At 46.2% G+C, this 1,041,506-nt stretch overlaps 5 protein-coding genes and 1 long non-coding RNA gene across 10 annotated transcripts; 5 read left to right on the top strand and 1 right to left on the bottom strand.

Moving 5' to 3' along the window:
• The first annotated feature begins 80,610 nt into the window (after positions 1–80,610).
• LOC144772329 (uncharacterized) lies at positions 80,611–136,465 on the top strand. Its single transcript, XM_078656570.1, has 9 exons — positions 80,611–80,785; positions 96,937–97,063; positions 98,641–98,751; positions 119,248–119,322; positions 120,732–120,803; positions 121,000–121,089; positions 121,349–121,426; positions 123,427–123,537; positions 134,673–136,465. Exons 1-9 carry the CDS (start codon positions 80,720–80,722, stop codon positions 135,443–135,445), a joined length of 1,503 nt encoding a protein of 500 aa, XP_078512696.1. The 5' UTR covers positions 80,611–80,719; the 3' UTR covers positions 135,446–136,465.
• Positions 136,466–172,045: 35,580 nt separating this feature from the next.
• On the top strand, positions 172,046–250,558 carry LOC144772327 (uncharacterized). The gene is made up of 8 exons (XM_078656569.1): positions 172,046–172,226; positions 184,471–184,597; positions 185,959–186,069; positions 196,369–196,479; positions 202,124–202,213; positions 202,525–202,635; positions 211,873–211,965; positions 244,877–250,558. Exons 1-8 carry the CDS (start codon positions 172,203–172,205, stop codon positions 245,896–245,898), a joined length of 1,689 nt encoding a protein of 562 aa, XP_078512695.1. The 5' UTR covers positions 172,046–172,202; the 3' UTR covers positions 245,899–250,558.
• Positions 250,559–309,079: 58,521 nt separating this feature from the next.
• LOC144772324 (uncharacterized) lies at positions 309,080–826,624 on the bottom strand. 4 transcript variants are annotated; one of them, XM_078656565.1, is made up of 13 exons: positions 826,101–826,624; positions 815,983–816,109; positions 808,734–808,841; positions 793,215–793,457; positions 774,396–774,491; positions 774,204–774,314; positions 773,420–773,512; positions 773,216–773,326; positions 748,160–748,255; positions 747,968–748,078; positions 736,265–736,357; positions 644,451–645,018; positions 309,080–312,515 (listed from the first exon to the last, which is right to left on the bottom strand). In XM_078656565.1, exons 1-13 carry the CDS (start codon positions 826,113–826,115, stop codon positions 311,663–311,665), a joined length of 2,625 nt encoding a protein of 874 aa, XP_078512691.1. In that variant the 5' UTR covers positions 826,116–826,624; the 3' UTR covers positions 309,080–311,662. The 4 variants fall into 4 exon arrangements, 2 of the variants coding, with proteins under 2 accessions (XP_078512691.1, XP_078512690.1); XR_013599716.1 differs by lacking the exon at positions 309,080–312,515 and adding an exon at positions 474,041–474,399 and having other exon boundaries at positions 644,014–645,018; XR_013599715.1 differs by lacking the exon at positions 309,080–312,515 and adding an exon at positions 571,200–571,800 and having other exon boundaries at positions 644,014–645,018.
• LOC144772326 (uncharacterized) lies at positions 346,979–471,555 on the top strand. 2 transcript variants are annotated; one of them, XM_078656567.1, is made up of 9 exons: positions 346,979–347,158; positions 358,381–358,686; positions 391,826–391,936; positions 402,646–402,756; positions 421,141–421,233; positions 451,900–452,061; positions 463,819–464,106; positions 464,415–464,474; positions 470,241–471,555. In XM_078656567.1, exons 2-9 carry the CDS (start codon positions 358,419–358,421, stop codon positions 470,915–470,917), a joined length of 1,770 nt encoding a protein of 589 aa, XP_078512693.1. In that variant the 5' UTR covers positions 346,979–347,158; positions 358,381–358,418; the 3' UTR covers positions 470,918–471,555. The 2 variants fall into 2 exon arrangements, with proteins under 2 accessions (XP_078512693.1, XP_078512694.1); XM_078656568.1 differs by lacking the exon at positions 451,900–452,061.
• LOC144772330 (uncharacterized) lies at positions 472,706–476,650 on the top strand. The gene is made up of 2 exons (XR_013599717.1): positions 472,706–473,762; positions 474,241–476,650. It is a non-coding gene; the product is annotated as an uncharacterized LOC144772330 (long non-coding RNA).
• A 54,286-nt stretch (positions 826,625–880,910) lies between the features above and the next one.
• LOC144772325 (uncharacterized) lies at positions 880,911–981,909 on the top strand. Its single transcript, XM_078656566.1, is given in 10 exon segments — positions 880,911–881,138; positions 885,498–885,624; positions 893,480–893,587; positions 901,322–901,564; positions 905,978–906,220; positions 945,275–945,370; positions 958,129–958,221; positions 958,316–958,423; positions 980,626–981,442; positions 981,444–981,909. Coding segments are annotated over 10 exon segments (1,962 nt in total). The 5' UTR covers positions 880,911–881,114; the 3' UTR covers positions 981,547–981,909.
• Positions 981,910–1,041,506: the final 59,597 nt, after the last annotated feature.

Genomic DNA, 1,041,506 nt, shown 5'->3' on the forward strand with positions numbered 1-1,041,506 from the left:
CACACGCATCCTGTGGGACTCCTGGGTCCTAACCTTCAGTTACTCAGTGTAGCCCCAACAATTTCTAAGGCCCTAGGCCTACTCACCTTTCGTGAAGTGGTTCTTATACCTCTTACTTAACATATGGTTCGTGAGGCCGACATCAGTTCATATAAACAATACTTGTACATATTTGTCTGGTATGATTGAATCAATATTGCCCAATTGGGCTGAAAATCCTCTTTGAACTCTCAAATTGATTGCCCGACAGTGTGCAACAATAGCCATATCAAATCAAATAAGATTTTATTAGTTCAGCTTTACAAAAAAGCCATACAATAAAAACATACAATATAAGTACAATTTAAAAAAACCAAATGTGTTTAGTCACACTGGTTCATTCCCCAGAAACACTCCCAAAAAGCAAAAATTCAGATCTCACACAAAGATGGAATAATTTGGCAAGGGCTTATGAAACCTTGTAACATACAAGATAAAAGTGCTGCATGCAGTGCATAAATAGCTTACTGATAAATACTTCATTAATAAATATATGTAGGATTTCGTTTTGATAGCATTTCTTATCTGTGACAGGCCTGTGAAACGCTTCGATTCACAGCACACTGCTGATGCCCTTAAGAGTGCGCGTTCAGTAGTGTGTGAACTCGAGTTTCCCTACTTTATTTTTCCTTCCAATATTATATAGCGCAAACTCGACAACATGGCATGAGCACAATTTACATTACAGAAGAACACATTCATTTGTGGTAGGCACGGGGAGACATAGCGATTTGCCTGGAATCACAGGATGTTGAGCTGATGCCGAGATTCGAACGTAGATCCCCAGCTCTAAAGTTCGCAATTCTAGAACTTGTGGCGGGAGGTGTGTCTAAAAGTGTATGTCGGTGCTGGCCATCAATGAGAGATACCTGTGCATTTTTCAAATCGGTGGTGAAAAAATATGACTTTGTTGCTGGAGATGTGGGCCGCCGTGCCACCAATGTACTTACCGGGGAGGGTAAATACCCATTATTCTGCAACTTTCTTTCCGCATACCATCCCTCCGCATACTTTCATTACGAAAGTACCATGACTCCGCAATGCCATTATAAAGAATGGCATTACATTTTATATGCGTTGTAAATGCATGGTAAAAGCATGTTTTTTTTAATGTTTGGATAAGGTAAGTATGGGTATAGGGGTATCTGTTTTGGGGTACTGGGGTATATGTTTTGGGGTGTTTGGGTATTTAAAGGGTTCAGATATAGTTTTGGGTTATGGGGTACAGGGGTAGTTTTAGGGTTTAGGGATAGGTATGGGTTTTGGGGAGCAGGGGTATTTTTAGGGTTCAGGGCTAGGTTTGGGTTTTGGCGTATAGGGGTATTTTTAGGGTTCAGGGGTAGGTTTGGGGTTTGTGGTACAGGGGTATTTTAAGAGTTCAGGGGTACAGGGGTATTTTAGGGTTCAGGGTTAGGTTTGGGTTTTGGGGTACAGGGTTATTATTATGGTTCAGGGCTAGGTTTGGGTTTTGGGGTACAGGGGTATTTTTAGGGTTCAGGGGTAGGTTTGGGTTTTGGGGTACAGGGGTATTTTAAGGGTTCAGGGCTAGGTTTGGGTTTTGGGGGACAGGGGTATTTTAGGGTTCAGGGGTAGGTTTGGGTTTTGGGGTACAGGGGTATTTTTAGGGTTCAGGGCAAGGTTTGGGTTTTTGGGTACAGGGGTATTTTTAGAGTTCAGGGGTAGGTTTGGGTTTTGAGGTACAGGGGTATTTATAGGGTTCAGGGCTAGGTTTGGGTTTTGGGGTACAGGGGTATTTTTAGGGTTTAGGGATAGGATGGGGTTTTGGGGTACAAGGTATATTTATAGGGTTAAAATGGGTTAGTGTTTAAGGGTATTGGAGTATTTAAGGAGTAAGGGTGGGTTATGATTATGGGGTGCAGGGGTATTTAAAGGGAGCAAGGTGGACACCCGGAGCTGGAATGTACAGAACCTGGGAAAAAAAACAATGAAATATTGGGCACAACGCTCGTTTTTTTTTCCGTAATCCCGCGCCCCGCACACCCCCACGCCCCCAGCACATGCCCACAGCACACGATATGAGACATGGTATGAAGGGCGGAATGTACCACACGCCCCCAGAGTTTGTCACGCCCCCAGCACACGCCCACAGCACAACGTAGACACACCCACAAGGGACTACTTTGCTGGCATGGTTCTTTTACCTTTTAAATGTATACGGGGGGCGTCTGCATAGCCTATGTCCTTCTGCTGCAACTGCCCTTTCCAATGCTGTATTGGGTGTTGTGATTGGTGCTGTGGTTTCTGAGATTACCCGCCTCAAAGGTTTGGGCTCTTTCTTTATTATATTAGTACAGATATAGATAGCATGCTAAAAAGAACATTACCATGAATTGTAAAAAAATAAAAATGAAACCATGCGGAATACAGATAATTGATGAAACGTATGTATCTGTAAAATGAATAAAGTAGTACATGCGATTACCAAGAAACATTTCCATCCAACAATGTGCAAAAACAATTTGAAACAATAGCAGCAATTTATAGAGTTTTAAAAACATTATAAGCAATCCAGTGTCCAAATCATACCCCAATCAGAAACAACATAGGGCCATAAAAGAAAAAATATATCAGTACTCTTTGTTCCAAGTTTTAAGAAGTAACTCTCTCTTTTGCCTGTGTTATGGACAGTCGTCTTCTTTTCCAATCGATGTATATAAATGAAGCTACGACCTGGTAGATCTCCGGGTGTTCTGTTCTGTAACACAGTAAGAGAGCATACTTGGAGTTCATCATACTATATTTTAAAAACAAGGAGCGAGATATGTTCTGCGAAGAGACAAGGGGGCATATTATCAAGCACAACGTTCACAATATCGCCGCATTAGCGGCAGAAAACAGCTGCTAAAGTGGTGATAATGGGCTTGATAATACGCCGTAGAGAATTCCCATAGAAGCCCATGTTCACACCAGAACATGGGCTTCTATGGGAACTCACAAGGGCGTATTATCAAGCCTATTATCTCCGCTTTAGCAGCAGTTTCTGCCGCTAAAGCGGCGATAATGTTAACCCCCTTTCTTGATAATATACCCCCAGGTGTTACTACAGAGTAACAAAAAGTGTGTCTTGGTTTCTTGGTCACCTGAGGAGCAGTTGCACATTCCATCTCTCCTCCTATAGCCCTTGGACCAAGATTATCAGCCTGATTCATCAAAGATCCGTTTTGCGAGTCTTTAATAGCGATTCATAAGGAATCGCTATTAAGGACTTGCAAAACGGGATTCATGTAGGAATTGCTAAAAATATTGCGATTCCTACATGTTCCTTATTTGCGATTAGCAAATTGCTATTCGCAAATAAGGAATAACTCCCCATGCATTCCTGTTAGGATTTGGGGTTAGTCCTATCTCAGTGACCATGGATCGTCATCACATGACTTGGGCCAAATGAATAAAAGTTGGTCCTACCTCTGTTTCATTGCTTGATATTGCCATTGTATGGACTCCGGTATCCTGCTCTCTTGGCTGCTGTTGCTGAAGATTCCTGTTGTCCTGGGTTTTGTCCATCCCTCCTTGTTTTTCTCTCACGGGCTCGTGTGAGATTTTGGTACCCCTGTGGTGTCCGTTTCCCTCCCCCTGTAGCTAGACAGCTCCTTGTCCCGGGGTTTTTTCTGTTCTTTCCCTCCCTGGTCATTTTTGTATTCCTCAGCGTTTGTTCGTTTTTTGTAACATGTGAGCGGGGGCTCCCGTTCACTGTTTTTTGCCTATTTCTTTGTGCCCCTTCTTATTTTGCAGTGTGCCGAGTAAACGCGAAAGGTCATCTTAGCGTTTCTATCTCGGCTGCGGGCGTCTTTGTTGGGTGCCTTCTACATCGTTGTATGCGGAAGTGACGTTTTGGGTCACTCCGCTAAGGCCCGTGTTTACAAACGCTGAGTAGTCTCAGTGATCCCGAGTGCCCCCTTCACTCCCTTTTTGTTTGCCCTTTTCTTTATTGCTACGAAGGGTTTTTTTTTGGGCGCTGCTTATCTGTTGCTTCAGACCTTTTTTTCCCTTCGTTTGTATCTTGACAAGATTAATTGAAAACGAAGGACATTGCAAATAAGTGCCCCTGACTGGCCATCCAATTTCTTAGTGTATTTTTCATATTGGATTGCCCAGTGCCTCCACGAAGCTGAGCCTGCGCTTACCACTGGTAAGAAGGGGGTGCATGTTGGGGTGGGACATGGTCACTGAGATAGAGGTATAGTATTGTTGAGCCTGTACAAATGGAGGATATGTTTTTTCCTTGTTGTCTATAGGTGCAGAAGCGTGAAGGAGGGAGCCGTGTCCTATCGTTCTACAGGGTGGGAGACTTGGTGTCTCATCAATATACCACCCTCTTTTCGGGTTCGCTGGAACACTCATAGTGTTATCATCCTGTGGGTGTCTAGTGGACAAGGGAAGGGGACTGGTACATGCTACGTTCCTGCAGTGCTCGGGCTGGGCGGAGTCCAACAGAATATCAAGCCCACGTATTTAGCACTGCCTGAGCGAGCATGGATGAGGAAGGGAATACGTTAGGTGGGGGTACAGGAGGTGCCTCAATGCAAGACATTATGGGGGCAGTGCATATGTTACAGGCACAGGTTCAGGAGTTACAACAAGAGAACGCAGGGTTAACACAGGAATTGGTGGCTGTCAGGGCCCGAGAGCAGTTGCAACACAGAGGAACCACTCCCGTTATACAGCCTGCAACCTTTCAGTATAGCGGAGGGGTGGGACAGGGTGCGGTTGGTGGCAGCAACCCCGTTAATGTGACTGTGTCTTCTCCGATTGCGGTCCCTTTAGCCCCCCCTGAGAGATTCACTGGAGACAGTGAGAAGTTTGGGATGTTCATGACCCAGTGTCAGCTACATTTTATGTGTAGACCGAGTGCCTTTCCTGATGACTCTGCTAAAGTTGCCTTTACGATATCTTATTTGGCTGGTAACGCTGCCCAGTGGGCTATTCCTTTGGTGGATAGTGACGATCGTGTGCTGTATAATTATACCGCGTTTAAGGAATTGATGCGGGGATTGTTTGCCAAGCATGCGTTCATGCAGGCAAGTGATGCAGAACTCATGAAGCTCCGGCAGGGCAGACAGGATTTGTTGTCATACATTGCCTCCTTTAATAGGTTGATATCCGAGACTCATTGGCCCACTGTAAAGAGGACATCAATATTTTATCAGGGTCTTTGTGAAGAACTGAAGGATATAGTATCACAGGTGGTGGATCCACCAGAAGACTGTGCGGCGTTCATAGACCTTGTAGTTAAATTGAATCATAGAGTGTCAGAACGGCGTGGAGAACGTAGTCGGTTCCAGGCATCCAGGAGTAGTTATGTGAAAGCCGAGATAAAGGCGGTGGGGGAGAGTAGGAAGTCGCCAGAACCTATGGAACTAGGAGGGGTGAGGGGACCTTTGACCCCGGAAGAGAAAAAGAGAAGAAGAGAGAACAATCTGTGTTTGTACTGTGGCCAGGGAGGGCACTTCGCTCGGGAATGTCCTGTGAAGCCATCCGGTACGGGGTTCGGCAAAAAGGTAGTCTGTATTCAGGTGGACCGTGGGATAGATGAAGAACAAAGCAAACAGTACGAGGTTGTTTGAACTGTAGACCAAGCCCCAAGACATTTTGTTATTAATGCTCGGTTATTGCTTTCAGTACAGAATCATGTACCTGTTTCGGTGTTGCTAGATTCAGGTGCTACCGGAAACTTTATGGATATCACTATGGCAGAGAAGTTGGGGGTTTCTTGTCAGCTTAAAGAACGACCTGAGCCAGTGAGGGCTATTGATGGGACTGAGTTGACGTCGGGTGTATTACTCGTCAGACTACACCTTTGTGTCTCTTATGTGAGAATGGGCATTCTGAAATGGTGGTATTCGATCTGATTGATGCCCCTTCCTTTGGTTTGGTGTTGTGGGTTCCATGGCTGCAGAAGCATAACCCCAGGATTGATTGGGTGCAGAGACTGGTGACGCTAGATTCAGCGCATTGTTTGAGGAACTGTTACACCGTGGCAAGTGCGCAGGTCAATCCTTTGGTCTGTGCCGTGGCACACGTGGGATCTATCCCACCATAGTATATGGCCTTTCAGGATGTGTTCGATAAGAGATACGCTCAGGAACTACCACCTAATAGAGCTTACGATTGTAAGATTGACTTGGTACCTGGGGTTTCACTGCCTTGCAGCCGGGTGTATGCATTGTCGGAACCCGAAGAGGTACATTTGAAAGGTTACATCGATGAGATGTTACAGTTGGGGTTCATTCGTCCCTCTTCCTCTCCTGTGTCATCGGCTATATTTTTTATTCCCAAGAAGGAAGGAACGTTGAGGGCTTGTGTGGATTACAGGATTTTGAATGCGGCCACGGTAAAGAACAGGTTCCCTCTTCCACTCATCTCCGTGTTGTTGGACCAGCTCCGCAAAGCCACAGTATTTACTAAATTAGATTTGCGGGGAGCTTACCATCTCATACGGGTTAGACCCGGAGATGAGTGGAAGACGGCCTTCAAAACCAAGTACGGTCTGTTCGAATATACCGTTATGCCGTTTGGCTTGTGTAATGCGCCAGCGGCGTTTCAGTTTTTTATTAATGAGGTCCTCAGCAAATATCTGGATCGCAAGGTTATCGTCTATTTAGACGATATCCTTGTTTTTTCCGAAGTTAGGGCCGAACATACAGACCATGTAATCCAAGTGTTACAGACATTACAGGAACATCGATTATATGCTAAGTTGGAGAAGTGCCAGTTTGATACCCAAGAGGTAGAGTTCCTAGGATTCATCATTTCGGCGGAAGGGATCCGGATGGACCCAAAGAAAATACAGGCCATTGTGATCTGGCCTGTGCCGACATCAGTGAAACAGATCCAGGTGCTCCTAGGTTTCGCCAACTTCTATCGGCGATTTATCTCACATTTCTCAGACGTAGTGGCGCCGATGACTCGCCTATTGAGGAAGGGTGTCCCCTTTGAGTGGACCGATGAGACTCAGGAGGCTTTTCGATCTTTGTTGGAGCGGTTCACCACGGCACCTGTATTGGTGCATCCTGATCCTGCCCTGCCGTTCTTTGTAGAAACTGACGCGTCAATGTGTGCTGTGGGTGGGGTGTTGTCCCAACGTGACGAGGCTACTGGTCACATGCATCCCATCGCCTTTTTCTCAAAGACGTTGTTGCCTGCCGAACGGAACTATACAGTGGCTGAACGGGAATTACTGGCGGTAAAACTGGCGTTTGAGGAGTGGCGACACTATTTAAGGGGCGCTAGGCATGTTATTACCATCTACACTGACCACAAAAACCTAGAGTTTTTTCGTTCGGCTAGGGCGTTAACACCTCGACAGATGCGGTGGGTGTTATTCTTTAATGAGTATGATTTTGTCATCACCTACAGGCCTGCGGCTCAGCAGATCAAATCGGATGCTCTTTCTCGGATCCATGGCGATCCCAAGGACGAAGGCCCTTTGAGGGAAGATAGGGCTATGATTGAGAGAGAAAGGATTGTAGGTGCCACGGTTATGGATGACTTTCCCACATTGGTAAAAGAACGACTGAAGCAGTTGAATTTGGCTCCTTGGTTATCGTTGCCCCAGGTTTCAGTGAAAGAGGGGTTGTTATATCATGAGGATAAAATGTTTATACCCCCTGGGTTGAGGAATGAGGTTTTGGAGTGGTGTCATTCATCAGCCTTGGTGGCACATCCGGGGATAAGGAAAACGAGGGAAATGTGTATGAGGTGGTTTTGGTGGGACTCCATGACTAGCGACATTCAGGGATATGTGAGTGCCTGCCCTATATGTGCCATCAGTAAGCCTTCGCACTGTAAGCCCTCGGGGCTCCTGCACCCCTTGGAGGTACCTCCTTCTCCATGGCACACCATAAGCATGGATTTTGTGACCGATTTGCCTTCTGCTTCTGGTTATACTGCCATAATGGTGGTGGTGGATTTATTCACCAAAATGGCGCACTTCATTCCGCTCTTTAAGATACCTACGGCAAAAGAGATGGCTGTGGTATTCATGTCCTCAGTGGTACGTTTACATGGGTTGCCGGCGGTAATTATATCTGATCGGGGAGCGCAGTTCGTGTCTCATTTCTGGACTGAACTTTGTTTGGTACTGAAGACGGAGATACGTTTGTCCTCGGCATACCATCCTCAGTCTGATGGTCAGACTGAGCGAACCAATCAGACGATGGAGCAATATTTGAGAAGTCTGGTTTCGTCATTGTCATGTGATTGGGTGTCGGCTCTGCCCATAGCGGAGTTTGCCTATAATAACAGTCTACACTCCGCTTTGGGCATGACCCCATTCTATTGTTTGCTTGGATATCATCCTAGAGCTGTGGCTATTCAGCCCACGGGACGTGTGCCAGCCATTGATGATGTGTGCGGGCGACTAAGAGACATTTGGGGTTTGGCCAGGGAGAGTTTAGTCGTGGCCAAGGCTGCTATGAAGACACAGGCAGATAAACATCGGCCCCCGGCTCCCCCATATAAGGTGGGCGATCTAGTGTGGTTGGCATCTCGTAATCTGAGGTTACAGGGCTCACGTAAACTGCAGCCTCGGTACGTGGGTCCTTTTCCAGTAACTCAGGTTGTTAATCCAGTAGCGATAAAGCTTAAGTTACCACAGGACTATGGGGTGCATCCAGTGTTCCATACGTCATTACTGAAACCCTATGTACCCTCAGTTCAGGTGCTGCCCCCTCCTCCACCCTTGATGATTGATGGACAGGAGGAATTCGAGGTGCATGCTATCCTAGATTCCAAACGGGGCAGGGGTTGTCTTTTCTATCTGGTGGACTGGAAAGGTTACAAACAGGAGGATAGGACTTGGGAGCCAGCTGGAGGGGTACATGCCCCGCGATTGGTTCGAATGTTTCACAGGCAACACCCCTTGAAACCCCGCCCTGTGGGGAGGATCATAGGGGGGGGTACTGTTAGGATTTGGGGTTAGTCCTATCTCAGTGACCATGGATCGTTATCACATGACTTGGGCCAAATGAATAAAAGTTGGTCCTACCTCTGTTTCATTGCTTGATATTGCCATTGTATGGACTCTGGTATCCTGCTCTCTTGGCTGCTGTTGCTGAAGATTCCTGTTGTCCTGGGTTTTGTCCATCCCTCCTTGTTTTTCTCTCACGGGCTCGTGTGAGATTTTGGTACCCCTGTGGTGTCTGTTTCTCTCCCCCCTGTAGCTAGACAGCTCCTTGTCCCAGGGTTTTTTCTGTTCTTTCCCTCCCTGGTCATTTTTGTATTCCTCAGCGTTTGTTCATTTTTTGTAACATGTGAGCGGGGGCTCCCGTTCACTGTTTTTTGCCTATTTCATTGTGCCCCTTCTTATTTTGCAGTGTGCCGAGTAAACGCGAAAGGTCATCTTAGCGTTTCTATCTCGGCTCCGGGCGTCTTTGTTGGGTGCCTTCTACATCGTTGTATGCGGAAGTGACGTTTTGGGTCACTCCGCTAAGGTCCGTGTTTACAAACGCTGAGTAGTCTCAGTGATCCCGAGTGCCCCCTTCACTCCCTTTTTGTTTGCCCTTTTCATTATTGCTACGAAGGGTTGTTTTTTTGGCGCTGCTTATCTGTTGCTTCAGACCGTTTTTTCCCTTCGTTTGTATCTTGACAAGATTAATTGAAAACGAAGGACATTGCAAATAAGTGCCCCTGACTGGCCATCCAATTTCTTAGTGTATTTTTCATATTGGATTGCCCAGTGCCTCCACGAAGCTGAGCCTGCGCTTACCACTGGTAAGAAGGGGGTGCATGTTGGGGTGGGACATGGTCACTGAGATAGAGGTATAGTATTGTGGAGCCTGTACAAATGGAGGATATGTTTTTTCCTTGTTGTCTATAGGTGCAGAAGCGTGAAGGAGGGAGCCGTGTCCTATCGTTCTACAGGGTGGGAGACTTGGTGTCTCATCAATATACCACCCTCTTTTCGGGTTCGCTGGAACACTCATAGTGTTATCATCCTGTGGGTGTCTAGTGGACAAGGGAAGGGGACTGGTACATGCTACGTTCCTGCAGTGCTCGGGCTGGGCGGAGTCCAACAATTCCTATGGGCCTAAAGGCCCATAGGAATGAATGGGGAGTTATTCCTTATTTGCGATTAGCAATTTGCTACTCGCAAATAAGGGATGCCATTTCAAGGGTGCCAGGGGTGTCCAAAGGACACCCTGTAGCACCCCTGAAATGTAATCTACATTGGTGTTGCGCACACACATGTCCAAAGGACATGTGTGTGTGTAACATGCAACTTAGAAAAATGCATTTAAATGCATTTGTTTTTGCTATTTACCACGAGGTCCGACCTCGCGGTAAATAGCGGCCCAAAATTGCGATTTCGCAATTTTAAAATGATTCATGAATTGCATTTAAGGAATCTCAAATAGAGATTCCTTAAATGCAATTCTTCGCAAATGTGCGAATTCTTTAATAGCGAATTTTGCATTTGGGATGATGAATCCCAAATGCAAAAATTGCACTCGCAAAAGACAAGATTCTGAGAATCTTGCCCTTTGCGAGTGCAATTTAGCTTGATTAATAAGGCTGTTAGTGTATGAGCCTAAAACTTATAAAAAGAGACCTTTTTTAGAAGCAAAAAAACAAATCAATGTAAGCTTCCCATTTTGGGCAGACTTTAATACAAATATTCAGTTAACAAGGTAATATTTGTGTCTGTAGATTTTTGCTGCATACAATCCCTGTATTTTCTTTTCACCAATGGCAGTACAGATTTAGTTAAGTTATCGTGGTGAACCCACAAGTCTGAGCAGTCAATTTCTTTTAATATATGTTCTATATATCTAAGCCATGGCAGTTTGTTACAATTCATTAGACTTCGAATATCCTGTAGGCTCTTTTGGTACTCCAAAAGATCTGGAGGGATATGTACAATGAAGTGGCGGAGCGTATCGTTAGCCTCCTTGGATTAACAACACGCACCGCCACTTCGGAAATGCAAGGCTGCACCATATTTACAAGAATGTGGTGCAGACTTGCGTTTCCCCCTGCGATGGCACTAAGGTTAATTACATAGCGCCAACGCAGGAACCCTTGCACCAGAGTGCAAGGGTGTCTGCGTGCAGGGAAGGATTGTTTATGTGTAGAAAGGTGTCCCTTCCTGCACTTAAACAATCCTAAAATTGCAATTCTGTCACTTTCAGGTGTGCTGCGTAAAGCAGTACACATGAAAGTGACAGAATTGCAATTTTGTCTAAGAACCATTACTCAGCAAGGAAAAGACCCTCCGTCCCGTGGTTTTCTGAGAGACTACGTATGTTGAGACAGGAATGTAGGAGGCTTGAAAGATCTTGGTGCACTAAGTATACAGTGTCAGGCAGAAACCTGCATAAACATTGTCTAAAGGCATATAAGGCGGCCATTTTGGAAGTGAAGGGAAGGTTCATTGTCAAGGTCTCTGAGTCTATTAAATCTTCTAAAGAGCTCTTTAATATGGTAAACTTTTTGATCACTCCTACAATCATCGACCCTGGGGAGGTGTCACCGGAGCTCTGTGACAGTCTCTCAGCTTTCTTTGGTTCAAAGATCCAACAGATATACGCTCAGTTGGAAGCCCAAAACCTTAATTTGGATCCAGACACTCAGTATGAAAGTGGCATGGGGGAAAGCTTTAGTAACAATAAGCCCCCCAGCCTACTGGCCTTCCCGAGTCTGTCTCTGGAGAACACAGATCTTTTGTTAGAGGGAACTAAGTCTGGCTCGCCAATGGACTTCTGTCCCCTGAAAGTTTTAAAGAGTGCAAAAGAGGCTATTGTACCGCATCTCACCAATGTCCTTAATTTGGCTATTTCGGAGGGGCAATACCCTCTGCCCTGGAAGGCGGCAGTAGTTAGGCCTCTCTTAAAAAAGCCATCGCTGGATTCACTAGAATTGAAGAATTATCGACCCATCTCTCTCTTGCCAGCCCCAGCTAAAATCCTGGAATCACACCTTAATCATCATTTGAGTGCCTATTTGAGAGACCACCACATTCTGGATGGGTCTCAACATGGCTTTAGAAGTGGTCATAGCACCGAAACTGCGCTCACAACGGTGCTTGACAATATTCGTACTCAGGTGGATGCAGGCCATACTACTCTGCTGATTTTATTGGACCTTACAGCAGCTTTTGATACACTTTCCCCACTGAGGCTTGTGGATTGCCTCAGGGAGATAGGGGTTGGAGGCCCGGCTTTAAGTCTTCTCGCCTCCTTTCTGAGTGATCGGACCCAAACAGTGAAACTGGGCAATTTCTACTCTGAGCCTACCCCCTTGCTGTGCGGGGTGCCTCAGGGCTCTTCGTTGAGCCTTACATTGTTTAATATCTACGTTGCCCCGCTAGCAAGGGTGATAAAATCTTTTGGTCTGGAAGTGTTATCATATGCAGATGACACGCAGATCATGGTGTCCATCACTCATAACATCAGTGACGCTGCCTGCAATTTTAAAAGCTGTATGCAGGCAGTATCATCATGGATGGTCAAAAACTATCTTAAATGGAATGGCAAGAAGACAGAGGTTCTTATTTTGGGGGACAAAGTAAACATCTGGTCCGGGGAGTGGTGGCAAGAATCTTTGGGTACTTGCCCCAACCCTGTTTCCCACGGTAGGAACCTGGCAGTTTTGTTGGACAAGTCATTGACCCTCAATCTACAGATCGGTAGGACGGTGGCTACTTGTTTCGGGCTTATAAGGATCATAAAGAAGGTTGCACAGTGTCTTTCTCTTGCTGCGCGCAAACAAGTTGTTGTTGCTTTAATACTCTCCAGACTAGATTATTGCAACGCCCTTTATTTGGGTATTAATAAGGGACAGCTGCAGCGTTTACAGTTGGTGCAAAACGCTGACGTTAGGCTGGTGATTGATGTGCCTAAACATCTTCCAGTCTCATCCTCCCTTCGGGCTCTGCATTGGCTCCCAATTGACTGTAGGGTTATGTTTAAAGCTCTCTACCTCACTCATAATGCCTTCTATGGTCGGGCCCGGACGGTGTCAAAGTATTATTTCATCATTACGACCCTCCCAGGAACCTCAGGTCGGCCAGTAAACATCTTCTTACGGTGCCTAGATTTAGGCGGCTGAGATGGGGTGGAAGATCCTTCTCAGCGACTGCTGCTAAGCTGTGGAATTCTCTTCCTGACGAAATTGCTGGACAATGTTCACACATTGTGTTTCGTAAAATGCTAAAAACTTGGCTGTTTCCCCTGCTGCTGGTTTAGAGGTGTCTTGGCTATCTACATTTATCGTCCGTTGTTAGCGCCTTGACGCCCTTGGGCAAAGTTTAGCACTTTACAAGTTTTATATTCATTCATTCATTCATTCATGTACAGAAAGGGACACCTGTACATAAACAAACCATGGCATTTTGATTTGTCCATGTGTGCTGCATAAGGCACTGTGCTAAAATAATCGGTGTGTGCTAAAATAATCGGTCATCCGCAAACATAAGGATCAGTATTTGATCATTCCCTAATTTAGGTACATCCTTTGCAAGAACAAAAGTGATTTCTGTGAGAAGTAGGCCTGGTATATGCTGTCCACTAATTAAAGTGGCACCTTACACCAGTCCAAACGACCCTTATTGATGAATAGGTTAAAGAAAACCTTTATTGAAAACTATCCTAGTGGTAGCTACGGAGAGCAGCCTTCAGGCTAAGTCTTGAAGGAATGTAAAGCAGCTTGTTTTACCAGATTGTTACCTCCTGAATGACCAAATGAAAGGAGAACCACACAAGTGTTATTATAAAAATATGTATTTATTACTAAATACTCTCTACTAAACCCTTTATGAGATTAGAGCACAAGATACACAATATTAAATCACTAGAACAACAGTAAATAGCACAATGCACAGTGGGCTGCAGGGGGAGCCCAAACCATATACTAAGAAAGTGGTATAACAACTACGACTTGACTAGACACAGTGCCTAGAGCACCTGGAATCGCTGGTACCCCAAGGAACCACCCACGGTAGTGACACAGGGGACCCACAGAGGACGGTGCAGTGTGAGAACACAGCTGCGAGCTCCGTACAACTCTATGGGAAAGTCGCGGTTGGAACATTTAAAGTTTAAAGACACTTAGGAGATTACTTTGAGAAAACCCTTTAGAACTTAAAAGATTCTAAGTCAATCAATCAATCAATCAAGGCATTTATATAGCGCGCTACTCACCCAGATGGTCTCAAGGCGCTTGGGGGGGGGGGGGTCCACTACTGCTCGAACAGCCAGGTCTTGAGCTGCTTCCTGAAGGAGAGGTGGTCCTGGGTGAGGCGAAGGTGGGTGGGGAGGGAGTTCCATGTCTTGGCGGCCAGTTAGGAGAAGGACCTTCCTCCTGTGGTGGCTCTTCTGATGCGGGGGACGGCGGCGAGGGCGTGGTTGGTCGATCGAAGCTGGCGGGTCGGAGTGTAGAAGTTGAGTCGGTTGTTGAGGTATTCTGGGCCTTGGTTGTGCAGGGCTTTGTGTGCGTGGGTGAGGAGTCGGAACGTGATTCTCTTGTTGATCGGGAGCCAGTGCAGGTCTCTCAGGTGTCTGGAGATGTGGCTGTGTCGGGGGATGTCCAGGATGAGTCTTGCTGAGGCGTTCTGGATCCGCTGGAGTCTCTTCTGGAGTTTGGCGGTGGTTCCGGCGTAGAGGGAGTTGCCGTAGTCCAGTCGGCTGGTGACGAGGGCCTGGGTGACCGTTCTCCTAGCATGCGCAGGGTGTTAAAGCATGACGAGGAGATGGCGTTGACTTGTCTGGTCATGGAGAGGGAGGAGTCCAGGATGAAGCCCAGGTTTCGTGCGTGGTCTGTTGGTTTGGGTGCGCTGCCCAGGGCAGGGGGCCACCAGGAGTCGTCCCAGGCGGAGGGCGAAGATCCCAGGATGAGGACTTCCATCTTATCTGAGTTCAGTTTCAGGCGGCTGTTCATCATCCACTTGGCTACGTCTTTCATCCCTTCGTGTAGGTTGGCTCTGGCGGTGTCGGGGTCGTTGGTGAGGGAGAGGATCAGCTGGGTGTCGTCGGCGTAAGAGATGATGTTGAGGTTGTGCTGGCGTGCGATGGCTGCAAGAGGTCTCATGTAGACATTGAAGAGGGTGGGGCTGAGCGATGAGCCTTGGGGGACTCCGCAGATGACTTCGGTGGCCTCTGATTTGAACGGGGGGAGGCGGACTCTCTGTGTCCTTCCGGAGAGGAAGGAGGTGATCCATTCTAGTGCCTTCTCTTGGATTCCGACATTGCTGAGGCGCTGTACTAGGGTGCGGTGGCAGACAGTGTCGAATGCTGCGGAGAGGTCCAGGAGGATGAGGGCCTCTGTTTCCCCGTTGTCGAGCAGGGCTCGGATGTCGTCAGTGGCGGCAATGAGGGCGGTCTCGGTGCTGTGGTTGGCCCGGAAGCCAGACTGCGAGGGGTCGAGGGATCCATTTGTCTCGAGGAAGGCGGCCAGCTGCTTGTTGACGGTCTTCTCGATGACTTTGGCCGGAAACGGGAGGAGCGAGATGGGGCGGTAATTTTTGAGTTCGGTGGGGTCCGCTGATGGTTTCTTCAGTAGGGCGCTGAGTTCGGCGTGCTTCCAGCTCTCCGGGAGGGTTGCGGTGGCGAAGGAGGCGCTGATGACGTCCGGTAGGTGAGGTGCGATGATGGAGTGGGCCTTGTTGAAGACGTGGTGAGGGCAGGGGTCGGTTGGAGATCCGGAGTGGATGGAGTTCATCGTGTGTTGGGTTTCTTCGGTGTTGATCGGGGTCCAGGCGCGGAGGGTGGTGGTGGGGGGCGCCGGTGCGGTCGTGGGGAGCGTTGACTGTGTGCTGAAGCTGTTGTGTATGTCTGCAATCTTGTTGTGGAAGTAGGAGGCGAGGGAGTTGCAGAGGTCTTGCGATGGGGTGATGTCGTTGTTTCCGGTGCTGGGGTTGGAGAGCTCTTTGGCGATTTTGAAGAGTTCTTTGCTGTTGTGTGTGTTGATGTCTAGTCGTTCCTTGAATGCGGTTTTCTTGGTGGTGTGGATCAGTTGGTGGTGTTTTCGGGTGGCGAGCTTGAGGGTGGTCATGTTGTCTGGTGTTGGGTCTCTGCGCCAGGCTCTCTCGAGGGTTCTGCAGTTCTTCTTGGAGCTCTTGAGTTCGTCGGTGAACCATGGTGCTTTCTTACTGCTGGGTCTGCTGGGCGGGGCCCTCAGTGGGGCGAGGTCATCTGCGCAGTTGCTGATCCACCTCGTGAGGTTGTTGGCGGCCTGGCTGGGGTTCGCTGAGCTGGCGGGGGGGTCCTGGCTCAGGGATGCGACGAGCTGGTCGGCTGTGATCTTGTTCCAGTTCTGCGTGCCACCTGTTGCTAGTGGTGGTGGATCGTGTTCTTTTTGAAGCTGAAGTGGACGCAGCTGTGGTCCGTCCAGTGGAGTCCGGTGGCGTGGCTGAAGGTGATGTCCTTGCTGGAGGAGAAGACGGGGTCGAGCGTGTGTCCGGCATAGTGGGTGGGGGTGGTCACCAGCTGCTTGAGACCGAGGTTGGCGAGGTTGTCCAGTAGGGTTGTGGTGTTGCGGTTGTTGTTGTTCTCCAGGTGGAAGTTGAGGTCCCCGAGGAGGATGTAGTCAACGGAGGGGAGGGCGTGCGGGCTGATGAAGTTGGCGATGTCTTCGCTAAATTGTGTGCGTGGTCCCGGGGGTCTGTAGATGAGGGTGCCTCTGAGGGTGGTCTTGGGGTCTGTGTGGATCTGGAAGTGCAGGTGTTCGGCGGCTCTGAAGGCGTCGTCGATGATGGTCGTGACACGGATGGTGTTCATGTGGAGGATGGCGATGCCTCCTCCGGTCTGATTGACGCGGTCCCTCCGGGTGATCTTGTATCCGTCTGGGACGGCGATGCCGGGTGCTGAGGAGGCGTTCATCCATGTTTCCATGAGGAAGGCGACGTCTGGTGATGTTGTATCGAGCACGGTCCAGAGTTCTACGGCGTGTCTGTGGACGGAGTGGGTGTTGAGGAGGATGCACTTGAGGTGGTTGCTGCTGGTTTTCGGGTTGGCGGGTGCGGGTGCCGTGCAGGTTCGGATGCAGGAGAACTTGCAGGAGTGGCAGCTGAAGGGTCCGTGTGTGCGTCTCGGGGTGGCTCGGTAGCATCCAGGGATCCGGCCGGTGTTGAGTGCGTTGAGGGCGGCGACGTCGTAGGTCTGTCGGGGTGTCTTGCATCGGCGGGGGCCAGGGGTCCTGGCACTGGGCGCGGTCCAGGCGCGGACGGGCGCAGACGGGCTTACCTCTGGTGCGCCTTTGGCGCACAATCGGCGCGCCCGCTGCGCGTCAATGCTGCGCGTGCGCGCGGTCGCCATTTATGGCAAAGTGGGAGGGAGGGAGGATCAGCTGGGAGGCGGGTGCGGGGAGGGTACAGAAGAAAAAGGGGGCGTGGCTGTAAGCACGGCGGCGGGAAGTGGGGAGCGGGGCGGGAGGTCACAGGGACAGAGGGTGACGGCACAGGGGAAGACAGCGAGGAGAAAATACAATTATACTACAATACAATACAATGGCACAAGGGAGACAAAAGGGAGACAAACACAGATTAAGCGTCAGAGGGGGAAAAAAACAGTGAATTAGCGCAACAGCGCCCGCTAGTGCAGCGGGGGCGGGGACGACGAGGCAGGCTCAGCGAGGCTGAGTGCAGCAGTGGGGCGGGGTGGCACACGCTACAGCTGGTGGCCGTGCTGCGCGGGGGTGTCCTGAGAACAGGTCACACTCACCTGCGCCGCGCGGTCGCCATTTATGGACAAGTGGGAGGGAGGGAGGATCAGCTGGGAGGCGGGTGCGGGGAGGGTACAGAAGAAAAAGGGGGCGTGGCTGTAAGCACGGCGGCGGGAAGCGGGGAGCGGGGAGCGGGGCGGGAGGTCACAGGGGCAGAGGGTGACGGCACAGGGGAATACAGCGAGGAAAAAATACAATTATACTACAATACAATACAATGGCACAAGGGAGACAAAAGGGAGGCAAAAACAGATTAAGCGTCAGAGGGGGAAAAAACTGTGAATTAGCGCAACAGCGCCCGCTAGTGCAGCGGGGGCGGGGACGACGAGGCAGGCTCAGCGAGGCTGAGTGCAGCAGCAGGGCGGGGTGGCACACGCTACAGCTGGTGGCCGTGCGGCGCGGGGGTGTCCTGAGAACAAGTCCAGTACCCATGTGGGCACCGGAGTACTCGTGTTACCTAACCCAGGGAAGCCAGGTGCATAGGTGTCAAATGGTGTCAGGAATCTTCGTCGTTTTCAAAGGCGTGATGCTGAAAAGTGCTGCTGCCGTAAAGAGGAAAAGTGTCCGGGGTGATCCAAGTCTGGATCGGAGCTGAGAAGAACCTGAAAGCAGAGGGGACAGAGTCTGGGTCACTTGCCAGTGACCAGGGGCATGATAGACGAATGCCCACCGATGTCAGGTGTGTCAGGTGAGAAGAGGTGAAGCTTGACTCTGCAGCCACAAGGTCCAGGAGATGTCAAGGATGACCAAGGTCTGCAGGCGATCTGTCCCACAAAGGATGTCCAGTGCTGGGGGGTCAGTGTCCGGATTGAACACCAACAAGCCTTGGCAACTGCAACCCACGCGGTCAGAGTAAAGATGCTTTGGTGAGGACCAGCAAGGTCCTGGGGACTCTCCAAGCACTGGAGAGTTACGGCACGTCCAGAGCAACCAGGAAAGCCCACTGAAAGTTAAAGTTGCCTTCACAGGGAACCACAGGCCAACGGACCAGAGATTGCGAAGGGAGTGTAGGCCGGTAATCTTCGGTGGAATCACTTCTCGGGGTCTGGACTACAAGTAGCCTAAAGCACAGTTTCAGGGGTCGCCGGAAAGGTGATGCTTCTGCAAATGGACACGGTGCCCAGGGGTTTGGGTTACATGGTCTCCACGAGGAATACGGTTCTCAGGTTTGCTGAGCACACTATTCGACATCGGGGACACTTGGAAACCCACCTCCTGTGTTGCAACAGTCTTCGGAGTCCTCAGGAGCTTCGGAGATGCAAACCGGTCAGATGCCTCTTTGGTGCCTGCTTAGCACTGTCCATAAATCACTGCTAGGGATAGGGCCACCGATAAATTCAGCCATGATCCGCCCCTACAGGGCTAACAGGAAACTGCGCTTAGATGAGCGTCATTTAGTAAGGGTCCCTAGGATCAAGAAAGCCAGAAGGGGAGATCAGCTTTTTTCGTATCATGCCGCCAAGCTCTGGAACACTCTTCCAATGTACCTTGGTAGGGAATCTAACAGCTAAAGACCTTGCTCTTCCCTTAAGGATCTGTTCCTTTAGTACTGCTCAGCGCTGGGATGCTCCCGGGTAGCCATGCGCTATATAAATGTAATTTTCATTTCATTTCATTTCAAGAGGAAAGGCCAGGAAGTGAAAACTTCTATGACATGGACTCTGATGCTGACCAGGATGATCAGAATGATTCCATCCTGGAAAATCCAATTCTTCCTGTAGATGAAGGAGAGGACCCCAGTGGTCCTCTCTCACTCCACCAGGAAGAGTTCACAGTTTACCAAGAAGATCCAGATCTCCTTCTCAGGAATCTGATCATTCTGGTGCATCTGTAGGGACCTCTGTCTCTCATAGGACCTGAGCTTCCCACAGAAAAGAATCCTCAGATGATAGGAAGTGCAAACTGCTTGAGTTTGAAAAGGCTAAGCTTAGAATCAACAGAGAGCAGTTGACCTTAGATAGGGAATCCCTAGAGCGCCTGAGAGCTTCTAAAAAGTTGGGGCTAGAGCACCATGGTGGCAGCAACAGTGACTCTAAATTTAGAGAACATACTTAGGACCATAGGAACCTGAACAAGATTGTCTCTCCCTACCAGAGTGGGGATTACATCCACAAATGGATCACTGCACTAGAGAGGGCCTGTAAAGTACAGAGGGTCCCTCAGGAGCAATGGACAGCAATCTTGTGGCTCTATTTTGCAGACAAAGGTAGAGACAAAGCTCCTCACTGTTAGGGAAGAGGATGCTGATAATTACAAAGTCTTGAAGAGTGCCCTGTTTGATGGGTTTGGCTTAACCACTGATAACCACAGGCTTAAGTTCAGAGATACCCAAAAGGCACAGATTCGGGGCGTGGCCAAGATGGCGACCTAGGAGGACGCTGGTCACGGAGGCTCCCCGTACCGAATCCTCCTTACCGGCCAAATCCTGCATAAAAACCCCCACCAGAGCCCCAATGGTGGCAGGGGGTTGAGCTGTGTCAAGGAGCCTCAATCGGCGTGTGATCCCAGGGCTCGATAGCCGCATAGAGAGACCGCTCTGATCTGCCGCTGGCTGCCGCGAAATGGCGCCCTGACGGAGGGAGCGCTGCAGTGGACGAGACCGGGGTCAACGAGGGAGGACCCGAGCTTCAGCAGCCCAGCGGACCCACAGGCGGCACATCATCTGCAAATGTGTGCTGTCTGAGGACGAAGGCAACGACTTACAGGAGCAGCGGGAGCCCAGCTGCGGCCCCCGCAGACAGTGAGTGGCAGAGGGGCGGAGGCGCGTGCAGAGGTGCGAAAATTGAGGCCAGGGCTGAGGGGCCTTGTCCAGCGCGGGCGGAGGCCGCTCCCTTTGCCAGAGAGACGGGGATCCTGGTGCCGATTCCAGGAGGATAATGGCCAACATCCATAGGTGAAGGTGCGTGGGGGAAGGCAGCGCACGCTATCCACAGAGGTGGTGAGAAGGCGAGGGGCGGCCGGGCTTGGGCGCTCGGGCTTCTGCGTGGCCCCCAGCGCCGACAAGTGTGCCTAGCGCCACTCAGAGACAGCAGCACCTTGAGTGGAGTGGAAAACTGTGGCCTGCTATTGCGTGGGTGATGACACCGAGGGCACACTTACCGCATTGAGAGAGGGACTCTGCTGGCGGCGGGGGTGGCGGCCAGAACCGCATGCTGGACAGTTCACTATCCTCAAAAGACACGCTGGCATTATTAGCTAGCCCCTCGACGACATTCACGTGCAGCCTGGAAATTAGTTGGGCCTGTGATTCTCTCCCACACAAAGGGCCTGCATTATAAGCACTGGGACCTCCAGGGCCACAACATGATGAACGGGGGTAAAAACCAGAGGGAGGCAAAGAGCCCTAGAGAGCAGGCGGCCAGCACTTGGGAACCGGCAGAAGAGTGTGCCTTTCAGACAGGGGCCCATGTGGGTGACAGCGCAACAGCACCACGAAGGACCTACAGGGGGGCCAGGGATCTAACGGGGGCCGCTTCCTCTCCCCCCCACACCGCCACACAGACCCCCGACAGGGAGAAGAACCACCTCCCAACTCATACGTAGCACTTCCCGCTCTGCGCACTGATCGCTCACGGGCCAGGCACGGAGGACAGACCCTAAACACCCAAATAAACAGGCGGGGGAAAGAACCGGCGAACGGCGACGGAGCATGGCCAGCACGAGGAAGAAGGGTGAGCACACACTCACCGATATGCTCCTCAAGGGACTTCCCAAGGGAGATAGGGGACCCCCCTCTCCGGCAGCGTTGAAGCAACACACAGAACCGGGAGACGGTGAGGTGCCCATCACCAAGTCATTCCTCGAAACCTTGTTCAACTCCCTGCGGGACGATTTCCATACGTTGAAGCAGGAAGTGGCTGGGGAGTTCCTAGAGATACGTCGCGAGGTGGACGGTTTGGGTGAGCAGGTAGCGGCTGTCTAAGATTTGGAACAGACCAGGAGTGAGGAAATTGAACAACTCCAGCAAGACATTTCCAACTCCAAGACCAAAAAGTCGATTTATAAGCGCACGCAGAGGATCTTGAAAACAGGTCTCGGTGCAACAACTTTTGGGTTCGAGGCTTCCCATCTAAAGCAGAAGGAGCGAACATCATCAGATACCTGCAGGGCATGTTTCGAGAGATCTTGGGGGAGCCTGCAGACTTTGACATTCGTAAAGACAGGGCACACAGAGTAGGATTGGCGCAGCGCGCACCTGCCCCCCCTCCTGACATCCTGGCCTTCCTACCAGACTTTCCACTAAAAGTGAGAATCCTTCGTGAAGCACGCCAGAAACAACCTCTCAAATACCAAGGTCACCCAGTGGCATTATTTCAAGACCTATCAGCCATCACACATCAAAAAAGGAAAGCATTCAAAGTTGCCACGACGTTCCTGCGGGATAAAGGGGTCCCTTACTCCTGGGGGTCACCCCTTCCGACTGATTTTCAAATGGAACAGAACCTTGCAACAACTGAGATCCCTCCAGGACACCTGCGCCCTACTGGGTGTTGAGCACGATGAGGGGTCTGCCTCATCAGAACCATCCCAGCACCCATCACAGGGAGGGTGGCAAAGAGTCAGCCGTAGACGTTCGCCCGAAGCGGAACTGAAACCAGACCCAGCCACTATAGCACAGGAGTAGGCCTTGGCCATTCAAGAGGTGTCCAGAGACGCATCGTCGACAGACTGACTTATTTGAGTGATGGGACTCTTTGGCAATACGACATTGCTGGTCCGGGGGGGGCGGACGGGGTACCGAAGAGGTAGCCTCGTCTACACGCTCATTCAAGTAACTTCACTACAGGCCTGCGTTACCTGTTTCCAGGCTTGGGACTATGATAAAAACCCTTGGTTTAAAGGTTCCCTCAGCGAAGAAAGACGATCACTCAGACTCATAGAGCAGAAATGGCGACAACACCCTTCTTCACGGAGGAGGAGCTACGCTAGCAACCAAGATGGCCGCGTAAGCTCCCGGCTCTGCCGACCTCCGCCAGCAGCTCGTATATCCTGATATGGATCCTGAATTCGCACCGGACCCCCGTGTTCATGAGGTGTTGTTGAATCTAAAGGTGCAATCCCGAGATTTCCACCTTCTCGAATTATGAAGATACGCCGTGTTTTCATTCTCGGCCTAACCCAGCATGGAAGCCGGGGCCTCGATTTCTGACCCATCGGCCGCGGGACTTGGGCTTCGTCCGGTCTCCCGAAGTGCTGCATATCCTGATCGTTTTGGATGGCGACACTGTGATCGGTTGATTCCGAGGATACAGTAGCGTGACGCACCGGTTGCTGTGGTCGGGGGTCCGTCGCCCGGAGACTCCGCTAGCCGTCCGGGGTCGACGGGCTTGGGCCCTCGCTTGCGGCGAAGGTGTCGATATTGAGAGACTGAGAGCGCCCATCGTTGTCATTGGTGTTACGTGTGCCTGTTACCCCGGAGTAGTCGACCTCCGGGGTTCGAGTCCTGCTCTATCGCTTCACGAGAGGGGATGGAGCGGACGGACGGTACGCCATCACTTCAGGTTGTTATGGCCGCCATTGGGGCGCTCCACTCGCAGTTCACCGCCGCCATCCAGAGGATGATTGTAACAGTGGACGATATCTGCCTGAGACCGGACTACGACCCTTCGGTATGTTTTCAGCAAGGCGTGGTGCTTGCGGTGCAGGGTGCGCTAGAGACTGAGGACCCCGTTCGGAAACCAGATTTGATGTGTTTTGTCAGTTCCCAGATAACAGCCTGCGAGCCTCGGATTATCGTCAGCTCATCCGGCTCAATCCCGATGCCGCCTACTATAGACATGGACAGTTTTATATGCCGTAATCAGTTTCTCAGTGACTATTGGAGTGTTTTATTATCCTTTTCCTCCTTCTTGGTTCAACCATGTTCTTTGGACTCATTTTCGGTGGACAGCTTTCCTCGTTTGATTTGTGGACATCGAGAACTATTATCCTGGTTTCAATCCTACTGCATTGACTTGGACTTTTCTGAGCGCTCTGGTTCTTCCATTGAGATGGCGGTACGGGTGGGAGGGGCTCGCACGAAAACCCGTAGTGGCCAGGGTTGAATTTGACTGACCGGGTTTGATAAAATACCTTGATTCGATAAGGGAATTGTACCTCTAATGATGTGGGAGTCGGGTGGTCTTTGTTAACTCCCCCGGTTGGTTTATAACTATAGCCCATACTGTCTTGATTTTGTTTCGGGGTGGTTGCTTCTGGCGGGGGGTAAGGGAGACCGGGGGCATGTTTGATTTCTCCTCCTCCGCTCTTTTCCTTCTTGTAGGGTTAGTTCTTGGGCGACAGGCACGCTGCTAGTGGGGTTAGGCCGTAGCCATTGCAGGGGTGCAGGGTGGGGGGTTTGGGGGGGTTTGTTATTTTATCTTATTTTGTTCTATGGCCTTTTTCTTTCCTTCTTTCCTTTTACAAGAGGTGGGTTGTTTATTCTAAACTGATTTTCTCATTCATGTGGGTGTCTACTCCGGCCTTAATTATTCTGTATTTTGGGTGGACGGGTCTTACAGATGGAAGTCAAACTGGGTTGTTTAGCACATTGTCTATCCTTCTTTATATGCTTACATACGTTTACGTCATAGATTCATGTGTATTTGTTTATCCGCATTGCCGTATTCGCCCATCGCCTACTGTACTATATCTTAAAGTATGACACCCTATTTCTGTAATGCCTCCTCTTGTTTTCTTCAATAAAAAGACTTAATTTTTTTTTTTTTTTTAAACACCCTTCTTCACCACACTTAATCCAACTAAGACAGGCCAGAAAGATTTACAATAAAAGCATCCTAAATTTAAAAAAAGACTTCCTTAGAAAAAACTGGATAATGCATAAAACAGATGAGGAAACTCTTCGAAATACTAAAAGATCAATCCAATAAAATGGCCAAATCTGCACCAATAACTTCAAACTCAAACATAAGCAGCAAAGAATTCTCCTCTTTACAGCCAAAGCCATATCGATGGAGGTGGAGCTCAAAAAGGCAGCGGATTGCCTTTCAATCAGTAAGAACACCCTAGCCGAGCCTCAATCTCAACCAGTGCTGAAAAGGCCTTCAAACAATGCTCTATGATCAGAATCTAAGCCTGTCTCTGGCACATATATCACAAAAATTATCTCGACCATAAAACCAAACAATCACTTCTACAATGTTGGGCTTTTCCTGTTGGGTTTAGGGTGGGGGCGGAGGGGTGGGGTTCAGTAATTCAGAACGCGGGGGATTTGGGGGAAGGGTTCGGGTGGGTTGGGGGGTTGTGGCTGGAGGGAGGGAGCCAGTGTGCCGACAGGGTCCGGGGCTCTTGGGAGACACTCAGCAGGGGTGCCCCCCTTTAGAATCGGATGTTACTACACCCCACCGGCGAGATGACGGGGGCTACGCTACACGTTATCACCCTGAATGTGAAAGGGCTCAATAACCCCATTAAAAGGAGGGTGGTCTTATCATATCTAGAAAATTCGGGTGCTGCTATATGTTTACTTCAGGAAACTCACCTCCTCACCAAAGACTGGCACAGGATGAGGTCCCACGCAATCCCTCAGCAATTCTTCTCCTTCACTACTGACAAAAAAGTGGGAATGGCAATCTTGTTTGCCAAACACTTTCACGGTCACATAGGGGACAAGGTAGGAGAGATCAAAGGCAGGCTCCTCCCCTACAACATCAAGGTGGGCGGCATGTCCATGACAGTGGGATCCCTGTACACCCCTTATGCAGATCAGGAGCCCTTTCTTAAAAACGCCCTGTCAGAGCCCTTACGTTCCTCAGCACACTTCCTACTCATAGGAGGGGACCTCAATCTGGTCATGGACAGGGTGGGAAATAGGTCTGGCCACAGCTTCGGCACCACAGGCGCGCTTTCACAAGATGGGAGGGACTGTTTGACACAGAGGGGGTTGGTGGACCTATGGCGGGATAAGCACCCCGGGACATCACAATACACATTCTACTCCCACATGCGCCACACATATGCCAGATTGGGCCACTTCATGGGTTCCTCAGAATTGGTGGCTAAGGTGGAGGAAGTGGACATTATTCCAGCCGCCATTTCAGATCATGACGCAGTGGAAATGGGTCACACGTACTAAAGCACCACACGGTCGTTGGAGGTTGTGGAAAGCCCTCCTGCAACGCAAGGAGATAGTCCAGCAACTACACGAAAGTATCACTGACTACCTTAAGTTCAATGATCAGCCAGACACGCCTGTGACAGCCATCTGGGAGCCTCTGAAAGCGGCAGTGAGAGGAGAACTAATAGCCATTTCAGCGGCAGAAATCAAAGAACGCAAAGACAAATGAGAATCATTAACGGCCAAAGTGACCGAACTAGAGAGGGTACACAGTCGCACAGGGGCCCCTAGAAGTTGGAAACAGCTGAAAACCGCTAGAGCTCAGCTGGCAGGTCTAGATATGGATAGGGCTGAATACGCAGTAATTAGGCTTCGTCACATGTACTATGTGGGTGGGAACAAAATGGGACGACTCCTCGCAAGTGCGCTCCGAGCCAAAGTCCAACGATCTAAAATCATGACCCTACATGACATGCACGGGGAGAAGTTACATGAGGAGGCACAGATTGCTGAAGCTTTTAGAGAATACTATGCATCCCTCTACAGCACGGATCCCTTACTTGACAATAATGCAGAGGCTTACTTGAGAGTTGCAGCCACCAAAGCTCTCAACACGGAGGGCACAACCTCGCTGGATGAACCTATCAGAATTGAAGAGGTGATTAGCGCAATATCCCGCCTCAAGCCCCTGAAATCACCCGGCCCGGACGGCTTCTCCTCGGGTTTTTACAAAGTTTTTTGCCCCTTAGTCGCGCCGATACTGACCAAACTTTTTAATTCACTCCAAGGTCCTGGCTCCATCCCTCCTGATATGCTGGAGGCTGACATTATTTTGCTGCCTAAACCAGGCAAAGATACCACCCATTGCGCTGCCTATAGACCGATTTACCTACTTAACCTCGACCTCAAACTCTTCACGGGGGTGCTCGCCTCCAGGCTTGGACCACGCCTACTGGGTATTATAGAACCAGACCAATCAGGTTTCATCCCGGTAGACAATGCAGCGATAATACTAAGCGTATTATCCACTTAATAGATAAATCCCACTACGTACAGTCAGACTCCGTGCTCCTGTCCATAGACGCTGAGAAAGCGTTTGACAGAGTGGACTGGGGCTTTCTCGAGAAGATCCTGGTGCCCTTTGGCATTGGGGAACCCCTTCAGAATCGGATGTTACTACACCCCACCGGCGAGATGACGGGGGCTACACTACACGTTATAACCCTGAATGTGAAAGGGCTCAATAACCCCATTAAAAGGAGGGTGGTCTTATCATATCTAGAAGATTTGGGTGCTGCTGTATGTTTACTTCAGGAAACTCACCTCCTCACCAAAGACTGGCACAGGATGAGGTCCCGCGCATTCCCTCACCAATTCTTCTCCTTCACTACTGACAAAAAAGTGGGAGTGGCAATCTTGTTTGCCAAACACTTTCACGTCACATAGGGGACAAGGTAGGAGAGATCAAAGGCAGGCTCCTCGCCTACAACATCAAGGTGGGCGGCATGCCCATGACAGTATGGTCCCTGTACACCCCTTACGCAGGTCAGGAGCCCTTTCTTAAAAACACCCTGTCAGAGACCTTACGTTCCTCAGCACACTTCCTACTCATAGGAGGGGACCTCAATCTGGTCATGGACAGGGAGGGAGATAGGTCTGGCCACAGCTTCGGCACCACAGGCGCGCTTTCACCACATGGGAGGGACTGGTTGGCACAGAGGGGGTTGGTGGATCTATTTTTTTTTTATTTTTTTTTAAAAAGACCTTTATTGTCCAACATACAGTGTACACAGCATCATAGCTTACAACCCAGCCGGGCCAGCTGCAGATAACGAACTTTGTGGTACATAAGGTAAATGAACACAGCTTCAAGTCCGGCAACCCTGGGGTCCGGCAGCGTATATCAGTACTTCACATTACACCATAGCATGTATACATTTAGTGTCTAGTAAGTGTGTGGTCTATGGGTTTTTCTGTATGGAGTCAGTGGATCAAAGTGGCTGTGCCGAATCTACCCTCATCAGTGGCTGCGGTGACAGCCGCGCCCGTCACGTCCAATAAGCGTCATTGGAGAGTGCTTCTGTGTGGGTCAACATTCAGACGGGCTTGGCGTCATGCGAGGGAGCGTTGAGGGTGTTCAGCGACTAAGTGCATTTGGGGCGTGTAACCTCCTTGTGTATCCATTTCGGCGGAAAGAGTTGTTCTGCACCTCAGTGCCCAGGCGGGGTGTCCAAGCTTCGGCTGTCACACCCGAGGGTGTCCTGTGGCGCAAAATGGTGTAAAGCATGAAGTTGTATGTGTACGGACATGGTCTAAGGGAAGATGAAACCAAATCAACAACTAACTACAAAACAGGGACATGGGTTTCACAGGAGGTAGGTAGGGACAGGTATATGTAGAGTTCGCCATAGTGTCGAAAGGGTGGAAGTCTGAATCAGCGTGTCAGTCGTGTCTCGTGGGGTAGGCAGGCGGGGGGGCCGGGGCTCGGAATGTGAAGGTCGTCTGTGCAGCGGAGCCATTAGGGGGGGGGGGGCCCCACGAGTAGTTGGTGGGTGTGGTATTCCGTTGTGGAGCTCGGGCTCCCGTCGCCGTGTCACATGTGACGGTGCGTTTCCGGGATTGGGGCAAGTGATCGTCAGTGTGAGACATGAGAGTACTAGCCAGACAGTGTGCTGAGTCTGACGGCGGTGGGAAGTCGTGTGGTGCATCATGCGTGTTCATTACGGTGTCGTATCAGGGGGTGGGGGTGGCAGTACATGTTCCTTCACGTGATTCCCTGTTCCGTACATTTCTGCAGGTAGGAGTGCAGTATGTCCTCCCATTGTTGTGCAATGGGGAACTTTCTGAGCCTTGCCGTCTCTTCCCGCTGCAGGACAGAGCTTTCAGCCCGTGCCCAGTTTGTCAGCGACAGACACCAGTGTCGGAGGTGGGGGGGTGTGGCTGCCTTCCATCTCTTGGTGAGTAGTCTTTTGGCTGTGATAAGTCCGAGATCCCAGTATCTAGTCTGGACTCTATTTAGGTGCGTGCGCTTATACAAACCCAATATACAGGCTTCCCACGTGCTCGGTACTTGTTCCCCAGTGCAATGTCGGAGTATCATGGTCACTCCGTCCCAGTACTGCTGGAGGGCGGGACAGAGCCAGAGCATGTGAAGGAGATCTGCGCCTATGAGAGAGCAGCGGCCGCAGGCAGTGTCTGTTACTGAAAAGTATTTATTTATCTTGTCAGGGGTGAGGTATGCGCGGTGTAGTATATAAAATTGTATAATTTTAAAGCGAGGGCTGCGGGGGATGTTCACTGGGCCAGCCAGGATCATAGCCCACTCTTTGTCCGTCCAGTCCCGCCCTCTGTCTGTCGCCCATTTTTCCCTTAGGTGTACAGTTGCCGGGTGTGTATGTAGGAGGAGTGCTTTTGTCAACCAATGTATAATGTGAGTGCCGTTGCTCATGACATGCAAGTACTGTATGAAGTGGTGTGTCGGTGGCTCACTAGACATGTCCCCCCAAGTGGTGGTCAACGTGTGAACGAGAGACGCGTGTGTTAGGAACTGACCAGCTGGGAGGGATGCATCCTCTACAAGGGTTACAAAGGGCAGGAGGGTGCCGTCGGAGTAAAGGTCGCCCATCGTTTCCACCTCTGCGTTGATCCAGCTATCTAACCGTACAGCAGTCAGAGTCCCTGCCGTCGTCGGGGTGCCTAACAGCGGCAATATCGGCGCATATGGTGTTGTTGCTCGTGTTAGACGCAAGCAGCGGAGGAAGCATCTGCGTGCCACTGCGAGCAGTAGTTGCGGTGGTCGGGGAGTCCGAGTCAGCGGATGGAACAGTACTTGAATCTGGAACAGGGACCAAATGGTGGTATCTGTAGCCGTGTCGCTCAGGTTCTTACCACCCAACCAGCATGACACCCACTGCATTTGTGCTGCTAGATAATATAACTCCATGTTTGGAACTGCTAGCCCGCCCTCTGCAGTGGGCATGTAGAGTTTCGTCAATGCGACCCGAGGCCGGCCTTTGTTCCAAATCAGGTTTCGTAGCAGGACCTCGAGGTCTCAGAACACCCGGGTAGGTACATATGTTGGTATGTTCGCAAAATAGTATAACAGCCGTGGTAGTACTATCATTTTAGCTAAGGCTATGCGACTAGGGACATTGAGGGCAGTGTGTTCCAGAACCCCACCTGTGCTCTGGTAGAGGCGATCGCCCTCATCAGATTGCCTTCCAAGATGTCCATTGGGTCCCGGTAGATGTGTATCCCAAGGTATCTGAACGTGCTGGGGTACCACTGCAACCTTCCACCCCCGATGTGTATGTCACATTCGGGAACGTTCGGGCCGAAGGAGTAGGCCCCCGATTTGGCCCAGTTTACTTGCAAGCCCGACATTTCCTCAAAGGTGCCGAAAACGGTAGTGAGGGAGTCTGGGACGTTGTTGAGGTCCCTAACGTATAAGAGCAGGTCGTCGGCATATAAGAATACTACATGTAGTCCGTCCGCCAACGGTATTCCCCAGTCAGCTCCCTGCGACCGGAGCAGCGTGGCTAGGGGTTCCACAGCTAGGGAGAACAGCAGGGGTGACAGTGGACAACCCTGTCTGGTGCCTCTCCGCACGCGAATAGGGTCAGAGAGTAATGCTCCAGTGCGGACCCGGACCGTGGGTTTGCGGTATAAGAGGCCGACCATCGTCAGATAGTCATCCCCCAGCTCAAACTTCTCCAACACCGCTCGCAGGTAGGGCCACTCCACCGAGTCAAAAGCCTTCTCCAGGTCGAGCACAAGGCACCCCGCTCGTGGCCATTGTCTCGTGGCGTATTCCTGCAAGCGAAATAGCCGTCGGATATTGTGGGATGTGTGTCTCGTCGGTACAAACCCGTTTTGGTCTTGATGTACCAACGTAGGAACGATAGGGGCCAGCCTGCGGGCAAGCGCGGAGGCAAGTATTTTGTAGTCTGTGTTCAAAAGTGCGAGAGGGCGGTAAGAGCCCATCTGCGTACCATCTCTGCCAGGTTTGAGTAAGGAGACAAGCGTCGCTTCATTAAGAGTCGGGGGCAGGGTGAAGTCGTCGACAGCCGCGGAGTACATCTTCACCAGGTGTGGGATCAGGATGTCTGAGGCGGCCTTATAGAACTCGGCCGGTAAGCCGTCCGGCCCCGGAGTCTTACCGTTCCAGAGGTTAAAGATGGTGTAGCGGAGTTCCTCGGGATCCAGTGATGCTCCGAGGTCCTCCTGTTGTGCCGCCGTCAGGGTAGGTAATCGTATGGCAGAGAGATAGTCCATAATGGTAGGCAGTGGGACATGGAGTCGGGAGTGGTATAGGCTTGTGTAATGATCTGTGAACGCCTCGTGTATTTGGCGCTGCGAGTATAGTGACCTGCCATCTCCGGCTTGTATGGTCGATATTGGAGCCGATCGGTCTTCCCGTGCGATCAGCCAGGTCAGCAGTCTGCCCGGTCTGTCACCTTGTCTGTGGATCCGAGCAGAGTGTGCCGCAAAGTTGACACATTTCAGACGGTCTAGTAGGCGGTCATGTTCCGCCTTAGCTGCAGTCAGTCGGGTGTTCGCAACCCCCCCCCCCCGCAGGGCATTCGAGGTCTAGCAGTTCCGATTCCAGTCGTGTCAGGTCTCCTTCAATTTGGCATCTCATGTGTCCCTGTGTTCCCAGGCAGAGCCCCCGTGTCACCACTTTGAAAGCATCCCACTCGGTTTGGGGAGAGGACGCCGTGCCAGTATTTAGTTCAAAGTATTGGGCTGATTGCGTAAGCAAGGATTCTCGGAACGTCGCGTTGAGTAAGAGGTCTGGTTGGAGGCGCCAGGTGGGAATGGGAGGATGCGGGATGTCCCATGCAATGGTCAGTGTGTGAGGGTTATGATCTGAGTGGGTGTGGCCCATGTATTGAGAATCTAGGACCAGCGGAAGGAGGTCAGGGGAAACCATGTATCTGTCCAGGCGGACATGTAGTGCATGTGCGCCTGACCAATAGGAATATGTGCGTGTCCTCCATGCGTCTTGTAGGCGCCATTGTTGGGCCCAGTTGAGGAGAGCCTTCGTCGTGACGTGCGCCTGAGCGTTAGGTGGGGGAGCAGTGGACCTGTCTAAGTGTATGTCTAGAACACAATTGTAGTCACCTCCAAGGATCCATGGAAGCCCATGCCAGGGCGCCAGCGCTGTGGAGAGGCAGTCGAGGAAGCCACCCTGCTCAGTGTTAGGGGAGTATATGGAGGCAAGTACTACCGGGTGTCCATCAAGTCTGCCCCTCGCTATCACGTACCGGCCTCCCTCGTCTATCTGTGTATCCATGTCTGCACACGGAGTACCCGGCCTTATCCATATGAGCGCCCCACGGGCATAGGAGGAGTACTCAGTGGCATAGATTTGTCTGCGCCATCTCCTGCGCAGCGCGTGGACCTCAGCCTTATTTAGATGTGTTTCCTGTAATAAAACTACATGGAATTTGTGGCGACGTAAATATGAGTATATTTGGTAACGTCTCGATGGTGTGTGCATTCCTCTCACATTCCATGTGCAGATCTTAATCTCAGCCATATCCGCTATCTCGGTATGAGGCATCCGCCTCTCCTGTCACCCATCCCCCAGGCGACCGCTCCCACAAGGTTCCCTGTCTCCCCCCTTCACCCCCCGCAGACACAGACTTCGACATTTCCATCAAGGGCATAGGCAGTTCTCTGATGTGGGGAAGGAGGAATGTAACTGGGTTCACTAACAGTTCTAAACAGTAGTAAATACCAAAAGGTCGGCAACGAAACATGTCGCCGTCCAAACACGCCAATAGGGCGAAAGATTAACGTTCAAGTCTAGGGGGCAGCTTGAGCTAGGTATCAATAAGGCAGTTCTTCAATGTCCAATCAAGTGAGATCGATCTGTTGCCCTTCCCCGGACTACAAACGATTCCCACCATGCAGTCAAATGCGGCATCCAAATAGGCCATATCTTCACCAGTGGTTCAGCCCCCGGATGTCTATGCATATATTAGTGAGAGAAGCAAACTGTACTCCCCAATTGTGTGGGGTAGGAGTACGTCCTCGTGATATGGACGGATGACTTAACAATCCCACCCCCTCATCGCCTTTTCAGCGTCCATACCTCTGGGTGAGTACTCACTGCGCTAGGGCTCCACCGTCTGCTTCCAGGGCGGCGAGGGGCTTCTCCAGCTGCAGCCGTGTACGCAGCATCCCAGCGATTGTTCGTCCATGAGTCCCACCTCTGCCGCCCCGGTGCCAGCCGTTGGTTGCATGTGTCGTGGTTCAATGGGGCATGTCAGCCGTTTGTGGCGTGACCTCCGGGAGTTCCACCGAAAGTTGAGAGTCTGGAATCCCGTAGATAGCTTCATCATCGCTTTGAGCCATCTGCGGGCTTGTGGCTTGAGCATTGTCTGAGGTCGGCGAAGCACTTAGCTGGGAGACCCTCCTGAGGGCGTCTCGTTGTTCCTGGAGCATTTGGTCCAGCGGTGGGGAGTGGTGAGTCGCGTCGTCTGGGCGGTCATTTGCGTGGCCTCTGTTCCTACGTCTGTGTCGCGGTCCGCGGCCTCGGGGTCGCGTCTCAGGATGTTGCACATTTCTCTGCGTCGTGTCCGTTCCGCTGTCGAGCCAGTCGCTCACCTCCACAGGGTTGTTAAAGAAGTAGGTTTTGTCTCGTGCCACTACTCTCAGTTTTGCGGGGAAGAGTAGGGAGTACTTGAGGCCTGCCTCCCGTAGGCGACGCTTCACTTCCAGGAAATCATGGCGTTGGCGTTGTACTTGTATGGTGTAATCTGGGAAGAACATCACCGTGGTGTTGTCGATCCGTACCTCCCCGAGTCGCCTGGTTTCCCTTAAAATAGTGTCTCTGTCACGGTAGTTCAGGACCCTGAAGAGCAGCGGCCTCGGGTTGGAACCGGTGGTGTGAGATCTCGTGGGCACACGATGCGCTCGCTCTACCACAAACTGCGGCGAGAGTGTGTCCTCAGGTAACAGCTCACGTATCCAGTCTTCCACACGTTGAGTCGGTCTGGCGCCTTCCCATTTTTCCGGGACCCCAACGAGTCTGATGTTGTTGCGTCTCGCCCTCCCTTCCGCATCCTCAGCACGGTCTTCTAGGAATTCTACCCTCGTCAGGAGATCTTGTACTTGCTTGTCAGTTTGTGAGACTGCGGGGCCAAGGTTGTTTACCGTTCCCTCCAGCATCTTAGTGCAATCGGCCAATTTCTTGTGGTCGTCTCGCAGGTAGGTAAGGTCTATGGCGACACTGTCTATCTTAGATTCCAGGGACGTCCTGGTCTGTTGGAGGCACTGTTCCAAGCGTTCCATGGCAGCGAGCATGTTATCCAACCGTGATGTGACTTGGTCAGCCGCCATCTTGCGTGATGACTTGTCAGATTTTCCCTTCGGCGGGGCTCCTCCGGTACCAGTGCGGGTTCTCACCCCTCCGGACATGTGCGAGGTGGCTCCACCGGTAGTAAAGCCAGGGGACGGGATGACCGTCATCCCCAGGTCCAGCTGCGTCGTCAGGGTACAGGGGGGGTGCACCCGGTGTCTGTTTCCGCAGGGCAGCGCAACCTGTCCTCTGTGTGCTTCCAACGTAAGGGGCGGCAGGCTGCCAATGTCAATACCAGGTATCGTGTGATTCCCGTTGGTAGTCGAGCCCCCAGGTGAGCCCGATCCCGCAGGTGCAGGGGCCTCAGGTTCTCTCTAGGCCAGTGGGAGGGGTCAGCCTGTGGGCCCTGGTTGCCGGGGAGTCCAGGGACATCAAACACGGTTATTGTGTACTGTCAATTGACCGCGTAGTGTAGTGTTGCTGTGACCCAGTGGCCCCCAGAGAACATTCAGTGTTGCAAGTGTTCCGGGCCCTCAGTGTCCACCTCATGCAGTCCCCCGCTTCCCGAAAGGCGGGCCGCGCCCCGAAGTCCCGCAACCAGCCGGCACTGTGCCTCACAGGTTTGCCTGTTGCACTAGGATGTAGAGGGGAAAGCGGGGGGTTCCAATCCAATAGAGGTCCCCTCCCCCACTCAGGTCGTCCAGCGAGGAGGTGCAGGGTCCGGTGGGGTATAAGCACTGTCACCACGTGTGTACAGCCGGCGTGAGCTGGTCGCCGTGGGTATCAGCCCCTCTGTGTGGCCCCGGGTTTGCCCGTGGAGGGAGTGTCATTGGGTGGGGGGTCGCCGTGCTGTCTCTCTTTCAGGCAGGCGGGGCCCTCTTACCTTCATCTCTGGTCCGCTCTCTGAGCGCCGGTCTCGCCTCCGCGGACTCTAGGGCTGCCAGCCCGCCCACCGCTCCACAAGTCCGAGCGTCGTCCGCCTTGCTGTAGCGCTCCGCCGGGTACCAACTGGCCAGGTCTCCCGTGTCCGCTCCGTCGTGAGGGAAGAGAGGCAGCCGCTAGCGAGTCCAGGCAATCTTCGGACCCAGGGCCTGGAGCGCGGCCGCCACCTCAGGTCGCGTCGTAGGTCCCAGTCAGTGGGCCTCCGCCTCGGGCTCTCGCTGTCGCCTCTGCTGATCAAGCAGCGTCAGGAGCTCCCCGGCCTGTCCGCTGCGTAGCGCCCGGGCAGACAGCCCAGCACCCACAGCCCTGGCCCGGGCTGCCGCCAGTGCAGGACCCCCGGCTCACCTTCGATGTCGCCACGTTTCGCCAGGTAACTGCGCTCGGCTCCGCTCCAGCGGGGGGGAGGGGGGTACAAGGAGCAAGCCGTCTGGGGGGCCCCCAGGGTCCGTTTCCCGATGAGAGTGGATGCGGGCAAGTCGGATCTCGGGTCGCGTGGTGGGGCCCAGACTCACGGCCCAGACTCCGGCCTCTCGTAGTTGTCTTCGCCGGTCGCGCGGCAGCGAGTCCCGCCTGGGAGCCTCAGGAAAGTCCGGTGCTTCGGTGGTGGTCCGCAAAATCGAAAGTCAGCCAGAACGCCGAGAATGGCTAGCCGGTGGTCCGCCTGCAGTTTCAGGCAGTTTCGGCGGTAAATGACGGATAATTAGCCCGGGGAAGGGGAAGCTCAGATCGGAGCTCTACCCGGGTGCTGCTGTCCTCATTGCGCGCCTAGCCACGCCCCCCTGGTGGACCTATGGCGGGCTAAGCACCCCGGGCCTTCACAATACACATTCTACTCCCACATGCACCACACATATGCCAGATTGGACCACTCCATGGGTTCCTCAGAAATGGTGGCTAAGGTGGAGGAAGTGGACATTATTCCAACCGCCATTTCAGATCATGACGCGGTGGAAATGGGTCACACGCACTAAAGCACCACAGGGTCGTTGGAGGTTGTGGGAAGCCCTCCTGCAACGCAAGCATCACTGACTACCTTAAGTTCAATGATCAGCCAGACATACCCATGACAGCCATCTGGGAGCCTCTGAAAGCGGTAGTGAGAGGAGAATTAATAGCCATTTCAGCGGCAGAAATCAAAGAACGCAAAGACAAACGAGAATCATTAACGGCCAAAGTGACCGAACTAGAGAGGGTACACAGTCGCACAGGGGCCCCTAGAATTTTTAAACAACTGAAAACCGCTAGAGCTCAGCTGGCAGGTCTAGATATGGATAGGGCTGAATACGCAGTAATTAGGCTTCGTCACATGTACTATGTGGGTGGGAACAAAATGGGACGACTCCTCGCAAGTGCGCTCCGAGCCAAAGTCCAACGATCTAAAATCATGAACCTACATGACATGCACGGGGAGAAGTTACACGAGGAGGCACAGATTGCTGAGGCTTTTAGAGAATACTATGCATCCCTCTACAGCGCGGATCCCTTACTTGACAATAATGCAGAGGCTTACTTGAGAGTTGCAGCCACCACAGTTCTCAACACGGAGGGCACAACCTCGCTGGATGAACCTATCAGAATTGAAGAGGTGATTAGCGCAATATCCCGCCTCAAGCCCCTGAAATCACCCGGCCCGGACGGCTTCTCCTCGGCTTTTTACAAAGTTTTTTGCCCCTTAGTCACGCCGATACTTACCAAACTTTTTAATTCATTCCAAGGTCCTGGCTCCATCCCTCCTGATATGCTGGAGGCTGACATTATTTTGCTGCCTAAACCAGGCAAAGATACCACCCATTGTGCTGCCTATAGACCGATTTACCGACTTAACCTCGACCTCAAACTCTTCACGGGGGTGCTCGCCTCCAGGCTTGGACCACGTCTACGGGTATTATAGAACCAGACCAATTAGGTTTCATCCCCGGTAGACAATGCAGCGATAATACTAAACGTATTCTCCACTTAATAGATAAATCCCACTACGTACAGTCAGACTCCATGCTCCTGTCCATAGACGCTGAGAAAGCGTTTGAAAGAGTGGACTGGGGCTTTCTCGAGAAGATCCTGGTGCACTTTGGCATTGGGGTACCCTTCAGAGCGTGGGTTGCAAGCTGCTACCATCGACAGCAGGCAAGGATCCGCATGAACGGGTTGGGCTCAAAACCATTCGAAACCCAACGCGGCACTAGACAAGGGTGTCCGCTCTCGCCCTTCCTCTTCGCTCTCTATGTAGAACCGTTAGCGCAGAGGGTGCGGGACAACCCGATCATTTGTGGCACCACTTTGGAGGGGAACCGCACCCAATTAGCCTCTACGCCGATGACATCTTGGCAGCGCTCGACAACCCTGCACTGTCACTGCCAGCCTTCTTAGATGAAGACTATGGAACTCCCTTCCCCTCTCCCTCCGCTCAGAGCTCAATCTTCTCCCCTTCCGGAAAAAATTGAAAACTCTTCTGTTCAGCAGATAAACACAGTCTCCTTCTTCATACACACCTGTTAATAATCAGCGCTAGGACGCCTGCGGGTAGCTATCGCACTTTATAAAAACCCAATCCAATCCAATCCAATCCAAGTGGAGACTTTCGGACAGGTGTCGAGCCTTAAGATGAACAAAGGTAAGTTGATGATACTCCCACTCTGCAGTAATTCCCACACCACACACGAGTCGTCCTTGTATAACGGGGGACTACTGGTCCAAACGCAGCTCCCATACTTGGGCATCGTCCTTACCCCATCCACTGAGCAAACGGTCACCCTGAATTACTCTAATGTCACCTCACAGCTCCAAGGAGACCTCAGTAGATGGCAGAAACCACCATTATCCTTACTGGGGCATATTGCTGTGGTAAAAATGTCCGCACTCCCCAAACTAATATATATCTTTCAAACTATCCCGGTGACTCCCCCTGCGGGAACCATCAAGACCCTGCAGGAGGCAATACAACACTTTGTCTGGGCAGGGAAGAGACCGCGAATGCATAGAAGCTTGTCCTTTCGAGGGCCAGACGAGGGTGGCCTAGGGATCCCTATCCTGCAGCAATATTTCCAGGTGGCACAACTGAGGTATCTAATGGAATGGTACAGGCCTGAGTCAGAGAAGAGATGCTCTTCCAAGATAGGGCAATGGCTCAGACTTCGCTCTGAAAAATACCCTTCCTCCATCGAGCGCACAGATCTAGATATCTTCAGAAATCACCCATAACCTGCATGGTGTTAAGCGTATGAGACTCGGTGGCAACTAAAAGATAGCTCAGACGTTCCAGTCGCCGCTCACACCTTTGCTTGACAATCCTGACTTCACCCCAGGGATGGATACCCACATGTTCCCAAAATTGCGTGGGTCAAGTTGAAGAGCAGCGGGCCATCTCTTTGACCTAGAGGGATTCATACCGTTCACAGCACTACCACAGCTTTATGACATTTCCGCTCCGCAACGCTTCCACTACTTTCAATTCCGACACTGGTTAACGCACTCTGATATTAGTCCCTTGGTTGGTAGGAAAATGACAGCATTTGAAAAATGGCTAGTTACCAAAGAATCAGATCGCAAATTAATTACAGATCTCTATAAGATGATCGCACCACCTCCTGAGATACACCGATCTGCCAGCCAGCGGCGCTGGGAGGAGGAGCTGGGACGAACACTCACAAACCGGGACAGCAATCTATATATTACAGGGCCCACCACACAGCTAGGAACACAGCAGGTAGAGAGACGGCAGTGAAACTCGCGACTTACTGGTACCTGACCCCAGTCAGACTGCTTAGAGGCAGTCCGTCCCGTAGCTCTACTTGTTGGAGAGGGTGCGGCAAGGAAGGTACCTTGACACATCTTCTCTGGGACTGCAGGGAGGTCACAGCCTATTGGACATCAGTCCTCAACGACATAGACACTCACTTTGATACCGAAATTCCACGATTACCCGCATACACTATACTAGGACTCTCGCACACGCTCACATTCCCGCTGAAATCCCCCAGAGGACGACAGATAGGTCTGGCAATGCAGGCAGCCTCCCAGCACATCCTATCTCTTTGGGGTACAAACACACGGCCCACACACACACAGGTTGGCTACATAAACTCAGGTACACGCTGGGTATGGAGCGTATCCAAGCCACGCTCACGCAATCCACGGCTTCTTTCCATACAGTCTGGTAGCCGATGTTATCGCTCTTATCAATGGAATTCAACGAAATAACATGCCCCAAATATCTTCGCCTACTACGCCTTACTGAAGCGCAACACGCTGACGCCGAGTCCAGACCACAGGCACCATGAGACTCTCATACGTAATGCCATATTTAGATACACGATCCGACACACTGGTTGGGGTGGGGTGAGATTTTCGGCAGGGGGGGTTTGTTTCAACTGTTTATTCTCAAGAGAGCCATAAGTCCAGAGACGCAGGACAAAACCAAGATGGTATTCAAGGACATTTGCCGCACCAGTGGGCTCCCGTGTACAATGTTCGGATAAATGTAATGCGAATATTACAGTCTGCCTTTAACGTACCCTTGTGGACTTACATAAGAAATGCAATGTACTTGTCTTTTTCTAAAATCAATAAAACAAATTTGAACAAAAAAGGCACAGACTCAAGACTGGGTTGACTTTGTAGATTGTGCTACTAAGGCTCTGGAAGGCTGGTTAATTGGCAGTAAAGTGTGTGATTTTAAAGGTCAGTACATTTTAGTTATGAGGGAGCAGATCCTTAATAATTGTCAAAATCAGTTGTTGTATCAGTACCTGGTGGATTCTGATCTGACCTCTCCCCAAGAATTGGGTCTGAAGGCAGACAAATGAGTCAGAACCAGGGGGGTGACACCAAGAGGCAAGATTATAAAAACTCTGATAAGGATGGGGAGAAGGGTAAAGACCAGAAGTCTTCGTAAGGGCCCCAAAAATCTACATCTGGTGGGGAGTCACAATCCAACAAGGGAAAGGCAAGAAGAAACCATGGTGTCAAATCAGTAAACAGAAGAACCGTTGGACGCGTGATTGTACCAAGTCCAAGGACTCAAAGCCAACCACCACTGCCCTTAAGGTAATTGTTCCCCCTAGTTCAGCTCCAAGTGGTGGTACTCAGAATAAGGGTGTAGTGCGGTTAACCCTGGGATCTGAGGTGGACTCTGGCCTAGTCAGAGTTCCTACTCAGGCTGTACTGCTCTGTGATGGAGGCATGGATAGTGGTTCCTTATTTACCAGCCCCAGTAATCTGGGCAAGTACAGAAAGCAGCCTTTAATAAATGGCAAAGATGCCTTGGCATTCAGGGACACAGGAGCAAGTGTCACAATGGTTTAAAAGATCTTGTGGCTCCTCAGCAAATAATACTTGGGGAGATGTACCAAGTGGCCAATGCTAGCCATGTCAGGACAGACCATTCCTTGACAGTTAATTTTCACCTGGGGAGGGGAAACTGGCCCTGAGAAGGTTGTGGTAAGTGCAGACCTCCCTGTTGAATGCTTGTTGGGCAATGATTTAGAAACTTCAGCTTGGGCTGAAGTGGATCTCAAGATCTCAAGACTCATGCAGAAATGTTGGGCATCCCTGCAGATGTATTTGCAATGACTAGGTCACAGGCAAAAATGTCTTTCACAGAACAGGCCCTGGATCCTGGAAAAATGGACCAGGCGCCTTCCAAGAAAAGGAGCAGTGGGGGTAAGGCAGTGTCTTCCCCCTGACTCAAGAGTACAGATCAGTCTCTTGAGGGAGATGATCTTATTCCTGAAGAAGGAACTGTCCCAGAGGAGCTTGAACCTGATCAGGTTGAGTTCTTAGGGACAGGAGGCCCTTTCACAGCAGATCTGAGCCAGGAGCAGCTGAGCTGCCCCTCTCTTGATCCTCTCAGACAGCAAGCTGCTGCTGAGGCTGCTGGGTGTGCCAGTGGGTCCCATAGGATCTACTGGGATGATGGACTCCTTTACTCAGAGTGTAGAGACCCCACACCTAGCGCAACCAGGAGGTTGGTTATACCTCTGAAGTTTAGGGGATTCCTATTGACACTGGCACATGACATCCCATTAGCAGGTCACCTAGGCCAAAACAAGACTTGGGACAGAATTGTCCCTCACTTTCATTGGCCTCACATGTCTGAAGAGACAAAGGAGTTTGTCACTCCTGTATCACCTGTCAAGCCAGTGGTAAGGCAGGTAGTACCACAAAGGCCCACCCTGATACCACTACCTGTGGTGGGGGTTCCCTTTGAGAGGGTTGGGATTGACATTGTTGGTCCCATGGCTCCTTAAACTGCATCTGGGCACAGATTCATACTGGTGGTGGTGGACCATGCCACTAGGTATCCAGAGGCAATCCCACTTAGGACCACCACAGCTCCAGTGATGGCAAGGGCCCTCCTGGGAATCTTTTCCGGAGGGGGGGGGTTCCTAAGGAGGTAGTATCAGACAGAGATGCCAACTTCATGTTTAGTTACTTGACAGCTATGTGGAAGAAGTGTGGAAGAAATTACAAATTTACCACCCCTTATCACCCACAATGCAATGGGTTAGTTGAAAGGTTCAACAAAACCCTCAAGGGCATGATTACAGGTCTCCCAGAAAAGCTTAGGCGCAGATGGGACATACTTTTGCCCTGCCTTCTCTTTGCCTATGGAGAGGTTCCTCAGAAGGGAGTTGGTTACAGTCCCTTTGAACTTCTGTTTGGATATCCAGTTAGGGGTCCATTGTGTCTAGTGAAGGAGGGATAGGAGTTACCTCTCAAACCATCTAAACAGGATATTGTGGACTATGTACTTGGTCTCCGCTCCAGTATGCCTGAGTACATGAAGAAGGCAACTAAACACCTTGAGGCTAGCCAGGAATTGCATAAGGCCTGGCATGACCAAAAGGCTGTGCTGACTGTTTACCAGCCAGGGCAGAAAGTATGGGTGTTGGAGCCTGTGGCCCCAGCAGCCCTCCAAGACAAGTGGAGTGGCCCTCATACAATAATTGAGAGGTTACCTATCTGGTGGACATTGGAAATCCTAAGAGCCCCCACAGGGTGCTCCGTGTCAATAGGCTCAAACCATATGTTGACAGGGCAGACATGGGCTTGCTCATGGCTACTGATGAGGGACAGGAGGAAGAGAGTGAGCCACTCCCTGACCTGCTCTCACAGAACCCTGATGATGGTTCAGTTGATGGTGTAGCCTTGGCAAGCAGCCTCACTGTCCAGCAGCAAACTGATTGCAGAAAAGTTTTCAATAAGTTTAGACATATGTTTTCACTGACTCCAAGTCAGACGACCTGGTGCACTCATGAAGTGGACACTGGGGACAGTCTGCCTGTTAAAAATAAGATTTACAGGCAATCTGACCATGTCAGGGACTGTATCAGGACCGAAGTCCAGAAGATATTGGATTTGGGAGTGATTGAACCCTCTGATAGCCCTTGGGCTAGTCCAGTAGTCTTAGTGCCTAAACCTAACACCCAAAATGGTAAGAGCGAGATAAGGTGGTGTGTTGACTACAGGGGTCTCAATGTAGTTACTAGGACTGATGCCCATCCAACCCCTAGGGCAGATGAGCTTATAGATACTTTGGCCTCAGCCAAGTTTCTGAGCACATTTGACCTAACGGCTGGCTACTGGCAAATCAGACTAGCTGAGGATACAAAGCCAAAAACTGCATTTTCTACCCCTTGTGGGCACTACCAATTTGTGGTAATGCCCTTTGGTTTGAAGAATGCACCTGACACTTTCAAAGGTTGGTGAACAAAGTCCTTACATGCCTGTAAGCCTATAGTGCAGCATATCTAGATGGTATTGCTGTCTTTAGCTCCACCTGGGAGGATCACCTGATCCACCTGAGAAATGCTTTGAAGGCCCTGCAGAAAGCAGGCCTCACTATCCAAGCCACCAAGTGCCAGATCAGAGCACAGCTGGAAAAAGATCTTTCTGCATTAGAGATGCAACTGGCTGATCAAGATAAAGAGGCGTTCGATAGGTCCCGGAGGCAACTAGATCATTGTAAAGAAAACCATGCACAATTGCTTAAAAGGCTGCGATGCCTCAACTATGCTGCGCACTCTGCGCGGATGCACCACTTGGGAGATAAAGCTGGAAAGCTGTTAACGTGGCCCATCCGTCAAGAAAAGTAATTGTCCCCCATCTGTGCAAACAGCATTAGAAAACACAGCATACACACAGCGCGACATTCACGCCGCGTTCGTGGCCCATTATCTGGGCCTCTACAAATCTCTGACACGAGCCACGCCCTTCGACAGATAGGGCTACTACATCCCACACCTACACAGAAAGAAGATCTGAATGCTTCTCTCACGGGGCTGAAATACGAGATGGCATATTCTCATTACACCAGTCCAAACGACCCTTATTGATGAATAGGTTAAAGACAACCTTTATTGAAAGCTATCCTAGTGGTAGCTATGGAGAGCAGCCTTCAGGCTAAGTCTTGAAGGAATGTAAAGCAGCTTGTTTTACCAAATTGTAACCCCCTGAATGACCAAATGAAAGGAAAACCACACAAGTGTTATTATACAAATATGTATTTATTACTAAATACTCTCTACTAAACCCTTTAGGAGATTAGAGCACAAGATACACAATATTAAATCACTAGAACAACAGTAAATAGCACAATGGACAGTGGGCTGCAGGGGGAGCCCAAACCATATACTAAGAAGGTGGTATAACAACTGCGACTTGACTAGACACAGTGCCTAAAGCACGTGCAATCGCTGGGACCCCAAGATAGTGACACAGGGGACCCACGGAGGACGGTGCAGTGTGAGAACACAGCCGCGAGCTCTGTACAACTCTATGGGAAAGTCGCAGTTGGAATATTTAAAGTTTAAAGACACTTAGGAGATGACTTTGAGCAAACCCTTTCAAACTTAGAAGATTCTAAGGCCAGCACCCATGTGAGCACCGGGGTACTTGTGTTACCTAAGCCAGGGAAGCCGGGTGCATAGGTGTCAATTGGTGTTGGAAATCTTTGTTGTTTTCAATGGTGTGATGCTGAAAAGTGCTGCTGGCGTGAAGACGAAAAGTGTCCGATGTGATCATGCCTTTTTGGAGCTGAGAAGAACCTGAAAGCAGAGGGGACAGAGTCTGGGTCACTTGCCAGTGACCAGAGGCACGATAGACGAATGCCCACCGATGTCAGGTGTTTCAGGTGAGAGGCGAAGCTTGACTCTGCAGCCACGGAGTCCAGGAGATGTCGAGGATGACTAAAGTCCGCAGGCAATCTGTCCCATGAAGGATGTCCAGTGCTGGGGGGTCAGTGTCCGGATTGAACACCAACCAGCCTTGGCAACTGCAACCCACGCGGTCAGAGGAAAGATGCTTCGGTGAGGACTAGCAAGGTCCTGGGGACTTTTCAAGCACTGGAGACCCAGGGCACGTCTGGAGCAACCAGGAAAGCCCACTGAAAGTTAAAGTTGCCTTCAAAGGGACCCACAGGCCATCGGACCAGGGATCGCGAAGGGACCTCGCGAGGAATCACAAAATAATAGCCCACAGAACACTCGTGGATTGTAGGCCAGTAATCTTCGGTGGAATCACTGCTCGGTGTCTGGACTACAAGTAGCCCAAAGCACAGCTTCAGGGGTCACCGGAAAGCTGGTGCTTCTGCAAATGGACACGGTGCCCAGGGGTTCAGGTTACATGGTCCCCACGAGGGATACGGGTCTCAGGTTTGCTGAGCACACTAGTCGACATGAGGACACTTGGAAACCCACCTCCTGTGTTGCGACAGTCTTCGGAGTCTTCAGGAGCTTCGGAGATGCAAACCGTTCAGATGCGTCTTTGGTGCCTGCTTAGCAGGGGAGTAACTCCTTTACTCCAAGGGATATTCCTCAGTCATCTAGCACAGTGTAGATCATCAAAGTACTTGGTTTCTGTAGCAGAGTTTCGTCCAGGTAAATCTAAAGTACTGTAGCCAGTGGTTCCTTCTTTATACCCAAGGAAGGGGTGGGACAAACTCTAGGGATCCACCTATGGGAGGGTCAGAACAGAGGGGTGGTTACACCCATGTTCTTTGTCTAGTTTTGCGCCAAAGCAGGAGAAAATGGCTCCTGTAACCGGTTTGACCTGGACTATGCACAGGGACCCCCACCCAACCCCAATACACTAAAGCCTGTCTGGGAGGTGGTTACACCTCCCTGTGACAGGAAACCTATTGTCCAGCCTCCCCTGCCGGAGTTTCATCAAGCAGCAGGAGGGTAGACTTGAGTCTGTGGCTGGCAGCATCCATCTTGTGATGCCAGGGTTGAGGAAAGCTGGTACCGGGTAGACCGGTGCCCCACATTAGTGGTTCTACCATGGAGGAATCATACCTCCCACACCAGTTACTGGTGTGGAGGAATGATTCCAAGGTGTTTCTCTGTGCAGCCTTTTTAAAGTTAGCATTTACAGTGAGATTATAATGCACTTAAGAGTATATGGGTAGGCTGCATCACTAACAACCCCGGAGGATAGACTATCAAGGCTGCAGAGGGGTTCTGCTCATGCAGGGCACCCTCTCACACAAACCCCGGCACCCTGCCTTCAGGATTGATAAGGCCTGCCATAGGGGTGAATGATAGGTTTGTATGTGTAGTGATATAAGGGAGATATAGTGAACCTATATCTCAGTAAGGGGTGCATGCACCACCTTACACATGTTGCAGTAGCAGACCTGTGGTGTAAGTTTGAGTGGTCTCTCAGGGGTAGCACAATACATGTGGCAGCCCCTGGGAGACCTCTGGGGTACCTATGCTCTAGGTACATAGTATACCATATATTAGGTACTTATAAGGGTACCCCAGAATCCAATCTGGAGTGTACCTAAAGTACATGCAATCAATTTAGAGGAGAAAGCAGCTAGGCTGGGGTCCTGGATAGAAGGATCCCAGACAGTTTAAGTGGAAAACAGTGAAACATCAGCAAAAAGTGGGGGTAACTATAAGAAGCCGATTCTACTCGCCAACAATTTCCCTGTGTCATTGATTTAAATGTTAAAAAAGGCTGGGGCCAGCACACACCCCTGCCTAACCCCCGAGTGTTTTCCAAAAGCATTTGTGCTCGCGCCTTTAGGGCCATATTTTACACCCGCTCTGTTTCCAGTATGAAGACTTATTAACAGATTCAATAGGTACTTGGGAGACATCGTGCTCTTCCAACATCCCCCAGAGTATAATCTAGTCCACTCTGCCAAAAGCAGTCTTTACATCAATAAAAACCAGAAAGAGTGGTATTCTCATTAAACTATCCTACTTCAAACAAATCAAATGCAAGCGCAAAACTTGGTCAATCATGCTCCGGTCCCCTTTGAAAGCCAACTTGCCGATATGATATTATACCCTTAGTCTCCATCCATGTATCCAGGCGAGTCACAGCAGCTTACCAAAAATGTTGTCTGCACTGTCCAATAATGAAATTGGGCGCTAATTTGAGGGGTTATCCCTGGGCCCTTTTTTAGGTCTCGCCTATGCAGCGTGCATGTGCTGCATAGGAGGGGACCGCTTGGAATCTATCAGCTTTTTTGCCCAAAAACTTGCATGCTTTGCATTGCTTTCAATTGTAACGCGTGCACGTTTTGGGGACATCTGTTTGTAATTATCTTGCAAACAGATGGTGCCCCTGCTCGATCCCGCAAGGGAAACGCTGTGCGTGTCTAGTTTTTTTTGTGCTTTTCGCTCGTGCCTTCACTGAATCGCAGCTGCTGAGTGCGTGCCGTGAGGCAGTCCTGCTGACTTCGTTAATTGCTTCTCGGCCGCGCTCGCTTGTTTTCTCATGTTAATGTTGTTGAACTGTGGTGATAAACGGGAATCTGACCTTCCACTGTTGTAATAAATCTGTGAATGTGAGTTGATTTGTCCAATTGCTCTCAATAGCATGATTTATTGGGTGACGTTTATTTCCACGGCCGCGGTGCACGTAGGGGTGAAATGCGTGACGCTGGTGGTTTTGAAGTATATTGTCGCTCTTCACAGACACCCTTGTCCGTAATTACTGTTTTGCGTATGTCTTCCCTTGTAGAAACACATTGGCTAGGAATGCATTCTCTGCAGCTAATGTATGCTAACAGCCGCAGCAGATGCAGAGGTGAGATGTTTAGATTGTTTTTCAGGTGGAGGCAGGGCCAGGCAAACCCCGAGGGCAGTGGTAATTGCTTTATGGGGTGTCTCTTTTGCTTTCAGTTGCAATTTAAGTTTTTATTTTGCATGTAACAGCGTCCAAGTGCCTGCCCACAGTCTGCATATGAAAGGAGGACATTTGGAAAAGAGTCCCAGCCAGGCACCCTCCCCTGGGCCCACCAGCCACAGGGCAAACGGGGTCGGAATGTAGCTCCAGCAATGACCCCCTGCTTCTCACAAGCCACTATCGTGTAGGGAGGCCTCCAGGATCAAAGCAGCAAGACCATGGTAACATAAGCATTTGCAATGCAAAAGGGCTCGCATTTACGCAAGTTTGAGCTATTGACATTGCAAATAATAATGCCTTTTATTTTTGTTTTAAAAACATAAATAAAAGGCATTGTTATTTACAATGCCAATAGCTGAAACTCTTGTAACAGCTAGACCTATTGCAGTGCAAAGACAGACAGCGAAAGGGAGAGACTGAGAACAAACACAGGCACAGTACTAGTATCATCAGTGCACGCTTTCACCAGGCACACACACCATTAGCCGTCAGTGCACGCTTCCACCAGGCACCCACACCAGCAGCAGTCAGTGCAGCAGGCAGGCTCTACTCAGAGTTTCTCTGCAAATATGTGTTTGATGCCTGGGGGGAGTAGGTCCAGTTTCCTTAAAACATGCAGAGTATGTAGGTGCAGTGCGTGAACTCCTGTGTGAGGGAGTCAAGCTGCCGGGGCTCACTCACTCCACACTTGCAAATTGTGCCTGTACCAGGCATTTTCTAATGTGCAAAGTTCTGCGCATGCGCACAGCTAGGCCTTCCCCACCCCCCGGGAATGACTACTTCCTACAACCAGAATGGAAATAACATTCAGAGCTATTAAAACAAGTTCATTTGATGCAAAGAACGGTTAACAAAAACAATGTCCAGCTATTGTAGATCTGACAACTTAAACAAAAAAGCAACAAAAACAAACAAGCATTGGCATAGCCAATAGGTCTCGCCTTTGGGACCTTATAAGTGTTTAGCCATGCAACACTTGATGTTGTTGCACCAAGGATATTATGTTGCATAACTAAATACTTATAAGGTCCCAAAAGCGAGACCTATTGGCTATGCCAATGCTTATTATGAATAGGGACTATTATGGATGTTTTCCATGAGACAGGAACCACACCTTCCACTAAAATATCAATAAAAGCAGCTGTCATGGGGCCCAACCACGCATCCTGGTTCCTTTTGAACACATCTGTGGGAACCTGATCAGGGCATGTGGCTTTCCCCAGTTTTTGATGTTGAATAGCCAGAGCTATTTCTGATATGGTGAATACAGCATCGTTAAAGAAATTATTACACCGTGGAACTACACTTCCGGTTTGTATTATGTGCAAGGACCTGTATATTCTCTTTCGTTTTGCCAGATCATCCTCCTTAGGCATATAATGAGGAGAAATTCTCCACCCATTGTGAAGGACATATGTTGGGTTCCAAGTTCTTGCGGGGGCCTGAACAGTCCCATCTAACATTTTCCCAGTACTTTTTGACATATTTTGTTTAAATTGCATGCTGCAGGGCTTTCCAAGCTTCAATGCACTGGGTCTTCTTTTTATATCAGATGAAACGTTTGTAAAATCTTCAAGCTTCTATTAATGTTGCCTTGCACCCTGGGGTCTTCCTTCTCTTTCTTAAAGCAGAAGTGAGCGCTTCCTTTTTTTGGCACTTTCCTTGTCGTACCAATGGTAATAACCATCTTGCAATGCCCTAACCCTACTACTTTGATGTTCAAATATAACATGCTTGGTGACTATGAAAAGTGATTTAAAGGATAGGCAGACAACATTGCTTCCCATCGTCACAAGAAACCTTAAAACATGGCTCTTCGACGGACCCCCTCCTTGATGGTCTGGAACCTGCACCCCACCCCTAGTGCCTTGAGACCCTTACGGGTGCGTAGTCGCTCTTAACAAATGCCTGATTGATTGATTTAACCACAAGTACGCCTAAATAAAGTGTGCTCTCCCCTCACAGGGGTAAGTTTTTTATACTATCAAAACAACATCACTGCTGCTCCTAGCACCAGAATGTACCTCACGTGTTTTTCTTTATTTTTCCTTCCCTAACCAGCGCCTGGCTGGGCCCGTGTGAGTACCTCTTCTTTATTTACACGTCCCTGTGGTGCACACCTCACACCTTTACAGTGGATTCTTTTACCCAGGTACCACTACCAGCCCATACAGCCACGTTGTTGTGCTCCCTCCCTTGGCCTTATACTTATCTATTGATTATCATCTTTCAGGTGTCCCTTTATGTTAGGTCCTGAAGAGACCCCCTATTTATGAAGGGATTGAAACGCCGTTGCCAAAATTCAAAAGCGAACCACTTCTCAGTCCCTACCATTGTACTAGAAGGCTATTATTAATCATTGAATATCCCTGTTCCTGGTCATTTTTTGTAAATATTTTAAACCTATTTGTATGTCACAATTGTCACTAATGTTTTTGTACTTTCTATGTTCACTTGGGACACAATGCATTTGCGGTAATCAATTTAAAAAGCACATTTATATAAATGACTTACATTCAGCAGTGTCTTGTATATGGTTGTTGTGTCCCTCTCTGACATCTCTTTACCCATGTGTATTGCCATTGTGCTATAGATTACTATGTATTATATACACTGTCCACAGGAATCACTGTTGATGTGGTATGAGGCATGCTCTGAATAAGCCCTTAGGTCCATGAACCTGCCAATCGTTTGTCCCACAGATAGATTTTGTTTCTATAGTGTATTTCCAGAAGTCAAAACCCTGCACAGACAGATGTAAAATAAAGGAAGCAGAGTATATCGGCTTGGTGTTTTTTAGCATATTTTTCTTTGCAGGTGTAGGTGCAAGCCTACAATAATAGCCTGGGGGCATATTCACAATGAAGTGACTGAGCGCTGCGTTAGCCTTGTTGGATTAACGCAGCGCTCCGCCACTTCAGAAACGTAGGCCTGCACCATATTTACAAGAATACAATGCGTCTCACCCTGCGCTGGAACTAATTGCAGCTGCCTAGCGCCAATGCAGGTACTCTTGCACTATTGTGCAAGGGTGCCTGCGTTGCAGGGAAAGATTGTTATTGTGCAGGAAAGGACACCTTCATGCACATAAACAATCAATGGTGATTTGCTGTTTCTATGTGTGCTACACAATGCAGCACATATTGAGTGTAATTGTAAACAGCATGTGGGGTACTAGCTTTGTATAAAATATGGTGATCATAATGTTGATAGCAGAACATGTCGCCAAAATTAGATGTGCCAAAATACAATTCATCATTAGAAAATGCAGCTGATTGCTCTAGATCTGCTAGCACACTGTACACAGTTCCAATGTCCTAATCATCAGAGAAAGTCCTGTCATGTTTGTTAGGTTAGTCCTGTCATATATGTCCCTTTTTACATACATTGTCCTATTCACACGACAATATTGGTTCTGAGGGGTGACCTTTTACATAGTAATTAGTCCTTTCTCTTCGTAAACAGGCTCTTTGTATATTATCATAACAATGCTGTACGTGACTACATAAACATGTCCCCAGGCACGGCATACTTATTTTGTGTCAGAGTAACCTCTTTTTTCATCCCTGGCCATCAGCCCACTGTGCATGATCGCATTTGTTTGGAAAAACATTTATGATTTTTTTCAAAACATTTATGATTGTTTTATAAACATATCAATTCTAGCAGAAACCCTGGAGTGTCCACTCTAGTATATAAGACCCTAATTCCCTCTACAAATCAGAGGACAATTCCTCCAAGTTGACACAGGGTCCTGCATGTCGAATCTTTGACACACAGCTGTCTGACATCCCTTACAGGGTGTAATCCACGGAGCACAGATGGGGCCTTAGTTCTCTACCATCATGTGAGGGGGTTGGAGCTTCCCTAGGGGATTCTTGGCAACATCCACATATACCTGCTACTCCTACATATCTAGGCTAGGTATATTTAGGCAAATTACGTAAGGCGCATTATTGGAATAAGCAAATAATACTGGTTTATCTGAACTGTATATGTTCATCTTTTTAGAACTATGGTAAAAACTATGGTAAAAATGTATCTACTGTTTACCTTATTAGCACATGCGATTTCTTTCATATGTTTCTGTCTCCTGATTGTTGCAGCAAATATCTTTTACACCAGACTGTCACTGGACGAAAAAAACTTATTGAAACAGTCCTAATTGCCGTTTTGTATATTTCCTGAGAATAAGCAAGCACAAGTGACTGAGCAAAAAATACTGTACTGTTTTCCACGATCCCTTGAGGAATCAGGGATGTCATGTCATGTTCAGTGGTTGCCAGCAACTACCGACACCACTGTACGCGCCAGGATACTCTTGTCCACAGTTTTTTCCCTGACCAAGATCCTAATCTTTGGGATCAAGCTGGTTCTTGCCGGTGCAACCTTCACTTCTCCAGTGGTGGTGCGTTTTACCTTGGACGTTGCTTTGAGCGCCCCAAAATTTATTGAGATTCTGTAAAACAGCCAAACTTTCATTGATGTCAAATGGTGTTTCCGGCGCCACTTTGCTGACATTATCGGGGTCTGGTACTCACATTCCCAAATCAAACAGGATTTCGTATCCAGTGTGAGATGGTGATTCATGAAATCAGAAAGCCTTGGTTGCCTCTCCCGAGAAAACCTGCCTAGCCTATTTTCCCGCTATCTTTCTATCAATGTTTTGGCTGCGTCTTGATTGATACAGTGATTTCCTGATCAGCCCCTTTTTGGTTTGTGGATCCTGAGGGATGACTCTTTTGCCCGACCCAGAGACTTCTGAGTATGGGCCTCTAGTGCATTTTAATTTATTTTTTTGCAAATTTATATAGCACGAACTTGACCCGAAGGTATTGGAGCACTTTAAATGAGCACCAGTTACGTTACATAAGGACACATTCATTTTCTTTTTGGTAGGCATGGGGAGATTAAGTGATTTGCCCTGAATCACAGGATGTGGAGTCAACCCCGAGGCTCGATCTTTGGTTTCCCAGCTCCAAAGTCGGCAGTTTAGCCCTAAGACCACATCCTCTCCCCAATGCCTTCAGTAGCACACCTCGCTCCTTCTTTGCGAACTGGGACTGACAATCCTCAATAATTGATGTTAATATTAGTGGGACCTCACATAACTTATCCAAGATGGATGAGCAGATACATGCAAGTTTGATGGGCTGCACGAGATTGTTCTTCACCGCTTTCTCCTTAAATCAATCCTTTCCATTGCCTTCACTGTACTCAGGGTCTCCCTAAGCATGTGCATTTGCTCATGCATTTTTAGTGCCTCAGCAGACAGTGCAGAAGCAATGAAATCCAATGTCTTACAGATGGCTTTCATGAGGTCTAATATAGGTTGGACAGGAGGTGTTTCGTATTTCATCGCATATCCTTTGTAATCCCCTGTAGAACTGTTTGCCAGTTGACCCCCTGTTGTTTGAGAGTCTGCACCATTGGCCATTCCTATATTAATCAGAACATCATCATCTAAGGGGAAAGAGTCCAGAGATGACGATTCTCTACATAATGGAGAATTTAACAAGGCATTTGACAGAGAATCTGACGTATGCCCTGGCCCAAACATTGAACTACAGGATGCCTCATCTACGTTGATTGATCTTTGATTGACTAATCCTTTGGGCAAATTGATACATAAATAAAATCCTTTGAGGGTGAGATGAGGGGCCCAGGAATCTGATGCACATCTGCTCGCACTGTACTGTCACTTGTAGATTAGGAGACAATTTATGCATAACCCCTCATCTCGATGGGCATACATCTCGCTATTTCTGCTGCTCCCCTTGCTGGGTCAGCTACCTGTGTCATTGGTATTGGGGCCTTATCAACTGTGAGGCTTTCAGCTAAATTGTCAAAAATCTGGGATTGGTTTAAACCATTTGGGCCCGATTTACAGAACTAACTTAAGACAAAATCCTAAACTTACTACCATTTTGGTATTCACTGAAGGCACTTACTCATTTGGTATTCACAGAAGGCACTTACTCAATTCTGTATTCACAGAAGTTAGGAGTCCTAAATTTAGGACTCCTAAATGCCTTCTGTGAATAACGAAAGTCTTTAAGTTAGGATTTTTCTCAGTTTAGGAGTCCTAAAGTTAGGAGTCCTAACTTTACTACTCCTAAACTAAGAAAAATCCTGGGGCATATTAACAAGCAGGGCGTTAAAATTATCGCTGTTTTAGCGGCAGAAAACTATGGGCGTGATAATATGCCCTGGAGAATTCCAATAGAAGCCCATGTTCACACCAGAACATGGGTTTCTATTGGAATTCACAAGGCCATATTATCAAGCCCATTATTGCCGCTTTAGCTGCAGTTTTCTACCGCTAAAACTGCAATAATTTTTAACGCCCTGCTTGATAATATGCCCCCCTAACTTTAAGACTTTTGTATTCACAGAAGGTATGTAGGTGTCCTAAAGTTAGGAGTCCTAACTTTACAACTCCTAAACTGAGAAAAATCCTAACTTTAAGACTTTTGGTATTCACAGAAGGCATTTAGGACTCCTAAAGTTAGGACTCATACTTTCTGTGAATACCGAAATGAGTAAGCGCCTTCTGTGAATACCAAAATGGTAGTATGTTTAGGATTTTGTCTTAAGTTAGTTCTGTGATCCCATATGGGGGCAGGAACACTTGTTTAATGCGAATGCGAATGGCATCAGATGGCAACTGGATTGGTCCGGTTGGCTCACATTGCACCAACAGCGGCAAGGCAGCTGCAGAGGAAACATCCACCAACCGTTTCTCTATATTATCCCGAAAATAGTTTGTAATAGTATTGGTGTTGGTTGTGGAATACTTATGTCTAATTGTTTGGTTGAGGATGGTGCTGCTGTTCCCTGGGCAGTCAATTTCTTGTCTTCGCTGGTACTGAAGGCCCTATCTTTAAGGGTAGTGCTACACTGTTCAGCAAGTGTAACACCACCCACAATCGTGGGAGCTGGAATTGTGTTAGAATTTAGGCAAAAGTTAGTGACTATCTCAGTCCCCCCCTCACTCCTGGTTTGTCCTCTACCGTAGTTTCAGCTATGAATCCTGTGTTGTGTTCCTCTTCTGCATACAACCTTGAATTGGCTACGGCCCCTACTTTGAATCTTGTTTCACACATGTTGATAATGATAATATATCTCCCGGAATCTGTGACTGCGCTCAGCCACACAATGATGCAGGGCGTCTCCTCATCTAGTCAGGGCATCAGCGGTTTGCTGACGCTACCACGCAAATAGAGAAGGGGCATGAGCATACACAGGATGCCAAAATCATAAATAAAATATAAGAAAAATGTACGCAAATAAATAGCACATACGGGCCCTACTCTCTCCCTTATAGTCTGCCACACTTTTAGCTCTCAGTGTAGAACCTGTGAAAACTAAAAATACCAAAATGAAATCATATCAATTCAAAAACATAGTCATGAACGTATTTGAGAGAAGAAAAACAACTGGATGAAAACATGCAATTCAGCATCCACATTTAAACCTTATGGATCTACTGTGTCTAGGCTAAAAATATACCAAGCTTCTGATCCGTGAAGAGTTTGCTCCCTGTTGCCTCCCTAAGGTTTTGTGGAACGGAATCAATTACTGAATATTTCAAAGCATCCTCAATGCTGTGGTTTGACTGATAGAAATGTTTAGCTATGTGGTAGCTGTTGTCTCTATGTTTGATAGCCCTTATCGTGCTGCCAATGTATATTTTTCTGCAATCACACTGTAAGATATTTCATCAATCTCAGCTCTTGCCCAAATGGTGTGTGATGTGATATTATCGCTGTGTTTGAGGGCTTTTCATTTATTTAATTTCTGAAAGCCTGCCCTAGGTTTTAGCCAAGATGTTTTCCCACTCCTAATGTAATTTGTAACCAGCCTGTCTCGAAATGACCTAGATTTTCTGGAAGTGACAAGAGGTTTGGGGGAGATGTTGTTAGCTATCACCGAGTCACTTTTCAACAAATGCCAATGTCTGGACAAAATCTTTCTTCTTGAATAATGCTCAGTTTAGTAAGAAGTGACGATTCTCAGTGTCTGTTTGTTCTCTGTATGTGGTTTTACAAAATGTTTGTTGAAGAGTACCCCAACCTTTGTTTTTCTCCATTCTTTGAAGAGCTGTTTTGTGAACACCTTTGCTATATCCCCTTTGTCTAAATCGTTCACTCTTGTTTATACTGATGGTTTTGAAACCAGTGTTTGTGTTACAAATGTATCTTGCTCTCAAGTATTCCCTATATGGAATGCTTTTTTCCAAACTCTCTGAATGGCAGCTGGAAGCGTGTAAAGCACTCTTCCCCGCTGTGGGTTTCCTGTGCACATTGGTCATAATCTCCCCATTTTCGAATCATAGTTCTACATCCAGAACACACTGTAGCAGTCAAGATGGTCAATGGAGCAGGAGAAATCCGCTGAGCTCCCTGAGGGCAGAGAAAATGTCATATATGCCCTAGCCATCCATCCATCCATCCACCATCCAGGCAGATTTGATTACAGTAAAAAGAGACTCTTTAAACGGGGGGAGTCTTGCCAAGCAGAGACCGCAGGCAACCCTCATGGACCACCACCCAGGACGGGAGAGCCCATGGCGCAGAGCCAGATCCCATGTTTGTGTTCTCTCTGGGTGCCCGTGCTACGGTTATCCCCCCAACCCCCTCGGATCCTGATCTGAGCGTTGGACATGCTAGCGGGACAGGAGTGGTGAAGAGATCATCTGGCAGATGTGAATGGAGTCGCACCAATGTCCCTGTACTAATCTTTCCAAAATCAGAGCTGCACTCCTGGGTGGGAACCAGCTCCATTCCTCAGCTTCAATAGGAGATATCTTCCATGGCTCATAACTATGCATGGTTGCAGGGCCCCCCACTTCCCTGGACAGACAGGGGGGAAGTGGCGCAGGGATCTGCTGGCGACCTCGGTTGGAATCGCACCACGGTCCCTGCATAGCAAACTGAAGGGAAAAAAGGAATCAAGAGAAGTAAATGGATATACTGGTGTTAGCAGAGAGCATCGGTACAAGGCTGAAGCTGCATACTTTCCCTGCGGCCCTCACCAGTGGTGGGTGTGTGCCTTGGGCGAGTTTGTGGGGAAATATACAATTAGACTAGATAGAGGATTGGTAAATAAATAAAAAGATTTTTGGTCTCCAAGTGAAAATTGGCTAAAATCTGATAGCCCGGTCATTATGCCTTCATACTGTGTTACTTCACTGCTCTGGCAATTTCTGCAGGCGGCCTTCGGTTAGAGTGAACCACGAAGGGAGAGGTTCTTTGTAAAGTGTCCTATCCTTGGCTCTAAACAAAGAACTCTGGTAGGTGCTAATCGAGGGGGGGGGGGCCACAGTCTTTCTTCTTTGTTTTTTGAAGGCAAATGAGGACAAAAATTTTTTTTAAAAGAGACAACGAGGTGAGTTGTGGCAGAGAGGATGGGCAAATAGCTGCCATGAAGGGGAGGGGGTCATTGAGGGGCAGTCCTCACAAAATGGAGGTGCAGGCTGAACAAAGAACTTGAGTACACGGAAACTTAACATCCAAGAGGGAGGGGTGGGGAGCCTCTCCTTGGGCTAGGGAGTTCCAGTAAGGCCTTCACGCTCCCTCTCTGCTGTTCTCTCTGTCGTCAAGCTTGTAACTCCCAAGGCAGCTCCGCAGCCAGAGGTGGCCGCCCACAGTCCGATCAGCCGAAGAGCTGCTAGACTACACCCAAACTTTATTTCTCCTTGTGTTTTCCTCTTTCAACTCGTGCTAAGGAGGAAATTGACTCTATTGATGTTTTTTTGCAGGAAGGTGTGCCTTCCTGCACAAAAACAGTCATTCCTATAAAGCGGACATCTTTTCACCATGTTGAAAGGGTTTCTGCATTAGCATAAGGCAGCCAATTTGGCACCAGCGCAGTGGAAGAGGACCGCATTCCTGCCCTTTTCTTTTGACGCAGAGCAGTGCAGCAAAGTCACTTGCTGCGCTGCCCTGCGCCAAATTCTAGTAAATGAGGCCCACAGTGTGTTGAATTGGCTCGTGTTATTTTACAATTTGGCTACCTATTGCTCCTTCAAGAATGTATGGATATTCATACAGAAGCTACAAAACCTATTATGCAAGCATGTTATGCAGCAGAGGAAACCTTTTGTAAATTACTTCATAACTCATAATGTAGATTCTTCAGCACTAATACTCCAAAACAGTGGGGGCGTGGCCTGCAGGGGCAGCATGGCGGACACGTCTTGATTTCGCTCCGCCACATATCCCCTTAATCCGTGACATTTCTCCAACTAAGCGTCGCATCCACCGGGAAAAGCTGTGGCAGATCGCTCGGCAAACCCTCCAGGAGTCCAGCGGAACATGAAAATGCCTGAATCCAATCAGTTGGGGTGCCGGAGTCAGGCCTGGCCATGACGTGCGAGACTTTGAGGTAGTCTACTGCGTACACAGTGACAACTGCAGCTGCTGTAGTGAGGGTGGACGGTATATGCCGAGCAGTCTTTGATCCACACAACGCAGGGATGTCACAGGCAGTGCTGCCAGAGCTGAAAGGAGACTGGAGGCACTGGTAATTATAGAACCGGGCGTGGCCACAGGGGCGGCACAGGCCTGGGCCTACCAGTAAGTACAGCGGACCGTAACGGCTGCAGTGGCGTGTGTTGGATTGGAATGCGGGACCTAGCATGAAGTGGCTGGTAGACCGATTGGTCACCATTGTGCTGTAACGGCCCACGGCTGCAAGGGAATCCTTTTCGTGATAAATGCGCAGAAACGAGAGGCGCTACCCAGGGTGGAAGGACAACCCATCGCAGCGAGAGATGAGAGAGACTCTGCGAACCGCTAACACCCCCGAAATAGAGGAACCCTGAGGTGAGGCGCAGCCTCGTGCCAGGGGGAGCAGCAAGTGCTTGAAACTCAGCGAGAGGCAGGCACCGGGAGGCAAAGAGGTATGCTGAGATAGCTGGGGACACAGGTTAAGAAGATCCAGCTGACAACGCAGAGGCCCTGTCACAGCGACAGTATCTTGGACGAAGGCCTCGGTCGCGTGGATGCAGCCATTGCGGTCCCCTGGGTGGAACACGCCCAAGGCGTGTGCAGGGCTTTGTGGCGCATGAACAAACCAACAGCTCACTACGGGACAGTAAGGAAACATATCTGTGCCACTGGCTCTCCTTGCTCTGTGAGTTTCTGAGCCCAGAAACCCAGGGAGGGAGTTGTTAGTGTGGGCTTTAGTGTGCTGAACAGTGATGCACCTGGAGGAATAGTGGCACTGAGGAGCTTATGGCATCTGACATTGGCTCGCTGAAGGGGTACGATTGACCAGGCATGCGTTGGTTGGGTGTCGCATGGGGGACTGCACTGAGACTGCCTCACTGGTGGTGGAAGATTGCGTTGCCCACTCTACCGGCATTGCCTTCTTGTAGAGCCAAGGTAGAGGAATTAGACAAGAAGTTCCATTGGGGTCACCTAGTACCTTGTGGCGGAGATAGGCCTCTACAACGAGCCGAACCAGGGTGATAAATAACGAAGCGATTCAAAAAGGGGGGTGGTGATGGACAGAGTATCTGAGTTAATCAGAACACTCCTACCCAGTCAACAGATCAGGGCTTGATCCATCACCGTTTTTTAGCTCACTGCACCATCCCAGTTCAGAACCTGGCTATATTCAAATTAGTCTGTCCCTGGCCCAGTGCATCATGGGAACAGGGCAGACCAAACTACCAAGCCAATTCTTTACTGGAAAGGAAACAAGCTTCCGGGGACCGGTTTCTGGCAATACAGCCGTCTTCGGCCCGGCTTGCTTGAATCCTGATGGTGCAGTGAGCAAGGGACTCACATCTGAGCATACCCTTCCACGCTTATGGTGGCCAAAACGATTCAAAAAGGGGGGTGGTGATGGACAGAGTATCTGGGTTAATCAGAACACTCCTACCCAGTCAACAGATCAGGGCTTGATCCATCACCGTTTTTTAGCTCACTCCATGATGCACTGGGCAAGAGACAGACTAATTTGCATATAGCCAGGTTCTGAGCTGGGATGCGGCAGTGAGCTAAATAACGGTGATGGATCAAGCCCTGATCTTTGGACTGGGTAAGAGTGGTCTGCTTAATTCAGACACTCTGTTCATCACCACCCCCTTTTCTGAATCGTTTTTGGCCACTATAGGTGTGGCAGGGTATACTCAGACATGAGTCCCTTGCTCACTGCTCCATCAGGATTCAAGCAAGCCGGGCCGACGACGGCTGAAATGCCAGAAACCGGTCCCCGGAAGCTTGGCTCCTTTCTGGTGAAGAATTGGCTTGGTAGTTTGGTCTGCCCTGTTCCCATGATGCACTGGGCCAGGGACAGACTAATTTGCATATAGCCAGGTTCTGAGCTGGGATGGGGCAGTGAGCTAAATAACGGTGATGGATCAAGCCCCGATCTTTGGACTGGGTAAGAGTGGTCTGCTTAATTCAGACACTCTGTTCATCACCACCCCCTTTTCTGAATCGTTTTTGGCCACTATAGGTGTGGCAGGGTATACTCAGACATGAGTCCCTTGCTCACTGCTCCATCAGGATTCAAGCAAGCCAGCCGACGACGGCTGAAATGCCAGAAACCGGTCCCCGGAAGCTTGTCTCCTTTCTGGTGAAGAATTGGCTTGGTAGTTTGGTCTGCCCTGCTCCCATGATGCACTGGGCCAGGGACAGACTAATTTGCATATAGCCAGGTTCTGAGCAGGGATGGGGCAATGAGCTAAATAACGGTGATGGATCAAGCCCTGATCTTTGGACTGGGTAAGAGTGGTCTGCTTAATTCAGACACTCTGTTCATCACCACCCCCTTTTCTGAATCGTTTTTGGCCACTATAGGTGTGGCAGGGTATACTCAGACATGAGTCCCTTGCTCACTGCTCCATCAGGATTCAAGCAAGCCGGGCCGACGATGGCTGAAATGCCAGAAACCGGTCCCCGGAAGCTTGTCTCCTTTCTGGTGAAGAATTGGCTTGGTAGTTTGGTCTGCCCTGTTCCCATGATGCACTGGGCCAGGGACAGACTAATTTGCATATAGCCAGGTTCTGAGCTGGGATGGGGCAGTGAGCTAAATAACGGTGATGGATCAAGCCCTGATCTTTGGACTGGGTAAGAGTGGTCTGCTTAATTCAGACACTCTGTTCATCACCACCCCCTTTTCTGAATCGTTTTTGGCCACTATAGGTGTGGCAGGGTATACTCAGACATGAGTCCCGTGCTCGCTGCTCCATCAGGATTCAAGCAAGCCGGGCCGACGACGGCAGAAATGCCAGAAACCGGTCCCCGGAAGCTTATCTCCTTTCTGGTGAAGAATTGGCTTGGTAGTTTGGTCTGCCCTGTTCCCATGATGCACTGGGCCAGGGACAGACTAATTTGCATATAGCCAGGTTTTGAGCTGGGATGGGGCAGTGAGCTAAATAACGGTGATGGATCAAGCCCTGATCTTTGGACTGGGTAAGAGTGGTCTGCTTAATTCAGACACTCTGTTCATCACCACCCCCTTTTCTGAATCGTTTTTGGCCACTATAGGTGTGGCAGGGTATACTCAGACATGAGTCCCTTGCTCACTGCTCCATCAGGATTCAAGCAAGCCGGGCCGACGACGGCTGAAATGCCAGAAACCGGTCCCCGGAAGCTTGTCTCCTTTCTGGTGAAGAATTGGCTTGGTAGTTTGGTCTGCCCTGTTCCCATGATGCACTGGGCAAGGGACAGACTAATTTGCATATAGCCAGGTTCTGAGCTGGGATGGGGCAGTGAGCTAAATAACGGTTATGGATCAAGCCCTGATCTTTGGACTGGGTAAGAGTGGTCTGCTTAATTCAGACACTCTGTTCATCACCACCCCCTTTTCTGAATCGTTTTTGGCCACTATAGGTGTGGCAGGGTATACTCAGACATGAGTCCCTTGCTCACTGCTCCATCAGGATTCAAGCAAGCCGGGCCGACGACGGCTGAAATGCCAGAAACCGGTCCCCGGAAGCTTGTCTCCTTTCTGGTGAAGAATTGGCTTGGTAGTTTGGTCTGCCCTGTTCCCATGATGCACTGGGCCAGGGACAGACTAATTTGCATATAGCCAGGTTCTGAGATGGGATGGGGCAGTGAGCTAAATAACGGTGATGGATCAAGCCCTGATCTTTGGACTGGGTAAGAGTGGTCTGCTTAATTCAGACACTCTGTTCATCAGCACCCCCTTTTCTGAATCGTTTTTGGCCACTATAGGTGTGGCAGGGTATACTCAGACATGAGTCCCTTGCTCACTGCTCCATCAGGATTCAAGCAAGCCGGGCCGACGATGGCTGAAATGCCAGAAACCGGTCCCCAGAAGCTTGTCTCCTTTCTGGTGAAGAATTGGCTTGGTAGTTTGGTCTGCCCTGTTCCCATGATGCACTGGGCCAGGGACAGACTAATTTGCATATAGCCAGGTTCTGAGCTGGGATGGGGCAGTGAGCTAAATAACGGTGATGGATCAAGCCCTGATCTTTGGACTGGGTAAGAGTGGTCTGCTTAATTCAGACACTCTGTTCATCACCACCCCCTTTTCTGAATCGTTTTTGGCCACTATAGGTGTGGCAGGGTATACTCAGACATGAGTCCCTTGCTCACTGCTCCATCAGGATTCAAGCAAGCCGGGCCGACGACGGCTGAAATGCCAGAAACCGGTCCCCGGAAGCTTGTCTCCTTTCTGGTGAAGAATTGGCTTGGTAGTTTGGTCTGCCCTGTTCCCATGATGCACTGGGCAAGGGACAGACTAATTTGCATATAGCCAGGTTCTGAGCTGGGATGGGGCAGTGAGCTAAATAACGGTGATGGATCAAGCCCTGATCTTTGGACTGGGTAAGAGTGGTCTGCTTAATTCAGACACTCTGTTCATCACCACCCCCTTTTCTGAATCGTTTTTGGCCACTATAGGTGTGGCAGGGTATACTCAGACATGAGTCCCTTGCTCACTGCTCCATCAGGATTCAAGCAAGCCGGGCCGACGACGGCTGAAATGCCAGAAACCGGTCCCCGGAAGCTTGTCTCCTTTCTGGTGAAGAATTGGCTTGGTAGTTTGGTCTGCCCTGTTCCCATGATGCACTGGGCCAGGGACAGACTAATTTGCATATAGCCAGGTTCTGAGATGGGATGGGGCAGTGAGCTAAATAACGGTGATGGATCAAGCCCTGATCTTTGGACTGGGTAAGAGTGGTCTGCTTAATTCAGACACTCTGTTCATCAGCACCCCCTTTTCTGAATCGTTTTTGGCCACTATAGGTGTGGCAGGGTATACTCAGACATGAGTCCCTTGCTCACTGCTCCATCAGGATTCAAGCAAGCCGGGCCGACGATGGCTGAAATGCCAGAAACCGGTCCCCAGAAGCTTGTCTCCTTTCTGGTGAAGAATTGGCTTGGTAGTTTGGTCTGCCCTGTTCCCATGATGCACTGGGCCAGGGACAGACTAATTTGCATATAGCCAGGTTCTGAGCTGGGATGGGGCAGTGAGCTAAATAACGGTGATGGATCAAGCCCTGATCTTTGGACTGGGTAAGAGTGGTCTGCTTAATTCAGACACTCTGTTCATCACCACCCCCTTTTCTGAATCGTTTTTGGCCACTATAGGTGTGGCAGGGTATACTCAGACATGAGTCCCTTGCTCACTGCTCCATCAGGATTCAAGCAAGCCGGGCCGACGACGGCTGAAATGCCAGAAACCGGTCCCCGGAAGCTTGTCTCCTTTCTGGTGAAGAATTTGACTTGGTAGTTTGGTCTGCCCTGTTCCCATGATGCACTGGGCCAGGGACAGACTAATTTGCATATAGCCAGGTTCTGAGCTGGGATGGGGCAGTGAGTTAAAGAACGGTGATGGATCAAGCCCTGATCTTTGGACTGGGTAAGAGTGGTCTGCTTAATTCAGACACTCTGTTCATCCCCACCCCCTTTTCTGAATCGTTTTTGGCCACTATAGGTGTGGCAGGGTATACTCAGACATGAGTCCCTTGCTCACTGCTCCATCAGGACTCAAGCAAGCCGGGCCGACGACGGCTGAAATGCCAGAAACCGGTCCCCAGAAGCTTGTCTCCTTTCTGGTGAAGAATTGGCTTGGTAGTTTGGTCTGCCCTGTTCCCATGATGCACTGGGCCAGGGACAGACTAATTTGCATATAGCCAGGTTCTGAGCTGGGATGGGGCAGTGAGCTAAATAACGGTGATGGATCAAGCCCTGATCTTTGGACTGGGTAAGAGTGGTCTGCTTAATTCAGACACTCTGTTCATCACCACCCCCTTTTCTGAATCGTTTTTGGCCACTATAGGTGTGGCAGGGTATACTCAGACATGAGTCCCTTGCTCACTGCTCCATCAGGATTCAAGCAAGCCGGGCCGACGACGGCTGAAATGCCAGAAACCGGTCCCCAGAAGCTTGTCTCCTTTCTGGTGAAGAATTGGCTTGGTAGTTTGGTCTGCCCTGTTCCCATGATGCACTGGGCCAGGGACAGACTAATTTGCATATAGCCAGGTTCTGAGCTGGGATGGGGCAGTGAGCTAAATAACGGTGATGGATCAAGCCCTGATCTTTGGACTGGGTAAGAGTGGTCTGCTTAATTCAGACACTCTGTTCATCACCACCCCCTTTTCTGAATCGTTTTTGGCCACTATAGGTGTGGCAGGGTATACTCAGACATGAGTCCCTTGCTCACTGCTCCATCAGGATTCAAGCAAGCCGGGCCGACGACGGCTGAAATGCCAGAAACCGGTCCCCGGAAGCTTGTCTCCTTTCTGGTGAAGAATTGGCTTGGTAGTTTGGTCTGCCCTGTTCCCATGATGCACTGGGCCAGGGACAGACTAATTTGCATATAGCCAGGTTCTGAGCTGGGATGGGGCAGTGAGCTAAATAACGGTGATGGATCAAGCCCTGATCTTTGGACTGGGTAAGAGTGGTCTGCTTAATTCAGACACTCTGTTCATCACCACCCCCTTTTCTGAATCGTTTTTGGCCACTATAGGTGTGGCAGGGTATACTCAGACATGAGTCCCTTGCTCACTGCTCCATCAGGATTCAAGCAAGCCGGGCAGACGACGGCTGAAATGCCAGAAACCGGTCCCCGGAAGCTTGTCTCCTTTCTGGTGAAGAATTGACTTGGTAGTTTGGTCTGCCCTGTTCCCATGATGCACTGGGCCAGGGACAGACTAATTTGCATATAGCCAGGTTCTGAGCTGGGATGGGGCAGTGAGCTAAATAACGGTGATGGATCAAGCCCTGATCTTTGGACTGGGTAAGAGTGGTCTGCTTAATTCAGACACTCTGTTCATCACCACCCCCTTTTCTGAATCGTTTTTGGCCACTATAGGTGTGGCAGGGTATACTCAGACATGAGTCCCTTGCTCACTGCTCCATCAGGATTCAAGCAAGCCGGGCCGACGACGGCTGAAATGCCAGAAACCGGTCCCCGGAAGCTTGTCTCCTTTCTGGTGAAGAATTGGCTTGGTAGTTTGGTCTGCCCTGTTCCCATGATGCACTGGGCCAGGGACAGACTAATTTCCATATAGCCAGGTTCTGAGCTGGGATGGGGCAGTGAGCTAAAGAACGGTGATGGATTAAGCCCTGATCTTTGGACTGGGTAAGAGTGGTCTGCTTAATTCAGACACTCTGTTCATCACCACCCCCTTTTCTGAATCGTTTTTGGCCACTATAGGTGTGGCAGGGTATACTCAGACATGAGTCCCTTGCTCACTGCTCCATCAGGATTCAAGCAAGCCGGGCCGACGATGGCTGAAATGCCAGAAACCGGTCCCCGGAAGCTTGTCTCCTTTCTGGTGAAGAATTGGCTTGGTAGTTTGGTCTGCCCTGTTCCCATGATGCACTGGGCCAGGGACAGACTAATTTGCATATAGCCAGGTTCTGAGCTGGGATGGGGCAGTGAGCTAAATAACGGTGATGGATCAAGCCCTGATCTTTGGACTGGGTAAGAGTGGTCTGCTTAATTCAGACACTCTGTTCATCACCACCCCCTTTTCTGAATCGTTTTTGGCCACTATAGGTGTGGCAGGGTATACTCAGACATGAGTCCCTTGCTCACTGCTCCATCAGGATTCAAGCAAGCCGGGCCGACGACGGCTGAAATGCCAGAAACCGGTCTCCGGAAGCTTATCTCCTTTCTGGTGAAGAATTGGCTTGGTAGTTTGGTCTGCCCTGTTCCCATGATGCACTGGGCCAGGGACAGACTAATTTGCATATAGCCAGGTTCTGAGCTGCGATGGGGCAGTGAGCTAAATAACGGTGATGGATCAAGCCCTGATCTTTGGACTGGGTAAGAGTGGTCTGCTTAATTCAGACACTCTGTTCATCACCACCCCCTTTTTTGATAAATAACGAAGAGCAGCACTGGCATATAGCACTGTCTGAGATTGTGCACCTACTTGAGGGCATAATACAAGGCACTGTGTGGTTTATCTTAACCCACATTCAGATAATAGAGACCTGGCGTATTTGATAGCACAGATGGAACGCACTAGGGGCACTGGGTCGAGGACCTCCTCGCAGACTACGGCCCAATGGACATGGATCAAACACAGTCATCACTGCAACAGGAATCTCCATATGACCACTTTGACACAATCCTGAGTGCTATAGAACGATCCAAAGAATCAGTGGAATCTAAAATGTATAACGTTGCGCTGGATCTCACTCTGTTACATGCGGATCACCCAAAACTCAGTGAGTGAGTTGTCACGGGTGAACATGATATTACGGAACTAAAACCAGTGACTGACTTTCTAGAACAGGAGCAAAATGCACATGAAGCCCGCTTACGATATTTAGACGAACAAGTGGGAGATGGGAAAGGCTGATCCAGGAGGAACATTGTACGCCTGATTGGATTCCCAGAAGGGGCGGAGGGCCAGGATGCAGTTGGCTTTTTTGGAACAAAGGATTAAAAATATTCTACCTTCCTCCCTATTCTCCACGTTTTTTACCATAGAACGAGCGCATCTTGTCCCAGGCAGGAGACCGGCACCAGGCGCAGGGGCAAGCCCACTTATTTTTAAGATATTACTCTACAGAGACAGGGATACGATCTTAAGAGAAACCAGGAAATTGTCTGAAGTTAAATTTGAAAACACAAAAATTCTGTTCTTTCTGGAGTACACAATGAAGGTCCTGTGCCAACGAGGATCCTTCTTGCAAGTTAAACAGAAGCTTAGACAACTAGACATTTCCTTTTTTTTTTTTATATTTTTTATTTGCCTCAAATGAACTCAAAGAAAAAAAGTCATGATAGACAAAATCAATCTACACAGATTTCAGTAGAGTCAAAGGAAAAACATTAAGCATTTCATAAGTCATGAGCAGTAAAGAGATCATACAGAAAAAAAAGAAACAATAGAGAAAACGGTAAGTAAAGTATACTATTTTTAAGACATAAATAATCCCCAGATTCTGTCAGTTTTTCATTTAGCCCGAAGGCCCTTTGAGATAGCAAGGGTAATCTCCATAGTATATGTTTCCTTAACTAGACACCACCATTCAGTTGGTGGATTTTTCTGAATCCAAGCTCTAGCAATAATAAGTCTTGCACAAGTAACTAATATATTCAACAAATCACTAAATGTACTAAAACCCCCACATATACCAATCAACACATCAGTTGGTGAAAAAGAAATAGGTTCAGTAAGTCTATCAGAAACCACCTTGAGTATTCCATCCCAATATTCACTAAGATGAGGGCAAGATAAAAACATGTGAACAATATCAGCACCACTTAGATCACATTTAGGGCATTTCGTACGTTCACTATAGTTATTTCTACTTGCCCATTTAAGAATTCTCTCAGGGGTATGATATAATTGACATATAGTTTTAAACATTTGCAGTTTAAGGCTAGAAGAATGAACTGATGTATTTAAACTCTTAAGAGATAAAGTAATTAGATCAGGTGGTACATTTAAAGCTAATATTCTATTCCATTTCTCAGTTAATTTTATGATGTCGGTAGTGTTAGAGTCAGAAAATATCTTATATCCTATGCTAATCATGGCTTTGTCTGATTCTCTATAGATACAGTCCCAAAAATCAGAGTCTATTACCATAGTGAGTTCTAATTTCTTCACTAAATAATCTTTAATCTGATAGTATTTAAACCTAGCCAGTTCTGATAAATTATAACATTGCTTTATTTTTTCAAACGCCATAAATCCTTGATGATCATACAAATCTCCCAGGAGGTCAATACCAGATTCTAAGTATATTCGGCATGTTGAATCCTGAAAAATTAAAGGAAAGCCTGGATTACCCCACAAAGGTGTTTTATAATGTAAGTAAGAAACGTTACATTTATCCATGATGGAACGCCAGATATTAACGGTATCTCGTACCGTCTTAAATTTAACCCTTTTGAAATAGTTAGGGTCATTAAATCTGTAAAGAAACATATTAGCATCTTGTCCAAGTAAGAATTTATGAAAATACAAACACTTATCAAAAACTGTTAAGCTATGAAAACGAAGCAAAAAAGCCGACCAATAATATAGCTTGAAATCCAGGAGAGCCAGACCTCCTTGACTAAAATGAAGTTTAAGTGAGGAGATGGCTCGTCGGGCTTTTTTATACCCCCATATAAAACTACTAATAATTCCTTCTAATCTAAGAAAATAGGAATTGTTTACGCGTAGAGGAATTGCACGAAATAAATATAGGTATTTAGGCAAGATTTTCATTTTAATTAAATTTATTCGGCCAATGATACTAAGTGGTAATTTATGCCATTTCTTAAATTGCATTGCAGTCTCTTTTAATAATATTTCATAATTTAGTGCTACAATTGAGTCAATATCCGAAGAGATTTTGACACCAAGATACGTTGCGACCCCGCAAATTCCTGGAGTGGGAAAGGACAGATGGTAATTCGTAACAATTTGAGTTTTAGTGGTGTTAAGTCTATAGCCAGAGACTGAGCCATATATACCTGCTTCAATTATAATACCTTTCAAGGCTTGAGGCACATCCGAGGAGAACACTGCTACGTCATCCGCATATACAGTAATATCAAGCTTATTTAAGCCATTGAAGAAAGGGTTGATTAGGGCATGGCGTTGAAGTGCAATAAAAAAGGTTCCATACCTAACGCAAAAAGCAGGGGTGATAAAGGACACCCCTGTCTTCTCCCCCTCTTAATTGGGAACATAGGAGAGCATTTTCCCATATAAAATACTTTGCCCGCAGGATTATCATAAAGTGATTGAATCCACCTCAAAAATTGGCTGTTAATGCCAAATGCTTGTAAAGCTACTCATAAAAAGCCCCACCCCACTCGGTCAAATACTTTTTCTGCATCTAGTAGAATCATACCGAGTGGGGCGGACTGAGTCCGTGCAGCATCAAAAGCGGAAATGGCCATATTAATATGCGCTGTAGTATCGTGTTTTGGAATAAATCCATATTGCTGAGAAGATACAAGCTGAGACATAACTGGCGCGAGCCTAGTAGCCAATATTTTGGCGAAGATTTTAGCATCGCTGTTGATAAGCGAGATTGGTCTGTATGATCCTCTCTCTTGAGGTACTTTACCCTTTTTTAAAAAGAAGATAATTTGAGTTATATTCCAAGATCTAGGTGCTTGCTGCCCATTACCTATAGCACGGATCACATCTGTTAATAAAGGTGTCAGGTCCTCTGCACAGCATTTATATAATTCCAAAGGAATAGAATCCTCCCCTACTGCTTTCCCTGTTGCTAGGGAGTTAATAGCGTCCCTAATTTCTATTGCTGTAATGTCTTCCCCTAGTTGTGCTGATTGTTCCGGCTCTAAGACTTTAACCATATTAAGCTCTATATAATTTTTAATGCTATCCTCCGAGGTTGTAGTTTCTGGTGTATATAGAGCTTGATAAAAGGAAGCAAATTGTAGTAATACTGATTTAGAGTCGCAAAATAATTGATTATTATCTCCTTTAATTTCTTTAACTATGTTCTGTGATCGATCTTCAGCAACTTTATAGGCCAAAAGTTTACCAATTTTATCACCGTTTTCATATTGATCAAGTTGGTATTTTTTTAATTTGTTAATACTCTTGGCCCTGAGAAAATCCTTTAATACAACTTTAAGTTCAATTAGTTTAAAGTTGAGTATATCTAAGTTCGATGCCCCATCAGACAGAGCTTCTGAAAGCTGAAGCTCAATGTCACGAATTTCTCCAAGCCTTTTCTCATTTAGATTTCGATGTTCTTTATTTTGTCGCCAGATATATTGTTGTGTGAATCCGCGTATGCTAGCTTTACAAGCATCCCAAACTATCAAGGGTTGACTAGATTGTATATTTATATCAATGAATTCTTTTATATGTTCTTTAAGCTGATTCACAAACCCATAATCAGTGAGCAGATATCTTGGAAATGAGAAAAGACGAGGAGAAAACTCTTCAGCTGTGACCTCGAAAGTCAAAGAAATTGGATTGTGATCTGACGTTACCCATGGATATATAGCCATTGAGCAGTTACTGAGGATAAAGTCTGAAACCCAGATCATATCTACACTTGAGCATAGCTTATGAGCTGCAGAATAATATGTATAACCAGCTAGTTTGTGATGTAAGCATCTCCAAGCATCTTTCAGGAAATGAGTAGTCGCTAGATCCAGAATTGCAGCTCTAGTTTTCCTCATTCTCTGGAAGGAATTTTTCCTAGTTGTGTCTAAGTTGTAATTCATAATACAATAAAAATCGCCCAATACAATGTATTCCCCTTCCCATCCAAGCAATTCTATATTAATCTGATCAAAAATAGTTGGTTCATCTTGATTTGACGCATAAACCCCGCATATTGTATATTTTCGACCTTCCACCATTATCTGAGCTATAGCCCATCTACCAGCTTTGTCAGTTAGTGTCTTGAGTGTCTCACCCTTCAAACCTTTATGCTTTAAAATCGCCACCCCCCGAATTGAAGCATTAAATTTAGTACAGACTATAATATCATATCCTAGTTGTTTAAACAAATGTTTATCTTTGTAAGCTATATGGGTTTCAGTAATTACCACGATTTGAGGATTGTACATCTTCAACTCCTCATACACAAGACTCCTCTTTATTCTATTATTTAAGCCCGAAACGTTCCAAGCTAAGCATTTTATTCGATGCATTTCGAATAGTATATATCCCAATCTATATGACCTCTATAACACATTAAATCAACTTTATAATTCTTCTTATTTTGATATATTTTGTGTCTTTTGATGCATTTTTTACCCCCAAACATATCTTCCTCTTCCCCACCCCACACTCTACCCCGACCACCCCCCACCCAATAGTTACCTACAGGTCCCCCCCTTAGACCGGCTGCCGCTATACTGGCAGCCATGGAGCGGATTTAGCCGCTTATAGGGCCCAGGCGTTCAGAGATAGTCGAAAGAGCCATACTTAATAGTGATCACTATCTTACAATAACCCATTACCAACCAGTCAGAAAAAGCAAATCAGTCTGGCAATAAACTGGAATGAATAACAATAGAGCAAGACATCACAGTATCAAAAAGAAAAAAAAAAGAAAAAAAGGAAAAAAGTATGTGAGCATAACATTTGTCAATATCCTGGTCATTTTCCCAGTCTCCAAGTGGCAATAGCAGCTTCAACCTCATTCACTTCCAAGAAAAAAATAGGACCGGCCATTTTTGATTACTTTCAGTTTTGCTGGTTCCTGTAAAAAAGCTTGACATCCCAGCTCCTTAATCGGATCAATAAATTGTTTCAGTTTCCAGCGTCGTTCAAGGGAAAGTTTGCTTAAATCAGATCGAACAAAGAAAATAACTGAGTCGATAGTCACTGGAGTATTTGGCCGTGCTTTTATTGATATGGCTTGTCGAAGCAAATAGTTGCCTATATATATCAAAATTGGTAGTGGAAATTTACCACTCTTATCCCTTTGAACTAGGGGTAGTCTATGAGCACGTTGGATCTGGGAGTCCCAATCCCAATCTACTAAATCAGGAAAAGCTTTGTGAAACAGTTGGACAATAAATGCTCTAGGATCAGCTCCCTCGGCTCCCTCCGCAATACCAAAGACACGTAAGTTCTGCCTCCGTTGTCGGTTTTCTAAATCTTCAAGTTTAGCTTGCATCTGAAGAAGTTGAGAGGCGTGTTTATTCACAGCAATTTCAGAGCGTTGCGACTTTTCCTCCGTTAGAACCACTCTTTGTTGTAGTTCCTCCATATCTTGGGAGACAGCCCCCAATTTACATGACATCTCTTGCAGTGAGCTTGAGTCTTATTACTGTCTTCCCTCATCTGCTGGTAATGAGTCTTTGCTTCCTGTTTCTGTTCATTTAGAAGCTGTAATATCATCTGAAAAGATGCAGATACCTCTCCTTGAAGGGTCCAATCTGCTGATATGGTAGAAGAGTGAGCTGGCTCCTCCGGAATTGTTTCTTTTGTTAACTCTGCTGTGGAAGCTGATTCAGTGCCACCCATTGTTACTCTAGCAATGCTAGCTGTATCTTGCATTGAGTTATTGCTATTAGATGAGAGTATAGGGGTTTTGCCCATGGAAGTTATTGGTATTATTGGTAATGAAGGGGACATTTGCAAAGTTGATAATGAAGAAGGAGAGTTTTCTTAAACGATTTTATAGATTCTTTACCAGAGCCAGATAGATCATGTCCTTCCATTAAAGCCCTCGCATTTGCAGTGTTCTGGGCCGCAGTGGGTGCTTCATTAGACTGTTGGTTAGACTCCGTTGGTCCAAGTACATCCACCATAGAGTTAGAGGTATTTACATCTTCGGTTACAACACCCAGGTCATTAGGACTATTACCAGAAAGTCTCATAGCCATTGATTTAACCCCGCCCTTAGCTTGCACCCATTGTCTGATTGGGCTATTTTCTGCTATTGCTTTCATAGTACTTGGCTTAGGTTTACTTATAGTCTTTTTGACTTTATTCTTAGTTTTGCTTCTAAGCTTTTTAATATTGATAGCTTTGTCTTTATCTTTAACTGATCCTGATGGTGCGTTATTCCCATGATCATTAAAGTCAACATACTCCTCATCTGTCTCAATTCCATCACTGTTGTCGAAATTTTCACACCCCTCAGCCCCTACCACTCCCTTATCGGCTGAAGTTGCAGCTGATATAGTGGATGACCTTTGATTTAATGAGATATTTGCCATTAAATAAGTTGCAGACTGGTTGAGATTCATGCTAGTATTAGTTAACGAGTTTATAGCCTGAAGGTTTGTGGTTTCAGTAGTCGGTGCAAGAGAGTCAGCAACTAAGCCAGTATTGGTTCCAAGTTCAATTTCAGTATTTTTTATCAAAGGTGGGTTATTTAAGATAACATCGCTCTGGCCCACTACATTGAAACTGTTACACACTGCCTCAGGCAGTATTAATTGTACTCCTACATTTGGTAACATATTATCTTCAGCATTGAATTTAGTTTTAGATCCACCCACATTTACTGCCAGTTTCTCTTGCCTACCAGAGTTCTGTTTATCCACATTCAGAACAGGAACCGGCACATTGTTGGCAGGCTTTCCATCGGAGACTGGGTCATTGGAAGTCATGATCGTTAACAGCACTGGCACCGGCGCTGGCGTTAGCATTGTTTTCCCGGTTGCTGTCGTGGTCCGGGTATTCCGTGCGGGAGGTTTCGGCGCCATTCCAAGGTGATTTGGTTTCGCTGTCGGCGTTACCGGCAAGGAAGAAAATCGCCGAAAGAGCTGCAGTCCAAACCAGTTGACCGCCGACCAGCCCCTCGTGGATTCAGGGGTTAGACGCGGTAATCGAGCGGAGCGAAGCAAGCTCTGCACTCGACTCTCGATCAGCCGAAGTTGCAGCATACAGTGACCAGGTAAGCACTAGTCCAGCACTCCGCGGCTCCACGGCACCTACGCCCGATCTGTTGCAAGGAGTTGACAAATTCGTTCTAGCGCCGTAGATATTAACAATCACTGCCAGCACCAGCCAGCGTTTGAAAGCCTTAGGGTAAAGAGCCAGTAGTCCCGGATTATTCACTACAGACTCAGTATAGCAATCACGCGAGCCCGGGCCCGTTCAGCGCGCCTCCGCTCTAGCGGTGTCAATCCGCCATCTTGGACCTAAAGAACTTTGTTCTGAGGAAAATGAAGGCAGACAACTAGACATTTCCTATTCACTTTTATACCCAGCAAAACTATGTGTGGTCTCTGATGGGTAAATAAGGTTTTTCGTCACGCCGCAAGATGTCTGGAACTGGCTAGAAACCAAGGCCAATTCTCAGTACCGCACCCAACGGTCATACCAAACACCAGGAATGGAGAAGTCAGACGAACCAATAACCGTTGTCGGCGTCTCAGGTAGCAAAACCTTGACCTCTTCACGGCATCAAGACCGGATCAAATCAGACAAGAGAGGCAGGAGGCGGTCCGAGTAGCAGAGCGATTAGCCGAAGCCGTGGAAGTGATTACCAAAGAAGGCACCCCACTCCACTCTTCAGAAGATGAGGACTCATCAGCAGCTCGTCTATCGGATGCTATGTCAATGCGAATGCCTGATGTTACGCCACAGACTGCAGATGGTATTGTATGACACTTGGGGTATAATGTTTGCACCATGGACACCTTGGCAGGACTAGACATTTGGTATGGTGACCTTTGCATTGTTTAATATGCTGTGAGAGATGAACGATAGATTCCGCGCCAGGCTCACAAGTGGACCTAGAGGGTTAATACACCATTACACGCACAGATATGATTAACCTGGGGATTTCACAGTGGCTTGCTCATTGAGGATCTGCCTCCCTCACGTTCGCCCTTATATAGGGAACCAGTTGGTATTCAACCAGTTTTTCCTTGTCAGGGTTTTGGGAGCACCCTACAGTTTTGGGGGCAACTTTCATAATGTGTCTGTTTTGCCATGTTGGCCCACCCAAATTCCCATTAGTTGCAGGAGCCCATTTGGGGGGACTGGGCGGTGACTCAGCACACCGCCGCCTCCTACACCCGCCTGCGGGCATGGCCCAGGCTGCACTATATTCGTGTATAACGTAAAGACATGATAGAACATACAATACTTACCTGGAACGTGCGGGATCTCTGCACACAATCCCGCAGGTCTATTCTTATCTTAAACAATATAATGTGCGTATAGCCCTCCTACAGGAGACGCACTTAAATAAGATTGAAACCTGTCCAACTACAAAGAAAGTGGAGGGGAAAGGTATACGCCACTGATAATTTTCTGTTTGCACTGGGAGCCCTAATCTGGATCTGACCAGGTACACCCTTTGTAATCGAGGAGTCCTGGTTGACCGAGACGGTAGATATGTGTTACTCAAAGGAAGGTTATTAGGCACTATATACGCCCCTAATACAGATCTAGGACAGTTCCTTTGTACATTGTAAAACAAAGTGGTGTGACATATTGTGGCCGATAGAGGGGATTTTAACAGTATCGTATACACTCTATTGTACAGATCCCTTCCCCCTCTTACAGGTACAACTGCTGTCTAGCTCCAAAGTGTTGAGAGTGGTCGCATGGGTGGGATGTGACTGACTGACATTTGGAGGCATCGTAATCCAGGAGAGAGGGTATATTCCTTTTACTCTGTATCGCATGACGTGCATGTTTGACTGGATAGGTTCTTAGGCTCCCCTCCCTTGCTCCCCTCTATAACTAGCTCAGATTACCAAGGCCGTACACACTCTGATCACAATCCACACTATGTTACGGTGGCATGGGAGACTGGGACCCTTGGTGTTCCTATGTGGCGACTGCAGACGGCAATGTTGGAGGACCAGGTCTTCCGAGAATCAATAGAGGAAGCAATCAGTGAATATTTCATACATAATACTGGGACTGCCTCGTCCCTCATGGTGGAGTGGGCTGCCATGAAAGTCACACTGCGGGGGAGGTGCCTGGGACTGGGCTGTGGCCTGAAGAAACAGATAGAAGCCAAACTGACTACTGTGGAAAAACCTCTATTAAGACTAGAAACATAAGCAATAGTGGGATTACTAGACTCCACTACACTATTAAAGGCACGAAGGAAACACATAGACATGCTAGACTGTCAACATTGTTTAAACTACGAAATGCATTCAGCCAGAGAGAGGAAGGAGCGAAGTGTACCTTCCGCATAGAGGTCTCCTAATGTTTGTATGTACGGGGCATGCCAATAACGTTGATGACCCCCCTGACACCAATTAGACTTTACTTATATATGAGTGTTGGTATGACACATCAGTGCTGAGAGCAGCACCCACTGCCGTAACGGAACTGGACCGCCTGTCCCCACCTTGGTCTATCCTGCTATTTATTTATTTTTTTTGCTTATTTGTATAGCGCGAACTCGACCCGAAGGTATTGGAACGCTTTACATGAGCACTGTATTTACATTACACATTCAGGCACAGGGAGTTTAAGTCATTTGCCCAGAATCACAGGATGTGGACGCGACCCCGAGGATCGAACCCTGGTTTCCAGCACCAAAGTCAGCGGTTTAGCCGACAGACCACATCCTCTTCCTCTCTCACCCTCCCAAAAGTGCAATGCATACTAGTTGATAGTTGACTGTATTGTTATGCAAGAAATGTAATAAAAAGATCACACACAAAAATAGTCCAAAACAGTGTCTGCTACCTGCTGCATTCTCAAAACAGCAAGCTTAGCTTGCACTTCTGTACATGCACATCTTGTGGCAAGTATTGCTGTATTTCTCCATAATAGACCATTTCAGTCTGTTTTTTAAGATCCTGTTTTAAAGGATTTTAGTGAAGAGCTGTAAATGACAGTTCCTGCCAGAATATCCACAGCGTTTTACTTGCCCATAATATAGGGCCATTTGTATCAATATTGGAAATAGCAATTACCTAATTCTGATTCTTAGAGAATCGCAATTAGGTAATCGCTATTCCTAATGGGTCACAAATCGACCTACCTCATGAATATTAATGAGGGAGGCTGCAATTTACGATCCATTGGGAATCGCTAAAATCACGGGGATTGTGGACTGCTGGGGTCTGCAGACCACCATGTTTGTGATTGCTTTTAAATAAGCAATGTTTTTTTTTTAAATGCAGCCTATTTTCCACAAAGGAAAACAGGTTGCATTTAAAAAAGAAAAATGAAAAGTTTTCTTTTAATTTTTTAAGAGCAGGCAGTGGATCGTGGGACCACTGCCTCCTCTGAATAAACATTTTCACTACCATTCTCAAAGGGGAAAGGATACTTGAAGTAAAACTGCAAATGTTTATTCTTCTATACCGCTGCAATTTGGTATTAGGAAGGGATGCCCTAAACATGCCCCTTCCTAATACTGAATTGGTATGTATTCACAATTCCAACTTATGGTAACATGTTACTTAATCACAAATTGGAATTCCTACATACCAAAATGCATTTTACAGGTTGCAAATGGCCCGATTCTGCAAACTGGGCCGTTTGCGACAGGTAAAGTGCATGATACATATGGCCCATAGTACTTACTTAGTTAACAGGGGTGCGTCTCGAGCTACTCCATTTATACTCTCTACAGTTATTATATTGAAAGTAGTCTTCCTTGTAGCTATCACTTCCCTCTGCAGGGTCAGTGACCTCCAGGCTCTGTCAGCAGATGACCCTTTCAAGCAAGCGCATAAATACAGAGTGATGTTAAGTACATACCCTCGCTTAATTTCTAGAGTGGTCTCATCTTTCTGTACCTTTCTACTAATTTGCCATTCTTTTCCTCAAAGCCCCAGTCTCCCGCAGAAATGGCTTTACACACTTTAGATGTCAGCAGAACCACCATGATCTATGTAGATAACACTCATTCCATTAGAAACACCAGGCAACTATTTCTAGCATTTGCTGTGCTGCATTTTAGCAACCCTATTTGATGCTCGCTAGACAGGTGTATTCATCTGTGTTAGGTCAAAGACAAATGCACATTGAATACCACTCCCACAGCACATGACACATGAAGAAAGGAGCCATGACTAATCTCCTTAGCAGATACATGTAAAGCTGGGTAGTCAGACAAAATATCGAAATTAAAATATCGATATACAATAATATCGATGTTTTAATATCGATGGTATAGTATATCGATGTGCCATAATATCGACAGACAGAATATCGAGATTAAGGTATGTATGTTAGTAATATCGAAATTTTGTTGTTTAGTGTTATGTATTTTATTTTGTTGTTTATAGGTTTGCTAAATATGTTTAGAAATGTATGTTTGAAAATTAGTAATTTTGTTAACATTTTGCGTTTTAGTATTAGAGCGGGTTGTGGGTTTATAGGGGAATAGGGTGGGAAGTAATTTAATAATAATTAATTAATTAATATATGTTTGTAAATATTTTTAATTAATAATTAATTGGTAATTAATTAATATTAATTAGTTAATTAATTAATATATGTTTGTACATATTTTTTATTAATAATTAATTGGTAATTAATTAATATTAATTAGTTAATTAATTAATATATTTTTGTACATGTTTTAATTAATAATTAATTGGTAATTAATTAATATTAATTAGTTAATTACATTAATTAGAGTAATTTGTTAATATATTTTTTTTTATTAATTAATTATTTGGGAAAAATTAATATTAATTAGTACATTAAATTAATTATAGCTAATGTGCTAATATATTTACTTTATTGTTATTGTTAATTAATAATTAATTGGTAATTAAATAATGTTAATTAATTGTGGGTAAAGGAGTATTTTTAGGGTTCAGGGTCAGTTTTCAGTTCTTGGGTAAAGGGGTATTTTTGGGGTTCAGGGTCATTTTTCAGTTTTTGGGTAAAGGGGTATTTTTAGGGTTCAGGGTCAGTTTTCAGTTTTTGGGTAAAGGGGTATTTTTAGGGTTCAGGGTCAGTTTTCAGTTTTTGGGTAAAGGGGTATTTTTAGGGTTCAGGGTCAGTTTTCAGTTTTTGGGTAAAGGGGTATTTTTAGGGTTCAGGGTCAGTTTTCAGTTTTTGGGTAAAGGGGTATTTTTAGGGTTCAGGGTCAGTTTTCAGTTCTTGGGTAAAGGGGTATTTTTAGGGTTCAGGGTCAGTTTTCAGTTTTTGGGTAAAGGGGTATTTTTAGGGTTCAGGGTCAGTTTTGGGTTTTTGGGGTACAGGGGTATTTTTTAGGGTTCAGGGTCAGTTTTGGGTTTTTGGGGTACAGGCGTACAGGGTAAAAATGAAATAAATTTAAATTTAATTTAAATCAATTAAATGAAATAAAAAAAATTTACATTAAATTATTACGTTTTTAATTTATTTTAAATGTATATGTATTACTTTTAATTTTTTTATTATGTTTTAATGTTTTTATTTAATATTTGTTAAATTATATGTATTTTAACATTATTTTTACATTATTATTAATACATTTAAAAAAACGATATTTTTAATTTCGATATTTTTGTACTACGATATTAATTTTTCGATATTTTTGTACTTACCTTTATGAAGATATGACTCCGATATTTTTGATTTCGATATTTTTGTGTCGATATTTTTGTATGTAGATATTCTGTCTGTCGATATTATGTCATACATTCGTAAAGCTGCTACGTGGCCTTCAAATCATATGTTTTCCAAAAACATTGCTATTCAGTCCATCAAACAGCTCAGGTGGGATTCATTCTGCTCACTAGCCACTGCTCTGTGGGTTTTGGTTCGTACTGTGTAGTTTATGCACAGCATGTAAACTACAGCATAATAAACACTCACCCTAATTGGAAAAAACACAATCTGGGATAGATAGGGCCTACCGTTATTCAGGTGAGGGGTGTGCTCAGTCACTGCTCTCAGATATTCAGCCAGCATGTGATCTGTGAGCACAAACGGGCCCCCCACTAGGATTACTAGGAGGATCTAAAGGGGTGCCACATTCAGCTTTTGCCTACATTGACCTTCTGCTTTTGCACACCAGGATGATAGTTTTCTGCTTTCATAATGAGCACAGGTAGCCCCCTTGAGGGCCAGAGTCCACTGGTGCAATGTGTCGGGTCGCTCGCTGCACAAAATACATTCACAAATAAAACGAGCACTGGTAAATCCAAAAATTCAGCAGTCTCGTCGAGAACTGTTTGCTTTGCCAATGCTTGTTTCCAAATGTCGCCCCCGTGGGGAGGAAGTGTTCACTAATACAGAAAGTTGAAAATACATTTTTAAAATTTCTTTTAGCAGTTCCAAAAAGTACGACCACCTTTGGCAGTCATTTAGAACTCGGAGTGGATCACATTTCAGATATCATTAAGATCCAACCCATAATGCTGTGGCGCAGAATATGGGCCACGGACGAATGCCAACTTACAAGAGAAATTATAAAGGACTGTGTGAAACTAGAGTGTATGAAGAAGATAAAATGGTTATGCTATGTAAAATCTTTTTTCACAGACATAGGTCTTTTGAGGTTTTTTGAGGAACCACAATCAGTAACAGACATATCAAAAAAGGATTTAAAAAAGCTTTGTCTGTCTCATCTAACCCAATTACGAATAATGGCTGAAATAAGAAAACCATCAGTCTAACATTGTCTAATGATACAACTGGCTCCATCAATCCAACCGTATCTGCAGCATGACCTGACGCAATTTGAAAAACTTCTTCTCACCCGGTTTAGGTTTAACCTTTTTCATATTATGGTTTTATTCCCCTCCCAGAATGTTTGGACACGCAACACGACACCATGCCCCTGTGACCTTACTTCCCCTCAGTCCACAATTCACGTAGTTCTTTTTTGTAAATTCTATACGCCACTTCGTAAAAGGTGGATTTTACCGATTTTAAAAGTAATGAAGATCCGAAGGTGTCGCCCTGCATACTTGGCGCTGCAATTTTTGGAAAACAGCTTAGTGTCTAAACCTGTGGCACATTACTTAAAATTGTGCCTGAGATATCGTATGAACTTATGAAAATTATAGAGTTGCCATAAAACTAGTTCTTAGAAAATGTTCTGTTTTATTTTTTAAAGAATGAACAATCTTAAACACATTACGTACTTAATGTTTCATAAACTGTTTCTTTTATTTTTATGTGTTAATATCTGTACTTTTATGGCTTTCAAAATGAAATCCGAATAAAGTTCATTTGATTTGATTTGAAGTGTTCACTAGATCTCGTTATCCGTGCGCTCTGTGACAGTAAACTTGGCGTGCACGGTTCCTCGACCGCATGCAGCACTGGAGCACCGCAGGCAGTAGCTGCAGTTATTCATGGAGTTCACTCAGAGTACTCCTCTCTCTTTGGAGGTGGTGGCAGGATGGAGGCCGTGGCCCTGGTCTGAGCATGCGCGTACGCGGCGTACGTGAAGCGTATTCTCTCCGTGTACTCGGTTATAAGGGTCACTTTTATGCGCATGCGTCCTTGATTCGTCTTGTCCGTGTGCTGCAGGAGTGTAATCGAGACGGTGGCTCTGCTCTGAGCTTGCGCACAAGCAAAGAGTTTTGAGCATGCGCACACGCAGAGTTTTCTCTGCGCTTGTTCCTTTACAGTGTCACTTCTGCGCGTTGGCCCTTCCCTCTGCTGTGTGCGGAAGGAGTAGTATAGTTGTAGTGTCACTCTTCGGTATTGGGGTATTTATAGAGAAGGGGGGACGCTGTGTTGTTCTTCCCCTTCTCCTCTGTCTAGAGGTAGCTGACACTCTATGGTTTCTCTTGAGAAGCTACAGGGAAGACAAGAAAACGAAATGTACCACCAGGACACAGCAAACGTGAGTAATATTTTGTACAGAATAGTGTTATATCTTGATAATCTTTGGTTGTTACTTTAAATATTCTATGTTTCAGTGCATGCTCACTGGATTCCAGAAAGTGGAATCCAGATAGGCAAGGGAAAATAGGATATAAAATGTGTGATAAGTCCGCACACGGTACTACGATACAGAAAACGTGATTATCGTACACCAAAATTAACCCGCTATTATTTGCTAGCTGTGTCGTTAACGAGGCAGCCCAGTACACGAAGGGTAGGTTGCATTTTGTTTTAGGTCGCAGCCCGCGCTGTCTGGTTTGCTAACAACATCTTGGGGACATTCTGAAAGCTGGCCTATGAATGCATTCTGCCCCTCGCCTACCATTTACTCTGTGGTTTGTAGCCTCTACTTGCTTGCTTTTTGTTTGCTGGCTTCATTTGTTTTAGGCTGTCCAGCTTGAGTTCATCCCTCGTGTGGAGCACTGCTTATAACATATCCTTCAGTGTGCTCTCTTTCGGTAAGCAGGCCTTAAAAATATGTTCTTATCTTGTCACACTTTCTGTGCATTCGAAGACAGAGGTCAAATGTCTCACGCTGTCTTCCGAGGGAGCTTGGTGTTTACTTTTCTTTTTCTAACTTTAAAGTGAGAGGATTTAGGTGACAGTTTTGCTGTGAAATGAAAGGCTTTTTAATCTATTACTCAACAAAGTTTAAATGTCTGTAAATGATCTGTGCAGATACTTTCAGAATATAGTAGAATTAGGAAAGCACAAATAAAGCATATTTTTTGTAAGTCTGAAGTGTGGAGGACACAAATAATTTGATGCAATCAAAACAAATGAATACACTGAGTGATGATATTGCCACACATTATTGTTTGCGCGCTGTATATTTTATCAGTAAAACCGTATTTCTGTGCACATGTAATGGTCATTTCAATTGAAAATGTGCTGTCTGTAATAGTGGTGCGCTACCACACCATACCATAGTGCAGTGTAAGCCACTCCACTCTGCACCACTGCCATCCTCGCCACTTTATTTTACACCTCTTCACTGTACACTTCTCTACTCTGCACCACTCTGCTGTATGCCAATGCACTCTACGCCACCCTGCACCACTTCACTCTTTGCCACAGCGCTCTTCACCTCTCCAGTCTAGGCCACTCCACTCTGCACTACTCCATTCTACATCACTCTACTTTACACCACTGTACTCTGCAACATTGCAATCTATGCCAATACACTCCACACCAATGTACTCTACTCTGTACCACTTCATTCTATGCCACTGCACTCTTCGCCAGTCCTCTCTGATCCATTCTAAACTGCTCTGCACCACTGCACTCTGCGTCACTTTACTTTATTCTACGCCACTCTACGCCACTGCACTCTTCCCTGCACCAGTCTACTCTCTGCTACTACACTCCACTCTGAAACAGTCCACTGTACGCCACTGCCCACTACGACACTCCATTCCACTCTGCGCCACTCCACTCTACAACGCGCCCGTCTGCGCTATGCCACTTCACTTTGTGCCACTCTACTCTGCATCACTCTACTCTATGCCACTGCACTCTAATCTAAACCACTGCACGCTACCCCAGTGCACTCTACACCAATCTACTCTACACTCTACGCCACTATACTCTACTATGCAACACTCTACTCCACTACCCTTTATGCCACTATACTCTACACCATAGCACTCTACATCACTGCACACCATGGTGCTCTATTCTACTTTGCACCACTGTACTGTACAGCATTCTACTCAGCGCCACTCTATCGTACCCCACTGCCCTCTCCTCTATGCCACAAACCTTTAGCCATGCTGAACAGCAGCCACACGGGTGTGCAACATGGCTAAAACACATTGACGAAGCCAATAGCTCTTGCATAGATGAGATCTATTGGCTTTGCAGTGCTTGTTTAAATATAGCGCAAACTCGACCTGGAGGTATTGGAGCACATTACATAAGAATCAGTTACATTACACAAGGACACATATCTAGCTTACTAGAGGGAGGTAGCTTTGCCTGAAACTTCATGTCCTTCTAGAGATGTTGCAGGTCTGTCTCAGACTTGGGAGGCTCCTGTTGAGAGAGAGGAACGTGCCTTGTCCTGCAATAGCTCTTTGCCTCAGGCAAAGGAGCCACGAGGGCAAGATCAGGAGAAGAACAGCCCAGAAGAACCCATTTTGCAAACGAGTGTTCCATAGCCAATTGGAATGAATTTGAGGGGTCTTGACCTCCCTAATTAACCAAGGACCATATTTGTAAGCATCCACTTCTGCGACCGCCACAGAGGACACTGAATAGCCTGTACTGATTCTGCCTTTGATGAACCTGAGAACTGCATCTCAGTTTCTTGATCAAAGGGAACGGAATCCCCACCTCAAGTACTGGAGATTGCAGAATTTCTGCACCCACCTGAGATTGATGTTGAGAGAAGAAGAGTGGGGCTGCCAAGACTAATCCTAGTGCCTGAGAGTATGACTGTTCACTTCGTGCACAGAACTGCACATCCGCACTTGGATGATCCGAGTGGCCAGCAGTGATCAGGAAACACAAACATCTGGAAAAACATTGAATTTGAACAGGCTAAATAGAACTGGTTGGTGGGACTTAGTAATACCTAAACCTGCATACCAGAATTGCCTGCTCATGTGTATGGACAGGGTTATAGATCACAGACGATAGCATCACTCTAGCCATTGTGAGCCTACAGCTGCCGGTAAATTGGTAACTTTCTGTTTTAGTGCGTAATGAACACTGTAGTGTTCATCCTAGTGGTGCTACTTCTTCTTTATATACAGTGTTATGTTCTGGTGTGAGTACAATACTCTTCTGAAAGAAAAGCACTGGGCTGGACACTTACTTATCGTGCTTATTGTGTAATTGTTGTGCCCTGAGTCTCTACCCTCATCCTCCATTCTATCTCCTTGTGATGCCTAGGACTGCTCGCCCTCCCTACCCTGTAAGTCAGGTGTAGCGGGGTGTACTTAGCCCTTTTTTCAGTGTCATAGTACAGCAGGCTCCAGGACATCTATGGTAACAGACCAATTACCAAAATATTTTATTATGATTTAGAATTCCGCAGAATTCCACGTAAAATACATTTTAAAAACACAATTGATTCCACTCAAAATTTCCAATATAATTACAAGTTATCGTTTTCATTTAAAAACACAAATGAACATAGCAGTAGCAGTCGATCTTAGAATTTGCAAAGTCAAAAAGGCGTGAACTTTAAATAATAGAATTGTCATACATGAATTCTTACCAATTTATGCGAGTTTCTTATCTTGATTCTATCCTAAAAACATTCAATAATAAAACTTATTATAAAATATCAAAATATAAAATGTACTATACAATACCCACGGTTTGGGACCTATAACCCCTGCGTGTCCAGTTTCCCCCTGGAATAAGTTGCCACATTCTGTTAATTAGCAACGTCATCTGCTTCATGAGAGCATCAACTGAATTGAGTTATTGTTAATAGGTTCAGTCTGTAACTTCCTTAAATACTGTAAGATGACTCAAAGAAATCTATACTTTGCAGTTTTGTCAAAATAGCAGATACCGATCTCTTACAAAATTTTGATTTGACAGAATAGGATACAAAAACCGTTGAGTTTTATTGGTTGTTCATCCTTTCTCATATTTATCATCAAGTTGCATAATGTTGCGACTTGTTAAAGTGCTACAAGCAAACACGTTAAAAGAATAGTAACTCTTATAAACTTTTGCCTATATACAGTAAGGTGTTTTTGAGCTGTATTGGTTGATTATGTAAAGATATGTGAAAAGTAAATAAAGAGCTACTTGGCAATGATATGTTTGGCAGATAAAGAAGTCTGCACTCAGTTTGCTGTATGCTCCAGAGCACCAGTTAAGTAAAATATACATTCAAGTGGTGTTTCGACCATATCAGCAAAGCACAAGCCAAAGCCAAAAAAGGCTACTCGTTGAGAGCCCAACATTTGCACTCAGAAGACTAATCGTTCTTTTGCTCACCATGCCACCCCAGTTTAGACCCAGCCATATGCAAATCAGTCGTGACCGAACTGCCAAAGAATGATGGATTTAACCCAGGTCTATTAACTGGGGGCGAACGTTTGATTTGCTCTTCATTCTGTCCATCAACTGTGTGTCTTTTTCTTTCTTGCACTAAGTGCGCCGGGTGTGCCCAGACGTGGGTCCCGGGCTCACTGTGCCACTGGATTCAAGCTAGCCTGGCTGATGAGGGGTGATGCCCCAAAACCGGTCCCAGGATGCTTGTTTCTGGTCCTTGGAAGACCTGGCTTGGCACTTCGGTGTGGATTGTGTAGAAAAGTCAGCCCATAACGCCCCTGATGCCCAGGCTGCTGGCGCAGGGCGACTCTTCGTTTCCATCTTGAATAATTACCAAATAAAGAGACGGGCACTGGAAGTAGGAAAACAAGAACAGAGTTTATTACTCATGAGGAGAGCCTGTCATTTGGGACACTCGCATAGTGTCTTCGGGAGGTGCTCTAACAAGTTTCTCTGAGGCTTTGTCTTTTATACACAGGTTGGTGGCACACAGGCATCCTTTATTACAATCAACACATTGTATAGTATGGAGGTATTCCAACACGTGGCTACAGTAGGGCCCTTATCCTCCATGCAATAGGAGGGGGCTGTCATGCGGCTGAGTGTTCTGCTGATTCTATTGGAATGCGTGTGTGCCTGATCGAATCTCAAGGGGTGGGGCGGTCATGATCAATAGTGGCTTCTTTCAAGGGAGACGAGTGCATACAGTGGTGGGCAATAAACTGTATCCTCGGGCTAAGGGATGACCAGTGGTCCGTGCCGACATTCGGGCTCAGAGGAAGAGGTCATCAAAGGAGGGGTATTCATGGAGGGACAGGAGGTGTTGGTCAGGCGCGGGGTGCGATTCTTTAGGGACAGAGTCATGCGGGAGGGGAGGGCTCATGACTCGCGCATGTGGGAGAGGGGCAGTCAGGGTGCATGGGGGAAGCTTGCAGGGTCAGGGAAGGGGCGCTGGCGATCGACCGCAAACTGAGAGACCATGGTGCCCAAAGTGGCTGTCGTGTACGTGTGTGCATGGGTCTATGCTAATGGGACAACACAGTCAGAGTTTTAGCGATATCCATTCTGTTTACACCAAGGGGTACTGTGAACATAAATGAACGCCGCTTATGTACATACACATTGCTATTTTTAACAGTCGCCGCTTTTTACATAAGCACGTTCAATTTCTACAAAGTCGATGTGATAGGCAGAATACAATACATGTTAATTTATATCTGTTGGGCTATTTATACAAGCCTAGAAATCGGCATAATATTTAGTCGGTGTAGAATCAAGAAAAATGTTCCGACACATAAAAATCAGCTTCACATTTTCTCTCTAGTGACATCAACATACAGGAAGAACGCTCTGATACCTTCCGGCTTGTCAGTACTATAGGGGATTGGGAAAAACTAACCACATGAGTGACCGATGAAACATTTCTTAAAAAGGCAATACAAGATGGTTGAGGGAGGTATTCAATTTGATACAAGAAATTTAGTTAAGGGGCGAATAGAAAGTTCTGGAAAGGGGGAGGGTCTTTGTCGCAATGTCTTTTAACAGAGTCCGTCTTCTTTTGTTGGCGCTGTTGAGCACCGGCGGTGGAGCTATAGGTCCAGCTCGGATTCATCCTTACACGTTGCAGGGTGCGATCAGTCCTCTGCTGTTAGATCACAGTCCTGTTTCCTAACTTATCTTCTTAGGGGTGCCTCATGCTGGGCACCTGCGTGTCTTTCTTTTTCCGTGGCAAAATCTAGTCTATAGTCAAAAACTTATGTAGAAAAGGGTGAGTTCGTTGAATAATCGAGGGAAGAGAGGGCGGAGTGGGGCCAGATCTTTGAACACACCAAGGGACCAAGGGAGCAAAGGACAACGAGCAGACAAGCCCAACAATCGGACTAAAAAGGGGACGGGGGACTTCAGGCACAAGAGGGTCAGCGAGTCGAGGGCTTCAAGGCAGCCCTTCATTCCTCCATCTGCTGAGTTTGAAAGTTATGCCTCGTCCCACGTCACGTTGCTCTGCGGCTCCACCTTTGGTCGTCACACGTGCTCCATGATCTGTGACCAGGCTGTGCGTCACGTCCAGCTCCTCTCCTCCGGTGATTGTATCTTTGAATGGGTAGAAAACAAGTTTTAGAAAAACTGGCAGGAGAAGACATTTATACATCTCAATTCCGTCCTCAATCCTATGTAGGTGGGGGGATAGGTTCATCGGTCACAGTCAGAGGTCGTCACTTATGGAGTCTGGAGAAGGGCATTTGCATATTGAATTCATATACTTGTTTGGCGTTCATTCGCGACATATGATAAGGAATATTGAACTTTTGTACATAATGTATTACATCACATTCAAAATCGAGTCCTTATGTAGAGACTCGTTCTTCCCTTTAACCCAAGTATCGACAATCTTACATCTCCCTTCGGGGTCGGCTGATGCTTGTAAGCAGGGGCGTTCTCGTCATGAAGAAGGGGGAAGGGGCGGATATAAAATATGGCTCTGATGTGGGATGACCGTTAATCAAGGTCATCAATTATGTTTCGTGGGTAGATGACATGAAGCTGGGGTTAATCGGGGGAATGGGGACGTTTGGACAGGGAGCTGGGGTCGATCGGGAGAAGTGGGGTATTCTGGACGTCCGCACTTAGGTGCAAGGGGGTGGGACAATCGGGGCATTGGGGATCGTATTTCTAACGAGCTGAGAAACAGAAGGCCATTGACGTTATAGTCCCCTTTATAAAGGCCAGATTAGGGGACATCCGTCGTCTTACCTGTCCTTTCCTTCATTACCAACTCGGGTTCTATCGTTTTGCAGAAAAGGAGAGGCAGTAATATGGCAAGTCACAATCGTTTAGGTTTTGGTCAATTTTGTTGAACACCTTTGCGTTCGAGGAAAATCCAATAATGTTTTGTGCCCGAGGGGCACAACGTTATTATACACAAAAGAGGAAACGGGGCTTTTGGAAAGAGAGGGAGAGGGAGAGAGAGAGAGAGAGAGAGAGCGAGAGAGCGAGAGAGAGACCGCACCCTAAATGGTCCACTCGGTACACGTATGAAGAGAGAGAGAGACGTGTATAATAATGGGCCATTCAGTGCGCGCACAACATAGAACACCAGGGGTTAAGTAACACGGAAACACAGGCAGAGGGATGACGTATATTCATGCATCACATACACACAAACTCAGACGGGGAAGACAGTACATGTATTATACACAAAAATCCAGGACAAAACATAGAACAGTTATTGGCCAAATTTATCCTTTTCTGTATGCTGTGCATCCCTTTCGTCCTAAACTCTTTTGTTTACCCTTTTCTTCTCTCTTATTTGTCGGCTGCCCTTACTGGCGGCTTTCATTATACACATTTGCGCCGTTGGCAATAGGCCATGAACTGACCTGGTCGGCTAATGCTCACGGTGGTATTTTCGAGTCACTTCAGCAAATACGTTTTCAGGCTGGGACAACGGTTGGTGTCAGCTGGAGAACAATGGGGCAGCTCGGAGTTACATGTCTACGAGGGTGCGAAGAAGGATGCAGTAGATTTTAAATGTACCTCACCTCAAAATATTCCTTAAACTTTCCCTATTTAATTAATCGTAGGATGCTTATTCATTAGCGCACGTCATGTAAGCTGTACTATTCGGGGTGCCAAGCGAAATTATATTTTGTGGTTTCCCTTTCAGGCTGCCCTCTCAGGTGCTAAGTTCAGAGTGAGAAAATAGTCATGGTTTGCTTGTTGCGGTCAGGTACCATAATCAAACCCTTTTTCCCGTCTCTTCATCCGCTAGATCACCGTTTTCCTTTTCGTATCTTTAATCGATGTTCCAAGGTGACCTGCAGAAAGAGGGAAAAAGAGGGGGGCAGGGGCTACATTGATAGACACATTAGCGTGCATAAACCCAGAAAGGCTTTTACTTACTGCATACTCGGCCTATCTCCACGGGATGCAGTCACTGCCAACTGGGGCGTTTAAGCCCAGGTGGACCGTTAGTGTGATTTTTCTTATACAGGTAGCATATAAAGTATGGGCTAAATACCTGGATCTTCAGCGGTTGCTTTTGGCTGTATAAAAAGGAAAAATACACAACTAAAATTCGACCCTTCATATTTGCAATATTTCTACGTGCTATACCTTTTCAACCCTTTATCTAATCGAGCTTAGTCATTCCACCTACATTTCAGTTATATCGAAAAATAGTGATCATTTATTCAAGACTTATCAATTTTACGCGGACAACTATATTTGCTTTCTCAAAAATCTTTAATAAGAATGTCGGTGCATAAATACGGCCTACAACCCCGTGGACCGGCCACGGAGCAGGCTGGAACTGTAAATGCGGGGATATTTTATTAGTAAAAACGTTAGTGGAGTCAGTGGTCGTTCATTTCATAACAACGCAATAAAATTATGTCGAGACTTCAGTGTGAGCGAGTGTCATAAGTGTTGGGCTTCCAACTTTCAATAATCATGATGTGCAAAACTCAAACAACAATTCCTTGTCCGAATGTTCAATTAATACCCATCTGATGTAAATTTACCGTCTGAACACATAATCAGTACCCATCCAATATCAATTCATTGTCCGAACCTATAACCAGTACCCATCCCATATCAATTCATTTCCTGAACTGACAGTACACATCCTGAATCCATCCATTGTTCGAACTCACAATCAGTACACATCCTATATCAATTCATGCGGTTAGAAAAACCTTCATACATAACTCATGACACCAGGGCTGAACAATCGGGGTATAACAAGGAGTTGAAAGTTTCATTTGCATCGGCGCCATTTTGAGTGCAGTCAGGCAGAACCAGGCATGGTCTAAATGTCTATTAACTCGTGGTTGGCCCAGAGCTTCCTTTGGCAGTCCAAAGTTCCGTTAAAGGGTAAAAGAAGGGATCGGTGGTCCGAACCATCAATCAAAAAGGGGAGGGGGTGCAACAATGTTCCTACCGGGTCATACTGTGCTTTCACCGGAACTGATCCGAACTGTGGTCTATAGGACTCTAGTCATTCAAACTGAGGCTGGCGCCAGCATGGGAGCGCCGATGTCCTGCGGCTACATTTCCATCGTTCCGAGGGCAATCATGGCAGTCATTCCCCATCGGGGGTATTTGCGGGAGTCGGGGACTCCCGCGGCTCCTCTAGAATCTTCAAGGTTGCGGAGAACTATGACGGTGGAGTCAACAACAGACCGGGCCATTCCTTCATGCTGGGCCCGCTCTTGCCAGGTCGATCGCCATTTTGAAGTTCGGCAGCTATCGGCGATCGCTGGGTCAAATGAGCGGACGGGCTCCCACCTGCCGGGCGAGGCGTTGCAGCATCGCCACAGTGGAAGAACCCTTTTCCGGGCGCCTGGAGCGCTGAGGGTGCAGTTGGGAAGCCTCCACCTGGGGAGGCGGGAGAGGCCTGTTCGCACCGTCTCTCCCTCCCAGTGCACCCCACGGCGTCTCGCTTGACATTTGTTATGGCCGGACCAGGCGATGAGGACGGGGGGGGGGGGTCGGAGGCATGTGCAAGACATACCCCCCCCAGGGTTGTCACAGCCATTATAAAAGAAAGAAGAAATGTCTGGCGTGTTGTCGCTGCCATTACGAAGGAGAAAAGAAAGAGTGTCTCGTCCGTCTCTGGGCCGGGCTTCCGGTGGATGTCGGCCGGACGCCCCTTGCTCTGGCCCCATGAACGGGTTCCTTGGCTTATCGGCTGCAGCCGGATCCCGTCGGCCCCAGCCCCCGGCCGTCGGTGGCCGGACCGGGAGAGTGTGGCGGGACTACCTGCAACTCTCAAGTGCCACCGCGGCCGGACTGGGAGAGAGAGGGGAGGGTCGAGGACATAGACATTCCCCCCCCTGCAACTCTCCAGCGTTGTCAAGGCAATCCCCTGGCCGGGTCCCGCTGGCCTCGGCTCTCCTCCGGCTACACCCTACGTTACGATCTCCTGGCCGACTGTTGGCAGCAGGACCCGCCTTATATGGGTTGCTTCCGGCTGGGCGTGGCCGCAACCCTGCTCCACTTTGGAAGTTTCCAGAGTGGGGGCGGATGTTCTGCTGACTTGCATTTTCCCCAGTTTATCGTTCTTATTATTTTCAGGTTTCTTATTACGGGTTACTAAATAGGTTTTATCATTAAGTATTGTTATCGTTTTCCTTGTTCGTTAGTTAATAAAAAGTTCATGTCCATCAGTGGCCTACTGATTTCGTTTTCCTATTCCTTTCTTTCCAGGTTGTTTCATGCTAAAGTTTTCTGTTAACAGGTTACAGTGATCGCTTCGTTATTAGTGTATGTGTCCTTTTCACTAGGGGTGTTCTCTGGTCGGGCCAGATGATCTTCCTCTAGTAAATGGTCCGGGTGAAACTGGCGTATCAACCAGTGGGGAGTAGATAGGCATGGCAGATTACAACGGGGGACAAAAGGTCCGCATTACCTACCCTTCACTACTTGCAAAGTTTTTCCTACGTTTCTTTGCAAACAGGGAATACCTCCAAAAAGAACCAATTCCCAAACAGTCAATGTTCGGGCAAACAATCAATCAATGAGGAACGAAATAGGTACGACGTGTTAAAGGTTTGCGTTACCTACCCTTCACTATCGGCAAAGGGAGAGAGAATGTTGCTATTCTTCCCCTTTTGCAGGCAGAGAAGATCCTTAAGAGAACCAACTTCGAACAATTCAATGCTCGATTCAATCAATCAATCAATGGGGAGAAAAAAAGAATAGGCACGACATGTTAAAGTTTTGCGTTGCCTACCCTTCACTATCTGAAAAGACTAAACAGAGTATGGCGACTCTGTGTTTGTTTGCAAATAGAGAATTTCTCAGAAACAGTCAATAAGTAATACTAGTATTTTCAAACAATCAATCAATCAATCAATTTCGCAATTTGTCGTGTGTCACGACCTTACCCGGACCGGACCATATGGACAGTTCTTCGCCTTCCTTTTTCCAGCGCCCAATCGGTCTCTTTTCTCCATGTTTTTACCGCAGCATTCCTGTGGGATTCCAGTCAGGACAACAGGTCACTTGAGAGAGGTCCGTTCGGAATCGGTGAAGTTCATTCAATCGGCAGCTGGACGAGGGCCCTCTCAAGGCAGGTATACTCCAATCATTTAGATGTTCACCCCATTGTCTGGACCTCTCTTACCAGACCTTATGTCGCTGATGGACCCCGCGTTGGGACGCCAATTGTAGAAAAGTCAGCCCATAACGCCCCTGATGCCCAGGCTGCTGGCGCAGGGCGACTCTTCGTTTCCATCTTGAATAATTACCAAATAAAGAGACGGGCACTGGAAGTAGGAAAACAAGAACAGAGTTTATTACTCATGAGGAGAGCCTGTCATTTGGGACACTCGCATAGTGTCTTCGGGAGGTGCTCTAACAAGTTTCTCTGAGGCTTCGTCTTTTATACACAGGTTGGTGGCACACAGGCATCCTTTATTACAATCAACACATTGTATAGTATGGAGGTATTCCAACACGTGGCTACAGTAGGGCCCTTATCCTCCATGCAATAGGAGGGGGCTGTCATGCGGCTGAGTGTTCTGCTGATTCTATTGGAATGCGTGTGTGCCTGATCGAATCTCAGGGGGTGGGGCGGTCATGATCAATAGTGGCTTCTTTCAAGGGAGACGAGTGCATACAGTGGTGGGCAATAAACTGTATCCTCGGGCTAAGGGATGACCAGTGGTCCGTGCCGACATTCGGGCTCAGAGGAAGAGGTCATCAAAGGAGGGGTATTCATGGAGGGACAGGAGGTGTTGGTCAGGCGCGGGGTGCGATTCTTTAGGGACAGAGTCATGCGGGAGGGGAGGGCTCATGACTCGCGCATGTGGGAGAGGGGCAGTCAGGGTGCATGGGGGAAGCTTGCAGGGTCAGGGAAGGGGCGCTGGCGATCGACCGCAAACTGAGAGACCATGGTGCCCAAAGTGGCTGTCGTGTACGTGTGTGCATGGGTCTATGCTAATGGGACAACACAGTCAGAGTTTTAGCGATATCCATTCTGTTTACACCAAGGGGTACTGTGAACATAAATGAACGCCGCTTATGTACATACACATTGCTATTTTTAACAACTGTTCCCATGAGGCACAGGGTCAAGACTGATTTGCATATGGCTGGGTCTAAACTGGGGTGACATGGTGAGCAAAAGAACAATGGATTTAACCCAGATCTATTGACTGGGGGAGAATGTTTGATTTGCTCTGCATTCCACCCATCATCTGTGTGTCTTTTGCTTTCTCGCCCTAAGTACGCCGGGTATGCCCAGACGTGGGTCCCAGACTCACTGTGCCACTGGATTCAATCTAGCCTGGCTGATGAGGGGTGATGCTCCGAAACCGGTCCCATGTTGCTTGTTTCCGATCAAGGGAGGACCTGTCTTGGCAGTTCGGTCTGGACTGTTCCCAAGAGGCACAGGGTGAAGACTCATTTGCATATGGTTTGGTCTAAACTGTAGTGGCATGGTGAGCAAAACAATGATGGATTTAACCCAGATCTATTGACTGGGGAGAATTTGGATTTGCTCTGTATTCCAGCCATAATCTGTGTGTCTTTTGCTTTCTCACCCTAAGTGCGCCGGGTGTGCCCAGATGTGGTTCCCGGGCTCACTGTGCCACTGGATTCAAGCTAGCCTAGCTGATGAGGGATGATGCCCCAAAACCGGTCCCAGGATGCTTGTTTCCGGTCCAGGGAGAACCTAGCTTGGCAGTTCAGTCTGGATTGTCCCATGAGGCACAGGGTCAAGACTGATTTGCATATGGCTGGTTCTAAACTGGGTTGGCATGGCGAGCAAAAGAACAATGGATTTAACCCAGATCTATTTAACTGGGGGAGAGTGTTTGATTTGCTCTTCTTTCCGTCCATCATCTGTCTGTCTTTTGCTAAGAGTTTGAGTGGCCTACAGGGGTATGAAATTCCTATAGCCAGACTCCGAGAACATATTGGGGTCAATGACACAAGTTTTCATGTTTATTTTGTCCTTGGAACAAGTAGGCCCACACGCCTGCAGCACAAACCCTTTGGCTGCCAGTTTACAGTACCACATTATGGACCAGGGAAGAGCATTTACTACAGTTAAGGTAATATTTGTGTCCATATGTTAATTCTGTGTGAATTTGTATTTATGGTTCATTAATACAAAGCCTTTCTTATCAGGGTGAGTGTTCTAAGGAAATGTAAGCTTGGACTGCACTACCGACAGTAGTTCCAGTGTAAAAATGTGTACACGTGTTTGCAAAATGTAACAATATGAGGGTACATACAATGCTCCCAGAATGCTCTCTAATTGGATGCAAATATCTGCAGAAACTTGAAAACAAGAGTAATGATCCTTTGCTTTGAAAAAAGATATTCATAAAAAATGCAACTAGGAAGAAAAAAAGCGATGACATTGTAGGTTACATTTCTTTGCACCATTGTTTAGTAAAATGTGTTGATGCATGCTAGTATTTCCCCAAAAATCTTCATATTGGAAAATCAGTGCCCACAGTTTCAACAAGAGAATGGGAAACATGAAAATAAACAAGCATTGTTAAAACCAACAGGTCTGATGTTGGTGGTCAGCCTTTTGATTTTGCCAATACGTGTCTTGTTTGGATATGGTTTTTGTAAAACGTTTTGGGAGTGGACAGGCCTTCACCATTATAACAAATGTTAGCAAAAAAGCAATAATATTGTATGGTCTCCAAAAGCACACATTGTCACAGTAGTCCCTGGCACTGAGCAAAACTACTTTGTATGCCGATATGCTCCCATGTGAAACAGCTAAAGCGAGTCGATGGATGAATGGAAAATTTTAATAAAAACTGAAGTTATTGGTTAACTCCAGGCCTAATTGGAGGCTCAATTCTTATAGAAAGTCACAAAAGTGCACCCATGGTAAAAGTCCTTGTATTAGTGCAAATTTACAGCTTTCATGAATTCACAAGAATTTACAGAAATAGGCCAAGAAATCCTACTCCTAGAAAAAATTGTGACCTGCTTTTTCGCACAAGCAAAGATGCAGGTGTAGATTGCTCCGGCCAAAATCTGTTGAACGTTTACAAGTTCACTTTCCCTCCAGCCACTTCGTCCCCAACCCTGGAAGAAGTTTTACTTCTGCCATTGCCAGAACTACATTTCCATCCTTTCTCAGTATGAGAGAAGATAAGAGAAGAGATGGGGAAAACATATAAAACATGCAATTTAGTAGGTTTGCACAGAATTAAGAGGGCATTCCATCCCTGGAACTATTGCTTAACGCTACCACCAGCCCCAGTATGTAGATCTGTGGAACGGGGGCAAAGTAAGGTAAGATAAGATAATATTTATTGTTTTTGATTAATTAAAACCATTACAATATATACACTGATAGTCATATATATTAAAACATGTGAAAATATGTTGTGGCAAACTAAGGAAATTGCTGGAATTCAAACTTAACTATAAAAGAGCCCAAGCATAATCAGAAAGGCTAATATCAGACATTTTATATAATGATATTGCTGCCATAATTTGTCGCTGCACTACGTGACACCAAAGGGACCAGCAGTTTTATTTGATAGGACAAGCAGATTTATGAAGCAAGTAGATATTTTGTTATATTACACACCCCTGCCTCAAATCGCATTGGAATCCTGAAAGCCCCATCGAGGGAAGCATTCCAATCAGTACATTTGACTTGTTTGACCCAGCATGTGAGCAACATAATAGCAGCATACTGAAGCAACACATGGAAGCACATCAGTCTCTGAAACATTTTTTGGTAATTGACCCCTTCTATCTCCTGCCGCTCTCATTCATACTGATGCAGTCATTTCAATCATGGATGTTGGGGCTCCTCCCCTTGCTTTATTTTTCTTTTTTCTGAGAATCCCAATCAGCCGAAAGAAATTCGAAAGCAATTTACTCCTTTTGTTTGTGTTCTACTTTTCTTTGGCTGGTTGGGATTTTCTTACCTTCCTAGAGGCGCAACACTTGCAGCCATATCTGCAACCGCGGTTCTAGAGTTTGAGCTTGAAGCAACGCTGCAGAACAAAGCTGTTTTATCACTCCATCTTTCAGATTAGTTGCCTCTCCAGCTTCCACAGTGGTCCCTGTTTTCCCCGCCGTCTGCCTTTGAGCTAGAGAGAGGTAGCAGTGCATTGTACACCAGACGACAAGGGGCTGGCAACACAGAATGCCATTTGTGGTCTTATAAAGGTAGATAGAGCTCCCAAAGGTAGCATTTTGATTGGCCGGCCAGCTCCCAACGTTCTATCCAGGGAGCTAATTTCTTTTTCAGTTTATTTCGGTGACCACTAATTACACACATCACAATGTTGGAGAAAAAGCCCTGAACACAATGAAAGTGTCCATTTTCCTATTTGTTTTTGCTTAACACTTGGACCTTTCATTGCTCATTGTTTTAGCAGATAAGGAAACTGAAGCGAAGACAAGTAAAGTAATTTGCCCCGGATCACACCATGCAGTTAAGTACAGGAACCATGATTAGCAACCAAATCACAACACAGTCACCAGCCTATCTCCCTAACCAAGCTTTTTGGCCTGTCTAAAACACAGAATATTTAGGGAACGTCTAGTGAGAGTGAAAATGAGCCACCCACATATACTTGCCTAACTCGTGACTAAATGTATATTCCGCCTTTAGCAGCATTTTCTTACAGGTCAATAATTTTCTGTCTAAAATGTGTGTCAGTGAATTAGTTAGCATGTTACCTGGGCCTTTAAATATGTTACTTAGACCTTCCATTTCTCTAGACTTTAACACTCTATGATTTAATATGATAACACTGTGAGGAGCATGTTATTTATTCACACCCCCAATATAAATGTAACTAGATAGGCAGATGTGAGGTGTGCGTTCAGGTTATCACTAATAGAGTTCAGTCCTGGCTTATGCCATGGAGACCTTAATAGTGTGGAGAAAGACTGCACTGTTATCTAATTTTGATGGATAAAAAACTTTGCTCATCTGATACCATCACTGTAATATATATGTTGGATGTGTGTAACCTAACCCAAGAGCTGGAATAAAGTAAACCCTGTGTTACATAAGCACATTTTGTTCTACGTCATGCCAGACTCTTCAGTTTCTGAATATGAGATAAATGTTTATTTACAATCCTCCTTTAGGTGCTGCTCACGTTCCAGCATGTCGTTGCCTGTTTCTCACAAGAGGAACAGAAGCTTTTATACGAGTGGCAGGAGGGTCTTTATGCAAATCTGATGAAGGAAATTCACCAAGTCCTGATGTCACTGGGTAAAATTACACTGAATGTACTGTCTAAAGTTTGCAAGTCTATAAATTACTAGAAAACGTGCAGCACTCTTAAAGGGTACTTAAATAGTTTTTTTTTAACTTTACTTCAGTGTATGGTAATTGTATTTGCAGTTTTCTATATTGTATTTAATGTGGAAGCATAAATAAGAAGTGAACTGAACTTCCTTTTGATTGTTGTCATTTGACCTGAAAGCAAATTACAAAATGGCAGCACAGCCATAGGTGAGAAGTAGACATGATATTTGCAGGATAAGAAATATAGGTGATGTGTTTGAGGGGTTAGTAACATTGGGATATGCTTTCAAGGTATTGTCTTATAGGGGACAGGCAATAAACTTCACTTGGTACAGTAAAAGAAACTGCCTTAGGGAATGATTAACGGTCTGGTTCCTGCATTGTATATCTAGAAAAATACAGGAAGAGCTTTTTTGAAAGTTTTGAAGTGTTGTGTAAGCATATGATACAGGGCATTGCGACAATTCCAATAGTGCATGCTGTGTAACTGTTTTCAATCACTCAAGTGATGGTCCAGACTCATGTAGAGTTAACTGAAAACTGTTAAGAATGTGTTTGTTTTCTTTTGAAGATGAATGTTGAATGTGCAGGAATTTGACCACTGCCTGGATGAGTTGTTGAGGAGTTAATTGTGTACATATGTATTTAAATAGTTTTTCTTTTGTTAGTACTAGTGCAGGATTAAAGCGGCTGATAGCACACGTTCACCACTCTTTTAGCTATGAGGGAGGGCGTACGCTGTATTTCAAGCTCTCACCTACATGAAGATAAAGGTCAGAGCTCCTTTTTGGAGGGTGTGCTATTGGCAGTATTACTCTGTTTAGTGTCTGTAGGGGCATAGGAACTGGAGTGTATGTATTGGTAATTCCAGTAAACCTCAAGACAACAGCATATCCTTGTGGCATCATTTGGTGTTCATCTTAAGCCACTCTGAGCACTTTTCAGTAACTCACTATCTCCAGAGTACAGCCGTCTCAGATTTATGTCACTGTCATCACAAAATAAGAGCCGCTATACACACTGTACTTCATAACTCAAAGAAACAGCTACTCAACACTCTCTTTTTCCTTTCTTCCCTCACCCTACTCACTACTCTGATTCTAGTCACGTCACCATCATTACAGTAACACAAGTATACTCTTCCCTCTAAAATCCTCACATAATCAACAAAATGGCCATCACCACCAGAACCAGAACTTCTGTCTTCACGCAGAATAGATAGACCACCATCACGGGGTCCCTCCACAATTGCTTACATAATCAGGTGATGATCATAAGCAGTTTTATAATTGTTGACATGGTTTAATGTGTGTTCTGTTCATTATTTATTAATGATGATATGGGTTTACAAACACCTAATCCTACACTTCTGTCCTGCATTATATACTTGTGCCTGTGGTTACCATTGCATGTGAAGGCTGCGTGCTCTTCATTTCTTTAACCACGCTCTTTAGAAACCCCACAGTTACACATTCTCTCTACTAGCTCATAACTCAAGAAGCTGTTAATCATTTTGAAAATGTCCATCTTTTTCTACCCAGGTCCTGTGATTGCAAACTCTATCTTTTCATTAAGAACAAAAGAAAAGGATGGTGCCTGTCATGCAGGAGACGAGGACACTGACAAAAGACACAGAAATGAGCAACCCCCAAGTGAGTAAGAAGAGCAGAAGGGTTTAATCAATAAGCCAGCAGGGATCTTTATGCAGCTATCACACGTGCATTGATGCTTACTTACTCGTGGACTCAAGCATACACTAGTACAGATCCTCTCGGGAACATACCCACACACATCAAGGCTGGGATTTGCTCCATTCTCCTCCCTTCGTGATCTAGTGGTTTTTAGAAGTTTTCTTTCCCTATATAGGACTGGATTACAAGTCTAGGGTTAAATTATGACTATTGAGCAAACAGGAATTTGCACAGCTATCAAAATTACTAGTTGTGTGATAATGTTCACAGTTTTTAGGTCGAGCCTGAGTCGGCGCGCATGCGCTGCTCTGGTAATCTGCTGTAGTAGATTATGAGAGAGGAGCCCCGCCCACTCTCCACCCATATTTGTCATTGGCTTCTGTCTTTGTCCTTCGTAATTGCAGGCTTATGATTCAGTAATCGGCCTTTGTCCCTCCTTAGTACCGCCTTTTCCTTATTTATAACCTCCCATGGCAACTGGCCCCTTTACTTCTGTTGTTACACGGTACGTGTTCATTAGTCTGTAAGCACTTTTTTTTTTTCCTACTGGTCTGTCGCCACAAGACGAAATACAAGCGGTTCCCCCCATGCGCATGCATGCCAGCCATGCTGACCCAGCCCCTCCTCCGACACCCAGAGGAATATAGGGCTGACCTCCATGCCGCCGCCACAAACAGAAAACCAAGCAGACTTCCCCATGCATGCACACGCAGGCAACCTAGGAAGGAGCCGTCAAGGAGGTGAGCCCTTCTGCTTAGGTAGTACTGGGGCAGCAAGGCTGAGGAGGGGGCAAGGGAAGGAGAGCGAGGAAGAGGCAGGGAGACCAGTTTCGACCCCATGTGCTATGAAAAGAAGAGAGATTGTTGGCTCCAGGCGCTCAAAGGAACATCAGCTCACGGTGAAGGGCTCAAAAGCAGCACCCGGTCTGTGCGGACACACAGAAGTAACTTGTAGGGCAGGAAATGAAACAGCAGTCCTATCAGATACAAAGGGACAGAGCAAAATAAACTTCCTATGCTACAGCGTCTCCGTTGTTGAAAGGAGGGAGATTTTAGGATCTATGGGCCACATTACGAAAGCTTCATTGGCGACCTTGGATCAGCGGCAACTTGAGGAGGAATGCATCTGGGAAGGGAGAAGCTGGATTCTGGGGAAGGTTGGCATGCCGGTATCCTGCTGGTCATGGTTAGTCCGTGGACTGGACATCACGGAGCTGAAGGTAAGTGCTCAGAGGTGTGGCTTTTTACCTCAACTGTGTGCTTGAGTTGTGCTGCCTCGGGTACTTGGCTACCAGATGAATTAGTAGCAGGTGTGCCTACAGCATGGCGATGGAGACAGACGGCGGGTGACCACTCGTGAGGATTTATGTGTAGGTGTTTGTGTTTACATGGGAGGAAGGGCCGAAGTTGTTTTTGTTTCGTTCCATGTGGCTCTCAGTGTATGTTTGTATATACAGGTATTTGCGGTTGCAGCTGCAGAATTGTCTGAGTTTATGTATATTGTGTTGATGTGTGAAGTGTTGTCGCATGTTGCTGTGTGAGTTTGGGTGTTACGAATTTTTTTACAAGGATTTTCATTTTCCTGGAAGTATGGTGGTGTCCATGTTTCTCTTGGTGTGTGTGTTGGTGTAGTTGGTTGTGGCAATATCTGAATTTGTCAACATTTATTTGCAGCCTCTAGCGTTGGGGCTTGTGTTCTACTGTCTATTTGTTGGTTTTTGTCGGTGTGCGAATTGCATGTTTGATGTGTTAGTGTGTTTGAGTTAGTGTATGCGCGTATCCTTATTTGTTGCTACTCATCTACATGTGGCAGTGTTTGAATCCTTTTGTGTGTTGTTATGTACTTTTGTAACTGTTTGTATTTCTTCCTGTTTGTGCCCATCTGTCCATGTGTGTGTGTAGGAAACACGAAGTTGCCGTGGGTTTACTTATGTGCGCTAGCCTGTATATCTGGGTGTGCTTGAGTGAGAGAGAGAGTGAGGAACTGTTGTGTGTATGTGTTCCTCCGTTTGTTGCTGTTTCTACATTTGTTATTTGCGTTTCACTGGTTTTCTGATCGTGTTTGTTTTCCTCCCTATTTTTTGCTGTGTGTCTATTTGTCTGCCTGTGTGTGTCTGCTTTGCTGAAAGTGTTTGCATGTATGTGTGTGTAGAGCTGCATGTTTTGCTGAGAGTTTGTATATTTTAGTTGGTTTGTTTGTTCACCCTGCTTTAAGAATGTGTTTTTGTGAGGGGTGTGCATGGCCTCTCCTTATATGCGTTGTCATCTGCAGACCAAAAATTGGACGCTTCAGGCCCTGACACTTAAGATTCTGGCATGCTGCTGGAATCCCATCATACTTGGCCAGATAACCTGAATGTTAGTTGTTTGCTTCGTCAATAGCAATACTTTTTACAAAGGGTACAAAGAGTAATGAGAACCCGGACACGTGGTGTCTTCTCAACCATGCAGCAAAAATATTTATTGCGAAAGTCAAAACAACCATTAGGGTGAAAATGCAATTTCTATCACAATGGCCGTCCTTCTAATGGTTTGTTGCTTGAATACGCATAGTTGCAACATTTGTGCCCCAAAAGAGGTTTGTTTATGCAGGCTAGCAAATTAATTATGACATCCCTGAGATTGATATCACATGGACAGACCTGACTTTATAGATTACTAATATGTCACCACCAGGCTAACACATAGCATTGTCACAGCTGGTGATGCCGTCATTTATAGTCCTTATTAGCAGTTGGCAAGCACGAAAAAAAACTGCCTCATTGCAGTAATGTGCAATAATGTGCTGCATCGATAAGTATTATAAGGTCCCAAAGGCGAGACCGATTGCATTGCAAATGCTTGTGCCCTGATTGAATTTGCCAGGTCAAACCTGCTGAAAAGTATCCAGGGAAAAAACAGGAAAAGGGTAAAATGTATAATTTGGTGTCTTAATCACCAATTCTTTGACAGAGTAGCAGGTATTTTTGTATGTTTACCTTGGTTTCTCTGGGTAGTGCTGTCTCTTGCAGCTTTCATTTACATTTTTTCTTACGTTTAGGGCTTAATACTGGATGTGGGAAGTGTGCGACTGCAGCACCATTTTATTTTAGTACCTAATATTTGAAGAGTGTATTTGGTGTTTTGAAGCTAGCTCTTTTTAGGTTGAATGTGGACAGCGCATGCGCTGCTCTGCGATGCATGTTGTATTCACTCTGTGGGCTTCTGAACCCGCACAGCGCTTCTGGTTGTTTGATTTTCACAATTCCTTTACTCTGGTTGGTCAATAGTATCCATCTTTCCAGGCCTTTGGGGGCTGGTTCTTTCCCAGCAGACATCACCGATTGTTTCTTTCACTTGGCCATCTGTTGCCTCCTTGTTCACACGCCCGAAACCCGGTCATTGCTGCCATCCTTCCTGGTCGCCCATCGGAACATAGCATGCAACACGATAACTGCAATCACCAGTCAACAATTTTATATTTCAATTTGCAATTACCACCATTTAAAACCACTTTTGCATACTTCTTTTGTTGTGAGTTATTGAAACGCAAGGCTGTACGGAAACTAGTGTATTCGAGGACATCCAAGATGGCCCAAAACGATTAACACTTGCGCTTTAAAAACCTGTTGAAATGTCTTTAATTTTAATTGAAAGTGACATATTTAGGTCCTGGCGATAGTGGGCAGACTTAGTTTAATTTATTTGTGAGCTATGTTTGAGTTGGAATCATTTTATGCTTTTTAGAGTATTTGGAATTGTACGTTTCACATATCGATCTCTTCACATTGTCTCTAACGTTGGTACTACAACGAACAAAGAAAACCATGGACTGGTTCCAGTATTCACTTGAGATGGAACAGTTTGAGCCAATCATAGGTGCTTTTCTTTTCCCAGTGATAATTCCTCATTCTAAGTCCTTTAGACAGTGCTGTTAGCTGCTACTCTAGTCCCATCAGTAATTCATAATTCTAAGTCTTCCAAACTGCGCTGCTAACTGCTGCTCTGGTCCCGGTGGTAATTCCACATTCTAAGGCCTCTAGACAGTGCTGCTAGCTGCTTCTCAGATCTCATCTGTAATTCCTCATTCTGAGTTCTAGACAGTGCTGCAGCTGCTTCTCTGGTCTCGTTGGCAATTCCCACATTTTAATTCCTCTAGACAGTGCAGCAGTTGAATCTTTGGACATGTCAGTAATTCCTCATTCTTAGTCCTCTAGGCACTGCTGCAGCTGTATCCATGTTCCCAGTGGTAATTCCTAATTTTTAGTCCTCTAGACCATGCCGCAGCTGCTTATCTGGTCCCAGTGGGAATTCCCCTTTCTTAGTTTTTTGGGCCGTGCTGCAGCTGCTTCTCTGTTCCCAAGGGTAATTCCTCATTCTAAGTCTTCCAGACAGTGATGCTAGCTGCTACTCTGGTCCCGTTGGTAATTCCACATTCTAAATCCTCTAGACAGTGCTACTAGCTGCTTCTCTGATCTCATCGGTAATTCCTCATTCTAAGTTCTACACAGTGCTACAGCTGCTTATCTCGTCCCGTCAGCAATTCCCACATTTTAATTCCTCTAGGCAGTGCTGCAGCTGTGTCTCTGGTCACGGTGGTAATGCCTCATTCTTAGTCCTCTAGGCAGTGCTGCAGCTGCTTCTCTGGTCCCAGTGGTAATTCCCCATTCTTATTCCCCTAGGCAGTGCGGCAGCTACCTCTCTGTTATCAGTTGTAATTCCTTATTCATAGTCCTCTAGACAGTGCTGCTAGCTGTTTTTCTGGTCCCAGTGGTAATTCCTCATTCTTAGTCCTTTAGACAGCGCTGCAGCTGCTTCTCTGGCCCCAGTGGTAATTCATTATTCTAAATCCTCTAGACAGTGATGATAGCTGCTACTCTGGTCCGAAAGGTAATTCCTCATTCTACGTCGTCTAGACCGTGCTGCAGCTGTGTCTCTGGCCCCTTTGGTAATTCCTCATTCTTAGTCCTCTACACAGTGTTTTTTACTGCTACTCTGGTCCCAATTGTAATTCCTCATTCTAAATAGTCTAGGTGAGCTGTTTATTGAGGGATTGAGATTCAGGGCTCCGGGGTCTCTTGTACAAATGTATCTGAAAGAAACAGGTTAGTATTAGATTCCTTACCTTAGAATATTCCCAGGTGTCAGACTGGATCCGGTAAATTTGGACAAGCATTACCCCTGCGCGTCGGGAGGTGTCGTCTGTGGCTCCGCGTCCGACGTCAACTTCGTTGGCGCCGGGATGACGTCGTCGGAGTACTTAGACGCCGCCCTCGCTCGCTGACGTCGGTTCTTCTTTTTTCCGCGCCAGAAGCGCAGGTCCGGAGAAAGTGGTACCCTTTAGTAATTTTTCACTAAGCTTTTTCGATCCTTTTAGGATCCGTTTCGAGTCTACGGTGCCGGTAGGGATGCCCGGGTTCAGGCCCTGTGCCGACTGCAACCGACTGATGTCGGTTACCGACCCTCATCGCCGGTGCCTACATTGCCTGGGGCACGACCACGATGACAAGTCGTGCCCCGACTGCCGGGCCTTGGCGTCGAAGGCTAGGCGGGAGCGGTCCCACAAGCGCCTTGATCTCCGGCAGTCGGCCCCGCGCCGCTCGAGGTCCCGGTTGAGGGACCGGTCGCGGAGACGGAGTCATCACAGCTCGGCGAGTCGACACCACTCGTCGGTCTCCAAGTTCTCAGGTAAGAGGCACAAGAAGTCGAAGAGACGACATCACTCTTCTCACTCCCCCCGACGCGCAGGTGACACCGCCCACGCGGCTCCCCTGGAGCCGCAGGCGTCGCGGCCTGCTTTATACCCGCTGGTCCCTGGACAGAACGCGACGCCGGAGGAGATCGAGGCCTTCCTCATGGCCATGAGGTCGCTCACTCCTCAGTCGGGTTCCGCAGCGCCTTCGGGCCCAGCGGCCCCTGACTGGGAGCCCAAGCGGGCCGGGTGCTCTGGCCCCGGCGCCGTCGGGTGCTTCGGCCCCGGCGCCGTCGGCGACTTCGGTCCCGACGCCGCAAGCCCCCACTGGATCCTGTTCCGGATCCGGGTCGCCGCTGGTCGACCTTACGACCCCGCCGGCGTCGACCCCTAGGGTGTCACCCCGGGTGCCGTACCCGCACGACACCGTCCCTAGTCCAACCCTCGGTCCGGATCCGGCGCCGGAGCGGCGTCGCTCGACACTGGCCGAAGAGGAATTCTTCGAGGATCTGGGTCCATCCTTTATGCCTGAATTTCAGGACATGGACGATGAGGGTGACTGGGGGGTCTGAGGACCCTCTGGCACGTGAGTGCCAGTCATTTCAGGACTAGACACAGGAACTAGGGGAATACAGTGGCCTGGATACCTCCCCAGACACTGGTTTTGTCTCCCCTCCTACCGTGGCTACGGAGGAGGGGGCTGCTTATAGTGTGGTGCTGATGAGGGCAGCCAAGGCCTTGGCTCTTGAGCTCCCCGTCGCAACGGTGAGGTCTAACATCCTCACGGAGGTCCTTAAACCGCAGGTAAGTACCCCAGAGCCTCTACTGCCGTTTAATGAGGCTCTCACGGACGTCCTGTTGGGCACCTGGTCCAGGCCCACTACAGGTCCCCCTGTAGATAGGAACATCGCTAGGCGCCACCGCCCTGCCCCGGGTGACCCTAGTATCTTGTCCACCCACCCCACTCCCGAGAGCCTGGTTATCCAGGCCTTTACTTCCCAATCTGCATTCCCAACGGCGCCACCAGATCTGGAATCCAAGAGGTATGAACAATTCGGCAAGAGGATGGTCTCCTACCTTAGTTTGGGATTGCGGTCGGTTAACACCTCGTTCCTCTTGGGCCGTTACACCCACTCTCTGTGGGATACGGTCGCGGAAGTGCTGCCTGAGTGCCCGGAGGGGGCCCGGGTGAAACTCGCTCAAGCCCTCGCGGAGGGAAGAGATGCAGCGAGGTATTAAATACGATGTGGGTTGGATACCACGGACTCGCTAGGAAGAGCGATTTCCACATCTGTGGCTGTTCGCCGCCACGCCTGGCTGAGGTCCGCCAACTTTTCGGCCGATGTCCAGAACACCCTTATGGACATGCCGTTCGATGGCAGCCACCTCTTCGGTGGCTGCCATCGAAGAGGTTACTTACCTCACGGCGGTAACAGGCAACAACGGAGTGGCCAGTCAACATCCACCTCCGCAGCATCCGCCTCAAAGCCTTCCTAGTCCGAGCTTTCAGGCCCATTTGATGCCAGTGGGGGGGGAAGGGTTCACCGTCACCTCCTGTACTGGCGCTCCATCACGTCGGACAGGTGGGTGCTGCAAATACCCCCTCCCCTTCGGAGCAACCCCTCCAGCCATGCCACCGCAGAACCACCGCGTGTCGGGGGATCACTTGAAACTTCTGCAAGAGGAAGTTGCGGCCCTCTTGGCCAAGGGGGCCATCAAGCGTGTTCCCGGGCCAGAAGTAGGGTGTGGTTGTTACTCCCACTACTTTCTGGTTCCTAAGAAGGGCAAGGGGGCCCACTCCCTATCTTGGTCCTGCGGAACATCAACGGCTTTCTCCGGAAGGAGAAGCTCAAGATGCTGACTGTCGCTCAGGTCTTAGCTGCCCTGGACCCTGGAGACTGGATGGTAGTGTTGGACTTGCAGGATGCTTATTTTTACATCCCCGTCCTGCCGGCCCACTGGCGTTACCTGCGGTTCACGGTAGGCCACGAGCACTTTCAGTTTACCGTGCTCCCCTTCGGCCTTACCAGCGCCCCACGGGTGTTCACGAAAGTGATGGCGGTGGTCGCAGCTCATCTGCGCAGGTTAGGGGTTTCAGTCTTCCCCTACCTCGACGACTGTTTGTTGAAGGCGGGCTCGCCCCAGACTGTCATCAGCCACCTCCAGACTACGGCCGACCTCCTGCACATGCTGGGGTTCTACATCAATGTGCCGAAGTCGCACCTGTGTCCCTCCCAGAAGCTCCTCTTCATCAGAGCGGTTCTAGACACGGCGCAGTTTCGGGTTTATCCTCCCGAACAGCGGGTTCGGGATATTCAGGCTCTGATTCCGATCTTTCAGCTGTTATCCCGAGTCTCGGTCAGGTTGACGCTGCGGCTCCTGGGGCTGATGGCCTCCTGCATCCTTCTGGTGTATCACGCCTGGTGGCGGATGCGGGCTCTGCAGTGGGACCTGAAGTTTCAGTGGGCCCAGCATCAGGGCAACTTGTCCGACCACGTCTTGATCTCGGAGGGCACTGCAAGACAGTTGCAGTGGTGGCTCATAGACCGTGATTGGGTCAGCGGCAGATCCCTCTCCCTACCCCAACCAGAGCACGTAGTTGTTACGGACGCGTCCCTCCAGGGCAAAGTTTGGTCTGTTTCTGGCCGTTTCCTCAGATCACCAACAGCAACAGCAGAGTAAGCACTCTCTCCCAACACGAGCAAAAGTTTCCGGATGCAGTCTGACGCCTGGGGATATTCTAAGGTAAGGAATCTAATACTAACTACTGTTTCTTACAGATATATTGTTACCGAAGGTAAGTAACTTGTGCGACAGGACATCTGCAGGAATGTTGATTGCCTGTATTACTCTTATTTGCAGCTGTTCTGCGATGCCCAAGGTTTACTCCCTACTGTCTCTTTGATGGCCTTTGGTTTCTATTGCTTGAGGCAGGTCAGTTGATTGTAAGTGACTGGTTGTGTGAACTTGAAACCACCATATGTTTGTGGCAGACATTAAGGTAAGACATTGCTTCATCAAACGTCTGGGGAATGTAAGATAGTTGCTCTCTCCTCAAACTCTATTGGGTCCTCACGGACCTGGATGCCATGGAACCACCTTGTAAGACATGGTCCGGTTTGGTTCCAGGATACAGCGCTGGGGATTATCAGGCAAATATCTGTGAATTTGTTATTTTCGAGGGTACAGCCTATTTATTTACAGAGGGGCTACTTTCAAACTTAAAACCGGGTATATTGGTCCGTGGCGAACAGAACAAAGCTGAATCTGGCCGAAACTGGCTGCTGCCTAGCTACGTTACCAGATGCATGTTTTGTTCTGTAGCTGACCTGCCATGATCTTGTGTTGGTGTCCAGTATCAAGGTAATCAGTGATGTCACTGAGCAGGTAGTAGATGTGCCTAACCTGATGGTCATGTTTGTGATTGTTAATGACTTGAAAAGTGGGCTGCATCTTCACAAAGGTTGGTATATTTCCTGGTGCACGAGACTAGGATGCAAACCTGCATTGATTGGATTGAGCCAACACCACCTAGACTTGATAACTGAACTGACTGCGCCCTGTCCATCGATGCATGTTGAAGAATACGGTAAGAGGGGAGATGACTGGAGTGAAGATGTGGTCTCCTCCTATGATTTTTCCTTTTTTTAACTCCACTTTATTATTTTAGAATGTGAATATACATTTAAAAACACAAAGCAAAACAGTGCTGATGTACGAGTCCCGCACTGTAAATGATCCCCACCGACTGTCCAGCTTCAAGCTCAATCGAGAAATATTTTGTCAAAAATCCTCAGCCACGCTGCACATTAACCCCTTGGCCGCGGCGGTAATTCCGCCGCAGCGCTAGGGGGGGGCCGCGAGGCGCCGCCATGCTCGTGACGGAACCACTCCGTCACGAGCCTCGGTGGCGCTGTGCTTGTGACGGAATGGTTCCGTCATGGCCCCACCCGCCTAATAGAACCCTCAGCACAGGCGCGAAATCAGCGCCGTGCCTGCGCAGCAACACCGCGGCTCGTGACGGAATGGTTCCGTCACGAGCATGCAATGGGTTAACAGACTCCTGCATCCATATGTGAGCGGACTGGGTGCCATGCTGGAGCTTTAGTTAAGTTTGTGAATTTAGGATGATTTGAGGATTCTTGTTGGCACACAGCGCTGAGCCTTGTGGTACTCTTTTTCTTAAAAGAGGGCGGTACCAGGTGTGTAATGAAGGATGCCATCCCAGGGCTATTTTCATAGCTTTGCAACAGTTGATTACAGTGAGATTTATGGATCTCTTTACCAAATGTTATAAGGACATGAGCCAGTCATTTTACCTTGCACCACAGGCAGACTAGGCTGATTATTTTTTTTTTTTTAAGACCTTTATTACTTAAAGTGCATGGTACACAGCTTTCAGCTTACAACCCTTCAGGGCCAGCCGCGTAAGTCAATAACTATATAAACATTATCAGATGAACACAGCCTTAAGGCCGACAGCCCTGAGGTTTGGCGGCGTAAGTTGTTCCATTGCAGCACTTCTCATTCAGCAAAACATTTAGTGATATAGATGTATAGGTCTGCAGGTTTTTCTTTTTTTTTTTTTTTGTAAATCCTTAGTTACAGAGCTATGGTGGTACTCATCAATGTCGCCAGATGGATAGTGGCCTGTGCCCACTAATGAGTGCCATGGGGAAATGTGTCAGCGAGGTCCGCCTTCTAAGTGGGCACAGGGCAGTGGTGTCAGAAGATAAGGCTGTGCGACATCGTAAGTGTGTCGATGAGCGAGTGTCTATGTAGCGTATTTTCCCTAGTAGGAGAAGCCGATGTTGACAGTGGTGTTCAGTCGGGATCACCTCGGCCATGGCTGTTACTCTCAAAAGCCCCATGGTGCAATGTGTTCAGGAACTAACTTCAAAGAGCCTGGTCAAAAGGGAAGTGGGACCAGCGCATCAATAAAACATCAGAACGATAACATGGGGAGTATGTGCTAAAGGGAGGGGGAGCGTGGGTAGATATATCCATGTGTTTAAGGAAAGAAGTGCAGTGTCATTGTGTCAGCAGTGGTCTAATGGGAGGGTAGGAGATTGCATTTTGCGGTTCGTGTGTATACCAAGAAGATAGGGGGGGTTACCACCATGAGGGAGTGCGGCATTAGAGCATGGTTCGTGAGGTAGCCCTCAGTCAGGGCGCATAATAAGAGTTGGATGTGTGGGGGTGTGGGCGGGGGAGGGGCGATGAAACAGGCAGACTAGGCTGATAGATGAATAAGAAGTTTCACAGAGCTTTTCGTAGTAAGTGTACTCCGAAATGGATACTCTCTGCAGAGGAGGGAAGGACACTATAATATCTGATTTATCTGTAGATCCAACCTTCACCAGATGATGTTTTTTGCCTGAGCTTTCACTTTTGTGGCAGGTTATACATTACCTTGATTTGAGTCAGTGCCATAATCACCCACAATCCCTGCATACCACAGATCTCTACAGAGGAGAGGATTTGATGACATGTTCACAGAGGACACATTTCTCCCGCATGTCTGCTAACTTTAAACCCTTCTACTTTGAGTCTTTCTTCCATAGTGATATCAGAGGACCTTCTCTCTGACCTGACTGTAACCTACCCCAACACCTTCTTGTAATCTGTTGCTTCACCACCCTTTCTACCCATCAGTTTTGGAAATAGCTTAATACCCTGTGAGCAGCCCTACATTAATATGATGGTCATTGCTTAGTCACTGATACTCTGATCATATCACCCTGGGTGATCCTCCGTCCTCCACGTCAGTCAAAAGGAGCACTTGACAAGAAGGTTGGTTCTGTCCAGCAGACCGTGAGCCCTAGGGTGGGAGCAACTCTGTTTTTTTTGGATCTTATGGCAAAAAAACACCTATTTCATGTCTAAGGAATTCAACTACATTATTTGTTACTAAAGTGTTATTAAATCCATAGTGCTAACATTCTCACATAATCCTTTATCCAGAAAGTGAATCACTCTTTGTCATTACCTGCTTCGTGCATCTGCTTCTACCCATTTATAGTAAAGTCCCTCTTAGGATGACACTTAACTGGCTCATGATCTCCAATGCTGCTCTCCCCCATGGCCATGAAGGATCCTCCACACATTCTCAGGTTGACACACCCACTTCAGCACCTGCTGTACAGACCACACATGTCTACTTTATTTACCTTCTATTGGCAACGCCATTAACCATTCTGTTTTCATGGATGTTCTGGTTGTTTAGCCTACTGTTTGTGCCAGCAACAGTTCTGTTGTATTTAGCATGCATTTAAAGTAGAGTATATTTGTGTTAGTAGCACATCTACCTTAATACATTGGAATCAAGAGGAACTTTGTCCGTGTAATAGCTCAAGTTTGTGCATTCAGCTGGAACAAACTCCTGTAGAGGTTTTTGCATATAGTTATTCAATTCAGTGAATTCCTTTACATTCAGTGTTCACATTTTTACCATTAAGGTGATTTATTGCATTTTCATTGCATTTGTAGGCTCTCTGTGAAGGGTGCTGAACATAGAGTGTTTTAATCCTCATTATTTGTAGTGATTGTGAACAATATTTGTAGCAGTGGTGTGTTCAAATAACACATGTTAAATTGGTGGCTGTCTCTTGCTGAGAGTCCTGAGAAAGATCCCAGTTAGCCCATAATAACCCTGTTATTTGGACAGTCTTGCTGGCTCTCAGGACTTATGGTGGAGGCTGTGTTCAGCTCTTAAAGCCCTCTGTTCTGTGAGCGGTCCCCGGTGAAATAAGGTGACTAGGAGTTCTCTCTTGCGGCCAGCTGGAGGAGAGCATTTCTGGCTACAGCACAACAAGCTAGAAGTAGTGTGGGGCAGAGAAGTTGCCTTGGAAACTTGGGACAGGACTGGTGTAGGAAGACTGCAGACAGCACTGCGGCCCGGTTTCTCTGTGCCTGGTAGAAATTACACCCTAGGTGGTGACAGTGCATTAGGAGGCTTATGTCCCAGACGTGAAGCACTGCGGCCAGGACTATTCTAGTGGTAAAAGCACAAATATTAAAGAGACTATTGGAGAAGAGAGAAAATGTATGCCTCTTGCTGAGGAGATGGATGGCACTGGAACCTGTGTTGACAGGGCTGTGTAGGACCAGTAGGAAGGAGGGGGAACAGTTTGTGAAATTGCCCTGTCTGCGGGGCAGTGGTGAGGGACCTTACTTTTACCATGTTCTATTTTTTCTATCAATGTACACCACACCTGCAGGGAGACATACTTGACCAAATAGGAGACCCTGGCCTCAACTCAAATCCTCCCGGCTGTTGAATTCAAGGTTGTAACCAACACAAAGTAGATAAGGTGATGCAGGGGTGGGAAATTCATATCGCCCGACGCCCAGGACATATTGTTTGCTGACAGGGACAACAAGTAATTATGTTTTTATTGTCCGTCGGACAAGTAGGCTCCACTTCCTGCAGCAGAAACCTTTCCCAGAAAAGAACTTGCAAAATGATTCTAACCTGCTTCCAAATGCGTGCTGCGTTTATTGGCATAACTTTCTACGATTTAATAATCCTTTGATTCACTGACAATACCCAGAAGTGCTTCCCTCCTTTCTGCGCACAGCGCAAGGCACGCACTGACATCTCTTTGAACGTTGCGGGGCAGGCCTGCCTTACGCTTTTGGAAAAGGAAAAAAAAACCTCTCTGCTTACATGGTTTCATTCAGAGTGCAGGCTGTAACTCACAACTGCACGCTGAAAGCATTTAGGCCAGTCACCGTTGCTTGTAAGCAGAATGCACAAGTACCTCATTTCACAATAATCCTGTGTTTCCAAGTCTCTGCACTCCCCAAAACCTGCCTCGTGGCCCCATCATTCAGAGGTCATTGCCCTTGTGCCTTTGGTGTAAAGCACACGGCCTATCACCACCAGCTGCCGAGATCACGGCTGCTCCCCAACACTGTGGCTATTACTGTGATCGGAGCTATTATCAGATCATTCTCAGCCCACAAGGTAAGAGGCCGCAAAAGCGTAGTAACATAAATGATAAAGTTGCATTTGTAAAGTTGAATTTTCTGTAAACTATGACGGGCAACAAAATATTGTGCCCAGCCCCACATCAAAAAAGTGTTGTCAAAATCCACTTTTTGATGTAGGGCCTTGCACAAAATTCTAACGTTAGGTTTATGGAAAATTCATCTTTACAAATGCAACTTAAGCATTTATATTTATATTTTTAACACGCTGTTGCTACCTCTCTTACCTAGTGGACTGAACTCTGATAAAATACCACTCTAAACCTATTTGTGCGGGTGTTTGTGACCATGGGTGCATTATTTTATAGGATTTTGACAACACTTTTTAATGTTTTAGTGAATTGAATGCTTGTGCGGTTCTAAAGCTAAATCTACTGATTAAGGGCCCCCCACCAATAAAACCTGGGGCATTGTGAACCCCTCCCTATCGCAGCTACAGCAGAGGTGAGTTTTTTATGGGCCTCTCATCTACAACTTGGCAGATAAGAGATGATTAACTAAAAGAAAATAGAAGATGGGTTGCTAGAAAAGGGAGAGAAGGATGGAAGAGGGGCAAAGGATAGATGAGTGGGTGAATGTATGGGTGGATGAAAGGATGGATTGACGAGTGGATAAAAGGATGAATGGATGGTTGGGTGAAAGGATGGATAGGTGTGTGAAACGATGGATGGATGGATGGATGGATCGATGGATGGATAGATCAGTGGATAAAATGATGGCAGAGTAAATAAAAGTCGGAATGGATAAAAGGATTTCTAGTAAAATAAAATCTGAAAGGATGGGTGTATAGTAAAGTAAATGAAAATTTGAGAGGATGGATGTATGGCAAAGTAAATTAAAATCTGAGAGGATGGATGAATAAATGAATGGCAAAAGGAACAATTGATGGTTGAAAGGCGTTATTGTTTGAAGGGTAAGTCAAATGAGGGATGCATGGGTGGATGGATGCGTGCATAGATAGTGGATGGGTGCGTGCATAGATAGTGGATGGGTGAACAGATGGGTAGATGTATGGAATGGCCGATGGATGGAATGGGAAGAAAGAATGAATGACTGAATGTAAAGGTGAAATGGTGGACATGAGCAGACAGATGTAGCATTAAAGAATAATGGACAGATGCTTGGATTGAAGTGACAAAGGAGTTTTAGGGAGGTATGAGCTCACTTACATCACTTACTTGGTGCTGTCAGAGCATTGGTCAAAGTGGGGGGTATTTTAACTTTCTGGCTACTCCCTTGAATAAAACCATCAAAGGGCTGTTCCTTTTACTTAGTAGCAGAGTATGACTGTAAATCACACACCATAATCTCCTTTTTTTTATAAGAACCCCATCTTCGCATCCCTCAGCACGTAGAGGATACTACCTGTCAAAATGGAATAAGCTGTGCAAGCGTGGGCTGTGCATACCTTGATTTGTGCACTATATTGAAGATGCTAGGAACAATGGTAATGCAAGGCTCAACTATGTCTTACATGTGATCCACATGGTACCTGAGCTACACTGCATATGATATTTACAGTGACCTGTGCAGGACATGAGCTGTAAAATAGGTATGAACAGTGCTGTGCATCATTCATGTAAGGGTAAGGGATAGTGCATGAGGGAATTGTTAAATAGAAGGTGTAAAGTGTATGAGCTGCACTACAGAGGATACAAGTTGTTCTAGAGATGAGGTGTGTCATGCCCGTGGGTTGTGCAGGAGCTATGCAGAACACTAGCTGTGTGGAGTTTGAGCTTTACTTTGCATGAAGTCTGCATGGTATGACTTGGAGAGGCAACTAAGTAAATTGCTGTGGAAGGCATGACCTTTCTTCTTAACATCTTCAATGACAAGTCAGTGCCTGCTGTAACCATAGTACCTTAATATTTTTTCAATGGCCAGTCTTCGGGGTTTTCTAACGGATGCATTTTTCTTGCTGGCTTCGTCAAATCCCCCCATCGCCTCTGAAACAAATTGGTAGTTTCTCAGGGAAATAATATAGTGACAAATTTGCATTTGCTTGCTAGATGTATGGTCGCCCACAGTTTATTCGGCTTGTCGGGATGCTAATGTTTAAAACAAAGTTGTGTAACATGTTCATGGGTCAATTGCATTAAAGTTAGGTCGAGCAGAGAATTCAAGTCAGATATATTCAAACACAGTCAGCAGGAATCTCAGCTTGCATTACTGACAGGGGATCCAATAAAAGCAAGTGTGCATTGTCTGCAACATTTACAAGTTGTGGCTATGTGTATAGCTTCCAGAAGCCTCCTTTATAATGTGCAAGTGTATAAAGAAGAATATAAGCAATATTTGAGATTTTATTTTGAAAACGGACAATGTACCCCAAACAATGTGCTCCTTGAAAAAGGGATTAAGAGAGCAAAATATTTGCAACTTAAAAATGGTTGTAGTGTGCAGAAAGCTACAATGTAGAGTTTGAAAACATTAACTACCATTGCACTAAGGAATCATTTAATACATCAGCTTTGGTGCATGTCAATATTTTAAAAACAAAATAAAGGCAAATCAACGTAAAACTACTTTAAAAAAAATGAGAGATGAGGCTACTTCCAAGGGACTACTTTGTCAAACAACGTACTTTGCCCTTCTAAAGTATATGTTTTGCTGGTATATACCCTATGTCCATCTGCCTACCCTGACATTTCCAATGCTGTATTGGGTGTTTTGATTGGCACTGTGGTTCCCGAGATTACCCGCCTCAAAGGTTTGGGTTCTCTCTCTCTCTTGATTGCAGTTTTGTGGATATGTTCTTATATTTCCCATGTTAGGGACCGTTGTCTCTAATAATATAGTAAAATGAGCCCTGGCATAATCAGAAAGGCTGCTATCCAAGCTCTTACATGAGAATGCGGTCATACATTGAAACCTCATTGTTTGGTACCAAATGGGACAAGTTGATTTTTTTACAGGACAAGAAGATTTCTTAAACATTTTGTCCTTTGGACAAGAAGATATTTTATAAAATTCCACACCCCTGTGATGGTAACATACTGACCGAACTGATGAGGTTCCCTAGGTTGATTCATATCTGGACCATAAAACATGAGAGGGAAAAGTAATATCCCTGCGTTTCGTGAGTGATTTACTCCTGCTCTAGAATTGACTATATTTTATGTGAGAGCTGAAGTCCCACATTTTGATTTGGTGGAGCGTTTGTCTAGGGCTATCTCGGACCACGTCCCCTTGCTTCACACAACTGGAGGTCAATACAAGCGATGTGAAAGTCATGGAGACACTTTACATATGGTAGCTCCAGGGCAGAAGACAATCAACCGACTGAGGGAATCCACTGTCCTCTACTTCCAGTTTTATGCGAAATCTTAGGTTGGCAGGCCCAAGAGAGGATATGCTACAAAAGGAAGGTTGTGATTCTGAATAATGAAAGGTAATCTTCTGAGGCACAAACAGGATTAAGGTGATCTGCTGCAGCCACTAGAGGTCTGACAGCTGAACCACATTCATGCAAGTAAATTAATAAAGTCAATTGGGTTGCTATGGCACACTACCTAAGCACTTGGAGGAAGTTATACAAGATGAAAAGCTATGCGGGACAGGTGCTGCAGTGGATGAGTAGGAGAGGGGAGTGGAACAGGTAGGTACAGCGAATGACTGCCTCCGGAGATGTCGTCTTTATTGACATGGATATTGCATTGGCCTTCACTAAGTGTTAGTAGAGCTTGCACTGTACAGAGCCCATACAGAAGTTAATACAGTGATAGGGTATCCCCAAGGCATGGAAATTCTGTGACTTCTGGAGGAAACTAGAGCTAAATTAGATGAAGCTATTACAGAGATATGAGATTACCCAGCCGTATAGCAGGAAGATACTCGGACCCAATGGAATCCCAGCTGAACTGTTCAAGCATTCATCATTCCTGGTGGGAAGTCATATATTGAAAATGTTTATAGGGGCAAGAAAAATGGGGGTAATTATATTTGGCATGCCACTATAACGTTTATGTATGAAGTCTTCCCACCTAAAGTCTAAGTATTGATTCCTATTATTGACACCTTAGTTCTTCAACCTGATCACTCTGGCGTCATGCCTCAAACCTCTGCTAACTTTAACTCCAGTGTACCCCAAAATTGGCCGAATACGACAGAGAATTTGGAAGTGCCCTTGGTTAGCCTGTCTGTTAACACTAAAAAGATGTTTGACTCCATTGAGGACTTACTGGTACTGGTGCTTGAATGCTTGGGACTTGGATCTGAGTTCAGGGCATGGGTTAGATGAGGCTCCTTCATGCAGATCTCGTTGAAACTGTGTCACCTGCGTGCTATCACTGAATATTAAAGAGGGCAGGAGCGCTAGACCTGGATGCCCCCTTTTCTTCCTGCTCTTCACAGTGTCCATTGAGTCCCTACGGTGCTGTGTCAGGGTTACTATGTAGGCGAAAGGTTTCAAATAGGGACCTGAGGTTGAGGGTATTACATTTATGTATGCAACCTATGTCCTTAACTATGCAGCTGCCTCCTACTGGCTAGACCCAGAGTACTGCATGTTTTTTCATCTGATTGGGGATTTTTCTGGATTTAAGAACAGGTGAAAGGTTTCAAGAGGGGACCTGAGGCTGAGAATAGAACATTGCAGGATGCAGCCCATGTCCTTCTCTATGCGATCCATTTCCTTCTGCTGGCTAAACCCAGACTGCTACATGTTTTTCAGCCGTTTTGAATATTCTGTACATAAGACTAATTGGAGCAAGTGCACTGTTCCTCAGATCTACTTAAGGGATAGAGCATCTCTGTACTCCCTCTCCCTGTGGGTGACTGTCCATTTAACAAAGCAATTTAGAATGTATGCTGTTACAACGCATACATTTACAATGCATGCCTTTACAACACATTTTTTACATTTTACATTTTTTACATCGCAACATCCTTTACAACGCATTCCTTTACATTGCATGCCATTACATCGCATTTTCAGAAACTACCTTTATAACGCATTCCATTATATCGCATTATACCTTTACAACGCATACCATTACAATGCATACCATTACATCGCATTTAAGGTAAGTGTTGAATAGTATAGCGGTAATAATTACTATTCTACCTCCACTGAGTGTAACAGTAGTGTAATGGTACTATGCTTTGTAATGCCTGCGTTGTAGTGACATGCGTTGTAGTGACATGCGTTATAGTGACATGCGTTGTAATGACATGCGTTGTAGTGACATGCAATGTAATGGCTGCGTTGTAATGACATGCTATGTAAAGGATGTTGCGATGTAATGACTGCTATGTAAAGGTAGTGCGATATAATGACCGCATTGTAAAGGTTGTTTCCCAAGCATTTTGTATTAGGTATGTCTGTATTTACATCAGAAGTATGGTGCCGGCTCTGTAGCTGCTGTTAGAAAGATCTTTCTTGCTAAAGTACATCCAGTTGAGATATCTGGCACGTGGCTTGGGTTGAGGATGGTAAACGAGGTTAGAATCCCTCGAGAAGGAACTGTGAAGAAATATTTTAGAGCTTGAAAAGTTGTCCCTGTAGATGTAATTAAGTCAGGCAAAGTTGAAGTTCAGCAGAATTTAAAAGGTGCAGATAGAAATCATTGTTGACTTGTGCCTGGAATATTGGTTAGGGGGATCTGACTGATAGGTGTAAAGTTTTCCCTGACAGAGCCAGAGAAGGCTCTGTTGTCGGAAACCAGACGGCCCGTTTCAAGATAGAGCAGTGAAATAAGAGTTTAGCCGATAGGGTCCTCCGCCATGTTTGTGTTGGAAGACCATGTCCGTCAAACTCTGTGTAAGGCCCTTGGTTGGTGTTCATCACGGTATTAGTGGCAATGGTCACTTAATATCTTTAAAGTGATTGTTATTTTATAACAGACCAAAGAATTATTAGAAGTGAATAGAATGTTAGTCACCTGACTGAAGCGGGTGGGGACACATGACACATGATGGGTTCATTTAGATCTCTGTATCCGAAAGGCCAAGACAATAGAACAGTTGCCTAGGCGGATAATTCATTTTCTTGGGTGCAATATGAATTAGGTGGTGGTTTGATTTTAATTCTCATTAAGTCTCATATTAAGAAAGTATCTTATGTGTTTATGATTTATATCAAATATGTTATACAGAATGATGTTGCCTTGGGACTGATGACAGCGATCAAGGACATAGCACAGGAGTTGGGGGGAACTCATCCCACCAGAGAAAGATTGTTCGGGGGAAGGAACCAAACCTGAAAGCTAACGGAGCCATTTATGAGAGAAGGATATGGTTGTGTAAATTTATGAAAGTATGGACTGAGTCAGGTGGGGTGGGTGTGCTCAGTGGGTAAGACTGTTCATTGGATTTCCAGAGGATTAACACTCTGGGAATCCCAGACCTTCAAGTTACCCATTTGTCTGTCTCGAATGACTTGGGACCATGGACTATTTGTAGGCCTTTGTATTCACTTAGCAGTCAATAATAATGCAGTATAGGGGTGATGCTGCTGGTCCAAGTCCTAAATATAAATTAATGTTTTTAAGAAATCCATTGGGAATATGTACTCTATAACATTTTAGAATGTTGTTGTACTTTAATTATCTCTATTTTTAAACAGGACAGACAAACCCTATTTGCAACATCCTAGTTACAGTTAAACCACCTTCAGAAAGCTAACCCTAATTTACAAAAGTCAATGTTCCTGTCCTTATAGAAGACCTATTTTATAGACATTTTTATATGATAAAACCATTAGCTATTACATTGCTGATTTCTACAACATCATTATGATTCAGAAGTCTTTTGTTGTCCAGCCTAGTTATGCTTAATTGTCATCTTCTCCTATAGGACAAGAGTCCGATCCTTGCTTGATGGAGGATTATATCTTTCAAGGAACAGAAAGCTCCACCAGTCCCAGCTCTGGTAAAGCGTGCATGCTCCAAGTTTCTTACCTTGCTGTGGTAGGACAGTCTTTCTTTTCTCAAAGCTAAGCAGCATTCCCTAATCATCTGTCTTTCTCAGCCCAGTCCTTAGTGAATGCGAAACTATTTTCAACTCATAGGCAAAGTTTACCTGTCCTAGAAGATTACAAAAAACTACAAATACGCCTCCTTCCCACTCCCTGCTTTAGGGGAGGAGCCATAAGTTACACTTGCTGTTTTTGTGTTTTTGCTGTGTTATTTACTGTCTGGTGGCACAGGTAAAGTGGCGATATTTAAAATGTCTCTCTAATGCTTACGGTTATGTTATCACCAACCATTTCTGGTCTCGCCTGACCCAGCGCATGCGCTGGTCTGGCGAGACTTTTAGTAAGGGCTTCAAAAAATGCTACCACGGCCGGCCTACAGCTTGTGTGCATGTGCACGAGCGCGCGCTTACGAGCAGAGGCGCCATATGGCTTTCCTCGTCATGCTCATTAAGCGCATCGCTCACCACGCTTTGATCACGATCACTTTCACTTTCGCTGCCGATTTGATGTTACGGCCGTGCGGCCAGTGCTTGTTTTTAATGCACTTCGGGTGGTTTTTTCGGCCACTGGGTACTCCCATATTTAGTTTCTCCTTCCCCTAAACAAATTTAATCATGTAATGATCATGTACTTTTTGGTATCATTCATAACTGAATCTGAATCTGTTCCATCCATCCGTGTCCTTGTTACATTCACTTTTGTGGTTTGTTCTCCAACATCTTAGAAATTTTTACTAAATACTTATAAGGTATCAAAAGCGAGACCTATTGGCTATGCCAATGCTTGTTAAGAAATATAATTAGCCCAAGCCTTATTATAAACCCTGCAAACTAGGTTTGATCAGGACATTGCACGACCCACAGGGCCTACTCTAGCGTTCAAGGTCTTGGTGAAGAGCTTTGCCATCTTTCTTTTCTTCATTCTTTCCTATCTGGGTGTTTTTAACTCTTTCTTTTGCTCTCGAGAAATATCTGATGAGAAAAAATAAGTGCTGGTCCCCAAAAATGAGCACTGGTGGTGCATACTGGCTCCAATTAAAACACTGGGAGATAGCACCATGGTACTCTGTTGAGCTGGGAGTTAATGCATATGTTTTCAAAACATTTATTTTAGAACTAATTAATCTCATGTTTTATATCTCTGGTTAAGATGTTGTTAGAATTATATGAGTTCACTATAAAGAAATTAAAGCGCAATTTATGCATGGAAGTGATATTTCATTCCACGGTCAGGAATAAAACTGTGTTAACACTCACTAAAAAGCAGTAATGAGTCAAACCCAATTTAGAATACAGTGTATTCAAAGATACAGTGTGTACACCGTCTGAAATGTAACAGTTTTACCTCTTTCCTTCTCTCACAGCCATGCTTGAAGTGAAGCTTTTCCATCCTGTTTATGGAGAAGGAATAGAAGCCGGCGACAGTGACAGCCCAGGTAAATGACCGGTGTACCCACATGTTACGTGGCTGTGGCTGGTCATTGATTGTCCACATTCCTGGTATGCCACCAGTGGGATATTATGCCCATGGACCACAGTGAAATTATTTAACAAACTTACTCAGTAAATGAGTCAAACCTAATTTGTAATACATATTGTTACTGTCTGATTAATCATTTTGACCTGTTCCAGGATTTCTTCCTCTCGCTGAGCCAGAGGTGAAATTGTTGAGTACTTTTGATGGAGACGGAAGAGGAGAGCGATGTACTGGTATCAGTGCAGGTAAATTGCAGAGCTCACATTTTTCCACATTTGTGGCTGAGCAGTTGGTGTCCTCTTCCATTACTAATGCTTCAGAGTGCTTGCATTGGGCAGAGACTTACCCTTTTCTAGTTATCTCTGCACACCTCTGGAACGATGCTGTGCTCACAGGTCACAGTGAGAGTCTTTGGCAAACCTATGCAAGTTGTTCATGTCTTCCTTCTATTACTGTTATTCAGCCTCTGTTTTACTTTAACTAATATTTGTCACATTTTTGCAGGATTCGAAAAGGAACTGGGAGATTGTTCCATGGATCAACAGGGTTCTGAGATGAAAGGAAGTGCCAGCAACTTTAAAGGTGAGGAAGTAGCTTTTACCAGAAAAAGAGATGTTAGTGACCTCCTCTAACGCAGTATTAGAATAATAATTCTTATATTTATATTAGTTATGACAGAATGCTCTTTATTTTACATAGCAGCCCGTCCCGACGTTGTCCGGGTACGAAAAAGAATGTCTTAAATGGTTAGAATAGGCAAGGCAAAGTTTTTTTTAAAGTTCATGACATAGTACATTTATTGTTTCATGCGACTTGCCTTTGCGGCTGCTCATAACCCCTCTTTCTGTTGCGTGGAAGGTGAGCGTGTGCTCTGCGGTTTGTTGTCCTTACCGCAGAATGCGAACGTGCGTGTCCGCTCCTGCCGACGCCCCTGATCAGTCCTGGCATGCACACTGAGGGCGTGTGCCTTAGTAGGTTCACGCACTCCCCAAAGACTTGCGTGGTGCATTTAGAGGCCCCACATAGCGTCACTGCCAAACACCACAACTCCAAGGATGCTATTCCCCCTCTCCGCAATGCTTCCAGCGTCTTTGTGAAAGCCGCGCCCCTTTCTTCATGCCTGCCCCTTGTGACAACGCCGAGGCTCAGAAATGAGTGAAGCTTTGTTTTTGTTCCCGCCGCAAATACTGTGAGTGTTATCATTAATGGAGCGTGTATGGGCTTGCACAGTGAAATCAGTGGCCATTTATTTATTGTTTCTAGTTTTGGGCCAGGCCCCTCTGACAACGTTGACGCCCACAAAGGCGTGAATGTGGCACCGAGTGAATTTTGTGCTTGTGAAAGCCACACCCCTTTCTTGGTCATAAGAATATAGGTCATACAATTATTTTGGAGCTTTGGTGTTCACTGCCATCCAGCCAAGGCTCGAGACATTCTGCTGGTTTTGTTCTAGCATCTGCCGTCTTACTACAGTACCATTAGTGGGCACATGATTGTTCTTCTTCAAGTCATCAGTAGTTTGCACAGTTGTGTTTTGCACTTCTGGTTTTCCTCCTTTGTGAGACCTGTTCATGTTGCCAGACATTGGTATAATCTGGATAACACCACTGCTTAGACCAAGAGTTCACAGTAGCAGTTGTCAGCCCTGAGCATCAAGAGGTAAGTCTTCAGATTTAACATCTGCCTATATTTGAGGGAGATTGCGGGCTGGGAATAAAAAAAAAGACTGTGGATTGCGAGCTGCCATGAAAAGGGCAGGTTAAGAGAACCAGGTCAGGTGTTCAGTTCAACAAAGGAGAGGTGGTCAGTTCTCTGTTCATCCGCTGACCCTTAATTTTTCCACTGTTCAAAAATAGCCAACTTAGTTTCATCCATCTTTTAGTAGTCGTAAGGAAAATCCGATAACCTGGAGTTATTGTTGGCATTAATGCTGAGCTCTGGCAGACGTGGGGAATCGCCAATGTATGTTTCATTGCATGGGTCCCTATCTGTAATCAGATGCGATACACTACAAACCAGAGACTTCAGTCTGACAAATGTATCTGCATGCTTTGTACATGCCCGGATTCCACTCTTTCATGTTCCAGTACCGGCTGCTATATTTAACTAAGTACACATTCCATTTTATGACCAGTGTTACAGCGCTGCTTTAAAAGCAATGCTATGTTTCTTTTTTTTGTGTCTAACTTTGTTTGTAACATAGTTTATAAAATGTCATTTGGCCTTTCCAGGGTGTATGTTAGATGGTTATGGGGTAGAGACTTCATGTAGGGATTACTCTTGTAGTGCTTGGATTGCTTTTGTGCCTCCTCCCGCTCCCTGTGACTATGAAATCAATGGATTTAATGAGGCAAATGGGGAAGTGACAGAGGTGCAGGGTGCTAACCCAGTGACTGGCTGTGAAATCAGTGTCTGTAATGAAGCGAGCGGGCAGGTGACGGTGGTTGAGGGTGAGAGGTTCAGCTTCAATTATTGTAAAAATGAGTGGATGTAATTTGTGAGGTGGTGAGGTGACGGAGGTCCAGGGCTTCAGGTGCAGTGACTGGTGGTGAAATTAATTGTTGATGTTTCCTTTATTACAGAAAAAGACTTCACAATAGAGATTATATCAGATGTCATTAAAGTTGAGGAAGAGCCCTATCCTGTGGCTGATCAGGACTCTGGAGAAGATAAAAACACTCACAGCCCTGCAGGCATGTCATCTTTTTCTACCTGAAATTTTAAAAACATTGAATCGATCAAAGGGATCAATCATATTGGACCTTTAGCTGCGTGTTGGAATAAGCAAACCCACGGTTTCAGGAGAAAAGTAATGGTAGTTTCTCAGCACCTCCTTATCTGTACTGTACATTCAAGTTTCTACCTAGTGTACAATTCTTCTCTGCCCACATGCATGTATTTTCTGTGGCAGAGGAGCCATCCTCTTAGTAGCAGACCTCCAAGCAGTGGGTTATCTTTCAGAGCTGGCTCTAAAGCCTGCAGTGCCCTATTTTCCCCACCATGATTAATGAGCCATGGTGCATGAAAATGAATATATATTGAACATATATGGCATTAATTCACTGAATATGTGAGCAGCTCTGTGCCTGGACAAGTAGCAAATAAATATATGCCAGATGTGGTCAACAGACACGATGTCCTTGACTTAGCTTTGTGGGACCATTTATGGGGAAGAGTAAAGTGTGGGGTTGACCTCTGGCGATAACTGTGCTATCCTATTTCATCTTCTCTTTGTGTAACTCTGATCACTAGTAGGCAAGTTGGATGGCAGATATACTATGTAATATATCCTACCCATAAAAAGGTCTATAACATGTTGTGTACAAAATTTGTTAATAAAGTAATTCGAAAAATATTTAGTGGCACTGAACTGTCCCCACAAAATATATATGTTTCAGCCTTCGCACCCTTGTTGACACTTATTACCACCTGTTTCAAGGGGCATAGTTTACTTTGTTTTGCAAGCTATTGATGTTTGTCTGGTAAGAATGTTTAAAAGGGCAGTTAATGAGGCAAAGACCATCTTTCTGATGGGTAGTCTATTTCTCTCTCCTGGGATCTCCACTGATAATCACACACACTGAATAGTATATAGATTGGCTGGCGGATTTGGTGGCAGGATTACCGCTGGATTTACTAGTTGTGGAGGAGGAGGAGAATTAGGTGAAGAATCCATTGGAAGTTATGGAAGTGTATAAGGCACAGGAGACAGTAAATCTGGTATGATGACAGGGAAATTTTGTCTGGCTGGAGAGTAGGCACTGGAGTTATCTGACTCTGATTCAGATGGTATTATATGAGATTTCATGCGCGAAAGCTATTCTGCTGTCTTTTTTCTGTGAAGAAACATGGGGCCAGATGTACGACCCTATTTTGCATGCGCAAAAGGGTTTGTGACCCATTTCTGCATGCAAAATACAAAAGGACCATGTACTAACTCTATTTAGCGACTCACACTTTATTTGCGACTCGCTAAATAGGATTAGCGACTCGCTATTAGGAAGGGGTGTTCCAAGGGCGTCCCTTCCTAATAGTGAGTCTGAGACCCATGTATGACTGTTTTGCGACCGCAATTGTGGTTGCACAACAGTCACAGTTTACCACTCTTCTCAGAAGGGTGGTAAAGGACTCGCAAAAGGGAAGCGTTCCCCAGGGGACCCCTTTCCCTTTGTGATTTGAGGGGCAAATATTTTTCAGGGGCAGCCAATTGTCCCAAGGACCACTACCTGCCCTTAAAAAACTGAAACGAAAATGTTTCATTTTTCTTTTTTTAAATGCCTCCCGTTTTCTTTTAAGGAAATCAGGCTCCATTAAAAAAAACTGTTTTATTTAAAAGCAGTCCCAGACATGGAGGTCTGCTGAGCCCAGCAGGCTACCATACCTGGGAGGGCCAGCCATTCCCAATGGGGTCACAAATTGCGAGTGCCTTATTAATATTCATGAGGCATGCAATTTGCGGCCCCATTGGAATAGCAAACAGTTTCTCAGACACTGTTGTACATAGCATTTTGCGTAATTGTGCGCAATTTGCGAGTCGCAAAATGCTATGGTCGTACATCTGGCCCCTGATGTCTTAATGTCGAACCATGTGTCAACGTTTTTGATGCTGACCTATGTCTCAATGCCGATGTGCCTCTCGATGGTGTGTATTGTCGTCGTTGATCCATGTCTCGATGGACAAGTACCTCTTCTCGATGTCTAAGTCCACGACTTTGAACAGGGACGTTGTCTCACTTGATTTTCTCCCATTGGATCTCCCTTTGCTAGAGTCAACATAGGGTGAGATATGTGGACAGTCTCTCCTTTACCCTTGGATGTCTGTCCAGCCAGGGAATCTGGCCTTGTACGGTGTTTCCCTTGACCATACAGGTGAATCTTCTCTCTCTCTCTCAAAGTACATCATGAGAGTTTCTGCAAACAGAGTCTACAGATCCTGTGAGAGTCTGTTTTGCCATTTCTTTGCCACATTCTGAAAATTCGGAAATTCAACAAAATATGGCATTTTTCGAAAAAAGAGAATATATCCTGTCAGGAAAATATCAGAAAATACTCTTCTCCGTAAAGGAATTTGAGTGAATCTATTGATGAGATTTCTAAAGAAAAAATTAAGTGAAAAAGCTTTAAAATGGCAGAGCTCTGCTTCAGGAACCTGTCAACAGAATCTGGAAAAAGAGCTGGCTAGCCTGCCACCTGTAGGGCATGATGGGACACTGCAAGTCAGAGAGTCCATAAAAGCGCAGTATTCTATTCTCATTGTTTTCAGTCCTGCAGCCCATACAGTTACTTTGCCGTATCCTTCCCTTTCATTCACTTTAAAAGAAAGTAAAAAGAGTTACTGATTTCTAAAGACTGAATGGTTTTTCCATCTATCTTTTAAAGTAAGTTAATGGAATTGGAAATAAATCCTGTCTTGAGGCTGCAAATGTTACTTTTTTGTCACATGTACCTTCTGGCTTTTCTGAATTAAGGTGAAAATGTCACTTTGAAAGAAGTGCTTCGGTGCTCCAGCACGTGGGAAGGACTATTTATTGCTTATGTTTTTAATGGTTAATAACCCCAGAGAGAACTGAGATTACAGGTAAGATTTGTTCCTGCCATTGAATATCCCCAGGTGCCAGACTCAATCCCGGAAACTCACAATAGATCTCCTGCGCCAGTAGGTGGCATCGGCTCCCTCTCATCCTTGGTTTTTACATGGATGTGACCTTGTTGGACTCATATAGTGTGACCTTGGTGCTCTGATGTTCATATCTTGCCCATTATCTCTAAGTCCTTATAGGCAGAGACAAGACCAGTGCATTAACAACTGTGAAAATGCAATGTAACATTTAAACAGGAAACTTATTTTTCACATTTTTATCACCAACGTTGAAGTGGGCAGATATGCACGTAGATAAAGTATGCCAGAAGGATTGTTACCAGATGTACGCAACTATTTCTTCTGATGAATACTTCTACCTGTAGATTTTTCAAATTTCCCAGAAATAGCCTCTCCCATGCGGTGGGTCTAAAGGAATGGCCAGATCAGAAAATACTGGAGCACAAAATGGCCATCCCTTCTCAATTCGGAATCCAAGCAATAATTCCTTGCTCATGTGTTAATGGAAGTCCAGGTCGGCACGTAACATATATCCATTAAAGGGTCTTACCTAGCCAGCGATGACGAAGATGCCTTCACTCTGGCGTAACGAACCCGGATTCCTTCTGGTGGTTCCTTTATTGTAAAGGCATAATATATTTTAATGCAGAAGACAATCCATCAGGACAGTGTTCACTTCTGGACCGCCTCGCCTTTCTTGGTGCTCACATACCCAACAAAGAGCTACTTCTCTATAAAAAAATTGAGCATTCTGCTAATTCTCCTAAATACATCTTCTGGATCTGGAATGATATCACAGAGTGTAAGACTGTAGATTCAGCCCTAGAAGCTTCACCTAAGCACAGCAATAATTTGCAGTTATTTTTCCAGAGAAAGATCTTAGACATCTACTCTTCTTTCCCTGCAGATCCCATCACTGAGCAGGCGTCAGGTAGGATGCCTCCCTCTGCTCAGTTGAAAGGGGTGCTTACCGCTTTTCCTGGTCTTATGGTAGGCTGGCTCTCTAATCTATGAGCAATGGTCAAATATGGCTCCCCCTGGATCCTGTGCCCCCCATTCACATCTTACTCCAGGGGTTGTATAGCATTGCCCCATCTTGGTTGACATGTTGAACCTCTCCCTCCTCAGTGGGAAAGTCCCCTCGCAATGGAAACATGCGGTTAAACCGCTTGTAAAACAAACCCAGGACTTGACCCTCTCTGCCTCAGTAATTACAAGCTGATCTATCTTCTACCTGGCCTGGCAAAGCTCTTGGAAAAGAATGTCGATAAACATCTTTCCACCTTCCTTGAGTCCAATGAAATCCCCCATCCCATTCAAATGGGGTTTAGAGCACAGCACTGAAACAGCTTTGCGGCCTGTGGTCGAGAGACTCAAATCACTCTTGGACCAAGGAGGCTCGCAGGCCATTATTCTTCTGAACTTGAGTGTAGCCTTCGACACTGTAGATCCAGGGCTTAATTTGTGCTGGTGCTTAGTACCGGCACTTAATTATCAGGGCCAGGTCTACAGTACATGCATTGCTGCACGTAATTGACTTTCTTTTACCTCACTACTGGTACTGTAACTGGACTTGGCAGTGTCACAGGGTTACTGGTATTTTAGGGAACTCGTTCACATTATCTGCTTCTGAGCTTGTCCATCTGTCTCACTCCAGTCTCATTAATCCACAGTCCCAGTCAGAGTCAGTGCAATCTATGTTCCGCGAACCGCGGCTGCGCTGCCCTTAGTTCAGTGTTCCCGGCCAGTGGGCGGGGGGACACTGTTTGATTTGGGCTGGATAGGATTTTAGTTCTTCAATCTGCGGGGTTGGGCGGCAGCAGGCAGCGTGAGCGTGCGCAGATTTCAGATTGCACATTGCCACGCCCCAGCACACCCGCGCATGGGCCGGTCGCACCCCACCACCGAGTCATCGTGACTGGTTCACAATTCAACGGATATTCAACTGAACTCCCCAGCCAGCGCAACGATGACGTTAGTGGAGGATCGCAGGCTTGCAGCAGTAGTAGTATAGCCAGCCACTAGCCACCACTAGTACAGTAACAGCCCAACAGCTGCAGCACCAGGTGAGACAAGCACTGCAGGCTATCAGGCCCGCCTGGCCGAGTGTGCCCGTATTTATCAGTTAATAACGCACGCACTGCAGTGCACTGTCTGCAGCACTCTGCAGTCATTGTGTGTCCGCGTTCTGGCTTTGTTGTGGTTTGGTTTCGAACACCGACTGATGATGACCCCCCGCCCGTCACCGCCCTCCCCACGTTCCCTCGACCCTACACCCCCCACTCGTTGATAAAGTAAGTTGCTAGACTTGCTAAACTAAGTCTACTGCAGAAAGAGCACGGAGATTGTCTGCATGCGTCTATGGCCGGTAGTAGTTCACCTCTGGCCTTTAAATGTTAGGTAAGCGCATTAATATAAAAAAACAAATAAACAATGTATTTCATTTCTAATGCAAACACTTACATATTTTAAGTAATCCGAACCAGCCGCCCGGCCCACCACGTCAACGAACACACCGCCAAGTTTAAGTTGTAGTAGAAGTAAGCAGTAAGTTAGTTAACTTAACAAGTAGACAGTGTAGTAGCGAGTGCGACGTAGCGTAGCTGCCATTTGCCCGCCGGCGCCTCCCATGCCATGATGATTGATGATCATCATAAATGATGGCAGGCAACTTAAAGGAGAATGGAGATTCATGATGATGTGATGAATCTCTTAGTTCTTCTTAATCTGTTCTCAATCTTATATAATATGTTGATGGCGAGGTGGTGGCCCTTTGTTAGTTCAGTGTTCCCGGCAGGCCCGCAGTAGGCCGGTCGGACTCGGGACACTGATTTGGGCTGGGTTTTGGATCGAGATTTGGTGCAGAGTGGCAGCAGGCAGCGTGCGCACTTAATTTTTCCAGATTGCGCATTGCTGCAGTGCCACGCCCCAGCATACCAGCCGCACCACGGCCAGTGCGGCCATACCCCACCACCGACCGAGTCATCTCAGTCCGAGTGCCACTGCCAGCCCAGCACGACCCGATGACGTTGGCGCTGAGGACTCAGGAATGGCAGCACGCAGCAGTACTTACTACTTTGTAGTAGCCACTACACTAGCCACCTCACCACTACTACTACCAGTATGGTACCGTAGGTGCAGCGGCAACAGCCAGGTGAGGCAGGAAGGCTGGCAGGCCTAGTGCCCAAATCCGTTAATAAAGCAGATCTGCCTAACGCACCGCAGGGCAGGGGCAGTGCACTGTCTGCAATCAGTGTGTGTCTCGGCCGGGTCGGCCGCCCATCATGTTCTTTTGACATCAAAATAATATTTTTCTCAAAATATTCAGACTCAGTGGTCAGATACCAGCCACCAGGCCATGTATTCTCACATAACCACTACCAAATCAGCCAACAAAACTGCAACTATTCCAAAATGAGCATTTTTTTTTTACCTAGTTAAGTTGGCCAAAGTATCCAACTTTGGCAATTTAGGAAGTTTCTAAACACTTCAGACCATTCCGATTTCTGGAGCATTTTTTTCCTGGAGCATTCGTAAGTGAAAACTTTATTTTGCAAGACATTGTTTTCACAAAAATTGGTTTTGCTGAATTTTCCTCCCCATGTGCAGGTACTTATATAGTTGATTTTTAACTCATTTTTAAATTAATTGTTTAGTTAGTGACAATCAAAAATCTCACTCAGTAAATGTGGGCATAGTACTCTAAGCTAAGGCATTAGTGTGTTAGGATGCATCCGTTGTAGTCACTGAGGAACCGAGAGGCCCGGGAGGGGATTCCTCGTGGTCCCAAAATACGATCCACTCTGGTGGCCAGGATTAAAAACATAGGTTTTCTACTTCATCGCCACCAAGGGCATGTGTAGGACCCTAGTCCGTGGTCACTGGCTGCTCCCGTGACGTGTCTCCTCCCATCTTTAAGAGTACCGAGAGACACATCATCGCATACACACCCAAGGTGAATCAATATGTGCCCATTCCTAAAACTTTCCAGTGGCCATGGATTCTTTGCCAGGCATCCTCTATAACAGTAATGGGCACAGTCCTCAATGTATGCATGTTATCATTCTGCCCACAGGTCATACACTGTTCCACATCCCCTATTATTAGTTTATGTGTAATTGGCCATCAATAAACTTCCCTCACACTCGCTTTAGTGTTAATAAGCCCAAGGTGACCTTCAAGGGCCAGAGCAATGAAGTCCTTCTCAGAGCACTTGAAAGAAGACACAGCTCAACTCTCATTACACACAACCCTGGCGATGAGGGATGATGATGGACCACATGTCATTCACCTCTGCATCCCACCTTTGTTTGCCTTAACCTGAAACAAAGCAGGACCACTCTCCTTTGCCTTTATCCACTATTTGCATGTTAAATATATATCCATCACCAGGACAACTGCTCTCTCATGCTGGTCGTTGGCATTCACCACTTCTTTCTTCAGCAGACAGCTCAGTGATCCATCACAACATTTTTCATATCTTTGTCGCCACTGTTGTAATCTGAAGATTGGACTGTAGAAAGTAGTTTGTTGCTAAAACAACACAGAATAGGGTAATGTGTGTTAGCAAAAGATCAGCGTGTTCCCACAGTTGGACAGAGAGAGGCAGACACATGGGCGGTACTGCACATGGGTACCTCATGTCAGAAGAGACAAGAGTGCAGTGTTCTAGTAGCATTAAGCTAGGGAGATAAGGTATATGGTATTACATCTGACGGTTAGCAGTTCCAGTTGAAGATGTGGGTGGAGTGAATAAAGTGGGTGGAGGAAGTGGGTGGAGCCAGAGAAAAGTAGGTGTGGCCTCCAACAAACATTTGAGCACCTGCACTTCATATTTTACAAATTAAGCACTGAGTAGATCACCGTACACTTATCCATAGGATTTCCACAGTGGGCATCAAAGGCCCAGCCTTCAATTTGCTTGAATTGGCTCTCCTCCTTCCTGAAGAGCAGAACTTTCCAAGTGCTTGATCATTCCTGGTACTCTTGAGAGCCTCTCATTGCACTGTTAGGTGCCTCAGGGCTCTTCTTTGAGCCCAACTCTTTTACATCTTTATGTGCTCCCCTTGGCTGAAATTGTCCTGTCTTTTGGGTTCTCTCTGGTTTCCAGTGCAAATGACACCCAGCTGGTGATTTCCATCTCCCCAGATTCAAGCTCTAACCACCGTAGTCTGTCCCCCCGTCTTCAGGAAGTTGGCAGATTGATGGCCAATTGCAAACTGAAGCTCAATGAGGATAAGACTGAGATTATGGTACTGGACAATAATTTCAGCAAAAATGTCCCAACTCCCTTGCCGGATTGCCTTTATGGTCTTTCCAGTCCTAAAGAGGAATAAAGAGTCTAGGTGTGTGGCTGGTCTCCAGTCTTACTTACTATGGAGAACCAAATGTAAATGTACAGGAATTTATATAGCGCAAATCACCAAGCGGTTTCTAAGCGCTTGCTTAGGGAACCCGTCCTGGTATTCCCCTGTGAGATAACCCCGGCAGGGTATCCGCAAGGTGAAAGCCAGGCATCCCGCCGCGAGGGGCCGTTGTGGAGATTAAGCAAGCTATTGCCCAGAGTCGCAGAGTGTGAACCCGTGAATCGAGTAGGCACCGGAGCGAGAATTGTCGAGCCCATGGACATTTTAGGACTCAAGACCCCGCCGAGCCGGGAATTGAACCCTGGTCCCAGGCTGACCTCTGCTTCCAGGTCTGCCTCCTCTAACCAGTGAGCCACACTTCTCCAAACAGTGAGCAAACAAATTAGCTGAACGCTGCTTTGGTGTTCTTGGACTTTTAAGCAAGGTCCTTAATCTGCTACCTTTCGTAGCCAGAAGACTCATTGTCCAAGCCCTTGTCATCTCTCGCCTGGCTTATGGTAATGCCCTCTATCTTGGCTCTGTTTGTTACGTGATGAAAAGGCTTCAGATTATTCAGAATACTGCCGTTGGGCTCCTTGTGAATTTTCCCAGGCACCAATCTGTTAAGAAGGCCTTGAACAATCTCCATTGGCTCTCAGTGGAGCAACGTGTTCAATTTAAGGCCCTCTGCATTTTGCATAGGGCTTTTCATTAGAGAGCTCCTACTCTCTTAAGATGGCTAGCTAGCCCATACTTTCCTGAAGATCATTAAGATCTTCCTCACCCATTTGATGTAGGTCCCCAGAGTCAGAAGATCTAGCTGGGGAGGCTGGTTTTTCTCTTGTCAGTCCTTGAAGACCTGGAATTCTCTCCCTCTGGAACTGCGCCAGCTGTCCAATGAGATGTCCTTTTGTAAGGCCGTGAAAACTTTGCTTTACACTTCTTAACCTTGTTGGCCAGCGGGCAGTATGAGGAGCTGTTCTAGGTTTCCGGGTAGCTATGAGATTTTTAAGGACGCCAGAATTTAATAGAATGATCCCATCTGAATTCCTTCATTCTATGGCTGTATTAACGACTGCCTTTTGTGGCTCCAGCCTGTGTAGCCTCTCTTCCTTTTTGTTGCAGTTGGGGTAAAATGTGGGAAGTGTAATGGGATGCCTTTTATGGAACGGCAGAAAAGGTGCTTTTGTCCTGAGAACCAATTTGGCTGGGCATAAACAGATAAACGGTGGTCAGGCACACAATGTTTGCAATGCACTTGCATGCGGAGCCAAAGTTGTGGTCCAAAATTAATATGGGTCCTCGTAGCTCACAGCATCACTGTTGGCATTTCCTCAAAGTCAGTGTCCTAGGATTCCCAGTGCCTTGGTGAGTTTGGGAGTGGCACACAATATGAAAGAGGTGAAGGCCTGCTCCATTCACAGTCCAGCATGTGTCCCGTGCTGCAAGCAGTCAAGATCTGCAGCTGAATCATTGCTTACTCCAGTATTTATTGCCATTGTGGTTATTAGCAATTTATTGTGGACCATTTACTGGTCGTCCTAACTGAACAGGACAAACTTATTTTGAAAGCAATTTTCTCTTTCTCAGCATAACCTTGGTTTTGTAAACTGTCATAATTCGTTAGGTTCTCTAAGATACTGGGCTTCCCCATTGATATTAATGGTATTCTGGTAAGCATGCACAGCTGGCTGCAGATCTTATCACATTAATTATGGCTCACAAACCAAACATCCAACAACTTCAGGGTCATCTATGCATACATAGTTGTTGCTGCACCCCCCTGAGAGTCAGTCCAAGATACACTATGCTACCTTTTTCTGACAGCAAGCAGCCGTGAATACTCATCTCAACAGAATCTGCTTAGCTGCTCTTTCTGACAACTTATCTATTAGAGGAAGTGGGAAACTTCTGGACAAACTTGCCTTTGAAAGGCCAGATGTGTTGGGTATGAGTGAGTCACATGTCAAACTGCATCTGAATGAAGAATTCATGCTGCTCCCACTGTACTATCTTTTCAAGGGGTACGATATTGGAAGCCAATGATAATAAATATCTCAGTCATCTTTAGATCAGATTGTTTGAGAGCTGCAGTGTGCCCGGCAGTTTCAGGCAGAGCTCATTGAGGCAGATATATTTTCTGGGGATCCAGCTCCTCTAGTGGAGCTTAACTGTGAGTGACTGAACAATACAAAGGTTATTAGTGGAATAGTCTGTACTGTTTTTTCTATGCTCAAGAAAGCAATCTCTGGCATATTTTTAGGGCACCAAAATGTAAACCTACTTATAACTACTGTTTTTCAGAATTTAAGAAAACATTAAATAAACACTGAAATACACAAATCAAACGCTAAAAACCAAAACCTAATTGTGTCTAAGCATTATCTGAGTTTTAGGACGTTGTAGGTATAGTTGACTGTCACAAGCGATCCTTTGCTTGGTTTTTACAGAAAAAAATCTATATATTCTTTAACAAGACGGGGGAAGAACCTTATGAGAAAGGGCCTTTCCTGTTCACAACCATGTAGGGATGTCATGAAAATATCTGGACTACTTCTTTTGGAGAGTTGGGTGCATTGCAGATACTGCTAGTTTTATTCCATTTACCATTGGTGTCTTTCCCTACACTTGTATATCTCGGGTCTCTAAGATCCTTATCGCTGCATTGAATGATTCATATCTAAGGCTGGATTTCTTGGTGTGCAGTTGTAGAAGTGAGTGGTGGTACTTCGTATTGGATGACTGCTCAGCATTTGTTTAAAGGACATTCTCTTTTTATTCAAATGATGTACTGTAATAATACTATGTACTTTTTGCATGTCTTTGTTTTTCTTTATATATTAATTTCCTAACTACAATTTTAACTGTTATTTTCATTCTGCAGCCAAACAAGCGGAGGCGAGAAGCATGCCTGAGGAAGAGTTCGACCCTTGCTTTCAAAAAAGTTACCAACAAGTCTACAAAAGTGAGAGATGCTTTGCCTGTACGGAGTGTGAGAAGAGATTTAACCAAAAGGAGCTTCTTGTGGAGCATCAACAAATCCATGCTGGGCTGAGACCTTACCTGTGCACCAAGTGTGATAAGAGCTTCACTGGAATGACAAGTCTTCTACGGCATGAAAGTTTGCATAGATCATTGAGGCACTATCACTGCAGCATGTGTGAGAAAAGCTTCCCTCGAATGCCAGATCTTCAAAACCACCTAAGAACACACACAGGAGAGAGACCCTATTGTTGTACAGTGTGTGGAAAGAGTTTTGCTCAAAAGAGTAATCTTCAAACTCACCTAAGAATCCATACAGGGGAGAGGCGCTTTCGCTGCACTGTGTGCGAGAAGAGCTTTGTTCTTAAGTCGGATCTTCAGCGGCACCTACGAATACACACGGGAGAGAGGCCGTATCACTGTACAGAGTGTGAGAAGACTTTTACTCAAAAGCAAAATCTTGTAACACACCAAAGAACACATTCAGGATCAAACCCCTTTCACTGCAGTGTTTGTGAAAAGAGGTTTGCCCATAAGTCAGACCTTCTAAAGCACCTAAGATCACACAGGGGAGAGAGGCCTTTTTTCTGTACTGTGTGTGAGAAGACCTTTACTCAGAAGCAAAATCTTCTAGCACACCAAAGAACACATACAGGAGAGAGGCTTTTTCAATGAGCGGCACATGAAAAGAGCGTTCGTATAAACTCTGCACTTCGAAAGTACCTAATAACACCCGTGGGAAAAGTCGCTGTTGCTTTTGCTGCTCGGAAGGTGAGGAGAGATTCTAGCAAAAATAGCAAAGACAGAACAGCTAGACACACAGAGTGATTGCACCTGAATGGTGACATTTCACTGGCTGAATATGAGAAGAGATTCATAAGCAAGTTGCACCTTCTTTGGCACCTGAAGACCCAGAAAGGATGGTACTTTTATTCCCTGTACTATGCATAAAATATTTATTCAGAAGATGCATTTTGTACCACAACTGCGAATTCACAAAGAAAAAAGGTGAACTGGAGAAAGCACATAAAAACTCAGTTACTACCTGCATATCAATTACCATTAGTAAATTTTAACTCTGCAATAACTGGATGTAATTTTTTCCCTTGAAATCTACAAACATGTTAAATCTAGTAGTTATCCAGAATAATAATGTAAATAATAACTGCAGACCACTTGTGCAGATGTGTAAGCTGTTACATCATAACAATGGAACAACGTGTTTTCAATACAGTCATTGTAGACTAGTGCAGAAAAGAAAACAAAGTATAGTGTTGATAGATGATGAAAATGTATTTGATGGTATTCCACATTCTTAAATCTAACATCGAAAATCGACAAGATTCAGCAAAAATCGGATTTATGACCATCAAAATAAACCAATTTAAAAGTAACCACCACTTTTCTACTATCAGATTGTAATCTTAGATGTAAAGAACCATCAAGGAACATTCTGAGAAAAAGTCATGTTTTGGCCCTTGATCTTGTCAGTCCTGTCCCCACTGTAGAGACTCACAAATTACATCGGATCTTTATTTGATTAACAGACTTTGATTTCATTTCACAATCACTTGGGCACCTTCCATGGAAACATCAAGAAGGGTCCTGTGTATTCTTGTAAATTTGTAAAGTATGTTTTGCCGGAGGCATGTTTTTTATTTTATTTTTTATAAAAGTATTTTGCTTTTTATGTCATTAATTTGTTTATTTAAATGCACTTAAGATACTCCTGTTTTGTTGTATCAGTAAAGCTATGAGATATAAAACAATTATGAGCAATGAAAATTTAAATAAAAATGGAAGTCTAGATAACTATGTATTAAAAACATGAAAGTTCAGAGAAAGACAAAGCAGAATGAATAGGATGATTTTCTTCATGGTGGACATCATGCATCAGTCCTAAAAACACTTACAAAGGCTCAATAAGATACAACAAATGTGCTGAGGATAAGACATGCTATGGACAAAATCAAGCTTCCTTGTCCCTCATAGCATATGGGGATCTTTATGTATGTGGTATTTACGTAATACTACCCTAGCCAGAACAGACAGTGGAGCGCTGTACAGGGTCACAGGCAACAAATGAAAGGAGGACATCTGAGCAATATTACTTTCTTCTAACTAAAGGACAAATGCTGCAACTACAGTTTGAGAAAATTTAGGATTACTACTTGGAAACAGCAAGGTAATGCGAGGGTTTTGTAAATTATACGCACATGTAGATGATATGTAGACATTTAGAAAGATTGAATACTTAAGTATACACTTACTAAATTGTAGAATCTCCTTAGTACCCTGGGAAAGTGTCCTCTCCCACATCCTATTAGTACTTTTTGGGGATTTATCTCTTAATGTTGACCCATTATAGTGTTTGAAAACCACATGAGTGGAATAGCCCAGACAGTATTTTCTTCTGAGCCATAAGTTTATATTCTTTATCACCTCCAGTGCACTGTGTCCTTTGATTTTTGGGTTTGCATATCAGGCTTGATTACATTTATAGAGTGGGAGATGGTAGGCAAGGGTTACAATGTCAAGGATTTGAAGGGAGTGCTTTGGAAAAGTATAACTGGGGTATGTAATGTCATCTTAGCACCCATGCATCCATTTATCCAGCCACTGACTCGTTTGTTCATTCACCCTTAAAGCACACACAAAGTCAACAACCTATGCAAGATAAATTAAAACAAAACAAGCACAAAAAAGAAAACATGCTGCCGTCTAACCCCAACGTGAATATGTTTGCAATAACAAAACCTGACATCGCAAGAGTTATACGTCTTGCGGTGGTATTCTACATAATGTGTGGTCACCTAGTGTAGAGGAAGTGACCAGACGGGATACTGACATTGAAGCACACTCATTTTCATGTGATCAGGGAGTGCCGCCATTCACAGGGCAAGAGAGCTAATGGATGATATGACCTGAACCACTACCCTGCGCTGCCAAGGATGGAAGCAGAGTGTAAACGACACTCAGACCATTGGCAGACGAAGACTGACCCAAAAGCCCTGTATGGATCTATATCAGCAGCAAATCTCAGCGAGAAGCAGTATGCCACTGCCTCAACGACAGCATTTAGGGAATTCCTATCACCCAATGCATTAGATCCGACAACTTGTGAACATTGATCTGGAGAATCGGGGATCACAATACAAGGTTTGTTTTGTATGTGGCTCCTCGAAAACTGCAATGATAGTGGTATCTGAATCCTTATCACATAGAAGTGTCAGGATATGTTGTTAAAGGAATGTAGGGTCCACAGTCCCTGCTTTCTGCATCTTTTTCAGATCTTGAGGTTCTGGTGCACCCTCAGGAATGATTGGATTGCACTGGTGAAGTCAGTAGAATTTTTTTTTTTTGGGTTTAAGTTAAAATGCCCTCACCATTCCCAGGCTGCCCTGCCTCTGTGCTATTTGTTCTAAAGAAATGTGCAAAGGTTTTAAGGTTTGATGTTGATTCTTCAGTAGCATTGTAGCACCACCATGAAACGCCACTACAGCTACAGATTTTAAACAACAAAAAGTATGAAAGTATCTGTACATCTTTGCTGGTTTCTTCCTACAGTGTGCCTCCATCTTTCCTGGGTGTAGTACAGGTGTACCACCTGTAGCAGCCAGTAAAATTGGAGGAGCTCATACTTGTCAACCTCTTGACTCAGAAACCCGGGTGAAGTCAGACTTTTAAGAGGGTGATCCCATTGAGGTGAATGGAGAATGAACACTTTTTTGGAGTGTGATACAGGTTTGAAAAAAGGATGAACCCCCATTAAAGTCTATGAAAGCATTGTGTTTGTCAGTAAGTGAATAGAAGTAAAAAGAGGGTGACATCCACCACACTTGGGTGAGCTGGCAGGTCTGGGAGCTCTCTCTTTCTCAGCCCTCACTACCGTTCACAGCAGGTAACACTACAGCCAGTATTTTTGAGGGTTCTTCTCCAGTAGTGGGCAGATCATTGACGGAAAGCAAGGATGGTGACCAGAGACATTGATCACAATTTGAACCTGTGGTTCAATGGTCAGCCGACTTTACAAAGGTAAGCCCAGATTCCCGACCCAAGGACAGGCATAGTTGTCAAAGTGAGCAGCAACTGGAAAGGGAACGTGCAAGGGTCAGCCCACAACGCCTGATCTCTCTTTTACGAATATCCAGGCAAGGCAAGGTGTATCTCCGTCTGTAATTGCTCCACCAGCCGTGACACTCATCCACACGCACAGTCACCTGAGCCTCTGTGTGGAGATGTATAACTGGGCGGTTGCTGGTGGCGTACAGCGGGCTCTTGCGACCATGGCAGAGCGGGGGCAAATTTGTACATGTTATTAGTGTTGTGTCTACTCCCGGTGCTCCTGCTGATCGGAAGGCCCTCGGTGCGGATAGTGCTACAGCCTACGGGGGGGCCTATGCCGGAAGCTCGTCTCCACAGTTCTTGGTAGTTCATTTTGTCAGTTGAGCCCTGGCCGGAAGCAGTGGTCAAAGAGAACCCAACTGGAGACACCCACACAAAGGAAACAAGGATGCACTCTGAGCTGCCCCTGCAGAAGGTAGCCAAGAGATACACTTCCAAATGAGAGGAGAAGATGCGCGTAATGATATTAGCAGAACAATGAGGGATGCCAAAGTATATTGGGTCCTGTGTTCAAGGAAACTGATGACAGTAACAATGCGCATTATATAGGTTGATGCCTAAAATACACAACTAATAACTGCTAGTACAGCACATCATTCATTGTGTTTTGACACTTTGTAGTGGTGTTTGTTATCCTACAAGAACAAAATATTCAGATACAACGTGCTAGGATTCAAACATATCACATGCAGGTTACAGGTTTCCAGCAGGTGCAAAACCCACTGCCCAAAAGCAACACAATAATGCAGCAAAACACAACAGATCAACATAACACACTAACAGAAGAATACCACAAGAAAACCAACAAAACACAATAATAAAGCGCGATTATACAGTACTACCCACAACGCAGCCATACCTATAATACCACAACCCTACAATGCAAAACAGCTATTGCACAATACCAAGCCCCAACCCACTCACAGAAATCCAAGAAACCAACACAACATAGTACAATAAAATGCATGAAGAAAATAAAGCACACCAACACAACTAAAATACAATATAACAACATAGCAAAACCAAAACAGAACACAAATTGTTTCTTAAAAAATATTAACAACTGACACCTAAAACACTTCAGCACATAAGCATAACACGTCATAGCAACATATCAACCCAGTACAATTGTGTAGTATTGGTGTGTTTTGTGGTGCAGTCATGTTCTGTTATGCTGGACTTTAAATGAGAACTACCATGGTGCCATGGTGTGGTCCAAACTGAAGTAAAGGAAGCGGGGTAAGTTTCCTTTTACTGCCTTGTCTCTTTTTTTACCCTGAAATGTTAGCACTACTAATAATGAAAGTGTAAGTTGTTATGGGTGGCAATTCTAGAAGGTCAGGAGGATGCTCATTATGTGTACTACAAAGAACAAGGGAATCTGGGATCCATGAAAAGTATTGGCCGCGCATGGAGGTGGGAGGACAACGGGGTAAGACAAGGTGAGCTGATTTGCTCTTGTGCTGTCAGGGCAGCAACCTACCAGCACTTCGTCTCTCACCCGTGCTGTGCAGGGTACCTCTCTAGCTGGGATCTGACCTGTGGTCCAACAAGGGTTTGCAAGATATTACCCCCCGAGCATTCAAACAACGTTCACAAACAGGAAAAAGCATCGCGAAAGGGTGAAACAAGCAATTCTGCGTGTTCGTGGAGATTTTTTACCATTTCGCAGAGCTTTGCGTAGTGCGACTAAGCAAATTCCACCCACCCCTAGCTTGCATGCCTTTCGATAGCCTGAAAGGGTCTTGGGCCCTGCTCAAACTTTAACTTTCTTCAGCCTAACAGGAGTAGGCACAATCAAGGCCTAGGAATGCATTTTTATTTATTTATTTTATTTAGAAGTTTTCTATAGCGCTGACAAGACCCGAAGGAAGCAGAGCGCTTTACAGTAAAAGGAATGAAAAGGTGAACAACAAGACACGTAGCAAGTAAAGGCGATCAACGAAAGACAATTTGGGAGGAGGAAAAGTTCATACAGTAGGACTTCTTGGTAATAGGATACAGAGATACCACATAGTTCTGGGGATGCTTGCTGATCCTAGTTACCCACAACCTAGGGAACGGATAAGGAACAAGGATTTGAGTTGGCTCTTGAATTCCGCATAGGACGGTATGGTTCTGATGTGCGGGGGGATAGAGTTCCATATTTTGGGGGCATTTCCTGTGAAGGAGCAGCCCGCGGTTCTCTACTTTCTGGTTTTTGGTAGGATGAGCAGCAGGGAGTTAGAGCTTCTCAAATTTCTAGCTTGGCCTGCTTTTTTGAGCTTGTTTGCCAAGTATTCTGGTTTTCCGGTATGGAGGGCTGTGAGAAGTTGGCCTGATGTGCAGTGTTCACTATTCTAGTGATCACTATATATCAGTCCAAACAACCCTTATTGATGATTGGTTGTAAGTCAACCTTATAGACCAGCTATCCTAGTAGCATGGATACGAGCAGTCTAAGGCTAAGACTCTAGAGGGCGTGTTAAGCCAGCTGTTTTACCATCACATTACCCCTTGAACACCCAGTGAAAGGACACCACACAAGTTGTTATGAAAATAAACAGTGTATTTATTTATAACAAGACTACCCTGGCTCTTTATGAGACAGGGAGCTAAGCACACAACAAAACTCTTATAAAAATACTTTAAGTCGCACAATTTACACAAATGCCCGAGGGGCACGAAAAACCATATACTCTAAAAGTGGAATGCGAATTACTAGCAGGTAAGTAACGATTCTCAGAGGCTTTAGAAACGCTAGGCCTACAATACTGAACACTCAGGTTAGGAGCAGGAGGCCTAGGGACACCACGTGCAGAGTGGGAACTCTCACGCGTAAGGCGGGAAAAAGCCTATGGAAGCTAGAATTCACAAAGTTACTGTTCTCGGGCGAACCCGACTAGGTAGGTCGAAAACGAAAGTAGATCTGGACCCTTGGATAGTGAGGCTATGCTGGGGCACCGAAATGCCGAAGTTACCTAGCCCAGGGGCTGCGGCTGCATAGGTCTGAAAAGACGTCGGGATTCCTCGTTGACGAACCAGGAGCCTGAAGAAGAAGTTGCTGGCAGGCGGCCAGTGAAGAAAAGTTCGAAGAGATCCAAGCCTGGATCAGGGAAGGAGAAAACCTGAAAGCAGAGGGGACCAAGTTCTTGAATCACTAGCCAGTGATTAAGTGGGCACCAGGATGGCACCGGGCGAAGTCACCGCAGTCAGGTGAGTGGGCGCTGCTGGGCTCTGCAGTCTCTCGGACCAGGAGGCGTTGTCGGCGACCAGGATGGAGGTGCGAGCTGTCCCACGAAGGTTCTTGCTGTCGACGTCGCTGGACCCAGGATTGGGGCAACAAGTCTTGGCAAATGCAAGGCCCACGCGGTGGACCTAAAATGGCGTCTTGAGTGGACCAGGAGGGTCCGGGGATATAGGTATACTATATCTAAAGCAAAGGGTGAGTACACCACCTTGCCCCAGCTGTCATGCAGCCAGTTGTGTCAGTTTAGTTAGTCAGTCCAGGGGTGGCACAATACATGCTTCAGCCCCTGGGAGACTTCTGGGTGCACCTCAGCCCTGGGTACAGGGACTTGGAGAGGGCTCAGTGCCAATTCAGTACCTGAGTACAATTTGGAAAGAGAGAACAGCTAGGCTGTGGGTCTGATTAGCAGGCCCACAGCCAGGGAAAGTCGTAAACCAGTGCAGCAAAAAGCAAAAATCTGGGTGATCATAGGATTGCAGACCCTACTCTCCTACAAGGGCCTTGTGGGTTAGGCAGGCCGTTCTGAAGGTACTACGCATTTCCACCGGGAGCCATTCGAGTTCTTTGAGTGCTGGGGAGATGTGGTCAGATTTTTTGCATCCTGTGATCATTCTCGCTGCCGCATGCAGTGTTGTTTTTAGTGGGGCCAGGTGCGATTTGGGGATGCCTGTTAGGATTGAGTTCCCATAGTCCAGTCTAGATAGGACTAGAGATTGTGTGGCTAGTTTAAGGTCCTTGTTGGGAATGAAAGGTTTGATTTTGTTCAGAAGTCTGAGGTTAAAGAATGCACTTTTTGCCGAGTTCTTAATGTGGTTGTATGTGTAGTTCCTGCTCAGGTTACCCGCCTTGTTTGTCCTTCCACATCCTTCCTCTTTCTTGGGGTGTGTTTTTTCTTCATCAGTAGACAGTAATAACTAAATTAAATAAAATGGTGCTTGGCTACTGCTATTGTCACAAATTCCAATTTTTGCCCTTTTTGTTTCCTTTTAGTCATTCAATAGCATCTCAGCCTGGCACATGCTGCTGTATGAATTATTGAGCCTTCTCCGATTACCCCCCTTTCAGGTGCATGGACACACAGCATACCACTGCCCTGTGGTATATCCCACACACCCTCACCCATCAGACTGCCAGGTTCTGCGTCCAATTACAACCACATATCAGTGGTTATCACAGACGACATGACATCACTTCTCAATAGGCTCAAAATAAAAACAGCCCCCTGCCAACCACACACTCTACATGGGTAAGCACTTCAGCGCCCCACATTGGGGTAGTGAGCTTTATACAAATGCTAAAATGCAATACTGTTTCATTCTGCATGTGAAGTAAAAACAGGTCAGCGTTACTAGGACCTGTGCGAAACAGGCACTGGCAAAGCAAACAGACCTTGCTTTTGTGACCTATCGGCTTGCTCACTACATTTTGATGATGCTGTTAAGCGTCGGCAGCAAAATAAAAAAATAAAAAGTTGTCTTGCAAAAACAAAACATATAGGTATATGTTGAAACTGATGATCCCAAAAGTGAAGTGAAGCCCAACTCCCTGACTTGAAGGGGCTCTTTACTGAACAGCAGAAGAGCAGCTGACAGTGGGAGAGATGCAGACGCCTTGGAACGGGGAATCTTTTGGAATACTAGTGAGAAGCTCTTCTTGTAAATATGACTTACAACTAGTATTTACAAATGGTTTGGTTTAAGCACAGTCTGTGGGCTGTCCTTTGTTTCTGTGTTGATCTGTGGGTTAAATGTGTGTTTAAATGTCTGTGGTTCGTGGTTTTCCTATTAGTGATACTTCTGTGAGTAAATAGTGATTGCGCTCTTTGTGAAAGAATGGCTAGCCTTAAGCGTGCTGTATTGTGTGTTCTGAGTGTTTTACACCCTTCTGTATATGTCTGGAATGAGCTCAATGTGTTTGTTTGTATTTTTTGCTGTCATCAGTCTGTTATGCAAGATGTCATTTAATTAATATTAAATAAAAATAATATAAATGCAGAAATGAACCAGATGATATGCTAAATAACTACATGTTACTATTAAATTGATAAGAGTAAGCAACTATGCACATGTACAAACTGCTAATGCTTAAAAGATAAAATTAGAATTCACATTCAATAGGAATCTTTGAGGACATTTCATTGAGGACATCTGTCTTGTTGCTCAACGACGACTGCATTTCATTTACAAGTGGTTTTTGAGAAAAAATAGAATATTATTGAAACATGATATCACGGAGCCATCCACTGGTTCGAAGCAAGGATGTCCCCCATAGTGGCAATGCCGAAGAAGGATTTTGGAAGTGCTGTTCGCATCTGCGTTGATATGTGCCAAGCGATCGAGGCGAATAAAAGAGAACAACATCCTGGTCTGCACATAGTTGACATGATTACACAGCTGAATAGAGCCAAAGTCTTTTACTGCTTTGATTTGAACAAAGAGTATCATCAACTCGAACTAGAAGAAAATTGCAGATATGTTACTACCTTTTTCGACTCATGTTGGATTGTTGAGAATAAAAAAGACTACGTTTCAGAATGTCCTCAGCTGCAGAACTCTTTCAGGATGTCATTTGTCGCATAATACATCTCGTCACAGATGCTTCCAATTACTGTGATGATATACTCATTTTTGGGTCACACAGAAAGAACATGATGAAACTCTTACACGTGTCTTGCGTACTTGCTGAAGCAAGTCTCCCGTTAAATGCAAAAAAGAGTGAGATTCGTAAAACAATCTCAGGTTTTTCAGTCATATGTTTTCTGATGGGGGAATGACTTCAGATCCAAGTAAAGTACAAGCCTTGTCATCCACTTCTCCCCCAAAAGCTGTAATTATGCTTTGATCCTTCTTTGGTATGGCCAGTTACTGTTAAAGTTGTATACGTGACTTTGCCACCATGAGTGCCCCATTGAGAGGCTTACAAAACTAAATCTTCCACTTCGATGGTCACATGATAGTCAATAAAGCTTCAAGAAAATCAAACATGGAGTTGGGAACGCCACTGACATGGCATACTTTCATCCAAAATTGCAAACAAAGGTTGTTGTTGATGCAAGCCCTGTGGGTTTGGGTGCCATCCTTGCCCAGCACACTAATGCACCAAGATGGATCGTGGCTTATGCTAGCAGGAGTTTGTCAGCAGCACAACTTGCCTATTCACAACCAGAACAAGCATTTACAATGCAATGGTCTCGGCATTATTAAAGGTAGAGCTATTGGCATTGCTCATGACATTTATTATTTTTTTTAAATCTTAAATAAATGGCATTGTCATTTACATTGCCAATAGCTTAATCGTTAAATAAATGGCATTGTCATTTACAATGCCAATAGGTTAATCGCTCGCAAATGCATGACCTATTGCATTTACACCCACACAGAGCCACACACACAAAGCCACCCACACACACACAGAGCCACCTACACAGAGCCCCCCACACACACAGAGTCCCCCCCACACACACAGAGCCCCACACAGCAACACACAGAGCCCCCCCACACACACACACACACAGCCCCCCCCCCACACACACACAGAGCGGGATACTTTGTGCATTAAAAAGATTTCCCTTTCGGGAATAAAACACAGGGACGATGGTCTACTGTTCCTTGTAGACCATATTCCTTTGTGCGTCATCAAATACAGGGAGTCACAAATAGCAACCTGCCTAGTTAATTTTCTTTAAGCTAGTCGTTCTGATGCCCCTTGTGGATAGCGATTTTGCGACGTAATTATTAGCATGTAGGTCACATCACAAAATTGTAAAAGGTTGGTGCTAAATTTGTGACCACTTTTGATGATCTGTCTATTCGTACATCTGACCCTTGGCTCTACATGTAATGATTATTATAAGAGTAGCCCCTCTGGGCTACTGGGGTTCCTTTTTTGACAGTTTTTTAAAAGAACAGAAAAAAGAAAGAATGAAAGAAATAGGGAAGAGGGGGAAGAAAGACAGAAACAGAGTGAATGAAGGAAGGGAGAAATGGAAATAAAAGAAGTCAGCGAGAATATAATAAAGAAAGAACGTCAGAAGAAAGAAATGATGGACCAAATGGCTGAAGGATACAACAATGAAGAAGTGAAGAAAAATAAATGTGATAAAACAGGGAATTACTGCTACTAAATGGGGAATTGTGTAAGTGAACTTTCATATGCCTCCCTCTCTCTTCTGTTTTCTCTCTTTCTATTCTCAAGAAGTAAAGAACACACCGAGGATCACTAAAATATTTATTTAACATAGCAGTAACCCTAAGGTGGTATATCACATGAATAGGTCAGAGGAGACACAGGGCCACCTCCTGCACCCAAGAGCAGAGAAGACACAGGGCCACCCCCTGCACCCAACAGCAGAGAAGACACAGGGAAACCCCTGCACCCAAGAGCAGAGAAGACACAGGGCCACCCCTGCACCCCAGAGCAGAGAAGACACAAGGCCACCCATGCACCCAAAAGCAGAGGAGACACAGGGCCACCCCTGCACCCAAGAGCGGAAGAGACACAGGGACACCACTGCACCCAAGAGCAGAGAAGACACAGGGACACCACTGCACCCAAGAGCAGAGAAGACACAGGGACACCACTGCACCCAAGAGCAGAGAAGACACAGGGACACCACTGCACCCAAGAGCAGAGGAGACACAGGGACACCCCTGCACCCAAGAGCAGAGAAGATACAGGGACACCACTGCACCCAAGAGCAGAGAAGACACAGGGACACCACTGCACCCAAGAGCAGAGAAGACACAGGGACACCACTGCACCCAAGAGCAGAGAAGACACAGGGACACCCCTGCACCCAAGAGCAGAGAAGATACAGGGACACAACTGCACCCAAGAGCAGAGAAGGCACAGGGACACCCCTGCACCCAAGAGCAGAGGAGACACAGGGACACCCCTGCGCCCAAGAGCGGAAGAGACACAGGGACACCCCTGAACCCAAGAGCAGAAGAGACACAGGGACACCCCTGCACCCAAGAGCAGAGGAGACACAGGGACACCCCTGCACCCAAGAGCACCACCTATGATCCAGGGATGGCGGGTGCGCCTACGGGCACAGAAACACCCCCGGTGTTGAAGCAAAGAATGAATATTTCCGGGAAGGGTGGGGGGTCTCCTAGTGTCATGGCGTGAGTTGGGGAGGTCACAGCCTCAGCTCAGCGCGCCAGATCCTATAAAAGTAAGCCTGGCAAAGAATGCCCTGTCACATTTGAATAAAGTAAACACCCAGCCCGCATTGCACAATACTACCCCCCCCCCACCCTGCATTACACAGTACTACCCCCCTCTCCCCCCTGAGCCTGCATTCAAGAATACAAGTGACCTCTACCCCCAACGGAAGTCACCATGGGAACAGAGACCCCAAACAGGACCTTTACAGTTTCTTGAATCCAACCGGTTCTTCCCCATTCCAGACCCGGCAGAGACACCCCCCGCCGGCATTTAACCCCCCCCACCCCATTACCCCTTCACGTCACTTCAACCGTGCCTGAAGCAAGAGGGTAAAATGCAAAACCAGAACCGAAACCAAGCAAGAGACAGGGCCGGGCAGAGGAGGGGGGGGGGGGCTGAGCCAGGTAGAAAGGGGGAGTGGGGGGGCCAATCGAGCCAGGCAGGAGGGGAAACGAGCCAGGCAGAATGTGGAGCCGAGCCAGGTAGAAACGGGGGGGGGCGAGTCCGATGGAGTCCTCCAAGTATTGTGCTGAGAGAAAGCCGGAGTGCACGGCTCAGTGCCAGGCAATGCAATCTGGGGTCTCGGGCAGCTGCTGTCCGCACATGGGTCCCTCATCGTTGCTCCAGCCCGCCCATTACTTGGGCTCAACTAAAGGGGTTACCAAGTTCCATGATGCTGGTCAGCACAGGCCGAGCGGCCACTCCATGCTCCCCTTTCACTGCCTGCAGCCCACGCACAGATCCCGGCAGGGAAGCCGCACGCTTGGGCTGGGACAGAGGCGAGGGGCGTGCGGGAAGCTTCAGCCGGGACAGGGCTGGCAAAGAGGAGGCGGCGCGAGCGGACCACAGGTTTCAGACTGGAGTCCACCGGAGTGAGAAGAGCGCTCTCCGAGGCGGCCTCAAGTCCTCGTTACTTTCACAGACTCCCCGTTCTCCTCAGTGAACTCCTCCCGCGCGCCGCAGCCCTCAGGGCCAGGAGCACTGTCAATGGGCAAGAGGGAGCCCTCGTGGCGGCGGTGCTATGGCGTCTCCGGGCTCGCCTGCTGCTCCCGGATCCTTCTCTCACCCTCAGCCCTTCATGCGGCGGCGGTGCCTCGAGACACCTGCAAGGAGAAGGAAAAACACACACACGCTGTTACTGCGGGGCTCTGCCTACGACCCGGGAAGGGGACCCCGCCGGCGCACCTCGTGGTTTACAGCAAACATTTTTGGGTGGATTTGACAGTATTTACAAGCTGTTCCTCACAACAACAAAAAAACGAATGTTCCTCACAACAACCCCAAAAAAAATGGGATTCGGGGGCGTGTTTTGGCGTTCAGAGTGACAGGTGATGTCACAGGGCGAAAGAACGCCCAAAACACGCCCCTGAATCCGAAAAAGACGGGGCTTGTTTGGAGTGATGCCTCTCTCCTCCAATGGCTGGCCTCCGTTTTGGAAGCCAGCCAATGAAAAAGAGGTGGAGGAGAGAGGCGTGTTCCAAGCCCCGTCTAAAAATCATTAAATTTCCGACCAAAGACTGCGCAAGCAAAGCCTTTAGGTCACAGACCTAAAAAGAAAACCCGCTGTGGTATGGGCTTGTGAACATTTTCATGTTTTTCTGTATGGGAAGCAATTCATGGTTGTTACCATTTACCAAGCATTGCTTTTCATTTATGGCAATCCTAAAACCATGATGCCCCCCTCTCATTCAGAGGTGGAGGTTGCAACTGCAGGAATATGATTATACAATTGTGCATCGTTCCAGAAAAGACCAAAATCCCACAGACTTCTCACGTGTAGCAATACTGTGTCATGGCACTACTTCTGATGCAACTGATGCTTATGTTAACTTCATATTAACATATTAATCACAACACCCTCCTTAACATTCTTCAACAGAGAATGGGCGTGGAAGGCACAGTACTCAAATGGTTTGCCTCTTTCCTCTCGGACAGATCCCAAATGATCAAGATTGCAAACAGTCTCTCGTCTCCACTGGTGGTTGGTCAAGGCGTCCCTCAAGGTTCTATCCTTGCTCCCACTCTGTTCAATCTCTATCTGGAACCATTAGGGAACCTTCTAAGCAAATCTGGAATCCTCTACCATCTCTATGCGGATGACACCCAAATCTACCTCAAGGTGTCTTCCCCTCATGATCTCTCACTTCTCAGCTCTACTCTCAATACTATTCACAACTGGATGTTAGTTCACCAACTCATTCTCAATCCGTCCAAAACGGAATTCCTCCTCTTATCTAGCTCTCTCTCTCTCTGCCTCCTGTTCAATCCTGGATAGATCAATCGAATCTACTCAACAGTAAACCCATCATTGTGGACTGCGCTAAATCCTTAGGTGTCATACTTGACAAAAGACTCAACCTAATTTCACATATCAACTCCATGGCCAAGAGCGCACGTTATCAACTGCGCCTTTTATGGGGGATTCGTCGGTTCTTCCCGGAGAATTACCTAAAAACCTTGGCCCAATCGCTAGTTCTCTCTAGACTGGATTATTGTAATTCTCTTCTGACTGGCCTTCCCAAATCTCACCTCTTCCCCCTCAAATCCGTTCTCCATTCAGCAGCTCGCTTCATTACAGGGTCCAAACGTAGTGACCACATCACTCCTATCCTGTCTTCTCTCCGATGGCTTCCCATCGAAGCTATTGCTATCTACAAAACAGCATGCATCACCCACAAAGCTTTGCACTCTTCCTCCCCGCGCTATCTGGTGAATAAACTTAAACTGTCTGGAGGCTCAAGACCTTCTCGGAATGCGGGAAAGTTCCTTCTTGAACCCCCCCTCCTTCAAAAGGGAAAAATTGTTGGCACAATCGTTCTCAGGTAATGTGGTGAGAATCTGGACCTCGCTTCCTCCTTCACTCCGTGCCATCACCTCCATCCAGATCTTCAAAGCGGACCTCAAATCTCTTTTATTCCAAAAACACTTTCAGAACTAATTCCCTCCTTCTCAGACCCCACCAGGAAGTTCTTTAGTCATTGTAAATTTGTCACAAATATTTTTATTTTTGTTTGTACATCCTGTGCTTGCTGCGTTTGATATTGTGTTCCTTTTGCCTGTGTTGTTTTGATTCCATGGCCTGCTATTGTTCGCCAGGAAGTTCTTTAGTCATTGTATAATTTGTCATATTTATTCTTATTTTTGCTTGTACAGTCTGTTCATGCTGTGCTTGAGATTGTGTGCCTTTTGCCTGCGTCGCTCCGATTCTATGGCATGCTATTTTTGTTTGTTCTATTCCTGCAACAGTTCTCTCATGTAACGTAACTGGTTCTATTGTACAGTGCTCTGACACCTTCGGGTAAAGTCCGCGCTTTATAAAAATGCATTAAATAAATAAATAAAACAGAAGCCCTATATGCCCAGGCACGCTTTGAGATATGCCGACCGTGGGCTCCTCTGTGTCCCTCGAGTTTGGAGAGAGAGGGCTCGGGCCGTTTGTTTCGCCTCTTGGAGGCTAAACTCTGGAACTCTCTCCCAGCACACATTCGAGGTATCCCCAATCTCTTGATGTTTCGCAAGACCATAAAAACCTGTCTGTTTCCATTATCTGATGTTTAGGCGCCTGCGGGTCTCTCTGTTTTCTCTTTGGTTTCTGGTTGCGCTAGGACGCTTCGTCGCTGAGGCAGCCATGCGCATTACAAATCCCAAATAAATAAATAAATAAAATTGTGAAATCCAGTACACCTCCTGCCATATCAATAGAACAAATCAGTGCTGCCACGGGGCACTGACTGCGATTTGCTTATACTCACAGATACTATTAACATCAATTTTTGTGAAAACATACTCCACCTTTTCATGATGACCTAGAATACCAGAAATTCAAAAATGTGCATGAAGATATTTCAGTCTTTTCAGAATTTACCATCTTATGAAGAGCTAGAATTGTCCTTTCTGAGAGTTTCAGACAAGTCATTGAACTAGCACATGAGGGACATTGTGGAATTGTTCCTACTAAAGGAGCTCTGCAGGCCAGAGTGTGGTTCCCTCGTCTTGATGAAAGAGTTAAAGATGAATTAAGGAACTGTCATTTGTGCAACTGCTTGTCATCCAAAACGACCCCTATCCATTAAGCATGTCTGATCTCCCAGGGCATGTGTGGGAAAAGATTGTCATTGATTTCTTTGGACCGCTTGATAATGGACATTATCTACTAGTCATTTTTGATTAATACTCCTGTTTTTCTCTTGTAGAGGATCTGTCATATGTCATCATGACAGAGTCATTGAAAGATTAGAAAGTGTTTTTGAACATGGGGTGTTCCTTCGATTTTTAAATCTGACAATGGCCCTCCTTTCAATAGTCGAGTATATAAAGATTTCCTCACTCATCTGAATGTCAAGCATCAGAAAAGCACACCTCTCTGGCCACACGTGAATGGTGTTGTCGAGAGGTTCACGTTGCACCCTCAAGAAGACTGTTAAGCACACGGCGCTAGAAAAGCTTGACCTCAAATCAGTTCTTCAGTCTACGCTTTGTGCATACAGGTGCTCCAGCATTTTCTGGGCCCGCACTTTACTCACTCCTACTCTCAGTGTCTTGTCTCATTGAATCTATTACTTACTCTTGGTCCTACAATGGACCTTTTATTGATCGCACAGAGAGGCGAAGGAAGTTAGGGTACTCACACTTCATTCAAATAATCAACAGTACACCACTTGGCTACACAATGAGGACCAGGAATCGGTAGCCAAGTTCAAGGGTGTTTATTACAAATTAGAAATCAAATTTAAATGGATTCCTCTTAATACCATACAATAAAGATACAGTATTGCAACAGGGAGACCAAGTCTCTTAACGAAATGTAAGTAGACCATAACTTAACAGACCAGTAACTCTACAGCAGCAATGCAAAACAGCAGCACCATTACTTGATTCTCAGAAAACAATTTAAGGGTCTCTCATCTATACATCAGTAATCTAAGTATACCAACTCAGTCCACAAAGGAAGAATGGTTCAGTTAAGTAAAAAAGTTCAGAGTTCAAAGGATTCCATGTAGGTAGCATAGGCAGGTTAAAGTTATGAAGGTAGGATAAGGGTTAGTTTGGCAAGCTCAGACAGAGTCCTTAGGGGGCAGGAATAAGTATCAGCCTAAGACACACTTATACAGATTCGAGGGATATAGAGTCTAACGTTCTCTGAGTCCATTTACAGGGGAGGGGAGAATCATGGAAGGCATCTGTGAGGGATTCAGAGAGAAATTCTGCTGGGCTCATTACGATGGCGGAACGATCTCCACCGCCAGGCCAGCAGTGGCGATTGTTCCACCATCACATTGAGATTTACCCTCCGCCATATTAGGATGGCGGTTGGTATCGCCGCGGATGCGAAGTCCGTCCGCTGCTTTTCCGCCGGTGTTAATTGCGCCAATTGCCTGGTGGGCGGAGCAGAGCCGCTAATATGGTGGCGGTGCCTAGCAGGCACTGTCTGCCATATTAAGATGTGTGTGGCCAGGCGCCTTTCGATGGCGGGGATGCCGCAATGGGAAGGCTAGCGGGGATTGGGTTTGCGGGCCCCCCTGATGGGGGGGCCGGGTCGCTGCACTCGGGGGTAGCCATGGTACTACCCTACATTTCCATGCACAAGGTGGCAGGCACCAAGTGTTGTCTGCCATGTTGTGCATGGAAATGCACAACATGCGTCTTTCAACACTGCGGCGGTGCTACAGCCAGCAGCACCGCCCGCAATGTTAAAATGCTGATGCGCCCTCCACCTTGGCAGTCGCATTCTGATTTGGAGTGCGGGACCGCCGCCTTACAGGCTGGCGGTCCCGTTACCGCTTGGATGGCGGGTGGACTCAAGTCCGCCCGCCATCCTAATGTTCGCCTTGGTTCGCAAAGAGGTCCTCAAAGAGTTTAGAAGGTTCTGCGCGGTTCCAAGAGGGAGTTCTCGAGTCAGCAAGGAAAAAAGGAATTCCTCAGCAAGGGGAAACGGTCTGAGAGTTCATCTGTAACCCACCAGTGAAAACAATAGGTTATAGTCTACAAGTCCATAAGTCACATCACCATCATCTGAGATCCATGAATCGATTCCATTCCCAAGTTACAATCTGCAACATTGGCGTGTTATCCCAGACTAGAGATGGGATCAACAACTTTTCACAAGCACACACTGGTCGTCAATAGTCCATTCATTAAGGCTCTGGATTCTCATGTGCACCCTTCAATGTCTGAGTCTCAGACGATGTATCTGTTTGTAAAACATAATTGTATCTATTCTAAACCAGCGTTCCATGAAAATACCTGCAAGAATACTGAGTTAGCAAAGACTGAAATTAAATTATTTATGAATGCAGCAAAGTGAAATACTGGCCTAGAGAGTGATGCGAAATTAACATTTTAATTCAATGGTGCACATTTAATATGCATTTTCACATTGAAACGCAAATGTATACAGATTCTTTTAGTACATTTTAGTTTATATAATAAATAACATTAAACTAACCATTAAAACAACCAATGAGAAGTATGGTTGAGAATTACATTTGGAAGTGCACACGTGTAACATTTATGCATACATTGCATTATTTCAATTCTTCCACTTACACTACGACTCTCTATATAAGGGTTGAGATAGCCTAGTTTCAATTCCGTAAGTCCTACTCTGACAACATATCACGTGTTTAGGAATTTTGGGTTCACGGGATCAACAGTAAAGTACAATAACATGGAAGAGGATGATTGAAGTGTACAGTTATAACATTCACATAAGTTTAATGATTCACTGTCAAAACTTTTTTATTAATCATCAAATGAGGAATTCAAAATCATTTATATAGGATACATGTCTACTTAAGAAAATGTTTAACACATTAGAACTATATGGACTTCATTTATTAGCCTGGTTAAACACATGTAGAATGCATTTTCCCTAACTCTACCGTAAAGGCGCTCTTCAATAGTGTTGTGAGACATAGGGCCTGATTTGGATGTCGGTCGGAGACAACTCCGACCAACATCACCGCAGATGTGGAACCGATTGACCTCAAGTCTGCATTTCCGACACCGCAATTTGGATGCGACCGCACATGGTGTGGTCACAAACTTCCATTTCTCCTTGGGACCTTGTGCGGCGGGCCAAAACTGCCCGCAGCCCAAGCTCCCACTGAAAAATTGACGTCTTTGCACATCTCTGTACCGTGTGGCAGGCACCTCACTGTGCCTGCCACACGGTGTAGGGATGTGAAGGGGGTCACCACAGGTGCCCCCCAGGGCCACAACTGGAGGGCCAGAGGGTAAGGGGACCCTGCTAGGGGCCCCCAGAGACACTTTCCAACAGCAGTTCCATGTCGGAAAGGCCCACATGGAACTGCTGTCAGAAAGTGCCATCATAATCCTGACCACGGAAACGCCGTCCGTTAGGGATTGTGATGTCCTTCGACTGGCCGACAGAGAGTCGGATTAACTGGTTGGTTTAAATTCCGACCGCCGTCTTTGTAACACGGCGATTGGAGTTTAAACATTAGAGAGCCTCCGACCAGCGGTTGGAGGTTTTCCGACCAACATCCAAATCAGGCCCTAAATGTTTCCCTCAATCATTGTGTCACATAAAAATCATGTGCAAAGTGCACGTTCATTTTGTATGTCTGTGAACACTTTATTAGACTTCTGTGATGTGTAAAGAGTGGGCAGTTTTGCGCTGCACCACAGGTCAAATCCCCATTCTACCACGGGTGAAAGCCCTGCCACCTTAATGTTTGGGAGAGCCATGAGAACCAAGTTGCAACAATGGACCGTTGAAAGATCTAATAACATTGATAAACTTTGTACTAATGATTAATCCCACAAACAAAGAATGAAAACATACACGGACAGGCGCTGTTGTGCTCGGAGCACTGTGTTCTAAAGAGGAGACCCTGTTGTTGTCAGGCAGAAATGGAAACGCAAGTCTGATGCTCCTTTTGATGTTGACCCATTGAAGGTCGTAACTAGTAAAGGACACATGGTGACTGCTCACCGTCCTGAAAAGTTCATTATGCAAGATTCTTTGCATTTAAAGCACAGCCTCGACATTCGCTGACTCAAGATGTCAGAAGTGAGACTTATACATCTGAGAATCCAGAGAGCCCAGCGACTGTATCACTGTCTCTGTCACCAGTGCCAGTTGTGGACACTTCTATATCTCCTCAGCCTCACAGGACAAGATCTGGGGGAGTGATTTGAGCACCAACAAATGTATTGATGTGTTGTGATGTATATATGTATTATTTGTACTTTTTATTTATCAAAGGGGAAGATGTGGTACCTTGTGAGTTACTGATGATGGCACGCTTTTGGTTCCTGATTGACTCCGTAGAACAGTGATGTAAGTGTTCAAGTGTGGGGATAGAATTCATGCTGTAGAATGTTCAGATTCAACAGTTACACACTGAGGAATAAAGACGTGTGATACCAAGCTCCGTGTGTGGTGTGATCATTTACTAGTACCTGTGCTGAGGATGATGCTACAGAGGGGTGGCAGGCAGAAGACACTTTCAGGCTCGGCTGGGGAGGACGCTACAGAAGGGTGGCAGGCAGAAGACACTTTCAGGCTCAGCTGGGAGGACGCTACAGAAGGGTGGCGGGCAGAAGCCACTCGCATGCTTGGCTCCCTTTAGGAGTCCTGAGGCGGAAGCCGGGACCCAGTCTATCTAAGTTGTAATTTACTGACCTTTGGTTTTAAAAATTGTTTTTCCTCCGCAATTTGTTTTATGTGTATTTTAACTGCTGCCTGCACTGCTAGAAACCCTCCTGCGCTCGCCTCCATTCCCGACCCTCCCGATCCTCCATACAGCCGAATTGGGCTGCTGCAACAAGGGAAAGGACCGGGCACTTTTGGAGCCGCCATCTTGGGTGGGTGCAGGGTCGGCGGGCTAGTTGTGGGGACATCACCTGAGGCGGAGGGGCATAAATTGAGACCCACCGCACTCGCCAGCACCTTTAGGAGTCCTGAGGCGGAAGCCGGGACCCAGTCTATCTAAATTGTAATTTACTGACCTTTGGTTTTAAAAATCGTTTTTCCTCCGCAATTTGTTTTATGTGTATTTTAACTGCTGCTTGCACCGCTAGAAACCCTCCTGCACTCGCCTCCATTCCCGACCCTCCTGATCCTCCATACAGCCGAATTGGGCTGCTGGAACACGGGGAAGGACCGGGCACTTTTGGAGCCGCCATCTTGGGTGGGTGCAGGGTCGGCGGGCTAGTTGTGGGGACATCACCTGAGGCGGAGGGGCATAAATTGAGAGCCACCGCACTCGCCAGCACCTTTAGGAGTCCTGAGGCAGAAGCCGTGACCCAGTCTATCTAAATTGTAATTTACTGACCGTTGGTTTTAAAAATCGTTTTTCCTCCGCAATTTGTTTTATGTGTATTTTACTGCTGCCTGCACCGCTAGAAACCCTCCTGCGCTCGCCTCCATTCCCGACCCTCCCGATCCTCCATACAGCCGAATTGGGCTGCTGGAACACGGGGAAGTACCGGGCACTTTTGGAGCCGCCATCTTGGGTGGGTGCAGGGTCGTCGGGCTAGTTGTGGGGACATCACCTGAGGCGGAGGGGCATAAATTGAGAGCCACCGCACTCGCCAGCACCTTTAGGAGTCCTGAGGCGGAAGCCGGGACCCAGTCTATCTAAATTGTAATTTACTGTCCTTTGGTTTTAAAAACGTTTTTCCTCCGCAATTTGTTTTATGTGTATTTTAACTGCTGCCTGCACCGCTAGAAACCCTCCTGCGCTCGCCTCCATTCCCGACCTTCCCGATCCTTCATACAGCCGAATTGGGCTGCTGTAACACGGGGAAGTACCGGGCACTTTTGGAGCCGCCATCTTGGGTGGGTGCAGGGTCGGCGGGCTAGTTGTGGGGACATCACCTGGCCTCTGAGTTCCCTATATGATGAGCATCCCCACGCATCCGTGCAGCGGGCGCGCCAGCGGCGTGCCAAAGGCGAGCCCGTCTGCGCCCTTCCGCGCCAGATCGCGACAGGAGACAGGAAATGCTGCTCAAACCACTACCAGTGTCCCAGCTTCTAAGCCTTACACTTACTCCGGGGCGGAACTGCGGGAAATAGAACTTACTACACCTAGCAGATCCAATATAGGAGGTCAGTGTAAACACTCTTTTCCGGCCAATTTGGAGGGTCCGATATCATGTATTACGTGTGAATTCCAAAGCCTTCAGGAGGAGCTCGACACAAGTAATACTTCTATCAAGCCGATCCTAAATCATTTGACACTTAAACTCATCTTATGTAATGTACGCTCTTTGGTGAAGCATTCCATTGAAATCTGGGATATGATTTCAACTCTCTACCCAGACATATGCTTTTTAACAGAGACTTGGCATAATACCACTAATATTCCAGCCATCAACCTTGCTATACCCTCAGAGTATAAATGTATACAACTTGATAGGAAGGGAAAGGTGGGAGGAGGCATTGGAATTGCCTTTAAAGCCCATCTTAATGTAGTATGGACCTCCTCTATCAGCAATGACGTACTGGAGCTAGGTATCTTTAAAGCATCTGTGCCCCCTACAACTTCCTGGGATGAGGCTCTGCTTTACAGACCACCCGGTCCTAAATCTAAACTTAATTTTGCTACCGCCCTCACGGAGTTTATTGCCATGCAGGCAGTAGCTTCCAACAACTTTACTCTCCAAGGGGATTTTAATTTCCACGGAGAGGAAGTGGAAAATTCTTATGTAATGAGGCTTTTCTCTAACTTGAGTGACATCGGGCTCAAACAGTGGGTGTCTGAACCGACGCATAGGGCTGGCCACACTCTGGATCTTATTTTTACCAGTGCAGAACAGCTGGAAATATATCAGCCGCTCCCTCTTGTCTGGTCGGATCATTATATGATCCAATTTTCCATCCTAGTGCAAGTAGAACCGGAGTATAGACCCAATTTTACATCCAAAACTGGCAAAAACAAACGGCCATGGCATAATCTCACCTTGGACAGCTTCGAGGAAACCTTCCCATCTAATATCAAGCTGAATGACCAAGATCCTATAGCCATGCTATCCAGTTTCAACGCAGCATTAACAAAAACGTTTGACAGAGTGATTTAATTAAAAAGTGGGCATCTTTCGCATAGACGATTCTCAGCACCTTGGTATTCAGGTGAATTAAAAACCCTGAAATCCAAATGTAAAGTACATGAGAGATGTTGGAGGAAGGACAAGCTACCTGAAGAAAGAGAAACCTACAAGGCTACTTTAGCCCATTATCATAAAGCAATAAAAACATCCCGTTGTTCATATCTTCACTTACAAATTGAGCAATCCAGGAACTCCACCAAGGCTTTGTTCGATATTGTTAAGGATTTCTCCTCCCCTTTAGGATGCAAACAAGCGCCACTGGAATCCCAATCATTATGTGATTCCATAGCATCTTTCTTCCATGATAAAATAGCCAAAATATATGATAATTTCCCTACGAGTCACTCCAACATCTCCTGTCTAAACCTGAACTTGGTAAATCTCCCCATCTCTACCAAGGGTACTTTAAACCAGTTCAAGCCCATTTCCGTTGCAGAAATAGACAACCTACTGCTAACTGCAAAATCTGGCTCACCAAGGGATATCTGTCCTCCGAGGGTAATGGCCCTCCTATCCCCAATTTGCGCCCCCATCATCCAAAAGATTTTTAATTCTTCCATCGCTACAGGTCTTATTCCAACTGCCTGGAAGGAGGCCACTGTCCGCCCCATACTGAAAAAACCATCAGCAGACCCCAACGAGATGAATAACTACAGACCTATATCTCTGCTACCTCTATTAGGAAAACTATTGGAATCCTCAATCAACACCCAGCTTAGTCAATATCTGGAGGCCAATAACATACTGGATCCCTCCCAATCAGGATTTCGTACTGGTTTCAGTACAGAAACAGCAATCCTGGCTGTTACTGACACACTGAGGTGCACCCTCGATGCTGGGGGTTCCGCGGTCCTGATTCTTTTAGATCTCTCCGCTGCGTTTGATACGATATCTCATCAACGCTTAGCGGAGAGACTGACTGAGTGTGGTATCGGGGGTAAAGCTTTTCAGTGGCTGACTAATTTCCTAGTAGACAGATGGCAGACTACCTCACTTGGAGCATTTGTTTCTAAAAACAAATTCTTATTGGACAAGGGGGTACCACAGGGCTCCTGCCTGAGCCCTACTCTTTTTAACATGTATGTAGCCCCCTTGGCAAAAATTGTCCAATCCTTCGGCTTCGAGATAGTCTTGTATGCCGATGACACGCAGCTACTATTTCCCATAGGGAAAAACATTATGGACGAGAAACTTCGTTTCTCGGCTGGTATGCTAGCGGTTGCTAATTGGATGAAAGAACGGTGTCTTCAATTGAATCCTGGGAAGATAGAGCTCATGCTCTTAGGGAAGGATGCCCAATTCTGGACGTCGGAATGGTGGCCTCCCGAGTTGGGAGAAGCACCTACACTCTCCACCTCAGTAAAAAGTTTGGGAATCCATCTGGATGCCTCTCTAAACATGAAAAATAATGTTAAACACATAGCAGGGACGTGCTACCATAACCTGCCTATCTTCCTCTAGAACATCGCCGTACTGTGGTACAGGCCATGGTAGTGAGCAGGTTAGACTACGGCAATGCCTTGCTGGCAGAAATAGGCACCACCACTCTAGCTAAACTGCAAGTCATACAGAATACCGCGGCCAGAATGGTTTTTAATGCGCCGTCTGGATCCCCCTCCCTCCCCCTGCTCATGCAGTTACACTGGCTTCCTGTCAAAAAGACATCTGTTTTTACGGTATGCTGCCTTGCCTTTAAAGCATTCAGAGGTGGGGGACCTGCATACCTCCATAACAAACTTTTTAAACAAGTACATGAACGAAACCTAAGATCTAATGACCTAGCCCGCCTGAAGACTCCACGGATTAGGCTAACCCGTACTGGCGGTAGAGCCTTTTCCTACATTGCCCCCAAATATTGGAATTCTTTACCGATTGCTTTATGGCAGGGGTACTCTTAGTACGGCCCACGGCCCGTCAAACCTTCCGTGGCGGCCCGTGGACCTTGCAGATATTGTACCAGTTTAAAAGAAAAAAATTCAAAAGTGTCAGCAAACACCGTCAGACTCAGAGAGGCTCTGCTCTATGGGGGCCGGGAGATTCCAGCCATAGAGTGAAACAGAACAAAGCCTCATTAACAAGGTAATGGTCTTTTAAAGACCTGTGAAGCGCTCCGGTGCGGCTGTGTGCGCGCCAGGCAAACAAATTAATGAAATCAAAAACGAAGAATAAGGAAAGCCCTTGTCAATGACTGTTTGACTAACTCCCTCTTGACTTCACGAACTCACTCTTGCCTTTGCTAACTCTCTCTTCCCTTCACTCATATTCTTTTTTATTGGCTTTCCCGTTCAAGTAAATGTGCGGTTTCCTTTTCAGTTTACGGAAATATGCGGTCTTCTGATTTCTGAGAGTACTCGGTGTATTTTCTTCCCACATATTCTTTGTAATCTTGCTTTGAAGCTTGGCCTTTTTCATCAATAGGCGCCTCAGCTTTGCAATTTCGTTCCACCCTTTTTTGCAATTGTAAAGCTTAGCTTCCTTAAATTTCCTAGCACAATTAAAAACAAGTGTGAAGCTGTGTGTGATTTAAACCGGCATGTATGTTATATTCTTCATTTTTATATAGAGACTGCAAGTCCCAATCTGTGGCCTATTTGTTTGACAACGTTAGAGAAGAACGACTGGAATTAATTGTTCAGTTCTCAAAAACAAACATAATTTATTGTAGTGATTAATTTCTAAAAATGGCTTTATATTGTTTCCAGAACATAAGGGCTCAATCTTTGAGCAGTGCTTTGTTCTTATTTATGCTTGCACTGTTTAAATCATTTACCATTATACTTCTACCCGCGTTTCTGGTTTGTCATGTTTTAAATTTTTGCATAGGCGAATGTGTTCTTGAGCTTGGGGAGGGCGAGGGAGGGAGAGAGAGGGAGAGCCAGGGCAGGGCGAGGGAGGGAGAGAGTCGGGGGAGGGAGAGGGAGGGAGAGAGAGGGAGGGAGAGAGTCAAGGGAGGGAGTCAGGGGAGGGCGAGGGAGGGAGAGAGTCGGGGGAGGGAGAGAGTCAGGGGAGGGAGAGAGTCAGGGGAGGGCGAGAGTCAGGGGAGGGCGAGGGAGGGAGAGAGTCAGGGGAGGGAGAGAGCCAGGGGAGGGAGAGAGTCAGGGGAGGGCGAGAGTCAGGGGAGGGCGAGGGAGGGAGAGAGTCGGGGGAGGGAGAGGGAGGGAGAGAGAGGGAGGGAGAGAGTCAAGGGAGGGAGTCAGGGGAGGGCGAGGGAGGGAGAGAGTCAGGGGAGGGAGAGAGTCAGGGGAGGGCGAGAGTCAGGGGAGGGCGAGGGAGGGAGAGAGTCGGGGGAGGGAGAGGGAGGGAGAGAGAGGGAGGGAGAGAGTCAAGGGAGGGAGTCAGGGGAGGGCGAGGGAGGGCGAGAGTCAGGGGAGGGAGAGAGTCAGGGGAGGGAGAGAGTCAGGGGAGGGAGAGAGTCAGGGGAGGGCGAGGGAGGGAGAGAGAGGGAGAGTCAGGGTAGGGCGAGAGAGGGAGAGCCAGGGCAGGGCGAGGGAGGGAGAGTCAAGGGAGGGAGAGAGTCAGGGGAGGGCGAGGGAGGGAGAGAGAGGGAGAGTCGAGGAGGGCGAGAGAGGGAGAGCCAGGGCAGGGCGAGGGAGGGAGAGAGTCGGGGGAGGGAGAGGGAGGGAGAGAGTCAAGGGAGGGAGAGAGTCAGGGGAGGGCGAGAGAGGGAGAGTCAGGGGGGGCGAGAGAGGGAGAGCCAGGGCAGGGCGAGGGATGGGTAGAGTCGGGGGAGGGAGAGAGTCAAGGGAGAGAGTCAGGGGAGGAAAAATTTCCAACAAACGAGCCAAAATCTGACACGAGAGGGGAGAACGTGACAACTGAACACATCCACGCTCCCTGGCCCAACCTGCAAGCATTCTCTTTTCGACCTCGCCAGCTGAAGGAGAATAGCCCCAAAAGAATTTCCCCAGAAAAGATATACCCACTAGCTTCCCCGAAATGGTCACCCGAGACAGGCCTCTCTCTATAAGATCCAAAATGAACTGTACTACATCTTCAGAAAGACGCCAGGCTTCATCTCGCCTACATGCCCCAGTCGCTAAAAATACATTCCATGCCAGGGAAAGTGCAGCTCACGTAGACGTAGCCAAAGAACCTACCACCAGTTGTAGTACCCTACGTTGCCTACATACCAGAGGTGTTCCGGCATTAGGGTCGCTGTCCTGTACGACTCCTTGGCCAGCCCACGGAATCTCCCCACTCTTCTGCACACCACCTGCCTCGCCAATAAAGGCCAAATTCATCACTGCCCGCTGCATCCGAAAAAATGTGCACAACCCACTGCAAATCGTCCTCCCTGACCAAGGGCACACCATTACTGAAATAAGAAAAAAGGACCACAGACACCAATCATCTTAAACTCCTGCTGACAAGCAGACACGGTGGTGAGGCAAATGCTGACCAGCCAAAGCTCTGCCTAATCTCCTACAAAAAGATCTCCCTGCTCTGACCACCCTGCAAGCGAAGATAAGATGTCCCCACAACACCTGAATCTCCTTCACCTTCACCTTCTGTTTTGACAGCAGACTGCCCAGCAATTGTAGCATTTTCAACTTTTTTGTCATCCAGCAAGCGAACCTGCATTGCTACTCCAATCACTTTCAGTACCCAAAAAGGATAAAAACTGTAACAGGTCCCATTGTTGTTTCAGGAGCCACGGGCACACCCATATCCTCCATGAGCTCATGAAAAGTGTCCAGAGCTGTCTGGCACTCCGCGGAGCCCGGGGAACCAACAAAGAAAACGTTATCCAAATAGTGTGTTACCAAGGTATGACCTGTTTGGTGCGTGAAATACCACTGCAAAAAGGTGCTGAAACTTTCCAATAGAGCACATGACATGGAGCAACCCATCTGTAATGCTTCGTCCACGTACCATTTACCCTCGAAATGGATACACAGAAGATCCCAATCATCTGGATGGACTGGAAGCAACCAAAACGCAGACTTAATATCACATTTTGCCATCTCTGCAGTTGCGCCCGTGGTCACCCCCAGTGACATGGCCACGTCAACTGAGAAATTTTAAACCGAGGCAACCTCCTCATCAATGAAATCATTCGCCGAAGACCCCTCAGGCCACGACAAGTGCTGAATTAGCCTGTATTGCCCTATGCTCTTTTGGGCACCACTCCAATAGGTGATATTATCAAGTTCTGGATCGGCCAGTCATCAAAAGGGCCTGCCATCCTTCCTTCATGCACTTCCTTGCTCAGTTTTTCTCGCACCACCCCGCTATGTTCAGATGCTGACTTCAAGTTATCAGCCCCCTTCTCTGCCTTGGTCCCAGATAACTTAAAAGAAAACCATATTGAAAACCTTCCAAAAGCTTCTGTTTCACTCCTACATCCTCATACCCCCGAAGTGCCTGTTCTAGCTTTGACAGCCTAACTGGCGTCAGAGCCCTTTGGACCAGAGCCTTGCGCCCCTGTACCTCCCCGACCCCCTTGAAACTGCTGTGGGGTGCCATATGTACCTGCCCCTGATTGATTCCCTCGCTGACTACCTTGCGGTTTTGGCCCCCCAACATTTAATGAAGGGATGGTGCCTACCACAGCTGGAGCATTTTGTGTCTGTACTTACAATACTCCCTAGGGCATAATCCTTTATTGAAATCCCAGCACGCTCCAATTCCAGATTATGTAGTTGCTCCGCTTCCCACCCCACCCCGGGTGGGCTCCCCCTGAAAGGGCCAGTAAATTATCGGCAAACCGATAGCTGTAAAAATGGTCTTGCCGCTTGCAGCCGCTCCCATAGTATGCTGCCAAAAATCTGTATCTAACTCCCCCCACTTTGCTTCTGGGTCCCATGCCATCCGAGCCCTAAACTCCTCATCGTATTAAGCCCATGCATAACCTCCTCCAGTAATCTGCGCTTTCCGAATCACATCCATGTATTTAAAGATAGACACGCTCCGCTTCGGGAATTTCCTCCAATAAACGCTTGCGTATATTAAGAACACTGCTGTCCAATTTTCAATAGTCAACGGCACCTTAGGGCGTTTAGCCAATTCATACTCCTCTTCTGTAGAACCTTTTTAAGACCTGACCTCTCTGTGCAGGATTTTCAATATCTAAATATACTCACCCTTCTATATAGGCTCCTTGGTTGCCAACATTAAATGAGCACCCAACGGCTTAGTTACCTCAATGTAAGGCAGCTTTTTAATTTCCATTCTTTACTATCAAGTGGCTCTTTAACCCCCTTTGCTTTATCCATATTAGTCTGGCTCTCCACCTTATTGTCCAAGGCCACATTTCCATCCTCTGTGCCCACTCCTGTGCCCTTGACATATTTACCTTTAAGCAATCTACCCTCCAACTCCCCCCGACCCCCTCCTCCCCAGTCCCCACAGACACCATTTTTGGTTTGGCCTGTGTATGAGCTTTCTCACCTGGCTCCAAATAGGCTGGTCTAGCCGACTCCGACCGCCGTGCGGATAATTCCACTCTTTCCCGTATCCGAGGAGCCCTCACCAAGGGGCCGCTCTCTCGTCTGATCCTTGGCTGCTGTACCATTCCTGAAACCTGTAAAACACTATGAGATATATGAGAGGGCCCTCCCCCCTCCATATCCTGCAATTCCCCTTCCTCTGGGCTGTCTTCATCATAATCAAGCAAAATCGGCTCCACCACCTGAAGCCCATCATTATCCAATTCAACCTCACGGGTCCTACCAGACCCCCTATTACCAGCACTGGCCCTCATGGCCCCTGAGCGTCCTCCTGGCAGGGGAGCCGACTGTACCCGCCGGTACTCCCCCATGCGCTGACTCTGTAGCTCCATAGCCGTCGGTAAGGTAGACCACCTAGTCCTGCTAGTCGTTGGGGCCAGCGAGGTCGCGCCTGACCTTCGTGTGCTGACCGCGACGGCTCCCTCGGTGGTACGGAAAGTGCCGCGCTAGGCTCTAACCTCACTTTACCTCGGCGAGAATGGGCCGTACAACGCCCTACCAAGTCCGGGCCGTCGCGCCACCTGAAAAGAAAACGTTTGGACTGGTGTACTGGGATCCCTAAAAGCCAAATCTTCGCCAGACATCTGCCATCTGGGCATCACAGAACATGCCGACCGCCTCCTTACCCGACCAGACTGCAAGAAACCCTGCCTGAACCTACTACCATTGAATGACCAACTACCTCCTCATCCTCACTCCCATCTAACATAGCCGCCACCATCGCCGAAGCTGGGACCCGACTCTGTCTTTTTCGCAACTCCCTTCTCTACTTGATGCCTCCCTAATACACCAGATATCCTTCAAACTCCCTGTGCCCATAAGACGAGAAGACCGTACAACTGACCCACGGCCCCGCAATCCTTCTGACCAAGAGGCAAAGGTATCCAAACCTTCCCATGCCTGAACACTAACTGCCGACTCCAAATCCTTCTGAACCAGTGAAAATGAACTGGGAACAAAACCACCATCACTCACCCTTGGTGACACGGCCCACGCCCCAGAAGGTGTGGTTCTAAATGATGCCAACCTCTCCACCGCCCCACACCAAAAACGTGAAAATCGCTCCTGCCCACACTCCCATCTCTCACTTGTGCCCATTCGCCCTCGCCTTTGGAGCTCTCAGCAACTGACCATGCATCCCCTTTTACAAATGCTGGAGGATTAAACAATAAGGGGGCTGCCCAAGTACCCCTCATCATCCAGGTCAATGCCAACTGCCACAGTAACAAAAGGTACACATTCCCCTATAAGCAACGTGTGGGCAGAAACATCCCTAACAACACTGCCCGGTCTAGTATCATGACCATCTATATTGCCCTCTATAGAAACAGCCTCGGTGTCCTCACGTGCAATGGCAGGCGAGGAAAGCTTTGTTTCCCTCCTGCCTCCCCCTCACTCCACCCCCTCACCCCCTTCACTTCGCCCCCCCCAGTCAACTGAAATACTCCGCGCGCTCCCTCGCGCATACACCGCTACCTGGGAAGACACACGTGGGGCGGCCGAGAGCGTAGCAGAACGCTTCCTGCTCCCCCACCGACCTCCGCGCCTGTTAATACTCAATGAAAAGGCGCCCGCCCCTTCTTCCTGCTCACGGCGACGGGCTGCCTCACCAACTCCCGGGCCAGACAACTGGCACGCCGACGAAACCTCAGCCTCACCTCACGCGAGCCTGCGCGACGCACCAGCATCGACCCCGCCTCCTCTACGCCCCGTAAATGACAGGGCCGGTTTCCTGGTATGGGACCGGCCCTTCTCACTTACCGGTGACGCCCGACGCCGTTTTGGTGTGGTAAACGCTGCCACCGCAGCAGCGACGCCCGCCGAGGCCTGGCGCGTAGGGCGCGCCGGCCCCCCGCCAGTCACGAGATCCATCCTGCCGGCCTCAGACAACAGCCGCATCGCTTCCAGCACTCTAACTTCTTCCATGTTAAAGGCAAGTCAAAATTCTCGTAACACTCTAAATCGCTAATTCAGCTAAAGAACAATTACCAAAATACAATCAATTGAAAAAATTCCTGCCTAAGCTCCCAGCCACCAGGTCACCAAACCTAAAATGGTGGCTGGGAGCAGGAGCCCACAGCATTTATGCTTGGGCTTTTTTTGGGCTACCAACTAGAACAAGCCCAAACGCTGAACTGGCCGATGCTCCTGCCTCTAACCCCCCCCCCACAGCCCCTCCCAAATCGCCCGGGGGGGGGGGGACCTCCCTGCGGTCGGCTTCCTCCCCTCCCCCCCAAGCTCCCCTTGTCTTTATATATTTTTCAGCACCTTGTGGACCTTACTAGATGTCGGTACCACGAGAATGCCCCATATCAGTGAAAGTATGGTTTTCACTTTTCTATTTTGATATGAAACAGAGTGACTTATAATGCTGGTCCTAAGGAATGCCATAAACTTGTTGGGCTATGTAGGCAGAAACATGTCGACCAAATTATAGAATGGGGTAAAATTTATATCCCTATCTCAGAGTTTGTTTTCAATCCAATCCATTGGGGGTACCAGAATAAAGATTGTCCTCACCCACCAAGAGAAAATTTTAACTCACGCACTAATTTTGTGTTTACACTCTGCCCCTCCCTACCCTACACAACAGAGAAAACTTGTAGTGCGGGTGACAAAAAAAAACCCGGTCCTCTCCAACGGGAAAGTTGTAGCCACACTAGGTACCTTGCGTTCCCAGTGTGAAGAGGGGACCCTATGATGAAGCATGTCACCCTAGGGTGAGTGAGGGTTCTCGTCTTAACACAGCTGTGCTCCCAGTCCAATTTTCTTGTGTTCTTTCTTTTCTTTGTCTCCATCCCTGTACTTACGTGAGGTAGATTGTGTGGAGTACAATAGGTGGTGTTTAAATACTTCAATAAAACCCCTTACTGTGAGATACTGCACAGGTTATTTCTTAAAATAACAGCCTTAAAAAATTACTTCTGGCAACCCTATTGTGGTAAAGGGTGTTGCATGTGGAAAGTCACACAGAACTGGTATGAATGGGATCCATTCTTATTAAGAATTCCAGGGAACATACAAACATAAATTGCCCACTTGATACTGTAGTACTTACCGTCCTGCATATCCCCACCAAACCTCTTAACGAGGCCTCACTCTGGACGTGCATCTGGACGTGCATCTGCCAGGAAGATGCTCAAGCGCTAGAAATTAGACTGTAAATAGCAGAGCTCTGCTGACATATCTGCAAGGATTCCATAACAATGGTTGTTGTGGCTTGCTCATTTTTAGGTCTCGTGACCTATCAATGCGCATGCGCATTGAGAGAAGCGAGACTATAGGGCTTTAAATAAAGTTTACCTAACTGTGGTGCTGTGCCCGTGCGCTTTTAGGTCAATGCGCAAGCGCATTGACCTAAAATGCGCGTGCACAGCATCAAATCGCCAGCCATCTGTTGCCCAGCTTGGTGCCGCTCCACCCCCTGCCGGATCAAAGGCTTTCACGGCCGGCCGGCCGTGCTTTCAGTTTCACAGCCGCTTGGCCGGCCGTGTCTCCTTATTTGACTTGTTTTGCTTGTTTACCTACGTCTCTCTCATTGTTTCTATCACTTCGCAACTGTCTTCCCTGCCCAGTGCCTCTTACTTTGTCTTTTAACAGACTGTCTTTCACCTGCCTCCCCACACTTTCTCCGCTGCCTCTGTATTACTTGTTTTAATGTGTTTTTGAACGGAACACTAGTGTTTGTGTTTAAAACGCCCTCTGGCAGAACTCGGAACTTTGGACAATAAAGCACAGCTCCTCGGCAGGTCTGGCCTTCCGAAACATCCATGCCCCCCCTCTCAATTTGGTAACAGTTCTCCTACACCACACTGTCACCGCTGGGCAGTGCAGAACAGAAAGGCCTGACAGCCGATGGGGCAAATCCACTCCGCATCACACTCACTGTAGTCATCCCGGCAGTAAAATACAATGCATTTTGTACTTTTTATAAACACTTCAAACAACCCACCATGGTAAAGCTCAGGCTCCCCCCGCATGGCCACTCTCCCTGTTCTCCCCCAGCCTCCAACCCCCCCTCCCCCCTCCCCCTGTGTGCTGCATGACCACTTTGCGGTAGGGTTACCAGATTGGGCTACATCTCGCACAGTTCAGCGATATTTTGTCCAACTGTGCGAGGGGATAATCAAGTAGTATGGGCAACCAGAATTTGGGCTAGAATCCACGCAGTGTGCAGCAGATTCACAGACTGTGTCGCAGCCATGTTCCAGCCCGGAGCTGCTTAGCCACGCCCTTCTTGCCCCGCTCTGAGATCCTGCAGAGTTCATTCGGTTTAGTGACCGTACATGAATACAACAAAACGTGGCAAAAAAAGCACGTTCTTTCTTGTTGGAAAACTGAGATTGTGTCAAGTAATTATGGGTAAAGAGAAACACTTTCTTCTTTCTGCCACTTTGTGCTGGATTTGTTTGTGTACGGCCTACCTTCACCCAATTCCGTTAACAAAGCGCTGGCTTTGTCTAGAATAATGCAGTGATTTTATTTACTTTGCCAGCCATATTTTGTTGGATCTTCCCTGCTGGGATTAATACGTCTGATTTCTGAGTACAGCTTTGATTTCTTTTTAAACGTATTTCATGCTTCGAGAGGATGAATGGAGTGAGCACTTTGGCTTTTTACACCGGGCCGCTGTTGCCAACAGTATCTGTCTTTTTGTTGGGGGTGGAGGGGTGTAGCTGGTGTATTAAACAACCAAGCATGCTTCCGTCCCAACCTCGTGCCATGATCACAAAAGGTGTTGTGTAAAAAAACGTGTTTTTTCATTTTGCGCTACTTTGTTCAGCAGCTCTGTTAAGGCTTCACACATACGAGGTGCCTATAGCATTTGCGGAAAAATTAGTGTGCTACTTTTCCTGTTGAACTGTATTTTCTCATCACCTTCACTCACCCTCACCCTCACTCACCCTCACCCTCACCCTCACTCACCCTCAACCCCTCACCCTCACTCACCCTCACTCACCCTCACCCTCACTCACCCTTACCCTCACTCACCCTCAACCCCTCACCCTCACTCACCCTCATTCACCCTCACCCTCACTCACCCTCACTCACCCTCACTCACCCTCAACCCCTCACCTTCACTCACCCTCAACCCCTCACCCTCACTCACCCTCACCCTCACTCACCCTCACCCTCACCCTCACTCACCCTCACTCACCCTCACCCTCACTCACCCTCACCCTCACCCTCACTCACCCTCACCCTCACTCACCCTCACTCACCCTCACCCTCACTCACCCTCAACCCCTCACCCTCACTCACCCTCACTCACCCTCACCCTCACTCACCCTCAACCCCTCACCCTCACCCTCACTCACCCTCAACCCCTCACCCTCAACCCCTCACTCACCCTCAACCCCTCACCCTCACCCTCACTCACCCTTACCCTCACTCACCCTCACTCACCCTCAACCCCTCACCCTCACTCACCCTCACCCTCACTCACCCTCAACCCCTCACCCTCACTCACCCTCACTCACCCTCAACCCCTCACCCTCACTCACCCTCAACCCCTCACCCTCACTCACCCTCACCCTCACTCACCCTCAACCCCTCACCCTCAACCCCTCACCTTCACCCTCACTCACCCTCACCCTCACTCACCCTCAACCCCTCACTCACCCTCACCCTCACTCACCCTCACCCTCACTCACCCTCAACCCCTCACCCTCACTCACCCTCACTCACCCTCACCCTCACTCACCCTCACCCTCACTCACCCTAACCCTCACTCACCCTCACCCTCACCCTCACTCACCCTCACTCACCCTCACCCTCACTCACCCTCAACCCCTCACCCTCACTCACCCTCAACCCCTCACCCTCACTCACCCTCAACCCCTCACCCTCACTCACCCTCAACCCCTCACCCTCAAACCCTCACTCACCCTCAACCCCTCAACCTCACCCTCACCCTCACTCTCACTCACCCTCAACCCCTCACCCTCACCCTCACTCACCCTCAACCCCTCACCCTCAACCCCTCACCCTCACCCTCACTCACCCTCAACCCCTCACCCTCACTCACCCTCACCCTCACTCACCCTCAACCCCTCACCCTCACTCACCCTCACCCCCTCACCCTCACTCACCCTCAACCCCTCACCCTCACTCACCCTCAACCCCTCACCCTCAACCCCTCACTCACCCTCACTCTCACTCACCCTCACCCTCATTCACCCTCACCCTCACTCACCCTCAACCCCTCACCCTCACTCACCCTCACTCACCCTCAACCCCTCACCCTCACTCACCCTCAACCCCTCACCCTCACTCACCCTCAACCCCTCACCCTCACTCACCCTCAACCCCTCACCCTCAACCCCTCACCCTCAACCCCTCACCCTCACTCACCCTCAACCCCTCACCCTCACTCACCCTCAACCCCTCACCCTCACTCACCCTCACAACACATATTGTGTTACAATAGGTGTCACATTTGCGAAAGATAAAACTATTGGCATTGTAAATAACAAAGCTATTAATTTCGCTATTTTCAAAACAAGCACATAAATAAAAAATGTGTCCTTTACAATACCAATAGCTCAAACTTTCCTAATGCGAGACCTATTGCATTGCTGTGCTTCTCTCCCCTGCTGCACTCTCCTGCTCTCTAGAGATGTGGCCTAACGACCAGAGCTGCCATCTAAGTCACGTAAATACAAAACATGTTGCATTCCAAATGCTATAGGTGTCACATTCGCGAAAGTTATAACTATTGGCATTGTAAATGACAAAGCCATCAATTTAGCAATTTTAAAAACCAACAAATAAATAAAATATGTCATTTACAAGACCAATAACTCCAACTTTTCTAATGCGAGACCTATTGCATTTCCAATGCTTGTTTTAGAGGTAATTCTCAACGTTGACCCAACTGTAATGTAATACGAGAAAAACCTGTCATCCTACTTTAATGGGGGTTTTCGTTTCTGTATTGCAGTCTCTGTTTTGTTACCTTCCAAAGAAATGGGTTCTATCTGTCTTCAGAAATGTGCTATAAATATTGCTTCAAGAGGTAACATTTGAAGCCTAGGCCACTCTACTCTGGTTTTATTCACCTATTACTGTAACACGTGAGTAAAGGTTTCTTCTGTGTAATAGAACACGCAGGCAGCTCGGGTAGTGCGGCTGTCACGTGGCTGTCCCGCCTGTCTTCTCTGCGCATGCGCTGTAGTTGAGACACTATTCCGCGCATGCGCAGCACCTCCGAATCTGCAGCAGGAGGAGCTGAAGTCTGAGTCATGCTTGCAGGCTGCAGTACTTGAGCGTTTCCAAAGAAGGTCGACGGGTTCTTCGTTTTCCCTCTTTACTCTCTGTCCAATTGCAGCTCAGACTCCTCGTACTCACCGGTGAATTTGCAATTATAAGCAGGAAAGGAATGTCCCGCCAGGAACCCGCCACTGTAAGTAATACTTTGCATAGAAAAAGGTATGAAGACACCATATGTTATTCTGAAGCCACGCAGAATAATGTGTACATGCGAGTGGTTGGCCTTTAACCACGAAAATAGTCACAATGTCATTTGCTGCCTGTCATATGCAGAGCTCTCAAGTGCCCATTTTGTTCATGCGTGACATTCGGGGTCCTTCATAGCAGTGTTATGCGTGACATTGCCTTGAAGGCGTGACATTGTAAGTTACGCTTAGAGGTTAAATTCAGACCTTGGTTTAAGGAGTCTCATCATGCTATTGCTACAGGCTTCCCATCTATGCAAAGGTTGTACTGTAAAAGCCACCATGTTGTAAGGCCTGCCCAGTCTGAAGTTTTCAACCGACGAATCTGAAATGGAGGTCAGAACTGAAGCAGATTCCTCCAATGCCTGTTTCTGATGGAATGATGCCATAACATATGGGCATTAGAAATGTATGCTTAAAGTGGGGCCTCGTTCTTACCCACATAGCTGCCAAGTTTTCAGTTTGCCTATGTGTGGCCTTTCCAGTTATTAGGTGTGCATATATGTGACATATTAAGGCCATATGAGTGACACTTTATCGTGAATGGAATAAAACTAGTTATAACCATAAAATAATTTTCCCGTACTGATTCTCGTGACGATCAGACGTGAGGAGCCCGAAAACTGACTGATTCTGGCCGGTCGTGGTGATTGTGCCAACCGATGTGTTGCCCCCTTACTCACTTTGTATATAGAAACAAAATGGTCCCTGACACAATTCAAAATCACATTTAATGAGAATCTCGTTATTTCAAGTCAATAGATTATAAATCTAAACAAGGGGGGGAGATATATTATTTGCAAACCACAATGCTAAGGCAGCAAACCCAACACATATAATACAAAAAGTCACTTAATACTCAGTCTCTTCTTAGTACAAATGCAAATTTATTTACATATTGATAAAATTAGAAAAAAAGAGGATTGCAAACTGCAGTAAGAAAGGGGGTGCACAAGTGAATTGAAAGGAAAAATAGATTGAAAGACACAGTTAAGATATTTATGTACAACTAAAAATTCAATCTTTCAGTTGGACAACCAAAAAACAACGGGCCTACCCATACATTAATATCTGTATAGTTTGAATAAACAGGGCGGGAACAGGGACAGTGACAATTAGATGGTATAGGCCTCAAGATGAAGGGGGCGTTGTAGTCGACGTTTCGACCCTGGCGCAAAAGGGAAATTCACGACCTCTGCTGCGGGTCTTCTTCAGGACTGGGTACAAGAGGGGGGGTTTGGGGGGGACGGGGGGGAGGGAGAACCAAAGGTAACGTGTAGGGCTCACGTCAATACATCTGGACGGGTCACCTACTGAAGACTTGTAGGTGCAATTCAAGTTTGATTAGATGGTGGGGAGCACGGTAAATTAAAGAATCCCAAAATATTTTTTCAAAAGTATCATTCCTCGTATATTCAAGGTGGTCTAGTAGCTCGCTCACCCATACAAACGTAATGGAACTTAATTCCAAACAAAAGAAGTCCAGTTGGAAGGGGTCCTGGAAATTTTACTTCAGCCCAGAGAAAAAGGGGGGGGAGGGGGGATTCCGGGGACGACGGGCTCAGGCGGCCTTTTAGTCGATATGTCCAAGGCTTGTAGGTGTGTCCATATATATAAACTGTTACCCAGGTCCCTTGACCGATTGGGTTTACCCCATTGGTTTAATGGTCCCTTACTCACTTTGGACCATTTCACCATGGAATGGCCTTATTAATTATTAGATAAGGTGTTCACTGAACGTTAGGCGAAACAAATCAAAGCCTTCGATCAATTTGGTGTTACTAGGGGCTCCAATCTCTTGGATTACTCGAACTGTTCATTTCGCTCAATAAATGTGACGAGCTAATATGCCTATCATATAAAATAAAAAACTTCCAAAAGCATACCGTTTCTTCAGCTAACTTCACTTCTTGAATTACTATTCGCCCTAAAAAGTGTAAAGATTTATCTCACCCTGAAGAAATCCTTTGTAAGGACGAAACCCATTGGCTGTTTTTGATCGCCTTGACTGTGTTTTAAACCTGTATTACAATAATAAAGGAAGAACTTGGAAGAATATATTTGTGGACATGGATTTAAAGATTCCTTTTCCTTGTCTTGGTTAATTAAATGGTGCACCCTGACTTAAGGTTTCAGTTACCCAAGGCACAGGATGGCTTGCCAGCTCTGTCATGGCTTGCCACTTTTCCACTATACCACTATGCAAGAAAACATACATGCACATACAAATACACACAAAAGTTCAAATATTGCTCACTGTTCTGTTTAGTTTACTTTTGCAAAATTCAGGTCATGTAAACATCATTTATTAGCATAACCACTATAATCTGGTACATTAATAGTACAATAGAAGCAAACCAAGCTAAGATTCCCCGAGTTAATTCTGTTGTCAAATTACTTCTCTGGATTGGGCCAAACATTTCACAATAACAGGATAAGGTTTCTCATTATTAGTAGTACTTATTTTCTTTAGCTTAGAAAGTTGAAATCAGTAAGAAACCTGTGATGTTCTAATTATGAACAGCTTTTAAATTACCAACCCACCTTACCATTAACATATATGAAGTCATTAAAAATCAAACAGCATACAATCGCCCAATATATCACTCAGATGAAGGGGATCAAAGACCATCTCTCTGAAGCACAGGGGTATTGAGATGAAGTTATGCAGATTCACAGGGATGACCACTTTGCTTTCTGAGAAACAATATATACACTGCAACCTTAAATTTTAGCATTGTCATGCCCAAAAGCAAACATTTAATGCATTTAGATTGTTTTTGGCATTGTGCCACACTCCAGTTACAAAACACCACTTGAATGCGACAAATAATGAGCAAGTCTTTTTCAAACTGAATAAATGATAGTGTAATTTAATTATGTTTTACTTGTTTATGAAAAACCCTGGTTTTTTATTTCTCCAGAATCTCTACATTATTTAACTTATCTCCTTCTGGCCGATTGCTTTGGAGTCTTACAGAAGAAGGTTGTTGTATTACCGCACTGCTGCTAAAAGCACGGGACGAAGTTTGAAACCAGCAGTTGCTTGGAAGGCAGTTCCATTAGCAGAATAATGGCGTCAGAATCTTTTTTCCGCTCAGCAAATCAGCTTTGCTCACCTTGTGACTTTCACTCAGTGTGAACTTGAGCTTCAGCCTCAGGCACAGAGCTGACAGGACTCTGGGTAGTAAGTTTTTCATAATACTCCTTGTATGATGGATAGCTCCTTTTAAGTGCTACACCACAAGCAACTGGGCTGGAACAAGTCTGACAAAGACGCTGGATCCGATTGAGACACACCAAACACTGGTCATGACGGCACTTGTTATGTCTAGACTAGATTACAGCAGTGGTCTATTTCTCCAGATACTAAAAACACTGCTGTTCGTATGCTCTTGGGCATCCCTAAATTCCAATCCGCGAAACTCAACTCCGTAGTTTGCACTTGCTCCCGGTTGGCCAGTGTAGGATCCTGGCTTAGTATATGGTGCACTCTTATTTAAGTGAAGCACTTTGCCCTAATCCAGACAACCCTTATGGTGATTTTAGTGGTCTTAGACAACCTTAGAATGCTCTCTAAGGGGTAACTGTGGAGAGCAGCCTACAGTCTTGGTCCAGAAGGAGTGTTAAGCAGCTTGTTTTACCAGACCTAATCATGTAGTGTAGGTTAAATGAAAAAGAACCACACAGTGCAGTTATACACATAAGTCGATTCAATTGCAAGAGGTAAGTAAGCACCATACACAGTGGCCTCCTGGGGGAGACCAATCCATACACTTAGAAAGTGGAATGTGAACTGCGACCGAAGTCGGGACTTGGACTAGGAGACTTAGAAGAGCTGGGGACACAAGGAACCAGCCAAAGTAAGTACCCAGGAACCCCACGGAGGCTGTGTGTAGAGTGGAAACACAGCCATGTACACAATACGAGTCAACGGGAAAGTTGTTGCAGTTTTGAAGAAGGGCCCTTCCCAGTGGACCCTGAAGAAACCCAGTGAAAGACAGAAAGTTGCAGAGTCACCCCACCCTTAGATACCCCGGGATACCTACACCAGGGAAGCTAGGTGCATAGATGCGGAGTGACGCCAGAAACCACAGGAGACCGCAATGGAGAACTACAGTAAAGATGCAGCTGGTGAAAACTGTGCAAGAGTCCGATGGAATCCAAAGGTGGATTCTTGAAGAAAAGAACCTGCAAGCAGAGGGGATAGAGTCTATGCCACTGAGAGGTGACCAAGAGGCACGGAAGAGCAATGCCGACGCGATGACTGAAGATGCAGGAGTGATGGCGATGACCTTGTCACTGCAGCTGTGAGGACTAGGTGACACTGAGGAAGAACAGGAGCAGTTCACAAGCTGTCACATGTCGGAAGTCGAGAACCAGGGGTCCGGTGTCTGGCGGGAGCACCAGCAAGCCTTGGCAGCAGCAACAGACGTGGTTACCGATGAAGGAGCAACGTTGGGACCAGCAAGGGCCAAGGGACGCCCTAAGTGCATGAGAGTCAGAGCAGGCCCGAGCAAGCAGGTGAGCCCACTGAAGCAAGAGAAAACCCTCGAGAGGACCCACAGGCCAAATGCACAGGAGTCACAAGAGGACCTCGAGCAGCTCACCAAAGATGAAGGCCCATGGTGCAGAGGATGCTGTGAGGACGATGATCTTGGCAGGAAAAGATACTGGAGGCTGGAGCTTCTTGTAGCCCAAAGATCTCTGGAGTGCAGAGCCAACGGCAAGTCAACTTGGTACACAGGGTTTTGGTCCCAGCGGTTCCGACAAGGGATACTGGCCTCAAAATTGCAGAGAGGACAGGTGTTAGACCTGGTATCATTGGCGTCAGTCTCCCTTACATTTTTTCTGATCTGTTTTGCTGGTTAGATGCTTTGGCACTGTGCCACTGATATTCAGTGCCACAGTGCAAGTGCTCCCTATGTTAAATTGTCATACTAATTAGTGACTTCATGATTGGGTTATTTGATTTACTTGTCAGACCCTAGTACAGTGCACCATGTGTGCCCAGGGCTGGTAATCAAATGCTGCTGCTGGACTTGCAGCACTGGTTGTGCCACCCACAAAAGCAGCATGTAAAGTGTGTCTCAGGCCTGCCATTGCAGAGCCTGTGTGCAGTCTGTGACTGCCATGTCGACTTGGTAACTGCACCTAATTGCCAGTCCCTAAACCTTCCCTTTTCTTCATATCAGACACCCCTAAGATAGGCCCAGAGGCAGGGTGCATTGTAAGTATAAGGTAGGAAATGCCCTAGTGTGTGTGGCATGTCCTAATAGTGAATTACAGCCATTTTTGTTTTTGACTATTGCATGGCTACCTGTTTCCCATAGGCCAGAATGTGCAGTTTGATTATTACATCTTATAAACTTAACTGACTCAGGGAACATGGTAGAAATTCGAGTTTAGTATGCCTGAACTCTGAATCAAATACATTTTTAGTGAAGTTGGTTTTAACATTCTGTGTTTGAAAATACCACTTTTAAAGAGTAAGCATTTTCTTGCCTAACTATCCAAGCCTGCCTCTGCTAGGTTGTGTATTCCTTGTCTGGAGTTTGAGTGACAGGGGGTGGGGGATTCCAGGAGACAGAGTGAGTCAGCAGAGTGCTGAATAGAGAGATCCACATCTAGATGGATGGGAGGAGTTGCACCTGGGACCTGAATAAATAGGGCTGTGCCTTCCCTCCACAATGCTGGCTCTACCTCCTGTCGTGTGCCTGATGTCCCTGGCCTTCACTGTGAAAGGAAAGAAGGAGGCTTGTCAACAAAGTGCTCAGGACTGACCAGAACTGGTTTGGACTAGGCAGGGGCCTCTCTGCCTTCAGAGTACAAAGAGAATTTGAGTATAAATATGGGGACCCAAACCCCAAGAATTTAGGTCACTTCTGGGAACAAGACAAACCTTTTGCCAAGGAGAACCAAGGAAGCTGCAGGAGTTTGGACTGCCCCTCTGCCAGTATGCTGTTTGCTGGGTTGTCGACCCCCTCGACCCCCTCTTCACTACAGGAAACTCCATCACCTTCAGCCACACCACCGAACTCCCATGGACCGACCATCGTTGCGTCCACTTCACCTTCAGAACACCCACCATCCACAGACACCAGCACCTGCTTCCACAAAGAAACTGGACCAAAATCACCGATGACCAGCTCACCTCCTCACTCAACAACTCCACCCCAACCATCGCGGAAAACGACGACCCCAACACCGGAGCCCGAACCCTGCATAGATGGATCTCGGACAGCACCAACACCATAGCCCCCCTCAAGAAAAACAACAATACCCATGCCAAGAAAGCCAGATGGTTTACCACCGAACTTCGAGAGTCCAGGCGCACATGCCGCCGCCTCGAAAAGGCCTGGAGAAACACCAAATCCACAGAAGCCCACAACAACTTCAGAGCCGCCACCAACGCCCACCATCAACTCATCAGAGAAACGAGGAAAAAAGCGATTGAAGACAGAATCTCCACCCACGCACACAACAGCAAGGAACTCTTCAGCATCATCAAGGAGTTCGCCCAACCCACCAGCGAGTCTACCGACATCCCTCCCTCACAAGACCTCTGCGACAAACTCAGCATCTTTTTCCACCACAAAATCAAGAGCATCTACGACAACTTCGACGAAGACAACCAACACACTGAACCCTCACCAACCACCCCCGACACCCGGAAACCAGTGATTGATGACTGGACAGCCCTCACCACCGAAGACACACTGAAGACAATGAAGTCAATCCACTCAGGGGCCCCCACGGACCCCTGCCCCCACCACATCTTCAACAGAGCCGCCAACACCATCGCACCCATGCTCCGCCAAACCATCAACTGCTCCCTGGCGACCGCCTCATTCCCCGACGACTGGAAACACGCCGAGGTCAACCCCCTCCTAAAGAAACCCTCAGCGGACCCCACCGACCTCAAAAACTACAGACCCATCTCCCTGCTCCCGTTCCCAGCGAAAGTCATCGAGAAAGCCATCAACAGCCAACTCGCCACATTCATTGAAGAACACAACATCCTCGACTCCTCCCAATCCGGCTTCAGAAAAAACCACAGTACGGAAACCGCCCTCCTCGCCGCAACAGACGACATCCGCACCTTACTGGACAAAGGAGAAACAGTAGCCCTCATCCTCCTCGACCTATCAGCGGCGTTCGACACAGTCTCCCACCGCACCCTAATACGCAGACTCTACGATGCAGGAATCCAGGACAAGGCCCTCGACTGGATCTGCTCCTTCCTCTCCAGCAGGACGCAGCGTGTCAGACTCCCCCCTTTCCTCTCAGACCCCACACCTATCACCTGCGGAGTCCCCCAGGGCTCCTCCCTCAGCCCGACGCTCTTCAACGTCTACATGGCTCCACTTGCCCCCATCGTCAGAACCTACGGACTCAACATCGTGTCATATGCAGACGACACCCAGCTCATCCTCTCCCTATCCAACGAGCCCAACACCGCCAGACGCAACTTTCGAGAAGGCATGGAAGCCGTCGCCAAATGGATGAAAAACAGCTGCCTACAACTAAACACCAACAAAACAGAAGTACTCATCATGGGCCCAAACCCCGACGCCTGGAGTGACACCTGGTGGCCCACCGCCCTCGGAAACCCGCCAACCCCCACAGACCACGCACGCAACCTGGGAATCATCCTGGACTCCGAGCTCAAAATGGACCGCCAGATCAACTCTGTCTCATCTTCCTGCTTCCACACCCTCCGCCTCCTTCGTAAGACCTTCAAATGGATCCCCCTCGAACACCGAAAGACAGTCACTCACGCCCTGGTCACCAGCAGACTCGACTACGGCAACGCACTCTACGCCGGAATAAACAAAAACCTCATCCGCAAGCTACAGAACATCCAGAACGCCGCCGCAAGACTGGTCCTCAACCTGCCAAAACACTGCCACATCTCCCAGCACCTGCGCACACTCCACTGGCTCCCCGTCGAGGCGAGAATCACCTTTAAGATGCTCACCCACGCACACAAGGCCCTCCACGGCACCGGACCAGCATACCTGAACAGTCGACTCAAATTCCACGCACCCCAAAGGACCCTACGATCAGCCCAGCTTTCCTACGCTGTGGTCCCCCGCACCAGAAAGACCAGATCGGGAGGCCGCTCCTTCTCCTTCCTCGCGGCCAAAGCATGGAACGCCCTTCCGCTCCACCTCAGACAGACAACATCGCTCCCCATCTTCGCAAGAAACCTCAAAACCTGGCTCTTCGACAGACCCCCTCCTTGATGGAATGGAACCTGCACCCCCCCCCCCCCAAACCCCCCCCCCACCCCTAGCGCCTTGAGACCCTTACGGGTGAGTAGTCACGCTTTAACAAACTCCTGATTGATTGATTGATCTGCAGTGGTCTCTTCATTGCCAAGGAAAGGAGAAGGAACTTTTTAAGAACTTTCATCATCTTGCAGAATATTACTCAGAGGGCTTGATTTGAGCTTGCCTCCTGACCGAAGTCTCAGGGATACCAGACTTCCCCCCCTTCTGTTTGCCTGCACCTGGAACTTGCTGTTCTAGTGCTACAGATGGAATCTGCAATACCGACGCCGGCGAGTGATGCCGGAATCTGCACCGAAGTCGTGAGCGCTGCTCCAACTTGCAACGTGGACCCAACGACGGCCGCCGTGCCACATTGACGCCAGCGAACAACATCGTAAGCTTGCCATAGCCGTGAGCGCTGCTCCAACTTGTGACGTCGGACCGACGCCTGCTGCTCTGCCGCATCGACTCCGAAGCCGACATCATCATTGAGCCGATCAAGAATCCATCGCCATTGTGACATCGTACGGAACCGTGGTTTCGGCGCCACGTGATGTCACCTCCTCTCCGGTCAGGAACCAACGCCTCCCCTGCCTGCGCAAGGATCCAGGTCCCGACGCATCATCTCCCCGAAGCAAGGAACTGACGCCGCAACGCGCCAACGACGCCGCAGCTCCCCGACGCCGTGATCGGTCTTTGTTTTCGCTTTTCCAAGGTACTGTCTATGTCGGTCTGTTTTTACTCCGGGCCCGATGGAGTGCACCTCGCGGTCGGCGCCGTACTTTGGGATTTCTTTGATCTTGACGTCATGATACCTCACGTTGGGGTTATTTTTTGATAAAGACTATTTTTAAGTGAATAACCTATTTTCGAACAATTCCTACCATCTTGAAGAATTCTTATTGATTACCTTATTGTAGATTTTTTGTCATTTATGGTCTTTTGATAAGTCTATATAAGGAATACTTATTTTTATAAAACCTGTATGTTGTCCATCTGTAGTGTTTTCACTGTATTACTGTGTATATTCACAAATGTGTACCTCCGACTGGCCTCTCCAAAACTCAAGGGAGCCACATTTGGGATCTGAGTTCCCCCCACACCCACTTTTGGTTGGGATTTAGGGGTCCCCACTCTGTTGGGATCTGTCACTTCCTCCAGCTAAATGTGGCACACAACAGATGCAGAAGGAACCCCTGCTGGGCTCTCAGACATTGCCAGCAGTGTCTCATACCGGCCCGTCATGGGTAGAGCTCCAGTTAGGATGGAAGGACAACAGTGCATAACCTTTGGCGTTCTTCGTTTTCAAACTTGTCAACAATGATTTGCGGTATCTGTGTATGGTCCACAGGTTTTCTTTCCTACTTGATTCTGGCATTCATTTTCTACCAATGCGCATTATGGATCCTGGCCTTCGTTAGCCATCCGGCTCATGATGCTCGAGAGGACGCATGTTCATGGGTTCTAGCTGCAGCCATCTATCTTAAAGCTAAGAAAGAATAATCATACATTTCCTTTCTTTCAAACAAAAATGGATCTGGTCCAACAAAATAGTTCCATTTTATTCATACTTTGAAAATATTAAATAGATTTATGCTTTTCAGAAAGTAATAAAGACTATTGCTCTCAACCTTCTAAGTGTATTGGAAATTGATGGTTGTCAATGACAGCTCTGATTAAAGAAATTGAATTCTTGAAGCTTTACAAGGGAATGCATGGGGGGAGCCCGCGGAGCCTGACCGTGTTTTGAACTTGTTCTATGAAATTTACCATGGCCCTTATTGTTAATCTTGAAGCACTGCTTAAAGAATCAGTATCAATATTAGACTGAAGCATTAATAGTGCTGATTCTAAAAGAGGGCGATGAGCTCTAGGAACCTTTAATGGGTGTCCGTATTCAATTCAGATTTTGTATAAACATATTTACCAAAACCTGCTCTATCCCTACTAATCAATAATTTTTCTTCAAGAGTAGATTGTTAAATTACAACACCAGACTGTTTTGTTATGCCTGACGTGCCACTAAATTATTTTCAATCCTTTTTTTGGCTGGGACAAAGTACGGTGGTCTTTCCTCATTGAAGATAAAATTATATCAAGGTCATAATTTAAAGAACATTTCATCATGACATAGTTAACCGTTCCTCTTCCTTGAACCGTCCCTTAACCCCCTTACCCCCACGTATAAATATCTTTCTTTTTGGAACCATATGCCTTACCTTAAGCTTATTTTTTGGTAATCATCATTCAAGTAAAACATGTGTTTTCTAGCTCTTTCGAGCATTTTCACCCTCATAAAACAGATGAGTTTGGCTAACTGGTCTTCTCGGTTTTGTTGAAGGCAGTGGACAACTTAAAACATATGTTGTACGATTATGAAAATATATACCACTGCTTGCCACACGTTCAAATAGTAACTAAATGCAGTTTTAATATAAAAATATCTGCAGTGCCTCTTTAGTCTTGCTTAGATATTTTTTGCTGAAAAATTAAAGTTCATGTTAATAATATGTAGTTTATAGAGCGCACGGCTACCCCCAACGGGGGTGTCCCGGCGCTGAATGGAGATAGATGGAGAAGGAAGTCAGTACCATGGAGCCCTCTGAAATCTATCATTGACTGAAGAGCCTTGTCTTTAATAACTTGCGGAAACTGGGTTCCGAGGGGGCCTTTCTGATTTGCAGGGGAAGGGCATTCCAGAGAACCGATGACGTTACTGCGAATGAGCGTCCGCCCATTCTGGCTTTGGCAAAACGTGGAGTGACAAGAAGTTCAAGGTGGTTGGACCTTAAGTTTCTAGTATGGTGTGATTTGTAAATTCTTTTTTGTAGGTAGTGGGGGCCTTTACCATTTATTGTTCTAAACGCCAGGGTTATCGAGAGATGTCTTACTTTTGTTAGATTTGCTGTTAAAACTGCTGTCCAAATCAGTCCTCTGCAATTCTAAAAATGTAGACATTGACAAGTTATCGGTTCAAGCCTGGTGGGTATTAGTGTGTATGTGTAAAAGTGACGGCATGATGTTGGGCAATCCTTGTCTGAGAAATATTAAGGGGAGTGAGCTCTGAAAGATTCAAAATTGGAAACCACCTAAGCAAGGAATCCACCTAGGTTAGCCAGAGAATAGGAGTTGAAATGAGCATGAAAATGTCTGCTATACGCAGTTTCACCCTTCAGTTACATCTGATTTTGAGGCCATTAGTGAAAAACAGGCTGGTTTGGTTGTCTCATTATCTTTCTCTTTCTATCTTTTTCTTTCCATTTTACTCTACCTGATATCAAACAGCATCTAGTTTGATAGCAACATACTTCAGTACTTTGACAATAAATACAAAAATACCTAAAACATTTTTGGATAAAAGACCTACTTTTCTTAGCCTTCTGACTCTAGGAACTAAGATTACAAATCGTGTCACAACACAGTCACCAATATGCCTTTCTTGCCCGGATGCTTGGACTATTGGGTACACTAACTGAGCCCCCCATCAAGCCTTTTTCATAGTTCAGTCAGTGTCTGAGCTTTATAGACTTTAGATTCTGCCACCTTTAATACTAGATGATTTAACACGATTCAGCCATGAAGTATACGGTATATGTTCCCACAAAGTAACAAACTCTTCAGTGGAGTGCACAAACCAGTTGGGCCGAGTGATGTATTTCTTTGTTTGCTAATTTGTGCCATCAATAGGAGATCGATCTTGATGGTGTGAAGAAAGAATGTGCATTTTGGCTACGAATGGGAACAAATCATGGTTCATATCTGACACCATTGGTATACTCCCATCGCATAGGACTTGTCACCCAAGAGCAGGAGGAAATAATACTGTTGTTACATGAATACATTTGTTCTGTATCATGCTTAATTGTTCAGTTTCTGCGAATGACACAAGTGTTCATAATATTATTCCTTTTTTCAGGTGCCGCTTACGTTCCAGGATGTTGTTGCCTGTTTCTCACACGAGGAGTGGGAACTTTTACACAAATGGCAAACGGATCTTTATGCAAATCTCATGAAAGAAATTCACCAAGTATTGATGATACTGGGTAAAGTTCTACTGAATGGTTTATGAAAAGTTTGCAAAACCTTTAAAGTATTGGACACCTTGTCATTTATTTGGCTCTCATGGTAGTTTGTGTGTAGCTTTTTGACTAATGAGGGTAATTCCTTTATTGACCGATCCAAGATGTGAAGCAAATTACTTTATGATCGTCCATGTAAGCCATGAATCAGAATGTCTCTTGTTGAATCACTATGGCTTCAGACTTCAGTTTGTGCAGTAAATTCCTATTTCCTTTAATGATCCATGCATCAATGGCAGAATATCTGGATGTGAAGTATGTGGGTGCTTTATGTGCGAACAGTGGTTCTGCCTCAGGATATGATTAAATGCTTAGTTGTTGCATTGGTTATCTACAGAATGTCTAGAAGGGCTTTAGTAGGATCCTAAAAAGAAGTTTATGAGACCAGATTCCCATTTCAGTCAATGCATAGACTATGTCCAGAGGAGCGACTGTATAGTTACAGGTGCTAATCTCTGCAGTTCTTGGGTTACTTCTTTTGCTGGATTAGAGAGGTCTGGCAGGTGCATTGGTACACAGTTGGCAAGAGACAGCAAGGCCGCTTATTGTCTCACCTGCTTTGAAAAAAGGTAGACTAAAGGTCTCATCTGAAAGAGTTGTGTCAGGGGAGGCCATCTCCTCTTCCTATGATGTAGACTTTGCAGGCATGGTTAGCACTACAAGTTAGACTTTGTTAGATTAGATCTTTTGTCTGCTGCTGGTCTTCAAGTGGTAAGTAGAAAGTCTGTCACTTTTGTGTTGGGTTTGTGGGGAGGAAATGTGTTGCATCCGCTTCTGAAGCTATCCCATTCAATCCATCGGATGGCCTTCTCAGATAAATTAGCCCATCATCAGTATATTTTAGCCTCCATCGATCTCTTATCCTTCAGGACACCTCTAAATAGCCATATTTTCTCTCATGACATCTCCTTTCTTGCTCCTCTCTCGCTTTACCCACTCCTCCCAATCCAATCCCCCCACTACAATGTCCTCCCCAATGCCCACCCACACCGTGAAAATGGTTGCAGACTCCACTGAAACTCTGACCTTGACCCTACCATGACCACCAAGTCCTGGCTGATTGTTTTGAATTATTTTGTGTTTATTGTTAATTTGGATTAATATTTGCCCCTGCATATCTAATTTGCAATAATAAAATGTGCATATAAATTCCTCCTGTTATAGTTCGATCCCAAAGGAATCTGCTTGTTGCGATGTCTGTCACCGCACGAGAAGTTGGGCACTCTTCATTTCTTTAATCCCACTTGTTAGAAATGTTTTTAATTCTGACCTTACTCAGGGAGCTATTGATCGCTTACGTATTTCCTTATATTTTTTTTAACCAGGTCCTGTGATCGCAACCTCTGTCTTTTCATTAGGCGTGAAGGAAAAGCAAGGCCTGTGCTCCTCAAATGATGAGAACTCTGACGGAGGACACAGTGAAGACCATTCCCCAAGTGAGTAAGAATAGTACAGGTGTTTTATCAGTAATCTGGCAGGGCATTCCAAAGTCATAAACGTTTGCATTGATTCTCGCTCAGAGAAGCAAGCAAAAACATAGATAGATGTGCACTAGAACAGAACCCTATACGTTCTGTACGAGAGACGGTTGGGATGATCTTCTCTCTCTTGATCCTGATTATCTGATATTTTCTAAATGTTCTAATCTATATTAATATAATCTCACAATAGGGGTTCTAGAGGGAGGAATTATTACCATCCACGGTACCACACTACAGGATCTGAACTCACAAAAAAGTAACCAGATAGTGGACCCAAGCTACTCACCAATGAATGAAAGTGAGGGGGGAAGGGACAGACGCACACATTTGTTAAGACGAGAACCCTCACTCACCCTAAGGTGACATGCTTCATCAATGGGCTCCCTCTTGCACACTGGGACTGCAAGGTACCCAGTGTGGGCTACAACTCCCCCGCATGAGAGGAGCATGAGGTGTTTTATGTCATCCAATGTAGGGCAGAGTGAGGGGCAGAATGCAAAAAATGTTTTACATGTGAATTAAAACTGTCTCCTGGTTGACAGGGTCATTCCTTTATTGATGTCCCCAGTGGATAGATTAAAATAAGCTCAGTGAGAATAGGGATATAGATGTTCCCTATTAGGATAAGGTCAACATGTTTCTGCCTCTATATACTGAAAAGGTTCTTAGCATTCTTCAGGACTGTTCACTATGTCACTCCACTTGATTTGTGTGAAAAATGTATAAGAAAGTTATCATACTTTTACTGCTATGGATATTGTCAGTGGTACCAGCCAGTAGTCAGGTCCACATTCAATTGGAGACTACCAGTCAACATCCACCTTCATAAGTCCTTTAGTAGTAGGTGTCAGGGCTCAGGGAAAGTGTGCAATGGAGGTGATGCTACAAGGGAATGGAGAGATGCGCAGGAATCAGAGATGACTGGGGAAAACACCAGCGTACAGGTGCAGGGTCATATCACCCCGCTGCATGCCTGGTCCTGGAAAAAGGTTTTGATACCCTATCCTGGCCATATCTCTTTGCTGAGCTCCGATATATGAAAGCGGATCCAACATTGCAGGCACACACACGACTAATATATACATACCCTACATCCAGAGTCCGAATTGGACGTCACATCTCCCTCCCTTTCATATATACAGGAAAACCCGACAGGGCTGCCCTCTCTCGCCTCTCCTCTTTGCCCTAGCTATGGAACCATTAGCGATCCGCCTGTTGAGGGAGGGCAGAGACTGTAGTATTCCATTATCGGGCAACACCCTCAGCGTATCCCTTTACGCCGACGACCAATTACTGTACGCACGGGACATTACAATAAACCTCACGCCCATCCTCACTACCCTAACAGATTTTGCCGCAGTTTAGGCCTTAATGTTAACTGGGCAAAATTCTCTATCGACTTAGTGCCGACCTCCCCCCACAAACGTTACCAATGGGAAATGCCAACCTTACCTGGTAATTGCATTCCCCGATACTTAGACGTCCGAATATACCACACCCCCCAGGGTGGGCAATCACGTAAAGCATTGGCAGGCATCCGAACATCCATTGGGTTCTGGCGTACTCTCCCATTATCCTCCTTGGGGGAAGATTACACTGACCAAAATTATCATAGACCGTGTCTCTTATTCTATTTTGCGAACCTCCCAATCATCCCCCCCTTCTCGTTCTTTCAGGAAATGAATACTCAACTATGCACACTCATATGGGGGAGCGAGTGCCAACAGGTCTCTCTGGCCAAAATGCAGCTACTGATAGAAACTGGCGGATTAGGAGCCCCCTCATTTGAAGCTTATTTCCTGGCAGCTCAGCTCCAGTGGCATCCACGCTGGACAGTGAGGCGCACATTGGAGGAAACCGCCGTGGGCGCAGGACCAATGCCCATGGCGGTATTTCAATTCATGCTCTTGCCAGGCTACCACCCCACAGCGATCCACTCCCTACAAGTGCAAATAGCACAGTCCTGTATATCCCGCATTCATCAACTATCCAAAGAAACCCCATCATATACCCCTTTGCTACCCCTTGTGGGCCTACCTAAAGGTCAAGAACACCACACCTCACGCACTCTCAAACTCTGGACTGACCATTCAGTTATAGAAGAAGGATACCTCTTTGCAGATGGCCAGCTAATCTCCTTCGACGATCTAGCAGAGGAGTATTAACTTCCCCTGGGGTAATTCATCTTGCATAGGCAAGTGCTCTTCGACTGTCCCCACACCTGGCAAGTAGTTGAAAACGTACCATCGACACACCGAGTCATTTATACCATTTTACAAATGGGACCCGGGCGTCATATAATTACATGGATATATAAATCCATATGCGAGCTGACAGCTACCCACCTACGCCACCAGTGGGAAGAAGAGTTCCGAAGGCCATTACATAACAGAATGGGAAGAAGCGATGGAGTTCCCGAAAAAGGTCTCCTGCAACACCCATTTTAAAAATATACCAATTCTACGTACTGCATTGTGCCTACGTAATACCTCACCGCCTCCAATGCTACTATCCGAAAACACAATTTGCATGTCCCAGATGTTATACCCCTAATGCGACATTCCATCACATGTTCTGGAGTTGTCCAACGCTACAATCATATTGGGGCACAATCCATAACACGATACGCGAAACAACAGCACTCAAAAATATAAACACATGGGACGCCTGCGCTCTAGGTATAACCCGGTGTCGTTAACACCACAAAGTACAGATGAGATTTGCATCTCTAACTCTTCTCTTGGTGAAAAGCGTGATCGCTATGCATTGGTGTGCACCAGCAGGCCCCCCGCTGACACCCTCTGATATGAAGAGGCCAGGGGAATACCCAAATAACCCATCTCCATGCAGTGGGTGATACTCCTCCACGACTTCAAACAAATTACCACTAGTACTACATCGCTGCACATATCTCAAGAACCAACAGACACCCTGTCCACAACCACCCGCCATACCGTCTCCTACCAGATCCAGGAGCAATACTCGACCAGAGAATGACCATATTCAACCCCCACTAGTACACAAACACCAAATGCTTAGATAGTACCCAACCCCGACATCTCCCAATACTCCAATGCTGCATACCCACACCCAGCTCCATCTCTGCTATTCACATGTGTACTCTGCACAACGTACCCCCAGTTCATACCCGACCACCCATGTTTGATGAAAGTTAATCCCCCCATACAGTTTGCACTAATAGTGCGCCACCATACATCAGCTCATTAGAATGAAGCAGTCAAGGGTTCACAACAAGAGCATGATAGACCTAACACAATACACCCAGAGCCACGGCACTTATTGGTAGCACAACACTCTCTAACACTGGGAACACTAGCATTGTGAAACCCATTGTATGTATCAGTATATGAAATTGCTCCACATAAAAATATTGTATCATTCATTTGTCCTAACTGCAAACTATATGTGTGTGATGAAAATCAAATAAAAAGTTTTAAAAAAATGAGATACTCTACATGCAGATCAGAGAAACACTGGGCCAATCGAAAAAAAAAGGAGGGATTGTCATGGCAAAAGAGGAGGGAAAAGACGGGACCCTGTGGCTGACTGGTACAATCAGGAATATAGGAAGGACACGGTTAAGCTCCTACAGGCAGTGAAATCTAAGATCCACCCAGATGTGGTGGCATGTAGAACCAGATACAGACAGGCATTAGATTATGCCAAGAAACAATGGGAATGTTCACGGTGGTCCTTTCTTCATGGTGCCGTGGCAGCTAAGGACAATAAGTCCTTTTGGAAGAAAGCAACCCTTTGTTTGAATGGACCAAAGTCTGCTCTAGAGTTTACATTACAACCGGAAGAGTAGGCGTCCCACTATAGGGGTCTGTATACTCTTGGAAACAAGGAGAACGAGGAGAATGTAGGCATGAGGGAGATTGTTCCTTCCGGCATTGTAGAAGCTCTAGAAATATCTCCTGAAGAAACCCATGCAGCTATTAGCTCCTGCATCTCAGCCAGAGCTCCTGCCCTGATCGAATTCCTAACGATTTATACAGAGAAGACTTTAAAGTTTGAGTCCCCTACATTAATATGCTAATCAATGCTATACTCTCGGGCATGGGAATTCCTCCCTCCTGGAATTCAGCCGAGATCATACCAATTCATAAGAAAGGAGATAGGACAAATCCGGGTAGTTATAGACCCATTCGTTTAATTGACTCTGTGCAGAGGATTTTCTGCAAGCAGTTATTGGCTCGTATCCAGGATTGGATCTTAGAAAAAAATATCCTGTCTGACTACCAGGCAGGTTTTCGTGCCAATATCAGTACCTTGGACCAGGTCTTCCGCTTCCTTTGTATTTATTGGAAATAAGTCTTTAGTAAAGGGGGAAGCTGTACTTACCCTTCATGGATCTGCTTATGGCTTTTAACTTGGTCCCTCGATGAAAACTTTGGAAGATGTTGCCACAGTTGAGAATTCCTCTAAATGTATTGGATATTCTTATTCGGCTACATTTAGCACATAAAGAAATAGTTAGATAGGGGGAGGAGGGACCATTAACCGCGCTCTTAATGATAAACCAAGGAGTCAGAAAGGGTGCATGTTAGCACCTATCCTTTTCTCGCGATTTATTAATGGGGTAGTAGGTTTTTGTGATAGGGATGGGTGTGACGCCCCAAAGGTCGGAAAGAGAAGAGCGCACGCTCTACTGTTTGTCGATGACACATTATTAATATCAAAGTCTCCCCAAGGGCTCCAACAGCTATTAAATGATTTTAACCTTTTCTGTGACGAGCGTGGTTTGGAGCTCAATGATGCAAAAACAAAGTATATGATATTTTCCAAGGGTACTTCGAAGCGACGTATGTATGTAGAGGACCATACTATTGAATTAGTTTCTGTTTTTAATTTTTGGGGAATTTGCTTAACACCAAATTTATGTTGGGCCCCTCATGTAGAGAAAGTACACTTGTCCCTAATCCAGCAGACTGCCCACGTAAATAAGATCCATAGAAGTACGGTGTCTAGGAAATTGTTCCATTAAGCAAATGGGGTATGACCCAGAAAGAGTCAAAGGACCTGGGTATCGTATAGTATAGAGAACAAAGTGGTCCTAGGCACAATTATCTAGTACATTTCAATGCAATATTCATTTTTTCATATAAGTAATCTTTAAAGGATTCAATCCTAAAATGGAAAAAGCAAAACAACAAAAAGCCAAATGTGTATGCAGTCCCAGCACAAAATGATATATATATACCCAAAAGCAATTATTACCACACTGAGTTTTGTATGACAAAATAAATTCACATTTTATTTCATATTAATATATACATGTTTATAAAAAACAAGAATAGGGAAGTTCTGCCAGTGCAGTAGAAAGTGCATAAAGGTGTGCTCAAGTGAGACAAGAAAAATAAGGAAAAGAAAATTCGAACAGTTTAAAAGAAAAGCTAAGGTTCTATTCTCAGTGTTGAGCCTGCCCCTCGTATATTGTTCATATCATTCCGTTATAATATTTCACATGGCGGGGGAAAGGGTGCAGGCGTCAGAAAGGGTGGGGATTGTCGATTTTTCAACCCTAGCGCTGTTGAGGGAGGATCAACGCCTCACCTACGGGTCTTCCTCAGGACGGACAGAGGAAAGGGGTGGGGGGAACCTAGACTGCAGAGACAGCGTCCCAAAAAAGAATGGGGGTAGCTACCAATTAATGGTGTGCTCAAATATTCCAAAAGTTAAACATCTGATGTAAAAACTCAGCCTTGCATGGAGAGGTTACTAGGGAATGTATCCAAAAGGAATGTATCCAATTCACCAAAGGTGATGTTCGAAATGTGGCAACCCAATAGGGAGCAAAATGTACTATTGTTTTATGCGAGCGTAGTCAAAACGCCAATCCTTTGATTCCAAAGTGTGGTCCTGTAGTAAATACACGCGACCTCCTAACCGGGTGCCATCACATCATGTAGGTTCCCCCACCCCTTCCCTCTGTCCGTCCTGAGGAAGACCCGTAGCTGAGGGGTTGATCCTCCCTCAACAGCGCTATGGTCGAAACGTCGCCGATCCCCACCCTTTCTGACACCTGCACCCTTTCCCCCGCCATGTGACCTATTATAACGGAATCATATGAACAATATACGAGGGGCAGGCTCAACACTAAGAGAATAGAACCTTAGCTTTAGTTTTAAACCGTTCGAATTTTCTTTTCCTTATTTTTCTTGTCTCACTTGAGCACACCACTTTGCACTTTCTACTGCACTGGCAGAACTTCCCTATTCTTGTTTTTTATAAACATGTATATATTAATATGAAATAAAATGTGAATTTATTTTGTCATACAAAGCTCAGTGTGGTAATAATTGCTTTTGGGTATATATATATAATTTTGTGCTTTTTCCATTTTAGGATTGAATCCTCTAAAGATTACGTACATGCAAAAATGAATATTGCATTGAAATGTACTAGATAAATTGTGTCTAGGACCACTTTGTTCTCAGTACTATAGGAAATTGTTCCAGCACCAGAAATATATAATACTAAAGCCACAGGAGCTGTTATGTATGGAGCAGAATTGTGGGGTAGCTGGAACAATGAATGTCTCTCCGCCACAGAACATCGTTTTATAAGATCACTTCTCAACTTACCAGCAGTACTCTCCTGACTCCTATTTTTCTCCATTTGGCTCAAAGAAAATTTGTTCACATGTTGGACTATAAGTACTTATTGTTTTGGTCTCGCCTATGAACGATTGAGGAGCTCGCTCCCGACCGAGTGGCTATTAGGGATCTTATGACACAGCCTAAGATAAGTACAATCCCCTGGTTTTGCACCTTGAGGGAATTATTGAGAAATTGGGGTTGGAGAAATATTGGTCAAGACTGGAGAAGCTGTGTTCGTTTAGGAAGAGTAGGGTAAAAGCTATTTATTGGGAGTTTATCCTGGTGAAGGGTGTGCCAAATCTTATGGGCTCACTTACTCTAGAGCTCATGGATTTCAAACCCCTCCCGCTCTTTGAGGAAACTATCAATGAAATTGTTCCACCTCTTGCATGGAAACTGTTCCTCCAATTCAGATACGAGACCCTCCCAACCAAATTGTTTTATAGCAAGTGGCAAAGTAATGTATCCTCTGGTGGGAAATGTCAGGCCTGCAAAAGAAGTTCCGAATCCTTAGTCCATTTTTATTTTTGTGCCCGTTGCCCGTATTACAAGAATTTAAGGGATACGTGGATTATTCCCTTGTGTAGGCTCATTGGACCTGGTCACTATCTAGAGGTGCCTAGAATCCTTAGTACAGAAACCCATAGAGTAGAGGTCTTTGGCCTAGCAAAATTCCTGTTAGCTATATGGATCAGACGTTGAAAGTGTATTGTATAATAATTTTTATATTGCAGATTTTTTAATAATATATATTTTATATAGATGATCTGTACTTTGATTTGGGTTTTATTCTCACATGGCATTTTAAGTGTTTTATAGAATTCTTGATTATTATTTTATCTTTTCATAATCATCTTGGCATCTGTAACTATGGATGTATGTATTTGGCTGTGATGTACTTTTGAAGATCTTTGTGATCAAAATAAAGTTATAATGATAATGTATAATCTGTTTCCCAACAGAAATTAAAATTGCAGATTATATCCTGACAACATTTGCAAGGCATTTAAGATTGCTGTTAATTTCAGAGCTTGATCTGAATCTTGGAGAATCTATAGTCCAGATGTAAAAGAATTTGATTTTTCTCATCCCTTTCATGAGTTTTTAATCTATAATTGATTAAAATTGTTACCTGTAAATGGCTTACGGCAAACAAAATTAGAACTTAGATCCATTTTTATTTCTGATAATACTCTTGTGATAACAGCTGCAGATTTCAATATGTATGGGAACCCCAGTGGGAGACAGATTTAATAACTATATTTTTTCAGATATCTTTACAAAAGAAGTGATTGATTTTACAAATGATTTTGTTTTATTAAGTAACACTGTTGACACTTCTGTATCAGATAACTAGGATTTGCATAAGACTGCAATAAGAGTATTTATTACAACCTGAGTTGCTAGCAAAAGGGAGGGTTTTCATGCTTCTTGTACTGCTCTATTAAATCAGATTAATTGTTTAGATTACTTATATTACACATTCCCTGCATCTAGTATGTTACTTGATTTAATTGATGCAAGGATTGAACTAAATAAAATAACTACACAGAATGCAAATTATATTCTTCCTAATGTCCACTTTAAATATTATGGCAACCTTAATAAAGTTGGTAGATTGGTGGTAAATAAATTGAAAAATAAAAAAAAATAGTGGCTTAGTTTAAGATAATCAAACACAAGGAGATGATGGACGGAGTGCTGACAATGTTCAAACACTCACCCCCAGTCACAGATCTGGGTTGAATCTGTTATCATTCTTTAGCTCACTTTGCCACCCAAGTCCAGACTCAGCTATATGCTGTGTAGATTGCAGTTGAATAATTTGAAAAATAAAAATGAACAGTGGCTTAGTTTAAGATAAGGGCATATCAAAGACATTTGAGCAATATTAAATGTCCATGTATGCAGAATAAACTAATATCTCTTATAATGACCTTAATCGTTATTTTGATAATATTCCCCATCAACTAGGCATTGACCTAAAGTTAAAGTAATTGGAACGAAAGATTACTCGCATATAAATTAAAGATGCTTGTCTCCTCTCGTTAAAGCCTAAAGCCTCTGGTGCAGTTGAAATTTCTATTTACTTTTTGTCTCTTTTATAAATCTGTTATCTCCTGAGTTACTGCAACTTTTTAATAATTGAAATTGGATTGAAATGCTAACAGTTCTTTTTTAGCATTTATTACACTTATTCCTAAACAGGTCAACAATAACAATTTCTGTAAACATTATTGCTCTATACGCACAGCCAGATATCACTGCCTGAGTTCCTTTCAGTATATACCTGTTCGCAAAGCTCGAGATTGCAAGGCCTAATCCTATTTCTGAATTTTATTTGTATTGACAAACAGTCTTTTGCTAACATCTCCTGAAGGATTATGGCAAACCGCCTCTCAGAGGGATTACGGTGCTGTACCGCCACGCAGTGTCATAGATTTCCTTTACAGTAGCTCCTTTCTTGGTCCCCTAAGATCAGTCAGCCATGCTACAAAGTACCAATGCAGTGGCAGCTTCTCTCCTTCCTTTGAGATTTGTTACTTCCCTACATATGCTGCCTCTCCATCCTAGACCTCCTTCCATTGTTGATTAGGTTCAGTTAGGCTTTGCTTATTTTAGGCTGTGTATATTTTATTATTAAAATGTTATAAGTTCTGCAGTATATAGTCCTTCTTTGAGTAACCTATCGCCTATTGAACTGTGTTCTCAATGGAACCCTTACTCGTACAGAACACTCACGTGTTTTCTTATTCTGTACAGAAGCTTCTATATTCACAGCACAGCCGAATTCCACATGAAGACATACTTTGTCAGTGCTGGCAGCATAATTCATGTTATAAAATGAATATCTCTCACTTTTTCATCTGTCGCAGTAATAAGTGCTGCATCTAATTTCACGCTCCTTGCACCTCAGTGGTCATCACATACATGGAAACAGTTCCCACCTTGGTCCAAATAAAACCAACGCTCTGCTAGCCACACACCCAGAAAGTGTTGCGTGATATCCTCATGGACAAACACTTCAGTTCCCCACATAGGGAAGTAATTGTTATAAAGATAATATAGTACAATACAATACGGCAGAGGGCAGGTAGGGGCCGCAAACACCACTGAAGCAATTCTTATTTCATCATGTGCTAATTGAGCACCCAATGGGGTGGCTCTGAGACCAATAACGTGAAGCTCAATTTTCATGAAGAGTCAAATGAGAGGTATTCTATGTACATAACTAAGTATGAGAGTAAAGTTTGAGAGAACAACACTGTGGTTAGAATACAAGATGGAGGAGATTATTTTATACTTTATATCACATTGTTACATGAAATGCTTGTGCTTGAGAATGCCTCAATTAGCTGCACATCCTATGCAATCGGGCAAGCTGGATGTAATATAGTCAATGGAGAGGGGATATAGGAAACCAGGACACATCTCTAAAGCATATGACTTACCAGTGGATGTAATGAGGTAAGCAGAGGAGTAACAAAGGGGTGAGGGCCCCCTATCCTCCGACTGATGGTAAAAAGCATTGAATTTGATGAGGCAATTGGTGACAAGAGGGATTCAGGGCTCCTTCTCCAGGTCCTGCAACTAACTGTGAAATCACACTTTGATGTTTCCTTTAACACAGAGCAAGAGTTTACTATAGAGAGGACCTCTGGCAACGTCAAAGAAGAGACTGAAGCTAATCCCATGACTTACCAACACCAAGAGGGAACTCAAAACATTTACATCACTGCAGGTAAATCATCATTTTCTACCTAAAATCTCAGAAATTAATAGGATCGATGACATTCAGACTCAGTTTGCTCCTGCTGTGGTGGGATTAAGTATCCCTGCTGTGCTGGCATACAGTTTACAGAGGTAGCTTCAGGGTGCTCGTGCCTTATCGGTAAATAAAATATTGACATAGCATCATGTTAGAAATGTGGGTTTCTAGTTGTCAGTGTATGCACCCTGTCCAAGCAGGAACCACAATCCTAGTCGGTGTAAGTCAGAAACACACTAAAAGGTCATCTGTGCTCACCCTATTGTAGCTTGGCACATAGCAGTCAGGCTTATCTAAAGAGGCAATGTGTAAAGTATTTTTGCAGCACACATACGCACACAGAATAACACAATGAAAACCTCACAAAAGGCTCAAATGGCAGGTTAAAACACATAGACAATAATTTTATGAATAATTCAAGACCAAAACAACAAAAATCTAATAAGTGGAAGTTGAGATATGAATTTCTAAAGAATAAAAGGATTTCTAGTGCTTGGAAGCAATGAGCAGCAGTAGAGGTTATCTGGTAAAGCTGGACCAGGGCAAAGTCAACAGTTCAAGCAGCCCAAAATGGATCGCAGTCCGGGGACAGGAGCCACGCAGTCCTGGTCTCAACAGTGAGATGTGGGGTGCAGACGAGCTATGGGTCGATTTTCTCCATGCAGTGGTGGCGATGCGTTGGTTCTGTCGCATAAGCACCAAGCTGAGATGTGTTGATTCCAAAGTGCGATACGCCACGTTTCTCCACACAGTCCAGGAAATGCGTCAATCTCCACACGACTGTGGCGGCAATGCGGCAATGCGCGGTTACGATGCGCCGGGCTCTAGAGGCGATTCATAGGTTCGGGGAGTGATGCGCCAATTGTACTCCCGCAACAGGGCCGATGCGTCGGTTCTGCTACATGCAGAATGGAGATGCGTCGATTTCTCTGTTGCAAGTATCTGAGCAACAGGTGGCAATCCAACAAGCCCTTGGAGATCACTTCATTTGCAAGGCAGAGTCCCTCAGTGGAGTCAGAGAGCAGCAGGCTGCAGGAAAACACAACGGAATAGCAGGTCTTCCATATCAGCAGTTCAGCAGAGCATTAGTCTTCGATGCAGCACAGCAGTTCTTTTGATACAGTTAAGTTACAGGACCAGAAGTGTTTGATTTGGTGGGGTCACAGACCCAGTACTTATACCAAATTGGGTTTTTGAAGTGGGGGTGACTTTAAAGAAGGGTCTTTGAAGTGCACAGGAGCCCTTTCTTCCCCGCCCTGGCTCCAGACTAGCTGAAGGGGATAATCAGCACTTTGTGTGGGGTCAGGAAACTGTCTTTTCAGGTTTAAGTGTCAGCTCCTCCCTCCCTTGTTACCTAGGCACAGCCATCAGAATGCAGATGAGTACTCAGAAACACCTAACTTTCCTGTATTTCTGGCTGTCTAGTGGGAATGGACAAAGTGTAGCTGTCACTTATCTCAGATGTGTATTGGAGATAGGCTGCAGGAACACACAGCTGTAACAGCAGAGGAACATCTACTTTCTAAAAGTCATTTCTAAAATAGAATTGTCAAATCCTACTTTACTAGTAAAGAGGATTTGTCATTACCTTTCTAAAGATATAAAACATGACTCAGTTACTCCTTTCTAATCTGGAATTACCAATTAAAAGTGTATTGAGGAGTTCCCAGTGTTAACCTATGATAGGAGTAGATCTCACACTAGTGAAAAATGTATGTCGTTTTTTTTCACTAACTGGACATGCAAAACTTTAAAGTACACGTCCTACTTTTTACTTACACAGCACCATACCCTATGGGCTACCTAGGGCCTACCTTTGTGGTGACGTATGTGTAATAAAATGGGATTTAAAGGCCTGGCAAATGGTTTTAAATGCCAGGTTGAAGTGGAAGTAAAACTATACACACAGGCCCTGCAGTTGCAGGCCTGAGACATGTTTAAGAGGCTACTTGTGTGGGTGGCACAATCAGTACTGCAGGCCCACTAGTAGCATTTAATTTACTGACCCTGGGTATGTTGTGTACCACTTAACAAGGGACTTACAAGTAAAGTAAATATGCCAATTGCCTATACACTAATGTTACCATGTTTAGGGGAGAAGCACATGCACTTAGTACTGGTCAGCCGTGGTAAAGTGCTCTGAGCCTTAAGGTCAACCAAAGAATCTGCAAAAAGATGAGGTAAGCAGGAAAAGAGTCTGAGGGAAGGCAACCCTAAAGATGACAGGTCTAACACATCTCGTAATTGCTACTGGCTTCGAATATTGTTTCCCAAGATATTGCACTATTGCTGTGCTGGGATTGTGGATGTGTATGGCACTCTACTGTTACAATAGATGTTACATCACTAGTTATGGTGCTCCTGTTGTGCTGGCTACACCCTCTAGCTGAGGAGTGCAAGCAGTACACTACCTCTGTTTGGGGTGGGTGCACCTCAACCTCCATCTTTTACTATGTTTTTACCAGTGGCACAAAATTAACCCCACTGTTCTCAGCAGCCACATGCTCACAAACAATATGGAGTCCTGCTACCAGTCACCAGTCATACAACACGCACATGACATTGCACATAGGGGTGGCAATGCAGGGTCTGGGCAATACATTCTAGAGGGGCATTAAGGTGTGAAGTCATCAGACACCATACTTATCCCTGAACAGAAAAAAGTCTGTCCAGTTCTGTCAGTTGCTGTCACAGCTGTTTAATGTATGTAACCCTGGTGTGTCACCCAGAGAGCATGCTTAGTGCATCCTTCCAGACCACAGAGCGAGCTCTGGGTCTCAGGACCATGATGAAAAGCATAGACTTTAGCATGTACATTATTGTCATGTGTGCTTGATCAGTGAAATACCAGGACACCAGATAACCTATAAGTAGGATAGCCGAGGGCAGAGGTGCAAGCCTGTAATACCAGTCAGTCAAAATACACTTTATTCGATTTTTGTTAAAATCATAAAAGGACAAGATACAATACAATACAAATTTTTAAAACAGCAAAGGATTTGATTGCTAATTTATGACATGAATTATTAATTTCATTTGTCCTCATACTTACAATGGTTAAAATTACAAATAAAACCAGATTTAAAATTAGATTAAAATAAAGCTTTCCCAGATATTCTTTTCTTCCTTGATCTGAAGGCAGCTGTTAAGTAACATGCAACGCTAAAGATGGTTTGAGTGTCTGCCAGCAATTGAAGAAAAATTAAAGCTGGCCTTACTTGGATGAATCCAGCAGCCTTTAACACAGGAAGTAAATATTTTGCCCTCTCAGTAGTATACAAACCACAAAAAAAATATAAAATGGAGGGTATCCTGGATTGAAAACTGATCACAATCACAGGGTGGTCCATCTTCAGGTTTTGACCACACAGGGAAGTTGCCAAGTATGTATTGAATTAAATTCAACCTAAATTTTGTTAGCAGGAGTCTGTGGAGTGGGTTAGTGACAATTTTTAAATATGGTTCCAGAGAGGGAGTGGTGGTTAAAACTATGTGAGCCCGTACCGAGGGTTTCCTCAGTTCCAACTCCTCTCTCGCAAAACGAGCCCTCTCCAGAAACTCTTGCTTAATCCATCTAATGTCTTCCCTCCTGATGTTAGTTGGGTCATTAAAGAGCTCCGGTCTCCCAAGCGTGGCAAAAGCTGATCTAATGTATTTCAGCCAGGGTATTCTTATGGCATTATCCCTTGAAATGACATCCTTAAGGATTGCATGATTGAGTGTTAGCTCGGAGTTCAACCATGTTGTGGTCCAGAAAAGAAGTGGGGCTAATTTTAGTTTGTCAATAATATAAGGCAAACCCATTTCCTCATGGATCGTAAAGGTAGGCGTGGATTTGGGAACGGATAAAATTTTTCTGATGAGCCCATTTTCCACCCTCTGGATTTTATCCAGGTTTGCATAGCCCCACATAGCAGACCCATACATGGCAATGGGGATACACTTGCTGTTATATACCTTTATCACTGCCTCCATTGGTTTAGCCCCTAATCTTTTTGTGAACGCTAACAGGGCTGATGAACTTCGTGCTAAACTTATACTCTTTGCCTTAATCTGGGGGGCCCAGGAGCCTCTCTGGTCAAAAAGGACCCCCAGATAAGGAAAAACAGGAACCCTTGAAAGAACCTCACCCTTGCAGGTAAAAGTTTTGGCATGCAGCTTATTTCCTTTACGGCCTATGATCATAGTATGTGACTTTGTTACATTAATTTTTAAGTCAAGGTTCTCCATAAAGGAGCCAAAACGATCTAAAAGGGCCTGTAAACCAATGCCAGTACGGGCGATTAACACGGCATCATCTGCGTATAGGAGAGCTGGCACCTGTTCTCCTCCTATACGCGGCACATCAGCCATTCCTGCTTCTAAGTATTTCCCCAGCCCATTTATATAAATGGTGAAGAGAAGGGGGGCCAGGATACAACCCTGGCGCACCCCTTTCTCAGACCTAAAACTCTCCGTGCACCTTCCGTCCCTAGTGACCCTTATTTTAGCAGAGAGGTCCTGATGCAAACTAGCAATAAGAGCTAATACCAAGCATTCCTGCCCCAACAGGCCCATTCAAAATGCAATTAAGTTTTGACATTCCATTGTTTACTATTAACTTTGGAGTAAAGAATCTGAATGTTCTATTACGTTTCAAACAGTCTCTCTTCTGTTATCCCTTTCTTTCTGCACTGGCATGGCATCACATCACAGATGCTTTGTAGTAACATTGCTGTAACAAAGGGGTTCTGCAGGTGTAGTTTACCAGGATTGTTTGCTTTTGACTACCCAGAGTTTGGACTTTTACTGCGAATCAGTCCCTGATTCTCACTCATGGTAAATTAACAGTAATAAGACTGAACGTGCTGACCACCAGTGTCTGCCTTTTAAGATGAGGCCGCTGCTGCACAGCTTGGGTAAGAGGCACTGGGCCTGTGTGCGGGCCGCATGTGTGAGACAACTGATGTGCACAGCCCGGTATCTGCGCGCTGGCAGCCTGTCGCGGAAGGGACTCTGCAAAGATTGTTACGGACCTGGGCTAGGCATTATAGTATCAGTACGCATTCATAGTGTAGGCATATGGTGTTTTCACTGTGATATACATTAGAGTCAGCCTTAAGGGACAGTTTTGCTCCACTTCGTCTTACAAGTGTATAACACCTTATATTTAGACTTCCATAAAAAGTTACTCTGTGCATTGACAGTAGCAATGCTGGGGGGCAGCATCTCAGAAAATTCGTCTATGGGGAATGCTATGTTAAAGAAGATCAGCTGAAAAATCGAAGGGTTTGACAAAAAACCTGCCTAGTTTAAAAAGAATGATCTTAGTGTTTCTGTCTTCTTCACAAAGAAGCCAGAAAAAAGTAGTGTCCTGGCACTCCTGCCATGCTGGCATAGTGTTCACAGAAGTATCGTCATTGAACTCTTGCAGTGACAATTCTATAGTCGAAGTTCAGGTTTTGTTAGATTACATCCTTTTATATAAAAATCAAAGCATAATCTCCACAAAGAAGTGTTATTTCCACCTATGTCCATGAATGAAGCCATCAAACACTTGTCATCTTCGTTTTCGTTTAGTAATGAGTCAAGCTTAATTTGGAATACAACCTGAAATGTCACAGTTTTCCTATTGCAGGATTTCCTCCTCTCACGTCTGAGCCTGAGAAGACATTAGAAGCAGTTGATGGAGATAGAACAGGCAGCCGAAGCGCCAGCGTCAGTGCAGGTAAAGGACAGTTTTCTTGATGGAATGGGCTGTGAGTGTCCACATTTGAGGCCGGTGCATTAACGAAGCATCAGGGTAGTTTCATCACTCTGTTGGACAGAGACTTAACCCTTGTCCAGTATTCTGAATACAATGCAGGAGTAATACTTTACTCACAAATCATTGAGATTGTTTGATAAACGTATTTGAGGAGATCATGTCTCTTCTCTGTCCCTTTTTATTTCATACGAGTTCCTTAAATATTCTAGGATGTTCAGATTTCTTCCCAGTCTTCCTTTTATTTTCAAAGTATATTTAACCTGTTTTTACAGGTTTGGGTGGTATTGCGTCTCTAATTTCATCAGACCTCAAAGAAGAGGCCGAGACTTGTTCTGTGGACCACTGGGACTCTGAGATGAAAGGAGGCATCGCGAATCTTACAAGTAAGTTAATGTCACCCGCCTGAATACTTTTTTTTGTGCTGATTTAACATTTTACAAAAATACATAATCCTGTGTCAGTGTCCAGTTAGGTAAATAATAGGTCACCATGCTTCCTTGCTTGACTGGGATGTGAGTGTCCATGTTCTACGCCTAGTGCGGGTTATACACCAGAATTAATACATCACTGTCGGAGGGATGGGCGGAAATGGAAACTAGGAGGCCGGATTGAGGGTTGAATTGTGAATTTATTTAGAGTACAGCACAGAGAATAGGATGAATATGATGTCAGGAGTTAATAATTTGGTCCAGTGGTTGTGAGGATGTTCTATTCGCCTTGTCCCGATGTTCCTTCTTCCTTCCTGGTCCTGGTAGCAAAACCGCCGTCCCGGAAGACTCAGGCTCAAAGAGAAAGGAAAGAGCGGTCAGTGGATGCAGGTCTAATGGGTTTTCACCGTCACCACACCCGAAGTGAATGCAAATAGATTTAGAACGTGAGGGACTATGGAGAGATAGTATATAGGCTTTTCTTAATGTTGAAATAAGTCGGGGCTTTTGGGGAAAGTGATGGTTACAGGATTCCTCTCCTATAGCGCCGTTTAAACAAAAAAAACAGTAGTAACATTGAGGACTGTGTTCCTGAGGGCAAGGGATTCAGGGAGCGTTGCTCAGAGATCCGAATGTGCAGGGTACAACACAACACTGTGCCCGTATACCAGACTCACCCACTGTTCCCTCCCTCCCCTCCCTTCCTCTCGCGGACACTCACCGCGTCTGCCGTAACTCTCCTGAGTTACGGCGGCCTTTCAGCAACCTCCGGGGGCGTCCACCAGTCCTCGGACCAACACTCCGCGTCCTCCCCGTCGTTGTCTTCTTCCTTCGTCGTCCTTTGGAGCTTCTTCTCGTCCCGTGAATCCCACTCCGCGGCGTCTTCCGGGTTCGCGCTCCCCGTCTTCCTCGATGTCCACTCCCATAAAGGAGTTAGTCCCGCATCTTCCGACGACAGGTCGCTCTCCGACTGGATCCTGCTGCCTTCCGTCACCTCAGCTTCCTGTAGGGAGGAGGGAGGGCTTGTGGTTAACTCTGTGAGTCCCGTATTTTCATGCAGGAGAATCATGTTCGTCCGTGGTGGGTTCTCGACCTCCGTTGGCTCCGGTTCACAATCACTAATGTTGGACAGGGGGCAATCCCTTTCTGGTGGTCTCATGCCTCACAAATAATATTTTGCTCACAGTAAGTTTATTTGAGAAACCTGCTCATGAGATTATCTCTATTTCTCCTTTCTCTGCAGTTTACCCATGAGGCCCTTAAATAAACTATACTGATCATATTTCTTACCATCCTCCATGTGTTTTTGTCACAGGAACAGAATATATATTGCATCCCTTAGTTCATCAATCAGCCCATAGGAGTCTCAGATGAAAGTGATTTGGGCCACAATATTTTGGCCATGCCCAATAGATTTCTCATTCCCTGTGAAGGGAGCGTTAGAAGTGAGAATCCTTTTTTGGTAAGTTGATGAAGAGAGCCATAGGTAGGGTCATGTGGGTTGGGAAGAGGTGATGGTAAATGTGCAGATAACACTGCCTCTGTGGTGGATGGTGTGAAGGTTTATTCTAGTCTCCAGAGGGTAGGATTAAAAATCCATGGGGGTTAATTTTACCTAGATGAATGAATGAAAGAATGAATATTGGATTGGTAGAGCGCAAACTTAGCCCAAGGGCGTCAAGGCGCTGTAAGCGGAGCATAAGGGTGCTGACAGAAAAACATGCTTATACCGAGGACTGTGAAAAAAGCCAGGTCTTTAAGGCTTTACGGAAAAGAGAAAGAGACGCCTGGCTCGAGAGTTCTTCCGGGAGGGAGTTTCACAGCTTAGAAGCAACAGTCTAAAAAGCTCCACCTCCCCATTTGACCGTATTAAATCTCGGGACGGTTAGCAGATTCTTATCTGCAGACCGGAGCCGCCTGCTGGGAACGTAGCAATGGGCAATAGCCTTAATCGCCTCAGGGCCTGAGCCGTAGTAGGCATCGTGAGTCATGAGATAGAGATGGGAACATGTTTCTGTCCCACAGTCACCACCTTACAGAAACATTTCTTCTCACCTCTCGAGCTCCCATCTTCGAGGTTGTAGCTAGCACATTGTGGCAGGAGGGTCCGGATGAAGAATCTAGATAGATACAGGCTTTCCAGCCTGTTGACAACAAGTCCCAAGACACTGTACGCGACTTGTAGTCATTGAGGCTCTAGGTCAGGGATATCTTTTGTGTTTCTGATTATTTATGAAACATCTCCTGATACCTTTTCTTACCGCTGTTTTTACCCTTTTTTGTCGGTAGACATACATTGATGTAGCCACCTATTAAGGAAATATACAGTTGACACCAGATGTATTGACTATTCTGAGATCAGGTTGTTAAATCCTTAGATTGAAATTGGAATTAGCACACAAAACAAACGTATATAAATAATACTTGTAGATGGGTAACGTGTGGGATCCCCGCTCATGTCCCAAGTGTAGTATCCTCAAACTGTATATCTACCGACACTTGGCTCACTGCCCATTGGATGACACGAGGCTGCAGGTTTCAAGATTTAAGAATGGTTAGATTAGGAGCTTCGTCTCGTGATGGTTTTGGTCAAATCACCATAATCTCCTTCCCGTGAGCAATAGGTCTCTCCTTAATAATGGCAGTCTGAAAAGCTGTGAGAATTTTCTCAATGGGAATGAATAGCTCTATCGTTGCTGGGCGTATATATGATGTGTACGCTATGCGAGTAGTCTTTGTACAATGTATAAGTGTAGTCTAAAGTGCTGGAACAATTCCAGTGACCATATAAATATTGTTATGTCTGCAGGAATTTATTTTCTAAAATAATGGTTTGGACACCGTGTAAAATGGTGGTGTTGGTGTTCGTCCAATCCTTCTCTGAACATGTGAGCTTAACTAGGTCATAGCACAGTTTGCAGAAATCACAAGCCATCACTGGATTTGTCAAAATATTAAGGTGTTGGAAGGTGGCACCTTTCTCTGGAAATGCAGGCGCCAACCCCTACCCTCTGCTCTATACCTCATATTCTAGACAAATCACAGTTAGAAGTTTATTTTGTAACTGTGCTGTGGCAGAAATTATTCTAACAGCTCTATTTAGTTGCTCTTCTGAATTGTCATCTATAAAAATAAAATAAATGTAATTTATACCCTCTTCAGTGATTGTCATTGATCCATCTGTAAGCAGCAGCCCCGGTACATTCTTACTTCCCTGAGGCAGGCGAGAGTTGGAACATAGAATGCCACCAAAGTTAAAAATGGTAGATACTGCGACTCAGCCACTACTTTCAAGCTAAAGAAAGCAATCCTATCGAGTTGTTTTGGATTTCTTCTATTCCTGGTTTGTCATGAGCTCAAAAATAGTGGTGTTCTGCAAGGGATAGTAGTTTGTTTACAATTTGAGGATTATATAATCTACAATTCCGATAATTTGATAGGCTTCTGTATGGCCCATTGTGCTTAACCACAGAGAAAACAAACATTGGCATAGCCAGTTGTTCTCTAGTGTGGCTGCTGTTCATATGGTTAAAAACTATTGGCGTAAAGGGGCGTCGAGTGAAGTGTTCTAAAGTGTGGCACCTGAAATGTGGGGAATCCTATTAAATACAAGTGCATCTTCCTTCATTCACTGTTCAGTCCCACTGTAACTAACATCATGAAGTGTCTCCTGCTCCAAAGTGAGGATATGCATCCAATAATACCAGCAGGGAATCTGCATCTGTCTCAGGCAGTCCAAGGTACTTTAGGGTCTAATGCTTGGCTCAAGCTCTGACTGCAGGACTGACCTGACGAGAGAGGAGGATGTGCAGGCAGCAAATCCTTTTCAAGTTGAGATTGATAGACATGCCTCTGTCTACAGTATGTAAGGTGTTTGCTTCTTGTAAGACTCCGGCTGACACATCCAAAGTAGCATTTAAGAGTGTCAAGGAACACAGTTACCTAAAGGTCTATACTGTCTAACACCGCACCACACCTTCAAGAGAAACAGATCTAAACAGTGGCAAGAAGTGAGAGATAACATAAACCCTCAGTGTGCTAGCAGATGCCATGCAGCTCTCCTTTCCTCCAAGATATAAGGTCTCCCAGTAAGAATACAAGAATTTTCCAGAAAGGTCCAGTAAGCATCCTTTTCAACCTAAAGTGCAAGGCAAACATCTACCCCATGACTATCAAACCAAGTTGCCACTAATGATAAAAGAGAATTCACTTTTTGATGAATCCATTCATACCAGAGTCCAATACTCCATCGAGAGAGCAACTTGTACCAGAAATCGTATAGAGCACATATGCATCCAGCGACTCAAAATCTATCCAGTTTGCTGGACATGTTGAAATAAAGAGCAGGAAGCCGCAAAGTGATTGGCCCTCAAACATTTGCCCTTACACATGGCCCATAAAAACACTTGTTTTGCATACATAAATGTGTAACGCCAACTGTTAAAGGTCATTCCCCTTGCCAAAGGTTACAGAACTCCAAAAGGAGCAGACACACAGATCCAAAAACATCCCCAAGTTGGTGAGACAAATGTGCATTTGCAGTGGAAATTTCTACCACTGGTGAATTTTGTGCGAAAACGGTCAACAAACAGAAGTGTAAACGTATTCTATTGGCCAAGCTGGGGAAATTACCCCCAACAGAGATGTACAAACCTATCAGCAGTGCCTGCAAAGAAGTGCAGTTTTCTGCACGCTAATCACTTACTTGCTTATTGTGCTGAGCAGGACATTCTGAATTATGCACCAGGGAGGAATCCACTGGTTGCTGGCCAAATCCATGGAGCTCCAACATAACTTTTGGGGTGCTTTCAGGATTGATATAGTGGTGTGGGATCATAAATGAGTGGTAACCACCTGACCATGTTAGTCCTGCGATTGCCACCTAAACTGTGCTATGTTACATGTCAGACGTGCATACTGTGATCCTGTCGGGCATGTCTGTTACGACTGTTTAATAATGATTAGTAACTTTCTAACTATGCCCAGGCTTACCACCTACTGGATGGAGCCTGCACGGTTTCAATTCTTCAATGTTGCTTTTGAATATAAAATACCACATTCCTGCTGCCAACCATCAAAATCTTCGCAGTTCAATAGGCAGCTTGTCAGACCAGCATCTTACGACAAGGACACTTCCTCCCTGCAGGTTTGGCAGGATAAAAGCTTACAAAATCAGGACATGTTATAAGACTCTACTATTATATTCCACCTGACCAGCAGTACTCACACAGACCTGCCAACTTAAAAACAGAGGTCAGTCCCCAAAGTCCCACTGTATGAGTTTGCATGTAAGCCAGACCTAAAAATGGGAAAATATGCTTTGGCCAACAGAATACAAATAACACACATCTGCAATTGAGTAGAACCCAAATTTTGAACAACTCAACTCTTCACATCAAAAAGACTTTTGTGTGTGCCGCACCTCTCTACTGGCCAACCCGTCTCAATTATATGGTGGATAAGGAGCTGTTAGCTCTTATGGTGTGCACTACCACTGCCCCTGTTGTTCCCAATAGGCAATTGTTTGAAAAAACAACAAAAATTCCACCCACTGTGGGTTGCACCACCAAATGTCTTTAACACAAATATAAATGGAATCAATAAGAAGTGTCCATCAATAGTTGTTTTGCTTTATTAACTCTTCTTTATTCAATTTTCATCGGGCAGCCAACGCGTTTCGTTCAAAAGAACTTCGTCAGGGCGTGCTGGCTGTGTCCAATATGCACAGACATCACCTCTTGTTCTTCTACGTTCTGTGACGAATTATATGTAAACGGCTACTGTGCCAGGAAAAGTAGCGTGCTGCTTCGAAAAAAGGTATCCCTTTGAAGATTCACCTACGACAAGGACACTTCCTCCCTGCAGGTTTGGCAGGATAAAAGCTTACAAAATCAGGACATGTTTTAAGACTCTACTACTATATTCCACCTGACCAGCAGTACTCACACAGACCTGCCAACTTAAAAACAGAGGTCAGTCCCCAAAGTCCCACTGTATGAGTTTGCATGTCAGCCAGACCTAAAAATGGGAAAATATGCTTTGGCCAACAGAATACAAATAACACACATCTGCAATTGAGCAATTAATTAAAAAAAAACACAATAACTCAGTTCAAATAAATCAGGTTTTGTAATTTCCTGTCTTAGAAAGCATACTGTTCATAACCAAAAAGAAATTACGCACATTCTGCAGTTCTACATGAATGCTAACCATGTGCGTTCATAAGAATTGAGTTAAAACAGGCGTACATATTTGTTTTGTAAAAAAACATAGCTTTATACACGTCATACAAAAAAGCACACAACCTTATATCTTAGATTTATTTATCCAAATTGACCTGCAATCAAATAGTGTGACTTTTTTGTTCCTGTGCTGTTTGTAAAATTGCTGATAAAATAGCTGCGGCAGCCCCATAAGTTTTTTCACCATCACATGCCTAACCTTCAGATGAAGTGACCTGTTGTAAACAACGCGTGTTAATTTGCGGTTAATGTCATCGGCTTCAGCAATTATGTAGATAATGTTTGTGATGGAAAGTGTTCCAGGGCCTGTGTATTTCCTCTTCTAATGCAAACCTCCCATCAAACAAATAGAAAGTTGTATTAAACTGGACTGCTGTTATGTATTTTGAAAACCTTTACATTGTGATTTTACAGGGCAGGCCATTAAATCACTTTACCCTAAGAAGATACAAATAGGATTGTGAGTATGCAATGGTGCCTTTGCTCCATGCACTAGTTATGACGCACCGCCTTATTTACAAAGAATTCCACCATTGAAAACTGCCTGAGGCATGTTTTACCACTTACTAGAGTTGACTCTACAAGGGATCTTTAAAATAGTATAATATTTGAAAAATGTAATTAGATCCTGAGATGCAGCACATATTTTCAGTAAAAAGCAATTTTTACACGGATGCAGTGGCTTATGTTGAATAGGAAATTGGTTGTTATGTGTTTGTCACTTACAGTATCAATTAACAATGGTGCACAGCTCCAGCTGCCCAGGCCTATTTGAAAGTTTATATTATTCAACACTAACCACTCCTTTTCATTTAAATGCCGTTATTGTGCAAATCTAAAAGAAGACATAGACATTAAAGATGGCCTGCCAACCCCTGCAAAATAATACAATATTTTCATGTAATATCAATTCTCTATTCAAAACCCTTTTTTAAAAACAAGTATCAGTTCTCTGAACACTGAAGACGTAAACAGTCTGTTTTGTGAGAGTGCATCGAGGGCCTGGGCTGAGCATGGAGATTCATGAGAAACAAAGGACGCGCAAGAAAAATAGCACCAGGGGTCGGTTGATCAAAACGCAATGAATAATGGAAGAGTTTAGAAATTAGACTGATGAGCAGGTTGCCTGTCTTTTCCAGATCTCTGACTGCTTTTGAACTTATTTGTAAAGTGGACAGTTATTTCTGTGCTGCCCTAGTGAATGCTGAAGAGTTAGATAGCAGCCGGAAACTAAAGACAAGCCAATAATGGCTGAGAAGCCGAAAGCAGGTGTTTTTTTTTGTTGCATAGCACAAACTTGGCCGTAGGGCATTAAAGTGCTATAAATGAACACTTAATTACCCTATACAAGGTAATATTTTATTTTTGGCACAGGAGATTAAGTGATTTTGCTTACATTCATTGATAACTGATCCCCTCAAAAAGAATCACTTGGAAAGTGCACTTTGGGCCACTAATGTTGCGATCCACGGCAGGATCTGTTTTGTGACTTCAAATAGTCTGTCATTAGACATTTCAAAAACCTATTCATGTTCAATAGATTAGTCATGGACTTCTTATTAAGAGCTAAGTTTATGTAACTCCTTGGAGGAATAGAGCTCTGTTTTCCTACCAGAGGGAAGGACTTTTGCAAGATGACTGTGTATTTTTACAGTGTGTGGCTTTCTTGGGGTTTTGGCCAATTTTGGCCCTTACTAGGCCTTGAAGTCCCATGCTGGATGCTACTGGTGTATATTAGTGTGTTTTTTGGTTACACCAGGAGCAATTCACTTGGCCCCCACTTAAAAGATATCTGTCACAGGAAGCGGGTAAAATAGGCAGATGTCTCATGAACCTTTCACTTGCATTGTACTAAATTGGGGGCCCATTAGAGCCTACTAGCCTAATGAATTTGTTGTATAAACCTTAAATTGATAAAGGTAAGTAAGTTATATATCACTAATAACTCCATACATATTTGGCGTACACGACGTACAGGAAGGGTGCAAAGGGTGGAAACGTGAAAACAAATAATTGAGGATTTATATGTTCTTCAGATAGGAAGTGTTTGAGCTTGGATATATCAGATGATGGCTGGTGTCATTACAATTACATGAAAGTAAATGTACAGTAAATGTACAGACAAGGAAGTGAATACATCATGGACTTCTAGGGGGCTTCTTTGCTACAGTGAGGGCAAATGTACACTCCATGTATATCAAGGTTCAGTAGAGGGTCCAAGAAGAGTAGAACATGATTGATTGATTGAGTATAATATACATATCAAGGAAGTGAAGACCAATATCACATTTGATTTGTGAACTTTGTAACATGAGACAAAGGGTTGTGCCTCTGCTTAGAAAGAAAGAGTGATCTTGAGATGTTTTGACTCTAGTTTCAGTGATTGGTTTGATGAGACCCGAAGAGTGGACCAAATGTAACAAGTTTGTTATGAGTAGGGGCTTGAGAAGGAGTTGACTCTTTGACATGCACTAGTTGTAATTCTGTTGTTAATGTGTTCCAGACTTTGGGGGCTTTTCCTAAGAAAGCATGGTGTGAATGTTTCCTGAAATGTGGAACCTTGGATCCAAGGTTTTCTGCACTTAAGAGTGTTTTGGAACCAGCTGAGATAGTCAGTACTGGAGGAGGTTTATAGCTGTGTATGCCGGGCCGGCTGCTATAAAGCAGTGTTTTCCCATAGTAGTTATTTTAATGAGATGTGTTAATTAGACATGTGTTGGTTTTATTGTCTCATACACACAATTCTGTACGGAAATTTGTAATGAATCTCGGGACAAATAATCACATGAATCTTACTGAAGCAGTTCTAGATCATGATTATGCTACTTGTGCCAAATTCTCACACAGGCAGCATTCTAGAGCAATCATTACTGAAAGTTTCTTCCACCTCTTGGGCGGGGCACTGCTGAGATTTCAGGAGAATTTTTGAATATCTGTTCGTTTTTTTCAGGTGCCCCGGTTGCTTCTATCATTTCACAGAACTCTGCGGATGACAACACTGCACATTTCCAGCAGACGACAGATGACGAAGAAAGAAATACAGGTAAGTAGAGTTTATTATATGAGGTGCAATTGCCGGAAAGAGCATGAAGAAGAAAGCACAGGTGAGTGGTGTCTACATATAGTTCGTTGACTGACGAGCAAAGGAAGAGGGAGAGATGGATAAATGAGGGGATCCTGGTGAGTTGTGTCTATGGGCTGTGGCTATGGAGTCGAGTGCAGAAGAGGAAGACGAAGGAGAGAAACACATGTGCGTCTTGTGAATGGGTTGTCTGTAGGGTGCAGTGGACGTTTCTTTAGGAATTTGTGCATCAGATAAAGTTTATTGGCTGTTATGTAAGACATGTTTGAAAACCAGCAACAAATGTGATAAGCTTAAATTGTTTATGAATAAATAAAAACATATGGGAAAATATGAGTTAATCTTTTGAAATGCTACCCAAATATCTATGGATGGATGTAGTAGAACAAGAATCTCTAAAATTGTTAGGGTCTTCACATTTTAGAAATGTGCACATAATATAAACAAGCATGTCCATGCTGTAAAGTATACAGGTTGGTGTGTGGCCTGTCATTTTGTATTATTTCACATTCTAAAGAATCTACTGATATAGCGCTCAAACACGGTGTATGCCTCAGAAACAGAGAATGAACAGGGATGGATAGACACAAAGTCCAAGCTACTGTTTGAGAATAATATTATGTACCTCACTCTTCCACCATTTCGTTAGTGTCTGTGAATAAAATTCTCAATCAGCATGCTCCTCTGTTTCCAAAATATCTTCCAAGTTCCATATGCGGAGTAGTGCTTTAGATTCAGTACTACAACTCTGCTGCACTGCAACTACTGCACAGCTACAGCACTAGATGTACAGCATGGAAAATACACCATATTACATGTACACTTATTGTTCTTGCCCTGATTACAGTACTATAACTACACAAATTCCATATGACATCACTGGTAGGACACATATTTAAGGGCCCAATTAGGATGGCGGGTGAACTTGCATCGGCCCGTCGCTCTATCAGAAACAGAACCGACCGACTAGCCGTCGGCAGCCCCGTCATAGGGATTACGATACGAATGCCTGCAAGGCGGTCGCACCGTGTATTCTTTGCATGGTGGCTGCAGAACCCGCCGCAATGCAAAAAATGCACCCATGCAGTGCCTGCCACATGCTGCAGGAATATGTAGGTGCCCCCCAGTGCCCACAGCTTAGGGCAGGGTGGAAGGTGGGCCCACTACGGGCCCTTTAAGTCCCTTTCCGCCTGCCTGTTCCTGGCATATCCTGTACAAGCAAAATGAGGACCGAAAAAGCTGTAGAAGGAAGGTATTGTAAGAATGGTAAAATGTCAATAATGGGGGAGAAGCTAGAATGTATCTATTGTCAGCCAACCTGTGGCATGCTTACGGCAGGAAGAGATGCCTCAAGGTGAGAGAGGAATTGATTCACACCTGAAGCTGTTCCCTGCAAATGCTCTGCACCTCTGAACTGGAATCAGAAAATGCCCCTCTTGTGTTCTTCCGGACTGGGAGAGGATATATGCCATCCATGACTTCTGTATCTTAAGAGCAGTTTTATCTCTTGATTCAATGTGTCATAGAATTGATGATATACACCTCTTCAAATCAACCTTATCTGGTGCCGGAAAAAAATTGTTTTAGTTTAGTCACTAACACGTTTGCAAAAAGCTTGGGCTCAACATTAGGAAACAAAATAGACTTTAATATAAGCAAAGTCATTCCTTCCTGCCCACTACAAGGGCTGACCTCACCAAGTATAGCAAAAAACAAGCCTCATGCTCGTCCGAGCGCTGTACAACACGTATGAAATTACAGGAATTTACATATTTATGGTGATGAGAGGGAAAAAACATTTACATGACATGAAATGTGGCTAGGAAAACTACAATGTAGATTACAACATAAAGAAGAAGGGAAAGGGATTACAAAATATGCTTATCAAGCAGGATTGGATTCAGTATAAATATTTACCCCTGCCGCATTTCGGGCCATTGTAAGAATCGAAGGAAAAGTAAAAGGTACTAGATAAGATGGTCATTTTAACAATAAATTAACAAAAGTAGGAAGCAGATAAAGAGCAAATAATAAAAACAGATTAATCAGTGAATTTCAAGTAAACTGTAAAGTGTGCTTGGCTCTATCAGTCATTTCAATGATATTCTGTAATATGATACGTGGCCTTTTTTTCCTTGTTTCCTAGTTGGTTTCATAGTTCCTTTTTAAGTATATTTTCAGAATAGATTTCTTGATAGATAGCGATAGGGCACAGACTGAGGTCTGTTTTACAGAAGATTTGTTTGAGGGTCTGTGGTGACATGTATTACATCACTTGGAAAGCGGTGAGAAACAACACGCTTATGCCCTTAGCGCGGTAAATTATACTGTCAGGAAAGCACTTACTACAGACAACTGGTGATGACTGCAAGACTCGACATCACTTTCCTCGTAGTGGCAGCTTGAAATGGCTGCTTCAGGGAAGTTAAAGCGGCAGCTTCGGTTGATGTCGGTTGCTATGGAGACATCAACAAAGCAAGAAGATTAGAAAATGGCTTCCCAGAACAAACGAGACACGTCAATGCGCCACGACGTGAAGAAAAACTGTGATAGGTTGACGATGCGTAGCTGATGGTTACGTCACTTAGCTGAGGTTCGTCCACGTCATCATATGCAGGGACGCAGCACCAGCGGAGGATCTCTCCAATAACGAACGTTAAGGTGAGAGACAGATCGTAACCAGCAGATAGAACTTGAAAAGTATTTTTATGTGTGTTAGTAAACACCAAGGAATTCTTTGAAGAAAAATAGCGGATTTCTTCGGATTATTCCTTTTTTCTTCTTTAATGTATAAGAAGTGATGACAGGCAGAAATAAATTACGTAAAAAACTGCTGCTGAATGGGCACGGCTCTCCGATTGTGAATACTTTTAAAAATAGTAAAGAATAAAAACGTACTCACAGTTGTGCGCAGTAAAAAAAAAAACAAAAAAACGGCTGAGTAATTGTAGAAAGGCGAAAATCGGCACGTAGGCACAGGTAAAGCAGAGCAGGATGAAGGAGCATTATTTCAGGGTCCTTTCTGAGTTTTAGGGGTCACCAGACATATTGATTATTAGCTTCTAGAGTTTCTTTTGGCTGCCAGAGATCGTGAGCTCCCATGCTAAGTACGAAGGCATGTTTAAGTGGACTGTTTTATAGGTCATTGTGAAAAGGGACAATGTGGTGCCTATGACCAGTCTGGGTCCTCCTACCAGCCTTGCGGATGCATGAGGTCTATGATTGACTCCCACACTGGATTTAGGGAGAGCAATTAGAAAGTCATGCTCATTGTCGATCTTGTAGAACCAGGGCCTGAACCGGTAGCTCAACAGCACTCTTGGAGATGAAGACTTCAGTGCTCCTGTCATTTTCAAATTGCATTGTGCACCTCTTACAGTGCTTTCTATGTGCCTTTCTAGATTTAGTCACTGTTGAGAAGGCAACTCAGCAATTTAGCTTTTCTTGGCAACATCAGGAGAGATTCCTAGTAGTGAGAGGACCGTTTTGAGTTATCGAGTGATTCTTGGAGGGCAGCACTAATATTATTGGTTTACTCTTAAACCAAGCAATAATTTAATTAGAAATCTTTTTTTTTTTTTAAGAACTCTTTTTATTGAAAGATCACAATATAGCCGCAGTACTCCGAGCCCCGGAGGCACTGCAATCATGTCATACCATCATCAATCACGATCTGCAAAGCATATTGTTATACCCCAATCCCCCAACAACTCTCCACCCTACGATCCCCCCTCTCCCTTAGCACCCTCCCCCACTCCAAGTCCCTCCCCCCGCACAGTGTTGCCATGTACTCTTACAATGCTGAAACGGAAAACACATACGATAAACTCCGTGTACTATATCGCCCCTTGGCACCATCACACCGGACCCTCATTGTCTCTCGTTATTGGCGGCGGCTCCAGCCATATCCCCCGGTATTCTGCCCATGGTTTCCATATTTTGTAATGTTTCTTAGGGCATCCTCTGGCTTCATACACAGGTCGTTCCAATCCCATACAAAAGTCAAGTCCCTGTTTCCATACTGTCACTTTAGGGGCTCGGGGGTCTTTCCAGGCTTTAGCTATATCCTTCTTCGCAATCGTAAGGCCCAACAATAACAGATGCCTCTTATACATATTGCCCCCCACCCCCTCAAGGACATGTAGAAGCCCCAATTTGGGGGTGCGTGGGAGTTCCCCACTCAGCACCTCTGACAGGCAGTCCCATATTCCTGTCCACCATCGCGTCAACCTGTCACAGCTCCACACCGTGTGCAGGAACGTGCCAACTGCCTGACCACATCTCAGGCATTCGGGGGGGGCGCAATCAAACCAGCCTTCCACAGTCTCTCCCTGGTGTAATATGCCCTATGTAAATATTTAAATTGGATAAATCGCAAGCGCACAGCGATAGCCGCCCCCCGTGGGGCCTCAAGAGCTTCCCGCCAATCTTCTTTCTCCAGGTCCCCCACATCCCCTGCCCAGACTTCCCGCAGATGTTGTAGGGACGACGAACAGTGAACAACTAGGGTCTGATAGATAAGGGAAATCTTCCTGTCCTCCAGTTCTCCCATGAAGACCTTAGCTTCTAGTGGGCTGAATTCAGGCAGAGAGTCTAGACCCTCCAACGCCGGCGTGATAGCATGGCGAAACTGCAGGTACCGAAAAAACTGCGTCCGAGGCATGTTTTATTCTTGGCTAAGCTCCTGAAACGATTTAAGGGATGTGCCCCGCATAACGTGTCCCAAGTTCGAGATTCCAATAGAATCCCGCCCCCGGAAGCCCTGCAAGGACGCCAGCATCGGAAGTTGGCCATTGCGCCAGAGCGGGGTTTCTTCAGTAAGTCTGCCGCACCATCCCATTATGCGCAGTGCCTGACGCCAAATTTGAAAGACCACCCGTGTGGCATCAGGCAGTCCTTTCTTCATTTGCGCCGAGTACAGAATAGTATGAAGCGAGTACGGCTCCATCAAATAGCGCTCAAGGGCATATGCCGGGTCACCTCTGTCCCCGTACCACCACTCATTTAGGACAAGAAGGTGGGACGCCTTGCTAATATGATAGGATACCCGACGTGGCCAATCCTCCGCAGTATGTAGACAAAAAGAAGGTACGAAGTGCCACGCGCTCGGCACCCCCCGCCCACAAAAACCGGCCCAGAGCAGAGTTCACTTGTTGGAACCAATGCGGCGAAACTGAAAATGGGTGATTTTGCAACTGGTATAAAAGCCTTGGGAGGGCAACCATTTTAAAGATCGCCGACCTACCATAAATATTAAGAGGCATTCGGGCCCAGGACTTCATTTTGGACTGAACTCGGTCCCACACTGGCACCACGTTGCGTTCCCAGGAGATGTCAGGCGAAGCCGTCAGAAACACCCCTAGGTACTTCAGGCCTCCAACTGCTATTTGCAAGGGCGATGCCCACTGACCAAATTCTATTCGATCTCCCAAAGTCCATATAGTAGATTTCCGCGGGTTTAGATACAGCCCCGATACTTCCCCGAAGATTTTCATAATCTCTAAGACTCTAGGCCCGACCTATTCACATCCGTGAGGAAGAACAGGACATCGTCTGCATAAAGGGCAATCCTATCCGAGGGCCCAGCTTCCCACTCAATTCCACGCATTTGAGCGTCTATCCTGACCCATGCTGCCAGCCGTTCCATGTCCAGCGCAAATAGGTAAGGTGAGAGGCGGCACCCCTACCTAGTGCCCCTCCCGATGGGGAAGGTCACTGACGTGGCACCAGCCACCCTCACCGAAGCCGTCAGACTTGTATATAGGAGCTTCACATACGACAGGAAGTGCGGCCCCAAGTTTAGCCGTGGAAGCAGAGCAAAGAGGTAGGACCAGCTAAGGGAGTCGAATGCTCTATCATTATCCGCCAAGAGCAGTGCCGCTGGGGTTCTAATGCCTCTAATCGCCGCCACCCCCATATGGGCGCGTCTGATGTTATGTCTTGTAGCCCTATGGGGCATAAACCCCGCCTGATCTGGGTGTACTAACTCGGTTATGTAAGGGAGAAGCCGGTTCGCTAGCGCCTTGGCCAATATCTTAGCCTCGATATTCAGCAGTGAGATCGGGCGGTACGACTCATGTTTGTCTGGCGGCCGGCACGGTTTACAGAACACCACAATCTCTGCATGTCTCCAGTCCGCGGGCAGGAGCCCATGCTCTCTCGCTGCCTCGAGGGCTCTCTTGTAGTGCGGTCCCAATTGAAGAGGATATTTCTTAAAGAACTCGCTCGGGAACCCATTGGGTCCCGGGGCCTTACCCGTGTTAAGTTCCCCCAGAGCTGTACCAAGTTCTTCAGCCGACAGTGGTACTTCAAGGCTGTCTTTCGCGGCCTCCGACAGTGCACGCAGTGGGAGGTCTGCAAGGAATTTGTATATATCTAGTGGGGAAAGACATTCTCGCGGGGCATATTGGATCGCATAGTATTTGGCAAAACTGTCAGCTAGAGACTTGGGGGCCGAAAGCGGCTCCCCAGCGTCATCTTTGAGGCCCGGCAGCACCTGCGGGTGATATGCATTTTGACAAAGTCTGTGCAGAATCGTACTCAATTTGTCTCCCCACTGATAGATCCTGCTCCTAGTCGCCAGCCAAACCTGGCGCGCCTCATCCCGTAATATAGATGCATAGGATTGCTATGCTAGGAGTTGCTGTTGCACTCCTCTATCGTCACTTGCTGCGCCACAGCGTGACTCCAGGTCTTTTACTTTCGCTGCAGCCTGTTCCAACCCTTCCCTACGTTTCTTACGGGCCGCCGAGCACCAGGCGATGTCCACCCCACGCATTGTGGGCTTGAGGGCCTCCCAGGCTGTCCATGCATCAGTCACCGAGTCCAGGTTCTCCTCCCAGTAGTGGGCTATGGCCGTCCCCATGTGCTCCTGGTAGTCCTCCTGCTGTAGGTGCTAAGCTGAAAGACGCCATCTAAACGGCTGTCTCTGTTTCCCCAACATTAAGGTGGATTGGAAGCCGAGCCCACCCTCCCTACCACAGCCGCCGGAACAAACATATAATCCAGCCTGCAGAAGGATGTATGCACTGCTGAGACGTAGGTGTATTCCCGACCATGTGTGTGTAAAATAGCGCCATGTGTCCACCCAACCCATTCCTCGAACCACATCACTTAATTTGGTGGGTGCGTCGACCAACTGACCCCGCCAGGCTTACATCTGTCCATTCGGCACTGCATGACGTCGTTCCAATCACCTCCTATCTCCGCCAGGCTCTCCGGAATTTCAGACCACACCATATAAAGCTTCTCGATCAATGCCCATTGTAGCGGAGGGGGAGCATATACGCTTCCAATCACCCATGATTCAGCCCCAATCATACCCTTAATAAATATGTACCTACCCTGCGGATCAACCCACTGTGATTCATGGACATAGGACAACCTTCCATGCACTAGGATGGCCACTCCCTGGGAGCCTCGCGCAAACCCAGCGCGGTAGACCTGGTCATACCCATACCTTCTCAAGCTAAGCACCTTGGTACCCAACAAGTGTGTCTTCTGCAGCAAAAAATATCCGCACCCTCCCTTTTCCCAAAGCGCAACACAGCTCCTCTCTTAATTTTATCCAACATGCCACGCACATTCCAGCTCACTACACACATGTTGGCCATAGACCCCCTAGATTCCCCACCCTCAACCGCCATATAGCCGCAAACATACATTTTGACCAAGTGACGTGCCCAGCTGGCAAGTACACGCTTGAGTAGACAATATCACCAACACTGTGCATGGCAACTGGCCGCCCCCCCCTAACCCCAGGATGTCGTGTCCCATCCCCATCAAGCCCTCCCCCCAAACTCCCAACCTCCAACTCCCCCGTCCACCCCCCACCCCGTACCTCCCAAACATGGAAGCACCTGTCGCGGTCGGAACTCGGCTAGGTCTCCAACGGAAGAACCCGAGCCACGTCCTCCAATGAACCCCTTCATGACAACCCATAGGAAACTAGGCCGTCACTCCCTCCCACCCATTCTGTCTGGGGCAAGGTCCCCGCCCCTCATAACAGAGCACCTGAGCATCCATACATGGCAGCTGCGTAAAATTGTAACCCATGTCCCACAGCAATCAGGGGGCATCAGTCTGCTATTCCTGTGCGGAGCCCTCTTGCCGGGCAGCCGATCCCTCCTGCGAGCCCCTGTTCGAGCGCGATCCTCTGCGGCGCCGGCTCTGACTCCGGAGGCCTACCCGGGCCAAGCTGCTGGCGGAGGAGTCCGATTCCCCATCTCTTGCTACGTTGACCCGAACCTTCACCGTTTCATCTGTCCACCGGAACACCTCCTCGGTGGTGTCGAAGAACATGGTACGGGACTGAAAGATAACCCGCAACCGCGCCGGGTAGAGCAGAGCAAATTGGAGTTTGAGGCCCCGGAGTCTGGCCTTGGTCGCCTGAAACGACTGGCGCTGTTGCTGCACCATCTTCGTGTAGTCCGGGAAGATGAGGATATTGGAATTGTCATACGTGAGTGTGCCTTTGAGTCGTGCCTGCTTCAAGATAGTGTCCCTATCAGAATAATTCAAGAATTTGGCTATGATCGGCCTCGGGCGTGCTCCCACCGGAGGTTTCTGCACCAGCGCCCTGTGGGCCTTTTCCACCACAAAGCAGCGAGATAGTGTGTCTGTCGGGATTCAGTCTTCCAGCCACCGGGTTAGGAAGGTTTCCATCCTGTCCCCCTCGCACCCCTCCAAAATCCAACAAAGTGAAGGTTATTCCTTCGAGCTCGCCCTTCTGCGTCTTCCACCCTCAGAGCCAGGCCCTTGTGAATCTTTTCCATGGCCACGACTTTCTTTTTCAAGACCGCGACATCCTCCTCTACCTCAGAAGTGCGGGCCTCCACTCCCGCGATGCGTTCAACGGCGTTCCGCAGGTCTTGTCTGAGAAGGGTAACATTGGCCCCAACGGCGCCTATTTTGGCGTCCAACATGTCCCTCGACTGCGTGATTGCAGCCAGCAGCGTAGCGTTGTCGGGCGCCGATGATTGGGAGCCGCCAGCGCCCGCCGAGCCCGTATATTTGTCCATTGGCCCCTGTTTGCCCTGGCTCCCCCTCTCGTCATGGCCCACTGAGGTGCTTCAAGACTCAAGGTCCCCGTGTGCAGATATGCGGCCCACTTCTAGACTAAAGGTGGAGGATCAGGATATAGTAGTCCAGAAAGCACGGCGGCCCATCAGCAGCAGGGGCCACACACCATGTCGCCGGCGCCCTCACTCCCTACTGCACAAGGCGACGGGATGTCGGGTTATAACACACACTGCGGGGCACAGCAACCGATGTCACCTCAAGGGCCCCCTCTGCCTGTATTTGCGAGCTGTTGTGGGCACCACCTGCCCTCCCCACCGGGGCCCGATCTAGCCCCCGAGCACACCCGATTGCCACCACGCTCTGTGGAGCTCACCTCACGCTTCGCTGGGGGCCCCGTCTCATCAGCCGGTACCCCCTCGGAGGCCCCCCGGTCTTGCGGCCAAGAACTGATCTGGGCACCACTAGACCTCCCCACCGGGGCCCGATCCAGCCCCCGAGTACTCACCACCACCACTCGGATCTGCACCGCTCACGTCGTGCACCACGGGGGACCCTGCAGCTCCACAATAGGGATCGCCTACACACGACACAGGTCGGGCCACCAACTCCCGGCAACCAAGATGGGCCTGCCGCTCTCTCCGCTTCGAACAATGCCTCCTGCAGCCCGCAGCCGTCGCCCGGCCAAGCGCCACGCCCGCAGGCTCAGGAGGACGCAAGATGTCAGCCGTCCTTCACAGCGGCCGCCTCCGGTATTCGCCCAAGGGTCTCCCAGCAGGGCGCCGGGTCCACACCCAAGGACAGGGGTGCAATGAGGTGCGGGGGGTCACCAACCACTCAGGTCCCCCCAAGAGGTATGAGTTCCGAGTTTCCGTCCCCGCCGACCCCTGCAGGTTCGCCCGGTCAGGGCCGCACCAAAATCGAGGTCCCGGCGTCATTGGCCCCGCCGGTCCCGCAGGATCAATCGCGTTGCCCAGCCGGACCACCACCACTGGAACTGCCGCCCGGCCTGCACCGCCGTATAATTACAGCCCAACCAGAAATGTGGGCGCCGCACTCCGCTCCCCGCTGACCCTGACATGCAGATCCGGTCTGGGCTGCCTCAGAACTCGAGGTCCCGGCTGACTAGGCCCCGCCGGACCCTCTCGGCCGTGTATCGTCTTCGGGTCACAGCACCGTCTCAGGAGCTGCCACCGGGATGTAACTTGCACCAATCATTGCCTAGTGTTTCGGCTGCCAAATCCACCGGCAGGGAGCCCCCTCGGATGCCCAGGGCCAGGATAATCGAACAGGATGATTTCAGGCTGGCCGGAGCTCACGCTCTAAACGACCGCCATGATTGCCGGCTAAGCCACGCCCCCAAACAATACTTTAGACCAGATACTTTGTTATGTTTTTAGTTCTCCATTTGCCAGTGCCACTTTGTGATGTATGATAGGCCCTCCAATTGTTGAATACACTGTAGGCATCAAATTAGTTTCTTTAAAATGTTGAAGAAAGTCTATCAGCTAGATTCATCAAGCTTAATTGCGCTCGCAAAGGGCCAGATTCTGAGAATCTGGCCCTTTGCGAGTGCAATTTTTGCATTTGGGATTCATCATCCCAAATGCAAAATTCGCTAATAAAGAATTCGCACATTTGCGAGGAATTGCATTTAAGGAATCTCTATTTGAGATTCCTTAAATGCAATTCATGAACCATTTTAAAATTGCGAAATCGCAATTTAGGACCGCTATTTACCACGAAGTCAAACCTCGTGGTAAATAGCTAAAACTTAGAAAAATGCATTTAAATGCATTTTTCTAAGTTGCATGTTACACACACACATGTCCTTTGGACATGTGTGTGCACAACATCAGTGTAAATTCACATTTCAGGGGTGCTACAGGGTGTCCTTTGGACACCCCTGCACCCTTGAAATCGCATCCTTATTTGCGATTAGCAAATTGCTAATCGCAAATAAGGAATAACTCCCCATTCATTCCTATGGGCCTTTAGGCCCATAGGAATGAATGGGGAGTTATTCCTTATTTGCGATTAGCAATTTGCTAATCGCAAATAAGGAATGTGTAGGAATCGCAATTTATTTAGCAATTCCTACATGAATCCCGTTTTGCAAGTCCTTAATAGCGATTCCTTATGAATCGCTATTAAAGACTCGCAAAACGGCCCTTTCATGAATCTAGCTCCATTACCATTGCTACTTTTTTTTCAGTCAAGAATGTCACACTTTCTTCACCCTCAAGTCTTTTTTGGGACCTTTCCTCCTGAATAGAAGGTATCTTGAATATATGCCTTTCCATCTTTGGGGATGAGGAATTGGTAGTATTGCTTTCTTTTTCAGAGAAAGAAGTTGCCTTCTTGCGAAGGTCAACCAAATGGTATTTTACTGCAGACGCTGTTAAAATAGAATAGAAGACACATGTGCTTGCAAAGAAAAAGATTATCAATCTCAATAGTGAGCACCCACAGGTTGTACTGATGTTTTACCACTCTTAGATGGTTAGAGATACAGCCCACACCAAAGAAAGTGGTGCTGAAAGGGGGGGCTTTAAGGGTTGGAGGTGAGGGGGAAGATGCCATTGTCTGCACCTGAATGGTGAACGTCCATAAGACTTGTTATGGTTGGTTGGAGGATTTTGATCTACAACCACAGCTCTGGTAATAGATGTGCCTTTTATGTTTTTGATATTGCTGCTTGGGCTGGTATAACCATCAAAGGGAGGGGCGGAGTCCTCTGACTTTTGTTGCATCTGCAGTCTTTGAAACAGTACTATAATTTGAAATTATGTTTTGTGTTCTTCTAGCCTATTCACTTTCAGGGTCTCTGCTTCATTTTTCATTTGTACCATCTTTTCTGCCATATGTTGTCCAAACAAAAAAGATTCTGAGAATGATATGTTTAAGATTTTTAGCTGGACATCCAGTTTTAGAGATCTAAGAAGCAGCTACATTGAACATCTCAAATATGCTGTGGCACTAAAAAGTTACTGCCAGATCTTCATAATCAATGGATACACTTATCACCTGATTTGATATCAGGAAACCATATTGCTGACATCTTGTCTTCACTCCCTGGGAAGCTACTGTGAATTATTGCATTGTCTCTAAAAGGGACCATTCGTAACTACCTCAGAGGGTCATAGTGCTGGGAGTGGTAGAGATAGTGGCAGCTATTCCACACATGGTGTTTCCTTCTACATCCATCCTTTTGCTCTCCCTGCTTGGGGAGAGCAGATGCTTTTTGGAGAGCTGACACTATCACTAATTCAGATTGCGTATCTAAACAAAGGGCCTTGCTCTGGGGGCCTGTACTTCTTTAGAAGGCGAGGTGAGTTTTTTTTCATCACAGTAGTGAGAAAGTTCTCTACTAATTCTAATGAATCTAGAACTAGCTACATCAGGGGTTTAGGTACAGATATTGGTTCTTTTGTCCAATATTACAGAGTTTACTGTAATTACGGAGACTGTAGTATGGTTGGGTTCCTGCTGAATATTAACTTTAATCGTACCTCTCGCAAGGAAATTCTGAAAGATGGAGATGACATCTAAAAATGACGTGCTTGATGGTGAACCGCTGATGGATGTAGGGGTATCTCATGAAGAAGTGTCCAAATCACAGCCAGAGGATCTAGCTGGGGATCTTGAATGTGACCTCTTACATTTGTGCTTTCTCATAGGAAGATTGAAAGGTGAAGGTGGTAACTGTGTCTCCAATGCAACATGCTGTTCAAGGAATGTCTAGAGAGAAGGTGGTCTCTTATCAATGGATGACCTAAAAGTCCGCTTAGAAATCGAAAGCTTTAGTGAGCCTTTTTGTGGGTGTAGCAACCTCTCCAACTGAAAAGTATGTTACTGTTAATCGTCTTGACGCTGATCTGTGCAGCATTGAATCCTTCAATGTTTAACCGTATGACGTAGAGCGGGTTACAGACATTGGGAGACAAAAGTGTCTTGGCACAGTGCTTGCTTACTATATGAGGATGGGGCGCGTTGTGTCTGTGTGTTCTAGGATGTCAGCGTTGTAATTGGGGAAGCCGCCCAGCGTGCATGCGTGTGACCCCTGAACTCGTGACTAGTCGCCAAGGTTGGCTCACAAGGAAGGGCCTCCCCTGAGTAGTGTACACACGAGCTGGGTTCTCGCTTTGTCAATAAAAATACTTTCTCAAACTGCAAGCAAAGGTGGTCCGTTGTCCTGCTGCCAAGCAGTCCGTCTTGAGATTAAGTTGCCCTTGGAGCCGTGAGATCGAAAATGTAGTACATTTTTGTGTTTCTTTTTTGTTGACCAACGTATGTTTAACATGAAGTTTTTTGCTAGGTACAATGACGTCACCCGTTTGCCCCTGTCGACTGGTCAGCCAGATTTCAGCCGCTCTGGAAGCTTTTGTTCGGGGAGGAGAAGCGGTGTGGGCACTGCTTGAACATTGGAGAGAGGTGCCACTGGAAGTGGGTGGGGCCTTATCCCCTCGTGAACATGTCCTCGTGGGTGGCTTAAAAGCACGGAGGCGGGGCTTGGGCCACCCGGTACTGGTTGGGGCAGGGACCACAAGGAGCGGAGGTCAAAGGGGTTGACGGCGGGATGGGTAAAATGAGCTGCAAGTCTGAAACTGCATCTTTCGGTACCATAATTAGTAAACTAAAGCGAAAAAGGGAAATAATACATATTACAATTCCGGAGTTATTTAAAAAAAAAAATCATAGCTGGCCACACCTTCCCCCCAGCTGCTCCGTCCTAAACCCCCACCCATGGTTAGCATCCCCGCGGCCCCGTGCAGGTGTGAACCGGGGTCACGGAGGCCCGGCTGTCAGTACCTTTCACAGCGCTCTATTTTTATGTCCCGCGCCAGGCACTTTGCTGCCGCTCCCATCAGATTAAATTCATTGTGCGGCGCTGACCTCCCGCCGCCGCAGGGTTTTTACTTAGGCCAGCCTGTCCATCAGTTTGTAAATGCTGTGTGCACGAACTTTCTGTTCTAGGGGAAATGCATATTTGTTTCTTCTCCACACAGGCCTTATCAGCAAATGAATGCTGTGTGCAAGCCCTCCTCCGCCGAGGATTTATCAGGCGACACCGGGCTTGGGTCATCAGCGCTCGCTCAGCTTTGAGAACCCGCAGTGAAGTGTCGTCTTCAGAGGACGAGCGGCTGGGAAAAGTCGGGCACATGCAGTGGTCGAAGTGGGGAAAAAAAAGTAGTGGAACTGTGTGCGGAGAATCAGAGGGCGGGAAATGGAATAACCCGTGGATTGGGTCAGTGGGCAGAGTCAGAGGTGTGGCAGAAAGAGCAAAATATCACAATTTTTTGTATTTGTTTCCCATTTCACTAACCGGATACAGCTTATTACGTTATTTAATGTAACCAATAGATGCATTTGTTTATTTAAGGTTTAATATGAGTTATTGACATTAAAATACATTCACATAGTGAGATGCGTTTTCAATCACAGAATGACCCAAATATCCTTAACAGTGGAATCGCAAGCCATTTGTCTCCCAGCCATGGAGTTTCTGTCATCAGCACTTCTCCTTTTTTCCACAAGAGCAGTTCAAACATGAATGGCAAAGTATCTTAGTTTGCAAATGTTTTCCCCATAACTATGGCTTTTGCCATATTTGCCACATAATACATCATCAGCTGCATAATCTGACAATTTTAACAAATAGGTTATTGAACAAACAAATCAACAGTTACTAAAAAAAATAGATTTGTGCTGCTGTGAAGTGGAGGGCCCTTTGCAAAGGTTGACTGGCTACCTTTCTCACTGCTGCAGTTGTATGTTCCACTGGTACTAATAAGGAAAAATCTTTGCAGAGACTGTTAGCATGTGTAAACATTTTAAAATAATAAAGTATCAGAACATTTACAGCATCACTAATACCAGTGTGGGGTGTCAGAGCACTTAGCATCACACATATTACACGGAGACAATCATTCATACGTGTGTAAATCACTGTATTGGAAATGTTACATAAGACAAAGGACTACAAGGTGTAGGAGCCACACGACAACCATACTAGTAGGCAGCATACTTTAATAGTGATTGGTCTGGAGAAACACAAACTCAGAATTTAAAACGTAATACCATGGTTGGGGGTTCTCTTTAATATTCAGAATTGATTTCTACCCAAATGAGCCCTTTTTTTGTGCAAAATTAGGATAATCTAAGACTGGGGAAAAACCATAACACTCTAATTTATACCTTGGAGTTTGCACGCAGCTCTTACATGACAGTTAATAGCTCACTGTTCTATGTTAGGATTTAAACTTATTAACTACAAGTTACAATAGGGTCTCTCTGACCAAATCAGAGCCCCACTGACCTATTCACATTTTGTGCACTTTGTGATCTGCATGGCACATGTTCTTAGCAGCATGCACATTGAACCTCTGCCATTCCTTTTCATGAGTCAAACCTTTCACTAGACAAAACACCATCTCTCTCTACTAAGAAGATTAGTCACTGGAGTTATCATGACATTTGTATTGTTGCTGAAAATTGTTAGTGGCCAGGCAGGAGGCAGCAAGTGCTTTTAAAACCATATTATACTTATAAACACGATGCCCCCACCCGAAGTTAGCGCCCGGTGCGGTTGCACTGCCCTAGAGCCACTCTGCTCAAGGGGCCTGTGACCTCAGTGACAGATTCACTGTCACTCTACGGTGTACTGTTTTATAGGTCTGTCCCCAAGACTGGAGGTGAACTTCATGGTTTGTGGTGGACAGGCCTTTAAGATTAATCCACACTTGCCACTGCTAGGGTCCACCTGCTGATGTAAGACACCAGGGCTTTTAAGATCTTGCGGCGCCTTCTAAGGTCTAGCACAGGAATGTGCTCCCTCAGGAGAGTGGTCTGGGAGCCTGGTAATTGAGGCAAAACCTGGTTCCCCAGTTCCAAATTCAGTAGCTCAAACCATAGCGCCACATCCTCTCCCCCACTGAATACCATACTTCTCCATTAAGAGAAACTTGCACTGCACTGACTAGCTATAAACACCTGAATGTGATTCAATTCAAATTACGCACTAGACACGAGCAACATGCTGCCTAAAAAAAATTAACAACATCCTAGAAAAAGCAAACACTCATATGGAATGCAAGATCAAGTAAAGTATGTGAAATGTAAGCAGGAACAACATGGTTACCTTTTTCCTTTTGCACTCATTACTCTGAAATTAGTGAGTGCTTTTGCATGAAAAGGTAAGGACATGACTACAGGGCCCCGAAGGGACCCGTTTCAGTGCCCATTGCTTATATCCTTGCAAAACATAGGCAGTATGGTTAAAAAAGACCACATTCGTGAACACACACCCGCTGTACACATTTTGTTTTCCAATCCACCCATCAACCACGTTTTGCAATACCTCCAGGAAAGGTGCACTTTCCCACCCAGGGAAAATAATGTTGTTCAAAGAGTGAGGAGAAAACAAAAGCAGCGCTTCACTGGCAAACACTGTAAAGTGGCGCTAATGTGTTTAGGTGTGAATAAATCAGTCTGGCCACCTTGCAACCACTCTGTCTTGCTTTAATTAGTTAATTATTTAATTTTCATATTTTGAATGTTTTATTTCTCTCCACCCTGAGGCTGCACTTAGAATTTGAAAAATGTCAGAAAAAGACAACATTTCCAGCGCAAATGTTTTTCTTTTTTGGATCCATTTCACAGGGGAGCAAATAAACAAAAGGAGGAAAGAAAGGCTAATACCTGTTTCTTGAAGTCTTGGTTTCACTAAATGAGGTGTAGCGAGACAGAAAGAGAGGGAAGAGGGGAAACAAAGGGGGGGGGCAGCTGCCAGCAGCAGGGGAACTGGACACTGTCCTTGTCTTCTGTGGACAAAAAGGAAAAGACAGAGTTTTTTCCCTTCTCTGCCCGCTCACAAAAGTCAAGGCTTAAGTATCGGCCTGGTGATTTCTGCCATCCGGGAGGCATGTTTAAAATTAGAAAGTAGGAGAACGGAATCTGTGAAATTAGAGAAGATGGGGCACGCCGTGCCCTACCGATCCCGCCCACTTCGACCACTGGGCACATGTCAGATTTTATTGTAGTCAACATTGCCAGCTTTTAGTATGTTTTAAGAGCTAACGATTTTTTAAATAGAATTAAGTAAGGCACACACACTGCCATTTGCCTACGATCACACCGCTCATTTATCAACATGTGGGTAGCTGTGGTTAGAACTCTGGTCTTCAACTACGTTGCGAGGCATCACAGTCGGTTAACCACCTGCTGCTGAGATCAATATGTGACCTCGACTGGAAGAGATGCGGTTTAGTGCCTAAATTGCTGAAGCCACTAAACTTGGGTTTTAATGATGGCCTTGCGCCTGACAAAGTTTGTTATTTTTTCGCACATCATCCTGTCTTTTACTATAATCTGTATCATGTTTGGCAAAACTGAGAAAGCAAACCAACAGGCTGGACTAAGCACCGAGGAAAAAAACATTGGGCCTCGCTGTTGAGCCAGGAAGCGCCTCATAACGATTGTTTAGAACTTTGCATTAAAATAATTTATTCTGTCAGTCAATCCAATGCGACACCTGAGGGGCTAACTCTGCCTTTTATCCCCCAAGCTAGACAATATGAGTACATCAATTTAAGAGTCTGCGACTTCTCTGCTTCAGTGGAGGTTGTAAGCGCAGCTATGAAAGCCGGGCAGTGCCCCCAGGGCTCTGAGGGTCCCTTCAGGGGCGGCCTTAGGCATGCGCAAGCTGTGCACCTGCACAGGGCCACCAAACCCCAGGGGCCACCAAACCCCAGGGGCCGCCATGCCAATATATATCCGTAATATAATAATCCTCTGAGGATGGATACATATTAGCGTGGCGGCCCCTGGCAGGGATTTGGTGGCCTCCGGCTCTGTTCCACTTCCAAACATCCGGACCCCCTCTTCGGGAGCCCCCTACCTACGCTCCCTGCCTAGGGCCGCCATGAGCCTAGAGCCGTCCCTGGTCCCTTAGACAGAGCACCCGTTGCAAGAGAAAAAGTTAGGGGCATGCTGTGCCATAGAATGGATTAATCTATTTTTTTTTCGTTCCGTGGAGTGAAGAGTGTTGTAATAGTAGATTTAATGAGTTCTTACATTTTCTTGCTAACTATGGGTCCTATGTTTTAGGTGGGAAAATCAGATTGGCAGAATACCTAAAGGATTAATAAACAAGTATGCGACACAGACACCCTCTCACCCTCACACACCCTCTCACCCTCACACCTTCACACCCCCTCACCCTCACACACCCTCACACCCTCACACACCCTCACACCCCCTCACCCTCACACCCCTCACCCTCACACCCTCATACCCCCTCACCCTCACACCCTCACACCCCCTCACCCTCACACCCCCTCATCCTCACACACACCCTCACACACCCTCACCAGCATAGCATAACAAAACATAGCATAGCATAACAAAACACAGCATAGCATAACAAAAAAGCATAGGATAGCAAAACATAGCAAAGCATAACAAAACAAAGCATAGGATAGCAAAACAAAACATTGCGTAACAAAACAAAGCATACATCAAAACACAACAAAGCATAGCATAACAAAACAGCACAGCATAACAAAACATAGCAAAACATAGCAGAACAAAACATAGCATAAGATAACAAAACATAGCATAACAAAACAAAGCATAGCATAACATAACAAAGCATAGCAAAACAAAACATAGCATAGCATAACAAAACATAGCATAGCATAACAAAACACAACAAAACATAGCAGAACAAAACATAGCATAAGATAGCAAAACATAGCATAACATTACAAAACAAAGCATAGCATAACTAAACATAGCAAAACACAATAAAACGTAGCATAGCATAACACAACACAACACAACATAGCCTAGCAAAACATAGCATAACAAAACACAACAAAACATAGCATAGCATAACACAACATAGCATAGCATAACAAAACATAGCATAGCATAACAAAACATAGCATAGCATAACAACCTAGCATAGCAAAACAAAGCATAGCATAATAAAACACTACAAAACATAGCATAACAAAACATAGCATCGCATAACAAATCAAACCATAGGATAGCAAAACTAAACATAGCATAGCATAACAAAACAAAGCATAGGATAGCAAAACATAGCATAACAAAACATAGCAAAACACAAACAAAGCATAGCATTGCCTAACAAAACACAACAATGCATAGCATAGCATAACAAAACACAACAAAACATAGCATAGTATAACAAAACAAAGCATAGGATAGTAAAACTAAACATAGCATAGCATAACATAACAAAACAAGCATAGGATAGCAAAACAAAACATAGCATAACAAAACAGCATAACAAAACACAACGACACATAGCATAACAAAACATAGCAAAACACAACATAGCATAGCTTAACATAATAGCAGAACAAAACATAGCATAGCAAAACAAAACATATAATAGCATAACAAAACATAGCATAGCAAAACAAAGCATAGCATAATAAAACACAAGACATAGCATATCATAACATACATAGCATAGCATAACATACATAGCATAGCATAGCAAAGCATAGACATAGCATAGCATAACAAAATATAACATAGCATAACAAAACGCAACATAGCATAGCATAACAAATCAAAACCTAGGATAGCAAAACAAAACATATCATAGCATACAGCATCACTCAGCACCACCATAGCATCACTCCCGGGCACCACAACATCACTATGTGCTACCACAGCATCACTGAACGCCACAGCATCACTCGTCGCCACCACAACATCACTCAGCGCCACCACAGCATCAATCTGTGCAACCATTCAACAACAACTGGTTCAAATATGTTCTCTCAGTGTTTCAAGCTTTATTACAAATGTAACAAAAAGATGTTAATATTTCACTTCTGTTCTTGGATTTTCATCACAATAAAATACACTGAACATAATCTTCACAAAAGTTATTTACAAAAGTTTAAGCTATTGCCATTATAAATTACAATAACTTTTATTTAAGTATTAATTATTTTAAAAAATTAAAAGCCATTGTTATTTGTAATATCAATATATGTAAGTCACGTAAATACAACACATATTTCATTACAAATGCTATAGGTGTCACATTTGCGAAAGTTATAACTAATGGCATTGTAAATGACAAAGCTATTAATTTCACTATTTTTTCTAAAACAAAACATAAATAAAAAATGTGTCATTTACAATACCAATAGCTCAAACTTTCCTAATGCGAGACCTATTGCATTGCAAATGCTTGTTCTTCCTATCTTCAACCCTGTGGTGTTCCAGTTTTATTCTATCTTTATGGACATTTATACGCATTTTGGAACAAATATCCAACTCCTTTGTGAATATCAACTGCAACCTTCATCCTTCCACAAGAATGATGCGTGACATATTTTTAAGCCATTATGACAAGGTAATTTGGACTTTAAAATTCAAAGGATGCTTAAAAACATTTTCTAGTGCTGAAAGATTTCTGACAGAAACACTGAAGATAAGAATGGGTGACAGACACTGTTGCAGGGGCCCACTGTCAGAAGCTGGGAAAAAACAGTCTAGAGGAGGCAGCTGTCAGTTCAAGTACTCACAGTATTAGAAGCCTCTTAATTCTTACAGACGTTGAGTGCCTTTTTAATTTGCCTAATAATAAGCCAATCGGTTTTCTTTTCCCCTCATTTGTAGGCAGGCTTAGGCAGCAGTCTAGAGGTAAAAGGTGATGCAATTTAGTTTTGAGAAAATGGTTTTATTTTGGATCAGTGTAAATTCTAAAAATAGTAGGCCTTTGATAGACTATGGAGAGTGTTTAGCAGCGTTGTCTAAAATATATTTGCTCGTAACAGGTGTTGCTATAGATGTAGATGCTCATAATACTCCTGCCAGTTACTGTTAGGCCTGGATGTCTGCAACATGTATTTCTTAATAGACGTTTTGAGTCAAAAGACTTGCTGTGATTCCTCCTTTGGATCACAAAGAAGTTTCGAGTCACAAGACTTGCTATGATTCCTCCCTTTGATCACAAAGCACCAGGACAATGGCTTCCCTTCCAATTCTTATTATTCTTTTTATTTATTCAGATGTTGCCTTTCAAATCATAAAAAACTACCGCAGATTGAGGGTCTATGGGGGAAATTATTTAAGACCACTGAATGTGCGTTCCCCAATTAACATAACACACAAAATGCACAACTGTGGTCAAGGTCATGTGTATATGGTAAATGAGTAAGTTATATGTATATGGTAAATGAGTAAGTTATCCTCTCTAACACCCCTGTGATGTCATGCACCTAGCTTGGGGAGACATCCCTTAAGGATAAGAACCCTCACTCACCCAAAGGTGACATGCTTCATCATATGGGTCCCCCTTACCAGTGTAGAAAACCTAGTCCACACTGGGAGCTACTACTCCGGGATCTTAAAGGAGGAGCTCAGAGATGTTTTATGGGCAAAGGGATGATAATCCCATATGTGAGCAAGATAGGTGTAGTGAGAATAGCAGCGCTGTGTACAACATTAACAAGTGAGTTTAAAACTATCTAAGGGAATACACTAACTATTTTATTGATGTGCTCCGCTTGACAGGGTTAAAAAAGGAACAGCACAGTGGTATAGAGGTAGAACCACTGTCACTAAATGGTCGACATGTTTCAGCCTCTTGATCACAAGGTATCATCGGCTTTCTTCAGGACCAGTTGGAAAAAATGTGATATTGCTGCTGCCAATATGTGACAAAAACAGAATTAAATTGAAATAATACTCCACCGGTATTCCTGTCTTATATTCTGGTGATCAGGTCATACCCAGGTATCTGCAGGGTGAAATAGCAAAACGAAAAGAGAGAAACATATACACATTTGGTCAAAATCACACATGTACCTTAGATATGTATCATCTGTTTTAATGGTGTAATATATTTAGGATTGTTACACTCATAAGGACTTACCCTCAATAAGTAGGAAATCCTGCCTCACCTCTACCTGGCAGGCTGCTCTGGGAGGAGGCCCCGCACTAAGGGGAAAATGTAATACATATTCATGTATCTATACTTTTTAACTGCAAAAGGCAGACTGTCCAACAGGTACATAATACAAATTCCAAATTTAAGGCTCAACTAAAAAGGAGCTTGAAGGCACTCAAAGGGTATTACAAAGCACTGACCCATACAAACACATGAAGGAGCATAGAGGGAGGAAATTCTTATAACTAGGTCTCTTCCCTCAGTCTCGCCTCCCAAATCAGAGTTTAAGTCATAGTCCTAACCCCTCAGTCTTACCTGTCCGTCGGTACCTCGTGGCTCGGATAGAGCTAGCCCCGGGAGGTACCGAACGGCAGGAAGGCTCGCTGTTTATGTAGGGTGCCGGATTGTTTGATTGCCCGCAGCTGCTGCAGCAGGGCCCTTTTTGTTACCATCAAATCGCTGCTGCAAATCCAGGACTGGAATAGCATCACACCGATTAATTTTGTGATGTTCTGTGCGAGGAAGGTGCTGAAAGAAAATGTCTTTAAGTTTGAGGAACAGCTGTATTTACAAGTTTCGGGGACATGTATGGGGAGTGTTTGTGCCCCCAGCTTGGCTAATCTATATGTCGATAAGGTTGAGCAAGAGACCATCCTCGCTCCATCGAACCCTTTTCTGCATCATCTATGTACCTGGAAAAGGTACATAGATGACATTTTTGTCATCTGGCGAGGCAATGAAGACACGCTCAAACTATTCCATGAATGGCTGAATCAGCAGGACGACTTTCTAAGATTCACATTGGAATGTTCTAAAACCAGTCTTCCATTCCTAGATCTGCTGATCAAACCCAGCAACGGTGGATTAATAACTGAGTTATATAAAAAACCCACCTCTTGTAACTCTTTATTACCATTTTACAGCTACCACCCCAGAGCCCTTCGCGAAAATCTACCATTCGGGCAATTTTTACGCATTAGACGTAATTGTACAGGAATGACAGAATATGAAAAGCACGCAAGGGCTTTGTCACTTGATCTTCAAGTGAAAAACTATCCCAAACGTCTCATTATGACCGCTAAGAAAAGGGCTGGAAATAACAACAGAGATGCTCTTTTGGAGAAAAGCATTCCTAAGGAACCCAACAAGCGTATCACGTTTGTCAACACTTTCTCCAGCTTCTCCAACTCGGTGAAGAAGAGTATCAATAAACACTGGAATATTTTGAACTTGACACATAATACTCTTCCTCGCCCCTTGTTCGCTTACAAACGCAGTTCTAACCTGCGTGATAAGCTGGTTCATACCCGTCCTCAAAAAATGAAGAGTGATCACCAACAAAGTACCCTCTGGAATCTGCCTCCGGTAGTGGGCCATTTCCCATGTGGCTCATGCTCTGTATGCCCACAGACCGAAAAAACCCTAGAGATCGATATAGGCACTTCTAGACCATGGTTGATACAAAAACACACCAACTGCAACAGTGATCACTTAGTCTACTTAATCTGGTGTCCATGCCAACTCAAGTATGTTGGCATGACCACCAGAAAAGTTAAAACACGTAACCAAGAACATATGAGCACCATTAGATGTGGGAAGCGCTCAACCAAACTAACTAACCATTTCTTGGACAAAGGACATCGTGACACTGATTTGCATTGGGTGGTCTTGGATAAACCTTTTATACCTCCCCATCTGACAGACTCTACTAATTATTTACTACGTAGAGAACAAAAATGGGTTTACACACTTAAAACTGATACTGGAGGGCTGAATGATGATATTCCATGGGTGGCTTTATGAATTTGTGCATATATCTAAATGTGAACTTCAATCATTATTCATGTATAACACTTACGCTTCTTACATAGAATACAGTTCTTAGAGGAGCTATTGTTATATTTGTGCACATGACATAAAGAGCTGAGTCTATCACAAATGGACAGCGGTTCACACTGAGTATATGTCTTGAACATAGGCTTACAGTATATACTTGACACAAGATACAGTTTTCCCCGTGGTTGTTTCCTCTTGGGACATTTCCTGTTCTCTCTGCCGCCCTTTTTTTGCACCCCACTGGTGTAAAGGGGCTGATTTCCTTTAATTACTATACGTGGGCTAACTGGAGCATAATCTTTCTATGCTCCTAATCGCTTAAACGGGGTATGTATTGTAGTTCTGCATGATAGACGCAAGCGTCGTCTAGGATATCCCGGCTTCAGGGCAGGTATGGTCATTGCGCGCATGCGCGGGACCAAGATACTGCTTTCGAAGCTCAATCGCGCTACACACAGTGAAGTCATTTCGCGCATGCGCAGGACCAGGATACTGCTTTGGAAGCTCGATCGCGCTACACACAGTGAAGTGTGCACAATGCGCATGCGTGGTTTTGTGACAGCGATCTTTACCGCATGCGCGTTTTGAAAAACAGGCGATTAGATCAGACGCCCTCGTAACATTAGGCCCCCGCTGCAGCAGCTGCGGGCAATCAAACAATCCGGCACCCTACATAAACAGCGAGCCTTCCTGCCGTTCGGTACCTCCCGGGGCTAGCTCTATCCGAGCCACGAGGTACCGACGGACAGGTAAGACTGAGGGGTTAGGACTATGACTTAAACTCTGATTTGGGAGGCGAGACTGAGGGAAGAGACCTAGTTATAAGAATTTCCTCCCTCTATGCTCCTTCATGTGTTTGTATGGATCAGTGCTTTGTAATACCCTTTGAGTGCCTTCAAGCTCCTTTTTAGTTGAGCCTTAAATTTGGAATTTGTATTATGTACCTGTTGGACAGTCTGCCTTTTGCAGTTATAAAGTATAGATACATGAATATGTATTACATTTTCCCCTTAGTGCGGGGCCTCCTCCCAGAGCAGCCTGCCAGGTAGAGGTGAGGCAGGATTTCCTACTTATTGAGGGTAAGTCCTTATGAGTGTAACAATCCTAAATATATTACACCATTAAAACAGATGATACATATCTAAGGTACATGTGTGATTTTGACCAAATGTGTATATGTTTCTCTCTTTTCGTTTTGCTATTTCACCCTGCAGATACCTGGGTATGACCTGATCACCAGAATATAAGACAGGAATACCGGTGGAGTATTATTTCAATTTAATTCTGTTTTTGTCACATATTGGCAGCAGCAATATCACATTTTTTCCAACTGGTCCTGAAGAAAGCTGATGATACCTTGTGATCAAGAGGCTGAAACATGTCGACCATTTAGTGACAGTGGTTCTACCTCTATACCACTGTGCTGTTCCTTTTTTAACCCTGTCAAGCGGAGCACATCAATAAAATAGTTAGTGTATCCCCTTAGATAGTTTTAAACTCACTTGTTAATGTTGTACACAGCGCTGCTATTCTCACTACACCTATCTTGCTCACATATGGGATTATCATCCCTTTGCCCATAAAACATCTCTGAGCTCCTCCTTTAAGATCCCGGAGTAGTAGCTCCCAGTGTGGACTAGGTTTTCTACACTGGTAAGGGGGACCCATATGATGAAGCATGTCACCTTCGGGTGAGTGAGGGTTCTTATCCTTAAGGGATGTCTCCCCAAGCTAGGTGCATGACATCACAGGGGTGTTAGAGAGGATAACTTACTCATTTACCATATACACATAACTTACTCATTTACCATATACACATGACCTTGACCACAGTTGTGCATTTTGTGTGTTATGTTGCCTTTCAAATGCCAGCTCCAGGAAGGATAAATTCTTGGACGGTTTCTTCTGGACCAGCCTTCAACTTCTGAACGTTTTGGCATCAAAATCAATTGCTGCTTATCCTTCGCACGATCAGAGGATTTTCACCAGTGCACAAGCATCTTGGATGGAATCCTTGCATCGACCACTCTTCGATGTACTGCAATTGACACCCCCACCTACTGGAATCAACAGGACTTCAATACTTTCAAGTCGTATTCCAGAGAATGACTATATGGGGTGTTATGGAATGGACATCTTTCCAGTTTTGCTCTGGATGCATTGACGAGTACACCTGTTCCGAACATCACAGCGCATGCAACCTCTGTTGCTTGAGCACGACAAGGAGGTCTGCCGAGCCTTTTGCTTTTTTGGGTATGACTGCCAGAAGACACCATTCGACCCTGAGAGCCTCCCTTGATTCCAAGCAAGCCTCCACCAAGTGGTGTTTAACCACTCCACCTCTTAACGGAACTGAGGCGCCAAACATCAAGATTTGGAGCCAAATTCAATGGCAAAAAACCCATTCAGTCTGGCCTTGAGGGAGACCGAATCCTCAACGCCAAGATCCGACAACATAGAAGGCTCTATCCAGCTGCTGCTGCTAGAGGTCCCTGAAAAGGCGGCAAAATAAAATTTTCAAACACCCGTACATGGGTAATAATCTTGTGTAGCCGTCTGCTTCCGAACTCGCACTCCCTTCCACATCCTCAAAAAGCAGAAGCTGACCTTTGAGGAAGAAGATTCACACTTTCAGCCTTGTACGCTTCCAAGGCCCAAAAGGGTTGGGGACAAGCCTGCCATCTCTTACCTTTCTCATAGGCGTGCCCCTTCACCACTGCCACTTCAATGCCCCCACACAACACTTTCCACAGTCCCTCCCTCCTCTCTCTACTATGATTCACACCCTGGTTGTCCTTATCACCATAACGACCGGTACTTGGAGCCTTTAGTGCCCAGAGAAGGGAATGACCCATCGGAGGACCACAATGAGGATCTCACAGATGAACCTGATCTCGACAGATACTCTACCAAACATCCCTACTGCATGACATCTCTACTTATCTGCAAATGTAATTCAGAGGACAGCCCACAATTACAAGCTGAAGATGCATTCCTAGTGGAGATCCTTTCAAAGACATTGGCATTACCCCTTTGCTCAAGGGCATGTTTTAGTCTGCAAAGAATTTCTGAGAGCCAGCTAAAACCAGGGTCTAACCCCAAAAGGTTGAAAACCAGCTCAAACCGGGTTCAGGTGATCTGGTGTATCCGTCAAGTATATGGTCAAGTCCCACAGACTCAATGGTTGTACATACAACACACAAACGTGCTTCAGCACAGGCAACAGATGATGTCCCTCTATCTGACAAAGAGAGCAGGTGGATAGATGCTGCTGACAAGTTGACGTACACAAAACACAAAAATGGTGGCTGGAATGCTTGAATTAAACTCAGCAACTGGTAAGTACTCGGGCCGCATCCCAGTCCATCGTTAATTTGCACTTTATGCTACATCAGTTTGGACCCAGCCATAAACAAATCAGTCTTAATCCTGCTTCAGTAAGAGCAGTCCAGACAGTGTTGGGTTGGTTGTGTTGCAGTTCAGGAAGGATCTGGCCTGGCAGTTTGGGCTGGACTGTTCCTATTAGAATAGGCTCAAGACTGATTTTCATATGACTGGGTCCAAACAGAGGTGGCATGGTGTGCAAAATAGCAATAAACTGAGATGCTGCTTTGAGATGAACTGAGATGCTGCTTTGAGTAATTACCAGTGTCTGAGATTAATTCAAGTATTCCACCCATCACTGTTTTTATACTCAATGTGATGCCCTATGTGTGTCGGGTATGCCCGGACATGGATCCCGTGCTCACTGCGCCACTGGAACAAAGCTGCACCCGACGGATGAGCCCAATCATGGCAATACTGGTCTTATGTTGCTTGTGCTCTGATTCAGGGACAACCTTGCCTGAAGTTTGAGCTGGACTGTTCCGATTGGAGCACGGTCGGGACTGATTTGCCTATGGCTGGGTCCAAACTGAGATGGCATTATGTACAAAATAACATTGGACGGGACGCAGCCTCCAGTAATTCCCAGAGGCTGACATTTATTCAAGCATTCTATCCATATCATTTTTTGTATACTTCTCCGACACGTGAGCGATAGTGAGGGCTGACACATACTAGCTTATCACAATTTCAGTAGACCTACTCTCTCACTGTGATGGGCATAAATGGGAGGAAATGCAAGATATCATCACGCACCTCCCTAAGGCACAGAGGAAGAGGGGAGAAATGCGGGTTGCAAAGTGCAAAATAATTTCTACTGAGAACATCAGATGGGCCTTGGATGATGTAGACAGCGCTTCTAGACTCATTTAACCAGAATCTTACTCGCCACCATCCCTGGATCCAGATCGCTGGTTTCCTGCCTACGGTGAAACAGCACCTTCCCAACATCTCGTTCAATGGTGAGCATGTCTTCAGCCTTCAGGTTGACGTGATGCAAAAAAAAAAAACCAATCAAAAACACAGACATTGCCAAACCCTGGGATGCCCTTCAGTCCTCCACACAAAGGTCAACATTTCAGAAATACCATGTGTTGAATCCAAGGTGCCTGCATTCACCCAAAGGCAGGACTACGAGGAGCTTTTGGATGTCTGACTTGTCTGAAAGTAGCCCACTGTGCATATCCGTCTTAATGCATGCAAACTGGCTGGTTGACTTTTTACGTGTAAATTGATATCTTATTATTCCTAGATCAGCCCAACTCCTACTGACTCCTCCAACTGTCTCCTGATGAGTATTCAAATCATAAATAGTTTTGCCCAGTGTAGCAGCTTCTACATTCAAGTACCACAAAAAGGCTTGCTGTAACTCAGGACTATCAGACGGTGTAGAACACCCTGCAGCTGTTTGTGCCTTCCTGCTCCTTTCACACCTCTTCTTATTCAGTGATTTACTTCAGGTAGGCAGAAGGCTCGCACATTTGCGCACACCGCTGAAGTAATTACTACTTCCTCATGCACTTATGTAGAAGCTAGTGGGAGGGTACCGACTATGATAACATTATCTCCTTAAAGCATCAGGTTAGGATAGGATAGGATAGGATAGGAGTTTATAAAGCGCTCGATTGCCGTGGCGTCTTGGCGCTGATGTGTGTAAGCAAAGCTGAAACTACAACTTCAACAGTTTAATTGACAAAAAGAAACGTCTTAAGATTCTTCCTAAACAACTTCCTATCAGCTTGGAATCTCATGGCCAGAGGTAGTCTATTCCAGAGATGCGCTTCCCCGTTGGAAAGTGTCCTACCTCCCCATCTGGCCCGCTTAACCCTAGTCGTTTTAAGTAGACCTAGGTTAGTAGATCTTAGAAGGCGTGTGGGGGTATAGGACGTGAAATATTTGGAGATTGCGTCGGCGCCACCTCCATAGAGCACCTTATGAACCAGACACAAGGCCTTGAATCAACACATTGCTGCACTGGAAGCCAATGCAGTGATTTGATGCCCGCTGAGGTTGAACAGCCCCTGGGAATGTTCAGAAGCAGCCTTGCTGCTGCATTCTGAAGGGACTGGAGCTTTCCCATCTGCGTTTTGTCTATACCCAAAAAAAGGGCATTACAGTAATCTAATTTGGATAGAAAAAGACTCACCATTACTGTCTTCTAAAGCTCATGCAAAATAAATGGGAAAATCTTTCTCAGAGTTTTTAGTAGAAAAAAACAGGAGGATGTCAAGCTATTGACCTGGGCGGAAAAATTTAACTTGTCATCAAAGATGACCCCCAGGTTCCTAACCTTAGAGACGGGAAACGGGCACTTCCTAGCCTCTACTGGCCACCATGAGTCATTCCATACGGGGGATCCCCCTCCAATTCTATCACTTCTGTTTTGTCTGTGTTGATCTTCAAAAAATTGTGGTTGAGGTTAGAGGAATTCCCATCACAAAGTGTGAAAACAAAGTGACAGCATTGGATCAATGCTGCCATCAGGATGGAAGTTGAAAGAAGTTCCTGTTTTACATCTCCATTCAGATTGGTGTCTGGAACGCTTGGGTCTCTGAATGCCTGAATTAGCTGTATACTGTATGAAATCAATGCAGAGATGAATGTAATTAGTGGAATGGGAGCAGCAGAAAAGGGAGAGGTGTATCCTGTGGTTGAAAAGAATCTGACGCAAATTAGAAGTCCAGCCTTGTAGGCAATTTTTTGTTGTTGTTAAGAATCCTAATACTGTGCACTCAGTCACAGGAATCAACAGCATGGAGCTTCCATTTGTGTGTTGCAATAAGACATCACACCTATTACTTGAATAGCAGTCGAATTATGTCTGCTATTTAGGATATTTTATATGATCCCACAACCAAACTCCCACTAACGCAAAGATCATTAACATCTTTGAGTAGGGTCTTTTCTCAAATCCAAAGTAAGCCTGGTCTTAGTTTTTCATCCCTGCATACTGCCTCCCACAGCTCAAAGATCTTTATTAATATTTTGGATGTTGTGGATATTATTTAATAGTGTTGTTATCTCACAGCTATTTTTCACAGTTGGTAAGGAACCAGAAGGTTGAAGTTAATGTTAGCATATTTTGATTTATTGTGTTACTCGTTTTGTCTAATGATAATACCCTAAGCTTTTAAGAGTCTGACCGCATTTGCCGTGTGGAGTTCCTCAAGGCTCATCCCTAAGTCCGACACTATTTAATATCTATGTGTCGGACCTTGCTAGTGTCATCAAAAGCCATGGGATGAGCCTAACTTCATATGCAGATGACACGCAACTGGTATTAGTCATTAAAGGCGATGGTCTGGAGGTGGCCCAACGATTTCAAGATGGAATGCTGGCCATAGAAGAGTGGATGGCGATAAACAGCCTAAAACTCAACTCGGTAAAAACCGAGGTGGTCATTTTCGGACCACTCCAACCACCTTGGTCCTCAGTCTGGTGGCCATCTACTCTCGGAGCATCCCCGACACGAGTGGCTAAGGTCAGAAATTTAGGAGTCACTTTTGACGATGGTCTAATTTTTATGGACCATGCGAATAAAGTGGCATCAACAGCCCACTATAAGCTACGCATGATCAGGAAAATAAGTCAGTTTCTACCAGCAGCTGCCACTAAAACTCTGGTTAGCTCCCTGGTCCTTTCGGCACTTGATTACTGCAATGGTTTATTTTTAAACACTCAGGTCAGGGTTCTAAAAAAGCTGCAGTCGATACAAAATGCTGCAGCACGTCTACTTTCGGGACTTCCAAAATTTACGGCCATATCAGGAACAATAAAAGAACTACATTGGTTGACAATCCAGAATAGGATTAAATTCAAATCCTTATGTTTAGTCTACAAGTCCTTAAACAATAAAGGTCCCCAATTTTTAAAGGACCAGTTGGTTCGATATCTCCCCCCTAGACAGCTCCGGTCCTCTAATCTCAACCAACTAACGATCCCTCGGTCCAAAACAGTATCTTGGGGCGACCGTCGTTTTTTGACAGCTGCACCTAAACTATGGAACACCTTGCCGCAAGATATTAGACTAAGCCCGTCCCTCCTGCAGTTTCGCAAAGACCTGGTTGTTTAACCAATAGTTGTTTCTCTAAATTACTTTGGACACCGCAAGCCGTACTGAACAACAATCATGCAAATATTCCAGCGCCAAGACGCCCGCGGGTATAAGATGCGCTTTATAAATGCCAAACATAAACATAAACATAAACATTTGGGTTTTGGCTTGCATGCTTTTAAGAACTGACACCTCCATTGGCCTCTGTCCTTTCCCATCCTCCTCCTTAAGTAATGTCTCAGATCATCTTGGATATCCTTATCATCAGTAACAATCTCTCTAATGCCAGTAAATCTTTTTTTCTCCCCCAGTCAGAGGGCCCTCCTTAGGGATTTCCTGTGGGAGCAGCCTTTCTCCCTTGCAGGAGTTCTTTTCACATTTCCCTTACAGTACTTTTTAGCTATTAGCCTAACATCTGTATTTAGTCTGTGTTGAAGGTGGCCAAGCACGGGAGGCTTCTCTCTGAAACAACCCAACTCTGAGAAGACTGAATCCTGAGGGAGCGCTATCGGCCTGAGACTGTCCACAAGGCTGCTGATGGGATCCCACCTCAGCCAGCACATGACAAACTGACATTAATTATGCTACATGGCTTCGGTCAGCCATATGAATCGCAAGGTAATGAAATCCTTGGCCCATATTTGAAGACAGGTTGGGTGTAAAACTGTCATCGCTGCAGATCCCTGTTACCCAGGGTAGGCTTCCCTGCTCAATGGGCCAATACATTTGGAGTGCACTGTCCAAATGGGACCCCATGCCCTGATGCCACAGTTTTGGCTTCAGAGATGTGCCCGGTATTTGCCAGAGGAGGGTGAAAAGAACTTAAATATCATTTTGATCACTAAAAAGAACCGGTATTGTCATTGACATTGATAATTTGTAATCTCAAGTGTATATACAAAACGGAATACGATCAATTAAGATAAAAAGTGAGCAGAAAATTCTTTAACACGCAATTCTGGCTTTTGAAGCATACTTTATTTTCGTGATACCCATATGTTTTGACCTCCCAGCAACATTTGGAAGTCATCACCAAGGAAATTGTTAAGTTAAAGACCTAACACAGGGCCTGAAAAATTCAAATTCAAAATAACATCAAAAATGTTTAAATATTCAAGTAAAATGTGCCTGTTGTATAGGTGGTAAAGATCCTGGTTTTATTAATTCATGTGTTTTAAGATGATATCAATATCGTGTTTGATTAATTCATGGTTTTGAGATTATACAGAATTTGTATCATAAACTTCAATGTCATTCCCGCTAATACTTCTATTAGCCACTCTTATACATACAGGGGAGAATTTTACAGTGGCCTAGTTTTAGTAATGATGCAGCTGGGGAACAATTTTTAAAAGATACAGAGTAGTTGATTTGGAAAGTTGGGTGCATTGCAGACACTGCTTGATTGCTTTCCACTTACTGTTGATGATCCAACTCTTGCATACTGTATGTTTCTATGATATTGTCTATCTCTAGATTCCTGTTATTTTCCTGCGATGACACATCATTTTCGGCAACTGCCCATCATTTGTTTATCAAGGCAGAGCTTGACATGTTCCCTTCTGTTACAGTAATGCATTTCTTCCTTTAACAATCATTTGCCGAATTAAAATGTTCTTGTTCTCTTCATTCTGCAGCCAACCAATCAGAAAATAGAAGCTTGAATGAAAACGAGTCCGTCATTTGCTTACATGGAAAACATCAAAGAATCCACAAGAGTGAGAAGCGCTTCATGAGCAGTGAGTGTGAGAAGATACTAAACCAGAAGGTGCTTCTTGTAGATCATCAAAGAATCGACGCAGTACAGAAACGTTTTCCCTGCACAGAGTGTGAGAAGAGCTTTACCAAAATATCAAGCCTTCTTGAGCATCAAAGGTTGCATACTGGAGAGAGGCCCTTTCACTGCACAGTGTGCGAAAAGAGCTTTACTCGAAAGCAACATCTTCTAAACCACCAAATGTTACATACGGGAACGAGACCCTTTCATTGCACCATGTGCGAGAAGACATTTAATCGAAAAGAACATCTTCTGGTGCATCAAAGAACACACATGGGAGAGAGGCCGTATCACTGCACTGTATGTGATAAAAGCTTTGCTGTGAAGCAAAATCTTTTAACTCACCAAAATATCCATACAGGTGTCAGGCCATATCAATGCACTGAATGTGAGAAGAGTTTTACTCAAAAGCAACATCTTTTAATTCACTATAGAGTCCATTCTGGGGTCAAACCCTACCACTGTACCATGTGTGAGAAACGCTTTAATCACAAGTCAAATCTTCAAAAGCACCTAAACACTCATACTGGCAAAAGGCCCTATAAGTGCAGTGAGTGTGACAAAAGCTTTACTCAAACATCAACTCTCCTGTACCATCAAAGAACACACACAGGAGAGAGGCCGTTTCACTGCACACAGTGTGACAAAAGATTTACTAGCAAGTCAAGTCTTCTGATGCATGAAAGAATCCACACCGGCGAGAAGCCCTTTCATTGCACTGTGTGTATGAAGAGCTTTACTCAAAAGATAAACCTTCTAAATCACCAAAAAATCCACACAGGGAAAAGACCCTTTCACTGCACTGAATGTGAGAAGAGTTTCTGTCAAAAGTCAACTCTTCGAAAGCACCAATTGATACATAACAGAGCTGTACTGACGTGAGTGGGACCATGTTGCTGCACTGATTGTGAGGAAGGATTCAGTCACTTGTCACACTTTCTCCAGCAGCTTTGTAGCTACATGCTACATGCTGTGAGGCTTTTTCCAGGCATTAAGCAAGAAATTAAATGTATCCACAAGATCCATTTCCTTACACCAGCTAGTCTACAAAGGAAAGAAAGGCAAAATGCACAAATACATATGTGCTCAGTCGAAACCAACATGGCCGTAAATAGTAAGAGTTCCGTGCTAAAACAGAGCCTGCCACTTTCCCTTAATATATAGAAACTGGTTATTTTCAAACCTATGTCTACTAGTTGTGCACAAGGATGGAGGAAGGCCAGATGCACAGGTGTATATTCTGTGACAACACCAGTGCCACAAAAGACTGTACACAAAATAAAGGGTTCCTTAAGCCATAATCAATAAAGCCATTGTAGACCACTCCATAAAAGGTCAAAACATAAATGGATTGATTGTGAAAACAACTTCATTGGTATTGTTCATTCAGGAATTTCTAAAAACTACAATTGACATTAACCTGATTCATTATGCCCAGAATAAGCCAACTAAAAATAACATATATGGGCACCACAAAACAGACCCTATTAGAATTTTAGTTATGAAGACCTTCAAGGAATATTTTGGAGAAATATCAATGTTTCTGAGTGTGTCATCATTATCTGCCTAACATTGAATATTTAGTCAAAGATCTCTTTCATTGTAAGCTTTCAAGGTGACATAAGGTTCTTGAAGACTAATAATGAAATTACTTGCTCAAAGTTGCAAGTTATGTCTGTCTTGAATTTCCAAACTCTGTCTCAAATTATTGCTACCAGTGGTACAATGTGGCCTGGGTGGTGTTGAAACTGTTATAAAGGGTCAAACTTGGCTTCTAACATGGGGGTGGGGCCGTCGTGGAGCTGCCTCGAAAAAGTTAAGGCTCTAATAAATAACTAACAATAAGTGCTGCTCATTCAATAAGAAATAGGGCAAAAGGGATTTTCTTCAAAGATCTATTTTTCACATTTGAAAAGTAGAGGAAGGTGTATTTTTGCATTTCCTATTATGAAAACTCATTGTTTTAAAATTGCTGTGTTCCTTGTTGTCTAACAGTTTTATTTGCTTCATATCCCATTGCTCAGGTAACAGGAATGCTGCAAAGTGAACCTGTTCTATTTTGTCAAGTATGAAAAGCTATATGTTGTCTGTTCCCCACCCAGGACACTGTTTTTAATTTGCCCCTTGTTTTTGCCTCCGAAGACACAGTTTTGAAACCTTGTTGTTTTTTGTTCTTTTTACTGTACGCTCAAGGTAGGATCCAGTTATCCTGGTCCAAAAATAGATACCATTGTGATTGCTTTTACAAGGTGTCCTGTTAAACTAGGCTATACCAATATTGGCAAGTTTTTTCCTGAGTGTTTTTAATGTTTTGATTTGTATGTTTGATGGGCCCTGCCTAAATAAACTTGGCTTACTAACTTACTAAATAGTTATAAACAATTTAAAAAGTGTATAGTGAGCTGAAGACACCGTTCAAAACTATGAAAGGCCCTTCAGTGATAATAAAATAAAACATATGTCAGGAGGAAGAATGGAACATGAAATAAGCCTGCAGAGGGATATGCAAACACATTGCAGTAGATTGTGTTAAATAATGCAAGAATGGGAAAAATAAAAGCTACAGAAATAAAAATAATAAGAATAAATTAATATATACCTCTGATGGGCTGCCTATTGATTTGATTAAGTATAAACCTGAGTTCTGGATGCCCCTTTTATAAAATATTTGTATTAACCTAATTAATGTCTCACTCCCAAGCACTTGGTCTACAAGCATTATTGTACCAGTTTTTAAAAAGGGCGATCAATCCCAACCTAACTGTTATAGGCCAATCTCCCTAATAGACAACACAATGAAAATTTTAGGGAGGATTTTGTATAACAGAGTAAGGACATGGGCCGAGGATGACTGTATTTTACAACCGTGCCAATTGGGATTTCGAAGTAAAGTGGGCACTATTGAACAATGTTTGAACCTTAATTTAATCATTGGGAAATATACCGTAGCCCAGCAAACCCATGTATATTTGGCTTTTATGGGTCTTACTTCGGCTTTTGATTTTGTTCATAGGTCCCGGTTATGGTCAATCCTTTTAGAATACAGCTTAGATGATGTTTTAGTCCATTTTTTAGCATACTTGCACAGGTACCTGCGAGCTCGTGCAAGAATGGGGAAGTTTCAGGGCACATCAGAATCGACAGAGGTGTAAGGCAGGGGTGTATTTTGCCCCCCCTGCTCTTTATTTTATATAATAATAATTTGCATAAATCTCTGATCGCACTTACTAATGATGTCCCCCCAATTCTTTTTTTTTTTTTAAACTTTTTATTTGCAGAGTAACAGTAACAAATTTAGGCCAGTACATTTTGTGTAGTCGGGTCAATCACAGCATCAGTACAAAACATTGACAGTGTTTATGTGGAACGTGTATCGATTCAGCTTTGATGAGCAACATGTCACACCATATCTGCCACCCCAGATCGGCGGGCCTGTGGAGGCTCACAGATGCCACCTCTGTATTCGTTCCAGCATGACCACACCTCCCCCCACTTTCGGGGGCATCCCCGCACAATATATACAGTTTTCTCCTGCAGCATGCACCAATCCATGTCTTTTTGCCATTCAGCTTGTTTCGGCGGTGCTGGTGCACCCCAGAGGCGGGCGATGTTCCTCTTTGCCACCATCTGCCCCAGAGTTTCCCTTTCGCGGGCAAGTCTGTGGGCTCCCAAATGTTCAAGAGGCATCTCTTCGCCTCCAGGCGTATGTCCACCTCCCACACGATGTCCCCAAAATTAACGGCAAATTAGTCCCCACCTTATTGTATGCTGATGACTCTGATGAACACCGAATGCTCTACGAATTTTTGTACGGGGTTTTGTGGATTTTATGGGTAGTCTAGATCCCTGTATCATTTTCAAAAAATCATTTAGTATGTCCTGTGGGCCAAAATAGTATCTTAGAAACTCTATTATCGTAGATGATCAAAAACTTTATTGCACAAGCACTTTTCCCTACCTTGGGCTTGTTTTCTCCACCAATGTTTCTTGGGTAGACCATGTGACATACAGCAGGGACAAGTTTCCCAAAGTTATTAATTCAATCATTAGTTTACCGCAGCCTAAAAAGATAAGGATAATACTAGCACTCTTGAAAATCTACAAAACACAGTGCATTCCAACAGAGACATATGGCGCAGAAATATGGGGACCCACAAAGTGCAATAGTATTCAACTTGAAGAAAACAGATTTTGTCGGAAAGTACTGGGAGCCCAGATTTTCCATCTCACAGTATATTTGCCATGCTGAACTAAAATGACAGATTACATAAAGGCACAACCCTTTTTTGACTTGCGATCTGGAAGAATCCTGCAGCGTCACTGATCTGAGAGATTATTGGAGACTACCTTAAGTGTGCTTACTGGACTTTGGACGTTTCTTTGACTCGTCTTCCGGTTTGTGTCCCCGTCGCCCTTCCCCTCCTCCTTCCATGTCCTTCACCCTCCTTATCTCTTTCCTGCCTTCATTACCTGTCTACTTCCCCAGCGCCCACCCCCCTCCCCTGAATCTTTCCTCTTGCCTGCTTTTCCCCTTACGTATTTGTGCTTATTGTTTATCTCGACCTTACAAGTAACTATGTTGCAATGCTCTAATAACTGTGTAACCTTTGTAACGATGTAACCTGTAACTTTGATCTGATGTTCATGTAAAGCGCTCTGATACCTCCCCGTCTAGCCAGTGCTATATAAAACCTTTAAAATAAATAAATAAATAAGGGACAAGAAATACCATGGCTTGCTGCAGTAAGGGATCGTTTGTGTAGTATCAACCATGCATTGATTTTTACAAATCCGGATGAATCTGTTGATACGAATAAAAAAGTGATTCGGGGGGCTTTATATGATCACTACAGGGAGGTCCAGAAAAAGTATGTAGAATGTTATTTGCCCATTGCGGAGGAATTAAATACCCCATCTAGTTACCTCTTAAAGCCAATTGGACGTTGGAAGAGAGGATTATTGTTTTATTTAAGGGCTGGCACAGTTACATTTTTACTGTGTTTTCCTTTAGGGTACATTGTTAATTTGGATCAATTAACTTGCCCATGTGACGATAGGAGTGGGCAGACAACACTCCACTTTTAATTTTTTTGTACATTTTATAGCCTATACACTAACCAGTTTTTGATTCCATTTTTTAAGCGTACTCGACCTATACACCTAGAGGAAGCTTACTTAACAATCCGTAAGTTAGAAGATGATGAACTAAATGCTCGTGTAGGCACCTTTCTAAAATTGACGGTGTGCACTAGAAATTCAATGTGCACCTTATGATATTCTGTTTTTATTGATTTACTAGTAGATGTTGTGGTTAGGCTCAATCTGAATTTAATGGAATCTGTTTTTATATAGTTAATTGACTTATAATATTTAATTGGCTTATGGGGTCTTCTGCAAATATTTGTTTTTATGCTAAATGTATTGTCATATATGATTTTGTTTTATTGTTTCTATGTTAATGGACTGTTATATTCCCCTGTTATTATGATATGATCTGTGCTTTTATGGATATTTTATATCCGAATAAAGATTTTTGATTTGATTTGATTTGAATAAAATATATAAAGCAGGAGAAAAATGCAACATTAAAAGAACTAAACGAGGGATGTACAAATACATTGCAGGAGATTGTGTTAAATCCTGACAAGAATAGAAAAACAATAACTACAAAATTAAAAAGAACGTCAGTGGTCATAAGGATGAATAATGACCTCCATTATTGAATGCTACAGTTGTCAGTGTTAGTATCACTAACTAAATGTGCCAGGTTTTCCCCATTCTGAGTGTTTCGTTCCCTACCTGCACTGAGGTTCAAGTATTCACCTGAATCGCTGGCCATAGATTTCTGAAACAGATAAAGACCCAGCTTCTGTATCTGGGCCCTAACCTATGGTGTACTCAAGAAACTTCTAATGGACCTGGTCATACTCCTTTTAGGCGTCTATTACCGCCAACAGTTTGACCTTCTGCAACCTGGGAATGTTGTCTGTAAGATATAGCAAGTTCTTTATATTGTCACTGCTGTGCCTGTTAGGGACAATGCCTGATTGGTCTTATTCTACTAAGTTGTACAGTGTCTTCCACAGTCTACCTGCCAAAATGATTGTGAAGAGCTTAAAATATAGATTCCATAGTGAATTTGGCCTGTATGATGAGCATGTAATGTTTTACCTTTGCCCACATGTAGGACATAGTGATTGTACTACTATGGTCGAGTATAGTGACAGTGGGAAATCTATTTTCAAAGCCTCACGTCATTCTTATTTTGTTTGTGGTCAGACCGCATATGTTCGTCTGCCCCTCGATTGGGATGGAACATGTTATATTGCTTTCCTACTGCCACCAGTTTTTCTAGCCCCATCTGATTATCACAGAAACACACATCTAGTACACGTTAGACATAAAAGGGAGACCGAGTCCCCAATTGTCGATCAAACTGAAACTGCTCTAGAACAATATCAAGACTTCAATAAAGGTTTCTTTTTCTTTTTAGGTCCTGTCCAGAATAGTAAGTTAATACGTAGGCTAACCAGAACCCTTGAAGCAGTAGTGAATGAGACTACTTCCGCTCTAGGTAACTTAACTGAAGAACAATCTGCTATGCGTTTTGTCGTGCTCCAAAATCGTCTCGTTCTTGACGTCATACTGGCCGATAGAGGAGGAGCTTGTAGAGTCATCGGATCTAGTTGCTGCATTTTCATTCCTAATAACGCGCCGTCTGTTTATTCAGCTATAACCAGACTTCATAAAATTGCCCATCAGTTACACCAGAATCCAGGCACCTGGACATGGTCCGGTTGGCTCTGGAGTATAATATCTGCCTGGGGATGGAAAGTATTGTCATTCCTAGGTATAGCAGTAATGATCATATTCAGTTGCTGCCTCTGTTTACAATGTGGCCCTGCGATTTGCGGCATGTGTGCTACCTCTTGTATTCCTAGTCCTAAATCCCGTTCCAAGACAATTCGAGACGAGCAAATGATGCTATATGAACAGATAGATGGTATCATGAATATTGATGTTTCCTGATGGAAACGTAGGGCACAAGGAGGGAATGTGGAAAAGTGAATTTTGCCTTGCCATATGTGCCTACGTGTTCCCCATCCTATGTTATATGTGCATGATCGATATGCATATATCCCCTTATGATCGATTAAAGACACAATTGTGGTTGTGTCCAGCTCTAGTATGCCAGTTTCCAGTTCTCGTGAAAGCAACGAGTATTAGGCCTGTGTTGCCACGTTTCACAGTGTGCACGTTAATTCATTGAATTGTCCCCGTTTCTAGGCCTCAAAAGGGCCCGGACACCAGATTCAAGCTCCAGTCTCCTGAACCCTCTCAGAGGAGCGATACAGCCCCCACCTGCATCCCTGACCCTTCACTTACTTCCTGCCTCGCAGCGCGGTGCCCGGCCTGGCTCTGCCTGCCTGTCTGCCAAGAATATGTTATGTTTCTAGTTATCAGTTCAGCTTTCCTTCTCCGCATTCCTAAGCTACTGAACCGTATCAACAGTTTCAGCTATAGTCTAGTCTTTCTGTCTCCATGTAAGAGAAATACTGTATTAATATTCATAGAATATTCATAGCACACGCAATACATGTAGAATAAATGCATGCACCAGCCTTAGTGTCAAGTAGCCTTTGCCCTGATAACTTTTAGATTCTATCCACATGTACTCCAAACACCAGATACCAGATATGATATAGGTACATGTCGTCCTGACACCGCAGACTTTAGTCTCCTCTTCTAGTGCAGAAGTCATAGCCCCAGTTCTCCCTGGTAACACGTCATTGCCCGTTTGCGCGCACCACTAGGTTAAAGGTCCCAGCTGCTCTCAGGTAGCCCCCTCCATGTTTCCGCCCATTCATGACACTTCTATGACGTTTCTCATCACATGTCCACGTGCACGCCTTGTGCACGCCTTCTCCTTCCACCCATGTGTTCTTATCTTACGTTTGTCACAAGTTACGCCTACTGTATGTAATGTAATGTAATGTTTTACTATATATATGCTGCACTGTCGATGAAATGGTGCAGCTGCCTTCCTTCCTTCCTATTTTATTTCAGGCTGTCCCGTTCCAGTCCCTTCCCTTTTGCCTGAATAAAACCTGTTCAACTCGGACACATCGGATCCTGCCTCTTATTTATTGAGCTATCTGTTATTGTTAATATAGTCAAAAATAGTCCGTGTATTATTTATTTATATACCACAACCTTTTTGGATGACCAAGATTATTGCCTGCATTATTGAAGTTGTAACACCTGATTATGCAGCGAAGATGTAGAAAGGTTTTAGGAAGAGTGTGATGAAATCATCTGGCTTCAGTGCACTCAGGAATTTCAGTTTTTCTATATTGTTTTGGTCTAATTGAGACAACCTCTTGTAATGTGCTTATCAAGTTCTTGTTTCTGATCTTCCAGGAGAGCGTGCACTGAAACACCCACTGGATCTTGCGTCTGTGATCAAGATACACTCCGTGTCCGGGATAAAAGGCTTCATATTAGGTACATTTCCCAAACTCTTTGACTGCTGATGTAAAATGCCCAAGGCAAGACTCCTTGAGCAGGCTGAGACTCCATTTTCTCTTATTTTTGCCTAATCATCATGTCTGCCTTTGACGTAGATGCAGTCTGTCCTTATCTTTCCAAGTACCTGTCAAAGTGTCAAGTCCTTCAGACAATGACATTCATAAGACACCTGATGCGACATCAGTCTGGGACAAGTGCCTTGTTCTCTCTAACTCAAGGTCAGGCCAAAATAATAACAAAAACTGTGTAGTCTGATTGATGCATTCTTGTTTATAAGAATGCATCTAAGACTAGCATATTGATGCACACAGGTTAAGTCAGACATTCCTAAGGTTGTCAGACATTCCCCATATCAGATAAGTCACAGTAGAGAAAGGCCCGTGACATTTCCACTTTAGAGAGGGGAGGTCCTTCGCGCCAGATTATTTTGCAAGATAATGCCAGAAGATCTTGGCAGAGACTGCCAGACTGCTGTAGCATCCAGTTCCGTGCTGAAGGCTGAGTCCGAGCCAAGCCTGAGAGAGAGAAGAGGAGCAGATGCAGGTTTTCCTTTTGAGGGAAAACTCTCTTCCATCTGCTGCTAATTACAGCCTCTTGTAAACAGGTATGAAGTGTGTTAATTCTCTATAACTAACTCTAAATGCAAGCTACACTATTCCATGCTCTGCATATGTGAGGATAGGCCGTTAGTCATGCAGCCTGCCCAAGTAAAGGGTCCACATTCACCCTCCGCCAGGAACCAAACACTTCATTGTAGCTCTGGACTCTGACAGGGAAGGGAAGCAGAGCAGTCCAAGACCTACTCGAGGGAGGTGGTGTGGGCTAGTAATCACCATTCACTGGCATGCAATAGTAACACTCAATAAATTATTGTAAAGTCTGAGCTTTTACTTTAGAAAATTAAAAGTACATTTATTACACACACACTACTCAATACTGCGCATTAATTTACAAATATACATAAGGCGGGTAGAAATACCTTTGGCAACATTACATTTGACCCCCTAAAGGGTCATGACCCCAAAATTTACAGAACATTTGTTTCATTTATAATACTGCACTTAACCTATATCAGGGAGTTGGTTTGCATTAGGTAAATTTAGTCCCCTTTCAAGTTTGGATCACATGTTTTAGTAATACTTTATTCCATCACTGACCTCAATAACCATAATCCTTATGCATTTATTAAGAATAGTCAAACATTGCAATCATGTTTACACGTTATCGATAACAAGGCAAGACATCCCTGCATTATCAATAATAAAGCATGAGATCCCTTTCTACACTTATGAGTAATTAGGCATTGCAATAAGGTACTCACATCATCATTAATAAAACATTGCAGCCCGTGGGAATATGAATTGCAACCAGCACTGACAACTCTTAAAATAATGCATTGTAAAAAGATGGCCGGATTACCTGGGGTTGTGGCTGGAGCCGCCAACTGCAATGGAGGCTCACCCATTTGGATAAGTCCTGATGTACGCTGGGATGTGGGGGCGCAGGGGGGGATGGGGGGAGGTGTGATTTATTTACTTATTTATAACAACATTTGTAAAGCGCGAACGACGGCCCTAGGGCATCTCGGCGCTAAATAACTGCAGTGTTTAACCCACAAAGGTGCTGAAGTACAGAGATTAAAAGGGATCAAAGGTTAAAAAGCCAGGTTTTAAGTTTTTTTCGGAAAGACCAGAGGGAGGTGCTGGTCTTAATTGAGTGAGGGAGTGTGTTCCACAGTTTCGGTGCGGCTACCAGAAATCTTCTGTCACCCCAGTTGACAGTTTTGGTTCGGGGGACCACCAGATCAGAGGAATTGGAGGAATGCAGTGTTCTGGAAGGGCAGTAGGGGGTTAGATTCTGAGTGAAGAACACTGGTCCGGCATTATGTAAGGCCTTGTATATCAAACACAATGACTTGAACTTAATCCTCTTCTTCACCGGGAGCCAGTGAAGTTGTCTTATGGTGGGTGAGACCGGTTGGTATTTAGGGATTCGCCCTAGAAGCCTGGCGGCCACATTCTGGATAGCCTGCATTTTCGATAGCACTCTCTCCTGGGCACCTAGAAAGAAGGCGTTGCAGTAATCTAGGGTAGAGAGAACCAGGGCGCTCACCAAAGTTTTGGCGGCATTTTCAGGTAGAAAGGGCAGAATTTTCTTAATAAGCCGTAGTTTGTAAAAGGCTGAGGAGGAGATCTGGTTGGCATGTGGTAAAAAGTTCAGACGATTGTCGAACAGGACACCCAGGTTCCTAACCTTGTCGACCGGGTCTGGAGGCTGGCCCATAGATGAAGGCCACCATAGGGAGGACCAGTCCGGGGAAAGATTGCCAAAAATTACAACTTCTGATTTATCAGAGTTTAATTTCAGGCAATTGTGGGCCATCCAGCTCCCAATTGCCTGCATGCCCTGATTGAGCATGTTGGCTTTTTGTGGCCCATCGTTCTTGACAGCCAGGACCAATTGGGTGTCATCTGCGTAGGACGTTAGGCTCATCCCGTGTGCTCTGATGACTTTGGCAAGGTCCGACACATAAATGTTAAAGAGTGTCGGACTAAGGGATGAGCCTTGGGGAACTCCGCATGGCAGTGACAGGGGGGAGGATTCGAAAGGTCCCACAGTAACAACCTGGGTCCTGTTAGCCAGGAAGGAGGCAAGAAGATTTTTAGCGTTGCCTCGGATGCCTATACTCTCGACACGGTCGACCAAGGTGGTATGGTCGACCGTGTCGAAGGCCGCCGATAGATCCAGTAGGATCAGGATAGCTGAGCCTCCCGCATCCCGGATGGATCTAATGTCATCCGCCGCTTTGACCAGGTCTCAGTTCCATGATATCGACGGAAGCCAAACTGCGATTCGTCCAAACATTTGTTCTCCTCAATAAAGAGAGACAGTTGGGTGTTTGATTGTGCTGAGACTGTTGCTATGTATCGAGGCTGTGACATGGACTATGCAGACATTGTGCGACTTCGGGGGGGGGTGAGGGAGGGGGAGTTGGGGGGGTTTGGTTATATTGTGTTTTGCATTTTTATCATTTTCTTGGAGGATTTATTTATAACAAGAACACCTACGTAAGTCACTTGCTCCCGTTACAATGTGCAGTATGATTCGGCAGATACCTCTGGTGTGCAGAGCTCTGTGATATGTATGCAATTGACAAATAAATGCATTGTACATTGCATCTTGGTATGAAACATTGCTTGAGACCACAGTAAAGAACACCTACCAATAAAGCCTGGTGAAACCATCGGGAACAATTATTTTAAATAAAGCATTTTCAAAATGTGTCTGTGTATTTTTGAATTATGATTAGGACACAACTTGTAGCCGTAAACGTAGCCCATAGAGGACTTACCACTCCCAGCTGTAGGAGACATGCTCCAGCCTGGGGAGTGCTTGATGTTTGAGGAAATCCAAGCTTGGTCCTTCTTTCGGAGACCGTGCAAATTTAGGGTCAAGTACTTTGAAGACCCCACCCTCCCCCCTCCACAAATTCCTTCATCCGTTGGTGGAGACCCTGCCACCCTGGGGCCACCACATTTGCCAAAACGTAGGGTTTAGAACGAGCTCCACATGGCATTATAGCGCACTCCTTCCCTGGAGATTGTGCATTTTAATTAGCTGCTTGTTTTTGATGCACCACATATCCTCTTTTCTTTCTAGGGGGTACCTGGTCCCCCCGGGGCACCCCGCATGCCTCCAGCCATTGGGGAAGACAATGGAGCCCACCCCTGACTGCCCTTCTGGCTCTTCACACCGCCAGCAGCAGTCCCATGTGCGGTCGCAGGAGCTGGCAATTTTGATTTCTTTGTTAGTGGTGATCGCCCACTCCCCCCATACACGGGGAGTGGGGCAGGGTCACCCCCTCCTCTAAGGAGTCTGGGGATCCGGCGTTGGGATCCCAAGACCCTCCCTTTACTTCAAGCACAATGGCTCTTCCGCCTTCCTCTTGGTGGTGGGGGCCTGGTTTTGAGGGTACTAGGGCCCCCAATGATTAAATCTTGCAAGGAGGTTGGGATCCCGTGTCCTTCTTAGCTCTGGGGAGGGGGCCCCACGCACACCCCTTCCTAGGAAAACAATTACAATGCACTCCTTGCGGTGACCACCGGGCCCTGGCCCACCCCAGAGAGTTTTAGTAGTCTGGCAGCAGACCTCCATGCACTTCATGATCATGCTGGGGGTTCAGAGGTCAAATCCTTCTGTTGATATCACAGGCATGCTTTTGGGCTCATGTTGCTCCTGGCAGCAAGCCCCAGCCACCTGGAGTACTTTCCTCTGGCCTCTCAGGTGGCGATCTTTACAGGGAGCTGGTTGCACTGGCTCCCTGCTCCAGGCTGCTATTACCCCTCTGGTGCGTCTCTCCTCCTTGAATCAGAATTCCAGCACATCACCCAAATAGGTAAGGGGACCAGCCTCCCTGGTCCTGGGGACATCCCCACGGCACCTGGTGGTAACTGTAGTCAGAGTCCAGATGGATATCAGTGGGTTCCTCATTCCAGTTGTCCACGGCTGACACCTCCTGTCCCAGTCTACAGAGAAAGCACAACCAAGAGAGCTGTCCCCTCTCATGCAAGACCTTTTAAGGGGTACAAAAAGGGGGTGGTGATGGACGGAGCATCTGAACCAATCAAACACTCACACCCAGTCAACAGATCTGGGTTTAATCCATCACCGTTCTTTAGCCCACTCTGCCACCCCAGTTCAGACATGGCCATATGCAAATCAGCCTTGACCCTGTGTCTCATGGGAACAGTCCAGCCCGAACTGCCAAGCCATGCCATGCCTTCCCTGGACCGGAAACAAGCTTCCTAGGACCGGTTTCTGGCATTTCAGCCGTCTTCAGCCAGGCTTGCTTGAATCCAGTGGCAAAGCGAGCAAGGGACTCACGTCTGAGCATACCCTGCCAACTTATGGCAAACAAAGCGGTACAAAAAGGGGGTTTCCGGTCCAGGGAAGGCATGGCTTGGCAGTTCGGCAATTCCTCCCCATTCATTTCTATGAGCCTCTTGGCCCATAGGAATCAATGAGATGTCATTCCTTATTTGTGAATCGCACTCTGCGAGTCGCAGATAAGGAATATTTAGGAATTGCTAATATTTTAGCAAATCCTACATGCATCTGATTTTGCGAGTCCCTAAATGCGAATTCTTAAACTTTGCAATTAAGGACTCGCAAAATCGAACGTTGATGCATCTGGCAGTTTGACTCTAATAAAGTGTTAGGACTTTCTGAGAATCATGCCAATATAGCAACGGATACCCTCTGCAAAACAAAACCTGGACGAGAGTGCTTCTAGACAGCACAGCAGAAGTCACGAAAGTGCATCATACTCTCCACGGGTTTCTAGTGGCAAGTCCATCTGAAGAGTTCATATGGGTTGAGACTCCAAATAAACATTTAAATGCTCCTGGTAGGGTTTATGATCAAGGGATATAGATTGACAGGAATATACCGCGCATCATTGGAGCAGTTTTCTGGCCGCATTTATCTGAAGAGAATAACATCATACTAGCTGAAGATGACTATCCTCCAGTCTTTTTCAGTGTAGCACCCGGAGGAGAGGCGGTAATAAGACTAGCCTTGTCTCCCATGGTACCTGAAATATCTAGGAAATTTACACCAGTGTGTGTGCTGTTAAACAGGCTACAGCCTTCTAAAGAAACCAAGCGAGGGACTTTCTTCCACGTGTTCCACTATACGTAGTGAAACTCTTCAGGCTCAATACCCTTAAAAGCCAGAAGCAAAGCACTATATAAAGTAAATATTAGATCGACTGCAATACTAAGGCATAATAGAGCCTTGTCTTTTAAAAATGAACCCGACCCTTTTTCCCATCTCTAAACTAGACAGATTCTCTAGGATAGTTTCTGACTATAAGTTAAACACACACACAGGTTTAATGACAAACCTGGTATGGAAAAAATACAAAACAACCCTGGGCATCTCAAATTGCTATGTTAGTTAAAACAAAGTGCCTTAAAGCGACTATCTAACTGCCTTTGGTTTCGACAGGGTGCAGTTTTCTTTTTAACAACTTTCTATGGGGTATAAGAACAGCCATGACTTATTTTCAACATACATTGATGATATCTATCTCACTGATGATGATCTAGATGTACACCTAACTAGAGTGGACAGGATTGTGCCAATATTGACATCACATGGTTACAAGAGTAACTTTAAAAACTCTAAAATCACCTACTTTTAGGTGACCCTACTTGGATACGAGTTATCCAGTGAGGGCAAGAGTTTGGCTTCTGATTTCCTTCAGAGGCTTGCTACCTTGCAGCCTGCTGACACACTGAAGAAGTTACAATCCTTGTTGGGATTCCTTAACTTTGGATGAACTTACTTGCCATACTATGCTAAGCAAGTGAAGGCCTTGTATGACTTGATTTCTCCCAAATTTGTAGCAAAATTGTGGATGAACAAACACACATATCTTGCATTCGCTGCAAGCAGACATGTTAGAGACAAAATATTTATAAACTTGGGATAGTAAAAGCAACCTAGTATTTTGTGTCAAACCAGGCATGTCTGGTTATATACTGTGATATACGAGGGACAGTCAGTTCACATAGCATACACGTCACTTGTATTCTCCAGCCGAAGCACTTTTTGCTTCCACTGAGAATCTTTCTGCAGCTGTGCACAGCTATTCTGAAAGTGCACCTGTTAGTGCAGAGAGAACCGATAATTGTGGTTTCTTCCATGCCAGCACTAGAGGCAGCCACTTAGGCAAGCATTGCTAATGCTAGAGCTCCACACCCGAAATGGGTGCAGTGGGCCTCTTCCTAAAGTCCAGTGGATGTGACGTTTCAATATGATCCTACTCTTGGTACACAAACTTTCCTCCTATGCTAACAGAATGTCACTCCAACTCCAAAGCCTTACCCATTGAGTCATATCAGAGTGTGGTCATTACAAAGGCTTTGCTCAACCACCGGTAGGAACAAAAAATAAGTACTCCGCAGCCTGTGCAGCAGTGCAAGGAGTAGTGAAAGATGGTGATTTCCATCCGTAGTGTACCCACACAAACATTGTTGGTGATAGCTCTGCTCAACTGGCAGAAATTCATGCCTTGGTACTTACATTACAGAAGGCTGACCAGTCAGCTGCCACACTAATAGTGTTCAAGTTATTATTCTGTGTGCCAGGGTACAATGTTGATTTGAAACTTGGCACCTGAATGGATTAAAGGATTCAAAGCTGAAACCTTTTAAGAATGAGCCACTTTTACAATATAAGTTTCTTTTGGTCCCTGAGACACACACACTAAGTCATTAGAGTGATAAGTTTCATGTCAGAGGGAACTGTGCGGCTGAGTTAGCTGCATAAGCTGCAGTACAGACTGAAGATTGACACAGATATATTAGTAGCAATACAAGCAACCACGAAAAGTAGAACCCCTCAAGCAAACTTTCCTCCTGAGTACTCTTAGTCCTGTAATTCAGAAAACACTCCTGGGGTATCAGAATCAGAAGTGAGAGACAGGATAATGCCTAATAAACTATCCTGATTACTTTTAATCATTGAAGCACGTAAGGGATTGGGATCTACCCATGCTAGGAATAATGCAACCGTATAAATTCGACAGCAAAGCTACTGGTGGCCCTTTTTAAATAGACAGATTAGAGATTATATTAGAGGATGCGAAAATGTCAACAAATCAAAGCTTCTATTATTAGAAGACTCCCCTCACCGTCTCCAATATACCATTCAGGGTTATATATTTGGACCATATTGGCCCAATAAACAGTATATTGATAGCAATTGATTCATGTTCTCAATTCGTATGGGTGGGGCCACAGAGAAATTCAAGTGCTCCAGCAGTCGTAGAGGATTTGCAGTGTCCATGGGAGCAGGTCATTCATTTCATTCAGACAATGGTCATGTGTTCACCTCCAAGACTTCCAGGGATGTCATGTCTGCTCTGGGAGTTTGCCTGCAATTGAGCAATCTGTGGCAAGCAGAGTCCAACGGATTAGTTGAGTGTGCTAACGACATGATTAAACAAACCTCGACTTCTAGGGTACTAAATTCAGGTCTTTGTGCCATAATCTGTATGGAGTCCAGAGAGCATTAATTAACTTCTTATGAGTTGCTCTTTGATGTGCCCATGTGCGTACCTGGCCTAGATAATCCTGGGAAGGTGGGGGACGAGAAACTTTCTGACCTAGAACAACGTTTGAATGTCTTACATAGTGTCCAAGAGATAAGAGACAAGCTGTCTAATGTGAAGCATTTTGAAGCTGCCACCAGCGAAGAGAAGGTTTTAACAGCTGCAGAATGGTTGGTTCTTAAACTAGGGGATCTAATTGGAGAAAATATCTGCAACAAGCAAGACTTTTTTTATAACCAACTTTATTGACATTTTGAAACAAGACATAGCATCACACTGTGAAAAACATGGTAGATATACATATATGGCATAGCAGCATGCATAAACACCAATAATGTATAACTTTGCGTCATCAGATAGTCGGACCATAATAGCCACACCATTTCCCTCATATACGTTCATGCTTCTTAGGACAGCCACGAGCCTCAAAGATTGACCTATCCTGGTGAGCGCACCAGTCCATCCCTGCACACCAGCTCCTAACAGTCAGCGGCTTCTGTTGTTTCCATGCACAGGCCACATCCCGTTTGGCAACCAAGCAAGCCATCCCCACAAAAACATATTCAACTCTAGGGCCCACTACCTCCTCCATCAAGTAACGCAGTACAAGGCATTGACTCCAGGGAGCAGCTTAAGACAGCGGAAAGTATCTGACCCTCTTCCCACATTAGGTCCTCAGCACTGGACATTCCCAGGCCACATGGTAGAAATCCACCGCGGGAAGCAACTCACCACTTGCACATCAGGGAGCAATTATAAGCACCTCAGAGTGAGGGATGTTGCATGCAAGTAGTTGAAGTGTATAATTTGCGGATGCGTTGAAATCGCCTGCTCTCTAGGCACCATGCAAGCCTCCCTACAATTATCCCTGTCCAAGTCCCCCACCCAGGACGCCCATGTCAGCCAGACCTTTTGAAGGCCGTCCGGGGTGTGGATCACTAATGATCGATAAATCGATGAGGTTGCCCTTTTACCTAGCTTCCCATGGAAAATATTCACCGCCAATGGTCTGTGTTCAGGCAGAGCATCCATCTGGAAGTCGTGGGCTCATAAGGTGTGGCGCAATTGGAGGTACCGAAAGAACTGCAAGTTAGACAGTGAGTACTTGTCTTTTAACTCCTGAGATGACATAATGCCTTATAAACATCTCCCAGGTACGAGATCCCAAGGTGAACCCAAGGCATGACACCTTCCAGGGCCGAGAGCTGACCAAGTCATGTTTCCCGGCATAGAGAGGTCATCTCGGTTAGGCAGCAGTTCCAACCAGTGAGATAAAGGGTCGCCCTCCAGCTGGACTGTTCCCATGAGGCACAGGGTCAGACTGATTTGCATATAGCCATGTCTGAAATGGGGTGGCTGAGTGGGCTAAAGAATGGTAATGGATTAAACCCAGATCAGTTGACTGGGGGTGAGTGTTTGATTTGCTCAAACGCTCCGTCAATCATCCCCTTTTGTATCGCTTTGTTCGCCCTAAGTGTGGCAGGGTATGCTCAGACGTGTGAGTCCCTTGCTCACTTGCCCACTGGATTCAAGATAGCCTGGCTGATGAGGATTATGAATCCGAAACCGGTCCCAGGATGCTTGTTTCCGGTCCATGGAAGACATGGCTTGGCAGTTCGGGCTGGACTGTTCCCATGAGGCACAGGGTCAGACTGATTTGCATATAGCCATGTCTGAAATGGGGTGGCTGAGTGGGCTAAAGAATGGTGATGGATTAAACCCAGATCAGTTGACTGGGGGTGAGTGTTTGATTTGCTCAAACGCTCCGTCCATCATCCCCTTTTGTATCGCTTTGTTCGCCCTAAGTGTGGCAGGGTATGCTCAGACGTGAGTCCCTTGCTCACTTGGCCACTGGATTCAAGATAGCCTGGCTGATGAGGATTATGAATCCAAAACCGGTCCCGGGATGCTTGTTTCCGGTCCATGGAAGACATGGCTTGGCAGTTCGGGCTGGACTGTTCCCATGAGGCACAGGGCCAGACTGATTTGCATATAGCCATGTCTGAACTGGGGTGGCAGAGTGGGCTAAAGAACGGTGATGGATTAAACCCAGATCTTTTGACTGGGTGTGAGTGTTTGATTGGTTCAGATGCTCCGTCCATCACCACCCCCTTTTGTACCGCTTTTGGCCGCCATAAGTGTGGCAGGGTATGCTCAGACGTGAGTCCCTTGCTCACTTTGCCACTGGATTCAAGCAAGCCGGGCTGAAGACGGCTGTAATGCCAGAAACCGGTCCTCGGAAGCTTGTTTCCGGTCCAGGGAAGGCATGGCTTGGCAGTTCGGGCTGGACTGTTCCAATGAGGCACAGGGTCAGACTGATTTGCATATAGCCATGTCTGAACTGGGGTGGCAGAGTGGGCTAAAGAACGGTGATGGATTAAACCCAGATCTTTTGACTGGGTGTGAGTGTTTGATTGGTTCAGATGCTCCGTCCATCACCACCCCCTTTTGTACCGCTTTTGGCCGCCATAAGTGTGGCAGGGTATGCTCAGACGTGAGTCCCTTGCTCACTTTGCCACTGGATTCAAGCAAGCCGGGCTGAAGACGGCTGTAATGCCAGAAACCGGTCCTCGGAAGCTTGTTTCCGGTCCAGGGAAGGCATGGCTTGGCAGTTCGGGCTGGACTGTTCCAATGAGGCACAGGGTCAGACTGATTTGCATATAGCCATGTCTGAACTGGGGTGGCAGAGTGGGCTAAAGAACGGTGATGGATTAAACCCAGATCTTTTGACTGGGTGTGAGTGTTTGATTGGTTCAGATGCTCCGTCCATCACCACCCCCTTTTGTACCGCAAGATAGTATAAGTAGATTTCCAATAAACCCAGGCCTCCATCAAAAGGAGACTTGCGCAGTGACTGAAACGCCATTCTGTGCCAGCTTCCAGCTCACACAAAGTTGGTAATCTTCGAGGTCAAGGAGTGGAACCACTTGCGGGGGATGGGATAGGGATAGTTACTCAGCACTTACAAATAGGGCGGCAGGAACACAATTTTAAAAAGGGCTGTACGCTCCCTAGGATTCTGTGGACCAACGACGGAGGTCACGATCAAGCTGCAGGTCCAGATCCCAAATATTAAGTGCCCAGGCCAAATCCGGGAGGGGGGACACATGTACCTCTAGATAGTTAAAAGAGTTATGCTGAGTAGGAATGTTAGGCACCAAACCCGCCCTAGAACGTCTCTCTGTACCTTCGACTAAGCAGGACTTACCTTCACTAACCTGAAGCCCAGACGTCTCATCGTACAGTCAACAAGCAAGACTTTGAATAAACCTGCAGACCACCTGTTCCAGTTCTTGGGGCAAAAGTCAAGCAAACTGCTATCCTGCCTCCTTTGTTTCAAGGAGAAACAGACAGTTGTCTATTAATGATATGAAGAAGTACTATGTGGCCAATTCTGTACAGCAGACCATGCTGGACACCAAGGAGGATTCAGAGTAGAACCTCTCAGCCTCTCCCTACCCTGAATGCAGTATCCTTAGAAGGGAGCAGTAACTACAGTAGCTTGAGTACCCAGACAGAAATATGTGAGCATACTGCGTCTCGATCTTCGTACAGAAGCAACGGATTCCATTGATGAATCTGATGTTGCCACCATTACAGTTTCATAGGTTCAATGCAACACCATAGCTTATTATGAACCAGCACATTGGTCAACATCAATTGCAATGATGCGTATTGAAAAACAATCGATAAAAACAAATCTGAATTCAACACAGGGGACTTTTAATCACGTTCCACAGTCACTTTACACTATTGATTTCTTGTTGCTCATCATTGGTTTCATGACAGGTACTTGATACCACCTTGGCCCCATGTTTGGATCACAGTAAGGGCGTTTCTTTTTATCATGTGGCGGACAACGATGATCGTCTTTCTACTGCTATTGAATGGACATTATCTTCCTAAAAGGACAGTTCCACAACATATGGTACACAAACTTCAACCCTATTTCTCATCCCACAGAGCTCCAAGAGGTCTTTACCCTGCAAACATCACAGCTTATCTTCTGCCTGGGGGCATAGCTTGGGAAAAGGCCCCTTGTCAAATTATGGGACCGACTGAGAGATTGCAGTTACCATATGTGTTAAATGTTTCAATGAATGATTTGATTATTATTTTTGTATTTCAGATGCGTGGGTTACAGGGGCTGTAAAACGTGTTATGTCTGATTTACCGGCATATACCACTTTGAACAATGAAGATCCTTATTTGAATGCAATGAATTATAAAGAAATGTATTGTTTCATTATGCACACTAATACATAGAACTAGTTATCCTAGGGGAGCACACAGTTACAAATACTGGGATCAATGTGAACCTCTACCTCTTGATAATCATCCAAATATGTTGGATAAATGTCCCTTTTAAGACTGCGGACGGGTCACATCCCTCAGCTTGTTATTTTTCAGAACAACTCCAGAACAATTTAATCACCACCAGCAAACTGATTTATTCAGATTAATTTAATTAGAATTTAGAAATACAATGACATGAGTATTAGAAAATGCAGATGAGAAGCGTAGTTGGGGAACAAAAGCTTGTCTTAGATTTTCTTGAATAACCCCATCCAGCAGACTACCAGTCTGGGATTTGGAACCATGAAAGCCCTTAAGAAACACTCTACACCAAAAGTTAATTAACCTTGTTCATGAATGGCAATCACAGATGAACATTTCAGATTCTGAAATAAATTATATGACTCAGAATAGAACTTATAATTCCTCTCAGTTCCCTCCTGAAGGTTTCGCGTTATGGCCCTGTGATCCTAATACCTGCAAGCGTTGTTTTCCTTCCAACACCCCTGGCCCTAAACCTAATTGCCCATATCCGATATATACGACCCACAAACCTATAGTTGTTACCACGTATAGTGTGGGCAAGCTATGTTGTCGTTGGTTAGGACAGTCCAGTCTTTCGACTTTGATTGTCCTTGACTAAAGAAACATTGATTTTTCAGATTTTTTCTTAGGACCACACCCCACTAGTAATTAGTGATTTTATAGCGACAGGAATGTATGCCATTTATAATTAGTGGAATAAATACTCAGAAAAAGAAGCTGCAGAAAGAATTCAACAGATGGATAAAGAAAGCCAGCAAACAGTTTTTAAAGTAATCGATAATGGTATGCACACACTTTCTAAAAGAGTGTATACATTTAACAATATCCTATCTTCAGACTTCGATATTAAAGAAGACTTAGGTCTGATACAACATGGTCATGCTCAGTTAAGCGCTATAATCACCGCAACTGGAATTATGCGGCAGGAGAGGACCAAATTATGCGGCAAGAAAAGGCAAATTATGCAACGTAAAGCGGCACATTTTGTAAGGTGTTACTTCATTATTTAGTCATTTTTAAACTTAGTAACACTGGGCATTGGTTGCACCTCATAGGTACCAGTTGAACACCCAATATAGCAATATGCTACAGAAAGGTGACCAGTCCAGTTTGGAAAGGGCCTTTAAGCCTGTGGCAACACTTGTAACTACATTTTTAGCAACTGTGAAGTAGAAACAAATTTTAGGTCTTACTGAGCCAGCGCATGCGCTGCTCTGCGAGACATTTAGTAAGAGCGGCTTTTGAAAGTGCCACCACAGGGTTTTGGTGGCCTCAAGCTTGCTTGCACGCGCGCAGCTGCCATCTGCTTCTTGCGGCCACTCGCTCGCCACAGAATATACAGGGTACTCAAACCTGGCTACTGACTTTGACTAAATCCAACCTTGACAGTCTACCCCTTGACTACACCTCTACCCCTCTTCTACCCTTCTACCCCATTACCCCTCTTCTATCCCTCTTCTACCCCTATACTACCCCTCTACCTCTCTTCTACCCTCTACCCCTCTACCTCTCTTCTACCACTCTACCGCTCTTCTACCACTCTACCGCTCTTCTACCCCTCTACCCTTCTTCTACCCCTCTACCCCTCTACCTCTCTATTACAGCTCTACTACCTCTACCCCTCTACTACCCCTGTAACTCTCTTCTACCCCTACCTCTACTCTACCTCTTCTACCCCTCTACCCATTTTCTACCCCTCATACCCCTCTACCTCTCTTCTACCCCTCCTCTACCCCTCTAACGCTCTACTACCCCTCTTCCCCTCTTCTACCCCACTACTACTCTACACCCCTTCTACCACTCTACCCCTCTACACAGCTACCCCATTTCTACCCCTCTACTACCTCTCTACCCCTCTACTACCCCTCTACATCCCTTCTACATCTCTACATCCCCTCTACCCCTCTACTGTGCTTCTACCCCTCTTCTATCCCCCTTCTACCCCTCTTATACTCCTCTATCCCTCTTCTACCCCTCTATCCCTCTTCTACCCCTCTACCCCTCTTTCCCTCTTCTACCCCCTTCTACCCCTCTTCTACCCCTTTTCTACCTCTCATCTACCCCCTTCTACCCCTCTACTACCCACTGTAACTAGCAAAGACACTGTGTCACAGCAGCATCACTCAGCACCACCACAGCATCACTCTGCACCACAACAGCGTCACTCTGCACCACCTCAGCGTCACTCTGCACCACCTCAGCGTCACTCTGCACCACCTCAGTATCACTCAGCGCCACCCCGGCATCACTCAGCGCCACCCCGGCATCACTCAGCGCCACCCCGGCATCACTCAGCGCCACCCCGGCATCACTCAGCGTCACCAAAGCATCACTCAGGTCCAACACAGCATCACTCAACACCACCACAGCATCACTCAGGCCCCACCACAGCCTCACTCAGCACCACCACAGCATCACTCAGCGCCACCACAGCATCACTCAGCCCCACCACAGCCTCACTCAGCGTCACCAAAGCATCACTCAGCGCCACCACAGCATCACTCAGCGCCACCACAGCATCACTCAGCGCCACCACAGCATCACTCAGCCCCACCACAGCCTCACTCAGCATCACCACAGCATCACTCAGCCCCACCACAGCCTCACTCAGCGTCACCAAAGCATCACTCAGGTCCAACACAGCATCACTCAACACCACCACAGCATCACTCAGGCCCCACCACAGCATCACTCAGCGTCACCAAAGCATCACTCAGGTCCAACACAGCATCACTCAACACCACCATAGCATCACTCAGGCCCCACCACAGCATCACTCAGCACCACCACAGCATCACTCTGCGCCAGCACAGCATCACTCAGGGCCAGCACATCATCACTCAGGGCCAGCACATCATCACTCAGGGCCAGCACAGCATCACTCTGGGCCAGCACAGCAACACTCAGGGCCACCACAGCAACACTCAGCACCACCACAGCATCACTCAGTACCACCACAGCATCACTCAGCAACACCACAGCATCACTCACGGCCAACACAATATCACTCACGGCCAACACAGCATCACTCAACACCAACACAGCATCACTCAGCACTACCACAGCATCACTCAGCACCACCACAGCATCATTCAGGACCACAACAATATCATTCAATGCCACCACAGCATCGCTCAGCATCACCACAACATCACTCAGGGCCACAACAATATCACTCAGCGCCACCACAGCATCACTCAGCACCACAACAATATCATTCAGCGCCACCACAGCATCACTCAGCACCACCACAACATCACTAACACCACATCAGTATCACTCATCATCGCCTTTGCAACAGTACACCTCCACATCATCATCACTCAGCAAGACCTAAGTATTATTCAGCATCGTCTGAGCATCGTCTCAGCACCACCTCAGCACCGTCTCAGCACCAGTCACCACCACCACCTCTGCCACCTCAACCTCACTCAACACCACCTCAGCCTGCTGTCGGAATCTGCCATCTGTTGTTTCTCCCCTAGCGTCTGGCCGCTGCCAGTGTTATAATACAAGTACTAGTTCACAACCTTCAACCTCCAATTGTTTATGCCCCCTCAAAAATAACTTTAACAAACAACCATTGAAATAGGCAAAAAGAAGTTGCCAGCATTGCAAGAACAAAAGAAAAATTATGATTTTTTTTATTGTACATACATTTTTTAATATGGTCGTTGTGTTGGACATAATGCCTTCTTGGTCATTTATAAGGTAAAAAAATGCTTCTGGCACTTTTTTATTAAAACTTTTCAGCATGCTGCACAGCAGCCACACTTCTCATCAGCACAGCTTAAACACATTGGCAAAGTCAATAGCTCTGGCTAAACACTTATAAAGCCCTAAAGGAGAGACCTATTGGCTATGCCAATGTTTGTTTTTTTAATATTCAGATTATGCAGAAGATGATGGATTATGTGGCAAATTAGGCAAATCTATAATTATGCGAAAATATCCGCACAATCGCAAAATTCCAGTGACCCCTGCTACAATACAATTAAACTGGGCCTTACAAGCTCATAGATCAAGTTACGTGCCTTGGCAAATTCTGAACAAAACAGCTATTTTTGATTCTAACAATATATAACATTGAAAAAAACAGAATGGCTGAAAAAGAATGAACATACTCTTTTTGAGTATCAAACAAATGGAAGAAACACCATTTTCAATTAGTGAAAATTCACTTGTTACGTGTCTAACGTAAGGCATTATTTCCCTGCTGTAAGGACATGCCTTTTTTTTGTGGTCACCCCCAGAATTTTGGACTGCTGGTCCTGAATTTTGTCTCTGAGAGTGTAAAAAGAGCAGCTAACCAAATCTCAGTTCCAGTGCTCTGACCTTAAAATACATATGTTTGATTTGGTTATACCCAATTGGAATAAACTAACTTACTTGTAAGTCCCTAAGGCCTCATTTATGAGGTTTTGGCGCAGGGCAGTGCCGCAAGGAATCTTGTGGCGCTTCACTGCGTCAAAAGAAGAGGACAGGAATGTGCTCTATTTATGAGATAAGGCGCATTCCTGTCAATTTCCCCTGTGCTGGCACACAATGGGCTGCCATGGGCCAGTGCTGGCACCCTTGCGCCATCGTGCAAGGGTGTCTGCGTTGTAGGGGTGATTAGTTTTGTGCAGGAAGGGACACCTTCCTGTACAAAAATAATCATGAGAGATGTTTTACTCTTTCTGTGTATGCTACAAAATGCAGCAGACATAGAAAGAGGAAAAAACAAAGAGAAATAAGGATATTTATCTCCGTTGCGCCTCCCTAACGCCACCCCTGGGGTGGCGTTAGAATCTGACACATTTCTAGGTTTACGATTCCTTGTAAATCTGGGAATGCTACAGATTCCATGGGTGTTGCGTGGGAACACCCACAGCAACATCCATGGGACGCCTTTCAGGCAGTGTTCTGTGTAAAAGGGGGCCATATTTACAAGGCCATGAAGAGCCATGCAAAGTCGCTTTGCGTAGCCTTGAAAATATACTGCAGCAAATTGCGCCACAGGAGCATCAAAAAAGTGGCGCTCTGGCGGCGCTAAAGTGCCGATAGGGGCCTTGCAAATGAGGCCCTTAGTATATAGTACCCAGGGCTTGTAAGTTAGAGGGTCACCTTAGGTACTACAGCCCTGGTTGTAACTCCCTGGTTGTGATAATCTGCAGGGTTGTGATATATGTTAACACCCAGATAAGTCAAGCATCTGTTTTCCCACAGCACGCCTTCTGTTTCTAGCGGACCAACCCTCTCTGCGAAAGCAGGGGAAACGCGCGTCTTGGCCCAGTTTACCCTAAGTCCTACAACTCTTTCCAGTATATCCAACAAATCCCTGGCTCCTTGTAAAGCATCCCCAGAGTTAGCTAAAAACATCAAGAGATCGTCCGCATATAAGGCTATAAATGGAGCTGTCCCATCACTTCTAAACCCTGATAGTGATGTCCTGATCTAGCATACATGGCCAAAGGTTCCACTGCCAGCGCTAACAAAAGGGGAGACAACGGGCAACCTTGTCTCGTTCCCCTGCCCACCGAGCAGGGCTCCGAAATCAGCCCTCCTGTTCTAACTCTGGCAGTGGAATTCTTGTATAGGATTTCCGTCCAGGCTAGGAAACCTTCTCCCAACTCAAACGCTCTCAGGACTTTAAAAAGATACTGCCACTCGAGGCTATCAAAAGCCTTCTCAATATCGATTCATAGAATGCATGCCTCCTCTTTATTGTGTATGCTCGCGTCCACTATTCCTAGTCTACATATATTCATTGCTGTATTCCTGGATGGGATAAATCCCGCTTGGTCCTCATTTACGAGCGTCGACATGTAGACCAGCAGTCGGCTTGCTAATATGCGACTTAAGATCTTATAGTCCAGGTTGAGCATAGCAAGGGACCGATACGCAGTACAGTCCCAAGCCGGTTTGCCAGGCCTTAAAGCGGAATTATCACGGTTTCACTTGTTGAAGCGGAAAGATGGCCGTCATGTTTCGCTCTATTATACACGGCCATCAATTGGGGAGCCAATATGTCTACATATGTGGAAAAAATCTCAATTAGGAGCCCATCATTTCCCGGTGTCTTCTTCCTGGCCATGTGCTTTATGGCGCCCCGCACCTCCCCAATTTCGACGTCTCTACCTAGGGCCTCTGCAGTTTCAGCATCAATCTGAGGAAGTTCTATATCCTCTAGAGATCCCACCACCTCTGTACTACTGGGTCGAGCCTACTCTGGCACAGGGCAGTATAATATTCCAAAAACTGGAGATTAATTTCCTCCTAGGTATTATAGACCTCGTCGTCTCGCCCCCACAGCTCCAGGATCGTTGTCCCTCTGCGTGCATGCCATGTACTTATGAATCTTTATATTTAGTACTTTAATCCTAATTCCGCATCTCCAATGCACAACCTTATATCTCACCCCATACCTCTCTAAATATATCCTTTATCTCTACTCTCTGACTACTACGATCTCCAAAATAACCCTTTCTAGACTCTTCCCTCCTCTACCCCTCCCGTGCATTATCTCAAACCTCTTTTACTATTCATATCTCCCAAATAAGCCTTTTTAAACCCTTCAATCTGACTCTTTCCCCTTACTCATCCCAAACTTCCTGCTGCTGCTGGGGTCTCCAAATAAACATTTTCTAGACCCCTCCCTCCTCTATGCCTCCACTATCCTTTTCAAGCTGACTAACAGGCTCACAGGTTCACCGCTCAAATTAATTTCATATTTCCATATACTAATCCATCACTAATCCTGTTTGAGTTCCGGAGTCCTGTGCTACTCGTCGATAAGTGCTTTGATGCCTCGTAAGGGGTACCAAGCGCTATATAAATGCAAACCACTCCCTCTTCTTTCCCTCCACTATCCTTTTCAACACAAATAACTGACTCACATGTCTACAGCTCAAATGTATTTAATATTTCCCTATACTAATTTACTACTAATCCTTTTTGTGTTCTGGAGTAGCCTGCTACTTGCCGAAAAACTTTTAGACACCTCATCAGGGGTAGTAAGCGCTAGATAAATGCAATTTTCTATTTTTTTCAACATATGTGTAAAGGTTTCTATGCGATAGAAGACACATGCAGCACGAGCAGTGTCGGAAGCTGTCAGGTGATTGTGCAACCTGTCTTCTCTGAGCATGCCCAGTCACTGAGTCAATATTTGTACATGCGTAACATGTCCGAATCGATTTTTGTAGCATAAGAGGCCTGTATTTGCATCTTGTTTCTGGTCTTCATTACTTGAAGCGTTTCTAAAGAAGATAGCGGGGTTCTGCGTTGTGCCTCTTCATTCCTTCTCCAATTGCAGCTCAGACTCCTTGTTTTCATCGGGGAAGAACAAGTTACCCACCTTCGGTACCACATTATCTGGTAGAGACTCTGTCTAACTGTAGAATCCTTACCTTTGAATTTCCCAGGCATCAGGCTGGATCTGGAAACGTTTGCTGGGCAATACCCCCTACTCGCGCGGCGTTAGGTGGCTTTATTCGGTTCCACGTGGCATCGTCGGCATAGATAATGACGTTGTGGTACCTATATAGGCACCACGTAGGTATGTGGACGTCTGTACTTTTCGTTTTTTCCACACCGGAAGCGCAGAGCCACGAAGTAACTGACACAGATTTTTGCAAAACTAGATCCCTGAAAGGGGGAGTAACCCTAGCCCTACAATATAGTCTGCAAAGCTGGGAGGCAAGGGTGGGCTGTAAGGAATCTGCAGCTAGACAGTCTCAACCAGATGATGTGTTATTGAAGGTAAAGTAACTTGTTTATCTAATAGAGACATCTAGCTGCAGATTCCTTACCTTTGAATTAGATACCCAAGCCGTACCATCCTGGCGGTGGGCTGCAGATCAATACCTTAAACTAGAAAGTACAACAGGACCGAGCGGGAAAAGTGCCTGTCTCTGCGGACCTGACCATCCAGGCAGTAGTGTTTTGCAAACGTGTGCAATGATGCCCACATTGCTGCCTGACAGATGTCTTGGACTGAGACACCCCACGCCAAAGCTGTGGTTGCTGCCTTTCCCCTGGTGGAATGGGCCCTTAATCCCACAGGGGGCTGCTTCTTTGCCAGGACATAACAGACCTTATTGCATAGAACGACCCAGCGAAAAATGGTTCTTTTCTGCACCGCCCTCCCCTTCTTTGCTCCCAAGTACCCCACAACGAGTTGGTCGCCCACCTGGAACTCTATTGTGCGGTGAAGGTAGAACGACATAGCTCTTTTTGCGTCCAGTCGGTGGAGAGGCTCCTCTTTCTTAGAGGGATGCAGGGGAGCAAAGAAGGTGGCAATGCGATGGATTGGCCCAGATGGAATGGGGTCCAGACTTTTGGCAAAAAAGAAGCCTGGGTACAAAGAACCACTTTGATTAATTTGATAACCACATTAGATAGGGAGGCGAGCAAGATAACGCCTACAACTCACTCACCCTCCAGGTCGATGTAATGGCCACTAAGAAGGCGGTTTTGATGGGCAACAGCCGGAGGGGACAATTGTGTAGAGGCTAAAATGGAGCACACATCAGGTAGGTGAGGACCAAATTAAGGTCCCACAGTGGCATAACGAAGGGCATGAGTGGAAACAAGGGAGCCAGCCCTTTTAGAAATCTATGCACAATAGGAGACTTGAAGAAAGAGTGATGGTCTGGCAGCCACAAAAAAGCAGACAGAGCAGAATAGTAACCCTTGAGGGTTCCCAAAGCAGAGCCCTGTTAGGCAAGGGCTAGAATGAATAGAAGGACTGTAGAAAGAGGGTAAATAGACCTTTCTGTACAGTATCATACACATTTCTGCCAACAACAGGTGTATACCGTCTTAGTGGAGGTCAGTCTGACCGCCAGAATAACATTACAAACCCCGGGAGGAAGGTCAAAAGCCATGAACTGCTGCAGCCCAATCGCCACTCATGGAGGCCGGAAACAACCATTACAACGCAGTCCTTACAATGTTTTATTTATTTATTTTATGCACTACCTTTCAACGCAGCTGTTACAACGCAACTGCCTTTACATTGCATGTCATTACAATGCAGTCACTACAACGCATGTCACTACAACGCATACCATTACAATGCATTCAATTACAACACATTATAAGGCAAGTAATGGGGATTTTTTTGTTTTAGGGTGGGTATGGGTTTTGGGGTACGTGGGAATAGTAATTTTCACCCCTACACTATGAAACACTTCCCCTACTGTTGCACTCACTGGAGTAGGAATAGTAATTTTTACCCCTACACTATCCAACACTTACCCTACTGTTGTACTCACTGGAGTGGGAATAGTAATTTATACCCCTACACTATCCAATACTTACCCCACTGTTATCCTAAAAGTATTATGCGCTGTAATGGTATGCTTTGTAATGGTATGCGTTGTAATAGTAGTTTCTAAAAATGTGTTGTAATGGCATGCGTTGTAAAATCATGCGATATAATGGTAGTTGCGGTGTAAAAACCCTGTTGTAAAGGCATGCGATGTAATTGTTTGTATCATATATTCATGGAGGCGCAGAGTTGGCAGGTTCAGGTGGAGGACCCTCCCCTGTTGCTGCAACAGAAGATCCTCCTAAAAGGGCAAGCCTGACCGCAGGATCGATGCTCATCTTCAGAAGCTCTGGATACCAGACTCTCCTCGCCCAATCCTGAGCCACAAAAATGACTTGGGCCCGGTCGCTCCTGATCTTCCTCAGAACCCTCGGCAGGAGTGGTATGGGTGGAAAGGGGTACAGCAGGCCTGAGCACCACTCGCAACTCCAGCCCACAGTATTGCTGACACTACACGTTCTCTTTGGAGGCGAACAAATCTAACCAAGGTTCTCCCCACTGTTGAAAGAGAACTTGCGCCACATCCGACTGGAGATGTCATTCGTGATCCGCTAGGCATCAATGGCTGAGTGTGCCCGCCCTGGTGTTCAAAGAACCTGCCAGGTGTTGAACCATTAGGATCATACCCTGCTGTTCCAGCCAAGTCCAGAGACGTAGGGCCTCCTGACAAACGGTCAACGACCCCACCCCGCCCTGCTTGTTGCAGTACCACATGGCGGTGGTGCTGTCCATAAACACCTGCACTAGCTTCCCGTAGACAGAGGGTAGAAATGCTTTGAATGCCAATCGAATCGCTCGGAGCTCCAACAAATTTATGTGGAGCCCTGACTCTGCCAGATACCAGTGTCCCCTGATCTCCACCTCTCCCAGATAGCCACCCCTTCCCAGAAATGAAGCATCTGTCACCGCTGTGAATTCTGGTTGGGGAAAGGAGAGGGGTCTGCTGTTAACCCAATCGCGGTTCATCAACCACCACTGCAGATCTCTTGCAGTTCCTTCTGAGATCTGGACCACGTCGGTGAGATTTCCTCAATGCTGTGCCCACTGGAACTTCAGGTCCCAAAGCAGAGCCTGCATATGCCACCTAGCATGCTTTACCAACAGAATGCAAGAGGCCATGAGGCCCAACAGCCTCAGTCAATCTCATCGAAATCCAGGATAGAGGCCGAAACCTCAGAATCATAGCCTGAATATCCTAGACTCGCTGCTCAGGAGGATAGGCCCGAAACTGCACTGTGTCCATAACTGCTCCGATGAAAGGGAGCGTCTGAGAAGAAGTCAGGTGTGACTTCGGCACATTTATAGAGAACCCCAGGGAATGCAGGAGGTCCGCTGTAGTCGAAAGGTGGGAGATGACTGCCTGGGGTGAGGACGCCTTCAACAGCCGTCGAGGTACCCCTTACTTGCGCAGATGAGCCGCGACCACTGCCATCACCTTAGTGAACACCTGATGGGCACTGGTAAGGCCGAAGGGGAGCACGATAAACTGAAAGTGCTCGCAGCCTACATTGAACCGCAAGTAACACCTGTGGCACGGCAGGATATGGATTTGAAAATTCGCATCCTGCAGGTCTAATGCTTCCATCCAGTCTAATTGGTATAGACCAGACAAGACATGAGCTACAGTGAGCATCTTGAACTTCTCCTTCTCGAGGAAGAGATTGACGGTCCGAAGATCTAAAATGGGCCACAACTCTTTGTTCTACTTCAGAATGGGAAAGTAGCAGGAATAACAACCACTGTCTACTTCTGAAACCGGGACCCTTTCTATAGAGCTGTAACTTCCTCCTGGAGCAATTTGAGATGATTCTCCGACAGCCGTTCCTGATTTGGCAGAATAGGAGGAAGAAAATAAAGGAAATGCAGAGAATAGCCCTCCTGAATGATCTTCAACACCCACTTGTCCGTTGTTATGGATCTCCAGTGGGGAAGATGGTGACAAATTCTCCTGCCAACTGGAGTGGCCTGGTCTTGCAGACTCAGACTAGGAGTGCTTGGAGGCTGCGGCTGCTGGGGACAGGGTGGCCGATGACTTCTGCCCTCCATTCCTGGATTGGAATGCACCACATCCATGTCCGCGCACTGATGGGCAGTCTGAGCAGAACAGTGGCTGGAATAGGGCTGACGTGGCTGGAAACCCCTTCCGTTGCCGCGAAAGGAAGACTGGCCACGAGGAGTAAAGGAGAGGGCCAAGGATCTGGTAGTAGCTTGAGTGTCCTTGAACCTAACCAGTGCCGAATCTCCCTTTCCCCCAAAAAGACGGGTTCCATCAAAGGGCTTGTCCATCAGATTGGCCTGGACATTGCCAGAGAAGTCAGTTGTCCTAAGCGAGGAGTGGCGCCTGAAGGCTACTGTCGTTGAAATCGATCTGCCCAGCGAATCCGTCCTATCTAGGCCACACCGAATGGTGAATTTTGTTGCATCTCTCCCATCCTTGACTGATTGGGAGAGAACAGCCAGGGCCTCCTCTGGGACTTGTGGCAGCACTTGCGCAACCATCTCCCAAAGGGAGTGGGAGTAATGGCCCAATAAGCATGCACTATTCACCAACCGCAATGCCAGGCTGGAGAAAGAAAACAACTTATTCCCAAATGCATCTAACCTGTTGGATTCCCTGTCCGAAGGGGCGGACTGGAACGTGCCCTGGGAAGTGGAGGTGTGCACCACCAAATTCTCTGGTGTGGGATGTTTGCCGAGGAACTTCGCATCACCCGGGGCTGGGCGATGGTGACGTGCAACCGTCCTATTCACAGGGGCCCGTGTGCCAGCCTTGGACCACATGCCTAAAAGGACATCTGTAAGTGCCTCATTAAAGGGCAAAAGGGGTTCGGAAGTGGTAGCCCCAGGTTAAAGTACTTCGGCCAGGAGATTAGCCCTGACCTGCACTAAGGTTAGTTCTAGTCCAAGGAACTTACTATGGGAGACATGAAGACAACGACATCGAAAAAGGAAAGGGCAAAGGGCCATAGAAACAAAAAAAGGGAAGCAGAAAACAAACCCATCCCCCAACCCCCCACCCTGCACCCCTGCAAAAGGCTACGGCCTACCCCCCCAGCAGCGTGCCTGTCGCCCTAAATAAGAGACCCGAAATACAGAAAAGAAAAGAGAAAAGGAAGAAAAAAATATATGAGGAGAAGGGCCGGCGATTCGGTCACCCAGTCCCTCCCACCCCCGCATACTAAAATCGTATGAACAGAAGCAGTAGAAAAATACAAATACCAGCAAGCACATAAAACACAATCAATTACAGCCCCACTAAACGTGCCCTTGAATCACATTAACCAGCAAGAAGTCCCTCCAAGTCCCAAGCGAGGTCACCCCTGGCCACTTCTGTCAATAGTAGCAATGTTAAACAGCCTTGCAGTCGGGAGACAATTCGATACAAAAGGTTCAATCGTTCCAGGCAGACCAGGTAGCGCCGCCGCCCAACATGGTCCTATCCACAGAGAAACAACTGACGAGGCATGGCGGAGGCCTGAATGCAACAATACCCAGACCACCAACAGTTCCAAGTCCAAAAACAGGTCCGCCAAGCACGGAAAGGAAAGCACAGGATGTGGGAAGCACCGCAGCACAGTCTGGGCCTCATGTACCATGGAGCGATGTAGTTTCTCCACTTGCTGGTCAGAAAAAGGCCCCGATGAGACAACCACTTGCGGAACAGGTGTGACGACAATAAGCTCAGGAACCAAATCTATTCGCGCCTCCAAGATTATAGACTCATCCGGGGAACATGACACTGCGGCAGAAGGAGACGCATCGGCACCGACTCGGGGGCAAACCACTACGCTACAAAATGGCGGGTCAGCAATGGCGGCGATCCTTCCATCCAAGTCCCGGGAACTCCGAAGCAGATCAGTCTGCAGGGTTATCAGTGCAGCCAGTACGTGGCGATGCGTAAGCGCTTCCCCATGTAGCCGAACTCCGGGGGTCTCAAGTTCAGCGGTCTCTCTGTCTCTGGGAGGGGTGCACTCCGAGGCGCCGTCCGCCATTTCAGCCATCTCGTTCTCCTTCACTTCCCCTCCACCATCGAGCCTCGTCCGAACACCAGAGTCCGCAGGTCCCACGGCTGGATCTCGACAGTCGGCGCTTGGTGCAGAAAGGAGAGTCAACAAAAGTCCGGTTGTGCTCCCCGCAGCTCGCCGGGAGCCAACCGCTGGTTCCCGGACGGGACTATTAACATGGCCGGGCGTCACACCCGAGGGAAACCGGGCGACACGGGCTCTCTCCGGCTCGGCGATATCTCGGATTCACGGGGCAACCCACTATTGGGGGTGGGTTGGCACCAACTCTCCCGGCTCGCGGCTCTCAGGCTCCCACTGACCGGCTTCTCATCCCGACCAGGGCCGCCAACACTATGAACACTGCCGGGCAACCTCTGCACTCGAGGCCCCGGCTTCAGCGCCGTGAAGGCCGGCAAGCAGACGGGGGACAGCCGGAGGGGACAATTGTGTAGAGGCTAAAATGGAGCACACATCAGGTACCAAGCGCTATATAAATGCAAACCACTCCCTCTTCTTTCCCTCCACTATCCTTTTCAACACAAATAACAGACTCACATGTCTACAGCTCAAATGTATTTAATATTTCCCTATACTAATTTACTACTAAACAGTTCTTCGGATCTACTGCACGGCGGAGCCCCAGAAACAGATGGTACGTGATTGCTTTCGTTCAACAACTTAGATCCGCAAGCCACGCTTAGGATTCTCTTCAGGATAGACGTGCGGGGAGAAAGGGTCCTCGGAGCTAAGCGTTTATGCGACTGTTCCGATCGCCATCTTGGCTCCTCCCCGGCAGACATTTCTAAAGCATTGCTAGGAACCATGCTTTTCACAGTTTTGGGGTCTATCAAAATGACGGGCCCTATATCAAACTGTTTTCTTTTCAAATAAAAAAGATAATGGCCCCCTCGCCATGGGAGGGAGGTATAGTTTGTTTTTTACTGTCCCTTACTGTCAGGGTGTGCCTGGCGCAGACGGACAGTAAAAAATAGTGATATCCAAATTTGCCGAACACACATAATGCTATTTCTCTGACGGCCCTTACTTCGTTGGGCCATCGGAAAAGTTTGAGTACGGTGGCGAAGGAGTACTCACTGCCGAAGCCAAAAGTATGGCCCCCCCCCGCATTTAAATGCCAGTGCTGCAGAGTTCCTTCTCCACCAACATATAAAGCGGCCCTTAATTCTTCGGGCCTGGTTGCTAGCCTTTTCTAGGAGGATTTAACTTGTGGGTCACTCCGCAGTACATGCATTATAGGCCCACAAGAATCTAGATGTGCTGGCCCTCATGAGCTAATTAGTGGGCTGTCAATCCTGTAGTTCTCATGATAATTATCACGTGTCAGGATATGGAAATAGTAGCAGCTCAAGTAAAAGGTCACAGATAAAAAGTCACAGACTAAAATCAAGAATTCAATAATAAATATTCAATAATAACTCAGGCTATGCCTAGTATCAGTAGCAGACAAGGGGAGGGAGAGAGTGTAAAGAATAGAACAAAAAGCAGAGTTTAGAGCAAAGGAAGGTATATCTTCCGTGCTCAGTTAGCTCAATCTATGCACCCTGCCACACTATCTATTTTCCACTTAAGGTGGTTTAAAGCCCTATTAGTACGGGTATTAAAATAATGACAATGTTGTTATTATTAATATTATACCACCACAGCTTGGCCGCTACTGCCTCAGCCATACGCCTTAAATCTTTGTCACCACTGTCTCGTTTCTGCCTCAAACCTCCTCACAATTCCACCAAACCATTGGTGTGCGAAGATATGTAGAAGATGGCATCTTGAGATGAAGGAACTTTGGCAACTTGAGGGTATCTTTAGCTCATCTCTGGCTCTGAAGTAAATTGCCCCAACCTTCCAACACAGCCGCTGTCGGGCATTGTGAGCATCACTCAGCTACTGAACCTCATTCGACGGTTCACAGTCAGGAGCAGGAGGGCTGGCACGAAGGCTCAGTAGCTTCAAATAAGGAAGAAAACAGGCCACCACATGACATGTTTGGGACTTGGAGCCCCAAGGAGGCATGAGTACACCCAGCGCCACAGCGGTCCACATGGTGCCAACGCTAGGAATAGTCAATTGATGTATAGTACAGAGTAGTGTGTGTTTGCAATAATGTACATTTCATTTTCTAAGTCAAAGTACAGGCAGAAAACTGAGTGGTGTACGTTACATTCCTAAGGGGTGTGATACTAGGCTATGGGGCGTTGTAGGCCAGAGGAAATAAATATGATCCAATAACAGGTTATTTAGAGCAACTATTAGATGCACAGACACATTTAATAAAAACAATGCAAAGATCAAATACCAAATTATTACCACATACTGCATAACTAACATAAGAAAAAAACTGTTTAAGGCCTCACAAATTGCATATTACAGTGACTTTACGCATGGAAACAATTCTGCTAATTGTCATTAGGCCACATACATTTATTTCTACCAGTATTTATTTGTATTCAGTTTAGGTTGAAGTTATTCTTTTAAAAAAGAAATATATTTTTTTTAAATGCACTATGATTCATCTATATACTCAACAAAGATAAATCAGCAAAGAAAGTGAAGTGATGTCCATGCCCAATTCTTGGTGTGCACAACGGAGGTATGGATACATATATATATATATATATATATATATATATATATATATATATGAAAGCTCCTCGTGCCCCTCAGCAACAAGAACGCACTCCGCACCAGCTGACAGCCAGGTCTTTAATGGGTAAGGGCGAGAACAGGCAAAGCAATGTTCTTTGCAGTTTTCAGCAAGTCGATATAGCCTGACGCGTTTCAGCGCTAGATGCGCTTCCTCAGAGGCTCGACAAAGTTGAATATCCATATTGCCACGCACTTAAATTCCACTCGAAGGCCCGCCCTGTATAGGGCCGCATTGATTCTTGGGTTATGTAGTGCGTAGGCTGCTGCAAAGTTTAAAGATTTACAAACCCTGGATGGGCCTCGCAGAGTCTGTCCGCCCATGATCCCGCAAGCTGGTGTCCCATAATCACGGCTCTATGAATATCCAGTCGCATGGCCCCCAGTGATCGAGGGATGGTGCGCTCTTCACGGCAGGGACCGCCGTGTATAAATGAAAGCTCCTCGTGCCCCTCAGCAACAAGAACGCACTCCGCACCAGCTGACAGCCAGGTCTTTAATGGGTAAGGGCGAGAACAGGCAAAGCAATGTTCTTTGCAGTTTTCAGCAAGTCGATATAGCCTGACGCGTTTCAGCGCTAGATGCGCTTCCTCAGAGGCTCGACAAAGTTGAATATCCATATTGCCACGCACTTAAATTCCACTCGAAGGCCCGCCCTGTATAGGGCCGCATTGATTCTTGGGTTATGTAGTGCGTAGGCTGCTGCAAAGTTTAAAGATTTACAAACCCTGGATGGGCCTCGCAGAGTCTGTCCGCCCATGATCCCGCAAGCTGGTGTCCCATAATCACGGCTCTATGAATATCCAGTCGCATGGCCCCCAGTGATCGAGGGATGGTGCGCTCTTCACGGCAGGGACCGCCGTGTATAAATGAAAGCTCCTCGTGCCCCTCAGCAACAAGAACGCACTCCGCACCAGCTGACAGCCAGGTCTTTAATGGGTAAGGGCGAGAACAGGCAAAGCAATGTTCTTTGCAGTTTTCAGCAAGTCGATATAGCCTGACGCGTTTCAGCGCTAGATGCGCTTCCTCGGAGGCTCGACAAAGTTGAATATCCATATTGCCACGCACTTAAATTCCACTCGAAGGCCCGCCCTGTATAGGGCTGCATTGATTCTTGGGTTATGTAGTGCGTAGGCTGCTGCAAAGTTTAAAGATTTACAAACCCTGGATGGGCCTCGCAGAGTCTGTCCGCCCATGATCCCGCAAGCTGGTGTCCCATAATCACGGCTCTATGAATATCCAGTCGCATGGCCCCCAGTGATCGAGGGATGGTGCGCTCTTCACGGCAGGGACCGCCGTGTATAAATGAAAGCTCCTCGTGCCCCTCAGCAACAAGAACGCACTCCGCACCAGCTGACAGCCAGGTCTTTAATGGGTAAGGGCGAGAACAGGCAAAGCAATGTTCTTTGCAGTTTTCAGCAAGTCGATATAGCCTGACGCGTTTCAGCGCTAGATGCGCTTCCTCAGAGGCTCGACAAAGTTGAATATCCATATTGCCACGCACTTAAATTCCACTCGAAGGCCCGCCCTGTATAGGGCCGCATTGATTCTTGGGTTATGTAGTGCGTAGGCTGCTGCAAAGTTTAAAGATTTACAAACCCTGGATGGGCCTCGCAGAGTCTGTCCGCCCATGATCCCGCAAGCTGGTGTCCCATAATCACGGCTCTATGAATATCCAGTCGCATGGCCCCCAGTGATCGAGGGATGGTGCGCTCTTCACGGCAGGGACCGCCGTGTATAAATGAAAGCTCCTCGTGCCCCTCAGCAACAAGAACGCACTCCGCACCAGCTGACAGCCAGGTCTTTAATGGGTAAGGGCGAGAACAGGCAAAGCAATGTTCTTTGCAGTTTTCAGCAAGTCGATATAGCCTGACGCGTTTCAGCGCTAGATGCGCTTCCTCAGAGGCTCGACAAAGTTGAATATCCATATTGCCACGCACTTAAATTCCACTCGAAGGCCCGCCCTGTATAGGGCCGCATTGATTCTTGGGTTATGTAGTGCGTAGGCTGCTGCAAAGTTTAAAGATTTACAAACCCTGGATGGGCCTCGCAGAGTCTGTCCGCCCATGATCCCGCAAGCTGGTGTCCCATAATCACGGCTCTATGAATATCCAGTCGCATGGCCCCCAGTGATCGAGGGATGGTGCGCTCTTCACGGCAGGGACCGCCGTGTATAAATGAAAGCTCCTCGTGCCCCTCAGCAACAAGAACGCACTCCGCACCAGCTGACAGCCAGGTCTTTAATGGGTAAGGGCGAGAACAGGCGAGAACAGGCAAAGCAATGTTCTTTGCAGTTTTCAGCAAGTCGATATAGCCTGACGCGTTTCAGCGCTAGATGCGCTTCCTCAGAGGCTCGACAAAGTTGAATATCCATATTGCCACGCACTTAAATTCCACTCGAAGGCCCGCCCTGTATAGGGCCGCATTGATTCTTGGGTTATGTAGTGCGTAGGCTGCTGCAAAGTTTAAAGATTTACAAACCCTGGATGGGCCTCGCAGAGTCTGTCCGCACATTGCTTTGCCTGTTCTCGCCCTCTCCCACGAGGAGCTTTCATTTATACACGGCGGTCCCTGCCGTGAAGAGCGCACCATCCCTCGATCACTGGGGGCCATGCGACTGGATATTCATAGAGCCGTGATTATGGGACACCAGCTTGCGGGATCATGGGCGGACAGACTCTGCGAGGCCCATCCAGGGTTTGTAAATCTTTAAACTTTGCAGCAGCCTACGCACTACATAACCCAAGAATCAATGCGGCCCTATACAGGGCGGGCCTTCGAGTGGAATTTAAGTGCGTGGCAATATGGATATTCAACTTTGTCGAGCCTCTGAGGAAGCGCATCTAGCGCTGAAACGCGTCAGGCTATATCGACTTGCTGAAAACTGCAAAGAACATTGCTTTGCCTGTTCTCGCCCTTACCCATTAAAGACCTGGCTGTCAGCTGGTGCGGAGTGCGTTCTTGTTGCTGAGGGGCACGAGGAGCTTTCATTTATACACGGCGGTCCCTGCCGTGAAGAGCGCACCATCCCTCGATCACTGGGGGCCATGCGACTGGATATTCATAGAGCCGTGATTATGGGACACCAGCTTGCGGGATCATGGGCGGACAGACTCTGCGAGGCCCATCCAGGGTTTGTAAATCTTTAAACTTTGCAGCAGCCTACGCACTACATAACCCAAGAATCAATGCGGCCCTATACAGGGCGGGCCTTCGAGTGGAATTTAAGTGCGTGGCAATATGGATATTCAACTTTGTCGAGCCTCTGAGGAAGCGCATCTAGCGCTGAAACGCGTCAGGCTATATCGACTTGCTGAAAACTGCAAAGAACATTGCTTTGCCTGTTCTCGCCTGTTCTCGCCCTTACCCATTAAAGACCTGGCTGTCAGCTGGTGCGGAGTGCGTTCTTGTTGCTGAGGGGCACGAGGAGCTTTCATTTATACACGGCGGTCCCTGCCGTGAAGAGCGCACCATCCCTCGATCACTGGGGGCCATGCGACTGGATATTCATAGAGCCGTGATTATGGGACACCAGCTTGCGGGATCATGGGCGGACAGACTCTGCGAGGCCCATCCAGGGTTTGTAAATCTTTAAACTTTGCAGCAGCCTACGCACTACATAACCCAAGAATCAATGCGGCCCTATACAGGGCGGGCCTTCGAGTGGAATTTAAGTGCGTGGCAATATGGATATTCAACTTTGTCGAGCCTCTGAGGAAGCGCATCTAGCGCTGAAACGCGTCAGGCTATATCGACTTGCTGAAAACTGCAAAGAACATTGCTTTGCCTGTTCTCGCCCTTACCCATTAAAGACCTGGCTGTCAGCTGGTGCGGAGTGCGTTCTTGTTGCTGAGGGGCACGAGGAGCTTTCATTTATACACGGCGGTCCCTGCCGTGAAGAGCGCACCATCCCTCGATCACTGGGGGCCATGCGACTGGATATTCATAGAGCCGTGATTATGGGACACCAGCTTGCGGGATCATGGGCGGACAGACTCTGCGAGGCCCATCCAGGGTTTGTAAATCTTTAAACTTTGCAGCAGCCTACGCACTACATAACCCAAGAATCAATGCGGCCCTATACAGGGCGGGCCTTCGAGTGGAATTTAAGTGCGTGGCAATATGGATATTCAACTTTGTCGAGCCTCTGAGGAAGCGCATCTAGCGCTGAAACGCGTCAGGCTATATCGACTTGCTGAAAACTGCAAAGAACATTGCTTTGCCTGTTCTCGCCCTTACCCATTAAAGACCTGGCTGTCAGCTGGTGCGGAGTGCGTTCTTGTTGCTGAGGGGCACGAGGAGCTTTCATTTATACACGGCGGTCCCTGCCGTGAAGAGCGCACCATCCCTCGATCACTGGGGGCCATGCGACTGGATATTCATAGAGCCGTGATTATGGGACACCAGCTTGCGGGATCATGGGCGGACAGACTCTGCGAGGCCCATCCAGGGTTTGTAAATCTTTAAACTTTGCAGCAGCCTACGCACTACATAACCCAAGAATCAATGCGGCCCTATACAGGGCGGGCCTTCGAGTGGAATTTAAGTGCGTGGCAATATGGATATTCAACTTTGTCGAGCCTCTGAGGAAGCGCATCTAGCGCTGAAACGCGTCAGGCTATATCGACTTGCTGAAAACTGCAAAGAACATTGCTTTGCCTGTTCTCGCCCTTACCCATTAAAGACCTGGCTGTCAGCTGGTGCGGAGTGCGTTCTTGTTGCTGAGGGGCACGAGGAGCTTTCATTTATACACGGCGGTCCCTGCCGTGAAGAGCGCACCATCCCTCGATCACTGGGGGCCATGCGACTGGATATTCATAGAGCCGTGATTATGGGACACCAGCTTGCGGGATCATGGGCGGACAGACTCTGCGAGGCCCATCCAGGGTTTGTAAATCTTTAAACTTTGCAGCAGCCTACGCACTACATAACCCAAGAATCAATGCGGCCCTATACAGGGCGGGCCTTCGAGTGGAATTTAAGTGCGTGGCAATATGGATATTCAACTTTGTCGAGCCTCTGAGGAAGCGCATCTAGCGCTGAAACGCGTCAGGCTATATCGACTTGCTGAAAACTGCAAAGAACATTGCTTTGCCTGTTCTCGCCCTTACCCATTAAAGACCTGGCTGTCAGCTGGTGCGGAGTGCGTTCTTGTTGCTGAGGGGCACGAGGAGCTTTCATTTATACACGGCGGTCCCTGCCGTGAAGAGCGTACCATCCCTCGATCACTGGGGGCCATGCGACTGGATATTCATAGAGCCGTGATTATGGGACACCAGCTTGCGGGATCATGGGCGGACAGACTCTGCGAGGCCCATCCAGGGTTTGTAAATCTTTAAACTTTGCAGCAGCCTACGCACTACATAACCCAAGAATCAATGCGGCCCTATACAGGGCGGGCCTTCGAGTGGAATTTAAGTGCGTGGCAATATGGATATTCAACTTTGTCGAGCCTCTGAGGAAGCGCATCTAGCGCTGAAACGCGTCAGGCTATATCGACTTGCTGAAAACTGCAAAGAACATTGCTTTGCCTGTTCTCGCCCTTACCCATTAAAGACCTGGCTGTCAGCTGGTGCGGAGTGCGTTCTTGTTGCTGAGGGGCACGAGGAGCTTTCATTTATACACGGCGGTCCCTGCCGTGAAGAGCGCACCATCCCTCGATCACTGGGGGCCATGCGACTGGATATTCATAGAGCCGTGATTATGGGACACCAGCTTGCGGGATCATGGGCGGACAGACTCTGCGAGGCCCATCCAGGGTTTGTAAATCTTTAAACTTTGCAGCAGCCTACGCACTACATAACCCAAGAATCAATGCGGCCCTATACAGGGCGGGCCTTCGAGTGGAATTTAAGTGCGTGGCAATATGGATATTCAACTTTGTCGAGCCTCTGAGGAAGCGCATCTAGCGCTGAAACGCGTCAGGCTATATCGACTTGCTGAAAACTGCTAAGAACATTGCTTTGCCTGTTCTCGCCCTTACCCATTAAAGACCTGGCTGTCAGCTGGTGCGGAGTGCGTTCTTGTTGCTGAGGGGCACGAGGAGCTTTCATTTATACACGGCGGTCCCTGCCGTGAAGAGCGCACCATCCCTCGATCACTGGGGGCCATGCGACTGGATATTCATAGAGCCGTGATTATGGGACACCAGCTTGCGGGATCATGGGCGGACAGACTCTGCGAGGCCCATCCAGGGTTTGTAAATCTTTAAACTTTGCAGCAGCCTACGCGCTACATAACCCAAGAATCAATGCGGCCCTATACAGGGCGGGCCTTCGAGTGGAATTTAAGTGCGTGGCAATATGGATATTCAACTTTGTCGAGCCTCTGAGGAAGCGCATCTAGCGCTGAAACGCGTCAGGCTATATCGACTTGCTGAAAACTGCAAAGAACATTGCTTTGCCTGTTCTCGCCCTTACCCATTAAAGACCTGGCTGTCAGCTGGTGCGGAGTGCGTTCTTGTTGCTGAGGGGCACGAGGAGCTTTCATTTATACACGGCGGTCCCTGCCGTGAAGAGCGCACCATCCCTCGATCACTGGGGGCCATGCGACTGGATATTCATAGAGCCGTGATTATGGGACACCAGCTTGCGGGATCATGGGCGGACAGACTCTGCGAGGCCCATCCAGGGTTTGTAAATCTTTAAACTTTGCAGCAGCCTACGCACTACATAACCCAAGAATCAATGCGGCCCTATACAGGGCGGGCCTTCGAGTGGAATTTAAGTGCGTGGCAATATGGATATTCAACTTTGTCGAGCCTCTGAGGAAGCGCATCTAGCGCTGAAACGCGTCAGGCTATATCGACTTGCTGAAAACTGCTAAGAACATTGCTTTGCCTGTTCTCGCCCTTACCCATTAAAGACCTGGCTGTCAGCTGGTGCGGAGTGCGTTCTTGTTGCTGAGGGGCACGAGGAGCTTTCATTTATACACGGCGGTCCCTGCCGTGAAGAGCGCACCATCCCTCGATCACTGGGGGCCATGCGACTGGATATTCATAGAGCCGTGATTATGGGACACCAGCTTGCGGGATCATGGGCGGACAGACTCTGCGAGGCCCATCCAGGGTTTGTAAATCTTTAAACTTTGCAGCAGCCTACGCACTACATAACCCAAGAATCAATGCGGCCCTATACAGGGCGGGCCTTCGAGTGGAATTTAAGTGCGTGGCAATATGGATATTCAACTTTGTCGAGCCTCTGAGGAAGCGCATCTAGCGCTGAAACGCGTCAGGCTATATCGACTTGCTGAAAACTGCAAAGAACATTGCTTTGCCTGTTCTCGCCCTTACCCATTAAAGACCTGGCTGTCAGCTGGTGCGGAGTGCGTTCTTGTTGCTGAGGGGCACGAGGAGCTTTCATTTATACACGGCGGTCCCTGCCGTGAAGAGCGCACCATCCCTCGATCACTGGGGGCCATGCGACTGGATATTCATAGAGCCGTGATTATGGGACACCAGCTTGCGGGATCATGGGCGGACAGACTCTGCGAGGCCCATCCAGGGTTTGTAAATCTTTAAACTTTGCAGCAGCCTACGCACTACATAACCCAAGAATCAATGCGGCCCTATACAGGGCGGGCCTTCGAGTGGAATTTAAGTGCGTGGCAATATGGATATTCAACTTTGTCGAGCCTCTGAGGAAGCGCATCTAGCGCTGAAACGCGTCAGGCTATATCGACTTGCTGAAAACTGCTAAGAACATTGCTTTGCCTGTTCTCGCCCTTACCCATTAAAGACCTGGCTGTCAGCTGGTGCGGAGTGCGTTCTTGTTGCTGAGGGGCACGAGGAGCTTTCATATATATATATATATATATATCAAAACAAAACCCTTTCAGGCAAAAGATTTTGTCCTTTTCTATCTCGGCGTGGATGCCACTGTGCTAATCCTATGCTTAAAAACTTTGATAGAAAAACAGACATTTGAGGTGAGCAGATCTAGAGTGTCGCTGGTGTTGAGAGTGCTCTAACAGGAGCTGCTTTCCACCTAAACTTGAGAACTACCCAGAGTTCTCTCCTTCTTTTTTGCATATATATATATATATATATATATATATATATATATATATATATATATAAGTGCATTTCAGCTCTACATCTGCTCATTTGAAAATTAGTAACACATGATAGTGCTTCACATGCTGCAGAGTATTAGTAAATCACAATACTTTGTTTTGAACACAGCAGTCATAATAATCGTTCATATAATTTCAAAGTGCAAAGTTAATTTCCAGCTTCAAAGGAAGCGAGCATACCAACTCCTCTCCGTCTCACATTGCGTTTAGATCTTATTAAAATCCTTGGGACTTTGGAGTCGACTTGCTTCCTTTATAAGGAGTGAATGTTTGTACATATTGCGGGATCTTCCTTACCTTCAAAGCCGTCCTGCAGGGGTCTGGGCTCCCTGAACGAAGGATGTGGCTGTTTGATGGTATTCAATGGGAGCCTAACTCACTTGCTTTGACTGGAAAAGACAGGATGCTTCCCAAAGGAATCGCAATTGGAAGCAAGTAAGGGAGCGAGGGGAATATGTACATTTCCTACTTGCGGACTGATTGGATAAAAACGCAATGTGAGACGTTGAGCTGATGGTATGCTCACTTCCTTTGAGGCTGGAAATCTATAATCTATCTCAAAAGCTAGGTGCTGAGCCACTATTGAATACTTTAAACAATACTTCTTCAGAAGTCATTGGCTGGGTTACCTAAGCTGTAGTAAAACTCAAAGGATGCAATCACAGATGAAACTAGAAGAAAGGGATGGTTTACAGATGAGCTTTGCTGACTCAAGGATAAGTTAAGAGTGATCACAGCCAAGTGGCAAATGTCAAATGCTCAATGTGATACAGTAAACCATGTCATTATGCTCGACTGTGGGGCAGTGCATGTATATTTGTCATTACCTTGAGTTACTTCAGGTTCTTACTAGCCAAGAGTATATCCTGGCAGCACCGTTACGATCTCATAGCTGTGCTTGTTCTCAACTTGTACGTGAAACTACTGCATGATTTATTGCAAGAGAAAGTGGTAGGACTGATTTTCACATATATGCCAATCATACCCAGCTACCACTCCCCTCAGTGGTAACATCAAAAAGGACATGGATGCCCTTATACAAACCTGAACATGATGTAACTGCCTGGCTTGAAATGCTGGAAAATCAGTGTTTATGTAGATCAATTCTATTACAGGACTGGAGGCTTCGGATTATGCTTTCTCTTTCTTTACTGAAAATTACAGCAGCCAATAAAAAGCATTTAACATACACAATAAACTACATCTCCCACAATGCCATGGTGCAACACCAATAACCATAACCATAGAGACTATCCCCATATAAATGAAGGCCCAAACATGAGCACTTCCTCTTTCTTTGCTGTTCAGAGCCGAGTTAAGTGCTCCTTGGTTTTTCCTCATTACCTTATACTTAATTGCATTATTGTAATACTTGGTATAATAATTATGCTGTTCGTTGATTTTAGGAGATTCGTATAGTGTTTACGTTGCTTGATCGTGCAGATGAGATCCGCGGATGCCCCCACGTACAAGCAGGCTATTATTCTTCCGTTGCTATCACCCAGTGTCGGCTTGTGGCGTGAGCGGTTACTGCGTTTTTTGCTCTCCGGCTCGCACGACTGATATTTTCCTACATTTCTGCCTGTACACTTGAGCGCCTCTGGCGCAATATAGTGGTGCCCCGCGCACACAAGAGAGCCAGACGTGTGGGCTGTTTTTGGCCGACACAACGTCCAAAAAGTGAAGAACATTCGCTTTATTCCACCGCGGACCGGTCCAGGCAGTGTTCTTTGTCTGGATTCTTACGCCATTCCTTGGCTGCAACAATTGGAGAACCCAGGCTGGGTGCAGGCCAATTTATCCATTTCTTTCTATCTTTGGTTCTCGTTTTACTGGGCTGCAATAACTTAGAGTATAGCTGGGCAGACGAGCTTGATTAATCTGTGCACTGTGGGTGTATCTCCCCTTATGAATTCCTCTGGAATTGGTGACTTGACAATTTTTTTACGAGTAATTTAGCTGCAAAACTTTTTTTTACAAAAACTCCATTATGGAAGACTCGGGCACATTTGAAGGAGATGAGTACAATTATTATGAGGAGCAGCAGGGGGCCCTCCTGGAGGACAAATTGGTAGATGCACTGTATGCATCAGTGCAACAATCGGTGAACCGAGTAACTGAAACCGCCTATCACTGCCCAACTTGAAAATTTTGGAAGCAACATGGGTTGCAAGCCTTTGATAATGCAGGTTCTGCGCCTAACTCATCAGAAGGGAAAGGCAAGAGCAAAGCCAAGTCCTCCTCATGGAAGCATGCGCAGGCCTTAACTAATCTACCCCAGGCCTCCATTGAGGATCACCAGTATTCGGTCCCGGCTATGGGGCTGCCTGCGCCTAGTAACCCCCAAGATACTGACACCGGTACGGACACGGATTACACTTCTCACAACTCCCCACCTAGGAAGAAGAAGGCCAGGAAGGCGCATATAAATCCTCCCACTCCCACCAATTTCCAAATTGCAAATCCTTTCGACAATAATCCCCAGGACATTCTCCACCTGAGGTCTTCTGACTGGGCTCCAGCTCCTGAAGTTTATTTATTTATTTGTAAAGCACCAGAATCGACCCCCGAAGGGGTATCTCTGTGCTTGGATGGGCAAGGTGTGGAGAACTGTCTACTGAGAATCAGAAACAAAAGAGAGAGGTTTTGAGCCGTTTCCTAAAATGGAAATAATCTGTACACTGTCTTAGTTGCAAAGGAAGCTTATTCCAGTAGCGGGAGCCCAGGTAGGATAGGGACTTCACGCCCTGTCTGGCCCTTTTAATTCCAGGTTCCTCGAGTAAGGATTTAGATCCTGAGCGGAGAGACCTCCGAGGTGTATAGGGGTGAATTTATCAGCAAGGTAAGTGGGGCCAGATTTAAACAAGGCCTTATATATAGTACAACAGACCTTGAACTGCACTCGTCCCCGTATAGGGAGCCAGTGGAGCTGGTAAAACAAAGGTCGGGAGGCAGTCCTGGGGGGCATTAAGGATCAGGCGTGCCATCGTGTTCTGGACAACCTGTAGTCTGTCGAGGGCCATTACAATAATCCAGGCGACTTAAGATAAGTGCCTGGGTCAATGTCTTCTGGGTCAAATCAGGGACAAAGGGAGGATGCGGCGCAGCAGACCCAGCACATGGAAACAGGAGCCGGCCGTCTGAGCGGCATGCTCCTTCATAGTAAGAGCCTGTTCAAGGCGAACACCTAGATTTTTGACACAGGTTTTCGGAACGGGAGGAGTACCCAAATCAATTGGCCACCAGTTAGGGGTCCATAATAATTGGGCCTCACCGAAAAGCATGATCTCCTTCTTTCCCACGTTGCACTGAAGAAAATTACTCCTCATCCATTGTGAGATGCTTCTCATTCCTGAGGAGAAGGTAGCCTGCACTGATGGAGTAAACTTTGCAAATGGAAAGAGCAACTGGGTATTGTCAGCGTAGGAGATGGGGGTAAACCCACAACTCTTTAACAGATTGGCCAAGGGAACCACATAGATATTAAACAAAGTAGGGCTCAAACAGGAGCCTTGTGGTACTCCCTTGGTCAATTCTGTTGGGGCAGAACGATATGGACCGAGGTTGACCGCCTGCGAATGAGAAGATAGAAAAATCGCCAGCCACTGAAGAGCCAGATCTCTAAATCCAATCTCCTCCAATCTCCTGAGCAGTATCTGATGGGAAACTGTGTCGAACATGGCGGATAAGTCCAACGGCACCAGAATCGTGGAGTGGCCTCTGTCTAGGGTCATCCTCATGTTATCGGTGACCGCTAGTAGGGCTGATTCTGTGCTGTATTTAGGCCCAAAGCCTGATTGAGAAGGGTCAAGACTACCCATCCGTTCGACATGATTGGAGAGGTATGTGTTTATGTGCTTCTCCAATAACTTGCTCAGGAAAGGAAGGAGAGAGATAGGACGGAAATTAGAAAGCTCAGTCAGCGGGGCCTTGGTGTTCTTACGGATAGGCATAACCTGAGCTGTTTTCCATTCCAAAGGGACAAGGCCCTCTTTCAGGGAGAGATTAAGAAGATGAACAATGGAGGGGGACAGATGACAAGCAAGGGAAGTAGTGATCTTAGCCGGGATGCTGTCCAGAGGTGACCATGATTTTACAGTAGGAATCAGTGACTCTACCTCTAAATGTGTGACCGGGGGGAAACTTCCCAATAGTTGGGTGGCTGTCTGTGCAAGCACATTGGGAGGCATGATGGTTGTCAAAAGCCTCTCTGACAAAACTATTTTGTCATAAATGAGCTCTATTTTTGTGTAAAGAAAGTTCCGATGTCATCACACAATTTTTATATAGGAGCCACTGGGTTCTCACAGGCATTTAGGTTGTAAAGGACTATAGAACATGGTATAGCACTTTAGGGTCTTTTTGAGCCTGATCTAATTGTAGTGCTATATGGGCTTTACGTGCTGCCCTAATTTTCCCATGGCAGTCGGCCAGAGATGCATAAAACCTATCTCTGTCTTCCTCATCAAGGGTGAGACGCCACCGTTTTTCATGCTTCCTGCAAATTTGTTTCTGGGCATGAAGTAGGGGGGAATACCAGGCATTCTGGGGGCGCTTGGGAGTGATAGGGAAATATTTCAGTGGTGCTAACTGATCAGTAGCACTAGAAACTGCCAGATTGTACTCGACGAGCGCCCCCTTTATATTGTCTGATTCAGAAATCCGTGGTTCTACAAAAGAGGCTTGAAAGCCCTCCGAGGTAACTCTCTTCCATTGTCTACAAAGATGGTGGGTGACTTGGTTAAGGTTGATTATCTTCCTAGGGGCCAGGATAGAGAATTCAATTGATGCATGGTCAGGCCATGGCAATGGCTGTGGGGATTTACAAGAGACATTGGGAGAATTTGAGAAAATAATATCCAATGTGTGACCGGCTATGTTTGTGGAGCCCTCGTTGAGTTTAGTTAACCCCAATGTGGCTAAATCCGTCAAGAGTGTCCCTCCATCCACATTGGAAGCACACTCACTGTGTATAGTAAAATCGCCCAGCAGCAAAAAGTTGCTGCTCGCGATCACATAAGGACCGATTAATTTAGTGAGTTGAAGAGAGAATTCAGTTAAAGGGCCAGGGGGTCGGTAGACAAGAGCCCCTTTCCAGCTCATTTGGGACGAGAAGTCTATGCAGAAAATCATAACTTCCATGATCGAGTCACTACGTTGTTCTAATGTGGTGATCTTGATGCTGTCTCTATGTACTATGGCAATTCCACCCCCTATTTTTTGGTCTGTCCATTCGAGCAAGCCTATATCCCTCAGGCAATGCGAGGGCTATGGAGAGGACAGAATGGGGCTACAGCCAAGTTTCGGTCAGGAACCTAAGATCAGGCTGCGCCGAGGAAAGGAGATCTCAAACCTCGGCAGAGTGCGTGGGAAGAGATCTTACATTGCATAATAGACCTCCACCCCGCTGGAAATTAGTGGGAGGTTTGCCTGTATTGGTTAGGGGGAATCCTGTGTCAGATCATTCAGAAATAGCAGGTTGAGGGGCATAGGGTTGAGTGTTAGCAGAGGCATAATTAGTTGGTGCCTTCTCGCCAAGAGTGCCATGAAAAAGGAAAGTCAGGAATCAAACCGGCCCGCGAGGCAGGTATTAGACCTCATCTTTAGCATCTCTGTCAGAGGGGACACAGAGGGGACTCTGTGATGACGGACCCCTTACCTGTACACACGGAGGGAGTCACATGGGCCAGGGATCCACCAGGCAACAACCCGGGTAACTCTTGGTCCGGGTCCTCTCTGTTACAGGAAGTAGAAGGCGGGACCTACAGGAAGAACCAATCACGTCCTGCGTGGCGAGGAGAAAAGGAGGATCCAGACGTAGAGCGCGGTGACGTAATCGAGTCTGGCATGTTACATCGACCTGAAATCTGCTTTCGATAGGGTGCCACGCGACTGCCTGTGGAAGAAACTGAAAGCTTGGGGACTCCCACAACCACTGATTGATGCAATAACATCATTATACAGAAAAACATGGGCTACGATAAAGTTAGGAGACGGAAGAAGAGTATCGTCAAAAATAAATATTACAAACGGATTAAAGCAAGGCTGCGTACTCTCACCATGTCTATTTAACCTATACTTGGCAGATCTATATAAGTACCTGCAACAAGTAAACGGACACCCGCCAAAATTGGCAAATGAGCCAATCGAATTTCTGCAAATGCAGATGATATCGTGGTGGTGAGCCAAACCCCGATAGGGCTGCAAAGGACCATAAATAAACTAACAGACTACCTGGATGCACAAGGCCTGGAACTAAATAAATCAAAAACAAAGGTGGTAAGACTGGCGGGCCCGAGGTCAAGAAAAAACAAATAGTACGCAAATACCTCACAAATAGAGGAAATAAGCGCTTATAAATACTTGGGCATCAAACTGGCAAGAAATCTGTCCCGGGTGGAACAGAAAATGGAGATCACAGCAAAAGCTCAGTGATTAACCTTTGCCTATAAACAACTGTACAAGAAATTGGAATGCCCTTCTTATGGACACCTCCTAAAAATAATGGCAGCACAATTGCTCCCAAGCTTATCGTATGGATTGGAAACATGGCATGGCCAAGAAACCGAGATTTTAAACAAACTACAAATCAAGGTTTATAAATCAGTATTCAATCTTTTTAAGGGTTCCTCGCCTGCACAAATACGCTTGGAATTTGGGCTCCAGAACCAAGTATTCCAAAGGAAAGCAATCTTGGTAAAATTATGCTGGAAACTCAGAGCGATACAGAAAAGGGGGTGGTGATGAACAGAGTGTCTGAATTAAGCAGACCACTCTTACCCAGTACAAAGATCAGGGCTTGATCCATCACCGTTATTTATCTCACTGCCCCATCCCAGCTCAGAACCTGGCTATATGCAAATTAGTCTGTCCCTGGCCCAGTGCATCATGGGAACAGGGCAGACCAAACTACCGAGCCAATTCTTCACCAGAAAGGAGACAAGCTACCGGGGACCGGTTTCTGGCATGTAAGCCTCTTCGGCCCGGCTTGCTTGAATCCTGATGGAGCAGTGAGAAAGGGACTAATGTCTGAGTATACCCTGCCACACCTATAGTGGCCAAAAACGATACAGAAAAGGGGGTGGTGATGAACAGAGTGTCTGAATTAAGCAGACCACTCTTACCCAGGCCAAAGATCAGGGCTTGATCCATCACCGTTATTTATCTCACTGCCCCATCCCAGCTCAGAACCTGGCTATATGCAAATTAGTCTGTCCCTGGCCCAGTGCATCATGGGAACAGGGCAGACCAAACTACCAAGCCAATTCTTCACCAGAAAGGAGACAAGCTACCGGGGACCGGTTTCTGGCATTTCAGCCTCTTCGGCCCGGCTTGCTTGAATCCTGATGGAGCAGTGAGAAAGGGACTCATGTCTGAGTATACCCTGCTCAGAGCAGCAGAAATTGGAACTTTGAATAATCTATGCTGGACTGAAATAAAATTACAATATGAGCAAAGAAACCCAAACACCTGGGGTGATCACTTGCGAATCGCCCTGGAGGAACTAGAGTTGGAAGAAGCATGGAACAGCAAGCTGGAAAGATCTTCATTCAACAAAGTCTGTAACAACAGGGCAAAGGTATTATCATTTGTGGAAGACAAAAGGAGATTAGCGAAACGTCGCCATGCATGGGTCGTAATAAAGTCATATCTAAGTTTAAAACCACAACCCTACCTAGTAGCACACTTCCGTCTGTCATTAAAAAGGAGATTTATGGCATTTAGATTTGGTGATCACAACTCAAAGGATTTGGTCCCCTCCTGGAAAAACAAACTGCACTCAAAGGCATGTCGTTTATGTGGGTATCACACAGAGTCGTTAAGTCACCTACTGTGCGTTTGTACATCAGTAAAAGTAGAAAGAAGGACCTTGTTGAAATCTTTCTTTACTGACTTAAACATTCGCACATGTAGACATGCTGTAACAAATTGGATGGGCGCCTCATCAAATATTTTAACATGTCGGGGGTAAAATTCATGTTAATAGTAAAAAATGTACTCACCAAAGCCGGGAAAAACTAAAGGCATAGGGAAAGAAAATACCCCCTTTTTTATAGAAAGTTGTAAATATTGTAAACTGACTTGAAATACGCTTCGCTTTTAATCGTTTCATGTAATAAATTGTGATTTATATGCTTTATGGTTATGACAAACCAAATTAAGTAAATTTTTGACTGACTGACTGAGTTCGGAAGAAGACGCCGAGAGGAGCAGCACGGACCTGAGGAGACCGAGCCAGAGGAGACGCAAGACGCCGCAATGGAGGAGCCCACTGAAGAGGTCGGAGACGCCGAGGAGTGGTCCGAAGACTGGTGGATCCTGTCTCCCCCCCCAGGAGGGCGCAACCGCCGCCGTATCTCAGGAGAGTTACGGCTTGGACGGTGAGTGACTCTGCACACGGGGCACAGCTGGAGAGCACAGGGAAGCAGGAGGGACATCGTGGGAGGAGGGAGGAAGGGTAAACAGGGGCACTGTACATAGAGTTCCTCCAGCCATTCCCGTTTAGCTCCGTCTGCACAATTCCCCTGATCACTCCTTCCCAAGACCCTTACTTGTCTTCATACGACTTAGTAAACCGAGGCCACAAGAACCTGACATAAATATCTACTGTTGTTTCCATTAAAAAGGGAGTTCAGATATTCAGTGAGCCTTCCTTACCTTTTGAGACCCCACGTTATTGTACCGGGTGTGGTGAAGGGCTGCCAGCTTAATCCACATAGCCTGAAAATAGAGTACTTACCGTCCTCTTTATCTCCGTCTTCGAGCATCCTGGGGGTCGGAAGACCCTGGACAAACCAAGCTACCTGAAGAAGGAAGAAGGCTCTGCGTGCACCATCCCAAGAACCCTAAAAACCCATCAGAAGAAACATCCCAACCATCCTGCTTTTCTTTAATAAATCTCACAATTGACAAACTATTAAAGCCTCCTAGCTTCTATTTCCACCCATTCCTCCCACAGGTTGTGTCAGAAGTGGGATCGGGGGAAATGGAGGCCGTTATGAAGATAATGGCGGACAATCAGGAACAGTTAGGAAAAATCATGGAAAAGTTCCTAGCTGTAGCAGAAGAGGACCGCGAAAAATTACACCGAACCCTCACGGAACAAAGCACAGCACAGGAAACAGTAATAGGCAACCTAGCACAGACGCTAGGGCAATCAAGACCACATACCAGCCTTCCCTCAGTGGTAATGCAAAGGTATGTTGCCGGGGAGGACCCAGACTTCTACTTCGCAAATTTTGAGCAAATGGCCAGAGCGGCAGCATGGCCCCAGGACAAGTGGGGACAGTACCTAGATTCATTGCTTTCAGGAGACCTACAGTCAGCCTACCAAGCAGCCAATCCCTTAGGTCTCACTCCTTATGAGAACGTAAAGCGGAGCATTTTAGAACGCATGGGAATCGACACTGAAACATACAGGATCAGGTTCCGACAGATCAGAGAAGGGCCCCAAGAAACTCCAAGGGCTTTATACTATAGAGTAAGAGATTTGGCAGATCGATGGCTACAGCCAGTAACTGCTACCAAAGAGGAAATCATGCCAAAAGTATATCTAGAACAATACCTGACTTCCCTACACCCTCCCATACAGAAATGGGTCCGCCAACACACCCACCTCACCTTGGAAAATGCTGTAGAGCTAGCCAGCGCTTTTAGCCGTACTCAAGAGTGCCAGAGAGGAAGGGAAGACCTTCCATAGAAAACAGCCCGAGCGGGGCAACGCCACTCGGACAGCCAGACCCCCACCCACCAAGAAGCCAGAACCCATAACCCTCTTACCTGGTTCCTTACCCGTTGTACCCAGACCACCAATTCCACAAGGACCCCAGTGTTTCCACTGTGGAGGATATGGGCATTTAGCTAGGCAATGCCCCCAGAAGGAAGAGCCAATGGAGATTGGACAAACCCGGTCCTATCTCTGCACAAAAGATGGAAAAACTCTTCCCTACCATCAACAGGTATCTGTTAACGGAGAACCCAGAGATGCCCTAAAAGATACTGGTTGTCTACACACTATTATGCAACCCCAGAACCTTCCTGGAGGTATACCTGATGCCCAAGGGACTGTAAACATTATAAGTGTACACAGAGATCAAAAACAGTACCCTACCACAAAAGTCACAGTACAGCATGATCCAGAGATTGAACCCGTGAAACTTGATGTGGGACTTATCCCTAAATTACCCGAACATTTTATCCTTGGGAGAGATTATCCTTATCTGGAGGACATCCTGAAAGAAACCCAGACAACTGAAGATGAATGGAGAAAAACAGCTCCATTTGCATTCCTCACAGATCAAGAGTGGCCACCTTCCTAACAAAAGAAAAGTAAAAACCAGACAAGGAAGGATAAACTAGACTGGGCTCATGTAGCTTTAACCCAGACTACTGATAGCTGTCTCTGGGAACATGATCAGCAGTTCCATACGGCTCAAAGAGAGGATCCACACTAAGAGAAGCCTGGAACAAGGCGGTGGAAAACGAAGATCCCCAAAATGTAGGTCCCCAGTTTTTAAAGGTAAAAGGTTTGTTGTACCGGAAGGGGGAAAGAGATCAGAAACTGCAGCTGTTAGTTCCACAAGCATTCAGGGAAAAAGTTTTGTTTCTAGCCCACTTTTAGGGGGCCACTTTGAAGGGGATAAAACAGAGAGTATTATACTTGCCCAGTTTTATTGGCCAGGGATATACCATCAAGTTAGAAAATACTGTCAGGAGTGTCCCATATGCCAGAAAAACAGCAGGTATAAACCCTGCCCCATTCCCCCCCAGCTGTCAAGGATCCCCCTCGAGAGAGGAGGTAGTTCGTCCACAGGAGCAAAGATGAATGTCCCACACACTTCCCAACAACAACTACCAAAGCGAGAAGGTATAACTTCGCTAACAGGCAGCTGCTACCAAAAAGTGTGGGGGGAATTTCCCAGGGAGTATACCACTCTCCCCCAGCAAGGTGACGTAGCTGCAGTCTTTATGGCAGGAGACTGGAAAATAAATAGACAACAATACTAACCTCACCAGTACTTTACAGGGCTGATACACAAGTGTTCAACATAACAGTCCACTTACCACACAGGTGAGAATCAGGGCTTTAAGCTAGAAGTCCAGACAAGAACCAGGAGATACAGCAGAGAACCTGGGGGACGACTAGCAAGGATATCTCCAAGGTAGAATGCACCAATTCCAGTTCTACTCATAAACTGAAGACAGAGCAGGACTGTGCGCCACAGGTGCAGTTGATGACCCTAGTATCACTTATGAAGCTAAAGACAAAGTGATACAGAAATTCCCACTCCAGCGCATAAACTTAAGACAGCGTGGAGCGAGTAACAAACATATAACACAGACAATCCCTTCTTCCGACTCATAAGCTTAAGACAAAGTGGAGAAAGGGAACACGCAACATGAAACGCGGACAATAGACACACCCCGTCTGAATAGTGACTGAAAAGCAGAACGGAGTGGGCGTACCTACAACAAGACGCGATAGACAAGACACGCTTCACTCGTAACCTAAAGACGGAGTGGAGCGCAAACAATAAACATACATGAAACCCCTACGATCACAAGAATGACCGCGGAGTCTAAACTGAGAAGGATTGTCAGCTAGGAATTGACACCACAGAGGAGAGAAGGGCAGGCGGGGAATCCAGGCGGAAGGGGACACTAGGCACCGGGGAAGGGCGTGTCGAGACGAGGAAGGGTAATGGAACAGGGCGGGAGAAAACACAAACAGGCAGGACACAGATCAGATACAGAAAATACCGTAACCCAAAGGCGGAAATCTCAGGAGCTGGAAAAGAGCACAAACGGGATCAATAGAATTCAGCAGGAGCTCAGAACACTACGGGAACCTCACGGAGCAGAACGCTGAGTAGAGGGGGCGTGGTCACTAACCAAACAGTAAGCCAAGCAATGATTCGCGGGTGAGTTCCTCCTTTCAACTGCTTAGGGAGCGTCTCAAAACACCATGATGTATTCAGTAAGAGGTTTTAGGGAAAGGTACAAAAGTCTCGCAGGGACACAAGAGGGTTTAAAGAACTGAGCATTCTACGCCCTGTGGAATCTATATTGAACACTTATGATTGGGGTCTAATTCGACCACCCCTAACACCAGCTCCCTTACGGCCTCTCCCCGTGATCGAAGAACCTTTTTCCCGAGTTGGGATGGACCTAATAGGTCCCCTTGTTGCCCTCTCGCACTGGGTTTCGCTATGTATTGGTCATTGTTGACTATGCTACACGTTTCCCAGAAGCCATCGCCTTGCGCCAACCCAACACGACACAAATAGCCAAAGCTATGATCTCTTTTTTCTTGAGAGTCAGGTTTTCCAAAGAAATAATTACAGACCAGGGAACACCCTTCGTCTCTAGAGTAATGAAACAGGTATGCCAACAGCTCAAGATAAAACAAATACGTACAGCAGCCTACCATCCGCAAACAGATGGCCTTGTTGAGAGGTATAATGCCACCCTTAAAATCACCCTGAAAAAGCTCCTAGAGTTGGAATCCCTCAAATGGGAGGATATGTTGCCTCTAGCACTTTTCGCCATAAGGTGTTAACAGCAGAAGAGTACGGGGTATTCACCTTTTGAACTACTCTACGGAAGGCAAACCCGTACTCTCCTGGATATGGCCAGAGAGGAATGGGAAGAAGTGAGTAGTGGGGCCAAACCTCTTCCTGAATATGTATGGAGCCTATAAACACATTTAGCCCAAATCAGAAGCATAGTGAAAACCCATTTGGAAAAAGCCCAAGAAAATCAGAAAAAAGAGTATGACAAAAAGGCTGCTGAAAGGGTCTTCAACGTAGATGACATGGTCTTGCTAATGATGCCAAGTTCAGACCACAAACGAATATTTAGCCGAAACCGCCACTCCCCTGTTCCAACAGAGTATAGATAGCCTACCTAATGTACCTCAGACAAGACCTCTATACTAGATTATCTCCCCTACAAGACGTATTCTCTACGAATCCTGGGAGAACCACCCTGGTACAACATGAGATACATACCATTCCCGAGAAAAAGGTACGAATACGCCCATACCGTCTACCTGAATCCCGAAGAGAGGCCAAAGAGAAGGAAGTACAACAAATGCTCCATATGGGGATCATAGAACCCTCGCATAGCGAATGGAACTCCCCAATAGTCATTGTGACTAAGCCTGACGGATCGATTCGCTTTTGCATCGAATTCTGCGAAGTTAATAAAATATCATGGTTTGATGCGTACCCTATACCTATGAAATGGTGGAGAAATTGGGCAGAGCACAGTATATCAGTACCTTAGACTTATGCAAAGGCTATTGGCAGGTCCCCCTCTGAGAACAAGATAGAGAGAAGACTGCATTTTCCACTCCTGGAGGCCTGTACCACTTTTTAGTGTTGCCCTTTGGTTTACATGGGGTTCTGGCCACTTTTCAGCGGTTAATGAATCACGTATTTAGACCATGTAGTGACTTCGCAGCCGCGTACCTTGATGATATCATCATCTACAGTAACTCATGGGAGGAACACATGGTACAACTCAACCAAGTTGTACAGGCCCTAAAATCTGGTGGGTTAACCATAAATCCTGCTAAAAGCCATCTAGCCGGAAGATCAGTTAAATACCTCAGGTATTTATTAGGAGAAGGTTACATTAGACCCCAAGACGAAAGGGTAGCTGCCATAGCCAAATTAGAGTTTCCCCTTTCAAAGAAAAATCTAAGAGCCTTTCTCGGGATTCCTGGGTACTAACGAAGGTTTATTCCCTCCTTTTCACAAATAGCAGCGCCCCTCACTTATCTCCTTAGGAAAGAGAGGAAAACCGAGGCAGAGCTCCACAATCCTTCAACTTCTATGCTACAAACCTTTCATAGTTTAAAACAGGCCTTGATAACCAAACTGGTATTACTCAGCCCACATTAGACCAAGCCCTTCATCTTACAAACGGATGCTTCAGAGGACGGATTGCGAGCTGTGTTATCCCAACAGGACACACAGGGACAAGAGAGACCGGTCATGAATATCAGCCGAAAGTTGTATCCCCGAGAAAGGAACTATGCAGTGATTGAAAAAGAAGCATTGGCTATATTGTTGATACCCTTGCATGTATTAAAGATACTGTTAACATTCTCTTTCAAATGTTGCATATGAAATTGCTGGTGCACAAATGGTACATGAAGCACATATATTATGCACAGATTCAGCAACCCTGGCCAGCTTATAGAAGAAAAGTAGACAACCAACCAATACTAGTTGACAGATTATTGAATAGGTAGTCATCAGGTTTTCCTTTTTATCAGAGGAATTGGTCTAATGAAAGTACAGTCTGGAATTCAGTCCACCAAGATCAATTGCAAAAAAAAAGTTTATTAATCTAACAGGACACAGTTTAGTTAAAGCCTGACATATTCAGCAAATACGAGCTAAAGTACTGGATAAATACAAAAAAACTAAAATGTTGTGATAATGCATTTGGAAGCTTGGAAATTGCAATTAAATTTTATAAAAAGATCAGCAGTGTTTCTTGTCATTCATCAAAAAAGCGTCCACATAGCTTCAAAAGGGGACTTTTCTACCCCCTGGTTGCGTGAACGACAAGCTGTCTCGTCAGCTGATCTCCTTCCTAGTTGCAACCATGTTTTAACATATGGTAGTGGTTCAAACTTTTGAATAGGTGGGCCTACACATTTCAAGAACAGAAGGGACGGCAGACGATTTGTGGAAAGACAATTTCTTTTTGGTGTAAGCAGATCATTCATAGAGCAAAAGCTTCTTTCACATGCACTTGTGGATGCAGCAATAGTTTCAACAGCTTTCATCAATGGCATACATTCTAGAGGCATGTAGACAGCTTTTACTTCCTTGTACTCTCTAAATCCCCTGATACTATCAACCACATTTACTCTCAAAAATTGACAGAGCTGCCTCACATCCTTGTCACCATATTGTATATCCATGCTGTCTTCTGGCCAGTTTTCAGGATAAAGCAGTTTTATGTGCTACGTAAACAATTTCAAGGTGTCTGCTTTGGGAGTGTCTGTCATTTTAGTGCTGACATGGGACGATTTTGTAGTGGAAAATCTTGTTTTTAGGTTTTCAGCTAAGCTCCTGTAGAATTGGCCTGCATTTATCATTGGAAATGTACTCTTTCATGAAGTTCTACACCCCTGAATTTGAGGCTGATGCAGGATTCCAGGGCTTCCTCAGTGTATGGACCAGAAGTGTTAACCATTGATTCAAAGACCATGACTGCCCTGGTCAGCAATTTGTCAGCATCAAGAAGAGTTGTATCATTGCGCTGAAGCTGGCGTGAAAAGTCACTCAATTCTGCTAGAGCGTCTAACATGACACCAACATTCTTTACAAATGAGCAAGGGGTCAGAATGTTGTTAAGACCAGCATATTTTGCTCTATCTCTGGCATCACGTTTTTGGTCAGCAGCAGCTTATGTGAAATGCTGGTGTAGTAATGGAAAGCTCTGCCAAACAGCCTTTACGCTCCTTTCAATGGAAGCAACCCAGTGAATGGAAAGAATCCGTCCAATTACAAGAAAACGCTGCTCAATTTCCTTTGCACACTGCCTCAGTTCCCTTTGATTTTTAGGTGAAGCATGGTACAAAGAATACAGTTTGTCAAAGAAAATCTGACAGTGATTTATGCCTGAAATTTCTTTCATAACATCTCCCACAGCTAGCTCCAACCGATGATTGCTACAGTGCCACACAAATAATCCTGGATAGCGAATCTGAAGCTGTGTTGCAACTCCGGCCTGCTTCCCAAGCATAAATGATGCACCATCACAGGCAAAGGCGATCAAACATTCTCGAAGAAAGTCCTCATGAAAGCCATGCTTGTGTAGACACTCAGTCACAGCAGTGTTAATATCATTAACTGTGGTGTCATCAAGTTCAAGTAAAAAAAAAAGAAGTACACACATCAGAATCATTTGCGACCGCAGCACGCAAGTAAAGGACAAGCACAGATTTTCCACTAAATGTGGTGGATTCGTCAATTAACAAGCATATTTTACATTTGTTTTCCAATATGTCCTGTACAAGTTTTTTCCTCATGCCTGAAGCTATATGGTCTAAAATGTCAGCACATGAATTGTTACTGTGTAGAACACGGCCCATATTTAATCCATTCAGCTGTTGCACATCAACATCAAGTGACATATCTAGAAATGGCCGCCCATGTTTCCCTATTTTATATGCTGTACGAAACATGCGGCATGTTGTTTCCTGTTCTGCAATGTACATTAAATGTGCATGAGTTTCCATGCTCTGTCTCAGGGACTCCTGTGCAATTTTTTTTGCAGTGACATGAGCTGTTGAAAATGTATGATCTCTGATTTTTTTTACGTAGGGACATCTGCTGCTTACATTTCTCTTTTCCATAATGATTTACTTTGCTATCGGACCATTCGTGTGCAAATCTTAAGCCTTGGGTTTTATTTGCACCCAGTGTTGTTAGCGATCTACATGTTGAGCAGCCTAATTTTTTACTTTCAACAATTAGCAAGCTATATTCTTTACAGAAATATTGCATTTGCTCAATATTCCAGCAGTCCCGTATGTCCCCCTCTTTGAGCTCCTTCATAGTGGATGTGGTAAAAAGCTAAGTTTTGTCAGGCAAACAGGACAAATTCTCACTGGATTGAGGCACAGCAGTGTCCACAGTAATATAATCATCTGCATTATGATTAGTATTACCACCATAAGATACAACACATTCAATATCGTCAGCATACTCCGGCTCCATTTGCTTCCTTTTAGTGCCTTGAGGGGCATTATCCTTTTGCAACCACTTCAGCAAACTCATTTTCACCACGTCGATTGAACTTGGATATGCATCAACCTAACGTCTGACACCGACAACCTCTCCCTGTTCGCAATGTCTCACGAAGCCTGACGCAGTTAAACTGAAAGAAAAAAAGAATTGCTTTGATCTGCAATGACAATACACAAATGTGGCACGGATGATGTAAACTGACTTGTCAGGATAAAATCTTGCATGAATTGATATTGATTTGATAAACTGCGTACAAGGTGAATTCTGAAATTCCAGCAAGCAGTCCCATCCATAAGTCAAGTGAGTTAAAGAGATGAGGAAACTTGCTCAGGATCACACAATTGAGTCCTAGCAGAAGCCTCACTTTGAAGGAAGATGTAGGTTCCCATAACCAAGTCTTGATTTGCATTGTGTAGAGAGATCTATTTCACTTACAATGAGCATGCTGTTGTAACTTGCATAGCACCAGCACATTAAAAGCTGCATAGATTGGTTTTACTGAAAGATGAATGATCCTGTTCCTACATTATGGCACTGCATTAGCAAGAATGTTCAAGGTTGCTTACAGGTGTGAGGGTCTTTATGAGAACCAGTAGAGTTCTGAGGCATGGGAGGACAAAATTACACGCCAGTTTTTGCATCAAGAAAAGACAATAATGCATCAAAAAGACAATTATGCATCAAGAAAGGATAATTGCAGTGTAATGCAGCGCACAGTCTGTGGCAGTATCACTTCACTATTGTGCGCTTTTCATACTGCAACTCTGGGTAGCATGATCACACTACTGTTGCACATCAACTAGTAAAGTACATTGGGTCTGTGTGGCACACGGTAAGTATATTTCATTAATCCTCTTTGTAAATATAAAGGTGAACTCAATTTGGGTGCTGGCGGGTTACCCCCTCTGACCACTGGGAGCTGAGCATAAATGATAATGTGAGTTACATTGGCAAAGACTGACAACGCAGCCCGTCGCACTCCTTCGTGGAACTGATGGTTTCCAATATAGTAATCCTGGGTATTCCCAATAAATCAATGTAGTCAATAGTACTCTCAAGTAGTTATTTAATTTTTATTCATTAAGCTTTAGTTTTTTCGACTGGAGTGCGACGGGCTGCGTTGTCAGTTTTTGCCAATGTAACTCACATTAGCACATCAACTAGTGCAATTATGCGGGGTCACTGTGCCCTATTCATTCATTCCAGTTCGCTGTTCATGTACCTAGTTTATCATGCCACCTCCGCATGATATTAGCTAGAGTGGCCATAATTAATATTCATATCATGGGCTAGTGTTTAAGCACTATGGCAATATGTTTATGAAAACTGCTCCGATTTTGCTAATAGGATGATAATCTTGCTCACATCATGATAACCCTGCACTTTCTATTCTGTTTTAGGATAAGATTTTGCAGTGCAATAGGTCTCACAGTGACATTATTTTGAGCTATTGACATTGTAAATGGATATGCCTTTGAAAAAATTAAAAGGCATTGTTATTTACAACACCAAAAGCAACACCTTTTGCATTGCATAACGCAGTGTCAGTGAAGACGGCGCTGCGCTTACTAAAGTTTAAAAAAAAAGTGTGTTGGGGCAGAGAACATTGGCATAGCCATTGGGTCTCGCTTTTGGGAACGTATACGTTTTTACTTATGCAGCACAATATCCTTGGTGTAACAACATCAACTGTTGCATGGCTAAACACTTATAAGGACCCAAAGGCGAGACCTATTGGCTATGCCAATGCTTGTTTTACTTTCTTTTCACACCCACACAGGAGCTCTTCTGCGGTCCTCCCCACACATCCTTCTTTGCACTACGCTGTGCACTCCAGTACTCACCCCTGCCTCCCAGTCCATCCTGTCTTCCTGTGTATTCACTGTGACCACTGTCAAGCTCCCTAACCCACCTCTGGCTATATCCGTGGACACGGTTGTCTACTTCACCGGGAAATTGGCAGCGGATTCATCCCTTCACTGCTATCCTTCCATCATCACCTGTTTATACTTCACTGAGCTGGAAAAGTATTTAGGGAAACCACAGGGAAGAGCCGACTCGACTTAAGGACCAGTTGTTGCTTTCATAGGTGTATGGTTTGATAGGAAAATAAGCGGTTTCTGCTGAAAGAAAGCAATGCCACTGTATACGTAATGCTGGAATATCCCATAAGCTGCTCTTCCAAGCTGCATGTTTGTACAACATATGGCTCAACGAGTAGCCAACATATTTATTTAAATAGTTGTGCATTAAATGCATTGTTTAACTTTATTTAAAAAGAGTGAACCACGTATGTGGGTTTACAGAGAAATTACATTCATTAGTACAGTTGACAAGTGAGCCACTTTACAAACTGAGGCGAGAAAGGTGTTTGCACTAAACAGGCTGTGTGTGCAGGACACAGACATCATAAGGATCTTTTGGAGGCTGAGAGAACCTCCAAGGATTTAAAGCTGAGGTCAAACGCACATTTTTTTAAGTGGATGCATGAGGCCACTGAGTAACCACAACACTAACCCCCACCCTACTCCTTGAACAGCTAGCAAGTACCAGCTAAACCTGGGGCAGGCCTGCTTTCATTGCTCTGCCTTGCTTCTAACAGTGCTGCTCTAATAGCCACAGTTGCCCATTCCGGTGGTAGGAGCGGGTAGAGGAGAATCAGTGTAGCTACAAAGCACATCTAACCTAACTGGTTTGACACCGACTATCTCTGCCTGCATCAGTGTCTTTCCTGAGCCCCGACACGGGAACCACCACTGTGAAAAGAGTCTGCTGCCTGCACAGCTCTCACAGTGTGAGAGAGAGGCATGGGCCTACGGCACATGACTGACCCACAAAAGAGCTTGCCATAGGCTAAACATTCCATGTTTCGGGCCACCAGTGTCAAATTCTTTAGTATGCTTTATCTTTCTGGTTATGGACTGCTATACAGCACTGACCTGGACGTGCGGCCCCTGATCAACAGCAGCACTAGGCTGCAGCCTACTCAACTAAGAACTGACATCAAAAAGATTTTAAATAAACATGCAAGCATGTATTTAAAGGTTAAGTGACGATATTTCTTCTGTTGTGTTGGAAAAACATTAAACCAGCATAATCCGAAGCCTCAGGTCCAGTAATAGAATAAAAAAAGTTTCTAGCATTCGCGCATAGAATTTTCAATTCTAGTAAGGCCACAGAGGCGAGGATTATCCCACCCACTGTACATGACTGTTATTTTACCCACCCTGATACAATTAGTTATCACGATTCTTACGATTTGATAGCTCTGCTTCAGGAGCTGAGCAAAAAGGTGAATAAGTGGTCGCTTATTTGGATGTCTCGGAAGGCGTGCAATACATCCTTCATCGATATGGACTTCTGTTGAGTCTGTCATGTTAAAATGGTTTGCGTTTTTTTTCTACAAAGTTTCTGCCATCATTGGACAAGCTGCGAATTTACATGGACAATGCTTGTTCGAAGCAAAGAAAGAGGAAGTGCTCGTGTTTGGGACTTGATTTATAGATGGTTAATCTCTATGGTTATTGGAGTTGGACCATGCATTGTGGAAAATGTAGTTTATTGTGTGTGTTAAACGATTGTCGTTGGCTGCTGTGATTTTCAGTAAAGAAAGATAAAGCATAATCCGCGCCTCCATGTCCTCAATAGAATTGAAAATTCTTGGCAGGAATGCTAACAATTTTTTTATTCTGCACACACTGTCAACAAGAGGAGAGCAGCTGTAAAAGAATATGGGTATCAGTTTAGTAGCGAACAAACTATTTCCAAAAGTGAAGAACTTTAGGTTTTTGTTTGACTCTTGAGTTACCATGGAAACTTAATTAAAAATGAAGGGTTCTGTTCACACCCCTTTGCCACAATGTGCTCCTTCTGGGATAGCAGAAGAGGGTCACCTAAACTAAAATCATTGTCAAGCTAGGAAGGTGACACCACAAGGAAAGAACTTCCGCTTTCTATGTGGCGGGGCAACACTCGGTATCAATTTTGGCCAGAAATAAGCTGTATAAATTCTGAGAAATTGCTAATTTGTAATACCATAATCCACAATATATCAGGAGTGAACAGCACACTGGAGAACAAGATTCATACGGTATTCCTCAAAGAGAACTTTGAGATCTATGTAAATGGGACTACTAATAATCTTAAAGTAGAAAATTGGTTCAGGGCGCAGGGGCACAGTATGCAATAAACTTACCAATGGCAATAATATGTCTAAAGTGATGAGGTGTTTTAAGAAAAGGCAAAAAACCTCTCATTGTAAACGTTTTGGTTGTTGCATGCACCTTGAAAGTAAATGTTTTGGATGAAAAGTGAAGGTGTTGTATTTGGGTATATTTTTTGGCCACGGGTCAGATGTATCTTTTGAGTATTTCTGTTCTTGTTCTCTGTCCAGTGCACGAGCGTCACTCTAGTCAAGATTTTTGGATCCTTTAAAAGACTTTTGTGTTGATCAAAACTCAACCTGCGTGCTGCAGTGTGATGGAGTAGTGTTAACAGTTGCCCATATTGGCAATCAAAATGTCACTCTGCACAATAGCATCAGTGGTGAATGCATCAATGAGTGCTAAGCAGTACACATCGTGATAACATCCTAGTGACTCTGTACTCACATGAAGCACCCATTGATAATGAGACGAGACATTACCCATTCCCCTTCCGCTTCTTTTGTCATTGTTTTCTGTTCCTGTCTTTAAACTGCCAATACAGATATTTCTTTTAAAACCTACTTGTTGCAGTTAATGTCCTCCTTTTCTGCATCTAATCTTTTGGCACTTTTAAGTCATTTACCAAAATGTCTCCTTCATTTGGTGCAGTCAACAAGCCTCGGCTATGTGTGGATTCTCTGGTGCTTCACAAGACTTTTCTTTTGAGTAAATCTTTTGTCGCACTCAGAACAGTGAAAAGGCTTCAACCCTGTGTGGGTTCTTTGATGACTCAGAAGATCACGTTTTTGAATAAAGCTCTTCTTACAATTGGTGCAGTGGAAGGGCCGCTCTCCTGTGTGTATTCGTATGTGAGCTAGAAGGTTTTGCTTAAAATTAAAGCTCTTCTCACACTTTGTGCAGTGAAAGGGCCTCAACCCTGTGTGGATTCTCTGATGACTGAGAAGATCACGCTTTTGAAAAAAGCGCTTCTCACAGACTGTGCAGTGGAAGGGTCTCTCTCCTGTGTGTATTTGTAAGTGAGTTAGAAGGTTTTGCTTCCAATTAAAGCTCTTTTCACACTTAGTACACTGATATGGCCGCACCCCTGTATGTGTTTTTTGGTGATCTAAAAGATGACGCTTTTGATTAAAGCTCTTCTCACACTCGGTGCACTGGAAAGGCCTCACCCCTGTGTGGACCTTTTGGTGTGATTGAAGATTTCCCTTTTGAGTGAAGCTCTTCTCACACTCTGTGCAGTGAAAAGGCTTCTCCCCGGTGTGGATTCGTAGATGAGTAAGAAGATTTTGTTTGTTCTTAAAGCTCTTCTGACACTCGGTGCAAGGAAAAGGATTCACCCCTGTGTGGATTCGTAGATGAGTTAGAAGATTTTGCTTCCGGTTAAAGCTCTTCTTACACTCTGTGCAGTGAAAAGGCTTCACCCCGGTGTGAATTCTTGAATGAGTTAGAAGATTTTGCTTCCGAGTAAAGCTCTTTCCACAATCAATGCAGTCAAAAGGCTTCTCCCCGGTGTGGATTCTTAGATGAACTAGAAGATTGTGCTTCAGATTAAAGGTCCTATCACAGTCAGTACAATGGAAGGGCCTCGCCTGTTTGGGGCTTATTTGGTGCCTTAGAAGATTGTTCTTTTGAGTAAAGGTATTCTCACCCTCAGTACGTTGGAAGGGTCGAGCCTGTGTGTGGAGTCTCTGGTGCCTCAGACGATTAGACTTGTTAGTAAAGCTCTTTTCACACTCTGTGCAGCAAAATGGCCCCGCCCTTGTGACTGTGCTCTGATGCTGCAGAAGAAGCATCTTTCCACAGACACTGCAGTAAAAGGGTCTCCCAAATGTATGTGATCCTGGATGATCTAGAATGCATGACATCTTAGTGAATATATTCTCACACTCCTTGCAGGTGAGGCTTCTCTTACTCTTAGATGTTCCTTGCTGTCTCTTCAGTGGGCATATACAGGACGGATTCTCATTCACACTTCTGGTCTTGGATCGATGCACTGCAGAACAAAATTTAAAGTCAAAAATCTTATAAGGAGAATGATTTATAAAAGGAAGTGGGGGTAATGTTGTTCATTAAAGGATCACAGACCTTTTACAGTATGTCATTTAGGAGGAATATTGTAAGCTGTCCCTGACTAGACAAATGTTAGGCACTTCAATAATATTAAGTGCCATCACTACAAGAGAATGTCACGAAATCCAACGACAGGCAAGAGTTATTCAGTATAGAACCTACTATCAAAGCCCTAGCAATATAAGAGTTAAGAATAACATTGCCATATCATGCATGAATTTGTCAAAAAGAAGAACTCTACTTCATCTAGGCAATACTCTGCCCAACTGGCGTAGCGCACAATCCCATCACTTCCAACCCCCCTGTGATCAATTAGTTACAAATCTCCTCATAATAAGCAAACTCAGGTTTGATCTTTTGTCAGCAGTAATGTTAATATTACACATTGTACCCATATGATGCTTCTCTGGATTCTGCTCTCTGGGGTCTCGTAGTTGTTAACTGACACTTTTCTGATGTATTAAATCAATGTACTTTCTGGGGGAGAGGATTAATACCTGTACGTACTCTAACATACCTTAAAAAAGTGGGGTAGTTTATGAACTTTCCTTTACAATTGTTTAAAAACAGTGTGAAAATTTAAGAGCCATTGTCCATCTAGACAGAATCTAGGACACTTGACATTCAAGATGTGCAACACTGGCTCTAAAAAAAGGATCTATTTTATGTTGCACTATTTTGGTCAGTATAGAGCACTTCGCAAGTAATGGAGTTACTACACAGATTAGGAATAACTGCTGAGAGAACAATGGAGGCAGCAAAAATCTGCGGCCAGAAAAGTCAACTGCCTCATAGGTGAAAAACCTGCCCGAATAGGTGCATCTTTAGGGAGTTCGGAATTGTTAGAAAACTGTATTTAGAAGGAAGAGGAAGCAAGTTCCATAGGGAAGAACCCTGTGCATGAAATTCACTACCCCCAAACATTAGAACATTCATCGGGTGAGATAAGGTTTTGAGTGGCTAATTTTAGGCATGTGGTCTGCCAACATGGTACCAATACTTCTGTACGACCACAGGATACTTATCCGAGAGAAGCCTTGTGCACAAGACAAAAGATCTTGAATTCTGCCCATTATCTAGCTGAGAGACTGTGCAGAGACCTACGAGTGGGGAAATCTAGACAGTCAAATACTAATCAAGGATGAGAAGTGTTGGATAATTTCAAACTTTGGAGATTGTGCATAGTTTTCCCAGTATGGGTGATCCTTTGAGGCAGAAGCAATAAAGACAGAACACCCTGATGTGCTGATGGAAAAATGCATTTTGTTAGGCTGTTCACATGTGGAATCACCAAAAAACAGGTGCGACGTCCAGTTTGCAGATATTTTCACAGGGCCATTGTTTGGTTGCAGGCCACATTTTTCAACTGCAGCAAGTCAATATTTGCGATAGAAGTATGAGACATACATGTAAGTTTTTGTTTTGGCTAGACAAAAGGTATGAAAAGTGAGGGAGTACTGGGAGGGAATAAAATGTGTGAATGAATCTGTTCTTTGTACTTTAAATATTTTCAGTATACTTGGCAAGCGTTTTGATGCCAGATGATGCTATATTTATAATTAGAGTTCTCCTCATTTATTGAGGCTAAAATGAAGTAATAATGTACTTGAAGAAGCAGCAATGAAAGTACTCATTACCTTGACAATGAGATTTATAACTCAATTATCTGCAGGGGTTTGGAATTTAAAAAACTATCTACTTGTCCATAGGGCAGGCTGCTTCATAACTCTACTTGCCCTGTAACAAAATCCACTTGTCTCTTTAGTGTAGTGACAAACTAAGGCAGCAATTCAATTATATAGGAGCTCTGATATAGTCTCGCTGATTATGCCAGGGCTAATACCATAGTAGGGTTTGAATGCTAGCAATTCTCTTCATTTGCCACCTTTCCTCGGGTCTACACAATAGGGTTGAAGGTAGTGGTAAGCAATAGTTCCAGGATTGCAATGCCCTTTTGATTCTGTGCAAACCTACTAACTTGCATGTTTTAAGGGTTTCCACCAGCTCTTCTCTAGTCTTTTCCCATACTAGGAAAGGTTAGAAATTTACTGCTGACAATGTTAGACGTAAAACTTCTTCGAGTGTGGGAAAAAAGTGGTTGGAGGTAATGTGAACTTGCAAACGCCCAACAGATTTTCGCATGAGCAAATCTACACATACATGTTTGATCGTGCTAAAATTGAGTTCAGAAATATTTTCTAGGGCTACGATTTCTTGACCAACTTCTGTAAATTCTTGTGAATTCATGAAAGCCGTAAATCTGCACTAACGCAAGGACATATACCATGGGTGCACATTTGGGATTTCTTTAAAAATGGGGCCCCTAATTAGGTCTGCCGTTAACCAAGACCATGTGTGTTTGTTAAAATTCTATCTCTCGCTCTCTATCAGCTGGCTTCACTATGAGCGACAGCATTCTGCTCTTTCACAAAGAGCATACTGGCACACAAAGTAGTTTTGTTCAGTGCCAGGAATGAATGTGGCAATGTGTGCTTTTTAAGGCCAATTTTTGGGGGAATTTTTGCCAATGCTTGCTATAATGGTGAGGGCCTGGCTCCTCCCAGGCCAGTAAGGTTTTATAAAAACCATGCGAAAACAAGCCACACATTGACAAAACCAAAAGGCTGACCACCAATTTCAGACTTACTGACTTTACGAATACTTGTTCATTTTCATGTTTCCCATAATCTTGTTGAAACGGATTCCACCAATTTTCCATTAGGAATATTTTTGGGAACTACTAGTATGCATCAACACATTTTATAAACAATGCTACAAAGACATGGTACCTAAAATGTTACAGTAGTTTAGCAAAATGTTTTTTCCCCTTTATTTCCTTTTTGTTTGTGAACATTTTATTTTGAAAGCAAAGAATCATCCATATTGCTTTCATCTGATCGGAGAGCGTTCTGGGAGCATTCTACATAGCCTCATATTGCTAAACTTTGAAAACCTGTGTACACATGTTTATGCTGGAACCGCTGTCAGTAGTGCAGTGCAAGAGTACAAAATGTCCTTAGAAGGCTTTGCAGTAATGAACCCCGAACAGCATTAATATAGGATCACAAAAATTGCCTTGACTGCAGACAATGCCCTTTCCTGATCCATAATGTGGTACTGTAAACTGGCAGCCAAAGTATTTGCACTGCAGGGGGTTTGGACAAAATACTCATGAATACTTGTAGCCCTTGACCCCAAACAATATGTCCTGGGTGTCGGGCTATAGGAATTCCACACCCCTGATTTGTTTACTGTGTCTGGAACATACATGACATGGATGTATATGATGGGTTTTGTATCATGGGTGTTTCACAGCCTGACAGCACAGCTCACAATATGTGTTGATGTGTTTAACATGTTAACAACATATTTTACAAAAAAAGGGGTCTTTGCTCTAGACCAGGTGAATTTCTGCCACACTGCAAAACTAGAGTTCAGCTGCTCCTCTAGTAAGCTCGCAAAGGCATGCTTTCTTTCCTTCCAAAGGCCACAACTTCAGTGAGCAGCAAAAGAAGATGACATGGAACAGCGATTAAAATTTTGTTTTTCCAACTATCACTTGAATGGAAGAGGGAAAAACAATGGCCTCCGCTCGCTCAGTCATGTGATCTTTTCTTGCTCTTAGAAGTCCAGCAGTGGGGGGAGGAGGAGCATATATCCTTGTAGTCTGATGTCCCATTCATGTTGGGTGGAACGTCCAGCTGCAGGGATTAAATAGAGGACGTTAACTATGCTATCCTTGGCTACAGTCAAGAAATTTCATATTTATTTGGGTACAAAATTCTCCTGACTATGCGGTGTAATTAAAAATGTGCTCACTGTTAATTTTATATGTAGCGCTATTTAAATGTTTTCATGGTTTTAGTGAAACCACAAACTATAGACTTTAACTATTAAAAACATGCTGTAGTGTTGCACATGAAATGAGAGCTGTAGTATTTGTGTTATCGTAATATGGTGAGGATGTAGGGTAGTACTAACTTTATAGTGATGTACACAGACTATTGATTTTAAAGATGTGCTTACGCCTGTGCTTGCTACAGATAAAGGATAAAGAGGGGTTAGCATGGTCAGGAGTTCAGCAAGTATCACCAACGAATGACAGATCCTTCCCTTCCCACCACAATCCTTAACACTACAGCAGGTGTACACCAAGGTACACAGAGGGAACTTACAACTCGTACATACACCAATATAATAATTTTAGCTGAATCCTAAATAGGCCTTTGTGTTCATCTGTCTACTGCTCACCCTCACATTTTGTGGCCTTGAGTCAACATATGATGACATAACATGACCGGTAACAAACAAGACTATATTTCAAATTATGTATTCCACCTGCAGTCACATTACACTTTATGTGGAATACTGAATGGAGGGTCACTCTATAAAATGTATGTTTCTCATTAAGGGTATGCTTATCTTCTTTAGCTGTTGGATTCTAAAATGTGAAAACTTTATTCGTGATGATGTTATGGATTCTGCGTTCCTCCACAAATCCATATAGCACTTCTGGTTGTTTCGCTCAAATGCACAGCTAATGATTCACTAAACATTTGCGGTTGCATTTAGAAGTGATGCGCAAACAAATGATGGATGGAATGCTGAATAAATCACACATTCATCCCCAGTCAAAAGATCTTGGTTAAATCCATCGTTCTTCTGCTCACTACGCCACCCCAGTTTAGACCCAGCTATATGCAAATCAGTCTTGATCCTGTGCCTCATGGGAACAGTCCAGCCCGAACTGCCAAGCCAGGTCCTCCCTGGACTGGAAACAAGCATCCTGGGACTGGTTTCTGGGTATTACCCTTCATCAGCCAGACTAGCTTGAATGTAGCGGCAAAATGAGCAAGGGACCCACGTCTGGGCATACCCATCCCACTTAGGGTGAGAAGTGATACGCAAACAAATGATGGACGGATTGATGAATAAATCATACATTCACCCCCAGTCAAAAGATCTGAGTTAAATCCATAGTTCTTCTGCTCACTAAGCCACCCCAGTTTGGACTCAGATATATGTAAATCAGTCTTGACCCTGTGCCTCATGGGAACAGTCCAGCCCGAACTGCCAAGCCAGGTCCTCCCTGAACTGGAAACAAGCATCCTAGGACCGGTTTCTGGGTACTACTCTTCATCAGCCAGGCTAGCTTGAATCTAGCGGCAAAGTGAGCAAGGGACCCACGTCTGGGCATAACCATCCCACTTAGGGCGAAAAGTGATATACAAACAAATGATGGATGGAATGCTGAATGATTCAGTTCAGGCTAGACTGTTCCCATGAGGCAAAGGGTCAAGACTGATTTGCATATGGCTGGGTTAAAACTGGAATGACATGGCGAGCAAAAAAACGATGGATTTAGGCCCAGATCTCTCTACTGGGGTGAATGTATGACATTGTTCTGCATTCTGTCCATCAACAGTTCTTTTTGCATATGCATTTAGAAATGATCAGAGTTTAAAGTTTGTTTGCATAGGTTTTTCAGTGCTGGGCTATTTCCTGGCTAGGATTGTCCTTTTACATCTTGAACAAATTATGAGTTGATCACCCCAGCTGCCCACCTCCACTCAGCCTACGACTAACAAAAGCAACTCACCTGGGTTTCCTCCTTCATCCTCCACCTCCTGCTGGAAAGGTGTTCTGTTGTCTGTAGTGTTTTGTTTCATCCCAGAAACAGCAACTGGATCCCCTGTACGATAGACAGAATAATATGAACAATCTTATGGAGATATGGCAGCAGAAAATCTTCCTGAAATGGAAAAGATATTGAATTTAGACTGTTGGGCATGTTTTTCTGCTAGATAAAAATAGAAACTAACTTGTATAAAATTGCTTTATTCATATCCCACATGCCTCAGACCAAAGTGTAAAATTACTTGACAATAGTGTCTCATTTCAGAAGATAAATGTGTCCAAGATACTAAAACCACAATCTCCAATTGACAGGAATTATCAAGCTTCCCACCACTATTAGAAAAAAGACCAATGACTGAAAAAACATAAACACTGTAGCAGACTTAGACACCTTCAGTTTGTCCAGTCCAGCAGGAATGAGACCTACATCTGAAGATTGTAAGAAGGACTAGATTGTGAGAGCCCGTGCAGTACATAAGGTATCACAAAGGGCCCAATTTAATTGTTGGCAGTCGGGCCGTCCTCCGCCAAGGCGACAAAGTATTTTACTCCGTTGCCCTGGCGGTGGTCAGGACATGCCAAATTTAAAAATGTCTGTCGGGCCAGCGGACATTTAATGCACCAACAGGAACCGCTGACAAGGCAGTTCCTATCATGCATTGTAACTGACTTACGGTTAGGTCAAACATTAAGGACATGTACAACAAAGTTAAAAAACTTTTTTTTCAATTTTCAAAAACGAACTCCAAAGGGAGATTTTGTTTTTGAAAATGAGAACAACAATGCCCCCCTCTCTACTGGAGTAGTCTCCTATGGAGAGGGGAATTTACAGTTTTTACTCCCCCTTACTGTAAGGGTTTTCCTGGTGGTGACTGGCAGTGAAAACTGACCTGACTTTCCACCCATCTAAAATAGATGGACGGACACACGTCAACCTCTGACAGCCCTTACACAGTCAGGCCGTTGGAGGGGTCTAATAGTCGTTAGAGACGGACCATTATGTTGACGGGACGTGTACTCCGTCATCATTGTAGCAGAGTACCCATACCACCGGCAAATAAATCAGGCCCTAAGTCTGGAGTTTCCAGGTCTGAAAATCTAGCACCTTTGTAATACAGGCCCCAGTTCACAAATGTGAGCAATAGAAATGTGTGTGTTTACACAGAACCTTTAAGTTATGGAGCAATCTACCTTTGTCATGAACCTAGCCACTGTTAACCCCTTCGCTGCTGCCGTCGGCCGTCGCGCGAGCTACCCCCCCTGGTGCTGCGCACGTCCAACGGCCGACGCGCCCCCGCCCACCCTTTAGAACACCCGCACCGCGGTTAAGGCGTTAAGTGAGAGAGGATTGGGCCAGGTCACCACCGCTAAAAACATGTTAGGAAATAGAGATAACTGATGCAGAAAAAAGATCATACTTTTGGAAATATTTTTGGTACAAAACAGAAGGTTTTAAAGGCAATTGTAAAAGGACGTTGACAATCACAAAATAACAATAGTTTGAGGTCTACCACAGTACCTACAACATTACTTCTCTGCAGCAGGTAATGAGTTCTGTGGCCATTACAAAATTGCATGCCCTGTATAAACTTGGCGTAATAAGGTCTTCTACTGTGCAAGGTCAGCGGTCTAGTGCTGCCCTTATGCCGACCCATCGCAATTCTGAGATGCATTTCAGGAAACATGGAATGCACTGTGGAGGTTCTGGGGAGTCGGAGGCCGATGAAGATGTTGAACCCTTCTATACTCAAGTTTGCTGTTAATAAATGAGAGTGCTTTGCACTCTTGACACAGGCTCAAGGTTTTGCAGTAGAGCAGATACCTTAATTGTAGAAACACCAATCACAGACACTTGGTAATGCCAAACCTCAGGTAAGGATGGTGTAACCTGTGGTTCTCAAAATCTGGACCCCGTTGTTTTCCCGATATCGAGGTCCAATACCCGTGTCACAAAATCTCCACGTACCAAGACGATTTTGGTGTCTATGAACCGATAATGATTAGGACATCAGTCCTATGTATTTGCGTTACAATCGAGGGTTGCCAACACCCCTAAATCACGGTTTCCGTCCCATCCCTTAAACTCCATTTTGTGAACGGCATCCATCTTGCATCTTGCCCTCATGATAAGTCAATTAAAGGTCGAGCTTGATCCAAATAGACACGTCCACCTTTCGTGACTTTCCCCTGACCTGTCCCAACTGACCCCACTGTCTTCGGCCAAACCTGTTTAGGCAGCTCCTCGCCCAGTGGCCGAATACGATAGCATCTACGCATAACATTCCACGAACCATTCACTACATACAGACCATGCTTTCTGCAAACATGCACCTGTCCACGTTCCTTGTTTATGGCCAGTTTTATGACTGGGTTGTACCTTTCTTTATTGAGGTTTCATCGATATCTGATGGGAGTTCCAGGCCTAACTGGGTAATCTATCAACGAACTGGACATCTAAAATATGGGCTTGCTTACATGACTTCGCTCTTTGTATTATTGTAGAAATATGTATATTGCCATACCATAAACTCAAGAATTCTTGCTTGAAGCCATGTATCGTGTATATAAGGAGAAGGCTGGTTCTGTAAAAACGAACAGTCTCCCTAGAACCTACTCTCCGTGTGGTGTACTTCTGGGACACATGTTACTTGGTAGCTACCAATAAAACTTGATCTTTGACTGCGACTAGAAGACTCCGTGTTTCTGTGGTCCGGAACAAGGGAGAACTCAGAGGTCTTCGGGTGTTATCCCCAGACACCAGCGGGTTCCTAAAAACCCGTTACCTCAGTTGGCGCCCAACCGGGGCGATATCAAGCGGTGACGGTCCAAGCCAGATGTTCGTGAGGAGCTTCGTGTGAAAATTCCGGAGGACGGCCAGCCACTTCAGCGACCCCTGTATGTCGATGTGGTTCCGAAGGTCTCTGCTGCGAGGTTCCCCGCGTCCCGACGGCTACGAAGGACTGCTGCCCTGACTATCGCCTTGTTTTGGACCCAGTGATCCTTGGTAGAGCGAAACGATAGACGAGTCTTCTAGCGACGTCACAGATCTTCAAATACTTCAGTTAAGTATAAGTGGAGCGTCTCCTAGTCCTTAGTTTGTCCTTAGTTTTTGGTATCCTTGAGATGCGACTTGATTTGGTACTTGCAAGCCCCAAAGCCGAAGGACTCGTGTATTCACGAGAAATATCGTAATAGATAATCCTTTGAAGTTTGAAGCTAGACTAGTGAGCGAAGATGCCTGGTTTTAGCAAACTTGGAAACTTGTTTTGTCTTGGTTGTAGTAAGGACTGCCGATTAGAGGATTCCTGTCCGGTTCCTCCAATTGGAACTCCAACGTATGAGCTCTATGTAAGGCACGGCGTAGGTCCTATAACGTATAACCAAGTATGGATAAAATACACCCGCAAGGATGGTGTTTTAAAATGGCCCCAATATGGTAGTTTCGACTCAGAAGTTTTAGATAACCTAGAGGTCAAACTGTTCAAGAAGAAAGCCCGGCCGGCGATGTTTGACTCTTTCCGCCTATGGCGCAAAGAAGCCAAACAGAAAGAAATAAAATTAGCAAAAAGAAATAAAAGAAGTATGTCGATGGTACAAGCTGCCGTTGCATACAGAGATAACGAGGAAGAGCAGGAAAGCGAACAGATGCTTAGGAGCAAGAAATTAGCGATAGATAAATGTTACCCGATGCTGCCAAATAAGGGACAAGGTCAAAAGGAAGGATCCGAGAAAGATCCATTAATGTCCCACTTATTAAATTCTCCACCACCCTATGCACAAAATGCCACAGCACCTCCGCAACCTTTAGTTGCACCTCTGGTAGCTGTTATACAGGCTCCTTTACAGCACTCACCAGCTGTTCTTCAGCTGGCTCCTGTTTCTCTGGTACAGCCTCCTCAAGGCTCACCGATCACATCTATTTCTCCTACTGTTCCTTCTAAAATTTCGCCTAGCGCACCTTCTAGTCTCTCTGATACTCGTTCTACGAACATTTCTGTTTCTGCTTTGCGCGACTCTGTTCTACCACCAGTTATTCCCCCACTTTCACCTTCCGTCTGGCATAAAATGGCCAGCATTGTTACTAACTTTCCTTCACCACTTTTTTGGTCGCCTAAAACGACCCCTAACACGGAACGAAGGCAATTACGAAGCCAAATGCCCGATTATCAGGAAAGAGAATCTTTGAATAAGTTAGCCCGAAATTGGGCTATTGACACAGCAAGATATGATGTAGAGTCTGTCATGAACGTTTTCTGTCAATGGGATGAACCAACACAGAGATACGTCTTTGAGCAGATGTGCGTTTTTCTGTGTGAGGATTTGGAAGATAATGGTCAGAAGAGCAACCAGCAAGAGTTGTGTAGTATACGATTTAAATTTGGGGAGGGTATGATAGTTGGTCCCGACGTTGAAAAAGCAGTTGAGATATTATTATCACATCGAAGTACGGGTGGTAATTCTGGGTCATCCTCTGACAGTGGTACATCTAGTAGGAAAAGAGCGAGACAGTACCCCATGAGAGAGGTTCCTCCGGTTTGGAGGGAAGGCGATGCAAACGCAGTTCCACCGGTTCTGCCTCATTTCCAGCGTATATGGGTACATGTCCCCTGGAAAAGATCCGAAGTTTTAGCACTCAAACAGACACTACCCGATCCCCGTAAAAACCCGACTGGGTATTATAAGGAGTTGTCCCAAACTGCAAGCTCATGTATAAGGAATTTAGCGGATATAGACATGTTGTTTGGGAACGTTGTTCCACATCCTTTATGGAGTAAGATACGTCATACAGATCATGACCAAGAATTAGGTGACTCGTGGGCGAACATTGCGACTACAGATGCTAGACAAGTCGGTGGTTTCAAGCCTGAGCCGTTAATAGCTGAACTTCCTGGTAGAATTATTGCGTACATGAAGACCATTATGCCTGAAGTACGCGTGAACTGGGACAAGCTATCCGCGTGCAAGCAGAAGAAAGACGAGAATGTGTCTGACTTCTTCACGAGATTTGAGGAAACTTTCACTGACCATAGTGGTCAGGATATGGCTACCGAGGGTGGCCAAAGATTGTTTGTAGACAAGTTTGTACACAATTTGCTTCCTGAATTGTGTGCTAAACTAAAAGACTCAGAAAGTGCTTGGGCTGTCTCTACGTCAGCGCAGATTTTAGCAACAGCCCAGTATTATGAAAATAGGCGTAAAGACGAGCTAGACAAAGCAGACAAAAAGACGAAAGATTTAAAAACTAAAGTTCTTCTCCAACAGGCCTATCCGCCCCGTATGGCTAACCAGCCCAATTATCAACAGAATAAGCAGTATTCTAGAGACGCGCAAGGAAACGAGCTTTCCCATCAGCGTCCTACATATGGCCCGAATCAATGTGCGTATTGCAAAGAAGAAGGTCATTTTAAAAGTAATTGTCCGGCTCTTGCGCGACGTTTAAACGGTGCTCAAGGTGTAAGGGGAAGAGGTGTTCAACATGCCCCCAGAGGTAGGGGACGTGGAAATTTCTCCCAGAACATAGTATCTGTTCCGCCTCAGAATTCCATGAATAGCTTTGACCAACAGAATAACGCATCGTCTAGGTCAGCTCAGTACTATGCTGACGACTACTACACCGAACACGACAATGAGGGTAATGATTGCTAGGACAGCCATGGACAAAGAGAGGGAGTTGTTTCAGTTCCAGTAGATCAGGATGGACCTTATGTCGAGGTAATTACCTCAGGAGTGTCAGAGCCATTTCTGCTGGATACTAGTGCTACAAAAAGTTCTATTATGCACTCAAACCTTCCTGGCGCACCTTTGTCTGGTGAAATAAATGTCTCAGTAGGCTTCTCTGGCGCCCCTGTTAGAAACCCGATCTATAGTCCTGTTTCCCTTTCTGTTGGCCCCTGTGAATTAGAAGCACCCCTCATTCTTACAACAGGTTGCGGTGAAAATTTGTTAGGATTGGATTTGCTAAAGAGGTTGTATGCGACTTTGTACTGTTCTCCCTCGGGAGTACAACTTACTTTAGGAAAAAAAGTCATTTCTCCAATGTACTTGTCAAAAGAAGGTATTCCAACTGAATTGTCATCACTTCCCGATATACTGTGGGCTAATGGTTCCAACGACGTAGGTCGTTTGGAGATAGCACCGTATGTCATAACTTTGAAAGCCAACGTCGGATTGCCACGTATTCCCCAATACAAAATATCTAACGAATGCGAGAAGGCATTATTAACGATCATTTATGATTTGATCGATAAAGATGTTATCGAAGAAACAACAGGAAACGTTTGTAACAGTCCAGTTTTACCGGTCTTAAAACGTACTGATCCTTCACAGCCCCCTGTGTATAGGTTTGTTATTGACCTCCGAGAAGTAAATAAGGTAGTTATCCCGCAGTTTCCAGTGGTCCCCGACATTACCGCTTTATTGACAATGGTTCCAGCTTCAGCAGACTGGTTCTCGGTGATTGACCTGAAGAACGCTTTCTTCAGCATCCCGATCGCCGAAGAGAGTAGAGACCTTTTCGGCTTCAATTTAAGAGGACGAAGCTTCCGCTTCAAATGCGCTCCTCAAGGCTACTGCGAAAGCCCATCGATATTCAGTCAGGCTCTGAAAACACAACTAGACACAATTGTACTGCCAGATGGGTCAACCTTAATCCAGTACGTAGACGATCTACTGATCACTGCAGACACTAAAGAGATTTGCAAGGAAGCTACGTTGTCGCTATTGCGTCACTTATGTGACATGAAGCACAAAGTCTCCCTTTCAAAACTGCAATTTTGTCGACAAGAAGTAACCTACCTCGGTCACATCTTATCGAAGGAGGGAAGGAGACTAACACCAGAAAGAATACAGGCAATTACAGAACTAAGTGCCCCAAGGACACAGAGAGAGATTCGAGCCTTCTTGGGCATTACATCGTACTGTAGACAATGGATACCGAATTTCTCACTACTAGCCAAGCCCTTGCTAGCACTACTCCGCAAAGACACGCCTAATCCTATGCCTTGATCTGAAGATTGTCAGACGAGTTTCCACGAGTTGCGTGATGCATTGTGTTCGGCTCCTGTGTTGGGAAACCCCAACTACGGTAAGCCTTTTACATTGTATGTCCACGAAAAAGAAGGTTGTGCATTATCAGTCTTAACGCAACTCTTTGGGGACAAACAGTGCCCATGCGCGTATTTTTCGGCAACTCTGGATCCTGTGGCTAAGGCACTGCCAAGTTGTCTGAGAGCAACTTCCGCAGCAGCTGTCTGCATTCGACAGTCTGCTGGATTAGTCATGAATAACACTTTGATCGTTATGGTTCCGCATGCAGTAGACATTTTGCTAAATAGGACAAAGACACAACACCTTACTAGCGCTCGACTATCCAGTTACGAACTTACCCTGCTAGCAAGTCACATCCATATAAAGAGGTGTGATACACTCAACCCTGCTACGTTATTACCCATCCCGACAGAGACAGACAAGATTGACAAACATGACTGCTGTTTCAGGACAGAGGAAGAGACAAAAGGGAGAGTAGACTTACAGGACACTCCCCTTCCCGAATGCAATGATACTCTATGGGTTGATGGTTCATGTTTCAAGTTGCCGAATGTTGATACGACTACAGCATATGCCGTAACGACATTACACACCATTGTAGAGACTGCACGCGTTTCCCACAATTCTGCGCAAGCTGCAGAGTTGATTGCGCTTACTAGAGCATGTGTGTTGGCGAAAGGAAAGCGAGTGAATGTGTACACTGACAGCCAATATGCCTTTGGTGTGGCTCACAGTTTTGGGAGATTGTGGCGTGAACGTGGGTTCCTTACGTCCCATGGTGCAAAGATACAACATGGCCAGTTAGTTAATGAGCTCCTTGAGTCACTTACCTTACCCCTACAAGTCGCCATTATAAAATGCAGTGCACACAAAAAGATTCAGGATGATGTTGGCCGTGGGAATGCCTTTGCAGATGAGGTTGCGAAAGAAACTGCAAGGAACACAATGAGTCGGATGTATGTTATGGGTCCCGCCAGATGGATTGCTGATGTGGGAATGTGTGAGGACACCATTGAAAGCGTAAAATCGATACAAGCCGAGGCCACTGAGAACGAGATGAATGAATGGAGAGAAAGCACAGGTAGATTGGATGCGAATGGTTGTTGGGTCGAACTATCGGAACACCAGCGATGGCTATTACCTAATGCATACGTACTTGCAGTAGTAACAATGGCTCACGGAATGGCACACATCAGTTCGAGAGGAATATGTAAACTATTGGCCCCAGTATGGCAGAATAGCAACATCCCAAAATGTGCAAAGAATGTGGTCGAAAAGTGTATGGTGTGTTTGAAGTACAATCCCGGGAGGGGAACCCCAACTCCAGCTGGTCATTTTGCGCCTCCAACGTATCCGTTCGAGGTTTTGCAGCTCGACTTCATCCACATGGAGAGGTGCAACAATCTAAAGTACGTGCTCGTTGTTGTTTGCGCCTTTTCAAGGTGGGTGGAAGCGTACCCCCTTAAGGACAATACCGCTTTATCAACTGCCAAAGCACTTGTCAAAGAGTTCTTCCCTAGGTTTGGTATGCCTAGAATCGTCTGGAGTGATAACGGAAGTGAATTTGTAGGATGCGTGATGAAGAGAGTGTGTGAGTGTTTAGGCATCCACCAGAAATTCCACGCTGCAAACCACCCCCAATCAGCTGGATTAGTAGAGTGCTACAATGGCACTCTAAAACTCAAACTAGCCAAGATCCAAGCCAGTACAGGTCTTAAATGGCATGACGCTTTGCCTCTAGCACTTTTGTCAACCAGGACGACTGTCCACTCCAGGTTAGGACTTAGCCCCCATGAGATCGTGTTTGGCCGCCCAACCAACGTCTGGGGCGTGCCAAGACCCAAGAAACTAAGCGAGATAGAACACCCCGTACTGCTTGACTATTTGTGCGAATTGACAACTAAATTACGTGTTTTACACCAACAGGTTCACAGTTCCTCTCCACCAGCCTCTGACGATCCAGGTCACCTCATCGAACCCGGCTCGTGGGTTTTGGTGCGGAATTTCCAGCGCACCAACAACGGACAGCCGAGGTGGACCGGACCGCACCTAGTGTTGCTTTCAACGAGATCTGCTGTTCGAGTGGAAGGCAAGAAGAACTGGGTACATGGGACCCACTGCAAACGGGTCCCTCTACCCCTTCCATACGACCGGTGGGTCAACAAAGGACTTGCCGACTCTGAGACAGAATCCGTACCTCGCTTCATCCCTTTCAGCGATGCCCGTTTGAAAGAAACTAGTACCGAAAAGGAGAGTGATCATATTTTGCAAGGACTTGTGTCACCGTCTATGCAATTGGACATTCCTGAACCTGAGACGTTGTTTGAAGATCACACCGCACCTGGGAAACGACGATACAACCTACGGTCTAAAGAAATAAAAAGAGGACTAATAAAAACTTGATCTAATGTAATTTCCCTTTTCCCCCTAAGAACTATTTTTTGGATTTTCAGCTCTCTCGTCCCAAGGGAACTAGCTCATTTTTGATTTTTCGAACCGCCATCCGGTTCTGCTGCTAGGGTCGCGGTTGAAGTCTGGGGAGTGCAACTGGGAAGTTCTAGGTCCACGGTTCTGATTGGTCCACGGGAGTTACCCCGGACTGAGCAGAGCGCGCTCCCTGGGAGAATCAATCAACCACCGCGGGCAGCAACTAGAGGATGGAGTTTCCAAGGGTAGAGAGACCTATCAGACTTACGAACTTCAGAAAACAGTTATGCACGATACTGTCCAGAAGAAGATTCCTGATACTATGTGTTTTGATGTTATGTAGCATACTTGTGTTTTTTACTGGTTATATTCTATTCGTATTTAAAGTTACCTTTTCGAATGACACCCAGCCACCACCTCCTCCCACTATTTCTCCACACTACTTTCACCCTCTACCTGAACACGAGTCTGCCTGAAGACTCGAATTTGCAAACAACTCTTTCATTCAGCTTCTACACCAACACCAGTCCATAATGAACACGTCAAACTGTTGGATATGCGGACTTATGCCACACACAACCGATAAGGGGATCCTATACTTCATTTTGCCATTCAGCTACTATGGTTCTCTGTGGGCTTTCCAGACCATGTTCTTATTCGCCCTAGAACCATACCCGACCAGTTCCGCTGCGAGCGATTCCAGTAACAAGGCACTGATTGCAGGGATAAGAAATATGAGTAGGGATATCGACACATATCTGACAATCCCCAAAGATGAACTGAGTCCCTACACCCGTCGGAACGTGACTAAACATGGGGTTTACCTGATCAAGAGCCAGGCAGCAAGGAAATCCCGCCCAGTTTGGATAGTGCCCCACCGAGGTCACTTATGCTTACAGGGTATTGGTAGGAACCCCACAGCACAGTTAGGAAAGAGCATTTGCACGGAAACATATGCATTTGCTTCCCGAACTTCCCCTATACTCTTGGCAGCCAAAGGCACGTATTTCGTTTGCCACGACCAAGCCTACACGTGGTTGCCCCCTGATTTCTCAGGTACATGTTTTATTTCATTTCTGCTGCCTCCCACCTATACGGCCCAAGCAGATTACCATCGGACAAGGACAGCTAGAGGTGTCGTGAGTAAAGACGACACCGCGGGTCAGGAATTCGCTGACTTCGCAAAGGGTTTTCTGCCATTTTGGGGGCCTATGGTGAACAGCAGGAATATTTGCCAGTTAGCAAGGATAGTTGAATCCGCCGTGACTACGACGGCCGGAGCCCTTGGCAATTTGACAACAGAGCTTCAGTCGGATCGACTTATGACCCTTCAGAACCGAATTGCCTTAGACATCATACTCGCCGATCGTGGTGGTGTGTGTAGAGTCATCCAATCCAGTTGTTGCATTTTCATCCCTGATAACGCACCGACAGTATACCAGGCCATCTCCAAACTACACGAAATATCTGGTTCCCTTCACGTTGAGAAAGGGGATTGGTCCCTGCTGGGGTGGTTCTGGGAGCTGATCACTGCCTGGGGATGGAAAACATTGATCTTCATTGGGATGATCTTGGCACTTCTGTTCATGTTTTGCTTGTGTATACAGTGTGCTCCTACACTATGTGGCCTCTGTGCTACTTCGTGTGTACGGAAGCCTGTGTCGCAGGACGAGCTGAGTAACAGAATGATGCTACAGCAACATCTCCACGAATTTCTTCATACCGATTTGGACTCAGATTAGCATGAGTTATTGCCTTATATGAGGGCAAAAGGAGGGTCTGTGGTTCTCAAAATCCGGACCCCGTTGTTTTCCCGATATCGAGGTCCAATACCCGTGTCACAAAATCTCCACGTACCAAGACGATTTTGGTGTCTATGAACCGATAATGATTAGGACATCAGTCCTATGTATTTGCGTTACAATCGAGGGTTGCCAACACCCCTAAATTACGGTTTCCGTCCCATCCCTTAAACTCCATTTTGTGAACGGCATCCATCTTGCATCTTGCCCTCATGATAAGTCAATTAAAGGTCGAGCTTGATCCAAATAGACACGTCCACCTTTCGTGACTTTCCCCTGACCTGTCCCAACTGACTCCACTGTCTTCGGCCAAACCTGTTTAGGCAGCTCCTCGCCCAGTGGCCGAATACGATAGCATCTACGCATAACATTCCACGAACCATTCACTACATACAGACCATGCTTTCTGCAAACATGCACCTGTCCACGTTCCTTGTTTATGGCCAGTTTTATGACTGGGTTGTACCTTTCTTTATTGAGGTTTCATCGATATCTGATGGGAGTTCCAGGCCTAACTGGGTAATCTATCAACGAACTGGACATCTAAAATATGGGCTTGCTTACATGACTTCGCTCTTTGTATTATTGTAGAAATATGTATATTGCCATACCATAAACTCAAGAATTCTTGCTTGAAGCCATGTATCGTGTATATAAGGAGAAGGCTGGTTCTGTAAAAATGAACAGTCTCCCTAGAATCTACTCTCCGTGTGGTGTACTTCTGGGACACGTGTTACTTGGTAGCTACCAATAAAACTTGATCTTTGACTGTGACTAGAAGACTCCGTGTTTCTGTGGTCCGGAACAAGGGAGAACTCAGAGGTCTTCGGGTGTTATCCCCTGACACCAGCGGGTTCCTAAAAACCCGTTACCTCAAACCTGACATATATATGCAGTAAGTCCCAGCATGAGCAGCGCAGGAGCAGTGTAAGCACCTAGGAGCGCCTGCGAAAGACTGTGTGAGCTGCATCTGTGCAAGAGGGGTGTAGACATCATGAAGTACATGGAGGAGGCAGCACGTGAAGATGTGCTTGCGAAGCATACACAGCCACCTTGCCTGCCAGTGTGTCACAGAACCAGTGCATGTGGCAGAGTAGAGCGAGAGAACTCAGAGTCCTGCTGCACTTGGAGCAGGAGCGAGTAGCCACTCATGTCCCAGGTAACAGTTACAGTCAGCTAGATGCAAACACTGGAGCAGTGTACAAGAAATGCAATGACATCATGCTAGGGGAAAGGCCATTAGCAAAGGCCGAAGTAGAGTCATGCAAAGACTGAGCACAGTGATCTGGAAAATGAAGGAGATTGTCAAAGCTTCAGGCTGCAGAGTATCTAATTATAAGCACTGTTGGTCTGTGGTGAAGTACACATGGTCACACACATCTGAACAGTGTGTCATAATCAGCAACAACAAAAGACTAAGTAATAGAATGTAGAAGGGGGGAGGCCACAGGGCAGACAGGGGTTACTGGGCTCCAACTGTGGTGGTTCAGGTCATTTGCTTTCGGTGTCCTGATTCTAGAAAGGGTAACCCAATCAACCCTTGTAGGCTTGGGCAATGTTCAATACAAGGTAAAGGAATTATTGTTCTTTACCTGACGGGAGCTTCTTCTGCTGCTCCCATTGTTGGAAAGTGCCCCTTTTTACATGGTTACCCCCATGGTTTTGCCAGATATCAGATGCCAACTTTACTGTGTGCCCTGGGTCCCTGCCAATTAGGATCCCAGGACCTGTGTTCTTTCCCAAAACTGTACTTTTGTCTCCACAATTGCCCCACCTCTGGGTCACATGTAAGTCCCTTGTAAAAGGTACCCCTGCACCAAGGGCCTTGTGACAAGAGAGGGCCTCGGAGGGCTGCAGCATGTATTATGCCACCCTCTGGGACCCCTCACCCGAACACCCAGACACTGCCACTGCAGGCTGTGTGTTTTGGTGCAGACCAAACTGAAGAGTCGATATGGCACCCATCCCTGGGTGCCATGCCCACCATCACTGCCTGTGGCATGGGTAAGTCACCCCTCTAGCAGGCCTTACAACCCTAAAGGAAGGGTGCACCATACAACCGTTGAGGGCATAGCTGCATGAGTACTTATAGGCACCTTAAAGATGCCCCTGAAAAACGACCAGCCCTGGTGTGGTTCCTGACTGGCTACCAGCCATCTGCCACCACCAGAGAGATTTCTGGACCCCTGGGTAGAGAGCCTCCGTTCTCTGGGTCCTGAAACAAGGTCCATCCTGGTCAGAGGGTGTAATGCCTCCTCTCCCAGGATGGGCAGGGTCCTCGAAGGGGAAGCTTCAATGGCCTGCCGCCTTTGTTAGCTACACCCAGCCTTTTGCTGCTATCAGCAACTTGTCCCCACCGTTTATGCTCCCCACTTTGGGCAGGAGAATCAGTGGCACAACCTAGCCAGGAAGGGAGGTATGCCTACCTTTGCCAACCCCACCCCTCAGGTGGGGGAAGCAAGTGAAGCACACATCTCAGTCCTCTCCATATTGAAGATGAGGATACTCACCCAATCAGGAAAAGGCCTATGCCCCCCTCCCACTGGAGGGTGGCATAATAGGTGGTGTAGACATCCCAGGGAAGGGACCCATTCGTCCTGATCTGTTCACCCCTGTATCACCCCTAAATCTAGTATGTAGGGGCACTCCTGAACCTTGCCTCATCAGATTCGATGACCTAAGAAGAAGAAAGACCTAAGGGCTGTGCAGCAGTGGAGAAGACGACGACATCTGACTTGGCCCCAGTCTTACCGGCCTGTCTCCTCCTCCAGCGACCCTGCTTCCAGAAATCAGCGAAGCCTGCAGCCAGCAACCTCAAGAACCACAGAGGACCTGTGCTGTCTTTGACGAAGACTTCAGTTTCCTGTGTACACCGGATTTGTCCAGCAAAGAAACCAACACCAGTCTCCGGATCCAGGCAGATACGCGACACTGCACCACTCTGCACAACTCTGTACCCGACGCCCACGGCCCGAGTGAACCATCTACCCTGAGACGTCCCTGGTGATCCTGACCTCATTTGCACTGGTGGCTGACCTCTCCAAGACTCCTCCTTGATGCCTGCAGACTCTGTTTGAAGGGTCCCCCCGACTGCGACTGGGCCCAGCTAAGGAAACCCGACACCAATAGGCACCCCTGCATTATCCACCCTGACTTTGGAGAGCCCGGCTGATGGTGCCCTGGTGTCCCCCAGCTATCCAACTTACCTGTCCAAACGTTGGTCGCCCTCGTCCAGCCTCCTGGTCCAAGCCTGCAGGATTTCTTCCCGACCAACATCCTCCATTTGTTTGCATTGGGAGCCTGATGCCAAACTTGCACCGTGCACGCTGCCACCTGAGTGCCGCTGGAGGTGCACTTTTGGGTCGTACTTGTGGCCCCCTTTGTTCCTACCTTTGATCCCTGAGCCCTGACCCAGAAACCAGAGGTACCTACCTGTGACCGGTGCTCTTCCAAGTACAGCCTGTCTCCATAGCGTTACATTGGGCCCAACCATCCTTTGACCTCTGCAACCCCCAGCCCCTGTGCCGCAGAGGGTGCACTCTCTTTACCAACCTGATACCTGCCCTGTGTAAGTGCTACCAGCCTGAGACTGAACTGCAAAATAGGTATTTACCTGTAAGTCACTAACCTAGTTTTCCTCCATAGAAATACATTTAACTGAAATATTACATTGCATTGCCTACCTTTAACATTGCAACCTCTAAAAACTGTAACTGTTTGACATTTACAGAACGCTTTCTTAAAACTGTAAAGTATTTACTGCCTTTACAAAACCATATATCGTATTTGAAAAGTATTGCCAGACTTTCAAACTGTATGACTTACCTGCACTAAGTGATTCTTGGTTCTAGTAATAAAAATAACAAAGTAACAACTTTTTATGCAAACAATTGGTCTGGATTCAGTCTTTGAGCGTGTGACATAATTTCTTGCCTGAGTGTGCACAACAAATGCATTCACACAACCCTTTGATAAGCCTGACTGCTCAACCCAGCTACCACTAACTTGAGTGTAAAGTAATGTCTACTTTATCCTCCGCTATACCTCTGAGGATCCACTGGACTTTGTGCACATTATACCTCACTTTTGTATAGTATATACAGAGCCAGCTTCCTACACCCATTCTTACATTTGCGAGCAGGTAGGGATCGTGCACAGCAGCTCTGCTGATTTTTACGGGGCTGCGGTCTCCCGGCCTGTAATGATTGGGTTCTGGGTTTGGATACCCAATAATTCTGGGCCCAGAGATACCGCAAAACTTGTAGTTATCCAGCAGTATACCCAGTGGAATACCGCTCTGAGCAACTCATGATAGGTCCCTTAGAGTTGTTAGGGACAAGGAGGCAGAAGAGGATCGGGGGTGGCTCCTCTCAGTGCTGAGAGTCAAGGGGCTATACATGTAAGAAGAAGTAATGAAACCAGAGGGGGGAAAGCGGGTGGTGTTGCGGTTGTGATCCCTGAAAAAATACCCCTGAGTTTTATCAGCATGACAAACAGGTTATACTTTGTAACACTGTCTCCCAATACAGGGGCAGAATGCTTTACAAAACCTCAAATTATAAATGTAAATAATTAGTATGTGATGCATATTATGGTTTTGCATTTGTTATTGCAAATACTATTAATGCACAGGACTTGCACATTTTTAAATAAAAGAACATGGTCAGGAATTAGTGCTGTGGGACAAAGGTGAGGGGAATTAGGGTAATTGACAACACAGGTTATTGCCTTGAATAATCCCATACAAACAGAGCTATAAGGAGATAAAGAACATCAGAGGTAGTTTATCAACAACAAACTCTTGACTATTTAGAAAGAAGACCCAATGAGTACCTGATTGCAATAGAAATATCATTGGGAAATACTATCAAGCGTCATTTACTTGCCTATGAGATTATCAGTGCTTTGCTGTGTCTGAGGGTCTTGATGATTGGTCAAACACTCTTCGGCCTCTTCTTTGAAATCTGATATAATAAAAGATCTGATATCTGCCATTCCTGCAAAAAACACAAATAATTATTAAACACAAAAATAGAGAATGGGGAAAAGGTGTTTTTCAATAAAGTCATAAAAGCACAGAGTTATGATAAAATACAGTTCAATTCATAACATTTACAACATTATACATACTCATAGATACTAGGACCGTCACTGACAAGTGTGATATTACACAAGCTGACGAATCTTCCCGAATTTGGGAGGTCAACAAGATACTTGAATTTGTTTGGTTTATGGACATTTACTTAGTCCAGGATCTATACAGATCTTTTTTTGAGCGCCCGGCATTCAACCTTGGCCTTCGAAATAAGTGGGAGTGGCAATCGAGAATTCTCACCCAGGCTTTACTTGAAGTCGTGACTGATCCAGACATCCTTGCCGGGAAATATTTGGGCAGAGCTCAGGACATCATATAGATACAAGGACCCTTTACTCATTCAAGTTTCCCACTGATCAGTGTGAAAACTCATAGGAACCCTGATGAAGTTCTCCCATGGAGAACGAAACGCGTTGGCTGGAATCTAAAGCTTTGATACTGATTGAACAATAAAGGAATTTTTGTAAATCTTCCTTTTGCTATCTGGACTTTATCATTCCGCGCATACCCATCAAATTGTAATCTTGGACAATCAGGACTAACTGCACAAACATACAGATGATATAAGTGGGTCCATCAAAACAAGGAATTCTAGGCAGCAATAGGGAGGTAACAGAACTCTAGGACTTCTAGGGGCAACACCAAACAGTCAGGAAGTGTAGTGGCAACTGCTTCTGAACGTCATTCATAGAAAATGGCCATGGACTGGTGTATGCTGGCGGAGAAACAGATATATGTAGGATGAGGCAGCCCAAAAAAGAGGGACAAGATAAGGACACCATGGAAAACCTAAGAGGGCCTGGATTGACCGTTTGGAGAACAAAAGTGGTAGGGCCGATAATCATGAGCAGTAACATTGGTGCTATCGGGGAATGTGCTGATGAATCCATTTCACTGATGATATCCCCTCTATTATCAATCAAGTGTTCTGCTGAATTGATGTGTCTACAGTTGATGCTTCTGTATTTTTCAATAAAACATGGTTTAAAAAAAAGAAAAGAAATTGAGAAGATGGTTAATTTCTGATCGTAGGGACCTATTACTAGTTCCCCTTACCTCCACAAAGAGATACTGGGCCAGGGTGTACGATACGGGATGATATCTCCCCATAAGAAAATTTTATTTATTTATTTATTTATTGCATTTGTAGCGAGCAGCAGCTACCCACAAAGGGTTTCCCGGCGCGAAAAGTGGAGCAAATGTAAGTAAGGTTAAGCGGACAATGCTACTACAAATTAAATATTATGGTTTTTAGGATTTTACGAAAACTCATGTAGTTCGTTTCATTGCGTGCTGCTGATGGGAGAGCATTCCATAGCGATGGCCCAAGATAGGAAAAGGACCGGCCGCCCATACGTGTGAGCTTGATTTTTGGAATTACAAACTTTTTAGATGAGGAGGAACGGAGGGTGGTGCCGTGCCTGTGTGGATTTTGTGCAGAAAGCAAAGTGTCTTAAATTTGATTCGACAGTCGACTCTCAGCCAATGAAGGTCTCGAAGATATCGGGTAGTTGGGATAGATCTGGGGATTTTGCATATTAGCCTGGCAGCTGAATTTTGAATGACCTGTAATTTACGAATCGATGCTTTATTTGCCCCCAAATAAAGCACATTTCCATAGTCAAGCCTGGAAGTAATTAAGGCATTGACTACTGTTTTCTTGGTAGAGTCAGGCAGCATCCAGCAGATTTTCTTTAGCCATCTAAGGATTGCAGAACACGTGGCTGCGGTTTTTACCACCTGCTGGTGCATGTTGAGTGAGTCGTCGATAATGATACCGAGGTTACGTTCTTGTGTGACTGGAACGGGAAGTGCACCCATTTCTTGAGGCCAATGGTTGGGGCCCCACAAGAGCTTGTTTTTTCCGAAAATGATAACCTCGGTTTTTTCCCCATTTAATTTGAGAAAGTTATCTTGCATCCATCCAGATATTTTAACAAGACCTTCCTTAAGTGTGGAGGGGGTGGCAGTGTTCTCAGAGGACAGTGAAAAAAATCAGCTGCGAATCATCTGCGTATGAATACATCAACAATCCGGCGTCCTCAACTACTTTAGCCAAAGGGCTCATATAAAGATTAAAAAGAAGAGGGCTGAGTATCGATCCCTGTGGGACTCCATGTTTGAAGACATGGGTGTCAGAGCAAGCCGAGCGGGAGAAAACTTGAAAGGTGCGATCTGTTAAAAAGGAAATAAGCCATCTAAGTGCCGAATCACAAATGCCTAAAGAGCCAAGTGTTTTTATTAATACGGTATGTGACACCGAATCAAAGGCGGCACTTAGGTCTAATAGTATAAGGGCCACAGTCCCGCCCTTGTCCAATTGGCCGCGGATGTTCTCTTTAACCCCAAGCAGAGTGGTTTCAGTCGAGAAGCCAGCTCTGAATCCAGATTGGCCAGGAGGCAACAGATCTTGTGAAGCAACAAATTCAGTAAGAGTTTGATGTACATGTTTTTCCAAAATCTTGGAAAACGTAGGAAGCAAAGAAATGGGCCGAAAGTTCGAAGGTTGATCAGGATCAGATCCAGCTTTCTTTAGCAAGGGGTGGATCATTGCGTGCTTCCAAGTGACAGGGACAATATCCTCACGAAGGGAGGTATTAAGAAGGTCCATGACAATGCTCAAAGACAGGGGGTCAAGTTTTTTCAATATTGCACAAGGAAGGGGATCCAGAGGAGATCCTGATTTTATAGTGTTAAGAAGTTTGATTAGAGTCTCGATAGTAATCATGGGCCAACTAACCAGAGTACTACTTAAATGTGGAACGGTAGGCCCATCCAAGTGATTGGTGTCATTGCTCAGGCTAGGGCAGGGCAAAGTTTCTACCTTTGACGAGCTATTGTTTTGGGCAGTAGTAATACATTGATGGATTTTGTCTACTTTGTGCATGAAAAAGGTAGCCAAGGTGTCACATTGGTGTTTATTTAACTCAGGTGGCATGGCTGATGTTTTTGACCCTGCCAGCTCTTTTACCATTTTAAATAATTACAATTTTTTCCCCTTGAATGGGAAATAACGTGCAATTCGGAATGACAGGTCCAATTCTGCATGGTTTTCTCTTTCCGGGGAAAACTAAGAGCCCAAATATGTGGAACATTTTGCCCTTAGCAGGTGGAAGTGGGCCTCAGGCCAGCAGGAAGGAAGGTATTCTTTTTCTTCACCTGGGGGAGCTTCTACTGCTCCCCTATACTTACATATGTAGGGGGGCAGGAAACATGCATGGCATCTGCTTGCAGCCCCACAACCTGCCGATTTTCCAGGGATGGTGTTTCCAGGACAGTAAAGATCAGGTCCGGAGTTTGAGGACCAGATAATTTCGGGCCCAGAGACACACCAAAACTTAAAGTTACTGTTGAGGCTGGCTTACTATTTGGTGCACACTTAAAGGGGTGATGCACCTTGCACTAATCTAGGCAACCCTTATGGTGATTTTAGTGGTCTTTGTTAACCTTAGGCTCTCAAAGTGGTAGCTCTGGAGGGCAGCCTTCAGGCTTATCTTGAAGGAGTCTAAAGCAGCTTGTTTCACCACTTTAAATCAATAGTGTAGATTAGATGAGAAAGAACCACACAGTGCTTATGAAAAATAAGTCTATTTATTACACAATCACTATCACATTGGTATATCTCTTAGCCGGAGATATTAACCATACACATGAAAATACTTCAAAGGAATCAGGTAAGTAGCACAAATATACACTGGTCTCCAGCGGGAGACCTAACCATATACTGAAGTGGAATGTGAACAGAAAGGAGGAATGGGACTTGGACCAAAGAACTCAGATGGTCGGTGAGAACCAGGAACCACCCAAGGTAAGTACTCAGGAACCCCACGGAGGCTGTGTGCAGAGAGGAAACACATCTGAGTGCCCAATCGAAGTCAACGGAGGAGTCGCTGTTCGCAGAGGACTCAGAAGAAACCCTTTGGAAGATGGAAGGTTAGAAGCCACCCCACCCGTGGATGTTCCAGGAACCAAGTTACTTGCATCGGGGAAGCGGGGTGCACAGGGGAGAAGTGACATTGGAATCTCCTGTAAACGACAATGGAAGAAAGGCCTCTGGCGAAGTCTCTAAAGATGTCAGGTGGAATCCAAGGGAGGATTCTAAGAGAAGAACCTGCAAGCAGAGGGGACAGAGTCAATGCCACTCAGAGGTGACCAGGAGGCACGGAGATACAATGCCCACCCTTGTCGGGAAGTTCCGGAGTGTTGACGAGGACCTTGTCACTGCAGCTACGGGGGCCAGGCGACACTGGAAGACCAGGAGCCGTGCACGAGCTGCCCCATATCGGATGTCGATGTAAAGGTGGTCAGTGTCCAGCAGGAGCACCAACAAACCTTGGTAGCTGCAACAGGCGTGCAAGACGACAAGATGAAATTGTTGGAACCAGCAAGGTCCAAGGGACTCACCAAGTGCAGGACAGTCAGAGCAGGCATTGAGTAAGCAGTGGACCCACCAAAGCATGAGAAGACCCTCGAAAGGACCCCAGGCCAAAGACACAGGAGTTGTAAGAGGATCTCAGGCAGCTCACCAAAGATGGAGGCCCACGGTGAAAGGGATGCAGTGAGGACGCTGATCTTTGTGGAATGAGATGCTGGAGGCTGGAGCTTCTTGTAGCCCCAAGATCTCTGGAGTGCCGAGCCAACAAGCCTTGGCAACAGGGTTTGGTCACAGCGGCTTCGACGAGGGATACTGTCCTCCAAATTACAGGGAAGGCAGGTCAGGAGTCTGGAGACCCTCAGGAAGTCTGTAGGACGACAGGGGCAGCAGACCAGTGCCTGCAGATGCAGGGGAGTGACTCCTTCACTCCGAGGGAGATTTCGTTGGATGTCCTTGATGCCCACAGGTCTTTTGGAGAACCTGAGCAAAGCACGTACACAGGTGAGGCAGAAGACTTGAAGAACAGTGATTCCAGGAGCAGCAAGAGTCTTCCTTGATGCAGTCTCGGTTCCAGACAAAGAGTCCAAACGACTCATAAATGTACATTATATATATGTGATGCATATTATCATTTTGCATTTGCTTTTGCAACTGCCGTTAATGCACAGGACTTGCATCTTTTAAAATATAAGAACATGATCAGAAATTGGTGCTGTGGTATAAAGGTGAGGGGGATTGGAGTCATGGACAGCACTGGTGATTGCCAAGAATAATCCAATACAAAGAGAGCAAAAAGGAGCTATCAAAGAACTTCAGAGAAAGTTTATCCCCCACAAACTCTTGACCAAACAAAAAAAAGCCCCAATAAGCACCCGATTGCAATAGAAATATCATTGCAAATACTATCAGGCGGCATTTACTTGCCTATAAGATTATCGATGCTTTGCTGTGCCCGAGGGTCTTGATGATTGATCAAACACTCTTCTGCCTCTTCTTTGACATCTGATATAATAAAAGATATGATATCTGCCATTCCTGCAAAAAACACAATAATTATTTTAAAAAAATTAAAAAAAGAGAATAGGAAAAAGTGAAACATGAGTGTATGAAAGAGCCTCAAATAAAATAGAAAACACAGAGGGGAGGCAGGAACTCCTTGTAGAAGACTGACAAGTGACTCTCACTCAGGATCACTTGACGTGAACACTGTTGATGGAGCGAGTTTCAGAAATATATTTTGTTTCGACTCGCAAAGTTAAACTTCCATAATAAAATAATCATATTAATTAGCATGAAGTGAAATATACTAATCAACCTAGATTAAAATGCATACACAACACAAGGGACTAACATATGTCCTCTATGTTGCAACTGCAAGTTTGTAAAAATAATGAATTAACTTTGTCTATTGTCTTTGTCAGTATTAAATGCGGCTGTTTAAATAATGGCATGTGCTTATTTTGTGTGCTTATGTTAAGTCTTTTTGTCTTATATGTGGCATGAGTTTGTAAACTCTACGTGCTTCAGCTTTTGCTAGGTAACTTTGATTAATGGGTTAATGATTAGGTTAAGGGGGTGGGTAACAGAAGGGTTATCAATTCTCTAATTAATTGATGTCTTGTGTTTCTTTGAATACTAGTTTTCCATGAGAGAGGCCTGAGGCCTAGTGTTTTGAAAATGGGTGTTTGGAATCCTGTCGTGAAGAGCTGAGCACAGTGAAACAAATAAATAAATTGGTTGTGCAAGATGAGCTCTGCAAGTGACAAAATCAAGGACACACAGGATGTGGCAGACCTGCCAAGCCAAGGAAGCAACGGACTGTTTCAAATATTGTTGCATTTCCGAGGAAGCTAATGTCTCGTGAGAAAGTGGACAATGGTGTCTTAGAAAAGTTTAACTTTGGATTGAAAAGGAGGTGACCTCATATGGACTGACATTTGTCAGCCAATCCGAACTCTGGATGGTTGAGAAAGAAATACTTTTCGGTGAGATTAGCTAGTTAGAAAGGTATAAAAACTTAGCCCCAAAACGGGAAGGGGCTGCTTGTTTCCCGAATCTTGAAGGGCGAGACGTGCTGACGGACATTTGGCGCACGTAAGGATAATAGGCCTTAATGACTTTAACTTTTAGATGAAGTGAGTTTTAGACAGGGAAATAGAACTTAGGTTTTGGGAAAACTGATTATTTGCTTATATACATGCTAATTGATGATTCTTTGAAATGTCAGTCTAATATGCCTTTCCTCAATAAAATGTTGCTAATTTGCTAATAAAATAAAGATTCATATTTTAAGATGCTCTTTCTTTGAATAATAAAGCTAATAAATTAGATTTTGAAATTACAAGCTGGTCTTGTTTATTCATGGTCTAGTTGCCATCAGTTGATCCATTTACCTTAGTGACTTAATTAAAATGTATTATGCTAGAAATCCATGGTAAAATTGATAAACTGCAGTTGTATATAAATGTGTAAATAGTTTTAAAATAGTTCTGATTAATTAGGTCACATGATTTAGCTGCCCAAAATTTGTCTCAGTAGTTTATGGGCCTTGTGAGAGATTTATGATTAATGGTGAGTATCATGGTGTTGGGTAGCGTTGTTGAGACAGATTTTCTATAGGGGCGCGGCATCACTCTCAATGCCAGGATACTGGCGAACCGCTGTGCTGGAGCCTTTTTTTAAGGCAACAGGTTGTTCAAGAACACATCCCTCTTTGGGCCCCCAAACAAACTAAATGTTTTTGGCATATTCCAGGCTTTGTATTGGAGCAAAAGCTGCATCAATATCTCAGTGCAACAGGAAGACATATGACAAATGTGGAGCTATTTTCGATGTATAAAAATACGCTTCATATTTTATTTATTCTTTTTCCCACATGGAAAAGCATAAATCCTTGCACATTAACTATGCAAATGTAGCCCTAAATGTCTGGAGTCCAGCAGTGCCAGATATGCGTGGGTTTTGTTAGGGAGCATAGTCTGCACAGCAATCAATTGTGAAACATTAGCACAGATAATGAAATTGCACCATGGTGCGCGGCTCACTTGATGACAGATACCGAAAGCAGGTCTATATGGAAGGTATAAAACCTCTATCTTTTGCAATTCTGAATGACCTGGTGCAAGCCACAACTCTCTTGCCATGAACGGATACCAGCATAAAATTTTTAATATGATACTTGACTGATTTTTAGAAATTTGTTTTTACAAACCACATCAATTCTGTCCAGTATCCCTTGCACAGAACATATCCCTGCCAAGACTTGACCCCCCGCTTTGTTTCTCTGCGCGATATAGGAATGTTGCAACTAGGGACGATAAGCAGTGTGAGCAGCCAAGCTGTTTGCCTGGCTTTATGTCGGAATTTGTAACCAGCAATTATGAATAGAACAATCTTGATTTCATTTGGATCAGTGATATGCGCTTTATTTACTCTTACTAGTAAAACTTGTGGTTTGGTTTTGTGTGCTTATATGGCCTCTGGCCGAATAAAGTTTATCTTGACTTGACATCTCCACTGTTTCTGCTCTCCTCACATGCCCCTACTTGGAAAGGCCCTGCTGGCGTCTTTAAGTTGTCCCTCTTATGAGGTTGTCTCATAACTGGGTAATGGAAAGAGGGTGACGGTAGCAGCATTTGATTAAAAGCATTAAAGATGTGCAGGCTACTGTAGAATCGGGCCTAATAGGTTAAGGTTGTGGGTGTGTTGTGTGACGTCACACTACCCAAACTAATATGGACATTAAACTAACTTCTTGTAAGCAGGCCTTTTTCAGTCTTGCCAACACTCAGCATGCAAGTGCTTCACAACTTCAGACCTGCTTGTCACCAAACTACATGATTTCCTCATGCCTGTGGTATCCTGTATTATATTCTATCCGGTTGTGGAATGTTGAGTCTTGTGGAATGTGTGATGCCATAAGCATAAGGGATCCTGTCAGCTAGAATTTCTGTTTGTAGCTGAGGGGGACGGGAGTGTTAAGTTTGTTATATCCGAGCTCCTGGTGTGGTCAACTTACCTATAACTTGTTCCTTAATTAAGTGCCTGTTCCGATCTGCCTCCTGGGTTTTCCTACTAGCATGCAGCTTTGAAATGCAACATTGCAATTCCTATAAATATTGCACAAGTTCAAAATTGCTGCACAAAAAACACAATGTAATTTAAAAACAGTATTGGGGCAATGGCCTAGCTGTTCGAGAAAATGACCACTCTGGCACCGCTGGTCTGATGATAACTCAACACTGTATTTGAGTCGCTTGCAGATATTTTGTTGGTTTTTCCCGACGGCCTCCACACTAAGAGTCTGAGTTGTAATTTCCGTAACTGTTAATTGCAAGGCCTTACCCACATTGGTCTTGCAATCTGATTTTAGGACAACGAGTACGACCACAATTCAAGTGGATATAAATGATCAACGTTCATGAGCCTTTTTACCGCTGACAGGCTCGAAATTACACTGCTAAATTAAGGGATGGCGTCCATAGGTCCGAAATAACAATGATAACTGATGTCTTGTTCCCCTTCTAAGCAGTGCTTGAAGTAGAAATATAGAAGTGCATGTATTCACTATTTAGAGCAGAGTTTTTCAATCACCCCTTCAAATGGGAACTTGTTTGTTGGCGAGCTCCGGTAACTGAGGGCTGGAGGGGGAGGGAGGGGAAATAGATAAGGCACTGACTTGTACTTTTGTGATGTAGAGAGCTAACAGTTAACCTTCCCAGGAGGGGGTGAATTGGTAGAGCTGGGATGCTTCAGCTGCAGTGAGAGGCAGGGTCTCCTCTGCTAAAAACGAAAGCAAACTAACAGACAGTCCTGTTCCTTTGTGTTCGATTTCATCGCAGAGGAGTCTTCTTGCATCCCACTGCAGCTGAAATGTCGGTCTGTTCCATGCTTTCAGTTTTAGCAAAGGATATATCCTACCTCCCAAAGCAGCTGAAGCATTTCAGCTCTACCAGTTTAACCCCGTCCTGTGAGGAAGCTCTTTGCAGAACGGAGACAAAGTGTATTTTAAATGTACACAGGAATGCGCCACAACACCCACAGGGCTTCAAGTTACCAAAAGAAAAATGCAAGCCAGCCATGTGTTTTTTAAACAGTCTGCAAATTGCTTGTCTTGACACCAAATATGCTTATAAATAAATAGGTGTGTATACATTTGTAATATGACTTTTCTGTCTTTGTTCCATTTTATATTTTATTATCAGTCATGGACCATTCAGGCAGTCCTAAAACACAATTAAAAATGCTACTATTTATATTTGCTGTTCAAAGTATGCACAGACAATTGCTGACAATACAGCTTTAGGTGACTGTTTATTTATGTACCAACTGGGACATCAAAATAATGCGCTGGCAACCCTAACCAAATTCATATGGTCACCTCACACACCCTGCAGTCACTCCTCTTACCGTACTCCCACACTGTTGCATCGCTCAACGTGCACTCACATGGGTAATCCTGACAACCGCACAGCGCAGAGGTTTAATGTGCCTGCTACAAAGAATGTGTACCATGCAGATCAAAGAGTGTGGGTACACTATGATTAGCGCTATAAAAAAATTAAATGTTTGCCAGAAAGGTGCTATAGAGAGATGGGGTGCAATGTTGGTGAGTGGTAGTGAGGAAATTCATGGAGAAGGAGGATATGGGGAGGGGCACCAAAACAGACCGTTGCACTATGTGCGACCAGTGCTACGGCCAGCTCTGGATGGGAGTGTTAGCCCCCCCGAAGTTCGGGTGTAGTTGCGCCCCTGTACACAAGTATGGGCATGTCGTGCCCCATCAAGGTTTTCGTCCTAAATTACAAAAGGACATATTTAAATGTCCTGCAATCCAGCCTTTCAGGTGTTCCCTTGATAGAGGCAGCTCTGTTTTTGCCCTGATGGCCTGGAATAATTCCTAAACAGATTCTTGTAAATACTGTTTTGTTTAATTTCTTTTTTATGTGATTGATGTGTGAGAGTCTATTACTATTTGCACAGAAATGTTTTTGTTTCATGCAATTTTAGATCAAAACGGGTCCACAATTTTATTGTTGGTGGTGTTATTATTAATCTAGGTCATGTGTAAAACAAAGCATCCTAGTAAAAAGAATTTGCGCATATTTTCTCTTGGAAAATTGTGTTTTGAGCAGTGTAATAAGCCTTTGTCATTTCACCACACCCATTCACAAACCTGCAGTTTACTAAACACTCTTATTGTGTTAAACATTATTTGCCGAATATGGCCCGTGATATGCATGTGGCAGTCGATTATGTAGTGTACCAGATTCCAGAAATTTCTGTCAGGTGGCCCAACATCTAAAGAAATTCAGCTGGGGGGTCTCAACCTACAAAAGTTTGAAGACCTCTGATTTAGAGGTTGGCTCCTAACTCTGGTCTCAGAAACGTCCTCAAGCAACAGCTGCCAGAATCATTATTTCGAGTTTGAAAAAAAGTCGAAAATAGTGTTACACAAAGCACCAAAGCGGTTAAACGCCTCCACCAATTGCTGTTATTTTTAGCCCACGAGTTTTTATCCTGGTAAACTCAAATCTGCCCTTGATCTTCCCAGAGTGGTGCACCGAGTACTGATACATTTTATAACAACCCCCTCTGCTGGTTACAGCGCTTAGAAACGGGAAAAATAGTGATATGGAGCAAGACAAAAATATCACAATTAAATAATCCTATCATAAAATTATATATTTTTAGGAGACTGTATTTGACGTCGTGACTGTCAGGTGAAAAATTCACCGCGTCTTCACATAACATTACTCACTTCTCCTGTTTACACAGCTGTCACTGCTCTTCTTTAGAGTCACGGGTGGAAGTGAAGAATAGGAGCTCTACTTGGGGCGGGGCCCTTAAAAGGAAAGACGGCCGCGTCGCCCCCGCCCGCCCGTCCTGTAAACACCGAAAACACTTTGCATCCAGCTCCTACTTCGGCAACAAGGGAAAGGAGCCGCCGGAAGTCAGGCAGGACAGGCAGAATAATGTGCTGTTAGTACGCATGCGTAGAAGTGTGTATACAGCAGACGGCTGTGCATGCTCAGGGAAAAGAAAGGCTCTTCCGCGCATGCGCAAACCAGCGTACTAACGCCCCGAGCATTCTTAAAGCCCATGCGTACACCAATGGTACTGCTTAAGCTGCGAAACAAAGATTTTTAGCGTGTTTTAAAACCACGCCCCTAATTACATTGGCCACGCCTTTTTGAAAGACCCCTTCCCCCCAGTTTTTTCAGCCCACTTACAGCCCTGGTAGTATCGGTTGTGTGCACGTGTGGGGAAGAGGCACATAGCTCTTATGGCACTCATGGAGTAATATCCGTGGAGTGCGCGCGCGCTGAGGGGCGTGCAGCACGTGGCGAACAGTATCATCAAGGTACGCATGCGCGAAGAAAGGTCTTTGGTTTGCACATGCGCTATTGAAGCGTAGCCTTAGCGTGATCAAGAAGAAACACTTTGCTATGAGCATGCGCACCTTGAATGTTGTTCTGCGCAAGCGCAGTAACCGCTCCGCGGTTCTACTTCCCCGGCGTGACTTCCGCCTGTCCCTTCCCCTCATTATTCGAGGCGGAGCCGGTCTGATGCCTCAGACTGCGGCACTGCAGGGAGGGCGAGGCGGCGTCTCTCACCTCCACGGGCCGCGCCCTGCTGCAGCCCCGAGGCTTCGACTCCACCCGTGACTCCGGGCAGCAGAGCTGCAAAAACTGTGGAAACAGGAGAAGTGAGTGATGTTCTGTGAAGACTGTGAATTTTCATATTAAGAGAGTCATTTCATAGGAGCAATATTTTTGTCTTGCTCCATATCACAGCTTTTCCCCGTTTCTAGGCGCTGTAACCAGCAGCGGGGGTTGTTGTCAAAGTTACCGGTGCACCACTCTGGGAAGAGCAAGGGCTGATTTTACTTTCCCAGAATTAAAACTCGTGGGCTGAAAATTACAGCAATTGGTGGAGGCGATTAACCCCTTTGGTGCTTTGTGTAGAACGTTTTGACTTTCCTTCCAGCTCTAAATAATGTTTAATAATGGCAGACCATAGTTACGTTACTTGTATTTTTATAGCGCTGACAGTGCTTGATCCCCCCCCCCCCCCCAAAAAAAAATAAAGTGCCAGGGCCCTCGTCAGAAAAAACAGAAAGCTTATGTAGTACAAATGCAAAAAACACTAAGCACTGACAAGCTCATGACTTTGTTTCAGGATTTGGGACATTTTGTTCAAAGAAGACTCCAGCCAAAGTATATTAAGTTGTGAAGAAAACATATTTTTTTGAAAGGAGCAAAGGACTTAAGATAGGTCTAAAAAACGATATAGACTTGTTATACACCTTGTTTATATGTCTGGTTGATCTTACTTGAGAAGGAATGCTGAGTCTTTACATGTAGCAAGCATCCTTTAGAAAGAAATTGGGCTACAACATTTGAAAAAGAAATGCCAATGGATCAATGTATGTATATTTGTTTGTATATGCCTCAAAAACTGAGATTTTAATCTGGAATGATGACCACTGTGAAATTGGCATCCAGCCAGGGTCTTCTTTGCGCTATCTTGACTTAACTATCACAAAGGATATAAATCAACTAGTAGCCTCTAACTTCTCTGCAGTTGCAAAGCACTGTCGGCAGTTAATGTGATCTTGGGCTCATCTACCGTTATCCCTTTTGGGGAGAGTAAATTTGATAAAAATGACCATTTTGCCCAAAGTCTCCTTTTTATTTAACACGATTCCTCTTTATTTTGATCCTTCCGTGATAGCAAAGCTGCAGGCGGATATCTCTTCCTTTATTTGGAACAGGCACCTTCTGAGAATTGCCTGGAAGAAACTTTAGATGCGTAGAGAGAAGGGAGGGCTGGCTGCTCCAGACCTACAGATGTACGCCTGGGCGTTTCAACTATCTCATGCCCGAATGCTTTTAAAGATGCCTGTTGACTCTGGAGTGGGTTCTCTGCTTTCGGCTTTGCTAGATGGGGAAGGTCTTAGCCAGTCAGGTTTTTTGTTTAAATTTGGTAGCCAAAAGTTAAAAAAAAAATTTAAATTCTGCAGAGCTTTATAAAAACTTGGGCAAAACTAATGGTTAACTTAAAAATTAGCTACTATGGCAGTAGGACACCTCTTTGGGGTCTTCCAGAGAGTAACGTGTGGTTGTGTGATAGTCTGGTGGCCCTGCTTAAAGAAGCGGGGTTGGTGGTTTGGGGGGACCTATTCTCGGAGGGTAGTCTACCCCAGAGGGAGTGCCTGAGAAGTAGAATTGGTCCTAACCTTTCAAGGTTTAAATACATGCAAATGGCTTGTTGGACTCATTCCTTCCTTGCTCGACCATCTCGGGCAAATAGGTTCCCTATTGGAGGCTATAGTCACCTAGTATCCCAGATGGTAGATAATCCACCGGCCAAAAAAGAAGTCTCCCTTTGGTATAATTTGATCCTGGAGGAACTTGATGGAGACTTCTTACTTCCAGACCAGCTTTGGGGACCTATCATGTTAGGACGCAACATAGAAGAACTGTGGAGCACCTCATGTAAAGTTTTGTGGGATCTTGTTAAGCTGGCATGGTTGCGCAGGAATTACCTGTTTACGCTCCACAGGGCATACTATTCTCCTCTCAGACTCTCAAAATTTTCACAAGGGAACCCTGTGGCTTGTCCTAAATGTGGACTGCCTGCGGCTTCGGATGCCCATATGTTCTTCGAAAGCCCCCGTCTAGCTCTCTTTTGGGATACTATGTGCCACACTCTTTCAGAATCACTAGGAAAGCAATTAAACCTGGATCTTTCTACTGTCATTTTTGGGATCTCGGCAGATGTTCAAGGGCAAGCAAAAAGTCTCTTGTTTTATTCTATCCTCCTTGCCCGCAGAGAGATTTGCAGAAAGTGGAAAGATCCTATACCTCCTTCATTCATTGACTGGCAGATATCAGTTCTGCAAGTCTCCAGAGTAGATCTAGCAAGATCTGGTAACCCAGTTAAGAAAGCATTTTGGCACCAACTGGTATGGAATCGTTGAGTTGACGGGGGTTTTTCCCCGGTCCGATGATTATACACCTGTGGTGCTATCAAACCTGCAGAGCCTGGATTCATCATCTGGGATACATTGGTTATACTTGCACCTTTAGCTGGCCAAGCTTGTGTTTTTTGCACTTCTCTGGTTTCTTACTTGTTTGCCCCTAAGAGTACAACACCTCTGAGGGTATTTGGTTCCTTGATAGTCTAGTGCAACCATGCCCTGCCAGGTTCTTAACCTGTGACAGATTGTTGTATTCCAGACGGTGGCTTCATTCGAAACCAAGGTGGTAAATGAGGACAAAAAAAAAAGTATATGTGTTTGTATATATGTATGTAAAAAGTGATGTGTACATATATATGTGTTTGTTTGTTTACACGTACGAAATGGGCTTAAAAATAAGATTAGCCTAAATCTAATTCTTTTTCAATGAAATTGAAAAGCAAATAAGAAAAAAAGAGTATATTGTGTGCTCTTTGTGGAGGTGGGAAGCCTTACAAAAAGAAATACAAGAAGTCATTCTGTATAAGATAATATATTTGTCATAGGATGGGACAATTTAGCTATCTCACCTAATACTAAAAGTGTGCTATTGGTGTCCTAGGCATCATTTGTTTTTTTATATATAACTTTATTTACCCAGATGCCAAAGGTTTACCGGGTTCTCCCCTATTTTTGAAGAAGTCAGTTGTTCAGGTAGGCAGGTTCTGTGTTGTGAAGTTCTTTTTTTCGTGTAGGAGATGAGTTTGATGTGTGCAAGATTGTATCTGGAGCCAGTGAAGTTCCCTACTTCAAGATGTGATGTTGTCCAGCGTGGAAGATTGAGGACCAGCCTGGCTGTTGCGTTCTGGATGGTCTGAAGTCTTTTTGTGAGTTGGTTACTCCTGCTGGTGATTAGAGGCTAGGTTACTGTTTCCCTGATGTTGTTCAGTAGCCACTTAAATCTTAGAATGTTACAAGACCACAGGTGCCATTGTTATTGAGGACCATCGGGTCCAACACATCATTTAGCAGTGCAATTCCGAACCAGTCACAGGTAAAAATGTTAATGAAAGTAGCTCTTAAATATCCACTTGAATTGTGGTCAGCAAAGGTTGTCCAAAAAGCAAAACCAACGTAGATAGGTCATGGGAATTACAGTGTAGGAAACCTTCAACTCCCTGTGTGAGTCTGATGGAATAAAAACAACAAATTATCTGCAAATGACCACAGCATGGTGTTCAGGTTATCATCAGACCAGTGGTGCCAGATTGGTCATTTTCTTGGACAGCTGGGCTATTGCTCTAATAGTGATCTTTGTTGTAAATTATATTATATTCAGGGCTCACAAAATCATAAAAATGTTACTAAACCTGTAGGTCTTGTAACATTCATAATCTACTCAGCCTAACTGTAATGTACTTAACCTATGAGCTGGTCTTAAATTGTGTGATCCTAGGAAAATATTTTGTCTTATGAAGCCGATTTTTCTTTATTATCACATAAGAGAGCACCTTCAAATATTCAAGTTGACTATTTCTGCTGTACAAAAAACACTTTTTATTTACTAGATTAAATGTTTGCTCCATGTATAGCAAGAATCAAGCCCATATATAGGGTACAAATGATTTCTGGCTTGCCTCTTAGCTCTCCAATAGCATTGTCATCTGGGCAGGAGCAGTAGTAATTCCCAGTTCATGGTTAAGAACTAATTTTTCTTAAATATATTACCAAAGCATGATGTGGTAGTGCACTCTCATTTACAGATAACATATTTTCCATTGCAATATCCACAGAACTTTCCCACTGACATGTCGTTTTACTGATAATAGCACATAAACAATGTGTGGAAATTGGCTTTCAGCAAAAAAAGATTACATTTGCACATCACCAAGTAAAGTGTTCTAATTTGTTTTGATCTTATAAACATATTTTTTTTTCACCACAGAATTACAAAAATGGGTCTTCGTAACTAGTGAAATATATTTGAAATGTTCACTTAGCTATTTCAGTGTTGTTAGAAGAATGCCTGACATCTTTAGCCTTTCATTTCACGTGCTTTACACAGTTCAATTGTCCCAGTTCTCTTGACAAAATTCTCTAACTTCAGTCACAGAAAGAAAATTGAATGTAGGAATAGAAACTGACTTTTGACCTCTGTCTCTGAAAGCCAGCAAATGTCATAACATAACAAGATTTAAATGCCTTTTGATTGCTCTTTCACTTTGTGAGCAATACAGATGACTTTAATTCTTGTTATCACAGTTCCTCCACTTTCATAGACGGAGGTCAAAAGCCAGTTTGTCCTCCTACATTTACTTTTTGTTCTGTAACTGAAGCTAGTATATTTTCAGCTCGCCAGAAAGGGTTAGTAGTCCCTAAAATAGCTTGTCCTGAATAAATCTTGCTAGACAATTCGAGTGGATTTTTCGAGCCCTGATATATATATGTTTAATGCTTCAGTTTTGCACTTGTGCGATACTTATGGGAATGGGCTGTATTGCATTTTGAAAGCGTATGCTGGTAGCAAGAATAAGGAACAAGATATAAGTAATGAGACCCCGCCAGGAGCTGGGATGTAACCAGCTCAGCTCCTTGATCGAAATAGAAGCTCCAACTGACAGGGATCACTTATACTAATGAGATCACACATTCCACAAGAATCAAAATTCCACACGAGGCTAGAATAGAACACACACCAGGCTAGAACAGAAGACAGGATATCACCGGTGATCTCTTGAGTCACGTAGGTTGTTAGCAGGCTTGTCAGGAGTTGTGAAAGCAGCTAGTAGGCTGAGTGTTGATAAGACAAAAAAATGCCTGTCAAAAAGAATGTATGATGTCCATGTTGTTTTAGGTTGAGCGACATATCATACCCAGAACGTTTACCTATTAGACACATTCCTACTGTAGCCTGCACCTCTTTACTGTTTGTCATCAAATGCTGCTGTCACCCCTTTCCGTTGCCCAGTTGAACCCCAATATTAGAAGAGGCACAATTTAAAGAAGCCAGCAAGGTCCCGTGACTTTACAAGGTTTAGGAATGTGAGGATAGCCAGAACAGTGGAACTTTAAGCTAGGGTCAAGTTGCAGTCTTTAGTGTGAAGAGGCCCACGTTTGAATTCTGACTTTGCCACTTAATCAAACTGTGTGCTACTCAACAGTCTGCCATGTCTCCTGCTTCAGTTTCCTCATCTTATGTAAAGTGCCTGGGGTCATTCAGACGGAAACATACCACATAACCCTTCTTAAGAATGCTACACTTAGCACATTAGTTTAGAAAGTTTCAGTTTTCAGGAGAGTAGGAATCGCATATATGTCATGTTTCATAACCATCGTTTTTCCTTGTCACATGCCAATATAGAGTTCATAGAGCATCCTATTTGAGTATGGATTTTTACATTTCGCATTGGAGTTGCAATGAAATTAGGGAGATGGTTGTACTATTTAATTTTTCTTTGCAACTCACACAAAACTGACTAACCGCTATCTATCCACCAATAAGAAGTCTAGAAAACAAAAATTGAATCTGGAAAAGCAAGCAAAGTAACAAAATAACAAGACATTTAATGCTTTGTGGAAACAGAGCAGTGATCTGTCCCTGTAAATGTAGAATGGAAGTCCATTTCATATTGTAGGCCCCGTTACTGTAAACCTGCTCTCTCCCATGGTTTACATTATGTTTGGAAGTAATAAAAGAAGCAAATGATCTGCATAATGTAGGTGCTTCTCAGGCACATATTTTCTGACTTTACAACTCAAATACCTAGGTACCTGTCCATGAAGAAATGTATTCCTTATAGGTTATTGCAGGTGTGTTTTTCACAAACAATGGTTCATGTTTTTTGAGTTTTGCAAAGAAGCACTTTTTAGTTGATGCTGTTGGTGTTGCTGCATATAATGACTTGGGTATTACTTACCAGTATTTACACCCACTCCCGTACACACTCGCACTCCTGATTGGTATTTATCAATCCACACTCTCACATACCCTCCCCTTAAAAGCTTCACTCGCACACTCATTTACTTCAGGAATATGCTATGTTTTCCCCCATGATTGTTAAATGCTGCTACTTGATCCTGTATTATAGTTGGAGATAGTTCTGACGCTTTAGCTAATATGATATTTTCACTATAGGGTCAGACTTTTCTTTTTTCCAAAGATAATTATCTGACAAAATTGCCCACCATGCAAAGTGCTGTTGTAGGTAAAGCCAGGACTAGTTGAAAGTACTTGGAACAGCATGTTTAAAAACACCGGTATTGCTAAAGCTTGCTTGGGTGTACGTTGTTTCTTTCGCATTTGTAGCAGAAAACATTTATGCTTTAAGGAAAGGTACTCATTCTCACTGTAAACTTATGGCCCTCAAAAGATGTCAACATCTTCTTAACATCTACAACACCACTCTGAAGACTCGCGTGGAATGGTATGCTTCTCTTAAATCTCATACCTCCAAGCCTAAACCATCAGCACCCTGGTTCTCAAGAATGCACCAAAAACCAAGCATGCCATACAAAGGCAGGAGAAGAAAAGGAGAAGATCAAAATGCCAGGAAGACCTTATCCATCTGAAGTCCCTCCATCCAAGCCCTCATTCCATCATCACCACAGCTACCACGTACTCCAAGAGCACCATTAGTGGAGCAATCACCGGAAACAAAGTTCTTAACCAATCTCATAACCCACTATCTGCTGTATAATGCATTTCTATCAACCTCTTTCTATGACCATCAATAATATGTGATCAAATATTACTCATGGTAACCATCATCTACCCATCACCTATAGCCAGACGCTACACCACTAACTGGCCATCCTTCAACATTATCTCCAATACATACTTTTCCAACATTCCAAACTCACTCAGAGTTCTCTCTTAATGAGATGACCTGCTTCTGCCCTCCATTATCAATTCTTTGCAAGGAGAAGCTCTCACACCCCTCCCCACTTTTTCAATGCTTTGCCAACTCAGTGCACTTTTCCAGATAGCCTCAATATCGGACAAATACTCACTCAGCTAAAAAAGCTCACACTAGATCCAACAGACCTTGCCACCTCCTGTTTGCTGGACAAATAATTGAGAATGCGGTCCCCATCCAGTTGTGGAAGCATATCAGAGGAATAACCTACTTTAAGACTATGAGTCGAGATTCAGGCCATGCTGCAGTATTTAACAGCTACACACCAAGTACTTGCCACCCTCTCCCTCGGAAGTAAAACATCCTTTGCCTCCTGATCCTGCTTGACCTTTCTACAGCTCTCAACGCTGTGAACATCCAGCATTAATTGCTATGCTACAATCTGGAATGGCCTTCACTGGCATAGCCCTACAATGGTTCACATCCTACCTCACTAACCAACAGCAAGTTGTTCAGATAAGAGCTACTAGCTTCTGGTCTCCCACCTTCCCCAAGTGCTCAAGTGCTCCATCAGTATGTTGACAACACCAACGTCTATCTCAAATTCTGCTCAACCAATGACATACTGAGACTCAAAGTCTGCCTCAAACACATACAAATCTGGAGGTCAACAAACTAGCTGATGTAAACAGCTTGGTTCTAATTTATCTTCAGAAATGTTTTTCTTTTTTTCCTCAGGAGACTTCTTAAGAGTGACAGTTCAAGCCTTGGTCTTATCTCACCTAGATGGAGGCTTGCCCTGTCGGCACTATCCAAGAGTCCACCCTCATTCACCTGAAATGCATACTGCAGCAAGGTATACTGAAGCACGGCTCTTCACGGAGTTGACGAAATTAGACCACATTACCCTATGTTAAAGTATCAACATTGTCGCCCTTGTAAGCCTGAACTATCTTCAAGCTCATCTGAATCTCTTACAAGGTTCTCTTCACCAATACCTCTACCTAATTGGCTAAAAAACTAACTAACAATATCTGGAGTTCTGCAGTAAGGAGAAAACCAGCCTTCTCAACATGTGCTTCAGTATCTGGAATCACATCCCTTCCAGCATAACAATCGCACCAACCCTCCCACATTCCAGGAAGAAGCTGGAAACCCATTTCTTTAAAGAACACTACCTGACATAGGCTGACATCCTACCCTTTCCTTTAGCTCTTCTCCCTCCCTCTGCCCAATCCCCCACTAACCACTGCTACTGCGCTTATCCCTTGTAAGGCTCTCTGTTCCCTAGATAGGTTCACACTGTAGAAATCCAAAAACATACATGCTTACGTACAGACTTCTCTGTATTTGGGTTCTATTTACTTTTTTAGCATTTTATGGTCAATACAATCTTGATAGAAGAATATGAAGGTATTTTAATATTCTTCAGATGAATATTTAATTCCATGAATTTGGTTGGTATTTTGTGCATTCCTTCTAAGTAAAACTTAAAAGCTTATGAAATCTTGAACTGCTTCAACCTGGAGTTAAGATCATGAAGTAATAACTTGACATGTTTAAAGCATTCCTCTATCACCAAGACTTGGATTTATTCCGTCTCACACAGTGTTAGCAGAACCTGTTTGAGCGCCACTCAGTTCTGGCCTTTTACTGCTGATGTTCTGGGGTCTAATTTATTATGCCTCTACGAACTTGGGGCAGAGTACAACTTTTCACAATTGACTCTCGGGGTATGGAGTTTAAGCAGTTAAAGGCTTCCAAGGGAAGTGGGTGGGCTAGTGATTCTGCACTCAATCACATGGTATAATAAGTACAGTCCAGCCCAGAGTCTTTTCTTTGTCAATAGAGAAATACTTTAAACTAATACCACAACATAATGCTACACATAAGTAATGCTAATCAGCTATATTGGTACTATATTGGTATACTGGTACTATAGGGGTCTAAGCACACAGGAATATTGATACGTAACTCTTACACAGGTGCAAGCTCATCATAATATGGTTCAATCAGCTTTCCTGTTTTTGTCACGCAAAGGCGGGCTGTATATGTCGCACTACTAAAGGTTCTTTTTGGTGTTTCAGCCCCACCTGGTTATATAACCTGCTGGAGTTAATCAGAAGGAGACAGTCAGTGAGGGTTCAAGTGGCTCAATTTACTTTGTGGATTGGGCACGTGCTACGCACAAGTCCTTAGCATGTCAGGGTCGTCCTGTTCACTGCTCCCAATAGTGCAGGTTGTTGGGTGTCCCTTTGTTGACTCTTACCTCTGGTGCTTGTGTGCAGTGGCTCTGAGCAGGGAAAGCACAGGTCTGAAAGCCCCTCCAAGTTCCTCCTCAACAGGAGTTCTCCCACTGGGGCAGAAAGTTTCAATGTCTTAGCAGAGTCAGCCCAGTTCTCTAGCCTGGAGCAGAAGAGAGGCACATTGTGGCCATACTTGTTGACCCCTAACTGAGTTCCGTTCACTTGCCTTATTCTGGAAGCTCATTGGGAAGTCTGGAGATCCTCTTCAGACTTGGGTTGTCAACAGTTGCACTTCCAGTACTGTCTACTTCTGGGCTGCTCCAAACTCCAGATACTACAGCTGGTCTTCTCATAATTGGACAGTATCTTCTTTCATGGTCAGGTATTTCTTCCCCTCATTGGCAGGTCAGGCTACAGGCAGACCCACAACTCTCCAGCAAGATGCATAGATTTCAGGTGAAGTCTCTTTAACTCTGAAGATGCCAGTCCTTTGTATCAATGGCAGTGCCTTTGAAAGAGGCAGTCCTCAAACTCTTACCAACTGATCACAATTGATTGATTAACGCAGCACTGCCTCAGCCCCCGCTATTTCATTGTCTAAGGTTCTAGTCTACAGCGCAGGGTGGCAAGCAATACATTTTGACTGTCTGGTTACCTAAATTATTTTACCATGTTTTTTATGGGGTATCCCACATGGATCCCACTGGTCTCTGCAGCCACCCACTCACAAACAGTATGCTAGCTGGTGCAGGTATACAGAAAGCACAGGGAGATGTCATTGAAGGGTCTGAGCACTAAGTTCAAATAGAACATGTGTGAAGTATGTAGGCACACCACAAACCTCTCAATATAAAATCGGTTTTGTCAGTACTCTCAGTCACAAAACTGGTATGCTGCCACCGCCTCGTCCTATATTTAACACAGAACATGAACATTGACTAGACCGCACAGGAGCTCTCCCCTATAGAACTTACACATTCAAATTTCCTATGCCCCACACCCCACTCAAGGCAGTGGGGCAACAATACCACTCAACGTATGATTAGCCCTGATGAAGTCTGCTGCTACTGAATCAGCCAAGGACATAACACGTGTTGGCGTCGGCAAGGAAAACATGTTAAGACCAGGACCTCAGCTGTTGATTTCCTGAGTGCTCGGAGAATCCTTTCTTACATTTGGACTCTTTCCAGCTGAGGAAGATTGGGTGGCCCTTCTTCCTCTTAGCAGCACTGGACACTCTTGAAACATTGATATGTATATAATTATCTGACTCTGATTGTTTGTAAATAGTGTGCTGTGTCCAACGACATCGCCCAGCCACCACACATTTTCCTATGATTGTTTTGTTATATGCTTAAGACTTCTGCAGCAGTTCTAGATAGCATTTGTACTGTGTTTAATGCCTGGCAGTATGCACACCTTCAGACAGGTGAGAGACCACCTCATTGAGACTGTGCAGGCTCTGAAGTAGCACCCACTTGTTTCTTGTCATCAAAGGAGTCTTGTGGCATCTCCTGTACTTCTAGTGTACAGTTATTGAATTCAAAGTGCAAAGAGTGTTGTAGGAGCTATAATGACTTGGAGCCATTGTCCAGGCAGGAAGTTAGATTTTATGCTAAAGATTAAAGTCTAAACTCTTCCCTTTAGTTACACTTAAAACCTGTCAGGAATACGAACCAGGAGAGGTATTACATCAATACCTTGTTTAAAGAATAGTTATATATATGTTCTTTTCAATTGCATGAAGGTTTTTTCCCTAAAACTCTTGGCCTTTTTTGTCTGTAAAATATAAGCTTTCCATACCAACTATTTACTATTCATATGGGGTGATATTGTGTTCTAATGATATTTTCTTTTCGTACAGGTGCATGAATTTCTAAATTGGGTGTGTTCACAAAAATCATGGTGGATACCCAGTGTCCGAAGTATCCTGTAAACCCAGGTCAAAGGGAGAACTGCAATACACTCAGCACAGGCAGAAAAGACTTCCTTGAGCCCTGCAGCGCAGACCGAAGTCAGCACCCTGTTGCACTCATCACAGATGGAAGAGAGCGCCCTGACCACCCGAGTGCAGATGGAAGTGTGTGCCCTCTTACGCTCCGCCCAGACAGACGAGATTCCACTGATATGTTCAGCACAGACATGGAGAGCCATCATATGGCCGGCAGTGGTCAGTTTTTCAATCTGCTATTTTCACTGTAACAAATCACCCTCAAGCCTGTATCGGTAAACATGATGTGTATTTGTTTTTGAATTAACTAAATGCTGCATGAGCAATGTGCCATCCTGCTCTTCATGTCATCATTCTGTCTTGCTCTATCTATGTCCTTGAAAAGGTGAATCCTGTCACGAGTGCCCCTGCAGGTGCTCTACATGATTTCCCTGCAGTGGGAGAGGTGTACATGAGCGGTGCTTGGATACACGATGGTCGTGATACTTCAATAAGGGGTACCCGTTGTGCATATGTATTCGAAGCTCTGTATCATGCTCACCAGGGTTGATGTTACAAAGTATGCTGTCTCTCCTTTCCTTTATGCCTCTTTGCAGTTCTCTGTTCCCCCCTCCCCCCTCAGTGCAACCGACATTGAAGCTAGGTTTTTGTGTTCGGTTCAGAATTCACATTAATGGCATCGGAATATTTGTGTGAGCAATATGGTGCCATTGGCCAAGATGCCACTCTTTTAAGGAGGCTGCGTGGCTCAGCCAGGTAACTGTATATTAATCCTGCATAATTATACTTTTAAATTAAAAGTACAATGCTGTACTAACATCCTGTAGGCTTCATTTCAAATTGCTCTCACTGAGGATCACTATCTGGACTGCTGGTAATCCGTGGACTGTCTTTTGCGTTTATTCTTTGTGTGTTTGCATATCAGGTGTAGGAAGTCTGCTGGACTTTCCTGACACTTAGTACTGTTGGATGTGCACCATGGATAGATCTTACGTAGCTTAAGTGACATTAAGTATGTCATATGAAGATAATTGTACTGTACCACGGGCAGTACTAGGTAATTCTCTAACCTATTGGCATGCTTTAATTCCACTCCCATTCAGTAAGTGGGTCTTTTATTCATATCGCCCATCTTTTGTGTGCTGCTGAGGTGTTTCCACCTTTGTCCTCTCTTAAGGCTCCTTATATGTTGGCCACCAATCTCATACACCTGTCCATTAAAAGTTATTTTATCATGGTTTGTGTGTTTACTACCGCTTCTGAAAAGGGCTGTCGGAGCTTTTGGTGTTCCGCAGGGAAGCGAACACTACGATTAATGAATTATTCCTTCTTTGTATCGCAGCACACTTGTTCTTAAAGTAGCCTCTGGAGTCAATTATCACCCCCTAGTATCAATACTCTTGTACTGACTCTAATCCTATCCCTTCTATGCACAAGTTTGGACAAGATACTATTCCTCGTGAGACTAACATGGTGTTGGTTTTATTTAAGTTGACTTTTAACCAGTGGTCCACAGCGTACTGTACAGTTTTATTAATGTCCTGCTGAAGCCCTACCATTAAAGCTGGCCACAGTCTGGGAATGCCAATTAATCCTATTCAAAGTGGGGGAAATGACAGCAAGGTACAAATTGAACAAGAGAGGGGCCAGGACACAACCTTTTTTTAGGCCATTCATTGTTGGTATTTTTAAAGATTGTTGTCCCTTGGCCCGATCTAACTCTCGTCAGTGTATCTGTGTACAATAATTGGATTGCTCTGAGCAGAATAGGAGAAATACCCCAGTTGGTTAATTTTACCCATAGAACATTTTTCTGCACAGCGTTGAATGCTGAACAAAAGTCAATGTAACCGAGGGAAAGGTTGATTGAGCGATGTCTTGCTTGTTCTATTGTGAGGGCCAGCATCTTAATATTAGAGAATGTACCAATGCCTTTTATAAACCTAGTCTGGTTTCTTGGCAGCAACGTTTTGGATTCCACCCAGGCTGTTAAATCAGTCTGAAGGAATTTAGCAAAAAAACCTGGCCTCACAGTCCAAAAGAGCTATCAACCGATAATTGGAGAGGTCGGAGGTTTGTTTGACCAGCTTTGTGTATCAGGGATTTCTTGACTGAGAAGAATGTGATTAAATAAAGTGACCAACTTCTCCACCCAGAATTGCGGGTTCTGTTTGTAAAACACTTGGGGATGCCGTTCGGTCCAGGGCCCCATCTCGTCTTCTGTTACTGATGATTATTTTCACCATGCCAGGGGGGAACCCCGTAGGCGGGACTTCCCAGTGATTTGTTTTGATGGCAACTTTTGAGAATGCGGTTGTGGTGGCTGTGCCCCATACATTTCTTCCAGGTGGTTTCTCCATGCTACTTCTGAGATATTTGATGTGGGACAGTGGAATTTCCAGCTAATTGGTTGATTGACTAATTTCCAGAGTTCTCTTGTGTCTTTGTGCTTGGATCATGAAGGATTTTGCACCAATACTGGTCACTTTCTGATTTTGTTTTGATCCATACCACTTTTTTATATAGCCTTCTTAGTTTTGGTAAGACCTCACTCATACAATAGAATTAGGGTTGCTTTTTAGTACCCTCAGAGCACGACTCCTTTTTTTCCTATTATAAGTTGGGCTGATGTTTTCCTTGGGAAGGTTGTTGCCATTGTTGTTCTGGCTATTTGACGGCCGGCATTCTTCTCAATTAAGAGCTATGAGAATTGTGCCCAGTGATCCAACGGGTTTGGATATGATTCATATAATTTTTCCCATAAGACTCTAGCTTGTTGTTCTACTTTGTTGCTACCAACCACTGTAGTTATTTGTAATTGGATGTTATAGCATGGCCGATTTCCTGTGTGGTATGTTCGTGGGATGGGATTTTTTAAGTTGAAACTGACCATTTGAGGTTGATGATCAGTTTCCAACCTTTTGCTCAGGCCGTAGCGTGTGACCATATGAAATAAGGGCAGAGATACTGAGGTTGTCTAGGACTGCATAGGAGTTTGCAGAGTGGTGTGTTGCCTGTGCCAGAATGTCTGGGGCCTCCCGGCCGTTCAGTACCCTTAGGCCCAAATGCTCCAAATTGCTCACCATTTGCTTCCCATGTGCATCTGATCACTGTTTAAAAGTGTACCTAGGTGGAATATGTCAAGTCTAATCAGTTATTTACGTTATTTCATCCCTGGGCATGACCTAAAATAAGTTCATGTTAAAATCGCCTGTCTTGAAAATTACAGGCACAGGGTTAGAAGAACATTGGGTAGTTATGAAGCCCAGTTAGGTTTTGATCATATCTTCTTTTCTGATTGGGTGTGGGTTAATATAAACATTTATGATCAGCAAGAGGAGCACATTTAGTGAGTAATTGGCCCAAACATTTACCGCTTGTAAATTAGGATGGTCCATGATCACTTCTTCTATTCTGATGTTGAGGTGTACTGATGCGTGCAGAGCCAAACCTCCTACAGCGCTTCCAGTTATATTTGTTTTAGTTGCTGGTTTACTGAAACATAAGTAAGCTCGAAGGTCTATCGCTTCTTGGGCCCAGGTCTCTTGTAAAAGCACAATGTGAAATGTTCCAATAAAGTTTAAAAAAAAGTAACTGTCATCCTTTTTACCAGAGAGGCCCTCTATGTTCCTGACAAAAACCAATAAGAGGTCCTGTGTATGGCACATGGGCGAGCAATTTTTCTGTCATTTGTGTATTTTTCTATTTGACCATAAAAACAGAGCATCCGGAAGCCAAGAACACTCCGAATTTTGATTAGAGACTTGATTTACTATTCGTTCATCAGTGCTTTTTTCTGTCGAGGTAACCTCAGCGCAACTAGTTGATGTATTCGATTGGCTTCTGGCACCCTTTAAAATTGAGGTTGCGGCTGTTTGAAGATAATTTGTAGATTTTGTGAACTTTGTTTCTCACCTGTAAGCCCCAGCCCCTCTTCACCATCTACCGGGCCGCCGACCCATAGACCTTTCGGTTGAAGAAACTAAGGATAAGCTTCATCCTTTTCACGTGTCATTTCTATTCCCCAGTTTAAAGATATCTCATTTTCTGCCCACACTTGTTCTGCTAGCGAAGCCATTACCCAGGTGATCGTAGTTGGTTCTTCCTCTCCTGAAATTGGTGCGTTTAAAAAGGTGACTGTATGGATGTCAGATGACTCAAAATGGCATAGAGACTGTATTTCTGTGGCCGTACGTAGCATTGACCCTCTGTTAATTTTACAGAAATGTCCCCTTGACTTGTATTTTGGTAAACAAAAAGTCACAATGGGGAGGTTATCAGGTGGACAATTAGAGAATGGGGTTGCTTTCGGACTTGGCTGGGCTTTAAAATGTTCGACTGCCTGTTGAGCCATGAGCCCCTGTAGGAATGGCTGTAAGACTTTTTTGGGAATACAATTTCTGGCTGGAGAATCCGTACTTTGATTTCTTTCCACTGAGAGAAATAGTCCTTTCGAAGGTAAAGGGGTATGTTCCGCTTTTACGGGGGTAGACACATTAATTACTTTAACTATGTGCCAAGCTGACTACTGTAGTAGCCTGTTTCTTTAGGAAGATGAATTACCCACTTCTGTTCCTTTTTAGTCCGGTTTTTTGGTGTTGATCTTACCAGCCCTGGTGCGTCAGGAGCCTTCTTCCCTTGTGGGGATAGGGTTTGCAACAGCAGGTATTCAACCAATTGTTGTGGAAGATTATTTACATTCCTTATTGTGTCCGCTTTTACTTGAGTGGTGACCAAGTTAACTGTCTTATCAATGATTGCCTCCTCTGCAAGACCCCTATTTCTCCCAGTGTTACAACTGTCTCTGTTGTGTTTACTGATGTTTAAAAAATAGAGAAAACATTGTCTGATTGTCTGGAGTATAATTCACTTGGACACAGGTTAGATCTTTTTTTTATTGAGGGTTTTCCTAGGCCTCTTACGCTGTCTTTTAGATGACTTGGTTGGTTTCACTAGTGGAGCACACCTTGACGCTTTGTATGATGCTCGTTCTCCCCTTCCTAGGATGACCAATTCCGATGGGTGAAGTGAAAGACTAGCGCTGCTGCCTGGGTTAATGATTTGATTGCTTGTTGGGAACCTCTCTACTCCTATTCTCTACTGTTGCGGCTTTAAATGATGTAACTCCTCTGTGGACTTTCCAACTAAAGATGTCTTTCTGAAGAGAACTTTATTGATGGAGTTCCCGTTATCAGAGTTAGATAGCATTGGAGAAACCATTCTGTTTTTAGCTACCACTTGATTTCTGCAAGAACGGATTCTAAAACTCCTGGGAGGGATGCCAATTTGTCTAGAATTGGGCTGCATGCACAAAAAGAATCACTTTGAATGTCGGATTGTGCCCTCTGGACAAGCAAGTATAATGTGCTGTTTTTTTTGTTAATTGCAGTTATATAAAGTATTGACTGTATTGTGAGCCTGCTTGTAGTGAGATGTGTGGGGTCACGGATAGGGTGGAGCCGGCCATGGATAGTCCTTGATCCACTGTGGCCTCTTCCACCACCTGAGGTGGTAAGAAGACCTTATCTGACTGGGCCTCTTTCACCAAGGTTGTAATACTGGCCTGTGAAGATGGTGCCCATAGCTATTTGCGGGTCAGTTCCCTTGGTTGAGTCGCTTCCGGCAGAGCCAGTTATTTGAGTCTTGGGGCTATTAATGATGGTGTACTGAAGTCCTAATTTCCTGGTCTTCCCGACTGTTAGTTCTCCCCCGTGGCTCCTCGCTGCTCAGGGACCACGTTTGACGTCACTCGTCCAGCTCGCATTCAGACTTGATCAATCAGCTAGTGCTGTTTATCGATTAGTGGAGAAGTTGGCGTAAATGGTTTTGCAAGTGCAGGTTTCTCCATCATACGTGTGGAATAATCTGCACTTGTAAAATCACACTGAAGGGGTGGATTATGGATGTTCCAAGGACTGGTTTTTCTTGGAAGTTTGGGAACTGGCACTTGCAATGCCATTTGTTGGCATTCCATAACTCCGATCTTTCCCTTTGCCACTATGGAAATGGTTGGAGTTTTTATTCAGTCAAGAGCTGGAGTAACTCTTTTAGCAGGATGGGAAGGGAAACTGATCGCCTACACATTTTGAAGGAATGTAGACGAAGGAGATTCTGCATGGGGTGTAAATGTTTTCTCCTGGAACCCGCGTTACATTCGTACCATGGGAAAAATTGGTGATTAGCAAAAGTAATAAATTTCCCAATTCTAGCCTATGAGCGGGGTTTGCCTTACAGCAGTACAAAACTAATCTAGCTGTGTGTACCAGGACATGTAAAACATAGAAGAACATGTCCTGCCTGTCACTTACATAGTGTCCCGCCCTTCACTTACATAGCGTCAGGGATAAATTTGGGGAAAGACCATCACAGCATTAGGGTGGTCTTTCCCCAAATATATCCCTGTCCCCCTCCCTTTTTCTGGCTTTAGGACTCTGCACACTTTACCACTGCTAATCCGTGCTACAGTGCTTGTGCTCTCAGCACTGACTGACACCCATATGCTGCTGGGTCTAATGTCCCCCCCCCCGTTCCCCCAGCTGAGAGTGGGGAGAACTACCACACTCCTTGGGAGCTCTCTTCACTAAGGCGGGAGACTCTGGGGAGACATCGGCATTGGCGTGGTCATTCCCCAGGGGATGCTTCACCGTAAAGTTCTTTCCCTGTAGGGAGATGGACCACCTCAAGAGTTTAGAATTTTCACCGCCTGATCTGCATGAGCCATCTGAAGGGCCTATCTGAACCCGAAAGTGAGTCCCAAACAGATATGGTCTCAGCTTCTTCAGTGCCCAGACCACAGCAAAAACTTCTCTTTCAATGACACTCCACCTCTGTTCCTCCTACTAAGGAAGGCTACTGCTCAGTCGAAGCCCTCCCCATTCAGCTGTGCTAAGACGGGCATGCTCTGAAGCGTATGTCTGCACAATGCATTATTTGGAGAAATCAGGGGCCCTGAACATAGGTGCTGTGTACATCGTTTTCTTACTTGAGAGAATCAGAGGCTTTCTGGCAACTCTCTGTCCAGGTCACCAATCCAAGCTGCTTTTTAGTAGTCAGCTCAGTTAGAGAGGCAGTAATGGTACTGTACCCCTTAATAAATCGTCAGTAAAAGCCAGTGAGGCCTAGGAAGGCTCTCACTTCTGTTTGGGTCTTAAGTGGTTTCCAGACCATGATGGTTTCAACTTTGGCCTGGAGGGGCTGCACCTTGCCCCTCCTACTAGGTGTCCCAAATACACCACGGAACTCTGCCTAACCTGGCACTTACTAGCCTTGATGGTCGGGTCTACCTGTTTCAGGGCCTGAAGCACCTCCTGAAGGTGATGCAGGTGGCCTCCCAACTAGAACTGTAGACAGCGGTGTCGTCCAAGTAGGTGGGGTCACAACACCTCCTTGCCAGCCAGGACCCTGTTGACCAACTGTTGGAAGGCCGCAGGGGCATTCTTCAATCCAAAGGGCATCACCCGGAATTGGTAGTGTCCCTCAGGGGTTGAGAAATGCTTAACTCTCTTTTGCCCCCTTAGTCAAGGTGTTCTGCCAGTACCCAGAGGTCTGATCAAGAGTACTGAGTAATTTAGCAGCACCCAGCCTGTCTGTGAGCTTGTCAGCTCTGGGGATGGGGTGGGCCTTGCTGACTAAGTTGAGTCCTTGGTAGTCCACGCAGAACCAGAGTTCTGATTGGGAGCCCGGTGGGGCAGCCTTTGGTACCAACGCCACAGGGCTGAGCCAGAGACTGCTAGAGGGCTCAATCATCCCTGAGGATTACATCTTGAAGACTTACTCCTTGAGGCTGTCTCTCACCCAATTGGACTCTCCTCTTCCACTCCCGCATCTATCACCAGGAGTATGCTCATTTCGGATCGCTCGAAGTAAGGCTTCAGCTTGTACCCATGGAGTACGCTTAGAGGGATCCTAGGGGGACCGGAGGTCGACCAGGTAGCTGTCCGTCCGCTTTTACTCCTCAATATTTGGGCTAGTTCATCGGTCCTGGGGAACCCCTGGCTCCATGACCCATACCTTTTGACCAGGTTTAGCCTCTACCGGTGTGGCATTCTGTTCAAACCAGAGTTTCATCACCTCTTGGCTTGCCTCAAGGTTACTTTTCGCCTGCTTCCAGAAGCGGTTCATCTGGTTCTGGAGGGCCAGCATGTAGCTGACCACCTCAGGGATGGGGGTGGAGGGGGGTCCTGGAAGCTTGCTCCCGCCCCTCCTTGACAAGGCTTAGTGGTCCCCAACAGGGTGTCCATAGAGGAGTTCAATGGGGCTAAACCCTACTCCTTTCTGCAGCACCTCCCTGTAGGCAAAGAGAAGGCATGGCAAGACGATGTGCCACCTATGTCTCATGGGCTCTGGTAAAGCCATAATTTTGCCTTTCAAGGTCTTGTTGAATCTCTCAGCCAAACCATTGTTTTGGATGGTGAACTTGTATGTCACGCCTCATGCCTCCCACAGATACTTCATGTGCGTGGACATGCCATCCGTACCTCTGTTAGACATGACCTCCTTTGGGAACCCCACTCAGGTAAAGCTGTATCAGAGCTCTGGCCACAGTGGGTGCAGTCACCGTCCTCAAAGGCATGCTCTATGGGTAGCGGGTGGCATGGTCCACCTAGACCAGGATAAACCTGTTGCCCATGGCTGTCTTGGGGTCCAGAGGTCCAATAACGTCTATGCCCACCCGCTCTATGCCAATAATAGAAAGTGGAATCAAGGAGCCTTGCGCCTCCGCCCTGATTTCCCGCAAGCCTGGAAGGTGGAACAGGACCTGCAGAATGTATCCAAGGCTTTCTTCATCCGGGGCCAATAAAAGTGGGAGACAAACCTGGCAAATGTCTTGTATTGCCACAAATGTTTTGCCTAGGGGATATCTTGATCCAGTCCCAAAAGGAAGGCCCGGTAACACTGGGGGGGACCACCAGCACATGGAATCTTAGGCTCATTGTAAAGGAGATTGTTCTACCAGTAGATAAGGTGGTCCGCAGAGGCTTAATATGCTGCATGGGTTGAGGCCTTCCCGCTCAAGCCCTCAAAAATGGGGCACTATCTCTATCCTTGGCAGAATTCTTCCCTGGTGGACCCACCCTCAACTTGCCAGCCAGCAAGCTTGGTCAGGTAGCCCAGGGCAGCAATAGTCTACTCGGTTGGCTCACGCTTCCTGGCAGACTGGGCCAATACTTAAGCAGCATGGGCTCAGTGCTCCTTTTACACTGCTGTGAAACAGACGCGTGTTCATTAAAGAGAGTTAAGGAGCATCAGATTTTTCAAGCCACCTGAATATTGACAAATAAGAAATCACCCTGACACAGGATATCTTTGCATTAACCTGTTACCACGATTACGTCCCTTTCTGACTTTGGAGCCTGAGGGCCTTTTATATTCATCTTCTCACCGCCAGCAAAAGTGACCCAAGGACGCCCCCCACTTGGTCCTGATGAAGACCCTACAGTAAGGACCCTATTTGCCTACATACAATCCCTGGGTCAAAGCGTCGACTGATTTATTGTGTGTTTACCTTCGTGGACAATAGTGATAGATTCACTGTGTCCCCTCCTTATTATAGTTTTGTAAATAGGTTAGCCTTGGATAAGGCTGGACTGGTTACTGACGATTTGGATGTGTATATTGTTCACTGCCCTCCCTTTCTCACTTACCTTCACACTTGCACATGGCAGCACTTTCCCTCCCCTCTGGGGCACCGCTTCATGATTGTATCTAACAATTGGGATGTTTTTGAACATGAGAATCCAATGTTCAAATATGAATACATAAGTTTAAAATAACATTATCGTTTATAATTGATTTAACAGGTGTTTGTGTTTATGTAATTTCCAAGTTTGTGTCCACTGGGGCCATTTTTTTCTTGTACCAACACTTGACAGTAGTCATGATGGCTCCTTTGTCACGCAGAACCTCCACCCTGTGCCCATTAGTGGTGACCAACTGCCTATACTTGGAAATATTAGAAGGCACATGGCCCCTGGGGAAACTAGTGTCATCTTAGTCTGTTCCTCAAAACTGACTAGGTCCTTCTCCTCTCCAACCGCTACTCTAGCCAACCCGGGTGTCTGCGCCCCAGTGGGGGGCTGTGCCATCTTAAGACATTTGGAGTCGCTCTTTAGGTGCCCATATTTGTAGCACTCAGTGCATTGGGGTACACACCTCCCTGTCTTCTGGTCCAATAAACCATTCTTTTTCTTTTTGGGATCAGACTGGGACTGATTAGCACTACCCTCTTGGTAATTATTGTGGAGCCTTTCGCGAACTCCCTTTTGTTAGGCCTTTCTCCCCCTCTTTCATCTGTTGGGAACCCTGACCACCTTTGTGAGTATCCACTTTCCACCTTGGCTAGTTCAAACTCCCTGGCTCCACTTGCGGAATTTGCCAAAGACATGATGAAGAGGACGGATCAAAAATGCAAAGCAGGGAGGCGTGGCCAAGCGGTCCAACATGGCGGACGCGCTTTAGACGAGCTCCGGAGGCCCGCTCTAAATCCTTCTATTATCCTGTGCCATCAGCCCATATTTTCCCCCCAGTTTCTCATGCACCATGCCTCTAAGTGCCAGCCATATCGTGGAGGTAATTAACGGCCGAATCAAAGCCGGAACGACCGGCTGGTGACACCCCTTGCCAGCCCGGTGCTTGAAGTTCGGGCCCTTATTACGCAGTATCCCGGCTCCTCTGACGCACTGCCGCCAGATTGCACCTGGGAGCCGCTGAAGTGCGTGCGGAGAATTCTTGAAGACGACATGACTGGGGATTGTGCTGCATCCGTTCCGAGGATCACGGGGTGAGTGCACCGGAGCTGCAGCACTATACCGCCTGCCCCGGGTGGCGAGAGGATCAGTGCCAGGGGCCTGTGCTCGGATGTTCCCCACCGCTGGCCCTGCACGTTGCCTGCCTGTCTGGTGGATCCGGTACGGCGGCGGCCACTGCCTACTTCTCCTTTAGCTGTGAGCTGACCCCTGGGTTGGAAGCAAAGTTATTGCCCTGGGCTGTGGCCGCGCGACCGAGCCGAGCTCTGCCAGGGAGGTTATGGCCGGCGGGCTTAGTGACCGGTGGAACTGGGCCCAGCTGCCTAGATGCGAGGTGGCTTTCACTGTGCTGCGCAGCTTCTCGTGGAGGAACTCTACTGAGGTCAGTGTGTGGCCCCCTTGACACGGCTACGCCCCGGAGGTCCCTGATGCTTCCCCGGCATGCCGCACTCCCACCTGGGCCTCCTGACTACACCCGCTGGGGTTCTTTTGGAGAGCCTTCCTTTGCGCCCCTTGATGCTGGTGGGCGGTGGTGTTGCAACGGTAATCACGCTGGGTCCGCACGGGGCTGCTCATACAGGCCTCCCAACCCCCCCTCGCCCCTAAGTGCTACTACCACCACGACCGCCGACTTGGGTGAGATCGCCCTGCTTATTGGCTTTTACAGAACTGTGCTGGCGCTGTGAGGGCCTACCTGCTGTCACAAAGCATGACTAATTGGAGAGCACCAAACAAAGCATGCTAGACAGCTATGCCGGCCCTGGGGAGCAAACAGAGGATCCGGCGAGACAGGGCTCTACTGGTCCAGACAACGCTGCATTGATAGCGGCAATAATACAGTCACGAGATGCGCTGGAGGCCAAGATCAGGGCAGTGGGGTTGGATGTGATGCTGATCCGCTAGGACCTCCGCAAGGCGGTTGACAGGATAACAGAAGCCAAAACCCGGATATCAACCATGGAAGACACAGTTGCATCCCTCCACAAGAAGGTGAACTCTCTGGAATCAATCACCAAAGGTCTCACGATCAGGGCGGAGGACGCCGAAGGCAGGGCCCGGAGGAACAATCTTCGCTTTGTGGGCTTTCCAGAGGGCTGCGAAGATAACAATGTGGAACAATTCCTCACTGCGTGGATAGTGGAATGGATCCCTCAGACTTCTCTGTCTAAGTGTTTCATCATTACAGCTAGGTTCTTAAATTTTCATGACCGTGATGCTATCTTCACACAGGCCACATTGGCGGGCAAACTTCAGTATGACTCCCATCACATTCTAATCTTTCCAGACTACATGAGACTGGTGCAGCAACGTCGGCAGTTGTTCACGGCTGTTAAAGCCCGACTGCGAGATTTCAAACTCCAATATGCACCGATCTTTCCGGCCCGGCTGGGAGTCCTCTACAAATCACGTATGCTTTTCTTTGATACTCCCAAGGAGGTGTTCGCCTGGACGGACGAAAGGCAGAAGCTCAAGCCGCACACCCCGCCGCGCTTTGACTCTGAGTTGCCCTCTGGGGAGGCCACGCGGTGGCCTACCAAACCTAAAGGGAAAATAATTCTCAGATCATGTTCGAGGCGCCTCTCAAATTCTCAAGGGGCTTTCAGCTCCCGGGTGGATAGAGGTCCACAAGACTCGCCGCTGTCGCATTATGACGATTGAGGGTCACTGTGCGGACCAGACTGGCTGGTGAACCCCAACTCACTGTCCTCATTTTATATACCTTTCCGGATTGTACGGAACTGGTATTGGGGCCTAAGAACTGGGACTTGAATGCTCATTATGTTGATGTCACTATGCATGGGCCTAGGTGAGGATTCCCCCCACTCCCCTCCTCCCCCCTTCACCCTTTTCTCAGTATCTGAGAACATAGTATTTGTTTGGGGACAGTTCTATGGGGAACCTTTGGTGTTGGGCTGTGCTTCTAATGTTTAGAGGTATTTGGTGGGGTGGGTGGGGAGGGGTTGGGTGTAATGAAATCTTTGATGTTATCTATTACTGCCACTAGGTCTTCTGTCGTGTGCTGCTGGGATTGCCACTATCACTCACTTTGCTACTTTCCTATATCCATACCACAACCGTCTATGCCGCAGGATTTAGCGGGGGCCGAGAGTAAAGAGCTCCGAGTCCTTAGTTGGAATGTAAACGTCCTACTTGACAAGATCAAACGGGGAACTGTGCTGCACCAAGTTAAGCAACACAGGGCGGGCATCCTCCTTCTGCAAGAGACCCAGTTAGCGGGCACCAAGACACCTTGTTTGGGCAGGTTTGGCTTTGCACATGGCTGAAATTCTTCCCAGGGGTTTATCTGACCTTCACCGGGGTGTATTCTCCTGTCTCTGGATCCCAGGCGCTCCCAATTTTGGTGGCGTTTGTCGCCGTGGCTGCTGCTGGATGATAACTATAGGACACATATTCATAAATCTTTAGCAGACTATCTATTACTCAACACAGGCACGGTGGAGTCTCCAAAGAAAAACCAAAGTTGGTGATAGACGGAGCGTTGACAATACAAACACTCACCCCCAGTCAACTGATCTGGGTTTAATCCATTACCGTTCTTTAGCTCTCTCCGCCACCCCAGTTCAGACATGGCCATATGCAAATCAGTCTGACCCTGTGCCTCATGGGAAAGTCCAGCCCGAACTGCCAAGCCATGTCTTCCCTGGACCAGAATCAAGCTTCCCAGGACCGGTTTCTGGCATTACAGCCGTCTTGAGCCGGGCTTGCTTGACTCCAGTGGCAAAGTGAGCAAGGGACTCACGTCTGAGCATACCCTGCCAACTTAGGGCGAACCAAGAAAAACCAAAGGTGGTGATGGACGGAGCTTTGACAATACAAACACTCACCCCCAGTCAACTGATCTGGGTTTAATCCATCACCGTTCTTTAGCTCACTTGCCACCCCAGTTCAGACATGGCCAAATGCAAATCAGTCTGACCCTGTACCTCATGGGAACAGTCCAGCCCGAACTGCCAATCCATGTTATCCCTGGACCTGAATCAAGCTTCCCAGGACCGGTTTCTGGCATTACAGCTGTCTTCAGCCGGGCTTGCTTGACTCCAGTGGCAAAGTGAGCAAGAGACTCACGTCGAGCATACCCTGCCAACTTAGGACGAACAAAGAAAAACCAAAGGTGGTGATGGACGGAGCGTTGACAATACAAACACTCACCCCCAGTCAACTGATCGGTGGAGTCTCCAGTCATCCTGTGGTAAGCAATGAAGCCCACTCTCGGGGGAGCTCGGATATTGCCTTCTGTACCGCGCAATGCAGACAGCGACGCAATTAGCTATTAAAAATTGAGGCCCAGTTACTTGATCTGGAGCGTGCGTGTAGGGACACAGTGGGACTTCACCAGAACGTACAACAGAAGTACGCCAGAAAACTCCTGTATGAAGCTCACACCCATAGCCAGATATACCAATCTAGTTCCCTGTTGCATCGCCTGTGTCAGCAGACACTGCGCCCCCAGACCCTCCAGAGTATGCGCGGCCCTGATGGGACTGCTCCTACTGACCCGTCCGTCATTGCTGATGGCTTTGCCTACAATTTTGAAGATCTGTATGTCCCCCATGAAGTACTGCCTGCTGCCCTAGTACAAAAATGTATCGATGACTTTCCTCCGGACTTTATCAGATACAACACAGGATACGCTGGACGCTCTCCTGTCGGTGGACAAACTGCTGACCACGCTGCTTGGTATGTGGGCAGGAAAGGCACCAGGCCCGAATGGCTACCCTAGTGAGTTTTTCCAGAAATATCACCTGCATCTATTAAAACCCTACCTAGCAGCGCTGGAGACTTCTTTGGAGAGTGGTGATCTCCCGCCAGATTGGCGGCATGCTGAGATTGTTGTGTTCTTGAAACGGGGTCGTCCGCCGTAACTATACTCGTCATATCGCCCGATTTCTCTACTCAATGTGGAAGCTAAGCTCTGGCTAAGGTGATTGCAAACCGCCTAGTCCCGTATATTATGTAGCTGGTTCACCCAGATCAGGCAGGTTTTATGCTGAACCGTGTACAATATCAGACGTGCTCATAATGCTATTGCCACGGTCGGTGAGCTTGATACCCCTGCCGCGCTCCTTTTGGCGGACATGAACAAGGCTTTTGATTCCCTATCTCTTTGCCTTGCTCGATCCCCTCAATATCGGCCCCCGGTTACTAAGTCTTATTCGCCTGCTGTACATAGACATAACCGCCTCAGTCCAGGTGGCCGACTCGGTTTCCAGAAGCTTCCCTATCAAGCGGGGGACACGCCAGGGCTGGCCACACTCCCCTTATCTTTTCGCTCTTGCTATGGAGCCGCTCCCGGCACTTCTGACAGCATAGCGCTGTATGCTGATGTTTTGTTTTTCTTCCCAGCCCTTGACCGGACTGGTGCGCGCCTTCTTCGTATTATGCAGATCTTTGGCAAAACCACTGGCCTTTAAATGAATCAGGGGTGGGGGAGAATCCTTGTTGTGGCCGCTGCGGGCGGAGATCGGCTGGGCGACTGGTCGCGTGAGGTAGTAGTGGTCTCGGACGGCTTCAAGTATCTGAGAGTATATCTCTCAATGTCTCAGGCACTGGCGTGGAACAAGAACCTCGCCCCCCCAACCTCCCCCCCCCCCCCGTATGGACACAGGTGAGCGACCAGACGCGAGTGTGGTCCCACCTGCCTCTATCTCTCTTTGGTAGGGCCGCTATTTTTTCTCTACCTGGTCTCCTTTATCAATTGCAGAATCATCCCTATCCGATAAAACGGACACAGTATCGCCAATTGAATGCTATTTTAGCACGCTTCCTCTTGGGGGCCGGTGGATCGTGAGTGGCCTGAGGACCTGCTTCCAGTCTACCTTCTCTGGTGGAGAGGCCACCCCGGCCGTTCAGGCGTATTACATGGCCTAACAACAAAAGAACCGGGGGTCTATAACGGAGCTTCAAGTACTCCGAGCTGCTGCAAAACTCCTACATAAGTGAGTTAGGCGCTAATAGAGCTACATAAGCCATGGGATCTTGTCCCTACCGGCTGAAACATGTTGGCCTTGTAAATGCAGTTATATGTTTAGACTGCTTCCTCTGCATTGTTCTTGTTTGTTTGAGGGAAAGGACAAATTACATTAGAGTTTTTCGCCTATTGATCCTTTTGCCCCTTGTTTTTAACTCACACATCTTTTGATTTTTGCACTGCACTCGATCCCATCTTTATCATTTGTTCATGGGTACCTTAGCGATTGATGGTGCGACCCAATTGAGTAAGGGCGATGGATGGGTCTCATTGATCAAGAGACATACCACCCCATTTTTAGATGACCAAATGAGAACACTTGATCTACATACCTATTTGATGGGAATCCAACACATCTCTGTACGGGTCTTACCAACAATCTCAGTAGGTCCTTCGACAGGTTTGTCCTGGCACACATTCTGATATAGAGACTTATGTAGCTCTATTAGCGCCTAACTCACTTATGTAGGAGTTTTGCAGCAGCTCGGAGTACTTGAAGCTCTGTTATAGACCCCCGGTTCTTTTGTTGTTAGGATTGCAGTTAGGGGGATACGAACCAGGCAGGTCTTTAAATTTCCCTCAGACCCTTCTTCAATTGTTTGTGTTTTACTGTTTAGAGCAGCTGCCAGCTACGGGTCTTTCTCTTAGACTACACTTTATGGAGGTAGTTCTTTCGCTAGGGACACTGTGTGCTCTAGCCTGCACCACTGAATCTTCTGGGGAGGTATTAGGTTCAGTTTCCTTTGAGTCTAGGGTCACCCACCTTCACTTTGGTCCTTTAGGGCTCTCTACAGATGTACCCTTGGCACACTGTTTGCCTATATGTGAGTTTGAACTAACAAGCAACATCATTATTCTGATATGGCAGGCACAGCACGATATTGTACTGTTTTGACAGCCCTCTACCACTTCAGTTTTTGAAGTGAGGGGCGGATGATTCAGCCCCCCTCTTCCTCCTCCCCCCTTCCCACCATTGGCTACCTTTCTTTGGGTACATTTGGGGATCATTATCAGAGACCACTTTGATGGATCTTTATAAATAGACATCAGCTCGGTCGACTATTTCGCGCTTGCAAACACTTGCGCTATGGTTAAATAAAGCACGTTTATTTTTGAACTAGTTCAAACTACAAAGATGGCCGTAATGATGTCATCTTGTAGTTCTTGGGTGAACTACAACACAGTGAATTGTGACATCACTCTGTAGTTCAATCGAATCCCGCGAGAGTACGTGATACTCCGCCCCTATCTCCTTTATAAGCTTCCTGTGGGCATTTATTTTTTGCCTTCCACCAAGCTCGGGTCCTGCGATGAGACGACGCCGGACAGGTTAGTGGCTCATTAGGATTTATTCTTGGCCTTTTTTCTTTTGGGGTGGCATAGACTGGTTCACCTATGTTTCTGGGATATGAGACCAGGCTTGGTCTGTCAAACTTTTGCTAGCCTAGATCTAAACCTGCCACAGTTTAGCTCCATCCTATTTAGGACACTCATATTTAGAGGAAAGCTTTTTACATTAAGTGATGGATCTTGGGAACCTGGGACTTTTATGGGCTCTGTGACTTATTCCACCCTTAGGATTTTTTGTGGCTCTGTGAAGCTTGACTATTATAGGGGCTATATTATGTATTGGAGGGAGAGATAGAGTAGTACTGTCCACCCTTCCGTTCATTACCCCTTCCTTGCCTTCACAGAGCGGGGCCTCCTTCTTCCTGAGCTGGGTTCCAGGAGAGGTGAGGTACACTCCCTGTACTATTCAGGTGAGTAACATTAGTAAAATAAATTGGCTTAATTTTTTGAAGCCAGTGCCAGGTCTTTCCTGTTTTGATAGGACTTACTACAATTTATTTTTTGTTTCTTGTTAACAGATGTAAGAGACACCGTTTGGTACAGAGGAACACGATTTTGGACTATTTATGTATATCCTTTACAGATTGTCGTTACGTTCACTTTATGTATGCAGTAGCTAATGCTTAGAACTCTGGCCCTGAAGAAAGCCATGGGATCTTGTCCCTACCGTCTGAAACATGTTGGCCTTGTAAATGCAGTTATATGTTTAGACTGCTTCCTCTGCATTGTTCTTGTTTGTTTGAGGGAAAGGACAAATTACATTAGAGTTTTTCGCCTATTGATCCTTTTACCCCTTGTTTTTAACTCACACATCTTTTGATTTTTGCACTGCACTCGATCCCATCTTTATCATTTGTTCATGGGTACCTTAGCGATTGATGGTGCGACCCAATTGAGTAAGGGCGATGGATGGGTCTCATTGATCAAGAGACATACCACCCCATTTTTGGATGACCAAATGAGAACACTTGATCTACATACCTATTTGATGGGAATCCAACACATCTCTGTACGGGTCTTACCAACAATCTCAGTAGGTCCTTCGACAGGTTTGTCCTGGCACACATTCTGATATAGAGACTTATGTAGCTCTATTAGCGCCTAACTCACTTATGTAGGAGTTTTGCAGCAGCTCGGAGTACTTGAAGCTCCGTTATAGGCCCCCGGTTCTTTTGTTGTTAGGATTACAGTTAGGGGGATACGAACCGGGCAGGTCTTTAAATTTCCCTCAGACCCTTCTTCAATTGTTTGTGTTTTATAGTATTACATGGCCTCACACCTGCTCGTCCTCAGTGATTGGTGGTATGGCGACCGTGGACTGTGGGGACCCGGCATATGCTGTGGAACGCTGGCTGCTGGGAGACCATGCCCTCCACATTATTCTCTATTCAGTGGCACTGCTTCAAGAGCTACCACCTGCTACAGCCACAATTTTCAAGATTTGGAAGTCGGCGCTCCATCTGATGGGTTGGTGGAGGGAGACGCACTAGGGAAACTCCATTGTGGAACAACAGACCATTACCACAGCTGGCTCCTCTGTCCGGCTTTTGGAGCTAGGGGGCCATTGGTATAGACCCGGTGGGGGCAGTTGTACGCGGATGCACTCTCAAGTCCTTTCTTGATATACAAAACGGAATATGATATGCCCCACACGCAATTCTACAGCTATCTCCGGTTCCGACAAGCCTTTACCCCATATTATCTCACCTAACAGAGATTCCTGAATTTAACCCCATCAAGGCTAAGGTTTTTATGGGTGACTTGGGGGACCATAAGATAACTAAAATATACTGCACACTTCTCAACAATACCCCTACCACATTACACAAAACTAGAGAGGCATGGCAGCAGAACTTAGGTCCCTTAGAGGAAGATGACTGGGTAGAGGCTTTGGAATCACTGCGCAGTGCAGCAATCGTGGCCTGTCTGTGTCTAATCCAGTTTAAGTACCTACACAAAGCCTATTATAGACAGGCACAGGCTGTGGCGAGCTGGGCTCATTGTGTCCCCTCCTTGCTTACGCTGTAGATCTATGGAGGGTACCTTCCTGCACACTGTGTGGTCCTGCTCAACACGGTCAAGGTTCTGGAATGGGGTGTTTGCATGGCTGTCTGAGGTTTTGGGGTGGGACATTGCATCCTCACGAGGCTGGCCATGCTGCATGTTACGGAAGACATAGGTGGAAATGGGTATAAGCGCCACTTCCTATTTCTGGGTCTCACGCTGGCAAAAAGAGATATTACCCGGGTCTGGAAAGATGAATCCCCACCGTCGCTTGTGGTATGGAAGAGGGGTCTAGACTTTTGTATGGGCCTGGAACTCCTGGTCTTCAGAGCGAGGGGATGCCCTCATAAACACTACAACATTTGGAAAAGATGGGCTTATTACAGGGGACTATATCTAGAGCATCCATCCATCCCCATATGCCCCCGTCTGTCATTGAAGAACTGTTTCTATGACACTAGTAGACTGGCATTTGTGTAGTGATTTTATTCGATATGACTATGGGTGGCAAAAACGTTCCCTATATTCAGGACGGTTTTACTTGTTAAACTGAGGCAATGTGGCACAGTTGTTTCTTCTTTTTGGTTCTTTTCTTTCTTTGCAATGTATTATATGTATAATCAATCCTCTAATATTGTTGAAAATGTTGACTTAGGTATTGGTCATCCTGTTTACGTACCTTGGGTGCCCTGCAAGGCCCTCGTATTGTATTAGCAGTCAACAATAAAATTATGTTGTGGAAAACAAAAATGCGAAGCAGGAAAAAATAAAGAAAAATCAAAATGTTCTTCGATGTGGGAGGGTAGTGTACACGTAGCTATTGTATGGCACTACACAAACACAAATCCTATCCTCACCACTGCTTACCAACGTTAGAAATCTGGTCTGTAGTTGGCAGAGGTATGCACCTGGTTCTAGTAGGGACCTCCATCCTAGTCAGGGTAAGTATCAACACAATCCCAAATTATCCTGTGCTCACACCCTGGTAGCTTGGCACAGAGCAAGAAGGCTTAACTTAGAATACATTGTGTTAAGTATTTGTGCAATAGCTCATACCACAACACTGTAAACACACCACTAAAAGACTCCACACCAGTTTGGAATATTAGAGAATATTTATCAGAGCAAAACTAGACCAAAACGATCAAAATCCATCAAGTAGAAGTCGAGATATTGAATTGTGAAGAAATAATGCAATAAAGCGCATAGGATGCAGGTATCTCTTACAAAATGACTTCAGGTCTCTGGGGGCAGGTGCAAATCCAAAGTTCAAGCCGACTGTGATGGGGTGCGGGCCGGCTACAGGAACCCACTTGGGCCCGCCGAACACAGGGGCGCAGTCTGCAAGGCTTTGTTTTGTCGATCTTGAGAGACTGCGGCGGGGCTTTCCGGGGCTTTGTGCTGAGTCGAATCGGATTTGGCAGAAACACAGCTACAGAACCCACTTCTGAGGTCTAGAACTTGAAGGGGTTACCTCGGGCAAAGGTAGAACTCACACAAGGCAGGGACCCAATACTTACACCCAAATGTAGCTTTGATGTATTGGGAAACTTCAAAAGAGTGGTTTTGAAGTGCACCAGTATCCCTTTTAATCCCAGCCATCACTCCAGACGACCAGGGGTAGGGGGTTATCAGTCCTTTGTATGGGGCCAGGCCACTACCCTTTGAAGGGTACAGGAGACCCCCTTCCTACGAAATGCTCAGGAAGACCCATTGGAATGCCGATGGGTGCTAAATCATACCCAGCCCTTTCCTGTGTCTGTGGCTGTCTAGAAGGAATGCACAAAGGGGTCTTTCGCCTAGCCCAGACATATATTCGAGACAGGCTTTAAGGCACATATAGCAGTACGAGCAGAGAAATGTCCATTTTCTAAAAGGGGCGTTTCTAAAATAGTAATGTTAAATCTGACTTTACCAGTAAAGAAGATTTATCATTACCATTCTAAAGATCTGAAATATGAAAAAGCTAGTCATTTCTGACCAGGAATTACGGCTTAAAGTTATTTTAAGGAATTCCTAATCATAGCATATGAGAGGAGTTGGCTTTACAGCAGTGAAATATGGATCCGTTTGTCACTACCAGGACATGTAAAACATAGAAGTGCATGGCCTGCCTTTTACGTACATAGTGCCCTGCCCTTGGACTTACCAAGGGCCTAACTTAGGCGTGACCTATATGTAGTAAAGTGGGAGTTTAAGGCTTGGCAAGTAGTTTTAAATGCCAAATCGAAGTGGAAGTAAACTGCACACATGCATGCACTGCAGTGGCAGGCCTGAGACATGGTTAAGGGGCAACATGTGTGGGAGGCACAATCAGTGCTGCAGGCCAACTAGTAGCATTTAATTTACACACCCTGGGCACATGTAGTGCACTTTCCTACGGACTTATAAGCAAATTAAATATACCAGTTGGTTATGATCCAATGTTACCATGTTTTGGGGAGAGAGCACAGACCCACTATTACCGATTAGCAGTGGTAAACTGCACAGAGTCCGAAAGCCAGAAAAAACGAGTACAGATAAATGTAGGAAGTCAGGCAAAAAGTTGACGGAAGACCACAGTAATTTTGTCAGGTCTAACACTAAGCTTATGCTCCCGGCCCCCCAATGGCAGGCCCACAATGGCCTTGTTACGGTGATTGGTAAAGGCTAGAGGTTCTGCTGCAAAGGTGAACAGGGGTGACAGTGGGCACCCCTGTCATGTGCCCATAAGGAGAGCGATGGGTTCAGTAGGTCATCCATTGATTCTATTGGTAGCTGTTGGAGCAGCATTCGAGGCCATAATCTTAGCTATCATACCTGGTCCCAAGCCCCACCTTAACCAACACTGCGCTGCGAAAGGGACAATTTACTCTATCAAAGGCCTTCTCCACATCAAGCGAGAGAAGGCACACAGGGATATTGTAGCGATGAGACATTTCAACCAGGTGGGCTATCCGGTGTACATTTTCTGCCCCCTGACAATTATGAATAACCCCACCTGATCAGGATCAGGATCAGTGAGTCCTGGGAGCTATTGTTCCAGCCTGGTAGCAAATATTTTCATGAAGAGTTTTGATTCAGTATTGAGGAGGGCTATTGGGCGATAAGCGGAGCAGAGAGTGGGGTCTTTCCCTGTCTTGGGTTTAAGGGATATCTCTCCAGCGGCCATAGTGGGTGTGCGGCCTGTAATCTGTGTGAAGGAGGTAAACAGCTTAAGAAAATTATCCTGCAGATTAGATATAAATAATTGATAGAAGATGACAGGGAGCCCACTTGGGCATGGTGCCTTACCAATTGGAAGAGTTCAGACGGCCGGTGATAGGGTCTTCAAGGAGCATGAAGGGGCTCCCATTCAGAGGCATTCAGATATTTCTCTATCAACGGAGAGAGCACATCCTCACAAGCATAGTTCTGGTAATACTCATAAAATGCCAGCTGCTTGTCCCGTTCAGAGACCGGCAACCTCCCACCCACCTCCTGCACTTGAAATCTGGAAATGTATGCGCTGACCTGCGTTTGTCTGAGTCTCAGCACTAACATCCTGCCCACCTTGTTTCCTTCATCATAATATTTCTGCTTTAAAGCTAATAGGGAACGTTCTGCTCTGTTGGTTCTTTTAGCGGAGCATGGCTAGTTGTGGCTTGTTACGCCGATTGGGATCGATCTGATCCTGCCTTTCCAGGGCTTTTATCTCCGCTGTCAGGTTCTCTTCTACCAAATGTGCTCCCTCTTGAGATGGCTATCGTGAAGATCGTCCCCCGATGGTAGCCTTAAAGCCATCCTAAAGTGTGTGCAGTGGGGTTTGATGCAGGACGTTCAGTTCAAAATATTCATTAATGCCTCTACAGATGTCATCCACATCTACTGGATCCCAGAGGAGCCTCTGGGGTAATCGCCAAAGCAGCAGACTCCTGCGGGATAAGGGGGAAGCAGACTAGGGCAATTCTACATGTGCATGATCAGAGAGGGAGATAGCAGAGATAGACGCTGCTTCAACATCGTAAAGGAGGGAGGAAGGGAGAAAGTGTGAAAGACCTGATCAATGCGCGAGTAGAATGCTTGGACATAAGAGTAGACTGAGTAGTCCTGAGTATCAGGGTGTTTGTAATGCCAAGCATCAGACCCAGTTCCCTGATATCTCTCTTCAGTTGAGCAGACATATCACCCTCATATGTGACTGTGCTACGGTCCAAATCAGGATCGCATACCAAATTGAAGTAGCCCCCTATGATAATATCTCCCTCCACTCCCACGTCGCATGATTGGGGGCATAGATGTTGAAGAGTGTAAGGGGCACCTTATTGTGGTGTTCTGAACCTTCATGCCAACCTTCATGTCATCCACAAGCTCCATGGTCTGGAATGTGGGAAGGTTGCTAGGCAGTGGGATTGGAACCAGGAGTTTTGTCAGTAAGCCTCGGCCTGTTACTGGATGGGGTGTCTGTATTTCTGTGTCTCAAATAAATCCCTGCCCCTCGTAAATCACGAAAGAATTCTGGGGCACTTGTAGGAGGAGGGCTGCAAAAAAAGTACAATAATCTTGGCAATAATAGTATTTTAGAGATGGCAATACAACTTATGGGTGAGAGCAGTAGCTCTGTCCAAAACGATATGGAGAATCAATAACCGGTCAGTGTTGTTCCTAGATTCCCGTCTAATAAGTCTGTGGACGAGTGGTAAATTTGGAATCTCAAATATTTAAAAGAATTACAAGACCAGGGGAGCGGTGTAATGAGATGTACCCTCCTCTGTTCGGGAATTGGTTGCGTCATTGGGAATAAAAGGGACTTGTCCCAATTAACCTTCAGACATGATACATTCTCAAATTGTTCCAGTAACCTCATCAGGTCAAGCAAGTCTGTTGTATTTCCGACAAAGTATATCAACGCGTCATCGGCATAGTGAAACTACATGCCATCGATCATACGCCCTTATTCCACAATCCAGGGCTCGCGGGCGGAATGCACATGCTAGCTGTTCCATTGTCAGTGCAAATATGATCTGTGACATGGGGCATCCTTGACGGGTGCCCCGTTCAATTTTAAACAGATCAGATGTAACGTAACCAGGCCTTACTCTTGCAGTTGGGGAATTGTACAGCAAGGATACCCACTTCAAAAAGTGAGGTCCTAGTCCACAGAGTAAGAGCCCTTCTTGCAAGTGGCCCCAGCCCAGGGTGTCAAAAGCCTTCTCTATGTCTAGAAGACACCCCGCCATGTTCCTCACTTGTCTTTGACCAGCCCATCAACATAAACAGCCTACGCAAGTTTAAGAAAGTGCTCCTATTTGGTATGAAGCCATTCTAATCTTGATGCACTAATAATTAAGACATCTCAGTCACTTTGTTTGCTAAGATTCTACCTTGGATCTTATAGTTGGCATTTTGCCCAGTTTAGGAAGCACTACCAACACCTCCACCCAAAGTGAAGCGGGCAACATGCCTCTGTCATACGCTCCGTGTACACTCTGTGTAGATGGGGAGAAAATTAGGGCCGAAGGTTGCGTAAAACTACAGGGAACCATCCATCTGCTCCTGGCGTTTTCTCTCTCGCCTTCTGTTGGATGGCATCCTCTATTTCAGCTACAGTGATGGGGGATTCTACCTCCGCAAGCAACGCTGGTGGAACCAGAGGGAGTGTGATGTCCTCCAAGAAGGACTGAAACTCAGAGGCATCATGGGCCTGCGGAGCACTGTACAAAGTGGCATAGCACGAGAAAAAGGCATTATGTCGTGCTGTGTATTGACTACACGTCTCATTTTTTTGTTGTTGTAAATTCTGTTTTTATTGCAGATTCATAAAATATACAGTTGTGTGGTCCGACTTTCCCACCTCCTACAGACATCTTACACTAGTCGTAGCTTAAGCATCACACAGCCATTTAGCCCACATCCCTGAGGCTGGGCGGCGATAGCAGGAAGCACCAAAAAAAAAGGAATCAAAGGAAACAATGACATCCGCTCGGCAAGACGATCTAGGATCTGCATTTCTATATCTACCCAATCCCTAGCCCCAACATATAACCTGTCCCACAACGCAAATGGTAATAGCGGATAAACATTGTCAGTGTATTTCAGTGGCCCTCCCCAACCAACCAACATCCTCGTGTAGGTGTCTCCAAGAGGGTCAAACTCAGCGTGCCGATGCCTGAATAGGGAAACACCTCGAGCAGATATACAACTCAAATGACCTCACATTAGGCACTTATTAATCTGTCATCCCTTGTACCATCAGCAGGACCCCTAGCTACCCCTCTCTCACCCTCCCCCCCCCCCCCAACTACTGCTGGCGTGGGCCTGGTTCCTACTTATTCCTAATCGGACGAGACCTGAAGGAGCAACACTCATCCATCAATGTATCACACGGAGTTCTAGGCAAAGTTCTCACTCCCTAGTCCCTTTCGCTAGCCTGGCAGTTACACAGCGTGCGCACTAGTCCCTCCCATGCCCTCGCCATTTCCAAACTCTTCTCATTAGCTGTGCGGGAAGCCTGCCTAAGTACCTTCACTATGGGCCCATTTAAGAAGTTCGGCAGCCCACCGCCTGCTAGATGGACCCTCTGCCAATTTCCAATGCCAGGTGTTCTCCCTCTGGGCTAAGATAAGACCTAGATCTATGAATCTACTAGTGATTTTCGTTTTCTTCGTGTGAGGGCACCAGAGTAACAGACAGGTCGCTATGTCATATTTCACCTGCCTATCAGTAACTTCGGTGAGAAGCGCCCCCACCTTGGACCAATATGGCCCCAATTTCGGACAGTCCCACAACATATGATCTAGTTCCACCTCAGGCATCGAGCACCTAGGACATGCTGCGTCCGCCACCTGGAAGTATCTCTGAATCCTCCCTGGGGTAAGGTAAGCTCTATGTACTACAAAATAGTGCACTTGCTGAAATCTAGCATTCCTACATCCCTTCCACGTCCGTCTCAGGATATGCCCCCAAGTCGTATCCGGTATGGGCTTCCCCACACTCTCCTCCCACTGTTGTTTGAGGGCTGTGAGGGGTTCTAGTCCCTCGTGTAACATTCGAGAATGCAGGCAAGTGACCGCCTTAAACGTCCCTGCTGCCATCACCACATATTGACAGGCCATCGTGGTTTGTGGTTCCGACTGCCCAGTCTTCCAGTGTTTCTTTATCGCCGACGTTACAGCCATGTGCAAGAGGAAACTTCCATCAGGAAGACCGAATTGATCCTGCACTGCTCGAAATGGCAACAACTTGCCATCAGCATATAGGTCATCTATCATGTGGAGCCCCATATCTTCCCATTCCATGAGGGGGGACCAATCTCGCCCGTGCGGCAATGCAGTCAGCATGCCCAAAGGTATTTCGGGTGCATAGGGGTGCGCTATTCCTGCCCTCCTTTGACTTTTATTCCAGCATAGCCTCAGGGTCTTTTCCTCCATGGTTAAATCTCTCAGAACGCCATGCAGCTCCTCAGAGCTCGTATGCAACGTCCTATGTTCCCTTCTAACATGTCATCAGCATCATGATAGATGCTTACTCCCAGATAGGTGAAGCACGATCGCTCCCACATCATATCCGCGGCTAGATGCGGCTGGGGCATATCCGCGCGCAGCGGGAAAAAGCACGTTTTATTCCAGTCAACTCTAAGGCCCGACAGCGTCCCAAACTCTGTCATCAGGTCTACTGCTCCTCGTAGCGCTACTGTCGCGTCCTCTAAGAACAGCAACAGATCGTCCGCATATAATGAGATATACTGCTGAGTACCGCCGCACAGGGCGCCTCCGTACGCTACTCCCGACCTAGCCAGAATCGCCAGAGGCTCAATCGCCAACGCGAATAATAGGGGTGAGAGTGAGCACCCCTGTCTCGTTCCCCTCTTCACCGGGTATTCGGTAGATATTACTGAACGCAACCGCACCCTGGCAGTAGCTGAGGAATACAGGACTTTCGTCCAGCGTCGTAATTGAACCCCGAGGCCGAATTTCTCCAGCACCCTATCTAGGTACTCCCATTCCAGACTGTCAAATGCCTTTTCCATGTCTACGGACAACACAACTGGCATCATATCCACACTCAAGTCGCCCCCCAGCACTCGTATGAGGCGGCGGATATTAGTCGAGGTATTCCTAGTGGGAATAAACCCTGCCTGATCTTCATGGACTAGTGCCGTCATGTGCGGCAGCAGTCTTGTGGCTAGTATGCGGCTCAGGATTTTGTAATCCACTGTCAGCATGGACAGCGGTCTATAGGAGGTCACATCACTTGCCTCTCTCCCAGGTTTCAACAGGGGGACGACCAGCGCCTCCCTCATGGATCCGGGTAGTTGGCCCCGCTCCATCGCTTCATTATAAACCTCCAGCAATTGGGGCGCCAATATGTCAATATATTGGACATAAAATTCTACCGGGAGTCCGTCCACACCCGGTGTCTTATTCCTCGCCATCTGCTTTATCGCTCCCCTAATCTCGGCCAAGGTGATCGCTTGACCTAGATTGTCAGCATCTTCCTCCTCTAGCTGTGGGAACTGAATCCCCACCAGGTAGTCCTCTATGTCCTGGGCGTCCGCTATCAAGTGACTTTGATAAAGGGTCGTGTAGTAGCTCAAGAAGCGCGATATGATCGCGGTTTGGGAATAGACCATCCCTCCCGCCTCCGTCGTATACTCAAAACCAGGCATCCACTTTGCTCCGGATTCGCCAGCCTTGCTAGTAGCGTGCCTACCTTGTCCCCCTCAGCATGAACCTTCGCTGTGTACTGCTTATAATCATAGCACCTCAATCTCTCTGTCTCCGCCGCCACTAGTTCCTTAGCCTCTGAGAGCTGCTCCTGCAGTGCCCTCTGTTCTGGTCTCTGCCTCTCCATGTCCCTCCGTGCCTCCTCTGCCTTCTTGACATCTGCCAGAACCACTGTCCTTTCTCCTGAGTGTTTACTAATGCACAACCCTCTCACCACCACCTTGAAAGCGTCCCATTCTATAGCCCTAGTAGACGCCATCACTCTATTTATAATAAAATAGCGTTCGATACCCTCCCGAATTTCGGAGTCAAAAACCTGATCCTCTAGAGTTTACGGGTTCGACCTCCAAGTGGGGATCGCTGACCTCACCCGCTGCCACTGAAGGGATATCAACTGGGGATTATGATCAGAAATGGTCCTAGCTAGGTACTCAGAATGTGTAGCCAGGGGAGCGATCGTGCTGCCGCATAGGATCGTATCAATTCTAACGTGCAGTTCATGGAGTGCAGAAAAGAAAGAATAGTTCCTATCCTCAGGATGGTGCCCGTGCCATATGTCAAGCAGCCCCCATCTGTCCTGCCAATCCGCCCTCTGCCTTGCTATCCTGCGCACCTGGGACTCAACCAATGGCGGGTGTGATATATCCAAAGTGTTGTCAGTGATCGAATTGAAATCTCCTCCCAGTATAACCGGGCCCGCTAGATAATGTGCTAATGTGCCTGAGATTTTGTCAAAAAACCTGGGCTGATCCGTGTTCGGGGCATACAGACTGCATAGCACCACATCGCGGCCATATAGTCTCCCCTCAACCGCCACATACCTGCCCTCTGGGTCAATAGTATGACTCGTGACCTGGAAGGGAATCCCCGCTCTCACCCATATCAGGACCCCCCTGGCAAATGCGGAGTAGGTTGTACCAAACACCTGGCCCCTCCATCGCTTCTGCAGTGCAGTACATTCCCGTTTGGTAAGATGGGCCTCCTGGAGCAACGCTATCTGAATCCCACGAAGCACCAAATATGCATGCACCCTATGACGCCTGGACATGGTATGCAGCCCACGAACGTTCCGTGATATATTTCAATTCAGGTAATGTCCCCATTGTCGATGTCCCGTATTAGCTCCCCTATCAAACCCCGCCAGCCCACACCAGAACCAATGAGCCCCACCCTCTGAACACCCCGTAACACACCCACGAACCTCCCCCCCAGAACAGGACCCAATAATAAATTATCAGTCCCCATCCAAACTACCACAACAATGCACACTGTACTATCCTGTAGTAACCACTACAGGTTGCCTTAAGGGCAATGGGAGCGTGGTTCGGCCCCGACAGGTGGCAGCTTTCGCCCCCCCTCCGGCCCCATAATCCCGCTCAGTAGCATGATATAGTCATAATGTTCATACAGATTATCAGGTACTCCAGCCCCTCCATTTAAGCGGGGGTCCGCACAGAAGGTTATACAGGCTACAGATCGTCCGCCGACCTAGGTGTCACTTCCGGCCCCTGAATGCTGTCTACATCCGATAATTCAGTGCCCGAGTGTCTTTTACCTTCATCTGACTCCGAACCCCCGACCGAGTCCTCCTTCTGTGATCCCGTTATCGCCGCCAAAGCGCCTTGCTTGTCAGCTGCCAGTTGTGAGAGCTGTAGGGCCTGTTGGATTCTGTTTTTCTTGCGGATCCGTTGCGATTTGCGCGTCCTTGGCGGTTTGGGCTGTCCTCTGTTTCCCTTGCCTCTACGATCCGTTCCCGCCCTGTAGGATTCGAGCCAGGACCAAGCTTCCTCGGGTGTCTGGAAGAACTGTGTTGAACCGTCCATGATAATTCTGAGCTTGGCCGGGAATAACAGCGAATATTGGATCCCCTCATCTCTGAGCTCTTTTTTGACAGACAAGTACGAAGCCCTGCGCCTTTGTATCTCCTGTGCATAGTCCGGGAAGATCGCGACCGTTCCGTTTTCTACTTTAAAAGGCCCTGTCGCACGTGCATTCTGTATCAATAGATCCCTATCTTTGTAGTGAAGCACTCTAGCCACTACAGGCCGGGGCGGATGGCCCTGCAAGGGCGGTCTGGCTGGGACCCTGTGCGCCCTTTCGAGCGTGAAGAAGGAGGAGAGACTCTCCTCTGGGGCAACCTGCGTCTTGAACCAGTTCTCCAGGTAAGCTACCATGTCCGTTCCCTCTATTTTTTCCGGCAGGCCATCCACCCTTACATTGTTGCGCCGATTTCGACTTTTGGCATCCTCGGCCTTTTTCTCTAGAGTCGCCAGCCGTTGTAACGCATCCTCCAGCTTACGCTCCACTGTCACCACCGCTGGTTTCAGGTCTTGAACAACCAGCTCAGTTTCCTTTACCCTGTCCACCAGTTTCGAGTGGTCTGCCTTCAGGAGTCCCAGCCCCGTCGCAACCTGCGTGATGTCTTGGTGCAAGGATTCCTTTGTTGCTGTGATGGCCTCCAGGATTTGATCCAGGCGTTTGTTCAACCTCCTTTCCGACGCCATGCTCTCATTATCATCTCCGTCATTTTGGGTGTCGTCCTGGTCCGCCGCATCCTCCTTCTTATTTTTGGGCTTCATTTGGAATGTTGGGGTGGACAGTGTTCCACAGGGTAATACCAGCTCGCTGAGAGTCACCGCTCTCAGTGCGTCACAGGCTGTCACGTGTGCAATATGCCACCTATTGAAGTCCGCACCCTCTTAGTCGTGCACTCCAGAAGCCCTCCGTCCCATATGGGCCGCCCCCACAGCAAGCCGCTCTGTTTACGTCTCCCCCACAGTCCACCTCCAGGTGCAAGGGATCTCCTAGTGCACGTGTGCACCCCCGCTCGTTGCGCTATGCTCGCGGGCCACCAAAAAACGTCTCTTAGACTGGTTTCTGTACAGTCGACACTCCGCACTCACTGCTCCCTTATTAGTGCCCCAATTTCACAGTGCCAAAGTGCTCGCATTCTTCATAGGCTCAGGGCGCGAGCAGATCGACAGAGAGAGGCACCTCCAGTTAATATCAAACTGCGGTGTCTTATCGGTCCCCGCAATGGCCAAGTTCAAGACGGCCTATCGGGTCAACATTCACCTCAATTCCGGGCATGTCTGTCCCCATGCCGGCAGCTGCATCCCCGCATTCCCCGCTCGTGCAGCACCGCAGGCCTGCCCCGCCCCCACCTCCGCAGCGCCAGGCGCAGGCCCGAAACCAGGCACTTACCAGGGCTTTAGAAGCTACACGCCCACCAGCCGTCCGTCGTCCTCGGCGCTCCCCTCTCGCACTCCGTATGCCTTCAGCGTCCGGGAGACGCCGGGGTCCTCCAAGCGTCCCACCAACGGCGGTCTCCTGCCTCTGCTCCGACGACCGTGTCGGCAACCCACGGGTTCTAGGCTCCGCAGCACAGCCGTTGGCCAGGCGCACCACCCTGCTGCCCAGCTTCTACGGGCGCCGTGAGCCAGCCGATAATACTCTGGCTGCAGTCTCGGGAACGCAGATCTCTTCAGGGAATGCTCCCAGCGGCCGCCATATTAGTTCAGTCTCCGTCCGGCCAGTCCGAGTCCGCTTCCACCCGCTTGCCACTCCAGTTCCGTCGATCCCAAGAGCACAGCCGCCAGCCGTTGTCCGCTCCGCGCTCTCGTCACTTGCCAGCTCCGGCCCCCTAATGACTCGGCAGCAGGCTTACCTTACCTGCGTTGGTCAGACCCGGCAGACGATATCCATTTTGCTGGTCCCACCTCCGCTCCACCGGTACTTCAAGCGGCTCCTACGGCACAGCGGAGCCCCCGACAGCCGCGACTCTGGGCTCGGAATATGCCCCTGGCATTCTGATATAAGCTCCGTTAACTTGAGATACAAACAGGATGCCTCCAGAGGATAAATATCGGGATCGGGCACGGAGCTATCGGCTCACGCCGCCGTCTCCATCGGCGCCCAAGCCACACCCCCGCCCGACTACACGTCTCATGCTATCCTTTATGGCCATGATTGGGCTCCTTGGTGCATCTGAGCATAGCAGTCATGCCAACACCCTGCCAGCCTTATCGCCCTCCACATCCCATCTGGCCATATGTTCCCTATTGACATTGGCTCCCAGGCTGTCTAGTTTCTCCCTATAGTTTAATCTGGCCTCTGCCACTGACCGATTCTAGTCGCGCTATTTCATTGTGCCGGATTGTGTGGTACCATAGATTGCCTTGATCATAAGTCCCCTTAAAACAAACTAAATGCATCCCAATCGATCCCTGGTCCTGATGCAGAACCATTGTTGTTTTGGAAATAAGAAACAATATTTTAGGTGATAGAGGTACATAGTGGTGTATCTCTGGGCGCCTCTACAGGTAACCGCCACGTCTGGATTTTGTGTCTGCTCCTACCCAGTACCAACCACAACTGCAGTGGATCGTGGTCCAACAGCGTGCACCTGAAATACTTTGCCTGGAACACCTTGGCAAGGGCATCTTGGGAACCCTCTATCCTGCCAGGATTCAATTTCCCAGCTGGAAGTCAGACCAGGCCCACGTGCTCCACATCTAACGCCTTCCCATCACCTTTGCCACCACTCCGGCGTGCTCCAGCTGCGTTTCAGCTGCCATACTGGTACAGAGCAGCCAAGTGAGGTGGGCAGTTCTACCCACCCCGCATTGCCGGTATTTCACAGGGTCGTCCACTCTGGTGGCTGTGTGTCACATTAGCGCTGTCGGTTGCGAGGTTCTGCAGTCACATGCCGCACCGAAGGGCCGGTGCAACCGCCTGCGGAAACCCAGGAGTCGGAGGGCAGCAGATTCCAATGGGCTCCTGAAGCAGCCAATCACAGGATCACCAGGTGAGCTGAAAGGGAGCCCTGTCCTCTCAGCCACACCTCCCGCTCCGCGGGCCACAAAGTGCATGTTCATGCAGTAGGTCTTGCTACAGAGAAATGGTGGCTCCATGGCAGAGCACAAAAGTGGGTAGTGACGATCGCGGGAGCCCCATTGCCAACGTGAGGCAAGGCGCTCCGGGCTCCCACCTCAACACCTCGCAGCTTTCCCGGGGCTATACCAGAAGGCTCCTACAAGGTGGTCTCAAAGCTTTGACTCCTGCTCTGCCGCACCTGCGGTCCAGCTCCTCGAAATAGGGGCTCCGGGCTGGTGTGGCCTCGCTTCTAAAGCTGCAGTGCTGGTGCCGGGGTGCCAATTGTTTACCTGGACAGTGCCCCACAATGCAGGAGGAGTTCACCAGTGCCCCTCCAACCCCGCAGTAGGGCTGAAAGACCGCCACCCTAGTCCCGAATAAGCTGCAGGAAGGTTGACGAGGACTTAGAGAGCAGACAGAGCACATCTCACTCCATTCCCAGCTAGGCCATGTCCCAGAGGGATGTATTCATGAACACCTTGTTTCCTGTTAAATTATTATTATTTTTTTAAAAGCACAGCGGTTTGCAGGTATCCTGGCAGTGAGAGTGTTAAAGTCAACTGATCCTGATGGTAAGGCACTTCTCAGTCTTCTTCAAGGAGTTCCAGTTTACCCTCTGTGTTTTTATTTGAGGCTCTTCATTAACTCGTGTTTCATTTTCCCCCATTCTCCTTTTTATTTTTAAATACTTTTTTTTGTGTTTTCTACAGGAATGGCAGCTATCAAATCACATATGTTGTCAAATGTCAAAGAAGAGGCAGAAGACTATATGATCTATCAGCAAGACTCACTGACACAGCAAAGCATCGATAATCTTATAGGCAAGTAAATGACACCTGATAGTATTTCCCAATTGTATTTCTGTTGCAATCGGGCTCTTATTAGGACTTCTTTTGCATGGCCAAGAGTGTGAGGTAGATAAACTATCTCTGAAGTTCTTGTATCCGATTTGCTTTGTTTGTATTTGATTAGTCATGCCAACCTCCTGTGCTGTCTATGTTCCCAATTACACTCGCCTTTATACCATAGTACCTATTGCTGATCATGTTGTTATATTTAAAAATATGCAAGTCCTGTGCATTAACAGCAATTGCAAAAAATAAATGCAAAGCCATAATATGTATTACATATTCATAATTTACGTTTATAATTCCAGGTTTTGTAAAGCACTCTCCCTCTGGAGTGGGAGACTGTTTAACAAAGTATAACCTGCGTGTCATGTTTGGGGTTTCATGGTTCTGATAAAATTCCAAAGCATTTTTAGGGGTCATGACTGCAACACCACCCACTCAACAGCCTTCGGGTTCTCTCACTTCGTCCTACATGTGTGGCCCCTTTTCTCAGCACTGACAGGAACCACCCCCTGATCCTCTTCTGCCTCTTTGTCCCTAAGAATTCTAATGGACCTATTACAAGTTGCCAAGAGCGGTATCTCGTTAGGGATACCAATCTAGTTAAGAACAAGTTTTGCTGTGAAGCGGCCTGTAACTATCTGGTCCTCAAACTCCAGGCCTGGAGAGAATGGATTCGGAACTGCGTCAATGTGGTGCTGCAAGCTGTCTCTGTGCATGGCCCCTGCCCGCCCACATATGTAATCACAGAGGGAGCAGAAACAGCTCCCATCCGATGAAGAAAAAGAATGTCTTCCCTTTGATTTGCTTTTGACCCCTTCCAACCGCCCATGGGCAAAAAAAAGATGAAAAATAAAAAAAGCATTTACCACCTGCTCCAAGCAGGCTCTAAATGTTGACCGATTTGAACATGTTTTCTCCAGAAGACCATACATAATTGGACCTGATATTCCAAATTGCACATCTTATTCCCCGTGTAAGGGAAAACGTGTAATCCCCATTATCTCATGGGGTGATACCAACTGATAAGTAAATTCTGGGCCGGTCTCTCTGTGTAGATATGGGGAGTTCCAAATAGGTCCCTAAGAGCAGACATGAGCCATCTCCCCAATATCTTTTCTTTTTTTAGCCTCTTTTTATTGAAAAGTACAGAAGCATCAGCAGCAGACAAATCAATACTGCAGCACACTACAGCAACCTACACTTTGAGCGTAACCCACATATACGCACCACCGGCACCTAGAGCCACCTTCGGCAACAACATAGCTGACTTCATCTTCACCAGCGACTTCAGCAATTGCATCTCACTTAAAGACTTCAACTTCAAACTTGAAGACTAAAGTGATACCAACACTACCGGACTCCTCAAGAGCCTACAAAACCTGGAACTTACACAATATGTCACTAGACCCCCATATTCCACCAGTCACTCCAGCGACCCTTTCTTCACATTTTCAAAAACATTGAAATCACCTCAACCACGTCACTCACCTGGACCGACCCCACCAACTTCAGCATCCCCGACCTAGTGAGACCCCCCCAACCACAAACTTGGGCAAGCAAAGTAGGAGCAGCATCCAGGAGTCCATCTGGGTGGACATCCTGCACCTGAATCAATCAACCCCTACCAATAACTTACACTAAAACATCAACAGTCGGACGAGTGGATCTCAAAAAGGGACAACTCCCTGGCACTCCTCAAACACAATACACAGAGAAGAATAGAAGAAACATAACAGCTGGTATACTACAAAGTCAGGATCTCCAGTAGACAGATGCCCACCATCTATCGTCCAGCTTGTTCCAGATATCATTGCAGAACATCTAACAACAATCTTAAGAATATGTTTTTAACATGTGTATTGCCAATGCTTTGAAAAAAGGCCTCAGTCTTACCACTCATAAAAAAAGTCCAACCTTGATCCTCCAGATGTTACCAATTATCGCCCTACATCAAGACTTCCCTTTCTGCTCAAATTGGCCAAAAAAGGTATGAATAAACAGCTGACAGCATTTATTAAGTCAAATAATCTTTTAGTAAAGACCCAGTTTGGGTTCCGAAGTGGTCACAGTCCAGAAACAGTTCTTATTGTGGCCACTTAGGAAATCAGATCCATACTCGATGGGGACGGTAGAGCGGCCCTTATCCTGTTGTACCTATCCACGGCCTTCAACACTGTCTATCATACTTGTTTGATTGACTGGTTGAGGAAGATGGGGATTAAGGACACAGCCTTGACCTTGTTTTGTTCTTTTCTGGCTAACAGGACACAGTCTGTTAATCTTGGCGATTTTCACATCTGAACCATATACACTGCCCTGTAGTGTAACACAGGGCTCATCGCTAAGTCCTACACTTTTCAATGTATACCTTACTCCTCTGGCTGCTCTAATTAAATCATTTGGGTTTTAGTTGGTGTCCCACGCTGACTATACCCAAACAGTGGTATCATTTTCTAAATCATACCATAACACAGATGAGACTTTTTCGAGACTGCATGTCTGCAGTTAGTGATTGGCTGGGCAGTCACTGCCTTACATTAAGCTCCTTCAGGACAGAGGTAATGTTGTTCGGGCATGACACTTACTTTTGGTCCTCATCTTGGTGGCCACAAGAGTTAGTGCCAAGACACCTCCAGGCATATGATCGCTTTACAAAATTTCAAATCATTCACTCTGGGGCTCCTTCAGCCCACCTGCCCCCATCCCATCTACAGCATTGGAGTTACCCCTGTCAGAGAAGGTCTCACCTACATCATGACACCTCCATCACTTCTGAGATGTTCCCGGATGTCTGGAAACATGCTAAAGAGACCCTCGGTAGGCCCAGCACAACATACAAATTGTCGCTTCATCTTTCATTATCTCAACACACACCAGCTTCTGGACACCATGCAGTCAGGTTCTGGCTAAACTACAGCACAGAGACTGCCCTCGTCACAGCAACGGATGATATCAGGCTGATCCTCGAAAGTGGAGACATAGTAACCCCGCAGCTTTTGATGCGGTCTCCCACTCCACTCTGATCAAAAGACTACACAAAACAGGCCGACAAGGACCCGCCGTCAACTGGATTGTTGACCTGGTGGCCAACTAACCTCAGACCCTCACCCATCCGCACCACCCACGCAAGAAATCTTTGAATCATCCTGGACTAGAAGTTCGACATGACAGTCCAAGTTAACGTAGTGACCTCCACCTGATTCCACATCCTTCGGATGCAATAAAAGATCTATAAATGGCTCCTATGCAGCAACAACAACAAAAAGGTTGATCACCAGCAGACTCTATTACGGCAACACACTCTATGCAGGAATAATAAAAAACCTCATGAACAGGTTCCAGACCATTAAAAACACAGTAGCAAGACTCATCCTCAACCTCCGTCGCCGCACCCACATCACCCCACACTTATAGAACTGCACTGGCTCCCATTCCACAGAAACAAGACCGTCCGGGCTTGGGGCCAGGAACCCTGAATGCATATATGTATGTATTTTGCACTTATAAAGCGCATTGTAACCCTACGGGCATCCTGGCGCTGAGACACAGTAAAAAAGTTAAAAACGCAGCTGGTTATACTCTGGGGAAAAAGCCAAGTCTTGACTTTCTTTCGGAACAGCAGCAGATCCTGTTTTTGCCTCAATTCCGGGGGGAGGCTATTCCATAAGCGTGCTGCTGCTACGCCGAATGCAAAAAACAACAAGTGATGGACTGAATGTGGATCAATGTCACACACTCCCCCAGTCAAAAGATCTGGGCCCAAATCCATCGTTTTTTTGCACTCCACACCACCCTGGGTCAGATAATGGCTTTATGCAAATCAGCTCTGACCCTGTTGCCCCATGGGAACAGTCCAGTCCGAACTACAACAGCCATACCTTTCCCAGACCGGAATCAAGCATCCGAGGACCGGACCGGTTTCGAGGTAACACCGAAAGCTCGTCCTCCCATTGTAGATCTCATACTCCTCGGAATGATTGCCAGATTAGCTGCTGAAGAGCGCAACCTACGTGCAGGTACATATCATCCAAACCTAGCCTGAAGCGGTTTGGGTCCAAGTCCGTGAAGCGCTCTAAAGGCAATGCACAAGGACTTGAACAATATCCTTTGTCTCACCGGGAGCCAATGCAGCTTAGCCAAGGCCTGAGATGTGGAAGACCCGCGCGTTCTCATAAGAACAAGTTTTGCTGCTGCCGCCTGGATACTCTGGAGCCGTGAGGTCAATTAACTCGGGGACTCCAGTAGCAAAGCATTACAATAATCCAGGCGGCTAAGAACAACACTCCTAACCACTAAGCCTCTGACCTGGGGCGGCAATAGTGGTAATACCTTACGGAGTCCTCTGAGCATGTAACCGTGTCTAACTACTTTATTTACATGCGATTCCAGGTTAAGCTTCTCATTGAAGCTAACCCCCAGATTGCGTACCATGCTCACAGGAACCGGAGGTGTGTCTGTAGGAATGGGCCAGAAGTCAGATGGCAAGACTGTTGGCACTCTGCCCACACTATTGAACTGCAAAGCGTTCTTTCTCAACCAAGACGCCATTTCACGCATGCACCTATGGAATGTTCCTTGGCAGTCTACATGGTCACCAGCCAAGGACACAATCAATTGAGTGTTGTCAGCGTAATTAAACACACTTATATTATTGGCTTTAATAACATCCAGCAATGGCCGCATATAAACATTGAATAAAATGGGACCGAATGAGGACCCCTGAGGGACCCCATGCTTATTGGCAAAAAAATCTTATCGAAAATGGGGCAAAGCGACGGCCTGCCGTCTACCTGCCAGATAAGACTGAAACCATCGCAGATCCACGTTTGTCACCCCCACTTCTTCCAGTCTTGCCAGTAAGACAGCATGGTTCACTGTGTCGAATGCGGCGGACCGGTCCAACAAGATCAATGTCGCAGATTGCCCCCTGTCCGCACGCATTCGAAGATTGTCCAGCAGAGTAACCAACGCTGTCTGTCCCATGACCTGGCCGGAAGCCAAATTGATCTTCCCCCAGCTTATTATTACCTTCCAAAAAGCCAGAGAGAGCTCGGCTGACCATGCGCTCCACTATCTTTACAGGAAACGGTAAGAGTGAAATGTGTCTATAATTCCCGAGGCAGCCGGGGTCCAATCAGGGTTTCTTAAGCAGGGGGTTACTATTGCCTCCTTCCAACACGATGGAACCACCCCACTGCTGAGTGATTGATTACACAGCTGGTGAAGCAATGGAAAGATCTCAGAGCCCAGCTCTTTCCAATTTTTGGGGGGGATGGGAACCAGTGGAGAGCCAGACAAGACCCCCATTGCCACCCTGACAAACTCATCCTCCGTAGGCAGATCCCAGCAGTCAAGGGTAATCCCTTGCCTCCCTGGCTCCAGCCCAACATTCGCAACACCCACTAAGTTAGCTAGTCCTGTTTCCCCCCTTTCCCAGGTGCCTAGTGGTGTGTCTGGTTTCAGACCCTCAATGATCCTGTTGGTTTTATCCTGAAAAAAAGCTGCCAGGCCATTACAAAGCTCTTGTGACGGAGTAATCTTATTACTCGTACAATCAGGATTGGCCATATCTCTCAGTATATTAAAAACACATTTGGCACTGTTTGGAGATTTTAGAATAAGATCTGCAAAGTATGCTGCCTTGGTGTTTACTATCTCTTTTTAATATATTGCTAAGCATTCCTTCCAAATGGCTTTGTCATCATTAGCATAATGCAATCTCCACTGTCTTTCAGCCCGTTTGCAGTGTAACTTATAGGATCTCAATTCCTACAGTACCACGAGGCAGAGGGTTTCCCCCGTTTCCTGATCTTCTTCAGGGGAGTGAGCTGATTGATTATGCTGGTTAGTCGCCCACAGAGAGCTATATAATTCTCACCCACCACCTTCCCCGGGTCGAAAAGAGACTCTATGTGGAATAGCAGGGCCAATTTAGCTTTCCTCACTAGGGCCTTCCAGTCCCTACCCAGAACACCCCTTTTCTCTATAGGGGTGGACCTGGTCCTTCTACCATGATTCACTCGAAATTGAACCCGGTGATCGGACCATCCAACTGGTAAAATATTACCCATTATGACCAAGTTATCCTCCGAGAATACCAGATCCAAAACACGTCCTGCTATGTAGGTTGCTTCTTGGACCCGTTGTACCAAATTCAAGTTGGCAGAGGACTGAATAAAATTATTAGATAGTATCCATCTTCCCATTAGGCCAAAGATTAAAATCTCCTAATAGCAGCAGTCTACGATGGGTAAGAGTCAGATTACTTATCACGTCCACTAGCTGCTGCTGGTGTTGAGCATTCACCGCCCCCGGGGGTCTATAACAAACCATGCCCGTCAGGATACACCCAGTCCTGTCAACAAAAAAACAATAATTTCCACATGTGCAACCTCATCCATGTCCAGAGGAGCGAAATCCCAGGAGTCTTTAAATATGATCCCGGTACCACCCCCTCTGCCACTGGGTGTCGGTTTATGGAATGCTTTATACCCTGCAGGGCATGCTAACCCCAGCTCGAGATCCAGCCCTGCATCAGTCCATGTCTCAGTCATAAACAGGACGTCCAACTTATGCATTTCGATCAGGAGTTGGATTTCTGTGGAGTGTTTAGGGAGTGACCTCACATTAAGAAGGCCACAAATCAATTTACCCATTTGTGACAAATCAAGATCACTCCCCTCTAAGTGGTCCAAAGCAAATGCTCTGCATTTGCTGCTAGACCGCCGGATCTATTCCAGTGACACCTTGAGGAAATTGGGCCAACTAGGGGGCACAGCATGCTGTCCCAGATTTCTGCCTTATGTTAAACCTGCGGCCATAGCGAAATACTGTATTGACTGCCACTGTTCACTCCCCCACATCCTGGCGCTTCCCTGTAAATGTCCCTTTAGTGTCAAAATGGGATCAGGGAAGCCGATGGTTGAGCCGGAGTTCAAATGTCTTCTTTTAAATGCCAGATCATTGGTTAAACTCAGCTTGGAATGCTGCCTGCTCATCGAGGAACACAACATCAAGATGGCTTTCATTATGGAGGCCTGGACGGATAGTGCCACTGGGCCTGATATTGTTAAAGCCTCTCCCCCAGACTTCCTTTGTCACACGCTGGACAGACCTTTAAGGAAAGGAGGGGGCCTGGCTGTTATCTATCAAAAGAGCCTAGTGCCCTCATTCGAGGCTGCCTCCAAAACAGCCTGTGAGGCATTGTCAGTCAGCGTGCGGTATGCGCCGCAAGATATGTTTAAATTTATGCTCATTTACCGACCCCCAGGCCCTAGAGGTGGTTTCCTGGAATCCTTCGGCTCACTGCTGGAGGAGGGGCTTTGTGCCAAAGCTCTTACTATTCTTGGGGATTTTAACTTCCACCTTGAGGACTCCACCGACCCAGATACCTCAAGACTGATGCAAATTATGGTGGGAGTGGACCTCATGCAGCGGGTAGAAGGCCTGACTCATGACACTGGTCATACCCTAGACGGAATCTTTACAAATTCCTCCAGCCGTTCCGTTTTGGATATACTGCCACTTCCCTGGACAGATCACGCTGCCATCATTTTCGCTCACGCTCTGTCACTCATCAAAGTATCCAACTCTAAGCCCAGGAAAAAGATAGCTACACGGGCCTGGAAGAATATTAACAGTGCCAATTTTGATAAAGCCCTGATAGACTCGGTACCAAATCTTCCCGCTAACCTAGAGGAAGCCACAGCGGCCTATGAGGATTGGATCAATGCCGCTTGTCACAGACTGGCCCCTGTCAAACGGTGTTCCCCCAGACATGGCCTTCCCTCCGACCCCTGGTTTACTCAGCACCTACAGGAGCATAAATCAGATTGTAAGAGGCTGGAGCGGCTCGGGAGAAAGGGGTACAGTTTGACCAACAAGGAAGTTTATAAAGCTAGTCTTAAAACTTATAAAAAATCACTTTAGGAAGCAAAAAAGGCCGATTTCTCCGAACAGATCACCGGAGCTAAATCCTCTGCGAAGGAACACTGTAGAACAGTGACCAACCTGATGAACCCCCCAAACCTATTACTCATAGCAGTCCAGAATTCTGTGATACCCTAGGCTCTTTTTTTCTGAACAAAGTTGAGGTCATTTTCTCCTCCATCAACAATCGACAGGGTGAGGCCAGTGATCTGGCAACCGGGTCAATGGTAACCACCAGCTCTCCCACGTTTAATAATTTCACCCCATTGGTGAAGGAGGAGGTTACCAATCTGCTTATGGGGTGCAGAACTGTTTCCTCTAAGGAGCCTTGTCCGGCTGCGGTAATTAAAATCTCCTTGAATGTCATTTCTAACACCCTAACTCCTTACTTAACCTCATAATGGGGCAGGTCACTACCCTATAGCTTGGAAAACTACCTCAATTCTGCCACTTAGTAAACAACCTAATCTAGATCCCAGTGATCCTGACGGCTATAGACCCAGCTCCCGTCTCCCCTTATCTGCTAAAATTATGGAGAAGGCCATGAACATACAATTAAGTTTGTTCTTGGAGAAAAAGAACACGTTGGACCCTTCTCAGTATGGCTTCCTCGCGGGACATAGTACGGAGTCAGCGTTGATCAAAGCCACAGGGGAGGTTTGTGAGGTGGTGGACCAGGGAGGCTCAGCCATTTTGATCATGCTGGATCTGTGGGCAGCCTTCGATACGGTCCATCACGATGTAATGATGGGTCGTTTATCGAAGGCTGGGTCCAGGTTGTGGCCTGGAATCTACTGAAATCTTTCCTGGCCGACAGAGTACAAACAGTAGATCTAGGAAGGGACAGATCTAAACCGTTCTCCCTCCCCTGTGGAGTCCCACAGGGGTCCTCCCTTAGCCCAACGCTTTTCAATATATATGTGTAACCACTGGCTGACCTCGTAAGATCTTTTGGGCTATTTTTAACCTCCTACGCAGACGATACTCAAATCGTGCTATCCCTGCTGAGAGGCAAAGAAGCGGAAAAGACCCCCAGCTTCCATGACTGCATGGTAGCAATAACTGGCTGGATGTCTGCCAACTGCCTGAAGTTGAACGAAGGCAAAACAGAGTTGATTTTTTGGGGAATAATCCCAACCTCTGGTCTCCAGCTTGGTGGCCTAGTGAGAGGGCCCTGTGCGTAAAGTTAATTTGGGGATGATCGTGGATAACACCCTCATCAGCGGAGTGGTGTCAACAAGTTTTTTTATCCTGAGAACTCAGCGGAAAATAAAACCCTTCCTCACGGAAGAAAGTGTCAGAACAGTTGTCTCATTCCTCATTCTGTCCCGTCTGGATTACTGTAACAGCCTGTATCTGCCCATTAATAATAAACATCTTAACAGGCACTGGGGGTAATGTGAGTCTCGGTCGGCAGGTGATGGCAGTCTAAAAGCCACGTTTTGAGCTGCTTCCTGAAGTCCTTCAAGTCTATGGTGGTATGCAGGTGGAGGTCGGTTGTTCCAGGACTTGGCGGTGAGGTAGGAAAAAGAGCGGGCTCCCCAGCGGCTACGACGAGTGTGGGGATGTGGGCCAGGGCCAGGCTGGAGGATCAGAGCTCTCTGGTCAGTTGGTGGAATGTCAGCCGGGTGTTGATGTAGGCGCGTCCTACATCTTATATAGTTAGCAAAACAAATTGATCAGTAGCTTTCCCCATAGCACCGATGTTGCATATCATGATGATTGGTTCTACAACAACTTTTGTTCTCCAAGCGGCCAGCCCAGTCCCAATTTGTCATTAGTTCTTCAGGAAAGCTTTCTTGTATAGCCAAGGATGTTATTCCTGTTAGTCAATATGTGTAATGGGCTATGACAAAAGTATCCATGATACAAAGATCTATAAGAAAGAATGTTCATTCCAGTTACTTTTGTCTTATTGTGAATTGTAGTTTGTACCCTTTTATATAACAGACATTTTTATATATTTTGACTCTTTGAAGTATACACTGTGTAGTATTGTTTTCCTTACTGAGTGTATCTCAATTTTGGGTGTGATCGTCGTTTAAGCAAATAATTTATTTTTGACATTTGTTTGTACTAAGCCACCAATTCGGGGCTTAAAGATAATTCATTTTGTATATTTGCACTATTACCTAATCGTTTAGATTAACCAAGCCTCCAAGGGTCTATTGGGTTGCCCATTTTTGTTCTGCATTAACAGCAATGGCGCAATTACATTATCCGTGCTAATACTTCACAATTGATTGTTCTCTAGACTACGCTCCCCGCAAAACCCACGCACATCTGGAATCGCTGGACTCCATACATTCAGGGCCTCATTTACTTGGATAGCTTGCCAGGATTTATGCTTTTCCATTGAGAAAAACAATAAAATGTTATGCATATTTTTTTTACTGAAAATAGCTCCACATTTATCATACGTCTTCCTGATGCACTGATATTGTTTTTCTCCAATACATAGCCTGAAATGTGCCCATATAGTTTGTATGGGGCCCAAAGAGAGATGTGTTGAACAACCTGTTGCCTATTTTATTAAAAAAAAGCTCCAGCAAAGAGGTTCGCATGCATCCTGGCAGTGAGAGGGTTAACGTTTACTGACCCTGACGGTGAGTTACTTGTCAGTCTTCTACAAGGAGTGTCTGCCTCCCCTCTTTGTCTTCTATTTTATTTGACTCTCTTTCAAACACTGCAGTTTCATTTTTCCCCATTCTCTATTAAAAAAATATATATATTTGTGTTTTCTGCAGGAATGACAGATATCAGATCTTTTATTTTATCAGATGTCAAAGACGAGGCAGAAGAGTGTTTGATCAATCATCATGACTCTCAGGCACCGCTGAGCATCGATCATCTTTTAGGCAAGTAAATGGCGCCCTATAGTATTTCCCAATGGTATTTCAATTGCAATCGGACACTTATTGGGGCTTATTTTTGCGTGGTGTAGAGTTTGTGGTTGATAAACTATCTCTGAAGTTCTTTGCCCTCTTATTGCAATGGTTGTATTGGATTAGTCTTGACCCCCCCCGGTAATGTCCATGTCCCCAATCTCCCCTCACCTTTGTGCCACTGCACCTATTTCTGCCCATGTTCTTTTATTTGAAAATATGTAAGTCCTGTACATTAAAAAGAAATGCAACACCATCATAAGCATTATGCATTTAATATTTACATTTCTAATTACAGATTTTGTGAAGCATTTTGCCCCTGTGTTGGGAGACTGTTACACAAAGTATTACCTCTGTGTCATAATTGAGTTTTCACAGATCTGATAAAATTTATAATATCTGATAACATTTAGGGATCACGACTACAACACCACCCTCTCGCCCCCCTCTGGTCTCCATCACTTCTTCCTGCATGTGCCCCCCTTTGACTCTCAGCACTGAAAGGAGCACCTCTGATCCTCGTCTGCCTTCTTGTTCCTAACACCACTTAGAGACCTTTTGCTAGTTGCTCGGAGCAGTATCCCGATGGGGATACTGCTCTGGGTAACTACAAGTTTTGGTGTTTCTCCAAGACCTTAATTACCATTGGACCTGATCATTACAGGCCCAGAGACACTGAACCAAGAACAATCACTGGAGATACGCTGCTGTAGGCAGCTGCTGTGCACTGCCCCTCCTAGCCCTCCTATGTAAGCATGGGGGTAGCAGAAGAAGCTCTCCCCAGGTGAAGAAAAAGAATGCCTTACCCCTCCACCCGTCCACTGGAAAGTGAAATAGGCCTCGGAGCATCTACATCTGCTCCAAGTAGGCTGTTAATGTTCAGATTTGAGACTGTTATCTTCAGAAGGGGGATACTATGCAGAATTTGGCCCAGTTTCCAAGTTGCACATGTTTCCTTTTCCAAGGAAAACAACTTGTAATCCATGTTATCTCATAGGGAGAAACTGTCTAGTATCGTAATTTCCATCCCAATGTCTCCCCGTGGAGATAAGGGAAACTCTTAAAAGGCCCTTAAGAGCAGAAAAGAGCCATCATTATGTCTCTCTTTCGCTAGACCTGTCAAAACAGCAGCACACTTGCCTGGTAGTATTAAGTTATCATCAGCGAAACCGATTCATCCACACATTTTCCCCAAAGCAACGCATGGTTATCGGCCCTACAATAACTTTTGATCTCCATGAGGTCAATCCAGGACCCTGTAGGTCTTCCATGGTGTCTATATCTTATCCCACTTTTTTTGGGCAGCCTCGTCTTGATATATCTGTTTACTCCAGTATTGGAACTTTCATAGATTCACATGCTTGAATCATTCCCCGTCATCGAGATGGGAGCCCCCAATATATAAAAAAGCAATGCTTAGATAAATACAAAACAGAAAGAAGGCCTAGGCCCATTTCCATTTTGTAGCCCTTAACAGTCATTATGTAAAAGAGGCTAAACTTTTCCCTGAACCAATCTGGACCTCTCACCCTCTCGAACACTCCTGAGAGAACCTTAGCCCCTCAGATTTTCTACCGCACGTTGTGCTAGAGAGTCTCTTTTGCGCTCTGCTCAAACTTTCTCTTGCTACTTCAGATTTGGAGATTTTTCCTGTGAATTTCATCTGCTGATCTCATCTTCATTGCTGACTAATAATTAATTCTACCTGAGAATGTCTGGAAAAGAGGAAAAGGGTTTGTTTAGAGCCTGTGTCACTTGTTCCAAGAAGAGGATCTACACCGATGACCCTCATTCCGACTTCATTTATTGTCTTTACCCGGACCATCAAGCTGAAGACAGTAAGGTATGTTGTACCTGTTCGAGTAAAACCCTAAGGTATGGCTTCAAAAGCTTAAGGCCAGAAAGGAGGTTATCTCCAGTGATAGCGATGAGGCATCCTCTTCTTCATAGAGGAAGAAATCATCTCATACTCATTCCTCAGAGGAGCGTCCTGAGAAGGCCCTCAACAAAGGTCACTCATAGGTCTTCTGGGCGCAGTCCCTCAAAATCTCCTCAAGATAGAGAAAAGGAGAGTAAGGGACATGCTTCGGGGGATAAGGCTGCAAATAAGACTGGTTCTAAGCCGTCTAAATCACCCGCTCAGGTCAAAAAATCCTTCAAGAAGCCTTCCTCAATGCCTCCTGAGGTAAAATCAACAAAATCTGTTTCGTCGACGGGATCATCGACGAAGAAAACTTCACGATCTGTGACTGATGACTCTCCGTTGACGATGTCAGTATCAATGCCGGTTTTCGACGCTGGTATCGCCGATGATGACGACTGCTCCGTTGACTGGATCGTCGACGAAAACAACGATGTCGGTGACTACGTCGTCGACGTTGGATAAGGCACTACTGTTGGTGTCGATGACGACGGTGACGTCAGCGATCTCGTTGACTGGCTCGTCGTCGAGGGGAAAAACACAGGAGAAGTTGGAAGTGGCCAGGAATAGGAGAATTACACCAGAATTCACCTCCCCGAGCAAGACTACACCTCTTGTATCATCATACCTGCTGGAGGAGCAGGATTCAGAGGAGGAGGATCAAGGCCCTTTAGGCTATGCGAGTAGCCATTCACAATTACATGTAAAATGTCAGGGCGATGGCTTTGAGGAGGAATACGGGGAGTATCAATACCCTCCCCAACAACAATACCGTCGGGGTTACCAGGAAGAGATGGTTGGCATGCCGTCTTTTTTTTTTTTTTTTTTTTTTTTAACTTTATTGAGAGATCATACCAGTAAATTACAAATTCATAAATACATACATAGATACATACATAGATACATAGAAATATACCATCAATAAAAAGAATAATAGACAAGTTAAATAACTACAATACCAATGAGTCATTGATTTTACACTCTAGCTGTCCTCCAGGCAGCTACTGGGGCCCAAAGTCGCATACCCATTTCCCTTGTCTTGGCTCCCTTTAATTCATATAGTGCTTCCTCGATGTTATGGATACCCAACATTCTACACATCCACATTTGAAACGTAGGTGCTTCTATATCCTTCCAAGCTGCACTAATTAAGATCCTAAGGATTGCTACAGAGATGAAAACTAAAGCTTCGGCCTCAATGCGCATATTTAGTTTCACATCACATCCAATTATTATCAGGGTTGGGGATAGATTAATTTTGACATCTAGCAGCCCCTCTAGAAACCGCTCTATTTCAGTTTTAATGCTTTTTAGTTTTTCGCAGCCATAGAACATATGTATGATGTCAGCTGGACCATTTCCACATCTGGGACAATTGCTATCTGCCGCTTTCCCCCAAGAGAATAATTTTTCCGGCGTATAGTATAGATTGAATAAAGTTTTATAGTGTTGGGCCCTAAGATTCGAGGAGCGCAGAAACCTTTTATCCATAGCTAGAGCCTTATCAAGATCAACTTCTGGATCCCCCAATTTTTTGGACCAGGCAGCTTCCATTTTACCCATATCGTCCATTGATGCTTCAATAAATATTTTATATATCTCCCTAATTCTATGACCCCCCGACTTCAGATACTCGAATAATTCATATCTCCTTGACAAAGTGATACGTGGCCTAATTGATTTAATTCTGTTGACAATCTGCAAGTATTTAAACTCTTGATAACCTTGTAATGAATAGTGTTGCCTAAGTTCTTCAAGTGTTCTACATTGATCTCTAATCATTATTTGCCCCAGCTCCACAATACCCTGACTCTCCCAGTGTCGCCACGCTCCATCCCTGCTAAGGTTTGGAACAAGTGTTGAGTTCCAGGATGGTGTACTATGATGAAAAGTGGGTATATCTAGGATTTGTTTAACAGTTTTCCACATATACCATACATCTTCAAGCGTCTTATACCCAAATTTCTTGTAATAACTCCTCTGGGTTCTCCTTAATAAGAGCCCTACTGCTTCACTTCCCACCAGTAGCTGAAAAATTGATGCCGTCTTCTTTATTGATGGACCTGCAGTTTATATTGGCGGACTACAGAAAGAGGTTCCCACCAACTCCAGAATCTCAAGAGGTACCGTTAGCTGCTCCGCACCCATGCCCCATTCCGAGTACTCCAGTTAGAAATAGGGAGTTACTGCCAGAGCCCTTGCCAAGATCACCTCAACCAATGCCTCAACAGGATCCAGTCACCATTGATGATGACCAAGAGGAGGGAGAGATAACGGACCCCAACAAGGAACGGGAATACTACCTTATTCCTTCGTCTTCTTCACTCCCTCCAGTGCGATTGATACACCTCCGGAGGACATCGACGGATTCCATAATTTGATGGAAAGAGCAGCAAAAAGATTTGAACTTCCAATGTCAACTACCCAAACTGAGTTTCTTATATGATTTCAAGGAGCCACACCGGAAATCAGTTAGAGCTATCCCGATCATTAGCCATGTTTGGGAGGAAGGCCTTAAGGTCATGAGGACACCAGCGACGATCACAGCGGTACTCGCCAGACTGGAGAAGAAGTATAAAGCTCCAGGGGACGATCCAACTTGTTTAGTGGGCCATCCCAAACCGGACTCTCTCATTTCCCAGGCTGCTCATCAGAAATCCAAAAATCCATCAGCTCCTATTACAATGCCTCCTGACAGAGAGGGTAGATGCTTGGATAATGCAGGAAAAAGGTTTTCTTCCTGGTCAGCTCTTCTGGTCAAAACTGCGAATGCCCTTGCCATTCTGGGCAGATATGATAGGCAGATGTGGTGTGACCTGACGCCTTACATAGACCTGATTCCAGAGGATAGTAGGCAGGAGATCAGAAAGATCCTTCATGAGGGAGAAAGGGCTTCGGCTGAAGTCATTGATTGTGCGATGGACATCACGACCACGGCGTTCAGATCGCTTGGAGGGGCGTCAGTGTTGCGCCATCAAGGATGGCTGAGAGCAACAGCTTTTAGACCGCAGGTCCAGAATAAGATCTTGGATCTTCCCTTCGATGGGGAAGCCTTATTTGGGAACCATGTTGACGATGTTGTGCTACAGAGTATCAAAAAAGATACAGATACCGCGAAGGCCCTGGGGACACTGCACTACCAGAAGGTGCCCTTTCGAGGAGCTGGAGGAAGAGGCCAAACTTCATATAGAGGGGATACCAACAGAAAAGATACCCCTCCTACTCTACATCTTCCCAGCCATACTGACAACAGTATGTCAATGACAGGCAGGGGGCTTTTCAAAATCCGCCCCTAGAGGAAGAGGAGGTCTTCAAGGAAAGGACAAATCGCGAAGACAATGACAACCTTCATGCTCCGCCTACATTTATCCCTCCCCCTCCAGAAGTTCCACTGGGTGGAAGAATTTCCTATCATCTTCATCATTGGCAAAATATAACTACGGACTGATGGTTCCTCAATCTAATACAATTTGGACATACTTTAGAGTTCCTTCAAATTCCCCTTTGTACTCCTCCAACATGTCAAGAGGTCCAACATCTGCATCCCATGCACTTGGAGATTCCGGCAATGCTCTGAAAGGGAGCAATAGAACCAGCGGCAATCTCCCAGAGAGGAAGGGGATTTTATTCCTGTTTTTTCATAGTCAGAATTTTTTTTCATCAATGGCCTCCTATTCTGGATCTGAGAACTCTAAATACTTATCTCAAAAAGCAGTCCTTCCGGATGGTTTCCCTCCAAGACATTCTGCTGCTCTTAAACCCAGGGGATCATATGACCACCTTAGACTTGCAGGATGTGCATTTCCACATCCCAATTCATCCTTCCCACAGGCACTATCTGGTTTGCTGTAGCCTAAGACCATTACCAGTTCAAGGTACAGCCATTCGGCCTCAAATCGCCCCCAAGAATTTTCACAAAATGTCTGGCTCCAGAGGCGGCTGGTCTAAGGAAACAAAGACACCAGGTGTTCCCGTACCTGGACGACTGGTAAATCAAAGCGCCTTCACGAGCATCGGCTCAGTTGTCAACAGTGGCATGTGTAGAATTGTTTGCCGAGCTGGGCCTGACTCTGAACACGGAAAAGCCATCCCTCCATCCTGCGATGAACTTCACGTTCTTGGGAGCGATTCTGGACACCACAGTAAACAAGGCATTTCCTTCCATGGATAGACAACAAAGACTAATCTCTCTATCCAAGACATTTGCAAAAAGAGAGTGTCTTTCAGTACGCCGTTACAAGTCGCTACTAGGAACAATGTCCTGTTGCATCCCTCTCGTTCCTTTCTGTCGATTGAGAATGCGTCTGTTGCAGGAACAACTGGATCGACACTGGGGTCATGCAGTGGGATCCTTCGACATTGTAAAAATCACACCGGCAATGGTTCAAGCAGTAGAGTGGTGGACCCAACAACGAAATATCTCAGTCAGCCTTTCTTTCCTTACCGAACCAGCTATGCTGGTTATTACCACTGATGCATCCCTAGAAGGTTGGGGGGCTTTACTTCAGGGCCTCCAGGTCAGTGGTCGTTGGAAGCTACAGGAACAGCAACTTTACATCAATCTACTAGAACTCATGGCAGTGGGATTAGCATTGCTGGCTTTCCTGCAGAGACTAGGATCGGCTGTACCAATCAGGACAGACAACACAACAGCAATGCACTATCTCAACAAATAGGGCGGTACAAGATTGCTCTCCCTGTCTCAGGAAGCCCAGAATATATGGGAATGGGCAGTTCGAAATGGAATATCTCTCAAAGCGGAACATTTTCTGGGAGATCAGAATGTCAAGGCGGACACTCTGAGCAGGCTCAAATCAACCTACCACGAGTGGGAGATCAATCAGGAAATACTATAAGACGTCTTCAGAAGGTGGGGAAAACCAACAGTGGATCTCTTCGCGACAGCCTGCAACAAAAAATGCTGGTTCATCGCAAGCTGGCTTCACCAACGGGGGTCTTGGGGGAATGCGTTTTTGATGGCATGGTCGGGCGTCTTTGCCTACGCCTTTGCTCCGATTCCCCTCCTGCCACGCATTCTGACGAAGATCTAGAGAGAACCGTGCAGAATGATCCTGATAGCCCCAATGGTGGCCCAGACAACACTGGTTCACAGAGCTTCTTCTGCTGTCGGAGGCTCATCAATTCACCTTCAGCCAATACCTACACTTATGACGATGTCACAGGGACAAGTACTTCATCCAGATCCGAAATCACTATGTCTAGCACTCTGAATTTCGACATTTTAAATATTTCATCTGAATGCAAAGATATCTTGTCAAATGCTAGGGCTGAAATTACAAACAAAACATACAGGATGAAATGTAGAAGGTTCTGTATATGGTGCCAGGAGTTTAATATTCATCCTTCGGCAGCTCATGAGATCATCCCATATATTCTGCTCTTAGCAAAATCTGGTTTAGTGCATGCATCGATAAGAGTGCATCTGGTCTCTATATCGCGTTACAGAAGAACTTCATCGTTGTGGTCTGAGAGACTCATCAAACAATTCATGAAGGGATTATTTCATACTTTTCCTCCTCCACCACCTCTCTGGCAGCTAAATACTGTATTATCTCAACTAATGAAGCTGCCCTTCGAACCCATTTACAGAGCGGATCTCAATTTCTTATCGTGGAAAGTAGCTCTACTACTAGCACTCATTTCGGCCAGAAGAGTTGGGGAGATACAAGCTCTCACCATACAGGAACCTTTCTTGCAGTTTAAAGATGACCGGATAGTCCTCAGAACTAATCCGAAAATTATACCCAAGGTGCCATCAGACTTTCATTTGAATGAGCCTCTAATTCTTAAGTTTTTTTCCTGAACCAACTACTGCGGCGGAAAGAGCTCTGCACTTGCTGGATGTCCAGCGCTGTCTCAAATTCTATTTGCAAAGAACGAAACCTTTCCACAAGTCATCGCAACTCTTTATGTCTTTTAGTGCACCCAGGAAGGGTTGTCTTCTATCCATAAGGGGACTTGCCTGTTGGATTTCCAGTGCAATTCAATATTGTCATCAGGCGTCTGGGAAGCCATTGAATGCACAAGTTTGTGCTCATTCTACGAGAGCAGTGTCTACTTCCACTGCTTTGTTTGCTGGGGTACCTGTCTAGGATATCTGCAGGGCAGCCACCTGGAAGAGTACCCGCACCTTCACCAGACATTACTGCCTGGATGCAGCCGCGGATAAGGATGTGGCAGTGGGACAAGCGGTGCTGAGAAACCTTTTCCCGTGACGGTTAGCCCTCTTTACCATCCCTCCTTCCTTTATTCATTGCATGTTCACATTTTAATGTAACTGTCTGTTTCTTGTCATATTTTAAAATTAATAGATGTTGTTGTTACCAAAGAATATGTCTAGGCTATGCAATACCTGCGAGTTTTAAGACAAAACATATACGTGGTGCAGTTTAAAGTCGCATTCTGGCTTATGTCCGTTTCAGGCACAATAAAATGTGCTACTTACTGCTAGCTACTCTGATTCAAGCATGTGAATCTATCAAAGTTCCAATACTGGAGTAAGAAAACAAGTTACTTACCTAGAGTGAAATGGATTAAATCAAGTGGTGAATGAAAATAAAAAATAACTATCTTCACTCAAATCAACCTGTATCGCTGTGTGAAAATAAGGAATCGCCCAACTGACCATAACGGGTCTTTTGGAAGGGAGGAACATATGCTCACACCCCCACTTTTACCTGTTAATATGAGGCTGGAAAGGTCCAGAGCCTTGAGCCAAGTTCCTCCAACATCCTAAGGGAATAATATCCTGAAGGAATATCTCTGGACCATTTGCTTTTTCCTTTAATTGCAAGGTACTTACCTGTAACTGTTGTTCTCCAGTATTGGTAACTTTCATAGATTCACAAGAATCTTTTAGTACGATTGTAATTTTCATCTAGTATGACCAATTTAGTGGAGGGCAGCCCCTAAAAGGAGGTAAGGTCAGCAAGGAGAATTTCCATACCTCTCCAAAACTCCCTCTGCCCAGGGCATTCCCATAGTTTAGGAAGGAAGTTTTCTCTCTTTATAGATCCTGCCCTACTTGTCTTAAGTAAGAGAGCTCTGGCGAGGCATGCTCTATGTTGAACCAATTGAAAGCCAGAGCGTACAGCTACCTTTCGTGGGGATATTAGTGTCTTCTCTCATTCCCCCTCCAAATCTTCCTCCCTCTTTTCTTTCAAGGACTCTAAAGGGTCTAGTGGATTGTTGATTATCTTTTTACATATTAGGGATAGTGCACTGTGTGTAAGGGGTTCTATTAGCACCATTTCCTCTATTAGATTAGCATCTTCATCTATCCATCCCGTGGATTTGTGCTGCCAGGTCATGTGTTAATTGTAGATATTTATAGATTTCAGGTTTTGATAAATCATAGTCTTTCTGAAAGACCTTCCATGGTATAAGCCCATCACTTCTTACTAATTCCTATTGTTTCCTATCCTATCTTCCCGACTTCTTGACTGATTAGAAGAAAAGTCATGACATTTCTGTTCACTTTCCTTGTCCTGTCAAACCCAGTAAAGAACTGTTTGCAATTTAGAGACCGATTTCTCATTCATGGAAAATGGTACTCACACTCTCCATACATGGTGAATCTTGCCAATGAGTACAGGAGGGCCAGTCATGCAATATGACATCTCCACCCGCCTCTTTCCCCAGGTTCCCTATTATGCATTCCATGGAATGCATCTCGCAATGTGATGGTCCTACTGATGGACAGCTTTACGGCTGACCTTGCAGTCAGACAAGAACATTGCAATTTCTCCTTCCTCAAGGTAACTAAAAATACAACAATTATTTTTTAAACTATAAATAAGCAGCATCTCTCCCTATTGACTACATGTACACAATGTATTGCTTGTATACAAAACACCCATTACCTTTAAATGACTATGATAATTAACAGCTATAACCAGTAACATCAGAAGGTAATGTATAGACAGGGCATGTGTTGATGGTGACCTTCATTCAATTTCACATCTTCCTGATTGTTTTCTCAAAACCACAGCCACTATTCCTAACCTTCCCTTCTTCCAATGACTTCTTGTCTGCACAATCTCCACCAGGAACTTGCACCACCTTCTCCTCATTCCAGACAGAGCACTCCACTACACATTTCCCACTAAATACCCGCATAGGCTTAACGAGCATTGGCATAGCCAATAGGTCTTGCCTTTTAGACCGTATAAGTATTTTGCCATGCAGCACACGTATATAATTAATATATTGTAATTGTATTGTAATTGCATTTATATAGCTCTTACTACCCCTGATGAGGCGTCGAAGCGCTTTTTCGGCGAGCAGCACACTATTCCGGGACCCAGAGAGGACTAGTGTTGAATTAGTATAGTGAAAGATGCAAGTACATTTTAAGTGGTGTATAGGTTAGTCAGTTATTTGGATTTGGAATGATAGCAGAAGGATAGAGGAGGAAAAAAGGTTTGTATTTATATAGCGCTTGTTACCCCTGATGGGGTGTTGAAGCACGCTACTCCGGAAGCCCATAAAGGATTAGTGGTGAATTAGTATGGTGAAATATGAAAGTAATTTCAGTGGTGGATATTAGTCAGTTATTTGGAGTGAGAAGGATAGCGGAGGAATAAAAGGGGAAGAAAGGTTTGTATTCATATAGCACTAGTTACCCCTGATGGATGTTGAAGCGCTTTTCTGGCGAGTAGCACGCCACTCCGGAACCCATAAAGGATTTGTGTTGAAAATTAGTATAGTAAAATATGAAGTAATTTGAGTAGTGGATATGTTATTCAGTTATTTGGGTAGAGAAGGGTAGGTGGCAGGATAGGGAAAGGAAAGAGGTTTGTGTTTATATAGCGCTTGCTACCCCTGATGGGGTTTTGAAGCGCAAGTAGCACGCTACTCTGGAACCCATCAGGATTAGTGTTGAATTAGTATGATGAAACATGAAAGTAATTTTAGTGGTGGATATGTTAGTCAGTTATTTGGATTGAGAAGGGTTGGGGAGGGGTAGAAAAGAGGGAAGCGGTTAGAAAAGTTTGTTTTTGGGGATCGGTATAGTAAAAGAGGGGTCAGATGATGCAAGGAGGGTTAGTGTAGGAGAGAGTCTAGAATGGGTTATTTTGGGGATCATAGTAGTGGTATGGGGTTTGGGATAAATGAGTGCATGCAGAGGATATATTGATAGATGTATAGGCTAGAAGATATATTGAGCGAAGTATAGGCTGAGAAATAGGGAAGTGCATTGGAAATGCTAAATTAGAAGAAAGTGATAAATATATTGATCCATGAGTACATTGAAAGTATATAGATACTCGAACAGGCTGGCACATTAATCTGTGCATAGTGTTGTGCGTGGTGTACATTTGGTGTGAGTGTGTTGCTCTGTTTGTGGATGTGAATGGTGTGGGCTGGGTATTGCTAAATGAGAAAAAGGGCAGCATTTCTGGCTCTAGTCCCGGCCAGTCTCGGACAGGCTCAAACAGGAAACTGACCTTGTCCTCTCTGCATTTAACCTCGACGCCCGGGCTGAGACGCCCTCAGCCTTGCCTTTTTTATAGCCCTAGTAATCAAGTGACCCCTTCAGCCAATGGGAACCCTAGCCCTAACACTATCTAATCACAACACTAGCCCTAAAATCTAGAACCAATAGGAGACCAGGACCTTACAGCCAAAATTAGCCCTAGTCCAAGCACCCAATCAGTTCAAAAACCCTGTTCTCTACGTCCAATAAAGGCCCTAGCCCTACCAGTAGTCCCAAAACAAGTCCATGCAACCAATGGCACAGGTAGCCCTAGTCCCTACTTCCAATAGAAAGCCTAACCCTACTCTAAGCCCACACCTAGTCCAGCAACCAATCCCACCAGAAGCCCTAATCGCTACTTCCAATTAAAGGTCTAACCCTAGCCCTAGTCCCACCCTACTCCCAACAACCAATAACATAGGAAGCCCTAGTCCTTACTTCCATAGAAATCCTAACAACAGCCCTAGTCCCAACCCTACAATGATTTAGTCACAGACCCAGAAACCAATCAGAACCCTCAAATACCCAATCAATGAGGACATTAACCCTAATCCATCAGAAACACCAGATACAACCACCAATAAGTGTAGACATGTACCAACCACTAGCAGACCATATACGGTCCCAGCGACCTCAGACAAGGTTTGCTGGCCAGGGAGTTGGAAGCTGCTTCTCCTGTTCGGAATTTCCTAGGAGACAAGCAGGCTCAATCCACACTTTGGACTTCAGCAGGTAAGGACCTCACTAACTTGAAATCTAACAATACTGTTTGAAAAAAGCTTTTCTCCCCCTGATGGCCAAAAAAACGAAGTGAACAGGCCCTAGTAAAACACAGTTTAAACAGCTCACAGAAGCACCCTCTGATGTAGAAAAATCCCTGTTGCTGGGGGGGGGAGAGGCAGGGGGGCTGGTTTCACTGGCTTGTGAACACAAAATGGTGGCTGGGAGTGCACTGTTTTAACATACAGGTCTTAGCACAGAGCAAATGAAAAATTGGAGGGAAAACAGATTTGTCACCAAGGAATGAGAGGGACAAACTACAGAGGTTGAACTGCAAATCCCACAATTCAACACACTAAATGGAGGCAATCATGGGCAGGGAAAACCATAAATTTAGAACACAACACAGGTGATAAAATATGCAATTACAGGCAGGCTAAAACTACAAGTTTTAACTGTATCAACCACAGGCATAGACAGTAAACACAGAAAGTTAAAATCGTTTTTTAAACAACTTTTGGAGGGTGGGACTCCTAACATGAAGTGGAAGGGGGAACGCCAAACATAAAAAGAAGCAGCGACGGAATGGAAACGCTGCATTTTTACTCTTAGCTTGCAACAATATTAAAATTATTTACATACCCTCAATGCTCATGAAGCAGAAGATTAGAGCCCGCACCCGCCAGTAAACTACCTAGCTAGCTGCTGAGGGTGCCTGGGGCTTGTGCTGCCTCACTTGATGCACATGGAATGGTTGGGGAGAGAGAAACACTGTGGGTGTGCTTAGAGGTTGGGGGGGGAGTGCTCCTAATGCAAAGCGGGAAATTAAGAAGGAGGCACTGCAGCTGCCACCCTGCGCGCCACTGCTTGCTCCCGCAGCAAAATACCGCAGGAGTGAACTTTTCAGAAGAGGTGGGAAATGCACCCACTTTTAGCCATCTGCAGGCTTTGATTCGAAAAATACACACGCAAAAGCCAAACCACTGCGTGGGAGGAGTCAGACCCACACAGAGTAGATACAAGTAGCCTCGCAGAACCGCGCATGCTATCGCCAATAACTGATTTCTTAGGAAAAGTGGTCCTTGGTGAAAAACTAATATAAATAAGCAATCAATATAGACTAGAATCAGTGCTATATTAGTACTGTCCAGCTGGACAGTGAAATTTAATGAATAACAAGGTTAAAGATTGACAAGAACAAAATAAAGTGGGACACAATCCTGCATCCTACACATTACAAAGCACATGCAGTAAACAAAACATTGAGGCAGGACAAGAAAGGCTTGTTTGCAATGTGAACAATTAAACAAGCAAAATTAAAATGACAACCGTTACACTAGAATATCAATTAAGATTGTGTTCATGGTGTTGAAGCAAGTGGCAAGTCCCGACTATTGACACCGGAAACATTTATTCTCCACCTCGGGATCCATCTTTTGGAGTGCTTTGGGAATGTAGTAAGCCATCCAGTGAGATAAAAGCGCCATTCTTTTAAAGTTTGCCGCTCTCAATGCCTTACTACCAAATTGCGAAATCCCATCTGAAAAATTACATTGTGTTTCCTGTTTTATCTTTTCAAGAAAATTGGTAACCAAAAGGGGCTCCCCTTGATTTAGAAGGAATCCATACCAATTTCCTATACCACTTAATTTAGTTCTAAAAAAAAGCGGCTAAAACCAGAGCGGTACCTGTATTGCCTGGAAGTGTATATTTATTTAATAGTTGTCTAACCTGAAGATAGCTAAAACAGAGAAGCTTGTTCCGATTTCCACATCTAGCTTGAATCTCCTGCCAATTAATACATCTACCTCCAATTAAAAAAGGGGCCCAGTTCTTTAAATCCCTATGTTTCCCAGAAACATTAAATGGCTATTCTGGATTCGAAGACCCAAACTTCTGCAGTCTATAAGCTGCAGATCTTCATACCCTGCAGAATGAGCCTTTAAAGAATACAATGTCTGAAGTCTACTACTAACACCAGGAGCATCTTATATCTCGTTTTTTTTTAAGTTTTGCTGTTTTTGCTGAAAACCGAAAGCTGTGACCTGGCTTCCTGTAACCATCATATCCTAAGGATCCCTTCCTGTCTGTTAAGAAAACAATTGTATCCAAGAATGCTGCTTCATACCAAGTACGAATATGAGGAAGTGCAAGCCCACCCCAACTAGTATCAAGTTGAAGTATTGACAATTTTAGCCTTGGTGCTTTTTTATTCCAAATAAACTAATGCCATTTTTTTTCAACTCTTTTAAATATATTGTGTTGATTTTAATCGGAATATTAGAAAAAAGAAAAATTAGCAATCGTAAAATCGGCATCTTAATAAGTGCGATGCGACCAATCTATGTGAGGGGAAGGAGTATCCATTTATCCAATAGATTAATTTTTCTCAACATGGCTTCAAAATTTAATCTGTAGATATCCGCATATTGATTTGACATGTATATCCCCAGATAGTGTATCTGTTCAGGAGAAAGCGCTTGTTGTTTTACATTATCTGGAAGAAAATTGCTACCAGCATTTAGGACCAGGACTTCAGTTTTTTGTGATTGATTTTGTATCCACTGATTGCCTCGAACTTTGCTAATTCTTTTAAGATCGTTCTGATTGTGAGAAGTTGGCCTGGTATATGCTGTCCACTAATTAAAGTGGGCACCTTGCACCAGTCCAAACAACCCTTATTGATGATTAGGTTAAAGACAACCTTTATTGAAAGCTATCCTAGTGGTAGCTATGGAGAGCAGCCTTCAGGCTAAGTTTCGAAGGAATGTAAAGCAGCTTGTTTTACCAGATCATAACCTCCTGAATCACCAAATGAAAGGAGAACCACAGAAGTGTTATTATAAAAATATGTATTTATTACTAAACACTCTCTATTAACCTCTTTATGAGATTAGAGAACAAAGCACACCATATTAAATCACTAGAACAACAGTAAATAGCACAATACACAGCCGGCTCCAGTGGGAGACTGAACCATATACTAAGGGTGGTATAACAACCATGACTTGACTAAACACAGTGCCTAGAGCACGTAGAATCGCTGGGACCCCAAGAAACCACCCAAGGTAGTGACACAGGGGACCCACGGGGGAACGATGCAGTGTGAGAACACAGATGCGAGCTCCGTACAACTCTATGGGAAAGTCGTGGTTGGAAATGTAAAGATTAAGGACACTTAGTAGAGGAATTCAAGCAAACCCTTTGGAATATAGAAGGTTTTAAGGCCAGCACCCTTGAGAGTACCGAGGTACCCGTATTACCTATCCCAGAGTAGCCGGGTGCATAGGGGTCAAGTGGTGTTGGAAACGCTTGTTAATTTCAATGGCGTGATTCGAAGAAGTGCTGTTGCCGGGAAGATGAAAAGTGTCCGGTGTGATCCAAGCCTGGATCGTAGCTGAGAAGAGCCTGAAAGCAGAGGGAACAGAGTCTGGGTCACTTCACAATGACCAGGGAGGTGCACGATAGATGAATGCCCACTGATGTCTGGTGGTTCAGGTGAGAAGAGGTGAAACTTGACTATGCAGCCACGGGGACCAGGGGACGTCGACGATGACCAAAGTCCGGAGCTGTCTCGCGAAGGATGTCGCGTGGGGGGGGGGGGGGAGGGGGGGGGTTTGGGGGCAGAGGGGGGGGGGGGGCAGTGTCCGGATTGAACGCCAACAAGCCTTGGCAACTGCAACCCATGCGATCAGAGGAAAGATGCTTCTGTGAGGACCAGCAAGGTCCTGGGGACTCCAAGCAATGCAGAGTCTGGGCACATCTGAAGCAACCAGGAAAGCCCACTGAAAGTTAAAAGTTGCCTTCTCAGGGACCCACAGGCCAACGAACCAGGGATTGCGAAGGGACCTCGAGCTGAATCACAAAATACCAGCCCAAGCAACACTCGTGGAGTGTAGGCCCAGAAATCTTCGGTGGAATTACTGCTCGGGGTCAACCCAAAACACAGCCTCAGGGATAGCCGAAAAGCATCTGCTGCTGCAAATGGACACGGTGCACAAGGGTATGGGTTGCACGGTCCCCACAAGGGTTGCGGGTCTCAGGATTGCTGAGAGCACTAGTCGACCTCAGGGACACTTGGGAACCCACCTCCTGTGTTGCAGAAATCTTAGGAGTCCTCCGGAGCTCGAGAGATGCAAATCGGTCAGATGCGTTTAAGGTGCCTGCCTTGCAAGGGAGTAACTCCTTTACTCCAAGGGAGATTCTTCAGTCATCCAGCGTAGTGCAGATAGTCGAAGTACTTGGTTTCTATAACAGAGTTTTGCCCAGGTAAATCCAAAGTCCTGTAGTCAGAGGTTCCTATTTTATGCCCAAGGAAGGGGTGGGACAAACTCCGGGGACCCACCTATGGGAAGGTCCGGACAGAGGGGTGGCTACACCCATGTCCTTTGTCCAGTTTGCGCCTGAGCAGGAGCAAATGTGCCCCCAGTGCAGACTTTCTGGCACTCTCAGAGTGCACCCATCCAACCCCAGTACACTAAAGCCTGTCTGGGAGGTGGTCACACCTCCCTGTGACCAGAAACCTATTGTCCAGCCTTCCCCTGCCAGAGTTTCGTCCAACAGCAGGTGGGCATACTAGTGTCTGTGTTTAGCTGCATCCATTTTGTGATGCCAGGGTCTGTAAAGCTGGTACCGGGTGTACCGGTGTTGTCATATTTCTCCCTCTAGTAGGGTGGAATCATGCCTGCCACACCAGTGTTACTGGTGTGGAGGTATGATTCCAAGGTGTTTGACACCAAACACGACATGTTTCCATGCAGACGTTTTAAAGTTAGCATTTACAGCGAGGTTATAGTGCACTTAAGTATATATGGTTCGTTGCATCACAAACAACCCCGGAATATGGGTTTCGAAGGCTGCAGAGGGGTTCTGCTCATGCAGGAGCACCCTCTCACATAAAACCCAGCACCCTGCCTTCAGGATTGATAAGGCCTCCTATTGGGGTGACTGATGGGTTTATATGTGCGGTGTTCTAGGATAGATATCGTGAACCTATGTCTAAGTAAGGTGTGCATGCACCACCTTACATAGGCTGGAATTCGGCCCTTTTGCGACTGCAAAATTGGCCAGCCCCATGTACAAACCATATTTTGCAACTCGCTAACCTATTAGCGACTCGCAAAATATGGTTTGCGACTCGCTATTAGGAAGGGGCGTGCCAAGGGCATCCCTTCCTAATAGAGAGTTTGACTGCAATGTATGTTTATTATGTGACCGCATTTGCGGTCGCAAAACACTTGCCGTTAACCACAGATTTCAAAAGTGTGGTACGCCACTCGCAAATGGGACCCCTTCCCCTTTGTGAATGGTTGTGAAAATATTTTTTTTAACCTGGGACCACTGCCTGCCCTTAAAAAATTAAACTGAAAAGTTTATTTTTTCCTTTTTTTAAATGCATCCCGTTTTTCTTTAAGGGAAAACGCGCTGCATTAAAAAAAAAAATTAAAACTGCTTCATTGAAAAAGCAGTTACAGACATGGCGGTCTGCTCACCCCAGCAGGCCACCATCCCTGTGAGTGCTAGCCATTCCTAATGGGGTCACAAATTGCGCCCGCCTCATGAATACTAATGAGGCAGGCAATTTGTGACCCCATTGGGAATCTCAAACAGTGTTGTACTTCAGAGCCTTCTTTTAGCCTTCATATCTAGGTCTCATTCCTGCTGGACTGGACAAACTGAAGATGTCCAAGTCTGCTACAGTGTTTGTGTCTGTTCACTCGTTGGTCTCTTTTCTAACAGTGGAGAGAAGCTTGATCATTCCTGTCCATTGGAGGTTGTGGTTTTAGTATCTTGAATACATGATCTTTTGAAATGAGACAATGAAGAGGAAGAGGATTCTTTTTAAGACCCTACTGCCAGTAAATAGGGCTCTCCATCATTCTGGTGCTGCTTGTCTTCGGGCAAAGATAGGGTTTCATGTTCCCTCCAGACGCCTGCACTCAAACAATCTCTTTTTGGCCAAAGATCCAGCGGTCCAGGATGGGAGGTAGGTCATTTTCAATTTTAGGACCTTCATTCTGAAACGAACTCCCTTACGCCACATCCCAGTCACATAAGAAATTGAAAACTTGGCTGTTTAATCAAAACTAAGAGTGAGGTCCCTCCGTTAACTTCACACCTCGGATGCATAGCGCCAGGACACTCACCGGAGTAACAGAGTGCTATATGAGTGGCGTTTAAATACATTACATTACATATTATTCAATCTGTCTTACAGGTGATCCAGTTTCTGTTTCTGGGATGAGACAAAATAATATAGACAACAGAACACCTTTCCAGCAGGAGACTGGGGATGAAGGAACCAGTCTGGGTGAGTTGTCTTTGTTAATTGTTGGTTGAGGGAGGAGAGAGCAGTAGATTTCTTGTAATTTGTTTGTGTTTAAAAGGGAGAATCCTAGCTAGGAAACAACCCAGCACTGAAAAACCTGTGCAAACAAACATTTCACTTCTAACTGCAACTACAAAACTAATGTGAACTGTGCACTTGAGCTAAAACACTAGAAGTGATTTATGGATTCTTGGAGGGACACATCATCCTCAACATATAAAGTTTTCACATTTTATAATAACAAAACCCAAAGAAGATAAATATATCCCTAATGAGAAATATGCATTTTGATAGTGTGAGGGTTCCTTCTATATTTCACATGAAGTGTAATGTGACTGTAGGGCACCATCTCTAGTATCCATATTTTAAATGTACACTTGTGTGTGACGTGTCATGCTATGTCATTTCTTCTTTTTAACATGAATCCTACGTTGACTCAAGGCCACAGAATGTGAGGCTGTGCAGTAGACAGATGAACACAAAGGCCAGTTTAGGGCTGAGGGCTCAAACTGTTGTAATGGTGCATGTGTTCAAGCTGAACCACCTGCTGTGCTTGGCTGTTGCTGAGCGTACAAATTGGAAATTTCCTTCTGTTTACCTTGACGTGCATCTCCTGTAGCGTTAAGGATTGTGGTGGGAGTATCAGTCATTCGTTGGTGATACTTGCTGAACTCCTGACAATGCTAACCACTCTTTATCCTTTATCTTTATTCTTTATCTGTAGCAAGTACAGTCAAAACCACAGCTTTAAAATCAATTCTCTGTGTAGCACTGTAAAGTTAGTACTGCCCTACATTTCCAAAGCCCCACCAAATAACAATAACACAAATACTACAGCTCTTATTTCATGTGCTACACCACAAAATATATTATTAATAGTTAAAATCTATTTCATTCAAAGTATGTAAACGTTATGTTCGAGGCATGTGAGCTGCAGATCACATGTTTTGCATACTCCTGCCATCTAGTGTTTGGGTCTGGATGGTGGCAAGTTTTTTTTCTTCGAAGAAGTCTTTCCAGTCACGGGGTAGGTGACTCCTCCTTTCGGTGATAGTGCACATTCCGCGATTGTGTTCGGACCTGAATTGCGGCGCTCCAGGCCGACACCGTTTCCCTGGTTCCCCAAAGTGCGCAATCCACTACACTCTTCGGTATTGTTATTCGATCGCGTTTCCCATTCTCCGCGTATAGTTTCAGAAATCTTCAATCCGGATCTTCGTGGAAGGCCAATGGGCCTAACCGAGTCGGTTCAGCTTGCAGTCGATGGAACGGACTCAATTTAAATTCTGTCCCAGGTGCCGCGTCAAATATCTATGCACCGACTTGCAGGAAGTGTGCAACTTGCGTCTGTCCCCGGAACAGGACTGCAACGTGTGCCGATCTTTTCTATCCAAGAAGACGCTCCGTGACCCTGGGCTCGACGTCACGAAACGCACCAACAACATAGTGGCTCAGCCCTGGATCTTTTCTGCGAAGATTCCGACCTCCAGGTCTCCGACGCACAAGGAGCTGAGGACGAAGAGGAACACATTTCAGAGTCCGAAGCCGATTCCGGCATGGTAGAATAAGTTTCGCACGATGAGGGTATTGTTAGTACTGATACTCGCCTGCACCAAACTTTGCCCCAGAAAAAGACTCCGGTCCCTCTGCCTTCTGGCCAAGGTCGGCACCGAGAACTGGTTTTGGGCCCTGCACCGAAACATATACCAAATCCTTCTGGCTCTGGATCGAGTCGTCCCCATTCGGGTACCGAACCGAAACCTTTGGCACCGAAATCCAAGCTTGTCATCGTGACTATCCCTTCGGCGCCGAAACCCAGATCTTCGAATCCGACCGAACCAATCGGCACCAAAAATTCTGGCACTGAGAGACAAAACAGCTCCTCCTCCATCCAAGGTCCCTTATTTCGACGTCCCGCCTTCCAACCTGGACCCGAAACAAAAGGAACTAGCTATGAATCCAAAAACTGGGCATATTCATGTAAAACTGCCAGTTAAACACAAGTCAGAAACGGAGGACACTTGCCACATTCCCCTTAAAGAAAAATGTTGGTACTAATCCTTCTCCTCCTCCTTTTTCACCTACTTGACCCACATTTGCTTATTACACCTACAAATTCACCACACCCACAATCACCTGACCACCAGGATGATGATGTGGATGCACCAGATGACATTAGTCCTGATCAATGGACCGATTACAATACGTGTCCTAACAATGATAATGACCCAGATTTATACCCTTCAAAACCCTCTCTGCCGAATGATAATTTAAGGTACATAGAATTGATAAATAGGGCTGCTCACTATCATTTTTTTTTTTTGAATGTTTATTGCATTTTGTCATTATACAACAGTACACATAGGCAGCGATAGCAAATAAAAGGCGCTGTTACTTGAGGTATGGAGTCCCAGGCTATGTGGACCATCTCACCCTCGTGGAGGTATGGCAGGAGAGAGCAAGCTAAACAAGTGCACAGTTAAACAGCATTACAAATTTGTATAGCACCAGCTGTTGTGTGATACATTCATGTTCAGTAGTGGTAGTGCCCAATGTTGGTGCAAATAACTTCTATATTGCGACTGCATATCCTAGAATCATTCCCTATAGCGCTCCAAGTATACCATGACCGGAGAAACAGATCAGTTGTTCACATGGGCAATATAGTACACATTCAATTTACATTGTTAAACCAAAAAAACTACTACTACTAACTATAAAGAACAATTCCCGATATATGGAAAACCATAAACCAGGTGGCGTCTAATCGTGTTCATGTGTGTATGTGTGGAGCCGGTGGTGCGGTGGGGAGCATGATCCGAATGTGACATGTCGTCGGCAATGCAGTGATCGTAGGAGCCTTCACGTGTGCAGTAGGGTGTAGGGGAAGCGCCGCTGAGGGGGGAGGGGGAGGGGGGGTTAATGGAAGGAGGAGAGAAGGGGGGGAGAGAGGGGGGAGGAAGGGGGGGGAGGTTGGGAGCGAGAAGAATGCTAGGGGTGTCGTTAGAGAGTATGGAGTAAACGCTCACGTAATTAGGGCTGCTCACTATCATGGAGTTCAGCTTCACAAAGAGGCTCTTGAAGTGGATTTTTTGTTTGAGACATTAAGCTCTTCACAAAGGTCAACGCGTACACTGCCCATGCTTAAGGGTATGCTTAAACACGCAGACCACGTCATTAAAGACCCGGTGCATGCAAGAATTCTCACACCATATATAAAAATATAAACCTGCACCTACAGAGCCACTTTACATCAAGGGTCAGGTACCATTAGATTCACTAGTGGTTTCTAAGGCTCGGAAGCGGGCAGACTCAGACAACAGGAGATGCCCGTCCTCCTGAAAATCTAAACTGATAGCAATCACTGGTGTATTGCCAACACCCAGGCTCTTTTAGCAAGAATTTGCAGAGCACTATGATGAATTGGAACAATTGCTCCAATTCTTACCAGATGAACACAAGGCTAAGGCTTATGACTTAATTCAGGAAGGTAAACTCCTTTCCAATACTTCCATTAAGTGTGCTTTAGAGGCAGCTGACACTGCCACTCGCACTGTTAACAACCGTGTTCTACTAAGGAGGCACACCGGGCTCAGAATTTCAGGGTTTGAACCCGAAGTCCAGGCCTCTATTTTAAACCTACCATTTGACAAGGAACACCTATTTGGACCTATGTTAGACGCTTCTTTAGAGAAGATGAAAAAAGACACAGACATTGCTAAATCCATGGGAGCTTTGTAATCCCCTTCCATAGGAGTACCCTTCGCCGCTCCTTTTACAGGGGGCCTCCAAGAGCATATCAACAGACAACACCTCGACTTCGTATAGAGACAACAATCAATCGCCCTCTTCAAGAGGTTACTTTCGAGTAGGATTTCGAGCCAATAATGGCAAGGGTAACACACCCCATACTTCCCCCGCAACAAACAAACCGTGACTTGCCTCCTCTCCCCCACCCTATCCACCCCCCCACCCCACCCCACCCCACCCCGATCATTCCACACCTGTCGGGGGACGTCTCTCACAATTTCTTCCCGACTGGAATACAATAACTTCAGACAGAAGGGTCCTAGAAATTATCCAATTTTGTTATTGCCTGGAGCTTACCGACAAACCCCCAAACATTCCTCTGCGTTCACACAAATTGTCACCCGAACATCTACACCTCCTCAAACAAGAGGTTCAATCCCTTCTGCAAAAGTGAACTATAGAGCCTCAGAGTTTAACCTATATGTTCACTCCGATCTCTTTTACATGGTTACACTTCAACAAGTGCTCCTACTCCTACAGCAAAGTGACTTCATGTCTACTCTAGACTTGAAGGAAGCATACTTTCATATTTCAAGACATCCCGCGCATTGAAAATATCTCGCACATATTCATGTCTTCCCACACTTGGACGACTGGCTCATCAAGGCCGGTTCTCACACAGTGTCTTCAGCACACTCAGATAAGACTTCAGTTACTGCACGATCTGGGGTTCACAATAAAACTGTTGGAGTCCCATCTCCAACCCTCCAACACGCAAACGTACTTAGGAGCCACTCTCGATGAAAGCTCTAGCCTGTCCCAATGCAGCCAGGATCTGGAATATTCAGGCTCTAATTTCACACTTTCAACCCAACCAGTCATTACGAGCTCGGGTATTTATGCAGCTACTGGGAATCATGGCGTCCTGCATTATCATAGTTCCCTTTGTGAGACTTCAAATACTTCAGGAATGCTTAGCACGTCAGTGGGATCAGTCTCCGGGTCAATTGTCAGATCTAGTGTTGGTGGATGGGCGCACCCATCGACTCTGCAGTGGTGGAATCCAGAAAAAACCTATCCAGAGGGCAGCCCTTCATCGACCCAGTTCCACAGACAGTGTAACAGCAGACGCATCGTTCACTGAATGGGGAGCTCATCTCCAAACTCGCACAATTCAAGGCCTGTGGAGTCAAACGCAAAAGTGACTTCACATAAATCATCTAGAGCTGCTAGCAGTATTTCTAGGGCTGAAAGCCCTCCAGGTTCACCTTGTAGGCAAAGCTGTCCTCATACGCACCGACAACATGACAGCCATGTTTTACATACAGAAACAGGGGGGGACACACTCCAACTGTCAAGCCTTGCACATACCATTTGGAGGTGGGCCATCTATCACAAGATTGATCTCCTAGCGGAACACCTCCCAGGAGGAAACAATCTGATCGCAGATCTGCTCAGCAGGCAATAACAACAGATTTACGAGTGGGAACTTCATCCTCAAGTTCTCCTCCTGTTCTTTCAAATGTGGGGCATCCCAGAGATGGATTTGTTCGCCACACATCAAAACGCAAAATACCCAAACTTCGCTTTCAGTTTTCCACACCCACTATCCAAAGGCAGTGCACTATCGATGAACTGGTCGGGGATATTTGCCTATGCTGAGGACAGTGGGTGAGCTACAGGCACTAACCATTGAAGAACCATCCTTCCAAGTACATCCCAACAAGTGGTTCTTCTCACTAACCCCAAATTCCTACCTAAAGTGGTATCTGCCTTAGATGTTAAACGAGCATTGCTCTATTACATAGGAAGGACAAAATCATTTAGTAAAACTAAACAACTCTTTGTGGCTTGCTCCACCACACAAAGGCAATCCCATTTCTAAATCGGGTATTCTCTGTGGATAGTTAAATGTATTCAAACATGCTCTGCAAAAGCAAAGATGACTTTACCAGTTCCCCCTAGAGCGCATTCTACCTGCAAACTAAGGGATTCTATGGCTTTGTTAGGAAACATTCCCATAGCTGATATCTGTAAGGTTGCAACTTGGTCTACACAACACAAATTTACAAAACACTATTGTGTAGATGTGTTAGCCGGAACACAAGCGAATGTAGGCCAGGCAGTTCTTCAAGCACTTTTTCAAACAACTGCAACAAATACAGGTTAGCCACCGCTTTGGGAGAATACTGCTGTGTAGTCTATGCAAAGCATTTTACACCTCACATGCCTCAAACGGAAAATGCTACTTACCCAGTAAGCATCTGTTCTTGGTATGTAGAGCTGTAGATTCACATGCACCCACCTGCCTCCCCCAGACACCTGTACCTGTTGCAGTAATATCTTACTTAGATACATACGCATGGACATCTCTATTCTACTCTTACTAACTCTATTCTCGCCCTCTGCGGGAAAAGAATCTAACCATGGAGTCGATGCCCATGTGCACTATCAGCGAAAGGAGGAGTCACCTACCTCATGACTGGAAAGACTTCTTTGAAGAAAAACAACTTGCAAATATCGGAACCCAACACTAAATGACAGGAGTATGCAAAAGATGTGAATCGAACGCTCCACATGCAAAGAACAGATGCTTACTGGGTAAGTAGCATTTTCCTTTCATTTCATAAAACTAGCAGTGAGCAGATTTTTAAAGTCCCCATCTTAGTCAGGAGAATATTGTACCAAAAGAAATATAAAGTTTCTGCACTTTGGCCAAGACTGACTTATTAATGTCATCAATTTAATCCCTGCGGTTGGACGTAAAAACTCAACCTGAATGGGACATCAGGCTGCAATGATTTATGCTCCTTCTCCCACTGAAAACAAGAAAAGATCTTTTGGCTGAGCAAAGACCATTGTTTTCCCCTCTTTCATTCAAGTGATAGCTAGAAGACTCAATTTTTGTTATTGTGACATGTCTTCTTTTCCTGTTCACTGATGTTGTGGCCTTTTGAAGGAAAAAAGCCTAGCTTTGTGAGCTTACAACGGATGCAGCTGCACTCTAGTCTTGCAGTAAGGCAGGAATATTTCTGGTGTGCAGAGCAACAACCCCTTTTTGTTGGCTAGTTAATTGAATCCACATGTATTGTGAGCTGTACAGTCAGGTTTTGCTACACCTAAAATAAAAATTCTTCATATACTTCCATGTCATGTTCATCCAAAACACGATAAACTGAAAAATAAGTTACACATATCATTAGACCAAGCTACTTTCTTTGCTGCTTCTCCTTATAATACATTATTACTTAATTTTAGCCTCGTTAAATGAGAGAACTCTAATTCTAGATACAGCATCAGCCGGCATCAAAACAATGAAAATATGTGAAGCAGAAACAACATATTAATTCACAGCTTTTTATTCCTATTAAGACTCCCTCACATTTCCTACTTTTGTCTAACCAAAACTTAAATTTAGGCCTTTAGCTCATTTCACAAACATTTAATTGCTGCAGTTGAAAAATCTACTTTCAGATATTTCCTATTTAGTTCCTTAGTTAGCCAACATATAGTTAAGACCTTAATTGAAAGTTTGGATTTAGATTGATTTATGTCGATTACATTCCACATTCATAAATCCCCCTTTGCTTAGTAATTTTACGTAGCTATCCTTGCAGTCCTCTGTTGCATAATTCTTACAACCAACCCTGGTCTCTTTCACCAGATACAACAGAGACCCTTTTAGAAAAAGTGTTTCATAGTACAACACTTGTAGACCTTGAACCATGTGTAAACGAAAGGCCTACCCACTAAAAAATAGTATCAAAGGCTTTCTAGTGTGATAGCCTTATATTCCTAGCTGGGACCTCTAAATAAGAGTTTATTTTATGTCACAATTTATTTTTGCATTCCGAAGCCACTGAACACATATGTAAGTAAGACTGGATGTTATCTTGCCATTAGGTACTGTAATGGGGGGGTTACAGAACTGTCCCCATATATTCTGTTAAAGGAGTATAAATCTTTCTATATGCATAGTAGACTTTAAAAAGTCAAACCTAGCAATAGTGTAACTGAGTGCTCTACCATGGTGGGAGCAATACAAACTAGGAGGAAGGAGATTTAGAGTGGAGAGTAGTTTTTTAATTTAGCTATAATGATTTCCCATCAAGTTCCGTAACCCCCTGGCACATACAACTCCCTGCTCTCGCTCCAGGTCAATGCAGGTTTTTTAAATAAGGATCTTATTTAGAATTTGCCAGATGGGGTACTCCATCAAATGTGGCGGATCTTTCCTCCATAGGCTATACGACATGTGCAATACAGCGAACAAGAAATCTGTCACATTTGTGCCAGAATACCCCAACGTCTAATCTCCATATACGATCCTATGTCTTGAGAGAGAGGACATTACCCACTAATCTTCACCTGTAAGTCTCATTGAATATTGTTGATTTATTGAGACAGGTGCTATCAATTTTATTTTTGCGTTCTTACAAAGCGCGTTTTATTTAATAGTATCTGATGCTCTTTACATCCATTTTGGTGAAGTTCAGTAACGTAAACAATACATAGAATAAGAGAAAGTCGTTCAAATATTTGATGAAAGAAGATAAAGACAAGTACAAGCTCTGTACCAAGAAGCGTCATTAGAAACAAATCATGGATGTTGGTGGGTTTAACGATAGAGGGCAGGTGTTGTTTTAGGTGCCTGAAATGGAAGCCATGCTCTAAGTGTGCAAGGGGGCCAAGAGGAGTACTTCACCAGGGCCACAGCATGTCTGATAAGAGGTCTACATGATAGAGAGATAATAGATGGTTACTATTAACTGAAACCTAATTGGGTGAGAATACAGCACCTGAATTAAAGTACTACCTGCGGAAAGCTATAGGATTCTAAACCAAAACCTCCAAAATCAAAGAGTTGGGAAAGAGTAGAAGTTATACTTAAAAAAATAGTTAACGGTGACATGTTCAATAAAGTCTTCTTATAAAATCAGTTGACAATCTACTATTTTATGTAGTCACGCGTAATTGTATTATTTAATTTTATTTATTTATCACCCTCCTGTTCAAGAGGGCATATTTATTAAAGTGCTTTTTGAGGTGGTAAGTGTGAACCCCCCCTCCTTATGCCTACTTTCTAGGATTAGGTGATATTAACTTGTGGATAGCTTGCCTAAATGAGGACCATGGGGTGGCGCAATATCATGGGCGTTTAAACGCTCTTAATTTACAACAACATATTACATCGCCCACTCATAGAGAAGGCCAAGCTATATATCACCCCTGTTTCTTAGAGGTCCTTATACAAAACCATAAGGTCATTGTCAATGGACAGAGTATCTTTTTTATTAATTGATTGGTTCCAGTTTAGCAAGATGGGGATTTCCCCCATGCCCTCAAGAACTTATAAAAGATGGCTGGTCTAAGCTAAATTCTCTAGATATTACAGACTCTCTTCCTGAAACTACATTTACACCTCCTGACTCGATGGACAATTCACCACCACTTTTAATGCTTAAGTTCAGTGCATCATTATACATTTCTGTCCACAGCATTCTTCCCGCCAATTGATACTGGAGGATCTAATTCATGCTAGACGATGGTGGAGATTCTTTTGATCTAGTTAAGATAAGGATACTTATATATTGAACTGCTTACATATAAACAACTGATTTTCAAATGCAAAAAACATTTTTTCTTGGATATGATTCATTCAACAACTAACACTCAAAGCAATTTTCCAGACAATTAGTCTGCTTTAATGCTTCCAATTTATCTGCAAATAGGATATTCTCACAACAGACTTTACGATCAATTCATTTTGCATTATTGAGATAAAATCAGGTGTTTGATGGAGGATAATACGTTTTGCATTTCCCATCATCTTGTCCCATAACACTGATCCACAGCTAAAGGAATTTCATGTCTGCCTTAGAAACGTCTAATCCAGGCATTCTTATTGCTATGTGCCTGTAACAACTTTTAAAACAATTACAAGATGCAGTAGGATTCCCAGTGGCTTCATGTATAGATTAAACAGCCCCAGAGCTAGGATCGAGCCTTGAGGGCACCACACATCACCAACGTAGTTTTATATGTATGGTTCCTAGTCCTAGTCAATTGCTTTTGAATAGTTAAAAATTAAACACACCACTTCAGTACGACCCATTCAATGAACATGTGTGGCCCACTCTCTAGTGATCAGTCATGTCCTATTCAGCCGATAGATCCAAAAGGATGAACTGATGGGCTGCGCCTTCATCAGGCATGCAGTTGACGTCATTGAGTATTTTAAGAGCAGATCCATGCGGTTACTTGAGTGACAAACTGCTCCATGTGAATTACCCGAGTTGGGGAAGAATCTCTTAACCAGAGTGCCTTCTTCTACTTGAGACTTTCAGCTAGTCTCAGACAAATTGCCCACATGTTCCACTCAACTTGTGGTCCGTAGCATAACAGTGGCCAAATGTATGCACGAAAGGCTGTTATTGTAAGTGCCAACATAGACCACCATATATAGTATTAAAGCTGAAGATTCCTTTCTTCATGCTCATGATTTTGTTTCCTGTAGAATTGTAATGAGTTTTCTAACTCAAACTATACGAAAAACTAACTTCATTTCTAAAATATCAACCATTCATGTTACTCTCACCTCCTCTAACTCGCCATCGGATTCTCTGATATTGCTTTGTTCCAATCAGGTAATCTTCTCTTCTTTCTCACCTCTTACCATCAACATTGCTAAATCCACTATGCTATCAATAAAAACGGGTTCTCTTCTTTGCCAGCATTTTGGATGCTGTAGATAGGATTGCTCCAACCTTGAGCAACGTTATGATCCTCTCTTGTCAGCAAGATTGCACTTCTCACATCTTGGAACTATCATTAGTTAGCCCACTGCCAAAGAAACTAGATGATCCACCTAGACCTATTAACTACCATCTCAGTTCACTGCTTCTATTTGTGGCTGAACTACCTGAAAGGATAGTCCAGTGCAAGATCACTGAATTCATCCAGATTGACCCAGGACGATGTAGTTAGCACCAATGATCCAGGTTGATAATATTCAAAGTGGCCTACTTTTGCTTGATCTGTTTCGCCCCTTTTGATATTGTCTCATGCGACTCCAGCTGTCAGATTGCATAAAGCCATTGTTAGGCATAAAGCCTTCAAACAGCCTACTTCATGTTTAGCAAAAGGAACAAATGATGGCAGGAATGTTGAACAATGCAAACATTCTCCCTCAGTCACAAAGATCTGGGTATAACCCATTGTTCTTTTGCTCACCACGCCACCCCAGTTTGGACCCAGCCAAATGAAACCCTTAAACCGGTCCTAGGAAGCTTGGTTCAAGTCCGAGGAGGACCGGCCCTCGCAGTTCGGGCTGGACTGGTCCAATTGGGCACAGGGTCAAGAATGATTTGCATATGGCTGGGTTCAAACTGGAATGGCATGGGTAGCAAAAATCAATGGATTTTGACCCAGACCTCTGTACTGGGGTGAATGTATGACCTTGTTCTGCATTATGTTCATTAATTATTGTTTTTAGTTCATGTTTAGACAACTGCTGTCAAACACTCTCTGCCACATGTTCTGTCCTCATTTTAGTTTATGCCATGTGGAGTCCTCCAGCCATGTTTAATTTTTAATTTCACCGCTTGTCAATCTTATTAGATGATTCGGCTTAAGAATTCATGACTTGCAATGACGAGACACAGACTATTCTTCCTACAACCCTAGAGCCTGCTCACATGTAATCCAACTTCTGTGCTTGCGGATTAAAACCGGTAAATGGATTAACTCAATCTGGCTAAAGCTTAAATTGGGTAGAACAGAAATTTTGATCATTGAATGCAATTCAACAATAGTCCGAAATTGTCAAGAAACTCTTCATAAGGTACCATTCTACACTGACTCCTTGCCCATTTTCCGTTCTTTTTCTAAAAGTGTGCTTTATTCAGAGGCTCCGCCAAGGCGGCAGATATTATTCATATGTTACTGCTATACTCTGGCATTCACTCACTTGATACTCAGAGCTACAGCCAATCACGTGTCCTTTAGGGAACTAATCAAAGCCTAGCTTTTTAGGCACTAGCTGGTTTATTCTGTTTTCCCCTATCCCATAGCACCAGCATACAGTAACTGGAAATTTCACACTCTACAAGTCCTAAAAAACATTTTAAATAATAAGTGTTTGTCAATAAAGAAACTGAGTAGTGATATCTTTTCACAATTCAAGTAACCCAACTACTTCACCATAGATCATGTTTTTTTTTATTTGTTTCTGTTTCTTTTTAGGCATTCTTGTTTAACATACAGACCGTGTGCCATAATGTGGGCCTTACACTGTATTCCATATGGCACATGAAGCAGCTCCATTGTCTGGTAAACTACCATAAAAATAATATATAATCAATACTTAAATCCATACTAATATTATAAAGAGAGAGCCCAAACCTTTGAGGCGGGTAATCTCAGTAACCACAGCACAGTTTTATATAGCGCGAACTTGACCCGAACTGAATCAGGTATCAGAGCGCTTTACATAGCACCAGTTACGTTACATGAGGACACACATTCATTTTTGTTAGGCACGGGGAGATTAAGTGATTTGCCCAGAATCACAGGATGTTTGGCGTCGTTACCAAGACTCGAACCCAGATCCCTAGGTCCGAGGTCGAGCGCCTTAGCCGTTAGGCCAATTCCTCTATACATTTAAATGGTAAAAGAACCGTGCCAGCAAAGTAGGCCCTTGTGGGCGTGTCTGCGTTGTGCTGTGGGCGTGGGCTAGGGGCGTGACAAATGCTGGGGGCGTGACAAACGCTGGGGGCCTGTGTCCGGCCTTCATGCCATGTGAACGCAATTGCGCCGCATCAAGGGGCACGCTGGGGCATGAGAAACGCTGGGGGCGTGTGCTACGTTCCGCCCTTCATGCCATGTGGGTCGTACATTAATCAGAAGATCGTCTGCTGTGGCCGTGTGCTGGGTGCGTGACAAACGCGTTCACCTGGAGGCCTCGTAAGTAACGTTACTGCAGCCTCTCCTACGCGCTGTTACTGAACTCTCTCATTCAACGAAATTACACGCGCCTGCTACCATCAACCAGGGCTCTAGCCGGGCTCAGGCGGCGAATCAGTACACTAATTACACGCGCCTGATAACATCAACCAGGGCTGCAGCTGGGCCTCAAGCGGGGGAACACGCGCCTGCTATCATCAAACAGGCCTGCATCTGGGCCTCAAGCGGGGGAACACGCAAATGAGCGTGTCTGCGGGGACAATTACTGCAGCCTCTCCTACTCGCTGTCACTCAACTCTCACATTAAACGGATTTACCCACGGCTGATAACTCTCTCATTCAATGACATTACACGTGCCTGCTAACATCAACCAGGGCTGTAGCCGGGCTCAGGCGGCGGATCACTACACCAATTACACGCGCCTGCTAACATCAACCAGGGCTGCAGCTGGGCCTTCTCCATCCATATTCTAATGAAATAAAAAATGTTGTCTACCGCGAGATTTTAAAATAAATTGCCCTTGCCAAATTCACACATTACACACATTCTATTTCATACCCGGACAACGTCGGGACGGGCTGCTAGTTGTAGATAAAACCACTATACTATAAAGATTCATATTTAATACAAAATGTAAGTGTTTCAGCCCAATTAACAGGATTTTAATCTATGCCTGTTTGCATGCAGTTGTTTGCAGCAGGCACATTACCCACTGACCTAGCTCTGGGTAGCAGGTTGGGGAACGTCTTAGCCACAGATTGCTCAAGAATGCCCAAAAATTGCTGCATTCACTGCATTTATATCAGGACATAAGTGGCTTGTAGGATACATGCAGAGCTGCCCCACAGGCATAAGCCCTCCAAAAGGTTTCGTCTGAAGCTTCTTATTCTCAAATCATGTCTCCAGTTAAAATGCATTCACATGTTTTAGTATTGGTATTTATTGCTCAGCACCATGCACTGATATGCCGTTCCTGAGACACTGATAGGACTCTCACAGTATTTACACACCAAGGAGCCCGACAAATGTAAAATCTTCACTAGACATGTACTGATAACCCACGATTGAAACATTTGTAGACCTTTTAATAAAACACACATCTTTGTTTGCAATGCACACAGCAACCTAGCTATCAGAAACTGGATTTCTGAACATATGTAGCTCTAAATACTGTACTTCTGCCATTTCTAAGCACTGTAAATAGCAGATATTTCTGTTACCCATTTTATGTTACCCCGTTTACCATCTTGGAAGGATGATAGGAAGAGTCTTCCTTGCTGGGATTCTAATTTACAAACTACTGCTTTTTGTCTTCTGTGATTGTGAAGCTCCCTGAGCTATCCTTTCCTGGCAACAGAAACTAAGAGATGCAGAGTTCTAACAACTAACAATTCACTTACAGTCGGCGTTTAATATTGCTATCTCTGTCACTTGCAGTGTGTCCGTTCAGCAATGTTACTAGTAGAATCTTTTTAGGAGTCTTGGGGCAGACCGGGGACACTGGGGTCAGGTTTTGACACTTTGAGCCTTTCATCACTGGTGTTCTGCGCCGTCATCTTAGTACTGAGCACAAACCTGAGCACCAAGCCCATCCCTGTAGCACTTGATGCTACAGGTGGTGAAGTCGAGCAGTCCAAGGATTACCCAGGGAATTGGCACTGGGTTAGAGACCCAGAACTCAATAAGACGACAAACCCATGCCAATACATCAATTTCCTACAAAAGCTTATTCTTGAGAAAGGAACCTCTACTCAATTCATGCACAATGTTATACAGTACAAACTATCATATATCAACAATTGTTTACAGGTTCTTGTATGGCTCTACAATGACTCTAGTAGAATAGGTCTTGTTGGTACTCTGTCGCAACTAATAGGGTCTTTTGAGGGATTTTCCCTGCAGTTTTTTTTATTCAATTTTATCCATGGGGCAACCCAACCGTAATTGTTTGCTGGTTCGCATAGCCTCCCCAGTTCCTCTTCTTTGACTCACCCCGCCCTCCTTGACCTCTAGTTATCCGGTCCCAACCCCCTCAGTTTTTTCAGTGGAAGGCAGCACCTGTCATTGTAACTGGTCAGTGGTGGCAGCACTGCCCTCGTGCTGTGTGTCCTGAGCAGACTACCAAGGAACGATGTTTACAGTCTCACCTTGGCCTAGCTGATGTGGTCGGACTTCCTGACCAGGGCACTAACGCTCACTGACTCCGGTAAGCAGCAGCATCACTTGAGCGAATTTTGCATCTGGGTCACTGTGTGCATGGTCTTTCTGGATATTGCTGCTTCGTTTCCTCCGTGGCCTTAGTCACAAAAACCCACCATCTAAAAGTCACCGGCTCGGTTAAGCAGCTGCATTAGTTGAGCGAATGTTGCACCAGGGTCACCGTGCTATAAAGTCTTTCTGAATGTTGCTGCTTCTTTTCTGCTTCCTGCTCAGACATAAAACCCCACTAGTTGGAAGAAAAACTAGGTGCTTACCTAGGGTCACAGCAGTAAATGCCTTTTGCTGGTGGAGTGTCCTCTATTGATTTTGATCTCCTCTCAGCATACTTGTCGCTTTCTTTACAGTATTAACCTAGTCTGCGGTTGGAATTTTAGAACTGGGCTTCTGAGCACTAGGTGGTTGCACCACATCACAACCTGTTGAGTTTCACAACACCTTCAATCTTAGTTGTTGCTGCGGCCACCTCCTCTGCTTAGACTTGTTAGGGCCCTTGCACCTCTCCCTTGACACAGTTATCAAGGGAGCTCCTCCCTGTCCTGTAGTGGTTGACTCATCTTGTCTCCTTTTACCGCTATTCTCCTTTAGGGCTTGCTTCAGCCTGAAGCAGTAAGTCAGCGCTCTCCCTTATTGCACGGTACAGATAGATGTTGCTGGCAGATTGGTTGAATTTGCCCAGGTTATTGTTCCCAAAACTAGTAAGGGGGGTTGTGATAGTCTCCTGTTACTGACAGTTCAAAGAGGTTCTAAGTCAATACTTGTGTGAAAACTACAGTCAGGACAAGAAATTCTAGCACACTGTCTAGAAGTTTCTGCCCCATCTTTATACTAATGTTTAAGACAATAGTTCTGTATTTTAGCAATCCTTTCGGAGCAGCTCTGCCCGTTGCTTACTACACTCAGACTGATTCAGAGTATTACTTTCTCAGGGAATCTGAGCAGAACAGTGGAGTGGAGCTGAGAGTCTCCATGCAGGAGAAACCCAAAACAAGGTTACGAAGGCAAGGGAAGCTGCCCCACTTAGCTACTTGTTACTCTGTGGGGAGGAGCAGAGGTGAGCTGTCAGAGAACAGTGGCCTGGGAAAAGGCAGTGTGGAACTCCCTTGCTTAAAGGGGACCCTCAGTCTGTTTTCATCAACACTCCCCCGTCTGACCCACTTGAAGGTATCCCTGGAATGTTTTGTGAAATCCCTGTACATCTGTCTGCGGTCTCCTGCCAACCCTCCATCTTGGGTACGACTACCATGTGGGAGATACTAAGAGGATCCCGGTGTGGGTAATTAGACGCAACATTCATGTCCTACATTGATGGGCGAAGGGCCACTTTTCAGGCAGCTACTAGATCAACTAAAAAACTCAGTAATTACCATTAGGTCAGTCTCCCTGTAGGTAAAAAGTAAAAAGGCATGTGGGCTGCTGAATTCATATCTGTGCATAGATCGCCGCCTAGTGTTGGGTCCGGATGATTGCACATTTTTGTTCTCGAAGAGTCTTCGAAGTATCACGAGATAGGTGGCTCCTCCCTTGGACTACAGTGCGCATGGGCATCCTCTCCATCCCCACATTGTTCTTTTCCGCCATTGGGTTCGGATGTACCTTCCAGCACTCCAAGTTCGGAATCAAAGAAAACTTTTCTAAAAGACCAAAAGGCCTTCGCTTTCGTCGGTATTGTTTGCGATCGGTACCGAAAGACTTTCTTCAACTTTTGTTGCACTTCGGTCGTCGAATCGGGCCGTTAGGCCTTCTCGACGCCACGTGGACCGACGGTCGATGGAACGAAGTCCATTCAAATACTGCCCGCAGTGCAACTCCAAGTTCCCGCACACAGATAAGCATCCAGTGTGCAACAAATGTTTATCTCCAGACCATAACGAAGATAACTGTATAGCCTGTGCCCAGTTCCGATCCAAAAAGACAATACGGAATCGGCGGGCGGCGAGGCAAGAAATGCAGAGGTCGGCACCGGAGCCCGAGGATATCTTCGACGATGAGGATGAACTAGGCTTCGCCGAAGACTCGGATCAAGACAAACAATACTCCGACAACGACTCTGAATACTATATCGACGATATGGAAGGCTATGAACAAGACATCGTAGCTGTCGAAGACGACTCCGATGACAACAAGGGGCGAACCGTGAGTACACCGCCCCATATAGATACTACACCTATATCAGAGGCTCAGGTCGAGGCATCGCCATTAGGCCTCAGCCAAGATCAAAAAACTGGTTCTATAGCCCCGCCATACCGCCCGGCTAAGAACATACCAAAAGAGCCTTCTGAGACACGTACTCCAAGGCCGGCTCCATCAAAACCAAAAGTCATCGACACGACCGTCTTCGGACCGAACGTCGTCGAACCGAAGGTCACAAAACCAAAGGGCGCCGAGCCGAAGGCCACCATTCCTGACAAAACTTCGAGGCCCAAAACCGTTGAATCGACAAAATCGACTTCGATCGGCAAAAAAGGGAAAAGCCTGGCACCGAAGACAAAAGGGCTACGCCCAAGGCGGTCGTCGAACCGAAAGCTAAGGTTCCCCAGACCAAACCCGTCAAGCCGAAGCCCATCGATCCAAAAAAGGGCATCGAGCCGAAGCCGCAGGCTCTGAAGACACCTATAAAGCCTAAAGATGTTAACGAACCGACAAAACCCATCAGTCCGAAACAAGTGGCTAAACCCGCAAAGGAGATCGGACCGACAAAACCTGTCAGAAAACCTCAAAAACCGATACAGGCACCAAAACCGGTCCAAACAGCCAAAGGCATCGAACCGAAAAAGGTCAAGCCAAATACATCGCCACCAAAACACAACTCTGTGGAAGAGGAGCTCATCCATCCAGATCCCTCCACAGAGGATCAGTCAAAACTTCATATTGACCCAAACACTGGAAAAGTGACTGTTTATACCAAGAAGAAAAGGCCAGCTCCTGCTGAAGACTTTTCTACAATACCTCTGAAAAAGAAAAGGGACTGTGCTACCTCTCCTACTCTTTTCCAGCCTATCTCTCCAGCTATGCCTACTACTCCATATGCCCCACAATCACCTGCACGCTCTGACCATAACCCAGAAGAGGATCAGGATGCAGATGTGGGTTTCGGATATCCACAAGACCCACATATAGACCCCAATTCACAACCATGGGGTGGGGGGGGGGGGTGGAGTGAGCCAGACAATGAGGGGACTCTACCCATTACAGACCCTACGGTATACTCAGTTAAACCATCACCCACAGAAGACACAGTGGCATTTAACTCTCTAATAGATAGAGCAGCAAGCTACCATAACGTAGAAATGCACTCAGATGCTATAGAAGAGGATTTTCTATTCGATACACTAGCTACATCGGAAAAAAGTGTCAAAACACTCCCAATGTTAAAGGGCGTCTTAAAGCACGCACCCGACATCTTCAAGGACACTGCTAGGGCATGTGTCATCAATCCGAGGATAGAAAAAAAGTATAGGGCAGCACCAGTGGACCCTACTTACATCAAAGGGCAATTACCTCTAGATTCTTTAGTGGTATCCAACGCACGAAAGCGTGCAAACTCACAAACTACTGGAGAGGCTGCTCCTCCTGACAAGGAGTCCAAGATCTTAGAAGCATCAGGCAAGAGAGTAGCAGCTCAAGCAGCAAACTCATGGAGAATAGCCAATACAAAGACCAGGCAGATGAACTCATACAGGAGGGAAAGCTCATCACCAACGCCTCCATTAAATGTGCTCTAGATGCGGCAGATACAGCTGCCAGATCTATTAACACAAGCGTACTACTTAGGAGGCACGCATGGCTGCGAATATCTGGATTTAAAAATGAGGTACAGGCTACAATTCTTAACCAGCCTAAAAATCCAGATTTTCTGTTTGGTCCAGCAGTTGATTCAATTCTGGACAAAATGAAAAAGGACACAGAGACTGCAAAGTCCATGGGAGCTCTTCAATCCCAACAACACAGAGGCTCCTTTCGTCGCTCCAACTATAGAGGAGGAGTGCGAGGTAACACATCGCAGCAATCCTCCACATACAAGACTAATACACAATCCACATACAATAAAAACACTAATCGTGGTGAATACCGAGGAAATAATAAGGGCAGAGGTCGTGGAGGCAATGTCAATAGATCCTCCACTAACACCAAACAGTGACTTTTTGGCACTACCCCCAGACCATATAACACCGGTCGGGGGAAGACTACAACAGTTCCTGCCAGTCTGGTTAAACATCACTACAGACAAATGGGTTCGGCAAATTATCCAACATGGCTATTGCCTAGCACTCACATCAACACCACCCAACATTCCGCCCATACACCGGCCAATGTCACAGGAACATATAACATTACTGCAGCAAGAGATCATCAGTATGCTGCAAAAGGGGGCCATAGAACCAGTAAATGTAAATGTAAATGTACAGTCCCACTTCAACATCAAGGGACAGGAGTATACTCTCTATACTTCCTCATTCCCAAAAAGGACGGTTCGCTCAGACCAATATTGGACCTCAGGCCCCTCAACCTGTACATTCTATCAGAGCATTTCCACAAGCTCACTCTGCAACAAGTCTTGCCATTACTGCGTCAGGGAGACTTCCTAGCAACTCTAGACCTCAAAGACGCATACTTTCATATACCAATACACCCTGCTCACAGAAAGTATCTGAGGTTTACTATTCAAGGACAACACTACCAGTTCAAAGTCCTACCATTCGGTGTCACAACAGCTCCACGGGTGTTCACCAAATGCCTAGCAACAGTAGCGGCACATCTCAGGAGACAACACATTCATGTGTACCCATATCTGGACGATTGGCTAATACACGCGCCATCGGCCCAGCAATGTGCCAGCCACATGTCAAAAACCATTCATCTCCTGCACAGTCTATGATTCTCACTGAACTACCCAAAGTCACACCTGCAACCCTCCCACATACAACAGTACCTGGGAGCAACAATAGACACACTAGCAGAAAAGGCATACCCAAACGCAGCACGGATCAACAGTATGCAAATGTTAATCCAAAAGTTCACACCATAACACTCATTGCCAGCTCGGGTGTTTATGCAACTAATCGGCATGATGGCCTCGTGCATATTCATAGTCCCTCATGCCAGACTACACATGCGTCCGCTACAGGAGTGCCTAGCAAGGCAGTGGAACCAGGCTCAGGGACAATTAAAAGACCTAGTGTTGGTGACCAGTCGTGCATACAACTCTCTGCATTGGTGGAATCCACAAAACCTTTGCAACTGGCAACTGTTCCAAGAGCCTGTCCCACAAATAGTGATAACGGCGGACGCCTCCCTGCTAGGCTGGGGAGCCCATGTTCTGCATTACACAGTACAGGGCTTATGGACCATACAACAGAAAAAGATGCACATCAATCTTCTAGAGCTGATGTCAATCTTCCTAGCCCTAAAAGCGTTCAAGAAACAGTTGTGCAACAGAACCGTGTTGATCCGGACGGACAACATGACGGCCATGTATTACATTCAAAAACAGGGAGGGACACACTCCCCTCAGCTGTCGCACCTAGCTCAAAGAATATGGAAATGGGCCATTCAAAGGAACATGTTTCTCATGGCAGAACACCTCCCAGGCAAGGACAATCAAATAGCCGACCTGCTCAGCAGACACAGTCAACAAATGCACGAGTGGGAGATTCACCCCAATGTGCTCCAACCATTCTTCCGGAGGTGAGGACAACCGGAGATAGATCTGCTTGCCACAAGCGAAAACGCAAAATGCCAGTACTTTGCCGCCAGGTTCCCACATCCGCAGTCGCAGGGAAATGCGATATGGATGAACTGGTCCGGGAAATTTGCGTACGCTTTTTCCCCCAGCACCGCTAATACCGCTGGTGGCACGCAAACTGCACCAACATTCCCTAACGCTAATCCTAGTTGCCCCCACGTGGGCAAGGCAACCATGGTACACAACGTTCCTAGAACTATCAGTGGTGCCTCATCAGAGACTGCGACTCACACCCAGTCTTCTAACTCAGAACCGTGGAGAAATCCAACACCCAGATCCGCAACAGCTGAACCTGGCGATCTGGCTCCTGAGATCCTAGAATTTGGATACTTCAACTTGCCTCCAGACTCCAGACTGCATGAATATTATCAAAGAGGCAAGAAGACCCACTACCAGGGCATGTTATGCAGCAAAGTGGAAACGTTTCGTCATTTACTGCAGAAACAACGACATAAACCCATTAGATGCTTCTACACAAAACATCATTTGCTATCTTCTGCACCTACAACGTTGCAATTTAGCCTACTCATCCATCAGGATACATTTAGCTGCGATGGCAGCATACCTCCAAAACAGACAACACCTTTCACTGTTTACAGTGCCAGCTATAAAAGCATTCATGGAAGGACTCAAACGAGTAATTCCACCAAAACATCCACCTTCACCTGTCTGGAATCTGAACGTCGTTTTAACCAGACTTATGGGACCACCTTTTGAACCACTACACTCATGCGAACTACAATTTCTTACTTGGAAGGTGGCTTTCCTAGTTGCCATTACTTCACTTCGAAGAGTTAGCGAGCTACAAGCCCTAACTATTCAAGAGCCATTCATTCAAGTACATGCAAATAGAGTAGTTCTCAGAACAAACCCTAAATTCATGCCAAAGGTGATATCCTATTTTCATATAAATCAAACAATAGAACTGCCAGTGTTCTTTCAGAACCCACAGACAGTAGCTTGAAGGGCCTTGCATACTCTAGATGTTAAAAGAGCTCTGCTATACTATATAGATAGAACAAAGGCTTTTCGTAAGACAAAACAGCTGTTTGTTGCTTTCTCACCGCAACACAAAGGCAACCCTATCTCAAAATCAGGGATAGCTAGATGGATCTTTAAGTGCATTCAGATATGTTACTTAAAAGCAAAACGCACCTTAACAGTTCCCCCTAGGGCGCATTCTACACGCAAACTAGGGGCATCCATGGCTTTCCTAGGAAATATCCCTTTACACAAAATTTGTAAAGCAGCCACATGGTCAACCATACATACATTTACCAAACACTATTGCGTAGATGTAACTCCAAACATCAAGCTGCTGTAGGACAAACTGTTCTCAAAACTCTTTTTCAGACTGCTGCAGCTGGCACAGGCGGCCACCTCTAGGGGAGATACTGCTATACATTCTATGCACAGATATGAATTCAGCAGCCCACATGCCTCGAACGGAATATGCTACTTACCAGTATGCATCTGTTCTTGGCATGTAGGGCTGCTGATATTCATATCGCACACCCACCTCCCCGGTACCTGTCGCAGCTGCAGCACTCGCTCTTTGCATGGACATCTCTTACTGTACTATACTCCATCTCTGCCACAATGGCGAAAAACAATCTGGGGATGGAGAGGATGCCCATGCGCACTGTAGTTCAAGGGGGGAGCCACCTATCTCGTGATACTTCGAAGACTCTTCCAGGACAACAATGTGCAATCATCCGGACCCAACACTAGGCGGCGATCTATGCACAGATATGAATATCAGCAGCCCTACATGCCAAGAACAGATGCATACTGGTAAGTAGCATATTCCTTCCTGCTGCTACAATCACAGTGCTGCTACAATGTCAGTCCTGTACAGCCCACTAGTTGCATTAGATGACAAAGGTGCATATGGTTTGTCCCTGTAGACCTCGGTGCCATGCTTTGAGTCTAAGTCAAAACAGTGATTCTAGTGCATATATAAATGGTTGCCACAGTGATTTAGAAGCATGGATTTGTGCCCTTCTGAGCCATGCAGCAGACCGTTTTCTTTTCCAACACTACTAAAGCACGTATTCTTTCTCAACAGTACCAGAGGGAATTTTTTATGTTTTGCTCAATTTCTGACTAACAGGGCTGCCTAAAATGCCATTTGGCTGCACTTCCCAGGAAGATCGACTTCTCTCGCTACGTTTGAGTGTCCCACTGACTAACAAAAGCATTGTATTTCTGACTCTCCATTGAAAAAGTTTGACATCTCTGTTTTAAGGCAATCCCCACAGCAGTGACATTCCAGTCTTAGTAAGTAATCCATACAATCCCTTATCAGCATTGCTCTGTAGCCCTATATTTAGTAGAATAAAGCTGTCCTGTGTATCTTACTAACCTTCGAGGGAAAGATATTGATTAAAAGTCTTCACATAAATCACCCTAATCGATTTGAGAGTAATAGTGCCCAAAACAGTCCTGATTTATCCTATTGTGGCAGTTTTTTTTAAAGCCCTCCAGTATTGGATATTTCATAGATTCACATTCATGAATCATCCCCATGTGGGAGTCCACACTGTATCATTATATAAGCAGTAAATACTATAATCATAGGCTACAATGCAATGCACAGTCAGTACAATAACCTATCTATATTCTTTTGTAAAAAAAATAAAATAATAAAAGAACCAAACTTAAGCAATAACCAATCACGCGACAGCATCCCGTTGAACCCTCCCACGAGAGGCTGAGTTCCTCAGATTTTCTACCGCAGGTCGTGTGACAGGGTGTCTCCCTGAACCTACGCTCAGTTTTTTTCCTTCATTCTTCTGATATATATTCTCCAGTTTCCAGCAAACCATGTCAGATTCTTCTAAGAAGGGACTCTACAGATCATGTGGGTCTTGCGGTAAGAAGAGACTTAATGCTGAAGATCCCCATAAAGACTGTATATACTGTTTGTATCCTCAGCATCAAGGTATTGAATGCAAAATTTATAGAACCTTTTTAACCGAAACCCTAAAAGACAGAGGGGGTAGGTACATTTCACTCCTCTCTGTAAAAACATAAAATGAGAGAGAGAGGTCATAGGAATCTCCCGAAGGCCATAGAAATGCTTCCAAAAAGTCTTGTCATGACTCTGCTAGCTTCTCACAAAAAGGAATGCGTTTATTTCCTACTGAGAAAAAATTCCATCCTTCAACTCCATTGGCCTCAAAACATGCAAACCCTCTTCAGAACACTCTATAGTGAAGATTCAGATCACTAACAAACCCTCATTGCTGACGACACCGTCTTCAAGATCACCATTGATGCAAAAATCACCATCTGGGCATATTTTCCCTTCATAATGGTAAACGCTCTCTTTGTCGAAAAACCACCATCGGCTTTGGTTACTGATTCTGTACCGTCGACGGCTGTTCCACCGGCGATGCTTTTACGTCAACGAAGGTACCATCACCGCCAACCAGCTCCGTTGACTGTCCCTGAACCATCGACGACCACATCCTCGTCAACGACCACAACAGCTACGACAGTCAGTGCATTGACGGAAACAACCACATCGTCAGTTCCTATCATGAAATTTTCAACATCACCGCCACCGTCCGTGCAATTTACTCCCCTTTATCCATTGTCGATGTGCTTGTCGTCGACTAGGCGTTTTCTTCAGAACTCTTCAATGGTTTCACCTTTGCCTCCTGCTTCTTTCTTAGAAGAGTCAGATTATGAAGATGATGGTCTGTTTGGCCCCGCACAAAGTCCTTCACAACTTCTCGTAAAGTATCAAGAAGATAATGATAAATATGAGTACTATTATCCATAGCAGTTTTTGCATCAGCATTGTTCTGCCAAAACCTCACAGTATTTTGAACCTGCTAATGAGCCCATGCTTGACCTTCCTGTAGCATTAGTTCATGATTTACAAGCCATGTTGCAGGATTATCTCACTCGTTTTCCTTCACCTGAGGGTAGACCACCACCTCCACCGGCATCTCTGCCGCTCATGCCTCCTCCCATACCTAGAATGACACCGAGAACTGAGATATTGTTGTGCCTCCACAACCGGATGTATCCTCATGATGATGTGGAGGAAGGAGAAATTCAGAGCACTTGACCAGCTGGCAGTGAGTGGGAAGAACATATTTCCATACCTGCTTCTCCAACTCCTCAATCAGCAGACTCTCCGCCAGAAGACAGGCTGTTTCCATGCTTTAATGAAAGAACTGCGCCTCGGTTTCAACTGCCAATGACAATCAAGCAGTCTGGCTGCTTTCTTTATGATTTTAAAGATCAATCCCGAAAGACTGTAATGGCAATCCCTATAATTGGTCCTATTTGGGAGGAAGGAGTAAAAGTAATGAACGTTAGCGACTTATTGCAGTCCTACCTAGGATAGACAAAAAACACAATGCCCCTGATGACGCACTGGCTTATCTGGTAGGACATTGAAGCCAGATTATTGTGCGTGCAGTAAATGCTCTAGTGATACTGGGACGATATGACCGCCAGATGTGGTTCGATATCGCACCATATTTGAACCTTCTTCCAGAAGATAAAAATCTAGAGGCAAGGAGGATATTAGAGGGAGAAAGATCTACTTCCAAGATCTTCGATGCATCAATGAATGTAGCTTACCTTGCTTTTTAGGGCTCGGCTATAACGCGCTGAAAACGCGTTCTCGCCAGAGAACTATTGTCGGCGTCTCAGCAGTCTGAGACGCCGAAGGGAGACAAGACCTGGCCGCGCGCAGCGTTTTTCCATAGGATAACGTTGTGCGCGCGGCCAGGTCTTGTCTCCACGGCAGGCCGGATCGCGTCGCGCGCCTCTGTGGAATGCAGGGGGAGTCTGCAGAGAGGCGCGCGGCGCTGATAACACGCTCCATGTGTTAGTTATTACAGCCCGCCCACTCACAGCGCTGATGCTTTGCACTGAAGCCAGTCAATATCTGTGTACATGCCTGTCACGAAACATATTCTGTACTTAAAAGTGCAGTTCAGATTTCGAGATCTTCATCAATCACTTCCCATTCTACCTCTAATAAGGTAGCCTAGATTCCATGGAGAGTTTCCGGATTGCTCCTGCCTAACATCTGAAACAGGTCTGACAGACCTATATGTGAACAAAAAAACATTTATTGTGCTTGTAAACTAGCCAACACAGGTGAGAACCCTGCTTCTCTGAGATAGGCTCTGGTTTCTTTCTCCTGATCCCTGGCTGTGTTAGGACATTGTATTTCCTCCTGCGTCACACATCCGTCCATGCACCAGGAACTAAAGCCGTCATGAGGTGTGGTCATCAACGTGATGCTTGCATGTGCGGGAACAGAAGATCCCCACCGCCTCTTGCAGCTTCAAAAACAAAAAGACCATGATTTTTTTTTTTAAACGAAAAACAAACAATTGTTTATTTTTTTTTTTTAAATCATACACAAACTTCTCGTCAAAAAAAGCTAAGCATTGGAGTTACATGACACTGCAATGAAAAATTAACATATAAGCAGGACCCTAGCTGCGTGTTGGTGTTTACCCCCCAAAACGACGTGCAGCAGACTCGCAGTACACAAACAGAGCAGGCTGCATGCACAGACACGGACACCACCCGTGCTTAATTTGTAAAAAAAAGTGCCAGGGCTTTCATTTGTAAAAAATTAAGTGAAAGGGCACTCGTCAGGAGGCTTACTGTAGTTAGCCATACACATTACGCGACTTTGAGCTATTTGCATTGTAAATGACAATGACTTTTATTTATATTTTTGTTTTTAAAACATAAATAAAAGACCTTGTCATTTACAATGTGAAGACCTTAAACTCGCGTTCATTTACAATGCTAATAGCTCTAACTTTTGCAATGCCGAGACCGTTGCATTGTAAATGCTTGTTGTTATCTTGCTGGTGTGGCCATCCTCAGACAGGATGGGCCGTAGGCGACTATATCCACCCTGAAGTACAAAACAAAATTCTGGACATGCCTTTAGATGGCAATGCTTTTGTCAGGAAGCACATAGATTACATCTTACAGGCCATTAAGATGAACACCAACACCGCTAGATCCGTGGGACCGCTCCAGTATAGAAAGATTCCCTTTCATGGAGCTCATGGACAGGAAGAATATTACTTTCATGGAGGCCTTCCAAAGACACCAGCCTCGGTCTTACCAGTCATTTTGGCCCTCCTACCAACAGCACCAGGTTTATCGTGCACCACCACAAGCTGCATACTCCAGTGAACCTAGGCCTAAGCATCCCATACAATCTAGAGATGCTGTTAAAAAACAGTGACAGTCCGTATCGCCTGTTACTGTTCCCTCTACCCTACCTTCCAAAGAAGCACACATCTCTCGCTATTATGATCAATGGCAAAGAATTACCAGAGACAAATGAGTCCTGGATATAATAAGGTATGGCCATACCCTGGAGTTTGTTACAGTTCCACCTCCTCATCCACAACAAAAATCTCTTCCATCACATCTTCAGTTGCTCAGGAAGGAGACATTCATCATGCTGCAGAAAGGTGCCATAGAGGGAGTTTGACACTCTCAAAGGGGAATGGGTTTCTACACCTGCTTTTTTCTTGTGAGGAAAAAGTGGGGAGAACGGCGTCCCATTCTGGACCTCAGTAAGGTCAACAAATACCCAAGTCCTTCCTCATGGTCTCCAGAAGATATTGCAAATGCTCAACCATTCAGGGGCATATTTACAAGCCCCTTGCACCACCGGTGCTTCACTTTTTGTGACGCATCAGTGTTTTTTTTTATTTACACCATATTTATAAAGTGACTCATCTATGGAGATGCATCACGGAAGACAGCACTGTGTCGGAATGGAACTGCACGAGAACCTGCTGTACCACGTAAGTATTAAAATATGTAAGGTTATCTTAATAAATGTGTTAAGCGCGCGAATACCCAAGGGTGTCTTGGCGCTGGCGATCCAATGTAAAATGTCCCGCATTACATACACAAGGATATTTACAAACATTCCCCGCGACAACCCATGTCTTGGCGGCATCACGCATCTTGAAAACTGTTAGAATCCCTGCGCCTCACAAACCTACGCATAGGTACTGACGCATGTGCCATAGAAATTAAAGCAAAGCCTAGTAGAGCAATCTTGCTGCAGATTAGACCGCATGGACCTCCTAATCTTGCAGCTGGGAGTTCGTCTGGGAAGACGACAACCACCAGCAGACCAAATTCCACATCGGCACCCACCTCCACCACCACAAAGGCAGTACAGGAGAAGGAAGCGCATCTATCATCTCCGGACCACTCTCATTGGCCTCAGGGATGAAGAAGGCATCAAAATGTATCGCCTCAAGAGGGCATCCATGGTGACCTTGGTGACCCTGCTGCATCCGATCTCTCCACGGCTACAGCACCAACTGACAGGGTCTGCAACATTGCACCGCAGAGAAAGCTCCTGGCGTTCTTACACATGTTGGCCTCAGGGCCATTCCAAACCACAGCAGCACCAGTTGCAGCTATCTCCAAGGACTCTTTTCAGCCTTCCTTCCATCTGTCCTAGATGCCATCATTCAGCTCATACAACACTACCTCCATTTCCCCAACACACATCAGCAGATGGAAATTCAACAAGGCTTCTATGGCATAGCAGGCTTTCCACATGTTCTTGGGGCAATGTACTGCACGCATGTACAGCTGGTCCCTCCTGAAGCAAATGTCCATCTGTACCGTAACAGGACACACACACAATATCAATGTCCAGGCCATTGTGGACCATCGGGGAATCTTCACCAATGTAGTGACCAAATATCCTGGGAGTTGCATGATGCATATATATATTCTGAAACCACATCATCGACGAACGTTTCCAAAATGGACACTATGGAATGGGCTACTTGTAGGTAAGCAACAATTAAATAATTCCTATCCCAATAATCCGCACCAATAGCTGGGCTTCTAGCACTTCTCAGTGCCTCATTTAATACGGACGCAAAAGTTAATGTGCAAAGGATAATCCACATCAGCACTATACACACATAACATACAGTCAAAATGGCAGCCTAACAGTGTCCTCTGGGTGTCACGGTCCTATGTGCCCCCTAAGCTTGCCCCCAAGGCACTTTGTAATTAAATAGGTGGCCAGAGATGCATGTAACGCACCTCATGAAAGCTGAATACACATGTGTCCATAAGGCAAAGGTGCGGCCTGAAGGCGACGTATCCACTATTGCATCGTGTTGTGAACACATGCAAATGAAGAAATACCCTTGGCTATATGCCTGCACTGTACCACAGGCCCAAGAGCAGGCGTACCAGAAGCTCTCATCATGTGCACAAACACTGTCGTTGTGCCCACTAAGATCAGCCATACTGTGGCTTGAGAGGGTGTCCCATAGCTAACACAGGCATCACATTGCATGCGTCTGCACACAGTGACTGCACCCGCCTTCAAGGAAACATTAAACACCTGTTAAAATTGCATTTTAATTACTGAATGCCCAGTGAAACAGGAAGCAATTCATTGAAAGCTGATGTGCAGATCTATTGAATGTGCTGCTTTCAAGGCAGCATGAGTAAGTGTCTGCCATGGGTGCAGCACAATCTACGTAATTGGTCACACCTTCAATGCTTGTGTCCAGTGCACAGAAGACAAGTAGGATTTTGTACAAGCCCCTAGCGCCGCTGGTACCCCACATCGTGGGACGCCCAGGAGTCTCCACCAGCTGCCCTACATGTACAAGTGCAAAAACAACAGTTGATGGACAGAATGCAGAACAATGTGATACATTCACCCCAGTACAGCGATCAGGGCATAAATCCATCGTTTTTTTGCTCGCCATGCCATTCCAGTTTGAACCCAGCCATAGGCAAATCAGTCTTGACCCTGTGCCTCATGGGAACAGTCCAGCCCGAACTGCCAAGCCAGGTCCTCCCTGGACTGGAAACAAGCATCCTAGGACCTGTTTCAGGCTTTCAGCCCATATCAGCCAGGATAGCTTGATTCCAGTGGCATGGAGAGCACGGGACTCACGTCTGAGCATACCCGTCCCACTCAGGGTGACAAATGCAAAAACAACAGTTGATGGACAGAATGCAGAACAAGCTCATACATTCTCCCCAGTACAGAGATCTGGGCCTAAATCCATCGTTTTTTTGCTCACCAGACCATTCCAGTTTGAACCCAGGACACAGAAAGCCACCCTGCATGGCTTTATGTGTGCTTGTAAATATCACCCCTTCTCACACAACACTTTGCATGTAAGGGGTGTGACATGAGTGTGGCTGTGGGTGTTTCCATGCAACAACCACGTACTCTGATGTTTTTCCTGATGTACAAAAAATGGTAAACCTGGAAATGCATCAGAATGCTCTACCCCCACCAGGAGTTGTGTAGCGAGGCACAATGACGATATATGGTAACATCTCTCCTCCTTAAATTTCCCTCTTTCAATGTGCACTGCATTCTACAGCATGCATAGAAGGAGGAAATCACTTCAAATTATTGTTTTTGTGCAGGAAGGTATCCCTTCCTGCACAAAACCAATCTTAAGACGACACAGGCATCTGAGAACCATTGTACAGGGTTAGAAGCGCTGGACCATGGCAGCCGATTTTTTGCAGAGCAGGGAAAAGCACAGGGAAAAACAATGAATGTAAATATGTTGCATCTCTGTGCTTTCAAAGTGATTTAGTGCAGTCACTTTCATAGTAAATATTTGCCAAGGTGTGCCATGTGCATATAGGGAAAGTGTGTACCATACAAAATCTGTACCAAGGTATCACTTACACAGTCGAAGACATTACACATTTCAGTAAAAAAATCATGCTCTGCAATACACCTCCCCTATCATGCCTATCACATGATACACAGTAAGTTAAGTGAAACATTACAAACAATGTGCAACTCTATCTTAAACACTCCATCTAATCTTTTCAGTCAGTAATATTACTTAAAATGTTGGCATACATGACATACACCACATGTCCTGCATAATCACATATGAACAACAGTTAATACAGTACTCTTACTTTCCACTTACAGCTGATCAAGGATATGGCCTACAGACGTGGCTGATGACACCATTTGAACATCCCCAGACTAACCCGCAAAAGGGCTACAACCATGCACATTTCCGAACCAGAAATAACAGAGAGAGAAGCTTTGGCCTGCTGAAGACCAGGTTTCGTTGTCTGGATTTAACAGGTGGCTTGCTTCTGTATTCACCAGAACTGCTTTGAAAGATGATCATGGATTTTGCAGTACTAAACAATATATGTGTTAAAACTAATGTGCCCTGGGATGAAGAACAGCCCCTTGAGCCAATGGATGATGATGATGCTGAAGCAGAACGAAGCGACATCCTCAACACTGCTGTAGGGATAAGACACCACACACACATTGTCAACCAATTTCTTCCAGATTTGGAGATTTTACATTTGTACAAATTAGCTCTAAAGTTCACAGGAAATTCACAAATACACATAAATGACTTGCCTGTGTGTTCCTTTTGTACACCGGCCATTAGAGACCAACATCATCAAATGTGCAATGCTTGTGTGTCTGTTAAAATATAATCTTCTACATCATCCAGCTGCCCTGTGTCAGGAACATGTGTCTACAAACGCCTTTGCTTCACCCTTCAAGTTCAAGTTTGGGCATTTATATAGCGCACTACTCACCCAGAGGGTCTCAAGGCGCTAGAGGGAGGGGTTCACTGTTTGTCGAATAGCCAGGTTTTCAGTTCTTTTCTGAAGGAGAAGTGGTTCTGAGTAAGGCGGAGGTGGGTGGGGAGTGAATTCCAGGTCTTGGCAGCCAGGAAGGAGAAGGATCTGCCACCCATGGTGGTTTTTCGGATCCGCGGGACTGCGGCGAGGGCTTGATTGGATGATCTTAGTTGGCGGGTGGGATTGTAGAAGGACAGTCGGGTGTTGAGGCATTCGGGTCCTAGATTATAGAGGGCCTTGTGTGCGTGGGTAAGGAGGCGGAAAGTAATTCTTTTGTTGACGGGAAGCCAGTGGAGGTTTTTTAGGTGTCCGGTGATGTGCTCTTGGCGCGGGATGTCCAATATGAGTCTCGCTGACGCGTTTTGGATGCGCTGGAGCTTTTTCAGCAATTTTGTTGTAATTCCGGCGTAAAGTGTGTTGCCATAGTCCAGTCGACTCGTGACCAGTGCATGGGTGACAGTCTTTCTTGTGTCGAGGGGGATCCAGCGGAAGATCTTTTTGAGAATGCGAAGGACGTTGAAGCAGGAGGACGATACAGCGTTGACTTGTCTGGACATTGAGAGAGAGGAGTCTAGAATGAAGCCAAGGTTACGTGCATGGTCTGTGGGTGTGGGTGCTGATCCCAGAGCGGAAGGCCACCAAGAGTCGTCCCAGGCAGAGGGGGAGGATCCTAGGATGAGCACCTCCGTTTTGTCTGAGTTGAGTTTTAGGCGGCTCTGTTGCATCCATTCGGCTACCTCTTTCATACCTTCGTGAAGATTGGTTTTGGCGGTGTTGGGGTCTTTGGTGAGGGAAAGGATTAGCTGGGTGTCATCGGCGTAGGATATGATGTTGAGGTTGTGTTGACGTGCGATGGAGGCGAGAGGACTCATGTAGACGTTGAAGAGGGTGGGACTGAGTGAGGAACCTTGAGGTACGCCGCAGATGACTTCGGTGGGCTCTGAGTAGAATGGGGGGAGTCGGACTCTCTGGGTTCTCCCAGCTAGGAACGAGATGATCCAGTCCAAGGCTTTTCCTTGTATGCCGATGTTGTTGAGGCGTTGTATGAGGGTGCTGTGACAGACAGTGTCGAAGGCGGCGGAGAGGTCGAGTAGAATGAGGGCCACTGTTTCTCCGTTGTCCAGGAGTGCTCGGATGTCGTCGGTCGCCGCAATGAGGGCGGTTTCGGTGCTGTGTTTGGCTCGAAAGCCGTTCTGTGAGGGATCCAGGGAGTTGTTGGATTCAAGGAAGGCTGCGAGTTGGCTGTTGACGGCTTTCTCGATGACTTTGGCCGGGAAAGGTAGGAGGGATATGGGTCGGTAGTTTTTCAGTTCTGAGGGGTCTGCTGTGGGTTTTTTCAGAAGGGCGCTGAGTTCGGCGTGTTTCCAGATTTCTGGAAAGGTGGCAGAGTTGAAAGAGCAGTTGATGACATCGCGGAGTTGGGGAGCGATGATGGAGTCAGCTTTGTTGAAGATGTAGTGGGGACAGGGGTCAGAAGGCGAGCCAGAGTGGATTGAATTCATGAGGCGAATGGTGTCTTCAGTGGTGATTGGGTTCCAGGAGCAGAGGTAGTTAGTTGGAGGGGTGGGATCTGAAGGGGGTGGGGCGGGTTGGTCACTAGGAGTATTCTTGAAGCTATTGTGGATGTCGGCAATTTTGTTGTAGAAGAAGGAGGATAGCGCATCGCAGAGGTCTTGGGAGTTAGTGATGTCGTTGGATGCTGCGGAAGGGTTGGTGAATTCTTTGACGATATTGAAGAGTTCCTTGCTGTTATGAGAATTGTTGTCGAGACGGTCCTTGAATGCTGATTTCTTGGCGGATCGAATCAGTTGGTGGTGTTTGCGGGTGGCGGTCTTGAGGGAGGCCATGTTGTCTGAGGTTTGTTCTTTTCTCCAATTCTTCTCCAGGGTGCGGCAAGTCTTCTTGGATTTTTTAAGGTCATCATTGAACCAGGGAGCCTTTTTGCTGGATGATTTCAACTGGTGTTTTTTCAGGGGTGCTAGTTCGTCCGCACTGTGGGTAATCCATTGCCTGAGGTTGGTGGCCGCTTGGTCTGGGTCCATTGCTAGGGTGGGAGGGTTTTGGTTGAGTGATGTGAGGAGTTGGTCGGTGGTGATTTTGTTCCATTTTCTCCGGGGAATGGGTTGTGGACAGTTGTGGGTCAGTGTGGTTTTGTAGCTGAAGTGAACACAGCTGTGGTCCGTCCAGTGGAGAGCTGTAGTGTGATCGAAGGAGATGTGCTTGCTGGAGGTGAAGATCGGGTCGAACGTGTGTCCGGCTGTGTGAGTGGGGGTGTCAACAAGTTGTTTGAGTCCGAGATTGGACATGTTGTCCAGCAGGGTGGTGGAGTTGTTGTCGAGTATGTTTTCAAGGTGGTAGTTGAGGTCTCCTAGAAGAATGTAGTTCTCGGAGGTGAGGGCGTGCTGGCTGACGAAGTCTGTGATGTCGTCGCTGAATTGAGATCGGGTGCCTGGGGGCCTGTAAATGAGGGTGCCTCTAAGGGTTGTCCTGGGGTCGGTGTGGATCTGAAAGTGGAGATGTTCGGCGGTTGCAAGATTGTCGTCAGAGCTGGTTGTGATTTTGATGGTGCTTCTATGGACGATGGCGATGCCTCCTCCAGTTTGATTGGTGCGGTCTTTTCGAATGATCTTGTAAGTACCCTTAAAATATCATGAGACAGAAGGTGCTGCAGCCACGTGTTTGCACCCCATTGATCCCGATAGGCCATGTGCAGTCATAACGCTATCGACATGTGCCGTTGTGGCACACAGATTGGCATCTGTGCATGGCCCCATGAAAATGGGTATTTACCGTGGACTTTTCAAGCATGTGCACCTGCCTCAAGCAGTGACGGGCAAAATTTCATGAGAGGCATTTACATAACAATTATACATGTAGTGAAACCGTACGCCAATAGGCACTGTCTTGGCATAAGCAACAGTGCATAGTACGCATAGTATGGGATAGTCAGATCAGTACTATACACATCTCCCATGCAAAGTGTCAGTACTGAGCACAACAGGCCCTGTGGACAAGAAACTAACAGTGTGTTGCCGAAAGTTATTTTGGAATGCCGAGCTGCATTAGTTTTGAAGCACAGGCATGCAACATATTTGCAAAAATATGTTGCATTTCTGTGCTTTCCCCTGCGCTGTCGCACAAACTGCTGCCATGCGTCGGCGCAGGCACTCTTGCACTATGGTGCAAGGATGTGTGCGTTGTGAGGAGATTGTTTTTGTGCCGGAAGGCGCCCCTTTCTGCACAAAATCACAATCAATTAGTATCATTTCCTCTTCCAATGTGTGCTGTAGAATGCAGCATGCATTGAAAGAGGAAAAATGGTTGAGAAATGAAAACATTTCACCTCGTTGTGTCTCACTACGCCAACTCTGGGGTGGTAGTTGGTCTGACGCATTTCCCTTTGTATGAGTGCGCGTAAATCTGGAAATGCAACAGTGGACATGGGTGTTGCATGGAAACCCCCGCATCCACACCGATGTCACCTCCCTAACCTGCATAGTGTTGCATAAGGAGTAGCAATATTCACAAGCAGACGTAAAGCCATGCAGGGTGGCTTTCTGTATCATTGTAAAAATTGGGCAGCAGGGTGGGCAGCTAGTGTATCGCGCAGCGTGACACAACTGTGGTGCATGGTGCCTGTAAATGAGCCCCAACAATTGCACAATATTGATAAAAAATAAATGTTCGAGGCATGTGAGCTGTAGATCACATGCTTTGCAGAAGTCTGCCATCTAGTGTTGGGTCCAGGCGTTTACACTTTGTTTTTCTTCAAAAAGTATTTTCCAGTCACAAGGTAGGTGACTCCTCCTTTCGGTGATATTGCGCATGGGCATCAACTCCATTTTGAGATTGTTTTTTTCCGCTATCGGGTTCAAACGTGAATTGCTGCGCTCCTGTTCGACACCGTTTCTCAGGTTCCCCTTGGTGCGCAATCCACTACCCTTGACGGTATTGTTCCTTGATCATGTTTCCCATTCTCCGCCTATCGTATCGTTCAAGAAATCTTCGATTGCCGGGTCAGCTCGCAGTCGATGGAACGGACTCCATTTAAATTCTGTCCAGAGTGTTACGCAAAGTATCCACGCTCCGACTTTCACGAAGTGTGCAACTTGTGTCTGTCCCCTGAACACAACAAACAAGACTGCGACACGTGTCGATCAACGAATGTTCCAACAAGGCAGCTCCACTCCCAATCTCTTTGGAGAAGATTCCAAACACGAAATCTTTGACGCACAAGGACCTGAAGAAGAGGAGGAACACACTTCATTGTCCGAAGCTGACTCCAATATGGAAGAAGACGTTCCGCAGGGTCAGCGAATTGTGAGTACTGATACTCCCCTGCCCCAACTCATGCCCAAGAAAGTCTCTGGTCCCTCCTCTGCCTTCAAGCCAAGGTTGGCACAGAGATCATGTTTCCAATGCCCCGCCTCGGCACCGAAACACCAACCAACCGGGACCGAGTCTGCCTCATTCGGGCACCAAACCAAAACCTTCAGCACCGAAATCCAAACATGTCATCGTTAACAACACTCCGATACCGAAACCTAAATCTTCGGACCCGAAAACCTCTGCGCCAAAGCCTTCCGCACCGAAAGACAAAACCGCTCCTCCCCCATTGAAGAAGCCTAGTTTCGACGTCCTGCCTTCCAACACGGACCGAAACAGAAAGAACTGGTCATTAACCCTAAAACTGGTTATATTCATGTAAAATTGCCAGTTGAGCGGAAACCAGAGATGGGGGAAGCTTACCACATTCCCCTTAAAAAGAAATATTTTGGTACTAATCCTTCTCCTCCCCCCCCTTTCCCCACTTGATCCTAATTTAATCATTACTCCTTCAAATTCACCGCAACCACAGTCACCTGACCACCAGGATGATGGGAATGGGGATGAAGATGCACCGGAAGACAATGATCCTGATGCATGAGATGATTACAATAGAGATCCTAACATTGACTGACCCAGATCTATACCCTACAAAACCCTATCCACCAGACGGCAATGTAGGATACATAGAATTAATTGACAGGGCTGCTCAATATCACGGGGTTCAGCTTCACAAGGAGCCTCTTGAAGAGAATTTTCTTTTTGAGACATTAAGTTCTTCTCAAAGAGCAACTCATACTCTACCCATGCTTAAGGGCATGCTTAAGCACGCAGATGATATTTTTAAGGACTCGGTGCATGCAAGATTACGAACACCACAGGTAGATAAAAAATACAAACCTGCACCTACAGACCCGGTCTACATTAAAGGACAAGTTCCCTTAGACTCCCTAGTAGTTCCAAATCTTGCAAAAGAGCAAATTCTTAAACAGGAGATTCCCCTCCCCCTGACAAGGAGTCCAAGTTTATTGATGCCTCTGGCAAAAGAGTTGCAGCGCAGGCAGCCAATCCCTGGCGTATTGCCAACACCCAGGCTCTCTTAGCAAGATATGACAGGGCTCACTATGACAAATTGGAACAATTGCTCCAATTCTTCCCAGTCTAACATAAATCAAAGGCACATGATTTAATTCAGGAAGGGAAACTAATTTCCAACACTTCCATTAGGTGTGCTTTAAACGCAGCTGACATGGCAGCTCGCGCTGTCAATACTAGTGTTCTTCTAAGAATACACGCCTGGCTAAGGATTTCAGGGTTTAAACCCTGAAATCTATTTTAAATCTACCCTTTGATAAAGAACACCTCTTTGGTCCTGTGGTGGATACCTCTTCAGAAAAAATGACAAAGGACACGGGAGTCGCAAAATCCATGGGAGCTTTGGCATCCCCATCTAGTAGGGGTTCCTTTTGCCGCTACTTTAAAGGGGGGGGGGCTAAAAAATGTATCCACAGATCCCTCATCTTCCTATAAAAGCAACAATCGGTTATTCTCTTCCAGAGGTTACTTTAGAGGAGGTTTTCGAGGCAATAATGGCAAGTGTAGGGGCAAAGGTAACACATCCCGTACTTCCCTTGCAGCAAACAGTGACTTGCCTCCTCTTCCCCGGATCATTCCACACCTGTCTGGGTACGTCTCTCTCAATTTCTTCCTGTCTGGAAAACAATAACTTCAGACAGATAGGTCCTAGATAATATCCAATATGGTTATTGCCTGGAGCTTACCGACAATCCCCCAAACATTCCTCTGCGAACACACAACATGTCACTAGAACATCTGAAACATCTTCTCAAACAAGAAGTACACTCTCTATTGAATAAAGGAGCTATAGAGCAGACCCATTACAATATCAAGGACTCGGGGCATGCTCCCTATACTTTATCATGCCCAAAAAGGACAGAATGCCTGGCAGTAGTCGCCGCACGTATGCGAAGACAACATATTCACGTCTTTCTATATTTTGACGACTAGCTCATCAGGGCCACTACTCTCACAAAGTGCCTACAGCACACTCACAGAACAGTACACTTACTACACAACCTGGGATTCACAGTAAATCTGTTGAAGTCCCATCTCCAACCCCCCAATACGCAAACTTACTTAGGAGGCACTCTAGATAAACAAAAAGCTCTAGCCTGTCCCAACCCAGCCAGAATCCACAATATTCAGGCTTTAATTTCCAAGTTTCAACCCGACCACTCATTACCGGCTTGGGTATTCATTCAGCTACCAGGAAGGATGGCATCTTGTATCATGATAGTTCCCTATGCAAGACTTCAAATGTGTCCCCTTCAGGAATGTTTAGCACGTCAATGGAATACATCCCAGGGTCATTTGGCAGATCTAGTGTTTGTGGACTGCCGCACTCATCGCTCTGCAGTGGTGAAATTCACAGAACCTTCCCAAAGGGTGGCCTTTCATCGACCCAGTTCCACAGACCGTGCCAGCAGCAGACGCATCACTCAATGGTTGGAGAGCTCATCTCCAGACTCACACAATTCAGGGATTGTGGAGTCAAAAGCAACTCCACATAAATCATCTAGAGATGCTAGCAGTCGTTCTACCACTCAAAGCCTTCCAGACTCACCTTGTAGGCAAAGCTGTCCCAATACGCACAGACAACATGGCAGCCATGTATTACATACAGAAACGGGGGGGGGGGGGGAAGCACTCTCCCCAACTGTTACACCTTACACAAGCCATTTGAAGGTGGGCCATTCATCACAAAATCACCTCCCAGGAGTGAACAACCATATCGCAGATCTACTCAGCAGAAAAGACAACAGATCCAAGAGTGGGAACTTCGCCCTCCAGTTATCCTGCCGTTCTTCCAGATGTGGGGCTTCCCAGACCTAGATCTGTTCGCCACACACAAACACGAAAAAATGCCCAAACTTTGCCTCCAGGTATCCACAGACCCATTATCCAAAGGCAATGCTCTATGAATGAACTGGTCAGGTATTTTTGCCCACGCTTTTCCACCTCTCCCACTCATTCCACTAGTGGTTTGGAAGCTCAGGCAAACGTCCCTCACACTAATCCTGGTCGCTCCCACATGGGCCAGTCAACCCTGGTTCACTACCCTGTTGGAACTCTCAGTAGTTCCTCATCAAAAACTACATCCCAGATCCAGTCTCCTCGCGCAGAGCCATGGAGAGATGAGACATCCAGATCCCAAACCTCTCAACCTTGCGATTGTTATTTACTGCATTTGCAGCGCTCTAATCTAGCATATACATCTATACGCGTACATCTCGCTGCAATAGCTTCAGAATAGACAACATCTGTCTCTTTTCAGAGTGCCTGTTATCAAGGCTTTTATGGAGGGAATTAAGAGTAATTCCACCAAGACTTCCACCTGTCCCAGCATGGAATCTTAATATTGTCCTTCCAGACTAATGGGTGCACCCTTTGAACCATTGCATAAATGTGAGCTGCAATTTCTCACTTGGAAAGTTGGTTTCCTCATTGCTATTATTACATCACTGAGGAGAGTGGGTGAGCTTCAGGCACTAACCATAGAAGAACTATTTTTACAAGTACACCAGAGCAAAGTGAGTCTTTGCACTAACCCTAAATTTCTACCCAAAGTAGTATCTGCCTTCCGCACTAACCCTAAATTTCTACCCAAAGTAGTACCTGCCTTCCACATTAAACAATCTGTTGAATTGCCTATGTTCTTTCCTCAACCAGATTCAGTGGCAAAACAAGCTCTACACACCTTAGATGTTAAATAAGCTTTACTCTATTACACAGAAAGGACAAAACCTTTTCGAAAAACTAAACAACTTTGTTGCTTTTGCTCCACCACACACAGACAATCCCATTTCTAAATCAAGTATTTCTAGGTGGATAGTCAAATGCATTAAAACATGCTATGCACAAGCCAAGAACTTTACCAATTTCCCCTAGAGCGCATTCCTTTCACCATCTAGGGTCTTCTATGGCTTTCTTTGGAAACGTTCCCATATCTGACATCTGTAAAGCTGCAACATGGTCTACACCACACATATTTACAAAACACTAAGTGGATGTGTTAGCCAGACAAGCCTATGGAGGCATGCCCACCCACAATTTTACATATAGCTGCTGATAGCATAGCAGAACCCCTCTGTAAATTAATGAATATCATTATCCGTTCTGGAATCTATCCTCATTCTTGGAAACAAGCCATCATAAGACCTCTTTTGAAAAACCCAACCTGGATCCTAGGGACTGTAAACATGATTGTCCCATCTCCCTGCTCCAGTAAAAATCCTGGAAGTACATCTCAATAAGCAGCTTATGGAAACTGCAGAACAGCAATCTTGGCTTAACGAGTCGCAGTTCGGATTCAGAAGGTATCCTGGTACAGAAACGGCTTTAATTTCAGCCTCTGACTATATCAGGCGTACGGTGGATGAAGGACAGGGGGTAGTGCTAATGCTCTTGGATCTGTCAGCAGCATTTGACACCATCTCTCCTACATTGCTGCTGGACAGACTCCAGAGTCTTGGTATTTCTCATCAAGCACTTGCCCTCCTTGCCTCATTTCTGACAGGAAGATCCCAAAGGGTGAATTTAAAATCTTTTCACTCAGACTCCTATTCTCTACCTTGCGGAGTCCCGCAGGGGTCTTCCTTGAGTCCCACCCTCTTTAATCTGCATGTGGCACCCCTTGCAACTGTAGTCCATTCTTTTGAATTGGAGGTGTGTCATATGCGGACAATACACAAATTATGGTTACCATCCCCAAGGGGCTTGGCTCACTCTCAGAGAATATCCTTGGATGCATGATCAGAGCGGCAGACTGGATGTCCGCTAACTTCTTGAAACATAATGGGGAGAAAACGGAGGTGATGATATTTGGATCAGGGGCAAACAAATGGAATAGTAGCTGCTGGCCTCGTTCTCTGGGATGCTGCCCTGTCCCGAGCAAAAAGGCTAAGAACCTGGGAGTCCTGATGGATACTGAACTTAGTTTCAATGTCCAAGTGAATCGTACCATTTCGACATGCTGCTGGCTCATAAGGATGTTAAAAAAAATCTTCCCTTTCATCCAGCGTTCAGCTTGAATCCAGGTAGCACTGGCCCTGGTAATGTCCAGACCTGATAACTGCAATGCTCTGTACCTGGCTGCCAATAAGACCCTACAGCATAAACTCCAGGTACTGCAGAACGCATTGGCAAGACTCATTCTGGACATTCCCAAAAAACAATCTGCCAAGAATGGTCTCGAACATCTGCATTGGCTTCCCATCGAACAACGTATCGTTTTTAAATCTCTTTGTATGGTCCATTAATCACTGCACTCTCCCTACCCCTTAAGGCTGAAGACCATGTTCAAGTGGCATTCCCCCAGCAGATTACTATGCTACTCACTTCAAAAGCAACTATTGGTACTAAGAACCAAGAAGAGGAAGTGGGGGATAGGGCATTCTCAGCGGCAGCGAGAAAACTCTGGAACTCCCTACCCCTTGCTCTTAGATCTATCCCTCTTCTGCTCCCATTCAGAAAAGCCCTTAAAACCTGGCTGTTCACAGTCAAACGTTGAGATAGAGCTCTCTCGCTTTTTTTTCGATGACTGTGGTTTGTATGTATGTATGTATGTATGTATGTATGTATGGCCTCTCTCCAGCGCCTTGATGCCCTCGGTTGACTGCTGCGCTATACAAGTATCAGAATCAAATCAAAATCAAAGACAGCAGGCAGTTCTATGTACACTTTTTCAACTACTGCAACAGTTACAGGTTAACCACTGCTTTGGGAGATTGCTGTATATTCTATGCAAAGCATGTGATAATCAGCTCACATGCCTCGAACGGATAATGCGACTTGCCTAGTATGCATCTTTTCTTGGCATGTAGAGCTGTAGATTCACATGCGCCCACCCGCCTCCCCGGGTACCTGTACTACCTTAGTTGGATACATACGCATGTACAGCTATATTCTACTCTTACTAACTCCATTATCAACCTCTGCGGGGAAAAAAATCTAACAATGGAGTTTATGATCACCGAAAGGAGGAGTCACCTACCTCATGACTGGAAAAGGCTTCTTCAAAGAAAAACATCCGGACCTAACACTAGACGGCAAACTTATGCAAAGCATGTGAATCTACAGCTCTATATGCCAAGAACCGATGCATACTGGGCAAGTAACATTTTCCATTTGAGACATATCCCAGGACGTACGTGGATGTCTGTACCAAAAATGACTAACTCGTAGAAAATGTCATGCATCATGTTGTAAGGTAACCTTGCATGAGCATTATGTGATGCATCACATAAACCACGCATCACCTCCTATTTCAACGCTATTTTTAGTAGACATGCAAAACGCGTCACATCTTGCAGAAAAAGTACGCATCAAAGTGATCTTGCATTCCTGGTAAAAATGCCCGATTCCACATTAACCATAACGCAACATGTATGAAAACCACACATCGACTACAAACGTCACGCAGGCAGATAATGCGATCTAAAATAAAAATTGCGTCAAACAATGGCACATCAGCCAAAATATGTTGCATAATGTAAAAACGTGTTGCATTCATCCAGGAAATGATGCAGTGACTCTGCCATGCTGCAAATCCGGAAGTGCGTAGTTACTTTCTCGTTCACTTACTAGGCCTAAGAGTGTGCTCGGTGGAGGAGTCTGTTGTGTATTGCTGTGAGAGTGATAAAATTATCCTTTTTTCATGCGTGTTTTGTGTAATAATTGCATATTTTGTGTGCTAATTGTCCTCTCTAACAAATTGTCTTGTCAAAATTATTGTCTTTTTGGGGGGGGGGGGGAGGTTGGGGGTAGATAGTTGTAGGTTTGGTTTAAGGTTGGTTTTTAAGTTTGTATTTTTTTTTATTAACTCTTTCAGAATCAATCATGTCAGGCAGGTCCAAAAACTTGTCGCACAATGAGTTTGGGGGCCTACTTTGGCTTATTTACCATTTCTTGCCAAGGATGATTGGCACAGGGGGACGTGTAAGCAAAGGATACCCACCGAAGGAACGCAGGCAAAGGTGGGAGAGAGTTCAGCAGCAGATGTCGAGGATATATCATGTGGATCGGACGGTCCACCAGTTGAAACACCGCTGGCAGGATGTTGTCAGCAGAGAGGCGGACCTGCTGGACCATCTTGGATTAGAAGTCGGCGGCCCTATTGGTAAGTCAATACCTACCAAAACACACATGGGGCTTATTTACAAGTCCCTTGCGCCGCCGTATGCCACTTCCTCAAATTAAAAAATAGACGCACTGGCGGTGCAAGGGGCTTGTAAATAAGCCCCTATGTTTTTGAATGATTGCATGTCGGAAGGTCATTGTGCTATACTTATGCGTCACGGTTCGCCTAACAAAAGCCATTGTTTGTAAATTCCATGCTTGTGTAAAGTCTATGTACTGTGCTCAATGCATACACTGTAGACAAGTCCAGCATTCAAAGGTCATTGTACCTCTGTTTATGTCTCCTAGGTGGACCCCAGCCATACACACAAGGGGAGGTGGACTTGTTCGAGGACCCAAATGCTACCAGTGAGTAGGAATTTTCAATGATTTTGATCATGATGGCCAATAATGAAAGTTTTCTTGGACTGTTAACAATCCAACATGCCGCAATCGGCAGCAGTATGTGCCTTAAAATACTAAGATACATGTGCCTTGGTATGCAGCTTGCTAGATGTCACATAAACCTATCCATCTGTGCCAAATGTATCAATTGACAGTGCGTAACATTAATCCACTATGAAGTAAATTGCCCAGGGAGTCAATACCTCACTGTATCAAACCTTGTTCTGGCATTGACTATTTCACATGAGTCACAAGTTGGCAGAAAAGGCAGCCTACATGGCTACATACCACCCCCTACTCGTGCATCATTTAGCATAGTGTGTCTGTGCAATGACTGATGCAGATGAAAATCACATTGACACATATGTCAAAGTTTTCATGCACAACCATTTTCAAAGGTGCGGCTCATGTCCCAAAATGTACCCTGAGTAATCATGAAGTTCAGCAGACGTTACTTGAAGCTACCTTCATTTCACCTTGCATATTGCTATTAGCACATGTGCTGCATTGTGCAGCTCACATAGCAAGATTACAATGAAATCTGTTTTTTATGAGCTGGAGGGTGCACCTACCCACACTGTCACCAAGTTGAATACAATGCCGATATCATTCCAACATTGTGCATGCTTGTCAGCATTGACACATGCCAATATCTTGTTACACTGTAACGTGAAAATATTTCAGAATTAGTCGGCTCATGTGGCCCCCTGAAAAGGCACCATGTAGGACTGTCCAAGGTCAGAATATGTTTGGTTTAAATAGATGGGACGTTACATGATCTGTATGTGAGAACATGTATGTCGCTTGGGCATGGGCAGGAAGCTGTGTGAGTACCAAACCCAAAACTACTTTCAATTTTCAAACGGGGTCACCTGTAGCTGGGTGCCGAGCAAATTACTGTGCATCTTGCTGCCTGTGTGTGGACTGACTATCAAGGCAATGTCTTCTCAGTTAATATGTCCAACAGAAAATGTATAAGGATTTGGATTTGGAGCATTAGTTCTTCTATCAAGATGTTATGAACAATCTGAACATTCATCCTTTGTCATGATCTGTCCGTGCACTGTATGTGGGCATCCAGGGCAGCTTTGTTACAGTTTTTAGCAACATGACATGTGAGCAAGTTCACATAGTGATGATAATGATGAGTTACATCCTGCAAATTTCTAATATTTGGATGATGTGTCATTCATTCACAATAACAAAAACGAAGCCTAGTACGAATAGTACACCACAGATATCTGTGAATGCCAGTCAGCCATGTGGCATGTCATGATCTGATTATTGTGCATTTTGTGTACATCGGGGTCACCTGCACTGCCTTCAGAGCCCTGTGTGTGTAAATGGAATTGTTATTAGCAAGTGATTGGATGGGGCATCATCATGAGGCCTATTGTGCCTTCACCAAAAAAGTATTTTCACCGAGCAATCAAGTGTATGTACAGGATGCAGTAGTCGCAACAGATGAACAAATAAAATCTATTGAATGGTGATGATGTACACTATGTACAAGGCTATCGTATCCCTTTTACTGTGTTACTACATCCTTAATACATAGGTTGTTTACCCTTGCTGGTACATCCTGGCAAGCTACATGTCTTTCAACATTTAGGGTGGCAGTTACAAAAAATGTGCCTCACTGTAGCAGCACAAAGCCTTTTGGCTACGCAACGCCGCGCCTGGACCGCGCCCAGAGCCAGACCCCCTGGCCCCCTCAGCTGCCAGCCCACCCGCCGGACTTACGACACCGCCACCCTCAATGCACTCAACACCGACCGAATCCCCGGCTGCCACCGAGCCACCCCAGGACGCACCCACGGACCCTTCACCTGCCAATCCTGCAAGTTCTCCTGCATCCGGACCTGCACCGCACCCGCCAAGCCAAGCACCAGCAACAACCACCTGAAGTGCATCCTGCTCAACACCCGCTTCGTCCACAGACACGCCGTGGAACTCTGGAACCTCCTCGACTCCACATCTCCAGATGTCGCCTTCCTCACGGAAACATGGATGAACGCCTCCTCAGCGCCCGACATCGCCATCGCCATCCCGGACGGATACAAGATCACCCGGAGGGACAGCGTCAACCAGACGGGAGGAGACATCGCCATCATCCACAAGAACACCTTTTGCATCCCGACCAACTCCGACGACACCCTCACAACCGCCGAACACCTGCATTTCCAGATACACACCGACCCCAAGACCACCCTCAGAGGAACCCTCATCTACAGACCCCCGGGACCACACACCCAATTCAGCGAAGACATCGCAGACTTCATCAGCCCGCACGCCCTCCCCTCCGCTGACTACATCCTCCTGGGGGACCTCAACTTCAACCTGGAAACAACAACGACCGCAACACCACCACCCTGCTGGACAACCTCGCCAACCTCTGACTCAAGCAACTGGTGACCACCCCCACCCACTACGCCGGCCACACGCTTGACCCCGTCTTCTCCTCCAGCAAGGACATCTCCTTCAGCCACGCCACCGGACTCCACTGGACAGACCACAGCTGCGTCCACTTCAGCTTCAGAAGAACCACGACCCACCACCACCCGCAACAGGTTCCCCGCAGAAACTGGAACAAGATCACAGCTGACCAGCTCGCCACATCCCTGAGCCAGAACCCTCCCGCCAGCTCAGCGAACCCCAACCAAGCTGCCAACAACCTCACAAGGTGGATCAGCAACTGCGCAGACGACCTCGCTCCACTGAAGACCCCCCCCGTCAGACCCGGCAACAAGAAAGCATCCTGGTTCACCGACGAACTCAGGAGCTCCAAGAAGAACGGCCGAGCCCTAGAGAAAGCCTGGGGCAGAAACCCGACACCAGACAACATGACCACCCTCAAGCTCGCAACTCGAAAACACCACCAGCTGATCCACACCACCAAGAAAACCGCATTCAAGGAACGACTAGAAAACAATGCCCACAACAGCAAAGAACTCTTCATCATTGTGAAAGAGCTCTCGAACCCTAGCGCCGGAAACAACGACATCACCCCATCGCAAGAACTCTGCAACTCGCTCGCCTCGTTCTTCCACAGCAAGATTGCAGACATACACAACAGTTTCAGCTCACAGCCGACGCACCCCACGAACGCACCCACGCCCCCCACCTCCACCCTCCGCCTGGACACCGGTCAACACCGAAGACACCATCCGCACGATGAACTCCATCCACTCCGTATCACCAACCGACCCCTGCCCTCACCACGTCTTCAATAAGGCCGACTCCATCATCGCACCCCATCTCTGGGACATCATCAACGCCTCCTTCAACACCGCCACCTTCCCAGAGAGCTGGAAGCACGCCGAACTCAGCGCCCTACTGAAGAAACCATCAGTGGACCCCACCGACCTCAAGAACTACCGCCCCATCTCGCTCCTACCTTTTCCGGCCAGTCATCGAGAAGACAGTCAACAGACAGCTGGCCGCCTTCCTCGAGACTAATGGATCCCTCGATCACTCACAGTCCGGCTTCCGGGCCAACCACAGCACCGAGACCGCCCTCATCGCAGCCACCGACGACATCCGAGCCCTGCTCGACAACGGGGAAATGGCGGCCCTCATCCTCCTGGACCTCTCCGCGGCGTTCGACACGGTCTGCCACCGCACCCTAGTACAGCGCCTGCACAACATCGGAATCCAGGAGAAGGCACTGGAGTGGATCATCTCGTTCCTTGCCGAAAGAACCCAGAGAGTCCGCCTCCCCCCGTTCAGATCCAAGGCCACCGAAGTCATCTGCGGCGTACCACAAGGATCTTCACTCAGCCCCACGCTGTTCAAGATCTACATGAGCCCCCTTGCGGCCATCGCACGCCAACACAACCTCAACATCATCTCCTACGCCGACGACACCCAGCTGATCCTCTCCCTCACCAACGACCCCGCCACCGTCAGAACCAACCTACACGAAGGGATGAAAGACGTAGCCGAGTGGATGACGAACAGCCCCCTGAAACTGAACTCAGATAAGACGGAAGTCCTCATCCTGGGATCATCACCCTCCGCCTGGGCCGACTCCTGGTGGCCCCCTGCCCTCGGCAGCGCACCCAAACCAACGGACCACGCACGAAACCTGGGCTTCATCCTGGACTCCTCCCTCTCGATGACCAGACAAGTCCACGCCGTCTCCTCATCATGCTTCAACATCCTACGCATGCTCCGGAAGATCTTCCGGTGGATCCCCACCGAAACCAGGAAGACGGTCACCCAGGCCCTCGTCACCAGCCGACTGGACTACGGGAACACCCTCTACGCCGGAACCACAGCCAAACTCCAGAAAAGACTCCAGTGCATTCAGAACGCCTCAGCACGACTCATCATGGACATCCCCCGACACAGCCACATCTCCGGACACCTGAGAGACCTGCACTGGCTCCCCGTCAGCAAGAGGATCACGTTCCGACTCCTCACCCACGCACACAAAGCTCTCCACAACCAAGGCCCCAGATACCTCAACGACTGCCTGACCTTCTACACCCCCACTCGCCAACTCCGATCGACCACCCACGCCCTCGCCGCCGTTCCACGCATCCGAAGAGCCACAACGGGAGGAAGATCCTTCTCCTACCTGGCTGCCAAGACGTGGCACTCCCTCCCCATCCACCTCCGCCTGACCCAAGACAACCTCTCCTTCAGGAAGCAACTCAAGACCTGGCTATTCGAGCAGTAGAGGACCACCCAAGCGCCTTGAGACCCTTCGGGTGACTAGCGCGCTATATAAATGCTTGATTGATTGAACGCTGAGGCACTTTCAAAGCACAGCACAATTTGCTTGTAAAGTAACCCCTGAGTACCTAGATGTATCCTTGTGGGGCATTGTACGTACATGTTTGTGCAAAAGATTAATTAAAACAATTTAGGGTTACTAGTTTATCATGGCTCAGTGTGAGTTTAGAAAGTCACTTATATTTCGTCTTGTCACTATCTAAGAATTATGACGTTCAGGTGATGGCACAGGATGTGATGAACAACCTACATGTATACTGTTGTAGTGTGTTTCTCACACAGTGATCGGGGGGGTGTGGTAAGGTGGCTGAGACTTTAGAGCACTCGGTCTGTCTTTGTCCTGCAATTGCGCTACAGCACAGACGAAAATTGAAAGTCGAGTGGAATAGGCTGGGAATCCGGACCTGCAGGTTGGCAGTAATTGCAGCTCTGAACCCAGAGAACACAGTTTTAAATATAGGCCTCATAACTCTTATACGCTACACATACCGCAATTTTACTCAATAACGGGCAGTGCTGGTCAACGTTTTATTTTAAAGGTAGAAAGTCTTCTCTAAACCGCACTTTTATTAAATGCTGCTATAACTGGTTATACTTGACTGCATCTTCCTACAACCTGCTGCTAGTAGTTGTCTTCCAACTGTACCCATCAGCATAACACCGCTATTGTTAAGTCCTCAAACTTCTTTTTTGCCCAAATGCCATTGTGGTTACAGTTGCTGTGTATATTTTGCCTTTTTTTAACACATAATGTTACTGAAGTCCGCAAATGGAATTCAAAAGTTTTAATGTACCTACCGTATTCATGATTTGCTATTTTAATAATTTGTACTGTCGTTGGTATCTTCTGACCTGTACTTTTATAGATATTTTATATCTAAATAAAGTTATACTTACTCACACAGTGATCAGGTGCTTGGCACAAGGTTTGCAGTCAGCATCCACTATGTACTCATTCAATGACTTACACATGTCATTCTTCTCCAACAGACAACATGACTGCTGAGGAGGAACGTACTTTTAGAATACGCAAAACACGTTATAGCCACATCTGCCAGATTGCAAAGGGGTTCAGGAAAATAGCACGTCGGTATGACATGGAGAAGGCTGCAAAGACCTGGGGATGCTCTGTTCCTGCAAAACAGAGAGCTGATGCAAAGGACATGCGGGCCTCCAAGGGCATGGGCAATGGAGGTGGACATGAACAGCAAGCAGGCCCTTCATTGGCACCGGCACCAATACCGGTACCAATACCAGCACCAATACCGGCACCAATACTGGCACCAATACTGGCACCAACACTGGCACCAATACTGGCACCAACACTGGCACCAACACTGGCACCAACACTGGCACCAACACTGGCACCAACACTGGCACCAACACTGGCACCAACACTGGCACCAACACTGGCACCAATACCGGCACCAATACCGGCACCAATACCGGCACCAATACCGGCACCGGCACCGGCCCCAACACCAACACCAGCCGAAGGACCCTGTATGCACTCCAGTGCAGGACAATCTTTTGTACAGGAGATGGCCGACCAAGATGTGACTTTTTTCAAACTTAAGATTGCTGGATTGGAACTGCAAATGGCCACAATGTTACACAAGATGGACACACTGCAGCAGTCAGTGGACCGCATCCTGGCCCAACTGTAGTGGCCATTTCTTTTACATTCATTATTTTATGACCTTCTATTTTGTATTTAGTGTTAGTTATAGTGTAAGTGTAGTGTAGGTTAGAATAGGTAGGTTTAGGTAGGTTAACTTGTAGTTTTAACAGATACATGTTTTACTTTTTGTTTTTTCTTTTTATTTAGTTCTTTGGGGTTGGTGGGCGGGAGAGTCTGGGTACTTTTATAGGTTTCATACTTCATTAAAAAAAAAATAATAAAAAATCTATGTATAATATGTATAATATATATATATATATATATATATATATATATATATATATTATTGTGTATGCTAAATCTTTTACTTAGGTTGTGTATAGGTTAAGTATAGTATGTGCATGTCCATTGTGCATTGATGTCCTGTAGGGGTTAGGGGTAAATGTTTTAGTAGTCTTATGTGATACTTGTGTATTATAGGATGAGTTAAGTTAGGTACGTAAATGGTTATTAGGCTAGTTTAATTTTCAGATAGATTTTAGTGTTACAGTAATTTTATTTTGGCGAAGTAAGTTTTATACATTAGTTAGTAATTTTCTCTCCATATTGTTACTGTCGTTAAAAAAATAATTATTTCCATAAATACTCTTGTTCATTGTTGGCCAGCATTACATTTATAACATATATGCTTTTGGCTGATTTGGCCCATGCAATGTCATTTTGGTTGTGTGTATGTGTTGGTGTGTATGGCACATTTGGTATGGACCATCGTCACTTGTCTGACATTTAGCATGTGATTTCAACACTTGTGACACAACAGTTTGGAAAAGAAACTGGTGGGAGTTGCACTAAATTATACTATAATTTGGCACTTTGCAATTCTAAAGACGTATATGTGTTGGCAAAATAAAAAAAGAATGAAAGGAGCATCTGATTCACATAGAATCACTAATCAAATATTCCGTATCAGTTTTTTTCTTTTCAATTTCTTTATTCGCCAAAAATATTTCTCCACAATTCTAAGCAAGAAATTTCAGGGAGTCCAAGTCCAAATTCCAACAGAAATGTTCATTAATTCATAAATCCAATTCAACAATTACTTCATCCAGATCATTAGTTTAACACAAACAGTTAACACAGAACAGTCTTTGATTAAGCACAGCCTCTGCGTTTCGTCCTCCTCATGACCTCATCAGGGCTCATCATTTTATAGCTTATAGATGCTGGTACTGTATCCTACTTCTCCTTGTGCATTAACATGTTCTTCACACCAATATTAATCGAAACGGAGCAATTATGTATTTCACTCTTCAAACCACAATTGTTCTTATTCAGGGCTCCGTCATCTATAATCCTGAGCAGATGTAGCCCAACGTCAATCTATCTCGATGTAACATCTATAATCCTGAGCAGATATAGCCCAACATCAAGCTATCTCAATATCAGAATCCTTTTCGGCACTCAATTATAATCGTCAGCAGGTCCTGATAAATCTGCTGCCGATTTATCAGGACCTGCTGACGACGGTGACGATTATAATTGAGTGCCGAAAAGGATTCGGATATTGAGATAGATTGGGGTGAAGAACACGTTAATGCACAAGGAGAAGTAGGATACAGTACCAGCATCTATAAGCTTTAAAATGATGAGCCCTGATGATGTCCTTAGGAGGACGAAACGTGTAGGCTGTGTTAAACTAATGATCTGGATGAAATTGTCGTTGAATTGGATTTATAAATTAATTAACATTTCTATTGGAATTTGGACTTGTACTCCCTGATATTTCTTGCTTTGAATTGTGGAGAAATATTTTGGGCGAATGAAGAAATTGAAAAGAAAGAAACTGATACGCACTTCAATATTTGATTAGTGATTTTATGTGCATCAGGTGCTCCTTCCATTACTATTTTTGTTTTTTACACGTTATTGGTCTTAATGGTGGGCCATAGGAGGTGGAGCGCTTTAACTGATAAGGATTCGATTGGACGGATAAAGAAATATGTCATCGTTGTTAAATTTGTGTTGGCAAAATAATCAATGTTGAGAGCTATTGTTCTTACACGGATATACAGCACATACACACTCCACATGGGCAGGTTAGGTGTTGTTTGGCCTATTTTAGGGGCATGGTCAGCATGATGGTGTACAATGCCACTGCTCATCATAATGGCTGCAAACAGTACATGTTGACCAGCAGGGATGAAACCTGGTGTTCAAATGAACTACTTAGCATGCATCTTGGTTTGGAATATGACTTCTTGCTCTTGCTGTGGCTATGTTGATAGGTGAACATGGTAATATCTCTGCTTCCAATGGCAGTTGTTGTACATGGTGTTGCTGCTTGCACATTGTAGTCCTTTCAAGACCCATACCAAGTCATTCCACACACTGGCACAGGTGTTCAGATTTATTTACACATTTCACAAAAAGCAATAGGTAATTGGCAATACACAAAGGAATACGACTTTAATCTGGGAGCAAGACTTTGTATGCTGCAGCCATGTTTCCAGGGGTGAAATAAGTGACAAATCATATGGTCAATTAGTAGTCTAGTGACCATGTGAATGACAGTGACACAATGTGATTTTCAACGACTCAAAAGAAAAGCAATGGTGGAGTCTTTGATGTGTACAAAGCAAGAGGATGACAGCATCCCCTGTTTCACACCGCAACATTTGTGGACAAAGTTCTATTTGTCCACATCACATGTAACGGGGAAATGTTTGTGGCCACTGTTACGCTTTAATTGTCTCCGAGTATTCCTCTTCCTCAGATGAATCTGTTTGGTGATCTGGGGGCTCTGTAGTTGGTTACTGGGTTGGACGAGGGACACCAACAGCAGGACCCGAGGATGTTAGAGCCATGGCTGCAGCAGCATTTCCCTGTAACAGGTAAGCCACAGTGCATTTATGATTTTCTGCTGGTTGCTCAGGATAGCTCCTACATCCCTGTGGTAGACAGCCATTGTTGTGAGGGAGATCTCCTGCTCCTGCTGCATTGTCCTTGGGATGTCTACAATTTCCTGTAGATTTTTCCAACCTCCCTGCTAACGCTTTGGGCGGGCATTTGTTCATGCCTTTGCCTCATTACACCAGAGATGGTGGCCAGGGATTGAACAAAGCAAGGGTGTGGAGTGGAGTTGCCTTGTGCATCCTCAAGGGTGTCATCATCTGAGTTGAGGCATCTGGGGATAGCCTGTAGTATACCTCCCATGATATCCATCTCCACATGCACCTCTTTCACAAGCTTGCGATTAAGTCCAACTGTAGTCTTTTGGATATAAAGTTGTGTATCCTCAGAGTCTTGGGGAGGAGGGGGATGTGTGCTGACAGATGCAGTGGCTGTACTTGTTTGGGGTTCATCTTTCAGGAGCAACTACATTAGTGTCAGTCTCAGCAAGCGGAGAAGTTGACTGTACGCTGGACAGGATTTGGTGGAGGGTATCCTGATCAATGGTGGACAGGCTCTCGTCCTTGTCTTGGAAATCAGGTGCTTAATCAACTTGTTCAGATGTTGTAGGCGCATTCTCTGCAAAGAGATAGAAATGTGTTACTGCTGTCTGCATGTTAATTTCGGATAGAGTTTGCTCTACAGCTTGACATGGGTATTTCCAAATGTGATTAATGTAGGACAAGCCAGGAATCCTTATTGTTATGTTGACCTAGGGGCAAGACTTATGGCCTCTTGCACCGGCTGCGAACCACTTTTTGGGGTGCACCATTTTTTCCATATTTTCAAGGACACGTCGAGCCACACTATCTTGCTTTTAATGTGCTTGATGATATGGACCCTTTACAGGAAACACTATGGGGCACATTTACTAGGAAGTGGTGGAGCAAGGTGTTAGGCTCCTTGGCTTGACACCGCACTACACCACTTCTGAGACGCAGAGATGCAACATATTGACAACATTATGGTGCATCTCTGAGTTCCAACCTGCACTAGTACTAAATTTAGCTGCCAAGTGCTAATGCGGGTACCTTTGCACCGTAGTGCAAGGCTGTCTGCATTGAGGGGAATATTGTTTATGTGCAGGAAGGGACACAGGGATGTGGAATTCCTAGAGCCTGACACATAGGACATACTGTTTAGTGTCAAGGGCAACAAGTTTTCATGTGTATTTTGTCCTTGGGACAAGTGTGCCCACCCTCCTACAGCACTCACCCTTTGGCTGGCAGTTTACAGTACCACATTTTGGATTAAGGAAGGGCATTGTCTGTAGTTAAGGTAATATTTGTGTCCATGTGTTAATGCTGTTCAAACTTGTATTTATAGTTCATTAATGCAAAGCATTTATTATTTGGGTGAGCATGCCAAGTACATTTTGTAAGCTCGGACTGCACTACTGACAGTGGTTCCAGTATAAAAATGTGTGCACGTTTTCAAAGTTTAGCAATGTAAGGCTATGTATAATGCACCCAGAATGTTCTCTGATTAGATGCAAATATTTGCAGAAGCTTGAAAGCAAGATTGATGATTCGTTGCTTTTAAAATAAAAAATTCACAAAAAAATGCTAATAGGAAAAGCATTTAGCTAAACTACTATAAAATATTAAGTACCATTTCTTTGCAGTATCATTTAGCAAAATGTGTTGATGTATGGGAGTATTTCCTAAAAATCTTCATAATGGGAAATCAGTGTAACCAGTTTCAATAAGATTATGGGAAACATAAAAAGAAACAAGCACTGGTAAAGCCAGCAGGTCTGGAATTGGTGGTCAGCCTTTTGCCAATATGTGTCTTGTTTTGTCATGGTTTTTGTAAAACCTTATTCGTGTGAGAGCTGCCGGGCCCTCATGGTTTTGCCTTCTCAAATCACTTTTTGTATCGGATCTATACTTTATTTAATCATAGTGTAGCAGGTACACGAAACAGATATAGGCAGCCAGGAGTATTTGCGTCTCAGCCTGTGCCACAATGCATCTTCCTTGATTATGTCAATATTAAGTCCTAACCCGTTTGTTTAGTGAAACCACAGCTAATTAACTTTTAGATACATCTGTGGTGGTAAGCTTTTAATATCAGTCATTTTAGTCTGCCCCATGACACACCATTGAATAGGTGCATTAAGTAATTTACAGTTATCAGATTGACAATTGCTTCATCATGCTCTGCTACAACTCAGAATATCTATGGCATTCTGTTACAGATAACATTAAAATACACAGCATCCTATATATATTCAGACCGACCCTGGCTGAAGAACTCAACATAGGAAATTAATTTCCCTATGATGCAGGTATGCTTTTTTGCATTGAGGTACTAGGCAGCTGCCCACTTCTATGAGAAATTAAGTGGTACTTTTGCTACCACGTCAACACTAAAAGGTGGTGGCATCTGATTTCTTCTGGGTGGTGCATGAATTGGATACTTGCACTCTTTTTTGTTTTATACACGGGTTCCTTCGTTTTTTTGATGTTTTTAATGTACTTTGTTAATAAACTCAAAGTAACATGTTATATTATGTTTAAACAGGAGTCACTTTGTCAGCTACAAAACTTTTTGCTCGTCCTGAAGATGGTCTGAGGGACTACCGCCGAACAGACCGAAACGTCGACTTTTTCGTCTATTCCCAAGAAAATGTGTTACTCTGAAGCAATAGACATCCTCATTTAGAGATTTAAAGCTTATAATTGATTTGGAATAGATGTACAGTCATGTATTGTTCGAACAATTTGTTTTTTGCTTCTTTTCATGACTTCCTGCTGAATGTTCTATTTATATGTACTCTAATTTGTCAACCAAAAATATATAAAACAAAATATATTTTCTCAAATGATTAGGTCTCCCCGTGTTTTTTTAAGTTAAGATTACTTTCTTGAGTTTATTGTTGTCTTATGACACTTTGGCGTTTGTTCCATTAGGACTAACTCCCTGACTTATTTTTGAACAACTTGAAATCATTGTGAACTAAATTATTTACAAAGCAGCGTTAAGCCTTGTAAAGTGGCTTAACACTGCCTTGTAAATGAGCCAAAACCTGAATTGCCACCACAACGACTTTAAAAGTGATGTGGTGGTGGTGATGGGGCTTGTATATATGCCCCTTTGTGTGAATGGTCCATGCCATGAGTCTTGCTGTGTGTTTTCGCCACATGCAACAGCAAAGGCTTCTGCTGGATTTAAATATTTTCAAGAATTCCTAAAGCTGGGAATTCATCATTGGCCTACGCCTCCCCTTGGGAGGCGTATGGATGCACGAAGAGTAGATTTTATAGATTTGCTACTATAACTTTTCATCTTTCAATGCATTCTAAATTTTTGCTACACACATAGGGGAGGGAAACAGCTCTTGTGAGTTATCTTGTGCAGGAAGGGACACTGCCTGCACAAAATCAATCAGCCCCGCTGCACAGGCACCCTTCCACCATGGTGCAAGTGTACCTGAGTTGACGCATTATATCCAAATCTGCACAGATGCAGTGGAGAGGTCATGAAAACATCATATTATTGGGATGGTGGCCCATCACCTTGCTTTTGCAGTGACATAGCATAGTTCTGCGTTGTTTTCCTGGAAATGCATGGACTTATTTACAAGTCCCTTGCGCAGCCGGTGCGTAATTTCTAACATGGGAAGAAGTGACATACAAATGGCATAAGGGACTTGATTATGAGCCCCTCAGTATTTAGAATTTAAACATAGTGGATCTGGTCAACAGGTCTTATATTTTACGACAGGAGACAGTTGGAAAGTGTGACGTGGACTGGTGTACTGGTGTACTTTGTACATGGCAGTTAGGGGCATGACGGAGCTGGTCTGGCATGTGTAATGTGTAATTGGTCTATGTAATTTACTTTCATTCTGGATACGAGGGGGCAGATTTACAAGAAACTAACGCAGTGCCACAAGTCATTTTACTGCACTGCATTAGTTTTGAAGCATATGGATATGACATATTTACAACAATATGTCGCATCTGTGTGCTTCCCCCTGTGGGGCACACAAACTGCTGCCATGGACCGGCGCAGGCACCCTTGCACCAAGGTGCAAGGATGCCTGCGTCGTGGGGAGATTGTTTTTGTGGTGATTTCCTCTTCCAATGCCTGCTGTAGAATGCGATACAGAAAAGGGGGTGGTGATGAACAGAGTGTCTGAATTAAGCAGACCACTCTTACCCAGTCCAAAGATCAGGGCTTGATCCATCACCGTTATTTATCTCACTGCCCCATCCCAGCTCAGAACCTGGCTATATGCAAATTAGTCTGTCCCTGGCCCAGTGCATCATGGGAACAGGGCAGACCAAACTACCAAGCCAATTCTTCACCAGAAAGGAGACAAGCTACCGGGGACCTGTTTCTGGCATTTCAGCCTCTTCGGCCCGGCTTGCTTGAATCCTGATGGAGCAGTGAGAAAGGGACTCATGTCTGAGTATACCCTGCCACACCTATAGTGGCCAAAAACGATACAGAAAAGGGGGTGGTGATGAACAGAGTGTCTGAATTAAGCAGACCACTCTTACCCAGTCCAAAGATCAGGGCTTGATCCATCACCGTTATTTATCTCACTGCCCCATCCCAGCTCAGAACCTGGCTATATGCAAATTAGTCTGTCCCTGGCCCAGTGCATCATGGGAACAGGGCAGACCAAACTACCAAGCCAATTCTTCACCAGAAAGGAGACAAGCTACCGGGGACCGGTTTCTGGCATTTCAGCCTCTTCGGCCCGGCTTGCTTGAATCCTGATGGAGCAGTGAGAAAGGGACTCATGTCTGAGTATACCCTGCCACACCTATAGTGGCCAAAAACGATACAGAAAAGGGGGTGGTGATGAACAGAGTGTCTGAATTAAGCAGACCACTCTTACCCAGTCCAAAGATCAGGGCTTGATCCATCACCGTTATTTATCTCACTGCCCCATCCCAGCTCAGAACCTGGCTATATGCAAATTAGTCTGTCCCTGGCCCAGTGCATCATGGGAACAGGGCAGACCAAACTACCAAGCCAATTCTTCACCAGAAAGGAGACAAGCTACCGGGGACCGGTTTCTGGCATTTCAGCCTCTTCGGCCCGGCTTGCTTGAATCCTGATGGAGCAGTGAGAAAGGGACTCATGTCTGAGTATACCCTGCCACACCTATAGTGGCCAAAAACGATACAGAAAAGGGGGTGGTGATGAACAGAGTGTCTGAATTAAGCAGACCACTCTTACCCAGTCCAAAGATCAGGGCTTGATCCATCACCGTTATTTATCTCACTGCCCCATCCCAGCTCAGAACCTGGCTATATGCAAATTAGTCTGTCCCTGGCCCAGTGCATCATGGGAACAGGGCAGACCAAACTACCAAGCCAATTCTTCACCAGAAAGGAGACAAGCTACCGGGGACCGGTTTCTGGCATTTCAGCCTCTTCGGCCCGGCTTGCTTGAATCCTGATGGAGCAGCGAGAAAGGGACTCATGTCTGAGTATACCCTGCCACACCTATAGTGGCCAAAAACGATACAGAAAAGGGGGTGGTGATGAACAGAGTGTCTGAATTAAGCAGACCACTCTTACCCAGTCCAAAGATCAGGGCTTGATCCATCACCGTTATTTATCTCACTGCCCCATCCCAGCTCAGAACCTGGCTATATGCAAATTAGTCTGTCCCTGGCCCAGTGCATCATGGGAACAGGGCAGACCAAACTACCAAGCCAATTCTTCACCAGAAAGGAGACAAGCTACCGGGGACCGGTTTCTGGCATTTCAGCCTCTTCGGCCCGGCTTGCTTGAATCCATGTCCCCGGAAGCTTGTTTCTTTCCCAGTGTAAGAATTGGCTTTTGTAGTCTGGTCTGCCCTGTTCCCATGATGCACTGGGCCAGGGACAGACTAATTTGCATACAGCCAGGTTCTGAAACTGGGATGGTGCAATGAGCTAAAAAACGGTGTTGGATCTAGCCCTGATCTCTTGACTGGGTGAGAGTACTCTGCTTAATTCAGAGACTCTGTCCATCACCACCCCTTGTTGTAAATAATTTTGTCCACCCTAAGCGTGGAAGGGTATACTCAGATGTGAGTCCCTTGCTCATTGCACCATCAGGATTCAAGCAAGCCGGGCCGAAGACGGCTGAAATGCCAGAAACCGGTCCCCGGAAGCTTGTTTCTTTCCCAGTGTAAGAATTGGCTTTTGTAGTCTGGTCTGCCCTGTTCCCATGATGCACTGGGCCAGGGACAGACTAATTTACATACAGCCAGGTTCTGAAACTGGGATGGTGCAATGAGCTAAAAAACGGTGTTGGATCTAGCCCTGATCTCTTGACTGGGTGAGAGTACTCTGCTTAATTCAGAGACTCTGTCCATCACCACCCCTTGTTGTAAATAATTTTGTCCACCCTAAGCGTGGAAGGGTATACTCAGATGTGAGTCCCTTGCTCATTGCACCATCAGGATTCAAGCAAGCCGGGCCGAAGACGGCTGAAATGCCAGAAACCGGTCCCCGGAAGCTTGTTTCTTTCCCAGTGTAAGAATTGGCTTTTGTAGTCTGGTCTGCCCTGTTCCCATGATGCACTGGGCCAGGGACAGACTAATTTGCATACAGCCAGGTTCTGAAACTGGGATGGTGCAATGAGCTAAAAAACGGTGTTGGATCTAGCCCTGATCTCTTGACTGGGTGAGAGTACTCTGCTTAATTCAGAGACTCTGTCCATCACCACCCCTTGTTGTAAATAATGCTGTAGAATGCAGCACGCATTGAAAGAGGAAAAAAACAAACCGAAATAAAAACATTTTTCCTCTTTGCACCTCGCTAGAATTCTGATGCATTTCCAGATATACGATTGTTCATAAATCTGGAAATGCATCAGTGGACATGGGTGATGTGGGAACACCCAGAGCAACACCCATATCACGCCCGCTAACACCAAAGTGTTGTGTGAAAAGGGTCTATATCTGCAAACACAGGTATAGCCATGCAGGGTGGCTTTACGTGTGCTTGTAAATATCACGCAGAAGATTGATCCGCCGTTGCACCACGCAATGTGACGCACCGGTGGCGCAAGGGGCTTGTAAATCGGCCCCATGGAACTGGGGATTGAAACAAATACATAAAGATGCACACAGCACACTGGGGCACAGGTTCATATCTGGCTGTGATTACCACCATGGCCCATTACTCACATATTTGCACTTGTTGGGATTTACCCAATGACTCTTGTTGTTTTTCATGTTCTGCCCTGTCCTGTCCCAGGATTCCAGTCACCAACTCCTCTGGGATGACAGCTGCCACCAGCTCCTCCAAGGCAACCAACACCTGCTGGCCTTTCTCCTCCAGACTGCAATGCTGCGTTGAGGTTGAACACTAATTTGGTCTTTGTTCTGCACTTGTAGTCGTGCCAGCGTTTTTTTTTTGCAGTCGGCGACTGTTTATTTTCTGCTCTATTGACTCCCATGTCGCCTCCTTTTTGCATAGCGGCATCTTGGTACTTGGAAACAGCTGATGCTGATGATTGGTGACCTCAGTGACCAGTATCTCATTTTCCTCTTCTATGAAGTTAGACTTCCTCTTCACCTGGCAGTCTGCGTGTGCATCAGGACTCTTGGGGTTGGTTCAGTCTCTTGACTACTACAGTGTGCTCCCTGCTCCATTTCAGACTCCTCTATGGTCCCCAAAAAGGTTATTGTGGGAAGATGCGTCGTATTCATTGGGATTTTTTGTCGCTTCACGCAGTGGAAACTGTCGCAGGATGATCGTACTGGCGTTACGTGTCGTAATTCTGCCTTATGTCACTTTTTCGGCAGATGCATCAGGTTGACTTAAGACGCTTTTGTGGCACCTAAGTCGGTTTTTCTGACACAGGATGCCGCACTGTACCACGGTCCGCCAAGATGTAGATATGGCGCAACCGTGTATATCTGCGTTGTCACACAGCGGTACATTGGTTTTTGATGCATCGCTGCATTGCGGCAGCAATGTGTCACTTCTCGTAAATCTGCCCCTCAGATTTTATGGCCAGCCTTGATTAACAGGATGCATATTTCCATCTTCCTATGCATCCCAAACACTGAAGGTTTCTCTGCTTCACTGTGGCATGCACTCAATACCAGTTCAAAGTCCCCATCCCACCCCCTACCGCCCCTCCCCTTCCCGTCTCAGCTCAGCTCCTTGGGTTTTCAGTAAATTTCTCGCTCCTGTGGTGGCACAGCTAAGATTACGAGGTATGCAGATCTTCCCATATCTCGACGACTGGTTGGTGAAAGCTCCATCTCTTCACCAGACTGAAGCAGCCATATCTATCTATCTACCAACCACTGTTTCACTCTCTGGGGCTCTCAGCCAATTACTAGAAATCTGCTCTCCAGTCCTCTCAACGGATAACTTTTCTCAGAGTAACTTCGGACACCCTTCAAAACAAGGCATTCTTGCCCGTAGAAAGGCAAAACAGCAACAGGTTGCTGGCTCACAAACTATCCAGAAAAGAGTTAGCTTCTGTTTGTCTCCTCAAATCCTTTCTCAGCATGACGTCTTTTTATTCTCATGGTGCCTCACGCACGTCTCAGACTAAAACCTTTCCAAGAACGGTTAGACAAGCAATGGCTTCAAGTGACCGGATCATTCAATGACATTATTCAGATCACTCCGGCCATAAAAAAAAACACGTTCTTGGTGGCGGTCTGATTTTATCCTTTGAAGCTCAGAAAATCTGAAAATGGGCAATACTACACCACATCTCCATCAAGGCGGAACATCTTCCAGGCGTCAATAACAATCTATCAGACACCTTGAGCAGATCCAGTCAGACATGTCACGAGTAGGAACTCAATCAAATGATTTTCAACTTCAAATTCCAGAGGTGGGTCACACCCAACTTAGACCTCTTCGCATCTCAAGAGAACCGAAAATTCTGGTTCTTCGCCAGCTGGGAACCTCAGAGAGGGTCATGGGGTGGGGTGGGGGAGATGCGTTTTTTGATGGTAGATGGTCGGGAATCTTTGCTTATGCTTTTCCCCCATGCCCTCTCATTTCCCGGGTTCTCATGAAGATGAAGAGAGAACCGTGCCGCTGATCCTCATTTGTCTGTGTTGGCTCTGCCAACACTGATTCACGGAGTCCAAGCCTTATCGCCTTCCAGTGACCACAACCCTATTTACCATGAGCAAGGGACAAATCCTGCATCCGCATCCCCATTCAGCCCCTCTTCAGTTGCATGCATGGTGCCTGAATTCAATTAATTCAAGGATTTAGACATCCCTCAGGACTGCATGGATATTTTGTCTGAGTCAAAGCTGATTCCATCAACAAAACATATAGATTGAAATAGAAGCATTTTTGTTCTTGGTGCCTTCAAAACAAAATCCACCCTCTTCTCACATCACCAGAACAAATTTTGCCTCATCTTCTTTCCCTATCTAAATCAGGAGACTGGTGAATGCACTGGTGTATTGACCTTGCTGTCATCTCTCGATAGACATTCTTCCAATTCCTTATGCCTTTATTCTTCTTGTATCATCAAACAATTCATGAAAGGATTATGCAGGACTTTTCCACCCATTAAGACCTCCTCCGCCGGAATGGCGTCTCAACATAGTACTTTTGCTGCTGATGAAAACGCTGTTTAAGCCTGTTCACAAAGTAGCGCTCACATTTTTTACCTGAGAAGTGGCATTACCTCTGGCTCTTACCTCGCGAGGAGAGTGAGTGAAATTCATGCTTTCAATATAAAAGTACCCTTTCTGTGATTCACTGACGACTATGTTTTACTCAGAAGGAATCCTACATTTATTTTGAAAGTTCCAACAAAGTTTCGCCTTAGTTAACCTGTTGTCCTCTGCACATTATTTCCAAATCCATCCTCACCAGAGGAGAAATCACTTATTTCCCTAAATGTCAAAGGATGTCATAAGTTTTATTTGCAACATACTAAACAAATCCGGAAAACAAATCAGTTGCTGGTCTCATATGGGCCTCAAAATCTGGGTGCTTCAGTCACAAAGACAACTATTGCATGATGGATTGAAAAACTATTCAACTCTGCCATGCTAAACTGGGTAAACAGCTCACGATCAAGGCTAAAGCGCACTTCAAGAGGCCGCTAGCCTCTTCTGCTGCCCTGTTTGCTAGTATCCATTAGACATGATTTGCTGTACCGCAGCATGGAAGAACACATACTTTCATGCAGCATTTTTGTTTAGATCTGGCAACTTGCAGTGATGCAGTTGTAGGACAAGCGCTCTTACACCATCTGTTCCAATAAGATTAGCCTCTACTCTTAGAGATGGTTCATTTTCAGTTGATATGTGTTTTCCTTTATATAGATACGGGCCGCCCGTCCCGACCATGTCCGGGTATGAAATAGAATGTGTGTATTCAGATACGGTAATTCGCGTGTCCCCCCGCTTGAGGCCCAGCTGCAGCCCTAGTTCATGTTAGCAGACGCATGTAATTAGTGTAGTGATCCGCCGCCTGAACCCAGCTACAGCCCTGGCTGATGTTAGCAGGCACGTGTAATTTGGTTTAATGTGATAGTTCAGTAACAGCGCGCATGAGAGGCTGCAGTAATTGTCCCCGCAGACACGCTCAGTCGCGTGTGCCCCCGCTTGAGGGCCAGCGGCGACCGTCTAACAATTAGAATTGTGTGAGTCTTGAATGATTGTTTCCCACTGTACTTATTTTTTTGTGACCCACACCGTCGCTCTTCGGCCCGAGTGCTTTTTAGACGCACCCAGGCCAAGCCACACACTGCGTTCGGCCCTTTCAGATGCACCCAGGCCCAGGTACACACTGCATTCGGCACCCCCAATATGTGTGAGACAACGGGCAGTCCCCCAAGGGAGTCTTGCGAATGGTTACTTACCACGCTTCGAGGTGAACGCCTTTGTGACGCCCCCAGCACACGGCCACAGCAGACGATCTGATTAATGTACGACCCAGATGGCATGAAGTGCGGAACGTTGCACACGCCCCCAGTGTTTGACGTGCCCCTTGATGCACCGCAATTGGTAATTGGCGCTTCACATGGCATGAAGGGTAGACACACGCCCACATCGCGGACACACGCCCACAGCGTTTGTCACGGCCCCAGCGTGTCATGCCCCCAGCGTGCCCCTTGATGTGGCGCAATTACGACTCACATGGCATGAAGGGCGGAACGTACCACATGCCCCTAGCGTTTGTCACGCCCCCAGCACACGCCCACGGCAGAACGCAGACACACCCACAAGGGACTACTTTGCTGGCACGGTTCTTTTACCTTTTAAATGCATATGGTGGCTGTCTGCATAGCCTATGTCCTTCTGCTGCAACTGCCCTTTCCAACGCTGTATTGGGTGTTGTGATTGGTGCTGTGGTTACTGAGATTACCCGCCTCAAAGGTTTGGGCGCTCTCTTTATAATATTAGTATGGATATGGATATAATGCGTCTTGCTTTTACATGCTACACTGCTGATATGCAAATAATGGAAATGGTATATATGTGTATGTGTGTATATATATATATATATATATCAATCAAAAGAATCCCGACCGCCTCTCGCTGCGGTCATGAACGGGCGCAGACCTCCTCTCCTTTTCTCAGATGAACTTAATCAAATATCATAACGCCATCACACCAATGAAGTGTCAGCAGTGCAGAATTTTATTTTCTGTTAATATCAGAGCGAGTGCCCTCCCTGACGCGTTTTGCTCCGCGGACGGAGCTTGGTCACATATATATTTGTTACCATTATTCCACTAACTGTATTTTTATTCTCTACAATGATTAGCTTTACAACTGCAATCTGCTCTGATTCAAGCATGTGAATCAATGAAAGATCCAATACTGGGGAAGAAAATGAGTTACTTAATTGTAACTACGGTTCTCCAGTATTGGTATCTTTCATAGATCCATTTGCGACCCACCCCTCTCCCATGAGAGGCTTCCCTAATTTATTCATATAACTTCACACTTGTGCTTGAACATCTGATGAGCTCAGCCTCTTTGGAGTGTTCTACAGGGTGCTGTCTCCTGATTAGTTATTGTTTAAGTGTAGTTTATTTTTTATTTTTACAAAAGAATGTAGATCGACTATTTCAGTGACTATGCATTGCAGCCTATGATCATAGTATTTACTGCTTTTATAATGATACAGTGGGACTCCCACTCCGATGACTGGGATGATTCAAGCATGTGAATCTATGAATGAAAGACACTATCCTGGTGAACCGTAGTTACAGGTAAGTAACTCATTTTCATTCTCGAAAACTTACTCGTGTTCCATATTCCGTACACCTAGGTCTGTTGAATTCCTCTCAACAAGGTAGCTTCAATTAAATACTTTTGCTATTTCTACTGCAATACATTTGCTTTAACAAATTGGGATTTCTAATCAATGATTCCACAGCAATACTTCTTAACCATTTGACTTCTTAGGACTCCCCCGAGTCAGAACTGGAAGGCAGTGGCCACGGTTCCAACAGTATCTATGTTATGAACTTCAAAACACTACACAAAAATACAGAAACAAGTATACATCAGGTAAATACATGATTTATTTTTCTGAAACACAAAACAATATGCTAGCCTTTAGCATATCTAATAGTCTTTCTTTGCTCACTTCGCCACCCCAGTTCAGAGCCAGCCATATGCAAATCAATCTTGACCCAGGTGGTTTCTCCTAAATATATCAGATGAGGAGGCCAGGCCTGAATACGATAGAATGTGGCTGACCTTGGCGGCAATACGAAACATAGCCAGATGAGGGGGGGGGGCCCTCCCCCATCATGGGTAGCGGAATGGAAATCCAACCTAGACTGGTGTAGCCTAGCGGAGAAAACAATATACCTGAGTAGTGGCTGTCCAAGGAAATTAAAGAAAGGCTTGGGAACACTGGCAAAACTACAAAGGGTGGGAAATGACCAATGCTCGACCTAGACCGCCCACCACCGAGGGAATCCTCACCACACACAGAACCCATATAGGGAGATTACAGGACACTAAAAGCATAGACGTTCTTACCTGGGGCGAAGTAGGGCAATTATAACTGAAAAGAGGCCTAAAATATTCTTAAAATTTGTATGTAATGATGACAAGTACAATGCTCTTGGGTTTATAATCTCTGTATTTCCTCAAATTCTAAATGTAATGTGTATTGAGCACATTGTTAATAAAAAGATCAATAAAAAAAAAAGGTTTTGGCTGCAAGTTATGACATGAAATTCAAACCATCAGTGCAAGATTGTTGACACTAGAGTTAAATCTGTCTGAACACTTCTAAGCCAAAACACTCTTCTTAGAACCCTGAAACCCCACATAGTCTTCATGGGATTTAGCCCTCCATCCTTGGGGCCTGCAACAAAAACAATGGCCCTATGAAAATATCTGAACCTCGGGGGAAACCACCATTACAACGCAACTTTTACAACGCACTACCATTACAACGAAATTTTTACAACGCAAAAACCATTACAACGCATGTTTTTACAACGCAGGTACCTTTACAACGCATACCATTACAACGTAAGTATTGGTAAGTATATAATTATATTTTACATTTTATATGTTTGGGTTTTTAAGGGGTATTTTTAGGGTTAAGGGTCAGTTTTGGGTTTTTGGGTTAAGGGGTATTTTTAGGGTTCAGGGTCAGTTTGGGGTTTTTGGGTAAAAGGGTATTTTTAGGGTTCAGGGTCAGTTTTCAGTTTTTGGTAAAGTTTTATTTTTAGGGTTCAGGGTCAGTTTTCAGTTTTTGGGTAAAAGGGTATTTTTAGGGTTCAGGGTCAGTTTTCAGTTTTTGGGTAAAGGGGTATTTTTAGGGTTCAGGGTCAGTTTTTGGGTAAAGGGGTATTTTTAGGGTTCAGGGTCAGTTTTCAGTTTTTGGGTAAAGGGGTATTTTTAGGGTTCAGGGTCAGTTTTCAGTTTTTGGGTAAAAGGGTATTTTTAGGGTTCAGGGTCAGTTTTCAGTTTTTGGGTAAAGGTATTTTTAGGGTTCAGGGTCAGTTTTCAGTTTTTGGGTAAAAGGGTATTTTTAGGGTTCAGGGTCAGTTTTCAGTTTTTGGGTTAAGGCAGTGGTTCCCAAACTTTTTTGACCCGTGGCTCCCTTGACCTAATTGGCAGTTGGCCGTGGCTCCCCACCATTTTTTTACCCGCACACCGGGGTGCCGCGGCGCACCCTTTGGGAATCACTGGTCTACATGAAGAATCAAGCCTAGACGAGATGAAGGATTCAGAGAGTAGCCATCACTGTCATAAAACTTTATTTGCAATCACAAAGATCTTATAAAGTACATCTCAATGCATACATAGAGTAGTAAAAAGCACTCGCACTAAAAGTAACAAGGCTAGAGAAAGGCTCAAGGAGCTCTGTGGCGTTACAAGAAGTTTACGTGAGGTGGGCTCTGATCATGGGCATCCGCAGAAATGTTTTCGGAGGGGGGCACATTTTTAACTTCACCATCCCCCTTGCACCCTTCTCCCCTCTGCCTTGCACCCTTCTCCCCTCTGCCGTGCACACTTTCCCCCTCTGCCTTACACCCTTCTCCCCCTCCACCTTGCACCCTTCTCCCCCTTCCCCTTGTACCCTACTTCACCTCAACCTTGCACCCTTTTCTACCTTGCACCCTTCTCCCCTCTGCCTTGCAGCCTTCTCCCCTCTGCCTTGCACCCTTCTCCCCTCTGCCTTGCACCCTTCTCCCCTCTGCCTTGCACCCTTCTCCCCTCTGCCTTGCACCCTTCTCCCCTCTGCCTTGCACCCTTCTCCCCTCTGCCTTGCACCCTTCTCCCCCCTGCCTTGCACCCTTCTCCCCCCTGCCTTGCACCCTTCTCCTTTCTGCCTTGAACCCTTCTCCCCTCTACCTTGCACCCTTCTCCCCTCTGCCTTGCAGCCTTCTCCCCTCTGCCTTGCAGCCTTCTCCCCTCTGCCTTGCACCCTTCTCCCCTCTGCCTTGCACCCTTCTCCCCTCTGCCTTGCACCCTTCTCCCCTCTGCCGTGCACACTTTCCCCCTCTGCCTTACACCCTTCTCCCCTCTGCCTTCCACCCTTCTCCCCTCTGCCTTCCACCCTTCTCCCCTCTGCCTTGCACCCTTCTCCCTTCTGCCTTGCACCCTTCTCCCCTCTGCCTTGCACCCTTCTGCCCTCTGCCTTGCACCCTTCTGCCCTCTGCCTTGCACCCTTCTGCCCTCTGCCTTGCACCCTTCTGCCCTCTGCCTTGCACCCTTCTCCCCTCTGCCTTGCACCCTTCTCCCCTCTGCCTTGCACCCTTCTCCCCTCTGCCTTGCACCCTTCTCCCCTCTGCCTTGCACCCTTCTCCCCTCTGCCTTGCACCCTTCTCCCCTCTGCCTTGCACCATTCTCCCCTCTGCCTTGCACCCTTCTCCCCTCTGCCTTGCACCCTTCTCCCCTCTGCCTTGCACCCTTCTCCCCTCTGCCTTGCACCCTTCTCCCCTCTGCCTTGCACCCTTCTCCCCTCTGCCTTGCACCCTTCTCCCCTCTGCCTTGCACCCTTCTCCCCTCTGCCTTGCACCATTCTCCCCTCTGCCTTGCACCCTTCTCCCCTCTGCCTTGCACCCTTCTCCCCTCTGCCTTGCACCCTTCTCCCCTCTGCCGTGCACACTTTCCCCCTCTGCCTTACACCCTTCTCCCCCTCCACCTTGCACCCTTCTCCCCCTTCCCCTTGTACCCTACTTCACCTCAACCTTGCACCCTTTTCTACCTTGCACCCTTCTCCCCTCTGCCTTGCAGCCTTCTCCCCTCTGCCTTGCACCCTTCTCCTTTCTGCCTTGAACCCTTCTCCCCTCTACCTTGCACCCTTCTCCCCTCTGCCTTGCACCCTTCTCCCCTCTGCCTTGCACCCTTCTGCCCTCTGCCTTGCACCCTTCTGCCCTCTGCCTTGCACCCTTCTGCCCTCTGCCTTGCACCCTTCTGCCCTCTGCCTTGCACCCTTCTGCCCTCTGCCTTGCACCCTTCTCCCCTCTGCCTTGCACCCTTCTCCCCTCTGCCTTGCACCCTTCTCCCCTCTGCCTTGCACCCTTCTCCCCTCTGCCTTGCACCATTCTCCCCTCTGCTTTGCACCCTTCTCCCCTCTGCCTTGCACCCTTCTCCCCTCTGCCTTGCACCCTTCTCCCCTCTGCCTTGCACCCTTCTCCCCTCTGCCTTGCACCCTTCTCCCCTCTGCCTTGAACCCTTCTCCCCTCTGCCTTGCACCATTCTCCCCTCTGCCTTGCACCCTTCTCCCCTCTGCCTTGCACCCTTCTCCCCTCTGCCTTGCACCCTTCTCCCCTCTGCCTTGCACCCTTCTCCACTCACACTCTCCAACATGCAGCAGTCACGAGTGACGACCCCTCAACGAGGAGTGAGGCAAAGACAGAAGCTGGCAGAGTGCGGCTGCATCAGGGCATAAGGCGCCCACCCAACGCCCTCCAACAGGCCCCTGACCCTGCACCCACCCAACGCTCTCCACCAGGCCCCTGACCCTGCACCCACCCACCCAATGCTCCCTACCAGACCCCTGACCCTGCACCCACTCAACGCTCTCCACCAGGTCCTTCACCCTGCACCCAACCACCCAACGCTCTCTACCAGGTCCTTCACCCTGCACCCACCCACCCTACGCTCTCCACCAGACCCCTGACCCTGCACCCACCCAACGCTCTCCACCAGGCCCCTGACCCCACACCCACCCACCCAACGCTCTCCACCAGACCCCTGACCCTGCACCCGACCCGAAGAGCACCAGTCACATTACACAAGGATACATTCATGTATTCTGTTTTTGTAGGCGCTGGGAGATTAAGTGATTTGCCCAGAAGGACACCGGATTCTGAGCTGACGTCGAGGATCGAACCCAGTTCCCCAGCTCCAAAATTGGCAGCTCGCAGTTCCACTACATTTTGAGGATAATTATATATTTTTTTCAGACCCACATGCTGCACAGCGGCGCGGCGCCCCTGGCTTCCCTTCATGGCGCACCAGGGTACTGCAGCGCACACTTTGGGAACCACAGATGTATGACATAGATATTAAGAGTGTACTCCCTGGACAGGTCCTGAGCATGGGTAGAGGAGGGGAGAAGATGGAGCTTGAGGTCAGAGCTACCCACTTTGGAACTGAGGAATTAGGTTTGATTCTGGTTTTGGCTCAACATCCTGTGATCCTGGGCAAATCACTTAATCTCTCCGTATCTAAAAAAGGAACATGTCCTTATGAAATGTCATTGGTGCTCATGTAAAGTACTCCAATATGTTTGGTTTGGGTTTGCTCTATATAAAAATTGAGGGGGAAAAAAAATGAAAAAATTAGTTTAATTTACTATTTCAATGCTATTTGCATCTAAATAAACGAAGGTGCTCTCGACTCCACAAGGAGCATGACCCCCCTCCTGTGCTGCAACACCTTCCTTTCTGCCACTGACCAGCATCTCTTTCACAGCTCATCAGCAGCTGAAAGAGTTGATTGCCCCCCCCCCCACACCCACCCCGCCGGCCGTGTGATGCTCTGCTTCAGAAAGGCAGACTAGGGCAGAGCAACCTATTCATCACGGAGGCGAAAGTGACGGAGGAGGGCCTACTGTTTCTTACAGATAAATCGTTACAGAAGGTGAGTAACTTGTGCTTTGTAGCTTATTGAGCTGTACTGCAGACATGCACCAAAGCTATTCGTATGGTACACGGTGAACTGAAACATCTCAAAGTAGAAGCACTTGAGGGCAGCAGAGAGTACTTCAAATGTTGTATTGACATCTGATGCAACTTCCTATCGACCACCGAAAAAGTCCAGACGAGTCCAGCATATTATGCTGCCAAATATCAAATGTCCCATGCAAATAATCTTGTCGGAGCTGCTGGGCGGAAAATATCCGTATTTCATATCGGTTATAATGTCTGAGAAATATACTGTTCGAAGGTCACACCTAAATATGACCTTATGCCCCATATCAAATTGAAAACAGTAAAGCATCTTTTGAAAATAAAACCGTAAACAAGCACTTGGCAAACTGTGCTCGTCCGTCCGATGAAATAAATGTTTAACTTCCTTCCTATATTGCAACCATACATTATACAGCTGTTTTCAAAGGGGAAAAATATGTTTTTTAGCTAGCCAGAAGCAATCCCTTACTACTCCATACAAGCCCGTGTGGATCTGGAAGTACACAGGTGACATCCACTTGTGACACGCATGTTCAAGATGGGTGAAAAGGAATACCTCCAACATTTTCTATTGCTATGCTAGTTTCACCATTCGCTTAAGAGAGCAACTAACTGTTTGTGGAACCATTTAAGAGGCAGACTTGCCCCTATTCATCACGGAGGCGAAAGTGACACATTCCTAGTGTGACACTTCTTTTCCCAGATCGTGCGCGGCGCCCCTGGCTCCTGATAACGGCGCACCAGGGCGCCGCGGCGCACAGTTTGGGAACCACAGGGTTAAGGGATATTTTTAGGGTTCAGGGTCAGTTTGGGGTTTTTGGGTAAAGGGGTATTTTTAGAGTTCAGGGTCAGTTTTGGGTTTTTGGGTAAAGGGGTATTTTTAGGGTTCAGGGTCAGTTTTGGGTTTTTTGGGTAAAAGGGTATTTTTAGTGTTCAGGGTCAGTTTTGGGTTTTTGGGTTATGGGGTATTTTTAGGGTTCAGGGTCAGTTTTGGGTTTTTGGGGTAAAAGGGTATTTTTGGGGTTCAGGGTCAGTTTTGGGTTTTTGGGTAAAGGGGTATTTTTAGGGTTCAGGGTCAGTTTTGGGTTTTTGGGGTACAGGGGTATTTTTAGGGTTCAGGCTCAGTTTTGGGTTTTTGGAGTACAGGGGTACAGGGTAAAAATAAAATTAAATTAAATTTAAATTAAATAAAATTATATTATTTTCAATATATATACTTACCAATACTTACGTTGTAATGGTATGCGTTGTAAAGGTACCTGCGTTGTAAAAACATGCGTTGTAAAAACATGCGTTGTAAAAGTTTTTGCGTTGTAAAAAATTTGTTGTAATGGTATGCGTTGTAAAAGTATGAGTTGTAACGTCATACATCCGAACCTCGGACATCATGACACCAATTTTTCAGTGGTTCCACAGGTGAACATCATTTAAAAAAAAAAGACATTTTACCATCCTTTAGGAGTCCTTCCTTTATTGCTTCTGCCTCAAAGGTTCACACATCCTGGGAAGGTTTGTGCCAATCTCCAAAGTGCAAAACCATCCAGCATGTCTCATCCTTGACGTGCAGTGCAATGTTCACATTACCCCACACTTTTGTCTCGCCAATAGCTCTCAACCAGATGACCGGCGGAATCCAAGGCCATTTGTCTTGTTCTCAGGGCTCATCTAGAATAGGCATCCCACAGTCTTATTGATTTATTGACACCATGATAGATGACCAAGTGCCTAAAATCATCCACCCTAAACTGTACCTGTTGAATGGAGATTTTAATGTTTTGGAGATACTACATTCCATGTATAGTGTTTTTCCATCTGGAACTTGTTTCCGTCTGAATACTGTTTTGCATTGATTGCTAACTCCCTGGAGATGCACCTATTCAGACAGGTTTTTCACCTACAAGGCAGCCAACATTGTTCTCCCAACAGTTCTTCCTAGTCTGTGAAGTAACTCAATTACTTGGGAAGTGCTCTAAATTGATCAAAATAGATGAACATAAAAAAGATCCTTTCTTTAGAACAGGTTTTGCATACCTTGGATGTCAAAACTATCTTAGATTCGGTCTGGACTCGACAATGGCTCTTTGATTTTCAGACACATCTTTATAAAAATTGTAAGATAAAACTCATACAAAACCCCACTTCTTTAAGGTATGCTAGGGGATTCGCAGGTACTAATTCTCACTCGCACAAAGGACATTGATTTACTCTTCAGAAAGTATCTGTTAACAACTATGAGACTCAAGAGGGCAGAAGACCTAGAAGCATCACATGGGCACAATGCGGAATTAGCCTTACAGCCGACAAAAGATCAAACCTGATTTTCCTCATTTATGTTGAGATTTTAAACTAATTGATCACAGTGGGTTTTGAAAGTGATGAGATTGTGAGCTAAAGCAACCGGACACATAATGTCCTAGGTGATGCAGGGTGCTTGTCATGGACAGTTTCATGCATGAGATCACTGATCGATTGGTGTCCACGTCACATTGTTGTTATTCCTAGCACTTGCATATACTGAATGATTCTTGTCCCTTGATGGGTTTCGTGGCATTCTCCTGTTGCCTTGATGGCACTCACCATTATTGAAGTGCAAAACAGTTGTCTATCCAGGGAACGTTTACAATATTCTTTTTAGGTCGAGCCTAGAGGCAGCGTGCATGCGCCTCTTTGCGAGGCATGTTGTAATCCATCTGTATGTTTTAAACCCGCCCACCCTTTACGATTGGTTGCTTGATCAGCCTTTCCAAATTGCATTGCTTTGGTTGGTGAACAATGTACATTTGTCCCGCCTTGTGCCTGTTTAGTTACGCCCTGGCGACCAGCCCTGCTCCTTGAATCCTTTCCCTCGTGGCTGTAAGTTTTCTTTTACTTCACTACTTTTTTTTCTCAGCAGGAGCGGTCGGGATCTTTGGATCCTGACACATTTGTTGTTTTTGGTCTGCTGGGGTTGGTGACTAGTCCTCTGCAGGGGCATCTTCATTTGCTCCGCAGGGCTGCAGCAAACTCCTGTGTCCCTCCCAGTACCTGACACCCGATACTCTGCCCCTGATGCAGACGGCTCCATGCTGGCCACCCCAGAGTTCCCATGGGAGTCTTGTCCCATCACCCAGAGTTGCGACGCAGCACAAAGTAGTGGTCCTCCAACTGCGAAACAGACTACTCGAGCAGGCCACGGTGTCTCCTCTCTTCCGGCCGCCTCGGTCTTCCCGCTGGCTCTCTGCACCCACGGCAATTCCAGGTAAGTCACGCCAAAGAGGCAACCGTAGTCCCACAGCAGGGGAGCGTTGCAGCCTCAAATGTTGGCTGGAAACCGACAAAATAAAGAAAAATACAATCCAATTTAATGTAGTAGCTCAAAATATGCATAGTTGGTGACCCGCCTCCTCCAGTTTTTTCCCGGGTTCCCACCTCCACCCAAGATTTCTTCTGCCCCGTTTCCTCTCTCCCGCCCTCATATATTTGTCTCCCATCCCCTCTGAGAGTCCCGTGGTCCAACACGTGTGCCCAGGGCATGCAACAGTCCTGTGGCTGCTAACAGCTCCGCTGGAATGTTTGACCTTCATGTAAAAAATATAAATTTGTGTGAGGTGCACTGTGCTGCCCCGTACACCTATGTACACCTATTGGGTGCTGCCTGGCACGATGGCACTGCCAAACAGCGAGTGTCATGCACACCCTGCCAGCCGTCTATGATATGCACTGTTAAAACTGCCTCCTTATTCATTTTCATCTCAAGGAAACATTTTCAAAACGCCGCCCACCTCCACCCACTGCAAATGATTACAGTGTCAATACCTTCTTTAGCAATGGTTAAGGATCCCTTCCAGACCATTAGCGCTATCATTTTAGTTTGAATATTGAAACCAATGCACTTTTTGTTACATGGTAAGCGTCTATAGCAGTGTTTCCCAAACTGTGGTCCGCGGACCCCCAGGGGTCTGTGACACATTCCCAGGTGGTCCTCCGGCAGTAATTTTAAAAACACTACAAAGTTCCTTGTAGAATTAGCAGTTTTCCAGCAACAATAAAAGTGTCAAGATAACGTCAGTGATTAATGTACCTGCTGGAGAGGGATGAGAGTTTTGTCAAGTGGAAGCTTTGACTTATCTAATGTAGCACAGAGGGTTAATATGCCTACTGCAAAGAACGTGTACCATGCATTTTATATATGGATTGGTCATGTACCAGGTCAAAAATACTTCTCTGTAAATCCACAGTATCACAATGGTAAGCAAGGTATTAGGGTATTTGTGTTCTGAACATCATATGTAATAATTTAGAGACCTAATCACATCCATTGAAATGGAGGCTGGTAAGTTTATTGCACCTTGTAGGGTGAAAATATCATATTTTTGTATTAGTTTGTATTAGAAGGCTAGCGTCTCACATCCCTTGTACACGTAAAAGTGTTGAATGCTGCTCAGAATGTAAATGTTCATCAATGATAAAATTACATATTTTATTAGTCATGAGAACGTAACACATTGTTCACTTTATGTAAATAGCTCTCAATATGTAAAGTATTTCTCTTCAGTGAGCACTGGCTTGACTTTTACTATTGGACAATGTTCTAAGCAAATGCGCATACATTTAGAGACACCTGTTTCATTTATATATCTGTGCAAAGCACAGTGCATGCACATATTCATGTAGTGTGTTCACAATCCTCTGAAAAAAATACTATATATATATATATATTCGCACAAGAGAAGGTTTGAGCGCGGTCGCCGTCTTCCGGGGTGGGGGTCCGTTATCGGAAGCAAACCAACTTCCGCAGTTACATTCAACGAAATATTAATCCAAACGACCTCCAGCTGACAGGAACTGGCGAAGAAGGAGACGGACCACGAAGATTTGGTGAGATGGTATTTATTCACCCCAAGTTACAGCAGTGACGCATTTCGAACTCAAGAGCCCTTGTTCACACACCGGTCACAGCGAACATGATTCATTTTAAATGCTTAAAGGTGCACTCCCACAAACAACACGTGTTTGGTCATGTGACCATAAAAAGTGAGAAAATACTTCTGATTCTGTATCGTGAGCATCACACTCCGGGTAAATTCAAATTATAGCGAGTTAAATCTCAAATATAAATTAATGCTCTTATATGCAATAAAAAAAAGGGGGTTTAAGAATTATATAACAAATATGCAGGTATAAATACATGTCATCATTTGATACACATAATAATAGTGACTGGGCCTCTTAATGCAGGTTCGCTGTAGTTACTATGTCCGTATAAATACATATGTAATAGGTAGATCTTTTCATAAAATATATTAACAAGATTATATTATCTTTCTATAGATTTCACCTAGTACATGCTGAACCAATCTATTGTCATGTCATGTTGAAAAATGGCATATAGCTCAACCACTAAACAAATGTAACCCAATTTAATGCATCCATATCAACTGCATAAATCATACAGAATCCGTTGACTACTAAACAGTCATTAAGTGCAAATAACAAAGCAGCAATCAATCCAGTGTGCAAGATAGTGCAAATGTTCATTAATGTGCAAACCATATGATTGAATAAATATATATAAATATTGTTGACAATAAAATAACCCAATCCTACCCTAAAAACTCATAACACCTAACCTCTAACCATTAAGAACCTTAAAACCCTTGCCATCCCCAAACTCTACCCAACCATAAACCCTAAAATCTCTCGGCACCCCAACACTCCACCCATCATTGAGCCCTAAAGACACTTCTAAACTCCAATCATCTGTGAACCCTAAAGACCCCTCTCCACCCCTAAACTCCCCCATTACTGATACCTAAAATAGACCTCACCGCCTCTAAACTTCACCCATCGCTGAACCTTAAAAACACCTTTCTGTGCCTGAACTCCACCCATTCTTGATGCTTAACATCTGACCACACCTAAACATTAGCCATGCCTGAACCCAAAAAACCCTCACTAGTCCTAAACTCCACCCATGTTTAATGTACTTTTGGATTTTTACTTTAAATGATCTTTCATTTCAAACGTATTTGTATTTCCTTAAAATTGGTTTTCCATAATTTGGTTTCCTCCAATATGTTTTCTCAGTTTTGTTTTTCCATTAATTCACATACATCCGTCAAATTTGTCTTTAAGGTTCTTAAACTCCTCCAATGAGCTGGGGGAGTGCCAAATTCTAAAGGCCACCATGCAATAGACCAGATTTAGGGGAGCAGCAGAAGAGCAGTATTTCGGTTTTAAATAACTACTCTTCATCCAGTCAGCAACTCTCACAAGGCAAGATTGAAAGGAGTGTTGTTGTTGACTTGTAACCGCCAAGAAAGAGGACAGTAATTGAGTGTTGTCAGCATATGACACCAGCTTAAATCCGAAAGGCTGAATGATATCCGCTAAAGGGGCCATGCAGATGTTAAACAGTTTAGGGTGAACCCGTTGGTAGACCTTGTTTCAGTAGCTTAGGAGAAGATGTGAAAGCAGAATAAGATTTCACAAGCATTGTGCTTCCACACATCTCTAGTTTGAAGAGGTAGGGCACTAGCATACAGTGCTTACAGAAGGGGCGTGAGGGTGTACTGCCTCTCCATAGGACAAAAAACACACAGAGCATGCAAATTCTACATCTCCCTTACAATGGTGTCTGAGAAACTGATCATAGGGGTGTTTGCTTTAGGGAACAAAGGCAAGCCTCTAGTCAAACATAAATTGTATGTTTAGGCTTCGCTAAGCTGAGCTATCTCTCAGTGAGGTCATGCTTCAGACACCCGAGCTATCCCGCGGGCGACAATGCGTCATCCCCAAAGGAAAAGAGCCATGACCCATTGTTTCTGCTCACTTTCTTCTAAAACTGCCACTGGTCCTGTGTTTAGTGCATAAGGTTAATAAATATACTGAAAACCTAAGCAAGATGTGACTGACTTGTTATTTATACAGTACAAGACTCTTAACTGATTAACAAAATCAAAAAGGATATTGTTGTGATTCTATCTAGGACCCTAATTCGATATTCCCGATTTATGCCCTTATATGGTTATAACAAATAATATCCTTATAAAGGCATAAGAATCATATCCATATTTAGTAATAGCCCATGCGGTCCACATACGGCAAGGCTACTACCATAGACTCCTAGAAAGTACAACGCGTTCTTTAAACAAACCAAGCCTCCAGCAGCCCGGGAAATCACCCTGCTTTTGTTTTGATTTGAACAAGAACTCCTGGAGTCTAGAAAGAACTGTTAGTTCTTAGTGACGTCTTATGTCCAACCTTACGTCAAACCCGGCACCTTTCAGGTATAAATATACGAACGTTGCCTTAAGCAAACACACGGTTGGAGCAGAGCGGCTATCTACTTGCCTGGACGCCCAGCTGATGCGAGAGCCGAAGGAAGCCGCCCCTCCCTTTTGACGCACTGAGAGAGACGCTGTCTTTTCTCCTGCCGAGAAATCCAGCTCCGGTGTTTCCAGTCACCCTTGCGGGTTGCTGGGAGATCGAGTCCTGAGAGAGAGATACAAGACCTCCTTCATTCTAGAACCAAGGTACGGAGCTGACTAAACCTTTAAGAGAATTCTTGATTCAGATTCCTTGGCAAAAACCAACTTAAACTGCAACTTACTTACTCCTTCCCACGTATTAGGCTTAGGTCAGGTACACCGAGGTAGGCGTATCTTAGAAGCACCAGTTGAGTACGTTAGTCAATGTTTTTATGTATGTATATATTTTATCCATTTTAAAGTATCATATGGCTAAGAAACCAACTGAGTATTATTTCATAATACTCCTTTTACTGAACGCACTTTACTTTATGATAAGTATTGCAATTGTGGCAACTCATTTCTCTTGCATGAGAAAGAAGACTGCTCAATAAATAACGCCTTTTATTGAAAACGCCCGTCTCTCTATTTCTCTGCACTCTGGTGAAACTAAGTATGCACGATTGACTGAGTGAAATAACCGTCTATTGTTTTCACACGACTCTAGAGATACACTCTTTATTCTGAGGGAGCAAAGTTGTCATGTTTATGCGGTTGTCAGAAACTAATCCCTTCTTGTCTAAGTCAAGAGAGTTAACTCTTTCCTGAACAATCGAGAAAGTTTCTAGTGACCTCTGAGCTAGCTGGCAAAACGAATTAAGTCTAACATAGCCAGTAGAGACCTAGATGACCTCAGTCCTACGTCTATACTGCTGATTACATTATTCTAATGTGCAGAGCCTATTGGGAATATAGGAACTACACTACATTGCGCCCAACGTTTGGTAAGGCGATAATCTAACGCAAGACATTAGAGTAACTCCGTCGTGCTTTTTCACACAGACCCCTTTTCCCGTAAAAACTCCAAAAGACGTCTGGAGTGGGTAAAAGGTTAAATCCGCCGAAACTTAGTAGGAAGATATTCCTATGTATTAGTTTTTGGTTTAGTCAACGTTGAAGGATACAGTGTTCCAAAATATTGTGCACCTAATTTTTGTTTCCTTGAAACTTGCTCTGCAACAAAAAAACTTTCTGTCAGTAAAATGTCGGATAGTGAAGAGGAGAGGGAGAGAGCTAAATTAGCAGCTCAGCTCCTAGCGGATGACACAAGTCTCCAAGAAAATGACCCGAATGCTATAATCATTCTGGTCAATGTAAGAAAAACTATAACTAAAAAACTTATAGAAAATGGAGTATCATCACGAGGTGGTACAGTCATATTCGTGGTAAAGGCCTATGAATATCGGCAGACAGAGGTATTCTATTCATGGATACACTTTCCAGCAGCACACGCTATGACACACGAATTCCACTATTCCAAAATAGAGGAACCTCCGGATGAATACGCTCCTTTCGAGGACGTTGAAATCCCACTAAGTTACCAAGAGCACATGCTCTGGTTTAAAGGCGCCCTAAAACTCAAAATCACATCACCAGGCTCGGTCCACTAGGTAGACCAGGAGCCACGTGGCCGGTTCTAGCCAGCTACACACCACATCCCGACATAGAAAAAATGTCAGACCGAGAACTTTTAGCTCAGCTAAAACTACTAATTAAAATACATAGACAATTGGTCCAATATGTCATGCGGACTTCAACAGTCCAACCAGCAATAATAATTCCACAGACCACCCCTCACCAGGGGAACACAAATTAAATCACACCACAGAATATACAATCAGCCATTGGCAAAATACCCGCAAAACGGGAACAAATTCCACTCTGGTTAGCACAAAAAATCACTCAGATAGAGGCAGTGTTTCCTGATACTACACCTCATGAGAAACACAGAATTCTGACTATCTGTCTTCCAATGGGGATCGCACCACATGTGGAGGACTGTGACACTTGGGGCACAGTCTTTGCTTCAATATACACAAAAACACATGGTGTTCCGTCTATGGCGATAATACCAAATGTGCTACGACAGATGAATACGGTCCAGAACCTGCTTTAACTCTGGGTATGAAATTACTGAAAGACTTCAAGCAGGTCTCGGCTATATTATTAGCCAACATAAAAGGAGAAGCAGCATCTGTGGCGATCCGCCAAAAGTTGAAAGAAACAGATATAGCAGAACAACCATTTGAACTTGCCAGAATCATAGAAAAATCCTATGAAGAACTAGGAAGAGATAGTTTGGGTGGGAAACCAATAAAACCCCAACTAACTGAAAATCCTGAATAAACATTTATTAAAAATAATCTAAACACTCCATAAAAGAGTTGGGATGGTAATAAACAATCCACTCCCAGAGAAAAACATTTTCAGTCCAGAGGAAGGTCTCCTCAACGGAGAGATAGATCTCCAGAACGAGGAAGCAAGTCTCCCCACAGAGAACCCTCTGAGAAAAGATACAACCTTAGAGATAGGGATAAATTGAGAAAACCTAACAGATATCAAGATATTGATACACGTCCCTCTCGATCTTTTCAGACTTCCTCACAGAAATCGGAAAGAAGAGGACGGTCAGAACACAAGGAAGAGCATGTCAAGTCCAAAGACAAGGAACCTGCTCATCAAAGTAAAAAATTACAATTTCCAAGAAAGAAGGTAGCCAGTATTAAAATTAAACATGCCGAGGATTCTGAGGACACAACTGAAAAACGGAGAGTGGGCCCAGACAATGCTAGACAGCGCAGCAGAAGTAACCATAGCTCACAAGATCTTGATCTTGATTAATCTTCTGGAGACAGTGGACACGAATGAATACATTCAAGTGGAAACTGCAGACACCAGAGTTAGCAAACCCCATAAATTATACGAAATAACATTGCGTATAGAGGGGGACAAGACTAGGAAAGTAGGGGGTCTCTTTTGGATTAACTTATCTAAAGGCTATGACATCCTGTTAGCTGAGAAAGACTGGCCACCAGAGTTTGTCAGGGAGTGCCCACATGGCGAACAAATGATTATGCCTGCCTTCTCAAATCATATTCCAATTCATAAAAAATACACATTTGCAAGAAAATCGGCAGTGGCCCAAGCCCCTGCATTATATAAAAATCATGTAGGATGGGATGGGGATTCTCCTCACCACAAAATCCAGTTAAAAAATCAACCTACTGCACAAAGGCAGTACCCAGTTAAACAAGAAGCTAAAAAGCAAGTCAGGGAGATCTTAGATCAACTTGAATATCAGGGGCTGATTGAAACATGCACCTCACAAATGAACAATCCTTTGTTTCCTGTCTTCAAGCCAGACGACTCATATCGTCTAGTTTTGGACTACAGACACCTAAACTCCTGCTGCAGTACAAAATTCACATAGTGCAGCACTAATGAATAACATCGTGCGCAAAAAATATAAAACGACATTAGATATCTTTAATGGATTCTTTTGTCAAAACATTGCACCTGAAAGCAGGTATTTTACCGCCTTCTCAATAATGGGGTCGCAAAAACAATTCTGTCGACTCCCACAGGGATTCAAGAATAGCCCAGGATTATTCTCAGCAAGGGTAACAAAGTTACTACAAATATATGATGATGAGGCATTATCTTATGTCAATGACATCTATCTCACAGATGATGACCTGGAGACACACTTGAAAAGAGTGAACACCATAATACTTGGGTTCGCAGCTGAAGGGTATAAATTCAACTTTAAAAAGTCACGAATTGCTCATCTAACTGTCCTGTTTTTAGGATATGAATTATCAAGTGAAGGCAAAAGCCTAGCAGACAACTTCTTAGAGAAGTGTGCTGTACTCCAAGCACCAAAAACGCTGAAGAATTTACAATCAATACTAGGTTTCCTGAATTTTGGAAGAACATACATTCTAAATTATGCAAAACCTGATTTCAAACCAATAAATTGGACTCAGAAACACACAGAAATTTTAAGATCATTGCAAACAGACATGTTAGCTAAAACAAAATTGCAAACTCGCGAAAACGTACGCAACCTTGTAATCCGAGTCATCCCAGGAAGATGCGGATTCACGTACCTGACCTCTAATGAGGGAGAAACGGTGGGGGCGTGGCTTGGATGCCGAGGGGACAGGCGGCGTGAGCCCGGAGCTCCGCACCCGATCCCCGCTTATATCCTGAGAAACGGTACAGATTCCGTCGGAAAAAGCATTATCCGATCGGTGAAGGACACCGGACCGGCGGCGGACCCCCAGGCACGGAGATTCGGGCTTCTCCGGGGCCCGTTGGCTCGAAAAGAGAACAAAGCGCTGCTGAGAGCGCAGAGACAATATGGCGGCCGGAGCTCAGAGCCGGACTCGATAACGGCCGGGTGAGTGCGGCGCCCCTTCCCTGACGGCCCAGGACTGCGGCGATATCGCCTGGAATTGCCGGAGCCCCCTATATGCTGTGGACACTGGCGCCTATCGGTCCCGCGGCAGGGGAGGACCGGACCCGCCGCGGACGGAGGGCGCGCTGACCAAGATGGCGGCCGCTCTTGCAGGCACTGGCCGAGAGCGGCTCGCTGCGTGAGAGTGAAGCGGAAGGGCGGCAGCGGCACTGGGCGATTGAGCCTGGCATTGGGCACTGCTGAGGGCTGCGTGGAGAGTGGAAGGTCCGGGAGGCGCGTCCTCCGAAGCCGAGACCCAATAATAGCCCAACCAGCCGAGAGCGGTGAAGTGGAGAATAGCGGGTGGAAGCTGCTTGCGAGGAAGGTCTCCCCGGCGAGCTGCAGGGGTCGAAACCTGGGCTCGGATCGGCGCTGGGCTTGGCTGTGGGTCTGGTAGCGCTGAACCCCCGGTGTAGGCACGCGGGAACTACAAGGCTGACCACAGTGCCCAGTCCACAGTGAGCGACCAGACCCCAGAATACACAGAGCGACCTGCCCTGCTGTGACTAGATAGCACAGGGTAACGGCGGATGGTCCCCCGTGGGAGCGACCCCGGTCTTGGGTTAAGCCGCGGGTCGCGAAGCTGGTTGAGGGGCCCGGAAGAGACTCGGGATCGGGCCGAAGCCCCCCGGAACCGATTATCACCCTGAACTGAGCAGTGGATGTTCTAGAGACTTGGGCGATGGCAGCACGCTGGGAGGCAACCTGAGGCGAGGGCCTGACTGCTGCAAAGGCTCTGGTGAGACCGGACAGCTCTCGGGGAGTCGAGTAAATCCCGAGGCTGCAATTGCTAGCGGAAATCTGAGGAGGCGATACCAGCTAATCATAGCTGAATGACTCCGGAGGGGCTTACTGGGTTTGCAGTTACACTGACCTATCTCTGCTGGCGGCCCGAAATTGTATAGCGCAACCAAACTATTGGCATGAAAGCGATACCCGAAGCGACTGGACGCTGGTGAGCCGTAGCTGGAGGGGAGCTGGAAGCGCCCGGAGATCGAGCACGCACCGCCCACGATACGTGCAGAGCAAGCCCGCCTGCCCTTCTTGCCCGGACGACAGAGGGGACGAGTCCCCCCCCCTCCCAGCAGTTCAAATGGGGAAGCTTAAGGGGCGAGTGGAGGAGGCCGCGGGCTCGGGGGCGGCGGAAGGACCACCGCAAGCCCCTGCTGACCTGCAGCAGCTACAAACTTGCATCTTGGAAGCAATCCAGGCCACGAAAGAGGCGCTGCAGCAAGATATCGCCCAGGTGGCAACAGGGCTGGGGCTTCTACGGGCCGACCATGATAAACTAAAGGACAGAGTCAAAAGCACGGAACACACCCTTTAGGAGATACTGCCCGAGCACAAATCTATGAAAGGGCGGCTAGTGGACGCGCTTGACCGCATACAAGCCCTGGAGAGAAGAGCGGAGGACACGGAAAATCGCGGCAGACGCAACAATGTGCGCTTGGTGGGCCTTCCGGAGCAAAAGGAAGGGGACGACACGGTGGGATTCCTGGAGCAATGGCTGAAAACGGAAGTGGCGCCGGAGGGTCTCTCACCTTTCTTTACGCTGGAGCGAGCGCACAGGGTCCCGGCCCGACCCCCAAAGCCGGATCAGCAGCCCCGTCCGGTGGTGATAAAGCTGCTGCACTACAAGGATCGAGACTGGCTGCTGCAGAGGGCCAGGGAGGTGGGCCCCTTCCAGGTGGATAATAGTAAGGTGACGCTCTTCCCGGATTACACATTTGAGACTCAAAAGCTGCGAGCCTCTTATTTGTCACTTAAGAGAGAACTCCGGGCGGAAGGCATAAAATATTCGCTCCTCTTCCCGGCCAAGCTCAGAGTGGTGGTGGACGACCAAAGGCTGTTCTTCCCTACCTCGGCGGACGCCTGGGCGTGGTGGGACACGTACAAAGCTGGAACGGACGGAGCGAGGTATAGGGCTGAAGAAGAGCGAACCCTACAACTGACCCGGAAATCGCAACGACTCCGGAAGCGCCGGCAAAGGACACAAAATCCGACGGAATCGCAGACTGAAGGGGAGAGGAGAGCGGCGTTGCTAGCAGTAATTGACTTATCGGGCACTGTGAGAACTAGATCGTGCGGGAACTCGGACGTGGAGGGCCATATCACTGGTTCGGAAACGGACCAATCAGATCTCAGTGGTGCCAAGGGCCCTGAAGTAACGCCACAGACGTCAGGAGGGCTGATGGACGAATTATTCTGGATGCGACTGATGCTGACTTCGGACGGTGCCTGGAGAGGGCCGGAGCCGACGGATGGTGAAGGACACACTACAGTAGGATGGATGTCTAGCATTGCATAGAGGGGATTGCAGGGTGGGGGGATGGGTTTGAGTTAACTGCCTCCGGAACCGAGCTACGCCTTTTCGGCCCCTAAGGCCACCGTAGTGCAGACTGCGGAATAGTTGGGTTGGTGGGGGGTACAATAGCCCTCATTAGGTTTGGATGGGAGCTGCTCTCACAAAGCTGGGTCCTGTTCTGGGGGGGAGGGAGCCGAGAGTTTGCTGTGTTGGGGCTAGGGGGGGAGAGTGCGACCCTATGTGCCTGGATGGACACCACTATCGAATATTGCTGTACAACATGGGACTATGGCAAACATTGGAACTGTGAAATGTGTAACCTGGAATGTGAGAGGCTTGCACACGATGTCAAGGAGGCACAAAATACATGCATACTTAGTTAGAAGAGGGGTGCAGATTGCGCTGCTGCAGGAAACGCACTTAACAAGGCAGGAAGGAATTGCGCTGCAAAGGAGATGGAGGGGGCAACTGTTTAATATTACATACTCTGCGTTTGCCAGGGGCGCGCTAGTGTGGATACGGGCGGGAACCCCTTTCGAGGTGATCAGGCACACAGTAGACCTAGAAGGCAGGTTTGTGGCGGTGGAAGGAAAATTGAAGGGCAAGGATATAGTGCTATGCAGCGTGTATGCGCCTAACACCAACCAATCGTCATTCCTCACAAGACTGTCCGTTTTTTAGCGGACCCTGTCGTAATGGGGGGAGACTTTAACTCAGTGTCGGACACTGCATTGGATAGATCCCACCCTCCTCTGGGGATGTCCCCAGTGCACCGTCTGGCAAAGCGACGATTCAAATGGCAGGAGAGCTGGGGGTTGCAAGACGCCTGGCGCGTACAACACCCGATGGCGAGGGACTACTCCTATTACTCTAGCTTGCACGACCTCTATGTTCGGTTAGACACCTTTTTGTGCTCCCCATCGGTGCTACCGATGGTGGCAAACTCGGAATATTTATCTCGCACGATATCTGACCACAATCCCTTACTGCTCACCCTTAATTGGATGACCGAGACCTTGCGGGTCCCGATGTGGCAACTGAGACCAGAGACTCTGGATGACTTGTTATTTCGGGATGTGTTGGAGGAAAGGATAACACATTACTTTGAAGCGAACGAGGGCACTGCAACATCTAGAGCGAAGGAATGGGACGCCTTTAAAATAGTTATTAGAGGTCACTGTATTGGAAAATTCACTGGAGTGCGTAAGTCCCTGCTGGATGATCTAGAGAAAGCGGAGAGAACTCTGCGAGCAGCTGAAATAGCGCGCCCTACTCACCCAGAGCTGCAGGAGACGGTATGCGCAGCTAGAGAAGCGGTGGCTGTGGAAATGGAACGGCTCCGCTGCTTTGACCATAAGAACTATTTGACAAAGGCGCATGCGGAGGGAGACTAGGCGGGGAAACTACTTGCCTGGCTGGCTAACCCTACAAGACGCAGTCACCCGATCTTAGCCATTGAGGGGGGATGGTCTTGTGCACCACACGCAGACGGGAATACTAGAATGCTTCCGAGCGTACTACGAAACGCTTTATGAAAGCGCGCTAGAAGGGCGGGAGGAAGAGATAGATGTCTTCCTGGACGGCTTGCAGTTGCCACAATTAGAGCGGGAGCAGGCAGAGGCCCTGGGCGGGAATATAGCACTCGGAGAGATTAGGAGTGCAGTGAAGAAAATGGCACGCAATAAGACACCGGGTTTGGATGGATTTTACAGTAAATACATGGACCAATTGGCTCCTCGGCTCCAGGTGGTGTACAACGAGGCTAAGTCTCGGGGTGGACTGCCTGGATCCATGTGTGAAGCCTTAATGATACCATTGTTGAAACAAGGCAGAGAGAGTAAATACCCAGCATCCTACCGGCCGCTGTCCATGCTGACGACGGACTACAAAATTCTGAGCACCATACTGGCGACCAGGCTACTGCAACATATGTCGAGACTGGTCCACAGTGACCAATCTGGATTTATTCCCACCCGTAACATGACTATCAACATACGCCGATTGCTACACCTTCTGGGAGGGCCGTGGCCTGACACACAAACGCCTGTAGTCCTGTCAATTGATATAGAAAAAGCATTTGACAGCTTAGAGTGGGAATACCTGTACAGGGTTATGCAGTGTTTCGGCCTCGGAGAGGGTTATATACGCTGGACGAGAGTGTTGTATGCCTCTGCGATGGCGCGAGTACGGGTAGGCTCCCTCGTATCGCACCAGTACCCGGTGGGCCGCGGCACCAGACAGGGCTGTTCATTGTCCCCCTTGCTATTTGCACTGGCGATTGAACCGTTTGCGGCGGAAGTCAGGAAAGGACATTTCTTTAAAGGCCTCACTTATCGGGGAAGCCCACAAATTATATCATTGTATGCGGATGACCTCTTGTTATACCTAGAGGATACAAAGGAGGCGTTGGAGGGAGCAGAGAGACTCTTAGTGTTGTTTGGCAGGCTATCCGGGCTAAGGGTTAACTGGTCTAAGTCGTGCTTGTTTCCACTACGCCATGGAGAATCGAGACCTGCTACTCGTCTGATGCTGGCCTGGGAGCCTGACTGTTTCAAATATCTGGGGGTGTACGTCTATCATAAAGCTGCGGACCTGCTCGAGGGTAACGTGGCCCGCTGTATACGAGCGCTGCGGGGCAATATGGCCTTCTGGGCTACTCTCCCGCTATCGGTGACGGGACGTATATCCCTAGTAAAAATTATAGCCTTGCCGCGTCTCCTTTACTATTTCCGTACGTTGCCGATCTGGATACCTAGGTCAGTCTTCCATCAATTGAAGTCTCTACTGATCTCTTTCCTCTGGGGCACGGGCAGGCGCAGAATAGCTTTGACCACGCTGCTCCGACCGAAGGACGAGGGAGGTCTAGCGGTCCCTGATTTCGAGCTATACTATTTGGCGGCTCAACTGCAGACCTTCACGCAAGAGGTGGCGCGGGTATACCGAGGGCCGGAGCAAGAGAGAGAGGGCGGTATCCCACGGCATGTGTTGGCATTTATAACCCTGCAACAGAAGTTGATCCTTAGGGATCTATCGCTGGAGGAGCAGACGTATAGACTCTGCTGGAACCTAGCACAGAAGCGGGCGGGGGTGCGACGCATGTATGCTCCTGAAATACCTCTGGGCATGGTGACGGCACTCCCGCATGGCGGGGATTGGTCGAGGTTACAGGGATGGGAAGATGCGGGGCTGCAAATGTTGGGGGATCTATATGAGAATGGAGAACTACTCCCCTACCAGACTCTGCAGGATCGCTTTGACCTCCCGAGGGGGGACTTCTTAATGCATGCGGCTGTAACACGGGCAATGCAAGCACACTGGGGGGAAGGGATCCAAGAGCCCGCTACATCCATGGCTTGCCAATATGAAATGATGGCAGCCGGCACGTATAAGGCGGTAACATGCCTCTACTCACGGATGTCGCGCGAGACGCTGCAGCCCCTGGTAAAACTTAAGGATGCCTGGGAGCTAGACTTGCAGGTGGAGATCCCCGATACTACATGGGCACAGATAGTGAGGCGGGTGAGGAAAAGCACAAGGAACGCACGCTTTCAGCTCATACATTTCTATATACTGCATAGAGCTTATCTTACGCCAAGGAAGATTGGGACGTACTTTGGTGTGGAGAATGCAGCATGCCCCAGGTGCAACATGTTAGGAGCGGACCTGGGTCACATGCTCTGGGACTGCACACACCTACGGGATTATTGGAGGGAGATTTTTGACACATTGAACGCTGTGACCGAGCGAGAGTTACAATTCACCAAGGCGGTGGGCGTGCTGCATTGGTTTCCGCATACACCCAAAAACAGGATTTCGAGCAAATTTGTAGATATGGGCTTACTCTTAGCTAAAAGGGAACTGACTAGACACTGGAAATCGAAAAACTGCCCGACGCTCAAGAGATGGACTAACGAGATGCTTAAGTGGGCAGCGAGTGAAAGCACACTCAGATACCAATTAGCCCGCCGCAGGTCAGATGACGGAGCACTAGAGGCGGCTATGGAATGGGAGATACTGGTGCAATCCTTGCGAGATGGCATGGTGGAGGAGGAGGACAGCCTCTCGGAACCAACTGATGCAGCCCCCTAGACACACACCGGGAGCACATCTCCAAGAGGATGTTAAACACTCCTGATAGCACACACACACGTACACTACAGTAGAAGTTCAGGCGCAGGAGGTAGGCACTCGAAGGAGGTGGGTGGGACGATTTGGGGAGAGAGAGAGAAGTTGGGGGGGAGGGTGGTTGCGGGATAGTTGACAACAGGGGTGATAAGGGTAAAAATATTAAAAGCAGGATGTGTAATTCTACGTATACGGAAGTCACCATATGAATGATCTCAAAAAGAGGGACCTACTGAATGACGCCGCCCGACCTCCGGGTTGTGGGCTAAATGGCTGTGTATACAAAACGGGAGATGAGAGGGAAGCGCATTGGCGTCAGGGGACGAGACATATTGTACATATGTGAAGTGGACTGTATTTCCTGCAATAAAAATGGTTTAACAAAAAAAAAATGAGGGGGAAACGGTACCAATAGCTTACAAATCACACTTGTATGAAATGAAATTCAGTTCAACTAAAAAGATCCTAATAGCGGTTCAAACTGCTGTAGCAAAAGAAAGAGCCCAAGCCCAAGGCAAGAGAATATCTGTTTTAACAGCAGAATCAGCCCTTGAGGCATTAACAAGCCCACGCAATCTAAATGCAGTGGCATTAGATCCAAAATGGATACAATGGGAAAATTCTCTTGCTACAGAAGACGTGAAATACTATTTTGACCCGAAAATGAAAAAACTAGAAGATCTAGAATACGAACAAGAATATCCTCTGTCAATCGAAATTCTGCCTCTAGAACAATACACCTGTGTAATCTACATGGACAGATTTGCACAACATTACGATGTGGATAAAAAATCCTACAATGCAGCGTGCGCGATTGTTAAAGGTTGCTGGCGCTTTGGTAAATTCAGGCCAATAATCACCAAAACTGAATCACTCAGAAACTGCTCAGCTCAGCGAGCTGAAATAAGATATTTAAAGATGGCGCTTAAAAATGCCGATCGCGAATTCCCGACACTAATAGTGTGCGATTCGCATTACTGCGTCAGGTATTACAATAATGACATGCAGACATAGATCAAAAACGGTTATAAAGATGACATAGGTGCTACAATCAAGCATAAAACGCTTTGGGAACAAGTAGTTCTTTTACAGAAAGAACTACAAAAGACTCACGTGATACATACACTGAGTCATCAACGTGATGGCGTTCAAGTTGCAGGGAATTCATTGGCTGATGAGGCCGCGAAGGCAGCTGTGCAAACGGCTTCCGTAGCTGCTATCACCCGGTCAAAAACAAAAATAGACAGCGATATAATGCAAGCTGTCAGTGCTACAGTAATAAATGATAGCAAAACACTCCTGAAAGGCTTTCCCGTAAAGTACTCATACATAACTGATGCGAATAATGTTCCTTTTGCTCAAATCCCTGGAGTGGGGGATAGGGCAATTCCAAACATGGAACACAGGTTAGGACTAATTTTAGCGGCACACGAAGGGCTTGCCTCTGCACATGCTGGTGTTTCCGCCACAATATCATTATTAAAACAGAGATATTGGTGGCCACACATGAGAAAACAAACTAGGAACTATGTTCTAGAATGTGAAATATGCCAAAGAATGAAAGTATCAACAGTGAAACGAGCAGCACAGACGCCCCTTCTGATCTCAGATAAACCATTAGCATGTGTTTACCTGGACCACTGTGGTCCCTTACAAAGGGATGGCAACTATAAATATATCATGGTTGCAGTGGATTCCTGCACGAGATTCATTTGAATGTGGCCCCAGCGCTCGGCTGACGCCAGAACTGTTATAAACGATTTGCGAGTCTTTATCGGCACATACGCAATTGGCATGCTACATTCTGACCAGGGTCCTGCGTTTAGCTCTCGGGCTTAAAAGGAGGCCATAGCCAGCATGGGCATTGCATTGCGGTACTCTTCTCCCTTCCATCCTGAGGGAAATGCGGTAGTGGAAAGAAAAAACCGTGACATAAAGCAATCTATACCAGCGAGGGTATTAGGTTCGGGTGAGGGGTGTGTCAAACATTTAACAAGTGTCCAACGTAGTCTTAACAATCTGCCAAGAAATTCTCTAAAAGGTCTCACTCCCTACGAACTATTGTTCGGTACTAGAATGCGCATCCAGGACTTAGATTGTCATTGGTGAAAGAAAAAGCCTTTGATATCAAAGACCGTTTGGCTGTTTTACAGGACTTAAATGAAACAAGAAGAAGTCTAAGTAATATAAAGTTAAAGCCAACGACCACTGAAGAAAAACCACCTGTCTCAGCAAGACCTGTCTGGATTCCAAAGATTTGGGATCTAGTCAGAGAGAAGATCGCGGTGAAGAAGGAATTTGGGCCTTCTTACAGAAAAGCAGTACTTGTCTTAGCTGTCAGCGGAACAAGATCAGTAGTACTACCGCCCCTTGCTGGTAAAAAGGAGAACCGAGTTGTATCCATCGACCTGGTAAAACCACAATCATGTGGCCAATAATAAGTAGTAGGCCCAGTGGACTCCCAAGAAATAGCAGAAGACCCAATCTTGCTACAATCCAAGAGGTTCAAATGGAGAGACTAATCACATTTGATAAACCTGCAGTGAATAAAAAAGGACTATGCAACAAAGCCATGGAACTTGTGCCTCTTGAAACACAAATTGCAACAGTTCGTCAAGAAACACCAGCCTACAATAATGTAGCATCAAACTATGCTAATGAAACAAAGAAAAATGCAAAGACAAATGAAAATCCGGAAGCAATTCCAACAATTGACAGAACTGCATCTGGCTACTTCACCAATTTCGATGACTTTTCTGATGATCCAAGTGAACATGAAGAAACGCCAGCAACACAAACTTTCAAAGAAAAAATGACTGAACTTTTTCACCAATTAAAAGAAACATATCTGATTTCACCATGGATTGAATTTTGGATTGTGTTAGGTGTACTTTTCCTCCTGCTTTGGCTCATCATGGTTCTATGTTTGGGAAAATTCATTGAAGGAAAATATAGTACAATGGACACAGCAAGTCAGAACATCAACTTGGTCCTAAAGCCTCACAGATCCTCTCACATCGAGAAAAGAGAACTGTCATCAGTGAACATCACAGCCAATCAAATACCCGGTGGGGTAGCATGGGACAAAACGGATTATGAAATCAATGGCCCGATTGAGCTCTTGAAATATCTACACCAGTTTAAGGTTTCCTTAAGTGACTTTGTGACACCAAGTACTTTCTCTGATGATTGGGACTTTGAAAATATTAATAATATGATGTCAGATTTAGTAATGTCAGCTAAATTCACAGAACATGATTATTTACAGGGTTCATCAAATTATGAAGAGTTATATTGTTATAAACCAAGCCTCCAGCAGCCCCGGAAATCCCCCTGCTTTTGTTTTGATTTGAACAAGAACTCCTGGAATCCAGAAAGAACTGTTAGTTCTTAGTGACGTCTTATGTCCAACCTTACGTCAAACCCGGCACCTTTCAGGTATAAATATACCAACGTTGCCTTAAGCAAACACATGGTGGTTTGGAGCAGAGCGGCTATCTACTTGCCCGGATGCCCAGCTGATGCAAGAGCCGAAGGAAGCCGCCCCTCCCTTTTGACGCATTGAGAGAGACGCTGTCTTTTCTCCTGCCGAGAAATTCCAGCTCTGGTGTTTCCAGTCACCCTTGCGGGTTGCTGGGAGATCGAGTCCTGAGAGAGAGATACAAGACCTCCTTCATTCTAGAACCAAGGTACGGAGCTGACTAAACCCTTAAGAGAATTCTTGATTCAGATTCCTTGGCAAAAACCAACTTAACTTAAACTGCAACTTACTTACTCCTTCCCACGTATTAGGCTTAGGTCAGGTACACCGGGGTAGGCGTATCTTAGAAGCACCAGTTCAGTACGTTAGTCAATGTTTTTATGTATGTATATATTTTATTCATTTTAAAGTATCATATGGCTAAGAAACCATATCAATTCTTTTACAGTATTATTTCATAATACTCCTTTTACTGTATGCACTTTACTTTATGATAAGTATTGCAATTGTGGCAACTCATTTCTCTTGCATGAGAAAGAAGACTGCTCAATAAATAACACCTTTTATTGAAAACCCCCGTCTCTCTATTTCTCTGCACTCTGGTGAAACTAAGTATGCACGATTGACTGAGTGAAATAACCGTCTATTGTTTTCACACGACTCTAGAGATACACTCTTTATTCTGAGGGAGCAAAGTTGTCATGTTTATGCGGTTGTCAGAAACTAATCCCTTCTTGTCTAAGTCAAGAGAGTTAACTCTTTCCTGAACATTCGAGAAAGTTTCTAGTGACCTCTGAGCTAGCTGGCAAAACTAATTAAGTCTAATATAGCCAGTAGAGACCTAGATGACCTCAGTGCTACGTCTATACTGCTGATTATATTATTCCAATGCGCAGAGCCTATTGGGAATATAGGAACTACACTACAATATGAAGATAATCAATAAAATAGATTCATTTTATGAGCCTTCCACTATTTTGTGCAGGCCACGGTGGAGTGCATTCCAGATAGAGGACACAACAAAAGCGAAGGAATATGTCCCTCAAAACCACTCTTGTCCCCACCAACAAATTCTGAATCAGGGTTATCATAGCAGGAGGGAAGAGACAAAATGATGAGATGACCTACTTCGAAGAAAACACATAAGCAACATGAGGCCTGTTTCAAGAGGGCACCATATGTAATAGATTGATTTAAGACGATACAACGCATTCATTTAGATCGCTGTTCATTACATCGGTGTTTTTACAATACAAGTTGTTACAACAACTTACGCTGGAGGGTGCTGGACTTAGGAATAGTGTGATTTACTATTCCGACTCCAGTCTACGTACAGTAGGGAAGGTGTTGGAATAGTAAATCACACTATTCCTTAGTCTAGAGCGCCCTCCAGTGCAAGTCGTTGTAAGGACTTGCGTTGTAAAAACAGTGATGTAAATGTATTGCAGTTTTGACCGTGTTGTAAAGGTTGTTTTCCATAATAGATTCTTCTAGAAACAGGCAGCTTAGTACGAGCCTCCGCTGAGAACCTGAAATACATGTCAAATCATCCTGCTATATTCTGAACACCTGGAAGCTTGGAAATAGCTGTGTCAGGAAGGGCAATGTAGCAAGCACTGGCACACTTCAATCTAGCAATGATGGTAGCATTAACAACACAAGCTTTCAAGTGGCACAAAACAAAAAGGGTTTCATTCACAATCCTCATTTGGAGGTAGCAGGATGACACCACTTCAGCAGCAGGATTAGGCAGGTGCAAATGCAATCAGTATACTTTTCACCTGACGTCATTCCGTAGAGCCACAGGGGCAATCTCAGTTCCTAAATCCGGCCTTCAGTCACTTTGCATCTAGTAACCGGTGCTCGAGGGGTTTTAAATGCCAGTGAGACAGAGCTTCTTGCCAATTATATCGACTTCCAGAAAATGAAAGATGAGCCTATAGAAAGCTTCTGCCCTGTGGTCCAAGTCAGGCTTCTTTGAAAGGAGTTTGACAACCCTTCTCTTCCATCCACTAGCGGCAGTGCCAGATGAAATCAGGAATTAAGGGTGAAAGTTATAGCAGGTGTAACAATACAAAGATTTTAGGGACATATTATCAAGAACAGCGTTTAAATTATCACTGCTTTAGCTTTAGCGGCAGAAAACTGCAGTTTAAGCGGCGATAATGGGCTTGATAATATGCCCTTGTGAATTCCCATAGAAGCCCATGTTCTGGTGTGAACATGGAGGCCATAGAGTTACAACAGGTAAAAATAGCGGTGAACTAGTTTCACTTGATGACCACAAACTAAGATTATTATACTTTAAGCTATGTAGCTGTATGGATATCATCAGGACAGAACCGCATAGAAGTACTAAGACAGACTTGGAGACTAAGGCCACGAGTACATGTTATGTAGAATATGAGTGCTAATTAGTGTAATCGTTAGTTGCTGCTACCCTAGTGTGATGTACAGAATGTTTAACATGATTAGCCTCTCCCAAGCTCCCCACCTCAGAATGAAGCCTAACAGGCGGAATCAGTGTTTTCTACATCATTTATTGCATGCTTTGATTGTTGTTGTATCATTTTATCCTGATAGATTTCCTCAGTCATTTTCTGGTGAAATCTGTCAAGAGAAAACTGCAGAATGTGGCAATTGATGCAGAACCCACAGTTCAGATCTGTTTGGAAACATCTAGTTGCACCTGGATCAGAATTTAAAACACAACTTTGAATCGGGGTCTAAGAAAGTATGTACGTTTATAGAAGGCAGGAGTAGGTTATGTCAATAGGGATTTGCCTGTGTTGCCATTATTATGGCCTCACATTAGTGTAGGGTTTGAGTATGCTGTAATATACTGTCATTGTATTTATACAGTGCTTCATACTATTAACAAGGCACCAAATCAGATTTGCGGAGGGGTAGCATGCTACTACTAACCCTGGGCGCAAGACTACGCTCCGCCCACGGAGTGCACGTAGTGTTGCCTACTTTGCATTTTGCAAAGTAGGCGTAGTAGGCAACACTACGCACGCTCCGTTGACGGAGCGAAGTTGCCCACCACCCGCCTCCCTCCCTCCCTCTCGCGAGAAATGCGCTTGCGGGGGCAGCCGCGCATGCACATTTGGATGGGAGAAGTCGGCGCAAAATAGAAGAGGGAGCCCCGGGACGCCGTGGACCAGGTAAGTGCTTTAATTTACTTTTACTGTAGTTCTTACTTGAAATTAGGTATGTAGAAGAGGGCAGGAGGGAGGCGGGCGGTGCGTAGTGGGGCTACACGAAGTGTGTGAGTGGGCGTAGCTACATGCCCACTTCACGTAGCCCCACTACGCATACTACGCCCACCCTTAGCTACTACTTGAAGGGCCAGAGACGGAATACTGTGGGCCCAATTCACAAGGTAAACTTAGGGCCCTATTTACAAGCTGGTTTGAGCCGCTCTTGCACTAGGCAATTTGCTGTGTTGCCTTACTCTGACCTGGGCAGGCGTTCCATGTGCATTGCTTGGGTGTTCTCACGTAACTCCCATGGTGTTTCACACATTCCCAGATTAATCAAAACTGGTAAACCTGGAAATGCGCCAAAAAGATAGGCTTTCCCTGGAGAGACGTAACGAGGAGAAATATCTTTATTTCTTATTGTTACTTCCTCTTTCTATGCAGCACACATAGAGGAATATGCCTCTCAGGATTGTTTGTGAAAGGTGCCCCTTCCTGCACAAAAACAATCCTGCATGCAGCAGAGGCACCCTTGCACAATGGTGCAACGGTGCCTGCATTTGCGCTAGGCTGCCAAAAGGGCGCCAGTGCAGAGCAAAAGGCAGGAATGCGCCACATCGCCTTAAATACGGCGCATTCCTGCCCTTTCCCTGTCGCATTTATGTTTTTGTAGGGGACAAGTTAACTGTTTCCTTCCTTACTGGTGGTCCCGGAGTGAACACTGCACCACTGTACATGTTTACATATTTCAAAATGGCACCACCATCCCAGAAGAGGCAGTGTGTTCATTGTGTCTATACCCTGAGAAGCACACATGGTTTTACGTAGAAGGATATCCCTCCCAATCCCCTGACACAGTCTATTTACCAGCGGGTAAGGGTGGGTCGGTCTATCTACCCGTGCGTAAGGGTGGGTCGGTCTATCTACCCGCGGGTAAGGATGGGTCAGTCTATCTCCCTGCGGGTAAGGGTGAGTCAGTCTATCTACCAGCGGGTAAGGGTGGGTCGGTCTATCTACCTGTGGGTAAGGGTGGGTCGGTCTATCTACCCGCGGGAAAGGGTGGGTCGGTCTATCTACCCACGGGTAAGGGTGGGTCGGTCTATCTACACATGGGTTAGGGTGGGTCGGTCTATCTACCCACGGGTAAGGGTGGGTCGGACTATATACACATGGGTAAGGGTTGGTTGGTTTATCTACCCATGGGTAAGGGTGGGTCGGTCTATCTACCCGCGGGAAAGGGTGGGTCGGTCTATCTACCCACGGGTAAGGGTGGGTCGGTCTATCTACACATGGGTAAGGGTGGGTCGGTCTATCTACCCATGGGTAAGGGTGTGTCGAGACCACAGATGCACATGCCACATTAGTGAAACAACTCCCAGATGGTTAGGCACTGATTGCAGGACATGCATGGACCAGCCAGGCCTTTTCATATGCTGGCTCCTAGTGCAGCGAGGGTCCTGGATTTCAGTGAAATCTGCACTTGAAGTAAACAGCATTTATTGAACGAGGCTCCCTTTCCGTGTTGCTACCTGTGTCACATGTCTAAGTCATATGTACATGCCTCTTACCTGCGACATGTCTTAGTAACTGAGGCCATTCATTACAGAGCTGAGAGCTTACGGAGTCGTCCACTCTCTTCCTCACATTCTCCATGTGTCCCAGCCCAGAAACCAGCACACCGGGATTAGTAAGTACTTTATTATTACTAGAGTTAAATCACAGTACAGAACTATACACAAAAATAAAATACTGTCAATAAAACAACATGCAACAAAAATGGTGCAAAAAATGCAAATGTTTGCTGCCAAATTTAGATTTTAGTGCAGCACATTTTCCTATTCCAGCCCACAATATCCTGGGGGTCTGGATGGAGTTTGAGGACAAAGTCTGCCAGACAAGAAATGACAGAAAACTAGGGAAGCCTCTTTGTCTTTTTGAAGTGAGCCACCCTTCTATGGCTGGATGGTGGAGGCAGGAACGCATTTCTAGTGCAAGAATACTCGTCTACCCTTCACGATTCATTCTTCCCCACAGATGTACTACAGACCTTTTTGTGCAGTGGCCAGCCATGGGAGACCACCTCCTTTCTACCATTGGTATGCAGCAATACACACAGAGGAAGTGAGACAAATTTTTAATTGTCCCCTCTTATCCTCAAACACACGAAAGGTGATGCTTGCAATAAGTCTAACTACTTTCAATCACTTGGTACAACATTCCAACCCATCGTTCTTTTACACACTATACCACCTCTGTTTGGACCTTGCCATATGCAAATTAGTATTGGCCCTACTCTAATAGGATCTAGTCCAGGCCAAATTGTCAGGCCAGGTCTTCCCTGAACCAGAACACAGACAACCCAAGACAAGTTTCAAGATAATTGGGAGTTTTTAGTTGGGTGTTGCTTAGTTCCAGTGGCACAGTGAACACGGGTCCTGCGTCTTGATATACCCTTGCCCACTTAGCGAATTACATCAAACACACCAAAGGTCATGGGAGGATCACTTGCAATAAGTCTAACCACCAGCAATCGCTTGGGGTAGCATTCCAACCCATTGCTCTGTTACCCACCATGACACCTCAGTTTCGACCCAGCCGCATGCAAATCAGTTTTGAGCTTGCTCCAATAGTAACAGACAGGCCAGGTGCTTTCCAGACCAGAATGCAAGCAATCCAAGACAGGTTTCACTCTGACTGAGGCTCTTCAGTTGGGAGTTCCTTTTATTTCCTCCACAAAATATACAGAAAGAGAGGGAGACTGCCAGCTAGAATGAAATGTATCAAATTGAATGGTGATGAAAAAAGCTTCTTCAATGTAATTCAGTTGGAACGCCTGACCCTAGCATGCAATGCCCTCATCCACAAAGACGGCATGCTTCACCATCCGGTCTGCTCCTTGCACAACCAATGGGAAATATTGGCTAGGTGGACTCTTTGCAGAGAAATGATGATTTAATCTGGATCCTAAATGAAAGAATGAAAAAATTACAAATATGCTCTCAGCCGACTATTAGCTATTCTAAAAATCCCCAGCATTTCTTCCTGCAATGCTACCTCCAGATGTAGATGTCACTTGTGTTCGTCAAGAAGAGGTCTGCTGAGTTTGTTTGCTCGGATGTTAAGGAATCCCATCAGCTGAAAGACTATCAGAGAAATCTCATGAAATGCCAGTGAGCGCCATAGCCACAAGGCCTCCAAAGAGCATGTGATCCATCATCGCCCTGCTTGTTGCAGTACTTTGTGGCGGGCATGCGGTTTGTTAGCACCTGGATTGACCGGCCGTTGCGGTCAAACCCGATGATGCATACGTACAAAAACTGAATTTGATGTTACTGCTTCACTGGAGACCACCAACAGACATGACCTACATAAAGACAAGGGGCCATATGTATCAAAGGATACATTTGGATTCTCAAATAGCAATTTGTAGAGAATCGCTATTTGAGAATCGCAAAAGGCTATGTATGTAGGATTTGCAAATAATTTTGCGAATCATACATATTCCTTAATTGTGAATAGCAAATTACGATTCGCAATTAAGGAATACCTCACCATTCATTCCTATGGGCTTAGAGGCCCATAGGAATGACATTCTCAATTTGCGATTCTCAATTAGAGAATCGCAAATTGAGAATGCAATTTCAAGGGTGCCAAGGTGTCAAAAGGACACCCTGTTGCACCCTTGCAATGTGCATGTGTGCACATGTGGCACACATACATACCCTGAGGGCATGTATGTGCGCCACATGGCACTTTGAAAAATACAAAAAAGTGAATTTTTCAAAGAAATTGCAAATTACCACCAACTTGAAGTTGGTAGTAATTTGTGATTTCTTAGGGAGAAATCGCACAAATTGGGTGCTTTTTACACCGCCTTTAAGGAATCGCAAGCTGCAAAAGGAGGAATCACAAATTTTGCGATTCCCTATTGTGACGGGGTGGGTCGTCCCTGTGATGATGACATGGACAAGGGAAGGACTACGCCTGACTGGTGGTCTGCGGTACCTATGTTGCCCTTTTCTCACCCCCTCCAGCCACACGCCACGGTGCCTGAAGAGGAGTGGGCCAACCCGGAGTTTGCATACCCATGGGGCGAAGAGACAGTGCCGGGACTCTGTACCTTTAATGCCGACAGCTACACTGCAGAGTCTCCGCCCAGGGAGGAGCACGTCACGACAAAAGAAGGAGGAACCCGGAAGACGCCGGAGAACACTTCCCCGGAGATCGAGCGTGGTGAGGAGAGGCAGCCGGAGACGGGTTGGAGAAGAGACGAGACTACCGCAGACGACAAGCCAGGAGGCCAATGTTTTCACGTATCGCCCTGCCACGCACCCACTGGAGGGGCATGGCTGACAAAGGTACGGGGCAAGGTAGCGGGCTGGGCGGGTTGGAGCGGGTGAACCGCTCACTGTATTCCGCCTTACGTTTCCCTGCACCCCTTCCTCACGGGCACTCCGTCACCTCGACCTGTATATAGCACTGTGGCACGGAAACCCTCACTCCCTCTCCCTTTACGAGTGTGAATCAAACACTCCTCCTGAATCTTCTTTTTCTCCCTTCATTTTCCGGTGGCGCCTTCCTGACTCCCGGACTACGGCTGGAGGTCGACGCCTACCCCGACGTTCTGGCGGCCACAACACCTGCACGTCACAGAACCACCCTGGACATATCCGTGTTCCCCAAAGGTGTCAGGACGGACACCAATGAGTTTGCCCGTATAAGACAATCCAGCAGGCGAAAGAAAGCATACCTAAAAATAAAGCCTTCGTTAAAAGCACTTTTCCAGCATTCCGACTCACTTCCTTCCCCTGTGTCACCCACCCCGCTACAAGTGGTGTCAGAAGCGGGATCTCCACCGCAGTCCGTCTGTGATCCCAAGATGGACGCCGTTATCCAACACCTGATAAAGGGGCAGGAGAAGCTAGAGTGGGCTGTGGAAAGGCAATGGAACGCAGCACAGGCCGATAGAGACCTGTTTAAAAACACTGTCACGGCCCAACTAGACAGCATCCAGAGAGCGGGACCGCCAACAACCGGGGTCGTGCAGGTGGAACCCCGTGGACATACGCCACACCCCTCAGGCATAGCTCTACAAAAATATGTTCCAGGGGACGATCCCGACGCCTTCCTGATGAACTTTGAAAGGGCGGCGAGAGCCCTAGGGTGGCCCGAAGAGAAGTGGCCTTGTTTCCTCGCCCCCCTGTTGACCGGTGAGGCTCAGTTCGCGTACCAGGTGGCTAATCCTGCAGGGAACGCCCCCTACCCCCATGTCAAGGCTATCATACTGGACCATTTGGGGTTGGACCCCGAAGCGTACAGGGTTCGCTTCCGAAGGGAGCAGGGAACGCCAGGGGAGAACCCAAAGACCCTGTTCTTCCGGCTCAAAATGATGGCGGACAAGTGGCTGCAATCGGAGTCCAGTACCAAGGAAGAGATACTTGCACGAATATATCTCGAACAGTTTATGGAGGCTCTCCCCTATGGGTCCCAGCGGTGGTTAAGACAGCATTCGGGACTGACCATTGAACAAGCCATAGAGATGGCTGCCAACTACGCCAGAGCGCAACCCCGTGGGCTGGGTTGGGAACATGAGAGGCCCCACAAACAGTCAACACCCCTGAAGACTGAGAAGCCCATACCACCAAGTAAACCTGATAGGAAACCATTCGTCCCTGTGGAACATCACAAACCCAAACCATGGAGAACAGAAACACCTTTCGTCCCGGTAGAGCACCACAAACCCAAACCATGGAGAACTGAAGCACCGATGACCCGAGGACCGCAATGTTTCGAGTGCGGTGAATGGGGCCACATCGCCCGACTCTGTCCCAGGAAGCACCCAGCGGAGGAACCGATGGAAGTGGGCTATCTCCCGAGAACCGTTCTGTACTCCGCAGAGATGGGGCCCTCCTTCTATGTGAGTATACGACTGAATAACTTCATGGTAAGAGCGTTGCTAGACTCCGGGTGTAGGCAATCCGTGGTCCAAACCCGCCTGGTAAACCCTACTCAATATGTCCCTAAAACAAGGGTGCACATACGTTGCGTCCATGGAGACGTAAAGCCCTACCCCCTTGCCCAGGTCACGATCCGCCCTAAAGACAAACCCGCTTGTGTAGTGAGAGTAGGGGTGGTTGATACTCTCCCTGAGGACGTCATTTTGGGGGTCGACAACCCAGAGTTTCTCGCTTTGTTCCGAAAGGAGTTGTCCGTCAGGGCAGGGTCCGCTGATACCCCCCAGCATGCTCTGATAACATCTGACCCATGGATCATGGACCGCAACTTCAAATACGCCCAGACAGAAGACAGGTCGTTGTACAACGCCTGGGAGGCTGCTCACTCCGCTCACGAGAACGAGGACCCTCCGTTTCCTAGGTTTGTGATTCACAAGAACCTACTGTATCGAGAACCGAAGGCGGGAAGCGTGCCCAACTTCTTGTCCCTACTTCCTTCAGAGAACAGGTCATGTTCTTTGCCCATGCACACTTAACGGCAGGACACTCCGGTAAGGAAAAAACCACGGACTCCATCATTCGCCATTTCTATTGGCCTGGTATCTATAGGGACGTGGAAGAGTACTGCAAGAAGTGTGACGTCTGCCAGAGAAAGAACACACACCGCCCTCCCGCGGCGCCGCTACAGCCCATGCCCATTGTCGGGGTGCCCTTTGAGAGGGTGGGAATGGACCTAATAGGACCCCTACCAAAAACCCCTATGGGTCACCTGTATGCGCTGGTCCTCGTGGATTACGCCACCCGCTTCATCGAAGCGTTTCCCCTTCGATCCCCAACAACAGCCAACGTCTCTGAAAGACTGATCGAACTCTTTTCCCGGGTCGGATTCCCAAAAGAAATCCTGACCGACCAAGGGACTCCGTTTACTTCTCGCCTGATGAAGGAGGTCTGCAAAACTCTCGACATACAACACCTGAAGACATCGGTGTACCATCCACAGACCGAAGGTCTGGTGGAGCGCTACAACCAATCCCTGAAAGCAGCCCTGAAGAAAATGTTGACCACCGAAGGCCCCGCATGGGACCGGTTGCTTCCCCTAGCGCTCTATGTGTTGAGAGCGCAAAAACAGAGCAGTCTCGGGTGTTCCGCGTTCGAACTGGTGTACGGAAGGGTACCCAGATCCCTGTTAGACATCACAAAAGAAGCATGGGAATCACAGGAGACTGACGACCAGAGATCCCTCCTAGACTACACAACACAGCTAAAAGCCAGACTAGGGAAGCTGAGAGACTTGGCAGAAACTAACTTGGAAAAACAGCAAGGAAGACAAAAACAGGCGTACGACCGTGGTACTAAATTGAGGACTCTCAAGATCGGAGATTGGGCTCTTGTTCTTCTACCCACCCTGGCTCAAAAGAAAGAGTGGATGGGGCCCTATGAGGTAGTGGACACCATAGGCGCCACCTCTTACAGACTGAAACTCTCCCCGACAAAAAGACAGAGCTACCACATCAACCTGCTAAAAAAATGGATCGGACCCATACCAAGGACCAACTCTTTGACTCTCCCAGAAAGACCCGAAAGCCTTTCCTCCCTGAAGGACCTGGTGGTCAACCCGGAGCTGACTGAGGAACAAAAAGCGGACCTCGATAGGGTACTTCTTCCTTTGTCGTCCATCTTCTCAGACCTTCCCGGAAAAACCGACTTGGTGGAACATTGTATAGACACCCTACCCGGCAAGACGGTGAAGCAAAGACCCTATCGGATCCCCGCAGCCCGACGAAAGGACGTTAGAAAAGAAGTCCAAGACATGTTGGACTTAGGGGTAATACGACCGTCGAGAAGCGAATGGTCTTCCCCGATCGTAATGGTCCCGAAGCCAGACGGGTCAAAAAGATTTTGTATGGACTTCCGTGCCCTGAACTCCATCTCTTCCTTCGACGCCTACCCCATACAGAGGGTCGACGAGTTGGTCGAAAAGCTGGGCGACGCCACCTTCATCACCACCTTGGATCCCACCAAGGACTACTGGCAGGTACCCTTGCGTGAAGCCGATCGGAAGAAGACGGCCTTCAGCACAGAGGACGGACTGTTTGAGTTTACGGTTCTACCGTTTGGATTGCACGGAGCCCCTGCCACTTTTCAGCGGCTCATGAACCGGGTTCTGAAGCCGTATGGTTCATTTAGCTCAGCATACTTAGACGATATCGTGATCTTTAGTACAACGTGGGAGGATCACTTGCTACATGTACACACCATCCTGTCCGCACTGCAGACTGCGGGCTTACACGTCAACTCGAAGAAGTCGCGAATCGCTTTCACCAGAGTCAACTACCTGGGATACGTCCTGGGCAAGGGAACCATAGCCCCTCAATCCGAAAAGATCAAGGCCATCAAGCTAACCACCTTCCCAAAGGACAAAAGAGAGGTACGGGCCTTCCTCGGCTTAATCGGTTATTACCGACGTTTTATTCCCAACTTTGCCGCCGTCGCTGCGCCACTCACAGACCTGTTGAGGAAAAGCGTGAAACCGAAGGAAATCTTGTCCCCGTCCCAAGAGGCACAAGAGGCGTTTGTGAAGCTGAAGCAAATCATAACAGGGGCCCCGGTTTTGGAATCACCAGACTTCAACAAAACCTTCATCCTGGCTACAGACGCCTCGAGCATCGGCCTAGGAGCGGTACTCTCCCAGAAAGGGGTAGACGGAGTGGAACATCCCATTCTCTATGTTAGCCGTAAGCTGTTCCCCAGGGAGTGCCGCTATTCCACAGTCGAACGTGAGTGTTTAGCCATAAAGTGGGCCATCGAAAAGCTACGGTACTATCTAGAGGGGAAACCTTTTGTCTTACTGACTGATCATGCCCCCTTGAGATGGATGCATAGCAATAGAGCCACGAACGCCAGGGTGCTACGCTGGTTCCTATCCCTTCAGCCCTATTCCTTTAAGGTGCTGCACAAGAAGGGCACGGAGCATGGCAACGCGGACTACCTCTCCCGTGCTTTTCCCCTCCCCGAACGGGAGATGCCAGGGGGGGAGGTGTGTGACGGGGCGGGTCGTCCCTGTGATGATGACATGGACAAGGGAAGGACTACGCCTGACTGGTGGTCTGCGGTACCTATGTTGCCCTTTTCTCACCCCCTCCAGCCACACGCCACGGTGCCTGAAGAGGAGTGGGCCAACCCGGAGTTTGCATACCCATGGGGCGAAGAGACAGTGCCGGGACTCTGTACCTTTAATGCCGACAGCTACACTGCAGAGTCTCCGCCCAGGGAGGAGCACGTCACGACAAAAGAAGGAGGAACCCGGAAGACGCCGGAGAACACTTCCCCGGAGATCGAGCGTGGTGAGGAGAGGCAGCCGGAGACGGGTTGGAGAAGAGACGAGACTACCGCAGACGACAAGCCAGGAGGCCAACGTTTTCACGTATCGCCCTGCCACGCACCCACTGGAGGGGCGTGGCTGACAAAGGTACGGGGCAAGGTAGCGGGCTGGGCGGGTTGGAGCGGGTGAACCGCTCACTGTATTCCGCCTTACGTTTCCCTGCACCCCTTCCTCACGGGCACTCCGTCACCTCGACCTGTATATAGCACTGTGGCACGGAAACCCTCACTCCCTCTCCCTTTACGAGTGTGAATCAAACACTCCTCCTGAATCTTCTTTTTCTCCCTTCATTTTCCGGTGGCGCCTTCCTGACTCCCGGACTACGGCTGGAGGTCGACGCCTACCCCGACGTTCTGGCGGCCACAACACCTGCACGTCACAGAACCACCCTGGACATACCCGTGTTCCCCAAAGGTGTCAGGACGGACACCGATGAGTTTGCCCGTATAAGACAATCCAGCAGGCGAAAGAAAGCATACCTAAAAATAAAGCCTTCGTTAAAAGCACTTTTCCAGCATTCCGACTCACTTCCTTCCCCTGTGTCACCCACCCCGCTACACCTATTTTGCGAAGGCCTTTTGGGATGATACATCCCAAAAGGCTTTTTCCCGTTCGAAAAATGGGAAATGGGCTTCATATAAATGCCCCCAAGAGGCTTATATAAGGCTTAATGGCAGGATAGAGGATTGGAAGTATTCTAAACCCACTGCAAAGTGGAGATACTTTCTGTGGGACTGCACATGAACATATTCTGCAGCTCCATGGACACTGTCCATTACCAAAGGTCAAAAGCCACAAGGCCAGCAGAATTTGTGCAAGGGTCTTCATCTTCAACAAATTCTTGAGGAAATAATTCACCAAGCCTGAGGTCTAGAATTTGTGTCAGGTTCCTCTCTTTCATGGGGACTAGAATCCCAATCTTCTCTCTAACCCGGCAACGACCTTTTAGCAAGCAACATAAACACTCTCTAGGTGTGTTTCTTCATACTGGTGTGATCCACCGACCTCAGACTGTAAGTTGGGAAACTGTGGTGAGAAGTGTCAAGAAAAGGGCCAGTATATGTAGTTTGGATAATTTGCAAGACCTTTGGTCAGACGTGATTTAGGATGATTGATAAAGCTGCTGTTTTCACCCTGTGGCATCATCCCTTACCCACCACCACAAAGTCTGCACTGGCTGTTGAATGGGCAGAGAAGTTGGATGCTGATTGGCCAGCAAGGCTTCTAAAGTAGCCTCTGAACTTCCAGAAAATAGCAGGCACAGTGAATCCTGAAATTCTCCAGGGTCGCATTCGCCTTTTCACCAAAATGTCTGGTTCCATCAAAGGGAGAGTCCATCAATGTGACCGGACGTCTTAAAAATATCTGTTGTAGTACACTAATGACAACGATACGAGCAACTGAATAGTGGTATCTGGCCCAAAATGAAATTTTTGCTTATCTGCGTTTTTTAATCCATTTTGAACCATTTGGGTAGAAGCATTGTGCAGGTCCTCTGGAAGTACATGCAAAACCTGTTGCACCATATCCCAAAAGATGTGGCTTTAATAGTAGAGAAATCAAATTGAATTTGATTAAAACAGTCAGGCGTTCAAATGTTCTCGCCAATCAGATGTATTCTCTTAGATTGTCTGTCAGATGGAGTGATAGGAATGTAGTTTGATTTGCCTTTACAAGGTGACACCTGCACCGCCAGGTTCTCTGCATTAGGATGTTGTGTCCTAAATTTCAAGTCTTCTGGTGATGATCTGTGGTGGCTTGTGATAGAGTGACTGACTGCCGGAGCAGAAAAGGGTTCCAACCAAGCTACCATCATAGTTGTTTTTCCCTGATTCCTCACAGCCCCTTCCCACCGTATGTTTGCTTCTTACGCTGATTGTGAGTGTCTAAGGACTCACAATAGTTTATAATGTATAACTCCCATTTCATATATATGAATTTATAGTATGTTTTATTATCCTCTGATTGGGTATGTCTACCTTGTACTTAATATATCAATAAAGTCTGGTCTGACATTTAAAGTAAAACAGAGTACCTTTGGTGACTATGTAAAGGAGTTCACATGCTTCTGTTCTCATGTTCCATCAGAGACCACAGGTTAATTTTTCCTAAAAAATTGTTGAAAGATTAATTAAAGGGTATTGATAAGCCTCTTGCCCAGTGAGGATATTTGGAGATTCCAGAGAGAGCATCAATGACAACCAGTTTGCATCAGAAAACTGAAACCACACTGGCGCAGAAGTTGGGTGACCCTGATGTCGATTTAGATCTTGCCCTGCTCCTAAATAAGAAGATATTTCGGTCCTCAAATCTATGGGGCCCAACATTACAAGACCCTGTTTAATCTCTATTACACACTGTATGGATCGGGGGTAAGAGAAGATGATAGATGCACTAAGTGTAATAGCGGCCCCGCAGATCTATTACATATGTTTTATTATTGCCCCAATCTTGTCTTAATTCGTAGGGAGATTACTCTGTTTCTGGAGGGGCTGCTAGGTCACAACATCGATCTATCCCCTACCTTGGTTTTAATAGGGACAGACGACAAGCTAAAGGCGGGGAGGGACGCTCAAGCCTTTGTTTTTATCTCAGTCGCTGTATTACGAATCCTTATTTCTGCAGGTTGGAAGGACACCACCGCCCCCACCTTCCAGATGTGGCTCGCCAGGCTTCTGGGCGCGCACAATGTAGAGTCATGTCTATACGAACTTAAGGGCAAGAAATCCCAAGAAATGGGCAGAAACATCTGGGCACCACTGAAAGAATGGAGGGATTCGAAATGATAAGTCTTACGATACATATTTATTGTCGGGATTGGAAGCAGCGCAAGAACACGCAAGCGCCACTAACCTGATACAGATGCCCGCAGAGACGATAGACGATAGTCCTCCCCACTCCGTACTGCACAAAACTCAACAATGGAATAACTCCACTATCTGAACATGTACAGAAGGGGGCAGGGAGGTGGTTTAGTAGCAGGGGTCTGTCACTTCTGGTATCGTCTGGATGATAACCCACGAGGACACTGGTACTAGAACACTGCAGACAGAGGAGAGGACAGAGAACAATATCACTATCACTTCCTTTGTTGGCTGCACTAATACTTCCCCCCCTAGTACCTGCAACTCACCAGCTTCTCTCTCCCTGTATCCAAAATAGGACTCTGCACTTTTGCAGATAGGCTGCCAGAAAGTCGGAGAAGTTACCTTCACTTCTCGTCTTGCACACACTACTATGGTGTAGGCAAAAGATATGAGGGCTTGCAACATTCGGCGTTAATTGACACGCTTTTTGTATACCCTAATGCTCCTTAGGTACAGTTTTAGCCCAATGTATAAACAGCGTAGATAGAAGCTGATAGTACGTTGTAACCCCAATAGTATTGAAACAAAACGGCTTAACAAATAAAACAAACGTAGGAGGCGAGCCCGCTCTCCTTCAATATACTTGCGGGACAAAACACGGCTTGTTACGATGCTTCCTCTGGAACTCTGACCGCGCTGGCTCCTCGTCGGCGCTGGCCTCAGGCAGGGACTCTGACCGCGCTGGCTCTTCGTCGGCGCTGGCTTCAGGCATGCAACTCCGGCGAAACAAGGTCTCTGCTACGGTGAAAATACGGATCTAGATTGACAAGCCCCGTTATGTTCAGGAGGTGGAGCTTATATAAGGTCCTCCCATTGACTCAACCCCCAGCGCCGGATGGCCTTCTGGGACTTGTAGTTTCTCCCTACGGGGCGTTTCGCATGGTAATTGGTGCATGCAGCTGTGTGGGCGGTGGCGATCGTTACAGAACCCCCTCTCGAGGACCGCCGTCCCGGCGGTCGGCCGGGTTTACCGGGAAACAGCTCATGGAACTGCGTCACCAAGTCGGGACAATGTAAATTGGCCACAGGCTCCCACGTCCTATCCTCAGGGCCAAAACCTTTCCAATCAACCAGGTATTGAATCCTGCCGCGCACCAAGCGGGAATCCAGGATGGACTGCACCTCATACTCTTCCTGTCCTTCAACCTCCACCGGCCGGGGACGTTCAGGCAATCTCACGCTCGGAAGACAAGGACGCAAGAGCGACACGTGGAACACAGGATGGACTGTCCACGAAACAGGCAACGAGAGTCTCATGGACACCGGATTAATGACCTCACAAATCCCATAAGGACCCACATATTTAGGCTTCAATTTCGTAATGCCTTTCAGATGCAGATTGCGCGTAGAAAGCCAGACTTTGTCCCCTACCTTATACTCAGGTTCCGGGGATCGCTTTCTATCCGCGAAACACTTCTGGGCTATCTGTGCCTCTTTCAGATTGTTCCGAGCCTCGATCAGTATTGCCCTAAGATGTGCATGGTGTTCGTGGATCGCAGGCACCAAGGATTCCGCCGGCCACTCAAATGGGAGCATGTTCGGGTGAAAGCCGTAGAGGCAAAAGAACGGAGAACATCCCAGAGTGGAATGTACCGCGTTGTTATAGGCGAATTCCGCTAACCACAAAAGGACGGTCCAATCGGAAGTGTTCTGCAATGAAAAACAACGAAGGTATTGTTCAAGGGTCTGATTCAGACGTTCCGTTTTACCATCCGATTGCGGATGATAACTAGACGTAAGACGAGCATCTATCTGCAGCATAGTACATAGAGCTTTCCAAAAACGAGAAGTGAATTGCGTTCCCCGATCTGTGATTAACACACTCGGTACTCCATGTGGTCTCACTATGTGTTGCAGGAAGACTCTCGCTAATTCACTGGATGAAGGCAGACCTGGTAAAGAGATGAAATGTCCCATTTTTGTGAGATGATCTACCACCACCAGAATGACTGTCTGTTTCTCACAAGGGGGCATCTCCACTATAAAATCCATAGACAAGGTATGCCATGGTTTGGGAGGAATCGGTAATGGCTGCAACAGTCCTGGTGGTTTGATGTGACTGGCCTTTCCCTGCGCACAGATCGCACAGTTCTTGACATACTCCTTAATATCCGCTCGGACGCTAGGCCACCAAAAGGATCGTTCCACAGTAGCGGTGGTCTTGTGAAAGCCCATGTGTCCCCCTAACACAGAATCGTGAGCCCATTCCAATACTTTGCGTTGCAACACAGTTTGGGGGATATACAAGGCATGGTGATGATACGCTAACTGATCTTTCTCGCACCGGTTAGCAGGCTCTTCTTGTACCCAAGATGCAATATCCAAGTCTGCTAGGGAGACACGGACGTCTTCTAAGAAGTCATCGGATGTGACTAAGGCAATAGAATCGTCCGAATGAACAGTCCCCTGAAGAATGGAAGGAGGTTCAGAACGAACAGCTATGTCCTCATCCTCCAACCTGGATAGCGCATCAGCTTTCCCGTTGCGGGTCCCGGGTCTGTACCTGATCACAAAGTCAAAATCAGAGAAAAAGAGGGTCCACCTCAGTTGACGAGGCGTCAAGGCCTTTGCTGTTTTTAAGAACAACAGATTACGATGATCTGTGTAGATCTCAACGGTATGTAGTGCCCCTAGGAGGTAATGTCTCCATTCTTCACATGCTCTCTTGATGGCTAGGAGCTCTTTGTCGGTGATGGTATAATTTACTTCACAAGCTGTGAGCTTCTTGGAATAGTACGCCACGGGGTGAAGCTGACCTGTGGTAGGGTGCCGTTGTGACAGGATTCCACCGAGAGCGTACTGGGATGCGTCCGTTTCTAACACAAATGGCATCTTTGGGTCGGGATGCCGAAGGATGGGAGCCTGGGTAAACTTCTCTTTAAGGAGCTGGAATGAGTTCTCAGCTTCCTCTCCCCATGTGAAAGGGACATTTTTTCTCAAAAGGGCAGTGATAGGATGTATGATCTTTGAGAAACCTTGAATGAATCGTCGATAGTAGTTGGCAAAACCAAGAAAACTCTGTACCGACTTCACATTCCGTGGCGTTTTCCAAGTGAGGATAGCATTGACCTTACTCATGTCCATACGAAACCCCTGAGCATCGATTACGTATCCCAAAAAGGCAACTTGTTGAACATGAAACAGGCATTTCTCCAGCTTGGCACACAGAGAGTTTTGTTGTAGCCGCTCCAATACAGTTCTCACATGTGTGATGTGGTCTGACAGAGACGTAGAATATATCAATATATCGTCAATGTAAACCACACAAAAGGACTCCAAACACCCCCTTAACACTTCGTCCATAAAGAACTGGAAGGCGGCTGGGGCGTTGCAGAGGCCAAAGGGCATTACCCTATATTCGTAAAGGCCAAACTTAGTCCTGAATGCAGTCTTCCACTCGTCCCCCTTCTTCACGCGGACTAGATGGTAAGCCCCGCGGAGATCAAGTTTGGTGAAGTAGCGTGCTCCTTTCAACTGATCCATCAAAACAGGAATCAGGGGCAGAGGGTAACGGTTCTTGATGGTTACTCTGTTTATGGCTCGATAGTCGATGCAAGGCCGCAACTCATCGCAATCCTTCTTAGGTATAAAGAAAATGGGCGAAGAAGCAGGAGAGGTGGAGTGTCTTATGAACCCAGACGCCAGATTGTCCTCTATGTAGGTCTTTAGATGTTGTGTCTCTTTTTCCGTCAGGGCATACACCCGGCTGCAAGGGATATCCGCACCCGGAATGAGATCTATCCGACAGTCGTAGGTGCGATGCGGAGGCATTTGGGTGGCCTTTTGTTTGTCAAACAAGGCGTGGTATTCACGATACTCTTTAGGTAAGACTGTAGCACAGCAATAGGAATCAACGGAACATGCACCAGCTAGGTAAGCAGCGGGTGATGGAGTAAGTGGGAATTCCTGTGTTATTCCTTCCTGACAATGTTCTTTGCAATATTCTGAAGTCATATTGACAGTCCGAGATGACCAGCTTACCACAGGGTCATTTTTTTCCAGTAAGGGGATGGTCCAACTGGACGCATTCCCTCCCATATAGGACATCATGAAGGCGGTTTTAGAAGCCTCGTCCTGAAAGACCGCAGGCTTACACAGGAAATGAAGGCGACATTGATTCAAAAATGTCTCAAATTTTCGAGGGTCTCCATAAAACCTTTCGGGAGGAGCCAGAGGTATTCCCTGGTTCTGGATTATATGGACCGTAGGATTAGTTTCTGTGGAAGTGGAAGTGGAAGGGTTCGCAAACGAACCCCCTGGTTGATAGGAAGGCGGCGGTTGCAAGGTCGCTGGCCTAATCAATGGTTTCGCAACCGGTTCCTTATGCGCAAGATCAGACATCTCTCTACGTAAGTCGGAGACCTCTTTGTATAATGCCTGGTTCTCTGCACGAGAGGTCTGTACTTCTTGTTGAAGTTCAGAAAAGCTCTCCAACAAGGATGTTAGAATGGTATTGGTATCCATCGTCTAGGCTGGGCCGTATTCTTGGGCTTGTCAATCTGTCGGGATTGGAAGCAGCGCAAGAACACGCAAGCGCCACTAACCTGATACAGATGCCCGCAGAGACGATAGACGATAGTCCTCCCCACTCCGTACTGCACAAAACTCAACAATGGAATAACTCCACTATCTGAACATGTACAGAAGGGGGCAGGGAGGTGGTTTAGTAGCAGGGGTCTGTCACTTCTGGTATCGTCTGGATGATAACCCACGAGGACACTGGTACTAGAACACTGCAGACAGAGGAGAGGACAGAGAACAATATCACTATCACTTCCTTTGTTGGCTGCACTAATACTTCCCCCCCTAGTACCTGCAACTCACCAGCTTCTCTCTCCCTGTATCCAAAATAGGACTCTGCACTTTTGCAGATAGGCTGCCAGAAAGTCGGAGAAGTTACCTTCACTTCTCGTCTTGCACACACTACTATGGTGTAGGCAAAAGATATGAGGGCTTGCAACATTCGGCGTTAATTGACACGCTTTTTGTATACCCTAATGCTCCTTAGGTACAGTTTTAGCCCAATGTATAAACAGCGTAGATAGAAGCTGATAGTACGTTGTAACCCCAATAGTATTGAAACAAAACGGCTTAACAAATAAAACAAACGTAGGAGGCGAGCCCGCTCTCCTTCAATATACTTGCGGGACAAAACACGGCTTGTTACGATGCTTCCTCTGGAACTCTGACCGCGCTGGCTCCTCGTCGGCGCTGGCCTCAGGCAGGGACTCTGACCGCGCTGGCTCTTCGTCGGCGCTGGCTTCAGGCATGCAACTCCGGCGAAACAAGGTCTCTGCTACGGTGAAAATACGGATCTAGATTGACAAGCCCCGTTATGTTCAGGAGGTGGAGCTTATATAAGGTCCTCCCATTGACTCAACCCCCAGCGCCGGATGGCCTTCTGGGACTTGTAGTTTCTCCCTACGGGGCGTTTCGCATGGTAATTGGTGCATGCAGCTGTGTGGGCGGTGGCGATCGTTACATTTATTTGGGGGTATTGGGTTTTACCTATCTTTCTTTTCTTTTTGGGTCATCTTAGTATTTAAACTCGTTCAAATCGTATATGCCTTGACCGTTTTATAATATTGTTCAATGCCAACTAAATTAACTTCTATTAAGAATATTGTATTTTTTTTTGTATCAGGATTAATGAACTGTATCTGTATTGGTCTATTTCTGGATTACACCATGTTTTTCAATAAAAAATAATTTAAAAAAAGACAACCAGTTTGCACCAAAGTCGCCCCTCTTGCTTCCTACCTTGTTCTTTTGAGAATAGGAACAAAACGCAGATGAGACCTAGTCGTACCCAAGAGCAGGCAGTAGACTATAAATTTACAAGCACTGAACACTTGTGCGTGCCATCTAGAAACCTCTTGTTTATGGCATGATGTTAGTCCTAATGTAAACATTAGATAGGACTATTAAAGAAGGGCTTCAAAACAAAGAGTGGCAAATATTATGCTATCAAGTTTAACCGTCATAATCTGCAATTACGCTTTTAGATATATTCTGCATTAAACCTGGGCTCTCATATTTTAATAAAGCCTTTAAAAATAATGCTGTGGATTTCTTTTGAGGGAAAGAGTGCCGGCAATCTACTAAAAAATATAACTGTTTTTGTAAAAAAAAAAAAGGTTTATTATTGGATTGACGTAAGGCCACCATAAGGAGTTAGACCACACACTTGTTAGGGTAAAATAAAGTTCCAATGTAAACCTGAGCTCAACCCCCTAGTAGCTACGATACAAAACAGACAGGCTTAACCTAGGATAATGAATAAAGTGGCAACAAAACAGTTAAAAAGTCAAAACGCAACAGAATAAAAAAACTCACCACCATCAACATAGCGAAAAAGGTAATGAGCAAAACTGCACTTAAAGGACAATGATCTAATAAGTAGAATGCAATATATGGATTTTTAAAGATTTAAAGCAAAAAAGCGCCAATCAGTAGTGACTGTTTGCAGCTGAGAGGACCTAGACATGATTTCACGCCGACCGCAATGGAGCACGGGTTGAATACACCAAGCAGGGCCTTCCTAGCCATAGATTTTTTCCTTTTGACTCAAGACTGAAATGGCGTTGAAATTCTCTAGTGAGGAAGGTTGTAGTTACACCCGGATAGCCACTGAATGAGGTTGTCCCACTGAAGCCGTTGTTTTTGGCGGGAAAAGCTCAGAGCAGGAGAAATTCAAAGTTGTGCAGCTGCTGACATCCTTTTGTTAGGTGGATACTTTTGGTGCCTTTACCTGGTCAAGGTTTTTATCTTTGGACTTACCCCTGTCTTTATGGAGTTGCTGTAAAATCCTGCTGAAATTGCTGAGGTCTTGGATGTCCATACATTTTCCAAGTCCCAAATTTCTGAAGTAGCTTCTCTTCGTCACTTCTAAGGCTTCCAAGAACATGGGGAATACATTTATGGGCCATCACTCACTCCAGCAGGGTCCAGTTAAGGTTCAGTTGCTACTGATCAACTGGGTACTTTAGGAAAAAGGCCTCTTACAGCTTGTTGAGTCCCTGAGCCACACAAGAATTTAGCCAACAGCATCTACTTCTTAATCCTGACTACAAGTGGGAGCAGATTTAGCCCTTCAGGTCTCCACGCAGGTCTCAAACAGCAGGTCCAAAAAGTGTCCTGATTAGCTGTCAGCAAGATGCCACCTTTGTAGTATTTATTAGCCAGTGGGTGGGGGTGACTCCTGGAAAGTCCAAAACCAATGAAGAAAAAGATCCAAATGTCAAAGCTTCCCACTTTTGCAGCACAATCTGTTTGCCTTAGTGCAGACTATCCAGAAGTGCACAATTTTAAGTAAAATTCAAGATGGTACAATTCTTCCTCTCTTGGTCTTTGCCATGAGCTTGTTTAGAGAATGAGCATATACCAAACTGGTTGTGGGACAAGCTCCCCCTCCCACTGAGCACATGCCAAGCTGGCTACAGAGTCCAAGAAACAAAGGCTTCTTTTCCCCAGGTTTACTGGAATTAGACAGTGATGTGTGCAGATCTTTAGATTTGGCCTCTTAATAATTAACTGTATGAGTCCATTCCACAGAACAGGGAGGAGGGTGGGCCTGGGAGTAATCTGCAATTAGAGTCTCTACCAGAAAAGACATTACTGAAGGTAACATGTTCTTCTAATAGAGACTTCTGACCGCAGATTCATCACCTTCTGAATAGATACCAAAACAGTACACCTTCCCAGGCGGTGGCTTTGTGGAATGATTCAGAACAGGAAGACCTGCAGGATAGTACGGGTGAAGTGCCCAGGCTATCCAAGCAGTAATGCTTTCTTAAAGTGCCCATGTGGCAGCCCGGAAATATGCCCATGACTGGCACACCATTTGTAAGTGAAGTGATACCAGCCTTCACCCTGGTTGAGTGAGTGCGCAAACCTTATGGGGACTGCTTCTTTGCTGGTCCTTAGCAGATCTTAAAGCATAACACAATCCCTCTGGACATGGTTATCTTTTTGCATTGCTTTGCCTTTCCCAGCCCAGAAAAACCAACCAAACGTTGGTCATCTTGTTGGAAATTCTTGGTCTGGTCCTTGCAGAAGCTGAGAGCCTTTTTAGGGTCAAGTCAGTGGCACCTTTCTTCCTCCTTGAAGGGGTGAGGTGATGCATTAGAAAGCCGGCAAGGTGATGGAATTTCCTATGTGAAAGCGATTTACTACCTTGGGCAGAAATGTCGCTTTTATCCGGAAGACTAATCTGTCCTAGGAAAATGATGTATATTGTGGTATCATGGGCAACACCAAGAGTTCACTCACTCACCAGGCAGAAGTTATTGTGATGAGAAATACTGTCTTGATTGCAAGCTTAGAGGACAACTGTGCATTGGTTCGAAGGGAGTGCACATTAATTAGGGAGAACCAAATTAAGGTCCCACTGTGGCATTACAAAAGGTGTTGGGAGGGAAATTGGACCAGCCCTTTTAGAAAACACATCACAACCAGTGACTTGAAGATGGATGGCTGATCAGGTACACATAAAAGGGCTGAAAGATAACTGTTAACTGTTGCCAGACCAAGGCCTTACTGGGCTAAGGAAAATCCAATAACTGTGCATTCATGGGATAAATATTTTGGGAGAAACACAAAACTTTTCCCTGTGTCCTGTATGGACATATTTAGTGGATGAACGCCTGGCCAGCAAGATGACACTGACAACATCTGGAAAAGGTTCGAAAGCTTTCAACTGTTGCTGCTCAATCTCCACGGGTAGCTGGATTGGAGGACATGTGCTCATAGCTAGAACATCCGGGTACCACATTCTCCTCACTCAGTCTGAGCCTGGTCTTTCCGGATCTTTTTGATTAGTCTGGGCAGGAGACAGAGGGGCGGAAAGCCATAAAAGAGTCTTGATCACCAATGTAGTCAGGTGTCCCCAATCGAGGACTGCCTTAGGAACTCCAACTCACAACACCCTGGAAAATGCACGTTCCCTACGGAAGCACATCTATCCAGGATCCTCTCTATTGCTGAATGATGCCCTGTTCCACCTCCGAGTGTACCTGCCATTTGTGATCCGTGAAGCAACATTGGCTGAATTTGTCTGCCCCGGCATTTAAAGATCCTGCCAGGTGTTGGCCAATCATGGAGATGACCTGAGAGTTTTGCCACTTCCATAGGTGCAATCCTACTCCGCCTGGTTTGTGGCAATACAACATTACAGTTATGTTGTCAGTGAGAACCTGCACACATTCCCCCTTGATGGTCCGGAGGAATGCTTTCAGGGTCAAACAAATCGCTCACAACTTCAGCAAGTTGATGTGGAGATGAGCTTCACCCAAACACCAAATTCCTCTAATCTTCACCTTTCCCAAGGTGCCTCCTCCACCCAGAGATGATAAATCTGCCATGACTGTTAGGGTTGGGTGGTTTAGGGAGAGGGGTCTTCTGTTGGTCCAATTACTGTCGAGCAGCCACCACTGTGCAGGTCTTTCACAGTCTCCTTCGACACCTTAAGGAACTCTTATAGGTCCCCTTGATACTGAACCCACTCAGACTTCAGATCCCACTGCAGAGTGTGCATGGGCCACCTGGCATGGTTCACAAGCAGGATGTAGGTAGGAAGACAAGAGGCCGAGATGCCTTAGAGCTACTCACACTGAGATCCAGGTCAAGGGTTGAAACATTGAGATCATAGCCCGAATAACCTGGATTCATTGTGACTGAAAAAAAGCTTGGAAGAGCACCTTATCCCGAATGGCTCCAATTAAGGGGAGTTGGTGTTAGGGAGTCAGGTGTGACTTCAGAAGGTTGATGGAAAAGTCCAACAATGTCAACAGGTCGGCCATTGTCTGGAGGTGGTTTACGTCAAAGGCGACCACGTCTCCAGCAGCCAGTCATCTAAGTATGGGAAGACTGGTATTCCTAACCTGTGCAGGTGGCCTTCGACAACCACCACAGTTTTGGGGAATAACCAAGTTATGCTGGTGAGATCAAAGCGTAGTACAGAGAATTGAAAGTGTTTTTTGTCTACTTGAACCGCGGGTAAAATCTGTGTGACCGCAAAGAGGGGACTGGAAAATATGATTCATTCAAGTCTAGCGCTACCATCCAGTCTCCTGGTTCCAGGGCAGAAAGAACTTGAACAACAGTTTAGAGCACAAACATCAACGATAGGACAGGGCCTCCTTCCTTTTTGGACACCAGAAAATATTGTGAGTAACAGTCAATCCCCATCTCGGATGCCAACACCCTGTCTATGGTGCTCTTGGCCAAGAGAATCTGAACTTCTCCTCTGAGTATGAACTATTGGTCCTCCGGGTGGTGCTGCAGTGTGAGTGGCATGTTGGGAGATATTCCAGGAACCATGTTCTACAACCTGGAGCACTCGTTGTTCTGAAGTGATGTTCCTCCATTTGAAGAGGCGAAAGGTAACTCGAAGTCCCACCTTTTTCCTGCCATGGATAATTTAAAGTGATTTGCAGCGGCTGTGGAAGGCTGATCTGGAGATCAGGTAGTATTTTGCTCTTGGGGGCCTGTTGCCCCCGAGGGCCTGGACTCTGTAATCATCATAGGGGTGGTATGTTTCTTGGTTGGAATGGGCACAATGCTGCTTTCTGTAGGGTAGGGCCTGAGCTTCTGAATCCAACAAAATTATCGGATCTGTATACATAGTCAGTGATGTTGGTACCAGCACTGAGGCTTGGGCTTGGAACGTTGGTTGAGGTGCAGTAGACTTCGTCAGACGTTGCACCGGGGCTGGAGCCGATGGAGCCGGGCTCATAGAAGGAGCCAACTCCAAGTGGAGGTTGAGTGGTGAAGTCTGCATCTGCGACATTGGTTCAGCAGGCAGCCACCTTGGACCCTTGAAGTCCCAAGGTGCCCCAGCTGGATCCCGTGGGGTACCAAAGATCTTAGACACAGCCTCTCTCATATGACGCATTTTGCCTGCTTGAGAATAAGGTCGAGCAGAAGCAGTTCAGTGTTTGTTTCGTCGAATGGCTTCACTGCCTTGAGGTATCTGTATCGGGGTGCTGAAACTGTGCAGATGTGAAATGCAGTTCTAGACACATCCGCATTAAAGGTGCAACCAGGAGTGAGTACAGATTTAACTAATAGGAATTTAAATGTAATTACTCCAAGAAAACAATTTGGAGTTATTCCTCAAGATTTTTAGAAATGGCTTAGGGGATATAATACCCGCAATAAAGAAAATTCAGAGACAGTATCAGTTTCAGCTCCAGTTTCAGCATCAAATTTGGTTCCAGTTCAAGTTTCAGTTTCTATTTCAGCTCCAGCTTAAATTTCTGTGACCCGTTCAGATCCAGCTCAAATTCCAGTTCAGGAATGGGGAAAAAAACATTGACGTAAGCAATCGATACTTACCAGGGGAGGAACTACTGATCCTCTACAAAGACATTACTCGAAGGGCAAGGTTGACTCATGAGACTGACCGAAAAGGCTTAAAAAAATGACATGGATATACAGAGATCAAAGTTTCTACAAAAGTTGTACAGATTAGACTTTAGCAAGAAGCATATTTGAAACTTGAGGATTCCAAGAATTAAATTACAGATTAAGGAATTAATGTCATTGAATAGGAATGGGAGGGATAAATGAGAAGGTAAATGGTTTGAAAAAAGAATGAAACGAAGCGAGTCAAGGTACAGTCACCACCTGATGTCTTTGATGACAGTGTAGGAGAAATACAGATGCTCATGATGATAGAAGCACCTGGAGGAGGTTGTGTCCATGTGTCCCGTGGACAAGGCCTGATATTTTGTCATTTACCAATGATTTCCCAAAATTGAGAGAGAATCCAGTGGAATAGTACAGACAGATGGAAAGGTTTGTGAAAAATTCAAAGGTTTTGTGGATTGGATTGAATACCGTCTTTGACATTGTAGTTCCAGAAGATGTGTGGGCTAAATGTAAAATGCCCGCAGAAATGCCCGAGTCAGAACCTGCAAGAGATCCTATAACAGGAGCACCATCTCCAGTGGTATTCAAGAAATACCAACAGGTAATAAATCACTTGAAGACTAAGATCTTCCCTAAAGAGATTGATTGGATAGAGATTGATGACCCTGAACTGAAATAATCAGTACATGCTTATTATAAGAGATTGGTACAGGCTTTCAAGAAGTATAGTTGATAGAATAACGTAGCTGACACAGATATCGGACAGATTTGTGCATGGTTTGAGACCTGAGATTTCTAATATCATTCATCAGCACTTGCTTTGTTGGCAAAGTAAGCCATTGCGATGTGCAAAGTATTCTGAAAATGAAATTGAGATGAAGCAAAACAAGCTTAAGGAAAAGCTAATGATTTCCCAAATAAGAGTGATGCAGAAAGGGCAGAATAAGATGTGTTTTAAGAACACAGCTCCATTACCGGGAGGATATTACCATGCTCCAGTGATGCAGGGTGTTAATGGTTTCCAGCAACAAGGTAGAGTTTGAGGTAACTCAGCAGATTTTAGAACTGGTGTTGATATGTCAGTTTTGAAGTAAACAAACCCACGTCACGCTCGTGTAAAATTTGGACATTGGAAACGCGAGTGTAAATCGATTGTGAATAATGTAGAAAATCAGATGCAGAATGTAAAACATATACAGTCTCAGGAAAATAATATGGGTCAGACACAACAGGCACAAGGACAGAAAAGGCAGAATTCTAATGTATCCCAGTCAATGCAAATGCCCCAAGCTCCAATACAACAGCAGAATGTTCAAGTACAAAGATACAATTCAAATCAGGATCAGCAGTCAAATAGAAATTCTTTCCAAAATCAGAATGTTGCACAACAGTATTTGATTTAATAAGATTACGTTGACCAGGACCCATCAGCCTGACGGTGCCTGAGTGGGGAGGAGAACTGGGTGCTTGGCACAGCCTTTAGGGTAGACCAGAGGGGTCCCTATGTGGGTGTAAAAGTGGACATGGGAATGTATCCTCTCCTGAAGAGTGGGGACTTTTCGATTGAACCAATAGATGCTGAGTTACCTGAAGTCTGGGACTTTCTGATTGATCAAAAATTCCCAAGAATCCCACAATACAATTTGACTCCAGATATGATTGCAAGAATCACCTGTGATTGACTTAATAGTAAACCTGGGCGGAGAACTCGGCTCCGCTCGAGGAGTTTGCAGATTTTTCCACACTATGCGGAGTTTGCGGACTTCTGAAAAACTACACGGAGCAGAGTTTTTTTCCTCGCTCATGTTCGTCAACGTCAAGTTGGCGAGTGAGGAAAATTCACCTTCCGGGAAGATTTTTCCTTGGTTGCGATCGTCAACATCAAGTTGGCGAGCGTGGAAAATCAACCTCCCGGGGAGATTTCTCAATGCGGGCGGTTAGGTTTCTCAATGCGAGTGGTCGCGTATGCTCGCGACCGCTCGCATGAGAAACTGTCAGTTCGCGTTGAGAATACAGCAGCTCGAGTAAAAATCTAGTTAAGCGGCAGAAAGGAATCAGCGCCTGATTGCGCTGTGCATCGTGCCGTTCGCGATGATCGCACAGTGCGGACAAGCATCTGGCACTGAAAATCACTGTGAACTGCATTTATCTAACGCACTCTGCCACTTGCGGAGCTCAGCGTAGATCGGCAGAGTTTTTTTTGTTTTTGCACTTCATGGAGTTCCGCGTAGCAGAACTCTGCAAACTCCATCCCGGGTTACTCAAGAGTCGAGAAAGGGACCTGGAAGGAAATAATGGGGAGTCCATATAACTCTCCATTATGAGCTTAAGTACGCCGAATGGCAAGTTTTGTATTGTGCAAGATTTGCGGAGGGTTAATTCAATTGTTGTTCCATGCTGTCCTGTGGTACCGAATCCAGCTGCGATCTTATTCCAAATTCTATGTGAAGCTGACTGTTTTTCAGTCATCAGCTAATGCCAGGCATGTTTTCTACTCCATTGCATGAGGATAGTCAATTCCTTATTGCTTTCCGTTTCGGCAGTCATGTTTTGGAATGGTGCGGAGTCCCACCAAGGTATATGGAAAGCCCCTCGATTATTAATCAGATAATTAAAAAGAATCTTGATTCTCTGGTGATGAGAAATCACTCCGTGCTTGTGCAGTATATTGATGGTCTACAGGTGGCGTCAAATACAAAGGAAGCTTGCAGAATTTACACTATTGCTTTGTTCAACCATCTAGCAGAAAATGGACAAAGTATCCTTGACAAAGATACAATTTTGCTAAACTGAAGTACTATACTTAAGACATCACATTGAGAAAGGAGCAAGGAATGCGTCACAAGAGAGAATCTCAGCCATTCTTAACATGAATCCTCCAGTAACACAAAAGGAAGTTTGCATTTTCTTGGGAATGGTAGGTTATTGTCGGTAGTGAATTCCAAACTTTTCACTGACAGCAAAACCTCTCCAGAGGTTGACACACAAAGACGTATCAGATCTCTTACCTGGGATGACAGTTGCATGACTGCCTTCACTGAGCTGTGAGAATGCCTTTGCAGGGCACCAGCTCTGGGAATGTCGGATTACAATGCATGCTTTGTGTTATTTTGCATGCTTTGTGTTATTTTGCAGTGAAAGGGAAGGCTGCACTCTTTCAGTGTTGACACCTGGTGTTGACGCAAATGCATGAAGCAATCGCAGGCCTATTGCCTATTTTTCGGCGACTCTTGCTCCTGCTGCGTCAGTGTTGCCTGGATGTTTGAAAGCAGGTGCATCTGCATGAGCATGTGTGAGTATTGAGTGTGAGTATTGAGCAAAGAGAAAGTATAGTCATGGGTCACCCACTGACTTTATTTGTGCCTCATTCAGTGGAGATACTGTTGACATACTATTACACAGTATCTGACAATTAATCGATAGACGAAGTATGAACAAATCTCTTTGGGAGTGGAGAATGTGACTCTTGAAAGGTGATCAGTTTTGAATTGGCTACTTTATTGCCACTGCCTGTAAATGAAAACGTGACAGATGAGGTTGCGCATGGGTGTCTAGATATGACTGTGTACAAAGCCGCATCCTGATAGTTTGTCTGAATCGATCACGTGTTGTTTGTTGATGGTTCATGTTTGTTACAATGATGGAAATCTGAAAGCTGCTTACGCTGTGTGCACTGTTGGAGGAGTGGTGGAAGCGCCATGGATGCAAAGAGTGCTTTCTACTCAGGTTGCTGAGCTTGTAGCATTGACAAGGGCAACCTAGAGTGACAATTTATACTGATAGTCAGTATGGCTTTGGAGTCGTACATGACTTTGTGCAATTGTGGTCACAGTGTGGATTCATGATGTCCCCTGATTCACCCATAAGAAATGAGGAGTGCGTAAGGAACCTTTTGCAGTGCCTACAATTGCCTGACCAAATTGTAGTAGTGAAGTGCATTATTCCTAGCCAATGTACCGACTATGTAACAGTTAGGAATCATTGGACGATCTTCGGACGCGTGTCGACCAAGGTCGAGCAGCCTTTTTAGTGCTGCTCGACATGTCGGCCGCATTCGACACGGTCAGCCATACAATCTTGATCAGGAGATTGGAGGAAGTGGGGGTGTCTGGCTTGGCCCTGGATTGGCTAGTATCCTACCTTGGTAACAGACACCAGGTGGTGGCCTTGCCACCCTTCAAATCCAACATCAGAGGGATTGGGCAGGGCGTGCCCCAGGGGTCGGCCATCAGCCCTATTTTATTTCATCTTTACCTCCGCCCCCTGGTTAAGTTGATAAAATCCTTTGGCATAGCAGTTACCAATTATGCTGACGACACCCAACTTATCTTCTCGTTTGAGGGAAAGGAGGCTGTGTCACAAGAGATCTTTCACCGTTGTATGACAACTACGGCGGATTGGTTGAGTCACAATTCCTTGCAATTTAATAGCTCCAAAACCGAGGTGTTGCACTGCTCAATGGACCGCACCCCTAGGCCTCTTCCTCAGGATTTTTGGCCTTCCTCATTTCAGGGCACTATTTTCCCGGCTGACTCCGTTCGGAACCTGGGGGTGATGTTCGATTCCAACCTTCAGCTGGATGTGTCCGTGAATAAAACGGTGGCCACCTGTATGGCACTACTACGCACGCTGTGGAAAATTCTACCTCTTCTTCCTGTGCGGGCTAGGCCAGAGGTAGTGCGTAGTATCATCTTAAGTAGGTTGGACTACTGTAACGCACTACTTCTGGGGGCACCTGTCACCTTGGTGGGAAAACTGCAGCGAGTACAGAATTTCGCTGCTAAATTGGCCCTCTCGCGCCAGCGTTCTGACTCTTCCTCTTTGGCACTCACGGATCTTCACTGGTTGCCAGTTCTTCAGCGGATTGACTTTAAAGCCCTTTGTTTGGTGTTCAGGGCCCTACAGGGTCAGGGTCCGTCTCCATTGCAGGATTTGTTCTCCTGGTATACCCCGTCTAGATCTCTCCGCTCGGCCTCAGCATGCTTGGTAGTAGTTCCCAAGATTGTGAGGACTAGGATGGGAGGTCGCTCTTTCAGGTTTACCGCAGCTAGACTGTGGAACTCCCTACCGATATCCTTGAGAAGTATGGGAGACCTCCCTTCCTTTAAGAAAGCTTTAAAAACACATATTTTCCCTAGGACAGTGTAAGCATGGCAGTAGCTGGAAACATCGTTGTATGGATTACTGAAGTCTAAGCGCCAGGATACCCGTTGGGTGACAGTCATTGCGCTATACAAGTATGCCAATACATACATACATACATACATTATGCGGATGAGCTGGAAAAGTATAGTGCTTTAAATATAGACACTTTCAATGAAGAGATACTAAAAGAAACAACAAATGTCACAGATTGTAAATTGTTGTTGTCAGCATTAGATAGCTGGGAGGAAGTGAGGAAATTGCAGGCAGAAGTTCCAGAAGCTGAACAGCAAGATTGGGTATGAGTAGGTTGTACAAAAAGGGAGGATGATGTTTGGGTTCATACGGAAGGCATACTTGTGTCACCTAGCTTATTGTCACCAATGGCCAGACACTATCATGGTCCTGCACATGTGGAAAGAGATGCAATGATACACCTCTTTTAACAGGTGTGGTTTAATCATAGATTCGGAGTGACAGCAGAGACTCTTTGTCACTGATGTGTGGTGTGCCAACAACAGACTCCTGCAAGGAAAACACAGGTTGTCTAGAGACATATTGGAAAATCCGCAGGTCCTTTTAACCATATGCAAAAGGACTTCATTGAGATGCCCCTTTACAATAGTTTGAGATATATTCTGGTCATTGTGTGCATTTTCTCAAAATGGGTCAAAGCTTATCCGACACGCAGGAATAACAGTTTAACTGTGGCAAAATTATTGTTAAGGGAGCTGATTCCAAGTTTTGGATTTTCAACTTCTCTTGAGTCAGATCGAGGAACTCATGTTAATAATCAGGTCCTGAAAATGTTATGTGCAGCACTACATGTTGTGCAAAAGCTCCATTGCAATTTCCAGCCAGAGGCTTCTGGGTTGGTGGAGCAAGTAAATGGCTCATTGAAATACAGACCTGGGAAGGTGTACAAACCACAGACCGACCTACGGACCATCCGACAGCCTTCCTGGTTCACTTCTCGGACTATGCTGGTTTAGCCCGCTCTTTCGAGCGCCGCTCCAGGTCTGCCCGAGTGCTACCCAATCTCAGCTGTCAGCATTTCCGAGAGCAGTCCGGCCGGGTGTAAACTTCTTCCACAAGTTACACCAAGGCGTCTGGTCCCTATCTCTATTATTCCCAAATCAAGTCAAACAGGAGCGTCCGCCCTTGCAGTCTCAATACTGCCCCGTCAGACCTCCTTTCTGAGTTCTCTGTGGTACCAACCACCAAATTTCAAATTCAAATCCAAAGCATATCCAACACAAGACAGACAAATCACTCACCTGGTGCACTCAGGTTCGATTGCATGCTTCTCCACTGCCAACTCCTGCAGACCAACGTGGTCTGTATCCGGGTTACACCTGTAGGACTCCGGCGTGAGGTCACTAGCAGCTGGGGCTCTCTCGAACGGGAGAGCGGAGCAACCCTTACACTTTCGGTCGGCCCTTCTCCCCCGAACAAGAGCACCCTTCCCAATGTCCCGTTCCTTTCTGATTACAGAGGGACGAACCCAACGCGGAGTCCCCGCGGAGTCGCCAACTGATGTACTGAAAAATGATTACCACCCAAATAGAGCTATACTTACAAATAGCCCCAATACCAATTTACCAATAACCAGTCAGTTGGCAGTGTAGAAGGTTCAATCGTTTATTATACAAACAACTCTGCCAGAGGAGCCTCCCGCGACCCAACCCCTTCAGGTTCGCCGAGAAGACTGCTGGCACATTATCAACAGATCACATATATACTGTTACGTTTCGAAACCGTTACCTAAGAAGGAAAAATACAAGTTGATACAGGTTGGTGCAAAGGAAAGACCATATATGGAACACAAAGCCCCTCTCAGTTTAGCTCAGCTCGTTATAGCAAGGTCGAAGGGTTGACTCCCTTCTGCCAGTCCTAGGAGAGTCCGCACAGTACCTTGTGGAATGTGCTTATCCAGCCTACCCCCACCTACAACCGTGGCTGGACTAACAGGCAGAAGCAGCAGTTTGCAACATTTGTCAGACCCGAGCACAAGAGAATGGCTCACACTATATACAATGGTATATTTCCACTAACATTGCAAGCAGACTGGGCCACAAAATGGCGTCAGTCATGTTAATCTAAAGTTTGCGTAAGCGGACAAATAACTACATAAAACTTAAATCAACCTCGATCCAACTACTGGTGTGAGTTGCTGGTGTTCTATTGTCTTTTATCAAACTAATAGGTACATCACGCTAATTACTAATAACCAATTAGGGTTTTTCTAGGCCCGATTTGTTTCTGGTTCCTCACCTCTTCGTGATCTGGAAGAGCGAGAGTGGTGAGACCTAGATCGTCAGAGGTGTTCTTGTTCGAGAACTTCGTGTGGAAGGGGAGTAAGTTTGTGAGAAGTCTGACCCTGGACTTCTTCGTGGAACTATCCAATGTTTGACACTCTGTAACCACAGCGTAGACAGATTGATAGGAGCGCTTTGCTTTTCTGGAACCGGAGAGCTCTCCGGTGTGATCTGTACGATCCCGATGCCTCGGGAAGAGGATGTTTCTCTTGACATCGGCCGTCTGGATTTCGACATTGATCTTGGTCTTAACTGTGCCTCCGTCGACGGCCCGTTGCAGGATTTTCCGGTGGCAAAATCATCATTGGTCATTTCTTCGTTGGCGGTGAGAGGTGCCGAGACGTAAGCCTCGACGTCGGGCCTCTTGACTCCACACGTCGACCTGGAGTTTGGCGACACCAACTGTGACACTCTTGACGCTGATTGTTTATGTCCGCAGAGTTCTCGGCATCGACATGCGGCTGTACGACAGCAAGACCTTCGACACTGACCGTCTATGCTCTAATGACAGGGGAGTTCTGGACGCCAACCATTGCCGAGTAGTCACCGAATGGTTATGGCCATGGGGCGTCTGTGCCCATGTCGCTCCGTCATGCTCCTTGCTTCCAGGGGCCCGGCCAAGGTGACAGAAGCCTGGCCTAACACCAGTCAACCAGGCCCTGGACCTCGGGCTCACCTATCTGTGCTCCTGCCAGCCATTACAGCAGCAACTCAGGTCACCCAGGGTATTCAACGTCTTGCCTGAAGTGTTCAGAACTTTCAGGGGCCCCCTGCTGCTCATAAGCACTCAACAGCCGGTGTAGCACTGCTGCGTATCAGCCCGCCAGTTGCTGGTTTTCACACCCCTTTGTCATGTTTTTCTCACCCTCTCGCCGTTTGACAGGAGACAGCCCGTCTCTGAGGTCACACTCACTCCGCCTCAGTTGAGCCGCACACTTGTGTGCTAGGCCCACCCGGGGAGCTGGCCGCCGCAGTGTCTTGATCGTGGCTGCTGCCAACCCGGGCTGCTCCTTTCTTCCTTCACGCCAGATAAGCCAGCACTCACGTCGCTGTGGTCTCGCTGCTTTTCGACGGTCCCGGTCTGCGCCAGTTCGGGAGTCCGAGGCTCCACTCCTGCCATGGCCTCAATCTCTCCGACCGCTCTCCTGCATACGTGGTCTTTACTCTTCGATCCCACCTCTCTCCGGGCTTTTTATTAAATTCTCCGAATGACAGGGAGCAGCCCCTCCGCTCGGCCGCCGAGTATCAGGCCGGAGGGACGCCCCCTCCAGTTATTACAGGATTAGTAAGAGACCACGACGGTGCCTCTCCACTAAGCAAACGTCATGATCGCGCCCAAAGCCAAGCTCCCATGCATCAAACAAACTTAGTAAATAAAACAACACATAGCCTCTCGGTGACTACTCTCGACGTGGACCCAAGACCGCTTTTCGGGGGTCGACTTGCACTTTGTAGTTCTTACGTCTTCCGAGTCTGCTACAGTGAGGGGTCTCGACATTGACTTGCCTTTCATCGATGGAGGCGCCGATTGCCTGGATGACGATTTGCACTTCGACGTCACCGCATGCTTCTCTGACATTGAGACCGACGCAGAAGGAGAACAATCAAGTACTTGCCTTGATGGATATCTCTTTCTCCTCTTCTCTGTTCTGCCCCTGTGTTCTTGTTTGTCACGGGAGGAGGGCTCTTTGAAAGCATGGGTCCTTCCAAGGCCACTTGTTGATCCCTTTCCCCTCTACTGCAAGGCATGGAGCAAGTGTCCTCTTGGAGAAGTGTTTGCATTAGTAACACTTATCTGGATTGTGTGAAGATGGTAAACACACAATACACACAGAGTGCGGGAATTTATCGAATAATGCTGGCAATTCTGTCAAGAACATTTTCCAAAAAGTGTCAGAAAACAGCAAGAAAAGATAGCCAGCAGTCAAAGACGTCGAGTGAAATAGAGAAAAAACTTCTAGAAAACCAATTTTTGACAGGAAAGGCCAAAAACTGACCAGCTCAATGCTCCAGGATCCTCACAGAAGGTGCCGGAAAAAAGAACTGACCTAACCGTCCCCTGTGGGGCATGATGGCAGCAAGGAGATCTTAAAGGCACGGCACCAGTTTATTACCATGCAACTATCGACCAATGTCCCGCCTACCATTACCAGCGAAAATGGCGGAAACATTTCTGAACAAACAATTGGTTTCCTTTATTGAAACAAATAAACTTTTGGACAGTACACAATTTGGTTTCCGATCAGGCCATCGCACAGAGACAGCACTGCTCAAGGCAACGGAAGAGAGCAGGCAGGAATTAGATCATGGAAAAGGGGCTGCCCTGATCCTGCTTGATCCCTCTGTGGCTTTTGACACGGTCAACCACCAACTACTTCTAAACCGCCTAATGACATGTGGAATCACAGGTCAGGCATCGAATTTGCTGAAATCCTACCTAGCAGATCGGTAACAAGTAGTGAAGTTAGAGAATTTCTCCTCTCACTCGTTCTCCCTGTCTAGTGGAGTCCCACAGGGCTCGTCGCTTAGCCCTACTCTTTTTAACATTTATGTCTCCCCATTAACAGCCCTGATAAGAAAGTGTGGATTCTCTCTCACGTCCTATGCTGATGACACCCAAATTGTCGTCTCCATAGTGAAAAATTATGGTGGCACTGGAAACAGTTTTCAGAACTGCATGATAGCTGTCCAAAATTGGATGGATAGAAACTGCCTTAAATTGAAATCGGAAAAAACGGAGGTACCATTGTTTGGCCCTGAACTACATTTCTAGGGCCCTGCGGCATGGCCAACTACTATGGGTCAAATCCCCACTCCAGTGAAAAAAGCAAGAAATTTAGGAGTAATTATTGATACCAAACTTAATTTTACAGATCAAGGAAATACACTCCGCTCCTCCACTTTCAACACTTTCAGAGTAATTAAAAAGGTTGTGTCCTTCATACCAGCTAACCTGCAAAAAAACCTTTTTACAGCACTAATTCAGTCAAAAATAGATTACTGCAACAGCCTGCTTCTGACCACTCCAAAATATAATTTAAATAAACTTCAGGTTTTACAAAAAAACTGAGGCTAGACTCCTACTGAAAATCCCCAAATTTTGCTCAGTGGCTCAAAATCTAAAAGAACTACACTGGCTCCCCATTAAACAAAGAATAACTTTTAAGGTACTCTTCTTAACCTACAAAGCAATCCATAATCTGGGCCTGGTCGTCCTGAGCCACAGTTTCAAGCAGTATGTTCCAGCTAGGAAACTTCGCTCAGCTACTGGCAACCTTTTGATACAGCCCAGATTTATAAAAACACGATGGGGCGTAAAGAGCATTGTGATGGAAGCAACCAAAATCTGGAATACACTCCCTTTGGGGATAAAAAATGAACCCAGTCTTTTTTCTTTCAGAAAGGCTGTAAAGACCTGGTTGTTTAAATCAGGGAAACTCTTCCGGCAGTCTTTGTCTACACTCACAACTGAAACAAACAGCGATTAGACGCCTCAGGGCATTAATGCGCTATATAAATAAAACTAACATAACATATTACTGTTGTAGTTTTCTCTATGCTTTATAAACATATTTTTATTTTTCTTAGCCCGTAGAATGGTTTTAGGCTGCATGTTTATGTATGTGTGTATATATGTATGTATATATGTATATGTTAGTGAACAAGGGCACAGCCGGTGCCCGAAACGCGTTTGACGAGGCTTGCACCCTTTTATCACGAATGGAATAAATCACGTTAAATATTTCAAGACTGGCTCTGGCGTTTTGATTTTGTGGTCCACGTACCTGTCTGCGCTGCATGCGCATTTGGAGGCAAGTTGGAGTGTGTATATATATATATATATATATATATATATATATATCGCAACAAGCATACTCTCCAGGTTTCACTTCAGGCGAAAAAAGAGAGAGACGGACCCAAACGGCTCTGGCAGGTAGATGTTTATTTAACACTCCCCTTTGCGACGCGTTTCGAGCATGCTGTGCCCTTGATCACACAGAAAATACAGCGTCTGCCATTGATTTAAAGTAGCTTGGTGTCCAACCCCTTTTGTGAATCACATGGCCTCCCCCTATAGACATAGAAGAAACACATACATACATTTTGGAGAGTTTTCAGAAGTTGACATGGTAATTTACTTTGTAATTATAACTTTGTGTTGTGGTTGTTTGTTTTGGTTTTGTAAACAGCATAAATTCTTCAAAGTGCAAAAGCAGCAGATCAAAATAAATATATATATAAATATATAAATAATGATAAATACATGTCTTCATCTGCACAATATTACACAGTGGAATGCTTCATAGGACCCAAATAAATAATTATTTCATATATCAATAAATATGTAAACAACTAATTGTGCAAGATATCGCAACATGTGCAAATTCTGCAAATCTGGGTCACCGATAATCCTACAGTGGTGTAGGAGGAAAATCCTTATGCTTATTCCTCTAAGAACATAATAAAATTTAGTAGCAAAAAATCTTTTTTATCTGCATTAATCCATTACAAAATATTACCCAATAAAATCGTTACCAACTCAATTCTGAGGATTCAAGTTTTAAAAAATTGTCTTGATGGATGCCTCAATGCTAAAAAAGTGTTTTTTAAGTAAAGTGCTAAAGTGCTCCTAAAAACTACAAAATACACATATATATACTTAAATAAATATTGTATATGTACACACCTCACTAACACTTCTATAAAAATACCCTACTGTGCAAGTAATAACGGTAAAAAGTGCGGGAATAATTCACTTGTTCAGCTTACATACTAACATCTGTAATTCAATCATATAGTCTAAACAGTAGTGAATAATTTGTGTATACATATCCTATTTCAATTAATCTTAAAAGATGAACCATGTAACCTACGTTTGTTGTAGATATACAGTCTCATTGCCATTCAATTGTTCTAATGTAGATGAAACTCACTTAGTATAAAATGCTCATAAATAATTATACATATCTTCAGTAGTATTTAACCCATTAGGACTTTTACTATCCAGCTCTAGAATCATGTGTGTCTCTAATTTTCTTAGGAGCTTTTCTCTATTCCCTCCCCTTCTCAGGAGGGCCACTGCATTGATGACATAATATGTGAGGCATTTCAGCTCATTATTGTGTTCAGACCTGAAATGCCTAGCGAGTGGATAGGCATTGTCGTTATTCACGATCGCTCTGAGATGCTGTAAAATTCTGACGTGCACCTGCAGCTTGGTACTGCCAACATACCGCAAGCCACAGGTGCACGTCAGAACATACACCACATACTCAGTTCTGCAGCTATAGTTTCCTTTGATCGCCACACTTGTATCAGAGAAAGGGGTATTATAATGGGTCGTATTAATGCCGAACTTACAAGCTCGGCATGATGAGCATTTGTGGAAGCCTGATTTGGGTTTGAGCCAGGTGCTAGCCATGCCGAGTTCAGGGCTCATTTTCACCAATTGGCTCCTCATCGATCTAGGTTTTCTATATGTGATGGTAGGTGTCTCTGGCAATCTACTTCCCAGAACTCCATCCGTAAGCACAATAGGCCAATTCTTTTTAATAATTGACTTTATTTTTCTCTCTTGCTTACTGAACGTAGTAATGAGTCAGGGGCTCTCTTCCTCCCTGTTGTTAATTGTTTCTTTTGGGGCTAGCAGAGATTATCTGGGCCTTTCATTTGCCTTACTCAATGCCCCAGAAAGGACTGATTTGCTATACCCTCTCTCTCTTTAAATCTCCCTACCATTTCTTTGGAGAACTTTTCAAATTCATGCGGTGAGCTGCATATACGTTTGAGTCTTAATAGCTCGCCAAACGGAATGCTCTCAATGAGATGTCGTGGATGCCTGCTACTAGCGTGCAGTATGCTATTGCCCGCTGTGGCTTTCCTGAACAGGATTGTTTCTAAAGTGTGGTTGTTGACTGAAACTTGTACATCCAGAAAGTCTACTCTCACTTTACTTATATTGGATGTAAAGTTTAGGTTGCTAGAATTATTGTTCAAGGTATTTACAAATTCTTTTGCACCAGCCTCATCTCCATCCCATACACAAAAAACATCATCTATAAACCTTAACCAATGACGTGCATGATGTATATTTGGTGTTTTACTTAGGACCTGTTCCTCCCAACAGCCAAAGTGCAAGCATGTGTAGCTGGGGGAGAAACAGAATCCCATAGCCACGCCCCTCTCTTGCTTCCAGGTCTCTTTGCCAAACATGAAGAAATTGTTATTTAAACACCAGGCAGTCAATTCAGAAAACATTTTGTTATGGCCATAGTCACATACTCTTTGGTCAAAAAAATGTGTGACAGCTTTTAATCCTGCTTCATGGTTGATGCTGGTGTATAATGACTCAATGTTTAATGTAAGTAAACACCAGCCTTCTTCCCATTTGATAGTATTTAGCTTATTCAAAACATCTCCAGTGTCTTTCACATAGCTAGGAAGGCTCTTGACAAAGTCTTGTAAGTAGTAATCAATATATTGGGAGATATGTTCATCAACGCTATTAATCGCAGAAATAATCGGTCTACCAGGTGTCGGGGAAACCAATTTATGCACCTTGGTGATAAAATACAAGACGGGAATAACTGGATTTTCAATGTGAAGGTAATTAAATTCTGTAGATGAAATCAATACTTCCCTTTTATATTGATACAGTCATTTTTTTAAACCTTTTTTGGCTTTCTTGTACTCAGTTCCATTTGATCTTATATAGCATTGTTCATTGCTCAATTGTCTCACTGCTTCCTTGATGTAATCTTTTTTGGGCCACAAGACAATATTTCCTCCCTTGTTCGATTTCTTGATTATCACATCTTGGTTATTGGCCAGTTTCTTCATCAAGTTCACATATTGCGTTAGATTATGGGTTTTCTTAGGATTATGCAGTTTGTTCACTGTCCGATTCAGTTTCTTCATGTCCTCTACTACTCATTCATGAAAAATGTCTATGGCGTCTTTCGGCATAATTGGAATAAAAGTACTTTTTGATTTAAAAGGACTCTCTCCTGCTCCCTTTTGTGGTATATTTATTTTTAGGTCTCGGCTAGCCGCGCGAAGCGCGTCTCCGCCGAGAACCTTTTGTCGGCATGTGTGCTTCCCAGGAGACAATCCTGGCCGCGCGCATCGCCTTGGAGGCGATTTCAAACTGACACGCGCACGCGAACGAGCGCTGTGGTCAGGCGCTGTCCCCTGGGAAGCACACACGCATGCGCATACACACACACAAGCGCCCACGCACGCACATACATACAGCGACACCCACCCCCCCGCTCACATACACACACGCGTGCGCACACACACACGAGTGCACCCCCCCTCTCCCCCGCCGTCGCACACATGCATACACACACACACACACACACACGCAACAAGGGAACCGAGCCCCCCCCCCCAGCCCTTTGCAACTTACCAGGTGAATTCTGAGGGACTCCGCTCTCCTTCTGGCGTCGCGAGACGCTTTCACTCCGCCTTCTCTTCCGGTCCGGACGCAGCCCCGCCCCCGTCACAGGCGACTTTGCCTGACTTCCGGTGAGGCTGTTGGGCTCGTGAGTAACAGTGACTTCCTTGTTTTTCAAGTTCGCGGACGCTTGTTGTACTTTCCGCTTTGCATAAGATGCCCCCTCCTTCCAATCTTTCATTCGATCCTTCCTTGTTCCCGCGCTTTTGTTTCTAGTTTGCATCACCCTCTTTCGCGACCCCTCCCTGCTTCTCTAGTTCTTGCATCCCGCTCCAGCGTGTCTCGTATTTTTTTTCTTTCACCTATCGCCAGAATACATATGACTGCCCGGTCTCCAAAGTGACACCTTGTCACCAGGGATGCCGTGTCGAGCCCAGAGTTTTCCATTTCACAATCGATATTTTCAGGTATTTAGTGACAGTGTAACTGGTTACGCTGACGTGACCCAGGGATACAAGTCACATCATTTAATAGATTTATGTACGAATAAAAGGAGGGCACGCAGCCATACGCTTGGAAGTTAAGTAGTAAATAATGAATGCACAGGACTGAAAAATGTTCCCTACGGCGTGCAGTAGTCTTGCAGCATTTCATTAACCCCATATTTCAGTCACACGCCCCTCCCTTCCTCTCTGCCCCTCTCTCTCTCTCTTCATATGGCCTCTTTTGACCGTTGCCGCCTTCCTCCTTACATTCGGTCCCAACACTTCCACCACTCCGCCGCCACCTTTTATCTCCTCAGGTTCACCATCCCCACTATCGCTTAAAAGACTTATTTTTTTCGAGCCTTGTTCTTCCCGCTGTTGTAAGAGTGACCCTCACCGGCGTGTCTGTCATCTATCAACACGTCGACCCACCCCCGCCTTTCACACACCTGAACGAAAGGGCACACACGGGTATTTAGAGAAAGATAAGAAAGGCATTTTAAGTGGTGCAATCGGAAATCCAGGTGTCCTTGGGCGCAGTCCTACTGATCGGAAGGGGGTCTGGCATTCCAGAATGAATGAGGGATGGGGGTCGAATCCCAAGGCACGCATCCGGTAAACACTAGGAATTTCCCCTGGCCACATCTGTTAAGTTATTTAAAACACTGATTTGCAACGTTTTTTATGAAACCATGATGGGAAAATTTCACATTATTTTCTCGGGCAGTTGTTTCGACAGTTAAATATACCTTTACACGGTTATAAATTGTGTTCTGTTTTATTTAGCAGTCTTTTTACACCTGTAGAAGAGTTTGGAGAAGTTAATAAGTGAAATAACTTATCATTGTTTATATTTCCCCATTGCTAATTACATTATTGGCCTTGGCCAACTTCCCGGAATAGTTGTCTCCACCGGGAATTTCCGAGGAGCATGCGAGTGTCTGCACCATTGAACGGGGTGTCACTGGCATCCTACTAACCCATTGGTGTTACATTTTTTTGTAATGAGGCCTTCTTGAGTAAAGAAATGTATGCTAACCTCCCAAATGACTGGCCTGAAACAGATACTGTGTGAAATGTCATATAGCCTCGTTTCAGATTTCGCCTAGGGCAGAACATGAGCTGTCTGTTGCGAGACCTTTTGTTACCTTACAGGGGGCTTAGATGCCACCCATTCCTTACTATTGGTTGGTTTCATTGACACTCATTTGCTTCCTTCTAATTTGTCCGCATCTGTAGTCTTCAGTCCTCTTTGTGTGTTTGACCCTCCCCTGCAGCATTGATGCATTACTTGTGTTCTTCCGCTACTTGCTTTTTCAGGCAATACTTTTTAGGTCTCGGCTATAACGCAATGAAAAGCGCGTTCTCGCCAGAGAACTATTGTCGGCGTCTCAGCAGTCTGAGAACACCGAAGTGAGACAAGACATGGCCGCGCGCAGCGTTTCCCCATAGGATAACGTTGTGCGCACGGCCAGGTCTTGTCTCTACAGCATTGCATGCAGAGCGGATCGCGTCACGCGCCTCTCTGGAATGCAGGGGGAGTCTGCAGAGAGGCGCGCAGCGCTGATAATCAGCCATGCTTTTTTTCCCGTGCCGTCTCTGAGCGTGGAATGCGGCTGGATTCAACGCCAGTGCTCTTAATCGTCCTTGTTAAAAACGCGGGGAAGCAACTCAGTTGAAAGCATGCAGTTTACAAGAGTTATATGCTACAGGAAGAACAAAAAACACCCTGAAAATACTTAACACACATTGATAATGCAAGATTAAGCAAAACGTGCACTATAAACAAGAAGTAAATTGGTGGCATGGATTATTTTAATGCGTTGTACTTAAAGCCTTGTCTCTGTGAGCAATCTTGTGCGCCACAAAGCAAAACATGCTCTGACTAAAAGATACAAATTAACAGATTTAAACTGTACCATATATCGAAGTTTATTTCTAAAATGCAGCATGCATGATACAGAGAATGTCGATCGCCATCAGCCTCAGAGCAAGAAGCCCATTTCCTAAATGTTACAACAACTAGATCACAGTACCACGCAAGGAGCAGTGATGTAAGTGACAGGAGTGAATCTCATATTTCAGATCTGAAACGGCTGGACTTATAAAGTGAATTTAATCCTAGCATCAGGATCTCGTAAACACAGATCCTTTGGTTAATTTGCTTAGAGCGGTGGGATTAGAAAATTATTTGTGTCAGAATGGTGAAGAGCCGGCACCCCACAGGCTTGCACCTGCAGTACCTGGCCGGTCTGTCCACTTGTTTCTTTTGCTGTTATCTTTCCCTTTTTTTGCTTCCTGGACAACAATAAGATGAAAAGCTCTTACTTTAAAAAACCTTTAAAAGTTCATGTCATTTCTTTATGGTGATGTGCTTTGAACGGAGGGACACGGGTCGTATATTTAAAAACGATTGCACCAAAAACTACCAGACAAGTGTACACACAGACACCACCACTGCCATACACACACGGATACCACCACTGCCATACACACACGGATACCACCACTGCCATGCACACACAGACACCAACACTGCCATACACACATGGACACCACCACTGCCATGCACACACAGACACCACCACTCCCATGCACACACGGACACCACCACTGTCATACACACACGGATACCACCACTGCCATGCACACACAGACACCACCACTGCCATACACACATGGACACCACCACTGCCATGCACACACAGACACCACCACTCCCATGCAAACACGGACCCCACCACTGCCATGCACACACGCACACCACCACTGCCATGCACACACAGACACCACCACTGCCATACACACACGGACACCACCACTGCCATGCACACACAGACACCACCACTCCCATGCACACACGGACACCACCACTGCCATGCACACACGGACACCACCACTGCCATGCACACACGGACACCACCACTGCCATACACACACGGACACCACCACTGCCATACACACACGGATACCACCACTGCCATGCACACACAGACACCACCACTGCCGTACACACACGGACACCACCACTGCCGTGCACACACGGACACCACCACTGCCATGCACACACGGACACCGCCACTGCCATGCACACACGGACACCACCACTGCCATACACACACGGACACCACCACTGCCATGCACACACGGACACCACCACTCCCATGCACACACGGACACCACCACTCCCATGCACACACGGACACCACCACTCCCATGCACACACGGACACCACCCGTGCTTAATTTGTAAAAAAAAAGTGCCAGGGCTTTCATTTGTAAAAAATTCAGTGAAAGGGCACTCGTCAGGAGCCTACTGTAGTTTTCCATACACATTACGCGACTTTGAGCTATTGGCATTGTAAATGACAATGACTTTTATTTATGTTTTGGTTTTTAAAACATAAATAAAAGACCTTGTCATTTACAATGTCAAGACCTTAAACTCTCGTTCATTTACAATGCTAATAGCTCTAACTTTTGCAATGCCGAGACCGTTGCATTGTAAATGCTTGTTTGAAGTTGGTTCTGAGTGTTGGTTCCATCTTCATCATTTGATTGTGATAGGTCTGTGGATGGTGTTCCAAGATCATGAAGAGTTAAAAAGATTTCTGCATCTGATGCTGGAATGACTGGAGGTACAGTGCCTCTGCTATGATCTGCAGTCGGTGTAATGGCACTAGCGCCCCCCGTTTTGATGGTAAAAAACTTCTTTAGTTTTAATTTCCTCATGAAGCAAAAAATGTCTACCCTGGTGCTGGAATAATTGAATGAACTTTCGGGGCAAAAATTAAGACCTAGAGAAAGGAGCTGCTTCTCTGCTGCCGTTAACGTAATGTCAGACAGGTTCGTGATGGTCAAATCCACTACCGCCTCTTTCTGAACCATTGCTCTTTTTTCTTTGGCTGTGTTTTTTTGCTTTGTTCTCCTTGCTCTCCTCTCCGCCTTACATTTCTTCTTTTCGTGTTTGATTGTTCTGGTTTCTCGGACGGAGCGTTTGTCTCCGGTCTTCTACTGAAAAATCAATTTGTTCGCCCAACTTTAACACCATTTTTGTACTGAGCCCTTCAAAACTGCTGTAGTCTGAGCCTGATGCACTGGATAGGGACACTGTGTCTCCTTCAGTTTCTGATGTAAGCTTAGTATGACTTTGTTGTTGCATTGGTTGATTAGTGGAATTTTTGCTGTTAAATTTTTGCTTTTTTGCATGTTCAAATTTGCGCAAAAAAGTGTAAATTTGCCCCTGTTCATAGTCCGTTTGATCCCGGGCAAACTTATGCGCTTTGCGGATTTTGATTCTGTCTTCGTGTTTACGCAGCCGTTCACTTCTTTCTTTTTCAATGATTTGATTATTAGTTCCTTTTGTTCAATTTGGACTATTTTATCTAGTTCTTCATTGATTTTGATGATATCTTTCAGAAGAGCTTGGCGATCAATTACTGCGTATTTTATCAGAATCTTTACTAAGTTCATAGATTCCACCAGGTTGCTTTCCCCCCATTCTCGCAACATGGCGGGTTTAGGTTCCTCAAAGCTTGGCGCCAAAAGAATCCTCAGCCCCCGGGGGACTCGTCCCACTTCCTCGTATTTTGTGAGAGACTGGTGCTCCCACCATTTGGTGATTTCACTCTTCATTTTCTTTTCTAATACTTTCAATTACTGTTTCACATCCTGATTGATGACATTTTGACTGCCTTCTGCACCTTTTGCACTGGTATTAATTTTGGGCAGATTGCCAAACAATTCCTCAGCTGATGCTTCCCGCTCTCTCTCTAAACTGGCTGACACTTTCTTCAGAGTGTAGTTGATTTGTATACTGGAGTCGGCATCCGTCGTTCCCCACCACTCGCTGCTTACGAGCCGTTGCCTCCCCACCTACACGCAGCAAAATTATTTTCACTCACCGCCGGTCTGCGTCTTCGACGGGTCCTCCGACCCAGTCATCCTCGTGTTCCGCTCGGTTTCCACGATAAATCACGCTGCTGTAGGGGGCCACCGCTTCACTACTCCTCTCTGGAATCGTCTTTGATTTAGTTGTAGGCGGAGGCCAACGTCTGGGCGGGGGGTACCGTCATCGGAGACAACCCACTTCCGTCGTTACTTCGCAAAAAGCATACTCCAGGTTTCACTCCAGGCAAAAGAAGAGAGAGACGGACCCTAACGGCTCTGGCAGGTAGATGTTTATTTGACACTCCCCTCTGCAACGCATTTCGAGCAAGCTGTGCCCTTGATCACACAGAAAATACAGCGTCTGCCATTGATTTAAAGTAGCTTGGTGTCCAACCCCTTTTGTGAATCACATGACCTCCACATATAGACATAGAAGAAACACTCCGAAACTCCGGAACTTTATACATACATTTTGGAGAGTTTTCAGAAGTTGACATGGTAATTTACTTTGTAATTATATCTTTGTGTTGTGGTTGTTTGTTGTAGTTTTGTAATTTATATATATATATATATATATATATATTCACTGAAAAAAACATAGGTTTCAGGGGCGTTATAGTTAGTTGGACATTTCACGCGTACAAAACCAGTGAAATTCCCGTTATAGTTAGTTCATCTAACTATAACTCGCGCCCCCGCAATGCACTGCTGAGGACGTCACATATTACATCACTCATGACATGGTGTAGTGTTCTTATCAAAAGCTGTGTCTCCTTCTCACATAGTGTTCTATGATTCATGTCTTTTCATTGCTCATGCACTTCCTTCATGTTCTAGTGTGGAATGTAGTTATGATAGATTATTTAGCCTTAAACTGTTGGTCAGTTGTTCCTGTGCTTTGAAGGATGAGGTCTCTTACATTGAAGATACAATAAACAGCTTCTATGAACTGTAACTCTACTTGCCTGCTGTTCATTTCATCGACCCCTCTTCACATGGTCAGTGACATCACTGATGACATCTGGTAACAGACTCTGCCTAACCAGGCCTAGAGCCAGTGCTATGCTAAACGATACTTAGAATACAGTGAAAACACCTACATACACTAGGGAACAATATGCGTTGGGGTACCCCTGTGATTGGCATGACCTCCTCTGTAAGGCCCTAGTTCGTAATAGGGCAGGGGATTAAAACTACCTCTAAGTCAGAGGTACAGAAAGATGCTACTTTACCTAATAGTCACGTTTGCAGAGTGGTGGAGAATGGGTGCTGGGCGTCCAACAAACGCTCAGAAATTCTGCTGCGTAGGACTTACAGGAGGTACAAGGAGGGATTCTTAGCCCCCAAACTCCCTCAGGACTAAATTGGACTTCATCCCCCATCCCGTAGTCTGCCACGAGGCACGTTTGCAGAGTGATAGAGAAAGGGGCCCATGGCCTCCGAAGACGTTTTAGCAATCCCACTGTGTGGGACTTACTGGAGGTAACAAGAGGGGTAGTTGGCCCTCAAGGACGTCCTTGGGGCCCAACTTCCCAAACTATTACCTCCAGTCAGTCCCACAAAGCAGCATTGGTAAATACTCGTACCAGGCCACGCCCACTTTGCCCACCACTCTACAAACGCGCTCCCTGGCACGCTCTTGGATAGGGTTTGAAGTCCCCTTCACTGCTGGGGGTCCTTTAGGGGCCAACTAGCCTACCTTTTACCTCCAGTAAGCCCCACGCAGTGGGATTGGTGAGAGGTAGACAAAGGCCATGCCCCCTTTCTCCACCACTCTGCAAACGCGCCCCCTGGGGCATTGTAAGTTGGGGGATTAAGTCTCCTTGAATCCTGAGGATCCCTGGGGTCCAACTAGCCCACCAGGTACCTCCAGTAAGCGCCACAGAGATGCGTTGCAGAGAGGTGTAAAAAGGGGCGTGGCCTGGACCACCTCTCTGCAACACAGCCCTGTGGCGCTTACTGGAGGGCTAGTCGGTGGGCTAGTTGGCCCCAGGTACCCCCAGTATTCAAGGGGAATTAATTACCCAATTTAAAACGTGCCACAGAGCTATGTGGCCCCCCCTTCATTTTTCATTTCTTTGGGCCCTGGGGACCACATCCCCCAGGGCAGACCCCTTTTGTGTAAAAAAATAAAATATGACCGGGAAAGATCCACCATGCCTCTAAATATCGAAACTTTTACTTTTTGATTTTCTCAGCAACTACCATTTAAAAAAAGCACTTTCTGAACCAAGCACTACCTTTTTGCCAAATTTGGTGTAATTCCGTTTAGCAGTTCAAGCTGTAGCCGTGTCTAAAGTTTCCTATGGGAAATTAATTTTCCGATCTCTTTTTTTGAATTTCTCCGGAACTACTGAACGGATTTACACCATTTAACAAAAAAAGTTCTTTCTGAAACAAGGGCTGTCATCAGTGATGTCACTGACCTTGTCATGAATGATGTAATATGTGACATCATCAGCAGGGGATTGCGGGTGCGCGAAATATAGTTAGTACAACTAACTATATAGGAGAAATTTCAATGGTTTTTTAAATGCTAATTCCTAACTATATATGTCCTGAAACCTATGTTTTTTTCAGTGAATTTGCAAGGTTTCTTAAATGCTCATTCCTAACTATATAAGGACTGAAACCTATGTTTTTTTTAGTGAACTTCAAAGGATTTTTTAAATGCTAATTCCTAACTATATAAGGCCTGAAACCTATGGTTTTTTTAGTGAATTTCAAAGGATTTTTTAAATGCTAATTCCTAACTATATAAGGCCTGAAACCTATGGTTTTTTCAGTGAATTTGCAAGGTTTTTTAAATGCTAATTCCTAACTAAATAAGGCCTGAAACCTATGTTTTTTCAGTGAATTTGCAAGGTTTTTAAAATGCTAATTCTATTAGCGGATAACGTTTAAATATGTTAATATCCTTGTGGGACCACCTGAGCAGCCCTATGGATCCGATTTTGGGACCGGAGCAAAATGCTCTCTGATTGTGCCGTATTTCTTGCCTTCTGCCCCCCTGATTGTGCCGTATTTCTTGCTTCTGCCCCCCTAATTGTGCCATATTTCTTGGCTTCTGCCCCCCTGATTGTGCCGTATTTCTTGCCTTCTGCACCCTGATTGTGCCATATTTCTTGCCTTCTGCACCCTGATTGTGCCGTATTTCTTGGCTTCTGCTCCCTGATTGTGCCGTATTTGTTGCCTTATGCCCACTAATTGTGCCGTTTTTTCCTGCCTTCTGCCCCCTGATTGTGCAGTTTGTCGGGCCTTCTGTCCCCTGATTGTGCCGTTTTTCGTGCCCCTGCCCCCCTGATTGTATTATCTTTGCCAGTGTTTGTTCGCTGCTGGTATTGCCTTTGCCTGTGTTTCCTTGCTGCCGTTATTGTCTTTGCCAGTGTTTGTTTGCTGCCGTTATTGTCTTTGCCAGTGTTTGTTTGCTGCCGTTATTGTCTTTGCCAGTGCTTGTTCGCTGCTGGTATTATCTTTGCCAGAGCTGTGTGGGCTGTGTGGGCTGTGAGAGCTGTGTGAGCTGTGAGAGCTGTGTGGGCTGTGAGAGCTGTGTGGGCTGTGAGAGTGTGAGCTGTGTGGGCTGTGAGAGCTGTGAGAGCTGTGAGAGCTGTGAGAGCTGTGTGGGCTGTGAGAGCTGTGTGGGCTGTGAGAGCTGTGTGGGCTGTGAGAGCTGTGTGGGCTGTGAGAGCTGTGTGGCCTGTGTGGCCTGTGTGGGCTGTGAGAGCTGTGTGGGCTGTGAGAGCTGTGTGGGCTGTGAGAGCTGTGTGGGCTGTGAGAGCTGTGTGGGCTGTGAGGGCTGTGAGGGCTGTGAGAGCTGTGTGGGCTGTGAGAGCTGTGTGGGCTGTCAGAGCTGTGTGGGATGTGAGCTGTGTGGGCTCTGAGGGCTGTGTGAGCTGTGAGAGCTGTGTGGGCTGTGAGAGCTGTGTGGGCTGTGAGAGCTGTGAGAGCTGTGTGGGCTGTGAGAGCTGTGTGGGCGTGTGGGCTGTGAGAGCTGTGTGGGCTGTGAGAACTGTGTGGGCTGTGAGGGCTGTGAGGGATGTGTGGGCTGTGAGGGCTGTGAGGCCTGTGAGAGCTGTGTGGACTGTGAGAGCTGTGTGGGATGTGAGAGCTGTGTGGGCTGTGAGAGCTGTGTAGGCTGTGAGAGCTGTGTGGGCTGTGAGAGCTGTGTGGGCTGTGAGAGCTGTGTGGGCTGTGAGAGCTGTGTGGGCTGTGTGGGCTGTGAGAGTTGTGTGAGCTGTGAGTGCTGTGTGGGCTGTAAGGGCTGTGAGGCCTGTGAGAGCTGTGTGGGCTGTGAGAGCTGTGTGGGCTGTGAGAGCTGTGTGGGCTGTGAGAGCTGTATGGGCTGTATGGGCTGTGAGAGCTGTGTGGGATGTGAGCTGTGTGGGCTGTGAGAGCTGTGTGGGCTGTGTGGGCTGTGAGAGCTGGGAGAGCTGGGAGAGCTGTGTGGGCTGTGAGGGCTGTGTGAGCTGTGAGAGCCGTGTGGGCTGTGTGGGCTGTGAGAGCTGTGAGAGCTGTGTGGGCTGTGAGAGCTGTGTGGGCTGTGTGGGCTGTGAGAGCTGTGAGAGCTGTGAGAGCTGTTCGGGCTGTGAGAGCTGTGAGAGCTGTGTGGGCTGTGAGGGCTGTGAGGCCTGTGAGGGCTGTGAGAGCTGTGTGATTGCTGTGAGAGCTGTGTGGGCTGTGAGAGCTGTATGGGCTGTGTGAGCTGTGAGAGCTCTGTGGGATGTGAGCTGTGTGGGCTGTGAGGGCTATGTGAGCTGTGAGGGCTGTGTGGGCTGTGAGAGCTGTGTGGGCTGTGAGAGCTGTGTGGCCTGTGTGGCCTGTGTGGGCTGTGAGAGCTGTGTGGGCTGTGAGAGCTGTGTGGGCTGTGAGGGCTGTGAGGGCTGTTTGGGCTGTGAGGGCTGTGAGAGCTGTGTGGGCTGTGAGAGCTGTGTGGGCTGTGTGATCTGTGAGAGCTGTGTGGGCTGTGAGAGCTGTGTGGGCTGTGAGAGCTGTGAGAGCTGTGTGGGCTGTGAGAGCTGTGTGGGTGTGTGGGCTGTGAGAGCTGTGTGGGCTGTGAGAACTGTGTGGGCTGTGTGGGCTGTGCGGGATGTGTGGGCTGTGAGGGCTGTGAGGCCTGTGAGAGCTGTGTGGGCTGTGAGAGCTGTGTGGGATGTGAGAGCTGTGTGGGCTGTGAGAGCTGTGTAGGCTGTGAGAGCTGTGTGGGCTGTGAGAGCTGTGAGAACTGTGTGGGCTGTGAGAGCTGTGTGGGCTGTGAGAGCTGCTTGGGCTGTGTGGGCTGTGAGAGATGTGTGAGCTGTGAGAGCTGTGTGGGCTGTAAGGGCGTTGAGGCCTGTGAAAGCTGTGTGGGCTGTGAGAGCTGTGTGGGCTGTGAGAGCTGTATGGGCTGTATGGGCTGTGAGAGCTGTATGGGATGTGAGCTGTGTGGGCTGTGAGGGCTGTGTGGGCGTGTGGGCTGTGAGAGCTGTGTGGGCTGTGAGAACTGTGTGGGCTGTGAGGGCTGTGAGGCCTGTGAGAGCTGTGTGGGCTGTGAGAGCTGTGTGGGATGTGAGAGCTGTGTGGGCTGTGAGAGCTGTGTAGGCTGTGAGAGCTGTGTGGGCTGTGAGAGCTGTGTGGGCTGTGAGAGCTGTGTGGGCTGTGAGAGCTGTGTGGGCTGTGAGAGTTGTGTGAGCTGTGAGTGCTGTGTGGGCTGTAAGGGCTGTGAGGCCTGTGAGAGCTGTGTGGGCTGTGAGAGCTGTGTGGGCTGTGAGAGCTGTATGGGCTGTATGGGCAGTGAGAGCTGTGTGGGATGTGAGCTGTGTGGGCTGTGAGAGCTGTGTGGGCTGTGTGGGCTGTGAGAGCTGGGAGAGCTGTGTGGGATGTGAGGGCTGTGTGAGCTGTGAGAGCCGTGTGGGCTGTGAGCGCTGTGTGGGCTGTGTGGGCTGTGAGAGCTGTGAGAGCTGTGTGGGCTGTGAGAGCTGTGTGGGCTGTGAGAGTGTGGGCTGTGTGGGCTGTGAGAGCTGTGAGAGCTGTGCGGGCTGTGAGAGCTGTGAGAGCTGTGTGGGCTGTGAGAGCTGTGTGGGCTATGAGGGCTGTGAGGCCTGTGAGGGCTGTGAGAGCTGTGTGATTGCTGTGAGAGCTGTGTGGGCTGTGAGAGCTGTATGGGCTGTGTGAGCTGTGAGAGCTCTGTGGGATGTGAGCTGTGTGGGCTGTGAGGGCTGTGTGAGCAGCTGTGAGGGCTGTGTGGGCTGTGAGAGCTGTGTGGGCTGTGAGAGCTGTGTGGCCTGTGTGGGCTGTGAGAGCTGTGTGGGCTGTGAGAGCTGTGTGGGCTGTGAGGGCTGTGAGGGCTGTTTGGGCTGTGAGAGCTCTGTGGGCTGTGAGAGCTGTGTGGGCTGTGAGAGCTGTGAGAGCTGTGTGGGCTGTGAGAGCTGTGTGGGCTGTGAGAACTGTGAGGGCTGTGAGGGATGTGTGGGCTGTGAGGGCTGTGAGGCCTGTGAGGGCTGTGTGGGCTGTGAGAGCTGTGTGGGATGTGAGAGCTGTGTGGGCTGTGAGAGCTGTGTAGGCTGTGAGAGCTGTGAGAACTGTGTGGACTGTGAGAGCTGTGTGGGCTGTGAGAGCTGTGTGGGTTGTGTGGGCTGTGAGAGCTGTGAGAGCTGTGTGAGCTGTGGGAGCTGTGTGGGCTGTAAGGGCTGTGAGGCCTGTGAGAGCTGTGTGGGCTGTGAGAGCTGTGTGGGCTGTATGGGCTGTATGGGCTGTGAGAGCTGTATGGGATGTGAGCTGTGTGGGCTGTGAGAGCTGTGTGGGCTGTGTGGGCTGTGAGAGCTGGGAGAGCTGTGTGGGCTGTGTGAGCTGTGAGAGCCGTGTGGGCTGTGAGAGCTGTGTGGGCTGTGTGGGCTGTGAGAGCTGTGAGAGCTGTGTGGGCTGTGAGAGCTGTGCGGGCTGTGAGAGCTGTGTGGGCTGTGAGAGTGTGGGCTGTGTGGGCTGTGAGAGCTATGTGGGCTGTGAGAGCTGTGTGGGCTGTGAGAGCTGTGAGGGCTGTGAGGCCTGTGAGGGCTGTGAGAGCTGTGTGATTGCTGTGAGAGCTGTGTGATTGCTGTGAGAGCTGTGTGGGCTGTGAGAGCTGTATGGGCTGTGTGAGCTGTGAGAGCTCTGTGGGATGTGAGCTGTGTGGGTTGTGAGGGCTGTGTGGGCTGTGAGGGCTGTGTGAGCTGTGAGGGCTGTGTGGGCTGTGAGAGCTGTGTGGGCTGTGTGAGCTGTGTGGGCTGTGAGGGCTGTGTGGGCTGTGTGGGCTGTGAGAGCTGTGTGGGCTGTGAGAGCTGTGTGGGCTGTGAGAGCTGTGTGGACTGTGAGAGCTGTGAGAGCTGTGAGAGCTGTGAGAGCTGTGTGGGCTGTGAGAGCTGTGTGGGATGTGAGCTGTGTGGGCTGTGAGGGCTGTGTGAGCTGTGAGAGCTGTGTGGGCTGTGAGAGCTGTGTGGGCTGTGTGGGCTGTGAGAGCTGTGAGAGCTGTGTGGGCTGTGAGAGCTGTGCGGGCTGTGAGAGCTGTGCGGGCTGTGAGAGTGTGGGCTGTGAGAGCTGTGAGAGCTGTGTGGGCTGTAAGAGCTGTGTGGGCCGTGAGAGCTGTGTGGGCTGTGACAGCTGTGTGGGCTGTGAGAGCTGTGTGGGCTGTGAGAGCTGTATGGGCTGTGAGAGCTGTGAGAGCTGTATGGGCTGTGAGAGCTGTGAGAGCTGTGTGGGATGTGAGGGCTGTGTGAGCTGTGAGAGCTGTGTGGGCTGTGAGAGCTGTGTGGGCTGTGGGAGTGTGGGCTGTGTGGGCTGTGAGAGCTGTGAGAGCTGTGTGGGCAGTGAGAGTGTGGGCTGTGAGGGCTGTGAGGCCTGTGAGAGCTGTGTGGGCTGTGAGAGCTGCGTGGGCTTTGAGAGCTGTATGGGCTGTGAGAGCTGTGTGGGATGTGAGCTGTGTGGGCTGTGAGGGCTGTGAGAGCTGTGTGGGCCGTGCGAGCTGTGTGGGCTGTGAGGGCTGTGTGAGCTGTGAGGGCTGTGTGGGCTGTGAGAGATGTGTGGGCTGTGAGAGCTGTGTGGGCTGTGAGAGCTGTGTGGGCTGTGAGAGCTGTGTGGGCTGTGAGAGCTGTGTGGACTGTGAAGGCTGTGAGGGCTGTGAGGGCTGTGAGAGCTGTGTGGGCTGTGACAGCTGTGTTGGCTGTGAGAGCTGTGTGGGCTGTGTGGGCTGTGAGCTCTGCTTCTTTTGTGTCTCAGTCTACCTAGATTAAGATGAATGCCAACACTTCCTGGTTAGAAGTGTTGACAGCCAATGAGCATGCTGCGTTCCTGTGAAATGCATGCTGATTGGCTGCCACTGTCTGTCAACACTCCAAACCAGGAAGTGTTGGCAGCCATCTTGTGCCTCGGTAGAACCAAGGCACAAGAAAGCAGTGAAACAAAGGTGCAAAACACGCAAAGGGGGCAGGGTAGAAGCACCCTGACCCCCTAGGACTGCTCAGGGGGCCCCACAAGGCCCCCCCAGGCCAAATAATTGCGAGGGTATGCGCACCGTACAGAGTACAGTAAGCTTACGGTAAGCTTACTGTACTCTGTACCCCCGCGATTTTCTGAAAAAAATATTATTTTTTTTGGGCCGGGGGGGCCTTGTTGGACCCCCTGAGCAGGCCTAGGGGGTCAGGGTGCTTCTACCCTGCCCCCTTTTTGAGTTCTACACGTTTGTTTTTCTGCTTTCCTGTGCCTCAGTCTACCGAGGCACAAGATGGCTGCCAACAATTTCTGTTTTGGAATGTTCACAGACAGTAGCAGCCAATCAGCATGCAGCTCGTACTCTGGAAGGTACAGAGTACAGTAAGCTTACAGTGTGCCACATATAGATATATAATTTGAACAAATTCGATTTTCTCAACAACTACTGGAGGGATTTTCACCAAATATACAAAAGGCACTTCTGCATACCAGGCTCTACCATTTTGCCAAGTTTGGTGTAATTCCATTTAGCCGTTCGGGCTGTAGCCATGTCTAAAGGTCCTATGGAAAATTGCATTGGGCTCAATTTCACATTCAATGTTCTCAAAAACTACTGGAGAGATTTACACCAAACATACAAAAGGCACTGCTGCATACCAGTCCCTACCATTTTGCCAAATCTGGTGTAATTCCGTTCAGCCGTTCGAGCTGTAGCCTTGTCAGAATGTCCCTATGGAAATTAACATGGGGAAAACACGTTTTGGGACTCCCCTTTTTTCTCGGCCCGAAACTTTCAGGGAAGGAGCGGAGCGCAGCGAGGCAAATTTAAGGAAAATTACAGGCAGATCCCTCAATCGGCGCCAAAGTTATTCCCAATAGAATGTTCGTAATTTCCTATGGTAACTTGGTCCTAACTATATATACCTACTGGTGACCGCCAGTAGGTAATATATATATATATGTATATGTATATATATTTGCTGAAAAAACCCGGTCTTGACTCTACTGACTTGAACAATTTCAGACCGATATCTAACCTCCCTCTACTCGCCAAAACACTGGAACGCTGCGTTCTCCTGCAATTGACTCATCATCTGGATAACATCAATCTCCTGGACCCCCTCCAATCTGGCTTCAGACAAGGCTGCAGCACAGAAACCGCGATGCTGAACATCATAGACGGCATTCACGGTTCTCTTGACGCTGACAAGTGCTGCCTTCTCATACTCCTTGATCTGTCCGCAGCTTTCGACACGGTAGACCATAAGCTCCTCATCAAAACTCTGCAAGCAAGAGCTGGCCTCGGCGAGGTGTAGTTCTTGATTGGTTTTCTTCCTTTCTCCACAACCGCTCGCAAATAATAAAACTGAAGAACTTCACCTCCGAAACACAGCAAGTCAACAAGGGTGTCCCCCAAGGATCAGTACTTTCTCCTCAGCTCTTCAACATCTATATGGAACCGCTCGCCAAACTACTCAGGAATGCCAATATCCTCTTCCACCTCTACGCGGATGACACGCAGATCTACCTGGAAACCTCTTCACCTAACGACATCCACAGACTAAATGCTGTCTTAAAAGATGTTCAAGATTGGCTGACAAAAAACCACCTGAAACTCAATCCCGACAAGACCGAAACTCTTCTCATCTCAAACAAAGAAGACAATCCTCTAATCACTGAGTGGCTAAAGTCGATCGATGCTCTTAAAGGTTCTCTCACGCCAACTGATTCCGTTAAATCTCTGGGTTTCACCCTAGACCCCAAACAAACCTTGACAAACCACATTAAGAACTCGGCAAAAAGTGCTTTCTTCAACCTCAGACTGCTGAACAAAATCAAACCTTTCATTCCAAACAAGGACCTTAAACTAGCCACACAATCTCTAGTTCTATCTAGACTGGACTATGGGAATTCAATCCTTACAGGTATCCCCAAATCGCACTTGGCTCCATTAAAAACAACACTACATGCGGCAGCAAGAATGATCACAGGATGCAAACAATTTGACCACATTGCCCCAGCACTCAAAGAACTTGAATGGCTCCCGGTGGAAATGCGTAGCACCTTCAGAACGGCCTGCCTAACCCACAAGGCCCTCCACACCGGTAAACCAGAATACTTGGCAAACAAGCTCAAAAAAGCAGTCCAAAGCAGATATTTGAGAAGCTCCAACTCCCTGTTGCTCATCCGACCAAAAACCAGAAAGAAGAAAACTGCGGACTGCTCCTTCACTGGAAATGCCCCCAAAATATGGAACTCTATCCCCCCGCATATCAGAACTCTACCGTCCTATGCGGAATTCAAGAACCAACTCAAATCCTTGTCCCTCATCCGTTCCCTAGGTCCTAGATAACCAGGATCTCCCACTGAACTATGTGTTATCTCTGTATCCTTCTACCAAAAGTCCTACTGTTACAAACTTCTCCTCCTCCAATATTGTCTTTCGAGGACTGCCTTTATTTGTTACATGTCTTTTTGTTCACCCTGTCATTCCTTTTACTGTAAAGCGCTCTGCTTCCTTCGGGTCTTGTTAGCGCTATAGAAAACTTCTAAATAAATAAATAAAAATATATATATATATATATATATATATATATATATATATATATATATATATATATATACAGCAACAGAATTCAGTAAGTCCAAAAGAATTCAGACGAGCCCGTAGTCCTTGTTAGGTATTTATTGTGGCACAGCAAGCGATCAAGGATAACGCGTTTCGAACAACGCTGGTTGTTCTTGGTCACATGACCCGCGTTCCTCACACACCACCTTTTAAAGGTGTATTCATGTTTATTTAACAATTCGTACTTTATTGTTCCGTGACAAAAGTTTTTGGGTGTTCTGCATATTTTATACATATATGGTTTTAATCAATACCTCTGGTTTGTTTGATGAAAATTCGCAAACATAGTATAATCAATTACACTCATTGACCATATATACCAATATCGTGCATTTGTTGTGATAAAGTGCAAATAACCAGCTTTCGTTTTCGCTCTCATCGTTCCGAGTACTGTGGGCAGTTGTTGGTTTCTAGTTAAGGTTTAGTACCAGTATAAACATATTTCCTTAATCAATTCCTTGAAACAGTAAATCATAAGACAATGTCGGTATAGTACCCTTTTGTTCTCCCTCCCTTTTTAAAAATATATTATACTCCATATATTCATAAACTTGCCTTTGTATACATATCTGATCATACATGCGAGTTCTCTATACCAAAAATTCATAATTTTCAAATATACAGTCCATAATCATTCTCCTGAAATTTCTTCCCATTCCGACCTACAACAAATGGGAGAAGAGAAGGTATTGATATGCTACAATGTTTATAATAGTGCATTATTCTTTCAAGGGGAGGCATGTCATTTGATCTTGTTACAGAAATATACATTTCATAATCCCACATTAATTAGCTGGTCCAGGTTGTGAGGGTGTGCAGGTTGGGGAAATAAAAACAAAGATGTTTTTATGTCTGATGGGTAATCAGTCTAGCAACTTTCAGTCATATTAGTCTTTACAAGGTTTCTTTCTAGTTTCTCCTATAGATGAGAGTGTAACTCTTCATCCATATTCATACCTCCTGGGAACCGGGTTCCTGCCAAAAGAATGAATCTTGACTCCAATTTTCGTAATGCAGCTAATCTATCTCCACCCCTGATGTTGTTCTTAATAGTAGCTAACCCTATGTATTTGGCCGCCGATGTTTTGCTCTGATGGAACTGGTTAAAGTGCCTTGCGGTACTGTATGAAAGGTCTTTATTAGTAATTGCGCGCCAGTGCTCTAGAATTCGTTTCTTCACTGGTGCAGTTGTTGATCCTATGTACCATAGGTCACACGGGCAGCGTATAAGGTATACCACATATTCAGTGGAACATGTGATACGGGGTTTGATCTCCCATTTCTTTTTAGTTTTGGGGAGAACGATCTCATTGCAATTTACACTATCCCTACAGGCCTTACAATTGCCACATTTCCTAAAGCCTTTACTTGTTTTAAGCCAGTCTGTTTCTCTGGGTGCTAGATGGCTCTGTACTAGACAGTCTTTTAAAGATTGCCCGCGTTTGTAAGATATACCTGGGGTAGTACCAATGGAGTTTCTTAGAATTGGATCCTGTCTCAAGATATCCCATCTGTTCTTCAAGATTTTTCTTATTTGATCGGATTGGCCACAGTATTTGGTTATGAATCTGATCTCAGGAGTTTTTGTGTTGGTCTTGGGGATACTTTTCTTATAGCCTTATAGCCCGCCGTAGAGGGCTATACCGGCTATTAAAGGCCCTCTCCAGCGTTAAAGGCCCCGAGCCGAAGGCGAGGGCCTTTAACAAGGGAGAGGGACTTTAATAGCGGTATAGCCCATCTACGAAGGGCTATAAGGCTATCAGAACATTCTGTCACTAGAGGACAGAATGCTCTAACAAAAAAAACAAAGCCTTTTGGAAGCGTGAGGGGATTGGAATCCCCTCAGGCTCCCTGAAGCTTTTGTTCAGAGCCAGAGCTGTGAACAAAGAAACATTGGAATGTTGGAGCTCCAGGCTTATACCAGCCATTATAAGCCCAGAGCACTCCATTGTTTTCAATGGAGCTCCCAACATTCCAATGTTCTAATAGGTGTTACTGGTTACTTTGTCCACTCTCTCTTCAGCCTCTTTCAAGGATTTCTGCGAGTAACCTCGTGCTAAGAATCTCTCTTTCATTTCTTGTTTTGTTTTTTCGAATTGAGATTCCACTGAGCAATTCCGTTTTGCCCTCAGAAATTCACTGAAAGGGATTCCCCATCTAAAGCTGGGAGGATGGGCACTAGATGAGTGAAGTACTGAGTTTCCCGCTGTGTCCTTCCTGAACAGGGTTGTGGTCAAGTGATTATCTTATTTTGTGATTTTGACGTCTAAGAAGTCTACTGTGAGTTGGCTGTAGTGTCTTGTAAATTTCAAATTAACTTCATTAGTGTTCAAACAATCAATGAAGCAATTCAGATTTTGTTCAGAACCCCTCCACACAAAAAGACGTCGTCTATATACCGCGTCCACTTTCTCACATTCAGAGCCCACTTTTCCGTATGGTCCTTCAGAGCACCTGTTTCTCCCACCAGCCAACCAATATATATATATATATATATATATATATATATATATATATATATATATATATATATATATATATATATATATATATTCACTGAAAAAACCATAGGTTATAGACCATATATAGTTAGGAATTAGCATTTAAAAAACCTTATTTTACTCACACAAAACCATTGAAATTCCATATATAGTTAGTTGCACTAACTATATATCGCGCACCCGCAATCCACTGCTGATGATGTCACATATTACATCATTCATGACATGGTCAGTGACATCACTGATGACATCACTGATGACATCTCAAATGACATCACTGATGATATCTCATTTGACATCAATGGTCACATCAATGATGATATCATTAATGTGACAATACAATGCATCTCCTCACACTTTAATATAACCTCTGTTACACCCAGTGTTAAATACAGAGTATAATTTTTGAAACCATTGACACACCAATACTAGTTACTACATACGCACTCACTGATTCCTACGTCTACACACACATTCACTCATTCACCCATACAATCATTCATACATACAATCACTCATCTTTACAACACTATCATATGCACTCATACACCTATACAGACACTCACACTCTGCCACTCATCCATGGAGTTACTCACACACCTAGTCAGTCCTGTAAAGAATCAATCACACTTCCATTTTCTAATCTACACAGTTAAACATAGAGTACCTTACATTTTCAAACATATACTAACACATACTTACTCTCTTATAGAATCACTGATACAAGTACACATTGATCTGCACAGAGTCACACACCTCCCAGCCAGCCATACACACACTCAGTCTCCCATACAAATACTTGTGCAACCAATCAATAACCCATATAGCTACTTATATAGCTACTGATCAACACATGCAGCAGCTTGCACAACAACAGACATACTGATGCACACTTTCAGACAGTTTAGTCACTAACCCGTGCATTTAGTAAGACGCATTTAATCACTCACTCATACAGTCAATCACGCACCTACTAAAACCTTCATTCAGACACTTATACATCCACTCATTCTTCAATATGTAAAACATATTTAAACTTTACAGAAACACATATTCACTGGATGTTGTCATCAGTGATGTCATTTGAGATGTCATCAGTGATGTCATCAGTGATGTCACTGACCATGTCATGAATGATGTAATATGTGACATCATCAGCAGTGGATTGCGGGTGCGCGATATATAGTTAGTGCAACTAACTATATATGGAATTTCAATGGTTTTGTGTGAGTAAAATAAGGTTTTTTAAATGCTAATTCCTAACTATATATGGTCTATAACCTATGGTTTTTTCAGTGAATTTTCAAGGTTTTGTAAATGCTAATTCCTAACTATATATAATCTATAACCTATGGTTTTTTCAGTGAATTTCAATGGTTTTTTAATAGCAAATATCTGTAGCTGTAAAATGTATTCTTCTTTAAATCCCAAAATATATTTTATATGTTTATTAATAACTTTTTTTTTTGTAATTTTTTTTTCTTCGTTCCCACTTCGCGAATCGGGAAGCTTCCCGTTAGCTGACCTTGATGCCGCGAAATAGACCGCGAGCCGGTAAACGTTTCTTTACCGCAACTGCCGCGTTAGAAAACAACATCGTGACGCCTCCCGTCCGCATGACGTTTCGCGTTGTCGCGTGATACGTCATATGACGTACTACGTTAGCGAACTGGTACGCTTACCGAGTCGCAAAGCACAGGTTTCTGGAAGCAAACCGGAAGGCCCTGCAAAGCGTGTAACGTAAACACAGCAGGTCATGTGACTTGGTAATAACACTTTTCATTGGTTCATTTCACTTTTGGTTTCCTAATGATGTAAGACTAGGTCATATAATCTAAAATGAACACTTTTCATTGGTTGAGAACTATTGTTTTTCCCAAATGATGAAAATCCCTCTTTCTTTCCTCACTCTGACTTTCATCATTGTGAGAGAAAGACCCTTTGTTACCAGTGAGCAATGGCTTCTTTAGTAGCTTCAGCTGGTGCTTCCCCACCACCTCCACCACATCCAAGGAAGAGTGGACCGATGTGTGAATGTGTTCACTGTATGCAACAACTTTGACACTTACAGAAGCCTCACCTTCTCCATGCCTCCTACACAGTTCTACATGTACATCATAAATGCAAACAGAACAGAATTAATTATACATGTTAAATGGTTTATTTTTGCTGTTCTCAGAATGTATCAAATTTCACTAAAAACAGTGACTTGAAGGTATTCATCATATAACAGCGGGGAAAAAAAAACACAATCAAAATGATTGTGTTTAAAAAACCCATACAACATAACAAATCAGAATTCAGAACTCCTTAAAGTTAACTTACTTTCCATGACGGCCAAGGATGTCCTATGAACAGCTTACACTCTGTTGTGCTGTTATTACTTTCAACCCGCCACTTTCTGAAAGAAAACCTCCATCGTTTTCAAAAACATGTTACATACAATAAATGACTTCTTGCTCTCTACCACAAGTTTCCACAAGGCCAAATCTTGTCAGACCCATTTATAACTCTTGGATTTCTTGTAAGCCAATCCCGTCTTTTCGCATTTCCGCAACTTTCAGAATTAAAATGTTGAAGATCATTTACACAATCCTGGACTAGTAATATCTTCCCCTTCTTGCTCAATCATGTTCTACATTTCCTATCACACTGATACTGCTTACTATGAAGCAGACTTACACTACCTTTATGACTAGTACAATTATTTAATTCTCTACATCACTTTTAATCACAAAGCAATGTAAAACAGTAGACAGCATTGCAGACTTACATTCCCTCTACTCCATGTTTTGATTGGCTGCTTCAATTAGCTTATAAAAAGAAATAGTTTTTCTGAACTCATTCAAAGTGCACGTATTTCTCAATGACGTCCAGTGTTATGGTAAAAAGTTATGTCTCTGTACTACACTTATCCTCAAGGCCAAATAGTGTAGGAGCCATGAGAACTTCTTGAAATTCCTCAGAGCACATCCCGAGATTCTTTCCCTAAAATTTTGGTTTTAAAAACACCAGGTAAGAGTTTTTAAGGTCATATGGCAATTTTTTTTTGAAAATTAAAACAGAATCATTGCAGAATGACCAGCCATTTCTACACTTTAAATAAGCTGTATAATGTCCTGATGTTATTGAAGGACCATCATGATATATAATTGCTACAGTTACAAAAGTCCTTCCTGATATTGACAACTGTGAAGCCACAAAATTTTTAATTAAAGTTGTCAATTTTGTTCCATCAGGCCTACATCGTTGGAACATTAAAATGACATACTGGCCATATGTTCGTATAAATAATGTGGACATCATTTCAGATTTACATTGGCTACACTCCATGTTGTGATCAGCTGCTTTTACTAGCTTATTAAAAGAGACTGATTTACTGTCTGGCAAAGTTAAATATATAAATCTTTCTGAGTCTACACTAGTAGTACTTGATACCCTACAGTTCTCGCAGTCATGCTGCCATTGATAAGAAAGCCCAAACAGGTGATCTACATCTACACCTTCATCATGCAATACATCAAGCATATACATTAAAAACTCCTGACAATCTTGCTGACTATTTTGAGAGAATTGTGTTTGGCCTGAACATCTGTCTAACAGATTTCGAATTTCAGACACACTTTCTATGTTTGTTCTATCAGTGCTACATTTCTCTAACACAGAATTTAACAAACTGCAAAATCTTTGATCAGAATTGACCACAATCTCTTCTTTTACATTTTCTAGAGAAAACAAAACATTAACCACTACATTAGCATAGCAGTTGACACCAGAACTGTTTTCAAATTGAAAACCAACAACATCTTCAACAGAATCCTTTTTGTTTCTGCTTATAATTTCAGGTTCATCGACTTTTCGTCTTTTTGCTACAACCTCCCCAGTATTGGTCACATTTCTTCGTTTCCGGCCTACCACACGTTTCTCAAACAAAGGATACTGAGGCAAATGTGGCGCATACTCTCTTCTCAACCTATTGTATTCCTTAACACAATCTAGATCCGCACAAATGTTTGTGACATCACACTCAATCAAGTACAATCCCGATAAAGTCCTAACTCGTGACAATGCCACATATGCCATACCCTCCTTGAACACAGAACTGCCAATATTCACCAATGCACAGTCTACACTTAAACCTTGCGATTTATGGATTGTCACCGCATATGCCAAGCAAACAGGAAACTGCTTACGACGAACATATAAGTCTTTTACAAGCAAAAATCTAGCAGAACAACGAGCAATTAGCTGTACTTCCTCAATGCCATCAAATGTAATTTTTTAAAATTCAATTCCATCTCTATTTCTGTATTTCACAAAATCAACAACATTACCCATTGATCCATTTACCAGACCTCTTTCAACATGTAAATTCCTTCTTAAAATTATACGGCAGTTCAAGCACACATTCAGAGTCTTTTCAAAACCCGCAGTTTTAGATATACTCTTCTCTAATGAATCCAATTTTGTTTTCAGATTCTCAGACAAAATAATTGTTGATCCCATATGCTCTACTCTGTCAATAGCTTCCAGTTTCACAATCTCTTGCTTTTCTAAATGCAACATTTTGTTGTTGAATTTGGCACATTCTGCAAGAGTTGGCATCAAACATATTCCAGATTTTTTCTCAGTAACTTTCTGAAAAATATTCTCAGGCACAACATCTTCGTCTGGATATAAATTTGTCAGTAATCGTGCATGTAAAGCTTCTTTCCCATGCTCGGTCACTTTTCCAATTCTAACATCTTGTAGAATAGTCTTGTAAACTTCATCCTTTGCCTGACGCATATTTTCATGCAGTTCAGCATAATTGAAGTTTAACCATATATTGACGTTGCCAATGCTCCCTAAGCACTTCCTGGTATCTTCATGCGTGAGCATTTTGAACACAGGTTGCCCTTTCACTGGTGTCAGCTGCAGAAGATCTCCGAAAACAATGATGTGTTTGCCACCAAATAACACATCATACTCTGTTTTGAGAACTTCTTGCATTCTCAAATGCACAAAGGCAAGCATGACATTAGAAACCATGCTTACTTCGTCAATGATAAGAAGTTTCATTTTCCTCAAGACTCTTGAAACTTCAAAACAAGCATCTCCAGATAGCTTGTGATATTCTAATTTGTTGTCATGCTCCACTGGCAGCATCAGTAAACGATGTAAAGTAATCCCTTTAATGTTATGTGCTGCCAGTCCAGTTGGAGCGGTGACAACACAAGACAGCGATGACTCTGTCCTTTCCTGCAAATAACATGAAATTGCTTTAATAAGGAAACTTTTTCCAGTTCCCGCTTCTCCACTCACGTACAGTCGGACAGGCTTCAACGACGTACATGAGCACTCTTTCTTGTCATGACTTAATCCATGATCAATTTGCATGGTAAGTTCGTCATATATTTTCCTCTGCTCAACGTTGAGTTGTCTTTCCAACTCTTCTAAGTTAACCGCATCCTCCTGAGCATGTGCCATGGCTCTTTCCACTTCATTCATAGCAGTGGCAGCTTCATTTTCGATAAGAGGTCCTCCTAGTGGATCCTGACTCAATGAAGCAGAACTCTGACTGTCCTGAGAACTGTCTCTGGCAATCTCGGCTGCAATCGTTGCTTCCTGCTCAATTTCCACATTCAACATTTCTACATATTTGGGAAAAGCAGGACATTCTATGGTCTCCTTGGCAGCATTGAATGAGTCTTCGTAACAAAGGAAATCTCCAAGCAGTTCCTCTTCTGCACGCCAAGGCTTAAAAAGTTGCAAAAGTGCTAAATAGAAAAACTCCTTTTTTTCAGGAGATTCGCCACTCAATTTTCGATGGTTTATCAAGTGGCATTTTCTTTGCTTGACCAGACATCCCTCACTTCCTATTACAGCATACACTCCTTTCTCAGTATCTTCTTTGATGTTCCTCTTGAATATGTAATTTTGCAGAACCTCATACAGACAAACATTCTCGAGGTGACTGCTTCGATTTGGATAATATGTATCCAACATGTTGCTCTTCAAAATGTCGGTACTGTTTGGCTCCTTTTCCGCCAAATACTCAATTTCCCGCACAGGTTTCAGAACTCGATTACGCGTTGCAGCAAGACCAACACTCGCCCAAACGATACTCCTGGACTTGGCATAGAGACTTGCTGAAGCCAACCGGTCAGAACATTCGTAAGCTCCGATTTCTCGATGCGACAACATCTTCAGACTGAAACTGTACAACTTCTTGCTGAGGCTCTTTTCATGGGAAATGTCCTCCCACATATCCTTCAATTCTGTCTTCTCTTTTTTGGTGATGTAAGATGTCACATACCGAGCCACAGCCATACAGTTATCAGCCACAAACTGTATATCCATGTTAGCATTCCACATGGACAAAATCACCGGGTTGTAGTCGTTGATGTACTTAGACTCTTCGTTCCTCTTCAAATTGTATGTGTTTTTAGGTGATTTCTTCATCACATTATGTCGCAGCGAAGACATCAAACTGTTCACTCTTCCTTTAGAAATCACCGATCGTGGAAAGCCGAAACGACATTTGGTGTAGAACTTGTCTTTGTTCCGGAATTTACGACGACAGTACTTTCCACATCGATGGCTTTGGAAACGTAGAACTTTTTCTCTTGGGCCTTTTTTCTCCTTTGCGTTTGGAACAGCACACGTAGAATACTGTTCTATGAAACTCATCACTGAGTCTTCTGCATCCGTTCCAAATTTAGGTGCATCCTTGATCCACAGCAACATATGTATATGAGGAGCACCTCTTGCTTGGTACTCCTTCCTCCAGAAGAAATCCAACACCTCTCCAAGAGGTGGATTCTTCTTATTCATGATGAAAGACATCATACCTTCAAATCTATGATTGAAGTACCTACATACATTGACTGGATCCAAAGAGCACAGTTCTCCGGGTGTCTTGAATTCGATGTTTTCTACATTAGCATTTGCCTCTCGTAGAAATTCAAGTAAGTCTTCCCAGCCATACTCAGCACAGCTCAAAGTGAGGAACCATGTGGGAGTTCCTAAGTTCCTCAGCATACATTTTAAATCACCATGACGACGGTACCAGTACTCATTAGTACCACGCTGACACGCCATGAGATTAATCAGGTGAGAATCTAAAATACTGTCTTGGACATTGACTTTATCCATAAAGTCACTTGCCGAGATGTTTTGCATGTGTATACCACTTTTCAAGATGTGGTTCACTGCATATGACAGTCCAGACAGATCGCTTTCAAACAGGAGATGAAACAAATAAGGAATGCATTGTCGAAACCTAGGATCTCCTGCATACAATCGCAAAGTCCGGTATTCAGAAGCAGGAATTTGATGAGGTCGCTCATCATATCTTCCTCCCTGACCTGTTGGAAAAAGCTGTGGGAAACACCGAGCTTCCAAACTTTCCTCCCAAACACTAATGGGACTCCCTTTCGCTTGTTTCATTTGAAACAACTCAATAGCATTCCCCATGACTTCCTTGGAATGCAAAGGATGAACACTATAATGTTCATATATTTCTTCACTAGTACAGGGTTCTACTTTCTCAATTTGACCAGCACACAAATCGCTATCCTCTTCCTCACTTACTTCCTCTTCTGCAACATATACATTTTTATAGTATTTATTATTTTTTTTCAAATACAATGTTGCCCTTTTGACTTTCCTAACATCTACTAAATCTTGCCATATTTTCTTATTCTTTGTCGGAACCCCATTAACTAAGATAACAAGAGGTTCCTCTTCCACTTTTTCTACTCCAATTGTGTTAATGTTTTTCTTCAAATCTAGAGGCAAATAAACAACTCTTCCCTTTAATCCTCTCTGTAAATCTGATGGAGGCAATTTCCCTGTCTTTGGCTCCATTCTTACAATAGCCTGAAAGGGATGGATACTTTGAATCAAAATAGATTCATAAGTATTTAAATCCTTCAATTCAGAAGGAATCTCAACCAATTCCAGATTATTATGAACTGCTCTAGCAGGCATCTGGTTTTGATTTAATTTGTTACAACAATAAGTACACACACGTTGATCCAATCCCAAATCAAAACAATTTTCTACCATCAAGTATGTTGTAAAATCCTTCCATTCACTATTATTTTCCCTTTCACTTTTTCCATATAAATCCACTAACTTAGTCTGATTCTTATAATAAGTGCGTCGACAACACACACAAGTGAAATTTGGCCTCTCACTTGATTTCACCTCAAACGTCGCAATTTCCCTCTGGAAATTATCTGTACTGGAAACCTGTACACTATCTTCCACATTACTCTCTTCTTCTTGGTCAATTTCAACATTCTCCTCTTTACTTCCAAAGTAACAAAACTCAATTTCTTCACATATATTCTTCACATCTATTTCAGAACCATGCAAAAGAGCAGCGCATAATTGTTTAAGCATAATTGCTGGACTCTTAGCATAATACAACATTCTAACTAATTTCCTCACTTTATTATGATGCACTGCTAGCATCCTGAAATGATGAAAAACACTCTGGCATACTCTCCTGGAAAGACAAGCCAGTGAATGACCATGCAAACCTATCACTTCTCTCACTCTGCAAGGATCTAATTCTTGCAACAACTTCATTTTCTGCTTCAAACTTTTCTTATTAAATGACCGTATAAAATCACAAAGCAAATTGATGGAATCCTGTCGTACACTGCAAATACTACTACACTTCCAGGTGTACACAGGACCCTTAGGACGTCTCCCTAAAACCTCCTTACCTAACACCTCTTCTATCTCTGTTCTCACAAGTTTTTCTTTTTCAACTGGACAACCATCTTTCACTTCATAAGCTCGACCACTGGTGTCAACTGCATGCACCAAATCATTATCCTGGAAATAACTCTCCTCATTAAAAAATGCCTCAGAGCTTGAACTATGCATCCATTCTCCAGAAAAAACTTCACAAAAATTACTACGATTAACTATTCTCTTCCATCTACTATTTCTTTTGAAATCATAAATTGCCTTGTTTAGCTTCCTAATTCTATTGATTGTCAAAATAAATAACTTACGTTTAATTTCAAATGCCTGATCAATAACTTTCTCAACTATTTTTTTTCTCTTATAAAAAACCACTTTCTGTTGACCTTTCTTAATATTTTTTAACAAATTCCCAATTATCCTGTTGCGGAACATTCGTTTACGAATGTCCCTAAACTGTTGTTTCCTTCTACTTTCATGCATAGAGTTATCTCTTACTCTAGCAGTAACATTTCTCATTGGCCTTTCCTTACCATTTGAATTGTTTCTCCTTTTCTGGACTGAAACATTTTCTGTAGTAATATTTTTTTTACTAGACATATTTCTTATGACTGTTTTTGGACTCTTACCCGGTGCTTTCTTGGTGACTTGACAAATCTTTTTGTTAGAGGACTGCTGCATTATTCCATGGTCCTGCTGTCTTTGACGTTTTGCAGCCTTTCTCACTCTTTCTTTGCTTGGCATCCTAAAATCTTGAAATAATCTGCAGTTGAATCTGTGGTAAAATATAATAAAAAATGTTATTAACCACTATTACCCAACAGTAAATTAATAACAGTCATCAAAAACTTAACACACTACTTAAGTATATAATATACTGAAGCCTATCTCCAATTTTTCACTGAACAGGACTCATCTCTTCTTAACCTTGGATAAACCTCACCTACTCTGTGTCCCCTGCACATAATTAAATGTAAAGGGGCAGATTTATATTAACTAGCACATCCCCAGGGATGCACCAGTTAACGTGCACCGCTGCTCTGCCACCCACGGTGTGCCGCATTTACAATCAGATAGGACAAAGCTACATCAAAACCCTGCGCCTGCTTGAAGCAGGCATAGATCTTGACGCAGGTAGGCTGAAAGCTAAAGCAACAACTAAGTGTCGTGTGCAGAAGTTACAAAAAAGGAAAAATGGCGTTTAAACCAGTAATGAGCCCATGCTAACTTAACACAGAGTAAAAATAGCCAGGATCTACATCAGTTTGGGGTTCACGAACCTGGCAGGTACAAGGCACTAAGGCTTTCCACCGTGCATGTCTCATCCCAAATCATATGTTGTTTGTGAATGAAACAATTTCCCAGACCAAATGCTTTGGATTGGCTACTTCTAAAAAATTAAACACCCCTACTATCCCGGAGTTAGAGGAATATGATAGTTGGAGTAATTTTACTCGTTGTCCATTAAAGATTTACAGGCCCTACTCCGTAATTCTTCCTTTAACATTTCCAGTATAAATCCAAAAGGTTGACTGCTTTGGCAACGTGCCTTATCCACGGTTTAATAACGCTGCCTTTTGCTTTATATAAGTTTTCAAATTGTATGAAATATATACCAATAGGTCGTTATTAACCTTTAGGTAGTGGTTTTCTTCATGAGGTCTGGTCGCTTCCATACACATACAGATTTTCAAAGATGATCAAGAAGTTTATCTGAATGGAGAGGAATGCACTGAGACGCCAGATCATTCACTAATGTGTAGGCACATACAGTTACACGGTTCATGCAACAAACACCGACCAAATATGGCTTGCGTGTTGCAAGGCACACCAGTTCCTGCTATCATCCCCACGTTCAAGTTCTTGGAAAATGGTAGTTATTTGAGGCTCAATAATGAAGATTGTTCTGGGTTAATTAAAAGTATTCATTTTATCGTAACAGTAAATGAACGGGTTATTTGCTGCAGAAATGTTCTATTTCCTCCCACACATGAACATACGGAGTTTTCAATCTGGCCACAAATACCAACCTTGGGAGCACATTTCAACGGCATGACAAGAATAAGAGCTCTTTTGTCTCAGAGAGAGGTGGCCTTGACTTCGGCCCGTGAAACTTTCGTGCTTCACATAGCGAACACCCGTACAGAGTTGCAGACCCTTTTAAATACAGATTCGCCTTTCCATTTCAGCAAGATGGTTCAGACTATCTCTAACGCGTCCTCCACAAAGGGCCTGGCGCACTTTTTTAAAGTTGTTACCAGTGGTCTCGTGACTTCATTTGAGAAAATCTTTGGAGTCATCCCTACTTTCTTTCATTCTATTTTTTCCACTCTGCTTCGTGGATTCCCATTTTTACTTGCATTACCAGCGGACACTCTTGTGCTTTTTTACATTTTTAAATATGGATGTCCCTCCTGTGCAAGCTCCCGCCCTACAGCTGCTGACACTGTTCCGCAATCGCATGCTAGAATATTATGGCACAATGCCGTTGGCGATATTAAGCACGGCATATGGATTATCTTTTTGATTCTCCTACTTCACCTGTGTCCAGCCTGTATTTCACTGCCTGACCTGTGATTTCCATTGGGCCATTGATTTGTGTCTCTGCGGACCGGTTTCTCCTGACGTCGACTTTAATCAGCTGATGACTCCTATCATTACTCACGAGTTGGTTTGTCCTGGCGAAAGGATTATGGCTGTGGCATTGATGCATGGACTAATTGGTCCCTGGAATTTACTGGCGGCAACACAGTCTTTCTTGGAACAGAGCTTTCTTGAAAACCCACCGAGCTGTCCTCTGATGTTGATAGAGGATCCGGTGCTGGGAGAGCACGTATGTTCTTTTCCGCTTTTAAATTGGATGGCTGAACTCTTTTCGGATGAAGACGGTGACTTCCTATTGGAGGCTGTTGCAGCTTATTTTGCATACACAGTTATGTCATAGACCTTTTTCATGTTTGATATGCTGAGTACTAGCATTTCATTGACAATTCATTCACTTATTTGTCAAGTTTTTATTATTTAGCTTGCCTATTGGCTTAAGACTCGATAAAGTACTTGGCTGTTTTATTTTTCTTTAGCATTAAATTTTCCTAGTTTTTAATGTTTTACCTTGCGGACCGTCCACATATAAACTTGCAATCTGCTCTCATGAGATGGCACTTCTATTATCTTATTCAGTTCGTTTCCGGATCATGGGGAGGTGTCATCTAGGTCCTGGATATCTTTACACCGTGTTAAGTTAGCATGGACTCATTACCGGTTTAAACGCCATTTTTTCCTTTTTTGCAACTTCTGCACACGACACTTAGTTGTTGCTTTAGCTTTCAACCTAATAGTTCATCGTGATTTACATGACAATAATATGTTATTGCTCTACTATCTGCTTTACTTGTTAAACTATATCTGTACAGCGAGTGCTGAAGTTTCAAGAACAACACGATACAGAATTGTTATGAGGTCTGATCTCCACGACTTCATACTCATAACATAAGTGCAGCTTCTGCCAATTCTGGGCATGAGGCGGGTTTTATATTGCTTTGCCGAACACACATACACAACACTTGATGCGGTTCACATGAAGAGAGAGCTGGTGTATGCTGATGTGATTCCTTCAAATCTAAGACACTAAAGTATCGGCACGCCCTAAACCAACACAAAGAGACCTTCTCAGCAAATAATATATTATGTGTATTAGGGAGGGTGAGATATAAGCAGCCGCGGGCCGTGGAGGGAGTTACGGTGGGGCAGGGAGGCGGGGAGGGGGAGGGGCAGGGTGGAGCCCTCTCCACCCTGCCCCTCCCCCTCCCCGCCTCCCTGCCCCACCGTAACTCCCTCCACGGCCCGCGGCTGCTTATAAGTGTTGCTAACTCTTATTCATTTACAGCATGTTAACATACTGTCACCATTCGCTTTTTATGTACTACTAACTATGCTGGTAATTTTGCTACTGATAATATGTGTACTTGTATAATCTAAGATACTACGCCTGAGAAGACGGCATTAGTAAATAAACATTTCAAATACACATGTGTTCTTCTTAACTCCATGTTCTGGTTTCTAAGAAATATATAACGACCGACTGTTCATGAGTTCCACGTATCCTGAGGTACTATAAGTTCATATTCTGGATTGTCTAAACATTGAGAGTTTGTTATATCCAATGTGACACTGTACCTAGCTTGCTAAGGGGTTTTGATTACTAAGGTGAGTTTTGGTACACCCTAATTCGCCGAGGTTCCAATCCTCTGTCCACAGTTCTGTCTGAGAACAGAAACCCTGCGACAGGGACACCCCTGAGCCTTGCTGGAGCTTCATCACACTTGCGATACAACTCCAGCAATGCGCCACCTTTACGGCACAGATACGTCACGCATCTCTGCTGTTTTTGCCCCATGATGCGCCGCATTGTAAATGCAGCACACCATAGGTGACGGAACAGCGGCACAGAATGACTAACACATCCCTGGTGATGCGCCAGTCATCATAAATCTATCCCTATGCTTCTTATCTTGTTAGAGATGAACCGCCATATGTATCATCAAAGTTTTTTGCATTTCCTAAATACCGAACTTTAAGGAATAAATAGCGATTCTTTACCATTCCTAGTTTGCGATGAGCTATTTGCTAATTACAAATTACCCATTCATTTCCATGCAGCAGGAGGCCCATAGGAATGAAGGTGTAATTTGCGATTAGCAATTACCTCATCGCAAATTACGAATTTTTCCGAGGGTGCAGGGGTGTCTCAAGAACACCCTGCTGCACCCCTGAAAAAGAAATTTGGGGGCATATGGCGCACATAAATTTTGAAAACATTCCTTTACCTCAAAAACGATTTTCAACTCATAATTTGAAAACACTGCACATGGGGAAATGACTTAAAATGTCCTTAAGACACATAAAAGCGTTTTTTGATTGCCTTTGCAGCATGTTTCAGTCACCTTTAACATGCCTATGTAACGCAAACATTCAAAATGTAAATTTGCCATGCACAGGTGGGAGCATATTTACAAGCAATTTGCTCCACAGACAAACTTCTTACATTGAAATGGGAAAAATAACATCAGAGACTCTCAATTACCTTATAAAGAAGCAGACACCATTATGTCCTTCTCATCAATATTAAAACCATTGCTTTTTCTCAAAAACGATTTACAAGTCATAATTTGAAAACACTCCACAGCTCCTATGCACATAAAAGCCCTGTCAGTACTAATACTTCACATTTTCTCCAATTACAATTTCTCAAAGAAACAAAATCTATTTGTAAAACACTTGAGACAAAGCAACATTTGAAAAACACAACTTTCTTCATAATTTTCTCCTTAAAGCACACTATTTTCTATCTAAATTAAAGAAATCTTTTCTCACCTTAGCAAATACTTTGAGTTTCAAAACAGTCTCAGAAACACACCAATTTGTCTTCAGCAGAGCAAAAGGTATGCACTCCAGAGTCTGCAGCTATCAAAAGCACAGAAATGCTGTAATTCCTCACACATATCTCTCATGTCACCCAATCAAAACTCTTCCCTCACTTTTTTTCAAATGAAAACCCTTCCCCCCTCTGCCATTTCATGCCTTTTCTGCATAGCAACCACCTCTTGCAAGACCTCTGGTGTTTGCAAGTTCACACAACAATGTTGCAATTGAACTCTGAACTCTCAGTGCACCTGCATATCCAGAGCATTCTTTCATTTAATGATTTTTTCTTCGCCACTCAAAATACATCTTTCAACGAACTCATCCATGCACACTAACTTTCTGTTTTCAGCAATCAAAATCCACCAATCACTCTTACTGCTTCATTAACACAGAAACTCCTCAGTTTTTTTCATTTTACACTCTCATTTTTTCAACTGCCATTTCATTGCCACACTTCATCTGACTGCAGGAGAACCTTCTCTCGCCATGTTTTCTGTCTGGATTGTTGGACATAGTTATATCTATTGGGCTCAAAGGTACGCTGAAAACAGGAATTTACCTAACCTCAATTTACAAGATGTGGAAATTAAGTGGTTTGGCCACAAAGGATTAAAATGTCACCAATTGATACCATTGGTGAAAACCTTTATGCATTTGCCAAAACCTGACCTGTTAATTGTGCACTGTGGAGGTAATGATTTGGGCACTTTGACTGGGGTAGGTCTGGAAATGCTTTTAAAGGACACCTTTGAGCAATTGATGGCACTTTTTCCTCAGACTGCCTTGGTATATTCAAATATATGCCAAAGACAGAAATGGAGGTGGTCGAACCAATTTTGTCCACAAATTGAGAAATCGAGGAAGCATGTAAACAAATCTGTTTCAGCTTACATGAGAGACCATGGAATGGGCTCCCTGTACAACAATAACTTGCGTTACTACATGCAAGATATCTACAGAGGAGATGGAGTTCACTTCTCAGATGAGGGCAACAGAGTTTTCATTTTGAATTTAAGACTGTGCATTGGTACCTACTTATAAGTACCTAAATGTACCATAAACCCAAAAGCTCTTCTCAGAGCTACCCTACATCTGATCACTCACAATTATTATTTTACTCTAACTTTTTTCACTAATTTTCAAGAAAGTACGCTCCCCAGAACGCTTCCCGGTTCGCGAACCGGGCGCACTCCACGCAAAAAAACTAAAAAAACGGTAAATTTTTTTTTGCCCTGCGAGACCCTTTCAAAGCCTCCACATCAAACCTAGGGGGTCAGGGACGATCTACTATGCCCCCTTATGGTCATTTGCCCCTTCGCTTTGGCCTCCTCTTGTCTCTCGATCCTACCGAGAGACAAGATGGCGGCCGCTACGGACTGTTTGGAATGTTTACAGACGCCGAAGAACCAATCAGCTTCGCAAACCTCCGTAACGCGAAAAGTACGCGAAGCGGAGCGCTGTTACAGATATATATCTTTTTTTGAACGTTAATTTCTCAAAATCCACTGGAGCACATATATTGAGACCTAGCAAAGGCACATCGGGCTACCAGTCCCTACAATTTTGCCAAGTTTCGTGCAAATCCATTCAGCCGTTCGATTATTATTATTTTATTTTTTTTTGCCCCGCGGGGCCCTTTTAAAACCTCCACATCAAACCTAGGGGGTCAGCGACAATCTACTATGCCCCCTTATGATCATTTGCCCCTTCGCTTTGGCCTCCTCTTGTCTCTCGATCCTACCGAGAGACAAGATGGCGGCCGCTACAGACTGTTTGGAATGTTTACAGACGCCGGAGAACCAATCAGCTTCGCTTCACAAAGCTCCGTTGCGCGAAAAGTACGCGTACTGGAGCGCTGCCCGGTCCGCTGTTACAGATATATATCTTTTTTTAAACGTTAATTTCTCAAAATCCACTGGAGCACATATATTGAGACCTACAAAAGGCACATCGGGCTACCAGTCCCTACAATTTTGCCAAGTTTCGTGCAAATCCATTCAGCCGTTCGGGCTAAAAGTGAGGCCAACCGCCCTATGGAAATTAACATGGGAAAAACGCGTTTTGGGACCCCCCTTTTTTCTCGGCCCCCCTTGACGAACCCCCCCAAAATTTTCAGGGGCTGCTCAGAAACAAAATGTGCCATTTTCCTGAAAATTTCAGCCAATTCCGTCCACAAACGCCAAAGTTATTAGACATAGAATTTTCAAAAATCCCATAGAGAAAAAATCCTAACTATATATACCTACTGGCGACCGCCAGTAGGTAATATATATATATATATATATATATATATATATATATATATATATATATATATATATATATATATATATATATATATATATATATATATATATATATATATATATATATGTGTATGTATATATATATATATATCTATGTATATATTCCACACATATTCCTCCTTACCAGTAACTCTCGGGGAAACAGCCACACCAACGCGGTGACATTTTCACAGGTATTTATTTATTTAAGCAAACGAAACTGACCATTTCGATCTGACGATCTTTCTCACATTATATATATATATATATATATATATATATATATATATATGTATATATATTCTGTATATGGTCTGGGGATTCCCCACACGTGGGCGGGACTATTCAGTGCTTATGACTATTGAGGAGTATCCCCTGGAAGAGAACTGATGTTTTGGGGTGAATCTATGACTGAAACTCCACAGGATATCACCTGAACATTCAGAAAGCTTTCAACTAGAATTCTGTAACATGCTTGATAAATGTTTGTGGTAGTCTTAATGAACGGTGATACTGCTTACTATAGTTCTATTGCATCCAATATTGTATCAAGCATTGGCTTATATAGGCCACACGGTTCTAGGGGCTGGGTCTCCCAAAGTCACAGGCATCACTCATGTGTCACTTAGCCCAGAGAGAAACATGTGCATGCTCAGTACCTGTTCATGTATATGCAGTAAATCACATTCTTTTACTCTAATCTAGGGGTATGAATAGGAGTCCTGCAGTGCTCCTACAAGGCACTTACAGATAACTGCAGAGCTGGCTTTGCACATTCGCCAACACCAAGTCAGACTTGCTGTAAGGGGAAGAGCTGTGTGTCAGGCTCACAACTTGTTGTTTCTCTTTATGTATAAGGGATGTATAAAAGGATGCGCCTGTGCACGCACTTACCACTCCCTACGTTCACATTGATTATAACCAAAATGCCTGCAAACAGTACACTATTTAGTAAATATATTTTCTAAACATAATATAGAAGACAATAATACAATGAAAAGGAGAAAAGAATCTGGGGCCATATGTATCAAGCTAAATTGCGATTGCAAACGCTGAAATTTCGCAATTTAGCAGTGATTAATGTATCACACAAAAAACCACTCGCAAAATAAGGAATAGCAACATTTGCGATTCCTTATTTTGCGAATGCATTGCGATTCCTTAAATGCAATATAAGAAGCACAAAAAAAGTGTGATTTGGCCTTAAGGAATCGCAAACTACCACCAACTTCAAGTTGGTGGTAATTTGCGGTTTTCTTAATAAAATAACTTTTTTGATTTTTTAAAAGTGCCAAATGTCGCACATACATGCCCTTAGGGCATGTATGTGCAAAATGTGCACACAGGCATATTTCAGGGGTGCCACAGGGTGTCCTCTTGGCACCCTTGCAACCTTGAAACTGCATTCTCAATTTGAGATTCTCTAATTACTAATCGCAAATTGAGAATGTGTCCCCATTTAGTCCTATGGGCCTCCTAGCCGATAGGAATGAATTGGAAGGTATTGCTTATTTGCGAATCTCAATTTGCAATTCGCAAATAAGGAATATGTAGGCCTCACAAAATGCTTAGCAAATCCTACATAGATTGCATTTTGCGATTCTCTAATTGCGATTCGCAAAAAATCGCAATTAGATTCGCAAAATTCGTTTTTGATACATATGGCCCATAGCATTTCAAATCATAACACATACATTAATGCATGTTTAATATGCCATCTCAATATCTATTCCCTAAGAGATCCCAATCCTGTCCACATGTAAATACTATTTTGCTTATAAAGTTTTTCAAAATACATACAACCATAGATGCATAGAAAGAGTGAGGAAACAAAAAAGACAAGGCATTTTGCACATACATTGATTTCTTTTGCGAATCAGCGTGGATGCAAAACATTTATTTCATTCCATATGAAAGACTTTTCCTTGTGAAACAAAAAATTATGATTTTTCCTTTGGCTATAGCCTAGTCCTAAGGCTAAAGCCTATTTCTAATTTCTTTATTACAGGCGAGTTGTGACATTTCTAGTCAACTGTAAAAAACAGTAATGATGTAGCCACACAGCTGCAATAAGTTACTGCAGTTGAGTTGTGATGTCCCAATGCCGGCTGCCAGCAGTCGAGATAATAGTCAAGTCAAAGAGCATAATTACAGCTGCTGCTCAAACAAAAAAAAACTGGCGTTTTATTATTCTGATCTTTTTTTTTAATTAACAGAAATCAGCAGAAAGGAGATATTTATGGCAACAGGTTTATTTTTGGCATGCTCTAGGTCATTATAGGAAAGACAATCTCTTTGATGTTTCTACACTTTCAGAGCTATCGCATTTTTAAATATAACACAGAATAACTCAACTTTAATGCCTTCTTGCAGCATATTGCTCACTGCTTTTTGGTCTATTTAATTTCACAGTACAGATTTTGTTTTTATTGATCCTGTCTTTAACCATACAATCTCTTCTGTATTAGAGAGCAGGATAACACATATTTAAATGGTTTCTGGGAAGGGTGATGGTGTGACTGGATTATGCGGAATAAAATACCACTTTTCTTATAGTAAAAGGAAATTGCAAGTCATCTCAGAGCTCCATGACCTTTTAAAGGAACTCTTCCTTCGGCCTCAACCCTTTATATGGTCAAGGAAGTCCTTGATAACTTGCAATATCCTTCTAATGGGAAGCAGGAGCAATTTTATGTCACGAATTCCACACAGCGAGGCCCATCTGTGGACTTGAAAAGTTACCAACTGTACATTAGCGCGACGTGAGGCACTACAAGTCCCATAAGTCCCATCCAGGGCGTGCATCTAAGCAAGAAGGGGGGTGGTGCCTCAAGCGCTCCGTCATAACTGCCAAAGCCTCTGAAGAGAAGTGGGGACACTTCGAAACGCGTCAGGCATCCAGGGCAGTTTGAACAGTTAAAGGATATCGTTGTGCTGGAGGCGTGCTTACCATTCAAGGCTCCTTGTGTGCAGCTGAGGTCCGGGTGCTCCTTTGTATGTTGGGTACTTCGGAGCTGTAATATTTACGCGCCGACCCATGCCGCGGAAAGGAGCACCACCCTGAAAGAACCGGGGGCCATGCGGTCTTGACTACGGGCCGAGAACATGGGACAGCAGCGTATGGATGTTGCACGAATTCCACACAGCGAGGCCCATCTGTGGGCTTGAAAAGTTACCAACTGTACATTAGCGCGACGTGAGGCACTACAAGTCCCATAAGTCCCATCCAGGGCGTGCATCTAAGCAAGAAGGGGGGTGGTGCCTCAAGCGCTCCTTCATAACTGCCAAAGCCTCTGAAGAGAAGTGGGGACACTTCGAAACGCGTCAGGCATCCAGGGCAGTTTGAACAGTTAAAGGATATCGTTGTGCTGGAGGCGTGCTTACCATTCAAGGCTCCTTGTGTGCAGCTGAGGTCCGGGTGCTCCTTTGTACGTTGGGTACTTCGGAGCTGTAATATTTACGCGGCGACCCATGCCGCGGAAAGGAGCACCACCCTGAAAGAACCGGGGGCCATGCGGTCTTGACTACGGGCCGAGAACATGGGACAGCAGCGTATGGATGTTGCACGAATTCCACACAGCGAGGCCCATCTGTGGGCTTGAAAAGTTACCAACTGTACATTAGCGCGACGTGAGGCACTACAAGTCCCATAAGTCCCATCCAGGGCGTGCATCTAAGCAAGAAGGGGGGGTGGTGCCTCAAGCGCTCCTTCATAACTGCCAAAGCCTCTGAAGAGAAGTGGGGAGACTTCGAAACGCGTCAGGCATCCAGGGCAGTTTGAACAGTTAAAGGATATCGTTGTGCTGGAGGCGTGCTTACCATTCAAGGCTCCTTGTGTGCAGCTGAGGTCCGGGTGCTCCTTTGTACGTTGGGTACTTCGGAGCTGTAATATTTACGCGGCGACCCATGCCGCGGAAAGGAGCACCACCCTGAAAGAACCGGGGGCCATGCGGTCTTGACTACGGGCCGAGAACATGGGACAGCAGCGTATGGATGTTGCACCAATTCCACACAGCGAGGCCCATCTGTGGGCTTGAAAAGTTACCAACTGTACATTAGCGCAACGTGAGGCACTACAAGTCCCATAAGTCCCATCCAGGGCGTGCATCTAAGCAAGAAGGGGGGTGGTGCCTCAAGCGCTCCTTCATAACTGCCAAAGCCTCTGAAGAGAAGTGGGGACACTTCGAAACGCGTCAGGCATCCAGGGCAGTTTGAACAGTTAAAGGATATCGTTGTGCTGGAGGCGTGCTTACCATTCAAGGCTCCTTGTGTGCAGCTGAGGTCCGGGTGCTCCTTTGTACGTTGGGTACTTCGGAGCTGTAATATTTACGCGGAGACCCATGCCGGGGAAAGGAGCACCACCCTGAAAGAACCGGGGGCCATGCGGTCTTGACTACGGGCCGAGAACATGGGACAGCAGCGTATGGATGTTGCACGAATTCCACACAGCGAGGCCCATCTGTGGGCTTGAAAAGTTACCAACTGTACATTAGCGCGACGTGAGGCACTACAAGTCCCATAAGTCCCATCCAGGGCATGCATCTAAGCAAGAAGGGGGGTGGTGCCTCAAGCGCTCCTTCATAACTGCCAAAGCCTCTGAAGAGAAGTGGGGACACTTCGAAACGCGTCAGGCATCCAGGGCAGTTTGAACAGTTAAAGGATATCGTTGTGCTGGAGGCGTGCTTACCATTCAAGGCTCCTTGTGTGCAGCTGAGGTCCGGGTGCTCCTTTGTACGTTGGGTACTTCGGAGCTGTAATATTTACGCGGCGACCCATGCCGCGGAAAGGAGCACCACCCTGAAAGAACCGGGGGCCATGCGGTCTTGACTACGGGCCGAGAACATGGGACAGCAGCGTATGGATGTTGCACGAATTCCACACAGCGAGGCCCATCTGTGGGCTTGAAAAGTTACCAACTGTACATTAGCGCGACGTGAGGCACTACAAGTCCCATAAGTCCCATCCAGGGCGTGCATCTAAGCAAGAAGGGGGGTGGTGCCTCAAGCGCTCCTTCATAACTGCCAAAGCCTCTGAAGAGAAGTGGGGACACTTCGAAACGCGTCAGGCATCCAGGGCAGTTTGAACAGTTAAAGGATATCGTTGTGCTGGAGGCGTGCTTACCATTCAAGGCTCCTTGTGTGCAGCTGAGGTCCGGGTGCTCCTTTGTACGTTGGGTACTTCGGAGCTGTAATATTTACGTGGTGACCCATGCCGCGGAAAGGAGCACCACCCTGAAAGAACCGGGGGCCATGCGGTCTTGACTACGGGCCGAGAACATGGGACAGCAGCGTATGGATGTTGCACGAATTCCACACAGCGAGGCCCATCTGTGGGCTTGAAACGTTACCAACTGTACATTAGCGCGACATGAGGCACTACAAGTCCCATAAGTCCCATCCAGGGCGTGCATCTAAGCAAGAAGGGGGGTGGTGCCTCAAGCGCTCCTTCATAACTGCCAAAGCCTCTGAAGCGAAGTGGGGACACTTCGAAACGCGTCAGGCATCCAGGGCAGTTTGAACAGTTAAAGGATATCGTTGTGCTGGAGGCGTGCTTACCATTCAAGGCTCCTTGTGTGCAGCTGAGGTCCGGGTGCTCCTTTGTACGTTGGGTACTTCGGAGCTGTAATATTTACGCGGCGACCCATGCCGCGGAAAGGAGCACCACCCTGAAAGAACCGGGGAACATGCGGTCTTGACTACGGGCCGAGAACATGGGACAGCAGCGTATGGATGTTGCACGAATTCCACACAGCGAGGCCCATCTGTGGGCTTGAAAAGTTACCAACTGTACATTAGCGCGACGTGAGGCACTACAAGTCCCATAAGTCCCATCCAGGGCGTGCATCTAAGCAAGAAGGGGGGTGGTGCCTCAAGCGCTCCTTCATAACTGCCAAAGCCTCTGAAGAGAAGTGGGGACACTTCGAAACGCATCAGGCATCCAGGGCAGTTTGAACAGTTAAAGGATATCGTTGTGCTGGAGGCGTGCTTACCATTCAAGGCTCCTTGTGTGCAGCTGAGGTCCGGGTGCTCCTTTGTACATTGGGTACTTCGGAGCTTTAATATTTACGCGGCGACCCATGCCGCGGAAAGGAGCACCACCCTGAAAGAACCGGGGGCCATGCGGTCTTGACTACGGGCCGAGAACATGGGACAGCAGCGTATGAATGTTGCACGAATTCCACACAGCGAGGCCCATCTGTGGGCTTGAAAAGTTACCAACTGTACATTAGCGCGACGTGAGGCACTACAAGTCCCATAAGTCCCATCCAGGGCGTGCATCTAAGCAAGAAGGGGGGTGGTGCCTCAAGCGCTCCTTCATAACTGCCAAAGCCTCTGAAGAGAAGTGGGGACACTTCGAAACGCGTCAGGCATCCAGGGCAGTTTGAACAGTTAAAGGATATCGTTGTGCTGGAGGCGTGCTTACCATTCAAGGCTCCTTGTGTGCAGCTGAGGTCCGGGTGCTCCTTTGTACGTTGGGTACTTCGGAGCTGTAATATTTACGCGGAGACCCATGCCGGGGAAAGGAGCACCACCCTGAAAGAACCGGGGGCCATGCGGTCTTGACTACGGGCCGAGAACATGGGACAGCAGCGTATGGATGTTGCACGAATTCCACACAGCGAGGCCCATCTGTGGGCTTGAAAAGTTACCAACTGTACATTAGCGCGACGTGAGGCACTACAAGTCCCATAAGTCCCATCCAGGGCATGCATCTAAGCAAGAAGGGGGGTGGTGCCTCAAGCGCTCCTTCATAACTGCCAAAGCCTCTGAAGAGAAGTGGGGACACTTCGAAACGCGTCAGGCATCCAGGGCAGTTTGAACAGTTAAAGGATATCGTTGTGCTGGAGGCGTGCTTACCATTCAAGGCTCCTTGTGTGCAGCTGAGGTCCGGGTGCTCCTTTGTACGTTGGGTACTTCGGAGCTGTAATATTTACGCGGCGACCCATGCCGCGGAAAGGAGCACCACCCTGAAAGAACCGGGGGCCATGCGGTCTTGACTACGGGCCGAGAACATGGGACAGCAGCGTATGGATGTTGCACGAATTCCACACAGCGAGGCCCATCTGTGGGCTTGAAAAGTTACCAACTGTACATTAGCGCGACGTGAGGCACTACAAGTCCCATAAGTCCCATCCAGGGCGTGCATCTAAGCAAGAAGGGGGGTGGTGCCTCAAGCGCTCCTTCATAACTGCCAAAGCCTCTGAAGAGAAGTGGGGACACTTCGAAACGCGTCAGGCATCCAGGGCAGTTTGAACAGTTAAAGGATATCGTTGTGCTGGAGGCGTGCTTACCATTCAAGGCTCCTTGTGTGCAGCTGAGGTCCGGGTGCTCCTTTGTACGTTGGGTACTTCGGAGCTGTAATATTTACGTGGTGACCCATGCCGCGGAAAGGAGCACCACCCTGAAAGAACCGGGGGCCATGCGGTCTTGACTACGGGCCGAGAACATGGGACAGCAGCGTATGGATGTTGCACGAATTCCACACAGCGAGGCCCATCTGTGGGCTTGAAACGTTACCAACTGTACATTAGCGCGACATGAGGCACTACAAGTCCCATAAGTCCCATCCAGGGCGTGCATCTAAGCAAGAAGGGGGGTGGTGCCTCAAGCGCTCCTTCATAACTGCCAAAGCCTCTGAAGAGAAGTGGGGACACTTCGAAACGCGTCAGGCATCCAGGGCAGTTTGAACAGTTAAAGGATATCGTTGTGCTGGAGGCGTGCTTACCATTCAAGGCTCCTTGTGTGCAGCTGAGGTCCGGGTGCTCCTTTGTACGTTGGGTACTTCGGAGCTGTAATATTTACGCGGCGACCCATGCCGCGGAAAGGAGCACCACCCTGAAAGAACCGGGGAACATGCGGTCTTGACTACGGGCCGAGAACATGGGACAGCAGCGTATGGATGTTGCACGAATTCCACACAGCGAGGCCCATCTGTGGGCTTGAAAAGTTACCAACTGTACATTAGCGCGACGTGAGGCACTACAAGTCCCATAAGTCCCATCCAGGGCGTGCATCTAAGCAAGAAGGGGGGTGGTGCCTCAAGCGCTCCTTCATAACTGCCAAAGCCTCTGAAGAGAAGTGGGGACACTTCGAAACGCATCAGGCATCCAGGGCAGTTTGAACAGTTAAAGGATATCGTTGTGCTGGAGGCGTGCTTACCATTCAAGGCTCCTTGTGTGCAGCTGAGGTCCGGGTGCTCCTTTGTACATTGGGTACTTCGGAGCTTTAATATTTACGCGGCGACCCATGCCGCGGAAAGGAGCACCACCCTGAAAGAACCGGGGGCCATGCGGTCTTGACTACGGGCCGAGAACATGGGACAGCAGCGTATGAATGTTGCACGAATTCCACACAGCGAGGCCCATCTGTGGGCTTGAAAAGTTACCAACTGTACATTAGCGCGACGTGAGGCACTACAAGTCCCATAAGTCCCATCCAGGGCGTGCATCTAAGCAAGAAGGGGGGTGGTGCCTCAAGCGCTCCTTCATAACTGCCAAAGCCTCTGAAGAGAAGTGGGGACACTTCGAAACGCGTCAGGCATCCAGGGCAGTTTGAACAGTTAAAGGATATCGTTGTGCTGGAGGCGTGCTTACCATTCAAGGCTCCTTGTGTGCAGCTGAGGTCCGGGTGCTCCTTTGTACGTTGGGTACTTCGGAGCTGTAATATTTACGCGGCGACCCATGCCGCGGAAAGGAGCACCACCCTGAAAGAACCGGGGGCCATGCGGTCTTGACTACGGGCCGAGAACATGGGACAGCAGCGTATGGATGTTGCACGAATTCCACACAGCGAGGCCCATCTGTGGGCTTGAAAAGTTACCAACTGTACATTAGCGCGACGTGAGGCACTACAAGTCCCATAAGTCCCATCCAGGGCGTGCATCTAAGCAAGAAGGGGGGTGGTGCCTCAAGCGCTCCTTCATAACTGCCAAAGCCTCTCAAGAGAAGTGGGGACACTTCGAAACGCGTCAGGCATCCAGGGCAGTTTGAACAGTTAAAGGATATCGTTGTGCTGGAGGCGTGCTTACCATTCAAGGCTCCTTGTGTGCAGCTGAGGTCCGGGTGCTCCTTTGTACGTTGGGTACTTCGGAGCTGTAATATATATATATATATATATATATATACATATATATATATATTTTTTTTTTTAAACAAAGTTTTATTGATTTTACACATCAACAAATAAACAAATGACAATGGTTCCACTAGTTGCCCGTTACATATCAACAGTTCCATTAATATACCCTACACGTCAAGGCCCTCATCTTCATGCTCCCCCCTCCCCCTCTACCCCCACCCCCCCATGTCAGTGTGCCTCATATGTTACTTCTGCGGTGCAACATAAATCCACATGTAACAGCAGGTGTCTCCTCCTAGGTCTTAAACAGTAACTCCCATGCCTATACGGGGTCTGAATGCTGCGCAGACCCGTGCATGCCACTCCTTCCAACCTCCACTACCCCCGGTGTTACCATTCAGTCCCTCGATCGTTAACGGGTATGTAGGCCTAGTGTGCTATTCCCCCCGTAGGTGTCCCCGCCCTCCCCGCTTCCATCGCCTCCTCAGGGCCTGCTTGAGCCTCCGCCTCACTGCCCTCTGCAACTTCTGACATTGATTGTAATTCTACTACTAGCGCGCTCCACGCCCTGGCTGTTTCTAGCGCTTTATCATTGGCTGCGCGGGAGGCCAATTGTAAGCGGAGAGTCCCTTCACTAGATGCCCATTGCTGAAAACACCCCCGCCATCTCAGGAAGCTGGGACCCCCTTTAGACTTCCAGTGTAGGGTGAGCTCCCTCTTGGCCAGGATCAACCCCAGGTCGATAAATTTACTGGTAACTTTCGTGGATGGGGTGTGCGGGCACCAAAGTAGGAGGCAAGCTCCCATGTCAGTTTCAACTTGGCGTCCTGTAATCTCATTCAGACAAGTCACGACATCAGCCCAATACGATCCAAGCCCCGTGCAGGCCCAGAACATGTGTCCAAAGTCAGCACCCTCCGAGTTACAACGAGGGCACGCCGATTGCGCCCCACCGAAAACCCGCTGGATCTTGGCCGGCGTCCAATACGCCCTATGTAGAGTGAAGTATTGGACCAATTGGAACCGAAATATATATATATATATATATATATATATATATATATATATATATATTCACTGAAAAAACCATAGGTTATAGACCATATATAGTTAGGAATTAGCATTTAAAAAACCTTATTTCACTCACACAAAACCATTGAAATTCCATATATAGTTAGTTGCACTAACTATATATCGCGCACCCGCAATCCACTGCTGATGATGTCACATATTACATCATTCATGACATGGTCAGTGACATCACTGATGACATCACTGATGACATCTCAAATGACATCACTGATGACATCATCCAGTGACTGTGTGTTTCTGAAAAGTTTAAATATGTTTTACATATTGAAGAATGAGTAGATGTAGAAGTGTCTGGATGAAGGATTTAGTAGGTGCGTGACTGACTGTATGAGTGAGTGATTAAATGTGTCTCACTGAGTGCATGGGTTAGTGACTAAACTGTCTTAATTTGTGCATCATTATGTCTGTTGTTCTGTAAACTGCTGCATGTGTTGGTCAGTAGCTATATGAGTAACTATATGGGTTATTGATTGATTGCCCAAGTATTTGTATGGGAGACTGAGTGTGTGTGTGGCTGGCTGGGAGGTGTGTGACTCTGTGCAGATCAATGTGTACTTGTATCAATGATTGTATAAGAGAGTAAGTATGTGTTAGTATATGTTTCAAAATGTAAGGTGCTCTATGTTTAACTGTATAGATTAGAAAATGGAAGTGTGATTGATTATTTACAGGACTGACTAGGTGTGTGAGTAACTCCATGGATGAGTGACAGAGTGTGAGAGTCTGTATAGGTGTATGAGTGCATATGATAGTGTTGTAAAGATGAGTGATTGTATGTATGAATGATTGTATGGGTAAATGAGTGAATGTGTGTGTAAACATAGGAATCACTGAGTGCGTATGTAGTAACTAGTATTGGTGTGTCAATGGTTTCAAAAATTATACTCTGTATTTAACACTGGGTATAACAGAGGTTATATTAAAGTGTGAGGAGATGCATTGTATTGTCACATGAATGATATCATCAGTGATGTGGTCATTGATGTCAAATGAGATGTCATCAGTGATGTCATCAGTGATGTCATTTGAGATGTCATCAGTGATGTCATTTGAGATGTTATCAGTGATGTCATTTGAGATGTCATCAGTGATGTCATCAGTGATGTCATTTGAGATGTCATCAGTGATGTCATCAGTGATGTCACTGACCATGTCATGAATGATGTAATATGTGACATCATCAGCAGTGGATTGCGGGTGCGCGATATATAGTTAGTGCAACTAACTATATATGGAATTTCAATGGTTTTGTGTGAGTAAAATAAGGTTTTTAAATGCTAATTCCTAACTATATATGGTCTATAACCTATGGTTTTTTCAGTGAATTTTCAAGGTTTTGTAAATGCTAATTCCTAACTATATATGGTCTATAACCTATGGTTTTTTCAGTGAATTTCAATGGTTTTTTAATAGCAAATATCATAAGCTGTCGAATGTCAAGTACGTGGTAAGTGAAAACATTTTCGTGTTTATGCACACTGATCTGCTTTGAATGGTGCCCCCCCCCTCATTTCTATTAGGAGTACTCTCTCTTTGCACATAGTGAAGGGTAGTTAACGCAGGCCTTTGCCCCCGTTGTAATACGTCGTGCCTGCTTCTCTCTCCATTTGATTGATTGTTATCCAAGTATTTACTGTTTTAGAATTGGTTCTCTTTGGTTCATTCTCTATTTACAAACAAACACAGAGTCGCAATACTCTGTTTAGTCTTTGCAGATAACGAAAAATCGTGTAAAAAAAAAGAAAAGGAATCGAGCAAAATCAGTAGGCCACTAATGGGATCTCTTTTGGACCTCGCTAAAATAGAAACATTAGGAACAACCCCTCATGACAAATACAAAACTAGTGAGATGAACTGAACTCCACACAATGATGGCTGCAAAACAGCTCGGCTCCGCCACCCACCCCGCCCAAAATAACGATAAAGAGCGGCTGCCATGATTGGTTGCGGAATGGCCACGACGGAGCTACGAAATGGTGCTGCTCTCATGCTAACCCCAGCTTCAGTCTGAAACATCCAGAAACACTGTAGACTACCAATTCGATCAGTTCCGGTAGCGCCCCAATGTAACCCGGTAGAGAAGAACTAGCCCTCCCCTCTTTGACTGATGGTTCTTGTTGCCTGTCCCTTCTGTTGTCATTTAACAGAACTATTTAGCCTGCTGAAAGGGGTTGTGTTCCGACCGCTGGTTGGTGGAGACATTTTGACTATATTCTGGACCTGCGTTGTCACGTAATGCGTCATATGACGCGCCGCGTTAGCGCATCCGGAAGTCATCCGGGGCGCGCAGCGCGTAACGTAAGCATAACAAGTCATGTGACTTGTTAATAAAACTTTTCATTGGTTCATTTTACTTTTCTTATTCTAATGATGAAAGGCTTGGTCATATGACCTAAAAATTACGCTTTTTATTACTTCCGAACATTATTTTTTCTTAAATATATGTTATAATGTTCCAGGCTAATGTACTTTCCCGGAAAATTTACAACTGTCCTGCAAGTAAAATATATTCTTTTTTCGAGAAAGAGCGTTTCTTCGTCCCATGACGGAGCCGTTGAGCAAAAGAGGGTCGACCTGCTGTCTTAGTCGCCGATACGCCTGAATATGAGATTCTTATCGATCACTTTATGTTGCAGGAGTAGAAAACACAACAGCCCTTGACCATTTATCTTTACTGCGTTCCTTCGTATTATACCTTTTACCCTTCATGTAATTGGTCTGCTTTATTTCACTTGCCTTTTAATGATTCTAAAACAGTGACTATTATTAAAAACTTTACCAATGTATATACTACTACCATGTTTTCTTTTAAAAACCTTTATTGTGAAAATTTCATTATACAAATACGAGCCTATAACCACGTGGGCCGGCCACGGAGCAAACTGTAATCGTATATGATGAGTAGACATTTACACTGTAGAGGAACGTAACGGGCGGGCCATTAGGTTGCAAGAACTAAGGTGTCTAACAGTTACGGAATCGGTGGACGTACATTTTATAATTAAAATACGACAGGGCCAGTTACAATAAAATTATCTAGATATACATTTGCGGGCAAGTACCATGGGTGACGTTAATTCGAACTTTCAATAGTACAGTAATCAATAACACATCAGAACTTAATATCAATAGGGATGTCGAAATATTCAATCAATTCTCGTCCCCGCCCGCCATGTGCTTCAAAACTGCATACGTATCTCGTGATTTCAAGGTTCTGCAACCAGTACACAACAAGGAGTTACGAGTCCCATTTATTCCGGCGCCATTTTGGGCGAGGACGGGCAGGTCCAGGATATAGTCAAAATGTCTCTACCAACCATCGACTATGATGAAGTTCATATGCTGTATTTATTAGAGTAACACTCATCTGTCCACATGAAATTAATTTGCCACAATCTAAACATGTCATTTTAATCTTTCCAAAGTTCTTCTAAATATTTGGGACCGTTTCCCTTGCCTCTGATGCTGTCAGTGCCACTTCTTTGATGAATGTACTAGCAGGTCAGGGGTTGTCCTCCAAATCTCTCTTTTATGCAGCACTATAATTAATTGGTGCCACCTCTCCATATGACGATGCATGGTATAGTTACCATAACTATATTTTTTTTCGGTTCCTCTGGAGAGTTCATCGTGGCAGATGAAGCGTGTAACGTACCGGGCATTTACCTTTTTTTGCATGTACAGGAAAGGAAAAAAAAATCGACCGTCCGAGTTCTAAGGTGTCCCAGGGCCATTTTAGTGGACCAGGCCCAAATCCAAAGAACAGGCCGCCATTTTGAGAGTCCTGTTGCAGCCGCCTGTCGCTGTAGCATCAAGAGCAGCCGAAACTCAGCTGAATGGCAACTGAAACGGTAACGGGGCGCCCCACTACAGCAGACAAGCCTCCACCTAGGAAGGCCCGTTCACGCCGCCTCCCCCCCCCCTTCGGGCACCCCACGCCGTTATTCGGAGCAGTATTGTAGGATGGCCACACCAGTACGGCAACTTGCTAGACATCACCTCGGTGGTAACCGTATCTCAGCGCCTTGTGGTGTCTTCTATTCAGAAAACATTGTTGTGCTGCCTTCGACCTATTCGCCGCAAGTGCGCACGCAACTCAGCTGCATAGCTTGCTAGACACCACCTCGGTGCTAACCGAATCTCAGCGCCTTGTGGTGTCTTCTATTCCAAAAATATTGTTGCGCTGCCTTTGGCCCCATTCGCACATCGGTCCGCTACTGCCGCCATCTCACAGGCCAACGGGGCGCCCCACGCCGACTTTCAGCATTGTAGGATGGCCACACCAGTGCACCTTACTAGACACCACCTCGGTGCCATCCGGATCTTGGAATCTCAGCGCCTTGTGGTGTCTTCTATTCAGAAAATATTGTTGCGTGCCTTTGGCCCCATTCGCACATCGGTCCGCTACTGACGCCATCTCACAGGCTAATGGGGCGCCCCACGCCGAGTTTCAGCATTGTAGGATGACCACACCAGTACAGCAACTTGCTAGACATCACCTCGGTGCCATCCGGATCTCGGCGCCCCACTGCAGATGAAGTGCCTCTCAACTATGAAACCACCACGGTGACATCCGGATCTTGGCGCCTTGTGCTGATTCCGGCCTATTCACACATCGGTCCGCTACTGACGCCATCTCACAGGCTAATGGGGAGCCCCACGCCGAGTTTCAGCATTGTAGGATGACCACACCAGTACAGCAACTTGCTAGACATCACCTCGGTGCCATCCGGATCTTGGCATCTCAACGCCTAGTGGTATCTTCCATACAGAAAATATTGTTGCGCTGCCTTTGGCCCCATTCGCACATCGGTCCGCTACTGACGCCATCTCACAGGCCAACGGGGCGCCCCACGCCGACTTTTACCATTGTAGGATGGCCACACCAGTACCACAACTTGCTAGACACCACCTCGGTGCCATCCGAATCTTGGCATCTCAGCGCCTTGTGGTGTCTTCTAGTCAGAAAATATTGTTGCGCTGCCTTTGGCCCCATTCGCACATCGGTCCGCTACTGACGCCATCTCACAGGCCAACGGGGCGCCCCACGCCGACTTTCAACATTGTAGGATGGCCACACCAGTGCGGCAACTTACTAGACACCACCTCGGTGCCATCCGGATCTTGGCGCGTTGTGCTGCCTTCGGCCTATTCGCACATCGGTCCGCTACTGACGCAAACTCACAGGCCAACGGGGCGCCCCACGCCGACTTTCAGCATTGTAGGATGGCCACACCAGTGCTGCAACTTGCTGGACACCACCTCGGTGCCATCCGGATCTTGGCGCGTTGTGTTGCCTTCGGCCTATTCGCTAATCGGTCCGCTACTGACGCCGCCTCACGTGCCAACATATTTTCTCCGCATTTTATACCCTATGCCGCATAACAGGTCATGTGACTTGTTTATAAAACTTTTCATTGGTTCATTTTACTTTTGGTTTCCTAATGATGGAAGGCTTGATCATATGACCTAAAAACAACACTTTTCATTGGATGAAAACTTTTTTTTTTTCCCAAACGATGAAAGCCCCACCTTGTTTCTGGATGTTTCAGACTGAAGCTGGCGTCAGCATGAGAGCACCACCATCTCGTGGCTCCGTCGTGGTCATTCCGCGAGCAATCATGGCAGCCGCTCCCCACCAGAAGCCTACAGGAGTCGGGGGCCCCCAAAACTTTTGATGAATCCTCAAGGCGGAGGGGACGCTTTCGAGAATGGGGTCCAAGACCTAGCAGACAAGCGTCCGATTTCCAAGGTGTCCCAGGGCCATTTCAGTGGACCAGGCCCAAAAAGGAAACAGCCTGCCGCCATTTTGAGAGTCCTGTGACAGCCGCCTATCACTGCACCGCAAGAGTGGGCGCAACTCAGCTGAATTGCGGCTTTTGACACAGTGGACCAAAAGCGGACGGAATGGCAACTGAAACGGTAAAGGGGCGCCCCACTACAACAGACGAGACTCCACCTGGAGAGGCCCGTTCACGCCGCCTCCCCCGGGGCGCCCCACGCCGTTATTCGGAGCAGCATTGTAGGATACCAAAACCAGTGCGGCAACTTACTGGACATCACCTTGGTGCCATCGTTCTGCTGCCTTGGAACTATTCGCACAACAGTTTGCTACTGATGACCCACCCCCCGCGACGCCCCACGCCAGAAATCTGGACGTTGTGCTGCGTTGGGACTATTCGCACAGCTGACCGTTACTTCGTTGTTTTTCCCTAAAAATGTTTATATGTTATTACTGTTTTTGTTTTCTTGTATATATTTATAAGTTATTAAAGTTTTATAATCTTACTACTTTGTTGGAGTGCTATATATTTTTAATGTGACACATAATTGTAAAAACTTTGATGTACAAAGAGTCATCCCTGGAATCTTCCGCTTCAGGCTCGGTCCCCTCCCCAATCACAATACAGGATGGTTTTCAGATAATAGGAACGCGTCTGCTGTGACGGATCTCATCGAGTATGGGCCTTGATCTACTATAACTCCTTTGAAGAGGGGTGATTCTTTACAGCTGGGGCCATAAACTACATCTGCAGGGCTAGCTGATACCCTAGGACCGGCCTGGACAATCGGACACAGAGGAAAAGGAGTGTCAGAGGGTGCGGTAGTGAATAGGGCGAAAGGGAGGTGTCGGGCGGGCACAGGGTGTGATTCTCAGGGAAGAGCAGCGCAGATGGGGGGTGGTTTATTACCCATGCATAAGACAGAGAGCGGGGGTGACCACTGCCTGGGGGAGATGCTTGCGAGGGTGGGGAGCCATGCTAAGGATCGACAGCGTGCACAGAGTGGGTCTGGTCAAGGCATCTAAAATGACTGCCGTGCACGACAAAAGTGTGGCATTTGAAAAAAGGCAGGATGGCGCAGACAATGTTTTTCAACACTTCCTGATTTCCTTCGAATCGAACGTTAACAGACGTTGGGGCATATTACCAAAGTTAAGCGATATTTATCCCTAACGATGCTTAGCAACGATTTTTTTACCGCTAAGCATCGTCAGAAATTATCGCAGATAAACCTTGCTATTATCAAGGTTTATCGCAAATACGATAAAAAACGACCGCAATGCATTAATATCGCTGAAAACTCAGCGATATTCATGCATTACCGAGCTAATGCTCTTAGCCATGTTATCCACCTCCCATTGGATAACATGGCTAAGAACTGCTCAGGGCAGGTGCTAGCTTTTGGAGATATTCGCGCTTATCGCGAATATTTCCAAAAGTTGATAATAGGAGATAGCGATGTTAGCGACTGTTTCCAGTCGCTAACATCTTGGCATGCCCACTTTGCATGTCATTAGTGATAAATATCACTCACATGCAAAGTGGGGCCCAAGATGGTCGCTATCTCCTACTAGCCGTCGCTAACTGGTGTTAGCAACAGCTAGGTAATACAGATATAATTTTATCTCCGCGAAGCGGAGCGCTGTTACAGATATATATCTTGTTTTTGAACGTTAATTTCTCAAAATCCACTGAAGCACATATATTGAGACCTAGCAAAGGCACATCGAGCTACCAGTCCCTACAATTTTGCCAAGTTTCGTGCAAATCCATTCAGCCGTTCGATTATTATTATTATTTTTTTTTTTGCCCCGCGGGGCCCTTTTAAAACCTCCACATCAAACCTAAGAGGTCAAGGAGGATCTACTATGCCCCCTTATGGTCATTTGCCCCTTTGCTTTGGCCTCCTCTTGTCTCTCGATCCTACCGAGAGACAAGATGGCGGCCGCTACGGACTGTTTGCAATGTTTACAGACGCCGGAGAACCAATCAGCTTCGCAAACCTCCGTTACGCGAAGCGGAGCGCTGTTACAGATATATATCTTTTTTTGAACGTTAATTTCTCAAAATCCACTGGAGCACATATATTGAGACCTAGCAAAGGCACATCGGGCTACCAGTCCCTAATATTTTACCAAGTTTCGTGCAAATCCATTCAGCCGTTCGATTATTATTATTATATATTTTTTTTGCCCCGCGGGGCCCTTTTAAAACCTCTACATCAAACCTAGGGGGTCAGCGAGGATCTACTATGCCCCCTTATGGTCATTTGCCCCTTCGCTTTGGCCTCCTCTTGTCTCTCGATCCTACCGAGAGACAAGATGGCGGCCGCTACGGACTGTTTGGAATGTTCACAGACGCCGGAGAACCAATCAGCTTCGCTTCACAAAGCTCCGTACCGCGAAAAGTCCGCGAACCGGAGCGCTGCCCGGTCCGCTGTTACAGATATATATCTTTTTTTGAACGTTAATTTCTCAAAATCCACTGGAGCACATATATTGAGACCTAGCAAAGGCACATCGGGCTACCAGTCCCTACAATTTTGCCAAGTTTCGTGCAAATCCATTCAGCCGTTCGGGCTAAAAGTGAGGCCAACCGCACTATGGAAAACTCAATGTTAAAAACACGTTTTGGGACCCCCCTTTTTTCTCGGCCCCCCCTTGACGAACCCCCCCCCAAATTTTCAAGGGCTGCTCAGAAACAAAAAGTGCCATTTTCCTGAAAATTTCAGCCAATTCCGTCCACAAACGCCAAAGTTATTAGACATAGAATTTTCAAAAATCCCATAGAGAAAAAATCCTAACTATATATACTTACTGGCGGTCGCCAGTAGGTATATATAGTTAGGATTTTTTTTGGGGGGGGGGTTTGTCAAGGGGGGGCCGAGAAAAAAGGGGGGTCCCAAAACGTGTTTTTAACATTGAGTTTTCCATAGGGCGGTTGGCCTCACTTTTAGCCCGAACGGCTGAATGGATTTGCACGAAACTTGGCAAAATTGTAGGGACTGGTAGCCCGATGTGCCTTTTGTAGGTCTCAATATATGTGCTCCAGTGGATTATGAGAAATTAACGTTTAAAAAAAGATATATATCTGTAACAGCGGACCGGGCAGCGTCCCAGGACGCGTACTTTTCGCGCAACGGAGCTTTGTGAAGCGAAGCTGATTGGTTCTCTGGCGTATGTCAACATTCCAAAAAGTCCGTAGCGGCCGCCATCTTGTCTCTCGGTAGGATCGAGAGACAAGAGGAGGCCAAAACAAAGGGGGAAATAACCATAAGGGGGCATAGTAGATCCTCGCTGACCCCCTAGGTTTGATGTGGAGGTTTTAAAAGGGCCCCGCGGGGCAAAAAAAAAAATAATAATAATAATCGAACGGCTGAATGGATTTGCACGAAACTTGGCAAAATATTAGGGACTGGTAGCCCGATGTGCCTTTGCTAGGTCTCAATATATGTGCTCCAGTGGATTTTGAGAAATTAACGTTCAAAAAAAGATATATATCTGTAACAGCGCTCCGCTTCGCGTAACGGAGGTTTGCGAAGCTGATTGGTCATTCTGTCACTGGGCTATAGTTGGGCTACATCTGGCTGATATTTGGGCTACATTTGTTTTTTGTGTGTCTGGCGGCCATCTTTGGGCTACATTGGGCTACATTGGGCTTCATTGGGCTACATTGGGCTACATTTGGGCTCCAACATATATATAGGCCAATGTAGCCCAATATATATTTTTCAAAGTTAATTTTCGTAAAAACCACTGGAGCATATATCTTGAGACATAGCAAAGGCACATCGGGCTACCAGTCCCTACAATTTTGCCAAGTTTCGTGGAAATCCATTCAGCCGTTCGAGCTAAAAGTGAGTCCAACCGCCCTATGGAAATGAAGGAAATGAATGGGTAATTTGTAATTAGCAAATAGCTAATCGCAAACTAGGAATGGTAAAGAATCGCTATTTATTCCTTAAAGTTCGCTATTTAGGAAATGCAAAAAACTTTGATGATACATATGGCGGTTCATCTCTAACAAGATAAGAAGCATAGGGATACATTTATGATGACTGGCGCATCACCAGGGATGTGTTAGTCATTCTGTGCCGCTGTTCCGTCACCTATGGTGTGCTGCATTTACAATGCGGCGCATCATGGGGCAAAAACAGCACAGATGCGTGATGTATCTGTGCCGTAAAGGTGGCGCATTGCTGGAGTTGTATCGCAAGTGTGATGAAGCTCCAGCAAGGGTCGGGGGTGCCCCTGTCGCAGGGTTTCTGTTCTCACACAGAACTGTGGACAGAGGATTGGAACCTCGGCGAATTAGGGTGTCCCAAAACTCACGTTAGTAATCAAAAACCCCTTAGCAAGATAGGTACAGTGTCACATTGGATATAACAAACTCTCAATGTTTAGACAATCCAGAATATGAACTTATAGTACCTCAGGATACGTGGAACTCATGAACAGTCGGTCGTTATATATTTCTTAGAAACCAGAACATGGAGTTAAGAAGAACACATGTGTATTTGAAATGTTTATTTACTAATGCCGTCTTCTCAGGCGTAGTATCTTAGATAATACAAGTACACATATTATCAGTAGCAAAATTACCAGCATAGTTACTAGTACATAAAAAGCGAATGGTGATAGTATGTTAACATGCTGTAAATGAATAAGAGTTAGCAACACTTATAAGCAGCCGCGGGCCGTGGAGGGAGTTACGGTGAGGCAGGGAGGCGGGGAGGGGGAGAAGCAGGGTGGAGAATACAAGTACACATATTATCAGTAGCAAAATTACCAGCATAGTTACTAGTACATAAAAAGCGAATGGTGACAGTATGTTAACATGCTGTAAATGAATAGGAGTTAGCAACACTTATAAGCAGCCGCGGGCCGTGGAGGGAGTTACGGTGGGGCAGGGAGGCGGGGAGGGGGAGGGGCAGGGTAGAGAGGGCTCCACCCTGCTTCTCCCCCTCCCCGCCTCCCTGCCTCACCGTAACTCCCTCCACGGCCCGCGGCTGCTTATATCTCACCCTCCCTAATACACATATTATATTATTTGCTAAGAAGGTCTCTTTGTGTTGGTTTAGGGCGTGCCCATACTTTAGTGTCTTAGATTTGAAGGAATCACATCAGCATACACCAGCTCTCTCTTCATGTGAACCGCATCAACTGTTGTGTATGTGTGTTCGGCAAAGCAATATAAAACCCGCCTCATGCCCAGAATTGGCAGAAGTTGCACTTATGTTATGAGTATGAAGTCGTGGAGATCAGACCTCATAACAATTCTGTATCGTGTTGTTCTTGAAACTTTAGCACTCGCTGTACAGATATAGTTTAACAAGCAAAGCAGATAGTAGAGCAATAACATATTATTCTCATGTAAACCACGATGAACTACTAGGTGGAAAGCTAAAGCAACAACTAAGTGTCGTGTGCAGAAGTTGCAAAAAAGGAAAAATGGCGTTTAAACCGGTAATGAGCCCATGCTAACTTAACACGGTGTAAAGATATCCAGGACCTAGATGACACCTCCCCATGATCCGGAAACGAACTGAATAAGATAATAGAAGTGCCATCTCATGAGAGCAGATTGCAAGTTTATATGTGGACGGTCCGCAAGGTAAAGCATTAAAAACTAGGAAAATTTAATGCTAAAGAAAAATAAAACAGCCAAGTACTTTATCGAGTCTTAAGCCAATAGGCAAGGTAAATAATAAAAACTTGACAAATAAGTCAATGAATTGTCAATGAAATGCTAGTACTCAGCATATCAAACATGAAAAAGGTCTATGACATAACTGTGTATGCAAAATAAGCTGCAACAGCCTCCAATAGGAAGTCACCGTCTTCATCCGAAAACAGTTCAGCCATCCAATTTAAAAGCGGAAAAGAACATACGTGCTCTCCCAGCACCGGATCCTCTATCACCATCAGAGGACAGCTCGGTGGGTTTTCAAGAAAGCTCTGTTCCAAGAAAGACTGTGCTGCCGCCAGTAAATTCCAGGGACCAAGTAGTCCATGCATCAATGCCACAGCCATAATCCTTTCGCCAGGACAAACCAACTCGTGAGTAATGATAGGAGTCATCAGCTGATTAAAGTCGACGTCAGGAGAAACCGGTCCGCAGAGACACAAATCAATGGCCCAATCGAAATCACAGGTCAGGCAGTGAAATACAGGCTGGACACAGGTGAAGTAGGAGAATCGAAAAGATAATCCATATGCCGTGCTTAATATCGCCAACGGCATTGTGCCATAATATTCTAGCATGCGATTGTGGAACAGTGTCAGCAGCTGCAGGGTGGGAGGTTGCATAGGAGGGACATCCATATTTAAAAATGTAAAAAAGCACAAGAGCGTCCGCTGGTAATGCAAGTAAAAATGCCAATCCACGAAGCAGAGTGGAGAAAATAGAATGAAAGAAAGCAGGGATGACTCCAAAGATTTTCTCAAATGAAGTCACGAGACCACTGGTAACAACTTTAAAAAAGTGCGCCAGGGCCTTTGTGGAGGATGCGTTAAAGATAGTCCGAACCATCTTGCTGAAATTGAAAGGCAAATCTGAATTGAAAAGGGTCTGCACCTCTGTACGGGTGTTCGCTATGTGAAGCACGAAAGTTTCACGGGCCGAACTCAAGGCCACCTCTCTCTGAGACAAAAGAGCTCTTATTCTTGCCATGCCGTTGAAATGTGCTCCCAAGGTTGGTATTTGTGGCCAGATTGAAAACTCCCTATGTTCATGTGTGGGAGGAAATAGAACATTTCTGCAGCAAATAACCCGTTCACTTACTGTTACGATAAAAGGAATACTTTTAATTAACTCAGAACAATCTTCATTATTGAGCATCAAATAACTACCATTTTCCAACAACTTGAACGTGGGGATGATAGCAGGAACTGGCGTGCCTTGCAACACGCAAGCCATATTTGGTCGGTGTTTGTTGCATGAACCGTGTAACTGTATGTGCCTACACATTAGTGAATGATCTGGCGTCTCAGTGCATTCCTCTCCATTCAGATAAACTTCTTGATCATCTTTGAAACATCTGTATGTGTATGGAAGCGACCAGACCTCATGAAGAAAAGCACTACCTAAAGGTTCATAACAACCTATTGGTATATATTTCATACAATTTGAAAACTTATATAAAGCAAAAGGCAGCGTTATTAAACCGTGGATAAGGCACGTTGCCAAAAAACCCGCAATCCTCTGCTGATGATGTCACGAGCGAAACAAAAAAAAATATTAAAAAAAATTTATTAATAAACATATAAAATATATTTTTGGATTTAAAGAAGAATACATTTTACAGCTATAGATATTAGCTTTTAAAAAACCAATGAAATTCACTGAAAAAAACATAGGTTATAGACCATATATAGTTAGGAATTAGCATTTAAAAAACCTTATTTTACTCACACAAAACCATTGAAATTCCATATATAGTTAGTTGTACTAACTATATATCGCGCACCCGCAATCCACTGCTGATCATGTCACATATTACATCATTCATGACATGGTCAGTGACATCACTGATGACATCACTGATGACATCTCAAATGACATCACTGATGACATCACTGATGACAACATCCAGTGACTGTATGTTTCTGTAAAGTTAAAATATGTCTTACATATTGAAGAATGAGTGGATGTATAAGTGTCTGGATGAAGGATTTAGTAGGTGCATGACTGACTGTATAAGTGAGTGATTAAATGTGTCTCACTGAGTGCATGGGTTAGTGACTAAACTGTTTTAAATTGTGCATTATTGTGTCTGTTGTTCTGTAATCTGATGCATGTGTTGATCAGTAGCTAAATGAGTAACTATATGGGTTATTGATTGGTTGCCCAAGCATTTGTATGGGAGACTGAGTGTGTGTGTGGGTGGCTGGGAGGTGTATGACTCTGTGCATAGATGTGTGAGCAGTTGATTCACTAGATGTATGGGTTCAAAAGTGCATGTGGAAACAGCTGTATGGGCGGTTGACTGTGTGCATGAGTGTATTGGTGAGTGAATGGATATCTCAGTGCTACATGTCAAAGTAAGTACATATGTAAAATACAGTACATGTGAGAGTTGACATATATAAATAACTGTGCATAGGAGCCAGTGAATGTGTGAGTGGCTGTATGCATCATTGTGAACTTGTATCCAGGATTGTATAAGAGAGTAAATATGTTTTAGTATATGTTTGAATAAGTAAGGTGTGTATAACTGTATAGTTGAGAAAATGGAGGTGTGATTGATTCTTTGCATGACTGACTAGGTGTCTGAGTAACTCCATGGATGAGTGACAGTCTGTGAGTGTATGTTTACACTGAGTGTATCTAAGGTTATATTAGAGTCTGAAGAGGTTCATTGTATTATCACATGAATGATGTCATCAGTGATGTGATCAGTAATGTCAAATGAGATGTCATCAGTGATGTCATCAGTGGTGTCATTTGAGATGTCATTAGTGATGTCATCAGTGATGTCATTTGAGATGTCATCAGTGATGTCATCAGTGATGTCACTGACCATGTCATGAATGATGTAATATGTGACATGATCAGCAGTGGATTGCGGGTGCGCGATATATAGTTAGTACAACTAACTATATATGGAATTTCAATGGTTTTGTGTGAGTAAAATAAGGTTTTTTAAATGCTAATTCCTAACTATATATGGTCTATAACCTATGGTTTTTTCAGTGAATATATATATATATATATATATATATATATATACAAACTTTACCATCACCGCCGTCGCTTCACACACCTCAGGTGCTTCCAAAACGCGGTGGTGAGCCACGTAAACTTTAAAGCACAGTCCACTGAGATTGTGTCAGCTGACACAAACAGGAGCACACTGCAAGTCCGTACAAAAATGTGTTTATTTCAATAACTTGCAATATCCGTCTAATGGGAAGCAGGAGCAATTTTATGCAATTTATATATATATATATATATATATATATATATATATATATATATATAGATATATCCAAACTTTACCTTCACTGCCGTCGCTTCACACACCTCAGATGCTTCCAAAACGCGGTGGTGAGCCCGTAAACTTTAAAGCACAGTCCACTGAGATTGTGTCAGCTGACACAAACAGGAGCACACTGCAAGTCCGTACAAAAATGTGTTTATTTCATAAATGGAAATCACCCTCCAAGCGTTTGACAGACACAATTCGCCGCTCTGGCTTTGTCAATGTCAATGACTTTGATAAAGTTCCACCAATATAAAGTGAAAAAAAGTGCAGGTGAAAGTTTAAAACCATAGTACACATGAAAGAAGGCTAATAAGTGTTTCAATACATTGTTACTAAGTCGGCCATCTTAACATGTAGCACAATTTCAGTATAAGAACCATGTCCAGTGCATTTAATCACCCGTCAAACAACACACACAGGGAACACAAACCTGAAGTTATATTTATAACAAAAAGTATGTGAATTACATTTGATCATGTAGCTCGGATAACAATGTACCAAGCAACCTCCCTGTGAGTCATCCCTCATTCTACTGTCACGATAAATATAATGACAGAAATGATAGGGTCAAACAATAAAGAACCCCTATCATTTTCATTTTTAAATAAAAATAAGGGAACACGGGTGTGTATGCAAAGATCATCATGCCCTCAATGGGCTTAAGTTACATGTATGACATGTGGAGGCATACTATTCCTAATGTCGCTATACAACATAAATGCATTAAGCGTTCAAAAGAGGAGGCACATAGCAAACAAAGAATAGCATATTACAAATAAATACATCCAATTTGATAATATCCTATTTCCAAAAGGAAAAATTTAATTCTATTAGGCATATACAAAAAATAAATAAATAAAGGAAAGAAAATCAGTATCGAAGAGCAGTTCCGAATTTGTAAGGATATCTAGATGTTTCCAAAATTATACACATATATCCATATATGTAAAGTCATAAAGGAGAAGCAGAGAAAAAACTAAACTTAAAACATCATGCACATTTCAATCTTCCCCATAGTTATTCTAAATGGGACCATAATTCATCATTATTTAGACCCTGGGGTGACTCAGTGCCTAATTCGATAATGTAATGAGATTCTAGGGCGCGTAATTTCCTGACCCTGTCCCCCCCTCTTTCACCTTTGGGTAACTGGTCTAAACCGTAAAATGTCAACAGATCTCGGTTACTATGATGACATTCTTCGAAATGGTGCGCTACCAGGTAAGTTTAAAAAAAAAAAAACTTTTTTTATTGAAGTAAACAGTTCCATCATAAGACACATCGTGAAGCAGAGAAAGTGCGGTTGTGCTAACATTGTAAAAAGACAAATCAATGCAGTCTATGGCGGATACAATGACGGCCTACCTCCAAGCCAGTGAGTCCTCTACCTCGATCCTTCCCTCGCCCTCCCCTCCTCCTCCTTCCCCCCCACCAGTCATGCAAAACGTGCCAAAAGCTAAGGCCCAGTGCCTCCTGAGGAAGGAAGTGCCAGATGTATGTCGTGGGCAATGTCTAGCGAGGGAAGTTCCTACGGTGTGCCCTCCGGGGTGTCCAGCCACTCCCTTCTGTACCTCCTCCAGGCCTGCCAGATCTTTTCCCATTTTTTGGGGCAACCCCGACTATTGTAGATGACTTTCTCCGCCCTCTGGCACCAGTCAATGTATTGCTCCCATTCCTCTATTGTTGGTACTAAGTCACTTCCCCAGAGACGTGCAATGTTCCTTTTTGCCACCATGCTTGCGATAGCCAGCCACACCCTATCTCCCTTGGGCCATGTTACCTCTCCCGTGACCACTAGAACAGGCCACCTAGCCTCCAGCGGTACCTCCGCCCCTACCACTTCCTCCATGATGTCCTTCAGTCCCACCCAGTATGGCCGAAGTTTAGGGCAGTCCCAAAGGATGTGGAAGAATGTGCCCTCATCCCCGCATCCTCTCAGGCAAAAGTGTGATGTCGCATTGTAAATTGCACTGTGCGAGGGGTGTAGGACCTATGTAGGATGCGAAGCTGCACCAATCGGAATCTAGCTCGGATCGCCACTTCTCTAGGACACTGCAGGGCCTCCTTCCAGTCATCATCCTCCAACAAGCCCAGGTCGGACTCCCACTTTTCCCGCAATTGTCCGAGTGTATCTGGAATATTATTAATTCGCTTTTTATATGTGAGCGATTTGGCCTTGTCGATCATTGGGTCCAACAGCAGCCGGTCTTCATGTGGGGCGTATTCAGGCAGCTGGTCCCCCTGAGACAAATGCGAATATATGGAATGCTTGAGCTGCTGATAATGGAGGAATTCGCCATCGCCCATATGGAATTCCGACTGTAGAGCAGCGAACTCCACCACCTGCCCTCTCTTCCAAACATCTCCTAATAGATCTATGCCTATCAGGCTCCACTGGCGGAGGTCGCGGAGCCCTGCGACCTCCCGGAGGAAGTCGCCCTTCTACTGGGGCGTCTGGGCCGTGAGCTTCCTCTCCCATCCAAGCAATTTCGTTGCCCGTTTCCAAATCCCGACCACCGCCGCGGTCAGGGGGGCAAGGGCTGGTTAAGCCGTGGCTTAGAGTAGAGAGCTGCTAAATAGGTATCCGCGCCGAGGGCCATGCGATCCACCCGGTATGCAGGTTCTTCCTGTGGGGCGAATACCCACCCGTTAACGTTAACCAGCTGTGTCGCCCAATAATATAGGCGAATATCGGGTACCGCCAGTCCCCCCTCATAGTGGCCGCGCTGCAGTTTACGAAGGGCAATCCGGGGACACCCCCCGCTCCATAAAAGGGAGCGCTGCTCTGCTTCCACCGTTTTGAAGACATGGTCCGGGATCGGGAAGGGGGAGCTCTGCAACACATACAGCAAACGTGGCGGGCCATCATTTTAAATAATACAGCTCTGCCCATGAGGGAGACTGGGAGAGTCCGCCAGTGTTGCACGTCACTGTGCAGGCGGTCGAGCTGCATCTGCACATTGAGTCGGAGAAACTCCGATTCAGACGGTGTGATCCATATCCCTAAATAACGAAATGTCTCTCGCCAGACCAGGCCCTCGCATCGGACCACCGTGGGCGGCTGGGGTCCCGCCAGAACGCAGCCCAAGGATTTGCTCCAATTGATACGGTACCCGGAGTACTCCCCAAAGGTACGCAACATAGCCATTAGACGCTGTATGGATGCCGCCGGTCGCTGGGTGTAAAGCAGTATGTCGTCGGCATAGAGCGATATGCGCTCATCCCAGCCGCCCCTCATTTCTATCCCCCACACCCCAGGGTCCGTCCTCACCCACTGCGCCAGTGGCTCCAATGCCAGGGCAAAGAGGGTCGGGGACAGGGGACAGCCCTGTCTTGTGCCGCGCCCCAATCGGAACTCTCGTGACATAGCCCCATTGACTCGGACTCGTGCCAGTGGTCCCATGTATAACAGTTTCAACCAGGAGCAAAAGTTGTCCCCAAAACCTAATTTCTCCAGTACGGCATAGATGTAGCGCCATTCGATACTGTCAAAGGCCATATGGACGTCAAGGGAGAGTAGTGACGCCGGTACCCCCGGGGTGCGGCAGCCGTCTGGAGAACCCCAAACAAGCGGCGCAGGTTAAGTCTCGTGCTCCGGTGAGGCATGAAGCCCGACTGGTCCGGGTGGACCAGCGACTGGATCACCGCTCCCAGGCGTGTTGCAAGGATCTTCCCCAGGACCTTCGTCTCGTAATTAAGGAGGGAGATGGGCCTGTACGAGCTACAGTCGCCCTGTGGTTTCCCCACTTTATGGATCACCATGATCGTGGCTAACCGCAGGTCTCTCGGAAGTTGCCCCGCTTCCTGCGCCTCCAGGAACATACTGCACATATGCGGTGCAGTGTGGCTGGCCACACAACCAAATGCTTCTGCTGGAAACCCGTTGGGTCCGGGGGCTTTCCCTGTCTGCAGGTCCCCCATGGCCTCCTCCACTTCCTTGACCGTAATAACCGCCTCCAGCATGTCTCTATCTGCCGACTCTAATACCGGGAGTTGCAGGGGGGTCAGGAAATCTCGACACTCCTGGTCGTCTCTAGATGTGTGTGACCAGTAAATCTCCTCATTATAGCACGCAAAGTCCTCCGCAATGGCCCTGCTCGTGGTACTCACTGACCCGTCCGGGTGCTCTATTCTTGGTACCCAGCTGCGGTCCCGATCTCTCTTCTCCAACCAGGCGATCATTTTGTTCGCCTTATCTCAAAGGTCATATACTCTCCGCTGGGTAGCCAGAGCATGCGCCCGTGCTTGTTCCGTTAAAACGTCCCTTATTTCTTTGCCTATGCAGTCTGACCCGGTCCTGTTCTGGGGTAAGCCCCGTCTCACTGTCCAGGGCATGAAGCTCCGATTCGAGTCGCTCCGCCTGTGCATGTCTGTCCATACGTCTCCGCCCTACCTCGGCTTGTACAAAATCCCTGGCCACTGTCTTACAGGCCTCCCACACTATCCCGGGGAGTCCACCGAGCCTACGTTTTCACTGAAGTATTGACCCACTCTCTCCTTGACACGCTCCTGAAAGTCTTTGTCCTTAAAGAGAAAGGAGTCGAGCCGAGGGGGGACGCTCCAGTCCCGGGTGGGACCTAACAACTGAACCACCACCGGTGTGTGGTCAGAAATTCTTCTAGCCTTAAGGTGGCCCTCCCGAAATAGAGTCATGCATTATGTGCATGTAAGGATGTAATCGATCCTAGAGGAGGATCCATGAGCTGCTGATCGGTGTGTGTACTGTCTCAGGTGTGGGTTGTGTGCCCTCCATAAGTCAATTAGGCCCATTGCTTGTGTGAAGTCCCTGAGGTGGTGCACCCCTCCCCCACCCAATGAGGATGACGATCTATCCACATCTCTAGCCATCACATCATTCATGTGCCCCCAGCACTAATGTCCCGGGAGGCAATTCCAGCAATAACTTCCCCACATCTGGGAGGGTAGATGCGTGTAGCTTCGGAGGTATGTACAATGAGCAGAAGTTCAACGAACGACCCTCCCACTGCACAGATAGCGCCGCATATCGACCCAGGGGATCAAACCATCTTCGCCCCAGAACCAATGGCAGTGAATTTTTAATGAGTATACCTACACCCCTGGAACCTGTTGTGAAACCCGAGTGTGCGCGCAGGGTGTAACCAAATCTATCTAAGGCCCTACAGTGATTTCCCAGCAGATGTGTCTCCTGTAGGAGGACGACATCTGGGGCATGCCTACGAAGGTATTGCAATACGACCGTTCGCTTGATTTTATTCTGCAGGCCGTTCACATTCCAGGATAAGATGTCTATATGTTGCGCCTTAGGTGAGTGGGAGCCTGCCATTTCCTCAGCCAAAGCTAAAGGGGGAGTGCCCCCCCCTCCACCCCCATCCATTCGCCCCCCGAGTGTGTCGATGGTGTCAAACCAATGGAACAATACAAAAACCAAGAGTACGTAACAGAACCAACCCCCCCGTTCCCCCCTCAACAGCCCCCCACCCTGCTACCCTGCCACTCCGGCCAACCGTGCCAGACATCCCCAATAAGCAGAGCGCCTGTAGGTCTTGAAACGATAAACTTAGGGGTGAGTGATGCAGCCAAGTACAACATCCGGGGCTCCCCCCCTGACCCCCCGTACACTGCAATGAGTAGTCCAACTAACGTCCCATCCAAAACTAATGGCCTAAAGTGGAAAACCAATCCCTCCTCAGCTTAAGTAGTGCCCCCTGCCAAAGCGGGAACGAGCCGCAGCTACAGATGTATTTGTCCACTCGGCATCCATCTCCACAAGATCCACCTCGGACCGATGTGCCCCCTCCCCCAGTCCGCATACCAACAAAAGGAGTATTCACAGGCCCATCATACATTACATGTACATGAGTTCTTGCCAGCTCGGTTCCACACACTCCTTCCGCTCACTCCAGTTCCGGTGACACCGAGAGGCTGCGGGCTTGTCTCCCAGCCGGCTGAGGCTGGCCCTCCCGGCGCCACCGCGACCCCTCCATCGACCCCTCCATCGACCCCAAAGACGAGGCAGGAGACCGGGGGGCCGCGCTTCTCCAGCTTCCTTCGTGATTCGGGCCTCCCCCCCGCCTGCCAAGCTCTTCAAGCCAAGCATGGGCCTCCTCCGGGGTGGTGAAGAAGAAGGACCGGTCCTCCGCCAAGACCTTAAGGCGGGCCGGTAAAAACATCATATATCGGAAGCCACTCTCTCGAAGTTTCCTCTTGACGGCGTCGAACGATCGACGCTCCTACTGGACCTTAAGCGTAAAGTCTGGGAAGAAGCGGATCGTGGCATCCTCCACACGCTAGTCGCCATGTTACCGTGCCGCCTGCAGGATCGCGTCTCTATCCCTGTAGTTGAGTACCCGCGCAATGATGGTTCGCGGCGGGACCCCTGGGCGAGGCGGCGGGACCGGCGCCCTATGCGCCCGTTCTACAACAAAGAACTTGGACAGCCTCTTGGGTTTTAGGGTATTCAAGATAAGGTCCTCTAGGAACAGCTCCACACTGGCCCCCTCCATTTTCTCTGGTGCACCTACCACCCTAAGGTTGTTCCTTCGGGGCCTCCCTTCCTGGTCCTCCAGGCGTGCCGCCATCTGCCTCTGTTGGTGCGTGAATTGTTGAACCTGCTGTTGTAGCTTTTTGGCGGCGTCCTGAATATCCACAATCGCAGCTGCGTTTTGCATGGCCTTCTCGGACGTCTTGTTCAGATCTGCATGCTGGAGGGTCAATTCAATCGCCATTTTGTCTATTTTAGACTCCAGCGTAGTGCCCAGGGACTGTATGGCCTGCATAATTGAGGCGAGAGATGGTTCAGTAGGGCGAGCAGAGGGCTCCGGGCGAGGCAGCGCCGCGCCGCCCGGGTCCGCCGTATAGTTGTCCATGGTGTTGGATTGAGTCGCGGTGGTTTTCTTGGGCTTCATGTCTGTATAGGGTAGCGGGTGGACTCTCCCGGCCTCTCCGCCGATCGCCCGCACCCGGCCGTCCACGAGAAGGGCTAGGGCAACCCACTGCAGTCCACTGACACGTGCTTGGCACAGTCGCTGCTCAAGCTCCTCAAACACCCCGGGGCCGGCCAGTCGCACTTCAAGGCCCCGTGCCACCATCGCCGCCGGGTCACCCCGCCGCCTCCGCCACCAGATAAGCTGACTCCGGTGCTCCACCGCTCTAGAGGCCAGCTGCCGGACCCGCAAGCCTCGCCACCCTGTTGCAGCTCCCCGCGGCCGGCCACGCTCGGCCTCCATGTCCAACACCCTCGGCCACCAGCACCGCTAATGCAAGTCAGGAGGGGGATTGAGTGCCCTCTCCGCTGCGCAATCCAAGGGACAGTGGCCTTATGTGCCCAACTCGGCCCTCTCCCCACTCACCCGCCCCTGTGCACTCCTCGCCTCCACCACGCTTGTCAGATCCAGGGCCCCAGGACTGCACTCCGGCCCTCAAGCCCTCACGGTCGGGTGCTGATGAGTGGGCACCCCCAGGAGGGGCGATCCGGGCATCTCAGCACGCTGTGGCCCTCTCTCTCAGGCAGTAGGCCGGTGCCCGCAACCCCAGGGCTTCTGGTCCAGGCAGTCCTATTGTCGGCTCCCCCACTCTCTCACCAGGGAGGGGGGCAGCTATTCATGGATCGGCAGAACCGGGGGGGAGCCAGAGGACTCCGCGCCCCCTTCCGGGGTCCTCCGGCGCCGAGCGCCGCCCACCACCGATGTCCTGTGCCTCCTTCTCGGCTCGCCTCACACCTGAGACCGGCGCTTCACTGGCGGGTCTCCACCTCACAGGCCGCACTCGCCGATCCCGGGATCAGAGCTCCCCGGGGTCGGAATTGCCCCAGGAAAGTACCGATCGGCGTCGGAGGGAGGGGGGACTCCAATGCTAGGCTGGGACGTCGTTGTTGTGCAGGATTTATGCCGGATATTAGGGGGTTTCGGAGCGCCGCGCTACTATGCGGCCATCTTGGCTGCCGCCAAACCACGCTACCGGGTAAGTTTTGTCTCTCTTTGTTATCGCGATTGAATACATCTATAGCGCCCAGAGGTCACAGACACCTCTGGACGCTATAGATGTATTCAATGACGCTGTACTTGCAGATTTGAACAAACTTCAGCAACTAGAAAATAGAAAGAGACATTTTAACATCACGGCCAAACAGTGGCAAGTGATTCAGGATCTTAAACTGGACAATCGTGATAAAACCTTCGGACAAGGGGGGGTAACATCGTGATCTTTCCTAAAGACCAATATGTCAAGGAGGCCCTTAATCAGCTGAAGGATTGCGATTGCTATGTACCCACTACTAGAAATGAATATTCAGAGTGTGCGGAAATCTTTCATCAGAACCTTTGTGAATGGAGAGACGATGGAATGTTGGACATTGACAAATTTAATTTTTTAATGTGTGAATATCCTACTCTGCCCACGTTCTATCACCTCCCTAAGGTTCATAAAAATTCACTGTGGACCCCAGGCAGACCAATTGTGGCATCCATAAACAGCCTTCTTGAAAACTGCTCTAGGTATTTGGATTTTTTCTTTGCACCATGGGTAAGAAGTCTCAAGTCTTATATTGGGGACACGCACGATTTCTTAACATTGCTTTAGGGCATGAAATGGGAGCCTGAAATGCTGCTTATTACTCTTGATATCACAAGTCTATATACTTGTATAAAACATAACCAAGGTATAGCAGCAGTGAAGTGTTTCCTTGATAAGCGCCCCTTGAAGTTCCAGAAACATACAGAAATGCTGTTGCAAATGTTAACCTTTTGCTTGGAAAACAATATTTTTATTTTCTCAGATCAGCTGTATAAACAACGCAATGGGCACGTGCTTCGCCCCCAGCTACGCAAATCTTTTCGTTGGCTGGTGGGAGGAGCACGTGGCCTGGCGGGATACACCGGAGAAATTAATGGAAAAGGTGGAGTTTTGGACCCGGTACACCGATGACCTTTTCATCGTATGGAGAAGGTCCTACTCCATGGCTGAGGAGTTTATATCCTTCCTCAATACCAATAACCTCAACCTAATATTCAGCGGCCACATAAGCAACATCCAGGTCTTCTATCTAGATCTGGAGGTTTACATTAAAGACTCTAAAATCTTGACACAACTTTACAGGAAGCCAACTGCTGGGAACGCTTTGCTTCATGCCAAAAGCTTCCACCCCAAGAGTATGATTCACAATATTCCATACGGGGAGCTTTTGCGCATGTTCCATAAGAATTGGCATATTCTTAAGACTGATAACATCTTTCTATAAGACCACTTATAACATACCATCAAAGATTTATTGGTCTCGAGTCACTTTGATGGCACTACGAAAAATAAAGAACCGATTAAGGGGTTCTTTCCTTGTATGAAATTCAAGGCGTGTAAATACAGCTGTAAAAAAACATCTTATGTGATACCTAGTAAGAAAAGAAAAAATATGAGAAGCATAAACAAATAACTTAATTGAAATTGTCTCTGCAAGATGAAATATATCGGAAGCACAATTAATGCTACCAAGAAACGGGTGATAGAACACATGCGGGTGATAACAAAGAGAGACAAAACTTACCCGGTAGCGCGCCATTTCGAAGAATGTCATCATAGTAACCGAGATCTGTTGACATTTTACTGTTTATACCAGTTACCCAAAGGTGAAAGAGGGGGGGACAGGGTCAGGAAATTATGCGCCCCAGAATCTCGTTACATTATCGAATTAGGCACGGAGTCACCCCAGGATCTAAATAATGATGAAGAATAATGGTCCCATTTAGAATAACTATGAGGAAGATTGAAATGTGCATGATGTTTTAACTTTTGTTTTTTCTCTGCTTCTCCTTTATGACTTTACATATATGGATATATGTGTATAATTTTGGGAAACATCTAGATATCCTTACGAAATCGGAATTGCTCTTCGATACTGATTTTCTTTCATTTATTTATTTATTTTTTGTATATGCCTAATAGAATTAAATGTTTCCTTTTGGAAATAGGATATTATCAAATTGGATGTATTTATTTGTAATATGTTGTTCTTTGTTTGTATGTGCCTCCTCTTTTGAACGCTTACTGCATTTATGTTGTAAGGGACATTAGGAATAGTATGCCTCCACATGTCATACATGTGACTTAAGCCCATTCAGGGCATGATGATCTTTGCATACACACCAGTGTTCCCTTATTCTTATTTTAAAATGAAAATTATAAGGGTTCTTTATTGTTTGGGACCCTATCATTTCTGTCATTATATTTATTGTGGCAGTAGAATGAGGGATGACTCACAGGGATCAAATGTAATTCACATACTTTTTGTTATAAATATAACTTCAGGTTTGTGTTCTCTGTGTGTGTTGTTTGACGGGTGATTAAATGCACTGGACATGGTTCTTATACTGAAATTGTGCTACATGTTAAGATGGCCGACTTAGTAACAATGTATTGAAGCACTTCTTTCATGTGTACTATGGTTTTAAACTTTCACTTTATATTGGTGGAACTTTATCAAAGTCATTGACATTTTGAGATGTAATCAGTGATGTCACTGACGATGTCATGAATGATGTAATATGTGACATCATCAGCAGTGGATTGTGGGTGCGCGAAATATAGTTAGTACAACTAACTATATCGGAGCAATTTCAATGGTTTAGTATGAGTGAAATATCCAGCTAACTATAACACCCCTAAAACTTATAGTTTTTTTAGTGAATTTCAAAGGTTTTTAAAATGCTAATTCCTAACTATATAAGGCCTGAAACCTATGTTTTTTTCAGTGAATTTCAAAGGTTTTTTAAATGCTAATTACTAACTATATAAGGCCTGAAACCTATGGTTTTTTCAGTGAATTTGCAAGGTTTTTTAAATGCTAATTCCTAACTATATAAGGCCTGAAACCTATGGTTTTTTCAGTGAATTTCAAAGGCTTTTTAAATGCTAATTCCTAACTATATAAGACCTGAAACCTATGGTTTTTTCAGTGAATTTCAATGTTTTTTTAAATGCTAATTCCTAACTATATCAGGCCTGAAACCTATGGTTTTTTCATTGAATTTCGAAGGTTTTTTAAATGACAATTTTTAAATGTATTAATTGTTATTTTTTTTATACTGATTTACTACATTTTAGCAGGCAGGTGTTCAGGGGGCACGCCCCCTTTTTACAACACTCTGCAGCGCAGCTCCATGGCGCTTACTGGAGATACCTGTTGGACTAGTTGCCCTCTAGGGGACCTCTGGATTGAACAGGAATTAATTCCCCAACTTAAACTGTGCAAACGCGCCCTGTAGAGTATTCTAAGTTGGGGGATTAAGTTCCCTTGCATACTGGGGGTCCCAGGGGGCCAACTAGCCCACCAGGAGCCTCCAGTATGCGCCAGGGGGCTGTGTTGCTTTTCCCCGGGGGGCGGCGTTCCCTGGGGCAGTGTAGGGGGGATTGGGGCCCCGTACACTTCTTTATCACTATGCCCCCGCGATTTGGTCCCCCCGGGGGGTAATTTGAAGAAAAACAGACTGGGTTTTTAAAAAAATATATAGTGTGCTTTGTGGGTCCTTGTGGGACCCCCTGAACAGGCCTAGGGGGTCAGGGTGCTTCTACCCTGCCCCCTTTTTGAGTTCTACACATTTGTTTTTCTGCTTTCTTGTGCCTCAGTCTACCGAGGCACAAGATGGCTGCCAACAATTTCTGTTTTGGAGTGTTGACAGACAGTGGTAGCCAGCATGCAGCTCGTGAACGGGAAGGTACGCATACCGTGCGCGTACCGTACGCGTACGGTGCGCGCTTATAGATATATATATTTTTTCTCTTTTGATTTTCTCAGGAACTACCGGAGGGATTTATACCATTTAAGCAGAGGTGTGATCTGCGAATCAGACTCTACCATTTTGCCAAATTTGGTGTTATTCCGTTCAGCGGTTCGGGCTGTAGCTGTGTCTAATCGTCCTATGGAAATTAACATGGGGAAAACAAGTTTTGGGACCCCCCTTTTTTCTCAGCCCCCACTTGACAAATCCCCCAAAACTTTCCGGGAAGGAGCGGAGCGGGCCATCTTCTTTGAGAAAATCGCAAAGATTCATCAACCGGCGCCAAAGTTATTCCCAATAGAATGTTGCGGATTTCCTATGGAAACAAGGTCCTAGCTATATATACCTACTGGCGACCACCAGTAAGATATGTGTATATATATATGTGTATATATATATATGTGTATGTATATATATATATATATATATGTCAGCTCCAATTTCCAAAAATACCCAGCCGGGTTTGTAGAAACAACAGCACTCACACGGGCAGCAGCAATACTTTTAGCAGGTCGGTTTATTTACAAAAAGGCAAACAGACGCGTTTCGGGATTAGAATCCCTTCGTCAGTGTTATCATTTTGAGCGCCAAACTTTTTCCCTTATCACTGTTCATGTCCGCTATTGACACAAACAAGGGACTAATGCAATTGCGTCTATAAGGCGCGCCATCTTTAAACGCCTCGAAACTCAAACATTTCGTCTATATGAGCTAATCAAAAGCAATATTTCTGTTGTGTGCAAAAAGCGTCAATGAAGACGTCAGTGTATTAACACTTAAAGCCATCTCGCCGTGTATCGGCAACATTTCATTTCTTTTTAGGACCGTATAATTCCCAAAACCAGCCATGTACCTGAGAAACAACGCATTACTAAGAATGCACAATTAAAGCAAAAAATCGCTATGTTCAAAAACAGCGCTATATTTTGCTTTAATTGTGCATTCTTAGTAATGCGTTGTTTCTCAGGTACATGGCTGGTTTTGGGAATTATACGGTCCTAAAAAGAAATGAAATGTTGCCGATACACGGCGAGATGGCTTTAAGTGTTAATACACTGACGTCTTCATTGACGCTTTTTGCACACAACAGAAATATTGCTTTTGATTAGCTCATATAGACGAAATGTTTGAGTTTCGAGGCGTTTAAAGATGGCGCGCCTTATAGACGCAATTGCATTAGTCCCTTGTTTGTGTCAATAGCGGACATGAACAGTGATAAGGGAAAAAGTTTGGCGCTCAAAATGATAACACTGACGAAGGGATTCTAATCCCGAAACGCGTCTGTTTGCCTTTTTGTAAATAAACCGACCTGCTAAAAGTATTGCTGCTGCCCGTGTGAGTGCTGTTGTTTCTACAAACCCGGCTGGGTATTTTTGGAAATTGGAGCTGACATATGGGACGCGAACACACCATCGCGCTACGCGGCACCCGCCCTGAGAGTGACTCACGTTATGGTGTGTTGGAGCCTTCATATATATATATATATATATATATATATATATATATATATATATATATATATATATATCCAACAAAGAGCTGCACCAATATTGAGGCACCGCACACGTGCGTGTTAAACACCTTTTATTTCGGCAAGTTGCAGGGAAAACAGGCTTACTCTCCACAGCATGAAAGAACCAAACATGTTTCTGGCTCCCACAGCCCTTGCTCACTGGTATTACGAGGAGAAGCAGCAAGGCATCTGACGAAGACTGCGATGTCGAAATGCATTATGCCTGTCTGATGGAAATAAAGCAAACCGATTCTACCGCATCATCCCACGAGTGTCCTTTGGTTGCTTGCGCTGCGAGTGGCCGTTTGAATTGATATTTCAGCACGCATAACAGGAGCGTGTGAAAAGGACCCGTTTCCAAGTGTCCGAGGGATTCTGGCAATAAAGGAAGTTACCCAAGGTATTGGAAGATGACTCGGACCACCTCATAAAACCTACCCTGCAAGAAGGTCATATGCACAAGTGGCAAGCCGGAAAAGACGGAGGAAGACGGGCACTGTTCGATGACTTCCGTGACCAAATTTTGGAAGAAGTTTCTGATGAGGTGAAACGTTTGTGGGGTGATGTGTGGAACGGGAAAGAATACAGCATCGGACTATCGGGAGAACATTACCCACCTCTACAGGGCATGAAATCAGCTGTTCAAAAGCCCCAGCGATAGTGAGTTCCTTTCCAGAGACTTCTGGGAATTGTAGTAAAATGACTTTGGTGGCAGACTACAAATGAAATCAGTGCTCAGGATTGGGGACAGCTGCACTCTAATCAAAGAGGAGCCAGAGAGTTTTAAATAAGGGGAGTAACCCATGTCCGGTTTACAAGGCATCTGACGAAGACTGCGATGTCGAAATGCATTATGCCTGTCTGATGAAAATAAAGCAAACCGATTCTACCACATCATCCCACGAGTGTCCTTTGGTTGCTTGCGATGCGAGCGGCCGTTTGAATTGATATATATATATATATATCAGGGCTCGACAAATCTTTTAAATCTTACTTGACCTGCAGGTCTAGTGACTAGAATTTTCTACTCGACCTAATATAAATGCACTTGACCCACAAAAAAGTACCTCCTCTTAGCAGTACTCCGGTACACTACTGTACATTAAACATAGTAGAGCGTGGCCCCGGATGAATACTCTTAGCAGTACTTGGGTTCACCCCTGTACCTTAAACATACTAGAGCACCCCCCGGCGGCTCAGCAACCTGTAATTCTGAGAAAATCACGTAATCTCCCAGTGCCTAACAAAATTGAGTGTGTCTTTGTGTAATGTAACTGCCGATCGTGTAAAGCGCTCCAATACCTTCGTGTCAAGTAAACGCTATTCAAATCTGCAACAAAAAAAACACTCTTAGCAGTCCTCTGGTACACCGCTGTACCTTAACCATAGTAGAGTACGGCCTCAGATAAACACTCTTCCCAGTACTCAGGTACACCACTGTACCTTAAACATTCTAGATCATGGTGTAGGAAAGGGCAGATAGCACCATGGCTTGGACCAGAAGTAACTATATAACTGGAACGTTTTTACGACGTCTTGCATTTGTATTTTTTGTCCCTGCTATCAGACCAGGCATGATGTGTAAGCACAACTAGGACCAGATAAACAATACTGCCCTGCTTGCTCGTGACATGATATCGTAATTTTCCATCAGTGTTTTACAAGAAAATAAACTCTGCACTTGGTGTAAACAGGGTATGTAGGAATCGAGCAGAACTAAAGGATTTTCTGCTACTTTGGAAGGCATTTTGTGTGAATATTAGCAATGCTGCATAATTCCTTGTGGGCACTGCAGCCGTATTCACGATTATTACCTCTCGGGCACCGTCCTGGTGCTTAACATTTAATTGACGTGGGGACCCGTCTGTCAAGTGCTGGTGAAGCAACTCAGTGCGATTTCACAACATAGATTGTGATTACAACCTGCCCCTACATCTGTTTCACTTCCTGGTGGACTTCACAGCCTGGCCTTCCAACTTAATGAAGTCGGCGCCAGCCAGTTCCGCCTCGTGAACGGTCATGCTTCATATACAGTTAATTGCAGAGAATCACCCAGGGAAATAATAAAGATATGCATTTAAAGTGGTTCAATTTGGACTGGACATATATTTTCGTTTTTGTCCACTTTTCTCCAGCCTCCTTATTATATTTGTACCACTTTTATCTTTGCCAACCCACCCATTCTCTCCTTCCTTACTATATATCGTATTATGCAGCTAAATATTTTTGTAATTAAGATAACAAAGGGAATCATAGGGCGCCGTTTACCCTCTGCATCCCGCAGGTGCACCCCGATTGCACGCCTTGTAGAGATGAGTAATCCAACTTCTAAACTGTGAGAATACACAAAATTCCCTGCGCTGACATCTGGCTCCTTGATGGGCATCGCAGGTAGCTTGTTGCCACCTTACGAGCTACCCTTGGACGAGACACCCATAGTGAGTGCCCTCTGGCCGCCTGTGCCGCCCTCTAAGTAGATTTCATAACTGCTTTACAGTTTCGTAAACTCAAACTTCACCTTTCTCATGTGCCTCATCTAGCTGTGTTTCTCTGAGCACTAGCAACTTCACAGTCAGTTCGCAGTGGTAATGTGATCTCACATGTTAATTATAATCCCAATGTGACTGCCTAAAAAGCCGGTAAGTTTGGGCTTTTCCAGGATAGAAGACTTGAAGTCTGAAACAATAACAAGCCTAACAATAGCCCCCGCTGTGCGTTAATCCCCTTCAAACCCACCATCCTACACAATTGGAGCAAGAGCCTCTGACCCGCGGCTGTGTCCCCATCCAAGCGCACCTGCCGCAGGGACCCCAGCAGAGAGATCGAGCCGTCCTCGGCAGGCGCAGGCTTACATCACGGGCAGAGCTCCACTCGCAGGGCTCCCAGGATCATGGTTTTTAACACACAAGGTGCAGGAGGTGAACTTCTGCTCCTCTAGGGCACCAGTGTCAATCATGGCCTGCCTCCGATCAAGTGAATTGGGTACAGGGGTTGGCAAAGGCAGTTTACATGCTTCTCCGGCAGTATTTCCTGCCGTGGCTTGTTGTAATCAGCCAATGAGAAGCGTGTAAACATGCTACTAAACACTTTAATGTGCGTAGATTAGCTACCATCTGATTGGCTGATTGCAACTAGGCCTCAGCAGAACGAGCCCGCGTTGCAATCAGCCAATCAACACCTTTGATTTTCCCGCATTTTGTAAGGCAGTTCCTGAACATTTCACCCAGCTGCCCTCTAGAGTCTTCTACCGTCACTACACTTTAGCACAGTGTCAGAGCTCACTCGCCAAGCCGGTCAAGTAGGCCTGAAAACTGTCTCGCCCTGAAAGAAATTGACTCGCATTTGCGAGCGGGCGAGTACATTTTTCGAGCCCTGTATATATATATATATATATATATATATATATATATATATATATATATATCCAACAAAGAGCTGCACCAATATTGAGGCACTGCACACTTGTGTGTTAAACACCTTTTATTTCGGCAAGTTGCAGGGAAAACAGGCTTACTCTCCACAGCATGAAAGAACGAAACATGTTTCGGGCTCCCACAGCCCTTGCTCACTGGTACTACGAGGAGAAGCAGCAACAAAGTCTTACACCGCACTCGCGGCGTTTTTCGATGGGAGTCCCGCCCATTGGGCGTGCCTTACAACGGCATCTTGGTAGCTGTAGTTTTTACATTTTCAACTCCGTAGTACAATGTCGCTGTTTTTCCCCAAAGTTTGCCTATAGTAGGTAGCTGTGACGAGCAAGACCGGGTCCCTGCTCATGAGTCTTGCAAAAATTGGTCACGCCGTTCCGTTGGACGCTTCAGGATTAAAAGCGTCTAGGAGCTGCTCGTCCGCAGCGGGGCACCTCGCGCCCTGGTACACGGCCGCTATAAATCCAACAAAGAGCTACACCAATATTGAGGCACCGCACACGTGGGTGTTAAACACCTTTTATTTCGGCAAGTTGCAGGGAAAAAAGGCTTACTCTCCACAGCATGAAAGAACCAAACATGTTTCGGGCTCCCACAGCCCTTGCTCACTGGTATTACGAGGAGAAGCAGCAACAAAGTCTTACACCGCATTCGCGGCGTTTTTCAATGGTAGTCCCACCCATTGGGCGGGCCTTACAACGGCATCTTGGTAGCTGTAGTTTTTACATTTTCAACTCCGTAGTACAATGTTGCTGTTTTTCCCCAAAGTTTGCCTATAGTAGGTAGCTGTGACGAGCAAGACCGGGTCCCTGCTCATGAGTCTTGCAAAAACTGGTCACGCCGTTCCGTTGGACGCTTCAGGATTAAAAGCGTCTGAGAGCTGCTCGTCCGCAGCGGGGTACCTCGCGACCTGGTACACGGCCGCTATAAATCCAACAAAGAGCTGCACCAATATTGAGGCACCGCACACGTGAGTGTTAAACACATTTTATGTCGGCAAGTTGCAGGGAAAACAGGCTTACTCTCCACAGCATGAAAGAACCAAACATGTTTCGGGCTCCCACAGCCCTTGCTCACTGGTATTACGAGGAGAAGCAGCAACAAAGTCTTACACCACACTCGCGGCGTTTTTCAATGGTAGTCCCGCCCATTGGGCGTGCCTTGCAACGGCATCTTGGTAGCTGTAGTTTTTACATTTTCAACTCCATAGTACAATGTCGCTGTTTTTCCCCAAAGTTTGCCTATAGTAGGTAGCTGTGACGAGCAAGACCGGGTCCCTGCTCATGAGTCTTGCAAAAATTGGTCACGCCGTTCCGTTGGACGCTTCAGGATTAAAAGCGTCTGGGAGCTGCTCGTCCGCAGCGGGGTACCTCGCGACCTGGTACACGGCTGCTATAAATCCAACAAAGAGCTGCACCAATATTGAGGCACCGCACACGTGCGTGTTAAACACCTTTTATTTCGGCAAGTTGCAGGAAAAACAGGCTTACTCTCCACAGCATGAAAGAACCAAACATGTTTCGGGCTCCCACAGCCCTTGCTCACTGGTATTACGAGGAGAAGCAGCAACAAAGTCTTACACCGCACTCGCAGCGTTTTTCAATGGTAGTCCCGCCCATTGGGCATGCCTTACAACGGCATCTTGGTAGCTGTAGTTTTTACATTTTCAACTCCGTAGTACAATGTCGCTGTTTTTCCCCAAAGTTTGCCTATAGTAGGTAGCTGTGACGACCAAGACCGGGTCCCTGCTCATGAGTTTTGCAAAAATTGATCACGCCGTCCCGTTGGACGCTTCAGGATTAAAAGCGTCTGGGAGCTGCTCGTCCGCAGCGGGGTACCTCGCGACCAAGATGCCGTTGTAAGGCACGCCCAATGGGCGGGACTACCATTGAAAAACGCCGCGAGTGCGGTGTAAGACTTTGTTGCTGCTTCTCTTTGTAATACCAGTGAGCAAGGGCTGTGGGAGCCCGAAACATGTTTGGTTCTTTCATGCTGTGGAGAGTAAGCCTGTTTTCCCTGCAACTTGCCGAAATAAAAGGTGTTTAACACGCACGTGTGCGGTGCTTCAATATTGGTGCAGCTCTTTGTTGGTTGGATATATATATATATATATATATATATATATATATATATATATATATATATATGACTTCGAATCCTTCTGCCTCCTCTCCTTCCAGCAAGAAAGTCACGGCATCTCAGCAGGTAGATTTAATTAATTTTTATTATTTTTACAACACCATGTGCAAGAAGTGCAAATTGCAGAACGGCCTACGCGTTTCGGCTATACCTAGCCTTCAACTGGACCATAGAGTCCCTAGGCGTCTAGAGTGGTTTTAAAGTGCTTACGTGCAAATACCCTTTTCTATTTCTAAAAAAACACTAGACAGGTAACCTCTCTCTCACATTATGGACTGGTTTTACCACCATTTTTCCATTGTTATTTTCTATTTGCATTCTCGTTTCCGTTCTCGCTTTGCATAGACATTAAAGTACTATTTCAAATTGCAACCTTTGCTATCACCATTTCGTTTCCGTTTCTACATGTAAAGTACATTTAAGTAAAGACAAGCATTGGAAATGCAATAGGTCTCGCAGCATTAGAGTTAGTGCTTTTAGAATTGTTTATGGGTTTTTCTTTTAAATCTTTAGCATTTTTGTTTCCTGTAGGCAATGCTAAAGAATTACAAAGAAAAAAAGCCATAAACAAATCTAAAAGCTCTAACTCAAACGCAGGAACATTAACTAATTCTCCCACAGTCACAGTATACAGAAAGCCTGTGCGGTTTCCTTTTAGTATAATGACTCCACCTTCTGAGTTGTTTGCGTTGCGCCAATACCACGAAGAAAGCCTTAGCACTCTTGAGGGGACGCAGCTATGTAGGTTCTGGTAGACCGAACGGTGGATCGTGTCATTATGGCGGCGTTTTTCCCATTGACCGTGTATTGTGAATCCACCTTTAACTGTACCGGGGGGGCCCCGAGAAGACGCAGCTATGTGGGTCTTGTTGATCGGGGATCGGTGTGATTAGGGCAGCGCATTTACAATTCACTACGATGTCATATTGGTTTTCCTAGGAGTGGTTCAGGGGTGGCCAGCTGTTCTTACGTTTTGTGGTCAGTGCCAGGATTACAAGGTATGCAGAGATTGAACTAGGGAGTGGTTCATCAATATTAAACTGGCAAGGCAATGCAGGGACGGGGCTGGCCAGAGTGCAGCCACGTGACAGGCAGGTTGGGTGCCGGGAGAACCAGATGTCTTAGTGAATGTCTTACTGAATCGGGGTGGACACTTCAGTTCTGTCTGTGTTTCCAGCAGACGGTGACTGGCTTGCACATAGTGCAGCCACCTAGCCGGGGCACTGGTGCACTTTATTTCATAAATTGGCAAGATTTCCTCACAGCTGCTTGCGTTTCTTGAGAATGCTGCACGTTACTTAAATATTGCTTAGGAAGCTCTATCTTGCGACTGTGAATGGAAGGGGAGGGAACCCTGACGTAGCGAAAATATTGATAGGCTGAAAACTGGTGTTTATGCTAATTGGTGGTAACAACTGCAGGCAGCAAGAACTAGGCAGTTCGAGATTGGTGTAGACAGAGCACAGAGGTAGTCGTTTGCAAAGGTCCGAAAGGCGGACAGTAGGGCCTTCAGCTGTAGCGGTCGTCAGGGTTGCTGAGGAGCAGGGTTTGAATTTCGGCGGGAATGCTCGACATTGTGCGACTCTGGGCAAATCACTTAATTCCACAATGTTGGTGTGCCGTTGTGTAACGTACTGGAGCTCGTGCGAGGGGCTCTGATACCACATGGCTAACCGGTTAGTGGTAATATTGTGACGGGGGCGCGCAACATCTTGCAAATCTGGGGAAATCACTTCATTCCTGCATGGTGACGTTGCTAGTGAAGCCATCAGGTTTGGCACACCAATGAAATAGGGGTAAACCCGTTTTTGGGGGTCGAGTTTGGCTGGGTCGTTCAGCATGTTGGGTTTGGGCCAAAGCACTTGATTATCTCTACTGTTGTGTCGGTCGATAACGCAAGTGACGGAGGCTGGTGCTCTGATACTCCCATTGCCAATCAGTTGTAATCTAACAATTGGGGCGAAGTGGTTGGTGTTAAATTCATCTGAAGACTTTTAGTGCAATAAGTGGCCCTAGTGCGCGCTTAGAAGGGATGGTGGTGCAATTTGTATCTTAAGCCTCGGTGCAATTTGTATCTTAGGCCTCGGTGAGGGGGCGTCACCAGCATCGGGATGGCATCTATTACATGAGGTGGGAGAAAAGGATGGGGGTGGGCGGGGAGCGTAGGGACGGCTCAGAGGCCTGAGGCAGAGCGCACCATATGGAGAGGGAGGGGGGTGGCAGTGGGAGGGTGATTGATGGGCGGGGCAGTGCTGGGGAAGCCTTTGATGTGGCCTGGCGGCCGTGGAAGCCGGGCCTTTGAAGTGAAGCTAAGCTTCACTTCAAAGGTGTCGGAGGAATGCGGGCGGCTGTGCACGCGCTTTTAAGCTCAATGCGCATGCGCATTGAGCTTAAAAGTCACGGGCACTGCAAGGAATCGCCACGATTCCTTGCAAGTTAGATAAAGAGTAGATGAGCCCCTATAGTCTCGCTTGCTCGATGCGCATGCGCATCGACAGGCGAGACCTAAAAAAACGATATGGTGAATCAAAAATTCTTTCAAAGTTTCTGTGCAAGAATATTCACAAAAATACATAGAAATACAAATATAAAGAGCCCAGCAATCTTTTCAAAAGTCAATCTTTTTGTAAAATTAAAGTTTCATTGGATGGTAGTTGATCATATATTCACCCCAATTCCTCTGACAGTCCTATTCCTTATTTTAAATGTAAAGTACATATTCGTAAATTGCCGAATGACTACTTCAAAATTTACTAAGACTGTCGGGTTTACTATCCAGAATTCATGTAATCTTCTCGATTATTCCCTCCAGTTCTGAACCCACATGTGTAACAATCAGATAGTCATCTGCTATCTGAAATCCACAATCATTTATATTGTGGGGACTATTTCCCCAAACTTTTCTTATTTATTCATAGAGGCTCAGAATCCGAGGGTCTATGACATAATTATACATGAACAACCTGAAACGAAACGTTACTTCTACCAATAGTTCCTAAATATGCATTTCTATTTTCTGAGTTTATGTGTGAAAGTATTGACGGTGCAGGGGAAAGAGTCAGTTCATATTTACACCCTATTTACAACTATTTATACATAACAAGGAAGAGATTTCTAGATATTTACAAATATTGTGCGGTTGTGGACTTTGTACAATTATTTACAAATGTACATACAGTTCTGCATCCAGATTGTGTCCATGTGGGTACTCCGTTCCCATCGCCATGACCATTCTTGATTCCATTTTACGCAACTTCAATGTCCGATCGCAACCTCTCTCTCCAAGTTTTATGATTTTAATACCAGAGTATCGTAATTTGTTGCAATCACCCTGATGATATTCATTGAAGTGCTTGGCCATGGGATAATTTGGGTCAATGTTCTTAATTGCACAGAGATGTTGTAAAATTCTTAATCTTAATTTATTGATCGTGCTCCCTATATAATGCTTCCCACATGGGCATGTCAGTCTGTAGATTACATATTGGGCTTCACAAGTTATGTGATCTATGATTTTTTCAGAACTCCCATTCAGCAGTGTGTATTCAGCGATGTTCATACCGCGATCACAAGCTTTACATTTCCTGCATTTCCAAAACCCAGGAGTGTTTAGCCAAGATGTTGCTTTCGGTTGTTTTATCTCAAGATGGCTCTGAGTTAAGATATCTCGTAAGGAGGCTCTTTTCCTATAGATGATACAAGGATGAGATGTTATGTTTTCTCTTAACGTGTCGTCTAATAGAAGAATTTTCCAATTTCTACTTATTATGCTTTTCAGGTCCTGACTTTGGTTGTTATAATCCATGATTAGGCGTGTTGAATCCTCTGTCTTTTCCTTTTCAACAGGTATCAAAAGATCTTTCAGTTGTTTCAGATTAATTCTCGACTTGGCTGCTGTCAATACATCCAAGGGGTACCCCCTTTCCAGAAAGCGACTACTCATCAAGTCTATTTCCAATTCCAAATCATCCATTTCCGAACAGTTCCTCTTCGCATTTGACCATAAGTTATACTCCATTTGAGCTTTGTTGGATGTCCACTATTTGCTTGAAGGATACTGTTGCAGGATGTCGGCTTTCGATGTATTTTGGTACATAACTTGTTGTTCTTGATAAAGACTTCGACATCCAAAAAGATGATATTGATGTTACTTATGTTTGATGTAAAATGGAGATTATATTCATTGTCTTCCAAAGAATTGATGAAAATCTGTAGGCTTTCTGGACTACCGTCCCAGATCACAAACAAATCGTCGATGAATCGACGCCATGTTATTATTCTTGAATCCTGTCTTTTTTCTTCCTTTACGATTTCCATCTCCCACAGTGCCATCAGAAGGTTGGCATACGAGGGGGCAAAAGATGTCCCCATTCCCGTACCTTTCTTTTGTAAGTACAGGCGGCCCAGGAATAGGAAGACATTATGTTTCAGACAGTATGTCAACATGTCTATTAACATGGCAGAATGTTCCAAATAGCTAATGGATCTTTCCTTTAGGAATTTCTTCACAGCTCCTATGCCATCTTCATGGCGTATGGATGTGTAAAGTGACGACACGTCTATAGTCGTCATCTGATATCCGGGTTTCCATTCAATTTGGCTGATTTTATTTAAAAAATCCATTGTATCCCTTAAGTAGGACGGTAGTTTGGTCACATAATTCATCAAAAAGATGTCGATGAACCTTGAGGTGTTCTCTAGTAATGACCCAATGGAGCTCACTATTGGTCTGCCTGGTGGATTTTTTGTGGATTTATGGATTTTTGGAAGAAAATATATAGTTGCTGTAATTGGGTTGTCTGTTTTGAGATAGGAATATTCATCGAAGTCAATTAGGCCCTTTTCTTTCCAGTTTAAAAGGAGGGAATGATATTCCCTTGTCCACTCCTCAATTGGATTGTTCTTCAATGGCTCATAGTGATCTTCGTTACCCAATTGTCGTTTTGCTTCACTGATGTAATCTGTGACATTTTGGACCACAATATTCCCTCCATTATCCGAAGATTTTATTATTATTGTTGGATCATTTCTTAATTCTGTGATTGCCCGATATTCATCTGGTGAGAGGTTCATTGTCTTCTTTTTGGGACCTTTGTTTGTCTTTGTGGTATATATATATATATATATATATATCACGCTCAATTTCCTCAAAGATTGTTCGAAAATCAGCACTCGTAGACAGAAGTGTGGATGTATATAACTTAAAACTAAGTTTCACTACTCTTGATTTAAACCTTAGTGCTGAATTGTATGTCGTGCATTAGTATAAGAACGGGAATTAGCTACTGAGGGATGTATATCTTTATTTGCTTAAGCGCGGAAAGAATAGATATAGTCTAAGACTGGGTCGTAATTGGGTGGTGCCCCCTTTTTTCATCCTAGGTATAGGGGCTTGCCAGTCATCTATAAGAATCCCCATTAAGGGGTGACCTGCCGATACACGGCAACATAAAGACTAACGAATGGCTTCATCGTTAAATGTTACTCTTTAATATAAAATATTATGGATGTTTAATAACACAGGCTAGTATTAAAACCCCTACACCAGGATGCATGGCCGATACACGGCTATATGCTACGCAAAGCATGGAATTGCATACATGCTATCACAGCATTTGCATATTCCAATATGGCGCGACCCCTAACGTATCAGTCCTTCTTCTAATGTGAATAGTGATCACATGACATCCCTTTAAATGTTTTGGCTGCCAGGCGCGCGTTGACAACACTGACGAAGGCTTGTAGCTGAAACGCGTCTGTTGACACTGTAAAATAAACCCATGGAAAGGCATTACCCTTCTGTCTACGAGTGCTGATTTTCGAACAATCTTTGAGGAAATTGAGCGTGATACTAGTGCGGGGCCCCGCCGCCGCAGACTGCACCCACTCGCGAGTGACCCGTCTTTCAAACGGCAGGGAAACAGAGCGTTGCATATATATATATATATATATATATATCACAGCTCGAAATCCTTTACAGCAGTTAAGAACGGACAGCACTCGGTTATTCGGGAGTTTTCAAATCAATTGCGATTTTATTCATCGTCTCCAACCACAAGAAAAACAGGACGCGTTTCGGCATCTCACCTTTGTCAACTGTTACTCATAGATTATGTTCACTGTTCAATTCAATTCAATTCAATTCAATAAACTTTATTCGGCTATATTACATAGCCATAAAAGTACATAAAATCACAATAAAATTTACAAAAATCAAACATTGATCAAAAAGTAAAGGATGGACTTTCTACGCAATATATAAGTACATAAACGGAAATCATATTATCATTGTTTTACGCAAATAGAATACACTTTTAAGAAATGTCACGACAGAGGAAACAGTAAAAATATCCTCCAAACTCCGTATAGTCCATATCATGTACAAGGTAAGAAGGAACAAACTATTGAAAACAAACTAAAATCAATTTGACAATGTAGCTGAAAGAAAAAGGTACGTGCAAAATCGAAAAAGGGTAGATAGTTAGTGGCACAAAGTTCATAGAATCCCCTTTCACCATGAATTGTGGTTCAATGTCATTTGCCTTAGGGACGGATGGAGTCGGGGGCCAGGATAGAAATCGTACAGGTCCCAGATGCAAATGGGGCCATCTCCCTCTTTGGGCAGGGAGGATCGCAGATAGGGGACAATGTTCATACTTTTGAATTTAATTAAAATCAGGTCACCCGGGATGTCTTTGGGCGCCGTACCTAGCCACCCCACCCTCCTGACACTCAGGATTCCACCATCTAAAACAGATGGCAATGGTCTGTTTTGTTTTAGCCAGGAAGTGGTTTTGTTTAACAGGTCTTGGTGAGTTTCAAATTTACTCTGACTAGGTGCAGGGACCCCAGAGAGAACAGCCACGTAGGGGGCGGCTTCTGGAGGTAAGTGAATCCGATGTGCGGTCCTGGGAACTCTATGGGGTACAGGTACGGAGTTAAAAGTAATATTCCGGCTTCTTGGATTAGGTATAGACATAAGGGGTTCAAGAGTTTGAGCTTTCGTACTTCTCGTAGGCTTGAGCTTTTCATTTTTGCTGGGGAGAATGGGGTGGATGGGTGTAGCAGTTTTTTCAGTTGGAGTATAGTTCCTTAGTATTGTATTTTCAATACTGGTCAACCTGTCTCCCAGGGCGTTGATTTTTGCGATCAGGGGTGATAAAGCAGATATTAACAGTTGCTCGATCTGGGCCAGTAAGGTCAATTGAAGTGGTGATACGGAGTCAGGTATTCTGTTCATGGCCTCGATCGGCAATAATAAAGGTGGGTTGGAGGGAGATAATGAGGGGCTAGTACACATTTTGTCGGCATTAGATGAATTCTCAGTGTCATTGTCTTTTCCCTCATCAGCGTCTCTAACCACTATAGGGGGGGTAGATAGGTCCTGGACGTAGTTCGTACCACACAAGGCATTCAGCTCCTCCCAGATGGACATGTTGCGAGAAAGTCAGAGAAACAGTACAATGTGGGAACAATGAGAAGGATAAATAAAACAACTCGGTACCTCCTCCTTCGTTGAGGCCAAGTGGGGAGGCCCGTCCCGGCCTCCTCGTGCCTCTGAGGGCCACAGAGGGCCCGCCCTTTGCCCGGGCTTAGCCTGGCGTCCCGCGGAGCGGAGTAGAGCGCTGCTTTTAGGCGCCTCCTGGCGCTTCCGTGGTGTCAGAAGAGCAGCGCCGCCGCTAAGGCTGCCGGGAGATGTAGTCCCGGGGCGGCGGCGCTGTGGGCTGCACAAGTGGACTCCTGGCGGTGGCGGCTACAGTGGGGGCCTCCTCGCCTCCCCCCCTTCACCAGAAACGATAAGTTCCAATGTCCCCCGCGCTCCGCCGAGCAGAGCGCTGCTTTTAGGCGCCTCCTGGCGCTTCCGTGGTGTCAGAAGAGCAGCGCCGCCGCTAAGGCTGCCGGGAGATGTAGTCCCAGGGCGGCGGCGCTGTGGGCTGCACAAGTGGACTCCTGGCGGTGGCGGCTACAGTGGGGGCCTCCTCGCCTCCCCCCCTTCACCAGAAACGGTAAGTTCCCCTGTTAACTGTTAATTAAATAAAGCTATATATATATATATATATATATATATATATATATATATGACTAGCTAAACCCAGCCACGCATAGCTGTGGCTCAGTCTGGTTAAATGGAAAAGAAAGAAAAAAGAAAGCGCCCGTTTCTGATATGTTTAATTTCACAATGCTTCTGGGTATACAATATTTTTTGTAATACTGTGCGATTTCATCGATATGTATGACCGCATTCCTATCCCTTCTTCTGTATGTTTTTGATAGCAAATGCGAATATGGATCAACCCACCGGTTATGTACTTCGATGTCACCGTTTTGCATTTGTATGGTTGCTAATGTACTGCCATCTTCTGCTGATCTTCTTCTGTATAAAGGATATCCATCATTCCCTGTAACTGTGTTGGATACTAATGCTTGAGGAAATCGCTTAGAGCATTTTACAACTTCATGTAAATCATTATCGACGTCGACCTTGGGTATTTCAGCGCACAGTACATCGTAGATTTCATTTTAAGTGATTTTGTTATAGAGCCAGATTAGTATATGTGCGTGTGGCAATCCTCTCTTTTGCCATTCCACTGAGTACATCCAGCAGCACACAGACCCAAACACTTCATGTTTTACCATGAAATCCATCAGCGATTTCAGCTTCTGTCTGAAAACACGTGCTGTGATGTCATGCCTATCCACCGGCGATTGACCAGGAAGTAAGAGCTGTTGTATATCGTCCCAAGCTCTGTTGCATGTGAATATAATGAATAGGTCTGGACACCCGTAGTGACGAACATACGCAATTCCATCTTGAGCCTACTCATGCATATGACGTGGACTGCCTGTATATGAAGATGGCAAAATCATTCGAGTGCCTTTTACCTGTCACAGGTGTGACATCTATGTATATAAAAACACTCGCCTATTCGAATACAACGTTGTGTCAAAATTTCAAAGCAATCGGTGAAGAACTTTCGGAGATTTGAGATTTTGAACAAACATTTACATTTTTATTTATATAGATTATTGCAGTATTTAAGGTACACCAAGAGTCTTTCCTCAATCAACAGAAGCTCATTAACAGGGGAACTGACTTCACAGATAAGAGTCAGTGACACTGAATTTCCTATTGAAATTATTCACTCACTTTCATAATCTCACCTGTCTGACGCTGTAGGCGAAATGTTATTTTTATATGTCTTATTCTGATCATAATGTATTGAATAAGTACTATTTCTCTTGTAGCACAAAAGTGTTTCTAATGCATGTTTCCCCAGGAACACACTGGCTGATGACTCATCAACAGATTTCCACTCAAAAGTAGTTAATTATTGTTTGGTGGACAGCCCACCAGCATAGTGGATCAGATCAAATACCATAATTAGAGATCCTAGCTGTGCCAGCATAATTTTTTTTCAAAGAAAGACCCAAAGTGAAGGCTTATTTCATCAATAGTGAAAGGCACTGACCCCAACATGCAGAGAAGAAATGCTCATCTGCCTGCCAAGGCAGCCATAGGCAAGAGAAACGTACGCCAGAAGGATAGAATGGGCATTCCAACATACACTGATCCCCAGCGTTGCTGTGGATGAGCCAGCTGAAGGCTTGCTGTTAGAAACCTGGCAGTCCCCCTTCCTCTTAATATTCCCCTGCCTCATAATACAAAAGATGAACTGCTGGATTGGCAGTGAAGAAGACCCACAAACTGACCGCAGATCACATGGTCAGTCAAAGCCTAAATGACCAATGTCTGTGTATGAACTGCTGCAGGTGTCCATAATGGTAAGACTGGTAAAAATTGTGTAAATCTAACCTGATGTATCATTAGAACCTGTGCATGTGTATTCACTTTTCTTCCCACATTAGGTACAACCTATATTTAACAGACAGGCCAGCTAAGGGATATTAGAAGAAAACTGGGTAGTAAACTGCAATAGAATGAGCGACTCTTATTGATGGCGGATGTTGGTTTTGCTTTCAAATTTGTTAATAAGTGTTGTTTTTGTTTTCCGATGTGAATGAGCTAGTGTAGTAGAAATAGGTTTTCCTGATATGTTTATTTGCACATAAAAAGCTTCCTATCTGGCTGGAATTTTCTGAATTGTTAAAATTATGATTTAATAGAGCATTTTTTAACCTACTGAAAGAGAAAAGATGTATTCCTGCCTATATATATTGGTGAAATATGAAACATACCATCACTACACAGTAAAGGCCTCGGCCATTTTGTATTCTCAGGTGTTGGAGTAAGCATGACTTGCATATTAGTCTCATTTCAGTGCAGTGAGGTGAGAGGGACCCACTCTTGCTTGTGTCACTTTTCTCTGTATCAGTTGGTGATTTTGGGGTACATTTTTTCTCACGTATAATGCATAGAAATGACCACATCCTTTGTGCATTAAAAGGTCTGAAATTTGAGAAAGCTTATTTCACTCTCAGTGCAGTCATTTGGTCTTTTTCTGTGTGTTGTTAAGTGCCTTATTAGGTTTCCTTTGACAGTAAAGCTCTTTTCACACATGGAGCAATGATGGGGCTTCAACCCTGCGTGGATTCTTTGATGTGTTCGAAGATTTGACTTATGAGTAAAGCTTTTCTCGCAATCTGTGCAGGTAAAGGGCCTCTCTCCTGTGTGCGTTCTTTGGTGGATGAGAAGATTGTTCTTGTGATTAAAGCTTTTCACACAATCAGTGCAGGTATAAGGCTTCTCTCCTGTGTGGATTCTTTGATGCATTCTAAGATTTGACCTATTAGCAAAGCGTTTTCCACACTCAGCACAGTGATGGGGCTTCTCTCCTGTGTGTATCCTTTGATGTTCTGAAAGATTATGCTTTCGAGTAAATCTTTTATCACACTCTGTGCAATGATACAACCTCATCCCTGTGTGGATTTTTTGGTGGTTTAAAAGTTCATCCTTTTGAGGAAAGGATTTATCACACATAATGCAGTGAAAGGGCCTCACTTCTGTATGTAACATTCGGTGCTTTGGACGATTTAACATTTCAGAAAAGCTCTTTTCACTCTCACTCATAATGTAAGGTATGGGTTCAAAATGAGTTCTTTCATGCGCCACAAGAAGTGCCTTTTTGTTAAAACTCTTCTCACACTCAGTCCATGTGAAGTGCCTCTCAGTCTTGCAGACTCTGTTGTATTTTTTAAATGAACTTATTTGGGGCTCTTTCTCAGACGTCTTGGGTTTAGACACTAGAGAGTGAAAAGAGAAGCAAAAAATCATATTTGGTAAATGATTATTAAGAAAAAACAGAAAAGAGAAAAAGTCTGGGGTTAAATGGAAAAGAGAATTGCTGACACTATATTACCTGCAATTAAATTGTACCCCAAATCTTCCCATGGCCTTGAAAATGGTGCTTACCTGCCCATTTGCAATGCTCTGTGGTTTCAACAATCTGTGAGACCACAAGAAGTGTTCAATACTTTCTGTGAAGTTTACAAACTACGCACAAGTCTCTGCAGGTGAGGTGCTGCACCAATACTGTCCTGGTTGAATGGAATCCAAATGGGAAACTATGTGCCTGGCAGAAGGGTCATTTGCTTCAGGCTATCGTATTTCTACTCAAAAAGTGACAACCTGTATTAATCTGGTTTCTACAGCACTGCATGATACCTGGTGGACTGGAGTGAATACAACTGCTCCTTTACAAACTAATCTCTGCCTTGCACTGTACTTGAAACTCCTCTTCACTGTTCTTTTACCCTGCAGTGCATGGCTGGTATCAGTCAATGTAAATCCAGAAAACCTTTGATAAGAAGAGACCAGTTACTCCCATACAAATGTTTGAAAGCAGCTTGTTTGAATTTTAATAACTAAATCAGAGGCCCTTGCTTCTCAGCAGTGCAAGCAAAGGAGAATAAACTAGGGCCTGTTTGAATCAGTAACGTGTACTCCTTTGACACAGACACTGCTTGCTCCAGTGCATAGAGATAAATTATAGGAGATAAGGCCCTGCTGCTTCTGTCCACTTTCAAGGGTGGAACCAACCCCTTGACTATAGAAGAATCTGTCTGCTAGGACAAATAGAAGATTGAGCAGTACAGATCTTTGAAGGGACTGGAGCTGACTCCCTGACCAAGAACAATCAGCTAGAAGAACTCCGCAAGGAGAATGTTTCAAAGAATTGAGCCATCCAAGAGACTGGAGTGTCTTTCTGGAACTGAACAGGAATCAATTGGATCACATATTTGCAGAGATACATTCCAGGGCTATGACTATGATCATCCAGTACAATCAAGACACTGAGATCATCTAAAAGTTAGCGAGGTAGAACCACTGCCATGAATTAGCAGAGTTCTCTCCCAGCCAAACGAGCAGCTGCCCACCTCATTCACAAGCAAAGGAGTCATTATGTTTTTGACAGTGACCCTCAGCTCCAGCGATACAAATCCTTGACCCGTTGGTTTGATCGGTCACAGTGCAGCAGTCCAGTCCTATGGAGGCTGGGCTATCACCACTGTTTTTCCCTAGCAAAGTCTGCTGTACCAGGAAAAAAATACCCGACCATCCTTGCTGGCAGCCCATCCACAGGAGTCTAAATGACAGCTTCCCTTACAGCCCTAGAGTGAAAAGTGTTCTTGTTTCACCCATGCCTTAGGGCAGAGTCCCATAAAGTGGGTCAATCACTATGATTTCATAACCGATAGAATGGGCTCTCTTGCTTTACTTTTCTGGAGATACTCACAGTTGAATTTAATTTTTGGTTGCTTTCTGAAGCTACATCCCACTACCTAGTCCCTAGTGATCCTGCCTGTGGGTCACATGGAGAAAGTAAGTCTTGTGACTCCCAACACCAACTGAAAAATGGAACTGTTCCTAGCCAGTGTAGAGAAATTCCGGTTTTATGAAAGACATGTAGATGACCAGCGATAAACCTTAAGCGATGAATGGGTGGGCCTTTTATCAATATTTCAAGATAAAGAAAGAAACCACTGTCTCAGAGACACCTAGGTCACTGGATGAGGCTTCTGGATCTTGAAAATGCCTTTGACAACTGTTTGTCGACCCACATCTGCCAGGTTGCCTAGCAGTTTCCTTAGTTGCAATATGATGGCCATGTGCACAATCGTGTTTGCCATGTTAGGCGATATTCACACCTACAGTTTCCAACTAGTGATTTACCTTAAAACCTCCTCCTCATTGCCCAGACCCCCCATGGCTCCCAGGAAAACTGCATTAGCAGATGAACCATTGCCTGACAGTCGATCAGATGCCTGTGACGATAAGGGAACTTCACAACTGCTGCAGGCGGTCTCCTCTGATCCACTACACAGGATTTTATGAACTAAGGATTTCTCATTTGAGGAAGGGCTACATCTATTGGGACATTGGGATCAGTTTCCTCTCTACAGTGGCATGTGTTTGTAGTAAGAAAGCAAAGAATAGAAAGGAAGAGCCATCTTTGGCTCTAAGCTCCATCTGACACTGGAGCCAGATACCAGTAGAGTACAATGGGAGTAACAACCTTCAAGCAAACATGATAAGTTGGCCCTGGGTCAAGAGAAAGAAGCTCTTCACATCTATTGTTTGGAACCACTAGCAATGATGTTTTCCATCTACAGTATAGCCAGGAGCCTGTCCCTTGGTAACTTGTCATGGGCAACATTTTGAGAGTTTGCTACATCAAACATTTTGCCATAATTTTGCAAAAGTAAATTACAATAACTTTTCCCACCCCTAGTTGATATGTTAGACAGAAATATTTTTTCAATGCAGCAAATGAAGCCATCAGTGGATGCTGAGGATTGGCTATTATAGGCATTGCCCCAGATGCTACATCACCCGTAAAGTTAACCAAAAAGCACAATAATAGGGCATGATCATTTGTAAAAGCAAAATTCAAACCCACCCATATGTGTACATTTGTATGATCAAGATAATTATTCCCCAGGCAGTAAAATTTGCATTTTCGAAGATGTGGCAAATACATCCAGCATTTCATGTACCACTTCTAAAAACATTTCATACAGGAATGTGTAATCCACCTTCTAGACCTTCTTAATTACTTTGCCAAGGTATAAATAATATGTAATAAACATCTGTGATATGAAATACCCAATACATTACCCTCTTCCTGTTGAAACTCCACTGGCTCTCCTTACAGGCCCACATCATCTTTAAAACAGATCATTTACAAAGCCATCATGATCAGTACGCCCGTTTAGCTTGCAGACAATATCACCATTGCTGTGGGTCTTAGAGCACCTCCAGCCAGGACACGATCAGACTGCAGACTAAGAAGTGTAAACAAGAAAAAACAAAGCAGACAACCTTTTCCATCTATCCACCCAGGATCTGGAACAACATCCCTGTATCCGATAGGAATTCCCCAATGCTGCTTCAATTTAGGAAAGGGTTAAACAGGCACCTCTTTGAAGAACACTGCATCACAATTCATTCACAGTCCACAAACCAACCAGCTTTCAGTCACTAAATGTATGCTTGTCTTTGGCCTAGTATCAGGGGCGGCCTTAGGCTTGTGCAAGCTGTACACCTGCACAGGGCCGCTAAACCCCAGGGGCCGCCACAAATTTGTGCCGGTGCTTTCCTGAGCTCCCAACCCCGGACCCCCAACCTACACTCCCTGCCCAGGGCCGCCATGAGCCTAGAGCCGCCCCTGACTGTACAGTGCTCAACTGCATTTTAGCTAGGTTCCTGCTATTCAAACACCACATACATACATACAGTGGAGGAGTGTGGCTCAATGGTTAGAGCGGCAGACCCTGATGCAGCGTTCTGGCCAGGGACCAGGGTTCGATTCCCGCCTCGGCGGGGTCTGGGGCTCAATTTCCTTGGACCTGTTAATTATCGCCTCAGTGCCTATTCTAATCACGGGCCCCATGCTGCAACTCTGGGCAATAGCTTGCTTAGCCTCCACACCGGCCCCTACAGCGCTAAGGATGCTTGGCTTCACCCTGGGGGTGCCCAGGAGTGGACACTTCACAGGGAAAGCCAGGAGGGGTTCCACAGCGGTATGAGTATCAGCGCCAGGAAGCCAAATAGGCGACACCGCAAAGTGACCGTCTGATGACAGTGCGCTCTATAAGTACCATGACATTTACATTTACACACAGACGTTCAATAGAAATTCATGATCTATTATTCACATCTGTTACTCCCTTGACAATCTCCTTTCAAATTTAGAACCCATAGCAAATCACAGCGCACCATTGTGTTTTTTCATCCCAGCATCTATACTGAAGGAGTTGGGTCAGGACTAATTGGGAAACAGCATTTAAAACATGGCGGAACCAAGCATTCCGTTATCCCGCAAGCGTTACCACGTTTGCCTTTACCATGCGCATGCCTTTATCACGCATGTGAATGGTAAAGGCAGTCAGTACTCTAGATTCAGAGCGGATGGGCAGGAAATTGGAAGGAGTAACAGGAAGGACCGGGATGTGGCTTCATAAGTAGGGCTGGATGTTTTTAGTGCAGGGGACTGGTTTTAGGGCTCAAGGTGGAGCGCTGGGGTAGTTATTAGGGCTGTGGGCAGGGTTTTAGGACTCAGGACGAGATAGTGGGGGGGTTGGGCAATTTCTAGGGGTCAGAGTAGTTTTAAGGGGTGGGTTTTAGTGTTTAGGGTGGGTCAGGGTAGTTTTTATGGCTGGGACAGGTCATTTGCTGGGCTGGGGACCGGGTTTAGGACTCAGAGGCGGACTAAGGTGTATGTATGCCTTTACCAATCATGTCTTTACAACTAAATTAGTTGTAAAGGCATGCATGGTAAAGGGGCAGTAGTAGTAAAGATTGCATTGTTAAGGCATGCAATATAATCGCATGCATGGCTTCATCATATAACCGGACTAAATGGACAGTGGATGTATGGTGAGTCAAGAGCCAAACATTCCCAGTAGGCGTAGCTTCCATTGATTATGCAGGCACAGCACACAGGAAAAGGGGAGCTTGGTAATGTGGCTGGTACATCATTTGACCAAGCAGAAAATGGATGTCAGCCCTTCTCGATATCTATGGATTTTCTGAGTTAAGGATTATGGGAAGTGGAGACGGGTTGACAAAGACAACCTGAAGGGGAACCAAAGTTATGTGCAACATTCATCTTTGACTTCTTGGACTCTACTCACCCTGCGAATGGCCTTTCCAGCCCACGATCTTTAGCCATATGGCACAATAACCTCAACATGCATGTAAGTATTCACACACACAAACAGTGGTCAATCAGCACCAGGTAGGACTCACAGACTAGAGGCCTCGACAGGTCTGTGAGGCCAGAAGGGAATGCAGTTATTAGTACCCATTAGAAATGCATGTAGTCATACACACTATTATGTTGATTATCTGATTCATTTGGGGTGAATCTATGATCATAAAATTGCAGAATATATCCTAAACAGTCAGTGCGCTTTCAGCTTGAATTCCGTAACATGCTATTACCAAGAACTTTAGTACTAGTCCTAATCAATTGTGATACTCCTTGCTGTATTTCTATTGCATCCACTATTTTATCATGCACTGGCTTCCATTGGCTACGTGAGCTCACGTGCGGGTTCTATCAATATCATTAGGCATCACCAAGCCCACAGAGAAGCACATGGCACTAGGGTCAATGGCATTCTGTCCCCTAACTCAGGAATATATATCAGAGTACTGCAGTGTTCCTGCAAGTCAAGTACACATAACTGTGCTGCAGGCTTTGCACATTCACCAACACCAAGTGAGAGCTGCTGCAAGGGAAAGGGTCGTGTGCCATGTTCACAACTCTGTGCTTTCCTTTGTGAATAAGGGATGCATAGTGAGATGAGCCTAACACACGCTCATCACCCCCTGGGCACACATTTTCCACTAAGGGCTTTTGTGGGTGTTTATATGCAAAACGCTTAATAACACTACACAAACATTTGCAAATATTTTTTCTGAGTGTAATATAGAACACAATAATCAAATAAAAATGAGGGGGAAAAAGCACTTCAAATCACTACACATACATAAATGCAAGTTTAATGTCAGTCATCTCAATATCCATTCTTCAACCCCTTCCACGCTGATGACGAGCTCAGCTCATCATGAGGTACACCTCTCGTACGCTCATGACGAGCTGAGCTCGTCATGAACCGCGGGATTCCGCGATTCTCAGCGCACAGCGGGAAAACGCGCCGCGCGCATGTGGTTAAAAGAACCCAAATCAGTCGAAATTTATAAAATATTTTGCTTATTAAATTTTCCTACGTTTTATTAAATGCATACAACTATAGATGCGTATACAGATGGAGGAATGGAATAAGACAACAATCCTCTTTAGGTCTCGCCTAGGCAGCGCATGTGGTGTCTATTCGAGACATGCTATATCTAAAATGTGGGCTTCGAGCACCTCCCATCATTTTCATTTGTTCCTGTTACTGCTCTTCGTAAATGCCCGCTTTTGTTTGGTGAATATGTTTAATAGTCCCTCCTTTGAGACTTTTGTAACCTCCCATGCGGATTGCCCCTGTTACATGTGCTTTTACTCTTTCTGTCAGCAGTCTTTTTTTTGTTTGCCTCCCTCTGCTCGCGTTTTTGGATTGTAGTGAGAAGTGTGTGTTTTGTTTACTTCCTGTGTCGGATTAATTTGCTGTGCTTGATCTTTCCTGACGGTTGCCGCGCTCACTTGTTCTTTACTGTAGGCACCATGTTAATATTTTCATACACTTTCCCCACTTGGCCAGCAGCAGGTCAATAGTAAAAAAGCACTGCTGCTTCGTGCGGCAGAATAAATAAATAAAACTATTTGTTTGCTCTTTCCCAGCCTCACCTCTGCCCCTCCTGCTCACTCGGGCTTCTGCGGAGCTGCTACTTTTATGCATGCAGCCTGTTTTTTTCCACAGCATCCCTCCCAGGCTCTTCTTACTCCTCCCTGAACTAGTCAGGTCCTGCTGCTTCCTTCCCGGGCTCCTGCTCTGCAGGAGGATCAACTCCCAGAGACAGCTTCTTCTTCGCTGCCATCTCGGACTCGCTTTGTTATGGCAGCTTCCTCTATCTCTCACCTGAGCCCTTCCACCGCACCCAGAATCAGCTCTGTACCAATTTTGACCAATATACCACTTTCTGGCCCAAGATGGAATCAGTAGGCCATGTGCGCTATACCCGGCCAGAGACTGAAAAGGACCCTACCAACCTCTGCCGCTGGGGTATTAAACTTCTTCTGAGCAATGCTGTAACTACTTTGGGTCCAACTTACAATGTGAGAAAATCGACATCATGCTATCTTCTTTTGTTAATCGTATTGTTCATTCAACAAGCTTGAGACAACCTAACTATGAAGTACTGTTTCTAAAGTAATACACCCGCGCTTTTGGATAATTTGTTTAGTTCAAGATGGCTGCACACCAAGGGTTCATCTCATTATACACATAGAAACCAGGCTGTAAACCGTAAAGACATCACATCTACCCGTTTCTACCCAGAGTTCTAGTACGAACAATTTAAAGCTACATTTCACAACAGGACGTGCCGGCACTGGGCTTTAGTATTCCTTAAGTACATGTTCTTTGTGTGTGAGAGGCTGGCTTAGTATATGATGATCACTTATGTAAGTGTAGCACCCTGCACTAATCCAGACGACCCTTTTAGTGATTTTAGTGGTTTAGACAACCTTAGAAAGTGGCAGCTGTGGAGAGCAGCCTTCAGGCTTAGTCTAGGAGGAGTGTAAAGCAGCTCGGTTCACGCTACATACTTGATGGGTGCTAGTCGACATCTTACCCAATGGCTTTATAGGGGGATCCGCGCTCACTCTGGGACGTCTCTAACCCGCTCCAGGCTAAATGGAAGGCGGGACTGGGAAAAGAACTCACGGACCGGGACTGGGCGACTATATTGAAGTTCCCCAATAAAGTCTCCCGGAACGCTAAATTTAAATATATACAACACATGATCTTACACAGGGCCTATCTGACCACACACCGACTGAACTGTATCTACCCAGACATCCAACTTTCCTGCCCTAGAAGTCAAGAAGCGGATGCTGATCTCACCCACATGCTGTGGTCTTGTCCACGCTTGCCAACTTATTGGCAAACGATAGCTACCAGTGTCCGAGAGGTCACGGGCACAGCCGACTGGACGGCTGTGGATAGCTGTCCACTAGGTCTACATAAACGCCCCAAGACATTGAAAGTGCAATATAAATTCCAACCTTCCAACATTCCAACCTTTTTTCAGGGGTGTAAAAATGTTTAAAAAAAACTTAACATTGAAAATAAATGTGGATAATTTGCAACATGCAATAGAAATTAAATATAATTTTTTTTTTTAAAAGCACAGATTTTATTTATTTACAAAATTGTATATAAATGTTTGTTTTGAAATTACATATATGTTTACAAATGTTAACTTATACAATAAAGTTTGAAAACATAATTGAAATAAGAAAAATGTGTTACGTCTATCGAAAATGTAATTGATATTACCTACTAATTTTGTATATTGCTAAACACCAACAATATTTAATAAATTAAACTATTTCTACTACATAGAAATACAATTAAAATAAAGAATTTAAAACTAACTTATAGAATTAAATTAGGACACTCCGACATAACCCATTTTTGAAAAAGTGTTAGACACTAAAAATGCGACATTTACTATTCTAACTGCAATCTAACCATATTGGGGAAGTGTTGGAGACTAAGTGGGTGACATTTAGGGCCCGATTACAATGTCGGTAGGAGTTGCCTCGGACCGACACTGTTGCGGGCTCGGGACCAACTGACCTCCAGTCCCGACACTGCAATTACAATGAGACAGCACATGGTGTAGTTGCAGACTCCATGCTTCCATTTCTCTATGGGAGCTTGTGCTGCGACCGTAAATCTAAACCGGCCATAGCACAAACTCCCATAGAGAAACGAGAGATTCTGTTAATCCCTGCACCGCGGAATGACCGCCCAGTTTCAGTTTAGACTGCCTGCATTGTGATGTGGCGGTCAAAACTGAAACCTCAATGAGCCTCATCGTAATCGGGCCCTTAGTATTCCCGCTCCAGTCTAACCATAATGGGGGAAGGTGTTGTACACTAAATGAGAGACATTTACTATTTACACTTGTATCTAAGGCTATTTGAAGATGTTAGACTCTACATAAATATTATTTGAAGATGTTAGACTCTAAATAAATATTATATAAACAATCAATACTCCATACTCACACACAATTTCTTAACTGTTTAATACAATATTATTAAATCTTAAAACGCACTATCCAAAACTAAAGACCTATAAAGACGTATTTAAACATCAAAATATTAAAAAAATTTATAAAAAATATGACTAAATATGAATGTTTTAAAAACTACTAATATCCTAAATGGTATACCATAAAAAAGGAAATATTTAGCCTAAATAATAAAAAAACAGATACAAATATAACAAATATTTTTTATTGTAAACAATAAAAAAGATTATGTGAATACAATTATAAGTTTAAAACAAAATAACTATACAAATGTATTATGGAGAAATATTTGAGAAAAAATGAAATTTTAAAGAATTTACAAAAAATATCTTCTGTAAATTTCACATTCTGAAAACACATTTTTCAATATTTGTATTTTGGAAATATTTTTAAAATGTACACTTTTAATAGAACAAAAGTTTAGTTAAATGTTATAGAAAAAAATCGGTTTATATTCAATACCAATATTAAATATTTACATTATTTTATTTATATTGTATTTAAGATTAAATTTGAATATATTCCAAAACAAATTACATTTGGAAACTTCTTTAAAATGTAATTTCTAATTATGTTACTTCATTACAAAACATTTTAAATATTTGTATTTTGTAAATTTTAGTAACTTAATACCGTTAATATATTTTAATATTACAATTAAATGAATTCAAAACAAAAAAAGAAATAAATTATAAAATTGTAAAACATTAATTTGCATAAAACTTTTACAAGTCTTCCCATCCTTATCCCCTAAAAACCCAATATTCCACTACTAAAAAAAGTCTAAAACTATTATTTATAAACATCAATACAATTAAAATAACAAATGTTAAAGATTTTGTAACAAATAAACTATCTGACTAAAAACACAAATAAATAAACACAATTAAACACTACACTAAAATACATAGAAAATTAAGACTTACAAACAGTATTACATACAATATTTTCTACATCAATATTAAAAAGAACACTAAACATGATATTTTTACCTTTGATATTTCTAACGTATTCTGCAATCCAGATATTCTGGACACAATATTTTGTATCACATTTTTCCCCTGATATTTTGTCCAAATACTGCGAACTCAGTATTCCCCCACCGTCTTAAATAAAGATGAAGGGGCAAAGGTTTTACCTGGACCTTCTATGTTCATTAACTCACACATCACATTACATGTTGAATCATCAATAGCACTATCAGTGGTGCCACCTCAGAGATACAGATGTATAAATTTGTTCCGTATAGTTCTAAAATTATTTCAGATGTAACATGTCCATGCATCGAGAGCCAACAGCAAAGGGTTACTGGCTGAGAGCAGAGCCTTTCCAGGCTACGTTACCGGAATATAAATTCCACTATTACAGTACATGGGAGCATGCAATTACTATAATAAAGCCTGCTTCTAATTTCTTTATTACAGTTGAGCTGTGACATATCTAGCCACCTGTAAAAAATAAAATGCCGTAGCTGCTCAACTGTAATTATTACACCTGATTTGTGATGGATTTATGCCTGCTGCCAGTACCCAACCAAGATGGTAGGCATGTAACAGAGCATAATTACAGTTCAGATGGGGGGCGCCAAAGAGCAAGATGGCCACCCCCAAGTTAGGCTCCTGCCGTCCGGGACACCAATCCTACAAAATCCTGCCCTAAATGAGACTGGGGATGAGCAATTTTGCTCCCACGAGATGCTGAACGCATTCCGCCACAGAGTTGGGTGAGCAAGGGAACACCGGGATTGCGGCAGACGAGATACGAGCTGGAGCCATGCGGGCACTGATGCTGCAGTCCAGTTGGCAGCAGCGATGATGTTAAAAGGGAACTCCATAGCTGAATCCTTCTAGAAGAGGCCACACACTGGGTCGTGGCGGGGCTCGGGAACATTGCAGCTGACCTTGAGGGGACCACCACTGTGCATCGCCTTCCCAGGACCGAGATGCTGGTCTGCGTATGACGCCGAGCAGTGTGTGGAGGGAGAGGAAGGCCCAGAACCTGGGTCAGGGCCGGGTTGCGAATTGTTAGATGCTTGAAGGATACTTCATCCTGCACATAAAGAGGGCACACTCCACTCTAGTGTACACTCCAGCTGGTCATGCATTGACTACTAGCTCCTCTCGCGAGGTCTTCTGCCTGGCTCATCAAAGCGAAGCATCTTCCGCACACATATTCCAGCCACTCCCTGGTACTGCTGCAACTAAGACCGCCAATATCGGTCTCCCCTTACCAGTCATGGAGACTCTCTCCCATGACCTTATTACACACATGTTTTAGAGAAGAATTAAAGCAAGAGATATACAGTTTTTACCTGGAAGTTGGACTCCGTTCCGAACCACTCTGTGGTCTGGGAGGCCTTTAAAGAAACGATTCCGGGTATTTGCATTGCATTGCATTTGCATTGCATTCTGCGTGACATCCGGATGCTTCGGAGAATAGAACCAGATATTAAGATATCCGAGGCCAAAATTGCAATCCACCCAATAGGCAGATGCAAGCCAAACTTTGGGATCGGGTCTCCGAATATCGATCGGCAGCAGAGAGCAAATGCCTATTTTGCACTAAATACTTCCACGTGTGCCAATATGGTGAGGGCGAGTGGCTGGGAAGAGCTTTGGCTGGGGCTGTGCGCTCTCCCAGGTTCTCCAATTATGTTTTAGAGGTGGAGGATCCTAATGGGTCCATACAGAGAGACACCATGGCTAACCATACAGCCTTCTCCGCTTACTACTACACACACAGGGACCAGCCGGCAGATGTGACCCATCTACCTGGAAGATATAGCTTTGGGTTGGCTTAGCGATACACACAGGGAGTTTCTCGTGGCAGACATAGAGAAAGAGGAAATATGGGCAGCCATTATGCAACTGCGATCTGGCACGCCAGGGCCCGATGGCCTACCGGTGGATTTTTATAAATGCTACTCAGGAGCGCTAGTTCCTATCCTTAAAAGAGTTTACACAGAAGCAAATGCTATGAGAATCCTCCCACTCTTTATGAGTGAGGTATGATTATCGCCCTCCTTGAACTGGGAAAAACCACCACCAAACGCGAGGCCGATAGGCCGTTTTCCTTAATCAATTGCGATGCGAAAATACTGGTGAAAGTTTTGGCTAATCGGCTCAGCCTGTTGATGGAGGGACTGGTCCTTCCAGACCAAACTGGATTCGTGCCAGGATGAGCTACTTCCCCATACTTTGCACACCTTGTTCGCGCTGATACAGAATATTAACCCAGAGTTGGCTGCGGTGGCGGTCTTTTTAGATGCCACCAAAGCTTTTGAGTGTCTGTGGAGTGGGACTACTTGTTTACAGTACTACGGCTAATGGGATTTCCTCCCGCTTTTCTAGCCTGGGTAGCCCTTCTGTATTGACAGCCACAGGCGACTGTGCAGATTAATGATTGCTGCTCCCTACCGATCGCCATCTCTCGTGGTACCAGGCAGGGGTGTCCTCTGTCATCTCTCCTTTTTAGGGCTCGCCTGTCAATGCGCCTGCGCATTGAGCTTGCGAGAATATAGGGGCTTAAACAGAGTTTAACTAGACTCGCGATTTCATTCTGTGCCCGTGAAAGCAAGCTCAATGCGCAAGCGCATTGACCTAAAAGCGCGTACACAAAGCCAGCCATCTGCCGCCAGCAGCTTCACTTGGGATCCGCTCCGCCCCCTGCTGCTTCAAAGGCTTTAATTTCGACAGGCCGTGTTGCATTTCTGCTCCCCCCTCCCACAGGCAAACCAGAGGCTAGTTCACGACGCGCGGCCACATCACAGCCATCAGCCTCCCTCCCACATGCAGCTTGGCCTCAGGCATTCACCCCAGCACGACTTCTCCTCCCCCCTAATTACAACCCTGCTGTTTACTTCTTTCACGGCCTTCATTTCCGGATTAATTATGCAGACCATGTCAGTGACTGCACCAGAATCTATTCTGCTTTTCATATTCTAAATATATCGGTATATAGAATGATGTTAAATCTACAGATTGAAAAAATGCATACATATTTCTCTGTGCTAAAGCATCCCGTTACGTTGAAATTGTTCTCTTTCTGCAAAATTCTCACTCTATCTTTCTGTTCGCCTCCCTGTCGTCTGTCTTCTGTCTCTGCATATCCCGCTCTCTCTCTGCTGCCCTCTGTCCTTGCAATCCTCCATCCCTCTTGCTGCCCCTGCTGCTGTTTCCCTTTCTCTGCATCTCGCCTGCTCTCTGGCTGTCTCCAGTGACGTGACCCGGTCTCTCTCTCTGCCACTCTTAGGCTGCTCTCTGACTGTCTTCAGTGACCTCTCTATGTCGCTGCTCGCCCCTCTCTCAGCCGCCCACTGTCTGTCTAGGCTGCTCTCTGACTGTCTCCAGTGGCCTCTGTCCGTCTCTGGTCACCCCTCCTCACCATCACACACCCTCACATCCACTCACCCTCACACCCTCACACACTTACCCTCACCCACCCTTACACCCTCACCCACCCTCACACCCCCTCACTCATCCTCACCCCCTCATCCTCACTCACCCTCACACCCTCACCCCCTCACAACCCTCTCACCCTCTCTCACCCTCACTCACCCTCACACACCCTCACCCTCACCCCCTCTCACCCTCACCCCCCTCACCCTCACACACCCTTACCCTCATCCCCTCACACACCCTTACCCTCATCCCCTCACACACCCTTACCCTCATCCCCTCACCCTCACTCACCCTCACACCCTCACACCCCCTAACCCTCACCCCCTCACCCACTCACACACCCTCACTCACCTCACCCTCACACACCCTCACCCTCACCCTCACACGCCCTCACACCCCCTCACTCACCCTCACCCTCACACACCCACTCACCCTCACTCTCACACCCCTCACCCCCCTCACCCTCACACCCCCTCACCCTCACACCTCCTCACCATCACATACCCTCACATCCTCTCACATTCACACACCCTCACCAACCCTCACCCACCCCAACCCCTCACACCCCCTCACTCACCCTCACCCCCTCATCCTCACACACCCTCACTCACCCTCACACCCTCACCCCCTCACAACCCTCTCACCCCCTCACTCACCCTCACCCACCCTCACACACCCTCACACACCTTCACACCCCCCTCACACACCTTCACACCCCCTTACACCCCCTCACCCTCACACCCCTCACCCTCACACCCTCACCCACCCTCACGGCCCTCTCACCCTCACACCCCCTAACCTTCACACACCCTCACTCACCCTCACACACCCTCACCAGCATAGCATAACAAAACCTAGCATAGCATAGCAAAACATAGAATAGCATAACAAAACAAAGCGTAGGATAGCAAAACAAAACCTAGCATAACAAAACAAGAAATAGCATAGCAAAACACAACAAAGCATAGCATAGCATAACAAAACACAACAAAACATAGCATAACAAAACATAAAAAAGCATAGCAAAACAAAACATAGCATAACAATACACAACAAAACATATCATAAGATAAAACATAGCAGAACAAAACAAAGCATTGCATAACAAAACATAGCAAAACACAAAGCATAGTATAACAAAACACAGCATACATAATCAAAACATAACATAACTTAGCATAACAAAACACAACAAAACATAGCATAGCATAACAAAACACAACATAGCATAGCATAACAAAACAAAGCTTAGCATAGCATAACAAAACATAACATAGCATAGCATAACAAAACATAGCATAGCATAGCAAAACAAAGCATAGCATAATAAAACACAACAACACATTGCATAGCATAACAAAATATAGCATAGCATAACAAAGCATAGCATAGCATAACAAAGCATAGCATAGCAAAACACAACAAAACATAGCATAACAAAACATAGCATAGCATAACAAAACAAAGCATAGGATAGCAAAACTAAACATAGCATAGCATTAAAAACAAAGCATAGGATAGCAAAACAAACCATAGCATAACATTACATAACATAACAAAACATAGCATAACAAAACACAACAAATAGCATAACAAAACATAGCAAACCACAACAAAACATAGCATACCTTAACAAAACACAACATAGCATAGCATAACAAAACGAAGCTTAGCATAGCATAACAAAACATAGCATAACATAGTATAGCATAACAAAACATAGCATAACAAAACATAGCATAGCAAAACAAAGCATAGCATAATAAAACACAACAAGACATTGCATAGCATAACAAAACATAGCATAACAAAGCATAGCATAGCAAAACACAATACCACTCAGTGCCACATAATTATATGCTACATAATTACACTGCCCTCAATGCAACATACTCTCCAAATACCACTCAGTGCCACATAATTACACACCACATAATTACACTCTACTGAATGCAACACACTCCACACAATACCACTCAGTGCCACATAATTACACTGCACTGAATGCAACATACACTCCAAATACCATTCAGTGCCACATAATTACACTCTACTGAATGCAAGACACTCCACACAATACCACTCAGTGCCACATAATTATGTTACATAATTACACTGCACTCAATGCAACATACACTCCAAACAATACCACTCAGTGCCACATAATTACACACCACACAATTACACTCTACTGAATACCTCAAACACTCCACACAATACCACTCAGTGCCACATAATGATATGCTACATAATTACACTGCACTCAATGCAACATATACTCCAAATACCACTCAGTGCCACATAATTACACTGCACTCAATGCAGCATACACTCTAAATACCACTCAGTGCCACATAATTACACACCACATAACACTTGACTGAATGCAACACACTCCACACAATACCACTCAGTGCCACATAATTACAAGCCACACAATTAAACTCTACTGAATACAACATGCACTCCTCATAATACCACTCCGTGCCACATAATTACACGCAACATAATTACACTCTACTCAATGCAACATACACTCCAAATACCACTCAGTTCCAGTTACACGCCACATTATTACACTGCACTCAATGCAACATACGCTCTAAATACCACTCAGTGCCACATAATTACACTGCACTCAATGCAACATACACTCCAAATACCACTCAGTGCCACATAATTTCACACCACATAATTACACTTGACTGAATGCAACACACTCCACAAAATACCACTCAGTGCCACATAATTACAAGCCACACAATTAAACTCTACTGAATACAACATACACTCCTCATAATACCACTCAGTGCCACATAATTACACGCAACATAATTACACTCTACTCAATGCAACATACACTCCAAATACCACTCAGTGCCACATAATTACACCCCACATAATTACACAGCACTCAATGCAACATACACTCCAAATCCCACTCAGTGCCACATAATTACAAACCACATAATTACACTGCACTAAATGCAACATATACTCCAAATACCACTCAGTGCCATATAATTGCACGCCACATAATTACACTGCACTCAGTGCAACATACACTCCAAATCCCACTCAGTGCCACATAATTGCACGCCACATAATTACACTGCACTCAATGCAACATACACTCCAAATACCACTCAGTGCCACATAATTACACGCCACATAATTACACTACGCTCAAAGCAACATACACTACAAATACCACTCAGTGCCATAGAATTACACACCACATAATTACACTGCGCTCAATGCAACATACACTCCAAATGCCACTCAGTGCCACATAATGACACGCCACAAAATTACACTCTATTGACTACAACATACACTCCAAATCCCGCTCAGTGCCACATAATTACACACCACATAATTACACTAAACTCAATGCAACATACTCCAAATCCCACTCAGTGCCACATAATTACACTAAACTCAATGCAACAAAAGTGGAAGAGGTGTGGCGCCGCGGCCAGGGCGACCGACGCTGGAATCTGGGGACCACGGTTCGATCCCCGGCTCCGGCGGCAGGTCAGCCCAGCACCATGTGACTCTGGGCAATAGCTTGCTTAATCTTCCCGACGGACCCCAGCGCCTAGAGACCCTTACGGGTGATTGTGCGCTTTACAAATGTGGACTTTACATACACTCCAAATCCCACTCAGTGCCACATAATTACACGCCACATAATTACACTACGCTCAATGCAACATACACTCCAAATACCACTCAGTGCTACAACACATATTGTGTTACAATAGGTGTCACATTTGCGAAAGATAAAACTATTGGCATTGTAAATAACAAAGCTATTAATTTAGCTATTTTCAAAACAAGCACATAAATAAAAAATGTGTCATTTACAATACCAATAGCTCAAACTTTCCTAATGTGAGACCTATTGCATTGCAAATGCTTGTTGCGATGGCAGTTGAACCTCTGACTGTAAAACTCCGGCAGTATTACCGGGAGTACGTGCAGCAAACATTACCCTCTACATTCGAGAACTTCAAATTAGTCTAAATCTTATCCTCTGGGAGTTTATTCTTTGGGAAGGCCTTGAGGGGGGATAAGTCCCAGATGTTTCCTCTCACTCCCAACACTTCTAGATTCCCACTTGATTACCCACTGACGTGGTGCGACCCAGAAATAAAATTTTCGGTTGTTGAGGTCTCCCGAGATAGAGAGAAAATGCTATGGGTGAATTACGGCATTGTCATTGCCTCGCGCACGGCGTCTGAATCTCGCTGGATCTCTTTGCCCACGTCATCGGCGGGACAAATCTCTTTAATCAAAATGGTTGTACTGCTGAAGCTATTATATTTATTCCTCAATATACCGTACCCTACTGGATGCCATTTTTTCCGCATTTTACAGACACAGCTGACTAGCCTGGCCTGGGGTGGCAAGCAACACAGAGTGCGCTAGAATACCCTCACCAAGCCCTTCGCAAGAAGGTTTTTTTTAATGCTCCTGACATGGAGCTATACGATCTGTGCGCCCAGGCCCATTTTGCGATGTATCGGTTATGGCCACGCCATTCATGCCCAACTTAGCGATAAAGCAGGGTTACATGGCTCCCATCTCCACTACTGCTTTTTTAGGAGCGAACCCCCCTGGTACAGAAAATTCTTTCTCAACTGTGGTATGCACTACTCTTGCGTGGCAATGATTGGCAATAAAGCTAGGCAAACCCTTACTATACGCTCCACTGACACCCCTCCCTTACCATCCCGACTCAGGTCACACATGAGACTACCTGTCTTAACATGTTGCATAAAAGGAGTATAGCCACCTGTGGGGACCTCTATCATAAAGGGGTTATCAAAGACTGCAATGTATTGCTGCAGGGCAAGACGTTTACACCGTTGAAGGTTTTCTATTAGGCTTAGACACAACGTTAAAGTAGTCACTCCTAACTTCCCCCAGGAGCCCCATACACTACAGAATGTTACAGCAGGCTTTGGTACCAGCACATATGGTCTCTCTGCTATACCATAGTGCCCAGGCGGAGCGCCCTAGAAGCCAGAACGGCTCACAAGCTGGCTGGGATTCGGAGCTGGACACCCCACTCACAGATATGCAATGGGTCTATTGTAACCAAACTGGTGTGATAACAGCTAGTAACCGCCAGAGTATCATACATTTCAAATAAATACATCGTGTTTAATATACTCTGGTGAGACTCTGTCGATATAAGTTACGACCCATTTGCTGCTGCACCAAATTAAGAAGCGGAGGGACAGACTTCCTGAATCTTGCATGGGATCGTGTGGTGGAACGAGACTATTGGTTGAAAGTCCTGTCGCGCATGATAGACACACATATACACCTCACCCTGGTCATGGAGTCAGATATTAAATTGGTTTTAATATCCTTTTGCAATATAATGCTCATTGCTTCTTGGTCTATTTAATTCTGCACTATCACTTTTATTCATCATGTCTTTAACCATAGTATGAAGAAAACAGGATACCAAAGATTTAGGCAATTGCTAGGAAAGGTGATGTGACAAAGAAATATATGGAATAAAATTTCCTTTGAAACCAAATAACTAGAAGAAAGCGTCCGGAAGCAGGGCGTGGGATGCAGTGGCCTGACAGAGGAGGCTGCTCGGAAGCCTTCAGCCTCGGGAGGAAACGGCACTGGGAGGAAGTCACCGGGGCTCCTGCGGTGCCTCTGCTCGGATGTCAGCGCGCTCTAGGGTGGGGCTTCTCAGTGCTTCCTCCAAACACCAGAGCTGCTTGGTATGACAGTTGGTGCTCTCACCGCAGAGGCTCTCCCATGAGCCTAACAGACCACTGCCGTGAGACCGCCGCAGCACCACCACCACCATGGAGTACACACTTAATCCTGTGGGAGGATGCACCACAGCTTTGGTCGTCCTCCTGCGGAAGGCGCAGCGGGGCAACGCAAGAGGTCCACCAAATTCATAATAAAGGCCTAAGTCCTGCTGTGTAGTTCCTATATACCCTATACAGGTTCTGCGCGTTCGGATAACAAACTGTGGGATTGGTGGCAGACTGGTTCTGAGCACCCCCACCGGATATGTTAGCCTGTTTATATCAGCTAGCTCACAATACCACTATAATCTCCTCTTATCGGGGAGAGAATAGTTTCTGGCAACCTCAGAACATGACAACCCTGATCCCTCAGGATCGTGGAAACCATATACTACCTTTCGCTCAGTCACTCGTGCTCACTTAGTTTGTCTCAGAGGTACACAGAAGAAACATACTGGGCATTTGTAAATAAGAATTTATTGAACAGTTGTTATTCTAGTGTAAAATAGATGAGCTGTAACAACCATTAGACAGTAGCGGAGATATAGGATTAGCAGTACTATGAAAGTGAAAGGATGGTACAGTTATACCATTTTGTAGTAATCATGAATATATAAAAGTACATAAAACACATGATTAAAAAGTGCGTACTCCTACAATGCCTCTCTAACTAGATGTACCTAAATGCACCTAGCATCTATGTAGGTGTTATGCCAAGAATCCCTCTTGGATCTAGTCAACCCCATTACCTGAGAATGAGAGAATATGGGACCCCGTCCTGGTCTCCAGTCTGACACACTGCGAGGGATGTTAGATCACTATGAACTGGAATGTTTGCATGCAGGAACCTCAGTGTCTCTGGTCCGCTCCTGAACTTTATACAGAGATATTTTACCCAGGAGATGGTTGCCCTGCTGTGCTTCCAAGAAACCTCATGCATCAATCAATCAATCAATCAATCAATCAAGAATTTGTAGAGCGCACTACTTACCCGTGAGGGTCTCAAGGCGCTGGGGAAAAAGGGGGGGGGGGGCTACTGGTCGAACAGCCAGGTCTTCAGTAGCTTCCTGAAGGTCAGCAGGTCTTGGGTCTGTCGTAGGCTCAGTGGGAGGGTGTTCCAGGTCTTGGCGGCGAGGTAGGAGAAGGATCTGTCGCCGGTGGTTGTTCTTTGGATGCGACGGACGGTGGCAAGGGCGAGGTCGGCGGAACGGAGCTGGCGGTTGGGGATGTAGAAGAAGAGTAGTCTGTTGAGGTAGGCTGGGCCGGTCTTGTGGAGTGCCTTGTGTGTGTGGATGAGGAGCTTGACGGAAATCCTCTTGTTGACGGGGAGCCAGTGCAGTTTTTTTCAGGTGGGGGAGATGGGGCTGTGGCGTGGTACGTCGAGGATCAGGCGTGCAAAGGCGTTTTGAATGCGTTGCAGTCGTTTGATGAGCTTGGCCGGGGCTCCCGTGTAGAGGGCATTGCCATAGTCGAGTCTGCTACTGACTAGGGCCTGGGTGACTGTTCTTCTTGTATCTGTCGGGATCCACCTGTAGATCTTGCGGAGCATTCGAAGGGTGTTGAAGCAGGAGGAGGAGACTGCGTTGACTTGCTTGGTCATGGAGAGTGTTGAGTCGAGGAGGACTCCCAGGTTGCGTGCGTGGTCGGTGGGTGTTGAGGCTGCTCCCAGTGCCATAGGCCACCCGGAGTTGTCCCAGGCTGAAGGGTTGGAGCAAAGGATGAGGACTTCCGTCTTGTCCGTGTTCAGCTTCAGTCGACTGATTTTCATCCAGTCGGCGATGGCCTTCATTCCTTCATGGAGGTTGGATTTGGCGGTGAGGGGGTCCTTAGTGAGGGAGAGGATCAGTTGAGTGTCGTCTGCGTAGGAGTTTATGTTGAGGTCGTGCTGTCGGGCGACTTGTGCGAGCGGGGCCATGTAGATGTTGAACAGTGCCAGGCTGAGGGATGATCCCTGGGGCACGCCGCAGATCTTGGAGGCTTCGGATCGGAATGGGGGAGGCGGATGCTCTGGGTTCTGCCGGACAGGAAGGAGGTGGTCCATTCCAGGGCCTTGTCTCAGATCCCTGCGTCATGGAGGTGTGTGCGTAGTGTGCGGTGGCAGACAGTATCGCATGATGTATGAGATTCGAACTAGGGAAAAACCAGTGTTCTGAATGCAGTGTTGCATCTAGGTAAAAGGTCAGTGCCTAAGAACCGTTATGTATGTGATGTATGGAAGAATATAGGTGAAAGGTTGCTATGTTACCAGCGCCTATATAAGGTACCTATATGGAATATAACACCCACTCCTCTTCCGACGGGACGGCATATGTAACTTATTACCGTACTACTAGCCTAACTAGATATAGGTATGCTCAAAGTTCACAAAACTATTTGTTTTTCTAAAATGTTTAAAAACTTTTTAAAATGTCAAAAAAACGATAAAATTTTAAAAGAAAAATGTTTGCAAGCTATAGCTCTAAAAGTGTCCTTAGATCTAGTCTGACCTACTATAAGCATTAGAAAGCAATGTATGCCCAGTAAATTAAAGGAATGTCAATTTGTTTTTGAGTTCCATATTTGAGCCTGTTTTTAAAAAAAGGGTGAATTTCTTCTAGCACACGATGAGCCAAATGAGTCAATTGTTTGTGCGTCCTGGCTGGTAGACGCAACATTTTGGTTGCTTGCTTCCGCAGTAGACGGCCCCTGTAGCACCTCGCAGAGAACGTCAATTGAGCACAGATGGTATTCCACGCTGTCTGCAGCCGGTGCTGGGGCAGCCTGTGCGCCGTCCAAAGCCTGGGTGCCAGTAGAGGAGCCGGTGTCCATACCAGCAGGCACAGTTACTACCTGCGGTGGCTCAAAGAATGCCGCCATCAACACTGAAATACGCTGAGGACACTGCAGGACATGGGCAGTTATTGGGTGCAGTAGAGCATTCACTTCCGGTTGCGCACATGATGGGAGTGTTAAACAAAGGTCTAACACCCATTCTCCACAAAACAGGCATCGGAGGACAGGTAGAATGCAGTCCATCCAGACTGGTCAAAATGACAGGAACCAAGATGCACTTAGTTCTCTTAGGCAAGGCATGGCTAGATGTTGTACCATGCAGTCACGATATTTCCGCCCCAGGAGTGCTTTTTCCATCTCCTTGGTGACTGGGACATCCATTGCGTAGTAGACAGAAGATAATCAAGATACCTGCTATTAGAAACAGGATTAGCGGAAGTACTCCAAAGATGCTTCCGAATACAGAGTGTATGAAGTTTGGTATAACTCCAAATACCATCTCTGAAAGGTGCTTAGAAGTCCAGAACCTATGGTCTTAAATAGGTGGACTTGCCTGTCGTATCAGAAATGTTAAAGATACGATTTACCATTTCTACGAAATGGAAAGGGCAATTTGTATGGATAAGTGTAAGAAAGTGGCTCTATATATACTGGACCAAAGTAAGGTAGAGTGTGTATAGAGTCCACAGTCTCCAGAGGTATAACAGAGGTTAAAGTCAGGGCTGACCTTACTCTCCAAAGTGGTAGCTTGGTCGAGCAGTAAGGCAGTACCAGAGGACAGTGTAAAGCATTTGTTGTACACATTCAGCCAGCAAAAGGTTTCACACACTCAAGAATTGAACTCCAGGCCAATTGTTTTTATATCAAAAAGATATAGTTCTTTTATTTTAGAACCAACAGGTATCAAAATATACTTTTCTCAATACTTCAGGTAATTACTTTGCAGAAAGGCAATAAACTTTGTAAGCACAATAGTTGCAGTGGCTGCACCAGGCAACACACTTTTTTTTTTTAAGTTTCAAAAACCTTTATTGTAGAAATAAAGCATGGTACATCAATGCAATGCAATCGGGCAACTGAGTGTTACATAGTGTACATCATGTAGGCATCTTCCCATGCTAAACGTCATACATGAAACATCAGTTTCTTACAAAAGGAACTAGGTGTTTTAACCCCTCACCCTCCCCCCAAAAGACCTTAGTTAGGTAGTGAATGAGTCCATCTGAAGCAAGTAGCACATCTGATTCCGAGACAAATTGATTGATTATAAACAACCTCTATCTTACTCAAATATTCAATTCAGACACATAAACAACAAGACCCAACATGACCTCAGTCAGTAGCAGTGCATGAGTGTGCAGCATTATACAGACATATTAGCTTCTAACATTAAGGGGTAAACGCCCACACCAGTGTGTTGCCGGGAGGCCGCTGACATGCCTTTCACTAGTAGCTTCATCATGAGTCCGAAGCTTGCAATGCGCCCGCGCTCCTAGTGGGCGGGTCGTCCCGTTGTAGTGTAGTTCCTATTATCCCAATAGGCTCTGCGCATTGGAATAATATCTTCAATAGTATAGACGTAGGACTGTGGTTAACTAGGTCTTCTACTGACGATATTAGACTTAAAGTTATGTGTGCCAGCTAGCTCAGAGTTCACTAGAAACTTTCTCGAATAGGCAAGGAGGAGTTTAACCTCCCTGGATAGACAAAAAGGGATTTAGTTTCTGACAACCATAGAACATGACAACTTTCCTCTCCCCTAATCAAGAGTATATCTCTAGAGTCGTGTGAAAACAAAAGACAACTATTTTACTCAGTCAGTACGTGCATTCTTAGTTTCACCAGTTTGTAGAGAAATAAGAGATGGGCGTGCTTCAATAAAAAGATGTTATTTATTGATCAGTCTCTTTTCTCATACAAGAGAAATGAATCGCTATTATTGCAATACTTATAATTAAGTAAAGTGCATACAGTAAAAATAGAATTATAAAATAATACTGTAAAAGCATTTATATGGTTTCTTAGCCATATGATACTTAAAATGGATAAAAGATATACATACATATATACATTGACTAATCGTACTCAACTGGTGCTTCTAAATACGCCTACCCCGGTGTCCCTGACCTAAGCCTAATACTTGGGAGGGAGTAAGTAAGTAGCAGTTTAAGTTAAGTTTGTTTTGCCAAGAATCTGACTCAAGAATTCTCTGTAAGGGGTTAGTCAGTTCAGTACCTGGGATTTAGAAGGCTGGGGGTTGGTATCTCTGTCTCAGGACTCGATATCCCAGTTACCCGCGAGGGCGGCTGGAAACGCCGGAGGCTGGATTTCTCGGCAGGAGAAAAGGCAGCGTCTCTCTCAGCGCGTCAAAAGGGAGGGGCAGCGTCCGTGGGCTTTTCTGCATCAGATGGGCTCTCCGGCAAGTAGCGCTGCTCCAAGCTCGTCACCACCGTGTCCTAGCTTAGGGCAGCGTCGGTATATTTATACCTGAAAGGTGCCGTGTTTGACGTAAGGATGGACATAAGACGTCAGCAAGAATGTCATAAGGACTGGTCGTTCTTACATTCTTTGCAGGAGTTCTCGAGCAAAATCAAAACAATAGCTGCGGGGGATTTCCCAGGTCTGTTGGAGGTTTGATTTGTTTTGAGAACTCGGTGTGCTTTCTAGGGGGCTGAAGGGATAGTGCTTGCTTAATGTGACAGCATGCGCTATGACCTAATCTGAAAACGGGTTTCTGTGCCGGTGTATAGACATTAGTAAATTAATAACCGGACAAGGGTCAGAAATAGGAGTATCAATATAGGTACCTAGATAAACACACTACACCCACTCCACGATTTTATGTACATATTTACTAACCTAAGCAATAGTAAACATAACTAACAGTGCATGTGTATACCGAACCACCCCAAAAACATATTTTGTTTTGTATTTGAAAAATGGTGTTTGCGAAATGCACGACATGAGTATAGGTACTGTATGCATTCAAGCAGTATAATCATTCAATAAGGAGATGCATATTTTATATCAGCATGAATGATTTGCGAATTTACACATGAAATGGCTCTTGATACAGAAAAAAATTGCGAGACCATCTCATCACATATAAACACAATTAATTGCATATAAACTAGAGGTTGAGGTAATGTAATGTCTCAAGTATTCCTAAGAATAGAAGTTCTGTTCTCTAAGAATAGTTTTACTTTAAGCAGAAGATAAGTGCCCAAAAAGGTAAATATTTTGGAATTGGAAAAAAAGTTTTCGCTATTCAGGGGAGAAGAGAAAAAATAGTTCACAGTCACTTTGTTTTCAAAAGACTGAAGGCCAAATTCAGAGTTCAGGGAACGCCGTGTGCAAGTTTGTTTAAAATCATTCTCTCTGTTCCGGTGAAAACATAATTTCAGACAGACTCTCGAAAAAACAGTCTACAGCTTCTGGTGAAAGTTCGACTAGGTTCGAAAATGTCGCTACCATGCAGTCATGCGCATGATTGCTTTCAATGATGGTTTGATCAGAACTGCTTACAGAAGGTCGTACCTGGTCGATGCTGCCTTCATCTTGTACTTCACTACCCTTCAATCGTAGTGGTGAAGTTTCCACGAATGCCGTCATCAGGATAGGTAGCCGCTGGGGACAGCACAATGCATGAGCCTTTACTGGACCCAACAAAGTATCTGCATCCAATGGTACTTCTGATTGTAGTGTAAGACAGGTGTCCAACACGCATTCTTCGCCGCATAGCATGCATCTTAATACAGGCATAACACAATTCTGCCAGATGGGTCTGAATGAAAGAAACCAGGTCATATTCAGATCTCGTAGCCGGGCTAAGCCAAGGACTTTAGTTATGCGGTCCCGGTAGCGGATAGCTAGGATCGTTTCTTCCATTGTTGCTGGAGTCTTGTCTGTGACCTGGCTTGCCATAACGAAGCAATAGTAGCAATAATAAAATGCCTGCTACGAGTCCCAACAGGAGTGGAAGTCCGCCAAAGATGGAATGGACGAAATTTGGAAAAATACCCAGGATCGCTTTGAATGGGGTTAAAGCGCCTGAAAAAACTGTCTTAAATATACTCGCGATACCACTTGTATCAGAAATATTTAAGATTTCGTTCAGCATTTCTGCGAAGTGTAGGGGGCAATTTGTTGATAACATTGAATGAATCTCTGCCGTTGTCCTTGCAACTTGGAGATCATACGTTTCTTTTGATGACGTCAACTGGGTTGGCGTCTGTAGGAGCACAGTCTTCATTCTGCTTAAAGTATCAATTCGAATAGAAGAGATTTTTAAACTGGGCCATAACCTTCCCTCCCTGTCTGGAGCATCATTCGAGAACAATACTCTTTCACAGCACATGACCCTGGAAGTCACGCTTACGAGATAAGGTTTTCCTGGCAGCAAGCCACAACATCTGTGATCTACAATTAGAATGTAACTCCCGTTCGAAAGTCTTCTAAAGAATGGTTCTATTTGTGTTGTAGGTGTGCCTAACTGGTGACATGAAAGGTTATTTGAAGTCCCTTCTCAGGCCCCATGCAAACTAATACCCTGACACAGAAGTATGCCACTTAGTGATTTTTCACAATTATTACCACTAAGAAATACACTCTGTCCGTTATTACTGACACATGTGTGTGTATAGGGCAAGTTCCATGTGGACTTAATGTATCCTTTACCCAACCTTTCATACTGGCCTGCCTGTATATATTTTTGACAGTATTGAAACTGGAAAGTTGTTATCGGAATATTTATTATCCCATGTATTATCCATTCAATGACAGGTCGTTCTGACATTGTCAATGGTAATCTCTCAAGTTTTTCAATGCTCAGAATTGTATAGTCAGCACCCTTTTGTGCCAAACTGATTTGTTTATCAGTAAGGTTAAAGATCTTAAATAGTGACGTTGTGTTGATTAAACGCCAAGGCACATAGCCTGAACGCAGATTTTGTAACGTCCAGCCAAGCTGTACAATAGAACGTAATTGAGACTGACCATGTTGCAACATCAGTAAGTCTTGTTCTAATATATCGATTGCAGAAGATACAATACTGTCTAGTGAATATATTCTGGAAGACAGAGTCATTAACCCATTGTCCACAACAGAAAGTGATTTTTCCATATTAACACAGTCAATTTCCCGTATTTTTTCTGCTGTCTCAATTTGAGTTACTTTCCAAGCTTCGTTGTAAGCTGCATATATAGAGGCCGCTATGAAACGTTTTAGACACTGTTTGCGTGGTCCCATGATGAAATCACGCAAGTCAGCACCTTCTTTAAGTAAAGTTAAGTGTTGCTTAATTTCTGACAGTGTGGATGTATGTAGCCATTGAAGGCAGAGTTTCCCCACACTATAAGTAGTTACAATCCCTGGATGTTGTCTCTGAGAGTATCTTGGGTCTGGCCTGGTCAATGTGAACCCCTGTATTTTATTCAGGAATCTGTCTTGACAGTTATTTGTATCTGTGGACCAGATCAACCATTGTTTCCAATCAGCATGTGTTCTGTTTTGGTTTAAAATATGAGATACGTCTATCTCAACATCCGTTGTGCTATTACTATTAGGTGTTGGTTTTGGAATAGACGGTTTATTCAAGTCTTTAATCTTGGCTAGGCCAAGACAGGATGTCTGTTGAATTGTATCATTCAAAAATATAATTTGTTCTGGGATCATGCAGGCTCTAAATAATGATTCTATACCTTGCACTTGCCAATCTTTTGTGCCCCAGATCGTTTTCGTTTCAATGTTATTGTTCCAGAAATCAAAACCGAATGTATTCATTTTTTCAAAAAATGAGTCTGAATATATCAATTGTGTGTTTGTAAGCATGTTTTTCACTCCTGTCTTATTTAACAATTTGAAATAAAATGATTCTGCATTACTTGTGTTGAACCCTGAAAAGTATGAATATTTATCAAAATATGTCTTTGAACTGCCTTTTGGTGGAGTTGCACAATGTTCCCATTGGTTAAAATTTAAAACATTTCTAGGTTGAGTAGATTTATGCAGATAATGGTTACCATAATGGTTGTAACAAAACATTTGATCGTAATTAGATGAACCTTGTAAATAATCATGTTCTGTGAATTTAGCTGACATTACTAGATCAGACATCATATCATTAATACTTTCAAAGTCCCAATCATCAGCAAATGTGCTTGGTTTTACAAAGTCACTTAAAGAAATCTTGAATTGATGAGGATACTTCAGGAGCTCAACCGGACCATAGATTTCGTAATCAGTTTTGTCCCATGCTACCCCGCCGGGTATAGGATTGGCTGTGAAGTTTACTGAAGAAAGATCTCTTTTCTCGATGTGTGAAGACTTGTGTGGTTTCAGGACCAAGTTGATGTTCTGACTTGCTGTGTCCATTGTAACATATTTTCCCTCAATGAAATGTCCCAAGCATAGTACCATGATGAGCCAAAGTATGAGGATGAATACTCCTAGTGCCACCCAAAGTTCAATCCATGGAGAAATCAGATAGGTTTCTTTTAGTTGATGAAAGAGTTCCTTTGCTTTATCTTTAAAAGTTTTTGTTGTCCGCTGTTCCTCTGGTTCACTCAGATCTTCAGAAAAATCATCGAAGTTGATGAAGTAGCCTGATGCTGTTCTGTCAATTGTTTCAATTGCTTCTGGATTCCTTTTCGTTTTTGGAATTTTCTTTGTTTCATTAGCATAGTCTGTGGTTACATCATTATAGACCGGTGTTTCTTGATTTAATATTTTAATTTGGGTTTCAAGAGGTTTAAGTTCCATGGCTTTGTTGCATAGTCCTTGTTGTTTTACTGTAGGTTTATCAATTGTGATTAGTCTTTCAGTTTGAACCTCTGTGTTTGTAGCAAACTTTGGTGTTCTGCTACTTCTTGGGAGTCCACTTGGCCTACTACTTGTTATCGGCCACATGATTGTGGTTTAACCAGGTCGATGGATACAACTCGGTTCACCTTTTTACCAGCAAGGGGCGGTAGTACTACTGATCTTGTCCCGTTGACAGACAAGACAGGAACTGCTTTTCTGTAAGAAGGCCCAAATTCCTTCTTCACCGCGATCTTTTCTCTGACCAGATCCCCGATTTTTGGAATCCAGACAGGCCTTGCTGGGACAGGTGGTTTCTCTTCAGTGGTTATTGGCTGCTGTTTCAACTTTATGTTGCTCAGGTCTTTTCTTGTTTCGTTTAAGTCCTGTAAAATAGCCAAACGATCTTTGATATCAAAGCATTTTTCTTTAACCACTGAAGTTTGACTATCAAGGTCCTGGATTAACATTCTAGTCCCAAACAATAGTTCGTACGGACTGAAACCTCTCAGAGAATTTCTTGGCAGATTATTAAGACTACGTTGGACACTTATTAAATGTTTGACCCACCCAGCTCCTGAACCTAATACCTTTGCTGTTATAGATTGCTCTATGCCCTGGTTTTTTCTTTACACCATCCCGTTTCCCTCAGGAAGGAGGTGACAAGAGTACCACAATGCTATGCCCATGCCGGCCATGTCCGCCTTATAAGCTCGAGAGCTAAAAGCAGGACCCTGGTCAGAATGTAGCATGCCAATTGCGTATATGCCATTATAGACTCGCAAATCTTTGTATAACAGTTCAGACGTCAGCCGAGAGCTGGGGTCTACATTTTAAGTGAAAATAGTCTCTGTATGTTAATATGACGCATTATTCATACTGGGTATTTTATGTCGATAGCCTAATCCTTATTGGGTGAAACGCCATGGCAGTACACCGTCTCGGTCACCACTGCGATCTCTGTTGCAGTTTGGACAGTTTTTTGCAAATATGTGATGTTGCAGGCTCATTCCTGGCCACCAATATGTTGATTGTAATTCTTCTAGAGAATCCTTAAGTTTAAGGTGTCTAAGACCCTCACCCATATGTGCGTCTGCTATTAACAAGCCTCTCCTGTCCATGTTTGGAATCACTCTATCCCCCACTCTAGGGATTCGAGCAAAAGGAACGGAGTTTGCATCGATTATGTATGTATAATTGAGTGGATACATGAGGGGTAGTGCTGAGCAGTCGCCTTTTGATGACGTTTTCACCGCCAGCATTGTTTCCCCGTCAATGTATTTTACTGAACGCTTTTTTGTAGCTACGGAAGCCGATTTAGTTGTTTCCGCTGTGGCTGTCTCAGCCAATGAATTCCCTGCAACGTGAACGCCATCACGCTGATGACTCAGTGTATGTATCACGTGAGTCTTTGGTAGTTCTTTCTTTAAAAGAACTATTTGTTCCCAAAGCGATTTTTGCTTTATTGTGGCACCTGTGTCATCTTTGTACCCGTTTTCAACCCATTTCTGCAAGTCGTTATTGTATGATTTGAAGCAGTAATATGAATCGCACACTATAAGTGTCGGGAATTCGCGATCCGCATTATCTAGCGCCATTTTTAATGCTATTATTTCAGTTTGTTGTTCTGAATTATTTTCCACTGAGTGTGTTTTTGAAAACAGAGGTTTTAATTTACCTCCGCGCCACACGTCTTTTGTAATCTCGCATGTGGCGTTATAAGCTTGTTCTCCCCAAACTGAGGGCTGAGCATGTTCGTCTGTATGTATCACACAGGCGTACTGTCGTATGGGCAGAATGTCGATTGGCAGAGGATATTCTCTTTCATATTCTAGATTTTTTAATTTTGTCAACTCTGGATCAAAATAGTATTTCACTCTGTCTGTAGCAAGAGAATCTTCCCATTGTATCCATCTTGGATTTAGTGCCATAGTAGGTATATTACATGGGGTTGTTAATGCCTCAAAGGCTGATTCTGCTGTTCTGACTGTAATCTGTCTGCCGTCAGCTTGGTATCTTTCTCTTGCTACAGCTGTTTGAACCGCGTGAACAATGTTTTCCTTAATGCTGATTGTTTTTTCAGCTTCTGTGTACAAATGTGTTTTGTATGCTATTGGTACCTTTTCTCCCTCATTTGAGGTTAGGTATGTGAATCCGCATCTTCCTGGGATGACTCGAATCACAAGGTTGCGTGTGTTATCGCGTGTTTGCAGTTTTGTTTTAACTAACATGTCTGTTTGTAAAGATCTCAAAATTTCTGTGTGTTTTTGAGTCCAGTTGATTCTTTTAAAATCTGGTTTTATTAGATCATAGAGGGTTTTAACCCTCTCTGCATAATTTATAATGTAAGTTCTTCAAAAATTTAGGAAACCTAGAATTGATTGTAAGTTTTTTAGCGTTCTAGGTGCTTGGATTACAGCACATTTCTCTAGGAAATCTTTAGCCAGGCTTTTGCCTTCACTTGATAATTCATATCCTAAAAATAGGACAGTCAGATGGGCAATTCTTGACTTCTTGAAGTTGAATTTGTAACCCTCTGCTGCGAACCCAAGTATTATGGTGTTCACTCTTTTCAAGTGAATATCCAAGTCATCGTCTGTTAGATAGATGTCATCGACATAAGATAATGCCTCATCATCATACATTTGTAGTAACTCTGTTACTCTTGCTGAGAATAATCCTGGGCTGTTCTTGAACCCTTGGGGCAAACAACAGAAATTTTTCTGCGAGCCATTTATTGAGAAAGCGGTCAAATATCTGCTTTCAGGTGCTATATTTTGACAAAAGAATCCATTAGAGATGTCTAATGTTGTTTTGTATTTTTTGCGCACTATGCTATTGATTAGTGCTGCACTGTGTGAGTTTTGTACTGCAAACGTTTTGCAGCATGAGTTAAGGTGTCTGTAGTCCAAAACTAGACGATATGAATCATCTGGTTTGGAGACAGGAAACAAAGGATTGTTCATTTGTGAGGTGCAGGTTTCAATCACCCCCTGGTATTCAAGTTGATCTAAGATCTCCCTGACCTGTTTTTTAGCTTCTTGCCTAATTGGGTACTGCCTCTGTGCAGTCGGTTGAGATTTTAACTGGATTTTGTGAGGAGGAGAGTCCTCATCCCATCCCACATGATTTTTATATAATGCAGGAGCCTGGGCTACTGCCCACTTTCTTGCAAGTGTATATTTTTTATGAATTGGAATATGATTTGAGAAGGCAGGCATAATCATTTCTTCGCCATGAGGGCACTCCCTGACAAACTCTGGTGGCCAGTCTTTTTCAGCTAGAAGGATGTCATAGCCCTTGGAGAGATTATCCCAAAATAGACCCCTTATTTTCCTAGTCTTATCTCCCTCTATACGTAAGGTTATTTCATATATTTTATGAGGTTTGCTAACTCTGGTATCTGCAGTTTCCACCTGAATGTACTCATTCGTGTCCACTGTCTCCAGATGATTCATCAGGATCTTGCGAGCTATGCTCACTTCTGCTGCGCTGTCTAACATTGTCTGAGCCCACTCTCCGTTTTTCAGCTGAGTCCTCAGGATCCTCGGCATGTTTGATTATTTTAATGCTGGCTACCTTCTTCTTTGGAAATTGTAACTTTTTATTTTGATGAGCAGGTTCTTTGTCTTTGGACTTGACGTGCTCTTCCATGTGTTCTGACCGTCCTCTTCTTTCCGATTTCTGCGAGGAAGTCTGAAAAGATTGAGAGGGACGTGTATCAATATCTTGATATCTATCAGGTTTCTTCAAATTATCCCTATTTCTAAGGTTGTATTTTTTCTCAGAGGGCTCCCTCTGGGGAGACTTGTGTACTTGGTCAGGAGATCTTTCTCTCCGCCGAGGAGACCTTCCTCTGGACTGGAATCTTTTTTCTTTGGGAGTGGATTGTTTATTTCCATCCCAATTCTTTTTTGAAGTGTTTAGATTATTTTTAATAAATACTTTTTCAGGATTTTCAATTAGTTGGGGTTTCACTGGTTTCCCACCCAAACTATCTCTTCCTAGTTCTTCATAGGATTTTTCTATGATTCTGGTAAGTTCAAATGGTTGGTCTGCTATATCCGTTTCCTTCAATCTTTGGCGGATCGCCACATTTGCTGCTTCCCCTTTTATGTTTGCTAGTAATATTGCCGAGACCTGCTTGAAGTCTTTCAGTAATTTCATACCCAGAGTTATAGCAGGTTCTGGACCGTATTCATTTTGAATCTATTTTAGCACCTCTGGTATTACCGCCATGGACGGAACACCATGTGTTTTTGTGTAAATGGAAGCAAAGACTGTACCCCAAGTGTCACAGTCCTCCACATGTGGTGTGATCCCCATTGGGAGACAGATAGTCAGAATTCTGTGTTTCTCCACAGGGGTGGTATCACCGCCTCTATTTGAGTGATTTTCTGTGCTAACCAGAATGGAATTTGTTCCCGTTTAATGGGTACTTTACCTAGACAGGACTGTATGTTCTGTGGTGTGATTTTATTTGTGTTCCCCTGATGAGGGGTCAGCTGTGGAATTTTAATAGCTGGTTGGACTGTTGACGTCCGCATTACATATTGGACTAATTGTCTGTGTATTTTAATCAGTTGTTTTAACTGTGTTAAAAGTTCTGGTATTGACATTTTTCCAATGTCTGGATGTGGTGTGTAGCTGGCTAGAACCGGCCACGTTGCTCCTGGTCTACCTAGTGGACCGAGCCTAGTGATGTGATCATTATGTTTTAGGGCCCTTTAAACCAGAGCAGGTGCTCTTGGTATTTGAGTGGTATTTCCACCTCCTCGAACGGGGTGTACTCATCCGGAGGTTCCTCTATCTTGTAATAATGGAACTCCTTTGTTACAGCGTTTGCTGCTGGAAAATGTATCCATGAATAGAATACCTCTGTCTGCCGATATTCGTGTGCCTCAATTACGAATATGACTGTACCACCTCTCGGTGTTAGTCCATTTTCTATAAGTTTTAAAGTTATAGTTTTTCTTATGCTGACCGGGATGAGTATTGCACCCAGGTCTTGCTGTAGGAGACTTGTGTCTTCCGCTAGGAGTTGAGCTGCTATTCTAGCTGCCTCCCTTTCTTCTTCATTGTCTGACATTTTACTGACAAGAAGGTTTTTTGTTGCAGATCAGGTTTTCAAGGAAACAAAGATTAGATGCACAATATTTTGGAACACTGTATCCTTCAACGTTGAATAAACCAAAAACCATACATAGGAGTCTCCTCCTACTAAGTTTGGTGGATTTAACCTTTCACCCACTCCAGACGCCTTTGGAGTTTTATGGAAAAAAGAGTCTGTGTGAAAAAGCACGACTGAGTTACTCTAATGTCTTGCGTTAGATTTATCGCCTATCCAAACCGTTGGGCGCCATGTAGTGTAGTTCCTATTATCCCAATAGGCTCTGCGCATTGGAATAATATCTTCAATAGTATAGACGTAGGACTGTGGTTAACTAGGTCTTCTACTGACGATATTAGACTTAAAGTTATGTGTGCCAGCTAGCTCAGAGTTCACTAGAAACTTTCTCGAATAGGCAAGGAGGAGTTTAACCTCCCTGGATAGACAAGAAGGGATTTAGTTTCTGACAACCATAGAACATGACAACTTTGCTCTCCCCTAATCAAGAGTATATCTCTAGAGTCGTGTGAAAACAAAAGACAACTATTTTACTCAGTCAGTACGTGCATTCTTAGTTTCACCAGTTTGTAGAGAAATAAGAGATGGGCGTGCTTCAATAAAAAGATGTTATTTATTGATCAGTCTCTTTTCTCATACAAGAGAAATGAATGAGTAAAGTGCATACAGTAAAAACAGAATTATAAAATAATACTGTAAAAGCATTTATATGGTTTCTTAGCCATATGATACTTAAAATGGATAAAAGATATACATACATTGACTAATCGTACTCAACTGGTGCTTCTAAATACGCCTACCCCGGTGTACCTGACCTAAGCCTAATACTTGGGAGGGAGTAAGTAAGTAGCAGTTTAAGTTAAGTTTGTTTTGCCAAGAATCTGACTCAAGAATTCTCTGTAAGGGGTTAGTCAGTTCAGTACCTGGGATTTAGAAGGCTGGAGGGTTGGTATCTCTGTCTCAGGACTCGATATCCCAGTTACCCGCGAGGGCGGCTGGAAACGCCGGAGGCTGGATTTCTCGGCAGGAGAAAAGGCAGCGTCTCTCTCAGCGCGTCAAAAGGGAGGGGCAGCGTCCGTGGGCTTTTCTGCATCAGCTGGGCTCTCCGGCAAGTAGCGCTGCTCCAAGCTCGTCACCACCGTGTCCTAGCTTAGGGCAGCGTCGGTATATTTATACCTGAAAGGTGCCGTGTTTGACGTAAGGATGGACATAAGACGTCAGCAAGAATGTCATAAGGACTGGTCGTTCTTACATTCTTTGCAGGAGTTCTCGAGCGAAATCAAAACAATAGCTGCGGGGGATTTCCCAGGTCTGTTGGAGGTTTGATTTGTTTTGAGAACTCGGTGTGCTTTCTAGGGGGCTGAAGGGATAGTGCTTGCTTAATGTGACAGCATGCGCTATGACCTAATCTGAAAACGGGTTTCTGTGCCGGTGTATGGACATTAGTGAATTAATAACCGGACATGGGTCAGAAATAGGAGTATCAATATAGGTACCTAGATAAACACACTACACTGTCCGCCCTCATCCTCCCCCTGCTGTTGTAGGAGATAAGACATGAGAGGACCCCAAATATCTTTAGGTCTGGAACTCAAAGGTAGTAGCTCAGCGTAATCGTGTAGACGTTTGTGCCATGTGGACATGGAGCTGATCCAGCATTTAAACTTTGGGGCCCGTCCTCTCTCCCATCTGCACGCCACTAAGCGTTTGGCTAATAAGAGGCTAAGCGCCAGAAATTTCTTAAGTGGAGTTACAACAGCTTGTGCCAGCAGCGCCTTCAACGGGCAGAGGGCCAGTGTAACGCCCAGCATGGTGGACAGTTCCCCAAATATCTGAGTCCAGTAGTCGGCAATCCTGGGGCAGGACCAGGCCAAATGTATGAAGTCGGCTCCAGCCGATCCACAGCAGATGCAGCAGTCCGATTCGCGCAGGTGGAATTTGTATAACCGAGCAGGGGTGTGATATAGCCGGTGTAAGAATTTGTAGTGTATGAGCCTCAACCTGTTGTTGCCCGTGATTGCATTCGTTTGTGTGCAGCTGAGCTCCCATTGTTCATCTGTTAATGGCTCTGTGAGGTCCTTGTCCCAGTCAAGACGGGCCTTCACTGAAGTGAGTCGTGGCGCGTCCTGTACATGTTTGTAGAGTTGTGAGATAACGTGTCGTGGTGGATCTGAGTGTACAATGACGTGCAGAGGCCCAAATATGTCGGGCTCGTTAGGAAAGGAAGGAGTGATGGCACGGACATTCTGACGTATTCGAGCGAATAAGAAGGTATCCATAACGGAGACTGGCCTCTCCTTAAAGAACTGCTCTTTGGTCCGAAAAGTTCCAGACACATACAGATCGCCCCATAGGCTATATCCCAGTTCCCGGAGCAGTTTGCGGCCAATTGCTTCACAAGTGGCCTGGAGCCTGGGATCGCCGTCCAGTGGCAGCTTTGGTGAATAGAGGAACGGACAGTCTAGGGCACGTGCAATACAGTCCCATGCCGCCACAGTGCAGTTAACCGTTGTGGGGTCACGCTCTCTGGGTTTCACCGGGATGTGAATGTATCCGGTTCTAGAAGTGGGGGCCATATGGCCATCTTCTACGGCGAGATGTACCATGTATGGTGGAGGATGGTACCAATAAACTGCGAAGTGTTCTTGGGCGCAGTCGTAGTATCTTTCAAAGTTGGGTACCTCAAAGCCGCCTAGATGGAAGGGGAGCATGAGTGTGTCGAGGCTGAGGCGCGCTTGCTTCCCACCCCATATTAGTCTCGTGAGGTGGGACCTCAAGGAACTAAAGAAGAACCTCCCCGGATTGTATGGAATGTTGACGAAGAGGTATAGGAGTTTGGGCAAAAGTACCATCTTGATAAGGGCTATCCTCCCTGCCATTGACAGCGGAAGGTGGATCCACTTGGTGACATTGTCTGTTATTTTATCTATCGCTGTGCCGTAATTGGCACGCATCATGTCATCTTCTTTCCTAGAGATTTGGATACCCAGGTACTTCAAATCCTCTTGTTCCCATACAAGGGGGTAATCAAGTTGGTATGGAAGTGTGATGTCGGTTAACGGAAAGATGGCAGATTTGGCCCAGTTGATTTGCACGCCAGCTAATCCACCGAATTTGGTGATTTCGCGGAGTACTGGGTTCAAGTTGACTTGGGGCATCTCAATGTAAAGTGTTATATCGTCCGCATAAAGCGAGACGAGCAGTTGTCGGGATGGGTAAATGAGGGAACGATGATTATGAAGTTGACGGAGTTTTGCGGCCAGTGGCTCAATCGCGAAAAGAATGGGGGACAAGGGGCAGCCCTGTCGAGTGCCCCTCTGGACCTCGAAGGGGGCAGATCTGGCACTATTTAATAATACAGTAGCTGTTGGCTGATGATATAGTAGTTTGATCCAATCTATAAAGCGATAGGGCAACCCCATGTGCAGTAAAGTGCCCAGGAGATAGTCCCATTCTAATGAATCAAAAGCCTTGGTGGCATCCAAGAATACCGCCACGGCCTCGCATTTAGGGTTAATGTCCTGCAGCACCGCCTGTAGTGTGCGAAGGTTGTGCGAGGTTGCCCGATTTGGAACGAAGCTTGCTTGATCTGGTAGGACTAATCGTTTCAAGAGAAGGTTAAGGCGTGTGGCTAAAACTTTAGCCAAGATCTTAGTGTCATTATTCAAGAGCGACAGGGGTCGGTAGGAGTCGCAGTTCGTGGGGGGCTTACCAGGCTTGAGTAGGGACGTAATGAACGCTTCTCGCATGGTGCGGGGGAAGACAACCTTCCTCCAGCACTGCGTAATATACTTGTTTCAATATGGGGGCCAAAATCGGGGCAAAAAGTTTGTAGAAATCTATAGGAAGGCCATCTGACCCAGGAGCCCGGCCAGACCGCATACCCATTATGGCCTCGGTTATCTCATCCAGCTCCAGCACTGAATGTAGGAACCTCTGCTGGGCATCGCCCAGCCAGGCCAATGCAACATCACTGAAGTATGCCGGGAGGTCGAGGGGTTCCGTCCTGCACGAGGAGTACAGCTCACTAGTGTTCCCAAAAGATGCGGAGTTGGTCCGGGAGGTTCCTGTGTATATAACCATTTGAGTCATGTAATTCGGTAATGTAATTATGAAACCTGGGGGGTTTGATCGCATTCGCCAGTGCCTTGCCAGGTCTATCCCCTTCACCATAAACCCGAGCTATATGTGGGCGACCGAGAAACTTACATTCCCTGTCTGCCACCGCAGTGTACTTAGTGAGCTTATCGCGAATACGGGCTTGTGTTACGCAGTCGTTAGGGTTCTGAGCGGCTGAGCGTTCGAGTTCTCGCAGGTCTTTTTCTAAATTGTGTAGGTCAGCACGAAGGGATCGTAGGATACCTCCACCTTTGGCTATGCACCACCCCCTAATCGGGACCTTGAAGTCCTCCCAGACCGTAGTAACACTATCAACCGAGAGCAGATTGCGTTCAAAGACGTCCTTAATATCTTGTTCCATGTCAGCCCTAAAAGCGGCGTCCGTAAGGTGTGCCGGGTTTAGCCGCCAGCTTAAGTAGGGTGATTTACAACAAGGGGTGGTGATGGATAGAGTCTCTGAATTAAGCAGAGTACTCTCACCCAGTCAAGAGATCAGGGCTAGATCCAACACCGTTTTTTAGCTCATTGCACCATCCCAGTTTCAGAACCTGGCTGTATGCAAATTAGTCTGTCCCTGGCCCAGTGCATCATGGGAACAGGGCAGACCAGACTACAAAAGCCAATTCTTACACTGGGAAGGAAACAAGCTTCCGGGGACCGGTTTCTGCCATTTCAGGCGTCTTCGGCCCGGCTTGCTTGAATCCTGATGGTGCAATGAGCAAGGGACTCACATCTGAGTATACCCTTCCACGCTTAGGGTGGACAAAATAATTTACAACAAGGGGTGGTGATGGACAGAGTCTCTGAATTAAGCAGAGTACTCTCACCCAGTCAAGAGATCAGGGCTAGATCCAACACCGTTTTTTAGCTCATTGCACCATCCCAGTTTCAGAACCTGGCTGTATGCAAATTAGTCTGTCCCTGGCCCAGTGCATCATGGGAACAGGGCAGACCAGACTACAAAAGCCAATTCTTACACTGGGAAGGAAACAAGCTTCCGGGGACCGGTTTCTGCCATTTCAGGCGTCTTCGGCCCGGCTTGCTTGAATCCTGATGGTGCAATGAGCAAGGGACTCACATCTGAGTATACCCTTCCACGCTTAGGGTGGACAAAATAATTTACAACAAGGGGTGGTGATGGACAGAGTCTCTGAATTAAGCAGAGTACTCTCACCCAGTCAAGAGATCAGGGCTAGATCCAACACCGTTTTTTAGCTCATTGCACCATCCCAGTTTCAGAACCTGGCTGTATGCAAATTAGTCTGTCCCTGGCCCAGTGCATCATGGGAACAGGGCAGACCAGACTACAAAAGCCAATTCTTACACTGGGAAGGAAACAAGCTTCCGGGGACCGGTTTCTGCCATTTCAGGCGTCTTCGGCCCGGCTTGCTTGAATCCTGATGGTGCAATGAGCAAGGGACTCACATCTGAGTATACCCTTCCACGCTTAGGGTGGACAAAATAATTTACAACAAGGGGTGGTGATGGACAGAGTCTCTGAATTAAGCAGAGTACTCTCACCCAGTCAAGAGATCAGGGCTAGATCCAACACCGTTTTTTAGCTCATTGCACCATCCCAGTTTCAGAACCTGGCTGTATGCAAATTAGTCTGTCCCTGGCCCAGTGCATCATGGGAACAGGGCAGACCAGACTACAAAAGCCAATTCTTACACTGGGAAGGAAACAAGCTTCCGGGGACCGGTTTCTGCCATTTCAGGCGTCTTCGGCCCGGCTTGCTTGAATCCTGATGGTGCAATGAGCAAGGGACTCACATCTGAGTATACCCTTCCACGCTTAGGGTGGACAAAATAATTTACAACAAGGGGTGGTGATGGACAGAGTCTCTGAATTAAGCAGAGTACTCTCACCCAGTCAAGAGATCAGGGCTAGATCCAACACCGTTTTTTAGCTCATTGCACCATCCCAGTTTCAGAACCTGGCTGTATGCAAATTAGTCTGTCCCTGGCCCAGTGCATCATGGGAACAGGGCAGACCAGACTACAAAAGCCAATTCTTACACTGGGAAGGAAACAAGCTTCCGGGGACCGGTTTCTGCCATTTCAGGCGTCTTCGGCCCGGCTTGCTTGAATCCTGATGGTGCAATGAGCAAGGGACTCACATCTGAGTATACCCTTCCACGCTTAGGGTGGACAAAATAATTTACAACAAGGGGTGGTGATGGACAGAGTCTCTGAATTAAGCAGAGTACTCTCACCCAGTCAAGAGATCAGGGCTAGATCCAACACCGTTTTTTAGCTCATTGCACCATCCCAGTTTCAGAACCTGGCTGTATGCAAATTAGTCTGTCCCTGGCCCAGTGCATCATGGGAACAGGGCAGACCAGACTACAAAAGCCAATTCTTACACTGGGAAGGAAACAAGCTTCCGGGGACCGGTTTCTGCCATTTCAGGCGTCTTCGGCCCGGCTTGCTTGAATCCTGATGGTGCAATGAGCAAGGGACTCACATCTGAGTATACCCTTCCACGCTTAGGGTGGACAAAATAATTTACAACAAGGGGTGGTGATGGACAGAGTCTCTGAATTAAGCAGAGTACTCTCACCCAGTCAAGAGATCAGGGCTAGATCCAACACCGTTTTTTAGCTCATTGCACCATCCCAGTTTCAGAACCTGGCTGTATGCAAATTAGTCTGTCCCTGGCCCAGTGCATCATGGGAACAGGGCAGACCAGACTACAAAAGCCAATTCTTACACTGGGAAGGAAACAAGCTTCCGGGGACCGGTTTCTGCCATTTCAGGCGTCTTCGGCCCGGCTTGCTTGAATCCTGATGGTGCAATGAGCAAGGGACTCACATCTGAGTATACCCTTCCACGCTTAGGGTGGACAAAATAATTTACAACAAGGGGTGGTGATGGACAGAGTCTCTGAATTAAGCAGAGTACTCTCACCCAGTCAAGAGATCAGGGCTAGATCCAACACCGTTTTTTAGCTCATTGCACCATCCCAGTTTCAGAACCTGGCTGTATGCAAATTAGTCTGTCCCTGGCCCAGTGCATCATGGGAACAGGGCAGACCAGACTACAAAAGCCAATTCTTACACTGGGAAGGAAACAAGCTTCCGGGGACCGGTTTCTGCCATTTCAGGCGTCTTCGGCCCGGCTTGCTTGAATCCTGATGGTGCAATGAGCAAGGGACTCACATCTGAGTATACCCTTCCACGCTTAGGGTGGACAAAATAATTTACAACAAGGGGTGGTGATGGACAGAGTCTCTGAATTAAGCAGAGTACTCTCACCCAGTCAAGAGATCAGGGCTAGATCCAACACCGTTTTTTAGCTCATTGCACCATCCCAGTTTCAGAACCTGGCTGTATGCAAATTAGTCTGTCCCTGGCCCAGTGCATCATGGGAACAGGGCAGACCAGACTACAAAAGCCAATTCTTACACTGGGAAGGAAACAAGCTTCCGGGGACCGGTTTCTGCCATTTCAGGCGTCTTCGGCCCGGCTTGCTTGAATCCTGATGGTGCAATGAGCAAGGGACTCACATCTGAGTATACCCTTCCACGCTTAGGGTGGACAAAATAATTTACAACAAGGGGTGGTGATGGACAGAGTCTCTGAATTAAGCAGAGTACTCTCACCCAGTCAAGAGATCAGGGCTAGATCCAACACCGTTTTTTAGCTCATTGCACCATCCCAGTTTCAGAACCTGGCTGTATGCAAATTAGTCTGTCCCTGGCCCAGTGCATCATGGGAACAGGGCAGACCAGACTACAAAAGCCAATTCTTACACTGGGAAGGAAACAAGCTTCCGGGGACCGGTTTCTGCCATTTCAGGCGTCTTCGGCCCGGCTTGCTTGAATCCTGATGGTGCAATGAGCAAGGGACTCACATCTGAGTATACCCTTCCACGCTTAGGGTGGACAAAATAATTTACAACAAGGGGTGGTGATGGACAGAGTCTCTGAATTAAGCAGAGTACTCTCACCCAGTCAAGAGATCAGGGCTAGATCCAACACCGTTTTTTAGCTCATTGCACCATCCCAGTTTCAGAACCTGGCTGTATGCAAATTAGTCTGTCCCTGGCCCAGTGCATCATGGGAACAGGGCAGACCAGACTACAAAAGCCAATTCTTACACTGGGAAGGAAACAAGCTTCCGGGGACCGGTTTCTGCCATTTCAGGCGTCTTCGGCCCGGCTTGCTTGAATCCTGATGGTGCAATGAGCAAGGGACTCACATCTGAGTATACCCTTCCACGCTTAGGGTGGACAAAATAATTTACAACAAGGGGTGGTGATGGACAGTCTCTGAATTAAGCAGAGTACTCTCACCCAGTCAAGAGATCAGGGCTAGATCCAACACAGTTTTTTAGCTCATTGCACCATCCCAGTTTCAGAACCTGGCTGTATGCAAATTAGTCTGTCCCTGGCCCAGTGCATCATGGGAACAGGGCAGACCAGACTACAAAAGCCAATTCTTACACTGGGAAGGAAACAAGCTTCCGGGGACCGGTTTCTGCCATTTCAGGCGTCTTCGGCCCGGCTTGCTTGAATCCTGATGGTGCAATGAGCAAGGGACTCACATCTGAGTATACCCTTCCACGCTTAGGGTGGACAAAATAATTTACAACAAGGGGTGGTGATGGACAGAGTCTCTGAATTAAGCAGAGTACTCTCACCCAGTCAAGAGATCAGGGCTAGATCCAACACAGTTTTTTAGCTCATTGCACCATCCCAGTTTCAGAACCTGGCTGTATGCAAATTAGTCTGTCCCTGGCCCAGTGCATCATGGGAACAGGGCAGACCAGACTACAAAAGCCAATTCTTACACTGGGAAGGAAACAAGCTTCCGGGGACCGGTTTCTGCCATTTCAGGCGTCTTCGGCCCGGCTTGCTTGAATCCTGATGGTGCAATGAGCAAGGGACTCACATCTGAGTATACCCTTCCACGCTTAGGGTGGACAAAATAATTTACAACAAGGGGTGGTGATGGACAGAGTCTCTGAATTAAGCAGAGTACTCTCACCCAGTCAAGAGATCAGGGCTAGATCCAACACCGTTTTTTAGCTCATTGCACCATCCCAGTTTCAGAACCTGGCTGTATGCAAATTAGTCTGTCCCTGGCCCAGTGCATCATGGGAACAGGGCAGACCAGACTACAAAAGCCAATTCTTACACTGGGAAGGAAACAAGCTTCCGGGGACCGGTTTCTGCCATTTCAGGCGTCTTCGGCCCGGCTTGCTTGAATCCTGATGGTGCAATGAGCAAGGGACTCACATCTGAGTATACCCTTCCACGCTTAGGGTGGACAAAATAATTTACAACAAGGGGTGGTGATGGACAGAGTCTCTGAATTAAGCAGAGTACTCTCACCCAGTCAAGAGATCAGGGCTAGATCCAACACCGTTTTTTAGCTCATTGCACCATCCCAGTTTCAGAACCTGGCTGTATGCAAATTAGTCTGTCCCTGGCCCAGTGCATCATGGGAACAGGGCAGACCAGACTACAAAAGCCAATTCTTACACTGGGAAGGAAACAAGCTTCCGGGGACCGGTTTCTGCCATTTCAGGCGTCTTCGGCCCGGCTTGCTTGAATCCTGATGGTGCAATGAGCAAGGGACTCACATCTGAGTATACCCTTCCACGCTTAGGGTGGACAAAATAATTTACAACAAGGGGTGGTGATGGACAGAGTCTCTGAATTAAGCAGAGTACTCTCACCCAGTCAAGAGATCAGGGCTAGATCCAACACCGTTTTTTAGCTCATTGCACCATCCCAGTTTCAGAACCTGGCTGTATGCAAATTAGTCTGTCCCTGGCCCAGTGCATCATGGGAACAGGGCAGACCAGACTACAAAAGCCAATTCTTACACTGGGAAGGAAACAAGCTTCCGGGGACCGGTTTCTGCCATTTCAGGCGTCTTCGGCCCGGCTTGCTTGAATCCTGATGGTGCAATGAGCAAGGGACTCACATCTGAGTATACCCTTCCACGCTTAGGGTGGACAAAATAATTTACAACAAGGGGTGGTGATGGACAGAGTCTCTGAATTAAGCAGAGTACTCTCACCCAGTCAAGAGATCAGGGCTAGATCCAACACCGTTTTTTAGCTCATTGCACCATCCCAGTTTCAGAACCTGGCTGTATGCAAATTAGTCTGTCCCTGGCCCAGTGCATCATGGGAACAGGGCAGACCAGACTACAAAAGCCAATTCTTACACTGGGAAGGAAACAAGCTTCCGGGGACCGGTTTCTGCCATTTCAGGCGTCTTCGGCCCGGCTTGCTTGAATCCTGATGGTGCAATGAGCAAGGGACTCACATCTGAGTATACCCTTCCACGCTTAGGGTGGACAAAATAATTTACAACAAGGGGTGGTGATGGACAGAGTCTCTGAATTAAGCAGAGTACTCTCACCCAGTCAAGAGATCAGGGCTAGATCCAACACCGTTTTTTAGCTCATTGCACCATCCCAGTTTCAGAACCTGGCTGTATGCAAATTAGTCTGTCCCTGGCCCAGTGCATCATGGGAACAGGGCAGACCAGACTACAAAAGCCAATTCTTACACTGGGAAGGAAACAAGCTTCCGGGGACCGGTTTCTGCCATTTCAGGCGTCTTCGGCCCGGCTTGCTTGAATCCTGATGGTGCAATGAGCAAGGGACTCACATCTGAGTATACCCTTCCACGCTTAGGGTGGACAAAATAATTTACAACAAGGGGTGGTGATGGACAGAGTCTCTGAATTAAGCAGAGTACTCTCACCCAGTCAAGAGATCAGGGCTAGATCCAACACCGTTTTTTAGCTCATTGCACCATCCCAGTTTCAGAACCTGGCTGTATGCAAATTAGTCTGTCCCTGGCCCAGTGCATCATGGGAACAGGGCAGACCAGACTACAAAAGCCAATTCTTACACTGGGAAGGAAACAAGCTTCCGGGGACCGGTTTCTGCCATTTCAGGCGTCTTCGGCCCGGCTTGCTTGAATCCTGATGGTGCAATGAGCAAGGGACTCACATCTGAGTATACCCTTCCACGCTTAGGGTGGACAAAATAATTTACAACAAGGGGTGGTGATGGACAGAGTCTCTGAATTAAGCAGAGTACTCTCACCCAGTCAAGAGATCAGGGCTAGATCCAACACCGTTTTTTAGCTCATTGCACCATCCCAGTTTCAGAACCTGGCTGTATGCAAATTAGTCTGTCCCTGGCCCAGTGCATCATGGGAACAGGGCAGACCAGACTACAAAAGCCAATTCTTACACTGGGAAGGAAACAAGCTTCCGGGGACCGGTTTCTGCCATTTCAGGCCACTATAGGTGTGGCAGGGTATACTCAGACATGAGTCCCTTTCTCACTGCTCCATCAGGATTCAAGCAAGCCGGGCCGAAGAGGCTGAAATGCCAGAAACCGGTCCCCGGTAGCTTGTCTCCTTTCTGGTGAAGAATTGGCTTGGTAGTTTGGTCTGCCCTGTTCCCATGATGCACTGGGCCAGGGACAGACTGATTTGCATATAGCCAGGTTCTGAGCTGGGATGGGGCAGTGAGATAAATAACGGTGATGGATCAAGCCCTGATCTTTGGACTGGGTAAGAGTGGTCTGCTTAATTCAGACACTCTGTTCATCACCACCCCCTTTTCTGTATCGTTTTTGGCCACTATAGGTGTGGCAGGGTATACTCAGACATGAGTCCCTTTCTCACTGCTCCATCAGGATTCAAGCAAGCCGGGCCGAAGAGGCTGAAATGCCAGAAACCGGTCCCCGGTAGCTTGTCTCCTTTCTGGTGAAGAATTGGCTTGGTAGTTTGGTCTGCCCTGTTCCCATGATGCACTGGGCCAGGGACAGACTGATTTGCATATAGCCAGGTTCTGAGCTGGGATGGGGCAGTGAGATAAATAACGGTGATGGATCAAGCCCTGATCTTTGGACTGGGTAAGAGTGGTCTGCTTAATTCAGACACTCTGTTCATCACCACCCCCTTTTCTGTATCGTTTTTGGCCACTATAGGTGTGGCAGGGTATACTCAGACATGAGTCCCTTTCTCACTGCTCCATCAGGATTCAAGCAAGCCGGGCCGAAGAGGCTGAAATGCCAGAAACCGGTCCCCGGTAGCTTGTCTCCTTTCTGGTGAAGAATTGGCTTGGTAGTTTGGTCTGCCCTGTTCCCATGATGCACTGGGCCAGGGACAGACTGATTTGCATATAGCCAGGTTCTGAGCTGGGATGGGGCAGTGAGATAAATAACGGTGATGGATCAAGCCCTGATCTTTGGACTGGGTAAGAGTGGTCTGCTTAATTCAGACACTCTGTTCATCACCACCCCCTTTTCTGTATCGTTTTTGGCCACTATAGGTGTGGCAGGGTATACTCAGACATGAGTCCCTTTCTCACTGCTCCATCAGGATTCAAGCAAGCCGGGCCGAAGAGGCTGAAATGCCAGAAACCGGTCCCCGGTAGCTTGTCTCCTTTCTGGTGAAGAATTGGCTTGGTAGTTTGGTCTGCCCTGTTCCCATGATGCACTGGGCCAGGGACAGACTGATTTGCATATAGCCAGGTTCTGAGCTGGGATGGGGCAGTGAGATAAATAACGGTGATGGATCAAGCCCTGATCTTTGGACTGGGTAAGAGTGGTCTGCTTAATTCAGACACTCTGTTCATCACCACCCCCTTTTCTGTATCGTTTTTGGCCACTATAGGTGTGGCAGGGTATACTCAGACATGAGTCCCTTTCTCACTGCTCCATCAGGATTCAAGCAAGCCGGGCCGAAGAGGCTGAAATGCCAGAAACCGGTCCCCGGTAGCTTGTCTCCTTTCTGGTGAAGAATTGGCTTGGTAGTTTGGTCTGCCCTGTTCCCATGATGCACTGGGCCAGGGACAGACTGATTTGCATATAGCCAGGTTCTGAGCTGGGATGGGGCAGTGAGATAAATAACGGTGATGGATCAAGCCCTGATCTTTGGACTGGGTAAGAGTGGTCTGCTTAATTCAGACACTCTGTTCATCACCACCCCCTTTTCTGTATCGTTTTTGGCCACTATAGGTGTGGCAGGGTATACTCAGACATGAGTCCCTTTCTCACTGCTCCATCAGGATTCAAGCAAGCCGGGCCGAAGAGGCTGAAATGCCAGAAACCGGTCCCCGGTAGCTTGTCTCCTTTCTGGTGAAGAATTGGCTTGGTAGTTTGGTCTGCCCTGTTCCCATGATGCACTGGGCCAGGGACAGACTGATTTGCATATAGCCAGGTTCTGAGCTGGGATGGGGCAGTGAGATAAATAACGGTGATGGATCAAGCCCTGATCTTTGGACTGGGTAAGAGTGGTCTGCTTAATTCAGACACTCTGTTCATCACCACCCCCTTTTCTGTATCGTTTTTGGCCACTATAGGTGTGGCAGGGTATACTCAGACATGAGTCCCTTTCTCACTGCTCCATCAGGATTCAAGCAAGCCGGGCCGAAGAGGCTGAAATGCCAGAAACCGGTCCCCGGTAGCTTGTCTCCTTTCTGGTGAAGAATTGGCTTGGTAGTTTGGTCTGCCCTGTTCCCATGATGCACTGGGCCAGGGACAGACTGATTTGCATATAGCCAGGTTCTGAGCTGGGATGGGGCAGTGAGATAAATAACGGTGATGGATCAAGCCCTGATCTTTGGACTGGGTAAGAGTGGTCTGCTTAATTCAGACACTCTGTTCATCACCACCCCCTTTTCTGTATCGTTTTTGGCCACTATAGGTGTGGCAGGGTATACTCAGACATGAGTCCCTTTCTCACTGCTCCATCAGGATTCAAGCAAGCCGGGCCGAAGAGGCTGAAATGCCAGAAACCGGTCCCCGGTAGCTTGTCTCCTTTCTGGTGAAGAATTGGCTTGGTAGTTTGGTCTGCCCTGTTCCCATGATGCACTGGGCCAGGGACAGACTGATTTGCATATAGCCAGGTTCTGAGCTGGGATGGGGCAGTGAGATAAATAACGGTGATGGATCAAGCCCTGATCTTTGGACTGGGTAAGAGTGGTCTGCTTAATTCAGACACTCTGTTCATCACCACCCCCTTTTCTGTATCGTTTTTGGCCACTATAGGTGTGGCAGGGTATACTCAGACATGAGTCCCTTTCTCACTGCTCCATCAGGATTCAAGCAAGCCGGGCCGAAGAGGCTGAAATGCCAGAAACCGGTCCCCGGTAGCTTGTCTCCTTTCTGGTGAAGAATTGGCTTGGTAGTTTGGTCTGCCCTGTTCCCATGATGCACTGGGCCAGGGACAGACTGATTTGCATATAGCCAGGTTCTGAGCTGGGATGGGGCAGTGAGATAAATAACGGTGATGGATCAAGCCCTGATCTTTGGACTGGGTAAGAGTGGTCTGCTTAATTCAGACACTCTGTTCATCACCACCCCCTTTTCTGTATCGTTTTTGGCCACTATAGGTGTGGCAGGGTATACTCAGACATGAGTCCCTTTCTCACTGCTCCATCAGGATTCAAGCAAGCCGGGCCGAAGAGGCTGAAATGCCAGAAACCGGTCCCCGGTAGCTTGTCTCCTTTCTGGTGAAGAATTGGCTTGGTAGTTTGGTCTGCCCTGTTCCCATGATGCACTGGGCCAGGGACAGACTGATTTGCATATAGCCAGGTTCTGAGCTGGGATGGGGCAGTGAGATAAATAACGGTGATGGATCAAGCCCTGATCTTTGGACTGGGTAAGAGTGGTCTGCTTAATTCAGACACTCTGTTCATCACCACCCCCTTTTCTGTATCGTTTTTGGCCACTATAGGTGTGGCAGGGTATACTCAGACATGAGTCCCTTTCTCACTGCTCCATCAGGATTCAAGCAAGCCGGGCCGAAGAGGCTGAAATGCCAGAAACCGGTCCCCGGTAGCTTGTCTCCTTTCTGGTGAAGAATTGGCTTGGTAGTTTGGTCTGCCCTGTTCCCATGATGCACTGGGCCAGGGACAGACTGATTTGCATATAGCCAGGTTCTGAGCTGGGATGGGGCAGTGAGATAAATAACGGTGATGGATCAAGCCCTGATCTTTGGACTGGGTAAGAGTGGTCTGCTTAATTCAGACACTCTGTTCATCACCACCCCCTTTTCTGTATCGTTTTTGGCCACTATAGGTGTGGCAGGGTATACTCAGACATGAGTCCCTTTCTCACTGCTCCATCAGGATTCAAGCAAGCCGGGCCGAAGAGGCTGAAATGCCAGAAACCGGTCCCCGGTAGCTTGTCTCCTTTCTGGTGAAGAATTGGCTTGGTAGTTTGGTCTGCCCTGTTCCCATGATGCACTGGGCCAGGGACAGACTGATTTGCATATAGCCAGGTTCTGAGCTGGGATGGGGCAGTGAGATAAATAACGGTGATGGATCAAGCCCTGATCTTTGGACTGGGTAAGAGTGGTCTGCTTAATTCAGACACTCTGTTCATCACCACCCCCTTTTCTGTATCGTTTTTGGCCACTATAGGTGTGGCAGGGTATACTCAGACATGAGTCCCTTTCTCACTGCTCCATCAGGATTCAAGCAAGCCGGGCCGAAGAGGCTGAAATGCCAGAAACCGGTCCCCGGTAGCTTGTCTCCTTTCTGGTGAAGAATTGGCTTGGTAGTTTGGTCTGCCCTGTTCCCATGATGCACTGGGCCAGGGACAGACTGATTTGCATATAGCCAGGTTCTGAGCTGGGATGGGGCAGTGAGATAAATAACGGTGATGGATCAAGCCCTGATCTTTGGACTGGGTAAGAGTGGTCTGCTTAATTCAGACACTCTGTTCATCACCACCCCCTTTTCTGTATCGTTTTTGGCCACTATAGGTGTGGCAGGGTATACTCAGACATGAGTCCCTTTCTCACTGCTCCATCAGGATTCAAGCAAGCCGGGCCGAAGAGGCTGAAATGCCAGAAACCGGTCCCCGGTAGCTTGTCTCCTTTCTGGTGAAGAATTGGCTTGGTAGTTTGGTCTGCCCTGTTCCCATGATGCACTGGGCCAGGGACAGACTGATTTGCATATAGCCAGGTTCTGAGCTGGGATGGGGCAGTGAGATAAATAACGGTGATGGATCAAGCCCTGATCTTTGGACTGGGTAAGAGTGGTCTGCTTAATTCAGACACTCTGTTCATCACCACCCCCTTTTCTGTATCGTTTTTGGCCACTATAGGTGTGGCAGGGTATACTCAGACATGAGTCCCTTTCTCACTGCTCCATCAGGATTCAAGCAAGCCGGGCCGAAGAGGCTGAAATGCCAGAAACCGGTCCCCGGTAGCTTGTCTCCTTTCTGGTGAAGAATTGGCTTGGTAGTTTGGTCTGCCCTGTTCCCATGATGCACTGGGCCAGGGACAGACTGATTTGCATATAGCCAGGTTCTGAGCTGGGATGGGGCAGTGAGATAAATAACGGTGATGGATCAAGCCCTGATCTTTGGACTGGGTAAGAGTGGTCTGCTTAATTCAGACACTCTGTTCATCACCACCCCCTTTTCTGTATCGTTTTTGGCCACTATAGGTGTGGCAGGGTATACTCAGACATGAGTCCCTTTCTCACTGCTCCATCAGGATTCAAGCAAGCCGGGCCGAAGAGGCTGAAATGCCAGAAACCGGTCCCCGGTAGCTTGTCTCCTTTCTGGTGAAGAATTGGCTTGGTAGTTTGGTCTGCCCTGTTCCCATGATGCACTGGGCCAGGGACAGACTAATTTGCATATAGCCAGGTTCTGAGCTGGGATGGGGCAGTGAGATAAATAACGGTGATGGATCAAGCCCTGATCTTTGGACTGGGTAAGAGTGGTCTGCTTAATTCAGACACTCTGTTCATCACCACCCCCTTTTCTGTATCGTTTTTGGCCACTATAGGTGTGGCAGGGTATACTCAGACATGAGTCCCTTTCTCACTGCTCCATCAGGATTCAAGCAAGCCGGGCCGAAGAGGCTGAAATGCCAGAAACCGGTCCCCGGTAGCTTGTCTCCTTTCTGGTGAAGAATTGGCTTGGTAGTTTGGTCTGCCCTGTTCCCATGATGCACTGGGCCAGGGACAGACTAATTTGCATATAGCCAGGTTCTGAGCTGGGATGGGGCAGTGAGATAAATAACGGTGATGGATCAAGCCCTGATCTTTGGACTGGGTAAGAGTGGTCTGCTTAATTCAGACACTCTGTTCATCACCACCCCCTTTTCTGTATCGTTTTTGGCCACTATAGGTGTGGCAGGGTATACTCAGACATGAGTCCCTTTCTCACTGCTCCATCAGGATTCAAGCAAGCCGGGCCGAAGAGGCTGAAATGCCAGAAACCGGTCCCCGGTAGCTTGTCTCCTTTCTGGTGAAGAATTGGCTTGGTAGTTTGGTCTGCCCTGTTCCCATGATGCACTGGGCCAGGGACAGACTAATTTGCATATAGCCAGGTTCTGAGCTGGGATGGGGCAGTGAGATAAATAACGGTGATGGATCAAGCCCTGATCTTTGGACTGGGTAAGAGTGGTCTGCTTAATTCAGACACTCTGTTCATCACCACCCCCTTTTCTGTATCGTTTTTGGCCACTATAGGTGTGGCAGGGTATACTCAGACATGAGTCCCTTTCTCACTGCTCCATCAGGATTCAAGCAAGCCGGGCCGAAGAGGCTGAAATGCCAGAAACCGGTCCCCGGTAGCTTGTCTCCTTTCTGGTGAAGAATTGGCTTGGTAGTTTGGTCTGCCCTGTTCCCATGATGCACTGGGCCAGGGACAGACTAATTTGCATATAGCCAGGTTCTGAGCTGGGATGGGGCAGTGAGATAAATAACGGTGATGGATCAAGCCCTGATCTTTGGACTGGGTAAGAGTGGTCTGCTTAATTCAGACACTCTGTTCATCACCACCCCCTTTTCTGTATCGTTTTTGGCCACTATAGGTGTGGCAGGGTATACTCAGACATGAGTCCCTTTCTCACTGCTCCATCAGGATTCAAGCAAGCCGGGCCGAAGAGGCTGAAATGCCAGAAACCGGTCCCCGGTAGCTTGTCTCCTTTCTGGTGAAGAATTGGCTTGGTAGTTTGGTCTGCCCTGTTCCCATGATGCACTGGGCCAGGGACAGACTAATTTGCATATAGCCAGGTTCTGAGCTGGGATGGGGCAGTGAGATAAATAACGGTGATGGATCAAGCCCTGATCTTTGGACTGGGTAAGAGTGGTCTGCTTAATTCAGACACTCTGTTCATCACCACCCCCTTTTCTGTATCGTTTTTGGCCACTATAGGTGTGGCAGGGTATACTCAGACATGAGTCCCTTTCTCACTGCTCCATCAGGATTCAAGCAAGCCGGGCCGAAGAGGCTGAAATGCCAGAAACCGGTCCCCGGTAGCTTGTCTCCTTTCTGGTGAAGAATTGGCTTGGTAGTTTGGTCTGCCCTGTTCCCATGATGCACTGGGCCAGGGACAGACTAATTTGCATATAGCCAGGTTCTGAGCTGGGATGGGGCAGTGAGATAAATAACGGTGATGGATCAAGCCCTGATCTTTGGACTGGGTAAGAGTGGTCTGCTTAATTCAGACACTCTGTTCATCACCACCCCCTTTTCTGTATCGTTTTTGGCCACTATAGGTGTGGCAGGGTATACTCAGACATGAGTCCCTTTCTCACTGCTCCATCAGGATTCAAGCAAGCCGGGCCGAAGAGGCTGAAATGCCAGAAACCGGTCCCCGGTAGCTTGTCTCCTTTCTGGTGAAGAATTGGCTTGGTAGTTTGGTCTGCCCTGTTCCCATGATGCACTGGGCCAGGGACAGACTAATTTGCATATAGCCAGGTTCTGAGCTGGGATGGGGCAGTGAGATAAATAACGGTGATGGATCAAGCCCTGATCTTTGGACTGGGTAAGAGTGGTCTGCTTAATTCAGACACTCTGTTCATCACCACCCCCTTTTCTGTATCGTTTTTGGCCACTATAGGTGTGGCAGGGTATACTCAGACATGAGTCCCTTTCTCACTGCTCCATCAGGATTCAAGCAAGCCGGGCCGAAGAGGCTGAAATGCCAGAAACCGGTCCCCGGTAGCTTGTCTCCTTTCTGGTGAAGAATTGGCTTGGTAGTTTGGTCTGCCCTGTTCCCATGATGCACTGGGCCAGGGACAGACTAATTTGCATATAGCCAGGTTCTGAGCTGGGATGGGGCAGTGAGATAAATAACGGTGATGGATCAAGCCCTGATCTTTGGACTGGGTAAGAGTGGTCTGCTTAATTCAGACACTCTGTTCATCACCACCCCCTTTTCTGTATCGTTTTTGGCCACTATAGGTGTGGCAGGGTATACTCAGACATGAGTCCCTTTCTCACTGCTCCATCAGGATTCAAGCAAGCCGGGCCGAAGAGGCTGAAATGCCAGAAACCGGTCCCCGGTAGCTTGTCTCCTTTCTGGTGAAGAATTGGCTTGGTAGTTTGGTCTGCCCTGTTCCCATGATGCACTGGGCCAGGGACAGACTAATTTGCATATAGCCAGGTTCTGAGCTGGGATGGGGCAGTGAGATAAATAACGGTGATGGATCAAGCCCTGTTCTTTGGACTGGGTAAGAGTGGTCTGCTTAATTCAGACACTCTGTTCATCACCACCCCCTTTTCTGTATAGCTTAAGTAGGGTGAACATGCCAGAGGAATCTGAAGTTCCAAGAGGACCGGAGAGTGGTCCGAGAATGTACGGGCCAAATGTGTCACATGTCGCAGCCAGGGCACTAGGCCCGCCGATGTGAGGATATAGTCTAATCGCGCCCATGTGGAGTGCACATAGGAGTAGTGTGTGCCTTCCTTGAGGGTGGGGTGAGCATGTCTCCAAGTATCGATCAAGTTGTTGTCTTCCAATATACTGCAAAGTGTCTTCTGTGTGATATTATAGTGGGAAGGGAGCACTCTAGATCTGTCCATTAGAGGATGCATTGCAGTGTTGAAGTCCCCCCCCAAATAACATATGTAATGCCCAGCGTTTGAATCTTCCCCTATAATACATGTAAAGAAGTAGGGGTTTCTATGTTCGGGCCATAGTAGTTGGCAAAGAGGATGTCATGGGCATGAAGTCGGCCCCACACTAGACAAAATCTGCCTTCCGTGTCAGTGTCAACACCTTTGGGCGTGAAAGCCACCCCCGCTTGATAAGAATGGCAACTCCCCTGGAGTAGCTAGAGTAGGAAGAAAAGGTGCGGCTCATGGCCCATCTGGATGCAAACTGTGGGTTCTTCCCGGGAGTCATGTGCGTCTCCTGTAGGAGAGCAATGTGAACCCCATGTCTGTCTAGGTATCCTAGCACCTGTCTGCGTTTTCTGGGGTCGTATGTTCCAGGAGGCCACTTTAATGTGTTGTAGTGTCCCTGTACCATCCTTGGAACTTGTGACCATACGCGTCTTGTGACATCAAGAGTGTACGTGTGGAGTAACCAATGGAGAGTAATAGCTGGTCTCGCGAATCAGGCCCAGAGTGCAGCATAGAATCAGACAATGCAATGACGGAACATGTGGTGCGTGGTGCAGTAATTTCCCCCCCCATCCACTCCGGCATCCCCAACTGGCCGGGCATCCCCAGCCCTCCCACAATATTTAAACACATCCAAAAACAATAAACCCCCGAAATAGACAGTAGTAAACACAAAGATCAGGGGTTCGCCCTGTAGCGAGGGGGAAGTCACTAGGGGCCATTGACCCGCCCACACATCTCCCTACTTTCACCCACTGGTACCGTAGCCAAAGGCTAAGCACGTGAGCGTGGGACGGAGATGAAAGTCTGAGAAAATTAATGAGTGCAGAGAATAAACATTTGGAAAGTCATATACATCACCAAATAGTGCAGAGCGTCAGTGAGTCAGTCTTGCTGAGACAGTGGGGAGGCCGACCTGGAACGGCTACCGGATTCCATCGTCTTGGAGGTCGTCTGTCTACGACGCTTAAGATCGTCCTCAGCCTGCTGTGGGGACGTGTAAATGTGTTGCTTCCCTCGATGAGTAATTTTAAGTTTGGCCGGATACAGCATGGCGTAGGGGATTTCGAGGGATTGCAGCTTTTTCCTGACTCCAGCGAATTTGCGGCACGCTTCCTGCACCGATGATGTAAAGTCCGGATAGAATGACAACGAGGTGTTCTCATAAGGGACATGTTGTTTTTCTCACGCCAGTCGCAAGACTGTGTCCGGGTCACGGTAGTTAAGAAAGCGAGCAATAATAGGCCTGGGTGGGGCGCCGGGGGGAGGACGGGCCGCAAGGGATCGGTGCGCCCTCTCGATCGTGAAGTGTACAGAGAAGGAGTCCCTGCCAAACACGTCAGCAAGGAGTCGCTCCAGGAAGTCCTCCATGAGGCCAGTGTTGGTCGTCTCCGCAAGGCCTAAAATACGGACGTTGTTTCACCGTGATCTGGCTTCAAGGTCCTCGTTTTTGTCGGCTATGATTTTAAGTAGCTTATCCATTTGCGTGACCTGGTGGCCACTGGCAGTGGCGGTATCTTCCAGCTCCGAAATTCTACTTTCAGCCTCCTTTAAGCGAGTGTCATGTTGGCTCAGCTTCGCTACCACCGTGTCCATTCTGGAGTTGAGAGCATCAATCTTGGAGTCGATTGAAGTGAGGCTTTGCTTCATTCCCAAGAGGAGTGACTTCGAGTCTTCATCGGGCGGAGCTGCAGCCCCAGGAGCGGTCTGTTACTCAGGTTGGCACTCCGGGTTTTTCTTGGATTCTTAGGGCAATTTAGATTGCCGGGCATCACTCCGCCCCATGTTGCCACCAGAAAGTGAAGGCTACGATGTAGGCTGCCACGGGACAGGTAGGTCGCACGAGCACAGCGGCCAGTGAGAGGTCACTATGCAATCCGGTATCACAGTGGGACATGCAAGGCCCAGCCGGAGAAGCAAGCATCCAAGGCAGCAGCCTGCGGTCAGTGAAATACTTTGAAAGGCGTCTAATAACTCCTGGTGTCTGGCGTCTGGCGTCCGGTATCAAGGAAGATGAAGATGGATGTTCCGGTATGCTTCCTTATTAGACGTGCAGGCGCACAGACGTGTGGTAGCCCCTGCAGTAGTGCCTGCACAAGTCACCCAGGAGGGGGCTGATGAGTCCAGTGTTGCCCCAGCAAGGATGGAGGGCGACTAGCAAAGTGCAGGCCGGGTCAAGATGGCATCCGAAGGATCGTGGCCAGCATCTGCGTGAAAGGTAGATCCGGGTCCCGGCCGCACCAGACTGGACGATACCCTCCACGTCCGTGAGGTCGAGGGGGGAGAGCGTGTCTCAAACGTGGGCCCAGCGTAAGCAATGAAGAGTACTTTGGTGTGTGTCGGCCTGGAAAGCGAAGTATTAGCAGGGCCGATTGGCAAGGCTGTCCTAAATAGTATAGGCCACGGGGCGTCGGGCCGGGCAGAAGTGTTTTGTCGAGCTGAGCGGTGGTAAGAAGTAAATGGGGGAGGTTCCCCACATCAGGCAAGAAGACTTGGCTTGCAAATAGAAGGCCGCGGCACCAGTCCCAAGCACAAAAAAACAATTTTACGCGGACTCTATTCAACAGGCAGATCAGTCAAGTAAACAGATCTTTAAGGTGGTACAGTCCTTTTTTAAACCTAAATGCATCGAGAGGGAGGTCCCTCTGTCAGTTACTTTATGTGAAAACATTTCTGAGTTCTTCGACCAAAAAATCAAAAAAATTTACGAATCCTTTGGGCCAGAAATAAAAACGGTGAAATCGGACCCAGTGACTAAAGAAGCGATGGGTGAAACCCTTACTCAATTTAAGGCCATTCCTCTAAGTGCGGTGAGACAAGAACTTGCTCGTTGCAAATCCGGCTCTCCGGACGACCCTTGTCCAGCCAAACTTTGGGGCTCCATAGCGGACTTTGTAGCCCCTACAATACAACAAATCTGGAACTCATCCACCGTTTCGGGAGTATTCCCGAACAGCTGGAAACATGCAATTCTCCTCCCGCTGAAAAAAAAACCTAATGGGGATCCAGGAGACCTCAGTAATCTTCGCCCAATCTCACTGTTAGCCGCTCCCGGAAAAATGTTTGAGAAAGCAATACAGTGCCAGCTGAGTCAATTCGTTGAAGCAAATAAGATACTTCATGAGACACAGTCAGGCTTTTGCCCCAGCTTCAGCACGGAGACAGCGCTAATTGAGGTAGCAGAGTCAGTAAGGTGGTCGATGGATGCAGGAGACTCAGCGATGCTGGTACTCCTGGATCTATCGGCCGCCTTCGACACGGTGGACCACACCAGACTACTGATGCGTCTGACCGAGATAGGTATCCGTGACAAAGCACTGGGGTGGATACGTTCGTATCTGTCCCAGAGAACACAGAGGGTGGCTCTGGGGACTGTCTCTTCAGCACCCAGAGTCCTCTGTTGTGGAGTCCCGCAAGGGTCGGCACTCAGCCCCCTTTTGTTCAACATCTACCTCGCTCCTCTCTTTACGTTGATTGCCAACTGGGGTGTCAAGGCAATTTCTTATGCCGATGACACCCAGTTGGTATTTCCGTATTCAGAGGTATCGCATGAATCCTTCTCGAACTTTAGGGGATGTCTCCAAGATATAGCCTGTTGGATGAATACAAACAAACTAAAATTAAATGCCAATAAGACTGAAGTGATCTTCTTTGGAAAGGGCCCCCCTCCCCCTTCAGAACTATGGTGGCCAACAGAGATGGGCCAAGCCCCCGTACCCAACCGCACGGCAAAAAATCTCGGAGTGAGGTGGGAACGATAGTTTGTCCTTTACCTCGCATATTCAACAAGTTGCCGGTTGTTGCTTGAGTAAGCTGAGGAACCTCGGTAAGATCCAGAGGCTCCTCCTGGAGAGTTGCCGGAAAACTGTAATCCATGCCACGGTTACATCTAGGCTGGATTACGCTAACGGACTATATCTGGGTCTTCCAAAATACCTGACTCACAAACTGCAGGGGGTCCAAAATGCGGCTGCGAGACTGTTGCTGCGTATCCCGTTCAAGCAGTCAGTCTCTCTGCATCTGCGATCACTGCACTGGCTTCCAGTTGCCAGCAGAATCAAATTTAAGGCACTTACGCTGGCCTTCAGATCGCTGTTTGGTACCTGCCCGGAGTACCTGAAAAATCGTCTCCCGAGATACTCCCAAGCCCGCGCGCTGCGTTCCAACTGCCGCGTTCAACTGGTTGTCCCACGAACGAGAAGGGCTCGACTAGGAGGTCGAACTTTCTCGGCAAATGTCACAACATTATGGAACACCCTACCCCCAGCAAACCAGCAAGCCCCTTCCGAACCATGCTTTAGGAAGTTGCTAAAGACCTGGCTCTTCTCCCAACCCCGTTAACTCTCCCACTTCTTACCCTCAGGTCAACTGTGTTCTTCTAGCGACGGGACACCTCCCTGTGAGGTAGCTGTTCGCGCTCTATAAAACGCTGTATTATTATTATTATCTAGGCCGCCGTGGGTAGAATACAGCGCTGGAGTGGGGGGTTAAGGCCTCACAGTAGTGCTTGCTGAGTTATAGGAATCAGGAAGTAGTGTCGCACATTTGTGCAGGTGAGGCAGCTGCAGATGTCCGAAATCCGCCAGGCGGCGCCGAAAGCGGCATACACTGAAGGCGTGGCTCAGCAGGGGGAGGGGGGGTTCGAGGTGTCTGTTGTCGAGTTGGACCCCGGAGCCTCCCAGAACGTCCCAGCCTTTAGTGTGGGGGGCCAGTCAATGCAAGCCGGCACCGAACGTGGGGCGCACAGGCAGTCCCAGAGAACAGGAGAGCAGACCAAGGTCCAGAGTGATCTCGTCAGCCGCACATGAGCGCTGTAGGGTCGTGATCCCGCGTTGGAGTAATGCAGCGGGAGCGGGGGCGCAGCAGCGGGGCCTCTCACCTCTGCTTAGGTGCAGGTCGCCATCAGGGCCGGGTAGAAGGATAGGTGCTCCGGTACGCCAGCGTGACAGTGTTGGGCGGGCAGTTCCGTGCGGCCGCACAGGCCCAGAAGCCGCGGCGCCGAGTGGCAGCCGCGGCCGAGTCAGAGGCGGTCTCGCGTTGAACCTGTGTTGTGGGAGCAGGAGCACAGAGAGGGGGCCTCTCACCTCATCTCATGCGCAGGCCGTCATCGGGGCTGGGTAGCGGGCTGTGCGCTCCGATATGTCAGCAGGATGGTGCCGGGCGGGCAATTTCACGCGGCCGAACAGGCCCAGGAGCCACCGTGTCCAGTGGCAGCCGCGGCCGAATCGAAGGCTCCAAGAGGGGGTGACGTGTACTGCTGGAAATTGGAGCTGGCTTCAGCGCATCAATCTTGGCAGCAAACCCAGCATATGTGGTATCGCCAGAGTCCTTACCACCCAACGGTGCGATTGGCGTTGGTTGCAGGCATAAAGGTGCACTACAGGATGGGATGGAGGATAGAGTAGAGCTCAGAAGGGCTGGAGCCTCACAGCAGCGTGGCCATCTTGGTCAATCGCCACCTAGCGCCCCCCCTAGGCAACACAATTCTAAACACAATTTAACATTGAGCTCAATGGGGTTTTCTACATAAATGCAGTTGATTACTTTAAGGATTACTTTTGTAACTCCAGGACTGGATCCTAGATTCAGCTGAAAACAGTTTAGTAAAAACGTTTTGGTTATTGCAGTGATTTTTAAAGAATATAACTGTATTTGAAAAGTTCACACTTAGAAACTTTTCAGTGAAAATCCAGCAATGTTATCCTATGAGAGGAAATTCAGGTCGCAGGTAAAGTACATTCTCGTTACTTTTGTAATCCAGTACTGGGCTCCTAGGTCCAGCACTGGGAATTCTACCTAAGACATGCAAGTAATTACGTTTTAGTAGTTGGTACGATTTTTAATGAATATTTGTAGTTTGCAATAATAGACAGAAGACATTTCACAGAAAAACAGTCAATGGTTTCCTATGGAAGAAAGTGTAGGTTACTAGTAAACAAGTTTATGATTACTTTTGCGGGTCAGTACTGGGCTAAAAGGTGCAGTACTTGCTTCTCTCATGATCACAGGTGAGTACTTCGAGATTCGTTATTCGGCTGATTTTAGATGAATATTTTAAAGTTTCAAAACTTCACACTTTTTTCCGAGTCTAACCAGTCAATGTTATCCTATGGCAGGAAAGTGAGTTATCGTTTTTCAGGTGAGTACTCGAATGGTGAAGTTAAGGTTCTGAGCATAAACTCAGGGGTCCCCCAGGGTCAGGTAGGTACTGTTGGTACACCCTCAGCGGCACAGGGGCAGCCGGGTGCAGAGGTAGTGGCCTGGAGAAGCTCACAAAGGCGGAATGCCTTTGAAGCTTCCCCTTCCCATCCTGGGGGAGGAGGCTTGGCACCTCGTCCCAGAATGTGCATTGTTGCAGGCCCAGGAGAGCGGGGGCTCTCCACCCAGGGGTCCAGCAACATGTCTGCTGTGTGGCAACCTAGGCAGCCTCTCAGACAAGATGTGGATTGTATGTTAGATTTCAGGGGGCATCTCTAAGATGCCCTCTGTAGTGAATTTTACATTAAATCCCACACTAGCATCAGTGTGGGGTTAATGTGCTGAGAAGTTTGATATTAAACTTGTCAGTCTTCAGTGTAGCCATTATGGTGCTGTGGAGTTCGTAATGACAACCTCCCAGCACCATGTACTCTTAATGGCATCACTGCACTTACAGTGCCCAGGAATGGCCCTGGGTACTGTAGGGGCACAGGGCTCATGCACCTGTGCCCACACCACTGGCATAGGGCACCCATCTAGAGGGGTGGCTGATGTATGCCAGGGCAGTGGGTTTGTGGGCATGGCACACAGGGATGTGTGCCATGTTGAATCTTTGTTTAGTTCTGCACCAGGGCACTCAGCCTGCAAAGGCAGCGTGTGTGTGTCAGGGTACAGGGCCCCTAAGGGTGGCACAATAAGTGCTGCAGCCCTTAGGGGGTCTTCTCTTGTCACAATGCCCTGGGTACCATTTACTAGGGGCTGACATGTGGCCAGAGATGCCAATTGCGTTTAGGCTTTAGTACAGTTTTTGAGGAAGGAACACAGGGCCTGGGTACCTGATTGGCAGGGACCCATGGCACACCAAGGAAAAGTGCATCAGGCAAAAAGTGGGGGTGGGGGTACTGCAACAGAAACTCACTTTCTTATAATAAGCGCCTGTATCTCTGCCGAAGACCTTGCGATCTGGAGATCAAAAGTATCTTGAGCGGAGGTTTAAGGATACAGACTTTTGTAAAAGCATGGCTTTCATTCTGCTTAGAGTATCAACTGCATTAAAGAAACATTCAATGAAGGCCAGAACAGCGCCTCCCTGACTATGTGTGTCGGTGGAAACAATACATGCATACAACAAGTAACACTGGAGCTCACGGTTATCAGATAGGCGATGCCCGGGAGCATTCCACAGCAGCCTTGACTGTCCAGCATCAAGTAACTCCCATTTGAAAGTAGCCCGAATGCTGGAGCTGGGGCACCCCTCAGATGATACAATATTGACTAAGGAATATATCCTGGAGGTCAATGGTGTTAACTCATTGTCTACCACTGCTAGAGATTTTTCATGATTTATACGGTCTATTTCCCGTAATCTCTCAGCGGCCTCATGTTGGGATATTTTCCATATTACATTGTAAGCAGCATAAATGCCAGCATATATGAAACTTGTCTGATGGGGCTTCCTGGGACCAAGTAAAAAATCCTTAAGATTCACATCCTGTGACAGTAAGGATAAGTGTTGTTTCACCTGTGTGAGTGTTGAGGTTTTTAGCCAATCAAGGCACAACTTCTCAACACTGTATGATGTCACTCCCCTGGATGTTCTCTCTGTACATAGCATGGATCTGGCCTATGGATAGCAAATCCTTCGGTTTTACCCATGAATCTTGCCTGACAACTATTGGTGTCTGTGGGCCAAATCAACCATTTCTTCCAATCGGGGTCTGATGCATTGTATTGTATGATGTCATCTAATGTACCACTTTTTGTGATGTACCCTCGGTCAGTGATGGTGTTGGCAGCCGAAGCGTGTTCAAGTCTTTGTTCTTGGCTAGTCCAAGGCAAGACGTCTGTTGCACTGTCTCATTCAAAAACATGATCTGTTGAGGGATGAGGCATGCTCTAAATAAAGCTTCCATTCCCTGAACTTGCCATTCTCTAGTACCCCAGACTGAGTTTAAGTCTATGGTGTCTTTCCATAAGTCGTAACTTTGTTCAGACAACTGGGCAATAAAGTATGCAGAACAAATCGGTTTGTTGTTTGTTAACATATTTTTCTGTGCTGATGTTGGTGCAACCTTATAATAATATGAGGAAGACATATTAAACCCTGAAAAATATGGAAACTTTTGTGCAAATGTTTTTGAACTGCCTTTTGGCCGTGTTGGACAATGTTCCCACATTTGGTATGTGAACACATTTCTAGGATTAGCAGATATATGCAAAAAGTGATGACCCTAATGTTGAAAACAATACATAGTTTCGTAATCTGGTGTGCTTTCTAATGTTTCACTATTAGAAAATGTAGCAAATTTTTCCAAATCAGACAAGTTATTCACAGCTTCAAAGTCCCAATCATCGGAAAATGTACTTGAGGTAATGTTGAGGTGATGATATCACTCAACGATATTTTAAATAACTGTGGAATTTTTTAAATTTCTGTCGGGCCAAATATATCGAAATCAACCATGTCCTAAACTATACCATCCGGTATAGGAACTGCTGAAATGGTTACTGATGACAAGTCTCTTTGTTCTCGATGAGATGATTGATGTGATTTTAAAATTAAATTCACCTTTTGTGCTGCAGAGCTTTGCTGAAGGTATTTTCCATTAACAAGTATGCTAAAAAAGATTACTAAGCCTACCCAGAAAAGAAAGAAAAGTTTCCCGGTTATTACCCATGGTTCTACCCAAGGTGATACCAGGTAAGTCTTTTTAAGAAAGTTCAGAAAGTCTTTAACTTGCTGCTTGCGTGATTTTTGGGCTGGCATTGTTTCAGGTGCACTTGGATCCACAGAAAACGTATCAAAGTTTATGAAGTAGCCAGAAGCAGTTCGATCAATTGTTGGTATTGCATCAGGATTTGTAAAAATTGTAGTTTGCTCTTGTTGATGCATGTTGATGTAGACATCTGTATTTTGTCGAATAGCAATTTGTTTCTAATTTTGATTCTGAATTTCAGTTTCAAGAGGGACTAGTCCCATAGCATTATTGCACAGTCCTTCATTCTGTACAGGTGATCCTTCGAACGTGATAACTCTTTCCGTTTGAACTTCTTGAATTGTAGCGAGAGGACGGCGTCTGCTACTTTGGAGTCCACATGGCCTACTACTCAGTATCGGCCACATAGTGTGGTTTGATTAGGAAAATTGAGACAAATCTTTTCTCCTTTTTTCCGGCAAGCGGCGGTAGAAGTACAGTTCTTGTTTCTTTCACTGCTAGGACCTGTGCAGGTTTTCTGTAGGATGACCCGAATTCTTTCTTGTCCGCTATTTTCTCTCTGACCTGGTCCCCGACTTTTGGGATCCAGATAGGTCTTGCTGTGACGGATTTGACTTCCCCAGTGGCAGTCTGCTTCAGGTGGACATTACTTTGTTGTTTCCTGGATTCATTTAGATCCTGTAAAACAGTCAAACGATCATGGATGTCAAAAGGTTTTTAATCTGCCACTGCGCCTTCAGAATCAAGATTAGGTACCGACATTCTTGTCCCAAATAGGACCTCATATGGAGTGACCTCCCCTAAAGAACTTCTTGGCATAATGTTCAGAGCCCGCTGCACTCCATAAAGATGTTTTACCCAGCTCTCACCAATGCCTACTTCTATAGCTGTTAAAGACTGCTTTAAGTCTCGGTTTTTCCTCTCCACGACCAAATTTCCCTCGGGATGGTACGGAGAGGAATACCGCAATGCTACACCCAAACCTCGCATGGCCTCCTTGTAAGCCCAAGAGCTAAATGCAGGGCCCTGGTCAGAATGTAATGTGCCAATTGCGTATGTCCCTATGAAGATTCGCAAATCTTTTATAACAGTTTCAGCGTCAGCCGAGCACTTGGGCCGCATCCATAGGAATCTTGAGCAGGAATCCACTGCTACCATGATATATCTGTAACCCCATCTCTTTTTAAGGGGCCGCAGTGGTCCAAGTAAACACACGCTAGTGGTTTGTCAGATATTAACAACAGTGACTGCGCTGGACGTGTTACTGTGGAATCATTCATCTGCTGGCAGTTGTTGCATTTCAAGACACAGTCTTTAGTTTGCTTTGTTAATCCAGGCCACCAATAGAGTTGTTTCAATAAAGAAACTGTTGCCGTAACCCCTGCATGTGCAGAACCTATCCCCTCCTGTACTGATAGAATTAAACCTAACCTACGATCCAGGTTTGAAATTACCCATCCCCCACTCCAGAAATCTGAGCAAATGGAATGTTATTGGCATCTAACTTGTAAGAGTACTTGAGTGGAAATCTTTTTGGTACTGCACCGCTGTTTTTGCGTGAAGCAATAACTGCCACCATAATATCACTGTCTATTTTTGTTTTAGAACGAATGATTGCAGCTACGGAAGCCAAGCACACAGCCCCCTTTGCAGCTTCATCAGCCAATGAATTTCCTTCAACGTGAATGCCATCACGCTGATGACTCAGTGTATGTATCATGTAAGCCCTTGGTAGTTCGGTTTTTAACTCCACTACCTGTTTGTTAAAAGTTAAGCTGCAAACGTCAACATTATCGGCGCCATCTTGCTCTCCTTGAACCCATTCGTGCACGTAAGCGGCAGCCATTTTGAGCACCATGGCCTCCTTGCCCCTCGCTGATAGCCAGCGCGTCTCTCTCTCTCTCTCTCAACCTCGCAAGCATTCCCCCGCACGCTGACAACCCCCCCCGCTCTCACATGCCCTGAGTCATAAACCCCTCTTCAGCGCGACTCTGCCTCAGAACCCCATCCTGTTCCCAGCGCGACGCCTCCCTTCATTCCTTTCATGGTCCCGGGCCCTTTGATACAAACCCCTTTCCTGTGTGCCCGTTTGTCTTCCTCTTTCCCAGGCCAACACCTAGCTCTGCCGATATTGTTTATTGCCCCTCCCCGTACAGTAGAAAGCTTCCCTCATCAAAGGACCCCCGAGTCGATCAAAGCCCCCACCCTAAGAGATCCGATCAAACCCCCACATTCCGTGAATCGGCGGAATGTCCAGCTGCGCGATAATCATCACCTGTTGTGACCGGGGTGGGGACTTCAACTGTAAATGTGTGTGGGAACGGGCCTGTAGGGGAGATTCAGAGGATGTCCTTTCATACTTCAAAGCATTACAAGACTGTGTTACCTGCAATAAAATTCATTTAACTGTGTATAAGAGGCCAGGCCTCTGAGATGCGGTTAGAGCACCTCGTGACGATACTTGCTGTCCGAACTGATGTGTTCTCCTCCGGAGAGAATAAAAACCCTTGTTTCCTGCCTTCCAGTCTCCAGCGCCTGCCTCTTCATTGGTTAATATCTTGTGGGTATAAGAGGCGACACCGCCGGGCAATACTTAAGGATCTTTTAATCTGGTTGGTAGCCTGACCTTTTACAATTGGCGTCCCAAACGTGGGGCCCATCAGTGACTCGTGGATCCAGTGGGAGAGGTCCTGACGACAGAGTGAACGACTGCAACGATCGGGAGCGCGCCTGTCCGATAGACCCTCGTCTGACAGCCGATCATCCGAACTTCACTGGTTCCGAACAGACCTCTCTCGAGTGATCTACGGTCCTGACTGGGAACCATCAGGAGTGCCGCGAGGAATACGAGGAAAAGAGGACGATCGGGCGCTGGATTCGGAAGACAAGAAACTGTCCATGCGGTCCGGGTAAGGTCGTGTAAACACGACGAATTGCGAAATGGTTATTTGAATTGTCTAGAAAATACTAGTATTACTCTTCGTTAATTTATTTGGAGATCCTCTGTCTGCAAACGGAGAAACAACAGGCTCTCCCTTTGCAAACAGTGGAGGATAGGTAATGCAACTGTCGTGTCTATCTTTCTCCCCCACTGATTAATTACCTGAAACTGAACTATTGTTCGCAGACTGTTTCCTGGAGATTCTCTGTCTGAAAACAGGAAAGAGCCCCTCTCCCCCCCCCTTTTTACAGATAGTGAAAGGGTAGGTAACGCAGACCTTTGCGAGCCTACCTATTCTCCCCACTGAATTGTTTTTTTATTTTTATATTGGTTCATGAGGTATTCGCTGCCTGCAAACAACGTAGAATAGAAATATTCTGTCCAGTCTTTGCACGCAGTGATAAGATAGGCAGTGCTGACTTTTTGTCCCTCGTTGCGAGCCGTCATGTCTGTCTTCTCCCCACTGATCGGTAGCCTGTTTAGCCCGGACCGCTTATTAGAGATGAACCATCCGGCTCCACCGGAAGGCACCCCTAATAAGGACATGTTCATGAAGCATGGATTGATCGCTATAGCCTATAACAAACTGTGGCATAAATATACGAAAAAGAATGGAGAAAGTCAGTGGCCACTGATAGGATCCTTCGATGATGACAAAATAAACGCGCTAGAAACAGCCCTAGGTAAAAATAAGACAACGCCCACTATGCTTGATAGTTTCGGCATGTGGCGCAAAGAAACTGAACAACGTAAAAGGAAAATTGAGAGTAGGTTGGAAAAAGAGCTGCGAAAAGCAGCCCACCTAGCTGCTCAGAAACTGGAAGGAGAGATAAAGGAAAGAGAGAAAGCCAAACAGAAACTAGAAATGGAAACATCAAGCCAGTGCCCGGTTAGAACGCCTCCCATGCTCTACCCTGATTTATCCTCGAGACAAAAACGAACGAACGATGATCTGCTGTTAGGCCCTCCGACCATCTACATGCCCCCTCCATATGCCCCTTCCCAACCCTTAGCACAACACCCACCACCCCCAGGTGTAAACGAGGGTAGTGCCACAGCTTCGGCCCCCATGGTCTCTGTGCCGGCCGAACCCCTTGTACCAAATACTCCGCAAACGACAACGTTAGGCGACCCTGAGACCCGAGGAGCTGGTTCCGCAAGAATAAACAGACTAAGCAAAGATGAGCGAACAGGGATCGACAAGATAGTAAGAACACTGGTAGAAAGGAAGGAAGGTGAAGAGTACATCACGGATATGTTTAAATCGTATACAGGGAGTCACAGACGACACTTTACTGTACGACTGTGTTACCATGTCTTGAACGCATACGAGGACCGATATCGAGACAAAGGTCCCGAGAGCCTAACGACTCTGTACCGGAAGGTCGATATCGGGGATGAGGGCGAGTGTGATGTGACGGACCTCCTTACGCGTACGCTTGAGGTTTTCCGCCACCTCACTGAACGAGAATCGGGAACTAAACCCACGACATCCGTGGCGACCGAACCACAAACTGAGCAATCTAACACCATGATGCCGATACGAGAGGCTGCCCCTTACTGGGTTCCTCCGCGAGGTACAGGGACTAACGATGACGCGAACCACCAAGATGCAAAAGGAAGGGTAGTGTACAACTGGGTCTACCAGCCATGGGATCGGCAAGAGATTCTGACATTCCGGAAATCTCTGCCTGATCTACGCAAAAACCCCACTGCCTTCTACACTGAATTAGGTACAGCCCTAGGTTCAACGATTATGACCCTGGCTGACATCGACTTGTTTTTCGGGTTATGTCTACCAGCTGATGTGTGGAAGCAAATCCGGAAGGTCGACCACCTTGAGCTGTTCGGAAATACCTGGTCACAACTCAATAACATTGACAAACAACGAGGACCTGGACAAAAGCCTTTGAAATCCATTTTAGACCTTCCAGATAAAATCGTACAGAAATTAAAACCCCTGATTCCAGAAAAGAAAGTGGACTGGTCGATAGTAACGGCCTGTCGCCAGAAACCCCAGGAGGATGTATCGGAATACTTCTCCCGGTTCGAAACGGTGTTCTCCGATTACAGCGGCCAAGACATGACCACTGCAACCGGACACCATCTGTTTGTCCAGAATTATGTTAAGGGTCTGTCATCCGAGGTCTCCCAGAAACTGCAGGCTAGCGAGAGTAGTTGGGCAGCCTCCAAACCTACGGCTATCCTCCAGATGGCCCAATATTATGAACATCAGAAAAATGAAAACGATAGGGCAACAGAGAGAAAGAAGAAGGACTTGAAAGAGAGGGTGATGATGGCCCAGCTGCAAGGGGTGACTATAGGACGAGACCAATACCGGGGAAACTATCAGACGAACGCCCCTAAGTCCCAGGACCGTACTTCGACTCCCCACAGTGGACGTACAGACCTTAGAGAGGACCAGTGCGCTTTCTGTAAAGGAACTGGCCATTGGAAATCCCAGTGCCCAGTTCTTCTGGACATAATCAGAAACAAAGACCCCAAGGACATAGCAAATGGGCCAAGAAATAAGGGACAACAGCGAGGGCCCCCAAATGACACGACTAACGACAGAGCAGGCAGACTAAATACATTTGATCGACCCAGACAGAACCAATACCAGCAATCTGACTATGATGACACCCACAACTTTGCATAGGACTGCCAAGGGCAAGGGAGGGATCCAGTCGAGCTCTATGTTGACCAGCAAGGCCCTTACGTCACTGCTAAGGTCCTGGGTACCAAGTCTCCATTTCTGGTAGACACTGGCGCAACACGTAGCGCGTTATCTAAACGACTGATTCCGGGGGCACCCTTGTCTGGCTCACTTATAACATCGACAGGTTTCGATGGAACGCCCTCCACTAACCCTTTGTCCGCCCCGATCCTCTTTGACGTAGAAAACAACACCACTGACACCACGTTTTTGCTTTCCTCCAATAGCCCTGACGCCATTATGGGACTTGACTTATTGAAACACTTCCGAGCGACGATCAGATGTTCTCAAGACGGAGTTAGAGTTTTCCTTTACGACAACCCCGTTCTGCTTAGACATTGCCCTCCCCGACGCATGTTTTCCATCTCCGACGCTGACCCATCCCTACTTGACACTCTGCCTCCGTATCTGTGGGCCAAGGCGGATTCGAACGTAGGGCACATGTTGATTGACCCAGTGCACATTACTGTCCGACCAGACGCAACTCTCCCAAAACTTCCACAATATCGGATATCGCCCGAGGGCGAGAAGGCATTAGCTAAGATTATCCAGTCACTGATAGACGCAGGAGTGGTAGAGGAAGTGGTTAGCAACATTTGCAACAGCCCTATCCTGCCCATCATCAAGAAACAGGGAGAGGGAGATGAGAAAGCATACCGTTTTATCATTGACCTTCGAGAGATCAACAAAGTGGTGGTACCCCAGTACCCTGTGGTCTCGGACATCACCACCATCCTGACTTTGATTCCTTCTACTGCCACCACCTTCACTGTCATTGACCTCAAAAACGCATTCTTTTCCATCCCCATCCACCCAGACAGCCGATATCTCTTCGGCTTCACCCTAAAAAACCGCTCATATAGGTTCTGCCGAGCACCCCAGGGCTACACAGAAAGCCCTAGCATCTACAGCCAGGCCCTCAAGAGACAACTGGATCAAGTCCAGTTACCCGATGGAGTGGTGTTAGTGCAATACGTCGATGACATTCTTTTGGCTGCCGACACCACTCCATTAGCAGTTACAGCCACCATTCAACTCCTGCACTTCCTTGCGGAAAATGGCCACAAGGTCTCCAAGAAGAAATTGCAATTCTGCCAACCCCAGGTCACTTACCTAGGCCACCTTTTGTCCAAAGACGGAAGGAAACTCACTCCTGATCGAATCCAAACCATTCTCGAAACTCCTGTCCCTAAGACCCAGAAGCAGGTTCGCTCCCTATTAGGCCTCACCTCCTTCTGCCGACAGTGGTTACCAAACTTTAGCCTCGTTGTGAAGCCACTGCTTTCTCTGCTAGGTAAAGACGTCCCCTTCCCACTCCCGTGGACCCCCGAGTGTCAAACCTCCTTCACGGAACTACGAAATGCCCTTTGTTCAGCCCCTGTCCTAGGTACCCCTGACTACAACAAGCCCTTCTCCCTTTACACTCACGAAAGGGAGGGGTGCGCTTTATCTGTCCTGACCCAGGCCATTGGCCCTAAGCAACGACCGTGCGCTTACTTCTCTGCCACTCTTGACCCTGTAGCCAGAGCCTTGCCTGCCTGCCTTCGAGCTGTAGCTGCTGCTGCAATCTCTATCCGACAGAGTGAGGGGATCGTGCTCTCGAATTCCCTCACGGTACTGGTACCCCATGCAGTTGACACCCTCCTGAACCAAACCAAGACGCAACACCTGACGAGTGCACGACTGACTGGATACGAACTGACTTTGCTTGCACCCCATATCGCCCTGAAAAGATGCACCACACTGAACCCGGCAACTCTGTTACCCTTGCCAGAGAACGATCCCAATGTACACCCTGTACATGACTGCGTGACTCTTACGGACGAACAGACTAGAAGTAGGGTTGACCTCAGAGACACGGCTTTCCCTGACCCTGACGGGGAGCTGTGGGTGGACGGTTCCTGCATCAAACTCCCCGACGGCACCACTTCCGCCGCCTATGCAGTCACCACGGCTCGAACTGTAGTCGAGACCGCCCGCATCACGCAACGATCTGCCCAGGCAGCGGAACTGATTGCCCTGACCCGAGCCTGCATCCTGGCAACAGGAACTACAACGAACATTTACACCGACAGCCAGTATGCCTTTGGGGTGGTTCACCATTTTGGGCTCCTTTGGAGGGAAAGGGGATTCTTGACCTCACACGGCACCCCCATTTTACACGGGGATCTAGTCTCCGCCTTGATCGAGGCCGTCCTTCTCCCCAACAAGCTTGCAGTCGTCAAATGCCAGGCACACAAAAAGGTGACAGACATCATTGGGCAGGGAAATGCGCTAGCCGACATCACTGCCCGAACGACAGCTGAAAATAGGACGACAACACATATGTACGTGACCAGGTCACAAGCAGAAAAATGGACTGACGCTAGAGACACTATTAGAGACATTCAAACGGCTAGCACACAACACGAGTTGACTGAATGGACACGGGTGGGATTAAAAGATGATGAAGGCTGCTGACACAAACAAATGGTTGCTACCTGACTCGTACCTGATTCCCATACTGGCTATGGCACACTCCCCTGCCCACATAGGATCAGCCCCCATGATTGAACTTGTCTCCAGAGTTTGGCACAATGATAAAATCACAGATTCCGCCAAACGTCTGGTCCAACAATGCTTGATATGCCTGCAACACAACCCCGGGAAAGGAACTGTAGTACCCCGGGGAGGATTTGGGGTCCCAAACCACCCATTTGAGGTTCTGCAAATGGACTACATCCAGCTAGATAGGTGCCAAGGCCTGAAATATGTACTTGTCGTGGTGTGCGCATTTAGCAAGTGGGTGGAAGCATACCCAACCCGTGACAACACTGCTATGGCCACTGCAAAAGTACTGTTAAAGGAGGTTTTCCCCCGTTACGGCCTTTGTCGTATTTTATGGAGCGATAATGGCCCCCACTTCATAGCCGAAGTCATCCAGTTCATCTTGAAGGGGTTGGGCATTAAGCAGAAATTTCACGCAGTCTTCCACCCCCAGTCTGCTGGACTAGTTGAGCGACACAATGCCATACTAAAGCTTAAACTGGCCAAGATAGTAGCTACCACGGGTCTGAAATGGCCAGACGCCCTCCCACTGGCATTGCTATCGATGCGTTCCACCCCCACCAGACATCACTTAACACCTTACGAAGTTGTTTTCGGTCGACCCATGAGTATCTGGTCCGCACCGAAACCAACTTCCCTTCATGACGTCCCGGACGTCCTAATGTCTGATTATCTGTACAAATTGACTGAAACTCTGTCTGTCATTCATCAGCAGGTGCAGCAGGCCATCCCCGATGCTTCCAGGGGTCCGGGTCACGCCATCCAACCTGGGGATTTCGTGCTGATCCGGAACTTCCAGCGGTCGAAGAGTTTGGAACCCCGGTGGACGGGCCCCTGGCAAGTGTTAATCACCACCCGGACGGCTCTTCGTGTGGAGGGGAAACGGCACTGGCTGCATGCACACCACTGTAAGAAGGTCTCCTCGACCCTGGCCACGACGGAAAGCATCGACAACCAGGAAGAGCTCCTGAACAAAGACCGACCATCGCTAACCTGCTATCCTGACACCGAAGCGCTTGAACTTTCAAAATTCTCTGATCCCACTGTGCCATCCAGAGAAGGGTATTTCCTGCGTCGAAAGGAGGGAGCTTCGGCTAAGTAGACCACGAACTAAGTTGAATCTCAGAACGGTGACCCAAAGCAACCAAGGGTTACCTGGAGAGAAGCTAAACTAAGTCTGTGGTTCTGCCCACTACCGAGCACCTTGAAAATGAAGAAGATGGAAGCGCCAGATAAGAAGATGATGGAAGCGCCAAATAAGAAGATGACGGAGACAACGGGAAATACCCAATACAGAGAGCCAGGAACAGACAGACTCCACAGCTCAAAGACGATTGCACTCTTCATCACAATTCTTTTCTGCTTTCTCCTCATGACCACACTCTGGATTGTGGAAGAAAATGCACCTGCTCACGAAACATTCCTGACCACTGCTCAGCCTACCACCATGAAGGAACATTATCTGATTTCGCTCTCTCCTCAACTCAGAGAGAGACGAAAGGAGTTTTGGAATAACTCTTTCGTACAGCTCCTTCACCAGCACAATCTCGCCACCAATGCCACCAACTGTTGGATCTGTGGGTTGCTACCCCACGCCGCTGGACACTCGATACCATTCATCCCCTCACCCTTCTCAGTTCATGGCTCCTGCCTTGCTTGGCTGATCCTCCTGCAAGAAAGCTATAAGGACAATGCCACCTCCGGCAAAACCATAGCGCATTTCTACCACGGGGTCTGGCGAAACAAAACAAAGACACACTTCTGCCCGCAGACTTCCAACGACTCAATCCACATGGACATCCCTGCTAAAGAACGAATTGAAATGCAGGTGTTCAACAATCCAACCAGACCCACCTTCTCCTACCTGCGGAAACGCACGGCTGCCACTCTGACTGTGGCCCTGTCAGTCATCAACGTTACCGGCCACATGTGCATAGAAGGACATGGGACACAGCTGGTGGGCCGCAGTGCTTGCCGTTTTACCAGAACTTTGGACTCTACGGATCCACCTTCCTTTGTGTCGTCCCCGAACATGTATTTCGTCTGCGGCACAAAGGCCTACACCTGGCTCCCCAAAGGCTGGGGGGGCACTTGTTTCATCTCTTTCATCCTTCCTCCAACTTATGTGGCCCCAGCGAATCATCATAGACAAAAACGAGCCAAGGACATCGAGCAAGCCGACTCAACAGGAGCGCAGTTCCTCGATGCTATGAAGGGACTTGTTCCTCTTTGGGGCCCGATGGCAAACAGCCGGGCCATCCGACATTTGACTCAGGCAGTTGAGACAACAATGAACATCACAGCTGGTATCTTCGCCAACAACACCGCCGAACTCCACGCGGTCCGCTTGGTGGCCCTGCAGAACCGCCTTGTCCTAGATGTGGTTCTTGCGGACCGTGGTGGAGCATGCCGCATTATTGGGTCCAGCTGCTGTACATACATACCAGACAACTCGCCCTCAGTGTACAAAGCCATCGAACATCTTCACAGACTCTCTTCAGAAGTCCACCAGGAACAGGAAGAATGGTCGCTTGGTGGTTGGTTCTGGAACACTGTTAAGAACTGGGGCTGGAGACAGTTCACCATTATCCTGATTCCTATAGTTGTAATATGCGGTCAATGCTTAGGAATCCAATGTCTGCCACCCCTGTGTTCATTATGTGCACAATGTATTTGCCCTAAGACTGTGGACTTTGGAAACGAACGCATGGGAGCATTATATGATGTCGAGGTTAGGAATTTGATGAAGATTGACATTGAATAGACAAGTTGGCTAGATATGTTGAAAAGGGAGGACTGTTAAAAGTTAAGCTGCAAACGTCAACATTATCGGCACCATCTTGCTCTCCTCTCGTGCACGTAAGCGGCAGCCATTTTGAGCACCATGGCCTCCTTGCCCCTCGCTGATAGCCAGCGCGTCTCTCTCTCTCTCTCTCTCAACCTCGCAAGCATTCCCCCGCACGCTGACAACCCCCCCCGCTCTCACATGCCCTGAGTCATAAACCCCTCTTCAGCGCGACTCTGCCTCAGAACCCCATCCTGTTCCCAGCGCGAAGCCTCCCTTCATTCCTTTCATGGTCCCGGGCCCTTTGATACAAACCCCTTTCCTGTGTGCCCGTTTGTCTTCCTCTTTCCCAGGCCGACACCTAGCTCTGCCGATATTGTTTATTGCCCCTCCCCGTACAGTAGAAAGCTTCCCTCATCAAAGGACCCCCGAGTCGATCAAAGCCCCCACCCTAAGAGATCCGATCAAACCCCCACATTCCGTGAATCGGCGGAATGTCCAGCTGCGCGATAATCATCACCTGTTGTGACCGGGGTGGGACTTCAACTGTAAATGTGTGTGGGAACGGGCCTGTAGGGGAGATTCAGAGGATGTCCTTTCATACTTCAAAGCATTACAAGACTGTGTTACCTGCAATAAAATTCATTTAACTGTGTATAAGAGGCCAGGCCTCTGAGATGCGGTTAGAGCACCTCGTGACGATACTTGCTGTCCGAACTGATGTGTTCTCCTCCGGAGAGAATAAAAACCCTTGTTTCCTGCCTTCCAGTCTCCAGCGCCTGCCTCTTCATTGGTTAATATCTTGTGGGTATAAGAGGCGACACCGCCGGGCAATACTTAAGGATCTTTTAATCTGGTTGGTAGCCTGACCTTTTACATGTTCCCATAGCATTTTGTGCTCAATTGTGCCACCTTTCCCATCTTTGAACCTTTTTTGAATCCAGCGTTGTTAATTTTCATTATATGACTGTACACAGTAAAAGGAATCGCACACAAGAGTGTGGGGAATTCTCGATCCGTATTCACAAGTGCCAGTATCTAGGCTTTTACCTCTGCCAGCTGTGCTGTGTAGTCTCCTAGAAATTGCGTTTACGTGCAACTTGGATGGAACTTTCCATCCCGCATTCGACCTTTAACGGTTGCACATGCTGTGCTACATTGTTGCTTACTTCCTGTGGCTGGTTGAGCAGATCCGTCAGTATAAATTATATATTCATACTTATCTAGAGGCATTATTTAGTTTGGTAGAGAATATTCTTGTTCGTATTGCAGGAAAGCTTGTGTCTTTAGATTTGGGTCGTACCTATATTCTACATCTTTTGCAGTGAGAGAATTAACCCATTTTATCCATTTCGGATGTAAAGCTTTAGCGTTAGGAACGCTTGCCGTTGTCGCAGCCGCTAAGGCTGGCACCGGAGTCACTACTATTATTCGTTTCTCCTGTGCCAATGCACTCTTACTACAGCAGTCTGTACGGCTGTCAGAAACTTTTCAGTAGATGTGAAGCGCATTTCCGCATTTGTGTACAAATGTGATTTGTATGCAGTTGGTACTGTTTCACCTTCAGTATATGTCAGATAGGTGTACCCAGATTGACTCGCAATTATACAGATCATCTGGTTGCATACGTTTACGCGTGTCTGTAAGTGTTTGGAAGCTATCATGTCAGCTTGTAAGGAACGAAGTGTGTGTTCCTGTGTCCACTGACTTACTGAAAAATCTGGTTTTATTAAATCGTAGAAAGGTTTTACTCTGAGTAATCTAAAATGTATGTTCTACCAAAATATAGGAATCCCAGGATGGAGGTTGGAGCAGTGCGGATCTTTTCAAAGAAATTGGAGGACAGGCTTTTCCCTTCACTTTAAAGCTCATATCCTAAAAACAGGACACTGAGGTGGGCAATTTTTGATTTTTTAAAGTTTAATTTGTAGCCCTAAGATGCAAATTCCAAAATGATGGTATACAGTGTTCGAGGTCATCGTCCGTCAGATAAATATCATCCACATAGCACAATGCCTCTTCATCTAATTTTTTCAGTAACTCAGTTACTCTGGCCGAAAACAACCGCAGGCTGTTCTTATACCCTTGAAGGAGTCGACAAAATTGTCTCTGGAACCCTAGCGCTGAGAATGCTGTTAGATACCTGCTTTTAAGCGCTATATATTTTGGCAGTATAATCCATTTGAGATATCAAGTGTTTTGTATTTTTTCCGCACAACGTTATTCATTAATGCGCCACTGTGTGCCTTTTGGACTGCCAATGTCTTAGTGCAAGTGTTTAAATGTCTGTAATCTAACACTAGACAATATGAATTGTCGGGTTTCATGACTGGAAACAAAGGATTATTCATTGATGAGGTGCAATTTTCGAGCACCCCTGGGTATTGAAGTTGATCTAAGATCTCCTAACCTGTTTTTTAGCTTCTTGCTTTATTGGATCTGCCTCTGTGCAGTTGGAGTATTTTGTAAAAGAATTATGTGGTGGGTTGAATCCTCATCCTATCCAACATGGTTTTTGTATAATGCTGGAGCCTGGGCTACCACCCACTCCTGTGCATATGTGTTGCAAGTGCCTGGGAATATGATCTGAGAATGCCAGGTAGAATTACTGTTTCTCCTTTAGGGCAATCCATGACGAATGCTGGCGGCCAATCTCGTTCAGCTAACAAAATATCATAGCCAAACGCAAGGTTCTCCCAAAAGAGACCTCTCACTGTTCTACATTTGTTCCCCTCCATCTGGAGCGTTATTGCAAATACTTTATGTGGGACACTGATAGAATCATTCAAGTCCACTATCACCAGAAATTCCATCAGGTTCTGGCGAGCTATTGTTACTTCTGCCGTACTGTCTAGTACAGTCAGAGTCCATTCCCCATTCAGTAGTCGAGTCCACAGAATTCTGGGCATTTCTGATCTTTAGACCTGCAATCTTCTTTTTCTTAAATTGAGGTTTTGATTTTGGCTTATCTTCTTTTTTGGAAGTAAAGTCTTGAGCGCGTATCTCGTCTCCAAACTGTGTGCGCTCGTCCTTATGTTCTGACCGTTCTCTCTCGGATTTTTTCTTCGAGCCATGAAAGGAACGAGAGGAATGTGTATCAGTATCCTGATACCTGTCAGGTTTCCTAATATTATGCCTATTCCTAAGGTTGTACCTCTTTTCAGAGGGCTCCTGTGGTGGAGACCTACCTCGGGACTGAGATCTGTGGTCTTTAAACTTTTGTTGTTTTTTATTATCCCACTTCTTTCTAGAAGAAGTTGGTGTCTTCTTAGAAGTGTCCTTTTCCGGAAGTTGAGGTTTTAAAGCTTTTCCCTTAAACTATCCCTGCCTAACTCTGCGTATGCAGTTTCGATTATTTTGGGTAGTTCATGTGGTTGATCTAAAGGATCGAACTCCCTTAGACGTTGGCGGATTGTCACTGATGCTGCTTCCCTTTTAAAGTTAGTTAGTATTATGGCTGATACCTGATCGTAGTTATTTAATAACTTCATCCCCAGGTTCAAAGCAGGCTCTGCTCAATCAATCATTCAACGCATTTGTAAAGCGCACTACATACTCGCGAGTTTCTCAAGGCGCTAGGGGGGTGAAGCTTCCACTGTTCGAAGAGCCAGGTCTTGAGCAGTCTCCTGAAGGACAGAAGGTCTTTGGTCTGCCTTAGGCGGATGGGGAGGGTGTTCCATGTCTTGGCGGCGAGGTGGGAGAATGATCTGCTGCCGGCGGTCACTCTTCTGATGCGGGGACGGTCGCGAGGGCAAATATATCATGGTTTTAAAAAACCTGCTGCCTCCTTCCAGGCCTCCAGCAATTTTCATAAAACAATAAAAATGGCATGATAACTTCGGTGATTAATGTTCTTCCTAGAGAGCGATCTGAGTTTTGTCTAGTGGAAGGTTGACTCCTGAAAAGGTAGCACAGAGGGTTGTTGTGCCTGCTGCAAAGAACATGTACCATGCAGATCACAAAGTGCACTGCTTTAATGGGGGGACCATGATGAAAGGTCATTTAATGTCAGCTGTAGATGCTGGATCCCTGAACAGTGTCATGTATGTGCATGTTTGCATTGTGCTGAGAGGATTACCAGGTAATTGTTCACGCAGCTCTCTGATGGATGTCACATGCAGTTTTTCTGAGTCCCCAGATAGATCATGCAGTTTGTGTGTCCTCTTTTGTACTGCCAGTCACCGGTGTATTCAACTGTATAGCCTTGGACCGGGTCATGTATGTGCATGTAACTTGCATGATCGAGGTAACAATTAGCAGCGATACTACGTGTCTCTCGGACCTCTTTCAAGTGCTCGCCGTCCTTCTTCCCCCCAGCAAAGGGGCGGCAATCTGAGGGATAGCCTCGGGCGCCACAAGCTCTAGCTACGCCTCTGCTCGCGGGTGGGGGTGTAGAGGCTGAGACGGCTGTTGAGGTACGCTGGTCCGGTGTTGTTGAGTGCTTTGTGTGAATGGGTGAGGATTTTGAAGGTCATCCTCTTGTTGACAGGGAGTCAGTGCAGGTCTCTCAGGTGGGGGTGATGAGGCTGCGGTGAGGGATGTCGAGGATCAGGCGTGCAGAGGCGTTCCGGATGTATTGGAGCCGTTTCAGGAGTTTGGCCGGGGCTCCTGCCTAGAGTGCGTTTCCGTAGTCCAGTCTACTGCTGACGAGGGTCTGGGTGACAGTCCTTCTCGTTTCGGTAGGGATCCACTTGAAGATCCTGCAAAGCATGCGAAGGGTGTTGAAGCAGGAGGAGGAGACAGCATTGACCTGCTTCGTCATGGAGAGGGTAGAGTCGAGGATGACCCCTAGGTTGTGTGCGTGGTTGGTGGGTGTTGGGAGTGTTCCTAGTGCAGTCGGCCACCGAGAGTCATCCCAGGCCGAGGGGGTGGATCCGAGGATGAGGACCTCAGTCTTGTCCGAGTTCAGGTTCAGTCGGCTGTTCCTCATCCAGTTTGCGACGGCCTTCATTCCTTTGTGGAGGTTGGTTTTGGCGGTGTGGGGGTCTTTGGTAAGGGAGAGGATCAGCTGGGTGTCGTCGGCGTAGGAGATGATGTTGAGGTCGTGCCGTTGTGCGACGAGAGCGAGCAGTGCCATGTAGACGTTGAACAACGTTGGGATGAGCCTTTAGGTATGCCGCAGATGATCCCGGTGGCTTTGGAGCAGAAGGGGGGGGTGGACGCTCTGTGTTCTGCCAGAGAGGAAGGAGGAGGTCCAGTCCAGGGCCTTCTCTTGGATTCAGGCATCGTAGAGGCGGGTTCGTAGTGTGCGGTGGCCAACCATGTCAAAGGCGGCTGACGGGTCTAGGAGGATGAGGGCCTTGGTTTCTTCGTTGTCTAGCAGGGGCCTGATGTCATCGGTTTCGGCGATGAGGGCAGTTTCGGTGCTGTGGTTGCTGCAGAACCGGAACTGGGATGGGTCCAGGATGCTGTTCTCCTCGAGGAAGCTGGTCAGTTGTTTGTTGACGGCCTTTTCGATGACCTTTGCCGGGAACAGGAGCATGGAGATGAGTCGGAAGTTCTTGAGGTCGTTGGGGTCCCCCTTGGGTTTCTTGAGTAAGGCGTTGATCTCTGCGTGCTTCCTGCTTTCCGGGAAGGTCGCTGTCTCGAAGGAGATGTTGGTGGTTTTCCGGAGATGGGGTGTGATGGTGCTGCTGGCTTTGATGAAGATGTGGTGTGGGCAGGGGTCTTCCGGGGATCCGTAGAGGATGGTGTACATGATTTTGATGGTGTCGTCGTCGATGTTGGTCCAGGAGAGCAGGTGGTTAGTGCGGGTGGTGGTCGTGGGAGCCGGGGTCTCAGAGGTTGCCGGTGTCAAAGCTGTCGTGGATGTCTGCGATCTTGCGATGAGAGAAGGTGGCCAGCAAGTCGCACAAGTCTTATGAGGGTGGGATGTCGTTGGTGTTGGAGCTGGGGTTGAAAAGTTCCGTCACGATGTTGAAGTGCTCTTTGCTGTTGTGCGCGTTGTTGTCTAGGCGGTCTTTGAAGGAGGTCCTTTTGGTGGATCTATGAGGTGGGGGTGCCTGCGGGTGGCGTTCTTGTGGGCTGTGTAGCTTTCCGGTGTTAGTTCACAGATCCAGGTGTTTGAGTTTTCGGCAGGTTCACTTGGAGGCCTGGAGATCTTCGGTGAACCAGCTGGCTTTCTTGCTGGTCAGGGTGTTGGGGGGGCTTCTCGAGTGGAGCGAGGGTGTTGGCACAGTCGTTGATCCACTGTCTGAGGTTGCGTTGCTGCGGCGTCTGGGTCGGTCAGGTCTGCGGGTGGGCTCAGGGCGAGGGTGGTGGTTAGCCCGGCTTCTGTGACTTTGCTCCAGCGGGGCGAGGCATCTGCTGGGTGTGGTGGCGCGTGGTGAGTTTCCGCCGGAAGGTGAAGTGGATGCAGCAGTGGTCGGTCCAGTGGTGTGGTTGAAGAAGACGTGGGAGCTTGCTGGAAAGATGGGGTCAAGCGCGTGGCCGGCAGAGTAGGTGGGTGTTGTGACGAGTTGTCAGAGTCAGAGGTTGGCGAGGTTTCGATCAGGGTGGAAGAGTTGGAGTTGTTGTTCTCGAGGTGGAAGTTCAGGTCCCCAAGGAGGATGTAGTCCGTGGAGGCGAGGGCGTATGTGCTCGGCGATGGAGTCGCTGAACTGTGGTCAGGGTCCGGGGGGTCTATAGACGAGGGTGCCTCCGAGGGTGGTGTTGGGGGTCGGTGTGGATCTGGAAGTACAGGTATTCGGCATTGCTGAGGGTGTTGTCGGTGTATGTTGAGATTTTGAGAGTGTTCCTGTAGACGATGGCAATTTCTCCTCCTACTCCATTGGTGCGGTCCTTGCGGGTGATCTTGTAGCCTTCCGGGATGGCTATGGCGATGTCGGGTGCAGAGGAGGGGTTCAGCCAGGTCTCCGTCAGGAAGGCGACGTCTGGGGCGTTGGTGTCGAGTAGGTCCCAGAGTTCAATGGCGTGTATGTGAGCGGAGCGGGTGTTGAGCAGGATGCATCTGAGGAAGTTGGGTTCTTCGGTAGGTGGGTTGGCGGGCAGGATGCTGGTGAAGCTGCAGTTCCAGGAGAAGGGTCCTTGGGTGCGCTTGTGGGCGGCCAGGCAGCAGGTGCATGATCGTCCGGCATTAAGTGCATGGAGGGCGCTGGAGTTATAGCGGAGCCGGGCATCAGGGTGAGGGCCAGAGGTTCTGGCGCTGGGTGCGGTCCAGGTGCAGGCGGGCTTGCCTTAGGCGCGCCTTCAGCATACTCCGTACTCATTTTGTAGTTGTCTTAATACATCTGGTATCACCATGAGTTTTGGTATATATGGCAGCAAAGACTGTACCCCAAGAGGTAAAATCCTCTAACTGGGGTGTAATCCCCATTTTGGTGTTTTTTGTAAAACAAATTTTATTGAGTTATCGAAACCTTAAGCACATGGAAGTGCCCGATTAGGGCTGCAAATTGACAATTGAAATCAAAATCCGTACTTAGCAGAATATTACATTTCCGCGTTACATCAGCAATCGCCGGTGAACAAAAGAGGAAAAGGAACCCCAACATGATATGAGGAAATGTGATCTGAAATGGGGACAATCCCCAGCACCCCATCCTCTGTTCTGCAGTGTAAGTCAGTGAGATCTATTAGTGGATATCTCTCCAGCCATCATCGATAGCATGTAACTCTCTCCAGCCATCATCGGTAACATGTAACTCTAACAACCCCCCCCGGCCCCACCCCCATCTCAACTATCCATTCCTCCCCCTCTTACCCCCCTTCCCCCTCCAGGCATGTCGCTGAGTTAGTAAAGGTTCGCTGCTGGATCCGTGGGCAGGACAGTGATGTTCCGTGTCCTATGCATTCCAAACTTCAGGTGTCAGTGTCGGGGACAAGTGTTCTCCCAGGGTCGCCCTGCCCTATCTGCGCTCTGCCCTCTAGGCGATCAGTGCCTCCCAACTTCAGTTGTCTGTTGCTAGATCCCCCCGATGAGGAGTGCCCTCAATATCGCCAGATGGGTGTTTTACCAGCTCCACCAGTGCTACCCACACACGCGCCATCTCCAGGGATTTGTTGCTCCCAGTGCGGATGGCCATTCGTAACCTACAATTCTCCTCCGCTTCTGCCCATTTCTCTAACTCCCTAGTCCAGCGCGCTAAATTGGGGCCAGTCTTTGCCTTCCAGTGGCTGGTGATCTCCCTCTGGGCCAAGACCAGTCCCAGGTCTATAAATTTGCTAGTGACTTTGGTCTTGGCAGTATGCGGAAGCCAATGCAACAAACAGCAGCTCAGTGTCGGTGCAACTCCCCTTTCCGTTGCCGCCGCCAGCTCAGACGTCACTCCCCTCCAGTACTCTCCTAAAAGTGGACAGTCCCAAACATGTGGAGGAACCCCGCCCCCTCCAGGTTACGCCGTGAACACGTGGTTAGAACCTCCAAAGTATTCATTCACCTTACCCAGGGGGAGGTATGCCCTGTGCAACACATAGAAGTGGATTAGCTGGAAGCGGGCATTCCTGGAACACTTCCAGGCCCGTTCTACCAATTCCCCCCACGGCTTTTCCCCAGTGGGTTCACCCAAATCCTCTTCCCACTTGGGACGCAGGACCGACAAGGGCTTTCTCAAGCTGTGGGTAATCCTCCTATATAGACACGTGACCGCCTTTTAATCTGTGGTGTAATCCCCATGGGCAAGCAAATTGTTAATATGCTGTGTTTTTCACATGGTGTGGTATTTGGGAATTCGGCTTCTGACTGGGTTATTTTCTGAGCTACCCAGAAAGGAATTTGTTCACGTTTTGTGTGCAATTTACCCATTACTGCGTGTAATGTTTGTGGAGTAATTTTAGTAGCTGTGCTCTGTGTAGGAGCTGCATTTGGTGTAATTACTGTTGGTTAGACTGCAAGTGTCCTCACGACGAATTGTATCACGTTTCTGTAAAGATTTATCAACTCTTTGTGTTGAACGAGCAATTCATTATTTGGCATTGTGTTAATGTCAGGACGTGGTGCATAGGTCGCTAGAAGACGAGCAGGATGTGGTGCATAGGTCCTGGAAGACATGGAGCAACATGGCCGATATTAGTAACCTTATTTTATCTTTTTTAGTTTAGAAAGCTTTAATGAAGTAGATATACCAAGTAAAACATTAGTACAGAATCACCAACAAGCAAATAGAAACACTACAATATGATGGTGAATTTAAAAACAAACCAATCCCAAAAGGGGAATATAAATCATATACTAAGAGAAAATGCTTTTTTTAAATTTTAGAGGAAGAAAAAGGAGAAAAAGAGAGGTAAAAGAAGGGGGAGAAAAAGAGCGAAAAGGGAGGGAAAATAGAAGCAAACAATTAGAAAATTGAAATAAAAATAAATTAAGGCATATTAGGATACACGTCTGGAAAGAAAAATCAGTTAAAGGTAACCATAACAAATCTCTTTTAATCAAGAGAGGAGTAGTCGTGGCATAAGCACGATCAAGTCTATGATGATGACATATCAAATTCCACCAAGCATTGTAAGAGATTTGTGAGGTATCTTTCCAGTTGGTAGTAGTTATCTGCAAAGAAATAGCTATGAATAAGTCTATAAATTTACGAACATTACATGAAACATTCCAAATAGGGGAAGAACCACGTACAAAAATATGAACAATGCCATAGGAGTAACTAGAACCTAAAATATCATTCAGCTTGTACCATATTTGATGCCAGAGGGATTTGACCAATGGACATTGGAAAAACATATGAAAGAGGTTACTGTCAGGATGGGAACAGGACCAACATAGGCTGGAGTCTGAAGATTTGAACTTAAATAAATCCGAGGGGGTAAGGAATAGTTGGTTATAAAAAAAATAAAGAGTGAGTGGTACTAGCTGAGCGGGAAACAGTATGAATTTTAGACCAAATGGATTCCCAAACAGGAAGGGAAAAGTCCTGTGATAAATCTCTCTCCCATGCAAGCTCGGATTCGGATTTAGGACGGTCAGGGGTAGAACACGAAAGAATCTTGTAAATAACAGCAGCTTTGTGGGGAATGGTGAAATCTAGCGGAGGGGAATTTGATGGAGTAGTATCAGATAGTGAGCTGTGGTGAGAAATGAGAGTAGTTGGAGCTAATTTAAATGCAGGGAACTGTGAGGAATATGTATGAGATAGGTGAAAGGATGCGCAAATATCTGAAAAATCCAACAAGGAACCATTAACAGAGAGCTTGTCTACATACATTATACCTTTGTCAATCCATCCCTTCCAAAAAAGGGCTTTGTTATTAATTTTCAAGGAATGATTATACCATAACGGGGTAAGAGAGTGAAGGTGTGCTGGAGAGGAGCGAAACAAAGATAGTGCAAGCGCTCTAGAGTTTGAAAGTAGGCGAGAGAAATCGCTTAGGGGGTTGAGATAAGTGGGTAGCAGTGAGAAAAGAGAAAGGCGAAAGCTGAGCCAGCTCTAGGGCACTCCATGCAGTGATAGGAAGAGGGGATACGTCAGATTGGAAAGGCCAAATTTGTTTTAAAGTAAAGGAGGAATGAAAACGAACGAGGTTGGGAAAATTAACACCTCCCAAATTCTTTGGTTGTTGAAGACGAGAGAGAGAGATCCTAGATTTGCGGTTATTCCAAAGAAACCGAACAAGGATTCGATTGATATGTGTAAAAAAGTAAGCGGGTAGGGAAATGGGAAGCATTGAGAAGTAGAAGTTAATAATGGGGAGGGGCATCATTTTAATAGTTGCCAATCTTCCCCACCAAGATAAGAATAAGAGGGAGCAAGGGTCTGAAAGAGCAGAAATATTATTAGCATATAGGACCCCTAAACATTTGATGCTCGTGGGATTCCATTCAAAACCAGAACCTTGAAACATATGGGGAAGGCAATATTTGTTAAGAGGTAGTACTTCGGATTTATCAATATTCAGCTTATAACCAGAAACTAAAGAGTATTCGCGGAGTAAAGAAAAAAGAGCAGGTACAAAAGTAGTAGGTTTAGAAATATAGAGTAAAATATCATCAGCGTAGGCTGTGAACTTGACATCTACCTTTTTATAAACAAAACCAGAATAAGATGTAGAAAACCGAATTTTTTCAAGAAAGGGTTCTAAAGCTAAAATAAAAAGACGGGGGGATAAGGGACACCCTTGCCTAGTAGCCCTATGTAAATGGAAATAAGAAGATTGAACACCGTTAACCCAAATAGAGGTAGAAGGAGCTGAATATAATACATTAATTAGTTTAGGACTAAAACCATGCCAACGGAGAGCTCCAAACATAAAATCCCAATTAACCCTATCAAAAGCTTTTTCAGCATCCAGGGCGATGGCAGCGAGTGGGGTGTTTAGCTTAAAATAAAGGTGAATAATGTTAAGAAGGGTTCTAGAATTATCTGTGATAGATCTTCCTTTAACAAAACCGGATTGATAAATGTTGATGAGGTCGGGAATAACAGTATTTAATCGGGAAGCTAGAATTTTGGTATATATTTTGCAATCTGTATTAATTAAAGAAATGGGTCGATAATTTTTTACAAAGGGAGGGATTTTATCTTTCTTGGGGAGTAAGCATAGCATGGCTTGAGTGAAAGAACCTTTGGATTCATCCATAGAAAGGAAATGAGCAATCAGTGAGGATAAATGAGGTAATAAGAAGGTCTTAAAGTGAAAGTAAAAAATGTACAGTAAAGCCATCAGGGCCGGGGCATTTATCTTTAGGTAAAAGAGTAATGGCCTGCAGAATCTCTTTTTCAGAAATGGGAGCATCAAGGGAGGGGAAATCAACAACAGCAGTCGAGGGTTTGGGTATGTTTTGGAAAAAGGAATCTATTTGAGCAGAGGACGGTGTCGATTCAGGTGTGTATAGAGAGGAGTAGTACTGGACGAAGCATTCAAGGATCTTATCATCCGTGCAATGACGATTCCCATGAGCATCAGTAATAACAGCTATTTTGGACTTCTGTTTTTTAATCTTGAGGTAATTGGCAAGTGATTTACCAGCTTTGTTACGCCCACCATACATTTTAGAATTAAATTTAAGAAGATTATTACAAGCTGCATCGCAGGAATATTTATTAAATTGAATTTTAGCTTTTATAATATTTTATTAAACAAAATGAGAACTCCGTTTTTATTGCTAACTGAAGGAGAACAAAAAACTTCTCCCCCCCCCATTGTTTGCGTAGAGATGACAAGTCTTTGTGAGAGAGGTGAGCTTCTTGTAACAAAGCAACTTGGCACTTCAATCTTGCTAAGTGAGATAAAACCCGTTGTTTTTTAATCGGGTTGCGAAGACCTTTAACATTCCAGGAAATAACACGAAGACTAGTCATTGCTGGAGGTAATAGAAAAATAAGCAAGAGGATAGAAAAGGGGAGCATACCATAATAAAAGTAAGCAAGAGATAAAAAGTTGAGAAGAATTAAGAAAAGCTACTGGAAGGAAAGTGGCGAGGAGGAATGTTGAACCCAAAACCACTGCAAAAAAGAAAGTGAGGATAAGCAAGTTGTGAAATAGTGGAAAGGTCTGAGGAGAATCTTGTAAAGTAAATAACAAATAGAAAATAAAGTGAAAGCAGAGACAAATGCGGAATGCCTTGAAAAGAGGAGTAGAGTGAAAAAACAGAGACAGGGAAGAAGGAGGGAGTAGGAGACCAAAACTCCCTTAAGATAAAGCGAAAAGAAAAAGATGGCAATAAGCCAAGTGGCTTTAGCCATGGAAGTCAGAATCACGAAGGACAGTAGAGTGAGAACGGGAGCAGCGAAGGACAAAACAGCCACACGGCAGAAGAGAACGTCAAATGCATGGTCTCAAAAACAATAGAAACCAAGAGAACAGGGAAAAAGACAAATGTATCAAGTGACCAAACATGACCATGTAAGACAAATGAAAGGGACTTACCAAACATTTGGGATGGGAAGGCAGCGTAACGAGATGCACAGAACAGACATCAGGGCAGCACAGTAAGGGGAGGTATAACGAGAACAAGAAGGAGGGAACCTGAAAAACAAAGTGAGAGGAAAAAGAACACCATTACCATGAAGAACAGAATAGCAACGAATTATAAAACAACAAGCATAAAAACATAGACATTAAGATCTGCCAAGTTCCATGGAGTCATCCTTATGGGTATTGATGAACTTCCGAAGATCCGCCGGGTCATCGAAGCTAAAAGTTCTTTCTTTGTAGGTCACTTTGAAAAAACAAGGATGGATGAGACCATATCTGGCGTTCATGGATCGTAGAGTACGTCTTAAGTCCAGAAACTCCTTCCGTCGTGCAGCAGTTAGTTTAGAAACGTCTTGAGTGAGAAATACTTTATGGCCAGACCAAAGTAACTGCTTGTGCTGTTTGGCAGAGTGAAGGATAGACATAAGGTCAGAATAGAGAAGGAAGTAAGCAATGATGTCTCTAGGTTTGGAGGATGAAGAATTCTTTGGTCCAAGATGGTGCACCCTTTGTATATTCACATCCAGATGCTTAGGGAGGCCAGTAATAGGTAAAACTTGAGTCTTCAAAAATTGGATAATATCTGACCCCTCCAAATTCTCCGGAATCCCATAAATGCCCAAATTATTGCGCCAATTGTGATTTTCCAAATCTTCAGAGGTTTTTTTGAGCAGGTCAACCTCCTTCGTAAGACTGGCCACCTTAGCAACAACATCCTGAGCGTCACTGATCTTTTGCTCCACATCAGGTACCCTCTTATCCAAGCTAGACCACTTATCGTCAAGTCTCTGTAAGGTAGTGGTGGTATCAGCCATAAAGGGGCGTATGAGACGTAGCTCCTCCATGATGTCCTCCAACGTAACAGGAAGTGGAGACTTAAAAGGATATGGAGGGTCTTTTTTGAGGCGTTTACCAGTGGAAGCAGGGTCTTTACGTGTGGAAGAAGCTGTACCAGAAGCTTTAGAGTTATGTGCATGTTCCATTGTGCACAAACACCAGGAGGAACAGATGCAGAGATAAAAAAGGAGATGAAAGGGCCACCTGAGTACGTGAGAATAGTGAACTGGCAAGCGAGGCAGTAGCAATAAGGTGAACAAAAAAAAATAGCTCAAAAATGCAGCAGAACGTGACAAAGTAACAGTTCCTCCGTGCGGACTGAAGAATATTTCATATAATCCAATAACAAGCAGGCAGAGGAGAGTACTGTGGTGAATATTCAGTCAATGAAATATGGCTTAAGCAAACAAATAATAAAAGTTCATCAGGGTGACTGCAAAAATGTTTGCTTAGAGTAATTGCAGAGTCAAAAAAGAGAAAGAAAAAAAAACCACGTTATGTGAGAAAACAAAAAAAACAAAATGGCGGCCGTTTGAGTGGGGAGCATTTCCTCATGAAATCAGGTGTAAAATAGCAAATTGAGCTCCAAAAAGCATACCAAAATAGGGAGGAGCATCTCAGATTTCCGAATCCGCCGCTTTAGAAAGGAAACGCCGACAGGAAACAATCCCTTTATTAATGAGCGTCGCCCGACATCGCGGAGCTCAGGAGGGAGCGGCCATCTTATCCCGCCGCGTCACGCGCTCTCCACCTTATTTTATCTTGATCATTTGGAACTGGAACATTTTAACCTATCCATGTGAGCCCATTCGTATGATCAAAATATTTATTCCTGTGGCAGTAACGTTAGCACTTACATCCATCTACTGGATGTTAGCACTTACAGGCAGTATTTGAGGTACCACTACTAAAACCAGTTCATATATAAATATGTAACCCACCTTCTAGACATTCTTAATTACTCTGCAAAGGTCAAAAGCTATATGTAGTATAAGCTATCTGTGATCTCAGATCCCCATCGCATTACCCTAATCCAGATGGAACTCCTCTGGCTGGCTCCCCTTGCTGGCCCAAACCATCTTCAAAACAAATTATTTACAAAGCCATCATGATCAGCAACCCCGCTTATCTTGCAGACAAGCTCACCATCGTGGATGGTACTCGGTGCACCTACAACCTGACTCCATCGGACTGCCGACTAAGTGTAAAAAAAAAAAAAAAGGCAGCAGACATGTTCCCATCTATGCACCCAGGATCTGGAACAACAGCCCCAAATCCATCAGGGCCACCCAACACTACTCCAAATAAAAAAGAGTTGAAGAGGTGGCTCTTTAAAGAACTCTACACCAAAAAGCATTAACAGTCCACAAACCAATCAGCTTTGCTATCAGTCATTGGATGTATGCTTATCTTTTGACCTGTACAACCTCAACTGCCTTTTGACTAGTTTCTCGCTATAGAAATACCACACATACACACAGAGTTGTGCAAGGAAAATTACACTATCTCATCAAGTGGAAGGAATATTGTCCTGAAGAAGGGACATGGTAAGATGCTACAGATGTATACACACCACGAATTATAAAAGCATTTAATCATAGTTATCCATATTGATCAAAAACCAATTCATTGGAATTTCTACATGGGGGTGGGGGGTGGGGGGAGGTGTGACATCAGATGCCCAGTATAGGCTGATTTATTTATTGCCGTAACTCACTCACTGAAGATTTTCATTCACAATCTTCCGACAACGGCAAACCAATGCAGCTTGATGGCACATGCGGATATAAACAGGCTGCATGGATAATGGTGATAGAGTCCTCAGGGTAGGAAAACAAAGAGGTGGATAATGGTGATATAGTACTACCCTGAGGACTCTTATCACCATTATCCACATCTTCATTTTTGTCCACAGAGTTGCAGTAGAGCAGTGTTTTTTACATCAGGCATGATCAATATCATCCCAAGCTTTGACACACTATCAAAGAAGCAATTCTCACTCAGGGAAACACTTTGCAACTGTACCCATTTCAGTGAAGAGGCTCCGGCAAGTACTTTGCATCAGCCAGTTTCCCATTTTATTTTTTCTGGTCCACGCTACTGTTTGCCTGCTCCTAAAATCCATTTTTCTGGCTCCTTCCGTCTAAGAATTCCTGAGACTTCCAGCTCCAGAGGTTTTCATCTCGGGTTTCTAATTTGAACCTCAGAATTCTTTGCCAAAACTTATTCCCCTGCCTACTTGGCTCTGGCGTCTTTCCAGATCCAGGATTTCTAATATCAGATTAATTATGAGAATTCTACTGTTATCTCCAGACTTCGGCCTGGATAGACAACCTGGCAAGTCCCACTCAGAAAGTAATTATTCTATCAAGCAACATCTATTAAGTTGATACCCTGGAGGTCTACCCCTAGCTGCATCATATATACGTCTAAATTGTAGACAGATGAAACCCAGGGCCTGACGTTCACTTCGTTTTCTCCCTAGACAATCTCCTTCAAAATCTAGAACCACTAGCAAATCACAGCACAGCACAGCACATCTTTGTAGATTTCATCCCTGGCACCTATACTGGCGGAGTAGGAACAGGACTAAATGGATGGTAGACATTTTGTAAAAATAATGAGCAGTTGTTCACAGCGAGTGTAGCTTCCATTGATCAGGTGAATTCCAGTGCAATGTACAGAAAAAGGGGAATTCAGGTACTCTGGCAGATAGATCGTCTGATGTGGCAGAAAATGGATGCCAGTCCTTCAGGAAATCTAAGTACTATCGGAGTCAAGCCCCAAGGTCAGTGGCAGATCGATTATCAGTGACCATGACAACGACAACCTGGAGGGAAACCAAAAAGTTGTGTAACATTCAACCTCAACATTTTGGACTGTATTCATACTTCAAATGGACTTTACAGTCATTGATTTGAGGCATAGGGCACATCAATCTCAGCAGCTTGGACACACACAGATGGACACACACGCACACACACACAGTCACTCGACAAGAAAAAACAGTAGCGTCCTTGAACATAGGTGGTGTGCTCTGGGCCAGCAGAACCTTCTTCCTTTTAGGTTACTGAAATCCTTTCATCCCCTCAAATGGACTTCCAGATTTTCCAGTCCAATGACAGAAGAAGTTATCAGGCAGGCAAGAAACAGTCGGAAGATGGTACAACTGCCAAGGATTTTTGATCTGACAAGTGTTTTATTGAGCCTGTAAACAAGTAATAGATAAACATGAAATACAGACTTGCATTCATTTTAACCCAAGACCCTGGTCAGAAGGTGTTGAACATGGTAGCAAAGCATAACCGGTAATGGCACATGAAGGTTAGTGGAATCTGGGGCAAGTATAAGGCAGGAACATATTTCTCAAACCGGTTCAGACTAATAATTCACTAAACGCAAAATGAATGAAGGAGTATGGGAAAACAAAACAAACAAAAGAATCACAAATATGGTTGGCGAACCACAAACTAGTGGCCATGCAAAGTAAATTAATAAACAATGAGCAGACTATGATAGTGAGATAAATATATAAGCTATGCTATCCTAATGCCGGGTTAGAAGAGGCCACACGTCTTTTTTTAGGTGGTGCCACTGACTCACCGAGAAGATTATCAATGCTCCCATTCAGCTCAGATCCCCGATAACCCATGGAACAGGCCTCTGCCTCCTCTTTTATGTCCGGTAAAATAAGACATGTGATATCTGGCTTTCCTGAACTAGAAAAACCAGTAAACCTTTAGATATAAAATGATATCTGGAAGACATGTAAACAGTGTATTGCATGTAAGGGTGCCATATAAGTCACCTGTGAGCCCTCGTTCATCCTCCATCTCCTGCTGGAACAGTGTTTTTTCATCTGGAAAACTCGGTGAAATCCCATAAGCAGCATTTGAATCACCTTAAGACAGACAGAATGATAGTAAGTGTTGGACTTGGCCCTTTTTCCTGAAATGTTTCGCTTTTCGCTCCCCTAATTAAGGATGACCCCCCATTATAATAAAGTTGTATAGACCCTGGGAGGTTGAAATGCCCTGTGTATTATTAAAATCAATGCTACGGTGCAGGTGCTCTTTTCCCCTAACATGGCTGCCACTGACCCCTGCTACCGCAGCGCGGCCTTTGTAGACGCACTCTAGTAGCCAGGAACCCTTAAACAATGTTGCGATACCAGCCTGCCCATAGCTAGAATGAGGGAAGCTCCTGGGACCTTCTACAACATGGGAGGTGACACCAACTTATCTTAAGAGTCTGAGACCCTTAACCTCAGCGCACTTTTTCTAGGCGCGGTTGTCTCAACGACACTCCGCTTAATTTTTAACACATTCAAAAACAGACTTTAAATTCTCAACATTCGAATTTTATCATGGTTATAAACAGAAAATGATTCAAAACATTGTACAAATTAACTCTGACAAAGCATTATTCATTCAATGCATGATTTTTCTAACATTTACAAATTCAAAACAAACATTTCTATTGCGTTGATGACTTTTTCTTTTTCGCCCAATGCATTTCAAGCTCTTAAAGCTATTCCTCAGGGGCCTGTAAACTGAATGATAATTTAATGTTACTACCTGCATAATACAGAAACCCAAAACGTCATTATGTACAGGGAAGTGTTTCCAAAGACTCTCAAGAGAACATGCTAGAGTATTTAAAACCAAAGATCACCCACACCACTGTGAAATAAAGTTTCAATCTCCCGAAATTTCAAAAAAACAACTCACTGTTATCACTGTCACCAAAATGAATCTAGAACGGAAATAAACACAAAGCATACGGTTTGTACCTCGCAACTACTTTTTACTCGGTGTCTCTGAGTGGGACTCAACTATCACTGTGTTCACCCTTCGCTTACCGCAAAAAACTCTTAGAGGCTGAAAGCTCGATATTCGACTCAGTGGAGGCTCAGGCTCTTCTGGGTTCTGAAAAATAACAGTAAACCAATGTCTCACTGCCCGGTTCACAACTCTCCTCACCAAGACTTATCTCATGCGCACTCTGTCTGTCAATATCTTACCTCAACTCGGTGTGCCGAAGTTTCTAAGTGCTGCTCTCTATACCGTCTCTGTGAACTATCTGCCGCTCGAAAACTCCGACCAGCTACACTGAACCACCATGGCTCACGCTTCCTGTATAGCGTGACGACTGTGGGTGAACACTGAAAAAGGACTCTAACTACATCCAGTACTTACAAAAACTACGGGCGCCATGTTAAAGGAGGAAAAACGGCTAGTGCTCCAACACTAACAAACTAGAAGGTCTACTTCCCTAACAAAAATCTAATTTAAGAAATAATAAGAGAGTAGTGTGATAGGAAAAAAGACAGATCAAAGAATAGAAAAATTAGAAAAATTATACCATAGTACATGTCTTTGCCTACTCATGCATGTTTCTAATATCATCACCATATGCAGTGCTCGCATCTTACTGATGCCGGTTCATAGGCAAGAAGATTCAAATAAAACACGATAGATCTACTTTTTCATTTAACCCTTTGGGTTCTTGTGATGACAAAAATCTGATCCAGTGTATCTCTCTTTGGAGGAGGGACCTTGTGAGATCAACCCCCTCATATATCTTAACAATTTCCAGTATGGAGTACCTGATTTGAGCAATGCTATGGTTGTTATCATTCCAGTGTTTTGACAAATTGCTTTTTACATTTTTATTCCTTATTGTGCTCTTATGTTCAGTTATTCGTTTTTTCAATTTTCTCTCAGTTTTCCCTACGTAAATTTTCCCGCAGGGACATTTAATGTAGTAGACTAGGTTATTTGAATTGCAATCCCCGTTGTAATGAAGTGTGATTTCTTTTCCAGTTTGTGGATGATGTAACTTGTTTCCAACAATCACATTAGAACAATGTACACAATTCTGGCATTTCTTCATTCCTCTGTAGGTTCCTTCAGTCTCTCTTGTCGGAGTCATCAATAGTTCTTTGAGGTTCTTTGACCTTGTGTATGCGAAAATTGGTTTTTTGTCAAAAATGCCATTGAAGTCATCTTCATTCTTTAAAAGATCCCAATGTTTATTGATGATTGATTTTACTCTTTGGGAAGATGTAGAAAATTTTGACACAAACACGTGCCTATCCATAGTTTTTTTAGGTTTCTGAATTAACAAGTTGTCTCTACTGTATGAATCGATCCTATTTTTAGCTATGGATAAAATGTCATCTGGGTAACCACGTTCTTTGTATCGTTGGTGTTGTACTGTTAGATTTTCCTTTAAATCTTCCTCTTGGGAACAAATTCTTTTGATTCGCATATATTGTGACACCGGTAGATTGTTTTTCAGGTTCTGGGGATGAAAACTTTGAAATAACAAAGAGTTGTTCACATCTGTGTCCTTTCTGAAAACTTTCGTGATGATCTGGGTATCTTCAATCTTAATCAGAACGTCTAGAAATGGCAATTCCTTGTCACTTATGGCGTGAGTGAACTCTATGTTCTCTTCACAATGATTAAGTCTGTCAATTTCATGTTCTAGGCTTTCTTGTGTTCCAGACCATAATACAAATATATCGTCTATGAATCTGCGATATAAGATAGCATGTTCCTTCCAAGCATCATTCGTATATATATGATCCGCCTCAAATTTTGCCATATAGGTATTCGCATATGCCGGTGCCCCAGCAAATCCCATGGACGTTCCGTTCTGTTGAAAATAAAATTTGGATGCCCATTCAAAATAACTGTGGTATAAACAAAAATGTAACAATTCCAAAATGAAAACTCTTTCTGCTTTTACTGATGGTTGTTGTAGCAGAGCCCACTCCACTGCCTCCATACCAGATTGATGGGGAATAGAGGTGTACAGCGACTTGACGTCGATAGTACACACTAAAGTAGAGCCTGGTAATTGAATCTCCTTCAATGTTAGTAAAAAATCGTTGGTGTCCTTAATGTAAGACGGCCATTTCTGGACGAATTGTTGAAGAAATTTGTCAATGTATTGACCTAGTGGTTCAAACACTGTCCCACATCCGGTCACAATAGGGCGCATAGGTGGATCGTATAGATTTTTGTGCACCTTGGGGAGCATATAGAGACGTGGTCTTCTCGGAAATTGCACGGTCAAATATTGTTTGGTCTTAGCAGTGATGTGCCCTAATTCAAGGGCATTCGTCAAAATGTCATTGAGGGTAACTTGTAAATCTTCAATGGGATCTTTGTCCAACTCAAAATAAGTAGAAGTGTCAGCCACATGTTCTTCCACCTTGTGAATGTACATTGTTCTGTCCATCACTATGATGGCACCTCCTTTATCTGCTTTCTGGATAAGAATGCTCTTGTTTTCCTGTAGTCCTTTTAGAATGGTTTTATCATATACAGAAAGATTCTTTCTTTTGGTTTTCCTCAAATTCACACTTTCCAGATCGTTTATTACTGATTTTTCAAAAGCTTCCAAGATTTTGTGGGTTGTTGGTGCTTGGAATTTTGATTTGGGTTTGAATTCCAGAAATTCAGGTTCTTCTTTGTCTGTCGAAGGTGGCATAATGTTGGTGAAAAAATGTCTTAATTTTAGGACACGCATAAATTTATAGAATGCTACCTCAATTTCAAGTTTGTTGGTGTCGTACGTGGGTACAAACCCTAATCCTTTATTGAGTACCCTCAATTCATCTTTGGTCAATTCGGTTTTAGAAATATTTAAAACCAGGTTTATCTCATGCTCCTTGTGCGCGCTCCTTCGACCTCCTCTCCTTGTTTTTGCACTGTTTGCTTTTTTGGTGGTTGTTTCCCTGGTGGTTGGCTGGAGTCTCCTCCCTGGGCTAAAAAAGGCTTACTGGGACCTGCTGTTTTGGATGAATCAGTTGTAATTGTTGATGCTTGTGGATCCAACATTTGTGTTTGGGCTGTTGGTCTGTTTGAATTTAAATCGCTATCAGAAACTAGACTTTCTTCAGATGTTGTGACTACTTTTTTCTTTTGATATGTTCTCCGTTGTGCATATACCTCGGCCCATGTATATACCTCGTTTAACTTATAGTCCAGAGTATCTCGTTTGAACTTTCGTAATTTACCTTCCTGCAGCTCTTTTGAATATTTGTCTAGTTTAGTAGTGATGTCTTCTAGTGATTTGTCCCAGTCTGCCTTATCCATCCATCCTGTAGTCCCATTCTAAAAGGACTACAGGAAAACAAGAGCATTCTTATCCAGAAAGCAGATAAAGGAGGTGCCATCATAGTGATGGACAGAACAATGTACATTCACAAGGTGGAAGAACATGTGGCTGACACTTCTACTTATTTTGAGTTGGACAAAGATCCCATTGAAGATTTACAAGTTACCCTCAATGACATTTTGACGAATGCCCTTGAATTAGGGCACATCACTGCTAAGACCAAACAATATTTGACCGTGCAATTTCCGAGAAGACCACGTCTCTATATGCTCCCCAAGGTGCACAAAAATCTATACGATCCACCTATGCGCCCTATTGTGACCGGATGTGGGACAGTGTTTGAACCACTAGGTCAATACATTGACAAATTTCTTCAACAATTCGTCCAGAAATGGCCGTCTTACATTAAGGACACCAACGATTTTTTACTAACATTGAAGGAGATTCAATTACCAGGCTCTACTTTAGTGTGTACTATCGACGTCAAGTCGCTGTACACCTCTATTCCCCATCAATCTGGTATGGAGGCAGTGGAGTGGGCTCTGCTACAACAACCATCAGTAAAAGCAGAAAGAGTTTTCATTTTGGAATTGTTACATTTTTGTTTATACCACAGTTATTTTGAATGGGCATCCAAATTTTATTTTCAACAGAACGGAACGTCCATGGGATTTGCTGGGGCACCGGCATATGCGAATACCTATATGGCAAAATTTGAGGCGGATCATATATATACGAATGATGCTTGGAAGGAACATGCTATCTTATATCGCAGATTCATAGACGATATATTTGTATTATGGTCTGGAACACAAGAAAGCCTAGAACATGAAATTGACAGACTTAATCATTGTGAAGAGAACATAGAGTTCACTCACGCCATAAGTGACAAGGAATTGCCATTTCTAGACGTTCTGATTAAGATTGAAGATACCCAGATCATCACGAAAGTTTTCAGAAAGGACACAGATGTGAACAACTCTTTGTTATTTCAAAGTTTTCATCCCCAGAACCTGAAAAACAATCTACCGGTGTCACAATATATGCGAATCAAAAGAATTTGTTCCCAAGAGGAAGATTTAAAGGAAAATCTAACAGTACAACACCAACGATACAAAGAACGTGGTTACCCAGATGACATTTTATCCATAGCTAAAAATAGGATCGATTCATACAGTAGAGACAACTTGTTAATTCAGAAACCTAAAAAAACTATGGATAGGCACGTGTTTGTGTCAAAATTTTCTACATCTTCCCAAAGAGTAAAATCAATCATCAATAAACATTGGGATCTTTTAAAGAATGAAGATGACTTCAATGGCATTTTTGACAAAAAACCAATTTTCGCATACACAAGGTCAAAGAACCTCAAAGAACTATTGATGACTCCGACAAGAGAGACTGAAGGAACCTACAGAGGAATGAAGAAATGCCAGAATTGTGTACATTGTTCTAATGTGATTGTTGGAAACAAGTTACATCATCCACAAACTGGAAAAGAAATCACACTTCATTACAACGGGGATTGCAATTCAAATAACCTAGTCTACTACATTAAATGTCCCTGCGGGAAAATTTACGTAGGGAAAACTGAGAGAAAATTCAAAAAACGAATAACGGAACATAAGAGCACAATAAGGAATAAAAATGTAAAAAGCAATTTGTCAAAACACTGGAATGATAACAACCATAGCATTGCTCAAATCAGGTACTCCATACTGGAAATTGTTAAGATATATGAGGGGGTTGATCTCACAAGGTCCCTCCTCCAAAGAGAGATACACTGGATCAGATTTTTGTCATCACAAGAACCCAAAGGGTTAAATGAAAAAGTAGATCTATCGTGTTTTATTTGAATCTTCTTGCCTATGAACCGGCATCAGTAAGATGCGAGCACTGCATATGGTGATGATATTAGAAACATGCATGAGTAGGCAAAGACATGTACTATGGTATAATTTTTCTAATTTTTCTATTCTTTGATCTGTCTTTTTTCCTATCACACTACTCTCTTATTATTTCTTAAATTAGATTTTTGTTAGGGAAGTAGACCTTCTAGTTTGTTAGTGTTGGAGCACTAGCCGTTTTTCCTCCTTTAACATGGCGCCCGTAGTTTTTGTAAGTACTGGATGTAGTTAGAGTCCTTTTTCAGTGTTCACCCACAGTCGTCACGCTATACAGGAAGCGTGAGCCATGGTGGTTCAGTGTAGCTGGTCGGAGTTTTCGAGCGGCAGATAGTTCACAGAGACGGTATAGAGAGCAGCACTTAGAAACTTCGGCACACCGAGTTGAGGTAAGATATTGACAGACAGAGTGCGCATGAGATAAGTCTTGGTGAGGAGAGTTGTGAACCGGGCAGTGAGACATTGGTTTACTGTTATTTTTCAGAACCCAGAAGAGCCTGAGCCTCCACTGAGTCGAATATCGAGCTTTCAGCCTCTAAGAGTTTTTTGCGGTAAGCGAAGGGTGAACACAGTGATAGTTGAGTCCCACTCAGAGACACCGAGTAAAAAGTAGTTGCGAGGTACAAACCGTATGCTTTGTGTTTATTTCCGTTCTAGATTCATTTTGGTGACAGTGATAACAGTGAGTTGTTTTTTTGAAATTTCGGGAGATTGAAACTTTATTTCACAGTGGTGTGGGTGATCTTTGGTTTTAAATACTCTAGCATGTTCTCTTGAGAGTCTTTGGAAACACTTCCCTGTACATAATGACGTTTTGGGTTTCTGTATTATGCAGGTAGTAACATTAAATTATCATTCAGTTTACAGGCCCCTGAGGAATAGCTTTAAGAGCTTGAAATGCATTGGGCGAAAAAGAAAAAGTCATCAACGCAATAGAAATATGTTTGTTTTGAATTTGTAAATGTTAGAAAAATCATGCATTGAATGAATAATGCTTTGTCAGAGTTAATTTGTACAATGTTTTGAATCATTTTCTGTTTATAACCATGATAAAATTCGAATGTTGAGAATTTAAAGTCTGTTTTTGAATGTGTTAAAAATTAAGCGGAGTGTCGTTGAGACAACCGCGCCTAGAAAAAGTGCGCTGAGGTTAAGGGTCTCAGACTCTTAAGATAGGTTTCAGTTCAGGCGCGTAACAGGACATACGTGCCACCACAGCAGCACGCTGATAGTCTAAAAAATCATAATTTGCAAAATAGTTTATATTCATTATTAATCTTCGTGATAAAAAATTGAGTGCTCCTCCCATCTACAATACATTTTAGGTGACACCAACTGCCACTGCCAACTACCAACTGACGCTATATAAGGAAAGGGAGGGAAACTTTCCAGTCAGTTGGGGCATCACTGACCTGGGGAACCCACGCAGGAGGCTTAGGCGGTAGGGCCTAGTCAGGGACCTATGCCACTGGGAGTGACAGGGCTTTGGTGCTGCCTTTCAAGTTAAATGTAAATGTAAATGTATTTCGATTTATATAGCGCACTAATCACCCAGGGGTCTCAAGGCGCTTGCTTAGGGAACCCGTTCTGGTATTCCCCTGTGAGATACCCCGGCAGGGTATTCACAAGGTGAAAGCCAGGCATCCCGCCGCGAGGGGCCATAGTGGAGATTAAGCAAGCTATTGCCCAGAGTCGCAGAGTGTGACCCCGTGAGTCGAGTAGGCACCGGAGCGAGAATTGTCGAGTCCGTGGAATTTTTGAGCACGAGACCCGCCGAGGCGGGGAATCGAACCCTGGTCCACAGCTGATATCCGATTCCGGGTCTGCCGCCTCTAACCACTGAGCCACGCTTCTCCACGTTCTTTCAAGTTAAGTGAGGAACCCTGAACTAGCACACTGATGTGGCCCGGCGGGAGGGGAACCCAGGGACCATCTACAGTGACCTGCTGAGGAATCCTGTCAGCAGCCCTCAACTCAACCCCCCTTCAAGAAACAAGGAACTATCCACAAGGGCGTCAAAACCATCAAGCGCCAAGAAGAAGTCTAACTGCGCTAACATGGACTACTTGGGATCAACCAGGTACAGGGCTGTGCTCCTTCTGCCCCCTTTGTCCTAACCTGGGTCCCTGCGCTATCCTACCACTGTCGTGTGGCCTGTCCTGCATCATCTGAACTACTAAACTGCCTTCCCTGCCTACCCAGCGCTCCCCTACTGTGCCCCCTTGAGAAGCGCTGAGGTTCTGGAGACTTTTATGACCTGAAACGCTGTGCCTGAGAAGCGCTGCATCTTGCTCTCAAGCGCTCACCTGCGGGGTCCTGGGAAGTGCTGGCATTGATGACGTGCCTGGTGCCTCCAAGCGCTCCTCAGCCCCACGAGGCGCTGCGAAGACCGAGCGCTGGTTGCACCTCTGAAGCGCTGCCCCTTTCCTGCGCTGTCCTCATCAAGTTACCGCTGTGCCCTGAGGAGCGCCGATTCTGCGGACATCTGACCCCTCCCCCCCCCGGCGGCCCCCGGTGTGAGGAGAAGGCCGGCGGAATCCCAAGTGGGCCGCGCTAGGCCTGAAGCCGTCCCTCACGTCATGTGACGTGGACGCGACGTCTGATACCACCGCAGGCCCGGCACTAACCAGGAGGGCCCTCCTGCTGTTGCCGACATCCTCGCGGCGGCCCCCGGTGTGAGGAGAGGGCCGCCGCGGTGCTGCAGTGGGCCGCGGTAGGCCCCGTGAAGCCTTTGTGCCCCTCAAGTGACGGGGGGAGCGCCGGCCGCGTCACCGGCCACACCCCCGCCCGGCGCCGCGCTGCCATTGGCGGCCCCGGCGCGCCCCCACAAAGAGGCTCGCTGGTTGGTCCCTGGCCCTGGGAGCCTTCAGGAGGCCCGGGGACCGTCCCTCGCCAGAGCGGTGCCTCCACTGCTGCACCGGAGGCCCCGTGTTAGCCCCTGCCATTACCGGTCCTACGCAGGGGGCTATCTCAGCACGTGGGGTGGGCTCAGAGGAGTCCCGAGCCCCTCCCCACCTGCATCACCCTGCCTGCGCCACGATTGGCCGAGGAGGCCAAGCCCCCTTCATGCCAGCCTCTGGATTGGTTCCCGGGCCTCAGACGTCATCGAAGGCCCGGGAACAGGAGGAAACACTGCCGGAGGGCTCCGAGGAGAATAGGAGCCCTCCCCCTTAACAAAAACCTCCGCAAGGGCCCTGAGGGGAGGGTCGAAGAAGAAAGGTAAATCCCTGGGGAGGCCCCGAGATCGCCCCTACCCTGGGGAAACTGTTGTTGGGCCCCGTTGGCCCCTGTGTTTCGAACTGGGCCACCCCAAAGCAGGAGCTGGGTATTCCGGGCACACTGGCCCTATTGGCCACATTGGCTCCAGATTAGGCCCACGTTGAGGCTAGCCCCCAGAGGGCCTGATGGTGATTCATATTAGAGTGGCCGGTTTGATTGCAATGGTTACCCCCTGTTGACTAAGCCTGCATAATGACCTGCTTATATGAAATGTTTATCCTTACCTAATGGGATTAATGAAATGTTCACTTTGCTCCACTCTAAGGAAATGTACTAATGAAATTTTTTAAGGTGATACCTGTATTATCGACATTACCTTGACTGATTTGCCAAATCGGAATTCTTGCCTAAGGAATAGCTCATTTGGCTTGGATGCATTGTTTATTAGTGCCTCAGGGAATATCTAGGGCTGTGTAAGGAAACAGATATGAGTTCCTGCTGAAATGCTTCCGTTACCTCCCTAATTAGACGGGCCAGGATCCTGTAAGCCATTTGGGGCTTGAATTCTTCTGAAGTTAACCCCACGTTGGGGGACGAGTTGTGCTAACCGGCCCCTAGGCAGGTCCTTGGAAAGTACCACTATTGGGAGAGTTTAACGCCCCCCCCCGTCCCGGCCCGAAGTGCTAAATGTTTAATGTGGCATAATGGAGAGGTTACCTTCCATAATGAAATGGTCATGAGCGCCTAATGCATGTTTAGTGCTGAGGAATGAGATGGTGGGTCTTACCTGCTGAAATGGTTATCCCTATTCATTGAAATAGTTATTCCTGACTAAGGAAATGTTAACTAACTGCCTACAGGTTTATAATGACAGGGTTGCTTTACCTAATGTGATGTTGCCTGACCTCTAAGGTCTTGGGTATTCCTGAGTGCATATAAAAAGGTTTATTCTTATATAAGGAAGTGTTCACCTTTGCCAGATGACAGGCTTATCCCCGTCTAATGACCTGGTTCCATGACAGGGTTGTTTATCCCTGCCTAATGCCATGATTATTGTGGCCTGATGACATGTTTATTCTGCATGAAATGTTTAATCTGGCTTAATGAAACGTTACACCTCCAATGAAATGTTTACTCCTACTTAGTGCCGCATCTCCTGACTGCTTACAGTTACATGAGGCACTGGTTATCACTGAGTGAGGAAACGCTTATTCCCTTGAATTAAATGCTTTCCTAAAAGCCTACAGTTACCTACTGAAATGTTTAGTGCTAAGTTATGAAATGCTAATCCTTCAATGAAATGTTTATTGCGACGTGTTAAATTGGATATTGAACTGCTCCCTTTACTCCCCTCTGATGAAATGCTTTGATGAGGGACACCGTGATTTTTGATTACCCTGAACCTTGATCTTATATAAAAGCATATTGTTTTAAATCAAACTCACTGGTGTGGTCACAGTCATTGCGTGTGCGTTTATTGTCTCAGTGGATGCGTGTGCTGTGTAGTCACTTAACACCTAAGCTTTCGGTTGCCTACCTGCTCGTGCCAGGCTACCCACGGGGAACTAGTGACCCCAGTTCCTACAGTAAGAATCCTATGAAATCCCAGCAAACCGCTTTCCAGAACTAGGCCAAACATTAAATCAAGACTTCTCTGAAATGTCGTATCTGCAAATCAGTTAAAAATATCATGAATTTGGGGGACCTTTCACATTATTATTCATCATGTGTCATTTTATCATTTACTTTACACAAGTGTGAGTATGAGACATTACAACACCACAAAGTACGCAGGAGACATTACATCACACCTTATTAATACATAGACTCCCACGAGGTACAGAGTGTCAGAGCTTTTGGTCTCAGAATCAATGATTCATATCTTGCTTATGATACCAGACAATACTGATCAGTCTTGTGCAAAAGTACTTTAAGGCATTAGCTAATTGTGTCAGTTAAATGTGCCCAAGTCACTAAAACTACAATCACCAATTGACAATAAATCGCCAGATTGCCCAATAGTGCAATAAGGATGAAGAGACCAAGCATCAAAGGCTTGGCATACAGGTGGTAAAAGGTTTGGCGAAATAGTTTCTGTTGTCCTTGGACACTAGCATGCAGGAACCCACCACTAAATGAACTTGTGAAAAATTAGCAGCTTTCAATAACTAGATGACCACAGAAGAAATACTAAACAAATGTAGCTTTAGAAGAGGTCCCTCGCACGTGTTTACAGGAGGGACACTTCTACTTACAGATAGGATTACTGCTGTTGTCTTCCATCTTAGACTCCTGATGATCCATGGAACAAGTCTCTGCCTCCTTTTTCGTGTCTGGTAAAATAAGAGATGTGAACGCAGTAATTCCTGTAAAACACATATCAATAAATATTTGGAAATAAATGGGGGATGAGAAGAAATTACAAGTCTGTTGCATGGAAGACTCGCCTGTTCTTCCTCGTTCATCCTGTATCTCCTGCTGAAAAACTGTTTTCTTGTAATCTGGAAAGCTCTGTGAAATCCCAGAAGTAGCTACTGGGTCCCCTGAAAGACAGAATATTAGGAACAATCCGATGAAATTTCAACAGCGCTCTGCCCAGAAATGTTTGAAATTGAATTCAGACTGCTTTGGAATGTCGTGTCTGAAAATTTGTGACAACACATAAAACTGGGTTTATTCCCCAGGTGTAATTTTATAATTTAATCTACATAAATATGCGTATGAGACAGCACCACACACAATGTTTAAATGAGACATCACATGACACAAGTGCATGAGGCATCATAACACATCTTATTAATACAGATATAAGTAAGACTGTCAGACAGAGTGTCATAGAGATTTTCATCTCAGAATCAATGGTTTGTACAAATGATCACCACCAGACACAACACTGATGAATATTGTGTAAAAATACGCCATAGCATTAGCTAACTATCAAATAAATAAGTCCAAGTCGCTAAAGCATAATCTCCACCAGACAATAATTGACCAACAATAGATTACGAGGAGACAAGCAGTTTATTACAGATCTAGACTTCTCCTAGTTGCCTTACCTAGGAGTAAGACTTGGGTGGAAGGGGAGTGAGAACATTTTAATTGTGAGAGTCCACAGTGTACCCAATCTGCGTTTTAATAAAGTCTTTACTTTCTAGTCCTAAAAGCTAGAGCCTTTAGATCACCTAAATATTAATTCTAATTGACCGCTGATGCTGACTGACTTACACAGCTGCAATAGAACTTCCTAGATTACACTAACTTTCATCAGAAGGAGAAAAAGACTACTTACTTCGCTTTGTGGATGTGCCTTTGATGAAAAGATCTTTTCAGGAGGACTTCGGAATTCCAATCCACTCCTGGGTCAACGGCTAGCTACAGCAAATCACTAACAATGTAGGGATAAGTCTACAAAGCCATATTACGACTTTCTATGAGATTTACGATTCAAATTTTTAAGGTGGTAGGCTTATGTTTTCATCACAGCGTGATTCATGTGGGCAATATGTGCACAATTCTGTTGGCAAAACTTAGTACAAAACTATCAATTATTATTATTTTTTTAATATTTCTTTTTTATTAAAATTTTTAACGACATAAACAAGAAAAAATAACAAGGCAGTACAATCAATCGAATGGCGAAGCGTCCTGCGGGGAGGAAAGCATAAGATCATAATACAAACATTGACATTACAGGATGGGAGGAATGAGGGATGTAGCAAGTCCGGAGACAATCCAAGCACCACAATAGGAGGAATGTTGGGTCAAGGGGAAGGAGGATCCGCCACTAAGTGTGTGAAGGGAGGTGTGCAGATGTCTCCCCGGTAGGAGTTCCATCGACCCCAAATCTTACCCCACTTGCGAGGCCTGCCACGTGCCACATACACCGTCTTCTCTCTGAACATGCACCAATCCATATTTTCCTTCCATGCCAAGACTGTGGGCGGCCTCTGAGAGCCCCACAACTGGGCGATATCCCTCTTAGCGATCATATTGCCAAGGGTCACCCAGTGTGTCTGGGCCAAATCATAGTCATTGGGTTCCCAAACATTCAGCAAACATCGTCTAGCTTCAGGCAACTACGCAACACCCGTGACCTCTTCCATCACTGCATGCACTAGATTCCAGAAACGAACAACCACCGGGCACTCCCAGAGTATGTGGAGAAAAGTGCCCAAGAGGCCGCAACCACGCCTGCACAGCCCATCTGAAGCATAACCCATGCTGACCAAGCATGGACCGGTACCATAGATCCTATGAAGATTCTTAAGCTGTACAAACCGGAGGCGTGCCGGAATTGCAACCTCTTTCGGCGAGGATATGGCCGACTGCCAGTCCTCGTCATCTAACTCCAAACCATCACCGGCCCAAGCTTCCCTGAGGCGCTGTAGAAGGTCGGTCCTATTGTTTATCAACTTCTTGTAAATAAGCGAAATCGTACTGTCGGGAACGTGCCCGTCAAGCACCCGATCCTCAAGCGGCGAAGCCTCCGGAACAGTAGTGCCCGGAGGGAAAACGCCATCAACGAGTGCCGGATCTGAGCATATCTAAAAAACTCCTTGTCACTCAAGTCATACTCCAGTCTCAATTCCTCAAAGGTTTTAACCCGATCCTTAGTCCATACATCATTCACCCTACCTATACCAATAACGTCCCACCTATCAAAACCTTTAGTCTTCCACAGGGAGCCTAGCCTCTCGGAAGCGTAAAGAGGGGTTGCGCGTGTAAGTCTATTCTTCCATCCCATTGCATCATTAGCACGATGCCATACCTGCACAGCTATCTTGGTAGGGCCAGTAAGCATCCTCCCAGCGGATTTCGTATAAAGCGCCCTGTTGTAGTCTCCACCAGGCAGCAACCATCTGTCCATTTCGAACGCGGGGTCGTACATGCCGTGGTTAATCGCCCCCAGCTGGGAGGCCCAGTAGTAGCGCTTGATATCTGGGAGAGCGATTCCACCGTCATACCAAGGAAGTGTTAACTTGGCAAGGGCTATGCGGGACCGCCCACCCCATATCAGTTGTCTCTGCAAGCTTTCGACCTATCGAAAGTAACTGGCCGGGATGGTATCAAAAGTATTCTGGAGGGCATAGAGAAATCGGGGCAGTGACATCATCTTGAATAGAGCCGCCCGTCCGAGCGGGGACAACGGAAGTCTACGCCATGCCTCAACATCGGACCGCAGGCGCCGAAGCGGGGGCAGCAGGTTACGTTCAAAGCGAACCACAGGATTCAAGGTGATGAACACCCCCAAGTATTTGAAACCCGAGTGTACCACCTGTATTGGGCACCCACGCGGCAAGAGAGGAGAATCTCCCGAGAGAACGTACACGCAGGACTTGGACCAATTGATCACAAGGCCAGAGTTTTTATCGAAGGAAGTCAATACATCGAATAGCACTATTAGCGACTTCCGAGGTGACGTGAGGTATAGCAGGATGTCGTCAGCGTAGAGCGATACTCTGTCCTCGAAGTCGGGGGTCCAACGTATACCCTTCATTGATGGTTCCCACCGCAGCCAAGCCGCCAAGGGTTCTAAAGCAAGGGCAAAAAGAAGCGGGGACAACGGGCCCCCCTGGCGAGTACCCCTCCCGAGAGAAAATGAGCCAGAGACACGACCATTAACGACCACCTGAGCCAAGGGGTCATTATATAGTAATTTCACCCAACTGATGAAAACAGGGCCAAAACCAAACTTGTCGAGGGCAGCCCAAACGTACGGCCATTCCAGCGTATCAAACGCCATTGTGGCGTCCAAAGAGGCCAGAATGGCCGATTCACGCAGCGAGGACGCTCTCGCAAGGGCTCCATGTAGACGCCGAAGGTTGAGTGCCGTATTGCGGTGCGGAATGAACCCGGACTGATCTGGATGGATCAGGTCGCAGATAACAGTTATCAAGCGATTCGCAAGCACTTTTGCGAGGATCTTAGGCTCGGCGTTTAAGAGCGAGATGGGCCTGTACGACACGCAGCAATCCCGTGGCTTCCCCTCCTTATGAATCACAACGATAGATGCAAGTCGTTGATCATAAAGGAGGGTACCAGCTTCCAGCGATTCTAAAAACATCGAGCGAAGATACGGTGCTATTTTATCTGGACGTAGCTTATAAAGTTCGATGGGAAGTCCATTCGGACCCGTGGCCTACCCGGATCTCACAGAGCGGACCGCGGTCGTGACCTCCTCAACAGAGAGTGTCGCATCCATCAGTTCCCTATCCAGATCCGACAAGCAGGGCAAAGCAATGTCCCTAAGAAGCAGATGCGAGTTCTGTTCCGGTCTATCCGATACTGGGGAGTACACGGTTTGGAAATACTCAGAAAAACACTCCACAATCTCAACTGGGTCAGTCACTCTCACACCATCCACTTTCTCAATCAAAGGAACCACACGACTAGCCCTCTCCTTCTTGTCCAACCAAGCAATCAACTTTCCAGCCTTATCTCCCAAACACACAAACGGCCTTGCTGCTCCCTACTCATCACCTTAGCGGCATCAGTGACCAATGCTCTATAGTCAGTTTGTTTGAGGCTGAGAAGGTGCAACCTGTCCTGGGTAACATCAGATTCCAGGTCTCTTTCTATGTCTGATATCTCAGTTTCAAGCCGGACCACTGCCTCACACTTACGCTTCTTAGCGTTATTAATTAACGATAAGGCGTGGCCGCGGATGACGGTCTTATAGGCTTCCCATAGCGAGACAGACGATGACACAGACCCCACATTATCCACAAAATAATGGTCGAGTGATTTGATCAATTCCGTTCGGATCTTAGGGTCACGGAGATACCAAGGGTTGATCGGGGCTACCCGGCCCTCAGTTCCCGGCCCTGTTTCCATTACAAGCCATAAGGGGGAGTGATCTGAAATACCCCTAGCCAAGTGTCTGATTTCTTTAACCAATGGGGCCTGTGTTGCGGGCATCAGGATATAGTCTAGCCTCGAGAGGCTACCGTGTGCACCAGAGTGAAAGGTGTATTGCAATTGTCCAGGGTGTAGCAGCCTCCAGCAGTCTATCAATCCCAGAGTGTCAAGGAAGCCACCCAGCCAAGACTGGGACCTCCCAAGATCCCTAGGTGGGTAGCGATCGATATTCCCGGAGACCACGGAGTTGAAATCGCCGCCCACCACAAGAATGCCTTCTGGGAGCCCCAGTATCACCCTCCCCAGATCCGCAAAGGTAACAGTCTGAAGGCCAGGTGGGACATAAACGGAGAGCAGAGAGATAACCTTCCCCTCCCATCGTCCAGTAATGGCGGCGTATCGCCCCCTGTCGTTAAGAATGACGGCGTCGATCTCAAGGGGGAGGGAGGCCCTGACCAGGATACCCGCCCCCCTGGAGCCAGTGGTGAAGCCGGAGTGTGCAAAGAGACGGTAGCCCCTACGATTCATAGCATGACATGTATTGCCTAGGTTATGTTATGTTAGCCGGATTTATAGAGCGCACAGATGCCCCAGCGAAGGGGCGTCCTGGAGCTATCAAGTGTGTCTCTTGCAACAGCACGACATCAGGGGAGAGACGTCTCAAGAGTTGTAACAAAACACCACGTTTTATCCTGTCCCCCAACCCGTTAACATTCCAACATAGTAATTTTAGCCCCCTACCACCCATCCCGAACATGGTCGCAGCATCCACCCCACAGTAGTCGCAACAGCCAAGTCCAAAAGTCCATCAATATAGTGCCTTGAAATGAACCAAAAAGTAACAACTTCCCCCCCTCCACCCCCCAATCTACCCCGGAAACAAAACCCCCCACCCTGCACCCCTGCGTTAGACTCAAAGGCCCCCCCCAACTTGCAGTGTGCCTGTCGCCCTAGCAAATAACTAATCTACGAAAAGAAACCCCAGAGGAGGAAGAGACTCACGTCCCCCGCCACCCCTGGAGAACCAGCTCAATTAAAGCAAGTTAAAGGAACCGCAAACTATAGCTGAAAGATCTATATGGAGTCCAGCGAACCAAGTCCCATTACTATTCCTATTCCATCGGTCCACCTTCGGCTCCACCAGAGTGTTCAGGATGTTCCTGCTGCCTGGGCAGCGAGTCGAGCCAGTCGCTTGCAGCCTCAGGGTGATCAAAGAAGAACGTCCGATCTCCATGTACCACACGTAGCCGAGCTGGAAATAGCATTGCGTATTTCATGTCCCTGTCTCTCAATCATCTCTTCACTCCCTGAAACTCCATCCTCTGTTTCTGCACCAACTGAGTGAAGTCTGGGTAGAAACTCACCGTCGTATTCTCAAATTTCGTGGGGCCACCCAAGCGCGACGCCTGCAGGATAGCGTCCCGATCACGGAAATTAAATATCCTGGTGATTATGGGCCGCGGGGTAGCACCCAGCTTAGGTTTACCACCCGGCACTCTGTGTGCCCGCTCCACCGCAAAGAATTTACTCAGGCCTTTGGGTGCAAGATGGTTGACGATGAGGTCCTCCACAATGAGGTCAACATTCAAGTTGTCGGAATTCTCAGGGACACCCACAATACGGACGTTGTTCCGCCTAGCACGACTTTCAAAATCCTCCAGACGGCGGGAGAAGAAATCATTAGAGGACCGTAAATTACGGACCTCCGTCTGTAGGTCGGAGACATCCGTCGTGAGGCTAGAAGTCTTCAAGTCCAGGGATTTAACTTTTTCGTTCATTTTAGCTAAATCCACCCTGATCAAGTTGACATCAATCGCCACCGTATCCAGTTTTTGAGCCAGGGTTTCATACTGCACACCGATTGAGGTCTTCATACTCGCAATGGCGCCCATAACATCGTGCAGAGTCAGGTCGTCGTCCGCCGTAGAATCATCTCCCTTGTCCACCGGATGCTTGCCCGTTCCACCGGGGGATCCCTTTGGATGGGTGTATCGATCCATGACATTAGATTGTATGGAGCCCCCACGGTGAACAGTCTTGGTCTTTCGCTTTTCAACCTCGGGCTTGCCGGCCATCTTGGAAGCTGTCCCCGAGGGGACCCTGAGATCTGGTGAAAATGGCTACGTCAAAATCACTCACAGATGCTCATCCAAAGGACAGTGCGTCACACACCAAGCGTTGATGTACGGTCCCGGCCCTGGAGTAGGACCACGAAGTAAAGCAGTCCTTAGGCAGCGGGGTCAAATCCGCGGCGTAGAAGGATCCGGGCCAAAAGCGAAACCGAAAGTCACGTCCAGGGTCGAGAGTAGGATCAGGGCAACCGCTGTTGCTCAATTACCGCCCAGACAGATCATCAACTCTAGCCCGGGGCAGATCCGTGGAGCAGGCCAGGAAAGTTCAGATTGTCATAAAATCGGTTCCCCTAGACCAAATCAATTTTTAAAAGCAGCTAGGAGATCAGCTGGGTTGCATCTTCAATGATCCGTCGTCATAACCAGGATTATAGTCAGGATAAAAGTGCCGGAGGTGGCGAAGGTCCGGGAGCCCTGTGCTCACGCGACCATCCCGGTTGCGGGCGAAGCTCCTCCGAAACTATGAAATTTAAAGTATAATTTTCTGTCTCCAATCTTTACTTTTGTAATATTCCATTAGCCAAAAACTGTGATGAGGTTTAATTGCTGCCAGTGCCTCTTCCCAGGTCCAGTGTTTCTAGAATTGATATACAAACTAAGTTCCACTGGTTGAGAGATACCCTGTGTTCAGTGGGAAAAAGATGAGCCATACCCTATTTTTTTGCAAGTTATATTTCCATCCCATTATTCTAAGGTAAAAAGTTAAAGACACCTTGTTTCAGTTGCAAGGGTAAAACACACCCTGCTTTCTTTATTTGTAAGGTTTGAAAAACAAACATTCTATTTTCCTAGAGTCGAGGGTTGAGACACCCTGTCCTAGTTGCAAGGGTTGCATAATACCATGTTCTTCATTGTTTCAAGAATTTTATATTGCATATGTCCAATGTATATCTCCTTTGTGAGATTAGAACTGTTAATAGTTTGCGATTGAGTATTTAGTTTAGTTTCTCTCGTCTTGTTCTTCCTCATTTTACTTTCAGGCCGGTTTGACCAGCTTGTCGATGTTGGGTTAGTACGAGTGCCATTTTGCATGATGTTTGTCTTTGTTTGATTGATTGATGGGGGAAAGTGTGGTTAAACGTAGGGTTGTTTGGTTGGAGACTGAGTATTGTGTTTGTGTGTTTTTGTTGAATCACGGGTATTATTCTTTGTTGTTTATAGCTCCATGTGCATGAGTGTGCATTTGTTAAAGTATGTTGATTTGTATAGCACAGTAATCACCAAGGAAAGTTTCCATGGCAAATGGGCAGGTGTGTGGTCTCCAGGGTGCGTATACGAAGAGCCGCGTCTCCAGCTTTTTCCGGGACTCAAAAGGTGAGGCGAATTTGTTCCTTGTCTTAGTGCAATGTAGGAGAATGAGAGATCTCCAGTGTTGCTTCTGCGGATGCGGTGAGTGTGTCAGAGTGAGGCAGAGCATGTGTCTGGCGGGTTGGTGAAAGTGTATGCGACTGTTCAGGTATTCTGGTTTGTAGGGCTTTGTATGCGTGCACAAGAAGTTTGAATTGGCTGTGCTTGTGAATGGAGAACCAATAAAGCTGCCTGGGGTGTGGATAAATGTGGGTGTGGCAAGCGAGGACGAGTAGTGGCCTTGAAGGGATGTTCTGGTTGGTCCGGAGTCGGTGTAGGAGTTGTTTGGAGATTCCGGCACAGAGTGTGTTGCGGTATTTCAGCCTGCTGGTGCTGAGTGCTTACATGATTGTCCGTCTGGTGTTTTGAGGCAACCATTTGAATATCTTTGGCAGCATGCATAGGATGTGGAAGCAGGAGATGCACAATGCATTAACTCAAGCTGTCATGTTGAGCTGATCGTTTAGGATGATCCCTAGATTTCTTGCGTGGTCTGTGTATGTGTGGGAGTTGGTCCTAGCTCAGACAACCACAATGTGGAGTCTCATGAAGAGGTTTTGTTTCTAAAGACCAGCACTTCAGTCTTGTCGGAGTTGAGCTTCAGTCAGTTACTTTGCATCCAGTCTGCTACCATGGTCATGCAGTTGGTGAAGTTGGTTCCTGCGGTAGTGGTCTTGTACATCAGGGAGAGGATGAGTTGGGTGTCAATGGCGTAGGAGAGGATGGTCATGTTTTGTGATTGGATTTTGTTGGCAAGGGGTGCCATGTATATGTTGAAAAGGGTGGGGCTGAGGGACGATCCTTGTGGGACTTGTCATATCAATATCTTGGTCTGAGATGTGAAGAGTGGCAGCCTGACACTTTGGGTTCTTCTAGCGAGGAAGGAAAAGATCCAATTTATAGCAGGTACTTTTATGCCAATCTCATTGAGTCTTCCAATGAGGGTGTTATGGGAGGCAGTCAACAGAAAGGTCGAACAGGATGAAGACCACGGTCTCTTCTTGGTCCAGGATAATTTGAATGTCGTTTCGTGGCCACAATGAGTGCTGTTTTAGTGCGGTGGTTCTTTCTGATTCCTGATTGAGTGTTGTCTAGAAGATGGTGATGTTCGAAGTGGGTTGCAAGTTGCTCAGTTGATTCGGGTCAGCTGTGGGCTACTTGAGGACGGTATTGATTTCTGCAAGTTTTCACTCCTACAGGAACGTGGCAGACATGTGGGAGGTGTTGATGAGGGTTAGGGTGGTGCTGATTGGTGATGATTCCTGGTTGTAGATGTGGGGCCACGTTGGGGACCCGGAGTGGACGGTTCACATGATTGCCGCTGTGTTGTTTCGGATTAGGGATGTCCATTCGTTCAGGTGGCTGTCTTGGTTTGTGGTGGGTGTGTAGGTTAGCGTTGAGTTCTCTGGGGTTAGGTTGGTATGCCAAGTAGCTGTAGAGGTTTGTGATTTTGCTGTGGATGAAGTTAGGATGGCAGTGATTTTATTGACAGTGGCTGAGGGAGAGGTGAAATCCTTGACAATAGAGATGATCTCCTTGCAGCTGTTGGAGCATCTTTCGAAGCAGTCCACTAGTGCTTTTTTCTTGGTGTCTCTTATTTGCAGCGACAGTGTCTGAGTGCAGCCTTGTTGGTAGTTCTGTCAGTGGTCGGAGGTCTTTTGTGTACCAGCTTTCCTGCTTCATTGATCTATGCTTGTTGGGGTTAATGGGTGCGAGGGAGTCCATGCAGTTTTAGATCCAGCCAAGGTTGTCTTTGGGGCTAGATTGAATCGTGCTGAGAGCGTTGAGCCAGTATGCTTACATGATTTTGCCCCAGCCGTGGCTTGGAATGCTGAACCTGGTACGGGTGTTGACTTGAGATGTGTTGATTTGGAAGTGGATTATGGGTTTGTCCGTCCATGTGAGCGGTGTCTTGGAGTTGTATATGATGCTGTTTCTTGTAGCGAAGATAGGGTCCTGTGTGTTCCCTGTGGTATGCTTCCACGGTTTATATCTGTGGTTACTTTTAGGCTTGTGCATAAGGGGGAGATATATGGTGTCCTGCCAGCCAATGACTCCTCATGAAGCCATGGAACCCTTAGGTGCTTGATCTTATGCTGCTGAGTTGCCTCTAGTTCACAATATATAAATGCTAGTATACTGTGTGCGGTATACTTTTTGTGTCAGCTTCAATATTTCACTATGGATATTGCACCATTGATTGGCTTTTCCTGGCTTTTCCTAGTTTATCGGGATACATTTTACTTTACAAAAGAAATCCCATATTCCTGATCAGAACCTACTGTCAAACTCCCCTAGTTCTGTGAGATACTGGGACAAGCCAGTTATTGTAATGGGCTAGCAGCAGATGGCAGCCCCTGGTTTACACTTCCACTTTGGGTGAAAAAAAAGGGCAGAAAAACTCAGGAGAAAAGGAGGTGTGCCCACCTCTGTCATCTCCATCCCTAAGATGGGAAAGGAGAGGTTAAGCAACTCCAATCAGGGCAAGGTCTATGCCTCCTCCCACAGGAGGGTGGTATAACTGATGGTGTAGTCACCCCAGGTAAGATGCTCATTGGCCCTACCTGCTATTCCACTAAACTGACTCTGAATCTAGTATTTAGGTGGCTCCCCTAGACATGGAGAGCTGATTCCTGCAACCTAAGAAGAAGGACGGAGACGCTGTGCAGCAAAACTTGAAGACGATGAAAGCCTTGGCCCCAGCCCTACCGACCTGTATCCATCTTGAAGAGCCTGCAAAGAAAACGCTCCTGTCCCGTGGTAAGCGATTTCCAAGAACCCCAGGAGACAGCCACTCTTCAAGAAGTACCAGATCTCCTGTGGACAGTGGCCCTGCCCAACAAACTCCAACTTCAAGAACTCTGGAACCAGGTGGATCCGAGACCTCTGCCCACTCAGCAACCAACACCCATGGCCCGAGTATGAATGGCTCACCTGTCCAGTGAAGTCTCCCCAGTGATACGGACCTCGAATCCAGCATTGGCTGACCTGTCCTGGACACCACGATGACGCCTGCAGCCTGAATCCAGAGGCTCCCCCTTACAGCAAATGGCTCTGGTAAAAAGACCCGGACGTCAAAAGGCACCCCTATACCCATAGCCTCTGAGTGTTGGTGAACTGAACAGACGGTGCCCTTACGACCCCCACCTCCTCTACTTACTTCTTCTGTCTCCCTCTTGCAACCTCCGATGCGATGCCTGCAGCCTGTTTGCCAAGAGGAGATACTCTATTGAAAGGCATTGGGCGCTCGACGTTTAATTTTACACCCTGCACCCGGCCACCCTAGTGCAGCTAGTGGTGTATGTTTGGTGCTGCTTTGTGACCCCCCCTACCCTGCCCTCCTGTGCTAAACCCCAAAGCACTGCAACCGATCCACTAACCTGCAAGCAGTCTGGCTTCAGGCATCCCCAGTCTCCATTAAAACACACTGTGCCGGACTCTGAAATTGACCTTTACACCCAGCCGCCCCTGTGCCGCTGGTGGAGCAGTTCTGGTACTCACCTGACCCATTGGTCCCATAGACTGGAACTGTAAGTGTGATATTTAACCGTTTAACGGCAATATTGTTTTCCCCATTGGGGACTGTCAATAAATGACTTACACTCCTCTGTGTTAGACCTAAGACTGCTGGACCACACTACCACTAATAGAGAACTTTGGGCTTTACATTGAGCCCTGTACTCGTTTGGGGAACCCCTGGACTCTGTGCACGGTATTACCACCAAGTGGCAATATCATAAACAGAGCCAGCTTCCTAGAGCCACTAACACCTGTCATCGTCTTTGTAACCCTCATTAAGCACAATGCTTACCAGGCTTAGACAACAGCCGACTCACCAGATCAACTACATTGTTAATCTAGCGTCAACGTTGTTAGTCTAGCATCAACTGTAGAGTCTGGGCAAGGTAGGCCAGGGTGCCCGGACATCTAACAACTCTGGGGCCTATCTTTTAAAAGTCAAAATGGAGTCAGAGGGATCATGACTGTGCCACCCAATAGCAATGCATCTATAATTAGCCTTGGTCAGGTTCAGGTGCTACAACTGTATACGTTAACTACCATGTGATGGGTTTCTGATCTCAACCTTTTGTGGCTCCACCCACTATTTAATAGCTGTGCCTGGGTAGGCAATTGAAGACACTCTCAAGTAGGGAGTCATTGGAAGCCTATGCAAGACTTGAGTATCACAAAACAATCAAGGTTACTTTACAGCTGAAACAAAACACACAGTTCACAAATTAAATGCACCCGCACAACACTAGAGTTATACCCACTGAGTCTGTCAAAGGAGGGTCAACTTTGCAGATGTGATCTGGGAGACACCACATTCGATAATGATCCTCAGGTCCTGAAGAAATTGCCGAAACCATAAGGGCAGTGAAACATGCCAACCTTCACCTTACTAAGGTCCTTATATTGGTTTTGATACATGCTATAGGATGCAGCAGAATAAGACAAACAATTACATCTACCTCAGGTTTCATAGGTCTTTATTTCGATTTTTCATCATAAAAGACAGTTACAAAAACGGAATAAAATATACATGGAAATGCATTTAAACCATCATATATACAAAAAACATTTCATCAGTTAAAACAAAGATTAAATAGTATATTAAAGACCTAATGTTTGAACACCCGATTAAAATTTATAGAAATTTAAAATGCATTTAGATATCTGGTTCTAATAACCCATGCACACCCCAGATACTTAGCAACACCCACAACCACCATCTCAGAAGTATTGGTGGGTAGCACCCTCAAGGCATCAGTACTCCCTCTAACTTCCAATCTACGGCATATGGGCCTGATCCATTTGTTTCTTGGAGCGTGATAGGCGGGGCATGCAAAAATAAAATGGCCTACACTCTCCTTATGATCAGTACACCAGGGACAGGAATCATTTAAATTAACAGACCAATTCTTTGTAAACGATCTTACTGGCAGGGACCCTACTCGAAACTGGTGGTATAGTTTTTTGTCTAGGGACTTAGTAATCACGTCCCAGTAGATCTCCAGTGAGGGGTCTAATTTGTGGGCCAAAATTCTGCCCGTCAGGCTAGTAGCATCTGATTGTACCACAGATAAGTATTTGACGGAAGCCCAATAAAGTGCTTTAAAATCTTGCTTGGAGGGGAAGGAGGCGGACCCAGGGGAAACCCATAGCTGAATAAGGCCCACCTCCTCCAAAACCATTTTTACCTCCCGTAGCCAAGGAATGTTAGTAGAGCCCCGTACTGATCTGACTTCCACCAATTCATTGGCAAAGAGACTTAGGTCCGGTGATGTCCAGAACCGTATCCATAATGCTACTAGCCGATAGCGAGCCATCTTGTTAATGGGCTTACAGCCCAAATCTAACAAGAGTGGTTTAATCAGTGTAGATTGGGGCAGTCCTACCAGTTTCCGTATAAATTTGTTTTGGGCTGTTACCAATGGTGAAAGATCCATGTAGCCCCATAGGTCAGGCCCATACAGGATGGCAGAGCTGATTTTGGCTTCATAAATCTTAAGAGCTGGTGCAACCCGTTTCGTTAGGGACATTTGTTGCTCCTTAACCAAGCAGCCCGTAAGCCGTGCGAATTTAAGGTGAAGTGCGTCGACCTGGGGTTTCCAGCGAAGGCGGTAGTCTAGGGTCACTCCAAGGTATGTCATGACCTCCACTTGTTCAATACTAACGCCATTCAAGCTGACTGTACGTTTGATAGGACGATTTTTAGTTAGGACCATAAATTTGGTCTTACTTACATTACTTTGTAAATCGTTAAGTTTGCAAAACTCCTCGAACCTATTAAGTGCAGTTTGCAGCCCCCTACGTGTTTTTGAGAGGAGTAAAGTATCGTCAGCAAATATAAGCATTGGAAACTTAGTCCCACCTAGAGAGGGAGCGTCAGTGGGGGTGTTGGCAAAAAACTTCACCACCTGTTCAATAAACAATAAAAAAAGGGTGGGGGCCAAAACGCATCCCTGACGGACACCTCGCGTTACAGGAAAACTAGCCGTCACTTGCCCCTGGCCTCCCCACCTCACCCGGGCAAAGTTGTCCTCATGCAATCTAACCACGAGGTCTAGGAGTTCGGGCAGTAGGCCCAGATTTCTTAGGACATCCCACAATTTTGCCCTGGGCACAAGATCGAAGGCCGACTTAAGGTCCACAAAGGCGGCATAGATGGATCCACCGCCTAATAGCACCACCTTCCAGTAAATCATGGTGAATCTAAAAACCTGGTTGATGGTACTGGTGCCTGATCTAAAGCCATCCTGTAATGGGGAGAGAATACTTTCCATCTCCATCCACCCCTGGATTCTGACTAGAACCATCCTGGCGACAATTTTTTGTAAGGAGTCGATTAAACTTATGGGACGGTAGTTTCCCGGGACCGAACGGTCCCCTTTTTTTAAAATTGGGAGAATTTCCGCCCCTTTCCAGGACTCTGGAATCCTTGTCCCCTTTGCGATGGCATTGGCAAGCAGAGTTATATGTGTGGAGAAGTGTGGCTCACTGGTTAGAGGAGGCAGACCTGGAAGCAGAGGTCAGCCCGGGACCAGGGTTCAATTCCCGGCTCGGCGGGGTCTTGAGTCCTAAAATGTCCATGGACTCGACAATTCTCGCTCCGGTGCCTACTCGATTCACGGGTTCACACTCTGCGACTCTGGGCAATAGCTTGCTTAATCTCCACAATGGCCCCTCGTGGCGGGATGCCTGGCTTTCACCTTGCGGATACCCTGCCGGGGTTATCTCACAGGGGAATACCAGGACGGGTTCCCTAAGCAAGCGCTTAGAAACCGCTTGGTGATTTGCGCTATATAAATTCCTGTACATTTACATATACAAATTCCTGTATAGGGAACCCATAGTTGTAAATTTGTTTTAAATAGGTCAGCAGGGATAGAATCCATCCCTGGGGCTTTACCCGATTGTACTGAGCTGAGTGCAAACTCGGTATCAGCAGTTGTAAAAACTAACTTAAGATAAGGGGCAGCAAGCGGGGATGCACACAGTACCTGGCCAATGGGGGGTTCTAAGTCCAGGTCTTTAAACTGGCTGGAATAAAAGTCCACCCATACCTCAGCTGGAACGTAATTTACAGGAATTTGGGAATCCGGATTCCTACCCCATTTTACAATTTCCCAAAACTTTACTTGGTTAGATGATTGGCAAGCCTCGAAGAGATCGGACCAATGGCGCTCATCCCATTCTCTCTTCGCAATCCACTGTACCTTTTTATACGTTTGGCGGGCCATTTTAATTTTGCTAGAGACCCTAGATTTAATGGCTTTTATTAGGCTGCTATGTGCGACCCTACAATTCTTATTATACCATTTTTTCTGGGCACCCAATTCCTTCACTTTCCCACGTTTTGACGGGAGAGTTAAAAGGGCTTTGAGTTTAGTGAAGCACTGATCATGAAGATCACTAATCTGAACGGGGGACGACCCAGGGTTGCGCTGACAACCCTCTACGCTGCAACGGAAAGCGGTGGTCTATCGGTGCCCAATCACGAATTGTACTATCTGGCAGCGCAGTTACAATGGGTTGCCTACTAGTTGAGCGGGAGGAATTTGGGAGACACAGCCTCGGGAGATGCTGTGATGACAGTCCCACAAGTACACGCTCTATTTTACCCCTTATCTAGACTCCGCACTCTGGACCAGCTGCATCTAGCGGTGGCGAGAAAATGTTACGCGAGAAGCTTAAAACTTACCGTTACAGTGAAGCCCTATGCGCCCACCCTACCACTGCTTGGTACGCCTTGGGAGGGAGGTATGTTTGCGTCGCCACTACTGGATGCTTGGGAGACAGCTGGTCTAGAGGGGTTGGGAGACCTCTTTGAGGATGGTGCACTACTCCCTTTCACGGCACTGACGGGTAACACAGGACTGCCAGCCGGGCAGTTCTTAACCCATGCAAAACTCCTACATACACTGGCACAGGCCTGGGGCCCGCTAGTGGACGAGCCACCGACGCACCTCCTCATACAGTATCTCCATGTGATGGGCAATGGCTCTCACATAGTACACTGGCTTGCCCAAGCATTACACACACATACTCAATTCTCCCCACAGCGGCTGCGAGACAAGGGGGCGGCAGACAGAGTTCGGGATTGGACAGACGGGGAGTGGACACGAATACTGGCTGGGACACGGAATATACCACGCAATGCACGCTTTAAGACCATACACTACTACATTATACACCGGGCATACCTGTCCCCTGACAAGATTAATCAGTACTTTGGGCTTACCACAACAGCATGCCCCAGATGTGGATTTGTAGATGCGCAGTTCCTACATATCCTTTGGACATGCCCTTCATTATACACCTACTGGGCTACGGTGGCCAGGACATTGGCGAAGACAACGGGGGGCAACTTGCCGTTTACATGGGAGGCTTGCCTACTGGGCTTATTTAAGAGGACGAAGCAGACGAAAGTTCAGGCGAGGTATTGGGATCTAGGGCTTATCACGGCAAAACGCCTCATTACTAAACGCTGGAAACATGCTGTCCCCCCCCCCCCAGCCAATACACTGGCGTAACTCGTTAGATAACTGGGCAAGGGCTGAGAGTGTGGCGCTCCATAGAGAAGAGACAGCAGGACTCCGTAAGTTCCCAATAGCTTTAGATTGGGATAACATCTTGGCATCCTACCACCAAGTATGCCAGCAGGACGGCATAGAGTGACCACTCACACACCCCCCCCTCCTCCCGGTGACGCCCATGCGCCTACATCTATGCTCTACACCCTCATAACCACTGAAAAGCAGTGCGGACCTACTCGTTGCCTACCCCATGACCATCACACGCACACAAGCTTTTGTTATCAGACACCACCCACTATTTAGTTTCTAGAATTTGTTGGATTGTTCATTATAGTTTATCGCTTTAAAGGAAACAGCTTTGGATGTATGTTGCGCTATTTCTAGGCCCTTTTTTCCTTTAACGTTGCTGTTTTAACACCACTAACACGTCCGATGAACAAATCTGCAATGCCATGACAAAACGGTTTCAACTTTCTCCGTCACCTATTGCTGCAATTATAAAATGTTATTCTCTTGCATATAAGCCAGACTTTATAGCCTTAACTATGCTACTTCATTTACACTGTCTTTATCCTGCTCCTTGCTAATGAGTTCATTTATGTGTACTGTTTTCGATACAGCACTGGGACGCACGATTTTCATAGCGACACTTCGCATCTTTTCCGTTTACTTATGTGTAATGTTGTAAGACACCTGAAAATATGCAACAAACATATTCAAACAAACAAATGAAGATCACTAATCTGAGGAACAGCATCCATGGTGGGCGATAGATTTAGAAAGGCACTCAAGGTCGACGAGACTTCCTTTGCTATGCCATCTAACAAAGTGTGGTCTTCCACTACCCTACACCATTTGACCCTTCTTCTATCGTTAGACAAAACGGCCTCTGCCGTTAGGCAGGAAGTTGTTGGGGGCCTACCAGGGCCACCTGGTAGCTGCAAGCTTAGAGACAATGGGTTATGGTCACTCTCCGGGCGGACCACGTCTTCCATATCAACCACGAGTGACCAATATTCCATTTTAACCAGAATATAGTCTATTCGGCTTTTGCTAATCCCATTGTCAAAAGTGGGTTGGCCAGCCTTGTCAGAGGCCGTTCGCCCATTTGCCGCTCTCAGGCCCCACTCCAGACACAGCCCTAACCAATGGAGAGCAGCCTCAGTGGCCTTTTTACAATTAATCAAAGATAGGGACGGGATATTCCATACTGCATCTTCCTCAGCCCCCAGATCCTCACCCTCACTAAACAGGGGTTCCAAGGTGCAATTGAGGTCCCCTGCTATGAGGATTAATTTGTCTCTCCCTATCTGCTCAAGGTAAGAGTCCAATTCGTCCAAAATAGCCGGACAGCGCCCTCCTGGACGACCTCGGGCATAAATATTGACAACTACAATGTCCTGGAAGTTAGCCTTACTAAGCTTAATTCCCAGGAGATCGGGGTTGACCACTACAATTTCGATTGGTCTATACCCAGTAGACTGCCTAACCCAGATTATTAGGCCCCCAGAGGCTCTGCCTTTTGGACCCCGGATTGCTGGCTTATAAAAGTTTAAGAACCCTACCCGATATATAGGATCAGGAGCCCAACTCTCTTGAAGGATTACAATATCAAAAGGTATTGATATAGTCAGCCCAATCCTCTGAACCTATACGTCCCTTTAACCCTTTAAGCGGCTCAACCTGATCAAGAGGTGTGGCTTGATCCAGAACGCACAGCTCCTCCCCAATAATACTAGCCATGCATGATTGGAGGCTGGATGACTGGTTTACATCTGTGCTGGTCTCAACAACCCTCTCCACAGCCTTCTCCAAATTTCCTCCCGCATGACTCAAACTTATATTACAAACTCCATTATTGCCATTTACATGATTTCTCAGATGACACCCTCTGCTAGATGCGGGGTGCAGTCAGTCAATACCCTCCAGACCAGAGAGGGAATCATAACGGTTAAACAATTGTGGATAGAATGGAGAATAAGGGATCCTATCCATCTGGGATCTACCAGCGGGTCTTCTGGGCATCAGGGAGTTGGAAAGGGGCGCACCATCTCTTTTAGGGTAAAAATAACCCAAACCCAGGGACTGCACATCCCCCATCCTCCCAAACCTTGCCTCCCTGCGTATGTAATCAACCACCCAGGGATCCCTGAAATGTATAATGATACAATCCCCTTCTAAATCCTTCTCACAATGACCCACCCAGTCCACTCTTCTGACATACAGTACCTCAGTTGAGGAGGAGGGTGGGAGGGGTCGGTTTTTGCTTAACCAAAAAACAACTTTATTTTTAAGGTCACCATAGGATTCGGTTTGGCCCTCCCTAATGGGTGAAACACCCGTTAGGACAATAGTGTATGGAGCTGCATCAATGGGTAGGTCAGTACGAGGAGGACCCCATTTTTTTTTTTACCCTTCCGGGGAGAGTTGGCGGGATTACAATTTACACTCCCAACTGCTCTGGAACTTGCTTTGGGCTGAGTGGGTGGTTTAAGACCACATTTCACAGGGTTCTGTGCCGAAGTAACAACAGTAGTCTTAGAAGTACTTGGCTGGGGAGCAAGATTTGATTTAGAGCTTGCCTTCTTGGGTTTCGAAGCCTGTACTAATGTGGCCAGAGTGGGCGCGGGGACATTATTTAAAGTACTGCCCCTGGGACATATGCCCTCGGGATTATTTGAGACTGCCCGGGCAGCGGTGGGCTTAGCAATTGTTGGCTGGGACTGGTTACTTAAAGTAGCTCCTCCCTGGGATTTAGGAATACTAGAGGAGGTGGAGTTAGACAATGCAGCCAGGACATTAACCAACTTTTTAAACATGCAGGTGTTTGTATTAACAAGATTCTCAAGCACATCTAATTTTGAGGTTATAAGTCTGGTTCTTTCAAGTACAGGCAGCAAGAGAGTTTTAATTAATACTTCCATCTTTGCCATGAGGCCATCCTCACTGCTATTGCTCGCAGGGCAGAAGTTTGGCGACCCAGATGCAACTTGGGAAGGAAGCCCATGAACACTAGACACCGGGGTAGGCTGTAAGCTAGTAGTAGCCTCGGGGTTGGAGGTTAATCGTGGTGTATAAGCTATTTTGGATACTTTTGAAGCACCTCCCCTCTGCCGACCCGTGTTTCGCTTCCTCTTACAGGGATGATTCCTTGGGGAATCCTCTTCCGAGGATAGATCTATTTGAGATTGGTTTACTAAGTGCATACTTCCCCCCCACCCCACTACCAGATGAATCACTTGAGTTTAAATCACTACAGCTTGACACTAACGAAGCTCCCACTGCATCCCGGTGAACATCCACCAATACAGGAACCAAGGAATGGTTAGTATCTATTAGTAATGCTTCAGGACTAGACGCTGCAGCAATAGGGCCTAACGAGGAACGTTTCTCTCTAACAAGGTCTAGCTGAGAGCCGTTTCTCGGCAAAGGCCATCTCCTTCTCCAGGATTCCCGTAGCTTTAGTAAGGAAGGCATCAAGGGGACCGGAAACCACCCCCTTTGAGGTTTGTAGCTGCACAGTTCGTTCCTTCCCGGAACGTAAAGGCATGATTAGTGCAGCCTAGCACAAAAATGAAGAAAGGGAGGGGAAAAATCTATAATATGCCAGGGGGGAATCACAATACCTCGTCAGTTGAGCTGAGAAGGGCAGTAGGAACAAACAAACCAGGGGATATGGCCCAACCCAACCTTTGCCCGGGCTTAGCCCCGTGCCCTGTCCCGCGCCCCTCCCGCGTGCGCGTTATGGATGCTCCTATTGAAGGAGAGAATGCAGGAGGGGGCGGGAAGAGGACCAGCTGCGGCCGATCAGCGCCGCTGGGCAGGCTGGTCCTCGCAGTCCCGCCTCTGTCCGTGCGTGGTGTGAGCTGTGGCAACAAAATCCTCCGGGTCCCAGGCAGGGGGAAACAGCAGAGTTCCTGGGCCGACGAGCGGCTCCCGCGAAGCGGGGGCCGCGAGAAGTGGCGTAGCGGCCAGAAAGCAAACAGGGAGCAAAGTCCGTATCAGCAGAGGCACCCACCGGATTCACCTGCAACCAGGTCTTATATGCAGGAGGGGGCGGGAAGAGGACCAGCTGTGGCCGATCAGTGCCGCTGGGCAGGCTGGTCATCACAGTCCCGCCTCTGTCCGTGCATGGTGTGAGCTGTGGCAACAAAATCCTCCAGGTCCCAGGCAGGGGGAAACAGCAGAGTTCCTGGGCCGACGAGCGGCTCCCGCGAAGCGGGGGCCGCGAGTAGTGGCGTAGCGGCCAGAAAGCAAACAGGGAGCAAAGTCCGTATCAGCAGAGGCACCCACCGGATTCACCTGCATCCAGGTCTTATATGCAGGAGGGGGCCGGAAGAGGACCAGCTGCGGCGGCCGCGAGAAGTGGCGTAGCGGCCAGAAAGCAAACAGGGAGCAAAGTCCGTATCAGCAGAGGTACCCTACATCTACCTACATTGTTAGGTAGACTAAGCGCAACACAATAGTTAAGCACCTAAAGAGGGACAGTCTAGGAGGCCCACCTTCCCTACAGCAGCTAACACTGTAACTGATCACAGAAAGGGATGCCCCTTTCTCGTGAGAGAGATTACTTATGATAACAAACTTGGGATAAAGTAAATAAACTACACCTGGACTCGTTGGTTGCTCCATCGAGGTGTCTACCCCATTTTTGGGTAACCTGCTTTGAATTACACAGCCTTTGCAGAAGTGGAACACATAGATGCAGTTGCACAAACAAGCACAGCTTTTAAATAGTGAGCAGACCCAAAAAATAAGGACAGTAGACGCTCACCACAGGTTAATTAATGTACATAACTGTAACTTAATTTGGACTATTGTAGGCACATTCCTGTCTTCTGAAACCTCGGTAAAGGCCTATACCTTTAATCCTCTTACAAGCTGAAAGGAGCTGCTCGCATTCCCTTAATTCCCTCCCCTTCTAATTCTCTCTCTTCAGTTCTGTACGTAGATTAGTGAGTCACCATTTGTTGCCTGACAAAAACATCTTTAAAACAAGAATCCAAGCAAGAGGACTTCATTTCCCATCATCCCTTTTCACAGGAAGTCATATCACTTCCTGCCTTCTCGCTACTTCAGTCAACTCTTAAGGGCATCCCATCGCACGGGTGTCCCCGGAAAGGGCAAAACAGTCAATGGTATTATGGACTGTTTGGGCCAAGAAGGGTCTTGGGCTAAAAACCCCTGTTCCACTGAAATGTACTTGGTAAGATAAAATCAAGTGCTTTAACCATTACCCCATAATGCCAATCTCCACAAAACAAAACATAGGCCCAACCTTGTACACATCCTACTAACTACCACACACCCTCAAACTACAAAACTCACATTCCAACTTAAGTTCATTAACATTCTCTCTGCAGTACTTAATGCACCAGACCTCAATACCTCACAAGTTTGACTCCTTCTCCATCACAGAAAAATGGTTTGCCCTCATCCTCGCATATCTTAGGCCTCTTTCTTACACATACTTCCACAGCATTTATCATGTGGACTGTACATACAGACTGGGCGGAGGTCTTGCTGTCATCCGTAAGTCCTTCTGGTCCGGCACCTTAGGCAAGCAAGGAAAACGCAACTCCACTGAGCTACTGACATGTCAAATCTCTCTATGGGGTGCTCTCTCCCCCCTACTCACCATTGTCAATGCCTCCCTGACTTACGGCATCTTTCCAGAAGCTCTCAAAATAAGCCAGACCCTCCCACTCCTAATGAAACCTACACTAGAACCTGATGACCTCACCAACTGACGGCCCATTATTCACTGACCATTCATCTGCAAGATCTTTAAAAACTCTGCATGTTTACTTTACCATTGCATCAATGCTTATCATGTCCTGCATAACTACCTGGCTAGCTTCAGATTACGTCGCAGCATAGAAACCAATACCTTTCATATCGGAAACAAGCCCTCTTGACCACAGAAGATGATGACCCCTTGCCTCCTGTTATTGTTGGACCTCTCAGCTGCTTATGACACTGATGACCATCCCAACCTCATATGCACTTTGGAGTCTCGAAATTGGATTGATCACCAATGTTCTTCACTGGTGTTCCGTATACCTTTCAGACTGACACTAGTTGTTCCCATGGGCACCTACAGGTCCCAAAAGATCCCCAGGGTTCCATACGATCTCCTGTCATCTTCAACCTCTATCCGGAGTCCCTTGGTGCTCTACTCAGAGAACAGCATCAAGACGCACCAATATGGCAATGATACACAATTCTGCTTAAAAGTCTCTTCTGCTTCTGACATCCAACGGCTTGAACACTGCCTGCACATCATCAAGACCTAGATGTCCAGCACCTACCTGAAGCTCAACCCAATCAAGACAAACTTTGTGTTATTTGCCAAGAATAACGAATAAGAATAAGTACAAACCTGGCTCAATGATATGAACCTGGACAGCTTCGTACCCCAACTTTAATCAAATACCAAGTCACCTGGATTCTCCCCGGACACCAACCTCACCCTTAAGGAACACACCATCAGAAAACACAAAAGGCGGCCTGGTACCAACTCGATCTTCTAAAGAAAGTGAAACCATTTCTTCCAAAAAGCACATTCAGAACTGGTGTTCTTGCCTTTGTACTATCGCATCTGCCGCCCTGCTACATGGCCTCGCAGACTCCACAGTAGCATCCAGTTGGTATAATGCACACCGGAGCACATCTCAGCCAGAGCCTGAAGAACTAATCACAAGACTCCCATCTTGAGAACACTCCAGTAGTCCGCGTGTAGGCCTGCATCATCTTCAAAACCAGCTGCATAATTCAAAAAGCCAGCATTCTCTGGTGGTTCTTGGAACACCCGTATCCATCCCGCACTGCAGACTAAGAGGTGTGAAAAAAAGAGGTACCCGGCCTTTTCCATCCGTGCACCCGGCATGTGGAGCAACATCCCCGTATATATTACGACCGCCCCAAGACCACTCCAATTAGGGAAATAATTGAAGACACACTTCTTTAAAGAATGCTACATATTCAACATTTACAATTACTAAAGAATGCTACACCTCAATGTAATCCAACCACCTCTCCAGTCACTGGTTGACTTTATACTTGACACTGTACAGCACTCTGCTGACTTAACAAACTTCACAATATAGATATACCATGTACATACACAAATATATACAAAGTGAGTTCCAGAAGGCCTGCCTGCCTATCTGCCTTTACAAAGACGGGAGCACTAGGCCATATACTCACTGGTCACAGGGGTAGAGTTAACATGTGTTCAGCTGTCAGATTTCCCAGTCAGTGCACATAGCAGAACTGCCTCTCATTTGTCACAAATGGCAGAGCTGTACCTTGTTCAGCTGTCTAATCACTCACTCAGAGTCAGAAACCCAGAATGCAGAGATATTTCTCAGTTGCCAATGACAGGAGGGTTAAGCTGGCAGCACTGATTTATCCTTGATCGGTGTGTATTTCGATGTATACTTGTTTGTCCACCTGTTTTTATTGTTTGTCGCTCTGTCTAGATCCTTCCAATCATTAATTCCAGAGAGACCTTGGACAGAAGGCATCGAGGATAAAGACTCTCAAAGAACAGGGAGAGAGAAAGAGAAAGAGAAAGAGAGAGAGAGAGAGAGAGAGAGAGAGAGAGAGAGAGAGAGAGAAAGAGAGAGAAAGAGAGAGAAAGAGAGAGAGAGAGAGAAAGAGAAAGAGAGAGAAAGAGAGAGAGAGAGAGAGAAAGAGAAAGAGAAAGAGAAAGAGAAAGAGAAAGAGAAAGAGAAAGAGAAAGAGAAAGAGAAAGAGAAAGAGAAAGAGAAAGAGAAAGAGAAAGAGAAAGAGAAAGAGAAGAGAGAAAGAGAAAGAGAAAGAGAATGAGAAAGAGAAAGAGAAAGAGAAAGAGAAAGAGAAAGAGAAAGAGAAAGAGAAAGAGAAAGAGAAAGAGAAAGAGAAAGAGAAAAAGAAAGAGAAAAGAGAAAAGAGAAAGAAAGAGAAAAGAGAGAGAGAGAGAGAGAGAGAGAGAGAGAGAGAAAGAGAAAGAGAGAGAGAAAGAGAAAGAGAAAAGAGAAAGAGAGAGAGAGAGAAAGAGAGAAAGAGAGAGAGAAAGAGAGAAGAGAGAGAAGAGAGAGAAGAGAGAAAGAGAGAGAAAGAGAGAAAGAGAGAGAAAGAGAGAAAGAGAGAGAGAGAAAGAGAGAAAGAGAGAGAAAGAGAGTTATCAGGCAGGCAAGAAACAGTAGGAAGATGGTACAACTGCCAAGGATTTTTGATCTGACAAGTCTTTTATTGAGCCTGTAAACAAGTAATAGATAAACATGAAATACAGACTTGCATTCATTTTACCCAAGACCCTGGTCAGAAGGTGTTGAACATGGTAGCAAAGCATAACCGGTAATGGCACATGAAGGTTAGTGGAATCTGGGGCAAGTATAAGGCAGGAACATATTTCTCAAACCGGTTCAGACTAATAATTCACTAAACGCAAAATGAATGAAGGAGTATGGGAAAACAAAACAAACAAAAGAATCACAAATATGGTTGGCGAACCACAAACTAGTGGCCATGCAAAGTAAATTAATAAACAATGAGCAGACTATGATAGTGAGATAAAATATATAAGCTATGCTATCCTAATGCCGGGTTAGAAGAGGCCAAGGTGGTGCCACTGACTCACCGAGATGATTATCAATGCTCCCATTCAGCTCAGATCCCCGATAACCCATGGAACAGGCCTCTGCCTCCTCTTTTATGTCCGGTAAAATAAGACATGTGATATCTGGTATTCCTGAACAAGAAAAACCAGTAAACCTTTAGTATAAAATGATATCTGGAAGAAATGTAAACAGTGTATTGCATGTAAGGGTGCCATATAAGTCACCTGTGAGCCCTCGTTCATCCTCCATCTCCTGCTGGAACAGTGTTTTTTCATCTGGAAAACTCGGTGAAATCCCATAAGCAGCATCTGGATCACCTTAAAGACAGACAGAATGATAGTAAGAATCCTATGAAATCCCAGCAAACTGCTTTCCAGAACTAGGCCAAACATTAAATCAAGACTTCTCTGAAATGTCGTATCTGCAAATTAGTTAAAAATATCATGAATTTGGGGGACCTTTCACATTATTATTCATCATGTGTCATTTTATCATTTACTTTACACAAGTGTGAGTATGAGACATTACAACACCACAAAGTACGCAGGAGACATTACATCACACCTTATTAATACATAGACTCCCACGAGGTACAGAGTGTCAGAGCTTTTGGTCTCAGAATCAATGATTCATATCTTGCTTATGATACCAGACAATACTGATCAGTCTTGTGCAAAAGTACTTTAAGGCATTAGCTAATTGTGTCAGTTAAATGTGCCCAAGTCACTAAAACTACAATCACCAATTGACAATAAATCGCCAGACTGCCCAATAGTGCAATAAGGATGAAGAGACCAAGCATCAAAGGCTTGGCATACAGGTGGTAAAAGGTTTGGCGAAATAGTTTCTGTTGTCCTTGGACACTAGCATGCAGGAACCCACCACTAAATGAACTTGTGAAGAATTAGCAGCTTTCAATAACTAGATGACCACAGAAGAAATACTAAACAAATGTAGCTTTAGAAGAGGTCCCTCGCACGTGTTTACAGGAGGGACACTTCTACTTACAGATAGGATTACTGCTGTTGTCTTCCATCTTAGACTCCTGATGATCCATGGAACAAGTCTCTGCCTCCTTTTTCGTGTCTGGTAAAATAAGAGATGTGAACGCAGTAATTCCTGTAAAACACATATCAATAAATATTTGGAAATAAATGGGGGATGAGAAGAAATTACAAGTCTGTTGCATGGAAGACTCGCCTGTTCTTCCTCGTTCATCCTGTATCTCCTGCTGAAAAACTGTTTTCTTGTAATCTGGAAAGCTCTGTGAAATCCCAGAAGTAGCTACTGGGTCCCCTGAAAGACAGAATATTAGGAACAATCCGATGAAATTTCAACAGCGCTCTGCCCAGAAATGTTTGAAATTGAATTCAGACTGCTTTGGAATGTCGTGTCTGAAAATTTGTGACAAACACATAAAACTGGGGTGTTTTTAACATTATTCCCCAGGTGTCATTTTATAATTTAATCTACACAAATATGCGTATGAGACAGCACCACACACAATGTTTAAATGAAACATCACATGACACAAGTGCATGAGGCATCATAACACATCTTATTAATACAGATATAAGTAAGACTTTCAGAAGATACAGAGTGTCATAGAGATTTTCATCTCAGAATCAATGGTTTGTACAAATGATCACCACCAGACACAAAACTGGTGAATAGTATGTAAAAATGCGCCATAGCATTAGCTAACTGTGAGAAGTTGGCCTGATGTGCAGTGCTCACTATTCTAGTGATCACTATATATCAGTCCAAACAACCCTTATTGATGATTGGTTGTAAGTCAACCTTATAGACCAGCTATCCTAGTAGCATGGATACGAGCAGTCTAAGGCTAAGACTCTAGAGGGCGTGTTAAGCCAGCTGTTTTACCATCACATTACCCCTTGAACACCCAGTGAAAGGACACCACACAAGGGTTATGAAAATAAACAATGTATTTATTAGAATCACAACAACCCTGTACTCTTTATGAGGACAGGGTGCTAAGCACACAACAAAACTCTTACGAAAATACTTTTAAGTTAGCACGTTACACAAATGCCCGAGGGGCACGAAAAACCATATACGCTAAAAGTGGAATGCAAATTACTAGCAGGTAAGTAACAGTTCTAATAGGCTTTGGAATCGCTAGGACTGGACTAGGGAATCGTTAGATTACTACTAGGAGGCCTAGGGGACTCGGGTGCAGAGTGTGCACTCTCACGCGGGATGCGGGACAAAGTCTATGGAAGCTAGAATTCACAAAGTTAGTGTTCACGGGCGAACCCGACCTGGTAGGGAGAAAATGACAGTGGATCCTGACCCTTGGATAGTGAGGCTATGCTGGGACACCGGAGTGCCGAAGTTACCTAGCCCAGGGGCTGCAGCTGCATAGGTCTGAAAAGACGTCGGGGATCTCGTTGCCGGACCAGGAGCCTGGAAGGAAGAAGTTGCTGGCAGGCGACCAGTGAAGAAAAGTTCGATGGATCCAAGCCTGGATCAAGGAAGAAGAAAACCTGAAAGCAGAGGGGACCAAGTTCTTGAATCACTAGCCAGTGATTAAGTGGGCACCAGGATGGCACCGGGCGAAGTCACCGCAGTCAGGTGAGTGGGCGCTGCTGGGCTCTGCAGTCTCTCGGACCAGGAGGCGTTGTCGGCGACCAGGATGGAGGTGCAAGCTGTCCCACGAAGGATGAAGTCGTTGGCGTCGAAGTTACCCAGGATTGGGCAACAAGCCTTGGCTAATTCAAGCCCACGCGGTGGACTCAAAATGGCGTCTTGAGTGGACCAGGAGGGTCCAGGGTGCTCCTCTTCGGGAAGGGAGCAAGGGCCAGTCTGGAGCAACCAGACCAGCAGCAGAAATGTCGTCGGGCGTCGTCAGGAAGGCCACAAGCCAACGGGCTAGTAGCCAAACAACGCGGTGAGCAGCGGAAAGCAGAAGGGCCCCACGCAGATCGTGGAGATGCTGGGGGGCTGCACTTCGGAGCTGGAGCTGCTCAGGGTCGGGGCTTCTCGGACCCCAAAGCACTCACCAGTAGATTACTCGGCGGGCTTGCTGGAAAGAAGTCGTGCAGTCTTGCAGATGGCCGGTCCCTTGAGGTCTCGTCGCACCCACGGTTCTCAGCTGGGCTGTAGAGGTGGGTAGAGGTCAGAGGTGCCAGGGAAGCCGGTTCTCGTCGAGCTGGGCAGTCGGATTCCGGAGGAAGGACTTACAGCAGACCGCAGTGTTCTTAGATGGTGCCTGCGGATGCAGGGTGACTACTCCTTAGTCACAAGGGAGAAATCTTAGGAAGAAGTCTTGAGTTCCTTTCGCAGAAAGTAGTTTCAGGATTCAAAGATGATCTGATTTGGAAGGGGGCCAGTCTCTACCTTTATCTGGGAAAAGGGGGCTGGCACGCGACTAGGTCCTGCCCTATGGGTGGGACCAGGAGGGGGGTGGTTACACCCACTTCCTTGGCGGGCTTTTCCCCAGCACAGGGTCTGGAGTGACCCTGGAACTGGTTCCAGCCAGCCTATGCACAGTGAGCACCGGGGTGCCACGTGCAGTCACCTTCCTCTAAAGCCCTGCCTACCTACAATACACAAAACCCTGTCTGGGACGGTGCTGGCACCGCCCCTGGCAGGAAACCCTTTGTCCTTATCTCCTGCTCTGGGAGGACTCCCAGCAGCAGGAGGGCAGACTTGTGTCTCGGTGGCAGCATCCATTTGGTGGATGCTAAGGCTCTGTCTGACTTTTAACCGGGTTATAGGTTACAGGCATGTCGTGTCCCTCTAGAAGGGTGGAATGCTAACCCCGTCGCCAGAATTGGCGAGGGGTTAGTATTCCAATTCGTATGACACCTTACTCGACATGTTTTGATAAAGCGTTACCAGAGTTGGCACATAACCGCGAGGATTATAATGCACTTAAGAGTATATGGTATGCGATATCATGGAAACGGCTAAGGGATGGATCCCGAAAGCCGCAGACAGGCTCAGCTCATGCTAGAGCACCATCTCACACGATTCCCAGCACTCTGCCTTCAGGATTGTTAAGGCCTGCTATAGGAGTGACTGATAGGAGATCTGTGTGTCCATTTTAGGGTTAGATATAGGTATACTATATCTAAAGCAAAGGGTGAGTACACCACCTTGCCCCAGCTGTCGTGCAGCCAGTTGTGTCAGTTTTAGTTAGTCAATCCAGGGGTGGCACAATACATGCTTCAGCCCCTGGGAGACTTCTGGGTGCACCTCAGCCCTGGGTACAGGGACTTGGAGAGGGCCCAGTGCCAATTCAGTACCTGAGTACAATTTGGATAGAGAGAACAGCTAGGCTGTGGGTCTGATTAGCAGGCCCACAGCCAGGGAAAGTCGTAAACCAGTGCAGCAAAAAGCAAAAAAATCTGGGTGATCATAGGATTGCAGACCCTACTCTCCTACACTAACTCTATCAAATAAATAAGTCCAAGTCGCCAAAGCACAATCTCCAACAGACAATAATTGTCCAACAATAGATTACGAGGGGCCTACAGCTGCATAGACAAGCAGTTTATTACAGATCTAAACTTCTCCTAGTTGCCTTACCTAGGAGTAAGACTTGGGTGGAAGGGGAGTGAGAACATTTTAATTGTGAGAGTCCACAGTGTACCCAATCTGCGTTTTAATAAAGTCTTTACTTTCTAGTCCTAAAAGCTAGAGCCTTTAGATCACCTAAATATTAATTCTAATTGACCGCTGATGCGGACTGACTTACACAGCTGCAATAGAACTTCCTAGATTACACTAACTTTCATCAGAAGGAGAAAAAGACTACTTACTTCGCTTTGTGGATGTGCCTTTGATGAAAAGATCTTTTCAGGAGGACTTGGGAATTCCAATCCACTCCTGGGTCAACGGCTAGCTACAGCAAATCACTGACAATGTAGGGATAAGTTCTACAAAGCCATATTAACTTTCTATGAGATTTACAATTCAAATTTTTAAGGTGGTAGGTTGAGTTCAAGATGTTTTCATCACAGCGTGATTCATGTGGGCAATATGTACACAATTTGTTGGCAAAACTTAGTACGAACCTTTCAAATTTAAAGTATAATTTTCTGTCTCTAATCTTTACTTTTGTAATATTCCATTAGCCAAGAACTGTGATGAGGTCCACTGTTTCTAGAATTGATATACAAACTAAGTTCCACTGGTTGAGAGATACCCCGTGTTTAGTGGGTAAAGGATGAGCTATACCCTATATTTTTTGCAAGTTATATTTCCATCCTATTTTTCTAAGGTGAAAAGTTAAAAGACATCTTAGTTTCAGTGTCAAGGGTTAAACCCCACCCTGCTTTCTTTTTTATTTGTAAGGTTTGAAAAACAAACATTCTATTTTCCTAGAGTCGAGGCAAATGGGCAGGTGTGTGGTCTCTATGGTGCGCATACGAAGAGTCGGGTCTTCAGCTTTTTCCGGGACTCAAAAAGTGAGGAGGCTCTGATGTATTGAGGGTATTTGTTCCATGTCTTGGTGCAATGTAGGAGAATGAGAGCTCCAGTTTGACTTCTGCGGATGCGGTGAGTGAGGCAGAGCATGCGTCTGGTAGGTTGGTGAAAGTGTATGTGAGAGTTCAGGTATTCTGGTTTGTAGGGCTTTGTATGAGTGCACGAAAAGTTTGAATTGGCTGTGCTTGTGAATGGAGAACCAGTAAAGCTTCCTGGGGTATGGATAAATGTGGGTGCGGTGTGGGAGGACGAGTAGTGGCCTTAAAGCAATGTTCTAGTTGGTCCGGAGTCGGTGTAGGAGTTGTTTGGAGATTCCGGCACAGAGTGTTTTGTGGTATTTCAGCCTGCTGGTGCGGAGTGCTCACGTGATGGTCCGTCTGGTGTTTTGAGGCAACCATTTGAATATCTTTGGCAGCATGCGTAGGATGTGGAAGCAGGAGATGCACACTGCATTTAACTCAAGCGGTCATGTTCAGCTTATCGTATAGGATGATCCCTAGATTTCTTGCATGGTCTGTGTTTGTGTTGGAGTTGGTCCTAGCTCAGACAGCCACAATGTGGAGTCTCACGAGGAGGTCTTGTTTCTAAAGACCAGCACGTCTGTCTTGTCAGAGTTGAGCTTCAGTCAGTTACTTTGCATCCAGTCTGCTACCATGGCCATGCAGTTGGTGAAGTTGGTTCTTGCGGTAGTTGTCTTGTACATCAGGGAGAGGATGAGTTGAGTGTCAAAGGCTTAGGAGAGGATGGTTATGCTTTGTGATCGGATTATGTTAGCAAGGGGTGCCATGCATATGTTGAAAAGGGTGGGGCTGAGGGACGATCCTTGTGGGACTTGTCATATCAATTTCTTGGTCTGAGATGTTAAGAGTGGCAGCCTGACACTTTGGGTTCTTCTAGCGAGGAAGGAAAAGATCCAATTGATAGCAGGTCCTTGTATGCCAATTTCATTGAGTCTTCCAATGAGCGTGTTATGGGAGGCATTCAGCAGAGAGGTCGAACAGGATGAGGACCACTGTCTCTTCTTAGTCCAGGATAATTTGAATATAGTTGATGGCCACAATGAGTGCTGTTTTAGTGCGGTGGTTCTTTCTGAATCCTGATTGAGTGTTATCTAGAAGATAGTGATGTTTGAAGTGGGTTGCGAGTTGCTCAGTTGATTCGGGTCAGCTGTGGGCTAACTGAGGACGGTATTGATTTCTGCAAGTTTTGACTCCTACAGGAACGTGGCGTGTGTTGATGAGGGTTAGGGTGGTGCTGATTGGTGCCGATTCCAGGTTGTAGATGTGGGGCCTCGTTGGGGAACCCGAGTGGACGTTCACTTGATTTCCACTGTATTGTTTCGGATTAGGGTTGTCCATTCGTTCCGATGGCTCTTAGTTGGTGGTGGGTGTGCAGGTTAGCGATGAGTTCTCTGGGGTTGGGTTGGTATGCCAAGTTTGCTGAAGAGGTTTTGCTGTGGATGGAGTTAGGTAGCTTGTTGCAGAGTTGTTGGATGGCAGTGATTTTACTGACAGTGGCTGAGGGAGAGGTGACATCCTTGACAAGAGATTTTCTCCTTGCAGCTGTTGGAGCATCCTTCGAAGCAGTCCACTAGTGCTTTTTTCTTGGTGTCTCTTATTTGCAGCAACAGTGTCTGAGTGCAGCCTTGTTGGTAGGTCTGTCAGTGGGCGGAGGTCTTTTGTGTACCAGATTTCCTGCATCTTTGATCTATGCTTGTTGGGGTTGATGTGTGCGAGGAAGTCCATGCAGTTTTCGATCCAGCGAAGGTTGTCTTTGGGGCTAGGTTGAAGCATGCTGAGAGCGTTGAGCCAGTATGCTTACATGATTTTACCACAGCCGCGGCTTGGAATGCTGGACCTGGTAGGGGTGTTGACTTGAGATGTGTTGATTTGGAAGTGGATGATGGAGTGGTCAGTCCATGTGGGCAGTGTCTTGGAGTTGTATATGATGCTGTCGCTTGTAGCGAAGATGGGGTCCTGTGTGTTCCCTGTGGTATGCTTCCCTGTGGTATGCTTCCACGGTTTATATCTGTGGTTACTTTTAGGCTTGTGCATAAGGGAGAGATATATGGTGTCCTGCCAGCCAATGACTGCTCATGAAGCCATGGAACCTTTGGGTACTTGGTCTTATGCTGCCGAGTTGCCTCTAGTAGGACCTGGGCTGTGCTAGTGAAGACATCTGAATCAATCAATCAAACAGAGTACTTGTAAAGCGCGCTACTTACCCGTGAGGGTCTCAAGGCCCTGAGGGGAGGGGGTGACGCTCCTGCTCGAAGAGCCAGGTCTTGAGGAGTCTTCTGAAGGTGAGCAGGTCCTGGGTCTGCCGTAGGTGGGTAGGGAGGGTGTTCCAGGTCTTGGCGGCGAGGTAGGAGAAGGATCTGTCACCAGAGGTTGTTCGTTGGATGCGGGGGGACAGCAGCGAGGGCGGGGCTGGCGGAGCGGAGCTGGTGGATGGGGGTGTAGAAGCGGAGTCTGCTGTTAAGGTAGGCTGGTCCGGCGTTGTGGAGTGCTTTGTGTGCGTCGGTGAGGAGCTTGAAGGTGATCCTATTGTCGACGGGGAGCCAGTGTAGGTCTCTCAGGTGGGGGGTGATGTGGCTGCGGCGGGGGACGTTGACGATCAGTCGGGCGGAGGCGTTTTGGATACGTTGTAGTCGTCGTAGGTGTTTGGCTGGGATTCCTGCATAGCCGTAGTCCAGTCTGCTGCTGACGAGGGCCTGTGTCACCGTTCTTCTTGTTTCGGTCAGGATCCACTTCTAGATCCTGCGGGTGTTGAAGCAGGAGGAGGAGATGGCGTTGACCTGTTTAGACATGGAGAGGGAGGAGTCGAGGATGAATCCTAGGCTGCGTGCATGGTCTGTGGGTGTCGGTGCTGTTCCCAGTGTGGTCGGCCACCAGGAGTCATCCCCGGCTGAGGGGGTGGGTCCGAGGATGAGTACCTCCATCTTGTCTTGCGTTCAGCTTCAGACAGCAGTTCCTCATCCAGTCGGCGACGGCCTTCATTCACTTGTGGAGGTTGGTTTTGGCGGTGTGCGGGTCCTTGGTGAGGGATAGGATGAGCTGGGTGTCGTCGGTGTAGGAGATGATGTTGAGGTCGTGTTGGCGGGCCACTTGTGCGAGGGGGACCATGTAGACATTGAACAGCGTCGGGCTGAGGGATGAGCCCTGGGGGACGCCGCAGATGATGTCGGTGGCCTCGGATCGGAAGGGCTGGAGGCGGACGCTCTGGGTTCAGCCGGAGAGGAAGGACGTGGACCAGTCAATGGCCTTCTCTTAGATTCCGGCTTCTAGGAGGCGTGTCTTTAGAGTGCGATGGCAGAACGTGTCGAAGGCGGCTGACAGGTCCAGGAGGATGAGGGCTGATGTTTCGCCGTTGTCTAGTTGGCACCTGATGTCGGCTGTGGCGGCGATGAGGGCCGTCTCGGTGCTGTGGTTGCGTCTGAATTCGGACTGGGACGGGTGTAAGATGTTGTTGTCTTCCAGGTGGTGGGCCAGTTGTATGTTGACGATTTTCTCGATGACCTTCGTCGGGAACAGGAGCAGGGAGATGGGCCGGACGTTCTTGAGGTCCTTGGGGTCCACCTTGGGCTTCTTGAGGAGGGCGTTGATTTCGGCGTATTTCCAGCTTTCCGGGAATGTCGCTGTTTCGAAGGAGATGTTGATGACCTTCCATAGTTGGGGTGCGATGGCATCGTCTGCTTTGTGGAATACGTGGTGTGGGCACGGGTCTGATGGAGATCCTGAGTGGATGGAGTTCATGACCTTGCATGTCTCGTCGTCGTTGGACCAGGAGGTCAGGCGGTTGGCGCTGTTCACAGGGGAGGTGGGGTCTGGCCTAACGGTAGCAAAAGAACTTGATTTGGACGATTGTAGGAACATTCCTGTCTTCCATACCTTTAAACCTCTTACAAGCTGAAAGGAGCTGCTCGCATTCCCTTAATTCCCTCCCCCTTCTAATTCTCTCTCTTCAGTTCTGTATGTAGATAAGTGAGTCACCATTTGTTGTCTGACAAAAACATCTTCAAAACAAGAATCCAAGCCAGAGGATTACATTTCCCATCATCCCTTTTCACAGGAAGTGATATCACTTCCTGCCTTCTCGCTACTTCAATCAACTCTTAAGGATATCCCATCGCACGGGGGGCGTGGCTAGCCGAGCAGCGAAATGGCCGCTCTGTGAGTGAGCTCCGCCGGCTACAATAATTAATCCTGCATTTATCCTTCTCCTGGTGCCTGCGGACCCAAAATACTCCGAGGGTCGCCGTCGGACACCCTGGGGATCCTTCGACTACAGTTTGGGGCACATAGCTGACGATCCTGCGGAGCGGCAGCCGTCTGGACATTTGCCGACCTGTGCGCCCGCTCTGCTCCTCGCGGAAGTGCCTGACTCTGGGCATTGCGCGGCACTGCAGACCGCGGCTTCGGAGGCCCCCGGAGAGCCGGCGAGCGGTGCCGTGTGCCATCACCTGCAGCGAGGATACCGCCGCCTCTGATACCGGTGAGCCCCGGCAGTACTTGAGAAGAGGTCTAGCTACTACCGCACTGCGCCTTGCGGAGAGAAGTCAGCGCTCTCACCCTAGCTGAGAAGCCTGTCGGGGCGCCGCACATCGCTCAGCCGTTCGCCCGGAGTGGCGGTGAACTGTGGGGGGCCCCCCGGGTCTCGGCTGCGAGGTGGTGTCTGCAGGCGCACCGCTTCTTGACAGGTTGGGGGACAGAGCGGAGCGACCCTGCGGCGAGGCGGGAACTGATCGAGTATCTACCCGCTGCGCCTTTATGCTGCACCACGTCGACTGCTGTCGGTGGCTAAACACAGAGAGCCACTTGCGCTTTTATTTACCTGGCCTGCTGGATTCCCGGGGTCTCGATCAAACCTCTGATACCAGTGACTGCTTGGACGACACGAGGTCTTGCTAGTGGGATTCCGGCGCCCGCCATTTTGTGACTTGGTGCTGCCCTGATTTGCGCGCTGCAGCTCCTAAGAGCCGCTGGTCAGCCTCGCCATTAATACTTACTACTTGGCCGATACATAACTCTCCCTCAGATTAGACCGACTCAATTTGTCATACTACGAGCTACTGCACGACAGGTCTGCGGTGGGGCGCACAGCGACGCTACTCCTACGTGGCGCTAGAGGCATACTCCAGGCTTCAGAGATGGGGAAAAACGAAGCCAGGCAACCCAAAATCAACTTTGACAGCAAACGACCTCCGAAAACCCAAGCGGCTGAGATGGATGGCGGCGAGTCGTCATCGCATGGCGCACCTTCTGACATAGACTTTGGGGCACTTATCATGGAGGTGAGGTCCAGCTTAAAGAGTATCGACGCAAAACTGGATACCATGTCATCACAGCTAGAATCTGTGAAAACTAAAGTGGACGCCCACGAAACCAGACTGGACTGCCTAGAAAACAGGCAAACTGAATGCTGCGAATTCCAACAGCAGGCCAAGCAACACATTACTTCCCTGGAACAGGAAATAGGTAACCTTCGCGCCAAGGCTGATGACTTGGAAGCACGTTCCAGAAGGTCCAACGTCCGCATTACGGGTATTCCGGAGACGACCAACATTAGCAAAATGGAGACGTTTGTGGCAGACCTCCTACATGAACTATTCGACCCACACTTGTCCCCAGTCTTCACAGTTGAGAGGGCGCACAGGTCGCTTGGAAAGAAACCTCCGCCGGGTGCCCCACCTCGCCCAATCCTGGCTAAATTGCTCAATTACCAGGATAGAGACCTCATCCTGCGCTTGGCGAGAGAGAAGGGTAGGATCACACATCAAGGGAACAATATCTCCTTCTACCCGGACTTTACCCCCCCTGGTACAAGCGGCCCGCAAGGAGTTCCAGCCGGCGAAAAAGGTGCTGCTGCAGGCTGGAGTGCCCTACTCTCTGCTCTATCCGGCGAAATTGAAGGTACAGCATGACAATACTTCACACTTCTTTACTGACGCCAAGTCTGCGCTCAAGTTTGCCAAGCATATCTGTGCTGGGGCCAGAAGGAAATCACCACGACTGGAGGAGGCTTCGGACCACCTTAGTGACAATGACTGAGGGGGCTGCTGCTGTGAATTTGTGTAACTGCACCTCAACCCCCATTCGTACCTCATGTGGGCGTCTGGATACTCCTTGTGCCCATGGTTGTTACATCTGAACTGAGTAAGTGGGGATGGGTCACTGGAGACGCCACGGGTGCCAAGCTGAGGCTGCTGACTCCATGTGCTCTTTGAGATTATAGTTACATATGGGTTTTGTAGACCCTGGGGTGGGGGCACTGCTAGGACCCAGGAGAATTCCAATTTGTGTGTAGCCACCCCGTTCACACGGGGGTGTACGCTGGGCGCGCCACGCCTCATGGGGTGCCTCCCATTGTTACTGATGTTGGGGTTTTTGCACGCACTGCGTGCCTGCTTTTGGGGTATGTCACGACCTGATTGGGGGGTTGCTGAGGGTGGAGGGTGGAGGGGGGTGTTTATGAAGTTGCAAGTTCTAGTTCTAATAAGGTGCACTGTATTTTTACCTCGTACTACCTGTTTGCACATTGGATTGCTGGTCACGATGAGTGGGCGGCCTTGTGTCTCTGGGAGATGGGGACAATGGGAGATAGATCGGACTATACATCACCTACTAGATGGGGGGAATTAAGCTCTGGACTTGGAACATTAGAGGCCTTGGTGATTACAAGAAAGCCCGCCTGATGCATGGTATACTGTCGAGGCACAAGGTGGACATTTGCTTCTTGCAGGAAACTCATCTTAATACGACCCCCTCACCCAGATTGAAAAACTCCCGATGGGCGCATGTATACTCTGCCATTTATTCTAACTATGCGAGGGGTGTGGCTATACTTATCCGCAGAGGATTGGATTGGCGGGAACACGCTCACGTGCAGGATGTGGAGGGGAGATATGTTATACTGCATGGTTCGTTGCAAGGGCGGCCTATTGTGTTGGCTGCGATTTATGGTCCGAATGTAGACGATCCTGAATTTTTCCGGGGTGTTTGGGCGGAGATTGCGTTGCTAGACTGCCAATCGGTTGTGTTGGGTGGTGATTTCAATATTGTGCTGAATGATGACATGGATCGCAGGGGTGTGAGCAGACCACTGCATGCTAAAGCCCGTCAAGCAGTCTTGGATGTGATGAGTGAGGGAAGACTTTCGGATGTGTGGAGAGCTAGACATCCGGATGTCAAAGTGGGGACCTGCTATACTTGCCACAAAGCTGCTTGGTCTAGGCTAGACTTCTGGCTAGTGTCTCCTGAGGTTGCAACGTGGGTGTCGAGTGTTGATATCCTAGCTAGGTCACTGTCGGATCATGCCCCGTGTATGTTGGAGCTGCACCCACCAGACACTATTCACAGGGCGTTCACATGGCGCCTTCCACCACACGCGCTCACGGACCCAGTGTTTGTTGAGGAGATCAGAGAGGACATTATTCAATATTTTGCTGATAATGCTGGGTCAGTCTCCACTAAGGCCATCGAATGGGACGCCTTTAAGGCTGTGATCAGAGGCCAGTGCATTGCACGAAAGGCGGGCGTACTGCGCGCCATCAGGGACACGTTGGCTAAACTGGAGGGAGAGCTGAGAGACCTAGATACTGCCTTTAGCACTGACCCGTCCTTAGAAACTGCTGGGACTCTAAAAACCAAGCTGCTAGCCTTTACTGAGGAGGCGGAGCGGGAGGTCCGATTCCTGGGAAAGCAGGCGGAGGCGCGCAGATATGGGGAGGGGGACAGGCCGAGCAGGACCCTTGCTAGGTTGATAGCTCCTCGTACGCAGTCCAACTACATTCACACCATATATGACAAGGAGGGGACCCTTGCGGTGGGCCAGGAGGCAGTGTTAGGCGCTTTCGCTGATTTCTACGCATCCCTCTACACCTCCAAACAACCCGCTGCCCCGGCCTCCTTGCAGGGCTTTCTCGACTCCATTGCCCTCGTCTGGTTTAATAACAACCACAGACAATATATGGACCTTCCTGTAACTGTCCAAGATATCACTCAGGTGATTAAGAGCATGCCGGCCAACAAAGCCCCTGGCCCTGACGGCCTGACAACATCCTTCTATAAAACTTATGTTGATGAACTAGCGCCGAGACTACACTCTGTGTTTGTCGAGGCCCTTGAATTGAACTCCCTACCAGACTCCATGCGTGAGGCCTTAATAATTACGCTCTTAAAACCTGATAAAGACGAGCTGCGCCTGGATTCCTATAGGCCCCTCTCTCTGATAAATGTGGATGCTAAAATTTATGCAAAGATCATTGCGGATAGATTGCAGCCAATGTTACCGATGATTGCACTCCCTGACCAATCGGGGTTTATCCCTGGCCGCGCAACATCACATAACCTCAGAACCATTTTCTCTGTCCTTCACTGCTTACACCCGTCTGTGCAGGCGGCGGTGGTGTTTCTAGACGCCACCAAGGCTTTCGACTCCTTAGAGTGGCCTTACCTGTTTAGGATTTTGGAGAGGATGGGATTCAGTCAGAATTTCATGACCTTGATCAAACTGCTATACACGACACCTAGAGCTAGGGTGAGTGTAAATGGACTCGTATCCAAGCCCTTTAGTATTTCCAGAGGGACTAGACAGGGATGTCCTCTGTCCCCTCTCCTCTTTGCCATTGCGATGGAGCCGCTTGCGGCTCGGATAAGGCAGCATCACACTGCACGGGGCATCGGATTCAGCTCGCGGAGCTTACTGATCTCGTTGTATGCAGACGATGTCACCTTATATATCATCAATCCCAAGGCCAACATGAATCCGCTGCTCCGAGAATTTGTGAGGTTTGAGGGCCTGGCGGGAGTGTCAATCAACTGGTCTAAATCTGTTGCCTTCCCATTGACGGAGGGGACTTGTCGCCCGGCACCGGACTACCCACTGAGGTGGGAGACGGACGCTGTTAAATATTTGGGTGTTTGGGTCAGTCGAGATATACAGGAGCTGTGGTCGCTCAATTTCGGAAGAGCGGTGGACTGGCTGGAAGGGAAAATCGAGGTTTGGAACAAACTGCCGCTATCTCTGGTCGCAAGGATAGCCCTAGCGAAAATGGTGGTTCTCCCCAAATTCTTGTATTTGTTCGTGAACGTTCCGCTGCCGCTGACAGCACACTTTCATGCTCGGGTCCGCTCGCTGTTGTTGAAATTGGTGTGGGCTGGAGGACAGGCGAGAGTGTCCTGGGACCTGCTCACACTACCGCTCCGTCAGGGGGGCCTCGGGGCTCCGGATATGAAGCTTTACTCCCTCTGTGCACAAGCGCAATTTCTGCACTTCTGGGCCTTCCCTACTCCTTACCAACCGCACGTGGCGGTGGAACTGGCTGTAGCGGCCCCATTACCGCTGCGTGTGGCGCTATACGGGAAGGTTTCATGCCCGTCGAAGGAGATTGATACCGTGGAGATGATTCGCTGGGCCTGGCGTGAACTTCAGAAAACTGCGGGACTCCCCTTGCTTTACGCACCGGCCATCCCCCTGCGGGGAAACCCGATGCTGCCTTGCTTGACCGCCAGAGGTGATGTACTTCTGATCAGAGGGGAGAGACTGCACACCTTTGCTGATATATACCCTGGCGGTACATTTGTCGAGATGAGCGCGAGCGATGATGCCCAACCTGAATCTTTTGCGGATGCGTTGTTATACCATTCCCTTCGGGAATCCTGCAAAAAGATGGGGCCCCAATTCCCGGAGGAGCCATGCACTCTGAACGCTCTTCAAAATTTGCTTTCACGGCCCTCCCCCAAAAAGCTGGTATCGAGACTGTATAACTGCATGCAGGAGCAGACCCCGCTAACAGTGGCCACGGCCAAGCAGGCTTGGGCTGCAGACCTGGCGGACCCTTTCACAGATGACGTATGGGAGTACTGCTGTAGGCAACTCACGGCACTGTCTCCGAACTATCGACTGCGGCTCATCCACTTCAAGTTTCTGCACAGATATTATCGCACGCCGACACTGTTACACCGCATGGGCATCCGCGCGGATGCCTCCTGCTGGAAATGTGGAGGGGAGGATGCGTCCTTTCTCCACGTAGCTTGGAGCTGCCCCAAACTGGACACATACTGGTCGGAGGTCTTTACAGCCATTAACCAAATCATACATAGAAATGATACACCGACACCGCTCCTGGGCTTGTTGGGCTATGTTAAGGATACCGAACCCTGCGACAGAAAACTGCATGCGCTACTCCTTCTCTATGCCAAGAGACAGGTCGCACTGCATTGGGGCAGGAGGGCTCTTCCCTCGTTCGTGGGGTGGATTAGGGATGTGACATACGGTCATGCTCAACTGACGCACTACTGGGAGACAATGCCCACCGCTTCCAGACCCACTGATGTCTGGGACCCGTTCATACAATGGGCTAGAGAGCGGGCGGGCTCAGACACCTCGGGGGGGTCACCTGATGCGGGTGTTTCGGATGATATGGGCTGACTGTGTTCCTTGTGAGGTGGAATGATTGCTGCTCAGAGAACCTGCGCTGGTGTGGACCTGCCCCGCACTGACACACGCTCCGAACCTGCTGCCCCACTGATCCCGCATGTGACACTGGCCCTGCCCCCGCTGTCCCTACTTTGGCCTCAGAACTCGGTAGATAGTCCCACTCAGCATCCTCCCCCTCCCCCCCCCCCATTCCCCTTCTCCCACCCCCTCCGCCTACGCGTAACAGTGTGGAGGTCTCCGCACCCCCACTCTAAACATGGCTTGCCTTGTGCTCATGGTGATCCAGCATAGATCTGCGCAGCCCCATGAATGGATGGTATGTTGGGTAGTTGTCTTTATATACTGCACCGAAGTTTGTTGTTTTCGTTTTCTGTTTGTTAGTGGGATACATTGGGAGAAAACAGTGCTGTTAGATGTATTCTTTCCACCTGCCGCAGCAGCGGGTTGCTGACCGCTGATCGTACCGAGGCGGCTTAGTTGCTTTCTAATTCATCTGCATGTCTACATCACTGTGAGAAAAGTAAGACCACTTACGTGCTGATGTTACACTGCTCACATTCATGTTTTTACTGTATTGTGTGTATTTATGGAAATGCTAAACCCGGCCAGGTCCTGAATCCTGGCCTATTTTACTGACTCTTGAGCCTGTACACCTGATAGCGGCCTGCCTCCGGGTTGTTGGCGTGACGCAGTGTAAATCTTCTGTCTTTTTATTGCAGAACACATGTCTTACAATAAAAACAAAAAAAAAAAAAAAAAAAAAAAAAAAAGGATATCCCATCGCACGGGTGTCCCTGGAAAGGACAAAACAGTCAATGGCATTATGGACTGTTTGGGCCAAGAAGGGTCTTGGGCTAAAAACCCTGTTCCACTGAAATGTACTTGGCAAGATAAAATCATGTGCTTCAACCATCACCCCATAATGCCAATCTCCACAAAACAAAACATAGCCCAACCTTGTACACATTCTACCAACTACCACACACCCTCAAACTACAGAACTCACATTCCAAACTCAAGTTCATCAACATTCTCTCTGCCGTATTTAATGCACCATACATCAATACCTCACAAGCTTGACTCCTTCTCCATCACAGAAAAATGGTTTGCCCTCATCCTCGCATATCTTAGGCCTCTTTCTTCCACATACTTCCACAGCATTTATCATGTGGCCTGTACATATAGGCTGGGCGGAAGTCTTGCTGTCATCCGTAAGTCCTTCTGGTCCGGCACCTTAGGCAAGCAAGGAAAACGCAACTCCACGGAGCTGCTGACATGTCAAATCTCTCTATAGGGTGCTCTCTCCCCCCTACTCACCATTGTCAATGCCTTCCTGACTTACGGCATCTTCCCAGAAGCTCTCAAAATAAGCCAGACCCTCCCACTCCAAAAGAAAACTACACTAGAACCTGATGACCTCACCAACTGACGGCCCATTATTCACTGACCATTCATCTGCAAGATCTTTAAAAACTTTGCATGTTCACTTTACCATTGCATCAATGCTCATCATATCCTGCATGACTTCCTGGCTAGCTTCAGATTACGTCGCAGCATGAAGACCACTACCTTCCATATCAGAAACAAGCACTTTTGACCACAGATGAAGATGACCCCTTGCCTCCTGTTATTGTTGGACGTCTCATCTGCTTATGACACTGATGACCATCCCAGCCTCATATGCACTTTGAGTCTCAAATGGGATTGATCACCAATGTTCTTCACTGTTTTTTTCTTTCAGACTGACACTAGTTGTTCCCATGGGCACCTACAGGCCCCAAAAGATCCCCAGGGTTCCATATGATCTCCTGTCATCTTCAACTTCTATCCTAAGTCGCTTGGTGCTCTACTCAGAGAACAGCATCAAGACGCACCAATACGGCGATGATACACAATTCTGCTTAAAAGTCTCCTCTGCTTCCGACATCCAACGGCTTGAACACTGCCTGCACATCATCAAGACCTAGATGTCCAGCACCTACCTGAAGCTCAACCCAATCAAGACAAACTTCCTGTTATTTGCCAAGAATAACGAATAAGAAAAAGTACAAACCTGGCTCAATGATATGAACCTGGACAGCTTCGTACCCCAACTTTAATCAAATACCAAGTCACCTGGATTCACCCCGGACACCAACCTCACCCTTAAGGAACACACCATCAGAAAACACAAAAGGCGGCCTGGTACCAACTCGATCTTCTAAAGAAAGTGAAACCATTTCTTCCAAAAAGCACATTCAGAACTGGTGTGCTTGCCTTTGTACTGTTGCATCTGCCGCCCTGCTACATGGCCTCGCAGACTCCACACTAGCACCCCATCGGTATAATACACACCGGAGCACATCTCAGCCAGAGCCTGAAGAACTAATCACAAAACTCCCATCTTGAAGGAACTCCAGTAGCTCCCCTTGTAGGCCTGCATCATCTTCAAAACCAGCTGCATAATTCAAAAAGGCATCATGAACAGCTCCCCAGAATATCTGGCAGACACGCACAGTCTCTGGTGGTTCTTGGAACACCCGTATCCATCCAGCACTACAGACTAAGAGGTGTGAAAAAAAGAGGTAGCCGGCCTTTTCCATCTATGCACCCGGCCTGTGGAGCAGCATCCCCGTATACATTACGACCACCCCATGACTACTCCAATTAGGGAAATAATTGAAGACACACTTCTTTAAAGAATGCTACATATTCAACATTTACAATTACTAAAGAATGCTACATCTCAATGCAATCCAGCTACCTATCCAGTCACTGGTTGACTTTATACTTGACACTGACCCTGTACAGCAGTCTGCTGACTTTTGGAAAACTTCACAATATAGATATACCATGTACATACACAAATATATACAAAGTGAGTTCCAGAAGGCCTGCCTGCCTCTCTACCTTTACAGACACAGGAGCACTAGGCCATACACTCACTGGTCACAGGGGTAGAGTTAACATGGGTTCAGCTGTCAGATTTCCCAGTCAGTGCACATAGCAGAACTGCCTCTCATTTGTCACAAATGGCAGAGCTGTACCTTGTTCAGCTGTCTAATCACTCACTCAGAGTCAGAAACCCAGAATGCAGAGATATCTTTCAGTTGTCAATGACAAGAGGGCTAAGCCTGGCTGCACTGATTTACCCTTGATCAGTGTGTATTTCGATGTGTACTTGTTTGTCCATCTGTTTTTATTGTTTGTCGCTCTGTCTAGATCCTTCCAATCATTATTTCCAGAGAGACCTTGGACAGAAGGCATCGAGGATAAAGACTCTCAAAGAACAGGCATCCTCAGAGAAAGGAAATGTGAGAGCAACTCAATGAGACACAAGCGGAAGAGGGAGAGGGAGATATATATATATATATATATATATATATATATATATATATATATACTCATACACACACACACTCTAACACAGTGACACTGGGCCGGGGAGTACCTGAGAGGAGGACATATGAACATGAGACTCAAGAACAACCGAGAGGGTCGATGGGGTTGATGTAAACAGATGTCCCCCAATTAGAGGTATACAGGTGATTAACAATGAAGGGTGACATAGGTCTGTTAGAAGCAAAAGTAGGAATAATACAGCGTAAATGGGAAACTCGAGTCACAAACACTGTAGCTCGAAAACTCCACCATGCAACCAAACATGATCCATCACACGCTCTTCTGGTGCCGGTTAGATGGGCCAAACAGGCTAAAATCCCCATAAGCCCATTGCAGAGATCCTGCAGGTGTAACCCATGACACAGCTCTTCAGGTTAGGTTAGATGGTTGCTGCAGCAACCACCCATCATCTTACAAAACTCAATAAAAGGGGAAAACCCTGACTTTACAAACCAGATTACCTATGCCAGTAGAAAGAAATGTCCCCAACGGCTAAGATCTTAAATTATGGAAATCGTCAATCACAGAAATCAGTTTGCCCACCAAAACCTAAAGTGCCAAGAGGCAAAGGAACTGGCAAATGTTGTCATACACCCAAACCATGTGTGATAACATAACACTGCTCCTGTTTCAATGGGTGGCATTCAGCTTCATGTATAGAAACGGGTGAATACAATTTTCTATTCTTAAATAGTTTTACAGTAAATCTGAAATAGTAAGCCTGACGTCAGTTTTTCTGACCTGTGCTGGGCAGACCAGGATTCTCCCTTCCATCTGTGCAGAGTAGGCCAGGGCTCTCCCTTCGGTCTGTGCTGGGCAGATCAGTGCTTTCCCTACTATATATGCTGTGTGGACCTATACAATCCTGTCTGTCTCTGTTGAAGAGTTCTGGGCTCTTTCTTTTGTCTGTACTTAGAGGATTTTTCAGGCACTGGGAATCGTCTCTGCTTACAGTGAACCCATCCAATGTGGGAAATGTTACACCTATAAAAAGAATACAGAAACATGTTAATTAAGATAAGATATTATGCAAATGCACAGAGTATTAGTTAGCGGAGAGGTCTTATATCCTCTCGCCCAACTTTGCAGGTGGCATTTTCCCTAATTTATTAAACATTTTGTGTTCAGCCAGAAAACAAGAAAGTACACATTTGTAGATATTTTAAATGTGTAGGATACAGTTGTGTAAATACATAATTATATTTGCAATCTTGAATATTTTCCACTTTTTTTATTTGGTGCCACTAACCACCTTTCAGTAGAGTCAGTGCTTTGGGATTATGTACATAAGAAAGGACGTACACATCATAGTCTTGGATAGATTATCAGACTTACAGCAAGCATTAGTGTATAGTCAGCGGACACAAGTATGCATCCAAATATAATGATAGATGGTGCACAGCTTTGAATAAGCCACAGAGAAAAATCGTGAGCAGCGATTGTGACGACAGTAGCAGGTTGTAGGCATCTATCTGGAGAGTTGAGGGGGTCAAAGTGGAAGATGTGGGTTTTAGCGATCTCCTGAGTTGGGGAGTCAGTTTCTGCCAGAGATTCCGCAGGAGAGAACTCCAAAGAGAAGAATCTAGCACATGGGAGGTTCTTCCCCCACAATTCTTGCAATGAGTCAGATACAAGCAACATGGTTCTGGGCTCTTCAGAACTTGAACAGTGATTTGTTGTGTAAGCCGGATACAAACTGTTACAATAATCAACTCCGGTGATAAACACAGCAAGGAATACGGCAATTCTACTGTATACAGGAGAGATCGCAATGATTATGGCCAGGACTAGTATAAGTAGAATGCTTGTTTGACAGACAAGGGAGCAGGATTTTAGATATATCACCATTCAAGAAAAGAGTACTTCAAGGGGACAAAAGAATACTCATTCATTAACACCTACACTAAAACCCTCAACTGATCGGCCATAAAGGAAGAGCGAACACTTGATACCTCTGCTGGCATTCTGTTGTCATAGAAGATATAAGCACTATCACAATAGAGCATATTTGGATACAAGAGCTATACCAGTGAGCGTATTATTTACGACAAACAACTGTTCGTAACTCATTCCCAGAATACACATTATTGTTCATCACCCGCTGTTTTTGGCAGAAACTCTAGACTAACAATCGGCTCTTTCATGGCTTTCGGATGGCGGATACACACAAGCTTATTTCTTGTTTCAAGAAAATAGCAGCAATCTATAGTATATGCGCGCAACACAGTACAGGGGACACCTTCATTCCCCGACCCATACTCTCTGCAATCAGTGTCACAATCTCTCTCCAATACTTCTTTATCCTACACCCTATGGAAGAAATCAAAATGTGGGTTGCCTCATGGGGCATTGATCTAGTAATGTTCCAGGGAAATATTTACTATCCTGTAAGGAGGGAGGTAGGTCTGGTGCAAATAGTTAAACTGTGTGTATTTAAAAAGTAGGTTTCTCATAAGCGTTTCAATGTATGCAAGAGCGGTGCACCATTTGCCACCAGTCACCTCTCTGCTTTGAATTTGAAATGGGTGGAGAAAATAAGAAGAGGTATCTGAGCAATAGGCAGGAGCTAACCCCTGTGTATCATAGCTACTGCGCGCTTAAAATTGGCATATGTTAGAATCATAGACAGCACATTAGATGTACTTGGTTTATTATCCTTTTCTCCCCAGGTGTGTTTAGCGGCCCTTATTAAAGCAGTAGGGGCTATAACTCGACCAGGTCCCAGTCCATACCCCTCTCTCTTAATGGCTTGAATGTACAGAAGTACCTATTTCCATATAGATCATAAACACTGCATGCCTTCTTACCTCCATGGTAACTTATCGTGGGCATAAGCAACCGTTCGAATCTGGAGGGGCATCAGTGAAAAGGGTGGCTCACTGGTTAGAGGAGGCAGACCTGGAAGCAGAGGTCAGCCCGGGACCAGGGTTCAATTCCCGGCTCGGCGGGGTCTTGAGTCCTAAAATGTCCATGGACTCGACAATTCTCGCTCCGGTGCCTACTCGATTCACGGGTTCACACTCTGTGACTCTGGGCAATAGCTTGCTTAATCTCCACAACGGCCCCTCGCGTCGGGATGCCTGGCTTTCACCTTGCGGATACCCTGCCGGGGTTATCTCACAGGGGAATACCAGGACGGGTTCCCTAAGCAAGCGCTTAGAAACCGCTTGGTGATTTGCGCTATATAAATTCCTGTACATTTACATTTATATACCATATTTGCCTCTATCCGCTTCAAATATCTCTGCCAGCAGTGTCTGGCCGCTCAAACAGCTTTAAGACATCTATGTTCACAAAGCATGTCAACGGCGCACACCATCCTGATCACCTTCATCTCCCAACCATTTCATCATACACTAGAGCTGAGAAGTCACACAGTTTATCTCAATGTTTGGGGCTCCTATTCCCCCACCGTCCAAGGGTCTCTTGATTGTCTCTACTGAAACATGTTTACAGGCTCCACTTCACACCAACTCCATACAATTCCTTCAAGAATGGCCTCCTGATTACAATTGGTACAGCCAGAACAACAAAAAAAAGAGAATCGAGGGGGCGTGGCCAAGATGGCGAAGGAGTAGGACGTGTTGTGTGTCCCCTCCGGCGCCCGGCCTAGCATAGCCTTGTTGCAGCTGCAGCTCCGGAACCCCTGTGCCGGCAAATTGCTCCTGGGCTCCCCCGGAGTGGGGTCCGGCGCTGAGACGACCCCCGGGCTCCCCTGGACCGAGGGACACGAGCCGGCGCCGGCCGCACTGCCCGGTGTCTGGGGTCTGCACGGCGCTCCGAGCTGGGGGCTCGTCTGTAGCGGGAAGCATCGCGGAGCGGCTCAGCGACCGACGAGGGAGGTGTGTGCCCGAGCTGCCCGGAGGACCCCATTGACCGCCCTCGCCATTGTCGGCCGCCGCCGAGCTCCGGACCCGGAGCCCCGGGAGGAGGCGGGGCCTGAGGCCGCGTCAGCGTGAGTGGAGGTGCGGCCGGGGGAGCAATTGAGGCCGGGGATCGCGGCCTGGTCCGGAGGCGGGCGGCGCTGCACCAGTGGCCCGGACTTTGACCGGAAGCCGCTCCACTGCCCCAGCGGGGGCGGACTTGCCCCCCAGATACGGAGGAGCTGCGCATAAGCGGCGGTGCTAGACTCAGCCTACCTGGGCATCGGGGGACCACGTGCTCTGGTGGGGGCAGATAGGAGGAGGGTGCGCTTGTAACCGAAGCCCCTGCAGAGACTTGCTGTTCGGCCCCTTGCCCAGCCACCGCAGCATTGCGACGGGGTCGCTTGGAAGGAAGATGCATCTGCCTGGCGACCGGGCCCTGGAAGCAGCACTGATCCGGTGAGCGTTTCGTAAAAGGTGACCAGGGCTGGGACCGGAACAAGGTGGCCTGGGGGGTTGACGCTGATTGATCTGCGTGGCGCTGGACGACCGGCTCCCTTGGCGCTGCCACGCATCCCCCCTCCCTGGGGTCCCCTCTGGGGCACTGGTCTGAAGAGCGGCCATAACGAGCCTTCCTACATTTTGGCGCGTGGGAAAGCGACTGGTGGGCCTGTGGGTCTCCCTGGCCTACCCTTAACTCCCATTCACTGCGGGGCCTCCTGGAGGCGAGGAACTGGGGCAGTGATGGCCGCTAATGCTCGCAAGGGGAAACCTGGGAAAGAGGGGACTGCTAAGGGCTCCCAAGGCCCGGCCTCCCCGGGCCAGAGTTCGTCGTCGGGAAGATCTGATGATGAGGCCCCAGCAACTAAGGCCTTTATGAAGGAGCTCTTTGCCTCCATCAAGGACGATATATCGGAGCTCCGCTCCCAGCTCACGTCGGATCTCCGCGAGGTGCGGAGGGATGTCGACAGTATTGGGGACAGAGTGGCCACGCTGGAGGATCATGATCTTACTATGGCTAATGATGTTCACTTGCTGCAGCAGGACGTGCTCCGCCTCATGGAACAAAATATTGATCTGCAGGCCCATGCCGAGGACCTTGAGAACCGTTCCCGTCGGAACAACATTCGCATTAGGGCGGTGCCATGGGATGGTGAAGCGGGTGATCTCCGAGAGTATGTACAGGCCCTCTTCCTCCAGATCCTGAATGAGGACGACCTGCGGGAGGTACGAATGGATCGTGTTCATAGGGTGGGCCTGCCCAGGCGGAATGGAGGTCCCCCTCCGGATATCCTCGTGTGTGTCCACGACTTCCAGATCAAGGAAAGAATCCTGAGAAAGGCTCGGGACATCCCTTCTTTGCAGTTTCGAGATCATCGTCCCCAGCTTTACCAGGATCTAGCTGCATCGACTCTCCAGAAGAGGCGCGAGTTCCGTCCCATCACTGCCTATCTTCGGGAGCACAACATCTCCTACTCCTGGGGCCACCCTTTTAGGATCATCTTCCGTTGGCAGAATAGGTTGGCACAGGTTCGCTCTCTTCGGGAAGCGAAAGAACTCTTGGGGATTGAGGAGGAGACCCCGACTTCCGAGCGTCGGAGTCCTTCGCCGCGGAGGAGGCGCCGTTCCTCGTCCTGGCACAGGGTGGGCCCGGAGAGTCACAGGAGGCCCGATCGCACGGCTAGCCAGCAGGAACGAGGGAACGCAGTAGCCTCTGTGGCCTCCGCTACGCTTCTGTCGTCGCAACAAAGCTCTGGGGCTGCCTGAGCTTCAGCTGGTTTGGTTTGGTGCCGGAGGGGCACTGCCCTAAGGTGCCGGGGTTCGTGTGTACTTTTCTGGAGAAGACACCCCGGTACGAGGCCCTGGGGTCACCAGAATGGTACCCCTACCCCACTCCCAGTCCGGATGGGGTCTCTTGGACTATGACCCACTGGAACTGCTGTGTGACTTCGTCAGGTTCAGTGTCCTGTTTTCTTTTCTTCTGTTGTTCTCTTGTTTGCGGGGGGGGATGGGTGGGACAGTGGTGGCGTCTGTTTGCGGTGTATGTGGTGTGCTTTTTTTCCTAGGCGAGATAGACCTTGGCTTCTTTCACAGGTGCCTCCGTTCCGGCCCCTTCGCTGTGCTGGGGCTGGTTGCGTACTCTATACTTGCTGTGCGCTGCTCGAATGTGGATCTGGGAGGGTGGCTGGGTGGTGATTCCCCTGGGAGGGTGGCGTCCTGGCCCTTGCGACTGCTTCCTACGCACAACTGCTTTCAATTTGTCATGTTTTACAACACTCCTTGTGTGCCTAGCGTTGGGAGCTTTGATGCTGTGGTGCGGTGGGGAGGAAGGGGGGTGAGGTCTGAGTGGAGTTGGTTGTTTGGGGCGTGGCCTGGTCCGGGGATGGTCGGATGTACTAGTGGTCGTGATCGGGGGAGTGACCGGATCGCACTGGGAGTCATACAGGGCGAGACTCTAATATGTCAGTATGTCTGTTAGTGTGGGTACATGGAATGTGAAGGGTCTTAATTCTCCACAGAAACGCCAGAAGCTTTGGAAGTACCTGTCAGACCATCATCTCGATGTGGTAGCCCTCCAGGAAACCCATTTAGCTAAGAGGGATGAACTTAGACTCCGACACAAACAGTTCCCCCTCATATACAGAGCATCTGCATCCACCAAGCATAGGGGGGTGGCCCTCATGTTCGAGGCGTCCCTTCATTTTCAGCCCCTGGGAGTGAGCACTGATAAGGAGGGGCGTTGGTTGATGGTGAAGGGGTCGCTGTATGATCGACTCTGCACGTTTGTGGTTGTTTATGCCCCTAACGCTGGACAGAATGGTTTTTTGCAGGGCTTGTTGGTCAAGGTGGGTGACTTTGTCGAGGGGCACCTGTTCCTCCTGGGAGACTTTAACATGGTGTGGGACGGACACATAGACTGTTCAGGGTCACATAGGGCGGGCTCTGGGATCTTCTCTGATGAAACACAAAGACAAATAGGTGATCTGGGATTAGTGGACAGCTGGCGGTTCTTACACCCCCATACCATAGACTACACATTCTTTTCAAATGTCCATCGCTCTTACTCCCGTTTAGATCATATCTTTATCAGCCAGGCCCTTAGGGGGGATGTCCGCATGTCCAGTATCTTCCCTCTGTCTGTCTCGGACCATAGCCTGGTGGTTCTGGGGCTGCATTGGCGGGTGGGGGGGGACGGATGGAGGAAATGGTACTTCCCGGCAGCGCTGGTGCGTGATGAGACGTCCTGTAAAGAACTGCGGAGAGCGATGGGGGAGTTTCTGGCCCTTAACCCTCCTTCCGACACCTCGGTGTATGTCACTTGGGATGCCTGTAAGGCCACGATTCGGGGCACTTGCCTCGCTCTTAATGCTAACCTCAATAAATTGCGGAGGAAGGAGAGGGAGGATCTGGAGGCGGAGTTAGCGAACCTTGAACAGGCACACAAGTCTAACCCCTCTAGGATTACCCTGCGGCCGCTGACGGCGGTGAGGGGGAAATTAAGGGCCCATTATAACAATCGTGCTGAGTTTACCCTCCTCCGGCTCCGACGCATATCCTACTCTCAGGGGAACAAGGTGGGGCGCCACCTGGCCCGGCAACTTCGTGATAAACGTGAGAAAGACTATATTGGGGGCATACGAGATCACGCGGGTACTATACAGCACAAGGATGCGGATAAGGCAGCTCTTTTCGGCCGTTTTTATGCGGATCTCTATTCCAGCGACACCCTTGCCCCGGCTGCGCAGTCTGCATTCCTGGAGGGTCTCCCGATTCCTCAGGTGTCCAGGGAATGGAATGACTCGCTGTCCTCCTCTATCACTAGGGAAGAGGTGTTGGACGCCATCGGGGCTTTGAAACTCCACAAGGCCCCCGGTCCTGACGGCTACACTGCCTTGTTTTACAAGACGTTTGCGTCGGACCTCTGTGATTACCTGGTCTCCCTCTTCAACGCCATGGCATCCGAGGGCCGGACCTCGGAGACTATGGCCGAGGCCCTGATTACTGTCATCCCTAAACCAGGGAAAGACCACTCAGAATGCGCGTCCTTTCGCCCGATAGCGCTCCTCAATTTGGATGCCAAGCTGTACTCGTCTATTTTAGCTCGTAGACTGCAGGACTTAATGCCGGTTCTTATACATCCGGACCAGTCCGGTTTCATAAAGGGCAGGCAAACGCATGACAACCTGAGGCGTGTCCTCCACCTGATTGAAAAGGCTAATAGATTTCATGTGCCTGCAGTTTTAGTGGGGCTTGACGCGGAGAAGGCCTTCGACCGTGTCGATTGGGGCTTCCTCCACCGCACGCTGGTGGCCTTTGGGTTTTCTCCCCTCTTCATTAGAATGGTTGAGGCTAATTATAGCAACCCCACCTCTAGGGTGATAGTTAATGGCCATAGATCCGGGTGCTTCCGCCACTCGCGTGGAACGCGGCAGGGCTGTCCTCTCTCCCCACTCCTCTTCGCTCTCAGTATTGAACCGCTGGCGCTTGCGGTCCGGAGGGACGAACGCATCCTGGGCATCCCCTTCTCTGGCGAAGAACATAAGATCACGCTCTTCGCAGATGATGTGTTACTCTCGGTCAGAGAACCCGCGCTGTCACTGCCGCATGTCCACACGCTGCTCTCTGCCTTCGAAGAGGCGGCGGGCTTCAAGGTTAACCTCTCCAAATCATATGTTTTGAACCTCACTCTGCCTCCCGAGGGTGTGCAACAGGTCCGAGCGATTACTCCACTGTCGTGGTCGACCTCCTCCTTGCTGTATCTGGGAGTAAGATTGACTTCTACCCTGGGTGCGTTATTCCAGGCCAATTTTCCGCCGATGATGACGGCGATCCGCGCGGAACTGGAGAGATGGAAGCCGAAGTTCATATCATGGTTGGGCAGGATTCACGCGCTTAAGATGGTCCTCCTCCCCAAACTCCTATACCTCTTTCAGGCGCTGCCCATACCGGTGGACTTGGCCTACTTTCGCCAGCTCAAGACCATGATGTTGAAATTTGTGTGGCAGAACGGCCGGGCTCGGCTTTCCTATGCAGTTTTGCGCCGTCCGCGTGTGGATGGGGGGGGTGGGTCTCCCTGACATGCACCTGTATTATAAAGCTGCGCAACTACGGGTGTTGGTGGAATGGTCCCAGCAGCTCTCGGAGAAGCACTGGCTCCACATGGATCGAAGTGTGGCCGGACGGTCTATCTGGGATTTGGCCTGGAAGCCCAAGGCTGACCGCCCCAAGAATGCGTATGTTAGTACTCCCACCAGCACGGTTCTAAAAATCTGGGACACGATTAGTAGCGATGACCGGTGGACCACCTTCCCATCTCCGTTTACTCCGATTCATTTTAATCCGGCCTTCCCCCCGGCCTCGACCGACGGTCCCTTTGACATCTGGAGAAGGGGTGGTTGTAGAGCCCTTACCCATCTGTTTCATGGTGTGTCACCTCTCACCTTCCAGAATTGTATGCGGGACTACGATGTCCCCCCCACTGAACACTATCGTCATCTCCAGCTCTTGCACTGGGCGACCTCGGCGGGAGTGGTCGACGCTGCTACTAGGCCACTGACTAAATTTGAGGCTTTTATCCTCCGCACATCTACTATGAAGGGGACGATCTCCTTTCTCTATGGGTTGTTGCTGGACACCGCGATATCTCCCCGTCCCCATTACATGGACCACTGGGAAACCACATTAGGTAGGAACATCACTGATGCAGAATGGAGGGCCCTCTGGAGGGACGTAGCACCACATAACCACTCAGTTGATCTCAGAGAGGCACACTTAAAAATTCTGTATGACTGGTACCTCTACCCGTCTAAGCTACATCGGATCTTCCCGTCCACCTCAGACAAGTGCTGGAGGGGCTGCGGTATGCTGGGCGACTTCCGCCATATCTGGTGGGACTGCCCCTCCATCCAACCCTACTGGGCTGAGATCCTGTCTCACATCAAGGACGTGGTGGGATACCCGATTCCAAACTCCATAGAGTATGTCCTGCTGGGGCTTAGAGACCCGCTGTTGGAGCACCAGACCAGAGCTGATCAACGCATTATATGGCTGTGCTTGGGAGCGGCTAAAGTGACCCTGGCGGCCGCTTGGAAAAGCCCGTCGGCTCCGGCCATCTCGCTGTGGCATGCAAGGTTGTGGCGACTCCTGAGTATGGAGAGAATGTCTGATATTTTTTGGGGAAATTTTAAAAACTTCATGTTCAAGTGGGGACCGCTGGTCAGGTTCCTGTCCAGGGGCCTGCCTTCTGCTGTTTGCCCTTCAACAATTCGAGCGCTACACCTTTTCCAGGTCTGACCGCCGTTGCGAATGTTGAAGTGATGCTTGACTGTTGGTCGCCACCACTGGGGGAAGGGGGGGGGGGGGGGGGGTTGGGGACTTTGGGGTTGTTGGGGGGGGGTTTTGTTCTCCACTTTTGAATGCAACGCACATTGCGTGTGGTCCAAGGGGACACAGCTTTCATAGGCATCTGTATTCTCCCTTGGGAACTCCGGATTCTACACCATGGAAGGGATGCTACGAACTGGGTGCTGCTTTGCCTGATATTGACTGATGGACAAGGGCACTGCCCGAGACAGTCCACACTGTGATCTCCTTCTATCTTTATGTTCCCTTGGTTCCACAGCGATGCTTTCTGCACCCCCTGTGTGGGGTAATTTGGCGGATTGTTCCTCCTTCTATGTTTCTTTCCCACCTATTTCTTCCTTCCTTGTTTTCATACCTTTCTTTCTCAAACACAAAAACAAAAACATTTTTTTTTGAATAAACATATGTTTTACAAAAAAAAGAGAATCTAGGCAGCATCAGCATTTTTGCTGTCACTACTCAAACCAGGAAGGGCGGGGGAGGGGGGAACGGGGGGGGGGGGAAGGGCATATGACCTTCATAAACCCGTAAAGGTTTCTGGCTCCCACTTTAGTCGTGCAAGGAGGTGTCCACAGCTGGTTCTAGCTCGGCTATGGGCCCGAGAGGGAACCGACTATAATTTCCCAGTGTACCTGAAGACTAGAAACAATTCCAAACTCAGCTATGACAGTAGGAACGCCATTTACTTGGTCCTTCAAGGACGAAAATCCATCATCCCCATGCGGTCCCCCAGTTCCGATCACTCTCTCTCGCAGCGCATGCAAGAGTTTCCACTGCCACTGTCAAAAGCAGTGGCAAGAGCGGACATGAATGCCTTGTTTCCTACACAATAAAGCCCAACAACATTACTGGTCACACCCCTGCCAGTGGTTGAGAATATAACAACCCAATCCACTTAGGGAAGCCTCCTCTAGTGTGGGAAAAGATGTGCTAAACATTACTGTGCGTGCTGTTGTTAGGTTAAGCCCATTTTGGTCATGATGTATACAGTTTCTGATAGACTGCAGCAACCTATTCACCAGAATTTCTTAATGTTTTATATTCATCGTTTTATTAAGAATAATGGCTTGCAGGATCTTACATCCAAAGGCCACCACTAAAGGCTTCCTTTGTGGATTTCGGTGACACTCCAGTCTCCATGGCATCCATATAGACCAATAAAAGTCTGGGGCAAAGCTCTTTTTGTAAGTCTTATAAAATTCTTGTGGTAACATATCCAACATCGGCATTTTACTTGTTGATCTATTACATTGTTCACTTCTTTAAATGTCCCCGGCATATAGTTAGACATTGCCTTCTTAGGGCAACATCCCCAAAATGTTTTGCTTGTTTTGTCCTCCTAGTCTTCGCCTACTCTCGGTTTGCAACCCTAGAACTCAGGCATGGTCCCAATGTACAGCAGTGGGAAGGTGCGAGCATCCTCCCTACGCAGGTTAGGAGCAGGGTGCTCGCACAATTGGGTTAAGAGTCATCCCCGGGTGTGCCTTATGAAAAGGTACACGAGATTCCCCGGGCAGGTATGACATTGGATCATGTTCCGTAGGACTCGCCTGCCCATTATGTCTCCAACTCAGATTGCCGTCACAAGCGGGGAAGCTCGGGGTAGGCGAGTAACTGGGTAGTGAGCCCAAGCAGGACCTCTGCCCGAACAGGAGCTCAGTTCCCCTCCATGGGACACCTCCTGAGGTTGCACAGGTCCCATTGCGGCCGAAGGGCCAAAGCCCTTCCACACTGTTGGTGCAGTGTGGAAGGGGTGCGATCTTCCCCCTGCCTCCTGGCAGGTCACTCCACGCACCGCACAGTTCCACCTGCTAGGCGCCAGTGCTCCCAGCCAGCTCCTGCCAGGGTTTGAAGCCTGCTAGGCTCTGCCCATCGCTGCTTCTTTTTATTCTTTTTATGGTCTCTTCTTGATTGTAATTGTTCGCTGTGTATATTTATATGCCACTTTCGATCTGTATTATCGCTCTCTGCCCCACGTCCTCTGCTCTCCTTCACCACCCCCTCCCATCCCCAGTTCCCGCCGCTGCGTCCCCTGCGGCCCCGCCCCCTAGTCCCCCATTGGCCACCCCGCACCCGCCTCCCAGCTACACCTCCCTCCCACCTCTCCATTTATGGTGGCCGTGCCTAAGGCAAGCCAGTCTGCACCCGTCCGCGCCTGGACCGTGCCCAGCGCCAGAACCCCTGGCCCCGGCGAACGCCACGACGCCGGACTCCACTACGATGCCAGCATCCTCCACGCACTCAACCCCGGATGTAAACACACCTGCTTCCAGGCCTCCCCGAAGCACACCCACGGACCCTTCTCCTGCCGGAACTGCAGCTTCACCAGCTTCCGGCTAACCAAACCTCCAACAAAAGAACCCAACTACCTCAGATGCATCCTTCTCAATACCCGCTCTGCCCGCAAACACGCCATCGAACTCTGGGACCTCCTCGACTCTACCTCCCCAGACTTCCTGACAGAGACCTGGCTGAACCCCACCTGAGCCCCAAACATCGCCATAGCCATCCCGGAAGACTACAAGATCACCCGTAGGGACCGTACCAACGCATTGGAGGAGGAATCGCCATTGTCCACAGAAACACCCTCAGAGTCTCGACCAACACCGACAACACCCTCAGCACCGCCGAACACATGCACTTCAAGATCCACACCGACCCCAACACCACTCTCAGAGGAACCCTCGTCTACAGAACCCCCGGACCCCGACCACAGTACATGCGACTCCATCGCAGACTTCATCAGCATACACGCCCTCGCCTCCACAGACTACATCCTCCTTGGGGACCTGAATTTCCACCTAGAGAACAACAATTCCAACACCCTGATCGACAATCTCGCCAAGCTCGGACTTAGACAGCTCGTGACAGCACCACCCCACGCCGCCGGCTACAAGCTGGACCCCATCTTCACCGCAAGCCCCCACGTCTCCTTCAGCCACACCACCGAACCCCACTGGACTGACCACCACTGCATCCACTTCACCTTCAGGAAACCCACCACACCCAACAAATGCCCCGACGCTGCTGGAGCAGGATCACAGAAGACCAGCTAACCAACACCCTCCCCCAGAACTCACCTGCCGACTCCGCCGACCGCAACAACGCCGCCCGCAACCTTAGACAGTGGATCGACGACTGCGCCAACACCCTCGCCCCGCTCAAGACACCCCCCAACAACCACACCAGCATGAAAGCCACCTGGTTCACTGAAGACCTCCAGGCCTCCAAACGAACCTGCCGAAAACTGGAGAAGAACTGGCTCCGCGAACAAACACCGGACAACTACGCAGCCCACAAGGATGCCACCCGCAGACACTATCAACTCATCAGAAAAGCCAAGAGGGCCTCCTTCAAAAACCGCCTGGATAACAACGCACACAACAGCAAAGAGGAACTCTCCAACCTCAGCTCCAACACCAACGACATTCCACCTTCACAAGACCTGTGCGATTCACTGGCCACCTTCTTCCACCGCAAGATCACCAACATCCACGACAGCTTCAACGCCACGATCCCCCTCCTCAACAACCACCGCCCCCACCTGCACCTACCGCCTGCTCTCCTGGACCAACGTCCATGACAAGGATACCAGCGAGACCATGAACACTATCCACTCCGGATCACCACTGGATCCATGCCCCCACCACATCTTCAACAAAGCCAGCACAGCCATCGCACCCCATCTTTGGAAAACAATCAACACCTCCTTCGAGACAGCAACCTTCCAAGAAAGCTGGAAGCATGCCGAGATCAACGCCCTACTCAAGAAACCCAAGGCGGACCCCAAGGACCTCAAGAACTTCCGACCCATCTCCCTGCTCCCATTCCAGGCTAAGGTCACAGAGAAAATCGTCAACAAACAACTGACACGCTTCCTCAAGGATAACCACATCCTGGACCCGTCCCAGTCCGGGTTCCGCAGCAACCACAGCACCGAGACCGCCCTCATCGCCGCCATGGACGACATCAGGACCCTGTTTGACAACGGAGAAACAGCAGCCCTCATCCTCCTGGACCTGTCAGCCGCCTTCAACACGGTCTGCCACCACAAACTACGCACACGCCTACACAACGCTGGGATCCAAGAGAAGGCCCTGGACTGGACAACATCCTTCCTCTCCGGCAGAGTGTCCGCCTCCCCCTTCCGCTCCATGGCCACCGAAATCATCTGCAGCATACCCAGAGCTCTTCCCTCAGCCCGACGCTGTTCAACATCTACATGGCACCCCTCACCCACGTCGCCCGACAGCACGACCTCATCATCATCTCCTACGCCGACGACACTCAGCTGATCATATCCCTCACCAAAGACCCTCACACCGCCAAGACCAACTTCCACGAAGGAATGAAGGCCGTCGCCAAATGGATGAGGAACAGCAGACTGAAGCTGAACTCGGACAAGACGGAGGTCCTCATCCTTGGCTCCTCCCCCTCAGCCTGGGACGACTCCTGGTGGCCTGCAACTCTAGGAACAGCCCCGACACCCACTGACCACGCACGCAACCTAGGGGTCATCCTTGACTCCACCCTCTCCATGACAAAACAGGTCAACGCCGTCTGCTCATCCTGCTTCAACACACTCCGAATGCTCCGCAGGATCTTCAAGTGGATCCCCACCAAGACAAGAAGAGCAGTCACCCAGGCACTCGTCACCAGCAGGCTGGACTACGGAAACGCCCTCCAAGCAGGAACGTCGGTCAAGCTCCTGAGGTTATTGCAACGCATCCAGAACACGTCAGTTCGTCTGATCCTCGACATCCCCCGCCGCAGCCACATCACACCACACCTGAGAGACCTGCACTGGCTCCCCGTCAACAAGAGGATAACCTTCAAGCTCCTTAGTCACGCACACAAAGCTCTCCACAAGACCGGCTCAGCATACTTCAACACTCGACTCAACTTCTACACCCCCACCAGTCAGCTCCGCTCCGCCAGCCTCGCCCCGCCACAGTCCCCCGCATCCGAAGAGCAGCCAACGGCGGCAGATCCTTCACCCACCTCGACGCCAAGACCTGGAACACCCTCCCCACCAACCTACGGCAGACCCAGAACCTACTGGCCTTCAGGAGACTTCTCAAGACATGGCTCTTCGATCACTAGCAGGACGCCCGCCTCCCCCTCCCCCCCCCCACACCCCCAGCACCTTGGGACCCTCACAGGTGTGTAGTGCGCTTTACAAGTGTTATGATTGATTGATTGATTGCACCCTTCCTACCTCTCGTAGGAAGTGGTGCTTAGCTGAAGGATGTAACGGATCATCCACCTGTCATGACAAGCGGTAGGTACGGTAGCCCCAAGGTTGTGCTGGACCAACTCCGCCCTGCCAGTGCCGGGTGGCCTGAGCCCTTGAGCCAGTGATGTTTCTAGGCTCCTGCCAACAGCTTGCCAAGACGGGCTGGTGTGCGTGTTGGCACCAAGTAGGTGTCACACCGATTGTCACTCGGATAACGAACAGACACCACAGATGTCTTGGAGACCCAGGCCACCAGTCTTCTACTGCAAGCTAGTATGCATGCTGGTTTTCGTGTGGAGCCTCGAGGCTCTGGGCCCTTTCCCTCTGTAATGCAGTGTCAAAGTGCGCACACCCTTCCGACACACGTTAGAAGTGCTGCCGACATGATGTTTGTAAACGTAGGTCAGGGCTGCCATTGCTGCCTGGGTGCACACTTGTACAGCCGGTGTGGTTTACATACGTGTCTGACCTGCTATTGCCTATATGTCTATCCTGCCCCGCAGGTCTGTTAGAGCGACTTTTGCAAGTACTCCGGCTGGCCTGTGACGAACAGTCCATCCGCTAGGGGGCCTTTCACCTCCACTCAGATTTAGTTTGAAGTGGAAAGATCAGAAAATATTCATTCATGTAAAGAAGACCGATGAGATCATTCAAACTAGTTAGTCAAGAACGTGGCAAATAGTGCGATTTTATCTTTCAGCATGTCTGTGCTTGAGAATGAGCATCAAAGCACATACGTGGACCTGAAGAAAATGCCTGTCTGATTACTGATAAAACACTTGCACGCTTCTCACTCACTTGGGGACTGGTCATCACTGTATCTTCTGTCATAGTCCTCACTGCCCAAAGGACACAGATCTTTTTCGTTTGCTCTTAATGAAAAGACAGCAGTTGCAATCACTGGACCTAAGAAACAAAAGGAGATTTCTAAGTGATGAACAGCTTGTTGATTTATGGTCCAATAGACAAGAATGTAAACCGATGTGGGTTATTAACAATAGTAATTACAGAATTAAAGAGCATACTTCCTGTGCAATGGTGGCCATCACCGCAAGCGGGTGCCAAGGGGATAAACTTTGTAAATTCTTTGTTACTGTACAATAAATGTAACCGGGCAAATAATAAGCCTCACAGACAACACATTGACATTCAGTTGTAACCAAGAGTCGGTAGACGGGGGCGTGGCTTAGGCACCACCGAGCATGGACGTGTGAGTCCCGAGCTCCGTGTCGGCCTCGGCATTTATCCTGACCTGTGACTCCCCCGGCGGTGTCAGAGCCCTCAGTGGGGGCCCTCGGGACTCGTGAGGGCCCTGTGTCCAGGTTGAGCCCAGATCTCGGCGGCGGGGATCGCTGCTGCGACTATTGCGGCGGCAGACTTTGCAGACGGGCCGGCCATCTTCTTTGCGGCCTACACGAGGTCTGGCATCCCCGGCCTCGAGTGATCCTGAGACCGCCGCTGTGGAAGGCGGCCAGGCGGAGACACTGTAGCTGGGTGCGGGTACCCCCGCACCGGATGGGAGTGTAGCGCCTGCTGTGCAGCTCCGGCCGGAACACTGCTGGTGCGGCATCGGCGGAGAGTGACAAAACGCCTTAAACTCCCGCTGGGGGCCAAGAAGAGCCAATTTGATGGTGGTGCTGCCGTAGTGGCGCTGCGGGGACTTCCTGTGGCTGCGGGGGCCTCGGAGGCCTGACGTTGTGCGGTCTCCCCGTCCTCTCGGTGCATGCTCCTCCACACCTCAGCCTGGCGGGGAGCTGGCCTCATCGTTGGGTGGGAGCTAGCCCGGATGATCGCACCGACCCCCTGCCCTGCAGAACTGTGGCCTGCCTGTGCCCGTAGGGGATGACAGCGAGGACGCCATAGTAGGGCGCCTGCTCGGCCCCCTGGTCGGATTGCCTCGACTCCACGGGGTGCTGTTCTCTTGCTGGGGGCGCGCACCCTGACTGGTGGATTGTGACGCGCCTGGAGTGGCGGCTTGAGCCGTGGGGGTTACATCAGCGGAAGTTGCTGAGGTGTGAGACTGGGAACACCTGACCCCGGACTCTTGGGTGGGGCGGCTGCCCTTGCAGCTGGGCCATGGGGAAGCCGCAGCGCACCCCGGAGGCAGTGCAGACGGACCCCGTGGATGACTCGCATGACCCTCAAGCCCAGGCCCCGGTTGGAGGCCCGACTGTGGGGTTACAACAACAGCAAATGGACCAGATTCTTAAGGCCATAGCGGACACGAGGGATTCACTGCACCAGGACATAACGCAGGTTTCAACCAGCCTTGGTCTGTTGCGGGCTGATCACGGCAAATTAGCAGATCGTGTCAAGAGCACCGAAATCGCACTTGCAACGCCTGAACCGGCGCAGAAGGCGACGGACGCGTCGCTGAGCGACCTCTCGCGCAGAGTGCAATTTCTGGGCCGAAGACGTGGAATGGCGCAACAGACGCAACATCAGGGTGGTGGGCCTTCCTGAAAAATGCGAGGGGGACAATATGGTGGTCTTCCTGGAGAAGTGGCTGCGAGAGGTGGTCGCCCCTGAAGGCTTGTCCCAGTTCTATACCCTGGAGAGGGCTCATCGCGTGCCGGCCCGGCCCCCGGCTCAGGGCCGTCCCCCCAGACCCGTGGTCGCGCGCCTGCTCCACTTCAAGGATCGTGACCTCATACTGCGGACGGCCCGGACATCTGGACCCTACAGAGTGGACAATGCGTCCGTTTCCCTCTACCCTGATTATTCGCAGGAGGTCCAACATAGCCGTTTTTCTTTCATGACTGTCAAGAGGGAGCGCCGCAACGAGGGTATACAGTATGCTTTGTTTTTCCCGGCACGTCTGAAGGTGATGGTGGATGGGATGGCCTCCTTTTTTGATGATCCCAACGATGCCTGGCATTGGCTCGAACAATATCGCGCGGGCAAGAATGGCCCGGGACAACGGGACTCAGAAACCGAGATGCAGCCAAGACCCCGACGGGGCCGACGCACCAGGAAACGTGGGGTGAATGGGCAATCACCTACTAATTTCCAAACTGGTCTGGAAAGGCAAGCAGCGCTACAGGCGGTAGCACTCATCTCCGGATCAGCGAAGGCGGCATCTTTGGCAGACACTACATCCCTCCAGGAGTCGGAAGAGGTGGGGTCCGGGGGATCCGGAGAGGATAACGACCATCTGCCTGAGGTTACTCCACGGACTGCTGATGGCCTGCTGGATGACTGTTGATCCCTGATTCCAACCTGTGCACAGTGAGGGGACAAATTCAGGGAGCGGGGCTGCACCACTGGGTGGGGTGGACTTGACTTAGTGAACGAGGGCGGGGGGATGGATCCTTGATTTGAACAGGGGGCTTCGCCTTGAGGGGGGGGATTCAGCTAGGGGGTTCCCCCTGGGGTGGGGCGCTGCCGGGAGGGGAGGGAACTTCAGATGCAAGGCCTGACCACTAGTTTAGACAAGGGAGGCCGCAGTCCGGCTTGTGCTGGTGTTGAACTGCCCCTTCTACCTCACACTTATTGTGAGACTCTGGTAGCTACCAGGGTGTTTCCCTTAGTGGGTTAGTGTTTGGATGGGTACCTATGGTTTAGAGCCTGTTCTGGGGAAAGTTGGGGTGGGGGGTTGTTGGGGAAGATATGTTCAGGGAGGGGTTGTCAGTGTGCCCCTTAAGCTGCATTGGGTTGTGTTCGGTGACGTTCTTTCCTATGGCGACCAGACTTGAATTGAAATGTGAAGTGGAATGTGCGAGGGCTGAACTCCATGAGGAAACGCTATAAAGTGCATGCATATTTAGTTCGCAGGGGGATCCAGGTGGCCTTTCTGCAAGAGACACACATTGATCAGTCAGAGGGACGGGCGTTGCAAAGGAGGTGGCGGGGACAGTTGTTTTATACCACTTACTCTGCCTTTGCCAGGGGGACATTAATCTGGGTGCGATCAGGGGTCCCCTTCCAACCTACGACCACTATCATAGACCCAGAGGGGAGGTATGTGTTGGTGTTGGGCCGCCTGGATGGTAGAGATGTGACCTTCAGCAGCGTCTATGCTCCGAACTCCGACCACGCCGCATTTTTTTGCGCGGCTGTCTGGGAAGTTGGCATTGTTTCTAGTTGGCACAGTGTTTATGGGGGGGACTTCAACTCAATCACCGACGTGGAGCTAGATCGCTCCCACCCACCGCTGGCTCAGTTGGCTGTACGACGGGTGGCCAAGGTACGCAGGGACTGGCAGGAAGCGTGGGGTCTAGTAGATGCATGGCGGGCGCAGCATCCCTCGGGCAGGGACTATTCCTTTTATTCGGTGCCACATGACTTACATGTGCGGCTTGATGGCGTCTTGTGCACTCCGGGGGCGTTGGAACTCATATGCAGTAGCAATTACTTAGCGAGGACGATCTCGGACCACAACCCCTGCCTGATAACTGTGCTCTGGTCGCGGCAACGGCAGGTGATCCCGACGCGGCGATTGAACCCCGCGACGCTGGAGGACCCCGTGTGCCCGGCGGAGCTCAGGGAGGGCATAGAGCACTACTTCCTGGGCAACGCCGAAACGGCATCGAGCAGGGCGCACGAATGGGACGCTTTTAAAACAGTGGTGAGCGGGACATGCATTTCGTCCGTCGCTGTACCGCGCAGGGTATTGGTACAAGATATAGACCGGGCGGAGGCCACCCTGCGCCAGGCGGAAATAGATAACCACAAGGATAGGAGCAGCTCGGCTGCGGTGACGGCGGCACGCGAGGAGGTGGCGACGCAGGTAGAGCGGCTCAGCTGCTATGATTATAGAGAATATATGGCCCGCGCTCATGCTGAACGGGACAAGGTAGGGACGATGCTGGCTTGGCTGGCTAACCCGCTGGTCCGGGGCTCCCCTATAATGTCTCTGACTACACCCGCAGGTGACCTGGTCTTCTCTCAGACGGAAGTGAATACCCAATTTTTGGAATATTACACGCTGCTATATCAGAGCAGGATGAGAGAACCCCCCGAAGGTCTGGATGATTATCTAGAGGCCGCGGGACTGCCGCAGTTGGGTCCAGACCAGAGCGCCAAGCTGGGCGCACCTATTTCGCTGGGAGAAATTAGGGCAGCGCTCAAACACATGGCTCGGAAAAAGACGCCGGGAGCCGACGGCCTCCCAGTGGAGTTTTATGCAGCCTATTTGGACCTCCTGGTGCCACGCTTGCAGTCGGTTTATCAAGAGGCGTGGGAATTGGGCAGATTACCACCCACCATAAGAAAAGCAATCATAGTGCCGCTGTTGAAGATATTTCATGCCCTAGCCGACCTCTTTGACGGGAACGTGGGTGGTGTGCTGAGAAAGCTCAGAGGCAGCATAGCGTTCTGGCGTACTCTCCCCCTATCGGTAGCGGGGCGTGTGGCCCTTCTGAAGATGGTGGCGCTCCCGCGCCTGCTCTACTTCTTTCGTACCCTCCCGATCTGGATCCCCGTTTCCTTTTTTCGGACACTACGGGCGTTGGTGACGGAATTTATCTGGGGATCCGCCAGATGTAGGGTAGCGTTAACCACCCTGATGCGGCCGAGAGAGGAGGGGGGGCTGGCGGCCCCAGACTTTGAGTGGTACTATTTGGCGGCGCAGCTGCAATGGCTTACACAGGCAGTGGCACGGGAGTTCAGGGGGCCGGATGGTCTGCAGGGCAGAGTCATTCCCAGGCATGTCCTATCATTCATTATCCTCCGACAGCAACTCCGGTTGGACCAGCTCACTCTCGAGGAGCGCACCCTCCAGTCATGCTGGCTGCGAAGTCAGAACTGAGCGGGGTTCGCGAACCCCTATGCCCCGGAAATCACTCTGGGTATGTGCATGGCACTCCCTCATGGTGGAGATTGGTCGGCATTGGCTGGCTGGGAGGAGTGTGGGCTCCACATGATTGGCGATTTATATAGAGATGGTGTCTTGGTGCCTTTCCCGGCCTTGCGGGAAGCCTTCGACCTACCAAGAGGGGACTATTTACTGCATGCTGCCCTTGTGGCAGGAATTCAGAAATACTGGAAGATGGGATTGTCGGAACCCCTGGCGTCGTTGGGGTGCCAATACGTCACTATGGTGGCGGGTACGGTTAAGGCCATTACCTACTTATATCGGCGACTGTCCACGGAACACCTTCCCCTTCTGGATCGCTTGAGAGGCAAATGGGAGGGGGACCTTGGCAGGCCCATCCCGGAGACGACGTGGCCGCAGTTGCTGAGACGGGCCTGGAAGGGCACGCGCAACGCTAGGTTCCAATTGGTCCAATTTTACACTCTCCACAGGGCCTACTTAACCCCGGTCAAGATTCAGCAGTATTTCGGGGGGGGGGGCTCAGTCGCTGTGCCCTCGGTGCCAGACAGAAGACGCTGATTTTGTTCACATGTTTTGGTCCTGTGTGGGGTTAGGTTCTTATTAGGCGGATGTGATGGCATGCTTGAATCGTGTGACGGAGCGAGAGTTGGAGGCTGAGATGGGAACCTGCCTCCTGTTGTGGTTTCCACACACCCCTACCACTAAAGTGACCAGCAAATTTTATGACTTGGGCTTAATTATGGCAAAGGGGGAGCTCACCATGCATTGGAAGGCGAAGGCAGGTCCTAGTTTTGGGAGATGGAAGGCGAGTTTCCAGCGGTGGGTTGGGAGTGAGGCGACACTTCGACTCCAGCTGGCTAGGTGCTCCTCTAATGATAAGGCACTGGAAGTTGCGAGGGCTTGGGGAGCATTGGTAACGGAGCTCCAGTCACCGGAGGAGCCGGAAGGCGAGGACGTGGTACAGGTTGGGGCAGCTCAGGGAGAGGGCACTAGTGTGGAGGTCACCGGGAACGTTGAGGGGAATGTCCTGGATGGGGACACTTAAGCATGTATAGGGAGGAGCCACGCACTACACGACACATCCAGCCAGATTGATAGTTCAGAATGGAGAGTCGGGGCACATGTGAGCGAACGGATGGAAATTTCTTTTTCTTGGGATTCATGGTGATGTTATTTTACATTGATATAGGCTGACCTTTGTGAGCCCAGTTTTGTAGATGCTCCATAGTACAAGGAGATTTGAGGGCACACTGACGAGGGGGTGGGGGAGGAGGTAGGGGAGTTCGGGGGGGTGAAGAATATTGAGTATTGTTTAATCCTGGGTGCTTGACAACAAAGTTCGAATTGTATACAAGGTGTTTTTTTTTCTTCTCTTTTTGTATATGATGATAACTTGCTGATATGTCGCTTGTTTACTCAATAATAAAAAACTATTTAAAAAAAAAACAAGAGCCGGTAGACGCAAGGGACCTTAGGAATTAATTCCCCAACTTAAACCGCGCCACAGGGCGTGTTTGCACACATGTGAACTCCGTCCAGCACTCTCTCCCTTCACCACTGTGCAAACAATTTATCAGGCAAAAGGTGGGGGTGACATGTCAAAAATGGGCACTTTCCGAGAAGACTTTTCTTTTTTCCAAATAGTAACAAAATTGTTGATCGTTCTAATGTTATAAAATATTTGTACTATTATTTATAATAAAAGTAAGCTAAATAAATATATATATAATTAAACCAGAAAGCAGCACAGACAATCGTAATAAAACTCACTTTTTGATGAAAACGCAGCTTCCTTAACAAACACTTTTCAGTAAAATATGCAAAGGTTTGGACTATCACGCAAGCAATAACCAAGGGATTAAATCATCTTCTGAGGAAGATTCCTTCCAGTATCCTGTGCAGTTTGCTGCCCCAACCCTATCAAATGGTTCCTTATTAGCCTGTCACACTGTTACTGGACACTCCTACATACGGCACATTTTATTCTTCGCTCCAGCTGTGCTACCTATGATGTATCAACCAATACAGGAAGGCAGGAATGAATGAATAGAATGAAGCTTCATGTCCAATGCTGAAAATGATAAGGTAGTTCAACTCACATTGTGTACGTGTGAATTGGTGTCTGTGAAAATGCATGTTTCATAGTTATACAGAGTCAAGGAAAGTTTAAAGAACCATTTCAAAACTTAATATGAAAACCATACACTGGCAAACTGTCCACCAATTCAAAAACGGTGCAAATGTTAGAAAATACATGCAGCGCAACGTTACCCAGTGACATCACGACCTGGTGAACTTCCTTCATCACATTTGCATAAAGAGTCTTCTGCCATTTGTGTAACAGTTCCCGCTCCAGTTGTGAGAAACAGGCAACCACATCCTGGAACGTGAGCAGCGTCTGAAAAATGGAATTATAAATTTAAAAAGTCCTCATACACAGCCAGGCATGATGAAGCAGAGAGTGTGGCCATTTGACCCAGGGGTACTCTTTGCTCTAGCTCTTCAATCAGACACATCAGATATGAGAACATGACGGCGATGGATCTAGCTAGGCCACACTTTGTACAAACAACAGAGCCCATTGCATGTACTTCCTCCATCCCCATTAAGACCTGGCTGGTACAAGCGAGAACAGAGCTCCTATTGGTTGTGTTTTTTGGATTGTCACGTGTCACTGATATGCCAAACCAGTGTTCAAAAATTGGAAAACAAAATACACATATGCCCAAAAAGATGGCTGATACATTTTATAACTACATCTAAATTGTTTGGCCCTGGTGGCCCATGATATGAACTGTGTCTGACCCAGAGGCTGTTCATGAAACTGAATAAAACAAAAGCTTTGTGGGGCAGAATGCTTTCAGGCCTCATATAAATTTTAGGTGGGTGCTTAGCAACCTTAATTCCAGGTTTTGGGGCTTGGATTTCCCAGTCAAGTTTCTTTTATTGCTTAGATTTTAAATCTTGGTTATTCGTAAGTGTTTAATAGAGCAGCAAACAGGAACGCTTATATGGTCTACCTATGAAAGGCTCAAACAGTCAGAAACTGTTTTGTGCCATTAGCAGTTAGTTTCACTTTCTCTTCTGAAGCCTTCACACAGTGCTCCAATGTTCTAGTCTGACAATTAGTAGGATCCAAACTAACAAGAGTTAAGACCCAATCTAAGTGGATTAAAATAAACGTGCAAGAACATGATCACATATGATGGGACTAACTGTTCAAACACATGCAAAGATTACTGAATCTGTTGACTAGGCTCTGGTTAAAAGTTTGAAAAAGACGGACAGTTGAAAGGGGTTTAGATGACCCAAGGATATTCAGTGACGAGGATGGTTTGATACAGAGCGTGTCAAAGGCACGGCAGGGACATTCTTTTGTTAACTGAGTAACTGAGTGATAGTTGAGTGCCATCAATGTCAATTTGACATTTCAAAGTGTAGAGGGTGATAATGTCTACAGTGGCACAACAAATACTACAGGAGAGAAATCAAAAACAAAACATGCAACTTCCACGATTGAAGGTCACCACGTGGTAGCACTATGGTCGCAGAACTCATGACTTGAGGGTGCCTCTGTCCTTCCTAGGGATGCATTACTTATCTCACCAAATACAGTGTTTGATAAATGCAGTGATCTGCTGGACAACAAGCTCTGGCATTGCGCGGAGGGGGGTGGGGGAGCGGATTCCAGATCAAAAGCAGCTGGGGTGTTGTCTGTAAACAACAAGCTCTCGGCATTGCGTGGCAGGGGGGTGGGGGAGCAGATTCCTTTGAAGTGTGAGTGCGGAGAGAGGTTCAGAGGCTGCCAAATTATGTTCGATGTGCACCCGCCTGCACACATGCAGTGTAGGCAATCAGTCTGCTTAGGAGCATTTTTGAACTCCCTTTACTCAAGTCTCGCTGAGAACGCATGCGCGTTCTCAGCGAGACCTAAAAGCGTGGGCACTCCAAACCAGAGACCACTGCCTCTCAATAAGTATACTCTTTAAATTATACATTCTTACACCTTAATAAAGGTTCCTCCTACTGATGTCTGGCAGGGCATGTGCTGCAACGGGTACAGATAAGGGGGACGCCTGGCAGCACCACTATTATGTGCCACCAGACTAAAAGAAAAGAGCTTAAACTGTCCTCTTATTAGGTCAAGTGAAAGTGTGCCACCTGCACAATGCTCTCTCTCAATGTCAGTTGTGAGCTGCAGAAGAGGGAATAAAAACCTGCCACAGGCTAACCAGCCTGTCGCCCTTTCAAGGTTCATAGCTGCCAAGATTTCAGATTCCTTACGTGTGACACTTCAAAGGTTTTAATGCCCTAGGAGTGACATTCAGCTGCTAAATGTATAAGACTTAGAATGCCACTTTCTCACGAGTAAAACCCCCACTGTGCCAACCAGAAAAAAAAAAGATGTTTTTCTCTGGTTCAACACAAAATATCTTCAGTCACTGCATTAACCAACTGGCGTTTTATAATGTTAACCTAAAATAATGTATTTCTCATCAATTTCTTTAACATGTATTATTTCTCATCTTTCATTTAGGTGTGTGGTTAATGTGTGTAGTTACCTAATGATGAAAGATGGACAAAATAGTTATAGACTCGATTTTTCCAGATTAAGTTATGTTCCACATGTGCCTGAGGAGCGTCTTCTAGGCCCTTCATCTGCTAGCTTTTTCTTCAGCTGAGACATGCCTTAAGGCTGAAGTTCTTCAGCTGGAATGGACAGGGGCCTACGGGCTTCAATTTGTGTCCTACCATACAGAGTCACAGGCACCCACTTCACTCTCATCTCCTCACTCAGGTCAGTATCACTAGTGTGCGAATGATAAAGTTATAAATCATGCACTTGGGTTCAATGCAAGCCAGAAGGGACTGTAGACAACATAAGTGTATTAAAGAACACGTTCACCCAATAGGGTATCTTGGCACTCAATAGCAGTGGTTATTGTTACTGAACTCAATGGTACTCATTTTATCAACCTCAGAAGGATGAAAGGCTGAGTGGATCCAACAGGATTTGAGCCTGTGACCATGAGGTTAAACACATGTCCCTACAGTGGATGCATTAGTCCACTAAGCCACCAGATTCAACCATCATACGGCTCTCCACCACGTGCGCCCCCACAGCACATAGTGGGTAGATGGTTTTGCATGATGTGAGAGATTTCATGATTTCCCGAAGCCACCCAGAATACATGCACTGCGTATTTTTGTTAGGTTGGGCTACTATACTATAGTGGACTTGCTTCTTCGCATCGCAGCTCCATATGGTCGCTGCTGCTGTCCCGCATGTGCTGCTGCTCCTGACCCGGAGGTGAGGAGTTTGTGGCCCTCCTCCACTCACAGACTCCTACCTGGGCACCTCATCCCTGGTGGTCCAGTGGTAGAGCGTCACTGCTCTGCTGCTTGACTGCACTCTGAATCTTTCTGCTTTTACTATCTCTCTTTCTGTATTCCTCTTACACTGCCTTTTGGTTTTGCTTTTTCCTTTGACCTCCTACTTTCTACCCCATCGCCCATGCGCTACGATGCCCCACGGCCCGGACCGGTCCGGCCCCTCCCCTGTTCTTTTCTCTTCCTGCTTTTTTCGGTCTGTCTCTCTTTCTGCTTTTCTCTTTTATCCTGCATTTCGGCTTTGCTTTTTCCTTCACTTCTGTTTTCTCCCTCGTCATGATCACCTGCAGCCCCGCACCCTCCTGTGTCCCTTCCCACTCCCATGTTTCCCCACCCCCCAGCACTACATAATGGCCCCCGCTGCGGGGTGAAGGTGCAGTACACTATCCTGTAGTCGACTTGCTCCTTCGCAGCGCAGCTCCACCTGGTAGCAGCTACTGTGCCCTATGTGCTGCTGCTGCTCACCCAGAGGTCATAAGGTTGAGGCCCTCCTCCACCCGCAGGCTTCTGCCTGCGCCTCATTCCTGGTGGTCCAGTGGTACAGCATCACTGATCTGCTGCTTGACTGCCCTTCTGTCTCTCTTTCTTCTTTTACTGTCTCACTGTCGCTTTGTTTTTTCTTTCATTCTGCCTTTTGCCTTTTCCTTTTCCTCCTGCTTTCTTCCTCACGCCCCTGCCACTGCAATCTCCATGGCCCTGCCCCCTCCTGTGACCTTCTCTCTTTCTGCTTTTTATGTCTCTCTTTCTGCTTTTCTTTTCCTCCTGTTTTATTCCATGTTGCAGATCCTCCACAGCTCCGCCCACCTCCGGTGTCACTTCCGGCGTCTTCTGCCTCTTAGCTGTCCGCCCCCCCCCCCCCGCGGCATTACTTAATGGCAGCCACTGGCAAGCCTATCAGCGCCTGTCCACGCCTGGACCACACTAAGCGCCAGGGATCCTGGATCTTGGACTTTCCAACGCTACGACGTCTTCACCCACGCCAACATGCCAGCTCCTCTCGCCGCGCGGACGACCAACAAAGCACCCGACCAGATCAACTGCATCCTCTTCAGCATGCGATCCCCTACAACCATCCCACAGAAATCTGGGACCTCCTCAATGCCACCTCTCCTGCCATCGCTATCTTCATGAAAACGTGGACAAACCCCTGCTCCAGACCAGACATTGCAATCGCCATCCCCAACAGCTACAAAATCACCCAAAATGATCGCCCGATCGCCCAGGAGGAGGCATCGCCATCATCCAGAAGAACACACTTCAAATGACCAGGCACTCCAACGACCCAATGATGACCATGGAACACCCCCCATTTCCAGTTCCAGACCAACACCAGCACTACCCTCTGCAGCAGACTCCTCTACAGGCCCCCTGACCGCTCTTCTCCAACGCCATCGTAGACCTCATCGCACCCCAGGCTCTCGCATCCACCAACTACATCCTACTTGGAGACCTCAACATCCACATGGACAACCCCAGCGACCAGAACACCGCCTCTCACTCGAGAACCTTGCCAACATCAGACTCAAACAGCCAGTCGCCGCACCAACCCACACAGTCGGACACACGCTCGACCCAGTCTTCTCCGCCAGTGGGAACATCAGCTACAGACACACCACCGAACTCTCCTGGACCAACAACAACTGGGTTTATCTCGCCTTTGCCAAACCCACCATACACCACCCCCTACTCCCTGCCCCCCGGCATAGCTTGATCAAGGCCACCGAAAAACTTCTCATCAACTCCCTCAGTACAACCACTCCGCCAACGCAAACACCACAGCACACAACCTCCACCGATGGATCTCCAACTGTGCCAACACCCTGGCACCCCTCAAAAAATGTCCAGGGAAGCAATACTCCAAGAAAGACAGCTGGTTCACTTCTGCCCTCCACAAATCCAGGCGAACCTGCAGACGACGCGAGAAGAGATGGAGAAACAACAAAACCCCAGAAATCCACACTACCTTCAAATCCGCCGTCAACGCACTCTACCTCCTTATTAATTTGAATTTAAATTTATTTGAATTTAAAAACATTTATTAAGCGCACTTATACCACGCGGTTTCATGGCGCTTTCAGATTGCGAAGCAGCAGCAGAAGCAAAGGGTATTTAAGCAGCAAAGGCACGGGAGAAAAGCAGGGTTTTGAGACTTTTCCGGAACTGTGTGTAAGATGGTGAAGTACGGAGTTCCACAGGGAGGGAGTTCCAGAATGCAGGGGCAAGGACCGCAAATTTAGTTCCACCAGCCTTCTTCTTTTTGAATCGGGGGGTGGTCAAGAGTGCCAAGTGGGTGGAGCGGAGCTCTCTACCCGGTATGTAAGGCTTGATGGCAGAGCATATGAACTCTGGAGCGGTGCCCATTTTGGCCTGGAAGGTGAGGCAGCCGAGCTTGAATAGGGCTCGCTCTTTCACAGGCAACCAGTGGAGAGCCTGCAATAAAGGGGTGGCACGGTGGAATTTGGGCAGGCCGTGAATCAGGCGGGCAGCCTGGTTCTGCACTAGTTGCAGACGATGAATCGCATAGGCCGGCGCGCCATTATAGATTATGTTGCCATAATCCAGGCGAGAGAGCACCATTGCCATCACTATGATTTTTAGAGCAGGAAGAGAGAAGAAACGGGAGATATTCCTAATTGTTCTAAGGGAGAGGAAACAGGAAGACACAACAGAACTGACCTGGGGGTGAACAGAGAGTTGGGGATTAAGAAAGATGCCAAGGGTTTTAACTTTGGAAACAGGGAGTGGGGGTACACCAAGTGAGAGGGGCCAGTGGGACGGGGACCAGGGACTGCAACCACCTCCGGTCAGGACTAGCTCCATCTTGTCCGGATTGAGTTTGAGGTGGTTGCAGTTCATCCAATCCCGAATGAACAACATAACTGATTGAACATTCTGGATGGATGAGGGGGAGTGGGAAAGGTTAAAGATTAGCTGGAGGTCATCGGCGTAGTTGAACACCGTGACCTCCAGCTGCTGCAACACAAAGATGAGGGGGTAGATGTATAAATTAAACAAAAGGGGGGAAAGTGAAGAGCCCTGGGGAACACCACACACTACCCTGCGAGAGGCGGCGGCGAAACCGGCAAGATGGACCGCCTGAGCCCTCTCGCTCAGGAAGGACTCAAGCCACGCGAAGGCTAGGCCCTCAATGCCCGCCGCCCTGACACGGGTGAGGAGGATGGAGTGGTCCACCGTGTCAAAAGCGGCGGACAGATCTAGAAGGATGAGGGCCTGCGGACGGTTGGTGTCAACGCCCTCGCGTAGGCTGTCCATCACTGAGATCACCACCGTCTCCGTAGAATGGAGGGGCCGAAAGCCTGCCTGGCAAGGGGAGAGGCAGTGATTAATCTCCACGTGGGTGCTCAGGGTGCTGGTCACGTGAGTTTCTAAGACCTTGCCCAGGGAAGGCAAAAGGGAGATGGGACGATAGTTAGAAAGGGATGAAGGGTCAATGCCAGCTTTTTTTAAGATAGGAATGACGACTGCAGATTTATGGGGGATGGGGACCACCCCCTTACTGAGTGAGTCGTTAAGAAGTGTGAGGGGCGGAGTGGGGCAAGTTAGGAAGATTTCTCTCAGGATGTGAGCAGGGGCAAAGTCCAGGGGAGAACCCGACTTCACTCTTTGGAGCAGAGGGAAAAGTGTGGCTGTGGTCAGGAGAGGGATGGAAGTTAATTTAGAAATGGTGGGGGGGGGAAGGATTAGTGAAAGTGGCGGATGGAAGAGGGATATTAATCTTGATCTTTGCGATCTTTTCAACGAAAAAATCGTTGAGCGAATCGCAAAGAGATTGGGAAGAGGGGATCGTGGCCGTAGCTCTATCAGATGAGGCCAGTTCATGCACCGTGGCAAAGATTTCTTTTGATTGAGACTCCGCTGCCAATATCCTGTTAGCGTAGAATGTGGTCTTTGCATCAAGAATGCCTAGCTTGTATGTCTTAAGGACAGATAGATAGATGGTTTTTAGGGCAGGGCAGTAAGCTCTTCTCCAGGCTCGCTCGGCTCTCCGTGCGGCCAGCTTCTTCTCCTTGAGATCTATGGTGAACCAGCGGTTAGCAGCGTGGACTCGCTTAACCGTGATCCGCCTCAGAGGAGCAAATTCGTCGCCCGCTTGGGTCAACCAATCGTTAATGGTGGCCAATTGGGCAGGGGCAGCGAGGCCGGAAAGATCAGGACTGGAGTTGGCCAAAGACGAGCATAGAGATGGCATGTCGGCTTTGCCCCATTTTCTGACCCAGGTGTTCCTAGGGAGCCGAGGCTTGATCACTGGGGCTAAGGCAAGGGAGAAGGAAATTAAAAAAAATCAAAACCATAAAGAAAACGACCCTTCAAGACAAAATCAGTACCAACGCACACAACAGCAAAGAACTCTTCACCATCATCAACGAGTTTGCCAGGTCCAAAAGCGAAACCACAGATATGTCTCCCTCCCAAGAACTCTGTAAGAAACTTGGCACCTTCTCCCACCACAAGATCAGTGATATCTACAACATTCTAGACCCTGCCACTTTGCCCGCTACCACTGCACACAACCTTGCCGCGCCCCAACAGACAGTGCTCTGCTGGACCCTGCTCACAACAGAGGACACGCTCAAGACCATGTAGAGCACCCACTCAGGAGCCCCGTCAGATCCTTGCATGCACCATCTCTTCCACAGAGCAGTCAGTGCCCCCCAGCTTTGCTGACCAATCACCTGCACAATCGACAGTGCCATCTTCCCCGACGAGTGGAAACACTGATATCAACCTCCTGCTGGAGAAGCCGTCCTCAAGACTCGGCTGACCTCAAGAAATCAGACCCATCTCCCTCCTCCCCTTTCCAGCCAAGGTGGTCGAGAAGATCATCAACCCCCAACTCGCCGCATTCCTAGAAGTAAACCACGTCCTGGACACCTCCCAATCTGGCTTCCGAAGCAACCACAGCACGGAGGCCGCACTCCTCACGCCACAGACGACATCTGCTCCCCGCTCGACCGGGGCGAGACCACAGCCCACAGCCTACTGGACCTTCGACTTGTCTCCCACCACACCCTTGTCAAGAGACTCCACGAAAAGGCACTGGACTCAATCAACTCCTTCCTCACCGGTGGGACTCAGCAAGTCAGACTACCCCATTCCTCTCAGAACCTACAGAGATCAGCTGCTTAGTGCCCCAGGGTCCCTCCCTGAGCCCCACCCTCTTCAACGTCTACATGGCCACCCTCTTCAACGTCTACATGGCCACCCTTGCACCCATCGCCAGAAGCCACGGGACTCAACAGTCTCCTACGCCAACACCCAAACGATCCTCTCCCTCACCAACGAACCCAAAGATGCCAGAACCAACTTCCAGAGCGGAATGAAGGACGTTGCTACCTGGATGAAAGATAGCTGCGTCAAGCTCAACTCGAACAAGACTGAAGTACTCCTCCTGGGACCCACCCCTTCAGCCTGGGACGTCTCTTGATGGCCAGTCGCCATCTCCAGGATCCACAAGACCATAACTGGAAGAAGATCCTTCTCCTACCTCGCCACCAAAACCTGGAACACCCTGCCCCTCCACTTTAGGCAATCCGCATAGCTGACCCAATTCAAGAAGAACCTCAAGACCTGACTGTTCGAATGAGCCCCCCACCCCGTACCCCAACCCCAGCGCATTGAGACGCTCACGGGTGAGTAGCTGCGCTAAAAAGTCCTTGATCGACTGACCAGATTTTTTTTAAGGGGACATTTCACTAAAATAGAAAGACAATAATTTTTCATCAGCCAATGGACACAGAAAGACAGCAAGTATCAACCTAGAAAAACAGACGAGGTACTGACAAAATAAATAAAGGCAATTTTTAACCCACTATCCCACTGGTTAATTAAATTGCTTTCCAAGAACAGCTGTTAATTAGTCCTGCTTTGGCCCATATAAAAACACGAGTGTTTTCAGTCGATCCTCTCTGAAAACCGGTACATGAGCCAAAGTTGCTGAAATCTGCCAGAGCAGCTGCTGAAGAACCGAGACTGTCCTGGCAAATCCGAAATGCCTGGTCACCCTAGCTTGAGAACACACACACACATACTCTGTCTCTACAACCACTCTTGCCAGCCGTGCATTCGCTGCAGCTACTCCCAAAGCGTCTCGGAGTAGTTGGAGGGACACTTTAATGCGTGACTAATGCATTTTAGTGTGATGATGCAGAAACCAGCACTAACCTGCGTCTAACCCCTGATGCGGGGTACTACGCAGGGCAGAAGGTTGATAAATTAAGAATCACTTAAGTGAATAATGCTTGAAGCCGGGTATTTATAACGTTTATATGACTTTAAGAAATATGACATAGAATGCTGTAAAATCAGTAATCATACCTACAGCTAAATCATCTTACATTACGATGCACTGTGGATGTTTTTAATTAACCCTGGGCGTAGTTCGCAAAGTAGCGCTATGCGTAGCTACGTGAAGTGCACTTTACACTACGCGTGGCACTACGCGAAACTGCTTAGTGCACGGTGCAAGATGCTGTTTTCAATGATTGCACAGTGCAGACAAGCATCCGGCACTGTGCAATCATTAAAAACGGCATCTTGCACAGTGCGAGCTAGTTTTCTGCCCCTCAAGTAGATTTTTACTCCAGCTGCAGCTTTTTCAACGCGGACTGGTAGTTTCTCATCGTGAGCGGTCGCGAGCATAAGTGACCACTCGCAATGAGAAACCTGACCGCCCCACGTTGAGAATCTCGCCGGGAGGTTTATTTTCCACCCTCGCGATCGGCAACTTGATGATGCTGATCGCGAACGAGGAAAAAGTCTCGCCAGGATGTCATTTTGCTTGCTCGCGGTCGCCAACTTGACGTTGAGGACCGTGAGCAAGGAAAAAAATGACCGCTACGCGTGTTCGCACTCCATGTGCAGTTCGCGTGGTGCGAAGTTGCGCAAACTATGCTAGCGTAGCGTAGTGCTTTGCCCAGGGTTATTTTTAATACAACTTTTACAGACAGCCTTCCTTTATGACACAATACATTACTTACGTTGTCCGGGTCCATGTCTGTCCTGATGCTCTTTGTAAGTTCAGAGGTGAAGCAGCAGTACCTGCTGTGACTGAACAGTGGGTAAAGAGGAGGCCTTCCTAGAAATACTCCAGCAATAAAGCACGAGCAAAGGCAAAGACCCCCAGCGAGCTCCTGCCTCAATGTCACAATAACCACCTGCTCGCAGAGCTCCCCCTCGGTGAGAATGGAGATACCGAACTCCACCGAGAGCTCCTCCCTGAATGCTCATGAGATACACGGCTGCCCAGGGTGACCTCAGTGACAGTCAGTTAAACCGCTGCGCACCGAGCTCCTTCAACGGCAACAAGACGGGTAACTGCCAGAGGTCCCTCCAAATACCGAGACAGGAGACCGTGGGGCTCCTCCCTCAGTAATAATAAAGAGCTCCCCCGAGAGAACCTCCCGCCCGCACCGACGGCTGCCTCACATACAGGGGCTCCTTCATAAACGACAGGCTAAGGACCCTCCCTCATGTCCCCGCCTCCCTCTCCAGGACCTAGCGTTCCGGCTCTGCGCATGCGCAGACTAGTGATATGACTTCTGAGCTTTTCTAGATTTATGACGCAGTGCGGTGCGCATGCGCAGATACTGTTTTACGTTTTCCTGTGACGCCATCCTGACGTGCGCAAACGGTTTATTATGTGTACTAGCCAAAGGCGCACGCGCAGATAACTTTCTACGTTATATTTCCAGCACGCGCTTGTAGCGTTAGCGTGTGGTTCACGCGCTCTTTTCGTTGCCATGACTTCACGTGGATGCTGACTGTTAACCGGCATGCAGGCTGTGTTTGCTTTTGCATACAGAGTCACGTGCGGGGTTCTTTCTCCATGGTTACCAACTACGACACAGCCAGTTGGAGTCGGGAACTGAGGGAGAGAGGACCGCCTGGGTGTGGGCTCCTTTAATTCAATTAAGTAACTTCTGTTCAAGAAAACTCCTTCTCACGCCGCAGCCTCGCTTATTTAAGAAGGCTCACCTCTTCAGTTGGCGAGGAGCTGTCTTCTGTTAAGGAGCCCACCATTTAAATTTGGATTCTGACGTGCGCACTTCATGGCACTCTACTTCTACTGCCTTTCTTGGCTGGTCCGGTGTAATCTCAGGAGGAGGCTTTTCCGGAACATTGACTGCATTTGGGGGGAAACGGCCACTACAACGAAGCCGTTTCCACGAAATCCTTAACCACGCATGCAGTACAACGCATGCGTGGTTACAACTAAAGCCTTTACCACGCATACCTTTACTACGAGATTTGTAGTAAAGGCATATGTGGTAAAGGTAAAAAGTAAAAAAAGGGGGGCTTGGGGGGGGTCTCCCCCCCCCCCAAAAAACCTCACCAGAAGTCACGTCGGGATATGAAGATAATCAGCGTAGTTTAAGAGAAATCGGGAAAGATCCGTTTCCACTTAACGGCGTATGACGTCACCACGCAAGTATTCGAGGTAAAGGTTATGCGTGGAAAACGAATTCCGTTGTAACGCATGCATACATTCGCATTTGGGATCTCGACGCTCCTTAGACGAATTGCTGCTTACATTAGACCCCACCAGGAAGTTCTTTAGTCATTGTAAATTTGTCACAAATATTTTTATTTTTGTTTGTACATCCTGTGCTTGCTGCGTTTTGATGGAGCGGTAATTTCTTCTGGTAGTTTCTCAATGTAAAACCTCATGCTACCTCTAATTTACCGCTCAAAAGGTGTTGGGCCCTTCACACCATGTATTACCTTCAGGAGATTTAAATAAACCTGAACAGTCAAAAATGCAATTATTATTCAAGCCAATAAAGAGAGTTGTTGAGTATTTAAAGGGTTTTATTTTCTAGTCAAAAGTTAAGTTGTTCTCTGACCCTTTATTCATTAGTAAAATATCAATCAGGTTACAGAATTTGTAAAACAGGAAAAATAGCATTAATAAAGAACACATTACAGTCTGCATATAAGCATAACATGTAGGAAAGAAAAATGTGGCGCACAATATCAGTAAAAATTCTTAAAGAGTTTGTAAGAAAAATAGTCTTGCAAAGCTAATCAATAATTAAATAGTTGGCAAAAATCTCCCATTAAGAGAAATAAATGCATAAGACAAATAAATCTTTTTAGACCTAATTAATTAGTCAAAGCATAAACTTAAAGTTTAGCATCTAACTCTAAAGAGCCTTTCTATCTGTTGCTGCTCTGTGAATCTCTGTGTCTAAAGAGCAAACAAGGAGGGAGACAGCCCGCCCTTCACCAGACCTCAAAGGAATGTGGCCTGCAGTGCCAAAATATGACGTGGAAGCAAGAAACCTCCCCCTGACTCTCCTCGGACGCAACCACCCTTCAGCAATCTCCCGGGACGTTTCTCGTACCTAACCCATAGGATGTCTGGCCAAATCTGTTCCTTCTCTCAAGAGCTCACACACCCCCTAATGAGCCTAGAAGCCAGCTGAGCTGAGAAAGCCAGCCCCTCCTCCGGAAAGGGCATTATTTATACTCTAATTATTGGCAGACTACACAAAGAAGTAGCATCTTTCAGGAAAACCTGTACGTGATTGGTCAGTCATGATGGCATGAGTTCTCACTACCCTGACTCATTCTAAAAACCTGACTTTACCAGTTTTAACAAAAGAAGCGCAAATGATTTAATACATTTATAAACGTTTGCAACATTTGCTAGGAAAAATGTTTCATTCTAATTCTCCTTCCTTCCTTCCACAGTGTAGTCAGATGGACACTTTTAACTAACACTGGTACATTGGCAGAATCACAAGAATGTACAGTTCAAGATGTCCTTGACTCCTTTAGGAAAGCTGGTATAGTCTGCGCATGCCCACTTTTCAGTAAAATTGCATGTCATAGCCTTGCTGGATTCACAGGCAGCCATTTGATTGTAGGCCCCAAAAATAAAACAGACACAAAGAAAATATTATTTTCATGTAAATCAGCCCATTATGTTTCCCAACTCCATACTAATACCCCTTATAAATGTTTACCTAGCCAAGCTATTAGTTTCAAGCAGCTTTTCTATTATTTATGACAACATGCAAAAATGTGCAATGTGCAAAATAGCATTTTCATGCTTTAGTGTAAATTTTAAAAGCACACACAGTTACTACAGCGCACATAACAACATGCTTTAATGTTTTAGATAGCTTTTCATGCAAAAAAAAGCATTTTGTCCCCTGTGTAGTGTTTGGTGCATTATTAATTCACACACATTATAAAAAGAGGTGTTATTAACTGAAATGTTTATCAAAATATGCAACAAGTCAAAGTCTCTTAAGACAGAAATAGTGAATTTAGATTGCAAGGGATGAGCTGGGAAGAGAGAAACACATTCTATTAATCTTCAATTGCAAAAAAACACATGTTAATTCACTACAAGCATTTCAGACTGAATAGGCCTCACTTTCATGTTTTTCATGTGCCATATTTTTAACTTGCACCAAAATGTGCGTGGCAATTTAAATGCAGTCTGTCTGAAGCACAATAATAAAACAATGCCTGACTGCAGATGAAATCTGCTCCATCAATCCACCCTTCTGATGATTCAAATCATAATAACATGATTTATAATTCATCACACATATTTCATTTTACAAGTGATTTTTTTTTTTAATTGCAAAAGCTGAGCATATAACAATTTTACTTCTATTTCTAAGGCAAACACAAGTTTGGTCTGTAATCAGATCATATATAGCCAAGCTCAAATGTTTTAGTGCAGAAATCTGTAAGTAGCTTCTTGGATCAGTTAGTCTTCTTTAAAGTAAGTAACTAAAATAATAAAAAAGGAATTCAACAGGACAGTTTCAGCATTTCTTTGCTCATTGTCATCAGCTTGCCATCAGTATGGCTCATACAGCGTGGCATTCTGTACATTTTTCCATGCAAATAAGACTACTTAGGTGCTGAGAAACTCTGACAGAGCACCATCAATCCTTAGCACTTTTTCAACCAAGGCCTTTCACTCTTATTTTCACTTTGATCAGATTCAGATGTTTCACAACAGCATCTCTCAGACCAAAGCCGTTGCACCATCCATTATGCAGATCTTGTGTAGCAGTGGCAATCTGGTGAGAAACTGCACACTGTACATCAACCAGACCTACACAGCAATGGCTAGTGTTCTCATCAGTGTTTTCCACAAGTGCATTTGCATATGTATTTTCAAGCCACTTTAGTGTTGCTGAAACACAGTCTTTTGCAAAAGGTAACTCCGTGCTGCCATTGTGTTGCTTTATTATGCTTGACACTTCAGGCAGATAGCTACAATCCATTCCTTGTCCAATCTGTTGTTCTGCACTCATTATCTTTAAGACCTTATTATGATCTGATTTCAGAGAAACTGGCAATCTATACCTGGGCATCAGTTTTTGCAATAACACATTTGCCACTTTGCAGTTGTCATTTTTCTCAAAAACAGTTCTGATGCAACCCTGTTGTTCTGCTTCTGAAACATTTTCTTGAGCCTCTTTTAATTCAGCTGTGAAGATTCCATTGAATGTATATGCTAACAGAACACACATTTGTGCAACTGAATTAGCATTTCTCTCTCCCATGACAACAGTGACTCTCCATTAAGCAGATATACTGCATGTTATGGTAAGGGCAAACAATTTCGAATTTTGGGCTGGGGTAATTACTAAAAGCCATGAAGCTTTGACAACATCATGTATAAGGAGCACAGCATGTGCTGCTTTTAATGTGTCACATTTCAAACTTGGGCCATCTACAATATGGACATTGTTGGGCTGACTCAGACATTCATCCTTAAAGTCTGAATTTGGCTTTATGCATATTTTCATGATATTTAGACACTCATATTCATTTTCATCATAATCCAATTAATTTGCTGACATTTCTGTGAAGTTTGGGTCAAAGGTCATTGGGCAATACATCACAGACCTTTGAACACATTCATCTTTTTTGATAGGCAATGAGAGAGCGCAGCCCTCCCTCTCACTGCAAATTAGTGTATTTTCTTTCAAATAAACTTTCATTCCTAGTGCCGGGGCGCGACATTTTTTCTCTTTCAACTCTAGGAATGCTTTTGTGCAGTTGTTGTCCAATGGAAGCGGATCAGACACACCTGAGTGTGTCAGCCTCAGTAAAGGCTTAGCCACCAGGGAAAGGTTTAGTAACCACTCTCTACAGCAGCTAACCATTCCCAAAAATTTCCTGACTTCTTTCTGAATTTGAGGTGGATTTTTCTTGGAAATCATTTCCACCCTCTCTGGTGACACCTTTCTACTTCCCTTTCCAATTTTGTGTCCTAGGTATTCATCTTCTTTTTGACAGTACTCCTGACTATTCTCATCCAATGGCACTGTAACATGAACTTGGCAAAAATCAATAAAAAATAAGCCATTCTTCAGCACATGGAATGTGAAAAAATATATTGGCTGGATTCGCTACCACAGGACAACATGGAAAAAATATGCTTTTAATCTGCTGCACTATTCTGTTCTTTTCATTTATTTTCTGTGAACCTATGATCAGAAAGTTACACAAACTTCTAATCAATTCCATCAAAAATCCTTTTATTGGTAAAATTCCTGCAACTGATTGTGTTCCTGAATACATGTCATCTGGTTCAAATTTTAATAAGACATATTCTGCACATTTTATTAATCTGTTATCCTTCTCTGTGAACTCTCTTATTTCTGTGTTTATTATTTTTTCCAAAGCAGAAGGTAATTTTTCAACTGTCTTTTCTGAAAATAATGCTACAGCTGTCGCTTGTTGGGCCATTTTAAAACGTACATCTTCATCAGGAATCTGAAAATGAACATTATCTGGTGTACAGTATTCTGTGCTGCTTAATTTGCAAAATAATTGTTTTCTTGCTAGGCCAGAGTCACAGACAACAGCTTTGCAATATTCCTCAAATGGGCCTATTTTCGCTTCAAATTCTTCTAACGCTGGGTTTGTAATTTCTTTGTTTAAAACTCCTGCTACTAAATCTGGACTTTCCACTGCCTTCACAGTGGACTTGGTAGATTCAGAATTGTGAGTGTTAAAACTCTCATTTGCAAACAGAGCAACCTGTTGGACTGGGTTCTGTTTTTGTCTCTGGAAATAATTCACATTTGCTCTGGACACCTTATTTAAATTAACTTTAGCATTTTCCATATTTTGTGGGACCATCTGTGCTTGAACAATTCCTGCCATTGGTACCTGTTTCTGAACTGACATTTGCATTTGCTTAACTGGCATATTTTGCATCTGCAATTCTCCATGTTTTTGTGCATCATGTTTAGATTTATTTTCCTTCATCCAATGCTCAAATCTGTTAAAAAGATGGCAAAAGGACACATTTTCCAGCAGTACAACATCCATACCTGAATGTGCACTAACCAAAACACCTTTACTTCCATCCTGTGTTCTTTTAATCTGTACCCAATCAACATCCTTTGCTAGCACTCTGCCCTTTAGGAAATAAATCACTGCTATATTTTCCTCCATAACAACAGAAAATGATGGTGCATTCATGCAACCCCTTTTCACTGTCTCCTCACCAGGCCCTTGAACAACAACTTTAGATTCAAACCACAATTTAGTCAGCATGGCAATATAAAAGAACATTTCTCAATTAATGCACAACTCTTTTAAAAAGTCATCATATCAATCAACTTGTGAGTACCACAGCATAAATTTGTCTCTCAATTGTGGGATTAAGTTCAGAAATGCTGCAAGTTCACTTTTATTCTGTGGCATAGGAACATGCACTTCTCCCACTTTTTCTCTCAGTGAGTAAGCAAACTCTTCTCCCTCATTCTGCTTATTATTTTTCTCAACTAGATCTGGTGGCTTCTTTTTCTTAGCCAGTTTCCTTGCTAGGTCAGGTGGTTTCTTTTTCTTCTCATGTTTTCTTGCCCACTTGTCTCCTAATTTCTCAAACCCATTGCATTTAAAAACATATTTTATTTCTGCAATGTGCAAATGCAATCCTGAAGAACACATTTTCTCATTTGCTTCATCATCCATGTGTACCCTGAAACCTTTCTGAAATGGAAAACTTCCTGAAACATCAGTTTCATATTTTTGAGCCAAATCTGTCAGTCCATTATGTGTAGTTAATGGACATACAGCTGTTTCCTTACTCAGGGAAATTAATTCTTTTTCCTGACACTGGTTCACATTTTCATTATTTAAACAACAAGGACTGTTAATTTCTTCATGCTCACATGTTGAATTAAAACACTAAGCTGTTTCTCTTTTTCATGGTCTGTGTTAATATGTTCTCCCATGTTCTCTATATTTTTAGTCACTGCTGCTTCCTCAAAGCAGGTTTGAAAAATCCCATTTTCAATTACATTTATTTTATTCTGGGCTGCAGATGTTGTAAATACCATTTTTCTCTCACCTTTCAGTGCTTGGGGTAATTTCTATTCAATAATCTGTGAATTCTGAGTTTGTGAAATAAACCCTGCCATAATCACTGATTCTGAAGCTCTTTGAACTTTTTCAGTAGGGACCATATTAATTGGGACAGTCATAATTTTTCTAAGCATTATCTGTGCATCTGCAGTTAGCAATTCTTGGACTGAATCAGGCACATTTGAAGCAGTAACACCTGGGGGTATCACTGTCAGTGCTGAATCAACAGGTAATTGGTCAATATAAAATGTCTGCACAGTTCTCTCAGTCTGTATTTCTCTCTGTTCAGCAGAAGCAGTAGCCCCTGTAGTATTTACTGGTGCACTATTTTCAGTATTTTTCATGGGAACCACATAAAGTGGTTGTTAGACCTGGGGTTGCCAGACTACATAGGGTAGCTTAGCACTGAGCAGGGACAGCCACACTCCAAGGCAAATGTGTTGTACTTATAAAACTCACTCACAGTAACCCAGCGCTTCACCACTAAAAGTAAAAGACACCACACCAATTTAGAAAAATACGGTTTGTTTTATAAAAGTTTTCTTAGTTTCTCCTTCTCTTAGCAGGTTCAAAATTCAATGCAATCAATTTCACTCAATCTATCTTTTTCACATTGGCTGGATTACAATTTACATTCGTCTAATGGTTTTGTGCATTGATAAGATTTACAGAAATTGCTCCTATACCTTTTCTTTGTGATAAGACTTTCACCGTTCAATTAAGTTTTACATCCACATTTACAGTTTCAAAAGTGAAGGCTGACATGTACTTTCCCCAAGGGGACTCAGGGATAACAATTTGCTAGATGTCACACCAGGTCGATGAACCTTTCCTCCTGACACATATGAAGAATGATTCAATCAGCTGTATGATTGGAAGAGAACAGGCAGGTTATATCAACATTTGCTTTTGTTATACATATACTCCTCTCTTGTAGAGAGGGCCCTGTGTCTCACAACTGCACAGCCCTGCCCTGAGGATTCCCCTCTAGTATTCTTCTTTATGTTCTGTCTTCCCTGTCCCCTCTCTCAGCCCTATTTCCCTCTCTCCAATAGCTGTGGGGTGACAACGGGTCTGATATGACTCTTTTTCACATTAGACACAATCTTGCCTGAATAACCCCGGAGCCAGCTGGTCCAGTCCTGTGAGAGTACTGCTGGTGAAGTCTAGGTTCAGTACTGCTTAGTTCTCCTGGTTTGCCAGCGATTATGGGCCAGTCACGTTTGTTCCTGCCGCTCCCCCCACCTTCCCGGCTTACTTTGCCATGTGGTGTAGCTCTCGAGATCCGGTCACCGTCCGTTCTTTACCCTCGAAGGCCTTCTCCGCTGTGGTCGGATGTATCCCGCTCTCCTCTTTCTCCCTGACAGGAGAGCAGGCGTCCTTCAGTGCGCGACTCGCAGCGGCGCTCGGCAGACTTCCGTACACTCCCTCACGCTGACTCCACACACGGCGAGCTCCGCCTTCAGCTGGCCTCTTCCGGCGCCCTCACGCCTCCTCACACGTCACCGGAGCCTTGCCTCAGGAGCCCTTTGGCCGCCCCAGCTGATCCACGCTCTCTCACGCCTCTTCAGAAGGAATGCCAGAGAGCGTCTCGGGACGTCCGCGCGGTAAGCTTTTTTTTCTTTAAGCGATCCAGGCTCAGTCTCCACACAATGCGCTAGCAGGGGGCTGACCTTGCGACTCTGCCAGCTGGTTCTCCTCCGATAGTGGCAGGGAAGGATCGGGTAACACGCTGAGGCTGTTATCACTTCGAGTTCAGCTTCTCCCTACTCTTCACTCCTTGCTGGGCATTCAGGTTCAAGCAGGGGAATATATTCTGGGGCAAATGAAGTTACCACGGTGGCAAGGTTTGGTCGACAGATAAGGGGCCACGTCAGTATAGAAAGGCAGCCAGCCCACAGGTCGATCTCTCCCCTCACAGTGCGCAATCCTCCTCACCAAGTCGCCTTACTCCTGACCAGTCCCGCCTCACACTTACTCTGGACACCTCTAAAATGGCCGCCCTAGTTCTGAATCTTATATACACTGACCACAGGCTACCAGAACCAGCTAGAAGGTTCTAGAGCATCTCTATGTTAACCTATGGGTCCCTTTCCTGAAGTGACCGTTATGGCAGTTGCTGGCCACCATTTTGGGTAACTAAGCTGGTCCTCAGAAAAGGAGGGAATTCTAGGCCTATAAGGAACCATGGGGTCAAGGAGTACCTAACCCCCCAGGTCAACACCTAAAAATTCCAGTGGACATCAAAAATGAAGGATAGAGGGGCAAAAAGGGGACAAAAATAAATAAATAAATAGGAGGGACCACCCAAAGGGCAGACAGGTCTAACAGTGGTGGACACTCAGTTATCAATGCATCCATTATTTCATCCCCTGAATCATTATTTATTTGAAGCTCTTTATCATCACTAATTCTCTTCTCCTGCATTTGGTGCTTTACCTTTTCATCCTCACTTGCTTTCTCTCTTGCTGTCTTTTCCCACAGGCTTAAGGCCTCAAATTGTGCAGCTTTAGATGGTGTCTTTATTTCACATAACACTTCCCTTAATTTGTCAATAATTTTCAATTCAAAAGTACCATCTCTTGGAAACCTCAAAGCACCTTCTTTTTCAGTAATCTTGCACCATTGGTGAACCCACATACATGTGTTTTGTCCCAAACTGGTAGACATAACATGTATAGGTGTTCCTTCAGGAGCATCACCAATAAAAAACGCATTTTTCACTTTACCTCCTAACAGCTTCTTTAAACCTTCAAACATTTTCATTTTTGCAATAGTTCAATACAATTTTTTTTTCCAAAGCTGTCAGTCTCAATTTTAGTCAGTTTTACTCCTACCACTGACCCTCCACAAAATCTTACTGCAATATTTCTCTTAATCAATAACTCTGTTAGTTACAACATAAATACATTCGCTACTCTGTCTGTTGTGCTAAATAAAGGATAGATTTATATTCACATTCCGCTTACCCTTCACAAAGTAAGACTTTTCGTTTACTCTTCAAACACTACAGGTAAATCCCTTCCGCTTACCTTTCACTCAAGCTCAGAAGAACCTGCTACTCCTTTGGACTTATCCTTCAGGATATATCTTAGTCCAAAGTTTCACCAGCGAACCCTTTTGCTGTCAATCAAGCTCAAAAGAACCTGCTACTCCTTTGGGCTTATCCTTCAGGATATATCTTAGGCCAATGTTTCACCAGCGAACCCTTCTGCTATCAATCAAGCTCAGAAGAACCTGCTACTCCTTTAGTGTGACCCTTTCTAGGTGATATCAGACCAAAGTTTCACCAGCGAACTCTTTGCTATCAATCACTCACACAGAAAATAGTCCCTAATTTAACACTGCCAGCCCTACCTAGCTTCTCAGTGTTATTCCAACAGACGAGTAACCTCAGTGCAGTGTGGCTTCCATTTACCACCTGCTATTCCTTCCCGGGATTCCACAGGTGTGCATACCTGCGTGTTCCAGACAACATAGAACAAGACACTAACTTAACATGAAGAGTTAAAACATGTCATCAATAACCAAAAAAGTATGTCCTATGAAATTACCAATATAATCAATAACACCATCAATTCAAAATGAGCACAATTTCACCAACAATAAAAAAAACTTAATATTTTCAACACTTCAAAAATACATGCTAGCATATTAACAACATTTCACAACCCTATTGATACTCACACCACTTCTTGCATCACCTGCCAGCATTGGAGTCAGGAATCAGGACTTGGACATTTTATCTAACTTGGGCAATTATTTTACTTTCCTCTTAAGGTCAATGATCCATTAGTTGAGTAGTTGATGGTGAAATCACTAATCACCAAACTAATCAATAATAACCATCCTCTGATTAACAAAAACTGATGGAGCGGTAATTTCTTCTGGTAGTTTCTCAATGTAAACCCTCATGCTACCTCTAATTTACCGCTCAAAAGGTGTTGGGCCCTTCACACCATGTATTACCTTCAGGAGATTTAAATAAACCTGAACAGTCAAAAATGCAATTATTATTCAAGCCAATAAAGAGAGTTGTTGAGTATTTAAAGGGTTTTATTTTCTAGTCAAAAGTTAAGTTGTTCTCTGACCCTTTATTCATTAGTAAAATATCAATCAGGTTACAGAATTTGTAAAGCAGGAAAAATAGCATTAATAAAGAACACATTACAGTCTGCATATAAGCATAACATGTAGGAAAGAAAAATGTGGCGCAAAATATCAGTCAAAATTCTTAAAGAGTTTGTAAGAAAAATAGTCTTGCAAAGCTAATCAATAATTAAATAGTTGGCAAAAATCTCCCATTAAGAGAAATAAATGCATAAGACAAATAAATCTTTTTATACCTAATTAATTAGTCAAAGCATAAACTTAAAGTTTAGCATCTAAATCTAAAGAGCCTTTCTATCTGTTGCTGCTCTGTGCATCTCTGTGTCTAAAGAGCAAACAAGCAGGGAGACAGCCCGCCCTTCACCAGACCTCAAAGGAATGTGGCCTGCAGTGCCAAAATATGACGTGGAAGCAAGAAACCTCCCCCTGACTCTCCTCGGACGCACCTCCCCTTGAGCAATCTCCCGGGACGTTTCTCGTACCTAACCCATAGGATGTCTGGCCTAATCTGTTCCTTCTCTCAAGAGCTCACACACTCCCTAATGAGCTTAGAAGCCAGCTGAGCTGAGAAAGCCAGCCCCTCCTCCGGAAAGGGCATTATTTATACTCTAATTATTGGCAGACTACACAAAGATGTAGCATCTTTCAGGAAAACCTGTACGTGATTGGTCAGTCATGATGGCATGAGTTCTCACTACCCTGACTCATTCTAAAAACCTGACTCTACCAGTTTTAACAAAAGAAGCGCAAATGATTTAATACATTTATAAACGTTTGCAACATTTACTAGGAAAAATGTTTCATTCTAATTCTCCTTCCTTCCTTCCACAGTGTAGTCAGATGGACACTTTTAACTAACACTGGTACATTGGCAGAATCACAAGAATGTTCAAAGTTCAAACTGTCCTTGACTCCTTTATGAAAGCTGGTACAGTCTGCGCATGCTCCCTTTTCAGTAAAATTGCATGTCATAGCCTTGCTGGATTCACAGGCAGCCATTTAATTGTAGGCCCCAAAAATAAAACAGACACAAAGAAAATATTATTTTCATGTAAATCAGCCCGTTATGTTTCCCAACTCCATACTAATACCCCTTATAAATGTTTACCTAGCCAAGCTATTAGTTTCAAGCAGCTTTTCTATTATTTATGACAACATGCAAAAATGTGCAATGTGCAAAATAGCATTTTCATGCTTTAGTGTAAAATTTAAAAGCACACACAGTTACTACAGCGCACATAACAACATGCTTTAATGTTTTAGATAGCTTTTCATGCAAAAAAATTTTAGTCCCCTGTGTAGTGTTTGGTGCATTATTAATTCACACACATTATAAAAAGAGGTGTTATTAACTGAAATGTTTATCAAAATATGCAACAAGTCAAAGTCTCTTAAGACAGAAATAGTGAATTTAGATTGCAAGGGATGAGCTGGGAAGAGAGAAACACATTCTATTAATCTTCAAAGATAAAAAGGCCACTTTTCTCTACATTGCAAAAAAACACATGTTAATTCACCACAAGCATTTCAGACTGAATAGGCCTCACTTTCATGTTTTTCATGTGCCATGTTTTTAACTTGCACCAAAATGTGCGTGGCAATTTAAATGCAGTCTGTCTGAAGCACAATAATAAAACAATGTCTGACTGCAGATGAAATGTGCTCCATCATTTCGATATTGTGTTCCTTTTGCCTGCGTTGTTTTGATTCTATGGCCTGCTATTGTTTGCCAGGAAGTTCTTTAGTCATTGTATAATTTGTCATAATTATTCTTATTTTTGCTTGTACAGTCTGTTCATGCTGTGCTTGAGATTGTGTGTCTTTTGCCTGCGTCGCTCCGATTCTATGGCCTGCTATTTTTGTTTGTTTTATTCCTGCAACAGTTCTCTCATGTAACGTAACTGGTTCTATTGTACAGGGCTCTGACACCTTCGGGTAAAGTCCGCGCTTTATAAAAATGCATTAAATAAATAAATAAATCATCGGTCTGTTTGTTATAAGCTCCTGATTCTATGTCAGGACGGAGGCGAGGATTATGCATGTCTTTCTCCACTTTATTTGCATAGCAGATTAAAAGACCACTAAACAAAATATCAGTAAACTAGCAGACTACATATCCCATGAACCATAGGGAAGCAGTCTCCATGACAACCATAGTCCAATTTTTATCAACAGGAAGGGAGGTAGGGTAAGCGATCAATCGATCAAGCGGACACTATTAACCACACAGAAGGGTGGGAGGTCCAGTAACAGCTTGTGTCCGTGTCTAGAACTGTACAAGCAAAAAGGGGGGGTTGCTGAACTGTTCCTCATAAAGAGAAAGGGAAAATATAAAATTGTTAGCTGGCGTGACCAGAGGTGTTGATGTGGAACCTCAGGGCATCCATTTTGTTGGACGTGTTTGCCTCACACACCCAGAAGGGTGTCATGCTTCATCATCGGCGTTTGCTCCTCGTCGGGGAGGCGGTGCAATCCCCGACGGGCTCACCTCAAAGAGGGGCTCTTTCGCGGAGATCTTTTTGTCCAACAGCCTTATGGTGAAGTGGGGGTGTGTGGGCAAGGTGGTATAGTGCTTATGATAGGGCAGTTAAAATGTAGCAAGGGGTACCGGAATTGACTTTATTCTGGGGGTCCCCTGGCTGCAATTAAAAGGTGGGGCTAGCTCGCTAGGTGTCAACAGGCTAATTCAAGTGATCCTAGAGGAGACTAGAAGTGGAAGTGGTCGACATGTTTCTCGCAGAGGGGATAATCACCCGCGATTCATCAGGACCTTTACAAAAAGTGAGAAAAGGGAAAAACTTAAAAACAATCACTACATGCTAGTGTCATGTGTTGTGTATGTTACCTCAGTGGAAATTCTCCTATGCCTATGTATAGAGAGAAGAGATAAGAACACAATGGTTAAGACATAATTTTCATTAAACAAAAAGCACAAAGGTCACGTTTTTGCCAGCGTTTGAAAGAAGTAGTGGCATGCTGGCGGTGTTGTGAACTATATTACACAGCCACTGCATGCCTGGAAAGTGGAGTGAGCAACGTGCGTGGTCAGGTGCACACAACCACTATAGACGTGAATAGATCTATGGCGTGAAGGAGTGAAAATAAAATTAAAATAAAACCAACGTTAAAAATTGCAGCATACTTGGAGCGATGTGGGGCTCATCCATAGTTATTTCAAGGTACAGTGCTTGTAGTAGAGGCACCTATAGAACGTTAACTATATTGTGGCTTGGCTGTAAACAGGCAATCATTCAATTCACTCAGATTCCATCCGCGCTGCGGAGGTATCGCATCCGTGCAAGCCCTTCTTACCTAATAGTCAAAGACTAATTGCCACATGAGGGGTCGGCGGGGCTGAACATCAGGGATGAGCCCAAAGTAGCTAGAGGGAAACAAAAATTGTGGCGCCTTCAGGGTTAAGAAATACGAACACTGGAGTGTTCGTCGATCAAGGCATGAACTATCCTTCCCTATCCTGGAGCGCTGTCACTCACCTCTAATCGCCAGTGTCCGCGTGGGGAGACCTACCCTTCACCGCCGAGCTCGAGTAGATGTATGAGTTCGGCGGTCGGTGTATTTTATCATGGTAGCTGGCCCGGCGTGCGGGGACGTGGCGCCGCCCACTCAACATGATCACGTGGTTATAGCCGATATTGAGGCGGCCATATTATAGTGGTGGATGTGTGCTGTTTGCTGGGGCTATCGAGCATCACTGTTTGATGATACAAGGGCCTCAATGTATGTGCGCTTTGAAAAATAGCCGAAATGGGGGGAGGGAAAATTAAATAATTAGAGGCAATAAAATGTTCCCCGTGTTGTGCTGTTCGGGTAACTTTCCTTCCAGCCGGCCCTATTGACATCCAGATTATAGCGGCCATGATGTAATGGTGCAAGTGGCGGCAGGAGTGGTGTGGTGGGCACGGCCAAGTCGCTCGTGGTGAGTAGACAACGGCGAGAGTGGTGTCTAGCTAGTTATGCGGACCCCTGGTGTAGTGGTAGAAGGCAACTGCACGTATATTGTGAAAATGGGCCAGAGAGGAGTGGTATAGTGCAATCACGCAGAGTGTCACTGTTACACTCAATTTGTGGCCGTGTGGGATGTATACAAAGGCAAGAGCAAAAGATGGTAGGGAGTAGCCCATAGACACCGATTGTACACTAGACAGTTTATAGTGAGTGCCAGGGAATATCTTCATTAAGGCCCTGTTTATCTGTAGACAATCGGTGTACCCATCTTTGCTCTTTGCGGAAGAGGGCATTTTTCGGGCAATGTGGGCTGGATTCCAGAACCACCCACTTCATAGAGTCTTCATTGTGGTCGGAATCAACATAGTGTTTACACATTTTTGTGTGGGTCTTCTTGCAACGAAAATTGCTACGATGTTCGATGATACGGGTCTTGACCGGGCGGGTTGTCATCCCGATGTATTGCAAACCACATGGGCACATTAGCATATAAATGCAGTGTGATGTGTTGCAATTCGTGTGGTGCCTGAGCTCCCATTTGAATGTTGCAGAAAGTTGTATGGTCTTGAGTGTCATGGTGTATTTGCATACCGCACAATTGCCGCACGGGTAGTGGCCCGTCACGGGAGGTAGATGCCACAAGGTTCGCTGAGTCTCTTTCCTAATGATTTTGGGCCTGGTGTTGATTAGGATATCTTTTAAGTTTTGCGACCTCTTGAAGGCAAACCTTGGTTCTTCCAGGGTCATATCTCCAGTGTTGAGAATCCCCCAGTGATGTTTAATAGTATTCCTGATTTTATTGGATAGTGGGGTAAAAGTGGTCACACAGGTGATAGGTTGATTTTCAACCGTGGTTCGTTCCTGACGATCAAGAAGTGCTTCTCGATTGTTATTCCTGGCCCGTTTTCTCGCTTTTAGGACATCACTTTTAGGGTACCCCCTATCCAGTAGATTCCTCGAGAGGACTGAGGACTCCTTCTTGTAGTCCAAAACATCACTACAGTTGCGCCTTATCCGCAGAAATTGACCAAAAGGCAAGTTGGTGCGTAAGGCCCTGGGATGGTGGCTCTGATAGTGTAAGAGGCTATTGCGGTCTGTGGGTTTTCTATACATTGTAGTACTTATAGCCCCGTCTTCCAGTTTAATTGTCAAATCAAGGAAGGCAATCTCTTTGGGTGAGGAAGTCATAGTGAAATGTAAGTGAGGGTTCAGCGTGTTGATCCATTCAAGGAAAGCTGCATGAGTGGCAGGAGTACCCTTCCATAGGATCAGGATGTCGTCTATAAAACGTCGCCACATTTTAATGTTGTCCTGGAAAGGGTTAGACTCATGATGTATATGTAATCCCTCAAAATAAGCCATATACAAACAGGCCACCGAAGGGGCAAAGGTACTGCCCATGGAAGTACCTTGGGTCTGGTGGTAGTACTTGCCACTATACTCGAAGTAATTTTCGGTAAGGGCTAGGGTGGCACATTCCATTATGAAGGTCTGTGGGGTGTTAGAGTCCCACATTTCTAGGCCCAGTCTCTCCTCAATTACCTCTAGAGTGGCCCTCTGAGGGATGTTGGTGTAGAGGGCTTCAACATCTAGGGTAATCAGAAAATCAACCTCTCCTATGTCCTGTATAGTGTCCAGGATACGTAGTACATCCGTAGTATCTTGGATATATGAGGGAATGCTTTTCACAAGGGGTTGTAGGAAATGGTCACAGAACTGGGAGAGTGGTTCCAGGACGGAGTCTATCCCTGAGACGATAGGTCTCCCTGGTACTGGTCTGGTCACTTTATGGATCTTGGGCAGTATATAAAAATATGGTACCCGTGGGTCCTTTTTTATAAGAAAATCTGCCTCCTTGCTGGTGATCCATTGTTCACTCTCCGCGCTTGTGACTAAGCTTGTGATCATAGTCTGTAGGCGTGTCGTTGGATCAGAAGGGATGGGTGTATAGTATCTTTGGTCGTTGAGTTGTCTGGTACACTCTAGTTCATAATCCACAGTATTCATTAAAACTGTGGCTCCCCCTTTATCCGCCTGCTTGATCGTAATCAAGGGGTCATCGGCCAAAGATTTCAACCTTGCCATCTCAATCTTAGAGATGTTGGAGTTGGTTGTTTGCCGATCTAGTTTGTTGATATCTTTAAGAACAGCTTGTTCGAATGTCAAGACCTCGTTAGGCACCATTCCGTTATTGGGTGTGAAGGTTGAAGGATTTCGTAGTCCTGAGTCTTCAATAGTTTCACAGGGCTTTCCTTCAAAAAAAGTTCTTAACCTTATTTTTCTGAAAAACGATTTCAGTTCCCTTGTTTGTTGGAATGCATCTATTTTAGGAGTGGGTACAAAGCCCAGGCCTTTCTGTAAGACTTCTTCCTCTCTCTCTGTCAGGGAACGGTCAGATAGGTTAACCACCAGGCTCATTTTGGTCCTGATCTGGTCGTGGTCCTCGTGTCCATCCCTTGGGGGCGTGTGTCTTCCCACTGAACTCTCTTTTCTGGCAAGTTCCCTCTTTTTCGCCCTCGCCCTCTGCCCCAACCTCTGCCTAAAAAAGGAGGGTGTGTAGGGTTTTGAGGGGGATAGAATGGAGGATATTGTGGTGCAAAGGGGGGTTGAAAGTGGGGGAATTGTGGGTATTGCCAAACAAGGGGACCAGCTGGTTGTCCTTGGTTTGGATAATTGGAGTAGTTGTGTTGTCCCCGTCCCCTCCCTCTTTTAGCCCTAGGAGGCATCTGTGCAGGATTATTTTCCCCGCTACTGTCAGAACCACTGTTGGAACCCCTTCTCGAGGAATTCGCGCTGGAGTCTGAATTGTAGCTTGTGCCTGGGGGGACATAATCATCCCGTAGGTAGGGGTAAACTTTTTCCTTTGAAAACTTCTTTATGTCCTTTTGAAGTTTAGCTACCTTCTGGTTCATCAGGTATTCTTTATGTTCTGCCATTTCCTTATTTAGTTCAGCCAATTTTGTTTTGAAGCCTGGATTTTGTACCGCATTCTTCAAAGCAGCTTCTGCTGCATGGATTTTGACTAGAAGTGCATACGCTAGTCGTTTGGCTGTGTTCACGATAAGAATGAGTAGGTCGTGGGTGCATTTCCATGACACCTGTGACCATTCAACTTTAAATACTCCGTCCTCCCAGAAAATTCTGGGGAAGTTTTTGACAATCAAGCCATTAGGTGCAATTTTGGCTTTGAAATATTCAGCCATCATAGTCCCGTGGATTGTGACCCTGATCCATTCTCGTTTGAGATCGGACAGGGATTGCCACTCTGTTGTATTACTCCCTGTAGCCTGTTCGATGTCAATGCCAAACAGAGAAGGTGTCCTCATAATTGCTGCTGCCCCATGCTCTTGCTCAAAGGAAAAGTGGCACAACACTGGAGATATGACCCTGGAAGAACCAAGGTTTGCCTTCAAGAGGTCGCAAAACTTAAAAGATATCCTAATCAACACCAGGCCCAAAATCATTAGGAAAGAGACTCAGCGAACCTTGTGGCATCTACCTCCCGTGACGGGCCACTACCCGTGCGGCAATTGTGCGGTATGCAAATACACCATGACACTCAAGACCATACAACTTTCTGCAACATTCAAATGGGAGCTCAGGCACCACACGAATTGCAACACATCACACTGCATTTATATGCTAATGTGCCCATGTGGTTTGCAATACATCGGGATGACAACCCGCCCGGTCAAGACCCGTATCATCGAACATCGTAGCAATTTTCATTGCAAGAAGACCCACACAAAAATGTGTAAACACTATGTTGATTCCGACCACAATGAAGACTCTATGAAGTGGGTGGTTCTGGAATCCAGCCCACATTGCCCGAAAAATGCCCTCTTCCGCAAAGAGCAAAGATGGGTACACCGATTGTCTACAGATAAACAGGGCCTTAATGAAGATATTCCCTGGCACTCACTATAAACTGTCTAGTGTACAATCGGTGTCTATGGGCTACTCCCTACCATCTTTTGCTCTTGCCTTTGTATACATCCCACACGGCCACAAATTGAGTGTAACAGTGACACTCTGCGTGATTGCACTATACCACTCCTCTCTGGCCCATTTTCACAATATACGTGCAGTTGCCTTCTACCACTACACCAGGGGTCCGCATAACTAGCTAGACACCACTCTCGCCGTTGTCTACTCACCACGAGCGACTTGGCCGTGCCCACCACACCACTCCTGCCGCCACTTGCACCATTACATCATGGCCGCTATAATCTGGATGTCAATAGGGCCGGCTGGAGGGAAAGTTACCCGAACAGCACAACACGGGGAACATTTTATTGCCTCTAATTATTTAATTTTCCCTCCCCCCATTTCGGCTATTTTTCAAAGCGCACATACATTGAGGCCCTTGTATCATCAAACAGTGATGCTCGATAGCCCCAGCAAACAGCACACATCCACCACTATAATATGGCCGCCTCAATATCGGCTATAACCACGTGATCATGTTGAGTGGGCGGCGCCACGTCCCCGCACGCCGGGCCAGCTACCATGATAAAATACACCGACCGCCGAACTCATACATCTACTCGAGCTCGGCGGTGAAGGGTAGGTCTCCCCACGCGGACACTGGCGATTAGAGGTGAGTGACAGCGCTCCAGGATAGGGAAGGATAGTTCATGCCTTGATCGACGAACACTCCAGTGTTCGTATTTCTTAACCCTGAAGGCGCCACAATTTTTGTTTCCCTCTAGCTACTTTGGGCTCATCCCTGATGTTCAGCCCCGCCGACCCCTCATGTGGCAATTAGTCTTTGACTATTAGGTAAGAAGGGCTTGCACGGATGCGATACCTCCGCAGCGCGGATGGAATCTGAGTGAATTGAATGATTGCCTGTTTACAGCCAAGCCACAATATAGTTAACGTTCTATAGGTGCCTCTACTACAAGCACTGTACCTTGAAATAACTATGGATGAGCCCCACATCGCTCCAAGTATGCTGCAATTTTTAACGTTGGTTTTATTTTAATTTTATTTTCACTCCTTCACGCCATAGATCTATTCACGTCTATAGTGGTTGTGTGCACCTGACCACGCACGTTGCTCACTCCACTTTCCAGGCATGCAGTGGCTGTGTAATATAGTTCACAACACCGCCAGCATGCCACTACTTCTTTCAAAAGCTGGCAAAAACGTGACCTTTGTGCTTTTTGTTTAATGAAAATTATGTCTTAACCATTGTGTTCTTATCTCTTCTCTCTATACATAGGCATAGGAGAATTTCCACTGAGGTAACATACACAACACATGACACTAGCATGTAGTGATTGTTTTTAAGTTTTTCCCTTTTCTCACTTTTTGTAAAGGTCCTGATGAATCGCGGGTGATTATCCCCTCTGCGAGAAACATGTCGACCACTTCCACTTCTAGTCTCCTCTAGGATCACTTGAATTAGCCTGTTGACACCTAGCGAGCTAGCCCCACCTTTTAATTGCAGCCAGGGGACCCCCAGAATAAAGTCAATTCCGGTACCCCTTGCTACATTTTAACTGCCCTATCATAAGCACTATACCACCTTGCCCACACACCCCCACTTCACCATAAGGCTGTTGGACAAAAAGATCTCCGCGAAAGAGCCCCTCTTTGAGGTGAGCCCGTCGGGGATTGCACCGCCTCCCCGACGAGGAGCAAACGCCGATGATGAAGCATGACACCCTTCTGGGTGTGTGAGGCAAACACGTCCAACAAAATGGATGCCCTGAGGTTCCACATCAACACCTCTGGTCACGCCAGCTAACAATTTTATATTTTCCCTTTCTCTTTATGAGGAACAGTTCAGCAACCCCCCCTTTTTGCTTGAACCATAGTCCAATCCCATAACAGTCCATAATATATAATCCTATGATGTCCCTTCCCCTTCCTCTTTCTTCACTGCTCGTCAGTTAAATGACATTCCTTTCATTACTTCTCTTACCTGAAGTGTATTATTGTTGTATAGCGTTTTTTTATTAAGAGTTTTTGGCTTGTTTGGCTTCTGATTGTTTGTGATACTCGCGCAGCAGGCTTTTGCCCGATCGCACTCTCCGCTTAAACTCGCTGACCTCCCGGTGGGCTCTTAGCGCACTGCAGGGATTCTGTCACGTGCGCCTTGGGCCGAGCGCAGCAGCTCCGTCGAGCGATCCCGCCGGCTTGGACGTGCGTTCAGGAATTAGGACGCTGAGCTTTGCGCCGGTCCTAATCACCCTCTATTAATATATCTTCATCAGAGGACCACTTTTATTACTCTTACCAGGAGGTGAAGGAGGAATGGCCCCCAACAGCTTCCGCCCGCAGTGGACCAGGCCCTCTCGCAAGCTATTTCCAGGACGCTAGCCCCCCTTGTGGATCGGTTGGCTAAAAGTATCCCAGGGGTGTTCAGTGATCCTGATTCCATGGAGGCGGGTCCCAGTGGCTCTCAGGTGGGGGATAGAAGGGCCATGAAGCGTCACGCGGGGCATGAAGGGTTTGACAAGCTCAGAGAAACCTTCCTTAAAAGTGCTCGGATACTCAAACACACACCCTGCCGGGAGGGGGAGGAGCCCCTAATTTTGACCCCGATAGCGGTCTTCCCTTTGAGGGGGAGGGTGTTTCGGAGGGAGATCTCTCCTCCAACGAGGATAAGGACTCTGGTCGCCCTTGGCTCCCAGGTTCCCACTCCTCTAAGTCCCCGAAGGGGAACGGGAGATACTCGGACATGTTTGAACCCACTCAGATTTATCACCCTAGGTCGGCAGAGTGGATCCCTGACGCCAAAGTCGCAGAATACGTGGTGGCAAAAATCCGTCAACCTCAAGAGAGGGAAGTCAGAACTAGGATGAGGGGAGAATGCCCCATGCTCTTGCTCAAAGGAAAAGTGGCACACACAACAGAGATTCATGAGAAACTCTGTACTTTTTTCTCAAAGTTAATGAGGGATCCCAACAAGGGGATAGACAGAACCTGGGGAAACTGTCAGGACAAACTCCTGGATGTGGTAGGCCCCTTGACCCAAATCATCCAACTCGTGGAGCGTTCAAAAGAGTCTGGTACACCTTTGCCTATGGAGATAGTCCCTGGATGGGCTCAACGGGCCATTTGCCTTCTCGGCAGCGCGAATTGTGACCTGGCTGCCGAGCGAAGAAGGTCTCTCCTTATAAAGATCTACACCAAATTAGGGGACCTGGCTACCTCTGAAGCGGGCCCTATAGCACAGGGTAAACTCTTTGGTTAACCATTTGTCAAAGAGCTTAACAAATTTGTTACTACTTTTCCAGCCCCGGATAAGGCTCAGGCCTCCATAAAAAAGATTATTCCAGGGCAGGTTTTTGCCGGGGCCGGAAGAGGCAGGGGTCGCTCCTCCGGCCGCGTTCAACAACAAGGCCCCTCCTGTAGTGTAGTTCCTATATTCCCAATAGGCTCTGCGCATTGGAATAATATATACTGCAGCTTAGACGTAGGACTAAGGTCAACTAGGTCTCTGCCGAATATATTAGACTTAATTATGTGTGTGCCAGCTAGCTCAGAGGTCACTAGAAACTTTTTTGAAAGTACAAGAAGGGATTAGTTTCTGACAACCATATAACATGACAACTTTGTTTCCCAAGAATAAGAAATCAATCTTCAGAGTCGTGGAAACAATAGATAACTATTTTACTCAAAAGGTATTTATTGAACAGTCTTCTATCAAGATCAAGATCAAAATAACCTTTATTCGGATATTACATTATCCATAAAAGTATACACACAATTACGTACATGGTCAAAGTTAAAATAAAGTAACTGTACTGCATTTTCTTAAATAAAAACAATAACAATAAAAGTGCAGGGCATCTATCCATCAACTCAATCTAATAAATATACATATACAGGGATTGTTGTTAAGCTAGCAGCAGGATATACATAGAGCAAGCGATTAGCAGCATTATTTTAATCATAAATTTCTAAAGTGCATACGCCATGTGTCCAAATTATTGGGCTATCTGGATAAAGTGCATTGTATAATAGCAGCCATAAATCAAGAGTGAACTATTATCTATGTCTCCATATTTACCGGATTACTGACAAAGAGAAGGGTAATTCACATATTTACAAATAGCAGCATAAATTTAAAGTGTAAATGTGCAAAATACAAAAAGGCCTCCTTCCGATCTATCAAAGTGACATAGTGCATTAGAATAGAAATTAATTCATGGAAATACGAGATCGAGTGGCCATTTTTAAAAAGTACACACACGATATATTAATTCATCATCATTGAGCTGTAAAATAGATTTAAATGCCGCATTAAAATCTTTTATGCCTTTAGCTCTAAAGAATGATATCAGGAGGGGCTTACTATATTTATGGTAGAAAGAGCAAAAGAATAAAAAGTGCATTATTGTTTGCTTCCCAGAATTCTGAAATGGGCAAACCAGATTATCAATATTATAATGGTAGCCCAGGGGAAAACACAGTAAATACTTTATGGTTCCTGATCGTAGACGAAACAGAAGGCTGCGCTTCCAGGAAGTCATTTCTTTAAGGAGGTAGCTAGCTGGTGTGGGCGTAGTAAGTACAGTCTCGCCTTCTATTTGGATGTAGCCTTTCACAGAGGATTTTGCTATTTCAATATTGTATCTAGACTCCCCATAATGCATATAGAGGGTATTTTGTATTAACTTCCCATTAATCCCCTCTAATCCATTTGGGTTGTCAAATATGTGTTCGAGATTGATTGTTGCCAGGCTTTCCCGAACTTGGGCTAACCATGGGATTTTAAGACCCTGATCACATTTTAGGCGGTCATACAGAATTTCCCTTGTTAGTGATGCTTCTGGGTTTTTCCAAACTTTAATCCAAAATAACACAGGGCGTGCCTTAATGTAATCCTCCAGGTAAAACAATTTTAATTCATATGACATATAAAAGTGGAGGATGATATTGGTAGACCCAAAAGCCTTCTGCAAAATCGGTTTTCTTGTGCCTGGGCATTTTTTAAGTTTGAGTATCCCCAGATTTCGACCCCATAAGTCATGACAGGAACGCATTGTGTCTTATAGATTTTTAATAAAGATTGGACCACCATGAATCTTTTAGGCTTCGGAAGAGACAATACGGAATTTATGGCCTTGATGAACTTAGACCGACCGTAAGCCAAATGGGCGGTCCATGAGCCGTTATCGGTGAATTGTAAGCCCAGGTATGGAAAAGTGCGAGTGCATAGCAGCGATCCCTGTTCTAAAACAATCCTATTAATGTGACATTTTTTAGGGCCACAGCACATTAAAAAGATTTTTTTAAATTAGTGCAAAGGTCAAGGCTAAACATAAAATCTACAAATCACCTCACTAAAATCCTCAGGGCATTCGGTGTACGACCCATTAAAACTGCATCATCTGCATAGAGTAGGGAGGGGAGTTTAGTGCCGTTTATTGAGGGGACATCAGATGTTAAATTGGACAGGGCGTTATGAAGTTCGTTGATATATAAAATAAATAAAAGAGGGGCAAGCACGCACCCTTGTCTCACGCCTCTGCCAACCGTTATGTCTCCTGACACTGCTCCATCCATGCTTAGCCTCACTCTCGCTTTTAGGTCTCTATGCAGGTATGCCAGGAAGTATACCAGGTTATTATCCAGACCGTAGTCCAAGAGGCGTTGCCAGAGCTTCGACCTGTTGACAGGTACAGTGGACTGTGTCGAGCAATAGTATATTTTCCTATAATTAGGTTCAAATTCAGGCACTGTTCCACTGTACCAAGATGGCTCCGGAAACCCAACTGGCATTTATTTAAGATGTTTTCTTCCTCTGCCCATGCCCTGATTTTATTAAATAAAACTCGTCCTAAAATTTTGAGGGTATTATCGATTAATGAGATCGGCCTATAACAGCTAGGATCCGATCTTGATACCTTTTTAAAAATTGGTACAATTACAGAGGTTGACCATGTACTGGGGATGTCAGTAGTAATTAGATTATATAAAACATTTAATAATAAGGGGGCCCAGTTAGGTAGGGGACAATATCTCCACTATAGAGGGCTCCAAGACATAGCTAGAACGACCTGGCCTCAGTTCCCGGAGGCGCCTCCACTGACCCACACCCTCGACATCATTTTGTCGTGTGGTAGAGGTAGAAGGCTAATTTCCCTGCTGTACTCGGCTATGCATAGGGATTCGACCCCTCCGACCGCGCCATCCTGGGCGGCCTGGGAGGCAGACTTGGGGATGGAGTTGGACCCGGGACAGCGTAAACGAATTGGGCTTCTGACCCGAAAAGTCTCGTGGAATGCCAGATTCAAACTAATACATTTTAACTTTGATCACCGTACCTATCTGACTCCAGTCTCCCTGAATCGCATCTCTGTGGATAGGAGACATAACTGCCCTAGGTGTGGTGTGCAGAAAGCGGGAATTTTCCATCTAGCTTGGGAGTGCCCTCAGGTTAGTACCTTTTGGAGGGAGGTGGTGGACCATGTTGGTCGTGCTACAAAACTCAGGATTGAGCTGGATCCACTCCATTGTCTTTTGTCCCTGGTACCCAAGCCTAAAAAGAAGAATTTGTCCTATAAATTTCTACAATTATTACTGGTCTTGGCGAGGCGGCGAGTAGCTATAACCTGGATGGGTCAAAGGGCAACCGAGATGTCCCTCTGGCTGCGAGATGCTAGAGAATGGTCCCTAGCTGAAGAGACGCACATGCAGCGCACTCGCCGGGATGGGAAATTACAGGATGACCTGCTTGCCTGGAGGTTGATGTGTATGGAGGGGCTAACGGAGGATGATTCGGATGCCACTAGCGCTGAATTGTTCACCCCTGACGAGTCTGAGTCCGGGAGTGACGGGGAGGGAGTCGGGTTGGAGGACCCGGGTCCGGTGTAGAGCCTCACTAGTTGCACAATAATATTCCTTGTTGTATATAACTGTTATTTGCTATGATCCCTAAAGGTCTTTTCCTAGATATAATGACTGCACCTCCATGGGCCTCACATGGGTGGTCCGATTCTTAACGTACTTTATTAATGTTGCCACTCACGGGGGGTTTGCTTTTGTTTTTGTTCTATGTTAAAACAGTGTTTAATTATAAACAATAGAAAAAGTGCCTTTCCAGAGTGATAGAAGTGGGATTACATGAAGGACATGGGCAGGGGAGTATCTTGTGAAAATTAGCGAATAAAATGATATATACGAATCTTCACTGCAAGGCTAAGTTTCCTTGACACATGCTCCAATTCTACACCGCCCAGCCTCCGGGATATGGGCCTGTATGGCTGTGTATTGTCCTGCAAATTGCATGTAGATGATCCTGCCTTTGCTTGGCCTGAAAAGCCATGAGAACCTGTGCCTTCTATGATTTCGCAATAAAAATATTTCCCCCAAAAAATATTAAGGGGGCCCAGAATTCGTGTTCCACTTTTATAAGGCCTATCGGTAGACCGTCAGGTCCAGGTGCTTTATTGCCCAAACTCTGCGATATTGCCTCTTCGACCTCGCCTATAGTCATTGTAATTTTAGTTGGGCACATAATAGACACAGAATTATCATAATATGGTGGGGGGGCATATATTTTAGAAAAATGTGCAGCCCATACTTCACTGGAGATGTTGCAATCGAGAGGTGTAGAGGGATTCCCGAAAGCTCTTAGGGATTTAGTTGCGGACCAAAAGGCAGTTGTGCTTTTAGTGTTAGCTGCACAAGCCAAGTTATCCCAATGTTCTTTCAGAACGGTGTCACGCCTGGTTCTTAAGGCCCTCTTGTAATTTGACCTTAGTGTCCGAATAAGCATAGGGTCTCTGGTGTTTGCAGACAAGGCCACTCTCAGCTCCCTGTTAGCTTTTGAGCAAGTATTACCGAACCATTTGGGGTCAGAGTTGCGTATACCCACTAGTCTAGAAATCAGATTTTTTATGCCTGCACATAGTTCGATAAATGCTGTGACAACCGCAGGATTGGGGTCTGCCGAGACCAGGCACGTCTCCATAAGGTTGGATATGTTTTTACCATTTTTGCAAAGATCTCCTTATAGTCCAGACCTCTCCATTTGACTCTCAAGGTGTCAGTGGAGAGCTGTAGAATGCTAGCACCAGGTTCTTTCCTAAAGTTTGCAGGACGGGCCACCTTTAACAAAACAACTATGGGGTTATGGTCTCCAAAGGTAGACCGCTTTACCTCTGCCCCGAGGAGATAACTTTGTAGTGAGGGTGATAAAAACACATAATCAATGACTGACCCTCGTCCTGATCCTCTGTAGGTGGGTATTAAATTCCCATTAATATTGATTGGGCAATGTCCATTACATTCAGGTGGCTGGTGTTTACTAAATGATCTATTAGCTCATACCCCCTTTTGCATGGATTATGGGTATTGGGATCGGAAGGGAGTCCATTGACACCTCTTCCAATCTTTGCATTAAAATCACCCCCCAAGAAAATACCCGTCAAATTATATTTCCCTAATCGGTTATCTTGATCCATAATGAAATCAAAAAGTTGAACAAAATTAGGATTTGGAGTTATTAAAAATTCATTATTATAGAAGTTAATAAAACAAACAAAAGGACCCCGTGTGTAAATTAAAGCTTGGAAGTTTGTATGACCGGTGGAAATTAATTTTGTTCTACCTCCTGAAGCGATTCTAATCCATATTGATAGTCCCCCTATCGGTCTACCATAACTCGGAGTGGCGGGGATGATATTAAAACATTCATATCCCTCAAGATATAGCTCTTTAGGGGCCCAAGTCTCTTGAAACAAGAGTACATCATGTTCTCTAATCATATTCACCCACTCTACTGATTTTAACTTTGTAGCTAAGCCTGCCACGTTCCAACTCAGGACATTCAATGTGGAGTCAGGAGTATCGGTTTTACAGATGGGGGACGTTTTGGGGTTGGCAGAAGCGCTCGCGTCCTTATTCCCACGCACAAGTGAACTATTAAGAATAGGTAGCTCAAAGGGTCAATCAAGTGTATCCAAGTCACAGAGGGGCAGATATTGGTTAGTGAGCTGGGGAGCAGGGGGGACTGAAGATTGTGTTGATGAACGTTTATAAAAGAACCCAAGGGGTAAGGCACAGATGTTAGTTTGGGCAAGATTGATAGTTTCCCTGACTTGAAGTATCGATCCAGCAATCCTTGGGTGTGAAAAATTAATGACAATACAGTCCCCTTTGATAGTTTTTGGTGTGGGTCCTACCCAGCCCACCCTACGGACCATTAGGATTTCACTCATGTCAGGCCTTTTGAACCTCTTGTGTTTAGCCAACCAATCCATACATTTGTTTCTCAGCTGAACCCAAGACTCAGATTTATTTTTCTGTAGGGGAGGGACCCCTGCAAGAACTAGAACGTATGGGCATGATGGAGGTGGCAGATTCAGAATATCTTTATTAGGTTCGTCAGGCCCTTTATCCGCAACCACAATTGTACTGGCATTATCTAATGACCTACTATATGTGGGGTTTGGATTGGGGTTGCATGTTAGGCCAGGGCATGTAGGTTTATTGCGATCAATGGTAACTGACAAAGGTTTTGCTACTTGAGTTACTAAGTATGCAGGAATAGGCATTGATGTCTCTGATGGCTTGAGTACTACAACTTTAGGTACTAAGGGTGAAGGGATAGATAGTTGTTTTCCAGGCATATGGGTTCTCGAGATGTTAGCAGGATTGGTATGTACATTATTTACCTTTTGTAGCGGTGGAACTTTCAGGGTTAAACTTTCCAATCGATCTAATCGTTTCCACAACCTGTCAAAACTTGAATCTATCAACCCTTCAATACGATCGCAGACTGTATCAACAATAATATCGATTGCAGTATCCCCCAAAATAAAGTCCGAAAAACCAGTTTGTGTAAATTGTGATTCCTTGGAATTACAGTGTGTATCCTCCTCGAGTACAATGATTGGAACAGTACTATCGCTACATATATTGTCAGTTGGAATTTGATCTGTGGAAGGTTCAGAATCAATAGTAGGATCAATACTAGTGGAGTTACTCTCAAGCCATCTATTTAAGGTTGCGCATTGGGGTTTCAAGCGAGATGGCTGCTTTCTTTTAGGTTTTGGACAGGGCTGTTTTGATGCCTTCCTCTTCTTTTTGGTTCCACATATATCTGGGTCAGGCATGGTGGGTACATTCACAGTGGGTAAGTGATCAATTTGGCTTAGATCAGCTTCAACATGCATAACCGGGCTAGTCAAATCCGGTCCTTCTAAGTCCAAGGACTGTCTGTCTGAGGTGCATGTACAGTTACCGTGCGAGACAATGATTGAGCAGTGCTGATGTCAGAGGTATCATGTATGTCTATACCTAATTTTTTAGTGGGAACCACAGACAATCTCCTCTTAGCCATCTGAATTTCATTGCTTACCAAAGTCATAGCATGCTCCAGTGCGGTGTCAATGGCATTCAAATTGGTCGCAGTAACTATTGCACCATTCTTCCCCATATTATACAGCAGATGGGAGTATGAGCCCTGAGCAAAATATGAGGGCACTCACCGGTCGTTTATCACAAGATAGATGTCAGGGATATGGCCCAGCCCAGCCTCGGCCAGCCCCGGATGGCCACAGACGGCCCGCCCTTTGCCCGGGCTTAGCCCGGCGTCGCCCACGCACGCGTCCCGCGACGCGGGAGGGGCTGCTTTGTTTTATGCGCCTCCGTGCGCGGAAGTTCCCGGAAGCTGTCAGCGTCCCACGTCCAGCAGGGGTTGCTGGGAGTTGTAATCTGCTGCCCGCCCCACTCGGTGACCGCGTTGGCTGTTGCGGTGGCGGGGGAGAGCTGCGGGGGAGAGCTGCGAGGTCCAAGGAGCTCCCTCAGGTCGTTCACACTGCTGCTGTACTTTGCCCCTCTAGAGTGATGTTAGCCCTTCTATCTCAAGCATGAGAAATGTACTGCTACGATAGTAATGCTGGTTATAAAATACAAGGCATATAATACAAACAGTATTATAAAGTAGTACTGTAAAAGCATGATATGGTTTCTAAGCCATAGGTTGCTTTAAATAGATAAAATGCATAAAATACATACAATGATAAAAGAGATGGCTAAAAGTATTCAACTGGTGCTTCTAAAATACGCCTACCCCGATGTACCTGACCTAAGCCTAGCACCAGGGAAGAAATACGTTTTAGGGGTAGTTTTAAGTTTAGTATTCTTTGCCTAGAATCTGCCAAGAGTCTAATCAAGAATTCTCTACGGGTCTAATCAGCTCCGTACCTTGGTTTAGACTGAAGGAGGTCTTATATCTCTCTCTCAGGACTCGATCTCCCAGATACCCGCAAGGGTAAGCTGGAAACACTGGAGCTGGATTTCTCGGCAAGAGAAGAAACAGCGTCTCTCAGTGCGCCTGCTGGAGGGTCGGCTTCCTTCGGCACTTGCTGCTGCAGGGCGTCGGGCAAGTAGTTAGTCGATCTGCTCCAAGAACCACCATGTGTTAGTTTGGGCAAATGTAGGCATATTTATACCATGAAGGTGCAGAGTTTGACGCATGATTGGACTTAATAACGTCACTCAAAGGTTCAATTCCCAGAAAACTCCAGGATTTCTTGGATAAATTAATATTCAAGCAGGGGGAAGATCCTAGCTGCTGAAGGCGGGTTTTTCCAAGAAATCGTTGTGAATTCTCGGAACTTAGTGGAAGTAGCCTTGCCGTATTTGGGCTGTAAGGCTCAGGCCAAATATGGTAACGATTTCTATGCCTATATAAGGATAGGGTAAAGTATACCTATATAAGGGCATGAATCAGGAAAAGTTACACTAGGGTCCTAGATTCGTTTACAACAGAGCTCAGCAAGGACAAAATAATGGGTGGAACGACGGCCGCCAGGGAACCTTTTATCCCAGTAGAGGTTACGGAAGATGGAAAGGACGGAACAACAGAGGAGGCGCCAACGCTCCTGGAGGACCCTCTGGTAAGAATTTCCCTTTCTTCCCCTCAAGATCTAGAGGGGAGGCTCTTACTCTTCTCACACAATTAGGGAAAGATAACATCAGACCCTTGGGTGTTTGCGACTGTACGGTGTTTCCTCATAGAGTTCTATGGTACTCCCATTCAGACCAAGACCCTTAGTGTTTTCAGCAGAAGAGGAGAGCCTGATAGACTCCAAAATTTCGGAACTCCTAAGGAAAGGAGCTATTTGCAGGTCGGTACTTCATCCACATGGTTTTCTCAGCAACCTCTTCCTAGTACAGAAAAAAGACAAGGGTTTCAGGCTTGTTATCACATTAAAAGAGTTCAACGAGTGGCTGGTCTATCGCCACTTCAAGATGGAGGGGATACACCTACTCCGGGACATCCTCCAGCCGGTGATTGGATGGTCAGACTCAAGCTGAAAGACGCTTGCCTGACGGTTCCCATTTTCCCTCCTCACAGGAGATTCCTCCAATTCCTTTGGAAAGACCAGGTTTTCGAGTTTCAAGCTCTGCCCTTTGGCCTCTCCTCGGCTCCGTGGTGCTTCACAAAGCTTGCACCCGGTGGTGGAGATACTCCGTGGGCAGGGGGTGAGATTGATTTTCTACCTGGACGATATCCTTATTATGGATCAGTCTTTGGTGCATCTTTCCCGCAACGTGAGTATGACTATTGCATTTCTCCAAGACCTGGGTTTTCTCATCAACGCTCAGAAGTCGGAATTGCGCCCAGCTCAACAGATGGTCTTCCTGGGCTTTCTCATAGACTCCGTCTCAGCGAACCTGAGCTTGCCAGCGTCAAAGGTGAACAAGATACGGAAGGAGCTCTCGCAGGTTCTCCGGAGGGACGGGATCTCGCTGCGCAAGCTGGCCAGGATAGTAGGCCTTCTCTCTTCTTCAATACAGGCTATATTCCCAGGCCAGTTACACTACAGAACCCTTCAGAGATTGAAGGCTCAGCATCTCCTGAGAGGTCTTACCTCCTCGGAGATCATCTAACTGACGGAGGATCGATCACATGGCGGCCTGGAATGGCCGGGCAATCTTTTGATCGACCCCAGATTTGGTGATAGAATCGGACGCCAGCAGATTGGGCTGGGGAGCCCGATGTGATGGAGTCTTGATGGGAGGCAGATGGTCAGAAGAGGAATTACATTATCACATCAACTGTCTGGAGTTGCTGGCGGGATCCTTTGCGGTGAAATCCCTTACCAAGGACAGGGTTTCTTGTTGCATTCTGCTAATGATGGACAACATCTCGGCGGTACAGTATATCAATCGCCTGGGCAGCCCTCGTTCGCGGGTCTTATCCAACCTGGCAAAGGACTTTTGGCACTATTGCCTCCAGAAACAGATCTCAGTGACAGCGGAATACCATTCTGGGCTACAGAACACAGTGGCAGATTGGAATTTCAGGAACTTCTCCTACTACAGTGATTGGCAACTGAATTGTGCAGTCTTCCTGGCTCAGTTGAACTATCAGCTTCCGCGATTTGTGAGCTGAACACTGGACCGGGAAGCCATGGCGGTCGACTCCTTTCTCCAAGACTGGTCGAAGGAGTGCCCTTATGCATTTCCCCCCTTCATGATGATTCCCAGAGTAGCGGCCCAAGTTCACCAGCAGACAGCTTCCATAGTGTTGATCACGCCGATCTGGTGGGCACAGGCCTGGTTCCCTACACTGATGGAGCGGTCGTGGGATTATCCGATTCGGCTTCCCTCATTCCCGTCAATTCGCAAGGACCCACAGGGGGGCCTTCGCCCTCAGGGAAATTTGTAGCTAATGGCTTGGAGGATTTCAGGGGACACAGGAAAGATGAACACCTTTCATCAGACACTGCAAACCTCATCCAGCAAGCAATGGGCTTCAGGTACAGTCAAGAGATATCGCTCCGCTTGGAGACGCTGGCACCATTGGTGTCTGGAGGGACACGTGGCTCCCATGGGGGCAACGGTTACTCACATTCTAAATTTCCTGGCAGAATTGTCCCAAATGGGTCTGGCCTATCATACGGTTAACTCCTTTCATTCGGCCATTTCAGCAGGGCATTGTGAGATTGATGGCAAACCAGCAGGGGAACATCGCTGGGTTTGTAAGCTGATGCGAGGCATCCGAATGTCTAAATTTCATGAACCTAGGTATTTGGGCCTGTGGGATGTCAATCAGATATTGAGACTCCATTTGGGTTGGCAGGATAACCAATATCTGTCACTCAAGGAGCTGTCGGTTAAGCTAGCCATTCTCCTTTGTCTCATCTCCTGTAAGAGAGTTTTGGATGTCAGGGCTATGGACATCACAGCAAGGGTTTTGACCAAAGAAGGGGTCATCTTTACCTTATCTCGCCGAACGAAGACCAATACCAGGTCTGCATCTTATCCTTCCTTTCCGGAGCATTCCAAGTTGTGTGTGGTGAGATGCATTAAGGCATATGAGGAGATGATCTCGGAACTCCGCCCCCCCGCGAGAGACAATTACTTATCGCCATGCAGAAACCTTTCAAGGCGGTCTACTCTCCTTCCATCACCAGGTGGGTACGATGGGTCATGTCTGAGGCAGGTGTGGATGTGAGTAGGTTTGGTGCACATTCCACAAGAGGGGCTATGGCATCAAAGGCTATTCAGGTAGGTGGTAGACTGGAAGATATTATGAATGTGGCTGATTGGTCGTCATTCCACTAGAGATGCAAAGGCGTCTAAAGCCTTTGTCATGAGATCCAGGTTAGAGGCTATTCTTAAAGCTGCTGACTGGTCATCTGACTCTATGTATAAGATATTCTATTACAAACCTATTGTACATGTGTCATCTGTTGTTCTTGTTAGTCAGCTTTGAATCAGGATAATCTGAGCCTCCAATCCTGCCATAGAATAGAACATTTCCAGCATATGAGACAAAAATTGTAGATTTAATTAAGGACACTGAGGCGAGGATTATCCCACCTCTTGGGACAAGTAAGAGTTGTATCTCAACTGCCATGTCATATGATTTTCCCTCCCTTGATATGTTTAGAGTCATATATTCAATGGTATTCAAACTTGTTTTTTTTTTCAGAACAAAATTTTATTCGTGCTGTTGAAGAGTTACATAAGACATGCAGCGTCCCGATCCCGGAGAGGCTGTGAGCATGAAAGCAATAATCAAATAGCAAACAATTCAAACAGTCATTTTAAACGTACCGTAAGTTTCCCCCTCCCATCACCCCCCCCATATCTCCCACCCAGCACCCCCTTTCCCCCCACCCCCAGCACAGCGTCGAAATAGTCCATGTATAGAAACATTGCAAGGTAAACAAAGTGTGTAGCCCTCTTCACACGGGCTCTGTGTCCAAATGTCTTTCAGCCGGTTCATCAGGTGTCGGCGGCTCTAGCCATAACCCCCTGTACTCTGCCCACCTCTTCCAAATTCTGTAATGTTTCCGGGGGCAACCCCCGGCCTCAAAAATTGGGCGTTCCAGGCCCATATAAAAGTCAAGTCCCCTCTTCCACACACCCAACAGGGGGGCTCTGGGGTCTTTCCAGGTGCGGGCCACGTCCCTCTTGGCCACCACAAGACCCAACAATAATAAATGGCGTTTATAGACATTACCTCCCACCTGTTCTAGGACATGAAGGAGGCCTAACTGTGGTGTACGGGGGAGGTCCCAGCCCAGCACCTCCGACAAGCAGTTCCACACTCCCGTCCAGAACCTCTGTAGACCATCACACGCCCAAACTGTATGTAGGAATTTACATTTACATTTACATCTGCCACACCTCAAACATTCAGGGGACGCAATCAAGCCTGCCTTTCATAGCCGTTCCCTCGTGTAGTAGGCCCTGTGTAAGTATTTGAACTGAATAAAGCGCAGCCGTACTGCAATGGCCACCCCTCTGGGAGCTTCAAGTGCCTCTCTCCAGTCTTCCTCCTCAAATGCACCTAGATCGCGCTTCCACCTGGCCCACAGCGTGTCTAGGGAAGTTGAGCAATGTGAAACTAGTGTTTGATAGATAGATGATATCTTTTTGCTCTCCAATTCCCCCATAAATACCTTAGCCTCCAGGGGGCTGAACTCGGGCAGCGAGTCGAGGCCCTCCAGGGCAGGGGCGAAAGTGTGGCGGAGCTGTAGGTATTTAAAAAATTGGGTCTGGGGCATGTCATATTCCTCACGTAACTCCTGGAACGACTTGAGGGTTGTGCCCTTGACCACAGGACCCACGGCAGAGATGCAGTTCGCGTCCCAGCCACGGAAGCCCTGCAGGGACAGCAACTCCGGCAACTGCCCATTCTGCCACAACGGGGTCTCCCTCGTCATTCTATTCCACCATCCCATTCTACGAAGTGCGCCGCGCCAGATTCGAAACACGGTCTGCGTGACCTCAGGAAGCTTCTTCTTCTTAGCCGCCGAATATAGTATATTGTGAAGCGTGTCAGGATCCATCAGAAATCGCTCCAGGGCGTAGGCAGGGTCGCCTCGGTCCCCATACCACCATTCATTCAGTATTAACAGGTGGGAAGCCTGGTAATAAGACAGGACATCTGACGTTGCCAGGCCGCCACAGTACGTGGATAAAAAGCACGTGCGAAGCGCCACTCTCGCCACTCCCCCAGCCCAAAGAAAATTACTAAGTGCTGAGTTCACCAGCCTGAACCACCGCGGTGAGATAGGGTATGGGTGGTTTTGTAGTTGATAAAAGAGGCGCGGGAGGGCCACCATCTTAAAAATGGCCGAGCGGCCATAGACGTTCAGGGGCATGCGGGACCGCGTAGTCATATCTGAGCGGATACGCTCCCATACCGGCACCACATTGCGCGACCAGGAGACTCCACGAACATCCGTCAGAAATATCCCCAAATACTTAAGTCCCCCTATCGCTTCCTGTAGCGCCCCGGCCCAAGACCCTAAATCCCGGTGCTCCCCTAGCACCCACAGTATTGACTTGCGCAGGTTCAGGTGAAGGCCCGATGCCTCTCCGAAAATGCGCATAATGTCAAGGACCCGAGGCCCAGATCTATTCAAGTCCGTAAGGAAGAAGAGGACATCATCCGCATATAGTGCAATTCTGTCGGAGGGTCCAGCAGTCCACTCAATGCCCCGCATCTGTGCATCTATGCGGACCCACGCCGCTAGTGGTTCCATGGCCAGGGCGAATAGATATGGTGAGAGGGGGCATCCCTGTCTGGTGCCTCTACCTATAGGAAAGGGAGCAGACACCGCCCCAGCCACTCTCACCGACGCCGTGAGCTCCGTGTACAGTAGTTGTAAATAGGATAAGAAACGGGGCCCCAGGTTTAATCGGGATAGAAGCGCACGAAGGTAGACCCAGCTCACCGAGTCGAAGGCCCTGTCTATGTCGGCCAGTAGAAGGGCCGCAGGGATCCCTGCTGCTCGGGCCGCCTCTATCGCCACTTGCGCTCGCCGAATATTATGCCTTGTTGCCCTGTGAGGCATAAACCCGGCCTGGTCTGGATGTACGAGATATGTGATGTACGGGAGAAGGCGATTGGCTAGCGCCTTTGCCAAGATTTTAGCCTCAGTATTTAATAAAGAGATCGGCCTATATGACTCAGGTTGGTCTGGAGGTCTTCCTGGTTTGCAGAAGACCACAATCTCGGCGTGACGCCAGTCTCTCGGTAATCGTCCACATTCTCTGGCTGCTTCTAACTCTCTGCCATAGTATGGACCCAATTGGAGGTGAAATTTCTTAAAGAATTCACAAGGGAATCCATTGGGCCCAGGGGCTTTGCCTGTATTTAGTTCCCCAAGGGCCGTACTCAGTTCCTCCGCTGACAGAGGGAGATCAAGTGTAGCCCGCTCCTCATCCGAAACCGATCGTGGCGGAAGGTCAGCCAGAAACTTATCCACATCGCTTGGCGAGAGGAGCTCCTGAGGGGCATATTGAGCCTCGTAGTATCGTGCAAATGTGGCCGCCAGGTCTGTCGGGCCGTCATGGGCTCTCCTGACTCGTCTCGAAGGCATGGCAGGGATGGCGCCTGGAAAGTGCTCTGACATAGTCTATATAACATCGAGCTGGACTTATCGCCCCATTGGTAGATCCTGCTCTGAGTCGCTAGCCAAAGCTGCCGGGCCTCGTCTAGCTGCAAGGAGGCATATGACTGTTGCATCAGCAGAAGACGTCTCACCTCCTCCTCACCCCCGTCTGTACTGCATCTATTTTCCTGATCCCTAACCTGGTCCGCCGCCTGAATCAGGTCTTTCCTACGCCTCCTGCGGGCGGCCGCGCACCAAGCAATGTCCACCCCGCGAAGCGTGGGCTTCAGAGCCTCCCAGAGGGTCGTGGCATCCATGTCGGGGTGATCGTTTTCACTCCAGTAGTGAGCAATAGCCTCCCTCATGTGGGACTGATAGGGTTCTTGTTGTAAGTGCCATGTGGAAAGGCGCCACCTGAACGGCTGCCGCCTCCTGTCTAGAAGAAGGTCTAGCACGACCGGGGAGTGATCTGACAGGCCCCGTGGTAGTATCCCTGTGGCATCCACCCTCCCGACCCAGGCATGGGGAACAAATAGGTAATCAAGTCTAGAAAAGGACTTGTGCACTGGGGAGACGTACGTGTATTCGCGGTGTTGGGTATGTTGTTGTCGCCATGCGTCTACCCACCCCATGCCTCTTGCCATGCCATTCAGTTTAGTAGGTGTGTCCGACAGCACTTCACCCCCCAGCCTGCGCCGGTCCATCCGTGCATTCATCACATCATTCCAGTCTCCGCCGATAATTGCCATAACATTGGGGACCTCCGCCCATACACCAAACAACTTTTCTATAAGGGCACCCTGCAGCGGGGGCGGAGCGTAAACACTCCCAAAGACAATCTGCTCCGTCCCTATTTTGCCATGAATGAACACATACCTGCCCTGTGTATCAACCCACTGAGTTTCATGAGTGTAGGACAGCCTGCGATGTACCAGGATAAATACCCCCCTGGAGCCTCTCACAAACCCCGCATGAAACACTTGCTGATAGCCATATCGCTGTAGGCTAATTCAAACTTGTTTTTGATTTCAGGGATGGATTCGAAACAAAACTAAACTCTGGAGATTCTTTTCTGGTTGGTGATCTCTACGCTAGTTTATGGACAAGTTCCGAGACCATGTTAAGTGGAGTTTGCTCTCCGTTGAGAGCTGGAACTGTATCCTTTTTTGGATTGCACTACAAAGAGACTGCTTGTAGGAAAGAAAGAGACAGTAAGATGGTGCCTCGTTGTTTTGTAGACATTGGACTGTTCCCATTTGTGGTTTATGGAGGCGTGGTTCAAAGCCTCATGGGATTTGCAGTATTGAAATGTTTTACTGTTTTTTGATTGGCTGCTGTATTAATGAGTAGTAAAGATTGAGAAGCATAATCCTCGCTTTCATGTCCTTAATAGAATCTAAAATTCTTGTTACATATGCTGGAAAAGTTTCTATTGATGCGTGCCCGCCCAGCAGGAGCTCAAGTGTTTATTCAAATGTTACCATGGCAACTGAAGGCTTGGTGTGAGCTCATCCCCGAGCCGACCACCCTAGCAACCAGCCTTAGCAACCAACACGGAAACTGACTGGCTGCAATCAACTGTGTGATTCACTTCAAAGTAAAGGTATTTCAGTTATTTCGTGTTGGTTTCAACACTTTTAAACATTTTCCAGGATTTGATAGGCAAATAAATTAACATAACCGTTATTCAAAATTCATCATTGCCTTTACAAAAACGTGAACTCTCGACTCCCCCTCTCCATGACTAAGCAGGTCAATGCCATCTCCTCATCCTGCTTCAACGCCCTCCGAATGCTCCGCAGGATCTTCAAGTGGATCCCCACCGAGACGAGAAGAACAGTCACCCAGGCCCAGATCACCAGCAGGCTGGACTACGGAAACGCCCTCTACGCAGGAACATCGGCCAAGCTCCTGAGATGATTGCAACGCATCCAGAACGCCTCGGCACATCTGATACTTGACATCCCCCGCTCAGGCACGTCACCCCCCACCTGGGAGATCTGCACTGGCTCCCAGTCAACAAGAGGATAACCTTCAAACTCCTCATCCAGGCACACAAAGCTCTCCACAAGACCGGTCTAGCATACCTCAACAGAAGACTCAACTTCTACACCCCCATTCGCCAGCTCCGCTCCGCCAGCCTCGCCTTCACCACAGTCCCCCGCATCCGAAGAACGACCACTGGCAGATCCTTCTCCCACCCGCCGCCAAGACCTGGAACACCCTCCCCACCAACCTACATCAGACCCAAGACCTACTGGCTTTCAGAAGGCTCCTCAAGACCTGGCTCTTCGATCACTAGCAGCACCCCACCCCAGCACCTTGAGACCCTCACGGGTATGTAGTGCGCTTTATAAATGTCATAATTGATTCATTGAAAATTATTTTGACTTTGTGTGTTGCAAATAGACTCTTCCTAAATTAAATGACAGAAGTTGTAAAGCAGGAATTGCTGTTTACATGTCCAACTTGTGAAATCCAATTTCAATTGTTTTTGTTTATTGAAATTTTATTAAGTTGAACAAACATGGCCATTGATATGCAAACGTCCACTAATGTACGATCGGTGATGATACACTGCCAAAGTACTGCAATAAATTAACTTTGTACATTTAAATGATCTAACTAAGTGCATTCCCCTGCCTGGCCTTTATTGCCACTCAGTTTACCTCCTCCCGCCACATCCCCAGGAATATTTTTCCAAAAGAACAACAGTCAGCACATTATCATGTACAATTAATGAAGTTGTGGTGAGGGCATGTGGCCTACCCCTTTCCTGCGCCAAGAAGAATTGTATCTGCAGGTATGGCAGCAGGTCAGTGCCAGAGCATCTGAGGTAAGTTATAAATGGTTCCCATATATCTTGAGGGGGCGGCTGTTTTGTAGCTGCAGTTCCCATAATGCAGATAAACATTCTTGGCAGTATACAATACCTGTTAGACAATCTTAGGACCTGGGAGCTCGCGCTCTCCCCCAATGCATAGCTACCTGCTGTTTTGCTAGAAGAAGTAATATTTCTACCAACCTCCGGACTTCCCGGGCGATCTCGCCCACATACCCCAGCAGTCCCAATAGTGGTGAAAAACCAGCAGGCATCCCCAGGATCCCCTCTATTATATGAAAGACCTCGCCCCAGTAGGTCATGATGGCAGGGCAGAGGCAGGCAAGGTGGATAAAGTCTGCATGTGATGCATAGCAACGTTGACACCGGGATTCGGGGATCAGCCCCATTCGGAATAACTGCCGGTGTACAGTATAGCCTGTGTATAGATTTAAAGTGTATCAAGCACAATCTGTAATTAGGAGATAGCATCTCCAGCTGACTACAGCAGAACGACCACTGTGCGTCCGTCAAGTTAATAGCTAGGTCTGCATTTCAGGCCTCACGCGTCGTCGGAGAGGACACTGGTGCATGTGTTTGTATAGGGACGTTATCATCTTATGTTGTGAGGAGGTGGTGTACATGTACTCCAGGGCATGATAAGGTCTTCGGGGGGGCTGGAAAACTGTCTTGTAACGCGCGTCATGTAGCTCTTAATTGGTAGTAGAGCAGGGCATCCAGTGGTGCCAGCTCTTTCCCAGTGGGGTCAAGGAAGCTATCACCTGGATATAGATCTGCAACAGTGCTTGCGCACCTGTCCTGCAAACTGTTGAAACTGAAAGAAATTATTACTCATCAGTCTTGGAACCAGCATTCTCAAACTCTAACCAGTGACAGGGAATACTTGAAGATCAAAAAGATCAAAGATGAACTGTCCGTGGCTCAAGAATGCCTTATTCTGAGAGGTTTGAGAATTGTTATTCCGGAGAGTCTGCGACAACAAATAATAGAATTGGCCCATGAAGGACATTGTGGAATCGCTGCCACAAAACGAGGTCTCTGAGATAGTGTGGTTTCCTCATCTCGATGACAGGGTTGAAAGAGAGTTGAAGGCCTGTCATTTATGCAACTGCCATTAAACACTCTCCTGACTTTTCAGAGCTGCCAAAGCATGTATGGTGAAGAATTGTTGCTGACTTTTTCGGTCCTCTTGAAAATGGACAACAGTTGATGGTGATTGTCGATGAATACTTCTGTTTCCCATTAATTGAAGGTCTTTAATTAAAAGATTAGATGGCACCTTTGCAACATGGGGTCCCTGTGATCTTAAAATCAGTCAACTGCCCACCTTTCAACAGTCAAGAATTCAAAGACTTTCTCAATCATTGTAATGTGAAGCCTCAGAAGAGCACTACTCTTTGGCATCAGGCCAATGGCATTGCCGAACATTTTATGACCACTTTTAAGTAAGCTGTTCTTATCGTTCAACCCCCCAGTCGACAACAGATGACAGCCCTGCCACCCTGATGTTTGGAAGAGCCCTGACGACAAAGTTACCTCAGTGGACCAACTAGAGATCAAGCACTGAGGAACAAATTCGTACCAACAACTTGGATCTTATGAAGAAGATGAGGGCGTATGCTGACAAAAGACGACATGCCAAGAACATTACTTTCACTAAAGAAGATCTAGTGCTCAAAAGTCAGCCTCGGAAAAAGAAACTGGATGCTCCCTCCAATGCCGAGCCTTTTCATGTTGTGACCAGCAAAGGACACATGGTAACCGCTTATAATCCTGGGAAGTTCATTATGCGAGATTCCTTACATTTCAGACATGTATCTCATATCTCACCGAGCATTGGTGGCAACGCAGAGACTGGGTCTGAATGGACAATTGAGCCTCTATTGACTATTGTTGTTTCTACATGGCCAATGCAGATTGTGGACACTTCGACTACCTGTTCCCAGTTTCCCACGACACTATCAGGACGTGAGATTAGGGTGCCACGAACACTCATTGAAAAGTTGCAATTGTGTATTATGTTAATAAATGTTATTTCATTTTTTCATTTAACAAAGGGAGAGATGTAGTCATGTGTGAATTAGAAACGACTGAACCCTTTTAGCCCCTGGTGGACTCCATAGACTTGGGACGTAAGTGTTAGAGCGTAGTTAAGTGAATGCAGGAGTCGAATCTTGCATTTGTGTTCACATGCTGATGAACAAAGAAGTGTAAAACTAAAATGACTAGTGCCCGGGCTGAGGAGGATTCTACACTGATAAAGGTAAACATACAGAGGGGAAAACAATTGCAATCATCTTTTTTCAAAGACCTAGACAACTTTTTCACCATCTTCTTGCAAGGGGCACATTAAAGTGACATAAATTCGAGCAATGCTGGACGGGCATGCTACTTAAAATGCATTGCGGTTCTTCTAGTTTTATTCAATGCAAACTTTGCCCGAGGACGAGAGGACTGATTTACAGGAGCACCTGATTACTTTACTCACGGTTCGATTTTGTTTTCTGTAGTGAAAGTGCAGGAAGATTTCTACAACCAATTTACATAAAATGTAGAATCACCTCTGTTCAAGACCTGATCTCACTTTGTAAGGTTCCGCCAAATGAATTTGTATGTTATAATATATTTAATTTTTTTTATCCTTTTTAACTTTGTATTAGAATGAAAAAAATGTACCATCTTACTGTTTAAACTCTTATATCATGTGTCGAGAACTAAATCAAATAAACTTAAACTTGTAACTTGTTTTTACACACATTTATTAAAATGTTTTTTACAGGAAGATTGAGTGATTTGCCCAGAATCACAAGATGTTGAGCTGACGCTGGGACTCGAACCAGGTTCCCCAATTCTAACATTGGCAGCTCATGTCATTTTATTATGGTTCAGCTGAAGCTACGCCTGTGACCTGATATTCTGAATTTGCCAGGCCAGTTCTTTTTTAGGTCTGTCCTAAAATCTTTCTTTAAACTAAATACACATCTTTTACTTTGCCGTGACAGAGAGGATATAGTGAGTGTACATGTTAGTTACATGTTAGTACATGTTAGTTAAATATTTTGACTGTTCACAATTCGCTCCCTTTTTACAGCACACCTTGAAAGGAAGTTAATTGCTTTAAGGCGCTCCCAGGTGCACTGCTTTGAAGCACAGCAGGTTTTTAAGAGCTGTGAGCAGCTGAGAACTTCAGCCAGAGACAAATGTCATTTTCCTACTTCTGCACTTCACATCAATAGGAGGCAGAGGATGGTTTGGGTTAAATGAGTACAGTATGTCTTAATTAAGCTTTTTCTAAACAGTGTTTTCATACAGCTTATAACAGACTTTGGCACAATTTTAATTCTTCAAGTCTGAAAAGGAGTTAATACAATTTTCTTTTTCATTTCATGCTTAGACAATGGAAATAATCCACTATACGAATCTGTGTGCATTTGTTGCCTTCTCAACTTTACCAGAACACAGATGAATCTTTAAGACAGTCGAGGTTTTATAATTTGCTGTCTGGTACTTGTGGTTTGGTATTTATCATACGAAGATGAGGGCGACATATTTCACAATGCAATCAAATCAGACAATGAGTTATTAATGTGTGACACGGGATATCACCATAAGTTTTTCCTTTGGCCTTAAACTATTTCTGAAAGAACGAAGTTTTTGAAATGCATATCTTTCATATGTCTCCTTTACGTTTAAGTATGTGCCACAAACAAATGACAGCTCTTGAACCCAGTCTGCCTTTGTTTGTATCCCATAGGTTTCAAGTACTGAGCTCCCTGCAGGATAATGATTGACAGGACCTGGAGCATACAACTGTGCTTGAGGTCATTGTAGGAGAGTAGGGTCTGCTTTCCTATGGTCATCCCACTTTTTCCTTTTTGCTTCACTGGTTTTCGACTTAATGTGGCTGTGGACCTGCTAATCAGACCCGCAGCCCAGCTGTTCTATCTCTAAATTCATACCATGTACTTTAGGTACATTACCAATTGGGAATTGGGTCACCTTTGTGAGCCCCTGTATAGTGTACCTTAGGTACCCAGGGCATAGTTGCATCCAAGGCCTACCAGGGGCTGCAGCATATCTTATGCCACCCCTGGCTGGCCATCCAAACAGACACCACTGGCTGATCACTCAGCTGGGGCAAGGTGGTGTAATCACCCTTTGCTTTAGATATAGTATACCTATGTCTAACCCTATATAGACACATATATACCTATAGGTCACTCCTATGGCAGGCCTTAACAATCCTGAAAGCAGAGTGCTTGGTTTTATGTGAGATGAGGCTCTAGCATGAGCTGAGCCTGTCTGCAGGTTTCGAAACCATGTCCTTATAGCTGTCCTATGATATAGCCATACCATATACTCTTAAGTGCATTATAATCCTCGCGGTTAATGCTAACTTTGGTTTGGCTTTATCGAAACATGTCGTGTAAGGTGTCAAACACTTTAGAATACTACCCCCTCACCAGTTCTGGCGATGGGGGTAGCATTCCACCCTTCTAGAGGGAGAAGACATGTTGTTCCTGTTAATTCCGGTTAAAGTTGACCAGAGCCTCAGCATCACAAAATGGATGCTGCTGCCACAGACGCAAGTCTGACCTCCTGCTGCTGGGAGTCCTTCCAGCTAGGGAGGCTTGGACAATAGGTTTCCTGCCTTGGGAGGTGCTAGCACCACCCCAGACAGGCCTTAGTGTATTGGAGCAGGGAGGGCTGAAAGAAATGAGACACTGCCTGGGGCACACAAGGTGCTCCACGCATAGCCCGGTTCAAACCAGTTGCTGGGGCACTCCAGCCCCAGCGCTGGTGCGAAACTGGACACAGGGAAAGGGGTGTAACCACCCCCTTCCCCGGTCCCACCCATAGGAGGGACCTAGCAGGTAATCCAGCCCCTTTGATTAGTATATAGGTAGGAGCTGAGTCTAGAGACTTTAGATTTATCCTGAACTGAAACTTGAAATGAAACTCTGGACCTTCGACATTCTACTGCAACTAGAAGACTGAAGAATCTCCCTTGTGGTCAAGGAGTGACCACCCTGTGCAAACAGGCACCATCAAGCGATCTGCGGTTTGCTTTGTCGTCGCTCCCGCCGGAGCCCGAGCACAGAGCCTGACAAAAACTGGACTTCCAGACTTCCTTGAGCCCGATCCACAGCCGCAGCAAAGCTGAGACCCGTGGAGGCGACGAGAGACGTGGGACCGGCCATCTTGAAAAACCTGCTCATTGCTACTTGTGCAGCTTCTGAGGCACCCTCTAAGTTGTGCATTGGGCATTGAGAAGCCCCAGCCCCGAGCACCTTTTGTACCGAAGCACAGCCCTCCACACTCCACGAGTGCCGCGTGGGCCCTGATGGTACTTTTGTGCTTGATGCGTCTGTCCGGTTACTTGCCCGTTGGCTGGTGTCCTCTGTGACGACGAACCCTTGAACTTTCACTGCTTGCCTGGTTGCTCCAGGCTTGCTCCTGCTTCCCTGAAAAGGAGAAGCCCCCCAGACCGTGCTGGTCTGCAACAGAAGCCATCTTCGATTCCTGGGTGGGTTGCCTTTGCCAAGGCTTGTTAACTCCAATCCGGAAGCCGACACCGCCGTCAGCTAGATCCTTTGTCAGATAGTTCATATCCAGTTCCTGGTTGTCGTCGACGCCTCCGGATCCACGTGGCTGCAGAGACAAGCTTCGCATCTTCACCTGATCGCACCCGACATCGCCTGGTTTCTTCCTTGTTCCTTCCTGGTCACTGGCTAGTGACCCAGACTCTGTCCCCTCTGCTTTCAGGTACTCTTCATCCTCGATCCACCCTTGGATCCAACCGGACATCTTCCTCCTGGTCGCCTGCAGCATCTTTTCACAGGTCTCCATAGGATTCAGCGACGAAACCCAACACAACTTGACACCTATGCACCCGGCTCCTGTGGGTGAGGTAACGTGAGTACTCCGGTGGTCCTGTGGGTATTGAATATCTAAGTGTCCTTGTTTTCAGTAGCTTTCTCCTAGTCCATCCGGAAGTGTCCTAAATCAACTAGTTTCTAATCTTTACGTTCCCATTGTATCCCTATGAGAACCCGCGTGTGTGTTTAGACACTGCACACGCATCCTGTGGGCCCCCGACTTCCTAACTCTTGTTAGATAAGTGTAGCCCCAGCGATTCCCTAGGCCCTAGGCCTACTCCCTGTTCGTGACGTGGTTCTTATACCACTATTTTAGTATATGGTTTAAAGAGCCCCTAGGGCTCGACTGTATTTTGTGCAACTTATTGTAGGATAATTAAGAATCTTGTTATGTGCTTTGTCCTCTGACCTCATAAAGAGTTCAGAAGGGTTGTGTTAGTAATAAATACATATATATTTTTATATATAACCTGTGTGGTGTCCTTTCATTTGGTATTCAAGGGGTTACATATGGTTACAACAGCTGGCTTCACATGCTCTCTGAAGTTTTAGCCTAAGACTGCTTTGTCCATGCTACCACTAGGATAGCTGGTCTATAAGGTTGACTTACAACCATCACCATAAGGGTTGTTTGGACTGGTGCAAGGTGTTCACTAGAAGAGTGGACATCACATATCAGGCCAACTTCTCACAGTCATTACTTCAAGAGAGGAGAAAGATGATCTTGACATGGTGTTGCATCCTGATCATATTATTCCCTGCTGCTCAGCCTGAGTATGTATGATGTCATTGGAATGTTACTGTGTGCATGATTTGAATGTGTGGTCAGTTTGATTGAGTGGGCTGAGCAGCTGGATGCTGCTCCCGGTGGGGCCTGATTCCTACTCCTAATTCTTCCTTTTATCTAATAATAACTAATAAATACCATCTTAAGGATACCTACGTCTACAGGAATTTATTCATTGTAAATTACATCATCAACATGCAATAATGGCGACGATAGAGAAAGAACTACGCGTAAAGGAACTAAATTTACAATTTACAACTACAAGATATGAAGAAAAGAATTTATATAAAGACAAGCAACGCTTTTTGATGCCCCACCGGTGTCATGACACAGCTGACAGCCTACAGGAAACATCTATAAAGGTATGTTTCAAGCGTTGGACTTGGTGGAGCTCTTTGAATTTTAAAATGGCGAATTTATTAGCAAGAGCGTCAAAATTTCAAGTTATGACAAGTGTCAGAGTAAAACGGTGGAAAACTTAAATATATTTCGTGCTATGGTGTTCAGAACCAAACTTAAATGACTATCTATTTTTGTAAGGGCAAAGATGTGAACTTTTAAGCATTTTATTTGAGGCAGCTGCTTTCATTTTGTCTATAACATGTGAAGATAATTGTGACAGAAATCTGGACAATTTAAAAGTAAATTGCAGCTGTGAAACAAATGAGCGCTGTGTTCATGGAAAGATAACTGCCTTTTAATTCATTATCTACAAGCTTGTGTACACGCTGCGAATTTCTTTCCACTCTGAAGCTTCCGCTTTTCTTTATAACCGGAAATTAATTTGAGCAGTGTTTAAGAGATAATTGTCTGCCAGAGCCATCAACCTAACAGATGCCAGCGCGCTAAACTCAACGGAGCTGTAACATTCAATGTAATTACTTCGTTTGTCATTTGAAACTCTGACACTCACCGTCCTGTTTGGGATGACGGTAAAGTTGTCAGTTGGTTTCCAGAGATCCTTGCCTTTCCCCTGCTTCACGCTGTATGATGACGTCTTCAGAGTGTCCCGAGGAGTTGGCGAAGGGGAGCTCTCCTCGTGTTCTATTTCCGTGATCTCAGCCTATGACTCACCGCCTTTATTTCAACACTTCTTCTCAGCCTATGAGTCATTGCCTTTCATCCAGTGCATTTTCATTGTGAGCCATCGGGGCGAAGACATGACAGTGTGAAGGTTGCTGCGTGCCATCATCATTTTCCAAGAGTTTTCCGATGTAAAAGACAATTAATACGCTAATGAGTCATAGATCGAGCCTTTCATTTCCAACAGCGTTTCTGACATGAAGTTTTTCCTTATCTGGGTGTCTACTTTCGTTTTCATCATCGTGTCACAGCGATTGACACGCTATGCTAATCTAAACCCTGCAAGTACCTGAGATATTTTCATTTATTTTTCAAGAGACAAGGTACTATTAATATTCAAGCCTCGCAATTCATTACAATTAATATGACAACGGTGACTACTTTTATTATTTTAAATTCTTATTTTCCATCAGTCACAGTTATATAAACATTAATGTACATGTTATGTTCTAGTGATTTATGAAACAGTTAATTACTGCAATTGAGAAATTGGTTTTTTGGTTAATTTGAATTCAGAATGATTTATTTATTTATATACAGCTTGGATAGTTGAGTACTGAAATTGATGAATTAGTTTATTTATATTATTTTATTTAATGCTTGATTTTAAGAGTCAGGTTTACTATGCTGAGTTCTAACAAAGTTTAAATTTATTAATGTAAATGAACCACATTAGTGCTCAATTAATTTGAGGTGTTCATTAAGTTATTGTAATTTATTGATGAACCACTTAATTAATAGTGCTCTATTATAAAAATAGAGGAGTTCACAATTTACTGCAAGTTATTGAAATTTATTGATGAACCACTTAATTAATAGTGCTCTATTATAAAAAATAGAGGAGTTCACAATTTACTGCAAAATAGTGCAAAGTCTACATATATTACTTAAACATTGAGGAGTTCAATGTGTATAAAATTTTATTGTGGAGCCACATAAGTGCTCATAGATTGAGGTGCTCCTATATTTACAGTAGTCTAAATTCTCCAGTTGGAATTTTATGATGCATAAGTTGCGGAGCCACATACGTGCTCATAGATTGAGGTGCTCCTATATTTACAGAAGTTTAGTTCTCCAATTGGAATTATATGATACATATATTACGGAGCCACATACGTGCTCATGGTTTGAGATGCTCCATTTTCCTCAGTTATGTTTATTATATGAGGCAACAGAGTCCTCAGTTAAAATTATTCTCGTTTTTATTATTGAACCACACAAGTGCTCTTTTCAATAAGAGGTGTTCAATTGCAGAGAGTTGTTAGGAAACCATATACCCATGCATTAGGTGTTATGCGTAATTTTCATTATACTTAATATAAAAGTGTTTGAATAACGTGATAACTCCTACGTCCTAAAAATGTTATTCTATAGGGACGTCACCTTGTTTAATTTATTTCCCTTTTGTTGCTGTTCATGACAGTCTGGCCAATTGCCGTGATTAGTGATAAGTTGGGTTTTTTATTTGTAATGAGGAATGGTAGTATATGATTACTCTCTGGTTTTATACGAGAAGATATCATTCCAATATTCATCTTTCGTAATGATATAATATTATTTCATGATATTACTTATAATTAGTCATCAAATTTTTGATTACTAAATTCATGAAATAATTTCACAGTTATTCATTTATATGTACTGCTAATTAGTAATCCTGATATGATATAATTTCACAGTTATTCATTCTCTATATATTGCTAATTAGTAATCCTGATTTTACCACCATCAGGACATATTGTAATTAGTTTCACTTTCTCTCTTTTATTTTCATTGTTATAAAAGAGGGAGATGTGTTGCATCCTGATCATATTATTCCCTGCTGCTCAGCCTGAGTATGTATGATGTCATTGGAATGTTACTGTGTGCATGATTTGAATGTGTGGTCAGTTTGATTGAGTGGGCTGAGCAGCTGGATGCTGCTCCCGGTGGGGCCTGATTCCTACTCCTAATTCTTCCTTTTATCTAATAATAACTAATAAATACCATCTTAAGGATACCTACGTCTACAGGAATTTATTCATTGTAAATTACATCATCAACATGCAATACATGGCCTACTTAGGTACTAACCCTATTGAAGAACGCTCAAATAATTGAACCTCTGTACATAGGGAACAACTCTGTGGACAATATTTGTCAGTGCGATGAACAGTATAAAACGTAAACTATTAGTAACTTTGGATGTGTAATGAAGAGATGGTATAAAATTGCATCATGGATTAGCACGCAAACAGGGTACATTAGGATGGTCTGACTTTATTAGTGAGAGTGATGTAAACTGTTTACAGGAAACTTGGTGTGTATCTCCTATTTATTCATGGTATTTTCATCCTATTGGCTTGAGGCAGTACCCTTCTCTCCTGGTAGGGCCATGGGGGCCTTATGAGCCTTATATCAAGCAAGCTTTTTGCCAACTTCAAGGAAAATGTAACAATTGAGTTACATTCACAAGTACTGTGGTTAACTTTTACGGGTGGAACGGACAAGGTTCTGGTCAGCTTTTATAATAACGTGTTTGACTCAACCCGTAGTAATGTGGTCTCAGCACTGGAACATGGTCTGGACACACTATTAAGTTTAATTAATAATAGTTTTTTGTTTATTTGGGTTGGGGATTTTAATATTCATATTTGCCCATTGTCTGCCAAACGGTTTTTATGGGGTAATCAACCAGGATGGGGAAGGTTACACTCATTTCCCTCATAATGATTATGGGGGTACACTGAACTCAATGTTGACTTACAACCATCACCATAAGGGTTGTTTGGACTGGTGCAAGGTGTTCACTAGAATAGTGGACATCACATATCAGGCCAACTTCTCACAGTCATTACTTCAAGAGAGGAGAAAGATGATCTTGACATGGCCTACTTTTTTCCCTGTTTATCAATGGGGTGGACAGGGCTTTACAATGGAGTATGATTTAGAGGTATTAAAATGAGCCCATGATAAAAATGGAGACCCTATACCCACCTTTATAGGTAGAAATGATTCAACTATTATTGACCACCTATTGATCTCAGTAAATGCGAGTCTGTTTTTAGCACCGAGTTGATCAGCCATTGCTTAGTGACCATAATTGTATCATATTGACTGTTTATTTTGGGGGCAGGAAGAACGAGGTCCCATAAAGTACTGTTGTTAACATTGTTTCTACTAGACCCAATGGGGTATGTATCAAGTGGGTAGGAGTTGACCCCCGTAAGATCTTACATGATATCATTTCTAGGTGCCTCATAGATATTTTTAACTGCCTTAATAATGAAGTCAGTCATATCCAGTTGCTTACTAGCTTTATAAAAATTTATGATTTATTGACCCACCCCTATAATCCAGGATATGGCCAAAGTAGAGGTTGGTTTGACCACGTATGAACCTTAGCTTCTTACCAATTGAAACAGGCTCTAAGCTGTCAACCTCGAGATAATGCCTCAAGACCCTTAGGCTTAATTATAAAAAGGCCCTTTGTGCCAGGAAAAAAGTTACAAGAGGCAGCATGGGCTAAATTGTCTGTAGCCACGGAAACAGCAGATAATAAACTATTTATTTATTTATTTAAAGGGTTGTATATAGCGCTGGCTAGACCCAAAGGTATCAGAGCGCTTTACATTAGAGTTGGCATGTGAAAATTCTGTACTTTCTCTGGTGCAATTTGGCTTCAGAAGTGGGGTGGGGACCATAGAGCAATGTGTGAACCTGGACCTGTTAATAGATAACACACTTGTGCTAAAGGAGGTAGATTGTTAGCTTGTTTTGCCGATCTAAGTAGTGCATCTGATCTAGTCAATCACTATATTCTTTGGACAACCCTACTCACTCTTGGTGCTCCTATACGGATTATATGTTTTCTTGTAAGGTTGTATGAGAACTTGTGAAATAAAGTGAGATTTGGTGAATGAACAAGGAATTTTGATGGGAAACGAGGTAAATGACAGGGCTGTGTCCTTGCCCTGCTACTTTTTTCCCTGTTTATCAATGGGGTGGACAGGGCTTTACAATCGGTTCAAGCAGATGCCCCACGAATCACCGGCAGTTCTATATCAGTGTTACTTTATGCAGACGATGTTGTTTTGCTAACTAGGACTCCGTTGGGTTTACAACATGTAATGAATTCTTTTGAGGATTTAATTTCTGCAAGAAAATTGTTAGTTAGTATGTCGAAGACGTACACCAAGGTCTGTGAGTCTAAGCCAAAGAAATGTATAACTTTTTATAATGATAACACCCTGGTAGCTACTGTAGACACATTTTGCTATCTGAGTGTGAATTTTGCAGGTAATAGGTCATGGTCACACAAAATTACAAATGTCCGATCCAAGAGTAATAGAAGCACTTATGGGATTTTTAGGTTCTCTGCGAAATTGGGCAATCGACCAATTAGAGATATGTAGCCATCTATAAGGCCAGAGTTGTTGCTGCTGCTATCTATGGAGCTGGTGTGTGGGGTTACTGTAACAGCAAGGCACTGCAGACTGAGGAAAATTGTTTCCTCAAGTGCTTATTATGTCTACCCACTTCTGCTTCAACTGAGATAATACATCGGGATCTTGGCTACAGTATCTAGTGGATTCAATTTTACTACACCCTTTGTTACTATGGCCTTCTATTTGGGTCAAAGAAGAAATCAGTTTTAAGAAGTCAATCAGTTTAGATTGTCTGTCTCTGGAAAAGGCAATGTGTATTCCCTGGTTAAAATATATTAATATTACATACATTCGTCTGTTGAACTTGCAATTCAGTCCAATACCCTACAAGTGACTACACTAATCAAGCTGAATATTAACGACAATTTTATGAATTATAGAACAGAATCTCATATGAGATCGGAAGGGGAAAAACTGACTTATATTCAAACACTCCAACTTGAATAGGGCTTTTAACCACTTCGACGCTAATGACAAAGCCAGCTCGTCATGGGCGTTACCTGCCCTGCGCTCATGACGAGCTGGCTTTGTCACAAACAAGCCATTTGCTCCTCTTTCAGCGCAGGGCAGGTAAACGCGGTAGCGCTGAAGGTGTTAAAGTTATCTAATCCGGGTCACAAATCAACAGCACCACTTTGTACTAACCAGATTCAGACTTGGAATTTGTCATAATTTAGTTGCTTTTCCCACTATGAAATCTTGCCCCCCAGAGTCCATTCCCTGTCCTTGTGACAGGCAGACCAAACAAAGGACAATCTATTTTATGCCATTCTGTGATTTTTACTCTAAATTTTAGACGTCACTATTTAAAACCCCTTGTTTTATACCAAAACGTTAGATCTCTTATAGCTGCTTTAAAATGTATGCTTCATCGATAATGGGGTTTGTATTAATGTTGCACTTTTCTTAAGCAATAAATGCACAGAATAGTATTTCCTTCTAAAATGATGAAAATACAAAGTATCTGCCAAGGAATAATTGTTCATATAAACTTTGTTAGAACGTTTTTAGCCAATTTTAAGCATAGACTTTTTAGTAACATGTATGTTTTTATTATTGTAATTGCTTTTATGGTTGTTTTTACATACCGAAAAAAGCTTTTTTTAAATGATTTGACAGCTCTTTATCTGCAGATCATATGGTTTTGTCTTCTTATAGCCATCCTTCTTCATAAGGTCTATTTGTCCACAATATCACAGAACCATGCAGTGTGCAGCTTCCAACCTGCTTGTTATTCTGCAACCATACATGGTCTCCAGGCTCACCTCCAAATTCAGCTATGGCTATCCAAGGGAATGGCACTATTACCATTCAGGAGCCTCTAAACAATCCTTGAGAAGTAATCAGATGCCAATTTAGAAATCATCAATAACCTACTCATATATATTTTAAAGTAACTAGACACTCATTTGCAAGCCTTCCTCATATCATCGGGCACAAGTTTCCAAACTATGCGGATAACTTCAGGAGCAGGGTGATGTCTGATGATGTGAAAAGGACTTTGAATATGTTGGATGGTCATCCGATGGCTCCGGGGCGGCTACGGAACAGGCCCTAGCTGTCCACCGCAGCTCTGTGCAGCACACACCAGCTGTCCCGCCAGGCTGCACCGGAGACAGGGAGCCCGGCCGCAGGGATTCTCTGCAAATCACTTAACCTCCCCATGCCTCAATGTGTAATGTAAATACGGTGCTCATGTAAAGCGCTCCAATACCTTCGGTTCGAGTTCGCGCTATATAAAATATGCAACAAAAAAAAAAAGTGACGTTCCTTCCCACATCTGATCCTTACCGCCAACGTGAGCCGTTTCATTTTTATTTGTTTTATTTTTATTTAATGCATTTTTATATAGCGCAGACTTTACCCGAAGGTGTCAGAGCGCTGTTGAATAAAAGAACCAGTTAGGTTACATGAGAGAAATGTTACAAAATAAAACATTACAAAAATAAACAGGAGACTAGAAGATGGAGGGTAAAACCATAGAAAGCAAGAACACAATATGAAACACAGCAAGCAAGGGTGAGGAATGTACAGGAAAATATTACAAATTTACAATGATGAACTAACTTCCTGGAGGGGTCTGAGACTGAAGGTATTAGTTTTGAAAGTGTCTTTGGAAGAGAAGAGATGCCATTCTAGGCTTTTGGTGAAGGGGATGACAGAGCTACAATATTAATTTAGTTTCCTGTAGTGAGCGGACAGCGACAGTTAGCTCTACACACATAGGAATGGCCACTGAAAATAAGGCTCTATCTCTCTCCATTACACACTTCTGCGCATGCGCATCTTGACAGTCACATTACGGAAGAGCAATTTATGTGTCCATGGGCCGATAAACAGATTTATTGCACTTTGCGCATGCGCAGATGAAGAGGTCTTATCTATCGCACTGTCTACACATGCGCTAATGATGGAACACTGCCTAGTTGTGATCCGCGCATGCTCAGAAGTAATTTCATAATTCCGCGCATGCGCAGAAGTCGGTCTCCTCCCTGTCTTATTTTGGGGAGGACCGTATCTCACACTTACGGCTTTTTGGAAAGGGGAGCTCTCCGTGCAGTGAGTTATCGTAACATTGAGGCAGGAGCTCGCTGTGAGTCTTTGCTGTACCAAGACGTATTTATTAGCAGCGTTACTGATTACTCGCGGTTCAGTCACAGCAGGTACTGCTGCTTGACCTTTGATCCTACAAAGAGCATCAGGACAGACATGGACCCCGGGGAGCCGGACAACGTGAGTAATATTGTGCAAATCTTTGTATAAAGGAAACCTGTCCTTGTAATAAAGGAAGTCTGCCTTTGTAATAAAGGAAGCTGTCTTTGTAATAAAGGAAGCCTGTCCTTGTAATACAGGACGCCTGTCCTTGTAATACAGGACGCCTGTCCTTGTAATAAAGGAAGCCTGTCCTTGTAATAAAGGAAGCCTGTCCTTGTAATAAAGGAAGCCGGTCTTTGTAATAAAGGAAGCCTGTCCTTGTAATACAGGACGCCTGTCCTTGTAATACAGGACGCCTGTCCTTGTAATAAAGGAAGCCTGTCATTGTAATACAGGAAGCCTGTCCTTGTAATAAAGTAAGCCTGTCTTTGTAATAAAGGAAGCCGGTCCTTGTAATAAAGGAAGCCGGTCCTTGTAATAAAGGAAGCCGGTCCTTGTAATAAAGGAAGCCGGTCCTTGTAATAAAGGAAGCCTGTCCTTGTAATAAAGGAAGCCGGTCCATGTAATAATAGAAGCCTGTCCTTGTAAAAAAAGAAGCCTGTCTTTGTAATAAAGAAAGCGTGTCTTTGTATAAAGGAAGCCTGCCTATGTATAAAGCAAGCCTGTTCTATTGCAACAAACTGTATGTTTTTAAACCTATGAAATGTGTTTCTCAAATTGTAATAATGTGTTGTAATTTTATGATCTTTTATTACGTTTATTCGACATTAAATGTTTAATGTGTATTTTTAGAAGTATTTTTATAAGTAGTATTTATTGTATAGGGTTAGGTGAATGCTTTTATGACAAAATGTCGAATAAAGCTTATAAATTGAATTGAAAAAAAAAAAAAAACATTGAATACAGGACGCCTGTCCTTGTAATAAAGGAAGCCGGTCCTTGTAATAAAGGAAGCCTGTCCTTGTAATAAAGGAAGCCGGTCTTTGTAATAAAGGAAGCCTGTCCTTGTAATAAAGAAAGCCTGTTCTTGTGATAAAGGAAGCCTGCCTTTGTGATAAAGGAAGCCTGTCCTTGTAATAAAGGAAGCCTGTCCTTGTAATAAAGGACACCTGTCCTTGTAATAAAGGAAGCCTGTCATTGTAATACAGGAAGCCTGTCCTTGTAATAAAGTAAGCCTGTCTTTGTAATAAAGGAAGCCGGTCCTTGTAATAAAGGAAGCCGGTCCTTGTAATAAAGGAAGCCGGTCCTTGTAATAAAGGAAGCCGGTCCTTGTAATAAAGGAAGCCGGTCCTTGTAATAAAGGAAGCCTGTCCTTGTAATAAAGGAAGCCGGTCCATGTAATAATAGAAGCCTGTCCTTGTAAAAAAAGAAGCCTGTCTTTGTAATAAAGAAAGCGTGTCTTTGTATAAAGGAAGCCTGCCTATGTATAAAGCAAGCCTGTCTTTGTAATAAAGGAAGCCTGTTTTTGTAATAAAGGACGCCTGTCTTTGTAATAAAGGACGCCTGTCTTTGTAATAAATGAAGCCTGTCCTTGTAATAAAGGAAGCCTGTCTTTGTAATAAAGGAAGCCGGTCCTTGTAATAATAGAAGCCTGTCCTTGTAAAAAAAGAAGCCTGTCTTTGTAATAAAGGAAGCGTGTCTTTGTATAAAGGAAGCCTGCCTATGTATAAAGCAAGCCTGTCTTTGTAATAAAGGAAGCCTGTTTTTGTAATAAAGGACGCCTGTCTTTGTAATAAAGGACGCCTGTCCTTGTAATAAAGGAAGCCTGTCTGTGGATAACAAACATACCCAGTGCATCATAAAGTATGATCATTTAGCTGTAGAGGTGACTACCGGTTTACAGCATTCAATGCCATATTTATTTGTAGTCACCGAAGCATTGCCATAACCTGCTTTAAGTGTTATTCCGTTCAGTGATTCTTAATTCACAAACCTGGGATGGCTGACAGGCTGGTTAGCCCTTGGCTGGTTTTATCCCCTCACCTGCAGCTCACAACTGACATTGAGAGAAAGCATTGTGTAGTTGGTGCACTTTCACTCGACCTAATAAGGGGACATTTTGGGTTCTTTTTTCTTTTAGTCTGGTGCCACATAGTGGTGGTGCTGCCAGGCGTCCGTCTTATCTGTCCCCGTGGCAGCGCATGCCCTGCCCAAGATCAGTAGGAGGAATCTTAACTAAGGTGTAAGAACGTTTAATTTGAACAGTATACTTATTAAGGAGGCAGTGGTCTCAGTTTTGGGGTGCTCGAGTGTTTGCACCTAGCATGCACGATGACCATGTCAGCGTAGACTTTTTCGTTTTTTTTTTAGCTTGTCCGATTTTAGTAGCTATTAAAGTACTACACTTGACACTCCTAGTTTTGGTTCAACCGTTGCACAGACTGTTTTTAGCCAAGAAATTTTAGCAAAGAAAAGGGAGGCGGAGGAACGGCATGATGTGTAGTGAGATAATGATTTGTATTCACCTTCACTGTGAGCACCTGATGAACTTGGTGACCTTTATTTATTTATTTGAAAAGTTTTATAAAGCGCAAACATAATCTTTTTTGGGTATCTGAGTGCTGTTCAAAGTGTCGAAAGCAAGAATAAAACCCAATGGAACAAATGCGGTTGTAAAATAATCACAAGGTCAAACAAAGGGGGAACAATCGGGTCAAGGGGCAGGAGAGTCACCCCGATCAGAGGGGCCATTACAGTAGGACCATAGAACGAGATAACAAGAAAACAGAAAGCAAAAATTCAAACAACACAGAGTAAATGAAGCATCAAATCCAGGTAGAGAGGGATCTAGGGAAGGTAAGTCAGGTTAATGCTGTTGGTGTTCACTCAAGATTAGCCTTTTGACCTGTTTCTTGAAAGATGCAGTGGATGGGTTTGATCTGATCTCTGGAGGAAGAGTGTTCCAAATTCTTGGAGCAAGACCAGTGAAAGCAGGATTGTAAGTTCTTTTCTTTTCAAATTAGAACTTTCCTTTAATAACAAAAGTTGCATGTTTTGTTCTTGATTTCTCTCCCGTACTATTTGTTGTGCCACTGTAGACCTTATCACCCTCTACACTTTGAAATGTACAATTTACATTGATGGCACTCAACTATCGCTCACTCTAATTACTCAGTTAACAAAAGAATGGCCCTGCCGTGTGTACTAGGTAAGAAATCCAAGTTGTAGACCAGGTGGTAAGTTCCAAGTAGTACCTTTATTAAGTTTGAATTGTAGATGTAGAAAGATGAAGGTAAGATGGAGAATAAGATTGAAGTAAGATTGAAGTATAGCCCTTCCAGGAGCAGTCTCCCTCTGCTCAGCCTCTCATCCTCAACTGACACTCCTTCCACCAGTCCACACACCAACATTCCATGACATCATACAGCATTCTCCAGCCATGCAGACTGACCAGAAGAGAGAGCATTGATGTAAAGAAAGAAGAGAGGAATTAACCATTACAACCCTGTGCCTTTGACACAGTATCGAATGGCAGGCGTCTAGTGGTTTAACAGCCTTTAAACCAACATCCTCTTCACTGAATATCTGTAGGTCACCTAAACCCCTCTCATCTCTCTGTATTTTTCACACTCTTAACTCACGCCTAGTCAACAGATTCATTAATCTTTGCATCTAAGTGAACTCCCATCATATGTGATCATTTTTTGCAAGTTTATTTTAATCCTCTTAGATTGAGTCTTAATTTGTTAGTTTGGGTCCTACTAATTGGCAAACTAGAACATTGAAGCATCGTGTGTGAAGGCTTCAGAAGAGAAAGTGAAACTAACTGCTAATGGGCCAAAACAGGATGTTCAAGACTGTCTTTGTGACTTTTTTAGGGAGACTATATAAGCGTTCCTCACCCTCTATTAAACTCTTACGAATAACCGAAAATTAAGATTTAAGTGATAAAAGAAACTCTACAGGGAAATCCAAGTCCGAAAACATGAACTTAAGGTTGCAAAGCAGCCACCTAAAATTCATGCAACTGCTGAAAAAATGATGTCCCACAAAGCTTTTATTTTATTCAATGTATCCACTTTCACGGAACAGCCTCTGGGTCATACACAGTTTATAATGGGCCACCAGTGTCAAACAATTTAGATGTAGTTATAAAATGTATCAACCTTTTTGGCATACGTGTATTTGTTTCCAATTTTTGAACACTGGTTTGGCATATCAGTGACACGTGACACTCAGTAAACCACCACCAATAGTTGCTCTGTTCGTGCTTGTACCAGCCAGGCGCTGATGGGTGAAGGAAGAGCAAGCATTGGGCTTTGTTGTGGGTACAAAGTGTTGCCTATCTAGAGCCATCACTATCATGTTATCATTATGAGGCTGAATATTTAGCGCAAAGACTACCCCTGCGTCAAATGGCCACATTTTCTTCTTCATCATGCCTGGCTGTTTATGAGGACATTTTAATGTCGTATAATATAATAATCCTTCTTTCAGACGCTGCTTACGTTCCAGGATGTTGTTGCCTGTTTCTCACAACTGGAGTGGGAACTTTTACACAAATGGCAGAAGACCCTTTATGCAAATGTGATGAAGGAAATTCACCAGGTCTTGATGTCACTGGGTAAAGTTGCACTGCATGTATTGTCTGACATTTGCTTCTTTATGTTAGCGGACAGTTTGCCGGTGTACGGTCCTCGTAATAAGTTTTGAAATAGGTCTTTAAACTTTCCTTGACTCTTTATAACTACAAAACATGTATTTTTCCATACACCAGTTCACCCGTTGCACTGATGTGATTTGAACTACTTATTCTTTTTGACCAAGTAACAAAATTGTTGAGCGCGCCAATGTCATATAATAATTACCTATTTTTTGTACTGGGATTGCCAGTCCAATGGACACCTCAATGGTAGCAGGGTGTGTAACATTGTTTGAGCTCCTTGAAATAGTATATGCAAGTGTAATACTCTTTTGGTTCGAAGACAGATATAACCCATACTGTTAGTGGATGTGCGATTTGTTTATATCACAGTTACCATATTTTTCAGGAACACTAGAAATGTAATCTCCAAGAGGAATGTTTGTGCGATCTGATTCCTGTGTCAATCATTTATAGAGTATGGCTGGTACAACAAAATACTACTGTTGTATGATTACAGGTACGGATGGTTACTGATTTTATGGTGATGCTGTTTGGTTACGTCTTTATTGGGTTGCAAAGTACTGGAAAGAGCATTGAAATACAGGAGGAGTGCCAGGAGGGAGGGCAACCTGTTGGCATGCTTACGGACTGATTTAGAGTTGGACTTCCTTGCAAAAGTGACAGAGTACTCTGCCCGCTCATTTAGAGATGGGCGAAACTTAAGTATTCTGTAGATGGAGCTGCTGTTGGCTGTGTCCTTGGAATAGTTCCTCAGATGGCCCACCTGTGGAGAGACTGTCAGAGGAAGAACATTACACTGTCCACCCTATTTAGGGTATAGTAGTAAGGCAGAATGGTGTAAAGCTTTTTTTTTTGTCCATCACCACCATGATAACCTAGCGCTAATGCCCCCACACCCTTGGAGACCGCTCACCCAGGGCGTGGGGGGTCATTAGATTTTGAAAAACAAAAATAAAGTCAATACTTTGGTATACGGCCATTAAAACCATTGGCAGCCATACACATTACTTTAATGTATTGAACGGAATTACTGTGACAGCGGTTCCTTTGACTGTACAGAGATGACCGCACAGCCACTGGTCATCTCTAAATTTGACAGCCAGAGTACCCTTGGGATTGCAAAGTTAATGTCCTCCACTTTCCCGAAAGTTACTTCTCTGCCAAACTTTAAATCAGGTACTAAGTCTGAAATGATAAGGATTTTCAGTGATTTCCTCTTGGAGGTCAGTCAGTGTATTCCTCTGAGCCCATATCCTCTTTGTACTTATTTGTAAGAGGAGCGAGACAGGGAAGTAATTGGCTGGTGATCTTTGATGTCATTTTCATGTTGAATTGTGTAAGAACAATGCCTAGCAAACCATTGTGCGCACAGAAGAGTCTTTTGAATTTGATTCCAGGACCCATGGGCAGCCAGTGCAGTGTCTGTTGGATGAGGGAAGTATGATCAAGTTTCACCGGCCCCCCACCGTGTGGTGGTGTATGTGGGAAGTATGATCACGTTTCACAGGCACCCCCACTGTGTGGTGTTGTATGTGGGAAGTATAATCATGTTTCATAGGCCCCCCCACCATGTGGTGATGTATGAACGAAGTATGATCATGTTTCACAGGCCCCCTCCATGTGCATTGTTTTATTGTGAACTTTTAGCAACTCAGTAGGTAGCTGGAGTGGCTGCATACAATTATTTTGACTAGTGTAATTTAGAAATGTCATTTTATTTTAAAGGTTTTATATAGCGCTGGCTAGACCCAGAGGTATCAGAGCGCTTTACATGAGCATCCGATCATAGTTACAGGTTACATCGTTACAAAGGTTACACAGTTATTAGAGCACGGCAACATAGTTACTTGTAAGGTCGCGATAAACAATAAGCACAGATACGTAAGGGGAAACGCTGGCAGGGGGAAAGATTCAGGGGAGGGGGAAGGAGCTGGGGAAGTAGACAGGTAATGAAGGCGGGAAAGAGGAGGGGAGGGTGAGAGACACCGCATGGAAGGGAGAGGGGAAGGGCGACGGGGACACAAACCGGTAGACATGTCAAAGTAACGTCCAAAGTCCAGTAAGCTGTGATCCCAGGGGAAGTGGTATCACTTCCCTATCTCAGAAGCGGGAGGCTCCCTTTACGCAGTGGACTCTCTCAGAGAGGTCTCTTAGACTCCAAGACCTACATACTGGATCCTTCCCTAAAAAGGGGAGCGGGAGTGCTTTGGCAAGGGGTGCCTTACCATACCTCAGCTGTGAGTGGCTCCCTTGGCGCAGTGGACTCTCTCAGTGGGTACGCTGAGACTCCAGAGTATAAATATTGGATCTTTCCCCAACAAGGGGAGAAGGAGTGCTTAGTCAAAGGGTACAAAGGACAGGGGGCAGGCAGAGTAACAGGCACGGGGAGAGATTCAGGGGAGAGGGGATAGGAGCTAGGAGGGTAGACAAAGAGAGATAGAGTACTAAATGGGAACACATTTAATTAATGAGTTATCATATAGCGCTGGCTAGACCCGAAGGAATCAGAGCGCCTTACATGAGGAACAATAATGTTGCAATTTACATCAGTTAAAAGTTACATAAGTATCCAGAAAAGCATTTAAAGAACATAGGGGACAATGTGAATGGAGCAAGGAAGGGTAAGGGGATAGGGTAAAGGGGTAGGAGTAAGATAGGACGTAGAGACGAGGGGGAAATCTGCCCAAGGTCCGCGGGGTGGGGGGAAGTCCACAACCCATCTCCTCTTTAGCTATATGGTAGCTCCACCGTGCATCAGCCAAATCGCTCGGTCTCCACAGTCTGGGGTAAGTTGGCAAGTTCCAAGTCCTGATGTGTAGGCAGGTTATGGGATAGGTTCAAGGTCTGGTCAATGTCCAATTGTTGTCCCAGGGAAGTAAAACAACGTGTAGGGGGCCACTATGGAAGCCATCTTGGGGTCAGGCAAGGGACTGTACTGTACACTGGTGGCCATCCTAAGGTCATGCATCAGGCAGTTAAAGACAATGTCCAGGACAGCAGCCGCCAGAGAATAACAAATCCAGCGTGCACACACCATCACACGCACAGACATGCACAAGCACACACAAATTTGAGCAAACACTCTCATATGCGCACTGACGCACACACAAGCACATAGACAGAAAACATCCAAGAACACAAGCACACATAAAATCCTATGCTCTAATATAAAAACACCCAAATACAAGCACACGCACACATCGTCACATGCACAGACATGCACAAGTACACACAAATGCGCTCACACTCTCATACACGTAGACACGCACACATACACAAGCACACATACAGAAACTATCAAAACACAAGCACACATACAATCACATGCTCCAGAACAAAAATACCCAAGGACCTACACACATACATACATGCATGCACACACACACACACACCATCACACGCACAGACATGTACAAGCACACACAAATGTACGCATACACTCTCATACGCGAACAGAGGGTGCATACAAGTAAGCATACAGAAACATCTGCTCGCATAAACACAAGCACACATAGAATCACATGATCTAATTCAAAAACACCTAAATATGTGTCCACACCATCACACGCACAGACATGTACAAGCACACAGAAATGTGAACATAGTCTTTCATACACGCACAGGCGAACACACACACGTGCGTCCGCACACACCCCCTCATACACGCACAGACGCACACACAAAAGCACTCCCATGACACATTTCTCCAGGACTCCCGCAGCATTGATGGCAAACAATGGCAGGTTTGGACAGACTAATGAAAGAAGGCTAGTTGTACATGCAGGAATCGGTCGAGGCCAACAAGATGGTGAGCCCAATGACTAAGTTATTTAGCACCTGACGCAGCGTTGGCGATTATTGCTGATCTATGCTCCTGACTCTATTGCGTCCAGCAACACACAAGCCTGTGCTGCTTAAATCTTATATATGAAACATAGGCGGAATTAGATACGAGTCCACTGTGAAACCTAAATATATTACTTGCAGGGTTGACACTACTGTAGATTTTGCCTCATTTGTTTCTATGCTGTCAGCTGAAACCTCACTTGCAACCTTGGTCAATGGCTTGCATCTTACTTGGGGTGGATTTCAGTAAATAGCTGCCAGACAGCTCTCAAGCTACTTTTCAGTATGTTATTGTCTCCCATGGACGCCTTCTCAAATATAACTGTTTATTATCTATGTTATGTTGTGTTATGTTATTTTGTGACTTTTATAGCGCACGGCTACTCAGAAGAGTGTCCCGGCGCTTTATTGACATCCTAAAAAGACAAACACAACAGAGTAAAAGGCAGGGTTAGGAGAACATAAAAATCTAAGAAGAAAAAAGCCAAGTTTTCAGGCCCTTCCTAAAAGACAACAGGTTTGGGGTACTACGTAGCGTCAGGGGCAAAGAGTTCCAGAGCTGAGGAGCCCGGAGCATAAAAGAGCGACCTCCCAAACGAGCCCTCCTCACGCGAGGGACAATGGCAAGGAATTTCGACTCAGATCTTAAAGATCGGGAAGGACGGTAAGGAACGAGCCTCTTCTGAAGGTATTTGGCCCCTGTGGAATAGAAGGCCTTATGCGCAAGGGTTAGAGCTTTAAAAGCTATCCGCTGTCGGATAGGCAGCCAATGCAGTGACTGCAATAGCCCAGAAACATTGACTCGCCTATGCAGACCAAAAACGGCACGAGCCGCCGCATTCTGGACCACCTGCATCCGTTGCAGGAGATATTCGGGCAAGCCAAGATACAAGAAGTTGGAATAGTCCAGTCTTGAACCGATCAAGGCCTGCACCGTGATCCTCCTGTGATCCTCCGAGAGCAAAGGAAAAAACTTCCGAAGCATACGGAGAAGACCAAAGCAGGTGCCAGAGAGGGCCAGGATCTGAGATCTTAAGGTCAGACCGTTATCAATTTTAACCCCCAAATTCTTAGCTGACTGAGACGACTGCTTCGGAGGGGACATATCAGCAGGCCACCATACCTGCCAGTCCGGATCGGATTGACAACCGAAGAAGAGTACCTCCGATTTATCTGAGTTGCACTTGAGGCTGTTCAGTTGGAGCCATTTGAAAACAGCCCCAAGGCACTCGCGGATACTCTCTCCGTCAAAATCCTCTCCTTTCCGGCAGGTAAAGAGCAACTGGGTGTCATCCGCGTAGGATATGATCTGGGCCCCGAAAGACTCAGCCAGAGCCGCCAGAGGGGTCATAAAGATGTTAAAAAGAGTCGGGCTCAATACAGAGCCCTGCGGGACTCCGACTCCCAATGGCGGCATCTCAGCAGAGCCAGAGGAGGCCCAGACCGTCTGTCGGCGGCCAGCCAAGAAAGATGTAAACCAGCTGAGCACCGTCCCCCTCAGACCGATCTCATGAAGTCTGATGAGCAAGCCCTCATGGGGGACGTTGTCGAAGGCCGCCGACAGATCGAGCATGATCAACATGGCTCTCCCACCCAAGTCTAGCGTCTCCTTGATGGCCTCAGACACCTCCAGCAGCGCCGTCTCCATGCTTAGATTGGGGCGAAAGCCCGATTGAGTGGAATGAAGCAGATCGTTTGATTCCAAAAAATTAGAAAGCACGTTATGCACGTGCTTCTCCAGGGTCTTAGCCAGAGCAGGAAGAAGAGAAATAGACCTGTAATTGGCCAAGACCTCGGGGGCCAGGCCGGGCTTCTTAATAAGGGGGATGACCATGGCTTGCTTCCAAGCCGAAGGGACCTCGCCTTGGCTCAAAGAAAGATTCAGAAGAGAGTTGACCAGCGGATTTACCACCACCGCCATCTTCGCCAGAAATTTGGCCGGGCATGGATCGAGCGGCGATCCAGATTTGAGATTGGCCAGAAATGTCAAGGACGAAGCAGTTGAAATAGGCGGAAAGTCAAACAGGACTGGCCCTGAGGGGACCGATGGAGCTGGACCAGCCGAGGGACAAAAAAGGGCCTCAGCCGGCCGAGATGGAAAGGAATCCTGTATCAACTTAATCTTTTCAGTGAAGAAGCATGCAAGATCCGAAGCCCACTTCTGTGTGGGGACAGACTGAGCCGCATTCGACCGCGGGCCAATATATTCCCTGACGATCGTGAAGATCTCTTTGCAGGAGTTCAAGGCATCCTCAATCCTCCTAGCAAAATAGTTTTTCTTCTCAAGGAGAATATCTCGGTGGTAGGCTTTGACCATGGTTCTGTATTCGAGTCTGGCAGCTGGGTTGTACTGGGCTCGCCAGGTTCTTTCCGCCACCTTGCACTGCCTGCGGGCAGCACGCAGCGCACCAGTGAACCACGGAGCAGAAACCCGTTTAGGCAATGATCGGGGGGCCCTCAAAGGGGCCAGATCATTTAACCTGTCCACAAACCAAGCCTGCAAGGACTCCAGGTCCCTATCCAAAACCCCGTGAGAAGGCAAGGATGTTCACACAGTGCCTGTGACACCAGTTCTGGAGTCACCCGGTGCAGTGCCCTTGACGCTGACCCAAGCTGCCTAGGGGCACTACTCCGGGGTTTCTTATTGCCCAATATATAAAAATGAACCAAACGGTGATCAGTCCAAAGAACCGGCATAAGTGCCGTTACCTCAATGAGGGAGGAAGAGAAGACCTGATCCAAAGTGTGGCCTTTGTCATGCGTTGGTTCGAAGAGAAAGGGGGCTAAACCCAAGGGACCGTGATATCAGATAATTTAATCACGTCTGGGTCCAACGCATCGTCCATGTGAAAGTTGAAGTCACCAGCCAGAATGCAATGGTCCGCTCTCATGGCCAGCATTGACATAACAGACTGGAGTTCTTCAAAAAACATACCTGCTGGACCAGGAGGTCTGTACACTAACAGTCCTTTCACTGACTGATGCGGCGCCAAAGATAAAGAGAAGGCAAGGGACTCAGACCCTTTAATAGACTCAGTGGGAATAATAGAACATACAACAGAGTTCTTCACCACGAATGCTACGCCGCCACCTCTTCCTTCCAGTCTATCCTGCCTGTAGATGCTATATTCTGACGGGATCGCAGAAGCGATATCCGGGTTGGAAGAGACTCCCAGCCAGGTCTCAGTGAGCATCAGACACACCAGTTTTTCCATAGTCAGGAGGTCAAAGAGCTCCTGGGCGTGACAGCGCACTGACCTGGTGTTTAATAGCATACAATAAGAATAAAAACAAGGAAAAATGCGCCTCTGCTTTATTAGCTAATAAGATGCCCTATGAACGCTCATTCAAGTAAAGGTAATGGGTTGCATTTTCCTATGTATCAACAAACATCTAGGCTGCCTTTTTGGCTAGGTTAGCTTCATGCAAATGCTGCATTCATAATATCTACACAACAGTGCCACAACACACATCCTTTCCTTTAAGACACTCCAAACCCTCACCTATTTTGCTCCTCACCCTGCCTTCACCTCTCCACCTGTCCCTAAGTTTCCACAGCTGCTGCTATTACAGTCCTAGAAGCATACTCCTAACACTCTTGCCAACAACAAAATGTCCTTTATCTCCACCAAAATAATAACGTTGACCTCCCCATGGAATCATTGGTCTGCATAGAGATTCCCTCCAAGGTCCCTCACGTCTACCGGCTCTTGGTTACAACTGAATGTCAATTTCTTGTCTATGTGGCACATTATTTGCCCTGTTGTATTTATTTTTCAAAATTAAAGTATTTATAAAGTTTGTCCCCATGGCACCCGCTTGCTGTGATGGCCTCTATTGCACAGGAAGTTATGCTCTTCATTTCTGTAATTACAATTTTTATTAACTCGGAGGGTTTATATTCTTGTCTATTGGACCATGACTCAAGAAGCTGTTCATCACTTAGAAATCTCCTTTTGTTACTTAGGTCCAGTGATTGCAACCGCTGTCTTTTCATTAAGAGCAAAAGAAAAGGAAGATCCGTGTCCCCTGGGCAGTGAAGGCTATGACATACGATACGATGATCCGTCCCCAAGTGAGTGTGAAACGTGCAAGTGTTTTGAAGGCCACCTGACAGGCATTTTCTTCATTTCCACATATGTGCCTTGATGCTCATTCTCAAACACACACATATATCTTCATAGTCATGCTGAAAGATAAAATGGCACTATTTGCCACATTGCTGACTGACTCTCCTATTCCACCAGAGGGTGGTGGTTGTGTCGCTTGATATCGAAAAGGCATTTGGCATACTGCTGTGGGCATGCTTATTTGAAGCTTTGAAACAAATGGGGCTCAGAGCAGGGATTCTTGAAGTGGATTGGGTTGTTATACTCTCAACCACTGGCAGGGGTACGAACAGGAAGGATAATGTTGACACAGTGGGCTTATTTATACAGTGGGACAAGCATTAGTGTCCGCTGTCGCCACTGCTTTTCACAAATACAAACTGATAAAGGCATCTCGCACAATGAGTGGAATTCATTGCCGCTGGAGCTGATGGCCAGCTCGGACGCCGGACCACGGTAAAGTAGTACTTCTACTCCACTGACATCTGATAGACGAATATGTCACGCTGTTGAATCGTCTGCGATGTAAACAGCAGCGCTAACCTTTAGTTCGTACTAAAGTATAGATTGCTACTATTTGTTTGGGTGAGGAACATGCTTGTGTTGACTGACCTTCAAGAAAGCCATGAAAGGGGGAGCTTCGCGCGCAACCAAGATGGCCGCGTGAGCACAGGGCTCCCGAGACCCTCGTAACCGCCCGCATATATCCTGTCATCTATCCTGATTTTTTTTGACGTCTTCGTGCAGATGACTTGCAGGAGACACTAAAACTGCAACGTGCGTCCCGATCGGACCCCGGAGTCCGGAGCTGTGGTGTTGGACAGTTTGCAGCCTTGGACTTGGGGATGCCCGGCGCTGGAGTTGGCAGTGTGCCCGGGGTGTAATCGAACAACATCGGCTTGCGGCAGTGGCTAACATCCGGAGCGGATCCTGCTTTCACTTTCGATTTTACTACCTGGACTAGATCTCGGACCGGAGCGTCCCCCCCCCCCCCTCTTCCATCTAGGATACATCCCCGATCTGATAATCGAGTGAGTGCTGGGCTTTGGATAGAGGGCTGATCGTCTCTTCGGCTGACTCTAACGGGGCACCCAGGCGCCATTTTTTTCGGACCTCCTGATTTCTGCTTCACGACCGATTCGCCGTATCGGGCACCATTCCTGGCGGTTTGGTATGGTCTATTGTCCTTTGCTTTCCTCCTGGTTGGTTTTTCCCCTCCTTCGGTCCTGCCTTTGACTCTGTCAGGATAATTCTAGAAATGACGGGGAAACCGGAGGGAGACAAACAGAAGGCTAAAACTTCCAGGCGAGGTGGCTATACCCAAACCAATGTGATGGATCGGTATGCCCAGGTCAAGGGGTCGTCAGTGGTTCGGGCAGGCCACTGGAAGAGGCGAGAGACTCGATGCCTCCGACGACCGACCCAACTCTGCAGGCGTCATGACCGCCATCGATGGCATCAAATCGTCCCTCGGGAAACAAATGGAGACACTCGCTCATAAGCTGGACACTGTGGCGATTGATGTCAATCTGATCCGTACAGACTTGACTAAAACCAACGAAAAGGTCAAGTCCTTGGATATGAAAACATCAAGTCTGACGAACGATGTGGTAGACCTGCAGACTGAAGTTCGCAACTTACGGGCCTCTAATGATATCGTCACATGTCACCTGGAGGATTTTGAAGGACGGGCTCGGCGAAACAACGTCCGTATTGTCGGAGTTCCGGAAAAAGCAGAGGATCCGGCACCGGACCTTTTTGTGGAAAATCTTATCGCTAACCATCTGGCGCCCAAAGGACAGAGTACATTTTTCACTGTTGAACGAGCTCACAGAGTCCCAGGTGGTAAACCAAAGGTGGGTGCCCCGCCACGGCCTATGATCGCACAAATTTTTAATTTCCGGGATAGAGACGCTATCCTACAGGCTTCGCGAGCAGGTGGACCCTTGAATTTTGAGAACTCCACCATCAGCTTCTATCCTGACTTCACCCAATTGGTCCAGAAGCAAAGACTAAGTTTTCTTGGGGTAAAAAGGAGACTCCGTGGTATGGACCTGAAATACGCCATGCTATTCCCCGCAAAGTTACAGATTGAACATGATGAACTGACCTAATTCTTTGATAAACCTGAGGTGGTGGCTGATTGGCTGGACACTCTGCCAGCCCGACGTGATTCGGAGCGGCGGTCCGATGGAGCGGAGGGAGGTTCGATGGAGCAGAAAAGATCATATATCTGGTTTCTGGGGACGAATCGGAGATTAACACTGTGGGGTTTCATTGTTGCTGCAAAACCACTTGTAGGTAGCAGGGGAGGATATGGAGGTTCTTATGGGTCACTTTCCTCCTCAGTTTAACTTTTTGTAGATAAGTTTAGATGTGGGGGCGACAGGCACACTGCAAGTTGGGGTGGCTTATTAGTCTTACGCAGGGGTGCAGGGTGGGGGGTGTTCTGTGGGACTGTTTCAGGGGAGTTTGTTGGGGTTCCAGTTTTCCTTTTTGCAAGGCACCGTATTGCAAGACTCTTTCATTGAAGTGCTGGACTCTGGCCGAGGTTGGATCTTTTTTCTTTTTCGAGATGGGGGTTAGAGGGTTGAGATTAATGAGTTGGAACGTGAATGGGTTGGGGGAAAGGGTCAAGCTTGGGGTTGTATTGCAATTGTTAAAACGTCATTCCCCTGATGTTGTTTTACTCCAGGAGACTCATTTGATTGGGAATACATGCCATGCTATGAACAGGAAGGGTTATCGTCTTGTTGCCCATGCAGGGTTCTCCTCTGGATCCCGGGGAGTGGGAATCCTTGTCAGGACCTCTCTCCCGCTTGAGGTTGATGCTACAGTCCTTGATGACAGGGGGCGATATGCTGCAGTATCTGGGCGTTGGGAGGGTCGGACACTTTCCCTGGTCTCTGTCTCTGTTCCTCCAGGCATACAGTCTACAACGTTTGCCGATCTGGGGCGGGTTTTATTAGATCTCCCTGGGGGGTCATTGGTCCTGGGTGGAGATTTCAATGCTGTGATGTCTGGTATGATTGATAGACACCCGTCTAGAGACCTTAGAGGGGCGCAGAGCTGGCTGCCAGATTTCATTGACACTCTAGGCCTTGTGGATTGTTGGAGACTACTACATCCTACCCAGCGGCAATACACGTTCCACTCTGCTGCGCATGGCAGCCTCTCTAGGATAGATTATATGTTGGTACCAGCGGCGCAGGCTTCCTCTGTTGTGGAGGTCAAACATATGGCACAAGGTATTTCAGATCATTCCCCTCTATGGCTTCGGATGGACTTGATATCGGGAGCCGAGGGACGGGTAGCCCCGATTAACCCTTGGTATCTCTGGAATCCTAAGACCCGTAGTGACTTGGTGAAATCCGTCGATCTGTACTTTCGGGAGAATGAAGGTTCGGTCTCTTCTGCGGTGTCGTTGTGGGAAGCCTTCAAAACTGTGGTTAGGGGACAAGCCCTGTCACTGATTGCTGGAATCAAGAAATAGAGGGATTAGGAAGTGGTGCGGGTAGAAACTGAGAGCAGTCCTGGAGTCAGATCTTGCACAAGAAGTTACCCGCGCCAAGCTGCACGTTTTGCGGTTGAAACAGTTGGAGTATAAGACGTTGGTTACTTACACTGCGAAGGCTCTAGGTCGGGAACAGCAGGGGCGTCTTTACGATGTAGGAGACAAAGCGGGTAAGCTGATAGCTTGGCTAGATAAAAGGGATAGAGCGAGTTGCGTTGTGCCTGAGCTTGAGATTGAGAATGGGACTCGGATTGCCGACCCGGCGGAGGTGGTGGCGTGTTTCGCTGCGCACTTTCAAACGGTCTACTCTCCGGTGTCAGATAGACCAGAGGAGGACTCTCACTTATTGCTGCGAGATATTGCCCTGCCGTGTCTCTCTGACGCGGACAGGGAATTCATGGATAGCAAAATAACTGCGAACGAGGTGGCCTCGGCAGTGCGTTCCTTGCGTTTGGGTCAGGCTATAGGTCCAAATGGTTTGCCGATTGTGCTATATAAGCTCCGACCTGATAAGATCGCCCCTTATTTGTGGGATATGTTTCTGGAGTCTCGGGAGCGGGGTCTTCTCCCCCCGTGATCAGCGGCTTGCGACAATCGTTGTGATACACAAGGAAGGGAAACCGAGGAACAGATATGGATCGTATCGACCGATCTCGCTTCTGAACGCTGAACCTAAAATTCTTGCTAAGTTACTGGCCAATAGACTGGTTAAAGTCATGGGTGATTTGATCCATCCAGATCAGTCTGGTTTTATTCCGCATCGCAACACGGCATTGAATCTCAGGCATCTACATGGTGTCCTCGCGAGGGTTGCGACGTTGCGTGAGCCGGCCATTTTGGCGTCTCTGGACGCCACTATGGCTTTCGACACTGTTGAGTGGCCGTATCTGTGGGCGGCATTAGCTAAATTTGGTTTCGGGCCTGAATTCATTGGATGGGTGCGACTTCTCTACGAGGAACCCCTCGCACAGATAGTTGTCAATGGTCGTGTTTCTGCTCCGTTTGTTCATGGGCGGGGTACCCGTCAGGGTTGTCCTTTATCACCTCTCCTGTTCGCGTTGGCCCTTGAGCCTCTAGCTGCGTGGATCCGATGGGAACCCTCTATGAGGGGTGTTCAGTGGTCCCCGGAGTACGAAGATCGTATCTCGTTGTGTGCGGACGATATTTTATTGTATCTGACTTCACCCAGAAAATCATTGATAGTGTTGTGCAACGTGTTGACCTCTTTTGGCAGAAACTCGGGCCTGGTGATCAACTGGACGAAATCATATCTCTATGTGCTCTGTGGTGATGCTCCTCTCCTTCCACGTAATTGTCCCATCCAAGTTGTACAGGAGGGGTTTAAATATCTGGGCATATACGTATCCATGGACCCCTCAACTCGGTATGAAAAAAATCTTATCCCTCCTTTAGAGCGCTTGAAGCAGGATGTTGTGGGTTGGCTTAGGCTTCCGCTGTCGCCACTCGGACGTGCGGCGCTCTTTAAGATGATGTCCCTACTCCGTTTTTTGTACGCCCTTCAGAATACGCTTGAAGTTGTCCCCGCTATCTATTTCCGGAAGGTGGAGAGTCTCCAAAGGAAACTGATATGGGACGTCAGGCCTCGCATAGCGCTTGCCAAACTCACGCTTCCATGGTATGACGGAAGTATAGCTCTCCCCGACATTAGGCGTTACTATTAGGCGTCTCAATTAGGGGCTATTAATCATGGTATGTATAGCCCGGAGTTGAACCCTAGTTTTGCTATGGACCGGTGGTTACTGCTGGGTGGTAACTATTACAGGGCGCTATACACCAAATCAGTGATCGGCTCCTTGACGGGACCTACGAGGACGGCCGTGCGTGTTTGGAAGGACGCTACTAGTTCGTTGGGGTGGAAGGACCGTTTGACCTTAGCAACCCCGCTTTTTGGCTCTGATAAACTAGGAAAACTGTGGAATACTAAGGGATTCGATAAATGGGATCTCATTGGCATCACGAGGTTGGGGGACCTATGGGCCAAGGGACAAGTGAAGCAGTTTTCTGCCTTGCAAGCGGAGTTTGAATTGGGAGAAACTGAGTACTTCCGTTATGCTCAGGTCCGGCATGCCCTGAAGTCGGTCTTTCAGGAGGGGGAAGTAATACCGGTGTCTACCCCGCTGGAGGATCGGGTGTTGGATGGCCATATGCCCGATAGTACCATCTCCCTGATCTACAAAAAATTGATCAATGATGGGACGGACCTCCTGCTCCATTTGCGTGATCTTTGGACCCGCGACGGCCTTGAACTGGACGATGAGGACTGGCAGTCTGCGATCTCCTCTCCTAAGGAGGTCGCGATTCCAGCGAGACTCAGATTGGTTCAACTGAAAATCCTGCATAGGGTATATGTCACAGGTCCCAGTCTGGTCCATATGGGCTTTTCTGAGGAGGGTTTGTGTAAACGGGGTTGTGGATTGTTGGGTACTTTTCTTCATATCATTTGGGAATGCCGGGAAGTTGCTGACTATTGGAAACGAGTCCATGACGTGATGGAGGAGGTTACAGGTATTGCTCTTCCGCCCGAGGCTAGGCGCTGCTTGCTGAATGTTTGGGAGCCGACTGATCATAATGCTGCTCAGACTCAATGGGTGACCTTGGGGGCCATGATCGCCAAACGTAATATTGCACAGCTATGGGGATCCCAGAGGCCTCCTACTCTTGAGGTGTGGATGGAAAACATGGACTGGTGCATGTTTAGAGAGAAAACCGTATATTTGGCCCGAGGTCGCCCTCTGAAATGGCATATAGTTTGGGGTCCCTGGAACCGATTTCGGGGTGACATATCTATACCGCCAGCAACTGTTATTATGGATGTCCCACTTTCCCCCTGACCCTATGTAGGCTCTGCTTCTTTCCCTTTTCCTCCTCCCCTCCCTCGCGACGATACTATTTGTACTTTATATGCTAAGGAGATTTCCACCTCGGTACGAACTATGCACTCTGTATTTTGTATTCATGCCTTGCTTGTTTATTTTTAAATAAAAAGAAATATAAAAAAAAAAGAAAGCCATGAAAGAGCAGACTGATAGTCTAGTGTTTCTGCTAAAAACAGCTGGGAGATGAACAATGATGTATGTTCTGGGAATGAGTTACGAACAGTTGTGTTTGTCGTTAATAAAAAGCTCACTGTAATAGTATGTGTATCTAAGTATGCTCTATTTTGATATTGCATGTATCTACTGTAGCATCAGATTGCCAGCAAAGGTATGCAAGTGTTATATCTTCCTTTATGGCCAATCACTTGAGGGCTTTAGTGTTAGTGTAGGTGTTATTGAATGAGTATTCTTTCGTCCCCTTGAAGTACTCGGTGCGTGAATGGTGAAATAACTGAAATCCTGCTCACGTGTCAGTCAAACAAGCCTTCTACTTATACTAGTCCTGGCCATAATCATTGGGATCTCTCCTGTGTACAGTGGAATTGCCTTATTCCTTGCTGTGCTTATCACAGGAGTTGATTATTGTAACAGTTTGTATCCGGCTTACACAACAAATCACTGTTCAAGTTCTGAAGAGCCCAGAACCATGTTGCTTGTATCCAACTCACTGTAAGAATTGTGGGAGGAGGAACCTTCCATGTGCAAGATTAATCTCTCTGGAATTCTCTACCACGGAATCTCGGGCAGAAACTGACTCCCCGACTCAGGAGATCGCTAAAACCCACTTCTTCCACTTTGACCCCCTCAACTCTCCAGTTAGATGCCTACAACCTGCTACTGTCGTCACAATCGCTGCTCACGATTTTACTCTCTGGCTTATTCAAAGCTGTGCACCTTCCATCATTATATTTGGATGCAGGCTTGTGTCCGCTGACTATACACTAATGCTTGCTGTAAGTATGATAATCTATCCAAGACTGTGATGTGTCCATCCTTTTTCATGTACATAATCTCAATGCACTGACTCTACTGCAAGGTGGTTAATGGCACTTTACAAAAACACCCCCAAAAAAGTGCAAAAATATTCAAGATTGGAATTATAACTATACATTTAGACAACTGTATCTTAAAAAATGGAAATATTTAGAGATGTCTACTTTGCTTGTATCCTAGTTGAACATAAAATGTTTCATAAATTAGGGAAAATTCCACCTGCAAACTAATACTCTGTGAATTTGCATGCTATCTTATTTTAATTTAAAAGTTTGTCTTTTTCTTTTTTTTTATAGGTGTAACCATGCCCACATTGGATAGGTTCACTGTAAGCAGAGAAGATTCCCAGTGTCTGAAAAGTCTTCTAAGTACAGACCAAAGGAAGTGCCCAGAACTCCTCAACCAAGGCAGATGGGATTGTATTGGTCCAGACAGCATAGACAGTAGGGAGCGTATTGATCGGCTCAGCAGAGGCATAACGGAGAGCTATAATCCACTCAGCACAGACAGAAGGGAGAGTCCAGGTCTGCTCAGAACAGGTCAGAAAAACTGGTGTCAAAGTTATCATTTCAGATTCACTGTAATTGAATTTGAAAATAGAAAATTGCATGCACCTGTTTCTATACATGAACCTGAATGCACTGAATTCCACCCAATGAAGAACAGGAGCAGTGCTGTGTTGTGTTGTGTTCAGTGGTAGAAGTGGGCGGGATCGGAAGGGCACGGCGTGCCCCTACTTTTAAAAATTCTTTCAGTCCATTCCCCTACTTCTGTCATTCAAAAAAGCGTCCCGGGACGGCAAGTATAGTCCAACTTACAAAACGATTATTCTTTCATCTTCCAGGGGCTGCTCGCACTTCCCTGTTGAACTCGAGAGGCTGCAGCAGCCCCTCCCTGAGCTCACACAGACCGAGGGCGGCCCATTGTCATTCCGATTGAGGCAGATTAATCCTTTCGAATGACAATGCGCCGCCCTCTGCCTTTAGCATATCATGCTGAGTTGGTGATTACAGAGGAGCTTTCCCCAGACAGAGGACTGTCGGGAACTTGCCACCAACTCTGCGAAATCTGCTTGTTTATTTTCTGGTTAAAGTGGTAAGATGTCTTTGTAAGAAGTTTGTGAGGAAAACAAACGCATGAAAAATTGTGACTTGTGTTTTTAGGCCTTAATGTCCGTGCAAACTGATCTAGTTTAAACTTGATACTCCTTTGTCCAGCTCCTTGAAGATGTCCATTCCTGCGAATGTCATGAAGCAACCAGGGCCAGAAACTGTAGATCCACAGCCACACCGTGGCTTCAGCATACTCTATAATTTTTTCTGTTCTGTAATGTGATGTTAGTCTCTTGGTGTTTTGTCGTGATACTTGCTTATCTACTTGGATGCTTTGTGTACTTTTGCTTATTCAGGGCCTGTCATTTTTAACAGACAGCTGTGAACGCGGCATTTGTGGCTATACCCGTATTTTGCAGGACAACATTTTTTGGGGTGTTGGGGAATGTTCTAGTCTGTAATGAACTGGACATGTATTGCTCTGAACCAGAAAAGGCGACCAAGAGTTCGTTTTGACCGAGTATCTCGGAGGTTCCCAGTTTTCTACAGCAAGTTGTGGTGGTTTGAAACGATTGTGATTTTGCGTGAATGTTCCCTTGAGTGAATGTGCTCTAAAGGCATGAATTTTCGTGGAAACCCCTGCCTCTAAAGACCCGTGCTAAGGGAATCATTTGCACGCTGACCAAGTTACTTACATACATGAAGGTTGTTTACTTGCTGTCCCGTTAGTAGAGGTGATGGGGCGGGAGAGGTGACCAGGCAGGAGAGGCGACAGGGATGGAGAGGCGACAGGGATGGAGAGGCGACAGGGATGGAGAGGCGACAGGGATGGAGAGGCGACAGGGATGGAGAGGCAACAGGGATGGAGAGGCGACAGGGATGGAGAGGTGACAGGGATGGAGAGGTGACAGGGATGGAGAGGTGACAGGGATGGAGAGGTGACAGGGATGGAGAGGTGACAGGGATGGAGAGGTGACGGGGCAGGAAAAGTGATGGGGCAGGAGAAGTGACGGGGCAGGAACGGTGATTAGGCATGTGCAGGAGCGGTAAACGGGCAGGAACGGAGAACAGACAGGTGCAGCGAATGGATAGGGGCAGTGAACGGATAGGGCAGTGAACGGATAGGGGCAGTGAACGGATAGGGGCAGCAGTGAATGGATAGGGGCAGTGAATGGATAGGGGCAGCGAACGGATAGGGGCAGCAGTGAATGGATAGGGGCAGTGAATGGATAGGGGCAGTGAATGGATAGGGGCAGTGAATGGATAGGGGCAGTGAATGGATAGGGGCAGTGAATGTATAGGGGCAGTGAATGGATAGGGGCAGTGAACGGATAGGGCAGCAGTGAACGGATATGGCAGCAGTGAACGGATAGGGCAGCAGTGAACGGATAGGGCAGCAGTGAACGGATAGGGCAGCAGTGAACGGATAGGGCAGCAGTGAACGGATAGGGCAGCAGTGAACGGATAGGGCAGCAGTGAACGGATAGGGCAGCAGTGAACGGATAGGGCAGCAGTGAACGGATAGGGCAGCAGTGAACGGATAGGGCAGCAGTGAACGGATAGGGAAGCAGTGAACGGATAGGGAAGCAGTGAACGGATAGGGCAGCAGTGAACGGATAGGGCAGCAGTGAATGGATAGGGGCAGTGAACGGATAGGGCAGCAGTGAACGGATAGGGCAGCAGTGATCGGATAGGGCAGCAGTGAACGGATAGGGGCAGCAGTGAACGGATAGGGGCAGCAGTGAACGGATAGGGGCAGCAGTGAACGGATAGGGGCAGCAGTGAACGGATAGGGGCAGCAGTGAACGGATAGGGGCAGCAGTGAACGGATAGGGGCAGCAGTGAACGGATAGGGGCAGCAGTGAACGGATAGGGGCAGCAGTGAACGGATAGGGGCAGCAGTGAACGGATAGGGGCAGTGAATGGATAGGACGGACCTCCTGCTCCATTTGCGTGATCTTTGGACCCGCGACGGCCTTGAACTGGACGATGAGGACTGGCAGTCTGCGATCTCCTCTCCTAAGGAGGTCGCGATTCCAGCGAGACTCAGATTGGTTCAACTGAAAATCCTGCATAGGGTATATGTCACAGGTCCCAGTCTGGTCCATATGGGCTTTTCTGAGGAGGGTTTGTGTAAACGGGGTTGTGGATTGTTGGGTACTTTTCTTCATATCATTTGGGAATGCCGGGAAGTTGCTGACTATTGGAAACGAGTCCATGACGTGATGGAGGAGGTTACAGGTATTGCTCTTCCGCCCGAGGCTAGGCGCTGCTTGCTGAATGTTTGGGAGCCGACTGATCATAATGCTGCTCAGACTCAGTGGGTGACCTTGGGGGTCATGATCGCCAAACGTAATATTGCACAGCTATGGGGATCCCAGAGGCCTCCTACTCTTGAGGTGTGGATGGAAAACATGGACTGGTGCATGTTTAGAGAGAAAACCGTATATTTGGCCCGAGGTCGCCCTCTGAAATGGCATATAGTTTGGGGTCCCTGGAACCGATTTCGGGGTGACATATCTATACCGCCAGCAACTGTTATTATGGATGTCCCACTTTCCCCCTGACCCTATGTAGGCTCTGCTTCTTTCCCTTTTCCTCCTCCCCTCCCTCGCGACGATACTATTTGTACTTTATATGCTAAGGAGATTTCCACCTCGGTACGAACTATGCACTCTGTATTTTGTATTCATGCCTTGCTTGTTTATTTTTAAATAAAAAGAAATATAAAAAAAAAAGAAAGCCATGAAAGAGCAGACTGATAGTCTAGTGTTTCTGCTAAAAACAGCTGGGAGATGAACAATGATGTATGTTCTGGGAATGAGTTACGAACAGTTGTGTTTGTCGTTAATAAAAAGCTCACTGTAATAGTATGTGTATCTAAGTATGCTCTATTTTGATATTGCATGTATCTACTGTAGCATCAGATTGCCAGCAAAGGTATGCAAGTGTTATATCTTCCTTTATGGCCAATCACTTGAGGGCTTTAGTGTTAGTGTAGGTGTTATTGAATGAGTATTCTTTCGTCCCCTTGAAGTACTCGGTGCGTGAATGGTGAAATAACTGAAATCCTGCTCACGTGTCAGTCAAACAAGCCTTCTACTTATACTAGTCCTGGCCATAATCATTGGGATCTCTCCTGTGTACAGTGGAATTGCCTTATTCCTTGCTGTGCTTATCACAGGAGTTGATTATTGTAACAGTTTGTATCCGGCTTACACAACAAATCACTGTTCAAGTTCTGAAGAGCCCAGAACCATGTTGCTTGTATCCAACTCACTGTAAGAATTGTGGGAGGAGGAACCTTCCATGTGCAAGATTAATCTCTCTGGAATTCTCTACCACGGAATCTCGGGCAGAAACTGACTCCCCGACTCAGGAGATCGCTAAAACCCACTTCTTCCACTTTGACCCCCTCAACTCTCCAGTTAGATGCCTACAACCTGCTACTGTCGTCACAATCGCTGCTCACGATTTTACTCTCTGGCTTATTCAAAGCTGTGCACCTTCCATCATTATATTTGGATGCAGGCTTGTGTCCGCTGACTATACACTAATGCTTGCTGTAAGTATGATAATCTATCCAAGACTGTGATGTGTCCATCCTTTTTCATGTACATAATCTCAATGCACTGACTCTACTGCAAGGTGGTTAATGGCACTTTACAAAAACACCCCCAAAAAAGTGCAAAAATATTCAAGATTGGAATTATAACTATACATTTAGACAACTGTATCTTAAAAAATGGAAATATTTAGAGATGTCTACTTTGCTTGTATCCTAGTTGAACATAAAATGTTTCATAAATTAGGGAAAATGCCACCTGCAAACTAATACTCTGTGAATTTGCATGCTATCTTATTTTAATTTAAAAGTTTGTCTTTTTCTTTTTTTTATAGGTGTAACCATGCCCACATTGGATAGGTTCACTGTAAGCAGAGAAGATTCCCAGTGTCTGAAAAGTCTTCTAAGTACAGACCAAAGGAAGTGCCCAGAACTCCTCAACCAAGGCAGATGGGATTGTATTGGTCCAGACAGCATAGACAGTAGGGAGCGTATTGATCGGCTCAGCAGAGGCATAACGGAGAGCTATAATCCACTCAGCACAGACAGAAGGGAGAGTCCAGGTCTGCTCAGAACAGGTCAGAAAAACTGGTGTCAAAGTTATCATTTCAGATTCACTGTAATTGAATTTGAAAATAGAAAATTGCATGCACCTGTTTCTATACATGAACCTGAATGCACTGAATTCCACCCAATGAAGAACAGGAGCAGTGCTGTGTTGTGTTGTGTTCAGTGGTAGAAGTGGGCGGGATCGGAAGGGCACGGCGTGCCCCTACTTTTAAAAATTCTTTCAGTCCATTCCCCTACTTCTGTCATTCAAAAAAGCGTCCCGGGACGGCAAGTATAGTCCAACTTACAAAACGATTATTCTTTCATCTTCCAGGGGCTGCTCGCACTTCCCTGTTGAACTCGAGAGGCTGCAGCAGCCCCTCCCTGAGCTCACACAGACCGAGGGCGGCCCATTGTCATTACGATTGAGGCAGATTAATCCTTTCGAATGACAATGCGCCGCCCTCTGCCTTTAGCATATCATGCTGAGTTGGTGATTACAGAGGAGCTTTCCCCAGACAGAGGACTGTCGGGAACTTGCCACCAACTCTGCGAAATCTGCTTGTTTATTTTTTGGTTAAAGTGGTAAGATGTCTTTGTAAGAAGTTTGTGAGGAAAACAAACGCATGAAAAATTGTGACTTGTGTTTTTAGGCCTTAATGTCCGTGCAAACTGATCTAGTTTAAACTTGATACTCCTTTGTCCAGCTCCTTGAAGATGTCCATTCCTGCGAATGTCATGAAGCAACCAGGGCCAGAAACTGTAGATCCACAGCCACACCGTGGCTTCAGCATACTCTATAATTTTTTCTGTTCTGTAATGTGATGTTAGTCTCTTGGTGTTTTGTCGTGATACTTGCTTATCTACTTGGATGCTTTGTGCACTTTTGCTTATTCAGGGCCTGTCATTTTTAACAGACAGCTCTGAACGCGGCATTTGTGGCTATACCCGTATTTTGCAGGACAACATTTTTTGGGGTGTTGGGGAATGTTCTAGTCTGTAATGAACTGGACATGTATTGCTCTGAACCAGAAAAGGCGACCAAGAGTTCGTTTTGACCGAGTATCTCGGAGGTTCCCAGTTTTCTACAGCAAGTTGTGGTGGTTTGAAACGATTGTGATTTTGCGTGAATGTTCCCTTGAGTGAATGTGCTCTAAAGGCATGAATTTTCGTGGAAACCCCTGCCTCTAAAGACCCGTGCTAAGGGAATCATTTGCGCGCTGACCAAGTTACTTACATACATGAAGGTTGTTTACTTGCTGTCCCGTTAGTAGAGGTGATGGGGCGGGAGAGGTGACCAGGCAGGAGAGGCGACAGGGATGGAGAGGCGACAGGGATGGAGAGGCGACAGGGATGGAGAGGCGACAGGGATGGAGAGGCGACAGGGATGGAGAGGTGACAGGGATGGAGAGGTGACAGGGATGGAGAGGTGACAGGGATGGAGAGGTGACAGGGATGGAGAGGTGACAGGGATGGAGAGGTGACAGGGATGGAGAGGTGACAGGGATGGAGAGGTGACAGGGATGGAGAGGTGACGGGGATGGAGAGGTGACGGGGATGGAGAGGTGACAGGGATGGAGAGGTGACAGGGATGGAGAGGTGACGTGGCAGGAAAAGTGATGGGGCAGGAGAAGTGACGGGGCAGGAACGGTGATTAGGCATGTGCAGGAGCGGTAAACGGGCAGGAACGGTGAACAGACAGGTGCAGCGAATGGATAGGGGCAGTGAACGGATAGGGCAGTGAACGGATAGGGGCAGTGAACGGATAGGGACAGCAGTGAATGGATAGGGACAGCAGTGAATGGATAGGGGCAGTGAATGGATAGGGGCAGCAGTGAATGGATAGGGGCAGTGAATGGATAGGGGCAGTGAATGGATAGGGGCAGTGAATGGATAGGGGCAGTGAATGGATAGGGGCAGTGAATGGATAGGGGCAGTGAACGGATAGGGCAGCAGTGAACGGATAGGGCAGCAGTGAACGGATAGGGCAGCAGTGAACGGATAGGGCAGCAGTGAACGGATAGGGCAGCAGTGAACGGATAGGGCAGCAGTGAACGGATAGGGCAGCAGTGAACGGATAGGGCAGCAGTGAACGGATAGGGCAGCAGTGAACGGATAGGGCAGCAGTGAACGGATAGGGGCAGCAGTGAACGGATAGGGGCAGCAGTGAACGGATAGGGGCAGCAGTGAACGGATAGGGGCAGCAGTGAACGGATAGGGGCAGCAGTGAACGGATAGGGGCAGCAGTGAACGGATAGGGGCAGCAGTGAACGGATAGGGGCAGCAGTGAACGGATAGGGGCAGCAGTGAACGGATAGGGGCAGCAGTGAACGGATAGGGGCAGCAGTGAACGGATAGGGGCAGCAGTGAACGGATAGGGGCAGCAGTGAACGGATAGGGGCAGCTGTGAACGGATAGGGGCAGCAGTGAACGGATAGGGGCAGCAGTGAACGGATAGGGGCAGCAGTGAGCGGATAGGGGCAGCTGTGAGCGGATAGGGGCAGCTGTGAGCGGATAGGGGCAGCTGTGAACGGATAGGGGCAGCTGTGAACGGATAGGGGCAGTGAACGGATAGGGGCAGTGAACGGATAGGGGCAGTGAACGGAGAGGGGCAGTGAACGGAGAGGGGCAGTGAACGGAGAGGGGCAGTGAACGGATAGGGGCAGGAGAAGTGATGGGGCAGGAGTGCTGACTGGACAGGAGCGGTGACCGGGCGGGAGCGGTGACCGGGCAGGGAAAATGACAGGGAAGGAGCAGTGACGGGGTAGAAGTAACTTGTACTTATGTTCCTTGCCTATTTATTTATATACTATTGCATGACATTCATTGATGTGTCTGCAAAGCATACCTGTTTTCCCGAATTTGTGTGCTGAATTTTGACCCCTTGTCCTGAAGTTTTACACTCACCATCCTGAATTTGCGCCCATGCCGTTGTTCCTGCTTATATTTCGCACGCTTTACATAAACCTGTATTCCCTATGAGTATTTGCTTTTTCCTGAATTAAACCTCAAATAAACATGTTTATCCATTGTTTGAATTAAATAACGTTAGAACCTGTAACTGGTCAGTAAAAAAGGCTAAACGTACTAATAATTGGTATGTTTTGCGATTTCTAGCCACACCCCTGACTCCGCCCACTGATCCAATCTTCGGTTATTCCCGCCCCCTGATTCTCCACCCACTGTTCCCCTACTTTTTATTCCCCACTTCGACCACTGGTTATATTACATGGTTTTAGTGTATGACAACATTTGCCAGTACTTTTGCTTCTTGATACTTTAGGTTCTCGTGAGGAGACGGCTGTCTTTTTTTATTTGTATTTATTAAATATGTTTTTATGTTTATACATAAACCAAAGGAAAATAATAATTATGGGCGGCATGCCAATGTCCCCGAAAGTTCACAGGGCGTGCCCAGTAACTCATACTCTTTTTTTTTTTTAATTTTTTATTTGGAAGCACACATTTTTATTGCTTTTATGCACACATCCTATAAACACGCATCATATGCATCTCTATACGCAGGATATACATCAAGGTAGCGTAAAGAACAATCCCAAACCTGGAAGCACTCAAACATAAACAAAAAACAAGATGGCACATTTAAAGCACGGTCAGACACTCTAGGATATCCCCCACAATAGCGATGCCAATTGTGTCCGAAGCCCCAAATCACCTTAGTTTTCCCCACTTCACTCAGCCCTGTTCCTTTTCAAATGGGCGTTTCCCTGGTAATTTTGTGAGCCCATCCGATCGCATTTGTACCCTTGCTCCAGGGCCACCTGTGTTGCTGGTGGCAACCGTTGCCCCCTCCCCAACATAGAGTTAGTGTGATCTCTGCTCTAACATGGTGCGCTGAAGACTAAAGGTCAAGTGGTCATGGGGCTCAAAGATTAAGACATTATTATTCATCAGGTGAGCAGGCCTGTAGAATCCCTCAATATCTAGGGGAGCGAGGCCCCGTTATATGGGTAGCGCTGCAGTGTTCGATGCGACTCTCTAGGGTGTCCCGATCCCATAGCAGGGGCCTCACTTCCCCCTTTATCCTGGTGAGCACCGCCTGTGGGAACAGATAGCAGGTATTCTGGAGCACATACAGTAGTTTGGGGAGTGTGATCATTTTGTAGAGGGCCGCCTCCAACGTCCGGCATCAGCCTCTTGAGATTGTGGCTGATTCATAGTTCCTTATGCTGTGTCATGAAGATCCCCAAATATATGTCCCAATTAATCCTGTACCCAGAAGGAGCCCTGTAGTTCCCAAGGATCGGAAAGAGTACTGGGACTGTCATGTTCGGAGATATATATATATATATATATATGTGTGTATGTATGTATGTATGTATGTATATATATATATATATATGTGTGTGTGTATATATATATATATATATATAATCTCCAAAATGTGGAACCCCTTTATGTGTTCTCACAGTGCAGGCAAGTGATTCTACCGTGAGGGCAAATAAAAGCAGTGAAATCCCTGCCAATCAGAAACTCGGAGGTATAACACCACCATCCACCTTCTATAGTTTGGGCAAAACCCAAATTTCCATAGTGTCAGTTCAAGGAAAGACCAGTGTATGACATCAAACAACTTTTTGGCATCCAAAGAGAGACATGCGGTGCCTGTCGGGTCTGCTCTGTTGTCAGCCTATTGTGAGTAGCCGTGTTGACCTACCTGGCATGAATCCTGATTGATTTCTGTGAATGATAGGCGTGATCCCCTGCAGAAGTTGTGTGGCCAAGACAGTGGTCATGTTTTTATTCTTGATGTTGAGCAGTGATATCGGGCGATATGAGTCGCACTGCTCTGTGGTAAATAAATAAATAATACCTCTATTTTTGACTAGATATACAATAACAGATAGCTCAATAAATAAGAGTCAAGATTCGAGGTAGTAGGAGTTTGCAGGTTTAATACAGCATAAATGACAGGAACAGGACAACCTGCACGGGAATAGGATGGCAGCGCTGCACGGGGCAGGGACAAAGGAATGGAATGGCTAACTTTTAATAATAGTGCACAAGTATATATACTTAAACAAAATACATGGTATTCAATACAATAGGCGTAACAGTAGGCAGGGCCTATAGCAGTCGCGAGAGATAAGGCAGAAAGTAGGTGTAACAAGAGGCGTGAACAGGGCGTATACATAGACATGTGATGTAAACGTAACGGAATATGTCACAAATGGGCGGAAACATGGAGGGGGCTACCTAAGGAGCCGGGACCTCTAACCTAGTGGTGCGCGCAAGCTGGCAATGACGTGTTACTAGGGAGAAGCTGGGGGCTATGACTTCTGAGCTAGAAGGAGAGACGAAAGTCTGGAGAGTCAGAGCGACATGTACCTAAACACTATCTAGTATCTGATGTTTAGAGAACATGTTGATAGAATCCAAAAGTTATCAGGGCAAAGGCTAACAGACACTAAGACTGGTGCATGCATTATTCTACATGTAGTGTGTGTTGAGGAATATTAAATGACCATAAATACAGTATTTCTCTTACATGGAGACGTAAAGGCTAGACGATGACTGAAACTATTGATGCGATTCAGTAGCTTAGGAATGCAGAGAAGGAGAGCTGGACTGATAACTAGAATCATAACATACTCTTGGCAGACTGGCAGGCAGAGCCAGGCCGAGCCGGGCACTGTGAGGCAGGAAGTAAGTGAAGGGTCAGGGATACAGGTGGGGGCTGTATCGCTCCTCAACGAGGTTTCAGGAGACAGGAGCTGAATCTGAGTCCGGGCCCTTTTGAGGCCTAGAAACGGGGACTTTACAATGAAATAACGTGCACACTGAGAAACGTGGCAACGTAGCTTTACATAGGCCTAATACTCGTAGCTTTCACGAGAACTGGAACTGGTATACTAGAGATGGACACAACTGTAATTGCGTCTTTAATCGATCATGGGGAATACATATGCATATTAATCATGCACATATAGCATAAGATGGGGAACACGTAGGGACACAGAACATGGCAAAATTTACTTTTCCACATTCCCTCCTTGTCACTACGTTTCCATCAGGAAACATCAATATTCATGATACCATCTATTATTTCATACAGTATCATTTGCTCGTCTCGAATTGTCTTGGAACGGGATCTAGGACGGGACTTGGGACTAGGAATACAAGAGGTAGCACAAATGCCGCAAATCGCAGGGCCACATTGTATACAGAGGCAGCAACTGAATATGATCGCTACTGCAATACCTAGAAAGGACAATACTTTCCATCCCCAGGCAGAAATTATACTCCAGAACCAACCAGACCATGTCCAGGTGCCTGGATTCTGGTGTAACTGATGGGCAATTTTATGAAGTCTGGTTATAGCTGAATAAACAGACGGCGCGTTATTAGGAATGAAAATGCAGCAACTAGATCCGATGACTCTACATGCTCCTCCTCTATCGGCCAGTATGACGTCAAGAACGAGACGATTTTGGAGCACGACAAATCTCATAGCAGATTGCTCTTCGGTTAAGTTACCTAGGGCAGAGGCAGTCTCATTCACTACTGCTTCAAGAGTTCTTGTTAACCTACAGATTAACTTACTATTTTGGATAGGTCCTATAAAGAAAAAGAATCCTCTATTGAAATCTGTATACTGTTCTAGAGCAGTTTCAGTTTGATCGACAATCGGGGACTCGATCTCCCTTTTTATGTCTAATGTGTACTAGATGTGTGTTTCTGTGATAATCAGACGGGGCTAGGAAAACTGGTGGCAGTAGGAAGGCAATGTAACAGGTTCCATCCCAATCGAGGGCCAGACGAACATATGCGGTCTGACCACAAACAAAATAAGAATGACGTGAAGCTTTGAAAATAGATTTCCCACTGTCACTATACTTGACAATAGTAGTACAATCACTATGTCCTACATGTATGGAACCATTATTTCGGACACATAATTCGCCTTTGACTGGTAATACTGAAATAGCAGGTAAGTCTGGAGTAGGATCAGACTGAACATTCAGAACCATGAAATTCGAAGAATAATTACCCAAATTATAAACTTCATTTTCTAGATCTAACCCTGTTCTGTGGGGAAGACCTTGCTTGTCTGGAAAACATGTACTGTTCAGAAGGGACATATCAGTTGAGGATGACGTTAACGTGGACCATGCTCCACTTGAACCATTATGTGAAAACGGATAAGGAAACAGTGGCAGAACTCCCTTCGGTGTCTGGAAAGGGGGGAGTCGACCACACACCCAACAATTAGTGGCATTGCTGGTCTGGTGTGAATAATGCAACATACGGATAAATGTATTGTTGCGCATAGCAAGACGATAGGATAGTTCGTGAGGAGGCAGATCACTAAACGTGTGCTCTACTGTAGCATTAGAAAACTCATTTACATGAGAAATTGGAAAACATAAATGAAATGCATAACTCGTGCAGGTAACCATTAAGCTTAAAAACAATATAAAACTTAGAAAAACGATACATCGGATAGAGTTTTGACTGACTCTCTCACTATGGGGGTCTATCTCATACATGTCAGATACCTGTCTAACCGTTTCACCTAGGGGAGGACTTAGACAATTAAACTGGCTGACTTATTTTACTAGACCGTAGCTTACTTTTATACTCCTGCTGCGGAGTTTTCTCTAACAGGGAGGGCTTGATATCAATGTCATTTGCGGGACAGTCCTTAAGAATAGTATCTTGGCAGTCTTTAAAATCTTGACAATCCTTGGAAATGTTCTTGGAAACAGTTTTTAGTCCGTGAAATTTCTTGACGTGTGACAGGTGCACCCACCCCTTCCTGCCTTCCAACTTGACGGCAGTACGGGTGGTTAGAAGGACTAACTTCGGCTCCTTCCAGCGAGGCTCCAGCGGACTTGAACGATCAAAATTGCGGACGAGGACCAGGGTGCCGGGAAGGATCTCGTGTGGCTTGACTTCAGTATTGTCGGGAAATGCAGCGGCAACCTGTGAACGACAAGAGTGTAGGGCAGACATCAAGGAAGCTAGGTAATCTGTCAGCATATTACTGGAAACATCTGTAATACTTCGGGGTCTAGGTGTACCCCACATATTCGGGGGGCGGCCGAATACGACCTCATAAGGGGACAGACCTGATCTGGAGTGTGCGACCATGCGCATATAAAACAAAGCGACTGGCAGAGCAACTAACCAGTCTACACCTTTTTCTTGACAGATTTTGGCAATGCGGATTTTCAAGGTTTGATTATGTCTCTCTACGAGACCGGCTGCTTCTGGATGGCGTACACAATGGAACTTCCACTGGTACCCTAACAAAAGGGAAACGTGCTTCATTAGTTCAGATGAGAATGGCTGGCCGTTATCAGAATACACGACCCTAGGGAGTCCATAACGGGGGAAGAATTCACGAACCAACTGCTTGGCAGTGGTCGCGGCTGTATAATCTGGGACTGGATATGCTTCTGTCCACCTGGACAAAGCGCATACAACTACAAGGACATACTTGAAACCTCGACATCGCTCCATCTGAATATAATCCATCTGGAGGACTTCAAAAGGGTGGTCAGGAGGTTGGAATCCACCTTGTTCCACCGGGACACTTTTACCTGGATTGAACTGGCAACATATCATACAGGTACGGATTTTCTGCTTGGCTGCAGCTCGTAAATGTTTGTTAAACCAAATGTTCTGGATACTGTCTAACATGACTTTTTCTCCTAAGTGTGCTGGACTATGTGCGGTATTGATAATGACTTGAACCATTGAGTCGGGGAGAAACCAGGTGGCTTTTCCCTTCATCACCCATCCCTGATCTGTCTGGACCCCTCCTTGTTCGGACCATTTCTTGATTTCCTCGGGAGTAGCATGTAACTGGATATCTATGACATCTTGAATAGGGTCCTTAACTGTCATACAAGTAGTCTGTTCGAGAGTGGATGTCGGTGTCTTGTTAACTGGTATGTCTGGAGTCTGTGCTGTAAGCTTGGCTGTTCGATCTGCTAGATCATTACCTTGGGAAATAATGTCAGTAACTTTCGTATGTGCCTTGCACTTCATGATAGCGATAGATGTCGGTAAATGTATTGCATCTAACAGAGCTTGAATAAGGAACCCATGCTGAATCTTGATTCCATGAGAAGTCATGAAACCTCTCTCCTGCCAGAGCACTCCGAAGTCGTGTACAACTCCGAATGCGTAGCGTGAATCTGTGTAAATATTAACTTTCAGGTTCTTGGCGTGTATGCAGGCTTGAGTCAGAGCAACTAGCTCTGCTGCTTGAGCAGACAGGGTGTCAATACGGTGTGTTTCAATAACTTCAGTGTCAGTAGTCACTGCATACGCGGCTACTAGTTCTCCTGTACTCGTTCTCATACATGAACCATCCACATAAAGTGTCAGGTCAGGATCTGGTAACGGAATATCTGTCCGGTCTTGTCTCGGCTTAGTCATAGTGTTAACTACTTCCACACAGTCATGCATGGCAGGATTTGAAGTAACTGACGGTAACAGTGTAGCAGGATTTAGAACGTTGCAGCGTCTGATTTCTATGTGTGGCTGGAATAGTGTCAATTCATAACCTGTCAAACGTGCAATTGTCAAGTGCTGAGTCTGTGTTCGGTTTAAAAGAACTTCCACGGAGTGTGGAACTTGTATTGTCAGGGAATGTCCTAATACTATGGAATCACTTTGTCTAATAGCTAGTGCTGTGGCTGCAACTGACTTGAGGCACGCAGGCAGCGCCTGGGCTACTGGATCTAATGTGCTCGAAAAATAAGCACAAGGCTTGTATTGTCCTGCTTGATCTTGTGTGAGAACAGATAATGCTGTACCATCGCGTTCTGTGACAAAAAGTGTAAAAGGCTTACTGTAGTTCGGTGTAGCTAGAACAGGAGCTTGGCATAAGGCTTTCTTTAACTCATTGAAACTAAATGTATGTTCAGATGTCCAAGGGAGGACAGTCGATACGGCTGCCTCCTGTGTCGTTAACTGTATCAGTGGCTTGGCTAGAAATGCATACTGAGGAATCCATTGTCTGCAGTAAGAAGTGAGGCCTATAAAAGCACGTACCTCCTTCTGGGTCTTGGGCTGAAGAAGACTCGCTATTAACTGGATGCGATCAGGTGTCAACTGCCTACCCCACTTGGACAGTAAGTGGCCTAAGTAGATCACTTGCTGGACACAGAATTGAAGCTTTGAAGGGGACACCTTGTGCCCCATCTCGGCTAGGAAGTGCAGAACTGTGAGTGACGCTCGCTCGCAAGTATGTTCAGAACGGGCTGTGATCAGTAGATCATCGACATATTGGAGCAGGGCAGTGTCAGTTGGCATGTGAATATTGTCTAGTTGTCTCTTAAGTGCTTGACTGTAAATACTAGGACTCTCTGTGAAACCTTGAGGAGCTCGTGTGAATTTATAGCTCCTTCCATTTAAACAGAATCCGAAAAGGTACTGGCTGTCTGGATGAATGGGGACACTGAAAAATGCATTCTTGAGGTCGATTACTGTAAAAAATATTGCCTCAGAATCAATGGCTGTCAATAGAGATGAGATATCTGGAACAACTGGATACTGAGGAATGATACATTTATTGAGTTCTCGAAGGTCAATCACTAATCGATATACTGGGGGTGCATTTGGATCAGTACGTTTCATGACTGGAATGATAGGAGAATTACATACATTGGAGTCAGTTTCTACAACTACTCCTTGAGCAATGAGCTCGCCAATAATTTTGGATAAGGCTGCTACAGCCTCAGGTGGCAATCTGTACTGTCTGATTCGTGGTAACACTACACCTTGCTTGAGAGTCACACGATGGGGTGTGATTCGCATGAAACCAACATCAGTTGGACCTTGCGCCCATAGATGTTGCGGGACATTTGACAATCTCGGATCAAAATCTTGTAGAACATAGTGACCCTTGAAGTCACGTAAAAACAATCGTATCCCCTCTGGGGAACAGCAAATAACTGCACCTAATTCTTTCAGTGTCTTAATACCTAACAAATTTTCTGGACATGACTTCGTAAGCAATAGATCAGTAGTTCGGAACAATGGACCTACTTCTAGAGTAACTGGCTTTGATATCTCGTTTACAATAGGCTTTCCTGAAAATCCAAGGGAAACATTTCTAGAGCCTGAGAGCGGAGCCCCTGGAACCTCGTCGTGACTAATGGTAGTCCTACTTGCCCCTGTATCAATCAGAAACTTTCTGTCTTTCCCTAATACTTGACTGTGAACATAGGGACCTTCTTGATCTACAGGAATCTCGATGAGAGGCAAGCCTACCTCCCTCTCTAGGCTGTTTCATGAATACGCTTGATACTCTGGATACTCGGATTGTGCATACTGGTACATCTGCTGTGTAACATGCTGTGTTGCAGCGATAGGCTGCGGTGCTGTAACTGTCTGTTGTGCATTCTGTGGCTGAGAAGTCTGGGAAACTTGTTCTTGTCTAGGCGGACGTGGTCTTTCTTTAGTTTTACCAGTGGCTATATTGTGTTTCAGAACTGCACACTCGTTTATGAAATGACCTGGCTGTTTACAATAATTGCATGTCCCTTTAACGGGAGCTGCAGGATGACTGGCTTGATTCGGACCCCTCTTCTGACTGTCTTGAGGAACAGATTGTGCAACTAGGACTTTCATTTTTGTGTCTTTCATACGTCTTCTCTCGTGTTCTTGCTCTTCCCTGATTCTATTCTGGTGATACTGGAGCATCTGTAACATCTGGGACAGAGTACTAGCTTGCCAAGTACTTTCGACTTTCAAAACTCGATTTTTAACTTGTGGACTTGAATTCTCGACTAATTTAGTAACAAAAAGATGAGGGTATGACTCGCTACTCGTCTTCAAACCACTGTTTATTATAAAACATTTCTCAAATCTAGAATAAAAATCACTAGTATCTTCGTCTGGTTTCTGTTTACAGGCTGAGATTGCATCCCAGTCTTCCTTTTTAGTGGCTAATAATCTAGGCAAAACTTGTATTAATAATTCTGGTAATTCTTTACATTTGTCTCCAAGACCGGTACCTGGTACACGTATCTTATCTTCAGCTTCTAGAGCTGTCCAATCGATCTTTTTCTCTCCCATCTCCCAATCCTTTTCCTCGAGTTTTTCATATATGCCCGCAGGCAACAGGACTTTTAACATTTTAATTATATCCGGATATGTGTATTCTCCCATACGGGGCATGTCTTTTAATTCACGGTGGAACCCTGCTGGATCTTTATCGTGACAGGGAATTAACTTCTTCATTTCTAAGAGTTCCATCTTGGTAACTGGGGTGTAAACAAATACTCGTTGCATTTCACCACCCGCTGTCCTAACTGGGTGTACTTCTCGTAACGGATGCTGTCTATCTATATAAAACGGTTTACTTTCTGGAGGTGAGACATGAACAAAATGCGGATTTAGGAACGTTCTATATTTGTGGCGCTGTTCTAGAATGACACTAATTAAATCGGTGCCTAAACCTTTCCATCTATACTGGAGTAACTCGTTCAGGACATCATATAACGGACCTGGATCAGAATGTTGACCCTCATACAGAGTAATGAGGTGTTGGATCATATACATACCCACCAGTCGCTGCTCGGCTGGGGGCAGTTTCAGAAACATTTGTGCCACTATTTCGTCTGGAAAAGTGGTAGAATCAGTAATCCATCGGACTGCTGATCGGGCTAGTTCTTGTTCATGCATGGTACTAAGTTCGCTATAACCGATTCGTGATTTCAGAATGTGATCGGTAGCTTGAAATACTTGTTCTAGAGAACCTTGTTCTGGTGCTGGAAGAGGAACAGTTTTCTTGTGTTCTAGGCGTAAATGTCGGTCTGGAAATCTAGATTTACCTACATACGCTATTCTGGCGGTGTTCTCGTCGTCTACCTCTTCAGTAGGAGAGTCATTTTCTTTCTCGCTTCCTAGAGCTTCTTTGCGTTGTTCGTGTAACCTTATTATTTCTTTACGTATTTTCTTGTACATACTCTCTATACTATTGAGTGTCTTGTGCTTACCCTCGGCTATATTATCACTCCACTTTGTCAGAATTTTCATTTCGGTCAGATCTTTAGTCGGGGAATCTTGTTCCCTAATTAAACAATTGATCAGAAACTTTAACAGCATGAACTGGATCTCAGATTTTCTGTGAGACATGACTTCACCAATACTTTCTGGATCTTGTCCTGTACGAATGAAACGATACATTCTGTCTAGATCTTCTTTCATATTCGGTAGGGTGTCCAAATACTCGGTCACCCGTCTTACACGTAATGAATATATAACCATACTATCATCACCTGGGACCGGATCATAACGGCATTCGGTAAGAGCTCGTCTGATATCTGCAACAGACTGATGTTTGGGCGTGCGCTGTAACGCACGTTCATGTAACTCGACTGACGTTACACGTTTGTGTGGCGGCGGGGTTCCCGGAGGACCTCATTCCGCGGCCCCTAAACTGGAATCGTCGACTGATACTCTTCGTGCTGGCAGAGTGACCAGTGTAGCGGGTACTTGTAATGTAGGCTGGACCGGGGGTACCGTAACAGGTGCTGTAACAGGTGCCCCGGTGACTGGAGGAGCAGGATTTACATTATTTACAGGAGCTGGCGGAACAGGATTTGCATATTCTGGGACTGTGTCGTCCAAATAGGACGAGAGAAAAATATCAGCTGCGGTCGGTTTGTGACGTAGCTTGGTCGGAACTAAGGGTGGCGGAAAATTACTGGATGCTTCCGGGGTTGCTTTTGGCAAGCCCTCGGCAAGAAGAGGATACATACCCTTAATAAGGGCATTCCTCTGTCTGTCTGACTGTTCGGTTTTAACTCGTTCACCTATTTCGATTAGTTCCCTTTCTTGGGCTCTTTCTAAGGATTCTCTACTTAATTCTGACTTTCTGATTTCTTTTTCGGTTCTTTTATGAGATTCTTTGCGCCAGAACTCGATGGCATCTTTCTGTGACTGTCTGGCTTTCTTTTTCCATAATGCTTCTTCTACTCGCATGATGCACTCGGCATCCCATGTACCCGATACGGGCCATCTATACTTTTCTTCTAACTGTTTGGTGTACTCCACCCATAAATCTAGGTATAATATGGCACTTATGCCATGCTTTTGATACATAAAATGACCTGGACTGTCCCTAGGCGGGACAGGAACTGCTTCTTCTAACAGACCTTTTCTAGTTCTTAACTGACGTAACTTTGAAAACAATGGCATGACTGGGCTGGAGTCTAGACACAATTACAATACACAATGAACACGATAATTACTGAGGGTACACCACTTTCATACCACGACATTGAAATACATGAATGACATTTAAAATAACAGTTCGGACAAAATACTACCTGGAATACTGGAAACAGAATACATGAATTTCTCGAGAACAGAACGGACTAGAACAGAAACTAGATGCACTGCTAAAACAGTACGAAACTTACCGGTCTCATAAAGAGACACGTCAGGACCCGCATCCACCTAAGTGGACACTTCGTGTTGGATCTGTGTACCCAAACCCACGGACCAGAGACAATGTAATTGACCCTGTCTAGATACTACCCCAGCAACGGTACTCACCGGGCAGCAAGAACGGAAGGCCTCGGACTGGACTGGACTACTACGACGACGGACGGACGAACTTCGGACTTCAGTTACAGGTGGGCCTCCGGATACCTCGGACCTTGGACTCTCGGCTTGGGCTCTGGTCGGGACTCGCCGCGTTCCTCCACCGCCTCGTCTGGACGCTGGACCGCAACCTCCGTCTCCTCCGTGGGCCTGAGGGATACTTGAAGCAGAAATATCTGCACGTGGCCGGTATGGTTCCGTCACGGCTGCAGAGGATCAGGGGGCTTGCGTGGCTTCACCGGCGCGTGGGGAAAGGGCAAGTCCCTATTCGGGCGCCATTATGTGGTAAATAAATAAATAATACCTCTATTTTTGACTAGATATACAATAACAGATAGCTCAATAAATAAGAGTCAAGATTCGAGGTAGTAGGAGTTTGCAGGTTTAATACAGCATAAAGGACAGGAACAGGACAACCTGCACGGGAATAGGATGGCAGCGCTGCACGGGGCAGGGACAAAGGAATGGAATGGCTAACTTTTAATAATAGTGCACAAGTATATATACTTAAACAAAATACATGGTATTCAATACAATAGGCGTAACAGTAGGCAGGGCCTATAGCAGTCGCGAGAGATAAGGCAGAAAGTAGGTGTAACAAGAGGCGTGAACAGGGCGTATACATAGACATGTGATGTAAACGTAACGGAATATGTCACAAATGGGCGGAAACATGGAGGGGGCTACCTAAGGAGCCGGGACCTCTAACCTAGTGGTGCGCGCAAGCTGGCAATGACGTGTTACTAGGGAGAAGCTGGGGGCTATGACTTCTGAGCTAGAAGGAGAGACGAAAGTCTGGAGAGTCAGAGCGACATGTACCTAAACACTATCTAGTATCTGATGTTTAGAGAACATGTTGATAGAATCCAAAAGTTATCAGGGCAAAGGCTAACAGACACTAAGACTGGTGCATGCATTATTCTACATGTAGTGTGTGTTGAGGAATATTAAATGACCATAAATACAGTATTTCTCTTACATGGAGACGTAAAGGCTAGACGATGACTGAAACTATTGATGCGATTCAGTAGCTTAGGAATGCAGAGAAGGAGAGCTGGACTGATAACTAGAATCATAACATACTCTTGGCAGACTGGCAGGCAGAGCCAGGCCGAGCCGGGCACTGTGAGGCAGGAAGTAAGTGAAGGGTCAGGGATACAGGTGGGGGCTGTATCGCTCCTCAACGAGGTTTCAGGAGACAGGAGCTGAATCTGAGTCCGGGCCCTTTTGAGGCCTAGAAACGGGGACTTTACAATGAAATAACGTGCACACTGAGAAACGTGGCAACGTAGCTTTACATAGGCCTAATACTCGTAGCTTTCACGAGAACTGGAACTGGTATACTAGAGATGGACACAACTGTAATTGCGTCTTTAATCGATCATGGGGAATACATATGCATATTAATCATGCACATATAGCATAAGATGGGGAACACGTAGGGACACAGAACATGGCAAAATTTACTTTTCCACAGCTCCCTAGGTTTTCCCTCCTTGGGAAGCACTATAATGGTTGATCTCTGAAGATCAGAGGGGAGATCCCCTCCCCTGCCCCCCAATTCCCATACTTCCCAAAACAGAATGTATGACGTACACATTTACAACGTAGTTTTTACATCGTAACATCCATTACATCCATCACAACACATTCCATTACAACACATTCCATTACAACTCATACCATTACAACACATACCATTACATCGCATAATTTTTGGGGGTAACAGTAGGGTAAGTGTTGGATAGAGTAGGGGTAAAAAATACTATTCCCACTCCAGAGAGTGCAACAGTAGGGTAAGTGTTGGATAGTGTAGGGGTAAAAACTATGCGTTGTAATGTTATGCGTTGTAAAGGTAATGCGTTGTAATGACTGCGTTGTAAAGATTATTTCTCCTCAAAACATGTTCAGCAGGCGAGGCCCTAGCAAGCTGGCGCAAAGTTTGTAAAACTCCGCTGCAATGCATTAAGTCCCGGTATTTTGCCTGGCCTTAATTTGGCAATGGCTGCCTCCATCTCACTCAGTGTTAATTCCCTTTCTAGAGTCTTCTGCGCCTCCACGCCCAACACAGGAGTTGGGACAGCAGCCAGGTACATCACAGTAGTGGCCAAATCTCTGTGAGTTTGGGCCCTGTAGAACTGCTCATAGTAGCGGACAAACTCTTCCACAACTTTGTGCATCAGTGTCACAGGTCTTAGGTATTAGTCTTTGCATCCAGCAAGTCTCTTGTTCCCCTCTGCTCACCCTTGCCAGAAGTTTGCTGTCCTTATCCCCTGTCTCATATAGGGTATGTAATGTGGCCATCATTTGTTTTGTTGCCCCTTCCTGTGCCAAATCCCGGTATTCAGTTTTCCTGGCTGTAATCTGCCTAGGCAAAAACAACAGGTGATGGACAGAATGCAGAACATTGTCATACATTCACCCCAGTACAGAGATCTGGGCCTAAATCCATCGTTTTTTTGCACTCCACACCACCCCAGGTCAGACATGGCCATATGCAAATCAGCCTTGACCCTGTGCCTCATGGGAACAGTCCAGCCCGAACTGCCAAGCCATGTATTTCCTGGACCGGAACCAAGCATCCAAGGACCGGTTTCTGGCTATCAGCCGTCATCAGCCTGGATAGCTTGACTCCAGTGGTGTGGAGAGCACGGGACTCACATCTGAGCATACCCATCCCACTCGGGGTGACAAAGGCAAAAACAACAGGTTCTGCCTCCTAAGAACAAGGGGGTCAGTTGCAGACTCTGAAGACCCCTCCAGCTGCAGTATCTGGTTCTCCAAAACCTCGATCTCTGCTGCGTCCCTTCTTTTTTACTTTTTAATCAGGTTTTGAGCCCTATCCCAAAACAGTCTTGTATGCCTCCCACAATATGGTCTTCGATACCACAGAGCCTTCATTTTCATTGAAGTACAACTCTGTGTCTACCCAGAGCCCCCAAGCCACAAGATCCATCAGGTCCCATGCATTCAGTTTCTACCCCCCCTCCCACCTGAATCCCCCCCCCCCTATTTTGACTAATAGGGGTGAGTGATCTGACAAGCCCCTCGCCAAATATTCCACTTGTGCAATCTCTCCGATCTCACCCTTGGGCACAAGCATGTAATCTAGTCTTGAGTAAACCCTGTGGACTCCTTAAAAGTATGAGTCCCTTCTATCAGATAAGCCCAACATTTCCGTTGCCTGGGGGGTAATGCCGGGGTTCCCAAACGGTCGAGGGCCACATCCATTCTGCTATTAAAATCTCCACCTATGACATGTACTGTGGCAGTAGACACAAGAAGGATGTCTCTAACTTTAGCCAGTGTGGGGGATTGCAGTCTGAGAGGTGTGTCAATGCTCAGGAAGGTCAACCCAGTCCGTCCTCTGTGGCCTTGTATCCCTACATGTCTGCTGTTGGGGGTCTATCTAAGTTTCGGCCTTCCGAAACATGGGGTTCTTTCTTATTAGTATGGCAACCCCGCATGTGCTAGTTTCGTATATGCCCTCTGCCCAAGAATCTGCAGTGGGTCCTGTATAGGTGCGTCTCTCGGAGGAGGATCACTTCCGGCTGCAGAAGTTTCATGTATTGCGTCACTAGACCCCACTTAATTTAGATACACAGACCATTCGCATTCCAGGTTGGGACCAACAGGTGGGTGCCCTCTAGTGAACTGGACTGTGCCATCGCTAAAAGAATATGCACGGAGTATCTTGGTGCCTCCCTGAGTGTTCGTTGATCAGTAATTTTGACTGTGTCGCTCCCATAACCATAAACTAACATAAAAAAAACACAACAAATCCCCCCGACTGTCTCCCCTTAGCACTAAACCACATTACCTGATCCAAATGATGCACGAAGAGAGTATGAGATGTCTGAAGCCAACCACCCACCTCAACTCACAAACCTCCAACAGTAACAGCTACCACAAGATGAAAAGTCACTCCCAGTTCCCAGTGAGAGTTTTTGGGCGGGGCTCTTGAGAGCCAAGTTGCTCTAGCTCTGGCTCAGTAAGCAATCTCAGCTACCACCTTATTTCAGACTTTCGCCTCTCTCAGAAGACGTTTGTTCTAAGTGTAGATGGTCCAGCTCGGCAATTGCTACAGCAAGTGGGTGAGTTCCATCAGAGTCTAATGACAGGCCCCTCGCTGAAATGGCAGGAGATATGTTACCATGCAGATCGTGGTGTTTAGTCTTTTTGGATGCCAAGCTCGGCTCGCCCTCGATATAAGAGAAGACTCCTAGTTTCTGCTTGTGTCTCACCCTAGCAGCGCGGTCCTTCCACACCCCATCTCCTCCTTCCTGGATGTTGTGTTTGGGTCTCGCCCCCCTCCTTGTGGGAGGCACTCAAACCAGACCGTCCTCCACCACTTCTCATCGGAAGCGGGTGCTCCTCTAGCCGGGCCCATGCTTCCTCGGGTAAATGAAAGAAGAGCACTTCCTCCTTAAAAAGGACTTTGAGCTTTGCCAGGAACAATAGCATGTATTGTAATTGTAGGACCCGCAACTTCATATTAACAGAATCAAGGGTACAGCGCTGTTTTTGGGCCTCGCAGGTGTAGTCCGGGAATACCATAATTCTTGGATTCTCATGGCTGACTTCGCCCAGGCATCGAACTTCCCACAATATCATGTCTCGGTCAAGGAAGTTAACAAGCTATCAGAGGCCGTGAGTGGACCCCCGGAGGAGGCTTTGCACCTAGTGTTCTATGGACTCACTCAAACACAAAACAGGAGAACTGTTCAGATGGGAGTCGCCTATCTTTGCCCTCTTGGACCCCTCCGGGAAGCCAACAAAGCGCGAGTTGTTGCGCCTCCAGCAATTTTCAGCACCCTGGAGTCTTCAGACCACTTCCTTAGTTGTGGCACAACATTCTTGCCACATCTTTCTGAAGCTCCTTCACAGTGTCTTCTACCTCCGAGATCCTGTTCTCGACTGTTGTGACCCTTTTGGACACATTACGTAGGTCTTGCCTCAGGATGGAGACATCACAGCGTACCTCTCCTATCCTCCTCTTCAGTACCTCCCACGAAGATTGGTTTGCCAAAAGCAGCACCGCATTGATCAGCATAGTCGGCGCTTGCACATCTACCTCCGTGGCCGGGTCTCCACCTTTGTATAAGAGTCAATTTTCCCCTACTTCGGGCGTAGGGCCATGACTCCGGCATTAGTCCCGCCCAGTGAAGAGAGAGTCAATGTACCAGGCCTTCCCTGGTAGGCTGCTTGTCTTCAAGCTGGGCTCTTCCCCCTCCACGACTTCAGTTCGGTCTGAGTCTGGTCAAACACCATGGCGCCTGCGCCTGTACAGCGTCCCCTCATCAGGCAGGCAGCGAGTGTCTCCACATCAATAGCATCTACTGGGTTGCAGCTGGCAAGAGGGGGAGCCAGATGGTTTGTGTGGCCTGTGTGCCCAATACTCATGCTCACTGGAGTTAATAACCCTTGGGCAACCATGGGCCCCATTCACTGGGATTGAGCTGCCAATGTCTGCCAGTGCCCCAGATGAGACACAAGGGAACATCCACTCTGAACCCAATCTCCTCGTCAAAGCCCAGAGGGGTACCCGCCCATCTGGAAAATGGTATAGGTTGGACCTCTCCTGCGGTTAAACTCTCCCCATGATGTCTTCAGGGGTTCAGGAGTTTTGCAGGGCCTGCTTTGCCCGTGTCGCCCTCTGCAGCACCACCTGACAGTCTAATTATGGGCTCAGGCACTTGTTGCAGCAATTCTGTACTTAGGCCCCAGGGAGACAGCTGCTGTTGCTTATACACAGTGTGAGAAGTTGGCCTGATATGTGATGCTCACTAGTTCTAGTGATCACCTTGTATCAGTCCAAACAACCCTTATGGTGATTGGTTGTAAGTCAACCTTATAGACCAGCTATCCTAATGGTAGCATGGACAAAGCAGTCTTAGGCTAAACTCTTTTGGCATGTGAAGCCAGCTGTTTTACCACAATATAACCCCTTGAATACCAGATGAAAGGACACCACACAGGTTGTTATGAAAATAAACACTATATTTATTAATAACAAACACCTCTGAACTCTTTGAGGTCAGAGGGCTAAGCACATGACAATCTCTTAGGAAAAATACGATAAGTTGCACAAAATTACAATGGTGCCCTAGGGGCACGGCAAACCATATACTAAGTAAATGGTATAAGGAAATCGATAGAAGGAATGGAGCTGTCCAGAGGCTGTAGGATCGTTGGGACCACGCTACCCTAACTTTAGGTAAGTAATAGGAGGCCCACGGGACGCGTGTGCAGAGTGTGAACTCACACGCGAGATGCGTAAAACCGTCTATGGACAGTACAGTTCAAGAAAAAGGTGAGTACGGACAATCCTGACTAGGTAGGACTAAAACGACTGTGAATCTGGACACTAGGAGAGTCAAGCTACCCTTGAGCACCGAAATGCTCTCGTTACCTCACCCACGGGCTGCGGGTGCATAGGTGCGAAGTCGTGTCGGGTTTCTGCGTTGAAGTCTATGGAGCCTGGAAGAAAAGATGCTGCAGGCGACCAGGAGGAAGATGTCCGGTGCGATCCACGGGTGGATCGAGGAAGAAGAGGACCTGAAAGCAGAGGGGACAGTGTTCAAAGTCACTAGCCAGTGACCGGTGTGGAACCAAGAGGGAACCAGATGCTGTCGTCGCGATCAGGTGAAGAGTGGACGCTTGTCTCTGCAGCCACGTGGACCAGGTGGTGTCTTCGACGACCAGGATGGAGGCACGAGCTGTCCCACGCAGGCTCTCGCTGTCGGTGGTGTCGGATCCGGATTTGGAGTCAACAGGCCTTGGCAAAGGCCACCCACGCGGTGAGTGGAAACGGCGTCTGGAGTGGACCAGGAGGATCCAGGGTGCTCCTCTTTTGGAAGGGAGCAAGGGCCAGTCTGGAGCAACCAGACCAGCAGTGAAGATTTCAAGGTTCGTCGTCTAGGAGGGCACTAGCCAGCCGGCAAGTGACCAGACAACGCGTCGAGCAGCAAACAGGCAGAAGGGCCCCACGCAGATCTCGTGGATGCTGGAGGGCTGATCTTCGGTGCAGGGGCTGCTCGGGGCTGGGGCTTCTCAATCCCCAAAGCACTTGGTCGAGTTTACCTCGGGAGTCGTGCTGGAAGCGAAGTGCAGTTTCTTTCAAGATGGCGGTCCCACGTGTCTCATCGCACCCACGGGTCTCAGCTTTGCTGCAGATGTGAGTTGAGGTCGGAGAGGTCTGGGAATCCGGGTCTCGTCGGGCTCTGAAGTCTGGATCCTTGAGGGAAGACGACAAAGTGAAGCCGCTGGATGCTTGATGGTGCCTGCAGTTGCAGGGTGGACACTCCTTGCCCACAAGGGAGATTTCTTCAGTCTTCTGTGGAGCAGAACGTCGAAGTCCAGAGTTTCTTCTTGTAGAGTAGTTCAGGATTAATCTAATTTGGAATGGAACCAGCTCCTACCTTTATCCTGCTAAAGGGGGCTGTTCTGGTGACTAGGTCCCTCCCCTGGGTGGGACCAGGAAGGGGGGTGGTTACACCCCCTATCCTTTGTCCGGTTTCGCGCCAGAGCTGGGGCAGGGATGCCCCAGCAACTGGTTTGAACCGGTGTTTGCACAACACACCTTGTGTGCCCCAGGCATGTCTCATTCTTTTCAGGCCTATCCTACCCAATACACAAAATCCTGTCTGGGGTGGTGCTAGCACCTCCCAAGGCAGGAAACCCTTTGTCCAAGCCTCCCTCGCTGGAAGGACTCCCAGCAGCAGGAGGTCAGACTTGTGTCTGTGGTGGCAGCATCCATTTTGTGATGCCAAGGCTCGAGTTAACTTTAACCGGGGTTCACAGTTACATACATGTCGTGTCCCTCTAGAAGGGTGGAATGCTACCCCCGTCGCCAGAATTGGCGAGGGGGTAGTATTCCAATTCGTATGACACCTTACTTGACATGTTTTGATAATTCTATACCAAAGTTAGCATTCAACCGCGAGGATTATAATGCACTTAAGAGTATATGGTATAGCGTTATCATGGAACAGCTATAAGGACTTGGTTCCGCAAGCTGCAGATAGGCTCAGCTCATGCCAGAGCACCATCTCACATAATTCCAAGCACTCTGCCTTCAGGATTGATAAGGCCTGCCATAGGAGGGACTGATAGGAATATATGTGTCCATTTTAAGGTTCGATATAGGTATACTATATCTACAGCAAAGGGTGATTACACCACCGTGCCCCAGCTGTCGTGCAGCCAGTTGTGTCTGTTTAGATGGCCAGCCAGGGGTGGCATAATACATGCTGCAGCACCTGGTAGGCCCTGAGTGCACCTATGCCCTGGGTACCTACGGTACACTGTACAGGGACTGATAAGGTGACCCAGTATCCAATTAGATATGTACCTAAGGTACATGGAATCCATTTTAACAGAGAGAGCAGGAAGCCTGGGGTCCTGAATAGCAGGATCCCAGACCAACTAAGTCGAAAACCAGCAAAACACTAGGCAAAAAAGTTGGGGCCAACCATAGTCCGATATCCACCTTCCTACATAACCTCCCCCCCCCCCAAACGAAAGGAGATAAGGCTATCCTTGACCAGGTAAGCCTATATTGCCTGAGTGGCCATATGAGGAGGTGCATGCACTGGCATGGTTACCCCCTATCTCATGGTCCACTAAGCAATCCCTCTCCCTAAGGGTATCTGAGGGTCTCCACCATAGGGAATCTCTACCTGTGGTGTGTTTTGGCAAAGTAAAAGGCTGGTGCTGGGATGGAGTACTGAAGTGAGGCTCCACTAATGTTGGGCTCAACTTCCTCCAATCACTATCCACCATATATGCCTTTCTTTCCAGGACTGAGTTGCTGTATGCTCTCAGGGTCAACCTCTGGCTACCTAAAGCTGGAGGCTGGGTCCCTCTGTTTGGCTTACTGGAGGGACAGGTCAGGTTTGTAGGTCCCAGGTTTGGCTGTGCCCAACAGTGTCCATCTGTGGGAGGTCCCTAACTAATTTTAAGGGGGATCCCTCAGGAGTTTGTTTTATTTTCACTTGGCTAGGACTACTAGCTTCAGTGCTCTTAATCTGCTGATGGGGGAATTCTTTTGGACAGGAGCCCCTTTGGGGTCCAGCACTGGCCTCCCTGACCTCTACAGCCCTGGGCTGACTGAGGCAGGGTAGAGAGGGACAGGTTACCTGCTCCAGACTGGGTCCCACCGTGGAAGGGTCCACTGACATCAGGGGTTCTGCCAGGCTAGGCCTGACTACCTCTAGGGCAGTTTCTTCACAAGGGGTAAGATGAGTTCCCTGAGGAGGCTGATCCTCTCCTAAAGTCTGGTGGGAGGGAGATTTCTCTTCCTCCTCAATGCTCTCTGTTTGAGTGGAGTGATCCATAGTTTCAGGCTTCACAACACTATTATCAGTCTGAGTTTGGGCTGTGGCCATCACAACCCCACCAACTTTTTCAGGAAGGGACTCAGTTTGGGCTGTTACCATCACAGCCCTGCTAACCTTTTCAGGGAAGGAATCTGTCTGAGATTGGGCTGAGACTGGCACAACCCTCCTAACCTGTTCAGGGAGGACATCTTGGACTGGGGCTGTGGCCATCACAGCCCCACTAATCTTTCCATGGAGGTTTACCATTTTAAAATGAGTGTCTTGCTCTACCTCAGCCCAGGATGAGAGCTCTAAATCATTCCCCAGTAGGCAATCTACAGGCAAGATTGGTGACACTGCCACTCTCTTGGGACCAGTGACACCTCCCCAGCTGAGATTTACCACTGCCATGGGATGATCTCTCTGCACTCCATCAATGTTAGTCACCTGGAATGTGGCTCCAGGTAAAAGTTGCCTTTAGGGGACCAGGCTCTTAGTCACCATGGTGATGCTAGCCCCTGTGTCTCTGTAGGCCTCAACTTTTATACCATTGATGAGGGGCTCCTGTCTGTACTTGCCCAAAGTGTTGGGACAAGCAGTGAAGTTGGCAACCCCCATGCCAGTTTCACAGACAAGAGTAGTTACGTCAGGGGACCTGGTTACGCCAGAGTCCTCAGGAACTCCCAAAGTAAATCCACCCAAATTCTTGGGGGCACTCCCACCACCTGGGGGATTACTACTAGTAGTAACAGGAGGCTTGGAAGTGTTACTTGGGGGTATGTTCTCCTTATTGTTGTTGGCCCTTGGGCAACTGCTGTCAGTTTTCATATGACCTACCTGTTTGCAGGTATGGCAATAAGGTTTATTGTTGGTATTGGAAGGATTCTGGGACCCACCCCCTTCAGAGGATGTTTGGGGCCCTGATGTGGTTTGATCTGTAGATTTATTCCCACCCTTCTCTTGAGGCTTGGTTGATTCCTTCTTTTGGTCACCACCTTGGTTCTTAAGCCTAATCCTGGTTCTGACCCATTTGTCTGCCCTCTTACCCAATTCTTGTGGAGAGGTCAGATCAGAGTCTACCAGGTGCTGGTGTAATAACTGGTTCTGACAATTATTTAAGACTTGCTCTCTCATAATTAGATTATACAATCCTGTGTAATCAGTAACCTTACTTCCCAGTAGCCAGCCTTCCAAAGCCTTAGTGGCACAATCAACAAAGTCAGTCCAATCTTGAGCCTGAGTTTTCTGGGTGTCTCTGAACATTAACCTGTACTGTTCAGTTGTTAAGCCAAATCCATCAATCAGTGCAGTTTTCAAGACTTGGTAATCATTAGCATCCTCATCTCTAACAGTGAGGAGCTTATCTCTACCTTTACCTTCAAAGGAGAGCCACAATATAGCTGCCCACTGACTCTGGGGTACCTGCTGTACTTTGCAGGCCCTCTCCAGAGCAGTTATCCACTTGTGAATATCATCTCCTGTCTTATAGGAGGGCACTATTTTACTCAGGTTTCTAGTATCAAAACCCCTTTCTCTATCCCTAGGGATATTGCTGCCACCAGTGGGGACTACCCCACTCAACTGTTGCTCTCTGGTAAAGGCAAGTTTCTCTTTGGCAAGGGCATGTTCTTCCCTTTCAATCCTCAGATTCACTTCCCTCATCTTTGCTTCATGCTCTCTTCTTTGAGGGGATGTCATCCCTCTCTGAGAAGATGCCTGAGAGACATGGGTGTGAATAGCTCTGTTAGAGCCTCTGGAGTGAGATCTAACTCGTCTATTCCCAAGGTTAGGCCTGCTTGAGGATGGTCTTGGGGCTCCCCCAGTACCACCTTCATGTAGGCTTAAGTTGGCCCTTGTGAGTCTGCTGACTACTACTGGACATTTGTCTGCCTCATCCCCAGAGGACTCTTCCTCTTCCTCCTCAGCTACATTCTCTGTCTCGGGGAGGTTAGAGTCTGGATCACCAGGTGTACCTTCTAAGGGGGGGCATGCTCCCATCTGGATTGGAGGGGCCTGTGTTAGAAGCCCTTCTAGCATCATAAGTCTCTAAGAGACCTAACAGAAAAGGAGTGGTAGGGTTAGAACCCTGTTTCAATTTCCTGGAGGTACACAATTGTCTCATCTCCTGGAAACTGAGAGCGGCTTATCTGGAAAGGACCTGTGGAGGGTCACTAACCACTAGGGGAGTCTCTGAAGACTCTCCATGGGTAGACATGCTTTCTAGTGAGGTGTAAGTGATGCACCTACCTACACTATGGGTTTTCCTACTGATCCCTTGCTAAGAGTTGTAGTCAGGGTGTGCTAGGCCCTTTCTACTACAACAGCTGGTTCAGTAGAACTCAGAGTATTTCTAAGCTTGTTATATGTACCTATGGTACCTTATGTGATCTTTCAAATGATATTTCAAGATTATATTTGGTAAAAACAACAGCAAGCTCAAATCCCAACCGCTGCACACTAATGTGAGAAGTTGGCCTGATATATGATGCTCACTAGTTCTAGTGATCACCTTGTATCAGTCCAAACAACCCTTATGGTGATTGGTTGTAAGTCAACCTTATAGACCAGCTATCCTAATGGTAGCATGGACAAAGCAGTCTTAGGCTAAACTCTTTTGGCATGTGAAGCCAGCTGTTTTACCACAATATAACCCCTTGAATACCAGATGAAAGGACACCACACAGGTTGTTATGAAAATAAACACTATATTTATTAATAACAAACACCTCTGAACTCTTTATGAGGTCAGAGGGCTAAGCACATGACCATCTCTTAGGAAAAATACGATAAGTTGCACAAAATTACAATGGTGCCCTAGGGGCACGGCAAACCATATACTAAGTAAATGGTATAAGGAAATCGATAGAAGGAATGGAGCTGTCCAGAGGCTGTAGGATCGTTGGGACCACGCTACCCTAACTTTAGGTAAGTAATAGGAGGCCCACGGGACGCGTGTGCAGAGTGTGAACTCACAGCGCGAGATGCGTAACACCGTCTATGGACAGTACAGTTCAAGAAAAAGGTGAGTACGGACAATCCTGACTAGGTAGGACTAAAACGACTGTGAATCTGGACACTCGTTACCTCACCCACGGGCTGCAGGTGCATAGGTGCGAAGTTGTGTCGGGTTTCTGCGTTGAAGTCTATGGAGCCTGGAAGAAAAGATGCTGCAGGCGACCAGGAGGAAGATGTCCGGTGCGATCCACGGGTGGATCGAGGAAGAAGAGGACCTGAAAGCAGAGGGGACAGTGTTCAAAATCACTAGCCAGTGACCGGGGTGGAACCAGGAGGGAACCAGATGCTGTCGTCACGATCAGGTGAAGAGTGGACGCTTGTCTCTGCAGCCACGTGGACCAGGTGGTGTCTTCGACGACCAAGATGGAGGCACGAGCTGTCCCACGCAGGCTCTCGCTGTCGGCGGTGTTGGATCCGGATTTGGAGTCAACAGGCCTTGGCAAAGGCAACCCACGCGGTGAGTGGAAACGGCGTCTGGAGTGGACCAGGAGGATCCAGGGTGCTCCTCTTTTGGAAGGGAGCAAGGGCCAGTCTGGAGCAACCAGACCAGCAGTGAAGATTTCAAGGTTCGTCGTCTAGGAGGGCACTAGCCAGCCGGCAAGTGACCAGACAACGCGTCGAGCAGCAAACAGGCAGAAGGGCCCCACGCAGATCTCGTGGATGCTGGAGGGCTGATCTTCGGTGCAGGGGCTGCTCGGGGCTGGGGCTTCTCAATCCCCAAAGCACTTGGTCCAGTTTACCTCGGGAGTCGTGCTGGAAGCGAAGTGCAGTTTCTTTCAAGATGGCCGGTCCCACGTGTCTCGTCGCACCCACGGGTCTCAGCTTTGCTGCAGATGTGAGTTTAGGTCGGAGAGGTCTGGGAATCCGGGTCTCGTCGGGCTCTGAAGTCTGGATCCTCGAGGGAAGACGAAAAAGTGAAGCCGCTGGACGCTTGATGGTGCCTGCAGTTGCAGGGTGGACACTCCTTGCCCACAAGGGAGATTTCTTCAGTCTTCTGTGGAGCAGAACATCGAAGTCCAGAGTTTCTTCTTGTAGAGTAGTTTAGGATTAATCTAATTTGGAATGGGACCAGCTCCTACCTTTATCCTGCTAAAGGGGGCTGTTCTGGTGACTAGGTCCCTCCCCTGGGTGGGACCAGGAAGGGGGGTGGTTACACCCCCTATCCTTTGTCCGGTTTCGCGCCAGACCTGGGGCAGGGATGCCCCAGCAACTGGTTTGAACCGGTGTATGCACAGGACACCTTGTGTGCCCCAGGCATGTCTCATTCCTTTCAGGCCTATCCTACCCAATACACAAAATCCTGTCTGGGGCGGTGCTAGCACCTCCCAAGGCAGGAAACCCTTTGTCCAAGCCTCCCTCGCTGGAAGGACTCCCAGCAGCAGGAGGTCAGACTTGTGTCTGTGGTGGCAGCATCCATTTTGTGATGCCAAGGCTCGAGTTAACTTTAACCGGGGTTCACAGTTACATACAGGTCGTGTCCCTCTAGAAGGGTGGAATGCTACCCCCGTCGCCAGAATTGGCGAGGGGGTAGTATTCCAATTCGTATGACACCTTACTCGACATGTTTTGATAATGCTATACCAAAGTTAGCATTCAACCGCGAGGATTATAATGCTGGTATAGCGTTATCATGGAACAGCTATAAGGACTTGGTCCGCAAGCTGCAGATAGGCTCAGCTCATGCCAGAGCACCATCTCACATAATTCCAAGCACTCTGCCTTCAGGATTGATAAGGCCTGCCATAGGAGTGACTGATAGGAATATATGTGTCCATTTTAAGGTTAGATATAGGTATACTATATCTACAGCAAAGGGTGATTACACCACCTTGCCCCAGCTGTCGTGCAGCCAGTTGTGTCTGTTTAGATGGCCAGCCAGGGGTGGCATAATACATTCTGCAGCCCCTGGAAGGCCCTGAGTGCACCTATGCCCTGGGTACCTACGGTACACTGTACAGGGACTGATAAGGTGACCCAGTATCCAATTAGATATGTACCTAAGGTACATGGAATCCATTTTAACAGAGAGAGCAGGAAGCCTGGGGTCCTGAATAGCAGGATCCCAGACCAACTAAGTCGAAAACCAGCAAAACACTATGCAAAAAAGTTGGGGGCAACCATAGTCAGATATCCACCTTCCTACACACAGTAGGCCCGTACCCTATCTTGGCCGCTGACCGCCGCCCCGGGACTGGTGGAAGGAGAGAGCCCTCCGGCAGCACCACCAACCGATCAGGGCGCAGCGTCCTCTGCCTGCGGGGCTCGCTTGAACATGTACCCCGCCTCTGCTCCAACTAGCACAGAACCAGCTGCCTCAATCCCATCCTCGTATGCGAGGCCGCAGTGGGGACACCTGGTCTCACTTGTAACGCTCGCCCACGGAGACAGAAACATTTGCGCTATTCCCTCAAGTCCAGGAAAAGCTGAAAACAAAGTGGTAAAGCCTCTGGGCGTGATCAACTTGTTTAAATATCCTAAAGCAGAGAACTCCAATTATAAGAGCCCTCAATGTTTCGATTGTAGAGAATGGCACCATATTGCCCCAACAAGAAAACTTCAGAAGAACCTGGGGGCCTTAGTTATGCCCCCAAGTCCATCCTTTATACAAAGAAGCTAGGACATGGTTTCTATGTAAGTGTTCTTACAAATGAACGATGGGTGACGGCCTAATTAGACTTGGGGTGCAAACAGTCTGTGATACAGGGAGATTTAATTAATACATCTTTCCCATACAGGTAACTAGCATCCGTTGTGTACATGTAGAAGACAGGACTTATCCTGTAGCTTTTCTCTCAGTAACCACAATAACAGTACAGGTGTTAAATGTAGTTGTAGGACTATTATGCAACCTACCAGTAGATCTCATTCTGGGTACTGATAACCCAGAGTTCTTGAACCACTTTTTAAACAATATGAGTCATTTAGGCCCTTATGAAGACACCCAACTCATCCCAGTTCCTCAGGAAACATTACTTACTCAGGAACCCTAGATCCTAGATAAGAACTTTAGATACACTCAACTAACTGAGGCCATATTACGAAATGCCTGGAGGTAACCCAACAGACAAGTTTCCCCGGTTCATTATTAAAAAGGCATTGCTATACAGGATATGTCAAAAAGGTGATGAGCCTCAACTATTAGTACCCTATGAATTCCAAAAACAAATATTATTCTTTGCTCACTCACATCTAGTTAACCCCTTGTTGTTAATTATTTTGTCCACCCTAAGCGTGGAAGGGTATGCTCAGACATGAGTCCCTTGCTCACTGCACCATCAGGATTCAAGCAAGCCGGGCCGAAGAGGCTGAAATGCCAGAAACCGGTCCCCGGTAGCTTGTTTCCTTTCCAGTGTAAGAATTGGCTTTGTAGTTTGGTTTGCCCTGTTCCCATCATGCACTGGGACAGGAACAGACTAATTTGCATACAGCCAGGTTCTGAAACTGGGATGATGCAGTGAGCTAAAAAACGGTGTTGGATCTAGCCCTGATCTCTTGACTGGGTGAGAGTTTTCTGCTTAATTCAGAGACTCTGTCCATCACCACCCCTTGTTGTTAATTATTTTGTCCACCCTAAGCGTGGAAGGGTATGCTCAGACATGAGTCCCTTGCTCACTGCACCATCAGGATTCAAGCAAGCCGGGCCGAAGAGGCTGAAATGCCAGAAACCGGTCCCCGGTAGCTTGTTTCCTTTCCAGTGTAAGAATTGGCTTTGTAGTTTGGTTTGCCCTGTTCCCATCATGCACTGGGACAGGAACAGACTAATTTGCATACAGCCAGGTTCTGAAACTGGGATGATGCAGTGAGCTAAAAAACGGTGTTGGATCTAGCCCTGATCTCTTGACTGGGTGAGAGTTTTCTGCTTAATTCAGAGACTCTGTCCATCACCACCCCTTGTTGTTAATCACTCACATCTAGTTGGCAGGACATACAGGGACATTAAAAACAACTCGGAAAATTCTTAGACAAAGTTTTTGGCCAGGCATTCATACCAAAATAAAGTATTGCCAAGAGTGTGAGATGTGCCAATGCAAAAATCAATATCTGCCTCCTCCTGTATCATTTCAACCCCTATCCATCATATGGACTGCTTTTGAAAGGGAGGATTTAACCTTATAAATCCACTTTCCACGTCCAGTAAAGGGAATCAATACGTATTGGCAGTCGTAGATTATTCTACATGCTCTCCAAAGGCATTTCCTTTAAGAGCACCTACAACCAAAAGCATAGCTGATTGTTTAATTGAACTATTTTACCGCGTAGGTTTTCCTAATGAAATCCTTTCCGACCAAGGGACCCCTTTTATGAAACAAGTCTGTAAAACCTTGAATCTTTCACATATTAAAACGGTTGTCTATCATCCCCAAACTGACTGTTTGGTAGAAAGACACAATGGGACTCTGAAACCCACCATGAAAAAGATGCTAGGAGGAGAGAAGATTTGGAATCAGCTGCTACCCCTTGCCCTTTTTGAGATAAGGGACACGTCCAAAGTAGTCTGTGTTGTTCACTCTTTAAATTATTATATGGCAGACAACCTTGGACATGACTAGAAATGACTAAAGAGGTGTGGGAAAAGGATACCAGAAGTGAAGCTGGAAACTTATTAGATTATGCAAAACATTTAAAATTGTGAATAGGTAAACTTTGTGAGTTGGCCCACACCAATCTTGAAAAAAAGCCAAATCATGCAAAAGAACTTTTATAAGGGGAAAAAATAGGGACATTTACAGGTAAGTGGCTGGGCCCTGGAACTCTTGCCCTCTACATCCAAAAAATGACATCAAAGTAGAAGGGGCCCTATAAGGTCACAGCGAAAATTAGTAATACCGTCTACCGGTTACAAATGTCTCCAAGAAAACATCAAAATGATCACATAAATGTACTAAAGAAGTGGTGAGGACCGCCACCAATAACAGTCCAAATAGTTCAGCCTCTAAAACATAGAATGAATACTCTTGAGGAACTAGTCTTAAATAAGGAGTTAACAGAGGATCACAAAATTGCCCTTCATGAAGTACTGCAAGTTTTTCTTCTTTATTTTTAAACGTCCCACACAAACCCACCTAGCTGAGCATGCAATACTCACTGAGAAAGGGGTAGTCATTAAAGAGAAATCATACCAAATTCCAGCAGCCCGTAGAGATTCTGTCTAAAAAGAGACTTAAAATATGTTACAGATGGGTATAATAAAAGCTTCCCAAAGCAACTGGCCGTCACACATCGAAATTGTCCCCAAAGCAGATGGGTCGATCGGGTTTTGCATTAACTTTAGAGATGTGAATGCTGCTCAAAATTTGACTCGTATCCTTTACCCAGGATAGATGAGTTTATTGAAAAACTGGGTGAATCCAAATGTATTACCACACTAGATCTAACCAAGGGATATTGGGAGGTACCCCTTAGAAAAGAATACTAGGAGAAGACAGCCTTTTCTATCCCGCTAGGTTATTCAAATGTACCGTCTTACCATTTGGGCTCCATGGGGCCCCAGCCACATTCCAAAGACTGATGAATAAAGTACTGCACAAACATAAAAACTATTTGTCAGACTACCTAGATGACATAGTCATTTTACCCCTACATGGGAACAACACCTTGTCCATTTACAAAATATCCTAAAAGAATTACATACGGCCTACTTGCACATTAATGCAGAATAGTCCATGTTGGGGTTTAACATCTACTTCCAAGCCTGACAGGAGAGTGGATGTGAGATCTTGGGAGACCTATACCCAGGCAAGTTCTTCATTACATATGATCAGGCCTGTGACGTTTTTACACTAGGACAGGGGCAATATTTACACTACGCATGACTGGCTGATATTGCCAGGATGACTTGGCCTGCATATCCAGCTGCACCATAAACTGTACGCTAGACATACTACTGACCTGTGGCACAGGATGCCTCCTGCTGGTCCACCTATTTAAGGCCATGAGACAGGACTCGTTCGCTCCATTACCTAATTCATATGTAGCATGGGATACAGACCTCGGAACCCCATTGGTGGACAGTTAGTGGGCAGACATTGCTGGGCTTACACTCGCAGTGTCTTGAATTGCCCAGTTTAAATTGATTCAATATAATTTTCTTCTTAAACTTGTAACCCCAAAGACACTTCACCGCATAAACCCAGTCAGATCTGATGACTGTCCATGATGTGGTGCCAGTAGTGCTGGCTTCATAAACTTAGCATGGCGGTACCCTGAGGTTGTGGGCTACTGGACACAGGTGGTGTCGGAACTGCTTTGGATCACACGTATCCATATAAACAACACTCCACTATCTTGTTTATTGGACCCCATTAAAAGACCACAGAAGCGTAAGATGGCTTATAAATTCTTTAACTTGGTCTTAGTGTTGGCTCTACTTGGGGTGGCCATTACTTGGATGAGACAGCACTTTCCCCCAGCGGAATATTGCCTACAAGATGTTCTGGAATGAGCCCTGGCTGAAGAGTCGGATACGAGCATAGTTGGAGGGAGATCAGTGATGCCGGTTGTAAATACTGATCCCGCAGAGGGTATTAGTTCTGATGCGAGTGCAGAAGAGGATGAAGGTGAATTAATAGTACTGTCCCTTATAGAAGATTTTCTAAATATATGCAGTGATGTACGGGTGTGACGGCTCTTTGAAGCGCACTTTCCCCAGTGGAATTCCGCTATAATACTTCTTAAGTGAACTTGTTGTCCCTATGTACTCTACCTGACCACTGATATTTTACAATTATGTATAGCTGCCAACTGTTTTTGAAAATGAAAATAAAGGTTTAAAAAATAAAGGTGGGTTTAACAACGGTTGATATTTAGGTTATGTCCTAGGGGATGGTATGATAGAACCTTAGGAGGAAAAGGTTAAGGTCATCCTGGATACATTCTTGGCCAAAAAACAAAAAAGGGATAAAAGCATTCTTGGGCTTTCTCGGATATTATATGCGTTTTATACCCTTAGACTCCGAAATTGCAGGACCCTTAACAGACCTCCATCAATCAGTCAGTGGCTTGCAACGCGCGACTACTCACCCCTAAGTGTCTCAAGGAGCTTGGGAGAGGAGGTACGTCGAGGCGCTGTGGTGTAGCCAAAGAGCCAGGTCTTGAGGTCCTTTCTGAATTGAGGCAGTGACGGTGAATGCTTGAGGTGGAGAGACAGGGTGTTCCAGGTCTTTGCTGGAAGGTAGGAGAACGATCTTCCTTCAGCTGTGGTCTTGCAGATACATGGGACAGTGACCAGGGCCAGTTGTGTGGAGCTGAGGTCTCTGGTGGGTTCGTGAAATGCGAGGCGGTGGTTGATGGTACGCAGGTCCTGCATTGTGTAGGGCTTTGTAGGGATGGGTGAGGTACTTGTAGGTGACTCTTTCATTGGCTGGGTGCCAGTGGAGGTCTCTTAAGTGGCTGGTGATGTGGTTGCAGCGAGAGATGTTGAGGATAAGTCTGGTGGCGGTATTCTGGATGTTCTGGAGTTTCTTGAGGAGTTTCTGGGTGATGCTGGCGTAGAGTGTGTTGTCATAGTCGATTCTGCTGCTGATGAGTGCATGGATGACCGTCTTTCAGGACTCGATGGGAATCCATTTGAAGATCTTTCCGATAAGGCATAGCATTTGGAAGCATGATGATGAGACGGCATTGATCTGTCAGCTCACGGTGAGCGAGGAATCCAGGAAGATGTTGAGGTTCCACACTAGGTCTGTGGCTTTTGGGGAGGTTCCAGGTGCTGCAGACCACTAGGAGTCGTCCCAGGTGGCCGGGGTAGAGCCTATGATACGGCTGCCTTTCGAAAAAGAAATTAATAAATATTAATTACAAAACCCCTCTCCCCGGGTCCAGAAGGCTTTTCAACTTCTCAGAACTGCTCTCACTACAACCTCCATTCTAGCCTGTCTGGATTTTGAAAAACCTTTCATTTTACAAACAGACGCTTCAGAGATAGGCCTTGGAGCTGTCCTGTCACAGAACAATAATGAAGGCATAGAAGTCCCTGTTCTGTTCATTAGTCGAAAACGTTTTCCAAGAGAACAGAAATACCCAGTTATAGAGAATGAATGTCTAGCCATCAGATTGGCAGTTGACAAGTTACAATATTATCTTGAGGGAACAAACTTTCTTCTATACACTGACCAGCCCCTCGACCTCGATGAGCCGTAGCAAGGGAAACAACCCAAGAGTTCTATGATGGTTCCTAGCTCTACAACCTTTCAGATTTGAGGTCCGACATCGAAGAGGGGTTGACAACTGTAATGCTGATTTCTTGCTTAGGCTTCCCCTTTTTCCTGAGCAGAAAAATGCTAAGGATGGGTTGTGTCACAAAAAAGACTGTTCTGAACTATCAGGGGAGGAGGAGGAGGAGGCAGTCATTTCATGGAATCCAGGTGTGACTGCAGAGGCGCTGAATCCTGTCAAAAGCAGAAGATCTGAATCACTAACACATTCTAATAGCTATTCAAAAGAAGATCACTTTAAGAATTCAGTACAGGTACAACATGTGACCTCTAAGAAAACCAATAGCGGAGAGCCGTCGGACGCAAAAAGAGGAGTAGGCTGGTTCAGGGGTGAGACGTTGGAAGGCAGAGAGGGAAGGTGGAAGAAGACGCTAGAGAGGATCCTGGGAGAAGGTGAAGCGGATGAGCCGAGAAGAAAAGAGATTGTGGAAAACACCGAAGAAGGAAGGGGAGAATTGGAAGACCACTTTTTGGAGCAATTACCTTGCCACGGCTCAGTAGCGAAGTGGCTCTCCCAGGTGGAGGGGTACTGAGGGGATGGAGAGAGAGCTACAGAGACTGAGGGTTTTCCTGTCTAAGAAAAGGGGAATTAACTTGTAACTTGTAGTTGTAGACGTGGTTTTATTTGATTTAACCCCAACTGGGCTGCAGCATAATATGGAGGCTCTTTTTAATTATACTGAAAAACATTTTTTAAGAATAAATATTTCAAAAATAAAAATAGTACCATTTAGGGGCAGGAAAAAAGCTACACAACAGTAGAAATAGTACCTACTTACATCTATTTAGGGAAAGTTTTCTCTTGATCCACTGGTACTGCTTTGCACTTTCAGCAGACTGAACTAACAAGCATTTGCAATGCAATAGGTCTCGAATTTACACGAGTTTAAGCTATTGGCATTGTAAATGACAATGCATTTTATTTCTGTTTTAAAAAGCAAAAAAAAATAAAAGGCATTGTTATTTACAATGCCAATAGCTCAAACTCGCGTAAATGCAAGACCTATTGCATTGCAAATGCTTGTTCTTTGTTTCAAACGGGCGGAGCTGCACCACTCCTACTGTCGGGGTGCCGCAGGTCACACAGCAGGACACCACTCACAAAGCCATTAAGTCTCTCTGGCACTGCGTAACTCACCACTTCACAGCAGAGAGGTGAGGTGCCTCACTTTCTCAGCAGTGGTCAGAGGCTGGGTTGTGGGACATCACAAGCTTTATTCTTCCATGCAGTGAGGCTGGTTTACACTATGCCATGGTGGTCAGCTTTGTTGAGGCTGCCTTACTTTGAGTGCAGTCTCTTTACCCTGTGCTCCGCCGCAATCCTCTCCTCTGCGGCGGGCGAGTGTTGCACTTTCCGGTAGTGTCGTCTTTGTTCACAGGTTTTTGTAGGGCTATTACCCACTTCACTGTCAGCGCAGTCCTTCTTTCTGCCCACATGGTCACTGCCGCAACAGGGGAGACTTCTCACCTCTTGCAGGAGGTTTGGCAGCACAGATGCGCATTGAGAAAGGTGCCAGATGCACCGCTTCCTTCCTTTTCTACTGACCTCACAAAGCAGGGGTGGTTAGTTTGCAGGTGTATGGGCATCAAAATGCGGGCGGCTGCAGGGTCCTCCCCGGAGGACGTCGGGTATGCAATGGATGGTCCCTTCTCACCCTGCATCATTCGGTATCATGCTGGCAGTAGGTGCGGGGTGAGCCTTAGACTCTGGTTACTCTGCCCCCCCGACATACTAAAAAACTTGAAGGTGCTAACAAAATTTCAAAATGACTAATAAAGAAATTTGATAGCGTACTTATTAACAAGAATTGCATGTAAAACAAAAGCAGACATTGAAAAGTAAGCTTTTAAGTACTTGGTAGAAATGCCAGTCTGATTGCAATTTACACGTTTGAGCCGGTGGGGGTGAGGTGAAGGAAGAGAGGGGCATGGTGAGTGCATGGGGGCTTTAAAACTTTACCGAGCTCGTAGCACTAGTATTTCTGAGTCATCAATGCGGTGGGCAGCCTGCCAGATATATCGGCGCCGCAGCCCGGCTCGGACAGGAAGCCAGGCAACCTGTGCTAGGACGGTGGTGGGGCCGCAAGAAGACAGGAAGCAGACGGGAGCCCGCGAAGCCAGCTGATGCGAGTGTGTGAGCCAGCAGGGCTCCGTGGAGAGCCCCGCCTGCTGCAGAGCCTGACTCGCTGATGAGGGAGAGAGCCCAGTGAGCAGGAACTCCTCGAGGCCTGGCGGGAGTCACAAGCACCACAGAGGAGACAAGCAAGTCCAAGGAAACTCCACTGGAGGGTGCCTGCAGAGCGAAGTTACCGGCACACCGGAAGAAGAAAGATATGCCTGGAGAGCAGCTGGGGAGTCTTCAGTCAGCCAGGTGAATGAGGGGGCTGAGTGAGGGGGCATTTAAATACAATGGCTATTCCCTGTGTGCCACTGACTCACCTCGCATTAAGGGAGACAGGAGATGTGCACAGCGCGTGACTGTACGTGGTGAATGTGCACGTTCAGAGCTCCAGTCCGGCCTGCGCGTGCCCATCTCCTGTTTTCTTGAGAGTCAAGTGGGCGACAATAGGTCTCGCTGGCGATAGCGCTTCGCACTGCGTCGCCAGGTGCGAGATGCTCAGTTTTTTAAAGCAATTCCCATTTCTTGAATAGCATTGCTCTGTGCACGCGTTGCTTAGTGAAGCTATAAGCGCACGCTGTTAAAGCACACTCACATTTGTCGTGTGCTTGTTATTAAATCACACAAATAAAGCCGCATTTGAAACACACTTGGAAGTTTTGCTCTGTGCACACCTTGCTTACTAAAGCTATGGCGCTAGCAAGGCGCCACTTATTCCCTTTGCTGCAAGTTGGCAAAATAAAATAAAGCTGCATTTTAAGCGCAGTTTGTTAAAGTACAGTTCAATTTCTTGTATTTCATTACTCCGTGCAGGCCTTGCTACTGAAGCACTTATTTCCTTCCTTTACGATTTGGTATGCAACAATTTGCACAAATATGGTGATTGAGGGCTTTTTAAAAAAAAAATGCTAGTTTTGCTGTTTATGCAGTATGCTATTGGTGGGTGAGTGGTTGCACCGGAGGTTTTAGTATTTTTATAAGTTTTTGGCTTTGGCTTTTGTCATGGTTGGCGAATTTAGAAATGTACTGTTTGACGGTGGGCACTTTTACCAAAATGTTTTTTACCTTGAAAATGTTAGCGCTGGCCCCGGGTTTTTTGTGGTGTACAGCGAGTATGGCACTTTGATATTTGCTTAGAAAGGCATCAGTTTTAGGTTAATACTTACAGTGCCTTCGCTTGTGCAGAACATTGGTGATAGCATTGCACTATTAGAAGAGTTGCTTGTAGGCGTGTAAGTTTGGTCGATAATAATAGTTTTTTTGTTACGAATTTAGCTCAAATTTTTTATATGCTTGTCGGAACCACATATGGCGCCAGTTACCCGGACACTTTTTCCCACAACAGAGTTTTTGGAAATGTACTGTTTGACGGTGGGCACCTTTATCGAATGTTTTTTACCTTGTAAGTTTTAGCGCTGGGCCTGAGTTTTTTGTGGTGTACAGCAAGTTCGGCACTTTGTTATTTCCTTAGAAAGGCAGTAGTTTTAGGTTAATACTTACAGTGCCTTCGCTTGCGCAGAACATTGGTGATACCATTGCACTATTAGAAGGGTTGCTTGTAGGTGTTTAAGTTTGGTCGACAATAATATTTTTTGGGGTAGTAATTTAGCACACTTGCTCACATATATAAGTAATTACAAAGATAAGTAATTATAATATGACACATGGGGAATAATAATGGTAAAAACACCCCAGTAGTATGTGTTTTTGACTAAATCTCAGACAAGCAACATTCCAAAGTTGTTTGAATTCAGTGTTTCAACCATTTCTGAGTAATGCTCTGATGAAATTGCAAACGATTGTGCCTATCTTTCTGTCTTTCAGGGGATCCAGTAGCTACTTCTGGGATTTCACAAAGCTTTGCAGATGACAACAAAACAGTTTTCCAGCAGGAGACGCAGGATGAACTAGGAAAAACATGTGAGTTTTGTGAGATCCTTCCAGGCAACAAACTAATAATCTCTTCTCAGCCTTGTAGGAAGCTGGCTCTGTATATACTATACCAAGGGCCCGATGTAGGTCGCCAATTACCGGTCGGTATTTGGGTTTTGCTATGTAGGGGGCTGAAAATTACAGAATCGGTATATTTACCGATTCGGTAAAATTACCGATTACGTAAATTACCGAATCGGTAAATATACCGATTCTGTAATCCCAAATGTAGGTGGCACAGTTTACAGTGCCACAGGCCCTTAGAAATTCGTTATTTACCATGTAATACTGTTGCATGGTAAATTACGAATTTCTGTGTACATGCACATCTGTGCATGTACACCTGTGCAATGTCGCACTATAAAGTGAACGCTATTTCCCGTCCGCGCAGCCTGTCTGTGCCCGTCCGTGCCAGTACGGGTCTAGGGCCAGAAACTCTGGTCGCTTCCTCTAAAGAAACTATTATCTACTCGCGGGATGAGCTTCTTCACCTGAGACCTAAGATAAACCCTCTCGGTAACGTGGTGTCGTGGCCTGACGGTGTACAGGCGATCAAAGTGACACCCTGTCCCCCTTGGCAATTCGGTATTTTTACAGATTCTGTAATTACAGAATCGGTATTTGCCAGTGATTCCTATGGGCTTCAAGGCCCATAGGAATCAATGGCAAATACCGATTCTGTAATTACAGAATCGGTAAATACCGAATCATACCGATTCGGGGTTTTTTACCGAATGAATACCTACATCAGATTTACAGATTCATGAATACCGAATCGGTAAAATTCGGTATTTATGAAGCGGTAAATCTGATTTACCTACATCTAGCCCCAAGTGAGGTTTAGTGTGCACAGAGTCCAGTGGAACCCAAAAGGTATGCCAAGGTAAAGTAATATACAGTTGTTACACAGTTTGGATTGTAATTGTATATGCACTTTGTTTTGATTACAGTAGTGTTACTGATAATGCAATGCTTTTCAGAATACAGTACATATACTTTGTATAGGATGTTTAGCAGAATATCAAGTCAGTTACTTTTTAGATTACTTTGTTTACAAAATGCACAATATACCTGGATACTGCATGGAGACATTTCCTGTAAACAGGTAAGTAAAAGCGTTTTGGTTATTTAGTTACAGTTTTAAAGTATTTCTTAGATTTTCCAACTCCACACTTGGAAACCTTTCATAGAAAAACAGTCAATGTTAGCCTATGGAGGAAAATAATGTTATTGGTTTAAAAGTATGTACTTTATTGTGGAAGTTGGTATTCTGGAGTTAGACTCGGGGGTCCCGCTGGGTCAAGGATGCACTCTTGTTACACCCTCGGCAGCACTAAGGCGGCTGGGTGCAGAGTGCTGAGGCCCAATGTGATCCAATGGGGGATAGGGGGCATCCGGTTGGTGGCTGCTGACGAGCAGGCCACTGGGTTGGGGGAGCAAAGCTCCTGGACTTAAGCTCAGGCCAAATGGGGTTTAGGTCAGCACAAAAGAGCACCCTCAATGGCCCTCGGGCAGCCGGGTGCAGAGTGCTGTTTTGACGTCGGAAGCCATGTAGCTGTCAATGGGGAGTCTCCGGTTTGCAAAAGCACTGCAGGCTCTGGGACGAAGGTTTTCTGGATGCAACCACCACTTGGGGAGGTAAGTTGGGATGTTGGTTAGGCACTGTCGGTCAGGCCACACAAGGCCATGGGGCGTTGGGTGCAGTGGTGCCTTTTAGGGTCGGATCTTCTTTCCAGCTCCTGGTCGCGGTTGGGGGGGACCTTCTGGTTTGAGGCTGGAGGCTTGGCTTGAGGCTTGAGTCAGGTCCGGGGTCGCCGGATCTCGGGTCGGGATCCCTGGGGAGACTTCCTCTTGGTGTTGGGCCGGGGGCGTCGGGTGCAGAGTGTTGCAAACTTGCGGATCCTTGTGGAGCTGGAGGATTTTGTTTAACAAATTCAGTGTTCATGGGAGACAGAGTCTTTGGAATGGAAGGCAGGCAGGTCCGCCAGGTTTGTCGAGGTTGCTGACTGCAGGACACACCGGTATTTCGCCGGCGCAGGTTCGAGGTGGGGACAGGGAGGTAGGGCTTTGGCCAAGTCAGTGGGCGCTGTCCTCTTGTTAGCTTCGGCATGGCTGTTCGGTCCTTTTTCTTCTTTAATCCTTCTGGTTTCTTGTCTGAGGTAGCAAGGTTCAGAGGTGCCCCTAAATGCTAGATTTAGGGACGTTATAAGTAGGTAAAAGTTTGGGACCAATGGGTCCCATCTCTGGGGTGGGTACACCTCCTATTATGCCACCCTCCAGTGGGAGGGGGGCATAAGTCTTTCCCTGGTTGGCTGGTTTCCCCATCTGCAAGATGGCGGGGACTGAGAGGTTTTTTTTTTTTTGTTTTTTTTCCAAAACCTTTATTGGTAATTGCGAACATGGACACAGCTTAGTGCCTACAACCATAGCATGGCCGGCAGCGCTTGCAGTAATCATCAGGCAGCAAATTACAACTCAGAACGATATGCATCTTAACACAGCAAGCCGCCTACAACCACTTCGGGCCGGCCGCGTTTAAGCTGTTGTCATTGTAACTGGAATCAGCAGTGGTAACAGGTATAGTGACCTCGTAGGGACGGAAATGTACATAAGAAGTCAGATGGGCGGGTCATGCAGTTAGCAGTCCACCCTTGTTTTTCTGTGTCATTTTCTTTTAAATCACAGGTATTAAACTCATCTGAAAGAAACAGGTTAGTATTAGATTCCTTACCTTAGAATATCCCCAGGCGTCAGTCTGGATCCGGAAACTTTTGCATAGCAGTACCCCTGCGCGTCGGTAGGCGTCGTCTGCAGGCGTCCCCTGCGGCTCCGCGTCGTCGGCGTCGTGCGCCGTGATGACGTCGCTGGAGTATATAGACGCCGCCTCCGCGCGCTGACGTCAGTTCTTCTTTTTTCCGCGCCAGTTAGCGCAGATCCGAAGAGCAGTACTCCGGTCTTTTGACCAAGTTTTTTGTTAACTAATTGATCTTTACGGTGCCGGTAGGATGCCCGGTTTCAAGAGTTGTGACGAGTGCGACCGCCTGATGTCGGTCACCGACCACCATCGACTCTGCCTCCGGTGTCTGGGCGCGGACCACGACGTGGAGTCCTGCGTCGACTGTCGGGCCTTGACTGGAAAAGCTAGGCGGGAGCGGTCCCGCAAGCTTCTCGAGCTCCGGGTGTCGGCCCCGCGTCGAGAGCGGTCCCGGTCCGGTCGGAGGTCGAGGGAGCGGTCGAGGGAACGTTCGCGGAGCCGCCATGGGCGCTCCGGGAGTTGCCACCATTCCTCCGGCTCGTCAGGTAAGCACAAGAAGTCGGGGCGTCGCCATCGCACCCCCGACTCCCCCCGACGCCCGCGTGCTGCGGCCGGGGGCTCGGGTGACCCCACCCCCGCGGTCCCGCATGGGTCGCCGACGCCGTCTACCCCACACCTGTCGGTCCCTGGGGAAGGCGCGTCGCGTGAGGAGATCGAGGCCTTCCTCATTGCTATGAGGGCGAGGTCTTCTCCGGCGGGGCCTTCGGCGCCTGCGGGCCCGTCGGTCCCGTCTGGGGGCCCGAGCGGTTCGGGTGCTCCTGCCCCGGCGCCGCCGGTGGCTCCGGCCCCGGCGCCGCTGGTTCCCTCTGGTTCGTCGCCGGCTGGTCTCCCGGCCTCTCCGGCGTCGGTTCCTGTGGGCCAACCCGTGGTACCGCCCCCGCGTGGTGCAGCGACTCCGCCGTCGGCTCCGGCCGGCGTCGGGTCCCCGGCACCGACGCCGCGCGGCGCCACCCCCCTTTCCTCCCCGACTCCGGACTCGGAGCCGGACCGGCGTCGGCCGACGCCGGATCCGACGCCGATGGGGCCCGTTGACCCCGATGTCTATATCGTCGATCCAGAATATGGGTATGATGAGGAGGAGTATGGAGAGGGTTGGGAGGGGTCTGAGGACCCTCTATCCCGTGCCTGCCAGTATGATGTGGACTGGGTAGGTGATCTGGGTGATGCCAGTGGCCTGGACGAGTCGCCCAACCCTGGGTTTGTCTCTCCGTCCCCTGTGGCGTCCGAGGCAGGTGCTGCCTATTCGGTGGTCCTGATGAGGGCTGCCAAGGCCTTACACCTTGAGCTCCCCGTCGCGAAGGTCAAACCGAATATTCTGACGGAAGTTTTTAAACCGCAGTCATGCCCCCAGGAGCCTCTGCTGCCGTTTAATGAGGCCCTGACGGATGTCCTTCTGGGCACCTGGTCTAGGCCCGCTTCTGGTGCGCCGGTTGACCGGAACGTTGCCAGGCGTCACCGTCCATGCTCGGACGACCCTGCCTTCCTGTCCACCCATCCCTCCCCGGAGAGTCTGGTGATCCAGGCCTCCACTTCACAGTCCGCATTTCCGTCGGCTCCGCCCGACCGGGAATCAAAGAGGTACGACCAATTTGGTAAAAAAGTGTTTTCCTCTTTGAGCGCTGGACTGCGGTCTTGTAACACCGCGTGCCTCTTGGGCCGCTACACCCACTCCCTGTGGGATACGGTCGAGGAGTGTTTGCCGCAATGCCCCCAGGAAGTGCGGGACAAGCTCACCCGGGCCTTGGTTGAAGGCCGGGATGCGGCGCGGTACTCGATCCGTTGTGGTCTGGACACCACAGACTCACTGGGACGGGCCATGTCCACTACGGTGGCGATTCGTCGCCATGCCTGGCTGAGATCTGCCAACTTCTCACCAGACGTCCAAAATACACTTATGGACATGCCATTTGATGGCAGTCGCCTATTTGGTGACAAAGCGGACCACGCGCTGGAGCGCTTCAAGGACTCCAGGGTCACGGCCAAGTCCTTGGGTCTCTCGACCCAGCGCCAGCAGACGGGTTCGTTTCGGCCCTTTCGTGGCCAAGGGAGGGGAGGTCCCACACGTGCTGCCAGCCACGCGGCGCAGAGCGCTCCCCAGCGCGGTGGCGCCCGTGGTTTCCGCCGTGGTGGCGGTAGAGGCCAGCGTCGTGGTCAGTCCACGCCTCCCTCCGCTGCGGCATCCAAGCCTTCCTAGTCCGAGCTTTCGGGCTCACGTGACGCCAGTGGGTGGCAGGGTTCGCCATCACCACTCCCGCTGGCGCGCGATAACATCGGACAGGTGGGTGCTGCAGCTTGTCCGAAGGGGCTATGCCCTCCCCTTCGAGTCCACTCCTCCAGCCATGCCACCGCAGAACCACCGTGTGTCGGGGGACCACTTGACACTTCTGCAGGAGGAAGTTACGGCCCTCTTGGCCAAGGGGGCCATCGAGCGCGTTCCTGGGCCAGAAGTAGGGTGTGGTTGCTACTCCCACTACTTTCTGGTACCCAAGAAGGACAAGGGAGGCCTGCGTCCTATCTTGGATCTACGGAACGTCAACGGCTTCCTCCGGAAGGAGAAGTTCAAGATGTTGACTTTGGCTCAGGTCTTGGCTGCTCTAGACCCACAAGACTGGATGGTAGCGTTGGACTTGCAGGATGCGTATTTTCACATCCCCGTCCTGCCGGCCCACCGGCGTTACCTGCGGTTCACGGTAGGCCACGAGCACTTTCAGTTTATCGTGCTCCCATTCGGCCTTACCAGCGCCCCACGGGTGTTCACGAAAGTGATGGCGGTGGTCGCAGCTCATCTGCGCCGGTTAGGGGTTTCGATCTTCCCCTACCTCGACGACTGGCTGTTGAAGGCGGGCTCGCCCCAGACAGTCGTCCACCACCTTCAGATGACGGCAGACCTCCTGCACGAGCTGGGGTTTTCCATCAATGTGCCGAAATCACACCTGTGTCCCTCTCAAAAGCTCCTTTTCATCGGAGCGGTTCTCGACTCGGCGCAGTTTCGGGTTTATCCTCCGGAACGGCGGGTCCGGGATATTCGGGCTCTGATTCCCATCTTTCAGCCGTTATCCCGGGTTTCGGTCAGGTTGACGCTGCGGCTTCTGGGGCTGATGGCCTCCTGCATCCTTCTGGTGCATCACGCCAGATGGCGGATGCGGGCTCTGCAGTGGGATCTGAAGTTTCAGTGGGCCCAGCATCAGGGCAACCTATCCGACCATGTCCTGATCTCGGAGGGCACTGCGAGACAGTTGCAGTGGTGGCTTACGGACCGCGATTGGGTCAGGGGCAGATCCCTCTCCCTTCCCCAACCGGAGCACGTGGTTGTGACGGACGCGTCCCTCCAAGGCTGGGGTGGCCACTTGGGAGAGGCGGAGATCAGAGGCCTCTGGTCTCCGGCGGAGTCCCGGCTCCATATCAACATGTTGGAGCTGCGGGCGATTCGCCTAGCACTGAAGGCATTCCTCCCCTTTGTCAACGGGAGTGTAGTGCAGGTGTTCACGGACAACACCACCGCCATGTGGTACTGCAACAAACAGGGCGGTGTGGGGTCGTGGACCCTTTGCCAAGAGGCTCTGCGCCTCTGGCAATGGCTGGAACGTCAGGGCGTGACTCTGACGGTTCAACACCTGGCAGGCTCTCTGAACGCCAGGGCGGACGAACTCAGCCGTCGGTGCTCGGTGGATCACGAATGGCGTCTGAACTCGGATGTGGCGAGAGGCCTCTTTCAGCAATGGGGAGAGCCTTGGTTAGATCTATTCGCCACAGAAGAGAACGCGCAATGTCATCAGTTCTGCGCGTTGGAGTTTCCAAGACGGCACTCGCTCGGCGACGCCTTTCGGCGCGAGTGGAGTTGCGGTCTGTTGTACGCCTTTCCGCCTATACCACTTCTGCCCAGAGTGCTGAAGAAGATCAGGCGCGACCGGGCCCAAGTTATCCTTGTGGCTCCGGACTGGGCTCGAAGGTACTGGTATCCCGAGCTACTCAGCATGACAGTCGGTCCCTCGATCCGCCTGCCCCTTCAGGAGGACCTTCTGTCGCAGCAGCAGGGGACGGTCCTCCACCCGAACCTGTCCAGTCTCCACCTCCATGCGTGGAGATTGAGCGGCGACAGTTGAGGCCATTTGACTTGCCTCCTGAAGTCTGTGATGTCATTCTGGCAGCCAGGCGTCCCTCCACAAAGTCGGTATACGCCTGCCGGTGGAACAGATTTGTGGCATGGTGCACAGCGAAGGCTGTGGATCCCCTTTCTGCCCCTCTGTCTGAGGTTCTCCTCTTCCTCCTTTCCCTTGCCCAGCAGGGCTCTGCTCTGGGCACTATCAAGGGCTATCTTTCTGCCCTTTCCGCCTTCTTGAGGCTACCTGATCAGCCATCTTTGTTCAATTCCCCTATTGTGTTGAGATTCTTGAAGGGCATCACGCACGTGTATCCTCCAACTCCGTTCGTGATGCCTCAGTGGGACTTGAACCTGGTTTTGACTTTCCTGATGTGCGCTCCCTTTGAGCCCCTTCATTCCTGTCCTCTCCGTCTTCTCACCTTAAAGACGGCCTTCCTGGTAGCCATCACCTCTGCCAGGAGAGTGAGTGAGCTCCAGGCTCTTTCTATTCAACCTCCTTTCTTGTCTGTTCATCCTGATAAGGTGGTTCTTCGGACTAGACCTTCTTTCCTGCCCAAGGTAGTCTCTGCTTTTCACATTGGGCAGTCCATCACCTTGCCCTCTTTCTTCCCGCCTCCGCATCCTTCAAAGGATGAAGAGCGGCTCCATCGTCTGGACCCAAAACGTGCACTTTCATTCTATATGGATCGCACACGCCAGTTCCGGGTGGATGACCAACTGTTTGTTGGCTACGTGGGTGAGAAGAAGGGAAGGGCGGTACAGAAACGGACCATCTCTCGGTGGGTCGTCCTGTGCATCAAAGCATGCTACTCTTTGGCTCGGAAGGAGCCTCCTGTTGGGCTGAGGGCCCATTCCACTCGGGCCACGGCGGCTACTACTGCCCTGGGCCGGGGAGTCCCTTTGCAGGACATTTGCCAGGCGGCCACGTGGGCCTCGCTGCACACCTTTGCGAGGCACTACTGCCTGGACAGTCAAGTCCGGAGGGATGGCTTCTTTGGCCGTTCGGTCCTCCAGGACTTTCTGGTGTAGGTTGTATTGGTTCGCAGACCCACCACCGGGGTTGGTATTGCTGGGGTATCTATTCTAAGGTAAGGAATCTAATACTAACCTGTTTCTTTCAGATGAACAAGTTACTTACCTTCGGTAACGATATATCTGTAAGAAACAGTAGTTAGTATTAGATTCCTTACCGCCCCGCCCATCCTCCCCGTTCTGCGAACTGATACCTAGGGTTAAGGACATCCCTTTCAGGGCCCTAGTTTCAAATGGCACCAGTGTTGGTTCTCACATGGCTCTGCGTGTTCTGGCGCGGAAAAGCTGTGTGCAAAGAACTGACGTCAGCGCGCGGAGGCGGCGTCTATATACTCCAGCGACGTCATCACGGCGCACGACGCCGACGACGCGGAGCCGCAGGGGACGCCTGCAGACGACGCCTACCGACGCGCAGGGGTACTGCTACGCAAAAGTTTCCGGATCCAGACTGACGCCTGGGGATATTCTAAGGTAAGGAATCTAATACTAACTACTGTTTCTTACAGATATATCGTTACCGAAGGTAAGTAACTTGTTCGACGGTATTCATCCCCAGTACAGTAAGTCCAACAAGGTACAGAATTCCAGTATGATTGCTCTAGATACAGAAGGAACCTCTTAACCATGCTAGTAATTGGCCAACAGCCTACCAAGAACGAAGACCTTGCGGGCCCCGACTGTCCCTTGTGCAGCTACTGCGTAGTTACATGTCTCTCATCACCGACGAAACTCCATCCAAACTCCCATCCCCCCGCCACCCGCATACCCCCCACCCCCACCACACCCCCAACCGCACCCCCCTCCCCGCTGCAGAGCCCATAACTCCCCCCCTTTCACGCTGTCCGGTTTCTTCCTGTTGGGTCAAAAAGTTATTCCAAAACATTAAACATAGGATCTCTGCCAAGTGCACCTGATAATGAGCCAGCACGCGGCACATCATCCTGGGGCTGCTCCTCTTCTAGTCCTGAGTCAACTAGTACTGAGCCTGTGAGTGTCAAGGGGGTATCCAGTCCCACCAGCTCCTGAAACATCGCCCCCCAAGCCTGGAGGACCTCAGGTAGCTTCCCGTCCCTCCTCGTGCGCCTTATGTGCTCTTCCTCCGCCAGCGCCTATTCTCTCAGATCCGCCTTCCATTTAGCCAGCATGGGACCCTGAGGGGACAACCAGTGGATTGCAATACGGCGTCGGGCTGTAACCAGGCCCAGTATTAAAAACCGTCTGCTCACCTTTCGTTTGGGGTCCCGGGGATTAAGCCTAAGAGGCATGGACGCGGGTCTAAGTCTATTACCCAACCCGATACTTTCCCCATGACCTCCAGTATCGACGCCCAATAGAGTTGGAGGACTGGGCACGTCCATACCATATGTATAAAGTCCGCCATGGGGTTGGGGCACCTTGGGCAACGGGCATCCCTGGCATTGTCTATGGTCTGGAGGCGCTTTGGGGAGAGGTAAGCCATATGTATGATATTATATTGAATCTGCTTAAAGCGGTTGCTCACTGACACCTTCCGCACACTTTCATGAATTTTTTCCCAGTCACGAGTGGTGATCTCCTGTGGACACGCCTGCTGCCATTTATCTTCTATCGCTAAGGGCCTCAGCTGTCTATCCTCTCTCAGGGCTCGATATAGGTGAGTCACGAACTTTCGGCCTCCCGCCATTGCCAGCATTGTGACAAGAGTACGAGTGTGCACCGGGGCCTCCAGGAATGTAGGCCAGAGTTGCCGCGCTGTCGCCGCTATTTTAGCATAGTGGAGAAACTGTCCCGGGCCAAGCTCAAAGGTGGCAACCGCCTCCTGATATGTGATAAACTTGTCATTTGGATACAAATCCGCCAGCATGAGGCATCCTCCTTCCGTCCACTTGTCCAGTGACATGACCCCCGCAATCCGGGCAAAGGACGGCAACAGCCAGAGATCCAAGTCAGGGGCAAAGGGCTCGGAGTGGATGAGGCGTCGCACCACCCGATCCCAGATCGCGGCGGCCAGCCGTACCAGTGGGGGGGCGAGATCACACCGTCTCCCCGCCTGCCAAAGCAGTGCACCCAGTTGCCCATTCCCATACGTCCCTGCCAGCAGGGACCGCTCCCATGAGGGGTCCGCGTCCAGCCATGCAATCGCGTGCTGCCGTTGGGAGGCGAAGTAATACAACTCTAGATCGGGGACCTCCAGTCCTCCCGCGCCCCATCTACGCTTTAAGGGCGGGGACTGAGAGTTGTCCTTCACCTCGCCTCCCACACCTGAGGGGTGGAGTTGGTATAGGTGGGCACACCTCTCTTCCTCACTTATTTTTCCCGCCGGTTCTCCTACTCAAAGTGGGGGTCAGAACCAGTTACTGAAAGCAGCAATTGGGATGGGGAAACTCACAAAGGCAGCGAGCCTTTGAAGCTTCCCCTTGGTGGACCCCTGTTTTAGGGCCCCGAGAGCAGCAGGCTCTCGACTGAGGGGTCCAGAAACATGTCTGGTGGTGGCAGCTTAAATCAGCCACTCAGCCTGGACACTAGTGGTAGGTCGTTTTTCAGGGGTCATCTCTAAGATGCCCTCTGTGTGCATTTTTCGTTGAATCCCACCCTGGCACCAGTGTGGGTTTAATGTGCTGAGAAGTTTGATACCAAACTTCTCCGTTTTCAGTGTAGCCCTTATGGTGGTGTGGAGTTCATAATGACAACTCCCAGCACCATATATTCTTAATGGATGCACTGCACTTACAATGTCTAATAATGGACTTAGACACTGTAAGGGTACAGGGCTCATGCACCTGTCCCCTCACCAATGCTATAGGGCACCCAGCTTGAGGGGTGACTGATCTATGCCAGTATTAACAGGTAAAAGTGACTACAAGGGATTTATTTAGGTGCACTCAGTTAAACAATTCATACAACAATGTATAGAGGTTCCAATCGATAACCTGCAGTTTGATGATCAACAGTTCAGTTTTCTAATTTCTTCCCAAAAGATCTATAAGAGATGCTCATGAAACGGGCGGGAATTCTTCAGAAATCAAATTTATATAATGTGAAATAAAGAGGGTACAGAAAATAGAAGCAACCCAGAAATGACCTAGGTTTACAGAAAGATTCAATATTATTAATACCTCAGGGTCATTAATGCGAACATCTATTCCAAACAAAAATAAACAAATGGAATAGTGAGTCTGATCAAAACAGAAGTCACTTCCAAAAAGTAAACTAATCTATACAGAAATAGATGAGGTTTTCGCATTTTGGTCTTATTGGTGTATGCATCAGTTAGTCCATCTTCAGTACGATGAAATAGGCTGTATATGACCCTTATGAGCATTCCAAGGGGAATGTCTAATCATGGCTGAATCTGTTTATGTATAAAATATTCCTAGTTATTTGCAGCGAAAAGTAATACTAGAAGAGCTCTTGAATTTCATTTATTTCCAAACAAATGGTTAGGCTCTGCTGAAGCAATCCTCATGGATTTGCCAAAATGTTTCCTCGCAACCGTCAAGCAAGAAGTGAGGTGCTACTCCTCTGACAACCCGCTGCCTCTGCCCATTTTCAAGTGTTTGTAGTGTCCACCCAAATTGCACAACTGATCTAAGTTGGTGTTGACCATGATATAACGTAGACACTTCATTTTGTACAATATCTATTCCAGAGCAGTGGGTTGTAGGCTTGGCAGACAGGGATGTATGCCATGTCGACTCTTCGCTTTGTTCTGTACCAAGACACACAGCCTGCAAAGGCAATGTGTCGGGGTGGCACAATAAGTGCTGCAGCCCTTGGAGGTCTTCTCTGGTCACAGTGCCCTGGATACCTGTGGTACCATTTACCAGGGGCTGACCTGTGGCCAGAGATGCCAATTGGGTTTTGTGTTTAATGCAGGTTTAGGGAAAGAACATAGGCCCTGGGCACTTGATTGGCAGGAGCCCAGGGCACACTCAGTCAAAGCACATCAGCAGTTCAGCAAAACGTGGGGACTACCATGCAGAAAGAGGGCACTTTCTCACAAGCCTCCTGACTGCGATCACACCTCTTATTTTACCAGACATGAAGAAGGAGGCAGAGGCTTGTTCCATGGGGCATTGGGAGTCCTCTAAGATTTTTTTTAAAAATCCATGATTTTATAGGTAAGTAAACGCGTCCCTCCGGTAAAGACTTGCGTACTACCTCTTCTAAACCTTCATTTGTATAGCATTTCTTCTGTGGTCATCTAGTTATTGAAAGCTGTTAATTCTTCACAAGTTCACTTAGTGATGGGTTCCTGCATTCTATTGTCCCAGGACCACAGAAACAATTTCACCAAACCTTTTACCACCTGTATGCCAAGCCTTTGATGCTTGGTCTCATCATCCTTCTGGCACTGTTGGGCAATTATTGTGAATTAGAGATTGTAGTGTTAGTGACTTAGGCACATTTAGCTGACAAAATTAGCTAATGCCTTTAAGTATTTTTGCACAAGACTGATCTGTATTGCGTCTGGTGGTAATGACTTGTGCTTCATAGGCAAGATATGAATCATTGATTCTGAGAGAAAAAGCTCTGACACACTGTGGTCCTGGGAGCCTATGTATTCATAAGGTGTGTTGTAATGTCCTCTGTGTACATTGTGGTGTTGTAATGTTTGATACACACATTTGTGTAAAGTAAATGATAAAATGACACATGATAAATAATGTGAAAGGTCCCCCAAATTCATGAGATGTTTAACTAATTTGCAGATATAGGACATTTCAGAGCATTCTCGATGTAATGTTTAGTCTTGTTCTGGAAGGCTGCTTGCTGAGATTTCATAGGATTCTTACTATAATTCTGTCTGTCTTTCAGGTGATCCAGATGCTGCATATGGGATTTCACCGAGTTTTCCAGATGAAAAACCACTGTTCCAGCAGGAGATGGAGGATGAACGAGGGCTCACAGGTGACTTATATGGCATCCTTACATGCAATAAACTGTTTACATTTCTTCCAGATATCATTTTATTTCTAAAGGTTTACTGGTTTTTCTTGTTCAGAAATGCCAGATATCACATGTCTTATTTTACCGGTCATAAAAGAGGAAGCAGAGGCCTGTTCCATGGACTATCGGGGTTCTGAGCTGAATGGGAGCATTGGTAATCTCGGTGAGTCAGTGGCACCACCTTTAAAATAAATGAGTGGTCTCCTCTAACCCTGCTTTAGGATAGTATTGCTTCTAGATTTATCTCACTATAATAGTCTGCTCATTGTTTATGAACTTACTTTGCATGGCCACTGGTTTGTGGTTCACCAACCTTTTTTGTGATTCTTTTGTTTGTTTTGTATTCTCATACTCCTTTATTCATTTTCAATTTATTGAACTGGTAGTCGGAACTGGTTTGGGAAATAAATATATATTCCTGACTTATACTTGTCCCGTATTCCGTTTACCTTCATGTGTCATTACCAATTATGCTTTGTGTTTCCATGTTCAACATTATGTCTGACCAGGGTCTTGATTTAAAATGAATGCATGTCTATATTTCATGCTTCTATTACATGTTTACAGGTTTTGTAAAACACTTGCCAGATCAAATGGTTCCATTTTAGAAAGGTCCACTTTTCCTTGCCTGACTTATAATTTCCTCCCTCATTGGACTGTAAAATCTGGAAGTCTATTAGAGGTGATTAAAGATTATAGAAACCTACAAGGAAGAAGGTTCTGCTGGCCTATGTAGAAAGCTCCCTCTTTATATACAGTATATCAACAAGAGGTATACTGTGCACAGAGCCCAGGTATTCCCTATTAGTTTACGGTGGCTTGGTCTAGCAATCCCTGTTGCAGGGATTCTGCGGAGTCACAGGACTAATCTTGGGATTGTGGAACCTTAGTTGGCAGGGACTGAGTCATCCTACCACCTGATTATCCATGAGCCCGGGGACTGACTAGCTATCGTGTCTAACTTGCCCTCCTTCTCACTTGCAGAGGAACAAGTGAATAGACACCCCAGAACATAACACTCCCGGCCCTCTCAGGAACCGCAGTTGCAGGACACACCCTTTGACTCACACTCTCGTACTCGTCCACAATAAGAACTGACAGAGACACGAGGAAAGTTTTTAAAATGTTATTTTAACTATTGTGCCCTAATACTGCATGGATACGTTCCACAACAAGTAGAAAAATCCCTAACAAATACAGTTAGTATAGCAAGAGAGTACGTAAATCATAAAAGTTGCTGTCAAAGTATACAACAGCATAGCCTAACCTCCCTCTGTCAAGGTTTTATTCCAAACTCCCAGGATCGGTGCGTTGCTCAAATGGGTCCACCTCTCCGTCGCTCCACCCTCTGATGCTATAACAGCGCAGAAGGTAGGAATGATTAAGCAAGGGGAGGAAAGGATGGGGACAGTGGGGAGGGAGAACTACAACACAAAAACACAACCAAAAGCCTTTTCCACTTCCTGTAGCACATGTCTAAATTCACTTAACATATACTAAGTAGTAACTACCTGTAAAGAAAAAAAAAACGTACAATCTTGCGAATCAATCTTTGATGAAGGTATTGTATCAGAGGAAGGCTCTTTATATGCAAAAATGAGAAAAGACACCATTTCATGAGTTTCAACACACTAAGGGCATACACAACTCTCACACCACGATCACTCATACTGTACCCACCACAATGATTGTTGAAACTTGCTAGGAAGAAAGATCACAAGAGCCACACAAAGTCTTCAGTAATACACATCACCATAAACGAAATAAACTGTAGTGGCTTTAACCTCTCATACCTAGCACTCTTCGGCTGTTTAAGCACAGCAAATGTCATGAATAAAGTTTCCAATAATTATTCACTTCTTATGCTTAACCACCATGAATTGAGATTCCATATACAGTACACGTTGGAGGTGTTAGCTTCCCTACCCCAACCTGATTGTCATATGCAAGGATAAGGAGCAAAGCGATCCAAATCACATCCACGTAAAGTAATAATATATGCCCAAGAGCCGTGACAACTTCACCCTTACCGGCCCTACAAGCGAGCATCCGAATGCCAAGGATTCACTTCCTGCATGGGTCTTACTCTCTCCTGTGTCTTTGCCAAGTCAGAATTCACAGCACCGCAACGCCGCCGCCACCCATAATAAGAGGCTTCTGGGTAGGTGCGTCATCAGTGCACGTGCGCGCCTACCCGGAAGCAGGACACCTGGGAAATGTAGTCTTTGAGGCGCGAGTGAGACGCTGCCACCGCACTCGCCTCGCACCCGGGAACCAAATGTCGGTTTGGCTTCAGGTAGGTGTGACTCCCTCCCTATAGAAGCAAAATGAATATATATTAGAAGATCTCTGGGTGTTTGCAGCAGACCCCGTACCTCAGTCTATAAATGAAAGATCTACATCACAGGTATTGTCACTCTACCGTCTCCGGAAGGATCGCTCTCCAACTGTGTGCTAACCACCCGTCTATACCTATGTGACCAAAGTACGTGCTCCCAAACAACAGCCTCTGCATGCTATGTCTAGGTGGTAAGGCCTGACCAAAACAGAATAACAAGGGGCATTGATGTTCAAGCTTGTCTGCAGTGTGCAGACTAAGTCCCAGGAAACAGCAGAACGCAAAAACAACAGTATGTTCTGTGTGCAAGGTGCAGTGTGGCACAATGCAAAAATATGTTTGTATAGAAACGCGTGCATAGCACAAGGCAGTCCACCGTAGGTTCATGCTAACATAGGGAAAACAACAATGGCCACATGGACCACTTGACACCCTCCCTTTGGTCAGGACAGTAGCAGGTAATGGTTGCGGAAATGACTAGTAAGCAGAGCCAAAGCATTGCAGGTGAGCGTCCCAGACAAAGGATGGCCGAATGAACCGGAAGGAGTATCTTTAATACACAAAAATATATCCAATTACACAGTGTTGTCAGGACCCAATATGTGTGCAGCCAAGTGGAACGCCATTAACTCTAGTAAGGCTTCAGAACCTTCCAAAGTGAAAAGCGCACCCATCCAATTAGGCAAATCAAATGAACATCCGTGTTCCTCATATCCAATGGTTGCCAGTACCATCCAAGGAGACGGGTATTGACTTCAATAAAACTGAGATCCAAGAGTCGATGTGCACCTGCGTATCAAGCCGTGTCGGCCACTGGCATCAATTATGGATTATACACAAGCACCATACCCAAGGAACAGCCCTGATTATGGGACATCAGCAGACCCATCAACAGATCATAATCAGGGGCAGCGTGTGACGTTGTAACCAGGCAGACATCCAGGGCCCACTGGAAGGGACACCGGACGCAGTAAAACACTGGTTGCACACAGGTGAAATAGGCATAGTGGATGTCAGACAGGAATCAACATCCAGAGTTTCGAGTGGCATCAATCAAAAAAGCTGACTCATCCGCTCACGGTACAGCTGCAGCTGCTCCTGTCCGGGCAGAAGCACAGATCAAGCAGCTGTTGTAGAATAGAAGAAAGAGGACAACCAAGCCAAAAATCAAGAAGAGCAGCAGTGGGAACCCACCGAACACGTTGGAAAAAATAGAATGTATAAAGGCAGTAATTACTCCAAAAATCGTCTGTAACGAGGACACAATGCCAGAGCCCACAGGGTTTAAAAAAGAGTGCTAGGCCTGTCGTATCCGACACATTAAATATTTGATGTATCAATTCCCTGAACTGAAGGGGGAGTTTCGTGTTTAACAACAGTTGTATTTCACTGGACGTTCTAGCCATCTGCAATTCGAAGGTCTTACGGTCTGACGTGAGAGCTACTTCTTGTTGAAACAATAGCTCTTTGAGACCGCTTAGCTTATTGAAATATGTAAACAGGGTTGGAATGGAAGGCCATAACGAAACAGGACGTTGTTGCAACTAGTAACTAGCTGGAAAACAGTCACTACGTACGGGATCCCAGCCCACAGACCTCAGCAGTCCTGATTATTAGGGATGAGATAATTGCCATTGGAAAGCAATGTGAGAGTGTGAATAATAGCGGGAACCATAGTTCCTGTTTAGAAAACAAGCCATATTAGGGGCAGAAACGTTAGAAGCACCGTTTAGTTTCACTTGTTGACTACAATGAAATGGCCGGCAGTGGATTCACACTCTTCCCCTGTAAGACAAACGTCTCTTTCTGCTCGTTGACCGCAATATGTAAACGGTAAAGACCATAACTCATGTATATTACTGCTCCCAAGGGGCTCATATCTACCTACAGGAAAATGTTTAATGCACGCACTAAATTGAAACATAGAGATGGGCAATGAAATGACCCCATGAATTAACCAAACTGCAGAATTAGTTTTGGCTACAGTAAAAGGTAGTTTTTTGAGTTTCTCTGTATGCAACATAGTATATGTATCGTCTTCCATGGCCATCAATTGTTGTTTGCTTTTTAAATTGAAAGGTAAGAATACTGCACTTGCATTCAGATTATCCCAGGGAACTCACAGATTTGTAAGTGTTTGTAGTGTCCACCCAAATTGCATAACTGATCTAAGGTAGTGTTGACCATGATATAATGTAGACACTTTATTTTGTACAATATCAATGACCGAAGATACAATATTGTGTAAAGTATAAATACAAGATCACAATGTGTTAACACTGTTATCGACAATAGCAAGGACTTTATCCAGATTGGCCTGATCAATTTGTCTTAGATATGCAGCAGCTTCTAGTTGTGACAAGTTCCATAATTCATTATAAGCAGCATAAATGAACCATCAAATCCACCCACTGAAACATCTCAAAATCTTTGTAATACACTGGCTGACTTTTTTTCTGAAAAGGTCACATCTATATTCAAGGACTTTACCCCAAATTCCAATATCATTGAACCAATCAACATACAAACAAACGTGAATTCATCAGCTCTAACGGAATTCACTAAGATTCATCCACAATGCATCCATAAATTAATTTCGTCAATTAAATCTGGTTCCCCATTGGACCCTTGTCACCCTTCTATACTTAACACTATTCCAGACATCATTACTTTACCATTGACACACATTTGTAACGTTATGTTTTCAACTGGTCTATATCCAACCATCTGGAAAAATACCATTATTAAACCACTTCTAAAAAAAACATCGCTTGATCCATTACTATCTTCCAGCTATCGTCCGATCGCTTCATTGCCGTTCCCAGCTAAAATCTTTGAATCCGTCATAAATAAACAACTGTCTGACTACATTCAAAGTAACGATCTTTTAGATGACACTCAGTTCGGCTTCCGACAAGGTCATGGGACAGAAACTGCCCTGATTAAGGCCGCAGACGAAATAAGAACCACGATGGACAACGGCGGACAGGCTGTGTTGATTTTGCTGGACCTATCGGCGGCTTTCGACACGGTCGATCACTCTACTTTGATCGGCCGTGTCGAGGCAATCGGTATTAAACACAAGGCTAAAGATCTTATTGCATCTTTCCTGGCTGACCGCAAACAGGCAGTTAAGTTGGGTTCATTCACCTCCCCTACCTTCACCCTTCCTTGCGGAGTTCCACAGGGCTCCTCGCTAAGTCCGACCCTTTTTAATATCTATGTTTCGGACTTAGCGAGGGTAATAAAAGCATACAACATTAACCTAACAACATACGCCGATGATACACAGCTGGTATTATCCATACATAAAAACGGTCCCATGATAGCAGCAGACTTCAAAGATGGTATGAGGGCAATCAGCAGTTGGATGGCTTCCAACTGTCTAAAATTGAACTCATCAAAGACGGAAGTAATGCTGTTTGGTAAGGTTCAGCCTTTGTGGTCTCCCTTATGGTGGCCGGAGGAAATGGGCACTCCACCTGAACCAGTCAGTAAAGTCAGAAACTTAGGAGTAATATTTGATGATGAACTCCTTTTCCATCATCACGTGAATTCTGTAGTTTCATCATCATTTAACATCTTAAGAAAAATAAAGAAACTTCTTCCATATCTTCCCACAACTACAGGAAAAACACTAATTTCTACACTGGTGTTTTCACGCACTGACTACTGCAATGCCCTCTTCCTCAATGCACAAGAAAAGGTCATCTCCAAACTGCAAATGATACAGAATGCCTCAGCTAGAGTTTTACTGGGCATTCCAAAATTCAGCTCTGTTTCCAGACATTTGGACCAACTGCACTGGCTTCCGATCAGAAGTCGCACAAAGTTCAAGTCCCTTTGTATTGTCTACAAGGCAATAAATAATACTGGACCTAAATTTCTTAGGAACTCACTCAAGCCTCTATTAACCCCCAGAACGCTTCGTTCTAATACTGCTCATCTGCTTCATATACCCAGAACAAGGAAAGTTAACTGGGGAGACAGATGTTTTACCATCGCAGCTGCAAAATTATGGAATTCCCTGCCTCTAAGCATAAAATCCAGTCCCACGTTGATTATTTTTAGAAAGCAACTAAAGACATGGTTGTTTTCTCAATGACTTGATCATCTGTAAATTACATAAAATACTGCTTTAGAGTTCTACATCACTGGTATTAGACCTAGTTCTCAGCGCCGAGACACCTATGGGTAATTGCAGCACTTTAAAAATCGCATAAATAAATAAATAAATAATAAATAAACAAAACGCTTAGCACGAGGGGATTTTGGACCCAAAGGGAAATCTGCAAGATTTGTCTCCAGACAAAAGAGAAAGTTGTTGTTTTACAGAAGACAGTTTAGAATGTTCTAACCATTTTTTTTTTAACTTTATTTTTCATTTTTATTCATAAACTTAGTCAACTGGCAGTTTTAAAGCACGTTTTACATGTCTGATATCACAGTAATAAATACAAGTGTGGTAGTAGGAAGTTAATGACATCACACAATGCTTTAGTATCTGATTATTCAATGCTCTCCCCTTCAACCCTTTCTGCCTTGTTCCCACTTATCCACATATTCACCCGCTTCTAATCTAGACTATTGGAGTTGTTCCCCCCCACCCTTGTCCCCCCCTTAGTGCTATTCTGGGTGGTGTCTCTGCCCTTGGCCTGAATCCATGTCTGACTCTTAGTCAAAGAAGGAGGGGGGGGGGGCTAGAAGATTATCTGGTGCTTATGTCTTCTTCTAGCTTGTCATCCCCCCTGCTTATCCGTATATATGTTTCCTCTGCCAGTGCACACTCCGCTACTTCTTTATGCCACTTATCAAGTGTCAGGGAATGTGTAGAGTGTGCGATGGATACTCTACATCGAGCTAGAACCGTCACTAGTTGTCCAAATTTGTAAGTCATCTTCCGTTTCCGGGGTAGTTTGAGCAGACCTACGTGACAACATTGGGGGGGTCAATTCAATATGCAAGTGAGTCATCTGTTCCAGTTCCTCAACTATTGAGTGCCAGATGGAGTATATTGCTCTGTAACCCCAAGTCATGTGTAGGAGGTCTGATCCACTGTTGTTGCACCGTGGGCATGTGTCCGGTCTAGCCAGGTCTATCTTATGAAGATGTATTGGAGTTAAATATGTTCTCTGTAAAAAGTTATAGTGTATCAGTTTAAAATGGGTGCTACTAGATACCGTATGTGTTAACTCGCAGACTTGCGTTCTAATTATTGTTGACATCATTACCCAACCGAATGAGTGATGACTGTATGGAATTGGGGGTTTGGGGGTATCAGGCCTATGTAAGGAAAACCCCGAAGTAGCATTCATGAAACTTGAATGACAAACATTTGTGGGGGTGAGCATGTGAAAAAGGGGCACTTTCCTACAGCCCAGTTTAGACTCCAATTGCACAACATCTATGGTCAAGGACGTTACGGTTTCTTTTTCCTGTGGGGTGACCGGTTCAGTTTGTGTGTGTGTGATATTTCTATAGCGAGAACCTAGCCAAAAGGCAGTTGAGGCTGTACAGGGTCAAAGACAAGCATACATTCATACCTATATGGAGAGCTGGTTGGTTTGTGGACTGTTAATGCATTGTGGTGTAGAGTGCTTTAAAGACTTGCCTCTACAACTCGTTCCTAATTTGGAGTAGTGTCTGAGCAGCCCTGATGGATTTAGGAATGTTGCTCCCGATCCTGGGCACATAGATAGAAGCGGACTACTGCCTTTTATTTTTACACTTCTTAGTCTGCAGTTCGATGGTTTCCTGGTTGCAGGTATGCCAAGACCCATCCGCGATGGTGAGCCTGTCTGCAAGATAAGTGGGGTTACTGATCATGATGGCTTTCTAAATGACGATTTCCTTTGAAGATGGTTTGGGCCAGTAAGGAGAGCCAGGGGAGTTCCTTCAGGATTAGGGTTATGTGATGGGGATTTTAAATTACAGCTAGGTTGTATTATAAATTAATTTTGACCGTAGCAAAGTAATTAAGAAGGTCTAGAAGTTGGGTTACATATTAATGTATGAACTGGTTTTAGAAGTGGTAAATCAAATACTGGATGTATTTACCACCACATCAAAAGTACTAACTTTACTGCCACAGGAATAAATCTGTTGATCATACTAATGAGATCACATGGATAGGTTCGAATTTTCCTTTTCAAATGTTCAAGATAAACTATTTAACGTTTTGGATAACCTAACAGCCAATACTCAGCAACTAATGTTGTATTAATTTGTTTAATTTGAAATAAGATTCCTGTCTCACATATCAAATAGGAGTGTGCAAAATTCACGTAATTTGCTTTTGGTAGGTACACAAAATTACTGCACGATATAGAGAAATTATGCGAAATGCAAATCTGCGGTTCAGTTTTTGTTGCAAGGGTGCATTTCAACAAAAGCACAGCAAGCAATAGCCACTAGCATTCTGTTGTTCAAGTGCGTTTGCGGTATGTTTTTACAGCAAATTGCGCACTTCTTAGTAAACCTTTACTACGGATGGCGCGTATTTATGCAAAGGAGCATAACGGCATAATCTTGGAAATTTCATGTACCAATCGTAACACGCAAGTCACACAGCCATTATTTACATTTTGCCCAGACCTAATTTCAAAGTCACCAATTGGAATATAGAGCAGGAAGTGAGCTGCTTGAACTTTGACTGGGCACTAAAGATATAAAAAGTTGTTGCTCTCTTTAAATCTTTAGCCGCAGCTTCCAACTGGAATGTCCAGACTTTAGCAGCTCATTTCAGAACAGAACAGACAATATTAAGGATGAATTTTCACGTCGTACAATCTCCTATACCTGTTCTGCGCCAACAGACTTGGTGGTAGAAACTGAACACAGACTTCCAGAAAGGCAACAAAATGGTGCTATGGACAACGATTTTGCCAATCTCCTGCGGGGACTAGACCACCAGAAAATCAAGAAGCAAGTCCAAAGCCTATGCTCATTGGCTCCTGCCACAAAGCTTCCTTCAGAAAAAAAATAACAATGCATACAGACTCAGTGTTTATATTGTGCGAAGTGTGATCATTTTACTCAAGACTGCCTAGCAATACCACCCTTGGGAAATTTAAGAGCTCGACCGGGTCCGGGATGGGGGAGGGGCACCCAGAGCAAAATATGTTTATTGAATGAAGGGAATCTTATACCGCGCAACTTAGCCCAAGGGCATCAAGGCGCCAAACAGGTCATCCAGTCTGTAATTCTCCTTGTGAACATTACCGATATGCCTCAACAAAAAACCAAGTTTTTAATGCTTTACGTAAAACATTAACTTTACCTTTGCTGGAAGAATGATGCAAACCTCCGCCAAGTACTTGTATACGATTTTATGACTCAATAAACACACCACACCTACAAAAATAGATACAAGAAGGGATCACTGGTGTTGATGGGTCTCCCCTGACTTCCAATCCTGTAACATACTCTTCTCTGGATGTGTTGTGGTCATGTCAACATGAAGAATGGATAACATTTCATCTAAGTCAGACTGCCATATTTCCAACAATATTAGGCATTTTCTGGATTACTAAAGATAATACTCCTATAGATTGGCTAAACAGTATCATTACTTTGAATTCCATTTACTGTCTCTAACTTTGGTTTGAATCTGTAGGTGGTGAAGTGGTCTCCTTGGAATATTTGAAAGGAAGAATTCCATTTGGTGGCAGTCATAAGTTTGCCTCAATAATATTCAGATTTCTCAGATGCTTTTAGTGAGAAAGAAGCTGCACAATCATCTCCCAATAGACCCTATGGCTGTCAAATCAATTTAAAATGCAGAGCTCTGATTCCACTGCTAAAAACTAAATCAAGGACCAGAAGAAGAAGTACGAAATAACCATAGTGATCCCACTCTTAAAGGTTTCACACAAATGTCCCACTCTCCAGCCAGAGCTCAATTCTTTGTGAAGAACAAAGTGGACATCTCAGACCATGCATAGAATACTGTGAATTAAATAAAATACCTATTGAAAACCAGTATTTCCTAACACTCATTCAATAATTACATTATAATCGTAGTAGACCCTATTTGCCCCAGTATTGGAACTTTCATAGATTCCCATGCTTTGTATCATTCCCCGTCATCTGAATGGGAGCCTCGGTAGTATAAAAACCATAGAGACAAAAGCGAAACCCAGGCCTAGGCCTCATCTCATTTTGTATCCTATCACCCTCTTTTTGTAAAAAGAGACCAAATTTTTGCCAGAACCAATCAGAGCAGCCTCACCCTCTGGAACCTTCCTGAGAGAGCTCAGAGCCTCAGATTTTTCTACCGCACGTTGTGCTAGGGAGTCTCCTCTGAGCTCTGCTCAGTTTTTCTCAACTTTCTGGTTGATTCTTCTACATTTTTTCTTCAAATTCGAGATGTCTGACAAGGAGAAGAAGGCCTTGTTTAGGGCCTGTGCCTCATGTGGGAAAAAACGTCTGTTTGTGGAGGACAAGCATGAGAACTGTATTTACTGCTTGTATCCGGACCACAAGGCCCCAGACTGCAAGATCTGCAGGACCTTCTCCAACAAGACTCTTCGTGACAGAGAGGGTCGTCTGTTAACCTGGCTGCAGAAAATGAAGACTCGCAAGGAGGTGATCTCTTCAGATGAGGAGGATTCCACATCTTTTGCTTCCTCCCATCGATCAAGAAAGAGGGGTAGGTCTCCTACTGCAGCTTCTACATCGGAGGCCCCTCTTCATGCCTCTCACAAGATCTCTGATAGGTCTGAGAAGGCTGGTCCCCTTCAATCTCCTCACGGAAGTGAAAAGGAGAGGCAGGGACAGGCTGCTGGTGGTGTTACAGCCTTGAAGGACAAAAAGGAAGCTGTTCTTCCTTCTCCTCCGTGCAAGAAGAGTAAATCCAGTGACAAGCACCTTGCTGTCGCTTCTGGCTCTGCTCAGGACAAAAAACAGCGTCCGTCGACGACGAAAACACCAGGTACGTCGACGACAGTTCCATCAGTGAAAGTTCCCGCTCTTTCTGTTCCACCGTCGACGGGATCGTCGACGGCAGCGGTGTCTACGACGACATCGTCGACGTTCAAGATCCCAAGTTCGACGACGGCCACGTCGATGACGGTGACGAGCAAGCTGCTGTCGACGGCCGCGTCGACGACGAAAACAACGTCGACGACGACCACCACGTCCACACCGACGAGGATGGTGATGACGACGAGTTCGTCTACGAGACCGTCGACGACATCTTCGACTGTGAAGATTGTGTCGACGAAGTCTGTAATCCCGTCGACGATTCCGCCGACGACCGGGGCTCCGGTGACGACGGCACCGTCGACGAGCCCGTCGACGGGCCAAAGAGTGGTGTTAAGTATTCGGAAGATGAAAATTACACCAGAGATGACTTCTCCACGACGAGTGTCTCACCATGTGCCAACAATGCTGTTGGATGATGATTCTGAGGAGGATGAGATAGAGGAAGATGACACTTATGGCCCTGCATATAGTCCATCAGAATTGCATGTCAAGATGCGGGACACGGACACGGAGGAGTATGTTGAGCGGGCGGATGCCCAGCTTATCCACCCATATGGTCAGGAGGAACGACGCACGCCGGTCTTGGGACAGGGCCTGGTGGCCATGCCCTCTTCACTTATTTCTGATTTGCAGATGATGCTTCAAGATTATCGCCAGCCGGGACACTCTGCATCTACTGCTCCTCCCGTCCTACCTCAGGTACAACCGACTACTAGTCTTCCAGTGAGGTCCTCTTCACCACCGCCGAGGCCATCGTTGGTGCGTGTCCGTACTCCGGATCCCTTACCAGTTCAGCCGGTCCCTCAGGATACCTCTTCGGATGAGGAGGTGATACAGGTGGACACTGGGGTTGACCCGGTGCAGGACCCTGACTTGGATCAGGGGGACGGTGCACCGCATGATCCGGACGCCTCTAGTCGTGACACGTCCGTCTCCCCTCCGGTGGATATAGGGAGTTTTCATCATCTGATGGAGCGGGCAGCTAAGAGGTTTGGCTTACCTATATCAAAAGAGGAATCTGAATGTTTCCTTTATGACTTTAAAGAACAATATCAAAGATCCGTCAAGTCTATTCCCATTATCGAACATGTATGGGAGGAGGGCATGAAGATCATGCAGAGTCCAGCCACGGTGATTCCAGTACTCCCCAGGCTGGAAAAGAAATATAAAGCTCCGGAAGGCAGTCCAGCTTGCCTCCTTGGTCAACCAAAGCCTGACTCAGTGATCTCTCAGGCGGCACAGAGCAAGTCAAAGAATCCGTCCACTCCGTTGACCACACCTCCGGACAAAGACGGCAGACGTCTTGATAATGTTGGAAAGCGTTTTTCCTCTATGGCCAGTTTACTAGTTCGGGCGGCAAATGCACTTGCCATCTTGGGCCGTTACGACCGCCAGATGTGGTGCGACATGGAACCCTTCGTGGAACTGTTACCTGAGCCCACTAAGGAGGAAGCCAGGAAGGTACTGGCAGAAGGAGAAAAATCTTCTGCAGAAGTAATTGACTGCGCAATGGACATTGCTTCCACGGCGTTTCGAGCCTTGGCCGGCTCCGCTGTGTTACGGCGTCAGGGTTGGCTGAAGGCCACCTGGTTTCGGCAGGAGGTCCAGAACAGAATCCTAGATCTCCCATTTGATGGGGAGATGCTGTTCGGAAAACATGTGGACGATACCCTGCAGAATATAAAGAAGGACACAGACACGGCAAAGTCCTTGGGCTCGCTCACCTATCGCAAGGTCCCCTTTAGGGGCGCACGAGGTAGAGGATTTGCGTCTTACAGAGGAAACCAACAATGATATTCCTCGCAGTCTTCTCAGTCCTACAAACCACAATACTCGAATCAGCGACAAGGACAGTCAGCATCTTTCTCTCGCAACCAGCCGCGAGGCCGGCAACATCGACAAGGTCGCGATAACACCAAAAGACAATAGCAGCCTCCCGGCTCTACCTACTGTTCCTCCCCTCCCGATCACATCAGTGGGGGGCAGGATATCACTTTGTCTGGACAGTTGGAAGTCAATAACATCGGACCAGTGGGTCCTCAACATCGTAGAGAGTGGACATACGTTGGAGTTTCACAACTTCCCTCCAACGCGAGCTCCGGACGCCATCCGCACAGGACATCTGGGATTACTCCACCTAGAAGCCCATCAATTGTTCCTCAAAGGAGCGATAGAACAGGTCCCACTCTCTCAGAGGGGCCTGGGGTTCTATTCAAGGTTCTTCCTGGTGCGGAAGACGAAAGACACTTGGCGTCCCATCCTAGATCTTCGGGAGCTCAACACCTATCTCGTGAAACTCTCCTTCAGGATGGTCACTCTCCAGGAAATTCTTCCTCTCTTGAATCCGGGCGACTTCTTGGCGTCGCTGGATTTAGAAGACGCATATTTCCATATTCCAATACACCCAGCTCACAGACAATTCCTTCGCTTTACAGTAGGCAAGAGCCATTTCCAGTTCAAAGTGCTTCCATTCGGCCTTCGGTCGGCACCGAGAGTGTTCACCAAGGTATTGGCACCGGTGGCGGCTTTTCTTCGAAGGCAATCTCTCGAGGTCTTCCCTTACTTGGACGACTGGCTCGTCAAAGCACCGTCGTTCCAGGAAGCTTCGCAAGCAGTGTCTACTTGCCTCCATCTGTTCCGCTGCCTGGGCCTTCAGTTGAACGAACGCAAGTCAGTCCTACTGCCTTCCAGGACTGCCAGGTTCCTGGGGTCCGTGTTGGACACCACGCAATGTACAGCTCGTCCATCAGAGGAACGACAACAAAAGTTAATGGTTTCAGCTCATCTACTCAGCAGCAGAAAATTCCTGTCGGTCCGCCAATACAAATCCCTTCTCGGATCGATGTCATCCTGCATACCATTAATACCGCATTGCAGGTTACGAATGCGTCCTCTGCAGGAGGAGCTAGACAAGCAATGGCGCCAGGCAGAGGGGTCATTCAACGACAGAGTGGTCGTGACATCAGCTATGAGGACGGCGAGCGAATGGTGGCTTCAGAAAGCCAATCTCACCCAAGGCCTGACGTTCAGGATCTCGCCTTCGCCCATGGTGGTGACCACAGATGCGTCGTTGGAGGGCTGGGGCGCAGTTCTCCGAGAGCTTCAGGTCAGTGGCCGCTGGAGTCTAAGTCAGCGCCAGTGCCATATCAATTTCCTCGAGCTGACAGCCATTCGGTTGGCCTTGCAAGCTTTTCTGCCCAGAGTGGGCAACCGTTCAGTGCTGGTCCGGACGGACAATACGACGGCCATGCACTATGTCAACAAACAAGGAGGTACCAAATCTCAGACTCTGTCCGCGGAAGCTCAACGGATTTGGGATTTCGCGATTCTCAACAACATCGCTCTGAGAGCCGAGCACCTGGCGGGAACTCTCAATGTCCAGGCGGACGCCTTGAGTCGCCAGACGGAAGTAACTCACGAGTGGGAGTTGAATCAATCCATTCTAGACGGAGTGTTCTCAGTTTGGGGGACGCCTGCCATCGACCTCTTTGCTTCGCCGGAGAACGCCAAATGCCGGTTCTACGCAAGCAAGGTTCACCATCAGGGGTCCCTAGGGAACGCTCTTTCGATGGCCTGGTACAGCGCGTTCTTTTACGCTTTTCCTCCCATTCCCCTCATTCCTCGAGTTCTCAAGAAAATGAAGGCGGAACCCTGCAGGATGATTCTAATTGCTCCAGCATGGCCCAGACAATTCTGGTACACAGAACTACTGCGGCTCTCCCAAGCTCCTCCAATTCAGTTGAAGCCCATTCCGTCTCTCTTGTCCAGGACTCAGGGGCAAGTTCTCCACCCGGATCCGAGATCCCTCCACTTGACGGCGTGGCTCCTGAACACAGAGAATTCAGTCATCTAACACTGTCTCAGGAATGCAGAGAGGTCTTGGCTCAGGCCCGAGCACCAAGTACCAATAAAACTTACAAGGCAAAATGGAAGAGATTCTGCTTGTGGTGTCAACGGGAGGGTCTCCATCCTTACACTTCCCAACCTCATCAGTTGTTGCCGTATTTGCTATCTCTGGCTAAGTCTGGCTTGGCAAATTCATCGATCAAGGTGCATCTGGCAGCCATATCAAGGTATCGGCGCAGTTCCTCAGGTCCTTCCTTATGGTCCTCTAGGGTTGTGAAACAATTCTTGAAAGGATTATTCCGGATGTATCCGCCAGTCCGACCTCCTCCTCCAGTGTGGCAACTCAACCTGGTATTGGCGCAACTCATGAAAGCTCCGTTTGAGCCTGTGCACAAAGCAGACTTGAAGTTCCTATCTTGGAAGCTGGCCCTCCTTCTGGCCCTCACATCAGCGAGGCGGGTGGGTGAGCTTCAGGCGCTTTCCATAGTACATCCATTTCTGCAATTTACACGGCAAGGTCTGGTTCTTCTGACCAATCCCAAATTCATCCCGAAAGTACCATCTGAGTTCCACTTGAATGAACCGGTGATCCTGAAGACCTTCTTTCCACACCCTTCTACACCGGCGGAGCGGACGCTCCATTCTTTGGACGTTCAACGATGCTTAAAGTTTTACTTGGAGCGCACACGTCCCTTTCGGAAGTCAACTCAGATGTTTGTGTCCTACAGCGCACCGCGCAAGGGGTTGCCTTTGACAAAGAGTGGCATTTCTCGCTGGATCTCCAGTGCGATTCAGTTCTGTCATCAGGAGGCCGGCAAGCCACTGGACGGAAGAGTCCGTGCACATTCCACAAGGTCGATGGCTTCCTCTGTGGCTCTCTTTTCAGGAGTGGCCATTAAGGACATCTGCAGGGCAGCTACGTGGAGCAGTACGCATACCTTCACGAAACACTACTGCCTGGAGTCTGCAGGACGAGATGATGCGGCTGTTGGTCAGGCAGTCCTGCGGAATCTGTTTCATTGAGAGGTGAGCTTTCCCTAAGATCCCTCCATCCTGGTGAGCACATTTTGTTTGTTTTTACTATGTTTTCTATATTGCTTCTATGGTTATGTGATGCCATGTATTTACAAAATGTGTTCTTGGTAATTTACTGCTAGCTACTCTGATACAAAGCATGGGAATCTATGAAAGTTCCAATACTGGGGCAAGAAAACAAGTTACTTACCTGTAACTTTGGTTCCCCAGTATTGGTAACTTTCATAGATTCCCATGCGCCCACCCGCCTCCCCGGGGAAAGCTCAGCCTTGTTACAGAGTTAGTGGCGGTTTGCACAACGGCTACGAAAATCTGAGGCTCTGAGCTCTCTCAGGAAGGTTCCAGAGGGTGAGGCTGCTCTGATTGGTTCTGGCAAAAATGTGGTCTCTTTTTACAAAAAGAGGGTGATAGGATACAAAATGAGATGAGGCCTAGGCCTGGGTTTCTCTTTTGTCTCTATGGTTGTTATACTACCGAGGCTCCCATTCCGACGACGGGGAATGATACAAAGCATGGGAATCTATGAAAGTTACCAATACTGGGGAACCAAAGTTACAGGTAAGTAACTTGTTTTGTTATATATTAAGTTAGATATAACTCATTATTTAACTTCAAAAAGAAAGTCTGTGACCCACCCACAAGTGTTGTGCTGTTTCTGCTCTACAAAGTCTGGACCCGGCTTCGGAATCCTACTGATGTGACCAAGAAGAAGAGGAAATGACACTGCTTTTTGACTCGAAAGATCCAGAGAAAGGCTTGGCATAAGCCTTTGTGGAAATAGTCTTGAAGAATGAGGTGTTTTAGACCCACAAAGACCTTGCCAGCTAGGTGTCCAAACCCACACTAAGGACATCTGCATAGCTAGAGGGCCGTAGACCTGCAAGATGAATCACAGACTGCATGTATGCTTGCAGTTCTGCTGTCTCCTTTTTTTGTCCAATTGATCTTCCACCCTGTGAGATGAACAATATGACATCTACTGATAATAGGGAAAAATTCAGAGAAGCCAAAGTCTACAGGCTGCACTGATCCTGTTGTATCTCCCAGTGGATTTCACTACCATGGACCACAAATTGAACATTTGAACATTGAAAGTGAAAGGGGCTAGAGTGTGCAGTACATTTCACAGAGAGCTCAGTTGAGTGTCTTTAAATGAAGGTCTGAAATTGCTCTTCCTCATTCTTAAAACTAACCCATTGTTGGGGAAACACCTAACTGTGGTTTTCTGTGATTCTTTGAAATCTATTTCTGTAGGAAACTGGGCTTTTGTTGCAGTTGCCCCCCACACACTCTTTGTGCCCCCTTTTTAGCTACTAGATGCTGGTTTTCGACTCTGACAGTGCACTGAGGTCTGCTAACCAGAACTCTATGCCATTGCTCCTTCCTTAACCCCTTGCATGCTCGTGACGGCCGGGAGCCGTCACGCGTCACTGTGGGCGTGTGCAGAGGACGCCACCCGGCCGTCCGAATCCCGCCCACTTATTGAAATCCCCTGACGATGCGAACATTTGGGCCGCATGAAAGGGGTTAAAACAAAGTAGTGTCTGATTGCTTCACAATTGACTTGTCCCCTGTCAACCTTCTCTAAAATGTAAATTGTAAATTGATACTTGTATAGCGCACTACTCACCCGCAAGGGTCTCAAGGCGCTTGTACGAATACCGCTGTGGAACCCATCCTGGCTTTCCCTGTGAGGTGTCCACTCCTGGGCACCCCCAAGGTGGAAGCCAGGCATCCTTAGCGTTGTGGGGGCCATTGTGGAGATTAAGCAAGCTATTGCCCAGAGTCGCAGAGTGGGACTCCATGATTGGAATAGGCACCGAGGCGAGAATTATCAGGTCCGTGGAATTTGGAGCCCAAGACCCGCCGAGGCGGGGAATTGAACCCTGGTCCCGGGCTAGACCTCTGCATCGGGGTCTGCCGCTCTAACCATTGAGCCACACTTCTCTCCCACAAAAAGGCAGTGCTCAAGAAGGACTTTTCAGCAACCCTTTGCTCAAGGCCCTCATGGAGTTTCTAAAGGCAGCCCCTCTCCATCCATTCTTTCTTTGTTGCTGAGACTGCACCCTCCAGCAACTGGAATGCAGGCAATATACTTTCCCTCTGTGGAAGGCTGCATCCACTCTCCATCATGTGCCACACAGTATGTAAAAACTAGGGAGCATCCAAAATGGATCCTACTGGGCACAGCAATCATACATGCATTATGCACACACAAGCGACACATACATGACATGTCTGTTCAAGGATCGAGTGGTCACGTCACTGCTGAAATTTACATGACCCAGCCGCTGAGTGAGACAAAAGAGGCACTGTTCAGAACTATGAATGCTCAGAAGTCTGCATGCTGCTAGTACTGTTGTCTGTCATCAACCCAAGACATGGGCAGTAGTCTCATGTTGCTACAGACGGTCTGGTTGGTCACAGAGTAGGTTCCGGACCTTGGTTTTACCATGCAGGACCTAAGCATTGGCATACCCGCTAGAGTGGCCTAACCAAAAGTCAGGATACCAGGTTAACATGCAGTCGGCACTCAGGGGTAAAGGTGTACACCTATATATAATGCCGGGGTCATTCCATTCCCAAAAGTTATATAAAAATTGCCTACAAATCAGGTGCATTAGAATGATTGTAAGTATAATAAATAGCTCAACAACAATTATACAAATTAGGGCAGATGTCAAATGTGCCCAATCACATTTAATCGCACATCCCTAACTGACCAGTTTCACCTAAATTGGCTCTGACTGAATCCTCAAATGGGATGGCTCGATAGGTATCATGCATTGCTTCCTCATGCACCTTATACTGCCTTCAGTTTTGAAGTCGGAACTCCATGATTCAGCACTCCATCCAGCAGCCTGCCCCTGTGTCTAATTCTTTAGGCTTATAGTTCAGATGAGCAAAGAGGGTTTCAGCGGGTGCTCAGTTGCTGCATGTTTAAGCAAGATACTGGAAAAATTTGATATCCAAAATTTCTTCTCCAGAAGTGTATGTGGAAACCTACTTTCTTTTTTCAGGACAGAACACACAATGTCATCTGCTTATACCAGTCTCTTCGTCCACTGCGTACACCAACAGTTAGTGCAACAGAGAAGAGCAATTTTCCTTGTTGACATGACTTGAACAAGAAACATGGCAATCCAAGTACACATTTATTAGCTGCAAGAATAAATGACATGTTGGGTTGGTTTCTGCTTTCCAGTCATTTGACGTGCATCTTTCGCACACAGCATCTGAATGGAAATGCAAAGTTATGTTTGCATGTACTACATGTAATCAGACCTGTAAGCATGTTACACAAAACAGTCATGAAAGCCCTGCCAAACACATCATAAGATGAATAAAACCACCCCTTGAGTGTTTTCTATCACATTGTTGAATGCAGGTTATTGATCTACGATAATATTTAGAATATTGACGGCCACTGTACCATCAAGGTAAGTATGGATTTAATGTCTCCGAGGCAGTGGCTGCATTCTGTTATCAGTAGACGTGGAATTTTAATAATTCCACCCCTTTCATGCTTACCTTTATGGAATAGTGGTTTTCGATATTGTGCACACAATACTGTTGCTGAGAAATAGTTTGTCACTGGATATTCTGACATTCACCGTAGGGCAAGCATGAACTTTGAGGTGCCTCTCCAGGTAATGGTCCCAAAGACCCTTGGCCACGGGGATGTGCTCCTGGCTCTACTCTTGATTGTAAGCATCCCTTTGAGATCTGCCAAACTAGATGGGATGAACCTCTCCCTCTTGAGACCAGAGGCAACTCATCATGTTTCCTTCAAGGTTGTCACTCCCTACGTACTCTACTGGTACCTAGCTCCGGGATCAGATTTAGCTAACAGACAAAGATGGCCCTTCCTTTCCATTCCTTGATGTTTTCCAACTACCAGTGCACACAATTGTAGGGCACATAGTCAAGAGGAAACTGACCCCAATAGATGAAGCCCTGCCTCAATGAGAATTCCTAAGTTACTGGATCGCTGTTTAGTGTAGTGGGTCAAGGCATAATGCCTGCATCTGTGATGAAAAGAGGCCTTTATTCTGTGCCAAGTCCCTCATCATAAGAAGCATCTGATCGAGTTTTAGGCAAAGGTTCTATCTTCAAATGGTGCAGATTTCCTGTGTTGTTTTAGTACATATATCTTGGTGTTTACAATAAAGTTCAAACGCCATCATCGAAAAGAAACCCACATCACGTCTGGATGGTTTCCAGGAAGCCCTGGCCATGAAGCAAATTCACGGGGGGCGGTCTGGGCCATGCATTAGTTAAGGTAAATAACCATTTGGAAACTGTAGGTGTGGATATGGCCCAACGTGGCAAATACCATTGTGCAGGGAAGAGACTGAATGTAAGGCAACAAAGCTGCCATATATGGCCACCTTATTGGAATATAGAAACTACTATTCAACCTGTCAGATATGGATCAATAAATAGGTGTCATAGTCATCTTTAAAGATTCACAAGCCTCATCCAGTCCCTTGTGACCTGGATGTCAGAGTCTGTGTTATATTGACGAAAGACCCACTCATTTATACCCTTCAGGGCTATCATTGTCGTCTACTTCACTTTCATGAAACTTGAGTTTTCTGTACACTGGCTAAGAAAATATTCCTTTTCAATTGGTGGTGGCACTCACAAGACGGACTGTCTCCAAGTGACCCAGAGGTAGGACCACCAGAGACTATAAAGTAGGATGTAGGATTAGAGAACAAACACAAATTTAAGTCCGCTGTGAGGATCTCTAGAAAAGTAAGGGCTGGAGAGATTATGCTTATTGAATCCAAGTGATTGACAGACCCAACCGGACACTCCCCTAAGACCTGGGGTCAAGAAGAAAATACTCTCCTTCTAAGACTGTAAACAGGAAGCTGTCATGCTGATCGATCGGCTGCCAACATGCTTCACCAGTGGAACATTGCCAGGCAAAAACATTGGTGTTAGCCCAGCTCTGCATAGGGCTGGACTGCTACTACTATGATTCAGTGGCAGATCAGACCAATTGGTCAAGGATTTGGAGCGTTCAAGTCAGCTGAGGGTCTATGTCAGAAACCTAGCAAATCCCTCACTTCTGATTGAGGAGGAGAACTTCTAGTGTGGCTGGGAGAGGACACTACTACTTATGGCAGTGCTTCCACCTGGCCAAATTCTACATGATCCCACAGTCTCTTCTGGGACCAGTGATTGTTTGTACTGTATGATCATAGTCATATCCTGGGGATGCACCTCTGCATACGTTTGAACTAAATTCAACCACTTGCTTCTTGTTCAGTTCTGGAAAGATGCTCCTGTCTGTTCAAAGAGCTACACTGCTCTCGCTCTTCAATTTGTCGCAGCAGAAGGACTCTTCCATAGTCAAGGGGTTGGTCCCACTCCTTGACGGTGGACAGTAGCACTAGAGCCTTATAAGCATCTCTCTGTGCAGGTGCAGGCACTTTATACTTTAGATGAGAACAAGTTACTTATTCAAACAGGTCCCAAATTATTTTCCTTTGCTTGCACTGCTGGGAAGCAAGAGCCACTGAGTCTAACTAGTTTTACATTTCAAACAATCCGCTCTCAAACATTTGTAGGGGAGCATCTCGTATCTGCTGATCAAAGGATTTGTGGAATTGTATTCACCGATATCCGCCAAGCACCTCATTGTTAAGAACAAAGAAAAGGACTTTGGAGTGCAGGACAAGGCAGGAATTGGTTTGGAAGGGCAGCTGTGCACACTACAGTCCACCGGACACCCCTGCAGTGCCGAGAAGAGATCTAGAAACCAAATGTATGCAGGCTGTCATGTCCTGAGTAGAACATTGGTCTGGAGTTATTGACAATCCTGTCAGGTAGACAGTTTCCTATGTGGATACCATTCATCCAGGACAATAGTTGTTGAGCTCCTCGCTCTCAGAGACTTGTTTTTCTTCTGAACATCACAAAATGTATGGCGTACTTCAACCCACTGGGTGGAAACCATAGAGTAGGTCACAAATGAGCAGGTTAGCACCACTTCTAAAGACAATGTGAGTATTTTAGACACAATTATATTACAGGTAATGTATTAAGTGGCAGCAATTCTCTTTGCCAGCTAAACTCCAGTCTTTTGTCTATTTTTACGTTATGATCATGTACAGTATTTGATTTTTGGTTTTCTTTTCACTCTCTAGTGTCTGAATCTGAGACCTCAGAGAAAGAGTCTCAGATATGCTCATTAACAAAGTACAAAAGCGTCTACAAGTCTGAGCGATGCTTCACATGCAATGAGTGTGAGAAGAGTTTTAACAAAAAAGCACTTCTTGTTGAGCATGAAAGAGCTCATTCAGAGTCAAGACCTTACACCATCAGTGAGCGTGAAAAGAGCTTTTCTGAAATGTCAACTCTACCAAGGCACCAGATGTTACATACAGGGGTGAGGCCTTTTCACTGTATTGTGTGTGAGAAAAGATTTACTCGGAAGCAACATCTTTTAAATCACAGAAGATCCCATACAGGGATGAGGCCGTACCACTGCACAGAGTGTGATAAAAGATTTATGCATAAGCAAAATCTTTTAGACCATCAAAGGACACACACAGGAGAGAGGCCCTACCAATGCACTGAGTGCAAGAAGGATTTTACTAAAAGATCAGCTCTTCTGGGTCATCACAAAATTCACACTGGAGTAAAGGCCTATCACTGTGCCGAGTGTGGAAAAAGTTTTGCTAACAACTCAAATCTCAAAACGCATCAAAAAATCCACACTGGTGAGAGGCCTTATAAGTGCACTGAATGTCAGAAATGCTTTCGTCTCAAGCGATCTCTCAAAGACCACCAAAGAACGCACACAGGAGAGAAGCCCTTTCACTGCACAGAGTGTCAGAAAAGCTTTACTCATAAGTCAAATCTTCGAATACATCAACGAATCCACACAGGGTTGAAGCCCCATCAATGCACCACGTGTGAGAAGAGATTCATTCAAAAGGTAAACCTTATTCAGCACCTAATAACACACAGGAATGAGGCCAAATGACTGCACTCAGAGTGAAACAAGCTTTACGCAAGTGTCATATCTTCTAGTGCACAAAGGAATCCACACTGGATATGTCTAGTTCTTTGCATTATACGCAAGAAAAGAATTACCCAAAAATCACTATCTGGCACAGAGAAGAGTGACCAAACAGGAGTGAGTCCCTTTACTGCATTACATATGAGATGAGATTAATGTGCAAGCCATGCTTACTCCAGCTCCAGAGAATGCACAGACATGATGAATGAAAACAAAATTTGTAGTGTGAAATTCTATAGACCAAAAAAGCAGTGAGTAATATGTAACATAAATATATTAGATCCAATTTAATGTCTGTCAGATTTAAAAATGCTTTATCTCAGAATGTGTTGAAACATGCAAAGAGATTTTGTCTTTCATGTAATTACCTATAAAGTTCAAAAAAATAAATATACTGCCATAATTATTTCGATGTTGCTGATTTCTGTTCATTTTTGGGCTTTTTTGCAAAATATTTTATTGGGTTTTACAATATAAACATTAGCATGTGTCAACCGTTTGCTGGACAGCAAATGCTGTCTAGTTTTGTCAGGGTGGACATCAAGCAACTGCAGTGCCGGGCACATAACGGTACATAGATGTGAGGTGTCTTTATTCATTGAATTTCAACAGCTATATGGTGTCACAATGATGTTAACTGGGGATAAACATGGAGGTTGAGGTAAGGGGGTAGGCGGACTGATTCGATGATGATAGAGTATGAAGAACAAAGCAGAAATGACTAGGTAGGTGGTTACAAATCCATTGCACAGCTTTGTACCATCCAGATTTAGACTTGGAATTGTTTCTCCTTTAGTTGCTTTTCCCACCATGGAATATTGTCCCCCAGAAACCTCTATTCCTTATCCTTTTGACTGGCAGAGTAAGCAAAGTACAATCTATGTTATGCTATATTGTGATTTGTATTCTAATTTTAGGCGCCAATATTAATATCCCTTTTTGTAACCCCAAACCTTAGATCACATATAGCTGCTTTGAAATTTATGCTTGACCTTAATGATATTGGGGTCTGTTTTAATGTTGGACTTTTTATCCTCAAAGCAATAAATGTACGAAAAAGAATTACCCTCTAAATGATGATAATACCAAGCATTTGATGAGGAATAATCATTTTTATGGAATTTAGTAGAACGTTTTTAACCTATTTCAAGCATGGTCTTATTTGTTTTGTAACCTGTTTTATCATCTTATTTGCTTTTAGGGTTGTTTATACACACCGAATAAAGTTTTGAAATGGTGGGTCAGCGCACGGGACATAGTTACAACATGGGAGTAGGTGGAGGGCTGTGTGCGAGACCTATCACGGGGATACTCATCTGGGATAGCTGTAGCAGCGCGTAGGAGAATCTCTGATCTCAATCACGGAGGAAGATTGTTGTTCCCCACCTCCTTTTCGAAATGCATGAGAAAGGTGGCACATTGAGGAAAAATAGGCTGTTTGCTCAATCTGCATACCTCCTCCTAATGAAGGGCATTTTCCTCCAAATGCAGCTATTGGAGGGGATGTGGGGGAACAGCAGTGAACCGTGAGTACTTTTGGCAAGGAGAGCCATGGCTGCAAAGCGACTGCACTTGTTGTTTCTTGCACTTAAATAAGCCTAGGGAGCATGCTTCCCATGTGTAAATGTTTGGTAGTTCCATAAATTCGCACTGGGTGGTGTGGCCCAAGTGGCTGTAGCACAAGACTATAATGTGCATGAGGTCCGCATCTGGGGTGCAGCAGCGTGGGCGGCAGACTAGTGCCTTGGGAAAATATCAGTTTTAATTGTGACTAGGTTAAATATGCCCTATGGAGGAGAAAGAACCGTATCTTTTTAAAACAGGAGTTCCGGTAGACCAGTCGGGGAAACTCCACTGCTCTGTCCGACTCCCTGTCATGTGGCATACTTCCAAAGTCGCCCTCCCATGTTTGGCGCAGCATAGCAAGGGGGTTGACCGCCAGTTTGTGGATGTCTTTATAGAACCATGTGATAAAATGATGGCTGTTTCCCATGGCGAGCATGGTCTGCAGAAAAGGGTGCGTGGAGGGTTACTCCTTCAATAAGTCCCACAGTCTGCGAAAAATGCTGCGAAGTTGTCTGTGCAAGAGGAATTGTCCCGAAGGGAGGCCGTGTTCCTCTGCCAGCTGGTCCAATGGGAGAAAGTGCCCTTCGTAAAAGAGATCACCCATTGTGAGTCCAAAGCATTCTGTCCAGACCTTCAGGTTGCTTGTAGTGTAGAGACCCCGGGCTCGAGGGAGACTGACCGGGGTAATGTCTTGGCATATATTGTAGATACTAGCAGGGGCCCTCACTCGATGCAGGCTTCACCAGGGTAGCGCCCAGCCGGATAACCACTGAAGCTGAGCTGTTAAAAAATATGCTTCAAAGGAGGGGGTTCCCAGTCCTCTGTCCACCGGAAGCAGTAACTTTGCAATGGCAACTCGGCGGTGCTTGACACCCTAAATGAGGGTGCAGAGAAGAGTGTCGAACTCCTTAAAGAAGAAGCGTGACGGAAAGACGGGGAGGTTTCTGAAATAATACAGGAGTCGGGTAGTATCACCAACTTCGCTGGGCCAATTTTGCCTATTGGAAAGAGAGGGAGGGATTGCCAGAAGTGTATTTGTGTCCTGATTCCCTCTTGGGCCTTGCGGAGGTTACCCTCGTAGAGGTCAATGGGGGTATGGTAGGGATAAGACTCCCAGGTATCGGGTCTATTGAGCGTGCAAACGAAGATAGGCATCAATTAAATGCACTTCTAGCAGTTGTAGGCCGGGATAAGGAGGGTAGATGGCATAATCAGCTAGGGTGTCCCAGAGGGGCATCAGGTTGATTGTTACGTCTAGCAGATATAGAAGTAGGTTGTCCGCACAGAGGGACACACCAATGAGCAGAGAAAATACCTCACCAGTTGCAATATCTTCATCCTGACCCTCCCGAGACTAGGGATTCCAACTGTTAGTCCTAGGTTCAAGAGACTCCTCAATCCGGGAAATGCAGCACTGGGCAAATGTGTCCACCTCTCAGAAGAAATCCTTCATAAAAGAGCCAAGAAAACCTCGTTTTTATTTCAAGCCGACACCCACTACGTATCGGAAACTCACTGGAGTTGGCCATATTCCTGCAAGCATGCCAATGCAAAGGATTCCTCGCGCCTTCTTTTCGCGATCCCAAACTGCATGTTCCAGACCCTTATCTTAGTGAAGCTCAAGAAAGTAGAAAACATCTCAAAGAGGAAATCAATTCTGCACGCCAATGACCTGAATAACCGTGAGTAACTTGGGGCCTGCTTGTGTGTGCAGAACTCAACCTAGAGAGTCACAACTCAAGATGGGAGTCTGAGCAAGCTAAAGCTACTAGTTCAAACTTCATTTCCCAATGTACAACATATTGCACATTTGTGCACCACTGCTTACAGCACTACATTCCCAAGACAGAGAAGTACATTCCACACATTTCTCTCTCATGCTATCAAACGCACATCACACATGTTCTGTTCTAGGCAAGGCTGTTTGCTCTATGCTGAGGAGAAAGTTAACACTCTGAAGCTATAAGAAGACAGGAAATGAAATCACAAGTCAAAATGCAAGTGCTCAAAAAATGATGTTGTACATTCAAGACGAAGTGATTTAAAACACATAGTCAATAAAAACACTGATATTCAAAGGTCATCACATAATCCCTATTCATAGGAGTGCATACAGGAGTGCATACAGCACTACACTCTACTCCATGACCTTTGACTACCATAACATGCATAACTAAATTCAACCTTTTGGGTGAAAGCATGAATATAAAACAAAGCTCACATTAAAACAGTGACATTATAAAATGATGACACATATTACCATTAATATTCAACCTATAATAATTCATGTATATCCAATAATAACTCAGCTACAGAAATAAATGTGTGATGAATACAAAAACAGAATCAAACATGTTAATGCTCTTAGTGTTACAAATGGCTAATCCGGGAACTTCTACTGTAGGAGCACTCAAACTTCTATATTTTGCCTAAAACAATTAATGAATCTCAAACTCGTATTCATCAAGCTGAACAGTTGTTCTTGTACTCTTGGTATGCAATGCTGAATTCAATGAAAATGTCATCAATCCTAAATGTGTAAATGTGCACAGTCCCCTTGTTATATTTAAAACAATATCCTTTCACAGTTGTCATTCAGAAGTACGCTTAGAATCATCATTTTACATCAAGCTGGACTCTAATTTCATTTTCAGACTCAGTCTCTTTTGAGCACTTTTAATATGATCTATAGAAAACAGTCAGTGCTAAATCATCCTATCGGTGTCAGTGAGAGGTGTATCAACCAAGGCGTCGGTCTGCGCTGTCAGGTGGTCACTTCGGGGTTGAGGGCTTCCGCACCCTCACGGCCCAACTCAACAGGCACCCACACGCTGGGGAAGGGTATATAAGGCACCCACACTTCACAGTATGATCGAGGAAAGAAATAAGTATCTCTCTTCTTGAAAGCAACATGTTTCAAAAAGCACATGTTCTCCTTTTTCTGCTTTGGATCCAATGTCAAAGTTTTGTCTGCAATGATCAGTGCTGGTTCTGAGGAATGTCTGGTAATTTTCCTCTCTCCAACTGGCCCCTCACCACCTGTGGAAATGGTCTGTGTTGTGCATGCTGACAACTAGGAATCATAATTCTAATCTGGTCAAGGGAAATATATGCATCCTTTTATTTCTGCCTACTTGTTAGTGGCTTACTCTTCCAGGGGTCTACACGTTTGGTGTGCCCACTTAGCCATTCCTACCAAATTGGAATCCTGTGTAACCACCTCTGTCTCCGAGATTTTGGCTTTTAGTGTCCAACATCTCCCCACCCCCCACCCCCCCCAATATGGTTAGATTGCAGAGAGAATAATAAATCTCACACTTTTAGTATCAAACACTTTTATTTTTAATGGGTTATGTTGGAGTGTCATTATTTAATTTTATAATTATAGAAGCACATTTTAACAGATACTAAAAACCACATTACCTTCTGGTACCACAGACCTGTTGAGGCGTATAGTCGACTTCCACTGATGGGTACTATTAATTGATCTGTGTGTGTGTGTGTGGTTCCCCTCCAGGTTGTCTTTGTCTCTGATGACCAGTCTTTCACTTCTCATTACCCCTAACTCAGAATAACCTTAGATTTCCTGAAAGGCTTACATCCATTGTCTGCCAAGTCAAATGATGTACCAGCCACATTAACAAGCTCCCCTTTCCCTTTGTGCTGTGCTGGGCCCCGCCTGATCAAAGCAAGCCATGCTTAGTGGGAATGTTTGGCTCACGATTCTCACTATACATCCACTGGTTATTTAGTCCTGCCCCAACTCCACCAGTAAAGAGGCCAGAGATGAAATAACACAAAGGTGCACTGTGCTGTGATTTGCCAGGGCTTCTAAATTTGAAAGGAGTTTGTCAAGGGAGTAACAGATGTGTATGAATGATCATGAATTTCTGTGTACTGTTTATCTGTACATGTATGTATGTGGTATTTTTTATAGCAAGAGCCTAGCTAAATGGCATTTGAGTACTTTATAGGGTCAAAGACAACAAATGTAATGACTGATGAAAGAGCTGGTTGGTTTGTGGACTGCTAATGAATTGTGACGCGGTGTTCTTTAAAGAGGTGCCTGTTGAACCCTTTCCTAAATTGAAAGAGCATTGGGGCAGTCATAAAAGATACGGGGGATATTGTTCGATATTTTTGGTGCATGGATATAAAGGGTAGGATGTCTTGTTTTTTTATTTATTACACTTCTTAGTCTGCAGTCTGATTGTATCCTGACTGCAGGTGTGCCAAGAACCACCAGCAATGGGGATCTTGTCTGCAAGCTAAGCGGGGCTCCTGATCATGATGGCTTTGTAAATGATGATTTGTTTTGAAGATGGTGCGGGGCTGCAAGGGGAGCCACTGGAGTTCCTGCAGGATTAGGTTAATGTGATGGGAATCTGAGATCACAGATAACCTGTATTACCTATTCTTTTTTTAATTTGTCAAAGTAATTCATGGTTTACACATTCTTGTATGAAATGCAAAAGTGAGAAATACTTGGTGTATTTGCCACATCTTCAAAAGTCCCAGTTTTACTTCCTGGCGAGTTATTATCTTGAATGTATGAATGGACACATATGGGTAAGTTTGAATTTCCCTTTTCCAAATAATCAAGCTTTATAATTGGTCATTTCAGTAAACGTAACAGGAGATGCAGCTTCTAGGGCAATGTCTATGATAACCAATTCTCAGCATCCACTTTTGGCTTCATATGCTGCATCTGCAAATGATTTCTGTCTCGCATTTCAAATAGGGGTGGCCAAAATTCTCGTAATTTGCTTTCGTGAAATGATGGCAAGATTACTCATAATTGCTAGGTTTTTAAGCTGGTCCTTCCCAAATTGGTTTATGTAGGAAACTCTTGAAATGTTGTCCATAAGCATGTTGCCATTGCACCTGCCCCTAGTTATACTCTTGATGTCACACATCCCAGCTAGAAATTCCAAACAATAGATGTGAAGAGCCTCTTCTTCTTCAAGCCAGAGCCAACTTATCATGTTTCCATGAAAGATGTCACTCCCAACGTACCCTACTGGTATCCGGCTTCAGGATCAGATGTAGCGTAGAACTAAAGATAGCTCTTCCGTTCTATTCTTGATCTTTTCTGACTACAAACTGTTACTGTAGGATGCACAGTCAATAGGAAACTGATCTCAATAGGCCTGACTCAAATAAGAATCCTTAGTTATTAGATTCCTGTGTAGTGGAGTGGGTCAGGGGAAGATTGCCTGCATCAGTTCTGAAAAAAGCCCTATAATCTGCGTCAGGTCCCTCATCAGAGGCATCTGATTGCCCGTCAAGCAATTGATCCATCTTCTAATGGTGCAGTTTTCCTGTGGCATTTTAGTACTTGTATCTTTGTGTTAATAATGAAACTCATAAACCCCATTACTGAAAAGAAACATCGACTGTTTCTGAAGGTTTTCAAGGAAAGCCGGGCCATGAAGCATATCCAGTGTGCAGTACAGATGTTCCCATAGCATGAGGGGTGTTCTGGGCAATGAGGAGGAGGTTGTTAAGGTAACTCACCAGTTGGAAACTATAGATGTTTTTTTTAAAAACACATTTTATTAAGTTTTTATCACCATACAAACCAAAATAGATTCTACTTCACTTAGAGCCAGCAAACATGTCTTCATGTTTACTCCCAACTAAACCCCTGGATCCGTCCCCCATGCGGCAGTTGGTGTGGGTGCATTTCAAATACACATATCACAGCATAGTACCAGCTATAAGGACAACGTTCATAACACAATGCGCATATTTTAGTTTCACAGGTACATTTCTTATATTTCAGTCCTCATCGTCCCTCTGTAAATCCAGCAGAGCCTGCACTAGCGTTTCCCAAGCCCTGGCCATTTCTAGAGCTTTTTCATTAGCCGTTCGTTTGGCCTGTCGAAATCTAATGGAGCTCTCACTGCTAGCCCATTTATATAGTTCTGTTCTCCATCTCTTGCTCGATGGCCCTTCTTTTGATTTCCAGTGCCAGGTAATTTCCTGCTTTGCCAACAATAACCCCAAATCAATGAATTTACTGTTTATTTTGGTTTTAGTCGTGTCCGGGAACCAATGCAGCAAGCATATTGCTATGTCATAGTTTAAATGTCTATCTGTTACATTATTTAGGAGCTCCCCTACCTCCACCCAGTATCGTCCCAAAACCAGACAGTTCCAGAGCATATGCTCCAACTCCACGCCCCATTCTAAGCATCTAGGGCACGCAGCGTCTTGCACCCGGAAATATTTACGATTCTTCCCTGGGGTCAAATAAGCTCAGTGCAATATAAAAAATTGCACCTGCTGGAAACGCGCATTTCTGCTCACCTTCCACGTTCTGCCTAGAATGTGGCCCCATGCTGTGTCTGGTATCTGCCTGCCTATATTCGCTTCCCATTTAAGTTTCAGATCATCGAGTGGTCGGAGTCCCTCATGTAACATCCGAGACTGAAGGCAAGTGACTGCTTTAAGGGTTTCTGCGGCCATTACAACATATTGGCTAGCCATGGTAGTCACTGGTTCCACCTGCCCCCCCTTCCAATGTTTCCGAATTGCTGCTGTCACCGCTGCGTGAATCAGGAAGCTACCATCTGGGAGACCATACCTCTCTTGTAGAGCCTGGAAGGGCATCAGCCCCCCATCTTCATACAAGTCCCCCACCATTTGGAGTCCCAGCCGTTCCCACTCCATGAGGGGGGACCAGTCCCCACCATGTGGCAGTGCCGTTAGCATTTCCAATGGAATTTCCGGTGCATATGGATGCGCCACTCCCGCTCTACGCTGACTCCTGTTCCAACATAGCCTCAGGGTTTTCTCTTCCATCGTTAAGTCCTTTAAGTTAAGTTTTTGTTGTAAGACTATATACGAAAGGACATGCCTCTGTATCCCTGCGCTTCGCAATTAATCAGCACCCCGAAATTCCGCTGCAACATTTTGCGTAAGTACCTGCAGCTGGGCTGGTAAGTAATAAAGCTCAAAGTCAGGAACCGCCATCCCACCCTCAGCCTTAGGTCTCATCAATGTAGTCAGCGCTACCCTCCTTCGTCCATTTCCCCACAGAAAGCCAGTGGTCAAGGATCGCAGTTCTTTAAACATGCGCGGAGGGATCCAAACCGGCAGAGTTCGGAAGTAATAAAGCCGTCTAGGTAAAGCCACCATTTTAAGGAGGGCTACTCTCCCCACTACCGAAAGGGGAAGTGTGGTCCAGAAGGCCATGTTTCCCTTCAAAGCACTGATGCAGCGCCCCACATTCCCTTCCAGCACGTCTGTGGGATCATGATAATCTCGAACCCCCAGATATGTGAGACATGTCAGTTCCCACCTCATCTCCCCAAGCAACAGCGGCGGTCGTGCGCATGGCTGTAAAGGGAAGAGGCACGTCTTGCGCCAGTTCACCTTCAGGCCCGATAGTTCTCCAAATCGTCAGAGCAGGGACACTGAACCCTGTAATGCATCCTCTGTGTTGTCCAAAAACAGGAGCAGGTCATCGGCATATAGCGATATATATTGCGGTATGTCCATCGGCATATAGCGATATATATTGCGGTATGTCCTGCAGCCATAGACCCTGATAGATTTGCCCTGACCTAGCTAACACTGCGAGGGGCTCTATCGCCAGGGCGAACAACAGTGGGGACAAAGAGCATCCCTGTCTCGTCCCCCGTAGGACTGGATACTGGGCGGATATTACCGCTCCCAACCGTACTCTAGCCTTCGCCGAGGAGTATAACACCCTCGTCCAGGCCCCAAAATGTTCCCCTAGACCGAACCGCTCCAGCACTCTGTAGAGGAATGCCCATTCCAGACTATCAAAAGCCTTCTCTATGTCTACTGATAGGGCTGTTGGTAACCGTGCGCCATTGTGGTCTTCTCCCATAATCCGCATCAATCTCCGAATATTCGAAGATGTATTTCGGGTCGGAATGAACCCTGCCTGGTCAGCGTGCACCAGCGTAGTCATATATGGCAATAAACGGGTCGCCTTTATCCGGCTCAGGATCTTATAGTCCGCCGTCAACATAGATAACGGTCTATAAGAAGTCACATCCGTATCTCCCCTTCCTGGTTTTAAAAGGGGGATAATCGGTGCTTCCCGCATTGACGTAGGTAACTGGCCCAATACCTTGGCCTCTGTATATACCTCCCGTAGGCGAGGCGCCAAGATATCTACATATTGTCCATAAAATTCTATTGGCAGCCCGTCTGCCCCCGGCGTCTTGTTTCGGGCCATATGCTTGATCACACACCGATCTCTGATAGTGTAATATCCTTCCCCAAGATCTCCGCCTGTTCAGCGTTCCTACTTTGTCCCGTTCCACGTGCGCCTTTACCATGTAATTCTTATAATCAAAACATCGCAAGCGCTCCACTTCAACTGCTGCAGCTTCCTTCGCTTCTACGAGCTTCGCCTGCAGTGTCGCCGTTCCGGCCTTTGCTTTTCCACCTCCCTCAGTTGTTCCTCCGCCTTAGCCACATCACTTAGGATCACTTTCCTTATCCCTGAGTATTTGCTAATACAGAGCCCTCGTACCACCACTTTAAAAGCGTCCCATTCTCCTGCCCTAGTAGAAGCTGTTCCCTGATTGTCCTCAAAGTAACGCTCAATGTCCTCTTTAATCTCTGTTGGGAAAACATGATCTTCCAGTGTTTCGGGGCAGAGGCGCCAAGTAGGTATGGAGGATCTTTCCCGCAGCCAGTTAGGAGACAGTAACTGTGGGTTGTGGTCAGATATGGTCCTAGCTAAATACTCGGAGTGTGTTGCCATATGGGCTATGGACCGGGAACATAGCACGAATCTATCCTGACGTGTAACTCATGCAGAGCTGAAAAAAACGAATAGTCCCCATCTTGAGGGTGGTGTGTACGCCATGTGTCCACTAAGCCCCATCTATCCTGCTATTCTGAACGTTTCCTAGCCAATCGGCGAACAGGAGAGTCAACCAATCGGGGATGTGACCTGTCAAGAACGACATCAGTAATCGAGTTAAAGTCCCCTCCCACTATCGCTGGGTCGGCTAGGTAATGTGCTAATGCCCCCGATATTCGGTCCAGGGAGCGCGCTTGATCCACATTTGGAGCGTAGATACTACTAAGTACAACAACTCTACCGTATAACCTCCCCTCCACCGCCACTTATCTTCCTTCTGGATCTAAGTCATGGTTCGTGGCCTGGAAAGGAACACCTGCTCTCACCCAGATCAGCGTCCCTCTTGCAAACGCCGAGTACGACGTGCTGAAAACTTGACCCCGCTACCTACGTTGTAGCGCCTGTCCTTCCGCCTTAGTGAGATGGGTCTCTTGGAGAAGAGCTATTTGAACTCCCCTTCTCACTAGATACGCATGCACTTTATGTTGCCTCGCCATAGTATTCAGGCCACGTACGTTCCATGTGATACATCGCAATTCAGGTAAAGTTCCCATTGTGGTTATCCCTCCACTTCCTGGCTCTCATCATCTGCATGCCCACACCATAGCCGCTTACCCAGTCAACAACATCCCAATCAACATCCCCCCACGTCCCCCCCAGAACAGGATCCAATATAAAACTATCAGTCCCCATCCAAACCATGTTACAACTCACACAACTATACCCCGTAGTAGTCACTACAGGCTTGCCTTAAGGGCAATTGGGGGTCGCTCGGCCCCAACAGGCAGCCGTGCCAGCCTCGCACCCCGCCGCCTTATGATCCCTGATTTAACTTGCAAGATCTATATTCTCCCACATCATTCCGAGGCGCAATTGTATGTTCAACCATTCTGAGTCAGTGCAGCTGCCACCAGCGGCCCTTCCATGTAGTTATTCATCGAGCATGCCCTCCGCTGTCCTGGGCGTAACATCTGGACCCTTATTGCTATCAGTTTCTGAGTGTTCAGCTTCCGAACGCCTCCTGTCCTCCTCCGAGTCGGTTCCCACCATCGATTCGGTCCTCTGCGAGCCAGTTATCGCAGATGTCGCCTCCAACGCTCCTTGTCTCTCCGCTGCTGCTTGCGACATCATCTGTATCCGCAGATTTCTGTTCTGTCTCCTAATTCTCTGGGACTTTCGCATTTGTGGGGCTTTGGGCGGTTCTGAATGTTGTTGTTCCTTGCGATCCGTTCCCGCCCTATAGGTTTCTAGCCAGGTCCATGCTTCCTCCGGTGTGAGAAAGAACTGTGTCATGTCATCCACGATAACTCTCAGCTTTGCAGGGAAAATCAAGGAATACTGGCTCCCCTCCTCCCTGAGCTCTTTCTTTACTGCTAGGAAAGATGCACGGCGCCTTTGAGTTTCCTGCGTGTAATCCGGAAATAATGTTACTTTACCATTGCCTACTGCAAAGGGGCCAGCCAGTCGCGCTCTCTGGATCAACAGATCCCTGTCTTTGTAATAGAGTAATCTCGCTACTACCGGCCTGGGAGGAAACTATAGATGTTGATATTGCCTAACATGGTGAACACTGATGTGCAGAGGAGAGGTCAAATGTAAGGCAACAAAACTGCCACATATGGCCAACTTATTGGAACTAAAGAAATACGAGTCAACCTGGCGGATGTGGATCTATAAATAGTCATCATAAGCATCTTCAAAGATCCACAAGCTTCTTCCAATGACCTGTGTGTCCTTCTATCTTGAAATCTTGAGGAAAGGCCCACCCATTCCTAGCTCTAGGAGAAACTTGATTTTCTCTACATTGGCTCGGATGGTACTTACTGTCTCCATGTGATCCACAGGCAGGAGGATCACCGGGGACTAGGAAGTGGGATATAGCATCAGAAAGCAACCAAAAATTAAATTCATCTGTGAGTAGCTCCAGAAAAGTATTGGTTATGAAATCATTGTGAGTTCACAGACTTAATGGGACACTGCCTTAAGACCTGGGGGGAAACTAAAAAACATTTCACTCTAGAGCTGCAAGGGGAGCTGTCATTTAAAACATGACGAGTGGGCTGCGAGCAGGGATGGTCAGAGGATTCTTTCCTGGCATGGCAGACTTTACCAGGGAAAAATAGTGGTGATAGCCCAGTTCTCCATAAGAGTGGACCTCTGCCACTGTGGCACAGCAAAGCTTTGGCAGATCAAACGGCTCAAGGATTTGTCAGCTGAGGGTCACTGTCAAAAACATAATGATTACTTTATTTCCAAATGAGGAGGAGAACTTCTGGTTTGGCTGAGAGAGAACTATTTTATGGCAGTGGTTCTACCTCGCTAAATTCTAGATGATCTCAGTGTCTTGATTGTACTGGATGATCATAGTCCTAGCCCTGGAATGTACCTCTGCAAATGTGTGAACTAAATTCATCCACTTGATTCGAGTTCAGTTCCAGAAAGACACTCCTGTCTCTTGGATGGCTCAATTCTTTGAAACGTTCTCCATTCAGAGTTCTTCTAGCTGGTTGTTCTTGGTCAGGGAGTCAGCTCCTGTCCCTTCAAAGATCTCAACTGCTCACTCTTCAGTTTGTCCCAGCAGAAGGATTCTTCTATAGTCAAGAGGCTGGTTCCACCCTTGAAAGTGGACAGAAGCAGCAGGGCTTTATCTGCTACAAAGCATCTTTATGCGCTGGAGCAGGAGCGTCTGCTTCAAATGAGTACAAGTTACTGATTCAAACAGGCCCTAGTTTATTCTCATTTGCTTGTACTGCTGAGAAGCAAGGGCCTCTGATTCTGTTATTAAAATTAAAACACACTGCTTTCAAACATTTGCATCGAAGCAACTCGTATCTTCTTATTAAAGGTTTTTTGGATTCACATTGGCTGATACCAGCCAAGCACTGCAGGCTAGCAGAACAGGGAAAAGGAGTGTCAGGTATAGTGCAAGGCAGAGATTGCTTTGTTAGGGAGCAGTTGTATTCACTCCATTCCACCAGGTGTCATGCAGTGCTGCAGAAACCAGATTAATACAGATTGTCACTTTTTGAGTAGGAGAACTACAGCCTGAAGCAAATGATAATTTTGCCCTCACACAGTTTCCCATATGGATCCCATTTATCCAGAACAATATTGCTGCAGCACCTCACCCTCCGAAACGTGTGCTTTGTTTGTAAACTTCACGGAATGTATGTAACACTTCTTGTGGACTTACAGATTGTTGAATCCACTAGGGGAAACCACGGAGCGTTGCAAGTGGGCAGGTTAGCACAGTTTTCAAGGCCAATGTTTTGGGTACAAATTTATCACCGGTAATATATTGTGTGAGCAGTTCTCTTTCCCAGCTAAACACAGTATTTTTCTCTTTTCTGTTTTAACTTTATAATCATTTACCATATATGATTTTTTGCTTTTCTTTTCACTCTGTAGTGTCCGAATCTCAGACGTCCGAGAAAGAGTCCCATATGTCTTCATTAACAAAATACAACAGAGTTCGCAAGGCTGGGAGGTGCTTCACATGTCCTGAGTGTGAGAAGAGTTTTAACAAGAAGGCACTTCTTGTGGCTCATAAAAGAACTCATTTTGAACCCAGACCGTACGTTATCAGCGAGTGTGAAAAGAGCTTTTCTGCAATGTCAACTCGTCCAAAGCACCTAATGTTACATACAGAAGTGAGGCCCTTTCAATGCAGCTTGTGCGAGAAAACCTTTACTCGAAAGGATAACCTTTTAAATCACCGAAGAGTCCACACAGGGGTGAGGCCTTATCACTGCACAGAGTGTGATAAAAGATTTATTCAAAAGCAAAATCTTTTAGACCATCAAAGGACACACACAGGAGAGAGGCCCTACCAATGCACTGAGTGCAAGAAGGATTTTGCTGTAAAGTCAGTTCTTCTGACTCACCAAAAAATTCACACAGGAGTGAAGCCCTATCACTGTGCTGAGTGTGGAAAAAACTTTTCTAAAAGCTCAAATCTTAGAACGCATCAAAGAATCCACACAGGAGAGAGGCCTTATACCTGCACTGAATGTAAGAAAAGCTTTTGTCTCAAGCAAACTCTTCTCAACCACCAAAGAACTCACACAGGAGAAAGACCCTTTATCTGCACAGATTGTGAGAAAAGCTTTACTAATAAGTCAAATCTTAGAATACATCAAAGAACCCATACAGGGTTTAGACCCCATCATTGCACTGTGTGTGAAAAGAGCTTTAACCGAAAAAGAGATCTTATTCAGCACTTAATAAGACACGGGAAATGAGACCAAATAACTGCACTGAGAGTGAAATAAGTGTTGCTCAAATGTCAGATCTTTTAATGCACAACGGGATCCACACATGTTGTGACCATTTCTATGCATTATACGTCAGAATGGATTCAGCCAAAAATCACCAACGGATACAGAGAAAAGTGACGCAAGCAGTAGTGAGTCCCTCTTACCTCACTGCACTGTACTGAAATGAGATTAATACGCAAGTCATGCTTACTCCAGCACCTGAGAATTCAAAATGGTTGAGGGCTTTTCTGTGCAGTGCTGGTGTTTTTCATATTTCACCAATATATCTAGACAGGAATACACCTTTTCTCTTTCAGTAGGTTAAAGAAATGTTCACTGAAATCATCATTTTAACAACTCCGAAAATTCTAGCCAGGTAGGAACCATTCTTTATGTAAAAATAAACATATCCAGAAAACCAATTTCTACTACACTTGCTCATTCACATAAGAAAACAAAAACAACATTTATTAACACATTTGCAAGCAAAACCTACATCCGCCATCAGTAAGAGTCGCTCATTAAAACACAGCTTACTACACAGTGTCCAATATCCCATAACTGGCCTGCCTACAAGGTGCAGGTTGTACCTAATGTAAGAAGCAAAATTAATACAGGTGCATAGGTTTAAATGATATGTCAGGTTAGATTTACACAATTGTTACCAATCGTGCCATTATGGACACCTACAGCATTTCATATACAGACATTGGTTATTTAGGCTTTGACTGACCATGTGATCTGCGGTCAACTTGTGTGTCTTCCTCACTGCCAAAGCAGTGTTTCCCCAGCCGTATTAAGAGACAGAGGAATATTAAGAGGTGGGGGAACTGTCCAGTTTCTAACAGCAAGCCTTCCACTGGCTCATCCATCTAAAACCTTTGACTGGCAGCCATCCACCACAACACTGGCGATCAGTGTATGTTGGAATGCTTCCGACATATGTGTCTCTTGTCCATGTCTGCAATGAGGACATAGCAGCGCCTGTTGGGGTCATTGCCTTTATCTTTTGTTGAAATAAACCTTCACATGGGATCAGTTTCTTGGAAAGAAAAAATAAAGCTGGCACAGCTAAGATCTCTAATTATGGCAGGTGGTCTGACGTGGCCTCAGCTACGCTGGTGGACTGTCCACCAAACAATAATTAACTTCTATACAGTGGAAGTCTATTGATATATAGCAGTGTGTTACTGAGGAAACGTACACCAGAAGCACTTTTGTGCTGCTAGAGAAATAGCACTTGTCCAATACAAGTGCTCCTTTGTGTCGCAGTGGGTGGGCTGCATTGTACATCGCTGCTGTTATCTTTTACTGTACACTAAGGTGGATATTTTTAGTGCTTTTTGGTTTTTAGAACCTTTTGGCACACTAGATGGTCTAACATTCTGAAATCTCAACTAGCTAAAATAGACAAATTTCAGCAATCCTTGATTTGACCAATAAAGATCAGAATAAGGCAAGTAAAAATAAAATTCCACCTACAGTGTCACCCAGGTGAGATTATAAAAGTGAATTCATAATTTTCAGACTAAATTAAGTGTCATCTGTTAAGTCAATTCCCCTGTTCAGATTTATATATATGATAAAGTTACCCATGCTTCACAATATAGGGATATTCCAAGTCATTGGGTAGTTCTGTGACCATATAGAGGCTCAAGGCAGAGTTTCTTTATAGTTCCTGGAGCTCTGAGATGATTTGCAATTTTCTTTTTACCATAAGACAAGGGGTATTTTCTTCCACGTAATACTCAGTCACAGCATCACCCTTTCCAGAAACCATTTAAATATTTGGTATCCTGCTCTTTCATACAGAAGAGATAGTATGGTTACAGACATGATACATAAAAAAAACAAAATATGTAGTGAGAAATTAAATAGACCAAAAAGCAGTGAGTAAAATGCTGCAAGTACATCAGATAAAAAAATGATATAGATCAGAATGTGTAGAAACATGCAAAGAGATTGTATTTACTATAATGACCTATAGTATGCCAAAAATAAACTTACGGCTGTAAATATTTCCTTTTTGCTGATTTCTGTTCGCTTAAGAAAATATTAGAAGAATAAAAAGACAGTTTTTTTGTTTTTCTGTTTGAATGGCAGCTGTAATTATGCTCTCTGACCAGCCTATCCTCTCAGCTGCTGGCAGCCGACATTGTGACGTCACAACTCAACTGCAGTAACTTATTGCAGCTGTGTGGCTACCTCAATTCTGTATTTACAGGTGACTAGAAATCTCACAACTCCACTGTAATAAAGAAATTTGAAACGGGCTATTAACAGGTATTCTATGCTCCCAAGTACTATAATGGTATCATCACTGCATGCTGGCATTTATTTTCAGGTAACAAATTCTGGATACAGAGGGTCGCCACTAGACAGGCCCTGCACTCAGCCAGTAGCCACCTGCAGTTGGTTCTGGAGGTGTAGAGACCATGTACATAATTGGAAAAACTTTGAACTTCAATGGAAGGAAAAAAATGTGTGTGTGTGTGTCTCCGAGATGTCACTGGTGATGTAATTGATGGTATGTATGAGTTAATGTGCATTGAAGGTCAAGGGTAAGATTTTGCTCCAAAATGTGTTCTTAACCCCTTCGGGGCTGCGGACGGCCCCCTGGCCATCCCACGTGACGGTGGGCGTGGGGGCCGTCCGTACCCCGCCCACTGATTAGAATCTGCAAATGATTTCTGTCTCGCATTTCAAATGGGTGTGGCCAAAATTCTCATAATTCGCTTTCGTGAAATTATGGCAAGATTACTCAAAATGGCTACGTTTTCAAGCTGGTCCTTCCCAAATTGGTTTATGTAGGAAACTCTTGAAACGTTGCCCATGAGCATGTTGCCATTGCATGTGCCCCTAGTTATACTCTTGATGTCACACATCCCTGCTAGAAGTTCCAAACAATAGATGTGAAGAGCCTCTTCCTCTTCAAGCCAGAGCCAACTCATCATGTTTCCTTGAAAGTTGTCACTCCCAACGTACCCTACTGGTATCTGGCTTCAGGATCAGATGTAGCGTAGAACTAAAGATAGCTCTTCCATTCTATTCTTGATCTTTTCTTACTACAAACTGTTATTGTAGGATGCACAGTTAATAGCAAACTGATCTCAATAGCCCAATAGATGTAGACCTGCCTCAAATGAGAATACTTAGTTATTAGATTCCTGTGTAGTGGAGTGGGTCAGGGGAGATTACCTGCATCAGTTGTGAAAAAAGGCCTATAATCTGCGTCAGGTCCCTCAGCTTCAGAGGCATCTGATTGCCTGTCAAGCAATGGTTCCATCTTCTAATGGTGCAGTTTTCCTGTGGCGTTTTAGTACTTGTATCTTTGTTTTAATAATGAAGCTCAAAAAAACCTATCACTGGAAAGAAACATTGACTATTCTAAAGGTTTTCCAGGAAGGCTGGGCCGTGAAGCAGATCCAGTGTGCATTACAGATGTTCCCATAGCATGAGGAGTGTTCTGGTCAATGAGGAGGAGGTGTTAAGGTAAATCACCAGTTGGAAACTATTGGTGTTGATATTGCTTAACATGTGCAGAGGAGAGGTCAAATGTAAGGCAACAAAACTGCCACATATGGACAACTTATTGGATCTAAAGAAACTACGAGTCATCCTGGCGGATGTAGATCTATAAATAGTCATCATAAGAATCTTCAAGATCCACAAGCTTCTTCCAATTAACTGTGTGTCCTTCTATCTTGAAATCTTGATGAAAGGCCTACCCATTCCTAGCTCTAGGTTTATCACTGGTCATCTACATGTCTTTCATAAAACCTGATTTTCTCTACACTGGCTAGGAACGTACTTACTGTCTCCATGTGACCCACAGGCAGAGGGGTCACCAGGAACTAGGAAGTGGGATATAGTATCAGAAAGCAACCGAAAATTAAATTCAACTGTGAGTATCTCCAGAAAAGTATTGGTTATGAAATCATTGTGACTTCACAGACTTGATGGGACACTGCCTAATACCTGCGGTGAAACTAAAAAACATTTCACTCTAGGGCTGCAAGGGAAGCTGTCATTTAAAGCATGATGAGTGGGCTGCGAGCAGGGATGGTTGGAGGATTCTTTCCTGGCATGGCAGACTTTGCCAGGGAAAAATAGTGGTGATAGCCCAGTTCGTTATAAGAGTGGACCTCTGCCACAGTGGCACAGCAAAACTTTGGCAGGTCAAACGGCTCAAGGATTTGTATCGCGGGAGTCAGCTGAGGATCACTGTCAATAACATAATGATTTCTTTATTCTAAATGAGGAGGATAACTGCTATGGCAGTGGTTCTACCTCGCTAAATTCTAGATGATCTCAGTGTCGTGATTGTACTGGATGATCATAGTCCTAGCCCTGGAATGTACCTCTGCAAATGTGTGAACTAAATTCATCCACTTGATTCGAGTTCAGTTCCAGAAAGACACTCCTGTCTCTTGGATGGCTCAATTCTTTGAAACGTTATCCATGCAGAGTTCTTCTAGCTGGTTGTTCTTGGTCAGGGAGTCCGCTCCTGTCCCTTCAAAGATCTCAACTGCTCACTCTTCAGTTTGTCCCAGCAGAAGGATTCTTCTATAGTCAAGAGGCTGGTTCCACCCTTGAAAGTGGACAGACGCAGCAGGGCTTTATCTGCTACAAAGCATCTCTATGCGCTGGAGCAGGAGCGTCTGCTTCAAATGAGTACAAGTTACTGATTCAAACAGGCCCTAGTTTATTCTCATTTGCTTGTACTGCTGAGAAGCAAGGGCCTCTGATTCTGTTATTAAAATTAAAACACGCTGCTTTCAAACATTTGCATGGGAGCAACTCGTATCTTCTTATTAAAGGTTTTGTGGATTCACCTTGACTGATACCAGCCAAGCACTGCAGGCTAGCAGAACAGGGAAAAGGAGTGTCAAGTACAGTGCAAGGCAGAGATTGCTTTGTTAGGGAGCAGTTGTATTCACTCCATTCCACCAGGTGTCATGCAGTGCTCCAGAAACCAGATTAATACAGATTGTCACCTTTTGAGTAGGAGAACTACAGCCTGAAGCAAATGATAATTTTGCCCTCACACAGTTTCCCATTTGGATCCCATTTATCCAGAACAATATTGGTGCAGCACCTCACCCTCTGAGTCGTGTGCTTTGTTTGTAAACTGCACAGAAAGTATTTAACACTTCTTGTGGACTTACAGATTGTTGAATCCACTAGGGGAACCACAGAGCGTTGCAAGTGGGCCGGTTAGCACAGTTTTCAAGGCCAATGTGAGGTTTTTGGGTACACATTTATTACAGGTAATATATTGTGTGAGCAGTTCTCTTTTCCAGCTAAACACAGTTTTTTCTCTTTTCTGTTTTAACTTTATAATCATTTACCATATATGATTTTTTGCTTTTCTTCTCACTCTGTAGTGTCCGAATCTGAGACGTCCGAGAAAGAGTCCCATATGTCTTCATTAACAAAATACAACCGAGTCCGCAAGGCTGGGAGGTGCTTCACATGCCCTGAGTGTGAGAAGAGTTTTAACAAGAAGGCACTTCTTGTGGCTCATAAAAGAACTCATTTTGAACCCAGACCGTACGTTATCAGCGAGTGTGAAAAGAGCTTTTCTGAAATGTCAACTCGTCCAAAGCACCTAATGTTACATACAGAAGTGAGGCCCTTTCAATGCAGTTTGTGCGAGAAAACCTTTACTCGAAAGGCTTACCTTTTAAAACACCAAAGAGTCCACACAGGGGTGAGGCCTTATCACTGCACAGAGTGTGATAAAAGATTTATTCAAAAGCAAAATCTTTTAGACCATCAAAGGACACACACAGGAGAGAGGCCCTACCAATGCACTGAGTGCAAGAAGGATTTTGCTGTAAAGTCAGTTCTTCTGACTCACCAAAAAATTCACGCAGGAGTGAAGCCCTATCACTGTGCTGAGTGTGGAAAAAACTTTTCTAAAAGCTCAAATCTTAGAACGCATCAAAGAATCCACACAGGAGAGAAGCCTTATACCTGCACTGAATGTGAGAAAAGCTTTTGTCACAAGGAAAGTCTCCTCAACCACCAAAGAACTCACACAGGAGAAAGACCCTTTATCTGCACAGATTGTGAGAAAAGCTTTACTAATAAGGTAAATCTTAGAATACATCAAAGAACCCATACAGGGTTTAGACCCCACCATTGCACTATGTGTGAAAAGAGCTTTAACCGAAAAAGAGATCTTATTCAGCACTTAATAAGACACGGGGAATGAGACCAAACAACTGCACTGAGAGTGAAATAAGTGTTGCTCAAATGTCAGATCTTTTAACCGCATGCGCGCTAGCGGGTTTTCCCGCTGTGCGCTGAAATTTCAAAATCGCGCGGTTTGTGACAAAGCCAGCTCGTCATCCGCGTAGCGCAGGTAACGCCCATGATGAGCTGGCTTTGTCATCCGCATCGAAGGGGTTAATGCACAACGGGATCCACACATGTTGTGACCATTTCTATGCATTATACGTCAGAATGGATTCAGCCAAAAATCACCAACGGATACAGAGAAAAGTGACGCAAGCAGTAGTGAGTCCCTCTTACCTCACTGCACTGTACTGAAATGAGATTAATACGCAAGTCATGCTTACTCCAGCACCTGAGAATTCAAAATGGTTGAGGGCTTTTCTGTGCAGTGCTGGTGTTTTTCATATTTCACCAATATATCTAGACAGGAATACACCTTTTCTCTTTCAGTAGGTTAAAGAAATGTTCACTGAAATCATCATTTTAACAACTCAGACAATTCAAGCCAGGTAGGAGCCATTCTTTATGTAAAAATAAACATATCCAGAAAACCTACTACACTTGCTTGTTCACATAAGAGAACAAAAACAACATTTATTACCAAATTTGCAAGCAAAACCAACATCCGCCATCAATAATAGTCGCTCATTAAAACACAGCTTACTACCCAGTGTTCTTCTAATATCCCATAACTGGCCTGCATACAAAGTGCAGGTTGTACCTAATGTAAGAAGCTAAATTAATACAGGTGCATAGGTTTAAATGATATGTCAGGTTAGATTTACACAATTGTTACCAATCGTGCCATTATGGACACTTACAGCATTTCATATACAGACATTGGTTATTTAGGCTTTGACTGACCATGTGATCTGCGGCCAACTTGTGTGTCTTCCTCACTGCCAAAGCAGTGTTTCCCCAGCCGTATTAAGAGACAGAGGAATATTAAGAGGTGGGGGAACTGTCCAGTTTCTAACAGCAAGCCTTCCACTGGCTCATCCATCTAAAACCTTTGACTGGCAGCCATCCACCGCAACACTGGTGATCAGTGTATGTTGGAATGCTTCTGACATATGTGTCTCTTGTCCATGGCTGCAATGAAGGACATAGCAGCGCCTGTTGGGGTCATTGCCTTTATCTTTTGTTGAAATAAACCTTCACATGGGATCAGTTTCTTGGAAATAAAAAATAAAGCTGGCACAGCTAAGATCTCTAATTATGGCAGGTGGTCTGACGTGGCCTCAGATACGCTGGTGGACTGTCCACCAAACAATAATTAACTTCTATATAGTGGAAGTCTATTGCTATATAGCAGTGTGTTACTGAGGCAACGTACACCAGAAGCACTTTTGTGCTGCTAGAGAAATAGCACTTGTCCAATACAAGTGCTCCTTTGTGTCGCAGCAATTGGGCTGCAGTGTACATCGCTGCTGTTATCTTTTACGGTACACTAAGGTGGATATTTTTAGTGCTTATTGGTTTTTAGAACCTTTTGACACACTGGATGGTCTAACATTCTGAAATCTCAACTAGCTAAAATAGACAAATTTCAGCAATCCTTGATTTGATTAATAATGATCAGAATAAGGCAAGTAAAAATAAAATTCCACCTACAGTGTCACACAGGTGAGATTATAAAAGTGAATTCATAATTTTCAGACTAAATTAAGTGTCATCAAATGTCCGGGAGCAGGGTTTTATCATTTGGCGTGGGAGTGCCCACAGATAGAGCAATACTGGGAACGGGTCCACACCACATTAGAGACCACGATAGGTACAAGGTTCGAGAGGAGCCCACTCATTATGCTTCTGGGCTACACGGCAGATATACCTAAGGGTAATAGGAAATTCCTTTACACCGCATTATTGCTGGCTAAACGACGAATTGCATGCAGATGGGGGAGGGGTAGGGCTCCAAAGTTTAAGGAATGGTTAAACGATATGATGTATTGTCAAGAGCAAGGTGACATATACGCAGAAACACAACCAATAGCATCTAGGCCTACAGACATATGGGGGCCCTTACAGACATTTCTGCTTTCACAAGGAAAAAATGCTACAGAGGATGAGCGTGGGGAGAGAAGGGATGGGACGGCTCATGCTGAACACCGAGATATACACGCTTAGAGTTCACTGCATCTTAACCTGTAGACTGCTGTATGATTGTAACGAGTGGGGTTTTATCATTGGCGGGTGATTGACAAATTACCTATGTCAAATGTACCACTACAAGTGTTGATGACAGATTTCAGGACACTGTCCAGACTGCTGCTGAGAACATTCTACTATACCTATGCTTCTGTGTTCACGCCTCTGCCCACATGATGAGATTCTAATACGATGTTGTACTGAGATGTTTACGTGCTACGAATGCTGTTCTTTTGTAATGTTATAGCGCAAAAATGAAAAATAAAGGTTTTTTAAAAAAAAGTTTCATCTGTTTAATCAATTCCTCTGTTCAGATTTATATATATGATAAAGTTACCCCTGCTTCAAAATATAGGGATATTACAACTCATTGGGTAGTTCTGTGACCATATAGAGGCTCAAGGCAGAGTTTCTTTAGAAGTTCCTGGAGCTCTGAGATGATTTGCAATTTTCTTTTTACCATAAGACAAAGGGTATTTTCTTCCACGTAATACTAAGTCACAGCATCACCCTTTCCAGAAACCATTTAAATATTTGGTATCCTGCTCTTTCATACAGAAGAGATAGTATGGTTACAGACATGATACATAAAAAAACAAAATATGTAGTGAGAAATTAAATAGACCAAAAAGCAGTGAGTAAAATGCTGCAAGTAGGCATTAAAATTGATTTATTGCCTGTCGGATAAAACAAAACAATGCTATAGATCAGAATGTGTAGAAACATGCAAAGAGATTCTATTTCCTGTAATTTTTTTTTTTTATTTTTTTTTTTTTTTTTTTTTTTTAAATCTGTTTTATTGACACACTTGGCATACAGTTACATTTCTTGTGTGCAGAATTCAAAGGGGAAACAACAATTGGAGCAGTTCGTACACCATCAATGCGAATGTTGGCGACAGTTGAAAGTTGGTAAATGCGCTTGTTGTTAAAGAACTGCATACGTTGTCATGGGGTGGTCACTGCATTCACCAGACCATTCGCTTCACTGCTATCGTACTGCGCAGCGCGCCCCGCCTGCCTTTCTCTAGTGCCTGACCTCTCCTGCCGGGGCGGGTAGCTTGATGGCCAGCCGCACCCTTGGCGTTCGGAGCTCGCTAGCAAGTGACATTGCTCGAAGCCCCTCAGTGGTGGGAATAACCCGCTGGGCTAGGTTCCGGGCGGCTTGTATGTGTGCTGTGGTCTGCTAGGAGGTTCGGTGGTGTGCCTCCGCGTGGTGGATGGTTGCGGCAGTGGTTTGTGAGTGTGCTGCTCCCCTGTGTTTCGCCGCCGTGTATCAGAAGTGGGAAGTGTGCGTGGGGGAGGCAGAACCAGCGCGGACAACTGGGGGGCGTCCTTGCTGTAGATGCCACCAATTCGAACTGGGGAAAACCAGGAGAATGGGGGAGGGCGTAAAGATTCCGTTCTCGGGGTAAGGAGGGGGGGGGTGCTGCAGTGCGGGTCCTGTCTGGGTAGTTTCGGGTGTAATGGTCTCGCAGGGTGCTGGCCTCGAGTGTGCTCGGGGAGGAGGTCCTAGCGGTGTGCGGTTGTTCCTGGTCTCGGGTGGGGGCATATTGGTGGGGTCGACTGTGTATGTGGGCTCCGCCAACCAGTGGGGGGGGGGGGGTGGGGGGGGTGGGGCAAGGCGGGATGGGCAGAGATGTTGGGGGGGGGGAGGGGAGTGGAAAAGAGAAAGAGAGGGGGGGGGGAAGGCCATGGGGGCGAGTAGATGACCGCATGGGCAGCGTGTCATGCCCGTATGTGTGTGGTTCCCGATTCTTCCCTTTCCCACTACGCAGCCTGTGATCCAGTCATGCCTCCCTTGCTCCACTGGGGAGGAGTCATCTCCTTATGACATCCCTCGGCCGTGGCAGGCCCTGGTGAACTCTTTCAGGAAGCCCTCCCATGTTTCAGCTATTGGTATGGCCCTCCGCCCCGCCGTCTCCTCCCTACGTAGCACCGTGCCCTCTGCGGTTGCCCTCTATTTCCTGTAATGACCTATAGTATGCCAAAAATAAACTTACGGCTGTAAATATTTCCTTTTTGCTGATTTCTGTTCATTTAAGAAAAAATTTGAAGAATATAAAGACAGTTTTTTTGTTTTTCTGTTTGAATGGCAGCTGTAATTATGCTCTCTGACCAGCCTATCATCTCAGCTGCTGGCAGCCGGCATTGTGACGTCACAACCCAACTGCAGTAACTTATTGCAGCTGTGCGGCTACATCAATTCTGTTTTTACAGTTGACTAGAAATCTCACAACTCCACTGTAATTAAGAAGTTTGAAACAGGCTATAAACAGGTATTCTATGCTCCCAAGTACTATAATGGTATCATCACTGCATGCTGGCATTTAATTTCAGGTAACAAAGTCTGGATACAGAGGGTCGCCACTAGACAGGCCCTGCAATCAGCCAGTAGCCACCTGCAGTTGTCGCAGGAGGTATAGAGACTGTGTACATAATTGGAAAAACTTTGAACTTCAATGGAAAGAAATGTGTGTGTGTGTGTCTCCGAGATGTCCCTGGTGATGTAATTGATGGTATGGATGTATGACGTTACAACGCGAAATATTACAACGCACTCCGTTACAACGCATTTTTTACAACACAGGATCCATTACATCGCATGCCTTTACAACGCATGACATTACATAGCAGATGCTATTACAACGCATGCCATTACAATGTAAGTATAGGTAAGTATATTAATTTCTTTTTTTAAATGTAAGTAATTTAAATTTAATTAATTAAATAAATTACATTATTTTTAAATAATTATTTAGTACATATATTACTTTAAGTTTATTTTTAAAAGAACTTTTAATAATAAAGAACTATTTTTAATAAATAATAAAATTATTAAAATAATTTTTTTTAATTAAAATAAAAGATTGTATTTTAAAACTAACCCCTAAAAAAAAAAACCTGTACCCCAAAACCCAAACCCAGCCCTGAACCCTAAAAATACCCCTGTACCCCAAAACCCAAACCCAGCCCTGAAACCTAAAAATACCCCTGTACCCCAAAACCCAAACCCAACCCTGAAACCTAAAAATACCCCTGTATCCCAAAACCAGCCCTGAAACCTAAAAATACCCCTGTACCCCAAAACCCAACCCTGAAACCTAAAAATACCCCTGTTCCCCAAAACCCAAACCCAGCCCTGAAACCTAAAAGTACCCCAAAACCCAAACCCAGCCCTGAAACCTAAAAATACCCCTGTACCCCAAAACCCAAACCCAACCCTGAAACCTAAAAATACCCCTGTACCCCAAAACCCAAACCCAACCCTGAAACCTAAAAATACCCCTGTACCCCAAAACCCAAACCCAACCCTGAAACCTAAAAATATCCTTGTACCCCAAAACTCAAACCCAACCCTGAAACCTAAAAATACCCCTGTACCCCAAAACCCAAACCCAACCCTGAAACCTAAAAATACCCCTGTACCCCAAAACCCAAACCCAACCCTGAAACCTAAAAATACCCCTGTACCCCAAAACCCAAACCCAACCCTGAAACCTAAAAATACCCCTGTACCCCAAAACCCAAACCCAACCCTGAAACCTAAAAATACCCCTGTACCCCAAAACCCAAACCCAATATAAAAAAACATAAATTAATATATTTATTTATTTTTAATATTAATTTATAAAATTAATTAATTTATAAAATTAATTAAATAATGTTAAATAAAATATAAAATAACATTATATACTTACCTATACTTACGTTGTAATGGCATGCGTTGTAATAGCATCTGCTATGTAATGTCATGCGTTGTAAAGGCATGCGATGTAATGGATCCAGCGTTGTAAAAGTTGCGTTGTAATAGAAGTGCGTTGTAAAAGTTGCGATGTAACGGTTGTTTCCCTATGGTATGTATGAGTTAATGTGCATTGAAGGTCAAGGGAAAGATTTTGCTCCAAAATGTGTTCTTAACCCCTTCGGTGCTGCAGACAGCCCCCGGCCATTCCACGTGACGGTGGGCGTGTGCGCAGGGCCGTCCGAACCCCGCCCACAGATTAGAATAGCCGCGCACGGTGGAATTCACGCCGCGGTCAACGGGTTAAATCAGTGGGAGAATACTGAGTCAGCACCATAGGAAAAAACATCTCTTTTGTTTCACAAGGAAAGGTCTTGCATATGGAATATAATGCAAATGTTGCGCCCACGCTGATTCACAAAAGAAATCAATGTATGTGCAAATCGCCTTGTTGTCTTGCTTCTTTCCTCCCTCTTTCTATTCATCTGTGGTGGTATGTATTATAAAACCTCAGGATAGTTAAATAAGCAAATTAATATTTAAATGTATACAGGATTGGGGCTCTCTTGTAGAAGAGATATGGAGAGGATTGTTATTAAACGTGCATTAATGTATGTGTTGTGATTTGAGATGCTGCATTCTTTTCTCATTTTCATTGTATTATTGTGTTCTATATTATGTTTAGAAAATATATTTACTAAATAGCGTACTTTGTGTAGGGATTTTGGTTATAAACACTCATAAAATCCCTTGGTAGAAAATGTGAGCACAGGGGGTGGTAAGCGTGTGCACAGGGGCATCCCACTATACATCCCTTATTCACAAGGAGAAGCACAGAGTTGTGAGCCTGACACGCTACTCTTTCCCTTAAAGCAACTCTGACTTGGTGTTGGCGAATGTGCGACACCAGCCCTGCCGTTATCTGTACCTGACTGGTAGGATCACTGCAGGACTCCGATACATACCCCTGGTTAGGAGAAAGAACGTGATTGACTGCATTGACATGAACAGGTACTGATCATACACATGTTCATTTCTAGGCTAAGTGATGCCTGTGACATTGGGAGACCCAGCCCCTAGAACCGTGTGGCCTATGTAAGCCAATGCTTGATACAATATTGGATGGAATAGAACTATAGTAAGCAGTATCACCGTTCATTAAGACCACCACAAACATTTCTCAAGCATGTTACAGAATTCTAGTTGAAAGCTTTCTGAATGTTCAGGTGATATCCTGTGGAGTTTCAGTCATAGATTCACCCCAAAACATCAGTTCTCTTCCAGGGGATACTCATCAATAGTCATAAGCACTGAATAGTCCCGCCCATGTGGCCTATGGAAGCCAATGTGTGATAGAATATTGGATGCAATAGAACTATAGCAAGCAGTATCACCGTTCATTAAGACTACCACAAACATTTCTCAAGCATGTTACAGAATTCCGGTTGAAAGCTTTCTGAATGTTCAGGTGATATCCTGTGGAGTTTCAGTCATAGATTCACCCCAAAACATCAGTTCTCTTCCAGGGGATACTCATCAATAGTCCTAAGCACTGAATAGACCCGCCCATGTGGCCTATGGAAGCCAATGTGTGAGAGAATATTGGGTCAATAGAACTACAGTAAGCAGTATCACAGTTCTTCTGGAACACACATTTCTCTAGCATGTTACCGAAATCAAGCTGAAATTCTACTGACTGCTCAGGTGATATTCTGCAGATTTTCAGTCACAGATTCACCCCAAAACATCAGTTAGTCAACATAAAAACAGTGTATATCAATACAGTACATTTCTAATGGATACCACTACCAAACTACTAATGGATACTACTAACCTTTGATTCCTCACCATGTAGAGAGCCACTGTGTTTGGTTATGTAGCGCCATCAGCCTACCTTACCACTCTCCACCTGCAGATATGATGGTACAAGTCCACTTAACGACGCAGCCCTGCACTTTGACGTCAGTTTGTTCCTCTTTTTCCCACCCTTTGACTTGGATTCTGAGCTCAGCTCCTACTGATATCAGTTCTTTTACCAAAGCAGGTGCTTAATAAAAAACAATGCGACTTTTATTTATTTTTTTATTTTTTTTAATTTTTTTGAAAACCTTTATTGACATCAAAAGAAGACAGATCGAGGCCCACAACCAAGCCGGCCGGCCGCAGTGTACAAAACAGTCAGGAGTCACCAGGCAAATATTACATAAGCAATCAATACAAAGCAGAGGCAGCACAATCACAATAGGGGAGAAGAGATACAGAAACTAAAGGGCTAAAACACAGGAGTAAATAAGGCTTAATTTTACAATAAGGGGAGAGGACGTATGACAGGCACACTTGCAATACGGAGGCATCCGACATCCCGTAACCAACCTCAACATTAAGAAGGGGGCATGGGGCAAAATATCAGGGGGACAACACAATGCAGTCAAGAAATCAGGATATGTGAGATACAGTCAGCCCCTGAGCATTATCCTCGTAACACGCCCGCCACCCGAGACACTACCAAGCCAGAACAGAGGGATCGGAAGACAATGCATTAAAACCCGCCCGTCATAGTACCCTCTGGGACTCAGGAAGGAAAAAGGGGGGGGGACTAGGTAGGGAGGGGGGAAGAGGAAGGGAAAGGAAAATGGAGGGAAGAAAAACAGAACAATAAAAAGGAAATCAGGAAATATGAAAAAAGAAAGGTAAAAGACACGCCGACACGGCCCCCCGTGGCGGGAGGACAGGAGACAAAAGGATTAGCGGCCCAAGTGGGGCATGGCGATCGGGAAGAAAGACAGCCGAAATATAGCAGGAGGAGTAACGATGCCATACCCCCACCCGAAACACACCATAGGAGGTTGGGACAGACGCGGCCTCACGAAAAAGAGATACAAAAGGGCCATAGAACCAGAAGACAAACAAAAAATAGAACCCAACCCACCCGTCCCACCCTGCACCCCTGTAGAAGGCTATGGCCTACCCTTCAAACAGCGTGCCTGTCGCCCTAAACCAGAACCCGAAATATAGCGAGAAGAAAGAAAGAAAAACGAGACAAAAAGGCCACAAAAGCGGAGAAAAGAAAACAGGAGGGAGGAGCAGAATAACTATAATACAAACGGTAGGCCGCAGCCCTCCGCCCAACCCGACAAGTACAATCAAAAACAGACCAGGACGACATCCCATCACGCGCCACAAAATATTAGGAGAAGGGGACCTCCCACCCTCCTACGATCAGAAACAATTGTGCAACGAAATCGCATACCGGGAATCAAGCAGAAGTCGTACATTTCACCCCCAACCCTTCCGAGCGACAAACCCCACCCACCACATGGCAATGTACAACCACATACTAAATACGAAATCAGCATATAATTGAGTGGAATGGTGACTAGCATAGCTACGTGGGGTGTAGATAGATCCACAAGTGAGCAGTAGTCCAAACTGAAAGTACCGATACATCAACAATCGAAGCACGAGCCATGAAAAACAGGAGTTCAGATGCGCCACTGGAGCGGGCGAGGTGGTCCCAATTATAGACACAGGCAAAGTCATCGAAGCAGGGACAGGAGGAAGTCCACCCATAGTTTCAGGCAACAATGTCGAACAGGGTCGCAGTACAGCATCCGAGTCCCCGGGGTCCGAACCTTGAAAGGCAGGGCGCCCCAAAGTCACCAGCACGCTACACGATCCTCGATCAGTGGTGGAGACACTCAGGTCAATCGAGGGGGGTGAGGCAATGAAGTCATCGAAACAAGAGGGCGACAAGAAGAAACGGCCGCCCAAAATGGCGGCGGATCATGGCGGACCCACCGAGACGCCCAGGGCCAGGGAAGCGTGCAGGGATCTCAGGGCTTCCAGGATATCTCTGACTGTCGGCTCACGCCCACCAGATCCGATCCCCACACAATCAGGCAACTCGGGCCCGCCGCCACAGGGTGACTCTCGTTCCAGAGGGCCGGCCGCCATTTCGTGAATCAGCCCAATCGCCGCCCACGAGGACCCCCGGAAATAACAGTTCTCAAATGTAGGACTTTACAAGCGCCGGGGGTCCCAGCAAGGGCGGCCTCGATGCCAAAAGGATGTCCGCCCAAAATGGGTCTCCGCCAGCACCAGCACCGGTGCCCCAAACAAGCGGAGTCCGGGCCCCGAGGACCAGGGCCGCCGGATAAAAGCAGCGGTGGGGGGAGACCCCCTCTCAGAATCAGGTCCCGGGGCTTCTCACCCGCGTCGGCCACGCGGCCACCAGGGCAGGACCGGGTCAGGATCGCCGGGATCTACGCACATCGGCTCCCAACACTGGTTCTCGCTCTCGGCCGGGGCCGAGAGCCGTCGGATCCCACCGGCCAGGTCCCGGTCCAAGTCTCGCAGAGGCCCCGATCTCTCAGAGGCCACAACTCCGTAGCCACTGCACGCCGAGACCCCGGGGTCAGATGGTAAGGACAAATAAGCCGTTATGTTTCCAATTCCCCAAAAATGCGCCGTCCCGGGACAGGATAAAAGACAGGATAGGCAGTCAGGATGGAGGGCTGCGGGAGCCGAGCTAAAGGGCGACCATTACGGCCGCGAGCTAGGCTCCTCCTCCAACAATGCGACTTTTAGAAGTGTACAGAGACATTGCACTCAAAGACGGAGTGCTTTAAACCTTAAAGCTGAAAACAGATGTTGGTTACAGACACACATTACATCTGTCTGTAATGTCTGAGCACCAAGCGTGACTCCCAAGTCCTTCGACAAATTCTCCCAGGTGCATCGTAATGCCTCCATGGAGTTTGAAGGTAGGCTCTTCATCACCAAACATAAGAAGTGAGACTGGTTCTGGTCCAGATCACACTTTTCAGGTAAGTTGAAGTCTAAGGACAAGTTGAAGAACAATTGCAAGTTATCCAGAGACTCCCACTCTAGGGACAAGTCACAAAGTCTGTGTTTGATGAACACCCCTTCGGCTTCTGGTTTGGACCTGATGCATATTCTAGAATTGATGTGCCAAATGTTCTCCAGGCTAATGTCCAATCTGCAGTAGACTCTCTGGCTTCTAACCACACAGACCTTTTGAGCTATCCAGTCGAACTTCCAGTAGTTGTTCCTACCCTGGTGCTGACTGACCAAACAAACAGGAGAAAATGTTCGCCCACGCCGTCCCCAGTTGCCCCTTCTTTGACGTTGCCTCCAGCCCCAATGGTGCTGGTCCTGGATCTAATTTCAACTTCGGGCCTGATCTTGACTCTTGTTTGACAGTGGTTCACCATATGTTGATTAATGCCTTTATTAAAGTGCAATCTCACATTGTTAAGGACTTGCCATTGATACCTGGGTGTCGACAGCAGTATCTCCAGAATATAGAGATCATTTGTTAGATTCAAATGCATTATTGGACATTCAGCCTTGTCTACCTTGATGAAGGGGACAATGAGTAGGTAGACTACTAACTTACACCTTATTATATGGATACATAGTCCTTGATACACTAAACATTATTATCTTGGAAGTTATTATCTTGGGTACCTCCGCAGAATACGATGTGAATTCATCATCGTTTTGCTCAGAAGCACTAGAATAGCCACTTCCCACTGAAGAGGCTACGGTTTAAATTTAACAATGCTTTAACTGATCATGATATGTTTTACAAGTATTCTTGTAAACATGGGCCAGTAGATCCTTCTTGGTCCTCCTTCGTACACACCTGTGCACCAACTTAAGTAGAAGAAACGGGCAGGCTATGACTCGAGCATCTCCCACGCCTTATCAGAGCTATCGGGCAAGCAATCCGATCCTGCTAGAGACTGTTGGGATTACTGTGAGAAAGTGCCACTTTTTTCGTGGTCATCCACATTCTTTTCTGATTTCTATTTCTGGTTTTTGAACTATTCCCCCTGGAGCCCTGCTGTCCAGGCATACAGGCCAGTATATGTGCTCTGACCCTTAAAAATGGTAAAATTGACTAAGTCTCAATTTACATAATTGCCTTTATAGTAAGGCCATGATAATGGGTGCAAGACGTGCACCAGTGGCATGGAAAGTAATGTGTCGCCTATGAAATGCAGCAGTTATTGTGACATCTACTAGAATGGCGAAGAAAACATGGCTTCAGGCTTACCTGCATAATCTGACTACTGTATCTTTTAAACCTGAAAGAGAACCTGTTGAAATAACACTTTTGGACAGGAAATAACCCTACATTTAAATATAAAATATCACCCCATAGGAGGCATTGAGGCCCACAAGGTAGGTTGCCCAGTATTTAAAAGTAATACGTACAAGCATTTAATGTTGACATGTTAACTACACAACTAGCCCTCAAAAGCTATTTTCACTGTAAAGGGAAATAGCTGTGCTAGGAGAAAGAATAAAGTGCTTGAATTAGAGTTTGGCAGATGGGTACTCCAAAATGCATGCTCTAATAAGTGAGCAGGGATTAAGTGGCCCTATAAGGAAAGCAATAATTTAAAAACTCACTATTAGGGGACGTGATTGTTGGATTTAAGGTGGGAGGTAGGAAAGGGCAGATAATGGATGGGTTTGTTGATGTCGAGTGGAAATATGACTGAGCTGTCACACACGGGAGTGAGGGCGGTTGACTGCAGGAGGTATTGGAGGACGGGGAGGAAGTTGGAACCCTGGGGAGAGGCAAGAAGGTGGACAGACTGACCAGTGAATAGAGGTGAAGGATGGCCATTCGTCCTCTGCGGCTCCAGTTCTACTACAACACTTTGCTATGAAGCACTGCACCTCTTGAAAGTAAAACAGGTGGTATGCTGCTGTAAACACCTGTCTACTGTATTTGACCGGATGTCAGAGTTCATGATTCTAATTATGGCGGGTCACATGGTCAAAGACCGTCTCACCCTTCTCCCTTCTTCCGCCCTTGTGCCCTCCGAATGAAAGGTAGCCCCAGGCAGGACAGGGCTGAAACCCACAGCATCCAGGTCACCCTTACAAAGTGATGCATCCTGTGCATTATTTCAGTGTGTTACCAGGAGGCCCTGCAGACCAGGTAGAAGGTAAGCTCTGACTCAGCCCAGTGATGCTACCATGGGTGCACATGCCCACTAGTGCATGTAAAAAGTGCCTGGCTTCCTGACTTGTGCTTACGCAAAGGTTTGAAGATGACAGCCAGCAGTACTCATTTTCTAATTACTATTGTGATAATTTTAAAAGTCATTCAAAAAACATGTTGATCTTGCCCGGAAATTGGGTGGGCGGAGCCCCCATGCCCAAGGTAACTAGTCGTCATTGGTATTGTGACAGGCATTCACTAAGATTACTGTTCAAAAGTCATAATTTTAACACATGCAGAAAAACACCAAGCAGAAGAATTGCATAAAATTGTATGAAAATTTGGATTTCCATGGCCATTTCAGGTTAGTTTGTGGAATTTCATAGACTTTGAGGAATTACATTTACTATTCCTACTCCAATCTACACAACACAATGGAAAGTGTTGAATTTAAGAATTCCTAATTTTTTTTTTAACCCCTCCCATGATCATGACGTGCTCAGCTCGTCATGACCAGCCCGGCGCTCACACGCGGGGATAATTCCTCATCTGTGCTGAGCGTTCTAAAGAAACGGGCGTGGTCATGACGAGCTCAGCTTGTCATGAGCACAGCGCCACCATGATGCATAACGAGCCAAGCTCGTCATGAGCATCGGGGCACTGTGCGCGCCCCCCCGCACAGCGGGGAAATTACCCCTACGGCCAAGGGGTTAAAATACATACCTAACAAGATAAAAGAAATTCCTAATTTTCTTTTTTAATACATATCTAACAAGATAAAAGTATTAAAACATATTCAAAATAAAACATACATACTTTATAAGTAAGTAAAAACATGCAATTATATTAAACTATAATAAAAAAAATATGACCAAAACAAAATAAACCACTTTCCTCCCTTCTAAAACAGTCAACAAAATATGTAATGTAAATACATTATAAATAAAACATTACTAACACTGAGTTATTAAATAAAACCAATTATAAATATTAATGATTTTACAAAATATATTATTAAATACACTAATCAATGAATTAACAATTGATTGAAATACAACAACTAATTTACATAAGAAATAATTAGATACATCATTTGCACAATTATTTAACAATTAAATATTTAATCAACACAAAATAACTTGTAAAAATAAGTGTTAAAAAGTTACACTTTAAATCACTTTCCCTTATATACCCAACAACGCACTACTAAATTATAATTTTGTTATTATATTATGTAACAAAGAAATATACATTAAAAGACACAAAACATACTGCAATATTTGAAACGCTGCGGTCCCGCGGTGGTCTTATTGCAGGAAACGCACCTGGGGGGTTCCACGGTCCGGGCTATGGATCGCTGGGGATACAAGATGATTGCCCACGCGGAGTTTTCCTCGGGCTCCAGAGGCACGGGGATACTTATTAGGAAAAACTTCCCCCTCATGGTCCAACAAACACGAGTTGACGAACAGGGTCGATTCGCGGCCATGACCTGTCAATGGGAAGGACGGCTATTTAATCTGGTCTCTGTCTATGTGCCGCCTGCACTCCACACACAGGCCCATGCTGCACTCACGGCATTTCTATTGACACTACCGGTAGCGACACTTCTGATAGGAGGTGACTTTAATGAAATACTTGACGACACACAGGATAGATTCCCTATTAGACCGGACACAAGGGGTGGGAGCCGTCTGCTTAGTCTTGTGGATGCCCTGCGACTTACAGATAGCTGGAGATTCAAACACCCGAATGAGACACGTTTCACTTTTTATTCCACAGTACACAACTGCCTCACACGCATTGACTATTTCCTGACATCCGCAGATGCCCTACAGGGGGTAGAAGAGGTCACTATACGCCCTAGGGGCATATCAGATCACTCCCCAATACTGCTCAAATATACCCATGATCAAGCCTGTAGGAGGCGTATGTTCCCGATTCACGCTGGGTTCCTCCAGGTGGCACCTATCATGTCGACACTCACACTCACTACTAACCAATTCTTTCAAGAAAATCAGGGCTCGGTGGACTCGCCCAGTGTGCTCTGGGAGGCATATAAAGTGGTCCTTCGGGGACAGGCGATGGCTTCCATCACAGGTAATAAACGAAAGCGGCGGGCGGACTTGGACAGACTTGAGACTGAACTGGCTTATGCCACTACTGAGCAGGAGGCCCGCCCCTCTCTAGGTTCTGCCCGTGCGGTTCGACTTAAACAAACCGAAGTCCTAACCCTCCAAAGAGAGATGGCACATACGCAGATCCGAGACACTCGGCATAGGGTCTACGAGTTGGGAGACAAGGCGGGGAAAATGCTGGCTTGGCTCGATAGGAAGGAAAGGGCGGATAAAGTCATTGCGCAACTAAAATCACCTGAAGGCTCCATGGTCTCTGACCCTGATAATATAGTCAATGTCTTAGCTGACCATTTTGAACAAATGTATGCTCCCCGGGCGTCCTATACAATTGCGGAGGCATATGACTACATTAGGGATCTTACGATACCCAAACTCTCCCCAGAGGCTGCGCTTCTATTGGAGGCGGACATTGCCATTGAGGAGGTGCAGGCAGCTACCTATGCACTCTCATCTGGCAAGGCGTTGGGGCCAAACGGGTTCCCGGTAGAGCTACATAAGAGCTACATAAGAGGACAATACAAACGATGGCCCCCTTTTTTCTGAATATGTTATCCGATAGCCTCAAGAATGGGGAGCTGCCAAGGGATCAGCGCTTAGCTACAATTGTCGCAATTCATAAGCCAGGCAGATCGAAGACAGACTGTGCCTCCTACTGTCCAATTTCTCTTATAAATGCGGAGCCTAAGATATTGGCCAAATTGCTGGCGACGCGACTGACCACGCACCTCGAGTCACTGGTTCACCCAGACCAGTCGGGGTTTATGCCGAACCGGAGCACGGCCCTTAACCTCCGACGGCTCCATGCGGTCTTGGCGCGCATCACAAAAATCAAAGAACCAGCGGTTATCCTCTCATTAGACGCTACTATGGTGTTCGATACAGTAGAATGGCCCTACCTATTTGCAGTGCTCCAGCACATGGGGTTTGGCCCCAAATTCTGCGCCTGGATTCGATTGTAGTATACTAAACCCCTGGCGCATGTCACTGCTAATGGACACATTTCGCGAGACTTTCCACTCGGCCAAGGCACAAGACAGGGTTGCCCGCTGTCTCCGTTTCTTTTTGCATTGATCCTGGCTTAGATGGGAGCCCTCTATCAAGGGGCTTCGTTGGACCGATGTGTGGGAGGATCGCATATCCCTATATGCAGATGATATCCTTCTATACCTCACCTCCCCCAAAAAATCTATCCTCGAGTTGTTAAACGTCTGTGAGAAGTTTGGTAGAGTGTCCGGTTACAAGATCAACTGGACTAAATCCATCCTCTATGTTCTCGTGGGCCCCGCGCCTGTCTTGCCCCTGAGCCCGGAAAACAACTACCCAACCCGGCCAGGAGGTACAAAAGGTGCAACGGCATCGAACTGGATCTAGAAGACGAGGCAACCGCCGGGGGGGAACTCTCAGTCGTCGGGGACACGGTCCCGACGCTCCTCGATTCAGACCTCGAGCCAGAGGGTCTACTCCCCTACTTTGGTGTCTTCCCTTATCGACATGGGTAGTGCCCCGCGATCAGATGTCACTCGCGGCGGGCCATGTCGGACTCGGACCTGTCTTGAAGCGCCGTGATCCGTGGCTCTGGTGGAGAGGAAGGGGTGTGATCAGTGTTACAAGTTGTGTGACTTCATTCCACCCTTCAGGACCTGCTATAGCGAGCCTATCCCCAACCCCGTGAATGGGGTTCTCCCCTGGCTCCTCTGGTAGACCCGGCCAGGGTTTACCTTCTCACTGCCATCCTGGATCTGAACCATCTTAGGTCTTCTTTGTTATCCCCTCCATGCTTATCCACTGTGGGCATGCATCTGTATACATGGAAGGGGGTCCAAATCAGCCATGCTCCTGACTGATTGTTGCTAACCGTTTTAGAGTAGCGATTCACCTCTTTGTGGGGTAGTTAGTTGTTGGGGTTTTGGGGTGACAGATGCTTCCACTTCAGAAGTGTAGGGTGGGGGAGTTGGGGGGGTTGGGAGGGATGGGAGACCGTTGTTCCTCGACAGTTTGTTTTGTTTAGCCGCTTACGGGCTGCGGTTGCAGTTCTTCTTGGCAACCATGTTCCCCTGATTGGTCCACAGTTGACACGCAGATCACATCCTCCACCAGTTTGTTATTTTTTGGCCGCCTACGGGCTGCCATCGGGGGCTCCCATCGGTAGTCGTGTTCCCTCCTTCCTTGGTTTCCACAGTTGATGAGCAGATCACCAATTTTCATGGCCCCATTTCTGAGCTCCGATCCGGGTGGGTGCTCCCCTCCGGGTGGGTAAGGTCCCACGTAGATATCCGCCCCTCCACAGCCCATTCCCTTAGATGACTTACACCCTCACTAGACCTATCCACATCCTTTCCTGGAATGTCAATGGCCTCTTAGACCGAATTAAGCGCACGGCTGTCCTCCACGCTGCTCACCGCCACACACCGGACATTCTCTTCCTCCAAGAGACGCACCTCCTGGGTACACAATGCAACTTCCTAGCTCGCTACGTATTTGACAGGGTCTGGCACTCTGGTTTTACACGGGGCTCCCGGGGGTGGCTATTTTACGTAGGAAAGGGCTTCCCTTTACCCTGGCTAAAGCCTAGACTGATGCTCTGTGCCGTTATGTGGCCGTCTCGGGAACCATTGAAGGGCGCCCCTTAAACCTCCTATGCCTTTACATTCCCCCTGCACTCCTGCCTCCAACACTTTGCCACCTTACACAAGTGATCTCCTCCCTCCCGCAGGGACTCATGGTGGTAGGGGGGATTTCAACGCCATCCTGTAGCCCATGCGTGATACGACGGGGACCCCATCCGGGGCCCGTGTCACCTCCACTAAGATCCTCTCAAGCTGGTCCTCGGCCCTAGGTCTCTGTGACGTGTGGTGGGTTTGGAACCCCCGTGGAGAACAATACACCCACACGTCGGCAGCCCATCATACTCACTCCCGAACTGACCTTCTCCTGATGCCGGCCGCAGACTGCCAGCTGGTATCTGGGGCCACGATATTGCCCAGGGGGATCTCAGACCACTCTCCCATCTCCCTCTGTCTCGGATCCCCTCCGGCGGGTCCACTAGCGACTTGCCGACTAAACGCCTGGTTCTTGCAGGACTCCGCGACCGTGGAGTCACTTGGTCAGGAGATGCGTCACTATTTTTCCACCAATACGGGCTAGGTTCCCTCGCCGGGGATACTGTGGGAGGCTGGCAAGGCCGTTATCTGGGGGGTGGCCAGGGGACCCATCCACGCGAAGCGGTCGGAGCGGACCAGACGGCCCAGCTTGCCCAGCTGGAATCCCAGATGACACAGCTGGAAGCAGCTCAACTCACTAGCGACCCGGGGAATTCCTCCCGACAACTGGCAGCAGTGCGAGAGCAGATCCGCCGGATCTCGTTGGAATCCACTAAGATGCTTTGGCGTTCGTCGGTTGCTCGTATTTATGCGTGTGGTGATAAGAATGGCAAGCTCCTCCATGACCTTGTGTCCTATCCCAAAGTCAACCGTATTATTCCTTAGGTCCGTTCGAACACCGGGGTCCTCCAAGTGACATCCTCAGCCATCGCACAAACTTTTGCTGCATACTACGCGACCCTCTACACCGCTCGTCCCCCAGGCGCTCCTCTGGCTGCCTTGCTGGACAGGACTGGTGCCCGACTGCCGTGTCTCTTTCAGGAGACTGCAGAAGCTCTGGACCGCCCCTTCCCCCTGGAGGAAATCCAGGACTCTATCTCGCTCTTACACCCCGGTAAAACGCCTGGTCCGGATGGGTACCCTCAAGAGTACTATGCGGCCTTTCGGGATATTTGGTGGACCTTTTCCGCCATGTGGCGGAGACAGGGACATTCTCGCCCGAGTCTGATGTCACCACGATTGTGGGTATTCTGAAGACGCAGCCCTCTCCCTGAACTGTGCGGACTACCTCCCGATCCCACTGATCAACACGGAGATCAAGATCTTCGCCACTGTCTTGGCTCAGAGACTCCGACCCCTCCTGCAAGACCTGGTCCACCCCGACCAGTGCGGGTTCATGCCTGCCAGGGGAACTCGCCACTGCATCCGTCGTTTCCACCTGGCTCTGGCCCACCGTGGTCGCCTAACCCCGTACTTGGCACTGCTTTTCATAGACTTTGAGAAGGCCTTCGATATGGTGAATTGGGATTATCTGCAGGATGTGCTGGACAGGATGGGTTTTGGTCCCTCGTTCCGCCATCTGATCAGAGTTCTCTACACTAATCCCAGAGCCTGTGTACTCATTAATGGGGAGCTTTCTGAGGCATTCCCGATCCGGAGGGGCACGCGTCAGGGGTGTCCGCTTTCACCATTCTTATTCGCGCTGGCGATGGAACCCCTGGCGGCACTCATCCGACAGGACCCACTTATTCGGGGTTGGGCCAAGGACTCGAGCCAGGTTGATAAGATAGCCCTATATGCGGACAACGTTCTGCTTTATTTGGCGGACCCAGATACCTCTGGCCCCAGGTGCCTGGTGGTTCCTTTCGCTTTTGAGCGGGTCTCTGGACTCCGCCTCAATCCGGCGAAGTCAACTTTGGTCCCCCTGCATGCCTCCAGAGACTGCTACCACTGGCAGTCGGACATCCCCCTTAGGAGACACTCGGTCAAATATCTTGGCGTTTGGGTAGCTCTCCTGCCAGAGCTCGAATGGGCCTTGAATGTTACGCCTTTGGTCGTCAGGATGAAGGCGCATCTCAAGAGATAGCAGACCCTCCCCCTTCACCCCCTGGGCAGGAGTGCACTCTTCAAAATGATGGTCCTCCCCCGTTTTCTTTACATACTGCAAAACATTACTATCCACCTCCCGGGTAGTTGGTTCCGTGAGCTTGACGGTGTCCTCACCCGGTTTCTCTGGGAAGTGGGGAGACAACGTTAATCTCTGGCGCACTGTTGTATTCCCCCCTATTTCCTGGCCATGAAACTTATCGTCATCCACGATTGGGATGCGGGGGCTAGTCCGACCCTGCATAACGCGTGGAACTCAGTACGTCGGACTTCACGCAGATCCAGGCGTTTTTATACGGCAGCCCAGTGCCACAGGCCATGCCCCCGGTCACCAGGACGGTGTTCTGGCCTGGCGCACTGAGGTGGGACCGGAAACTCACTCGGCAGATGCCACTTTGACATGGGTCCTGGATGCAAGAGGTCTCGTCCTTGCAGGGGTTCTGACGGTGGGACCTCATCGGGGTTTCAGTGCTCGGAGATGTTTGGGAGGGGGAGCACATCCGATCCTTTGCAGACCTGCAGCAGCGTCATGCCCTTCCTCACTCCAAACTCTATAGGTACCTACAACGCATATACGCCCTTTATACACATGTCTCACCCCCTGTCTCCCTTCCAGAGATTAGCCCGCTCGAGGCTCAGGTGATGATGGGGAACCTAGAAAGGGGGAGGGGGGGGAGTGTCCCGCATTTACCGATCCCTGGTGAACAATATTCCCGCTTCCCTAGATCGGCTCAGGGCTCGATGGGAGGGTTGGCTGGGCCTCCTAGAAGAGGCAGACTGAAGGGATGCCCTTATGGCGCCCAAAACCCTGACCACATCCTCCAAGTTGCGCCTGGTTCAACTTTACTATCTTCACACAGCATATCTCACCCTGACGCGTCTATTCCAGGCCCGGATGAAATCCTCTCCAGCATGTACACGATGTGCCCCCGCCCCCGCCGATTTTTATCACATGGTATGGTGCTGTCCGGCTTTGGCGCCGTTTTGGGGGGGGAGGGGGGAGCGTAAACACACGCAGGCCCTGGGATGGGAGGTTCCCCATGATCCGATGTGTATGTTGTTGGGGGTGTTTGACGGCTTGGATGGCTCTAGGGCGTACAAGCGCCTGTTGGGGACAGCTGTGGCAGTGGCCAAGAGAGACGCACTGGTCCCAGTCTAAGGTACCTACTATACAGGGTTGGAGGAGGGGAGAGGACTGGTGTGGGATCCAGGACGAAGCCTTATTTGAAGCCCGGGGCTGCCCTGACTTATTCCGTAAAGTGTGGGGTAAATGGTTTAATTTGTTGCCACCTTGATGATCTGCCTTCATTTTATTTTATGTACAATTGTATTTAATGTCTGGACTGCTGTGCTACACCCCGATGGACTGCCTTTTCTCTGTCAACTGTATGCATTGTCAGGCTCGTCCCAATGATTATTGATCTGCAACCAATGAATTTACATGGTGTTATGAATCTAATAAAGTTGATTATCAACAAAAAAATAATGAAAACAGCAATTAATCAGTTTACATTCTTATCAGTTAAATATTTAGTTAATATAAAACATAATTAAAAATATTTTTTATAATTTAAATAATTTCCGACCCTTTTCCCTACAAACCCAAAAACCTGCAAATGAATGATAAATTATTTAATAAATTATATAAAAATAAAATGTACGTCATCATCATCAACAAGTTTTATTTGGTTTAAAACCATGAAAGCAAAAATAAATACAACTATTGCTATACAGAATATCTCAATAAACATTTACGGAATAAATAAACACAATATTTCATACTAATTTAAAAAGAAAAAAAGACATCTAACATAATGTATATGCAGACTTTCAGTCATCCAAACCCTCCACCACAATCAAAATCATGAGTAAAATGTGAAAATATAACCAACGTAAACGAGCAATACTCAAAAGTCTATAAAAAAAAAATCCTCATATAGACAGAAACTTTGAAATGCCACATTTAAACCATCATTAAAACTTAAAGTTCATGTTTATTTTATTTATGTTACGGAACTCTGAAGAGATCCACATAAAAAAGTTAACCGGAATACCATATGCTCAAAAGATATTTTTTTTAAACCCACATTCAGTAGGTTACTCAAAGAACTTTAAAAACTAAGACGGCATAAAACCCAAATACTATGTGTACAATAAATGAATACAGATTTAAAACACACTTAAAAACAATAACAATTCTGTAACAACGCATTTCATTAGGAGGTACATAAAGTGACTGTAGCGCACCTGAAGAAGAGAGTATAGATAACTGTATACATACAGACCCCCAGGATATAGCGGCATGGATTGGCAAATTTAGCGGCACAAAAATGAAAATTTAGCGGCACAAAAATGGAAATTTAGCGGCATTTAGCGGCATTTTATTTTGGGGTTTTTGCAACACCAAACACAGATATCTTACTGTTTGACCTTGCCCACGTAACGCTTGTTCCTGTGCCTGAGTGTCTAGCACTTATTGCAGTACTATACCTCAAATTATACTCTGTTTTCTCTTATAACTGCACACTTGTCACTTTCATCTCCTCTTGTGCACTTTTGACTACCTCATGCATTTTTGGTTGCTCACAATTTTTACTCAAGTACTTTGTTTGCTCACGATTGTCACTATTACCTTTACTACCTCATGTATTTTTGGTTGCTCACAATTTTTACTCAAGTATTTTGTTTGCTCACGATTGTCACTATTACCTTTACTACCTCATGTATTTTTGGTTGCTCACAATTTTTACTCAAGTATTTTGTTTGCTCACGATTGTCACTATTACCTTTACTACCTCATGTATTTTTGGTTGCTCACAATTTTTACTCAAGTATTTTGTTTGCTCACGATTGTCACTATTACCTTTACTACCTCATGTATTTTTGGTTGCTCACAGTTTTTACTACCTCATGTATTTTGTTTGCTCACAAATGTCACTATTACCTTATGTAAGTAACCTATGTTTTTGCAATCTGTCCTTTTGTAAGGTTTCTCATTATGTTTCATCTCTGTTCCTAATGTGAAGCGCTCTGACGCCTTCAGGTAAAGTCCTCGCTATATAAAAATGCATAAATAAATAAATAATAAAAACTTTACCCAAGGCCGGGCGAGGCCTGCAATAAAAGATTTTCCCTCTCTCCTCTTCCACATCTCCACTGCCCCCCTCCCACCCAGGCAGCGCTTCTTAACGCAGCTGCTTTTAAACTTGCCTACGGACGGTACCTGTCAGTGTTCTGTTCGCCGCCGGCCGGCTTTCCTCCTGCTGCGAGTCTCTGAGGAATGAGGAAGAGTCTTCCTGTGTGTCGCTGCCGCTTCGTGCTCTCTCCCCCTCTTGCTGGTGTGATGCTGGTCTTCTCCCTCTCTCGGCCGCCGTGGTCTTCTCCCTCTCTCGGCCGCCGTGGTCTTCTCCCTCTCTCGGCCGCCGTGGTCTTCTCCCTCGCGCGTCCTCGACTTCCTGGCTCCTTCTCTTCTCGCCGCGCAAGCCGCAAATCAAATGGAAAATGGGTGCGGAAACGGGAAACGGCAAATTTCGCGGGCTTTATGCCAAATATCGCGGCATTTGCAGAGATCGCGCGATTTCGCGATTTTTTTGCAAATCGCGATAAGCTGGAGGGTCTGTACATATAGGTCTCAGCCATTTTTGACGATATAATAAAGGTGCTAGACAAACAAATAGAACATTCATCAGATAGTGGAGACCATTTTGACATAGATTACATTCAGCCAAGATTCCATACAATTTGGCCAAAAGGGGATTAAGAGGGAGCATTCTCTGCCTCAACAGAATACAGAAGCATCTTAACCCTTGCGGCAAATTCCAAGTTATATAAGGTTGCGCTTTGTTTACTCAAAAGGAATCTAATATTATTATTCTTCATTATGGCAAAACTGATTATTGCACAATATTGGGGGGTGGCCCCGGTCCCGCGCCTGGCTGACTGGGCAAAAGACATGGATATGGCCATGATAGCGGAAAAATCAGTATTCAAGAGTAGAGGCTGCCCCAAAAAATGGATCAGAAGTGGGGCAAATTGACTAGATACAGAGGGGACATCTGTATCTCACCAACGGTGGAACTCCGGAGGGACAGACAGGCGCTAATGGCCCAGTTGACGGCGGTGTTGCTGGCTTCTCCCCCTTAGGATGCATGTTCTGGGTTTCTCTGTCTCCCGCTCCCTGCTCATTGTTGGCTTGCACCTGACGCTTAATTTGACCTTTTATTATTTCCAGGAAATGTATAATGATTATTCTTAGCATGGTTCCCCATTTTGAAAAGGGGTGAATGGTACTATGTGAAAGGCATGTCCACATTCCGATGGATATTTCTCACAGTGACTGTATATTGTATGTACCGGTCTTTGGTTGGTGTGAAAATAAAAATTGTAAAAAAAAAAAAAGGAATCTATTATATTTTGAATGCCCCTTTGTATGAGGCATTCCTCCCTGGCCAAACGGAAGCTTCAGGTAAATGTAGCTTGTTTTAAACTAGCTTTTAATTGCTGCATTATTAAGGTGAGAACCAAGTTGGGATCTATTTGAAGCATGTCAAAAACATTAGCAATGTTTCTACAAATTATTGACTTATCCTTGACGTCAACCAAAATGTCTTTCTTGATTCCGGACTTTAATGTATCATCAACACTCCTCGCTACACAGGCAACCCAGCATACCACCCCTGCTAGGCCCTGAGCAAAAGCACTTTTCAAACTCATTTCCAATCTTAAGGCCGCCACTGGGGTTGCTGAGTTAATCGAGAGGAGTTGGCCTAACGGCTATGGCGGTCGACCTCGAATCTGGGGAACTAGGTTTGAGTCTCAGCAATGATGCTGAACAACCTGTGATTCTGGACAAATCACTTAATCTCCCTGTGCCTAACAAAAATGAATGTGCGTCCTCATGTAACGTAACTGGTGCTATGTAACGCGCTCTGATACCGGATTCAGGTAAAGTTTGCGCTATATAAAACTCTGTAAGAAAAGAAAAAAAAATAATAATAGAAGATACATTTCTGAGGACTTGTTCTTTCACAGGCCTGCCAAGTGTCACGCATCAGGCGTGACACTAGCGCATTTCAGTGTGGTAATCCGCATTACCGCGCTGAAATGCATTGTCACGCATAATCGTAGTGTCTCAGCAGGTGTCTGACTGTGAAGTGCTACCACGGTAGTAGAAACTGTGCTCCATTAGGTGGAGCAGCATGAACCTGGTGCGCTGCTGGCAGCATGCAGTGACAAATTGTGAGCTATCTGACCTCCGCCTGCTGCATACAGCTGAAGCATTGTAAACTAATTTAATGTTTGTACCAGGTCAAGACGAGAGTGCCGGTCGCGCCATCTTCAGGGCTCTGGCTCAGCTGTAGCTTTCATTAGCAAAACTCTGTTCAGGAGGCTCAGCCCGGGCCGGCAGCGACAGCATGTATCGCATTTGCGTTCAAGTAAGTCAGGATTTTTTAGGTTATGTTTGAGGGATATAGCATATAGGCCCCCTGCCCCCGAGTTTTTTTTAAAGATAATTGGTTGCAGAGGAAAGATGATTGTCCTGACTTCATACGTAAATTACGTCGTTGCCCAGTACTTTCCTTTCACTTTAGTCTCTTGCACAAGGAGACTACTGAACCCGACTACCAATGGCCAGTCCATCACGGAGGCACCTCCCAGCAACTAGCTGCGTGCTACAGCATTGTGCACCCTCCTGCAACAGCACTTGACTTTTAAAGATCCCCCGTCTAGAGTTGGCAGGTAGAACCCGAGTTCAGCAGCAACACGTAAGCATCCCAGGCAGGCTTTGCAAGTTTGTGTTACTCTGTTGTCTCATAGGGGCTGTCCCGAGTTTTACCAATCTGGGGGCTGCTAGGTTGTGTTTCAGAATTACACAGATTGACTAACAAGTTTTAGAGGCTTACAAGAATGTGAATTTACTTGTCAATATGTGCTGGGTGCAGGTGCAAAGATTTCGTTCTGTTCTCTGAAGAACGTTCTAGGAATTCCCTCATAATGACCTTTACATTGGTTAAGAAGCTGGATAGCTTAGTCGTTTAGGCACCTGCCATAAGATCTAAATACGAACTACAAGTCAGGCTGAAATAGTGATGGGCTCACTCGACCGTTCATTCTTTCTCAGTCAGTAAGATGAATAGCACAGTGGCGAAGAGTTATTAGGCCAGGGCTGAGTGCTGAGATACTGCCTCAGCCTTAAGTGACACCGAATCCATTTCTAAAAATAAATAAAACAATTGCCAATAATTAGATTCCTTCGGAAAACACGGACCCTGTTGTTTGCTTCTGTTAATATTTCTTGACCCATGGCAGAATCGAAGGACTGCACGTGCTCAACTTGTTTGTTGCTGTGTATCTTCATTCTGCTGAACTAGGTAGGCCCAGAGCTGCCATGCTCAGCGACACTGCTCGTGACTCCTCGCCATGGCAGAGTCCGTTAGCAGTACTGCAGCCTCCAGCACCGTCACCGAGACCACCTCAGCAGCAGCAGTGACCTGGTGAGATGGAAAGGATGGGATGAAGTTAGAGCCTGTGGGTGGGAAAGGTGGTGTCTGTCTGCAACCACATTGGCCATAGGTGTTTTTTTCGCATTACAAATGTGGGTTTGTCTTGTCGCACCTATGCTTCCACCCCTGCCTCAGAGTGTTAATTTTAGATGGACTTTCAAAGTCTGTGTTTGAAGTGCTTTGTAAACAGGAACTCTTGAATAGATCATGTGTAATGTTTCCTTTAATAGCCCGCTTTTTCATTTTCAGTTACTCAACGTTACCTAGAGTTTCTAGTACTTTTGTGTGTCAAAGTAGAAACTCTGTAGCCCTCTATTCTGCATCATCTATTTGTTAATTGATTTGCATACTTTGAATTTTTCACTGACATCAGGTTGTCAATCCTCCTTACCTAAATAAACTAGCAGTGTTATAATAAGTACTTTTAGTAAGCCAGCTACTATTCTGATTTTTGTGTCTTTTATTTTTAAGTCAGTGGGAGGCTACTCCTTAAGCCAAGTTGCAGTGGCCATCTTAAGGTTCTTATTGTATATTACACAAAAGAGAGCCCTTGAGCACAGTTGTAATCATAAATTGATCATTCAGAAAACATTTTAGAATCACTGATATGATAACAGTATAAATGTACCCTGTTGCATGTCCGACCTTCATGCCATACCTACATATCGTCTTATCACAAAATGAGTGTGTAATTTCTGATGTTTGTTTCCCTTGTCTTCATTGCTTGATTTTTGACCCCTGCGAAAGTGTCACTCATTATTGTTGAATGTCACTCATAATTACACTGAAATTATGAAAATGTCACACATAAGCAATCTGAAACCTTGGCAGCTATGCTTTCATCGTATCTAGTAAGCCCTATTTAGTTACTTCGATCTGCTCCAGTCCGTAGAGCAGACATCCAGGGATTTTGGCTCGATAGACCTCTAAAAGATGCAAGTGTCTTCTCCTGGTTGCCCTATAAAGAGCTCCCCTGCCTTTAGCTTAAGACTGGGCTTTACTCATGTTATTTTCAATATGGACCTTTTCACTAAGGTTCCCACACATTATCTTCCTTAAAAATGTATATTATTTTACAAATGCTGGCTTTGGTGCACCCAGGAGCCATGTATAATATCCATATTTGGGTTTCTTCCTCCCATGAAAACACATGATTTTGATTTTAGAAATGTTAATCTTTAAGTAATGGGCATTTGCAAACTGTTGCTGCGTATATTAGGCAAGCCATTGATTTTCCACCAATTATCTAAGCGGTACCCTCGCTCTGCATCAGGTGGCCGGGAAGGTCTGATAAATATAAAGAACAAGCATTGGAAATGCAATAGGTCTCGCATTAGGAAACTTGAGCTATTGGTCTTATAAATGACTTTTTTTTAAATTTATGTGTTGTTTTTTAAAATAGCTAAAATAATAGCTTTGTCATTTACAATGCCAATAGTTATAACTTTTGCAAATGTGACACCTATAGCATTTGTAATGCAACATGTATTGTATTTACGTGACTTAGATGTATTGATATTACAAATAACAATGGCTTTTAATTTTTTAAAATAATTAATACTTAAATAATTTATTTAATTTGTAATGCCAATAGCTTTAAGTTTTGTAAATAACTTTTGTGAAGATTATGTTCAGTGTTTTTTATTGTGAAGAAAATCCAAGAACAGAAGTGAAGAATTAACATCTTTTTGTGATTTGTAATAAAGCTTGTAAGCTTGAAAACTGCTTGAAACATTGAAAGAACATATTTGAACCAGTGATGCTGTGGTGGTGCTGAGTGATGATGTGGTTGCGCTGAGTGATGCTGTGGTTGCGCTGAGTGATGCTGTGGTTGCGCTGAGTGATGCTGTTGCTACGCTGAGTGATGCTGTGGTTATGCTGAGTGATGCTGTGGTTGCTCTGAGTGATGCTGTGGTTGCTCTGAGTGATGCTGTGGTTGCGCTGAGTGATGCTGTTGTGGTGCTGAGTGATGCTGGGTGGTGTTGAGTGGTGCTGTGGTGGTGCTGAGTGATGCTGCGGTGGAGCTGAGTGATAATTTGGTGGTGCTGAGTGATAATGTGGTGGTGCTGAGTGATGCTGGGGTGGCGCTGAGTGATGATGTGGCGATGCTGAGTGGAGCTGTGTTGGTGCTGAGTGATGCTGGGGTGGTGCTGAGTGATGCTGTGGTGTTGCTGAGTGATGCTGTGGTGGTGCAGAGTGGTACTGTGGTGGTGCAGAGTGGTGCTGTGGTGGTGCAGTGTGGTGCTGTGGTGGCGCTGAGTGGTGCTGTGGTGGTGCTGAGTGATGCTGTGGTGGTGCTGAGTGATGCTGTGGTGGTGTTGAGTGGTGCTGTGGTGGTGCTGAGGGGTGCTGTGGTGGTACTGAGTGGTGCTGTGGTGGTGCTGAGTGATGCTGTGGTGGTGCTGAGTGATGCTGTGGTGGTGCTGAGTGGGAGATGGGGAGAGGGAGAAAAAGGAGAGCAGGGAGAGGGAGAGGGTAAAGAGAGGGAGAGAGGAGAGAGAGGGGGAGAGAGGAGAGAGAGAGGGGGAGAGTGTAGAGAGAGACGGAGACAGGAGGAGAGGAGAGGGAAGAGAGGGAAAGGGAGAGAGGGAAAGAGAAGTGAGGGAAAGGGAGAGAGGGAGAGGGAAGTGAGGGAAAGGGAGAGAGGGAAAGGGAGAGAGGGTAGAGGGAGAGAGGGAGGGTAAGAAGAGAGGGGGAGGACGAGAGCGAAGGACGGAGGGGAGTGAGAGGGGAGTAAGAGAGGGAGAGAGAGAGGAGAGCAGGCAGAGGGGGAGATGGGGAGCGAGAGAAAAGAGCTCACAAAAACAATAACGCAATTCACATTCGTAGGCAATATTTCACGATAGTAAAATACTTGAACGGTAAACATTGGTGGTGGTAGAGAAAGCAGCTTGGGTCTGGAAGTGATGTGACCCCATGATCTCAACTACCGTGTGCCCTTTAGTGTAGCTCCTACATGAAATAGGTAAAGTATAAAGCGTATATCTGCACATAAACTGTCTATGTTATGGGTATAGGGAGAGGGGCAAAATGATGGACATGAAAACAGGGAAGGGGCGAGGGAAAAGGAGTGAAAGCAAGAGGCACAGATGGGAAGAGAAAGATTAAAGTAGAGAGGTAAATCTAAAGCAAGAAAAGGAGTAATAAAGAAGGGGAGAGAAAGTCAAAGTAGGGAAGAAAAGATGGAGAGAAAGACGGACAGAAAAAGCAAATTAAGGGAAGACAGAGAAGGGAAGAAAGAAAGTGAGACAAAAGGAATTCAGTACGAGGAGACGAAAAGAACAAGTAAAAAAGAGAAGTTAAAATAAAAGGAGACACGGCCTGGTGGGCGTGAAAGTTAAAGTACGGCCGGCCGGCCGTCAATAATTAGGGGAGGAGAAATGCCTGAGGCAGAGCGCAGGGGGCGGAGCGGATACCTTTGAAGAGCTGCTGGACGCACCACGTTGGGGAACAGATGCTGTTTACAGACTTAAGATTTGATCTCATCTGTAGGGAAGTGTGTAAACGCTGCCGATACCTCATAATAATACAAATAACTCAAGCCACACGAAAACGAGATGACCTGAAATATTAATTATACCAGGGGTGTATACATTATTAGTAATTGTATAATCTGATTTCTTTAAAGTCTCTGTTAAATAAACACCTCGGTCTTCAGCATATAACCCAGTTGACATAGCAAGGGGTGCCATTGGCCACACCACAATAACATTTAATGTCTTTTTTTCCTGGACGTGTACAAAAACACAGCCATAATATGTGTGGTGTTTTTTTGGGGGGGGGGGGTCCGCCGGCACCCATACCACTGATGCAAATCGCACTGTAGCTGCTGCACTCACTAATCGTGTTTCCTGAACCTACTGCACCTAAGTAAAGAGAGTATTACACATGTAAGGTGTGAAGCTGAATATACATCGAAACGTCCAAAAGTGTGAGTGTGGCTGCCTGGCCACGCACATGAACAGCGCTGTCACCCCGACCTCACAAAAACAATAACGCAATTCACATTCGTAGGCAATATTTCACGATAGTAAAGTACTTGAACAGTAAACATCGGTGGTGGTAGAGAAAGCAGCTTGGGTCTGGAAGTGATGTGACCCCATGATCTCAACTACCGTGTGCCCTTTCGTGTAGCTCCTACACGAAATAGGTAAAGTATAAAACGTATATCTGCACATAAACTGTCTATGTTACGGGTATAGGGAGAGGGGCAAAATAATGGACATGAAAACAGGGAAGGGGCGAGGGAAAAGGAGTGAAAGCAAGAGGCACAGATGGGAAGAGAAAGATTAAATTAGAGAGGTAAATCTAAAGCAAGAAAATTAACACGAGACACGGCCTGGTGGCCGTGAAACTGAAAGTACGGCCGAGTGAATAATTAGGGGAGGAGCGGATACCTTTGAAGAGCTGCTGGCGGCACCAAGCTGGGGAACAGATGGCTGGCTTTGATGTGCACGCGCTTTATGTCAATGCGCTTGCGCATTGAGCTTGCTTTTCACAGGCACTGGATGAAATCGCCAGTTTGGTTAACCTCTGGATAAGCCCCTATATTCTCGCAAGCTCAATGCGCAAGCGCATTGACAGGCGAGACCTAAAAAAGTAGAGGTGCTAAGAGGCACCCTTGTTGTAACCTGTTTAGGGTAGGTATCTCCTGGGGGAGACCCCCTAACACCACTTACAAGTACTCTGCACCAGGTGGAAGAGTGGCGGGACATGACAAGATCTAATAGGGTACCTGGTATACCCAATCTTGAGAGCTTTGTCAACAGCAAAGATCGATCCACTTTATCAAATGCTGTAGAGAAGTCTATAAAGACCGCATGCGTCACTCCTCCTCTCACTAAAACATATTTCTCATTAACCTCCTGGAGAGCTGCTATGTTATCAATAGTTCCATGTTTTCTCCTGAACCCAGTTTGCTCCATAGGTATAATTTAGTTTTCTTCCGCCCTCTCACTAATCTGAGTCAGTAAACATTTAGAAAAGACTTTGCCCACCGCATCTAAAAGGGCAGGCTGACGATAATTTCCTGGCAATTTTGGATCTCCCTTGAATAATGTTCCTGTCCAGGAGGAGGGAATTTTTGTTTTCATATCAGCTTTTAAAAACCAGGGATAGTATTTTACTCCAAAGGGCTGCATCTTGTTTTATTACCGAAATTGGAATATCATCTGGCCCTATCGCAGCGGAGGTACTCATTACTCGAATGCTAACTCAATCTTTTTTTCAGATGGGGGGCATAAGAATTTGTATCCCCTTCTACAATGGATCGATTAACCTCTACATCATTCGCGGCATAGAGATTTGAGGTAGTCAATCCAACTAGTTTGCTTAATGGCCAAGGGAAAGGACCTAACTCTTGAGTAGTCTTCCATTAGCCATAATACATTGTGATTCAGTTGGTGAAATAGGATCTTCTCTCTCTTATCCGTTTTTATCTTTGGTGGAAAGACAATTGGGGGAGTTTTCAATGTTTCCTCTTTTTCATCAACACATAGTTGGTGCAAGGCATAAATGGATATTTTACAATTTAAATCCCCTACCAAATATTTTTTAATAAAAGAGAAAACCTTAAGCAAAAGTGCATCCTAGGTAGCATCTGGTAGAATATAAGCCTTTACCAGCTAAAGGGGTGGTACCAGTTTCCACAATCTAACAGCTGCAGAGATAAAATTATAAATCAGCATAGAAATATGTTCTGATTATAATAGCTGTACATAAATCAGAGCAGGCCTACACATTCTGATATTCGGAGACCTCTGCAGTGGATGAAGAAACATTTCCTAGGTATAACATATAATTTACAGGGAAAAAAAGAAGTGAAGTGTGGCCTGAACTGAGCACGAATCACAACGACAGGGCTCAAGGTCACTGCTCCGGTGCCGGAAAACCCTTTTTGGGTAGCTGCTGCGCCCTACAAATTTAATAAATAAATAAGGTCAGACTCATGATATGGGTGATAAGCAGCGCTCTAAAAATCGTTGATTGATGATATACCTTATTCAATCTAAATGTTATCAGATAGAATCGGTGATAGTGTTGAAATGGAAAAAGAAGGTAAGGTTCCAAAACCGGGGTCACTAATAGGTGGAACTCTCTACTTTCTCCACGCCGTTAGCCCACAGTCAGAAAATCTAGCTTTTCGTTTTTAGCGCTTTTAGCTTTTTAGTGATGGAAGTAATACTTTTTTGGCTATAAAATAAGTTAGAGCTCCTTAACAGAACAAATTATTCTCTTACTTATCTCAGCCATGGGATACAATGGGCATTATCTAGTTATAAACAGTCATTACTAATTTCTTGATTTTTAGTTCAAATCTGTTTTATTTTGAACACAGCGTTAAGCCTACAACCTCGTGCCGAGGCCGGCCGCGTATGTGATATTTCTTGATTTTTAAATGTTTCATGTTTAGACTAAACCGAATGCCACAGTTTAAGCGGAACAAGCTGAATGCAGTCTTCCAGATTCAATAAACCTAACTCCACATAGCCAAGAAATATGGGTAAACTGTTAGATACAGACAGGAGCCTTAACACAAACACATTTTCATAATATATGTCAAAAATCCGAACACATGCATAGCCAGGCAAATTCTCAAACCTGTATTCAACGTTTCTGACAACAAGATGGACAAGCTCATCCCCTCACATTGACTGACCACTCCAGTCTGCATCTGCCAAAGGTGATAGAAGATAAAAGTACAGGGTAAGGGGAAGAAAAAAGCAAGGTTCACCTCAAGTTGATCACAGCGTGGAGCACAGTAAAGACCATACCCAGTGGGTGGCAAAAGGCATGGCATGGACAAGTGGCAAATGCCACTCAGATGGCCAGAGTATGGGGAATCCCCTGCGGGAAAGTGGAAATCATAACTGTTGACTAAAATGGACAGTGGCAAATCCAGCAGAAGGGGGCCACTTAGATCAAAGTATTGATGGCCCTTGCCTAACCACCTAAACTAATTTAATTGAAGAACAATTCAATAAATATATAAGCAGGATTTTTCTGTTCCATTCCACTCTATTTCTTTGAGAATTAAATTGTTGGTTCTCTAGCCTAAGGCATTTTATTTGCTTTGTGTGCCTCATAAGCTGTAGGTTCTTCTCTTAGCCTGAAGGTGGCTGGCACCTTCCAGAGAATTTTACATTGTGTCATAAGCACTCACTCATTTTGTGATTGATAAAGGGGAGAGTACATGTGATGTTTTATAAGCTGATGTTTGGAGAAAAGATTATATTGTAGTTAAATTATATTTAAAGGTCATGTTTGAATGATAAATCAGGCTGAGTTTGGGAGACATATTACAAATATTATGACTTTGGTACTGTGCATTGCTGTTATAGCTGTAATGTATTACTCATTCAGAGGCATGACAAATGGATAAAGCTTTTTTCGAGAGAGCAGGCAGCACTACCTGATGCACTGAGGTGATCACTGGTGGTAATCTTGGAAGGGATGGCCACCATTACTGAAAATATTCATTGAAGTCACTTTTTCATTACAGGGAAGGGTGGAGAACCCTGCTATGAAGTCTTGATTTCACAAGATTTGCAGATCTTTATGTCTAGCTACAGGACCCCTTAGCTGTGTACCAGATCCGAAGCATTGATTGGTATTTAACAGCACGAGGTTGCTAACACACAAGACCTCTTGATCACTTGTCAGAAGATACTATTCAACTCACCGAATTGTTGTGTGTGTTCTATATGTGTTTTCCCTTACAACGTTTATCAGCTTTTTGGAACTCCAGAAGCCCCGGTGGTAAAATTGTGAGTTTACCATTTACATCCCTCCATAGGTTAGGGTGCGCCTTAGCATGCGCATACCGCCGTGGAGATCCGGTCCTGAAGAATGATTTGCAAATTGCACTTTTTAAGCTGAAACATGTTGACCACCAACCACACCTAGTCTAATTTGGATGCGCCTGGTCAATCTAGCCAGACAGCTAGCGTCCGTCTCACTTGTTTTTAATGATACCTGGTTTTACACCAGTAAAATTATTCTGGGAATAAACCACAGCATCTTTTACCTTGCACTATTTCACCGTTGCATTGACAACACATCACAAATACCCGCTCCACTGTAATTCAGGCGTCGTAGCACACCAGGGAGGCATTCGGCCTCTCTGGTGGGAACCCAGTGATGAAGCATGTCACCAACAAGGTTGGTGAGTGAGGGTTCTTTTAAATAAGAGGTATACCTCGTGCTGACTCTCCCCTTGTTTTGACTTTTCACTCCTCACTCTTTTGTTGATACTGAACTGATAATGAAAGTATACAAGGACAGAAAGGTTATGTTATAATTGTAAATAGACAATTTTATATAGAGTTTGCGGAGGAGTTTTTTGTTGACCAGTGTAGAGGGCATTGCCGTTGTCCAGTTGGCTGGTGATGAGTGTGTGAGTGACTGTTTTCCTGGAGTCTGGGGAGATACAAATGTAAGTGCCTACTAGGGCAGGGCTCTGTTGTATACTTGGGCCACCTTGTAGGTGGAGGCCAATTTCAGCCCTTTCAACCCAAGATGCCGACAGTTCTGGACTGGGTAGCGCCAACCACCCAGACTCAAGTCAGAGCATTCCTGTGCCTGACTGGGTATTACAGTAAGTTTGTGAAGGGTTGTGGTACCATTGTGACACCTCTCACAGAACTGACCTTCAAGAAAATACCAAAGAAAGTAAACTGGACAGTTAGCTGTCAAAAGACTTTTGACACTTTGAAGGAAGCAATGTGCTCAGCACCCATTCTAAAAGCTCAAGATTATTCTAAACAGTTCATAGTGCAGACAGATGCCTCTGAACATGGGATGGGAGTGGACCTATCTGTAGTGTCCTGCCGCCTGGGTTATTGGGGCAGGACACTACAACTGGTGACGAAGGTGGGATCAGAACCCTGAGCAAGTAAACAGCCACAGCGGCAACCGGCGACCGACTGGTCCGGAGCTCGCCCCACGTTTGGAGGTTTGAGCGCGCTGCGGAAAAACGCCCACCGAGTGCCCACCTCGGCGGCGGACAGAGCAGAGCTCGCCCCCACGTCTGGAGGCTCGAGTGCGCCGTGTAAGTGCCCACCGGAGCCCACCCGGCAGCAGAAGAAGCCAAGCTCGCCCCACGTGTGAGGCTCGAGCGAAAGTGCCCACCGGAGCCCACCCGGCGGCAGAAGAAGCCAAGCTCGCCCCACGTGTGAGGCTCGAGCGAAAGTGCCCACCAGAGCCCACCCGGCGGCAGAAGAAGCCAAGCTCGCCCCACGTGTGAGGCTCGAGCAAATAACCAGAAAGAACCAACCGGGAGCCCACTCCGGCGGTAAAAGACTAAGAAAAGGAACCTCACCTGCAGCAGTGACTCTGGCGGTGGATCGCGGCTGAAAACGACAAGTGGTGAGTGGAAAATCGAAGCGCCGAGTGAATGAGTGGCTCCGGTCGAAGAAACGAGCAGAAACAACTGAAATCTCGCTGAAAACGAGATTCCCGGTGGCCATTTTGAAGTCAGGCAATATTGACCAATCCCCTGCGAGGGATCATCGGCGGCCATTTTGAAGTCAGGCAAAGAGCCTGAAACAGCAAACAAGCACTGACAAGCAACAAACAAGTATTGACAAGCAACAAACAAGCACTGACAAGCAACAAACAAGCATTGGCAAGTAACAAACAAGCACTGGCAAGTGCAACGGACATAACAAACAAGCACTGGCGAGTGCAACGAAGACAACAAACAAGCACTGGTGAGTGCAACGAAATAACAAACAAGCACTGACAAGCAACAAACAAGCATTGGCAAGTAACAAACAAGCACTGGCGAGTGCAACAAAACCAACAAATAAGCACCGGCGCGTGGCAACGAAATAACAAACAAACATTGACAAGCAACAAACAAGCATTGGCAAGTAACAAACAAGCACTGGCGAGTGACAAACAAGCACTGGCAAGTGCAACAAAATAACAAACAAGCACTGGCAAGTGCAATCAAGACAATAAACAAACACTAGCAAGCACAACGAAGCAGCAAACAAGCACTGGCGAGTGCAACAAAATAACAAACAAGCACTAGCAAGTGCAATAAAGACAATAAACAAACACTAGCAAGCACAACGAAGCAGCAAACAAGCACTGGCGAGTGCAACGGACATAACAAACCAACACTGGCGAGTGCAACGAAGACAACAAACAAGCACTGGTGAGTGCAATGAAATAACAAACAAGCACTGACAAGCAACAAACAAGCATTGGCAAGTAACAAACAAGCACTGGCGAGTGCAACGATACCAACAAACAAGCACCGGCGAGTGCAAAGAAAACAACCAACAAGTACAAGCAAATACAATAGAAAATGAAGGCACCGGTAAATAACGACAAGCAAGCAATAAGGAAAATCAGAGAAGCATGAGTAGACAGATATCAAGGAAGCCGTCTATCATCAACTAAGTCATTGGATAACACGGGAAGCAAAGGAAACAGTCCTGTGACCGTAGCAGATCATGGCGGTGGGAAAAGCAACACAACGATCCAATCCCTGCATTGAAGTGCCACCCCCAGTGACACAGACTGACGTTCAGAATTTGGGCCCCAAATGGAACCGGTGGCTAGAATCACTGGATGAATTTCTTGACGCCACCGGTGAGCGAAGAGATGGCAAGTGTCTGACACTACTACTACAGCTGATAGGTCATGAGGGCCGACGCTTAATCAGAACATTCTCTGAAAAGGACACAGAGACTTATGAAAGACTACAAGAGACACTACGCACCCATGTCAACGCAAAGGACGACGTGGATCATGAACGCATCGTCTTCAGCACGGCAGGAACCAGGAGAATCTTTGCCAAACTTCATCACCCGGTTGCAAAGTCTGGTACAATGCTGCCACTTCAACACATTTACAAATGAGGACGCAGTCCGACTCCGGGTAATTGAAGGCTGCTCAAGGTCTAGTACAAAGCACAAGATTCTCCAAGGGCATTGGTCGCTAAAGGAAATAATAAGAAAGGCCGATGGTGGAGAGCGGGTCAAAGCAAGAGAACTATCAAAAGAACTGCACCTATGTGCAAGACACCAAGATACCAGGAAAGAGACATCTCTAAGGTCGGTGAATAAAGCACAAGAAATAAACAAAACCAGAAACAGGGAGGGTGAAGACAGATCAGAGATAAGACAACGGGAGAGACCAAGTAACATGAAATACTCTGAGTCAACAATACAAAAGACCGGGACGATTCAGGAGTGCGACAGCCTCACTAATTCAACCTCAAAGAGCCATTCAACGTATTGTGCATGCGAGTATGAAGCAGATGAAGGGTCAAGTGGGACACATCGCACCAATGGAACGTGTAGTGCAAGCGAGTATGAAGCAGTTGAAGGATCAAGTGGGACAGATCGCACCAATGGACCAGATGACAGCCTGCCCAACAAATGTGCAAGAAAAGCAAACTACAGAAGACTGGACCAGTTACGTCAACACTGGAAATCGGTACATGATCCCACCCTCGTCGCCAGTTGTAGTGTCCTGCCCCAATAACCCAGGCGGACACAGTGTGGTAGGTTCATGGACCTTCTTTATTAATCATCCTCCTTCTTCAAGTTCCAACAGCTTACTGCCCAGCTGCCCCTTTGTCTCCCAGCTCTTCCCTTTCCGCCTGCCCTCGTCCCTCACTCGGGCCGGTCCTAGTGCCTGACCAGTTAGGTCACTGGGCACTTGCATCAACATCATTACACTATCCCAGACCAATTATGATGGCCATGACCAGCCTGTTGCTTTCATTAGCAGGAGGTTACTCCTCAGAGAGCAGCTTTGGAGTCCTATTGAGAGGGAAGACTTTGCTGTGGTTTGGTCCCCGAAGAAGTTGAGACCATACTTGTTTGGTTCTCACTTCATTGTTCAAACTGATCACAAGCTTCTCAGATGGCTGATGCAAATGAAAGGTGAAAACCCCAAACTGCTATGGTGGCCCATCTACCTCCAGGGACTTTACAGTGGAGCACAGGCCTGGGACTGACCATGCCAATGCAGTGGGCCTTTCCAGGTTTTTCCACATAGATGATGAAGACTCTATTGGGAAAGGTTAGTCTCATTCTCTTTCGGTTTTGCCTGGTATTTAATGCAATGTTGACAAAGTGCACTGTGTTCCTTCTGTTCAGGTGCCCAGTGCCAGGTCTCCTTCCCTAAACTGTACAATTGTTCCTTCAATTGGCAAAACCTTTAGCATCCCCTGTAAGGCCCTAGCAAGTGGTACCCATGGTACCTATGGCAGGGAGGCCAAGAGTGTTCCCAAGGGCTGCAGCATGTATTGTGCTATAGTAAAGGACCCCTCAGCACCAACATGAAAACTGCAATTGCAGACTACGTGTCTTGGTGCAGATAAAAGTGATAACAAGTAGTGGCACACATCTCTGTGTGTCATGCCTACAGACACTGCATGCGATAAAGGTAAGCCACCCTTACAGCTGTAAGGCAGGGTGCACTATACTACATGTGTGGACATATCTGCATGCGAAAGCAAAAATCTGATGACCCCTTTGCTGCTGAGCCCTTTCGTGTTGTGGCCAACAAAGAACACATGTTGACCGCCCAACGCCCTGGGAAGTCTCACTGTGGCTCATCACTCGTCAGGTATTAATATCAATGTACAAGTCTCACTGTGGCTCATCACTCGTCAGGTATTAATATCAATGTACAAGATTAAGTCTTAAAGAACATTTGAAAAACCCTTGACTGCTGTTGTTCCTACACCACCAACGCAGATCACGGACACTTCTACTGCCTGTCCCCTGTTTCCGATGACACAATCAGGACATGTGATCAGAGCATCACGAAGACTTATTGAATATATATGATTGTATATCTGTTTGTTAAAAAAAATCTTTTTTTATTTAACAAAGCGGGAG

The sequence above is a fragment of the Lissotriton helveticus genome, chromosome 8 (assembly GCF_964261635.1).
Source record: "Lissotriton helveticus chromosome 8, aLisHel1.1, whole genome shotgun sequence".
Taxonomy (NCBI): Eukaryota; Metazoa; Chordata; class Amphibia; order Caudata; family Salamandridae; genus Lissotriton; species Lissotriton helveticus.

Bases quoted from the DNA above. Each gene is read 5' to 3' on its own strand.
- LOC144772329 (XM_078656570.1), top strand. From the start codon at position 80,720: ATGGTTTCTCTTGAGAAGCTACAGGGAAGACAAGAAAACGAAATGTAC. The intron at 120,804-120,999 runs GTAAATGACCGG...GACCTGTTCCAG, and splicing joins CGGCGACAGTGACAGCCCAG to GATTTCTTCCTCTCGCTGAG. The intron at 123,538-134,672 runs GCATGTCATCTT...TTCATTCTGCAG, and splicing joins AAACACTCACAGCCCTGCAG to CCAAACAAGCGGAGGCGAGA.
- LOC144772327 (XM_078656569.1), top strand. From the start codon at position 172,203: ATGTCCCGCCAGGAACCCGCCACT. The intron at 186,070-196,368 runs GTGAGTAAGAAT...CCTTTAACACAG, and splicing joins CAGTGAAGACCATTCCCCAA to AGCAAGAGTTTACTATAGAG. The intron at 211,966-244,876 runs GTAAGTAGAGTT...TTCATTCTGCAG, and splicing joins TGACGAAGAAAGAAATACAG to CCAACCAATCAGAAAATAGA.
- LOC144772326 (XM_078656567.1), top strand. From the start codon at position 358,419: ATGGTGGATACCCAGTGTCCGAAGTATCCTGTAAACCCAGGTCAAAGG. The intron at 391,937-402,645 runs GCAAGTAAATGA...TGTTTTCTGCAG, and splicing joins AAGCATCGATAATCTTATAG to GAATGACAGATATCAGATCT. The intron at 464,107-464,414 runs GTAAGTCAATAC...TATGTCTCCTAG, and splicing joins AGAAGTCGGCGGCCCTATTG to GTGGACCCCAGCCATACACA.
- LOC144772324 (XM_078656565.1), bottom strand. The intron at 774,315-774,395 runs GCGAGTCTTCCA...TGTGTTTTACAG, and splicing joins GGATGAACGAGGAAGAACAG to GAATTACTGCGTTCACATCT. The intron at 748,256-773,215 runs GTGAGTCAGTGG...TCTGTCTTTCAG, and splicing joins GAGCATTGATAATCATCTCG to GGGACCCAGTAGCTACTTCT.